Source organism: Cheilinus undulatus, linkage group 17, assembly GCF_018320785.1.
Source record: "Cheilinus undulatus linkage group 17, ASM1832078v1, whole genome shotgun sequence".
NCBI classification, from domain to species: Eukaryota; Metazoa; Chordata; class Actinopteri; order Labriformes; family Labridae; genus Cheilinus; species Cheilinus undulatus.
In genome coordinates, this window is record NC_054881.1 from 34,264,534 (window position 1) to 35,417,966 (window position 1,153,433).

The 1,153,433-nt window shown below is 39.6% G+C and overlaps 25 protein-coding genes and 4 long non-coding RNA genes across 64 annotated transcripts in view; 13 read left to right on the forward strand and 16 right to left on the reverse strand.

Annotated features, from left to right (window-relative positions):
* Window positions 1-5,780: 5,780 nt before the first annotated feature.
* arvcfa (ARVCF delta catenin family member a) lies at window positions 5,781-41,086 on the forward strand. 2 transcript variants are annotated; one of them, XM_041811296.1, is made up of 16 exons: window positions 5,781-5,907; window positions 11,384-11,560; window positions 15,346-15,962; window positions 23,587-24,065; window positions 24,152-24,335; window positions 24,436-24,553; window positions 27,461-27,629; window positions 28,336-28,353; window positions 28,495-28,566; window positions 29,393-29,520; window positions 34,355-34,505; window positions 34,593-34,785; window positions 35,108-35,219; window positions 36,939-37,026; window positions 40,114-40,190; window positions 40,412-41,086. In XM_041811296.1, the coding sequence occupies exons 1-16, from the start codon at window positions 5,887-5,889 to the stop codon at window positions 40,502-40,504; spliced, it is 2,697 nt and encodes an 898-aa protein (XP_041667230.1). In that variant the 5' UTR covers window positions 5,781-5,886; the 3' UTR covers window positions 40,505-41,086. The 2 variants fall into 2 exon arrangements, with proteins under 2 accessions (XP_041667230.1, XP_041667231.1); XM_041811297.1 differs by lacking the exon at window positions 28,495-28,566.
* A 2,261-nt stretch (window positions 41,087-43,347) lies between these two features.
* On the forward strand, window positions 43,348-45,328 carry LOC121524993 (bone morphogenetic protein 10-like). Its single transcript, XM_041810663.1, has 2 exons — window positions 43,348-44,007; window positions 44,322-45,328. Exons 1-2 carry the CDS (start codon window positions 43,668-43,670, stop codon window positions 45,326-45,328), a joined length of 1,347 nt encoding a protein of 448 aa, XP_041666597.1. The 5' UTR covers window positions 43,348-43,667.
* LOC121524994 lies at window positions 44,688-51,950 on the reverse strand. Its single transcript, XR_005993186.1, has 3 exons — window positions 51,440-51,950; window positions 50,542-50,597; window positions 44,688-44,771 (listed from the first exon to the last, which is right to left on the reverse strand). It is a non-coding gene; the product is annotated as an uncharacterized LOC121524994 (long non-coding RNA).
* Window positions 50,754-62,518, forward strand: smad4a (SMAD family member 4a). The gene is made up of 11 exons (XM_041810662.1): window positions 50,754-51,144; window positions 52,061-52,417; window positions 52,529-52,703; window positions 52,857-52,886; window positions 52,980-53,183; window positions 53,347-53,454; window positions 55,656-55,706; window positions 55,794-55,977; window positions 56,071-56,239; window positions 56,592-56,730; window positions 60,476-62,518. Exons 2-11 carry the CDS (start codon window positions 52,178-52,180, stop codon window positions 60,685-60,687), a joined length of 1,512 nt encoding a protein of 503 aa, XP_041666596.1. The 5' UTR covers window positions 50,754-51,144; window positions 52,061-52,177; the 3' UTR covers window positions 60,688-62,518.
* Window positions 62,519-64,056: 1,538 nt separating this feature from the next.
* On the reverse strand, window positions 64,057-91,315 carry rfx3 (regulatory factor X, 3 (influences HLA class II expression)). Of its 4 annotated transcripts, none has more exons than XM_041810928.1 (17): window positions 91,203-91,315; window positions 82,932-83,044; window positions 82,735-82,823; window positions 79,942-80,197; window positions 79,037-79,111; window positions 78,556-78,737; window positions 78,282-78,401; window positions 78,078-78,202; window positions 77,862-77,977; window positions 75,698-75,813; window positions 75,435-75,589; window positions 75,255-75,352; window positions 74,963-75,112; window positions 73,218-73,426; window positions 72,969-73,122; window positions 72,804-72,846; window positions 64,057-72,323 (listed from the first exon to the last, which is right to left on the reverse strand). In XM_041810928.1, exons 2-17 carry the CDS (start codon window positions 83,037-83,039, stop codon window positions 72,043-72,045), a joined length of 2,277 nt encoding a protein of 758 aa, XP_041666862.1. In that variant the 5' UTR covers window positions 83,040-83,044; window positions 91,203-91,315; the 3' UTR covers window positions 64,057-72,042. The 4 variants fall into 4 exon arrangements, with proteins under 4 accessions (XP_041666862.1, XP_041666861.1, XP_041666860.1 ...); XM_041810927.1 differs by having other exon boundaries at window positions 75,435-75,586; window positions 79,942-80,200; XM_041810926.1 differs by having other exon boundaries at window positions 79,942-80,200.
* Window positions 91,316-98,206: 6,891 nt separating this feature from the next.
* On the reverse strand, window positions 98,207-134,117 carry glis3 (GLIS family zinc finger 3). Of its 6 annotated transcripts, none has more exons than XM_041811524.1 (11): window positions 133,991-134,117; window positions 130,091-130,554; window positions 125,297-125,465; window positions 124,095-125,217; window positions 112,894-113,055; window positions 112,680-112,790; window positions 107,915-108,056; window positions 106,606-106,678; window positions 101,331-101,488; window positions 100,698-100,871; window positions 98,207-100,562 (listed from the first exon to the last, which is right to left on the reverse strand). In XM_041811524.1, exons 2-11 carry the CDS (start codon window positions 130,443-130,445, stop codon window positions 100,441-100,443), a joined length of 2,589 nt encoding a protein of 862 aa, XP_041667458.1. In that variant the 5' UTR covers window positions 130,446-130,554; window positions 133,991-134,117; the 3' UTR covers window positions 98,207-100,440. The 6 variants fall into 6 exon arrangements, with proteins under 6 accessions (XP_041667458.1, XP_041667459.1, XP_041667460.1 ...); XM_041811525.1 differs by having other exon boundaries at window positions 133,930-134,117; XM_041811526.1 differs by having other exon boundaries at window positions 125,297-125,462; window positions 133,926-134,117.
* A 132,013-nt stretch (window positions 134,118-266,130) lies between these two features.
* unc5c (unc-5 netrin receptor C) lies at window positions 266,131-478,864 on the forward strand. Of its 3 annotated transcripts, XM_041811639.1 has the most exons (18): window positions 266,131-266,159; window positions 266,716-267,491; window positions 388,809-389,039; window positions 407,697-407,840; window positions 415,638-415,741; window positions 434,970-435,150; window positions 440,559-440,726; window positions 440,937-441,101; window positions 451,022-451,078; window positions 455,766-455,957; window positions 459,408-459,770; window positions 464,166-464,253; window positions 464,406-464,577; window positions 469,694-469,927; window positions 470,440-470,589; window positions 470,679-470,843; window positions 472,492-472,670; window positions 476,326-478,864. In XM_041811639.1, the coding sequence occupies exons 2-18, from the start codon at window positions 267,395-267,397 to the stop codon at window positions 476,483-476,485; spliced, it is 2,850 nt and encodes a 949-aa protein (XP_041667573.1). In that variant the 5' UTR covers window positions 266,131-266,159; window positions 266,716-267,394; the 3' UTR covers window positions 476,486-478,864. The 3 variants fall into 3 exon arrangements, with proteins under 3 accessions (XP_041667573.1, XP_041667574.1, XP_041667575.1); XM_041811640.1 differs by lacking the exon at window positions 451,022-451,078; XM_041811641.1 differs by lacking the exons at window positions 440,937-441,101; window positions 451,022-451,078.
* Window positions 478,865-478,942: 78 nt separating this feature from the next.
* On the reverse strand, window positions 478,943-568,204 carry bmpr1bb (bone morphogenetic protein receptor, type IBb). Of its 4 annotated transcripts, none has more exons than XM_041811675.1 (15): window positions 568,101-568,187; window positions 564,912-564,993; window positions 561,761-561,828; window positions 557,759-557,923; window positions 509,942-510,226; window positions 491,513-491,681; window positions 488,376-488,478; window positions 487,980-488,082; window positions 485,186-485,282; window positions 484,951-485,095; window positions 482,856-483,048; window positions 482,473-482,770; window positions 482,200-482,375; window positions 481,987-482,117; window positions 478,943-479,922 (listed from the first exon to the last, which is right to left on the reverse strand). In XM_041811675.1, the coding sequence occupies exons 5-15, from the start codon at window positions 510,012-510,014 to the stop codon at window positions 479,797-479,799; spliced, it is 1,614 nt and encodes a 537-aa protein (XP_041667609.1). In that variant the 5' UTR covers window positions 510,015-510,226; window positions 557,759-557,923; window positions 561,761-561,828; window positions 564,912-564,993; window positions 568,101-568,187; the 3' UTR covers window positions 478,943-479,796. The 4 variants fall into 4 exon arrangements, with proteins under 4 accessions (XP_041667609.1, XP_041667612.1, XP_041667611.1 ...); XM_041811678.1 differs by lacking the exon at window positions 568,101-568,187 and adding an exon at window positions 567,853-567,911; XM_041811677.1 differs by lacking the exon at window positions 564,912-564,993 and having other exon boundaries at window positions 568,101-568,204.
* Window positions 568,205-570,105: 1,901 nt separating this feature from the next.
* pdlim5b (PDZ and LIM domain 5b) lies at window positions 570,106-631,492 on the reverse strand. 2 transcript variants are annotated; one of them, XM_041810624.1, is made up of 13 exons: window positions 631,358-631,492; window positions 622,854-622,959; window positions 605,687-605,838; window positions 589,245-589,278; window positions 588,435-588,952; window positions 584,062-584,204; window positions 582,582-582,609; window positions 578,301-578,464; window positions 574,993-575,173; window positions 574,706-574,886; window positions 573,256-573,376; window positions 571,791-571,906; window positions 570,106-571,695 (listed from the first exon to the last, which is right to left on the reverse strand). In XM_041810624.1, exons 2-13 carry the CDS (start codon window positions 622,950-622,952, stop codon window positions 571,606-571,608), a joined length of 1,827 nt encoding a protein of 608 aa, XP_041666558.1. In that variant the 5' UTR covers window positions 622,953-622,959; window positions 631,358-631,492; the 3' UTR covers window positions 570,106-571,605. The 2 variants fall into 2 exon arrangements, with proteins under 2 accessions (XP_041666558.1, XP_041666559.1); XM_041810625.1 differs by having other exon boundaries at window positions 570,107-571,695; window positions 588,435-588,550; window positions 631,358-631,491.
* On the forward strand, window positions 631,476-639,677 carry LOC121524975. The gene is made up of 3 exons (XR_005993184.1): window positions 631,476-631,575; window positions 633,759-633,879; window positions 639,621-639,677. It is a non-coding gene; the product is annotated as an uncharacterized LOC121524975 (long non-coding RNA).
* A 41-nt stretch (window positions 639,678-639,718) lies between these two features.
* On the reverse strand, window positions 639,719-665,964 carry opn4xa (opsin 4xa). 3 transcript variants are annotated; one of them, XM_041810627.1, is made up of 10 exons: window positions 665,739-665,964; window positions 659,413-659,548; window positions 646,680-646,813; window positions 646,334-646,537; window positions 646,076-646,247; window positions 644,493-644,654; window positions 644,086-644,193; window positions 643,831-644,005; window positions 641,250-641,384; window positions 639,719-641,114 (listed from the first exon to the last, which is right to left on the reverse strand). In XM_041810627.1, the coding sequence occupies exons 2-10, from the start codon at window positions 659,544-659,546 to the stop codon at window positions 640,698-640,700; spliced, it is 1,641 nt and encodes a 546-aa protein (XP_041666561.1). In that variant the 5' UTR covers window positions 659,547-659,548; window positions 665,739-665,964; the 3' UTR covers window positions 639,719-640,697. The 3 variants fall into 3 exon arrangements, with proteins under 3 accessions (XP_041666561.1, XP_041666560.1, XP_041666562.1); XM_041810626.1 differs by having other exon boundaries at window positions 641,250-641,387; XM_041810628.1 differs by having other exon boundaries at window positions 640,950-641,114; window positions 641,245-641,387.
* Window positions 641,332-672,966, forward strand: LOC121524974. 2 transcript variants are annotated; one of them, XR_005993182.1, is made up of 4 exons: window positions 641,332-641,419; window positions 648,593-648,682; window positions 651,932-651,982; window positions 672,899-672,966. It is a non-coding gene; the product is annotated as an uncharacterized LOC121524974 (long non-coding RNA). The 2 variants fall into 2 exon arrangements; XR_005993183.1 differs by lacking the exons at window positions 651,932-651,982; window positions 672,899-672,966 and adding an exon at window positions 649,896-650,020.
* A 12,886-nt stretch (window positions 672,967-685,852) lies between these two features.
* gdnfa (glial cell derived neurotrophic factor a) lies at window positions 685,853-721,058 on the forward strand. 3 transcript variants are annotated; one of them, XM_041810629.1, is made up of 4 exons: window positions 685,858-685,932; window positions 705,851-705,959; window positions 708,820-709,068; window positions 719,271-721,058. In XM_041810629.1, exons 2-4 carry the CDS (start codon window positions 705,908-705,910, stop codon window positions 719,831-719,833), a joined length of 864 nt encoding a protein of 287 aa, XP_041666563.1. In that variant the 5' UTR covers window positions 685,858-685,932; window positions 705,851-705,907; the 3' UTR covers window positions 719,834-721,058. The 3 variants fall into 3 exon arrangements, with proteins under 3 accessions (XP_041666565.1, XP_041666563.1, XP_041666564.1); XM_041810631.1 differs by lacking the exon at window positions 705,851-705,959 and having other exon boundaries at window positions 685,853-685,932; XM_041810630.1 differs by lacking the exons at window positions 685,858-685,932; window positions 705,851-705,959 and adding an exon at window positions 707,185-707,959.
* Window positions 721,059-729,011: 7,953 nt separating this feature from the next.
* LOC121524724 (WD repeat-containing protein 70) lies at window positions 729,012-795,399 on the reverse strand. The gene is made up of 18 exons (XM_041810208.1): window positions 795,336-795,399; window positions 794,318-794,371; window positions 794,116-794,199; window positions 793,937-794,030; window positions 793,610-793,802; window positions 792,702-792,761; window positions 792,129-792,262; window positions 790,847-791,000; window positions 784,060-784,136; window positions 771,589-771,763; window positions 753,206-753,305; window positions 752,834-752,918; window positions 752,598-752,736; window positions 737,961-738,061; window positions 735,800-735,879; window positions 734,328-734,444; window positions 730,350-730,512; window positions 729,012-729,727 (listed from the first exon to the last, which is right to left on the reverse strand). The coding sequence occupies exons 1-18, from the start codon at window positions 795,358-795,360 to the stop codon at window positions 729,640-729,642; spliced, it is 1,923 nt and encodes a 640-aa protein (XP_041666142.1). The 5' UTR covers window positions 795,361-795,399; the 3' UTR covers window positions 729,012-729,639.
* A 1,662-nt stretch (window positions 795,400-797,061) lies between these two features.
* cplane1 (ciliogenesis and planar polarity effector 1) lies at window positions 797,062-825,450 on the reverse strand. 3 transcript variants are annotated; one of them, XM_041811025.1, is made up of 54 exons: window positions 825,383-825,450; window positions 824,270-824,475; window positions 823,800-824,099; window positions 822,434-822,565; window positions 822,260-822,323; window positions 821,895-822,038; window positions 821,657-821,792; window positions 819,921-820,031; window positions 819,347-819,579; window positions 819,161-819,264; window positions 818,929-819,085; window positions 818,733-818,836; window positions 818,118-818,300; window positions 817,340-817,589; window positions 817,048-817,245; window positions 815,861-816,630; window positions 815,536-815,726; window positions 815,302-815,382; window positions 815,045-815,209; window positions 812,964-813,131; window positions 812,653-812,884; window positions 812,433-812,569; window positions 812,123-812,340; window positions 811,626-811,790; window positions 810,303-810,450; window positions 810,115-810,221; window positions 809,873-810,022; window positions 809,674-809,785; window positions 809,171-809,486; window positions 807,728-808,837; window positions 807,415-807,563; window positions 807,238-807,317; window positions 806,086-806,150; window positions 805,517-805,790; window positions 805,054-805,428; window positions 804,381-804,977; window positions 804,122-804,303; window positions 803,956-804,043; window positions 803,793-803,871; window positions 802,745-802,870; window positions 802,481-802,531; window positions 802,306-802,376; window positions 801,864-802,098; window positions 801,504-801,763; window positions 801,310-801,403; window positions 799,631-799,810; window positions 799,439-799,481; window positions 799,188-799,313; window positions 798,918-799,095; window positions 798,781-798,836; window positions 798,537-798,707; window positions 798,256-798,392; window positions 797,926-798,182; window positions 797,062-797,530 (listed from the first exon to the last, which is right to left on the reverse strand). In XM_041811025.1, the coding sequence occupies exons 6-54, from the start codon at window positions 821,973-821,975 to the stop codon at window positions 797,375-797,377; spliced, it is 9,657 nt and encodes a 3,218-aa protein (XP_041666959.1). In that variant the 5' UTR covers window positions 821,976-822,038; window positions 822,260-822,323; window positions 822,434-822,565; window positions 823,800-824,099; window positions 824,270-824,475; window positions 825,383-825,450; the 3' UTR covers window positions 797,062-797,374. The 3 variants fall into 3 exon arrangements, with proteins under 3 accessions (XP_041666959.1, XP_041666960.1, XP_041666961.1); XM_041811026.1 differs by lacking the exons at window positions 823,800-824,099; window positions 824,270-824,475; window positions 825,383-825,450 and having other exon boundaries at window positions 822,260-822,362; window positions 822,434-822,464; XM_041811027.1 differs by lacking the exons at window positions 821,657-821,792; window positions 821,895-822,038; window positions 822,260-822,323; ... (2 more) ...; window positions 824,270-824,475; window positions 825,383-825,450 and having other exon boundaries at window positions 819,902-820,019.
* Window positions 825,451-830,843: 5,393 nt separating this feature from the next.
* LOC121525596 lies at window positions 830,844-834,438 on the reverse strand. Its single transcript, XR_005993234.1, has 3 exons — window positions 834,340-834,438; window positions 833,227-833,435; window positions 830,844-831,504 (listed from the first exon to the last, which is right to left on the reverse strand). It is a non-coding gene; the product is annotated as an uncharacterized LOC121525596 (long non-coding RNA).
* Window positions 834,439-849,502: 15,064 nt separating this feature from the next.
* LOC121524789 (protein FAM222A) lies at window positions 849,503-887,832 on the forward strand. Of its 2 annotated transcripts, none has more exons than XM_041810297.1 (3): window positions 849,503-849,767; window positions 868,524-868,692; window positions 883,577-887,832. In XM_041810297.1, exons 2-3 carry the CDS (start codon window positions 868,563-868,565, stop codon window positions 884,950-884,952), a joined length of 1,506 nt encoding a protein of 501 aa, XP_041666231.1. In that variant the 5' UTR covers window positions 849,503-849,767; window positions 868,524-868,562; the 3' UTR covers window positions 884,953-887,832. The 2 variants fall into 2 exon arrangements, with proteins under 2 accessions (XP_041666231.1, XP_041666232.1); XM_041810298.1 differs by having other exon boundaries at window positions 868,527-868,692.
* Window positions 887,833-891,526: 3,694 nt separating this feature from the next.
* Window positions 891,527-895,684, reverse strand: LOC121524836 (glycolipid transfer protein-like). Its single transcript, XM_041810350.1, has 5 exons — window positions 895,488-895,684; window positions 895,016-895,074; window positions 894,764-894,897; window positions 894,510-894,660; window positions 891,527-892,845 (listed from the first exon to the last, which is right to left on the reverse strand). The coding sequence occupies exons 1-5, from the start codon at window positions 895,588-895,590 to the stop codon at window positions 892,663-892,665; spliced, it is 630 nt and encodes a 209-aa protein (XP_041666284.1). The 5' UTR covers window positions 895,591-895,684; the 3' UTR covers window positions 891,527-892,662.
* Window positions 895,685-895,799: 115 nt separating this feature from the next.
* git2b (G protein-coupled receptor kinase interacting ArfGAP 2b) lies at window positions 895,800-922,796 on the reverse strand. 8 transcript variants are annotated; one of them, XM_041810884.1, is made up of 21 exons: window positions 922,608-922,796; window positions 921,927-922,060; window positions 918,108-918,220; window positions 916,968-917,073; window positions 914,309-914,395; window positions 914,086-914,216; window positions 911,674-911,768; window positions 911,548-911,593; window positions 911,403-911,408; window positions 911,257-911,305; window positions 911,098-911,170; window positions 910,897-910,994; window positions 910,684-910,795; window positions 910,253-910,404; window positions 910,004-910,156; window positions 905,990-906,199; window positions 905,730-905,819; window positions 905,049-905,131; window positions 902,014-902,169; window positions 899,443-899,506; window positions 895,800-899,153 (listed from the first exon to the last, which is right to left on the reverse strand). In XM_041810884.1, exons 1-21 carry the CDS (start codon window positions 922,657-922,659, stop codon window positions 898,944-898,946), a joined length of 2,220 nt encoding a protein of 739 aa, XP_041666818.1. In that variant the 5' UTR covers window positions 922,660-922,796; the 3' UTR covers window positions 895,800-898,943. The 8 variants fall into 8 exon arrangements, with proteins under 8 accessions (XP_041666818.1, XP_041666819.1, XP_041666817.1 ...); XM_041810885.1 differs by having other exon boundaries at window positions 902,014-902,166; window positions 911,257-911,308; XM_041810883.1 differs by having other exon boundaries at window positions 911,257-911,308.
* Window positions 922,797-927,900: 5,104 nt separating this feature from the next.
* Window positions 927,901-950,056, forward strand: sgsm1b (small G protein signaling modulator 1b). 2 transcript variants are annotated; one of them, XM_041810280.1, is made up of 25 exons: window positions 927,901-928,034; window positions 928,142-928,185; window positions 933,081-933,156; window positions 935,491-935,653; window positions 935,802-935,954; window positions 937,765-937,832; window positions 937,913-938,055; window positions 938,149-938,280; window positions 938,450-938,574; window positions 938,664-938,731; window positions 938,810-938,973; window positions 939,058-939,187; window positions 941,053-941,179; window positions 941,257-941,321; window positions 941,402-941,547; window positions 941,653-941,781; window positions 941,853-942,026; window positions 942,101-942,169; window positions 943,875-945,047; window positions 945,129-945,253; window positions 946,950-947,032; window positions 947,123-947,232; window positions 947,309-947,405; window positions 947,507-947,674; window positions 948,551-950,056. In XM_041810280.1, the coding sequence occupies exons 1-25, from the start codon at window positions 928,028-928,030 to the stop codon at window positions 948,637-948,639; spliced, it is 3,828 nt and encodes a 1,275-aa protein (XP_041666214.1). In that variant the 5' UTR covers window positions 927,901-928,027; the 3' UTR covers window positions 948,640-950,056. The 2 variants fall into 2 exon arrangements, with proteins under 2 accessions (XP_041666214.1, XP_041666213.1); XM_041810279.1 differs by lacking the exon at window positions 927,901-928,034 and having other exon boundaries at window positions 928,123-928,185.
* A 2,373-nt stretch (window positions 950,057-952,429) lies between these two features.
* Window positions 952,430-959,759, reverse strand: srsf9 (serine and arginine rich splicing factor 9). 4 transcript variants are annotated; one of them, XM_041810702.1, is made up of 6 exons: window positions 959,642-959,759; window positions 957,434-957,610; window positions 957,085-957,281; window positions 953,384-953,556; window positions 953,086-953,303; window positions 952,430-953,005 (listed from the first exon to the last, which is right to left on the reverse strand). In XM_041810702.1, exons 2-6 carry the CDS (start codon window positions 957,589-957,591, stop codon window positions 952,993-952,995), a joined length of 759 nt encoding a protein of 252 aa, XP_041666636.1. In that variant the 5' UTR covers window positions 957,592-957,610; window positions 959,642-959,759; the 3' UTR covers window positions 952,430-952,992. The 4 variants fall into 4 exon arrangements, with proteins under 4 accessions (XP_041666636.1, XP_041666637.1, XP_041666635.1 ...); XM_041810703.1 differs by having other exon boundaries at window positions 957,434-957,613; window positions 959,642-959,743; XM_041810701.1 differs by having other exon boundaries at window positions 957,434-957,634; window positions 959,642-959,743.
* Window positions 959,760-969,259: 9,500 nt separating this feature from the next.
* prodha (proline dehydrogenase (oxidase) 1a) lies at window positions 969,260-982,192 on the forward strand. Its single transcript, XM_041811243.1, has 14 exons — window positions 969,260-969,698; window positions 969,865-970,073; window positions 972,300-972,334; window positions 973,034-973,183; window positions 973,315-973,379; window positions 974,319-974,435; window positions 974,563-974,642; window positions 976,478-976,559; window positions 977,182-977,274; window positions 977,364-977,510; window positions 977,627-977,802; window positions 977,883-977,981; window positions 978,190-978,278; window positions 980,480-982,192. The coding sequence occupies exons 1-14, from the start codon at window positions 969,360-969,362 to the stop codon at window positions 980,668-980,670; spliced, it is 1,872 nt and encodes a 623-aa protein (XP_041667177.1). The 5' UTR covers window positions 969,260-969,359; the 3' UTR covers window positions 980,671-982,192.
* Window positions 982,193-989,350: 7,158 nt separating this feature from the next.
* Window positions 989,351-990,708, forward strand: gal3st1b (galactose-3-O-sulfotransferase 1b). The gene is made up of 2 exons (XM_041810327.1): window positions 989,351-989,475; window positions 989,547-990,708. Exons 1-2 carry the CDS (start codon window positions 989,351-989,353, stop codon window positions 990,706-990,708), a joined length of 1,287 nt encoding a protein of 428 aa, XP_041666261.1.
* Window positions 990,709-993,046: 2,338 nt separating this feature from the next.
* LOC121525444 (cytochrome b-c1 complex subunit 9) lies at window positions 993,047-993,751 on the reverse strand. The gene is made up of 2 exons (XM_041811446.1): window positions 993,586-993,751; window positions 993,047-993,394 (listed from the first exon to the last, which is right to left on the reverse strand). Exons 1-2 carry the CDS (start codon window positions 993,724-993,726, stop codon window positions 993,341-993,343), a joined length of 195 nt encoding a protein of 64 aa, XP_041667380.1. The 5' UTR covers window positions 993,727-993,751; the 3' UTR covers window positions 993,047-993,340.
* Window positions 993,752-994,821: 1,070 nt separating this feature from the next.
* zmat5 (zinc finger, matrin-type 5) lies at window positions 994,822-1,000,261 on the forward strand. Of its 2 annotated transcripts, none has more exons than XM_041811533.1 (6): window positions 994,822-994,901; window positions 996,821-996,994; window positions 997,300-997,362; window positions 997,457-997,537; window positions 999,103-999,211; window positions 999,299-1,000,261. In XM_041811533.1, the coding sequence occupies exons 2-6, from the start codon at window positions 996,868-996,870 to the stop codon at window positions 999,444-999,446; spliced, it is 528 nt and encodes a 175-aa protein (XP_041667467.1). In that variant the 5' UTR covers window positions 994,822-994,901; window positions 996,821-996,867; the 3' UTR covers window positions 999,447-1,000,261. The 2 variants fall into 2 exon arrangements, with proteins under 2 accessions (XP_041667467.1, XP_041667465.1); XM_041811531.1 differs by having other exon boundaries at window positions 994,861-994,996.
* Window positions 1,000,262-1,010,864: 10,603 nt separating this feature from the next.
* cabp7b (calcium binding protein 7b) lies at window positions 1,010,865-1,044,419 on the reverse strand. Its single transcript, XM_041811530.1, has 5 exons — window positions 1,044,311-1,044,419; window positions 1,013,999-1,014,142; window positions 1,013,805-1,013,917; window positions 1,013,234-1,013,381; window positions 1,010,865-1,010,992 (listed from the first exon to the last, which is right to left on the reverse strand). The coding sequence occupies exons 1-5, from the start codon at window positions 1,044,417-1,044,419 to the stop codon at window positions 1,010,865-1,010,867; spliced, it is 642 nt and encodes a 213-aa protein (XP_041667464.1).
* Window positions 1,044,420-1,123,145: 78,726 nt separating this feature from the next.
* Window positions 1,123,146-1,131,742, forward strand: tescb (tescalcin b). Its single transcript, XM_041811493.1, has 8 exons — window positions 1,123,146-1,123,337; window positions 1,126,496-1,126,565; window positions 1,126,772-1,126,852; window positions 1,128,885-1,129,024; window positions 1,129,106-1,129,167; window positions 1,129,611-1,129,718; window positions 1,129,805-1,129,852; window positions 1,131,287-1,131,742. The coding sequence occupies exons 1-8, from the start codon at window positions 1,123,274-1,123,276 to the stop codon at window positions 1,131,362-1,131,364; spliced, it is 651 nt and encodes a 216-aa protein (XP_041667427.1). The 5' UTR covers window positions 1,123,146-1,123,273; the 3' UTR covers window positions 1,131,365-1,131,742.
* Window positions 1,131,743-1,136,606: 4,864 nt separating this feature from the next.
* Window positions 1,136,607-1,138,103, reverse strand: m17 (IL-6 subfamily cytokine M17). The gene is made up of 3 exons (XM_041811477.1): window positions 1,137,980-1,138,103; window positions 1,137,461-1,137,609; window positions 1,136,607-1,137,349 (listed from the first exon to the last, which is right to left on the reverse strand). Exons 1-3 carry the CDS (start codon window positions 1,138,071-1,138,073, stop codon window positions 1,136,882-1,136,884), a joined length of 711 nt encoding a protein of 236 aa, XP_041667411.1. The 5' UTR covers window positions 1,138,074-1,138,103; the 3' UTR covers window positions 1,136,607-1,136,881.
* A 4,120-nt stretch (window positions 1,138,104-1,142,223) lies between these two features.
* taok3b (TAO kinase 3b) overlaps window positions 1,142,224-1,153,433 on the reverse strand; it is a 14,228-nt gene continuing 3,018 nt past the window's right edge. The window contains exons 2-8 of the mRNA XM_041811118.1: window positions 1,152,347-1,152,583; window positions 1,152,133-1,152,261; window positions 1,151,824-1,152,027; window positions 1,149,592-1,149,831; window positions 1,148,103-1,148,315; window positions 1,147,831-1,148,013; window positions 1,142,224-1,144,527 (exon numbers count right to left, since the gene is read on the reverse strand). Of these exons, the coding sequence (XP_041667052.1) occupies window positions 1,144,366-1,144,527; window positions 1,147,831-1,148,013; window positions 1,148,103-1,148,315; window positions 1,149,592-1,149,831; window positions 1,151,824-1,152,027; window positions 1,152,133-1,152,261; window positions 1,152,347-1,152,532 (1,317 nt within the window). The 5' untranslated portion in view covers window positions 1,152,533-1,152,583 and the 3' untranslated portion in view covers window positions 1,142,224-1,144,365. The remainder of the gene's footprint in view (window positions 1,144,528-1,147,830; window positions 1,148,014-1,148,102; window positions 1,148,316-1,149,591; window positions 1,149,832-1,151,823; window positions 1,152,028-1,152,132; window positions 1,152,262-1,152,346; window positions 1,152,584-1,153,433) is intronic.

The following is a 1,153,433-nucleotide window of genomic DNA, read 5'->3' on the forward strand; positions in this document are numbered from 1 at the left end:
CTTAAATCAATAAGAAAGACAGCTGATAGAGAGCACTGGCCTGTGGATGAAAGCAGATCATTTTTTACTTGGAATATTGCTGTCTCAGTTCAAGTGGTCTGGTGGCAAACTGGACCGAGAGAGCAAGTAAGGCATGGACTTTCATCATCATTTTTGTATTTTTTTTTTTCAGTGAAGTGGAGCAGTGGATTTTGTCTCGGTTCATCAGCCGGGATTATTTGTGACCACTTCAGCTGATCTTTTGGAAAATTGTGTTTTACAGGCTGAATCAGAACAGAGCTAAGAGCAAATGAAGAACAGTATCTATCACGTTTGGTATTAACATATTTAGAGGACCCAGAAACAGACAGAGGGATGTTTTCAATACGACAAAAGGGGTTAAATGTGTGTCCATGGGAAGCAGATAAAAATCAAAGGTCTAAAATCAACCTGACAAGGTCCTAAAACATGAGTCAGAGAAGATTAGATCTACCACCAAAGAAGACAGGGAAACTAGAGAGAAGGTTTTAAGATGAACCAGCATAGAAAAAGGTGAAGAGAAAGAGTAAATACACAGGACAGATGAGGTTTAAAGTTGCCAAGTCCACTTCTCGTAATCCACTTTGGCCTTCTTTCTGTTAAGTTGCTTACAAATATTGTCGGTTGTGGTTTTCTGGGCTTGTTTCTAAAGTGCTGTGGCTAATTTGGGCTTGCCTTGCTCCCTGTATGAACCCCTAGTTTTGCCCTGCTGCAGTAGCCGCCCACACCACTATTCCCCCGGTTCCCCCAAACCCTTCCCCTCTCACCCTATATCCCCTCCATGCAGGGGTGCAGCTAGGGATTTTGGCCACCAGAAGTTAAATTACATTGAGCCCCCCTTAGCTGGCCAGCCAAGTAAAAAATGTTGCATTGTTATACAAACATCTATGCTACTTAATTTATTGCTCTCCGTCCCTACTTCCTTTCCATGATAATCCTCATCTTTCTCTTTTCGTCGACTAAAACTATGACTAAAACTATTCGTCGACAGCCTTTATTTCCATGACAAAAACTAGACCACAACTAACAAAAATAGATCTTTGGTGACTAAAACTGACAAAAACTAAGTTTAGTTTTCATCAAGATGACTAAACCTAGACTAAAATGTAATCTAGTTTTCGTTGAACATTCAAAATCTGTGATATTTCTCTACTGTGGGCAAATCTGTCAAAAAACAAGGCATCTGTAGCTATTCTGCCTCTCAGCTGTAGAAAGCAGGGACCCCAGGTTTGGCAGGGTGCAGAGAACACACTACTATGATTTGGTACCAGATTTAGGCAAGAAAATCAATGCTTGGACTAAAAGTAAAGACTAAAATGTGAGACTTTTTGTGGACTAGAACTAGACTAAAATATTTTGAGTTTTCGTTGACTAAAACTAGACTAAAACTAAAAAGGATTGAAATGACTAAAATGTGACTTAAACTAAAATGCATTTCATTTAAAGACCAAAACTAAGACTAAAATTAAAAATAGCTGCCAAAGTTAACACTGTCTCTCTGTCCTTGCTCCACCATCCTCATCTTGCTCTCTGTCCTTGCTTTCTCCTCCTCCATCACCTTCATCACCTTCATCTTGTTCTTTGTCCTTGCCTTCTTCTCCTCCATCATCATCTTACTCTCTATCCTTCCTTTCTCCATCTCCACCATCTTCCTCTCTGTCCCTGCTTTCTTCCTTTGGATCATCATCATCTTGCTTTCTATCCATGATTTCTCCTCTTCCATCTTTTCTTTTTCTTTTTTTTTATTTAAATGTCAAAATGCACACATCAGACTACACAGAGGGGCATTCACAAACACTCTTTCGACTTTCAACATTCATAATTTGGTTTAACATCGCCCAGAACAGTGTCATGATAACTGCAGCACCAATGTTTATGTAGCATTGTGTTAGCATACGTGGCAAAAAATGGTCCATGGCATCTACCATTTCTGAAAACCTCATCAAACATGTCACAACCTCTAAACTCAAATAAATTTCCCAAAAAATGTGAAATAAAAACACTATGACTTCCAAACAAAGGTGGTTTTCACATGGACTTTCACTGAAAGTGCAAATACAGTCAAAAATTTCACATATTTGGGGAATTTATAGTCATCAGTTAAAAAGGCAATCGTGCTTTTGGACAGCAGAAGGAGGCAGGAATACTCATAGGGAATGTGCAAACTCTACACTGCAAGACTCAAATCAGAGCGACTGTATTTGTATAATTTCTAGTAATGATTGCACTTGTTTCAACCGATGTTCAGCTGACAAGTCTGATAAACATTTTATTTCATGATACACAGAAATAGGGCCTGCTTGGCTTCTGTAAGTAAAAACATCTGCCAATGGAGCAGGCAAATTAAGTTAGTAAATCTCATTTCTGCACACTCAACAAGTACAACTGGCTGCCCCACTGGCAGATATTCTTACTTATGAAGCAAATGAAGCTGTATTTTTTCAGTTGTATATCTAGAAATCAGATGTGTAGGTGGACTTTGGGAGCTTTAAACAATAGAAATCAGATATCTTGAAAAAAAATAGACTTGCTTAGATTTGAGTTTTTGCAATGCACAAAGAAAACTGAAACTATAAACCTTCTTGCTGTGAGACAACAGTGCTTAAACTGTGCTGCCCTAATACTATAATGAGTCTCGAAACAAAACTATGACAAATACATGACAATCAATCAATTTTTCATGGTGAGAAAAAGGAGAAACACTTGGTTCAGAAATCTGCCCTGCTTTCAGGATATTTATCCGTGGTTTACACATGAAGTCTGTGCTTCAGCGTTATTACAAAGAATCAGCAGGAGAAAGGCTAGAATCAGAAAACTACTGAAAGACCATGAGAGATCACTTTCAACTCTATTTACTCATTATTTACTCTCTCACTGCAAATAAGCCAATCTCGTCTTGTTCTCTTACATCCATTGGCTGACTTTGAATATAGAAATTAATTTGGAAATGGCCTGCTTTCCTTATCTTTGTGTGCCATTTTTTGGTATGTCTGAATCTTTAGGCCAACAGGCAAAGAACTGTCTCTCTGTCTTTATCAGTGAGCTTTTCTAGTCATAATTCTGGGTCGACTGGAAAAATCAATCTGCATTGCCCTGACTTTCTTCACCTTCGTCTTTTGTCCTCTCCTCCTCTTCACCACCCAAAGACAAACCTCAATTTTTCCTTCTTTTCTCTCTTCCAGCATTTCCTTGCTTTCTATCCCCTCTCTCTGCTCCTCCATCATCCTCATCTTTATCTTTATCCCTGCTTTCTTCTCTTCCATCATCTTCATCTTGCTCTCTGTCCCTGCTTTCTTCTCTGTCATCATCTTCATCTTGCTCTTAATCCCTACTTTCTTCTCCTCCACCATCCTCTTACTGATTACTATTCCTACTTTTTTCCCCTCTACATCCTCATCTTGTTCTCTTTCCCTGCTTTGTTCTTCTCATCAATCATGATCTTTCTATTTATCACTGCTTTCTCCTCCTTCACCTACCTCATCTTGCTCTCTGTCCCTGCTTTCTTCTCCTCCACCATCCTCATGTTCCTATTTGTCCCTGCTTTCTTCACAAACCTGCTCTTGATCAGCACCACAGATTGGCACACTAATCCATGAATTTAATGAAAAGTCCTGCCCTTCCCAAAAGCTTTCTGTGGGAGCTTTCCCAGATGAATGTGAAATATATCCATGCAATATGTACTACTATATGAATAGGCTAGTCGATCCGGCACACAGGTTAGAAAAATGCATCAGTGTAATCCATCCATCCTTCTTCTGCTTATCTGGGGTCAGGTCACGGTCGCAGCAGGCAAAGCAAGTTAACCCTGACGTCCTTCTCCCCAGCAACGTTTCCCAGTTCCTCTTGAGGGATTCTGAGGCACTCCCAGGCCAGATGGGATGTATAATCCCCCCAACAAGTTCTGGTTCTGCCATGGGGTCTCCTCCCAGTTGGATGTGCCCGGAAGACCTCCACAAGAAGATGCCCAAACCACCAAGCAGCGGCTCTACTTCAAGATCCTTCCAGATGTCTGAGCTCCTCACCCCATCACTAAGGTTGAACCCAGACACCCTCCTGAGGAATCTCATCTCTTAAATCCGCGATGTCATTCTTTCAGTCATTACCCAGAGTTCATGACTATAGGTGAGGGTTGGGACTAGATCGACTGGTAAATCGAAAGCTCTTCACCACAATGGTACAGTACAGCACCTGCAAAATTGCAGATGCTGCCGCCTGTCGATCGCACGGTCCATTCTACCTTCACTCGTGAACAAGACCCTGAGATACTTGAACTCCCTCACTTGGGGCAAAGACTCAGGCCCCGTCCACAAGGAGAGAAAATGATATATTGCCTTTTTGTTTTGATAAATTTTTCCATAAAGACAGGATTGTTTCAGGAAATATCCGCGCAAGGACGGAACCACTGAAAACAACTGAAAACGCTGTAGTGCATATGCCAAGCCCGTACGTGGCACTTTATTGCTGCCACGGAAATGCACCAAAAAGGAGAAGATCACAGAAAACTGACACAAACTTTCTATTAGTTGCCCTTCAGGTTGTTCTCTGTGTTGGAATTAAGAACAGACGGTGTGTGTGTTTCGCGGCAGATTTTGCTGTGAAACCCATAGCAAGCTCAGTAGCTTATGTAACACAAACACAACTCCTGTAATCCACCATTGTTATTTTGGCTGGACCCGTGCAGGTGTCTTAAGAGAGCTATGCTAAAATGGCAGTCGTTTATGGATTTGTGCACTCTGGGACCCAGTTTCAAAAAGTATTGTTTACAGTCACCCAAAACAATGTTTCCGTGTGGATGAAACGCCGATACAACACAAAACTTTTGCGTATACTCCTGAATTAGTCCCCGTGTGGACAGGGCCTTAGTTTAAGTGAAATAAAAACTGTGCATTCAGAAAGACTGTCTGCATCTTTCTGGGCAGAAGTGATATTTTCTTTGCCTTTTGTGTGATTTGTTAAATCAAAATGACAACGCTTTTAGGAAAGGTCAGGGACCAGCAGCATTGTAACTTTTGATTCAGCAAAGCTATAAGAATAATAAATGTGAAAACAGTCAAAATGACTGATGGTCTCTGTTGTGTCAAACAGTTGCTGTATAAAGATCCTTAGATGGACAGTGATGCCTGATGAAAATGGTGGGATTTTTGGCACAGCACTCAGAGTAAAAAGCTGTTGGTTCAGAATGTGGTGTGCCACCTTGCCTTGTGCTGCATACAGTTTTCATACACCTCCCCACCCCTCCACTCCCCACCCCTCGCCCTTTATTATGCCGCACATGGGTGGACATAGGACCCAACTAGTGCAGCTCCAGCTGCATCTGCCTTTGCGCCCACAGGGAATGATCTGTGTGTGTATGTGTGCACCAAGGCTGCCAGAAAATATGGGCAGCTCAGAGGGGATTGCAGGGCTGTGCACTTACCTAAGCCATTCACAGGCTCCGGCATCACACAGTTGATTCAGCACCTTGCTAATAGCGCACACATTAAACTGCAGCACACATCAGAGGAGGAGTGCGGTAATGACAGAGAGGGAGCCCGCCGTTTATTGCCTCTCAGTGTGTGTGTGCTTTAACGTGCAAGGGAACGTCTGTGTTGAGCAAATGTGTGCATGGTGCGTCTAGTGTGTGGCTGGGAGAGAAAGAGAGAGTGAGAGAAAGAAAGAGAGAGATAGAGGCAGAGAAGGAGAGAGAGAGAGAGCGGACGTGTGTTAGTGAGAGCTGGGAGGAAGGATGGCTGCTCATGTTTGAACTGCCTCACATGCTCAAAGGAGGAAGAGTCAAGGCTAAAATTCAGAGAAGAAGAGAAGAAGAAGACGTCTCACAGGGGGAAGCATCTTGCTCATCATTCGTGGGGAAGCAGAAAAGGTTTGGCAATGCCTGCTGAAGTGAAAGAGGTAAGAGTGTGTGCTGGAATGGCTCTATTTGCTCGTACCCTCCCTCTTTTTCTGCTTATAGGTGTTTTTTTCTGCAGAGAACTGTAGCCCCATGCACAGCTTTGCATTCTGCCACTGTCATGATGAATGAAGGAGGCATCACCTCCTCGCCTCTCAATGCTGCTGTTCGGTGCAGTCTCCTTGCGTGCATGGGGACATGATGCTAACATCCTCATCAAGTGTGTGTGCATGTATGTGTGCGTGCGTGCACAAGCATGCATGTGCACGTGTGCAAATGCATAGGCAAGCACATAAGGTGGGGGTAATTTTTGATTGTATTATAAGGAGAGGTTGTCCCTCTAGGGGGGGGGAAATGCTGCACACACTCTGGTAAGTGTATTGCCATGATGTATCAGAGAGACATTAAATCTGACCATGCAGCATTTAACTGTTTGAGGATCAGAGGGATGCAGAGAAGAGGCTCCAAATAGAAACTTTGCAAGGGAATACCCATCATTCCTTCTGTTTTGGGCTGTCATGTTCAATCACTGTGTTCTCTAAATAGACCAGCCTGCTTGAATTAAGCTTGACAAGATGTGTTGCATAATGGACAATTGTGTCTCTGCAGGAAACAAGTCTTAAATAAGACTAAAGAGAACAACAATGCATAGTGGCACACACTATGCATTCACACTCACTAGCAGGAGTGATTCAACAGATAGTGGAGGGCAGATGAGTTGTGACAAAGTTGTTACTGATGTTTCCTGACATCAGTGGGCTGATGTCATGTTTTATTATCCAGTGGGAGCATTCCTTTTCAATCCCACTGTTTGATAGAGACAAGTTTAAGCTAATCTTTTCACAAGTTTGATTGCTCCAGAATGACTTTTCCTTGCTGATTTAATTGCCTCTGAAGATGCCCTTTCTTTTTCAAAATAGTCTATCCTGTCTTTGAGACAAGTTTGAGTCATGACTTGTGCCTGTCATGCCCTTGAGCTGGTCACTGAAAAATCTGAAATCACTCAGCATTAGATCAGACTCCCAAAATAATACCCTGGCTGTAGCTGCCCTCAATACTGCGAGTGGAGGGGAACAAGATGCTAATCATGTCATTCTGTCTCCTGCATGGCTGCACCTTACATCTATATCTCATACCTCGTTTTTTTAAAGCAAAGTCAGATTCAGAGTCATCATCCCGACCTATTTGGCTCTGCGAGCACGCTTACTTAGTGATGGTGCAGTGAGTTATTTAAATGAGCTTTGACTCACAGAGGCCTGGCCTTCCCTGGAGCTTGAATCAGACGGGGGACAGCGCACATAGGCCACGCAGTCCGGCCTATTATTGTCCTCTAAGTCCTTAATCAAGCTGTCTGTGGAGGACAGTAGGACCCCGTCTGTCGTTCTTTTCTTCTAAAAAGCTGCCTAACAATATATCCAATCAACCTCCCCCAGAGATGTTCGAGCCAGGATCGTCTCCCCCCTGCTGCCAATTTCTCTCGTGTGACCCCTTTCATCTTCTCGTCCCTCTGACACATTTTGCACAATGGATGTGAGGGGCTCTTGTGTTTGGTGAGGTGTTTGAAAGGCGAATCAAGCTCTCTCTCCACATCCACTGCAGGCTGATTTAATGCAGGGGAGTTAGGTTCTCAGCACTTGTTCGGTTTAATGCCGCAGCCTCGGAAAAAGGAGAGTTTGGGGAGATTTTAAAGCTTATGGTGTTTCATCTCAGTGCATATTGTGTGATAGATGCATCTTTACATCAACGTTGACTCGAATCACATGAGAAAACAAAGTCATAAAATGATGCATGGGCATTTATTCTTTCCACAATAAAAGCTTTTAATCATACTCTAATGTATGCATTATCAACAGACTCACAATCAAGAGGCCTCAAGATGGAGAAAATCCTATCAGATGAGCAGATATTGATTGAGATTATTAGAGCAGCCAAGTACATTATTGTAGACACAGAATTTTGTAAGGAACATCAGCACAAAGCGTGTTTACAGTTAAATTCTGCCTCCAGTTCTTACTCAGACCAAGATACTGAATAATTAATCCCCTCTGGTTAATGAAGCACATTTTGTTAAGAGAGAGAGAAAGATAATTTAAGTTACACTTGAAAACAAAACAAAGAAATTAGAGAAATATCAGCATGTTGTACAGAGCAACAGCTGGGCTACGAATTAAAGCAGCTGTGATGGTAAATCAGACCTCATCAAATAACCTAATGACAAAAAATGACAAATCCAGTCGCATTTATAGAGCTTTGTTTAGTCAGAGCAGCCTTTCACAAATACAAAAAACAAATAGCAGAAATAAATGAAGCTCAGCTAGTCATACGCCCAGCCTAATTATCGCATCCCAGCTCCCACAGCCAATCACAGCTCTTTCTTTCAACACAGCGGTGTATTTAAAAATAATTCTCACTAATCCCTGCTTGCAGTAATTCTAATGCCATGCTGCTGCTGCTGACAAAGCTTCCCCTCCTCCACCCCAGCCTCCTCCTTTACAGCATAAAGCTTGTTGCACCCTCATTCAGATTCATGCTACTATGGATTAATTGTTTTTGAACGCACTTTATTCTATTCAAATGCACCACACTACTGCTGCTGACAAAGCTTAACCTCCTCCACCCCAGCCTCCTCCTTTATAGTACAAAGCTTGTTGCACCCTCATATTCAGATGCATGCTAGTATGGATTAGTTGCTTTTGAACTAATTGTATTGTATTCAATACGCATTGTTATAAACGTTTCAATCCGTATTAGGGTTTTTAGCCATGTGCAGAAAAACTGTTTATCCATGTTGTGAGAAAATTGTTGAATGTATGACGACAGTGTTCCTGAATGAAATGAAACTTAGAGTTTGTTCATGCAGGACACCGTAGTCATATGCACAGACAGGATCAGCTGACAGCCAGCTGATCCCATTATTGCCTCCCATCTTCAACAGCCAATCACAGCTCTTTCTATCAATACAGCAGTGTATTAAGATTTAGGTACTTATCACTAATTCCTGCTTGCATCAGTGCTGATGCACCATTTAGCTGCTGCTGGCAAAGCTTAACCTCCTCCACCCCAGCCTCCTCCCTTGTAGTTCACAGCTTGCATGCTACTATGGATTAATTGCTTCTGAACTAATTTTATTGTGTTCAATTTGTATTGTCATAAATGTATCTATCCATATTAGGGTTTTAAGCCATCTGCTCCCAGTAAAGTCAAAGCATGCAGCTTGACTAACCCAGGGAGCATCTTTTCAGCAGAACCTTTGGTAATAAAATGGTTAAATGTATGACAAGAGTGTTCCTGACTGAACCAATAATAACCCCTAAATCCAACAGCCATTTTTCCTATTGCTCCATTAAAGACTTTCAATAAGATGTCAGCTTGTTTTTGCATCAAACAAAGTGAATCTATTCCCTAGAATCGGCCATGAAAGTTTAAACCAGTGCAAGGAAAGTTCAACAACAACTAAAAAGCAGGCTTGAAGCAAAATTTACACCGCAATTGAACCTGAAAGTTTAGAAAACCGCTGCTATGGCTAAAAAGAAATGAAAGAGCACTCCAGTGCACATTAACAAACCATGCATGTTCGCATGCGCCCATTAAATCTGATGTATCAGGAATAATTTGTTGTTATATATATCACAACAAATTACAGCATAGCCTTGCCTGCACACAAGGATATAAAACACATCAACCTTTTTATTTTTATGGGCTAAAATAAATCAGGGAGATTCTATTGTATTTCTTTTTGCTGTCTTTATTTGATCAGTAGCAGAAGCCCTCTGTAGAGGCTTGAGGATTGTTTTTCCAATAGACAGATTGCTGAATAAGATTAGAGTTTAATAAATGATTAAACTGGAGACAAGGTTCTCATTTTTCATGAATATATACAGTATGACTTAGGTGTATTTATAGCAATTTTCAGTATCATTTCAGCAGTTTATGCTTCAAATAAAACAAATTATATGACAATTATGTGGAAACAAGTGGCTCTGCTTACTTCTGGGCATCATATGCAGCTCTCTTATTAAGTGAAGACAGCCTTAATGACATGGCGCTCTGTTATTATATTGTAGAGTGTAAACATTATGCAACATATGAAGGCAGACTTAATAACATGGTTGGCTAGGGTATAGGATACAGTGCATATAAAGAGTATTAACCCCCTTTGGATGTTTTAACTTCTTATTGATTTTATAAATCATCATGGTCAATATAATCTGGCTTTTCTGATGAAAAAATAATTTTAAAAAACCTTGATAATGTCAAAGTGAAAACAGATTTCTACACACTGACACTGTAATTTTACCCCATTCTTTTTTGCAAAACTGCTCAAGCTCTATCAGGTTGCCCAGGGATCGGGCGTGAACAGCCATCTTCAAGTCCACTCGGCCACTCCAGAACATTCACCTTGCTGTCTTTAAACCATTACTGTGTTGCTATTGCTGTATGCTTCGGGTCATTGTCTTGCTGTGAAATAAATCTTCCCCCAAGCTGTGGTCCTCTTTCAGACTGAATAAGATTGGCCTCCAGGAATTTCCTTTATTTTGTCACATTCATTTTATCTTTACTTTTAGAAGCCTTCAAGCGTTGGCTGCCAAGAAACATCCCCACTGCATGATGCTGCCACCACCGTGCTTCACAGTGTGGATGGTGTGTTTGTGGTGATGTGCAGTGTTTGGTGTCTTGTCTGATGGCTAAAAAGCACTGTTTTGGTCTCATCAGACAAAAGAACGCTATTCCACTTAACCATTTGACTAGTTAAAAACATTGGCAACAGTTCTATGCAGAGTCTCTCCCATCTCAGCTGCTGAAGCTTGTAACTCCTTCAGAGTAGTCATATGGGTCTTGGTGGCCTCTCTCACTAGTCTCCTTCTTGCACGGTCACTCTGTGAGGATGGCTTGATCAAGGCAGATCTACATATGTGCATATTTCTTCCATTTCTTGATGATGGATTTAACTGAACTCTGTGGGATGTTCAGTACCTTGACTTCTACTTTTCAATAATCTTTTCTGTGAGTTGCTTGGGGTGTTCTTTTGTCTTTGTGGTGTAATGGTAGCCAGGAATACTGATGAAGACACAGATGTCTTTATACTACAATCACTTGAGGCACATTTACTGCGTCTCAGGTGATCCCAGTTTTACTAATTGTGAGACTACTAGCACCAGTTGGCTGGACCTCTGTTGATTTAGGTCAGTCACTTTAAAGGGGTTGGATATTTATGCAGTCCCTTATTTTGCCTTACATATTTTTGATTATTGACATTACTTTGTAGAAATCTGTTTTTACTTTGACATTAAAGAAATTTTTTTTGGTCAAAAAGCCAAATTATATTGACCATGATTGATTTATAAAATCATTAAAAGGGTAAAACATCTAAGGGCATGAATCCTTCTTATAGGCACTGTATATTGTGCTTTGAATGCACACAACTGATACTGAATCGTGATGGTCAGTGACAGTGACATTTCTGTGTCTGTTGTTCAGGAGCAGAGCTCAGAGGGTCCTCCTCCTCTGTCTCTATCCCAGGAGGCTAAAGAAGCCACCGTGGATAACCCATCCACCAATGAAGAACTGGACACGCCCACCTCCATCGCCTCGGTGGTGACCTCTACCAATGAGAGCTCCACGGAAACCGACACCCCGCAGCAGACAGACACTGAGGTTTGAGACATTTTATTTTGGGAGCAAACTTTTTCACCACCTGCTGATATCACGAGGTCTGATGCAGCACATTATTTGATTGATCTGTTAAACGAGGCAATATCTGAAAGCCATCGAATGTAGGAAGATAAAAGCAACACTTTCAGTAAGGGATGTCCTGATTTGCTTAAAATATTGCTGGTTAAATCCAACAGTGTTGGGCAGGTTTTGACAAGGATAAGGGAGAGCTTACACTTGACACAAATTAAAAAAATATTTAGAAATGTTAAGCAGGTTTAATAAGCAAAGAAATAACAGAATTTAAAAATTGGGACTCATGTGTAAGAATACATTTGAATATTTTAATGTCAAAAATGTTGATCTTTTTGCTTCTGTGTACCCCCATACTGGAAGTGAAATAAAAGTGTGAATGAATTGTAGACTTTCAGCTTTAATTTAAGGGGGAAATAGAGCCATTTTATTCAGATCACCTTCATTATCAGAAGCTCAAAAGTATTTAGACAGACTGACATAATTGAAACTATTACCACAGTTTTTAGTACCTGAAGATGCTTTACCCAGCCCTTTACTGCAGTCACCATCAGTTGCTCCCTGTTTTAGGGTCCTCCTTCCTCAGTTTTGTCCTCATAGCTGAAAAGTGTGCTCTCTTACATTGAGATCAATTGACTGACTTGGCTGTTTAAGAATATTACATTATTTTGTCTTCAGAAACTCCTGGGTTGCTTTTGCAGAATGCTTTAAGCCACTGTCCATCCTCATTATAAAGCAGCATCCTATTAGTTTAGCAGTATTTGGCTGAATGTGAGCAGAGAGTAAGCCCTATACTCTTCTGTCAGCAGCCACATCATCAATAAACACCAGAGAGCCCGTCCCATTGGCCATACATGCTCGTACCATAACACTGCCTCCAGCATGTTTGACAGATGATGCAGTCTGCTTTGGATCATGAGCTGTTCCTTTCCTTCTCCAGATTTTTCTCTTCCTGTCATTCTGGTGCATGTTTATCTTGGTTTCATCTGTCTAAAGACTCTGAAAGACATTTTATGGTAAAGACTGATCTGGATTTCCTGATCTTCAGTATTTCCAGTGGTTTACAGCTTGTTGTAAAGACTGTGTCTACAGTCATGAAGGCGTCTCTTGATTACAGACTTCAACAATGAGACAGCGATCGCCTCCGGAGTATTCTCGACTTGTCTAGATGTTGTGAAGGGGAAAGTATTCCTCGATCATCCACATGATTGTTATCCATGGTCTCCAGGCCTTTTGATGATGCTGAGCCTGACAGCTCATTCTTTCTTTTTAAGAATGTATCAAATTGTTGAATTAGCCACTACTAATGCTGCATACTTTTCAGTCTAATTATGTCCTCTTTCACTTGTAGTGATGCCCCATTGGACTTCATAATGATTGCTTAAGTCAAACAGCTACAAAAATATCAATTCAACTCTTGAAACCATCTCCAGACTTTAATCTGCCTCATTTGTCTTGAAATAACAGAAAAACGGGCCACAACTGGCCATGAAACAGCGTGTCAGATCATTGTCTAAATATTTTTGAGCCCCTGAAATAGAGAGTGAAGATACTTTGAATGAAATGACTGTCTCTCCTATATGGTATGTGCCATACTTTTGAGAAACCTCTCAAATTAAAGCTGGAAGTCTACACTTCAGTCGCACACTGATTATTTTATTTAAGCTCTACTGTTTTGGTAATTAGGAGCAAAAATATTGAAATTACATTGTTGTCCAAATACTTATGGACCTAACTCTGTTTAAGAGTGAAAACAAGTGATCTTAGGTTGTTGTCTTGAGAAAGCAGTGCTGATTTTCCCGTATTAAAGAGTTAATTTCTTGATATCTTGAGTAAAACCTAGACTAATATAAAGTTCAAAATTCATAAAATTCAAAGTGTGTATAGAGATCTTAAGAAAACAAGCAAATTTACACATCATCTCATGAAAGAGCATTAAACAAAATGTATGGGCACATAAGAATGATTTTATACAAAAAAAGGGGGTAACCTCTGGTCACATTTTTGCAGTTTTTTTTTTACACTAAAAAAGAACTTTAGTGGCTGAATTTAAAGGCGCAAACTGCTAGGGTTCATTCCAGAAAGTCCAAAAAATTGCTCCGTAAGTCTTTTCCTATCCAGTTTTCCTTGGCCCCGATGAGTAACATCACAGGTTCAAGGAAAGGTGGAAGTAAGAGGATATAGTTTTTATTTCCTCTCTTTTATCACATCAGCCATATGTTTGACAAGGAAATGTACTGTACAGTGGAGCTAACATTACAGCAATATTGATCGCCTTTTAGGGCCCTATGATTTCCACATTTACGGAATCGCAGACGGAATCGTGGAATTGGCCAATAAAAACGGAATTTACAATTTAATGCAGAAATCGTGGAAATTGAATGAATTTGACTGAAATGCTGTGTTTTTTAGAAAGAGAACTGTATATCTGGGAATATGTCGGGGGGGAACACTTAAGCGGGGCACAACTTGTGCCTCACTTCACAAACACTCACCCTGCCTCCTCCTAAACAATAACAGCATGTCAAAGCAGCGGCACGAAACACGGGCAAACATCATGTAGCTCAACATGGGGGTGGTACTGTGCGACATAATGTTGCACCTTCAAGAAAATTCATCCGTGCTTCGAGTTATTTTACCTCACCACACCAGAGAGTCACAGAGAAAGAGACGTGTCTGTGCGCGAGGCTCACAGCTGAAGTCACAACTTGAAAACCTGCTCATCCCTCTCCAGGCCCCGGATGTGGCACATTAGGCACTGTGAGGGATCCTTAGAGCCCTACATGCCTAAAACTTATGCACATGACTGTATGTGCACTGTGGTTGTCGTGTAACATGATCTTAGTGCTGCTGTAAAAAAAATCTGATTACTTAATTCATTATAAGCCATTATTTCATTTTACAACCATGCTACCTTTCCTCTCCATGCTTTCAGTTTCATCATCTTCAGACTATAAGAGTCATTCGTCACTCCACTTGAAACCTCCATCTGTTAATAACAGACTTTTTATCCTCAAAATTTTCCACATATATAAACAAAAACTCCCTTCTCAGCCAAGGTACCATCTTTGAGTCCATCCATCATAGAAACTGTAACACTGTCTTCAGTTTTATCGTCCACTGAGGTCACATCACTGAGCTTCACTCGCACTGACAGACTGAGACGAGAACTGCCTTCTGGAGCAATGGCACCATAAAATTTTTAATGCAATTGGGCTCTATTTTGCTCAGCTGCTACATATTGACATGTTTCTGTGCAGAAGAGAACAAGTTCTTCTCACGAGTGAAAGAGTTAAATCAAAATCAATTTACTTACCCAGATAATTAAATTTACTCTGCTTCCAAACAGTGGCTGGACCTAAAGTTGTTTCATCAGAGTCCAATCTAAACTCATTTTGAACACGGGGAATTTATTATTTTTTGGCAGGAACAAAGAATACATTATTTATATTTTGGCTCAGAAAGCAAGAGAGGAGCAGAATTGATGATGATTGATCATCACTATAAGAAATTAGCAGGAGTTTGCTGTGCACTTTTGATGGGAGATAAACACACACTGCAGGGAACAGTAACACTTTGGTCTGTTCCAAGTAAATTGAGACCAAATTGTTCCTGCTCTGACTAAAAACTCACCAATTTGGTGGCATTTAATCGGACAGGGGAAACCTGAGACCTTTCAGACAAATGGGATTTTAAAGACAAAGTCTAATTAGGCTTTTGTGGAGATAATAGTTGTGGTGCATCAATCTTTGTAGGAGTCCAAAGCGGTGGAACAAGAGGGTGTTGAACAAGAGGCTCCCAGTGAGACCCAAGAGTCCCCTGAGATGCAGCAGGAGGATGCACAGACATCAGACACACCTGAGCTCACATCGACTCCAGAGGCTCAGGAAAACACTCCCACTGAGCAGCCTGTTCCTGATGCCAAAACTGAAGCCAGCGAGTCTGCTCCACCGACAACAACAACCAGCATCACTACAACTCCACACCCTGAGGTGGTACAGCAGCCTGGGGAGCCTCAGCCGGTGAACACAGACAGACAGAGCAGAGTGTATGCCCTCCCCGACAACTACAGACCCATCAGCGGTGACTTATGTGCCGGATATGGAAGTCTTTCCCGCACTGCCCTCCACAGCTACTGGCCCACCAAGACCTACCAGCCCGGGGCTCACTACACCTTACCCTTCCTCAGGGACAGCTACGCTCCAGCAGGGTTCAGCAGCCAATCAGAGGAGGATGTCATCGGTGAAAGGGGGGAAAACCCACTGGACATGAAGAGTGAGCACCCAGCTGCCAGTTACCCAACTCTGGGGGGGATCCACCAGTTCAGGCCGATTACAACCATGGAGCTCCTCAGGGAGCCGTCAAGAACCAGGTAAGAGGAGATCAAACTTCATTGATCCCACAGGAAAGATGTGTAAATGTGTTTCAGGGACTCTTGTAGTCTCTATGATAAGGCCAAAAACAGATCAGCCCCTTATAGACTTAAAAAGGGTAATGGTGAAGTAAAAAGGGTAAAATTTATGTGCTTTGAAGCACATTCTCTAAGGTACAGTTAGGCTAAGCTAAGCTTGTCCTCTGCAGCACGTTTGGGATGGTGTTTGTTTATCTGAAATCAATCTGTTTTATCCCATTAAACTTTTATTTTGGCACAAAAGCAGACAGGGAAGGTAAATGTACTCAGTCTTTGTCACTGAAATATCAATATGGTCTCTGATAATGAGATCACCTCTGGCTAAGGTAAGCGAGCAGCCACAAGAAAAGGCAAAGCACCATTTACATTGATAACAAGGAAAAACAGCAGCACAGAAGTTTATGACAGACAGGGACATGGTTCTGCAAAGCAAAGCATACAGTGCCTATTAAAAGTAATCACCTCCTTGGAAGTTTTACCTTTTTATTGATTTTATAAATCAATCATGGTCAATATAATTTGGTTTTTTTTTTCACTATAAAACCTCTTTAACGTCAAAGTGAAAACAGATTTCTGCAAATTAATGTCAGTTAAACAAAAATATGTGATGTAAAAAAAGTGACTGCATAAATATTCACCCCTTCAAGTCAGTATTTAGTAGATTCATCTTTCCCTGCAATCACAACACTGAGTCTGTGTGGATGGATCTCAATCAGGCTTGCACATCTGGACACTGACTTTTACTCCGGTCTTCTTTGCAAACCTGCTCAAGCTCTGTCAGGCTGCATGGGGATCGGGTGTAAACAACCTTTTTCAAGTCCAGCCACAAATTCTCTATTGGATTGAGGTCTGGGCTTTGACTCGGCCACTCCATAACATTCACCTTGTTGTCTTTCGCTGTATGCTTCAGGTCATCGTCTTGCTGAAAATGAATCTTATCTGAAGCTGTAGTTCTCTTGCAGACTGAAGACAATTGTCCTCCTGGATTTTCCTATATTTTGGCGCATTCATTTTACCCTCAACCTTTACAAGCCTTCCAGGGTTGGCTGCTAAGGAGCATCCCCACTGCATGAGGCTGCCACCACCATGCTTCACAGTGGGGATGGTGTGTTTGTGTTGATGTGCAGTGTGTGGTGTTTGCCACACAAAGTATCTTGTTTGTTTCTGTTCAGTTCAGTTCAGAATTATTTATTTAGTACATTAGCACAACCAGGTCAATCAAAGTGCTTCACAGTATAAAAGGCAAAGCATGGAACAAGAATATATCATTATAAAATAACAAAATCAATCAAAAAAACATCTTAGTACATAGGCAAAAGTAAAATCTATAAAATCTGTTGGGATTAAACAATTTCATCTTGAATTGAAAGTCAAAAAGCAACATTTTGGTCTCATCAGACCAAAGAACTTTCTTCCATTTGACCACATGCCTTTTGGTGAAGTTTTCTTCAACTGTGCTTTCTCTAAGGCTTTCTCTTTGTTACTCTCCCATAAAACTTTAACTGGTGAAGAACCCAAAAAGTTGTTGAAGGCAGAGTCTCTCCCATCTGAGCTGCTGAATCATGTAAAGCCTTCAGAGCAGTCTCAGGTGTTTTGGTGGCTTCTCTCCCTAGTCTCCTTACATATTCACTCAGTTTATGAGGATGGCCTGATCTAGGCAGATTTATACATGTGCTTTTTTCCTTCAATTTCTTAATGATGGATTTAACTGAACTGTTTGCAATCATCCCTCAAACTTATACTTTTTAATAACCTTTTCTGTGAGCTGCTTGGAGTGTTCTCTTGTCTTCATGGTGTAATGGTAGCCAGGAATACAGATTAACCAGTAACTAGGACCTTCCAGATACAGGTGTCTTTATACTCCAATCACTTGAGACACTTTAACTGCACTCAGGTGATCCCCATTTCTAATTGTGAGACTACTAGCACCAGTTGTTTGGACCTCTGTTGAATTAGGTCAGTCTCTTTAAAAGGGGTGGATATTTTTGCAATCACTAATTTTAACTTTCATAGTTTGGTTTGATTGACATTACTTTGTAAAAATCTGTCTTTAACTTGACATTAAAGAGGTTGTTTTGTAAAATTTTTGTGTATAAATGCCAAATTATAGTGACCATGATTTATTTCTCAAATCATCAGAAGGGTAAAACATCCAAGGGGGTGAAAACATTGTATCGGTACTGTATCATATGCAAAATAAAGGCAGATCAATTACATCTTTTCCTATTTTTAAGTCTTATTTATTTACTCATCTACAAATTCCTTGCTCATGTCTTTGATTTTGCCCTTTATGTTGTTATCATTGCTTTTTTAAGCAATTACTTTGTTGTTTCAATTTACCTATCTATGACTAAATATCACATGTAAACATATGTATATAAAACTCCTTTTTACAGATTTATGTGTGTGACCACAGACTGTATTCCACTCTTTGCTATGAAGGACTGAAACTGTTTGATGGGGGACTGACTTAGCATTTGAGAGCATAGTGTAGGTGCATGAGTGTGTTTGTGTGTGTATTCTGTACTTTATGTTGTTTTGTTGTGTATTGTGTTATTTGTAATGTATATATGTCTGTAAGGACCCCCTTGAAAATGAGATGATCCATCTCAAGGGGCTATCCTTCTAAATAAATAAATGTGCTGAAAGACTTTACACCAAGTTTATCTAACTCCGGATTTTAAACATACAGTCAGTTTGAATTTAATCATTTAATTAAAACTCTGTAATTCATGGTGCTTTAGGGAGGTTTGAAGTTTAAGCCAAAAAAAATGGAATACCAAGACGTCTTAACTTATTGTTTTCCTTATCTTGGAATTCTTTGGCAATCTCTAACTATCATCATCTGATAGATGCTCTAGACCTCTGGGAATACAGGGGGGATTTCTTCCTAGTTCCAGTGATGTCAGAGAGGGGTGTAGCATTTATATCTAAAATATCAAGGCTATCATTTCTCTTATCTACAAAGTAGCACTAATAGTCTGATGAATCCGCAGTAGAATGTGCCTAAGATACCATGTCTTAAATCATGCTCACTTCAGCAGTATGAGCCTGAAAATCAACAACTTGTCATGTGACTTTGTCACAATTAAGGGCAATTAAAATTGCTGACATAACATTATGATAAAAAGTCAAGCTTTATTTGGTTTCCCTTTAAGAGGACAAGTAAACAACTTTTAGAGCTGAGCTTGTTTTGATCATTTCTGATGCATGTCGGGTAGGGAGTCTGACCTCCGACTGGCTGTGTACACAGTGTAAAGCAGATTTGTGGTGCAAATTTACATGTAATGGATTGTTAGCTGAACTTTTTTTTCCCAGATATCTGTTTAAAGAGACCATTAAATCATCATAATGGGAGCTGGTCTGTCATCAGCAGGGTCTTAGTTCACCCTATTTATTGCTGCCAGCACAGAACATTTTATTTGCTAATACATGATTGGTAAATACAGCTTGAACTACAAATATACAACAAATGGAAACCAGATCACTTCACATAGGAAAAATCCCAAACCCTGTTTACAGACTGATAACTATCCCCTCCAAAAAATAAATTCAAAAACTTGAAGAAAAATGTATGTGAAAAGGTCTTTAGTGCTGTGACCATTGTAAACGTATCAACTGTATCAGTGTAACTTGTCTTAAAGAGTCTCTGCTGTGAGAGTTATATTCATTAAAGCGGTAGCCACAGCCACTCAGAGGTTGCCTCTATCTCTTTCCTGTGAGTCGGCCTGGACAATAGAAAGACAGATGGACAGCAGTTAAGTAGCAGCTGGTATCAATCAGGAATGGCAGCCTGCTGCAAAGTCAATAAATAAGGAGGTTTCACCTGTTATTGCCTGCCAGCAGCTTTTCCTTTGCCCATATAAAGTGACAGAGCTGTTTAGAAAAGCTACAAGCCACTCACTTATGCTGTTAAACTCAGTGGAGCCCAGTCTGTTAGACGCCCTTAAACCTGTTCCATTTAACCTTTTGAATATAAAAGGGATAGTTAACTACTTTTGGTCATATAGTTACTCAATTTCCTGCACATCATTAGCTAAGAAGATCAATATCCACATCATTTTTGTTAGAAAGCATTGGGTATTAGCATTAAGTCTGGAAGTAGCCTTCCTGAAAAAACATGGAGACAGTGAGCTTAGCCAAAAGACTGGTAGCAATAGATAGCAGATACTAGCATAGCATTATGGCTTAAAGTACAGGAAAACCACCAGGATATGGTTAGCTTAGCTTTTAGAGCGGAAATAAGGGGCAGAGCCATGAAGACTGTAAGCACAAGCAACAGTGTTGGAGATATTAGCATGGGATTAAAACTTGGAAAGATATGGCCGATAAGGTTAAACTAACTTTAAGAGTGGAAATATAGAGAAGAGTACGGAGACTTTAGCATCAAGAAAAGAGACATTAGCTTAGCTTTAGGATTTGAAGTATAGGGAAACATCATATACATTTAGTTTGGTTTTAAGATTTGAAGCATAAGTAGACATTTAAATAGGAAACTCTTAACATTTAGACTGGAAGTGTAGGAATAAAGCAAAAAACAGTTGAGTTCGCATTAAAACTGTAAGCACAAGGAATGTTTAGCCTAACTCTTAGAGTGGGAATATAGGAAAGACTTCAGTATCAAGCAAACAAGATGGTTAGCTTAGCTTTAAGATTTAAAGTATAGGGAAACAAGTACAGTCATGGACGAAAGTACTGGCACCCCTGGAATTTTTCCAGAAAATACACCATTTCTCCCAGAAATTGTTGCAATTACAAATATTTTTGGTATACATGTGTTTATTTCCTTTATGTGCATTGGAACAACACAAAAAATCTGAAGAAAAAAGCCAAAATTGACACAATTTTACACAAAACTTTAAAAAATGGGCCGGACAAAATTATTAGCACCCTTTTAAAACTGTGGCTAAATCATTTTATTTCAAGCATGTGATGCTCATTTAAACTCACCTGTGGGAGTAACAGGTGCTGGCAATCTAGAAATCACACCTGAAGCCAGTTAGAATGTCTAAAAGTTGACTTAACCGTTGTGTTGTGTGCCTGTGTGTGTCACACCAAGCATGGAGAAGAGAAAGGGGAGCCGAAAACTGTCTGAGGACTTAGGAAGCAAAAGTGTGGAAAAATATGTACAGTCTCAAGGTTACAAGACCATCTCCAGAGATCTTGAAATTCCTTCGTCCACTGTGCGTAATATAATCAAGAATTTTATAACCCATGGAGCTGTGGCTAATCTCCCTGGATGTGGATGGAAGAGAAAAATTGACAAAAGAATGCAACACAGGATAGTTGGAATGGTAGATAAACATCCTCAGTCAACGTCCATACAAATTCAGGCTGTCCTGCAGACTCAGGGTGCAAAAGTGTAAGGAGACCGAGGGGAACCCCACTGTTGACAAAGAGACATGAAAAAACCAGACTGAAGTTTGCAAAAATTTACCTGAGTAAATGCTTGCAGAAAACGGAATGAGGCCTACAAAGAATAGAACATAGTACCTACAGTCAAACATGGTGGAGGTTCAAGGATGTTTTGGAGTTGTTTTGCTGCCTCTGGCACTGGGTGCCTTGACTGTTTGCAAGGAAGAAAGCTGGGTCTGCATCAGAGGTCATGGGTGTTCCAGCAGGACAATGACCCCAAACATACCTCAAAAAGCACCAAGAAATGGTTGGAGAAAAAGCTGGAGAGTTCTGAAGTGGCCAGCAATGAGTACGGATCTAAATCCCATTGAACACCTATGAAGAGATCCCAAAATTGCTGTTGCAAGAAGCACCCTTCAAATCTGAGAATCCTGGAGCAGTTTGCAAAAGAAGAGTTGTCCAGAATTCCAGTTGAGAGGTGTTAGAAGCTTGTTGATGGTTATAGGAAGCGATTGGCTTCAGTTATTTTTTTCCAAGGGTGTGCAACCAAATATAAGTTGAGGGTGCCAATGATTTTGTCTGGCCCATTATTTTAGTTTTGTGTAAAATTGTGTCAATTTTGTCATGTTTCTTTGGATTTTTTGTGTTGTTCTAATGCACATAAAGGCAATATACATGTGTATACCAAAAACATTTGTAATTGCAACAATTTCTGGGAGAACTGGTGTATTTTCTAGAAAAATTCCAGGGGTGCCAATACTTTTATCTGTGACTGTATACTTGTAGCTTAGTTTAAGGCTTGAAACATGACAAGTCATTAAAGCTAGGGTTAACTTTGCATAAAGACCTCAAGTTGGTTAGCATAGCTTTTAGAAAGGACAACAACAGGGAAATTCTTGGCATTAAGACTAAAAGTATAGTGAACAGCAAGGAAGTGTTAAGTTAGCATTAAAAGTGTTAGCACAAGGAACAACTTTGGAGATATTAGCATGGCATTAAAACTTGTTTTACAGGGATATGGCTCATATGGTTGGCCAAGCTTTTAGAGTGGAAATCTAGGAAAGACTTTAGTATCAAGCAAACAAGGTGGTTAGCTAAGCTTAAAGATTTGAAGTATAGGGAAACAAAGAGTATACAGCTAGCTTAGTTTAAGGCTTGAAACACGACAAGCCATTAAAGCTAGGGTTAGCTTTGCATAAAGACCTCAAGTTAAACAGCCAGGATATGGTTAGCATAGCTTTTTAGAAAGGACAACACAAGGGAAACTCTTAACATTCAGATAAGTAGTATAGGAAACAGCAAGGAAGTAATAAGTCAACATTAAAACTGTTAGCACAATGAAAAAACTTCAGAGATATTAGCATGGCTTCAATCTTTAAGTATAGGTATATTGCCGATATAGTTAGACAGCTTACATGTGGTTGGATTAGCATTAAGGCTTAGTGTGAAACATAGGATGTGGCTAGCTTTAAGACTGGAAAGTAGAGCTTGGAGACTTTAGTATTAAGCTAAAAGACGGCTAGCTTAACCTGAACACATGAAGTATAGGGAAACAGATAATATACAGATAGGTTAGTTTTAAGACTTGATGCATAAGTAGACATTTAAGACTAGAAAAATGGGTAGCCTACTGCTAATTTAGTAAATATAGCCTACAGATACAGCAAGGAGTTTTTTCACTGTGCAGGAAGACTGGAAGCAGATTGAAATCACTGGCCTTGTTCTGTCAGGGGAAACAAAACCTGCCTGGGGTCTTTCTGCCTTGTAAGGAGACTTCAGGATGTCACTGTCCTGTAAGCAACACATTTGTCCATTTGTAGGTTAAAGGAACCCAGATGTTTTGTTTAACCTGGCAGCCGTGAAGCACACCTTTCAAGTCTCCTTTGTTGGATAGTGCTGTGTATTTGTTCAGACACTTTGGCACAGGTGGACTGCCAGGCTGATCTGTCCAGGGCAAGAAGGGATTTATGTTGCAGCGAGAGGCCTCTGGTGCTGTCTTTTTAATGTTTTATGTAGGCTAATTAGCAGAACTTCAATTCCCAGGTAAAACCACAACTTGGTTGATTTTACACTTTTTTAATAGTCATATATAGAATATACAAACAGGAGGTATTGGCAGATGTTTTATGATGCCTGTAGCTTGATATTTAGTTTGCAGCTCTACATCAATTTTCTTCTCTTTCCAAAATGTTGACTAACACAAACAAAATGCTTTTCTGTGCCTGCTTAGAGGTGGCTATGACGATGCCTTCATGGCCCAGCTGGAGGGGAACCTGAATCCTTTCTTCCAGGCCATGTGCCGTGCTCAGACCTTGCAGTTCCCCCACAAGCGAAGCAGTATGGTCAGCCTGGACAGCATCCGCAGAGACCCACGCTGGAGAGACCCCAACCTACATGAGGTCATCTCAATGCTCACCCACCCAATGGATCCAGTCAAGTCCAATGCTGCTGCTTATTTGCAACACCTGTGTTATGAGAATGATCGCATCAAGCAAGAGGTGCGCCAGCTGAACGGAGTGCCTATCTTGGTAGAATTACTGGACCACCCTAAGGCTGAGGTCCACCGCAAGGCCTGTGGAGCTCTGCGCAACATATCCTATGGCAAAGACCACAACAATAAAATGGCCATCAAGAACTGTGATGGCATCCAAGCTTTAGTCAGGCTTCTTAGGAAGACGAGCAGCATGGAGGTCAAAGAGTTAGTCACAGGTACAGCTAATTTCCCGCCTTTTTTGTCAGTCATAATATGCAACCCTTCGTTTATTCTCTACAGCTTTAGTATCCTCTCCCTGCAGGTACTCTGTGGAACCTCTCCTCGCATGAGCCTCTGAAGATGATGGTCATCAACAGTGGGCTTCAGACACTGACTGATGAGATTATCATCCCGCACTCTGGCTGGAGGAGAGATTCAACTGACCCCTCCAAACTGATGAGTGCAGAGTGGACCACAGTCTTTAAGAACACCTCAGGATGTCTGAGGTAACACAGAGGCAATCATGGAGCAAATGACCGTAGCTTCCTAGAGCTATTAGTGATTGGCTGAGTTCTTGTAGCTTCACTAACAGTGCTGTCTCTATAGGAATGTGAGTTCAGATGGAGCAGAAGCTCGGCAGAGGTTGAGGGAGTGTGAGGGGTTGGTGGACGCGCTCCTTCATGCCCTTCAGTCAGCTGTTGTTAACAAGGACACTGATAATAAGGTATGTGAAGTCATCACACAACCTCTTATGCATCCATAAAGTCATTGCATATTTTTGAACACGATTGTTAAACTTAGGATTTTATACTATTTTTGTAGAAAAAAACCAAGCCACTTTGGTTTACACAAATCTGGCACCATGGTGTATTACCATGGATGTTTTCACCTACATACTGGTGTATAAACAACATAATAGACCAAGTAAATTCTATTAACAGAGATTATACAAGTCATTTCTTATACAGCCATCTATGGTCAGGCTGACTGAAGAAAACAAAGGCCACTACCATCTACCAACACACTTACATTTTCCTCAGTATTTCTTATATATTCTCACATCAGGTCACATCAACTTTACAGCAACTGTATCATGGTAGTGGGCAGGAAAATTCAGTATAGAGGGATAAACTTGGGTGTTTGTACTACACATGCAGCTCAGAAAGAGCATCATGCTTCACAGGTTTTGCATCAAGGCATAGCTCGTACATAGCCGCATTTTACAGAGCCGATCAAAGTATTCACCCCCTTGGATGTGTTACCCTTTAATTAATTTTATAAATCAATCACGGTCAATATAATTTTGCTTTTATGACTAAAAAATGTTTACATGAAACCTCTTTAATGCCAAAGTGAGAACAGATTTCTACAAAGTAATGTCAATTAAGCAAAACTATGTAAGATAGATAGATAGATGGATAAGTTACTGCATAAATATTCACTTTTGGTTGCAAAAACAGCACTATCTTGTGGATAGGTCTCAATGTACTCCAATTATACTCCATTCTTCATGCAAAACTGCTCGAACTGTCTCCGGCTGCATGGGAATTTAGCATGAACAGACCTTTTCAAGTAAAGCCACAAATCTATCTCTGTTGGATTGAGGTCTTTGCTTTGACTTGGCCACTTCAGAACATTTGCCTTGTTGTCTTTAAATCATTTCTGTGTTGCTTTCTCTGTATGCTTACGTCAACATCTTGCTGGAAAATGAATCTTCTGCAAAGCTGTAGTCCTCTTGCAGACTGAATAAGATTGTCCTCCAGGATTTTGCTGTATTTTGCTGCATTCATTTTACCCTCTAACTTTACGAGCCTTCCAGACTGGCTACCGAGAAGCATCCCCACAGCATGATGCTGCCACCACCGTGCTTCACAGTGGGGATGGTGTTTGGGGTGATGTGCAGTTTTTTGTGTCCGTCAAACATAGAATCATGTCTGACAGCATCATTTTGGTCTTATCAGAGCAAAAAGCTTTCTTCCACATGACCATGGAGTCCCCCACATTCCTTTTGGTGAACTCTAGTCCAGATTTAATCTGAGTTTCCTTCAACAGTGGTTTTCTCTCTGCCACTCTCCTATAAAGCTTTGTCTGGTGCAGCTTGTAACTCCCTCTGAGTAGTCATAGGTTTCATTTGGCCTCTCTCATTAGTCTCCCCCTTGCATGATCACTCAGTTTGTGAGGACAGCCTGATGCAGGCAGATTTAAACATGTGCCATTTCTTTCCATTTCTTGATGATGGATTTAACTGAACTCATGGGGATATTCAGTGCCTTTAAAACATGTTTGTATTCATCCCCTGACTTCTATTTTCAGTGACATTTTGTCTGAGTTGCTTGGAGTGTTCTTTTTTCTTCATGGTGTAATGGTGGCCAGGAACACTGATTTACCAGGAACAGGGCCTTCAGGACCTTACAGGGGGGTGATATTTATGTAATCATTTATTTTACATTACATATTTTAATTTGATGGTCATTTCTTTTGTATAAATCGCTTTTCACTTTGAAATTAAGGATTTTTTTTTTTTTTTTACAGAAAGCAACATTCTTTTGACTATAAAGGATTTATAAAATCAGTAAAAATGTAAAACATCCAAGGGGGAGAATACTTTTTATAGGCACTGTATATAATACAAATTATGAATTCCTTCAAGTTGTTCATCTCATTCCTTGGGGCTCAACTGTAGATAAAACAATAGATGAAATTTCTGGTGCTATACTAGACATGAAAAAAAGTTTCCCCCAGTGGCTTTTCTACTATAGTGGCTTCCCACCAGCAGCACTTATTTTTGAGAGGAAAATATGCTCAATTTAGCTGTTATGTTGTTTTTGTAAAAGCAAACATCCAACTCAATGTCATTGTGAGGTTTAAGTTTTTAGTTTTATATTCTGCAATTTCGGAGTTCAGGTACCTGTTTCTGTATTCTACTTATAACCAGACAAAGTTAAATTTGTGTCTTTAACTTTAATTGTGGTGTTTTAATATGCCACTGCCTGTCTGAATGGATCAGGATGTGATTCTTCTTTCTTTAATACTGACTTTCAAATCTACCAACCTGAAGAGGTGACCACTTGAACCATGGATAGTAATAAAAAAACAGCATAAAAGAAGGACTAGCTAGTGTATATTAAGTATTTCAGAACTTCAACAAATTACAGGGAGCAATTTTAATGCTCTGACTGGGCTCTGCATCTGTGTTAAAGTGTATAAGGCCATGTCCTGCCTACTTTAACTAAATGCAATTGCCTTTATTACTTTATACTGACACAAAGCTATAAAGTTGGCTAAATATACCTGTGTATACTATCTGAAGCAGTATATTTGAATTATCCTCTCATTCGTCATCATTAGAAGGAAGAGGGAAAATCGCATCACTCTGTTCAAGGTGTAATAGATGACATCCATACATTTTTTAAAATCTCTGAATGACTAATAATCAGGATATGGGCCTCCTTACTATGGAAAAACACTGGTTTGACAAAAAGCATCGTAAGTCACCCGTAGCTCACACAAATTATCATGAAGGGTAGAAATAAGGTGGATAATGTATCATGGTCCAAAGTATTTTCTCATAACTTGAACTGCACCAGTCTAAACCTCTGTGATTGAAATCCCTGTCATTATCCCCATGTAGTCTGTAGAAAACTGTGTTTGCATCCTGCGGAACCTCTCCTATCACGTTCACAAAGAAATACCTGGAACAGAACGACTGCAGGAACCTCATTCCCACCATCTGATGAAGTCAGTGGGACACCAGAAGAAGAAGAATGAGCCTGACTGTTTTGGAGGAAAAAGACCCAAAGGTTTGTCGGCCATCATAGGTGATAAAATCACAGTAATCTTACTGTATGCATTATAATATCTTGTGTATCAATTTTTGGCTGCTTTGTCCCCAACAGCCTTTATTTTGACTTCTTCACAGTTTTTAAACCAAGTGCCTTCCCTGTTTCATTACTTTTTTCAGCTTATAGTGTCCTGGTTTGAGGCAGTAGTCTCATCTCTCTTGGCTCTACTTTGTGGCATTATCCTGAATATTTCAAAATCCTACACATGCAGGAGCCGATGATATATTTTGCTCTGTGGGAAAAGTGCCAGGTTGCAGAATTCAAAACTGGTTTATCCTGTATTACATCAGTAATGCAACTTTTATTCAATTCAATAGACGAAAAAGGAAGGTTTCTAAAATGGTGTAAACATTGATGCATTGCGCATATTAGTAACAATCTGAAAATAGAGCAACTGACTGGAAACTGCACATCTAAGCCTCTCCAACTCTAGAAACCAAGGAGTTAAATGAGATTTAAAGTTTTTGGCTTCTAACTAATCTTTATCCTTCAGCCAAGCGCACACAATTTGACAAACACCTCTCTGAGCAAAACGTTAACCTGAATTTGTCACTTCCTCAGTGTCTCATCACATTGAGAGAGGCTGTTTTCTGCTTTCAAGACCATTCCCATCGACATTCAATCTTGATTTGTGTTATTTCTTCTTTTTCCCTTCACTTAACAGAGGAGTGGTTCAACCAAGGTCAGTCGACTCCTTTTGAAACTATTCAATGTGACTGTGATTGGAAACCATGTTGAATTTTGTGACATTATCTGCTTGTGCACTGATGTAATAAAAACTGGTGTTTGTGTTTGTGTGCATGTATGTATCTGTAATGTACAGGTTGGAAAAATGGATTTATGGACAGAAAATACGGTACATTGGATTTACCAAAACGTACTGAACAAACCAAAGGTATACACTTAAAAGAAGTAATTTCCACTTTACATGACTGATTCATGCAGTACATACAAGCAGGCTATACTTAAATCATATTAGATGAAGGTATAGGAAGAGTAGCCATCATTTATCATCAGTACAGTACAGCATCAGTAGCTGCTTTCTTGTATTTGCTTTGTATGCATGACGTTGGCATGGCCTGAAAGGGGAATCATTGAAATTCAAAGCCACACATCAGCACCTGCACCACTTGAGGAGAGTTTCATTACTAAAACAAAATAACCCACCGACAGAAATACTGATAACAGTTTATCCAGCAGAATCTAGAGGAGGAACATTTCCTCTAGCAGACACTGGAAATTGCTGGAGGCACTGCAAAAGCTTTGGACCCTAATATATCTTTATTGGGTGCAGCTAAACTCTACTTTCTGTGAAGCCTTATGGCTTTTTGTAAGCAATGAAAACATTCTTTTAATAGAAGCTTGAAAAAAAAACAGTACTGTAGGGCCAAGTAATGTGTATATGGATGTGGCTGCTGTTGAATTGTAGATCAGATTTAAGCTTGTGCCTCCCACACTCCAGCCGGTGAATGCAAATCAGAGTGACAAGCATGGTAGCGTCCAGGGTCAGCTTAACTCATAACAATCCAGCAGCCTCCGCTGGCTCAGTACAAAAACCTCTGCAGGAGTCTGACCGCGTCGTAATTTCTGGAGTAGATTTTTTATTATTAGCCCACAAACTGACTAATGTTGGATAGTTTTGCATATTTGTTTTTATGCATTAGTCCAGCCCTTTTTTATCAGTGTTTGAATTACTGACTTTCGCTCTCTTTCTTTTTAAGGCTTGGAGCTGCTGTACCAGCCAGAGGTGGTGAGGCTCTACCTGTCTCTTCTCACCTCCAGTCACAACCATAACACTCTAGAAGCAGCTGCAGGAGCCCTGCAGAACCTTGCAGCCGGACAATGGGCTGTGAGTACCTGCTAATTTTTTTTCCCCCTTAACCTTAACTTTTCTGCAGAAAGTTAATTGTATCCCAGACAAAAAAAGGCTCTATCAGGCAGAATAGTTGAAGCATTAGTTACTATGGTTACCATTTCATACTTAGTTGGCACACTGACTGTGTATGCGGCTGGATGTTCTCTTTGATTCTTAGACACTGCATCCTGTCCTTCACATTATTTTGTATTGTCCGTAACAGATCGAGGATTCGTCTCCACATAATCATTACAATTTCTCTGCTGTTTGTGTAAAAGCCACTGGAAAACGAAATCAACAAACCTTTAAACGAAAGAGTGATGCTCAGGTTTCTGAAAGTATTCCTGATAATGGCTTTTAATCACAACAGTAAAGCGGCTATTTTCAACAAGCTTGAGCATCTTCCATGGCTGATTATCGAGCAAAGCTGATTCAGAATTTTACAAGTATTTCTCTTCTTTGTCTCTGGGAGTCACAGTGCCTATAAAAAGTATTCAGCCCCTTGGATGTTTTACCCCTTAGGTGATTTATATAAAGAAATCATGGCGAATAGAATTTGACTATATTGGTGCTAGTAGTCTGACAATTAGTGAAATAATTAATGAAATAGGGATCACCTGAGTGGAGTGAATGTCTCTCAAGTGAAAGACACCTGCGTCTGGAAGGTCCAGTCACCGGTTGATCAGTATTCCTGGCTACCATGAAGACAAAAGAACACTCCAAGCAACTCAGAGAAGGGTTGTTCCGATTCCAATACCAGTATTGGAAATACATCTGATACTGCTTAGAATGCAGGTATTGGTATCGGCGAGTACATGAGCTTATGCACCAATCCGATACTGTTTGGTTTAGTTTTATATTTTTCTTTGTTCAACTGTTGGTGCTATAAACCGGAAAGGGCATCATGCACGGGCTACCGTTTTAGAGCAGCGAGGAAGAAGCAGGGGACCCACTGCAGCAGCGAAGAATAGTGGCTGCGTGACAGTTCTTCTGCAAATGTGATGATTAAAATGCATTCCAGACCAGTGATGCCGTAAACCACAAGAAGTGACACAGTTTATCAAAAGTTAAATAACTTTTGAACCATAAATCAATGCCTCTTACTTGTTTTTCCGCTTGAAGCTAGTCTTTGTGCTTTCCCATTGATGCTATTGATGCCTTTGAATCCTTTGTGGCAGCAATTTAAGCGAGCCTGGAGCTCATGTGACTTTTTGGGACTTCACTCATAGAGCATGATATAGAGAGAGATATAGCCTGTGATGCATCCCCCTGTATTACTGTTATTTTAATATTTAGGAGTGTAACCCAATAATCAGAAGGAAAACAACTTTAGGGTCACGGAGATGCTGTACATTATGATTCTATTTGTTGAGTCAAATATAGGTCTGAAATAATTTGCTACTCTGCACAGTTAGTCTTAAAAGTTCAGACTGGTATCGGATCAGTACTCAGTACCGGCCGATAACCAACACCTTGGTATTGGAATTGTATTGGGAAGGAAAAAATTGCATCGGAACATCCCTAACTCAGAGAAAAGGTAATTTGAAATTAGAAATCGGGGGATGCAAAACATTTTCATGAGGTGGGATACAACAACTATTTCTCTGGTTCTTTACCTGTTAGAGCTTTGGATACAGGAACATTTTCCACCAAACACACCGTCCCTACTGTGAAGCATGGTGGTGGCATCATCATGCCGTAGGGATGCTTCTCAGCAGCTGGCCTCAGAAGGCCTGCAAATGTAGAGGGTAAAATAAATATGGCAAAATATTGGAAAATCCTGGAGGATCATCCTATTCAGTCTGCAGGAGAACTATGGCTTGGGGGAAGATTTATTTTCCAGCAAGACAATGGCTCGAGCATACAGAGAGAGCTACACAAAAATGGTTTAAAGACAACAAGGTGGATGTTCTGGAGTGGCAAAGCACAAAGCCCAGACCTCAATCCAATAGAGAATTTGTGGCTGGACTTGAAAAGGGGGTGCATATTTATGCAGTCACTTATTTTACCCAATGTGTTTTCATTCAATTGACCTGACTTTGTAAAAATCCAATTATATTGACTGTGATTGAGTTATCAAACCAATAAAAGGGTCCAAGGGGGTGAATGCTTTTTATAGGTACTGTAAATACAAGCACTCTGCATTTTTGCCGCTGTTGACAACCCTTGAATGAAGTCAAGCTCTGTGACAATGATGCTTGTCATGCTCATCTAGCATTTTGCATTATATCACCTCATTTAAGAGCACGAATGAACATCTAAGCTAATGATAACTGTGTATGCCAACTATGGCAAAGTATTTTGTGGAACACCATTCATTAACAAACTTCTCTGATGATTTAAGTTGGCAGGGCTACACTTTCCTCTTATCCTAAATCAGACAGCTCAAACTGATTAAACTCAATTAAGCTGAGTGTCTCTTGCACCACTACAGCGTGCTACAAAAGTCACTGTCAATCAAAACATTAACAGCTATGCCTAGCATGTCTTGATGACTGCTGTTTCAACACTTCCCCCACCCCTCCAGTCCTTTTTCAGCGATGGTGAGAGAGGGCTGTTGATAAGTGCTAACAAGCATCTCAAAACTAGAAACTGTGATCAAATTCAAGCAAGCATATGCATCTCAGTTGTCTTTTTTTAGGCTGTATAAAGTCTTTGCTCTGGAATGGAGGGACTGTTGATTCTCCTTCAGTTCCCCTCTTGTGACAGCATTGTTATTGTCAGTGGTCACAGCATCTCTGACAGGGCAATCTGCCTCCTTTCCCAGGTGGTGACAGATCTAATGGCTGGAAAGTGGAGCATTCAGTTAATTATGTTGAGCCTCTGAGTGAAACATAAGCTCGAGAAAGCACCATCCCATCCAAACAAAACGCTGCCATTAGAACGTCCAAATGGAGTTTGACTTCTTTCTGTTTTAGGAAGTATTTATTTCAAAATATACTTGCATATGGTGTTTACTTTTCAGAATGTCTTGAATAAAGCCTTTAAGAAATGGTCTTAGTTACAAACTGAGCTGATTTACAACAAGGTTTCTTGATAGCTCTGAATAGGGATTCAAGCAGTTAAACAGTTAAACAGTTAAATTTGTATATCAAATAAGCCTATGTAAAATTTACAAGTCAGTTAAACTCATTGCCTATGATTTTTTTATAAACACGGGCCTGAAATCGATCAGATGCTATTTTAAATTGAAAAGAAGACTCCCAACACTAGTAGCTGCTGTTGCTTCAATTTATGGTTGCTGCCTTCCTGTCAAAAATTTCCCCCAGCTCTCTCGTCAGACTTATATATAAGAACTGCAGTGATTGGCATATCGTAGGCTAAGCATGGTATGATAGTTTTTTAACTATAAAATGGAAGTGAAATTGTTTGTAAGCTATTGAGGATGATACATTTAACTATTTAACCTAAGTGACAAATAACCACATCAAGTCTGATATTAATCCGCTTTTTTTAAAAGGTACACTGTTAAAGAAGGACCTGCATGCATACATCTGATTTTATTCCTCTTACCCAAGACAGCATGGAAATACAGCTCTTTTACGTGAACGATAAGAGCTGGATCCCATTTGAGAGCCATTTCATACCATTATTATTATCACCAATTTTATTCTAGTATATATTGTGTGTGCCTAGTGTTATTTGGTTGATTAGTAGGGATGATTTTTTGCCCTCTACCACAGGCACACCATGCATTAAGAATTTGTTTTTGATGGTGTAACATTGATGTTTGTGTCATACAGCCCAGCCAATGAGCAGACTTCATCTGACCCACAAGGTGTTTTGAGGAGACGGTATATTCTGAAAAATAATTACATCATATTTTTATCAATTTTAAAAATCAATCATAGTTGGAGTAAAATACCTGCCCAATTATCAGTCATATGTTATGACATTGCTAAAATGGCAGGTCAAATGAAGCCAAACTGGCACCCAAATGAAGAGCCGTTTGGGAGCTGAAAGAGCCGTCTCTTTTTGCTGAGATGAGCCAAATGGTCCGGATCACAGAAAACAGTCGGAATTACCATCACTAAAGCACACAGCTGTACTTGTGTAGGCACAAGAGAGAAGCAGGATTAGGAGGAGCTTCTTTGCATTTAAAGTGACGCTCACAAAAACAGACCACTCTGTGAAAGGTTGTTAAAGCTGGTTTATACAGGGTCAAAAAAAAAAACCCTGAGGCTTGATAAGTATTATGCTTTAATAAAAGCATGGTGCAAACATTTTTATTTTGACCACAGGAGGCTGTGATAAAAGGTGCAAAGGGATATGATATGTCACCTTTAAGTCAGTCTGCCCTGTTCAGTATAAGAAACCTCCTCGGGCCTTTACAGTGGGGCCTCCAAGCCTAACGCAGGTGGGGTTGTTCTGCTGAGGCAGCATCACACAGAGAGTGTGCTAAAAAAGGAGCTTTGGCATTGATCATCTTAATGCAACTGGACTGTCTAGATTGACTTTGTCACCATGCTGCATGATCAAAAATCACTTTTACGGCTTTGTCCCCACTGGCCTGTCAAATAATGTGCTTTGCCAAGATATACTGGGCTATGAATGTCGGTTTAATTTAAGATCAGTGCTAAGGCTGGGTTTGGATTAAAAGAGTTTTAAAGTCCTTTGATTTTGAAATCCAGTTGCATCATACATAAAGGAGAATTTGAAAGAGGAGAAAATTATTATTATTCAAGGTATGGCTGGCCAATATTTTATAGTGTACTTGTGTTAATATGAGTGGATTAGTAAGAGGGGAGAAATGAGATGGGAATAAGAAATCTCACTGATACAGATATTCTACAGCGGCTACCCTTCTATTTTGTGTTTGTTCTTTAAGTGGTCCAGCTACATCCGGGCCACGGTGAGAAAAGAAAAAGGGCTGCCGATCCTGGTGGAGCTTCTGCGGTCAGACGTGGATAAAGTTGTTCGAGCTGTGGCTATTGCTCTTCGCAACCTGGCCATGGACAGAAGGAATAAAGACCTAATAGGTACAAAGCTGTAACACTCATCTCTTTGGCTCTGAAAGTGCACACTCACTCTTAAGTGTACACTAAGTTGTCTGTCCGTCATTACAGGAAGCTATGCTCTTAGGGACCTTGTTGGTAATCTGCCATGTGGACAGCAGCATCCAGCGAAGAATTTAGAGGGAGATACAGTGGTGTCAATTCTGAACACCATCCATGAGATCATCACAGACAGCCCTGAGAATGCCCGGGCGCTCATACAGGGACATGCTGTGCAGAAGCTGGTGGCCATAAATAAGTCAAGGTTCTCTCTGTCTTTTAATGAAAATGTGACCTTAAATTTCTAGATTAGCTTGCTACAGTCAGGCTGTGAATTCAAAGTGAAAGTCTTAGATATTTTTGGCTAAATGCAACAAGAGAGATAGAGCAAGCTACATTGTCATTATGTTTTGGTTGCTGCAATGCGTATTACTTGTTTGTATCTCTGGCAGCCTCAGAGCAATTTCATCTTGATATCATAACCATCATATCCCAGGGCAATCAGAAATTGACTTTAATCATGAGGACAGGATTGTCTCCGAGCTGTCCTCTGCTGTTTACCACAATGTTTAATGATCTGTTGTCAGCCAATCAGCTCGGGAGATCAAGGCGGCTTCCCATGTCCTCCAGACAATCTGGGCCTACAAGGACCTGAGAAACACTCTGACCAAGGCAGGCTGGACCAAGAGCCACTTTAAGGTAATAAAATATGTCAAGTTTTGAATGTAAACTGCTTATATTTAAATGTGAGTAAAGAGAAACATGATGTGTCCGGTTTAAGTACTAAAATAAGAGACATAATGTTCTTTACATACATTTAAAACTGTGTTTAATTTGAACCAATAAATCTGTAAAGTGCCTATAAAAAGTGATTTTGTAAATCAATCATGGTCAATATAATTTGGCATTTTGTCAAAAAAGCAAAATAAAAACCTCTTGAATGCCAACGTGAAAACAGATTTCTACAAAGTCATGTCAATTAAACAAAATTATGTAAGGTAAAATAAGTGACTGCATAAATATTCAGCCCCTTTAAATTGGGGATCACCTGAATGCTGTGAATTTATGGTAGTAACAGACACCTGAGTCTGGAAGGTCTAGTCACTGCTTAATCAGTATTCCTGACTACCATTACACCAGGAAGACAAAAGAACATTTCAAGCAACTCGCAGAAAAGTTTATAAGTCAGGGATGGATAAAAAAAATCCAGGGCACGAAACATCCCCCAGAGTTCGGTTAAATCCATCATCAAAAATGGCAGAAATATGGCACGTGTAAATCTGCCTCCATCACACCGTTCTCACAAACTGAGTGAGCGTGCAAGAAGGAGACTAGTGAGAGAGGCCACCAAGATGCCTATGACTACTTTGAAGGAGTTCCAAGCCTCAGCAGCTCAGAAAGGAGAGACTCTGCAGACAACAACTGTTGCCCGGGTTCTTCACCAGTCAAAGCTTTATGGGAAAGTGGCAAAGAGAAAGCCACTCGGATTAAATCTGGACTAGAACTGGCCAAAAGGCATGTGGGAGACTTCATGGTCAAGTGGAAAAAAGTTCTTTGGTCTAATGAGACCAAAATGTGGCTTTTTTTGCCATCAGACAAGACGGTGTGTCAGATGGACACCAAACATACCATCCCCCCTGTAAAGCAAGTCGGTGGCAGCATCATGCTGTGGGGATCCTTCTTGGCAGTCAACCCTGCAAAGACAGAGGCTAAAATGAATATGGAAAAATATAGGAAAATCCTGGAGGACAATCTTATTCAGTTGGCAAGAGAACTATGGCTTTGGAGAAGCTACACAGAAATGGTTTAAAGACAACAAGCTGAATGTTCTGGAGTGGCCGAGTCAAAGCCAACACTTCAATCCAATAAATAAATATCCACATGCAACTTAAATAGTTTTGCAAAGAAGAATGGAGTAAAATTGCAGCATCCAGATGTGCAAGCCTGATTGAAACCCATCCATACAGACTCTGAGCTGTGAATGCAGCTAGATGTGCATCTACTAAATACTGACTTAAAGGGAGTGAATATTTATGCAGTCATGTATTTTTTATTACATATTTCTATATAATTGACATTCCCTTGTAGAAATCTGTTTTCACTTTGACATTAAAGAGTTTTTTTTTTTTTTTGTAAAATATTCTAGGGGGTAAATGCATTTATAGTCACAATATATTCACCATTCTGAGACAACTGAGCAATTGGACACAAGATGCCCTGTGTGGGGGATGTAAAGGGATTAATAAATTTAAGCTTTTAATGTTCAGTTCCATCCGGAACATGAAGAAAAATAAATGATATTCTACTGTCCAAGACTCAAATAAAACTCCAATATGTTCCCCTACCAAGATAAGAAGTGCAAGAAAGATGGAAATTCTGGTTGTCATCCACTAACATAATCCCTTTTGTCTTTCAAAGCCAACTACAACAGGAGTGACTAAAAAATCCAAGAGCGGAAAGCAAGGCGGCGATGACATCACCTTGCCACTCATGGACAAAAATCAAGGTCAGCAAATCATTGCACGCATTCCTTCTGTCAGCAAAATGTTATTAAAGCATCGTCTAAATGAGAAGCTTGTCCTCTAGCTCTGAGAACAAATGCTGCTTTTAAACAGACTAGGCTTCTTGTCATGTCAGGGACAGAGGGATGGGCTTTTTTAAATCCCAGACCATATTCTTCTGAACATAGCCTCAAACCAATGATGTGCTGCCAAGGTTATCAGTGCACAGACTTGGCTTATTAGCCCATACTGTGTTTTCCCAAAGGCAGGCCAGGCTCACGCATCACCAGTCACATTTCATTTAAACGCTATTCCAAAGGGCACTGGCTTTTCACATCAACAGCGACCTCTAGCTTTCTACTAAAACAGGGATAGTTTTCTGAAGGCTTCTTTATGAATTATGAACAAGGCTTTAACACCCTTTGAAATATGAATTCAGTGGGAAAGGTATAAACTATTTCAAATGAATTATTGAAAGGTTTGGAGGCTTGCTTGACTTTAAAGGGCAAAAGGTACAAAACCTGGTTATGAATCAGGCCATGTCTGCAGAGTGATTTCTCAAAACAAGCCTTTTAATAGAATGTATTTCATGTTGTTTGTTATTGCACTTACAAACATATAGTCACATGCAATACTTTTAGGCATGTAGGGCACTAAGGATTCATCACGTAGCCCGATGTGTCAGAACCCAGAGCTGGAGAGGGGGAGGCGGCTTGAGTCAGGCTTGACACATGTTGACATAGAGGTGTGTCACTCTGCAGCTAAGGTTGAGCTCAACAGCCTTTTGTCCGGGGCTTTTCAACCCTGGTAATACGCCCAGAGACCACTGGCAGTACTTGGGTCCAGGGGACATCCACAGCATGACCAGAGGCTTGTGGCAACCCTACTACCTACCTGGACGGTACCCTAGGCTCAGAGGTTGCGCTAGACTTTCTTTTTTGCTGTGCAGCATTTTGAAAGATGGGGTTGGAAAAATTCCATCAAACCATTTTTAATCCTTCATTTTAATTTTTTTAAAATATTTTTAATATAATAATGAAATCTGACTTTATCAGTAGCAATTCATAAAGCACTTTTAATTAAAAAGAACTATCTTTGAGGTTTTGCACTTTTTAATGGGATGGAGAGAAGAGATTAACCGCAGCACAGCGTTTTTCTCCTGTCGTTTTTTTAAGTAGTGAAAGCAGAGCGCAATCCCTGTCCCTGAAGGGAAAAGGCTGCACTGTGGAACCCTGCCTGTTTTTGTCTGCTCCACAGGATTTCTGATCATAACCATATGCCTAAATAGCATCCACACCTGCACAGATTTAGTCCATTCTAGTCTAATGTTCAAACTTACAAACACTGCATTTATTGAATTATAATAACGGAACAAGAGAGGACAACTCCATATGACAATCATATTCTCTTCCATCAAGTGTAATGACTCTTACTATGTAAAAGTACTATAATGGACTTTATGAAGTCTAGCATTAATTCATGTAGGGCATGGTGCTCGTATGCCCAGTTGTGACCAGCTGACAGCCAGCTGATCCTAATTATCACCTCCCAGCACCCACAGCCAATCACAGCTCTTTCTCTCACCACAGCAGTGTATTTAAATGTGATGTTCTTCTCACTAATCCCTCTTTGCATTAATGCTGCAGTTCCTGGCAAACCTTGACCTCCTCCACCCCAGCCTCCTCCTTTTTATCGTATTCAATACGCATTGCCATAGATATATCTATCCATATGGGGGTTTCTAGCCATGTGCTCCCTGGAAAGTCAAAGCATGCAGCTTGATGAGGGAGCATCTTTTGAGCTGAGCCTTCTCTGCCAGGTAGAACTGTGTAACCATTTTGCAATAAAATGGCTAAATGTGTGACAAGAGTGTTCCTGACTGAAATCTAGGTTAATCATCATTTATCAACTCCTATGGTAATAATTATAATGAAAAAGTAATATCCACTCTATCCATTCACACTGACTAATGTAGTAACTGAGCCCTCTTGTGACTCATAACCATCTTCTTATATGTCATCTATCCATTCATTATCAGTCTTTCTGAATGGTTACTGATTTGTTTCTAAAAGACAAAAGCTTCTTTTTTTGGTGAATTGCATTGCAAAGTCTTACAAACTGGTATTTAAAGCTTCTGTGGGGTGTCTTTACCTGGTTCTGAAACAGACTGAGATTAGTAGTTGTGCCATTTTACATCCTACAAAAGCACATGAGAACAACAGAGAGGAGATCGACTGTAACATTTTAATACCTTTAATTGCTGACGCAGGGTAAGTGTCAGACACAGTCAGTTACTCACTGCCAAAACAGAAGTTTTACATGTTCCTCAACAAATATTCACAATTTTTCATGAGGACAAGATTTTTTATTTAAAAAAACAAACAACACATCTTACATATTTAAAGGGCAAGTTTAGCAAAGAGAAGAGGCACATAACTTTGTTCAAAGACAACACAAAGCAAAAGTTTCTCTGAGAAATTTTAGCTTTTTTTATTGGTAATCCAGATAGAAAACCAGTATGTAGTATGCTGCTCAGATCTGCCAACCTCTGTGCAAAACACATGAAAGCCTGCTCAGAGTTCACAAAAAATAAAAAAATCTTTGTGAAAACCAAGTGGGCTTTTATGTGCTTTGCACTGAGAGGCTTATGGCTTGCCCAGATCCGTGGAGGGCTGAGGTGAAGTTTGTCCTTCTGGAACTTTGTCCCATCTCCACACAGGATCTCTGGAGCTCAGTCAGATTGACCACCAGGCTTCTTTCTCTTATGAAGGCCCTCCTCCCTCAGTTGCTCAGTTGAGCTGGGTGACCAGCTCTCGGACAATACCTGGTTGTGCAAACCTCTTCAATTTGAGAATTATGCAGCAAAACTTTTCTTGTAGCCTTCCCCAGATCTGCTCCTTATAATAATCCTGTCTCTGAGCTCTGCAGGCAGTTCCTTTGACCTCATGGTTTTTCTCTGATGTGCATTGTCAGGTCTGAATACTGTCCAAATGCACTGTATATGTCAAATGACTTTGTAAACCTGTTTTTATGAGGGTGCTTCATAAATAAAGTTAGTTATTATTATAAAATGACTCTGTTTCTCCTTGTAGATGTATATTCCAGCTTAGAGCCAAATGACAGAGTTGGAGACGGGAAAGCACCTGTTGTGGAAAGAGATGCGCTCCAGGTAATCAGCCAGAATGCATCTTAAAAAACATGGCATGTCACGTTTTCCCATTAAGTCTCATATAAATCAAATGGCCTTAATATTTCATTTGGGTTTGGGAAAGAAAGCATAACCGTACTGTTTTACATGCTTCTGTTGACTTCCTCAGGATCTGTTTGTGTTGCAGTGTTTTTTTAATGCAGATTTACTAACAGTGGCTGTTTGCATGCTCCCTAACCTAGGCGATAAGCGAGAGAAAACACTTCATCAGAGCTGGCAGGCCTGCTGTGGGCCTCATGGATAACAAACCTCCACCGCTGGACTCCTGGGTGTAAACATGATGACAAGGCCCCTGGAGCCTGTTTAATCCTGTAAAGACTCTTTTCATTGGTGAAATACAGATTTGAGCCATTTGACCATCCTTGTACAGACAGAGAAAATTAACCAATTCATACAGTTTACTTTGTTTGCAGAAAGTCTGTGCCAAATATTTACATGTATTTATTATGGAGGTTATTTGGAAATAGATTTTATGAATTTTGTCATTAAGGATGATCTACAGTCTGTCTGAAGCTCACGATGGATTATGTATGGCATCTGAATTAACCTAAATATGCAAACTAGGGTAAATTATGACTCCAAAGAATATATTATAAACAAAGATTAACATTTTACACTTAGGCAAGTATGAGATCATTTAAAATACTTCTAGTTTGTGAAGTTATTAAGGCCTTTATGTGGATCTGTTGAAGTATGGAAGAGAATGAATCAGAATTATTTTAAAATCTTTTGGTAAGGGTGTGAGATACTCAACAAAATAATGAGATTATTTAAAAAAATAGTTAATTCTTGACAGACCTGATGCAATATTAGGCCATCAACAAATCCTCTCTGTTCCATTTGTTTCAGGATAGGCAAAATGGGATTGTAAATGTGTAACAAAGGACTGTTAATAGTCAAAATGAAGGTATTTATATTGTAATATTTATTGTAATACCTATGTTATTAATTCAAGGTTATGGATGTGTATTAGCTAATACCTGTAAGCGATCAAACATTAAATACAACTCTGCTTTGCAGTGGTCTTTTTTGCAATGCGATGTTCAATGAAAAATGAAAATAAATGATATGCATTATTTCTCATTTTTATGTGCACTCTCTTTTTGAATTCCAAGCCCTCCTCTGTTTAATCAATACGTACCCTTTTACATCAAAAAGGAACATTTTTATGAGCTGTAACAGACTTTGTTTTATTGAACAACAGGGTTATACTCAACTGCAGTGTATATTTGATATTACTGTCTTGAATTCTTTCAGTGCCTCGTTCTAGCCAAGTGTTAAGCATTCATGTAATGTCGGGAATTCAGAACCAGGACTTATTTCCACTACACTACACAGGGTACAAAATGATAAACATCCCCTGTGGGCTTGAACTTTAAAGTGGCTTAATCACAGATACAAACACAACTACAATGCTGGGTCATGTAAGGCTGAATGCCAGTTAGCATTTGTCAGCAGTAAAAGAAGTCTAGCAGTGACAAGTGATCTGTGCCAAACTTCTTAATATAAATAATCATTTTAACTATTCAAAGGAAACAACTGGGGTCAACTACTATTGGACACAAGATAACACTCCAAAATACAAATATCTGTCTGTTTAAAATAGTTCTTTATACAGAACTAAAGGTTGAACAAAGGTGAATTTATTTTGCATACAAGCTGTTAGAATATGAATGAACTCCACTGCAGAGGGTTTAAATTTGCTTTAGACTTAAATAGATATTCAAGTGTTCTTTTAGTAAATGCCTACCCTCTCAAAGACCTTAATCTTGAAATAAACTTCCTGTTACCACAGACTCACTCCATTTTAGATTGCTAGTTGACAACCCAACAAATCAAATGGTACAGTATCAAGACAATCTGACGTGGAATTTCAAAATAAAAGTAATCTGAAAAATATCAGATTCACTATACATCTGACATAGTTTTATTTGAAATTAAAAATAAACTCCCTTTTACCACTGACTCATTTCAGTTTAGATTGATAGTTGACAATCCCAACCACTGATCCTTTGCCCAATCGGCAAACCGGCCATGCCATGCTGCAGTTTGAGAGTGTTTAGTTTTCTGTAATATAAAGTAAAGGTGAAATATATATTTATTTAACCTTTTCTTCTATTTGTTAGTGAACGTGGAAAGATTATTGTTCTTTATTTTCTTTGATTTGTTAGATTAGTGTGGTAATGTAAATGAACCATACGTTTGTAAAACTTGGAAATACCAAGTTTTATGTGGCAAAGCCTTTATCATGTTGTGATCTGACCTTGAAGGATTATCATTAATCAACCTTCAAAGAATAGCAGTGAACACAAAAGACAGGCTTAAGGTTTCCAAATCTATGAACATCTTTGAAAAATTGTTTTATAAAGATTTTTTTCCCTAAAAGTTGTTCATTTGAGAACAATTAGATATACTGAGATATTCCCTTTCATCCTCAGCTGCTATGAGGAATGCTGATAAACTAATAAATATGAATGTTGCACACTGAGAGGGCTGCAACATGTCGGCAGGTTGCAGAACTCTCATACATAAATGCCTGTACATAACATACGGATGTGTTTTTGCGCTTCTATTCATTGATATATTAACCTGAGGCTATGAAATGCCAACAGGTAAGTCTTTCATACACATGATAGTTCTTTGTCTGAAATAATTACAGGTTTTCATTACAATGATCCAAAATTATGATTTTTCCCATGCACCACGCTTTTTTCATCTGTTAATGTGCGTACTTTGAAATTATGCCAGTGATTGCATATCTAAGCTGTCACACAGCTGCTATAAGACAACAAAAGCACTAATTAGCTAAAAGCAAATGCAAATGAGATCAAATCATGGCTTCAAAACATATTCAATAGGCTTAATTTGATTTAGGAAGAGGAGGCAGAAGAACAGATACTGAGCCCACACTGGCCTCTTGTGGAAATTGTAAAGCATAAACTTACAATACTGTTAATTGATTTCATGCATTAGGCACAGAAGTGGCTCTCCAGTGATAACATCCATGCTTACTTTGTCCCACATTTTTGTGTGAACTAATTACAGTTCTTGGTATTGTTAATGTTAAAGTGTTGCAGCTCTGAAATGATGATCTAAAGTCACTGTAAGGGGAGTTTTCTTTGTGTTTAATCAATAAAGCATAACACTACAAAGTATCAAGGAAATTATGCACATAAGGTCCTGACAAGGAGAGAAAGGAGGGCTGAGCAGGGCCTTAGTGACATCTCCAAACATGTCAGCACAGCACATTGGACAGCACGGCCCTGCCCTCATTACCAGACCACAAGATCAACAAGGGCAAAGCCCCCCGACAGCAACCTGTTGTCCTTTAACGAAGGACAGCGCTTCCATGAAAGGTTGAAACAGTTTGCAAAGGATCCATCACATCTTTTCATCTGATCCTCAAACTTTGGATATAACACTTTCCTCCACTCAGCCATGACCGCTTTAGTCCTCACCACTCTCGGGTTTATCTGCTCTCTGAACGCGCTGCTTCTGACGTTGGCAGGTTTGAGCTTGAGCAGTCCCATCAGGTCCCTGGAGAACCATCACAGGGCGTCGGTGCGTAGGGACATGGGTGGTAATCCGCTGCTTGTTGCACAGGACTTTCTGAGCCAGTTTCTGTCCACAATCAACATGACAGAGCCGAGGTCCCAGCCCGGGCCCCGCACCAACAACAAGGAGCCACCAGACTACATGCTGGAGCTGTACAACCGCTTTGCCAATGACCGCACTGCTGTGCCCTCGGCCAACATTGTGCGCAGTTTCAAAAATGAAGGTACAAACTACTTTCTTTCTAGCATTACTGCATAAAAATGTTTGTGGTTGCTTTTAATTTGAGAGGATTGGCTTTGAAATTATGGAAAGTGTATTTGACAATCTAATAATGACTCAGTGTTTTTTTCCACTAACTAACAAACAAAAATTAACTTGGGACTGTTTACAAGGACAGTGAAACACTTTTTGAACTTTGACTTGATCTTTTTGGTGTTTTATGATTTAAATAAATTTAAAAACATATTTGACATTACCTGTATTTAAAGGAAAAAGGCTTATGACAAACTTTACATATATCCCATGTTCTGATTTCAGATCCCTCCCCCTACAGAATAACACCCAGGGGTGTCAGGATACATCCTCTGTTGTTCAACATCTCAATGCGCTACCATGAGCACATAACACTAGCCGAGCTCCGACTTTTCACCCTGGTCCATAAGGCTCGAAGACCATACGCTGGCATTGACTGCGAGGTGACCATCTTCAAAATTCATGAGTGTACCGATTGGAAACAAAAGGTAGGGAAAGGTGGGAGAAGGAGGGATAAGGAGGAGGTGGTGGAGACGGATGATTTGGAGAAACTGGTGACAAAGCATATCCATGCCAGAGATAACAGCTGGGTGTCGTTTGACCTGACTCATGTCGTAACACTCTGGAGGAAGTCAGGGTGTGCAAATCACAGGCTGGAGGTTCACATAACAAGTCTGGGGTCAGAGGTCACAGAGGAAGGCAGGGGCTCGGTTGAGATTGACATTGAAAGGAACTCTGCAGGGAAACACAATGCAGTGATGATTGTATTTTCAGATAAGACCAAAGCTGAGTTTAATCAGATCATCAAACATGAGAATGAGATTCCTGACGACAAGGCTCAGAGCCAACAAGCCTCTCGGGGGAATCACAACACCCACCCTGCAAACCAGGAGGAGATGGACAAAACGTCTCTCATGCAACTTCAGTCCAACCTTATCTACGACACGCCTCCCCGAATCCGTCGCAATGTTAAGAGCGAGCCCTGCAAGAGGACCCCGCTTTTTGTGGATTTTAAAGACATCGGCTGGGATAGGTGGATCATCCAGCCTCTTAGCTATGAGGCATATGAGTGCAACGGCGTGTGCAGTCCGCCCATGACCGACGAAGTGTCGCCCACCAATCATGCCATCGTGCAGACACTGCTGAGTATTAAGAGTCCAGAGAGGGCATCGCGTGCCTGCTGTGTACCTACTAAGTTGGAGCCTATCTCACTTCTTTATCACGATAACGGAGTTATAACATTCAACCACAAGTATGAGGGCATGGTGGTGGCAGAGTGTGGATGTAGATAGTCCTCAAAGGGTTCACTATATTTAACTGGCAGTTACTTTCCTCTGATGCTTGAGGCTTTAAGTTCAAAAACTCCCTCAGTACCACTCTGATGCAAATCAGCCCTAAATTCTCTCTAGCTTTTCCACTCTTGTAGCTGTTGTTTACTAATCTTCCCTGCTAGGATATCATCATGATAATGTTCACTAATATGGCTAGCAAAAGATGTCTTGTAAAACTGCCAGTTGTCAGTCTCTGCTGCTTTGTCCTTGTGTAGTGTAGTGCGTGTGGTTGCACACCAAACTAGGAGCTCTATGATATGCAAGTTTAATTCCACATTTCTTGCACTGCATGTTATTGTCATCTTTTGTTTTGTCAAGGTACCTCTGTGCATTATTTTGTCTGGTCACAGTAAATAGGGTTCATTAAATGTTAACAGAGATTAACTATAGCCTTAATCATGCAAGTTCTTATAAAATGCGTTACTCACATAATGACATTAACAAGAACTCTAGTAGTAATATCTATCTATCTATCTATCTATCTATCTATCTATCTATCTATCTATCTATCTATCTATCTAATACAGCATTGTGTGAAAGCACAATTATAGACTTAGCTGTAAATTAGCAATGCGCACAATTGTGTAAATCTGTGCTACCTGATGTAAATTTGTATAAAGGTGAAATTAGTTATTATTGTATCAGAGGAGAGTATGACAGATTTTAAAGTAAGGCTGAAAATAGTTCTAAATAGAGTTATTTTATTATGGTTATGTGCCTTTTTGTATTTAAGAATGTTTTTGCATAAGCTTCACAGTTAAAAGTTGACATCCACTGTAACAGGTCAATGCTACATAAATCCCATCAGACACAGTAACAGAGAAAAGAAAAGAGAAATGAGAAGCAAACATATAATAGATGAAACTGTGTAATAAGGGGGAATGAAAAGGTTCAACTACAAAAACAACCCAATGAATAATTTGGCAGTTGAGTGCAAAGTTCTGGGAATAAAATATGAAGTTTGTACTGAATGGACTGAACTTTGTACACATCATGTAACTGCAACATCTGAATGTATTACTTCTGATTTTTGTATAGCAAATGTTTCTCACGGTATTTTTTTCATGTACTTTGTTCTAGCAGACCTTACTCTTAAACAGGAGTCTAAAAAGCTCCTGCTTATCCAATCTAAAATGTTATTACAACAGAAATATAATAGGCCAACAGATCACGCTTATTTGCACTACTGAAAGTATGCTGTATGTTTTTTAAGTATGTAAAATCTCTTAAATTCAACTGTATTTAAATCCTAGTTTTGCCGAAATGCTTTTTAAGTAGACATACATGCTGCAGATTTGTAAATCGTAATTTGTCTCAGTAGCCCACGGCATGTTGGAGCAACTGACGTGATTTATTGACTGTGACATCTTTCCTCCTATTGGCTTGGCAAACTTGCAATATATTTTTGATGGCTTTTCACTAGAAGAGGATTTTCACGGTGTTTTGGAGCTCTTCAGGGCTGTTTTTTTTTTTAAAGATTGCCGTTAACTGCTGTGAAATCTTTCTTTTTATGCCAGCCATTCATATCCTGTTTATGGTTTCTCACAGCAACATTGATGCTATAATGGTTGTTAAAATAAAAAAAACCTCAAAACAAGATATTCACGGGGCATTTTTTTCATTGTCAGGTAATCACAGCGCACCCAAACTAACAAGCTCAATCCCTTCAGCGTCACATGCCTGGCGGGCCTCTCTGCCCGCTTCCATGCCGCAGTGATAACGAGGTGACAGAGCCTGGAGTCTTGTAAACCGTCACTCAGGATGAGACGCCACTCCAAGTGGGCAGCATTTGTAAGAGGGTGGTGTCAGATTCCTGGTCTCCAACACTAACATGCTCTATTGACAACCCTGCCGTCAGGTTGCCCTCTGAACCCTCCCACTTCCTTTGTCTGACACGGGCATGCTGACTCCCTTATCAAGGCTGCGGCAACAGGACAAATGGAAAAAAAAAAACATGTCACATCATCACCTTGCTTCTGCTGTTAACAGTCGGAAGCAGATAACAATAATGGAATAACACTGTGGAACTTTCTACCTCAATAAGATCCTCTATCGGCCCGCAGATGTACAAAGGCCAAGTGTTCAGGGCAGCGATATCTACAGGCACACTGATTTCTCTGCGTTTAACTTAAATAAACTATTATAAATTTTCATAGTGAGAAAGAGCTTTTTAAAAACAGTCATATACTTTGATTATGCAGTCAGTCATCTCACTTTGTTTCAGTTTGAGGACCATACAAAATTTATTATGGTAAGAACAGGTTTTCTGAATCTTATCATCATTTTTTTTATTAAAACTAGACTCTCCCTTGAGGAAGAAAGAGTGACTAGATTTGAATGGGACTGTTGTCATTACTGTAAGGTCACCATCTATTATAACCACAAGGGGGAGACTTAACATAAGAGTCAAAGACGTGACAACACAAAAGAAAAGAGGGTTAAAGGGCTGCTTTTCAGCTAATGCGTTGTGCAAACATCTATCTATCTGAATTGGCAGCGCATTAAAAGGATCATGAAGACACTTCTGGCATTTACCTCAGAATATAATATAGTATCATCACCAACTTATTTTTATGGTAACTGCCCTGAGATGAAAAATTCTTATTTGGGTGTATATCGGGGAAAAAAAGATCTTAAAGGCTTTGAAGAAGAACTTTTTTAAGTGATACAGCTATCAGTAGAAGTTTAGTTTCACAGGTTGGGGCCAGGTGATGTAATACCTCTCTTTGTACTCTGATTGTAATCCCTAGGTACCACTCTATCTAATTATTGTAAATCCAACATCATAATATACATAAGTAAACAGTTACATAAACAATATAATTGATGAAAATGGCAGCACACTTTTAAGTAATTTTACACCATTGCCTTTGCTGCTTTTTGAAATTAATCACTAGTGTTGGGATTTTATATTCCTAGATTTATAATCCAAGGCTGCTTGTAAGAGGGGGCCAGCTGCACAGAGAAGTCTATGGTGGGGTGGGACAATGGCAGCAATGGTCCGTTCTAAGTGTAAGCAACGACAACCAGATTTAGTTTTATTTTTTTACCTTAAAATTTATTGTGGGCTTTTATGCCTTTACTCAAATAAGACAAGGGATAGAGTTGAAAAAGAGAGAGAGAGAGAGAGAGAGAGAGAGAGAGGGAAAGAGAGAGGGAAAGAGAGAGAGAGTGGGGTATGACATGCAAAAGAAAATTTGAACCTTGCCCGCCCATCTTCAGGACCTCTGTCATTCATTGCACAGACATAACCAGTGTTTCCCAACCATTTTTCCTTGAACCCCCTCCCCACATGTACCTAAGAGAGAAGAAAAAGTGACCCACTGCTATCAAAAATCAACATAGATTTAATTGTTTCACTGATAAAACCCAAAAAAGGCCTATGCATGCTGTTCTTATCAAAAGACCTTTGTATACACTACTTAATAACTGCTTTATCATGGTTTTAGTCAATATTTCCAAATCTAATTTTGGCAGCCTCAGATTAGACAAAGCCTTGTGCCCCCCCTAAAATCCTTGGTGCCCCCCCATGGGGTCCCAGACCCCAGGTTGGGAACCAATGCACTAGGCTAATTTTACTCGCGCTTGGTGTGAACACAACATAAGAGTGGCCTAGCAGATTTTATCTTTAACTTTAATACATACCATTCATTACTGAGGCAAAAATCAAGGATGGAAAATATTATTACTGGCATAAAATTGGTGTCAGGAGGTAAAAGCTTAAAAAGCGAAAGATCAGTAAAGATATCGCCAGATATGAACATTTCTGCTTATAGATTGGCCATAAATCAATTGTCTGCCTTAAATGTACAACTGTACCATACATCATTTATAAAAGGTATTCACCCGTTTGGATAATTTACCATTTTATTGATTTTATAGTCAGTCAAGGTCAATACAATTACAATAAAACCTATTTCATGTCAAAGGGAAAACTGATTTCTACAAAGTAATGCCAATTAAATACAATTATGTAACCTAAAATAAATTACAGCATTAATATTCACCCCATTCAAGCCAATATTTAGTAGCTGCATCTTAAACTGCAACAACAGCACTGAGTCTGTTGGGCTAGGTCTCAGCCAGGCTTGCACATCTTGTCACTGCAATTTTACTCCATTCGTCTTTGCAAAACTACTCAAGTTCTGTCAGGTTTAATGAAAATCAGGTGTGAACAGCCCTTTTCAAGTTCAGCCACAAATTCTCTTCAGGTCACAGTCTTGCTGGAAAATAGATCTTCTCCCAAGCCACAGTTCTCTTGCAGACTCGATAAGATTAAAGAAGAATATAGAAGTTCCCCTCTACTTCTACAAGCCTTCCAGGGCTGGCTGCCAAGAAGCATCCCCACAGCATGATGCTGCAACCACCATACTTCACAGAGGGGATGGTGTGTTTGTGGTAATGGTTTCATCAGACCAAAGGACTTTATTCCACTGGACCATATAGTTTCCCTTCCCACGCGCCTTTCAGCAAACTCAAGTTTAATCTGAGTTTTATTCAATAGTGGCTTTCTCTTTATCACTCTCCCATAAAGTTTTGACTGGTGAAGAACCCGTACAACAGTTGTTGTATGCAGAGTCTTTCTCATCTCAGCTGCTGAAGCTTGTTACTCCCTCAGAGTGGTCATAGATGTCTTGGTGGCCTCTCTCACTAGTCTCCTTCTTGCACACTCACTCAGTTAGTGAGGACAGCCTGATCTAGGCAGATTTACACATGTGGAATATTCCTTCCATTACTTGATGATGGACTCCAGGGGATGTTCAGTGCATTGGATTTTTTTTAGATATCCATCCCCTGATGTATACTTTTCAATAACCCTTTCTCCGGTTTGCTTTGAGTGTTCTTCCGTCTTCATGGTGTAATGGTAGCCATGAATACTCATTAACCAGAGACTGGACCTTCCTTACACAGAAGTCTTTAAACTATATACTTTGCTGGAACTCTGTTAAATTAGGTCAGTCACTTTAAAAGTATTTATCCAATCATTTATTTTACAATAACTTTTTTATTTTCTCTGTGTTCATGTGCCATATAGAGGTTTTTTTGTTAAAACAAAAAATGAAAATAGCCAAATTATATTGACCACGACTGACTTATAAATTCAATAAAAAGGTAAAACATTAAAGGGAGTGAGTACATTTTTTATAGGCACTGTAAGTAGAAAACGGACATACCTTTCAGCAATACATCATCTGATGTAGCGCTCCTTCCTCATATTAGCACGTTTAGCCTAGAAAACAGTGAAACAATGCTTGTAATTAAACGGTACAGTTAAATCGTCCAGACACACATACATTCACATTTCTGGTGTGCAGAAGTTGTTTCTGATTTTCTCTGAACAGGCAGCAGCGCCACGCCTGTCACTGTTCATGCGTGCATGCTCGGGCTGTCGAGCGTGGTAGTGGGTGGAGAGGATTTTTTGTTTATTTTCGGGGCAAGCTAGCCAGTAAACGTGTAGCTGTTAGCTTACATAATTCTTTAATATAATTTTAGAAAGAAATAGTGCATCTTTAAGAACGTACCTTATGCTTATTTTAGCCCTTATTACTTCGAGAGGTAACGGACAATCATAGAAAAGATTAGCGAGCTAGCGTGAAGTTGATGTAGGGTTTAGCAATAGCTGTTAGCATATGTGCTAGCTAGCAAAAATAATATCCAAGGCAGGCTGGTTAACGTTAGATAGCGTGGCTAGATTTGGCTGAAAAATACCCCCCCCCCCCCCTCCCATTTAATATTTTCTGACGTTGGAACTGACACTACTGCGCTGATAAATCACTGTAAGTTCACAAACCAGTGTGTGTTTTGTTTATCTGATGATATGATGATAAATCGTAATGAACTAGCTATGGCTAACTAGCGCTAAAGGTAACGCTCGGAACCGTAATTTCAGTGTTTGCTAACGCCAACGTAGCCACTCAACGTTAGGTTGGAAAAACGTTGACGGAATACTTCCCAGCAGTAATGCTGTAAATAAACATTTTTATTAATTTTTGAAGACTTTAATCTCAACCAAAAACCATTATTAATGTCAGGTTGTAACACTTAAAACCGAGTAAGGATACGTTCACCTACCTGTGTTTATTAGCTAGCTCTGGTACCTCACCGGGCTAACGTTAGCCGTGAAATATGTTCAGAAGACTTAGCGTTAACCTTATATTGATATTACCCTTATGTGATAGGATGGATAGGATGCAGACGCTCTATTTGCGCAATAATAGTGTTAAGTTTGGCGGTCCACGGAACACATTATCTTCAAATTAATTACAGACGACTAGCGGGTGTTTAGCATTCATAATTGCGACCAGTTGTTGTCGACCTGTGATTTCGTACAGTTATAAAGGCATTTTTCTAAACAAGCTGGATCTCCTTAACAGAGTATACACCCGGAATACCAAATGAAACCTAAAATAAACATACTTGTCTGTTTTGATAGTGTCCAGTATAGCCTTGAAACACTGTATGAGTCGCAGAGATTCTATTTTGTTTTTAGCTCTTGATAATAGCGTTTGAATTAAGAGTAGGGTTGGATAATTGTATAAAGCACTGTTGATTTATTTTTACTTCTCTTTAATTTTTTTTCAAATATGTAAGGTACATAAAATGGCTCTTCATTCAATGCAAAGTGAAATTTTGCTTGCTATGACACTTATCTTCAGTCATTCATGAGATTGTTCTCTTTTTTTTTTGTACAAGGTTTCTAGGCTTTGCCAGCATTGCATCAACATTGCTTTCACCCTGACACTGCATTCGCTAAAAGGTATAGTGGATACACCTGGAAAGTCTCCCCAAGGTTGAAATCTAAGGAGCAAGATGTCAATCACGAACACTCCCACAAGTAATGATGCCTGCCTGAGCATTGTGCACAGCCTGATGTGCCACCGACAAGGAGGAGAGAGTGAAAGCTTTGCGAAGCGAGCTATTGAGAGCCTTGTCAAGAAACTGAAGGAGAAGAAAGATGAGCTGGATTCCCTTATCACAGCCATCACCACAAATGGAGCTCATCCAAGCAAGTGTGTAACCATACAGCGGACTCTGGATGGGCGCCTACAGGTATGGTAGCATATGTGTGCTGCAAAGCTGGTTTATTGTTACCTTCCTGGTGAATAAAAGATAATACTGTTAGAGGTGCGGTCTAATTAGGTTTTCCTCCCTTTGCTTTAGGTTGCTGGGCGTAAAGGCTTTCCCCATGTTGTCTATGCCAGACTGTGGCGATGGCCTGATCTACACAAGAATGAATTAAAACATGTGAAATATTGCCAGTATGCCTTTGACCTGAAATGTGACAATGTGTGTGTCAACCCGTACCACTACGAGCGTGTTGTCTCTCCAGGTATTGGTGAGTAAGGCCACATTTTCAGTCTTACTGTAGAGATCTCTTTTGGAAAGAAAGTTTAGTTTGTATTTTGTAGAAATATATTATAATGTTGTGATGTGGTTAAATAAAGTGTATACCATTTTTTAAAACTTCTATCTTTTCTCATATTTTCAGATTTATCAGGATTGACCCTCACAGGTTCAGGTAAGTTAGCGTCAAAGTTTCCAAGTTTGCTCACATTGATGTATGCAGATGTGCATCATCCCTCTTTTTATCTTTTGTTTCCATACACTGTAGCTCCACTCTTGGTAAAGGATGAGTATGACTATGACAACCAGCAATCTCACTCAAGCTCTGAGAGCCACCTGCAGACTATACAGCATCCCCCTTCAAGGTCTGGTCCACAGGAGACATTCAGCAGCCCGACTCTACTCCCCCCAGCGGAGGGCAGCAGTTCGGCTTCAACTTCGGCTTTTTCTACCATCAGCGCTGGGCCCTCAAGTAAGATGCTGCAATGAGTATCCATGCATATGCTAAACAAAGGAACATGTGCTTTTGCAAGTCAGGATAGAGCAGATGGAAAAAATCTGTAAAAAAACAGAGTTTTTAATTCAGTAAGTAAGATAGCATTTTGCATCTCATATGTTTTTAATCTGTTTTCCAGATCCTGCACCCAACTGGAGCCGAAACAGCAGCTTCACTCCTGCTGTGCCTCAACATCAGAATGGGCATCTACAGCATCATCCACCCATGCCTCACACGGGGCACTATTGTGAGTGGACCCAAAACATGCATTACTGTTCTGCTAAAATACCATAAGAACTCACAAAGAATACATAGCTTGTCAGACAGCTATACCTTGTGGGAAAAAATTAATTAATATCTTTCCCTTTTTACTCTGATGGGGATAATGTGTTGATAATAGTGAGCTCAGACAAGAAGTCATATAGCTTAACATTCACTGATGTACCTGGGGGACATTATTAATCTTATGAATACATGAGGCTGATATTTCATAAAGGATATAAACTCAGGGTAACTAAGGGTGCTTTCACATCTAACCTGTTTGGTTCGATCAAAACATACTCAAGTTCGTTTGCAGAGTTCGTTCAGTTCATTTGTGCCGATAAGAACCGACTGGGTTCGAGTCTAACATTAAGCTTTTTTTGGATTAAATCAGCTACAGTAGCCAGAGAAATATTTTTTTAAAAACTACAGGCAGACGTGAAAGAGCAACGTGTTTTTTTTCTTCCTCATTACATTTGTGGTTTACTTTTGAATAAATAACGCAGTCCGAGATAAATTAATGAATGGACACTGTTCGCTCTGTCTCACTTGACACAAAACAACAGATGCACACAGACCATGGTGCTGAAGGTGTCATCCTGTCTTAGCTCTATACCTTTACAGAGGGATGGATGCCTCTGTTTTTTAAGGCATCACTCCCAGGAAGGCTATGAACACTTAATTAATTGATTTATTATTGGAAAATAACCCAATCCATGATCAATTAATGAACAAACACACACACCCTACTGCTTGCTGTGACACGCACTTTGGCAGGCAGATGCACACACTGTGCTGTGGAGCACATTGATTCTGTTCCTCTTGTAAACTAACTAGTTGTTTTGGGATTAATTCTGTCAAATATAATCTGCAAGCTGCTGCTAGCTCTTCACACATTTTAAAAATGTATTGAAGATTTCTTCATGAGTCTGAAATGTTTATTACAAATAAATGTTTTTTAAGGTTGAAGTGTCAAAGTTATAGGTGCTAGTATAGGTGTACGGATAAACCACATGAAACTGACCAATCAGAGAGCATTTTCCTGGCTCAGGGTTTGATCTGCTTGTAAATGCCCCCACTGACAAAACTTGGCATCAAGTGCAACTATGTAACAAACTTAATTCAGACCAGATCAACCCAACTAGAGGTGTGAAAATGCCCTTAGATAAAGACTCTTTTATTGAGGAAGACATCTGCAGTATCTTTTCCAGGGACATTTTTTTTAATTTAAGTATATGGTTTTTTGTTTAAAGATATGTATGAAGAGTAGCAGCCGCATAAAGACATACTGTTGAATCTGGTGCTTATGACACATCTATAATACCTTTATATAAGTTGGCTGTACCTTACATACCAGCACAACCACTGGACAAGTGCTAAGACATGGGCCGTCACATCACACATTATTGAAAATGTAGTCCCCATTCATTGTGTGTTGCAAGCTGCCAAGCTGCTTCACAGACCAGCTGGGTCTGTGTCTGAGTCTCTGTGTGGGTCAGCTTTAACCTTTGCTAGGTCATAATTAAGCATTGAAAGAAAACTGGTCTACTGTTAGGGGTTTTTAAACCTTGTGGCGCACTGTTTTGATTGAAACCACTCTGCTATTAAAGACAGAAAGTGGCCAGTGGAGGTCGGCATTGTGACTCACAGGTTTTAGAGCTGTACTTTACTACTAAAGCCATCAATAAGAGCTGAACTATGATACCAGTAACTAATTATATAATTTTGTTTGATCAGTTAGTGAATCAGTTTTTTTTGTTGTTGCAGAATTAATACATGAACATCAGGCTGAAGCTCAACAATTTTGTGTTTACAGCAAAAAGTAAAGTGACAAATTTAAGATGGATAGGTTAAAAAAAAGTCTAGTTAAAAGCAATATTTAGGAGATCTAATAAACATAATTGATACATGTATAAAACTAAATGTAAAAGCCAACTACAAGCCGAAGACAAAATTATTAGATTGATCATCAGTATTGTAAAAGCATAAATTAAAAACCAGATGCAAATGTTACATGTGAAAAACTTTTCTTCAAAAACTCCACCACTCTCCTTCTATGAAATTGCTTTATTTTCAGTGCCATCATTACACCATCTGTGTTCTTCTCTCAATAAATGTCTTATCATAAGTGCTGCAGTGGTTTGAGAATTGCATGTTCAGAACACTTATATTGACTTGTTTTTGCAGGGCCAGTTACCAATGAAATTGCGTTCCAGCCCCCCATTTCCAATCACCCTGGTGAGTATCGAGCCACAGATGGAAGGTAATCCACAAATCTAAAATAATCATGGATTTGTTCTGAAATTGCTGTCTCTTTTGTTGCAGCTCCAGAGTACTGGTGTTCCATCGCATACTTTGAGATGGACGTCCAGGTTGGCGAAACCTTTAAGGTTCCATCCACGTGTCCTATTGTTACTGTGGATGGTTATGTGGATCCTTCGGGTGGAGATCGCTTCTGTTTGGGCCAGCTGAGCAACGTTCACAGGACAGAGAACATCGAAAGAGCCAGGTACTCCCCTATATACATGAAAGATATGTGTCAGAAGGACTTTGATGAATGCAAACTAGCTTTAACTTGTCACTTCTTTCTTTTTGCCCTTAGGCTCCATATTGGCAAAGGTGTGCAGCTGGAGTGCAAAGGTGAAGGAGACGTCTGGGTGCGCTGTTTGAGTGATCACGCTGTGTTTGTGCAGAGCTATTACTTGGATCGAGAGGCTGGACGTGCCCCTGGAGATGCAGTTCACAAGATCTACCCCAGCGCTTACATTAAGGTAAATATGTAGTGCTGATTCTGTACTGTGAAAATTATCAAAAAGTTGAAGATACTTAAAGATTTGTTGTGCTCTTTTCTCTGGTTAGATCTGTACACATCCCAGCACTTAGGCGAAGTTTGGTAACTGTGTAAAACCACACTATCATGGCAAAGAATTAAGTCTGAGTCGGCTGTCATTATCACATTAAAATGACTGTGTAATATATATATATATTAAGAATCAGACTATGCGCTGGTTAGGAACCTAGTCAAATTAACTTGAATCCAAAGACTATCCAGACAGTCAAATGCCTTAATCCTCATTTAATGTCTGTTCTTATAACATCAGCATTTGATTTGCCCCCTGCCAGGTGTTTGACCTGCGTCAGTGCCACAGGCAGATGCAACAGCAGGCAGCCACAGCTCAGGCAGCAGCTGCGGCTCAGGCAGCGGCAGTGGCTGGGAATATTCCAGGGCCTGGCTCTGTGGGTGGCATTGCCCCGGCCATCAGTAAGTGATTTTTCTGCTGCTTTTACCCTTCAGCAAGTGTATCATTAGGACTGACTTCCATTGTCGTCTGTTGTTAAGCATTTGAGGTACTTTAAATTAGCAGGCGTTTTCATGTGGCGTAATGATGCAGAGCACTGTGGACAGGAGAAATAAAAGGAAAAATGAGCTTTTTTGTTATGGATGATGGCCAAGTCTTAAATGTAGTTCATGAAGGTCTCCATTTTCTTGTGGTCTTGTGAAAGACTTTACAGGTACCAGCGGTCAACTTGCCCCTATCATGACTCACTTAAGTTTTGTAGCATCAGACTGAGTGTATATTAAGCACCCAGCATTTTTTTAAGTGCTAAGACCTAGTTTAGATGTGCTTCAAACGATCAATACTAGGTGTGGTGAGCCTCATCCTTGTGCTGAACACTAACTTAGAGAGAGACCCTTTCCAGATCATCGTAACAGAGATCGAAAAGCCCTTTGCCAGGATTGCTATGACATTGGCGTTTAGGTAGAGTAAGTGTCTTGAAGTCTGTTGGTGAAAGCAACTAGCTGAACCTGTCTTGACTCTACTAAGCCAATACTTGTGTGTGATGTCAAGGCACTGCTACCTCTGAGTGGCAAAAGACTATTGTCACTAGGAGCTTCACCAGTCAGATGTCTGACATGAGAATCAAACCCCTGCTTTAGTCTGCTTCATACTCCTGTACGACTTCTCAAACTGTCCTATAGCGTACTTTTGTCCTGCAGCACAAAGACGCTGTAAAACAAAACCTGTCTCCGTGTTGTGACAAAAAGCCACAGACTGAGAAGCAGGTATCACCTCGATGTCCTCCATTGTTGTCGTGTTACGACTACTACTCTGCCTACATTGAGTAGGATCCATCTAAATATAAACTAGGGCTGGGAAATTAATCTCAAATTAGATAAAATCACAATATGGCCTGCTGCAATTGTCAAAATGCAGAAGTTGCAATATTTCTATAATGCCAAATTTGCCAAGTACAAGTTTAATTAACAGTTTTTTGCAGTGGCAGAGATTTTATGCACATTATGCAAACATTAATGTGCCAATTTTTTTGTAATGGTTTACAAAAATCATCCTCTTTGTGTTTTATGTACGTTTTTCTTAATCAAAATGAGTGACATAAAAATGATAATGCCCTTAAACAAAGCAAATAACATCACATTTGCAATACAAGCAAAAATAGTTCATTCTATCTAAATCTGATGAAGCCTTGGGATACTTCACTAAAGTCATACCCCAGCTGCAATCAGCTGGTAGCCATCCTAACCTTCCCCACCCCAGCCGCCTCCTTTATAGCTTAAAACTTGTTGCCCCCCCATATTCAGATTCATGCTACTATGGTTAATTAGTTAATGGTTAATAATGTTATTGTTTTCAGTACACACGGTCTTATTTATGGAATTATTTATTGCTTGAATTTGTTGAAAAATACATAAGATTAATCCAAGAATAATTGCATATTAAATTGCAATATCTGGGGGGAAAAAATTGCCATTAGATTATTTTTTGCAAATCGTTCAGCCCTTGTGTAAACTATGCTGGAAAACAAAGTGCCTGGCACCAAAACTAAGTAAAGTCAATTCAAGTTAAGCTGGTGGTACCATTTGAGGAGATTATAGGAGGGACACTGATCTTAACTCAGTCTTAATGACTCCCCTAAGTTGTTTTCCAGCCATGATATGGATAAAGTGGGCCTCTGCAACTATTTATGAAAGAAAGCAGAAATACTAGGTCAGGGTGTGGTCTTAACATACATCTTTACAAACTAAACTCAGCACAAGAAGTAATGAAATTTGTGTTTGGTATATGTTTTTTTAAATTGTATCAACGCTTCTTGGCAGTGAATCTTTATACCGTTGTAAAGTCTGTTTATTTCCCTTTTAAATGGGGCCATATTTATAAGGGACATGTTTGTGGCATGAGCAACAGAGCTCAGTATGTGGGTTATACCCATGAAAATAGCCAAATCTTCTTTGCCAGTGCCAAACAGATTATTCTGCCATTGATTCTTTTTTGGATTTGATGATTGAAGTCTGAAGAAACGAGGCATACTGGCAATTAAACAGTGTACTCATTTAACAAACAGGAGCCTCAGTAGCGTGTGGAAGAACCGTACACAGCCACAACAGCCTGGCACCTCCTCCTCATGCTGGTCACCAGCCTGGTCACACACTGCTGTGGGATGGCATCCCATTCTTCAACCAGCATTTGTCACAAGTCAGCCAACGTGGTTGTGTTGGTCACTCTGGCATGCCCAAGCTGATCCCACAAGTGATCACTGCAGGCAGGCCATTCCATTCTCTCCACTCCCAAATTTAGGAGGTAGTCTCTGATAAACCCCACTCTGTGGGGGTGAGCATTGTCATCTTGGAGGATAGAGTTTGGTCCCAGACTGTGGAGATATGGGATTGTCACTGATTACAGAATCTCATCTCCATATCTCTCTGCATTGAGATTGACTCCAATGATGACGAGCCTTCTTTTTCCAGTGAGGGAGATGGCGCCCCTCACCATCACACTGCCTCTATGAAAAAGATGCTACTCTATAAATGTAGCAATCAGCATAGCATTCTCTGAATTGACCCCTGATGTCAGCACAATCAGGTGTCAATTTGGCATCTGGGGATTCTCAACACCTGGGATACCAGAAGCTCAAAACAAAAGTCAATGGCAGAATAATCTGTTTGGTTTTGACAGAGAAGATATGGCAATTTTCATGGATGCAACTCACATATTCAGCTCAAGCTGCTCGTCCCACAAATGAATGTGCCTTACAAACGTGGCACCATAGAAATAATCTACCAGACACAATCTTATTACTTTTTGTGCAAAGTTTAGTTTGGATTACGTTTTTTTCAAATTTTTCAGAGTTTTGGGCAGCTCAAAAATGGTGAAATAATGTACCTTGATCTGACTACATTAAATATGTAGATCAGTATTGTTACTAAAAAGAGGGAAATTTGGGAAACTAGTGGTTCTGTTCTTCTTTGTCAGATCTGGCATTGACTCCTGGTGCACTGATACAGCACTGCCGTATTTGCAAAATACCATAATTTCAGAACAAAATAAACCCTTCCTAGTGCAATGCATGATAGAAACTCAGGTTTTCATGATGTCAGAGCTTTGAGAGCTGGATGGGGGCTGCCTTTTAATTTTATATGCTGGAAAAACCCTCTGTACTGTCTTTGCAGGTCTTCAAAACTATAGAGCAGATCATTTTCATTATATAATTTTGCTAATCCCCCTCTCTGTCTGCTGTTTGAAGCTAGGGTCATCTGTACCCGGTAGCTTATATATGCTGTATGGCATATTATACAATATATATATTACACAATATATTATATGTATATTGTGTAAAAAATCCAGGTTTTATAAATAAATATTGAGTAGAGATAGGGGACTTCTATTTGTACGAAGCATTGTTTATTTGGAATGCTTAGCATCAAAGATTCTGAATAGGAGATGATGGAAATGATGACTTAAATTTCCATACATTATCAGAAACTGTTACAGGATTTGGGGTCTTGAGCTCAAATCCAGTAAAAATCCAGTGGCCCTACCAGTGGGAGATGTGCAAACGCCAGAAGTACTTTTCATACTTTTCTGCTTGTCTGTCCAATAAATACTCCAACTTTTCCAGCAAGAGTAACTTCGCTAACATTGACTCTGCCAGATTTGGCCTATAGTCCTGCATTGATCTAAAAGTTTCTGCCTGCTCTTCCCCTGCAGGTTTGTCTGCCGCTGCAGGCATCGGGGTTGATGACCTGCGCAGGCTGTGCATCCTGCGGATGAGTTTTGTAAAGGGCTGGGGGCCCGACTACCCACGACAGAGCATCAAAGAGACGCCCTGCTGGATCGAGATCCATTTACACCGAGCTCTGCAGCTACTCGACGAAGTTCTGCACACAATGCCCATAGCTGACCCTCAACCTCTTGACTGAATGAAAAGACATGAACTGCACAAAAAATAAATATCAGACTGTACTTTTAACAGACCACTTCACCTATAGATCTGGAAAGCCTAAGGAGTGCAACAACAGGGATGCCGAGTAGGTCACAGGAGGCCGGCAGTATACTCCAAACACCCTGCGAGCGGTTTCCAGTGCACTCCAGCTCTGCAAGTTCCTACAAACAGCTGCAGGAACGTGTGAGTCACTGGGAGTGGAAACATGCAGCCAAGAGGATGTGCAGGGAAAATGAAGACAGTATTGTGACGTCGATCGCCATTGTTTTGCATTGAACAGCGCAGTGTTTCTAAAAAGCTGGGACAGAAGTACAACTTGATGTGAATAGAAGACAAATAGACAAAAAAGTATCACCTCATATGAAAGATTTATACTTGACTATCAGTTATTTCTGTGTTAACATTTCAATATTTAACATTTATTGAGCCCCCATGGCAAACATAACACAACAAGGAGAATACTCTGGCCTTGTTTGGATGCAGCCCTGAGATTAAGCCTCTCTGAACACACTAAACATGTTTGCAGTTGGAGTATACTGCCGCTTCTCCTCCATTGGCTCTCTGCTGACCCTTTGGCTTCGTGTATTTGGAATCCCCTCCCTCCCCCTCCCAGATCAGGACATTTATGTGAAGTCATGTTACTCATGTTTTTGTAAAATGTAGTCTTGAATATTTTTCAATGCTGACTGTACTTTTTTCATTTATATTCCCATTCTCAGTAGTTGTTTTTAATCGCATAAAGAGCATCTGAGGAGTTTTAGCTTATCTCTGCTTCTCATTCAGCACCATTAAACACCGTAGTCTCATTATTCTTCAACCAGGCAGGGCTGTTCATGACAACTGGTATTTTCTATGAAAGTTTTACAAGCCTCAAACTAGATTGACCTTATTAAGAGGAAAAAAATCAAAAGATATTGTTATTGTAACACATCTACTTAATATAATTTGTCCAGTTTTGTTGATTAGATGCCCACATAGTGTCCGTTAGCACTTTATTAATTTGCCTGAATATTTTGTCTTGTTTCATAGTCTCATGTGTGGTAACTTGTTGTACCCATTTGATTTTTTTAGCCTAGTTGTGAAATTTTTCTTGCTAACAACATTAGTGAAAACCATGAAGAATGTGTTTTCAGTATCAGTCACACACAGGCTTGTACAGCTCAACATCGAATGTTTAGTCGATATTAAGCTCAAGTTTAAATAGAAAAATCTTATTTAAACTCCCTACAGGGTGATAATTTGATACTCAGAAGATACATTTTTAGCTGGTACATCATTTTAATATAACACATGGCCACTCTTTTTAAATTGGAGAAGTACTCTGACAACTACTGTAGAGTTTTAGACAACAGCTGAGTAAAGGAAGCAAGGAATGAACTGTGAGAGGAAGTTTAAGCCATATCGATGCCAAATATACATCTATTAAAAAAAGTGAGTAGATTATCAGGCAGAAGTCATGTCAGTGTTGCGTCGCTTGTCGAAGCTTGGTTTTACCTCCATGAAAATGATTTTAGTTTTTTGCTCAGCACTGTTGATGAAATATTTTGGTATTCGGAGCTCTGTTTACCTACAGCTGTTGCAGTATTTTATACTCTTTTGCTACCTTTACAGCGAGGAACCACCGGTCATATTTGAAAATGTAAAAAAAAACAAAACAAAAAAAAGTAATGCTGTTCAATTTTCAGGAAATGCAAGTTCATACTCATCTCTATCTTTACAATTATGTCATGCATACTGAGTTTGAATGATATTGGTGTTTACATATAATATGAATATGGTTGAATAAAATTTAATGGGCTAACACATGGTTTTGGAGTTGTGAAATCTTAATTTGGACTTCATAAAACTTCAATAAATAGACAGGGCTGTTACTGACCTGATCTGACTTTACACTGCCTTTATTTGGGGCAGATGCCAATAAAGGACAGACGTGTTTATTTCCAAACAAAACTTGCACGTGACAGTAATTTGACACTTGGTACAAATAAGGATATTGGGAAAAAAAATGGAGACCAGTGATGTGATTTTTCTTGGTTAGACAGCACATCTACTGTACCTAATCCTTTTATTGATTTTCTAAATCAATCATGGTTGGTATAATTTGATCTTTCTTTACTCCAAACAGCCTTTTAAATGTCAAAGTCAAATCATTTCTACAAAATGATGTCAAAAGTCAGTAAATGCATTGATATTAACCATTCAAAGTGATTGAGGTCTGCTTTGACTCGACCACTCGGAAACATTTACCTTGCTGTCTTTTAACCATTTCTGTGTAGCTTCAGCTGTATGCTTTGGGTAACTGTCTTAAGAAAATAAATCTTCTCCCAAGCCGTTGCTCTCTTGCAGACTGAATAAGATTATCCTCCAGGATTTACCTGTCTTTTGCTGCATTCATTTTACCCTCTACCTTTACAAGCCTTCCAGGGCAGGCTTCTGAGAAGCATCCTCACAGCATGATGCTGCCACCACTGTGTTCCACAGTGGAGATGGTGTGGAGATGTGCAGTGTTTCGTGTCTGCAAACATTGTCATCATACCAAAGAACACTGTTCGACTTGACCATGGAGTCTCCCACATGCCTTTTGGCAGAGTTTTTTTCAACAGTGGCTTTTTCTTTGTCACTCTCCTATAAAGCTTTGACAGGGGAAGAACCTGGGCAGCAGCTGTTTTAGGCAGAGTCTCTCTCATCTCATCTGCAGAAGCTTGTAACTCCTTCAGAGTAGTCATAGGTGTCTTGGTGGCCTCTCTCACTAGTCTCCTTCTTGCACAGTCGCTCAGTTTGTGAGGACGGTCCGATCTACGCATGTGGGCCATATTCCTTCCATTCCTTGATGATTTGACTGAACTCAGGCTGATGTTCAGTGCCACAGAAATGTTTCTGTATCCATTCCGACTTATACTTTTCAATAACACTTCTCCGAGTTGCTTGGAGTGTTCTTTTGTCTTCATGGTGTAATGGTGGCCATGAATACTGAGTAACCAGCAACTGGACCTTCCAGACACAGGTGTCTTCATACTATTATCACTTTTGACACATTCACTGCACTCAGGTGATCCACATTTCACAAATTAAGACTACTAGCATCAGTTGGCTGAACCTCTGTTGAATTAGGTCAGTCACTTTAGAGGGGTGAATATTTATACTGTCACTTATTACATTAATTTGTAGAAATCTGTTTTCAGTTTTGGTTCTTGGTCAAAAAAGCCAAAACATATCAACCAGGATTGATTTATGAAATCATAATAAGGGTAAACATCCAAGGGGCTGAATTCTTTTATAGGCACTGTAAAATTTTTTGTGTAAATGATGAAAACAGCCACACAGCTTTCAACAAGAAAACGTTTATTACTGCAAAGACAAGTCACAAATTTTAAGAAAACAACACTAAGAAGCTAGCCTGAGCTGAGATCTGAAATATTCAGAAAAACCAAACTACATGTGTCTTTAATAGTTTCTATATTCATCAATACGACACACTAAATGATATCGTCTTTATAAATATAAAAGTCCCCCAATTGTCCTTGTTTTTTTATGTAAAATACACAATACAAATCACCCAACACGCATTGGTTTGCTCGCCAAATCGAGAAGAAAAAACTGAATGGCACACAAAAAGAAAGTCACATGAAATCTGTGTGAATATATATTATATCAGATACTACACATTAAACAAAAAAAGAGGAAAAGGAAATCACAAAAGCACTTTAGCCGAACATATCTGATAAAATTTTCACCAAAAGAACAAATCAAATAATTAGGACACAAATAAATATACCTTTTTCAGTTTTGATATATACATATTTTTGTCTAGGGTGAATTAAAAAAAAAAAAATCCCCAAATGCCACTGCCAAATGCTTGTGCTTGCATTAGAGCGTGCTACAGCTGGCCACGACTCACTACACTGTCAAATGGCACTTGAAAATCACATCCAAAATACAAATCTCAAACAGGTCACAGCATTCAGGAAATATTTGACAAAAGAAATCACGATCATGAGAAAACAAGTCAAAAGAGAGCTTTCTTTTTTTTTTTTCTTTTTTTTTTTTACTTACAGCAACTCTCCTTGTTCATTAACCAGTTCTGTACAATAAAAAGCCGTTCGCAGGTAATCTATGATGTGTAAACTAAATAAGAGTGAATGCTTTGTGGTGTCACATCCAGTAAATAAAGAGTCCAGTCTAAAAACAGGTCTAAATGCTTCCTTGGCGGCAGCACGTCAGCCTCGATCTGTAGCCCACCAGAGACCCAACAGTCACCCAGGCCACCTGCTCTGGCCGGGGTGAAATTAAAGGCACTGGAGTCTGCTATGGGTCAGTGAAGCTGCCATTGTGTTCATGTGGAGAGGCATATTTGAGCTTTTTTTCACTCCTGTAACAAGTAACGGAAAGTTTTTTTTTTTTCCTGGTTGGAAACGGGCTCTTTTGCAAACAGCTGTAACAAAAACGATCTTACAGAAATAAAGTACAATTGTGTTGGCAGCATTAACATCAGTTCAGTGTTTCCAGGCAGCCTTTGAGATGCAGAAAGCTAAATCACTGTCTGGCACATCAAGTCTATAGAAAGAAGAAAGAAAAGAGAAGGGAACAAAAAGTTTCTAGCAGCACATGGGAGGCGTGCACGACCAGAAAGCACTTATGATCCTAAAGCACACAAAGGAAACATTTCATAAGCCATTTTCCACTCAGGCACAAAATTATACAACTTTACATCTACAAGTTTGTAGTTCATTATGTGACAAGAGAGCTGAGATTCACAAAAGAAAAGTTAAAGATGCCATGAGCAAAATCATTCCATACCCGTACACACTCTCCAGATTTGAACACAAATTAAAATGTTAACAGCCATTTCACTTTTTACAACTCAAGTCTTTAAAAAATGCAGCAATGGGAATGCAATATCTCAGTAGTTCATATACAAACAGCTTTATGTGCAGCTCTGGAGAAAGCAGAAAGGATGATGATTCAATATTTATCAACCAGTTTCATTACCGTCTCTGCACTCAGGTTGACAGTTTAACACCAGGAGGCAGGGAGCGATCTATCATCCCAGTTCATTGTGGTTACACACTCTTGTAAACAAAAACGCCTCAGGCCTTCAACTTGCAGCTACTTCAAGTTCAATGACCTTTCCATGCACACTTTTCCAACCATCCTCCAGCAGCACAATAAGAAAGCCAGGTTTGTGTGATTCCTTAGATCTGGTAAAAGCTAGACATGATCAGACAAGTACCGCTAAAGCCTGTCCACTTAAAGTGTTTATAGAACTTGATTGAAACAAACTCAAGGAAAGTTAGTTAAGATTGTCAAAATGTTCGATACATTTTGACACCATGGTTTGAACAGTACATTCTCTACTTTATTTTTCATGAACACAAGTGTCAAAGTTTTAAAAAACATGACAGGCCAAGACAGGTGCCCAAAGCAGGACTGAAAACTCCTCCATACAGTCTAAATTGCAAAAATATGTCGGTAACCAAAACGTTGCCAATGCTTATGTGCAGTAGACAATGTGCAGGAGTTCACTCATGATAATTAAAACAAGAAATTACCCGATATTTGGTGCCTCGAATGTATACGTTTAGTTGCTGTGGTGTCGAAACAGGTATCAATATGATTTCATTCTATTTGTATCTTATTTTGGATCAAAAACTAGCATCACTGCAGCACTATTCTTATTGGGAAAAGCTGCAAGCAAACTCCTGTACAGATTTAAAAAAAGGATGCACAATGTTGGATTTTTGCCTGTATTTACAAATTAATTTTTGCCAGTGCCCATTTATAAATGTAGAACATTAAAGTCCCTGTAAAGTGATAAAAAAATATGTATTTTTAAGGTTTGTTGTATGACAGGCCACTGTGTTATGAAACGCCGGGCCAAATTTAAGTCATGAAAATGTCTCTAAGTTTATGAAATAAGGTTTCAAAATGAGGCAATAATATCTGCTCTAGGGTGGTGTGGGTGTTTTGGTTGAATGAGCTGAAGCCATGCCCACTCACAAGAAATCCTCTCAAAATTTAAGCACTCCAAGTATATCTAATATCTCATTTTTTGCCTTGTGTGAAGTTATGCATCTCTCCTGTTAATGAGCCATCTTTGTTGTCAAGTTGCTAATGAAAACAATCCATTTCCTAATGTTGCACGTCAAAATAAAAGTCTTTTATAATGATTAGCATTGGAGGCCTATATTGTGACAGTCTTGGCAGAAATAGGCCATGTCTATTAACAGATACTTTCCTATACTTTAGCATTGCGATGCTAACAGACATAAGGGATTGAATGGTTTCTGCTTTGAGAGAGACAAAGCCACAGCCTGCTTTTTTTTTTAATTATCAAGGACAAAGGACAAGTGAAATATGGATTTAAACACATCTTCAACAGGTAAGATGTTTGTTCCTGCTGCATCTGGTTTAAGTGAAACATAGACAGGCACTCCAGCAATTAGCCTGCCACCTGACCTTACAGGGAACTATGGTCAAAGCGCAGCTGCCTGGCTCGGTGCTAGAGCAGAGACAAAGAATTTAGGGATTCAATTTAAAGTTTTCTGGTACAAATCTCTCTGTTGTAATACTTTTAATGACCTTCAGGCTACTGTGGCTGATAGATTTGGGAAATTTATTGACACCAGCTAATAACATACTGTACTGAGATGAACTGCTGGTTGATTTTGTATTGTTTTAGCATTAGGGGGGTGGGGTACTTCCCCATAGCAGCTGATGACGTTGTTGGCTGCTATATACCTGCCCAAATCAAACCAAGCCAAGAAAGAGGTGAAAAACTTTGTAACGGTCTGAAGCCAAAATTCAGTCACACATAGATCTCAATGTTTTCACTTTCAAAGCAACCTTATTCCAACATTCTAGTGTGTTAATTTCACTTTACAAGGATTTAAACTACATAACTTAAGACCCAATTTAAATTCAAGCATTAACAAAGAAACAGACTTGCGTCCTTAGAAACCACTTGAGTTTAAGGTATGAGGGTGAACAAAGAAAAAAACTTTAGCTGAAACAGGTCTGTTGGTTTTGCCTAAGACTCCACAAACTTATTCATACATGCGGCCAATATTTACAGCTGATATAACAGTTGTGTATATGTGGAAACTTTAATATCTGCAGATTCTGATATTTAACTTTTTAAGCTTATATCTGCCGATATCAATATCATGATATCATGCATCCCTAGTTTAAATTGCACAAATATGTTGGCAACATCCATCCTTTATTATCTGTATCAGTGGTTCTCAACTGGCCGTGCATGAGGACCCACCTCCATCTCCTTGGGGAAACCGCAACACCAATTCTTCAAAATGTTCAACCATTTAAATGTTTTTAATGACACGTTACAGTTTTGACCCTAGCGGGAGAAGGTATGCATACTATATTCTACTAAATTTTTTACAAAGACAGCATGGAAATTTGGTAATTTTTCAAGGAATTTCCAAGTTATCTTTGGAAAACCAGCTTTGTTATCCAGGAAAAGGAGAGTTGAAATCTTAAGAAAATCAATGATATATAAGGCTTTATTTATTTGTGGCTGTTGCCACCTGACATTTGTAACCAAATTAAACAGGTAAATGCTTTAACAAATGTTGTTACTTTCATTCTTTTTAGAAGGTGGACATGTATGTCTTCAAAATAAACCTATGTAGTCTGGAAAGTGTAGCAGCTCACCCAAGCAAAACATTAATTTATCATTTTTTAATATGTGATACCTCATTTACCTAATTAGAAACATTTAAGAGCTTTAAATGATTTTATTAATTTCATACAGTGACACTTTTTTCAGCTGCACCACCTGACATTTGCCGCTAATTTCAAATAAACAGACAAATACTCTGATACATATTGTTACTTTTGCTATATTAAAAAGTAGAAACATATTTTTAAAATCAAGATTATTATGATGAAATACATTTTTAGCAGTTTTATGTTGGCTGTACAATACTGACATGTGAGGTGTTACCGCCCAACTATTTCAAAATAAAATACCAATAGTAACGGCTGTGCCACCCTGACATTTAAGAACTTGCACATTCCAGGACGAAAGTTTGTTGATGATTTTACTAACTTGAAAATTAAAAATTTTAAACATTTGATTGCATTAATGCCAAAGTATTCTAATTTTAATTTCTCACAATTAAAAATTTCAATAGTGTCAGTAATCTTGTTATTTACTCAGATACTCACACCACCTGACATTTTTAGGGTTGGAGATGCATAAATATGAAATTAATTATATTATTCAAATATATTGAAAATGTATTCAAGCAAAGTAGGTTTCACAGAACAAACAGATATAAGCAATTAACTGATTTTTTTTTTCTTTTTCAAAAGAAAATAATAGACTGGACACAAAAATATGCATGTCATGTCATTGATCCATGTCCACTTATGGCATTCATACATTATAAACATCTTTGGCCACAAAAATGTGGCACTTTTCAGACCTAATCCACCAGTTGAGAACCACTGATCTATATTGTTTTTCCTATTTGGAGATGATCCCAGCTCTTTGGGTGAGCAGAAGGGAGACGGGGACATTGTGGACAGCTCAACAGCCAGCCACAAGCCAGACAAACTAGCCACGTTCACATTCGCATCTACGGACAATTTAGAGTCACCGGGTCACCTGACAACCATGTTTTTGGTCTGTGGGAAGAAAGCTGGGGTATCTGGAGAGAACTCATGGATGCACAGGGGGCTAACATGTAAAGACCTTGTCAAAGTCAGGATCCTTCGTGCTATAAGGCAACAGCTCAAACCACTGCTTGCAACACATTTGTCCAAAGCAGCAGTTTACTTGCAGTTTTCGATCATTTAAACAAAGAGGTCTTCATGTTGGCGGTTTAGAATTCTATATTTGTTTTCATTATATCAAAATAGGTGTTGATATTGGTTAATTTTTACTTGTATCATGTAAGTTTAGATTTCTAGTATATTGAAAAGCCTTGTGTGGATACAGCAAATAAGAGTGCAAACCTTCTTTCAATCAGCCAACTTCCCAGTGTATGACTTAGAATGAAAAAACGAGAAAAATCTAGTCCTCCTGTCCAGTAGGTCTGCACACTGCAGTGTATTAACTCACAATTCACTATCAGTACCCATAATAACATGATAAAATGGGTGAAAATCTAAACCAAAACACAATAAATATCAATAAATTAACATTTCTGCACAGAAACAGCAAATCATTTAAACAAGCATGAAAAAAGAATAACATTTTTTTAGTAACAAAATATTCCTGTTTAGAGGATTAATCTCAGTTTTCTCCACGACATAGAAGGCTCGAACAATTCAAGTATAGATGTAGTCGAATGAATGAAGTTAGTCCCAATGCCTTCCCGGTTTCACAGTCTAACATGAACTAATTACAGAGGAGCTACCAAAGGAAATACATCAACAATCCGTTCAAACACATAAAAAGCAACAAATATATGTAGTGTATCATCATTATATATACTATACATATATATATTTATATTTATATATATCTGAATCTCTTTGAATATCACAAAATATCTACTTTTGGTCCACTGTACAAAGATGGTCTTTAAACAGGGAACTAAAAGGATGAAAGCATTTGATGGGCTAAAAACTGAATTGAAAATGTGTCAGAGGTGAGAGAAAAACCATCCAGCTTTTCTCTGTTGTGTTGAGATTTGTGCAGTACAGTGGTGTGTGTGAGAGTGTGTGTGAGTGTGTGTGCAATAAGGTTTGGTGACTGTGCTGCACGCGTCAAAGGGCTGGCACCACTGGTTTGAGGTAGGGTGACTGATGGATGTGTTCCAACACATACAGGCAAACACGCAGACACACGTACGCACGCACGCAGGTTTATATACACATGTACATTAAAAAAAGACAGTGCAGACTTATGCAATCGTACGCACACACTCGATAACGAAGGCTAATGTGAGAATAGGCCTCAGTAGGGCAGAGTGAGGGCAGGAGCAAGGCTAAAAAACATGATTCACATAAGCTTAGTAGAGCTGATCCAGAGAGAACAACAGGTGTGGGTCTGTGCCTGCATCCCGTGGTCTCGACACTGATGAGCCCGCCCAAATCCAGCCACGAGTCTCCAGAAAGCCAAAAATGTGTGACTGGGACGATGCAGAGGGGGCTGTGGGCTCTGTGCAGCACACAGTCGGGACTAAAAGGACAGCTGCATTGTAAGGATAAGGCACTATGATTAAGCCGAGGTACATTAAATCCCTGACATTCCTTCTGCTCTGCGACATGGCACTGTGGGACAGGAAACAGCACGCGGGTGGCCCAAATGGCTCACTCTCAGCTTCCTCTACGTGGTTTGTTTTTGGTCCTTCTTGAACTCAAGAGATTTTAAGACAGAAACTGCAAAAAATAAAGGAAAACACGTCTACTAAGTTGTTTTAAGGTGAAAGCTGGTCATGTAAACTGCACTACGGAGCATTATCAACAAACGAAGGCAAGCGTTATGCACAAAGTGCATAGAAAAGCTAACATTGAGGAAGTGGTTTGTACAGCCAGTCTTCTCAATCTCATTTCTATTTACACAAGCAGCAGCACAGATTTTTTAGGGTTACTTTTTCTGTGGCTAACATCTAAAAGTGGTCATCAGTGGGTGGCTGCCATTTCTTCTTCAAACTGAACAGACAAAAATTTCCCATGATCATTTTTTTCTACATCCAAAGAAAGTCATCCCTTTGTTTTATAGCTACATACATTACTCAAAATATTCTCTTTAGCCAAATCAGCAGGTGGAATCCAAATCAGACATAAATTAAAAGGAAATTGAAACAAACACAATGATAGCACCATGGGAAATACCAATTAAAAAAGTACAACAAAACTATTTACAAGAGGCAAAGGTGTTGAATAATTGATGACACTGCTCCGCTGGGACTAGTGACGTGGATTTGAGCTCTGAGACATCAGTAGGTTAAAGGAGTCTAACTATCCTTTAAAATAGAATCTGTCTTTACAGACAGACAGAGGCATTAAGTCAGGCAGGAAACAATTACCAGGCTAGCTTAGTCCTTCTCCTCCAGCTGCTGTATCGTGAGAGAGCACAGACTGATGGGATGGCCGCACATCCAGAATCTAAGCAGTCAGACACAAATAGCACACTGTGGCCAGAGTATCATCATGTCAGCACTCCCTCATAGACCGAGCATAGCGAGGAGAGGAGAGCGTGTCCACACAAGTGCAGACAGACACAATGCATGATAAAGACAGAAACATCCAGACTTACAGATAGAGAGATATGTGGAGAGAGAGAGAGAGAGAGAGAGAGAGAGAGAGAGAGAGAGAGAGACGGCACAAACAGGACAGAGCCTGTGTTAGCTTCAGACCCTCAAACCGAGGCGTAGGTGTTTCCTGTGGCGCTGCAGTGGCGGATGGTGGGAGTACCAGCAGAGGGGGTGAGGATGTGTTCGCTGTGGTCCTGAGGGGGCTGAGGCAACGAGTGGAGGACGCTTGGCTGGACGACTCCGACCACGGGGTGTGACCCATCCTCTAAAGCCCCGACCTGGATCACCTGGATGACCTCGTGCTCTGACTTCTCTCGCTTGGCAAGAGGTTCGCCGGTCTCCTCCGTGTCCTCTTCTAGGTCGCTGTCCATCCCGCTTGTTTCTTCTAGACAGGAGAAAGACATTTGCAGAACCCAAAGCTGAATATAAGTTCTGCTTACAACAGATAATCATCAAAATGATACCACTGAATCTGTAAATGACTTTTTCTGTGGGATGTGATGTGAAATGATTTGATTTGTTACTGTGAAGTCAACAGAGGTGGAAAAATGCAAGAGATTTGTACTCTAGTAAAAGTACAGTTACTCTGGTTAGAACTTAAGTAGAAGTAAAAGTACTGATTTCAAAATGTACTAAAAAAAGTACAAATACCCCCAAAGAACTAATCAATTACAGTAATTTGAGTAAATGTAATTAGTTACTTTCCACTCCTGGATACTATGAGTCTCAAATGATCCATTGTGTAGCCAGCCTAAGTTGAAAATACATTAATAATTGCTCACAAGACCCCAAAAGGGTCACCAGTGGGTTCCTTTGTTATTAGATACAGATTACATTCTCATGCATGTTAGATTTTGCCACATACCTTTATCAATGTTAGTGAGAGAGAGGGTGTTGAGGCTGTCAAACTGAAACAGAGATGCACATCTTCATCAGTCAGGTTTTCGGAGGTTCAGATAGATAATAAATTAAAAAAAGAAAACTAATCAGAAACGATTTCACATCTGATAAGAAGATTTCACAGCAGTACCTCCCCCATGACACCAATGGGTGTCTCTCCGGTAGCCTGGGCCACCCGATGCTCCACCAGGTAAAACATGTACTCGTCATATAAGAGGCGAATCAGATGGAAGGATCCGAAGCTGGCAGCACTGCGCAGTGTCAGGTCCCTGATCACCATAGAACTGTGCACACATGAAAATAAAAAGCCAGGTACTTTTCTCTATGCAACAATGCTGCTCACCACTGATTATTTCAGCACATCTGTTTTAATACAGACCTGTAGAAGGACCATTTGAGCAGGAACTGTCGAGCTGCCCTGGGGAAACTGGGCCGATGCTCGTAAGGCTTGAGCACCTGAGTGACCACGTTGTCCAGCCAGGCGGCCCACTGCTCCAAAGAGCTCTGCTGCTGCAGTGTGGCTTTGAAGTCTTGCTCCAGATGCTGAACCACTCCCTCCTCACACTGGCACACCCACGATGCCTGCTCCTGTGTGGCAGCACAGAGAAAAAGACTTGGTTTACATTTACACAAACTGGGGAACAAAACGAAATTTATGTGACTGACAGAGAGGAAATAGTTTAAGTCCCTGTAAAGAGATGAGAAAAATCCATATTTTAGGTTAGTTATATGACGGGCCAAATTTTAGTCATGAAAAACACCTCTAAGTTTATAAAATTAAGCTTCAAAATTATGAAAATTAGGTAGTAAAATCTGCTCTAGGATGGTGTGGGCTTTGGTTGAATGAGCAGAAGCCACGACCTCTCAGGAGAAATACAATCCTTTCAAATAAAAAAAATGCTACAACCTGACTGGAGGAATCATCTGTCTGCTCTACTAAATCATAAGCTCTCTGTGTCAGGCACCAGAGAAACAATCACTTTTATGTCACGACAGACAGACAGTTTAGAGCTCAAAAGTCTCAGTTTCATTTTCTCATCCTGAATTTAACACTTCAGGAATTTCTTATATCTCATTTTTTGAATTGTGTGAAATTATGTTTCTCCCATTTATGAGATGTCTGAGTTGTTGAATTGCTGCTGAAAAGCCACCATTTCCTGATGTTGCTCTTCAAAATAAAAGTCTTCAATGATGATAAGCATTGGACAATTTTATTATGACAGTCTAGGCAGGAATACAATGTTACAATGTCATTTAGCAAACCTGGGACGGGTGTTCCTGGGACCTTGCTGAAGGGCCCACACTGGACACTTGTGCTCTGACTGGGATTTGAACCCCTAATCTCCCATACCACAGCCAACAATGTAAACCCCTGAGCTTTCCAGCCGCCTAATGTCTATCAGGGGAACCTTCACTAAACTTTAGCATCGCAACGATAACAGACAGGAGGGACTGAACTGTTGCTGCTTGGAGAGAGACAGTCACAGCCCACTTCTCTCAGTCATCCAGGACTTAAGTGAAATATGGCTAAAACAATCCTTCAGCAGGTAAGCTGCATTTGGTCCAAGTGAAAAATAGACAAGCACTCCAGCACTTAGCCTGACCCCTTACCTTACAGTGACCCACAGCCAGAGTGCAGCTGCCTGGCTCTGTACCAGAGCAGAGAGACAGAAGTTGGGGATTAAACTGAATGTTTTCTGGTACAAATCTCTTTGTTATGATACTTTTAATGAACCATAGCCTACCATGGCTGATAGATTTGGGAAATTTACCTCACAATGAACAAAATCAAAACATTTAGCTGGCTGTTAATTTTCAATTAAGGACACTGGCTTACAACAGACTGTACTGAAGTGAACTGCTCCGTGATTTTATATCCCTGTAGCATTAGGGTGCGGGGTTATTCCCCATAGCAGCTGATGACGTCTTGGGCAGCTATATTTGACCTGCCCAAATAAAAAAAAGCCAGGAAAGAGGTAGAAATGTTCTAATTGTCTAAATCCAAAATTCATTCACTCATAGAGCTGTTTTAATGCTTACAGCAATCTTATTCCAACATATCTAGTGTGTTAAGGCACAAACTTGGGATTTCAGTGCACACATGTAACAAAAACCATTTCTCACCTGTACGTTGGCAAAGTCAACACGGTTGAGATCACTCAGCATCTGGTTGATCTGTGACGTGTTCTGCAACACGGCGCGTGCCGCCTGAGCCAGGTGGTTCAGAGATGTGTATCTGCGTAGTGTTTGCGCAAAGGCACTAACAGCAGCAATCTGAGAGAAGAGTGGACACAAGAGCCCAGCTGTTATGAACCAGAAGTAAAAATACCTTTCAAAATAAAACTGCAAAAATGTTTCTCCTGTTTGTAAATAGTAACATGTTCTCATCTTTTGTAAGTTCTTAATAAATGTTGACCTTGGTCTGGATCATTCTCTGTGGAATGGCATTCATGGCATTATTGAGCCAACCTTCCAGGCTTTTGGCAAAGTTGCGAATGGCTTGAGTCAAGGCACCTGAAAAACACAACAAAAGTAAATAACCCCAGTATCTAGAAGCACTGTAAACAAAAGTGGGTTTTGTGTAAGTGAAGCTCACTGGGAATGGGTCTCAGGACATCAGGAATAAGGATCTCCACAAGGGCCTGGTACATTAGATGGTCACAGGTGCTCATCCATTTGAGTACAGCTTCATTTCTGCACAGCACCAGTAGCTGTGAGCGAGGGAGCCGGGCTTCAATCTCACTGACACTGCTAAAGAGAGAAGAAGGTGCCTTTATGAAATCATCAAATCCTGGTTGGTAATATTTCTCTCAAGCTAACTGACCCACTTTATCTGAGACAAAAGCTTTTTAACCTCACCTGTTTTCTGTTATTGTGGCGCCCTCTACAGAGTCAGGAGGGGAATAGCGCCAGAATGTCTGCCACAGCTTCTCAATTAGACTGAACTGGAGGTTGACAACCACATCCAGGATAGCCTGAAACAAAAACAGTGTAAACAAAATCAGTAAAGAAGACATGTTCCTTTTCAATTCCAAGATTATGTCCCTACAAGTGTCAGGAAAGAGAGGAAATGTCTGTTTAACTTGTTCTACCTTTGAGTGAGCTGAGACTTTAATCATTAGAAGAAGGCAATAAGTAGGGGTCAGCACCTGTAGGCGTCCTGATCTGTAGTTTGTCAGACATTAGTGAAGCTTTGATTGAAAACTTCACAAGATGAAGAGAAAAATCTGTTCCAAAATGCCAGCAGCTGGCATTTACAAAGCTCTGTCACAATATGCACACATGACCTTTCCTGAAGTTTCCTCACTCTGATTCCAACCAAACTTTAAATACACGTCCTTTTCTCAACCTCAAAACTTTACCTCAGTAATTTTGGCATTACTGACCTTTTCTCATTAAAGAAAGCTTAAATAAGATTAAACTAGTAAGCTGATGTCATAATAAATACTGGACGACTGAATTATCTGTATGAGATGGATTACCTGGTGAAAATGAGAACCTAAATAAAGAAAAGGTTTAATGGATGGAAATGTGGCTTTGCCGGGGAACTCAATAGATGGCTTTATATTCAAATGCCTGCAGCCATATTGATAATGATGATATAAATCAATAAATGCTACACTACTGTAAAAGGGTTGGATCTTTTTTCTTTGAACTCTAGGGGTTTTACAAGATCTTGTGCCAAGAGATCTCGCAAGATTGAAACGCCACAAGATTTCTCGTCAATGTGAAAACTGTCTTGAGAGATCAACACTGCACAGACACCAGGAGCTGTTGTGACAGGAAACAATATCAAACTGGGAATTACAAAGTTAACCAAGATGCCCCTGACACTTTAAAATCATTGGGGAGGAAGCTAGTGAAGAAGAAGAGCTGATCTGTAACTTGTTCGGATCACTGCTCACACCTCCTCCTCCTCTGCATGGGACCCTCAAGATCAATTAATGCTGCTGGTGAATACCTGCAGAGTCTCAGTGAGGAGAATACATGGTTCATTTAGTTCATGTTTGTGCACAGGAGAGGATTTTCAACCCCATCCCATCCTGCTCCCATAGAAATAATTCCATTCTGTCCCAATCCAATCCTAACCTTTCAAAGCAGATGGATATGCCTGTTTCCGTGTTTCTCACTGGTGAATCCATCTTGCAAAGCTCCCAACTGAACAGTTTGGGCCCAGTTAGAAAGTGACAGGACCAATCAGCGACAGAGGGCAGTACTTTCTTGCGCAGCAGAGTTGTGACGTAAGCAAGCAGCTAGAAGAGGCTGGTGCAATTATGGTAGAAGACATTAGCGTGGGTGCTGCTAAAGCGTAAGTTTTATAAGAACTTTAACAACATTTCTTTGTTAAAAAAAGAACAAAGAACAGCAGTGAGTTGTTTTTCTGTTCAAAAACGACAAAAGTCAAGTACTGACATGTCTACAGTCACCATGGTTCGTGTTATGCATTTCTCTTTGGATTTACTCCTCAGTGGGGATGCACCTCGGTAGCTTCCCCATCACGTGTTTTAGTGTACTGATATAATAGACAGAACATTCTTTCAATCACCCTCTGAGTTGTTTTTTTAAAGGCTCTGCCCTTTCCAAACACTGTCCATGAGAGGTTTACCAGATAAAGTTTGAAACAAATCCATCTGGCGTGTCAGGTTAATCAAATCCCAAACTAAAGAAAGAAAAAAAAAAAACAAAAAACAAAAAACGTCCAATGAGGGGCTGACACACAGACAGGTAGGTTATGTACCGGCAGCCCTGCAGTAAATGCCCTTGTTATGTGGTTAACCATACATGCAAAAAAGAATGGTCAGAAACTGAAGATTGGATAGACGTGTCTTATTAAATGTGCCTTCAAAAATTTAAGACTTCTCACTGGTAAAAATAAAACTTAAAGATTTTTTAAGGCTTTAAATTTCAAATGTCCAATCTCAGACTTTTCAAGACTTTTCAAGGATCTGCAGGAATCCTACTTTGAGTTCTGAATATATCCATCCCCTGCTCTCATTATGAATTTAATTAACTTTGATCTAACCTCACAGTGCTCTCTGTAAAGGGACTGGAGAGCTTTCACATCCTCGGCGCTGATGTTCTCTGTATTGCTCTGTCCCAGGTCCAGCTCCACAAAGTCAGGGAGTGCCCGCGATGCATCTGTTTGGCAGAGAAAAATATCACATCTAATTCTTTGGAATGCTCTGAAAACATTCTGTTTAGTTTGACAGGGATCCGGATAACAAGAGAGGCAGCTGACCCAGGAACTGCTGGTGGTGTTGGCTCTGTGCGATGACCGTTTGCTCTGCTGCACCAGGATGGGGTTGACCTCCACCTGAGTAATTCTCCCCAGAGCAGCTGTCAAACTTCTGCACCGGCTTGAACCTGGAAATGCATAACTTACTTTAGCAAGGATAAAAAAGAAACCCATGTCAAAGCAGGTGTTGCACATCTGGACGCATACCTCTGTTTCTGCTGTACAGGCTGCTGTCTGAGGGCCATGTACTGCATGTCTTCTTGGAGTCTGTTTAGAGGGGAGTCTGGTTTCACTCGTATACCATAGTAATGGTATTTGGAGTTCCCTCTGCAGGATAAAAACCATAAGTGAGCTCACATTAGAGAAGAAGGACAACAAAAAGAATAGCAAGACAAGCATGATACTGTTACATAACAAGCTGAAACTCCAAAACAAACTTTCTTTGCTTTAAAAACAGGAAATCTAAATAAAGATAGCTAACCTTGTCCCGAGGCGTCTTGTACGAAGTCCCATGAAGATGGAGCGGATGAGTTTGCCAAAAGAGGCTGCATTTACAGGGTCCAGTTTTTGCTCCTGGCAGTGGCGCAGGTAATGATTGTAGAGGGTGGATCGTGGTAGACTTACGCCCTCTGCTGTCTCGTAGTTGTCCAACAGCCACTGGAGCTACAAGAGAATACAGGTGTTTTTATCTTTACCCAGGAGATTCACTCACACACACACAGTGGTAGTCTGGCAAGACTTCAGGGTGACAGTCTAGTCTTGATGCTGCAGCATCACACCTCTGCAGAAGCATGCCTATGGCAGCAAGGGAATTCAAAGAAAAAGACTATGAAACGGAAGCAACAGGAACAGCAAACTAAGCATGGAAATTAAATGTAAACGACAGAAGCAGAAAAGCAAGAGAGTAGCTCAAGCAAAAGTAGTGGTAAAGCAAGGGAAAGCAGTCTTTAAAAGCAACTTACATGGCTGTTGAGCAGCGAGCTTCTCTGACTGGATAAACCTTCAGATTTTTGGAGTGTCTCAATCGCCATTTCAATCTGATAAACCATGAAGCACAGGACAACAAAATGTAAGAGGGGGAAATCAAAACAAAAGCAAGGGAAAATAGAGTTGACACTAGTAGCCACTAGCAAACGATAAAAAAGAGTCTAGAAAGCGTCCTACAGCAAGCACCGCTAAACCCAAGCAGAGCAGAATGACCCATCTTTTTAGGAAAATGTTGGATTATAAGCAGGAGACTCATTTAATCAGTCATGTAAGGCTGGCAGACAAACAACACTTCAATATTCCACCAGCACAGATTCATTTATAACAGCTGTAGAAGGCCAGACTCTGCTGCAGAAACAGAGGATAGGAGCACTGTGCAAAGATGATTCTGACTTTTCTGTACTATTACTCTTCTTTTTTGTATTAACTTTTTTTTTATCTTCTCAAGAGCATTACTTTGACTAGACAATTAGCTGCACACTCTGGGAATTTCTTGATAAGACTAATAAAGTATTGCTCTTTTTCCTAACTTTCTCATTTCTACTTCTTTAAAAGAAGATTCTAAGACTCTTTTTTCATCACCAACAAGGATGGATAACAGAGTAGGAAACAAAGCCCTGTATTAGCTGAACATTAAATATTAATGATACAATGAGAACAGTGCTGGCAGAGGTTTGAACCCTACAGAGGTTCAGGCTCCACCTACACAGTGCATACAATAGCAAAGGATTACCATGACAGACAGAGAAAACATAAACGATCCTGGAGGAAGTGCAGACAAAACTGTGTCTTTATCATGGAAATATTGAGGATTAAGTATGAGAGGAATGGATCCTTTAACCTTACAGGAAGAGTCTCACAAAGTCAGATGAGCACTTACGGTAGCTGGGGAAGCTCGAGCGGTTTGGGTGGCAGGGTGGGGTCCAGCGTTGTCCATGATGTAAGCCCCAGGACTGCTGCTGATGACCTGACCCCCCGCTAGGTTCATGTTCATTCCCCCGCTGCCCCCTTCTCCGTTGTTGGTCATGCCATGAGATGTCACCACAGTGGACACTTGTGACGAGCTGCCCTGTGTGTCGAAGTAGCTCCCTCCGCTGTTCTGGCTGTACAGCTGCGGCTCTGAGTATGAGTAGGTTCTTCTGTTCAGAAGGGAAGTAAAAATTAAAGAACAGAAAACGTAAGAAAAAAGGTTTCAGAAACAGCCTTTAAACATGCTTTATTAAAAAGGTACCAAAGTACAAAGAGGGTGAACATTTGCTGAAACGTCAAATTTATATATAAGGTATGGAAAAAGTCAATAGAAGACATTCATCATCCAGCACAATGAACTGATTGAACAGGTGACATATTTTTATTCCTTTTAACTCTCATTTATCCTCCCTGCTAAAAAAAACCTGGGATAAAATGTAAAATTCAGATATGTTTTTCTGTATTTTACAACTGGCAGAACTAATGAATTAACAATACGGCTAACTGATTACATGATAATCCTCTACCAATAATCAAATGTACTGGCTAATTAACAGCACTTAAATTGATATTTGAATAAATCCATATTTATAGTCTTTGACAGCTGATAAAAGGGACATATGGGGATCGATAATACTCAATTCGGAGGTGCCATTTTTAAACACTGACAAAAACTCCTGAACTCTATATTGTTACTGACATATTTGTTGAATCACACAACATTCTAGTCCAACTGACCCTCATTACAAACAGTTTTTAAACGTTGATGTATTGATGACAATCTGGAGCTGTTGAGTTCATTGATAACCAGAAAAAAACTGTTCATGTGGTCATAATAAATCACAGTAAAAGCTAGACATCAGGGCAAGTTTATGCCCCCAAACTAAAAAAATAATTATTTTAAATAAAATTTTTAGATAGCTAACTCCTGGACACCCGAACTAGGGTGGAATCCCCAGTCTAGTGATCCATATGACTCCCGGGTTTAGGAAATGTATGCATTTATAGCTGGTGAGTATCCATTACCCCTGGGTAGTAATAAGACATGCTCAGTGCCACAGAAGCATTGAAGAAGTCACGTCCGGTGTTACTGAAGTGAAGCCGAAGGAGATTCTCTCCAGTCAGCGAGTTGCAATATGTTTACATATTCTCTGTGCAAGTTTTCTCATGGTTTTACAAATACATACAAGACCACACTGGCATGTTAACGAATAGGTGATATGAGCAGACAACTGTGGCATCATATGTTTTGAAGGAAACTTTTTTCTGCGAGAGGATAAAAAAAGACATTCACACTGTACACAATTTTCACACCAACAGTTATTATTTGATAGCTTTTCAGCCTGCAACGCCTAAATTACAGGTGCCAGAGACTGGGGACCCCCACCTGGAGGTGGTTGAAGCATAGGAGAAGTTGTGTGTAGACTTACGCTTTAGGTTTGTTTTTTCTAAATTAATTTGATTTGAGCACAAGTCTCCCAAAATTACCATGTTATTATTACACATTTAACTAATTTTAAGTATATATTCCTATAAAAACAGGAAAAATATACTTTTTAAATTGTTTAAAAAAATTCTTTTCTAGGGGAGGTATCTGGTGACCCCCTTTCAGTGTCCTGTGACCCCCAAGGGGGCCTGGGGCCCCACGCTGAGGACTTAAAGGAGTTTGTTTCAGAGTGTTTTTAATGTTTTTTTTACCCACAAAAGTGGGTCTTGAAAACCTGGGACAGTTCAGGCTCTGATTTCAGTATGCCAGTGTTTCATGAATATCAACTTTACAAAATGACTTTGAAGAGAATGTCTGGTTTGCTTTTTGTATGCTGTTGTGTGCCATTGTTATAAAAAATTATCAAAGAATTTGTTTTATATCTGTTTAAATAAAGTCTACCTAGACCAAGGACATTGTGTTATTATCCTCGGATGATTTTGAGATGATATGGCAAAAATAATCAGAATAAGAATGAAGTTTATTGCAAAGTAAGAAGAAATCTGCTCTAGTGTTTTTTGTGCAAAAAAGTACATAAAGTAGAGACTAAAAATCTGCAAAACTCTCAAGGACCTAAATAAGATTAAATAAATAGTTAAATAAATAAATAAATAAAAATTAAAAAAAGGAAAATATAAAACCTGCATTAGCTGCAGTAAAACAATGATCATATCAAAGGCTTAAATATAGATAGATTTGAAACAGGTTTTTTTTCCATGTGATCTCTGTGACCTCTTACTTTTACTGTATTGAACCAGTGACTTGTTTATTAGTCCAGCGGCTGCATGCATACGTGATTATTCTTTAAGTACTTTCAGAGACTCCTTATGGCTGCTTCCACCAGTAGCTGAGGTTTGTGTTCATACATGCACTGATGGGTGTGTATTTGTGCAATTACAGTCGGACAAACTCAGACTGGGCTTGTTATTGGTATGTAACCCCATTCCTCAGTCCCAGGGGACCCTGGCACAGCATCAGCACTTATGAGACAAGCCCACTTCTGAACATGTTCAGGTGACTGAGCACAATCAAAAACACAAACCCCTCAGGAAAGCAAACAACGCACACAAAAACGGACAGTCTCTCACTAACATCATGTGCTTGTGACATGAATGATGGTGTGAAGAGATTTAAGAGGAGAAGGAGCAGGCTGCAGAGACGCAGCACTAGTGTTTGTGAAGTGGTGTAGGAGCAGAGCTAGGTGACAGACTGACTCACATGTTGCCGTTGGTGTAGACGCTGCTGTTTTCCTCCACATACTGCACCTGTGCTGGGTAAACATGCTGAACCTGTTGAACAGTCTGGGCCTGGCAGGACAAATTGCAAGGGTTGCATATTAACAATTTAATCAAATAAAGTCACATATTGCAACGATAGACACACATATTGAGGGTGCACAGACAAGCTGGCTGTACCTGTTGCTGGACAGGCACCTGTTGGGTGGAGCCGGTAGGCTGGACAGGCACGGTGGTCTGAAGAGGGACAGTGGAGGTGGAGTCTGCGCCTGCTTCTGGGGTCTGCATGGCGCCTATACAGGACAGCAAAAACAGTGTCTGATCACTGAAAACAGCAAAAAACACTCTTGAACTACTGGTCTAACTGATGGAACACGGATTCACCAGTTAGACCAGTAACTTTGACATCATATAAAGGCTGAACAACATGGAAAAACAGATAATTCAATATTTTTTCTTTGTGTGACGTATTAAGCCTTAAAAACACTTAAATCCAGATTAATAAGCTCAATATTTTATCAAGTCTCTTTTTATCTTAAACTGGAACATTAAAGAAAAAAATGTGATGTGCATTAATGTTGTGATAAAGATATGAGTGTGACAAATAAACTATTACTACAGAATCTGTATTAGCTTTAGCTGCTTGCAACATGTGTTTTTAAACAGAATAAATCCAAGAAGCATCTTTTTTTCACAACTAAATCAGCACCAATTGATCTCAGGTAGCAGATACAGTGCCTCTTTCATATTTTCTTGCCCTCCTGCCTTCTTATTTTTTTGCATATTTGTCACATCTAAATGTTTCCTATCATCACACAAACTTTATTACTGAACAAAGATAACTGAGTAAATACAAAATGCCATTTTAAATGATGATTTCATGTACTCTTGGAGTAATTTTGGTAAGGTGGTTACTCCTGGGAAGGCTTGCCACTGTTCCAAGTTTTCTCCATCTGTGGATAATTTTACCAGAGTGCATTTAATTGTACTTGTAATTGTAATTTTACCAGAGTGTATCAAAATGGTCTGACACCAGGGCATTTATTCAACAGTTAGCATGTGCATATGCTGTGGAAAAGCACTGATTGTTTTCATGAATCCTCTGATTTAATACTTGGGTGGATCACTCAATTACATTTATAAATTACAATAAAAAAATGTATATAATCAGCATTTGCTCATGCAAGCGACATCCACTAGCACCCCTCCTGCAAAAATGCACTGGTTGAGGTGCAACGTCCCATGATAAATATGAAGCATTGTATGCTGTTGTTTCAACTTTGTTTTGTAGCTTCTAGCTGCTTGTTTTGTTCTGTAGTCTGGCACTCAAGAATGGCTACAGTATGCTACCTCAGTCTTTTCCAAACTTTTTTCTGGTCACCTATTTTTTACTAGGTACAAGTCAATGTGACCCAACAACTTTGTTTTCTGTACATTTTTTTCTGTATTGCTTAATGCAATGACCTGGTGCTTTCTGTCTTGCAAGCCTGGAAGAAGCCACTTCACCTCCGTCACACAGGCTTTCTTTGCAAACCTCCTGCAACCCAACCATGGGTACTAATCCAGACTTTGGGAATGAGTGTGCTACCTCATCAAAAATGTGCCCGCTCACGCAGCACACCTGCCATGATTACAGAATAACAATGAGACATTTCAAAGCTGAGTGGTGTTTTTTGTGCATTTTTAAACAGTGTACTATTGATGAATACTGAAAACTTAGAATGAGGCAGAGTTGGATGGCCATCCCTACCACCCAAGTACAGTGCCATTCTGTGGGAAAAACTCATCATATTGTGACAAAGAAAGTGTAGTTAATTGTGCAGCCTTACATGAGACTAATGAAAATCAAACAATGTTGATACTAGTCATGGTAGACCAGCAACAAAAGTCCTAAGGACTGAATAATTCTGTGACTTCTTTTAGTAGAAATGACAGGCAACCTTCTGTACACTGTCTTAATGGCACAAAACATTACCAGTATTAGAGTTTTTGCGCAATTTTGATTTTCTAGTCACCTTTCTTGTGAAACTGATGTAGTTTTGGAACCTTTAGACACTATAATTCATTAGAAAAAAAGAGAAAGAATTGTTTAATAAAGTAGCATATAAAAAGTATGAAAACATTGAACATTTTGACAACTGTAGACATTTATGGAGCTTCTAAGTTAATAAGTTATTGTAAAATCAACCAATGCAAGCCTTTTGTCTTAGAAGTCACAAACAAAGTTTCTGAACGTTTATCTACTTTATATGGCAAGCTGTAAATGTCATAGAATCTATGACGTTAACTTCCACAAACTTGAGTAAAAGCCTTATACTAACATTTGTCTAGAGCACACAGCCTTTAAAAACATATCTATCATATTACATGACAAAACATTTGCATAGAGGAAAATAAATCTAATAACTTCCCACATGATTTGGTTAGCCAGAGATATAGAATACGCTAAACTAACTAATCAATGTCTAATAGAACACACAAGGTTCTGAGCGACCACACATCTTTGTCTCTTTTACCCAAATCAGTGCTACCAGAGCTGCATGAGAGAAACTCTACCCGAGCACTTGTTTCTGTACTCAGTGTACCGAGAGCCTCATGCATCAGCGACACATGGTCTTGTCACCATGTTCACAGCCATAAAACAAGTTAATATTTAACAAACTCCAAATAGATTCTGCTTCTCCTTGTTTGGTCAGTGCTCACTTTCGCAGGTTTAATGTTACTTGAGATTGAAGATCAGTCCTGGGAGGCTACTTTTATGTACACATACAAAGCAGATCTGCTCTTTAATCAAGGCTAACGTGAACAGTTTTGAAGTGTGAAAAGCAACTGAACCTGTGTTTGTGAGTTCAGAATAGTACAGGCATCACACATCCTTTTTAAGGAAAGGCCGCCTCTTTACCCATCACAGTTTCCATGAACAAGCCTCTCTTGGTTAATTAAACTGGGTCTCCAAACAGCTTCAAATCTCTCCAGGGAGTGCCTGCCCCTTCCCTTTATCTTCACTATCACACCGGCCTGTTTCTTGGGATGAAGGGTGTCACTTTATTCTTCAACAGATGAATAAACTTCAGGCTGTGAGCTGAGTCAGGCTTTCCTGGTGTGCTGAGAGTTTGAGAAAAATAAACATTGTCTTTAAAATCACTATTTATGAACATAGAGCTTCCTTCAGCGTTCACATGATCATTTTCCACACTCTAAGGAGGGGTTGTGTGTGTGCATTATTATTTACATTCTGCAATTTTATCAACACAGTCATATAACTTAAAAAATCAACAATGCTGACTTGACTGCAAGTATGGTAAAGATGCTATCATCATGAGCTTCATCATGAGCTGAATGCATGCTACCAAACTGACAGAAATGTCAAACCGTGGCCTCCAGCTCGCTAAATCTCACTTTTAAAAAAGAGGCCTCATGTGGCGAGGAGAATTCAGACTTATATTCCACTGTGTGTTTTGAAGTACGTGGCCCCAACTGAGCCCACCAAATCGAGGGGGGAAAACAAAAAACAAAACTGCATCACAACACAGTGTTGTTGCCTCACCCCAACCCCCCCTTCATACACATGAACACACCTCCTGCCTCACCATTCAGGCACTCCCTTGTGGCCCACTTAAATACTGTGCTCCACTGAGCAAGTGCAAGCCCTACAAAGACACAGAGGAACAAAAGCCACCAAGGAGGGCAACATTTGCCCTGCGTTTGCTCCCCTCGATTCCTCTCGCTGACATACAAATATTCAAGGGGTTCACGTAGGAAAAAAATAAATGGAAGCATGAAATGCCTTTAATAATCATGGATGACAAAGGCAGACTGATGTACCACCCAAAAATAGAGGGTTTGTGAAATTATTGAATGTAATACATTGATATTTGAGTAGTGAAGCTGTAAAAAAATTCAGATCTTCACCATATTTCTAACCTAAAGCCTTCTGCATGAGTGTTTTCCATGCAGAAACATTACTAAATATGTATTTAGAAGGTGTGCTGGAGTTTGTGTGCAATTTTGATGACTGAAAATAAGAAATGATCCTATATCAGGTGCCAAAACAGGTATGGATATCCTCTGATTTGTACTTGAGCCTTATGAAATTACTGTGAAACCCAGAATACTCATACTATGAATGCAAACCAAAGCATGACAGGCGCACAATAACGAGCTACTAAAGCGGGAAAACAGGTGGAAGGAGGTGTTATTAGGAGGCTGAAGTGGGGGAAGGTATGCTAGCGCTGTGTTTGTTTAGGAGCTGTGTTCTCAGTTAATAAGAAAAAGTGGGGGGTGACATGAATTCTTAAAAGGCTCCGTCTTTATTTTTAAATGATTCCAAAAGCATTGCATCAACAAACACCTGGAGTAAAGTGCAAAATGATAAATAAGTGAATAAAATAAAAGTTGAAGAAATCTCAACAGAAAGCCTGGAAGCAGAAATGCCAAATGTGTGGATCACTCTCCCAGCGTTATGACGCATGCTTGACTCGAGATGCACCCTTCTCGTCGCTCTTGCAGATAAGGATTTGCAAAGGAAAAACAAGGACATTTAGGGTTTCCACTTTCATCAACAATATACATTATTTCTGGCAGGCAGGAGCAAATAACAAACCCAACATGCTGGATTCTGCTAAGCCATGAAAATGGATGACTGAATAATTGAATTAATCAGCCCCTCTTTAAGTGATTGGAAATGTAACAGGATCCAGGCAGCAGGTGGCATGGTACTATTTCTGCTCTGCCGGACTACAGGTAAGAGGTAACATGATCTGATAACTAGCAGTTGTCAACATCCTGTTTTGTGTCTGTGTTGGGCCTAACTTGGGGTGACGTGCAATAACATCCATAAATGTGCACCGTTTAGGGCTTCACTTTAACTATGACCCTATCCTGTCACGAAACACGAGCATTAATACATGAAAATTTACTGATCCACTGTTCATAGCCAGCATGCCTTTAAAAAGGGAAAAATATCTAAGAGATGATGATGGAAAAACAAATTACTCAACATGCACATAGGCCAAGGTGGTCTCACTGCTAACTAGAGCTGCACCTGTCCTCCACTAACCTCTTTGTGCACAAACACACACGCATAAGCACACACCTGTTGCTTCCCTAACAACAAATCAGAGGTCACAGCTGCACAGAAAACCCAATGGACCTAAGAATAATTGTGATGCAACATTAGGAAACCAAGAATCTGCTTATGCACACTCCCTGGACTGAAATAGTGCTAAAATGCTTTAAAAGGGGTGTAGGTTGTAATGGGAATATGACATGCTTGATATTTAATATAGCATGTTATTATCCAAAGAAGTGACAAATCAGGCAACAATCATCAGTTTGTTAGCTAACGACTAAACTAGAGATGAGCCAGATCTGATCCAACATCAGTATTGGGCCCAAATTTAACGTTACTTTTCTATCAGATATTGCACTGATGGTGCTTTAATAGCAGTGTGCTTTGAGCCAGACAACTCAGTCTGTGCCCAGTCTCCTCCTATTTCCCTCAGACACCAAAGTACAGTCAGATAACAACATAAACCTCACCTTTTTGTGTCTGTGTGATTAATGTGTCTGTAATAACAGCAACCCAAAGCGAGCACACTCTGTCAGCCTGTCCATGGCTTTAATACGAGCTGCAGTGACTTGTATTACAACAACTTAAATGACTGTTAAAAAGGTGTTTTAACTTGTGATTTCCTCATTTTAAGTCCATAAAAGCTGTAAAGAGTGACAACAAGGCTGACTGCTGAAAGTCAAATCAGTGATAAACAGTTCTCAAAAAAAGTCTGTAGATGTTGTTTTCCTTGAGTACTTTTATTGTGAATACCCACATCAGGAAACGTAGTGCTTTTTTAAGTAGCAGTTTGCTTTTTTTGTCAGTCTTTGGTTTAAAAAATGAACGTGTTGCTTTCTGCTGCAGGACTCCCTAGATATATCCTGTTTAGTTGAATCATTGGTTGTTTTTTAACTCAATGAAGATGTTTTTCAGATAATCATTTCTGCACATTTCCTTTAAATATAGTATTAAACCTTTATTCTAAATATTCAGTTTGCTACAGTAGCCTTGTGATGCTGTTGGTACTTTACAGTTGCTGCTGTTTTTACTATTTGAAGCCAGTATAAACTCTACGTAAATTTATTGGGAACAATGTTTAATGCATTTTAATGTACTTTTGGTCTTTGAATGATAAACGCTGTTCAAGATTTACTGGAGATTTATGTAAACTTACACACGATACCACCTAAACAGCAAGAATAACTGTTAGAATTAGGCCTGTCGAGAGACTACTATTTTGAATTGTGATTTATCTCTTACATTCTCATGTATTGTTCCCTTTGAATCGTATTTTAAAATTCCACTATTTTTCATACAGCACTGTTTCTTTGTGTCTCTTTGGATATTTCTACAGCCTTAAACTAAGGGTAACCAATTTCCTGTTTGGACACACCTGCTTTTAAAAGTAGATCCAAGATTTAACATGAACTATCGCAGAAAAAGGAGCTTGTTATGGAAATAAGGGGACAGTAAAAAGGTAAATGTGTGTTAACACAAAGTTCAGTAGACTTCTTACTTGTCCATTGAGCTGTCTGTGAGTTTTTATAGTGAAATGAAACATTAAGGAGCAGTGGTGGACTTTTATTATATCACTTTGGATGCAGGAGGATGCTGTCATGGCTCAACAGACTATGAGATTAATCATGAAAAAAAGGTGCACGAACTGTGGACCAAGGTTATAATAGTTTTATTATTTTTCATTAGTTTTTACTTTTTGTTTTAAAATTCAGTTTAGGTTTGATTAGTATTTACCGCTGGTTTCTTCAGTTTTTATTTTGCAAAAGATGCTGCATTTTAGTTTTGTCTTTATTAGTTTTAATGTTGGCTTATTCAGCAATGAGCGAAACTTGACAGGGGCGAGACACAAAAGGGTCAGAAAAAATAAACATCATGCAATTGTTAAAACAGACATTCATCGGGCTACTCTACACTTTTCATTTTATTTATTCAAATCTGATGTTAGAATACAACTCAAGTCCTACAATAACCATTGTGTGAAGTCTTCAATCAAATCAGGCCATCTTACTCTGCAGACTTTGGTGTAAATGGCAGTCTGTATGCTGCTGTCAAAGACTAAAAGTATGGAGCTTTTTGTCTCTACTTTTATTCTATTTTTGTTTGTTTGTAAGCACACAATACAGTTTATTTTGTGTATTTTTCTAAAGTTTTTATTTAGTTTTGATATTTACATTTTAGCTTTAGTTCTTTAGGTAGTTTTAGTTTACTATAATAACCTTGTTGTGGATCTTGATTAATCGTGACTTACTCAACTAATCTTGACAACCCTAGTTAAGATAAAAATCTAAATTAAAGTCAGGTAATGGTATGTCCCAGAACCGGATCAGGACTGGAAAAAAAGTGGATCGGTGCATCTCTAGACTTTACAGTCTCCTCCAACACAGTGACTAGCTATGTATTCACTCCTTTTTATGTTTTTTAGCCATGAAAATACGTGTGCATATTTATCTATTATGTGATCATTAAGCCGGTAATCAATATATTGAGTTAACCTGTTATGGCAGTACGGGTGGCTAAATCTTGACGTTACCAGACTAGTTGCAGAATGAGCAAAGCAGAAAACCAAACGGTTCTCAAAACGTTTCATTTTTGGGTATATTAGTAAAAAAACAGCAGGTTCTTTCTCTCAATGCTGGCCCCAGAAAACTTCGTCTTCAGAGATAGCTTATCAAAGCCCTCCGAAGCCACAAAGAGGGCAGATGGAGAGCTAGCGAAGCTATCTTGCTCCCTAAGACAAAAGGGAAAGTAATGGCTTAGCTATTGTCAATAGCAGTTTGTATGTGAAATCTAGCAGGAAGCACTTTCCCTCCTTGTGTCGTTATGCACTTATTTTTTACTACAGACGTGATTTTAACCCCTAGACACAGAAACGTGCTGTATCACCGCAACATTAGCTTAAAAAGAGGGATACCAACAGGCATTGTAAGAAGGCAACGCTGGCGTTAGCAACCTAGCAACAACAGACACCTGCTCCTACTCCAGCTGACCAGCTAGCATCAGTGACTAGCCCCAGACCGATGCTACCACTCTGCATGGTAAGTTTAGATACATATGTTTCACAGTACAACACGTTTTCTGCTAAAGTGGCCATGTTTGGGTCAGTTTTAGCCACAAGGCACTCCGTGAGGGGGCATAGCTAGCCTCGGCTAACGAGCAGGACCTCTCTCAGCTGTGGGTATCTACAGGCAACGTTAGCAATCAAGCTACCACGTCACAAAGAAACACCCTCGCTAGCAAACTACCCCAGCTATTCACCGAGGCTTCATTCAGCTGCACACAAAACCTGAAGCACAGCAATAACATCTCCTTGTTGAAATTATCCTCAAAAGCGAGAGCTGAGTCGGATAAGGGCTAAAAAACAGTAATAAATGTGTCCAAACCTGAGCCGTGGACTGGTTGATGAGATGAGGATGGTGGAGGAGGTGGTAATGATGGAGCGAGAGGTTGTTGTTGGTGGGTTACAGTCGCCAGGACTACGGTGACTATGGCGCTGCCTCACTGGGCAACAGTTGCTATAAAACTCAACGGGAGCGCGCAACCTTAGCAGGCAGGTGGGAGGAGATTAAATCGCACTTCAGACATCTGAAGGGAAATAAGATCACACCCAAATTCAAACAATATGCATCAATGAAGATGGAGAACATATTCAAGGCTGGAGTTTTTATATCTTATCTGATGTATTTTGGGACTTTTACACATCAGGATGTTGAAATAAAGTCCGTTTTTTCTGAAGGTGTGCAGATTCCGCAAATTTCCAAGACGCTGATGGTTTTATTTCCTCTCACCTGATGAATTCAGGTGTTATAAATTTCCCCGATCCAGTACCTTTGAAATATAGTCTGGTAATAACTTCGGCAGCCTATTAGCCTACTTTATTTAGATAGATTGGGAAATTCAAAGCTGCTACTGAATGCTTGAATTTTCCTTGGGATTAATAGAGTACCTGTATATCTAGTGCATTCAGAAAGTATTCAGACCCCCTCCACTATTTTAAATTTTTGCAGCCTGATGCTGCAGCCGAAAAAAATCATTTCTATCCACGTTTATCTACACAGAATTTTAGGTTTTTTTGCACGTTTACTAAAATAACAAACATGAAAATAACATTTACACCAGTATTGGCTTTTCATTTGGAGTTTGTTGCAAACTCCAAATTGACTTTAATGTGGTTTACATTGAGGAGAGGCTTCTGTCTGGCCACTCTGGCATAAGCCCAGATCAGTAAAGGGCTGCAGTGATGGTTGTCCTGTAACTTTGTTCCATCTCTACACAGGATCTCTGGACCACCAAGCTCTTGTAGCCTTCCCCAGATCGGAGCTTTGCAACAATCCTGTCTCTGAGCTCTGCAGGAAGTTCCTTTGACCTCATGGCTTGGTTTTTTGCTCTGATATGCATTGTCAGCTGTGAGGCCTTCTATAGAAAGGTGAGTGCCCTTCCAAATCATGCCTGATCAATTTAATTTACTAGGGATGCATGATATTATGGTTATGATATCAAGACTGGCAGATATTAGCTATATTTACTGATATTTACATCCAATATTTTGTCAATACAAATCCACCCATAATAGCTGCAAATATTGGCTGTTCAAACAAATAAGTTAGTGGAATTTTAGGCTGGACCAACAGACCGTCAGCCGTTGTTTTTCTTTCTTTATTCATCAAATCCTTAAACTTTTAAGTGTTTTAGAACTAAAGTTCTAAGTCTGAACTACAATTAAAGTCCCTGTAAAGTGATAACAAATCTGTCTTTTAGGTTTGTTGTATGACAGGCCCCTGTGTTATGAACCAGCGCACCAAATTTGAGTCATGAAAAAGTCTCAAAGTTTATAAAATTAAGCTTCAAAATTGTGAAAAATGAAATGGTAAATCTGCTCCAGGATGGTGTGAGCTGAAGCCACGCCCACTCACAAAAATATGATTCTCTCAAATTAAAAAAAAAAAAACCACATGCTCTCTACTCTGGCTCTGTGGTAGAATAGAGAGACAAATGTTGGGGATTAAATTTACTGTTTTCTGGCACAAATCTCTCTGTTATGATACTTTTAATGACCCGTAGAGGTGTTGGGTGATTCCTAAATGCAGCCGATTACGTCTTTGTGTCCTATATTCGCCCTGCTCAAGAAAGGAAAGTGGTGAACAGCTTTCTAACGGCTGAAATCCAGAACTCAGTCACACGTAGATCTCTGTGTTTTCACGTTTACAGCAGATTTTTTCCAACATATCTGGTGGGTTTAGACACACAGTTTGGATTGCACGTTACAGGGACTTTAATTGTGTTTTGGGGGGAAGTTTTGTTCTTCACTTCATTTTAAAGTATCGATAACTGAGTAAAAAATCAAGCACTGACCAGGAGGTCCAAGCTCTCTGCCAACAAAAAGAAAGTCCAGTTGTTTGGCTTTGACACCATGACAGGCAGTGGGACACTGTGAGAGAATGAGTCCACAACAGGTGTTGAATTTTACCTAAGGTTCAAGAACACTTTATCATGACGAAACTGTATGAGATTTGTGTTCTCTTGTTGTTAAAGATATTTTACCATACAAGCTTCTTTGGTATCAAAAGTAGCTGTACTTTGAGTAAACTTTGAATGATCTCCAATGTTTCTGCTTAAGTTAATTCTAACTAAAGTAACAGTACTTTTACTTGAGTTTTGCACTTCCTCCACCTTTGCTATCTATTTATACCCTCATTCATATGATAGGACCATCATAGGTGATGATTCATGGCAAGGGCAAGGCTTACGCTGCTTCTTCAGGTGTTTACATTTTCTGCTGCAATTAAATAAGGCTCCATGCTCACACAGTAAGATTCTGAGTACAACAGGTGTATTTATAGCACCACCTGGGTGTTGCCCTTTCCTTTGTCTCTTGAGCAATTCTTATTGCTTTTCTGTAATATTTACTTTTTATTCCCTGAAATCAGTCGTAAAAAATACAGGAAAAGGTCATAATCTATTTGTAGACATGTATAGCTTTTCATAAAGTATGTTAATCACAGTATTTGTAGGCTTTTTTTTTGTTTTATGGTTTAAGATGTGAGCAGATATCATGTTTAATTCTACTTGAATAAAAGTGGGACTACTTTTTGTTACCCATTTTTGTGGAGTTAAAGCACAGCTTGCCCTTACAACAAACTCCAGACTGAATGATCACCTTTCATTGACCTTTCATGCATCATATTCTTGGAGTGAATATGTAACCACAAGTTTGCACAGGATGTACTCAGTATTCACCATAGCAGATGGCAGGATAGGCCACTAAGGGTGACTGCCTACAGTGTGGTGGGGTTACTGACCAACATGCTGCATTTTCTGTTATTTTTCTAACTCTGATGGTACAAAGATTTCCCTTGTTATCAATACAGTATTTTACACAAGTATCAAATGTTGATGCAAGCCTTACCATGCTTTTATCGGCTGTATGGTTTTAGACTACACAAAAAAAGTGAATTTTTAAAATAAACCTGGCTTTGTCAGGCAAATATATGTAGAAAAAAGGAAAATTTGCACTTTCAAAATCCACTTTTGTGGGCATTTTCAAATCACAGAACAAGTGTTACTTGATAACAGAAAACCATACAACAGTAAGGCTACAAACAAGACGAACTAACTTTCCAATTAGTGTTATTGAAAGAACAAAGCCAGCTTTGTTTAGAGGCTTCCCATGGTACATAAAGCTTAACAAACCACCTGTGTCCACTGCGCTGCACTTTTTTTTGGTTAGCAGAACTAAACAGATGTTTTTGGGAAAAGCTGTTGTTGTTGCTAAGCAACTACTGAAACCCCCCATCTAAGCATAACACTCTTTTGCTAAAATATATTTTCAAGTAATACAGTTTGTCCTTTCAATTTCAAACAAGAGAAATGCACTGCTGTGAAGACTCATGCCCGCTGCTATAAGATACTGTTCAGCTATACAGCAGGGGATGCTAATTATTTCTGTAATTTAATGTTAGCTTATTGCCTCTAAAACTTATCCGTGCCAAGATATTTATACTGCCTAGACAAAGTTCTAACTCTTTTTCTTATTTAAGGATGCCTCACTAAGAGTTACTGCCTTGATTAAATAAGTTGGTCTATTTCTGACTTACAATAAGTAAGCTCCTTCTCAACAAACACATTTATAAAAAACACACTGACTGTTTAAAGTACTCAGACAACAAGAATAGACTGTTTGTTACTTGGCTTTCTCTCATAAAGGCTGTTTAAAAGGCATAAATAGATCGTTCTTCCCTGCTATAGTTAATAGGTTGTATAGTTTGTCAAAATCAAGAGCATAGCGTTAGTTCAGGCAGGCCACAGAGTCAAGTGCCATCAGCAAGTGCCATCCATCCGTCCATCCATCCATCCTCTTCTGCTTATCTGGGGCTGGGTCGTGGTTGCAGCAGGCTGAGCAAGTCAACCCCTTCTCTCCAGCAACACTCTCCAATTCCTACTGGGGGATCCCTGAAGCATTCCTAGACCAGACAGGATACATAATCCTCCAGTGTGTTCTGGGTTTTCATTGAGAGTTTATGACCATAGGTGAGAGTTGGAAGGTAGACGGATCAGTCTACCTTCACTACAACAGTCCAGCACTATGCCTGCAGTACTGCTGACGCTGCAACAATCCGCCTGCCAATCTCACATTCCCTTTCATCCTGATTTGTGAGCGAGACCCCAAGATACTTGAACTCCTTCACCTGAGGCAGAGACTCACTCCTTACCCAGAGGCAGCATTCCACAGTTTTCAGGCAGAGAGCCATGGAGGTGCTGACTCATATCCTGTCCACTTTGCACTCAGCCGCAATTTGTCCCAATGCTTGCTGGAGGTCCCCAGCTGAGGAAGCCAACAGAATCACATCATCTGCAAAAAGTAGAAATGTAATTCTGAGGTCCCCGAACAAAAAACCCTCCTCCCCACAACTGTGCTTTGAAATCCCATCCATGAAAATCACAAACAGAATTGGAGATAACGGGCAGCCAATTCAATTTGTGTATTCAAACAGTATCCCCCACATGACCCTTCAAGGAACACAATTTTTAAGCCTCCTTCAAGTCCACAAAACACATATAGATTGGATGAGCAAACTCCCATCAAGAAGTCCTGCAAGGGTACCAGGCCTGGGGGTGGGGGTTCAGACAAAGACCGAGTTAGATCCCATCATGAACCGGCATTGTGGGATTCCAGATACCTCACCCAGATACCTCGCTTGCAGGTGAGCGTTTGGCGGCCAGGGTTCTCTCCATGGGGCCCTTTTGGGTTCAACCCAAAAAAGCTAAATGGAGCCACCACCAGCAGGGATGAGCATGCTGGCATGGTGCAGCGCACACCAGGTGGAAAGCAAAGATGGCAGCCTTGGCGACCCCTGGTGGCGCAGACTGACTGTCCCTAAGAGAGGATGATGATTTTTGTTTATATGTTTTTGCATGACACAAAGTATGACAAAAAAGAAACTTTTTTTGACAAATTTATCTTGAACCATTTCAAATATATTGAAAGTTTAGACATATTTTTTGCCAATTACTACAGCCCAAGAACGATTTATGTTACATCACTACTGATCTTATTTCACTGGTTTGTTTTTTAGCAGATAGTAGTGTTGTGACTGCATGGTAATGCTGCTGAAAAGTCATTGGGATTGACAAATGTAAAAGGAATAGCCATAACAAAATAACAGGCATCAGTTAAATAAATTGTCTACCATATGGAAATAAACCAGAGCAAATGGCTGTGGGACAGTTGGTTTAGAAATGAACCATTGTGGCTGTTTCAAAGTGTTAACTGCATTGTGATGAGTGACCAGTTTGCAGTAAACAGACTAAACTATGCCAAAGCATAAATATGATCACTGGCATATATCTGTCTCATGATCAAGGCACAGAATGACTATATTAAACAACAGGTTACATCCATGAACATTACATTGAAATGGTAAGGCTGTCTTGTTACTATAGTTACAAAGCCCTGCTTCTCAGAAAAAAAGTATAATAAATTGCATACCTTTCTTTGATTGCAGTGTTAGGTATTACACGTGCATGACACAAAACTACCTGATGTACTGAAAAAGCAATATAAAAAAGTAAACATAAAAACCCCTTAGGCTCAGACATCACTTTACAATGATTATGGCCAGTGTTAAGGCAAAAAAGCACATCTATAGGGACTGACTTAAAGGGAGAGAGAGAGAAAACAGAGACAGAGAACAAAAGAGTTGATTCTTAAATGCTATTTTAAGCAGAGTTGCAGCATCTAAAGCTGTGTTTCCATTGTAGGGGCTCTCTCTGGAAACAACAGGATTTTGGAGATACTTAGGCACAGTAAAGTAAAGAAACAGTTATAACTTAATTAGGTCATTTTACAGGAGTACGAGTCTTGTTCAAGTGGACTCGTTCTTTCACAGAGCATCCTGACCTCTGCGTCACAACATGGTGGCAAAAAGCATTAAGTGTAGCAAAAACTGTGATTCTAACCTGCTTTCAGAACCTTTTTCTGTTTCTCAGTGCATTTTTAGAAATTGTAGACACAGCATTACCCTGCGGTTGCATGCAGCAATAGTAGTACTGTAGTACTGTGCAATGTGTTGTTTTAAAGGCTCATCGGCTAGCAACTGGTCAATGCTGCTAAAAATCATGACTGCATTTCCATTACCCTTAGAAATCGGCAAAATCTAAATAGCACAATAAAAAACTGGTAATGAAAACACCTGAATTTTAAAAACCCTCTCAGATATCACTAAAAAATTTTTACGCTCTCATGAGGTGGTTTTTCAGACGTTTATATATATATATATATGTCACAAATGTGCTATGGAAATATTTTTTCCGTATTCCTTGAGTCACAGGACATAACGTACAATGTCACATGACCAGATCATTCTGAGACAACATGGCGCAGTGTGTGTGTGGACAGAAGAGGAGACAAGAGACTTTTCTTAACATCATACTTATATCCTTATGCATGGCCTCTGCCAAACACACAGTGGCTTGCAAAAGTATTCATACCCTTGAACTTATCCACATTTCTTCATGTTACAACCACAAAAGTAAATATATGTTTATTGGGATTTCAAGTGATAGATCAACATAAAGTGGTGCACAATTGTGAAGTGAAAGGAAAATTACACATGCCTTTCAAAATTTCCTTCAAATAAAAATCTAAAAAGTGTTTTGTGCAAAAGTATTCAGCCCCCTGGAATAAATACACTGTAGAGCCTCCTTTCGCTGCAGTTACAGCTGCAAGTTTTTTGGGGTATGTCTCTACCAACTTTGCACATCTAGAAACTTAAAGGGGACATATTATGCAAAAATCACTTTTTCAGGCTTTTCTAACAAAAATAGATGCCCCTGGCCTGTCTGCAATGCCCTCAAATACCAGAAAAATCCATTCCCTTCCACCCTCTCTTTCACCACCTTTCAGAAAATGTGTGCTAAAACAAGCCGTTCTCAGATTTTACCCTTATGATGTCAAATGGGGAGTAAGCACCCGCCCCCAGGTTTGGTTGGCCCTCCCTGCTTGGAAGAAAGTTCCATGCTCTTCTCCTGATCTGACAGGAAGATCCATGCTGGATAACTCAGTGGGTTACACTGCTGACTTTTGATGGCTCACATCCCAGTCAGGTCCTAAACTTTGGATAAAAGTGTAACATTGTAACATCAGCAGTGCCATATCCGCTTCCTGAGAGGGGTGTGGTCAGGGGCGGAGTCAGACAGCTAATTACATTTAAAGACAAAGACACAGAAACAGCTTGTTCTGAGAAGGGCTGAAACTCTAAGATTGCCCTGTATTTGGCTCCATTCATCTTGCCATCAATTCTGACCAGCTTCCCTGTCCTGGCTGAAGAAAAGCATCCCCACAGCATGATGCTGCCACCCCTATATTTTACCGTGGGGATTTCGTGTTCAGGGTGTTTTCCACCACACATAGCGCCTTGCATTTAGGCCAAAAAGTTCAATTTTGGTCTCATCTGACCAAAGCACCTTCTTCCACATGTTTGTTGTGTCCTCCACATGGCTTTTGGCAAACTGCAACCGAGACTCCTTCGTGCTTTTTTTTTCTTTTCTTTTTTTTTTTTTTTCAACAATGGCTTTCTTCTTGCTACTCTTCCATACAGGCCAGATTTGTGGAGTGCACCATGGGCCTCTTTGTGGCTTCTTTGATCAATGCTCTCCTTGCACGGCCTGTAAGTTTAGGTGGACGGCCATTTCTCAGTAGGTTTGTAGTTGTGTCATGCTCTCTCCATTTTCAGATGATGGATTGAACAGTGCCCTGTGAGATGTTCAAAGCTTGGGATATTTTTTTTATAACGTCACCCTGCTTTAAACTTCTCCACAACTTTATCCCTGACCTGTTTGGTGTGTTCCTTGGTCTTCATGGTGCTGTTTGTTCACTGATGTTCTCTAACATACGTCTGAGGCCTTTGCAGAACAGCTGTATTAATACTTAGATTAGATTACATACAGGTGGAATCTGTTTACCAATTAGGTGACTTCTGAAGACAATTGGTTGCACTGGGTTTTATTTTTTTTATTTTATTTTGCACACCACATTTCTCAGATTTTTCATTTGTAAACATTTTTGAAAGCCACATATAATTTTCCTTCCACTTCACAATTATGCGCCACTTAGTGTTCGTCTATCATGCAAAATGTGGTTGTAACATGAAGAAATGTGGAAAAGTTTAAGGGGTATGAATACTTTGCAAGCCACTGTACGTTCTTTGCCTCTGAGCTGACATCTGTTGCCTTAGTCTTTTGTTCAAAATTGTCAAGGCAACCGTTGTAGATGTAATAATGACCACACCAACACGCAACAGGTTGTTAACGTCCAGCTTCCTTGCAGTGGAGTCTCGTGAGATGAAATTTCACGAGAATTGCGAGGTTTATGCCCAAAACTCTCTTCAATGGAAACACATTCAAAGCGTAATTACTTAGTCGAATTATCTAATATATATAGAAGAAATATCGCTTTTATTTTGCAAAAAACTGTTATGGAAATGCAGCTAATGATTGTCTTCTGGACATGTGTCAGGTCACATCTTCCCCATGATTGTGGTTGTGTGTACTGAACCAGAGTGAGAGAGTTAAGACTCAGAAAACATTTGCAAATTTGACTTTTACACAATATTCTAATACTTTGAGATAGTGGATTTCTAATTTTCCTGAACTACTGATGACTGCCTTGGAAGGTCATAAAGAGGCATCAACATTAGTCTGTTTCATAACCAGCTAGAAAATCTCTGACAGGAGCTTTATCTCTGACTATTTTAGCTGTCTGATACGTTTGATACTAAGCCAATTTCCTTGTCTGATACAGTGTGCTTTCTTGCTTTTACCTCTTTTCCCCTACATTAAATGGACATACATTAAGATTTTTTTCCACTCAACTGCAAACAAATGTCCCTTGTCATTACGTTTCTTTTAACTGGTGAATCTCTGGGCTTGATTAAACTTTAAGCCGCCTTCTTGTCTTAAAGTCCTTGGCACATTTGGTGTAAATGTGCCTTTAGATTTGTAGATTTATCCTCCTCACATGGCTAAATGAAACTTCCCGTAGGCTGCAAAGCGGTCTAAAGTCTTTTTCATCATTTGACTTCAAACTTCAAACAGTGCAAAGAAACACCACCCACAGGCTGATTATCATCCCTCCGTATAGAGGCAGGAGACGTGGCTTGTGCTGTGGTCCACCACACCGAAGAAATCCCCTCCATGCACATCTTCATCAGGAGTTACACCCTGTGCTTGGTTGTGGCCATGAAATCCTGCAGATACACCCACACAGAAATATACAAGTGGATCAAGTTATTATTATCATTATTATGATGCACGCACAGCCAGAGATGTCAAATCAAAGGGCTCATACATGAGCAATTGTGGTCTGAGCATATTTTCATTACCTGTGTCACAGGAAAGAACTGTTGGTAACGCAGCCACCCCACTGGGATTATTGACTGCATGAACAAGGCTGTCACCAAAGGCATCATCTTGCATCAGGTGACTTGAGCTTGTCTGTGCTGTGATCCCGCCGTACTGTGGCGCAGAATACAGCATCTTCATTTGCCCCGAGAGCTCTGGAGAATAAATGAGAGCGGCTCACTCTTTCATCCTTATTACGAAGAAATTCAGTTAAAGTCTAAAGCTTTTCTCCTTGGATTAAAAAAGGCCAGTGAAAAAGAAGCAGTGGCATCATAAAGGAAACAAATGCACTTTCAGCCTTCAAAAACAGCATGTCTTTATCTCTGCAGTGAGAAATAAATAGCGTGTTTCTGAGCACTTTGTCAACATCGCTGTGGCAGTCAACTCAAAGGGGAAAGAGGTGATATCTATTTAAAGGTACTTGGAGATTCTGTCTCACTAAACACCTACTACCATGCATCCTTAAGATATAAAGCATGTTTCATGTGTGAAAATCTGTCCAAACAGACTGTCAAACTTTGACACATTTGCTTTAATTGGCTTTAAATTGTAAATCTGTATTTTCATCCATCTGAAAATGCTGAAAATTGTTCTGGTGATATGTTTAAGCGTACCTGGGTTATGGTCTGTTAGATCAGAAGGCAACCTTGGGTGCTCCAGACCACATTTGTTCTGCAGGGATGTCCCATGAGGAGGGTGGGGGAGGCAGGTGGAAGAGCAAGGCCCACACTGGTCCCCAGAGAAAAGCTGGCGAGGGGAAGGATCAACACACCTGAAATATTTCAGGCTGAATTAAACACCCTGCGTGTGTGATTAAAAGCTATAAACTATAACCATTTTTGTAGAGCACCTTCTCAAAATAAGGTTTACTACAGTATGTGCTTTCCATAAAACAAAACAGCAGTAATATATCAAAAGCAGAAAAAGAATAAAAATGATACTTATAAGTGATTTAGACAAATGCAACTAAAATCACATCCCTAGTCTTAAATTTAAAAAAAGAAAAAAAATATATTGCATAAGATCAGATGATAACCTTAGAGATTACTAAAATCAACTCATTATTACAAGAAAACAACCTTTTATCTTGAGACAATGAGACAAAAATACTGTGTCTATAAAAGTGTTCACCCCTTTAGATGTTTTTTACCCTTTTATGATTTTATAAATCAATCATGGTCAATATAATCTGGCTTTTTTGAACCCCCCCCCCCAAAAAAAACCAAATACAAAAAACCTCTTAATGTGAAAATGAAAACAGATTTCTACAGAGTAATGTCAGTTTAATGCAAATATGTAATATAAAATAAGTGACTGCATAAATATTCAACTCCTTGAAAGTGAATGACCTTATTCAATAGAGGTCCAGCCAACTGGTGCAAGTAGTCTCACAATTAGTGAAATGGGAATCACCTGAGTGCAGTGACTGTGTCTCAAGTAGTATAAAGACATCTGTTTTTGGAAGGTCCAGTCACTGGTTAATCAGTACTCATGGCTACCTTTACACCAAGAAGAAAAGAACACTTCTAGCTACTCAGAGAAAAGGTTATTGAAAAGTAGAAGTCAAGGGAAGGATACATAAAAAATGTCCAAAGCTCCCCTTATGGGAGAGTGGCAAAGAGAAATCCACTGTTGAAGAAAACTTGTATTCAATTTTGAGAGTTTGCCAAAAGGCATGTGGGAGACTCCATGGCCTTTGGTCTGATGAGACCAAAATGGTGCTTTTTGACCATCAGACAAGATGTCATATTTAGTAGACACCAAACACTGCTCATCACCACTAACACCATCCCCACTGTGAAGCACAGTGGTGGCAGCATCATGCTGTGGGGTGCCTCTTGGTAGCTCGCCCTGGAAGGCTTGTAAAGGTAGAGGGTAAAATGAATGCAGCAAAATATAGGAGATTCCTTGAGGACAATCTTGTTCAGTCTGCAAGAGATTAACAGCTTTTGGAAAAATTTATCTTCCAGCAAGAAGTATACAGAGAAAGCTACACAGAAATGGTTTAAAGACAACAAGATGAATGTTCTGGAGTGGCTGAGCCAAAGACAAGAACTTAATCCAATAGAGATTTTGTGGCTGGACTTGAAAAGAGCTATTCATGCCCAATCCCAGTGCAACCTGACAGAGCTTGATCAGTTCTGCAAAAAGAATGGAGTAAAGTTCCAGTGTCCAGATGTTCAAGCTTGTTTGAGACCTATCCACACTGACTCAGTGCTGTGATTGCAGCCAAAGGTGACTCTACTAAACCCTGACTTGAAGGGAATGAATATTTAAGCAGTCGTTTATTTTAGGTTAATATTTTTTTGCATAATTGACATAACTTTGTAGGAATCTGTTTTCACTTTGACATTAAAGAGGTTTTCTTTCTGTAATTTTGTAAAAAAAAAAAAGCCAAAATATATTGACTTTTACTGATTCATACAATCAATAAAAGAATATTTTTAATAGGCACTGCAAACGCACATTTATGCATTTGAATTTTCCTGTTTCAAAAGTCTCAAAAACTCCCCACTCTAGGGTTTGAGCTAAGGCATTCAAAATCATGCATTTATCTTCTGTGATAAGCATTTCATTTAAGTAGTGAATAGCACTACATTGTAATTCAGGATGCATTTGTTTCATCGATACTTTTATACTAGTAATGGACAAAGACTACTCCCTTTATCATAAGTGTAATTAGCTTAACTAGAACACAAACTTATGTTTTTTCCTCTAGTCTGGCTATTATACATCAACAGTTAACAGTAATGCTCTCTTGCTCATTGTAATATTGATGATTTAACTTGTAAATTTAAACACTGTCATAGTGGTAATGGCAGCTGACACCCCGGCTGTTAGGTTTGGCCAAGACACACATTTGCTTGTGAAATTAAAGGAGCCAGAGTTTGCTGACAATAAAAAGGAACCTAAAGGAATCCCACCAAAGTGTACAGAAAATGGCATCAGGGATTTCACAATTGATTTAACATCTAAAACAGTAATTACAGCATCCCTCTTTTCCAACTGGACCTTAAATTGTATTTTTTAGATTTTATGATTCACTTATTGAATTCCTCAGCCGCTGTTGTCGGTGGCTATAGCATCCATTTATATCAGCGGTCGAGACCAATGAGGCGAGGCGAGGTCTGCTTTCACAGGCCAATTGTCTACCCAGAATCCTGCAGGGAAAGCTTTGGCCTACCGCTGATTCTAGAACAATCAGAGCCAGTGAGGAGCCATGGGCATCTGGCTGCCCTGATCGACAGAAATACTTCATCACATGCTTTGAAGTGTATAGATGAAGGGATGCTTTTCTATGGGTCAACCAGAGTAATGTGTCTCTAGCCATCTCCATCCTGCAAAGCCTCATGCTTGCAATAGCATCCAACAACTCACACAGACCAAATACAAGCCTTATTTAGATTCTTTTTATCAGGGTACAAAACAGTGCTTTCTTCTTAACTGATTATTCTAATTATGAGCTTATAGACTCAAAACCATGGCAACCAATGTTTAAGTTGATTGGTTCAAATTAGTAAAAGGGAGAAAAAAGATTGGAGAAGCATTTGAAGCAGTCTTTGTTGGAGCTCTAAACGTGCCAATGAGAATTACTCACACTCACACAGTGTCCATTTTTCATTAGTATTCAGAATTCACTTCCAGGCTAGCATTACCAGTAACTTTTCCCAAGAAAAATACTTTCTTATGGCTTTGTTTGCATTCTGCCGCTCCGTAGTTAACAGTTTTATTAGCCATAAAGTGGCTAAATGCTAACATTAACTGCTTTTGTTGAGCAACAGCCAAAAAAACAAAAAAAACCCAAAACAACCTCTACTAGCTCAGATAAAATGTCAATTTGATTCATGCCTTAATAGATAAATATTAATTAAATTGTGAATCAAATTGATTGAACATGATTTGGAAAGTCAAAAACCTCTCTAAAGAAGGCCTCACAGCTGAAAATGTAAATCAGAGCAAAAACCAAGCCAATAGGTCAAAGGAACTGCCTGCAGAGCTCAGAGACAAGATTGTTGCAAGGCAAATATCTGCGGTATAGAAGGTTCCCAAGAGCACAGTGGCCTCCATATTTCTCAAACGGAAGAAGTTTGGCAAAACTTGGACTCTTCCAAGAGCTTTTTACCCAGCCAAACTGAGCAATCAGGGGAGAAGGGCCTTAGTAAGAAGGGTGAACAAGTAGATGCTGTAAAACGAGTTTGGCAGTCTTGTGTGGTCCAATCTCGGATGGTACTAAAAGATTCAAGTCTGGAGATAAATTCCTCAATAAGATTAAAATTCTGTATGCTAATCCTTCGGCTAGGTTTTTTTAATAGGAGAAGGCTTTTTAGAATTGTTTGATATCAAAAGGGGCACATGGCAAGGGGACCCTTTGTCTCCTTAGATTTTTTTTTTTTTTTTAAAGATTTATTTTTGGGCATTTTTGTGCCTTTATTAGATAGAGGAGAACAGTGGACAGAGTCAGAAACAGGGTCAAGAGTGGGGGAGAGACATGTGGTAAAGGGCCTCAGGTCGGATTTGAACCCGGGTACATGGGGAGCACCTTTAACCACTAGGCCACCTGCTCCCCTTCTCCTTAGATTTTTAACTGATCCATCAAACCTCTCACACAACTTTATAGGAAATGTTCTGAAATTTACACTATTACAACAGGTCTAACATCACTTTCAACACCACTATGCTGATGACACATTATTGTAAACTTAGCAGGAAAAGTAAGGAAATTAGTGTTTGGTAGGTTATTTCTTAGTTGTAACAATTCTTCTCTGCATTAAATCTTACACTATTAGAAAGCCTGCTTATTCCCCTTTTAAATTGTGCCCTATTTGTAAGGAACATGCATTTGTGGGATGAGCAGCAGAGCTGTTACTCGTTCAACAGGAGATGCCAGGAGGGAGGGAGAGGGAGGGAGATGCCGCTCCACACTATCACTCTACCTCCACCAACAAATGTTTCTATATTGGTGCAGCAATCAGCATAGCTTTCTCCACCTCCTCTCCACACTCAGACCCTATAATCCAACTGCTGTAGGCAGAATCTGGACTCATCATTGAACATAACGTTTAGTAAATGTGTTTCTGACACCAGCGCGAATGAGCATGATGGTGAAGGGCAGCCATGACAGGCCCCCTGGCAGCCCTATGAGACCGGAGACTGGCCCATGTAGTCTGTTCTGGATTGTCCGGACAGAGAGTCCTCAGCCACATCGTCCAGCAAACCTTGCCTGCAAATCTGTGGAAGACAGCCTATGGTCGCTAAGCACTCACGGGATGAGGAAATGGTCTTCTTGGGGCATCAAAACAAGAGTCAGTAGCAACAGCAAAACAAGCTGTTTGGCATTGGTAGAGTAGATTTGGTAAAATTTTCATTGGTGCAACCCACATACTCAGCTCTGCTGCTCATCCTACAAATGCACAATCCTTTAAATGTGGCATTTCAAAGGGAAATAAACAGGCTTTCCAACAGTAAAGATTTTTTGTCAAGAAGCATTGTTTCAACTCTTTACAGCGGTGCTGTATTTGGAATGATAAATGACCCAATATAAGTGGCCAGCCCTGCAAGTTAAAAAGTTAGATGGAGGTCAGTAATATCCAAACTTTAAACTGTATCACTGGGCTAATGTATTAAGAAATGTCAGCTATGGTTTTAACAAAGATAAAGCATCTCCATGGAAATGTATAGAACAAGGACTAATCAACAAGACTAAAGCCTTCTTCCTTACAGATCTATATTCATTCATTTTACTAAAGGGGTTATAGATTTTTTCAAACACATTACATGCAAAGCTAAAAATATTTTAAATAATCTGTTTTACTGAGATTATAAACAAATTTGTTTTTTTAAATCAGTATGAAACAGTGTGACCTAACACAAATAAAAGTGCGTCAGTACCTGTAATCGTCTTGTAAGGAACACAACAGTGCCAGGTGAGGATTGCTGGAGGAGTCTGGTCCTTGTGGAGCAGCTGGGGAATGGAGATGACAGACATGTCATTGCTGTCCACCACAGCCTAAATCTCAAGGATAACCTAAACCTTTAACAGTAAAATCTGGTGTATAAGATGCACTTTAAAGGTCACATATTTTACTCCTTTAAAACAAGTTTATATTGGTCTCAGAGGTCCTCAAAACATGCCTGTGGAGTTTGTTGCTGAAAAAACACCCCAGTATAGGATTTTTGCATGTCTAAAAATCCTTCTGTTTCAGCCCGAGCTTAAGGGCTCAGAATGAGCTGTTTCTGTGTCTGTGGCTTTAAATGTTACTGAGCTTTCTGACTCTGCCCCTGACCACGCCCCTCTCAGGATTGGATGTGGCTCTCCTGATCCTCCTCGCAGCTGAGAGGAGGATTAGGAGAGGAGGGAACTTTTTCCAAGCTGGGGGGCGGGCAACTGAACCTGGGGGCGGTGCTAACTCTCCACATGACATCATGAGGGGAAAATCTGAGATTGGCTTGTTTCTGTGTATATTTTTTTTTGGGGGTGGTTATGGACAGGCCAGGGGCACATATTTTTGTTCGAAAAGCCTGAAAAAGTGTATTTGGCATAATATGTGACCTTTAATACCCATTTTTTAATCCAAAAGGTCAAATTTATGTTAAATACTGATGTTATTAATATATTAGTGTAAAGTGCAGATAGTTCTTTTATTATCATGCACTACTTGCCACTTAATGTGATTAAAAAAAACCCATTCATTGTTTATTGCAGGCTGATTAGTCAATGCTCAAAATGTGCTGGAATGCATTGCAATGCAGATCAATCAGGCAAGTTGGTGCTACTTTTAAACTTCTCTCCCTCATTCAGTTATGATCCTGTGTTTATGAAAATAGTGGCATACTATTAGGTAAATAAACCTTGCAGAGCGCTGGATTGATCGAAACACTCCTCAGCTACAGGCTGTGCATCAGTACAGCTGAAAATCACTGCAGACTGAGAGCTCCACTACCGCAGCAGGAGTGCAAACTCCACATGTGAAAACAGGTGGTAATATAAAAGCTCCACAGCTGCACAGAAATTGTACCTTAGGACTTAGCTGAACACAATGGAAACCATCATACAGGAGAGCAGTTTAAACCTATTTTCCCCAAAAAAACCAACTGCATCCTATACACCACTGCAACTTCTATTCTGGATTTTACTGCATATAAGTATCACGATTTCACACTATAAATCTTAATGCAAAGAGCGAGAGCTTATACAAACCAGAGAAAGACTCGTGGGATGCACCAGGGGGAGAGTTCAAGTTGTTGTCGATTGCTGCCAGAGGAGAAAGGCTTGGTTGTAGAGGGTGGATTGTTAAACAGTCTGTTAGTGTGTCCTGGATCACATCAGCTGTGGATTTTATCTGGGAAAAGATTGAAAATCAGCACAAAGAGTGGTGAATACATTTTAACAGGCAGAACTTTCTCTCCATACTAAATCTAAATATCAACAATGATTGCAGGATCTTAAAAACTGTTTCTCATTCATGAGAAGGGTAATGTTTTGAGTGAAAACTAGCCTCAGTAATGGAGATACAGATGAGGATGAAATTAACAGCCTGTCTATAAAAAGGTCTTTTTAAAAACAGTATTATTTAAGTGTTATTAAATAGAGCAACAAATTTTTAAGACAGCTCTTCAAAACATCCTAGTTTTATTTTGGATACCTATGTTATTTTACTTTGCACACAGAAACAAAATTATTTCACAAAAACTACCTGGGTCAAAATTATAAGTCAGTTGTGTCTCCTTTTTGCTGAATAAAAGCATGCAGTTGTTTTTTTGTAGTTTTTAGAGGAACCCCGGCCCATTCTTCTTTGGCTAATCTCTCAAGCTTCTCCAGATCTGATGGTCTTCTTCACCAGGATGGGGAGTATGTTTTGGGTAGGTGATGACCCAGTCCCAGTTTTGCTGCTGACTGCTTGAGTTTTTCTTCCAAAATCTCAACATATCCTTCTTTCTTCATGATTCCTTCCACCATTACGAGATTCCCAGTTCCAGATGCATGGAAGCATCCCCACAGTATAATACTCCCACCGCCGTGTTTCACTGTGGAGGATGTGTTCTTTGGGTTATACACTTCTCCCATCTTTCTCCAAACATGAGCAATGTCTCTATGGCAAAGGAGTCTGCGACCTCACAGTCCAATCCTGTGCATGGCTTTAGTGATCGTCTTCAAGTCTACAATTCCTGACTTGGTTAAGTCCTTCACTAGTGTCTTAACAGTTGTTCTAGGGTCTTCAGACACATCCTCACTAATTTTCTTTCCAGAGTCTTTGAAATCTTTCTCTTCCTACCTCTGCCAGGCTTGTTCTGGACTGAGTGGCTCTCTTTGAATTCCGTGATGATACTATTCACTCCAGTTCTTGACACTTGGAAATGTTGTGAAAACTTTGTAGATCCTTCTCCTGCTTTGTGAGCATCAACAATTCTTTTTCCCAAGTCTAAACTGATTTCTCTTGTTTTTGCCATGATGGTCTCTCCTAACCTGGCATGCCAGATGGATGTGTTTCACACATCTATCTGGTAAACCTCTCATAGACAGGGTTTGGGATAGGGCAGAGCCTTTGAAAAAAACTTGGAGGGTGATAGGTGCAACACTAGCAAGGAGTACACTATATAGAGCGCTGCATAACGTGAACCATGGTGTCTGTAGACATGTCAGTACACAACTTTAGTTGTTTTTGAAAAGAAAACAACTCATTGCTGTTCTTTGTTCTTCTTTTAATGAAGAAGTGTTGTCAAGTTCTGATAAAACTGGCGCTGTAGCAGCATCCACACTAATCTCTTCCGCCATATATGCACTGGCCTCTTGTTACTGCTTGCTTTTATCACGACTCTGCCACGCCTGAAAAGTACTGCCTCTCGTCGCTGATTGGTCCTGTCACTTTCTATCTGGGCCCAGACGGTTCAGACGGGAGCTTTGAACGATGGATTTGGAAGTGAGAAACACAGAAACGGGTGTATCTATCTGCTTTGCAAGGTTAGCTTTCTCCAGTGACAGCGTAAACCCCTGACTGAATTTTATATGTTGTGTGTACATTTGAACTTGATTTTACAAGCTTTGAGCATTGTAAAGTTAAAGCACATTATTGCACAACATTGGTTTGTGCTATGGCTCAACAAAAAGTTCAGTTTAAAGGGGCTAATAATTTAGACCCTGGTAGTTTTTGTTTTGTGAAATAATTTCATCTCTGTGTGCAAAGTAAAATAATGTAGGCATTCAAAAAAAACCACTAGGATGTTTGGAAAAGCCGTGTTAAAAATTCCTTGCTCTGTTTATTAATATGGAAAGTACTTAAAAAGAAATTCATAGGGGGGCTTATAATTTTGTCCTCATCTATAACCATGTTAAAATCTCCCCAGTCTCAGATGTATTTTTATGTCTCTCAAAATCTACAAATGTCACTTTTAAAGTAAATCTCTTGCAGAGTAACTTTGTTGCATAGCTTTCTGCCTCTTGCCTTTTTAAGATGCAAAATGTAATCCTTATGATTACTGTTTTGTCATTTAAATTAACATTATTACATACTAAGAACATGAAACACTTGTTCTGCTGCTGCTCTGTACATTCAGTATAAAAGTGGTATAAGAACTGGGGCTATACCAACATAAAATTTCTTCCAAAAAATTCCTATGACCACCCATCAAGTCTACATTTCTGAGTTTTGCACTCTGCAACTGAAAAAACTACTCCAGAGGTAACAATAGTCAGTGTAGTTGAGATAACAGAAAAACCCCCAACTATAAATAGTATCAAACATGGAGTTTGACAGGCAAGTTTAAGCAAATGGATGCTTTTGTGTGTGGGTGGTTTAAAGTATACAAGTGTGGATTCTGCAGCTGTCTTTGTAAGAAAGCTTTAAACCCTGAGCTACATCTGGATATGGAGTTGCATTTGTCTGAGTTAGATTAAAGAAGTTTTGCATGTGGGAGACTTCATAAAATTGTTACTTTTTTTAGTAACTTCCCACTTTCTTTGTCTGTATCTATGGTGACTTCGGCTTCAATAAGAGCTAAAGATCATACATCTCACACACACACATGCAAAACGGCAACACTGCAGAACTATAATGTGGAAATACAATGCAGTGTCCTTAGGTTGAAAAAAAGGAGGTGACATCAGGATAAGCGTGACAAACATTATAATTATGTTATCTTCTACATATGTCATCTAGCCATTCTTAAAGAAGTGGAGGACTCATGAACATAAGCAGTCTGCCTGTTGGATATTCTTATCTGCCTGCACTATTCATGTAATTTGATGAAAGTCAAAGCGTGCTCCATTCCTCTTTAACAGCAAAGTCACGAAGCTCTATGAAGGAAGATGGTGTTTATTCTTACAGCCAGACATGGAGAACAAACTAATGAACACTAATTGCCACTTGAACTGAAGTTAGGGCATTCTGAAAAGATGGAAAGATATATTTTTGCCTGTAAAACCTCCAACATGCGCCCACACTATATAGACAAAAGTATTTGGCCACACCTGTTAATTATTGACTTCAGGTGTTTCAATCAGACTCATTGCCACAGGTGCAGTGACTTAAAGCATGGCACTGTGATGGATGCAACCTTTGCATTAAGACAGCTTGTTAAATTTCATCCCTGATGGGTATTCCACAGCCAACTGTAAGTGATAATATAAGAAAGTGGAAGTGTTTAGGAACAACAGCAACCAAGCCATGAAGCAAAAGACCAGACAGAGATGGGTCAGTGACTGCTGAGGCTGCATGGTGCATAAAAGTCACCAATGCTCTGCTGATTCCATCACTGAAGAGGTCTGAACTTCCACTGGCATTAATGTAAGCAAAAAACTGTGAGCCGGGAGCCTCAGGGAAAGGGTTTCCATGGCCGAGCAGCTGCATGCAAGCCTCACATCACCAAGTCCAAGAGTGGTGTACAGCGCACAGAGCAGTGGATACGTGTCCCATTGAATGGCAAATCACACTTCTCTGTTTGGTGGATACCAAGAGAACGTCACCTGCCTGATTGCAGTGTACCAACTGTGAAGTTTGGTGGAGGAGGGATAATGGTATGAGGCTGTTTTTCAGAGTTTAAGCTAGGCCCCTTATCTCCAGTGAAGGCCAATCTTAATGCTTCAACAGAAGACATCTTGGACAATGCTATGCTTCCAATTTTGTGGCAACAGTTTGGGGAAGGAAGGCCCTTTTCTATTTCAACATGCCTGTGCCTTAGTGCACAAAGCAAGGACTATAAAGATGTGATTTGATGAGTTCGGTGTTATGCTCGACAAGGACTCCATTCAGGGAGGAAATTTTTTCAAGGCAGTGCTTAAGAGAACACATTTATAATGCCATTCCTTTAATTCAACGCACTGTCTGTTATTTTGAAAAATTAACATGGATTGTCAAAATAGGGGCAATAATGGTCAGAAATCCAGTGAGAGTTGGCAGGAGCAAGATCAAGAGTCCTGCACCAGGCTCTAGTGAGATATGCCTGGGGTCTCTGGAGATGGGGCCCTTTTGGGTCTCATATAAATTGTCCAGAAAGGCTCCATCCAAAACTCAGGGTGATCTCACTTGAAGTCCTCATGGACAATCACAGGTGGGGCCACCATGGAACCCATGCAAAAACCCACTTTGGGACCCATATTTTCTGCCCACATAGAGGCCATGTGGGGCCAACATGGGCATGCTGGCTGGGAAGTGTACTTGCCGATACCATTGCCTGCATTTTCAGCAGTATCGGTTGATTTCCAACACTGGTATCAGAATCAGATCAACACTAATCTTTGGCACATTTTATTTTATTAATAAAGACTTTAGCTGTCAAATTGCATGTTACTGTGGATGTGATTTTCAATAGATTCTAAATATCGTTAGCAGGGATGTAGTAATGATGTCAGTGATTTTAAGTGTCCATATTTGAATCCAGTTTTAAAGGTCTCACGAGTAGTATTTCACAAAAGTGTGTTTTCATTAAAGGAAGATTATAAATTGGGTATCAGAATGCATAGACTGCACCTTCTTCCGTAGCTGTCGTTCTTTCGTTGAGTGTGATTTCACGTGTTTCCTCAGGGAGCTTGGATCAGTGTAGCGCTTCGCACAGCCAGGCACCTGACACGTATACGGCTTCTGCACAACCACACACATACGAAACAGAGACAATGAAGCAAAGATGCACATACTTTATAACAACCTGTATGAATATATGTGTCTGTGCAGGGCTGCCACTCACCGTTTCCAGGTGTGTCCGCTGGTGTTTGGCTCGGTCGCTCGAGTTGCTGAAGGCCTTGTGACACCCCGGATACTGACATAGGTAAGGTTTCTCTCCTGTGTGGCTGCGCAGGTGGATCTTCAGGTTCTCCAGTCGAGAGAAAGCCTTCTTGCAGCCTTCAAACTGTAACAGCAAAAAAACAGTTGTGGCATTTAGCAAACCTTGCTCAAAAAATAAGTCTCAGAGAAGAGATTTATTATTGGGCACAAGTATGGCCTGTTGGACAAACTCTGACCAGTTTTTGTGGTCAAAACTGAAGGAAAATGTTGGCAAAGTGGCAGTATTAAGGCCTTCGCACAACAAGGATGACAAGAATACAGTAAACAGCACAAAAATGCAAATAATTCGGGGGTCTATTATGGCGCACCTTTTTATGCACTTCAGAAGCGATGTGATTTTCCAAATAAATAATGCAAAACCTAAAAATATTTGTGTATGGGTGTATTTTGCACTATCCTCTGGTAAACTGAGATACATTAGAGTGAAGAATAAAAGAGGTTTTATTAGTAGGTAACGCAGGAATGTAAAAAAAAAATGTTTCTAAGTGTTTAACGTAGGAATCTAACACATTAATTTCAAAAGTAACGCTATCCAACACTGTTTGCAGGAGGATATCACATTGTTGGTGTTGAAAGCTTGTATTGACCAGTAACACGCCCAAATAAAAATAAATGTGTTCAAATTATTTGCACATATCTAGTGTGCAAGGGCCTTTACACCAAAACATTAACAACAGAATTGGCCATCAGTTTAATTATTTTAAACATCAGCATTTGCATCAGTCCTGGTTTTTACAATTAGTGCATCTCTAGTTTTAAGGGAAAGTTTTTTTTTTTTTTTTTTTGTTTAAACCTGAACACAAAACGTTCTCAAAACTTTTAAATGTGCTGGGGAATAAAGCGACAGTAATAACTCCATACCAGTGTTAATTTTGTTGACTACAACTACAGCCTGTTTTTTTTTGACATTCAAAATCCATATTTCTCTATTGTCTGGTAAAACAGTGTAGCTGTAGCTATTCTGCCTCTCAGCTGTAGAAAGCAGGGACCCTAGTTTTGGCAGTGAATAGAACACACTACCATGTTTAGGTACCAGATTTAGGCAAGAAAATAAATGCTTGGACTAAAAGTAAAGACTAAAATGTGACTAAAACTAAAATGCATTTAATTTATAGACTAAAAATAAGACTAAAATTAAAAATAGCTGCCAAAATTAACACTGCTCCATACATTTCATTTCAAGACAAACAACAGACTTTGTTGGCATTTAAAAAAAAAATCATTACAAGCTATGCCTCACAGCACGAAGGTTCCTGGTTCACTTCCCGGTCAGGGCCTTTGTGTGTGGAGTTTGCATGTTCTCCTCGTGCACGCTTGAGTTCTCTCCAGGTACTCCAGCTTCCTCCCATAAAGACAAGCTTGTTAGGTTAATTGGTGACTCTAACTGGCCGTAGGTGTGAATGTGAGCGTGCCTGGTTGTCTGTCTCTATGTCAACCCTGTGATTGACTGGCAACTAGTCCAGTACCCTGCCTCTCGCCTAATGACAGCTGGGAGAGGCTCCAGCTCCCGGGGGACCCCCCAACGAGAAAGCGATATAGAAAATGAATGGATGGATTACAAGCTATGTATACCGTGTTTTTTCCCCCTAATATCTTGAACTATAAGCTTCATCTTCATCGCTTGAATATGAGATTTGTTTTTTTTCTTTCTTACAAGGAGACAAATACACTGACTTAAGGTTTCCTAGTGAGTCAAGGCTAGTGGAAAGAATTTTACTTGATGGTAACTTTTTCCACTAACAAAAAGAGCTGCTGTATCAGTTTGTCTATGAGATTTTAGAAATGCTGTTAACTGCCCTTGAACCATTTTGAGAACAGATCTCCATGTAAGTACAGTTGTTAATGAAATTTAAAGACACGATATATATTTTTTATGACACTATGCAGGCATTTCATTTTCCGATTCAGGTTGAATGCACCTCTGGCACATTGATTTTTGTTTCCTCAAACTGCTCATACAAGGAATCAGAATTTTTAAAATTTGATGAGATGTGTTATTTTGTCTCAACAAGACTAAGTCATATTTTTCAGAGAAAAGCATCTCTGATGGTTTTGTTTGGCACCAGCAGGGGTCAGCGTTTATACACACATTGCCGCATTGTCATTTCTGTTTTCAAGTCCTCATCTAGCATCACCTTGGCAGCATTTAAGAGCCATCACTCACAAAAAATGACCTTCTGTTAAAGCAGAGCAATTTTCAAAATGGCAGCAAAAAGTCATGCTTACAAAAGACTTAAAAAAATACACAGAACAGCCTCATAATCCAGGTCTGCACTCTATGATCATGCTCATTCAGACACTAATGGCTCTTTTTGCAAAATCATGAAACCACACTGACTTCACTGCTTAAATATGCAACTCATCAGAGATTTTTTTTTTCTTCTGTTGTGCCAGGAATTAACTCTCCCACTTCCTGTTCACAGGGGGTTAAGAATGTCCTTAGTCAGCCTTATAGAGAAAAACCCAGGACTGTGTCCAGTTATGTTTTACATGTAAGACTGGATTCCTCACATACCGATACTTCCAAGTCATCACTGCAAAGCCAAAATTGCATTTTCTCTCCTCCCATTAATAATTCACTTATAACATTCTTCCAACATTCCTGCTGAAAAAGCTTCCCTGTTTCTCATCAGCTTTTCCTGAAAGAATCACTACAATCAAATGTGAAAATGCACATCTTTAACATCACTTCAGCTACATTTTGTTCTCATTAAATCTTTTGTTTTAATGCTACAGTTTGATTGGTGTATGATTGTTTTTTAAGTAAAAAGAACAATGTCTAGTGCCTGCATTGACTGTTGAAAGTTTAAAACATGCAATCCAAGCATAAAGGCTAAACTGGAAATGACTGGAGGAGGAAGACAAACTAAACTTTACTTTTTCTATGTCAGTTAATGCTCCAAACCTAAATATGGCTGGAAAAAGAATTAACAACAGACTGCTGAGCTGGTGTACCACAAGAAAAACTGTGCGGACAGAGATAAATAGTCCCTCAGAAGCAAAGTGAACAGACAAGCGAGAAGCAGCATAAAGCTGCTGCCAACACTCGAGGACCAGCCAGGGGTGTGTAACAGTGTTACTCTCTCTCTCTGTCTGTCTCATGAAGCTCTCATAAAGCACCGAGGGCTTTTTACTTTGTCGCGAGGGACGTTTGGTTTGTGAAAAGAAAGCAGCACGGCTCCTCAGTGTAGATCAGTGTTACAGCCAGCTCCTGACAGGTCCTGGCAGGTACTCCTGCCCTGGCTGAACAATGACAGCTGAGGTCTGTGCCAGCAGCGTCTGTGCTGTGCCCAGTCCTACTCCGAGGTCAGCTCACTCTGAACTCCAGCAGTGATACGTCTACCCTTTGCTTTTTTCTTTCACCTGTTACCTTGCACTGTATATTTTTAGCTTTTCAGTCCCTAAGTCTTTTGACCTGTAATTTCTAGCATGAATGGCGTTTAAAAACACTCAAATGTTAGGGGAAAGTGTACAGAAATCTGTAATTTCCCACCAGTTTATGTGAATATTACTCAGATTTATGGCACAATAAATTACCACATCTTACTTCTATAAATGGCGGTGTGTCTGTCTCGTTTTGCTGTTGCTCCAGTTGTCCTCGATACTTTCAAAAGACGCCTCTGGTGTTCTAGTTTGAAACTGGTGCCATCACAATATATAAATATGTACAGATTTTCTATAAAATCCAAAACTGTTGCACCTTTCTCTTCAGTTTTCCCCCCCTCCACTATCCCCTTCCCACATTATGTCATCTCCCCTTTTTCTGCCGAAGAGGAGACAGCCTTCACTCTCAAAATCACACAAAAGATGTAAACTACAGTGGGCTTATCACTCATGTTTTTAACCGAGTGATTAGTGTGCTGTAGGCGTGTGGAGATGCTGAGCCATTATGCAGTTATTTGAGGGAAAGACACACTCCTTTCCTTGCAGATTAGCCTTATTGCATTAAGTACTAATAATGAGGACAGTAACTGCATGGCATAGAGCAAGAGTGTCCAAATTTTTCCCACTCAGGGCTGCATATGAAAATATACAAGGATGGTGGGGCCACTTTTATATGCCTTATCCTGAGGACTGAAAGGTTAGTAAAACCAATCTTATGATGGAGATATGCTTAGTAATTGGGTATGCTTAAAGGCTAATTAATGGCTGACAAGGCAAATAGCCAATCATCTTAAGGATTTTAGGGGGGCCAGTCAGATTTCAGGAGTCCCTGGTTGGCCCTAGCTACTACTGGTTCTGCCCCAAAACACCATTGGTACGGCTACAAGCCTTCAAAAACCATCAGGGCATTGTAAATCAAAATATTGTTATTATGTTGGTTGCTATTATCAGGGTTTTTCCTGCATATAAAATTAAGAAGCGGCCGCCACCAGCAAATTTCGTGCCACCACCAGCTCTCAAAGCTCTGACGTCATGAAAAACTGTATTTTCTGACAAGCATTACAGCAGGTGGATGATATTTTTAACTGAAATTATGTTATTACGCCAATTGGGTGGCACTGGGCCCAGGAGTTGGTGCAAAAACTGCCAAAGAAGTAAAAAAGGACTGCGAGTTTCCTAAACTTCCTAGATTTTGTTTGGATCAACACAGCCCAGATGAGTGCTGCACCAGACACTCTGAGGAGAGCGCAGAGGAACGCTGTGCTCGGTGTGTGTCAACTAAAGACACACAAAATAGAAGAGACTTTTAGCTTTAAGGATAAACACAGGGCTTTATCATCTCTGCATTTCTCCCTCCACTTAATGCTGTAGAATAGGCGTATGACAGCATACTGTCCTTACATATGTATGCGCTTCCGCTGTTTCTGTCACGTCTGATGGCCAGACTACGACCAGACCATCTCAACCCCACTAGTTGGATTGATTTCTGAAACGTTTGATATTTTGGTCATACAACTCAGATACTCCCACAGTGAACCATGAGCAGAATTCTCATCTTTGTGGTATTATTTCCTCTGTAAACTGGCAGACATCTTAAATCATCATGACAACAACAAGGATTACTTTCTAATGCCCACCAACCCTGCGATAATAAAGGAAATAAGCAGGAGACATTTCTACCCACGGACCTCCAGCTGACATGGATGATGATGCTGTTTGTGCGTGTGGGATAGAAAGAGAGGTAGCGGGAGAGTATGTGAGACTTTTTCAAAAGGAAATCCACAGATTTTTGTCAGTCCGTCCTGACTTCATTCGTAAAGTATGAGCACTCAAGTTGTTCCCAACATTTAGACTGTAGAGTGTAAGCACACAAATGGTGCATGACAGTTGTGCATCATAAGCGAATCAGTCGGAATTGCACAGTATATGCCTGACTTCAGAGTGACTGACTTCCTGTTTGGATACAGAGTTTTAAAGTGAAATAAAACAAGGAATATGGGGTAGATTGAAGATGATAGCATGAATATAAGAGGTAAGAGGAGCTTGTTATGGATTGAAAATGACATCAGGAAACAGGAAAAAGGTAAATGTTTGAAACCAAAAGATCCAGATGACTTTACTTGTCCACTTAGCTATCTTTTTTTTTTAAGTAAATTGAGAGCAGTGGTGATTTTTTTTTTACATCACTGTGGCTACATGGAGACTCTGCTGTGGTTTGACCAAAGTGTGCTGAAGGGCACAATAAAACTTGATTAATTGCAATTAAAAAATAGCACTGATGATTGACCTTAGTTAATGATTGATGCATTATAGTGGACAGCCCTAGAAAGATTATAAAAACACATATTTATCACTGCATAAGTAAAGCAAACTGAAAGGAAAATGTGAAACATTTGCCAGACTTGCCAAAACTGTTAAATGACTTATGCTAGGAATTGTTTTAGATAATGCAAACTGTCATCTGATACTCATTTAATTGGAGTTTAAGCTGTGGACTTTATCAGTGTTATTAGAAAGAGAAGCAATAATAAGCTAGCATTTCCAAAAAGCTACTTCCTGTAGGTCAATTAGTAATACCAGTAAAAATCATCTTGTTTTGGTTTCGAACACAAGCTTTCAAACCCTCATATGTTTAAATCACAGTGACAGATGCAAATACACTTATGGGTCAAGGATATGCTAGCAAACAATTAAATCATCGTGAAACAGATTGTGAGATGACAGGAACAAGCCTGGGCATGCCCCATATGTTCACTGTGTAACACGAAGCTACTGCATTGTTCTCCTTCTGGCTCACACCTCATTTATCACCTTTACATTGATTCACATGTCTATCACTTCCTTTGAAAAAGTGGCCCTGGTGTTTTACATAGCTCTGTGATAGTCAGGCTTTTTTAGTATATAATTTAATAGAATAAATCTCATAGTCTCACGCTGATGCCTAAAATTGTCCATTTAAGAAAAGATATCTGTCCCTTATAATGCTCAAAATTAACCAAAAGAAAAACCATGCAGTAGGAAATATAAATCTTACATACTGTCTTTTCTGTTTGTACTCAGAATTAGTCTGTGCGTGTAATGCCATACCAGAAGTGCCACCTTAAATTCTTTCTATATTACCTAAAGATTATTGAGCATAGACCTTTCTGACATTTGCAGCCCCATGGCAACAGAGTAGGCTTTGACTAATAAGTGAGTATTTTAGTACAGAAGGTCGACTGCAGGTATGCATGCGGTTAATAATTGACTTGTTGAGAGCAGCGACGTGAAGCATGTTTGGCCTGTGGTTTGTCAATTTCTCATCTAGGCCTCAAGTATTTTCCCAGTGGGAGTGACAAAGCAGGGAGTTAAGAGTTGTGTACAATCCATAAATAATTTTGAGCCCTGCTAATAGCTCATCTGATGGAAATATCTGTCTAATGGTGGGTGCACTGGTGGTAAAAACTCTGTTATTATCAAACGGCTATTATGTAGATTGCCATGAGATTTTGTACCTTATTGTTCCAACAGGAAGAATCCTGTTTTAAACCCAGCAGCACTTCTTCAAACAACCTTAGAAGGCGGACTTTTTAAAATTTTGAGTGGCCGACTACGAGTAAAACTGACATAAAATTTAGTACCACTTCTCACGATACTAAGACTACAAATCCCTATGACTTCAGTGATCTGTTATTATGAGATGCTGCATCTGTCAGAACACAGATACATGTTAAAACTTTTGAAATTAAATTAGATTAAAGTTTCAGTTTGTTATGGTTAGGGTCAAGGTAAGGGCTAGGATACCTAAAGTTAAAGTAAAAAACATCTGACCTGCAAAACCTGATTACAAAACATTTAATAAAGCCAAGTAAACAGTTTGCTTACAGGAAAAAAACTCGTCCTCCATGAAAACATTCTAATGTAGCAAATGCAGCTTACATGGCTCCACTATTTGTGTAAGATAGGTAGATCATGGAGCTACATAATCAAATCTAAAGCTAATGAAGCTCATGTATATCTATATGAAGCTAAAGTTAGCTAAGTTCTACTACATAGCTTACATAGCTGTGGTATCTTTATCTACATTTGCTAAGCTCAAGTCTGGCAGTTGCATTCATGAAATAACCACACTGAAAACATTACAAACTAAACAACACTTCATGAATGAAAAGAGAAAAAGGTCATAAATCTAATCCAGGATTAAATTATGTACATATACACCCATTAGAAGTAGTTACACGAACAGTGGCTCAGTTAAGCTACATTAGCTTTAGCTAAAGCTAACATAGTTTTACTAGCTATGGAATAAACTTTACTACATAAGCCTATGTAGCTAAGTTAGCCCCACGGCAAGTCATGTATGGATCTATCTATGAATGATAAGTTAACTTCAGCAATGTGAGTGTTAGTATAGGCCATTAAAGCTAACTTAGCCACATAGATAACATAGTTTACGTAGCTGCTTGTGAGCTTAGCTTCAGCTACATAGTTTCTTAGCTCTGTTATCTATTCCTAAATTAGCTTTAGCAACGTGAGATTTAGCAAATATGGTTAAAGCTACCTAACATAGATATGTAGCTTACATAGCTGCTTTTGGAGCTTTGCTTTGGCTTAATTATCTACGTGGCTAACGCAGCTTATGTAAGCTACAACTGCTGCCTTAGAATCTCGTCTTGGTAGAGGGTCTTTTACCCTGTAAGCAGACTGCTTATCTGGTTTTATTTTACGTAACGCTTTTAACTTTTAACTTTTGGTATCCTAACCATTATTTTGGCCCTTATCCTAACCTGAAATTTAATCAGATTTTATTTTTACGTATTTACGTTCTGAGATACATGCTGCCTCAGATGAACAGTCTGTGAGAGTGGCAGTCAGGGAGCAATGGTCTGAAGCAATACTGCCTTAAACTTAGCTACATTGACTCACGCAGAAATGTTAACTACAGGTGCATCTAAAAATTAGTTCAATTTTGGAAAGTCATGGTGTCACACCCTAATCAGCTAATTAACCCCAAACACCTGCAAAGGTTTCCTTAGCCTTTAAATGGTCTCTCAGTCTGGGTCAGCAGGCTACATAATCATGGGGAAGACTGCAGACTTGACAGATGTCCAGAAGACAGTCATTGACACCCTCCACAAGGAGGGTAAGCCACAAAAGGTCATTGCTAAAGAAGCTGCTTGTTCACAGAATGCTGTATCCAAGCATATTCATAGAAAGTTGAGTGGAAGGAAAAAGTGTGGTAGGCAAAGGTGCACCAGCATAAGGGATAACCACAGCCTTGAGAGGACTGTCAAGCAAAATCCATTCAGAATTTTGGGGAGCTTCACAAGGAGTGGACTGAGGCTGGAGTCAGCGCATCCAGAGCCACTATGCACGGATGAATCCTAGACATGGGCTACAAATGTGGCATTCCTCGTGTCAAGCCACTCCTGAACCAGAGACAACATCAGAATCATCTTGCCTGGGCTGTGGAGAGAAAGAACTGGACTGTTGCTCAGTGGTCCAAAGTTCTCTTTTCAGATGAAAGTAAATTTTGCATGTCATTTGGAAATCAAGGTCCCAGAGTCTGGAGGAAAAGTGGAGAGGCACAGAATCCATGCTGTGTGAAGTCCAGTGTGAAGTTTCCACAGTCAGTGATTGTTTGGGCTGCCATGGCATCTGCTGGTGTTGGTCCACTGTGTTTTCTGAAGTCCACAGTCAACGCAGCCATCTACCAGGAAATTTTAGAGCACTTCATGCTTCCTTCTGCTGACAAACTTTATGGAGATGCTGATTTCATTTTCCAGCAGCACTTGGCACCTGCCCACACTGCCAAAGGTACCAAAAGCTGGTTCAATGACCATGGTGTTACTGTGGTTGATTGGCCAGCAAACTAGCCTGACCTGAACCCTACAGAGAATCTATGGGGTATTGTCAAAAGGAAGATGAGAGACACCAGACCCAACAATGCAGATGACCTGAAGGCCGCTATCAAATCAACCTGGGCTTCCATTACATCTGAACAGTGCCACAGGCTGATTGCCTCCATGCCACGCCACATTGATGCAGTAATTCATGCAAAAGGAGGCCCAACCAAGCATGACATTTCTGTTTAAAATATGCTTTTTTATTGATCTTATGTAATATTCTAATTTTCTGAAACACTGAATTTTGAGTTTCCATTATCTGTAAGCCATAATCACCAACATTTCAAGAAATAAAGGCTTAAAATAGTTCACTCTATGTGTAATGCGTCTATTTAATATATGGGTTTCAATTTCTGAAATGAGTGGCAAAAAATATTGAACTTTTTCATGTTATTCTAATTTTTTGAGATGTACCTGCCTGTACTTAGCATAGCTATATTAGTTCTAGCTAAAGCTAATGAAGCTAAAGTGAGCCACTGTCCACCTATATACTTGTAAAAAGGGTCTATACATAGGCCAAATTTACCCTGGGGTTAGACCTCCCACCTTCTTCTGTTTTATTTATGGAATGCTGCTCAGTCTGTAATGTTTGCAATGTGGTTATTTCATGAATGTAACTGCCAGACTTTGTTTATGAATAAAGTTGAAAAACTGGAAATACATTGCACTGGCAAGAACAGCACTTTCAGACTGTAGTCTCACATTAACAATTTAAAAGAGGGATCTGAGATCTACAGTCTGTAGCCAGAATGTCCTGAATTATTGCGCATCAACTGGATGGATTTGCATAAACATTACACAAGGTCCTCTGCCTAAACAATGCTTTATTTGAGGGTAAATTCATGCATTTCTTTGTGAATCAACATTTATAGTTCCCTCTGAATAAACTGTGAATAATTCAGGTAATCTCTAGCTTATCATCTTATGCCAATTTCCAGTGTTTAGAAACTGGTTGGTTAAAAGCTACAAGCTACAGCAGTTCCAAATTAGCCCCAGTTGTTATTATTTAGGTTCTTTGCTAAATAATAAAAGCATGTTATGCCAAAGAATTAGCCTAAAGTACTGCCATCTAACAATGCCTTAAGACTCCCTGTCTTAGGTCTCTATTTTAAGACTTAAAACTTCAAGCTAATACAGCTTAAAAGCTACATCAATGAACTGCAAACTAACAGTAAGAACTAAAGTATGCATGTTGGACAAACAAAACTACTACAACAACAGTAATGACTTCCATGGACAAATCCCAACTCTTTGGCCACAGTAACAGACCTGTAGAGAGCCAGACCACGGGGCATCACCTTCCCAGAATGAGAGCCAAGTTTGTCAGACAGTGGCCTGGCAAACCCTTGCTTGCTGACAGGCCCGGGAGCTACAAGAGAGCCACAGAGCCAGGCCAGATCTGAAGAGCTAGGCATCCTTTGTGCTGATTTAATAACTACATAATTGAGTTAACTCCCATGTCAGTTATCAAAGAGCTGTGCTAATTACTTCACAGCTAACGGTAAGAGGAGAGAGAGGCCATATTTTTTGATCCAAACCTTGGTGGTAAACATAGAGCACATGAAGGTATTTGTCTTGAAAAGATTTTTTCTTTCTGCAGCCTGAGGCTTGAAGCTTTCAAACAGATATTGTGGCTTTGAATGCAACACTGAGAACTGAACTCAATGGAGCCCTGACATTCATAATCTTCCTGCTTTTACTGCATTAACTTTGCATTTTACAAAAGAATAAAAGAGAATCATTAGAAGGGGGAATGTCCTTTTTAAAAGAATATAAAGTATGAATATAAAGTAGCTGCATGAGGAGAGCCAGGGCCGTGATCTACATACTGTACCGTGCACTTGTTGGGTTTCTCTCCTGAATGGATCCTCATGTGAATAAGAAGCTTATATCGGGCATTGAATGGCTTGAAGTTGCGTGGACAGCCCACCCAGTAGCATGTGAAATCCTCCGCCTTCCTCTGGTCTACATGTAGTTTCTCTATGTGCCTTACCAGCTCCTCCTTTTGCTCATAAATGGCAGTGCAGTTCAACCACCTGCAGCAGTGGGCCCCATAGTCCTCCAGCTCTCCTTCTTCTTCCTCCAACATTGGCACCTGGGGTAAAAAGCTTACACCATGCCTTGGAGGAACAGGAGGAGCATGTGCGAGAGCGTCCTGAGTGGATGGCTTTAATTTGCAGTGACGTCTGGTGAGATGTATGTGTTGGTGCGAGTGGTAAGGTGGTGGAGGCCCTTGTGGAGTTGCAGCTTCTTGGATAGTGGCTAACATGGCTGGCTGTAGCTCTAGAGATGGCAGCAGGTTGTTGGTGGTTTGGCTGCAGCTTTCTGAAGTCTTCCCTTCTGCCCCTCCTTCCTCTGGGAGGCACTGATGCTCCACCACCATGTTAGCCATCTGGCTCTTCAGACCCCCTCCCTCTTCAAGCATCTGTATTCGACTGCCTTCTCCATGTGGGGCTAGAGCCTGTGAGGAGCTGTAGGGATGAGCCTGGGGGATGCAGCTGCCTCTCACACCCAGGAAGTGACCATAACCCTCAGACTGGACAGGTGACAGAGTGGGATGGGAGGCTGGAGAGCTGCGAGAACCATTGATATAAGCCACAAGAGAAGTAGGAGATGTGCGTATGATAGAGTTGAAATCAATACCCATGACGTCCGACAGCGGCGACATGGAAAGAGCTCTCTTCTTAGCGCGGGACTGCCGGGGGCTTCCGGCGTCGCATGTAAAGAGGTAAGAAGGCAGTGAGGCAGAGGTGCTGGTGCCACCTGATATGGTGGTGCCGGACATGGCTGTGCCAGGGGAAAGGCCGAGCTGCTCTCCTCCCTCGCTGGCTGGCGGTAGACTCACTGGAGGGAGGACACGGTAGCCATACGGCCAGTCATGTCTGCCACTAAACACTGACTGAGTCTCAAACAGACTGAGGGTGGTGGATGCCAGGGACTCTCTGGACAGTAAGGATCTGAAACACATTGCTGTCATTAGTATCCCTTTGAAAGTTAAGCAGGCACATTATTGCATACTGTTACTGATATTCCAACCTGGCTTCAATGTGGGGGATCTGCACACCATGTGGGTGTGATGGAGGATGAGGTGCTGCAGTATACTGATGCAGTGGGGCAACAGACATTGGACTGCTGGTCACCGTTAGGTTAGGAGCAGCTGGCTGACCAAAAACCTCCATGGAATGCCGGAACGTGGAGCAACCTGCTGGAGAAAAGCCCAATAAATGAAGAAAAGGTTGAAAAACATGCACATAAAATAACTTTTAGCTGTTCATTTATGAGTGTCAGTGCATCCTTCTCTGAATTGGATGTGGCTGTTGTGCCCAGCGATGGTTTATATTGCCTTCACATCAGACATGCACTTTTTACCTATATGAGCCTGTGTATGTGGTCACAGGATTCCTTTTTACTATGTTGTACTTTGACGACCATTCATCAAGATTTACCTCCACTTTTTCTGTAATAACCTCATTCTGGCTGCAAACATTTACAGAAGGACATCGAATTGCTTAACTGTCTGATCATAGCAAAACACAGCCAGTGTTTTTTTAATGTAGAAAGAGTTTTATTCAATTCGTCACACATCCTTCACTCTGTATGAGCTCTTACCATCTATCTGACGACAAGGAGTCCTTCAATAAATACCACACTTGTTTAAAGCCTCAATCACACCCACCTGATAGAAATTTTGAACAATTGTTCTTAAGGCTTTAGTGATTGTGCATAAGCATCATGGTCATAATAGTGTTTTTTTTTCTTGACTTATTTATTGCTTGCTTTTATTATTTTTATGTAGATCTTGTGCAATGAGGGTGATTTTGAATACACATATGATCATATCTGACCAAATAATATCATATGTTATTGTATTGTATCGTAACTGTTCATATTGTATCATGCGGTGCCTATAGAAAGTTTTCATCCCCTTGGATGTTTTATACGTTTACTGATTTCATAAATCAATCATGGCCAATATAAATTGACTTTTTGACAAAAAGATATAGTTTAAAATAAGTGTCTACATAAATATTCACCCCCTTCCAGTCAGTATTTAGTAGATGCACCTTTGGCTGCAATCACAGCACTAAGTCTGTGTGGATAGGTCTCAACCAGGCTTGCACATCTGGACTCTGCAATTGTACTCCATTCTTCTTCACAAAACTGCTCAAGCTCCATCAGGTTGCATGGGGATCAGGTGTGAACAGCCCTTTTCTATTCCACCCACAAATTCTCTATTTGTTTGAGGTTTGGCCTTTTTCTCAGCCACTCCAGAACATTCACCTCGTTGTCTTTAACCATTTCTGTGTAGCTTTCGCTGTGTGCTTCTGTTCGTTAATTTGCTGGAAAATAAATCTTCTCCCAAGCGTTAGTTCTCTTGCAGACTGAATAAGATTGCCCTCCAGGAATTTTCAATGTTTTGCCACATTCATTTTACCCTCTACCTTTACAAGCCTTCCAAGGCTGGCTGCTGAGAAGGATCCCCACAGCATGATGCTGCCACCACTGTGCTTCACAGTGGGGATGGTGTGTTTGTGGCAATGTGCGGTGTTTGGTGTTTGCTAATTGTGAGACTGCTAGCACCAACTGGCTGAACATCTGTTGAAGCAGGTCAATATTTACGCAGTCTCCTTTAACATTACAGATTTTCTTATTTAATTTGCATTACTTTGTAGAAATCTGTTTTTACTTTAACGTCGAAGACTGTTTTGTTGTTAAAAAAAAATTAAATAGACCATGATTGATTTTGCAATAAAAGGGTAAGACATCCAAGGGGGGAATACTTTTTATAGGCACTGTATTGTATGGTATCCTATCCTATCATTACATGTTGCATCATATCGTATGGTACTGTATCATACTGAGTGCTATGGCATGGTATCGTATTGCATCATATCTATCCCAATAACCCTGGTTTCCTTCTAGTGGTACAAATAATTCGATGGTGTGCATTTTCAGTTTATATCTCATATCCAATTTAAAGAATTAAAAAAAAATGTTATGAAACCCAATTGCATCATGTCTAGCCTTCTTTAACCAAAGTTATGCAGGACATTACATACATACACTCTCCAACCTGAGCAGGCCAGACACACTTTCTGCTCTGTTAATCACTAATGAGCCTTTCACCTCCTCCCACTTCTTCTCTGTAGAAAAGTTTTACACTCGGTTAATTCTCAATAAATAAGATCAGAAGTCTAGGAGGAAGACGGCGAGGTTGTTGGGAGCAAACAGTGACTGTGTTGTGATACTGGTAAAGTCGAGACAGAACACATATCAGTCTGATAGCCACGCTATTTTTAAGATATGTGCTTGAATGTCTCATTATTAATATAGAAATGGCAAATTGTTATTTCACATATAGTGTAAAAATAAACATAAATACTTGTCTGTGTATTCTTTATTTTCTTGTTCTGTGTAAGATTATCCCACTGTATTTTTTGTAATTAAAAAAGCTACACAACATTAGTCACTTGAGCATTTTCATTTAAATAAAAAAAAAAACAACTCTTGATTCTTTTTGTTTTTCACTTAGTCCTTTCCTTCTGACAGCAGCTGCCATCACAGACCTGCTGTGAGAGATAAAACTATTGTTGCTATATGTTTAACGGATGGATGTTACATAAAAGAACTGCAGTTCTGTTACTGTATCTCATTTAAATTTTGTGTTATTTACTTGTTATAGAATTATTCTCAGCTATAGGCTGTGCATTCTATCAAGAGGAGTCTGACGGCCACTGTCAAAGACGGTTTACACCGAACATAAGTGCTGCAGTTTTACAATGTATTTACAGTTTTAGATTTTCTTTAAATTCAACTTTTTTAATAAACAAAGTCTGGCTGTAACATTCTTTAAATAACTGCGTTGCAAACATTAAAGACCAAGCAACATCCATAAATAAACCAGAAAAAGATCACAGCTCTAATCCAGAATTAAATTATGTATAGACCCATTTTAGATGAGTTACATGTACAATGGCTCGCTTTAACTTTGTTAGCTCTAACAAAATCTACATAGCTACACTAGCTATGTAATTAACTTTACTACATATGTTAGCTGTTGCAATGTAAACTTCAGCAAACATTAGGGGTGTAACAGTATGGAAAAATTTCGGTTCAGTACATACCTCGGTTTTGAAGTCACGGTTTGGTACAGTAATTAAAGCAAATAACAGAATTTATTATTATTATTTAAATTGTATTAAAATGTATTAAAATAAAGAGGCTGAATAAATTATATTTAAATTATTAATAATGCTGCAACCTCCTTCCAAAAGGTCTTCGATTAATAAAAATATTAATAAATAAATACATTTTTGAATTACTAGGTTATTTTAATTGATATATTGACATATTTATACCCATTCTTTAAACGCTAAAATTTCCCAGCCAACTTGAACACATCATCATACAACCGTAAGTTAGCTTGTTAGGTATGCTAATTAACATCTATCCTGCAGATTTCAACACAGACTTCAGCACTGGATTACTTCTTTAAACAGTGGGACCAACTACAAAGTTCGGGAGAACTTTTCAATGCCCATCTTGGCAGATAAAGAGGTTAGAGCTGTGTGAAATCTGAGGATAACTTTACCTATGATGCAGCTGCAGACATGATGGAGTCCCCTCTCTCCCTCCTCCGAGGCTAATCATGGGAAATACATGACTGGCTGGTGAGACTTTTTGTTGTTTCTCGTTACAGTGATGTTCTTGTTTGAGTGGAGCCTTTTTAAATGTTTTGATTGGTCCGCTGGACAACATGCTGTCAGCAACACACCTGCTGAATAATGTCAGCGCTACTGTTGTTGTTCTTGCCCACTGTTGTATTTTACTTGGCAACAAAGTGTTCCTAAACAGGACACTTTTATCTGGGGATATTCAGGCTGTTGCTGTCGTTTGCTGTGGTTGTGTGGTTGCCAGGAAAGTGTGTTCTCAGGTTTTCCATCTGTGTATGAGCTTGGTTCAACATGTATCCATATGGTACACGTCTGTACCGTACAGAGAGGCCCGTACCGAACGGGTACGGTACAATTAAATGTACCTTTACACTCCTAGTAAACGTAGCTACAGCTATCGAGCTATGTAGTTTATGTAGCTGCTTTGTGACCCAAGCTTTAGCTTCATAACTAGGTAGTTATAATAGCTGTGTAGCTTCATTATCTATGTAGCTTAGCAGCTAAGGATGTTACATAAGCTGCACATGCTGCATTATAATGTGTTTATGGAGTATGAGCTTTTTCCTATAAGCAGACTGTTTACTCTTTACGCTTTATAAAATATTTTGTAATCACATTTTGCAGGTCAGGTTTTTATCTTTCAACTTTTGGTATCTTAACTGTTACCTTAACCCTTACCCTAACCCAAAACAGAGGGTTAATCTAATTTTATTTAGAAATTTTCACCATGTATTTTGTTCTGAATGAAACGATGTCAGAGATGAATGGTCTGCAGCCAGACTGTCTTGGTTCTATCGCCCCTAAGCTCCTCATGTAATGTGGACCTCCACTTATTTCATTTCATAGATAAATTTCATTAGTGAGAGAGAAAAGCTGTTAAAAGTGGCTTTCCTGGTAAACAATGCAAGCTATTTTGAAGCATTCTGGGATTGCTCCCAGCGTTATACAGAGAAGTTATCATCTTTTTTAAATTGTTTTAATTGTGAGCTCACTGTTGGTGGAATTCACATAAAGTGCATCTACTATTAGTTTAGTTTTTTTGTTTTTATTGTGTTTAGTTATCATTATCAAGTTTACCTTAATAATAATTATCTTATCATAGTCACAGTTTGCTTCTGAGTTCTGGTCTAATTAGACTCTTTCATCCCTTTTTTACCTTTGAAGCTGTTTTTAGAGGAGCAGAGTCCTGTCTGCATGTCAGAGGTCACTGTAGTGGTTGGAGGATGAGCGGGGCCTTGTTTGTGAAGTGATGCAGTCTGCACATTTGGGTGTGTGCCATTTGTCAACACCTGTCTGTGGAGGCTCAGAGCAGGCAGAACAACATGACTTGTGCCTTGTTTTCCAGATGTAAAGGAGTGAATAGTCCCTTTTTTCACTTTCCCCATGCCTGAGGAGGAACTGAAACTGGCCCGCTGGGGGGAAGCCATGGGCATCCTGATGGACTGCGACTGGTGTCCTCTCATAACGCTCAACGATGGGGACACCAGGAGTTGACAGCCCTGCCCACTCATGTTGAAAGCAGATTGATCAGAGGCTCTGAGTTCGTAAGGAGGTCAATTCAAGATGATGAAGTCCGTCAAATGACCTTTGCGCAGGAAGAAGGTAGTTCACTGCACAGACCTGGTAAATGATTCAAAAACAAGGAATATTAAACTTACAGTAGATCCAACAAACAAAGAAAAAAACACCTTTAGTAGACTGAAAACAGCAAAGTCAGCTGTAATGAATCAACCATACGCCATACTTGGTGTATTATAAATTATTTGAAATATATAAAGACCACATTCATGAGTGTACAATGCCTTCTAAGGCAACGATCACCAATCATTTAAGATGCCACTTCTAAAAAAGAGATAAACATGAGTGTAAACTCAGTAAATAAAAAAAGTTAAATTTATTTACAATTGTCTGTGACTTATTCTTCATTTTCAGTAGTAGTAACTTCTCATTATTAATGAACTTGAACTATTTTGTGGACTAAATGTTCCATTTTACATTTAAGTTACTTTTCATAAATTAGGCCAAACTGGATTACAGGTCAGATTAAATGATATTCTGGAACTTTGCGTGAGGAAATTTGTCAAACCAGACCATGGAAAATAGTAAATGATGATCCCTGAGCCATGCCAGCTCTATTTTTCACAGCTGATGTAACCCACTTTTAGTTTTAAGCAAACAGTACTTTTTCCCTTCAAGTATTTTTTTGCATTTTCCTCAAATTATCTGACAATTATCTCTTAGTCTGCAGTTTTCCCAGGATTTATTTGGGCATTAAACACTTTTGCACCATGAGTAAAGTTACTGACTCAGTTAGAGAAGTCCCACCTTAATGAAGCAGTGCTGATGTTACATTCCTGGTGTGCTGAATACAATGAAAAGCACTTCCAAATTCAATATGCACTTTTCAGTCATTGCCACTTGAAGACTTAGTTTGTCATGGGTTAATTACAAATTACCTTAAGTTATAAAACTCAAGTGCACAACACTAAAAAGCTAGATTATCAAGATTACTTAACTGAGGTCCAAAAGTCATTTTAAATCCGTTTTTAAAGCAGTTTGCTTGATTTTTAAAGTAAGATTTACAAATAGGGTTTACAATGTACACTAGCTTATACTCTATATCCTTCCATACTCTAAGGTTGTCAAAATTAGGTTTGCACAAATTAACTAAAATCAATGTAACTCACTTATTAGATGGTATGTAAGGTCTTTTGGTAATGACAAATGTTTATGAGCTTGTTTATTGGGATTTTATCAATGAAAACAATTAGGGATGCACGATATCATCGGTCTGGTATCGGTATTGGCACATATCAAAATTTCTGCCGATATTTACATCCAATATTTTGCCTGTGTATTTCAGCATATATTGTAAATGACTGTAAATTTTGTCCATATATACTAATAAATTGGTGGAGTTTTAGGCTAAATCAACAGACCTTTATCAGATGAGGTCTTTTTCTTTATTTACCCCCATTCTTTAAACTTTAAAGTGTTTTTAAGGACTAAAGTTTTTTCATTGGTCATCCTCAAACCTGGATTCCTGTTCCTGCGAGACTTGGTGTATGATCAAACATGGTGGCATGTTGCCACCGCTGACACCTCAAAAGCCAAAAAAACTTTAAAACTAAAGCCAATGGCGTAATATCTCCACTCTACACCACACTGCTGTCAAACTGATGACTTGGGAAATACATCGATGACTCCTATAACCTGGTCAGCAACATGGGGAGGAAAAAACATAGCTACTCCTCCAACACTTCTCCCGATGCCAAACGAGCCAGATCACTGGATTCACTTACTGACTCACCAACGCAGACCAAGGCGCCGCACTGTTTCACTGAGGTTAGTGACAGACTCCTCTCCACAGACAATAAACTGTAAGCCTTAGATGTAAAGTTTGCTGCCAGTGATCTACTGCACGAAGAATTTCAAGGTCTAAAACACAGTCTGGAGTTTAGCCAAGAACAAATCATCACACTAACTGCTGAAAACAAGTCCATTATCCAAACCCTCACCACTGAAATAGCCTCCATCACCAAAGACAATAAACAGCTAAAAGATACCATACTGGATTTACAAGCACGCTCAGTGTGAGACAACCTTATTTTTACCAGTATTCCTGAACCCACGGACCGCTCACCCTCAGACCCCAAAGATGCACTGAAGGATCTTCCCACTACACAACTCAAGATTCCAACAATGTTAAAAACATAACTTTCCACCGTGTTCACTGCCTAGGAGCTATTAAAAAGGAACAGAAACATCGCCCGATCTTCGCCAAATTCAAACATTTCAAACACAAAGAATTTGTCAAAGGACAAGGAAGGAAACTTAAAGGCACACATCATGGGTTAAACGACCAGTTCCCCCGCGAGATAATGGAGAGAGACGCTAGGCTCTCAGGAAACAGTTCCTTGAAAAGAAAAGGAAAGCTGTCATATGTGAAACTGTGGTCTCCTAATGCTTGTGAAGCATCCATTTCATTTTTGATTTAGAGTTATTTAATATAGCCTACACAAGGATTGAAATTTCTTGTCAGAAAAGCATGTTTAAATCTCGGTATCGGCTAAAATGAGTCTATAATTATCGCTGTATCAGATATCAGCAAAAATCCACTATCGTGCATCCCTAAAAAAAAATTAAAATTGATGCTTCTTTGACAGCAATATATATAATATTACAAGTAGTGCTCCAAGGAAAAAGGTTAGGAACCACTGCTCGACTGTATATACTTTTCTTATATACTTCTATTTATTCCCAATTATTCTTCGATATACTATTCCTTTATTCCTAGCTAGTTTTGACAGACATCGATTCAAGATTTAATTTCATTGTTATCACTTTTATTTTTTCTTGACTGTGATTATCAACTACATTGTTATTATTACTTTGCTCTGGCAACAATGGTTCTCCCCATTTGTTCTTATAAAGCCTTATACTTTAACCTTATACTCATCTGCTTTAATAGTCCATGCAGTATGTCTTACATACTGCAGTAATCACTTATGATAAGGTTTATATGGTTCTAATCAACTCATTATGTGCTGCATTTAGCATGTTTGGGAACTGTGCATTATACTGCTTTATAATAAATGTGGGTTCCATAAAGATTAACCAAACAACAACTTTAATATTTCATTGAAACTGTAAAGGTTGTGTGCTTTCTTTGACCCTTACAGAAAGCAGGTCACACAAAAACATTACTGCGCACCATCTTTGTACATTCTAGCAGATTAGGCTGAACAGACAAAATAAAAGATACAGATTATTTTAAATACAGGCATAATAAAAGTCAAGGCATTACATGAAGGTTTAGAAAATGTTGCCACAGTACAAAAGAAATTTAGTGACTTGACTAGCTAAACTTTAAATGCAGACATAGCTGAATATATTCGGAATAAAGTCACGTTGTGTTGTCTACTGGCAGAAGGCAACTCTTCACTCACCTGTTGCCACAACTTTCGCTAAAGTCATGCTAGGATACTCACTCACTCTGACGAAGTTTGGAAAGTAGCAGGATAAACTTCACAAGAGGGAATGAAGACTGTTGTACCTCAGAGACTTGGTGATGGGTGAACACTGGTCAGGGAAGTCCAGCCTCGGAGGAATCTCTGTTTAATCCACAGCGTCCCGCCTCACTCCTGTTTCCAGGAACTTCTTTTCTTCACCCATTAAACTACAACCCCCTCTGCCCTTGACACGGCTTTGTGTGAGCCACGTCATTTCAGACAACGACCGAGACTCTGCAGTGAAGAATTAAAGATTAGACGATTTAAGCGCGCGAGCGTACGCGGTTGATCTCGTGCCCTTTCAGACCCCCTTTTTAAACACTGGTTCAATGATGAGCGAATTTGATTTAAAACAATACATTTAAAGATTAATAACGCGCCGTTTTCTCTTAGTGTAGATTTATTCATTTTACAAATTAATACAGCATTTTTTTTCTTGTGACGCAGTAAATTAATCGTCATAATTTAAAGACATTTTGAACCCTTACTACACTGTTGACAATAAGCTGGTTTTAAAGTCAAAAGTTTTAAGTATAAAGACGGAAACAAACTACAAAAGCTATTTTCAACTGGCAGGCATCCACAAAATAGACTTAGCTTGTCAGAAGTTTCACTATCTGATACCAAATACCCTTAGTCTACACACGAATATTATCTCTGCCTTCAGCACAGGCTCCTGAACAAAGGCGGACTCAGGATGTTTGAGGGCATGGGTGAAGGTATTAAAACGGTACCTGCTGGGCACCAGGGAGCAAAAATTCCTCCTGAATCTATTGTAAAATAGAAAATAGAAACACTGTTTAAATATAAATGCACTTTATCATGGGATTATACCTATTACATCTCTGTAATAATTATAAAATACATCAATGAGGATATTAGCATCAACTTGTACAATGACTGCTCTAATGAAGCAGCTGTCGCTGGCAATGTAGGATATAATCAACAGCAGTACTTCCCAAAGTGTTTATTACATGTTATTAATTTAAGTTTAAGAAGTTAGAGAACACTTCCAGAAGTTTGAACTCATTGCACCTATTTATCATTTATTTTGTCAGTGTCATGGTTTAACTGGTGTTGGATTAACTGATGACACTTTTACAGATTTATCTGTATCTTTGAAAATACTATCACTTGGAGGAGTTTGCTGGGCAAGAAAGTAAATTTAAAGAGATGAGGATTAGAAAAGAAGATTTGTCTTTGCAGATGCCTGATTAGAATAAAATAAATGGCAGCGACTCGTTAATTGTGCTTTGTGACCCTGCAAACACTTTCTGAGGAATGTTAACATTAGTGAAATTTCCTTTTTTATGAAATGAAAACATGATAAATTAAAGATTAATACATAAGTCTTGTGTTATGGTTGTACAGGGGATTTCGGCGGGCCCCAGCAGATTTTTTAGGTCTTAAATTGGCCTACTGTAGTTTGAGGTCAGGTCAGGAAAGGAAAGGGTACTTTGTCATACTTCGTCTGCTGGAAGGGCCCTTTGGAGCAAACTGGGGGGTCAGGACCCCTGCTTCCTAGAAACACACACATTTAAAATGTTTTAGTGTGTTATATTTTATCCATTGTTGCAAAAACATATCCTTAAATTGAGTTCAATTTGAAATAAAACCATACATGACATTTGTGCTTGAATGCAAGTAATGTGTACAAAAACTCCTTAAAATACACATTTGTACATGATTAGTGCAACACTGTATATTTGAACCACCTCAAGGGACTTTGGGTGTCTCCTGTTTCTGACGCTGTTATTCCGGGGATTATGGGCTGAAAAGTTTGGGAACTCCTCACTGATAAAAATATCATGAAAAATCTTCTTACAAAAAGAAGCCATCTTTTTTAAAATGATTATTTCTATATATTTGTCAGATGAAAATTTGTATAAACTTCTAATTTATTTTTGTTAATGAACAAAAAAAGTCCAAGTTACATGAATTTACATTTTTTTTTGAGTAGATTAAACAAAACTAGTCTTTGTTTAAATTACTTAATTTTTCTTTAAAATGAATATAATTTAAAAAAAAAAAAACATAATGTGAATTAACTCAGTTTTGTTGTATAGGTTAAACAAAACTAGATTTTGATTCCAAAAATGTGTGCATCTTTCCCACTGGAGGAATGGATTAGAAACATCTTTTACTATTATTATAGAAAATACATCTTAAACTATTTTGACACTTCTTTGTTTTCATTTCATAATTGTGATCTTTAAATAAGGCCGATGTGTTCTCATGTGAAGATCAGATAGTCAAACCTATCCATCAGAAACATGAGCAAAGGTAATATTGGTACTTTCTAAACTTATCTGAGCACATAAGTAAACACTCTGGACAAGGGCATCATGGGAAAATTCTGCCTACATTTCCCCAGATTTGAAATCCACCACTCTGATCCACCATCACTGCCATGTCCTCAAGTCAACAGTTCAGCTAGTCCTGACGGTTAAAAAAGATATTTATCATTAATTTGGAAAAACCCACAATGCACCACAGGTAGTGATTGCTCATGGGTAATGTAGTCTTCTGTGTTTTGGAATCCATAATGGAACAAAGCAAAGATGACAAGATCAGCTTTAATCATGTGGATGAACTTAGCTTACATTATGTAGTAATTCTTGTTCAGGAAAACACTCACAATGTCTAGTTTTTAACAAAATGAATTGACTTCAAAATTAGAATTATTTATGTAAAGGTAGAAGCTTGTATTTTTAAAGATGATATGAAAACCTAAATTTACAGTTTAATTTACTTTTGCTCAGATTTATTTTTCTCCGTGCTGCCCTCGAGGGCATCTTACCACCTCTTGTCCACAGGACGGGCATCCTGGAGGGCACATTTCCATGTTTTGTCCAGGGCAGTCCTGTAAATGAGATTCTTTTTCTCAAAAAGATTTTCCAGGTGGAAAAAAAAAGAACAAAAATTTGGTGAGACTGTGGAGAGTAGAACAGATCTAGAAGGGAAGACACACCTTGAAGTGAAGCCAAAGTAGCATGCTTTTTGATTAATTCATTTTATTTGGTGTAAAATAAAATGCTGGTATTGAGAATCCATTGACCCCTCACTGATGTGTGATTTTTGTTTAAAGTTTTTCTTTTTTGCTGATAACGTGAATTTAAAACTGCAGATTTCTTAGAAACACCACAGATTGATGAGAATTTTAATAACCCCGTTTCCTACATCAGTGTTGAAAAATGTCAACCTCAGTTGTGCTGTGCATACCTGCTCTGTTCCCCAATTACACCGTTCACCTTCCCTCCATCTCACCTCACACCACATTATTAGACACTTTTTTCTCCTCCCTGCTGGAGTGTTTGCTCTGTAGATCTCGGCTTCAGGTTGCCATGGAAACCCAGTGTGTACATAGGAGGGGAAAGACGGGGATCATATGAGGAAGAGGGGCTTTTGATTCACAGTCAGTGGGAACTATGAAGAGCAGACCCATGAGTCAAACCCATCATTATACAGACTGTTCTGCTTTAATATTTGCATTGATCAGAAGAGCAGGACAATAATTCTGATAGGATGTGTGGCTTTTCTCCTTAATACCTAGACTGGAATTCAATAAGAGTACTACATTTTTAAGGACATGTGTTCTTAACTGGAGCATTTTGCCTTTTTGACAGTAAAGCAATGCTTTTATTTGTCTCTGGTCTTTTGATGATAGAGTGATCACATGGGAATGATGCGTTTGAATATAAAGTATTGGTGACCTCTGGTGGGATGAAATTTAATTACCTTAAGCCTCTGACATTAGATTTTATGGTCCATGGTTTTTCCATCATCATTTCATCATCAAATCATATTCAACACTCATAATCCTAGTATGATATCCTTAGAATAATATGTCATTATTTCACTAAATCAGTGATGAACTGCAGAAAAGGGTCTCCTCCATCCCCATCTGTTTTTCCTTCTTTTGCCAGCAGGGGATACTATTAGTACACCAGTAGGGTGGTTGCCATCTGGTTCACAGCACAACAAATTCTCAGATACAGCAGAAAATAAAAGGAAACATAAAAAAAAAAACATGCAAAGATGTAAGAAAAGACCAATTGTAATGCATGTGAAGGTCATGAAGATAAGACAGCTGCTTGTTTACATGATTGTATGAAATATTCTCCATCTTTCAGGGATCTTTCCCGCTTGGAGCTCTGATCCACCAGCCCCACTACGATCTGGCCTCTTCTTTCTAGACTAAGTGAGTCACGGTGGGTTTCCAAATGTCAGAGAATAACGGGGGTAGTAAAGCGTCTGAGCTCGAGGCGGAGCACAGATGTAGCCACCCGCTCCTCTTCTGAGACACTTGAAGAAGCACTTTTATGTATGTGCAGCGTTTACAGTTTACAGGCCTGTGATACTTTTTTTGTGGTCGAAGGCCGCCTCTGCATCCTCATCATGAATAATACTGGAATGAAATAATTGGGGGGGTTAGAGTAAAAGAGCTGATAAGTATCCAAACCCTGTCCACTTTTTTTTAGTTTTGTTATGTTGCAGCCTGATGCTACAATCTTAAAAGTCATTTTTATTCTCATTAATCTACGTTCAGTACCTCATCATGACAAAATGAAAACAGAAGCTTTGGAATTTTGCAAATTAATTGACAAAAGAGAGCTAAATTTCCCATTGACATTAAAAACTTGAAATATAGCACATGAAGTTTGCAAAATACATGTGAAAGCCAAGCAGGTGCACTGAGGAGAGGCCTCGATCTAGACCTCATCATGAAAAGGTTAGTGTGTGAGATCACAGACAGGTTCAATCAGATAAAGGCATATTAAGGAAAGTTTCTGTAAGGTATATTTGTCGTAATAAGAGGGCAGAATAATGCTCTATAAGAGGGTGAGTAATCCAGTGATGAGTAGCAAACAGGTATTTAAAGCTGCTGCTGCCTGGAATCCCATGAGCCTCAAGGTGTAGGATCCTCCAGAGGCTTGCAGTCATGCATAAATCTACTATTTGGCCACCCCTAACCAATGCTCACAAGCAGACTAATTTTCAAACAGTCTTGTTTACTATTAAGTGCCGTGCAACCCTGGATGGTCCAGAAGGATGGAGTAGTGGATGGTTGGTGGATGGCCACCATGTCTTATCAAGACTGCGACGTCAGCCAGGAGGTGGCGGAGTCATGTTTGGCCCCTTTAGGGTCCCTGAAGGTGTGAAATGACCTCGGTAAAGTATATAGACTTTCTGACAGATCACTTTCTTCCAGGGTACAAAAAGAAGAACTGTGCCTTCTGTAATACAGGCAGAAACTATACATGGACTTGCAAGCTCAGTGGATGAGAGATTTGTTAATGTTATTTTGCAAAAAAAAACTGTGCCATTGTCATCATTTGTAATTTTGTTGAATAAAATCTAAATTACGATAAAATTACTGAGAGATGAAAATCCTGTTGACTGCCAATTATAGACTATTTAGGAAAAATGAACAAAAATAGTATAGGTATAATAATCTTGAACACAGTAAATGCAAACATCTACATATGCTTACTACAGAAGTAACAGCCATATTTCAAAATGTCTGCGCTCACCCTTTCTAAAACAATGAGTCTTGAAATAGACGATGTAAGTGTTGACCACATGTGAAGAGCTCCATTTGTAGCAGAATTAATGCTCTAATAGACTCCCCGCCACTTACAGAATCCATTTGCACCCTCTTGATGACAGCACTGGCACTCCTGGAAGTAGCAAAGCATTCATTCTGGTGTCAGGGCGAGAAAGCACAGAGTGATTTCTCTCCAAGTTATATTACAATAGTCACTTAAGGTAATGCACACCCCCACGGACCTGTGATTAATTAATCTGTTTTTGATTTGCTAATGACAGTTCAAGTCAAATACAAGGTTAGTGAAGGCTGAGTCAATCCTTTTAGCAGCACATGAGGAGAGGAGCAGAGGAGATGTAGGAGATATCAATTTATTGGTCTCATCCCTCATTATAACAGCCTCTATTAGCCCATGGCTCCTCGCACACTTACTCAGACAAATATAAAGTTGCAGACAAGGTTGCATTAAAACTTTCCTATGCACATTTAAATCACATGTTGTTTTGCAGGTAATTGATGTTTTGTATGACACCAGAAAGGCTATAAATAGAGTACTCTTAGAGTACTACCTGGAGTACAGTAGGGAGAAAAGACCCATCCATCCGTCTCCTCCTCTGCTCCCCTGCTGTCACTACCAACGCTCAGATGAAGATGAGTGTGAGAGAGATGTGCTTCTGAGCATCTTCCATCTCCATCTGTCAATCCAAGATGACTTCTCTAATAACCTTTACAGAGAAGTGATGTCAACGTGGGGAAAAAAAAGGAAAGGACAGCAGGGAGCATTAACGCCTTCTCTTGCAGACTCTGTCTTTTTCTTCCTCCCTGTCGTGTTTTTCAGCAGGATGACTCTAATAAAAGATTGCTGACAAAACAGCCCGTGAGGCCGAGGGCTTGTTTTTAATTTGGAGCGCACGTTCGGGGTAAAGCCTTAGGATGTGGGTGCTGTAAGCCCCCTTTCCTTCTTTTGGGATGCTATTAAGACTGCAGCTCTGGATCGAGGATGAGGAGGAGGCCTGAGCATCAGAGTGTTATCACAGGCCTCTGAGTTCACCACATCAACATTTCACAAGACTTTAATACAAACACGGAGCAAGCCTAGACAACAGGAGAGGGAATTTAATTTAAGTACCTATAATCCAGTTGAACCAGCCATAATATAATGTGGCTCAACGGCAACGCATACGGCTATAAAACTATCCAAATCTGATGTAATGCTTTGGAGTTTTTTCATTTTGAACTTTTGACACATTCACACCATAAAAGACATTATTAATGTAATCAAAACATTAAACTTATTGGGCTGTGATGCCTAATGGGCTGCAGCCTTGACTGCCCAGTGCTCCTGCCCTCCCCAGCCTGTTTGCAGTGAGAGAGAAAAAAAAACAAAACCCGATCTCTTGTTTGAATTCATCTGACTATAATCATAAACCATATATATCTATTTTTTTTAAATCTAGAACTTGATTTAGACAATGATGTGGCTAGCTAGCAAGTCTTGCTGTAAAACTTACTGTCAGGGGTACAGATGGCCTAGTCGTTAGGTTTCGCCTCATGTACACAGGCAGCCCAGGTTCAAATCTGGTCTGCGGCTCCTTCCCTGCATGTCTCATCCCCACTTTTTCATCCCTATTTCGGACTCGATCCACTGCCCTCCTCACTAACTAAAGTGATTTCAGTCAGGAGAGACTCTGACGAGCTGAACAATGATTTAATTTACTTCATTGGAGTCTATACACTAGTGGTGTTGATAGGATAAGATGAGAAAGGACTTCCGAGGAGCTCGACCAGATCCTGATGAGATGACTTGGAATTAACAATGACGGGATGCAAGATGCATGGAGGAGCTGACCCAGTACACAGATGAGATGTAATGGAGGTGGCTGGGGTGGAGGAGGGTTGCAGCTGTCACACTGAAACAACAGACTGACTGAGGAGAACAGATTTTAAAATATGACGGTGGCAGGATGATTTGATCAAGAGAGACTGGCAGAATGGGATTCCATCCATCCATCTTCATCCACTTACCTGGAGCCAGGTTGCAGGGGTAACAGGGTATCAAGTCCACCCAGAGGTCCCTTTCCACAGTGACACTTTCCAACTCCTGCCAGGGGATTTCAAGGCATTCCCAGACCAGACAGGATACGTAATCCCTCCAGCAGATTCTGGGTCTTCCATGAGGCCTCCTCCCATCCGGACATGCCCGAAATACCTTCACGGGAAGGTGACCAGGAGGCATCTTGATCTGATGCCTGAACCACCTCAACTGGCTCCTTTCGATGTGAAGGAGCGGTGGCTCTACTCCAAGCTCTTCCGGATGTCTGAAAGGTGATCAGTGAGTAGACACCCAGAACCAGAGCAGGAAATGGGGAAGGGAGAATGGAAAAGGGAGACACATTAATGAGCGATTACCAACGAATGAAGGGATTAATGGAAATAAAACAGTCTTCCTGCTTGAACTTGTGCTAAAATTCATTAAAAATCCAAAAGTTATATATAGAATCGTTACTGATTTCAGATCTTGCTAACATACCATTAGCTTTATGGCCAGTTGCTAAGCGTTCAACGAACTGTGTCTTCCTAAATATCTCCTGGAGCATATATATCTTTCTATGTGAAGTCAGCTGTGTTTGCTGTAGTGGTAGACATTATTTGTTGCCCAAGAACCAATGGGATTGGACAGATTTTTTTTCCAGCAAACACGTTAATAAGTCAGGGTTTTTAGTCTACCTGTGTGAGCATCATGATTCTCACAGATAATATGCACACCTGAATCTTGAGAAAGAAGGCTTGCCCATTTTTTGCTGCAACCTGAGTGATTCTGTGCTGTTTCCCCATCAAGAGCTTTTGGCAGAATTTTTAAACACTTCATAAACATGCATTTACAATGTTACTTGCAACATATAAAGATATAGAGGAAGGTAATACTCATATTTTCTTTAAAGGAGAAAAGATGAACAGTGTTCGTACTTTAATAAATTCTTTTCTCACTTTTCTTTTCAAGCAAAAAATGTCTTTACTGCCCCTGAAGCTTTTATTCTATCTCAAACTAATGCTACCTACGTGCCTAAATAAAAACACATAAAAATCTGTGCAACACATTTCTGCATCAGTTTAACCTGACACATCTTTACATCTTTAAAAAGTTTAAGGAATGAGGATGGAAAAAGAGAGACTTCAGCTGACTAAAACTCCACCATAATTATGTGCAGAACTATGCATATTTGCTGGTAACTATTCATGCTGATATCATCATGCATAGCCGCTAAATTTGGCTAGTTTTATAAAAGCCAGACAAAACAATTCGTAAGCTGAAAAAATTGACTCTTGAACCAAAAGATCCATCACTAAAACCAGCTGACAGAATATTTGTTATTATTTAGCTGCCAGTTGTGTGTTTGCTGGTGACGCTGTCAATGTGTTACAACAGATAATTTTCTTTTTTTGGCTGGGGGGGGGGGCATTTTGTGCCTTTTTTTTATAGAGGAGGACAGTGGATAGAGTCGGAAACAGGGCCGAGAGCGTGGGAGAGACATGCGGTAAAGGGCCTCAGGTCAGATTCGAACCCGGGCCGCCCGCATACATGGGGCGCGCCCCAACCACTCATCCACCTGTGCCCCTAAAACAGATAATTAAGGTGTTTTTATTGTTGTATGTAGCTATTTGAGCCGTTTCAATGAATGGAAAACCTTCAATACACAGCGTTTGGGAACGGAGTTGAATGGCAAAGCTCTCAATTTACCGGTCGATCTATGTTCCTACCCTCACCTATGGTCACGAGCTGTAGTAAGTGACTGAAGGAACGCGATCATGGATACAGGCAGCCGAAATGAGTTTCCTCTGCAGGGTGTCTGGGCTCTCTTTTAGAGATAGGGTGAGAAGCTCAGCCATCTGGGAGAGACTCGGAGTAGAGCCGCTGCTCCTCCGCGTCGAGAGGAGCCAGATGAGGTGGCTCGAGCATCTGGTCCGGATTCCTCCTGGACGCCTCCCTGGTGAGGTGTTCTGGGCAGGTCCCACTGGGAGGAGCACCCGGAGAAGACCTAGGTCACGCTAGAGAGACTATGTCTCTTGGCTGGCCTGAGAACGCCTTGGGATCCCCCTGGAAGAACTGGACAAAGTGGCCAGGGAGAGGGAAGTCTGGGCTTCCTTGCTTAAGCAGCTGCCCCAGTGATCCGACCTTGGATAAGCAGAAGAAGATGGATGGATGGATGAACTTTTCTTGTGAAATTACCATGTTCTTACCCTTGATGAAATTTGCATATCATAAATTTGTTCTTGTCCTTACTTATTAATGTATGACTTATCAACTTGTCACATAAGCATAGGTAGAATATGTCACAGCTCAGTTACTCCTCAATTTTTGGTTGTCAAAGTAAAAGCCAGGTATTTCATTGGTACATATTTTTTTCAGTATGAATTATACCTGGCTTGTAGGGATTTTTAAGGCCTTTACACATGGCACAAAGAAACAACACTAAAAAGGAAATAATTTTGTGGCGAATTTTGTCCCACCTTTCTATACACTTAGGAGCAATGTGATTGTAAGGGTAAATTAGATCAATAGATATATACTTTTTTTTAATCCTGAGGGAAATTCAAGAAGAAAAATTACTGTGCAGGCACATGTCACAGCCGTCACGCAGCAGGCACGCACCCGGTCTAAAATGGGCATTATTAAGAATTAGGGGACTTCACATCCTCCATTGGCACCTGATAATGGATACTTACATACACATTATCTCCCACCTGTCCAGTACTGTGCTAGTTGCTTGGGTTTAGTAGAATGCAGATGAAATATCCATTATACCTGTAGTTAAAACACTTATATTGTGCATGACTTTTGGATATATACCTTAACTGTGAAAGCAGCTTCATGAGGCTTGTGATATTTATTCAGTGCCAGTATGTTTGTGTGGACTGACAGGGCATGTTAGGAAACCAAGACGGTCTAGACATGGGAGGGTATGTCATTAGACCCCTGCCTGCAGCCCCCTGGTCAGATCCTTCCAACATCCGTCTTCATTAAAAAGGCTGCTCTCTGAGCAGATGGTCGTTAAGAGCACCCCACTCTCTGTAGCACCCTCTGTGAGCGAGGACACTACCTAGAGGACACCTATCTCCCCTCAGGAGTCCCAAAAAAAATCCCTCGCCAAAGAAGAAGAAGGAGTGGTGTGCTGACAAGGCCACCTGGTAATGATCACTCTGGGGTCTTCATAAATCTCCTTCTGAAATCTTTCAAAATAACAGCGTGAAGTATGGAGATGGCCGCTATAATCAATATGTCAAACCCTGCGGCGCAAGGTAGAGGTGGTCAGAGTGACACAACAGATACAAATGACCCCCCAAAAGTGAGTAATATCCTCAGTGTTGCCTTTTTCAGATAAGTGTTTTTGTCCCTGTGCATTTTATGTGACTGGCATCTCAATGCTGTTTGTGGCAGACAGATGTGGCAGGGGACACATGAGGACATGGGCAGGCTTTGTGGGGACAGCTAGGGTTGATAAACACAGGGTCTCAAAGTCACTTGGGGCAAACCTTTGAAGAAAAAACTTAAGAGAGTGTTGGTAATTCTGTTGGTCTGATCTGCTTTACAAGGTCATGGATTTTAGGCCCTTGCCAATTCAGGGCCACCTGTAGATGCCCTCATAACTGTATGCAAGTATGCCCTCCAATCCAAAAATCACAGCAAAATAATAAAGTTTTAACTTATATCTTGTCCTGAGTTTTAGCAGGACTTTTCAAGAATTTCAGCCATTCAGATCAACTACCAGACATTTGCTTTAGATAGCCAAATGTGACCATTAACCTGCATTTTGTGTTTCACACATCCATCTTGAAAACCTCCTATAGGCTGTTTGGGAAAGGGCAGACTCTTTAAAAAAGAACTTGGAGGGTGATTGGATGAACGTTCTGTCTGTCAGCTCTTTACGGGCCAATCAGAGCAACAAAACACGTGACATCGCAGCCGCTACCAAGGAGTAAACTCTATAGAGAACTGTGTAGCATGAACCATGGTAACTGTAGACTTTTGTCAATTTTGAAAAGACAACAGCTCACTGCTGTTCTTTGTTCATCTTTTAATGAAGAAATGTTATCAAGTTCTGATCAAACTGCCGCTTTAGCAGCATCCATGCTAATGTCCTCTGCCATATCTGCACCGGCCTCTTGTCTCTGTTTGCTTATGTCACAACTCTGCCATGCCCAAAAGTACTGCCCCTCGTCACTAATTGGTCCTGTCACTTTCTAACCCAAACTGTTCTAATGGGAACTTTGCAATATGTATTCACCAATGAGAAACACAGAAGCGGGTGAATCCATCTGCTTTGCAAGATTAGCATTTAAAAGTAAAAAACATGAAAACAGAAACGCTGTAATACCACTTCATGTCTGCGCTAAGGCAGTACTAGGGACACGTTTTTCTGCCTGAACCTGAGCCAAGACTGAGACAGAAGAGGTCGAGCCTGTTGGTAAACCAGTGTTATTGTTACCCTGTTATTACAACCTATTTACCACATATTACTCATGGTCAGACCTTGGAAATCAGTAAGAAAGTCATTCTTTTATTTGTCTTTATGTAAGTTATTTAAAGAATTATAATAAAAGATGTGAGCTGTACCTTACACACATGTAGTCAGTTGCATAATATATGCCTATGTTGAACACACAAACAGCAGCACTTAGCTTTACATTAGCAACGTAAGCTCTGGGTTAGCTTGTTAGCATATTAGCTGCTGCCATAACTTACAACAGCCAAATACCATCCTCCTCTGAAAACACCAATAAATCATCCCAACAACTAGTCAGCGCTCCGTTAACTAGACACCCCATTTAAACTCTGCATTAGAAATTAAAACAAGTCTTACCGTCGATTGTCCAGTATTAGTCCTCATAAACTGATGATCTCGACTGTAACCTCACAGTTCATACATAGACAAACAACCCCAGCACTGAACTGGAAGTGGATCATATTAAAATTACTTTGAGTTTATATCAAAGGATTCTTGCAAAATATCTTCCAGGAACCAAAACACCATTTACTATTTACTTAATTGTTAATTGGCTGGACATTTTGGCAGTTAATGTTTTTAACTGCTGGATATATGCCTGTGTAACCAACCAAAGACCTGTAAAATACTGGCCATGGAAACTCAGGCCTCACCTCTTACCTTGTATGGCATTGACAAACAGGTTTCAGAGGCCCATGCTGAGCCACTCCTCCTGTAGATGCTCCTGGAAATGTCTAGAAACACACCACTTCATGTCTGCCCACTGATAAAGACAAAACTATATACACCAGCATTAATACACAGTGATACTCTGTGGGTCACAGGTTATCAGTGGTGATTAGTGAAGTTGTAACTCAGGTCCAGTGTGAGCAATGTAAATGTTATCTACATTTTACCTGAGATGGCCTCATCATCAGTATCTCCGGCGGCAGCCACCATGGATCCCAATTACCACCGTAATCACTCCCTCGCTGAGCGCACTGTTTCAGACAGTGCAAAGTATTATCCATCTTCATCATATTCATTATCAGGCAGCAGACGCAGGTGTCCCGGCCTCCCACTGCTCCACACCATTAGCGACTGATAGACAGGGGGCTGTAGCTCCTTCACTCTGCAGCACGTGCCCATGCAACATTTTTTTTTTTAAGAAAAGAATCTTGTTATTTATAAAACTTAGTGAAATCTGCACGTCCTGGTTGTACATGATTACTCTTCATCTGCGCTAAAAACCACAGTATAGATGAAGAGTAATCATCTATGAAGCGAGAAAGTCATAAAAATTAAAAAAGAATGAAGGTGGAGGCAACAAAAAGTCATGAGTTGAATAATGAAGTTACAAAAATGCATTCGAATTAAAAAAAGAAATAAAAAATTATGAATTGATTTGATTAATTTGAGGTTGATTTGATGACAAATTGGATCATTTTCATTGTCTTTCATTCATCATTTATCATTAACAGCACAAACATTTTCATGTTTCACTGAAGGAAAGAGACCTCAGGGTGAAAATCACAAAAATTGATGATAAAAATTAAGGTGATAAAAATGTATGTGATTTGACTTATTAAGCATCGAAAATACACATGAATTAAAGCATAAAGGGATAAAAATGTTTGTAAATTACAAACACATTTTGACATCAAATTGTAAGTTTGTTGTGTTGTTTTCAGAGGTGAGGCGCTCAGGGATGAGCCGGGTGAAGTCAGCTAGCAAGCCGATCAGAGACGCTTCTCCTCACAGTGGCAGACCACACATCCATGATGAAAGTAAGTCAAAAAATGATATCCTTTAAATCACAGGTGTCAAACTCAAGGCCCGGGGGCCAAATCCGGCCCGTGGAACAGTTAAATCTGGCCCGCAAGATGATCTCATATTTCTGTTATAACTTGCCCATCAGTATGAGGTCTGCAGATTTCCCCAAGTATAAAAATGTAAATTTATCCTTGATGTTTTAAGATATCCCTGTTAAGTCATAAAATCTGAAAAGGGAAGGAGTAAAAATATTTAGATAAGAAATCAGGAATGTGGGAAAAGAAATACATTTGTGTTTTAATTTCACATTTTCAATTTAGCACCAGGTTAGTCCTGAATCCAGAATCCGGCCCCTGCTGTGATTGAGTTTGACATCCCTGCTGTAAATGATAGAAATTGATTGTTTAATTACTTTACTATTACATTTATTTATTTATTTATTTTACCTCATAAGCAATTCTATCATTTAATGTTTTGATTCGCATGCATTTTTTGCATTATAAGTCAAATCACATACATTTTCATCACCTTAATTTTCATCATCAATTTTTGTAACTTCACCCTTGAGGCCTTTTTTACGGTGGCCTGGAAGTGCAATACAAAATAACGAAGTCTGAAACACTTCAACAGAGCTTGAAACAAATTTACATAAAAATTTTTACAAATGAAAAAAAACAAAAAAAAACATACAGAAGACATTTATTAAGTCCAACATAAAACCATAAAGTCTGAAACACTTTTACAAAAAAGTACAAAGTCCTAAACAAAAACTACACAGTGTTCTACAAATGTCTACAAACTTTTGTATCAGACTTGAATGAGGATTCGTTTCAAGTTTTGTAAAAGTGTTTCAGACTTTGTACTCTTAAACTGGACTATGCAAATTTCTTCCAAAATTTTTAAATGTGTTTCAGACTTTGTGATTTTGTATCACACCTTTTGTAATGTATTTATGAGATTCTAAATTTGCTTTAATGAGATGTTAAAAATGATCTTGTTAAAAGAGTTTCAGATTTTGTAATTTTGTATCAGACTTTGTGAATTTGTTACAAATTTTTAGAAGACTTTCAGACTTTGTAATATGATTCAGACTTTGTAAATTTATTTGTAAATTTGTTTGAAGTGTTGTTATTTTATATCTGACTTATTACATTTCTTTCAACTTTTTAAATCTGTTTTGTGCTTTATAATTTTGCATACAACTTTACAAAATGAAAATTTGCTTTAAGTTTTGTAAAAGTGTTTCAGACTTTGTAATTTTGTATGAGACTTTGTACATTTCTTTCCCGTTTTTAAAAGTGTTTCAGACTTGTTCATTTTGTATCCAACTTAACACAGTTTTTCAAGTTTTGTAAAAGTATTTCAGACTTTTGTATCAGACTGTGTAAATTTGTTTCCCACTTTGTAAGGTTGTAACAGACTTTGCAAATTTCTTTCAAGTTTATTAAGTGTTTCAGACTCTGTAGTTTAATTTCCGACTTTATAAATTTGTTTTGCCAAGTGTTTTGTTAATAATAATTTGCTTTAAGAAAAGTAAAAAAATATTTTGGGTAATGTAAACCTGTAAGAAGCTTAGTGAAAGTGTTTCAGATGTTTTTTTGTTTTTTGGGGGGGGGGGGGATTGCACTTCCAGGCCACCATATTTTTTTCCTTAAATGCTAAATGAAAATGGGTCTACTGTTAATGATAAATGCTGAATGAAGCAATCAAGATGATACAAATGTAATCAATTTAACTGCATTTTTATCCCTTCATTTATAATTCATGAGTTTTCATCACCTCCACTTTTATCATTTAGTTTTTGTTACTTCCACTCTTTATAGACATCAGATAGACAGGCTATATTGTCTACAGTGTGCAGGGTCAGAGGTCACATGGCAGGTAGTTTGTTCTGTCCTGATTGTCCTCTGCTGTCGCTCCAACAAGGAGGGCCAATGTGACAAACATAGAGGATCTCTTTCTCAAGCAAAGATGAGACACAAAGGTGACATAAAGCGGTCTCAGATAGTGATGACATGCTTGTCACCCATCAATCTACCTCATGCAGACAGACATGGGTGAAAGGGCGGCCTGCGTGTTGTTTTTTTTGGCAGACAAAGTGGAGGAGTGTTTTGTGCACAGACTTATTAGTATGTGATTCAAAACCCATTGCCTCATTAGTCTGATCTTTAATGGGTTATTGTAGCGCCAAGCTGACACCCGTTAACACTAAAGCTCATGAGACTTCAAATTCAAAAATCACTTTTGGGTGGGATGGTTTTCCTCTCCTCTGGTACCTGGTTGAGGTCATTCTATTAGGTGGATTGATTTACATATAAATTGAACACGCAGCTCCTTAAACTCATCTGTTTCACTACTGTATCCCATTATCTGTCTGGCATACTTCAACAAGCATTTAATTCCAGCTTTCATATTGTCTTATGTTTCATTATGTTTCCGTGTTATTTATTAAAATTCATTTAGCTAATAACGCCCACACGCACGGCCCCCTTTTTTCAGCACCTATTCTAATGCGATCCAAGTGTCTGTGTGTGTCCCGGGGTAAAATGGGAAATGTTGAAAATTCACTGGAATATGAAAAGCAATCATATTTTCTGTATCAGTAAGCAGGTCTGCTGTAGCTGGGGGTCATTCTTGCACTCTGCTGTTGCTTGGGGAGGCATTTTGTGAAAGCCCCCAAGGCTCACCTAGTTAATTAAGTTTTTGTGCCATTAGAACGATGTAGCTGTGCTCCAAAAATCTCATTCTCTGCTTCCATTGAGGGTTGATAGACGTTTCTCTTGCCTTGTTTTTAATGGAACATAGACAAGATGATGTGACATGATACATGAGAAGTGTGTATCAAACTTTTATGGGTGGATGCCATCATGGCTGACCGGTCTTTTAACCATATAAGGGCGAAAAAGTCTCCAAAGAATGTGAAAGAAAACTTAGCCAAGCACATGAAATAAGAGTGGAGTTGTCTTGGTGATGAAGAGGTGGAAGAAAGACCCAGATATAGAAGCATGTGGGTGTGTGTCTGAGACTTTATCCACTGCAAAGAAATAGATGAAGAGGAGCATTTCCTAGGTGAGGCACTTATGAGAAGTGAAAAAGAAAAATCAAACTGACATGACAAAATATAGCTGAATGGTTTTCTGCTGCAACAGTGCTAATACCGCACTATTTTTCTCTCTCTTAGCTGATTCATCAGTGAATTTCCTACAGAGCTCAATGCTGGGCCTCTATGAAACATGAACTCATCAATGAAGTGAAGAGAAGTGATCAGTTCCCATGTAAAACCACAACAAACTCCCATAGTTGCTCTAGTTATCTTTCAGAGTGAAGAAATTTGAAAGCGATACTATTGCCTACCACAGTGGTTCTCAGCATGGGGGTCAGGACCCCCTTGGGGATCACAGGACACTGAGAGGGCGTGTCCAGATGCCTTATAAAACTAAAAAAAAAAAAAATTAAATTACACTTTTGCCACTTTACACCAGTTCTGCCAAATTTTACCCTATTTCTATTACTTTTCTGACCAATTTAAACACATTTTTTTGCCACTTTTAAACACTTTCCACCAGTTTTTTTTCTGCCTCCTTTGCCACTTCTTGACCAATTCATGCCACTTTCTGCCTATTATTGCCTCTGTTAACCCATTATTACCAATATTAACCATGTTTTACTCCCATTTTTGCTCATTTTTTCCCATTTTAATCATATTTCATTATTTGTTATACCAATTTCTGCCAGATTAACCCATTTTTTGCCAAATTCCATTTATCTTTTCTGCCTCATTTAACCCAGTTTTTGCCAGTTTAAACCAAATTTTCACCTTATTTCCTCAAACTGTCTACCCTTTTTGCCACTCTAAACCCATTTCTGCCACTTTTTAATCCCCATTACAACTTTTAATGCCTGTTTTTCCACTTTAACCTGTTTCTGACTTATCCTTTGCCCCTTATATCTAATTTTTGCCACCTCTTATCCATTTCTACTGCTTTCAAAATCACATTTCACCACCTTTTCCACCAATTTTAGCCATTGTAACCCATTTTAATTCTGTTTTAAAGAAAAGGGAGTTACCCTTTCAAAATGGCTATTTACTACGGCACAAAAGAATAAAAAAGAACAGGCTATTGGTTTGTTTGATAGGAGTGGTTATTAATTTTATTTATTTATTTATTTAGCATTTATTTGACATAGACATACATTAACATTGATGCTGTGATATTTAATCATACCCAGGTCCCAGATGCACTGCTTTAAGTGTTTATAGCAAAGTGCTAATTTTTAACAACTGTCCATGGGAGGCTTTTAAAGATTAGAGTTATAAAAAACAGGTTTATGCCCATTTAACCACATTTCCGTTTCTGGCTTATATTTTCCACTTTTATCTAAACTTTGCCACTCTAAACCCATTTCTGCTACTTTCAAAATCACATTTCACCACCTTTTTATTGCAGGTTTTAACTCATTTTAATCCTGTTTTTAAGAAAAGGATTTACATTTTTAAGAAGGCACTAAAGGATAAAAAATATATTTGTATATATCATAAAGGTGGTGATTAATCAGGTTAAATATAAAATATGGACATCACAACTTAACTTTAGAATGAACCATGATTTTGCTGACCTCCATGGTCTCCCAGTTTGGCTGGGCTCTAGTGCAGTGTAAAAGTGCAACAGCTGTGATTTTAAGTATGTAATCAACACATGACTGGCACGCTTTAAGCACCGACACATGAGGTAATGTAAATGAGCATGAATGCTCTGAATATGAACGCTGACCAGATGGGGGCTTCGATGCAAAAGACACCAGCTTAAACAGTATTAATGGCTACCATTACACCATAGAGACAAAAGAACACTCCAAGAAACTCAAAGAAAAGGTTATTGAAAAGTATTATGCCAAATTGTCAATGAGACTCTATAAAACATGCATGTTTTGTCCTGTTTCATTGTTTTGTTACACCTTTTGTACTGTCTTAGGCCCAAGCTCTATTATTATTTTTCCATCAAATATATCTAATTGTCCAAAAAAATCTCCAAAATTTGGGTGGCAATTCTCTTTGAGGAGATGATGGTGGGTCCAGTGACCCAACCAGTTGAGAACCACTGTTCTATGTTATGTTGCCATGGCAACAAGAGTCCTAAGAACTATAGAATGTGACATCATACACAGACATTAGAATCTTCTAGTCTCTGTTCTGAAGTCTTTCTGCTCAGTCCAGCCTGAAACTTCAAATCGAGCGGTCTACTTTCGAGTCTGTCGTGTTGCATTTTTGAAATCGTTTGGCTAGTGTACCTTTTTGTGAGATTCTTCTGTGTTGAACAAACAGAAACAAATTTACCATGGCGTTTATTGAGGGGAGTAGAGGAATTTACAAACCCATCAGGGTGTTTTTCAACAAACCGATTTACAATCATGCCATGCAGATCTGCTGGCACCCCGAGTCCTTCCAAGTCCAGGCAGCTGTCATGGCTAAGCTGCTACACCTTCAGCAGAAAAAACAGCTCTCATCTGAGGTCACTGCTGAAGATATGACCGACCTGCTGGTGAAGGAAAGTCAGAAGTCCCTGAGGGAGCAACTTGGAGATTTTAAGGCGAAGGACTTTATTAAAGAGCCTCTCCTCAAAACGACAATGGAGGTAAACAGCAGCATGCTGAAACGAGATCTGGAGTTGGCAGCAAAAAAACTGCTCGACTCTCCAGACTACATCTCCACCTCCAGGAGTTGGAAGATTTCCAAACAGGCCCTTGAACATGCCGGGGTCCTGGCGAAGAATCTAAAGGAGTCTCCAAAGGCAAAAGATCTGATCCCAAGCGAGGTTGTCCTGGGTGTGGTGCCCAAAGTCTTGCAAGCGCTTTGGGTGCCAAAAAAGACTAACTCAAGTAGCATGCCTTCCCAGAAGCTCTCCACGATGGCTGTGAGCATGACCAAAGCCGTCCTGGATGGAGTCTCCTCATCATTGTCCTCCATGCTACATCAGGCCACCTTCTCTCGGCCCACCAGGAATGCCATGGCCCGCTCCATCGAGGAGAAGGTGAGGAATATGTACCCTGCAGATACTTTGAGGATGAAGCTCAACAGCTTTGAGGCAGATGTCCTGAAGAGGATCTCAGATATAACAGTGGAGCATGTCTGTGATTTGTTTGAGCCAAAAACTTCCTCAAACACAGCCACTGCTCCCCCTCCAGCCTTCACTGTGGATGTGGAGTCCGTGCAAGACCCTCCTGCTCAGACGCTGTCACCACAGCCTCCTCATAAACCCCCAGCTGAGCTCTCAGCAATGGACTCAGTCCTGGGGGGTGGGGCTGTGGAGGAACAACCCAGCAAACTAATCGACAACGCTGCTAGGACGCCATCCCCACAGCCTGGAGATCCCCTCCCAGCTGAACCTCTTCCTTCTAGTTCAGTCCTGGGGGGTGAGGCTGTGGAAGAGCAGCCAGCTGACGACCCAGAACCAGTCATGGTTCTGTTTTCACCATCACCATCAGATGATGAACATCCATCTCTCTGTCAGGGTGTTCATGAAGAGCCTCTAACAGGCCAACAGACAGACACTACTGCTGCGACGCTGTCGCCACAATTTCGTTGCACCACCCCAGCTGAACTCTTAGCCACTGATTCAGTCCTGGGGGGTGAGAATGTGTTCCAGCAGCCCGTCCAAGAACCAGACCAGGAAATGGAATGTTCTGCACCTCTCCCAGGGGATTATATGGAAACCCCTTGCGGCATTGTTCGAGCTATAACCGAAGACACCAAGGAGGATCTCATCTCTGTTCCTGTACTGCAGTTGGAGGAAACCTCTCGGATCGTTCAGGCTGCAGAAGAACATCTAGTTGTCTTTGTAGAGTGTAAAACATTAACACCACCTGTAAGCCCACCTGCTGAGCCATCACTCGCGGTTACAGACCTGGAGAGTGAGGTGATCACTGAGCAACTGAAGAGAGTTCCACCTGTTCTGGTCCTCAATGATGCAGTGCAGGGTGAGGAAAAGGATCAGCTGCCCAGCAGTAGAGCTGCTTTTCAGATCCCCCCTGCTCCAAAGCAGGAGGAGTCTGAGTCTGCAATCTGCCGCTTCTTCAGGTGGTTTAAAAAGACATTCCTCTGCTGCTTTACGCCTCCAGAAGAGGACTGAAAATGCTTCTGTATTTTACTGCTAATTTTGTAAATAAATGTTCAATTCAAATGAATAAATTCATGTTTCCATTACAGTTTATTTGCATCAACCAGTTTCTTTTCTATTCAGTGTGATGTCACTATGATTCATGGTTCTGAGCATATTAATACTGAGTGAGTGTTGATCTACAGCTAAAGCTGACTAACAGGGAAATCAGGTCAAAAGTATTTGGGTTCATTATGACCATAGATCAGTCTGAAACACCTCAGACCAAGCATCAAATCTTTTAAAGGTTTCTCTGAACGACAAAAACTGTCTACAATCTGATATGTTTGGTAAAGTATGAGCAGAGAAAGTCAAACACTTCATACAAATCAGCTACATCTCTGTGGTTTCTAAAAATAACCTGTAGGAAACAGGTTCACAAAAAGAATACACTTTTTTGTCTAATTGACCAGGTAAGCCTCATTGAAATTAAGAATCTTGTTAACAAGATCTGTATCACCAAAGTATGCAGCAAAATGATTGCAAGTTGCATACACCAAGTGTTCAATAGTTTGGGATTTTGCATAAGTTTTTATTTTGTTTTTACTTTCTGTGTTCATTTTCAGTTTAGTTCTAATTAGTTTTTACAGCTGGTTTGTTAGTTTATTTTAGTTTTTATTAGTTTAGACAAGTGGCTATATATGGACCCTTCAGCGGCCTTCCAAAATGGCATCACTATGTGAACTAGATGTTGCTGCAAGTTTTATAACATTATACAGCAATGCAGTGAGACATTTATACCCGTTTTTTGCTATAAATAGTGAAATATTTGGGATTCGGTGAGACTGTGGTGTGAATAAATTATGGTTTCTGTGAAATGCTTTGAGTGTCATGAAAGATTCTATATAAAATCATTAATATTATTATCGTCAACAGCAAACCAGCAGCCTGCAGAAAAACCACCTGGAAGAAGGCTGATCTGGATAACATGAACCTGCCTGAATACCAGCACCAACTCCCTAAATCCTTACACCATACCACTCTTAGACCATTTCCATATACATTTATTATAGTTTTTAAAATATATATCTATTATGTATGCTTTTCACATATGTTTGCACATAAGTGTATATACAAATATGTTGTTATATTGTTACATATAGCCTATATTTGTAGTTTATGTTATAGTATTACATAATATATTTACGTGTGTGTGTGAGAGAGAGTGTGAGAGAGAGTGAGAGATTTATGAAACATGCTCAAATTATATGTTCTTTCAAGTTTTTATGTATTTTTCGTATATTTTTTCATCCATACATCTTTATGTAAAAGTTTTACCCTAAACAGGCAAGGAACCATATTTGGTCACTTCATTGATCTTGATTTTCTACATGAAGTTGGGAAATTTTCAGAATTGTAACAAAAGTGAAACAGTACTGTGTTGCCCTGCAATGACACTCTATGGCTGAAATTTTCAATTTCCAGATATTTCAATGAGTGCCTGATAAAGGGTTAAGTGTTAGTTAAAGTGTTTTTGGGATACATGTCAGGGCTGAGGAATATAATTTTTTAATGCATAATTTAACAGGCTACTCTTCACTTATTGTTTTATTTATCTAAAATTATTTTTGAATTAGGGCTGTTAATATTAAGGCGTTGACGCTTGTGATTAATCTCGAAACCTTAACGTGTTAAAAAAATTACATTTTAATTATTCGACAAAGTTTGACCACAGCTTGCTCCTTTGGCGCGGATGTTTACTCACCTTGGGGTGAAGAGGTGACAGACAGGTCAGACACAGCCAACAGTGATGAGTGAGGAGACAGACCAAGCGGCAACCTCCGGTCCTAAAAAATGAAGCCAATGCGGAAGTGCCAAAAATTGCTATACCGCGAGTGTCCACTTGAGGCTGCCTGCAGGAACACCGGAAGTTCTGTCTGCACACATGTTAAACAGCCGGTTTTGACACACAAAATAAACTGGTTTATAGCCTGGTTCAAAACACCAGACGTGTCTCATTAGCTAGTGTCTTATTGTGCTCCCACTGTACGGGGGGTGAATTTTTTTGTACCACAATCGTTTGGAATATATTTAGGATGAAAGCTGATAGGCGAGTCTCATTTGATTGACAGATAGCTTGGCAGGCAGAGGCTCCGTTTCTGTCAACTGGAATGCTAGCTAGCAGGCTGACAGGAAGTCACGCTTAGTGGGCGGGCGTAAGGTTGATCCAAAGTTTGGTTGAGACCACGATTTCAACATGGAAGCCTCCATGAATGGGCTTCCAGAACCGTTTTAGCCCGCCCACTGTAAGCAGACGACTGACGTCACACGGGGTTTGTCCAATTCTTTCTACAGTCTATGAGACAGACCCAGGTCTGCTTGAAATTTTCTTTTAAAGAAGCTGGCAAATGTTAGTTAAGATAAAACCAAAATTGTTGGTACATGCTGCAGTGATGAACTGTCTTTTCACCGAAGCACAACGAGTCTGAAGTATCACCTTCGGGCAAAGCACATCTTTGTTAGCAAAGATGCAAACAGCAACATGGTAACAAGCCATGGTCATACCACTCTCTTCAGCTGCTTCAGGACAGTTTTCTTCTTCAGCTGCTCAGATAAATGCTGAAAAGTGCTCCAAAACTTTGAACAAGTCCTGTCTGTTAATAATATTAAGCTAGAAATCTGTGGTGGAATCAGCAAAATCAAAGTTAAATAGCAAACTTTACAAGCTGAAGATGGAAAATGTGATGTGTTCAGGTAACCTCAGTAAATTAGATGACTGCATTCTATATGTCATGTTTGAATGTCACATAAAAATGGGAAAATTTAGTTTTTAATAAGAAACTTCAATAAATACAGTTGTGAATATGTGTTTATATTTGAGGGATATACAATAGATGTGACAGACTGACAGACAGCTTTTTAACTCAAGCACTGCTCAGCTAAAATCCCTTGTTGTTCAAATATTTTCCCTTACTTTGTCTTTCCACCAAACTATAGAAACACTTGACAATAACAACCTTTAAAAATCTAAAAACATAAAAATATACTTAATCTATTTTAAAAAAAATGCTGTAATTAATCACAGTGTAGTGATGTGATTAATTAATTAATTTTTGTAATTAAGTAACAGCACTAATTGAATACAACTCCAGAAATAAAATCAGGTCATTTTACACTCCCCAGGCTTGGGTGTAGGTGCCAGTCAGAAAGGTTGTGTCAAAGACTAAAACTAAGGATATTTTGTCTGCATTTTTATTTTATTTTAGTTAGTTTTATAAGCACGTTATTCAGTTTTAGTTAGTTTTCTTTTTTTTTTTTTGGCAAAGCTTAATTTTTATTTAGTTTCACTTAGCTAAAAGGATTTTTAGGGATGCACGATATTGGATTTTTGCCAATATCTGATATGCCACTATTTACAGATTCATTTTAGCTGATACCAATATTTAAATATGCTTTTTTTAAAAAAAAAAATCTGTACTTTTGGACACTTTAGGGTTTAAGGATGACCAAGGAAACAAACTTTAGTCCTTACAAACACTTTAAAGTTTAATGAATGAGGATAAATAAGGAAGAAGACCTCACCTGACGTAAGTCTGTTGGTTCAGACTAAAACTCCAGTAATTTATTAGTATATATAGACAAAATTTACAGTCGATATATGGTGAAATACACAGGCAAAATATCTGATGTAAATATCTGCCAAAATTTTGATAACCGCTGATACCGATATTTGTCTTTTTATGCTAATATCTGCCGATACCAATACCAGACTGATAATACTGTGCATCCCTGATGATTTTTTGAATTTAAGTTTTAGTTATTTAGTTAGTTTTCGTTAACTATAAAAACTTTGGCAGACACACAACACAAAATAACTAAAAACAACTACAAACACAGATCATCCAGTCCTGAGTAAGGTAGCAGAAAATCATCAGTCAAAGCCTCTACAGCCTGCTTCACATGGGGGATTTCTGAATCCGAACTTCAGTGGTGCTCTGCATACCTGTCAAAGATAAGAACCTTTACCTGCCAGGTCACATGATCATTATAGCTTTAAAAAAAAAAAAAGACCTTGCTTGGAGTGTTCATTTGTCTTCTTGGTGTAATGGTTGCCAGGAATACTGATTAACCAGTGACTGGACCTACCGATGTTTCTGTTGCAAATTAGATGAGAATCATTTGCAGGCATCTAATGCTGGCATTTAAAGCTGTCTTAACTTTAAAAAATGTACAAAATGTGCACTACACAGATTACTCTGGGGATTCGTGGGCATGAGCATGTATTTAGCCCTAGCATGCAGTTGGAAACATGCATGCTTTGCCATCCTAGTCGAAGCAAGCAAGACGCTCATCAGCTGTGAGGCTTCTGTGTTGTATATGGGCATGTGTAATAATGTTATACGGTCACCTTAATGCAGACTTAATGGGTGAGAAAAAGGATAGGTCAAATCCAAAGAGAAATAGTAAGATTACATGGTCTTTTACGTTGCAATTGTAATATTGTCACCCTTATTATAATATATCAGAACATAACCCACTAATAAATGCAAAATATTTAAATCTAAAAAGACTAAAGTAAAGATTTGTAGATGAATCTGACCGCAGACAGTCTCATATATATTTATAATCCATCTCACATGGATTGTGGCCTGGAGTAATGACTGAAAAGGACCCTCAGACCTCATGTTACAAAGGAAACTGAGCATTATACATATACAATACAGTCTGCTCCATAATAATGCCTCTTTGATGTTGGTACTGCACACCCGATCCTTGAACGGTGAATGTTAATGCAAGCTGTGCTAAAGGTCAAAGGTGTCGACATACTCCTCCGCAGAAGGGCATCTCTCATCATCTCTCCTCAACAGAGGAAAGCTCCACAAAGCGCTGTCAGCAGAATAATGGGAAGCTACAACTACAAGGTAGTTTCCTTTCCCCCGCAGCAAAGCTGATTGAAACACCTCCACATCCCGGCTTCTTTGTACTGAGCAGAATATACAGTAAGTGACGGGCCGCCACTTATGCTCGGCTCGGTACGAAGATGCAGGCTGAGGTCTTTGGCAGTGTTGGAAAACAAACATGATGAAAGACAGACATCTCCATCACTATCGTGTGATTTTTTTTCTGGAAAAGTCAATAATGTGAAGAAACAGCAGCTCCCAGAAGGGTTTCATGAGGAAAAACACTCCTCTGTGTTTTATGAAACCTAAACAAAGGCCATATAAGTTCGTTTGCACACAGTAAATTCACCAGAGGACATTTTACTCAGATTGAATAAAACTGTACTCTGGTCCCAGTCTATACAGATGAAAGCTTACTCTGCTTGCACAGAAAGTTTTCCTACCTATTTATTCTCTAGAAAGATCTTTTTTACTTTAAATGATGATTATGTTCTCCATGACGAAAAAAATATAAACTAGAAAAGCACTCGGAGAGCGCAGACCTCCGCCATTAGCCCTATCTCCCAATAGTGAAGAATCCTTTAAAAAATTCCTGGATCCAGACGGTGATCCAGATCACTCCCAAAATCTAATCAGTTCTTCCTTATGCCGTTTCTGACATTTCCTGAAAATGTCATCAAAATCCGTCCATAACTTTTTGAGTTATATTGCTAACAAACGAACAAACAAACAAACCCTGCCGATCACATAACCTCCTTGGCGGAGGTAAGTATGGCTATTACAGCTTAACCCTTTGGGCGCCAGAGTTTTTTCAAGAAAATATTCAATTTTGATATCAAGATTTCAAAAGGCTGAAGCTTGAAAGTAGTTAGAGACAAAGGTGTACTATAAATGAGAAATATCTTCAGTATGACCCAAAGTTTGTGATGGGAGTAAATTCACTCATCTAATTTGCATATTCTGACATATAGTATAGATGTGTATTATTGGCCATCAGTATTAGCTAATACTAATACTCAGTGTGTGAATGTGGAGTGAGTGAGTGGAAGGATGTGGGTGTAAGAGCGTGTTGAGTAGTCAGATGACTAAAAAGCACTATGTAAGATCAAGCCTATTTACCAAAGGATTTTTCCTGTCAGGGTAGGTTTAGATAACATCCAGCAAAGACATTCTGGCCAGATCCTTAAAGCTGTTACAGGATGTGCACAGAATTTAGAAGCCCAACTTTGGGCCAGATCTGGCTGAATCTGCAGGCTTTGGGCCAGGTCTGGCCAGATCTGCCAGCTTTGAGTCAGATCTGGCATGATCTGCAAGCTTTTGGCCAGATCTGGCATGATCTGCCAGCTTTGGGTCAGGTCTGGCTGGATTTGCTATCAGGCATATTTGCACCAGATCTGGGCCAAGCATGAACTTGGTTTCTGCTGATCTGGACCTGTTCTGCCTCAAAACTGTTACACAGTTATCATATAAGTCCTCACCACATTAGTCCAATTTTGGAAAAAGACGCTGGGACACACCCATTTCCCTTATTTGGACCAAAATTAGCCTGCATTTGGCCCATGTCTGGTTTAGCCACATTTTGCCATCTGGGCCTTTATTTTAGCTCCAACTCTGGCAGCAGCTGGTAATCAATACACAAAAAAGAGTAAATGTGACTATTTTTGAATAAAATAATATTTACTCTGGAAAAATTACTCAGATTTCCCCAGATTTTCCAGCGCAGAACACACAAAACACACTCTTGATATCCTGAAGAAAAACTCCCATTGATGGATATTTTTGACATCAGTTAGAGACTTTGCCGATCTATAACCCACCACCCACATGGGCAGAGTGGTTTGCATGCATGGCTGTAGGTGCAAACACACACACATTTATAGTGTTAGAGAAGTGGCAGGTAGAGCTGTTGATCAGTACCACGGATGAGAGTAATAGATCCGTTTAGCGTTAATCAATGTCGCTCACAGGCTCATTGAGCAGTGCACTCAGCATCCTGCTTTTGTGTCAGAGAGCCTTTTAATCTAATTGGACATTAAACTCCTGTCATTATTCCTCATGCGCTGAGACTTATTTATGGCTCTCCTGCTTGCTTGTCTTTACCTTTTCATTACAGCATGCCAGTCTGCATCAGCAAACTCATTAAAGCGAATGAATCAAAGGAGAAAGCTGATGTGTGGCTGAAAAGTGTAATTTAATAAATGTGTGTTAGGCTGCAGCCCTCAGCACATCATTCATGTTGTTTACGGGCAGCAGTGTGTTAGCAGGTGAGGCCACTTAAATAATAAAGGCCTTGCACAAAGGCAAACATCAGTGCTGCATTTTAATACACGGCCCTGTAGAGAGTGACAGCATTATCAGTGATCAGCACAGTAAACACAAATATGAAGATTTCATTCTGGATTTTTGTAAGGCCAACCAAATTTCTTGAACAGACTTTTGTGAAAAAATCTAATTTTGAAGATTTTCAGTCCCAACAATGAGATCTACATTCATATCGTCATATCACGTGGAATCGCTATTTTATGAAGGAAGTAGAATAAACTATAACATTAAAATTCTGCTATTTAACAATCCAGACATTTCGCATGAGAGTGAATACAGAATGACAACATATAACACAATTGTACTTTAAGTATTGCTCAAAATATCAAGGAAAAAGTCGCTGCTGATCTCGGATAAGCGGAAGAAGATGGATGGATGGATGGATGGATGGAGTGCAACAGATGTGGGCCAGAAGAAAAAGAGAGAAGCAGATTTGGACACAAGAGACAGAACTGGGCCAGAAGAAAACTGAAGATGTGGGAAGATGTTGGCCAACAGTTCTTAACGCTTAAGGTCCTTTAGGATTAAACCATCTGTAGATAAAGGGGGTCTTTTTTGAGTCTTCATGAGTCTTCATGATTTGGCATTCATGTTTACGCAGTGCTATTAGCAATGATGATTATTCAGATATGAGGAGTTGTGGATAGCTTGGTTGAAGTCAGCAGGCTTGGTTGCCCTTCATCTCAGTTAGTGGGCACTGTAGACATGTACTGTATATGCCAAGAATTTCCAAACAGAGCACATTGTAACTTTAAGGCAGCTGTATATCCATGTGGGATCCGGTCTTTTGTTGTCTGTCTGATGGAAATATTACATTTTATTTTAAAGCTGTGGCAGATGAGGCAATATGCTGGGGAAAAGAAGCTGATTGCACGACTTGAGTATCTTTGGAGACTCCCCAGTCATTACTGTGCGCACTGAGAACACCTCTTCATGGGTGTTTAAGCAAGCACTTTAAATGGAAATGTACTTGACACTTTAAGAGATGTAATCATTGGGTGTTTGAATTCGACTCACTTCTCACCTAAATGTCTCCCCCTAACCCCCCTCCCCTCCTTGCCATCCTTTGATGCTTTTCCACCTTTCCTGTGTTTCTCTCCTCATTTTTTTTCTCTCTCTCTCTCTTTCACACCACCCACTCGCTCCTCGTTCTGAATGAGTTGTGTTCTCCGCTGCATCCTTGCGTTTTATGACGTGTTAGTGTAGTTGTTGAGCTTTGCTCGTTCTTGAACTCTGGAATCATCAGAGAATGTGAAGGTGGCGTCTTTTATGGTTGGATGAATTGAGGTTATTTATTGGAAATAACTAGTGGCTCCTGCTTGTTAAACGTAGCTATTTTCTGTCTTATGAAGAGAAATATGGAGTGTTTATGCGTTCAAAGAAAGATTCGTTTTTGCTTAAATAAAATTTTCAGGGTGTGTTTGGAGATTTTATGAAAACAACATAAACAAGTTAAGCATTTAAGTATAGATGCATTTTAGTGTTGTCTTTTTCCAAATTTCTACCCTTAAATGCGCCTGTAATAAGAGTTAAGGAGTACATTTTCACCTATTGTTATCTGCATCAGTGTTTTTCCAGCTTTGGAGCATCCTTCTATACAATCTGTCCACTCATTACAACAATTACTGCCTGAGAACATTTCATTAACCTAATATGTCTTGGCTGGGACGTATGCTATCATTGTGCTGAGCCTACTCTTTTCATCCCACTACTCCCTCCCCTTCTGCTAACCTCAACCCTTCGCTGTCAGATTGAAAAACAACACAATTAATTGTGCGTATGTCCTGTGCTTTCTTCACAAATTAACTTTTGAGAGTTTCCTTGTAGGGCTATTAAAATGGCATTGATTTAGATTATTTCTTCTGCTTAGCTTTCATAGTTTGAAATATTCAGACAAAGACTTTCATATTGCAGACATTGTGAAATGCCAACATTTTTCGCTGTTTAATTTGCAAGAAAAGATTGAACCCAGACAAGTGGTTTGTACTCCATATTTAGGGAGCAAGCGATGCAAAAAGCATTAAAAACAAAGAGCAGAATGCAACCCGTTTCCTGTGTGCATAAGCTTTAGAAGCTGCAAATATTCTTCCTTTTATTTGCTCGCCTTCATAAAACACAGCCGTGCAGCTGTGAATGGTGCTCTTTTGAGAGCCTTTGTTCTTTCCCAGCCATGGCCCGTCATTTTAGACAGGCTTTGCCAGGAACAGTCTGTTCCACATTAACTGCTTGAGAGGTCAAACCAGCCTGATCATTAGCCTTCACAAGGAGCTCTGTCTCCCTCCCACGTCTTTGACATGTATTTTAGAAGGCTTTTTCCTCCTGTATTGTTTCATTTTTATTTTTCTGCTCCACAATTTATAGTTTTCCTAATTAAAGCTTTACCAGTTGAAATTTTTAGCAACTACACAATGAAATGCTACTATGCAGAATATACATTTTCAGATAATTATGGTGAAGATATGATCCATTCTTTTATCAATCAATCAATCAAACAATTAACCAACCAACCATTAATGTCAATCAATTAATCAACCAACCAACCAACCAATAAAAAATGACCAATGATCAGTGTCAATGATTTAATCAATCAATCAATCAACCAACCAACCAACCAACCAACCAACCAACCAACCAACCAACCAGCCAGTCAGCCAACCAACCTACCAAATAACCAACCAATAACAATATCAATCAATCAACCAATTAAACAACCAACCAACCAACCAACGATCAATATCAATCAATCTATATATCAACCAAACCAAGCAATAATCAATATCAATCAATCAACCAATTAACAACCAACCAACCAACCAACTAACCAATGATCAATCACTCAATCAATCAATCAATCAATCAATCAATCAATCAAGCAAGCAAGCAAGCAATCAATCAATTAAACAACCAACCAACCAACTAACCAACCAACCAATTATCAATATCAATCAATCTATATATCAACAAATCAATCAATCAATCAATCTATCTATCAATCAATCTTTGTATAGTTCATATCTAAAGTTAGCAACTTCACAAAGAGTTCAGGTCTAGATTGTACTCTTTGATAGACAACCCCAATCCAAAAAAAGTTGGTGCACTGTGTGAAATGGAAATCATGGTAAAAGTAGAGGGTAAAATGAATCAGTCAGCAAGAGAACTACGGCTTGGGAGAAGATTAATTTTTCGAGCTATGCAATAACCCAAAGCATAAAGCATAAAACCATACAAAAACAGTTTAAAGACAACAAGGTGAATGTTCTGGAATCGCTGAGTCAAAGCCCAGACCTCGATCCAATAGAGGAGCTCCTTCAGGTTGCCTGATCCCTGTGCAACCTGACAGAGCTTGAGCAGTTTTGCAAAGAAGGATGACGTTAAATTGCACTATCCAGATGAGCAAACCTGATTGAGACCTACCCACAGACTCAGTGCCGTTATTGTACTTTATATTGCATATTTTTATTCAGCTGACATTACTCTGTGAAAATCTGTTGCCAGTCTGACATTAAAGAGTTTGTTTTTCAAAATTTGTCGTCAAAATAGCCAAATTATATATGCCATGAATGATTTATAAAATCAATAAAAGGGTGAAACATCCAAGGGGGTGAATAATTTCATAGGCACTGCATGGATGTGTGTCCTCACAGGCCCACGTCTGATTAGGTTGCAGTATTTTTTCCTTTACAAGGGAGATGATGTTCCCACCATGATTATCTAAAATGTATATTTTATCTGCAAGAAATTGCAGTGAATTAACAGAAAATTATATTTTACTTTGGTAGAAAAGCAATTAAACAGAACATATATTATATACATTGTAATTAAAATGATAAATCATCTTGAAGAATGGTATTATCATTACATCTATCAGTGGTTCATAAATTGAACAATATGGCTAACAGCCTGCTATTTTCTCCTCCTCTCTGGAAATGGAACCTCGCTCTGCTCCCTGTGCATGGTCAATCATATACACTTTGCATGGGAAATTAATTCCATTATTAAACATGCCGCACTTCAGAAATTTCAATTACCCACGGCAGGGTGAGGAGGAGAAAGAAAGTAATGCATGCCCACTCTAATGCATGAATATTGTATTAGGCCAAGAGAGTAATCAGGGCCGATAGCTGCAGGAGTCAAGTGTCTCCAGGTCCATTTATATACATGACTTCTGGCCAGATGGTAAGTGCAGACAACAGGTTCATTTGTGAAGGCTACTTATGCAGCCATCAAGAATTGAAATGTGTTAGAAGTGGTCAAGAGGGTGACGAGTGAGAGCTCCAAAACAAAATAGCCACTCTACTCTAAAAGGTATGATACTAAACACTACATGAGTGTGCTGCTCTTTTGCAGCTGGATTAACACTGCTGACCTGTGTGCTTATTAGTGCAAGAATTTTTTGATACAGAGCAACATCTTGTTTCCACAGTACGTTATCACACCTGAATTAAATTCTCACCCCAAGCACAAAGTGTTGATAAGGTTTTTTAGATGTCTTTTGGGAAATTGGCAAAGCATAAACCCAAGGGAACAAAGCGGTGTGTTTTTGACCCTGTAGAGGACAAACACTTACCAACGTTAATTTCCTCGCTTGCCATTTCCTCATGTTTTTTTGCAGACTTGAGCACTCTTTCCAGTTGGGTAAAATGTCCCTTGTTGCCATCGAGCCATGAGTCTGAGAGGGAAAAAAAGGTCAAAGCAATTTATATGTGACACGTAGAGTTTGATCGTTTTGTCATCGCCTCAGGGGCCGAAAACCTGCCGCTCTGAAAGTATACCCCATACACACACATAGAGGGGAGCAGGCACATGCAGAATGACACACCAGACTCACAGATGTGTGCATTTACAATACACACACAAATAACAGCCGCCATCTGCATGAGAATGTCAGAAAATGATTGTGGTTCAGCCTGGATGCATGCCTTTGGTGTGTCTTTGTGTTAAGTGTGAAACATCATGTAGAGGTTAAATAAAAGATGTGTTTCCTTTTATTTAGTACCCACATTCAATCCAGTGATTAACACAGTAAAATGGCATTATTAGTAATGCCATTTTACCCGTATTATAAATTCAAACATCACTTATATTCATTGCTGTAATACATTATGATACAAAACAGATACAACAAAGTCATAGGGATGTGCAGCCTGTCCCCTAAAAACAGTGGTTCCCAAAGCGGGGGTTGGGCCCTCCAGGGGTCATGAGACATTAAAAACAGGGTCACAGATGAGTTCCAAAAAACGAAAAAGAATTTTCAATAATTTCACTTTGCATATTCTACCCTTGTTGTAAAAAATATATAAATCAAACTCAGTTTAAAGCAAAACCACTGTTTAAGATGAAATTTATGTGGAATTAAAAGTATTGAGTAAAGAACTGTAGTCTGCTCTGTTTCTTATCTTTCTTGAAATAGATTACTGTTAGATAATATTGTAGTGTTTAGATTGTGGTATTTTTTATGCTAGTGTTGGGAAAAGAACACTAGATGATTTGACCACCATCAGGGACAGTAGGGGGCCCCACTCTTTGGTGCTGTTATTTTGGAGAAGGGTCTGGATGCAGACTGATCATCTCTCATGGCCACTCTCACAGATCGCTCATCTTAGACGCTGTATCTCCAGAAGGGGAGTGCTTTAATTTGCCAGTAGCCTTCAGTGTGTTTCCCTTTTTAAACTTTTTCAAAATGTTAACTTTATTCAAAAACAAAGTCTGGCAGTTACATTCATTAAATAACCACACTGCAAACATTACAGACTAGGAAACATTTCATAAGCTTAGCTTAAGTTATTGTAGCTACACAGCTCTGTTATCTGTAGCTTAGTTGACTTTAGCAAACACAGCTAACATAGCTAAATGGATAACGTATCAATGTAGCTAATATGGCTGCTTGTGAGTTAACTTTAATTATATAAGAAATAGGGCTGTTAAAGTTAACATGTTAATATGGCATTGACTCAAATTACTTTTAACGCCGCTAATTTTTTTGTCGCACGATTAACGCATGCGTGTTCTGTATGACCCTCGACCCATCCCGTAGTTTGCCAGCCCAGGAAGTGGCGCCGCCATGATGCGGTACAGGGGAGCAGAAATGGACACAGGACAGAGACTTTTGAATGACAGGTTCAGCTTTCAGATCATGTCAGATAAGACTGAAGTTATTTTCTCCTACCGTCGACATGAACGGAGTTACAGGAAGTTCGTAGAGTCTTATATAGCCCGCATCACTCGCTGGCCATGCACACCGCTAATGCAGGGAGCAGCCCCCCTCGCCATGCTGGATTTGTTTACAATGGAGACACTCAGACAAGTCTGCAGGGATGGACTCGTTATCTGGCATACCGAGCATTTCCCGGTGTGCCGACGCACTTTTAGGCCAGTATGATTTATTCATTTATTTAGGCTATTATATCTGCCATGAACCGGCACCACAGCTGCGCTATTGACTGTTGACTGTTGACTGGTCTGATCACGTCTCCTAAAGGTCCGCTCTCATCCCCACACAGCTCCTGCTTGAAAGTGAAAGTATTCGAAAAAAAAAGGAAACTTACCCAAACGATCGACTGGAACTGTAAATAAACGCCAAATTTAAGTAACAGTCAGTCAAGATGCTGCAAAAGTGTCAAATACTCTGCAGTCCCTATAGGAGATTGTCTGATGCATGGTGAATGTACAGCTGCATCATGAGGAGGAGGAGGAGACAGAGCAGCAGAGGCTGGTGTGTGACAGGAGAGCAGAGGTTTGTGAATGAGCTCTGTAGAGTATCATAATATAAGCTGAAAGCATTATTAGACTGTGGGTCTCCTTTATTTAGGAAGAAAAAATGGTTTTAGATTAAATCTGTAGCTCTTCTATGATCTGAAGAATGAAGAGAAGGTTAAGTCCTCTTACTTTACCTTAAAAGTTCTCTACTGAGACTTTGTTTACTTTGTGTGTTCATGAGTTTTGAAAAGCAGCTTCGCATGTGTGTTTATTGACATCATTCCAATAAATCTACTAGACTGATGTCAGTCATTTCTTACTGTCAGCATTGATTTTACATTTGGAGTACATTTTTTAGTTTGAAAGTAAAAATGTGATAGCAGACATTTTTTAAGTAATTAGTTGCTTTTTCTCTTGAGCAGGGCAGATGTGTCCACCTTACTCACATCAGAACAGTGAAACACCATTAGATGTGTCTGTGCCTTACTGCTGAGCTCTCAGCAGAGACTTGACTTCTTTATGTCCATGTGTGATGCTGAGATCTGTTGTTCTGTGTTCAGCTGCTGAGAACAGAGGAGTTAACTTCTAGAAGTCTAAAGTTTGACTCTATGTTGTTGTATTATTCAGTAATGTTACATTAAGGTCAGTATCTCCATCTGTTGTGACTTGTTGGGCATGAGTTTACCATGTTATGCTCTCAGCATATTTTTGCAGCGTTCAGTATCTTTGAGCTCAGACTAGAGAATTTTCTGGACTTTATCTGTTGTTGTTTTGGGTTGTTGACATGAACAAACATTTGCATAAAGAAAGCATTTTTGTACACTTGTGTTGATAAGGGTATTTAAATCTTGAGAACTAGTACTGTAAAATACATTTAGAATAGACAAAAAAGTGTGATTAATTTGCGATTAATCGTGAGTTAACTATGGAACTTGTGAGATTAATCGCGATTAAAATTTTTAATCTATTGACAGCCCAAATAAGAAATGTACATCTATTATCTATTGCCAAGTCAGCTTATGCAACGTGAACTTAAGCAAATGTAGCCAAAGCTAATGTACCTAAATAGACAACATGTCTATGTAGCTAATAAAGCTGCTTCATGAGCTAAGCTGTAATTATAGTAATAATGCAGCTCTATTACAGCTCTATTATGTAAGGCTAAGTTAGCTTTAGCAACATGAACTGAAGCAAACATAGCCAAAGTTAATGTAGCTATGCAGATAACATATCTACCTAGCTTACAAAGCTGCTACGTGGGCTTAGATTTAGCTACAGAGGCTACATAGCTACAGTAGCTGCATAGCTCTTTTATCTAGCTAGGTCAGCGTTAGCAACATGAACGTTTGCAAACATAGCCAAAGGTAATGTAGCTAAATGGATAATGTATCTTTGTAGCTAATAAAGCTGCTTTGTGAGCTTAGCTTCAGTTATATAAGTATTCTAGCTCTATTTTCTGTAGCTAAGTAAACTTTAGCGACATGGACTTAAGCAAATGTAGCAAAAGTTAATGTAGCTAGGTAGGTAACATATCTACTTAGACTACATAGCTGCTTTGTTGGCTTAGCTTTAGCTACGATAGCTATGGTAGTTACATAGATCTTTTATCTATAGCTAAGTCAGCTTTAGCAACATGAAATTTAGCAAACATAGCCAAAGGTAATGCCGCTAAATGGATAACATATCTATGTACCTAATATAGCTGCTTTGTGAGCTTAGCTTTAGTCATATTAGCAATGTAGCTCTATTACTATAGCTAAGCTTTGGCAACATGAACTGTAGCTAACTGGTCAGTGAATGTAGCTTCTTATAAAACATAAACACCTAGCTTACATAGCTGCTCTGTAGGCTAAGCTTTAGCTACAATAGCTTAAGCAACATCATCATTAGCAAAAACAGCCAAAGCTAATGTTGCTTGATGGATAATGAGTCTTTGTAGCTTACATTGCTGCTTGGTGAGCTTAGCTTTAGCAACAGTAGCTATGTAGCTCTATGATCTATAGCCAATTAGCTTTAGCAATGTGAACTGTAGCAAGCTCACAAATCAAGGTTTTCATTTTAGCTGTAAAAAAAGATTGGAATTCTCTTTCAATACATTCTCATGTAAAAATAGGAGTTGTGACTTTGTCCACAGGGTGGCGCCATAAAAGATGCAAACAGAAGGGTTTTTGTGGGACCCTGAAATTATTTTGAAATGATGGCATACAAGGGGTCATTTTAAGTTAGATGTACACTGTGCAATATTCAGCGAATTCAGAAACAACTCACTAGGAAGTCAGGTTGACTTTCAGCCTGATCATGTGTTGTGAAGGGGGCATGACAGCTGATGGACCAAACCAGCTGCTCCTGACTGGTTGGAGGGATTTCTGGCATGTTTGATATTTTTGTTTGTATGACTGCTCACTCACAGTGTGGTTAGAATCCCAATCTTTGGGGCATCTTTTCCTTTTCCTTTGTAACCCCTCACCCCCACTATAAAAAAGGAAGTTTACAAGCAGGAAATAGGCCTACCTGTAGACCTCCAGTTGGCACAGACTATTTGTAATATTTAGCTACTAGTTGTGTTTGCTACTGATGTAGTTTATGAGTGTAAGTGAGAAAGGGATGGCAAGACCAGCTTCTTAGCTGCTGTGGCTATTTAAAGTGTGAAAATAAGACAGTATCTCAACCTCCAACAAAAAAGAAACTTCTTTGACACATGTTACAGTCCATCCTGACTTCCCTCCTGCAGTGTGTGCACTCAGGTTGTGGCCGACTATCAGAACGTACAGTGGGAGCACGTAAATCGTCCTCTTTAAAACCACCTCCTACTTAATACACTAGAGTGTCAAGATACCAGAAGGCAGAGAAAAAAATGAAGATCTCAGTTAGGATGGTGTCTGCTGCAAGTGTTCTGTAATGGATGAAATTGTCCAGATGTGTCATTATTTATTGTGCACATCTGCTTGGTTTACAGGCAGAGCAGAGAAGATGGGTGAGTGGGAAAGACCGGGAGGCAGTGGCTGCCTCCATGAATACCCATCATGCCAATTCTGCAGTGATTTATGGAGACTCTTGCCAAAGCAGGGGACAAATGACCTTCACACACAGTTATCAGAGGAAGATATCAGTGGACAGGGATTTTCGTATCACATCTCTCTTTGCCCCAGGACTCCCCGTCCAGACTGTGCGTCTGTGTGGAGGTATGTGTGTGTCACTGACTTAAACTGACATTGAGCAGCTCCTCAGGGTGCAGGAACACTGCTGGTTGCATCTCATATGTGTGAGTGTTTTCTTTGTGAGAGAGCCGGGCCAAGCATGTGCTCTGCGACATTTACAGTCATATTCCTGCACAGTGAGTGCAGTGTAGGTATGAGTGTCCTCGCAAAAGAGACACAATCCACCGTCATCACCACACAGTCTGCTCTCTACTGTATGAGGGAGACTGAATTAAATTATAGAGCAATGTCTACTCATGGTTCTAATCTCAGGTTTTTCAAAGATGCCATCAAATGCTACTCTATTAGTTGAGCTCATACCATTTATTCAAATATGTATAAAGCCATGCTGATATTTTTATCAAGGATTGGAAATTACAGCTAAACATTACGATTTAATCTGATAAGACACAAAACCATAACCTAATGTGTCCATCACCTGGATTAAGGAGTGCCACGTGAGTGCGCATGAAAAGGGACACTGATTTGTTTTCCCATGCTCCCATTTTACATGCAGTTGACTGATTTACAGTAATGCCTGTAACAAGATTATTTTACACAGTGTAACACTTTACACTACTGCACTACAGACAAATGTAATGGGATCAAAGTTTCTGCTTGACTATTTTGTCTCTGTCCAAAATGGACAGAAGTCCTCAAGAACACCTGAAATAGCTGCAGAAAGACATTCTTTTATTTATCTTTATGTAAGTTATTCAAAAATATATAATAAAAATGGTGAGCTGTTCCTTATACACCTATGTAAACACATAACAACAGTATTTAGCTTCACATCAGCACTGTTAGCTCTTAGTTAGCCCATTAGCAGCTACCATAACTCAACAGCTTACATCAGGCAAATACCATCTTCTACTGAAAACACAAATGTACGTCCCAACAACTAACTGACCAGCTCAGTAGACATCCCCTTAAAACAAAAAATAAGTCTTACTGTCAAGTGTCCACTATTACTCATCATATACTGATGATCTCAACTGTAACCTCCACTAAAACTTTACATCGTGGTTTATTTGGAATTGTCACAAAGAAAGACAAAAGCGTCCACTGGGGATAGTTCAGTGGGAAGAGCCATTGGTGATTAGCCAGGACGTCCCAAGCATGAGCACCCAGCTACAAGGACATTAGATGTTGCTCCCACCATTGGCCCTAAGGGTCCACACCTTTCTGCATGACTTGATTCTACCTTGGGTACAGTTCAGCTTTGTCAGAGAATTGGTCATAAATTTACCCACTTATCCAAGTCCACTTCAACTCTTTGATTGGCTTAGGCCATTCCTTGTCCCAGCTGCTGCACCAGTGCTTCTCAGCAGTCTGCAGATTCCTTTGTTTTGGCTTCTTTATAACCTGCAACTGATGACCTCACAATTCTTCCATACCCTCAATTTCTCCACAGAGTTTTCCCCTGGAGATGATGTTGTACACGTTGATCACACTAAAAAATTAGCCATGTGCTGTGTTAGGTACATAAACAACCCCAGCAGAGAACCAAGAGTGAGTTACTAAAATAACTTTGTAAGGCTATAGTGTGGTGGTGGACCGTGGTGGTCCTGAGCACCACCTGTTTGGGCCGTTGTCTCCAGCACCAGCGTTACTAAAGCTGAAGCTCTCGGAGCCAAAGCAGTGCAGTTGCAGGAGAAGATGGGAGTGGTCTCTGAATGGTGAAGTTGGTAAGAGGCGTTAACGTTCTACCTTTTATATAAAGTTTGTGACGTAGAAACCCACCAATGGTAGGATTCTATGTCACATGGGCCACGCCATTTCAGAAGATTTTTCAGAGCAGATGTCCATTTGAGCTAGAGTTCTCTACCTCTTTAATGAGCAATTGCAGCCAAAGTTACAGAAAATGTTTCACAAATCAAAAAACATTTGACATTAAATATAATTTTTTTTTAGCTTATTTGGAACAAAATGTGACTCAACAAAAAGACAAGTGCACCATTATAGAAACCCTAAACTGGCATGCACTGTATGTTATTCCATGTCCCATAATAAAGAGTACTTAAATGAGAAGCTGAAACATTAAAATAAGACTAACCTGTTTTGTTGTCCTCAGAGAAAGCAACCAAAATGTACCCACTATCATGGAAAAACATAATGGACTTTTTCCAGAAACACCTTCGTGACCCACCGAAAACAGCTCTAGGACCCAATTTTGGGTCTCAACCCACCAAAATATTATTCTATTTTTTTTTACTTATTAGGTAATTGGCATAGTTTTCAGTAGAACATTTTTGGCTGGTAATATCCTTATCTGCTGGAAATCCACCTGTTAAACCAGACTGATCATCAGATTCTTGGTCACCTCTTTTACTAAGGATGACCAGCTCTCTAATACACAATACAGGAAAAGAAATGATACATAACAATATCATACAATCCAGTATAATATATGGTGCAGTATGTTTCCCATGTATGTTTACTATGATTTTATGACAGCAGCTTTATGATAGTTGATATATTGGCAGACATGATCATAGAATGGTGTATGACAGTGTCTGATCAACGGAATACTAACAGGACAAACCCTAAAGGACAAAGTGCATGACTGATGAATTAAAATGACAGTAATTTTGTGTCATTTTCAACGCTTATCATCCTCTAACTTCCTTCTCATCGCTGTCTGACATCCTCCCACTGATGCTGTGCTTTTTGGCCAATTACCTTCACTTCATATCACCCTCACTCATATCATAGGGAGCACCACAAGGGTCATAAAACTGTAACAAGGTTAGTTAAGGTGCAGAGGAAATCTATGAGGCTGTGCATCTTCACTGGTCTCATGATTAGATTCAGTGATTATCCTGTCAACAGTTTGATTTGATCTCATGATGACACAAAGCATGTGCAATGAGTATTAGCCAATTAGGGGCAGAGTAAGGGGGATCATGCCATCCAAGGAAGAAAAACAGCCACACACTGTTGAGTGATGTGGAGCCACTTAACTGTATATGATCTTTACTACACCACTGGCTGTATGGACGTTTTATGCAACTCTTACCTGCAAAAATATTTGATTCACCTAGAGATGTTTGCCCTCTGAAGAGGTTTCTTGAGCTGATATTTCCCTCCTTTGTCTATTCAGCTGTACTATATGTAACATAAGGGATGGTGCTTTCAGTATTGCTGCTTTGTGTGTCTTTGTGCCGCTATGTGACCCTGCTGCTTCTGTGCGTAGGAGTTCATGCTGTTTTCCTTCATGACTCCAGATGCTGTGTGTCATTATGCCTCTGATTGTTCTCCTGCTGGCCAGTCCAGCCACTCAGAGTCTTTCAGAAAGGTTTTCAATCATCTGTGTTCTGAGAATGTGGAAGGATTTTCAGCCAAACTGGGAACTTGAAGAGTTTAATGCTTTTCAAAGGCAAAGACTGAGATAGTGCTTTTACGTTGTGAGTATTTATCCCCTTGGATGTTTTACCCTTTTATTGATTTTTACAAATCTATCAGGGTCAACTTAGTTTAGCTTTTTTTTGACAAAAAGGTAGAGTCACCTTTGGCTGCAATCACAGCACTGAGTCTGTGTGGATAGGTCTCAATCAGGCTTTCACATCTGGACACTGCAATTTTACTCTATCTTTGCAAAACTGCTCAAACTCTGTCAGGTTTCACGGGGATCAGGCATGAATGGTCCTTTTTCAAGTCCAGCCACAAGTTCTCTATTTGATTAAGTTCTGGGCTTTGACTTAGCCACTCCAGAACATTCACCTTGTTGCCTTTTCTCTTACTATTTCTGTGTTGATATCACAGTATGCTTCAGGTCATTGTCTTGCTGGAAATTTAGCAAACATTCTCTTGCAGACTGAATAAGATTGTCCTCCAGGATTAATATCCTGGATAATCTATAATTCCTATAGTCTTAGTAATAGGTTTGTCAGTTGTCAGTGCAAGCTGTTTTTAGATTGGCCGCTGCTGAGTTCGGACCTGCTGTGCCAACTCAATGTAAGCAGACGGTATTCCGGCTTTCCCTCATCAAACTCATCAAATACACAATCCAACAACTCCAAATTGCTCTCGTGGACAAGTTGTGACCTGCACATTCACCACGCTATGAAATAATCATGTAACATTACAAGACAGAGATGTTTTAAAGCTAAATGCAAAGCCGGAACTACACTCCAGACATGGCTGCTGCTCTGTGTCACTCCGCCCAATGGTTAACTCAAGAAATAGTTACGAGTATTTGCTTCATGCGTCGTAATGTTACATAATTATACGTTATTATTTCATAGCGTGGTGAATGTACAGGTCACAACTTGTCCACAAGAGTGTTTTGGAGTTGTTGGATTGTGTATTTGATGAGTTTGATGAGGGAAAGCCGGAATACCGTCTGCTTACATTGAGTTGGCACAGCAGGTCTAAACTCGGCAGCGGCCGATCTAAAAACAGCTTGCACCGACAACTGAAGGTAACAAACCTATTACGAAGACTATAGGAATTATGGCAATGGGCGAATTTGCCAAAATGTTGAAGTATCCCTTTAACAGTGGCTTTCTCTTTGCCACTCTCCCATAAAACTGACTAGTTAAGAACCTCGGCAACAGTTGTTTTATGCAGAGTCTCTGAAGCTTGGGAACTCCTTCAGAGTAGTCATAGGTGTCTTGGTGACCTCTCTCTGTCTCCTTCTTGCACGGTCATTCAGTTTATGAGGACAGCCTGATTTAGGCTGATGTGCCAGATTCCTTCCTTCATCTTGATGATGGATTTAACTGAACTTAAATGGAAATGTTTTTGCATCCATCTCCTGACTTTCAACAACCCTTTCTCAGAGTTGCTTGATGTGTTCATTTGTCTCCATGGTGTAATGGTAGCCAGGAATACTGATGAACTAGTGACTGGATATTCCAGACAGATATGTCTTTATAATAGAATCATTTAAGACACATTCTCAGCACTCAGGTGATCCCCATTTCACTACTTGTGAGACTACTAGCACCAATTGGCTAGACCTCTGTTGAATTAGACAAAAAACTAACCAAGAATGGTCACAGTGAGGCTTTTTTTTTTACAGTTTTCAGTTGTGCCCTGATGAAACATGAGCTCCTCTGTTGGTTTGCAGTTGAATTAAAGTGTGCCTTTTCAGAGATTTGAGAATATGGTCACCCTAGTTAAAAACAAGAATCATCATGCAAGTCAAGAATATGATATGACTTTCGAGTGATGCATGGGTAGTTTTCAAAGCTGCACGTTTCTCATAGCTCCACAGAACAGAGAGAACAAATGTTTAAAGCTTGTGAAAAACCAATCCATGTATATCACACAGCTGCCTCCTGTGCCATCTTAATTACTGAGCTGTTCTGTCAACAAGATCAATAGTTGGCTGCTGTAAACAGCATAAACACTTTAAAAGCCCATATGTTCTGGAGAATGAAAGGTGCTTTAGCTCACAAATAGAAAAACACAAACATATTTTTCACCTAAACTCCCAATCATTAACAGCAGCAAATTACCAACCTGGCATTTTTAATTGTTTGTTTTACAAAAGAATATTTGTCAAATGTAGCCGATAAAGTTGTCAAAAATGTGCACACTTTATGCCATATGTGTTTTAAAATGATACTTTCTCTTTTATCCTAATTAATAAACTTTAAATGAATGATAGTGTGAAAAGAACACAAACTTGTATTTCATAAGACAGCTGTGTAGGAGAGGAAAGACTTCATTAAAAAAGGCAAACTCCTGCTCATTCATGTCAGAATAGCTGAAAAAATCAACAATTTGGTACTGAGAAGACTTTACCATGGTGTTGAACCTTTCCTTTTTAAACTTTGATTAAATACTAATAAAAATCAAACAATACTGATGGCCTATTGGATACAATTATGACAAGATTAAAAGTCCTAGGCACCAAATAATGGGTTAATTCTTGTTTTAATTCAGAAGAAATGCAGGCACACTCCCATAAACCACCCTGATTTTACAAAACAGTATTTACCAGAAGGTTGCAAACTGCCACTAATTACTGATGTCTTAAAAATGTTCTTAAATTTATTGTAAAGAAAGTTTCAGCAAATTGGTCTCTTCAGATTCATTATGTATTCTTAACACTATAATGCATGATACTCAAAATAATAGCCAGAAAATTCTCATTTTTTTGGAACTTTAACATTCAACTGCAATCCAAAGCAAAAAAAAACATAAAATTTTACTTTCCTCTGTGTCAAATTTGATACATTAGGTGTTCTGGCAACTGATAATTCATTGGAGGGCATTTTTGATAATGATCAAATTATTGAAAAAGGTTCTAAAGGAAATTATTGATTATGTTGATTGGACAGAGGTCTCACAAAATTGCATATCAGATATGATACAATTTGCTCTAAAGCAGGGGTGTCCAAACTATGACCTAGGGGCCAAATGTGGCCCATTTTTGATTTGTTTGATTGCTAGACAGTATTACTCTTCTTAGTTTCAGCAGAAGGCAGTGCTACCATAGTAACGCTGTAAACAAACTTTCTGACACCAAGTTTTTATGCTGTTTTTTTAAGGAGTAAATTGAGACAACGCTTTAAATAGTTAACATATTTGCACCCAAAATGATGAAGATATCTTGATTTATAACATCCTAATGGATTACAGCAGCAAAGAGCAGAACCAATGATGTTCCAGGGGCGGAGCCAGTGGTAGCCAGAGCTGACCTGAAATCTGATTTGCCTCCCCAAAATACTTAAAAATGACTGGCTAGTTGCCTTGTCAGCCAGCAATTTAAGCATACTCAATCACTGAGCTCTTAACCTGTATTAGATTGGTTTTACTTACTTTAATATCAAGGTGAGGTATATGAAAGTAATCCCACCATCTGTGTATGTTTTTGTATGTGGCCCCCCCAATGGAAAAAGTTTGGACACCCCTGCTCTGAAGGGTTAAATTGATAAATGCCATATCTTCCTAGGCTGAAAACTTGTGCATGTTTTTACTAATTTGCATGGAGAAATGCCCCTTTTATGCCCATATAAGGGCATGAGACTGCAGGCTTTGTGTAAACACACAGAGAATACAGTTGTGAAAAGAGAAGTAGTAACTCATCAGTTACAGTGCCTAATAAGTTATACACCCCCTAGGATGTTTTACCCTTCAATGACTCTATAAATCAGTAATAATCAATATAATTTTGCTTTTTAAAAGAAAAGATTGTTAAGTCACTGTATCTCAAAAAGACTCCTGTATCTAGAAAGTCCACTCGCTGGTTTATCTGTATTCCTGGCTACCATTACACCATGAAGACAAAAGAACACTCTAAGCAACTCTGAGAAAAGGTTGTTGAAAAGCATCCCCTAGAGTTCAGTTAAATCCATCATCAGAAATGGAAGGAATGTGGCACATGTGTAAACCTGCCTAGATCAGACCGTCCTCAGAAACTGAGTGAGCGTGCAAGAAGGAGACTAGTGAGAGAGGCCACCAAGACAACTATGACTACTCTGAAGGAGATACAAGCTTCAGCAGCTGAGATGGGAGAGACTCTGCACACAACAACTGTTGCCCGGGTTCTTCACCAGAGTGATGCACGACGGTGGCAGCATTATGCTGTGGGGATGCTTCTTGGCAGCCGGCCCTGGATGGGAAGTTTTTTAGTGGTCACTTATTTTACATGATATATTTGAATTTAATTGACATTACTCTGTAGAAATCTGTTTTCACTTTGACATTAAAGAGGTTTTTTTAATTATTAGCCAATTTATATTGACCTTGACTGATGTATAAAATCAATAAAAATGAAAGTATCCAAAGGGGTGCATATGAAGACTGTAAGAAAACTGCTGGTGATTCTTTGCCAGGATAGTGCAATTTATTGTGTTCAGGAGTTTACATGTCTTAATAATGGAAAACAAGAAATCCCTTAATATTAGGGATCTCAAACTTCAGTTTTTTGATGTTATATGTAAACAGGCATCGGTATTGTATGATTTTTGCCAGTGTTGTATCAAATTTTAAAACTCTGGTACTTTTGCCAGCCCTAGTAGCAAAGTTTCATCATTATTGTCAGCTCTTTTCTCTTTAAAGGCGTTCTGAGGCAGTAAATAAAGCTGCTCTATAAGTCCTGGCAGGTTCCCCCATTCAGGTTACACTAAGCCCATCTGCAGATGTCTATAATATTTTTTTTGAGTCTTTATAACTATATTAAACTGTGCTGGAAATCCGTGCGTCTCATTTGTCAGCTCTTTTTTTTACTGGAGGCTCCTGACTCTCCAGTCCACAGATCATGAACCCAATTAAAGCAGGCAATTTGTGTTAAATTTATTATGCCAAGGCTGCACTGCCATTGGCTCGGAGCTCGTCGGGCCTCACCTTTAACTGATTCAGTCAAGCTGCCCGGTCCCTGAGAGGTCTCTTGTCTTTTTTGTTATTGTTCCTGTGATTTATTTCCGTCATCGCACAGGAACTGACCAGAGACTGCCCACCGAGAGTAAAATAAACTGCTGCCCTATTATGAGATCTCTTATCCGGTGATGACAGAATTATGAAGGAGTAAGAAATATGGACTCATTGAGCTGTGAAAACCGGCTCATCTGATAGCACAATTTATTCATAAAAAGCAAGAGGAAGAGGATGCACAATGTACGGCAAGTTTTGATGATAAACTATAATATACTGTTGTTAATAACTCAGTCATAAAATATTATTACACCATAACTTTACCCTGTATTCCCACAAAGTCCACATTAATCACACTTCATATGTCTGTATTTATTTTATTCATAACTTCACTTCGAACATTAGCGGCAGTGATTCAGTTTTCCTTTGATTACCACCAGGCTTTTTTAGAGTTGGAGCTCAGAGCAGTCTCATGAATACAAGAGTTATTTAACAAATAGGAAACACGTCTGCAGCAGCCCAGGAGGGGAGGAGACTACGGTATTGTTCCATTTCAAGCCTGTCAGTCTGACTGATGACTCCCAGGCCTCACATCATTCCTCTCTTTCTTCTCATTGTATTTATGATTGGAAGTACAGGAATTATAATGGGGAAAGTCTGTAGAGTCTCCTGCATTCATTCTAAACACTCCTTTGACTGTCAAGCAGCAGGTACTTGCCTTTATTTCAATGCAGCATTAACAAATTAAAGCTCTTGTGAGGATTTTTTTAAGCTGGCTTTCAAACAGTCCAAAATGAGTACCTACAGCCTTGAAATAATCAGAATCATCAGCATAAAGACTGAACATTTCTTAATAGATTTTAAAATGTCTCAAACAGCTTCCACGAATTAAAGATACATGCAGAAAAATCCTAAATATCAGTTAAAGCCAAACATGTTAAGTAATGACAGAGTAACTCCCTCTGGGTTTGTTGTTTTCAGCTCTGTGTTCACAATGATGGGACGGCAGTTCCTTTAGTTTGTAGGCTATGTCCAAAACTGAGTACTATATACTACTGTCTGCATACTCAAACATATATACTGCATTCTGCATAATCAAGTAACACTTAGATGCTGATCCATCAGACTTTTATGCCCGTCACCTCTGCTGTTTTAATGATTCTGCCCTCTTTCCTCACTCTAGGACACTGCTAACATCCGCTACCACAGCGGAGCAAAAATATTGTTACAGTGTCTCTCACCCTGGTCATCACCCATTTGCCCTTTTGCCCTAAGGGAGGCGATAGAGGTCAATTAAATCCCGTACCGCCAGACTCTTGTTTCTCACCACAGGGCATCCACTCTGTCCATCAACACACACAAAACCCTTTCATTGCACTCATACTGTTTTAATCAGATTTTATCCCATATTTTTATATTCAACATTTATACTTATGCACTTTACCTCAAGTTGTTTTGATGAATGTGTGTGCTTTGTGTATGGACTGGTATAATCTTATTTATTAGTGTGAGTGTGTGGTCTTATTTTTTGTAGTGCTGGGAGAGGCATGTGCAATTTCGTTGTATTCATGCAACGACAAGAAAGGTTTCCAAACTTTCAAAATAAGAATCAGATTAAACGTTTGGTTAGGTATGGTAAGAGTCAAGGTAAGGGTTGGAAACCAGAAGTTAAAAGTTAAAAAACTGACCTGCAAAACCTGAAAACAAAATGTTAAATAAAGCCAAGTAAACAGTCTGCTTAAAAGGAAGAAATAGATTGCCTTCCATGGCATACATAGACATAGACATAACATAGCAAAAGTAGATTATGTAGCTTACTGGGCGATTGAAAACATAGCTAGTTAATGAAGCTAAAGCTCACCAAGCTCATGGATGTCTATATGAATGAAGCAACGAAGCTAGTTTTAGCAATATAACTACCTTACGTGGCTAAAGCTAAAGCTTAAAAAGCTCATGGATGTCTATATGCATGAAGCTACAAAGCTAATGTTAGCACGAACTACCTTATGTAGCTAAAGTTAAAGCTCACAAAGCTCATTTATATCAATATGAAAGAAGCTAAGGAGCTAATGATAGCAATATAACTACCTTACACCACTTAAGTTAAAGCTCACCAAGCTCATGGATGTCTATATGCATGAAGCTACAAAGCTAATGTTAGCACGAACTACCTTATGTAGCTAAAGTTAAAGCTCACAAAGCTCATCGATGTCAATATGAAAGAAGCTAAGGAGCTAATGATAGCAATATAACTACCTTACACTGTTAAGCTAAAGCTCACAAAGCTCATGGATGTCTATCCGAACAAAGCTATGAAGCTAATGTAGCTATCTGACTTCCTTAGGTAGCTGAAGCTAAAGCTTAAAAAACTCATGGATGTCTATCTGAACAAAGCTATGAAGCCAATGTAGCTATGTAACTACCATATATAGCTAAAGCTAAAGCTCACAAAGCTCATGGATATCAATGTGAACGATAGTTAATGTTAACAGTCTAACTACCTTACATAGCTAAAGCACATGGATATCTCTAAGAACAAAGCTATGGAGCTAATGTGAGCTATATACCTACCTTATGTAGCTAAAACTCACAAAGCTCATGCACGTCTACAAGAACAAAGCTATGAAGCTAGTGTTAGCAATGTATCTATGATAATTATGGAGCTTACGTAGCTACGTCGCTTACATAGGTAGCGTCTTATATGAGGACAATCTTATACAGTCTGAAAGAGAATCAAAGATCTGAAACTTGTTTGAAGTAGCTAAATCCATCTTACTAAACCTTCTTTCTGTTTTTCTAAAAAGCTTTATTATCTCAGAGTTTCCATGCACTGATTTTAAAGATCTAAGAATTTAAACTTCTGCTGAGCTTTATGATCCACAATGAGAAAATACTGCATGTCTTTAGAGAAGACTATAAGGTTTCATTGAAGTATCATGGCTAATTAACACAGTATAAAGCAAGCACAGTGTTTTATTAACAGCAGTCTTTCAGCTGTTTCCCTAAATCTGACCACAATGTCTCCCGTGATGGATGACTCAACTCAAGCAGATTTCAGCAAGTTAATTTTTCACTGTTAAGATATTAACTGCTGCCAGAGGCTACCTGGAAGGTTGGAAAATATATTAATCTATTATAAACTCTGTAGTTAGACAGGGGAAATTGGATATTGCAAGTGTAATTTATCATAAATGTGATAAAACACCGCTAATGCTCTCTCTGTGAAAGTGTTCACTCAGATTATTCTTTTGCTTAAAAACAGCATGCTGGATATGATTTCATGCTTTTCACCTCTGTCCTATCATCAGTCACACCTTCACTCTCCCCAGAGTCAGTCTGTCCCGTGACAGGAACACGGCACATTCTGCTGTTAGCTTTTAATGTGTCCCAGGACAACATTAATGGGATGTGATGGTCCATCAGGTTCTTGTCCTTCTAATTGTCACCTCTGTGGTCCTCCCCTTCTCAAGCCAAACCGTCTCACATTTGTCTGATGGGGTAAGCCTCCAGGAATCCACTCAGGAATGATTAATTGATCCAAGGAAAAGTCCTTTGTATGTAAGATTATTCAGGTTTTATGATGCAAAGAAACGAGACAGCTATGTCCCTGTATCTTTTATTACTTCTTGATGCAGATAGCCTCAGCTGGAAGAGGGTGCTAACTGATATGAGGCTCCACTTTTGAACAACAGCAGCTTGAAAAACATTGAAAGTATCAATCCAAAAACACTGAATGCTGAATTAGGGCTCATCCAATCTGTTAGAGTCGGATGTTTCCAGCAGCCTCAGTGTCAGGTGTTCACTCTTTGTTGAAAATAGTTACATGTTTTGGAGCAGTACCTTCTCCCTTATTGACCAGTCAAACACCATGGTTACATTTTGCATCTACATTGTGTTTTGGGTATTCTGACTTTAGTGTGTGCATCCACATAATGTATCAACATTTGTGTTTTTTCATGACAACCTGATATTGGAGCTTACTAACCCGCCTCTTATGGAAAAAACAGCCCAAATAATATCTGTGGTTCTGTTACCATGAGACAGGTCTGGCTGCAAACCGATCATCTGAAACGCCGTCTCTTTCTGAACGGAAGAGCTGCAACAATGTTTAAGGTTTCTTTTTTTTTTTTAATTCAACATTGTTCATAAACAAAGTCTGGCAAATACATTCATGAAACAATCACATTGCAAACATTAAAAACTATTGAACAATTCATCGATAAAAACGGGAAAAAGATCAGAGGTCTAATCCAAGACTAAATGATGTAAATAACCGTTTTAGAAGTAGTTACACAAACAGTGTAGCTAACATAACCATGCTAGCTACATAATTAACATCACTACTTAAGCCATGTTACTACGTTAGCTTAAACAACATGCACTTTAGAAAACAAACCTAAAGCTATTGTAGCTATGTAGATTATGTACTGATGTATGTAATTTAGCTGTGCTGTGATATTAGCTTTAGCTATGTTAGCTATGTAGCTATGCAAGCTAGGCCTGCTACATAATTAAAGTTACTACTTAAGCTTTAGCAAACTAGCAACATAGATAATGCACTTGCTAGCTTTAGCAAACTAGCTACATATATTGCTAGATAATGCACCTATGTAGCTTACATAGCTGCTTTGTGAGCTTTGCATAAGCTATGATAGTTATGTCGCTACATTAGCTCTAGCAATATGATCTTTAGAAAATGTAGCTATTTAGACAGCATGCCTATGCAGCTTTTGTAGCTGCTTTAAGAGCTTAGATTGTGCTATGGAAGCTATGTGGATGGAGCAATGTAAGCTACACTTGCTACATAATTATTGTTACTACTTAAACTTTAGCGAATGTAGCTACATAGATAATGCACTTATCTAGCTCATGCTGCTACTTTGCGAGCTTAGCTTTAGCTATGTTAGCTATGAAAGGACATTAACTACGTCGCTTGCTGCATAAAAGCTGAGCTTTTGCTACATTAGCTATGTTGCTCCATTCGCTATGTAGCTTATGCAGCTAACAGAGCTATGCGAGCCAGCTTGCTTTGTTACAATTTTTCATGGAGGCCAAGCTTTTTGTCCTTAAAGCTGTTTACTCAGCTTATTAAAAGTTTTGTAATCTTAACATGCGCTGTGATTGGTTGATTGGGGTTGGGAATAGTGATCCGAGCATCAGCCTGTCAGCTGATACCAGCTGGGCGTATGACTTCCGTGTCCTGCAAGAACTTATGTAAACTTCATTTTAGATAACTCTACATGTTGTGTGCAGTGAAACCTCTGGCAGTACAAATGAATGAATTTGCCACAAGCTAACAATCACTCAGTTCAATACAACCAGCTATGAGGGAGCCAGCTCTCATTTGAGAGGTGGTTTCCTTTTTTTCCATTTTTGTTATTTTAAAGACATAGAAAGGCAAAATGGTACCAAATAAAGATCAGTTTGGGAGCTGAAAGTCTGACTTGTATCACTGAGCTGAGACAAATCATCCAGATCCCTAGAAAGAGCTGCAATTCCCATTCAGTTGTGGCTGGATGGACATAAATAAAGCCGTGTTTTTTTGTTTATTAGGGCAGTGGTTCTCAGCATAGGGGTCGGGACCCCCTTAAAAGGATCCACCAGATGCCTTCCAGAAAAAAAAACAACCAAATAATCTTTTCAAGTGAGTTCAAAATGTATATTTTTCCATTTTTATGGATACATAAAATTAGTTAAACATAAAATTAAAAACATGGCATCAAAATTTTAAAAATACTTAAAATGTCAGTCTGCACACAACTGTTCTTGAATCTGCATGGCTATATTCTACTATGCTTCAACCACCTTTAGTTACAGTGGGGTCCTGCCCTCTGGCACCTTTATTTTGGGGGTCCTGGGCTGAAAAATTTGTGAGCCCCTGCACTAGAGGACTACAGCAGATCATGTCTTAAATGTGTTCAGTAACAAATCCAGGCCACAGGATATTTCATAGCCAGTGGACTTGGAAATATACCTGTTTTCAGTATGCATTGAGATGGATCCAAACAATGCATAAATCTCTTATCACACTGTATAAATGAGGTACTAGTGGTACATTTATTAAAGCTCATAAGAGGTTATTTTTCAAATGATAGATGGGGTTATAGTAGTTTTGCAGGGTTGTTTTGGCTGTGGGGATGCCTGTGATTATTGTATAGGATTAATGCTATGACTACTATTGATGTCCATAGCCAGTAATGAATTTTATGCAGCATTAAGGCCAATATCCAATCTTGGATTGGAGCAGGTATACAGGATTGTGCAGGCCACAGCGCTCACATTTTTAAAAATTTGTCTGCAAAGTGAGATAAAATTTAAAGTTTTCAACCAGAAAAAATGTATTCACAGAGCAAATCAGAGCAATCCCCAAAGTCACAGGGGGAAACATGTTTCCACTGCACGCTTGTCCAATGAATGATCACACATGAGCACACACGTTTACTTTGAAATTGGCAAAATAAATAGAAGATGTTAAGTCATTTTTACATACCAGACACACACATGTTCGTGGCAGCCATCCGTTCACACCCCCCCCAGTCACACCGACACACACACCGGGGCGTTGCATTAAGGCAGAGACCCATCTGGTAGCTTGTGCGAGTGTAGCACTCAGCGGACCCTGATTTCATTATCTCAGCGTGTTCTCTGTGACCCAGAGAAAAGTGACATCTGATTTACCTCAAGATCAATTTGTATGTAAATCAGTAAGAAACTGGAGGGCAATGGAGGGGTGGCATAACAAAAGCTGTGTTTGAGAGTGCGAGGAGGTCTGTTGCTTTCGTTTGACGCCGCGGTCCCCACAGAGACACTAATAGAGCTCATTTAAGTAATAGGACCCTTTGGTCCACGGGGCAGAGTCTCTAAAGTGAGCCCATACTGTCACATTACAGCCAAAACTAGCATGTTAGCATAAAAGTCATGCTATTTGCCATTTAATGCTCACAAAATAGATCCTTTTCAAGGTGTGTTTATTAATAAAAGCCACTGCAGCGCGGCTCAGAGAGCAGATTCCGACAATATTGTGACCTTCTTGTAAAAATTTAATGTCATCCCTCAGAGGTCACATGCTAATCACAGCAGCCTCCTGCCAACTGGTTGTTGCAGCTGTGTTAGCGCTAACCTGACTTTGTCGACACTAAAGCCTCTCAGTGTGGCTGTAAAATATTACAGCCATATGGAGAGAACACGTTTTATCTGCACATGATGAATGCCTCTGCCTCACAGACATTTTGGCCAATTTCCTCCTCTTTGATTTGAGGCTCTCCTGAACTTTAATGGATCACATAAGAGGTGTCAGTCGACGACGCCCCCAGGCTCTGACTCCTCTCTGCAGCAGCTCACATTTTCATTCTGGTTTATTCTGATGAGAGGATCTGAGGTGACCGGGGATGCAATGATTTTCTATACAATCTATTTCTATACAATCAGAAATCCTTACAAGTTGCAAAGCAATTCTGAGCAGGAAATGAGACAAAAACAGCAAATACTTCATAGCTGGAGAACTGTCATAATCTGTCCACAAAGGTCACATGACAGTTCAGTTTTTAAACAGACTTCCAGAAATCATACAGCTGCTTTAAACCACCTTTTTTTTTTTTTTTTCTTAATATGTGGACACACACCCACAATCAAAAACTCTCATATCAAATATGAGCACAGGACTATCCTGCAAAATTGCATCTATAAATTATGTTGAAGGTAGTTTCATTTTATCTGCAAAGAGAAATGGTCGAGCTGGCCAATCAAAGTCCGCCAATCCCTGGGACAGAGGCATATAAAAGCTCTCTCTATTATTAAATGAGTATATCATCTCTGCCTGACACTGACAGTTCAGATGACAACGACGGCATTACTCACTAAACACCTTTAATTTCCTACAGAAGAAGAGTTGAAGCACTGTCAGGTACAGGTTCATGGTTTTAGTCACTGTAAGTTTATAATATTCTCTGAATATTCTCTAGAATGGTCTGCAGATCTGACTTTGCACACTTTAAGGTTTGGGGTTTGATACCCAGCTCCTGCAGTCACATGTTGATCCATGGGCAAGACACTTCACTCTCTTTACTCCCACTGCTGAGTCGGCGGTGTGTGAATGTGTGTGAATGGGATTGTTCAATACTGATGGACACTTCACACCTCAGCTTTCAGTGGGTGAATGTGTGTAAATGAGTAAGAACGACCTGCAGGATGAAGAGTCAAAGTTAAAGGCGCTCAAGTCCATTTATAATTTTATCACAACACTGCATGAGTGAAAACAGAGATGTGATTATTAGTGTTTTCACACACACACACCAAACACCTAAAAATTTAAGTTGAGAGGATGTGTGATACAGAAGGACTCATATTTCACCTTGACATTAATCAACTGATGAGCTGATGTGTGAATGTCACCTAATCATAGTCAGGTCTTGGCTGGCAGGCTGGTGTTACCAGCATTTTTCTGATATATCTAACTAGAGCTAAGAAATGTACTAAAACTACAATGTAAAAAAAAATGTAATTGTTGACTGGAACTAAAATAACTTAAACTGTAGTGTGTGCTTACAAAACGTACTACAGTTAAATTAAAGATGAAATATCCTTAGTTTTAGTCTTTGACACGAGCATACTGACTGAAATAAGGGGTGTTTAAAATGATTTGTTTGTGGGTAGTCTGACAGATGCCTAGATTGCCCCTGGCCTGTCCACAATCCCCCCAAGTACCAGAATATTCCATTCCCTCCCCTCCTCTCTTTCTCCACCTTTCAGAAAACGTGTGCTGAAACATGCCGTTCTTAGATTTCCCTCTCATGATGTCATGTGGGTAGTTAGCCCCACCCCCAGGCTTGGTTGGCCCTCCCCTCTTGGAAGACAGTTCTGCCCTTCTTTCCTTAACCTCCTCTCAGCTGGACCAATCCCAATGCCCACACTCACTCACTGACTTTGAGGCGCGCTCCTGTTAAGCCCGTGAGGGCTTAGGGCTGTCCCACTGTCAAATCATAAAGTGCGTGAGGGATGTCTCGATGACTTTTTGAGCCCTTCATGCACGCTTTCCGTGAGTGGGCATCACTGCAGACTGAGCGTGGGGAACTACCCATAGTTCCTTGCGATTAGGAGAGCTACATCCTTTAGCCACATCCATTTCCTGAGACGGGCGGAGTCAGACAGCTCAGTAACATTTACAGCCACAGGCACAAAAACAGCTCGTTCTGAGCAGGGCTGAAACAGAGGGATTTTTAGACATGCAAAAATATAAAATATACTGTGAAGTACAGACTTCCCAGGCATGTTTTTGGGATCTCTGAGACCAATATAAACTTGTCTTAAAAGGGTAAAACATGTCCCCTCTAAGGCTGCTGGCTTGGTTGGGTCTTGAAATGGTCATAAGCACAAGAATCATGGCATTCTCTGGCTCAAAATTTATGGCATTTTTGTAAATAATCTTTCTATTTTAATTTGTGGCATTTCTGTGTGTCTGTTTCAATTTACACGCCACATGGTTGCTCCAATTGCCCTTGATACCTCTCAGAAGACTTCTTGGGTGTACTGGTTGGTGCCATAAAAAACTCATAAATATGTTCAAATTTTTTATAAAGTCCCCAAATGTTGACTCAACGCAACATTTGGGGACTTTTGTTGCCTTCCATTTATCTCGGAAGTCGGATGTTGAAGCTGGGAATGACGTCCAATTTGAATGTGTTCAATTGCCACAAGCTCATAAGAGTAGATGACAGAGCAGGAAAACGCCTGGACTTTGTTGAAAAACTCCCACAAGGAAACATATTTGGATGATACACCTGCTTCACGATAACACAGTAAGCTCTCCTTAAAGCGCTTCTCTGTGCTCATTTTAAACAATACAGGAGATGTGTTACACGTTGCTGTTAGGATCATTCACTGAGAAACCATGGTTTATTTGGTGTTTCCTTAGCTGTAGTCACTGGTGCTGCAAACAGGTTTGAACTTGAGTCTCTCTCTGCGGCGTGCCAGCATCGCACAGCACATGGGCCACGTGATAACAAAAAAGGCACAGCTTTAGTGCTCCCCTTATTGTGTTGTTGGCCTATCATTGCACAAATGCACTGTTGCACAGAGACACTGAGCCATTATGCAGTTATTTCAGGGAAAGAAAAACCCCATTCCATGCACCTCTGCCTTATTGCATTAAGCATCTAATGATGAAGACGGTAACAGCACGGCATAAATAAATTAGATTAAAGATTAGCCTATTGTCTGTCAGAGCTGATGTGTGCTGCAGTTTTTATGACACACAAATTTTCTAGAGATCAGGAAACAATTCCACCTCTGTATGACTTGAAAATAAATGATGTGTTATAAGATCAGTAAATATTACTTTGACAAAGCTATTACCAACCCATAACCAATGAACCCATTAAGTTAACACGATGTCTGATATTCTGAATATCATGAATGGTCAGAATCCGTGCAGGATTATTCTTATTTTATTTTGAAATCTGTGTCCTGCATAATCCTGCCACTAAAGAACATCTCTTACATTTGTGGGTTAAAGAAGCTGTTAAAGGGAATCTAGAAGAGCTTGGTGAATTTTCTTCAACATCTCATTTTGCTATCCTTAAAACTTTTTGATGCACATCTGCTCCATTTGAATATTTTCTTCACCATATACTTTATATACTGCAGCACAGTAGCCTGACTGCACACATTTCCAGGCCATAAATGCAGCATACTCTCCCCTCTCCTCTGCTCTCCCATTGTGTTAGTCTGTTCCCCAGAGCTTTTCAGAGTACAGGCATGGTGGACCGTGTCCTCCTCAGGCCATTTAACTCCTCCGGTACCACTCAGTCTGCACGGCCCAAGGGATGTAACGCTGCTCCACGGCCGCCCTCAGCAGAAAGGAGCATATTGCAGCACACATACACATACAGGAACAATAAAGGAGCTGAAAGCTGATGATAACCTGTTTCACTTTATATCTTCCAGAAATGACTCCATTAATATGTCCATAACAGAAACAGTAAAGACCGAGGACTGAACGAGGACTTCTTAAGACTGACGGGGCATGCAGGTTTTGGCCTATCGCACAAGAGTGGCTAACTCTGCCTGCTGAAGACTTTCTCTGAGGTTTATTATCTGCTTCCAGGCTGACAGAATGGACTCAGAGAATGAACTGGAGTTGCCTAAGAGAGAAGTGAAATGATCCTCCATCTGAAATGGATGGCTATTATCAAAAAAAGCAAAGAGAGTTCAACAGGAAGGGATTTTAGTTGAGTTTGTACTGTGAAAAGTCACATAGTTTAGGTCAAAGAATGTTGAGAAACAGCTGATATAGGTTTAGAAGTGTGAAAATATTTGATGTTCTGTATTATTATACAAGATAAAGAGCTGGTAAAGGCTTCTGTGTAGAGGAAATTATGGAGAATCCAACTGTTAGATTTATTTGACTCATGATATTGATGAAAAACCATAAACACTCTTTCAGAAACCATTCCCAGGATGGGTCAGGGGAAAAAATGAGCTTTTCTGGAACATGTCCCTCGTTTTATGATCACATTTCATAAAAAGGCGTCGGTCCCCATTATGGTGCATTTTTTCAGTCATAAACTAAAGGCTTCAATTACACTCTCTATTCAGTGCCGCTAAAAAGTATTCACCCCCTTGGATTATAGACCCTTTTATTGATTTTATAAATTTATCACAGCCAGTACAATTTGGCTTCCAGTCTTCTTTCCAAACTGCTCAAGCTCTGTCAGGTTGCACAGGGTTCAGGTGAGAACAGCCCTTCTCAATTCCACTCTCAAATTCTCTGTTAGATTGAGGGCTGTTGTTCGGCCACTCCAGAACATTCACCTTGTTGTCTTTAAACCATTGTTGTCACTTTTGCTGTCATTGTCTTGCTGGGAGATAAATCTTCCCCTAAGCTGTAGTTCTCTTGCAGACTGAATAAGATCGTCCTCCAGGATTTTCCTATATTTTGCTGTGTTCATTTTACCCTCTACCTTTACAAGCCATCCAGGGCTGATGCTGAGAAACATCCCCACAGCATGATGCTGTCTCCACCATGCCTCAAAGTGAGGATGGTGTGTCTGTGGTGATGTTCAGTGTTTGGTGTCCGTCAACAAACAAAACTGTGATAACACTGATAACCAGTGCTGCCCACAGAATTGGCCGGGCCCCCCCCAAAAAAACAAAACAAAACAAAAAAAAAAGAAGTTTCTTCCACTTGACCATGGAGTCTCCCACATGCCTTTAGGTGAACTCTAGTCCAGATTTAATCTGACTTTTCTTCAACAGTGGCTTTCTCTTTCTGCTGCTCTCCCATAAAGATTTGACTGGTACCCGGTCAAAGGTTGTATGCGGTCTCTCCCATCTCAGCTGCTAAAGCTTGTAACTCCTTCAGACTAGTCATAGGTGTCTTGGTGGCCTCTCTCACTTGTCACCTACTTGTGAGGACGGCCTGATCGAGGCAGATTTACACATGTGCCATATTCCTTCCATTTCTTGATGATGGATTTAACTAAACTCCAGGGGATGTTGTTTTGTTTTCATGGTGTAATGGTAGCCAGGAAAATTGATTAACCAGGGCCTTGACCTTCCAGACACAGGTGTCTTTATACTACAATCACTGCACTCAGGTGATCCATATTTCACTAATTATGAGACCAATTGGCTGGACCTCTGTTGAATTAGATCAGTCACTTTAAAGGGTTGAATCTTTATGCATTCACTAATTTCACATTACATATTTTTGTTTAATTGACATTATGTTGTAGAAATCTGTTTTCACTTTGACATCAAAGATGTTTTTTTGCATTTTTTTTTTATAAAATAAAACCAAATTATTTTGACCACGATTGATTTATAAAACTAATAAAGGAGTCAAACAACAGGAGGAGAACACTTTTATTCTTTTGTGTTGCATTAAAATTGAACAGTGCAGAACAAAGAACAAAGGAGAGAACAAAAAGGCGCCTGTCTTTACATTTTTCACCTCCACACTCGGCAAAATTAATCTCTCAAACTGTTTTGACAAGTGACCCTGTGGGGGGTTGCTAATGTTATGGCAGGGGGACCCTCTTTTAGACGCTCACATCTCCACTCTTCTCCCCCCCCGAACTGAGTGATCTAATTATTGCATGTTAAATGGGCATCTGGTAAATGGTGCATATAATGATGCGCTTCCACAGAATTAAGTGCCTGCCTGCCTGCCCTGCTGCTGGAGCTAGCACACAAATTGGCCTTCTTCTGTTCTCCCCTCCCCTTCTTTCGCCTCCTTCTCCTCCCATCCCTCATTTGAGTTCTGGGGGTAACCTCTCGCAGAGACATGCCTCAGGTTCTCCCTGGATTAATGACAGCAGACGGAGGTGAGTTTTGGGCTGCAACCCCTGTCAGGACTGGCTGGGTGGAAGGGGGAAAGAGAAACAAGGCGAGAGAGAGGAGTGAATTTTATCTAGTGTAATGATAGTTCATTACAACAGTGAATATTAGGCTGTTTTGGAAGCCAAATACAGACAAATGGTTCAGTTGGATGATTGCTTACTAAGACGGTTTATCTAGCTTTGAGTATGCCTCTGTTAGAAGTGCGGAAAAATACAATACCTAATTCCACAAAGATATATGATATCCAACACTAAATAAATACTAACCATTTTCTAAGACCTGTTCCCAATGAAAGATGACCATTATTTAACACCCTGACCAGGGTGAAGCCAGTGGTGGTCTGTAACAACCTGGTCCTTGCACAGATCTGAATATTGGCCCCAAAATCCTTAACAATGATAGGCTCTTTGTCTTGTGAGCCATCAGTGAAAAGCTGTGATTTAGTTTTTTTTTTTTAAATTGAAGAATTACTAAGTACATATGAGGACTTAATTGTTAGCCCGCTCTAAAAATTTAACTGTTCCTGAGTATTTTACTAATGCTTTCACACAAAGAAAGGACTTTTTAACAGCTTTTCTAGCATCCTAGTTTTATTTTGATCTCATTTGACCAAAGAAAATGCTTCCAGTATGCAGAATCTTTCTTCAGGTTTCCAGACTTCAGTCTGGCTTGGAGGTGCCTCTTCTGCAGAGGTGGACTTTTTCTTGGTCCATTCCTGTGCAGGGCTCTAGTGATTGTCGTTTTTGAGACTACAATCCCTGACTTGGCTAAGTCCTTCACTAGTGTCTTGGCAGTAGTTCTGGGGTCTTTAGACACATCTCTCACTAGTTTTCTTTCCAGAGTCTTTAAAATCTTTGTCTTGCTACATCTGCCAGGCTTGTTCTGGACTGTGTTGCTCTCTTTAAATTTCTTTATGATACGTCTCATTCCAGCTCTTGACACTTGGAAATGCTGTGATAACTTTGTGAAAATCAACAACTCTTTTTGTCAAGTCTGAACTGAACTCCTTCACTTGGGGTAGAGACACTCTCCCCAAATGAAGGAGTTCAAGTACCTCGGGGTCCTGTTCACGAGTGAGGGTGGAAGGGGCTGCGAGATCAACAGGTGGATTGGTGCAGCATCTGCAGTAGTGCAGACATTGTACTACAACATTGTGGAGAAGAGGGAGCTGAGCCGGAAGGCAAAACTCTCTATTGACCAGTCGATCTTTGTCCCAACCCTCACCTATGGTCATAAATTCTGACCAAATGACCAAAATAATAAGATCACGGGTTTAAGCGATCAAAATGAGAATCCTCAGGAATGTGGCTGGGCTCAGCCTTAGAGATAGGGTGAGGAGCTCAGACATCTGGAGGGATCTCCAATAGAGTCAGGATGCCTCCTGGTCGCCTTCGTGTGGAGGTTTTCCATGCCCGTCCAACAGGAAGGGGACCCCGGGGTAGACCCAGAACTCGTTGGAGGAATTATATATCTCATCTCGCCTGGGAACACCTCAGAATCTTCCAGGTGGAGTTGGAAAATGTTGCTGGGGAGAGAGATGTCTGGGTTGACGTGCTTAGCCTGCTGCAACTGTGACCCAACACCAGATAAGCGGTAGAAAATGGATGGATGGAAATCTGAAGTGATTTCTTTTAGTTTTTCCTTGATGCTTTCTCCAGTGACAGCTCAAACCCTTACTGAAGTTTTTATACTGTGTAAATGTGAAGATAACCCTCCGTTTGAACTTGATTTTACAAGATTTAAATCTCACAAAGTTAAAAAACATCATTGCACAACAGCGGTTTGTGCTGTGGCTCAACAAAAAGGTCAGTTTAAAGGAGGCTAGTAATTTAGAGCCTGGTAGTTTTAGGTTATTGTGAATAAATTTTGTTTCTGTACCCAAAGTAGAATAATGTAAGCATCCAAAGTAAAGGAGGATGTTTGGTAAAAGTTGAAAAAAATTCCTTGCTCTGTTTAACAGCACTTGGGAAATATTTTAAAATCACATGGGGGGCTTATAATTTTGTCCTCATATGTATATCCAAACCTACTTTTGATGATGTTAACGAACTTAAATAGACTAAAGGTAAGATACAGCATATCAAAGGGGTCATCATGATATTTTTCTGAGTATGCCCTTTAGTGAAAAAAAGTCTGGACATCCCTGCAATAAACATGAAAAATATCTGATGTCCAAACCCAGTAAAATATAACTAATATACCTTATAGCTGACACCAGGCACATGATTCCAGATTTGATATCGTTCTGGTTTTAGAATAACTTCTTGCTTTTATTACATTCTGGTCTGAAACTCCACGGCTGATTTAGCTCGTCCATGTGAAGTGATTTAGTGTGCAGCCTCTGCTGTGTAAATATCAGCAGCAGTATCATGCCTGCTCTGTTTCAGTAAAGCCTCAGCAACGTTTCTGACATTTATCTATATCTGCTGCCAGAGAATAACCTTTCTGAGTGATGAGAGGCTGTCCATGCCTGCCTGTTTAAATGTCGTAACACACAAGTTCATTAGCAGAACTCAGGGGACAGGGCTTAAGGGCCCAATCAGTGCTCCCAATGTAAATAAAAGGGTAGAGCCCCACCACCTATATAGACTGATGGAAACAATATTCATGTTGTTGAAGAATTAGTTCATAAATCCTGTGGAGACAGACTTGTTCTTCTAGATTTAAAATTTATTATTCATTGCCTTTCATGATTTGTGCCTTCAGGGGGAGCTATTTTACCCGTTAATATAAAGGACAACTGCAAATATTTTCCCATCACCCTCTCCACCTGTTTAACATGAGACATTCTCGTGATTCTCATGATTCTATTCAGGTTAAGTTTGCTTTCTGGATAATTTTGTGATATTGGCGGCATGTTTTCTCACCTACATGCCCTCCCTTTGGCTCCACTCTTTTCCAGAATAAAATCACCTCATATCACCTTGGTCTATGATTGATGACAGACACAGAGGGAAATCACACATGCTCATTGTCTCATTAATGGACGAGAACATCAGTCAAACGTCACACGCTCAAATTAGACACCATTAGTGATGACAAGATTAGAGGATAAAGAGACTCTTGTATGTAGATCAGTCATTAAAATACATTAAACACATAGAGAGTTTAAGTCAGCCTGCCTGCTGGAGAGGAAATAAACAACACATTTTTAAATAACTCTTGATATTCATGACTTTTTAAAACATTAAAGCAAGTCATTCAAATACAATAAGTGAACATTTAATAATGTTTCAGAAGTGTTTTAGTATCCCTGAGTAAATTCAAGCACTTAAAGCTCTGCCCGCAGCAGATGGGACATTAAAGTCCTCATAAAACACCAATCATGCTATAAATGTGTGTTTCTTAACCCCAGTTATGTGTTTTCACAACGACAATTTGACTACTTTAAAGAATTTGGTATTAATTACAGACTGCATGGTAAGATGGACAGAGCAGCAGCTGCCAGGAAGTGAATCCAAAAAAATTTAGAGCTCCCCCTGCTGACTGACTACAGTATAGGTCATAAATTCTACCTTCTTCATGTTAACAGATGTGACAAATCATCTAACTGTGAAGTTATTTATCAGACTCATATTTAGTAATATATTATTTTCAAATCATTTCTCTTATTTTCTGTTCGTTCAGAAAGTTTTCAGATCCTGTCAGTTAATTCAATCTTATGCTGGAGCCTGATAATATAGTAAAAAAAAAGTCATTGTTATTCTCATTAATCTACACTCAGTACCCCATCATGACAAAGTGAAATCAGAATTGTAGAATTGTTTGCAAATTTCTTAAAAGTATTTAAAAAAAAAAAAACAAATATCAAATTGACATGAATATTCAGGGCCTTTGCAAAACACTCGAAATTCAGTTTAGGTTTCTCCCATTCCTCTCATCTTTGCTGAGATGTTTCTACACCTTGACTGGAGTCCACCTGTGGTAAATTAAAATGATTGGACATGATTTGGAAAGGCACACACCTCTCTGTAGAAGGCCTCACAGATGACAATGTATATCAGAGCAAAAACCAATCCAAGAGGTTAAAGGAGCTGCCTGCAGAGCTCAGAGACAGGATTGTTGCAAAGCACAGATGTGGGGAAGGCTACAAAAGAATTCTGCTGCACTAAAGGTTCACAAGAGCACATTGGCCTCCATAATTCTCAAATGGAAGAAGTTTGGCACAACCAGAACTCTTTCAAGAGCGGGATCACCTGGCCATACTGAGTGATTGAAGGAGAAGGACTTTAGTAAGAGAGGTGGCCAAGAACCTGAAGGTCACTCTGACTGAGCTCCAGAGATCCTGTGTGGAGACGGGACAAAGTTCCAGAAGGACAACCATCACTGATCCCTCCACTGATCTGAGCTTTATGGCAGAGTGTCTAGCCTGAAGCCTCTCCTCAGTGCAAAACACAAGAAATCCTTCTGGACTTTCAATCAAGTTTATTTGCAAACTAAGGAGGGCAGAAAATACTCTAAATAGATTTATTTTGAACTAGATGTTAATATACTAAACAAAAAAATATTCAATTGTTAAAAAAAAATATTACGTGAAATGCAAAAAACATTTCAGGATGTTTTGGTTTCCTGAACTATTTTGTTTTGTTCTTTTTTCCCGCTGTGATTTAAATATTTTTTTTCATTTATTATTTCTAGTTCTTATTTTTCTAATGATTTTTTTTTTGTAATTCGTGATTATTTTCTGTTTTTATTACATTTTTTTTCCATTTCTGCTTTTTTCAGAAATTCTTTTTCATAGCACATTTTCCCCATATTTCAGCGTTTTTGCAAAATACTTCAAGATCTGGCGGCAGACCTATATGGGGGGGTGTTTTGGGCTCATCTACCACAGACCTCTACACTGGGGTGACCTCAGCTGTGGAACAGGAAGTGGCATGCATTACCCAACCTGGGACCAGAATGACGGACTGAATGACATATATTTTTCACTCACTGTTAAAGGTTGTGGTAAGCGGCTATTGTTCATGACAGCAGACTTTTATGAATAAAAATGGAAAATTTACTGACAGGGATAAATTTTGATTTTACAAATACAAACTAAGGAAACCTTGCGTTAGGAACCCTAATCCTAAAGATTAGGGTTAGGGCAGGAGAATAATTTTAAAAATAACAAACATAAGACGAAGGAAAAGCCAACAAGGGTTAGTATGTCACTTCCCCCCTTCATGGTCGAGGTTGCCCCATAGTAGAGGTCTACACCAGATAAGCCCAAAACGCCCCAGCATAGAGACCCGCAGACAGATGGCTCTCTGATATTTCTACATTTTATTTAAGGTTTTAGTTTCTTGACATGATTTTGAACTACATAAATTATTTTTTGCTTCACTGATGTTTTTCTGTTCACAGATATCTTTGAATTTAACAATTTTTTTGTGTTTAGTGATTTTTTTCAATTTACTCTTAGGGCCACTGTAGATGAGGTTTTATGAAACGTTGTGAACTGGATCAGCAGAGTAGAGCAGGAAAGATGAGAGAAAACGGTCAGAAAGTGTTCCATAAAAGTGAGTTTCTAAAAGTGAGAGCTGCAGTTAGCATTGGTGGTGTGCATCTCCAAATAATGTCACCAGCACAATATGTCAACACTTGTTGCAGTGGCGTATTGGATTCAATACAACAGAAAGAGACAGAGAGGTATTATCCGTATTCTATATCGTCAACAGAGTTGACCTCATTCCATTTAAAACACAGCTCAGTAGTTTTATCACTGTGAAAAATTTAAACAACAAATATCCAACAAAAGGGCTTTGAATCCACAGTGAATAGCAGAAATTTTGAATAAAACTAATAACAGCTTTAGTTTTTGAACAAAAGCAATACGCGGGTAACCAAGCCTGACTCTTGCAGCGCTCTTCCTCCGTCTTGTGCCATGTCTAGCCTGGTTGGCAGACCCCGGGAGCGACTGGGAAACAAGCGAGGGCCAGAGGAGCGGCAGACTGGAGCTGTACACTCCAGTGCCTCTGCATGCTGAGGGCAGCTGACACACGCTGGGATTAAGACAGACACATCAACGGTCCAAAGTTACAAAGAGGTGAAGCTGCTCCAAAAACCTGCCTGTTCCCAGCTCCATGTCTCACCTGTCTCCTGAGCACACACGCCAACTCTCCTGGCAGCATGGGACATATGAACATGTGCACAGAGACTGAAGGATATACAGTCTCAGTAACATACTCGTGGATGTGCAGTCACAGGAAAGCAGCCATGGAGATAGAAAAGAGAATTAAAGACATGCACACAAAAAGCTGATCTATTAGTCACAGTCCAGTAGCGCTGTTGTCCATACCACATGTTCTGACAACATGTATTGACCATGTCTGCTGACCTGAAGTGCTGCTAGCATGGGGTTCAGCTCCTGTGCTGCCACACTGGAATGGATTAGCGGACAGCAGGCCTAACAGCTTGGTTTGGTGCTATCCTGCATGGCTGCCATCCTGCCTTAAGCACTGCAGATGCCACCTCACTAGTGGGTGCTGGGAATGTGTTGTGAAAGGTGATGATACTTTACTGCTAGGAGAAAATGATGGCATATATAACCCTTTAGCTCATTACAATTGCTTTTTATGGTGATAGTTAACCATTTATACCACTATTACAAGTCTACTGTGTGCAATAAAAGCACCAAATAAGCAGAAGTCATAAAGATATTCAGAGAAAGATTAAATGTCAAAGCAGGAATGGAAAAAAACACTAAAGCAAAGTAAAGACAATTCACAATATGATTTATGATGATGAAAATGATAAAATTGGGACAATAAGTAATTTAGATGAATAGAACAACCAAACATATGTGTAAAAGTGCTCTTCCAGCAGTCAATTAATAATTCTATTTGGTCATTGAGCTCTCAGCTTATAGTTTAACTTTGACACCTGTTCTCCACACAGTTTATTTGCCTAACCGTACCAGGGGTGTCTTTAAATGGATTGTATGAGGGAGAAAAGCCATTAAAAAGTGGCACAGGCAGCCTGGTTGGCATGTTTTTGTTTCCCAGCACTGCAAAGTGGCCACTTGCGATTCACAAGTGGCCACTTTGGTGGTGGCTGTGACTGCAGTAATGGAAGCTAAAGTGTCAGCATTTTATGCCATAACATAGTAGTTGTAGTAGTAGGTAGTAGTTTCCCCTTGTCAAAATGGCTAAGGACAGAGAATACGGTGCCTATACAGAGTAGTCGAACCCCCAGTCATCGTCAATATATTTGGTTTTATTGACAAAAAAAAACAATTAAAAAAAACTCCTTTATGTCACATTGAAAACAGATTTTTATAAAGTGATGTTTTTGCTCACATGTGACTTGTATGTGATTTTTTTCTGTGTGAACAGCTCAAGCCACACTGAATCTGACCTTGAATCAGAATCAGGCCACTTTCAAATGTGGTTCTAAATCAGGTACATATCTGATTTTTAAGAAGTTGACTGCAGTGTGAACAGGCAAACTTGTCTTGTCTGATGGCATAAAAAGCACCAAAAGTCTCATCAGACCAAAAAAACTTTCTCCCACTTGACCACGGAGTCCCCCACATGTATTCTGGTGAACTCTAGTCCAGATTTAATGAGTCTCTCCCATCTCAGCTGGTGAAGCTTGTATCTCCTTCAGAGTAGTCCATAGGTGTCTTGGTAGCCTCTCTCACTAGTCTCCTTCTTGCACAGTCACTCAGTTTGTGAGGATGGCCTGATCTAGGCGGATTTACACATGTGCCATATTCCTCTTGATGGTGGATTTAACTGAACTCTGGGGGATGTTCAGTGCACTGATTTTTTTTTGTATCCATCTCCTGACTTATACTTTTCAATAACCTTCAGTCTGAGTTTCTTGGAGTGTTCTTTTGTCTTCATTGTGTTATGGTAGCCAGGAATACTGATTAACGAGTGACTGGATCTTCCAGGCACAGGTGTCTTTGTACTTATATTTCACTAATTGTGAGACTACTTGCACCAATTGACACGACGTCTATTGAATTAGATCAGTTGCTTTTAAGGGGGGGTAATTATGCAATCAATCATTTGACCTTACATATTTTTATTTAATTGGCATTACTTTGTATAAATCTGTTTTCACTTTGGCATTAAAGAGTTTTTTTGGTCTTTTTAGGAAAAAAGTCATATTAAATTGACAATGATTTATAAAATGAATAAAAGTAAAACATCAAAGAGGATATTTTTTTTTTCTTTCTGTAGGCACTATAAGGAAATGATGTCATATTTAATGCCATGTTGCCCATCCCTATGCCACGGTTCAAATACATGCAAAAATCTGTGGATTTAAATTCTACTGCTGTAGTTGATATGACATAGGTATTAAAAACACCCAACAGGGAACATCTTTAGAGGAACTGGTGGCTCAAGGTCGTTCAGCTTTACAGCCTACTCAACAACAAGAACGACAAACAAACACGGCTGACAGGGAAACCCACGCTCCACTCTCCCTCCTTTGATACTTCCTCATGGGAGTCTGTATGTTTGTACGCATGGCCAGGAAAGATGTCTTCACTGTGAAGGTCACCTTCAGCGGCTTCCCCTGGTTTTTTACCTGCACTCCACTAGCAAACATGAAATCCATCACCTGGCACCACCATGGTAATAGACTCATTTTTTTTGGCGGCTGGTTGTCGGGGGGAGATTCACGAGGGACACAGGTGTAGTTCCCGTGCAGTGAATAATTGACCCGATGCCAGGGGGAGGACGTGGAGGTCATCGCAGCCAATGACAAAGAGGACACCCTTAGGCCCAGATCCTCGCTGTGTTTTTGAACAGGAAGTGGAGACAAGAGGGCAGAGCGCAATGAGGCTGACGGGGAAGGAGCGGTCAGGCTAATGAAGAGGGAGAAATGGAAAAAAAGCAGGAAATAGGCTGGATATTAAGGGGAAATTCAAATCAAGCCTGTAAAAACAGAAATCTTCATCTGTGATCAATATCCACAATTTATTTTATTTGATGTATAGAGCTACCAGAGTCCCAAGCTTGTTAAAGATGTTATTTTTAGGATATGTGTGGTGCCAACATGATAAAGGCAGGAGGTGGAATCACTCGCCAAGCAGCTTCACTTTCACTGCAAGCACAGAAAAACGTCATCCATCATTTCCTTTTAGTAGCACAGACATTAAACTGTAAAAGTTAAGCCCCCTGTTAGAACCTGTGATGTGAAAACATTATCAATAAAAATCAGTGATTCTTTTCAGCTAAACAACAATAAATCATCAGCATAAATGTTCTGCTCTGTTGGTTTAACAACAATTTGATCTTTTACTCTCAGATTCAACAGAGTAATGATCCCAGCAGACCTGGAAGCACATATGACTTTATGTGTGGAGGATATTATCATGTAGTCTGATTTTACAGGATTCACCCTCTGGGATCAGAGGCCACACAAGTTTGGCTTCCAGAGCAGGTCTGTGATTGGTAGAAGAGCTGGTACGTCTAAAGAGTGATGTCAGAGACACACTGAGGTCCAGTTCTTTTCCACCGCCTCATTTTTTAATCTCAAATTTATTTAATTATTTTCTTAACATTTTTCTTCAAATTCCCAATAACAACATCAAAATTTCAGTGAGAATTCCTGAAAGTTTTGAGAAAAATGATATTAATTCTGAGGATGTAGTTCAGAAATTTTCATGGAAAAATTCCAGGGAAAATCTTTTGGTAAACTGTTACAAGAAATTTCACACAATGTAGACAGTTTTAGAGAAATCCCATGACAAAAACATAGAGCAAAAAAATTAAGATTCCTGAATCTTCAGGGGGGATGTTCAGTGCCTTTGAATTTTTTTTTGTATCCATCTTCTGACTTATAATTTTCTCATTTTCTCTGAGATCCTTGTATTGTTCCTTTGTCTTAAAGGTTTAAACGGTAGCAAGGAACTCTGATTTACAAGTGGTCAGCTCTTCCAGACACAGTATTCTCTCAGGTTTCACTGGAAATTTGAGATAAAAATTCCTGTAAAAATCCTAACAGACTTTTTTTTTTTTTTTAATTTACAAGAATGTCCCTTAAAAATCTACGAAAATTCCCTAAAAAATCCCAGGAATATTCCTGATATTTTTTTGGAAATCTCCAGTAAAAATCTACACATGAAAATCAAGATTTCTCAGAAAATGCCCCCTAGAAATTCATGGAAAAATTTAAAGATGTTTTTGACCAAGTCCCAACAGGAATTCCAGAAATTTACATAAGTGCCTTTGAAAGTTCTTCTAACTTTGGACAAAAATTATGCACAATTTTTTTAGAAAATTCTCAAAATTTCTCGACAAAAATTCCTTTTAAACAATACTTAATAGTAATTTATTAACAATTTATATACAAAAATCTATGCCATAGACCTCTGAGAAAATTCCCCTGAAAAACTAATAAAAATTCAGAATTAAAACTCCTCAAACCATTCCAAAATATTCCTAAATGTTTCCTTTCATTTTTCCCTAAATTCCTAAAAGTCCTGGGGAAATTCCTGAAACTTCAGAAGAATATTCCAGATAGATATTCCGGGATATTATTGAAAATTTCATCGGAAATTTATGAAGCTTACTGCAATTTTTGAGCACTACCTTAAAGTTCCTGATAAAAATTCAGGGAAATTACTTTTTGGGCTTTTGGACCTTTTCCCAAAAATTCCTTAATCAGAAATTCCTGGGATAGACTTGAAATCTATGCCAAAATTGTTCAGACTTTCAGGATTTTTGTTAAGATTTGCAGCCAGTTTCTAGCAGGAATTTTTTGTCTCCCTGGGGAATTGTAGCTCTGTGTTTCAGAAACATTGGGGTTGGGCTTATTTTAGGACTATTTAGGGAATGTCTTTGAGATGTCTTGATCCACCATCTGTAAATCAGTTCAAACACCCCGCCCACCCCCCCCCCCTTTATAGAGACAGGGTAACCGCTAATAAAAAAAAAATAGACATTTGTGTAACTGAAGGAAGGAAAAATAATATCAATGACTATTTAATATAACTGAAATGTCTAAAACAATAAATTAATCCAACATGATATAAAAATACCTCTGTTGATAGAAATGTGAGGTAGATCCCTGCACCGTGTGTGTTCTCACAGTGTTGTGTAGATGGTTGACCTTGTTAACTGTAACATTCCTGCTACATTGTTGCATTTGATAAGAACACGTCCCATCAAGTCAGGTGTAGGACGGGATAATGACGGCCTGTTAAAGAGCCACCGCTGCGTCTCAGAGGGAGGCCGGGTTTCTCATCCTGATATGGGTCTTTTGTTGCAAATTGTGGGTGAGTTGTTGGCCTTTTATGTGTCTGAATTCTTATTAAAATGAAGTGGCTGCTGGGTAATCTGTCTCTTTAGGAGACAGAGCTGTGTTTATAGTATTTCTTTCTCGGTTGAAGTCAGGTCTTCCTGCAGGGATTCAATAGTCAAATGTTCAAAGTGAGTGCTGAGCTCATTATTATGTTGGTTCAGTGAATTACCAGGTCAAAACTCGAGGCAGCAGCTGTCTGGGCTGGAATGGCACCAGTCTTTTCACAGTCAGATTTCAGCAGGTTGAATCTATCCGCAACTTTTTCCTCAGGCTGAGCCTACACTTTTGTTTTCACACAATATTTCATATAACTCAGACATCTGCATCCCAGTGAGCTCCCATTTATTTTGTATTAACTAAATTCTCTCGCAGTTGTTTTTGGTACCACAGATCAGTTTACCATCTCCCTCTTAAACCAGGTTAACTTTTACCCAGCAGATGATTAATGTGAACACTTTAAGCCAACTTGAGAGGGTCTGTCTGATGACTGTATAGCACAGACTTGCAGATGACCACAGTAAGGCACCACATATGTCGTGACGTAAATTTGTGGTCTAACATTTTAAAACTGTTTCTTTGTTAATTAAACTTTATTCATGATAATAATATAATATCTTGAATTTATATAGCACCTTTCAAGAAACCCAAGGACGCTTTACAGGAACACATAGACATGGACAAACTATGTGAGGGGTAAACAAAGTCTGGCAGTTACATTCATGAAATAACTTCACTGCAAACAGACTTAGCTTTGTTCAAAAATTAAGAAAAGGTCAGAGGTCTAATTCAGGAGTAGATTATGTTATAACCCATTTAAGAAGTCATTATGCGAATGGTGGCTCTCTTAAGCTTCACTAGCTAAACGCACTAAGCATTACTATGTAAGACAATGCAGCTAAATTAAATTTGGCTAAAGCTAATGAAGCTAAAGCAAGCCACTGTTTGCATAACTACTTAAAATTGGGTCTAGCTTTAGCAAGCACATAATCCAAAGAAGGTAACATAGCGTTGTATGTATTTGCTTTAGCTACATTAATTATAGAGTTACACTATGTAGTTTACAATCTGTGTCATCTATATATCTACCATAGCTTCATTAGCTTTGGATTAAGATACATAGCTACATTATCTACCTATCTACAACAGTTCACTAGCTTCAGATTGAGCTATGTAGCAAACACTATCTACCAATCTACTGTAGCTTTGTTGGCTGTAGATTAAGCTATGTAGCTTAGATATCTACCTGTCTACTGTAGCTGTACTGGCTTTAGATTTGGTTTAATAACTACGTGATCTACCTACCTACTGTAGCGTCACTAATTTTAGATTAAGCAAAGTAGCTTCAATAACTACACATCTACTGTAGCTTTATTAGCTTTAGGTAGGGCAACATGAATAATTATCTACCTATCTACCAAAGCTTCAATAGCTTTAGATAAAGCTACATTAGCCACCTTTTTACCGTAGCTTTGTTGGTTTTAGCTTAAGCCACATAGCTACGTTGTTTACCTGTCTGCTGTGGCTTTATTAGGTTTAACCTTAGCTATGTGAGATATGACCAGCAGCAGACTGTTAACTTGGCTTTCTATTCAGGTTTTAAAGGTCAGGAAGTCTTGATGCCATTTACCAAAAATGTCACATAACATTATTAAAAATCAGTTTGTTACAAAGATATTTGTCAACAATGCAGTCTTATTCTATAGATTTGCCATTTTCACAAAATTTAGATGTAATTGTCTGATTTTTTATGTTGTTTTTATACTGTTCAGGGGAAAACGTATGGTCCAGAGTTGGCTAAAAATGTTCACAGTAGTTTTTATTGGATAAATACACCTTTTCATGTCCTCAGCTGTATGATGATTCGTGACCAACTGCAGATGAAGTATAGAAACGCACACATTTGTGTCGTCCTCTCTGCAGCTCTTCTGGAGCGACCCCACACTGAGCGAGCGTAGAGCACCAGCTTCCCTCCACATTTCCTCTGAGCCACCAGCTGTAGAAATGAGAGAAGCAGGGCTCTTCACAATGGGGTTATTCCACCAGATTCTGCCAATCCGGGCTTGATAGTAATGAAATCTTTTTAGAGAGGAGGCTGCTGAGCTGCCGCTCTGTGGATATGCAGCTCACTCGGGATGGACAGAGCTGGCGCGCTGTAAATTGGCCTGATCCTGGACGCAGCTTTATCACGTTTGGCCACAAAAGCTGATTAGTGGATTTCACCCCAGTCTGGTAGAGCAGGGACAGCGTGGCTGTCTTAGCCCTGCTCCCCAAAGACTCTTTCAGAAGAATCCAAAGACCCAGCTCTCTGTGAAGGAATGGGAACATGTGAGGAATATTAGGGATGGAGGATGTGTGAGGGAGAGGAATCATTCTCGCCAAATAAACCAAAGAAGAAGAAGAATTTACACTCAACATTTACAGTTTCATTCAAGAAATTTAAAAAAATATCAGCAGGGCTACAAAAAACACAGCTAACATTCATCTACTGAGCCGAGACTCAACAGATGAATAGACACTACTCCAAGATTTCATGAACAAAGAAATGACAACATTTATGTTTCAGGTATGATCAACACATGGAGAAAGAAGCCTTACCTGGAACGTTCATCGCTGCTTTCACCATTAAATGATGACAAAAGCATAAAAACATCTTTAATGTCAAAATCAAAAACATATTTCTAGAAAGTATTGTCAATTAAATAAAAATTAGTCATATAAAATAAGTTCAAATAGTCACCCCCTTCAAGTCAGTATTTATTAGATGTGCCGTTGATGTTCTGTTGGATTAAAGTCTGGGTTTTGACTCGACTACTCCAGAACATTCACCTTGTTGTCTCTAAACCATTTCTGTGTGGTTTTCACTGTTTGCTTCAGGTCATTGTGATGCTGGAAAATAATTGTAGCTCTCATGCAGACTGAATGGGGTTGTCCTCCAGGATTTGCTTCTATTTTGCTACATTCATTTTACCCTCTACCTTTACAAGCCTTCCAGAGCTGGCTGCCAAGAAGCATCCCCACAGCGTGATGCTGCCACCACTGTGCTTCACAGTGTGGATGGTGTGTTTGTAGTGATGTGCAGTGTTTGGTGTCCTGTCTGATGGCCCAAAAGCACCGTTTTGATCTCATCAGACCAAAGAATTTTCTTCCACTTAACCATGGAGTGGAGACACCTCTTTTGGCAAACTCTAGTTCAGATTTGACGGGTTTCCTTCAACAGTGGCTTTCTTTTTGCCTCTCTCCCTTAAAGCTTTGACTTTTGAAGAACCAAGGTAACAGCTGTTGTATACAGAGTCTCTCTCATCTCGGTGGCTGGAGTTTGTAACTCCTTCAGAGTAGTCATAGGTGTCTTGGTGGCTTCTCTCACTAGTCTCCATTTCTTCATGATGGATTGAGCTGAACTCCAGGGGCTGTTCAGTGCCTTGGAAAATTTTTGGATCCATCCCCTGATTTATATTTCCAATAACTTTTTCTCTGATTTTTTTTTTTTTGAGTGTTCTTTTGTCTTCATGGTGTGATGGTAGCCAGGAATGCCTTCCAGACGCGGTCGTCTTTATACTACAATCACAGCACTTGTAGTAGACATGAGTGCTGTGAGACACACTCACAGCACTCATGGATCTCCATTTCACTAATTGTGAGACTACTAGCATCAGCTGACTCGACCTCTGTTGAATTAGGTCAGTCAATTTAAAGGGGGTGGATATTTATGCAATCAGTTATTTTCACAACACATATTTTTTCAACTGACATTAGTTTGTAGAACTTTAACTTTTGTGATGCTTTTTTTTTGTCTTTTTTGTCCAATTGTATATTGACCACAAATGGTTTATGAAAAGGTTAAACATCCAAGCACAGTATGTACATTTTTCCACCATGGGGCTCTTAAGCAATAAAAGCAACAAAAGCAACCAACCACAAGAGGCTGAGCAAAGTTTACGCAGTGCGTCTCACAACACCGTACCCCCAGGCAACAACCTCCAAGTTTCTCCTGGCTATGCTGCTCAGCATCTTTGGCTTCCACCAAATCAACACAGAGGAAGAGGAGCACACAGACCAACCAGTGCTTTAGTATTCAAGAATCATGAAGTCAAGAACAGATGTCTAAATGTTCAGTCTGGATTTTTGAATTTACTGTAACATACCACTTGTGAAAGCTACTCGGTAATACATCATCTTATGAAAAGACATCCAGGGTTACTAGCATTAGCAGACATTACCTGCTCCACCTCATGATAATGATGTGAAAACACGGGCTAGCCCTTTAAGACGCTGATTCCCCCCTCATTAACATGTAGACCACACACGCATACTTACAACCAACTGGCGCCTCAGCCCTGCTTAAACCCATACTTAATGGCAAAGTAAATGATATAATTCATTAGTAAACTGTGAAATAGGGATCATAAAACACTATTGATTTGCATCTTAATGGTACGATAACAGCCTGTGTCTATTTTTAACCAAATATACGGGCCTTTATAGCTACTCTCTGGCACCAAACTCCTCTCAGACTGTTTAATAATGCTGTGTTTGCATGCAGCTTTGGCCCTGCATTGTAATTCCACCTTATAATGAAATTTGGAGCTGTTTATTACTGATTATCCTTGTGCTTTAATGGTCTTTTCTTGCTCTAAGTTTTAATGGTGGAACCGGATGCTCTGAGTAGTCTTGGAGCTGTCTCCCCCTGTAATGGAGCGCACAAAGAGGAGTCAAAAAGCAGAAAAAAAGCTTGTATCACACTCAAATCAATAACTCTGGGATAATATTATGGCATTCTTTCCAAGGATGGATGGGTGTACATGTCTCTCCTATTGCCTCTTTAATTAGCTGAGAGCATGATTACACTAGCTTGTGATGGTTTAGCGTCTTGCATACATCCTTGGACTGTCTGCCCTGCTGGTTTGAGTAATAATTACAAAGATTATTTCCTGACCTTACACAGCTGTATTCCCATCTGCTCATTCTCCCTAAAGAGGAACTTTAATTGATAAATGCAAAAATGCATCAGCTATCCTGACAGCAAAGGCCTGGCTCATCTGCATAAGGAACACATCTTATTTAATTCTGCTTTAAAAAGGAAGACAAGCTTTTGTTATACCTTCTTGTGATTTTCAAGCTTATAGAATGGTCTGGACTGCAGGCAGGCATCAGACTCTTCTATTGTGAAGCCATGCTGTTGTGATGGGTGTGGTGTGTGGTTTAGAATTGTCTTGCTGAAATATGCAAGGCCTTCCCTGAAAGAGACGTTGGCTTGATGGGAGCATATGCTACTCTTACACCTGTTGATACTTTTCAGCATTGATAGTTCCTTTCCAGATGTATGAGCTGCCCACGCCATAGGCACTAATGCAGCTCCATACCATCAGAGATGCACAGTTTAGAACTGTGAAATGATAACAGACCAAATGGACACTCTCCTCTTTAGTCTGCAGGACATGGCATCAGTGATTTCCAAAAGAATGTCAGATTTTGAATCAAGTGATCACAGAACAGTTTTCCATTTCGCCTCAGTCCATTTTAAATGAGTTAGAGAGGATGGCGGCATTTCTGGATTGTGTTCACATATAGCTTCTTCTTTGCATAGCACAGCTCTAACTTACATTTGTGAATGGCATGAACTGTGTAGACAGACAATGATTTCTGGAAGTGTTCCTGAGCCCATGCAGTGATATCCAATACAGAATCATGCCTGTTTTAAATGCAGTGCCACCTGAGGGCCCTTGTCCCTTGTGCACAGAGATTTCTCCAGATACTATGAATCCTTTGATGATATTTTGGACTGTAGATGTTGGGATTTTCAAAGTCTTTGCAATTTTACATTGAGGAACATTTCTCTGAAACGTTTGCACAATTTTTAGACCTAGTTTTCCAAGGATTGGTGAACATCTGCCTATTTTATAGTTGACAGAGACTCTTCCTCTCTAAAGTGCTCCTTTTATACCCAGTCATGCTACTGACCTGTTGCCAATTAACCTAATTAGTTGCACAATGCTTCTCCAACTGTTTTTGGTCAATACCACTTACTTTTCCAGCCTTTTTTTTTTGCCCAGTCCCTACTTTTTTGAGATGTGCTGCTGCCATCAAATATAAAAAAGGAGAAAATATTTTTCGTGAAATGATAAATGTCTCAGTTTCAGCATCTGATATGTTGTTAATTCTCTATTGTGAGTGATTTGCAAGTGATTGCATTCTGTTTTGACATTTGCATGGCATCCCAACTTTTTTGGAATAGGGTTATAAGATTAAATGTATGCGTGCATGTCCTCTGAAGGATTCAGTACTCAACAACAAACATCAGCTGCACATTCCTGCCACCAAGCTGCCCTGTAGTATTTAACTCCAACTTCAACCCAGTGATGTTGTGGCCCCAGCAGACATTTCCAAGCTGTGCAGAGCTCCGCCCACTTCTGTAGCTTACTTGTTTTGAATTGAGGAGTCTTCTCTAAAGCTTTTGTCTCACCTCAGTTCAACACAGATGTAAGCAGCAGAGGTGGGCGACTCTGAGTGTGCATCATTATTGCACATTATTTGTTACTGTTTTGATTGAGAGCCCCCTGCTGGTGGAAGTTACATACCATGGGTTTAATGGCTGATTCCCTGAGGATAAAACCTTAATGACTTGGTCTCTTATAACCAGATAAAAGTTGCTGTAACAGTTAAAGAATAAGGATAATATTGCTCACTTTTCAAAGAAACAAAGTGACCCAGTCGGAGCGTTCTGTGCGTCTTAAGTGTTTTGTGGCACATCATTTTTTATCAGCTGAAGAAATACACACGGCATTTTATCACCAATTCATCTTCTATAAAGTCACCAACAGGCTTGTTGCTTTTAAAGCTTTTATCTCTTAATGAATTACACTTCAGTGGAGTAAATGGAAGAGCTGTGGACTCTGCATACGCTGTGTATTTGTGCGTCTGGGAGGCCCTCTCTGTTTTTGTTTCTGTATTGATTTTTTCCTACTTTTTCATCTATTAGAGAGATTTAGTGAGCAGTGAATGCTTTTATAGAGCCGTAGTGGGCACCACATTACAATGCATCATATGAAGACTGTTTCATCATTAACTGGAAATAAACAGTCACACTTTTCAAACTCAAACACAGCGAGGAGAGTGAATAATGTAGCACTAATGGAGGGGATTCTCAGAGGTGGTCAGGTGTTATAGCGTTGGCACGTCCTTGAATTGGTGAAAGTTTTGTGTCGTGATGAATAATTCAGCCTTGATGAGAAGTGATGTAATGTCTGGGCTGGTTTGGTTTAGTACAGTTTAGTTTGGTACAGTATCCTTACTTGGTAGGCAGGGGTGTAAGCTGGACGGCGATAGCTGAGTCAGCTATACGTAACAGTGTGACGGTGCAGTGCAGTGCCAAAAAATTCAGTGAAGAGGAGGAATGTGATACAGCAAACTAAAGGCAACAGTGGAGGACATCCAGATTTTGTGTTTTTTTCTTCTCAGCATGTGGCTGTTTTATCTCAAGAAGAAGAAAAGCTTTGTTTGAGAGAAGGCTGCAGGCTGAGAGGGAAAACTCCGCCAAGAAAAGAAACCTAAAAGTCTGGGCATTAATCACATCATTATTCTTCTCTGACATTGCAAAAACAGGATATTCAAGCATAAAGAAGTCTGTAGATGTCCATTGTTATTGCTGCGGAATAGGAAGTGAAGATCCTTTCAACCACTCAGCAGACTAAAAGATTTCAAGGAACATTTGGCACCCCAGTAGAAGGGTGTCAAAAAAGTAGGACAGTATGGATCAGCTGTTTGGGTGCCTTTCCAACATTTGGCATTGGAAATGCAGGTAACTGCATGAAAGGCAAATTTATTGAAATAATGGAAATGGAACCATGATGGAGTTGTTTCCTTTGTGTATCTCTTCTACCTATCAGGAGTATGTGTATCATCTGCAAGGGTTAAATATTGCAACGGTTTGTTTTATGTAGACTTTGGCGCCAACGTTTTCAGGTGGGAGGAGACTTTTATTTTGAAAATACTCTGCAGCATACACAGGGAAGGATTAGCCAAGACCCAGAAAGTAGAAAACGTAAAGAAGAAATGAACATGTGATGAACCTTAGTTAGAATACAACCCTGATCCCATAATAGTTGGGACGCCATGCAAAATGTAAATAAAAACAGAATGCAATTATTGTCAACTCTACTAACCCAGAATTTATTTACAATAGAACATGAACAACATATCAGACATTAAAACTGAGTCATTTGACCATTTCATGAAAAATATCATAGCTCATTTTAATTTGATGGCAGCAACACATCTCAAAAAAGTAGGGACGGGGTAACAAAAGGTTGGAAAAGTAAATGGCAACAACAAAACACAGCTGAAGAGGAATTTTGCATCTACTGGCAATAGATCAGTCACCAGACTTGGTATAAAAGGAGCATTTTAGTGAGGAAGAGTCTCTCATAAGTTAAGATGGACAGGTTCACTAATCTGCAGAAAAAGTGGTTCCAAAAATGTAAAATGTTCCTCAAAACTCTAAAAAAAATCCTACCATATACAGTACAAAATATCATCAAAAGATCCAGAGAATCTGGAGAAATCTTTGTGCACAAGAGACAAGGCTGAATGTCAGTATTGGATGCTTGTGATCTCTGCCCCTCAGGCAGCACCGTATTGAAAATATAATTATTTGTCCGTCAACACAGTTCACCATGCCATCCATAAATGCAAGTTAAAGATGAACCATGCTAAGAAGAAGCCATATGGGAACACCATCCAGAAACACTGCCATCTTCTCTGGGCCATAGCTCATTTAAAATGGACTGAGGCAAAAAGGAAAACTGTTCTGTGGTGAGATTAATCAAAATTTACTTTCTATTTAGAGACTATGAACACTGGGGTGTGCAGATGGTTGAGTGGTTCAAGGCATGCAAATCCAGCCTGTGGGCTTTTACTGCAAAGAAGACCCATGACTGTTAAGCAAAGTGTCATGCATCAGAAGAATGGGACAACATTCCTCTCCTGAAACTCCAGTGACACGTCTCCTCACTTTCTATTTGTTTACAGGCTGTTGTTAGAAAAAGAACAGATGCTTAGCCCTGTCCCTACTTTTCTGAAATGTGTTACTGCCATCATAATGAGCTAATATTTGTATAACTAGGAAATGTAATCCAGTCAGGAGAGGAAAGACTAGTAAATGAATCAAAGATAGATTTGACACAGCTGTGGAACTGAATTATTGTTGAAGTCTTGGGCTCTTGAACTCTACAGGAGGACCGTGTGACAGAAAGGGGTACATCATTGGGGTACATCCTGGACTAGTCACCAGTTAATCACAGGGCTAACATATAGAGACAGACAACCAGGCACGCTCACACTCACACCTACGGGCAATTTAGAGTTGGCAGTTAACCTAATGAGCATGTCTTTGTCGTGGGAGGAAGCTGGAGTACCCGGAGAGAACTCATGCATGTATGGGGAGAACATGCAAACTCCACACAGAAACCAGGACTCTTCCTGCTGTGAGGCAACAGCGCTAACCCCTGCGCCGTCATGCAGCCCAGCTAGAGAACATTTATGTTGTATATTTTAGGCCTTTATAGCCTCAAACAGACACAGGTCTTGCTGTTGCTTTAAACAGTTCCTAATTGGCTTCCTCATCAGATGTCTCATCATAAGTCTGAACACTACAGAATTAGCTTTCTATGCCACTAATGAGTAAAACTAATTGCTAGGCAGTGTCTAATATAAGTCCACCGCCTGCGTATGTGAACACTGCAGATTCTTGACACCGATGGGGAGAGTAAAACCATCTGATCACTGCTATTTTTGCTCATTGACAGATTCCAGAGAATATTCTGCTCCCTACTGTCTAAATCGACTCCACGCCTGCTGTCGTTCAGACGTATGTGCCACTAATAGATTCTCTCTCGCCTGCTGGTTCCCATATCAGGCCGGCTGTCAACCTGGGAGACGGGAGGCTCTGAGAGGTGTGCTGCTGCTTCAGCAGATCTGATAGTTCCACAAACTGTAAAATCTTCTCCTGCAGACGTGGAGGGGGAGAGAATCAATGACAAGGAACTTTCTCTCACCCCGTACAATGTTGTCTTACTTGCAGAATGTCTCATGTGTTTCAGTTTACAGTATGTGTTTATGTCATGTAAGTTTTAGAACAATTAATTTACCATATATAGTTTTACTAAGCAGAAAAGAAGAAAAATCAACAGTTACAAAGCAGTTACAGATCTGGCTTTTTAACCACAGTATTCACTCAAATGCACTGACACAGTAAGTCATTTTATAACACTTCAAATGGTTGTGTAGTTCTGATTTGCAAAGGAAATTACTGATTTTAATCACTTTAGGTACCCCATTTTGCATATTTGTTTTACTCATTATATGAGGGAGCAGGAGCTCTTGGGGCAACGCAAAAACTAAAGTGGAGCTGCTTGGTATCCATATGCCTAGAATGCAAAGATATAATGCAAAATGTAAGCAGGGTCTCTGAAATCTCTCCATTCTTACATGTAGATAAAATCCTATCCATACTATATGGATAAAAGTATTCGGACGCTTGACCTTTGTATTCAACTACATGTAACAGCCTCCACTCTTCTTGGAAGGCTTTCTACAAGATTTTGGAGTGTTTCTGTGCCCATTCATTCTGTAGAGCATATATGAGGTCAGGCACTGATGTTGGACCAGAAGGCCTGGCTCGTAATCATCCCAAAAGTGCTCTATGGGGTTGAGGTCAGGGTTTTGAGCGAGCCAGTCAAGCTCTTCCACGCTGAACTCATTAAACCATATATTGACAGTCCTTGCTTTGTGCACCAGGGAACAGTCACATTAGAATAAAAAGTCCACAAAGTTGGAAGCATAGCACTTTCCAAAATGTCTTGGTATGCTGAAGCATTAAGATTGCTCTTCACTGGAGATAAGGGGCATAGACCAAACCCTGAAAAACAGCCCCGGAGCATTGTCCCGCCTCGCCCAAACTTTACAGGCAGTGTAATACAGTCAGGCAGGTATCGTTCTTATGGCATCGGCCAAGCTCAGATTCATCCATCTGACTGCCAAGAATGAGTCGTCGTTCGGTGTTGTGAGGCTTACATGTGGCTGCTCAGCCATGGATACCCATTCCAACCCATTCCCGCCGCACAGTTTTTGTACTGACATTCATGCCAGTGGAAGTTCAGAATCTTTCAGCTCTGGAATCAGCGGAGTGTTGGAGACTTTTACGCACCAGGCACCTTAGCAGTCATTGATCCCCGCTCTGTGATTTTACGTGGTCTCCCGCTTTGTGGCTAAGTTGCTGCTGTTCCTAAATGCTTCCACTTTCTAATAATATCACAAACAGTTAACAGTGGAATATCCAGCAGGGATCAAGTTTGCTTTATTGCAAAGATTGCATCCATGAAAGTACCATGCTTGGAGTCACTGAGCTCTTCAGGATGACCCATTTAGTATCACATATGTTTGCAAATGATGCTTGATTTTATACACCTGTGGCAACAAGTCTGATTGAAACACCTGAATTTAGTATCTAACAGGTGTGACCAAATACTTTTGTCCATTTAGTGCATTTCATAATAAGCATAGCTTCCTCTTCTTCTATGTCTTTTTTAGGGGATTAGTATGTAGCCTATCTAAAGCTCCAGTCAGGAACCTGTGATTTGTGTTGATTTTGGCGCCACCTGTGGACAAAATGGTGCCTTTTTTCTCTTTGCTGGTCTAATCCTTTACATATGAGAGGACCAAACTACCCTTGCTTTTTACAAGTCTATCATTTACTATGAATCTTAGCCATGAAAATGTAAATTATGCTATTTTTCTGTGGCACATACTGTAGTTTATGACTTTATCTGACACCTACCCCATGGCAGCTGTTCAGTCATTGCAATAAAAAAGATAATATCAATAATCCGTTTTGCTACTGGTGGTCTTGTTTGCTTTTTTTAAGGCAAAGTGAGGCATCAGAACTCATTCCAGTCTGTTTCATTGAAACAACAAACTTCTCACAGGAGCTATAAGACTTTTAAAGCCTCCTACACTACAGCTGGTGCACTGCAGATGTGAGGAAAGAAACCTGGTTAAGTTTCTATGCAATGAACCAAATGTAATCCATCTTTCCATATGAGCTGTAAGCATCTTCTGAGGTTTTACTGTAAAGCTCTAGTGGCAGTACATAAATTAGCAGAAGAGCGCAGTGTTCACTTTAGGACATTATGCAGGGTAAGGCGTCATGCGCTGTCTCTATCACCACTGCAGCAACATTACTGTGATTAATGCTGCGTTTCACCCATCCCAAAGAAGAAAAAGTCCCCAAACTGCCTCTTGTCCTTCTGCTAATGCACCAGCCAGTTTGACCTAATTGTGGCTCATCTCAAAGCTAGCGAGCTGCTCACTGAGACAGTTATTAACTATCCCATTCCCCTGTCATGAAATCGCAATTGCATCAGAGCATTTAATCTTTAATACTTCTATAAATTTGCCAGAACGTTTCCTATTCGGTCGGAGGCTGAACCGTCAGTGCATTTCCACCCTCTCTAACTGTGACATACAGCCAGCCCTTTCCCATCAGCCCTCACTGTGTCTGCTACAAAAGACGGTGTAGTATATCTTCGATTCTGTCTGTCTGCTTTTAGACAGATCCATAATGAGCAAAGTCATGGAGTTTCTAAAGTTCAGTATTCCTGTCACTTCAGAGGCTCTGCTATGTGGTGCCTATGCAAGATAGACGTGAAGAAAAAAATCATGTTGAGTCTCAAAACTGATTTAACCAAGTCTGAAGAGTGTCTGGGTGCGACAGGTCCTCCTTGTATTGTTGAACATGTGGCCAACTCCACGGACTTTGGAAGAGGTAAGGGGTACGGAAAATCCTGTCATCTGAAAATCATTTATGTCATTCCATCACTGGAAGTTCAGAAAGCTCTGATATCATAGTAAGTAGTTAGAATACACATGCACCATTACCCAGTGGTGTGTCAAACATTCTACATCTGGGCCTTCGTTGCTACCCTGTTAACTTCATCATGATGTCGCAGCAATAGGTTATTATTTCATAATGTCGTTGGATATTCCAAAGCCAACTGTAAGTGATAATTAGAAATTGGAAGCAATTAGGAACAACAGAAACTCAGTCACAAAGCAGGAGACCATGATAAATCACAGAGCAGGGTCAATCACTGCTAAGGTTAACACTCAGTTAGAGAATCAACATGTGAGCATGCTCAGTGTGATACCATTGTTTTGCAGTAATGAGCAGAGGATCACAGAATGTTGTATACAAAATTTATTACAGGTTAAAGTCATTTGAAACCATCAAGAATGCTGTATTTTGAAATTGAGATGAAGCTTCTGGACTTCCTGTTGGGATTTAGGCATGGCTCCAAGAGGCTTTTTTGTAGGTCCTATAATGACCCCTATGCAGACCAGAAATCATAAGCCTAGGCTGAATGGTGTGCGGATGCTGAATATTTAAAGGGAAAATTGAACAGCAGAAGCAGAAATGTTCTATTGCTAGAAGGGGGAGCTGACACAAAGTAATGATTTTGATGTATGAATGTATTCAGTAATCAATGTGTGATCATCCCTGGGAAGTTTCATGATGATTGACACATGCATTAAAAAGTTATAAGGCATTATTGGTGTATTTTCACAGCAGAAAGTGTACAAAAAAGTAGTTTAAGTTTGGGCTCTGGTCACAGCCCTGCCCTATGGTGAAAACTCACAGTTCTCTCTACTTTAGATCTCCAGGTTGTCTAGTATGAGAAAAAAACATCTGGAGTCAAACAGATAAAATCCTTTTGTAAAATTTGTTAAAATATGAAACTTGTGAATCGCTAAAAAATGCCCAAATTTGACATTTAACTGCTTGTAATGCACTTCCTGTACATTTTAGAGAACGGCCCCAAGAGACTTTTTTCCCCATTAAATCATGATGCATATGTGTATCGATTTTCATGCACGTATCTCTTACCCAGTACCCTATCTCACTTTCTGCTTGATGGACTTGCATGATTCCACCAGAATACAAACATTTCCACTGGGGGAAATTTTTCTGCTAAGGTTGTGGAGTTTTTAAGCATGTTAAGGCCCCCAAATTAGCAACCCTTCAGCCAGAAAAATGACACATACAGATACAATAGGCTCCTCGCCAGGCCCAAAAGATATATATATATATAAAAATTGCTTAACAAATTTCTTAGCCCACCTGTCATATTTGTCTCAAAGACCATCCAGCATCATGAAGTGCTTTAATACAGACTCTTTCATTTTCAGTGAGCTCTCCACGTTTTACCATTTTGAACAGGAATGAGGGATTTCAAAGTGAATTCACCCAAATTTGAGCCGGCTCACTGGGCTTCTTTGAGAAGTCAGAAATTAATCAAGCATAACATTAAACTACTAAAACTCATTTTTCTGTTGTGGAATGCAAGTAAATAACTATAATTTGACACATTAATCAAGAAATATTAATGTGCTTTACTATTTTTTCATTTTTTTTTGTAAATCAGTCAATTTGAAAATTCATGGGTAACAATGATAATTGTATTTTAGCATTAAAAATATCATTTGGTTTAAATTGCTTCTACATATTGGTGTATTAACCATTGCAGAAACATAAAAATGATTTTGGTAATTACCAATGTTGTTAATTTAGGGCAGCTGTGGCATAAACCTTACTTTGGTTAGGGTTAGGATGGTCTAATAAATTTGTTAAGCACTGTATATATGATGGAAAAGTAAACACACGATAAAGAAGGAAACACACGACATTAGAGCTGTTTGCCAGTCGATAGTCAATTCTCACTTTTTCCTTCTTTATAAGGAGTCAGATGAGTTAATTGCAGAGCTTCATTTCTCTGCTCACCTGGTCGTCAAGTTAAAGATCCACTCGAGTTTCCCCAAAAGTTTTTAAAAGCATCATTCCTTCTAAGTGTCCTGCCTTGCTCTGGTGATGCCTTTCACTGCACGACTCCAAATGAGTCAATCAGTTGTGAAAAAAATGCATCCCAGGAGTACAACATGCAACACCTCTACATCCCTGTCAGCTTACAGGATTGAAAGTGTTGCACAAAGGGTTGCAGATTGTGACGGTTAGATTGCACCCCCTGTATGGAAGCACATGTTTGAATACAACCTGTATCTCTGCATCCGTATCTCAGTTCCCACTCTTACATAAATTTACCCAACTATTTACTGTCCTGCCCTTTCTAAATAAAGGCCAAAAGCCCCCAAATATTTAAGAATTTAGGATGAAGAAAAAAATATTGCACAAAATTCTTTCCCAGGCTGGGTCAGAGCTGCCATTGGGGGTTTGGCAATCATTTTCACATTGTCCTGCTTTCCACATCAAATCCACTCTCTCCTTTCCTTCAGCCATTGTGTGTTAAAAATCCAAGCTATAACAACCAAATCACTAAATTGATTAAAGTCTTAAACTCTTAGCCCAGCCCACTGATCAATCGGGCCACACCAAAGTACCTGATGTGAAATAATATGCCAATATCGACAAACTTAAAATCTGTTTGGTGAATAAATTTGATACCTGAGATCTTGAGGCCCTGGACACTGGTGGAAATCTGATTGGATAAAAACTATAAATTAAGCAAGCTGTGCTGGGAGCACTACTGAGGGGTGGTGTGTTTACAAGATTAAGATATTATGGTGCATAATACATAAGTATTGATGAAAAACACTCTTTGCTAAGATGCCCCTCAAAGCTGATTGCAATGCTAAATCCTGGCAGTGTTAGACAGTGCAGTATGACAGTATGAAATTAAACTCTCTCTTGCACTAGTCTGAACTTAATTGCTTAAATTAAGTAACGCTGGTTTCCAGCAAACATTCTTTCATTGAAGAGGTATATCAATTACATCAATTGCCACTGTTTAAAAGACATTTAACTCTGATTCAAATTGGGCATTAGGCATGTTTGGGCCAGAAATTAAGGCTGATTTAAGACATTAAGCCCACCAGAGGGATAAACACAACCCAGGTCATGCTCTGGATGTCCTTGTATATTTCCAGTGGCATGGGAAAATAAGATGTTGGAAAAAATAATGTCTTCAACTTAAGGGCATGGTAAGGGGTCGACTAAAACTATGACTAAAACTATTCATCGACAACCTTTTTTTGATGAGAAAGACTAGACTAAGACTAGTCAAAAATAGATCTTTGATGACTAAAACTGACTAAAAGTGCCACCTGTGGTCTCACACGGTTTTAAAACCGTTTCAGATTTAAAAATCGTGTAGTGTGTGGCTGGCCTGAGACTGACACTAAAATTAAAAATAGCTGTCAAAATCAACACTGGTGTATTACCGGGGTTGAAAAGGACCAGACAAAAGAGCTTGACCTTGCCATTGAGCTTAATCTCTTTTTTTTTTGGGGGGGGGCAGAATCATAAACAGGAATTAGAGCTGGAAAGTGCTACAGGCCGAATTCAGACATAGGCTGACCACATACATGGGGCGCACCTTAAACCACAAGGCCACCTGCGCCCCAACATTTGTCAAGCTTAACTCTGCAACCAGACCCAGGCTATGGCACACTGGGCCCTGTGGTGAATCCTTAGTGCCCTATATGCCTGTAACTTATGCAGCGGACTGTTTTTGAAGACTGGATTTAAACAGGGAATCTGCTTTCATCACAGGAGTCATCGCACATTAGAAAATAGCAATAATTAAGTTGTGTTATTGTATTTATAGCAGCGATAATGATTGCATGAGTGAGCAGACCATCACAGCCACCGGGGAAAAAAAAAGGCCACATTTCAAACACCTTGCACATGGTCAGCCACCAACATTTCTGCAGGTAAATATGAAGGTGTGGTGGGGTGAGGTGTATGTCACCCCAGGTCAAGACTGGGAAATAGCCGCTGAGCTGTATTATGCTGCTTTCAAACCTAGTATCAGGAAAGTTTAGTGAAAATGTGTGATAGTAGTTTAAATTTAGGGTAAAACTGATGATATTACTTTCTTTGCTGATGATGCAGTGATTTACAGAGTTACTGTAACTGTGGGTTTAATCAGCTAATTCCTGTAAATACATTCTAACATTACATGCATTTATGCAAACAGCCTGAATGCAATGTTGAAATCAAATCTGTATGAAAATTAACATTAGCTTAAAAAATTAAAAAGTGTCAAAGCTGTTCTGTGACCTTTCTCTGATGCCTCATACGTCCTTAGATAATAAATAAATACAGAAATGGATTTAAGTACATCTGTAAACCTCAAGATGGCAGCCCAGCCACTGCCTTCCTCCCCATTGAGAGCATCTCATAAACAGTCAAATCTGTGAGAGCAGACAGAGTCCTCTCTGGCTGAGAGCACGTCTACTTCACATCCTCATCAGGTCTGTGTTTTTCCTTCAGCACGTCCTTAAACTACATGAGCTAATGTCATCTCTGCTCGCGCTGAATCAACTAAAGTGGCAAGTGTTTTATTTTTGGGACACTTCCTGTGCCACATCCGAGTCCTCTTCAGCCGCACACACTCTCCCGGCCAAACACATGGCTCATCCCAATCTGTGCCCAAATGCAGTCCAGCTGCCCGTTGTCTCCTTCGCTGTGGTACGAGGTTAATGAAAGGGACCAGGACGCGAGAAAAGACACAACCGACATCAATATCCATATTTAAAAATCTTAATCAGGCCTGCTGTTTAATGAGGAACTACTGCGGTGATACATCTGTTCTGCTTTCCATAATCTGAGCTGAATTCTGCTCCTTTAAGCACGGTTTTTAATTATAACGTCTAGTTTGACATTCTGTTTTTCAAGGATAAACCCCCTGAGATGTTGTCTTCAAGTGCGTTTAATTTTGCATAAGTGTTTGTGAGTGAACCAAACAAAGGGAGTTTGACCTGGATTGATAATAAAGCACACAGAGCATGTATCATTTAAATATGCTTATGCAACCGTCAAACTCTCAAGTGATGAAGCTTTTCCCCCATTTTTTCACACCGAACCGCAGCTCCACAATAAAAACAATATGATCCTTACAGATACGCAACACACTCCCTCCAAGAAATCTCACACTGTTTTTTTCAGGAAATCCAAGCTGGTGTCTCATCTCAATATTCAGGAGGGTCAGACTGCCAAAAAAAAAAAAAAAAAACGGACCCACACACACAATGAGCCATCTGGTAAATCATAGTCCTCTCATCAAGTCTGTCCAATCTGGACGCTCTCTCAGAATGACATCAATGAGTGACTTTGACCAGAGAGTAAGATTTGATGTTAAATTTAATAGAGAGTTTGGTAAATAAGTAAAAAAGAGACATTTTCTTTTTGTTTGGAGCTAAGATCCATGTGGTAAATCACAAACCTTCTCCGTTGCTACCATAACCAGAGGGTGAAATCTTAGAATGATATTAAAAGAACGCGGGTGTCCGAGCTACTGCCCGTGGGCAAAAGGCAGGCTATGCTCCATTTTTTAATTGGCCTGCAGCAAATTCTTAAAATAAAATGAAATACAGCCCACATTACAATAAGAAGCTTGTGCTTATTATTCTTTATTCCCACCCTCAGCAGGGCTGCAGTGCAAAGTCTTCAATTTTTACCACAGAAAGTCCTTGATGTGCTTTTTCATGATTGAACTGATACAACAACATTAAATCATAACATTATCTAGATTCATAATAAAAGGATCACAGCAGCAAAAACTACACTGACGTGAGCAGTAAGCTCCTATCTTTGCTGTATGAAGCATCCCTCTCATCTTTACAAGGGGCGTATCATAAATATGCACATCCTTTGAGTCAGTGTTTAGATGCATCTTTGGCTGCGATCACAGCCCTCAGTCTGTGTGGATAGGGCTCAATCAAGCCTGCACATCTAGACGCTGAAATCTTACCCCATTCTTCTTTGCAATAATGCTCAAGCTCTGTCAGGTTGCATGGGGATTGGACGTGGACAGCCCTTCTCAAGTTCAGACACAAATTCTCTTTTGGATTGAGGTCTGGGCTTTGACTCGGCCACTCCACAACATTCCCCTTGTGGTCTCTAAACCGTTTCTGTGTAGCTTTCTCTGTATGCTTTGGGTCATTAGCTGTGTTTCCATTACAGCAGTGTTAATTTTGACAGCTATTTTTCATTTTAGTCTAAGTTTCAGTCTTTAGATTAAATGTGTTTTAGTTTTAGTGACATTTTAGTCATTTCTACCCTTTATATAACCTGACACGTCAGATGGTGAAAAACAAGGAAACGGTCATATCTATCTGCTTTGCAAAGTTACCCTTTATAGTAGTAGTAGTAAAACTCTAAAACATTTTAGTCTAGTTTTTGTCCATAAAAAGTCCTCACATTTGGGAGCGCAGGTGGTTGAGTGGTTTAAGGTGCTACCCATGTACCCGGGCGGCCAGGGTTCAAATCCGGCCTGTGGCTCTCTGCCCCACAGCTCTCTCCCCGCCCTCTTCCCTGTTTCCAAGTCTATCCACTGTCCTTCCTCTATCAAATAAAGGCATAAAAGGCCCAAAAATAAATCTTTAAAAGTCCTCACATTTAAGTTTTTACTTTTAGTCCAAGCATTTTAGTCTCTTGCCTGAGTCTGGTACCAAATCATGGAAAGATGTTCTATGCATTCTGCCAAACCTGGATCTCTGCTCTCAACTGCTGAGAAGCAGAATAGCTAAAGATGCACTGTATTTTGACAGATGTACCCACAGTGGGTAAAAAATATCAGTGATTTTGAATGTCAGACAAAAACTACATTACATTTTAGTCTAGTTTTTGGCATTTTGATGAAAGCTTAACTTAATTTTAGTCATCAAAGCTCTATTTTTGGCTAGGTTTGGTCTAGCCTTTCACATGGAAAAAATGCCATCAACGAACATTTTTAATAATACTTTTAGTTGACGAAATTAACACTGAATAACAGTTTTTCGCAAAATAAAGTTATTATTTCAAAAATTTTGAGAAAGTACAATTGCGCTTTCAATGTGTTTCCATTGAAGGGTATTGTGGGCATGAGTCTCAAAATTCTCATAAACAGATGATAGTTGCCATACGTATGGCAACGGCCACATATAAGGATATAAATATGATGATAAGAAAAGTCTCTGTCTCCTCTTCTGTCCACATGTACCGCGCCATGTTGTCGCTGAGTGAACTGGTCATGTGACACCATACATTACGTCCTGTGACATGTAAATACAGAGAAAAGTTTTTCTATTGCACTAACATCTGAGAAACTGCCTCGAGGGCGTTAAGACTTTTTCTGCGATATTTCAGAGGTTTTTCAGAATTCAGGTGTTTCCATTACCAGTTTTTTGTTGCACTGATTAGATTTTGCACATTTTTATATAAATCTTCTCCAAGCTGTAGTTTTCTTAAAGACCAAATAAGATTGTGCTGCAGGATTTTGTTTATTTTGCTGGATTCATTCATACCCTCTACCTTTACAAGCCTTCCAGAGCTGGCTGCTGAGAAGCATCCCCACAGCATGATGCTGCCACCCCTGTGCTTCACAGAGGGGATGGTGTGTTTGGGGGCCAGATAGCAAAAACTTAGTCTTATGGCCAAAACAAACTCTAGTCCAGATTTGATAGTTTTCTTCAACAGTGGCTTTCTCTTTGCCACTCTCCCATAAAGCTTTGACTGGTGAAGAACCCAGGCAACAGTTGTTGTAAACACAGTCTCTCCCATCTCAGCCACTGAAGCTTGTAACTCCTTCAGAGTAGTCATAGTTGTCTTGGTGGCCTCTCTCACTAGTCTCCTTCTTGCACGGTCACTCAGTTTGTGAGGACGGTCTGATCTAGGGGGTATTAAACATGTGCTATATTCCTTCCATTTCTTGATGTAGAGCTGGGGCAGGCCTGGGGGATGGCCATCAGGAGGCCAGAGCAGTACAGGACCAAGGTTGACATGGCAAAGTGCCAATCTGGCATATGCTCCCATATCTGACCTGACAGGAGCGTCCCTGCTGTGTTACTGTTGAAACCATCATATTATGTCTTTAATTTTACTCTGATTTAAATGGTTAATGCTGCTTTTTTTTTTAAACTCACTCCATTTATTAGTCTCTTTGGATACCAAAAGTTAAATATTCAGCAAAATTGCCGGGCATGTTGGCAGTATACTCATGTAGCAGAAATGTTCCCTGATGTGTGAAAAAGGGCCCATCACAGCCATGCTTGGCCTCCCTCCAGTGCTCATCCAAACAGGGTCTGCATCTGTCCATCTGCATTAGCTGCCCGCCATCCTGGAATCTTCTTTTCCTGTTTTAGACTTAAGCATGAGCCATAATTGAATGCAAAGGGAGCAAGAACCCCCAGTGACTGAGCAGGGGGGGGTCTCCTCACCCCACAAGCAGCCACAAGGTGGAAAAAGTTTGAGCACAGCGGATGCAGCTGATTTACATTCAGCTCTGTTAATTGCTGACTTTTGAGTTTCATTACTGGAGTTTTGTACCTGTTTATGTTGCCAGCCCCGTATGTTCTGCTTGGATTTAAAATTCACGTGGCGTCTTAGTCGTCAATCACGCTGACAGCTCTAGAGAGAGCCTCAGCTGCCATAAAGGCTAAAAGCTCTGCAGTTATAGCTCTAAATGTTCAAATTATAATTAATAGTAAGATCACAAAACATGCTCATCACTAAGAATAAACAGAGCATGAGGGAAAAAAGGCTCTTTTTATAGTGTTAGTGTACATCATCACCACAGGATAGGGTATCACAGATATAAAATATGCTCACCTGACGATCCAGAACCTTTGTAGCTGTGCCACTGAGCGTTATCTTCTCGTCTTATTATCCTTTGGTCCCTTTGATGTCCCCAGACCTTAAATCTCAGCTGACAGTCTCAGCATGCTCTGACATGAAATGCACAGCATACAAAGTTCATTATAAGCTTTATAGGGATGCTTTTTGCTGCAGGGCCCAGTCATCAGAATGCAGAGAATCCAAAAGCCCTCCCACTCTCCTGCTCCGATTGCTGATTCAGATAATTAAACATATCAGTATTAATATTAACACACACTAAAGCAAGGTAAAATGTGTGTGCTTTGATAAGGTGATGCTCTGTATTAGTCACATTTTTATTTTAAGGACTGTAATGAAAGCAAAGACAAGGCCATAATTAACTCCGCAGCGCACTCGCCGACTTTCAAGACTTTCCCTTTTGATGAGAGACTTCACTTTTTAACATTGACTAAGACGTCTGAAAATGAGAAATATCTGAAGGTGCTGAGTTTAAAAAGAAGTGAGGAAGACTGCCGTCTTTGTAGTCCGCGCCTCATTTCTGCTTAAAGCCTCTGGAAATGTTGTCTGGAATAGTAAAAAATGCATATCTACCATATCAAAGCTCAGACTCTCATTAAGGCATCCATAAAAATCTGAGTAGATAAAATGATGCTAGCTATTAGAAACTCAGTTCAGAAGTAGCTCGTTTTGCTGTTTAGTCTTCAGACTGGACTTACTGGGTGTGGTAGACACAACGATGATGCTTTGACCTTTTATGGTTGCAGACTTTTTCAAGTGAATGCACAGATCCTCAAATGTGTAAATTCACAAATATGTACCAAGATCCACAAATATGGTGTACGTAGTTGACTTAGCATAGATGTGCTAATGTTAAAAAGCTGAAGTGTAATATTTGCTGTGATTTTCTTATGTTGCAGCCTGACGCTACAGTAAAAAAAAAAAAAAACATTTTTATTTGTCATCAATCTACACTTAGTACCCCATCATGACAAAGTGAAAACAGAATTTTAGTAGTTTTTGCAAATTTATTAAAAATAAAAAAACTAAAATATAACATTTAAGTATTTAGAATCTTTGCACATCACTTGAAATTTAGCTTAGGTTCCTCCCGTCTCTGGATCTTTGCTGAGATGTTTCTACACCTTGATTAAAGTCCATCTGTGGGAAATGAAACTGATTGGACATGATTTGGAAAGGTACACACCTCTCTGTAGAAGGCCTCACAGCTGACAATGCATTTCAGTGCAGACACCAAGCTAGGAGGTCAAAGGAGCTGCCTGCAGAGCTCAGAGACAGGATTGTTGCAACGCACAGATCTGTGGAAGGCTACAACGAATTTGTGACGTTGAAAGTTCCCAGGAGCAAGGTGGACTCCATCTTTCTCAAAAGGAAGAAGTTGAGCACATCCTCCAAAGAGCTGGTTGCCAGGCCAAACTGAGCAATTGGGAGAGAAGGGCCTTCATAAGAGAGCAAGAAACTGATGGTAACTCTGACCAAGGTCGTTTTCACACCTGATAGTCCAGACCCAGGTCTGTGTTTTTGTTACATTTTATACATTTGGTTCGGTCTGTTTGCGTTTCACACTGTCATCTTTGTAACCAGACTAACAGACTTTACATGACGAACCTATGTGATATCGTCATCAACTACGTGGTTTGGGTGTCTCTGTAAGTTAAACATTGATTGGTCATTTGACTGGTGGGCGTCTGAAGTCAACACGTTGAATAACGCTAGTCTTGAATGTTGTAAACAATGAATGACATTGTCATTCCTACCATCATGTTATTGTTGATTTTCTACTACCAAATGCGACAACTTGAGGAGCTGTAAATAAGGCTGGTTCGAGTTCATCTTATGAGTTTTATCATTAGACGACAACTTTATTGGAGAAGAATGCAATCCTGCGTGCCACTGCAACACCGACTCCGGAGAGAAGGTATGTTGTAAAACTCTTGAAAAGATGAGCTGTCAATAGTGAGGTATAACTTTATCTACAATTTTAGGAAATTTTCCGTGCTTGGACGATCCCCATTTAACACAAAAACGGACACTTCTACTCCTCGCGTAACGTAAAGCAGCCACTGTTAGCCCACCCTGTCCAGGCTGCTGGTGAATTTCAGTCCGTGAGATCATTGTGGGCTTCTCCGTGGCTCATTTTGTTATGGTTATGGATTTCCTTTGCCGGTAGTCATGTCATAATTTCCTGTCATTGATCCGAACCTTTCAATATAATGCTTTCACACTGGGCAAGAACCGGACCGTGCTTCCGTTTGGTCCGGACCAAGACCACCTCTTTTGGTCGGACCAAGGTCTGGCTGTTTGGTCTGGACCACAGTCCAGGGGAGGTTTCACACCTATCATTTTGGTACGGACCAAACAGAAAAGTCGGAAAGTCTGGACCAAGCGACGTAGGTGTGAAAGCCTCCTAAGTTCCAGAGGGACAACCATCACTGCAGCCCTCCACTGATCTGGACTTTATGGCAGAGATGGTTTCTATACCTTGATTGGACTCAAGTCAGTGCTCTGATATGCATTATCAGATGTGAGGCCTTCTAATCATGTCCAATCAGTTTCATTTACCACAGGTGGACTCAAATCAAGGTGTAGAAACATCTCAGCAAAGATCAAGTGAAATGGGATGAACCTGAGCCAAAATTGTTTTTCAGAGTCTGAATACTTATGTTAATGTAACATTTCAGTTTTTTATTCTTAATGAATTTGCAAACTCTTCTAAAATTCTGTTTTCACTTTGCCATGATGGGGTTCTGAGTGTATACCAGTGAGAATAAAAATATTTTTTTCAACTGTAGCTTCAGGCTGCAACATAACAAAACTAAAAACAGTGAGGGGTCCTGAAAACTTTTTGAATGCACTTTATGTGGAGACAGTCTGGACTGACAGGGATGCAAGTGGTGTGTTCGTCCTAAAACAAGGCATGACCATGTGCAAAGCTGTTATTTTCCTACCTGAGGATCCAGAATGTGACTGCACCTTAAAACACTGCACAGTGTGATGGCCATATCTTTAGTATGCCCATCACAGTAGTATGCTAGCCAAAATGTGACACTTTGAAATCACACCAATGTAAAATCAAACCATTAATCCAACCCCTCTGCATAGAGAGTAGGATGTAGAGTGACACGGCCATGGTGTAGCACAGGGGGAACTGGGTACTGATTACCCAGGCCCACAGTAGAGGGCGCCCTTGAGAAGTCTGTAATGATAAGTGCGTTTTTATTTTATTTTCTTTGTAAATAATGTCATTATTGAGTCAAAGGTGGCCAAAGGAATTGGTCAACAGGCTAAAATTAATATCAAATAGGGTAAACTGAAATACTGGGAGACCCCTGATCCTCCCTTCAAAAATGTTCAAATGGTACATTCCCCCACTAGCACTGCACACCAGAGCAGAGCCTGGAGGAGAGGAGAAAGGTGGCTGTAAATCAGAGGAGTGTTGCTGCCTAAACATTTTATATCAGGTGTCCAAAATAAAATAAAAAAAAAAAAACAAAGAAAAAGGAGAAAGGAGGCAGACTGAGGGGAAACAACTCCTCAGAAAGTTATTTTTGAAGACAGGTGAGTGCACATGAGTGAAGAAAGCAGGGACAGAGAGCGAGATGTTGATGTTGAGGTGTCAGAGCCATGCAAAAGTGCAGAGGAACAGAAAACATGGGATGAAGGTAGTGAAAATCAAACAACATAATAATATTAAAACATACATTAAATTGCATTGATATTCATGGAATATTTTTTCCTTGGCTGGCCAGCTAAGGGGGCCATGTCTGATTTTTTTTTCTGGGGGGCCAAAATCTCTAGTTATGCCCTTGGACACGCCCCAAATCACAAACGCCATTCACTTTAGAATTGGCACTTCACGCCATCGATCAAGGACCCGTTTCCTGCTCCATTCAGAGAGGACAGTTTGTTAGCATGACATTTTTTTGAGTTTAGTTTTGCAATAAACTTCAAAAATACTTTCCCCTTGGGTGCGCAGATGGTTGAGTGGTTTAAAGCACGCACCATGAACGCGGGTGGCCCTTTACCACATGTCTCTCCCCACTCTCTGCCCTGTTTCTGAATCCATCCACTGTCCTCCTCTATCTAGAAAAGGCCTAAAAATAAATCTTTAAAAAATATATATATACTTTCCCCTTCCCTCCTAGCTCATCTTCATTATGTGGACATCATTGTGCTCCATCATGCAGAGTAAATGTGCAAAGAGATTCTCTTCATGTCCAGATGCAAAAAAGAGTCAAGCAGGACAAATTTATGATCATGTTTGCTCCTGAATATCATAAGGGCTAAATGCTTTGTGAATTAGAATTTCAGGTGAGAAGAAAGATGGAACGACTTTTGGAGATATCAGTGGCTATAATGAATTTTAGTGACTCAGGACTTCAGCGTTTTTGCTCTAAGACCTGAAAATAAACACAAGAAGTCTTCAGCTCAGATGGGCCTCTTAATTGGTCTGTTTACACTTGACTTTGTAATACTTCTGCCACACTGGATCCCAGAATGCATGTGCTGAGGGTTTAGCTGCCCTGAGTGTAGGCTCTCAGGATTACTGTGGCTTACCCTGGCCCACCCAGCCTCACTGGTTCTTGAACTGAAGAGTCCTGTCAATCAAAGTAGCACCACAGAAGGTATTGGGATTATTTTGTGCATTATTAGGTTGGTGTGAAACTGACTTCCATTGTCTTTTATTGTTAGCAGCTTGAGGCTATGTTCTGGTCTCCTGTATGAACCTTTAAACCTCTGGCTGAACTGGGGGTTAGCCGTGTTGCTGGTTGGGAAAAAGTGAGGGCATTTGTGTTTGGTAGATTGTTTCCTTGTTGTAACAATGCTTCCTGACAATAAATCTTATACTGTTGGAAAGCCTGATTATTTCCCATTATATTGGTGCCACATTTGTGAGGAACATGCATTTGTGGGATGAGCAGCAGAGCTGAGTATGTGGGCTGTGCCCATGGAAAACTTGCGCATTCTTCTCCGTCAGTGCCAAACAGCTCATTCTGCCATTGACACTTGTTCGGTGGATTTGATGATTGAATTCTGAAGGAACAAGACATATTGGCAGTTTGACCATTTATTCATCTAACAAAGCCTCAGTAGCTAAGGAAGAACCATACACAGCCACGACTGCCTGGCTTCACCTCCTCATGCTGGTCACCAGCCTGGTCACACACTGCTTTGGGATGGCATCCCATTCTTCAACCAGCATTTGTTAAAGTCAGCCAACTTATTTGTGCTGGTCACTCTCACACTGACAGCATGCCCAAGCTGATCCCACAAGTGTTCAGTGGGGTTAAGGTCAGGCCATTCCATCCTCTCCACTCCCAGATTCTGGAGGTAGTCTCTGATAAACCCCGCTCTGTGGGGGCGAGCGTTGTCATCTTGGAGGATAGAGTTTAGTCCCAGACTGTAGAGATATGGGATCGCCACTGGTTGCAGAATCTCATCTCAACATCTCTCTGCATTGAGATTGCCTCAAATGATGGCAATCCTTATTTGTCCATTGATGGAGATGCTGTCCCACACCATCTCACTGCCTCCACCAAAAGATGTTACACTTTGACCTTACGATCCAGCTGCAGGCAGAATCTGGGCTCATTGCAGGACATAACATTTCTCCACATGTTCCAGTTGTAGTGCAGGATGCCAACACCCGTGCAGATGGGCCTGACAATGAAGGGCAGTCATAGCAGTGTGTGCAGTTTGTTCTTGGATTGTGTGGGCCAGGGTGGGAAATCAGTAGCCTCCACCATCCAAATGCAGGTGTTTTTTAGCAGTGTTGGATCAGTTTTCTCAACCTACCAGCCACTCGGGCAGATAAATGAAAGTAAAATAACAGAATGAATTTGTGAAAGCATTGTTATAAATTAATTCCTAGGTTCTGCTTGTTCCTACTGACTGTATGATCAGAACCGAGCAGACCAAAAACCCCTGTCTCCCCCTCCCCGTGTCAGAACTACTGTTAGATATGAACTGTTGGTTGGTTGTGTGAACAATTATGAGAAGTTCTGCAAGTGGTCTATCTGCTAGAGCAGTGGTTCTCAACAGGACCTAACATCACCTCCTCAGTGAGAGTGCGTGACCAGAATTTCAGACACTTTTTTGACCAACCAGATACATTTAATAAAAACAATATAGTTTGAGGGTGGCATGACGGCGCAGGGGTTAGTGCTGATGCCTCGCAGCAAGAAGGTCGCTGGTTTGCTTCAGGGCCTTTCTGAAGCCTTTGCATGAATCATGCACAAAATATTACATTATTGCAAGTCGGTCACATAAAGTAGGAAAATGCTGTTGAAACATTTCACTTTAACTTGGGTTCTATAGACCTAATCATGCAGCTTATTAAAATAAGGTGTCTAGTAGAAAAGTGAGTGGCTGGTATTTTTTTAATCCACCAGTCACAGTGGCTGGTAGATGAAAAAGTTAATTTTCGATCCTGGTCTGGGCAGAGAATTATCAGCCATGTTGTTCTGCAAACCTTGACTGTAGAAAGCCTATGGTTCCTGACAGGGTGAGGAAACTGCCTTCTTGGGGTGTCATCTTCTTGGGATGCCTACTTCACAGCCTGTCTCTGACATCTCCCTTCATAGGAAACTTGGCCTTCAGTTGGGAGGGGGTACTGGGGCTCACTCCAAATGATGCCCCTACTTGGTTTTGCAGAACTCCAGCTTGAAGTTGCCCAATTGCACAGGCCCTTTCCAGATCAGTCAACATGGCATGCTGATTCTTGCACCACTGTAGCAGGGCCCATGCTCACAGGTACCTCAACAGTCAGTAGCAACAGTAGAATCAGCTGTTTGGCATTGGCAGAGAAGATCTGGCATATTTTTCAACGGGTGCAACCCACATACTCAACTCTGCTGCTCACCCCACAAAGACATGCTCCTTACAAGTGTGGCACCATTGAAAAGGGAGATAAACAGACTTTCCAACAGTATAACATTTACTGCAAGGAAGCTTTGTTACATCCTTTTATGAATGATTGATCACGTCCGAAAGTGTGAGTACAACATGTCCAATTCTTTATCTGGGTGATTCATAATGTTCCAGCTATTTAATTGTTTAGTCCTTTCAGCACTAGAGTGTTTTAAGAGGGTGGACTCGCCCTCATCAGTGGAATAAGAACATAAGAGCAGCCCTCCATTGTTGAAGTCAAACCTAAACAGTAGTTTACCAGCAGCATGAGCAGACATGTACGAGGGTAGAAAATGTCTGTGTTTAAGTAAAGCCCCAGCTGCTTCCTCACCTTACACAAAGCAGAAAAACAAACCCTCTCACCAAGTCGAGGGCAAACTTCTGACTGCTCTTACAACATGACTGATGTCTCTAAAGGCAGTCGGCTAGCAGCATAAAGGGCTCGATGACTTTGGAGGTGCTTGTTCATGTTGAATGACACACAGCAGATGAAGGGAAAATGTGACTGAGCAGCGTTTCCCTCAGGACTTCACATCAAAGCCTCACCAACAGGAAACATAGTTAATCTCCCTCGTCTTGCTCCCCCCGGTGGGGTACTCTCTGCACAATGAGGAAAAATGGGCCAAGTGCACGTGGCCTATGGAAGGATGAACGCGTATGTGCACAAACAAAAGTGCACGCGAATGAATGCACAGACCGAGCACCGTATGGGCTCTAATATGTGGATTATTTTTACAGTGAAGACAGCTGCAGACCAAGCCGTTCTTATCATTTTCTGCTTTTTTCTTTTGAAATTTCTACTTCAAAAATGCTTGTCTCAATCCTCCGGGATTGTAGATGTGAGAGCCACTTTTGCGGAGTGTTTACTGGCACAGTGAAGAAGAGGAAAAAGACTATTTTACCTTTCCATATATCAGAGCTGAATCCAGCCATGACAGAGTGCTCCACACTGCCCCGACAGGGAAAGAATTAAGGACCCAACCCTGCTAAATGGCCTTCCTCCTCTGAAAGGAAGCTATAATTAAAGTTAAGTGAGCAGATGCTGAAAGAAAAGCTTTTGTGTGATAATAAACGTGGTTTTGAATTTAACACCTCGGGGTAGAGGAACACTATCTAAATGACCCTGAGGCCCCCCTGCCACTTACACTACAGTACACCATAATGCTGTAAAGTGTGGTGACAACACCCTCCTCCACTTCCACTCAGCCCTGCTCTCCTCCCCTCCCAGCCCGCCAGCTGAGGTTGAAACCTTCTGTTTCAGAGGGGGATTAGGTTACTGCACTTAAGTGTAGCAACAATGTCGATGAAATTGAGACCAGTGCTGTTTGCATTGTACCTACAAGACAGATAACCCCAACAGGAGAAAGAGGTGTGGAAAAGAGAAAGAGGGAATAAAAGTGCACATCGGTCTCTGTAGCTTTACACAACTTTCATTTTTAGGAGAAAACTCTATGTGGCATACTTTCTGAATGCAAATTATTTATTTGAAGTACTTGCAGGCAAGGACGTATTTGCATTTTAAACATTTTACACTGAAGAAATGGCATCGAGAATTGGTGCTTTCAAATGGAAATAACAAATCTCCATCTGCAGTTATAGCATGGTTGTGTATGGAAGTGGACCGACAACCATACATTCTAACATAATTCCCATTATAATGAGCACATGTCGTTGTTTTCTTGAGCTCTTGCCTTCTGAAATTAACATGCTGTAAAAACATTGCTGTTTTCTCCATGATAATGCATTGATTTCCAGGAATTATGAAATAACTCATTATAATGGGGAAAATATAGTAAATAAAATGTATGGATATCTGACCTTTTAGAACTTCCATGTACTTGAACCAATGCTGATAAAATGTATTTGCCCGCTTGGATGTTTTCCCTCTTCATTGGATTTATAAATCAGTCATGGTTGATATTATTTGGCTTTTTTGACATAAAAAATTACAAAAAAACCCTTTCATGTAAAAGTGAAACAGGTCCAGTCACTGTTTAATCAGTATTCCTGGCTACCATTACACAAGAAAGACAAAAGAACATCCCAAACAACTCAGAAAAAATATCTTATTAAAAAGTATAAGTCTGGGGATGGATATAAAAAAATCCATGGCACTTAACACCCCTCCTGAATTCAGTTAAATCCATCATAAAGAAATGGAAAGAATATGGCACATGTGTAAGTCTGCCTAGATCAGGCTGTCTTCACAAACTGAGTAACCATGAAAAAAATATCGACTAGAGTTCACCAAAGGCATGGTCAAGAGGTCTGTTGAAACCAAAACGGTGCTTTTTGGCCCTCAGAAAAAAAAAAAAAAACGCTATGCTTGGTGGACACCAAACACTCAACTGAGAAGCACTGTGGTGGCATCATCATGCAGTGGGGATGCTTCTTGGCAGCCCACCCTGGAAGGCTTGCAAAGGTAGAGGGTAGAATGAATGCGGCAAAATATGGGAAAATCCTGGAGCACAATCTTATTCAGTACTCGAGTCAAAGCCCAGACCTCAATCCAATAGAAAGTTTGTGGCTGGACTTGAAAAGGGCTACTCACACATGATCCCCATGCAACCTGACAGAGCTTGAGCAGTTTTGCAAAGAAGAAAGGAGTACAATTGCAGAGTCCAGATGTGCAAGTCTGATTGAGACCTATCCACACAGACTCAGTGCTGTGATTGCAGCCAAGGGAGCATCTACTAAACACTGACTTGAAGGGAGTGAATATTTATGCAGTCACTCATTTTACATCACACATTTTTTATTTAACTGACATAACTTTGTAGAAATCTGTTTTCACGTTTACATTCAAGAGTTATTTTTGTGTGTGTGTGTGTGTGTGTGTGAACGATTCCAACTTAAGTTATAGATATATTCCTGTGGTTACGGAGAGACACTGCAGTGACTCAACCAACTGAGCTGACAAGGATAATAAATCATGCAGTTAATGCCATTAAGGCACTAATTATGAACCTTAAATAATCACAATTAATCCATTAATGCTGATAACATTAGAAATTACTCATTGTAAGGGGAAAACAAAGTGTCTTGATGTTTTTAATCTTAGGCTTCTGTACAACTGGGATGAGATTCTAATTTCTTTCAGTTTACACACCTCTTGTTTTCTGTATTTTTAATGCTTAAGTTGTATTTGTAAGTGTGTGTATTGGGGGATTTCCAGGTTTTCTTTAAGACAGTGGTTCTAAACTGGTGGGTTGGGACCCAATAGTGGGTCGCGGAGCAGTTTTCAGTGGGTCGTGGGTGTGTGTCTGGAAAAAAATAGTGGAAAATGTCTCTGAAGAACATGCAACCATACCGTTTATTTTACTCCGTTTTATTGTGATAATAGGTAAATTTAAATATTTTATCAGTATTTCAACTTATTTCTCTCCTTTCTTGCAATTAAAGAGCTGCTTTTACCATGTCAGTGAAGTCATTTCTCAAGATCTCTAGAAATTTGGGTAAAATTTTCATGTTTTCATGGGGAAGAGGGTGAGTTTTGTCATGTCTCTTGTTCCTGTCATAAATTCAGTTTTTATTTATTTTTAACATTTTTATTTATTTAAATGTGTATTGTTGAAAATGTTTGAAATTTGGGTCCCGATTAATCATCAAAGATATTGGTGGGTCCTAGACCAGTAGAAAACCACTGCTTTAAGAACATCCTTGTTTGAATGTATCACCTTGTGTTTTAAATTTTTACATCAAAGACAAATTCCTGTCTTTGCATGCAAAATAGATGATAAGGAATTATAAAAGTAGTTGTTTTTTCTATATTCCTCCTATTTTTCAAGTTTTTATATAGATTAATAAAGAATTAATTGCTTATTGCAAAGAGTTCTAAATGAAAAGATCAAACCAAAGACAAAAGAATAGAAATTTATTCCTATATTCATCATATTTATACACAAAAATACACTTTGAATACAACATAGATATTTAGAACTGTAACCTATAATTTCACCTTGACCTTTCTGTCAGGACTTCTTGATAAGGTGAAGTCTTCAACCTCCTTTAATTGAGGTTTATCCAGAGGCTACACAGGCCCTTCAGGGACCTGAAGAGGAGGACCCCCTGCTATAGTCAGGATAACCTGCAGCACAAACAGAGCAGGGGTCCTGGGATATCACCCGCCCTCCTTTCCCAAAAGGGACCTCATCAGATCCCCTCTCTGCTGTCACGAAGCCTGAAGTAAAGTCTGCCTGAGTGCCCCAGACTCTCCCTCCACAGCCCGACTCAGCGGGGGTTAGGTGGGAACATCTCCGGGCTCCAATCTGGTGCAGAGAATCAACAACAAAAAAAGGCATTAAAGCTTTCTTTTGTTTTCTCATCAACGCCCACGCCGTGTCTGGCTGCTGCTAGGATCGATAACATGATCTTCTGGAGGAACTATTTCACTTCTTTCAGTGCAGAAATGTGCCTGCAGCTTTTCTAAATATCCTTTTTGAAACAATAATGTGATAAAGGAACATTTGCTTTAGCTTTTTATTGCATTTTCCTGCTCATTACCCAGTGAGTATAGAAGTAAAGTGTCTGCTCATTGCCGTGCATTAAAACAAAGCACTAAAATAGATTTGTGCAAGCGTAAACTGCATGCAAGGTAGAAAATAAATCACTCCCTTATGTACAAATTTTTCATTAAGGGTTACCTGCTTTAACATGAATGGAGCTGCAAACAATTTACACGGCAAAGAGAAAATGATTAAGCGAAGCTTGTTTCTCTGCTGGGTGCATGTGTTTATTTACAAATTAAAAAAGCCGTACCTATCAGGACTGGGAGCTTTATGAGCTGAATAATTCACTGCTCTGTGATTGTGTGTTATGTCAGGGAGTGTGTGAGAGCATGGAGGTTGGTGGTGGTGGGCTGAAAATATTTTGATTTACATTTTTTCCTGCTTGGTTTGCATATTGTTCCCCTCCGGCAACAACCTATTAATGAGACAAGCGGGTCACTCCGAGAAAGGGATGCCTGCTGTGGGACTAAAAAGACACACACAGTTACCACACTGGCTGCGGCGCACTTCAAACTTCCCCTCCGTGCTCCTCTTTGCTCGTTCCTGACCTCCAGAGAGTGAATCAGCTGATCTCCCATTGATCTGACCTTGTGCAGACAGTTTGCAGCAGTAATAGCTTCACTTTATGCAACAAGGATGTAAAACTCCCCACGTACTCCTCCTGCTCCCTGATTTCCCTTCTCTTTGTGTTTACACGCCCCACCCTCCTCCTCCACCCATTTTTCTTCTGCAGCTGTGTATATCAGATGGCTGATGCCTTAATGGGACCTATGCTGAGTAATGGGGCAGGATTGGAGTTTGACACTCTGACCCCACCCATCAGTGCCATTCACCACCAGGAACCCCACAGGATGCTCTCTGGGAAACGTCTCTGCCGCTTATTGGAATTTCTTTGATGAGCTGGAGTTTCGGATAACAGAGGAACCTGATCCGTTGTCTTGCAGCAGGTCTGAGGAGGATCTGTGATGCTGATTAGACCATCAAACATGTACAAACTGATGAAGATTTTTCTAGGGCGACTTTGTCTTGATCATTATTCCTGTCCTGGATTTCCTCTTGCAGCTCCAGGCAACTTACATACAGCTCCACTGGTTTTCTTAGATATCAAAACTACTGCATAACTTAGATTCAGGCTATTCAACTGGCAGCCCTCAAGCCAAATCTGGCCCACAGGCAACCTGAGTAACTGAGCAACCCCAACCCAACACAGATTCATAAATCCAATATATGAAAAAAAGGTATTTGAACAACGCACCCTCTCAGGTCCAGTCTTACAATCAGTGAAATGGGGATCACCTGAGTGCAGCGAGTGTGTCTCAAGTAATTGTAGTATAGACACCTGTATCTGGAAGGTCCACTCACTAGATAATCAGTATTCATGGCTGCCATTACACCATGAAGACAAAAGAACACTCCAAGAAACTCAGAGAAAAGGTTATTGAAAAGTTTAAGTCAGAGATGGATACAAAAACATTTCCAAGGCCCTGAACATCCTCCGGATCAGTTAAATCCATCATCAAGAAATGGAAGGAATATGGCACATGTGCACATCTGCCTAGATCAGGCCGTCCTTACAAACTGTGCAAGAAGGAGACTAGTGAGAGGCATGTCCATGTGCATCATAGACCAGTTATTGAACACAGGATATTGATAATTAGACAGCAAAAATAACAACAAATCATCTGAAAAAAAAGCAAAACCCAGACACTGATGCAGGGAGAGAGGGACAGGAAGAGCTACAAAGGTTGCAAAACCTTTGAAAGTCTTTCTGTCCAACATTAACAAGTTAATCCTCTTATTTTGGTGAAATCTGTAGATTATACTGTTTTATATTTGGCTTTATGTCAAGTTAGCTTTAGATAGTCTTTATTTTATATATAAAGTGGTTAACCGGCCTCTCTAACAGGATTTGAGTTTAATTTAAAACTACTCATTTTAAGCTTTATAAAAGAACATGTGCTTTTTTAAAATCAATAACGACTATTTTTGAATTTCTAACCGAATTTCTTTCACAAATTGTATAAATGTTTTTCAGAATTCAGGGTATTCAGTGTTGAATGCTTGAAACAGGGCTATTCAATTACAAATTAAACCGGGACAAACTTTAAGGTCTAGAAATGTAGCCAGGCCAGGCATGTTCAGTGCCGAATAATCAGCTGGTAATGTCAAATTTGGAACCAAAAAAGATCAATTTGATGTAAAAAAAAAAAAATGTAAAGAAAATATAAAATAAAATTCTGTAAATAATCATTTTGGTCACATCTTTCCCAGGCTCTGCCTTAAAGTGAAAACATAATTTGCAGTTGTTGCTACAGTTGAAAGGGACATGTTTTTATACTCAGTATCTTGGGGCTACTTTGGCAGCATCACTTCAAAACAATGCAGTGCATTGTAGGTAGACTGTTGCATTCACAGTCTTAAACACTGTGGGAATTTATGGAAACTTGCAGACAGGTTGCCCTCTACATCCCTGGCATGACCACAGGCTGGGCCACTTGGGGGTTGGTTCTGGGCCGCATGTGGTCTTTCTGGACAAAAAGCATTCTTCTGCTTTTTAATTGTCAGAATGTTTTGAATCGGCTCAGCACACCTTATAAAAAGTGTTCTGATAAATATCACCATATGGTGTATTGATAGAGAAGAAACATTACACAGGCCAGAAAGAATAAAATTTGGGCATTTATGGTAAAGAAAAATGTGTGTCCTATATCATTTGCCATTTCAGAAACATTAAAGTCCCTGTTAAGTGATAAAAATAAATCTTAATTTTAGGCTTGTTGTATGACTGGCCACTTTGTTATCAACCACCAGGTCAAAATTTTAGTCAGAAGTTGGGGGTTAGATTTACTGTTTTCTGGCACACATCTATCTATTATGATGCTTTTAATGACCCAAAATTTACCTCACAATGGACAAAAACACAGCATGTAACTGGCTGTTAACTTTCAATGAATGCAGTGACATCAGCAATCTCAGACTGTACTGAGATGAACTGTTCAGTGATTTTATATCATTGTAAGGTTAGGTGGGCGGGGCAATTCCCTATCATGATGTCATGGGCTCCTATTGTCCTGCTCCAATATAATCAAGCAAGGAAAGCGATGAAGAACTTTCTGTCTAAAACCAAAATTCAGTCACATGTAGATAACAGTGTTGTCACATGTTTATAGCATCTTTATTCCAATATATGTAGTGTGTCAGACACAAAGTTTGCACTTCACTTTACAGGACCTTTAAATTAGAATCAGCCCTGCAAGGTCTGATGTACCGAGAAATCTCACATCTTTCGTTTGTGACCATTTGCCCGGCAAAAAGTTGTTTCAGTTGTTTTCAGTTCAGGTCTTAAAAAGAGTTACATTACACAAGTTTGTAGAAAAACCCACATCTGTTCATTTCTTTTTTCTACTTTCTCTGTGATAATTAATACATTTCTGTTTTTTCTTGATTTAACTCCTTTACTTTAAAATTTCTATGCAATATCAGAGAGAATGGAGTCAAATAAGTTTGCATGCTTGTCTTTCTGTTATGATGTGCCGTCAAGCATGGTTGTTTCGTCCTGCCTCTTTCTTCAGTCATGTTTTCTTCCATCTAAGGCCCAAACTTCAAAGATTTTTCATCTGGTGATTTGGGCAGATGAGAACCACTGCACAGACAGTTTACACAAAGTCAACGTAGAGACTGAACAGACATAGTCAGATTATAGAATTACAGAAACTATTTTATTCCACAATTACATTTCCTATGAAGTTTTAGTTTATCTTGAGAGACATGTGGGTCCACTGTTCAGTTAAAACATCCCTGATTGGATGTTTCGGACACACAATCATGATGTATTATTGCTGCCAGAGCTGCTCTGTTGTTTTCTGATGTAACATGATAACTGGAAATCAGTTTCATTGCTACAGTAGTTACAGCTGGCAGCCAAAATACCTGCAGGGTGGCAGTACAGTTCAGACTGCTGTGTTGGCTACTGTTTTACAGCCTTAAAATAGAACTGACTTCTGTAGGAACACGTTTATTTAAGGGGATCATGAATTATGGCACAGGATCTGTACAGATTGAGGCTGATTTGCTGATATCAGATACCTATTTTTGTGTTTCAGCAGTGCTACTAGTGCTGGTTTTAAACCTGATCAGCTCTAATTTTCTTTCTCAAACAAAAACCTTGACTCCTGGATTCTCTTTTCTACCTCGAGGGCTGCTCATGTCTGCACTTAGTGTTTCTGTAAGGTGTTTCAACAAAGTATTTTGGCCCTTTGCTGCCTCGGAATGAGACAGCGTCTCATGCAGTATCATAAGAATGTGAAAGGGTGTAATGGATTCCTGTGCGAGCCTTCATTAGGTGTGTTTACAGTAGCTTTCTCAGTCCGACTGCATTACCGCGACCTATCGCTGCTCCCCCCTCGAGCGTTCATAAATCATTGTTAACAGACAGACCTGACACCCTGCTCATACATCACCAGGCCAGCCCCTTACTCATCCGTAATTCAAACGCTGGATGTACAAACATCCCTGGCTGTGTCAGTGTCAGTTCAAAACACAGCTGAAACTCACACCCGAACAAAGAACAACAGGCCCGGCGTTCAGACGTGTGAGATGAAAGCAGCTTAAAGAAAGTGGAGAGCTCTCATGCCTCTGAACATTACGCTGGCCTTTCTTCTCTCATCCAACAGGAATTTGGATTTGTGCATGATCCTGCCAAAGTGAGAATGCCAAAAGAGAGTGACTCAGACAACTGTGAAACTATTAATTAGACCGCATTGAAAAGGAAGGGAAGGAAATAATTATACGAAAAACAGTCAGTGATTTCCTTTGTTAGAATGGCCGTGAACCTGGTTCTACATTATGTGGTTTTAAATTCTAGACGGATAAAAATGAACCAAATTCAAAAACATAGAATCGACAATAGCACCATTATATACCTATAGAAAGTACCCCCCCCAACACACACACACACACCTGTCTGGAAGTTCCAGTTGCTGATTAATCAGTATTCCTGGCTACCATGACACCATAAAGACAAAAGAACACTCCAAGCAATTCAGAGAAAAGGTTGTCAAAAAGTCAGGGGATGGATAAAAAAATTCCAAGGCACTGAATATGTGACTATGCAAGAAGCAGACCTGTAAGAGAAACCACCAAGACACCTATGACTACTCAGCTTCAGCAGCTGAGATGGGAGAGCGTCTGAGAGAGTCTTCACCAGTCAAAGCTTTATGGGAGAGTGGCAAAGAGAAAGCCACTGTTGAAGAAAACTCATTAGATCTTGAATAGAGTTCACCAAAAAGCATGTGACTCCGTGGTCAAGAGGAAGTAAATTCTTTGGTCGGATGAGACAAAAATGGTGCTTTTTGGCCATCAGTCAAGACAGACACCAAATGCTGCATATCCACTGTAAAGCATGGTGGTGGCAGCATCTTGCTGCAGGGATGCTTCTCGGCAGCCTGCCCTGGAAGACTTGAAAAGGTAGAAAGTAAAATGAATGCAGCAAAATGAGACAAGAGACAGGACCCAATTCTTTGACTCTTATGATGATGTTATGTACTGTGGATGGTGGGATAGTCAAGGTTTTCAATCAAGGAATACTTTTCTGAAATTTCTATAATATTTCTAATATTTTTCATGAAATGGCAAAAGTATTAATTTCAAAACTGATATCTTCTATTGTGAATAGAAAATGGGTTTACACAGTTTGATAAATCATTGCATTCTGTTTTTATTAACATTTTACACAGTGTCCCAACTTTTTTGGAACCAGGGTTCTACATTGATTACTTGACAGAATATAAAGTAATTAAGTTTTCAGTTGGTTGGTCAGGACCCAAAAGTGGGCCATAGTGCAGTTTCAGTAGATGTAAATGAGTCTGAAAAAATGTGACAAAAAGTCTAGCTAAAGTAAGAGAGCTAGTAAAGCTCTCATGATAATGAGTTAATTTCTCTAGATCTCTGGAAAATAACATAATTTGGCATGATATCATGGGACACCTATGTGAAATTAAAAGCATGCATTCATGTCCTTATTTGGCTTCTGTAATGATGCGATCTTTAAACAAGTCCTCTTATAGGTCGTTTCCACCAAGCAGTCCGGCTCAGTTCAGTGTGGAACGGCACACATTTTTTTGTGTTTCCATGGAGCAAAAGGTGGAAAGGGTCTCAAAAAAACCGTACCGTCCCACTTTTTGGCACCCCTTCATAGGTGTACCAATCTTACCTATCCGTCCCAACAATAAGGGTTTGCACTTATGTCACGTCAGTGCACAACACAGCTGCTCGCCTCTGGGCTGCAAAATACGGAAGTCTCTGTGAGGAGCAGCGAAAATGGGAGAAAAACGGACTAATTGCATTAATCGGGGATATTCGGACTCGACAGAGATCCACACTGTTTCCTAGTCTGTGGATATTGATACCTGGCTACATATCAAGTTTCCTGGCGTTTATCTTGACCTGATTTCAAGAACACAAAGCAGAGCCTGGAGGCTAACATCAGCCTGGTCTATCCGCGGTGGATGTGAAACTAAATTAATGCTGAAGTTTTGTGAATACGAAGCCTTAGAGCAGTTAATTCTCTGTAACTAGTTAGTCATCTGCTTCTTACTTTAGGTTACTTGTGAAAAGATCGCTCTGTGGTTGTTGAACGAGCTTGTAAAACTTTGGGCTGCAGCCTATTTTGAAACAACATTAGCGCACCCAGGATTTCTGACATGATTTAGTTTGATCTTAACACCAGCTGAACTTTTACTTTAATTTTAATGTGGCGAATTCTCACAGTGCAGCTCTTAACTTTTATATTTTGTCTTATAAACTGTGACAACTCTGAGGCTGAACCAGCAGACTCCCGCTGTCTGTGACTTCACATAGATAGCTTTTACAGCCTGCCCACCAAGTGAGGACACAGGTGTCTGTGGAAACGCAAACTATTTTGGGGTTTAGCATACCAATAATTTAAATCAACCAATTTAAATCATACCTATTCCTTCTGTTTTGTATGAATTTACACCATGACATGATAGCTCTTCAGGTGCTCACTTCCAGTGTGTCTTTTGTTCTACAGGCCAGGAAACATTTAATTTTCAGGATGTAAATTGTCCGACAGCTTTGTGGAGCTTTTTATTATTATAGACATGAAAGATAAATTTCAGTATGAAATCTGCTTTTCCCCTCCTTCCTAATTACATCCAAACATTGCTTGGCAGCCATCTGGCTGACTGGAAGCCGAGTGTTGCTCCTTCATTGCCAGGACTCCAGTTGTTGCCCAACTGTCAATTCTACCAAAGCAAAGTGCCCTTAATGCCGCTGACTTCAACTGTGATTCTGCAGCAACTGGTATGAAAAGTGATCCAATGAAATATATCAGTCAGTTATAATCTCATCCACATTTAGAAACACAGTGAAATGTTTTATTATGATATAGCAGCACTGGCACTAAGTACATCTGAGTGCAGATCTATAACAGTTCTCATCAGTATAGTTGATTATTGTCCACCAAACTGCCCTCATGTCCAAACAGACAAAGAAGTCTCCTCATTGATCACTCACTGGCTGCTTTTAAACCATCAATACCCTTTAAAGCACCACTTAAGATGAGGAACATATGTCTCCCTGCTGTCTGGTTGAGTGCTGTGTTGTAACTCACTGAACACCAGCTGAAGGAGTAATGGCACTCAGACGTACAAAAGACCAATTAAAACTACTGAATTTAACAAACAAAAGGACGGCATGTGGTAAAAAACAATCAGAGGAGGGTCTGACTTTTTTTAAAGCCTGTTGTAAAATACTCACATGCAGAAAAATAGCTCTTCTTATCAATTGAATTGTTCCTCTTATCTTATCTTGCAGAGATCCTTTCTTCAACTGTATTCCAGTGTAACAAATTCATGATGAGCTGTCCAACAGAGGAAAACAAAAACATGGAAAAACCTAGTTTTCAATGGTACCATCTTTATATGCAAATCCCAAACTGCTGAAGCCACCCAAAGAGAAATTTGTACAGGGACTAAAGTTGTAGTCTCTTACGCCTAACCTCACATTAATGTAAGCATCCAGATACTTTACTTGGTCCGTAGTTGAAGCACCTTTCCCAGTACTTACAGCCTCAAGTCTTTTTGAAGATGCCATAACAAGCTTTGCACACCTGGATTGGGGAATTTTCTGCCATTCTTCTTTGCAAATTGAAGACGTTTCACCTATCCTCCAAAACGCTTCCAAAGGTGACTCATGCTCAAAGGTATCATGAGCCTGATGGGAAAGCTCAGGACATGTGCTCATTTCTGTCCATGGATGAGTTTTCAGTGGTGGCAGAGGAAGAAGGAGGCAAAGAGAAGTCCCAGTCCAAAGGTGACTGTGGCCAAAGTTGGGATTTATAGCTTCTTTTGACCATCCATGTGCTTAATGATCTGGGTGGTCACTTGAGAGTCATTCACATCTGAGCCACCTGGGTCACCTGAGAGTTGTTGGCTGAGTCACTGACCCAGTTTTATCTAAGGGGGTGTCCTCCTTGGCCTCTTCGGGTTTGCCAGGGCTGCATGATGTTGGTCCCTGTGAGCCGGTGTGAAAGCATTGCTTGGATTGCTGTCAGAAGGAATCCAGGGCTGCATTGAATGTAGGGGATAAGTGTCTTAGTCCACCACTTCTGTTCAAAGATGTTTTTTCCAGAGATAGCTATCTTCATAGATAGCGGTCTTCTCCTAACTTTGCTATCCTCGAAGGAAAGTCCTGTATCCTACAGATGTAAGTGAACGACCAAGTCCTGACCAGATGAGTTGGCTCTCCTGTGTTGGGCCATGCATCTGTGTATGGGTTGTTTTGTTTCTCCAATATAAGAGTCCTTGTTTTCATCAGCGCATTAAGGAGATCTCTTTACATGATGCTGCCACCACCATTCGTCACTGTTGGGATGGTATTGGGCAGGTGATGAGTGGTGTCTGGTTTCCTCCAGTAATAACTCTTAGAACTGTGGCCAAACAGTCTAATCTTGGTTTCATCAGGCTGAGAGAATCTTGTTTCTAACAGTCTGAGTCCTTCACTTCCTTTTTTTTGCAAACTTCAAACAGGATTCATGTGTTTTGCACTTCCGTCCAGACACTCTGCCATGAATCCCAGATTTGTGGAAGGCTGCAGTGATGGTTGTCCTTCTGGAACTTTGTCCCATCTTCACACAGGATGTCTGGAGCTCAGTCAGAGTGACAGTCAGGTTCTTGCTCACCTCCGTTACCAAGGCCCTTCTCCCCTGATTGCTCGGTTCCTGTCTCTGAGCTCTGCAGGCAGTTCCTTTGACCTCATGGCTTGATTTTTGCTCTGGTATGCAATGTCCGCTGTGAGGCCTTCTATTGAGAGATGAGTGAAAGGCTCTGAATACTTTCTGAATGCACTGTATATCTGAGTCATGCTCACTTAAAAAGCAGCTAATTAATCATGACCAAGGAAAACAAAAACACAAAAAGCATTGCAAGTGATTCACTGCTGCATTCCCTATACTTTCCCTATAGAACAGAGTGGTGTACCAACTAAGGAACATAACCATACATACATAGAGCTATAGTTTCAATATGGCTAGGAGCTCAGAGGCAAATGGAAATCTGAATTATGAAAAATTAGACAAAACATTCAGTTCATTTACAATTATTATGCTTTTGAAGCTGAGCTATCTTGTTGAGTGAGAGAATAAAATGAAATGTTTGAAAGAGTCACTGTGACTGTGGGCGATCTCTAGTGAACCTAGGTGTCTGAACGTGCTTTCATGTTATTCTATCGGGGCTTATGAAGGAGCACTTGCTCTCCATTATTAAAATGGTCTTCCTCAGAATTCTCTTTGAACTTTGGCAAAGATTGAAAGACAGAAAACTTAGAGGGGATTTTTGCACTAAACAAAGATCACCGGAAAATCAGCTGTAACGCTCTAATGAGAGGTATTTTTCTCCGCATTTCCTGTTGATTTTTCTTGAAGTCTGTAGATAAAAGTCTGTTTTCTGCTGGCAAAATGCCCCACTCAATCTGAATTAATAACTCTCAGGAAGATGATTCTGACAAACAGAGGTGTCTGATTTTAAAGTTTATGCATAACAACAATCTGTTGTCAGTGAATGGCATCATTATGCCTTTATGATAAAACTGTCTGCTTATTTTGCATCTTTTTAGTATACTGGAACAAAATATTCCCAGAGGGCACTTTTTCCACTATAAATAAGGGTAAATTTGTCATTTTTTAATGCCTGGAGAGCTTTAGCTTTGCTGGAAAATAAACCTCCTCCCAAACCATAGTTCTCTTGCAGACGGAATAAGATTGTCCTGGTCCTATTTTCTGCCACATTCATTTTGCCCTCCACCATTACAAGCCTTCCAGGGCCAGCTGCTGAGAAGCATCCCCACAGCCTGATGCTGCCACCACCGTGTTTGCAAGGAGATGGTGTATTTGTGGTGATGTGTTTGGTGTCTTGTCTGATGGCCAAAAAGCCCCATTTGGGTCTCATCAGACAAACCCAGCCAGCATGTCAATGTGGGCCCCATGTATGTTGGCTGCAATATGGGTCCCATGTGGGTTTGTCCGTTGGTTCTATGGTGGCCCCACCTGTGATTGCCCATGTGAACTGCAAGTGTGGATCAGCCAATGTAAGACCCACATAGCCCCCATCTCTAGAGATACAAGATAGATCCTTCTTGTAGCAAACATGGGCAATCACAACGATCTCTAATCGAGGCCTATATGGGTCTCATATGTGCTGATCTACACTTGCTGTTCACATGGGCAGTCTTTAGCTATGCTAATGTAGCTACACTAGCAACATAGTTAACATTATTACATAAGCCAATGTACCAACATTGGCTTTGTAGATAACAAAGCTATTAAGCTAACATTGCTGATGCTAATGTAGCTAAAAGCTAAAATATCTAACATAAGCTATATAGCTTTGTTAGCTTTAGTTAAAGCTACATTAGCTTTAGCTAAAGCATTAGCTAAAGCTCAAATTGCTATGATAACATAGTCACTATTACCACACAAGCCAATGTCACAACATTACATTTGTAGGAAATGTAGCTGTGTAGCTAACTTGCTAAAGCTCATGCTAAAATAGCCAACACAAGCTGTATTACTTTGTTAACTTTAGTTAAAGCTACATTAGGTTTAGCTAAAGCTGACATAGCTATGATAGCTACATAGTCACCATACCACATAAGCCAATGTAGAAACATTAGCAATGTAGGAAATGCAACTATGTAGCTAATAATGCTAAAGTAGCTACAAAGCTAATGTAGATGGGGGGGGGGTTTCAGTGCCTGTGAAATGTTATCTATCCTTCTCTGACTTAAACTTTTCAATAACCTTTACTCTGAGTTTCTTTGAGTGTTCTTTTGTCTTCATGGTGTAATGGTAGCCAGGAATACTGATTAATCAGTAAGTGGACCTTCTAGGCTCAGGTGTCACAATCACTTATGGTGCATTCACTGCTCTCAGGTGATCTCATTTTATTAATTGTGAGACTACTAGCACCAACGGCTTCGACAAAGGCTGTGTATGTATTGTTCCATCCAAGGCAGGGGTGTCAAACTCACATTTAGTCCAGGGCCAGATTTGGTCCGATGAGATGTCCTGAGGGCCGGACTATTTAGGCTAGGAGTGTGAAAGTCAGTCGTGGATTTTGAGTTTAGGCCAAACCTAACAGCCTAACAAGGTCAACATTTAAACATAAAGGGTCAACCTCATTTTCACCATTATTAAAAAATAACACTGATAAAAAATCATTCTGAGATAAAAAGAGTCAAAATGATGAGATTAAAGGCGCAAAGTCTGAGATAAAAAGTCAAGCTTATTAGTTCAAAAGGTCAAAACCTAAAATTTAAAGTCAAAATAATATTTTTAAAAGGCAAATACATGAGATAGAAAGTCAAAATCACAGTTTTTAAAGGTAAAAATATGAATTGGAATTTTAAATTGTGAATCTTACAGGTCAAAATATGATACGAAAGGTCAAAACATGAAAAAAGTAAAAACCATATATTCATGTCAGAATTGTGAGATGCAAAATTGAAAATATGAAATGACAATATTAATTTCTTTTCCCACCCTCCTGACTTTTTATCTAATTACTTTTACTCTTTACTTTTTCAGGTTTTTATAATTCAACAAGGATATTATAAATCATTGAGGTTAAGTTCACACATTTATACTGGAGGAAATCTTCAGACCTCAGACTGGTGGGCCAGTTATAATAGATCGTATGATCTTGTGAATAGACATTATATACGTAGACGCCTCATTGACTGTGTTTGCCCACTGCCGCTATACAGCAACGTGTCCGTGTCCGTAACGTGGAATACCTCTGGCAAGATGGCGGCGTTGATGTACGACCCACTGGCCAATGAGGCATCTACGTATATAATGTCTATGATCTTGTGGGCCGGATATGAACTGCACTATTTTTCACACTGACTGGAACAATGTTGGTTGGTGTAAAGTTTTAAGAAATTTGAGTCGTGATTTCTCAAAGAGGCTAGACTAGGTAAGAAGCATTGCCCAATGATTTCTTATGTTTTTTTCCAGTACAGAGCCTCTAAAAGTACACTTCATATTTTAACTGCTGTGAGAACAACCCCAAGGGTTTTCATGCTGTCTTCACTCTGTGAGTGCATTTTACATGATTTTGTTACTGCCATAGGCCAATAGTGGGTCACTACATCTTTTTTTCAATTGAAAGGGTAAACTTTTTTTTTTTTTTTTTTTTACTTTGTATGAATGAAATTCACCCTTAAGGGTCTTTCGTTAGTTCACTCCAGTGGTAGAACTTTATAATGGGCTCCTTACCACATGTTCTCTTGGGTAGGGGCATTTTAGAGATGGCATTATTGCATTTTCTCATCCAGAGGTCAGATTTTTTATTGGATACTTGCTCTGTTGGTCAATTTTCTGGCATAGCCAATATCAAAACACATGTATGAATAATAACAACATCTTTCAGGGTTGAATAAAAGTCCAGAGTTTATCCCAATCAGCAGTCAACTATGTCTTCAGTTTTAATCAGTTTGAAATATCCTCATTTATATTATTTATAAACAAAACTAAGAGACATTTCTAATATGGCCACTCAAGAAGAACAAGTGATTATGATTCAAATGGATATTGTAATTGCCATTCATGGTTCATAAACTGTGCTAGATTGTGTTGTTCATCCATCTTAGAACTAATGATAATCACAGAGCACCAGAAAACTAAGAAATCATAAATATTTGCTCTCATTCAGCTGGGGATTACACTATTTAAAGCAATACCCATAAACAGAGCAGCTTTTGTGGTGAATATCGGAGATTTCAAATGTCAGAGAGGATGAAATAATCCTTGATTCACATCTTATTTTGTAGGCAGAAGTGGTACACAGTGCTCAGTGGATCTTTTGATGACATTTACCAGTAAAAGTGTGTGATGTTTTTTCACTTGCTCTTGTATTCTTGACAGATCACTCATTATTTATGCCCACCCACATGCATGCACTCCTTGTACTCTTGTTAAAAGAGAGAAAAATAGATTATAGAGATCTGGTTTACAGCAGTGTTTTATCCAGACCCAAAGTCCCACCTCCTCCTCTCACTGTCCTTGACACACTTACCCAAGGTGGACACGCTGACCCCATCAGCTGGTGCTGTACACTTCCCATAGGGGGCCGCAACACCCCGCACCCCTGCAGCATCTATCTCTTGCTCCCATGTGCCTCTCTGTGGCCCCCTTCAAATGCCTTGGGCTGTCCCCCGGACACTTCCCTCTCAAGCAGTGATTAATGCCTGTTTACTTCAGAAAGGCCAAGCCACTTCCCTGGATGGGAGGCGGGGACTGTGGAGAAGGAAAACGAACGAGTGGGAAAGAAGAAATGAAGGGGGATGAAACAGATGTATGGATTTCATGCTCTGAGATGCTGCAGTGATGTATAGAACAACAACAGCACTGAATGTTAGATAATCAGAAGATTTAATTCAGTTAGTAAAGGCCACACCAACATCTCTATGGGTTTGAGTCATGACATACCATAGAAAGAGTAAATACTTCTCTTCAAGGATCTACTGAGTGTTTATTAAACAGTGAATCACACATCCAGCGGCAGCCTTAAGGAAACATTTGTTTTCTCCTTACAGTTAAAATGCCAAGAATTCAGGATGCTCTTCTTTGATAGATACAAGTCCCAAAAGCCTTTATGAGCTGCAGATTCACAGTATAACTAACAATAGATCAGAAACTCTGAGTAAATTAGAGCAAACTGAATGCATCCTACTGTAGCAATCCTACAATCCATCAACTGTCAGCAGATGACGATATACTGTAAACCCCTGGGAACAAGTGAAAAAAATCTCTGCAATTCCTGTGTAGTTTAATAACATCCCTGGAGGAGATTCATTCATAAATTTCTGGTGAATCTGTCGGACTGTTAAAAATAAGTTACACAGAGGCTAATTTGGCTTACTTCAGCAGAACGAACCTTAATATATGTAATGTACATGCAAGGCAAATACGTTTTTCAGTTGTCATTATTGAATGTGCATATTTGAAAATGATTCATTTATAGTTTATGGTAATATAAAATGCCATTTGTCTTGTTTTGCTGGTCTGTTTCTAAATATTGAAAAATTAACTCAAAGTAAAGCTTACAGGAAAATTCTAGTACACAAAGCTTGGTGTGTTTGACATAAAAGAGTTACAGCACATTTACATCAGCATCACTATCATCTAAAATGAACCTGAAGATAACAACATAACAGATAGCTCTGGAACCAAGAGCTGATTCCAAGACCAGTGCATTGAGGCCAACAGGCTCTGTCACCTTCTCTACCCAATGAGCTAAACCAGCACCCTCTCTGATTTTTAAATCAAACCTAATTCATTAACAGAGACTGGAAAGTGCGATCATGAAATAACCACACTGTAAAGATTACAGGCTAAGCATCATTTCATAAATCAAACAAGGCCAGAAGTCCAACCAGGATTAAATCATATATAGACCTGTCCAAGAAGAAGTTACACGAGCAGTGGCACGCTTTTGCTTCATTAGCTATACTAACGCAGATATACTAGCTACATAGTTAACATTACTACATAAACCAAAGGAGCAATGTAGGCTTTCCAGTTTACATAGCTTTTCAGGTAACATTGCTAAAGCTAATGCAGCTAATGCAGCTAAAATAGCTAACATAAGCTATTTAGCTTTGCTAGCTTCAGCTAAAGCTTTAGCTAAAGCTTACATAGCTATCTCAGCTACACAGTCACCATTACTACACAAACCAATGTAGAAACATTAGCTTTGTAGGAAATGTAGCTATGTAGCTTACATCGCTGAAGCTAAGGTAGTTTTGAAGCCCATGTAGCTAAATCAAAGATAGATCCTACTTGTAGTAAACATGGGTGATCACAAGGACCTCTTAATGGGCTCTAAAGCCATGTAGATTTTTAGCTTTAGCAAAAGCTAACACAGCTACAGTAGCTAAATAGTTACCATTACATGTAAGCCAATGTAGCAACTTTATCTCTGTAGGTAATGTAGATATTTAGCTAATGTTGCTAATGCTACTGTAGCTAACAAGCTATGTAGCTTTGGTTGCTTCATCTTAAACTAATGTAGCTTACATAGCTATCATAGCTACATAGTCACCATTACGACATAAGCCAGTGTAGCAACATTAGCTTTTTAGGAAATGTAGCTATATAACTTACATTTCTTAAGCTAAAGCAGCTACGAAGCTAATGTAACTGACACAACCTATGTAACTGCATTAGCTTTTGCAAATATAGCATAAGCTAATGTAGCTAACAAAGCTTCCCAGCTTTAGCCTTAACTATGTTGACTACATAGCATATTATCTACAGAGCTAAGCTAGGTTCATTCGCTCTATCTTTTTCTCTACTAGCTTTGTTAAAGTGTTTTCATGTTGGATAAGCATTTTTCTTGTTAGGAGACTGCTTACTTGGCTTTATCAATGTATAAATGTTTTGTAATCGGGTTTGCAGGTCAGGTTTCAGACTTTTTACTTTTGGTGTCCTAACCTAACCTTGCAAAGCAGATGGATACGTCCGTTTCTGTGTTTTCTCACTGGCGAATCCATCTTGCAATGCTCCGTCTGAACCATTTGAGCCCTGTTAGAAAGTGAAAGGACCAATCAGCAGTACTTTAGGGCGCAGCGGAGTCATGTCGTAAGCAAGCAGCAACAAAAGGCTGGTGCTATTATGGCGGAAGACATTAGTGTGGATGCTGAAGAACAAAGAACAGCAGTGAGTTGGTTTCTTTTTAAAAACGACAAAAGTCGTGTACTGACATGACTACAGTCGTCATAATTCGTGTTATGCTGCTCTAATGGAGTTTACTGCTTTGGTCGGGAAGCAGGGGAAGCTCGCTGGTGACTACGTCACGTGTTTTGATTGTCCTATAAAGATGTGACAGACAGAAGATTCATCCAGTCACCCTCCAAGTTTTTTTCAAAGGCTCTGCCCTTTCCCAAACACTGTGTATGAGTGATTTTTACAGATGGATGTGTGAAACACACCCATGTGGAGTGCCAGGTTAGTCCTAACCCTCACATTAACCCAAACCCAAACTGGAAGTTTAATCCAACTTAATTTTTGAAGTATGTCTGTGTATTCCCATCCTGAAAGAGGCGGTGTCTCACAGTAGAGGTTTGCAAGAGGGCCATCTGAGTGCTGCAGTCTGCAGCCTGTCTGGCTTGGAAATGACAGCATGCCCATAATGTAGAAGCTTTTCAGGAGGCTTAAGACCTCAGCACCATTTTTCTTTGCTCGCTACTATTAGGTTGATCTAAAGTTGGTTATAGACCATGGTTTCGCCACAGATTTGCCTTAAGAGCTACTTTCAGTAACCCCATGGCTGACATTACTAAGATTTTTAAAGAATATTTTCTACAGTCTATGGCCAAGACAGGACAAGATTTTTGTTGCATAGTCTGACATGGTTTCATTGTAAAAGACAAGACAGCCATCAGAAAGAATACTGAAACAGGAGATTTATTTTAGATGACTTTGCAATGCCACTGGAAAAAGAAAAAAAAACAGTTACTGTATGAATGAACACATTGCATTTTTTGCTCTATGCTATGTAAAATCAGTAAACCAGCTGTGCATATGTATGAGCTGTTGGTTTGTGTGTGACCTGCTTATATTTGGCACTGCGTCCTACATCGCTTTTGATGTTTCTGTGATAGAGTAATCAGCCCATGAGGGTATAACGAAGTCCTGCTGTTACTATGACTTAGGTTTAACACAAGCACACATGTAGATGTGTCTTCTGGTCATGTTCCTCTTCAAATTTTGATCTCTTCCTGGCTCACAGCTGATCTCAGGAAGGTTTGGACTGATAACAAACAAGGTAGAGTTGCAGGCTTTGATCCGCAGAGGCCACAGCACAGCCAATTCTGGGCAGTGGAGAATATATAAGAGGAAGGGGCTGTGTCTGGTCTCTGGCACAGCAGGGCTCTCACCTTCCTCCGGGGTGAGTGTTCAGATGAGAAGTCTGAGCTATCAGCGGTTAGTGCATGGGGTCAATATCTGGCTTGCGTCAGCAGTCACAGTGGAGCAGCACTGGTGGTCTGAGGAGCTGCAGCATGCTAATATAATCAAGCCTAAGCATCGCGTATCTGGTTAGGGCAAACAACACTAATGGAGCTTTTTCAAGCTCCTCTTGTGGAAGAAGTTTCATTTCAACTACATCAGCATTCAGGTGTGCAGGTGTATTAGGTTTAATTTCCATTTTTTTGCCCTGAACCATTCTCTCAGCAAGATATGCCCCATGTGAAATATTAAAAACCCAGTGCCTCTCTCTGAGTACTATCTGAAACCAAAAATAATAAATAAATGAAGCATTCCCCATGCTGACATGCTCACCGGCTGTGTAAAGTTCATTATTTTTAAAAGGCCAGCAAATTATTTCAGAGTTTCTTCACTAAAAAATGATTCAGCCATGCGACCATGACCTTCACATCACTCCAAAATAATTAAGATGATATAAATGTGGTGCTTTTTATTTAATAATTTCATATGCAGTATTTTTCTTCTGCATTTTATAAATTCCAACAACATCCTCTGAAAAAGTGTGCATTGCTTGTGCTGTCATCCTGAAACACGATCCTGATGGCAGCAGTGTCTTTGGCGCTGCATGTTTTACAGGGTGACTCACGCCGCTGATGGACAGGCGAATCGATATTTTGACTTTGGCCACTGGTTTTGCTCTTACAGAAGGAGCAGCGGTAATGGAAGAGGACTGTAAATAAGTGGAAGGTTCTTGACAAATGAATCCATTAACATTTGCCTGTGTCGCCTGGCGAGCAGATTTGCTGTTTTATGGAGCAGGAAAAAAGAGCTAGTAAATCTGAGGGCGCTGTAAGGGTGAGGAGCTGAGAGCAGGCTGGGGAACACATCTCCCATGATGCAGCACTTTATCTCCCTCCCAAATGGCATCTTTATCTGCCTAAATTAAGTTTTGATTCCTTGCCACATACGGTGCTGCAAATCACTTTTAATACTGATATCAAGAGCAGCAGTAAAGTGTGCCCAAAGCGATGGAAAGCAGCTTTATTGTGTGGCACACTGCTGTCACCGCCGTTCACTGTGGCTCACCGTTGTAAAGATTCCTGCCTTAAACCACTGCTTTGTGTGCAAATCATATTATGACATTTGTCATCATTCAATTTCCCCTCTATTCTGCAGAGTAACTTCAGCAACCCATGAGTGTGGATGAGGGAGAAGGATACCCCTAAAGGTGACTTAATTTATAGCTGTGATTAATTTCCAATTCCATTTTCACTCAGTGATGTTTATCTTTGAAATTAGAAGGCCCATGTGTGTGTGTGAGTTCAGTGGCGAAAAGGGGGAAGGGAACCGGTCCCAAATAGAAACAGCATTACATTGCCTTTGCATTATCATCAGTCTGCTTGCATATCTCTCTGTTTGTTTGTCTGCCTATCAATCTGTCTGACTCTCTGTCGCTCTGTCTAATTGATCAACAGTCTGGCAGCAGAGACAGAAGTCCTGCGAGCACTCAGCAGGAATACGAGATGTCTGACATGTGCAGTGCTGGGAAACATATCCCTACAGAAAAGAAGAAGTTTATATTTGGCTACAGGAGCAAACATGCTTAGGGATCTGTGAGGTTGAGCTAAAAGTTAACATTAGGATGATAAGATGCCAAATTAAAACTGGTGGAATGCTTATTGTCTTATGTTTGGCATGCTGAAACTTATATATTTGCTTAATAGAATAAGTTTAATGGGATGCAATTAGATATTAATTGCAGGTATTTGGTTTTCAGCAGAAATGGGATATTTAAGATGAAGACCTCATGAAGTCAGGGTAGCAGGCACTGATTTATGTCCATGCTGGTGGGTGCAGAAAACCTAACATGACTTGTTGCTGATTTGGCAAAATAAAACTTGAAACAATTACAATTTCATCTCCCCTGTCTGTCACATGTAAAGTTTCACTATTTTGCATTTAAAATATTTTTTGTTTCATTTTAGATTTTTGCGAGACAGTTTTGCTGCAGACTGAAGGTCTCAAACGCCCACCCCCCTTGCAAACCACTATGGTGAGACACCACATCTATATTAATTATTATACATGCTAAAATTGTCAAAATAAAGTGGGATTAAACTTCCCTTAAGGGTTTGGGTAAAGCTGAGGCTAAAGCTAAAGAAGTTGTGATAGCTATGCACATAACACAGCTATGAAGCAAAAGTAGCTAGATCTAGCTGTTAGCTAAGTAGTTAAATCTGAAGCTTACAAAGCTACATTTGCTATATATGATATGTAGGTATTGAGCTGCATGACAAATGTAGGTAAACCCAACTGACTATAGGTCTCAAATATCCAGCCCCCTTGCAAACCACTGTGGTGAGACACCACATCTATTTTTATGATTATACACGCTAAAACTGTCAAAATAAAGTGGGACTAAACTTCCGTTAAGGGTTTAGGTAAGGATACCAGAAATTAAAAGTCAAAAACCTTAACTTCCAAACCTAACTGTAAAATGTAACTCCAACTAAACAGTCTACTCACATTGAAAAAGCTTGTCCTCTATGAAAACACAGCTAATATAGCTGAGGCTAAAGCTAAAGAAGTTGCGCTAGCTATGTACGTAGCACAGCTATGTAACTAAAGTAGCTAAATCTAATGCTTGCAATGCTCTGTTAGCTAAGTAATTAACTTTGAAGCTAACAGAGCTATATTGTCTACATAAGTTATGAAAGTAACACAGCTGCATAACAGATGTAGCCAAACCTAACTGACTATAGGTCTCAAAAGCCCAACCCCCTTGCAAACCACTATGGTGAGACATCACATCTATATTAACGACTCTACATGCTAAAATTGTCCAAATAAAGTGGGATTAACCTTCCGTTAAGGGTTTAGGTAAAGATACCAGAAATTTAAAGTTAAAAATCTATGTTAGCTAAGTAGTTACATCTGAAGCTATCAGAACTACATTTGCTACATAAGATATGTAGGTAATGTAGCTGCAGAACAAGCTAAACCTTAAGCAAACAAAGTGACAGTAGCTAAATCAGATTATGCTACTTTTGCTAGAGCTAGACCCTGTTTTAGAGGAAGTTATAGTGGCTCTCTTTAGCTTCACTGCCTTCAGCTGAAAGCTAACTTAGCTACACTGGCCTACATAGTAACAGTATTCATATCTATGCACGATAACATTAATTATGTAGCTAGCGAAGCTACACTAGCTTTAGCTAAAGCTACCCCTCAAACGTTCTGAGTCCATCACTGTTGTGGCTGCCTTTTTTCTCCATTCAGGTGTAATTGTTGTGTGACTGTGCAAAATCATGACACCCAAACCATGACAGAACGGTACAAATATGAACAAAACATACAGTGCCTATAAAAAGTATTCACCCCCTTTTATTGATTTTATAAATCCATCATGGCCAGTATGATTTGGCTTTTTGATGAAAAAATGTACAAAAAACATCTTTATTGTCAAAGTGAAAACATATATCTACAAAGAAACATCAATTAAAAAAATAAATAAGTGGCCCCCTTTACCCCCTTTAAAATTTACTGGCATAGTTTAACAGAGAACCAGCCAGGTGATGCTGGTAGTCTCACAATTAGTGAAATATGGATCACCTGAGTGCAGTGATGTGTCAGACACCTTAGTCTAGAAGGCCCAGTTGCTGGTTAATCAGTTTTCCTTGCTACCATTACACCACGAAGACAAAGGAACACTCCAAGTAACTAAGAGAAAAGCTTATTGAAAAGTTTAAGTCAGAGAAGGATACAAAGGTGTCCCCAGTGTTATCCACTTCAACTCTCAGATAAAGGTCTGCTTGTTTATCTGGTGTTAAATCCTTTAGAGGATATTTTATTTTCTGGCTTCAGAGGACAACAGAGCTTATTAACAACCTTGTATCATCCCTGACTGGCCAATATATTACACTTTCCTAATGAATAAGAGCAACTGATAACATAAAATCCCAGCATTTTCCTCTCTTAAGTGTGCCACAGCAGGTCGCACATGGTTGTGCTCTGCAAATAATTTAGTTTAGATTTATACTTATCTATTTTCTAAGCACTATAAAAAAGAAATATACAGACTTAGTACTCATCTTCAGAGGTTCCTTCCAATTTAAGCAGCCAAGTGAGTCAGACAGTGAGTCAGGCATAAATAAAGCATAGTTATAAAACATGCTGATAAAGTTCAGGGGTTCAGCTGCTCTTAAACTGAAACCTAAAATGGGAGGAGATGTTTAATTCGAGTGACTTCCAGCCTTCTTGCGCCAGACACTCCACTTTCAGCATCCCAGACGTGGCCGCCCTCCTGGGGTTGTCATGCACTACAGTGTCAAGTTTCCTGCAAGACTGAAACATCCATCTAGCAGAAGTCCTGTGGGCAAAAAAGCCCGTCTTTATTTGCTGAAAGGGCCATGTTAACAATCTGTAGGGCATTTATGCCTCAGTATTTCTGTGATGTTGAAGCTTTTCTCTTTTGGAAGACACGCCGTATCCTTTCTCGAAAGCTTACACAGGTCAGCAGCGGGTGTTAAAGGTTGCATGAGTGTTTTCCTCTTATCTATAAAAACTGAGGACAGCTGCTTTCTTTATGTTGTTCAAAAATGTGTCAGGACTACAGTGATGGTACAACACATGACCTTTCTTGTTACAGTGCCTTTAAAAATAATCATCCCCCTGATTTTTTTAGCCTTTTATTGATTTTGAAAATTAATCATGGCTAATATAATTTGGGTTAGAAAATATTTTTTCAAGAAAAACTCTTTAATGTCAAAGTGAAAACAAATTTCTAAAAATTAATGTCAATTAAAAAAAAAAATGTAATGTAAAATAAGTGACAGCCTAAATATTCACCCCATTTAAAGTGACTGACCTAATTCAACAGAAGCCCAGCCATCTGGTGCTGGTAGTCTCACATTTGGGAAATTTGGATCACCTAAGTGCAGTGAATGTCTCTCAAGTGATTGAAGTATAAAAACACCTAAGCCTGGAAGGTCCAGTCACTCCTTAATCAGCTTTCCAGGCTACCATTACATCATGGAGACAAAGGAACACTCCAAGCAACTCAGAGAAAAGCTTATTGAAAATCAGTTGTGAGATGGATACAAAAACATTTCCAAGGCACTGAACATCCCCCAGAATTCAGTTAAATCCATCATCAAGAAATGGAAGGGCTCTGACACATGTGTGAATCAGCCTAGATCAGGCTGTCCTTACAAACTAGTCCATTAGGACATCTATGACTACTCTGAAGGAGTTACAAGATTCAGAAGCTGATGGGAGAGACTCTGTGTACAACAACTGTGATCATTATAACTTTTTATCTCTTCATTATAACTTAATTATCTCATAATTGTGACTTTTAATCATATAATTGACTTTTTATCTCATATTTTTGAGTTTTATCTCATAATTTGGACTTTTTTAATCTAATAATTTGGACTTTGTATCTCATAATTATGACTTTTTTAATTGCCTAACTTCCACATTTTTCTTTTTTAAGTAGCAGAAATGGGCTTTCATACAAAAGACATGTGGGAGACTCCATGGTCAAACACACCATATCCACCTAAGAAGCACAGTGGTGGCAGCATAATGCTGTGGGGATCCTTCTCAGCAGCTGGCCCTGGGAGGCTTGTAAAGGTAGAGGATAAAATGAATTCAGCAAAATATAGGAAAATCTTGGGGGACAATCTTATTCAGTCTGCAAGAGAACTACAGCTTGAAAGAAGATTTGGTTTCTAAGGCCGGCCACACACTACAGGATTTTAAGCCTGATGTAGCCAAGATTTGACTCCCCCAACAATCGTGCGGGCGTATACCGAATGGAGCCTCATCACAAACGATTATTTGTCTGAATAGTTTGCATGTGTGTGGTGTCAACTCGATTCATTTACTGCTCCAAATCGCATCGTAGCCTCCAAGACCCTGAATCGTAAATATCAAACATGTTTGATATTTACGATTCTAGGTTGTAGTGCCGCTGACGGAGTACCCACAAAAACCAATGAGAGCGAACACACTGGTAGCGTCACCAGACGAATCATACGTACTTTCACTGCTCACCACCATAAACACAACTGTACCTTAATTCCAGCCAGGATTTCGTCCTGAGTCTTTCCCCTGTTTTATGATTGCTGCTGCACCTGTAACACATGCCAGGGCAGCCTGTTGTGGAGAGACAGCAAGACGGTATCAGCAGACATCCATGTTGTTTTTTTTGTTTTTTTTTTCCTGAAGTCACGTGATCATGCGAGGGTGTAGGCAGGTCAGCAGCTGTGTGGTCTCCAGTGATCTGACAGTCTGCCTGAGTAGTTGAGTGTGTGCGTTCAGAGGATTAAAGATGAAAAATCTTTGGAAATTGTCCTGAAGTCTGTGGTCTCCCACGGTTGTAAAAAAATTTCAGATTAAAAAATCGTCTAGTGTGTGGCTGACCTAAGACAATGACCTGAAGCATGCAGCTAAAGCTATACAGAAATAGTTTGAAAACAACAAGGTGAATGTTCTGGAGCAGCTGAGTCAAAACCCAGACCTCAATTCAAGTGAGAATTTGTGGCTTGACTTGGAAAGGGTTCTCCATGCCCGATCCCCATGCAACCTGACAGAGCTTGAGCAGTTTTGCAAAGAAGAATGGAGAAAAACTGCAGAGTCCAGATATGAAGGGGTGAATATTAATGCAGTTGCTTATTTTACATGACATTTTTTTAATCTAACTGACAGTACTTAGTAGAAATCTGTTTTCACTTTGACATTAAAAATATATTTTTTGTCAAACTATATTGTCCATGATTCATTTTAAAAATCAATAAAAGTGTAAAACATCCAAGGGGGGTACTACTTTTTATAGGCACTGTTAATATTTGATTTATTTTTCTTTAGTATAAAAAATACATGCTACAAAACAGTTCAACAAAGTTGGCACAAAAAGAGACAGAAAAATGGAAAGTTTGTGAAAATGTAAGCAGACTTAAACCTCCAGATGTCACTCTCTGCTGCCTCGGTGGCTCGTGAGGGAAGTCAGAGAAGAGCAGCAAAACTTGTCTGACTTAATAGGCCACAAATAAATGACAGCTCAGTACAACAGCAGTGTGCAGAAGGACATTTCAGAAAGCACACATCATTTAACCTTGAATTGGATGGGCTGCAGCAGCGCAGGGCGATGCCACTTTCCACTCCAGTCGACAAAGAACAAGAAAATGAGGCTATGTGAGCCATCAACGGAAATGTAAGACCGATGAGTGGAAAATAAAGCACCATCTGACACGCTGGTGACAGGGTCAACATATGGCCTTCATGATGTACATGTTTTTATTCAAATGGATACATGCGGCAAGATATGCGCCATTCCACCGGCACGCCTTGCTTCGAGATTGTTTGCAACATGACAGTGACCCCGGTTTTCCTCCCACAGCTTGTGCAGCCTTCATATCTCCACCAAACAGAGCCCCTTTGGAATGTGTTGATAGCACAGTGAATGCATCACTATGGAGTCAGCGTGGACAAACCCTCCCTGAGGAATGTTTACAGCACCTTGTTGAATCCATGCATCCTTTAAATGGCAAAAAGGAGCTCATTGAATACATTATGAAGGCTGAACAATATTTTTGGAGACCCAAACCAAAGGTACCGATCCCCACCCGGAAGACTTTGAGTCAAGAATAGAACCAGAAAATCCTGCCTGAAATTAAAATGCCAGCACCGTGACAGCTGCCCAGTGAAATTATCATACATTTAAAAAAAAAAAAAGTGATGGAGGGGAGGAGAATATCATGCCTGTAAATTAGATTCATCTTTTAAAAGTTATCACATTTCATTTTCAGTGCAGATAGTGTCAAGCTTATATTTCACATTAATCACTGAGTATCAGGGGCATTGCTTTGACATCTGTCAGGCATATGTAATTACTCCTCAGCCTTTTATCGAAATCACTGGAACAAGATTCCCCCAGCAAATGCTAGGATCGTGTGTGTGTGAGGGTGTGTGTTCAGTGGGATGTCCGTTAGGCTGAGATCATTATTGATCAGATTTTGCGACACACACTTACGACTTCTAAATAACAATTAGAGTGGCAGAAACAAGGGTGAGTGCAGGGCTCAGTTAGATAAATTATGCCTTCCTGTTGCAGTGCCTGCGTAAGATTAATGAGGATTTATGCGCTCAAAATACACAGAGTGACCTGAAAGGGAAGCAGCTGTTTGCTATCGACGACTGTATATATTAACTCTACATTTTTTTCACCTGAATATTTCAATTTATCTGTGATTTAAACTTCCACTTCAAATTCTACTCTGGCAAATTAATCTTATGAATACATCTTTTGTAAACAATGCATTATCTATTTTACGCTTCTTGTGTTTTAAATGTTGAGAAATTCATAGCAGGTCAACCAAAGACACATTACCAAGTCAAAACTCTCAAATAATGCATTTGCATTACTGTTTAAGACCTGGTCAGTTCTTATCATCCAATTTTTCCTGCACCGTTTCAGCCACACTGTATCCTACTTATATTTGGAGCACACAGGGGCTAGCTAGGGATTTTGGGTGTCCAGAAAGAATATTACACAAGCTCCCCTTAACCAGCTAGCCAAGCAACAAATGTTGCATCATTTTTTTACAAATATCTATGTATTTTAAGGGAGGAGCAGAGGCCCCCCAGTATTTTATTTTTTCAGTCTGTTGACTGATTCATGTTATCACTTTTGATTCAATAATGACACTAATTACTAAGAAAAAATAAATAAAAACACACTTTTCATAGTAGGTTCCTCAAGGGCCCCTCCCTACTGTGGGCCTGGGTAATCAGTACCCCTTTTGCCCTCTGTGCTACGCCCATGGGAGCAGAGACCACTGGTATAGGACCAGGACCCACCACAGTCTCATCAATGACAAATCAGGACCCAAATGTCTGAAAATGTTAAGCCATCCATATTAATTTTATAAATATGTTCCAGTTCAATTATTGTATGCCAGGGATCCTCAAATCCATTTGCACAAGGGCAAGATTTTTCTTAACAGGCACTGTGGGAGCCTGTTATTTCATTACTTTATTTTTCACCAATTTTGACCGACTTTACTTCTGTTTACTCATTTCTGTTCTGATTAAACTGGCGCTTTAGCAGCATCCACGCTAATGTCTTCCGCCATAATAGCAGCCTCTTGTTGCTGCTTGCTTACGCCACGACTCTGCCGCGCCCGAAAGTACTGCCCCTTGTCGCTGATTGGTCCTGTCAATTTCTAACCGGGCCCAAACGGTTCAGACAGGAGCTCTGCAAGATGGATTCGCCAGTGAGAAACACTGAAACTGGCGTATCCATCTGCTTTGCAAGGTTACATTTTTGCCACTTTCTACCTTTTGTTTGCTTATAAACTCCTTGTTCTCTGTAATCAATTTTTACCAATGTCATTTCTATTTCACCCATTTGGCCACTTTTTGAACCCTTTCCACCACTTTTTGTGCCTATTTTGCACATTTTGACCACATCTAACTCTTTCTCATGTCATTTTTTGCCACTTGGAACCCCTTTTCACCTTTTTTATTGCCTGTTTTAACCATTTATAATGTTCAAACAATTTTTTCCACTTTTTCCTCATTTTTATTCTGTTTAAAAGAAAAAAGTGTTTACACTTTAAAGAAAGCTATACTATGGCATAGATAAATTAAGAAATTATTTGCTGCTTTGATAAGAGTGGTTGTTCTTCAGGTAAAATAATGGTTATCACTGTTTAACTTGATCATGATTTTGAAGACCCCCCCCCCCCAGAAAGCTGGGCCCAGAAAGCCCTCCCCTTTATCCCCCCTTATGGGCAGCCTTGGCCTGATACATTTAAATTGTAACATGATATGCTACACCAGTCACAGGGCAAATATTGTAGCAGAACAAGGTATTGTATTATATTGTATTGTATCATTTTACTAAATTCTTCCACTAGCCAAAAAAATAAGCTAAATGTTAAAATATCTTTAGCCTTGTTCGCTTAAAATGCTACATATCATCCATCTGTTAATTTAAGATGTAGGCTATACATCAGTCACAAGGGGCAATTCATTGCAGATTATGGATATTGTAAACATTTTATAGGCTACTTAACTTCTTTAATTTGCTAAAACAAATAAAATATGCTAATGGCCTTGTTAAGATGTAGCCATGAGCTGTTGTGTATTGACAGCAGTCCATAAAAATAGCCCCAGATATGACATGGTCAAAAAAAAAAAAAAAAAAAAAATTGTGGCCACAATATAGCTATAACTTGCACAAGAAATACTAATTCATGGCCACAAAATAAATGTAACATGCGCACGAAATACTAATTTGTGGCCAAAAGTAGGTATAATGTGCACACAAAATACTAATTGATAATATCATTCCTGGACGGCTGGGTAAGCAAATTGAGCACACCTTCTCTACGGTCTAAGGTAGAGGCAGCAAAGAGGCTAAAGCTACACAATGGACAGGGATAGTATGGTTGAACTTTATTTTAGGCTGGGAATGAAGACATTCTGAAAAGCCTGGCATCGCAAGGAACCATTATTACCGAGAGGCATTTAAACAGAATATTGAGAGCCAGGTTGCTTTACCGGCGGACTTCGGGATAAGGTGCGCTCGATTTGCTTACCAAGCTGTCCAGGAATGATATTAATATTATTAATTAGTATTTCGTGCGCACATTATACCTACATCGTGGCCACAAGTAAGTATTTTGTGCGCTTATACTTATTTCGTGACCATAAATTGGTATTTTGTGGCCACAGTTTAGTATTTCGTGGCCATGAATTAGTATTTTTCCACTGAAAGAAAAGCTAAAATAGCCTAGCTAGCTTTAAACGCTATACTTTTGCTCCAGCTACATTTCCCCTTAGCACAAAATAGACAACTAGCTAACTCCAGCCTATATGGCTTTCAGTGCTTTGCCTGATCTATTTAAGGAGTAACTTGAGGCCTGCACAAGTCACAGGGTAACTTTTGTAGAACACTAATTTCGAAATTGTTAAATATTATTTTACTTTTTCTTCCTGTAGCCTACTAGCTAAAAAATGTGCTAAACTGAAAAAGAAGTCGTCTAAGTTAGCTTAGAATGCTAATCGCCAATTATGCTACAACGTTAAGTGGCACTTTAATATGGAAACCAGGGACTGAAATTGTTCTTGTAGAATTTTTTAATTTATAAAAATTAAAAATACATTATTTGGGGGTTTGAAAATATCTTATTTCTCTCTCTACTTTGTTCTTTCTGTGATTCACATAAGACGTTTCTTGGAGCTGCAGCTCTCCCGGTCTTCAGTGATTGAGATGCCCTCTGAACCCAGACGTCCATTAATCTGGTTTTTGATAGACAACATCCGTTCCACGCCCCCGTCCGGGCCAGGTTTTGATGCAGCGCCGCCACTTACAGGAGCACTTGGATTGGCTGAAGGAGTAAGGTAGCCCGCAGAGACGGCTCCTTCCTTCCCCACGGTTCAGTCCCGTCAGTGGAGCGCGAGGCGCGGCGCACGCATACACTGCTCACACACACTCGCCTGCACGCGTGGAAAGGTGCAGAGGCACAGAGAGGGACTCACCGGAGGACTCCGATTTTTTTTTGCGCGTGGGGACTAATCGGAGCATGAATTTGGCATCAAGACATCGATCGACACCTCAAGAGCAACCAAGTGAACCTTTGAGGAGAGGAGCGATCGGACGCAGATTTTAATGCAACATCCTTTCTGACGGAGAGCGATGCACCCGTGTCTTGTTCCATAAACTGTCACAGTTTGCTCAGATACAGCGCTGGATATATAAAGCCATTTTTTTTATCCTGCTTTGGTTTACCTTAAGGGTGATATTTTCCCTGCAGCGAAGAAACATCGTGCGACAAATAGTGCGTGTTTGAGCGCATTTTTCCCAGTGACTCGGACTTGCCTCAGAGCTGGAGTTTGACTCCTCATCATGGGTGCACAAACTGATAGAGGAAGATCGACTTCGGAGATGCTCACTGTCTCCTGGCTTTTGATTTGTCTCCTGGTGGAAACTGGAGTGGCTCAAGGTAAAGTTTGAAATGTTTTCATGCTCTGTGAAGTTGGCTTTGCTTGTGGTAAAAGTTCTGGAAAGTAGGGTGTAGTGGACAGAATGAGCCACCTGAACCTCACTGAGTTATTTTAAAGAGCTTCTATACGCTGGAAAGATCTCAGTAAGTGGGTTAGAAATGAAGGTAACTTGGATTTAAAGGGGGGAAATGTCAAAATAGTCCCACGAATATAATTGAAACAATGTAGATGTAAAAACACTCCAAAAAGCTTCCACCATGCAAACCAAATTGAGCCCATGTTAAAGCTGCTGTTTAACACCCCCCTACACTGATCCTTTTAGATATTATACAAGGAGAAGATTTAAAAATAGAAATTACAAAACCATCCCCAAATCATTATTTAACCTATTCTAGATCCTCAAACAGTAGATCAAACAGGCCACTTTTTCCTGTTAGTATTTAAAATCAATAAAATATCAATTGTGACTCATGCTCCTTCCCTGCTGCTGTTAGTTTAGCTTCATCTGGACATTTAAAACCTTCCAGATGAGGCTTAATGTTTTGCTTTGCCTTGAAGATTAATTCTCAAAATGATTAATCTTGTGTAATCTCATTTTGAAGTATAAGAGTAGTTGAATTTCAAAATAAGATGCACATTCTTTGGAAATAAATGCTCTTATTATGGAGTGGAGTGAGGCTATTAAAGCTCTTAAATAGTCTTGACCTTTGCTCATTGGCGTGTTATCTATAAGGACATAATAATTAGATTTACAGAGCGGTAGAGGTTTGCAGTGATTTTCCCTTTGGATGAAACATCATATATCTTTTAATCCTTTCAATATCATCTTTGTAATCTCTCCTTTTAACCAGCGGCGCACATTTCTGTTGCCTTCAGAGTGGAGTCGTCTGCTGTTGAGAGATGTTTTCTGTAAACCGTAGTAACTGTCAGTCCTGAAAAAGCAGCCAGATAATGCCACAACACCTGAAGCCATTTACTTAATCTGCTCTCTCCTGAGTGGGATTGTCTGTCAGACAAAGAGAGCCCATCTGTGCTAGTATGTGTTTGTGCATGTGCGTCAGATTCCATGAAGAGCCTCTGGAATTATGGTAGGTGGTCCGTCTGCGCGAGGAGACGAGGGCAGGTTTGTAGCTCTTGTAAAGAACTGACATTTCCACATATTTAAATTTAAGGCCCCATGTAGGAGCAACAAATTGAAGGTCCGAGCACATATCCGAGACAGGGCCGAGGGTCTGCGAGCAACCTTATCTGGCTGCTCCAGACCTTCATCGCACTCTTACATAGTTAATGAGCACATGAGGGAGAGGAAAGAATGAAAAAAAATAGCACAGGGCAGGTCTGGTTTCTGAAGGGCAGGGTGACATGACATAATACCCGTTCTAAAACCCCGGGGAGAAGCCGTGTCATTGACTGGATGGGAATACGAACAAGGTCCTTCTCTGTCCATTAAGCAGTCGATACAGCAGGAGAACATTGTTTGGGACTAATTAATGGGTCTCGCTATTTTTGGGGCGCTGATGAGCTCTACACATTTCCAAATCGCTGGAGAGTCACTTCTTTAGTGTAAAACTACTCCTGATTAAAGTGGCTCACTTACTACTAACACCACACTCTCCCTGCATACATTTCCCAACCTCTTTTTGAACATATTTTAGTATATTTAGCTTCACTTCTAGTCTATTTTTTGCTTCTTTTTTTTTTTACTTTGAGGACTTTCTCTCCTCTTTCTCCTAGCAGATAGAAGTGAGTGCCGGGGAATGAGTGTGCTCATTAACCTGCTGAACTCTTGATAAAGGAGACAGGTTGAGACAGATAGAAGGTAGGAGCTGCCAGAACAGTAGCTGCTGAGCGCTCTGTGACAGTAGCCTGATTGGAAACCCTCGGTGCAAGAACAGATGGACTTCTGGTATTTCCAGCACTGTGCCGGAGCTGTGCAGAGTCCATGTCTGTGTGAATGTTGTCCTAAAAGTTGATGGAGGATGTCAAGTGGTTATGGGAATATAGGGAATACTTCCTTATATGTGGGGAAAAGTGAAGGGGGTTAAAACAGTTCTCCTTCTGGGGAAGTTGTGATATTGATATCTCCTTATGACTAAAAAATGTAAACAAGACCTTAAGGAAACAAGAATGAGTGCTTGTACAGAGTTAAGTTTAATGCCTGGAACTGCTGATGTGTGGTAGATGTCAGACCAAATGAGTTACAGCACAACATGCTGACAAAAAGCCTTTTTAAATAAATATCCCATGTCAAATTAATGATAAGTGATACATTTGACTGATATAGCAGGGCATAATAAATATTTCAGTCAGGACTATTTCATCAAGTGATTTTGGGCTATGAATATGACTTTGTTAGCAGTTATTAATTAGCTCTCATTAGTGGTGTAGCTGTTCTGTTATCCCCTACGTGGAAAGCATCAAGCAGGAACGTCACATGTTCCCGCTCTTCCAATGCCAAAAAGAAAGCCTGAGGCTGGGAGAGAAGCAGCGAAACCCAGAGCAGAGCAGAAGGAAATTGATTAAATAAACAGAATAAAGGAGGAGCTGGGGTGGAGGAGGGTTGCAAGAGCAGCTCACAGAGAGCACAGCAGAACGTGGCCAGGCAAGAGCAGTTTAAATAAGGCAGCATGAGAGTGATTAGCCAATATTGTGCTTAGAGCAAATCAGCTGGCCATCAGCTGATGAGGGCTTGTGGCCCCATCCACACAGAGATGAATTCAGAAATATATGCAAATGTTTTTTGTAGCATCGGCATTTCATCAACCCAGAAACAGCATTTTGGGAGGCCGTAGACGCTACTTTTTGAAATCAGGTCCCAGAATGAACAAATCTGTACACCTACTGTTTTCGTCTTCGTGTGGACAGCCAACTGCATCGTTCTTGAAAGATTACGTCACACATAGCATAGCCTACTTAAGCCGCATGCACAGGTCCATCCAAAACAACACGTGCAAAACCTTTATACACATGCTCCGTAATCTTATTCTCTCTTTTTGTTGCATTTCTGTGGCAGCCATACAGCGCCACTTACAGGCTTGGCATGTATACTACACCGTTTTCAGTCATTTCCAGTGATACGCAGACATTTCCTTTAACTGTTTTGTTTATGGAAGACGTTTTCAAAACGAAATGTAAATATATCGTTTCCAACTCTGTGTGGACAAGGCCTAAGTCTGAAACAGGATGAAGGAGGAGCTGAGGTGGAGGTGGATTGCAAGAGTCGCTTGCATAGAAAAATAGAGCATTCCCAGGCAAGAGCAGTTAAAATAAGGCAGAAGAGAAAAAATTAGCCAACAGCGTGCTTAGCAAATCAGCAGGCCGTCAGCTGATATGGGCTCGCCAGCTGATCTCAATTATTTAACAGTGCTTGACTATGCAGCAGTTTACAGTTGACAAAATCAACATCAATTACAGATGATTCATTGTTAAAACCATGAGAAAATGTGTCTGCATTATGTATTTTTTGTCAGAAGATCTTCCTAAAGCATGCAACAATACTTATATCATGGTTTTACTTAATATGTGCAAATCTAATTTTGCTGACATTCCTCTGCCCCTGAGATCATTAGTGCCCCCCATGGGATCCCAGACCCCAGGTTGGGAACCATTGGTCTTCATAATCACACACCAAAGCCAATCTCTGCCATGCTCAACCATGTTTGACCCCTGAAATCCAGTTTGTTTGACTAGTTCCAGTTCCCATACCATGCTTGGTACACCTCCTTGGCCCAGTTCAGTAGCTCATGTATGCATATATGCAGGGGTGATGATGATGTATAGTTAATGTGACCGTTCTTCTCCAGATGCATTTTAAACAATGTGGGGGGCATTAAGAGGGCCGTATCTGACTAGAATGATTCTAAATAAGCCACAAAGTGAGTAAAGCTGGATTTGGGTTTGGGGTAATGTCAGTGCAAGCCGGGGGCGACAACCAAGCTTCAGTTTGGTACAAGCCTCCTGAACCCAGTATGCCCTAAGACAAGCTAAGCCTTCCCAGGACCCACACAAAACAGTGATGTAAACAATATTTGGCCTACACACTCTTGATCTTACCCCAAAAAAGATCTGTATGAAATTGCTGTTATCATTAATTCACTCGGCCAGGAACCCAGGTTGGAAACCATCATGTTAGACTGGTCCTTGGTGCAGGCCCTTCCTGTGATTAGCTCAGTTTTTCCACCATGCTTCTCTCCTGTCCCTCTTCTCTCTCCATGTCTTTGCCACCTCACCACTTTCTGCAGTGTCTCCTCTGAGAACTGTTTTTGTCTGGAAAAAGTTTGGACAGACCAATATAATACACGGCTTCAGAAATATTGCAATGCTTTTGTTGCATTCCTCACCTCCTCTCAGACCTATAATAACCCGCTTTAAGGATGCAGGTAAAAGTGAATGTTATTTCTATCATTATTATTCAAACTGGCTTCCCTGTGGCCTGACAACTTTCTCCTCAGGGGCCCGCTAACATTACAACCACTGTGGTCATTCTATAAACACGGCCTGCGTGCACAATGAGGACATTGTGAGTAAGGAGCATTTGCTTTAAATCACCTCCTGTGAAGTGCTTTTTTCAGCATCCAGTATGACAAACTTCCTCTTGAGCTATTTTTATGTTATTAAAGCAAATTTAGATTCAGGAACACACTCCTCTGTGTGCAGGTGAGGGAAGAGGACACATTAGTGGTGTGTACAGTAAGGTGTGACAGTGCTGAGTGGGGTCAGAGGTGCATGCTGGTGGCTAGCTGAGCCGCAGTAGGAGTGTGGTAGTGGGTGATAATTACTGTGAAAAGTGGCTGCTGAGTTTGCCTCCCTCTTCTGCTTGATGTTATATACTATTGTTGTCAGAGCAAAAAATATAAATGGAGCTATTTTGAGAGCTGCTGAACAACAACTTAGGTTTTCCTGAAAAAGCGATTGCTGTTAGTGTCGCCTTTTAACAGGATTTTATTGGAAATGCAGAGGTCAGGAGTGCAAATTCCCCTTAATGGTCTAAGATAAGGATTCTTACTTAACTTAAAGTTCATATATTAAGCTTATGAAACAAACTGGAATCAATATTGAAACCTCTGTATGACCTTTGAAGGCAAATCCTATGATTATTGTTCATGATTAATCACAGAGTTTCTATAGTTGATCGCAATTATGTTCCCCTTTTTGAAATTCCACTATTTAAACCTATAAATGCTGACAGTCCGAATTAGTACAGATGATGAAGTTTGTTTTTATTGAACAGAGTCCTTAATTCAAAACCAACATAAGCAAGAGCTAAGCCCTGCCTCTCTAGCTGTCATCTTTTGTCATTGTTTTGATTGAGCGCCCCCTGGGGACTGAATTTACATACTGTACATTCAAGCAAGGGCTGCCTCTCATGTACACATTATCCTGTATGAAACGAAAAGACTGGTAATAAAAAGTGAAATAACTTTTGAACCACAAATTGTAGCCTGTTCCTTTTTCCCCCTCTTGAAGCTTGCTGTTGTGCCGTTCCAGTGACGCTATCCATGCCTTCTACTTCCTTACTGAAGCAATTCTAGCAAGCCTGGACCTTGGGTGACTCTCTGGGGTCTTTGATTAAATCCACACCAGCAAATTTGACACATCTTTTAATCCATTTTATAATCCATTCTTGATCATTTCTACCGCTAGCAGCTAATGCTAAATGCCATGTTGTATCCCATAATGCTTTGTGACTGGCTGTGACAACCAATGGCAGGTTATTTCTTCGTTGTGTAATGCTTTGGCAAACTGTGCATGTCTGAACAGTGGAGATAGCCTGAATAGCTCATAATGGTGACAGAGAGACTGTGATGTGCCCCTCTGAGTTTCTGCAGACAGGAACTGCTTGACTAATGGCTCAAATCAAGCCAATACAGAGAAGTGCAATGACTCTTTTATAAATAGACTTTATGTCACAGAATGATTTTTTCTTTTTTTTTTTTTTTCCAATTTTTAAACAAGTTTGTGTGAAAAAAAGTTTTGGTGTGTTACACATAAAAAATGTTTTAGTTTGTTTCTGTTTATTTTTTTGTTCTTTTGTCTTTATAGTCTTATAATTTTCTTTTAAAATTCAAGTGACATTAGAGCAGCATACATATTCTTAAAACCCAGGTTTTCCTGAAAAAGCATGTTTAGAGCTTGACTGTGAGAGAGTTGGTGTTTCACAAACTTTTTAAGACAAAAAGCCCAAGCGAGACAAAGTGGTTAAAAAGCGTAGGACTCAGGGCATTAATGCATTCATTGTGACTTATTAAAGTTGATAATTAGTGCATACATTTTTTAAAATCGCACTCATGCTGCCATACTTAACATGCTCTAGCCTGGCTTCTCTTTATTGCTCTGTCTGCAAGCCATTTTTGCAACCCTCCTCCACCCCAGCTCCTCCTTTATCCTGCTTCTGACTTAATCAATGTCATTCTATTGCCAATGATCCCTGCTCTGCTCCGGAGTTTTTTGCTGCTTCTCTCCCACTCTCAGCCTTTCTTTGTAGGCACAGACAGAACAGGACCATTTTCTATTCTTGCTTAATGCTTTACACAAAGGCTTGTTGAAGAGCAGGGGGATCCCAGAAGAGCTACCCCACTGAGTATCAATAACAGCAATATGTGCAAATTAATAACTGCTAATAAAGAAGAATATTCATAACCCCAAATCAGGAAAAATTAGAAAACAGATAAGAGGTTCCACTTTCTCCACAAGGGGCGCCACAATCAAAACAGAGTCTATCACTTGAGCTTCAATGATTCCACTTTCCTTTATATAAGCTGTTCATTTTTATCTCCCTTTGTGTGATTACATTCTTTTTAGAGCCTCCTCCAGTCTGTCACGGTAAAGCTGGCAAAAGTCTAAATCCCTGCTATATTAGAGTCTAATTAAGTAGAATTAGCCCTAAAATCCTTCAAAATTGAAGCTAATTAGTGTAATCTCTGCTTTTTAACCTACTTGTTCTCCTATTTGCTCTTAAAAAAATATGAACTGGTTCACAAGTAATTATAAAAACAAAGACCATGACCCCCATGTATGTAAGCCTGGGCCTGTGTTGTGGATAAAGGTGGTTCACCCTTGTAATTTAAGCTCTGGTTCTGCCTTCTTTGTCCTCCAGTAAAGTGAAGCTAGAAGCTTTTCTCCTAATGAGGTTTTTGTTGGAGTCTTCCTGCCCGTTTTTATTTGTTTCCCTCCTTTTTCGAGGCAAAGTGAAGCCATTTGAAACTGAGAGTAAACTTGACTGCCGGGGAGTGTCATATTGATTTCAGATCCCTGTGTCATCACGATCATGTCCCCTTCCTTTTAGAGAAACAGACAGGAAAAGAGATGAGAGCGAGAAGAGGGCTGATCACAAGGACGCATCAGAGGTGAACGGGACAGAGAGATAAGTGGAAAAGTGGGGGAAAAAGAGCCAGAGGTAAAAGTGAGGAGGGAGAGAAGAATGAGAGCAAGATATTGAGGGAGTGAGGACAGGGATGGACAGGGGAGGAGAGGAGAGTGTGTCATTAATCACCCTGTGTGACACTCTCAACTACAGGGGGAGCTTCACAGTGCAACATTCACTTCTATTAGCAGTCCATTAGCACAGCCCGGCACAAGTAGCAGCACTTGACGGGCAGGCCTGTGCCAGAAGGCTGACCTGTGTGTCCACTCAATGTATGCTGCACCACCTAGATAGTGTGGAAGTGTGCACAGACTTTTTTTGCGCCTGCAGGGTGGGCCAAAGTGCATCACTAGGCATGAATTACTCTGACATATTGAGGCAAGTTTTAGAGCGTTGGACAGAAAATGAAATAATTGTTTAAAAAGGTTGCACTCTCAGTAACGCTGCTGGATGAGAAATGGGGGCATTATGATGATGATGATGATGATGATGATGATAGTGGTGGTGGTGGAGGATGTGGTGCTGACCTGATTTCCCACCTGTGATACCCCCCTCTGCCAGAAATTGGCTCTTCAAAGTTGAGATGCATTAGAGGTACAGTCATTTCTCATTCAAAGGCTTGTTGGCCTCCGAGAGCGCCGTGATTACAGGATCCCAGCCAAAGGGGGTGGGGGGCAGGGGGTGTGGACTACTGTCCCTGCTCTTGATCTACTGTTCATTTATGATTAGAGATCAGAGCAGAAAGTCAGGAGTTGGAGGGGAGGGGGGTAGAGTGGAGGACAGAGCCATAGGGGCAGAGAGAGACAGAGAGAAGTGATTACCAGTTAAGTGGCCCTTCTCATGCCATTATAAGCAGCAGGGCTGACAGAGCACATCATGAGTGAGTGTAAGTACACACTCCACTCGTGCCCTTTAATTTGGCAGCATGGCCTCCCCCCCCCCTTTGGTGCTCAGCCACTAATGTCCCTCTGCATTTTTGTGGTTCTAACCAGAAATAAGTCAAGGACGTGTCATTTCAAAGGCAGGTAAATAGAAGCAGGAATGACTCAACTGTTGTATTTTCAAGAAACTTTGAAGCTTCTGTGAGAAACTTTTAGTTGGTGCTGATTTTGGCGCCCTCTGCCAGCCCAGATGTCCCTCTTTCTTCCTTACAAAGTCATATTTTAACTTCAGTAATCAGATTTGTCAGTCTTTGCTGCACTCCTGAAAATTTCTAGAACATTTAAGGAGTACTGCCCCTGTAGGAGACTAGCCCTGTTGGATCTGAGGGCGGCAGGTAGTCTGAGGATGCAGCCGGACTTTAAAAGAAGCAGATGTGGGTTAGAGTTAGGTTCTTATGCTTCCACTGGTTGTTTGTCTTTCACTACAGCCTTACATCTGTCCAGGCTATTGCAGTGAATGTGTTATGAATGGGCGGTAATACGGCAATACCATATCCAGGGGTATTAAGAAATAGCCACAGTAGTACTTGAATTACCATCACGAAGATGGTGCTGCATAATGAGTGCACTTTTATAACAAATGCTGGGAGTATGTGTCCATTTCCACCTGCAGAACCACTGCCTGTGTGTGAAGATGCTTTAGAAGTGATGATAGATCTCCCGTTAATGATGTTGGGCTAATTTGGCAAACAGTGAATGTGCATATAGCACATATATTCTTGCACGCCATGGCATGGCATGGCTGGCACGTGGGTTTAAACACTTGAAATCTTCTTTCTGAGTGTAGATCAGTGATGCCCACAGAGCATTACTTTACATATCCAGGCCCAATATGATAAGGGTTATGAACTCAGCTACCCCAGGGGTTGGATTCTGAATTTAAGTCTAACCTGAGAGCCTAACAGGATCAACATCCAACCATAAACTGTCACTCACATTTTCACCACTAATAAATTAAGGGGAAAAAATAAATAAAGTCAAAATTATAAGTGTATAGGTCAAAATATGAGCTAAATTCTGCAACCATGACTTTAAAAGGTCAAAGTATGAGATGAAATTTGAAATCATGAGTTTAAAATGTCAAAACATGATATAGAAAGTCAAAATCATGGGTTTAAATTGTCAAAATGAGATAAATTCTGAAATTATGAGTTTAAAATGTCAAAATATGAGATAGAAAGTCAAAAGCATGGGTTTAGATTGTCGAAATATGAGATAAATTCTGAAATGATGAGATTAAACGGTCAAAATATGAGATAACATTTGGAGAAGTTGATAAGGTCAAAATATGACTTAAAACTTAAAATTGTAACTCAAAAAGCTCAAAACATGAAAAAAATACAGTATCATAAGTTTAAGTTTTAATTGTGGGATGCAAATTGTGGATTTAGAATATGATATGAAAACACAAATATTTTTATACTGGAGGAAAATCTTCAGACATCATTCCATTGGGCCAGCATTATTAGAAATATGATGATCTTGCGGGCAGGGTTTAACTTTACTATGGGCTGGTTATGCCCCCCAGGCCTGAGTTTGACACCCCTGCTTTATGACAATAGCCAAATATCATTTCCCATTTTAAATCAGGAAGGAGAGGAGAGAGGAAAAAGGCAAACACGTATGTACCATAGACGGAGAGGAAAGACAGGGGAGCTTGTCTACATTTCACGTAGAAAGGGATAAAGATAAGTTTTTAAAAACCTTTGATGGTTTTGTGTCTGCTGTACTAAGGATTACTGATAAACTTTATCATTTCTCATTACTGACCTACACCCAGAAGAATTGAAGTGTTTTGGGAATGAAAACGTCTTTTTGGCAGCATGCTGTAAATCACCTGATATGTCACCTACTACGTAGCAGCAGTTGTGAGTATTAATGATAATAAATAAATAATGATTATTGTTGCTGATGGCCTTCTGGGCTTTTATAGACCTTTAAGTGGACCTGAAAAGACACTTTTCAGTCTGTTTTACACCTGCTGAAAAGTCCCCACTGGAGCTTTAATCTTTGTTTCACATTTTTGACCTTTAAGGTTCTCAACATTAAGCAGTAGTCCATAATTATAACTGGCTCATCACCGTGTCTGCTATTTATTTATCTGGGTGATAATCATCAGCATTAGCCCATCATTTAGCTGATGTAATCATCTGTAAACACGACTAAAAATGTCCTTTACTGTTGCCATACTACTCTACCTAGCAAAGAGGATTAGGCTACAAAAAGACAGTGTTGGGGTGGGGGGGGTGGGGGATTTGAGAGAGGAATGCTGCTACTCTTATGCATGCACACAGACACTATAAAAGCTCAAAGTGCTGATGAGCAGTAAAAGGTCGAGTCAGTGGGAATGCTGTTATTTCCCAAATGTCCTCTAACAGTGTTTGTTCCCCTGCCCAGCATGGAGCGTGGAACAGCCTCAGTAACTAACTACTTCATTGCATGCACAGTCCTCACATGGCAAAGCAAGAGGAGGGATTTGAGGCTGTATTGGCTAAAAATTGAGGCCAAACATGCCCTGCATGCAGGTGTGTGATAATCCCAGCTTGGCTTGGTCGTTGCATGAGGCCAACAGGCAGCACTGGTCAAAGTTGGGGAGTTATACCTTTAAATTTCCCAAGAAATTGAGAGCAGGTTATCTGTTTTTTAGTGCTGAGAGTAAAAAAAAGGTTAGCAGAAGTCTCACATGAGTAGCATAAATATGAAGATACACCCAGCAGGGGTTAGTCTAGCTTAAAGTGTGAAAAAGGGGGCAGTCGGTTGACTTGGTTCCAGAATATGACTAAGTGTGCTTAATGTGCTGATAGTTTTAGTGCTTCAAGAAAAATGTTTGTCCATTTTTTATCATTTGAATTTGACTGCAAGAGTGTGGTACATAGTGTAACATGTGTTCCTACTAGGCTGGGCAATTAATCGCAAATGAGTTTAAATGACAATATGGCCTGCTGCACATGCACATTATGCAAACATTCAAGTGTCTATTTTTTATAATGGTTTAAAAAAATCCTCCTTTTTGTGTTTTGTGCATGTTTTTCTTAATCAAAACAAGTGACATATGTGCCCTTGAACAAAGCCAATGACATCACATTTGCAATACGAGTAAAAAACAGTTCATTCTATCTAAAGCTGATGAACCTAGTGTTACTTCACCAAAGTCATACCTCAGCTGCAATCAGCTGGTAGCCAGCTTCACCTCCTCCACCCCAGCTGCCTCCTTTATAGCCGAAAGCTTGTTGCACCCCCATAATCAGATTCATGCTACTATGGATTTATTGCTAATTTCATTGTTTTCAGTACACATGGTCTTATTTATCGAATTATTTATTGCTTGAAGTTGTCAAAAAATACATACTATTAACCCAAGAATAATCACATATTAAATGGCAATCGCAATATTTGGGGGGAAAAAATCGCAATTAAATTAATCTTGCACATCATTCAGCCCTAGTTCCTACCCATGAGCTCTTAATGAAGAGTGTCTGATACCGTTTGGTTCAACTTGATATTTTGATTCATTTAACCATGCTAAATTTTAGCACCATGAACCGGAAATCAATTCTTCTTCGATGCCAGAAAACACTGCATGCACAAGCTACTGCTCTTAGAGCTGCGAAGAAGAACCAAAGGCAGCTGCAAAGAATGGTGGCTGCATGACCGTTTCTCTCTGAATGTGATCATTAAAATGCCTTCCAGACCGGTGCTGTCGTACACGACAATAAGTGACACTGTTTATAAAAAGTTAAATAACTTTTGTGAGAGTGTGTCAGCCAACGGCAGGCCAGTCCGTCATTACATCATGCTGCCTAATATAGAGAGAGGTAGAGAGAGCCTGTGATGCAGTCCCCTGTATTGTTGTTATTTTAATATTTAGCAGTAAAACTCAATAATCTGCAGAAAAACAACTTTAGGGTCACAGAGACAGTATGATTCTATTTGTTGAGCCATGTTCTGAGTCAAATACAGGTCTAAAATAATTTGCTAGTCCAGAAAGTTCACACTGGTATCAGATCAGTATTCGATGGCGGTCGATATCCAACATCTTGGTATCAGAACTGTATCGGGAGGGAAAAAATATTTCTATACATGCACACTAAAAGGAAAATTCAAGCCGTGACTCAGCCGTTACACAGCCACCTCACACCCAGTCTGGGAAAGCCATCATGAAACTAAGTGAAATTTACACTGAAACCTCTTTTTGACCTATAAAGATGAATGAAATCCTCATGAGGGCTAATGCTAATAGTTATTTTTGATGTCTGGAGGAGCTGCAGAGGGGATGGGTCTAAGATTAAAGCACATTACCAAAAAATACTTTCCTCTGTTTCCCCCCTGCAGAGGTTCATTGTGAGTGATACTTTTTATTAGGTGTTAAAAAAATAGCTGCCCATGTAGAGGTCAAAATCAACACAAACCTCATCTGGATCACTCCCAAGATTATAAATCTCTTTGACTCCACTGACTAGCAGCTTATTAACTGCATAAATGCATTTATAAAGTAGTTTTTAAGTAGAAGGACATGTAGATAATAGAAAAATGGTTGCATTAATAAAAGACTTCATCATACAGAGACATTCAAAGTGCCTTAAAGACAGTCATGAGCATGAAAATCATCATGTCAAGGTGCGTTTCATCCCCCTTCTCCATCACTGTCTGGGCCTCTTTGATGTCAAAGCCAGGCTGTGTTCAGGTCTGACGAGAAGGCCAACGTACCACTGAGGCAGTAATGAGCGAGATGCTATCAATGGTGACTCACAACACCTGAGTCACACACGGAGCGTGAGGAGGCTTTTGGCAATCACCTGAATTTTTCATGTCTCTATGGAAATCCAACCCGGCTCTCCAGAATGAAAATACAGCTGCTATCTGCGCCTCTGTTCTGACTCTGATTGACAAAGCTAAACCCTTAATCCTGGCTTTGCCCTGTCTTGTGCGCGGAGCCGGAGCCTCACGAGTGGAATGGGACTAGAGCAAATATATGAAAGCCTTCCTGAAGAATAGTATTTATCTGTAATAAGCCGGGGCGGTGTGTATATTCGGCCCGGCCCTCGAGTGGATTGACGTTTTATGTACCTGCAGATTGAAGCGTCTGCCTCATTTTGTTGTTGAAAGTGTCACATCTCTGCATCCTGAAGAGGGCTGGTGGTTTCCAGATGCTGCGCTAATGTCTGGTTGGGGAGGGTTGTGGTCTGTGTATGTCAGCAGAACAGAGACGGGGGTATACGGAGGGAGGGGGGGCAGGCATGGGACCACTAGTCCTGGCTGAAACATGAGAGCAGCAGACCCACGCTCCCCATTTCCTGTCTCCACTTTATCAGCATCTTGCTCTCTGTTATTTCTCCGCTCTTAAAGCATCCGATGAAAGCCTTGCCACAGATAAATGTTTGTGCCTCCTTGTTTTTTATGGGCCTCAAATGAGGGACTTTATCCGCCTCCTGCACCCCCCCTTTCTTTGCTCCATTCCTGTGTCTGCTTTGAGATGCCACAAGAGAAGTTACAGCCTCTGGTTTACATTATGGCTCCTTAGAGATGGTCCTGGGACGCCTTAAAGGACAATGCTTGTTCTTGTTCTTCTAAAGGAATATATTTTTACAAGACATTAGAGAAAGGGCACGAGCGCAGGCGGATTATTCAGCGGCACATTTTTTCTTTCCTTGTTGGAAATAATTATTTCCATCTATGCGTTCATTCAGTTAGATGAAAGGTGATAGTCTTTCCATATTTTTGTCCTTAACAGTCTGCACTCATTCACCTCTTATCACCTTGTACAATATTTTCTTTCTGACTCACATCATTCTGTCTGCTTCTGTTTTCTTAGCCATCTGCACGAGCACAGTCTTTGTGCGCTGCATATGGTGGCGAAGCGTGCGTCGTTACGTGCGCGTGTGTTTATTCAATAATAACAGAGTCCGACAAAGTCTGTTTCAGATAAATCTGTGTGAATACCAGACCATTCATCCCCAGGAAATCAATCTTTCTCATAATTCCCCTCATTTTTCTTCCATCTGTTATCTACAGAGCTGCCAAACAGACTTTTAAACAGAGCAGACCATTACCAGAGGGCAGAATTAAATGTGTGTCAGAATGCCAGCCTGTAAAGTTGTTGTTTTTACTGAGTTAAATGAGGTGCTAAATTAAAGCTTCACAATCGGTATGCACTGTAAGATTAATCCTCTTTACCCCCCCAGTCCCCCCCGCCTTTATGTACTTCCTTTAAAAAGAGCAGAGAAAGGAAAAGTCTGTGCTAAAAGCTTGTCATGTATTAAAAAATGGAGCTGTTGAGATCAGGCTTGACTTTTGAAGGTTAGTGATAAATGGATATTTTTGTGTAATCACTCTTTTCAAGTCCCGCCAAACATTGTGGGATTCATCATTGTCATTTGGAAGAATTTTGTATTTCCTCAGTGAAGTTTGAAAAAAGGGTTCAGCTGAAAGACGAGAAACAATAGTGAACTGTTAGCTTAGCTTTAGCCAAAAGGAACTTATTGGAGAGACAGGACAAAATATCAACTTGGAAATATGTGGCTGTCCTAAAAAATACTGATATTTTTTATTTTTTAAAAGCAAGTACGGTGCTTTTATCAGATCTTTGAGCAACCACGTGATTTCTTTAAAGGTGCAGTGTGTAGAATTAGGAATATTGATGACATCAATATGGCAGAGTCCATGAAGAGGACCACTGGTATCATTTCTTATTATTTAATTTTATATTGTATCGTATTGCATGGTTTGGTTTTTTTAAATTGTATCGTTTGTCTCATGGTACCACATCGTATGGTTTTGTAGAGTGCTTTGCCACATCCTATTGTTCTGTGTCGTATCATATTGAGCATATCATATCATATCATATCATATCATACTGGATCTATTAATATAAAAAAGCAAGTCTTGTTTTCATCAAAAGAGACTGAAATGTTTTTGGTCTTTGTTTTTGATGGTTGGAAATTCGTAATCCATAATTCTCCATTGTGCCTTATTCATCAAAACACAAATGCAGAGAAGGTGAGAGAGGATTCAAGGTATGTCAGTGATGCATTGAGTTGAGTGTTTTACATTCATATCAATTTTGCAATATGGAAAATAAAATAGGTTCAAAAAGGATTGTTCAGACTTTTCATTGACTAAAACAGGACTAAAAGATTTTTGAGTTTTCATGGGCTAAAACTAAAGAAAAACTCCAGGAGTGAAAAGGTGTAAAATGTAACTAAAAATAACAGGTATAAGATTGAATTAAATTTAATGCCAAAATTAACACTAACTTGTATTATATCTGGTATTGTATTCAAATTGCAAATTGCATCACAAATTGTATTCTGTATTGTAGAGGTGAGGGGAAAAAATCGATACAGCATAGTATTGTGATATTTTGCGCACCAATATATCACATATCTTTTGAATTGCTAATATGAACTGAAGTCTACGATACTGGATAAATATCATCAGTTGCTTTTCCTCCACTCGATGATGCCGTTGTGCCGTTTGTCCAGTGAGGTCAGCAGAGGTGACGGTCATACAGCAGGAGAAAGTTAGCACAACCAATATGGCAGCACCAGGGGAAGAGAATTAGGAATGCAAGTAGGGCACAGACAACATGGACATGACACATGGGGTTTGCAGTGAAAATAGAATACTGCAGTAATACAATGAGAATGAAGGCAGGGCTAATTCTATATCCACTAAACAGTTGGAAAACTGCTGTCGATAGCAATATATCACAATAAATGGTATCACAATACTCACTGTATTGTGAAATTTTTAAAATCCCAATAATATCGAATCATGGCATAAGTATCGAGAAAATATATCGTGGGGCCACTAGTGATTCCCACCCCCACTGTATTGTGTCTTGTACTTTGTCACTTATAATGTGTCTTTTATCATACATCCTGTCATGTATTGTCCTAAATCATCGAGTCATATCAGGTCGTTTGTTATTATATCGTGTTAACATATCGTATTGTATTGGGTCCTGTTGGTTGTATTTATTGTGTCAGGTTGTGTGGTATCTTATTGATGTGTAGTATCGCTTATCATTGGGTGTTGTTGAATTTATTATTATTTATATTATTTATATATATTTACTGTGTCATGTTGTATTATATCAGTTTGTATCATATATTGTGTTGTTTTGGGACATATCCCATTATATCATGGTGTATCATACTATATCAATTGTGTCGTATTGTGTTGGGTTGTATCAAAGGGTTTTGCATCAGGTCATGTCATATTGTATTATTATTAAGATAGACTTAACCCAGATTTTTCACTTATAAATAAAATTGGTTTTTGAATAGTTATCTCGCTATTTTGGGATAATAAAACTGGTTTTGTACTGATTTTGTGTTAATTTCTCCACATCTCTAGAAAACAACCAAACTTTGCATGTTACCACAGGATTTAGAGTATATAACAAGCATGCATCCCTTCAGGGCCGGGGTGTCCAAACTATGGCCTGGAGACCAAATGCGGCCCGCGGTCCATTTTTGATTTGCCTGCAGTAAATTCAAAACATCAAATGAAATATGGCCCACATTTGAGCATGAAGCTTATGCTTGGCTGTATTGTTCTTCTTGGTTTCAGCACTAGGCAGTGCTACTATACTAATTCTGTAAACAAACATTTTGGCAAGAATAATTTATTGATTTGAGTTTTTTTTACTTAATCAAGACAACACTGTAAATGGAGAACATATTGGCAACCAAAATAATAACAGTATTTTGATTTATGATGCCCTGATGGCTAAAAGCAGCACCAAGGGCAGGACCAGTAGTAACGAGGCCGACCAGGGCCCACTGAAATCTGATTGGCCTCCCTAACATCCTTGAAATAATTGGATATTTGGCTTGTAAGCCATTAACTAGCCATTTAAGCATACCCAATCACTAAGCATATCTCAACCATCATAAGATTGATTTTACTAACTTTACTATCCTCAAGGTAAGGCATATAAAAGTGGCCCCACCATCCTTATATATTTTGTATGCGGCCCTCAGCGGGAAAAGTTTGGACACCTCTGCTTCAGGGCTTCTGTAATGATGTATTTTAAAAAATTAGGCTGTGATTTCTCATAATGAGGTGGCGTTGAGTCCTGAAGCTGGACCAGCTGAGAACTATCGGCATGAACATAATGAAAAATGCACGAGACAAAAACAAATCTCTATTTGATCGAGTCTGAGTCTTTATTTTTTCTCATATGTTTTAAAATCTTAACATTGTCCTTTGTAAATCTAATGCAGAAATCAGTGCCTGAGGTCAACAACTGGTGTGATCTCAAAGGTTGTGTGCCAGTCTCAAAGCAACCTCACCACCAGCAAACAGCCTCCAAACAAACTACCCCATGACCTCTTTTTTTCCTCTTTTTGGGTTTTGTTTCTGTGACTTTAGTAATGGTTTGCAACCCGAGATTGCAGTTGGGTGTCAGCACTTTCCTGTGTTTGTACAACGTGCGTTTGTGAGTCTGTGTGTGTGTCTGTGTGTGCCATATCTCCATGATCAGTCCCCGGTGACCTAAGTTACTGGCAGACAGTGTTTAACTGGGGCAAGCTCAATGGGTCTCATTTAAATGGGGCCCAGACAGAAGCCCCACAGTGAAGGGTTACTTTATGACTCCTTACATGTAAAGCACGCTGTCGAGGCTGCTACAATTTGTGTGCGTGCCAGAGAAGGCAAACTGTACTTTCTTCTTCTTTTTCTTCTTTAGGAATCTGTCAGGGAACCAAAAGTGAAAAAATCTGCCAAATTAGGGGGTTCCATGTGGAGAATAAGAGGCTGTGCTGTCTTTGATTTTTATGCATTCTTCAGTTAATGAATACTAGGGAGAAGGGGATGATGATGACAGTCGGAGCAGCACTGAAAGTTCACTGCTGTAAATGTCAGAATTATTAATGAGCTCAAAGTGTCACTCCCAGCTTGTCCTACATGATGTTCCAACATGAAAGGATTAAACAAAGTCTGCTTTAGCTGCCCTGGCACTCACAATTTTTCTGCTTTACATCTCATCTAAAAGAGTGCGTACTTCACTACTTTTGGAATTTTGTGCTGTACGTGAATGTAAATCTGCAAGTTTTCTGAGGGATTGGCAGGAGAGGAGCGCTTCCAGCTGTGCATTTGCCCCTTTCAAGGAGCGAAGAAAACAGTAGGCAGAAGGTGAATAATGGATGTTGTTGTGCCGATTGCTCTGAATTGCAGAGAGAAAGAGAGAGAGAGAGGAAAAAAGGACACAGGGATTTTTCCTTAAACCAGGTCAAATGTCTGAATTGGCCCTGTTTTGTATACAGATGAGCACTCTCGCTTCAAACTGCCTCAGTAAATGCAGCTCATGTTTGCTGTTTAAGGTTCACAGGCTTCCAAATGCATTCAGGCATGGAAACCAAAATACTGATGCAGACATTTACTGATGCCTGTTTGCTTATCTAAGAATACACTAAGCCCTTAGCTTATTGAAACCAGACCGACTGACCTTTTTAAACCAAATGGTGCGCTTTAATGTTAAATTTTGATTGGTTCCAATCATAAAAATTAATAAAGACTGATATTTGTGCATTTAAATTTTGTCTGCACTATCAGGTAGAGTCATACAAATACTGGCACAAGTGTTGGAATCAACCTCTAATATAGGCCACAATTGTGATAATGGAGGTAATAAGCTTTAAATTCAATTGGCTTTAAGAAAATAATAATGTGGAATTAACAAACAAGTGTGCAGTGCCTCTAAAAAGTATTAACCTCCTTGGATGTTTTACCCTTTTATTGATTTTATAACTCAATCATGGCCAATCCAGTTTGGCTTTTTTGACTAAAGATCTTCTTTGCAAAACTGCTCAAACTCTGTCAGGGTTGCACAGGGATCGCACGTGAACGGCCAATCTTAAGTCCAGCCACAAATTCTCTATTGGATTGAGGTTTGTGCTTTGACTCGGCCACTCCAGAACATTCACCTTGTCGTCATTTTAACCATTTCTGTGTAGCTTTCACTGTATGCTTCGGGTCATTGTCTCACTAAAAAATAAACCTTCCCAAAGCCGTACTTCTCAGATATCAGATTGCCCTCCAGGATATTCCTATATTTTGCTGCATTTATTTACCCTTTACCTTCACAAGCTTTCTAGATCCAGCCGCTGAGAAGCATCGCAACAGCATGATGCTGCCACCATTAGGCTTCACAGTGGGGATGGTGTGTTTGTGGTGATGTGCAGTGTTTGATGTCCTACAAACATAGCATCCTGTCTGATGGCCAAAAAGCACCATTTTGGTCTCATCTAGGGCTGGGCAATTAATCGCAAATTAGATAAAATCACAATATGGCCTGCTGCAATTTTCAAATAAATCAATTTTTTGAAGCATCAGAGATTTTATGCACATTATGCAAACATTCAATTGTCAGTTTTTTTATAATGGTTCTCAGAAATCCTCCTTTTTGTGTTTTATGTATTTTTTTCTTACTCTAAATGAGTGACATAAAAATGATAATGCCATTAAACAAAGCAGATGACATCACATTTGCAATACGAGCAAAAACAGTTAGCTCATTCTATCTTAAACTGATGAAGCCTAGCATTACTTCACCAAAGTCATACCCCAACAGCAATCAGCTGGTAGCCAGCCTCCCCTCCCCCACCCCAGCCGTCTCCTTTATAGCTTAAAGCTTGTTGCACCCCATATTCACATTCATGCTACTATGGATTCATTTCTTTGGAAATAATTTCATTGTTTTCAATACACATGGTCTTATTTATGGAGTCATTCATTGTTTGAATTTGTCGAAAAATACATAAGATTAACCCAAGAATAATTGCATATTAAATTGCAATCGCAATATTTGGGGGGAAAAAAAATCACAAGTGAATTATTTTTGTAAATCGTTCAGCCCTAAGAAGCCCTAAGTGAACGTTTCTATGTTGTCTGTTGCTTATTTGTTTGATATTTGTTTCCTATTTTGGATAAGAGGGCTGGTTTTCCCAAGAAAACAATATCATTTCTCAAAAAATTACTAAATTTCTTGGCTGTCTTGGGGAAAAATGAGTAGAATAACAGTAAAATGTATGTATGCAAGTTCCTCTGTTGTGATGTGCTTTAAAAAAATGTTTTGTTTTGCCCTGGCTTTTTGTTCAGTTATGTTTCGATCTACATTGGGTCCAAACTGCAACAGTTTTCATTGAATAAATTTGAGTGGTTGGAATTTTTTAAAGATTTGGGTCACAATTCCCCTTCAGGAGGTAGTGATGGGCCCTCATGTCCGAACCACTGCACTAGACTGTGTGGACTCTCCCACATGCCTTCTAGTGAGCTCTAGTCCAGATTTAATGAGTTTTCTTTAACAGTGTCTTTCTCTTCGCCACTCTGTCATAAAGCTTTGACTGGTGAAAAACCTGGGCAACAGTTGTTGAATGCAGAGTCTCAGATCCATCTCAGATGCTGAAGGTTGTAGTCATAGCTGCGAGGACAGCCTGATGTAGGCAGATTTACACATGTGCCATACTCCTTCCATTTTTTGATGATGGATTAAACTGTTGGGGGATGTTCAGGGCCTTTGACATTTTTTTGTATCCATCCCCTGACTTTTACTTTTTAATAACCTTTTCTGTTAGATGCTTAGGGTGTTCTTTTGTCTTCATGGTGTAATGGTGGCCATGGATACTGATTAACCAGTGACTGAACCTTCCAGACACAGGCATCTTTATACTGCAATCACTTGAGACACATTCACTGCACTAAATCTGAGACTACTAGCATCAGTTGGCTGGACCTCTGTTGAATCAGTCACTTTAAAGGGGGTTAATATTTATGCAGTAGTTGAACTGCTCTGTTATTGGCTGATACCAAAATCACTCTTGGTTTTGGACTGGTGTAAAAAGAACAGAGCATCACTGATGACTGTCATGATTTATCTTTAAGATACTTTTAAAGGCTAGTTTCTTTACTTAAAAAGAATCGGAACCACAATAAACACCAAAGGCCTTTATTTATATCATGGTGACTTGCCCATTTGTTTGGTGGGGACTATTGCTCAATGGATTCCTTTTTTTTGTTGTTGTTTTTCTGCTTTCCCTCAAGTTAAGCTGAGGCAGAAATAAGATCTCCGTTTGGAAAAAATGAGCAGGCTTAGTAAGATGACAGGCTTGTTTCTCTAATTCCAGCCCTCTATAAACTATGACCCCATACAGTACACCAGCTGCACCAGAGTCAGCACACTAACTGTAAGCTGATACACCATAATGGCCTGCTGCAGATATGCTGGAGCATGTGCAGCGGAAACCGATAATTCAGTGGTGACACACCATGCATAGGGGTTCCCATGGTTTGTTAAAGGCTGACGTGAGGTAAGCTGATCCTTCAGGTAAAAGCAAAAGGGGGCAGGGGAGAGTAACCTCTGTTGTTTAAAGGAAGAAGCTGGTAAATCAAACCGAGCGATGGGTTTCCTTTAGGTAGTCCTTCTGCAAACAGATTTAGAAAGCTAGACGTTACAAAATCATTGTGTTTTTGTTTTTACAAGTCTGCAGTGGGTAAAAGCACTTTATGCTTTTCATGTCAAATCTTTTATTTAAAGCTATGGCAGCAGTCAAAGGGAAGAAATGGCTGAGATACTGTAGCTGTATCTAAGCTTGCAACTATAGCATGAAGAGGCTAAAGGAATCAGGCACATTAGCCTGCAGCTATTCTGGGCTGCATTGTGCAGCTTTGTGTTCATGGTAAAGAGGCAAAAATCTGGTGAACAAACACAACAATAGTGAGTGTGTTGCAAGGATTTGGCGTAACCAAACTCACATGTGTGAGTATTTATATTCTGCTCTGATTCGCTGTGGTATTGTGAGCCTTATTGTTGAAGCATTTCTGTGGAAACACCAGATACCAGCACAACCTGGTTTTGGTTTTGGCTACCATTTTTCTTGTTGCTTCGGTGATTCGATTTGACACTGCAGGCATGAGAAACTCAGCCTGGAACATTTACATTGTAGTGTCCATTTTGGTTTGTTTAAATAAGACCTTGACAGGACGCAGTTTACTGTTAAAGGAATTTCAACAGGACATGTCAAATCCAAGAAGTGTCAGCGGTCAGTCTGCAAAGAAGGCAGCAGCTGTGAAGTCAAACGGCTTGGCCAAAGCAGCCCTGACACTCACAGGAAAGTAACATCGGCTCGACGAGTGGGAGGACAAAAGTGATCAGGCCTTTGATGGATGTGTCACATCGAGGGGATGTAGCTGTCTCGCATCTATCTGCAGCTAAAGGTTTTCTCTGCTCCTCCTGTCACATCCAACTTTATTCCTCATTTTCTATTCGTCTTTCCCTTTGGCTCTCTCTGTTAGAAGAAGCTGGGTGTCAGATCCAGAAACTGTCAGATCTTACAAAGAGAGTTTTTTGTGAAGCCTTACAAAAGTATTTGTTGCCGAGTGCCCCTTGTTGCACGCAGACAAACTACGTCCTTTGAATCTGGGTGGTCTCTCGGGAGCGAAGCAGACGTTTTAATTCAATCAGCTGCAAACAGCAATAATGCTCTCCCGCTCCTAAAACTCACTCATCTCACTTCACTGATGTGATTACGAGCCGAGCTGCGCTGGCCATCTTGTTGTGATTTTATGTGTTTACATGGGAGGGAGGTGTTTACTGTGGAAATTGTGGCACCCCTCCTGCTTCCCATTAAGCTACTGGGGGGAAAAAGAGCTGCTGTGAGATTTAATTTATTTACCATCTCTGGAAGAGAGTTATAATGATTCTCTAACTAGAATTATGACTCTTTCTTCCTGTGACTCCCATTCTCTGGAGATGAGTGGCTCCTGCCTTAGCAGGGAACAACCATAATGTCTGCAGACGTGTGGATAAATTTATGTAAGAGGAAATCTATTGAATTTGTACTCCAGCAGTAACTTTAGTAGCCAAAATACAGTGAGAAACAGCTAGTTTTTCCTGTGATCCTGTACAGGAATACAAACATTTTTGCTGCTTGGCCTATATTTTTTCCTCTGTGATCTACTGCCTTTCAGACTTGGAGTTAACTTTGTTGCTGCTACATTCAAAGCTTTGTGATTATGAATTATTTATGTGTTCTATAATCGAGTTGGGCGACTAATTTAGTTTCAGTTCCAATAACGATTTTGGCCTCCCACAATCATGAAAACAAGATTATCAATATTAAACACTGTGCTGTGTGCTTTATTCTGTTATAGGACTTGTCATGTGTAATAAATGGAGCCAGCTCTGCCTTTCTTAACAGCACAGTGAGTGCTCTGCTCCATCAAAACAGCTCTCACTCAAATTTAAGTAAGGAGCAGAGGGAGCCATGGCAAATTAAAACATCATAACAGAGAGATTTGTACCAGAAAACAGTAAATTTAATCCCAAACGTCTCTCTCTCTCTCTGCTCAGGCCAGAGTCTTCATAAGGCTAGGGGCAGACTAATTGCTGGAGTGCTTAAAGTCTATGTTTCGCTTGAACCAGATGCAGCAGGAACAAACATCTTACTTGCCAAAGGTGTATTTTAATCCATATTTCACTTGTCTCCAGTTCTGGATGATTAAAAGGTTTGGGCTGTGGCTTTGTCTCTCTCAAAGCAGCAACAGGTCAATCCCTCCTGTCTGTTAGTGTAGTGTGCTAAAGTTCAGCAAAATATCTGATGGTAGACATGTCCTATACCTGCCAAGTCTATCACAATAAAAGCTTCCAATGTTAATCATCATTAAAGACTTTTATTTTGAAGAGCAACATCAGGAAAATGAGTGTTTTCAGCAGCAACTTAACAGCACAGGCGTCTCATAAACAGGAGAGACACATAACTTAACATTACTTTGTAAATGAAACATTAGGAATTCCTGAAGAGTTGAATACATGATGAGAAAATGAAACTGAGGCTTTCAAGCCTTTATTGTCCGCCTGTCAAGACATAAATGTGCTAAAGCATAGCCGACAGATAGTCATCCATTAAGGTTGTAGCTTTTTCTAAGATCTGAGAGGATTGCATTCCTCGTGAGTAGGCGTGGCTTTGGCACATTCAGAGACACCGACACCAACCTAAAGCAGATATTACGGCTTCATTTTTCATGATTTTGTTGCGTAATATCTTAAACTTAGAGATGTTTTTTAGAACTGAAATTTGGTCTGGTGGATCCTAACACAGTAGCCTCTCATACAACTAACCTAAGATAAAGATTAAAAAAAATATATATATATATATTTTATATATATATATATATTTTTTTTTTTTTTCACTTTATGGGGACTTTAAACATTTTGTAATTTGGTTTTGCAGGGCAGATTTATGTCCTACCTGTTACCTTAACCCTTACCCTGACCCTAAAAAGAAGTTTAATCTGATTTAATTTCAAAAGTTTATCGTGTATTTATGTTCTCAAACAGGCGGTGCCTGTTACCACAGCCCACAGTAAGCGGGGTGACCTTGGGAGGCCTGCAATAAAAAGTGTGTTTTTATTTATTTTTTTCTCTGTAGTTAGTGTCATTGTTGAATCAAAAGCAACGACATGAATTGGTCAACACACTGAAATCTGTGTCAAATAGAGTGAAATAAATTACTTGGGGGCCCGGCTCCTCCCTTATAACTGTCCAAATGGTATAGCCCAGTGCTGCGAAATAATGCAAGTGAATTTAGTTTAAAAAATTATTGCTCATACATGGGAAATTATGGTGCAGAAATGCATTCAAATACATAGATATTTGTAAAAATGATGCTACATTTGTTGCTTGACTAGCCGGTTAAAGGGGGCCCTGTGTTTATTATGTCTGGGGGCCCAAAATCCCTAGCTACGCCCCTGGGGCGGCGTCTCAGATTAACTGACAGTGGCCGTCAGATGTATGGTTTGCAGCCAGACTGTCTTGGACAGGCCAAATCAAATGCTTACCATAATTGTTAGAATAGATAGTAAATTAAAAATACAGGGATTATTTTAACATATTCAAAAGTACATTGCTTTAGTTTTTCTTAACAGAGTAGATGAAGTGGTCTTATTTTTAGAATGTTCTTCATTGGAATACTTCACTACTGTTTTTATATTAAATTCACCTTTACAGTTTAGTAGGGCTACATCATTTTCATCACATACTGTATTCTTCATACTTTATTTTTTGTGCTGTCCACATCAGCAGCCAACTGCTTCTTGGATCTTTCTGTTGACTACTTTTTTGGTCAGTTTACTCAGAGTATGTCCAAGGTACATTTTTTTGATCACCTCCATTATGATCAAGTGACATAAGTCAAAATGGCAAGATCTACTAAGAGTGCCCCTCTAAAAAAAGATATTCTATAAATATTTTGGCATAAAAACTTTGTAACATGATAAAATGAAAAGAAGTAACTCTTAGATATTGAAAAGTAATTCACTAGAGGAATGCTTACTGTTCTGCTATGTAATATAAATGAATTACAAGGTCTTTTTATATTGCACAAAGCAATCCATAAGGAGTAAAAGGGGGTAAGTAATTTTCAAGTGATTGCATCCACAATCAGTCTCTTAAATTGCACAGGACTTCTCAAGAGAGCAAATCCAATCATTTGTTTGCCGTTTCATATTTTTAAGTACCCATCCACCACTGGCCTTGTAGCGTCCCATTACCGCAGCATTCAAGTGATAACATCGCCTCACTAATCTTACTGATGGTCACATTTTCCTTTTCAGGCCCCAGCACTCTGTTTTATTGGTGCGGTATTAGGCGCACTGTTTCCACCATTGTTTACTCCACAACATGCCACTTGTTATCTTCTGCAGCAAATGGCCGTGTCTTTACCAATCACGTCTGGCTTTTGTCTGCCCCCCTGTTTTTCTATTGGATGAGTAGCCATTTAGTGCAAGGGTCAGGGTTGTAATTGACAGCCACCACTAAACAAATCTGCCCGTCTCGGCGGTAGACCTCCCCTCGCCTCCCTCCTCCCGCTCCTCTAATCTAACTAATGCACCCGTGTGTGCGCTGGAAAGTGAATTAAGCATAGAAAACTCAATACCTGATCCATATGACAGAGCTGCCTGCGTGCACATTAGCAGTTTCTCTGCAGCCTCTGTAATTGTATTACACAAGTTGGCCGCTCTAACGATCAGGACTTACACACACTTATACACACTCTCCCTGTTGTCGTTAATCGCCGCCTTCGCTCGGCCCCCGGAGGGCGTGCAGCGGGGGCCAAGAACAGAGCGATCATGGAGGAGAGGATGATGAGGGGAGTAGTTTGGTCTCGCTCTCCCTCAAGGCTGACATGAAATGAAATCATAGTGCTTGTCTTTGTGTGTGTGTGTGTGCGTGTGTGCTCTATTTTGCTGTGTCTTCTTTTGTTTTTACAGCCCTGAAGTCGGACTTTCTGTTTCTGCCTCTTTGCCTTCTAATCAGTGACTTTCTGGGCTCTCATGCTGTGTTCCTCCTTCTTTTAGTCCTGCCCCCTTTTTGCAAGAAATGATGAGACAAGCTTACACACTCCTCCCTAATGATCTCCCATGACCTACACCAGGGCTTCTCAACTGGTGAGGCATGGCACACCAGGCATGTCTAGGTGTACCATGGGAGTTTGTACAACCATACGTTATTACTACAACTTTATGACGAGTACTGTAACGAGGCCGGCCCTCAGTTGGCTGGGCCCCTGAAAAAACAGAGAATGGGCAGTCCTCAGTTGTGACTTATATATGATTTCAATGTATGTGTGTTGGATCAGTAGCATTGGTGCTAAAATCCTGGCTAATAGTTACTTCATTTTGGAGCTCAAACACATGGCAAGCTGTTAGTGAGTTAGGATGTTGAAATGAATCATTTATTAGACTTCAAATCAATTTAACCACTTTTTTTACTCATTTTTGCCTCTTCTTTTGCCAGTTTTAACTTCTTTTTCTTTTTGTTTTTTTACCCAGCTTTGCCACTTTTAAACCAACTTGCTCCTTTTTACCTAATTTACCCACTTTATTTTTTCCCATCACTTTATCCATTTTTTCTACTTATTTCCCTAATTTCGCCCAGTTTTACCATTGTTTGGCAACTTTTTGCAGAATTTTACAATTTTTTGGCCACTTGATACTTACTTTGGTTATTGTTTGCCCACATTTTTGCCCAATTTTACCACATATTATTTTACTACTTAAACCAATTTTTTCCACCTTCTAGCCACCTAGTGCCTACTTTTGCCATTGATTAGCCACTTCGCTCAATTTTGCCACCTTTTTTTAAAAAATCACTTTTAACCAATTTATGCCCAATTTAACCCATTTTTGCCACCTTTTGCCTACTGTTTCCATTATTTGGCTACTTTTTGCCCACTGTTTGCTAAATAATTTTTTCTTTTACCACTTAAACCAATTTTTGAAACTTTATGCCCAATTTTCCACTTTTTTAAAAATCACTTTTAATAAATTTTTACCACTTTTAACCCAATTTTGCCCACCTTTGCCATTGTTTGGCCCCTTTTTACCCAATATTGCCAGACTTTTTTAACCACTTAAATCAAATTTCTGACATTTTTGGCCCAATTTTGCCACCTTTCACCCACATTTGGCATTGTTTGGCAACTTTTTCCCCCATTTTTGCCACATAATTTTTCATCACTTTTAACCCATTTCTGCCACCTTTTTTCTACTTTTAGCCCAATTTTACCAGATCAATACATCATTAACATTACAGATAAAACGATAATTCTGTTTTAAGGGGATTAAATTTTTTGGAGGCTTTATTGTACCAAATCATAAATAAATAATATAGTGTTGAATATAGTGTTAACAATGAACCATGGTTTTGCTGACCCCCATGATCCCCTAGTTGACTGGGCCCCAGAAAGCTCTCCCCTTATGAGCGGCCTTTACTGTGACATTATTTAAAGAGTCTATTTTGTATTGATCTGAATATGTTGTGCCTTGAGATTTTGGCTTAGATGTGCCTTTGGTAAAAAAGCTTGAAAACCACTGACCCATGCAGACCTATGCAAGGTTAGAACGGTGAATCTGAATATTTCTAAATGATGCAGCAGATCAGAAGATATTTGATCACGTGAGGTTGTAAAAACGTAACTGTGACTTTACAAGACTTCATCACAGAGCCTCCAGAGAGAGAGGGCAGGAAGATAGGGAGGAGAACAAAAGGGCCGAGAGGATGATTAAAGGCTGCGTTGTGTTGATTTGCTGTGTGTTGCCATGCAAGCAACCATTCGCTCTGGCCTCACTAATGGAGACTTCAGTTTGAATCCCAGGCAGAAGCTCTTTAAAATTTTATTCCCCTCTAACAGGCTGATTTATAATGATGAGCCCCAGACTCTTTCCACCGCAGCAGGACAACATCACAAAGGATCCTGGGAAGGGGATGGAGGGTGGCGGTGTGGCGGGGGGGGGGGCTATATATAGCAAGAGCATGAAGGGGACTTGCTGTAGGCATGGGAGACTCCAGCAGATAGATGGTGAAAGATGACCTCCCTGCACAGCTCCGCTCAAGGCTGAGGATGTGTGGATGCACTGTGTTGTCCGAGAGACCTTCATGACCTTTCTATAACCACTGAGGTCACCTGCCCCCCACGATATTCCCAGCACCCACGGTGCAGTGATATCCTACCTGCCAGATGACACCCCATAATCCTGAAAGGAGGGCTAGTTTATGTAAAAGAATCCCTCAGGGAGCAAATGTTGTAGAGTAGGTCATCAGATATGTCTGTATGTGTCGCCGCTGCGTGTGTGTGTGTCGGTGTGTGTGCACATCACAGGGAAGAGTCAGAACAGGCAGCTCCATCATGCTTATCTGAAAGGTCACTCTGTCAATGTCGGACTGCACTTTACAAAACCTCCCTGTGGTCACAGAGGCAAACTGATCCTGCAGAGGAAGAGGGAGGAGAGAGATGAAGTAAGCCTCTAAATGTTGCATCACTGGTGAGGAAATATTCAGTTGATTAAATAATAAAAATTAACTTCTTCAACTTCTCTGACAGCAGCCACTAACCTATCACTGGGGCCTGTGCTCCGACTCCAGGAGCCAATCACATTACTGCAGAGCTGCACAATGCACACAGACATCCAGGAAGTAGAACCCCATTGAAAAACATTAGAAATTTAGATGACTACATTTTTTCAAAGGTATGGTGACATAGGCCTTGTCTACCCATAGGTGGTTGTTTTTGAAAACTGAGGATTTTTTGTACACTTTGACCTTCTGTAAACACACAAACTGCATTTAAGACCTTGACAATGCTTGTTCTTTTTGGGGGGGGCTTTAATTGATAGGACAGCTAAAGAGAGAGGAAACATGGGGAGAGAGATCTGGGGAAGACATGCACTAAACGTGCCAAGACCGGGACTCAACCCTGTGACCAGTGTGTTGAGGATTACTTCCTCTGGGAACCTGCTCTACCTGCTGGGATGAACAGAGATTTGGGCTTTTATATGGAGGTTTTTGCCCAGATCAGTGGAGGACTGCAGTGATAGTTGTCCTTCTGGAACTTTGTCCCGTCTCCACACAGGATCTCTGGAGCTCAGTCAGAGTGACCATCAGGTTCTTGGTCACCTCTCTTACTGCGACCCTTCTCCCCTGATTGCTCAGTTTGTCCAGGTAACCAGCACTTGGGAGAGTCCTGGTTGTGCCAAACTTCATCTATTTGAGAATTATGGAGGCAACTGTGCTCTTGGGAACCTTCAGTGCAGCAGAACTTCTTCAATGTCCTTCCCCAGATGTGTGCCTTGCAACAATCCTGTCTCTGAGTTCTGCAGGCAGTTCATTTGACCTCATGGCTTGGTTTTTGCCCTGCTATTCATTGTCAGCTATAAAAAGGTGTGCACCTTTCTAAATCATGTCAAATAAATTTGATACACCACAGTTGGACCCCAGTCAAGGTGTAAAAAATGAAGGGGGAACCTAAAATGTAAAAATCCTGTTACTTAACTGAAACTAAACAAAAACTGAGCTGTACAAATAGAATGAAAACCAACTAAAACTGCAGCATGTGCTTACAAAACTAAAATGAAATAGAATTGGGGACAAAACCTCCTTAGTTTTAGTCTTTGACTCTAGCATACTGGCTGACATGAACACCCACGCCTGGAGAGAGTAAAATCGCCTGATTAGATTGAAGAAAAATTCACACAATGGTAGTTTAAGGTCTTGAGATGCATGCAAACATTAAATTGAATAATTATTGTGAAAAGAGAATAGACCTTTTGGGTTTTGCCTCTTACAGGTGTCCCACTTGCTGACAAAACTAAAACTTACTCTTAAACTCTTAAAAACTAAACTAAAATGCAGCATTTTGGCATAATAAAAACTAAACTGCATTTTTTAAAAGCAGTAAAACAAATTAAAACTAAACTGAAAATTGAATCAAAAGGTGAAAATTGAAATTAATAAAAAAATAATTAAAAAATATTTTAAAAATTAATCCAAAAGTATTACAACCCTGATGTGATATTTCAGTTTTTTATTTTTAGTTAATTTGCAAAAAATTCCCACATTCTGTTTTCACTTTGCACTTTGTCATGATGGCTTAAATAGTGTGGATTAATTAGAATAAAAATGTTTTATTCAACTGCAACATAACAAAATTAAAATAAACTGAAGGGGGTCTGAATACTTTCTGAATGCGCTGTATATGTTATTTATGCATTTCCTGTATCAATTTGTGTACATTTGCTTAAAAATGGTGGAACATGTGGCGCCAGTTTGGATGGGACAGCTGGTTCAACCTGTCTATCCTCTTGCCACCCCATTTCCTGTTTTTTCTTCAGCTGATCTCTCAATAAATGCTTGAATTTGTCAAATATAAGGAAAGGGTGAGGACGGGGAATACAGGGCATCCTCAGCTGTACTAAAACACACCTGAGTTGTGAATTTGAGCAAGTGTGGGAATTTGGAGCAGTTGTTTGGGTGTCTGTTAGGGTTTTACTGCAAAGTAAAATGAGATAAAACAGAAGTAAAACCCAAAATAATAGCATAAATCAAAGATACCAGCTCTCTTTTATCCATTTCTATGTAATCTTGTTTACTGTGCATCTTCCTGGACTTTAAAAATGGTTCCCATATCTGATAGATCAATATTGTGCTTTTATAAGAGTCTATTTTCTGTACAAGCAAGAATATTAATGTTCTACAAGGAAGGGGTTTAAGGGTTGAAACAATTATCACTGAAGTGAAAAGGTGTGGAGGCAGGAAGCCGTCCTCCTGTGTCTCCTGTGTGCCAGCCAAATCTGTGAGCGACACTAATCCTACTGGTTCTGCTGGTTCTCCCGCCTCTCCCCATCATTCCCTCAGCAGGTATGCCTCCCCTGCCAAAGGTCCCTCTCCTCCATCCATCTTCTGTTTTTTTTTCTCCATTAATCCCATCTCATCCCTCCCTCGCCTGCCTCTCCTCAGTTTGTTTTCACTGTTGTGTCTCAGTGACATTAGCAGCGGTAATCCAATTGAAAGCTGCTCAGACCCTGAGCCGGGTTCTGTGGGGTTGAGGCGTTTCCATGGGGATCGCATGGATTCCTAATTAAGCTTATTAAAGCTTGTTATTAAAGCTTGTTAAATCTCATCCTGACACCATGGTGCTGCTTCTGCTGTCAAACTTTAATAACTTGTACACTGATATAATACCCCATACAAACATGTTCACACTTACAAACATGCACTAATAGAAGTCGTATAATACAGTTAGGAGTAATTAAAGCTTTTGATAAGAGCAGCAGATTTCCCTACTTTTGCTTTTCAGAATCTTTTGTAGGAATATTCTGTTTTTCAAATCCTCTACCTAGATTAGAGAACTGACCAATGGCGAGGAGGATGGCAAGGGCAGGCATGATGGTAGGAAGACTCTAACATAACACAGATCAATAGTGTCCCCCCTGCTGTTCATTATAAGACTATTATAATTGATCTGGATCTATAAATCAGTAGGTGAAGTGACTAGCATATTCACAGCTACACTATTCCAAACTTCAACTTAGAATTGGATACTGATAGCAATACCAGTAACATTTCTGATAATCCAAATCAGTCCTGAAACTGGTATCTGTGAAAATACTGGTATCAATATTGACATCCATCCATTATCTACACCACTTATCCCATTTGGGTTGCCATGGACTGGAGTCAAACCCAGCCAAGGGGCAAGGGGCAGCCTAGACCGTCCAACATACAGAGACAGCCAACTCTGGAAGCCAGACCAGCTGAGAAACCCCAAACATGCTCAAAAAGAACTTGCAAACTTCAGAAGAAAAAGCATTGCCTGTCTGGGATTAAAGGCAGGACTAACCACTGGGCCACCACACAGCCCTCAACAGAGCTCAGAGACAGGATTGCTGCAAGGCACAGATCTGGGGAAGGTTACAGAAAATCTCAGTTGCACTGAAGGATCCCAGGAGCACAGTGGCATCCATGATTCTCAAATGGAAGAAGTTTGTAACAACCAGGACTCTTCCAAGAGCTGGTCGCCTGGACAAACTGAGTAATCGGGGGAAAGGGCCTTAGGAAGAGAGGTGACCAAGAACCTGATGGTCACTCTGACTGAGCTCCGGAGATCCTGTGTGGAGATGGGACAAAGTTCCAGAAGGACAACTATCACTGCAGTCCTCCACTGGTCTGGGCTTTATGGCAGAGTGGATAGACTGGAGCCTGTCCTCAGTGCAAAACACACAAAAGTCTCCTAGGAGTTTGGAAAGAATGAACCCAGACTTTTGTGTGTTTATTGGAGTATATATCAGTATAAGTAAAGTTGCCAATGCTGGGTTTAAGTTTATACTGTGATAGGTCCATTATGGCGTCAGTACTAGAGTATCAGTATCAGCACTAGTATCATTAGCTAATCTTTCTAATATTTCCGACATGATTAATCACAGCATAGTGATGTGGTTAACTTAATTATTTTTTTAATCAACTGACAGCACTAATTCAAACACAACCATTTCCCCCATGCACTGGAATAGTTCAACTTTACCTGAGACAACCTATCATTCATGAATGATACACTGGAACCACGAGAGCTGTTTCTCTGTGTGGAAGTCAGGGGACTTAGAAATAATACCTCACCTTTCCTCTCACTCTCACACACACTGAACCATGTTACTGCGTGCCCCCGTGACCTTACTCTAAGTTTACATGTCCATTCCAAATATTGTTCTTCGGCTGGGAGCAAGAACAGCAAACCGTGATGTTTTTCAGGGGTCTTCAGGGGGCTGAGAGGAAGAGTGTATTCATGAAAGACTGAGAGAGAGGGAAAGAAAGAGGAAAAGATACTGTACTCCCAACCTGAATCAGCTCTTTGATGGTGACTGGCCTTGACATCAACAATGTGGCCTTTCACAGCCCTGAACCTACGTCTGTGGAGCTCACGGAGAACACACACGCTCAGTCTTTCTCTTTGTCACTCTCTTTATGTGTGTTTTTTTTTTTTTTTTTTGGTGGGCTGTTTGCATCCATTTAAAGAGGTAATTTGTGGAAAAATAGACAGTAAAGCATTAAAAGGAGGAAGATAAAGTTGTAAGTGGTTTAAACGGGTAAATCAGATTTGCTGAGTTTTCACCCCCTTGGATGTTGTACCCTTTTATTGATTTTATAAATAACCAAGGTCAATTTAGTTTGGATTTTTTTGGCAAAAAAAGAAAAATACAATGAAACCTCTTTAATGGTTAGTCTGGCTAATTAGTATTCCTAGCTACCATTACACCCTGAAGACAAAAGAACACTCCAAGCAACTAGAAGTCAGGGTATCGATACAGAAGAATTCCCAAGGCACTGAACATACCTGGACATGATCAGGCCATCCTTACAAACTGAGTGACCATGCAATAAGGAGACTAATAAGAGAGGACACCAAGATACCTATGACTACTCTGAAGGAGTTACAGGCTTCAGCAGCTGAGAAGGGAGAGACTCCTGCATACAACAACTGCTGCTCTGGTTCTTCACCAGTCAAAGCTTTATGGGAGAGTGGCAAAGAGAAAGCCACTGCTGAAGAAAACTCATTAAATCTGGACGAAAGTTCACCAGAAGGCAGGTGGGAGACTCCATGGTCAAGTGGGAGAAAGTTCTTTGGTCTGATGAGACAAAAATGGTGCTTTGTGGCCATCAGACAAGACGCTATGTTTGGCACATCACCACAAACACATCACCCCCACTGTGTAGCATGGTAGTGGCAGCATCATGCTGTGGGGATGCTTCTTGGCAGCTGGCCCTGGAAGGCTTGAATGCAGCAAAATGTAGTAAAATCCTGGAGGACAATCTTTTTCAATCTGCAAGAGAACTACAGCTTGGGAGAGGGTTTATTTTCCAGCAAGACATTGACTGAAGTGTACAGCGAAAGCTACACAGAAATGGTCTAAAGACAACAAGGTGAATGTTCTGGAGTGGCTAAGTCAAAGCCATAAAGACACTGTATAACCTCTGCAGAACCAAAAGAAGCTTGGATATTGAGGCCCATGCAGAATTTCACTCTACACGCATGAGAAACTAAAGGATATTGAGCTGAGCGTTGAAGAGTGGATCGGTCAAGGCCTGAAAGAGACATAAAACAGTATATTTCTTAAGTACCCCCTCATCCTTTTTGTGTTTTTCCTGTAAAAAAACGTCCTCCTTTGTCTTCCGCCCCTCTTGTCATTCTTTTAACATAAAAGGGACCTCAACTCTTTAGAGCTTCTTTTAAATGCATCCAGTGTCACAGTGACTGTGGTTGAACAGTCAGTCTATAAATGAAGTCCATTCCCCATAAACGTTTGAAAGAAGCCTCTGAAGTATACGGCCTGCCGGTGGGGACATCCATCATTGACATCATTGCTAATTTTGGTGACATACTCAGCAAAACATGCCCAGCTGTGTGTGAAAGAAATACATGAACTCAGTGTTTCCATGTCATTTTTTTTCTCTCCTTACTTTTCAACAGTAAGCAAAGCCAGAAGGTTATGTCCAACGTGTTTCTGAAATGTTCTACGTGTGAAAAGAGCCGACTCTGATTGCGCTTGACAAATCGTGTTTCCAGATGTGTTTCGGGCCGGGGAACAAAAACGTCCCCAGACTTAATCTTTAATCTTTGTTTACTCTGGGCAGGCTGTGATAGAGCTGTTAGCATTAATTAGCATTAGCGCCGCAATAGTGCTGCCACATTATGCTGCTCTGTGGGCAGAGAGACATTTATAGAGGTTGACACAACTTGACAAGAGGTGACGATCTGTCCCCAGGGCTGTGGCCTTCTGCATGCTTTAATGAGATAATATTAGAGTGCAATGATGACACTGACCTGTGCTACTAAATCACACACCAGTTAATTTAACGGAGGTACTGACGAAGATGTGGATCCAAATTATTATAAAAAAGGACAGAGGTTTGTGTTTCCACTGACTTCTTGTGATAGGACATTAACTTGTCTCCTGTGGCGCTCTCAAGTTAAACACTTCTCACAGAGTATGCTATTTCCTGAAGATGAATGGTACTCTATGATGAGTGGAGCTAAATGCATCCAGTCATTTCCCCTGGAGCACAAGTCTGTGTTTAGGTGATGGGTCGAGCTAAGGATGTGGGCAGTCGTCGTATAGATGCTGTGGTGTGTTGCCACGTGGAGGCTGGGCTGCTGAAGCAGCTGTTTGTTTTTATCTTCAAAGAATGACTTGTGTGGTTAAGTTAAAGCCAAATAACCTGAAGATAAGTCAAGACAGATAAGGGACTGTATCCATATAAACCTGTGCAGTTTTTCTGTATACCACAGAGCACTTCGAAATTTTAAGATATGAGGATGGCCCAAACACAACTGTCTTTTTGCCTTGATATTGTTTTGCCACACATTGAAATTTTTCGTATTTTCCATGCAAGCAATGGAAGTAAGAGACAGAGAGGAATTCTTCCTATAATGCCTTAAGATGTCAGGGTGTTGGAGATCTGTTTTGTAGTATTTTTGGTAATTTTATACTCCACTATATGGACAAAAGTATTAGGCCAGACCTGTTAATTATCGAATTCAGGTTGTCACAGGTGTTTAAAACCAACCACCTAGCCATGCAATCTCCATTTGCAAACATTTGTGATACAAAGTGGGTCGTTCTGAAGAGCTCAGAGACTCCTAGCGTGGTACTATGATGGATTCCCCCTTTGAAATAAGACGGTTAATGAAGTTTCATCCCTTCTTGACATTCCAAAGTCAACCGTAAGTGATATCACAAAAGTGGAAGCGTTTAGGAACAACAGCCACAAAGCAGAGGACTGTATAAAATGGCAAGGGGGCCAACGACTGCTAGGATGCATGATGCGTAGAATTTGCTAACACTCTAAAGTTTGCTGAACTTCCACCGGCATTCATGTAAGCACAAAAACTGTACACACGTAGCTACATGGAATGAGTTGCAGTGGCCGAGCAGCTGCATGCAAACCTCACATCACCAAGTCCAATGCCAAGTGTCGGTGTTTTGGTGACTGGAGCAGTGGAAACATGTTCTGTGGAGTGATCATGCATGAGTCTGGGTTTGGTGGATGCCAGAACATTACCTGTCTGTCTGACTGCAGTGTGACAACAGTGAAGTTTGGTGGAGAAGAAATAATGGTATGGGGCTGTTTTTCATGGTTTGATCTAGGCCAAAGATATTATAGTTACTTAAAATTTATTAAATCTGCATAGTGCATTAATAAAACTAACTAGAATTAAAAAATTAGAGACAAAACACCCTTAGTTTTAGTCTTTGACACAACCATACTGACTGGCACCTACACCCAAGTCTGAGTGTAAAATGCTCTAATTTGATTGGTTAAGACTTTACACAGTGGTAGTTTTATGGAGTTGTATTCAAACATCATCTTTAAGAATTTTTTTTAGTAAAAGCTAAAGTGAAATTGAACACTGAAAGTGCAAATGAAAAAAAAAAAAAAACTAATGGAAAATCCGAAACTATTTTAACCTTGGTGTAGGTCCCTTATCTTCAGTCAAGGCCAATCTTAATGCTTCAGCATACCAAGACATTCTGGACAATGCTATGCTTCTATGACTTGACATGCCAGATGGATGTGCTTCACACATCTATTTGGGAAACCTTCCATAGATTGTGTTTGGGAAAACCAGAGCCTTTGAAAAACAACTTGGAGGGTGATTGGATGAACGTTCTGTCTGTCACATCTTTATGCGCCAATCAGAGCAACAAAACACGTGACAGTAGACTCTTCTTTTAACAAGGAAATGTCTTTAAGTTCTGATAAAACTGGCGCTTTAGCAGTATCCATGCTAAGCCCTTTCGCCGTAATTGCACCGGCCTGTTGTCACTGCTTGCATACATTACGACTCCGCTGCGGCCCCTCGATGCTGATTAGTCCTTACACTTTCTAACTGGGCCCAAACGGTTCAGATGGGAGCTTTGCAAGATGGATTCGCCAGTGAGAAACACGGAAACGTGCGTATCCATATGCTTTTCTTCCCCAAACTGTTTCTTCCAACTTTGTAGCAACAGTTCAGGGAATGCCCTTTTCTATTCCAACATGACTGTACCCTGGTGCACAAAGCAAGGACTATAAAGACATGGTTTGATGAGTTTGGTGTAGAAGAAACCTTAGTACTGACCTCAACCCCACTGAGCACCTTTGTGGTGAACTGGAATGGTGATTGTGAGCCAGGTCTTCTCTTTTATTATCAGTGCCTGACCTCATAGATGCTCTACAGAATGAATGAACACAAATTACCACATAAAAATGTATTCCAAAGAGTATGGTGTTGACATGCTGCTTGTGTGAAGTTTTAAGGAATATATTTTGTATCATTTGGGGCTATATGGTTAAAAATCAATGGACTGATTGATGGATGTTATTTATTCCACTCATCATAAACATTTCATTATTCATACCCACCAAGGGTTTGCTAAATTTTACCATTGAATAATTGATCAATGCCAGCATGATCATTAGGTTAGTCAAAGCTATTTCCCAGACACAGCAGAAGAGCTGAAGTAATTGCAGCAGTAGACATACAATCCTGCTGGAACTGTTGATATAAGTGACCCTGTTTTCTCAGCCGTTAAGCACTAGGTCAAGTCAGTTGCTGTCAGAGAGTTGTTGAGCTCCAGCTGGAGTCTGCCCGCCCGCCTGCATCACCAGCTCAACTGGTCTGAGCCTCATATTCCAATCTTTCTGACCACGGTGGTTTGCTTTGATAGTCAGGCCTGTTTACCACTCCATGTCCTGGGGGCTCGCTGGGCTCAGATCACCCTCAAATGAACTGACGAGTGAGGGAAATATTCAACACAGCTGTGCTTACTCTGAGGGCCGGGGCCAGGCTGAGACGCACCGCTGCGACTGCTGCTGCTGCTGCGTCTGTGCTCTCAGGTACCAGGGCAGGTCCTTGCCTCTGAAGCTGCCTTCAGAGAGCCTGTTTGCATTTATAAAAATGTTTGCTTGGATACGAAAATAAAGATTTCCCTTGGTGATGAGGGATGGGAACGTAAAGAGACAGAAAGTGAGCTGGATGAAGATGAAAGATTTGTTTTAACAGGTAGGGAGGCAGCTAACCCAGAGGCTGCTTGGGAATATAACAGCAACTCCACAGCAAATCAAAGGTAGCAGTAGTCTGAAGACTCTAGCGGGCAAAATATCCTTGAGTTAATCTTAGTCAGGCTCTCCCTAGAAGCTTAGATTAAGAAAAATGCTGTTTTGAATGTAGATACTGTACTTTTTATCCTGCCTCAGCCATATGTCTTCTGCAGACTTGGTGCACAATCCTTGTGGAATAACATCCCCTAATCCCGGTTGTCTTCCACTTCCACTTAAAGATTTATGTGTGACAAGGAAACATTCAGCTTCTGCTCTCCTCTCACTCTGTCAGGATTCCTCTCATCCATATTTGTTGCTTTGAACCATCTTTGTGTGTCCGCATAACAGACCCAAGGCTGGCAGCAGCTCCACCAGCAGCACATGGAGACTGCCGTGTAATGAATAGCGGGCATGGCTCGCTATTTGGCAGAAGTGGATGGGAGGGGATTGCATATGCTGCGAATTCGGGCAGAGTAGAGAGTTATGACAGGTTGTATGGAAACAAGCTTTCACCAGCCAATAGTCAAAGATCATCATAATTTCTGTATAGGGTTTGGTGTATAAGAGGCAGCTGTACTGTCATTAGCATGTGTTTGTTCTGTATGACCATGCTAGCTTTGCTCTAATCACCAACCTAGTTTGAATTCATGAGAGTGGCCTTGCAGATTAATGCACATGTGTGCATGCTCAGTGTTTGTTTGCACAATAAAGTATTCATAATGGGGCTATCTCTTACCTTTGATTCCCTTGTTCTGTCTTGTGCAACATAAAAATGCAAAAATATACCATGCACAATGTAAGTTCTGCACCCACAATACGTGTGTGCAAGTTAACACCATGATACATTTACAAGTTTTTCTTTTTGTCTTAAGAATGCAAAGCATAGTTTAATATGCAAATGTCTGAAATAGATTTGTTCCATTTTTTCTGAGCCAGGGGTGGAGCCAGACTTTTTAAACATTATAAATAATTAATAAATAATTAAGATATTTAATTTTTAAGTTACATTGCATAGGCAGCGTAGGAATATGAATAAAGCAGTGGCTCCCAACCTGCCTGCCTGCTCTGATGTCAAAATAAGATTTACATTTATACATTTTTTAAAAAAATCATGATTAGAAACACAATGAATCTGTTAATTTTCTTGCAAAAATTCAAAGTCAAAATATTTAGGGAAAAAAGTCTAAATTTTTAAGATTATAAAGTTGTATTTTTACAATAATTCAAACTCAAAATTGCCATGGTCCTCTGCCAGAAAACGGTGGATTGCTCCCTCCAGATGAGGAGAGTCTTTGCCCCAAGTAAAGGACTTCAAGTATCTTAGGCTCTTGTTCACAAGTGAGGCTAGAATGGACCATGTTGACTGGCAGATTGGTGCAGCATCAGCAGTTTTGCAGACATCGTACCATCACAATAAAGAGGGAGCTGAGCCCAAAGGCAAAGCTTTCAATTTACCAGTCTATTTATGTACCAACCCTCACCTACAGTCATGAACTCGGGGGAATGACAGAAAGAATGAGATCGCGGGTTGAAGGGTCAAAATGACATTCCTCAGGAGGGTGTCTGGGCTCACCTTAGGGATAGGGTGAGGAGCTCGGACATCCAGAGGGATCTCAAAGTAGAGGCACTGCTTCTTCACAGCGAAAGGAGCCAGCATCTGATCAGGATGTCTCCTGGGCGCCTTCCTGTGGAGGTCCTCCATGCACGTCCAACTGGGAGGAGAACCCCGGCAGACCCAGAGAGATTATATATCTCATCTGGCCTGGGAGCACCTCAGAATCCCTCAGGAGGAACTTGGAGAGGATGGAGATTAGGATGTCTGGGTTGACTTACTTCACCAGCTGCCACCAGGACTCGACCCTGGATAAGCTGAAGACGGGTGGAAACTCAGAATTTCAGAGTTTAAAAAAATGTATAGGAAAAACTTTAAATTTCCAAGTTTAAAAAAATCTCAAATTTTGACATTAAAACACAAAAGTTTCAAACATTTAAAATCATGAATTTACTCAATTGAAGTAATGTTTACTTTATAATCTCAAAAATTCAAAGATTTGGTTCATGTACATTTACAACTTTTAAGATTAAAAGGTTCTGTCTATTTACCCCATAAATTAACATCTTTTTAAACTTCAGAATTTTTGAGTTTTCTTTGAATATTAACAGATCCACGTCATTAATTTTTTTTTGTCCAAAGTGGCCCAGTACACTGTCATAATAATGGATGGTGATCTTTTGTGTGTGCAGGCTGATCATGTTGGGATTTAGTCAACTAAAACAAATTAAACTGATGTATACTGTTTCAGAGTGGGTCCTGGGGGGGCTTAGCTTTGCTTAGATTAGTTTGGGGAAACTTAGGAAAAAAGGTTGGGGACCACTGACAAAGGATTAAAGTTGCAACTGCATTTTCAAAGAAAGTACATATAAAGAAATGTGAGGTTACTAATACAGATTGATTTTTTTTCAGTTGTTATTATGAAGTTTGGCTTTAAAAATTAAATTTCCATGTTGTGATCAGATTTTGCATTTATCTCTCATAATCTTCATTATCGAAATACTTTAAACCGTCCTAAGATGGCTAGAGATTTGAGGCTTTTGAGGAAACATTGGGGCTTAAGCCCCCTCTTTCTCCCCCTCTGTTCTGAGCCTTACAAATGCAGGCGAAAGGACACAGCATCCTGTAAAATATGCAGCAACTGTTGTTAAGAAACATGGAAAGCCATAAGCCAGCAGTGTGCAAAAACATGTTGTGAGTGTATCTATACTGCCCACTGTGCCGCTGGCGCCCAGGCCGGCCCCCCGTTTGTGTGTGCATCCTGCACCCCTCTGTTTCTCCAGGCCCTCCTCACGTTTCTCCATATTTCCACAAGTTCTTTTCTGTCCAAGCTTCGCCTTAGTGTGAGTTCTGGCATGTCGGCCCTGCCCCTCTGCCTCTCACTCTGTTCTGCTCCGCTCCACTTCCTCCCCCCGGCTCGGTGGCCTGGCTGCCCGGCGGGTGCAGCCTGCTCACCTCCGGGCAGCTGGCATTGCCTGATGGTGCCATTCATCAGACCTGAGGGCGAGGGGTTGGGGGGGCCCACGGCGGAAAAAGGGGGGGCTGCGTGTTGTTGACTTTATTGGGATGGTTATTAAATAAGCTATGATGATAGGGGAGGTAGTGGAATGCTTTCAACTGCCTCTGCAGGAGATGTCCTACACAAACTGCGGGATGGGATGAATGTCGGCAAAGGACGGAAGGAGGAAGGCAAACAGTAATTTTCTGATTCTAAACGCAGGAGGGGGGAGCAAAAGCAGGCAGCAAGATATATTTACCCAGACAGTGACTTTGAAAAAAAGAAGCAGGGATTTATTTGGGAAATAGGCAGAGCTTTTCAGGTGGAGGGAAAGTTTGCTTTTAAAGACAGATGACTTGCCCTGGGCGAGGAGCTGGCGGCCCGCGATGCTGAAGCTGGTGGCTGAATGGCTGATGACTGAATAACAGAACCCCTCCTGAGATTGTCCATTAACACACTTTGCGTGCACACACTACACAGACACACAGAGTCCATTGAGGGTCCCAGCAGGGGGAGAAGACACAGCCTCTGGGCGAGGGGCCAGGGGCCAGGGGAGGGATCCAAAGGGCAGTGGAGGTCTCCCCGCAGCCAGCAGTTAACTATCGGCATGGGAAAATCCAGCCCTGCGAGTCCACACCCTCGGCTGCATTCAAGCCTAACAGTAGCACGTCCTCCTGTGCGGATTCCCTTGACCCTCACCCTGCTCCACAGCTGTTGAACAAGGGAGGAAGAAAGAAAGAGGGGGACACAGAGAGAATGGATGCCAGAGATGAGAACGCTTGAATGTAGTCCCAGGGGGTGAAATGAATGACTCACTGACATCCTCTTGGCTACACTCTGAAGTCTGGTTGTTCAGAACAAAGCTTGCAAAAAGTTTCATTTTGTTACATTTATGGCCACATTTATCATTCAGCTCTTTGCTCTCGACTTTTATGCTAATGCTCTAAAGACTTCCCTGTGTACAACATCACCTGAGCTTTACAGTAATAACTCAAGGTATTTTTAGGGAGCATTTAGTGGGCTTTTTTTTTGCACCACTTATCTTTTAAATGCAGAGCAGAGCCACAGACTTCTTAGAGACTCCACCAGCCATAAAGGTTAAGCTCAAGTTTGTGATGTGAGGCTGACTAAAGAGGAAGTCTCATCAAGTGTTACCATTGTAAAATATTCAGTGAAGTCATTGCCAATCCCGGCTATTCTGAGACTTGTCAGCCAATCACAGAACCAGTAATTATCAGTCATCAGAATGTAATTCACAGTAATTCACCGGAAAGAGGCTGAAATGAGACTGCCTGTCTTGCAACGAATGTAAAAAAAAATCATTGTGTGTGTACAAGTGTTAATTCAGGTTCGTTAAGTGTTATGCTGCTTATGATGAAACCTTGATTATAGCTACATTTTAAGCCTCTAATAAAGAGAGTTTAATAGATTTGATGCTATTACATACAACATTGGTATGGCTATGCTGCATTCATTTTACCCTCTACCCTTACATGCCTTCCAGGGCTGTCTGCCAAGAAGCATCCCCACAGCATGATGCTGCCACCACCATGCTCCACAGTGTGGATGGTGATATCTCTGGACTCTGGGGGATGTTCAGTGCCTTGGAAATATTTTTGCATCCATCCCCTTACTTCTACTTTTCAATAACTGTTTCTTTGAGTTGCTTGGGGTGTTCTTTTGTCTTCATGGTGTAATGGTAGCCAGGAATACCCTTCAAACAGTGACTAGTATAGAACCCGGGCAACAGTTGTTGTATGCAGAGTTTCTCCCATCTCAGCTGCTGAGGCTTGTAACTCCTTCAGAGTAGTCATAGGTGTCTTGGTTGCCTCTCTCACTAGTCTCCTTCTTGCGCAGTCACTCAGTTTGTGAGGATGACCTGATTTAGGCAGATTTACATATGCACCAAATTCCTTCCATTTTTTTATAAACTCCTGGGAATATTCAGTGAATTTTTTTGGGATCCATCCCCTGACATACTTTTCCATAACCTTACATCTGAGTTGCTGGAGTGTTCCTTTTGACTACATGGTGTAATGATAACCATTGACTGGACCTTCCAGACACAGGTGTCTTGATACTACTATCACTTGAGACACATTCACTACAGTCAGTTGTTAGGTTTAGGGGGGAGTGGTTTGGTGGGAATGGTTTTTTTGTGTCCATATAAAAGAATATGTTATCTGTTTATTATAGGATGCATTTTAGAAAGAATGATATTTGTTATGTATGCTGAGATTTTAGTGTCAGGGTTGTTTCCATGTTGCATACAAGAAACATGGAATGCCAAATGGTGTCCCATTTCCTAGGCATACATAGAAATTTCATCCTCAGCCCCTTGTTTCTCCATTGTAAAGCTCTAGCACCTCCAGCACCAAAACTATGATTTGGATTTGATTGAGTCAAAAACAATGTCAAGCCTTTGCAGTGTTCCCCTAATCGCTGGACTCTACCACAAGGAGCTGTTCTGAGCCAAATGCTCTCATTGCAAACTAAACAAGACTTGACCGCGGAGTATAAATCAACTGAAATTGTTTCACTTGTTCTAGAAACATCATTTCATGTCTTGATTGCATTTCTTTCATTTTCCTAACAACTTGACATTTGCTCCCGCTCTCATCATCTTCATCATCGGTTATGTCCTCACAATGTTTTCATGAAGCAATTTGGCGAGCTGTGCCACTGTGTTAGAGACCGCTGCCATGTTTGTGGAGGAAAATACAAAAGTCTCTTAGTTGGAGCCAAGTTTCCCATGAAAAAAAATTACCCATGTAGTTGCTCATTACAAATAAACAAATACAGCTGCAGGAATAATGAATTGCACTTCAAACCACGTGCACATGTTCAGAAACCCGTCTCCCCTTTCTGTCTTAAAAATGTACTTACTGCCATGTGAGCGCCCCTGCCTGCCTCGCCTCCGTCTTGTAATTATCTTGTCAATTAACCTGAAGGTGGAAGGATAAATGACACACTCGTCTTCCTCGCTGTTTCTGCCGATGCCTCACAGTTTTCCTCTGGTTTGGAATAAATGCTCAGTGTAGAAAGAAGAGAGACAGTGATGTGTGTTTTGAAAATCATGAGGCATTTGAATTTAACTTTGCTGATAATTTCAAGGTTGAACTTCCCTGCGGAGAATCTGCTTTTCTTTCATTTTTATGATATGCTGCTGCTCTTTTTGCTTCATTTCAAACCTCAGATGAAGAGAGGAAATTAGTGTAAGCAGGTATTTTAGTGGTAAACCTTTTAGTGGTAAACCAGTTAAAGCATGATGATGGTTTTTCAATCTCACAAATTACCAGTGTTCACCCCTCTGATGTTTAATCTTTCTGTTGATTTTATAAAGCCATCGCGGTCAATATAATATGGCTTTTTGACAAAAAAATTACCAAAAAACTCTTTAATGTCAAAGTGAAAACAAATTTCTAATGGCAAATAAAGATATGTAAGGTAAAATAAGCGATTGCATTTTTAAATGACTGTCGTAACTCAACAGAGGTTCAGTCAGTTGGTGCCAGTAGTCTCACCGTTACTGAAATGGGGATCATGTGAGTGCAGTGATTGTGTCTCAAGTGAGTATAAAGACACCTGTACCTGGAAGGTCTCTGGTAATCAGTATCCCTGGCTACCATTACATCACGAAGACAAAAGAACACCCCAAGCAACTCGGAGAAAAGGTTATTGAAAAGCATAACACATTTTCAAGGCACTGAACATCCCCCAAAGTTCACTGTGAAGCACAGTGGTGGCAGCATCTTGCTGGGTTATCAGTATTCCTGGCTACCAATACACCACGAAGTCAAAAGAACATCCCAAGCAACTCAGAGAAAAGGTTATTGATGGTCTTTTTCTTTATTTATCCTCATTCTTTAAAAGTGTTTTTTAAGGACTAACGTTTTCTTGGTCATCCTTAATCCTTAAGGTGTGTCCAAAAGGACTGAAATTTCTCACCCAAAAGCACATTTAAATATTCGTATCAATATTGTTAGCGGCTAAAATGAATCACTAAATATTGCCATATAAGACATCAGCAAAAATCCAATATCACACATCCCTAGCCAAAATGTTGCTTTGTGGCCATCAGAAAAGTTGCTATTGAGGGACACTAAACTCTGCACATCACCACAAACACATTTCCCTACTGTAAAGCATGTTGGTGGCAGCATCATGCTGTGGGGATGCTTCTTGGAAGCTGAACCTGGAAGGCTTGTAAAAGTAAAGGGTAAAATAAATGCAGCACAATGTCATTAAAGAGGTTTTTCTGTTTGTTCTAATTATATTGACCATGTTTGATTAATAGAATCAATTAAAGGGTAAAACATCTAATTACAGGCACTGTACACTGACTTGTTTACATTTAACTCTCTGATTCTATGCCTGCTTTCATAGGTTGCTTGTGTTTGTCTGCTGTTTTCCACCTTGATGACAGCAGACACCATCATGCTTCTTTCTTCCAGCTCAGTGAATCAGTGAATACTGACTTGTCCCCCTCGTTTACTGTAAGTTATGTATGCTTTGTGATACATCTGCAGCAGTCCATGTCCCATCTGCATAGGCTACGTAGTGTAGATGTGGTAAATGAGTCTTTGTTGTAATCAGGAGGGAACTGGGACAGTTTCACTCATACACTGTCTCAAAAAGCAAACCAGCAATTGTTAGACCCGTCACTCTGTGTAGTTTTTCCTCTAAAGAATTCCAAACCTCAGCAACAATAACAACCTCCTAATAGTGACTGGAGATCAATAAGTTGCAGACACTTTTTTTTTTTTTTTTACAAATAAGAGAAAAGCATTTAGTTTGGGGAATTAGGAAGAAAGATGGAGTTTTGAGTAATGAATACCACATTTATACGCCAGTGTCCAACACGTCAAAAAAATCTGGAGCTTGAAAATCTTCCACTGGTACTCCAAGGACGCATACCTTCAAGATGAAATTGAATAATTCAGGTGTGGGTACTTCTCTTGTATTCCATGGCTCACAAACACATTCTTTCTTTCTCTTCAGAGCTTTTCTTGTGTTTCCGTCTTGTTAAGATTTTTGAAAAATGGAACAGAGATGGACAAAAGCATCTGTTACGTTGGGAGAGGCAGAAAGTCAATAAAAGAAGATGGACTTGGCAGCTTGTTTTTTTCCCCCTCTCTGCTAACAGAATCATTATTCTGTATCAACTCATCAAAAATTCTGCTGTCAAAACACGCTTGTTTGCAGACAAGCCATCACTGACGGATTTGAGAGGCGTTTAATGAGCATTCTAGTAGTCAAACGTACTCCATCGAGGATAATGGGATTACAGGAGGAATAGCTTGCACAATTTAATATTGAACTTAAAATGTAAAGTGGCTGAACTTATCAGTCATAAACACTTAATATCACACATTCTCAGTGCTGACAGCAAAAATTAAATGTGAAAAGAGAGGATATGGTCAAACTCTCTAGATTTGTTGTTCTCAGCTCTTTGTTTACAGCACTCATCTACAAAGTGGTTGCAACTTAACATGGTGTAACTAAGAGGCTCAAACTTTTTTTTAATGTGACAACCCTCGCCCTGTGACAGAAAAACCTGTCATCACATGGGGGAAGAGAGAGCCGTGCCCACTCTGTATAACAGATTGTCGTCATAAGAAAACAGCTGAAGGAGAGCTGTTTCCTTACTGAAGAACAGACTTCCTTTGGCCTAAAATCACGAACAGATAACCAAATCAGCTCTGAGGTGTCTATGTTAATATTGTGTTATTTCCTTTCACTTGGGTGCAAATTTGAGGTATTTAAAACTTTGTTGACACAGAAAAATGCACTTTTCATATTGAATAAAAATTGCCACCTCAAATTAATCACTCTGGTAAAGTGCAATGCCATGTGACAACGATGAACACAGAGACAGGCACAGAGCTAAAATAAGCGATCCCCTGCACAGGCAGGAAGTGACCAATGTAGTGGGCAACTTCACTCATGGTGCAAAAGTGTTTAGCATCAAAAATAACAATGATCCACCAGAAACAAGAGCAAAGGATCCCAAGAGTGATCACTGTGCAACGGACAACATTTCAATACAACTAAATACTCTGCTCAAGGGCATGATGGGAAAACTCCACCCTCCAGATTTGAAACTTCAGTTTTTGTTGAGCAGGACTTTTTGAAAAATTTGCAGCAGGTGATTGGATGAACGTTCTGTCTGTCACATTCATTACAAGCAAATCATAGCGACGAGAGAAAATGAGGTGGTAGGCTTGCACAGCTATGGTCGTAATGCTAGCTTGGCAGTGGAGGTACTGTCATAGTTCATGATTGGTGGAGCTTGTTGGTGGATAAAACTCATGCCGTGGCCAGTGGGGAAAAGTGCAAAAACATCCTCTCTACCAAGAGAAGCTTTCAATGTGGCTGTTTGCTCTTGTTTTAATGAAGAAATGCAGTCTAGTTTTGATAAAACTGCCACTTTACTATAGCTACGTCCAAGCTAATTGCTACACCAGTGGCAGCCATTGCTGTCATTTTCCGGGACAACTGAACCCTGTCCGTAGCTGTGGTCTCCTCAAAGGATTCTGGTTGGCCAGGTCTGTTTTCAGAACTAGCACAGTTGTTTCAGACTGAAGCTTTGCAAGATGGATTTGCTTGATGACAGACATGGAATCTTAACAATGCTTTGCAAGGTTAACACTGTAAACAAGTTTGCAAGTTTGCTAGTAAACGTTTCATGTTTACTAGTTTCATATACAAGTTTAGAATTCTGGTATCCAGATAAACCCTTGTTAGAAGGTTTTGTAAGAACAACAAACTTTTAGCATTACTATTTGATACTTTTTAGTTGTTGGCAGCTTCACACCTCTGCACACAGGTAATAGCATTTAGATAGAGGTTTTATTCTGCAGGAGATGAGCCCCATCTCTCATAAACCAGCCCCCCAGCCTTGGCTCTGACAGCGATGCACACTAAGCCTCTCTGTAATTGGCATTCTAACACTTCAGAGATGAAGCACCGACACCTTGCCCCCCTGACCCTGCATAACAACACTTATAGTAAAGCTCACACTCCAGTGAGCAGCCTCCACCATCGCTGGACGAGTTTGTGTCTGAGAAGAAGACAAAGGCAGAGAGAGGAGAGGAAAGAAAAACAGAGGAGAAAGAGATATGATCTGCCCATCAGCAGTGTTGGATCTGTCCTGTTCCTGCTCACTCCACTGAGCACTCAATCACTGGGAATGCTTTGTGTGAATTTTTGTCTGACTTTGAGCGAGAGTGTGCATCCGTATGTGTGCTGCAGGGTTAGCCAGGCGGAAGCTGATCAACACACAGAGTGCATTAACACCAGTGTGTGTGTCTGCATGCCCATACACCACTCGCTCTTTTCACAAATCCTCCAGGTCATGCCACTTGTGCTCCGAGTGAAGCTTTCGTGAGCCGGGGCTTTTAATTTTTCAGAAGCTGCGATGCCTGTTAACTTAACCTCACAGTGACCTCACTGATGTCAGTCTACCCCGGCTGCCAAGCCCCAACCCCCCGTTTTCTTCTTCTGCTGCTCAACCGGCTCACAAAATGTCTCAGCGATAGATTCAGAGATTTGAACAGGCCTTAATTACAGAAGCTGCATTAACCCTCTGAGACCTGAGCTTTTGTTTGAAAGCGTTTTCAGATTCTCTCGTTTATTTTGGATCAGCAGAACCTGACAAGTTTAAAGCTCAGCCTTGGCTTTGAACAGGAAGTAGTTTTGACCTAAAATGATGTCCTGCTGAAGGTCCAGCTTCTGCAGAGAACCCAGTCCTGGATTGGTTTAGTTCACTATTGTTGGAGGTCTTTAGTCAGTCAGATGGGGCTCAGTCATTCAAAAAGGGATGGGGGAGTTGTTTTGATAATGGTCCACTAGGACTGGTTAAGGGCAACCATCATTAACTTTTATATTTAAAGTTCTAAATTTATTGCAAATATTTATTCCTGAAATCCCCCAAAATTCACTGAAATTTATAACACATGACCTAACCTCTCTGAAAATTCTCAAAATATTTTGTAGGTATCTCATGAAATGAACTACATTTATTTAAATATTCTCAAATGTCTCTATGAAACATTTTCATCAAGCCTAAACATTCCAATAGAATATCATGAAAAAATTCAATCTTCATTTCTAAATATTTTCAAGCAAATTCACCCCTAATTTACAAATGTATTCCATTAAAATGACAATGAAATTTTCCCAGGCATTCAAAAAATTTCCTTGAGTTTCTATGAAAGTTCTTGAAAATTTTGAAGGACACCCCCCCTTCCTTCTGATTCCCAACAATTTCCCAAAAATTTACAAATAAATTTTCAAAATTCCCATGAATATACCAATAAATTCAAATCAAATTTTCACCTAAATAAAATCAAATCCAAAAAATATGAAATACAGTACCCACATTTCCATGAAAAAGCCTGAAAAATTCCCCAAAATTTCCCCAAACATCCTAAAAGTTTCCCAAATTCACGTGAAAGGCCAGTAAAGCTTAAATGAATCCCACCAAAATATCCAAACATATCCCCAAATTTTCAATTCCCAACCTACAAAATATTCCATCAAATTTTCTAAAAATTTACATTAAAATTCCTGAATTTTGGGCACACTAGTAGTCGAGTGGTTAAGGCACACACCATGTAAGCGGGCAACCAGGGTTTGAATCCGGCCTGAGGCCCTTTGCCACATGTCTCTCCCCACTCTCGTCCTCCTTTCTGAGTCTATCCACTGTCCTCCTCTATCCAATAAAGGCACAAAAAGGCCCAAAAACAAATCTTAAAAAAAAAAAATCCTGAATTTTTCAAAGCAATTCCCCCTGAATCCCCCCCTAAATTTACAAATGGATTCCATTAAATTCCATAAAAAGTTCCCCCAAACTTTGAAACAAATTCCTTGAAGTTTCCATAAAAATTCTTGAAAAGTTTAATGGACAACCCCCCTCACTGAGATTCCCACCAAATTCCAAAAAATTACATGTAGATTTTCAAAACGTCTATATAAATACCAATAAATTCAAATAGAATTCCCACCAAAAATAAAATCCCAAAAATTAGAAATACAGCTTCCATATTTCCAAGAAAATGTCTGAAAATGTCTTAGAATTCTCCCAAATATTAAAAAACTTCCAATGAATCTCTCCACACTATCCAAACATACCCCCAAAGTTGCAATGACATGAAAATCGCTAAGCAAACCCTTCAAAATATTTCCCTGGAATTTCCATTAGAATTCCTGAAATTTTAAAAGCAAATTTCCCCTCCTGAATTTACAAAAGCATCACATTGAAATGGCCGAACATTCCCCCAAACATCCAAACAAATTCCCTGAGTGTACCATGAAAATTCATGAAATTTTTGAGCTCCCTGCTCCATGACATTTCCAACAAATTCTCTAAAGTTCACAAATAAATTTTCAAAGTTTTCATAAAAATTAATAAAACCAAATCATATCCCAAAAATTTGAAATACAGTTCCCAAATTTCCAAGAAAATACTCCCAATGTTTCCAGAAACATTCCAATTTTTTTCATGAAAAGAACAATAAAATTCAAATGCAAACTTCCAATGAATCACTCCAAAATATCCAAACATATCCCCAAAATTTCATTTTCTATCCTTCAAAATATTCCAACAAATTCCCTAAAATGTCCATTAAAATTCCTGATATTTTCAAAGCAAACTCTCCCATCAATTCAAGCAAATATTTTAAACTTTAGTGGCCACTCTGGACAATTACCTCAAACATACTTACAGCAGACATGACCTCTGTGTAGGAGAGCCATAATAGAACGACCTCATCTGTACATGCAGGGTCAGAGGAGGTTAAAGGATGCAATAATCCCAACTGGGCAGATTAAAGTGATAGGGGTGGTTTGTATAATGTATTTGCTAGTCTTATCTTCAGTCATACCTCTTAGCATGTTAACAAGCTAATGTATAACTATCCACAAAAAAGAGAAGTATATGAACAGTAATCAGGCTCAGGTATGTTGAAGCTATCATTTATAGGCCTCTGTCAAAGCCATCATTCTCTTCTGTTTCCTCTTTCTTGCTCTTTTGTTGGAAAATGCAAACACCTAAATAAATAGAGAGTAACTGTGAAGGAGGGAGCATGAACAGCAGGATGCTGATATAAACTCAGACTACGCAGGATGGTATATTCCTCTTTAAACAGAGAACAAATGCTGGTGATGTGACTTCTTTATTGTCTCTCCCCCTCCGTATTCGTCTTGTCGCCCCGGATCAGAGCAACAAGGAAGGAAGGAAGGAGGAGTGGAGAGATTGCATCTGACATTCAGCCCACCCCACTTCCCCCCACAGTCATCCATTTAACCCTGCCACCATGGCTGGTGCAATATTAATGCCCTTAAACGTAGATGAGGTGAAAATGTGTCTGAGGGAGCAGATCCCTGTAGGGAGGGCAGCTGCATGCATGTCCGGGGTTATGAGCACACGCAGATGCCACACACCCTGGATTCTCACTCTCCATGCGCTAGTTTAACTTCATATGGAAACGTGATTTTTTTAATCCAGATGTGCGGAGTCTTTCTTCTCCATTCAGCAGCCGGCCTTCCTGACCTGCCTAAGTGTTTGAGCGGCCTCTTTTCCTGCTGTTTGAAACTGAAACAGGCTTAACGGAGATTTAGGGATCAAGGTGTGTTTATGTGAAATCCTAAACCGGCTCAAATGCCGGCTACTCCTCCAAATACCCCCTTGAATACTTGCTCGTGTGGCCAGCCCTTTGCACTCTGTGGGGAATGTAAAAGTGAGAGGAAGAGGAGGCAGGTGAGAGGTGAGGGGTGAGGGCAGGAAATCGATTTAGAGTCCTGTGTAAACTGAATAATGAATAAGGCGCTGTGTCCACAGATTGGTGGCCTGCAGATGGAACGTGCAGAAGGAGGGTTGTAGAAATGTGTGTTTGGGGACAATGCTGCTTTGAGTTTTGTAAGCTTTTTTTACTCTCACTGACTGGAAATACTGTAAATACAGCTCTGTGTGTAGATGTGTTAGACTTGAAGGAAGCTGAGTCAGGCTAAGTGCTAACATTTTTATTTTATGGTTCATGAAGTGATTATAAATAAGATAAGGATGTATTTATTGTTATAGGCTTGTGATGGGAAAACAGAAAAATGATAAACTGTTTTCCTTCAAAATGAACCACTGACATTAAAGGGTGCATGGTTTTATTATGGGATGGCAGAGATGTTTAAAAAAAACGCCATTATAATGGGAGTGAATGGGCCTATTAGGGTCCAACATTTAAAATCAGACACTACAAAAAAACAGTCATGCATCAAAATCAATTCTATCGCTAGTCTTTGACATGTCCAAGAGTGTCCTTTGGAAAAATACCCCAGCCCCCCCCCATATATTATATAGAAAATAGCTTGTTTTTGGTGTTTGAATTTTATATAAAACAGTCACATTATTTATTCAAACTGGCCTTTCAAGGGCTTTCAAGGCCTTTCAAATTTGAAAAATCTTTTTTTTTTTTTTTTGCTAACCTTCGATATACCCAGGACTGTGCTTAAAAACATCCCCCAGCCACCTGACTTTATTATTATTTTTTTTTTTTAAATAATTCTTTATTTTCATAAAAACACTAAGACTTCTGTTAGTCAAACCCGCAATTAAAATGTTTAAAATCACAAAATAATCAAATATTTGGTAGTTTTTGTCAGGAATGAAGTTGATTAAAATAATTAATTTACAAAATGAGGACATTTTAGTCAATAAATGGCTTATTAAAGCAGTGCAGCACATACACTTCAGTATTCTGTGGGCCAATCTGAGACCTGAAAAATCTTCTGGGGCCCTCCAAAAACCCTCAACACAACTCAACCACAACACAAAGCTGACATATTTACCTTTCTTTTATCATATATGTATATTTTCATCAGTGGGGAGTTTCATTGTAAATGCTTTGCTTTCAGATACCTCAGCATAGGTCTGTAAGTGTTTTTGGGGTCACAAAGTACAATTAATGAGCCACTGCCAATTATTTTGTCTCAACCAGGCATCTTAAAAGTCGCTTTTCTTACATTCATTCATTTCTAAACATGCTTGTAGCACAGCAGATTTAGCCACGTAGCATTAATATCTCCACTGACACTAATAAATCCTTAACATCAGGAAGCAAGTGGCATAGTATGTTTAACAGTTAGTCATCAGTTAGTCCAACACCAGTTAAACCGTGACACCAGTTCATTGAATAAGATGAAATAAATCTTTAAAAGGTAGCTTGAGTCAACATTTCTGGCTGTGTTTAGCCATTTGTAATCTAGTATTTATAATCATTTAAAATGATTTATTATGATTAAATTTCTATGATGTTAGGGTAACTCTTACTTTTACAGTCCCCCCAATTAATAAGTATTTAGCTGGTAAATATATTGTAATTTATATAAGGTTATAGGGTAATTTCCTCTGGTAATACATAGACAAGTAGAAAGAAACTACAGATCAAATACTAGGTTTTTACCTCGTATATTATATTGCATTATTGGGTCATTTCCTCTGGTAGTACATATGTAAGCAGAGAGAAACTGCTGCTCAAATTATAGAGATTTACCTGGTTAATATATGGTAATTTATATATTTTTATTGGGTAAATTCCACTGTAATAAATAAGCACAGACGTGCTACAGCTCAAATACTAGGTTTATACCTGGTAAATATATGTGGTTAATTACAGTGTTATTGGTGTTTTTTACAGTGGTAATTATCCAATTACACAATATAATTTACCTGGTAAATTCCTTGTATTTCAGTTGTGGTTTCTCAATAGTTACCTACTAATTATAGTGATAATTACCCACTTAAAGTTTTATTAACTATTTATATTAACCAGGTAAAAACCTGTATTTTCAGCTGCAGATATAATAATCCAGTAACACGCGATGAATTACCATACATTTACCAGGTAAATATAGTAATTAGGTACTGTAAAAGAAAGGGTAACTGATGTTAGTTTTGTAAATGACCTCTCCCAGGCCACCTATAGCACCTCTGGGGCCAAGCAGCTGGCCCTGGACCACACTTTGGGAAGCACTGGGACTGTGGAAGTAAATTTGAATGATACCAGAGGGTTAAAGACGTTTTTCTTTCCCTTAAATAAAGTTAAATAAATAGCTGGTAGACGTTACAATCATAGGGATAGTTCCCATCTCTTTATCTTAAATGTTAAAGTAATAAATCTGTGCTCTCCAGATCTTAGAGGGTTTCAGCTTTAGAGAGAATTGTCTTTTACATTGTAACGTTCTTCCTTTTATGTGCTGTTTTTGACCCAAACAGCCGATCCGATGCTGAGCACTCCCTGCATAAGAATACAGTTCTGATGTGCAGTTACAGTATATGAAGGGAAATGATACAATTACAGCATACGCTTGAACTGAAATATATATTTACATTGAATTTAGTGGAAAAGTATAAGTTTCTGTTGACCCTGTCTGCAGCAGTGCATAGCTCGGCATCTGTGCAGCAGCTCCAGCTAGCTTCAGAGACGATTCTTTAAGATGAAGTGAACTTAATGCTACAGTTGCTGGATAAGTACCTCATGCAACCCCACTTTGAAGTATCCCTTCAAGAGCCATGCTGGTGTCTTGGCTGGAAATATCAAAAGCTTTACCAAGTACCTGTAAGGCATAGCTGAGGTATGAAAAATGGCTCAGTCTTTCATTCAGAGTTTTCTATTCCAGCAGAAAGCTCCAGAACACCACAGCTGATGAGCAGGACAAGCATAAAATTATATTAAACTGTTAGATTGTATGATTATAAAAGCTCTGATCAATTGAAAAAGACATTTCCAGATAATAGCTGATGATAGAAACACCAAATCTGTATCGTTTTGTTGCTACATCTTGCTTCAACTGTAAATGGCGTCTTGTGTTTGTGCTCCAAACACAGTTTGAATTGAAGCATACCCATCATAAGAATTACATGACCTCTCTAGCACCGTGCCTCAGGGAGCAGCACAGCACAGTTCTTCTGTTAAAGTGGGTCACACCTTTTAGCCACCAGCCGACCCCCCCAACCGTCACCTCATTCCACCTCAAGCAGACTGACTCAGAGTCCCACATTTCTCCTGAATCTGGCCACAAAAAAGCCCACTGGACGAGCTTCCTGTGTTCTACAAACACAATCAACTGCACCAGTAACGGGGAGTGCTCCCAGCATTTTTTTATACCCTGCTTGATTCTGTGAAAAAATCTGTTCGGGCATTGGGGGTGGAAGAAAAGAGTAGAAGGGAGGTGCCACACATGAGACGAGGATAAGCTGGAGACATTTTTGTAACGCTCTGCAACCTTCTCTGTCGCTGCAGAAAGAACAAGAAGTTATTCTACTTTCCAGTGAGTCCCTGTGGGAGCGTTCAGCTGTCACCATCACCCTCCAGTGGCTTTTAGGAAGTGTTTTGTTTGGAGTTTTTATTGACATATGGGTGGGAAAAAAAGAGAAACATCCAATCTAGACTTCTGACACTTCTTAGAGTGTGAAAACAGAATCTGGATAGACTTTCAGCTGGGTGAGGGCAGGTCACTCTACTGGATGAGGTCAGCCCAGAAACCACAAGGTACAAATATTTACTTTCAACCCTAAATTCCCATGAAATCACACAAAAGAGGCAAAGTGCCATTTTAGGTGATGTCCTGTGAGTACCCTCTCCCTTTTCACAGCTCTAAACCACATAAAACCCACACATGCAAACACGCCCCCATGTAGACGTTCCCCATCCTGCAGCACTGACGGAGCGACAGAGACTAAAGGCTAATATTGGCTGTTAATATTTGATGTGCAGAAAGGAGTGTGTGTTTTTCATCAGGATCTTCTCTCACTCTCTCTCTGTGTACAGTGTGTATAGATAGTAGGGCTGGGCAAGTAATCGCAAATGAGATTAAATCGCAATACGGCCTGCTGCAATTTTCAAATCACTGACATTGCAATATTTCCTTGGCTTGAAATATGTCAAATAATTTTTTTGCGGCAGAGACTTTATGCTCTACACATTATGCATACATTCAAATGACGTTTTTTTTTTTAGCATAGTTTTGAAAAATCCTATCTTTCCTGTTCATGTATATTATTTTCTTCATCAAAACGAGAATAACAAAAAAATAATCCGCTTTAGTGTTTGAATTGATGTCAAATTGGCTATATGAACCAAAATCACCATCAAATTTAAAAAAAAATCTTATCCCTAGTTTAATTTTAGATAATATCTGTCTGGTTATAATATGGAATGGTTTATTGCTTGTGATTGCTGAACAATCCATACGATGAGGAACCTAAAATAATTGCATATTAAACTGCAGTCACAATATTAGCGTGGGGGGGTGGGATTGCAGATTATTTTCATCCATAGTCAACATAACTTAACTTTCTTTGACATAAAAAAAAAAAACTTGTTAATGTCAAAGTGAAAACAGATTTCTACAAATTAATGTCAATTAAATAAAAATATGTAAGTTAAAGTAAGTGCATAAATATTTACCTCCTTTAAAGTGACTGATCCAACAGAGGTCCAGCCAACAGGTGACTGTAGTATAAAGATACCTGTGGCTGGAAGGTCCAGTCACTCATTAATCAGTATTCCTGGCTACCATTACACCATGAAGACAAAAGAACACTTAGGTGATTGGATCCAAAAAAATTCCAAGGCACTGAACATCCCCAAGAAGCGGAATGGAATATGGCACATGTGCAAATCTGCCTAGATCAGGCTGTTGTCACAAACTGAGAGACCGTGCAAGAAGGAGACTAGTGAGAGAGGCCACCAAGACACCTATGACTACTCTGAAGGAGTTACAAGCTTCAGCAGCTGAGATGGGAGAGACTCAGCATACAACTGCTGCCTGGGTTCTTCACCAGTCATAGCTTTATGGGAGAGAGGCAAAGAGAAAGCCACTGTTGAAGGAAACTCATTTTAAATCTTGTCTTGGGAGACTCCATGGTCAAGTGGAAGAATGTTCTTGAGACCAAAAATGGTGCTTTTTGGCCATCAGACAGGACATCAAACATTACAAATCAGCACAAACACTCCATCCCCACTGTGAAACACAGTGGTGGCAGCATCACACTGTGGGGGTGCTTCTTGGCAGCCGGCCCTGGAAGGCTTGTAGAGGTAGAGGGATAAATGGCTGACCTGAGGTATACAGTGAAAGCTACACAGAAAAGGTTTAAAGACAGCAGTGAATGTTCGAGACATGTCTGGCTGCAGACCTCGAGCAAACCTCTACGCTGGGGCAATAACGTATATTAGCCGAGCCGAATTTTCTGCTCTAGTGCCTTGCCCACTGGCTTACCCTAAATCTAACCACTCGGGTTTGAATGCCTAAACCTAACCACTGGGTTAGGGGTCAGGGTCTGCTGCTGCACACCCCAGCGTACGGGGCTACGCTAAGGTCTAGTAAGAGTCAGTGGTCCAGTCATGCTAACAACAGCTAGCACGCTGCACACCCCAGGTCTGCTGCTGCACGCCCCAGCATAGAGGTTTAGTCAAGGTCTGCCAGACCTTGACAAGGGTCAGCCAGACCCTTTTGGAATGTTCTAGAGTCATGGTGCAAATAAAAAATAGAAGAGACCTGGGCGCGCCGGTAGTCAAGTGGTTAAGGGCCATATACGCAGGCGAATCTGGCCCGTGGCACTATTTCCTGCATGTCTCTCCCCGCTCTCTTCCCTGTTTCCGACACTATCCACTGTCCTATCAAATAAAGGCCAAAAATAAATCTTTAAAAAAAAAATAAAAATAAAATAAAAGAGACCTCAAATTTTAAAATTTTCCATGTGTGAGATGCAGCCCTAACTCCGGCTGCCAGTCTGAAACAGGGTTACTGCATAGTAACTGTGACACCACAGCGCCAAAACATGGCGGCCTCCTGGTGAGTTTATGAACTCAAATTACTCAAAATGCAGAGATCTAGTGAGTTTTTTTAGTTCAATATACATAGGAGAGATACAAAAACCTATTCAACAAGATGAACTTGTCTGATCATGCAGGGTTCTGAGACTCCAGGACTGAGCTGGAGCCAGAACCAGAACCATCTGTCTGAAAGCACCATCTCTGCTGTGGTTGCAGCCAAAGGTGCATCTAAATACTGACTTGAAGGGAGTAAATATTTTTTCAGTCATTTATTTTACATAACATATCTGTTTAATTGACATTACTTTGTGGAAATGTTCACTTTGTTATTAAAGATTTTTTTTTCTAAAAAAAAGCCAAATTATATTGACCATGGTTGGTTTGTATAATCAATAAAGAGGTAAAACATCCAAGGGGGTGAACACTTTTATAGGCACTGCCTGTCTTCAGTCAGACATTGTAAAGAGACTTAAAGAAATAGACACTCCAGTGTAATCTACTTACATCATTGATTCATATTTCTATCCTATTCCCTGTGTAACCCTACCCCAGGCTATATCTCTTCATAGGAAGGAGCAGCGGCTTCTTAAATGTTTATCCACACAGCCTCTATATATCAAATTAACACGCAGGTACAGGTTCATCTGTGTTCTTCATAGCTTGCTGCATTTGAATTTGCAGATAGGACTGCCCTGTTTTTCATGGAAAGTTGTCAAAAAAATTGTAAGATTTTCCTTTTTTACTCTTCAAAGATCCCAGAAGACACTTGTCATTGTTTTGTAGCAGGCAGGAGAAAACAGTGTGCGCTGTAGCCCAAATAATTGGTGGAGGAGTCCCAGCAGGGGAAGGTAAACTGAAAGTGACACCAGGGTGGAAAGCTCGGCATGATGCCTCCTTGCTTTCATCACTTCAGCTTAAAAAACTACAGACCCTCTACAGTTCCACAAGTGAGCGCTTCCTGACTTAAAGGACCCCAAATGCTGATTTTTCCCCCTCCTTTTCTTCCCATTAATCTTTTATATCCAAGGCTAAATATGAGCCGAGTTGATGTGACGCTGCGTCTGTGTCAGGGGCAGACTGGGTAAGTGGGGAGGGGGGGGCTGCTGAGGTTAAGTGCTCTAGTGTCTGCGACTCAGGGGACATGAGGGGGAGAGGAAGAGAGGAGGAGGGAGGGTAGAGGGTGGGAGATGAGGAGAGAGAGGACATGTGAAAGATCATCCCATGAGAGAACATCTCAAAGCAGGGGTTAGGTTTTATGAGATTGGCCTCTGTGCCAAACCTTTGCATGCTCACACAGATGCATGTATGGAGGCCCACAAGGGCAAAAACAAGGCAAGAGAATTGAGCTGCACATTTTGAAGCGATAAATAAAAATAGAAAATGGTAAACAAAATACCCAAAGCAGACCCAAGAAGCAAAAAGAAGCCATGAATGAAAAAATGTGCTGAAAACAAAAGAACTCACTGAAAATGTGCCAAAGCTTTGCATCATTGACTCTACTCTATATCAACAATGCAAGTCCTTCTCCTGCCTTTGTATGGAGGTGAAGCCAAAATATTTCCCCCACATGGTGCTGTGCAGAACTTGTAGGCTTGTTTGGGCCAAAACTTGAGGATGAAGTAAGGCATGTAATGGCAAGTATGCCCACCAGGGGGCAACATCAGAGGGGAAGGAGGATTGACACAACCTGGATGTCCTTGCATATCACCAGGGGCATGGAAAAATAATGTCAAAAAAAAAAAAAACAATGCCCACATCTTTAGGGCCGAGTGAGGGGTGAATTTGGAGAGTAGGCATGACGAAGGGTTGCAACGACCACCTGGTCATGCTGTGGAAGTCCCAATGGCCAAAAAACCACTGGTGGTCTCCTAGTATATCACCAGGGCCAAAAAGGCCCAAAGAAAGGTAATGCCATCAAGCTTGACCTTGGACACTAAGTGGAACATGTGTGTCGATACGTGCCAAGTTTGACTCTGGCCTAAGGGCTAAGGTTGAGGCTGCTTAAGAGATTTAAATTAGCAAGACAGTCTGGCTGCAGACCACAGCTCTCAGACGCCCCCCCTCGCAGACCTGTGAAGCGCAACCTCTGTCAAGCAGAAATACGCACTAAAACTTTCCAAATAAAATCAGATTGAACTTCCAGTTAAAGTTTTAGTAAGCGTTAAGGTAAGGGTTAAGATACCAAAAGTTAAAAGTAAAGAAAACTGGAACCAAGAAACTTTATGTAGAAAACATTAAATAAAGCTGACTAAACATTTTGCTCACAAGAAAAAGCTTTTCCTACACGAACACTCTACAGCCACTAATGTAGCTTAGACTTAAGCCATCAAAGCTGTGCTAGCGACATCAGCTACGTAGCTTGCGTAGCTAGCATAGCTTACAAAGTTAACAAACCAAACAGACCTAAAGCTTTGGCTAACCTAGCTCTATTAACTATGCTTACTATGTTAGCTTTAGCTTTTGCTATGTTAGCTATATGTAACTGATGCAGCTAAGTGTGCTTTAGCTATGTTTGCTAAAGCACATTGCCAAAGCTAAAGCTCACGTAGCTACATTGGCTTATCTATGTTAACTACGTAGCTCTGGTAGCATTAGCTATAGCTAACAAAGTTAAAGAGTATACTGTTAACACAGCTACTTCTTAAATAGGCCTATACATAACTTAATCCAGGATTAGACCTCTAAGTGTTTTATGTTGGTTATTTTAATTCTTTTGTGTTTCTCAGTAGTGGTCTTGGGGAGGGGGTCTGAGATTTGATGACTGAAGCCAGACCCCTCTGAAATTAAGGTAAACGGGTAGCAAATGCTACATTACAAAAGTTCAAATTTGCAAAACAAATGCAACAGTACAAGTAAATAGATTCTGTAAACTAATTTCACACTGCAATGATACAAAGTTGGTTTAAAGAATGTGGCTAACATTAGCAGTCCTAGCACTGGCGGCCTTCAGTCCTCTTTGCAGATTAACATCCACATTCCTGTGCTAAATATCATCTTTAAATACTTCAGTTACTTGTGAGTATAAAGAGAGTTTACTGTAATCTGGGATTGTGGAGTAGGTGTATCATCACGTCCAGGAAATACATTTCCTTGTGGGCGTGTATCAGCAAAGTCCAGTTGTTTTAGAGCTCTGCCAATTTCTCTCTCTCAGTTATAAAGAAAGACCAGAGTCTTGAGCCTGGTGTAGTTTGGGTCTTTTGATAAAACACCTGTCTCCTCTTCAGCATTGGGGCGGAGTGAACGTATGTGTTCTACAGGGGAAGTGGCATATTGGGCAACGGGAAGGGGGGGAAATGGAGCAAAAAGTGCAACAATTTTGGATTTTATAGATCATCTGTGCATATTTATGATTTTTTTATGGCACCAGTTTCGAACCAGAACACCCAAGAAGTCTTCTAGGACTTATCAAGGACAATTTGAGCAATGCTGTGGCATACAAATCAAGACAGACACACAGACAGACAGACACGGTTATAGTAGTAAGATAGTTTACCTGACTTCTGGTGCTGGCTACAAAGGGGTCTGACTTTAACTGTGTAGCTAATCATGTGCATCACTAATACAGAGGTGCAATAAAAGAAAAAAACCATGTGTAAAAAGTGCCTTTCAAAGGCTGCACCACTGTTCTTGTGAGGACTGCAGGCAGCATTTCTTCAGCTTTTAATTCTGGCCTTGTGTGTTTCTTACTTTGCATAGCGTGTGTCTGCAGCTTGTTGCATCAATGATTTGGTTTTGCCCTTTTTAAATTTGCATCATGTTTTCCTTCGTCGACATTCGTCTCCGTGCTCAGGCCTGCACATATACAGGTGGTGAGCCTCAAATAACAGCCTCCCTAATCCAGACAGCTCTCATGTTTCTGTTTGAAAGACCCCCCCAGCTCCTCTCAGATAGACAAACAGGAATATTCTTCCGGCTATTGTAATCCAAGTGAAGTTTGTACATTTTTAAAATTCTCACAGCAGAGCTTTTTTGATTTCTGTGCTGCAGCAGAGCTTCGTGGGGTGCTTCTACCTCGCTGCAGCTTTTCCCCCTCTAAAGCTCTGTAGGATCCCATTGTTGGTGAGATTTTTGAAGGGGAGTGCTGGGGATGCGGTGAAGCGTACAGTAATTCTTGCTGTCTCTTACTTTGTCTCTCGCTCTGCACAAAGGAAACACACACACTTCAAATGTCCTTGCTGTGATTCTGGATTATACGTTTGCGGATGCAGAATGAAGCTGCGACTCCTCCTGTGTGCACATGAAACAGCTCACCCTGATCATCATATCAAAACAATAATGAAACAGAAAAAGTCAACATTGTTCTCCGCCATGCTCCATTAGCAGCAGCACAATCCATAATGGTATTCATTTTCAAGCTGCTTTATTAAATAAAGTGGAATAGGCTTTGAACCTCCATTACCATAATGCTACTTAACATTAATCCTGGTCATTAGAGAAGACTGACAAAATCCCCAGGCATCCGAAACAAAGGAATTAGGCTTGACCTAGGGGAAGAGAACACTAGACGTGTTTTTGCCCCCGATTTTCTGCAAAAATCCTAAGATCCTTAATGTATCTGGAAGTATTGACGCTTCCAACCATGACTCTGAAGGTGAGGTTTTGATCTGCTTCAGCGGATGTAAACAACTCATTAGGAGGAGATCAGGATGCGCGCTGACTGGCAGGGACAGCAGGGGTGCCTGGGATAGCTGGGAACACGTTAACTATCTCACCGTTGCCTCGCTCCTTTACTATACTTTCATCACTCATCAGCCACCGGAGGCTTACCAAGGAGATGTGAGGGTATAATTGTGTCTTACTCATGATACTGACTCTCTCTCTCTCTCTGTTCCCCTCCACCTGCTGATTGAGACTGAACTGACTTTCAACTCCCCTCGCCATTAAAGCCATCCCCTTCATCCCCACAATCTTACCTCTACCTTTCCCCCTTACTCAGATGCCTCCTCTCACCCCAACCTTCCTCTCTTAATCAATACACCCTCCCGTCGCTCTTTCTCAGCATTCTGCATTTCCTCTTGCTCTCCTTGTGTCTCACTTCCTCTTTGAAGAGGATGCCAGACGCTTCCTCGTTTAGATCCACCACCCTAGAGAAGTGACTTCACCTTAGACCTTGGTTTTGCACCCCTACCCCTCTTGTACCTCCAATTCCCAATTAATTTCACCTCTTACTAGCTTTAGTGAGGAAGGTGCATGGCCATCTTATTCTCTTGTCTCATCCAAAGATCAGTAAATATTATTATTTAAAGATTAGGCTTGACCTAAGGAGAGAGGTTTGAATTTTGCATGTGAATTTGTGAAGCATACTGTAGATCAGAGCCTAAGCAGCCCCCATAGGGAAATGTATTAACTTTATAATGTATTATAAATGTATTAACTTTAAGATAAAAGAAATTGTCCCTTTTTTATATATATATAAATAAATCCCATAGTTCACACAGTTAAGTTTCTTAAAAGAACAGACTAGTGTAGGGGTGTCAAACTAATCACAGCAGGGGCTGGATTATGGACTTAGGTCTAACCTGACCTGACCTAACAAGGTCAACTTCTAACCATAAACTGTCAACCTAATTTTCAGCCAGAAATAAAGTATGAAAAAAACCAGCACTGATGATAAATCATTTGGAAATTCAAAAAATTAAAAATGATAAGTTTAAAGGCTCAAATCTGAGATAAAAATTCCAATTTATTAGTTCCAAAGATCAGAACATGATATTAAAAATAGAAAAATAATGTTTTTAAAAAACAAATGTACGAGGAGAAAACTGAAATTATAAGTTTGAAAGGTCAAAATATGAGACCAAACTTGAAATCATGAGTTTAACAGTCAAAATATGACTTAAAATTTTAAACTGTGAGTCTGATAGTCAAATATGGGACTAAAAAGCCAAAATTAGGAGTTGAAAAGGTCAAAATATGTGCAAGAATCCAAAACAATGACTTCAAAAGTTAAAAATCTGACTTAAATTTAAAATTGTGAGTCTAAAAGGTCAAAATATGATATAAAAAGTAAACATTACTAATTTGAAATGTCAGAATATGAGAAAATTTTAAATCGTGTGTTTAAATGTCAAAATATGGGATTAAAAAGCCAAAGTAAGGAGTTGAAAAGGTCAAAATATGACTTAAAGTTTGAAATTGGGGATCTAAAAGATAAAAATGTGACATATAAAGTCCAAATTATGAGTTGAAAAGGTCAAAGTATGAAATTAAAAGTCAGAAAGTCGTAATCTTGAGATGCAAAATTGAAAATATGAAATAAAAACAAATGAATTTCTTTACCCACATTCTGGACTTTTAAAAAAATATTCTTACTCTTTACTTTTTCTGATTTTAATGGCTTCATGAGGATATATAGGATAGGATAGATTTTTTGTTAAGGCAGACACTGTGGGGGTCAGACCTTTCAGTGAACTCAATTAGTATGTTTTAGTATGTTGCAAACTGTCAATCCTGATAAAACTGTTTCATTATTGTTTTTGGGTGTTGACTTATATCTATAGGGATATAAAGACAAAAGATAACCCAAAAAACATATGTTTTCTGAATTTAATGGTCTTTTGGGGGCCAAATGTGAAGCTTTTGGGGGGCTGATAGGCCCCAGGGTCGTTGATGATCACTGATCTAGACACTCTTCTAAAATGCCCATATCAGTGGAGGGCTGCAGTGATGGGCATCCTGCTGGAACTTTGACCCATCTCCACATTTGTTGATCATATCATATGCATCATTTAACGAACACTGGTTGAGCTTGAGATTGGAAATGTAAATTAGGTCACAGAAAACATCAACAATAAAACACAAGTATAAGCAGATCTATAGTGCAGCTACAGTGCAGTCAAACTGCTGCAATAAGCGTCAGTCCTCTCCAAATTCAACAGTAAAAACATTTACCAATACTTCAAGGAATGGCAGCAGAGTTTTCAGAATAGATTTGAAAAAGTCTATCTTTGGGGCTTATTTGAAAGCGTTCTAAAGTTTCCATCTCTGTGGACTGTTGGAGCTCAAAGAGCTTCCATCTCTTTGCTTCTGACTCAAGGTGTTTCTCTCTGTCTGCGTTTTGAAGAGCTCAGGGCCCTTCTGGGTTTCTTCATCAGAAATGTTTTTTTTGTTTGAGTCATTTATAAACCAACAGCAGCACTTTAAATCTGGTCTATAAGTAACTGGAGGCGAGTGTTAAAATTTCAAACCAGAGTGCTGTGCTCAGCTGTTCTTGTTCTCATTTAAACTCTGGTGGTGTTGCTGTGAATGAGTAGATGTAAGATGGAACTACGGTCGTCCATCCCAGTGGAAATAAAGAGAGAACATGTCTGTGTTGTTCTAAAGCCTCTGCTGACATAAGATCTTAGCTCTCACTTTCTGTTTGAAGGAATGAAATGCAGATTTTTCAATGCTTTGAAAGCTGTTGATGCAAAGATCTGAATCAATTTAAGGCACACCTTTAAACTTGTTTAGTCTTTAGTCTGTGGAAACAAGACGAGCAATAAGTCATTCATATTACATCATAAAATTTTCTGGTGTTATTATGGACATTTTAGTCCAAATTAGCTGTTCTTCACTTGTAAATTTTCAGTCTATTTTTTGCATTAACTGTAAATGGCAATATTTGTTATAAGACAGTTTCTATATACATTTTAAAATTCTGATTTCATTTTTTAATAGAACTGTAAAACACTGTGTGGAAATGCACAGCAAATTAAGGTCATAAGAACAAACTGTCCACTTCTTAAAACATTCATAAAATTATCATGTTCAACATTTTTACAAGCTTTTTTGGACTGAATCTTTCAATCTACTTGAGTCCTCATGGCATGTAAAAAATTTTATATTAAAAAAAATAATTTCAACATTTTAGATGGCAGTGTGATGACATGTCACTGATGGTTTTAATTTAAAATAAACACAAAAATTAGTTGTTTTTTTTGTGTAGTAAAAAATGGACGACTGGGGATTAAATAAAACAATTGTGCATATGTCAAAAGTTGACTATTTTTGAATTGATTTTGGTGCATTACTAGATTTTGTGTAGTGTCCAATTTAAAATTGAATGCATGAAAGGTCAACAGGCACAAAAATGTGCACTTCCATGTAATGCTAGAAAATCCTTGTTGAATATATATATATATATCAGATTCATTCAGTCCTGGTTGAAACTACCGAATATTCAGAACTTTTTTGAAGGATTTTAAACCTTTAGATGCCAGTTTGAATACATAATGTCACTGTTTTTTGTAAAAAAAAAAAATATATATTTTTTTATGAAGCTGTTTTTCCCAAAACCACAGTCTTTGATATGTCAAACATTAGAAAAAAAAATTCCTTTTTTTTTTTTCCTCAATGTGCCGATACTTTTTGCTGATATCCAATATGCCGATATTTACAGATTCATTTTAGCCGATACAGATATCAATACCGATATTTAAATATGCTTTTCGGACAAGAAATTTCCGTCCTTTTGGACACACTTTAAGATTTGAGGATGACCAAGGAAACAAGCTTTAGTCCTTAAAAATACACCTTAAAGTTCAAAGAATGGGGCACGCAGATGGTCAAGTGGTTTAAGGCCAGGTTTGAATCCGGCTTGTGGCCCTTTGCCGCATGTCTCTCCCTCACTCTCATCCCTGTTTCCGAGTCCATCCACTGTCCTCCACTTTCCAATAAAGGCACGAAAAAGCCCAAAAATAAATCTTTAAAAAAAAAAAAAGTTAAAAGAGTGAGGATAAATAAAGAAAAAGACCTCAACTGACAGAGATCTGTTGGTTCAGTCTAAACTCTACTAATTTATTATGAACAAAAATTACAGTTGATATATGCTGAAATACACAGGCAAAATATCGGATGTAAATATCAGCAGAAATTTTGATATCTGCTGATACCGATACCAGACGAATAATATCGTGCATCCCTATTATAAACCCATTGTGGAAAAGCCTACAAGAAAAACACTGAGGAGCTAAATATTTTTAATTTGACATGAAAAACACAACAATTCCTCTTACCTCAAATTCAGCTGTCCGACTATGAAGACTATGTAGGTGACCTCTGGTCCCAATTCTAGAAATTTCCATACTTAATTTTGGGGGATAGCACCCTCTGGTGCTGAGATATGAGTGTGACAACCAACCCCGTTCTTCCCTGAGAGGAAGAACGGGGTTGGTTGTCACACATCCCAGTAGCAATGGAATAAAACAGGCCTGGGAACTGAACCCTGAGGAACACCGAACTGCAACAATATTACCACCATACTGATATCACCCACTTTTGGACTGCCAGTGTCTGTTTTTTTGAAACATGGTATCAGGGTCCACTCGAAGATAAAACAGAAAGTGATGTTTTTCTTGAATCATTATTCAGATGCAGATGAATCAAAAAGGAGCTCTATCTAAGGGATTCAGGATGTTTTATTGTTAGAGATTGTGATTTGGAAAAAATGCCAGTTTCCTCATCAGGCAGAAAGAGTTGCCAGTGGTCATGTATTGATTGGGATAAAAGTTTATGCATACTAATGAGTCATCTAATCCATAAAAACAGCTTTAACTTCTAAGTTTCTCTATATTTATGCCAATACTGCTCTCAGGGCCATCTTAGGACATCATGAGGTTGGACTAAAAAATTGATTGTCTCCTAACTTTTATCTTTCTTTGATAATTCTTCCCTTTAAGTGTAAATCAGACCGCCTCTCTTCTCTGCTTTGCTGTATTTTCCCAGTCCACTTCCCCCTTTTTCCATCGCTCTGTTTGTTTAGTTAACTTGTCTCCTGTCCTCACCACTTCCAGCCCAGTCATTTAAAGCCAGGATTAGTGTCTCTTTGTCCCCCTGACTGGCAGCTCAAGCTCTGTGACAGACCTGAGAGGCACCAGAGTCCCATCAGATCCACCACACTAATTAACTTGTTTAAACAAACCGGGAGCGAGAGTCAGGAAGAAAGCTTTCAGACCCCGTTTAAAAAAAAAAAGCCATTAAAAGGAAACAGGGAGGGGAGCTAAGTGACACAAGAGGGGCGGTGTGGACTTTTATCGATGGCTTGGAACCTGAGTCTTATGAGGATGTATGGGTGTTTATGTGGCGGAGAAAGAAAGAGATTACAGGGCTGGGTGTTTACAGAATGAGGAGCTTTTTGAAGAATCCCAGACGTGGGCAACTTAACCTTTGACTCCTGCGTACTGGGCTACATTTAGAGATCACAAACACAGATTCTGCAAGAGTACAAAACAAAGAGGATCAAGGGAAAGTCCTGGACTACAGCTTCTTTGTTAAACTTTGTTTTCCTGGGTGACTGACCTTCATTCAGTTTCAGTGAGTCATGTGTTTTTGTTCCTACTCCCTGACCACTGAATGAGTGTACTTCTTGATGTTTTGCACACAGTAATACAACAGACCACGCCGTATCTAAAGCAGTGTCAGGTTTTGCAGCAGTAATTAGCTGATTGAATCTGCTTTACAAAGTGTCATCCACATTGTCACAGCCTGCACTAATGAGCTCAGCAAAATCCTGCACTACTCTCAGTCATCTTCTTGTTCTTCCTATTTCTTGTCTGTGTGGCGAAAATGTGTGTCGATGTGTGTGCGACTGCAAGCATTGTAATTAGACGAAGGGCTATTATCCAGTAAAGATGTTTTCCCTCGCAGACCAGCGGAACGCTCGCCTTGAGGATTTTTTGCGGTGCTCAGAGTTAATAATAGAAACGTTCAGGTTGAGTAGAGGCAGCTTTTCCACGGGGCTACGTTCAGTAATAAAAAGCCACCACTGTCAGTGTGTAGTGGACATTTAAACACAAAGAACGTTGCACACCCTGTTGGAAAACTGCAGAGCTGTATCTAGGCTTTGGCATCCTCTGCTGCATCAAATCTGTCTTATTTTTTTGCAAAATCCTCTAATGTGCATCATATACTACAATTGGCTGGCCATATGGTGTTATTACTGCACAGCACATGCACATAAAGATGCACAGAGGAGACAAAGCCATGCTAAGAATCGCAGGGATGCCTCCATGTGATGTATGATCTTCATTCCCCTCCTCTCCATGGGCCGTCTCCAGCTCAGCATCAGCCAAGAGACAGACAGAAGAAATGAGCGCTGGGGAATTTATCTCCCATGCTGGCATTGTTTCTGCCTGGTGAGCCTTGAATTAACACATTTATGAAAGTGCTGGGTTGAGACCTTGCCACTTATTACAGGGCATTACGGCAGGATTGTGGGTTTTTTTTGGGTGTAAATTAAAATGAAAGATACATTATAAAAGTAAAGGTTGGGGAATTAAATGGAGGCTATCATCACTGCATTAATCTGAGTGTTAAAAGGGCTTGGAGGCTTGTGAATGGTGCACATGGTGGAGAAATTTTGTGTTTATTTGTAGGTATATTCATCTAGATTTGTTACCGTTCTCATGCTGTGTGGTTTATTGGAATCCTAACATGACAATGTAAATAAATGGATCCAAACTGGAATAGCACAACAGACATCATTAACCGATTCATGCAGAACACACATCTGAGCCAGTTCATCAATGCACACCAGAGACCATCCATTTATATGGACAATGCATCTCTGTCTCCTGCCTTTGTACTAAAGTGAAGCTGAAATATCCCCCTGATTGGTGCCGAATTATTGTGTTGATGAAGTAATTCGTATGTAGGGTGAAAGTCCCAAACACTAAATAATAACAGTGAAGGTGATAAAACTCAGGTGAATTAAATGCATTTGAATAAAAATGAGTGATAAATTAAGAACTGATTTGATTAGTTTGAGGTTGATTTGATGAAAATTGTTGATACAGTAAAGGATACACTTAGCAGTCTGCACCCAGACTTTTAGTTTGAAATTGACAGGATGCTCTGTGCATACTTTATGGCCTGACTTCCTGTTAGGTTCAGCTTGAGATGTGCTGGCATCAGCTCTGTGAAAATAACAAAACTGTTTGGCTGGCAGACCACACATCTCAGACCACTGCTGTGTGACGATGTCTCTGTCAGAATGGAAACACAAAAATATTGAAAATAAAGTTGGATTGAACTTCATGTTAGGGTTAGGGTAAGGGTCAAGGTAAGGGTTCGGCTACCAGCAGTTAAAAATCAACAACCAGCCCTACAAAACCTTTTTAGAAAAGTAAACAGTCTGCTTATAGGAAAAAAACTCCTCCTCCATGAAAACATTTGAAAGCAGGTAACATAACTAAGACTTAAACTAACAAATACATATTAGCAGCCTAGCTGATTTAGCTACGTAGCTGATGTAGCTAAATCTAAAGCAAATAAAGCTATGTTAGCTGCATACATAACATGGCTACTTGGTTAATGTAGATATATCTAAAGCTAACAAAGCTACTTTAGCTGCATAAGCTATGTAGGTAGCCTAGCTAGCAGCAAAATCTAAAGCTAAATTAGCTACATAGCTATGTAGTAGTGTTAGATTATGCTAAGTTTGCTTAAGCATGACACATTTTAGAAGTAGTTATGTGAACCGTAGCTTGGTTAAGTTATTACAGACCATTTCCCCAGCATGGACTGTAATGATACTTAAACACATGTACATCAATATACCCCCCACCCCTTTTTTTTTTTTTTTGCTGCTATAACAGCCTCCACTCCTCTTGCAAAGCTTTCCACAATATTTTGGAGTGTTTCTGGGGGAATTTGTTTCCATTCATTCTGTAGAGCATTAATGATGTCAGGCACTGTTGGATGAGAAGGCCTGGCTCATGATTTCTGTTTTAGTTCATCCAATAGGTGCTGGATCGGGTTGAGGTCACGGCTCTGTGCAGGCCTGTCAAGTTCTTCACAGTCCTTGCTTTGTGCACTGGGGCACAGTCATGTTTGAACAGAAAAACTGTTGCCACAAAGTTTGAAGCATAGCATCCTCCAAAATGTCTTAGTATGCTGAAGCATTAAGACTGGCCTTCACTGGAGATAAGAGCCTAACCCAAACCCTGAAAACAGACCCATACCATTATCCCTCCTCCACCAAACTTCACAATTGGCACAATGCAGTCAGGCAGGTAATGTTCTCCGACATACGCCAACTCCAGACTTGCCCATCTAACTCCCAAACGGGATTTGTCACTCCACAGAACACCTCTCCACTCCAACATATTCTAGTGTTAGTGTGCTTTTTACCACTCCATCTGATACTTGACATTAGACTTAGTGATGTGAGGCTTGCATGCAGCTGCTCCACCATGAAAACCCTTTCCATGAAGCTCCTGCTCCAAAATGTGTGTGCTTACATTAATGCAAGTGGAAGTTCAGAACTCTTCAGCTATGGAATCAGCAGATCGATGCCAACTTTTAAGCACCATGCACCTTAGCAGTTGTTAACTCTGCTCTGTGATTTATATGGTCTTCTTGAAGTTGCCGTTGCTCCTAAATGCTTCCACTTTCAATAATATCCCTCTAGCATTTACTAGGAAAGACTGTGGCGTGTGCTGTGGAAATACAAGATTGACTTGAAAGGGCACAATTTTCTCCAGAGTGTATGGAAAGAACACTTAATAGACAATAAGCCAGGTGGAAAATGCAGGTAAAAGTCATGGCTGTTTGCATTCGCCAGTTCAAAGGAAAAATGAAGGCACATTTAAGGGTGTGCAGCAGATATGTTGGTGTACAAGACTGTGCCTGCATGCAGTATTTTGTGTCACTTCAGCAGCCTTTTGTGTTTTGGCTACAAGCTTTAGCTAAGCTCCTTTAAGGAAAAGCTCCCAATTTTTGGCAGAAATTGGAATAACAGGAAGAAAAAGTGAAGACTTGGTGCAGCTTGGATTCATCTGTGTTTGATGATTTCTTGGCAGTGTTTTTATTTAGATAAATGGTGCTAAATGTGAACATAAAACTTAGGATGAGAGACATAATTGAACACATGATGAGAGGATTTAACCCCTCTGGTACCTCAGCCAATCATCCTTTCACAGTCTACTAAATTAGCCCTCTTTGGTGGGACCAGACCACTTTATAAACACCCATTATTTAACCTGATTGGAGAGCCCCTCGATAGCACCCAACCCTACAAATATTTGCATCCAGTCAGAGTTTGGAGATGGAGCAGAGCAGGAAATATCCCTGATTAACGATTGGCCCGGCTCATAAACTCAGCCACCAGATTTGAACCAATTCCTGATCAGACTCAGATGTTCCCGCTGCGATTCTGCGTAGGTCCAGTGCTTTCAAACCCCTTCTCTCATTTCCTGTGTTCCTGCTCTGTTTTTTCCTCGTGGTGCTTCTGTCTGTCCTCAGGCTTGAAGGTGGAGCAGTGGCTTTGATTTGATGCCTGAGCAGCAGTCTTTAACTTCACCCTCCAGCCTTTCTCTCTCTCCTCCCCTCGTGCCGTGGACTGATGTCTCAGGGGTGCCTCATCTCCTGTCTCTCTCACTCCTTCATCCACCTCTTACCCCTGCAGCAGCCTAGGCTAATGGAGCCACTTACTGCCCCTTTAAATCTTAACGGTCCTGGTTAACCCTTTATTGATGTTCCCGGACCCCTGGCAGCTGCCTGCAGGCTGACCGGACTGTAAATCTACTACCTGGGCTTGATCAGCTGCTCGCAGGGAGGCTTTGACTGAAGGCAGGCATGGTCATTAGACAAAAAGAAAAAACCTAACTGTAACCATTTGTCCAAAAAAAGGATGTTTTTCCCACAAGCCCTTTGTTCTCAAAGGCCTTCTGGTCCTTGCAGCCACCGTAGATGGGACATACCGAACTATGTGGTGTACCAATTTGAATGCTTTGACGTTTTGAGCTATAAAAGTTTGGTTTCTGTATCTAATTTGTTAAAGCTTCAGGCTTTTCTTGTTTATTTTCTTAGCATGACAAGCTAGCAGCAGCACGTTCCAGCTAAATTCAGCTCTTGTGTCTGATTGAAAGGATCCTCATCAGCGCCTGATGGGGAAATCTGATCACAATGCTAAGATGTACGCACATTAGCCTTAATCTTATGAGTGCAATTCCTTGCAATATGAGCAAGAGTTAAATGAGAAAAGAGGGAGAAAAGTGTGTTTCCAGGAAGCAATGACAGCCATGTAGATCATACTTCTCGGATCATTTCCCATTCCATATTGGAGTTATGGTTTGTAGATTCTACTGCAGTAAAGAAGGTATTTTCCAGAAGCAGATGTTAGCGTTTGATTGATTTCTTGAATATCATACAGATGCTAACAGATGCTCGCTCTGTTCTCCTTCTCTGTTTGTAATGCAGAGACGGACTAAAGCCTTAAAAACCATCAGCAGATCCCCCTGAGGCACATAGAGCCTTCTGTAGTCTGGAGTGCTTGTCCAAATACCTAATAACCCGTCTTTAGTCTTAAGGCTACATCCCACCTTTATCCTGCTCATCTCTTCTTCCCCCCTCAAGGCCTGAAATTGAAGGGAATGTGTTTACCCAAGGAATAAGTGCAGGGTCACATGCAATATCGCACCTCCATTGGTATTCAAGTACCCTGCCAGTATATCCACACGACAGGTGTGTCCCAATAAACTCCACAAGACCGGCTTTTCTTCTCCTTCTTCCATGCTTTTCCCCTCCTTTTTCCAAAAGGCCAGCCGGATCCTTTTACCCCGAGGCGGAGTTGGTCCGATGGTCTGGGACATGTTAGCCAGCTGCCAAATGAAAGGGGATAAATCACGCAAATGAAAACAAATAGAGCCAGGTCTGCTTAGCTCTAATTAAAGCCGGTTCCCCCCTTCTCTCTGTAAACTCAACTGTGACTTACATGCACCCGGAAACATGTGTTCCTCCTGAATTCCTGAAACTCTGAAACAGAGCCATGTGTGGCTGCACAATAGGGGGTCTGACTTCAGGGCCGGGTCTTTTATTTAAAGCTCTATGAGGAGTTTTAGAGGGTTGGGAGACTGACTGAAATTAATACTGATACTGCTGTATGAGTCCACAGTTAACTCGAGCATTTCTCAACCCTTATTCAGTAGAGACAGCCTTTAAGAATTAAAAAATCTCAAGTCACTCATTCAACATGAATCGATAAACAAAGCAATAAATAAAAAAACATTCTGCATCCAACTGCTGGACTGCAGTTTGACTATATAAAAGAATTATCATTTTGCTCCTATGAAACAATCTACTTTAGTTAAAAGCACTTTTTTTCATGTAACTAACTTTATATAGGCCCAGTACATGCACCCACCACAATGATTTTAGAAAAGCTATTGATTAAACTTTTTAAATTTTGAAAAAGTGCTTATCTGAAGACTAATTTCTGTTTTTTTCTCTCTTTTTCTCTCCACAACTCCATGTGTCCCCTCCTGCACTTGCTGCCTACAGGTAAGCTTCTTTAATGTGTTTAATTTTTCCACATTTTCTTATCCTGGATTGTAAGAATCTTCTCAAGTCACTCCAAAGCTGACCAGCTTGAATTAAACATGCATGAAGGAAAAGTCCTGGCTATCATGGATGAGTTTACAAAAGTGGGGAGTCAGACTTCTTAGTGCAGACTGACTGATGATGGTTGATTTTGTTGTTTTGAATGAGCTGCATGTGTGTATGCAGATGGATATTTTTTTAAGCCCAACATTTTCAACACTGTGTTGTAGTTTGTTTTCTACATGAATTAAGGTTGAGCGGTTCTGTTAACAGTGAAAATATTTTGGGAAAATTCTCCAGGAGTGAGTGAATTAAAAGAGTGATGATGTTTTTCTCCTGTAGGGTGATCTCTGAGCCTGAATGAAACTTTGTTTTCTGTCCCCTCTCATGTCATTGTGAATTTTTTGTTGATAATTTTTTTTAAGATTTATTTATCTATCCTTATTGGAGAAAAAAAAATGAAACTACATTTTACTTAAAAAAAACAAAACAAAACAATAAAACCCCACTTCCCTAAGAGTGTTCCAACACAGACTCCCCCTCTTACAGACCACAAAAGTGAGACAGCACCTCTATCAGGACAGAAGTGACGCTATTTTCCATTACAGCAAGCAACACTTGCAACTCTTAGCAAGCGTTGCTAGCCAACGTAGTTATATTAGCTTTAGCTTTGACGATGTGAGCTTTAGCAAACGTAGCTTGAGCCAACATAGCTACGTATTGATCATGGCTAAAGCTAACATAGCTATGATGCTAGCATAGCTAACATTATCTATGTATCTATGTTAGTTGCGGAATATTTAGCATGAGCTTATTTAGAAAACATAGCATACGCTAACATAGCAAAGGTAGCATAAGCTAACATAGCTAATGTAACATAAGTGAACATAGCAAAAGTAGCAAAAGCTGATGTAGCAAACATAGCTTTGTTAGGTTCAGCTTTAGCTACATTGGCTTTGTAGCTATGTTATCTACATAGCTTTTGTTGCTAATAGGACATTTGTGTCCAGACAGAGGTGGTGTCTCATAGTAGTGGTCTGCAAGAAGGGGCATCTGAGTTCTGTGGCCTGCAGCCAAACTGACTTGGGCTTCTCTTTGGCTTTGCCCACTTGTATGCAGGCAAACTTGGTTGGGAATCCTGCGTCAGAGTGAGAAACATCCCTCTGTTCATCACATAGATCAGTGGTTGCTAACCTTCTATCCTCTGAGCCCTCCTGAGCCCAGTGATATATCGCTGTCAAAAATACACAGCAATTTGAAATGTTTTTATCCTATAAAGCGAACAGTTTAACCCAAAACACAAGTGTTCTTACCAAAGTACCTTTGAATGAGCTATTCATGAGAATTTTATCATGGTTGAGTGAGCCTATTTTAACAACCTCAGAGCAGACAGACCCTTGCACTCACCTAAAATCTGTGGCGCCCCAATAAGGGGGTCCCAAACACCAGGTTGGGGACCAATGGCATAGCTAAATAGACATGTGCATTTCAGCAGGTGTGCAGTGAAAAGTGGAAGTGAGTTCTCTCATAATATAACCTGGTGGACCATTTAAGCATTTTTACTTCCTTTATTCACATAAAATTGTTTACTAGATCAATACACAAATTGGCAATATCCTCTACTCCTCGTCTAAATGTTGCATTTTAAGCTGGAAAAAAATCAATTAAACCCCTAAACTGGGTTTGGTGTGAACAAATCAGTGAGTAGTGTTAATTTAAAGGCAGAAATCATCATCATAGCATCCTTTTTCCATGCTGTTCATATATGTCCTTCCTCCTAAGTTCCTCCATCCGTATGTATGTGGAGAAGCTTTGATGAGATGTGAAAGTGCACATGAAAAGTGCACACTACATGAACCTCCCCGTACATCACTCAGCATCACTCACACGTTCTCATTTATATTATAATGTCTTTGTCAAGGACTGTTGCATAATGTGTCCATAATGGGAGACAGAAATGTTGCATTTGTAGGATATTTCCACTTCCCTACAGTGTAAGCCATGATGAGACATGAATGAGTCTAGAAGACAATGATGATCGTCCTGCATCTGCATGCTCCTGACTGGCACATCTTTATCTGTTGGCTAAAAGAGAATGGCACAGATTCCTCCCAAGTTTACTGTAACCGCTGAAGAGCAGCTCAGTTGTCATATAGCGGAGGCAGAATCGCCCTCAAGCAATGACAATACCCGTCTGCCAGAGAGTATCTGCACACTCCAGCTCAGGGAGAACAGGAAGGCTCACTGACCCATGGACTAGTTCAATTAGCATTCGCCAATGACACCTGCTCTCACCAGAAACACACAGCACCACTGTAAGTGTGCATGTGTGTCTTTCTGGTATTACTGCACGTCGGCATTAAATATTAAAAGATAAGGCTGGGAGTGCACTGGTGGAGACCTCTCAATCCCCCCTCTCATCAAAAATAAAAGGACAGCAACTGTAAAGTATTTGGAGGATGGAGAGAGGAGAGACGAGGTAACAGCAAAGATTTTACAACAGCTAGAGGGAATATGGGCAAAACAAGTGAAATATTTAAACTAGATTAAAGAATTTATTAGAACCAAATATCTTGTAGAGAAGTTCTGAAAATCCAGCGTTTTTACATGAGAGCTGCAGACTTCATAGCACCTGCTGCCAAACTGGCTTTTAACTTGAAGTGCTGAGCGGAAAAGACAGATAGAGTGTAGTGAGGAGAGGGTCAGAGGTCAGAAAGTGGAGCCACCCAGCTCGTAATGGCTTTAACCTCTGACCTCGACGTGTCCTGAGTCATCTCGTAATGCGGCGTGACTGACAGCTCGGCGGCACTTCACATTCTTACAGCGCGGCTGCAGCAGGAAAAAGAAACAGGTTTAAACTCCAGATTATGATAACTCACAGTTTTAAAGGTCATCCTGCATCTAAGCATGCCGAACAAAGATTGAAAACAAAGATATCTTTAGTTATCATTTTACTGGCTGTTAAGCTTTCGGATTTTCTTGACCTTAAACCTGCACAAATCTTGTATAAAGCAAAAAAAATCACCTTTTGAAAACAGAGGGGAGAAAGGGAGAGCTTGTTGTAACTTAAAGGAACAGGAATATCTAAGAATCCGACAGGTGTTTCCATCCACCAGTTTGTATGCACATTTTCAATCTGCACATAAGAAACCTGTCTGGAAATGATGCAATTCTACATACAACAAAACGAACATGTTCAGAGAAGGCAGGAAAGTTGGCTTATCGATTAAAAAGGACTTGAGTTTCTAAATTGGAATGCATTTAAATGATGACACCTCTGAGTAAGCAGGCTAAAGAAAGCACCCAGGGGTGCACGGTGCATCTATTTTCAGATGGTTTATTTTGTCAGTTGAAACCAGCAGTGACTAGAACTCTTCCAAAAGCAGAGAGGTTCAGAAAAAGTGCAGAACTCCACATTTCAGCAAATGTAATCCTTCTCTGATGTTCACCTCTTTACAGTCTTTGGACTGTGATCTTACTCAGCATTTAGCCCTCTTCTATGTCAGTTTTCATGTTTTTGATGAGTAGTCTGCCCTAATGCTCAACTGGTTAAATCTTAGTACTCACATTACAGTAGTGGATGAAAAAAATCCTGAATTTGTTTTATGTTTTGTCAAATTTCCAAAAAATGTTTCATTTTTTGATACATCTGATCTCAGGTCAACAGCCATCTTGTTCCATGAAGATAATTCAAAATAAAACCGTTTTCATGTTAAATTTGATGTAACCAACTTACAACCTGATCATAAATATCAAATATAACTACATTTTGGGGGATTTAACCATTTCATTTCCAAGTGTGATGAATAACCCCAGTGGTTTTTGTTATTTAAAAAAAAAAATCTTTTTTTTTTCATAAAACTCTGAATGCAAATTGGATTTCCTTCAAGGTAGTTATCACAGCCTTGATTGTGTAAATATCAGCAATGCTTTTGATTTTCATGCATTATTTTTTTCTTTAAATTTGTAGGTTTTATTAAATTGTTACCCTCAGTTTTTTAGTGGCCAGAAATGGATGCCATCCATGAATAGCAGCACAACAACAAAATTTAATCCACTTTTTGTGCATTCATTTTTTTCAGTCAAGGTCAGACCTGGTCATAAATATAAAATAGGGATTATTTTTGTAGGAATTTAAATTCCCCAAGAATTTATCAATATTTTATCAGGTTTGATGTTAATTAATAATCAATGCAAGAAAAGTGGAAAACAAAATTTTAAATATTTTTTGCTGCCTTTTGTGTATGGTGTCCATTTTTGGACTCCAAAATCCTGAGTGTAACAGATTATTAAACTCTAAAACAAAAATGTATAAAAATTAAAGTTGTTGCTCATTATTAAGAATCTAAGAATTAATCAATATTTAATGTTTATGATCAGGTCTGATCATGACTGAAAAATGAATGCAGAAAAAGTGGAATGTAATGTTTTTATTCTTCTGCTGCTATTAATGTATGGTGTCCATTTTTGGACACTTGAACTCTGAGTGTAACAATTATTAAAAAAAAAGAAAACATAAAATAAAAGAAGATAAATAATGCATTAAAATCAGTTTTCTTTCTCATTTTTTACATATTCAAGGCTTTGATAATTCCCTTCCAGGGATGTAAATTTGCTTTTAGAATAAAATAAAAAATATTGCATCTTTGTGGGGGTTTTTCCATTATATAATCAGGGTTTTATGCACTTTAACTGGCATTTAAAGCCATTCAATCCAATTAGGTGAAAAAAAATATTTTTGAAATGTAAAATCCACAAAAAAAAAAGATATTTTGAGATATTTTTATATCTCAAATGGATTATCACAGCCTTGAATCTGTTAGTAATGAGCAACAGCCTTGTTTTTCGCAATGATATTTATTCAGATTTTATGATTTTAAAAAAATGTTACACTATAGAAACAAGGGAAAAGAATACTATTTTCTCTCATGTTAAATGGGTAAAAGGGCTGATATTAAGTGAAAAACAGAAAAAAAACTGCAAAGTTGAAGACTAGGGGATCAAAAATTGTGATTTTAATGCGCTTCAGTGGGGCATTATTGGTCACAAATCAACCCTGAATGTTTATTATTTACCTGTTTTGGGTTCTAGTATTAAAGGGGACATATTTGACCCTTTTAAGGCAAGTTTATATTGGTCTCAGAGGTCTCCAAAACATGCCTGTGAAGTTTGTTACTGATGAAACACTCCAGTATTGGATTTTTGCATGTCTAAAACCCCTCTGTTTCAGTCCTGTTCAGAACGAGCTGTTTCTGTGTCTGTGGCTTTAAATGTTACTGAGCTGTCTGACTCCGCCCCTCTCAGGAAATGGATGTAGCTTAATGGATGTGGCTCTCCTGATCCTCCTCTCAGCTGCCAGCTGAACTTTCTTCCAAGCTGGGAGGAGCAACTGAACCTGGGGGCGGAGCTAACTCACCACATGACATCATGAGGGGAAAATCTGAGAGGCTGGGGGGGAATGGATTTTTCTGGTACTTGAGGGGATTGTAGAAAGGCCAGAGGCACATATTCTTGTTAGAAAAGCCTGAAAAAGTAATTTTTGCATAATATGTCCCCTTTAAAATTTCAAAATTGTATTGAAAAATGCGTACCCTCCAAAATGTATGTGGTCAGCATTAACAATGGCTTTTACTCCCTCTTTGGGCTGAGATGCCTGGTCACCATGGTGCATTAGCTGAAACTGAATTTCCAGGAAGTCCCCTACTATAGCACCACATTTATTTTTCCTCCCAGCCACCAGCCCCAGCTTCCTCTCCTTATGCAGCGAGGACTTGAAACGTGACTAATTGTGATCTGTTTGTTTGTTAATGTGCCTCTTGTTTGGTGCTGTTGGGAACAGATGTGCCTGATGAGCTTTGTGAAGTGGCGGTGATATGCAGTGGGACGAGCCTAATCAGCAGCAGCAATTAGAAGTTGTGGAGTGCATCATCTGCATGAGCCGAGGAGGAAAATCAAGTTGTTGTTGTTGTTTTTGATTTGCTGTACATGCTGCATCTCAAGCGTGTGCGCCGTATTTTCCCTCAGTGAGAGATCTGACAAGTTTTTTATAAAGACGTGCTCTGGTTCACTGGCGTGGGGGTGTTGGAGAACATCTGGCCCGTAGTCTGACCAGTGTGTGAGGATCTGACAGCAGAGGAGGAAGAAGGAGAAGAGAGACGTGATTGAAATGAGGATGAATGTGTTGTTGAAGGATGAAGGGAGGTGACACACTCCCTGACCTCTTATCTGACCCTGTGTGGTGATGCATGAAGACCATGAGGGCCATGACCTCAAAGCTCGCTGTGATAGATGCCTCAGGCTGCAGACTGTGAAGGGATAGTTAAGATTTCACCTACCGCCTTACCAGATTGTTCAAACCATAGCCAGTCTTCATGCTTTTCTATCATTTTAAACCAAAAAGCATGATTTTTAAGGCTTAGTAACATTTGTTTAAACACATGGTGTAATTTCTGCCACTAAAACCAAAGTTTTAAACAACTTTTCTACCTTATCAGCCTCCTGGCTGATTAGTTTAGCTACATTAGAGCAGATTGCATGTCTGATTATGTTAAAGGAAAGCTGTTTGTGTCTTTATTTTCCATCCAGATAACACCGATTTTTCACTCTGTGTGGCCTTGGCTCAGTGTGACACAGTATCAGACGCTGTGTGGCGCCTGAAATGCACCGGGTCTCGAGGTCAGGTTAGACCTGCACACAGCTTGGCAGTAGAGGACACAATCTCCTCCGTCAGTGCTGCAGCATGGAGCTTATTCAACAGCGCGTCCTCAGATTGGAAACATCAGGCGTCGTATTCTCCCGATTAAAACATGTCCGTCACAGGCATTTCCAGTGAAACATTACAGCTTTGGGATGTGAGGGTGGAGATGTGCAGTTAACATAATATAAGATGCATGTTCCTCGCTTAGCTTTCCCCCCAGTGACTCTATAACTCTTGTTTCTTCCTGGAAAGTGCAGACTATACTGCACTTAAGTTCCTGTGTGGTTAAGAGAATGCATATTCGCTTTTTAGGGACAAATTCAAGGAAAAAGTAGCCCAATTTATGTGGACTTTTTCTGCTTCTATCCCTTTTCCTTCTCTCCATTCTCAGTTTTTTTTCATCTCCTATTAACCTCTGAGAAAGAGACAGTTTCCACAGCTTATAAAAAGGTGATTTACACCATTGTGTTGATGTGCACCTTCACCATAGGTGTCTGCTTCCATTAAATTAGACCTAGGGCCTTTGCATGCTGTAAAAACTTTAATTAGTCTGCCTGGTCTTCATTATACCCCCACACAATGTGGAAGAGGTCATATTTTTTTCCTTTTCAGGGTTTCTTTGCTTGTCTAAAAAGTAATTTCCAGTGCAAACACTTTCCTCTATCAGGCTGAATATGAATGGAAATGCTTTTCTCACAGAATCCTTGCAGTGCATTCCCATTTAAGTTGCAAATGTGTCTATGAAAGGTGGATCTATAGATCATTTGCTACTCTTTTGACACTTGCAGCATTCCTAAAGTTACACCTCAACATAGAGCTACTCACATGTAAGGCGAAGGCGCACGTTCTTTCTCACCCTGACAAATTAAAGGAAAACTCAAATATTTAAATCTTGGCCTGCAGCCAGGAAAGACCATATATCTATATTCAACCTTTTTTTGCCTAAGGCACACCTAGGATCAAGCCAAAATTTCAAGGCTCGTCAAATCCATATCTATATAAAATTGCCTTTTAAAAATACATTATAGTAAAATTAGCATAAAGTGTTAGTTCAGGAGGCTACGGAGTCCAGCAGTGCTATATAATTGAGATCAGCTGATCTCACGCAGGCCTTCCTCAGCCAGCTGATTCACTTTTAAGCACGCTGTTGGCTAATCACACTCATGCTGTCATATTTAAACTGCTCTAGCCTGACTATGCTTTGCTGCTCCCTCAACCCTCCTCCACCCCAGCTCCTCCTTCCTAGACCAGAAACATGTGAGGAACAGCAATAAGTGCAAATTTACTACTGCTAATAAAGAAAAAGCTTTTTATTTGAGTCAAAATACATCTAAAACACATCTAAACCCCCTGCACAAAGGCATGATGGGAAAACTCTGCCCTCCAGATTTGAAATGACAGTAGGCGGAGCTTGGATCAGTTGACTCCCTACAGAGTTGGACTAACACTGGAGGATCAACACTGCCAAAAACCTCCAACACTGAAGGTCGTTTACTCTGAATGGAGTTAAAATTACACTTCTAGTGTTAAAATCAACACTGAAATGTTTAACAGTGAGAATTCAACACTGCTGTGCAGGGTGTCACAACCACAATCCATCAGCTACCTCTGTTGCTGCAGGTGATAGTGGTGGCTTCACTTGTGGTCACGATGGGGAATGTCTCAGTATTTTATGGTGGTTGCACTGTGCACAGGACACAGCTAGTTCTTTATGATTGGGTGTTCAAGCTGCATCACTGGATTTCATGTTTTTTCTTGCAAAATAGCACATATAATGTCATGAAAGGCAGTTCTGATGGCAAATGCAGCTCCTTGCAGTGTTCGCAAGAGGAAAGAAGGCAACAGAAAATGTATTGAAAATAGAGGTGGGAATCTTTAGGCAGCTCACTATTTGATTATGATTCATAGGGCTACGATTCGATTCTTAATCAATTAGTGATGCATTTTGATGCACTTGTTTTTTTGCATTTCTGTTGTTCTCACTGTCAAACACAATAAAAGCATTTCATTTATGTTCACAAAAAAAGAAAAATTAAATTTCCACTGTCCTCTAATGCAGGGGTGTCAAACTCAATCACAGCAGGGGCTGGATTCTGGATTTAGGTCTAACCTGAGGGCCTAACAGGGTCAAACTGTCAACCTCATTCAGCAGTTATAAAATATGAACAAAACGTAGCACTAATGCTAAATGATTTTGAAATTCAGAAAGTTTAAAAGATAAATTTAAAGCTCAAAAACTGAGAAAAGTAAATTTGTTAGTTCCAAAAGGTCAAAATCTGAAATTAAAATTTAAAAATGTTTTTTAAAGGCAAATATGTTAGAAAGAAAGTCAAAAACATGAGTTTAAAAGGTCAAAATATGAAACAAAATTTGTAGTCATGAAATTAAAAGTCAAAATATGATTCAAAATTTAAAATTGTGAGTCTAAAAGGTCAAACTATGGGATTATAAAGACAAAGTTTGGAGTTGAACATATGAGATAAAATACAAAATAATTAGTTACAAAGGTCAAAATCTGACTTAGAATTTAGAATTATGAATCTTAAAGCTCAAAATATTATATGAGAAGTCTAAATTATGAGTTGAAATGCTCAAAGTATGAAATTAAAAGTCAAAATCATAAGTATGAGTCCTAATTGTGAGATGCTAAACTGAAAATGTGAAATTAAAACCCAAATTAATTTCTTTTCCCACATTCCTGACTTCTTATTGAATTACTTTTACTCCTTTATCAGATTTGATGACTTATTGAGGATATCTTAAATCATCAAGGATAAGTTTACATTTTTATACTTGGGGGAATCTGCAGACCTCATACTGATGGTGATAACAGAAATAGGATACAATCTTTCAGGCCAGATTTAACTGTTCCATGGGCCGGATTTGGCCCCCGGACCTTGAGTTTGACACCCATGCTCTAATGGGAGATGTGTGTAAACTGGAAATTCACAATTGCACTGAACCAAAGGTAGCAGCATCCTTTCCTTGTAACATGTCTGAAATTACAAACATGAAAATGTCCTTTTTCACAGATGAACATCTGGTAATCTAAATTTTGCTGTTACATGCTGCATGTCAGAGTTCCACCTTTTTGTTCCTGCCATTCCTCACTATTAAATATTTAAATTATTATCAATTGTTAGACATTAATAAATCGATTCAGTATCTTCCACCTCCACATCCCGATGCATCTAAGGATTGATTTTTCCTCCCACCTCTAACTGAAAAATCACAATATGGTCATTTAACTTTCCATGAATTCAAACTGTCCTGTGGGATCTTAAGAATGAGTTTAACATGTACTTTGGTTAGCAGAAGGGGCATAAATTCTTGAATTCCTCCAGCCAGCTAAGCTCCAAATGATGTGACATTTGCATTATTTCCACTCCCTTTGCTTGGATATTTTGGCCTCACTTTTGAGCATGAGAGAAGACATGCATCGTCCATATTAGTTTACAGTCAGTGCTAAAAATCGACATTCTTTTGCTCTGGAGTCTGAAAGAAGGCTTCCGTCCTTCTTTACTGTATATGCATCCATATCTGTGTGCAGATGTGTTTACACTGTGTGCATGTTTTTCTTTGCGTGCCTCCACACTGTGTGGAAAGCCGTCTTCGTCCCCCTGCAGTGTGTCGGAGATAATAGCAGCAGACAGAGGCTAATGTACAGTCCTATAAACAGTAATGGATCCTGCGGGGATGCACAGCTGATATGAAGCTTGTAGGAGACCTCTCTCATGGTATACTGCGTTTAATATGGCACTGTTGACTCTGCACAGCATATGATAGGCACGGATGTGGAGGAACAGCAGGAATGTGACATGACTATAATAAAAAGATATTCAGAGAATACAGGAGATGCTCAGTGCTGAGCTGCACTCCCAGAACAGGGAGGATCATTTTCGGATTTTAATAGTTTTAGATTATTCCAGTGTGGAGGAGATATGATGCTGATTTTATCAAGATTCCCTCCAGGAATGTCTCTTTAATTGCATCTTTTTATTAAAACCCTTGCAGACAATATAAAAAGCATTATTTTTCTTGTATTCCAGGGACTCAGCTTTTTATATTCCCGGTCATTGTAGCAAAAAAAGTTATGATAATGTTGTAAGAGACATCGGCGCTCGTATGACCAGATACGCCATTAATCATTCTGTCAAGGCAGCGCTGCAGAGGGGGGAGGGTTCGATTTTAGGGGCAGTGACAGTTTGCCAGGTGATATGAGCTGAGCCACCAGCCTGTGGAGAAGTCCGACCCCCCACGTATCCCAGCTAATATCACACCATCTCCCCCACTCTTTCTCTCCGTCACCCTCTCCTCTCTTAGCGGTCATGTTTTTATCCCCTCTATTCAGACTGTGTTTACCCCCCAGTGTGTAACTCCTGGGCCCTGACTGTCACTCACCCTGCTGAGTGTTAGACCGCACATGTCATGTGGAGAGTGGGGATATTGAATTTTGAGATATGTGTGTATTTTTGTGTTGCTATGAGGTAGACACAGTTTATTTAGTAGATACACAGTCTAAAAACAAACATTTATCACTGCTTATCAAAAAACTGACCATGTCAGCATTAGAATGGGTTTTATTGCCAAGTGAATTCATACATGAAACGAATTTTCTTGGATTTGAATAAACATAACAGTATAAAGCTCTTGCTGTTAAGGAACTTGAACAAAGAGTAATAAAATATGCAGAAAGAGTTAGAGATTAATTGAAAAATGTTTTGAGGAGAATCTGTGCTGCTGTTAAGGCATGCAAAGCCTGCCGCTTTCTTATTACTCTGTGAATGATTCCTCCTCTTCAACATAACTAAAACTGGGTCAATAGCCATTTTTACCTTTTCTGAACCATTTTGGCCTCTGTTAACCCATCCCTGCCACTCTTTAATTGCTTTGCACTACCTTTTCTGCCGTTTTGCCTTTTTTGAACCATTTTGCGTCTCATAAGCCATCCTTGCCACTTTTAATGCTTATTACCACTTTTTGTTGCAGGTTTTTTTTGTTGTTGTTGTTTGTTTTTTGCCACTTTTAACCCATTTTCACAACTCTTTCTGATGTTTTCTCCTTTTTGAACAATTTCTGCCTCTGTGAACCAATTGTTGCCATTTTTTGACAGTTTTTCACTACTTCTTTTGAGATGTTTGCCTCTTTTGAGCCATTTTGCCTCCCTTATCCCATTTTTGCCACTTTCTGACTTTTTTTTTTTTTTTTGCCTGTTTACCTTTTTCCCACATTTAATTTAGTTTTTGCCGGTTTTAACACTCTCTGCATTTCAGCCTTTCTGCTACTTTTTCAACCTTTTACACCACTTATGCCAATTTTGCCTCTGTCAACTAATTTTTGCCACTATTAACCCATTTCACCACTTTTCATGCAAAGCTTTGCTGAGTTTAACTGCAGTTCCCTATTTCTTATGTCATTTTTGCCACTTGTAACCCCTTATCACCATTTTTTATCTTTCCATTTTTAAGCCATTTTTGCAACTTTTTGCTGTTTTTTTCCTTCTGTTTACGAAGTTTACCATTTTTTAAAATCCATATTCATCACCTTTTCTGCCATTTTTGCCTTGTTTGAACATTTTGGCCTCTGTTAACCCATTCTTGCCACTCTTTAACCGCTTTTCACCACCTTTCTGCCGTTTTGCCTTTTTTGAACCATTTTGCCTCAGCTAACCCATCCTTGCCACTTTTTTTTAACATTTTTCACCACTTTGTGTTGCAGTTTTTGCCACTTTTGATGCATTTTTGGCTGTTATTTTCACCACTCTTTCTGACATTTTTGCCTTTTATGAACGATTTTTGCTTCTGTTAACCCATTTTTGCCACTTTTTAACCGTTTTTCACCATGGCTCTTGAGATTTTTGCCTCTTTTGACCCTTTTGGCTTCTCTTAACCTATTTTTTTGCCAATTTCTACCTATTATTTTGTCTATTAACCCTTTTTTCCACTTTTAATCAATTTGTTGCCAGTTGTATCACATTGTGCATTTGAGCCATTTGCTACTTTTTCAACCTTTTACACCACTTTTATGCCCATTTAGCCTCTGTCAACAAATTTTTGCCACGATTAACCCCATTTCACCACATTTCATGCAAGGTTTGCAGATTTCATCTGCAGTTCCCTCTTTCTCATGTCATTTTTGCCACTTGTAATCTCTTCTCAACATTTTTTCCACCTGTTTTTCAATTTTTAAGCCATTTTTGGAACTTTCTTCTGCTTTTTTGCTTCTGTTTACCCATTTTACTACTTTCATTCAATTTTTATTCTGTTTTCAGAAACATCTACATTTTGAAGAGGGCTATACACTACGACATAAATAAATTAATAAATCATTTGTTGCTTTGATAACAGTGGTTGTTATTCAGGTTAAAAACAATCAAATATGGTTTTCACAGCTTAACTTGATCAGGATTTTGCTGACCCCCATGGCCCCCCCATTTGGCTGGGCCATGAGAGTCCCTCCCACTTAACCCCCCTTGGCACCCCTACCTGGGAACAAAAATCTTTGTACATAAATTTATTGTAAGGGAGGGAGAACCTCTTTATATATCTAAGGCAAAACAGCACATTTGAAACTGCTGACTGCAGTGAAGGAAGGTTTAAAACAGTGCATTCATACAATAGTTGTTAAGCTATGATAGTTAAACCAGATGATGCACTTATGTTGCCTATCCTTAAGTCCCACAGCTTTATTTTGAAGGAAAATCCTCAACTTTTCAGGTTGTGTCATCCAGAAGTATACATGTCTGTCTGTGTGTCTCTGCACTAAGTTGACTGTGAAGTCTGCTTTTCTCCTGACTAATCTGATGTGACAGTAAATGTCACTGTAGCAGTCGTGGCTGTCAGTGAAAAGCTTTCATGTTTAAATTCAGTTCAAGGATTACATGCTATTTAATGGGATAAGAAAAAGCGCATGCCATCGATTTATAGAGGCATTACAAAACCAGTTAGATTGATTTAGAAATACATAGTCATCACATTAAAAATGGCCAAAACTAGATTGTAAAGCACAGTTCAGGAGTTAGACGACAGGCTGTAATGTAATTACATACAGGCCCTGACAGGTAAAGACAAAGGTGTCATTGATTTCTGTCTTAAATGTGCCTTGAATGTCAAGTATATTTAACATAGATCAGCTTAGGAGAAAGAAGAAGTATGATATGTGGAATCCTGATATAACCTGCAAACAGCAGTGGTCACTCCTCTGCAGAGATAATTGGGTTTTAAGGAAAACATCCTTTGGTAGATTTTCAAATGTTGTGAAAGGTTCATCCCTGTGTGTGTACTCTTTGATCTGTCAGCCTGATTTCCCTGTGAAGTTTCTCCGTGTGCGTTGTGTTTCCGCACCAGTGTGAGATCCTGAATGCATGCTCCTGGGTGGGCATGCATGTGCAGAGTGTGTGTGCGTTACTTCATGACTGAAGGCCATGTGTGTAGGAGTGTATAACAGTGACATCAAGGGCGCAGCATTGACAGGAACCCCAGGGAGTTGCATCAGCATGGCAGCCAGACATGGCGCTATCTGATAAGGTTGTCATGTGTAATTTAATCTTTGAGCCTAGCCTGGTATATACAACTAAACAAATAAAATGCCAAACAAAATCTGCAGAAATGTTTGTCTTCCACTGTCTTGATTTCTCCAGCTATGTCTTTTTCTACTCTTCTTCACTAGTGAGTCCTCAGTGTCAGTTGTGTATTAAACACCTGCTTTGAGAACAGAGATCAGTCGTGTGGAAAAGCCCAACAGAAGCCTTCAAGGGCTGCAGATCACAGGCAAAGTCAAATATTTGGGTATGGAGCGGTGGGGAGGTGCACAGAAGAAAATCTTTTCATCCCTCCTCCCCAGTCGAGGATTTCTGCAGCTGTCAGAATGCATCTCAGGGTTTTGGGGAATGAGTCTCAGCAGGTGACAGGGTGGGATACATACTGCAAAGAAGCTGATTACAATATCCCTCAGTTAGGCCGAGCGGCTCACCATTGTTGTCGTAGAGGTAGATATCATGAAATTTTAAGCTGCTGCTAAGGTATTCCCTCTGTTTTTTGAAAAGGAAAGGGTGTTTAGTTTGTATTAGTGATGCACACTTCTAGCACTGTTAGTGCTAGAGGGAATTATGAATATTACACCAGCATTACTGTACAGAATGGTTGGAACCAACCTGAAAAGTACTGGAAGCTAGAAAAGCACTCATCCATCCAACAGGGACACTGCCAAGGCCTTGTTCTTGGGTTGATCCAAATCTGCAGCAGAATGCACTGATTCTTGTCGGTCCAAATACTCCCCACCAAGTTTACTGAAGATTGGACTGGTTTTTCAGTTTTTCAGTGGTCCAACTGGAGCAAAAAAAAAAAACGTCTGTGAAGGTTAGACTGTGCTGGTACAAGTCAAAGAGACCTCTACAAAGGCCGTGTCCACAACTCTACCTGGGTCACTGAAATATAACCTACATGTTTGTTTTTGTAATCCTTTAGACCACGGCTTTTCAAAGTGTGTGAGAGTGAGCCTCACCTAAGTAGAACTGATCCATTCGGTGGACACAAAAAGGATTCAAATTAAAAAAAAACATTAAACAACAACATTTCAAACATTTATGTCTAATGGTTAAACATTTTTAACATTAATATATTTAGGATATTTTGTCCTTAAACATCTGCCTTTCCCTCTTATTCAGTTATAATGCCATTAAATACCCATTTTCATATTTTTTTGGGCCATTTTACAACTTCTTTTTGCTTCTTTTTCCCCATTTTTTCTACTTTTATCCCATTTTTGCCCCTTATCACCTTTTTTATCCATTTAAGCCTTGCATTATTAAATATTCCTCTTTTTGCAGGTTTTGTTTGCTCATTTTTGCAAAGTCTTTTTGGCCACTTTTATCCCACTTTTTGCCATTTTCTTTACCATTCTTTCTGCCCATTTAAACTACCCTTTGCCATTACATACCACTTGTTTCCTCTTTGTTGCCCATTTTTGCCACCTTTTACCTATTTCTATTGCTACTTCCAGCTGTTTTTGCCTCTTTTTACCTCTTAGATTGAATCATTTGGCTCTTTGGTTGAGTAACACCGCTCTATAGCATAGCCCTTATAGTAACTATAAGTTTATCCATTTTGCTCCATGCACAGCAAAAGGTTAGCAAAGCAAATCACCTTTTTTAGGGTTTATGGTTTCACGCTTCCCCTGAAGCTCTGTGGCGCCCCCCAGGGGAGGCCCGCCTCACACTTTGAAAACCACTGCTTTAGACAAAAAGTGATTTATGGACTTCATACATAACATCCTTGGTAGATAATAGACAAAGTTTTAAAATGCATACAGCCTTAAACCAGAAGGGAACTCTAGCAGTAAAAACCCCGGCTTAGTCCTGTAATCAAAATGCTGTCTGTTTTCCACAGTCCCGTACAAACTAGCTCTACCAAGGGTGTAACCTTGAATGATTTCTTGCTGATATTGAGCAGCGATGTGAAGGGCATTTGGTCAGAGCATATCTCTACCTAAGCCTTGTTTTTCACTGGAGCCAATCAAAGGAAATACATGAATCTCCATGGTCAATACACCTTTTCATCAACGTTTATGAAAATCTGGTCCGTAGTTTTTCCTGTATTTCTTTAGAACAACAGGGAAGCAGTTCAGAATTCAAATCATCCATGGTGAAAGTTTGGCCAAATCCCTCCCTCTTCCAGTGGCCTGGCAGTGTCCCTTGGTTTGCTTGAGACTTTGCCTTAACTTGTACATTTTTAAGGTTGATCATTTTAACATGATTCCATGATTTTATTGCTTCCCCTATGGATGAGTACATTGTAAAGTTAAAGGTTAATGGTGGCCACAAAGGATGTGTGTTTTGTTGTAGTTCTGTGGTTTTTCACATCAAAAGCCAGCTTTTCTATGTTAGTGGCGCCATTGTAGCTCTGTAATCCAGTGACCTTCTTATGACCTGTTGCTTGTGCTACAGGATGAGTTGTCATGTTGATATAGTGATGATTTATGATTGGAAATCTGTCCATCAGATGTTTGCTGTGCACTTCGAACAAAGTGGAGTGGTACTTCTGGGACACAATGAAGCAGGACAGGAGAGCGGGAGCAGGAGCGATTTACCCTGCATTCTGTTTCACTGACAGATTGCAATGCAGACGTTAAATGTGGAAATGTGAGGTTATGTCACATCACATTATGTTGCGTACGATGATCGTCAAGATAAACGGGGGCTTGAGATGCCACATTCCCCTGTGAGATCCTGTTCTCCTTTAGTTTTTGCAACACATGTTGTCAGTCCCCTGCTGGCTCCAGCTATTAGCTACCACTGCTGACTTGGCATTAATTGACTGACTAGGATCTCCGTGTGAAGCTGTCACAGGTACACTTGATTGAAATGGTAGGCGACTCACTCGTTTTGGGCAGAGACCTCGTCCCCCACCCTACTGTCGAATCAGGCAGAATGTGTTGTTCCTGTCTGGCAGCATGGCCAGGATACAATCTTTACTAAGTTTCCTGAAATTCTGGCTTTTTTTCTGACCAGTAGACAAATCAAGTTAAACAATCTTAACAGTCTTGATCTGATTGCATAGGACACAAATGATTCAGAGTGCCAGCCAATCCAGAGCTGCTCAGAAAGTCTCTGTGTTCTTCCATGATCCATGCTTTACTCTCCACCAGCCTTTGTGAGTACCAGGCCAGTAGTACTCACAGAGTACTAAACAGAGAGGACAGTGCATATTTACATTCCTACACCAAGTTTCCTATGAACATGCTGTTTGAAGTGATAAACCAATTTAAAACTTAACCCTCTTGATAATTCGATTGAGAAGGGCACATTAGATTTGGAAGTAGGGAGGTGTCAGAAACCACCAAACTTTGTTGAGGCTTGTTCATACGCCAATCTGGATCCCCTCCAAAACGGTTCTTCCTTGTTCCATGTCTCACCTTTCCACCAACTTTCATGAAAATCAGGCAAGTACTATTTTAGTAATCCTGACAGACAAAGAAAACAATGCAGGAAAATAAACTCTTTTGAAGAGTGCAAAATGTGCCGTTATAGAAAAAGCATTACAGGAGAAGTAGTTCTGCTTTCCTCCAACACTTATAGTGGCATCAATTCTATGCTGAAGACATTACGATAACATTTGGAGCCTCGGTTTTAAAGCTTTGTGGAAGCACAAAGCTGAGTTCACTCCTGCAGTCCTTCCTCTTGAACAGAGAAAGTGAAGAAAGTTTCCCTCAGGGCTCGGTAGATTAGAAGCACTCCAATTTTCATTATGATATTGTAGTGCAATCACCTTTAATGTAGACAATTTAAAAGCAGCACAGATGGCAGATACAATAACCCAAAACTGAATGTCATGCTGTGGAGGAATAGTATGAATATCTTTAGTTTAAGGCCCCACTTTTGCAACTTAGGCCTGAGTACAATTGAGGAGACTCTCTTATTGGTAACAGTGGAATTGGTGCACAGGGAGCAGTAATAAGGCAACCATAGCAGATTCTTGTGGTGAAAAGAGAGTGCTAAACTTTACAAATAATAATGAGTTTGAGGAAGTGATTCCAAAAGTTGCTTACTGAGGTCCTGGGAACAGATTTGGCCCAGAAAAAGCTGGAAACAACGAGGGCTTTTGTAACCTATAAAATCACATTAGCAGGATGTCGACAACTAATCATTGGTACCATTTCCAAGTGTACACCCAATTGAATGGGCTGCATCAGGATTTACAAGATCACTTTATCTCCGTTTTTAAGACCTCCCTGAACTTGAGAAGTCGGTGCTTTTGCCAAAAGAGCACTTTAGGGATCTTTCAGGAAGAGCTGCATAGAAATGCTGGGAAAAGGACTGGAGGGCAGCTTGAAAAAGGATGGCTGAATGCATTTTAGCTCTCATTAACATAGTATATAGTGAATGCTGACAAATCGAAGGTATGAAAGAGGACGATCTGCATCGCTTCCCCTTGTAGGAACCTAATTCCAGCTGCTTGTATCTGCAGTGAGATTCAGTATGAATCCAGGATAATTGGCTGAGTTTCTTTATGACTTTTTTCCTGCTGTCATCTCCCTGCTCTAGTATTTTAGATATCTTCCACTGGGGAACGTCAAAGAGATGAATGTGGCGGAGATGAGACTAAGGGGGGGCAGCCTCCACTTTTTAGAGTGTGGAGCTATCACTATCCGCGACTATTTATCTGCATTTCCCTCTGGGTGACAGGGAATGTGGCTGAGCTCGGCTCCGGCTGAGCTCCGTCCTTGGAAGTGGGCGAGCGGCGGACAGGCTGGGAGTCAGACAGATGCCCTCAGCTTACCACAGATCATTAATGCATGAGGAAGATGGAGATGGGCAGTATCCTGTTCCACTGGAGAAAAGGTCACAGCAAGTAGAAACTGCAGAGGAGAGACAACATGAGTTGAAATTGCAGGAGGATGCAAAGGATGAGAGAGTGATGGATAAAATACGGACTCTGACAAAGAAGTGTGAGAATCTACCTGCTAAGATGTATGCCGTATACTTACATCTGCATGTTGGCTGAGGATGCAAGCTATAAGATACCTAACCTACTTTTCTCAATCAATAGCAACATAAACAGGGACTGCAGGAACCAACCTATTGACTTCAAACAAGACAGTTCTGCAATAAATCTGTGCACATGGGTTGTTTATAGAACTATTCTATTGAAATTCCCTTATACATACTATGTAACTGAGCTAAATCAATAGTGGCAGATGGTCCATTCTTTGAAGTATCTGAGCTAAAACCCTGTATTTCTGCTTTTTTTGTTCATTCTTTTATGATTGTATGGAGCTCCATTCAAAAGCACAACTCTTTGAATGATCCTCTTTAGGTGTAAACATTAGAGTAGTTTCAATACTGAGCATCATGATAAGGTAATTCCCCTGGGAAAACACCATGAAATCACCGGGAGTTTTCTTCATCAGGGCTCAGAAGGATAGTACACTGGAGGAGAGTCTTAAATTGTCTTTGTGGTGGGATTAGCTGTCAATCAAGAATACCACAAGATGCAAAGCAGTGGCTTATGGTTTGACAAAGGTAAAGGCATGTCTAAGACAGCATGGATTTACAGGTTAATGAAGTAATAAAGTCCCCCCGAGATATTAGCAACACTTTACTGCTAGTTCTTTTAAAAATCAGACCAGTAGTTTTTAGTGTAACCCTCTGAGTCTGGCATTGTCAAATAGTAAAACCTACTCAATTGAATTATCATAGGTAAGACGTAGCTGAGCATTTATGTTAGCTTTTGGTCATTAAACAACCGAAAGGAAAGAATAGCCTATTAGCATTAGCTTCTGAATCATTAAGCTGTGAAATGATAACATGTGGTGCTTACTAGCAAAAACAGTTTTCAGATAGACTTATAGTTATATTATATGTTTATATGAAGTTATAAAAAGTTAAATAACTTTTATACCATTAATTGTAGCCTCTTACCTTGTTTTCCTCTTGAAGCTAGCTGTTGTGCCGTTCCAGTGACGCTATCTTTGACTTCAAATTCCATATGGAAGCGTTTCTAGTGAGCCTGGAAATTGGGTTACTGTCCAGGGTGTATAAAGATTAAATCCACACCAGTTAAACCAACACTGAATGTCTTTTTATCCATTTATAATCCATTTTAGATTGTTTTGACACTTGCGCCTGATACTAAACGTCATTTTGTATCCCATAATGCTTTGTGAAGGGCTGTTCCGTCATCACGTCACAGTGTGACAAACTGCACGTGCCTTTATCATCTTAAACATCTTTCTCTTCACCGCCCTTGTTCTTTATAATGCCAGTATTACAGCGATCATTGCTTCATCTTTAACATCATTCTTACATCTACAATCATTACTTACAATCATAACACTGTCACTGAATCCAAGAGCAATAATAACCTGACACGCCAGATGGATTTGTTTCCCAGATCCATCTGGAAACCTCTCATAGACAGCATTTGGGAAAGGGCAAAGCCTTTGAAAAAAAAAAAAACTATGAGGGTTATTGGATAAACGTTCTGTCTGTCACATCTTTATGGGCCAATCAGAGCAGCGTTGTCGTTGCCGCTACCGAGAGTAAACTCCATAGACACTACAACTGCATAACGCCAACTATGGCGACTGTAGACATGTCAGTACATGACTTTTGTCGTTTTTTAAAAAAAGAAAACAACTCACTGATGTTCTTTGTTCTTTTTTTAACAACAAAATGTTGTAAAGTTCTGATAAAAACTTTTGCTTTAGCAGCATCCATGCTAATGTCTTCTGCCATAACTGCAACAGCCTCTTGTTGCTGCTTGCATACGTCATGACTCTGCCACGCCCGAAAGTAATACCCCTCGATGCTGATTGGTCCTGTCACTTTCTAACTGGGCCCAAACAGTTCAGCTTTGCAAGATGGATTTGCCAGTGAGAAACACGGAAACGGGCATATCCATCTGTTTTGCAAGGTCAGAGCAATGATACTTTACTGCTATATTTATTAATAATAAATCAATGCTGGTCTTCATTATGAAGCTTTTTTTTTTTTTTAGACATGAGTAGGGGGAACCTAAGGAAAAAAGATTTGGAACCACTGACGTAGATCCTGGTGGGGACGGCCTAATTAGACGTAAAACCTGATGTGGCCCTCTGTGTCACTGAAGACAGGACTGCTTTGAATAATGGCACGAATAAAGCCAATACAAAGAAGCAAAAGAGCTGTTTTTTTTTTTAAATATGAGAATATTTTTAAGACTTAGTGTCACAAAATGACAATTTTGTCACTTTTTGGTCCCCTAGAGATGGAAGGAAAAGTTTGTGCAATATAAAGTCTTTAGTCATTATTGTTATTTCTTTTGTCTGTATAGTCCCATGACCTTTTAAATGTGTTTTTACTCTTAAAGTTTAACTGGGACAAATTATGCATAGATTCTAGTTATCAGGCTGAAGACTGGTTCCTGTGAGATCTGTGGTCATTTCTCTCTACAGTCAAAGTAAAGCAGATTAATCTTTGATTATTTAATGCCATGTGTGAGGGAAGCTGATTGCTGCAAGTTGAGCTACCTGGAGGTTATTGCTTGAGTAATTCTCTAAACTAAATTCCACTGGTTTCATTAGCTGTACATCATTATACCCTCCCTTAGCCAGCCTCCCACTCTCTCCTCCTCCATCTCATCCTCCCAAGGTGAGTGACTTTGAAGGCCTGTTTCTTGATTGCAAACAGTTCCACACGATACACACAATATCCATTATTAAATGTTTCCAAATTTGTCATTCTCATTGCATGTAGCAGAGAAGAGCGTTTTAAGCTGTTGCAGCAGATTTGTCCTGTTAGTGCTGCACATTCCTTATGAAATGCAGGAATCCGCTCTGCTCATGCGTGGCTGTGTAAATGACTGTTGTGGCTGGGAGGTCGGGATGTTGTGGCTGGATGTGCCTGTCTCTCCGCAGTCAGCCTCCTTGTGTCCACAGGGGGCCGCGGCTGGCTTTTTCTGTTCCTTGGATGGTGGAGGTAGCGGGTTGGGGAAGTGCAGAGGGGACAGGGTGGGTAGGGGTGGGGTGCATACTTGCTCCTCATTGCCCCTCCATTATATGTGGTTGACCTATTTCAGCAGTGAGCAGCAGTAGAGGGGAGAGCTGGGTGGGGTACAGGGCAAAATCACAGGCTGACAGAGGTTCCCTGGTGAGTGGAAGTGGGTGTGTGATTTCCTAATGCAGTCACACACACTACCCCTCATAGGTGCACAAACACACATGCAAACACAACGCCCTCCATCCATCCATCCATCCATCCATCCATCTATCCATCCGAGTGTTATTCCCTCTTAACACATCCATTAACAGGTGTGAGATTCGTGTGTGTTTGTGCATCTTTGTGTGCGTTTGTTCATGAGGTAGTTCCGTGTGTCTATCAAGGAGGGACCCAGCTTCTGCTTTATCAGTGAAAATATTGTCAAAGTGCCTTAAACATGCTTTTTTAAAGGTCAACAGGAGGAGACTTCACTGTTTACAAAGAGAGGCCTAAATCTATGGAACCAGATGAAAAAATGATGCTACTTTTAACATTATCTGTATTATTGGCACATATTTTACTAAAGAGTTAGTGTTCTAATTTTCCATTTCCCACCAAAAATCATGTAAATTTGGTGAATTATGGTCTCATTTGTGTTTCACAATTTGTCAAAAGTTATCTAAGACAGAGGATAGAGGATGCCAGAAGTTTAAAACATGACATGTAAAACCTAATTGCGAAACATTTATTAAAGCTAACTAAACCATCTGCTTACAAAAGGTTGCCCTCCATGAAAACTCTCTAATGCAGCAAATGTAGCTAAGGCTAAAGCTAACAAAGCTACACTGGCGACTGGACTTAGATAACATAGCCACAAAGCTAACATAGTTATGTAGCTAATGTCGCTCCATCTCAAGCCAGCCAAGCAATGAAAGCTGTGAAAGCTACTAAGGTTATGTAGCTACATAGCTTAAACTAAAGCTAACAAAGCTGCTTTAGCCACATGGGTAACATGACTAGATAACTAACATAGCCAAAGCTAAAGCAAATTTAGCTTTGTCAGCTATTAGATAACATAGCTACACAACTAGCATAGCTATGTAGCTAATGTAGCTCAATATAAAGCTAACAAAGCTATGATAGATGTAAAAACTATAAAGGTAACATAGCTAGGCAACTGAAACTAAAGTTAATTTTGGCTTTTGCTTCAAGGGTAAAATAGCTACATAACTAACATAGCCAAACCTAAAGCAAACAAAGCTATGTTAGCGTTTAGATAAAATAGGCACGTAAATAATGTAGCTATGTAGCTAGTAGAGCTCAATCTAAAGATAACAAAGTTCTGGTAGCCACATGGGTAATTTAGCATACATAATGTACATAATTAACAAAGCCAAAGCTGAAGCAAATTAAGTTATGTTTAATTGTGGGTAATGTAGCTTCATAACTAATGTAACATTAGTTACATTAACTATGGAAGCTATGTAGGATATGTAGCTGTGCAGCAGAATCTAACGCTAACAATGCTACTTTAGCCACATGGGTAACATAGCTACATAATTAACATAGGTCCATCTCAAGCAAACAAACCCATAATTTCTACAAATGTTATGCAGGTTTTATAGCTACGTAGCTTTAGCTAAACAGACAAGCTACTTTAGCCATTTTGGTAATGTATCTACATAACTTACGTTAAAGCTGGAAAAATGCGACCTTAGCTGCATAGATTTTGGTACTTTTGCTAAAGCTAGAAGTAATAACGCAATGATAGATTTAGCTTAAACTAATAAAGCTACATGGCTTATGCAGTAATGTTAACTGCAAAGGGAGCTAAAGCTAACAAAGCTAAAGAGTGCCCCTGTTTACAGAACGACTTCTAAAACTGGTTTATTTTAAATTATGTAACAAAACAACCTTTTAAAGGGGTCTATACATAATTTTAATCAGGCTTAGACTTCTGATCTTTTTCTTTTTTTATGAAATGTTGTCGTTAGTCGAAATGTTAGTCGTCTATCTGAAATGTGTTTCTTTCATGAATGTCACTGCTAGACTTAGGTATTGAATAAAGTTTAATTTTAAAAAACTTTGCTGAAAAATGCAGAAAATTGCATCTCCAACATTTATGGCCTCTCACAGTGCCGGTCTGCAAGAGGGGGCGTCTGAGATCTGTGGTCTGCAGCCAGACACTTCTTACATTTTTAGGGCGAGTGCATGTTTGGAAGCAAACGGTTGAAGTTTTCACCTTGACTTCAGCCATAGTTTTCTCTGCCAGTCTACAGTTAAAATTTTCAAATGAAATCAGGGTAAGCCAACATGTGAACTCAGAGGGAAATATTTACACAAATTAGGTGACCGCTAAGAGCCCTGTGCAGTAGGCGGGCATATAATAAAACTGCTTCCTACTTCTTTAAGCTCACTTTATTCCATTCTTTGGTGATATCCTGAATACATTCAGAGGAGTACATGTCCACTCATTTGTTATTTATCATTTTACTCGGATACTTGTCTTTGTGAATCCCTGGGTCTGTGGCCTTGGTCACGCAGGGACATCTCTGAATATAAATATTAATGAAGTCAAAATGCAGTGAGAACATGTCAGGATCACATCAGTCAGGCCACATGCTGACGTGGGCTGGTCTGGATCGAACCACATATGAAGAACAGCCTCATCTTTGCAGCATTTGCAAGACAACGCACCCGAAAACAAAAACAAAAGCTTTCCTGGAGGCTAAATTTCCATCTTCTTTTCTTGTTTCTCTGTCTCGCTGTTTCTCTGATTCCTCTCTGATTTTCTTTGGTTTGCAGCTCTTTCTTTTGCTCTTTGAGTGCCTTTTGGAGCATGAAAACTTCTCTTGGAGAATAAAAATGAAAGCAAGGCAGAAGAATCAAATCATAAGTGGTCGCTCGAGATATATTTGAGATGCACCCCAGTTTTAGCCCTGACCTGCAATCTGTCTGAGCCGGATATAGAAAAATACCGGATATTTCTGATGCTCTGATACCATGGTTTGACAGGGTCACAGTGACAACATCTGTGTTTGTGTACAGGCAGGCTGTCATATATCTACTTTTTTCAGTGTTTATTAAACCATAAAAAAGCAGCACAATTACTGTGTGTTTGTCAGAACACGTCTTTTCAGGGAGCTTCTTTCCCATCCCCAGAATGGGGGCAGAATTGAGGAAGGCCAGTGATATCAGTGAGAAATGGCTATTTGGCTTAGCGAGGATGTAATCGATCACTAGAGCTGGATATGGTGTTGTGCACTGTGTAAGAGCCAATGTGAATATGATACCCCATCCAATGTGTAATAGCAGCTATGTTGTCATTCCTCAGCGAGCCAATATTACAAGGGAAAGGAAATGGGCTGAGACAACAGCTTTTTATGTTGCTCCCTGTTGAAGCCTTTACAGCAAGCCTGATTCACCAAGAAACATACAGTATTTTGGAGGGCAGGACTTGAAATCTTGTTGAAAAGTACCCATTCAATGAAATATAAGAGGGGTTAGAGTTTAAGAGCACCAAGCACATGCAAAGCCCCTCCATAAAAGACAAAGAAGCGCTCTGCTGCAATTGAACTTGCACCTAGTGTACCCTATGTCTAGCAACAAGCATGCTGCAATTCCCTTGAATGCTTACAAAGCCCTTTTCACAGGCATAAGCACATTAAGCATCCTGGTATCCTTGAATAAACATGCAGGAGGAAATAGCAGTGGTATTGAGATGCAAGAGGAAAATTCTTCACCACAAAGCTATTGTGTGGCAGCCAAACATGTTGCAATTCCAGCAAAATTCCTGAATAGCCTTTTTTATTTCTTTGAGCTCAACAAACATGCCTTATATAGCAAACTACTGCAGCCTGAAGTAAACATATATCCAGGTTGAAGTTACAAGGATGCACATCAGTGAGAGGTATGTTTGCATATAAGCTTAATATCACATGAATGCAGATACAGTACAGGGACCTGCATTAACTAACGTTTTAATTCTCTGGAGCGTGTTTGCAGATAAACCAGCTTAGCCTGATGCATGCATGAGCAAGGACTTGTTCCTCACACATGCAAGCCAGTGGCATGAAAGCGTTACTTGTTTATAGTCATAACATCCAGTAGAAATCAGAGGGTATTTGTCTATAAAGATTAAAGTAAATGTATGCAAAATAGCTTTTAGCATAGCATAAATGGTGATAATGGCAGGAAGCATTAATCAGGACTGTTGTAGTGCTTATGAGCCTGGCGTTATGTTACTGTTACTGGTTAGCATGATCTAATTTGATAGCTTTTAGAGTTTGCAAAGAAAATCTGTGGAGAAAATCTAATTTCTCATCATCTGGTGAATGTGCTTTTTGCCTAACAATCATCAATCAATCTATATTTGTATAGCACCAATTAATTACTGAGATATCTCAAGACACTTTACAAAGAGGGCAGGTTTAGGCCTAACTCCTTGTTGTGACCTTTTATAATAAAGACCAGCACTAATCACAGTTAATACAGCACTAGCGGCATTAAGCCCTGTTATAGTGGAAAAAAACATTCCATATTAAAGGGCAGGACTGTGGAGGAGACCAGACTTCTGTTAATAGTCCGCTGCTGAAGCTGCACTTGGGTTGGAAGGGCTAGAAGACCAGGAAGGGGTGGGAGAAAAGTTGGAAGAAGAGAGAGAGACAAGAGAAACAAAAGAACAACAAATGAAAGACAAATTTTTGGCAGCCGTGGCCATAAATTATCTCCCATTTTGTAGGAAATTGACTTTATTGATGATGGTAGCAATATGTGGAAAATTATCAGTAACAACTGTGATTGATAGAAAACAGAGCAATGCAGTATTAGCATTAGCAGCTAGGATGTGATAACAAGTCAGAGTTAGCTAACTACAGCTATCTTGTTTGTATTTTTGCAAGTTATTTTGGTATGTTTTCCTTCATTTTCATGGACCTCTAGACAGTCTACAATACTAATGTTCATAATAACAATTTATCAAATTGCCAATTCTGTTTTTTTATCAACTCTTTTGATGAAAAACTCCCACAGTGATGAATATTTTCTCTCATGTGTGACCACGAAAGCAAACAGGAGTTCATCCAACAGATGACAACTTCTTGCTTTCTTTCTGAATCAGTGGTTAAATGCTCTAAATGCCAGCATTAAATCAATGTGACATAACAGATAAACATCGGCTTCTGGCATCCTTGGGCTGGGCTGTTGTCTGTCAGCAGGGCTGATATCGGCCGATATTGATGTTAAACTGATGCATCAACGCTTCCCAACTGAGAGCTGCTCAACTCTGACAGCTTAAATAACCAATATCATATTTAAAAATGATTCATCTCTTGTCAAACATGGTTATTACACTTAATTCTGCACATATGTGTTTGGCACTAATTTGCAATGCAAGCTCCATGCTCTTTTGCCTCAGCGTATCTAAACGTGTTTCACAGGCCTAGTCAGAGGTGAAAATACAGAAGTTTTCAATAATACTCACAATTGAGCTAGCATTTAATTTGGACATATTTTACCTGAAACACTCTACATGAAACGTAGCAGCTGTACTTATCAGCTACACTGTAAAGCCTAGTTTCTCCTGTTTGAAGAGGCAGGAGGCTAATCTATCTATCGACAAGTACAACTCAATGTCCTAAATATTGAATTATCTCTAAAATTTAACAAAAAGATTAATGGACTTAGCAGTTAGTAAAATATTTAGAGAAAATCTAACTTCTATTAAGATAGCTTTTTTTTTTATATATACGAGGCTTGTTGGAACATAAGCTAACACTAGCTAGCTTTGTTTTTGTTTTTGCTCCTCTAGTGAAGTTTAACTTCTTGAAACAGGAAGCTGGTTCTCTTTAACAAAGACAGTCTAGTCTCCTAGGAAGTAAGGGGATACTATCTTGTCCTTGTTAGCCCTGAAAGCATAGCTCTCTCATTTAGCCACATGTCCAGCATCTTGAGGTACTTAAAAGCTACAAAATTCATGTTTTGGGTATTTACCAGCACATTTTATGTTGTGAGACTGAACATAAAAATCCTTTTAGCCTTGGTGAACCACAGACCTAGCTTTTTTTCAGAAATGTAACCAAAAAACCATTCCTACAACCGTCTGAAGTTAAGTTTGGGGTTTAGCGCTAAGATGCTAACTCATTTCTGGGGTTTTAGTACTCATGAGGCGACTGCAGCAAAAATGCTGTCAAGCTTTTTTTCAGTGCCACATTTAACACCCTCTACACTGTAAGCACAGAATTAGCATGTTGTACAACAGCAAGGTTGTGTAACAGTATTAAGATTTTAACAGTATTACAGCCGTATCTAACGCTAAAGCTGTTTGACTAAAAGCTGCATCATAATTTGTGGAAAAGGGGATAGAGTTTGTGTATTAGTGTGTCTGCTGTGCTGTTTTTTGTGCGCGTTTATGCAAGTGTGTGTCATAACCCTCAGGGCAAGATGTAGAGTCATGTCTATTAGCCGGCTATTGAGGCCAGGGTCTTGTTTTTATTATCAGCATCGTAACGTTGGTGTGTGTGCCCTTTAATATATCACCTCCTGCTCACCCTCTACTGATCTCGGGGCTAAGATTTATGGTTCTGCATTACATCTGCCTTGTCACATTAATTCATCCATCACACTCAGACACATGTACACGCACGCTAACATGTACCCTACCCCCATCCTCAGCACAGCTCCACCATCAAAGCCAGCATTAGGGCATACATCCATGTTTAGCGTATTACAACATTCAGTAAATCCTGATCTTCTCATTTTCCATCCATGTGAGGTGAGGCTGCAGGTGCTTCAGCAACAGGGTGGAGGGCACAGCAGGGGGTACAGCCATAAGAAGAGAACAAACTTCCTGAAGGTCTTCACACCTCCTTATGGGACCATGACGTGCTATTTGATTGACAAGATGGTGAAAATGTGATTTATGAGGTTGATGTGTGTGGAGGCTGTGTTTGTGTGTGGGAGTGTCTCTGGGGGGAAACAAAAGGAAGCCAGATTCAGTGGCCGACGTGGAGAGTAGACGATGCTCTAGGGATTGCGTCTCACACATTCAGAAACACTTCCAGTCTTTAGTGTCCTTCACATAAAGTGCTGCCAGGGATTTTGTGCATGTGTTGGGAGGGTTGGACATTTTAATGCTTGGGGTTACATATGTGAGGTTTGCATGTGTGAAGTGGAAGCTATATATGTTGGGGGATGGTACTCATCATGCTCCTATATTTAGAGTTTAATATGAAGAAATGATTGAATTATTGGCTATCTTAGCTGTCATCTGGGCTCACGATTATTATCAGTACCATCCATATATATAAGCATTAATGTTTGTGTGCTCATGTCATCTTTGACATTGCCTTTGGGCATGGAAATAAGTAATTTAAAGACATTTGTGCTGGTTTCATTGCAAGAGAAATTTCTCAGATCAATCTTTTTAAATGGATTGATTATTTCTAAATACAGCAGAATCTAAAAGGTTGAGCTTATAGTGATGAGATTTTTGTTTCACTCCTACCAAAATAGGTTTTCAGCTTCAAGATTGGTAGTTTATAACTACTGGGGCTTCCTTTCAAATCTGTTGTGGAATTTGAACTTGTTTTTTTTTTTTTTTTATTCTGCTAAAGAAAATGTAAATTCCGCCATTCACTGTTATGTGAGCATTAGGAGTCAACATGCCATTCAGTAGGTGGCGCTACTCAGGAAAACAATGAAAAAACCCAACAGAGGAAGAGGTCTCAAGGCCAAGGGTTGTAGCATAAAAAACACCAGTCACTGGTTAATCAGTATTCCTGGCTACCATTACGCTACGAAGGCAAAATAACGCCCCAAGCAACTCAGAGAAAAGGTTATTGAATAGATGGATGATACCAAAAAAAATTCCAAGGCAATAACTGTCACCCAGTTTCTTCACCAGTTAAATCTTTATGAGACATTGGGAAAAAGAAAGCAACTGCTGAAGAAAACAGATTAGATCTGGACTTAAGTTAGCCAAAAGGCATGTTGGAGACTCCATAGTCAAGTGGAAGAAAGTTTTTTGGTCTGACGAGACCAAAATGGTGCTTTTTGGCCATCAAAAAGGATGCTGTGCTGCACACTGCACATCACCACACACCATCCACCCATGAAGCACGGTGGTGGCAGCATCATGCTGTGGGGATGCTTCTCGGCAGCTGGCCCTGGAAAGCTTGTAGAGGTGAACATCCAAGGGAGTGGACAGTTTTTATGGGCACTGGCCAAGAATATAGCAATGGATGCACAAGCACTCAAAGCCCTTGAGGAGTTTAAGCTGGTTATTTAACAGACTCAAAGTAATATTGATGTTTCTATAGGAGCTAACAAAGTTCATCCCATAGAGTTCACTGGGCCCCTGAAAACCCTGAGAATGGGCCCCCCCAGCTGTGATTTATTGATAGTAATAATGCATGTCTGTTGGATCAGTGTTGGTACAGGCTTCCTGGCTAACAGTTACTTCAAAAGAGTGTATCTACTATTATTAGGTATGATATTAAAATTATAATTATTGATTAGTGCCCCACCCCCCATTTGAACCACTTTTTCCAACCATTTTAGCCACTGTTATTTGCCACTATTCATCAAATTTGTGCAATGTTTGACCATTTTTGCCAAATTTCATCACTGTTTGACACTCATTTTTGCAACTTTTAACATATTTCTGCCACTTTTTTGCTGCTTTGCACCCATTTTCGCCATGTTTTAATCCCAATTTACTTTATTTCGGCTACTTTTGACCCATTTTTGCCAACTTAATTGTTGCTGCTGTTGATGCATTTTGTCACTATTAACCCCTTTTCATTACATTCAAGCCAATTTTGCCATTTTTAACTGCATTTCACTGTTTATAATGGGAAGTTTTGCCACCCTCTGTAAATCCATTTTGCCATTTGTGAACCTTTATTCCATTTTTTCTCTCAGTTTTTGCCACTTTTAACCCATATTTTGCTACCATTAAAAACCCATTTCACCACAATTTCTGGCCATTTGTGCCTTTCATAACCCATTTAAATTCTGTTTTAGGCAAAGTGGTTTGCCTTTTTAAAGGCTATATGCTACGAAATAAACAAATGCTGCTAAGAGTGATTATTATTCATGTTATTGAGTAAATAAAAAATGGTTATCACAGCTTAACTTTACAATGGACCAAGATTATTCTGACCTCTACGGGCTCCAAATTTGGCTGGGTCCCAGAAAGTTCTCCCCTTTATCCCCCCTTTTGGGCGGCCTTGTTTCCATATAATGCATTTGAAGCCTGATACTGCTGCTGTGAGGCGACAGTGACAAATGCATTTTACTGTTAAAAAAAGGGTGTGATTTTTTGCTAAAAATCCATTACTTATGCATGTGCAGGACAAAAATCTGTAGAGAAATGATTTGAGTTAGGCCACAGGGGGTGCTAAAATCAACACTAATGAAAAGTAATACCATCCTTGTGACCTCTGCAGGCTACGAAAGGCTACTAAACATATTAGCAGACTGACACTTCTGTAAGTTTACACGTTTGCAGTGATATAAAATGGTTGGAAGACTTCTTTACCAGCTCTTCCTTTAAACCAATGCTGTGTCTTTTTGTCAGAGCATGTTGGCATTCGAATGGCAGCTATCTTTCTCAAGCTATGCTAATAAACCAGTCTGATCTGGATTCTTGGTGCCAACTTTTAGAGAAGGCTTGATTTTGCTGTAACTACTAAAATTAGAGTCTCTTCTTTACTGTTTGAGGCATGTTTGGTGTTTGTTCTTTGGTTTAAATATTAATGTAGCTGAGTGGGGTCTTGGTTTTTTGATGAGGTGACAATATTACTTCCACTGTCAGCTTGTCAGTTTGTGTGTTTTGCATCCCGACTCTTTGGCCTTTCACTGGTGGCAGATTGGAGCCGCCTGCTGCTCTGGGCCAATTAGCCTCAGTCAAGTAATAGCATCGAGCTATTGGGCACAGCAAGGGGTCAAAGAGTGCGACATGTCTCCTCTGACAAGATCCGCACCACTCTGCAGCCAAACGGTCAGTGCAGGGGCGATGGCCCTGTCTGGCTTCAGGCATCCAGGGGTGTGACGTGTGACATGTGAATGGGCATGTGCAAAAGGACCAGTCGTTATGTTTGCAAGTGAAGTCAAGCAGGAGGCCTCTGCATGCAGTGGCTGGTTTAAAAGTGTATGAAAGTGTTTGTGCATGAGTGGGTGTGTTTTGGAGGCAGTGGGTGGGCCTGCAGTCACAGGAGCATGACATTTATTCATATTGACACCTGTCATTGAAGCTTTGAAGCATAAAGACAGCAAACAGCAGACTGGCATGAAGTTAATTGGGGTTTCCTATTGGGAGTGTCTGTGTTTAAAGGCTTGTTCTACCTCTGTGGAGGTGTTAGTTGGGACCCCCCGCTCCTTCTTCTGTCTTGTCTCTCCTTCGGACTCTGCTCAGAGAGCAATGTCTGCTCCATACTTTACCGCACTGTAAATTAGTCCCGGGTGGTGACATGGTGCTTGCTGGGTAATTTGGACAATGGGGCGTTTGACAGCTCACCCATCACAGCTACAGCGCCCCAGGGAGCCACTACTCCTCCTGAGCTTTTCTCTCTCTCTCTCCTTGTGCTCCTGTTTTTTTCTCCCTTGGTGCTGATGGAGTGACTCTCTAAGTAGCAGCATCATTCTCCAATCAAGCACCAAAATGGCTTTTCATCCAGGAGAGAGTGAATGTGGGGGAGAGGAGGGGAGGTGAGGGTGAGAATTTACAGTGCAGAGAGAGAGAGACTGTTGTGAAAACATAACTGATGTAGAGTGAGCAGGAAAGTGTTTAGAAAAGTGGCAGGAAAACAGATATTGTGAGATTAAAGTGATGAAATAACAAGAGCCAAAAAATGAAAAGGGTTTTTCTTGGCTGTGCATAAGAAGGCTTTCAATTTTAAGCAACATTAAGGTTGTACAGCCAGCTAGTGCAAACATTTTGTGCATAAAAAGCTACATAAAGCAATAGAAAGCAGCTTAAATCTTTCTCTCTGCCAATAATTTGTGCTTTTTATGCATCAAATTGAATTCCTTTATTAATTTAATGGTACTTGCAGGTCTAGACTGTACTTTCTGAAATGTTATTTACAAAGACCAGACATGTCACCTTTAATGAGCAAGGACTTGGCAACAGTAGCAAGGAAAACCTCCCTTTAAGAGGAGGAACCTTTAGTAGACCTGGACTCCTTTGTGGAAAGCTGACTGCGACAACCCACAAAGTACAAGAAAGTTGTAAAAAGTTAAAAAGGATTTGATGCTCAATCAAACTGTTGGAATCTTCTTCAGTCTGGAAAGATATTCAAAATATGTAGGTAAACCCTATGAACTATTCTTTTTTTCTGATTTATTTTTGGGCATTTTTGTGCCTTTATTAGATAGAGGAGGACAGTGGATAGAGTTAGTTACAGTCATATTCAGGTTTGTGTGGTGCTGTTTCACATGCATTATTATCTTTAAGGTGAATAATGGTGAATAATGTCAGCAGGCTACTTTGGTCTTGTCCATTTTGGTATTTCACAGTTAAACCCACATGTTCCCAAACATGAAACCTTAATGATAGCAGGGTATCTTCAAGGTGTTTCTAGTCATGAGTTTTGCCATGGCAGTGTAAGCATGCTGAGTGTTGTAAGTTCCTACTTACAAATCTGTGTGGAAATTCAGATTCAGAGTACATTTTGGGGTAAAAAAAAATTGGTATAACCATGCTATCTCAAAAAAAAAAAGACTCTGGGGCACAGGTGGCCTAGTGGTTTAAGGCGTGCCCATGTTCGAATTTGGCCTGTGGCTTTTTCCCACATATCTCTCTCCAGCTCTCTTCTCCATGTTTCTGATTCTATCCACTGTCCTCCTCTGTCAATAAATAGAAAGGCACAGAAAGCCCAAGAATAAAGCTAAAAACAGTAGACTAGGCTCGATGCTATTACTTGACTGAGACTTAGGCATTCACCAAAACTGTCCTCATCTGCTCTTATATTTCTTTATCTTTCACATTTCTGTTCCCCAAATAAACATGTGACCACTCTTAGTTAGGAAAATCCCCTTCACCTTGGGTTAAAAGTGTATTGTCATCCAAGGAAACAGGGAACTATTCATAGATGGTGGCAGGATATTTGGATCTATTTTTAACACGAAGTATTTTGGAGGTGAAAATTGGTAAGTTGAAAAAAAAAAAGAAGAAAATGACAAGCCTAATTATCATGACACTTTGACCTTGCCTTTCCTGGTGCTGTGATGAGACTGGACAGACAGCGGCCAAGGCCTAGCATGACCCTGGCAACTACCAGCTGCCTCCTGCCAGAGAGCGGCCAGAGCGGACCAAGTGAAGGTCAGGGACGAGCACCAGAGAGAACATGTAAACACCCCCAATGAGGAAGACATGACCGGCTGTACACAGACAGGAAGGGAGGAATGGTGGAAAGCTGTGACACGGCCAACTTTTTCACAACTTTTACTTTATAGTTGGTTTTACATGACATTCACCTCTTTTTTATTCAGTTCATACAGTAACCAAAAATCAGCAAACCAGAGTGCTTTTATTTCTTCATTGACAGATTTTTAATATTTTTCTCCGGGCCCTCTCTTTTGAATTAAGTAAAAACAGATTTCTACAAAGGAATATCAGTTAAACAAAAATATGTAAGGTAAACTAACCAGCTGGTGCTAGTAGTCTCATGTTTAGTAAAAATGTATGTAAGCCAGGTGATTGTAGTATGAAGACACCTGTGTCTGGAAGGTCCAGTCACTGGTCGATCAGTATTCCTTGCTACCATTACACCGTAAGACAAAGGAACACTCCAAGCAACTCAGAGAAAGAGTTACTGCAAAGTATAAGTCAGGGGGTGGATATCAAACTAATTTCCAAGGTGCTGAATCTCCCTCTGAGTTTGGTTAAATCCATTGAAAGAGTGGAACATGTGTAAATCTGCCTAGATCAGGCCGTCCTCACAAACTGAGTGACCGTGCAAGGAGACTAGTGAGAGAGGCTACCAAGACACCCATGACCACTCTGAGGGAGTAACAAGCTTCAGCAGCTGAAATAGAAGACACTCTACATACTGTTGTCCAGGTTCTTCAGCAGTCAAAGCTTTATGGGAGAGTGGCAAAGAGAAAGCCACTGTTGAAGAAAACTCACTAAATCTGGACTAGAGTTCACCAAAAGGCATGTGGGAGACTCCATGGTCAAATGGAAAAAAAAAATCCTTTGGTCTGATGAGTCCAATAAGGTGCTTTTTGGCCATCAGACAAGACGTTACATTTAGTAGACACCAAACACTGCACATCTCCACAAGCACACCATCCCCACTGTGAAGCAGAGTGGTGGCAGCATCATGCTGTGGGGGTGCTTCTCGGCAGCTGGCCCTGGAAGGCTTGTAAAGATAGAGGGGAAAATGAATGCAGCAACATATATGAAAATCCTTGAGGACTATCTCATTCGGTCCACAAGAGAACTATGGCTAGGAAGACAACCTGAAGCATACAGTGTAAGCTATCATTTATTTGTCCAATAATAATTTTATTTAATTGACATTACTTTGTAGAAGTCTGTTTTCACTTTGACATGAAAGAGGGATTTTTTTGTAAATTTTTTGATGATTTTAATAGCCTAAAGCTAGCTTTGAGGAGTGAACAAATGCCTCTGAAGCAACCTAAATGGCAAATGAAAGTATAAATCTGGAGGGAGATTTGGCCACATTTCACAACAAAACACAATCAATTTGTGTGGAGAGATTTTTTAAGCATTATGTAAGGACCGAACAGTGATATTAGCTTTTGACACTTCCTAAGTTGCAGTAGGCTCATCTAGAAAGAGGCTGAATGCTTTCTTTATCTGGTCTTTAGCTAATGAGGTATCAAATATGTTGTTTTGATTTGATGTGGCGAGTCTCTTTTCAGAGTTTTCAATATAAATCATCTTTTCAGATATTTTACCATGCAAAAACTAAATGATTAAAGGCCTTGAAACACAGATATGCAACATCATGATAGCATTTCTGTCACTCTGACAACAGAGGAAGAATGTGTCCATGCTAATACAGCAGACTGACAGACCACTTTAAAGGAGGTTAATTCTTAAGCTAACTGACTCTTGACTTTAAGGAATGATTGCTTGTTTTTCTTGACTACCCCCCCCCCCCCCCCGCTGGGTCGTGTGACGGCAGGATTCCCTGGAGATGAAATATCAGCGTGCTTAGCAAGCTCCTGCCGAGATGCTCAGATAGGACAGGGCTAAGGGAGGGGTCAGTGCCCCTCTAACAGTAATCAATAAATACCTGCTGCAGCCAAGCGTTAGATGGGGCCCTGCGGACGATGTGTGTAGACACATTAGTGTATATAAAGCACTTGGCTGGAAAGAGACATTAGAGTGGAAGTAAGCTTGTGCTCAGTTAGTTTCTCATGGAGCTTCTAAAGGGAGTTTCTCTAAAAAAAAAAAAAAAACACATAGGCTATTGATTTATTCTGCTGGGATGTATGGGTTCAGTACTAACAAGTATTGACTAAAGGAAGTCGTTACCATTGATTAATGTTCACTCAATATAATGGGTAGGTGTGCTCAAAGCACATTTATTGGTAGATCTGATTGACAGTCTATTTATGCTGCTTCAATTGACATGACAGCTGAGTGGTTTATTATTCCGCTTGACCACTCAGCTGCAAACCACCTCTTGTCCTTCCCCGCTGCGGCAGAGCAAAACATCACCCAGTAAAACTCCCTGTTGTGCGCCTATCTAAGCCAACCACTTACCAATCTTTTTCTCCATCAGGAGCAGGAATGTGCACGAGTTTATGATGAGAGGGGGGGAAAGTGAAAGGAAGCAGGTAAAACCGGAATGAAGAGGGAGAAGATTTATGCTGGCGTTCATCCTTGTTCAGCTTGACTCCCGCCTGATTGAAGGGAAACATTGGCTCCACTGATACAGAGCTATCCTTGGGATCATAAATCCGCATGAGCACAGATAGAATGGAAGGAGCTTATCTCACACAGGGGTGTCAGAGTCCAGCATTGAAAAGCTCTTATCGCAGACACTCCTGTAGAATTTACTGCATAAGAAATACAGTCTTACAGGTTTTTACCATGTACATAGGTGTACAGCACAAGAAGACAGCTGATCTGCTACACTGCTGTGTGTACAGTGTAGATAAAGTGTATATATTAATATTAGCTGCATGCAAAAATATCTATATTCATTCTTCTCCTTTTTGAAATAAATCAATATTGCTGAGCACATCAATTTTTGAAATGCGGGTACAAAAAGGTTTGCATGCAAGACTTGAAAGGGGACCAAAAATGAACAGATAACATCATTCTTACAGTGAAATTTTAAAATTTGTCTTCTAGACATTATTAATCACTGCATATTAACATTGAGGTGTTCTTCATAGCCAATACTTTGATCAAAAAGTTAATTCACACCACTCTCACCAATAACAATTGAGCTATCCGTCGATTTATCACTGTCATCCTGGCTATGTTCCATTCATGTTCTACTCCTGTTTGCTGTGTCTGTTAAGGCTCTTTAATGTTCCCTATAGATCAGAACTTCTAAATGATACAGCCGTCACTGCCCACATACTCACAAATATTTTTGATAAGGTGGATGCTAAAAAAATGATCCCACTAGAGTTTGCTGTCTCTTATGGATCTCCACAACTGCAAACTGTACATCTGAGACACTGTATATCTCAGAAAGTAAGTGCTGTGATTTGCCGATACAATGTATTTCCTGTTTTTTGTTTTTTTATCTGACTTTATTCATAAACTAAACCAATCAGGTGCCTGATTGGCAGCACCTGTGAGCATGGGCCCTGCTACAGTGGTCAGTAGATGTCTGCTTCAAGAATCGGCATGCCACGTTTGACTGATCTGGATAGGCCCGTCGGTTGGGCAACTCCAAGCTGGTGTTACGCAAAACCAAGTTGTGGCATTGTTTGGAGTGAGCCCTAGTACCATCTCCAAACTGAAGGCCACTTAACAGGGAATATCAGAGACAGGCCACAAAGTGGGCGTCCCAAGAAGACAACACTCGCCCCCACAGAGCAGGGTTTATCAGAGACTACCACCAGAATTTGGGAGTGGAGAGGATGGAATGGCCTGCCAGCAGTCCTGACCTTAACCCCACTGAACACCCAACAAGAGTCACTGGCAGAATCAGCTGTTTGGCATTGGCAGAGAAGATTTGGCACATTTTTCATGGGCGCAACCCATATACTCAGCTCTGCTGCTCATCCCACAAATGCATGATCCTTACAAATGTGGCATCATTTAAAAGGGTAATAAACAGGCTTTCCAATGGTATAAGATTTATTACCAAGAAGTATTGTTACAACAAAGAAATAATGTACCAAAGCCAATTTGCCTTACTTTTTGTTTTAAGTTTATATAAGCCAATGGAGGTAAGTTAGCTTTAGCAAAATGAGCTTTAGCAAATATAGCTAAAGCCAACATAGTTATGTAGACAGCCTATCTATGTAACGTACATAGCTGAGCATAGCTTTGGGTACATTAGCTACATAGCTATGTTAACTACATAGCTCCATATCAAATATGGGCACAGGTTTCTGTAGTTTCCCAAAATAAGAGACCTAGCATATTCATATTCAGCCTAGCAGGGTTAAGGTTTATTTGAGATCACAATAGATTAACGGAGGTTTGCAATAAGCAGAGCAGTCAGCCTCCTTCCTGAGCTCTACAGTCCTTCTTATATTTCAAAAGGCACCATGGTTACAGCATCTTTTTACAATAACAATCTTAATTTAGAAGTCCATGGCAGACGTCACTTGTTCTTACAGAGCCTCAACACACCAATACAACTGTCAGTAGCCTCTCAAAAGATGCATCTCATAATTTGTCAAAACAAAAGTTATGTACCAAATACATACAATAATGTAAGTAGTCAAACCACTACATTTATTTAGCAAAATGCCTTAGCAATGGGAGTTTTAGAAAACATAGCTAAAGCCAACTTAGCTACCTTGATATGTAGCTTACATAGCTGCTATGTGAACTTAGCTTTAGCTGCAATAACTACATGACTACTGTAGCTACATAGCTTTGTTAACTACATAGATCTGTTATCTAAGGCTAAGTTAGCTTTAGCAATGGGACCTCAAGTAAACATAGCTTAAGCTCACTTATCAGTGTAGATAAATTAGGTATGTGTATTTTATATAGCTGCTTTGTGACCTTAGCTTTAGCTGCATAGCTATGTTAACTATGTAGCTCGGTTTACTACCTAGCTCAGTTATCTATTGCTAAAGTAGCTTAAGTAACCTGAGCTTTTTTCAAACATTGCTTAAGCTCACATAACTTAAGTAGACAATGTAGCGACATAGTTTACATAGCTGCTTTGTGAGCAAAGCCACAGTGCTACATTTGCTGCGTAGCTTATGCAGTATACACATCTTATGCAGCTAACTGATCTACATAAGCTATGCTCACTGCGTTAGAATGTTTTCACAGAGGACAAGCTTGCTTCCTGTAACCACACTGTTTACCAGGCTTCATTAAATGTTTTGTAATCAGGTTTTGCAGGTAAGGTTTTTAACTTTTGATTTTCAGTATTCTAACCTTTACCTTAACCCTAAACATACCTTTAATTCAGTTTTATTTTGAAAGTTTTAGTGTGTATATCCATTCTGAGATATGCAGTGTCTTACATGAACCATCTGCAGCCAGACTTACTTGGTTATAATTTGTTTACAAATCGGAGAGCCTCTGTAAATGGCTACACCACCCACTAAATATCCTGACTGACCAGCTGAGAACCAAGCCTCTGCAGCACCTACAACACTCCAACTCCAATACCGTTGTCTCTCAAACATAGCTCACATACGCCTTCAGTTTATAGCATGTTAAATGTTGCATAAATGGCTCCTTGAGCTAGAAGTAATGCTTCATATCTCAGCAGATGATTTGTTTGCTGTGTGATTTGGGCCAACTGATAGACTCATGCTGTTGGTGACTAAGTGCTTAATAGCCTTTTGTGTGTGTACTCTGCCTTGAATCACTGTTTTTGCTCACTCTAGAGATATCCTCTGAAATCTCTCTAGTACTTGAATTGGCTCATTTCCAGAGCTTTTTTCATGGAAAAAAAAAAAATCGACTTTGGCTCCTCTTTAAAGCATGACGTCAACATGTGAAATTACAGGAGCACTTATGGTCTGCAGCGAGTCTTGTAAAAGCAGCAGAATCCATGAACGAAATCATCATCACAGCATAGACAAGCCCAATAGTTTATGCTTTGTGGATGTCCTGTCATCAGTTCTTACTGCAGAGCTCATTAATGTGGCAAAGCCATCGACTGTCAGGAAACAGTCGTGTGCTGAATGCAGGAATGAGGAGGTGGCTCGTTTTCAGGTATACGTACTTGAAGTGAAGCTATTGATGCAAGTTAGTCATTATGGCAATGTTGTGTCTTAAATCTAATGATGTGGTTGTCACCCTGGTGATGTTAAAGGAAAGCAATGTCAGTACAGACTTGTTGGAGAAATGAGGGGCATTGCAAACTTGGACTTTGCCTAATTGGATGGATCATTTAGGTCCTGCTGGGTTGCTTACAGGCTCCAGCCTCATGCTTTTCATGTGATTTTCTGTTTGTCTGGTGTGGGTGTTGTGCACTTCTCTATATAACGTTTATGTATTTATGTAACACAGAAACTCTGTTTTTAGCTCAAGCTGTGCCTCTGTGTGTATATTTCTTTTATAACTTGTTATACGTCTTATCTCAGAGGCTGTGCTTTAATATGGAGCCATCCAGTGTTATGATGATTTGTCCAAAATGTAATCATCTCCTAATATTGTTGCACTCCCACATCTACTGGAGTCAACTCCAGCTGAAGAAGAGCTGACTGCCGAGACCCTTTTCACTCCCACTTGCCAGGCTTGGATTTGTGTGATTCATTCTCTCACTAGCTTTTTGCAGAACGTTTCACCCTCCACCTGATGGTTTCATTGACAGTGCAGAAAGCTCATTCATTTTTTAGCATTTATCTTTTCAGACCAATATACAGCTCATTTATCAGCAAAACATTTTGTAGTTACTGCTATAAAATTCAGCTAATATTCAGTTTGAGTCTTAAATATTCACTAAATAAGGCTTACACTATGAATTAGGAAAACTGAGCCAATTATAGAGCAAAATACAATTTGAATAAAAGCGCTGCAAGGAAATATTTCATTAAATTTTAAACACTCAATATGGCGGTAGTTTGGAAATATTCTGATTAAAAATCAAGCCTGCTTGGAAAAATCAATATTGCATACCAAATAGTAGAGGCATGCTATATTAATGTTCCTGCTAACAAAGGGAATGACTCTAAAAGGAGGGAGAATGTGTTTCATAATGAGTATTTGCTCTGCATGGTAATATGTTCTGCACTTGCCAAGTAGCTTTGCGATAACACTGTGTCCATAAAGATTAAATCATCCTAAAGAAGGCAATGAACCCCAGAAATCATGAGTATTCTTCTTGCTGCATATGAATTGAGGCAATGGGAGTCAGACAGAGAGGAAAAAAGTGATGTTTCTCTTTGAGCTCAGTATTCTGTTCACCAGGGACGGAGGGAGGAAGGAGGTGCTGCGATGCTGTTTCATTTTTACGTTATACTCAAAAAAATATATATTTTTGACTGTCATTTACAATATTAAATCAAGTTTTAAAAGATTACAATAAAAATTTAACCAATCAGCCTTTTTCCCAATAAACACAATTTTATTCATTTTTTCTTTATTTTTGTTTTTTTATTTTTTTGTGTTACTGTTTTATCTGATTAATCAGATTTATTTCATTATACATTGAGTATTTGTAGAATTATTTAATATGCAGCTTTATATTATGTGTAAATATTTAATGCATTTTATTTTGTTACACTGCTTTGGCAGTAACTGATCTGTTCATGCGAATGAAGCTAATTAAAATTGAAATTGAAATTGAAATATAATACAGTAAGAACAAATTTACTTGATTTGACCAAATTACACATATATTTTTAACCTTTATTCATGATAAATAAAAAATGAATGTCATCTATTTCAGTTCAGAGGGAATTCAAATGAAACACAATGAACAAATGAAGCTCAGTGGTCGCTCATGTAAGACACGGTAGTCGTACGCTCAACTGACTGCCAGCCGACTGCCAGCTGATCCTACAGCTAATCACAGCACTTTCTCTCCACACAGCAGTGTATTCGACATATTTCCCACGAATCCCTGCCTACATTAATGCTGATTAACCAGGCTGTTGCTGCTGGAAAAGCTTGACCTCCTCCACCCCAGCCTCCTCCTTTATAGTACAAGGCTTGTTGCACCCTTGTTAAGATTCATGCTACTATGGATTAATTGCTTTTGAACTAATTTTATTGTGTTCAGTACACATTGTCATAAATTTGCATCTATGGGGGTTTCTAGCCATTTGTAAGTCAAAGCATGCTGCTTGAAGTAAAATTATATATCCATTTTGCAACAGCAGCTTGTGTCTTGTGGTTTCAGGTATAACCAGTTTGGGCAAAGTCCTTAATGCCATAATAACCTGTCTATCAGATGTATATAAATTTGGTTAAAACTGTCTAAATGACATATAATTTTGCACCACTTCTGCACTTTGCCCCCTCTCTCTGACCTCATTTAAAGTCACAACCTTGTTCTTTGACTTATCAGGGACTTGAAATAAGCAAATCAAGACATCTTTAAACCACTGGTTGATACATGTTAATACAATACAAGGTGCAGCACTGGGCTGAAGACAAACCAAGCACACTCACTGTATGTTGCTGTTATTACATCAAACTTGGAGAGAAAAAAATACACATTTAACCAATTTACTGTGCTTAATTAAACAGCATGAGTGGGTGATATTCGATGAGTTACCCAGCTGCTTGTAATGCTAGAGCAGAATCTTTTAATGAGTGGAATCAGACTGAGATGGTTTAAGTTAGAATTACATAGCCCATATTTGTAATGCAACTGAAACACATAAAACTGACAAAAGAGGCCAGATAATTTTTTTGAGTGTCATGCAGTATCTTTTTCATATCTGTGCTGATTTTCACTGGAGGGTTAGTTTCATTCATTATTATTCTCTCAATGAGGAAGTTGATGAATGTTGAATTTTTGTCAGGGACTTCTTGCGTGCCTCTGCGTGAGTTGACGTTCATGCGGTAGCATGTGGAAGGAAACTTTCATGGCTGTTTCAGATCTCTCTACTTCATACTCGCTAGAGCTGGGAGGAAGAAAGAGAGAGATGGAGAGATAACGGGAATGGAGGGTGAAAGAAGGCTAACACAATCTTTAATGAGTTTCCTTAGCCCTCTTTTGACTGTTTCTGGGTCACGGTCCCCTGGCTGAGGATGTGGGTGGACTAAGGACTGTGGAGCAGCAAAAGAAGCGACTGAGCCAAGGTCTGCTGAGATAGGCATCTATACTTAAGAATCACCACCTTCATAAAGGCATACAGGATGAAAAGCTCCAGCATGTTTCAGAGGTTTTTTTCTTGAAGCCTGCAAAAGAATGAAACAAGTCGATCAGAACAGTTAATGGGCTTGTTCCAGCCTTTCATTTCCAGTACAAACTATGAAAGTTGCCAGTTACTCTCAGAGAGCAAAGGTTGCCTGAGTCTTTAAAACCTCTTCTCAATTAACAGCAGAGGAAGAGTGAAGGGAGTTGGATCTTTTGCTGATAAAGAAAAGGGTTTTTTAAACCTTTTTTAACTTAAAGATACTGATATCTTGGCTTAAGTATTAGCTGATAGATCAACAGCACTGATATGAAGAATATACATCACATTGGCTAAAAAGCATTGATTGCTACCATAGGTACAGTATCTGGATGGATGGATAGATGGATGGATGGATGAATAGATGGATGGATGGATGAATAGATGGATCGATGGACAGACCGATGGACAGACCGATGGATAGAATGAAGGATGCATAGGTGGATTGATGCATGGGTGGATGGATGCATGGATGGTTGCATAAATGGATTGATGAATGGATGGATGCATTTATGGATGCCCGGATCAATGGATGCATTAGTGGTTGAATGTATGGATGATAAATGGATGCATGCATGGATGGATGGATGGATGGATGGAGGATGGCTGGATAGATGCATTGATGTTGCATGGATGTATGGTTGGATGCATGCATGCATGGAGGGCTGGTTCCATGGATGAATGAACGGATGCATGGACGGATGGATGGATGGATAGAATGAAGGATACATGGTTGGACTGATGCATTGGTGGATGGTTGCTTGAATGGATTGATGCACGGATGGATGTATGTATTGAGGCCCAGATTGATGGATGGTTGAATGTATGGTTGAATGTATGGATGATGAATGGATGATGAATGCACGCATGGACTGTTGCATGGATGGGTGGATGATGCATAGATGGATGGATGGATGGAGGATGGTTGGATGGATGCATTGGTGGTGTTGCATGGATGGATGGATGCATGCATGCATGCATGAAGGACTGGTTCCATGGATGATGAATGGATGCATGGATGGATGGATCTATACATAGATGCCTAGATTTACGGATGCATTCTTACACTGTTGAATTTTGTCACATTTTTCTAATTTTATGAGATAATATATAGTACACTTATCCTATACTAATCAAAAGTGCCAGACTTTGGGGAAAAGTTTACTGAAATCCAGGCCACCCTGTGTACCTAATATTAAACCACTCTTAATCTAAAACTTTTTCAGTTCAAATGGTAACAGATTGAACCTGTTCTGAAATTGAATCTAAACCTAGCTGCTCTTCAACACTGATCATCAGTTTCTACATTGGTACTGGTATCTTTACTGGTACCCACATTTGTATCACTACTGTAGATGTATCTCTCCTGGTACCTTTATTGATATATCAGTATATCTGTATTTGTATTGATAGCTGTAGGTCTATCTCTATCTGTATTTGTATCTCAGTATCAGCATCTCTATCTGTATCACTTTTAAAGGCTTTCATAACAGCGCACACACAAACCCCTCTCCTTCCCACACAATGAGGATGACTTTGGTCATTTTCTGATTGGCTCCCCTCTACCCTTTCATTTCCTGGCAATCATCTTCAATCTGTGGCAGGTATGAAGGCAGAGATAACATTAGAGAGAGAGACATTGTGGGGAGATATCTGCTCTGCTGAGACATTATTTAGTGCTCCCGAAAGCATCCAGGAGGCAACCTCTGTCAGACAACAAGGCTCCGGCGTGTCCGCACAGGACGCCGAGGGAGGCGGGTAGATGGAAGGAAGGACATGGAAGAATTACTGATGGGCTGATAAACTCTTTTGTTATCCGAACAGTCTGTCCTCCTGTGCTATATGTTTCTGTCCATCTGCCCAGCTTCCATTTGGACGTCTCAATCTCTGTCTGTCTGGCTGAGTTACTGTTTCCCCTCGCTCCCTATCTTGCCGACTGTTTCCCACTGTATCTCGCTCTCCGTTACTCTGCCTTCTTTCTTTCACACTTGTGAATAATTGATGTCTACCGGTTCGATGGTAAGAATAGAACAGTTCTGGAGGTGACAAATGGGGTGGTGAATAGCTATGCTGTCTTCAAAGAGCTAGAAAGTTAGCCGTGCTCGCTTGTGGCTGTCTGTGCCTGTATATTTGTGATGTTTTGTGAGCATGTTTGTGTGAGCGAGCTCAGTTGTGTATGTGATTTAAGACAGGGAGATGAAAGGGAGTTGTAATTACAGGGAAGCATATCTGTCTACTGCAGAAGTATCCGAGGAATGGCACAAACTGGGCCAAAAGCCTGAGGTCATTAGATGTGCTGCATGTGTGTGTGCCTGCGTCTGTAAGCTTGTGAGTGTATGAGAGAGACAAAAGCAAAGAGAGAGAGAGAGATCAGCTTATAACTTCAGCTCCTCAGAGTCAACCTCTGAACTCTGCTTCTCATTATTTGGCTCTGCATCTCTCTCTCGTTTCTCAGCGGTAGCCGGCTGTGGTTAGACCGAGCAGGGCCCAGTTTCTCTAAATCCACGCAGCCTTATTGCCCGAGAGGAATCCCAGAATTTCCTGCGCTCTAAAATACACTTGTGTAAACATTCAAAAATATCAAATGATAGGGATTTCACTGTGTGCTGTGCAAACGGATAATCCCATGCAAAGACTGCGGTTATAATACACTGTCCCACTGTCTCTTGTCTGCTTTTCTTTCTCTCCCAACCCATCTGTTCTCTCTTTTTCTGGGCCTTCTTCTCATCTTTCTTTTCATCTCATCTTCATTCGCTCTGTTTCCCTCTTTCCACAGTGGATGATGACTTCATTGGGCTCGGTGAGCTGCCGGAAACATTCCCGTCGGACCCCCCAGAGCCGCTGCCTGTGTTTCTGATGGAGCCGGAGGAGGCCTACATAGTGAAGAACAAGCCGGTCAACCTATACTGCAAGGCCACTCCGGCCACCCAGATCTACTTCAAGTGCAACAGCGAGTGGGTTCATCAGAAGGAGCACACTGTGGAGGAGCGTGTGGATGAAAACTCTGGTCAGTACCCAATCACCAAAGCTCTTTTCTCCTAAATACTTGTCATACATATAGATTAAGATGAAACTCTTGGGTGCTTTACCTTTTTTTAATTTTATAAATCAATCATTGTCAGTGTAATTGGCTTTTTTGACAAAAAATGACGACATAAACTCTTCTTAATGTCAAAGTGAACACAGATTTTTACAAAATAATATCAATTAGATAAAAATATGTAATGTAAAATGAATAATTGCATAAATATTCTACCCTTTTAAGTCAGTTTTTGTAGATGCACCTTTGGCTGCAGCACTGAGTCTGTGTGGTTAGGTCTAAATCAGGCTTGCACATCTGGTCTCGGCAATTTGACTCCATTCTTCTTTGCAAAACTGCTCAAGCTCTGTCAGGTCACACCAGGATCGGGCATGAACAGCCAATTTCAAGTCCAGCAGCAAATTCTCTATTGGGTTGAGGTCTGGGCTTTGACTCAGCCACTCAGAACATCCACCTTGTTGTCTTTAAACCATTTTTGTGCAGCTTTCTCTGCATGCTTCAGGTCATTGTCTTGCTGGAAAATAAAATCTTCTCCTAAGCTGTAATTTTCTTGGAGACTGAGCAAGATTGCCTCCCAGATTTTCCCGAATTTTGCCACATGCATTTTATCCTCTACCTTTACAAGCCTTCCAGGGTCAGCTGCTGAGAAGCATCCCCACAGCAACCACCGTGCTTCACAATGGGGATGGTGTGTTTGTGGTGATGTGTAGTGTTTGGTGGCTTGTCTGATGGCTTGTCTGATGTCAGACAGCGCCATTTTGGGCTTATCAAACCAAAGATTTTTCTCCCAGCTACGGTGGCCCTGAGAGCTCACAGCACTGCAACTTAAGAAAACACATGCAAAAAGACAAAACACAAGCAAATTAAGAAAACATCTTCATCAATTTGACAACACATGCGCAGCATTTAGAAAACACGCTGCAAAGACCAACACAACACATTAGAAAAACGCGCTGCAAATAGACCACAACACATTAGAAAAACGCGCTGCAAATACACTGCAATACATTAGAAAAACGCGCTGCAAATAGATCGCAACACATTAGAAAAACGCGCTGCAAATACACTGCAACACATTAGAAAAACGCGCTGCAAATACACCGCAACACATTAGAAAAACGCGCTGCAAATACACTGCAACACATTAGAAAAACGCGCTGCAAATACACCGCAACACATTAGAAAAACGCGCTGCAAATACACCGCAACACAACAGAAGTGTTTCCAGAGGACACTTAAAAGTGATGCACACAAACATCTTCATCAATTTGACAACACATGCGCAGCATTTAGAAAACGCGCTGCAAAGACCAACACAACACATTAGAAAAACGCGCTGCAAATACACCGCAACACAACGGAAGTGTTTCCAGAGGACACTTAAAAGTGATGCACACGTTCGGACACGCTTATTGATGTTGTTGACCATAGATATGGATACGTAGATGACTCGTCCACAGCTATTAAACGTAGCCGCTCCGCATCTGCCGGTCCGCCATCTTGGAACTGGCGGGATTAGTGAACGCTCATTATAAACAAGCCCACTTCGCCTGTAATCCGCCCTACCTTGCTTAATCCTGAACCAATCTACATGAAATTTGTTTTGTTATAAAGATGAAAGCTTGAACATCATACTGATTACTTACTGGAGTTAAATCGAGGTACTTATTGTGGGTCTGCTCAACTTTAAATTAAAAATCCTATTATGTCTATGATGTGTACAGGGAACATGTGTAATTGAATATTTAGAATCTATAATAAGATAGTTTTTGTTTCCCCAAATCGATTTATATAGAAAATTTCTCTCCCTCTCATCTTGCAACTGGTCTTTAAACTAGGCAGGCATACACTGGGAGTCGTCACGCCCTTTCTCACCTGATGATTTTTGAGTTTGCAGTGCATATTAGCCATGTGAGGACACAACGGCCGATCTCGGCTTAATTACTCATGCAGGGGATGGATTTCTGACTTAAACACCCACAGAGCTAGCAGATTCCAGTAAAATTTTCTGAGCGGATCATCAGATGGGAGGCAGAGAGAGAGAGAGAGCTACATGAGGAAGACTAAAGTTTCAACAGGTAAAAGTCCCGACGAGTCACGTGATTTCTAATTTCTCATGATTTTCTTCTTTATGGTACAACAAAAAGTGGCAAAACAAAGAAGGAAAGAGCAAAGTTAAAGCTGAATGTTCCTGGCTTCTTTGATCATCTTTATGTTTTCTAAAAAGCCTAAATCAAACTGATACTCACACTGTCTGTACAGCGCGGTGCACACTGACTCTCTCTCTCTGCGGTGCATATAATAATGCTTATCGTTAAAATGAGAGAATTTTCCTGCATTTAAGTCAAATACCAGTCTTCTGATGACTGATTTATTGGTTTGTGGGACAGCAGAAAATGAAGGCAAATATATTTTTGGAGTGGGTGATAAGAACTGCGTGCTTTACTAACGCCAAAAAATTTTATATCACCTAGTTGTATATTTTAAGTATTGTATTTAATGACATTAAAATAACACTGAGTAAAAAAATAAATACTTAAAGCCAGGAGGTGCTTTCTGCCAGCAACATTAAAATGACCAATCTGGCTTTTAACATTCAGATGACGGTAAATACTACACCTAGTGAAAGATGCCACATTTCCTTCCAAAACAGCGGGTGCATTGTATTTTAAATAAGGTAAAAACTTTTAATAAATAACCTGGTCGGAAGTCCTGTACATATTTAAAGCCAGACCACCACCATCAGAGGGAGAAACCCATCGTATCTGTGGGCGTCAGCACAGGAAGTTGGCTTTTTCAATGCTGTCTGCCCATATAACTCTGTTGCACTCTCACTCTTTTGCCCTTGCCAAGATGGCGGCCCCAAAGACGTACCATCAGATAGCGAACGCATCATCTACATCTTGACATCTATGTTGTTGACGTGGATTTTGAGTTACAGTGGTGTTGGAAAATTAGATAAAAAGTGTTTTCGATTAATTTTAACATTGTGGTCGCATGATTCAGATATTAGCCTATTGCAGTGATCTGCTGTTAAACTATCGTTAGCCTTTTGCTTGTAATTAGCCTGCCAATTCTCATAACCTGATGAAATAATACACACGGTTAATTCACTGTGAAACCATAGACTGTATATAGTGTGAAACCATGTCAGCAAAACCCACTGGTAGTTTAACTTACTTGTCGCCTAATAAGGGTTCTTATAGTAACTATAGCCAGCTAACAGTGTGTTTCACACTATATACAGTCTATGGTTTCACGGTGAATTAACTGTGTGTATTATTTCATCAGGTTATGAGAATTGGCAGGCTAATTAAAAGCAAAAGGCTAACGATAGTTTAACAGCAGATCACTGCAATAGGCTAATATCTGAATCATACGATCACAATGTTAAAATTAATCAAAAACACTTACTTTTTATCTCATTTTCCAACACCACTGTGACTCAAAATCCGCGTCAACAACATCAACAAGCGTGTCTGAACGTGTGCATCACTTTTAAGTGTCCTCTGGAAACACTTCCGTTGTGTTGCGGTGTATTTGCAGTGCGTTTTTCTAATGTGTTGTGTTGGTCTTTGCAGCACGTTTTCTGAATGCTGCGCATGTGTTGTCAAATTGATGAAGATGTTTGTGTGCATCACTTTTAAGTGTCCTCTGGAAACACTTCCGTTGTGTTGCGGTGTATTTGCAGTGCGTTTTTCTAATGTGTTGTGTTGGTCTTTGCAGCACGTTTTCTGAATGCTGCGCATGTGTTGTCAAATTGATGAAGATGTTTGTGTGCATCACTTTTAAGTGTCCTCTGGAAACACTTTCGTTGTGTTGCGGTGTATTTGCAGCGCGTTTTTCTAAATGCTGTGCATGTGTTGTCAAATTGATGAAGATGTTTTCTTAATTTGCTTGTGTTTTGTCTTTTTGCATGTGTTTTCTTAAGTTGCAGTGCTGTGAGCTCTCAGGGTCACCGTACCCAGCTGACCATGAAGTCTCATTTCCTTTTGTGCAAACTCTAGTCAAGATTTTCCATATTCCTTCAAATTCTTGATGGTGGATTCAATTGAACTCTGGGGGGATGTTCAGTGCCTTGGACATATTTTTTTGTATCCATTCCCCAATTTACTTTTCAACAACCTTTACTCTGAGTTTGTTGAAATGTTTCTTTGTCTTTGTGGTGTAATGGTAGCCAGGAATACTGATTAACCAGTGACTGGACCTTCCAGACACAGGTGTCTTCATACTACAATCACTTGAGACACATTCACTGTAATCAGGTCATCCCATTTCACTGACTGTGAAGCTTTTAGCACCAATTGGCTGTAGTTCTGCTGAATTAAGTCACTCATCCAAGATTTCTGCAACCACTTATTTTATCTCACATATTTTTGTTTGACTAACATTACTATGTAGAAATCTGTTTCCACTTTGACATTAAAGATTTTTTGTCAAAATGGCAAATTGTATTCCCCATAATTCAATAATAAAATCAATAAAATGGTGAAACATCCAAAGGGTCAAAACGTTTTTATAGGTGCTTGAGCGGCCTTTGTGCCTGATTCCCTTCTGACAGTCAAAATTTTTTAATGTTTCTCAGGATTATTCACCCAATTTTTCTGTTATGTAACATTTGTTACTCATGATCCAATGTGCTTAAAATAAAACCATGACTGCACCAATTTCAAATCAGTCATGCTAAATATTTTGGAATTGGATATCGTATTTTGTGTAGGGGAACCCTGAGAGCAGCCAGGCATTCCCTCTCTGGATTGTCACATGGATTCGAGATCCAATACGGATGAAGCTGATGATAACCCCAGTGAATTAATTTTGATTTATCTTTAGCTCATGCAGTAAGATGTACAACCCATGTTTTACTGTCTTCCCAACTGCATTTATAGCTTTCTTCATGTATGTAGTTAAAATAATCTGTTAACTATGATTGCCAAGTCTTCCTGTCCGTTGTCTGCCGTCTTTGTTTACTCCATTTGCAAGATTTCAGGTTTTTCATTGCTGTTTCCACACTATAAGAACAAAACTGTTCTATCTGTTATTATTAGACTTGCTGCACTCTGGACCAGGGCTTAAAATGAAGCATCTGTGTCTCCTTAAATTATTGTTAAAAAATTTCTGTCCACATGTTTGTATGCATCTTAATTTAATGCATTTGTCTTTTCATTTCTTTGATGATTTGACATGAAACAAAAAACAGCCTATAATAGTGACTTACTTAAATGATCAATTTTACAGCCTATTTTAGCAGATCTACTCCAGCTTAATCGTTTATTAGAAACATCAAAGGCATTCGGACACAAAGCATTAGTGCATGATATGCACACTGCTATTTTTCATTTAGCAGTCTCAAAACAGTCTGTAAATATTTTTTATGTATGCTTTTGGCCATAGTTGATAGAAATTATTGGATTATTATTCTCACTTCTATTTTAGTGGGAATAATGAGTCTGCATCTTTAATGATGTGCAGTTGATGAAGGGTTGGGGCCAACTGGGACTGCAGTGATATTTTATTCAAATACTTGTATTTTGGAGTGTTTCTGAGGGAATTTGTGGCCATCCATTCATCCATTCCATCATTTCTAATCAAACTCATCAAACCATGTCTTTACTGCCCTTGCTTTGTGCACTGGGGCGTAGTCATGTTGGAATAGAAAAGGGCCATCCCCGAACTGTTGCCACAAAGTTCGAAGCAAAACATTGTCCAAAATGTCTTGGTATGCTGAAGTATTAACTTTGGCCTTCTCTGGAGATAAGGGACACAGCCCAAACCCTGAAAAACAGCCCGGTGCCATTCTCCCTCCTCCACCAAACTTCACAGTTGGCACCATGCTGTAGGACAGGTTACTTTCTCCCAGTATCCACCAAACACAGTCTCACCCATCTGACTGACATAGACCAGCAGGGCTCTGGTTCCCAAACCTAATTTTGAACTGGCTGGTGCATTCAAACTAGATAAAAGTTGGTTCAGAACCTGAAAAATTGGTCCTAGCTGGAACCAAAAAATTGTAGGTTTTTCCTCACGAATCGTGACATCATCAGTGGGTGTGTCATAGTCTAGATTGTGAAGATGAGTGGAAAATGGTGAAAAAGTGCTTTACTGAGGAGACAAAAAGTTTGGTTGTGATCAACCTTGACTAAATTTCAGATGAAGCTGGAGAGTTGTGCAAGGTCATATATCGAACTTGCAGAAGAGATGGCGAAGGCTGGGTTCACCCAAATGCCAAACCAAATGATTAATAAACTCAAGAAACTAAAGAAGGAATACCGGCACAGCAAGAAAGACTTGGGCAAAAGTGGAGCTGGACATGGTGCTACATGTCAATCATGTTCTCCCACTTTGGTTCCACTTTAACTGGTATGAGCATGGGTTGGCTCACCATATAAGAACCAAGGTTCTGAGATTTCAGAATGGAGACAGAACCAGAACCATGTCTGTCTGAAAGCACCAACAGAGAAGCCTGACTGATCACTCCACAGAACACGTTTCCATTGCTACACAGTTCAGTGTCAGTGTGCTTTACACCAGTGCTTCTCAACTGGTGGGTCAGGACCCAAAAGTTGGTCGTGGAGCAGTTTTTAGTGGGTCATGACTAGGTGTCTGAAAATGTTGGACATGCATCTATATCTTTTATTTTCCCTTTGTATAAAATCTGTCAGTTTTGTCCCTTTTCTTTTTTATTTCAGGTGTTTTGTTGCAATTATTCTCCAAACTGCGACATATTCAATATACTAAACATGCGCTGTTGAAAACTTTTCCGAAACTTGGGTCGTTATCTGTCATAAGACAGAATGGTGGATCCTGAGGCTGGGCCAGTCGAGAACCACAGCTTTACAACACTTCATCCAACATTTGGCATTTGACTTGGTGATGTGAGGCTTGCATGCAACTGTTCGGCTATAGGGAAACCTATAGAGCTCCCACCGCAGAGTTTCTTTGCTTACATTAATGCCAGTGGAGGTTCAGAACTCTTCAGTTATGGCATCAGCAGAGCATTGGTGACTTGCACTATGTGTCTTAGCAGTCGTTGGCCCTGCTTCATGAGTTTGCATGGTATTCCGCTTTGTGGCTGAGTTGCTGCTGTTCCTAAATGCTTCCACTTTTTTGTAATATCACTCACAGTTGACTTTGGAATATCCAGCTGGGATGATATTTAATGAGCCATTTTATTGCAAAGGTGGCATCCATCACAGTACCACACTTTCAGTCACCGTGCTCCTCAGAACGACCCATTTAGCATATAGTGTATATGTAAGAACTAGTGTTGATAACAGAAAAAAACCCCTGCTTCCACAATTGGTTTGATTAGTTGCACAGTCTCTCTGCAGGAAACACTTGACTCAGAAAGTCTCAATGAGGAAATCTTTCCTCTTCTTTGGCGTTCCAGCACCATCCATTCTGTGCTGTGTGTACTTTTGTGGTGTGTAGGTGTACGTTCGTGTGCGTGTTTGTACCATCTAGAAGAAGTAAAGGCAGCCGAGCTCCAACAGGGTTGTTTTTTCAACAGAATTCAGCCCCCAAAGGCACCACAGCCATTACACACAAACAGCCCTGCACTGATTGGCTGCATTCAGCAGCTGTATTGGAAATTGAGTTCTTTCTGTCGCCCACAGGTACCAATCACATCACATTTACCCTTTTCATCCCACTGTTATGCCTCACAAATGTCTGCATGTCACACACTGACACACCGGCAGCAGCTACCTCACTTTAACATGAATGCTCAGGTATGTAAGCTGCAGTTTGGATCACAAAAGGAGCTTCACAAGTGCATTTTTTTTATGAAAACACAGGAAAAGTACAAAAATGGACACAAAAAGAGTGCTGCTGCCAGTACAAAAATAAAAGAAATATTGAAAAAGCAACCTGAATCTTGGCCTAGCTCCCTCCATTCTGACCTTATGTACTTTAAGAAGAATCCACACATGTGAAGATGCGTTTCATGCTTCTGATTATGACAAAGCAGAGGGCGGACGTAGCACTGGCTCTTAGCCTCTATGTCGGAAGGTTTTGCGCTGAAAGCATCAACACAGAAAACAACCCACACATCACACATGCACCCACTCACAGCAGCCGTATCCACAGGCTATTTACTGCACAGATATTCATTCATTTATGCCCCACACACACACACACACACACACACACACACATCACCAGCAGAGCCCAGGATAAGAGTGTGTGTCTTCTCTCTACCCACTCCATTGCTCTCTGATTTCCCCAGATTGACAGAAAAGGAGCACAGATAGAAACCGGCCAGCGTGGTCAATACAAACTGATAGTGTAGCCTGAAGAAATTGGATCATTCCCTCTCTGCGCCTGCTCCCTTAACCCCTGTGTTTCTTCTTCTTACTCTCATTCAGTCTCAGTTTCATGTTGGTTTGTGCTTTCATACTGATCATAATGCATAATGAGTTCAAACAGACTGAGAGGATAAAGGAAATCGGATGACTTTAATGTTCATGTAGGCTATACACTTCCCCTTGTGTCCCTTTTAAAGATTTATTTTGGGGCTTTTTTCTTTATTTAGACAAGGACTTGGACACGGTAGGAAATGAGGAGAGAGTGGAGAATGAAATGGGAAAGAAATGGACTCAAACCTGGCCCGCCCACTTGGAGGACTATAGCCTCTGTATATGGGGTGTGACCTGACCATCTAAAGCAATAACACCCCCTCCCTTTGTCTCTTTTCCCACATGTTGGACAATCAAATGTGATGACTAAGATGCCGTAACCTCATTTAAACAAGGCCGCCCATGAGGGGGAGAGCTCTCTGGGGCCAAGCCAAACTGGGGGCCCATGGAGGTCAGCAAAATCAAGGTCCATTGTAAAATCAAGCTGTGATAACCATATTTTAATTCATTTTTTTACCTGAAAAATAACCACTCTTATCAGAGCAACAAATATTTTCAGAATGTATTTACGCCTTAGTAGATTGTCTTCTTAAAAAGTAAACCCCCTTTCTAACAACAGGATTAAAATGGGTTGAAAATGGCAAAAATTGGTGGAAAAGGTGGTAAATGAGATTTTAATAGTAGGAGACTTTGGTTGAAAATGGCAAAAATGGGTTTAAAGTGGAAAAAATGGCAATGAGAAACAATGAAATGTGTTTAAAATTGTCAAAAATTGGTGAAAAGAGTAGTGGAAAGGGGTTGATAGTGACAAAATGGATAAACAGAGACAATAACAGGAGAAAATAGGCAAAAAAGGGCAGAAAAGTGGTGAAAAGGCTTTAAAAGTGACAAAAATAGCTTGAAGTAGCAGAAATTGGTGATACAGGTGGTAAAATTAGATTTTGAAATAGGGTGAAAAATGGTGAAATTGAATTTTTAATGGTAGAAATACAGGATAAAAAAGTGGCAAAAGTTGGGGAATAAAGAGACAAAAAAGGTGATAAAAGGGATTAGAATGTAGCAAAAATGAGTTAACAGAGGCAACAACAGGTAGAAAGTGGCAAGAGTTGGCAGAAAAAGGGGTGGAAAGGGTTTAAAAGTGACAAAAATTGCATAGAAGTTGCGGAAATTGGTGGTACAGAGTTGTAGAATGGGATTTTGAAAACATGGCATTAATGGGTGGAAAAAGGTGGTGAAATGGCATTTTAAGGGTAGAAAAAAAGGGTTAACAGAGGCAAAAATGGGTGGAAAAAAAGTGAATTAAAGGGGTTAGAATGTGTCAAAAGTTAGAACCAGAGGTGTCAAAAGTAGTCACATTGATTACTCAGGTAGAAGTATAGATACTCGGGTTTAAAAAGACTTCTGTAGAAGCTGAAGTATCAACTCAAGCTTTTTACCCAAGTAAAAGTGTAAAAGTACTGGTTTCAAAACTACTTAAAGTATAAAAGTAAAAGTAATGTAATGTAGCTTTGTGTGAGTGCTGACTCTGCAGGTGTTTGAACAGTTTTGATGCAGAGTTCTTTAACTTCACTGTTACTTTCTTGTCCTTTTGTGCAACGTGCATATCTCCATGCATTTGACGATGCCCTGAGATTTGTATTTAGCATTATTTTACAGTAACAATAGCTACTGCAAGCAGTAGCGTGTTACACCACTGTTACAGACAAATGTAATGTGATTACAGTAACAGTGTACATCACTAATTGCACAGTGGGGCCACATGGAGTGCATATTTTTTCAAGCAGTGGCACTAAACCTTTATAGAAGTTCATTTAGTGCATGCATCTGATTTCCCTTAAAGACTAGGGTGCCATAATTTTCTAAGGTGAGGGTAGTCATGATGGCAATGATAGAAAATTTGATTGTGTGCTATTTTTGAAAGAGAAAGGGTCAATTTCCATTTATTTGTTTATTTGTTAAAAGCAAAGTTGAGGAGGTGAGTTTAATGACTGCAAGCATGAAATCTCAGCCTGCATAAAATTGTTCCCAGCAAGAGAGGAGATTATAAACGAAGTGTGGAAAAACACAGAGCATGTCTTTATCAAATGGCCACCTCCACAGTGCTGATTTAGCTTCAATCACTCCTCCTGCTGTCATCTGAACATTGCATCATTTACCTCCCAGTGTTGAGAGCATGTTATATGATGTTGTGAGCAAAAGGAGCATTGATCTGAGCAAATGAGCATCAAATTAATTATAAGTAGACACCACTAGCAGGAGTAATATACACTAGAGACAGCTTGCCACTCTCTCTAAGGTATGAGGACGAGGATCAGACTGGAGTGCTCTTCATCTGGCCGGATAATCAGAGCACTTAGCCCCTACCCTCCTCCTTCAGGTCTCCTTCAATGACCAATGCATCCTCTTCTGCCTGACTGGGCTGATCAATAATGCTAGTCAGAGCTAATGCTAAAGAGCTAGGCTAGCTCACTTTAATGAGCACATTAATAATGAATCATCTCCAATGAGGGGCCATGCTTCAGCCAGCTATTAATGGGGCCGATTGTGGAATCATTTCTCTTCAGGCTAATGGCCACGTGGACGGGTGTGAAGTAGCCCCACAGTGCTGCTCCTGACACAGGACACACTTTCTTTATTTGCAACATGAGTGGGATCTGTGTAGTTGTTTGCATTGTAATGTTATACAGTGAGCTGCTATGAAGTCACTAGATGAGGTCAGCAGGCTCTTATCTTCTGCTAGAGTGATTCCTCTGATGTGTCCAAGAGCAACACGTAAGAGTTTAATCCAGCTTCAGTAAGACCTATGAAGTCACGACTGACTCTCATAGTGGACTTCTAGGGTGCCGTCATCGCCACTTTAGGCTGTCTTACAGTGCAGTGGGTTTATTCATACAGATGTAATATCCCGTCCTTAGAGTCTGGAGCACAAACCGAAAAAATTAACTCATCCAGCGCATGCTTTACACCCTCAGAGAATTTATATCTACTTATTGTTTCCAGTATTGATTTTTCCTCTGTGAGTCTGTATGTAATGTTCCCACATCAGTCTCTGACAAACTTGCAGCACACTTCACCTCACACTAACACATTGGCATGCAGTTCAGACAACCACAGACACACATGCGAGCGCACGATCAGGAGTAAATGCGCACACGCGGCTGTTAGTCTGCCTGTCGGCGCAGCGTGTAAATTTTACATGAGAGCTAAGCTTCTGTGTGGGATGTCACTGTGCTGGGTGTATGTGTGCAGGAACAAGGAAGCAGTAAGAATGCACTGAACCTGAAGTAAAATGGCATGTTCATGTTTTTTTTCACCACCCAGACTCTGCATTTTTTATTCAGTTGGAAATTCAGACACCCTTTGTGTAAACTTACTTCAACTGCAGAAGAGATTCTGAACTCTGTGTAGTCATGGCTGCCCAGACAAGAAAAAAAGTGGTTGTAATTAAACACAAAGAAAAATGAGACAAAGTTATGCCACGCTTCTTCAGTCTTATGTGGGCAAAATTTTTTATCTGAAATGAGGCTACAGAAGTGAATCAATAAAAGTTTAATCTTTTTAGAACTCCAACATCTTTTCAGTGTCTTTTATCTGTAGATAAGCAGCTAGTGAATCATCATTTAAGGATTAGGTAACCTGTCGAAGAAACATGATGAGTCATTTATTTGTGACAAAGATGTCACATCAACAGCACATACAGTGCTTACAAAAAGAATTCTCCACCTTGGATGTTATGCCTTTTTATTGATTTTAAAAATCCACCATGGTGAAGATAATTTGGCTTTTTTGACAACAAAAATCTGTTTAATGTGCCTTGTAAATTTTTTTGTATTTTCAATAACATTTTCCCTGAGTTGCTTTGAGTGTTCTCTTGTCTTCATGGTGTAATAGCAGCCAGGAAAACTGATTCTTAATGATGGTTTTAAAGGAACTGTTTAGTGATTTTTTTCGTATCCATCCCCTGACCCATACTTTTCATTAACCTATTTCCTGAGTTGCTTGGAGTGTTCTTTTGTCTTCAAGGTGTAATGGTAGCAAGGAATGCTGATTCACCAGCACATGCCAGACCTTCCAGACACAGGTGTCTTTATACTACAGTCACTTTAAACACATTCACTGCACTCAGGTGATCTTCATTTACTAATTGTGAGACTGCTAGCACTAACTGGCTGGACATCTGTTGAATTAGATCAGTCACTCTAAAGGGGGTGAATATTTATGCTGTCACTTACTCTGCCTCACATATTTTTATTTTACATTACTTTGTAGAAACCGGTTTTCACTTTGACATTAAAGAGTCTTTTTTTATTGTTGAAAAGCCAAATTATATTAACCATGATTGTAAAATCAATAAAAGGGTAAAACATCCAAGGCGTGAAAACTTGTTATTGGTACTGTACTAGCTTCAAGGTAAGCTAGTTAGAAACCAAGCAAAAAGGGGTTTGAAAACATTTAATAGGCTATGTATTGTAAATATAACTGTAACAATACCTGTAGTCATTGGGGTACAAGCAGCTAGCATAGTTTCACAGTTAGCATAAAACACAGCTGCAGCTAATCAAACCATAACAAGGTAGGCTAGCTTGATTAAGACACTTGTCTGTGTAACAGTCAGTGAATAAGTTAGTGTCATTAGCTGCAATTTTTTTCAGAAAATTGAAAAGTAGCATGCTATGGTTAAGCTAATCTTTAGAGAGAACTGTGGGCCACCTTCTTAGTAGCTGAAATCCTCTGGTGGTGTAAGTAATGCTTAATATTTTGTAAACATTAACCTTTGACAGCTAGCTTTGTTAACCAGCTTATGTTAAGCCCAGCACATGCAGCTTTACAAATCTGTGAAAACTTCTTTGTGCTGTGAGAAATTTAAGGTTGTCTTAAGCTGTCTTCCTCCAATGGTTTTTAGAGTCTTCTTACACAAAAATTAAATTTAGGTTGCTACCTGGGAAATTCTACTTGTTAGCTAGGTGTTTCATTTTGGTTAGCCAACTTACTAAAACTTCAAGATGTTTTTGAGTAGTTTAACATATTTATATTGTAGTTTTCCCTTTTTTTTAAAAAATAACTGCTGTATCAATTCTCAGCTGCCATTTACTTTAATTTGAATACTTGAAGTATTAGCACTTTGTCTAAGTGGGCCCTACTCACTGAGTAATTTTATAGTAGCAAGGGTGATTATCTAGTTATTTCTCAAGAACAAGGTGGTAATTTCCTTCTTTGTAGTTAGTTAACATTTTACCAAGTAATAACTCAGAAATATGGTAATATCAAGACAGTGTGTATCTAGTAATAATGTACTGACTATTAAGTAATTCCTTGCGATGCTGTGGCAGATCTCTGGTAATTAGGTGGTATTTTACTCTAACCCTGACCTTCTTACCCTAATGCGTATAATATTGTGGCAATTCTCTGGTAATGAGATAATATTTAACCCTAAAGCTAACCCCCTGAAGAAGGTTCCTGGTTCGCTTCCCAGTCAGGGCCTTTGTTTGCAGAGTTTGCATGTTCCCCGTGTGCATGTGTTTGTTCTCTCCGGGTACCCCAGCTTTCTCCCACCACCAAATGTTAGGTTAATTGGTGACTCTAAATTGACCATAGGTGTGAATTTGAGTGTGCCTGATTGTCCTTCTCTATATGTCAGCCCTGCAGTTGATTGGCGACCAGTCCAGGGTGTAGCTCTCCTTTTGCCCAATGACAAATGGGATAGGCTCCAGCCCCCCACGACCCCCAACTGGATAAGCGGTATAAAAAATGGATGGAATTCTCTGGTAATTAGGTGGTATTTTACCGTAACCCTAACCCTAACCCTCTAACCCTAACCCTTATACAATGTGATGATTCTATGGAAATTAGGTGGTATTTTACCCTAAACCTAACCCTTGTAACTTTTGTGGCAGTTCTCTAGTAATTAGCCAATATTTTACCCTCACTCTAAACCCTACCCCAGCCCCAACCCTAATCCCCTTACCCTTACCCTAACCCCCTAACCATAACCTTACCATTACCAGAGAATTGCCACAATAATACAAGGAAATACTTGATAATTAATATACTATTAGAAGGTAAATACTTCCTTGATTTTACCAAAATACTAAGATAGAACTTGGTAAAATGCCAACTAATTACAGACGAGTTACCAGTTTGTTCTTGAGAAATGACTAGATAATTACCACTATGGCCCACTAAATTAAAGTCTTTCCCATGTAGTATACCTTTAAATTTGTGTTAAGTCTAGAGTCATTACCCTCTGCTTTCTTTTTAAAATGGCAATGATGTAGCTGCCACTAAATTCAGAGTTTTGGGATGTGGTGAAGCAATAAGAAGATGTAGACATTCCTCATAAAAGTCATTGTTCAAAGTCAATTGACAATGGCTCATTTTTTAGCACACATTTTGACTGTGTTGTGGAAATGAAATGTCAAACCTTGAAACATTTGGTCAGTATTACTGGCAGACTTAAACAACGAGAATAGTTTTAACCTCCAAAAACTTTGAACTTGATAAATTAGTGTTACGACAAAACACTTCCAGTTTATGACATTCTGTCAGCCGACAATGAAAAGCAGCTACAAAGCAAGTTGTCACCAAAACTGGGAAATAAAAGAGCAGAGGAAAAAGCTGCCAGTTCTGACACATAGTGGTTTCAATGACAGGATCTGAACCTGTAGACAAAACAACATAAACTGTGAATGCAACATTCCTGGTGGTGATGCTTCAGGCTGTTGATGCTGTTGTAATGGTTTAGAGAATATTTCCTTGGCTCACAAAAAGCTGTTAAGTAGAATGGGAGCCATTTGAATGTTACAGTCCGCATTTGCATTATAGCTGTTAGGATATATGAGTTTGATGGTTTCACGGAGAAATGACAGTGGGCCTCACAAAAGACCAAATTTGAACGCAACAGTGCAGAACTTTGGGGATGAGGAGGGAACATGAATGTTCAGTGTAATATGTAGATATGTTGCACATGTGTTATAGAACTGTCAGCTCTGCCTCATTTCAGGGGTAGCGTCCTTTGAATGGCCCAGCCTTTGTAAAAAGCTTGAACAGCACTGCCCCTGTCACTAAGCAACCTGTCACTGTCACTAATCATGGTCAATATAATTTAGCTTTTTACAAAATTTTACAAAAAAATCTTTAATGTCAAGGTGAAAACATATATCTACAGTGATGTCAATTCAATAAAAATGTAATTATTCACCCTCTTTAAAGTGACGACCTACTTCAACAGAGGTCCAGCCAACTGGTGCTAGTAGTCTCTCAGTAAAATGGGGATCAACTGAGTGTAGTGAAAGTGTCTAAGGTGACTGTAGTATAAAAAATCTGTGCTTGGAAGGTCCTGTCACTGATTTTAGCAGTATTTCTGGCTACCATTACGTCATGAAGACAAAAGAACACTCCAAGCAACTCAGAGAAAAGGTTATTGAAAAGCATGAGTCAGGCACTGAACATCCCCGAAGTTCAGATAGATCCATCAAGAAAGAATATGGAAGGAATATAGCACGTGTAATTCTGCCTAGAACAGGCCGTCCTCACAAACTGAGTGACCACAAAAGAGGGAGATGAGTGAGAGAGGCCACCAAGACCAGTGGTGTGCGGGGGGCCAATTGCTGATCACAGTGGCCCAATTGCTGAAAAACGCACACTAAAGTGCCCTCTTGGGAGTCAAAGCACACGTTCAAGTGCCTTCTTGGGAGCCAAAACACGCTAAAGTGCCCTCTTGGGAATCCAAAACATGCTTAAGTGCCCTCTTGGGAGCCAAAACATGTGCTAAAGTGCCCTCTTTGGAGCAAAAACACACTAAAGTGCCCTCTAGGGAGCCAAAATGTGTGCTAAAGTGCCCTCTTGGGAGCCAAAACGTGTGCTAATGTGCCCTCTTGGGAGCTAAAACACACTGAACTGCCCTCTTGGGTGAAAAAACCACACTAAACTCCAGAAGACCATTAGGACCAAGAAATACTATGAAACATTACTGGTTCAATGACTTTTATGTTGGGCCTTTTTTTATCTAAATTGAGCCAGAACTATGTCTCACAGAACCAGTTTGGATTATCTGGTGTTAATATGGTGTTAAAATACACTAGAATACAGGAAATGGCATCTGCTTAATTGAAAATGTTATGGGGGAAGACCCCCAGACCCCTAGGGATTTATTTATTTATTTCCGTGAGATCTTCACAGTCCAACGTTGAATCTACACAGTTCTTGTAGATGCTGATCCTATCTACAAACTAACTTGAGTAGTCTGTCTAGTTAGTCTGTTTTAAGGCTAAATTATATGCCATTTGTATAACATATAAACATGTCTAAAGTGCCCTTGAAAACACGCCAAACTTAGTGCCTTCTTCAGTGGCGAGAACGCGTTGTATGTGCCCTTTTTTCTTTTTGCCCCTGCCCTTGAAAAAGTCTGTGCACGCCACTGACCAAGACTTCTATGACCACTGATGAGAGAGACTCTGCATACAACAAGTCTTGCTTGTGTTCTTTACCATTCAAAGCTTAATGGGGGAGTAGCAAAGAGAAAGCCACTGTTGAAGAAAACTCATGGAATTTTGACAAGAGGTCGCTAAAAGGCATGTGAGAGAAAGTTTTTTGGTCTGATGAGACCAAAATTGTGCTTTTTGGCCATCAGACAGGAAACCACTCCACACTCCACATCACCACAAACACATCTTCCCCACTGTAAAGCACTGTGGTGGCAGCATCATACTGTGGGGATGCTTCTTGGAAGATGGCCTTGGAAGGATTGTAAAGGTAGAGGATAAATGAATGTGGCAAAATATAGGAAAATCCTGTAGGAAAATCATATTCAATCTGCAAGAGAAGTATGGCTTAGGCGGTTTATTTTCCAGCAACACAATGACCCAAAGCACACAGAGAAACCTACACAGAAAAGGTCTAAAGACAACAAGGTGAATGTTTTGGAGTGGCCTAGTCAAAGCCCAGACCCAATAGACAATTTGTGGCTGGACTTGAAAAGGGTTGTTCAGAATGAAGTAAAATTGCTGTGTCTAGATGTGTAAGCCTGATTGAGACCTATCCACACAGACTCAGTGCTGTGATTGCAGCCAAAGGTGCATCTAATAAATACTGACTTGAAGGGGTGAATATTTAGACAGTGACTGATTTAATGTGATATATAATTTTATTGAAATGACATTACTTTGTGGAAATTTGTTTTCATTTTGCATTAAAGAGGGTTTTTATGTAAATTTGTTATGTCAGAGTAGCCAAATTTTATTGACCATGGTTGATTTATAAGATCAATAAAGGAGTAAAACATCCAAGGCAGTGAATGCATATGTTTCAAACTGCCTTCCTTAGTCGCTTCAGCATCTGCCAGCTCCTTTTATTTGGAGCGCTATGAACCTTGTGATATTTTGGTCCATGTAGGACATACAGATGCAACTGATGGTGCTTTTTTTGGCCGCGGTAATGCATAATCAGCCTTTAAATGTCCCTCTGAATGCAGGCCCTTAATATGACACATCTATTGTGTCTTTTTGGCCCATTTTAAATATAATTGCATGAAATATAATTTTGTTCACCTGGAACTATCAGAACTGGCCTAAGATATACATTATAAAGCGACTTTTACATTTCCTACTATATTCTTTTTCTACTCGAGAGCTCAATGGAAGAGGTAATTACCTAAAAATGCCTGATTTATGCAATTCGTGCTGTAATTTCGTCTCATGATTAGACCATTGTCCTAAGAAATATACCCTTTAATCTAAAAAAATGATGTATTGAAGCGGACAAAGGCATAAAATTGCATTGGAGGAATCTCTATCTTCAATGAATGCCTCTGCATCCTATAATCCATACATATATGCATGCACCCGATTGCTAACCTCTCATACATACACATGTGCTGGGCACGCACACACATTGTAGGAGCAGCGTAATCTGCTCTCGAGGGGCAGCTGTGGGTAGAGGCATTTGTTTTGGGGACGATTTGTTTGTTTGGGTCCTGGCACCCAGATGAGCAGTAATCAGAGGAGTTAGCAAACAGGATTGTGTTAGCCATGACGCTGAGAATCCTCCCCCACAGGGCTCAGGCCCAAACAGCTCAACGCTTTGGATGCAGAAATGGTGCCAGGCTAAGACACAGAAATACACAGTGCTGAAGAATGGGATGTGACTGATGTAAATTGTATGGATTTTTTTCTAACATTATTGATGTGTACCAGGTGAGACCATGCTGTCGTTTTCTCTCTTCTCTTTTCATATTTCTAATGCACTTCCTCTCGCACTTTCTTTCCTCCAGGTCTGGTGGTGCGGGAGGCCAGCATAGAGATCACACGCCAGCAGGTGGAGGAGCTGTTCGGCCCTGAGGATTTCTGGTGTCAATGTGTGGCCTGGAGCTCTGCTGGGACCACCAAGAGCCGCAAAGCTCACGTCCGCATCGCCTGTGAGTACCTCCTCCCTTAAACTCTCGCTTCATCTCCTCTCCAATCTTCCTCTCTAAACAAAATCCCAACTGCGTCTCCAGGGCCGACTTGTTTGTCATGACAGATTTATGGATTCTCGAGGAAAAGGGTTTGCTAACGTGGGACTCGAGTGTCCCTTTGAACTCGTTCTTGCAGAATGAGAATAAACCTGGAGATGCATAAGTGTATACACACTAGAGAGGCTGCGGCATGTTTATGCCAGCGTTCCCTCGTTTTTTCCTGTAGGTGGTCCTCATTTGTTCGCTGCCTCTGTGTTTGTCCGCCTACTGAAAAGCACAACACGCCAGTTTCCAAGTAATGAGAAACATTCTACTGCTTCTAAAGTTTCTGCTCATTTTAAACTGTTCCCAAAAGGATGTGCCAATCAAAACCACGACAAAATAATGAAACCCCAAAGGAAATGATGAGGAAAGTAACGGTATAGTTGTGACATCAAGGCTTTTGCGCATTACATAACGCAACACTTGTTGTCAAAATTGCACCTGAAGGGACTTCTTTTATAGTAACATTGCACTTTCAACTCCTGACAGTCATTTTAAAGCACCGTGAGTGACATTTCCCAGCCATTCTTGATTATTTCTGCTTTGACTTGTGGCAAACAGACAAAGGAAAGACACCCACTTGCATCAAATATATTGTTGGCACTGCTGGATATGGCTGTAAAAAGGGATATCACTTTCACTTCATGTTTGCGGCTCAGTGCCACTGTCGGAATAATTTCATCCCCACTGTATAACAGCAGTGCACAGAGGCTATTCCAACTGATCTACTCACTTTAAAAGCACTTAGCAGCCGTATACCTGTCCCTCTCCATTTTTATTTCACCTCGTTCCAGTTTCTGTCTCTGCCTCCATCTCTTTTTAACAGCTTCCTTCTGTTCTCTGCTCTGCTCCTCTTTGAGGATATCAAACACCACTAGCTCGTCTCATTACATCTTCTCTTACACCAGTCCGATGAATCAGAATCATGCCTCTCAGTCTCCCGCCGAGCCCCCAATCCCGCTGCTCCACCTCCCATAATCGCCCATGATGAGCAGCTTTCTAGCACGAACCCATCCCTCAAATCACAATGGACCCCCTCTTCCCCTTCCCATTAGCTTCTGCTGAATGAATTAGCTCCTCTGCAGGGCTTTCTCTCTCTCTTTCTACAGGCTCTAGATCCCGTTAGGCTAATGGAAAACTGGGCTTGTTTTTTTCCTGCTACCCTCCCATCGTCTAAACACACACAGTTTGTTTAGTCGATGATTTAGAGCCAGAGCTTGTGAGTAAAAAGGGTTGTTGTGAAGAAGAAGTGGCTTCCAGACGTGGAATAAAAGGCTGAAAGTCTTGTCGGAGTTGTATAGAGGCAAGCAAACATTCCCTGTGATTGCCTGTTCTTCTTGTGACCTTAGCAGAACTGCTTTGATTGGCTTTTATTTTGAAGGAGTGCCGCTTGCTTGCCAAAAAGACGGGCAGTAAAAGATTGTGCACAGAAGCAAATTAAATAAATGAATCAAAACAGCTGAATTGCCTTTCAAAAGGTTGTCAGAGGGTAGAATTTACTGGAAAATGATATTATTGTTGCTTGTGTGTAGTTAAAGTGCTGAAGTAGCTTAAAAAGTCCTACATTTTATTACCTGTGACCAAATGACTCAAACTTGATTGGCCAATCCTAATTTAAAGGAATGTTTTAATTTTCCTCTGGACTCTAATGATTTACTCAACAAGGAAGAAAACGGCCCTGAAGTGTAACATTAGTGTAATTCAGCGTGAAAAGTAGCCAAACATACCCACTTAAAGTAATGGCAGTCATATGTGTGTGTTTCTGAGGGCAAGCGGGGCTGGAAGAGTTTGTCTGCCGAGTTGGGAATGGTGCGACTCCCACAGGAATGTCGACTCAGCTGCTCCCACACCCTTCAGCGCCCCGCAGTGCAATGTTCAGGGGTTATGAAGAGAAACGAGGAGAGGAGAAGCATAATTTAAAGCCACAGTGAAATACACAGGGCAAAATAATCAGGCGTGCTACTTACTGCGTGTCATGGAGAGTTATGCCGAAGGTTTGCAAATCATAATGAAAAGAAACAATGCAGGCAGTGGGTGTTTAAATTTAGTTTAACAAGCTGTAGCTGAGTTCTACAACAAGAATGAGTAATAAAGGCATAAATATTTCACTGAGGCTTACAAACACAGGCCTATAGCAAGTAGTTAAACAGTTATCTAGGCTATTGTGGAATTTTTATGTTCTTTACTGTAGTACGTTCAGAAGGTGTCAGTTGTGGTGTCTTGTTTCACGCTTGAAGAATGGTTTAAAAATGTGTTGGTTTCCTAGCAACAGAAACGAAAAAACAGAAGGCAATCGGAACAAAAATTCTGGATAACACCCACCAGTAACCTTGCAAAGCAGATGGATACGCCCACTTCTTTGTTTCTTACTGGCAAATCCATCTTGCAAAGCTCCCCGTCTGAACAGTTTGGGCCCGGTTAGAAAGTGACAGGACCAATCAGTGATGAGGGGCAGTACTTTCGGCGCGGCGGGGTCGTGACGTAAGCAAGCAGCAACAAGAGGCCGGTGCAGTTATGGCGGAAGACATTAGCACGGATGCTGCTAAAGCGCCAGTTTTATCAGAACTTGACAACATTTCTTTATTAAAAGAAGAACAATGAACAGCAGTGAGTTGTTTTCTTTTCAAAAACAACAGAAGTCGTGTACTGACATGTCTACTGCTAATTCTTAAAACGTTCTGTGTCTTTGGCCTCTGGGATCATAGAAATACTTTATTATGTATATCATTTATCTGATCCTGTCTGTGGATGATAATATATATGTTTTTAATAGGAATCTGCAGGGATTTGGGATAATTAAAACAGGATAAATATACATAATTTTGGGGCTCGAATCTGGCCCGAGCCCCCCCCCCCCCCGACCCCGACCCCGACCCCGACCCCATTCACCCCCTTCACCCCCCTCCCCATCAAACAAAGGCACAAAATGCCCAAAAATAAACCTTTAAAAATATATATATATACATAATTTTGCTCTTATATTTTTGTTTGACATTCTTTTTTTTTTCTACAAATTTTTGTAATGGAAACTGTTGAAATACAATATATGTAAAATAATGACAGCATTGTTACAATATAGGTTAAACTAAAAAAGAAAATAAATGAAAGAATCCAGTTTAATTTCCTGATCTGACAGTCTTCACATCATGAAGTTTGTCGCTGTGTTGGAGAAGGAGTGTCAGATTTTCCTCCTCACCTGTCAGACCGAAAAAAAACATCTTTTATCTTTGGAGACATTTTGAACGTAGATCCGAACTTACATCATAGTCCTGGCATCAGAGCAGCAGTAAAAAGACTCTAACATCTTCAAACAACATCCTTTTTGACTTAAAGACGTGATTTTTTTACCTTTCCTCTCCATTTAAAGAAAAAGTGTTTGTCCTTGGATCAAACTCCACAAAGCTGCGTACCAGAATCTCCCCCTCCAGTCAGTCCCACTTTTAATTTCATACTAGACATTTACGGAAATTGCTTTCAACTCAACACTCGGCCATTCAGCTTTTTATAATAGGGAGAAATTTGTGGAGTTCTAGCAGATCCTCCCCTGAAGACACGCACACGCTCAGGTTGAATGGGGACACCGGCTCTTAGTGAATTTGTTATTTTAAGGTTCATTTTTCCACATAAAGAATGAACCTCTAAATGACTGTACTGAAGGTATTCTGGGGGCTTGTGGGTGTACCCTCATCATGTATTCTGTAATAGGAACATGATCTAGTTTCTCCTGGAGGGGCTGTATTGTTAGCTGGAAAGTGAAACATGTCTAAGTAAAACATCTCCTTCTGTTGTAGACACTGGGCAAAGACACTGATTCTCTTAAGTGTACCTGTTTTAATCTGATGGCTAAATAGCTGGAGTTGGTCACCAACGCAGAGACATTTAGAGCGGGTACAAACGTGATCAGGATGATGAGTGTGATTACAATTACAATCATGATTGCTATTACAATTAAGATTACAGTTGCCATTGTGGTTAAAATAACACTAACAGCTGTGATTGCCACTATGATTGAGATTCTGAGATGGAGATTATGATTGCAAGTACTACTGATATAACAGAATTAGTTTTCTCATTACAATTATGATTTTCTTACCATTAAGGCTGTGATTAAGATTGAGATTACCATATTAAGGTACAAGAACCATTGTTATCAGCATTGTCATAGTAGTTATAATTATGACTACAAAATGTGATTACTGGTATGGTCATTATTATGGTTACCGTTAAAATTACAATTATGATAAGGATTATGTTCGCCAGGGATTGTGATTACAATTTCGAGAAGTGGTTCTTGACGTGGGTTTCGGACCCCCTTGGGGGCTACACGATACTGAGAGGCGGTCACCAGATGACTTAAGAAAAAAAAATTTTTAAATGATTTCAAATTGTATATTTTACCCATTTTTATGAAAATATCTGCATAAAAATAGCTAAATGCAAACTAAAAACATGGTCATTTGGTGAGATTTATGTTGAAATCAAAATATTAAAAAAAAAAAGCTACAAAAAATGTGTGAAACAGTTTATTTTGTTCTTATGTCGAGATATTTATGTGTGCCACTTTTTAACCACTTTTCCTGCCCAACTTTGCATTATTATTTGCCACTTTTCATCAATTTTCCCTACTAATTTTCTGCCACTTTAACACATTTTTGCCTTTTTCTGCCTTATGTTGCCTCAGTTGACCCATTATTGCCACTATAAACCACTTTCAACCACTTTTTATGCCCATGTTTGCCCCATAACCACATTTCATTATTTGTAATGCTCAGTTTAACACATTTCTGCCAGTTTTTCAACCCCCAACTCAGTCCCCCCTTCTGCCAACACAAAGATCACAAACTCATGCCAAAGCAGCATAAGAGCAAAACATATTTTTCAGTCATTAAAATCTTTCAGTCTGACTCTTTGGTCTTGTTTTAAAGACATTTTGCCCAGTTCTGAGAAAACTGCCATTATACTAAAGTTACATCCCAGCCAGTTGCTCTACCATGAGGTATGGCTGTTAAATAATGAGACTGTACTTAGGAGGATAAAACTACATGGTTCACAGTCACACTGTTTTTAAAGGTTGAGTATTCAAGCACAACTGCTGTAAGTTTCCAATAAATGATGTCTTTCATTTACCAGTTAAAGTGCACGTGTTTTTGCTAAGGAAAACAATTCGTTTGAACATTGCATTTTTTCATACATTAAATGATCTGTACATCAAAAACTCCTGAAAACATTCAACAAACTGAACAAATTGTTTGAAATGATCGACAACTCAGTATAAGAATGATGGCAGAAATGGTCTCCACTGATGAAGAGACACTTTTGAACGTGACAGAAGTGTCCCAAAACTTCTGACTCTTGATCAAAAGGAAAAACACAAGCAAATTTGTGGAGACATTTTAGAACAATTATTTTTTTAGACAGCTGTTCAACTTTTAATCTAATCATTTCTATCACCTTCACAAAATCACATACACTTGAATCAGTAGCTAGAATATTATACCTCATCTCATTATGTTGCTTGTTAAAACAAAGTGGCTCGTAAAATATGAGTGGCTGGTTGTTGTTGTTGTTTTTTTTTAATCCACCAGTCAAAGTGGCAGGTAGGCAAAAAAGTTAATTTCCAATCCTGTTTCCACCCACAGTCCAAAGACATGCTCTTTAGGATAATTGGTGACTCTGAATTGACCGTAGATGTGATGTGATCATGCTTTTTGTTTACATCTATATGTGATAAAATGAGCACCAAACTAGGGTTTACTCTGCCTCTCATCCAATGACAGCTGGGATTGGGTCCAGCCCTCTGTCACCCCCAAACAGGAAGGCATTGTAGCTAATGGATGGATTATGACGGGATATCCATTTATCATGTTTATTAGTGGGGATGCTGAGCATCCACACTATTAATATTCTCATCTGCCATTTTGTTTATTCTTCTTCTTCCGTGCCGGCTAACTCCTCCTTCATATTTTGTCATATTGACACCATTTAAACGTTTAAAAAATTCAGTTTCTTCGTCATTCGACTGCTATGACTTTTCTCATTTCTAAATTTTATACTTTTGAAAATATAGCTATTTTCATGCTATTTTCAGCTACTTCTATGCTTTTTCAGCCATTGAATGCAATTTTCAGCTACTTTTGGGCCAAAATCAGCTATTTTTATGCTATGTTCAGTTATTCTAAGGCTACTTTCAGCTATTTTTAGGCTTTTTTCAACTTCTTTAGGCTACTTTCAGCTACTTTTATCCTTTTTGAGCTATTGAATGCCATTTTCAGCTACTTTTTTGCCATTTGATGCTATTTGATGCTATTTTAATGCTTTTTTCAGCTATTTTGATGCTTTGGCTATTTTCAGCACTTCTTCCACAATTCAGCTCTCAGCATCCCCATGCAATTTCAGCTGAAATTACAATTTTGATCTAGTTGCAATTTTGATTATAATCACCATTGTGATTGCAATTGTTTGTGATTTGGTGTTTTATATTTGGTGCTAGAAACCATTATAAACTGGAGACTGACTTTGTGCAGTTGAAATTCTTTCATACAGTCTGGAACAACACATGCACTCTTTAAACCATAAACACAAAGCCAAAGAGTTATTTTGGACATATAACACTATATTCCTTATCCACCCAGTGTCATAAGAAGTCCATATGTGAACAGCATTCTATAAAGGAGAATTGCCATATCCTTTCCACTGATTGCATTGCATAGCTGTGGTCAGCCCCTGGTTTGTTTCTATGGACACTGTATGATGTGTTCATAAAAGCCGCAGCCATCGTGCAGCAAGTAAGCGATGTATTTCAAGCTACATAACAACCTGTAAGTTGTGTTATGATTGATGAAACTGTTCGACTGATAACCGTGCCTATTCATGATATTTTATAACTAACTGCCATTGCCTTTGTAAGCAGGGATGACTTGGTTAAACCCTGGCATGCTTCAGAGTCTATACTTTCTGTTTTTAGATGACAAACTGCAGTAGGGAGTGTGTGAGTGCACGTCTTCATACATCATAGTGCAAAGATAGAAAAATAAACTCAAATTTGCATCGAATTGTTGTATTTGGAAAAACATGTTATTCTAGAGCATGCTGTGGTGAATGTGGTTCCTGCTCTAGATTAGATGTGTCAGCATAAAAAGGGCAAGTGTGTGCTTGGCAGGAACACTGCAAAGTCTATGGAAACATTGTAAGTGAAGTTTAGAGGTTTGATTGTAGATTTGATGCTTGAGTTGCTCCAAAGTCTCTCAGCAGTGGAGTTAACCCTCCTATAAGTTCTCTCCTCCTCCCCTCTCCGGCTGTGTTTGCTGCCCCCCTCGCTCCTGTGTGTCTGCAGCAGGTGATGATATATGTCTAATGGGCTTTAGGGTTCCAGTGTAGCATGACACCCTCAGTAATCCTGCCCTGTCAGCTCCACTATCCCTGCCCTGTACTGCTCCATCAGGGCTCCCACGCCACAAAATATTGCTTTTTCATTGAAGGGCGAGTGATCCCCTTCCCTCCATCTGCTCCGGTCGATTTATCCGTGGGCTGACGGTGAAACAGATAAAAAAAGAAAGCATGAATAGCTGTTGCTATTTAGTTTTCATAAAGATAATTGTTATTGATGAGATGCTCTGCCTTCTTTTGATGAATGAAAACAGCCCTGAAATCTACCAGTTAAATTAGAAATGAATGAATATTGGTTATAAAAAAGGTTTATCTCTCTGTTTGTTTCAGACTTGAGAAAAACGTTCGACCAGGAACCTCTTGGAAAGGAAGTGTCGCTGGAACAGGAAGTGTTGCTGCAGTGTCGTCCACCTGAAGGCATCCCAGCAGCAGAGGTAAGAGCTTACCTGAGCCGGTTATTAACATTATGAGCATGTTTGTTTAACAAGATAAGATCCAATATGCATTTCCCAGAAGAAATTCAGTGATCATGAGTTGTTTTAAGATGTAAAAATGGTTCTTTCAAAGAACCTAGCAGAGCCACCAGTCTCAAAGGAGGTTTATGTTGGAGGATGTTTAAAGGTTGGTTTCTATGGAAGCCCTTAAGAGGTCATGCAAACACACAATTTATTATAGTACTTTCCTCTGATAACAAGCAAAATACATTTTTGGGGATTCTGCTGGATTCCCTATATTGAGGAGTTTGAGTTGAGGAGCCTACTTCTTTTGAAAGAGTGTATGATAGAGGTGTCTAGAATGTCCTGCATATTTCTGCTTTGTCTGTTTTATGAAGTGACAACTGTCGATTGTTGGACATGCCACTGTTTTAAATTTTGAAAGCTGCTGCAGCACTGAACAAACCTGATTCAGACTAGTGTGCAGATAAGGACATTTTTCCCACCCCGGCCTGCTCTTTAAAACTATTTGGATTTTTTCCTGAACATCCGCCAGTCACTGCAATTTGGTCACAAGAGGAAAAACTTGTAATTACATACAGGAGGGAAAAAGAACAAACCCACTTGTGTCCCTGTGTTACCTCAACTCAGCCAGTATCTCCTCCCTGCTCCACTTCCTCCCTGCCCTGCAGTCGAATGCTGTTAGAACTGCGCTTGAAAAGGCTCAGTTGAGATTGCAGGAACATAAATAGAGGATGAAAGAGCAGTTTGACAGTGGGGGTGGGGGGTTGGTGTTTTTTTCTTTTCTAGTTTGGGGTGTAGGGACTGAACTGTGTAAAGGCTTGTGATTGACCTGGAAAAGCTGAGTTAAGTGAGTGGAACTGCACAGCATTTATCCCCGCTGAAAGTGCTGACAGGCTAAATGGACAAAAAAGTTTGGGACTGGTTCTCGACAGACTCTCGGCACACAATCCAGGCTTCAGTGTAACAGCTGTACAGTGTTTGTGATTCAGCCGTCTGTGTGAGATTTCTCTGTCAGCCCTCAGTAGGCTCAGTGCAGCGAGACTCCGCTGGAGTCCAGTCATGACACATCTATATTTTCTCAGATATGAAGCTACTGCAGAAACCCAGATGCAGAGAAGGGTAAATAGGAGATGTGTCAACATTTATTCTGTTCAAGATGTAACATGAAAGATGAAGATGTTGTCTTGTACTCACTTTTTTCACGCTGCAGTGATGTCCTCACTGACGGTGCTAAGCTATTTTACTGTTCTTCAATTTTGTTACAAGTTAGCTAACGGGAATCCAAAAAAACGTTTCCGTTCCTCAGCTTCTTAAATTTTGGGGATCTATAAAGCAATGATGGGTGAAAATCTGGAAAACTACTGGGCTGCATTTCCTGTTATTTATTTTGATTGTCTGTATTACAGACAACCCAAGACATTAGCATTCATACATTTCCTTGCTAACTCTGGAATAAGCTAAAATAGCTGAATTATAACTGTTGTCTAAAATGGTAAATGGTTTTCAATATGTTGTTCTGCCTTAAATAATGGCCTGACATTCCTCTAGATGTTTATTCTGACCCTTAAGTAGGAACTGGAGGTAGCCAGTGAGCTAGCAAATTAGCCTTTGAAATTGCATGCTTGCTGACAAACAATGGTTAACCCTCTGAGACTGACGTTGTATTCTGCAAGAAGAGACAGGTTATAAAAAGTGAAACAACTTTTAAACCATAAATCGTATCTCCTCCTTTTCCCCCTCTGGAAGCAGGCCATTGTGCCATTCTAATGACGCTATCCATGCCTTTGTAGCCCTTATGAAGGCTTTTCTAGCAAGCCGGGAACATGGGTGACTTTCTGGGGTCTTTAAAGATTAAATCCACATCAGTAACTCCAACATGGAACTTATTTTAATCAATTTTTCATTAGATTTTTTAAAATTGTTTCTGTCGCTACCTTAGCATGAGCCACTGTATTGTATTCCCACAATGGTTGCCACATTGGCTGTGACAACCAATGCCAGGCTTTTCCATCGTCACTTCATGTCTTTTCACCTAGATCCTGGAGGAGATGGCCTGAATAGCTCATCATAAAGAGAAAGAGGGACAGAGACTGTGATGTGGCCCTTTGTGTCACAGCAGACAGGAACTGCTTTGAAAAATGGCTCGAAAACAGCCAATATAGAGGACTTTTTTTTTTGTTAGTATATGAGTATTTTGCAGACTTTTTGTCCCAGAATGATTATTTTTACCTTTTGGTCCCAAAGAGATAGGAGAACAAATTTGTGCAAAAAAGTCTTTGTCATTATTGTGTCATGTGTGACACATTTATTCTTAAAGCCCAGGTTCCCCTGAAAAAAAGGATGTTTTGATTTGGAATGCACCACATAGTTGACGTTTTACAAGCTTTTTAAGAAAAGAAGTCCAGGTGAGACAAAATGATTCAAAAATAGCTTACAGTTCAGAGGGTTACAGTTGGCTAAAAAGCGTCAGTAAAGGAGTGAAGCTAGCCAGCTTGTTGTTTAATGTCTCAAAGTAAAAACACTCAATGTGTGTTCCAAATTACACACTTTTGTTAAAAATACTGAATATTTTCAGTGTTAGTGCGCCAAATGCATTCACACTGAGAAGAATACCAAAATGCATTGTACTACAGCTGTACTGAAATCAGTTCAAAAAATGAGTGTGGAACAAAAGACACTTTACATCCTAAATGGACAAAATATTTTTCATAGTGACTTAGAGGATTTGCTATCTTTTAGTGTACAAGCTAATGTAAGCATCCACTATACAGCTCGCTAATGTGCTTCTTGCAACACTGGAACAGTTCATTTTTTTTTAAAAGGTGTTTTAAGGTTTAACTCTTATTTCCTGTGTGTGAGTGTATTTTAACAGTAGTGTCATCATTCACAGTCTAATAATTCCTATGCCTGCAAAAAAAAAAAGAGAAAACAACAGTATTGTCTCTGTACTATTTGCAGTTTGCTGTTTACCCAATGAAATGGCAGGAGGACAAGAATTAAGCAGATTTCCTACATTTTTAAAACTTGTAATCTAAAATCAGCAGCACAACTTTTTCATAAATATAATTTTGAAGTATTTATTTGTAATTCCTGATAAGTTTTGGGAATTTTGTTTGGAAGAATGTAGCCATTGTTATGTCACCTACTGCTGTTTTTTTAAACCCATTTTTAGATTTTTTTTTTTTTCAGCTGGTTGCCGTCTTTGTTTTATTGGAAAAAGAGCTGACCGTATTTCGATGGAGTGGCTGCACATGGCCCCCCACAACAAACTGGTGTAACCATGCCCTGAAATATACAGACTATTTTAATTGAGTTAAGATCTATTTTTCCTCATAATGAAATTTTTTTTATTTTACCAGAAACTCAAATGAATGATTTTTACTTGTATGGAAAATGTATTCTAAGATCATAGATCATGTGAGAAGTACCAAAAGTTTCTCATTTGGTTCCATATAATTGGATTACTTTTTGCACTTAATAGAGTCGTCCCCTGCTGGTGATTAGAGGGAATGCAGGCAAAAGGCCTGTCAGCATCTGAGACCAGAGGTCATGTCTACTCCATTTCTTTTGCAACAGTCCGCCTCTTCTTGTTGAATATTTTCTGTAAACGAAATAAAAACTGTGATTTTTTTTTTTCTGTTAGCTTTTTCTGCAGGGTAGGATTCGTGTGTTGACTAAGGAACTTTTTCAGGATCTTTAATTACACACGCTTACCTCATGCCCAAAAAAAAGACAACAGTTCTACTCTGCAAGTTGTTTTTCCTCTTTTTTTTTCCCCAAACTCAAACACAGCTGCCTCAGTGGGAAAAGGGACAAAACTGAATGCTGCTCTTTCATCTGTGTTTGTCAGGCCTTTTCTCACACAAAACCCGCCAGAGAGAAAGCCTCGGAAAAAGCAGATGGGCTAAGTCTGTGGTTACATATGAAATATGTAGCAGCCGTTATGAAGGAAAGATCTGTCATATATCACCCACTCTTAGAGTGAAAAAAGCGAGAGAAGGATGGGAGAGTCTGAAGGCTGAGGGGGAAGCTGTTGAGGTTTTTCAGGGCTGAATCTAGCACGTTGCTGTCAGGCCTCCAGTGGGCTGTCAGCTCGCTCCATGGTTCCTTTACAGACTTTTGCCTGGTGAGGGAGAGGCTGGCAGGACTGTGGCAGGCTGTGGCTGAGCCATAAACTCCATACTCTAACAGCTCTTTTGTTAAATCACAGGGACTGTATGTGATGAACGCTCAGTGCCAAGGCTCCAAAACTGTTATTTATGTAGTAGACATGACACTTATTGTACCATCTATGTGACTATCCTTGAAATAACATAGGCATATTCATAGGTTCATGATAATGTTCTATCAGCAAGTCAGCTTTGCCCTCAAAACAGTCTATTCATGTTTTCTGTGGAATAAATGGTGAAGTTAGTGCTCGCCAGCTGGCTGGGAAAACAACACAACAAAAGACTTATCTTTCAAGGAAATAAAGTCCTACAGAAGCCAACCAACTTATCCTCAACAAAGTCCAGGGAAGTTTCACCATCTTCAAGTTTCATAGTTAGTGGCATTTATTATACTCTATGTTTACATAGGTATTGTTTCTCCTTTGCATGAATATCACTGCAGCAGGCACTGACATATTGTACAGGTCATGTCTTTTAAAGCCACATCATATCTAAGGTAGCTCACACTATGCCTCTTCCACTAAATATTCAAAACTAAATGCTTAAACTGCACCGTTCCATCAAGTCGGTTCAGTCCAAAGCTGAAAAGATAACAGCTGATCAGTGCCCTTTAAGAGGGGGAACATGTTGGCAATGTGGTGTGCTGATGTCTGAGGCCTAGTTTTGGATACAGTGTATGTTTACCTCAACATTATTTTTTCCATATAAACAGCTGTACAGTCTAGCATCTGTTTCTGAGGCTGGTCTGTTCTTAAGTCTGGCACATAAAATGTTCTCTTTTATGATCTTTTAAATATGAAACGCCCCACACTAGACCGCTTATAATAACAAAACATTCACCTTGTTGTCTTTTAACCATTTCTGTGTAGCTTTCACTGTATATGCTTTGGGTAACTGTCTTGCTGGAAAAAAAATCTTCCCCTCAGCTTTAGTTTGATGCAGACTAAATACAATAATCCTCCAGGATTTTCCTACATTTGGTTGCATTCATTTTATCCTCCACTTTTACACGGCCTTCCAGGGCTGATTACTGAGAAGCATCCCTGCAGCAAGATGCTGCCACCACCATGCTTAACAGTAAGGATGGTGTGTTTGTGGTGATGTGCCATATGTTGGTCTGATGGCCAAAAAGTACCACTGGCTGGTGAAGAACCTAGTAGCTTGTAACTCTTTAGAGTAGTCATAGGTGTCTTGGTGGCCTCTCTCACTAGTCTCCTTCTTGCATGCTCATTCAGTTTAAGGACAGCCTAATCTAGGCAGATTTACTCATGTGACATATTTTTCCTATTTCTTGATGATGGATTCAGCTGACCTCTGGGGGATGTTCAGTGACCTGGATATTTGTTATGTATCCATTCCCTGACTTCTGCTTTTCAAAACCTTTTCTTGGAGTTGCTTGTAGTGTTCTTTTGTCTTGATGGTGTAATGGTCGCAAGGAATACTGATTAACCAGTGACTGGACCTTACAGACACAGGTTTCTTTATACTACAATCAACTGAGACAAATTTGCTACACTCAGGTGATCCCCATTTCAAGGGGGTGAATATTTATATGGCCAATTATTTTACATTACATATTTTGTTTTAATTGGCATGACTTTGTAGAAATCTGTGTTCACTTTGAGATTTTTTTTTTTCTCGTCAAAGCCGTGATTGATTTAACATAAGTTTAGCTCTGATATCAGTTTTTGCAGCTGTCTTTAAATGCTAGCTCCCAAAGACCCCCCCCACACACACACACACACGCACACACACACCTACACACACACACACACACACACACATACTGTACATTATCAAAGTTTCCAAACCCACGAACTGAAAAAACAAAGTAAGTCTGTCACAATCAGTTTTGATCTCAGATTACAAAGTGGAAATGAACTATTTGATGTTTTTCGGAATCTGCATGTCCTCCCTCATTGTCTTCTCACATTTCAGACTAGAACATTATTGGTTTTCACCATGATTTACCACCCTAATGACATTCTGTGAATCTATTTAAGCGTTCAAAGCCTTTGTTGACTTTCTGCGGGGGCTGTTGCCATGAAAACTGAAAATTATGCACAATAATCAGGATTTCTCATCTGATGATGCGGCAACTTTTCATCACAGAGTATAAAACATTTCCTATCAGACAAGTCTGAGGTTTTCTCACTTGGAGTTGAGTCAGAGGTATCCGCTCTTCTATTTCAGAGGTTATTCAGACTTGAGACATTGATTTTCTGCTGTGCACACACAAAGAAAACAAGCAACAGGCATTTATTTTGGCTCTCTCTGTACTTATTACCAATGGAACTTTGGTCTCAGCGTGCTGAAATACTGAGTGAGGTTTCTGAAATAGCACAAGGATTCAGTCATCAGGACATCTTGTATGGTCTGAATACATTAGACACTCGCCAGGCTCCCTAAAAGTCATTGTTACACGTCTCCGTAGCCATGAATATTTGATACCTGCTTAATCAAGAGCAGAAGAAAAATGTAGCTGCAGAGGCTTCGGTAGGGAAGAGGCAAAGATTTAGCAGGAGGGCTCAGTGTCTGTAATGCTGTGCTGTCCTACTTATTAATGTAAACTTGCATGCTACTTGTAGGAGTGTTCAAATATCGTGCTTGAAGTTGTGCTGTTGTATTAAATATCAGCACGGTTGAGAATAATTTTCTATAGATTAATTATTTCTAACACCACAAACAGTCCAGCTCTGGTTGATAAGACAAGAACATGTAAAGACCAGCCATTGTCATGGTAGTAGGGGAATATCCGTCATGATTTTTATATGTATTGTGTCACATCACAGACCTCAGAGGGCTGTTTCTCAGTACAGCTCTAGCTTTGTGCTCTGTTACTTTATGTTTTTCTGTGTTACTCATTAATGTTTACGTGCTTGTAGAAGTAGTTGATAAAGTAATACCACACTTGACTCTGTGCTGTTATACAACACAATGGATTTAGACCCATAGGAGAAATTTGTTTTCACAGCTTACACAACTGGTACATGGATACATACAGTGCCTATAAAAAATATTCACCCTTGTGGATATTTTACCGTTTTATTGGTTTTATAAATCAATTATGGTTGATATAATGTGGCTTTTTATATAAAAAGCTCTTCACTGTCAGAGTAAAAACTGATCTCTACAAAGGGATGCCAATTTAATCAAATAGATAATATTAAATAAGTCACTGTGTAAATATTCACCTGTCAAGTCAGTGTTTACTAGGGCTGAATGATTTTGGAAAATAAACTACTTGCGATCTTTTTTTCCAAAATTGCAATTGCAATTTGATATGTGATTATTCCTTAACTTTCTGTAATTCCTAAACAAGGGCTGAACAATTCTTTAAAAGTGATTATTTTGACTTATATTGAAAATTAGATATGAATTAATGCATTGAAGGATTTTTGTTATTTTTATATTTAATAAGAAAAATGAAGAAAGAAGGATTTTTTGTAGACTATTCCAAAAAACAAAACAAAACAAAAAAAAAAAAATAGGCACTGAATTATTGCATGGTATGTCCTTCAAAACATCTCTGCTGCATAGAAATAGTTTCAAACCAGTATTTTGACCAAATTTCTGGTCAAAAAAAATTTGCACATCTTGCAATTTGAAAATTGCAGCAGGCCATGTTGCCATTTAACTATTTTTAATTGATTGCCCAGGCCTTGTAATATTACATTATGCTGCTGTCAAAGATTTAAACTAAGGAGATTTTGACTTTAATTTGATAGTTTTTATTTAGTTTTGGCAAACTAAATAGATTTTTATGTTTTTGTTTTAATTATTTTTTTTTTAGTTTTGATTAGTTTATTTTTGTTAACTATAATAACCTTGTTGGGCTTTGACTGAGCCACTCCAGAACATTCACCTCTCTAAACCATTTCTGTGTAGCTTTCACTGTATGCTTTGGGTAACTGTCTTGCTGCAAAATAAATCTTCTACCAAGCCGTAGCTCTCTTGCAGACTGAATAAGATTGTCCTCCAGGATTTTCCTACATTTTGCCACATTCATTTTACCCTCTACCTCTACAAGCCTTCCAGGGCTGCTGAGAAGCACCCCTACTGCATGATGCTGCCACCACCATGCTTCACAGTGTGGATGGTGTGTTTGTGGTGATGTGCAGTGTTTGGTGTCTGCAGAACATAGTATCTTAACTGATGAGAAAAAAGCACCATTTTAGTCTCATCAGAGGAAAGAATTTTCTCCCACTTGACTAGGAAGGCTCCCACATGCCTGTTGAACGCATGTTAAACTGTGTTTGTTCAATTATCTTCCCCTGTTCTATAAATGCAATTTTGCACTTGATGCTGTACTGTTGTACTGAACATCAGCACATCTGTGGGTATGTTTCTTGAGATTGATTCTTTTGATTTTGGGATGTTTTGTGCAAGAGATGCTCTCTTACTCTTTGTTATACTGAGTTTGCCGTTACTGTTAAATAATATGCTGTTTGTACTAGTGTATAAAAGCTGTATCATACTTGATGCCATGCTGTTATACTTGTTAAAGGCACTGTTGTGATTTTTCTTTCTGTTCGTAGAGTAACAGAGTTAAAGCTGGAGTCTTTGGGACTCTTTATCCACTCGGTACAGATCCGTCTCTTGGACTACCTCCATGAAACTCTTTCATCAACTTCTTAATAGCTTCTACAGAAATAACAGTGGCCTCTTTTTTCTGCAGGCTCATAAAAGTGGACTTAAATCTCCTTTGTGAAAGAACGCAGCTTTATTGTTCCTCCATCCTTTCTTCCACTGTGCCCTCCATCTCCATCTCCACTTGTCACAGCCTTAAGAGAAAGACAAGAGTTCAGAGGTGACGCAGCACCGTGGGCTGCTGAGCCTGTTTCCATGGAAGCGGGATTTTAATTCAGGCGTCTCCGCAGCCAGGCCAGGGTCCTGCCGTGTTATCATGGGTAACGAGTCATTGATGCTCGGCAGGGAAGCGGCCCTGCTGCTGTGATTAAGTCCATTGGCTTCACTGAGAAGAAAGCCAAAAAGCACAAAGCTTTTTACTTCGCACTCCATCATCCAGAGAAAATAATTTAGATGAGTTTGGACAGCTGGGACAGCAGCCAGAGACAAATTCAAGGGTTTCACAGGCAGCTTTGTGAATCCATGGGGAAAGAAAATTATGTTATTAAGCTCAAATTATGACAGTTTCTATTTTGGCTACTGAAAATGACTCAGTGTTGTGTCTTAAAATGTAATCTAGCTTAAATTTCTAGGTTGTGGCACTTTACAGAGATCTTACGTCAACTTTTCCAACCTATCAAGCCATGTAAGTGTCAGTGATTACTGTTGATTTTAGGCCCAGTTCCACTTAATAGGCGAAGTGAAGGCATAGCATAAACAGCATCTCGACAGGTCACCTTGTCAAGAAACAGCTGAGTGCTTCCTCGCGGTTAAAACGCTGCATAAAGCAAAGCAACGCGCACGGCCAGGTCGTGTTAGGAGTAACCACACTCCATTGCCCACTGAAACAGGAAGTGTATTTTCATTAAGGTTACCCATGGGAGAGAAAATGTCAGGAGGCCGGGCCAAATCTCTGTGGCAACCAAAGCAGAGATTACCCTAAAGGCACTCACCTGTCAATCATTGTCCTCTTCCTGTGTGAGGGCTGTGGTTTCCTCTAATGGGCTGACGTCTGCTGTCCTCTGTGAGGGTCTGACCCGCTGAAGGTAACAGTAGAAGGGCCACTGACTTACAAACATTTACATGTAAAATGTTAGACCTGAGGGGGTTTCTGTGCACATGTTCCATCAGACCACCTTTGAGAAACAGAGAAAATATTATTCTTTGTAGGACTGGGACAAAAACACAGCTTGGATGCACAGTTTAACCTGATACCACTAAGGAAACCCAAGGGACTACTACATTCACTCAGAATATCTCTTGCATGCTTTTCTTACTTTTAGCCCATACATTACAAACATTAACTACTAGTACTAGAACCTCAAATTCAAAAAAAGTATGGACATAGAAAGAAAAGTAAATAAGCAAAGAATGGGAAGATCTGCCAAATACTTGAACTCCATATTTGCAGGATCAGAGAACATACAAAAGTGAGATTTTTAACACAAAATATCTGCTCAATTTAAATTTGTTTCCATTTCCACATTTCAAAAAGAAGATTCCCCCTGACTTTTTCCAACCATGGTCAACAAAGGCCAAATTATCGGACATCTCTAAAGGTTTTCTTGCCAGATTTTCCCGTAGTGAGAGGTGTGTTAAGATGGATTTTACCCTACAAAATTAGAGATCAGCCCTTAATTTGAGACCATTTCTACATACATTGAATTTGATCCCTACACTTCACAAAAAAGGGATTTTAACAGTTAAAATCAATTTACCTGGCGTGGAGGTCATCAATAACACAACTACTTAGTCCTGCAGATCACCTAGCATCGGACATCATCTAGTCAGGTGAAGGGTGACGAGAGTCTAGGATTCTTGTACTGAGCTAAGAGGCTAGCTGAGCCTCTTTAACACTTGCTTTTATTTGAACCAGTGACGTGCCATCAACCAAATAAACCTTACATGTGCAATTCAGAGTCACCTAACAGCCTAACAAGCTTGTCTTTGGACCCTCTTAGGAAGTGCATGCACTTGGAAAACACAAAAGACCCTGTCCTACTTGGATTCGAATAAAGGAACCTCCATTCCACTTTAAATCTGGGGTTTGAGTGTTCCATCATGGCTTTGGGCAGAGTGTTTAAATGTGTTTTTGATGTTTTTAAATGTGTTTATATGTTGCCTGTTATACTGTGAGCACTGCAAGGATTTTTTTGCAATTGATTGTTGTTGTTTTATTTAAAACACTGCACCATGAGGGAAGTTATCCACTGAGTTGACTTGCCACCTGTGACCAGGGCCTACAGCAGTGGTTCTAAAGGTATGGCAAGGCATACTGGTGCTCAATCAGGACCACTTTGTCAAGAAACATACATGATTTGCAGTGATAAAAAGTTTTTCTTTAATAGCAGATGGAAACCCTTATTGCTGTTATTCTTATGTGGCTGTTCAAGGAAGGAGTAGCTGGGGTGGAGGAGGGTTGTAAAAAGTGACTTTCAGAGGGAGCAGCCAAGCATAGCCAGGTTAGAGCAGTTTAAATATGGCAGCATGAAAGCAATTCACCAATAGCAAGCTTTAAAGCAAATCAGCTGGCTGTCAGCTAATGAGGGCTTGCATAAGATCAGCTGATCTCAATAACACAGCAGTGCTGGACTGTGTTGCCTGCCTGACCTAGCGTTGTATGGTCATTTTACTGAAACATACTTTTCTATAGGTGATTTTAGCAAATATGAATTTGGTGTGCCTTGAAATTTTGGCTTGATCTTTGGTGTGCCTTGGGCAAAAAATGTTTGAAAACTACTGGTTGGTGTGCTGATTCTCATGAAAGGGTGTTTTCTAACCTGGCATTTGTATCTTGTAGGGATGCACGATATTATTGGCCTGATATCAGTATCAACAGATATTATCTAAAAAAGGCAAATATCAACATTTATGACGATATTTAAATCTGATACTTTGGCTGTGAAATCAGTATATATCAACTGTAAAATTTGACAGTATGTATTTATGAATTACTAGAGTTTAAGGCTGGACCAACAGACCTAGTAAGTTGAGATCTTTTTCTTTATTGATCCTCATTCTTTACACTTTAAAGTGTGTTTTATGAAAAAAAGTTTGTTTCTTTGTTCATCCTCAAATTTCAAAGGGCTGAATTTTTAGTTTAATAAAACATATTTAAATATTGGTATCAGCTAAAATGGATCTGTAAGCTATTTTGAGAGAAAACAAAGCTAATGCACAAATGCATGTTAAATGTACGATATACTGAGAAAATGTTCCATGCTTTACTATTTTAGTGCAGCACATACTTCTGCAGGTCACCTGTGGTGAATACACCTCCTATTGATAAGGATGTCATTCAATCCAGAGTCAATAGAAATACATGCTTCAGTAATCTAACAAAAGAGAAATTCCTTAACATATCCACCAAGGAAGGTTCCATCATGCCTCACAAATTTCTGCAACACTGTAACACAATGTAAAATCCAACATGAGACATGACGGTTATGCTGTTCAGTGGATAAGTACAAGGACAGAGTGATGGCAGAGCTTTGTTACGGTGCTGCAGGATAATCTCAATACAAAAAGTCCCTCTGTATGCCATACAAAACCTCTGCCATTTGTTATATTCTGAGCCGTCGATTCACTAGTCATCACATCCTTCTTCAGCTCACTTTCTTTGTTTACTACTCTGAAAAGTCCATAAAATGAAAAATCCTTCCATGCAACCTAGATTCATTAGAAAGGCCGGATGACAGCTGGTATTTAAATTTTTACAGGGGGTGAGAGAGAGTTCTCATTTCACTTTTCCTTTAACTTTAAAACTACTTTTGAATTGTGTGCAATGAACTTACAAACTTATTTTGGCAATTTTATCCTCTCTACTGGAGGTTGTAGTGTATACAGACAGAGATCTGACCTCTATCAGTGCACAAAAGACCTCTCCCTCAGCGGAGTTATCACGTAAGCTTTTCTAAAAGGCCATGGGAGACCAAGAGCTGCATTCTCAGTTTGTTCATACATTTCTTCAGCCTTTAAAAGTTTACATTTGTTTGGTATTGATATTTCTCATGAAATAGTCTTTTCCTCTTTGCAGCTTTATCATGCTTGTCCAACCACATCATGTGAATGTATGTGGCTTAAAACAAAATGTACAGTCCAGTGGTAGGTTTCCCTTAGTCACACCCTCACTATTGGAAAATAATCAATGTTTTTGGACCAGGGATGATATTTATGTATATAAAATTTAAAGAAAAATGTTTTCCTTGTAAAATGAGAAGGGGAAAATAAACTAGACTGTCAGTTTTTTGGAGTGGATTCTTGGAATCATATTTTAAGAGGGACGTGATTTATGTCTGAGAAAACCAAGAGTTCTGTTGCAGCACTCGAGTGTCTGTCTGCCTTTGGAGCTACTTTCAGAAACGGCCATGCTCCTTGAGAAGACTTTGGAGAGCGTTAGAGGGGACTGAGCCGGAGGAGGTCATTACTCCTGGCTCCAGTCTAAGTGATCTGTCTTCGAAAGGAAGCCCGCAGAGGTATCCACCCAAACAACTCCGCCTCTGTTACCTAACCTCACCTCTATCCCACTCCAGCTAACACAAACAAACATTTTCCCATCTCAAGATATCACACCTTAGTGAGTTTTGGCTTGTTAATATTTATACAACCCACATTTCCATACTTGTCATGCAGGCAGATGCAGAGCATATGGCTTGTTGTCTCATTGTGAATGATTGAATAATCAGTTTGTAACCTTTTGCGGCTCATTCTCCAGGTGTGTCATTCAAGTGAGCGGATGTATGCTGTGGAAAAAAGGGGGAAATGAATAAATTACACTGGATAGATAGTTAGACTTCACGTGGAGAAACAGTGCAGCTTATAATGACTTCTCTGTGGAGTCTCGCACATTTCTTCGGAACATTTTCTCCCTCCTCGTTCCTCCCTTTCACACCCCCCTCTCCACCCCCACACTCTGCTGTACCTTCTATTTCTGACACAACAGCTATGAGTAATGAATGGTTTTGCCTCGCACTGGTTTCTAACAAGTGAGCGGATTGTATACAGTGTGTTCTGTATATTGGGCTAATTAGTGTTGTGCTGGCACACCCTGGCAGAGCGCAGAAAACAGCCCACTCAGTGGTTACTCCTACATTACTGCTGCAGGCAAGTCTGCAGCCAGCAGCAGGGGAAGAAGTGACAGTAGGAGACACTGGAGCTTATTTAGGAGGATGTAGGCCAGCATGGTGGCTCACTCTGGAGACCTCAAGGCTAAACAGGTGCCTTAATCCCACTTCCCTGCAAGCTGAACACAAGTTACTTGCCTTGATTTGTATAAAACTACATGCTATTACACAGGTCAGTTCAGTGTATTTTTGTCATGCCCAAAAAACAAAGATTTGTAAGAAATATAAAAAAGGTAAAAGGCAAACTGATCCACCAAAGCAACTACAGACTACAAAAATTAAACACTCAGCCACTATATTTGTCTAATTTCATTCAGGACCACTTTGTCAGGAAACACACATGATTTGTGGTTATACATTTTTTTCTGTTTATTAGCAGTTATTAATTTTTTTTCTTATTGCTTTTATTCATATTTGAAGGTGTGGCTGTTCTGGCATCCAAGGAAAGTCTGAGGCAGGCAGAGAAGCAGCAAAAACCCCAGAGCAGAGCAGGCATCAGTGACAACAGAATGAAGTCAGATGTAGCATAATGGAGGAGCTGGGGTGGAGGAGGTTTGCAGAAAGCAGCTCGCAGAGGTAGCAGCAAAGCATTGCCATATGGCAGCATGAGTGCCATTAGCCGTCAGCTTGCCATCAGCTGATGAGGGCCCGTATGAGATCAGCTGATTTTAAATATATAATAATATTAATAATAATATTAATAATAATAACTGAATTTGTATAGCCCATTTAAAACAGAAGTTTAAAAAGTGCTGGTTTTACTCTGAAAAACAAGGCTACATTCACTATTTAAGTAGTCCATGAATGAACCAGTTCTTAGTTTCATTGTAAGGATGTAAGTTTGGACCACCTCTGTCTACTTTCATCTACTACTTTATTTATTTCTGCACTTTAGTTGTATTTCTTCTCTGTTTGTGCACGTGCTGTGTTCTTACACTACACAAGTTTGTCACTGATTCATCTCTGTGAACATTGATTTCCTGCTCCTACGTTCTTCACCCCCTCCTTTGACAGCTCACTTTTCTAACCGTCTTTATTATTTTTGCTACGTACCATCCTACACATCCTTCACTTCCAGTGGATTTCCAGAAAGTACGGCATGAAAAAGCCAAATCTCTCTTTCTAGTCTGTTTACCTTTACCTACTGTATGCACCTCCAGACAAAGTGGCAGACCTTTCCTTCCTTCCATTCTTGATTTCTCTCTCTCAGAGATGATGTGTCATTTATATTTCGACACACTCTCCTCCTTCACATGCACCTGCTCCTTCTCACTCATCTATCCCCTCCTATTCTCTGTCTTACACCTCCCTGTCTGTCTCCTCATCTCCAGGTTTAAGTTTCCATCTCTCTCTCTCTCTTTGTCACTTTGCTGCCTTGGACTAGACAGGAAGACTCCCTCTCTTTATGACGCCTGACATGTGGCAATTTCCCTCCGTTAATGACAAGAAATGTGCCAATTACCTCTCCGGATGCTTCACTGCCAGTCAGATGCTAACGAGCTGAGAGCATGTGTGTTTGTCTGCTGCCATGTGAGAGAGTTCGTCTTCAGCTGAATCTTAAGCATTTTAATTTTCTTTCCCATGAGCACGGTGGAATATCAGCTACCTTTTTTTATCTCTGGTTTTATTAATGAGTTCCAATTATAGCACGTACGGAGTAAATGATAAGTGAACTGTTGCTCATTTTTGCTCCCTCTCTCACACACGTACATTCCCAATTCTGACATCGAGTTTCCATCACTTTTCATTCTTCGTCACCTCGTCTCCCTCCCACCGCTCCATCTGCGCTGAAAAGCTCTTTTGTTCAATTTTTAATTACCTTCTCATATAAAAGTGCTCTTGACATGTGAATGCAGCACGTTCCAGAGGAGCTGTCTGTGTGATTGGTGCAAAATGGATAACCAGTTCTTTGTATCTACTGTCAATCTCTGTTTAAAGAATAGACCTCAAGTCCTGAATCAACACTAATAACAACTCATTTATGAGCTGCATCATCTTTACATGTTTTAGTTCACTTTGGTCCCTTTACTTTACATTCTGAGAAAACAGCATCGCCATAGAAAACTCTTCTTAGGGACTTCTTTTTGGTCATGTTTGACATCTTTGTTTGGAGTTGGTTTAAAAATGGATGATAACGCTGCAGCACATAAAAACAGAAAAATACACAGATGCATTCACTGTAATCACTGCTGCTTCCTGATCTATAATTAAGTGATGATAACTGATCATTACTTCCATAACACTGATTACCATTTTTACTCAAGTTGAGCAGTTTACATGAGTTGCTTGTGTGTTTAATGACATTGAAAAACTTTGTAAAATACAATGCATTCAGACCCTCTTCACTTCTTAAAATTTTGTTATTTTTCAGCCTGATGCTACAGTAAAAAAAAACAAACATTTTTATTCTGATTAATCTTTGCTCAGTGCCCCAACATGACAAAGTGAAAACAGACTCTTAGAATTTTTTGCAAATTTATTAAAAATGAAATACTCCCATGAAATACTCCCAGGTGTTTCTACAACTTGAGTCCAGCTGTTGTAAATTCAATTAATTGGACATGACTTGGAAAGGCACACACCTCTGTATAGATGGCCTCCCAGAAAATGCATATCAGAGCAAAAACCAAGCCATGAGGTCAAAGGAACCGCCTGCAGAGCCCATGGACAGGATTGTTGCCCAGTCAGGTGAAAATTGGTTTAAAAGTGGTTTAAACTGGCAAAAAATTGGTTTGCTGAGGCAGAACAATAGGCAGAACAATAGGCAGGAATGTATTGAAGTGAGCATAAGAAATAATGAAATGTGGTTCAAATGGAGGGGTTGCACGATGGCGCAGGGGTTAGTGCTGTCGCCTCACATCAAGAATGTTTCTGGTTTGCTTCCCGGTCAGGGCCTTCCTGTGTGGAGTTTGCATGTCCTCCCCATGCATGTGCAGGTTCCTGGGTACTCCAGCTTCCTCCCACCACCAAAAACATTCTCATCAGGTTAATTGGTGACTCTAAATTGGCTGTAGGTGTGAATGTGAGTGTGCCCGGTTGTCTGTCTCTATATGTGAGCCCTGTGATTGACTGGCGACCAGTCCAGGGTGTCTCTTGCCCAATGATGGCTAGGATTGGCTCAAGCCCCAATGGGTCAAATGGGTCAACAGAGGCAAGAAAGGGTTTAGAAGTGTCAAAACAGGCAGAAAAAAAGAGGTCAAAAGGGTTTAAAATAGACAAAAATGGGCTTAAAGCAGTGTTAATTTTGGCAGCTATATTTAATATTAGTCTTAGTTTTGGTCTTTAAAAGAAATGCATTTTAGTTTTAGTCACATTTTAGTTTTTTCTATCCTTTTTAGTTTTAGTCAACGAAAGCTCAAAACATTTTAGTCCAAGCATTTATTTTTTTTGCCTAAATCTGGTACCGAATCATGGTAGTGTGTTCTGTGCACTCTGCCAAACTTGGAATCCCTGCTTTCTACAGCTGAGAGGCAGAATAGATACAGCTGCATTGTTTTTTGTCGGATTTACCCACAATGGAGAAATATCACAGATTTTGAATGTCAGACAAAAACTACATTACATTTTAGTCTAGTTTTAGTCATCTTGAAAACAACTAAACTTAGGAAAAAGTGGTTTTAAAGTGGCACAAATAAATATCTTGACATAAAAACCCAAAAACAGTTTCACACACTTTTCAGCTCCAAAATGAGGGAACTCTTATTAAGGCTGATAGAACCAATGCTACTGATAAAATACACATGCACTGATATCATCAATGAACCTTTATTGCACTAAGAGGTGTTGATCTTGTTGTTCTTCCAAATGTAGTTCTTGTGCAATCATAAAGATGCATTATGAAATATACATTTAAGAGAAATTAACTAAATCCTAACAGCTCATATAGAAACATCCTGTTCTTGTGGCGTGTATCATCATGAGTAGGAGTAAAGATGAACTCTAAAAATAGTCCTTGAGTGATCGACAGATGAATTGCTTCCCCTATAGGTCATAATTAATGTCATGCAGTGCTGTATTGCTTCGTGCATGTGTAAAAGACAGAAAGAGGTTTAATTTCATCCGGTAGACAGCTTGTGAGGGAATCCTATCCTCCCTGGCTCCATGAGATTGATTCAGCTATTACATTTTTATGGAGGAAAACATTCATAAGCATGGAATCAGGAGGAAATATAGATGAGATTTAACAAGGTTTACTTTGCTGATATTAAGTCTGAATCCAGTGTTTGTTCAGGATGTTTGACGCTATGCTAGGAGTTTGTGCAAATTCAGGTTGGAAGAGGTTATGTGTGAAATAATTGTGAAGTGAGGTATTAAAAAACATTTTCTTCTCAGCCTCTCTTATGTGTTCCCACTGGATAAGAGAGACTTAGTGAGGTGTGGTGCTGATGGTTTCTCTGATATCTGCCATCTCTCGCTCTTGCTGGTGCGTGTCCCAATCAGCACATCATCTCTTTGCAGAAACTTCTATCGCCAGTGTTTTACCTTCTGTTTTCTTATGAAATCGACCAACAAAAGTGAGCCCACACTGTTTTGTCTTGGCAGGCCTTATATCAGGTTATTGCTCCACTTCTTTTGTAGATACTTTATCTCTCGTGTGAAAGACTCTTTATAAACATCCCGCTTATCTTTCCTGTACTGCTCCTCTTGCCTCTTATCTCTTATCGGGCCCTGCTCCTCATGGGATATCAACAAAACACAGGAAGTTAGCTATTTGCCAAGCCTCCACTCTGCTGGACACCTCCTTTTGAAGAAACCCAGACAAGCAGGAAATATTTGAAATCAAAGTGGCTGCAGAGTGTGAGGTGGCACGTGCTATTCTTTTTTTCCCACCTCTTGAAGAAAGAGAAAAAGTATCTGGGTGATTTACAGCCAAATAACGTCTCTAAATGGTCCCCTGCTCTGTGAGAGTGCCAGGAGCTCGATATCAGCATCATTTAGAGAAATGAAACTCATAAGGAAAGGTCAGAGAGACTCTCAGCTTCAGAAATAGAGGGGAGTTTTCTTTTCTCAAGTCTGACAGTGCAGCTGTTACTGTAGAGCTTTGTTCTAAGGGGAGAATAAAAAGAGCATGATAGATATTGACTTTTTGTAGCAGCACCTCAGGGACGTAAACAATTGCGCTCTAATCCTAGTACTCACTGCTGTTGGAAAGGCTCAGTAGAGACGAGGAAAACTGTAGCTCTTTAAACACTTTGCTGGGACTTTTTTACGATTTAATGAGCTCAAACTTCTGCGTAATATACTTTTCTGTCATCTAATAGCTTCCTGTTCTCTTCCTCTTAGGTGGAGTGGTTAAAGAACGAGGAGGTCATTGATCCTGCAGATGACAGAAACTTCTATATCACCATCGACCACAACCTGATCATCAAACAGGCCCGCCTCTCTGACACGGCCAACTACACCTGTGTGGCTAAGAACATCGTAGCAAAGAGACGCAGCACCACCGCCACAGTCATCGTCTACGGTAAAGTACACAGTCAGCGACATGCTTATAAAAAATATTCACCCCCTTTGATGGTTTACACTTTTATTGTTTTTTTTTTCATATGTCTTGCAAAATCAGTGTGTGCATAAACATTCATCCCCTTCACGTCAGTGTTTAGTAGATACAGTTTTGGCTGCAGTCCAAACTGAGTCTGTGTGGATAGGTCTCAATCAGGCTTGCACAGCTGGACAGTGCAATTTTACTCCATTCTTCTTGTTGCATGGGAATCGGCATGAGCACCTCTTTTGAAGTCCAGCCACAAATTGTCTATTGGATTGAGGTCTAGGCTTTGAACATTCACCTTGTTGTCTTCAAACCATTTCTGTGTAGCTTTCTTTGTGTGCTTCAGGTCATTGTCTTTCCGGAAAATAGATCTCCCAAGCCGTCATTCTCTTGCAGACTAAACAAGATTGTCCTCCAGAATTTTCTTATATTTTGCCACATTCATTTAACCCTCTACATATACAAGCCTTCCAGGGCCAGCTGCTGAGAAGCATCCCCACAGCATGATGCTGCCACCACCATGCTTTATAGTGGGGATGGGGTGTTTTTGGTGATGTGCAGTGTTTGGTGTCTGCTCATTTGGTCTCATTAGACCAAAAACTTTCTTCCACTTAACCACAGAGTCTCCCACATCCCTTTTGGTGAACTCTAGTTAAGATTTAATGCATTTTCATCAACAGTGGCTTTGTCTTTGCCGCTGTCCCATAAAGCTTTGACTGGTGAAGAACCCAACAGTTGTATGAAGAGTCTCTCCCATCTCAGCTGTTGAAGCTTGTAGCTTCTTCAGAGTAGTCATAGGTGTCTTGGTGGCCTCTTTCACTAGTCTCCTTCTTGCACTCAGTTTATGAGGACGGTCTGATCTAGGCAGATTTACATATGTGCTATATTCCTTCCATTTCCTGATGATGGAGTTAACTTCTCTGGTGGATGTTCAGTGCCTTAGAATTTTTTGTATCCATCCCCTGACTCATACTTTTCAATAAGCTTTTCCCTGAGTTGCTTGACATGTTCTTTTTTCTTCATGGTGTAATGGTTGCCATAATACCAATTAACCAGTGGCTGGATATTCCAGACACAGATGTCTTATTCTACAGTCAGTTGAGACAAATTCACTGCACTCAAGTGATCCCCATTTCACTAACTGTGAGACTGCTAGCACCAATTGGACAGAACTGAATTAGATCAGTCACTTTAAAGGGGGTGAATATTTATGCAATCACTTTTTTACATTTCATCTTCTTAGTTAATTGGTATTACTTTGTAGAAATCTGATTGACTTTGACATTAAATAGGTTTTTTTGTTTTATCAGAAGGGCCAAACTGTATTTACCATGATCGATTTATAAAATCAATTAAAGGGTAAAACATTTTGGGTGAATACTTTTTTTAGGCACTGTATCTACAAAAGAGATCATAAAAGTCGGGAAACCACTGTGAAGTCCCTCAAAACAGTTTTCAAAGTCACTCTGCATAAAGTAAATCCCTTTTCTTTCCTGCAGCGTGTCACACTTGCTCATTTTGTTTCTGCTGGAAGGAAGGTGTGCGAGGAATGGAAGATTTGTGATTTTCCAAACAGTGAGTCGAGGTTGCTGACGTGGCTGATCCGTACTTAAAGAGGCCCCCCGCTGTGGCTTCACACTGACTCACCCACTGTCTCTCTCTAACATCCACTAACATGACTGTTACTGCACAGCACGGCTGCAAAGTCGAACTTCAACGCCTGCCGGAGGCGGTGCAAACTGGATGAAGAGGTTTTTGCGTGTATGCGGATAGATAAACACACAAAACCAAAGAGAAGATATGGTTAAAGTGAGGCTTACACATCATTTTTATCATTTTATCATTTGAGGTTCTTAACTTGTAGTTAAGTTAAGATCAAGAACAATGGAGCAATAGTGGCAATCAATTAAAGGGTGATGCAGAAACACCAAATCTGAGTCAAACAGAGCAGATTTCATGCAGAAGTTCTGCCGTATCTACAAGGCTTTTCTATCAATAACACATTCTATATAAGGGTCGAAAAACTGCTTTGATGCCAGCCCGTCCTTGAGAAAAAAACACAAAAAGCCACTGCATCTATTTCTGCTGCCCTTGTTTCTTACCCAAAATGGGATTCTGCACATTTATGCACAGCTTCTTGTATATGAAAGTGAACATGAAGCATGAAGAGAGGCCCAAAGGAGAAGAGAGCCTTGTGACAGATACTAGAGATGAAGAAAGAAGAAGGACAAGCCTTGCATTGTTCGCCACACTCTCTTACTTGCTATAAGGACACTGGATAAAGGAGAGTGAGATGGTGGCAAAAGGAAAAAAAGCCAGAAAAATGAAAAGAGAGAGACAGAGAGAAAAAGGAGAGAAAATATAGATCCATAACCCATGGAGGGATGAAACCAGCCAGTAAAAAAGTGTTTTTTTTTTGGCAGTCTCCACCCCTAGAGTCCAATGTTTTGGGCTTCACTCATAAGCATGTCACATTTGAAAGTCGGAGGCTCCGAGGGGGCCCGGAGTTCCACCATCTCAAATGCCACGGACGTGTTCGCAGCCACAAGCTCTGGTGTCACTCTGCACTGGATTTAGTCACTGACAGAGATGGATGAGAGTGGGAAGAGAGGCATTAGGAGGAATCAGTGAGTGGAAAATGCAGCAGAATTTACTGTCTGTCTGCATGGTGAAGAAACGACCCTGAGATTTCAGGGTCAGAAAACAAAAACTAGCTGTATGTGTTTTTGAATCGGTAAATTAGTGTGTAGAAACGTCTGAGGCTCAGAGGATTTCAGATAATGATGGAGTGACAGGTCGCACTGGAGACAAACCTTCATAATCAAGTCATTCTTGCTCTTTTGTGTTTTTTTCCACACTTTAATTCCTGTTAAATCATGTTTTATCTAATGTTTTTTATCCATATTACCATAATGATTTTGTTGCTTTACTGTCCTTCTTGTACATATGGAAGCTCTGAACATCCATTCAACATATAATGAGTACAATCTGGTTATTTTCTTGAGGTGCCAGATTTTTTGTCGAGGGATTAGAGTGCTGGTTTTATGGTGATCTTGACTTGTTAGCAGATAAAAACATTCAGATTAAATGTTAGGATGCACCCACGTTTACACTGTAAACTCTGATAGCTATTCAGACACACATAAATGAACTTGACTTGATAGTCAAGTATATGTACCTTGTACTAGGTTTTATCAAGTAATGTTTGATTGCAGGTTGAAGAAAACCATTTTACTGTTATTTCAAGTAAAGCCAACAAGTAATATCTCAGGGCTGGGCTTCCAATTTTTCACCTCTGTCCAGTAGGTGGCGGTAACTAGGTTAAAGCAACACTCAAATAAGCAGAAAATGAAAGCGAAATTTGACAGTCTGAGCCTTCTGAGTGTGTACTTGAGCTAGATTTGATCATGTTGTAAAGAAAAGTGAGAAAACACAAATTTTTCCGTCATTTCAACTTTTGTGCCACTAGTTATATTTTTGAAGTTGTAAGGTAAGGCCTAGGTACTCCAGCAAAGTATTTTTTTTTTATCATTTTCTACTCAAAATTATTTGACAATCATCCCTTAATCCGAAATTTTTTTCCAGACACGCTTTGCACCATGAGTGAAGTTACTAACTCAGTTAGATGTGCCCTGCCTCTTTAATCCATCTCTAAATGTTATGTGTTGGTTGCTAGGCATGATGGAAGAGCTCATCCTGATTCTGAGTTCACTTTTCAACCATTATTACAAACAGTAAGAGCTACAAGTGAGAGATTATAAAAACATTCAGCCCTGTTTCAATTACTTTAAGTATTTTTTGCATTCCTATTAAATGATTTTTAGAATGTTCTCCTGATCTGCAAAGTTTTCTCAGACTGCCCTTGGGCATTAAACATGTTTGCACTATGAATGAATACTGTCTGAGTTTAAAAAAAAAGGCCCAAACAACCAACCAAGTTGAAACTGCTCAAAATTTCCATTGGAACTGATTGCGTCAAAGTTTTTAAGTCGTGGAAATAGATTTTTGTCAGTATTGATTGCTCATACATTTATGTTGGGTTAGCTTGACTTTCCTATACTTTAAAACTCTTTGAAGAAAAAAGCACTTCCTGATTTCAGTGCAAGGGAGTTTTTAAGGGGGGGACAAAGGGGAGAACTTTCTCGGGCCTGGTCAAAAGAGGGGGCCCACGGAGGCCAGCAAAATCATGGAACATTGCAAAGTTAATCTGTGAAACCATGTCTTATTATTCTTTCAACCTGAATTATAACCAGTTATATCAAAGCAACAAAAATGTTTTCTTATTCATGCCGTAGTACAATATGGCCTTCTTCAAAATGTAAAAACTCTTTTTCTTTAAACAGAAGTACTTGTTTTTGTTTTTTTTAAGCCACGATGTGCACAAAATTCAGGATTCCAGTGAATAAAGTAGAAGCAACTGAAATAACTTTAAGGGAAAAAATAGTTAATTAGTTGTGAAAAGAGGCAAAATTTTTGAAAATTGGCAGGAAAAAAATGGGTCTAAGGTGGCAAAGGGTCAAGAATGGGGGAAAAATGGTGAAAAGCGGTTAAAAAGTGGCCAAAGTAGGTAAAAGTAGCAAAAATGGGTGGCTAAAGTAGTGAAAGGTGTTAAAAAAAAACTGCAAAAAAGGTTAAAAGTGGCAGTGATGGGCAACAAGTGGCAGAATTTGTTTGAAGTCATCAAAAATTGGTAAAATCTGGAAAAAAAACTAGAGAAAAAAATTGGACTGAACCAGTGATGAAAAGTGGTTAAAAAGTAGCACAAATTACGTATTTGACTTTCAGAACCTAATAAAAGCTTAACGCAGTTTTCAGCTCCAAAATGAGGTAAATGTTAGCCAGGATGTTAGCTCCAGTGCTACTGGTCCAGCATACATGCATTGATATCTCTAAAAATCTCTAAATCACAACTGGAGAGGGCTCACTTACTGTTTTTTTAGGAACCAGCAATTTCTATGGCCAGTTTTTTAAAGAAAGTCGGTTTTATAGCATAGAGCTTACAAAGTAAAGCACCTTCTCATTTCTTTTTTTAGAAAGCATTAACATTTTCATTACACAAAGCCGTCTTTGTTCATTCAAGTGCTAAAAACAGTAGACATTGTACATAAATATTTTCAACAAGGTGGGCTCTTCCAGAGGCATTCAGCTGCTTTAAAGGGAAATACGATAGTACACTGGAAAATGAAATCCCCACCTGCAGGCCTTTTTTTCACAGACACCCAAATGTTGTCTTAATGTTTTATAAATGTCTCCGCATTAGTAAATCATTTACAAGGGGAGTTAGTTGCAGCTTCTAAAGTTTGCTTTGTACAAAAGGACAAGCAGGGGCACCAAGCTAGAAAAAATTGAGACATTCTCACCTGTTTTATCACTTTGTATTTCAGTGAACGGTGGCTGGTCCACATGGACAGAGTGGTCGGTGTGCAACAGCCGCTGTGGCCGAGGTTACCAGAAACGGACACGCAGCTGCACCAACCCGGCCCCGCTTAACGGCGGCTCCATCTGCGAAGGCCAGGGCATCCAGAAGCTGGCGTGCAATCCTCTTTGCCCAGGTACGGCTCATGCTAACCAAACACCCGCTCAGCCGTGGGTGGAGAGGTTGCAGGATCACAAATATGATTCAAGGCTGTGTTTGCATTTTTCACTCTTGTTTGTGCCTCCACCCTTACGTGTGTCCCTCCACCCACACGCTCATTTGTCCCCATTTTTCACTCTCCATCTCATTCACTCTACCCTGCTCTGTCCTGTTTGTTGTGTGGTAGTGGATGGCCTGTGGACAGAGTGGAGTAAGTGGTCCACCTGTGGGACAGAGTGCACCCACTGGAGGAGGCGGGAATGCAGCGCTCCGGCACCCAAAAACGGGGGGAAAGACTGTGAGGGCACGGTGCTCCAGTCCAAGAACTGCACCGATGGGCTGTGCATGCAGAGTGAGTATCCGACTAATCCTCTGCTACTCTCTCTGACCTGCCCACCAAAAGCAAATCTCCTCACCCTTTGACCACTCTGCTCTTTCATCACTGCGCTGTGTTTCACGTCCTTACATAACACTCTCACCCTGTCGTTCCCACTCTGTTCCACTTCAGTCATACATAAACAATAAGACAAGCTGAAGTGCTTTTCTCTCTTCATTTGCACATGCATAATACACAAAAAGCTGTCGGATAAAAGTGACAGAAAAGTAGAAAGTCTTGCACATCTTCTGCAGCAAATATAAGCATGTGCTAAAAAAGAAGTCGTAGCCACATGGGGAAGTAGTGTGAGCAATTATCCTTGTAACAGGCCTAGAATTTTGAGTTATATTTAAAATAATACCAAGTGATTATATTGTAATTACACAAAGGGAGTCATAACCTCTTTGATTACCACCTTGGAGGAAACACCACAAAGTGCTGCCAATTACATGAGTTAGAAAGCAAGCATGATGAAATGATTTCAAAGTGCACTAACATTTCTTCCTCATAAATTCTTCTTTTGCTTTTACTGTTTTGTTTTTTGCATTTAAAAAAAAAATCTGTTGTGGTACAGCCAGATATTTATCCGCAGGCGATGAAATGTTTTCTGCACCTCTTTTCTTCCAGGGAGTTAAAAACAGCCTTGTGCTTAAGTTCAGCCAAAAAAGCCTGCTCCCTCAGCCTTATAATACATTCACAGATTTGAATCTTGTTGCAGTTGCTTTCATGCGCCAACGTGAAGAAGCTACGGGGTAAAGTTTTCATCACCTTTAACTTCATCCACCAACAACAAGCAGAATAAGGAGGAGAGAGCTGGAATGGCTGCACCATAGCTGAGTGAACTTCTGTGGCTTGTTTGATAAAAAAATCTTCTCCAGTGAACATGTTTGAAGGTGTTAGACCCACGCGCAGCCACACATGCTTCTATTGTTTGTATAACCTACAGCAGATGGTGTTTGTCACACTAATAATGTAATCAACGCTCAGCTGCTATGTGTGTTAAATTTGATATTTGATGATAGATGTGATGTGGCTATCACTATTTGCAGGCGATGCAAAACATACTACAGCCCACTGCCCAACTTAAGGTCCATTTTTAATCAGCCTGCAGCAAATTCTAAAATTACAATAACATATGTCATAGAACATAAAGCTTATGCTTGGCTAGTACCAAGTAGTTTAGACACTAGTTGAAGCTTAGCTCAGGCCTGAAAATTCCAGGTGACCCTACCTATGCACAAGCCGGAGACTGATTTAAATCTGACTCAAACTGCGATTTTACATTTGTTCATCCAGCTGATGTCTGCCCTGTATTCTGGTACACAGAGGGCTGTGGACTTTGGTGGTTCCAGCTCTGACTTCTTCCCTTTTGATTCTTGAGTGGGGCAGGGGTGCACCTACACTCTTCTGTACCTGGATAATGGGGCGGGTGCAAACTGTAGAGTATATGACCCTATACCTGACTTGACCTGAATCTGTACTGATGAGATTATAAAGGGGATATATTATGACAAAATGGCAAAAGCTGCATCATAAACTAGTGCCTGACACAGAGGGTATTTTTTGGGAGAGAAGAATCACTTGGTATGTTTTCGACACAGTATACAGGCGAGCCAACGTACTTTCTTGAACTATTTTTATGTAAAACTTGTTAAACTACGAGGATAAAACATTCCCATCTACAGCCACTATGCGCAGGATCTCTCTGAGCTCGTAATAGCCACAGGAGCAACGTTCACAAAAATCACTGGAGGCTAATGCCACTACTATAACTAAGTACCTCATATGAGCCAACTTCAAAGATCCTGGAATATCCCTTTACATTGATTGGTTGTTTGCCTTGTCAGCCATCAAGCTGTAATGTAGACTGTTTTTCTTTAGGTATATTAAATTACTAAGCTTATCTTAGTGCACACTGGGTTGGTTTTCCTAACTTTAATACTCTAAAAGTGAGGTTTATAAAAGAAGCACAGCCATTCTTGTAATTTTCTGCATGTGGCCCTCAGTAGAAAAAAAAAAAATTGGGCATCCTTGTTCAGTGTTATCACACTGGTGCTGAATGTGCATCTTTAAAACAGCTGGATCCAGCCAAAAAATAAAGATGTGCAGCAAGGACTGACAGAAACAATGACTTCAGTGTTCAATGATTTCATTCAGCATCAGATAAATGCATTAACTGATCTCATAGCCAAGGTCATATGTCTGTGCTGTATAGAAACATCAGGAAGCAATCTACATTAAGAACTACTCTTACTTGTCTTATTTTATTCCCCTCTGCAGCACAACATACATCCACCCGGCACCCACTCCCACCCTCTCTGCGACTCAGCCGATCTCAGAAGCATTAGTTCACTGCAGATTGATGTCTAGTTTGCAGAGAATATAAAGCCATAATGATATAGATTTAGACTTGTTCCAGGGATTGATTTTTTTGGAAGCTAAGAGGGGTGAAGCCACTTATGTCAATGCTAATGACCATTTCCACCAGCATTTAGAGAGAACGGCCCATTATCTAAAAGCTCACATTATGGCAAATATGATTGGAATGGAAGTTGTGTGCAATCCGAACTCACCTTGGACTGCTGATCTGCTCCCTCTAGTGCAGGGCGAGGATCCTGGCAAACACGTGTCTGTGGATTCCGTTGCAGCTTTATCTTATTTTCTGTTGTTTGAATTTATTTAAATAATTTCAATCGCAGTCCATCACTGGAGTTTGGCAAAGGAATTTGATCGGAGCGAGGATGGAAATAGAACTCAGAGAAACTCTGCCTCTGTAAAAACATGACTGACCCGAGTCAAAAAGGAGAGAGTTGTGTTATAATTTACTTTACAGCTTGTTTATCACATTTCCACTGTCGGGGAGTTTGGGGAGGTTGGATGTAACAAAGTTAAATGTCTGCAGATTGATCTAGAGAGGTTGCACTCTGCCTGTTCAGAGAGAACTTCCCAACTAACACAAGAGTATAGTTTTCACACTTCACCGAGGATGACCTGTCTGAATCTCGGTCTTTTTTTTCCTGAGCTCCCTCTGTGGTCCGTCCTCCTTGATTCTGATGTTGTTTTCCAGGCCTTTGGTAACCCCGCTCTCAGACATGACATTTTCTTGACATATTGATTTAGAGAAAGGGGAGCGCACTCTCCTGCAAGGGCAAATCCTTTATTGCTATCACAGACCAGAGAAACCTGACTCTGAGGCTCATTTCAGTATTAGAAGAATGAACACTGCTGTTCATTTATAATCGGCTGCTTGTATATTACCACAGAATTAAAAATATAACCATCCTGTTCCATTTCTCCTTCTCTTTCACTCATGTTTCTTTAAACAAAGGAAGCTCTAAGGGGTTCTATGATTTGATTTGATTTAATACGTCAGACCTGTACATGGAGGATTTTGTTAATTAGATATGTATGCATACGCACGAGAAGGTGGGTGCTGAGGGTGCTGCAGTATCCCCTGTTGGCAGGCAGTATGAGTGCACAGACAATGTGTAAACAATCACAACTTAAAAATATTTAGCCTCTTTTTTACAATAACATGTCATACATTTCCTGTCAGACCTGACTACAGTCGTCATCACGTCAGGTCAAAGTGCATCGACAAGTCTCGCCTGCATGCAACTCACTCTTCTGCAGGATCTTACGAAAGAAAAGGGATTAAAAACAGCCACTGGTGTTGCAGATTTACTGGGTGGCCTGCATCCACAAACTAAGGAGCTGCTGAGAGAGGTGGAAAAGTTAGTAGAACTGTGCCTCTGCCTGCACGTACATGTCTGTGGCCTCTTCTGAGAAGTCATTCTTCACACTTAGGTGGTTGAAAACATGGTTAAGGAGCACCGTGACTCAAAAAAAATCGACACACATGGTTCTGCAGCACGTCCATCAGGATGTTTTGAATGAGTTGGACAATGTGCCTTTGACGCAAATCTTTGTGCAGTGCACAGCAGAGCGCACAGCCACCTATGGGTCATCATTTAAATTAAGTTATCTCACAGTTATATTTTGCTGTAGATATACATATAATTCAAACATGCATGTGAAGTTTATATTTAGTGGCTTTCTTAAAACACAGAATAAGTGCACAGTAACAGATGCACTGTTGGTTGGTGTCTTTGGTGGTTTTACTTGTTACAAATATGTTTTATGGTATGAGTTGTCTGTGAGCAACTTACATGGACTTGAACAATGTGTCTGGTGTGTATGCAGTGTTTATGGAAAATGTCAGGGAACTGAGCTTTTGTTTTGTGTAGACTTTTGCTGCACAGTATTTGTGCCTTTGCAGAAAAATTGAGGAATAATGATTTCGTTTGATTCATGTTTGTAAAGTTAAGAACATTTCTGGTATCGCAATGTAAACGGCATTTCAAAGATATTAAAGTGGTTAACGATTCCTTTTTTTTTTTGGCAGTATCTGAAGTTGTCACCTTAAATGAATGAAGGTGTATAAGCACCTGAACATAAACAGTAATGCATGCACTTTTACCTTGCAGCACCCCTCAGCAGAAACATCTTCTCGTGTGCATGTATGTATTTTTTATTTATTTATTTATTTATTGGTCTTTTGCCTTTATTTTGGAGTGGACAGGACAACAGATACCATTGGAAAACATGGAGGGAGAGAGCAATGACATGCAGGAAGCCACAAGCTATCCATGAACTGTGGTTTTCAACCTTTTCTTGCCCAAGGCACACTTAAGGTCAAGCCAAAAATCTCAAAATAGCCTCTTAAATACATGTCACATTATCCTCAGTTAGGCCGAGAACACTTAGTCAAGGAACACACAGCATTTGCAGTTAGAATTTAATTTTATCAGCAGCTATTTTATGCATATATTGCTGTTATTCAGTGTGGCTGTTCTGGGATTTCCCTGCCCCCCACGAGCCTTCATGGAAAGCATCAAGCAGGAACAGCACACGTTCCTGTTCTTGTGCAAGGAAGCCTGAGGCAGAGAAGCAGAAAAACCGGAGAGCAGAGCAGGCATCATTGACAACAAAATGACATTGATGAAGTCAGATGTCGCATAATGGAGGAGCTGGGGTGGAGGAGGATTGCAAAAGCAGCCTGCAGAGGGAGTAGCAAATAACAGACAGCCAGAGCAGCTTGAATATAGTGGCATGAGTGTATTTGGCTAAAAGGCCGGCCCAGACTACTTGATTTTTGTTTGATCGTTCACAATGGCACCATGTCATACTAGCAACAAAAACCTTGTCCTGTCTTGGCTGACACACTTGGCCACACACATGAGGTGGGTCAATGGGTGTCAAACACTCTACAACAGAAGTGTTCTATGTGATTGTAGGGGTCTTTTGTTCCTGAAAGCAGAAAACAACAAACAATTATAGATTATGGATAACAAATATGGATTTATCAAGAGGCAGACAATATGGACTGGCTCTCCTTTAGATAGAACTTAAGGTATGCATGTGATAAGGTGAAGAAAATGAAATGTACACATTAGTTCCTCGGAGGGATAAAAAGTAGGGAATCTTGTAAATGATGATGCGAAGATAAGGAGCAGATTTCCTGTTGGTAGGCGTCAGGATTCACGTTGTTGTCGTCAGGTCAGGGTGTCAAACTAGACGTCTATGTAAGAACATTTCTGACACATTAGTCTCGTTGAGTCGTGGGGCATCTTGGATACGTGACTTAATACAAGACCAATTGTCCTTCCCGACACTCAAAATCCAGGTTTTAACAATGAGCTGCAATGTTGCAGTTGGGGTCAGTGTGAATCAGCTGGCTGCCAGCTGAGGAGGGCATCAGCTGATCTCAAAGAAATGTCAGCGCTTGACAATAAACTTGTATATTTAAGTGATTCCGTTTTCATGATATGGAGATATGGACTTGGGTGTGTCATTATCTAAGCCTAATAACTAAAGGGGACTTTGTCTAGGTTTTTATCCAGTCCCCTGTGATTTGTTTTGGTCAGAACCAGAGTACTGTAACAGCCATTCTCACAACCATTTGTTTAGTTGTGTGTTTCTTTTAGTGTTCTTCTTGGGCTGTGTGTAGAGATATGGAGGACAACTTAATATGATGTTTTCAGAAAGTTGCACCAGTATCATTGGCTTGTGTTGGCTTATTTCACCTTTTGTGGGTCAGTAGATGTCCCATATACCCAGCTTTATGTTCAAGATTAGTCAACATCATGAGAAAACACCTGACTCATTATGAGAGGAAACATGTTAAAATGAAGTGTACATATGCATGTCTTTTTTGGGCTTCCATACAGAGGAGATGTAGGTTGGCATTTAATGAACACAAAATTGCTTTCATCATTTTTTCTATGATGGTTCACCCTCCGTGCAAGGCCTTTTTTGCCTAAACATCTCATAATTGAGAAATCCCACCAGAGTTGTTTATTTATTTTATACTCTTTTATATTTCTCTAAAACTTCTATAAGGCCATGCTGAGGATGTGTAAGGGCCTAAAAAACACCACCTGGAATTGTCCTGCAAATAATTTAAATCCTACTACATTAAAGGAGCCAAAATAAGCCATGAGTTTTGTCTAATGATGACATCAGTGTAGCTTGAGGACAGTTGAAGCTGGAAATCTGTCTTATTGAAATAAGTCATTAATCAAATATAGACGTGGATTTCCTGAACTAGGAGTCCGTCTTCCTCCCCGGCTTTGTGTTGTCAAGAAAGAATAATCTTTGTCCGTCTGGAGCGCAGAGCTTTCGTTCCCAGCCCACCCAGTGAAGCGTGCGTTTACTCTGGCTTTGCCATAGACGCTGAGTTGAATAGAAACTCTATAGGATGGGTTCAAATGGGCCATCAGTTAGACTGACCCTGACACTCACCTCCCCCTGCTCGGGCCTGCTCCTCCTGCTGCCTGATTACATGTACACACCAGCCCCATCTATCAAGCCATTGATTTTCCTGTCGCTCCACTTGTCTGCCTGTGGCTCTCCCCCTCGCCAATAAGGACTTCATTGTTTGTATAGTTGTTTATGGATGTCCCTCAAGGACTGAATATTATGTGGACTTGTGTGCTGCCATTCTGCGCTGCTTTAATACGGTGGCTGACGAGGGCAAACAGTCTGCATTAGCCTAAAAGGTTTTCATTACGAGAAACCGCCTGCCCACTCAGAAACACTCAGAATAATCCAAAACCAAGTACAACCAAGGATATCCTGCATATGGAAAAAGTTCATTTGAACTTGAACTGCATTAAAACAAAATTACCAGAATAAATAATATCCAGAATGACACCAACCAAATGTGGAAGGCATCTGTGGCTTAAGTAAGCATGGATGGTATGGTCTTTTTGAGTGAGAGGATTTGTTTATTCATTCATTTATTAAAAAGAAAATCAAAAAAGAAGCACTAAAAAACAAACATAATCAGACAGACTGGCTGTGTAGCACTCATATGATGAAAATGTTACACAAAGTGCTTTAAATAGACAGAAAACCAATTAAAACAATCAGCAGACTCCACCCCCCATTTCATTGATTTCAATTGACATCACACACTTATGGAACCGCCCCCCTGTCAGACAAGAGCACCTTCCTTACTCTACACTATAGAGACAATAAGAGAGAGTTTTAGTTTAACAGAAAGCGCTAACCACTGAGGAGACAAGCCCAGGTTAGACTTATATAGAACCTCATGTGAGAAAGAAAACACAGCTAATAGCCAATTAATAGGTTACAATAGACAGTAGAACCAAATGAACTTTTCCAGATCTAAATGGAAAATATCATGTTAACTTCATCAAAATATAGATGCCTTTTAACTAACATGACTGTGGCAGAACACTGACAAACAGCTGACAGTGATCATGATACTATTGTTTAAAATATGAACTAGCTAATGTTACCTGGTTCACAATCACGTATGCAGAAAATAGTGCCCATCATTTCCCAAATGGCAGCATTATGGTGAATATAATTTGGCTTTTTGACAAAAAAAAAGCACAGAAACCTCTTTCATGTCAAAGTGAAAATAAAAGTATGCAATGGAAAATAAGTGATTGCATAACAAGTTTAGCCACAAATTCTCTGATTTGGCCTCTCCAGAACATTCATCTTGTTGTCTTTAAACTATGTCTTTGAAGTTTTTACTGTAAATAAAAATATCTTCTCCCAATTCATGGTTTCCTTGAAGACTGAATAACATTGTACCCCAGGATTTGTCTATATTTTGCTGCATTGATTTTGCCCACTACCTTTACAAGCTCTCCAGAGCCAGATGCCGAGAAGCATCCCCACAGCATGATGCTGCCCCTACCATGATGCTGCCCCTACCATGCTTCACAGTGGGGACGGTGTGTTTGTGGGGATGTGCGGTGTTTGGCATCTTGTCTGATGGCCAAAAAGCACCATTTTGGTCTCATGAGACCAAATAACTTTCTTCCACTTGGAGTCTCCCATATGTTTTTTGGTGAATTCTAGTCTATACTTTATATGACTTTTTGTCAACAGTAACTTTCTCTTTGCCACTCTCCCATAAAGCTTTGACTGGTGAAGAACCCGGGCAACAGTTGTTGTGTACAGAGTCTCTCCCATCTCGGCTGCTGAAGATTGTAACTCCTTCAGAGTAGTCATAGGTGTCTTGGTGACCTCTCTCACTAGTCTCCTCCTTGCATGGTCACTCAGTTTGTGAGGACAGCCTGATCATATTCCTTTCATTTCTTGATGATGGATTTAACTGAACTCCAGGGGATGTTAAGGGCATTGGAATTTTTCACATCAATTTTCCTTACTCATACTTTTCAATAACCTTTTCTCTAAATTGCTTGTCTTGTTCTTTTGTCTTCATGGTGTAATGGTAGCAATGAATACTGATTAACTAGTGACTGGACCTTCCACACACAGGTGTCTTTACACTACAATCACTTGTGACATGTTCACAGCACTCAGGTGATCCCCATTTCACTAATTGTGAGACTGCTAGCACCAGTTGGCTGGACCTTTGTTGACATTAAATATGGGTTTTTTTTTTCTAAAAGAGAAAAAGGCAAAAAAGACTGATTTATAAAAATCAATAAAGGGGTAAAACACCTAAGAGGGTGAATACTTTTTACAGACACTGTGCATCAAACTGTCCATATGTTCAAGGCTTTTATCCTGACAGCTGTCAGGAGACAGTCAATGGCACGTTTCTCTCTCCTGATAATGAAGTCTTTCTGAGCAGCGCCCCCATATGGCCTGGAGCACTTCTGTTTCGATTTAATGTCTTCTCGTTTACAGGTCTTACATTATAGTTTCACTTTATGCATCTTGTTCTTGCTTTTTTTGTTGTCAAACTGTCATTTTGAAATTTCAGCTCGTGTGTTCTAATGGAAACCTTTTCGTTTTCTTGGCCTCTGTACCTCTGCGTACAACTTGGCCTTAACAAAGCCATCCTACAGCACACTCTGGACACAGAGAAAAAAAAAAAATCTATCTTGAAGACTTTTTCCTCCAAATCTCTGTCCTTCAACCTGCCTTTGTATCCTGCTTTCCTGTCATAATCGTCCCCTTTTATCCCTCACACCACGCTCTCCATCCACCCTGCCGTGACAGATGCAAGGCTGCAGCTTCTATTGACTCTGCTGGAGCCCTTCGCTTTATCAGCCCCTCCAACTCCCTCACCTGCCAGCATTGCTCCCGCTCCTGCTGCCAAGGCACTAAGCCAAGTTGATGGATAACGCCACTCCCCCAGCCCTTCCCTCTACCCCACCCAAACTCCTCTCATCCATCTCTATACTCCGTACACAGATCTGCAGGGGGGGGGGGGGGGTCCAAATCAAGAACGATCGGCTCCCTGTGTCATCACTCCTACTCATGAGTTTGTTGCTGTCTCATTTGTTGAGTTTGTTTTTCTGTTGGCTCAAATTTGATTTTCATCATACCTCTCCCATCATTTCCCCTCTCTCTCCCACCCACAATCCCTTGCTTTCTTCAAGGTTCCTTATATCAGAAGTCTTCTGAGGCTAGAGACAAGAATGATTTGGGGAATTCATGTGAGTTATTGTTTTCTTTATCTTTTATTTTGCTTTATTCTGCATTTATTCTCATGTCTGTCTTTGATTAAAGGGATATTTCAGTATTTTTGAAGATGGCCGTATGAGGTACGTAGCAGTAGAAGTGGCGTTAGTCTTCAGTGATTTCAGTGAGCACTGCTCCTTTAAGAAGGACCTGCTGGTTGTACCGGCCAGGAAGCTAGGCTGTAACAGATGGGTACAGCTTCTCTGTGGAATTTAGCAAGTTTTTGGTATAAAAAAATTGGCCATAAAATAAAGTTGGCTCAAATGTATGCACAATTGAAAAAATTTTAATGCGTTTTATTTTATACCCAGAAGGCTTCTGTGTTTTTGTCTCTTTTGCAATGTAAGCGCACGCAACTCGTAGCTAAAGCCTGCATTGCAAAATCATGACAAAAACACAGAGGCTTTCTGGGTAAAAAAAAAATAGAATTCTTCTAAAGTTTGCAATAGTGCAAATGTTTGAGCGAACATTGTTTTGGGGTCCATTTTCACTAAAAACTCGCTAAATTCCAAACTGTACCCATCTGTTACAGCCTGGCTTCCTGGCCAGTAGAGTCCCTCTTAAAGGAGCAATGCTCACTAAAATCACTGTATGCTAATGCCACTACCACTGCTATGCACCTCATGTGGCCCAACTAAAAAATACTGAAATGTCCCTTTAATCACTTTGATTTAACTAAAATCATAAATAAGACCATGATCGTCATTGTTTTCATCTCTGTCTTTGTTTCATAACTGCTACCCACCTCAGGGCTTTTCCTTTTTGACTCCCGCCCTGTCCTTACCCATAAGGCCTCTTTTTCCAGCCAGCTGCCTCTTTCCAGTCATGTTACTCCCCTCTAACTCCAAGCTGACACTGCCCTTTATCCTTTAGCTCCTCTTGAACTCCAGCCTGACACTTTGCCTCTTCATCATCTCGCCTACAAAATCTAAGTGTCTGTCTTTGACTCTGTGTATATTTCCTCTCTCTCTGCCTCTGTAAATCTGTGTCCTCACCCAGAATGGAGTGTTCAATAATCCCTTTCATTTCCATTTCTTGTACTTTCTCCCTTTTTCCCCCCTGACAATGGCTCATGTTCAAAGGGATGTATTAATCTGAGTGATACATTTTAATGCGTGCACTTAGCAGGTTGCAGCCTTTATCACCAAAGCGACGACGGGGAGATTGTTGGACTGAGAGGGGGGGGATATATCTTAAATAACTGCAGGGAAGCTCTGCAGAGTGAAATTACATTTTTTAGACTTTCATCACGGACTCCCTGCTCTGTTTTCTCTTCGTGTCTGCACAGGAGGAAGGATTAGAGGGCCTCACATAGACGAGGAAATATCTGCACTCTCCTCTTTAATGTGATGTCTCAGTTAAGGCCAGGCCTCACTCGTCCTTCCTGGGGACTAAAGGTCTTTGATAAACTACCACATCAGATCCCCCCGCCTCTTTAATTGTGGGCGATCAGTACATCTAAAGAAGCCATCTATTTTTTTCTAATAACTGTTTCTGTGAGTGAAAGGAAACGTCCTCCTGAAGGTCAAACACAACTGGATTTCAGCGGAGACTCTTGTATCGGAGCATGGAATAAAATGGATTTTAAATTAACCACATGTTGAATGGTTTTCCCATTTAATAAAATTCAAAACATACTATTCACTATGAATAAGCTTTGAGTTTAAACTAGAGTGAAAGAAGAGACCAAGGACATAATAAAAATAACAAAACTTACTGTAAGATTTCCACAAAAGCACTTCCGTCTCTCTTTTCTGTCTCTGCTGCTTTCTCTTCCTTTGTGCAAGAGAACACAAGAGACACAGATTGAGTGCCATCTGTATCCCTCTGACTCATGAGGCTAATTTACACAAATGCTCGGCCATCATGCCTGCCCTGGAAGTGCCATAGACCTATGGCTGATGCTGCCATCTACTGGCACAGGTTCTTCCTATTTGTATACTTGAACTATGTCAAAAGTCTCTTTTTACTCTCTCTTAAATAAAAATGCATTTTTATTCTTTGGTCTTTGACTTTCTTGAGAAGCCCCCTGACAAATGCACTAGTGTGTCTTCACACATGCCCTCTGGCATCTCACTTCCTCTAAAGAAGAGTTTCTCCCCATTTGTCAAGTCAGTGACAGAGAAGGACATTCTTTACTGAGCACCACAGAGAGTTCGCACTGTCAGTAGGCATCTATTCAAAGGTCTGATCCGCAGTGTTTGTGTGTCGGACGCCAGGTCTGCTAATCACAGAGGTTCCTCCAGCTGGACAGAAAGACTGCAGGAGGGGATGAAAGACAGTCTTAGAAAATGCAAGCAATGTCTCGATCTTATCGTGCCGAGTGTAAGAACAAAGACACAGACAGACTCTGAACTCTGAACAGAGCACGGTAATTTGAAGATAAAAACGTCTGTCTCTGGCTTCAGAAGTGCAGATCTGACTTCTGAGGATGATTGTTAGGCCAGTGAGTCGTTAGGATGCACTGGAGCTATTGACACAGCTCAGTTTGTCATCTTTATCTTTATTTACTGGGTTCTAACTGTTTTAATAATGCATGAGCTCATGAAGGAACCACTTCTTTATGACTCTTAACCTCTGGTTGTTATTTACAGGGATACACAAGCACTGGTTTCTGTGCACATGCTGCAGATTTCCTTGTTTGAGGACATTTCAGTAACACTTCATTTTAGCAGGCCCGAGTTGCCTAGTAATTGTAGAGTACTTGCATAGTGATATTTTTGTAAATAATAGAAATAAGTATAATTATAGAGTAATTTCTCAAGAATAATATGAAATTAACAAGTAATTACCTAGTAATTGTAGTGTAATATCATAGTAATATCAAAGTATGAAGTATAAGTAAATAGTAAGATTAAGATAGTAATAACCTAGTAATTACCTAGTAATTGTAGTGTAATAACATAGTAATATCATAGTATGAAGTATAAGTAAATAGTAAGATTAAGATAGTAACAACCTAGTAATTACCTAGTAATTGTAGCATAATTACATAGTAATATGATAGTAGGAATTATAAGTAAATAGTAAGTTCTCAAAATTAAGATAGTAATAACCTAGTAATTACATAATAATTTTTAGAGTAATTTCTAGTAGTAAATTAATTAAATTGTAATTTCTCAGGAATCAGATGGTTATTACCTAGTTACCTAATAATTATAAATTGCATTGTAATCTTGAAATATTAGGTTAAATTATGTAGTGATTTCTTAATATTAAGATGTAGTAACTTAAGAGTAATTACATAGTAGTTTGGTAGTAATAAGTTTAAATTTAAATATATTCATTTCTGAAGACTAAGGTGTAATAATATATTAATTATCAAATAATTCCTCATAGTATTGTGGCAATGCTTTATAATTCGGTATATTATGCCGAGTAATTTCTTTCAGATAAGATGATAATTTTCTATACAAGTTTCTTGATAATTCCCAGTTAATTTCTGTGTTTTTGCCAACTAGATTAAAGTGGGCCCTTCCTCCATATTTCTCATGAAATGTCTGTTATTTAAAAAAAATAATGGCATTGTATTGTGCCTTTAATGTAATTTAATTTGTATCTCATAATGAGTAATGTGAAGTTATGTTTCTCTTTTATAAGGCGTCTTTGTTGTTAAGTTGCTGCTGAGAAACACTCCATTTCCTGATGTTTCTCTTTCAAATAAAAGTCTTTAATGCTGCTCCAGCATTTAGCCTGCCCCCTGACCTTACAGTGAACTATGGCAATAGCAGAGGGACAGAAGTTGGGGATTACCTTTACTGTTTTCTGGCACAAATCTCTCCATTATGATACTTTGAATGACCCATAGGACACTGAAACTGATAGATTTGTTTTCTACATGCACTTCACTTTACAGGGACTTTTTGAAATTATGAATGAAGGCATTCAGAAATGACCTAAAAGATTTTTGAAAATGAATCAGAAAGGACTCAATTTAATGGGCCAAAACTATGAAATTACCTGGGAATTATCCAGCGTTTAATATAGGAACTCATCATTTTATTGCTAAGAATTTACCTGGTACTTACTTGGTAAAATATTTTCCAATTACCAAAGAACTGCAGCAATCTTATGAGGAATTACTTAATAATGAATACATTATTACTAGGTACACATGTCCTTAATATTTTCATATTTCAAAGTTATTACATGGTAAGATTCTAAGTTATAAGGTAATTACCACCTTATCTTTAGAAATCACTAGATAATTATACTTAGCATTCTAAAATTACTAGGTAATAACTAGGAAATTAGAGCCCACTAACATAAAGTGTTACTGACAATTGTTGTGTTTTTTGGGGCCTTTATTTTGAAAGATCAGTCACACTAAAATGTTAGACTTTTAACGTATAAGAGTTGAAAAACATACTATTTGCATAATAATCCTGTTTGATAATTAACAGTGCTGAGATTATCTATCAACACTAAGATTATCTCCCACAGAGGTTCAGCTGCAACTACAATAAAAAAATGAAGCATACACTTTTATTTCCCTGCAGATGTTTATTAATATCCGGCTCAATCCTAAAGCAGGATATTAGTCTCCTGATAATGGCTTCATCACAGCTCCTGCATATTGAGAAAGAGAGATTAACACCAATGATGTGAGATCTTAAAAGGCTATTTTTCTCTGTCTTTTCCCCAACACTCCTCCTCTCCCAGTGGCCCCCAGTACGGATGATGTGGCTCTGTACGTGGGCATCGTCATAGCTGTGATCATGTGCCTAGTTATATCTGTCGCCGTGGCGCTCTTCATCTACAGGAAGAACCACCGCAACTTTGACTCTGACATCATCGATTCCTCAGCCCTCAATGGAGGTTTCCAGCCTGTCAGCATCAAAACCGCACGTAAAGGTAGGCCAAAGGATGGTTAAGTGTGTTTTTACTGGTTGTTTGAAAGTGTCAGTGAGCACCAGTCAACGTTCAAAGTCTGTGTGGTGTTTTTTAAAAACCAGTAGTGACCATACTTGGAAGCGAGGCTTCCCTGTGCAGACTTGTTACTCTCAGGTTGCCTTGCCCCCAACAATGCTCGCTTTGCCAGCAATTTTACCTGAAACAATCCCAAAAAAACACACACCATGCTTCGAAGCAGACATCATATATCTCAGAATGGAAATACTACACTACGCCAAATCTTTTAAAATAATACTGGGATAAACTTTTGTTTAAGGTTAGGGTAAGGGGCAAAGTAAGGGTTAGGACACAAAAAGTTAAAAGTCAAAAATCTGACCTGCAAAATCTGACAACAAAACATTAAATAAAGCCCAGTAAACTGTTTGCTTACAGGGAAAAAATTGTTCTCCATGGCAGCATTCTAACACCAGCATAGCTTACATAGCTCTGTTCCTGCCTAAGCTACGTAGATAACACAGCTATGTAGCTAACAAAGCTAGCAAAGCTAAAACTTAGACCACAAATCAGCTATGTAAGAAATGTATCTTTGTGATCTTCAGAGCTTGGTAAGCTTTAGCTATGTGTGCTAAAGCTCACATTGCTAAAGGTAATTGAGCTATAGATAACAGGGCTACATAGCCACGTAGCTTACATAGCTTAAGGCCATAAAGCAGCTATGTACGGTGGGTAAGTACGTTGTCTACATAGCTGTGTTAACTTTTAGCCATTGCCAAAACTCATGGTGCTAAAGCTCACATTGCTAAGGCTAATGTTGCTAAAGCTTACTTAGCTTTGAATAAAGGAGCTATGTAGATAATGTAGCTAAAGCTAAGCTCACAAAGCAGCTATGTTAGCTAAGTAAGTATGTTAATAACGTAACTATGTTAGCTTTGGCTCTGTTGCTAAAGCTCACGTTACTAAAGCTCACCCTGTTAGAGGTCAAGTTACTAAAGCTCACGTTGCTAAAGCTTTCTTAGCTACATTGCGTTATTAGGCAATGTAGCTAAGTCAGCTAAAGCTAACATTGCTAAAGCTTACTTAACTTTAAATAACAGAGCTATGTAGGTAATGTAGCTATGTAGATAATGAAGCTAAAGCTTAGCTCCCAACACAGCTATACTAGCTAAGTATGATATTAACATAGCTATGTTAGCTTTGGCTCTGTTGCTAAAGCTCACATAGCTAAAGCTTTCTTAGCTACATTGTTTATTAGTCAATGTAGCTAAGTTAGCTTTAGTTACATTTGCTAAAGCTCACATTGGTAAGCAAACTTAGCTATAGATAATGGAGCAATATAGAAAAGGTAGCGATAATGTAACTAAATTAAAGCTCACAATGTAGCTATGTAAGCTAGGTGAATACCAGTTGCCCCTCAAGGGCTTGCTGAAGTTGTTGATTTCAATTAAATTGAGTACATATCTACGTAGCTATGTTAGTTTTTGCTCACATTGCTAAAGCTAACTTAGCTACTGTATATAGAGAAACAATAATTAAGGGCTTTTTTTAAATACAAGGTAAAAATACTGGTTTGTTATTTTTTTTCTTTCATAAAGAAAAGTCAGACATAGATGGCCTAAAGCTAAGGTTATGCCTCATGTACAGAGGCTGTAGTCTCCCAAGCAGGAAACTCCTGTACCAGTTCAACCTGCAGCTCCTTTTCTACGTCATTCACCTCTCTCTCTCTCTCTGTTATGTCCTTTATCTAGCAGCCTGTCCAAACAAAGGCATAAAGCCCAAAATAAATCTGTAGGAATTATGCCCATTCTGCCAAAAAAATAATTTCCTGCATTAGCATGTGATGGCATCAACCTGGTGAGCGATGTTTGACTCAGCATGCTGTCTCAGAACATGTGTGTCAGTTATGATGTGAATGTAAATGTGCCCTTTAGATCGTAGCTGAGCTGAGAGCGTTGGAGGGAAATACAGACAGCAGACAGCATGTTTGTGCGAGCGAGATGATGAAACTATTAAAATGCTTGTCGCTGTGATGGGAGGCCAAACTGTGCCCCTTCATTAAAGCATAATAAGGCCAGTCTGTATGTCGCATATTAAACTGTAATTAGATTTGGTCCTGTGACGCACGGCTTGAAAGTAGGACCGCTGGGGATGCAGACAGGTGGTGGTGAGCTGGACAAAACGACAGCAGGGACACAAACGGATCAGAGTCAATGTGCTGTAAATAGGTTGCCTAAGAGTTTGGCAACTAATAAAAGAAAATCTTGAAAAGGGACCTTAAAAAGATATAATTTGGTACAAATCAGAGAGATTGATGTTACAAATAATTCCCAGGGTAGATAATGCTCCACTCGTATTCAGTATGGATACAAAATATTTGCTAAATGTGATCTGACTGTGATTATCCTCGCACACAGATATCTGATAATCAGGCAACAAAGCACTGACAACAGGCACAAGAATTAAAGAATTCATCAATGTTCAAAAAACAAAACATTTTGGCACAAACTGAATCATACCAGGAATAACAAAGATTGGCCAAAACAGATGATAATGATCATGATTGATATTTAATTATTTCTATTTTTATTTTTATTTTATTGTTTTTGCATTTACACAGTTTGAATGAACATTTCTGTGTACAACATGTTATTGTTTTTTACACCTACTGTATAATCCATTTATAAAACAATGCATCTATTTCTTTCAGTGACTGTATAAAAGAACTGGTTGTATCCTCTGTAAATTGCCCATTTGTTTTGTTCCCAATTTCCCAAATTCCCATGAAAGTTCCGAAACATTTCAAAGCAAATTTCCCCCAAGAATTTCAAAGCAAAGTCCCCTGATTATCCAAACAAATTTCTTTAATTTTCAACATAATATCCTGAATAGTTTCAATATTTCAAGCAAATTACTTAAACTTAAATGCTCACAGTAATGGCTTATGTCACACAGTTATTCAGTGACATGCTTTTTACAGCTGATACTATCCTACAACATTATTTTAAGGGTATCAGTTTTCTCTTATTTTAACATTTAATTGGTATTTTCAGGCTTCATAATTAAATCTGTGGTTAAAGAAAACAAAGAGGGGTCGGATGCAGGAGCTGCCGCTGCTCCACCCGCTCAGCCCTCCGTTGAACATTCATCCTTTTACTAACGGGTAAACCAAGTTTTAGCAAAGCCATCTGTTACCCATGAATCACAGCTGCACCCCTCAGTCTGAGTAATGTTTCTTGGTGGTGAAGTGGACTTCCCAAATGAGTGAAAAAACAAATGAGTAAAGCCAGGCAGCAGTCATGCTGATTGCTGCCAACACTTCATTTCCTCATGGTTATTTTGGTTTCCAGTTACCAGTTCTCCACAATTCACAGTTGGAGCGAAAACATGATGACCACATTCTTCTCGTAAGACATTCACTCTCTCTGACTGATGTCACTCTCTTTTCCTTTCCAGCTGATCTCCTAACAGCCCCACCTGACCTGACATCAGCGGCTGCCATGTACCGCGGCCCTGTCTACGCCCTCCACGATGTGGCTGACAAAATCCCCATGACCAACTCCCCTCTGCTCGACCCCCTGCCCAACCTGAAGATTAAAGTGTACAACTCTTCAGGCTTAGTGACCCCACAGGATGACTTGGGAGGGGAGTTCTCCTCCAAACTGTCACCCAAGCTACCACACTGCCTCCTGGACAACAGTGACAGCACCATGGGACGGCGAACACAGACCCAGACGCTGCTCCGAACACGAGATCCATCCTGCACCGCACTGGGCTCTTTCAGCTCGCAGGGGGGGCATCTTATTGTGCCCAACTCAGGTACTGTTCTTAATAATGAGAGATGATATTTTAATAAATAAACTCTTAAAACTATCTTTAAACACACTAGACATTTTCTTCAGTTCTGAATAGATTTGCATGTTTTCACTTACTTGTCTGTTCTTCCAGCTGCTCTCCATCTGTGTACCATTACATACAAAAGCATGAGGCTATTGTCTGAGTCTGTGTGTGCAAATTTGTACTGACTAAAAAGATAAACTCAACATAATCCATCAGCTCTTCCTCTGTTCTCTGAAGAGGCTGCTTTTAATTTGTTCATGAATGGCTGATGGTGTTGTTCTCAGCCCAAAATATTACTCTTAATGATTGATGGAAACACAGAGTTTTTCTACTGGCTTCCTGCCTTCCCTCCTGCCACACAATTCCCCTCAAAAAACAGCCATTCATGTTATTTAAACTGATTAATCAAACAAGGTATGATGTGATAATTACAGGAGCTGCCAGTGTCAGAGCTCCAGCTGGGCTGTGGTGGCCCAGCTGGAGCTCTGACATTGGCAGGGATGGTTTAAAGTTTGTTTGCAGACACGCATAAATTTACAGGTTTCATTTTCTTTTTCTATCGCCAATGATTATATTTTAATCTTGAATTCTTTTAACTTCAAAAAGTAGCATAACAGAGCAGCAACATAATAAATCTTTTAACTGTAATCCTTGAAGTTATCACAAAAAAAAAGTGTCAAATTCACAATTAATAGCACTGAAACAAAGAGAATTTAGCAAATTAAAATGCAAAGAAACACATCCAAGACTTTGATATAAAATGCAAAACAATATTTAGTACACAGATGTGCTAAATACTTTATTCTTATTGGCCAGGTGCACATACCAACAGCCTGCTATCCCTTTATGGTTGAACATAGTTCAAAAGAAAACACTGTTGTTTCTTTAGGTTTGATTTTTGGGCTTTTTGTCTTTATGAATATGAAAACATAATCTTTAGATTTTTGCAAATTTATTAAAAATAAAAAACTGAAATATCACATTTCCACGAGTCTTCAGACATTTACAAAAAACATTTGAAATTTTGCTCAGGTGTCTGCCATTTTCTAGATCTTTGCAGAGATGTTTCTACACCACTTGCGGTAAATTAAATTGATAGGACATGATTTTGATCGGAAAGCCTCTCAATAGAAGGCCTCACAGCTGACAATGAAATCAGAGCAAAACCCAGCCATGAGCTTAGAATTGTTGCGAAGCACAGATCGGGGAAGGCCAACTAAGAGTTCTGATAACAGAATCTGGAGGATTTACTGTGATCACACCAATCAGCAAAAAGAAGTCCAGTTAATTTGACATACCAAGAAATAATTCTCACCTCTGACAAAGCAAACAGCCAATCAGGTTGACCCTACCCATCCCTGGATCAGCCCCTGGTTAATTTGTGGTCTACTGAGGGGATGGTAGTAGGATTTTGTTATGTCAAATATCTTGACTGCCTTGTTTTCATTTTCCCTGATAAGCAGGAAGGTAGATTTGAAAGTAGCACCATCTTCTCATCAGTTCTCTACAAGAAAGCACATGATCTTCAGAGAACTTTCTAGGTTAAAACCCACCTCTGTCAAAGCTCATAGTCACTATAAACACAGACATGCTATGCCATCTGTAACCAATCAGTGTGACTGCACACGGTGTGACGGGGTTGACGGATAGTTCCACTGCAGCAGGAGTTCTGATGTAAAGGTGTACAGTTTCAGGCAGCTTACATTAGCCGTGCTGTCTTCACTTCAAACGCATGTGGGCTGTTTGTAACATGCCACAGATGCATGTTGACAGGCTTCGACAAACTAGCTGAGACATTAAAGGATACACCAACTTCTCAAGTTTCTTCACTTTCCTCTTTTTTGATTCTTGTAAAAATGTTCTCAGCTGCTGCTCATGCTCAGCCACCTCCTCGTGTTACATAGGAAGAGGGAGAGGACGGAGCACATTTGATATCTGATCTGTTCTAGTGTCTGGGTAATGAAATATTTTTTGGCACCGTCAGTGCAGCTGTTTGGTATTTTTGCATCTTAAAATGCGTTTCCTGACTCTTTGAAGCCTTTGCTGTGAGGGGAAGAGATGCAGTGTGTGAGACGTCCCTGTGGCAAGGATGTGATTGCACTGCTAGCTAGCACCAGGAGCTGTCTGTCACCTTTTGAAAAAGTTCAGTACAAGGACATGGGAAATCAATGAGCTATCTGAGAAACCCCCTCTAGAGAAGGAAATACTGTGTGCAGCGTATGCACTGTGTTTGCTTGTTTGCGAGTGCACGAGGGAATGCAGGGGTGGGCTGCTAAAAAAATTCCGACAGGACATCATATCAAATCAATTTGAGATGGAAAAATGTAAATCATGCCGTCTGCTGCAATATGAGAATGTTATGAAGAGTAGAGAGATCATTGATTTTATAAATGAAATGTCACATCATTTCCTGATGCCAGAGGAGAAAGCACTAAAGCCCCATAGTTTTTATATGTGAGGCTGAGAGGAATAGCGATTATTACTGTACCTCTCTAAGAAAATTATCACTTCTCGCCAGGGTTTTAACTGCTCTTTAGTGCTGCTGTAATAACAGCAACACATTAAGATATATCTATCACAAGTAAAATTTTACTCCTGCATGTAAAAGGTAGAGCTCTGAGGCATTAATTTCCATCCATGCTGAAAATACGACTGGGACTTTAGCAGAGATATCTGACTAGACATATAAATATACAACTATCAGAATTATTTGTTCTCAGTCTGGTTATCATGTCCCTGTTTTAGCTCACAAATCAGAAAAGTTGAACTATGGCCCTCACTGCATTTTTAGTAAAGTAAGGAAATAGGTACGAGCCTCCTATTGGATAATTATCTTTCAGCTGGCAACAAGTTATTTAACCCCAGCTGATGCAATGAGTAACTTCTCATTTCTTAAACAATGGATTTTTTCTTTCTTAATGGCACAGGCATATTCCAAGATGACAATGCCAGGATTCATCAGGCTCAAATTGTGAAAGAGTGGTTCAGGGAGCATGAGACATCATTTTCACACATGGATTGACCACAGAGTCCAGACCTTAACCCCATTGAGAATCTTTGGGATGTGCTGGAGAGGGCTTCACGCAGTGGTCAGACTCTCCCATCGTCAATATTAAAATTAATGCAACACTGGATGGAAATAAATCTTGTGACATTGCAGAAGCTTATCGAAACAATACCACAGCGAATGCATGCTGTAATCAAAGCTAAAGGCGGTCCAATGAAATATTAGAGTGTGTGACCTTTTTTTGGTGGTGACTTTTTTTTTTTGGCCAGGCAGTGTAATTTAGCTTTTTTGACAAAAAAAAAGACAAAAAAATGTCTTTAATGCACGGGGATCAGGTGTGAACAGCCCATATCAAGTCCAGCTACAAATTCTCTATTGGATTGAGGTCTGGGCTTTGACTTAGCCACTCCAGAACATTCACCTTGTTGTCTTTAAACTATTTCTGAGTAGCTTTCTCTGTATGCTTCAGGTCATTGTCTTGCTGGAATGTAAATCTTCTCCCAAAGTGTAGCTCTCTTGCAGACTGAATAGGCTTGTCCTCTAGGATTTTCCAATATTCTGCCACATTCATTTTACCTTCTACCTTTACAAGTCTTCTGGGCCCAACTGCTGAGAGGCATCCCCACAGCATGATGCTGCTACCACTGTATTTCACATTGGGGATGGTGTGTTTGGTGTCTGCTAAGATGGCAAAAAAGCATCATTTTCTCATCAGACCAAAAAACATTCTCCCACTTGACCATGGAGTCTCCAACCTGCCTTTGGTGAACTCTAGTGTACATTTTATATGACTTTTTGTCAACAGTGGCTTTCTCCTTGCCACTCTCCCATAAAGACTCTGTTGTCTGCAGAGTCTCTCCCATCTCAGCTGCTGAAGTTTGTAATTCCTTCAGAGTAGTCATAGTTGTCTTGGTGGCCTCTCTCACTAGTCTCCTTGCATGCTTACTCAGTTTGTAAGGATGGTCTGATCTCAGCAGATTTATATATGTGCCATATTCTTTTGCTAACCTATTCTCTGAGTTGCTTGGAGTGTTCTTTTATCTTCATGGGGCAATGGTAGCCAGGGATTTTTTTGGAAGGTAATCCAAATAAAATTAGTATCAATAATTCTTTAGCACCCTGCTCTGTCCACAGAGGGTCATCAATACAAACAGAAGTTTCCTCACATGAGCTTCAACATACATGATGTTCTCTGAGTTAACTGTGGTTGCCAGATGTTTCCTGTCACACTCTGGACAAATAAGCTCATGCACTACATTTTACAGTTCCCTTTTCATAAATTGTGTATTTGTGATGACTTCTTTTGTCTCCCTAATGAATGACAGCTCTAATATATGCCTTAATGCCTGTCTGTTTTGCCTCCCCAGGGGTGAGTCTGCTCATTCCAGCAGGGGCAATTCCTCAGGGCAGAGTATACGAGATGTATGTGACAGTACAGAGGAAGGACAACATGAGGTATGCACACCCGCCCGCTATATCAACACCCCAGAGCGGTGTTTACCCCTGTCAGCTCCACTGTGTCACCCTTACACTGACTGCTGTCACTGTCGCTGCTAAACAGCATTGCACGTGTGCGTTTTTTTGTGTGTGTGTCTGTGTACCTCCAGGCCATCGGTGGATGATGGCCAAACCGTACTGGGCCCTGTCGTGAGCTGCGGGCCCCCCGGGGCCTTGTTGACTCGGCCTGTCATCATCACCATGCACCACTGTGCCGTGTGTGACGGCCAGCAGGATTGGCTGATCCAGCTCAAGAGCCATTCGCAGCAGAACCAGTGGGAGGTGAGAAACAGGGTGATAAAATGCGCAATGTGTGTCACCGTAGCCAGGTCTGAAAACACGCTTCTGACAGCCATGTGATGCATAAACACTTTTTATTTAGATTATGCTAACAAATGTGACCTGTGCTTTCTGTAAACAGAACAGTTTGGTTTAACTGCCCTGATGGGTTACCAACTTATGAAGGGGTTTGTTGCAGTGAAGCCCAACAAGCTGCTATCAGAAGCTAATTATATGTTATGGAAGGGTACCTGAGTTGGCAGATTTAGGGCCCATGACACCCCAGGTCACCTCCTGAAAACACCCCTGTAAAAAAAGGCCATAGTTGAAATATAGTGAGAAAAACACTGTTAGAATGGCATGGACCTGTAGGATAAATCATGAAGCAGGTGAAGGGGATCATCATATTTACTTTGTTTGTGCAGCTCAGCACTCTGAGCAAACCCCAGCTGCAACCAGGTGCTGAAATAACAAACCTCTGATAGCAGGGATCCAACTGGGACTGTATATCCCCTTGACTGTTTTCTACTTCTTTTATGAATGTCTCTTCTTTTTTGGTCATGTGCTGTTGTGTTTGTGTGAATGAATGCATGTGTGCTGTGCAGACCTGTGGAGGACTTGTGCCTGCAGGCTGCATTATTAGGAGCACTGATGAAGATAAGTTGTGGTGCTGAGAGCAGCAGCATCAATGTTACACACAGAAACACACATTTACATGTAAGCACATTTAGACAGTGCCTTTAGAAAGTATTCACCCCCTTGGATTTTTTTACCTTTTTATTGATTTTATAAATCAGTCATGGGCAGTATAATTTGGCTTTCTTGACAAAGAAAAGTACAAAAACAACTCTTTCATGTCAAAGTGAAAATAGATTTTTACAAAGTAAAATCAATTAAACAAAAATATGTAAGGTAAAATAAGTGGCTGCATAAATATTCACCCCCTTTATAATGACTGTCCTAATTCAACAGAAGTTTAGGAAACTGGTGCTAGTAGCTCATAATTAGTAAAATTGGGATCACCTGAGTGCAGTGAATGTGTCTTAAGTGATTGTAGTATAAAGACACCTGTGTCTGGAAAGTCCAGTCACTCATAAATCAGTATTCCTGGCTACTATTACACCATGAAGACAAAAGAACACCCCCACCAACTCAGAGAAAAGGTCATTGAAAAGTATAAGTCAGGGGATGGATACAAAAAAATTCCAAGGTACTGAACATCCCCCGTAGTTCAGTTAAATCCATTGCCAAGAAATGGAAGAAGTATGATGTGTAAATCTGCTGAGATCAGGCCGCCCTCACAAACTGATCAACCATGCAAGAAGGAGACTAGTAAGAGAGGCAACCAAGCTTCAGCAGCTGAGATGGGAGAGACTCTGCATGCAACAGCTGTTAGCCGAGTTCTTCACCAGTCAGAGGTATATGGGAGAGTGGTATGTGGAAGAAAATGTAAAAAATCTTGACTAGAGATCACCAAAAGACACGTGGGACACTCCATGGTCAAGTGGGAGAAAGTTCTCTGGCCTAATTAAATCAAAATAGTGTTTAGGTCAAGATGCTATGACACCAAACACTTCACATCACCAAAAACAAAGCACAGTGGTGGCAGCATCATGCTGTGGGCATGCTTCTCAGCAGCCAGCCCTGGGAGGCTCGTAAAGGTAGAGACTAAAATTTTAATGCAGCAAAATATAGGAAAATCCTAAAAGACAATCACATTCAGTATTCTGGATTGGCTGAGCCAAATCGAATAGAGAATTTGAGGCAGGGCTTGAAAAGGGATGTTGACACCTGATCCCTGTGCAGCTTGACAGAGCTTGAGCAGTTGTGCAAAGAAGAATGAAGTAAGATTGGCTTAGTCCAGATGTGCAAGCCTGATTGAGATCTATCGACACAGACTCTGTGCTGTTGTTGATCTACTCAGTACTGATTTAGAAGGGGGTGGATCTTCATGCAGTCATTTGTTTCACATTACATATTTTTATTTGATTGTTATTACTTTGACTTTGACACTAAAGAGGTGTTTTTGTTAAAGAAAACTGTCCTAAAAGCCAAATGATATTTACCATGATTGATCAGTGATCTCAATAACAGGGTAAAACACCCAAGGGGTGCATTTGCTGTAATATGTCATCTCCAAAGTTTAGATAATATTAACTGACTTGTATAGGAGGTATGTTGCATATAAGGGGGCTTAACAAATAATTTTTTGCTTACCCAGCTGGCAACAAAGCCATAAGATGTTTATCTGGGTTTCAGATGAATATGACTTAATTTTTTTTAAAACCAGAAATGAGATAAATAGCTTGCATAGATTTGATTTTTTGTTGTGCGTCACTTTAACATTAAAAACAGAGCCACATAAGCAGCTATCACCTGATGGGCTGCCTGGTTATTGCAAATATTGTAGCCGATGAATTTCAATATTCTCCATATTGGAGGGGACGTGGTCTCCCGCGGGGACTGCGTGCTCTCTATTGATTACATCTGCGACCTGTCAGAAATGCAGATGGTAATATCCAAGGTGACGGCAGCTTCCTGTATATTAGCTCCGCTTCCCGCTGAGGCCGACTCCGTACTGCACATGTGAATTATTGCTTTATATGACACGCTCTGTCAGGATGTGTATTCATCACTGCAGCAGAAACAGCAGAGATGAGCTCCTCTGAAGGAGTAGTTCACGGGTATTTTTATACATATAGACATCACCACGGAGGGAAAGTAATCAGTCCTATTGGCACGGCTTCCTCCTGTTGATGTGCACGCACACACATAAGGAAGTAGGGTGTAGTGATGATGACGATGACAGCAGGTCATATAATGAGGAACATGTGGGCCTTTCTGCTTCAGTAACTCTCCCACCAATATTAATCCTCACACAGCTCTAAAAAACATTCGATGCAGATGATGGCAAAGAATCTGTGAATAAATTATGATGTGTGTATCTGTGTGTTTGATTGTAAGAAGCAAAAGCCTACTTTTCCCTCCACTGTGTGCTCCAATTATCCCCCAATAAGGAGCCCCAGCGCCTCCTCCCCTCAGGAGCAGTTAAAGAGTCTAATGATCAGCCATAATACTGCTGTTAAACGGCCGAGCTCACAATAAAATACTGTAATTCCTCTTCTGTCTCTCATAATAGGCTGAATTAATGCCAATGTGCTGCTCACAGGAGTGTTTGGATTACTGAGAGAAGACAGTGAGAGGGAGGGAGAGAGAGGGCTACAGAAGACAGGCTTAATCAAAGTGAAATATGCCCTGGTGTTAGTGCTGCTACAGGGGTCAAATACAAATGGAGCGGATACTCACTCCTCCATTACCTCACGTGGACAGGCAGGGGGTTAGTAATTCTTCCTTTTCCTTCAGTTTAATATCTGAAAAGAAGTTATGACCCCTGCTTGTTCTTTACTCCTTAAAGAACTTTCTGTTTAGAATCAAACAGGGTTTAAACGGTACATGTCTTCACCAGGAGGCAATCAAAATAGTAATAAAAGACAGGAAGTGGAGAGCTGCCGTTCAGATCCACCCACCGTCACTGCTTACATCTTACTTTGCATTTTGGACTCTTCAATCAATATGTTCTCCATTCAAAACAATAACTAAACAGGGAAGGGTGGTGAAGGTGGCTGGAGCAAAGCAGAAACTGAAAGCACCGTGGATTCTGTGCCTCTCTGATGTCCCTCCAGACTCAGGGACCTTGATTTACAAATGAAATTCAAATAGACTTTTATCTGAAAACAGGACTTTGGACCACCAAGCAACAGTCCAGTTCTTTTTCCCCTTATAGCCCAGGTAGAGGCTCAAAACGTCTGTGGTTAAGGATTGGCTCGACACTAGCACAACAACACTTGTGGCCCAATTCCTGGACTCCTCAGTGTGGTGGCTCTTGATCCACTGACTCCAGCCTCACTCCTTTTGAACCTTTGCCAACTGGACTTTCCAAAATATGACAATATTTTTAGATAGTGGATTTTTGTTTTTCATGAGCTTTAATCATCAATCAGGATTTTTGTCCTCTAATTTGCAGAAATCGAGCATGTAACATTAGTTCAGAGTCAAGCGCTGCCATAATTGAGATCAGCTGCTCTCACATAAGCCCTCATCAGCCGAAAGCCAGCTGATTTGCTCTCATGCTGCCTTATGTAAACTACTCTTTCCTGGGTATGCGCTGCCGCTCTCTCTGCAAGCTGCTCTTGCAGCCCTCCTCCACCCCAGCTCCTCCTTTATTCTGCTTCTGTCTTAACCAGTGTCATTCAGTTGTCATTGATGCCTGCTCTGCTTTGGGTTTTTAGCTGCTTTTCTCCCTGCCTTATGACTATCCCTTATCGGTATAGGAAGAGCAGGAACGTGTGCTGTTCTATAAATAAGCAACAGCAATAAGTGATAATTAATAACCGCTAATAAAGAAACATTTGTAGCTACAAGTCGTGTGTTTTTCAAAAGAATGATTCAGACTGAAAAGACTCTTTTGGCACGCATAAGTTCATATTCCAACATACGCTGTGCCAAAAAATGTAATGTCACAAATTAAGTTAAAGTGCACCTGTTTTCACAGTCAAACTATCGCCTTAGATCAGCTTTGACTCTGTAACAACTTTGAAATGTTGCATCCTGCTCTGTTTTAAGACCTATTAATTAGGGAGAAGCTGTGAATGTTGTAATGCTTTTATATAACGGTTTTGCATACTGATACTCTCTTATTATGCAAAAAAATGCAGATGATTATTTGAATGACAGTATCTAAATTGAAAGTAAGATTAAGAATGGCACTCATGTTGCCGTGTCTAATCATCTCAGTAGAAAAACAACTATACAACCGTATTTTTAGGTGCTTTAGATTGAAAAGTGGCATTTCACTGAAGGGAAGACATTAACTTAGAAGAAAAAATATCACTTTGATTTTCCAGCCTATCACCAAATGAGGGTATATAAAGAAACTTAATTATAAGAAGACAGCAATGACACCAGAAGTGTTTTTTCCGATTGTTTTTCATTGCACGTTTGTATTTTTACATGTACCATGAGAAAATTATAAAACCATTGTCTATTTCAGTTGGGTTTTTTGTAGCCAGTTGTCGCCCACACTTGTGTCACTCTTTCTTTCTTCCTGTCCACCTCGTAGGATGTTGTGGTTGTAGGAGAGGAAAATTTCACCACGCCGTGCTACATCCAAATGGATGACGAAGCCTGCCACATTCTCACAGAGACTCTTGGCACCTACTGCCTCGTGGGCCAGTCTCTCAGCGCCTCGACCACCAAGCGCCTCAAACTGGCCATCTTCGGCCCCGTCACCTGCCCCGCCATGGAGTATCACATCCGAGTGTACTGCTTGGACGACACACAAGACGCACTCAAGGTAAACACAGAGAAGGACTTCGCAAAGAAGAAATGAATCTGCTTGAAGGCTTTAACAATAGCAGATGAAGTGTGGGAGGCAGGAAGTGAAATGTTTGTATTTATGTGTCACAATAAGAGTCATCAGGCGCTTGCATCTCCTAAAAAGATGTAGCTGCTGCCCCATTGCAAAGTAAGCCACATTTATCCCCCACCTCTTCCGTTTAATACCTCTGTCTACCTACACAGAAGAAAGATAAGGAGGGATTATTGTGCGAGGCAGGGATATTAAACAGGGTTATTAAGTTTGGGAATGGGTAATGAGAAGTGATAGTGATCCTGCTGCGAGGACATTGGAGTTGCCTTCAGATGGCAAGGCCAGATTCATGTTCATAAAGCCCTTGGAGAGAGATGAATATACTATAAAAAATATTTCATTTTTCATGTCTTATTGGAACATTCGGAAATAAAACTGATGTAGCAAACAAAAAAACAAAGAGTCTCTATGTTGAAAAAGCGTGTTTGTGTATCCAGGAAGTCCTACAGATGGAGAAACAGATGGGAGGGAAGCTGTTGGACGAACCAAAGACTCTCAACTTTAAAGACAGCACTCACAACCTGAGACTTTCCATCCACGATGTTCCGCACACTTTGTGGAAGAGCAAACTACTAGCCAAGTACCAGGTAAACTGCTCACATATCCTCTCGGAGAAGTGTTTTCACATTTGCTCTGACAGCTGAGTAAATCTTCCTCCCTTTCTGCCTCTCTGCAGGAGCTCTGCTTTCAGCAAGTGTGGAGCGGCTCGCAGAGAAACCTCCACTGTTGCTTCACCCTGGAGCGATTCTCTGCCAGCACGGTGGACCTGGCCTGTAAGATATGTGTGCGCCAAGTGGAGGGAGAGGGACAGATTTTTCAGCTGGACACGACACTCTCAGAGGTACAACTGGTACTCCTCTAAATAGAACCTTAAACATTTCACCTCCAACAGTCAAAAAATGCAGCTTTCTAGATACTTTTGCTGCTGTTATGTCCCCTAAATACAGGAATATTCAAGAACAGATGCACGGATAGGTATAATTATGAAATGGACTATGATATTAGTAGCAGTGCATTAGCACTGATGTAAGTGTTGGTATCAACGTAGTTGGTTAATAATGAACAATTATCTGTAGTAATATTGTTTTCACTATAGGGCCGATGCAGATATTAGTATTTGGACCACTATGGTTTCACTCACTGGTTCCCAACCTTGGGTCCAGGATCCCCTGTGGGGGTTACTAAGGATTTCAGGAGGGAGCCAGAGGCTTTGTCTGCTCTGAGGTTGTCAAAATTAGATTGCTCCCTACATTCTTTATTCCTTTATGAGAAAGTTGGTCAATCTTCCTCCAACATCAGAATAATGGAACAATGGTACATTTATCTTTACAAGGCCATACTACGTAAATGCTTCTTATTCATCTTCTCCACTGACTCTATAACTGGAGTCAGTAGAGATATGTCACATGTGAAAATCCTCAAACTTGCTCTCCTTTGGTCAAATAGCTTGTAAAGGGGACATATTTTACAAAAATCACTTTTTCAGGCTTCTCTAACAGAAATATGTGCCCCTGGCCTGTCTACAATCCCTTCAAGTACCAGAAAAATCCATCCCCTCCCCCCTCTCTTTCTCCACCTTTCAGAAAATGTGAACTGAAACAAGCCAGTCTCAGATTTTCCCCTTATAATGTCATGTGGGGAGTTAGCACTGCCCACAGGTTCAGCTGGCCCTCCCCACTTAGAGGAAAGCTCTGCCCTCCTCTCCTGATCCTCCTCTCAGCTGCCAGCTGAGAGCACAATCTTGTTTAGTCTGCAAGATAACTATCTGGATATTATTTCAGTGAAAACATGGATAGTTTTAAAAATCCCATTGGTATTATAGGGTAATCTGTATTTACCAAATACTCTGGTCTTGACATAGATTAGTATCAGAGAAATAATAACCTCACTATCCTGAAACCGGATTTTTTCCTTCAGACAAAAGGAATTTTGTCGGGTCAGTATTTGCTTCTCATTTCTTTGTGATGGGAAACACTTCATCAATTTCACCCTCCATCTCTGTGACATTCAGACGGACAGACAGGGACTCTTGAACCTGCAACCTTCATTGCGTCCCTCCTTTGACAGGACAAGAGCAGAGGGGGAATAATCACCCTGTAGTCGTGCTGTACTTGCCTCACAAAGGCCATCTGGCCAGGAGAGCAGAGCGTGAGGGATGGAGGAGCACTTGGGCTTTGTGCTCAGTAATGAGATGAATTACAGTACATGTAGTGCAGCGCCGTGTCCCTGCCTGGCCTCGCCTCATTTGTCTCTGGGTCCAGCTCCCAGTTTTGTAACCAGACCTCCTGCACTTAATCCTTCACATGCAATATATTGGAAAATCACTCGGCTTACATCAGTGAATGGATGGCAATAAGATATCTATCTTTTATACAACCCAGAAACCAAATATGTTGTGCTACAAATCCATTTCAGAATGTTTCATTTTGGTGCTGAATAGTGTACATGCAGCCTCCTTTAATGCAGTCCCTCTCTGTGTGTGTCTGCAGGATTCCCAGAGCATTGACACGTCTCTACTCGACCCGGCCAGTAATATCACCACACTGGTGGGACCAAATGCCTTTCGCATCCCCGTCTCCATCCGACAGAAGTTGTGTGGCAGTCTGGATGCACCACAGACCAGAGGGAACGACTGGAGGATGCTGGCCCACAAACTTAACCTTGACAGGTGAGCAGAGGAGCAGAACTGGGAGAGGAAGACTCAGATCTATGGTGTCACGGGTCAAAGGAAGAAGCTGTCATCAAGCTGTGCTGTTTTAAATCAACATAGGAACAAAATACCTCTCAGTTCGTTAACAAGACTACAAAATTAGAGAAGTGTGGACAAGAAATCTCATTTATTTTTTAATTCTGACTCTAAAAAAATCATCTGTTGAATTGAGATTAATGGACTGAGACAGACAAAGATAGAATGGCTACGCTTTTTTCTAAGACGTTACTCGTGTCTTTGATAGTCCTGTGTGTGTGATGGAGGTACAGTGTGTGTCCATTTATAAGGTCTCAACTCAGCAGGGGGGGTCTTATCACAGGCAGCAGCTGCAGATTGACGAGACCACTCACGGAGTGTGGCGTGAAGGAAGGAGAGACGCGAACCAACCTCTTATTCACCACCCACAGTGATGATACGCACAGAAGCATATAAATAGTTTTCAGTTTTTTTCTAAATAAGATCCAGGAATATTTGGTGGGCTCATTTTGAATATCAAAAACTGAGTTACAAACGGATTAACAAAGTCCATTTGGAAAAATGTGGTTTTTAAAAAGGATCCTTTTTGGCACAAATGCTTTGGATGTTCTTTTATTTTTAATTCTTTTACTTAAAGAGATTCCAGGCTGTAATCAGAAGTCAGCGTGCAAATTGTTTCCACTTCTTTTCCTGCATATAAATTACTTTTCTGTCTGCTTGTCAGAATTCAACTTGTTATTCTGAACTTCAAAAATTCTGAGAGAATTAATCCCAGAAAAAAAAAAAGCTTTGAAATTTGACTTTGAAGCTTTGACTTTATGGTTGTAGCTTCTTAATTTTGAAGTACCTTAAGTCTGCAATATTTCTCATGGCCAGGAGGGGGAGACTCTATACATCCATGCAAGCAGGGTACACCATAGACTGGTTGGCAGTCAGCCCTGTGATTGACTGGCATACAGTGCCTTATTGGTCAATATAATTTGGCTTTTTTGAAAAAAAAAAGTCAAATTACAACAGATGTCTATAAAGTAATGCTAATTGAACAAACAAAATCTTGCCAGCAGATAATTTAAATCTGACCTCTTCAACAGTACAAACAAAAAATTCATATTGATCCCAAAAGTGTAAAGCAGATATGGAGACGATAGACAATGATTGGTGATGGATTCTGAGATTGCAATTGGCAAAAAGAAGTCTGAGGGCCTGTTTCACCAAGAATGGACTACAGCTGCTAATGGCTACAGAACTGTAATGTCTTCTGCTCCCACTGTCTGCTCTGTTTCACTAAGCATGAAGCGCTAATATATTCAGATGCAAACACACCCAAAAAGTTGTACTTCTCCATGCAGTCGGCTCTTTTTTTGCATCAAAGCACCGAGCTACACTTTCATGCTGACAGAGCAGTTTTGTCCACATAAAGATGATGAACTAGGATGGGACGGGAAACTTTTCAAGTTTATTGTGATGCCAGAAGGTAATATGAGTTCCACTAAATAAAACAAAGCTTCCTCCCTGAATTGAGCAAGAAAGAACAACTAAAAAAAAAAAAAAAACAAAGCTTATACTGTTGTCATGTGTAATGACTGCAGATCTCTCTACAGGGGTGTTAAGCCTTGCATAGCCCTGGGTGGTTTATTTGACTACTGACAATGTTATGTTTAAGGACAGTAAAGTCATGTTCATAGAATGTATTAACAAATAATTTATTTCTAAGTTATAGAGGCTAGAATTGTTTTCCTGATCAGTGGTAAGATTGTGGCTTATTTATACAGTGCCGATAAAAAGTATTCACCCCCTTGGATGTTTTACCCTTTTGTTGATTTTATAAATCAATCATGGCCAATATATTTTGGCTTATTTGACAAAATAAACAAACAAAAAAAACTCTTTAAAATCAAAGGGAAAACAGATTTCTACAAAGTAATGTTGATTAAATAAAAGTATGTAAGGTAAAATAAATGACTACATAAATATTCGCCATCTTTAAAGTGACTGACCTAATTCACAGAGGTCCAGCCAACTGGTGCTAGTAGTCTCACAGTTAGAGAAGTGGGGATCACCAGAGTGCAGTGAATGTGTCTCAAGTCATTGTAATATAAATGCGCCTGCTTCTGAGAGGTCTAGCTGCTGGTTAATCAGTATTCCTGGCTGCCATTACTCTATGAAGACAAAAGAACACTCCAAGCAACTCAGAGGAAAGGTTATTGGAAAGTATATGTCGGGATTGACACGAAAAAAATTTGAAGGCTCTGAACATCCCCCTGGGTTCAGTTAAATCCATCATGGAGGAATGTAGAGAATTTGGCACGTGTAAATCTGCCAAGATCAGGCCGTCCTCACAGTGGTGCTGTGCTGCTGCTGTTTAGCTATCAGACAAGATGCTATGTTTGGTAGACACAAGATACTTCACATCACCACAAATACACCAGCCCTACTGCAAAGCATAGTGGGCCAGCATCATGCTGAGGGTATGCTTCTAAACCCTGGAGGACAAGCTTGCTTAGTCTGCTAGAGAACTGCGGCTTGGGAAAAACTTTATGTTCCAGCAACACAATGACCCGAAGCATACAGTGAAAGCTAGACAGAAATGGGGTGAATGTTATGGAGTGGGTGAGTGAAAGCCCGAACCTTAATCTAACAGAGGATTTGTGGCTGTACTTGGAAAGGGCCGTTCACACCCGATCCCCATGCAACCTGACAGAGCATGACCAGTTTTGCAAAGAAGAATAGATTAAAATTGCAGTGTCCTGATGTGCAAGCCTGACTGAGAGCTATCCACACAGCCTCAGTGATGTGATTGCAGCCAAAGGTGCATCTACTAAATACTGACTTGAAGAGGTTTAATCTTTATGCAGTCACTCATTTTACCTTACATATTTTCATTTAATTGACATTACTTTGAATACTTCTTATAGACATTGTAACAACTAGTTGTGTGTTTTTAGGAGTAGACGGTGTCTTTTTGCCAGGTTTAATGGGTGCAAAAGCAGTAAAATCTATATATGATCAGCCCCTGATTGTGTTGCATGAAATGCAGAATTAAACCTACCTCTGAATCTGTTTAGCATGTAACATGATTTTTATTATGTGAATTATGTAAATTATGCAAATCCATCTAAGGGTCAAATTAACATAAGATAGGGTTTACTTTAGGGCCTGGTTGCCAGGACCAGGATTTCTAAGGCACTACCTCACTGAATTGTCAACCAGGACAGAGATTAAGACGTTTATGTATACTGTAATTCAGATGCAGTCATATCAATATTAAGGCTTCAAAGGGGATGGGGGCTTACAAATCAATGGGTTCCGTGAAGGAGGCTCCATATGGGGAAAATCATCCCCTTCTTTCTTACACTGCAGAAATATTAAACCTCGAGACACTGTTAGCCTAGCAGCCATGTCCGCATGCCCCATGTCTGAAGACTGTTGTCCTCAAAACAGTTGGACAGGGTTCACATCTAGCCTGTGGTTTCCGTCCCACATTTCATTAACCCCTCTTTCTTTGGTCTCTGATTCCATCCTCTATCCTATCCAATCAGATTAAAGGATTTGACTGCAGACTGTTTTTGAAAATTTAAACAATTTAATGCATTTTTAAAAGAATGACTCTCTGTTTTTATGTCAATCTTTCATCCAGGTATCTTAACTACTTTGCCACCAAATCTAGTCCAACGGGCGTGATCCTGGACTTGTGGGAGGCCCAGCATTTCCCTGACGGCAACCTGAGTCGCCTGGCACAGGTTCTGGAGGAGATGGGACGCCATGACAGCCTTGTTCCTTCAGCGACTGAACACTGACATCCGCCCATCAAGGGAGCACGACATTCCAGTGAGCAAGAAGACGTAAAAAGGGAAAAAATAAGAGAGGAGGGATGCCCATCACAGTGACAAATGCGCACACACTCACAGATATTGCTTGTGTGTACTGGTGCAGAAGTAAGAAGATACAAACAGCATGGTCTACTCAGCCATGACCCAGTTAAACATTGGCAACAAAGGGTGTAAAAACTTGGAGGGTAAACAAGAATCTCTGCCAGTCATTTCTCTCTCTCTCTCTTTCTCTCTCACTCTGGAACAACAACTTGATATTTTTGGCTCTGGTTTCCTTGGAAACAGCTGTCCAGTTATTTGGATGAACTGTGCGGATATGTGATGATGCCCTTGCTATAAACAACAGGCTACACTTTCAGAGGTCAGAAGGATCAGAGAAGCAAAGGCTCCGATCACAGGAGGCATCTCTTATTCTCAAGAACTGTCTCCATAGCAACACCACGGACGAGGATGTGCTCTGTGATAACATAATATTTAAAAATATGCCTATTTATACATATCTTTTTGTATTTTATGGAATACTTTGCAGTGTCCTCACACGTCTGTTTCCTCTATCATTCTGTTTGGCTGTATCATAGCACCTCCTGGTGGACACTAGTGGTAAAGACTCACCCTGTTGGCCACACTAACATGTACAGAAGGAAATCAATGTTACCATTTTTCAGTTTCAGTGTTGCTGTCTTAAGTATTTTTAATATTTTTATTCATGATATGTATTTTTACTGATTTTAATCATGTTTGCTTGTTTTACATGAGATATTTTTGATGACTTGCATTGGTTTAAATTGATTTACTTTAACTTTTTTTGCATGTTTTTAAGCAGGTAATTCCACCAGTCTAGAGGAAAGTCTAGACATTCTGCCCAAACTTGATGAACTCATGATTGATGCTGATGTGTGTATGTTGATATGATGATATCATCATTAAAAGAATAGACAGAGAGGAGAGGTACTTGCCGTAGAAAAGGAAATCAAACATATATTTTTATAGGACCAATGCAAACAAATACGACCGCTTTTTACCAAATAATTGACATACAGTGTATGAAGTTACATTAAACACAGAAAGCTGCATCTTAATATCAAATGTCGTTTTGTAAAGTGATATTTTTTGTTTCAGAATCGATAATAAATCATCCATATGTGACTTTCAAAGCAGACTTCTGTTTGTACTTTAATACAGAAGCCATGACTCGCTGTGCAAAAAAAAAATAGTGATAGCTGTAAATGCAACATTTAGTACCACTTTACTTTAGTAGGCCTTAATTATCTGGTAGTTTTATAAAAATAAGTGGTAATTACAAGTAATTTCTTAAGCATAAGGAGGTAACTCAGAAGTATTTACCTAGTAATAATGTATTAATTATCAAGTAATTCCTTGTAATATTGTGGAAATTCTCTGGGAATGAGGTGATATTTTACTCTAACCCCTAACCTAACCACCTTATCCCAACCATTTTAATGTTGTGACGATTCTCTGGTAATTAGGTGATATTTTTACCCACTTGAAAACAAGACAATTCATTTCAAGGGGCTATCCCTTTGGAAAAAAATTCACATTTCTACTCTTACCTTCTAAACCTAACCCTTGTAATATTATGGCAATGAGAATTTGGGAACCTAATCCTAAACCTAATTATAACCCTTGCCATAATGAGGCAATTCTCTAGTAATTAGGTGGTATTTTACCTAGTAATTTATTAGGATAAAACAATAATTTTCCAAATAAGTTGCTTGATAATTCAAAGGTCATTTCCATATGTTGGCCCAATTAATCAAAGTGAGTCCTTCCTGGAGTTAGGGTTACTGTAAAATACCATCTAATTACAAGAGAATTGCCACATTATTACAAGGAAATACTTGATTATAAATACATTATTACTAGTTAAATACTGCCTTAATATTACTGAGCTATTACATAAAATGCCAACTTATTACAAGGTAATTACCATCTTATTCTTAAAAAAGCAGGTAGTTACCACTTACTACTGTAAAATTACTAGGTAATTAGAGCCCACTAAAATAAAGTGGTACCCAACATTCATTTGATGCAGCAGCACTTGTGACTGTTCAGGTGTTCTTGTTTTTAATGTTTCATTTTGAATGGCAGTTGTCCCAATTTTTATTTTTCTGTAAAGCCGTCTATGCAAACTGCATCTTTCTGAAACAATCTCGACATTCTCAGTGGGCCAGCCTTTCTGCATTCCCTCGCTGTTCTTCGGCTTCATGATTATGATGATTATTGTACAGTGAGAATGTAGCCTGTCTGTTTTCTGGCACTCATGATGTTTCCTCGCTTGCATTTTCATCTGTCAAGTTCTTGTACAAAGTGTAAGAAAGAATTTTTAAGGACTAATAATAAATTATATTTATATGCAACATTGAACAAAGAGCATGAGGATGTGATTTGTTCCAGCAGACAAGCTTTCAGGAGACATTTTATTGGGGAATGTTATCCACATCCACTCATGCACTCTCAATCATCACATATGTACAGGTTAAATAAGGCAAATGTAACAGTGGCAGAGTGGATGGGACATATTCTGTACACATAAACAACAAAAACACATATTTAACATCCAGCAAGGCAATCATTAATTATAGATTTTTAGTTTTTGTATGTACATGTGAATTTTAAGAGGAGATAATGCAATCATAAAAGCCTCAGTCAAAGAAATATCACAAATTAAAACCCCTGTCGGAGGTTGTATTTTAAATTTAGAGCAACATTTCTGGACTTCTTACTTGTTCTGCCATAAAATCAATAAAATAATGCCAATAAAGTGAGGTCACAGAGCAAGAACTGAACATTTCTTTGGATGGATGAGAGTCATTTTGATGGAGCTGAACACAAAAACATGGAGGCAGCTTGTACAGTACAAAAAACTGCACTAAGAATACTGCTGCATGGCTTTAGGAGGGAGCAGAAGTTTCCTCTGTTCACACCAATCAGAGGAGTTTCAGTCCTCTCCTCTTGTGAAGGGTCCCTATCCGCCTGTCCACAGGGACAGTCTGGACCTGACAACCAATCAGCTTTCATAGAAAGCACAACCTAAACTGACGACCGGAGAGCCGACCTCCCCTGACATAATAAATCTTTTTTTTGTTCCTGGCTCCCTGTGGACCATTATCTCTCTCAGTCATCCTCTCTGTCTGTTTCCTTTTTCCCGTCGTTCAGTCTTTCTTTTTTTCCCTTTCTTCTATCAGCCAGTGTTAGCGGCGTGGAGCCGGTGGCGGTGACACATCCTCACTGATGAGAGCATCTCTCTTGACTTCCTGTCACAGTTTGATGTCTTGAGACTCTAACATCTTGGCCAGGGTCTTCTTCACCCTCAGGGCTGTGAGACGGGAGGCCGGGTTGTGAGCCCAACACTCCGACATGAGTTTTCCCATCTGACGCAGACACTGAAGACACACAGAGACAGATGCATAAGAATACAGCAGCACTTTTACAGTCAGTGATTTGCAAGTCATAAAAGCTGGATTCATTCAATATTAATGATCTGTGGTGAAACATTTTTAGGGAAAATCTTTGTGATTTTCCAGGTTGTGGAGAAAGTAAAAACAAGATGAGCCTTCACTGATTACAGAGGAGAAACTTTATGCACTTTAAGCAAATAAGATGATCAAAAGCCCGACTCTTCTCCTCTGTTGTCCCTAAATGGTGGAATGAATTACCCAACTCCATTCGATCTACAGACTCCCTCTCTACTTTCAAGAGAAGGCTAAAGACCCAGCTCTTCAGAGAACACTATGCACTTAGCTAGGCTATTCTCTACTGTTGTCCCCAGTAGTAGATTGAGTCTCAGCCAGACTATTCTCCACTGCTGTCCCCAGTGGTTGAATGAGTTTCCCAACTATAGTTAGCTCGCATTGTCCTGCTCTACTTCTGGGATTTCTTTGCCCAGCTCTTTGGGAATGATCCAGCACTTGGTACTTGGTAATTAGTTGTTGTGAAGTCTAATGGATGGCGATTAGAGATCCCACATTTTGCTTGATTCATTGTTGCTGTCTAATAACAAAAAAAAACAAAACACAAAAAACAAACAAACAAAGAAACAAACAAAACCCACAAAAACAACAACGTATATTTTAGGTGCTCTGCCTAAACTCTACATGGCAGCACTTGCGTCCAATTGGTCCTGAAGCACTTGATGGCACTTACTGATGTTGTTTCTTCTTGTCTAGATTGTTGCTTGTGTTGTTCTTGCTCTCAAATGTACGTTTCTTTGTAGAAAAGCGTCTGCTAAATGACATTGTAACATTGTCTGCTAAATGACATTGTAACAAAAAGATAGGCAAAGCAACACAAGAGCTGCATAAAACACCCAAATTTGATGATTTCTGGCAATGCCTCTATCCTATCCATATACAGTTCAATTAATTATGGAAAATATTAATGCAATAATTTGAGGAGGAAAATGAATGAAATTGCATAAGGTTGACTAGAAAACAAAGCTTGGATAAGGACATATCTTACTCAAAGTGCCTGTTAAAATTTCAGACCTCTCACTCAATTTTTTTTATCCCAAAGTCTGTACGATAGTTGACACTCATGGACAAGTATAATGGTTTGTAGATTCATTTCAGATAAAAACTAAACGATTTCTTTTCAGTCACAGGAGAGTGATTACACTCTCAATGTCAGGGGGTACAAACAACGAAAAACTGCTCCATTAATTGTCAAATGATCACTGCTTTTATGCTCCATTAAAAGTCTAATGATCACTGCTTTTAAACTTCATAAATAGTCCAATGATCACTGCTTTTATGCTCCATAAATAGTCCAATGATCACTGCTTTTATGCTCTATAAATAGTCCAATGATCACTGCATTTATGCTCCATAAATAGTCCAATGGTCACTGCTTTTATGCTCCATTAATAGTCCAATGATCACTGCGTTTATGCTCCATTAATAGTCCAATGATCACTGCGTTTATGCTCTATAAATAGTCCAATGATCACTGCGTTTATGCTCCATAAATAGTCCAATGGTCACTGCTTTTATGCTCTATAAATAGTCCAATGATCACTGCGTTTATGCTCCATTAATAGTCCAATGATCACTGCGTTTATGCTCCATTAATAGTCCAATGATCACTGTGTTTATGCTCCATAAATAGTCCAATGATCACTGCGTTTATGCTCCATTAATAGTCCAATGATCACTGTGTTTATGCTCCATAAATAGTCCAATGATCACTGCTTCTCTACGATGTCTTTATTTTACACCACTGTAGTAGTATGAAGATGCTGAGGTGAGTAGCATCCAGCTGCTACCCCACTACAATAACCTACCTATGGTGAGCCTCAAGGGATAAAATAGCACTTGATTAATGTAATTTTAGGAGTTCATATATTGTTAGTAACACATTAATGCTGACAGTGATACAAACATTAAGTACAGTACATTAGGTCTATTAATGTTTGTTATTAGAAAGAAGGCTTTAAATACTATTGAAAATACCTCATCACTGCTCCAGCGATTAGCAAATGAAGGTCTTTGTTTCTTTATGCAGACGACTTCTCTCATGTCTTCATACGAAGGATCAGTGGGCACGAGGTCATAATAAGGCAGCTGATATTCCTCTACAATACCTTCAGGAAACATGAGAGTTTGTGAGTTAGAAGACACTCAATGGTTAAAAACAATGTTTAACAAAGCAATAGTTTTTCTCACCACCAGATATGCACCGTCTGGCCATCTCCCAAACAATGAGGCCAAAACTGTACATGTCAGCCATGATGAAGGACTGGAAGTAGCTCCTGTTTAGTGTCTCATCCAACACTTCAGGGGGCATGTAGCGCTTTGTACCTACCCTTAGGTTTGGAGGGATATCCACCTCGTTGGTATCACTGAAGCAGGGGTGAGACACAGAAATGAATTAAACATAAAACGTACTCACAAAATCCATTCAAATTAGAGTGAAGAAGTCAAAAATGCAGGCTTTACCTGTTAAATTTGACAGCGAGTCCGAGGTCTGCTATACAACAGGATCCATTCTTTTTAACCAGGATGTTTTTACTCTTCAGGTCTCTGTGTGCGATGGCTGGTTTTCCCTGTGTGCCGTAGATCTCAGTGTGCAGGTGACACAGGCCTGAGATGGACGAGTAGGACAGTTTCAGCAGAGATTTGACGTCTAACGTGTTGGATTTGAGGTAGTCATACAAAGATCCGTTCTCATGGTAGTCCGTTATCAGGTAGAGCTGAGTCCATGAGCCGGTTCCTTTGATATCTGCTGCTATGAACCCTGGGAATCAGACAGAAGGGAGAACAGGGATAAGGATTTACGTACAGAGAAACACTACATTAACTAATGACTTTAGCTTACTCACCAAGTATATTATCATGTCTCATCAGGAAGGTCTGATATATCTCTGTTTCTCTGAACCAGCTCTCTTCCTCTGTTGTGAAGAAGACTTTCACAGCCACTCTCTCTCCTCTCCACTTGCCCATCCACACCTCTCCGTATCGCCCTTTTCCGATCTGCTTCACCATCTGAATCTGCTTTGCAATGGTGCGCTGCACCTGGAAACAAGAATTTATGAAAAAATTAGGTGCTTTATTGCACCATTGCACTTTAAAATGTATTTGCACATGACATTAGATATGTAAATAAGTGAAACATTGTAATTACAACCATGAGTTTGCTGTTTTATGCTTATTTTTGTAAAGGTACGACTGCACTGCGATGTCTATATTAATTAAAAAAGGATGACTCCTATAAGATGTACTTTTTTTTTTTAGTTATAGTGGTATCTATCTGTGTATTTTCATGCTGGCTGTTCTAAAAGACACAATACTACTTTTATTTGTACTCTATTTCTATTGTGTTTCTGTCGCCAGTGGCCTGCTTTGTCCTGCTTTGTCTAAGATGCTTTTTGCTGCTGTAAATTGGAATTTCCCCTAGTGGGACTAACAAAGGAATATCTTATCTTATCTTATCTTATCTTATCTTAACATGTTTACTATTGCTGTGGCAGCTGCTGTTCTGTTGCTGTATCTTATTCATGTTTTGTGCTTCTTAAGCCTGCCAGTATTACAAGATAATTGTGCTGATTTACAGCCTGATTTCCCCCTTCATTCTAAAGTCAGCAAAAGACCTGATTATTAGATGGTTCCAAAGATTGTCTTTGCAGATTTCCCTGTGGTGTATGGTGTGTTAAGAATAATATTACCCTCCCGATCTGCTTGGAAGATGATCAGAACCCCTCTGATATGAGATTGTAATAAACACGTTCAATATTAACCATTAGAAATCCTGTCGTGTGGGGGGAACACAGAGGACACCTGAGTAGGCTTGAGCAGAGTTGCCAGTTGAAATGAAAATATAGCAAATCAGGAGGCAAGTTAACTGAAATGCAGCCATGGCAACAACAGTAAGCATGAAGCATAAAGTTAAGATGGACGTCAGAAATTAAGGGGATGTGTGGGCAGAGTTCCCCATCATGCCCTTGGGCGGAGTGTTTAAAGGTGTTTTATGTTTATGTAGGTGTTGAGTTGTGTTTCGATGTTGCCTGTTGTACAGTGATCCTTGCTTGCTCGTGTGTCAAGTTGATTGTTGTTTTTGTCGCTAGGCATGTTTGCTCCATGAGTGAAGTTATCCACTGAGTTAGAGTTTTTGCCTGGGACTTTAGGTGCTCCTAAAGGATGTATAGTGTATTAGTATGCATTGCAATGAGGTTGATTCTCTGTTTTGTTCTTGCCACAGATTTTCAGAAGTTACTCCAGCACTGTCATACTATAAAATATTTAGAACTTTAAAAGTGTAGTTTAACTATATATAAGCATGATTTTGCTTGAACAACCTGGTTGGTTGGTTTTCTTGTCCTTGCTAACAAGGAAAGATCACATGTTACCACCCAACAACTCAGTAGCTAAGGACTTAAAGTAAACTTTAAATTAGATAATTTTTACTTTTACTTCAGTAGATTTATAGATCAGTACTTTACTTTTACTGAAGTACATTTTAACCAGAGTAACAGTTCTTTTACTTGTTTATAATAGCTGTGTAGTTTTTCTACTTCTGGTCATTTTTTTAGCTTTATTGCCAAACAGCTGTATAGGAAATTTTATTGAACTTTTTTTCTTTTGCATTTCTTATTCAAAACTCTTACGCAGATCTTTAATTGATTAAAGATAATTGGTGCTGATACCTTTAATGACAAACTTATAAATTTGTTATCTTTAGACATGATGTTGTTTAGAATGTAACCAAGTGGCACTATCCTATAGTGATTCTAAAAACCATGTCATATTTGATTCACAGTAATTTATATTCAATCTTAAATGACAAATCTTCATAAAAGTGTGGCACTGTTTTCATCACTATCTCTTAAAATCATGCTACAAATCAGAGTTTTATGACTGTTTCAAGTACAAAGGCTCAGATTGAGATACTTGCACACATGTGCACTTATTTTTCCCTACCAGTAGAGGGAGGCCTGAGCCAGATCCAGAGCCGATGCTGCGGGAGTGCTCAATCAGGTCCTTCAGGGACTCCCCAGGGGGGATGTAGGTCTCCTCCTGCTCCAGATCAATACTGTAGCGTGGCTGCGACTCCTGCCGCTTATATCTGCCAAAAAAATGATGCAGTAGTTGAATGAGTGAGCTCGAGGACTAATGATTTTTTCACACATGTACAAGAAATCTTAAAACTTCTCACCTGAAGTAACAAAAGAGTAGAACAAGACCGAGGATGATGCTGACGACGATGACTGAGACACAGAGAGCCAGGGATGGGATACTGCTGTCAACATAACCTGAAACAATGACGATTTTAATCAGTGTTGTATAAGATTGATTTCTGCTGTTTTAGCCTTTCTAGATGCGAATAACAGTTTCCAAAGTGACATGGAAAGCTCGAGCTGATGATTATCTGACAGTGGTGTCATTTGTTCGCTGTTATCTCCTCAAACATCTTTCTAACTTTCACTGGTAGGGATGAGCTCCATTCTCCCTCCTCTCTCTAACTCCCCCTCCATCCCCTCTTTTCCTCCCCCTCTTCAAGCGTGTGATCGATCACATCCCCTTCCTGAACCCAACAGATCAGCTGTCACTCTGACATCGCTACAGAAACCCCAGAGGGCCTGGAGCAGCTCTGGGACTCTAGCCTTTCTGCTGCGCTCCTGCCAATCACACACAGAAACTGAGGCACAAACACAGTGGATTCTTCAGGGAGAATCCAGGGCCTCGACACACAAAACAAAGAATGAGAAAAATAAAGAAAAAATCTGTATGATTGGCTCAGTGCTCCATTAAGGCCTGGATTATATAAAGGCAACACTTTCCTGGAAATAAACTACTGAATGTGTTTTAAATGACATGCTAACCTCATAGAAGTGTTACTGTAATATCATTCACCAAGAACCTCTTTTAAATTCAAGTCTTTTTGACCCTCTAACAAGGTAAAATTTGATTTACAATTTTTTCACATTTCCATAACCACCGGCTTTAGCTGACTTTATATACTCTGAACGATCACTTTATTAGGTACACCTGTTCAACTGTTTATCCTGCCGAATGTCAAATCAGCCAATCACAAGGTAGCAACAAATGCATTTAAGTGAGCAGACTTGGTCATAACAAATTGTTAAGTTCAAACTGAGTATCAGAATGGGGAAGACAGGTGACTCAAGCGACTTTGACCTTGTCATGGTCTTTGGTGCCAAAGTATTTCAGGAACTGCTGATCTACTTGGATTTCCATCCACAACCATCTCTAGCATTTACAGAAAACACTCTGAAAAAGAGAAAATATCCAGAATGCAGCAGTTCTGTGGGCCAAAATTCCTTGATGAGGTCAGGGGTCAGAGGAATAGACTGAGCTGATAGAGAGGCATTGATTACTAAGATGATCATCTGTTGCAATAGAGGTATGCAGAAGTGAAAAAATGTTGCCTGATGTGATGAGTCTCAATTTCAGCTGCAGCATTGGAATGATAGATCAGAATGTGGCATAATTTTAGTGGGCTGGCTGCTGACTACACATTTCTGATGGCCACTCTCACAGACCGGTTATCTGAGATGCTGTTTATATCAGAAAGGAAATGCCATAATTTGTTGTATTTCCAGTGTTAGATTTTTTCTTAATTCAACTTTATTTCTAAACAAAGTCTGTTAGTTAAAATAAAGAAATAACGTCACTGCAAACATTACAGATTAAGCTACATTTCATAAATTAAAAATAGAAGAAAAGGTCAGAGGTCTAATCTGGGAATAAATGATGTAAAGACACACCTAAGAAGTAGAAACACAAATGGTGACTGACTTTGGCTCCGTTAACTTTAGCTAAAGCTAACATAACTACACTACCTATGTAATTACATTTACTACATAAGTCAATGTAGCTATGTTAGCTTTAGCAATATAACCATTAGCGAACAAATCTAAAGTTGAAGTATCCACATAGATAACTTATCTGCATTGCTTTCATAGCTGTTTTGTGAGCTTAGCTACATTAGCAACTTTAGCTACATAACTCCATTATCTATAGCTAAGTTAGCTTTAGCAACATAGGCTTTAATAAACAGAGCTAAAGCTAATTTAGCTTTGTAGATAACATAGATATGTAGTGTAAAAAGTTTACATAGCTGCTTTGTGAGCTTATCTTTAGATAAATTAGCTCTGTGGCTAAGTTAGCTATGCTTGACGCTGCTGCCTTGTAGGATATTACTTGGAGATGATGAAAGACTCCCTGCCTCTACATTTTCTTTCCATTATACAGTTGATGCTGAGTTACTGAGTTACTGTCATGTGTTTTGTTATAAAAGCACCAAAAAGTCACATAACCCTTTGGGGCGGATGTGTCCGGACAAAGCAGAGCAAGTTGGTCAAGGTAATGACACATTTTTAGAGGAGAAGAGGAGCTGCAGCTGGCAAGATCTGCCTCTGATGTCTTTAGCTTCAGCAGCTACATGCCAGTATGGCACAGTCATCAGGCAACAGGAGGCCAGAGTCAAGAGAAAATATTTCTCAGGGTTGTGTTTGTAAGAATGAAATTATGCAGTCTATTTCTCCAACTGATCCAACGAACTAGTTCAAATCTAAGTGTGTGAGGCTGAGAGCGTAATAACTTGTTAGGGACAGAGGGAAAGAGAGAGAGAGTGTCTGTGTGTGTTGCGGAGTAACAGATGGACAGATACCTCACATCCGTCCCAAGGCAAGAAACTCAAGCAGCCCCCGGGGAGAGGCTGTCCTTTTCATTAGAGGGTGAGAGAACAAGCCGAGTCTGCAGGCTCTATTTCACCTCCCTCTCTCTTTCTCTTCCTGTCCTCCTGAATCAGCATGTGCCACTTCACTCCAGCCCCTCACTCTGTGGTTTGTAACAGTTTAAACTGTCACTACCCATCACCACCCACCGAGGCCTGAATGAGCGCGCTCTAAAAGCCACTCAGGCTTTAAAGTGGGGCTGGATTTCAGCATGCTAAAACCTGTGTGAACAGTGTGTGAGTGTCCTACCTGATGTCACAAGCGGAGGAAGAGTAGGATGCAGGTCTCTGTTGCAGTAGTCCTGATCTGTGCAGCACTCCAGGGCTCTTCTGGAGCGTGCGTTCCACGTGTCCTGAAACACAACATGCAAACATAACACAGTGAGTTTCAATCTAATCAAAAACAGCGAGGACAAACGCACACAGCCGCACTTTTCCCTGAAGAGGAGAGTTAACAATAAACTTTTTTTGTGTGTGTGTAAAGAGCAGAGCTCAAAAGGTCAGGTTTAAACAGCTCTCATAAAGAGCAGCACTTAAAGCTCATAAACACTTCACAAAAAGCTAATGAAGAAGAAAACACTCACACAGGACAGTGTCAGTGTTTTCACAGGAAGAAGCAAACACACATGGAGAGAAGTAGACTTACTCTGCACTGGAACTCAGAACCAGCACGACCCAGACACCCCGTGGTGATGACGGCCACACCGCCCTCCTCCTCCTCCACCATGGTGAAGCAGTAGCCGTCAGTCCTACCAGAATGCACGGCATCACATGAGTCAACAAAGCTCAGGAGTCTTGTATTTTAGTCATGATTATCATGAATGGTGTGGCTGTATTAATATGTCACCAGAATTTTTAGTTTATTGCAAATAAATCATTTTTAAATCCATTAGTAGTCAAGCCTTTATCATCAAATTTCTAAGACCCTGCATAATTGGTTCCTTAAAAATTTCAAACTCTGTATTAGGGCTGAACAATGCCCTCATTGCACATGATTAGCATTATCTAGGGGCCTCTGATAATTTGTGAATTACCCCTGATATCAGTGTTTAGTGTGGTGCATTTGCAAGGGATACGCAAGGTCTGTAATGTACTAAAACTTACAGACAATACTAAAGGAAAACACAAGCTGCATGGCTAAAGCAAGGAAAACAGTAGATTTTTATTTCTACAGTCCATTAAAAAAAAAGCAACATGAAGCACATTGGGTTCTGCAGGTAACGCTTTTATACATATTTAGGCTGTCAAAACATTAAACTTTTAACTGCAATTAATCTCATAATTTCTGTAGTTAGTCATGATAAATTACCCCCTTTTATCAAATTAAAAAATTCCACTATTTTGCATTTTTTACTGTTTTGTGTCTTTTTTTTTTTTCTACTGTCTCAAACTAGGGGTAATTGACTTCCTTTTTCAATACCAAGACATTTCTTGGTAATTCAAAGATTTTAACACAAACTTTTTATGGATTAAATATGAAACAAGAGAACAGTAGAAAGGTTAAGATGACTTTGACTTTGCTGAGTTTTTTTTTTTTTTCCAGTGAAATGAGACATTAAGGAGCAATGGTGTACCAAAAGGGACAACAAAGCATGTGATTGATTACAACTAATTGGGGACCATGATTAATCACGATTAGCCTGGTTAATCTTGACAGCACTTATATATATATTCATATATAATATATTATAAAGAGAGAAATATCTCCCCTAACTTTTCTGTTATGCATTGAGGTTGTTTAAGTCATCTGTGCACATTTGCAGCCAATTAGACAGAAGAAAGAGAAAGTTGAGCATCCCTCCTGTAAATGTATGAGAAAGGGAGATTTCTAAAGGTAAATATAAGCCTCCCCTGTCATTTTTAAACAGTTTTTCAGATATTATTTTGTGCTTTATCAATTATGGATTGGTACGCATCCACAACAACCCTCATTGCGCAGATCAGCTGTTGCAGCCTAACCACTGAATGTCGAGCAACACATTTCAAATCATAAGTTGTGCTTTGCACAAGCTGTATGGCTAAAAAATACTGGAATAAGATTAGTTTAAATAAATAAATGAAGTAAAATAAAGCCATTAGCTGAAGTTACCTGAGAGAAAAGCACTATTTATATCCTATATGTGTCATAACGTTGCTAACAATGTCTAGCCCAGTCTCTTATTTTTTACATCAGAAAGAGGTGCATGAGAAAGCCACACAGACCATTAAAAACAGCATAATTACCACCATAAATTACAGGGATGCCAATTCGCATAGGATTGGAATCACCTGTGGACCTATGTGTGTGCTGAAAATGGTAGATAATTTGCCTTTGAATTTTTACTCTTAAAATACAGACATGGTAGATTCATAAGGGGTTAATAACGCAGACGTCCCATGAGGTTATTACAAATTACAAGAGGTCCATAAGTAATACTTATCTTGTGTGAATAGGGCGTTAAAGGAACAATCTACCCAGACCGTCTGACTTAAATCAGCGAGTTAGTTATTGTTTTACAATACTGCAATAGAAACTGGGATTGTGTTTTGTTTTTGCTTACTAGGTGCAGCTTCTGTAACCTCAAGTAGATACAGCAAATACATGATGGAAGCGAAAGAGATTTGGTATTTGTTGGTAAGTCCTTACATTTTGTTTTTATTGAGCTTGTATATGTCTGTAGCTGAATATTTGGTCCATATAAAAATAATATGGGAATGTTGAATGAAGTCATACTATTAAAAGAAGAAAGCTGTGGTATAATGACAGTAGTAAAATCTGTAGAGTCTTAAGTCCTCGAAGCAGGCAGCCCTGGATAAAATCTGGCTTGTGGCTCCTTTACTACATGTCATTCTACCACCTATCCCTATCTCTCTCTCTGCTCAGTTCATGACTCTATCCACTGTCTCGTATAAAAAAAAAGGGCATAAAGGCATAGAGGCCCAAAAAAACAAATATTTGAAAAAAATAATAATGCTGACTCAGCATTCTCATTAAGATGGGGTCATGGTATTGTGAGAAAAAGGCCTAAGAAATAAATCATGTTATCATAACAATCCAGTGGTAATTGAGAAGAAATAGCAATATTTTCAAAATAAAGTTGTAATTTGAGACTACAGTTCATCTAGTGTTATTTTGAAGGGTAAAACCAGGAGACAGCCAGCTTCCTGTGCTAAGATGAGGAACACAGAGGATCTTCTCAAGCTATTCTTCAGTAAAGATTTAACAAATTACTCAGTACTTTATCTTTTTGGGTCATCAGGGCATATGGAGTCTAAAAAGCTTATGAAAGCATGCAGCTTAAACTATGTTGGGGGGCATGAAAAACGGATGTTTGGGGTCCCTGTATTGAAAATAGCCCATACGTTTGGTGCATAAAAGCACTAAAATTTGTACATTTTCACCAGGATTGAAGCATCTGTAAAATCTGGTGAGTCTGGGGCATGTTAAGGCCTCTATCTGAGCTATTTATTCACCTTAAAAATTGCAATTGTATCCTTATCACTATAAATGTAAAGCCTTGAAATTATCATAATGATAAACCATTCATATATCTATTATATGCGCATGTATTGCTGCAAAATACAGCACATGATGTTTACCTGAGTAGAAATATCTCTAATGCACAGGTTGGATAATAAGAGAGCTAACAAGCCGAGGTTCAAGAGGAGTAAAAGATCTCATTAAAGGATGTAAGCTGAAGTAAACATTTCTGCTAATTAGAGGTCTCTGAAATAATTCCTCTGTTGTCTTTTAAAAGCCTTGAGATGAAGAGTCATTAACAGTCTGTGTGTGTTTCAGCGTACATGCACGTGTTGTTGACAGAGTCTTCAGGGCAGTGATGGTAGCAGTGACACCAAAGCATGTTCTGAGCTGGAACCGTGGCCGTGCTGCTGCTGCTGCTCTCCTCTGCCATCCGCCTCTCAGATCCCCCCTTCCACCCATTCTTCAGCAGCATGGTCTCCAACATGTTGGCTACAGAGAGAAAGAGAGAGAGAAACTGGGCTCAGCAACACAGCAGACCAAAACATCTGGGCACTCCTTAAGCTCCAGCAGAGCCAGAGGAGTAAAAACTTAAGTACACATACCTCAGGAAAATTAAAGATGGAATAAATCAAACACCATTTCTGCTCGTTTTTTAAATGGGCCTTTTCACTTATGTAGAAATGAAAAAAGCATCAGCCTGCACTGGCATCGTTGCTATGGTGATGCAGTCCACAGAAAGTGTGAGTATGTGCCGCTGAAAGCTACCCTGCTGTTCTGGACCGGACTCAATGTACCTGCATGAAGTCTGCAACCAGAATAACATCACTCAGCAGAAAGGGCTCTTTGTGCTGTGTGTGCACGCTTGTCGGACTACGTTCAGTGTCTGTGTGTATTTAGTGTCGAGTATGCAGAAAGTGTGTAATATTTCATTAGTGTGAGTCTGCGGTACATTACTGCATTATTCAAGAGAATCTATTTACCCTTACGCCAGGTTAGAAGACTTCCTGAGCTTTATGATCTCAATAATGTCGTTATTAATGTTAATTACTCCTGTTATAAATCTAATACTGTAGAATGTTCCATCCCACCCAAAATCCTATTTTCCACATCTTCAGAATTGTTTTAAATTCTGTTTTCAGTATTTTGCGCCAGATCTTGACAAAATTTCACAGGATTATTACATAGAGTGCAGATCTAGACTAGACTATCAAATCTGTTAAAATATTTAGAGCAGAGGAGGTAAATTGGCAGTCCAAGGGCTACATGGGCCCCACATCCTCACTCATTGTGGCCCATTCATCAATTTCAAAACACTGCACATCACACCATCCCCACTGTGAAGCCCGGTGGTGGCAGCATCATGCTGTGGGGATGCTTCTCGGCAGCTAGACCTGGAGGGCTTGTAAAAATAGAGGGTAAAATGAATGCGGTAAAATACAGGGAAATCCTGGAGAACAATCTCATTCAGTCTGCAAGAAAATTACAGTTTGGGTGAAGATTTATTTTCAAGTCAATGACCAGAAGCATACAGCGAAAGCTGCACAGAAATGGTTTAAAGACAAAAAGGGGAATGCTCTGGAGTGACTGAGTCAAAGCTCAGACCTCAATCCAATAGAGAATTTTTGGCTGAACTTAAAAAGAAACAAAGTTCAGGTGTATTCACACAGACCAAGAGCACACTAAATAATATGAGTTTAAATCTGCTCCTTGAAAGCTACAGTTAAAAACTTTACGGTTTGTGGCACACCCTATTGAAAAATGTACTTATTATCTTGCTGATTTTTCCTTTCGATTATGTGTTCACCAGGAATTCTCCTACTACATCCTTTTAACAATAAAATCTATCACCCATTTAGAATCTTTGATGCAGAAAGTAGCACAAAAGAAGGTTTATTTCAGCATTGTGCAATTAATCACTTCAAGTGACGTCTAGCCTGCAGCGGGGATTTCAGGCATTAGAAATAATCAGTCTTCCTGCTGATGGTTTTGTTTGCTTTTGTAGGTCAAATAAAGGCTGATATCAGTCAGTTTCTCAACCACAGTATAACACTGGGGCAATCTAACACCGTCCTGTGTGGTGTCCACGTCTTTTTTGTTAAACTGAGTATATCTGAGTCGATATTGATGCGATAATATCAACTAGATGCAAAAGCATGACCACAACTACTGCAATAAATGTCATTTATAAAGGAAAACAGTAAAAACAACTAAGACTGAAAAAATTACTCAGAAATGCTTTAAATCTTTATTTTTTGTTTGTAAGTGAGTTGTAAAAACTACTTGATAATTAATAACCTCTGATAAACTACTGAATTACAGTATAACATTTTAAGAATAATAAACCAGGCATTAGTAGTCAAATAATGTTAACTATTTGACTGAAATATTATCCATTACATAGCCATAAAAATAATCTAGACAGATTTATATAATTTAAACCTTTCCCCTGATGCATCAGACAACCAAAGGTGCAAACATATATCAGTGTAGAGTAAGAGTCAATCCTTTTTCTACCCCTTAGCCCTTATCTTGACTCTTTCCCTTCATTTTGCAAGGCTAGAGCTTAGGGCCAATATAGCACTTGAAACAAAAATTTTTCAGGACTACACTTGAAACCAAGGGGTATTACAAATTTCCCACCATGCACTGCATTCACACTGGAAATGGCACAACGGACTACAAAGGAGGTGCATAAATGTAAATTATAATGCAAAGTATCCTTTGGCTTTAAATGTCTACAGCTGTTAAATCCACCGCACAAACAATTAATACTGAAATAGTTTTAGAATGACTTAACATCTGTTGTTTTCACAGAAATTCACTGTCATATTTAGTAGATATTTTAAAAATGGTTAAGGTTGGCAGAAGTGCTACAAAAATGACCAGATGAAGTGGTGAAAAGGGGTTAGAGAATAGCAAAAATGGAAGAGTATGAAAAAGATGTTTGAAGCTTCACTGTCACCTCCGATGATTGACTATTTATCGTCAAAGTATGATGATGAACAGCAATCAAGTGGTGTCCCAATTCCTAAGGGAAGGTATTCCCCCCTACCCTTACCACTCTTTTTAAGGGGAAGGGGAAGGGGTAGACAAAGGGGAAGGGCTAAGGGGGAAGGGTTAAAGGGTAGAAATGAGATTGACCCTTAATCATTTCTGACAGCAGCTCATCCCTGAAGGCCTCTGTGGTCAGACACATGAACAGTGTTGTCATTAAGATGGATATCTTCCTCACTCACATTTCCTTGAAACAAGGTCTTCATTCTAAAAGTTCAATTATCAACATTAAGAAAGACATCGTCAAAAGCAAGACATGGACAAAAGTATCTGGCCACACCTGTTATTTATTGAACTCAGGTGTTTCAATCAGACCGGTTGTCACAGGTGTATAAAATCAAGCACCTAGCCATGCAGTCTCTATTTGCAAACATTTGTGATACTAAATGGTCCATTCTGAAGAGCTCAGGGACTTGAAGCTCTGTACTGTGATGGATGCCACTTTTGCAATAAGACGGTGAAATTTCATCCCAGTTGGATATTCCACAGTCAACTGTAAGTGATATTTTTAGGAAGTGGAAGCGTTTAGGAACAACAGCAACTCAGCTATGAAGTGGGAGATCTCTTAAAATCGCAGAGCGATTAGTGACTGCTAAGTCGCATGGTGCTTAAAAGTCGCCTGGTTCCATGGCTGAAGAGTTCTGAACTTGCATTGGTATTAATGTAAACACAAAAACTCTGTGGCAGTAGCTTAATCGAACGGGTTTCCATGGCCGAAGGGCTGCATGCACATCACCAAGTCCAAAGCCAAGCATCAGATAAAGTGGGGTAAAACACACTGACACTGAGCAGTGGAAACATGTCCTGTCGAGTGGCAAATCACACTCCTCTCTTGAGCCTGGCTTTGATGGATGCTGGTAGAACATTTCCTGCCTGACTGCACTGTGACAACTGTTAAGTTTGGTGGAGGAGGGATAATGGTATGGGGCTGTTTTTCAGGATTTGGGCCCCTTATCTCCAGTGAAGGCCAATCGTAATGCTTCCAGCATGCAAAGACATTTGGACAATGCTATGCCTCCAATTTTGAGGCAACAGTTTGGGGGAGGCCCTTTTTCATTCTAGCATGACTGTACCCCAGTGCACAAAGAAGAAGAGTGGAGGCTGTTATAGCTGCAGAAAAACACCACATTAAAGTACATGCATTTGAATATAACGTAGCCTAGCCTAGCCCTGGTAGCCCAGAGGTTATGTCTTTATCTTTTCATGGACTGTTAACATCCTGTTAAAATCCAGCCAAGGCTCCTTTCTTAAGTGTCATTCCCTACTCTCTCCCTACTTTTTTACTCCATTCTGACCACTTCTGAAATCATAAAAAAAACAAGAATTTATGTTTTTTAAAATGAATAGTTTCCTCATGCCTCATGGCTTCTCCTTTTTCTTGTCAGTTCTAGCTCATCTAAGCTATCAGTTCATAGAAACGGGGCAGCACTTACCCTCCAGAGCCATGCAAGATAAAAAAAAACTACACTGAAGCACTGTTTAAACAACATTTATTAAAGCGGTACACTGTGTCCCTCCAAGCTTATCTGTGTTAGTGTTCCAGTAAGATCCTCCCTCAAACTGACCTTGGTTGGTCCATCACATCCAAATAACAATTGAGTAAAAATGACAAAAAACACACCGGGAACTTATCGTGGTTGTTTCATGAGTTCAGATACTTTCTGTCCACATCAGCTTTGTTTTACTTTAACTTTTACAAAGGGATTCAGAGAACAGAGACGACAGGCCGGTCACTTCAGAGAGATGTGTTACAGGAAAGCTGACGTAAGGAAAGGATGATTCTGCTTTCAAGTGAAAAAGAAACTCAGAACGAGAAACTTCAGCCTTGTGGGGGCGTCACAGAAAGACACAGAGTTAAGCTGCTGGGGTGAGATCAGTGCAGAGAAAGACACAGCAGCTAAATGGCTTTGCCTCCTACTATAAGAGAGGACCGTTTTAGAGGTGCATCGATCGTTAAAATCATAGTCAGTGCTGATCAATACCAATGTTTAAAATAACATTTTAGCCAGTGGTTGATGCCCAAACGTCAGGCACCATTCTGCTTTTGTGTATAACACACTATAAGAGAGGGTTAACATGGGTGAATATCCCACCTATAACTGATAGTGTGATAAGATAGCACCTTAAAGAAAAGAAAAGACCCAAAACACAACAATAGCACTGTGTCATTTTCTCTTCACCTCTGCATCACACACACACACACAAACACACACACACATACATACAACCAGCAGAGTTGCTGTGTCAGCTACAGGGCACACTCAAGGTCACCCCGAAATCTGATCTGCATCCCCCGCACATTCCACAGGCTGTTCGTCAAACTGCTCACACACGTTAAGAGACCGTTTAATACACAAACACACAAAGCAATGGAAGCTACACCGTGAAGCTGGAGCACCTCCACTCACAGCTCAACATCTCTATCAGCTTCTCGGGGTCCTTCCGGGCAGATTTTCCCAAACAACAACGTGTTTCTGACAACAGCTAGTGTTGGTCATCTCTCGGCTGCGGCTGAAACCTGTCAGCGAGTCTCTGACACTTCCTGCCTCCCAGATTCTCCTTGGATTTTGTCTGAAGACAGAGTAAGCATGTCTGGTACATGTGTCATTCCTACAATGATTCTAGCAAAGAATGGAGCTAAACAGAAAGGTAAATTCAAAAGTAGATTACTGTGTTTGTCCAGAAGCTCTCACTTTTATGTGTTGTATTTTCTGAGATATGATAGTCTGACCGTCCTTATTGTCTCAGGGGTATGATACTGCTGTATAACTTAACCCTTAGGGGTCCAGGATCATGCCATGTCACATGACAGCATGAAAAAAAACACATTTTGTATTGCAATCACTCAGTGTGGAAAGCATGATCTTTAAGCTTTCTTTCAGTTTTGTTTGATGTCAACAGGCCAAGTAAAACAGGAAATATGATCATTTTAATTTGATATAAAAAATAATGTTACACAAAGTAGTCAGTGGACCATGCTGTATAGGAGTGGTACTGGTATGTATTCAAAATTTCAGCATATTGTAATTTCTTTTTAAAAATGACATTATATTGTTTTAAATAACATTTTGTAAAATCCATTTTTGTGGGGTGTTGTGTTTTTTTGGAGGCCCTATATCAAATACAGTAAATTAAACCTAAAAACATATGGTTTTCATTTTATAAAGTTGAGGTATACATGGTATACATTTTTATAAGCATGGTATACATTTTCTGAGTGGTTTATTTTGTCAAAAGAAAATTAACAAAATGGCAAAAAAGCCAGTGGACCTCTAAGGGCTGAATTGAAGACTCTGAACGATAAAAATTCACCTCATCGGGTGTATTTCCAAAACAGGTAACTGATGTCTTGGTTTTTCTTCTTCAGGTATTTCTTATATTTTATTCAGAAAGTATTCAGACTTCCTTTACTTTTTCAGTTCTGCTTTGATGCAGCCTGATGCTACAGTCTAAAAAAGGTATTTTTATTCTCATAAATCTACACTCAGTACCCCAACATGACAAAGTGAATACAGATTTTTTTTTTTTACTTTTGCAAATTAATCTAAAAAATAAAAGACTGAACTATCACACCGACTTAAGTATTCAAACCCTTTACAAACACACATTAAATTTAGTTCAGGTTCCTCCCATTTCCCTCAATCTTTGCTGAGATGTTTCTTGATTTGATAGGAGTCCACTTGTGCTTAATTAAACTGATTGGACATGATTTGGAAAGGTCTCTCTATAAAAGGACCCACAGCTAACATGGCATATCAGAGCATAAACCAAGCCATGAGGTCAAAGGAACTGCCTGCAGAGACAGGACTGTTGCACTGAAGGTTCCCAGGAGTACAGTGACCTCCATAATTCTTAGAAGACACAACCTGGACTTTTCCAAAAACTGGTCACCTGGCCAAACTGAGCAATCAGGGAGAAGGGCCTTAGTAAGAGAGGAGACCAAGAACCCGATGGTCACTCTGACTGAGCTGCACAGATCCTGTGTGGAGATGGGACAAAGTTTTCAGAAGCACAACCATCTCTGCAGCCCTCAACAAATACAGGCCTATTCCATATATTCAGGCAATTTAACACAGCCAACTTATGAATGTTATAATCCGTTTTAACCAAACTTGTTTGGTATGAAAGAACTTTTTTTTTACATTTAAGTGAAGCCAGGTTACTTCCATTTTTAAAGCACTGAGGAGGCATTTATCTCAAATTGTGTCCAATTAAAAAAGAAAAATAATGGTGTAATTTCTTATTTTAATCTTTTAATTTTAAAATCAGATCTAAATTTTTACAAGAAGTGTGTGATGTGAGGCTTCAGAAGCGGTCATCCAGACAGATAGGGTGATCCATAAACACGCTGTGATAAAAATGGCTTTTTTTCCATCAAGAGAAAACTGGAAATCAATGCAAAACACAATGAGAGCTATCAACAGCGATGACTGAAATGAAGTGATGAAGTGAAATGTTGACAGGGGAATTTCACATCCAGAAAACAGAGAAATAAACTCTCTGCAAAGGTTTCCAATTATCCTGTTTGTTCCACAAAATCTGACATCAGACATGTAATCCATGAGCCGAGACCTCCACACAGACTCTCTATCGCGGCACATGAGAGGAAAGGGAGATAAGTTAGTCCAGGTGGCTGTGATAAATCACCTCCTCCGAAGGAGACATCTTCCCGAGTGTCTTCACGCTGCTCTTTGACCCTGAGGGGGTCACAACCAACCTGCAGAGGGGCCATACATCTCCTCCACCCGAGCACCGCACCCTCATCTCTCTTAACCCCCTACAGGCTTCAAAGGCTTCTGCCACACCAGACACTCCGAATGTGCACATGTTGAACACACACCGGGAAGCGTCTGAGGAGCACATTCCTCACACACTCTCCTTCTTCTCTGCTGCTGCACCAACACCGTGTCGTCTATTTCCAAAGCGCAGCTTCCTGCAACCTGTTCTGTGTTTACCGGCCGTGACCAGGCTGCTGGAGTGGAGGCATGTGAGGGGCACTTTGAGGCCCCCACCACCCGCAGAAGAAGAGTTAAAGATATCAGAACCTGTCTGTCTGCTGTAGACCCGCAGCACCACTCTGTGCACCTTGAGAAAAAATAGTCCCTCTGTCAGGGATTCATGATGAGAAAACTTCCCACAGGGGTGTGAAAACAGGAGAGAGATGCTAAATCCACAACAGAAAACTCACTCATAGAAAGACAAACATGCAGCAGACACAGAGACTCACAGACTTTTGAGAAATCAGAGTACATGACAAGATCTTAGGTCTGAGCATTGGTAGCTCAGATTACATCAAACTACCCAGAAATCATTATATCTTGCCTGGGCTCTGGGGCAGGGGGGTGCCAGAGATTTCAGGGGGGGAGCTCAAGGGTCTGTCTGCCCTGAAAGTGTGCAAATTAAAAATCCATTTATTCAATTAATCAATTAAAAGTCTAAAATTATGATAAAGCACATGAATGGTTCGTATAACAGTATTTCAGTAATAAGACTTGTGTTTTGGGTATCTTGTTTGGCTTTAAATGCTGAAAAATTTCAAATTGATGTGTATTTTTGACAGCAATTAGTCACTATTTTTGTGTGTGGGTTGCCTCAGCTCATCTTAGAGAAGCAGAGTCTCAGTGGGAAAAGGTTGGGAACTACTGTTGTAGGGGGTGACTGCATTGCAACTACTTCAAATGGAAAAAATATGCACAAATTAAGTGCAAAGAATATTTATCTACCATTAAAGCTCAGATGTTGAAATTCTTATAGTCATATTTTTTGTGAACATGCATGTGTGATATTATCACATTCATTATTAGGGATGCAAAACAATATTGGTATGATATCAGTATTGGCAGGCGTGAAAATTCCTGGCAATAATTACAACCTGTATTAAATCTGTCTATCAGCTGTAAATATTAGCCGTATGAACAGACAGGTTACTGGAGTTTTAGGCTGGACCAGCCGACCAACGTCAGATTGAGTCTTGTTCTTTATTCAGCATCATTCCTTACAATTTAAATGTGTTTTAAGAACAGAAATTTTTGGTCTGGACTATCTGCAAATTTATCTGTATGGGTTAAAATTATTTTGTAAATAACGGCATATCAGATATTATAATATATAATTACCTGAATTATTATATATATTATTTTTTAACTGTATTTCCTAAGTAAATCTCTGAATCAATGTGTGCCTCTTCCACTTGTCTAAAGTGTCTAAAACAAGAACAATGGAGGACATTGAGGCGATAGTGTACCTGCTTCTTGTTTTAGTCCAGAGACAGATGAAAAGTACAGGTGAGTTACAGAAGTCATGCAGCAGTGCGAAGCTGACAAAGACAGAGGTTTGATTCCTGTGTCAGATATTCTCCTCACGATGCTCTGATGATACTCTCTGAACACTTATTGATCAGGTAAGCTTTCTGAAACCTCTCCTGAAAAAAAGGTACCAGGTATGATCCCTTATGGCAGCGGTCCCAAACTCTTCCTGTTGAGCAGATAAAAATATTCTCAGCCCCCCCACCCCTCGCCATACTTATCAACACGTAAAAATATGTAAACGTACGACTGTCAGTCAAAATATTAGCAAACAAATTCCTTTTTTCAGGATCTACTACCACATTAAACCATAGTAGCAATAACAACAATCATGCCCTTAAGCCGAGTTTTAAAGATTTGACTTTCTGAAATTGAAAAACATCTTTAAGCTTTATACCCCCAATCCTCCATAATTCTTGTGACTATCATGGCTTATTTGGCACTACAGATCTTCTTGAGTCTGTTAAATTTCAGTGCCTAGCTATGATTTTTTTTTTTGTCTTGACTGAGGCAAAAGCAGAAAAAACAGAAAACAAGAATCTCACACTGGTAGGATGAGGGAAGAGTGTTATCAGTGCTCTCAGTGGGTACTCCTTTGCCCCTCCAATCCAAAATGTAGGTGACATCTTGGACTTAAACTGCCACTGCATTAGGGCTGAACGATTTGGGAAAATAATCTAATAGAGATTGTTTTCCCCAATATTGCAATTGCGATATGATATGTGATTTTTTCCTTAGGTCCTGATCTTATGTTTTTGCAACAAACACAAGTAATAAATCATTCTTTATTACAAAAACCACAATATTAGACAAAAATAGGGCTGAACAATTTAGAAAAAGATCTAATTGTGATGACATTGACCCATATTGCATATTGTATAGGACTTGTTGTATTGAAGGGAGTTATAATTGTTATGTAAATTTCATATTTAGTAAGAAAAACGTACAAAAAAATAAGATTGTTGTTGAATATTCAAAAAAACTGCCACTTGGATGATTGCATGATAAGTAATGCATATCATCTCTACTCCAAAAAAAGTTTTTAAATTGGTATTTTGACACAAATTTCAGGTAAAAGAAATATTGCACTTTCTGCGTGTTGAAAATTCTCCAGGCCTTATTGCAGTTTAATCTAATTTTCGATTAGTAGCCCAGCCCTACACTGCATTGTACTTTGCTGATTCTGAAGTGGGGCTGCTTAGTCCTGCCGTGCCCCCCTGGGGGACCCATGGCCCACTTTGGGAGAAAAAAAAGGGTAGACTTGAGATGAGACATGAAAAGCACTACTTTACTACAGTATCATGTGTCCACCCCTCAACTCTGTACTTTTATTTCAAATATTTTGTATTAGAATGAAAAATGAAAAAGAAATTAAGCAATTGCTGCAACTCTTATGATGCATGATAGAGAAATAAATGATACTTCAGTGCTCTGACCAAAGGTATTTCTCAGTTGGTTTCTGGTATTTTGTGTCCCTCGTTTGTGTCGTTTCCTGGTGTCTTAGCAGCCTGCTTGAAAGACAGGTGAAAAAAAGAGACACAAGGACAGAAGACGATAATTTACCAAACGAGAAATCCTTCACTTCACAGCGGGTGTCAGGCCTATTTAAAATCTGATGACTGATCTGAATCAGCTCTGCAGATGTTCAGAAAACTCTTCATTTTAAATGTTCTAAACATTTCCTTTATTTCACATGAATATGGTTTGAAACTTTTGACATAAAATGTCTCAGACAGAAAAGAAACGTAACAGTCTACATGTAGCATTTCTTACTTTACATAGCCTGTAATCAGTGGTATATTCTGCTTTTCCATTGTTGCTTTGTTTCCTTAAATGTTGTTGGACTGTTATGTTGTAGAAAGCTCTTTATAAACCTGCTTATAAAAGTAAAACTATGGCTAGATAAAGCTGGAACCAAGACTTTAGGTTTAGCAGCGTGTTTGTTACTCATCACATCACACCATCTCCATCTTACTCACTCCCACTCAACAAAGTTCAAGTTTTCTCCTCTCTGTCTACCCACAATGCCCATCATTTCACCTCACTGCTCGTCTATCTGTCCGTGTGGTCTGTACTTACTGGAAAAAGCCACGAGACACGGGCTAATGCTAGGCTCTATTACAGACACATGGAGAGACTGCGGCCATAACATGGCCACAATATGTCATTTTACCCCACAACAACAGCTCTGCCAAACACATGCGGAAGCTTCAGAGCGTATTCAAGGACGCTCAAGGACTCCTAAAGACTAAAAAAACTCCTCGAATTAAAAAATAAAATGATTAAACGGTTATGTTTAAGTGCCTTCATGATAAAAAACTACAGTGTTATCCACCGTTCATGAGCTGCAGTTTAAAAAGTCAAATTGAAGGAACACATTAAAAGTATTCCCAGGCTTCCAAATCCCACATAACGCACATGAGCAGCTTTTACACATACGCAGAGTTTATGCCCCCATGCCTGACCGCTGGAGCACATCTGTCCAGGGATCAGATACTATGTGAGGGAACTGAATCCACATCCTGACAGGAAGCAGCACACAGAAGGCCAGAGGAGCTTGGACCTGCTGAGCACCGACCGCTGCTGTTTTGTCCTTCTGGAGCTCCTACACTGTGCTGCACTCTGACCTTCATCCACAACAATCGCACAGATGTCCTCCAAAGAGTGTCCACAATGCTACGTAGCACTTTTTGTTCTTCTATCAGAGTTCAGTCTGACCAAACAGTTTAACTCACAAGGACAATATGAGAGCAGAAGAAAAGTTTGATAGAGACAGAGCTACTCTCCTAGCTGACAGTCACAGATGTGTGAAGATTACTGAAGACTACATACCAGATTCTTCTGGATTTAGATGGTACAGTTTATCTTACACTATCATTATGAAAATCTGTGCAAATGACAAGAGAATAGCTTATGTGTAAATATAGACTAGTTGTAGTTGCACATATCAGCTGGCTAAACAGTTAGTCGAATCCCTTCAAAGCCGACATGAAAATTACAAGTTGGGTGGACTAATTACTAGGGCTGGGTAGTTAATCTAGATTAAACTGCAATATGTCCTACTGCAACTTTCAAATCGCAGATGGTACTATATTTCTCAAACCCAAAAAGTGTGTTAATATATCGGTAGAGATGTTACGATCTACAGCAGGGGTCATCAAGTACATGCACAAGGGCCAGATTTAGTCTCGACAGAATCTCTGGGGGCCAGACTTTCAGATAAACAAAAATTAAATAAATATTTTTGGTCTGATTGAAATATTATTGTATTAGTATTTGTATTTTCTTTCAAAATGCAGAATATTTTTAAGTCATTACCAGTGAGATCTATCCCTATTATCCATAAAACAGCAGGCCAAAAGTAGACAGGCCCGACAACAGAACTGGCTGGGCCCCTGAAAATCCCAGAGAATGGGCCCTCCTCAATTGTGATTTAGTACCAGTATTAACCCATTTTTGACACTTTTAACCCCTTTTTGATACTTTTTGCCTCTTTAACCCAGTTTTTGCAAGATTTTAACCCCTTTAAAACCACTTCTTCTACCGCCTTTGTGACACTTTTATCCATTTTTGCCACTTTTTTTCTATTTTTGCCACTTTTCATTACATTCTTTTTCAACAATTCTTGCAACTTTAAAACTCATTTTTGCCACTTTTAACACGTTTTTGATACTTTTTGTCTCTTTAACCCATTTCTAGCCATTCTTTAACCCATTTAAACCCTTTTTCCTGCATGTTTTATCCCGTGTGCCCCACTTTTATCAATTTTTGCCACTTATTTAACATATTTTTTGCCACTTTTTATCCCTTTTCATGAGTTTTTTGCACTATTGATTGGCATTTGTAACCATTTTTAGATACTTTTTGCCCCTTTTTTCATGTTTTACCATTTTTTGCCACATTTAAACATCTTTTCACAACTTTTTCTGCCAATTTTTGTCCCTTTGTGCCACCCCACAACCCACTTTGCCACTTATCACCCATTTCAGACATTTAAAGCCAAAGGATATTCTTAAAACCACACCATCTTCTTTTCCACCTTTTCTGAATTGAATGATCTTTTGGGGGCCGGACAGGAAGCTTTGGGGGGGCCCAATATGGCCCCCGGGCCGCCAGTTGATGATCAGTGATCCATACCATTGGTTCTCCACCTGGAGGGTTTGGGACCAACTTCACTCGCCCACTGAGCTCCACTTCCTGTCAGCTAAGCTATCACTAAAGCTAGCTTTCTGGTGGTAGCTTCTGTCCGTCAAGCTATCTGTCAATAAAATGAGATGCCCCAATCAGTGCGCAGTGAGGTTATTCCTAAATATAATCAAAACGATTGTGGTGTTGTGTACGTGACTTCCAGTGTTCCTGCAGCCAGCCTCAAGTAGACACTCGCCGTACTGCAATTTTTTTGCGCTTTCGAACTGGCTTCATTTTTCAGGACCGGAGGTTGCCACTTGAGAAATAACCGTTGTATTTCCTGCTCAGCGTGGCTCGATGGAGACACAACTTTGCAGCTGGTATATACTACACAACGGGCTGCTGTGCTGATTGGCTACAACTCACGTGATGTTTTAGCCAATGAGGTAGTTTTGTAGGCAGGACTTTAGAGGTGACAGTGTAAGTGAATGTGAGTCAGGGGGTAAGAAGCACATGCAGTTGAGCCAAAGTAGCAGACTTTTTCATCAAATAATCCTATCTTGATCAGCAGAATAAAACACTGATACCAATGATCGGCAGAATGCCAAATATTGGCACCATCGGCTGACTCCTACAACACCCTACTGTAATCCATATCAGTCATGCCCCCAGTTTCCACAAACATCTGTTTTATTCATATATTTATCCATTGCACTGGCAGCCCTAATTTTCTTTACGGCAAATCCCAAGTAGTTAGCAAGAGAATTAGAAGTCAGCTAAACTAACTGCAATCAAATATTGGTAACCTAAGGATCTTTTGTGTGTCTAAAATAGAAATTTGCGGGCAGGTGTGTGGCTTTGACCAGCAGTAGAAGTACTGGTTCACACACTCTGTGCTTATTCAGCAGTTTCAGTTGCTCACTTGGGTCAAAGTGAAACCAAAATGTGGGTACAGGAAACACGCCAAAGCTAATATCATTTTCAAAAATACATCCATCTTAAAAAGGTGTTATTGTCATTAAAAAAAAGCAGACAACAGTGTGTGATTCAGCTGTCTGACCACCGGAAGTAACAGGATGGGGATCAGCTACTCTCTGTGAACCTCACCAGCCTGCAGAAACAGGTGCCAAATTGACCATGCTGCTTAGATTTACGGGCAACCTCCCACATGTTTTACTCATTTGGGGGTGCTTTAAAATATCAGATCACAGAGGAAACTGAAAAAGCAACTGGTGGCTCGAGTACTGAATGAAAAAAGCAAACAGAAGGAGGAAAGCTAGGAAACACTTATAAATGTTCTGTGAGGATCAGTGCTCCCTTTATTTTATCACAGGCATCTTCTGAGCCTTCAGTTAGGTAGGCTCATGTTGGATAAGCATGCACCTCGGTCTGCATGGATAAGAGTAAAGAAATCTCTGAAGAAACGTTCTTTATGGGCTGAGGTATTTGGTGACCAACTGTGAAAGTAGCAGCGAGCTCTGAAGCTCTCAGTCAGGTTGGTGTTTATCTTTGACACGCTCTGTAAAACCTCTCTTTGTAGAAGCATTTCACTTCAGATTCCCTGGTCTGCTAACATGAGGCTGATTATATTTACATCTCTATCCCTATGATTCAAAAAATACTAATTTAGAAAAAACTCGAGCATTATCCCAGAAATATTCAAAGTCAATCAGTGATACTTATGTAAATGTAGATCCAAATGTGTGAAATCAACCAATAGCCTTCATAACATTAATAATAAATGTATTCCAGGGACCATGTCAGTTCTGTATAAATGAGCTGCTGCAGGAAACAACTGATACACCATCCATTATTCAGGGAAATCCAGCTAACTCTGAGTCATATGGTGACAATTTCCAGACTGCCTCATTATTTGCAGTATTTACAAACACTGCTTGTGTGTGTGCTTGTGCCTGTGTGTCAGTGTGCCTAGATGCTGGCTTTAAAGCCTGACACCCAACTGTGTCTTTAATGACTGTTAGACAGATGCCTATTCCAGCAAACTAAACCAGTAACAGCATAGACACAACCAGTAACCCTTTAAGTTTTTCTTTGTATCTGATAAAATCTGAGTAAATATCCTTTATAATTTTGGGTACCACTTTATTTGAAGGGGTGTGCATAAGACTTACATGACACTGTCAAGACGCAGGTTTAATAAACATAAATGAATGTCATCATTAAGTGTCATTTGGTCAGTTATGTCTCCTTTAAGGCAAAGTTGACTTGCATCTTTGTACAGTAAGGTAAGGCTTTAGCCGGCTGTCTTAGCCTAGCATAAAGACTGGAAACAATAGGAGAGAGAGGGGTAAGATCCAGTTTTGACTTTTCTGATCTCCAAGACAGGCTACAAGTGCAAAATCTAAAACTTCAGCTCTTGATTTGGGATGTCCAGAGGGGTAGTGGTGTGTGTAGAAGTGGGTGTGCTCTTAATTCATGGCATTGAAGGTGACGTAATTGATCAGTTGACACAATCTGTCAATGTGACCTAATTTAGTAACATCTTGCTCGATCTAAAATACCAAGAGACACCCATTGACTGTGAAATTAAGCAGCAATTTTAATTGACTAGGGATGCAGCAATACTTGCAGAAAAAAAAGTACAGGGGCTGTTGCCTCACAGCAAGACGGTTCCTGGTTTGCATGTTCTCCCAGTGCACGTGTGAGTTCTCTCCAGGTACTCCACCATCCTCACACCACCAAAGAAATGCTCATTAGATTAACTGCCAACTCTAAATTGCCCGTAGGTGTGAGTGTGAGTGCCTGGTTGTCTATATAAATCAGCCCTGCAACTGACTGATGACCAGAGCAGTGTACCCTGCCTCTCGCTTAGTGACAGCTGGGATAGGCTCCAGCCCCCCCGTGACCCCCACCGGGATAAGTGGTGTGAAAAATGGATGGATAGATGGAAAAACAGTACGAATATGGACAGTTTGAATCTGTTTGAAAGACAGACGTATTTCAACACTTATTGCAATAAGATGTAATTCAATGATTATTTACAATAAAACATAAGAATTATGGCTGTCAGTATTAGAACGCATTATTAATTAAGGTCCATATTGCTCTTTGAAATCATTACACCTTCTTTTTTCTGTTCTTAAACTCAAGCTATAATCTTTAACCTCTCATTTCTACCAAAGTAAAAGCTCTGCATTTTAACAGGAAGTAACTTACCCTTAGTTCAGGACAGTACAATATCCAAAATAAAAACTGTTTCAAACTCAAATTTCAAAAAATAGAAAGATGATTTGCAATTAACCACAAACATTCAAAAATTATTTATGATTAAAAATATAATGGTTTGACAGTCTTACTGAAATGCTGCCTGTTTGGGCAGAGACAGATAAGAAGAGGGCAATTTGTATCCTATCACCAAAGGATCAAAATAAAATAACCAGTTTATTTTATTTTTTTAATTCAATCTGTTTGCTATTGGTGACATGAATCCTGTACCATGATTCAAATTCAATTACTACTTTTCAGGTAATGAAAAAGCTGTTTTTCTTTATAATGCCTTTCTATAAGGTAAGTTACCACTTTTTGTCATTAATTTAGTATTTAATCAAAATTAAGCTTCATTGTAGTTTGAAACAGGGTCAACCCAAGAGCTACTTATGTACTTCCTTTTGGGCTGTAATGATTAACCGAGATAAAAGCGATTAATCAAGGTCCACAACTGATGTGCTAATTTTTTAAATCATGATTAATCTCATGCTTTATTGTCCCTTTCAACACACTTTGGTTAAGCCTTCACAGTGATGAAAATTGAGTCCTGCACCGCTCCTCAAAGTCTCATTTAACTATAAAAAGTCACAGACAGCTCAGTGGACAAGTCAGAAGTCATCAAACATTTTACTGTCCCCTTTAATCACTTTAAGATCTACAGGAAGTTCTTTTTTCTGTGGTAAAGGTTATGATAAAATCTTTGATCTACCTTTAAAAGGAAGTCTGTATCCAACATGAAGTCAGTTACTGTCTGTAAGACGGGAAAATCCAAAGCAACACAAAAACAGTTCTGCATGTAAAATAGTGGAATTTTATAATGCAATAAAAAGGGTGTGATTGATTGCAATTAACAACAGAACTTCTGAGATTAATTGCAATTTGACAGCCTTAATTTTCTGATACTTTTTGTTGGTTTGTAATTTGATAAACCCGCCGTCTGACAAAGAAGGTGACCGAAAGCACTGATTCGTAAAAAAACAAAAAGGATGAAATTCATGAAAATGTTGAAAGAGCTGAGTGCAATGTTACATCCTTATTAATCACAATTAAAAAGTGCAAATTTTATTTACTAAGAGGTGAATTACTGCAGCTCTGAGAAAACTACATCGGTGAAGCCTGTTTTTAAATGTGCACCTTAAAAAATGAAACTCCCTAACTGCATTTATGCTTACACACTGATAATGTCCCCTCCTCTCTGTGATCACAAACAGAACAAATGCACAAGTGTCACCTCCTTGACTCTGGGAGCCTGTCTCCACTCCCCCGCCTGTCACAACCTCACGGGTGGCACCACAACACTGTTGGCATTCGTCGTTAAAAAAAAGACAACTGGCTGTCCATCTTCAAACAATTCAAAACACGAACGGGAGTGGGGGAGTAGAGAGGGGGGTTAGGGAGCATGGGGAGAGGGGACGGGGTGGATAAATACACACCCGTTCTCATGGTGGCCCCTGTGGAGATCATTATAGCTTTTGCTCATCATAAATACCACAGGGTAAAAAATAGACGGTTAACCTCACAGCTAGAACGCTCAACCTGCAGGACCTTGACTTACAGGTGCAAAAACTATCGCTCAATATGGAAATTTAAATCATCTCAAAGAATGTATAGGAGCAATTTAAATCCTCAGGATGATGCTAGTAAAAATCAGATGCCTGTTTTAATAGCTTTACAACAAAATCAGAGGTCCCATGTATACAGTATAAGCAATTTTTTTGATTTTGATAGACAAAAATTGCAGGCAAATTCCTGAACACTGTCTAGATGGCACAAAAAGATTTCCAACACCTGTCTTATGAGACAGATGCCATTTTTAAAGCTTCAGCTCTTTTTGGGATTGTTTCATCAAAAACACATGCTATCAGAAAGCACTAAAGTATAGAGCATTTTGACAAAACGTTTCAGGAGAAAAGTGACCTCTATACATTTGGCTTTTGCAGCTTTTTTCAGCCAACAAGTGTCAACACAGCACTCATATCTAATAAAGCAAGAAGTAAAATAGCCCAACAAGCAGTTGTGAGGGAAAATACTCACCATGAGAGCCCCGGCTCAGTGATGCCACTCCGGTCACCAGCAGAACAGCCTGCCAGGCCCACACCAATACCATCCCTCCAACACCGACCCTGTCAGAGTCACCCGCCTCCTTCAACTCCCTGAGGTGCTGCCACAACGATAAGCCAAAGACGTGAAGGTGCAACGGCGTTTTTTAAATCCTTCCGTGAACGATCACTGATCCACTCTTTCTGTATGTATGCGCCTCTCTGTGTGACTCTCAGGAACTTCACCCCGCAGCCTCCAGCTCCACTCCACACTGACAGCCTGGGAGACAGAGTGAGAAGAGAGGGGGGAGGAGGAGGAGAAGGAGGGTGTTACTTAGCTGATCTCTCGCTGTGCTATTTGTCCGGCCCTTTCTGTGACCGGTTTGTTACGGAGGGAACAGCTGAGTATATCTGAATCCATGCTCTCTCTCTCTCTCTCTTTCCCACACACGGACAAGCACAGACACTTTACATATTCTCACATCACTCATACACAGAAAGCAGAGCGGGATAAAAAGAGGGCAGCAGGGTGAGAACCGGTGCCGTGGATGTGAGCCGGAGCTGAATGAGGTGTGAATGGCAGCAGTGAAAGCATTATGACCCACTGCCACATGTATACAAACACACAGCATGCCAAATGGGACACAGAAACCTCCATTAGAATGAAGGAGGAATCTTATATATAAACTTTCAGTGCTAAAATCTGCAAGCAGAGCTCACAGTTTTTGCTGGGGTTGGTGTAAATGGTTCACCATGGGTCAAACATCCTGCAGCAACTCTACTCCCAGTCTGAGTTTATCTTATGTCTGACAAAGCTATGCAAAAGACACTTCACAGCATGTACTTATGTACAAATCAAGCTATTTTATTTGATTCTAAAACTTTTTAGCTCAATTGGATAGTTAAAAAGTGTGCAAAACAGCAATGATGAAAAAAAATCAGCAACAAATCTGCACTTCATTTTGATTTAAAGTTACCACTAGGAAGCTCCTACTGAAAGGAAAAGACATGTCATGGATGCTGATCAATTCCTGCTGGACAGAGATTCACTGATTTGTCTTAGGAATTCTGTATCTGAACCCATGACTTGGACTCACAGGTTGCTCCATCTGTGTTGAGTCTCAGCTTATAGGCTGGTGCAGACCTCCAGACACTCAACAGTGGCACCCTGCATAGCCCAACTCTCACAGTTTATAAATTGACATTTTCTAAATATAATGCCATCAATGAGTAAAATAAAATCAGTAAAATGAGGTAAAACAAGTCAATGGAATCCATTAAAATAGCTCAAAGCTGTTTGAATTATCTATTAATAAGTGATTCATGCATTTTCTTCAGAGTGTCTTGTTGTCTCTCTGATTATCAAATTGTATCGAAATAGTATACTAAGTTAAAGAACAGTCAAAATGTGTATCTAAAAAGGCATTAAGACTGAGTTGTCAACCTCATGACAGATGGCTGTTCAACATGAGTCGGGTTCTACTGGATGTTTCTTCTGTTAAAAGCAGTTTTTCCTCGCCACTATCACTTTTCTAAATATTGCTCTGCGCTGCTGTCCTTGTGGATTATTGTTAGGGGTGCTTAATGTTGGAGTTGGCCATTATCTGATATATTCATATTTCCAAACTATTTTTTTCCAATACCAATATGCACATGGTAGCTCATCAAACCTAATGCTTCAAATAATGAGGTTAAGCGCTGTAGTGCAGAGTGACCTCTCATCCAAAAGGTTGGGGGTTTGATCCCCAGCTCCTGCAGCTACAGTCGTTGTGTATTTAGGGCAAGAAACTTTACCCCAAAGTAGGGCTGAACGATTTGGGGAAAATAATCTATAATCTATATAACTGATTTTTTTTCACAATATTGCAATTGCAATGTGATATGCATCTTAAATAATTTCCAACAAACACAAGCAATAAATCTCCTATCTTATAACCAACACAATATTAGACTAAACTAGGGCTGAACAATTCTGAAAAAATATCTAATTGTGATTATTCTGACTTGTATTGCATATTGGACATGGATTGTTTTATGTCATTCTCATATTTACTAAGAAAAACATATAAAAATGAAGCATGATGTATTATGTATAACATCAATTTCAGGTTAAAGAAACATTGCATCTTCTGCAGTTTGAAAACTGCAGCAGGCCATATTGAGATTTAATCTTCAGTGGTCTGTTGGTATGTTTGCGTGTCTGTGAATGGGCTTGGGTAATAGCCATGGATGGATATAATACTGCCATACAAGCACAGGTCCACCATTCATTTTCATACATAATGCCGATGTGAGATACAGACCAAACCTATTAATAATTGAACTCAGGTGTTTCTATCAGACCTGTTGCCACAGGTGTATAGAATAAAGCACCTAGTCACGCAGTCTTCATTTGCAAACATTTGTGCTACAAAATGGGTCACTCTGAAGAACTCAGTGATTTCAAGTGTGGTACTGTGATGGATGCTTCCTTTGTAATATGACAGATTATGAAATTTCCTTCTGGATATTTTCTACAGTAGACTATAAGTGATATTATCAGAGAGTGGAAGCATTTAGGAACAACAGCAACTCAGCCACAAAGAAGAAGGCCACGTAAAATCACAGAGCAAGGTCAATGACACCTAAGGTGCATGGTGCTTAAAAGTCGCAAACGCTCTGCAGATTCCATAGCTGATGAACTTCGACTGGCATTAATATCAGCATAAAAACCGTGCAGCAGGAGCTTCATGAGTTTCCATGGCCGAGCAGCTGCATGCAAGCTTCACATCACTAGGTCCAATGCTAAGCGTCAGATGGAGAAGTGTAAAGCACACTGACACTGGACTTTGGTGCAGTAGAAATCCATTCTGTAGAGTGACAAATCATGCTTCTCTGTTTGGCAATTAGATGTCAGTTATGCTACGTTCACATTGCAGGCCTTGATACTCAATTCTGATATTTTCTCAGATCTGAGTTTTTTGTTTGCCTGTTCACACTGAAGTCAACTTCCAAAAGATTATATACGTATCTGACTGCACTGTGTGAACTGTGAAGTTTGGTGGAGGAGGGATAATGGTATGGGACTGTTTTTCAGGGTTTGGACTAGCCCCCTTATCTCCAATGAAGGCCAATCTTATTGCTTCAACATACCAAGACATTTTGGACAATTCTATGCTTCCAAGCTTGTGGCAACAGTTTGTGGAAGGCCCTTTTCTATTCCATCATGACTGTGTCCCAGTGCACAAAGCAAGGACTATAAAGACATGGTTTGAGGAGTCTGGTGTGGAAGAGCTTGACTGGACCGTACAAAGCCCTGACCTCAACCTCGCTGATTATCTTTGGGATGGACTGGAATGGAGATTGTGAGCCAGGGCTTGTAGTCCAACATCAGTGTCTGACCTCATAAAGGCTATACAGAATGAATGATCACACATTTCAACAGAAACACTTAGAAGAAGAGTGGAGGCTGTTATAGCTGCAGAAGGGAGGTCAGCTGTATTTGAATAAAATGTCATTACAGCCCCTGTTGGAGTAATAGTCAGTCATCTGAATGCTTTGTCCTAATAGTATAAGTTGGCTGTAATTACAATGGAATTTAAATAACAGTGGACATTTGATTTTTACCTTTCAATCTTATTTATATACAACCTGAAGTGGTGAAATAATATAACAGATATGGACATCTGGAAAACAGTTATATAACATTATAACAGCAAAGATAAATTACCACTATGTGAGTATGGTGACTTTGACTCAAAATCAGTATACGTACCAGAAGGTAAGAGTCTGATGTTTTTCAGCTTTTGACAAACTTTAAAATATCATTAAGATTCCTGGAAAAAAGGTTATTTTGAGGCTGTATTCTTCATTAGGGACATCAGCATTAAAAGCATTTGCTGAGGGAAAAAAAAGAAGAAAACGTGGAGCTACAGCTGCAAACACAGGTGTTGTGTGAATGGAAAGGACAGGGTGTTAATCTGTAACCAAGAGTCTGGTATTAAACTTCGACGACGTGGGCTGAATCGTGTCAAGTTCCTCATGTGAGTCGGCGTGTGAAAGGGGTGAAAACACAAACACTTGTGGAGCAGCGGTGATCAGGCCATCACACGTCAGGTGATTAGAGGTGATTAGAGCTCACACCTCCAGGCACCGCCACAACTTTGCAACTTCACCCTAATCCAATACACGACAGGACACACATGCTAACAGGCAATACCAGGAAAAACATGACAACAATAAGAGGACGCATTCCTGCGGTGAACGATTTATGTGGGTTACAAGTTAAGAGGATTAAGCAGACTATTAGACGGATTACATCAAGTCTACTACAGCACCTACACAACTCATAAACAAGCCAGTGGTGGGTGGATTTCCAGAACACATGGAGGAGCCGTTTCAGTGGTTGTCTATTCCAAATGGTCACAGGGAGGTAAGAAGGTGTTAAAGCAGAGATGGAGGAGGTTTAAACAACATTAGCAGCCAAATGGGCTTCTCCACCCCACACCTGTCCCCTCTTAAAGTCTGACTGGGTGGGAACAGCAGCTCCCAGAAGCCACCTCTCCTCCTCCACAGCTCTGGCGGCCCTATAGCTGTCACTCCTGATTTGTGCATTTCTGAGTATTACATGTGATAAGTCAGCCCTTTCTGGAGCACGAGTGCATGGGGAGCAATGTGAAGGGGTCAGTGCACCTCACACACCCTTCCTCGCTCCATCAAACGCCCAGCGTGGAGCCTCCCTCGGCCCACTCAGACCCTCCAGAGATGGGGGGTCTGAAGGGGAGCGAGCGGCTCTGTAGGTGGGGGTCACTCCACCACAGAAAGGGGTTGAAAGTGGGGCAGACTGGTTGGAAGAGTTGCTTTCAGAGGAATTAACTCTTCACTTCCCCCCTCCTTTTTCTTCCTCCCTCCCTTCTCTTAGTTAGAGTTTTAACAGCAGTACTCGTCTGTCATCGCACACATAGTTACAGCATGATTAATACTGCCGGAGAAATCCTTCTGTCAGCACCTCCTTCACTCCACAAAAACCACAAAGTTTGTTGCAACTGGAATAAGAAATAGTCAAATTAGACATGCAAGAGCCGCATTTAAGGGGCATCCCAATAATTTCAAACATTAAAGTTATCTGGTTAAGAACCAGGTTAATATTGATCTATACTTAACTGACGTGAACAAAACCATCAGCATGAGGACTGATTATTTCTGTACTGCTGTTTTTACTGTTTGAAATCGCTGCCAGAGGGGGGTAGGTGTCAGACAAAATGAATTACTGCATGCTGCAAAAACTGAATTTTTATGAGTGAAGAGGAAGGATGGGATTTTTAGTAAGAACACCACTTATACTGCCTATAAAAGTGTTCAACCCCTTGGATGATTCACCCTTTTATTGACTTTATAAATTAATAATGGTCAATATAATTAGGCTTTTTAGGTCTCAATCAGGCTTGCACAACTGGACTCTTCATTTTGCTTTGCAAAACTGCTCAAGCTCTGTCAGGCTGCATGGGGATCAAGCATGAACAGCCCTTTTCAAGTCCAGCTACAAATTCTCTATTGGTTTGAGGTCTGGGCTTTGATTGAGCCACTCCAGAACATTCACCTTGTTGTCTTTAAACCATTTCTGTGTAGCTTTCACTGTATGCTTCAGGTCATTATCTTGCTGGAAAATAAGAATTCTCCCAAGCCATAGTTCTCTTGCAAACTGAATAAGAGTGTCCTCTAGGTTTCATTATACCCTCTACCTTTACAAGCCTCCCAGGGCCAGCTGTTGAAAAGCATCCCCACAGCATGATGCTGCCACAACCGGGGTCACAGTGACAATGGTGTGTTTGTGGTAATTTTTGCAACATAGCGCCATCTCTGATTGCCATAAAGCACCATTTCTGTCTTATCAAAACAAAGAACTTTCTCCCACTTCCCCATGGAGTCTCCCACATACCTTTTGGTGAACTCTAGTCCAGATTTAATCAGAGTTTTCTTCAACAGTGGCTTTCTTTTTGCTACTCTCCCATAAAGCTTTGACTGGTGAAGAACCTGGACAACAGTTGTTGTCTGCAGAGTCTCTCCCATCTCAGCTGCTGAAGCTTGTATCTCCTTCAGAGTAGTCATAAGTGTCTTGGAGGCCTCTCTCTCTCTAGTCTCCCTCTTGCACTCAGTTTATGAGGATGGCCCTATCTAGGTAGATTTTAACATTACCATAGCCTATTCCTTTCATTTCTTGATGATGGGTTTTACTGAACTCCAGAGGATGTTCAATGTCTTGGAATTTTTTTTTGTATCCATCCCCTGACTCATACTTTTCAATAACCTTTTCTCTGATTTGCTTGGAGCGTTCTTTTGTCTTCATGGTGTAATGGTAGCCAGGAATACTGATTAACCAGTGGCTGGACCTTCTAGACACAGGTATCTTCATGCTACAATCAAATGAGACACATTCACTGCACTCAGGTGATCCCCTTTTCACTAACTGTGAGACTACTAGCACCAATTTGCTGGACTTATGCTGAATTAGTTCGGTCACTTCAAAGAGGTTTTTTGTCTTTTTTGGGCCAAATGAAGCCAAGTTATACTGACCATAATTTAAGTAAGAAATCAGAAAAGGATAAAACATTCAAGGGGGTGAATACTTTTTTTATTGCCACCATACACATGTCCAGGAAAAAATATCACCAAATACATGAGAAACACTGATTTATTAACAGGGGCAACAAAATCAACACAAACTGAAAGTTCTTCACAGAAGCTTTGATTATTATATTATAGCTTTTTCTAAATAATGCTGTTTATTAAAACAAATCTGCTGGTAAAAAATGTTTTTAGCTAGTAAATGTTTAAATCCACAAACCACAATGCAGGCAGGCAACAAAGTTAAATTCCAAATTTACATACATCCAATAACACTTATTGCTAACTTGACTGCTTTATAGTTAAATCTAGTGATGCTCCAATGCATCTGTTTAAGATCAGCTGGTATCAGCCCTTTTGGCATCCACAGGCCATCGGCTTTTAATCTGGAATGAACAGATATAAAAAGACAGTGTTTTTCTATCGTGTCATATCAATTTAATGTTGGAATCTAGTATACCTAAGTACTAAACTAAATAATAAAAAATAATGCTAATTGATTAGTTCATCTCTATTAAATTCCAATCAGAAAATGCACATTTATTGTGGATAAATAGTCTGCTGAGCCTTTTTTTGCCAACTAAGTGATACTTAGGTAGACAGATGTTGAAGCCCACCTACATAAAAAGTTATGTACATGACTTCAACCTTCAATAAAGCAGGTGGCCTGTAGCTGACTGGGATAAACTTAGAGGGAAATTGTTGTGAATTTTGTTGATTTGTTTTACAGACTGTGTTTACCCCCCAAACTCTGCCCTAGAGCACACAGGGATCAATCAGTACAGCTCTGCTGTTTGTAATAATGAGTCCCTTTTTCACAAGGCAAACATTTTCTTATGAAATAGAGACCTTACAATAATACTAGCATTAGTGTTCCAATGCACCGTGAAAATGAGCCGCGTTTTTTCTTTCAGAGGAGGACTTTCGAGCAGCAGACGCACCTTTCATCACACAGCGAGGACTGGGAATGATGGCTGTGAAAAATCTCCGCTAACCTGTGAAACAAAAAGCCACGGCAGAACACGGATGATGAAATTACTCCAGGCAGAGGAGGAATGCGTATCAAGAGCGACGTTCCAGCTGGGCCCAAACTGACCCTCGGCTCTGTGAAATTAGAAGGATTTTCAGCAGCTCAACGATAAAACCGCTGTCATAGAATCCTGGAAAGCTGTTTATTACCGTGGCTACACAGCTGTCTGGACCGTATGGGCTAATAGAGGGGTAAAAGATGAGAAAGCATGAGTTTGTAATCATTGTCCAGCTACACAAAGATTCACTCTATGTATTAATTTCCATGAAATGAAATGTTATTTGATCCGATTGTTTAACTTGTGAAAGTAAATCTGATGAATATTAGCTTTAAGCTAACCCTGGTACAAGATATGTAGTGCTAAGATTTGATTACAATAATTCATGATCTAACTTCTGCTGGGGACTACACCCAGCTGAGGTATTTGGGGTTTTTTTTAACCAGCAAGTTAAATTTGAGCTGCGGATTAAAAAAGGGACAGGACGTCAATGATAAAGCTCAAACATTTGATTCCCACTGCTAAATCTGGCTCCCATGTCAGCAACCATAGGGTGGCATTTTGGTTTCATTTTGGCTTTAAAGTAGAAGTCAAGGGCATCTTGTCCATCTTTATACAGTTCAAAAATATGCTTCTATTTTGTTCCCTATGGCTGAGACCCTATGAACTTACAAAGCCCGCAATAAGACATACTTTGCTCCACTTCTGCTACAGTTTCAGGGGGGAATGGCATGTGTGATTGAATGGAATACATTGTCAGCTTTGAGGCCTGCTATAGAGAGGTGTGTGCCTTTCCAAATCCTATCCAATTACTTCAATTTACCACAGGTGGACTCCAAGTCAGGTGTGGAAACATCTCGGCAAAGACTGAGAGAAACAGGAGGCACTGGAGATTATATCAAGAGTTTTTGCAAAGGGTCTGAACACTACACTGTGTTTCAGATTATTATGCAAGTTTGTGTTCATTTTTTTGCTTTTTTTGCAAAATAACAAAATGCAGTGTTCCAAATTATTCTGCAAAACAGAGTTTCAAAACACTCAGTGGCTCTAAAGCACCTGAAACAGAAATCTGTTGTAATTTTTGCATTAGGAGGCAATTTTTCTCAAATCAAAGCTATTTCAATCAAAAACATCTTTACAGATCAAGTTCCATTTTAACATAGGAGTCCCTCTTTGATACCACCCTAACTATTTCATCCATTCAACTTAATGGTCTATGTATAGTTTCCGCATAGTGCGTTGTCTTGCATGTTAATGATTTTATGAAGGAAGGCACGGTTCTTCTTTTTGTGCCACAGCAGGAAATGGGCAGTTAGGTACTCCACATATATTGTGGAGGTCAGTTTGACACCTTAAAGGGGCTTACCAACTCACTTCCTATGATTCCAGACCAAAACATCACTCCACCACCTCCTTGCTGACGTTGCAGCCTTGTTGGCACATGGTGGCCATCCATCAACTATGCAGAACTCCATCCATCTGGACCATCCAGTGTAGCACACCGTTTTGAAAATTAGTCTTAATATATTTCTGAGCCCATTGCAATCATTTCTCCTTGTGGGCATTGGTTAAGGGTGACTGAAATACAGCTCTAAGAATATCAGCAAGCCCCTGGAGGATCCTGCATCGAGAGGTTCTTGGGACTTCAGAGACAGACTAGCTTAATAATTTGGAACAACCTCCTTAAGTAGTTTCCCTTTAAATAGGCTCAGCTGGCACACTGATGTCCAGACCTGTCTGAGATTGATGTCAAACTGACAGGAGAAAGAACATAATTGAAAACTTAAATTGAAAAATGTTTTTTTTTTTTTTTTTTTTTTTTTACCATAGCACCAGGCTGGAAAAAAGTGAAGGGGGTCCGAATACTTTCAGAATGCCCTCCATGCATTGGGGTCTATAAGTATTGTTACATTCTCAGTTTTCTTGTTTGTGTTCAATTAATTAAAAAATAATACATTTGACTATTTGTTTCCACAGTTTGCCAAAATATTAACTACCTGCATTGTCCAAAAACAAGCTATTCATTCATGTCGGTTTCCTTTTTTGCACGTACTGAGAGACAACAGAGGAACAAAAGGCACAGAGGAAGTCTTAAGGCACGTTTTTATAAGTGTGAACTCTTGCTCAATAACCTCCCAGAGAATATGAATCTGTCTAAATTTTCCCACAAGATCTCAGACAACCGCTCCATCCATATGATGTTAATATATTGGGAGATCCCTGCAGAGTCTCAGCCCTCGGGGCAAAGAAAGACCCCGATGAATATTCAAGTTTCTCACAATAGTCGGGCCAAATCACTCTGCTGAGATTGACGCTTTGAAGTCTTAAAGAATGCTGAGGGGGAAGAAAAACGTCATTCATAACGAGTGAAAAGGCTGTCACAGCAAGATTCCCCCTCCCTCTGTCTCATTCTCTCCCTCTGTCTGTCTCACTGTCTGTCTCTTTTTCATGATTGACGACGTATTGAAAACTATCAGTTTGTGTTCTGCAATTATTCATGTTATTGGCAAGAAAAAAGCAGGACTATGAAATTTCTAACATCTTTTGAGTGTTCTGATCTGAAATAAAATCTGATTGAAGATACTAATGCTTGTAAACTCATAGACTCAGTGTTCCAGACAACAAGGAGAGAACATGCTGTATCCCCGCTTGTACTTCAGACATGCATAAAGATGCACAGTCTGAAGGTAACAATTAAGTTTTGTTGCAAGCGCAAGGTTTTCTGTGAGCCAGTTGTCTGCATCAGGTCATAAATGTCAGAACTTAAGTGATGCTCGTAAACTTTTCACTAAAGGCTGCTTCAAGCTAGATGGGTAAACCAAACTGAGAGATGGCACGTAAAGCAGCGTTCTGACAGATTTTATAGAGAAACTTAAAGTGACAAAATGATTTGTTTGTTTTTCTGATTGATCCAGCAGATTGAATACATGACAAATCAAGAAACTTCATCAAACTGGTGAAAAAATCTCGTAAATCTGGCATTTAATTTAAGTGGCTTAGCTCATTTAATTCCCACTAATACGTAAACAAAAAAGAATGTTCAATCACACAAAGCATATTTAAGATTCTAGTTCTTTTTCACACACAGCCTCAGACCAGAAATACAGTGTTAATGAAAATTCACGCCCTTGGATGTTTTACCCTTTCATTGTTTTTCATATATCAATCATGCTCAATATAATTCAGCTTTTATGACAAAAAATTAAAAAATTAACACCTCTTTAATGCCAAAGTGAAAGCAGGTTTCTAGAAAGTAATGTCAACTAATGAAATAAATATATGTAATAGAAAATAAGTGACAGCATAAATATTGACCTCCTTTAAAGTGACTGAACTTATTAAACAGAGGTCCAGCCAACTGGTGCTAGTCGTCTTACAAGTAGGGCTGAACGATTTTGGAAAATAATCCAATTGCGATTGTTTTCCCCAATGTTGCAATTGTGATTTGATATGTGATTACTGCTTAACTTTCTTTAATTCCTGAATAAAGGCTGAACAACTCTTTAAAAGTGTCTAATTCTGTTGCACATTCTATTGCACATTGGATATGAATTGTTGCATTGAAGTGATTTTGTCATTTTTATAAATAATAAGTACAAAAAAGAAGAAGGTAGGCTTTTTTGTCGACTATTCTAAAAGAAATGGCACCTGAATGATGGCATGATATGTCATGCATAACATCTGCTGCTGCAAAAAAGTTTAAAACTGCTATTTTGACACAAATTTCAGTTCAAAGAAATATTGCACCTTTTGCAATTTGAAAATTGCAGCAGACCATATTGCAATTTCATCTTATTTTCGATTAATTGCCCAGCTCTACTCACATGTAAGTTGTTTGGTCTGATGAGAAGAAAAATTGTGCTTTTTGGCCTTCAGACAAGACATGTGGTGGACCCCAATCACTGCACATCACCACAAACACACCATCCCCACTGTGAAGCATGGTGGTGTCAGCATCATGCCGTGGGAATGCTTCTCAACAGCAGGATCTGGAGGGCTTGTAAAGGCAGAGGGTAAAATGAATGCAGCAAATATATATAGGAAAATACTGGTGGACAATCTTATTCAGTCAGAGGACTATAGCTTGGGAGATTTATTTTCAAGCAGGACAATGACCCGAAGCACAGAGTGAAAGCTACACAGAAATGTTTTAAAGACAACAAAGTGTTGTGAATGTTCTGAAGACCACGTAAAATGACAGAGCTAGTCAACGACTGCCAAGGCGCATAGTGCAGAAAAGGTCACCAACGCTCTGCTGATTCCATTGCTGAAGAGTTCTGAACTTCCACTGGCATTACAGTAAGCACAAAAACTGTGCAGTGGGAGCTTCATAAAATGGGTTTCCATGGCTGCATGCAAGCCTCACCTCACCGAGTCCAATGCCAAGTGGTGAATGGAGTGGTGTAAAGCACACCGACACTGGACTGTGGAGAAGTGGTAACTTGTTAAATCAGATGGGCAAGTCTGGGTTTGTTGGATGCTCGGCCGCAATGAGCCAACTGTGACGTTTAGTGGAGTAGGGATAATGGTATGGGGATGTTCTTACCCCTTATCTCCAGTAATGCTTCTGCATACCAAGACATTGTGGACAATGCTATGTGTGACAACAGTTTGGGGAAGGCCCTTTTCTATTCCAACATGGCTGTGTGTCAGTGAACAAAGCAAGGCCTATGAAGAAATGGTTTGAAGAGTTTAGTGTGGATGAGCTTGACCGACCTGCAAAAAGCCCTGAAATCAACCCCATCGAGCACCTTTGGCATGAACTTAAACAGCGATTGTGAGCCAGGTCTTCTCATCTAGCATCAGTGCCTGAACTCATAAATACTCTTCAGAATGATTGGGCACAAATTCCCACAAAGAGTGGAGAATAAATGGAGCAGCAGAAGGAGGGGCCAACTCCACACTGAAGAACATGTATTTGAATACAATGTCATTACAATCCCTATTGTTGTAAGAGTCAGACGGCCAAATACTTTTGTCCATAGAAAAAAAGACGACAAACAAGGTTAATGCATTAGGCCTGTTTCTGTGGACAAACCACACCTGAAACACACCTGGAGCTCAGATTTCACCCACAGGCTCGACGGTTACAGAGCAGCCACACAAGCTAACGGATGTATTCTGTGTACAGAGGTGTCTGTCTGGCTCTGAAGGTGGCATTAAGAGAAGTGTTTGGTGATTTTCCAGGGTTAGGGCAACAACAAACCAGCCAAGAACAGCAGAATTAAATATTTCCCCCCTCACTCTCTCTGCTGCTGACGGTAGCTGGACATCAGTTAATCCACTTTAAGTGTTCATATCTTCACATTTTATCTCTCTGCTGTTTTTAGTGATAGTGGCATTTTTATTGCATTAAAAATTCACTCTAAATTTTGATTAGTGATTCTGTACAACCTTACAAATAGAAAAACATTTCTGAGAGGCAAATACGGTGGCTGTCAGGGAAAAACGTCCTGCAAAGTCAACAGAGACTTGATGAACACTTGTGCAAAGATGGCTTGTTATGCATTTTCTCCTTATTTTTATTTTTTCACTTTTATTGGTAGGACATTTGCTTTAACTGCATTAGGTTTAAGTTCATTGCATATTTATTTTTCATTTACTCCACATTTAAAATTTGACTTTATTAAATATCCTACGTTACTGCACAGTAGGAAGCATTGATATCAGAAAATATCAGATCATCAACTGCAACTAGAACGGAATATTTTAATGGCATGTGGAGGAAGAAAAAGAACTGGTGCTAACTGTTCATCGTAAAAAAAAAAATCAGAAGAGATTTTCTTAACATGGCGTTTGTGCAGCAGGAATTGGGAATTGGAGGCTCTTCTTGCCAAGTCAACCAGGAGCATTTAATGAAGGGCTTGTTGCTGAGTGTCTGCTGGGCCGCGTCGGGCACACACTGCAAACCAAAAGCTCTAATTAAGGGGTTCCTCTGACGGTCAGACAAAGCAGACAGCAGGGGTCAAGACGCTGGCCTACAAACTGGCTGTGACCCTCACACCTGCCTGGTTACATTATACTACAACATGTCTGCGGACACGCACACACAGATACGGCATTACTGAAGCAGTGACTTACCACTCACACACAGAGGCAGGGATAAGGAAGGAAACAAAAGGGACGAATGGACCTACAGGCAGACGAACATGCCTAGAAGGCCGACATAGTTTCTGGTATGGATATCTATATCTTCTATGATAGGGCTGGGTTTTTGTCCCTCTACTGTTGTCTTTTATTTGTAAAGCCCTTACTGAATAATTATAAATATCTAACTGCATAGCTTAAGCTAATGTAGTCATGTAGATAACCTTAGCTACAAAGCTTACATAGCTAAAGTTAACTTACACAGCTAAGGTTTGTGGCTCACTTTAGCTTCATTGGCTCCTGCTGAAGCTAACATGTCTATAATAGCTACGTAGTTAACCTTTCTACATATGTTAATGTAGCTTAGTTAGCTTAAGCAAAATCATCTTTAGCAAACATAACTTAAGCTAACACAGCTATGTAGATAACCTTAGCTATAAAGTTTACATAGCTAAAGTTAACTTACATAGCTAAGGTTTGTGGCTCTCTTTAGCTTCATTAGCTTCAGCTGAAGCCATCTCATGTAAACCAGCAGCATAGTTCACATTTTTTCAAAGGCCAATGTAGCTAAGTCAGCTTAAGCAACATCATCTTTAGCAAACACAGCAACAAAGCTTATGTAGCTAAGGTTATCTTATGTAGCTAATGTTTATGGCTCACTTTAGCTTCGTTAGCTCCTGCTGAAACTAACTTATCTATGCCAGCTACGTAGTAAACATAACAACATAGGCCAAAGTAGCTTAATTAGCCTAAACAACATGGTCTTTAGCAAACATAGCTTGAGCTAATTTAGCTTTGAAGATAACCTTAACCACAAAGCTTATGTAGCTAAGGTTAGTGGCTCTCTTTAGCTTTGTTGGCTCCTGCTGAAGCTAACATATCTATGCTTACTATGTAGTCAACCTTTCTACATAGGCCAATGTAGCTAAGTTAGTTTTAGCAACATGATCTGAGTAAACTTGGCTTAGGCTAACATAGTTATGGACATAACCTTAGCTACAAAGCTGTAGCTGTAAGCTGTGCTTTGTGATCATAGCTTTAGCTATCTGAAAGCCTGCTTAGAGTTTGAAAAAACCTCCAAATGAAAACAAAAGGGGCTCACACATGTTTGGCACTGAGGAGAGGCTTTTTTTAAGCCATGCTGCCATAAAGCCCAGATCCACGTAGGGCTGCAGTGATTATTGTCCTTCTGAAACTTTGTCTGCCACTTTGTTTGTCAATAAATCAGCTAAAATTTCTAAAATTCTGTTTTCACTTTGTCATGATGAGGTACTGAGTGTAGATTAACTGCAACATAACAAAATAGAAAAAATGAAGCAGGTCTAAATACTCTCCAAATTCAACCTAGTTAAATAACGGCTAAAAAGTAGTTATAAAGCAGTATTCTGAGTCTCAGGTATTCTAAACTTTGTATTAGCACACAAAGATACAAAAGATTACTCTAAAGCTTCTTTTGTGTGTTAAAGATAGGTAAGCTTCTTTTCGTAAGCATCTTTTTTGAGTAAGAGTCTTTATTTCCCATAAAGACACGTATCTGGACTCAGTAACTGGTGCAACACGGAGCCCCTCAACCTGAACCACGAGAAGTAAATCCCTACAGGCTGCTAAGGGGCCCCATGTGAGAGTGTGTCAAAAGTTCATGCCCTCCTTCCACTGTTCACACTGCAAAAACAAAAAGATCGCCCAGTGTGAGCTAGAGCCCTGCCACTAACAAGACTGATTGTTACAGAGCAGCTCCACCTGTCTCCTGCTCCAATTAGTCCTGCTGGCCACTCAAGTGCTAAATAACCTGCAGAGAGGGAAGTGATGGCAAGAGAAAGGTCAGAGAAATGGAAGAAATGCGTGAAAAGCATGGACGGGGATGAGCAGAAACAAAAGGCCGGTTAAAAAGACTAATCATTTCTGGAAAAAAAAAAGAGGAAGCTTTATGTTTTGGGTGAAGATGTCTGAGGCTGAGTCACCTGGAGAACTTACTTCCTGTAAAGTTCACAGAATGCTGTACTCACAATGGTCGCGTATTATTCATATCACATGCCATTTATTACGCTCTAATTGTGTGTGTGTGTGCACTGAGCGCGTGCAGGAATGTTGTACCAAAGTGGCAGGAAATGTTTAATGAAGAGAGCTGCGCCGACGATATGGTTTGTGTCAAATCTGTCAAGAAGACATAAACTATAAAGTGTGAATCTGAGGTTAAAGGAACAGATGGAGAAAGGAGCGAGCTGGGAGCCACAAACCACAAAGAGCTGTTCTATGGCATTTAAATTATTCCCTTTAAGTGATCTACAATGAGAAAGCCCCATCATGTACTTAGCATTGTGGGCCAAGTTAGTTTAACTGGTAGTTCTGGACTCAACTAGAAACAGTCAACCTAGCAAAGCCAAACGTTCTCATTATAACAAGACTGAGCTACAAAAGCATTTTCTGTGTTAATATGTGCCATGAAATTATCACCTTCGGATTTTGATGACAAGGAGGATTTAGTAATGAGTCATTCTCATCTGTCACAAGGTCTGAATGTTAAAATAACAACAAAATACATGAAAAAATATGCAGTACTGTCCATTCTGCAGAGATTTAATTATTGAAGAATAAATAAATCACTGTAAAGTGAGTGACTGTGAGAGTTGTTGTTATGGAAAATAAAGTTGACAGAACTGAAATTACTTAAAGGGGAAAAAAAAATAATAATTGAGAAAAGTGGCCAAAAAAGGGGGTGAAGTGGCAGAAAAATTGGTAAAAATGTGGCAAAGGGGGTTAAATATAGGCAGGAAGGTGAAAAGCAGCTAAAATGTAACAAAAGTAGTAAAATAGTAGGAAAAATGGCTTAAAATGGCAACAAATGTCACAAAAGTCATTCACATGCGCTCACATATGAAATGAATGTTAACATGGCAACAAAAACACATGAAAAGACAATAAATGTACAGTATTGTCTCTCTTGTAGAGTCGTAATTATTGAGCAGTAACTTAAGAAATAAATCACTGAAAAGTTATTGACTGTGAGAGCTGTTGCTTTAGAAAATAAAGTATAACAAACTAAAATCAAACTTTGAAAAAAAAAATTAGAGAATTGTGAAAAGAGGCAAAAAAGGCTAAAAATTGGCTGAAACTGACAAAATAATGGTAGAGAAAGTGAAAAATGATGTCCCAAAGTGCCCAAAGTGCACAAAGCGCCAAAGGTGAGATGCAAACAGTAAAGATTGTTAAGAAAAGCAGAAAAGGGTTAAAAATGGGTGGAAAATTGGCTTAAAAGTGGCTAAAAAGTGCCAAAAATGGACCAATAGTAGCATAATAGCTTAAAAATCGCAACAACATGGCAAAATGGGCAACAAGTGCCAACAATTGGTTAAAAGGGGCGAAAATTGGTCAAGGCAGAAAAGCATTACAAAATGGTTGGCAAATGGTGAAAAGCGGCTAAAAAGTGGCAAAAATTGGCAGACAGTGGCAAAAACGGCTTAAAAATTGCAACAACAAGGCAAAAATGGGAAACAAGTGCCATAAATTGGTTAAAAGGGGCAAAAATTGGTCAAATGATGCAAAATATGTGAGAGTAGTTACAGAGTGGCAAGTATGTTAGAAGAGGAAAAAGTGGGATATAAGCAGCAAAAAGAGTCAAAAAAGGCAGAGAAAGGTTAAAAAACGGCAGTAAATAGTGCTAATTGGCTTCAAAGTGGCAACAATGTGGCAAAAATGGGCAAAAAATGGTTTAAAAGAGGCAAAAAAGGGTCAAACATTGAAAAAGTGCATTAATAAAGATGAAAAGTGATTTAAGAGTTGCAAAAGTGGGTTCAAAGAGGCAAAAATGGGTTAATAAAGGTGGAAAGGGGCTAAAATGGGTGGAAAAAGTAAAAAGCTGCTTAAGAGTGGCAAATATGGGCAAATATGCACCCACGTATGGTAAAAATGTTAAATGTTAAAACACGTGAGAAACAGTAAATGTACCTTATTATACCACTTGTAGTTGTATATTATTATTGAGAAATAAATCACTGTGAGGTTAGTGACTGAGAGTTGTTGCTATGGAAAGTACAACAAACTGAAGTTACTTAGAGGTACAAATAAATAATTGCTAAAGAAAGTGAGAAGTGGCAAAAATTGGTTAAAACTGGCAAAAAATGTGACAGACAGTAGTGAAAATGGTATAAGAGTGGCAAAAATTAGGTTAAAAACTGCAAATATGGAATATAAGCAGCAAAAATTGGTTAAAAAAGGCAGAAAGGGTGGCAAAAATTGGCAAATAGTTACAAAAAATGGCTTCAAAGTGGCAAAAAACAGGTGTCTACAGCAGTGAAAATGGGTTAAAAATAGCAAAAATAGGTCAAAAGTGGAAAAAATGGGCAACAAGTTGCATAAATGTCTCGAAATAGGCAAAAATGGGTCAAATGTGGGAACAACATGGGCAGAAACAGCAATTACACGTTTAATTATTCTGCTACCAAAATAAAAGCATGAATCTATTTGACAGAAAGTCAAGAATTCATCATTTCTAGCTGAATATACTGGTGATTAAATGTTGTTAACACTTCCTGGCTAACTAAAAACTTTTACCTTACAAAGCTAAAAACAGCTAAATATCCATGTTATGATATTTAAAGAAAGAACGTGGCTCAGGATTCATTTTCATTTGACTAATAAATGAATTTAACTCCAGAGTGGTAAAATGAGCTGGAGTCAAACAGAGTAATCCACTCCTTGTGCATCAGGAGAAATAAAAAAGCCTGAATGTTATGCATCAGGGGCCTTTTGGGCACTCGGTTCTTGTAAGGATGCCCTGTCCCTGGCTCTAATAAAGCATGAAGGAATGGATACACCCCAGCCATTGGAGCCAGCTAATGGACTACATTCATGCGCCCTCTCTATGGACTAGTTGACACAAACAGGTGGGGTTTAAATGGCAAATTAAGTGCCCGTAGATGCCACCAGAAAGAATCTGTTCATTAAATTAGACGCTCCTGGCTTTTGTGATTAATGGTGTTTGGATACATTTATTTTTACTGCATTTTAATTTGGAGAGAATTAATAGAACGGGCTGCTCCAGTGCCTCCGGTCAGACTACCTGCTCTGTGCCGCTGGACTGTGATAGAGAGGGAGCGCAGGGCGAGAGCAGGAGGAGGGAGAAGTCTTCTGTGCATACTTTCCATTTGCACCCACACCCCTCCCTGAAGGTCGGGTGCTGCTGAAAGCTCTTTTGTATGTTTGTGAGTGGTGTTACAGCTACAGCGATACAGTGTACACCTCTGGTCTTTGACTGGACGGTTTCTAATAACATTTAAACTGCAAATTTATGCTCTTCTTAGGAGCTTCAGTCAGTCTAAAGCCAGATTTAGAGAATAAACAAGCATTTAGATGTATTATATACAGCAGTAAATCCATTAAGCCTCGTTCTAGCTGAAAACACTCTGTGATAAAGATCAGCCTCATTAGAGTGAAGATGCTCAGAGGGGCCAAGCACTCACTTAACCACCAATTAAACACAATTAAAAGAAACAGGGTGATGAAGAGATGTAATCACTATAATTGCCCTCTTAGCACATGAATGCCACTTATTACATTAAGTCAATGGATTACGAAAATGAAGTGTTAGTTTTCTGCACTGTTGATGACAAAGTCTAGTTGTATTTCACAGCGACAAATCAATCCTGGTGACCTTTTACTGAAGTGGATTGTTTTTCCATATGTGAATGCTAACGCCAGATTGAGCTCAAAGCACAGCAGAGGCTCAGAATGGATGTCACACTGCAAATTTTGAATAGGAAATATACAAGCAAAACTGTTGTTTACACAACCGTATCAAATAATAATTTATGCAGTTTTAGTACTTTAGTATAAAGACACCTGTGTCTGGAAGGTCCTGTCACTGGTTAAACAGTATTCCTGGTTACCATTTTACTATGAAGACAAAAGAACAGGGAAATTCATCATGAAGAAATTAAAGGGATATGGCACATGTGTAATTCTGCCTAGATCAGGCTGTCCTCACAAACTGAGTGACCGTGCAAGAAGGAGACTAGTGAGAGAGGCCACCGAGACACCTATGACTACTTTGAAGGAGTTACAAGCTTCAGCAGCTGAGATGGAAGGATTGCAAAGAGGAAGCCATTGTTGAAGAAAACCCATTCAATCCTGACTAGTCTTCACCAAATGCAGGTGGGAGACTCCACGGTCAAGTAGAAGAAAGTTCTTTGGTCTGATGAGATCAACATGGTGCTTTTGGTCATCAGACAAGACGCTATGTTTGACACCAAAAACTGTACATCACCACAAGCACACCATCCCCACTGTGAAGCACGGTTGTGGCAGCATCATGCTGTGGGGATGCTTCTTGGCAGCCAGCCCTGGTAGGCTTGTAAAAGTAGAGGGTAAAATGAATGTGGCAAAATATAGGAAACTCCTGGAGCACAATGGCTTGGGAGAAGCAAGACAATGACCCAAAGCTACACAGAAATGGTTCAAAGACAACAAGGGGAGTTCTGGAGCAGCCGAGTCAAATCCTAGACCTCAGTCCAAGAGAGAATTTGTGGCTGGACTTGAAAAGGGCTGTTCAAGCCTGATCCCCATGCAACCTGACAGAGCTTGAGCAGTTTTGCAAAGAAGAATGAAGTCAAATTGCAGTGTCCAGATGTGCAAGCCTAACTGAGACCTATCCACACAGACTCAGCGCTGTGATTGCAGCCAAAGATACATCTACTAAATACTGACTTGAAGGGGATGAATATTTCAGGACATCATGAAATGAGTGAATCCTCACTACTCTGTTTATTAGATCAAAGGCCAGCTGTGCAAGCTTTAGGTATTTTAGGAGGAAAATTATGAGCAAAAGTTCCAAGACAGTCATAATCCTTAACGATCAATCTATTAATTAATCTAGTACTATGATGATCTATTTTTAAATCCTTGCATCTCCTACTTACTGTCACTTTCAACAGCAGATAGGTTTAAATGTCAGGGTAGAAAAGGCACAAGTGTGAATAAAATACAGTTGATGCTGTGTATAGATTTCATACATTGCATCATTTACACATATTTTCTAAAAACAGGTTACTTTCAAAATGTCTTAAGGGAAAATAAGGCTCATTTTCCCCTTTAGTTGCTACTTTAATTTCCCACCCATCTGCACAGATGTTTTCACTTCAGTTTGACACTGTGTCAGATTTGCTGCTCATATGAAAGTCTGTGGTTGCTGGCTGCTGCTGTCTAAAAGAATAAATGATCAGATATACCGTGGTTTTACATTCTCGCCTTTTGAGAGCTAGCCAAAGTAGTACACAACTTCTGAATCAGTAATCAGGAGTCTCTGTCCACTAGCACAGAATTCAGCTGCTCAAGGAAATCTGTCCATAAGACACAGCAAAGTCTATTATTTTCTAGCTTTATAATACTGTTTCTTTTTGCCGGAGCCGTAACAAAAGCAGAAGACATATCTTGTTTTTATTGAGTGTTAAACCATCTGCTCTCCCGGCTGATGAGAAACCCAGGGGCCTTGCAGTCTTGGCAGGGAAACCCTGTCTGTGGTTGGCTGGCTGACCTCGAGCTCATTTGTCAATCAGGCATGTTTTCCCTTAATTAGAAGAAACGCTCCAACAACTCAGGCGGATCCTCTACAGAAACATGGAATACTCTGCTTTTCTGTCTGTTCTCTTATTTACACAGCCTGTCCATACACCTGTTTAAAGGCTTAATGGTTACACTTAAAAAAAAGACCACTCAAACGCTGTACAACACATTGGCACGCTGCAGTCCTACTACTTAGAGTCTGTGGTGGAATATTTATGATTTTAATTATCACGCTGTCTTTTAGATGAAAGAGTGAAGGTTTCTACAGATTAACTCTTCATTAACTCATTTACAAGAGTGTCCTGGCCAAGACAAGCAGAGGCATATTTAACAGAGTTACAGACATGAAACATTAAACATAAAAACACTAGAACACAGATCAACCAAGTACTGAGTCACAGAGCAGAAAGTCATCAGTAAAAACATCTACAACCCAATAAACCATCTTCTAAGCCCTTTACTCTCCTTTTAAAACAATTTAAGGAGACCAGCTCCAACAGATATATTTTCCTGCAGAAGATTCCAGCCTGCAGGAGCAGCAAATCCAAAACTCCTTTTTTTTTAAGACGGACTTTAGGCACAGGATGCAAAAACAAGTCTTGTAAATGAGTCACACAGTGAAGACTGTAGCTTTCAGAACTTCTCACATGATTAAAATCACACAGGTATGATGGAAGCAGGTTTAATATGGCCTTACAAATGAGGTTTGCCAATGATTTTGTCTATGAGCGGTCAAAGATGGCTGCCCAACTGATGAGTAAAGGACCAATCTGAGACCAATGGTACAGTATCTAAAGATTTAGGGCATTGGAAAGATGCATGCATACATAAAACATTAACATAATAAGAGGCATAAAAGTGGCAGCCAAAGCAAAACAAGACTTATTTTAAAGTAAAAGTCAAGATGCAACTTTTACTTCTTTACAAGTTGCTAAATATGAAGCTTAAGAGTCAGAGATCCATTGATCAAAATACCTAAGGTGTTCAAAAAAAGGCACAGACTTAAGAATGGCCTGGTTTGATTTTAGAGGTCCAGGGTCAGCCTTTTATTCCATGACAAAACTAGACTAAGACTAGCCAAAGATGGATCTGTGATGACTAAAACTGACAAAAAGTAAGCTTAGCTTTTGTCAAGATGACAAAAACTAGACTAAAATGTAATTTAGTTTTTGCTGGACATTAGAAATCCATGATATTTCTCCACTGTGGGTAAATCTGTCAAATCTGTCTTTCACCTCTCAGCAGCAGAAAGCACACACCCCAGGTTGCAAAGAACCAACTACCGTGACTTGGTACCAGATTTAGGCAAGAGAATAAATGCTTGGACTTAAAATAAAGACTACAATGTGGTGACTTTTTAAAACTAAAAAGGGTAAATATGATTAAATGTGACTAAAACTAAAAGACATAATCAAAAGACTATGACTAAAATTAAAATCAGCTGTCAAAATTAACCCTGCCTACCACTTTACTTATCTGTCCTGAATTGTAAATCTCAAGGAGGCCTTTAACTGCAAGGCTTAAATTCTTGTTTTTTTACCTCAAAATTTTCAGTCATATTATGTTGTCAAAAGGAGAATATTGAGGCCTTGAAGGCTACGTTCACACTGCAGTTAAAAGTGACCGGAATCTGATTTTTTTGCTCACATGTGACTCATATGTGATTTTTTTTCTGACAGTGTGAACAGCGCAAGTCACATTGAATCTGACCTTTTTGAATCAGATTCAGGCCACTTTTGTATGTGGTTCTAAATCAGATACATATCTGATCTTTGGGAAGTTGACTGCAGCGTGAACAGGCAAACAACAAAAATCAGATCTGAGAAAAGATCAGAATTGAGCATTAAGGCCTGCAGTGTGAACGTAGCCAAAGTGTTACCTGTGTATGTCATTTATCACAAAAATGCTGTACATGGAATCATTCCTGGCTGGAAGTTGACACTAAGCTACAAATACTTTATTATCAGTTTACATCAGTGATATCCTTCACTCTCAGCTGTTGTTCTTTCACTCTTGCTCAGTTTCTACGCTGTTAACCTGGTCACTGTTTACTAGCGTGATGCAGTTTAATCCAGAGTGAAAGATGATGATGCTATCCAGCCCTGGGATGAAGTTATTTGTGACTGACTTGTGTTAAATACCAATGAAAACGACGACTAGACATTCTGAAGTGAATCAGTGGTTCAGTGAAGTGTGTGTGGGGGCACTTTTGTGTGTACAAAGCCTACTATACGGCTCTCCATTAGTAATAGCTCATTCACTTGTATCCAGACAAACATTATTAGGCATTCTAGCACATGTAAATCTCTGTCCCAGGAGATCCCAGCACATTAGATACGGAGCTATCAGCAGCCTTTCCCCCTGACGTTGTTGTTTGCTCTCTCCCAATGATAGCACAATGAAAACACAGGAAGCAGCCCGGAGAGAGCGATGGGAGCTGCGATCAATGCCTCTGTGTCCGACTGTAAGCTAGGTGACGTTTTAACGTCTGCCCTCTGACAGGCCGTCAAGTCTTTCTCCACCACTAATGTATCTGACTGCAGTGTCATCCCGGGCTGCCGCTTCACTGCAGTCGATAAATACTGGAAATGCTATCTATCTCTGAAACATCACTCCTTCACTTACTGTAAGTGCGAATCACTGCGGGCTCCATCGGCACACTGCTGACAGGGAGGAAGACAACACCAGACGGGCCCAGAGGCTATGAGCACAGTCAGACTCAACCACAGACGGTTTTCACTGCTGAAACTGCAGAAGACAGACGGTTTGTCTGAACTGAGGTCTCAGTTGTAAAATATGAGCTGCTCTTACAAATTAATCAAAAAGAAAGGGAAATAAATGATCGTAAGAAGTTTCCTACTCTTGTCCTTAGTTCAGAGTAGAAATATATCACTCCAGGAAAACTGTCTGATCCATGAGAATGATCAAAATAAGTTTGATAGGTCCTACTGGAAAAACTTCAAGTGGCAAAGAATTTGAGTAATGTAGTTTTTTCAAAAACAGTTATTATGACATAATTATAATAATATATAGAAGGAATATCTTAATATCTGATCTGAGATGGGGGGACAGAAACAAACAAGAAGCCTCTGACATTTCCTGTAGAGCTAGACTGATAAATAAGCCTGACCTTTACATCTAACTAGATTTTAACTTCTTGTGGATATATCAGTAGAAATTTGCCAGAAGGGAATAATGGGAAATTGCACCACAGAAATGCCAAATCCATATTTAAGGTCATGCAAAAACTTTTTTTCTCAACTGTTGTTTTCACCCAGGAAATAACGGAACCATTTGAGCGTTTCTGGGGTTAAATATTTTGGTCCTAGTTTCGATTTACTAAAGCGATTCTTCCCACAGAAATGGCTGTGAACAGGCCCTCAGCAGGTGTGTTTGTCTATATCAACAAATGTGTACTGGATCAGTCGTGTTGGCGATAGCCTTAATGGCTAACGTCTGCAGCTGAAGGTGTCAAACAGAGCTGAAAGGTAAGTTAGGGAGTTGTTATTATTAGGTTCAAAACTTCCCCAGAAAGTTGCCACAGATTCTTGTCCTTTCTTGTCTGTCAGCCTGACTTTAGCATCATGGCATGGCTGTGGAGTCTGATATTTTGCCACATTCACTTTACTCTCTGCCTTTTTAAGTCTTCCAGGGGTGACTGCTGAGAAGTATAACCACAGCATGATGCTGCCACCACCGTGCTTCACAGTGGGGACTCCCCAGGTCAGGTCAGGTATGGTAGCACTAGCCGGTTCAGCACTCCACCACTCAGAGACAGGATTGTTGCAAGGCACGGATCTGGGGAATGTACCCACTGCGAAATATTTTTTCAGCCAAGTGCCCCCTAAACTACGCAAAGCAGGGTGCTTGGGATGGGTTCAACTCATGATGTAAATCCCATTAAAATATCCTCTAACACTGACAATGAATTTGTAAGCTTCTGCCTTCTTTGGCACTTGTTCCTCTGTGTTTTTAGCAGCATAGCTGCTACAATTTAACCAAGACTCCATTGTTTGAGTTTTCAAGGCAGCAGTGATTGACAGGTGACGTCACGTGACATGGCCCAGGGTTGGTAAAACCATCCTGCCATGTGGGAGACTCTGGTTTTCTTTAGGATACTGAAATTGAATGGCCTACTACTAAAATGCAGTTTATGAACTTAAACTTATATTTTATTGAAATATGTATTAGTTATTTTAAAGGTCACATATTATGCAAAATACACTTTTTCAGGCTTTCTTAAAAATATGTGCCCCTGGCAACCCACCTGTGAGAAAATGTGTGCTGAAACAAGTTTTTCTCGGATTACCCTTCATGTTGTCATGTGGGGAGTTAGCCCCACCCCCAGATTTGGTTGGCCCTTCCTGCTTGGAAGAAAGTTCTGCCCTCCTCTCCATTAAGCCACATCCATTTCCTGAGAAGGGTGGAGTCAGGGGCGGAGTCAGACAGCTCATTAACATTTAAAGCCACAGAAACAGCTCATATATTGGAGTGTTTTCCGAAACAGATGTCCCAGGTAGGTTTTGAGGACTTCTGATACCAATATAAACTTTTCTTATTGGGGTAAAATATGTGACATTCACAGGATTTTTGCATGGATACTATATTTCAAGTATTCATATTTTAAAATTTCCTGTACCCCCTGGAGTACCTTCAGGGGTATGCATATCCCTATTTGAGACCCACTGGTCTATTAAAGGGTTACTTCAACATTTTGGCAAATTCGCCCATTGCCATAATTCCTATAGTCTTAGTAAGAGGTTCATTACCTTTAGTTGTCTGTGCAAGCTATTTTTAGATTGGCGCTGCTGAGTTCGGATCTGCTGTGCCAACTCAATGTAAGCAGACGGTATTCCGGCTTTCCCTCATCAAACTCACCAAATACACAATCCAACAACTCCAAAACGCTCTCATGGACAAGTTGTGACCTGCACATTCACCACGCTATGAAATAATCATGGAACACTACGAGATGGAGATGTTTTAAAGCTAAATGTAAAGCCGGAACTACACTCCAGACATGGCTGCTGCACTGTGTCACTCCGCCCAGTGGGTTACTCAAGAAATAGTTTCGAGTATTTGCTTCATGTGTCGTAATGTTACATAATTATACGTTATTATTTCATAGCGTGGTGAATGTACAGGTCACAACTTGTCCACGAGAGCATTTTGGAGTTGTTGTTTGTGTTTGATGAGTTTGATGAGGGAATGCCGGAAATACCGTCTGCTTACATTGAGTTGGCACAGCAGGTCCGAACTTGGCAGCGCTGATCTAAAAACAGCTTGCACCGACAACTAAAGGTAACAAACCTATTATTAAGACTATAGGAATTATGGCAATGGGCGAATTTGCCAAAATGTTGAAGTATCCCTTTAAACCAGTGGTTCCTAAAATAGTGATACATTTTGGTCAAAATTAACATCCATTTTTATTATTTACTCTTTAAATCCAAATAAAATAGCCCTAACCACAACTCTCCTTACCTAAACACCATTGTACGAAATATTTGTGAGTGTAATATCTGAAATCTCTGGTCCCTCCTTAAGGGGGTCCGCCACCCCAGGTTGGGAACTGTATTAAGCATAACAGCTGTCTGATATGTACTAAACTCTTCGACAGTTTTTACATTATAACCACAGATCATCTTAAAGTGTATTTAACTACATTTGTTTTGCTGCTTTTCTTTGCTTTAAAACATTATTGGGAGTCTGACTAACATGTTTTTCATTAAATTCACACTGGACTTCAAATTTAAACATTTCCCTGTCAAACTTGTGTGACTCATAATATTTCCCAGTCACATATTAAATTAGGAGAAAGGTAGAATCTATGATTCACACATAATGAGTCACCAGTTCAGTCCTTGGTTAAAACTCTTTACTTAATAGGCTCGCTGAAAGGTCAATTTTAGCACATGTTTTACAAGAGAATCTCGTTATTCTTCAGAAATTCATAAAAATATCACTCAAATATTCCTTACAGTTGTTAATACAGTATGGGGCTATGAGCACTATTATCATATGAGGATGCAGCCTGCACACAGCATCTACCATCACCATGGGAAAGTGTTGACTTTCTAAATTTAATTGTATTCAGTCTTCTGCTCTCTGACTATTGGCTGCGAAAAGAGAGAGCTTGCTGGCAGGAGCGTCTCATTAGACTGTTTCCCACTCCAAAGCTTCTACTCTCTCCAAACTTTTCACAACATTATGAGACATCTGTGCTCTTTTGGAATGTACAACAGCAGTCATAAAAAGCCTTTGTTATTTTCATCATTAGTGAACAATTCAACCTCGTTCTGCAGTGCTAAAGTGCAAGGTTGCTATTATCACAAAAAAAGGTCCATGCAAGATCAATGGGAAAGAAATTAACTAGGTGGATATGCATCAAAGTCAAGTATTTGAGCTGCAGAGATCATATTATTGTTGGTGTGAATTCAGTACATAGAGCTCTGTTTAAGTTTAGAATAGAAATAATAAAACTCCACCCAAAGTCCACTCAGTGTATAAAAATACTGCGGTATGCTGAGAAAATAGATACTGCTCCAAACTCAACACATGGGGACTTTCTAAAGCTCATTTAATCCTCAAAATAAGTGGAAAAGGAGGCCTTTTCAAAGTAAAACACTATTAATTGCGTTTTTTGTAATGCCACCCTGTAAAATCAAAGTTTTGCTGCATATAAACCAATTAACGAAGCATTAAATCTAGACCTGCCTGAAGCTCCCGTGACGAGTTAGTATGTGATGACACTGATTTAATATCCTATCATATCATATGCAATTTATAGATTTCTGCTTGTTTCCTGTTTGATCTGACTCTATTAAAAAGTAAAATAAATCAGTTTTTTCCAATAATATTTAGGTATTGCTGCAACCCCTACAGTGAGTGTTATTAATGGCGCCAGGGGTCCTGGGAGAATGGGACCAGCTGCGTGTTATGTCTTGTCACCCGTCCCCCCCTTTGTTTGACACCTTCGGCCGCGTCCCTCTCTTCCAATGCCAAGATCTCTAGTGGAGTAGTCCTGTGTCTGAGGGCCCTTTGTGCCCACCCTCGGAGAACAAACAGCAGTAAGACTCAACAACGTGCCCCTGTGCCCATCCCCAGAGTGCAGCCAGTGCCAGCGTCTGTAACTGGAGAGCAGAGAGTAAAAACAGCTGCTCCCAGTCTATCCGGCATCTGCCACAACTGTGATCTCATGGAACAAAGCGGGAATGCAACCACACGTTTTTAACTGGCTGTTCAAACACACTCCGGCTATTGTCCTCCCACTCTCTCCTCTTTCGCCGTGTCTCTCATGTCTCCTGATGCAAATTAAAATGCAAATATTTATCATTCAATCCTCAGATTTATTCTTTTTCTCACCCACATATTCTACTTTTTATTAGACTATATAATAAGAGTTTAAATCCCTCATGGCCTCCTTAACACACTGAGCTGTGAAGCAGTGGTGCACCACAGTTGGCCTCCAAGGCCACTGGCTGAGTTCTTCAGTCTGATTGATGGGGAGTTCTGGCTAACTGCTGTCCCACAGACAGGTGCTTCAGACTACTTCAGACAGGCTGCATCCTTTTTTTCTACTACTTGTTTACTACTTACACTCTTTTTCATTTTTACTTTGTACACAGAAACAAAATTATTTCCCAAAAACCACCAGGGTCTAAATTATTACCCCCCTTTAGAGCTGACCTTTTTGTTGTGCCATGGCACAAAAAAATGTCGTGCAATGATGTGCTTAAACTTTGGAAAGCTCAAAGCTTCTAAAATCAAGTTTAAAATGAAGGTCATCTTCCAGTTTACACCTAGTATAGAAACTTCAGTGAGGGTTTGAGCTGTCTCTAGAGAAAGCATCACGGCAAAAACAAAAGAAATCAGTTTAGACTTGAGAAAAAGAAGCTTTGATGCTGACAAAGCAGAAGAAGAATTTTTCTTTTAATTTTCTGTTTGTGTTATATTGTTTTGTATTAAAAGTGCGATACAAATAAAGCCTGGCAGAGGTAGGAAGAAAAAGATTTCAAAGACACTGGAGAGAAAACTAATGAGAGATGTGTCTAAGACCCCAGAACAACTGCAAAGACTCTAGTGAAGGACATTAACAAGCCAGGAATTGTAGTCTCAAAGAAGATGATCACTAGAACCCTGCACAGAAATGGACCAAGAAAGACTCTGCAGAAAACACACCTTCAGGCTAGACTGAAGTCTGCTAAGGACAACCTGGAGAAAGGTTATGCATACTAGAAGCATACCCTTTGGTCAAATGAGACCAAACTAGAGCTTTTTGGTCATAGAGGTGTTGCTTAAGTTTGGAGAGAAAACGGAGAGGAATAGAAGAACACCATCCTACAGTGAAACACGTTGGTGAGAGTATTATGCTGTGGGGATGCTTCAATGCGTCTGGAACTGGAAATCTCATAAGGGTGGAAGGAATCATGAAGAAAGGAGGATATGTGGTGGGGTCATTACTATGTCTTCCAACACAATAATGATCCCAAAAATTACATGGCTCCTGGTGAAGAACTACCTCCAGAAGACCAAATGTAATTGACTGGCCTGCAACAAGCCCTGACTTGAATCCAATGAAAATCTTTCGGGTGAACTGAAGACCAAGGTCCATGCCAGAATACCATAAAACCTGGAGGAGTTTAAGCAATTGGCTTAAGAAGAACGGGCTGGGATTCCTCAGGAGATGTGTCTGTTGAAAACTACCACAAACAACTGCAACAAAAGGAGACACAACAAACTATTAGCATCAAGAGGGCTAATACTTTAGACCATGGTACTTTATGTGAAATAATTTTGTTTTTTGTGTGCAAAGTAAAATAATGTGGGCATCCAAAACTTCGATAGGATGCTTGGGATTTTCAGTTTTCTTTATTTGGGCCATAGAGGACTATTTTTTTCTTGCCATTCCAACTGGCAGATAACTATCTCGTTTCTTCTTCTTCTTTGGTGGGCCCTGGTTGGTCACCATGACCAAGAAAACAACAGAAAAAGAAACTGGATCACTAAACACTATCGTCATATGTCCCACAATTTTTAGCAAACGGCCAGCTGGTCCTAATTATCGCCTCCTAGCTCCCACAGCCAATCACAGCTCTTTCTCTCAACGAAACGCTGAATTTAAATACTTATACTTCTCAATAATCACTGCTTGCATTAACGCCAATGCACCACACAGCTGCTGCTGGCTAAGCTTAGCCTCCTCCACCCCAGCTGCCTCCTTTATAGCATAAAGCCTGTTGCACCCTCTTATTCAGATTCATGCTATTATGGACTAGTAGCTTTCAAACTAATTTTATTGTATTCAGTATGCACTGTCATAAATGTATCTATCCATATGGGGGCTTCAAGCCAGGCACTCCCTGGAAAGTCAAAGCATGCTGCTTGACTAACTCAAGGAGCATCTTTTGAGCAGAGCCTTCTCTGCCAAGATGAAGTAAAGTGTTCCTGACTGAACAGGAACTACATTTGTCAAGATGGAGGACAGAGAGCAAGACTGCTAAGTTTTTCATTGAAAATATGTAATATATAGTCTTCTTATCATTGATTTAGCGATGTGGATTTGTAGTATTAAAGCTCTGATCAAAAATGTTCTGAAACGGATATAAATGCCAAATTCCATCCGTAGATCGGAAAAAAGGCAAGCTACTGATAACAAATATCTCCATAGAGATCTGTCATATGGTTCCTGAGATATTGTAAACAACAGATGTGCTACTGCCTGGGTTCACCAGTTCTCCCGCTGGGTTCTGAGTGTTGTTAGTCAGTATTTGTTGAGGCATTTACTGTTTCAGTAACATAAGAAAAACTCCATAAGCTTATTTCTGTTGTTCATATATTGTCCATAAAGTGGCGAGGCTCCAACCAACCAACCAACTTAAGATATTCTGCTACTGTTGGATGGCTTTATAGTTTAAAACAATGCAGATGCCAGATTAAATCTATGAACTTGGCTGGCTGCTTTAATTTTGCTGACGTCTCCCAGTATTGTTGAGAGCAGTATGTAAGTCAGCTACAGTGAAATGTAATGACACACAGGATATAAAAACAACAAGCTAATAATGCAAAGACTTCTGGGACTGACATTTAAACTTGACCACAAAATTGGCAATTCTGTCATTCTGAACCCTCATAACGACTCAACTGTGAGCCATTAAATGAGTCTCAAATAGGCCCCTGCCTGTATTTACTACTATAGTTAGAAGCAGTAAGGCATTCATAAAGCATGGCCTTAGATATGGCAGTGTGTCAGTCCACCAGACAGCCTGTCTAGGCTGGATCAATACAGGATTAAAGACAAATCCCTCCTTTAAGACCTGTTTTTGACTGTGTCAAATCCTCATATGTTCAAGTTTTCTGTCAACTTTACAGCTTAGCTGTCAGAGAGGTGAGCACAGATTAGCTACCACTGTCTCTCATAAAACAAAAGAAGAGGAAGGCATTGGCAGTTCCTTCTTGAAGATGCCTTAGTTTTTGGTGATCGGGTGGATGTTCTCTCAGATCCAGCAGCTGTAAGCCATCGCAGGTGTGTCCATGCAGGGAGTGGAAAAATAAAACTGAGGAACAGAGGAAAAGCTGGCCCCTGCTGCTTATTTGACATCCCAGTGGAAGAGGTTGACTTTGCAGGCTCCAGTGACTTTAAAATAACCAAAACAGATGATTGACAAAAATGACTGACACTTATGGAGGTGAATGGAAAGAGCGTGTGCTACACAGGCTGGGAAAAAAATGCAAGAGCAACCCACCAGAGGGAAGCGGGAAAAGAATTCCTGCACCACTGACTTTTTGATTTTTCAACGGTGATGAACAGTATTGTCCTTGATTTCTAATCTTTGTCCTGAATCCATCTGCTCCTCAAAGATAACAGCACTTTTAAAAACAAGCTTGCTTTGATTGCTTTATTTTCCTTACAAAAATCCCCCCAAAAATGATAAATGTCAATGCAAAAATGCAGAGAGTATTCACATCCACAAGACAGCCGTTCTCCCCTGACATGCCAAAGACCTCCAAGTCAATTTGACAGTATTCAAAATTCAAAATAACCAACTAGTCCAACTCAATAATTTCCACATAGTCGTGCATTTTGCTCAAACGGCTCTCACCCTCGTCCACCAGGTCAGTTTCTATAGCAAACCATAGTCCTGAGTAGTCAGAGAAGAGAGATCACAACATCACAGGAATAACACAAGTTAATTTTTGAACTGCATGATAAAGTGTAACAACACAGTGCAAAGAGGCCCACTGACCATTGTGGCTTGTGCCACCTGTTGCACTGTTGTGTCAACAAAGCAACAATTGAATTTTATATTGTATATTGAATTGTATTGTGAATGTGACTGGATACTCTGTGCGTTCTTGTTCCTTTTGATCTGTTGAGCTGCTCTACATGGACTGACGCATGCTGGAAGCGGGTTTGAGGGGACTAGCTCAGATCAACACTCTCAGACACCCCCACCTGCAGACCACCGATGTGAGACACAACCTCTGTCAGGATGGAAGTGATGTAATTTGTTGGTACGATATATTGCTGCTATATAACCTCAAAAATCAATTCTTATCCATATCAGACTGCACAAACCTCAGTGTTTTTAAAAGTAAACTGAAATCATGGCTTAAGGAAAAGCAATTATGTGATCACTGATTTAAATCTCTGAATGCCTCAATCTTAAAGACAATGAAAAGTAATTTTAGGTTCAGCATGATGTTTTTAGTGATGAACTGTTTTTGAGTTTGTATTGTTTTAAATGCTAGCGTGTTTGTTTTTATCATTTCTACAGTATATTTTTAGCATCTTCCTGCCCTGGGACCACAAATGTAAATTAGCTTTATAGCTATCTCTGGCTCAACAGTTTTGTTTTGCTTGGGCCCTGTCAAATAAACTAACAAAATAAAAGAGATGGATTTGCCAGACTCCATCCCTGTCGTCAGGCAAATCCATCTTGAAAAGCTTCAGTCCACAACATCTGTGTAGCACCAAACACGATTGGGACCAATCAGTGACATTTAGGGAGAACGAGGCGGTAGCTATGGGCGGGGTTTAGTTATACCAGCTGTTTGCAATGGCTGCTTCCAGTGCAGTGATTAGCTTAAATGTAGCTACAACATAGTGGCAGTTTTAGGAGAACTGGACCACATTTCTGTGTGAAATAAAGAGTAAAAACAACACTAAAAGCTTTTCATGGTGGGAAGGATGTTGTCACTCTTCTGCCCACCTGCTATGCCATGAGTTTGCGATAGTTACAGGGTGGAGGTTAGTTGTACTGAGTAATTGTATACAATGGCTGCTAGTGGAGTGATTAGCTTGGACTTGGCCACAGCAGCAGTTCTGCAGAAGTGTACAACAATTCTTTATTAAAACAAGAGCAAAGCACCACACTGAAACCTTTTCATGATGGAAAAGATGTTTTTGCTCTTCACTCGGTCACTTCAGCATAGGTTTGTGATTGTTAAAGGTGGGGTTTGCCGTGTATCTAATGGCTGCTCCTGCAGTAGCTATTAGCTTGGATGGACCACGTTTTCTTTTCAAACAAGAACATGGCTTACATTCTATTCACCAAGGAGCGCCACCATTTACAACTACAGCAGCGGTAACCTGTTAGCTCCAGAGAAGCGCATGCATACATAATTTTGTCTTGTCGCTCTGATTGGCAGCCATGAATGTGACAGACAGAATGTTCCTCCAATCACCTTCTGAAGATTTTTCTCAAAAGTCCCGCCCTTCCCAAACACTTTCTATGGGAGCTTTCCCAAATGAATGTGAAAAATGTGTATATGAAACAGGCGTGTCAGGTTAAAATGAAGACTCTTGATCGAAATGCCAGTTAATTTGAATGTGATTAACACATACTGAACATTTAGCACATGCATTAGCATGGCAGATCCTCCTACAAAGTACGGCTTCAGTCACTGAATCAAAATTGACAAACAGGCCTAACATTTGAAACACTGGAACATGTGGCCTTTTGCAGCATGCATTATAAACACAATCTATACCATAAATCATGACTGCAATCGCCAAATTTAAGATCACAAATAACATCTAAAGTATTAAAAAACATGTATGAAAGCATAAACAATCATCTGTCCACGCGGGTATTGTTAGTTTCCTCTCCTAAAAATGAAGGAAATAACAATAGCCCACACATGCCTCATACACCTAAAGAGAAAACATGCAAATTTCCAAGAAAGGCATAAACATATTAGTATTTCCTATTTGGCACCACTAGCTTCATAATATAATCACTAACCACATACAGTATCTGTCCAGCTAATTCCACAGCTTTTTAACTTTTAAAACAACACCAACAAACCAGCTACCAGAGTGGAACACACATCTGTCTTATCCGTCAACACATCATAACAGAGCCAATAACAACTCCTGAGCTCAGAGTGAGGCAGCGGGGGGGGGGGGTCTGTCCAGTCTCTCTGTGTTTGTGTCTGTGCAGCAGAGGGGGAAGAGAATGTGTATTCTTCGCTGCCCCCTGACCCCCCTGGGAAGTGAAGCCACAGCGGGCAACCCAACACCCATGATGTCATCCTCGGAGATCACGGGCTACTGGCAGTCAGTGAGAAAGTGTACAAAACCCAAAGTCAACATCACACAATTGCTGGGGTTAATTGTATTTACAGTTACACAGCTGTGGTGGATTAAGGAGTTCGCAGATAAAGTCCGGTACATGTGTAAGAGGAGGAAAGAGAGGTCGCTGGGGAGGACTGTTGAAGAAAGGTTCCCTTGATGAGGATTTTACATCTGACATAACTACAAGAGTCACAATCACCTTTGTGTTAAATGAGTATCCAAGGCCTATGGGTCTAAGATTTGACTTATGTCTTTACTGACTAATCTTTTTCTTGTTTCTCCCTCATCCCCACTTTTCCCATTTCTGAGGGAGATGGCTGTCTACCCATAAACCCAGTTTTGCTTGAGGTTTGTTTCTATTACACCCAATTGTGCATGCTCTACCATCAGTATATTAAATATAAGAGCAATTTCCTCAAGGTGAAAAAGTCACTGTGTAACACAGGTTAAGTTTTTTAATCCCCATGCTTGGACATGTGGTGATAAATGGAACTAAATGAGGAAACAATGTAACCTGAGGTGAAGAACTTTCAGCCAGACAGCCAGCATTTTGTCTGTCTCTGAGAGAGAAGGAGGACAGAGGGTCACACATGTCATCACATGCTATTCATGATGGATGGTCTCTTCCTACAGCTCTACAGGTTGTTAGAGAGTACTTTTGCTCCTCTTCTAGTTCGGCTCAGAGCTGGTGTACAGGACTGATACAAAGCTTAAATTATAAATACAAAGGTGTGAAGCTTGTAATATTCAGAACCTTTGCAAAAACACTTGAAATTTAGCTCAGGTTCCTCCCATTTCTCCTGGTCTTTGTTGAGATGTTTCTACACCTTGACTAGACTCACCTGTGCTAAATGAAACTGACTGGACCTGATTTAGAAAAGCACACATCTCTCTATAGAAGGCCTCACAGCTGGCAATGCATGTCAGAGAAAAAACCAAGCCATGAGGTCAAAGCAACTGTCTGAGACAGGATTGTTAGGCACAGATCTGGAGAAGGCTACAAAAATTTCTGCAGCACTGAAGGTTCCCAAGAGCACAGTGGCCTCCACAAATTTCCAATGGAAGAAGTTCACTGAGCTCCAGAGATCCTGTGGGGAGATGGGACAAAGTTCCAGAAGGACAATCATCACTGTAGCCCTCCAATCTAGGTTTTATGGCAGAGTGGCTAGATGGAAGCCTCTCCTCAGTGTGAAACACACGAAAGCTCACTTGGCTTAGTGAGCCAAAAATGCACCTGAAGGTAACCTTGCAAAGCAGATGGATAAGCCCATTTCTGTGTTTCTCACTGGCAAATCCATCTTGCAAAGCTCCCCTCTGAACCTTTACGGCTGGTTATAAAGTGACAGGACCAATCAGTACTTTTGGGCGCAGCAGAGTCAAGACGTATGCAAGCAGCAACAAGAGGCCGGTGCAATTATGGTGGAAGACATTAGCTCGGATCATGCTAAAGTGTCAGTTTTATAAGAACTTGACGACATTTCTTCGTTAAAGGAAGAACAAAGAACAGTATTGAGTTGTTTTCTTTTCAAACACGACACAAGTCATGTACCGACATGTCTACAGTTGCTATGGTAGGTTCTCTGTGGTGTTTACCCCTCGGTAGCAGTAGTGTTTTGTTGCTCTGATTGGCCCATAAAGATGTGGTAGACAGAACGTTCATCCAATCACCCTCTGAGTTTTCTTTTTTCAAAGGCTCTGCCCTTTACCAAACGCTGTGCACCATCTGGTGTGCCAGGTTAACCTGAAGGACTTTCATCCATCCATTTTCTATACACCCTGGATTGGTCACCAGGCAATCGCAGAGCTGACATATAGAGCCAGACAACCAGGCATGCTCACATTCACGCAGGGAGAACATGCAAACTCTGCACAGAAAGGCCCTGACCAGGAAGTGAACCAGGGACCTTCTTGCTGTGAGGCGACAGCGCTAACCCCTGCCCCACCCTGAAGGACTTTCAGACCATGAGAAACAAGATTCCATGGTCCAATGAAACTGCTTGGCCTTAGTTCTAAACTATATTTCTGGTGGAAACCAGGCAGTACTAACACATGCTGAATACCATCCCAGCAGTGAAGCATGGTGGTGGCAGCATCATGCTGTGGGGGGGGGGGTGTTTTTTAACAGCAGGGTTGAAGGGAGCAAAGTACAGAGAAATCCTCAATGAAAACCTGCTCTGCAGTGCTCAGGACTCACACTGACAATAACCCCAAGCACACAGCCAAAACAACACAGGAATGGCTTAAGATGGGCATAGAATGGGCAATTAGAAGCAGACTCTGTGATGTTGTGGGGGAATGTCATCTCGCCCTGTTGAATTCTGGGTTTTTATGCCTTTAATGAAGATAGAAAAGTGAAAAGAATCAGAAACTGGTGTTAGAGAGAGCGGGGAATGTCTTGTGGGAAAGGAGACACAGGCCAGATTTGAACCCAAGGCCACCTGTGTCGAGGACAATGACATCTGTACATGGTCATGTGGACATAACCGCTAGGCTACCAGCGCACCAAAGTGGTGTTATTCTGCAGGACAACCTCAGTTTAGCTTTGAAATGTCACCATGTAACATCATATTTTCTCCTCATCATTAATGCGAGGATGATGCTTTCAAGCTCGCTGAAAACTGGGTTGAGTGTCAGTGAATATCAACATGATCTCCTTGAGTAAGTGTGTCATCTTTTAGCGGATGCTAATCAGCAGTTTTGACTTTCTTCTGATCTGCTGCACTGCTATCTGAAGCCTCGGTGTGAAAGAATGCAAACACACATGGCAGGCAATTACAGTCTCATTATGGCTTTTGTTTGTTTATGACAGTCATCTGTGGCTGTTGGCCTTCAGGGTGAAGTCATAAGGGCTTATTTATTCTTTGTGGTTCACAGTGTGTCCTTGCTTTTAAATGACAATTAACCACTAGAGGTAATTATTGCAGTTCTCTATCTTACAAAGCAGATTCACAGAACACTGTCTATCAGATAAATTGTGTTCAGCCCCCATTTCTGGACTTCCATGTTTTCCTTTTCACACAGCAAATTAACCCTGCACCCTCGCTGGTCATCTCTGTGATCAAAGCCAGCTACATTCCTCTGTGATGATTCCCCCTTTTGGGTCCAATGTCAAGATCAGAGAGTGGAGCAGGGAGACATCATACTCAGTCAAACAAGCCACATAACATTAATTTGTTATGCCAGATCTATCACAAAGGCACACATGCATCCATGTGCATGCACACAAAGACCGAGACGCGGCACAGCTGTCTGGCCTCGCTGTGTCTAATATGGACGGACAGCGGGTGAAGAAACGATTGGATGCAGTGGGACATCCATTAATCTCGCAGCGGGGCTCAGAATATGAAGAAGATGATGAACTGTTTGTACTGTATCCACAGTACTAGCTTGTGTCTGTGGACAGGAGATATACAGCCTGCTCAGGTCTGAGTAAACTGAAACAGTAGATCCAGAGAAGTTCAAGAACTGAATCTTCAAAGTGCTCCGAAAAGTCTGATTTATGGTTTTAAAGACAGACAGTGGCTGCATGTCCCAGCATACCAGTAAATCAAAACAAATCATGATTTAAGAAACACAAATGAAGTGACATACATGTTATCTTTTTTGTAGGTTCTAGAGGAGATAAGTAACACATTATGGTCTCTGTGCTATATGCCAGGCATTTTAGACTGAGATAATGCATTAGCGCAATATGGAGCTCAAACAATAGGTACATTTATGCACAACTGATAATAACTCTAATCTAATAAACTTCATTTAAAAGCACCTTTAAAAACAAGGGTTTGACACAAAAGTAGAAGCAAAGAAGTATAGAAGAAAGCATCAGAGCCCAAATTTTAAAAAAACCCCACCCAATCCATCAGTTTTCTTCCACTTATCCTGGGACAGGATAGAAGGCTAAGTTAATCCAAACATCCCTTTCCCTAGTGACTCTTCTTTATTGTCAAAGTGAAAACATATTTCTATACATTAATGTCAATTAAAAAAAAAATATGTAAAAAAAAATGTCATGCTTGTATAAAGACATCTGTCACTTGCCAATCAGTGTTCCTTGCTACCATTACACCATGCTGACAAAAGAACACTCCTAGCAACTCAGAGAAAAGGTTATAAAAAGTACAAATCAAGTGATTGATACAAAAAAATTCCAAGGCATTGAACATCCCCCAGAGTTCAGTTAAATCAAACATCAAGACATGGGAGAAATATGGCACATGTGTTGATCTGCTTAGATCAGGCCGTCCTCACAAACTGAGTGACAAGAAGGAGACTAGTGAGAGAGGCCACCAAGACACCTGAAGGAATTACAAGCTTCAGCACCTGAGATGATGCATACAGCTGTTGTCCAGGTTCTTCACCAGTCAAAGCTTTATGGGAGAGTGGCAAAGAGAAAGCCACTGTTGACGAAAACTCACATTAAATCTCAACGAGAGTTCACCAGAAGGCCTGTGAGAGACTCCATGGTCAAGTGGAAGAAAGATCTTTGGTGAAATGATAAATCTTGATTAGAGTTCACACAGACAAGACTGTGTGACAGCACGGTGGTGGCAGCATCATGCCGTGGGGATACTTCTTAGTAAACTTCTTTGAGGAAATCTGTTTTAAATTTGACATGAAAGAGTTGTTTTATTTTTGGGTCAAAAGAGCCAAATTATATTGACTATGATTGATTTATAAAATCAATAAAAGGGTAAAACATCCAAGGGGGTGAATACCCTTAATAGGCACTGTAGTTACTGGGAACCTCGAGTTGCAAAAGTTGCTCTTGCTAGCTTAACAACAATGCTGGTTTGTCCTGACTCCACTGTTTACACAGATTCAGTAAGATCTGCTTAATTTAAAAGACTGTTAAGATAGAGGAAGTCTACTTACACAAACTATACTGGGTGTCCAAGTTTTTGAGGCATTAGTAGGTTTTTGAACACTGGACAGTGCTAAGCTAGCAGTTCCTGCTTTAAGTCTTTATGCTAACATGTAGCCATTGCTTTAGCTAGCCACTGCTGGCTTGGCTGTTATGGTAGTTAAGAAAAATTACAATTTTAGATTGAAGCACTGAGCATTGGACTCACAAAGATCTGCGTTAGCTGAAAAGACAATTTGAAGCTAATGCTATGAAGAGGGAAACATCAGCCATTTTTTACTCTGTAGCATGGAAACATGATTAGCAATCAAACCACTATTCAAGAGACTTTTCCAAATGTCTTCATCTCCTTACTCACACTTGTTTCTATTAATAAGACGTCAAGTGGTTTGAGCGTTTGCCTCAAAAGAAAGACCGCTAAAAAAGTGAACCTCCTTTTTCTTCACTTTTCAGACACCAAAGTTTCACATGTACATTTCACCCTCACACACACACTCAGTGTCATTCCAGACATGTTTACACAGACGAAGTTAGATCTCAAAGTAGAAACCCTGAGGGCTTTGTCTTTGTGAGGGGGTCCCCCCCCCTTACCCCCCGTTTCTATCCCAACATCCCTGGATCCCTTCTTGTCCTCCTGAACCCGGCTGAAGGTTCAATTTTAGGGACTAAAACTCCAGTTTGGCCCCTCAGGACTGTCTGACTCCCTTTGCTATGTTTTGCTTGGTTTAGGCCAATTTAGTGCCTGAAGTTACAGTGTTACCAGTAGACTGTTGAGCCGTGATGAGAATATTCCCACAACACACTTAGAGGGATGGTTTTCATGATCTGCAGCTTATACCTACACTAAAACAACACTGTGGAGGACATTAAGAACGCTGCCAAAAGGCCGTATTGACAAGTGAAGACCATTAGCGTCCTTCTGTTTTTACGTCTGTTTGAAGTGATGCCTCATCGTCAGTCAGTCTTTAAAGCTTTGGATGACTCCCAAACAAATCCCACTCAGAAAAAGCAGCAGTGAGGTCTGGAAACACAGCCGCTACTAGCCCAAAAATCTCTGCCTCCAATCTGTCGGAGCCTGTCAGCGAGACTGAGGGCCGCCCGTCTGTGATTGATGACCGGGTTTTTGCATTTTTTTGAAGCTAACACGTGTTGGCTCTGTTGGCTGGGAGTCTTCTCTGCTTTATTTAGTTTACATTATTCTTATTATTTCTCAGAACTAACCCAGCTGTTCACTGTGTGTCTGTATGTGCACATGTGTGCATGCAGGGAGGGGCTTTTTCCATGCCCTCAGCTGTCCAGGTATGTGTAATGAAATCTGGGGCTCTGTTTTGAAAACCCTTGGAGTTCCAGTCATTTTCACATTTGAGGTTTTTTCTTTCTCAGCTCCCTTCTTTTGCACCTTCCCGCTCTTTTACCCACTCCCATGGAACAGTCCACTTGAGGTTACCTATGGCTTCATTTGCAGCACTTTCAAAAAGTAAAATAAACACAGCTCCGTAAAGGTGGGGAACACCCACCGTCTCTGTGTCCAGAAGCAGAAAACAGTGCGTTATTGTAGAAAAAGTGCATTAATGTTCAAATCAAGCAGGTTTAGCATGAATCAGGAAACCAATGTAAGTACTTGAGACAAAAGTTGCTTATCTTTCACTTTTAAAAACCTGTGCACTCATTCATTTAGCTTATTTTTATGAGAAGTACAATAGAACTACTGTTGTGTTCTTTAAAGCTGATTTATACAGGTGGAGTCAAGGAGGAACAGCTGTTCACCAACAAAAATGTGACCACACCTCATAAAAAGTCAGGGAGTGTGCTCTAAACAAGAGAAGTGCTTTGATAAATGGCTGTTTCTTATTCTAACTGACTGGAGATGCAGACTGGAGCTAGGTCATTTTATTTAACAACAGCACATTTAGTTTTATTTCCCTTAAATTGAAGAAAAAATGAAACTAAAACTGAGTTACAGTGCATTCAGAAAGGATTCAAAACCCTGTACATTTTCAATTTTACTTATGTTGCTGCCTAATCTTACAGTCGAAAAAATGTATTTTTATTCTAATAAATCTACACTCAGTTCCCCATCATGACAAAGTGAAAACAGAATTTAGAAAAATGTCTGCAAATGTATTAAAAATAAAAAAACTGAAATATCACATTGAGATAAGTATTCAGAACCTTTGCAACGCTTCAAGTTTAGTTAAGGTTTAGTTTAGTTTTCCAATTTCTCTCAATCTTTGCTGCGATGTCTCTACACCTTGACTGGAGTCCGACTGTGGTAAATTAACCCTCAGTAACAAAATGTTTCTTTTAAACTGCTAAGCACAGAACTTTCCTCATCCAAAAACAGCCATGAAATTGATATAAATAAAAAAATTTCTACTTTAAAAGACTCAAATCTCTTTATTAGAGTCAGTCCTGTTTAGCAAAAACAATAATTTAATCATTCAAATTAATGTAACCCTTTAAATGTCAGTCTGAAAGCAAAATGCAATTGAATTTAGAAAGCAAAAAAAAAACAAAAATGGCTCAATTTCCACATACTCGATGCTAGATGAATTTTTTTTTAAATTGATGGAAATAGTGTTGGACATGTCATTGATGAACTGCAAAACTGATTTTCCTATTCAACTTATTTTTTACAGTCTCCTTTTAAAAACACACCTTTGGTTTATAAGGCTGTTAACATTAACACGTTAATGCTTTTGATTAATCTTGAAACCTTAACGTGTTGAAAAAATAACGCAATTTAATCATATGACTAAGTTTGACCACAACTTGCTCCCGTAGTCCTCCAGTGCTGATGTCTACGTGCCTGGGATGAGTGAGGAGACAGACCCAGCTCTGCTTAACAGCAATCTTCTTTTTAAAAGCTGGTGAATGTTAGCTTAGCTAAAACCAAAACTGTGGGTACATGCTGCAGTGATGAACTGTCTTTACACAGAAGCACAACGAGTCTTAAGTACACATTTGGGCAAAGCACATCTTTGCTAATGATAACAAAGACACTGATAACAACACGGGATCAAGCCAGGGTCATACCACTCTCTTCAGCTGCTTCGGGACAGTTTTCTTTTTCAGCTGCTCAGATAAATGCTGAAAAGTGCTCCAAAACTTTGAGCAAGTCCTGTTTAACAATATTAATCCAGTATAGAAATCCGGCAAAATTGAAGTTAAATAGCAAACTTTACGAGCTGATGACAGAAAATATGATGTGTTCAGGCAACCTCAGTAAATTAGATGACTGTATTCTATGTCATGATGTGTTCAAATGTCACATAAAAATGGGAAAATTTCGTTTTTGATGTGAAACTGAAAAAAAAACAGTCCTGAATGTGTTTATATTTGAGGAATATACAATAGATGTGACAGACTGAATCATAAGCACTACTCAGCTAAGACCACTTGTAGTTTAAATATTTGCCCTTATTTTGTCTTTCCACCAAACTATAGAGAGTATAGATAGTGGTATCGATAAGGACTCAGATCAGCACTTGAATGAGCTATGCATAGAATTAAAAGAATAAAAATAAAACACTTGATAATCTTTAAAAATCTAAAAACATAAAAATATACTTCACAGCATAGTGATGTGATAAACAGATTTTTTTTAATCGAGTAACAGCACTAATTTTGAACTGTTGTGTTGTCCTTTATACTAATATTAATCAATGTTGTTTGTTTTTTACTTCAAAAGGCTCAGACCTTTTCATTAGCTTCAATCCCGTTGTTTTTAAAAATCATTTAATCAATATTCAAATTGATGTAATCCATTAACTGCCAGTCTGAATGCCAAATGCAAAAGATTTTATATTGTAAAAAACAAAAAAAGAGGGCAATTAACTGATTTAAAAAATACTAGTGCACTCATTCTGGATCGAAGTTAATTGCGATTAATGCAATTCATCTTGACAGCTCTAAAAAAGCACACACTAAAAAAAAAACAAAACAACAAAAAAATTAGTAATGTTTACAACCCTGATGCTACATGAGAAATTTTATTACTGTATGACAGCCTGAGACATGCCATTGATGAACAGCAGAATTGATTTTGATGCATGTTTATTTGAATTTACACAGGAACTGTTTCATTAAAAAAAAACACTTTCTATGTTAAGGGGCAACCAAATCTGCATTAAATAACTCTAAGTGGCTGGAGTGGTTTGGCTCTGCAGGCAGCGCCTGTGACCTCATGGCTTGGTTGTTGCTCTGATATACATTGTCAGCTGTGAGGCCTTATTTATCTATTTCTCCATTCAGACATATCTGAACCATGGTGGTTTGGAACAAATATAAATACTGTTACATCCCTAGAAAACTGTCCTGATTCACTACAGATTATCAGATGAAACAGACTGATTGTAGTTGATTAAAATCAACTAAGCTTACCCCAAACAGATATGTATCAAAAACACCAAAGAAAATAAAGCAGCCAACCACAGGATTCTGTAAAAGCGAGAAGGTATTTCATCCCCTCAGACTATCTCCTGATCCTTAAATCCTAATCTGTATATTCTGGCATGCCAACATGCACTTGTACAAGGTCATTCATGTGTGACTGCACTGCAGCTCCATGTGTGTTGCTGTGTTGTAGTAATTAACAGCTGTGACTGCTCTGGAACACCTGCAATAACAATCCAGGCTGCAGCAGGTTAGCTAGCTGCTAGATATTGTAAACTGATCCGGCCTCCTCCTCCTCTTTATCCTGACGCTCTCAGAGCCACTGAGGAGGGGAGAGAAGAAGCAGAGAGGGTTGTGTCTTCTCTTACTGGACCAGACTGCAACTAAAGATGAAGAGAAATCAGTTATTGGTGTGGATAACTCATTTTCTTCCTTGAAAGTTGAGTTTAAAATGAGGAAAATGCTCCACATGTCTGCATAGGCAACTGCAACATAGAGCTAGAATCTATTGTTTACATTTTTAAAGAATCTAAAGGAAAAGTTGGTGTTTTCCAGATGGAATTTACCAGTTAAGGTGGTAGCTGCTTGTTGGCCAAGTCATATTTCTCAACACTCCTAGATAAGGTGGTTGGAAAACAAATGGATAGAGAGTAAATTAGAGCAACAGCGTAGTCCAGACTTCCTAAAAGTCTCAGTCTTGGTCACTTGAGGCCAGACCTAGCACAACCTTTACTAATTTATTTAAGGAAGTCTGTAACCTAAGCCTTTGTGTAAAGCCTCTGCACAACAAACAAAGCAAATACTAAAAGTAACTTAATCACACTTAAATAACACAGCTACCAAGGTGGGTCACATTAGGCCGAATGCCAGTAACCCTGGCAGTATTTATAGCTATAAAGCAAGGTAAACCATCTGTAGTTTGATATTTTTAAAGTAACAGAAGACACCTATTAGAGCTCCAAAGATGACAAATTATATCTGTCCAAACTGCAGGAGAGCTGGATTAAAACAAATAGTCAAAATGTCACTGGAAAAGTCTAGAAATCATGACGAATCATGCAAAACTGCTCCAACAAAGAACAGCAGCTGTCACAGGCTGAAGCCAGGAACATGACAGACGCACGTATAAACAGCGAATCCAGCGACTGCAAACTGACATGCACCCTGCAGTAACATGACTCACCTTTTGTTTGCAAGAGTAATTCAGTTAATCCTGTGTTAAAGTCCTCTTCATGAAGTGTTGACATGAGTTTGTCACCTGTCACCTGTTTTGGCTGGCTGACTAATCCTGCGACCAATGCCAGAACCTGACAGGGATCGAAATGTGATGCAGCATTGTGTCAGCTAGTGAGTGTGTGTGTATGTGTGTGTGTGTGTGTGTGGGGTGGGGGGGGCTTGTTTCCAGTATGGCCTTAGGAGTCAAACATTACCATGGAAGCTAAGAATACACTCCCATGTACATCTGATGACACAAAAACACAGTTTATACATTATCATGCAGTTTCAACTGTTTCTGGGGTTTTCAGATATTTTCTGTCTTTAGGACAACATATACAGTACGTACAGTACCACCTGTCATATTTGTCTCAGAGACCATCCAGCATCATGAAGTGCTTTAATGCGGACTCATTCATTTTCAGTGAGGTCTCCATGTTTTACCATTTTGAACAGGAATGAGGGATTTCAAACTGAATTCACCCAAATGTGAGCTGGCTCACTGGGCTGCTCTGAGAAGTCAGAAATTAATCAAGCAGAACATTCAACCACTAAAACTATATTTTCTGTTCAGGAATGCAAGTAACTAACTATAAGTTGATATATCAATCAAGAAATAATAATGTGCTTCACTATTTTTCTTTTTTGTAAAGCAGTAAATTTGAAAATTCATGGATAACAATAATAATTATATTTTAGCATTAAAAATGTCATTTCAGTTAAAGAGCTTCTACATATTGGTGTATTAACCATTGCAGAAACATAAAAAATGATTCTGGTAATTATCAATGCTGTTGATTTAGGGCAGCTGTGGCATAAACCTTACTTTGGGTGGTGGTCTAATAAACTTGTTTAGCACTGTATATACTGCTTTGACCATGACTCTAACCTTGTCTGTCTATTTCATGGAGACATGATACCTCCATGGACTAGACAGACTTTGCATCTCCTTTGTTGATATCTCCATAGCACAGCAAATAACAAAGTGTAAATTTGATCAAAACTTGACAACATTTCTCCGTTAAAGGAAAAACAAAGAACAGCATTGAGTTGTTCTCTTTTCAAACATGAAAAAAGTTGTGTACTGACATGTCTGCAGTCGCCATGGTTTGCAATATGCAGTTCTCTATGGAGTTTACTCCTCAGTCGCGGCTACGTCATGTGTTTTGTTGCTCTGATTGGCCCGTAAAGATGTGGCAGACAGAACGTTCATCCAATCACCCTCCGAGTTTGTTTTCAAAGGCTCTGCCCTTTCCCAAACACTGTCTATGAGTGGCTTTCCAGATGGATGTGTGAAACAAATCCATTTTATTCCATTTTAGACATTAATACAACATACATCAAATTGATCATACCAATGTATATCACTGAATAATAACTCTCCCAAAGAATGAATGAGAAGTCAAAATCTCTCTAGTTTTGTTGCTCTCGGCTCTGTGTTCACACTGATGGGACAGTACACAGCTAGTAAAAGTAAGAAATTTAAAGTTTACTTTATGTACTGAGTGTTACTGTGGAGTTGTACAGTGAAATATGCTATTTCCTGATTGGAAAGAACAGCAAGAGAACAGATCTATAATAATATCAAATCAAATCAAATTTCACACTTTTATGTGTCTAAATTGGGCCGACTAAATATAAAACTAAACTATACTTTTTAAAGTGATAAAAATTTTAGAATATGACGGAGCTGCAGTAACTCTTCATACTGATGAGGATTAAGCACTACACGTCCTTTAGGAGCATCTAAACATGTGGAAACTCTAACTCAGTGGATAAATTAGCTCATGGTGCAAAAAAACAACAACAATCCACCAGAATCAAGACCCCAAGCCATACAACACGCAACATCCATGTATTTTCTATACCGCTGATCCCGCTGGGGGTCGCAGGGAAGGCTGGAGCTTATCCCAGCTGTCATTGAGCTGGGTACACCTGGACTGGTCACAAGTCAATCGCAGGGCTGACATATAGAGACGATCAACCAGGCATGCCCGCGTTCACACCTACGGCCAATTCAGAGTCACCAATTAACCTAATGAGCATGTCTCCAGAGTACCCGGAGAGGACTCATGCATGGGGAGAACATGCAAACTCCACACAGAACCTTGTTGTGAGGCAACAGCGCTAACCCCTGCACCGCTGTGCAGCCCCAGGCAACATCCAAGTCATAAAAACACATCAACGCTCTGCCCAAGGACATGATTGGTCATCCTGCCCACACATCCCTCAGATTTGAAATTGCAGTGGGTGGAGCTTAAATTAATTGAGTCTCAACAGAAAGTAGGTCCTTCTAGATCAACTCTTTAAATTCTTGTCTCTTCCTACTAAGCCTGTGCAGTTCTATCTTACATAGTGAAATGGTTTTTGTGAATTTGGCTTTTCTAGAGGTTTACACTCTGCACTGGTTCTGCTTCATCCAGGATGTGAGAGAGTCGATAATAAATGCGTTAGTGCAGCACTGATAAAGATGTCAGTCAAACTTACCTGATAAAATCAATGCAAACTCAGCTTCTTCTGTCTCATCACTGGAGCATCGTCCTCATCTGTCTCTCTACCTCCCGTTTAAAATGCAAACCTCTGATGTCAGCATATTTCCCTGCAGACCATCTCACAGGTAAAGCTCCACATGACCTCTGCCCTCTCTAAAATCTGCAGAGGGGGAAGAAAGAAGAAGGCACACATGAAACCCATTTCACAATCTGTCATCAAAATCACAGGACTGGGCAACAGAGGGGAAAAAAAAGTCCCGAACAAGACAGAAATTGATTTCATCTGTTTCTCCATCTCCTCTCACAGTCTGAGTGGCACTCGCTGTCACTTGCTATTTATCCGACAAGTGTGAGGCTCAATTACAGAATCAGATACGGTGCAGGGAGAGGTCTACGGTAGAGCAGACGTGCAAGATTTCAGAACAAAGCTTCGCAGATTAGTCTGCTGAAAGATTCAACTGTCAGGGGACGTCATGCTGATAGGTTCTGAGGGTGGTGAAACGCAGAACCCCTCCACCGTGCAGTTATAACTACTTTTGAACTTTAAGATCTCAGAAAAGAAAGCAAGCATCGTGGAACGCACTCCAGTAAAGTCTGGATGATTTCAGCCAAATAGCACGCTGAGTCACAGCTGGGTACGATGCTGAACCAACAGGGAAGAAGAGTGCTGGATCTCGGGTTTTTCCTTTCAGCTGGAACAGGTGATGATTCGGGGATTCTGGGTGGTCGTGCTGATCTGTCTTTTCCTAGCAAACCATGAATAATTATGGGCTGACGTCCTGCCTTATAACTGCTTTTAAGAAAATTAATTACTGACCTGCAGATGGCCATAAAAATATTAAAATAATTACTAAATTCTTTTGTTTTCAGTCTCTTTTTTCCACACACAGCTGCGTTTTATCTGCCAGGATCCAGCCACAGATGACGATACAGTGTGAACTTTAACACACAGATTCCTGGCATTCTTTCGAGTTACCCTCGAACCTGGAGTTGTGCTCTGCTTTTGCCTTCTTGCCCTTTTACTACCTGCAGGTCCTTGTCACAAAAAGACTCCATGTGAGCCCTCTCCCACTTAGACTGAGGCTGCTATTGTGCTCTACAGGTAACAGTAACTCTATTCTGTCTCTGTTTCACTGCCCTGCATGTGGCCGGCTCCCGACTGTTCACCCAGCCTCTGTGTTTGAGCTGCATCAGCATATTCTGCTGTTTGTAATTGGTCCTGTAGTAGCAAGTTCATTGCTTAATGTAAAAGGAATGCTTATTAAACAATGCAGCATGCCTGTTGGAATAAAGAGAGGGAAATATATGGTGTATCTTTAAACATATGAGGCCTAAATCATTTTGCATTGCATTGCATATGGCTTGCAGCTCATGAAAATTAAAAATCCACTATCTCAAAATATTAGAACATTAGAAACTATCAGTCCAAAAAAGATTAATTACACAGAAATGTTGGTCATTTGTGCACCAAGTAATTGGTTGCAGCTCCTTTTACTGTATCTATGTGACATGGCACTGAGGCGATCAGCCTGTGGCACTGCTAGTGTGTTATGAAGCCCAGGTTGCTCTTATAGCAGCCTTCAGCTCGCCTGTATTGTTGATTCTGGTGTCTCATCTTCCTCTTGACATTTCCTTGAAGACTCTCTACAGGGTTGAGATCAGACCAGTTGCCTAGCTAATCAAACACAGTAATACTATGGTCAGCAAACCGGTTTCTAGTAGTTTTGGCCTGTGCCAAGTCCTGCTGGAAAAGGAAATCAGTATCTCCAAAAAGGTTCTCGGCAGATGGAAGCATGTAGGTCTCTAAAATTGCCTGGTAGATGCCTGACAGCGTTGATTCTGGACTTAATAAAGTACAGTGGACCAACAGCAGCAGATGACATGGAACCTCAAACCATCACTGACTGTGGAAACTAAAACACTGGACTTTAAGAACCTTGGATTCAGTGCCTCTCTGTTCTTCCTCCAGACTCTGGGACCTTGAGTTCCACTAAAATTCATAATTTACTTTTATGTGAAAACAGGACTTTGGACCACTGAGCAACAGTCCAGTTCTGTTTCTCTTTAGTCCAGGTGAGACGCTTATGACATTTGTAGTTCAGGAGTGGCTCAAAAACACATTTGTAATCCATTTCCTGGACCCATCTGTGTGGTGGCTCTTGATCCACTGACTCCAGCCTCAGTCCACTCCTTGTGAAGCTCCCCTAAGTTCCTGAATCTGCTTTATTTGACAATCCTCTGAAGGCTGAGCTCATCCCTGTGGCTTGTGCACCATTTTTTACTACATGTTTCCCTCCCAGTCAACTTTCCATGAATATGCTTTGATACAGGCTCTGAGAACAGTCTGCCCTTTCAACAGTGGCCTTCTGTGGCTTACCCTACTTGGGAAGGATGCCAATAATTGTCTTCAGGACACCTGTCAAGTCAGCAGTCTTTCCCATGATTGTGGTTGTGTGTACTGAACCAGAGTGAGAGGAATGACTGACAAGAAATTGGACTTTTTCACAAAATTCTAATAATGTGAGATACTGGATTTATTGATTTATTATTTTCGTGAGCCGGAATCATCAAGATTAAAACAAAAAAGGTCATGAAATATTTCCTTTTGTATGAGATTAATCTAGACTATATGGAACTTTCTGAATTAAATGACAGCAAAAAAGTACTTTTACATTATATTCACATTCTTTAGATGCACCTGTATATTCAGGTGCCTAGTTGTTAGGTTTTCACACATAACAGTCTCTAAGGTTTGCAAAGTATGGTCCAAAATAGAGAAAGTATCCAGTAATCAGCCCTTCTCTGGGTCAAAGTATTACTAATTCATCAAGGACTAAGAAAATTAAGTCAAGGGAAAATTTTGCGTGTCTCTTCCAGCTGCTATATTTGCAAGGGATACTGTCTGAGAAAAGAAGCCTGGTGGAAAACTGTTTTATGTCTATTCATCCTTTAACTTATTTATAGTCATTCACTCCCGACTTCTCTTGATCCAATCATCCGGCTGCTGTCACATTATAAAGTCTGTCTCCTCTCCTCCACATTCAGTAGTTTCAGTGTGACCGTTGCAACTCTCCTCCAACCGAGCTACATCCGAGCCATGTTCACTGGTGTCCAGGTCCAGCTCCTCTGTCCTGCATCCCTTAATCGCTCCTTCTATGTCATCTCATCCGGGTCAAGCTCCCCAGAAGTCAATCCTCATCTTATCCTAGTCCTTGCATCACCACCACTAGAGTGTAGACTCTATAGGAGGGTACCCCATCCTGCTGTAGGCCACACTACCCCTTCAAGAACTTACTTCAATCTCATGTCTGTATAAAAAAATTTAAGAACTTGTGATAAGCTTTAAATCAGATATGGTATTCTACTTGACACCACCTTAAAGTATCACTCAGGCATAAATATGTCCAAATATGTACTATGCATCAAAATTCTGATATAATATAAAGTGTCATTAACATGATACAGCCCTACACTGCTGTGGTAAATCTCTCAGGTGAAATTAAAGCTTCTAAAAGTTTCTAAAATTCTCTCCACTCTATCAGATTTGATCTCATTTGTTTCCTGTGATCCAGTCAGTAGAAAGAGTTTCTGTCTGGTCTGATACTCCAGCAGGGAAAACAGGATTCTATTATAGTCACTGTGGGTTATTTTACATAGACATCCATGTGCTCAGCAGAAAGTCAATTAGCTGCCACTTTAGAGGCAAATTGCTGCCTGAGACAGCATTACGATCCCAAACACACAAACCCTGTCAAATAGTATCTCTACTGCAGGAAAATCATCCCTGATCAATACAGCTTTTAGCTTTGGATTTCACTTTATTCAGGATATTATTGATCAGGAACATCAAGTGTAGTGACTTGCTATTTCATGTTTGAGTCTGGAATTATGCATTGACTTTTTTTTCAATAAATGCAAGTTTGATAAGCATTTGTCCCTAAAAAAATGGCAAAATGCAAAGTTAAACAGATCTAAAACACCTGAGAGATGCACTCACCATCTAAACATAGAGCATCAGAAAGCATCCTGTCACTTTACCCAGCCAGACCTCCAGCCCTCGTCTCTCTAGGAGAAAAAAGTAGAGTTATTAAATGGAGCTCAGATGTCCCGCATCTCAAACTGAAAGGTCCGAGACTAAATTTCAAGCTCAGGTCATTTCCCCCACTTTGACTTTCACCCAATCATGCAAAATACTCCTCATCTTCTTCTGTTTTTCGATCTTTAATCATCCCCCACTCATCCTGTACCTCTTTCTTTATGTTTTTTTCTCTCCCTCTCTGATAACAGGATGTCGGCTTTCTCGCTGACCTTCCAGGCAGAGAGCAGAGCTTTAAGTGATTCCTGTTGCCTGAGTTTACATCTCATCATGAGGGACTAAGGATGAAACAGAGAATCCTGTAGCTGTAATAATTGTCAAAGAGGCGATTGGAGTCTGTAGGTAAGAAGATGATTATTTCTAAGTGGAACAAGATTGGCTGAATTATGGTGGTACTTTCTCGCTGATGGGAGCCAGAGGGAGACACAGCAAATTATTCTAAGCCATCAAAATGACAGTTCATACCAATTCTGGAATTCTAGCTTGACCTAGATTCCTATAAGTTGGGGTACCTTCCTTTTTAACATACCAATAACACACCAGCTTGCCCACCAAGTAGCCCACTGTTTGGCTGGCTCCCTTCCTACCTACCAGAACACTCCTTTCAACCTGCCATTATACGCTATGCGGACTAAAGTATTTGGCCGTCTGTAATGACAAATACATGTACTTTAATATGGATTTTTTTAATATGGGAATTTGTGCCCATTCATTCTGTAGAGCATTTATGAGGTCAGGCACTTGTATTGGACAAGAAGGTCTGGCTCGCATTCTTTGTTCCACTTCATCCCAAAGGTGCTCGATGGAGTTGAGGTCAGGACTCTGCAGGCCAGTCAAGTTCTTCCACACCAAACCCATCAAACCATGTCTTTATAGTCCTTGCTTTGTGCACTAAGGCACTGTCATGATGGAATAAAAAAGGGCCTTCCCCAAACTATTGCTGCAAACTTAGAAGCGTTGCATTGTCCAAAAAGTCTTGGTATGCTGAAGCATTAAGACTGTCCTTCACTGGAGATATGGGGCCAAAACACTGAAAAACAGCACTATACCATCATCCCTCCTCCACCAAACTTCACTGTTGGCACAGTGCAGTCAAGCCGGTAACAATCTCCTGGCAACTGCCAAACCCAGACTCACCCATCTGACTGCCAAACAGAGGATTGTTATTCTTCACTCTACAGAACACATTTCCACTGCTCCACAGTCCCGTGTAACCCATTCCATGAAACTCTGTACCACACTTTAAGTCCCTGAGCTCAGCTGGGCCATATTGTTCTTCCGATCATATCAGATCAAACTTGGAGATAACCTTGCAAAGCAGATAGATATGCCCATTTCCTTATTTTTCACTGGCAAAATCCATCTTGCAAAGCTCCCGTCTGAACCGTTTGGGCCCGGTTAGAAAGTGACAGGACCAATCAGCGACGAGGGGCAGTACTCTCAGGCGCCAGGGAGTCGTGACGTGTGCAAGCAGCAACAAGAGGCCGGCGCAATTATGGCGGCCTAGCGTGGATGCTGCTAAAGCACCAGTTTTATCAGAACTTGATGACATTTCTTTGTTAAAAGAAGAACAAAGAACAGCAGTGAGTTGTTTTCTTTTTTAATATAAACCATACATCAATCCTAAAAAGTAGGGTTGTTTCGATTCCAATACCAGTATTAGAAATACGTCCCATACTGCTTCAAATGCAGTATTGGTATTGGCGAGTATACGAGTTTATGCAATTCCGATACGGTTTGGTTTAGCATTATATTTTGCTTCTTTTAGCCCTGCTAAATTTTAGTGCTTTAAACCAGAAATCAATTCTTTGCTGCCGAGAAGCCTTCCAGACCCATGCTGTCATACATGACAACAAGTGACACAGTTTATCAAAAGATAAATAACTTTTGAACCATAAATCGTTGCCTCTTACATGTTTTTCCTCTAAAAGCTAGCCGTTATGCCTCCCCACTGATGCTATTGATGCCTTTGAATCCCTTGTAGCCGCATTTTCAGCAAGCCTGGAACTCGTGTGACTTTTGGAGACTTTAATGATTAAATCCACACCAGAAAACGCGATACTGAACATCTTTTTATACATTTTAATTGAATTGCGATCATTTATTACCGCTAGCTCGAATGGTAACGCGAATGCCAGCCACCATATTGTTTACCCTTCGTAAGGGTCTGTCAGCCAATGGCATGCTGTTCAATAATCAGCAGAAAAACAACTTTAGGGTCACAGGAAAGCTGTGTATTATGATTTTACTTGTTTAGCCACAGGCTGCACAGTCTGTCCAGAAAGTTTATGCTGATATCGGATCAGTACTCGTATCGGCTGATACCCAACACCCTGGTATCGGAATCGGATCGGGAAGGAAAAAATTGTTTCAGCACATCCCTTCTGAAAAGCCACTGGTACCGCTGCTGTTTTATCATACATGAACCAAACATTGGTCACACATCCGACGTAACTTTTGAGTTGAAAGGCAAAAAGCAGAACACAAGATTTTGCAGAGATTTTGCTTGAATTTCTTGAATGACCCTCATACGGGATTTAAGAATGACTACCTCTCCTATGTATGATTTCAAAAATGATGAGATTAAAACTTGTGTATGTTTCAACACTAAGCTTGATCATATTGAGGCAGTCTCGCCCTTAGAATAAACTAAGGGAAACGTGCAGTAAAAGTGTAGCTGAGAGGCAGAAGAGAAACTAACAGCAAAAATCTGTAAATAACAGAATGATGGAAAGCCATACCTGTGGGAAGCCTTGATATGATAGAAATGTTTTATGTGAGTGAAAAGATATCATGAACAAATCTAATAACCTGGCAGCTGGAAAAGACATCGAATAAAGTCTGAGGCTGAATCAGTGACAGTTTTTCTCTTTACACCTGTTATTCCTTCATCCATCTTGACTATCTGACAGTCACTGTGCTCACGTTACCTGACTGCCGACTACATCACCTCACACTGACTGGAGTGTGAGTCAAAACTTGAGTGATACTTCTTTTTGCTTTCAAACTGAAATCTCCTGCAGCCCCCACCTCCCAAATACTTGGTCATTACCTGTCCGGTCCTCAAATACTGCTCCTATTCAGCTTGTTGATATGCACCGAGTATCTCTGCTCTGATTGGCCGGGCTCATTTCCTGCAATTATAAGGGAGGAAACTGGGGTGAGGGGTCACAGCTCACTAAGTTTAGCCCTGTGGATAAACCCAGACTCGGGCCAGGGTCTACACAGATCTTGAGTAGCTGCTTGTGAGTTAATGTGCATAAGTAAAAGGAATGACTGTTTGTGTAGGTTTTTAAATGCTTTAAAAGGGCAACAACCACTTAGAGGTGTATCCTTTTGCAAATTATGTCCTAATTTTAACAACATGCGAGTTTGCAGGCAACAGTTTTGTCTGTTATGCAGGGAGAGTTTTAAGGTTTTTCTGCTGCTGTTCATGTTTTTATGAGCAATGGCTCATCATCTTTAACTTATCCATTAGTGGTGTTGTCAATCAACCACAAACAGTCCATTAACTAGTCCAAAAGTGCACATACAAATCATCTTTCGAATGCAGATACTTTAAGTGTTCAGATTAGACACCGCACTGCAGCGCAGGCTGAGTTCTGTGAGGACTCCATCATCTCACTGGTATTTATAGCAAACAGATCTGCTTTTACGCAGCCCCACAACTGGGCCTAAGTAGATGAATGTTGGGACGTTTCCCTCAGAGTCTTTGTGTCGGCTGTCAGTGCCAGAGAGTCCAACAAGGAGGAAAAAATTTGAATCCTTAGAAGAAGTGCTGCCTTGACATGCTGAGCCATCTTCATCATGTAAGCCTAATGATGGGCATAGGCGGCACAGCCAGGGCAAAGCCTGGGTGGTGGGTGCAACTTAGATCACTCAATGTTGTTGAATATTGCCTAAAACAGTCACTCATCTCTGCTTCAATGAGCTGCTCTGTCCTGTAAAGAGCTGAGAGGTTGGTAGTGCATTAAAGCCCACAGCCTCACAGGATAAGGTGCAGCCTACTGTGACACTCCAGCCTCTGAGATGCTGATGTAAACATCAGGAGCTAAGCGATGTCGCACACTTCAGCTCTGGATCACGTCGCTCAGTGATCAGCTGCAGGGCACAGAGAGGTTTTGTGTGAGGCATTCAAATATTGCCATTGACCCTTTGCTACTTAAACCCACTGGTGATGGAGTCTTTAGCTCATTGGCAGAGATTGACCCACGCAGGGGTGTAAAAATGGTAACTGACAATAATGCCCTTTATCCCTGGTGCATGTTTTACTGGTACAAGAATAATGCTATGATAATAAATACTAAGATTAAAAGCCCAATCTTAAATATTTCAGACAAAAGAAAACAGGTGAATTTGGGGGCTTTCTATAACATCACCACCAAACAAGATTTATTTGATGTAAACTTTGCATAATTGACAATACCTTTTCCATCTCTAATTTTGTTGGATAAAATACATTTTTTTAGATTTACAAAAAAAGGGCAATTTCTGATGCTAAATCGCGATCAATCATTTCATTTGAAACCTTCATGGCAGCAATTTCCCCCATTAAAATAAACCTTTTAAAAATACCAATTCTCCATGCTGACAGTCTTATTTGCTGTTGTAATTCAATAATAGACATCAATATTCATTTTATTCTGTATCAGTAAAAAAAACTCCTAACAGGAGCTTTAAATTGAAAGGACTAGGGCCAGTTACTTAAATTGTTGAGAACAAAAGAAAAACGTTCAGATATATATAACATCATGGAATTTTAAATCCAGTACCTATAGAATGTATTCAACAATTGGATTTTTCACCCTTTCATTAAATTTATATATCAGTCAATATACATTAGCTTTTCTTACAAAATAAATAAATAAATAAATAAAGTATAAAGACACCTGTGTCTAGAAGGTTCAACAACTGGTTAATCGGTATTCCTTGCTACCATTACAACTTGAAGACAAAAGAACACTCCAAGCAACTCAGAGAAAAGGTGAATAAAAAGTAAGTTATAAGTCAGGGGATAGATACAAAAAACATCCAGGGCACTTAAAACCATAGATGTCAGTAAAATCCACCATCAAAAAAATGGAAGGAATACGGCACATGTGTGAATCTGCCTACATCAGGCAGATTTAAATGGAGTGAATGTGAGAGAGACTCTCCAGACGTTGCCCATTCACCAGCACCAGTGGTGGCAGCATCATGCTGTGGGGATGATTCTCAGCAGCCTGCCCTGGAAGGCTTGTAAAGGTAGGGGGTAAAATAAATGCAGCAAAATATATGAAAATCTTGGAGGACAATCTTCAGTCTGCAAGAGAACTATGGCTTGAGGAGATTTTAAGCTGCTTGAGCTGCAAAGTAATGGTTTAAAGCCCAGACCTCAATCAAATTGAGAATTTGAAGCTGGACTTGAAAAGAGCTGCTCACGTCTGATCCATGTGAAACCTGACAAGAGGTCAAACGAGGAAGAATGGAGTAAAATTGCAGTGTCCAGATGTGCAAGCCTGATTGAGAGCTATCCACACAGACAGTGCTGTGATTGAAGTCAAAGATGCATCTAATACTGACATGATGGGGTGAATATTTACGCAGCCACGTATATAACCTTACATATCTTTATTAACCTTACATTAATTTGAAGAAATCTCTTTAAACTTTGATATTTAGGAGGTTTGTGTTTATTTTTTATCTGAAAGAGTAAAACATCAAAGGGTGTGAATACTCTTTATAAGGGCTGTATTTAAAAGTTGAATGACATGGTAGCATATGGTTAAGATCCTAACAACCCATCTAATGGCAATCGCCTTAACATATTTTATCAACAACGTCACATTTATAGTCCAAACAAGGCAGGGAGTGCGCACGAGTCCAAATTTTCAAACAGTCCCTGAAATAAACGTCATTTCACGGGACGTGTCTATATTTTATCAGATAATAAAATACACTAAACGGAGATTATAGCATAAATCACCTATTCGCATCATCTTCATCACTCTCACCATCACACTCCGCTCATACAACCTCTGTCAGGGCTCCACCGCTGCTGTCAGAATCAAACTGGACTCAGTCGGAAAATAAAGCACATAAATCAGCTGTATGTGAACGGCGGCACGTTAAACAAACTACGGAAGCCGCTGGTTTTAGTGAGGAAAGCGTCACAGTCATAACAAAACGATATTAATGCAGCCTTTCAAACGGCGCACCCGCTCACACTTTACGACACTTATAAAGAAAAAAGTATCCTTACCGTGAGCACGGTTCAAGTAGTAGCTCCACGAGACTTTATTAGAGTTGGTTTTAACTCTTCTGTTGTGACTCAAAGTCGGCTATGCTCCTCTTTCTTGTGAATACTTTCCCAAGTGTCCCATGCGTTTATTTTGACGCTTGTTAAATGGGAAATCTGCGCACAGCGCCCCCTAATGACGTCTTTGATAAGTGCACGCGACCGCTCATTACAAACTCTTGTTATACTTTTCAACAACCGCATAAAGAAACGATAAATATCGACCTAATGCTAACCTTAGATATATGAGGAATTATTTTAAGTATCATAGAAGATATAATGCACCACTAAACGGTGATCCTGGTGGGTGTTGTCTCCTCCTGTCCATGTAGAGATGGGTACTTTTCCTTCTTATGGCAGGTAAAGTGTGAGGCAGCTCATGCTGGTGCCTGCCTGCCTGCCTGCTGAATAATTACTGTCAAAAATAGAGATTTATAACACACTTTACACGCATCAGTTCTTGGCTGAAATGCTCACTATGTATTGACAAACACATAAAATGTACATTTGCAAAACACAAACAGGGTATTAAAAAGTGAAGGGGTGCTTTTTAAAGTTGTAGCTGCTAACAATAGGCCAGGATAGTGTTGAAAAGCAAAAGAACACACTCAAGAGCCTGAGTCAATACTGAACCTTTTAATTGAAATAAGAGTAAGGAGATTGGCGCTTTTTTATGAAGAGTTTCCAAGAGGAAAGTACAATGCACAAGTACAACATATGCTATTTATTTTTCATTATTTAAAGCTCCTGTGAGATGTTTTAGCTGGTTATGAAACAATTTGAAAGTAATACTGATGCAGCTACAATATATGACCTAAAAAGCAGTTGAGACCATCAGGAGAAAGGTTAGTCTTTTACACCTGAAAATATTGCTGGAGGGTAGGTGTCAGGTAAAGTGATAAAAGCACACTACTAAATCAGCCTTTATTTACATTTTTAACAGCCAAGATTCATAATAAATGATACATTTGACTGCCAAAGGACAGTATGGAATTTGGTCATAAAATGTATACATTTACTGTACAAAATTAGCAGACTGTTCTCACCACAGGGGGCGCCATAATCAACATAAACAGAGGGATTCTCACAGGAGCTTTAAAGACATTGTGCAAGGCAAGGGAAAATTAAAATATATTAATATTTACTTTTGTTAATCCAACATATTTCATTAATTACATAAAAAAAAACATTAAAGGTGACATTTCATACCGCTTCTCTGATTTTGAACACTTGTGCTGTGCTTTGGTCAAAATATAAAGTGGGTCAAGCACCAGACGTGGTTTTTGACCTTGTTTAAACCAGCTCTAAAGAAGACAGTTTGGCTGAAGACTGTTCATTTCTGTCTGCCACTCTTGCAGACTGTTCATCTGAGACGCTGTATACATCAGAATGGAAAACATGCTGAGACTTTCAAAATAAAACAGGATTTAACTTCCTTTTAGTTAGGGTTAGGGTAAGGGTAAAGGTAGGGGTTAGAATACCAGAAGTTAAAAGTAAAAAAATTCTCCTAAAAAACTTGATTACAAAACGTTTAATAAAGCTGAGTAAACAGTCTGATTACAAGAAAAAAAGCTTAACCTCTTACGTTGCCTCACATAAGGTTAGCTGCATAAGCTACGTAGCTGACAAAAGTAATGAAAAACTCACAAAGCTACATAAGTTACACATCTATGTTATTGGCGTAACTAAGGTAGCTTTAGTTATATCTGTTAAAGCTTTCATTGCTTAAGCTAACTCAGCTATATATATATATATATATATATATATATATATATATATATATATAAAACACAGAGCTATGTAGCTAACGTAGCTAAAGCTAAGCTCACAAAGCAGCTATGTAGGCTACGTAGGTATGTTATCTACATAGCCATGTTAGCTTTAGCTATGTTTCATAAAGCTCACATTGCTAAGGCTAACTTATCTATATAAAACAGAGCTACATAGCTAAGGTAGCTAAAGCTAAGCTCACAAAGCAGCTATGTAGGCTACATAGGTATGTTATCTACATAGCCATGTTAGCTTTGGCTACATTTCATAAAGCTCACATTGCTAAAGCTAACTTAACTACATTGGCTTATATTGTAATATTAAGTATGACGCTAGTATAGCTTTGATAGCTTTAGCTAAAGCTAACAAAGCTAAAGGGAGCCACCATTTATGTAACTTAACTAAACATTATTTAAAGTGATGATCTTTTGCAGTTTTATTCATGAAATGTTGCTTTGTCTGTGATGTTTGCAGTGTTGTTATTTCATTAATGTAACTGCCAGACTTTGTTTATGAATAAAATTGAAGTTTAAAAAATATCTAAAACTAGACATACATTAAACAGGCAAATTGCAGCACTTTTCTGATATATAAAACATCTTAGATGAGCAGTCTATGAGAGTGACTGTCAGAAATGTCACCTAGCCCCTCTCTTCCATGGGGTGTGCTGACACAAGTACAGCTGTGTGCTTCCATAGCAGTGGATGGAGATACCAGGTGAGGGACATATATTATTAAAATGACTCCTACTGTGATGTCTGTATGATTTTGTGTTTTCAGACATGAACAAAAGACTGGGTTAATTTATTTTACATTCTGTGGGTCTGGTGGATAACCAAGATGCCCAAATATACTGTGCAAACATACTATAAAGTGGGTTTTTCATGGTATGTCCTCTTTGTGAGAACACACACTGAATGATGAATATGATGGAGATAAAATAAAGTTGGCAAAATGAAGGTCTTTCTTCAATCAGGGTTTTAGAAGACAATAAAACAAATAAACAAAGACATAAACAAGACTGAATTTAAAATATATCTATTCTAAGGTCTGGAAAAAGTTGAATGATGTTGATTCATGTCTACATGAACCATTTGGCTAAAGTTATAACAAAATGTACACATAAAAAGAAAGAAAATGATCTATTATGCAACCACTTTGCATAGAATTGTTTTACTGTACACATGTTTGTGCTTATATTTACTAGTAGGAATAGAAAACCACATTACGTCTCAACAAAACAATAAAAAAATAATAGTATTAAAATTTTTCCATTTCATACTTTAGTCCAGAGAGCCATATAATAACTTCTGCTGTCAAATAAATATGTTTCCCCCTAATGTTAAATAATCTTCTTTTTAACCTTTCACTTGTTAATATTTGAATCCTAATACTGTTGGTGACCTCTGAGGGTCAACCTCATTCTTTGTGGTATAAAAATGTCCCATTGGGAGCTAAACTTACCTTAAGCCTTATAAAAGATCGGTTCAAAATGTTGATTTGAAATCCTACTGTAGAGATTTTTGACTTGCAGTGTACTCTTGCAGACTATGCCAACAACATTAAGCAAAGATAGAGCAAACAGTGGAACCTCTGACCCCATGTTAATTTACCAGAATACACTATTTTAATTTAGAAAGCGTCTTACTGAAGTAAAAATTGCTGTAAACCCTTTCCCATTCACATTCACAGCAGCAGCTCAGATGTTGACAGTGTGAGCGTGTTTCTTGCACAAAGCTTTGTCTTTTTTGGAGAAGAACGGCTGACCTTCCAGGTTAGTGGAGCAGACCTATGAGGACAGACAAACACATTTAAAGCATTAATGTTGTAAACACTTCATTCAGTTGTTTAAATATTATTGCAGTATGCGTCTCCTAGACCTACCGCGCACACAAAGCAGGTGTCATGCCAGGTAAATCCCAGAGCCTCCAGGAATCTATCCCCCGCCTCGATGGGGAAGTCACAGCCATGGCAGTTTGTACCAAACAGCTTGTAGTAGTCTAAGTAAATAAAAGTTAACATGTTACTCAATTTGCCTATCTTTCATTATGTAATGCACACCTGTGGCCTTTTACCTCCTGCTGCATCACATCAGTGCTGGTATTCAGTATAACATCACGGTTACCACGTTTTTATTTTTGCACATTTGTTTATTTTTTTGAAATAAACACCAAGCAGAATGCTAGGTGAAGAAACTCCTAATCCCATACAGTGCCTATAAAAAGTATTCACCCCTGGATGTTTTTCCTTTTAATTGATTTATAAATCAACCATGGCCTATATAATCTGGCTTTTTTGACCAAAAAAAAGTAGGCAGTGTAGACCTCCTTTATGAAAAATGAGGCAGCAAAATCTGCCCTAGAATGATGTGGGTGTGTCTGTTGAATGAGCTGAAGCCACGCCCACTCAGGAGAAAAACCAGCATGTAACTGACTGTTAACTTTCAATAAAGCAGTGTTAATTTTGTCAACTAAAACTATTTGTCGAAAGCCTTTTTTTCCATGACAAAAACTAGACTAAAATGTAATGTTGTTTTCGTCGGACATTCAAAATCCATGATACTTTTCCATTGTGGGTACATCTGTCAAAAAAGCAATGCAGCTGTAGCTATTCTGCCTCTCAGCTGTAGAAAGCAGGGACCCCAGGTTTGGCAGAGTGCATAGAACACACCACCATGATTTGGTACCAGATTTAGGCAAAAAAATAAATATTTGGACTAAAAGTAAAGACTAAAATGTGAGCTCTTTTATGGATTAAATCTAGACTAAAATGTTTGATTTTTTGTCAACTAAAGCTAGACTAAAACTAAAAAGGACAGAAATGACTACAATGTGACTAAAACTAGAATGCATTTTATTTAAAGGCCAAAACTAAGACTAAAATTAAAAATAGCTGCCATAATTAACACTGTAATAAAGGCAGTGCCACTAGCTAATGACAGGTCGGACTGAGATGAACTGCAGAATTGTTCCCCACTGTGGGCTGGTGACATCACCAGTCTACATATTTGCCCCGCCCACATCAATCCGAGCCAGGAAAGAGGTGAAAAATTTTCTAAAGGTCTAAATCCATAATTCGGTCACATGTAGATCTCAGTGTTTTCACATGTTTACAGCAACCATATTCCAACATATCTAGTGTGTTAAGACACTAATTTTGGATTTCACTTTACAGGGTCTTTAAACTTCAACAGACCTTGGTTCTTACATGCAAAGTCTGCTGTGAACACCTTGCAGAGGCAGAGTGACACATGTTGTAGAAACTCCCAGTGATGTTCTACTCCTTATTAGGAATACCTCGTCTAGTCAGATTACTCAGATTACAAGTTGCTATTGGTTTCATCCTTCACCTTGTTCACAGTACGGCTGCCCATCCTCCATGTGGAACATGTTCCCTCTGATTGGCTGGTAGCAGGCACAGCAGACGAAACAGGAAATGTGCCAGGTCTGTTTAAGGGCATTCATGACCTCCTGCAGAGATAAAAATTACAAAAAAAAAAAAAAAAAAAGAGGAACAGTATGCTTTTAACATATTCTATAGATTTTGATGTAACTGTACTTCAGATAAAGTTTGATTTTGTGACAGTTTGGCTCTGTGTGTGTTTAGTAGGACTAAACAACTGACGGTTGTTCTGTATCAGTAAAAGAATTCCTTTACTCCCACTGGATTGAACAAAGCTGCAACATCTACAAGGATACTGAATATAGGAAATTGTAAATTAGGTTAGTTCTATTACTGCAGGAATGTTTTATATATCTATTTATTATAGTCTGATCTTGAATTCTTTGAGTACTTTTAGTGATGTTTGTTTTATGATTTCTAAAGCTTAGCTGATTAGCTAAAGTTTCCTGAGCTTTCATTCTCTCCTTCTGGTTCAGTTCACACAACCACAATCATGGGGAAGACTGCTGACTTCACAGATGTTCAGAGGGCAATCACTGACACCGTCCACAAGCAGGGTAAGCCACAGAAGGTCACTGCGGAAAAGGCAGGCTGTTCTCAGTGGCTGTGTCAAAGCATTTTCATGGAAAGTTGACTGAAACGGAAGCATGGGGTAAGAAAAGGTGCACAAGAAACAGGGATGAGCTCAGCCTTCACAGGATTGTCAAACAAGGCAGACTCAAGAACTTAGGGGAGCTTCACGAGGAGTGGACTGAGGCTTGAGTCAGTGGATCAAGATTTATCACACACAGACGGGTCCAGGAAAAAGACTATAAGAGTTGTGTTCTTGCCACTCCTGAACCACAGATGTCATTAGTGTCTCACCTTGGCTAAGGAGAAAAAGAACTGGACTCAGTGTTCCAAAATTCTTTTTGAGATGAAAGTAAATTATGGATTTAATTTGGAAATCAAGGTCCCAGAGTCTGGAGGAAGATCAGAAAGGTACAGAATCCAAGGTGCTTGGAATCCTGTGATGAGTTTCCACAGTTAGTGATGGATTGGGGTGCCATGTCATCTGCTGCTGTTATTGCTGCTGTGGTCCCGAAATATTTCACTTAGCATGAGATGAATGTAGAATATATGGAAGTTTCACTTCTTTAATTGAATCACAGAAAAAACAAACTTTTTCATGATATTCTAATTTTTGAGATGCACTTTCATACTGGGGTTCACTTTGTATGATATCTACCCTGCAGCAGAGGTTTTACACAACAAAAACTACGATATAAAGGTAGCCAATCTCGTTGCAGAGGGCCTTATTTGATTTTGTACTTCACAAAGACTACTTACAGTATGTTTCAGCTGAAACAAACCAGTAGAAAACATGGAGCAATATCACTTTACTACTATGAACTGACCCCCAGAATCTTCTGGTTGCAGCGTGCACAGGTTGGTGCGAAAAACTGCTCATAGCAGTTTGTGCAGTAGACCTGGCCTTTCTCCTCCACGAAGCCGTTTTCAGCCAAGGAGGAGTGGCAGTGAGCACAGTTGAACTCCTCAGGGTGCCACGACATCCCCATGGCCACAAGGAAAGGGCCCCTGGGGAGATTAAACAAAAGGGCAGAGCGTGAAAGGACACCGGTAACATTTTTTGCTTTGTGTGATTAAGATTTATATTGAAGTAAATACAATTTTTCTTTTTTACCTGATAACGTTGTTGCACTTGTTGCACACTGGGGTGCGAGTGCCAGCTGGGATGTGCTCAGCCCGCTGCACCAGAGAGCTGAGGTCCTGTGGGTGTGGCTGTGGGGTGGGGCGGTCTGGACCTTTGGGAGTAGGGTTGGTAACTTTGCCAAAAGAAGGAGCTGCTCCACCCTTAGGGAAACCTAGACCAAGAGGAGGGAGATTTAGGGGTCAGTATTAAGAGGGAAAGCAAGCTTACCCAGCTCGACTGAATTGGATCAAGTTGAAGATGAGATGCAGATGAAAAATACCATCAACTGATCCAAACTTTGTCATTTCTTAGACCAACTTGAAAGAAAACATGCATGCAGTTAAGTTGTGTGTTCTCCAGTAATAAATGGGAACAGTTGGATGATCTCTAACCTCCGTGTCTGAGGCATGAGACAGCTGGGTGGGACAAGTCCACCCCACCCAGTCCCGACAAGGGATCAATTTTTCCCACTGAGGGAAAAAACCCATTCCCAGAGTCAGAGTAGACACCTGGAAAAATAATCCCCCTCCTCTCATCTCCAAACACATGGCGAGGATGCACAGCGTCTCATTCTTTTTCTCAGCATCCAGGACAGAGGTCTGAGTGATCCGCCCTCAGAGGGAGTCCTGGGGGGGTTAAAGGCATCGGGGACAGAGACTCTATTGATAGGGAGAACTGTTATCAAAGACTCGTGAGGTTAAAGGACAAGTGCTCCCTAAATTTCCTTGGAACGGAGTAAACGACATGAATAAACAGAAGCAGGGATGTGAGAAGACTGTGAGAGCGGATTTAAGAGAAGGAAAGATTGGAGAAATGGAAGGAATGTGTAAATCCGCCTACATCAAGCTGTCCTCACAAACTGAGTGACTATGCAAGAAGGAGACTTGTGAGAGAGTCCACCAAGACATCTATGACTACTCTGAAGGAGTTACAAGCTTCAGCAGCTGAGATGAGAGAGACTCTGTATACAACAACTGTTACCTAGGTTCTTCACCAGTCAAAGCTTTATGGGAAAGTGGCAAAAAGAATCCACTGTTGAAGACAACCCATTTAAAATCTTGACTACAGTTTGCCAAAAAGCATGTGGGGACTCCATGGTCAAGTGGTGGAAAGTTCTTACATCTGATGAGACTAAAAAGATGCTTTCTGACCATCAGAAAAGACGCTATGTTTGGCAGACACATCACTACAAACACACCATCCCCGCTTGGAAGCACAGTGGTGGCAGCATCATGCTGTGGAGATGCTTCTCAGCAGCCGGCCCAGGAGGGCTTGTATAGCTAGAGTGTAAAATGAATGTAGCAAAATATTGGAAAATCCTGGTGGACAGCCATATTCAGGAGAAAATTTATTTCCAGCAAGACAATGACTCAAAGCATACAGCCAAAGCTACACAGAAATGGTTTAAAGCTAACAAAGTGAATGTTCTGGAGTGGCTGAGTCAAAGTCCGCATGTGAATCTAATAGAGGATTTGTGGCTGCACTTAAAAAGGGCTGATCACACCTGATCCTTGTGTATCCTGACAGAGCTTGAGTAGTTTTGCAAAGAAGAATGGAGCAAAATTGGAGTTTCCAGATGTGCAAGCCTGAGTGAGATCTGTCCACATAGATTCAGTGCAGTGATTGCAGCCAAGGGGGAATCTACTAAATACTAACATAAAGGGGTGAAGAATTATGTAATCACTTATTTGACATTACATGATTTTATTTAACTGATAGTACTTTGTCAAATTCTGTTTTCACTTTGACATTAAAGAGGGTTTTTTTTGGTCTTTTTTGTATAAAAAAAAAAAAAAAAGCCAAATTATATTGAGCATGATTGATTTACAAAATCAATGAAAGAGTTAAAAATCCAGGGGGGTGAATACTTCTTATAGGCTCTGTAAAGCCTGCCCTGATCAGCTGGATGTTGCAGCGTTTCTCTAGGATGAACTGGCCTGATATATAGCATGCGACACTGATGCATTTTTAATACATTCAGATTGGCAACTTTCTTGTTATTCCATGGTTACTACCTCAACAATTCTGAGAAAAAAAGGCTAATTGTATTTTGCAAGGAGGATACAACCCACATTCAAGTTGATCAGTGGAGAGTAGAGACATAAAAATACAGATCAGAAATATATCTTTTTTGATAAAATTGTGTCATTTAGCATCTTCTGTGTTTTCACAGTTTAAGTGAAGCAGTACTGACACAGAGAATTACACTGGAGTCAAACTATTTGTCGCTGTTTGAGCTTATCTGGTTAAAAGCTGGCACAGCGAGCTGGATTTTGACAAGCTGTCACTTTAAAGGGAATCCTTTGGCAAGAGCAAAGATGGAGGGCTCAGCATTAAATAGGACAGAGAGCGAAACAGACGTGTGTCACTGCCGTCTCGCTGTATGAGGAAGATAAGGAAGAAAAGTCAGCCAGAGAAGAGGTCCAAACTGCATCACAGCAGGAGTGAAAATCTCTAAATACAGACACACAGGGCTGGAAAGCAGGGCAGTGGACTCAAAATGAGAACATGATTAAAAGTTCTATTTCTAAAATGGAAACATGATTATAGAAACTTTAAATTCAATTTTCCACCAACTCGTCTGAGCCGAAATATTTCAGTTTTTGCATTTTCATCACTGTCTTGATTATGGGTTCATTTAAACCAATTTTAAGGTCATGTTGCAGATTCCACACATGAGATATGTGTTTGTTTACTCAGGCTGAAGTATGTGTTAATCTGAAAAATAACAGAGCTAACAGAGAGCTAACTGTGGCCTCTCCCGCTCTCACCCTGTGGTACCTTTCAGCAGCCTGTTCTTTAAAGGCCTTCTGGGAAATCTGTGGGGTACATAGTGCATCTGTTCATGTATGAGTGCATGCTTGTGTCTAAGTATCGCTAATAATGACCCCTGACTGATGCCTTTCAGCAAATATTTACCCTGACCACCTCTAGGTCCCGTGGCAGGGATCTCTGTATTTTAAAGAGCTGCTTTCACACAAAATAAAATACATAATTCTCATTTTTACAATCTATTTAATGGAGGGGATCTTGGGAAAAGCCAATAATCTGAGCTCATTAACGGAATACCTCTGGTTTTTATGGCGCTCATAATCTTAAATAGCTTAGTGTCAGGCGTTAAAGCTGCAATAAATGTCAAAGCTGAGCAGCAGTGATTTAAAGACACAATGCTGCCCTCTATTGGGTCAAAGAGGCAACTACACTGCATAAATTTGTGCTCTTGGCAGAAGAGGAGCTACAAGCTTCAAGGGGCAGTAAATAACAGAGGTGAGGTAGGGTTTGTGAGAGTGTTAGTGTACCTGATGGACCTCCAGGCTGGAAGGAAGGCTTGTTCTGGGCTGCAGGACTCTTGTATGAGGACGCAGGGACGATGTTGCCATTTCTAGGTGCTGCTGGAGATTTGGAAAATGGTTTGGCTGCAGGCGAGGTGTGCACGGCGGGAGCAGTTATGTCAACTGCATCACTAGGAAACACACACATACATATTTCATTTAAAAAACAGCTAATAATACTTGGAAACACTTTTTTTGGTAACCCTGACAGCTCCTACCTCCTGTCTTTGTCCCACTTTGCAGGCCGCAGATCAAACACATTTAAGTACAAACTGCTGCAAATGCCAAGAATGGGACTGTACAAACAATCCGACTGAACCTCAGATTGCAGACTAATGCTCTTGAGGTTCTTCCAGCGCAGGTTCATGTTTACATTCAGTTGGTTTGAAACTCAGTGACACATGTAAACAATCAGGCAAATTATGGGGCACCCTCTCCACTGCTGCCCACTGCCCAGAAGGTTTTCAGTTACTGACATAAGGAAACGATTCAAGTGGTAATGCCATAGAATCTACTGTTCATGCAGCATACTCTACATTTATTCCAAAAAAGACTGGGGTTATTTCTTTGCATTAACTTTTGCTCTTAACTTGTGCTCCTGGAGCAGCTTATGTAATTTTTATTCTTTTCCACAACAAATTTAACCTCAGTTCCTCAAAAATTAGGCCATTGTGCAAAATGCAACTAAAAACTGGATGTGTGAAAATGTGTGATTCTATAAAATTCCACTTTCAATTAAGTAATGCACAAAGATGACATATCCAATGTTGAAACTGAGAAATAAAGTTGAGCCTTAAATCAGAGTTTACAGTGCCAAAACTCTATCCCTCTTTTAACCTGGCTAGATCACGCTGGTAACTGACTCTAAACCAGTGATATTGGTTATGAGACCTTTTTGGACAACTTGTGGCTCTTTTAAGTCCTGGAAAATAATTCTCCCAGAAAACCCTGAAAATGGAAATTTCTAGCTCAGAAATCATTCAAAGCAAGTCACATTAATAAATTTGTTTCCCACACTTATACAACAGGCTTTAAATGTTAAAATTAATTGTCAACTTTACTTTTTTTGTCTGTATATTTCCATCTGATGTGTGCAAGAAAAAGCATGAAAGATAAATATCACTGATTCTTGAGAAAAGGGACAAAACATGTCCTGAACCTTGTACTTTTGTAACCTGATATGCCATTGTATGGCTATATGACAGAAATTGAGCCTGGCAAATCCATCTGCTTTGCAAGGTTAAGGCTTTTGTTTTACTACAAAATTCTGAAGTTGATATTTGTGCAGGTTGAGGCCTCAACTGTCAGTTGTGTGAGAAAACAGTTTTCAAAACGGAATCATACTGTTTTTTTTTTCAACTTCGTCAGACACGCTTAAATGTATTTAACTTTTATTTTATAAATTCAACATAAATGTCAAGTTTTCAGTTATCTAATACTGGTAATCAGTCATTATATTTAGTGATAAATTGCATTATTTTTACTTATTTCTTATTTTTCCCTTCTATGAATTGTCTTATTTCTGAAGTTTATGATCCTCTAACATTACCTTTAATACTAACCATATTAAACCAACCTTTAAGAATAAGTTAGTTTCTTATTCCACAAAAATAGCTGGTTATTTAACAGATAAGCTAAATAGACTGAGCAGAGGATAATATATATTTTTGTCAAATGAACAAAACCATCATCATCAGGGACGAGGGATATATCGCTCATCTCCAACTTATACTTTTCTCTGAGTTGCTTGGAGTGTTCTTTTGTCTTCATGGTGTAATGGTAGCCAGGAATATTGATTAACCAGTGACTGGACCTTCCAAACACAATCACTTGAGACACATTTACTGCACTCAGATGATCCTCATTTCACCAGTCGTGAGACTGGACCTCTGTTGAATTTGGTAAGTAACTTAAAAGGGGGTGAACATTTTGCCTTACATATTTTTGTTTAATTAACATTACTGTGTAAAAATCTGTTTTCAACTTTACATTACCAAGGTTTTTATGAATTGTTTTTTTTTTTTTTTTTTTTAAAAAAAAAAATCCAAATTATATTGACCATGATTGATAGAATCAATCCAAGGGGTTGAATACTTTTTACAGGTACTATTTGTTTGGTCCCATTTTATACTGTTATTTTTTATCTTTGGTTTTATTGCACTTGTTTTTATCTGTAAAGTCACCTTGAGTCTTGAGAAAGGCACTCATAAATAAAATGTATAATTATGTATATATATAAAATGTATATATTATTATTACATAAAAAAGGTTGTCAACGAACATTTTCAGTCATTGTTTTAGTCAAGAGATTTTGAATCTCAGTAATGTCTGTCCTGCTTAAATAAAGGTTAAATTAATAAAATGTATATTTTTTGCCAGAATCATTCCTAATGGTTGATGAGGACTGTCACGGTGCTGTTCCATGATTACTCTGCAGTCATCATGAAGTCACTGCTGCCACTCAGACGGACCGGTTCAACGAGGAATTTGCATCAACAGATGCTGAGTGTGTGACCCTTAGGCTGTTTAGTTTTTCAGTTTCAGCACAATACAACAAAAGAACTACTTGATCTATAGTTTTTTTTATCTCATGTGTGTAAGCTGCTTATGTGTGATCAGCATGAAAAAATGTCAAAGACATGCATTGCAAACACCTGCTGGTTACATGACTCATATCTGAACACGTTTGCCAAAAGCTATGAAGAGATTTATAGCTCTGACGTCCAACAAGGACTGAGAAACCTGAGATCTTTAATAGAAAAGAGATTGTGTTATACTTGCATTTAGAACACTGAGAACATATTTATGACTTTGGATGATGTGGGACAAGACTTGAGGCTGAAATTGATAAGTATGCAATGATATAGCTAAGCGTATTCTTCCCCTTAGCTTTGCAATTTCTGATTTTGTGCAACTCTTTAAGCACATCATTTCTCTTCGTATCTCACAGCAAATGTCACTATAAAAGTATTATTGTTTTCTGCCAGACAACAAGAAAAGAAGAAGAAGAGAACGCAATATGCAATGGCAGGAAGGAAGGAAATGTTTATTGAATTAAAGGGTTCACAAACTGCCAAAAGGAAAGAAAGAGGAAGAAAGTAAGCATGCACAGAAAAATAAAGATAAGATTAGGGCAAATAACAAAAAAGTACGCTCAGATGTAAACTAAGAAAACTAACACAAAAGCAGATTTATTTGCATGCATGCATTCACATTTAAACATATGGACTTTAATCCAGATTTACCTTGAAACACTTTTTACAACAGGTTTATTATTTGGCTATTTTTGAAAATACGTTCCACTTCTTATTTGATTTTGTTTTAAAAGTCTTCCGTCTGTATATTTAATAAGATATTTAGAGTGCCATAATCAGTTAAGTGTAATATTAGTCAAAATAGAATAAATTAAACATTCAACAGGACAAATAATGCCAGCTACACATTTAGCAATCGTGCAGAAACATCGTGATGCCGATCTCTTAACTTGATGTACTGCTGTCCTATAACCTCTGGGTCCAGCTTGTTTGCTCTGATTTTCCCCATAAAGCAGGAAAAGGGAGGAAAAGGGAGAAAGTAGAAAGGTTAGAAAAGATAATCAAAAAAGAGCATGCATTTGGATGAAAAGCGGAAAGAAACCAAACAATAGCACCCACAGATATTAGATTAAAACAAGGCACTTCTAATGCAGATGTGTTGAATTATAACACGACAGATGTTTAATGTCTCCTCTCTTAAGGAGGAACACACTGAAACAAAATCTCACAAGAAGAGCAGGAATCCCCTCCTGGCAGAGCTGCTATTACCCACAATCCCACTTAATTACCCACAGTTTCCAGTGAGTGACACACTGATTGGTCGGGGCTGTGGTGCGGAGGAGGGCAGACTGTGTTTACTGCAGATTAAATCGACTTGAGACTGGGAGCAGCAGTAGAAATCACAGCCTATGTTAAGTCTTCTTCTCGAAGTGGTTTCTTTAAATTAAGCCTTTAATTAAGCATGATACTGTGGGAGAACAAGATCAGGAAATCATGGTTTAACCCTGAATTAGAGGCTCCCAGAGACGTTTATATGATGACTTTGAAGGCTGATTCTGCATTGTATTAAGAAGCTAAAGTAACAGTAACAACAAGACCGCTTCAACTTTTCTTTTTACTCTCAGATGAGGTAAACCAAGAGAGAAAAAACAAATAAAATCTCACAAACACATACCAGATCTTATTATATATCAGAAAACCACCAACCACTTACTTCTTTCCACTGTTTTCTGGAACTTGTTCTGCAACAATAAAAGAAAAAAATATGTTGAAAACAAAGCCTCACCACAGTTGGTTTATCCTGTCAAAGCAAGAACTACATGAATGAGCGGCTGCCATCCCTTTAAGCTACACCCAGATGGGACTTCCTGATCTTAGCCCTACCAAAAAAAAAAAATTGTTCACAGCTGCAGAAACACGACGACAGACTGGATTCGCATCAAAAGTTTAAAGCTCATTAAATATTTTCCACACCAGTCTGTTACAATAAGGCATGGAGGGAGAGCAAGAGGTATAAAAGACAGTGTCTCATCTTACTTCATTTCAATAAATGAATATCTGTAAATGTCATTTTATATCAGATAAGAAGATCCTCACTGCACGCATACTCAAAAACTAGAGGAATGGATGGAAGCCAAAAGCCACAGCCTGCTCGTATAACCACCAATGTCACTTTTAGTCAAAACAGACGTATAAAACATCTATGAAATCAAACACTGACAAATGTTTTTTTTAATAATCCGACAATAAGCAGTTTTTTGCCTGTTATTTTTCCTTAAAAGCTCTTGTGAGCTGTTTTCAGCTGGTTGTGAAACAGGCTGAAGAGATAAACATTTACATTTAATCAAACCAGATCATCAGCACAGAGATTTATTACTAATATGTAGTTATTTTTAATGCTGAAACTGCTGCCAGGGTTCGGCGTTGATCAAATACATCAACAGCAGGAAACAATAGCGTTTATGACATTTTCCACTGCAGAGATGCAAGTGAGGGATGCCTTTTCCGAAAAGAACACAGATTGAGTCTTAAAATGGCAAAATAGAAAACAGATGAGATGCACTGCTTTGTCCACAAGGGGCGCCAAAATTACCACAGATGGTAAGTTCCTCACCGAAGCTTTAAATACAGCAGGAAGTTTCCAGACCCCCTTCTCTTTTTTCAGTTTTGTCATGTTGCTGATGCTACAGTTGAAAAATCTAATTTTTATTCTCATTGGTGTACACTCAACACCTGTCAGGACAAAGTGAAGACTGAATTTGTCCGGCCAAACTGGGCAATCTGGGATAAGTAAGAGGGGTGAACAAGAACCTGCTGGTCACTCTGACAGAGCTCCAGAGATCCTGTGTGGAGATGGAACAACTGTCGTAGGACAACCATCACTGCAGCCTTCTACTGATCCAGGCTTATGGCAGAATGGCTAGACAGAAGTCTCCTCAGTGCAAAACACACAATAGACTTTTTGGAGTTTGAAAAAAAAACAAAAAAAAAACATGTGAATGCCAAGTGGGTTTTCTTGGGTTTTGCACTAAGGAGAGGCTTCTGTCAAGCCGAGTGATACTCAACCCGTGGCTCTTGAGCCACATGTGGCTCTTTTGTGGTGATTTGTGGCTTTTTTGTGTCCTAATTTGAAGCTTATTTCTGCACAGCAGTAATATATTTTAGAGAATAAATAAACAGAGGTTGGTACCCACCATTTTCTGTGCCAGTGAGCTGGGCCAGGATTTTGAAGGAGCGGGACTGAGAGATACCAGTTCTCGGGTGCCAGTCCTCTGTGTCCTCAATCAGACGCTTCTTGCTGGCATCGCTGAGTGGGGAAGCGTCTTCAAAAGCTTTCCTATAGAAAGATCAACCAAATCTGTATGAGTTGGAAGCATCTGTGTTTAAATATAAACTTTGCAAAAAAGGTAAGGAAGTTGGTGTTTGGTAGATCATTTCATTGTTATAACATCTGTTAGAAAATCTGTTTATTTCCCTTTTAAATGGGGCAACATTTGTAAGGAACATGCATTTATAGGATGAGCAGCATGTAGGTGCCCTCATGAAAAAAATGTCCAAATCTTCTCTGCCAATGCCAAACAGCTTATTCTGCCATTGACTTGTTTTTGGTGGATTGCAATTCAACAATTAATCAATTTAACAAACAGAAGCCTCAGTAGCATGTGAAAGAACCATACACAGCCACAACAGGCTGGCACCTCCCCCTCATGCTGGTCACCAGTCTGGTCACACACTGCTGTGGGATGGCATCCCATTCTTTAACCAGTATATGTCACTAGTCAGCCAACGTGGTTGAGTTGTTCACTCTGGCGCTAACAGCATGCTCAAGCTGATCCCACAAGTGTTCAGTGGGGTTGAGGTCAGGACTGCTGGCAGGCCATCCCATCCTCTCCACTCCCAAATTCTGGAGGTAGTCTCTGATAAACCCTGCTCTCTGGGGCGAGCGTTGTCATCTTCGTGGATAGAGTCCGGTCCCAGACTTTGGAGATATGGGATTGCCACTGGCTGCAGAATCTCATCTCGATATTTCTCTGTGCTGAGATGGCCTCCAGTGACGACAAGCCTCATTTTTCGAGTGAAGATGCCGCCCCACACATCACATTGCCTAACATAACAGGTGCCAGTCAGGCATCTGATTGGCAGCACCTGGCAGTAACAGAAGCTCAAAACAAGAGTCAATTGCAACAGCAAAATAAGCTGTTTGGCACTGGAAGAGAAGATTTGGCAGTTTTTTCATGGGCAAACCCAATTTACTCAGCTCTGCTGCTCATCCTACATATCCATGTTCCTTACAAATGTGGCACCATTTAAAAGGGAAATAAACAGGCTTTTGATGGTATAAGATTTGTAGCCAAGATGCACTGTTACAGCAATGAAAAAATCTACTAAGCAAGCACTAAGTTAAATAAAAGATCAAGACAACAATCAAATCAACAGTTCAACAGTATCAACCCAGAAGCCAAACAAAGAATTTACACACACACGCTCAAATTCATGAATACAACCAGAACACACAATACACATACAGCTTTAGAAATCAGTGCCTTCCTTTCAAAATAAAATGATGTGGCTTAGTAAGCCCTAATTGATTTAAAAGTTCACATTTACCTCCTTGGTCTAGCTGGAGGTGGAGTTCTGCAAGGAAGCATTTGGAAGGCAATAACAAAGGCAACAATGACACATTTAAAATTACATTATAGTTATGTACTCTGGAGGATGCTGTGCTAATTAAATGGAAAGACACTGCTCTGACCTATACTTACTTAGGACTTCTCTGAGGCTCACTATTAAAAAGGAAAACCACAGAAGAAGTCAGCCACATGATAAAATAAAATGTGACATCCCTAAAAATGATGTTATATTAACCACCAAAGGGTGAACTGAATCAGACTGTTTTAAAGTGAATTACAGGTGGATGTGATGGTTACCATATGTCACCACAAGGTGGTGATAATAAGCTTTGAAATAAAGGTGCTGCTTTCCTTCCAAAACTAATTTGACAGCACTTTAGAGTGCAATAATATTTATAAGAAGTGTTTACATACACTGTTAGGTCAAGGCCTGCTAAAAACCATGAGTCAGTTTGGATGGCAAAAATCCACAGAGGTGTAATTTTTATTATTTGTGCGTGTGTGTGTGTGTGCGTGTGTGTGTGAGTGGAGGTGAAGGACGATGAAAGGCAGCACAGGTCAGGCTATTCTTAGCTGAAGCAGAATAAACACAGCAGAGATTTTCCTCACTCTGACTAAACACACTGACAACAGCAGCAGGTGGGGCTGCACAGACTTTAATAGCCGTGTGCACTGACAGGCCCCAGCCACACTACGTGTAAATACGGTAGAACAAATACAGAGAGCCTGATGCTGCAGAGAAAATGAATGAGCTGTGTGATCTGACCCCCAGTGGGTGTCCTGCGGTGTCTCAGAGATGGGATTATTTACGGGTGTTTGCAGGGCTCTTAAAATGAGCATGTACAGTGAGTGGATGAGCACGATTGTGAGGTTTGTGAGTGGTTAGCTCAAAGAGGTGCACGCATGCCTCTGGTAATCATAAACCAGAGAGATGTGAAGGCTATAATCACATTCCACATAGTTAGAAAGCAGCACATATATTATCATTCACAGCACTAACTTGGTGTCTGTCTCTCCTTCCTCCTGTGGGCAAAAGAAAGGGGTAAAAGAAACAGGGTTGAAGCCAAGAAAGAGCATGAATGGACCAGTCTGGGAGACAGAAAGCAGTCCTTACGCATGCTCTTCAAGTGTATGGCTCTTCTGAGATAATTTGAATAAAGGAAACCACAGAAAGCTTAAAAAACATGCAGGTCAGGGGATGAAAACATGCACACATGCTGCAAGAAAACCCTCTACCTCTGAACTGGCAGGCCAGGATTCTGAGCCAAAGACCATTTGGAATAAAAGCACACAAACCTTTTAAATTAAAGGCAAATTAAACAACTGAAATGCCAACAAGATTTAAGAAAGCATGAGGCTGCCTGCTTACTTGAAGCCACATCACTGTGACCTATTTATTCCTCAGGTGAACGGGAGAAATGAATGAATGTCAAATCACTTAAACCTGTCTCAGTGCACTGTAACCCAACCAGTGAGCCAAATCCCTGCTGATGAAGCTCCGTCTAGCCAAACTTAGCTCTGTCCCCAGTCCCTAAAAGTGCAGATCTGCCAGGATCCTGGCTAATTAGAAACAAGTGCTGCAGCAGCAGTGCCTGTTGGGCAGACTGTGTTTGGCAGGGCTGTCGACTCTACGCAGATAGGCAGGCAGTAGCATCAGTTCGCATGTCGTCTAGACTCTGTTCCCTTTCCAGTTGCCCTGTGGAAGATTTGAACAAGATGTGCAGCATGCCTGGGATTTTCCTTGTGTGCAGCTGTGTGAAAACATGGGTGATGGGCTGTTTCAATGTTGGTTTTTCAAATTAGGCACATATTTAGGGCTGAAATGGGGCATACAGACGTTTGCAATAATAAGTTTTCTAAACTAAATTTCAGGAGGTAGACTGCAGAGAAATAACGTCCACTAGTCTGTGAGCTGCAACTCCTTCTGGACCCACGGACTACAGTACACAGTCTTATATAGCTAATTCCAGAGACTTTTAACAACCCCACTGGTTTTGTGCAGGTGTGGCTGCTCACCTGTGCTGCCTTCAGTATTTGTTTACAAATACATTCAGTGGAAGGCCGGATCATCAAATTCTTAACGTCACCAAGCTAACAATGAAGTCTGGGTAAGGCTGGACACACACTGGGGCCAGATTTGCCTCCCCCAACGATCGTGGGGGCATGTCCCAAGTGGAGGCTCGTCGCAAACGATCATTTGTCTGACTAATCTGCATGTGTGTGGTGTCATTACGGTGGTTTTACTGCCCCAACTTGGGTTGTAGCTTCTCAGACCCTGAATTGTATCAAACATGTTTGATAGTTACAATTCTAGGTCGTAGTGCCTCTGACGGAGTACCAATGACAGCAAGCAGACCGGGTAGTGTCACCAGCAGGATCATACGTGCATACCACTCACAACCATAAACACAAATGAAACTTAATTCCAGCCAGGATTTCCTCCTGAGTCTTTCCCTTGTTTTATGATTTTTGCTGCACCTGTAATTAAAGTCAGGACAGCCGGTTGTGGAGGGAAAGCAACAGGGTATCGATGTTTGTTTTTTTTTTAAGTCAAATGATGACGTGAGGTCATTGGCAGGTCAGCTGGTGTGTTGTCTCCAGTGAATGACAGTCTGGTTGAGTTGTCTAGTGTTTGCATTCAGAGGACTAGAGATGAAAAATCCTTTGAAACTGTCCTGATGTATGTGGTCTCTAACAGTTTTAAAGTTGTACAGGATTGTGCAAAAATTGTTTACATATTGGCCAAGTTGCTTATTGCCTTTTTCAGCTTGTAGAACTGCTGTGTTAAAGTCATATGACATTGGATGGAGTATCAGGACTGCTGTACTTACCTATGTTACGAATCCACAAGCAGATCTCTTACGTGATGTTCAAATATTCTGCACTTTTACCAACATCTTAACACCCAGTAACTTAGTTTCATGAGAGGTACCTACCCGTTGAAGTTTTCCGACAGCCCCTGGCTCTCCAAAAGACCCCGCCTCTGCCCCATCGCCACCTCAGTAGCATTGGAACTGGAGTACAGGTTGATGGGTGTGTTATAGACAGAGGGCTGTGGGACATTAGGATGGGAAGGGGGGGCTGTCACTCTGGCTGGAGAGGAGGAGTTAGATGAGGAGGAAGAGGAGTACGGAGAGGCGAAAGTGGAGCGACCAGAGCCGGGCTTTGGGACTGAGCTGGCTGGAGTGGAGTCCAGGGGAGCCGGGCTTGACTTCAGCGGAAACGGAGGCTGTGGCTGAGAAGGGGCAGCTGGCGTGAAAGCGGAGGATGCAGAGGGGATGGTGGCTACTTTGGGGGCATCTGGGGTGACAGATGTGACCACACTGCTGCTTGCGCCAAAAGGCCGGGCGGTCTTGTTATAAGCTGGACTGGGCTGACTGGATGGCTTGGTGAATGCAGTGCTCGGGGTGGGGTGAGTGATCGGGACGGGCTTTATGATTTCTTGAGGTTCATCCTGTTTAAAAGGTGGAAACACACAGCATGCACACACAACAAATCCACATCAAACTCATGCAGGCACTGCAAAATAATCACATCAAAATCAACCACATTGAGTAAAAGTCATGCTAGCAGTGATTTCAATCGTGTTTGTTTCATTCAATTCTGCATGCCAAGCCAGTCTAGGCTCAGATATTTTCTCAGAAGGGCACAAAACATGCTCAGTTTAAATAAACATTCTTTTACCACTGGAATTTAGGCTAACTTTAGCTGATATATGATATTTTTGTGAGTATTTTGCTTCTTACCTTAGGTACTCCATTTTTTGGGGAGCTGGAAGGTCTGTGAAAAGACAAAGAAAATCATGAAAAGCACTGCCTACTACTACCTATTTTACATTGTAAGATGTAACACGCAGTTGTTTTATTGGCATGTTTACATTTTGCATTTGCAATGTTTTTTGGGCCTTCGGATTCTGAAAGGTACATGCATTCATTCTATGCATTAACAATGCATCTTCAGTGACGACCTGATATCAGAACTTACTAACTTGCCCACCTCTTACGTAAATAACAGCCTATAAATTATTTTCACAGCTCTCTTACCACAGCTTGGTACCTGGCTACACAAATGAATGGGGGTAAATCAGCCATAAGCTAAGAGGCAAGAAATGCCCCTTATATTGTTTTAAGGACATAAGAAAGGTAAAATGTACCAAATTTGTGAAACCTGTTTAGGAGCTGACAGACCAGCCCTTACTACTGAGCTGAGTCAAATCATCCAGATCTCTCAAAAGAACTACAATTTCCATCACTCTGAGAAATGTTGGATGGACAAAAATAAAGCCATGCTTTGTTTTACTAGCAGAATACTGCAGATCCCAGGGTGGTTTTTAATGAACGCCTAACTGTTGCATCTACACTGCCAATCCAGTCTGGATGAAGTTACCCCAGACCACTTCTGGTCGCAGCCTGAGCTATCAGGTATCAAATTTCAGCATACACTGAGGTGCATCATTAAGGATTACTGCTTGATTTTCAAATGCACAAAAACGGATATACATAAATCTTTGTTAATGCATTGTATAAACATTGAGATCCCTCCTTCCTATAAGTTTTGGTTTTATAAATATCTGAAGGAGTCACCATTACATTAAAGCTTTAATCAGTGTAATGATTACATAAAATAGGACCTACATTTCTAAAATTAGTATAATTTTTTAGTATTTGTTTGTGTATGTATTGCTTGCAAAATGACACCATACATTGCATTCAGAAATTATTCAGACTCATAAATCTACACTCAGTACCCTATCCTATCATGACAAAATAAAGACAAAATCTTTGAAAATTCTGCATTTAAAAAAGAAATTATAAAGTTAAAAACATCACATTTCCAAAAGTATTCAGACCCTTTGCAAAAAAACACTTGAAATTTAGCTCAGGTTCTCCCATTTCTCTCAATCTTTGCAGAGATGCTTCTATACCTTGATTGACCCCCTGTGCTAAATTAAATTGATTGGACATGATTTGGAAAGGCACACACCGCTCTATAAAAGGCCTCACAGCCGACAATCCATATCAAAGCAAAAACCAAGCCATGAGGTCAAAGGAACTGCCTGCAGGGCTCAGAGACAGGATTGTTGCAAGGCAGAGAGCTTTTGAAGGCTACAAAAACAGTTCTGCTGCACTGAAGGTTCCCAAGAACACAGTGGCCTCCATGATTCTCAAATGGAAGAACTTTGGCACAACCAGGACTCTTCTGATAGCTGGTCACCTGAACAAACTGAACAACTGAGAAAGTAGGGAAGGGAAGCAGGTAAGGAAGCAGGTTTTCACATGGAGTTTTTTTTTTGCAAACTACAACAGAGATGGCAAGTATGGAGGCATGTCCACTCAGGGCTTCCACAGCAACTTTTTAGTTTCTTGATTCAGGGTGACATCTTTGAGATGATGTGACTGTTTTTTTTTTTTGTCTGTTTGTTAGTTTTGAAATCCTGGGCCAAAAAATTCCTTTCTTCTTGTTGAAAGACTTTTTTGTCCTTCAAAAATGTGACTAATTTTCCCTTTTTTTCGTCCAAGGTGAATGACTAGTTTGGAGATGCCAGTGTGTCTCTCAAAGATCCAAAAGAAGCAAATTTTCTGAATCAAACCAATGCAATATTGTTTTACAGCCCACCTGATTGAAAATAAAGTGCAAAATGAATATTTCCAGTGATGGATTCTCCAAGCTCTGGTACTTGGTTTTTATTGCAAACTGCAACAACTGGGAAGAAAAGTCAACCTGGAATGCAGGAAACATTCATAGCTGTATGCTTTGGAAAACGTTTAACAATAATTTAGTAATTTGTAGCTCAGGTGCTAAACCATGCAGACCACTGGCATTTGTGAACTCACTCTGCTTTATGGTGTTTGTCCATGTGCAGGATGGAGCTGTATTTCTGATTTATACTTATGATCGAAGCAGTTGTTTCAGTTTTTATTACCTCTGGGAGGAGAGTGTGGTTTGTCTGTCTGCTCTCTGGAGATGTAATGGATAGAAGCCAGCAGAAAACCAACCAGCCTTTTAAATGCACTCACATTCCTCATGTAAGGTAATTCAGATGTCATAAAATGATCCTGATGATGAAGTGTCAACATTTTAACCCAGACAGATGCCTTGCTGACAATGCATTCTATATTTGGTGCAGACATGCAGACAATGAGTCCCTAATTCCTCATTAAATAAAAACAACAAACAAAAAGAGCAGACAGTGAGTCAGCATGCCTGGTTCTGGACCAGGAGCTCCGGTATGTCCTGCTGGTGTCCCTCTTTTCTCTGCCATATTAGGAAAACAATCAACAATCCCTCATGTATTTCCTCCCTGACTAAGCTTGGCACCCGCTTAATAAAAGGTCCCACCCTCCCACCAGATGTTGATGTAATCTGCGCCCATACTTCCATCTACAGTTTCCATTTAGCAGCTAATATAGACTAGGCCTATTTTCCAGTGTGCTTGTGTTATTGGACATGCTTATGGAGACGCAGCGCCCCATGCCAGGGAAAACAGTGAAAGGTCCAGAGATCAAACAGCACATTCCCTTTCAAACAGCCTACAATGAGGCAGTGTGCGTCTGCCATCACCAGTGGCCCGGAGCTGGGTGGATTCACTCTCTATCTGTCTTTTCCCAGAGCAAACTGAACAAACACATGCTGGGGTGGTCCCACTAACATCTGCTCAGCTCAGCCCCTCTGCGCTGTCCCGCTCCCTGCTGAGATGGCCCTACTTTTATTCTGCTGTGACAAACACTGTGTGGGCCAATGACGTCAATCTTAGGTGTCCCAGTGAGAATGTTCAAGGTTAATCTCAATTATACAGGACAGTAACATAATACTAACTGCTCTGTCATGCTGAGGTGTCTATTTGTTTTTGGGTAATTATTGTGTTCTTTCATCGGTTATCCTAAAACAGGACAATTCCTACTTCAGGATTTAACTAAACTTAGCACAAAAAGTAATCCATGTCCCTTCCAAGCAAGCAGAGAATGCAAGGCAATGCAATGCCACACTGTACCTTTAATATGTTTCAAAAATGTTGACATAGAATGCTATTGCAGTTTTTGCTTACAAGACATCATATCCCACCTCTCACAGTGACATTTCAAGTAAGTTGAAAATGCCCTTTCCTTTAAAGGTCCATTATTTTACCCTTTGAAGACAAGTTTATGTTGGTTTCAGAGGTCCCCAAAACATGCCTGTGAAGTCTGTTGATGAAAAAACACTCTTGTATTGAATTTTTGGATGTTTAAATACCCCTCTGTTTGTGGCTTGACTCCGCCCCCTTTCAGGAATTTATGTGGCTTATTGAATGTGGCTCTCCTGATGTTTGAAGATCAGGAGAGGAGGGCAGAACTTTCTTCCAAGCGGGGAGGGCCAACTGAACTGGGGTGGGGCTAACTCCCCACATGACATCATTAGGGGAAAATCTGAGAACGGCTTGTTTCAGCACACATTTTCTGAGAGGTGGGGGGTTGGGTACTTGATGGGATTGTGGACAGGCCAGGGGCATATTTTTGTTAGAAAAGCCTGAAAGAAGTGTTTTTTGCATAATATGTGACCTTTAAAGAAATGCTATTGCAACGTTCTGTGCCTGTAGATGTTGCAGTTTAGCTGGTAACCTCCAATTTCCACATACAGCAAACGCGCCGCGAACCGCTGCCGAATTGTACTGCGGAGCACATCACTCCCTCTCTAGTCTATCAGAGCATTTCCACAGCCGGTGCTCCAGACCGGCGGCAACGCGTGCCTTGACTGACACTTTGCTCCGTTTTGTTCAAGATACGCAGCAGGTATATTTTCAGCGCCAGCCACTGCCAAACCACGTCAATATCCGTTGATCAGAAAGCTACAGAAGTGGAATCCAAATATCCAGTTCTTTCAAAATACAACACAATGCACAGACTCCCAGACGTAACTCATCACTATATCAACGTTATGTCTCATCCTGCAATGAGAGCAAAGGGTCACCGAGAGGTCAGTGGGTCACAGAGCTACAACGGCGCCATTGATAAGGAAAATTTAACTTTTGGGGATATTTAGCCCAAGAATTTTACATAAAACCACAGATCCTTTAAGCAAACATTAACCTTTTAACTTCCTAATGTACTCACTTAACGGCGGAAGCTACAAAATCATGGACTTTTACCGGAAAGGACAATAGATTAAGCCCCAAAGGCATGAGCTCGCAGTTCTCCGGTGATCTCGTCCTGCTGATCAGGGCTACACACCGCAGCACAGCGCTCTAGATTCCCTTCCAGTGGGCGAGGTCGCTCGCCTTCGGTCGGACCAAACCCACGGCGCGTCGGTGCATGGCGCAGTCGTCCTATGTGGAAATTGCGGGTAAGCCAGTTCCTTCAGCTTAAACTGCTGTGAGCAGGACTGAGAAATTAGCAATGGTCAAATGACACAGAGGGAAAGTGAAGAAAGCTTGCACCACGAGTGAAACGAAGCAGTAAAAGTGAAAAACAGGTGTCTTTTTTATAGTTTCAGATGGGTATTAAAAGGAATTTTCACTCAGTGACATACCAAAATCCTGTTCTCAGTTCCACTTCTGCATTTTTGGTAAATTATGTACAGTACTGCAGAGTAACCTTGAAAATAACCAGCCCTGCACATGGCTAAGTTTATACAGTGCATTCAGAAAGTATTCAGACCCCATTCACTATTTCAATTTTGTTATGTTGCAGCCTGATAAAAAAATTCAATTTTATTCTTATTTTGCAACATTTGAAATTTAACTCAGGTTCCTCCCATGTTTCTACACCTTGATTGGAGTCCACCTGTGGTAAATTAAATTGATTGGACATGATTTGGAAAGGCACACACCTCTCTATAGAAGACATAGTCTGAAGACAGTCTGAATGCACTGTATATGATGTAATTTTTGCACGCAATATATAAACAAATAAACACCTACTGAAAAATGATAGAGAACATTCTTAAGATTAAATCATTGCATGTACATTTCATTCTTAAGTGTTGCATGTGAGAAATGTCAGTCTTAATATGTGTAATCAATACATGATGAGAGCTTTAATATAATGTTGACTCAATTAGTCATTTATTAAACCAAAACTGTCCATTAATAGGAAATATCAGTGTGAGAATGGGCATTTCTGATGCAACGTGTTTGTGTTCTTCAATGTCAAAGCAGCACATTTGTATTATGAATGCATACAGTAGCAAAGATCCTGCCTCTGTTAAAGATACAGTCTTGGCTTTCCTCAGTCCAGAACCCACTTCAGCCGGCTCCTCCTAATCTAATCAGGATGCCTTGTTTTATTACATTACAGACTCTGATACTACAGCGCCTATTTATGGACTAAATGTTTACACTTTAAACTTATAAAAAAGCTAAGAAAACACGCAAGATATAATGAAAAAATATCTTGACAGGGAAAATGCATTTAGGAGGGGAAAAAAATTAAGTGTGGTTTTCATCAGCGCAGACTTGTACATGCACCCATTCTGTCACACACATAAATAAGAGAAAGAGGAGGTTAACCAGAGCAATAAGCCTGGGGGGAAAAGCACACTGACGCATTTCCATGCTGCCCCTGTCTCTTTAAGAGCCAAGAGCAACAGTGTGGTGTATGGCATTAGACTGAATGATGGAGAGGCTGAAAGACACAACTTTCTTTCAACACATGCGTGCATTTTTTCAATACAGAAGAGAGCGCAAAAATGAGAAACCTTCAATTTTGCTGGAGTAATTTTTTTCTCCACTTTCACAGGCAGCAAATGTTCCATTAAAACATCTTAAATTATGTTCTGTTGGCTTAAAGCATCTGTCCCTCTTTATTCCCGACATTTATTTTAGACTTTTAATATTTCAACGAAGGTCTGGAGTCAGGATTTAAAACAGAGAAATAACATGATGTTATTGATACACGGTTGAATCAGATCTGCCTTTTCATATTTAAAGCTCCTGTGAGGAAATTTAAGTTTGTATTGACTTTGGCGCCCCCTGTGCCCAAAGTGATACTTTGTTTGCTTGACTAATTTTAGTCTTGTTTACAGAGCCAATAAAAAGTATTCATCCCCTTAGATGTCTCACCATTTTACTGATTTTATTTATCAATCATGGTTAATGTAATGTAGCATTTTTGACAAAAAAATACAAAAAGATCATCTTTATTATCAAAGTATAAACAGATTTCTACAAAGTAAAGTAAATGTAATAAAAAAATATTGAATGTAAAATAAGTTACTGCATAAATACTCACTCCATTCAAGTCATTATTTAGTTGATACACCTTTGACTGCAATCACAGCACTGAGTCTGTGTGGATAGATCTCAATCAGGCTTGCACATCTGGAAACTGCAATTTCACTCCATTCTTCTTTGCAAAACTGCTCAGGCTCTGTCAGGGTTTGGGTGCGAACAGCCCTTTTCAAGTCCAGCCACAAATTCTCTATTGGTTTGAGGTCTGGGCTTTGACTCAGCCACTCCAGAACATTCACCTTGTTGTCTTTTAACCATTTATGTGTAGCTTTGCCTGTATCCTTTGGTCATTGTCTTGCTGGATAAAAATACATCTCCCAAGCCATATTTCTCTTACAGACTGGATAAGATTTGCCACCAGGATTTACCTGTATTTTGTCTAATTCATTTTACCCTCTGCCTTCCAGGGTTGACTGCCAAGAAGCATCTCCACAGCAGGATGCTGCCACCACCATACTTCACAGCGGGGATGGTGTGTTTGTGTTGATGTGCAGTGCAACATAGTGTCTTGTCTGATGACAATAAGGCACCACTTGGGCATCATCAGACCAAAGAACTTCCATCCACTTGGCCACGGAATCTCTTACATGCCTCTAGCTGAAATCTAGTCCAGATTTAATCTTAGTTTTCTTCAACATTGTCTTTCTCTTTTCCACTTAATAACAAAGCTATGACTGGTGAAGAACCCTGGACAACGGTCATATGCAGAGTCTCTCCCATCTCAGCTGCTGAAACTTGTAACTCCCTCAGAGTAGTCATAGGTGTCTTGGTAGCCTTTCTGACTAGTCTCCTTCTACCACGGTCACTCAGTTTGTGAAGACGGTCTGATCTAGGCAGATTTACACATGTACAACATTCCTTCCATTTCTTAATGATGGATTTAACTGAACTCTGGGGATGTTCAGGGCCTTGGAAATGTCCTTGTATCCATCCTCTGACTTGTACTTTTCAATAACATTTTCTCTGAGTGTTCTTTTGTCTTCATGGTGTAATGGTAGCCAGGAATACTGATTAACCATAAAATCAATAAAAAGGGTATCTTTAAGTCCTGTTTTCTGATTGAAAATCTCCTTCTTCTGTTTTTCAACAGTTTCACTAGTGTGAGCCACATTAAAGAGAAAACATATTTTGTTTTTGCACCTACCAGGTGACATTGCTAACAAACATTAGGATTAACTTGTCATAGAAGTAATCAATCTACTTCTTGATGGTCTGGTTTGCTTTTATAGCTCAAAAAGAGACATTAAAATCAATTTTGGTCTGCTTCCTACCTTGGTAAAAAACTCCTTACAGGAGCTTTAACGTGTGATAAATCTTAAATTTCTGTTGGAGAACTAGGAAGCAAAATATATTCATAAGTTTAACCCCTGTGTGAAAATTTGACGCAAAGCATGAAGAAGAAGAAAAACAGGAAGAGAAAAAACATTGGAAAGCAAAACAAAAAGTCGAACAGAGTAATAGTGGAACAGGCGGGTGTGGAAAACAACTTTTCTCTTTGTTTTTCTGTGCAGACAGCCTATCCACTCAGTGGCAAAACTCACAGCTTGGGTCTGGCGTGCTGCCTCCCTTGTCTCCCATGTTCCACATTTCTTTGCTGCTCCCTCCTATTTCAACAGTAATGATCATGTTGGATGAGGGAGCTTTGTGCTTTTTAATAGAGCTCTAATGGATGTGTCTCAAGACACAAACAGTGACAGAGCAGAATGATAACAGAAACATGGCTGCTGTTTCCAGTACTTATCTTATTAACATTTAACTGGACAGTTTGTTGCTGTTGTGAGTTGCCTGGATACCCCACTAACATGGATATTAGTGTGTGTCAGATGTGTTTGCACACGTGTCAGACACTGTGCGCTCATCTGCATCAGCAGTCACATGCAACTTAATAAGGGATGGCATTCATTACATTTGTTCCTGTGTCTTGTCCTGCCGCTCTGCAGAAACTCTCTGATCATGTGTGCTCGTCTTGGCAAGCGAGCTGTAGAATAAAGGTTAACCACGGGACTAGACAAAAGACATTCAGATTTGTATCTAATCGCATTTGGGAATCCAACATCCAGAGTGAGGAATAATGCTAGTCAAAGAGTGAAGTTTAGGGTCAGATCTTAGGACAGAAACCACAACAGAGTTAACTGCAGTTCTACTTAAATTGTTTTCTGATTGCAGCTCTGAGTGTTGTTGAAACAAGCCCCCATGCTTTCTTTTTCCCCCTCTGATGGCCACACCACATCTGGCCGAGGCAGCCAGGAGCCAAAGGCGGCTGTGGGAGATATTGGATTGTCCTCTGCTTCACCCTGTTATATACCATGAAACATGCTGGGTGTTCATTGACCATGTATGAAAGTATCTGTATATCTAACCCACAGCCAACTAGCTTTGCTGTGCAAAGCTGCAATTGTAAGCCAGGGGGCAAAAGACAAAATAATATCTATGTCATACACTTGGAAGCTTTAGTGGGGTAGTCAGGTATATTCTAAAGAAGTAAAGGAGAATGTTTTTCATTGCAACTGAGAGAATATTTACCATTTTTAATGTATCTTTAATATTTTTTTAATGCATTTTGTAAAGCATGGTGAAAGAGTTTTACAAAGCAAGTTTTAACAGCTTTTTCAAGCATCTTAGTTTTATTTTGGATACTTAAATTATTTTACTTTGTACATAGAAACAAAATTATTTCACAAAAAGCAAAAACTACCAGGGTCTTAATTATTGGCCTTCTTTAAAACTGACCTTTTTTGTTGAGCCATAGCACCAACCACAGTTGTGCAATGATGTGCTTTAATTTTGTCAAGCTCAAAACTTGAAAAATCAAGTTAAAACTGAGTGTTTTCTCCCAATTTACACACAGTATTAGATCTTCAGTAAGGATTTGAGCTGTCATTGGAGGAAGCAAAAGAAATCAGTTCAGACTTCAGAAAGAGAATTGTTGATGCTCACAAAGCAGGAGAAGGTTCTACAAAGATATCACAGCATTTCCAAGTGTCAAGAACTGGAGCGAGAAGTATCATCAAGAAATTCAAAGAGATCCACACAGTCCAGAACAAGCCTGGCAGAGGTAGGGAGAGAAAGATTTCAAAGACTCTGGAAAGAAAACTAGTGAGAGATGTGTCTAAAGACACCAGAACAACTGCCAAGACACTAGTGAATGACATAGCCAAGTTAGGGATTGTAGTCTCAAAGAAGCCCATCACTAGAGCCCTGCACAGGAATGGACCAAGACAAACAGAAGAGACACCTTCAAGCCAGACTGAAGTCTGCTCAGGACAACCGGGTGAAAGATTCTGCATCCTGGGAGCAAGTCCTTTGGTCAAGATGAGACCAAACTAGAGCTCTTTGGTCATAGGGTGTTGGTTATGTCTGGAGAAAGAAAGGAAAGGCTTTTAAACCAAAGGGCACAGTCCCTACAGTGAAACACGGCAGTGGGAGAATTATGCTGTGGGGATGCTTGAGTGCGTCCGGAACTGGAAATCTGCTAAAGGTGGAAGGAATCATGACAAAAAAGACAATGTGAAGATTTTGCGAGAAAACCTCAAGCAGTTAGCAGCAAAACTGGGTCCGGGTCATCACAGTTCCAAAACAAACATGGCTCCTGGTAAAGAACTACCTCCAGAAGACCAAAATGAATCCTACTGACCGGCCTGCTCAAAGCCGTGACTTGAATCCCGTTGAGAATCTTTCGGGTGAATTGAAGACCAAAGTCCATGCCAGAAGATGATCAAATCTGGAGGAGGCTGAGAGATATACCAAGAAGAATGGGCTGGGATTCCTCAGGAGACATGTCTGAGACTTGTTGAAAACTGGTTTTCACAATACAACAGCTTTGTTTAATAAAGAAAAAATCTTAATGCTTTCATTCAGCATGCAGTGGGATTAACATAGTGTTATGTAATTGTGTGGTACCGGCAACATTAATCAGGACAAACAGTCATAAACAGCAGTGTTCTACTTTATATCAGCACTCATATGTCTCTTGTCCGGTCGGAAAATGTGGACAGAACTGTTGTGTAATGATCTTTGTATCAGGCAGCAGAGAATTTCATGGTTTAAAAGCCACAACACTGCCACATTCTCTGATAAACAACATTTTCGAAGTACTAAAACACACTCCAAATGGTAAAATTAAAAAATAATCTAAAACACAGTGTCAATCACTTTGTGTGAGCCAACATACATTTTCAGAAAAAGGATGGAAAATAAGTTTAGGTTGTAGAACTGATGATAGTCTTTGAGGTTTTGGAGCCAGGTGCTGCCAGCTATAAGCTCTAAGGAGTGGAGTTTCATTGTGCTGCACCGCATATCTCAATGACAATAAATAAACACCAATTATCATACTTTCCTGAGAAGACTTCCCACGGCCGACTGGTAGAGCTGACTGTTTGCTGCTGAGGCTCGTGCAGTCACGTAACAGTAGAACAGAAAGTTCTCATAAAATCAGTAGTTGCTGCACCTCATAGACGACAACTGCAGGTATGATTTAATTGTTTGAAGGTGCAAAACATCTTCAACTTAAAGCTCCCGTGAGGAACTTGTGTTTGATTTAAGCACTTCCTGTGGACAATGCAGCACTCTTTATGTGTGCAGATTTTATCCTGTAAATGTACAGACTTATTTTTCAAGCAAATGTTTCCTCCTGCTTTATTCTACATTCAAATGTATCAGGCTTTTTCTTTAGGTATAGCATGCTGCAACCTTATCTGCTACCTACCCTCTCTGTTACTTTTACAGGCATTAATAATAACCATATAGAAATAATCAATCTTAGTCCTGATGGTCAAATTTGCTTTTTAAGTCATAAAAAGGCATTTGAGTCTTTTTCATGCCCAGCTAAAAACTCTTAGCATGGGTTAGCATGTGCTTCCTGAGACCACACATATGAAAAGCTCAGTCTGTCTCAGACTACACAACAGCTTCTCAATCATTCAGACTCATCTGGACAGAACATTTATGATTTACCGTACAGCAGAGCGACAGCATGGGGAGAGAACTCAAAGTCCATTTCCTCCCTGCTGAGAACATGTTTTCACGTAACCTAGCAACAGGGAAATAGCTTAAGCATATTAACATCATTGACCGTGCTAACCTTTTTAGCCCAGACAATAAGCGGAAAAGCTGCATCATAAGTGGCAGTTCTCTGGTGTTAATTGCATATTTGACAACCTCAGTAGCTATTTGAACTATGCCTGTCATTTCATAACCATGTCTTTTTCATACACACCAGTTAATGTGTAACTATAGGTGTGATCTCCGTCTGGCTTTGTCTCTCTGTGTTTTCAAGTTTGACTTCAGGATAGACCTTATTGTGTCAGCAATGATTAAGTTAGAACTCCTGATATAACTGCTCTATTTAGAAATTGTCTTAGTAGATAACATAAAGGCAAATCAATAAAGGTCTGTAGTGTAACTCCTGACTCTGATCCATTTCACACCTGCACCATGCAGCACAAAGTGTCTATTTAAGGACCAAAGAATGTCAACTATGATGGAGTGACATAATAGTACAAAGTTGTAGCCACATTCATCATGTCCTGGCACTCTTGGAATGTTTTCGATGACTGAAATAGTCAGTTTCAGTCAGTAAGAGATCGTCAGACACATAAATCCAATCTCATCTCTCCGTCTAAAAGTGTTGTTGTTTATCTAGATTCATCTTTGTATGCCTGTAAATAGAAGGTTGGTGTTCTTGTTGTCTTTGTAGAGCTTGTTTTCACTCTCTTTAATGAGATCTATATCTGTGAGAGCAATGAAAAGCCAGAAATACATGTCTTGTTTGAGCACACATTCCTGGTCAGTGAAACTACTTCTGAACAAAGGTAATGTACAGTACCTATAAAAAGTATTCACCCTCTTGGATGTGTTAGCCTTGAATAGATTTTATAAATCATTCATGGTCAATATCATTTGGCTTTTTTTTTTTTTTGACAAAAATGACAAATTGAGAACAGATTCTACAAAGTAATGTCATATAGGTAAAAATATGTAAGAGAAAATAAATGATTACATAAATATTCACTCTCTTCATGTCAGTATTTAGTAGAAGCATCTTTGGCTGTAATCACAGCACTGAGTCAGTGTGGTTAGGTCTCAATCAGGCTTGCACATCTGGACACTGCAAAACAGTTCAAGCTCTGTCAGGTTGCACCGGGATTGGGCGTGAACAGCCCTTTTAAACTCCAGCTACAAATTCTCTATTGGACTGAGGTCTGGGCTTTGACTCAGCCCTTCTAGAACATTCACCTTGCTGTCCTTAAACCACTTCTGTGTAGCTTTCACTGTATGCTTCAGGTCACTGTGTTGTTGGAAAATGAATCTTCTCCCACGCTGCAGTTCTCTTGCAGACTGAATGGGATTGTCCACCAGGATTTTCCTATATTTTGCCATGTTCATTTAACCCTCTAACTTTACTAGCCTTCCAGGGCTAACTGCTGAGAAACATCCCCACAGCATGATGCTGCCACCACTATGCCTCACAGTGGGGATGGTGTGTTTGGTGTCTGCCAAACATAGCGTCTTTTCTGATGGCCAAAAAGCACAATTTTAGTCTCCTCAGACCAAAGACCTTTCTCCCACTTGACCATAGTGGGTCATCAGTGTCTTGGTGGCCTCTCTCACTAGTCTCCTTCTTGCTCAGTCACTCAGTTTGTAAGGAAGGCCTGATCGCGACGGATTTACATATGTGCCATATTCAAGGATGCTGTGTGTATAGGAAAACTAATGGAGTTTCTTTGTGAAAGTACAATTCAGGGGACTTTATAAACTGGAAAGGACACTTTGTCCGATCTAAAATACTTCAGAGAACTAAACACAAAATCACCTTTGGGCCGTGTATCTGAATGGAAATCAGTCCTTGAATCTTCATCCTACAGATGGCTGCACTTCTTCAAAAAACTGAAGAAAGGCTGGGGGAAGTGGAGCTATTGGTTTTGGTCTGAAAAAAAACTGGAGCTGAAATGCGACATCTACTAGACTTATTTATTTTTTTGCTAACAACAACAATGTTTTTGACATAGAGCTGTTGCTTCCAGTGGTTCTATGAACCTAAATATGGGAGCTAAATATACAAACACACCTAAAAAACTTTGTGTGCAACCAGATATAAATCAAACACCAATCATGACCCATTGTTGTTAAGGAAGCCTTTGTTGTTTTTTAGTTATAGTGTACATGAGATGTTTGATGTTTCATTGTGCATCCATTCCCTGCAGTAGATTGCATGCAGCTGGACCACTATGGGCTATTTTAAGACCATTTTCCCACGATTACAGCTCAGAGGTTCGTTTCTGCTTTGATGTGGTGAAGGAATGACATGACATGCAAACTAGACTTTTTTCTCTCAACATGCTCTTCAGCTTTGAGAGTGTGCGTGCTTCGCCTCCATTTGTTTTGGTCTGACACTACAGGGGCTCTTCTTTACATTCAGCTACAGAAAAATTGAACAGGGATTGGATTGGGTGCTCATTAAATTGACTTTTTTGATTCATCAAATCTTAGTTATGTTTTGTAGCATCTTATATGTAGCACAGTTCTTTACACCAAAACCTTCCCTGGTGGACCCCTAATGAATCTGTTTTCTTTTCTTTGAAGCATGTCTTAAGGAGCAGAGGGCTTTCATTTAAAGTGCTCCAGACACTACACTAAAGCTTCAATAGACTCAAGAGCCCCAGAATGCCAGGGACTTCTTTGTTGTGATGGAAAAAGCAGAGGAGCAAGCAGAACTGAAGACTTTGGCAGATTCTGTGCCACATGCTAAACAGCAGGGAACTAGTGAAAACTAAAAAAGAACTTTTCTGTAATTAAACATGATTTAGATGCTTGGTCAGTTAAACACAGTAGCTTCAACATTAAGGTTTAAGAACCTTTTTTGGTCATTTATTTATTTTTTCATGCTTTCAACAATTTAACAATTTAACAGAACAAGATTTCTAATCTAAGGACCACAGTATTACTGAGACCAAAATCTTTCTTAGCTGTACTGTTTTACATTTAACTGGTATTGAAGTCTAAATTTTAGACCTTTCCGTTGGCTCCATCTAAATATTTTTTTTTTTAGGAATAAGGGGAACAACTATAAATCCAAAGAACCTAGATATAAAGTCAATCAGTGGTTTTCACATTGTATTTGCCCAAGGCCCACTTGAAATCTAGCCGTAATCTCAATGCACACCATGTTCCTATCCATACAAAACAGCCTCTTAAACTTTAGTTGTTGTATGGTTGCAATAATAACACATGCTTTTATAAATTGCCACGGTACACCTAAACTAGCCTCAAGGCACACCAGTGCCATACCATTTGAGAACCAGTTATGTAGATCACTAGACGCACAAACTAAGGCTACAATGCAAGAAACATCAATCCTAGTTCGGTATTCAATGCTCAAAAATTTCCTTTTGAACCTCAAGTGCACAGCATCAGCTGTGCAAGAATCACTGGACACTTTTTAATTATCAAATCAAGAGTTTAGTGTTGGACCCCCATCTGCCACTATAACAGCCTCCACTCTTCTTTGAAGGCTTTCTACATTATTTTGGAGTGTTTCTGTGGGAATTTTTGCCTATTCATTTGGTAAAGCATTTGAGGTTAGGCACTGATGTTGGATAAGAAGCCTTGGATCGCAATCTATGTTCCAGTTCATCCCAAAGGTGTTTGATGGGGTTGAAGTCAGGGCTCTGTATGGCCCAGTCAAGCTCTTCCACACTGAACTCATCAAACCATGTCCTTATAGTGCTTGCTTTGTACACTGGGGCACAGTCATGTTGGAGTAGAAAAGGGCATTCCCCAAGCTGTTGCAACAAAGTTGGAAGCATAGCATCATCTGAAATGTTTGTATGCTGAAGCATTAAGATTTGCCTTCATTGGAGATAAGGGGCCTAGCCCAGACCTCTGGAAATAGAACCAAACTATCATTTCTCATTCAATGAAGTTCAAAGTTGGAACAATGCAGTAAGGGCAGTAAGGCATTTGACTGCCAAACAGAGAAGCGTTTTTCGACCACACCACAATCCAGTGGCAGTGTGCTTTACACCAGTGGTTATAGACTGGTGAGTCAGGACCCAAAAGTGGGTTGTGGAGCTCTTTTAGTGGGTTGCAAATGTGTGCCAAGAAAAAAAACAATGGCAAAATGTCTGAGTGCAGAAGCCCTAAGTCTACAGACAGTAAATCCACACATTTTTTTTTAAGTCTATCTATTATGATGGGTAAATGTCAGTATTTGTCTCAAGATTTCTACTAATTTATTTCCTTTCCTTTGCATAGTAAAGCTGTTTTACCACAATAACAAGGAAATTCCGCAAGAAATTACCAAACTTCCCTGCTTTCTTGGAAAAATTGAGTAAAATAAGATGCATGCATGCATGCCCTTCTATAATAATGTGTTTTTTTTAATCATGTTTTCTTTGTCCTGTCTGTCCAGTCATTTTTTTTCTACGTAGGATCCAAACTGCACAATTTTTCCTAAATAAATACGAGTGATTGAACTTTTTCTTTTAAATTTGGGTTGCAATTTCTTTTAAGGAGGAGATGGTGGGTCCCGATGCCGGACACCACTACATCCAACGCTTGGCATTGGACTTGGTGATGTGAGGCTTGCATGTAGCTGCTCGACCATGGAAACCCATTCCACCAAGCCCGCTGCACAGTTTTTCCGCCAACATTTATGCCAGTGGAAGTTTAGAGCTCTTGGTGACTTTCATGCACCATGTACCTTGGCAGTCGTTGACCCTGCTCTGTCATTTCCTGTGATCTTCTGCTATGTGACAGAGTTGCTGTTGTTCCTAAATGCTTACACTTTCTAATACTATCACTTACAGTTGACTGTGGAATATCCAGCAGGGATGAAATCTCACAAACGGTCTTATTGCAAAGGTGGCATCCATCGCAGTACCATACCATGAGTCACTGAGCTCTTCAGGATGACCCACTTTGTATCACACAGAAATGTTTGCAAATGGAGACAGCATGTCTGCATGTGTACATGTGTTGAGCTGTTACCTCTGCAGAGTGAGGCTGAGGCGGTCTGTGCAGGCCTTTATCTTGTTCTGGGCCTCTAGGTGATTCATGCTCTCCGTGGAAATGCCATCGATGGACAGAATGATGTCTCCAACACTCAGCTTAGCTCTGGCTGCCTTCCCTCCATCAGTGAGCTGCAATTAAATAAATTAATTAAACATGATCAGCATAGACAAAGAAGAGAAATTGTTCAGCTGCTCAAATCTTCATCCCACGTCTTAGTTTGTATTCAAAGTTCTAGAACTGTATGTTTAAAGCAGTAAAGAAAAAAATGTCATGAATGCAATATCTGTTGATTTACTTCTTGTAATCACCAAGCTGTGTTTTCCTCTCCCTTTCCTGTCTTATGTAACCGTTGTCAGATAAGAGGGGCATTTTTCTCCCTTAACAGCATCCCAACATCCATGAGACAGGATTCTACACCCATCACAACAATCTGCCTTTTTAAAAACAACAAAAAATGTACAGATTAATGACCAAAGATGTATTTTTGTGAGATTATACCCGATGATCTAGCTTTGTAAAGCAAACTCCATGCATTGTAGGTTAAAGATGTAAAATTTTTAAATGGTCAGTGGTTTGATATTTCTACTAAAAATCATCAAAAACGAATCACTTTTCACTACTATTTAAGGCCTCCTTTGAAGCCATGTGTACCAGCTTTAACCTCAAATCTAGACAACCATGTGTCCACCACAGGGAGGGGAAAAGTAGGGTAGTGTTCTTTCAGGTACTCTGTCACGCTGACACACAGGAAGTAACAGAATAAAACCATGACTATGGGATGACTCTGTACCAGGTGTGGTAGTTTACTAGTGCTTACACAGTACTCATCAATCACTCACCATCCTCCTAAAGCAACCACAACAAGTACAGCCACGCTGGGAACCAAAACAAACTCTGTTTACTTATCATTTTATGCTGGCTGTCATTGGATCAAATCTTTACGTCATCTTCCAGCAATGTGCGGGAACAAAACTCATGTTGCCTGAAGCCTTACTATTAAAAAGATCATGGGAAGCTTGTACATGTAGAGAATGACAGCAAAGATGAGGTGAATGTGTGAGAGAATGTGAAATATATTGAAGAGGGTGTTAAGCAAGGTGTGAGGAAAGAGACTGTATCAGTCAACTCCACTGAGTGGTGGGTTTCCCCAAAATTAACCGAAAATCCAATTGATACTGACTTCTCTGATCTCAAAATTATTCGACCCCTAAACAGAGTCCCTCACAACAGCTCAAATATGCAAAACCAGTGTTGGTTCAAGGACACTTGATGCAACTAATCAAGGGTTTCACTAGCTGCAACAGGTTTGCTTGAGCTGGAAAAATGAAATACCTGAAATGCAAAGGGTTTGTTGAGTAACACGCTTGACTGTATGTAAGAAATGTGGCAAAGTCAAAAGAATGGTCCTAAAAGTTCAGAAAAGATCACTGGCCTTCACAAACAAGGAACAGGATACAAAAAGATAGCAATGGCACTAGATGTTCATGGAGACACCAATGGAAGTATAGTTCACAAGTTCAAAGTTACAGAAGCAGTGGTTGCACTACCTGGACAGGGCAGAAAAGGCAGCTGTCAATGGCTGCAACTGAATGTAGACGTTTCCATGCCTGAACTCCTAGATGTACACTACTACTGACCCAAAGAACAAGATAAGTCAGCTCCAGTGTGATCAAAATCAAAGAAATAAGCCACAGAGGTTTTAGGGTTCTGTTATATGAGCGATGAAACAAAACTGGAACCTTTTGGCATGATGGATTAGTGGTATGTCTGGAAGAAGAAGAATGAAGCATACACTGAAAAGAACACTGTGCCCACAGTTATGGCGGTGGCTTAGTGATGCTTTGGGGCTGCTTTGCATCCTCTAGCACTGGAAACCTGCAGCATGTGGAAGGCAAGATTAATTCATCTTGTAATCTAGGAAGATTACAAGATGAATGCCGCCTCAGAGGAAACTGAAGCTTGGGCATCATTGGAGCTTCTTACAGGACCATGATCCCAAGCATACCTCAGATTCCACCGAGGCTTGGTTGCAGAAGTAGTCCTGGATGATTCTACAATGGCCATCACAGTGGCCTGACTTGAACCCAAGGAAATCTCTAGTGGGATTTGAAAAAGGTGGTTACAGCATGCTGACCCAAGAATATTACTGAACTGTAGGCCATGGCACATGAGGAATGGGTGAACATTCCTCAGAAGTGCTGCCAGAAGCTGGTGTCTGAATATGCAGCTCGTTTGCAAAATAACCTATTGGAACTAAAATCGCTATTTTTCATAGCTTTTTAAATTTTAGTTTTAGCATTTAAATGAAATGCATTTTAGCTTTAGTCACATTTTAGTAATTTCTACCCTTATTAGTTTTAGTCTAGTTTTAGTCAATGAAAACTCAAAACATTTTAGTCTAGTTTTAGTCCATAAAAAGTCTTCACATTTTAGGCTTTGCTTTTAGTGCAAGCATTTATTTTCTTGTCTAAATTTGATACCAAATCATGGTAGTGTGTTCTCTGCACCCTGCCAAACCTGGGGTCCCTGCTTGCTATTGTTTTTTGACAGATTTACCCACAGTGGAGAAATATCAGAGATTTTGAATGTCCAACAAAAACTAAATTACATTTTAGTCTAGTTTTAGTCAGTTCAGTCATCACAGATCTATTTTTGGTAGTTTTAGTCTAGTTTTTGTCATGGAAATAAAGGCTGTCAAAGAAAAGTTTTAGTCATAGTTTTAGTCAATGAAATTAATACTGCATTGGAGACCTGGTGGCAGGCAACGGTGGAGGCCTAGATGTACCAATCCCCAGCAGTGCAGATGTAAAATAGTGAAATTTCAAAATGCATTGTCAGAATCCTTACTAGCAGATATTGACAAAATCCAGCTCTGATTTATTTAGTTAAAAGTTCACTTCATTTATTGGCCAACAAAATAATTCAATATGAACATGAAATCTTGAATTTACATCCAAAAAAGATTGCACTGCATCCTAAAGACTTCCCAGTAGCTCAAAAGGAGCAAATGGCCCTTAAAGCTTGCCATTGTGTTAAGCCTCATTATAACATAGGGATAAAGAGTGTGAGGGAGGGAAAGAATGAGGAAGTGACACTGCTGGTGGCAGTGGAGCAGTGTTTTTCTTGTGTCATTATCACGTAGATCAGTAGCGGGAAGTGCAGAATGTATAGCCGAGGCTGATGTATGCATACCAACGTCTTGGAGACCTAAAGAGCAGCCACATGCTACTCACAAAGGAGCAGGCATGAACACGGCTTTAACGGGTTCACATGCTCGCTCATTCAGTGTCCGACACCGACTCATACACCCACACCTGTCAGCGTTTAGCAAGTCTTTCCTGACTCATTCGCTTTCAATAAAATTACTCATTATTCTCAAACGCAGAGGGAAACACAGCGCGTGTAATCACTCGTTAGGGATCACTGCTGGCTCTGATGTCCTCTTGCAGACAGCTCCAGAGGTTAATGGGAGGAAAAAAAGCTGCTAAAGGATTGCTGAATGAACGCGGCCCTGGGACACGGATTCCTCTCTGTTAATCTCACCATGTCTCTTTCTCACAAGCCTGTTTGTGTTTGTCAGAGAGGAAGAGAGGGAGTGAAAGGAGACCTCGCCTTGTAAGGATGTGAGAAAAGACAATATTGTTCACCTCTATATATGGTCATTCTATAAACATGCAGACTTTACAAACTTGAAGAGGAGGTCAGAATGTGTGTTTTTGTATGTGGTCAGCAACGTTTCATGCTTTATTCTGCTGTGAACAGAGAACACTTTATAAATCCAAACTCCTTCCAGTCAAACACCGTCTTTCTCACATGGATACCAAACAAATAGATGTCACAGTAGGAATCCTGGGCATCCACAGTCTATATATATAAATCTAGAGAGGTTGGAGGCACTCGTGATGGAGAGCAGATAAAAAAAATGAGCTGGAACTTTGGCCATGCAACTACTGCTTTCTCAGGAGAGGAGGCAACAACCAAAGATTTTGCATACTAAGGGACAAAAGTTGAAAACATTTCTTGGTCACATTCATCCAAGTTTAAGACAGAAAGTCACAGACTTAGCGGCTACAAGCCAGAGCACTGGCTTTTATGCTAAATTCAGTGGAGAGAGGACGCTTCCAAATGAATGAAGTGTCTTTCCAACTGAGATTACATGAATGGGATTCCAGCCACATAATGGTGTTACTGCTGTGCACCTCTCCACACGGCTGATTTTACCACTGAGCAGTTACTGGTAATGACCAGATGCTCCACACTCTTACAGATGTAGATTTAATACAGTTTATTTCCAAAGACTTGGACTGTCAGCCTAAGGCTTATGGGAAACCGTCTACTAGGAGATGTAGCTTTGAGTCTCTAGCTTTGAACCATTGCAGAAGGTGAAGAAAATTTCAAGTGGATTTTGTTCAAAAATGACAATAAAAGGCAGAGCAGGAGCCTAGAAAAACAAACAGCCCACTGCTTCCATCTGTTCTCAATCTGACTCTTGAACAGTAATAATCAAATACAGAAAGAATTAAAGACCTGGAAACAAATCTGACTAATTTAGGTTGAAGGTTGTCAAAATGTTTAATATTTCTATAGAAACCACATAAATCTATCCAATATTTTCCATACCACGTTTCAAAACAATACAATCTTTGTTTTCATGCTTCTGCTCTGACAAAGCTGGGGCAAGAGGCATTTTATTCTTGGGCTGTCTGCTCACATTTACATACAAAATATCTCAAAAACACTTTTGGAGATATTTTGGTCATTTTTTGCAAAATTTCCAACCTAAGTCAAGAGTGACCGATTTGGATTTTCACGACGTCAAGGTCGTTGGGCCTCATGTTCATCCCTTGCTTCTGAACTCATTAACTTCAGAATGCTTTGAGGGACTTGTTTCAAACTTAGCACACATAAACTTAGCACAAAAAGTAAGGGAATTTGTGTTTGGTAGATTATTTTGTTGATGTAACAATGCTTCTGTGCAATAAATCTTAATAAATTAGATCCCATATCTCCACAGTCTTGGACCGAACTCTATCCTCCAAGATGACAAGTGACAAACACAACCACATTGGCTGCCTTGTGACAAATGCTGATTGAAGAATGGGATGCCATCCCTCAGCAGTGTGTGACCAGAATGAGGAGGAGGTGCCAGGCTGCTGTGGCTGTATATGCTGCTGAGGCTCCAGTTTGATGAATGAATGAATTGTTAAATTGCCAATTTGTCTTGTTTTTCACACTTCATTCATCCAATCCACCAAACAATAGTCAACAGCAGAATAAGCTGTTTGGCATTGGCAGAGAGGATGTGGCAAATTGTTCATGGGTTTGACCCACATACTAAACTCTGCTGCTCATCCCACAAATGCTTGTTCCTTACAAATGTGGCACCATTTTAAAGGGAAATAAACGGGCTTTTAAAATGTATAAGATTTATTACAACAAAGAGATAATCTACCAAACTAGAATCATGATCGAGACTAATGTTCATCCTTTGCTTGTGAATGTGAAACCTTAAGACCGCTTAGAGATAGAGGGGTGTTTTTTACATTTTGCACAAATGTTCGTCCTCACTCAGAGTTAACTTACTAGATTTAGAGCTCAAAGATCAAGGTCCCTGGGCTTCATATTGATCCACTGCTCATACGATTTCTACAAATCACACAAATAAAGACATCACCCAAGCCCTTCTTATTAACACCAGTGTAGAAAAATATTGTTGCTGTATATATTTTTGTGCAATTGTGGTTGTGCAAGATATTACCATATTTGGTGGATCAAAGATGTTGAATTTCCGACAGCTGTGTGTTGACATGTCATGTGACATAATAACCCATGGTCATGACTACCACTAGTTTTTCCTGTATATTCATATTTGTTTTCTCAGGTGTACCTTGGCAGATGTTTGGAGATCTTATAGATGAATCCTTCTCTGAATATAAACCATTACACTTGTTGCACAATCAACTTTGACAGAGGCCTTAAACTGAAAAAGTCTGAGTGATGAGACGCCCTGCACAGTGTGAATGTGAAGCTACCTGATGTGGAGCACCTGGACCCAATCGCTTTACCCAGGCTTTTAAAGCTGACTTCCTGTTAACCTCGCTCTCTCACTCAGCCAGACCCATGCCTACCCTGTCCTTTAGATTAAGCCTTGGTTCATTTACTCGATGGCACTTTTTAGTAATGAATCTTGATCCAACTATTGGTCATCCATACTTCTATCATTTTTTTGTCATGTCCCTTGAGCCAGTTCACTTAAATTATAATTTTTGGTGAAAAAAATAACTTCATGCAGCTCTGTTTTTTCATAAATTAACAAATGTTAACAAATCTAACAAATTTCAAACTCTTTTAAAATCTTTTTAAAACAACCAATCTTCTTCAAATTTGTTTAAAAAAAAGGAGCTGGACTCCAGGTCACACCTTTAATGACATAGATATGTAAAAGCTGTTTCTTAAAGAGAAACATTAAATATTAAGTTATTTATGTACTCTTACATTTTACCATTACAAGGGTAGATACCACACATGTGCATCAACAGTTTCATTTAAATGCAAATTTTTGGACAAAAGAACATAAAACAGAGAAAATTACAGCAGAACATGTTCAAATCTGACTCAATTAAAATACTGATAGGCATGAAAATATTGTGAAAAACTTGGGTGCAAATAGGTTAAATCTAATGGTATTATTAGAACTCTATTAGGGTTTAAAGGTGTTTGCATGTTCTCCCTGTGCATGCATGGGTTCTCTCTGGGTACTCCAGTTTCCTCCCACCACCAAAAACATGCTTTTTAAGGTAACTGGCGACTCTAAATTGGCCGTGGGTGTGAATGTGAGCACGCCTGGCTGTTTGTCTCTATATGTCAGCCCCATGTTTGACTGGCGACCAGCCCAGGGTGTACGCTGACTCTTGCCCAATGACAGCTGGGATAGGCCCAGTGACCCCCAGTGGGATAAGCGGCGTTAAAAAAATGGATGGAAAAAATTCTTTCACACCTAGCAGATTTATTTGTGTGATTTAGACTGCCTTTTCTGTTTTTCTGATCAACATTCAACTAGAAGTATGCATACTTTTCCATACCATCAATTCATAAAATAACATGGGCTGCATCATCTTTAGATAACTGAAATCAAAAGCACCTCAGTGCAAAAAATTTGACAACTGTACCGACTGTTGCCAAATCTGCTAATGCAACGGTTGTATTCCCCAACTGATTATTGCTGTACTGTATTTGGAATTACAGCTTTTCTTACAGACATACTTCATGCCAGGTGCCATATTTAAGCACAGATGGGATGTTAATGATCTTCCATCCCACTGAGCTAACTTCCTGCCTTCAGTGAATATTCAGGACTAAGGAAAAGGACTGTGGTCTTTTCATTTTTAAGAAGTCATGTTACAGGAAGTGTCTTGCGGTGAGGACTGAGGGCCTGTGAGATGCATGTCATGTCTGTGTTGGGCAGAGGCGAAGACAGAGGACCTTATATGGAAAAGACTCAGGCCTTACACTATGTCATCACGCACAAGGCTAAGGCAAATTGACTTACTCAGACTTTGTAATTACAAAGTTGAATAACTTGTTTGCACATTTTTACTGGGAGCAGTTGGAGTTTTACAAGGCTGGGGTTTTGTTTGTTAGTTTTGACCTAATGAATCAAATGTGGCTGAAAATCTGACTGATGACTTTAAAATGTCTCTTAATTTTGAAGTCAGTAGGGTGTTTTCCTTTCAGGCGGTAGGGCTTTCCCTGCATGTTTTCCACCTGTAAAGCTTATCTAAAAGGAACTGTTCACTCTGTAGAATCTCATCTCAAGCAGAGGCCATCGGATTTTACGAAGAAGTCTGCTCTTGTACACCTGCAACACCTTGCACAAACTTTTAAAACAGTGAAGGAGTGCACCCAAGGGGATAAAATAGCAAAGGCTCTTTTCCCTTGAGCCAAACATCACAATTAAGGCCACTTGAGCAGAGGTAGACCCGTGGTTGTCATGGTTTAACCCCAGTCTCTACATCAATCAGGCTGCTGGAGATTCCAGGCAGACCTTCATACAAGCTCTTAGTCAAATCGCCATGACAACGCAAACAAAACAGCACAAAGCAGTACCAATGCTGCGCTGAATACTGAATGCTCTTTAGTCAGGTCAGAAACAAACCCAGGGCTGACTGGCACCACTGACGCACATGATATGAAAAGGCTTTGAGACGTGTTCAGGCTTCAGTCTAGTTTCTACCTCCACCACAGATTCATTCAACACTCCTGCAGCGTTTATAAATACAGCTGAGCTGTTAAATTTCACCTGCAGCTTGGACTGCATACTACTAGTGCTGCAGAGTGTTCTGACAGCTTAAACTGTCAAACGAAGCAGTTGGTGATTAAAAATTTGGGCATCTAGACTTGAAAACAGCCTGCCTGAGGAGATGAAGTCTGCAAACTGTCTCATTGACATCACATTATACTTTAAAAATAGTTACTAGCATGGTAGGAATGTTATGAAGTGGTGAAGTATTGAATATCTGTTTAAGTTGCTATTTTATCAGTGATTTGTGTACATGTATCATTGGCAGTAACAATATACTCCTATATTCTACATTATAACTTTGGTTGTTTTGCCTCTCTGTCCCTCTGTCTGTCATTTAGACTGGTTCTGCTCACAGATTCTGCCTTTTAAAGGGAAGATTACATCAACACTGTCGCTAATTGCCTCTCATTGGTTGATCAGTTTTGTTTGTTATATGTTCAATAATGTTTGTTTTTTTCCTAAAAGAAACAACAATATGGTCTATTGTGCAGATTGAATGAAGTTCAAATCACATTTTGGTTTAACATATGAAAAAAGTCAATTGACTGATTAATTGAATTAAAGTCCAAGTTGTGACTGTGATCCTGTCTTAAGTTGGAATTTTATGGATTGTTCCTTTAAAAACTTTGAGCAAAGGCAAAAGAAAATAGCACAATTGATCTAAATCAAAAAGTGATTGCTTGGTTATTCTTTACAGCTCTGCCATACAGCATTAGGAGGATTGGAAGCAGATGCCGTCAGTATAACTCTAGGGGGATCAAACTGGATCAAACACGCACTGCAGATATTTACAGAGCCCAGATGTATCCTGAACTCATCTTCAGGACCCCAAAGAGAATCACAATGTGCTAAGTATGCCGTGTGAAGTGTACATGCATGAAGCTGTAACATATTTGAAAGATTTAAGTGGTTTCTGATTAAATTCCTGTTTTCCGTGTATTAACACTCAGGAGATTTAAAGCCACGAGACAGATAAAAGAATTACACACAATCTGTTTGGCAGCAATGCAGCACAGACCACAAACTATCCATCTCAAAGGTTTCCTGAAATGCCAGGGGAATTTTTCACTGCGTGAGTTTATTTTTTCTGGACGCGAGCTGAAACAAAAGTTACGGCTCAATGTCAGACAGAGCAAGACAGATTATTCTTTATCCGATGAGCTCCACAAGATATAAACTTCTCTTTGTATGAAGCACAAATCATTGACGAAAAAAAATGAGGTAAAATTTCCACAAATGACAGGAATTACTTCCTTTTGCTTCAGCATCTAATAATGCAGTTTAGATATTTGCATTACTTCCTGTTAGTATAACCCCATTACAAAGCGTTTTTCTTAAAACTCCTCAGAGCTGAAGCATCTGAATGCCTCTCAGTGTCAGTGTCTTGGTCTACAGATCTTGCTTGAAAAAATTTTTCAAAACTTTTAATGCAAGGACAAATTGAACTTTGAGACAATCTTTCAAATTGAAGACATGCTCAAGTGAAAGTATATACATTTTGTAACTTCATCGAAGACAGCATAAAGCATGCAGCCCATGTAAGATTCTGCAAAGAAAACCTTCATTTTGATCCTGTTATTGGACATGTTAATAAAAAGATTAAAAAGATTATTGAACCTGAAGTCCAACCCACACCACCTGCAGCAGCCAGGGTGGGAGCAAATACATCAATACCCAGAAACTGGTTTGCAGTGGCCACTAAGGGCCAAATGTGAGGGGTATGCAAAAGCAAAAGCATGAGGTATGAGGACCATATGTGGAAGGGGGTCCTCAGTGCTTATCCCAGGCAGCAACCTCCAGTGTTGAAAAATTAAGCCAATGCAGAAGTGCATTGTGGGCAGGTACACTGTAGGCGTTTCCCAGGATGCTCAAGGCCCACCTCAACTTTGCATCGTTGCAGCTGCTCGGATAACCAGAACTTAATCTGAGACAGCATTTCCATTATCATGATTGCTATCCACAGGCCATCTACAGCAGATGTCCTTGTTGGGGCTTTTAACTCGCTGAGTGAGGAAGCAATGCACCAAAATGAAGATCCAGGCATTTGGAGACGCCTTGGATGCTGCTATCAAATCTGTGTCAGTGAATAGTGGGAGCGTGGAAGTTGTAGAGCAGGTCAACTACCATGGCAGCGAAACGCATCAATCCGCTGACTGCAAGGCTGAGCTCAACTGCAGATTTGGACTCATGCATGGGGTGATGGGTTCGCTGAGCAAGACAGTGTGGCGTTCCCAGTATCTGAGCTTGCAGACGAAAGTCAGAGTCTTTGGTGCCTTGGTCCTTCCAGTCTTACTAATACTCTTGTGAGGCCTGGATGTAACAGATGGCCTGAGGCGCCAGCTGGACTGCTTTGTGACAACTTTTCTTCTAAGAATCTTTGGGTAGGGTTGGCAAGACAAATGCATACGTGCTCAGGAGAGCGGGGATGGGAAGGATCAGCTGCATGAATTGGGAACAGCAGCTGGGTTTTTACGGGCACCTGGCACGCTTTCCCAGGCCGGATCCAGCTCACCGCATACTGGGTGCTATGGAACTGGTGGGCTGGTCCAGATACTGGTGGTGACCGCATGCATTGTGGATGGGACATCGGCAATGGTCTCCAAAATTATGCCTCAGAAACTAATAAGCAATGTCTCTGATGCTATTGTTAGTGTTAAATCAATTCTATGGAATATCTTTCACAAAAGGCCTAAAGTGATTTGCGTTTATCTGAAGTTTATTTACATAATTTATCTGTTAACAAAATAAATATAATTCTTTATAAATGAAACGAATTCCATTAACCATAAATAATGTGTATTTTTAGTAAATAAGTTATTTAGCTCCATCTGTGGCTCTTTGAACAAATGCCTCTCCCTTCTTCTGTTGATGTGGGTTGCTCAGATACACCACATCATCACATTCCTCTTCTTTAAGAGTGAAGGAAGTTTCACCATATTAACACATAATGGACGGCAGTGAAGTAGAACAAATCCTGAAGCTCAGAGCCAACTGCAAACATGGAGCTAAAATTAGTTTGTGTTATGTTCACTAAGAGCATCACACGCAACTAAAACAACAACCAGAAAGACGCCAGAGACATGGGGGGAAGTGAGGGGTCAATGGGAGAAGAGGGAGAGATCAACCCTGAAGTGACCGACAGTGACCAAAAATTTAGAGGGGCAGAGTTAATCTCTCATTTAGTACACACAAGCTTTTAGAATTTATGACTAATCCCAGTTTACCATGGGGGATTTGTTTGATTTACTTCTGAATTATGTTTAATCTTTGAGTAGATATTTTCCATTGTTTCATAAGAAACAGAATTATTCCGAGTGATATTCTTTCCCATGTAGGGGCTCGTCAAGAAATGCCTAAAAAGGAGCTGGAACAACCAGAGAAGATTAGGACGGAAGGAGTCTGAGGGAACAGGAAACACAGACACCCCCTCCCTCCACATTATGTATGCACATAACTGGGCCCTTCCTCAGTAAATCATACTTGAAGTATTGGGTGGTCTCATTATTAACAACACAGCTGTATTGTTCAAAGTGTAACATTTTCAACCCACAAACACCTAAAGTAATATAACAACCATGGTTGTGGCTGGAAGGCAGGACAGTTTGTTGACTTTGTTCATCTGTATTGTAAGCATTGCTGTCATAACACAATAAATATTTTTTTATGGATGTGCTTCATCTCTATTTCTATTCACTATTATTACAGGCTGGAGTCAATAATAACTAAAAAAGGCGAAGGGATATCAGCTTGTGGTCGTCTTGTAGGCATCCAGTCTTATATACTGTACCGTACAGTATGTAATCTTAGGATCAGTTACATATGGCAAGCATAAGTAGAGTCATTACATCATTATTACTCGGTAATTGCCTCCATCTATGCAAAGAAATGCATAAGCTTGAAGTGAAAGCAACAGAAGCATTTCCTTTACTGCAAACCTGGTCTATTTATCATTGTTGGTCTGAAATGAGCCTTAAAATAGCTCTGCAGAGCATGAGATTTTCTCTCATTCATTTAATAAAGGAGCCAGAGTTAATTTTAAATCACTGCCAGATGTTTCAAAATATGATATGCATATGCTGATGTTTTCCATACACAAACAGATCTGATATTTTAGAGTAAAACTGTATCAAAAGTTGCACACAAACTTTATTGTTTTATTTTAGCTTGAACAGTGGGCTACATCTATCAGACATATTGTGTTCATAGTTGAGACAGAATATTCAAATGAAAGTTTTTATCATATTTGTGGGAAAATTATGCAATTATGCCTTTGTTAAACTGTTTTCAACTTAATTTGTAAGTGTCCTGCAATTTTTTCTGTACAAGGATTGTCTGCAGCTAGGAAGAAAGTTCAGGATAATGACTGCTTAATGAAATTCCACTCTGTTGCAGTGCTAGTTACAGGTTTAAAACCATTACAAGTATCATAGGTTTAACACTGGACTCATTGTTGGAAAAAAACACTTGTCTTCATAGTCAAAATCCCATCATAGTAGGCCTACATACATTTGTTCCTGAAAGATCTATGTAATAACGATTCGTTATTAGGACTGTGTACTAGGGCCACTCTAGAAAAATAATAATAAAGAGGATCTGCTAATTTTCAAGGACAAACATGAAATCCTCCAGTTGAAAAGTTCGTTTCTCATGAGACATAAGATCAATGATTTTCTTACTTTAAAAGCCCCAAATGTAGGGGATGTTAGACTTTGAATTTTGAGATTATGAAGTAAAAAAGTTGAAAATCCAAACACTTTTTTAAAAGTTTACTTTTACTTTAAAATTTTGACTTTACAATATCATAAATTTATGATTTTAAAAACTTGAAAATGTTGAGTTTCTAATGAAAAAAGGAAACTTTTTAAACACATTGAGGGTTTTTTCCCCAGTGAATTAACAACTTTATAAACCTGGAAATTCTGAGTTTGTTTTCTTGTAAGTATCCCACTTTATAATGTTAAGAAACTTGGTTTACCCCCCAAAGTTTCTGCTTTTTCAATCTAAATTTACAGATCATCTGAACCCTCTGAGTCCTAAGGTACTGTATTAACTATAAAGACGTATTGTCTTTATTGTCATCAAATGTTTTAATTAGAGCAGGTCCAGGCATCATACAATTGTACAGAAGTAAATGTACAGCGGGTCAGCAATGTGCCCTTCTTTTTTTAGACACATGTGCAACATGTACAAAAAGACAGCAGACAATAGAACAAACAACTACAAACATCCTCCAGACTGTGAACACCAGATTTAGAGTAAAATGGATGAAAATAACCAGTAGAAAAATAAAACAAAATATATAGAGATAATAATTTATTATAATAATATAATTATTATAATATAATAATAAATAATATAATTTATAATTTATTCATTTAGGGTTGCCCTAACACAGCATGGTACCTTATGTATCGCATCATACAGCTTCAAATCCTATTTCACTGCATAAGGCAACATTGTATCATATCATAACCTGCCATATCAAGCTGTGAGGTCCTTGCCAGTGCCCAGCCCTATCTATTTGGCACTTAGAGAAAATAGACAAAAGGGGCATTTTATCGAGTGCCAGGACAATAATAAGATGTCTGTGCAGTTTATGGTGCTACTCATTGGTCATGCACTGGGATGAAACTATGTCAGAGGAATGACTCTAACCAACAAATGTGATGGTAAGAAAGCTCTGAGAGTCATGTTGCCCAAATCAGCAGTACTTTTGCACGCTCCAGACCACGGATGACTCAACGCAGGACATAAGGGATATTCAAAACATTAATGGTTCATAGCTCTCTGCCACCAAAATCCACAAAAATGAAGAAATCAATTCAATCTAACCATCACATTACAAGAACTTGGAGATTCAAGAGACTCAAGGCTCCTGCCTGGCATCTTGGCACCTTTTCTGACTCGCCTGTCCTGATATATTTGAAACTCTCTTGCAGAAGAGGACATTAAATCTTGAAATGCACTTTCAGGGTACAGGTGCCCATCTGTTTCTTATTGTCTCAGCATTTTTATAGCTGTGTGTATATGAACAATATGAGCTGACAACTTGTTGTCATTAATTCACACTTGAGCTCTAGCAACATTCAAGTCTAAATAGGAACAACTGAATGACAAATAAGCTTCGGGCACCTTTGTGGGTGCTCAAGAACTGAAAGGGAAACAGCAGTGAGTTGTTTAAAATAGAGAGGTATTTTGAGCAGATGTCGGCCTTGTGTTTCTTAAGGTGAATGCAAAATTTCAAAGGGCAGAGTATAGGCACATGGCCAGTTTGATTCTGATCTTTTCTCTTTCCTCTCTGTTTAAAGGCTGGACTTTTTCTGTTTTTGAAGTTGCAGTGATATCTAATCAGGCAGGCATGTGTTGGTGCTTCATTCTTGTATTGTCTTTAGATATGATGTTAAGATGCCTACTGACAGCCACATACCAATTTGACAACATAATGTCCTGCATTCCATCATTATCATAGTGGCAAGGCTTAAAAATAGTCTGGACAGCTCCTCTGGCCTTTCATACTCTTAGAGAGGGTCGTATTTCCACTTGAGAAAAGTCACTCCTCCTCTCCACACGTAGCCTTCACGGTTCTGAAACTGATCCTGCCCACAACAAATAAACAGAGTCACTGACCTTGGCCGTGACATTGAGATTACAATTACATAACAGGAAGTGGCAGGAACTGAGTAGCACGGCTCATTCTGCTGCAGCCTGGGATGTTGTCAAAGCAAGGGCTTCATGAGTAGAGGACGAGCTTCCTATTTTTAATCCTGTTTGACAAAAAGAAAGGTCTCTACAAAACAGCGCAGGGCTCTAATCAGAGGATTGTTTTTCTTCCTTATGCATCCAAATTAACTGCATTTTTAAGGGATGAAACATCTTTAAAAGATCATTTCTATTCCCACACGCTGGAGGGGTTCCTAAACGGGACTGGAGTTAATGTTTGTCAAATTTGCTTCATTAAACTCTGTTAAAATTTCTCCCCAAAGAAATCCCTGCCATGCAGTGGGCTTCACCTTCACAGTACATGCACAAAATTTGGTAGGTCAAAACATCATGTGCGGACCTACTAAAGTAAATCATAGGTTGTTTGCAATCATGTAATAATGAACGTCTGTTGGGGGTCAGGAATTTGGGGGCAGCCATTATGAATTAATGAGATTGGAAGAAAGTTAGTACTTTACAGCTTTAAATAGATCTGTACAATGCAATAACCATCAGAAAATTTCCACATACATTTAATAGGATCCCTACAAGTGTTTAGGATGCAGGGTGCCAACAGTGAACTTTGGTGGAGGAGGGATAATGGTATGGGACTGTTTTTCAGGTTTTGGGCTTGGCCCCTTATTTCCAGTGGAGGCCAATCTTAATGCTGCAGCATTCAAAGACATTTTGGACAATTCTATGCTTCCAACTTTGTGGAAGTTTTGGGGAAGGTCCTTTTCTATTACGACATGACAGTGCCCCAGTGCAAGGACTATAAAGACATGGTTTGATGAGTTTGGTGGGGAAAAACCCTGAGTCCTCACCTCAACCACATCGAGCACCTTTGAGGTGAACTGGAACAGAGATTGCAGGCCAGGCATTCTTGTCCAACATAAATGCTCTACGGAATAATGAGCTCAAATTCCCACAGGCACTCCAAAATCTTGTGGAAAGCCTTCCAAGAAGAGTGGAAGCTATTACAGCTGCAAAAGAGGGGCCAACTCCATATTAAATGTGCAATGTGTAATGTGCAGGCAGCCGAATACTTTTGTCCACATAGTGAAATATCCCAAAAACTGACCCTAACTCAAGGATGATCTGATTCAAAAGTAGAGGTCAAAGGTCATTTCATGCATCAATTTGAGCCCCATACACTTAGAAAACTAGCTCTGTCGGTCATCAAAAGTTTTTCTACAAAACATGCACCCACACCACTGAAGCAGTAGGATTTCTACCAATCACACTACCACAAAAAAAAAAAAAGAAAAAAAAAAAACAGCTCAGCCCAGTTTCTGCTTGATTCACCACTACACTTTGAATCTGGCAATTGTATACCTTGTGGAGGCATATAGCCACCAGGTGGTAGTTGTTGTTTTTATTGTGCAGCAATCACAGTGTTTAGCATAGAAGAGCCTACACCAATCAAAAATAAACAGTGTAACTATGTTTAGGCTGAGGCTGGACTTGTCTTATAAACAAGCTTGCTTTTCAAACAGTAGTCCCTCCACCAGTCAGTCTCTCATCAAAGGGCCCAACAGAACCTGGTCAGCCAGAGTGAAATTCAAGCTTCATAGTTTATGTGGTCCAAAGTCACAAATAGTTATTACAGACCACTCGGGCTTTGGAGAGTTTAAACCAGATGGACAGTTTGAGGACAGTTTCAGATGGTTCCACTGCAGGCTGATTATTTCACCATCTCCTGTGCCTCCCATCAGGACTAACGCCAAGCAAAAGGTCAGGACACTTAGCACTATCCCTCATCTGAATGACAGAAGCCATTAACAAGTTTCAAACTAATCCTCAGAACATATCCTGAGAGGCCGTCAGAGAAATTCAACAGATTTTCTAATTTGACGGATGTTTTGGTTACAGGTCAGTTATGTAACATTATTTTGACAATACTCAGAGCCTTGGTGTGATAGAGATCAGGATCACTCAGGGAGGTCTGAGTGACAAAGGCCCTGAACTATTACACGAGGTGTCTAAATCCAGCATTGAGTGTGACACAGGAGATGAATGGCACACACACTTTCATCACTGACTAGGCAAACAGCATTGTGAACATGAACGACATTCCTCAGAGGTGACCGCCGTGGAGTGAAGGGTATGAAAGTGATGTGTGTTTATGTGTGTTCAACTCACCCGTGAGATAGTGAGGGGCAGACAGAAGTCCTTCCCTCCCTGTAGTCTAAACCCCCAGGGGGCAGGGCCAGCCAGGGTGACACTGTAGCTGCTGCTCATGATTCACCTATGGATGGAAAAATAATTATTTAAAATCAGAGCATGCATGAAACTATGGGGATACAAAATCAAACACTGATATCACAGAAACAAGAGAGAGAAAAAAGGAGGATGTAAACAAACTGTGTGTTTCCAGCTAGGGCTGGGCAATTAATTGCAAATTAGATTAAATCGCAATATGGCCTGCTGCAGTTTGCAATGTTTCTTTAACTTAAAATATGTCAAAATACCAGTTTAATAAATCTTTTTTTGCTGAGATTTTATGCTCATTATAAAACTATTGTCAATTTTTTATAATGGTTGACAAAAATCCTCCTTTTAGTGTTTTATGTATGTTTTTCTTAATCAAAATGAGTGACATAAAAATGATAATGCCTTTAAACAAAGCAAAAGAAATCATTTTTGAAACAAGAGCAAAAAAAAGTGATCTCATTCTGTCTAAAACTGTTGAAGTGTTACTTCACGAAAGTCATACCCCAGCTGCGATCAGCTGGTAGCCAGCCTCACCTCCCCCACCCCAGTCACCTCCTTTATAGCTTAAAGCTTGTTGCACCCCCATATTCAGATTCATACGTCTATGGATTAATTGCTTTGGTAATAATTCAATTGCTTTCAATACACATGGTCTTCTTTATGAAATTTTCTATTGCTTGAATTTGTCAAAAAATACAGAAGATTGACCTAAGAATAACCGCATATTAAATCGCAATTGCAATATTTGGGAAAAAAATTGCAATTAGATTATTTTTGCAAATCGTTCAGCCCCATTTCCAGCATAGTAATGTACAACGAGTGTGTAGTCAAGACTGGCATTTAGGAAAGCTGACCGTTTCCAGTATAAGGCACTGTAAAATGAAAAACTTTACATAATCACTCTGTTGTGTAAGGATAAAAACTTGCATCACAGTGTGACTGAATATGATATGAAGCAAAATGATACCTCACAATATCATGATACTGTACAATATGATACAATGCATAGGGATAGGATACGATAAAATATTTGATACAATGAAATCTCCTGATATGATACTCAATATGTTTAGATACTATGAACAGTACAATACATAGTAAACTACATGTTAAAATACCCAATACATTACATGACATATGATATGTGACACAGTAAGAAATATGTGGCTAACTTCATTATCATGGGAATGTTGGTTGGATCTATTTTTTGTGTTGGGAAAAACAGACTTTCCAACAGTGTATTATCAATTAATATTTTGTCCTAACTATAATTCAAAGCACACACTTATGATGTGGTGTGAATTGCAGCATTTGTTAAACAGCTACCCCTGATAGAGTTAAAATCATCAATGGATTACCCAGTTATACTACAGCTGTTTGATAAAAACACAAACTATAAAGAGCCACCTTTATAAGGAAATCTCTGCAGACTAAATAAAGAGTAAATGCTGCACATCTCTATTAAATAGAATATGAAACTGAGGTTGTGATAAGCCCCAGATGTTAAGCACTGACTATCATTTGTTTACTTTAGATCTGTGACTGAAACTGCACTTTGGACTTTTCATCAGTGTCCTTTCACTGACCTCACGGCGTGTGAAAGTTCTGTTATGACAACAGTAACCAGACCAAGACAAACCACACATTCTTGTCAAAAAAATGATACTATGGTGATAATGTATGTAAAAAATGTACAGCTTTTCCCATAGGCTGCAAAACTACAGGCATAATGGTTTTATAGCACACGAGGGAAATAACGAAAAAACAGATGCAAGAAAATAAATCACTGAAATATATGGCATCATCAGTTCTCTTCATGAAATTCTCCGAACCACTTTGCAAAGACGATGTGCAGTGGTGAAATATTTCATGCCCTATTGAGTTTCACTGGTTCAAGCCTGTCTTTCATGCATTCTTTTTTCCCCTGAAAAATCAAAGCTGCAGGCTTATTATTAGAAATGAGACCAGGGTTAAGTGCAGTCATATGTTATGTTTTAAGTGAATGCTGAATTTATTAGGTTGGTTGAGGAAATTGGTATACCATACTGGCAGAGAGTGGCTTTCTCTCTCTCTCCCTCTCTAAGTATGGTAAGAGTATTTAGCTAATAGATGGGAGTGGATCTGTCTGTGTGAAATAAAACAGATCATTTGGACACATATCACCTCTGCCTTGGCCAACAGGACAGGAGTATGTTGACATGAAAACATGACATCACAGACTGACCCACAAGAGTCACATGTAACGCACAATAGATGAAAAGGAGAGCGGGAACTGTGGAGACAAAATCATCAGTCAGGTGTTAAATATTATGAGCATTTACTCTAAAAGAGGAACTGGAAACATGAAGGCAGTTAGACCTTTAAAGTCAGATGTTATGTTTTATAGTCTAGTGTTTATTTGGAGCAAATTGGTTGAGACAGTAAATAAAACTGGGTGTGAATTTATGAGTTTTTAACTATTCCCCATGTGATGAAGGTTTAAATATCTGCTTTGTTATTTGTGGCTCTGGAAAAAGTAAGGAGACTAAGTAATTAAATTAATTTTACAAGAAAAAATGAAGAAATGTTCACACTCTTGGGCAGTGCAGAGGGAACATACTTTTCTGATGAGTATTTCAAGAACATTAACGCCTTGTCTTCCCGGAGGCCTGTCATTTTGAGGTTGTAAGTCATGCCTTCGTCACAGTTTCCCTTAGGGATGCAGCACCACCTGCTCCAACTCGTCACCTGGTCAGTTGTAGGAGATGCACATCAAATCAGAGGGCTGGCCTCCCTACGTATAGTCTCACTGTCACGCCTGCAGGGGAACATGCTCTTTAAAGAAACCACAAAAATGGGCAAGAGGGGACAAAATAAAACTACAAACGATAAGGAGGGGGTGAACACCTGAAGAGCACACACTTTTGCAATCGATCTACTACACCCATTTAAAAATACACACATGCCCACACGAAGAATATGCAGGTCTATAATAAGAAAGCAATGAAGACAGCTGCCTCCGTCTTCAAGGTGACACAGGTTTGAGGTGTCCCAAGACATGAGTAGAATGTACTGACCTTCAACACAGATATCTACTATCTAGACTCCAACCAGGTTTGACATGATCAAGTAGCTATTCAATTAAATATGTATTATGGTCATTCCTTCACAGCTATGTATGTGACATGATTGAGATTATGGTTGTTTGCTCAGCAAACGTAGGGATTCTTAATACTTTAAACAAGCAAAGTACAAAAATACAAGCTTAGCCAAGCTTACATGAGCAGAAGCTTTGCTTAGAAACATCCAAGTTGGACAGATTATATTGTTTTTTATTAAATACTGCAGGAAGAGCAGTTCAGTCAGGGCCGCTTTCAAGAAACACACATGATTTGCAGCTATAAATATTTATCTATTAGTAGTTATTGATTAGCACTTATTACCTCCGCCAAGGAGGTTATGTGATCGGGTTCATTTGTTTGTTAGCAACATAACTCAAAAAGTTGTGAATGGATTTTGATGAAATTTTCAGGAAATGTCAGAAATGGCATAAGGAAGAACTGATTAGATTTTGGGACTGATCCGGATCACCGTCTGGATCCAGGAATTTTTTTAAAGGATTCTGTACTATTGGGAGATAGGGCTAATGGCGGAGTTCTGCGCTGTTACCACTTTACACCAGGAGATGGTGGACATGAGTAACTTCAATCCCAGCAGCATTTTGGGTGTGTTTCTATTCTAAGTTTTGGAGTTTATAGAGTTTGAAAGATGCACGCCCGGTCGAGGAGACGAGTCGGAGTGTAACAGAGAGAAAGACAGCGAATTGTAGCGAGAATACTCACAATGCTGGTAGGAATAGAGGAATATTCACCCTCTGCCATGACTTCCAGTCGTCCAGTGAGACCACGGGTGAGACTGTCAGTGCAATCTGTTGGCACCAGCAGGAAATACTTCTGCCCTGACAGTCCACCCATAGTGAAGCCAATGCTTTGCCTCACCGTGTTTCCACCCCACCGGGGAGAGAGTAATCAGCGAATGCCTTGGTGGGGGCACATGGGGATGGATCCAGGAATTTTTATAAAGGATTCTTCACTCTGGGAGATAGGGCTGATGGCAGAGGTCTGCGCTCTCTGAGTGCTTTTCTAGTTGCTCTTATTATATTTGGCGTTGTGGCTGTTCTGGGATCTCCCTGTCCTTCCACGAGCCTACGAGGACAGCAATAAGCAGGAACAGCTCACGTTCCTGCTCTTCCCTTGCCAATAAGGAAAGCCTAAGGCAGGGAGAGACGCAACAAGAACCCAAAGCAGAGCAGAGTGACAACAGAATGACACTGATTAAGTCAGAAGCAGATTGAATGAGGAGCTGGGGTGGAAGAGGGTTGCTAGAGCAGCTTGCAGAGAGAGTGGCAGAGTGTAGCCAGACAAGCAGCATGAGAGCGATTAGTCAAATCAGCTGGCTGTCAGCTGATGAGGGCTTGCGTGAGATCAGCTAATCTCAATTATGGCAGTGATTGACAGCCTGCTTGATTTATGTAAAGATTCAACACATTTGCCTACCAAAGGTAGCAGGATAAGACTTAACATCAAAAATACTACGTACTAGCCTGACACGACAGATGCACTTTCATTTATTCATAACATGAGATTTAATTCACATCCACCTGGGCAACGGTCCATAGTCTTGTGAGGAGGGACAGAACCTTTAGAAACCATTCTTGGAGGGTGGTTGAACAAACACTCTGTTTGTTACATTCATTACAGGCCAATCAGGGTGACAAGACGTATGACATAGTGGGTGTGCACAGCCCTGGTGAGTAAACAACAAAACATGAGTAGCCACTGTTGCTGCTCAACATCAGTGGAGCCAGTTGGTGAATCAAACTCATGCAGAAGCCAGTCAGGAAAAGAGTAAAAACATCTTTCAGTGCACTTCTGCTCTTTGTTTTAATAAAGAAATGTTTTCCAATTCTGGTAAAAACTGCCTCTGTTTGTACATCAGAAATAATCACCTCACCAGCAGCCATTGTTTACCAGCTTGTGGTACAAACCTGCAAATCATGCTGTTTCTAGCCAGCCTGGAGCTTGGGTGACTTACTGGGTGTATAAAGATTAAATCCACACCACTAACTCTGACACTGAACGCCTTTTTTATGCATTTTTTAATCCGTTCTTCAATTGTTCCTGTCACTAGCTTTAGCATTAGCCACCATAATGTTTACCACAATGCATTGTGGTGGGCTTTGACAACCAATGGCAGTCTTTTAACATCATGTCATGCTTTGCCAAACTGTGTATGCTTCAACACTTTGAAACTGGATGAGACAGCCTGAGGAGTTTAAATGGGGAGAAAGAGACACAGAGAGACTGTGACGTATCCCTTTGCCTCTCTGTAGACAGGAATTGCTGTTCATAATGACTCAAAAGTAGCAAGTTCTAAAAAGTGCAAGGACATTTTTTTGTACATTGTGCATATTTTGAAGACTTGTTGTCACAGAATAATTATTTTTTCACTTTTTGGTCCCCAAGACATGGGAGAACAAGGTTGTCCAAGTCAATATCATTGTCCAAGACAATATCGTTTACGATGTCAAATACGTTTAAAAAACTTTGACTGTTAATATCCATTAAGTTTTTTCTTTTGCCTTTAAAGTCTCATAACTTTTTATAAAATTCAAGTGATAATGCTGCAGCACACACATTTTTAAAGCCCAGGTTGTCCTTAAAAAAAGATGTTTAGTGCTTGACTGTGCACCACATGGTTGATGTTTTACAAGCTTTTTAAGACAAAAAAGTCCAGACAAGACAGAACTATAAAAAATTGCTTAGGTCTCAGAGGTTGCAGTAAATTGTGGAGGTAATGTGTGTTATTGTTAAGCTTGCTACTGTTTTGTCAAAGAAGAAACCAGACGTTAAACAGGATTAAAACCTTTATTAGAAACATTTCTGATACTGGTATTGGAACAACACTGATTTTAGATGGAACTACATTTTCAAATATGTGAACAGATATGTTTTATATTATATGAGAGTGGATTTTTGGATGAACAATGTTATTCAGACAGCTATTAGGATTGTCCAAATACCAGAACAGTAAATATGAATATGATACTAGTAAAACTCAGATAATAGCAATACTTGTTTTGATACCATGGCAAAAAACAATATCCTAGGGAGGCAGAAATTAGTATTTTTGCTTACTTATTTTTATTTAGCATTTTAGTATTGAGGGTTTTTCCAATGTTTTGTGCAATTTAGACTGTGTGCAGGAGTTTGCCTGAAAATTTTGATTGATTTATTCCTCTCCTGTGGGCCTGTTAGTTGCTGAGCTTTTCAAACCAATTCAACATTAAAATGACAGAGATTGAATCATTTTAGAAGACACGGTCAAAAAGTACCTAATGATCAAAAGCATTAACAACCCTACAAAGAAGCTCATATGCCAAAGGCAGCTTGACTCAGCAACAGTGACGTGAATACAGAATGATGAAAGCTGAAGTCCGAACAGCAGAAAAAGGAACTCATCTAAATCTTACACAGTACTGCCTGCGAGGTATGTTTGTCATTACATTTGAGTCTACACCTGTGGAGTGGGAGAGCTGTCAAACACTTAATCTTCTGGGGTGACACCAGACACAATGGACATAAATACTTTAATGTCAACTTCACAAGTTTTATACAAAGATCTCTGAGCCAAGGGTCATGTCTTGAGGACACACTCCCATCATTAAAAACAGCCCTTGAGGAAGAAATTGCTCTCGATAGCTCTGTAACAACTATGGCATTTGTTCACAAGAGACTGTCTTCGTATAAGATTTCAAAGTCAACTGGGAAATCTCGGTATAGGCTAGATAAAGCATTGATTTTTTTTAAGGGACGAGTCATGGACTCTCATATCAGCGTTTCTCTTCCTAATATGGAGAGAAGAAACCTAAGGCTCATGTCATGTCCCTGCTTGTTGTGCAATCTCTAATGATATCATGCACAGACGTGAGAAGACACACCTTTAATGTTCCCAAACAAGAGAGGAAACCGTTGAGCTCTGCACAAGTGTTCCATCAGCAGCAGCACCCACATCAAAACTTCTCTACACTATTTACAGCATTAACTCTGGTTATTTTCCACACGGGGGCTTATCTTTCAAGTTCCCGTCATTAAGGCACTTTATTGTGCTTGGTACATCAACACTTTCACACCAAAGAGGAGATAAAACACTATTCTTTCAGCATAACACAAAGGACGCCTGCTGGCTTTGTTATCTATGATCTCACTTACTTATATGTTATGTTATATCAAGTGTACTGATCTTATTCATATGCTGACATATGCTTGTCTCATACTAAATTAAATGCTTTTGATTTTATATTAAGACTTTCGTAGAGTGGGGCTCAAAAATGGAGTAACTTTCAAGTCATGGCTGACAGAGAAATACATCTTTAAATATCAGTACAAAGGCTTTTTTAAATGTGATTCACCAGCAGTCGTGGGCAATCTGCCATTCACTGCTCTGACCTCAATGACCCCCTCCATTGTGCGTGGAGTCATGCTTCCTTAAAATGCTCTTTAGGTATCAGGAAGGAAATATCTCCGAGTTCTGGTGAACATAAAAAGTATTATTCGATTCAGACGTCATGCTTTCACAGTGCTTCAGGAGACAATGTGACTTGGTGACATCATTGCAGGATATGTTGACTCAAAGAGTGGGGAATGTTTACACAATGTACTGTACTTCACTCATGTTAATACAATACTATAAATTAAAAATAAGTAACAGAAATGTAATATTTTTGTCTGATCAGGCTATTTTTGCAAGTCAGTTGTATCAATATCCTTGTTTAACCCAGTATAGGTGACACAGTTTGTTCCAAAATGACACTTAAAGCCCACAGGCTAATTACAAATGTTGTAAAAGCATGTGACACATTCAGTGTGCATGAACAACTTTCCAGAAGCAGCGTCTTACATTATAGTGAGTCTACTCTAGACCATTCAAAAGGGTTTAACTACTAGGGTAAGCTCCAGGTGTAGTCATGGGACAAAGTGATAACTGTGCAGGTCGAGCTCACTCGGGTGTTTACGCACAGTAGCGTCTGTGACACCAAGCTCTGCTGTTTTTTTTTTTTGTTTTTTTTGTTTTTTTTTTCTCTCACGGAACCTTAATTTGTCAGTGGGTGTAACACAAACGCATGTGTAACTTTTGAGCGCCCTTTTAATACTTAAGGTATCAATTAATGCTTTCAAATCAAGCAAAAAATACCATCATGTTGGGGATCTGTATAAGAAATTGTTTTCTCTCATGTTTTAAAAGTTATAAATCCGCCACATATTTCATCCGTTTATCATTGTAATTTTAAGTTTGTAACGGAAACATAACACATTGAAATCATAGCGGTACAAAACACTTATTTTCTGTCACTATTTCTAAACTTTAAGTCATACCGTCAGTACAGTACTCACCTTGCCTTGTGAAGCCGGGTCTGGTGTGAGTGGAGAAGCGTGACTTTAGTCCGTCTGTTCTCAGATTCGAAGTGAACTGGACTGAGCGGAACTGAGACTTCCGCATATAAGCCAGCCCCATCTGGCTGCCGGTAGGAGGGTTCACAGCGGAGTGTGTGAAGTTGTTGACTGAAGGCAACTGGCAGGCATGGGCTTGTCACAAGCTGGAGCAAGTACAGGTGAGTGGTAGTAGAGAATAAACCTACAGCACCGTTTAACAAACTGCGTCACGAGGGGTTTAGGGTTAACGTACGGAAGTCAAAATGCGGTTGCCCCGTTCAGACTAATAAAACACCAATCTTAATGAATTAAGTCAACTCAACACATATTAAAACGTAGCTTAACCCTCCCAGCTATTTAAAAAGGTGCTTTTACTGCGGTTAAATAGTTTAACAAGCCCACACTTGAAACTTGCTGTCCACCTAGCTAATCCCGGCTTCTGCTTTGATGGTTAGCTTAAAGGTTAGCTTAAAGTGTCGATGTTAGCTAGGTTTAATTTTTTCCTAACACCAAGTAAACCCTAACTCCTAAGTTAGGAACTATTTTAAAAGCTTTAGCTTTGTTTTTGTATACAGAAAGATACATTTAGCTGGAACAGTTTGTTTCAGGGACGAGTATTCAAAAATTACCCATCTCCCGAAGTTAACAGTTAGTTTTTGGCAGGGGGAATGATGGCGACAGGAAGTGCAGGCTTTATGCTTTTTTTGTGGTTTACCAGCAGAGGTGGAAAAAGTACTAGAATTTTGTACCAAGTGTATTATAGTTATTTTGATTAAAACATACTTAAGTTGAAGTAAAAGTACTGCTCTATTTATCTACTCAAGTAAAAGTAAAAAGTAAGTCATTTAAAGTTGACTCAAATCCCATTTATTTGGATATTTTCAAGTGAACAACTTTGTTCACAATAACTTTCCTCCTTCTCCTCAGTAACCACCGGATTCTCCCATCAACACAATTCTGTCTCACCCTTCAGGCCATGGATTCATCTCAAATGTGGTTAAATTAATAATATTAGCTTTGACCCCTTTAGTTATTAGGAATACCTGGGGAATAAAAGCTCGCTTGGTCCTCCTTCCATGACACTTTATCGAAGGCCCTTAAACAACCAGTGGCTCCCAGCCCACTGATCTGTATTTTTGGTGTTCCTGCAGATTTTGCTTGTTTTCCTCCCTTCTCCTTTCTTGCAGCCCGCAGGCGTATTTTACTAAATTAAAAGGACCAAAAAATCTCCATCTCCTTTCATGGCTGGGAGATCTAATGTCTTACTTTATGTAGAGAAGCTAAAGTACAGCACAAGAGGTTGTTCTGATCATTTTAACAAGACTCAGGGTCCACTTCTGTCCTTTGTTGACTCTGTTCAGTCTTTGAATGACGGTTTCATGGAGCAAATTGGATTATTTCTGTGCTTAGTGGGGCTGGTCATTTGATTTTCATTTTCACATGTTGTTTAATGTTGTTACTATTTAGTGTAGTTGATAGTGATTTTTATGTCACAGGTCAACCTGTTTGTATGTTTACTTTTGGCACCATAGAATTCAATGTAAATGCCCAAGCCCAAACTTTTCATTTGGCTGTGTCAGCCATGTAACAGGTAAATGCATTTTAGTCTGCTTAGGCTTCGCAGCTAGGAAATACAACCTGCTTTAAAGTAATGTGGGCATTGTGTCAAATGCAAGACACTGTAATAACTTTAAAACATTTAAAGCCCTTATTTTATTGGAAACAGCATATACATTATAAAAATGTTGATATTCATGCTTTACTTTTTAGAAACTAAATGACCTATTTTTATTTGGCTTAGAACTTTGTCACAATATATCTTCTCACAAGTGGGCCTTCTTGCTGTGAGAGACCTGACTTGTTAACAAGTCTGTCTTCAGTATGCCCTTAGAAATCTTTAAATACTGATTTTTTTTTAGTCTGATGTTTTGGCTTAAATTGAGATTTTTGTGCTCAAGAGGAGAAACAAAACTATAGTAGGTCTTCATGATGTTATAAAAGAAATATTTTTTTTACATTTGACAAGGCCTCAGTGAACAGTGAGGTCATTCTTTCCACTAAATGCTTCAGGTATTCAAGACAGACAAGTCACATGCCAACCTACAGTACTGCAAGTCACCAGTGGCCATCAGTTACTCTTGAACTGCACTGGTGTGAACTCTGAATGAAGCACTAAGCAAATAGAGGGTGTGTTTAGTTCATTCAAGCTAAAACACATTACTGCCATAAAATATTGATTGCATTAGAGGGATTATTCAATTCTTTTTAGATATATGACGTGATAGCAGTTTTAGATTTTTGTCTAGGTTTTGTACTGATTTTTATGTATCTCTCTTTTTTCTTTTCCATCTCTCATGTTCAGCTTCTGGTACAGGGGTTAGCACTGTTGCCTCACAGCAAGAGGGATCCTGGTTTGCTTCATGGTCGGGCCTTTCTGTGTGGAGTTTGCATGTTCTCCACATGCATGCGTGGGTTCTCTCCAGGTAATCCAGCTTCCTGCCAGGACCAAACACATACTGGTTAGGTTATTTGGTGACTATAAATTAGGCGTGAGTCTTAGAGTGCCTGGCTGTTGTTTGTATATGTCAGACCTGCGACTGACTCGTGACCGGTTCAGGGTGTACCCTGCCTCTTGCTCAATGACAGTTTGGATAGGCTTCAGCTGTCTGTGACCCTTAATGGAATAAGTGGTGCAGCTAATGGATGGATGGGTGGATGGCTCTTCTTGCCTCCTTGCGTCAAATTTGTGCTTTAAAGTGTAATTCTGACATTTTTCATTTTTGTAGATGTATTCGGTTAGGCACAACTGTCATTGCCAAATGCATCATAAATATTGTCTTCTTTTAAACAGCTTCACAGCAGTGCTGTAGGATCGGGGTTTGGTGGCATAGTGTAAGTACGCTCTCTAGTGGTCAAGGATGAAAGTGCGTCCTCTACAGTTAAAGCACATAATCTGGATTTAAAGCTACTTTACAATGTGTGGCCTCAGGATATGAAGTGTATGGTTAACCCTGCACTCTGTGGGCAGGTTCATACCACAGAAATTTGTCATTTAACTTGTTGACACATTTCTTGTCTACACCATCATGACTTCAAGCCTGAGGCTGAGGTTTTTATAGAGCCGACTGAAGGCAGGGAAGAAAAAGCAGCTTGATTTTTGCACATTAACAATATTGATTAAAAAGAGAAACAACAAAAGATTACAGCAGTAGTCAGGGTTGATAGTTGTTTAATAGTTTTCACCTCAATCCTGGCTTTACTGAGTTTGGTCTACAACAAAGGGATTGGCAAGCCTGGTGTAAACAACAATGTGGAACTGATGCCCCCAAGGTTTCGATTCATTTTTGAAACAGTTTTGATTTCTTCCCCTTCCATCTGGCAATTATTTTCACATTAAACAGAAGAATATAGACTGTTCTGTTGAATGGAATTAAAGTTATTGAAACAATTTATACTGTGAAGAAATTACAATAAATAATTGTTTTCTAAATCAGTGTTCCCTACCTGGGCTCTGGGCATCCCTGGGAGAAGTGTCAAAGATCTCAGAAAATTAGATGTACTTATGTATCATTTTAAAATAATGTACGACAACATATAAAGGCCACCTTAAAGAGAAAAAAATAAAGAGGATCTGTGAATTTTTGAGAAAAAAAAATCTAAATTTCTTAGATTATAAAGTTGTATACAGTCATGGATGAAAGTATTGGCACCCCTGGATTTTTTCCAGAAAATAGCCTACACCTTTTCTCCCAGAAAGTTTTACAATTACAGATGTTTTTGGTTTACACATGTTTATTTCATTTAAAAATTAATCTATCTGTAAGAGACCAAACTCAGAATTTCTTTTTAACCTAAGTACTTTTAGATATTTTTGATCATTTAGTTAAGACAGTAATTTGTTTTTAAACACATGATAGAAAACATGAAAACCTTGGTTGCTTTATTACTGACTGAATGATATCAGACATCCATTGTCACTGAATCTTTTTTTGAGTCTGTCCTCTGCCATTGAGGCAGCTGACCTAAAATTTTACCTGCCAGTGAACACTTAGCCTACATTTGGCGGGTGGCATGCACTTTTTTTACACCCTGCCCCTAATCCCTTGGTTTTAGGTCAGAATATGCCACCTTTTTTTTTTTTTTAATCAAAAGCTGTTTTAACGCCTGGCTGTGTCACTGCATAAATAAACATTACTTAGAAATATTTTCATCTGACTGCCAAAATAATCTGTTTCGGCTCTGATGTGCAGTGCATTCTTTAGTTTTTGCACTGTAATGTTTTGTTGAATCAACACAAATTTATTTCCCCTGCTTAAAGGCATGTCCTGTTGGGTGTTACCATTGACTCTCCACAGACAGTAAGATAATCTAATTACTGTTGGCTGTTTCTGCTGCACAGCTCTCATAAGCTTCCTTTCAGCCACATGTGTGCCATGTCAATATATGGTTAGAAACTGATGGGAAGGCCCAAGGCCAAATCCCCCTCTGCATGTTGAACCACTGAAGCTTACTAGTCCTTTATGTAAGCTGGCAATACATACCTTTAGATCATCTTTACATAACTGGATAAGAAAAGCACTCTAAAGTTCAAAGACAGTTCAGAGGAGAGCTTCCTCGCTGTGTAATTTGAAGGAAGAAAACACTGTAACGTGTCAGTCTAGATAAATGTACATGACAATATAAGTAAGAATGAAATAGGATGTATAGATTAGAACAGGAACCCCCACAATGCCTGTAGTCATGCATTCAAGAGATCCATATTATTCATGGACTTAGGGTCATCCTTGTAGCTCAGATGTTTATATCACATGAATTGTGCATTTCCTGATTGTAAATCCAGCCTGAGATATCTGTTAGCCCAGATGCCTTTCACTTTCTTCCTTTTCTCTCCACTCTGTTTCAGTGTGTATTATTATGCTGAAAACTAGAAAATAAATGTGATCCAAAGGAGAGAATGAGAGGAAACTTTATCGCCCCCATTTGGCAGGACTTTTGATTAGATCTGCAAATTCTATTAACTTTGGCCAGGCACTATTATAAAGCACTGTAATGCATGTTTAAAACATTATGCATTTTCTTCAATTTTTAAATGTGTAACAGCTCAAATCAGTTTTATTATGTATAGGCTGCTGAACAAAATGCTTCATAAAACCAACGGAAAACTGAAAACAATGTGTAAGAAACCACGATTTCTGAGCTACAGCAAGTTATAAAGACACATTACTCTGAAGTAGTAACAGAGAAAAAATAAAATCTTGTGCACCATAAGAATATGTCTCCCACAACAAATTGAAATATGGTTACCTACTCTAGGTAAAAAAATAAAAGTAGCACCAAGGGCAACAAATGCAGAATGATATGATAAAAATAGTTGCACATTTTAGTGCTTTTGCTATTCCAGGAATGACCATGCATTATTGATTATTATATTTCTAGAATGTAAAGCTCCAGTGAGAAACTTTCAGCTTGTGTTGATTTTGGTTCCCCCTATGGAAAAAAAGTCACTCGTATATCTTTTCTGATTTCTATTAATGGTTAAATGCATCACTTGATGAGAATCTCAGCAGTAGAAAATATAATCAAAGGTTGCTTTTGGCAGTATGCCATGACTCATTTAATCTGACACTGACCCTGTCTACCCAAAAAAAAAAAAAAACTGGCACAGATATCACTGTCTTCTCCTAATTGTCATATCTGCTATTGTAGGCCATATAGACATGAGTATTAATTTCAGAACTGTTTTGTAACCAGCTAAAATCTCCTCACCGGAGCTTCTTTATGTCTTTATAACGTACTGTATTGCTTAAATCTCTGTTGGCTTTTGGTGAAAAAATGCTTCACAACAAGTGTAAAACATTATTTCTGAAGGAACTGCTATATATGAAAGTGTAACTTAAAAAGACTGGAGTGCCTAAACTTACTACGGTAGCCCCAAGTGGACATAGATCCATACATTTTATTCAACGGATTTCCCATTTTGTTTGCTTTCTTTAGATCTTGTCGTAAATATTGCACAATAAGTAAGGCAATTTGTGTTTGGTTGATTATTTTAAGTTGTAACAAGGCTTCTTGATATTAAATCTTACACTGTTAGAAAGCCCATTTATTTTCATTTTAAATGCTGACACACATGTAAGGAACATGCATTTGCTGGGTGAGCAGCAGAGCTGAGTAATTTGGTTGCGTCCATTAAAAAAATCCAAATCTTTCCTGCTAATGCAGCTTATGGCAGCCCTTCACCTGAGGACTTTGCTAATTTGTCGGCAAGCAGTTGAGTTTTTATTCTCAGGATAAGATTTTGCAAAGACTGCTGATCACTGACTACAAGACTAGAATACGATTCCTTTTGAGATTATTTTCCATCATGCATCTGGTGGAAATTCACAATGATTTTTGAGCAGACAAGAAGATGTAAAACAAGATGGAGATCACATTTGAGTCAATATCGCTTATAATCTGATGCTTTTAAAGGGGTCATATTATGCAAAAAATCACTTTTTCAGGCTTTTCTAACCAAAATATGTGCCCCTGGCCTGTCCACAATCCCCTCAAGTACTAGAAAAATCCATTCCCTTTCACCCTCTCTTTCAGAAAATGCGAGCTAAAACAAGCCCTTCTTCAGAATTTCCCCTTATGACTCATGTGGGGAGTTAGCCCCGCCTGCAGGTTTGGTTGGCCCGCCCCAATTGGAAGAAGGTTCCACCTTGTGTCCTGATCTTTCTCTCATCTGCCAGCTGAGATGCTGGACTGCTCAGTGTGTTACCCTGCTGACTTTGATAAGGGAGACTGATGGTTCGAATCCCAGTCAGGTCCTTGACTTTGGATAAAAGTATCTGTGACATTGTAACATCAGGAGTGCTGTATCCATTCCCTGAGAGGGGTGTGGTCAGGGGCGGAGTCAGACAGCTCATTAACATTTAAAGCCACAGACACAGAAACGACTCGTTCTGAGAAGGGCTGAAACAGAGGAAAAAATCCTATACTAGAGCATTTTTCAGCAACAAACTTCACAGGCATGTTTTGGGGGACCTCTGAGACCAATATAAACTTGTCTTCAAAGGGTATAATATGTTCCCTTTAAATCCTTTACATCGTGTAGAAATGAAAGGAAAGTTAAACACCAAAGCAACTTTGCATGTTACTGCAACAACTGAAGAACTATCCCAGCAACACTTCAGAATAAAAGTACCATATGAAAATGCGAGTAGTCTCACCACAGGAACAGACTGGGCTTGTACTTTGAAAATCCTAATGGCGGTTTACCACTCCTGTCATGTCAGCCTGTTATGAATTAACATACAAGGTATACAAACAAACAGGTGCAGAGATCTGACTGCAGCTCTGGGCAGTAAAGTTTTTCCATGATTTCGCTCCGACTTTGGAATTTTGTATGTGACTTTGAAATCGGAGGACAAGTCGTTAGGTGTAAGGCCGTCTTTACTCTGCTGTTGCTACTGACTCTTGTTTTGAGCTTCTGGAACCCCCAGATGCTGACAATCAGGTGCCAATCAGGCACCTGATTGTCAGCACCTGTGAGCATGGGCCCTCCTAGCATGGTCAGTAGGTGTCAGCTCCAAGAATCAGCATGCCACATTTGACTGCTCTGGATAGGGCTTGGAAATAGAAAAACTTTAAGCTGGTGTTCCGCAAAACCAAGTTGTGGCTTCATTTGGAGTGAGCCCTAGCACCATCTCCAAACTGAAGGCCAAGTTCCACACGGGGCATTTCAGAGACATGGGCATCCCAAGTAGATGACACCCCAAGAAGACGGACAGTCTGCCATGACTGGCCTTTCCGGTTAGGCCCGTTTGCACTGGTGTTAGCAACACGTGCACTGGAACCTGAACATGTGGAGGAATGTTTTGTTCATCAATTAGTCCAGATCCAGCTTATGGCAGTTTGATCATAGGGTCAAAGTGTGGAGAAGACTGAGGGAAAGCTATGCTAATTTACTGCACCGATAGTGGGATCAGCTTGGGGGTTTGGGTGATTTTGGGAACAGCTTTAGTGCCAGAGGGACCAACACAACCACACTGGTTGACTTGTGAAAAATGCTGTCTGAGGAGTGGGATGCCATCCCACAGCAGTGTCTGACCAGGCTGGTAATCAGCATGAGGAGGTACCAGGCTGTTTTGGCTGTATATGGTTCTTCCACACACTTCTGAGGCTCCTGTTTGTTACATTAGTAAATCGTGAACTTGCAAATATGTTTTTCTTTCTTCAGGCTTCAATCATCCAGTCCACCAAACAACATCAAACAAGAGTCAGTGGCATAATAAGCTGTTTGGCATTGGCAGAGAAGATTTGGTAAGTTTCTCATGGGTACATCTCACATACTCAGCTCTGCTGCTCATCCCATAAAAGCATGTTCCCTGCAAATGTGGCATCATTTATAAAGGAAATAAACTGGCTTTCCATCAGTATAAGATTTGATGGCAAGAGGCACTGTTTCAACAACAAAGTAATCTGCCATTTACTTTTTGTTCTATGATTATTTCGCTATTTATACTGAGGTAACATTAATTGTTTTTCTGTGATTGGGAAATGTTTTTAGTCATTTTCTCTAGACCTCATAAATTTACTAATGACCAGAAAATCTGCATTTTTATCCTGACACAAATAAGAAAAATGAGCAAGTCAAGATCTCTTGAAAACAATTGAAATGTACACGTGATGATGGGGAATCTGAGTAAAATAGAATGTATGATACATCCACTGAAGGCCTCCGTATGATAGAGAATTATGTTAAACTTGTTTTTAATGTACATGGTCCCACAGTGATATCTATCTTAGCAAAGCAGATAACTTGGGTAGAAAGTAAACTCAGATGAAATTGGATTCCTAACAAAATAAAAATGACATCTTTGGTCTCTTTACAATATGGGATGATAAATTGGCTGGTTTTCAATTAACTCTTGCTCTACAGTTGATCCTTGGCTTCATTCTTTTTAAAAAGTGCATAACATGGTAGAAGTTTAGGTGTACTTTACAAGAAATGTACTGTTTGCAAAGTCACAAAAATAATGGCATTGATAATACCTAGGACAATAAAACAACATTAGCATCATCTTGTATATTAACAGCATACCTGCGATCGAGAGGTGTGTCTGAGAAATAGTATACAACTGCACAAAAATAAAAACAAATGATTCTGGTTTCAGTGCATGGCAAAACACTTTAAATAAACAGCTGCTAAAAAAGATCATGTCAGCATTCTTGGACAGAAAACTAAACTTTTCACTCTTCTGTGTCACAGTAACACATTGCCACATACAGTAGATAAATAATATACTCTGAACATTTAGCTTCTTGGTGTTGGGGAGAGAAATCTTTGCACAGATTCAAACACCTGAGCAGGGCAGTCCAGAGGCTGTAAATCGAGTAAGAGCTCTTTCTTTCTGCTTTGTGTGCTGTGGTTTTCCTCACTGTAGCCATGCTCCAGACAGCCTTTCTTTAAGCTGGGTCTGATAACAGCATAGGGGTGCACACATACAGTCTTGTCTAAAGAGTCTGGTTTGATGAGGATCTCCAAGTCCACCTCATCTTTCTCCTTCTGTACATTCTTTATCTCCCTCTGTTCATATGCATCTCTCCACTGTACTCTATGGTCCTCTTTAGGATTCTTCTCCTTTCTTGTCCCCCACACTGGGGGCATCACTGTGTCAGGTGATGGGTTGTGGTCCCTTCTTTTCAGCAAGCCTTGCTCTGAGATGGAAGTCTTGATCAGATCAAAGAAAAATAAAGATGTCATTTACATGACCTAGATGCAATAATTTGTCATGTCTTTAAGGGTGATGGCTTGAAAAATATTTGTATGAAAATCAACAAATGTTAAAGCGAACACCTACCTTACCTGTTCCGTGCTTTGGCTTTCTCTTCCCTTGGTCTGTGTTGACAGTGAGTTGTATTCTTTGTCCCTTAGAGCTCCGAGGGAATAACTGGACTTCAGAGAGTGGCCGATAGGATCCAGCTCTACATCACTCCAAATCTGCTATGAGGGGTACAGACATATTACAAGAAAAGGTAAGAAGAATGTGACGCAGCGTGATAACTTAACTTGGCCTTTAAAATCTTTTTTGTTCACTAGCCACTGTAGCTAGGGATTAATAGCCACTCAACATTTTCACTAGCCTCAATTTGTTATTGGGAATTTACATTTTGTATGTCAAATCTGACACATCTGGGATGGGATGAAACAAAACATATGCTTAATTTTCCCTTAACAAGCTCTGTCTTGCAATAAAGTGCTTCTCAGTGTAGAGTGTTAAATTTCACTGCTGATAGATTTGCTGAGGTATCAGAGATATAGGTCAAATATAGGCAATACACCGTTTGCAACATACAGTGCCTATAAAGGTATTCACCCCCTTTAATGTTTTACCGTTTTATTGATTTTATAAATCAGTCATGGTCAATATGATTTGGCTTTTTGACAAAAGAAATTTACAAATGAACCTCTTTAATGTCAAAGTGAAAACAGATTTCTACAAATTAATGTCAATTTAAAAAAGTATGTAATGTACAATGACTGCGTAAATATCCAGTCTTTTTAAAGTGACAGACCTAATTCAACAGAGGCTTAGCCAGTTGGTGCTATTAGTTTCACAATTAGTGAAATGGGGATCACCTGAGTGCAGTGAATGTGTCCTAAGTGATTGTAGCACAAAGACACCTGTGTCTTCGAGGTCCAGTCACTGGTTTATCAGTTTTCCTGGCTACCATTATACCATGAAGACAAAGGAACACTTCAAGCAACTCAGAGAAAAGGTTGTTGAAAGTATAAGTCAGGGGATGGATACAAAAATATCCAAGGCACTGAATATTCCTGGGAGTTCAGTCGAATCCATCATCAAGAAATGATCATGCCATCCTCACCAACTGAGTGACCGTGCAAGGAGGAGACTAGTGAGAGAGACCACCAAGACACCTATGACTACTCTGGAGAAGTTACAAGCTTCAGCAGCTGGGATGGGAGAGACTTTGCAGACAACAACTGTTGGCCGGGTTCTTCACCAGTCAGAGCTTTATGGGAGAGTGGCAAAGAGAAAGCCACTGTTGAAGAAAACACATTTAATCTTAACAGGAGTTCACCAAAAGGGATGTGGGAGGCTCCATGGTCAAGTAGGAGAAAGGTCTTTGGTCTGAATTGACCAAAATGATGCTTTTTGGTCATAGGACAAACACACTATCCCCACTGTGAAGCATGGTGGTGGCAGCATCATGCTGTGGGGGTGTTTCTCATCAGCAGGCCCTGGAAGGCTTGTAAAGGTAGAGGGTACAATGAATGCAGCAAAAAATAGGAAAATCCTCGAGGACAGTCTTATTTAGTCTGCATGGCTTGATAAAAGATTTATTTTCCAGCAAGACAGTTACCCAAAGCATACAGCGAAAGCTACACAGAAATGGTTTAAAGACAAGAAGGTGAATGTTCTGGAGGGACCCAGTCAAACCCCAGACCTCAGTCCAATAGAGAATTTGGGGCTAGACTTGAAAAGTGCTATTCATGGCCTATCTCTGTGCAACCGGACTTAGCTCGAGCAGTTTTGCAAAGGATAAAAGGAGTAAAATTGCATTTTCCTTATATGACTGAGACCTATCCACACAGACTCAGAGCTGTGATTGCACAAGAAGGTGCATTTACTAAATACTGACATAAAGGGGGTGAATATATGCACTTATTTTGTATTAGCTATCTACATTTGACATTACTTTTTAGATGTGTGTTTTCACTTGGCATTTAAGAGGGGTTTTTGTCGAAAAGCCAAATTATATTGACAATGATTGATGTTTAAAATCAATTAAAGGGAAAAACATGCAAGTGGGTGGTGAATACTATTTATAGGTTCTGTGTTTGGCTGATTCTGATGTCTGATTTTTCCTGGTCTTAGCTGATGATTTAGATTTGTTTTCTGATACCAATTTTCTTTGGTTACAGTTCTGAACATGGAAATCAACGATTATACTGTTTGAAACAATCAAAGTCTGGCTGACACCTCCTAAAAACAATCTGGGATTAAAAGATTTTACTCATGAATGCGTTATTACATCAGGTAATCCTTGTCTTAGGTGGTAGGAAATAATAACTTAGTGAAATATTAAAGCAGCAGAAAAATACCAGCTTTAAAAGTGAAAATAACCCGTTTAGTTCTCAGCAGACCGTGAAGGATGCCATCTCCCAAAATTGCCAAAAAGGTTTGCAAACTGTGCAGGTAACTGTTTTTTGCACCCACATGGTTTAGAAGAACAGAAAGCAGTTGCATATTGTTCATTTAGAGTTCCTTATAAGGGCTAAAACATAAGTTTTATTTTCATTTCCATCCATGAATCCCCACTCTATCAGGAAGCAGAACGGGACAGTATGAGCAAAGAACTGCAACAGTTAAAGACAAAAAGTGACTCTGCCTTAAGTGATATATTGCAGAAGCCTTACTCACTGTGTCTGTCGTTGACATTGAGGAGACTCTTTGAAACTTTGTTTTGGAGACTGATGACTGTCTGCTCAGCATTAAGTCCCTGAAGGAGGACTCACTTTGGGACACTGAGATGCAGTCCCTCTTTGGTGCCTGGGTCAGAAAGTGAAGGCAGGGAACCTTTTCTGCTAGGGTGTCTCTGTTGAATAACATAATTATTTTGTAGCAAAACCTCCTTTTTATGCTGAGCTTCTTTATATCTTGGAGGGCTATACTCACCTGTATTTAGAGTGAATGATAGCATAGATGAAAGGGTTATAAATGGCCGATGCCTTGGCTATAACAGCAGGAACAGCTTTGGAATAAGGATTGAGGATGCTTCCATATCTGAAAAAGATAAAGCATTTGCAAAACAAGGAAATTACATCACCAATGACAGTCAGGGAGCTGTATTATCTCATGGACCATTGACCCTATTCAATTACAATCCATCATGCCATATATAATGGTATTCAAGAGGTGGAATGTGGTTCATGGTTAATGGCTGAAATGAGTTCAGCAGGGCAAACAAGCTTACATGTTTAACGTTTTAATGCCAGGGTCTACTAAGTTATCTGAACCTTAGAAATGCACTTAATTTAAATAGACCAATGCATCAAAGAGCCCTCATAATGCTGTATATTTACCCAGCCCAGGCGATGAGGGTGACACATGCATAGGGCGACCAGGAAAGCACAAACACTATGATGACCACAAAGGCAATCTTGGCCAGCTTCCATTCAGTCTTGATGGACTGCTGCTGAATCAGGGCTGACTTCCTCACCTGAGAGCCCAACTTCTCCACATCTCTGTGAGGATCAAGACAAGGATTAAAGAAATGTAGTAGTTAGAATGGGTCTAAGACGCCACTAAGTCATTAAAAATGAAGTCAGATATAAAAAAAAATATGAATGTTTGCAGATAGCACAGTGCTGTGGGAGTTAGATTTATGTTGGACAGCTGTCACTCTGTCACCAGTGGCCATTGTGAGCGTGTGTTTGTGCTTGTTTCTTGCTTGTATAAAAGTGTGTCTCCACGCTCATGTTCTTGTTTGGACAAAGGTTGTCACCCTCCTCTCAGAAGGGCATTGTTATCTTTGACAGTCTTTACAACAGGACTGTGGACCCAAATGCAGAAGCCATGATGCAGTATCAGAGAGCAAAACAGAAAAGATAACAAACAGGACAGGCACCAAGGCAGAATACAAAACAAATCTCTAATTTGAATTATGGATTATTTTCTCCTACTCTTACTTTCCACTCTAAGGCAGGATTAAGAGGTTTGAAACATTTTTGGAAGAGGCAGGCTCAATCAGTTTTGACAATACAGGAGCACTGGATGAAGTAGAAAGATATGCGTCTATTTCTGCATCATCCAGTGCTCTTCAGACATGTATAAAGTACAAATCTGATATGCTTTCAGAGAGGGCAGGCAAGAGAATCAGGCTAAGATGGTATGTACGGTCATTCAAACTCCTTCAGAGGACATGGACTACAGGGTTGTAGTTTTCTTGGCCTAAGTCTAATACCCATAGATCAGCAAGAGCTAAAACCATATATACAGTGATGTACACAAGTTTTAGGCATGAAGGGTGCTAAGGATTCATCATGGGCCCGATGTGCTACAACCCAGGGCTGGGTTGGGAGGACACCCAGAGTCAGGCTCAACACATCAACACCTGTATCGCTTGGCAGCCAAAGTCAAGCTCAACTGTATTGCTTATGTTCTGGCCTTTTCACACCTTTTAGTACCTAGAGACCTCCAGCAGTTTTCAGGCTCTGGGACATCCATGGCATTAGCAGAGGCTCATGGCAACCCTGCTACCTGCCTGGACACTATCCTAAGCCGTGCTTACTCAGCACATCCACTCCATACTCCACCCTAAAGGAGTGGACTTTATTATTTTTTCAACAGATTATTTTCTCATGACCAAGGTAATATGACAAGACATCCAGAGCCTAATCTTGGTTCCGTCAATACTCCTCCCACCTGATGGTGCCCTCAGGCAGCTTCCTCGTCACATCCAAGCCTTACTACAGCCTCAGTTTTATGGCCCAAACATGCCTAAAACATATGCACAGTAGTGTATGTACTGTAAAAAACAGCAAAGACTGAGGGGGTAATGCATGGGGAGGGGAGCAAGTTGACTTCAACCAAAAGTTTTACACAGGAGTTTTAAATAGCAGCATTTCAGTTATTGTTTTCTATGCCTGTATGTAAATTTTTTTACCTGCTTGCACGTCGGATTGCCAGGAACATGCACAGATAACAGTAGGATATTATGCCCAGAGGGATGAAGAACACAAAGCAGCACAGCATCAAAGTGTAACTCTTATTGGCTGGAGTAGATGTCACATAGTCCCACGTGCATGAGGTCATCAGGCCCTCTGGTATGTAAGAACCTTAGGAAGATAATGACAAAGAAAGATTAGATGTAAGATCAGGCCCTGATACTTAAAAAAATGGATAGTTAATAAAAACAGCCTACTCCAGCCCAAAAGTGGTGCAAGACTCCAGGCTAGTGAGTAGAGCCAGACCAGTAAAATAATAAGGCAAGTGCGTCTCTTTGAGGTCCACTGGATGGCCTGCAGAGGCTTTGTGATGACAATATAGCGGTCTATGGAAATAGCCAGGAGATTTATCATAGAAGTGATTCCAAATAAAGCTCCACAAAATGCGTAGATTTTACAGCCTGTGAAGAAAAGAAAAGAAGAAAACATTTTATCAATGCGTTTGTTTTGCAGTTGAAATAACCTCAACTATAGTACATAGTTGGTCTGGGCAACAAAAATCAAATTTTCACTTTATGAATAAATCAAATAAGAATAAAGTACCCGTCTCCCCAAAAATCCACCCCTTATAGAGGGAGTTAACAAAGAAGATGGGTGACTGTGTGATTGCCATGAGGAAGTCACTGACTGCCAGGTTCATGATGAAATAGTTTGGGGGTGTCCGTAGCTTCTTGTTACTGAAACACATGAACAAAACAAATCCAAAAATGATCATGACTGTGCATATTTCTTTCACAGCTGATGAACAAAGAGGCATTTAAAGAACTACTACAGTTCAAGCTTAGCTTTCAAACACAATACAGTCTTCTTCTAATACTATATAGTATATATTCAGGCTCACTTGGCTCACACATACAGAGTTTTCTTTAGCTAGTATCGATAGTGTGATCTTTAAAAATTAGAGAGTCCCATGTGACTTGTCTTTTAAAGCAGGCTGTAGGCTGAGCGTATATTTGTATTGGTATCTGCTAAAATAGGTTCTGAATTACTGACATATTGGATATCAGCCGAAATCTGGTATTGTGCATCCCTTTTAATAACAAATATTCTGTGTCAGCTGGGGGTCTGTGGGTAGGACTTTCCCTGCCTGCTTGTTTCTGTCACTAAAGCTGGGGGTGGGGGAAATATCAAAAAGGCATTCCTGCTGTTCTCATGGCAATTAAAAGATGTTGCCATACAGTTTACAAATAAAAAAATGCCTTAAATTTGGGGTTTCTGCTTGTTGTTATGCTCACATTGTTAATATCCTTAAACAGCAAACATGTTAGAAATCCATTTAGGAGCAGCTGGTCAGGCTGTGGTCAGCCATTGCAACTCAAAACTTGTCTGAATAGGATGAAACTTGCATACTGTATGCCCATAGTATCTTGGAAACAACATGTCTTAAACTCGACACAAAGATGCAGGCTTTTTGTCGGCTACTAAAGTGGCACTAGTGAGTCAGTCAGTTGTTATTTCAGTACAACAAAATGAGGATAAGAATAACCAATAGTTCCTCGAAAACTTTTTATTTATGGATTAAGCTGATATTTATTTTTCTATGTTTTTACCTGCATGACTAATCGATTGGTTGGTGAGTGGGTGTAATTTCAGTCAACCAAGATTTTCTTTGGTTGACTACAGCCCTTGTAAAATCTACGTCCGCCATATCCAGAAAAAAATAGGCAAATGAATAGTGAGCAATAGCATTGCAACTCCCTAATACTCACAAGGGTTTTTCCTGGTTAAAATGAAGGCAGAGGTGGTTCATTCTGATCATGCAAACTCTGAACTTTCATGGGGGGTCGGGGGGTCTGTCCCCAAGGAGACAAATTTGTACATTTTAAAGCTAATAATACTAATATAGTGCATGTTGAGAGCAAAATCAAGAGGCTAAATCCATGAATATGGTTTTCTCTTTAAACATTTTTGTGCTTTTGCAGTACTTAAGCCAGACATACACTGATACAAATTTAATTTAATTATTTCCAGCTGTTTCCTGGATGATACTAGTTTTTGCCCTTGAAAAACTGTTATTAACATCAATATTTTTTTTTTCACCCTTTCTTTAATTGATGTTCAATTTTATGTCCATATTGAAACACTGACTTTCAACTTTTCATTAAAAAAAGCTTTCATATATAGTGGCTGCATGCTTACATATGCCGATCATTAAGTGGAAGCAAGTGCAGAGGATGCCCAGTTTTTCCTTAAGTGCTGAAAGGCTCCTCTAGTTTGTGGGTTTTAGCATACAGCCATACACATTATATCGCAATTGCAGTTGACAATGACATCCTTCTAGTGCAATGCTTGTCAGAAATAACAGTTTGCATGACATGAAATCTTCAAAAGCTGTGGGTGGCCACCTCATCATTTCATATGCAGGAAAAACCCCTGCTCACTTTGAGTAATAATTTAAATACTGTGCTGTCAGGGTTAGAGAAAAGATTGATCTAAAGTTATATTCCTTCTCTTAGCAGGAAAATGACAAGCAAATGGGAAAACACTTTTTGGGATCTCCCTTAAAAATGATCGTGACTGGCCATGGCTCTGTGAACTGTGCATAAGTAAGTAATTGTGGAGTTGAACTGTACTCTCTCTGCTTAGTAGGTTTATCACACATGTGCCCCTGGCAGTCCTGAACTGACTCAACCCCTGATTCTAACAGTAGTTGTAATATCATCACTAATGCCATCAAAGAAATATCTTCTAAACTTATTCACAAATAATACATCTTTTAAGTCATACAGTGGCTGAATTGTTTTCCTGATCACTTGGAAGAAGCATGTGACGTTTCTTAGAAATACCGTCACACAGTTGCCACCTAGCAAGTTTGCTCAGCAAGGGAACAATTTTACCCTGAAAGAATTTCCAATGGCTCCTTTAGATAAGCACAGTCAGCGCCAGCATACAGAGGGGCTGTTGGTTTTGCAGCCTACATTAAACACTAATTAGATGGTATGTTTTTGTTGCCCTGGCGCAGGTTTATCAGATGCAAAAGCTGCACAGTCCTTTTGTAAATCAGCCCCTAGTGCTGCCCGTTACCATGAAAGATAAGAATAGAAGCACACTTACAAAACTTCTGAAAGATTGCTTCTCATGTTGAATCATTGTGACAAGCAAAGCCTAAATGTTTCAGTAAAGAACAGCCATCCACACCTTTTTTGGCTGTTTGCACTGCTGTGAGAAGATAACTAGATGCTTTCAGACATCCAATTATAACTAACCTTTTCAGTTGAGATGCTTTGTAAGAAAGATGACAGGGAATCAACATAAGTTGAGTGAGGATACCTAAAACATTTAAGCACTACTTTTTTTTCTTTCTTTCCTGTTTTAGGGGGTTTCGTGCCTTTATTTGAGAGATAGGACAGTGGATAGAGTCATACACAGGCTGCTCACTTTGAAGACAACAGCCTCTCTGCGTGTGGCACACAGACATAACAGTTACATAACCAGCGCCCCATAATTTCCCTTTTTTTACACAAACATGAAGCTTCTGTGCTTTTAGTAAGGATGCAGTTAAAGGAAACAAGTAGTCTTTAAACTTTGTTTTCCACAAAATGAGCACCAACTACCATACAGCAGGGTAATCTCTAAGAACATCTCAATACTTTACTCTCTATTGAGGGAGGTGAGCTTGTGAACAACTTTAGGAATTAAGCTGAACTGCACTAAAACATGACATATGAGTGCAATCAAATTTCAGCTGATAGCATTTCCTTGTAACTCACCCCAAAAACCACTTCAATCATGTGACTCTGCTCCATTTTTTTTCTCTAGAAAAGAAAATAACCTTACAAAGCCTGCAGTGGAAGCAGATTCAAATAAAAAAAATCCATGCCTCTTATGAAATAAACTACATTAACTGAAGAGAACAAGTTGCTTTCCACACAGACTGACCTCCAATCAACATGTGGTGCATAATATGTACAAGAAAAGCTCCTTAATAAAAGATTAAGTTTAGAACTAGTAGTCCGTGTGGTGCTAATGTTGTCTGTTTTTTAATGCTCCATGGGGCCCAGATGTTCATTTTTTAATTTGGGCGATGGTGTGTACTCAATATCCTTGCATGATCATGACACAGCTCACTGCTCACCACTCACTTCAGATTACTTTTCTGCAGCTGTTTGCAAAACTTTGCAAATGCATTTTTTACTCTGAAATAAGCTCTTACACACATTGGTGGGATGCTTCAAGGGCTAACAGTGTGCTGTTTTACTTTTTATTCTGCAAAACTTGTACAGTGTGAAAATGAACCAGATGTAGTTGTACCTGTTTAAGATGATTGCTTCACCATACTGTGTGTTAATAGCATCAAAGCTTACCTTTGATGTTGTACAGCTGTGCCGGTGTCACGGTAATCTGTGTCAATGAGCATTTCACTTTCATAATTATTTCATCATACACACCAACTGGTACACAAAGGTAAGGTAAAAGGACACAGTTTGCAGATGAACACCAGTTACACATGAACTGAAAGCAGTATCTTCTTAGATCAGTTCATTAACTATTGGGGAGGCGACCTGAAATTAAGTGTTAGCAAGTCACTTTTTCATTTGCTTTTTCTATTTTATTGATTTGTTTACTTTTCTTTTCATTAGTTAGTGATGGGGTTGCAACTAATCTTTCCATGATGCGTTGTAATGCAGATGTGTACAAATATACACAAAGGTAAATACACGCACCATCCCCATAGGCATACACCTATATGAGAATAAATACTGCAATAACAAATCCACAGGCCCAAAACAAGGACACAACTATAGGGGATCAGAAGTATCCATTAGCAGCAGTTTTATAAAAATGGAGAGCAGTCAAGATGCACAGCTCTATTAGAAAGTCATTTTTTATTTTGTTATTTACATATTTCTTGTTTTGACATACATCCTGAGATAAGTTGCTGATTATCAGTTATCATCTGACGACGAGAAATGCCTCTAGAACTATTTCCAACTCTTCCAGTAATGGAAGTGCTTCCAGGCTTTAAAATAAAGGACCTCCTGCTAAGACATCCTCTTCCCTATGCCACGTATTTACAGTCCAGTTGAGACCTTGAGAATCAGTTGGGTACTGAGATAGAAAGCAAGGGAAGTGTACCCCTACCAATATGTTTGCAGATCAAATGCATCCATTTCTCAGTGTAATACCCCCCCTAGTGTAATACCTAAAAAGTAAATTACAGAGGTTTTCCTCTGATGTCAGCCTTAAAAAAGACACTGATTTCTTGATTCCAAGATTATCTTTCATAAACTGGTCTTAAATCTACAAAATGTTTGCTTAATGTTTTACATTTATTGAAAAACAGCTACTCCTATGTAATATATATTATTTAGTTTAGTACTTACTTTATCTCAAAGACTCCCAACTGTTTTCAGTACAGGACAATTATTTTTATTTTGTCGTTGCAACAGCCTGTGACTTGTCATCGCAGCTGCCATAGCAGAGCAGGTGTTACAGCTGTATTGCATTCATTTTTATTGTGCTGCTTTATTGAAAAGGATGCTGACTATTCTGTGCCCTCAGCTGTGCATTCTGTCGCCTCAGGATGAGATCTCCAATTTGAGCAGCAGAGATGATCTGCCCAGCTCCACCATATAACTTCTTGTTTTATATTCAGGTTCAACAGAAAAAGGTTTATTTTCTAGGGGTGCACATGTTTAGCCAGTTAAATAGCTAAATACAGATCCCATGATCGTCAGCACCAGTATTACAAGTCAGTTAAACTAATTCTTGATATGTTTTATTAGGGATGCACAAAATTGGATGTATGTCAAAATTCGATATACTGATATTACACACCTTTTTTTTTTTGTAAGGGTCACCAGGTGAAAGAGAAGCTGAGTCATGTGGAGCTGAGAGAGGAGAGGGTAAGTAGACAGTCTGGTAGTTGAAGTACCAGTCTGGTTTTATATTTGAGGCTTTATTCAATGTGTGCAGGGCTCATGGTGGGCCAAAATGAGTGTGTGGTGCTTTAGGCAACCACCTACAAAATACCTGATGATACAGTTGTGTATTTTGCCAATATTTGAAGCCAATATGCTCTGTCTAAATTATCATGCAGCCCCTCACCAAGTAGCTTCTGTAGTCTTTTTTAGCGACTACTATCTTGCAGCATCAGTGCTTTGTGACCTCATATAAACAATAGTGAACTGAGAGCACCAATAGCATCTTGTAGCAACAGTGTAGTATTGCGTTATTTTGATCTAGAAAACAGTAATTAAGTTGGACTTTGGACTAGTTGGCTAAATGCAAGTATAATACAGTTTATTCTAATGTATCACATGTGGAGTTATTTGCCAAGGAACTTCTGTTGTATTTACCAAGCAGTAAACCACCAGTTTTTGTTTCATGGATGAATTTGAAGTAATGAGGAGTAAAGTTGATGGTTGGACATTCCTTCTTTGCACTGTGACTCACTTAGACAGCATTCTGGTGCTCACAGTGTAAATAAAGTAGGCCATTTTTGTTGCTGTTTTGATTGAGATCCCCCTGGTGGCAGAATTTACATTTACTGTGAGTTTGAATTTACCAAATAACAATGCATGATACTCTAAATTGGCTGTAGGTGTGAATATGAGCATGCCTGGTTGTTTGTCTCTATATGTAAGCCCTGCGATTGAATGGCGACCGGTCCAGGGTGTACCCTGCCTCTTACCCAATGACAGCTGGGATAGGCTCCGGCCCCCCTACGACCCCCAATGGCATCAGTGGTATAGAAAATGAAAAGATGAATGGACACTGCTTGATTCATAAATGATAGGTCTGTCCTCAAGAGCAGATGACAGCAGCTTTTAAAAGGCTTGTTTCTTAATGGTCAGATCAATTATTTTCGAGCATCAAGCAGGTTTGTCACTCAAGTTGAGATTTGTGATTTAAAATGATTTTAAGCTGCAGTGCACTGCATGCAATATCTGTTAATAGAGATAAATAAATCATTTTGGTCTGAAGACAGAAAGCCATTATCACAGACTGTTCTTTAGCTGCTTTTGCTCTGTATGCAGACTACCCTGAATACACAAAGGCTGCTTATGCATGATCACTCAGTACTTCTCTGCCTACAGATGGAAACACTTCCCAAACAATCATCCAGACCCATAAGTATAAAAATGTCATTTTGGTGTAGAATCTGTAAATACAGACATGTCTATGGGCTAATAATACTAGTATGTTATTTTGTGTGGATATTCATGTTACTTCAATCTTATCTGTAGCTGTCTCTGGGCAGTGTCCTCCTTTCTGACCACGGTTAAAAAGAGCAAAAAAGACTCACATTGCACTGACAAATTAGTTGGAGTGTATTTGTGTGTTTAGAAGCAGGAGAGTGGGTGTGCTCTGGACAAGTGTGACTGAAGGAGAGATCGAGTGATGCGACCTCTGAGATAGCAGTGTATCACTGGAGGCCGGACCTTAATGCAGAAAACATGTCAGGCCCAAGATTTTACCTAACACTTGGTTCTACTATTCACCAAGGACCAGCCACAGTGTATACTGTATGCTGAGTGTCACACACAAAGCGGTTTGTTTTCTAGAGGGGAATTAGGATCAGTTCAACTGTGTTCTTATAACAATTCAAGTGATCAGATATGCTAGAGCATATTTTAACATTTGTGTGCTGTTTAGAAAAATAAACACATTAAATAGCAAGATTAGAGTTGATTACTTAATCAAACCTAAATGAATCCCAGTCCACCTCTTGTTTAGCTTGTAAAAGCACAAATTTTAACAAAAGTTACCAAGATAGAAGACAAAAAGAGCAGATTCAAACCATAGTCTCTGTTCCAAAAATACAACAAATATGTGAATTAATCAAGTATGTTGACTGTTCTGAGCATTTTGTCCATTGCACCATCATTAAGGCATCACTGCAAAAATGCTGCTCCAGCAATGTCGGATATAAATGAGACACCTCATTATCACTCAGGAGTGAGGAGGCTCTCATCCTCAGGTTATAGCGCCGAACAAGAAAGACAGTTTACAGCTTTTTTACTGCAAAATATTAAGGCAGGGATGACAGGATATCTGCAAAATCATGATGCAAAATTAGAGTTTTGGAGTATTTTATTTATTTAGCTTTCTTGTTGGGGATGTATTTTCCTTGTCTGGAATTAATGCAGGTCACGTCCCAGGTGACTGGATTATACAGAGCTTGAATATGGTTGTTTAAGCTTGCTCGTCCCATTTTTTGTAGTTGGTTGCCAAGAGTTGATGTACTATGTAAGGGTAGCTTATTGAAGTAATGCATTGATTTGATTTTTATTAAGCACTGTTTGAAAGTCACAGAGCAACTTCCTGGTATTGAATGCCTGCAGGCTGCATGGAAAGACAGATCTCCTTGTTCTTGTGACATCTGAGCTGCTTAAAGCAAGAACACACGTTTACAGGGATTAGAAAAAAAGTGTATTATGATGTGCAGCCATGGAAACTTAGGAAATTCACTTAAGTGCTGTGTACAAGTACAGTTTGAGGCACTTCATTCAAGTCTTTCTGGCTATCTTGTACTTTCACTTTGCTTTAATTAGGTGGAATCGCACTACAGTACAGTAATTGACAGCAAATGAGTGCCTAGAAACAACACAATGCCTTTAAAGAGGGATCACATTAAATGACAATACTTTTAGTATTTTAAGAGCTAAAATAATTGTACTTTTATGGAATTGAAACTTTAAATGCAGGATTTGGGTAGCGAGATTAAAGACTTCCTTCTCTTTATGGTGTGTGTGGTATCTGCGGTTGACATTTTGGTCCTTTTTATAACGTTGCTGTGTTGTCTTTTTAGTTCAGTCTAAGTTGCTATAATGCATGAACTGAATTGAAATTCTTGACAGCACTGGGACTATTTGATTTGTAATGTAGACTTCCGATCAAAAAAAAAAAGTCCTTGGGGGAGCTGCTTCTGTAACTCATCTGTTTTTGAACTCCAAATGAACTTGAACAGTTCTCCAACTGTAGTCCAACAGTCCAGCCATGCTTTTTTCACTTCTTCTTCACTTCCCTGAATTTGGAACAGGTCATTTGTAGGTCATCACTTTGGAATCTTATCATGAAGCATCTACAGTCATGGATGAAAGTATTGACACCCCTGGAATTTTTCCAGAAAATACACCGTTTCTCCCAGAAATTGTTGCAATTAGAAATGTTTTTGGTATACATATGTTTATTTCCTTTATGTGCATTGGAACAACACAAGAAAGCAGAAAAAAGCCAAAGTTGACATGATTTTACACAAAACTCAAAAATGGGCTGGACAAAGTTGTTGGCACTCTCAACTTAATATTTGGTTGCACACCCTTGTGAAAGAATAACTGAAACCAATCACTTCCTCTAACCGTCAACAAGCTTCTTACACCTCTCAACTGGAATTTTGGACCACTCTTCTTTTGCAAACTGCTCCAGGTCTCTCAGATTTGAAGGGTTCCTTCTTGCAACAGCAATTTTGAGATTTCTTCATAGGTGTTCAATGGGATTTAGATCTGGACTCATTGTTGGCCACTTTAGAACTCTCCAGGGCTTTGTCTCCAACCATTTCTTGGTGTTTTTTGAGGTATGTTTGGGGTTATTGTCCTGCTGGAACACCCATGACCTCTGACGCAGACCCAGCTTTCTGACACTAGGCCCTACATTGCGGCCCAAAATCTTTTGATAGTCTCCAGATTTTATGATTCCTTGCACACAGTCAAGGCACCCAGTGCCAGAGGCAGCAAAACAACCTCAAAACATCCTTGAACCTCCACCATGTTTGGCTGTAGGCACTGTGTTCTTTTCTTTGTAGACCTCATTCGGTTTTCTGTAAACAGTAGAATGACCTGCTTTTCCAAAAAGTTCTACCTTAGTCTCATCTGTCCACAAAATGTTCCCCCAAAGGGATTGAGGCTTACTCAGGTACATTTTTGCAAACTCCAGCCTGGCTTTTTTTAACAGTGGGGTTCTCCTCAGTCTCCTACCATAGCGCTTCATCTCATTCATATGAAAACGTATGGTCCCAGCTGACACTTTTTCAGGTGTGATTTGTAAATTGCCAGCACCTGTTACTTGCCACAGGTGAGTTTAAATGAGCATCACATGCTTGAAATAAAATGATTTACCCACAGTTTTAAAAGGGTGCCAATAATTTTGTCCAGCCCATTTTTGAGTTTTGTGTAAAATTATGTCAATTTTGGCTTTTTTCTTCTGTTTTTTTTGTGTTGTTCCAATGCACACAAATGAAATAAACATGTGTATATCAAAACATTTGTAATTGTAACAAATTCTGGGAGAAATGGTGTATTTTCTGGAAAAAAAAATCCAGGGGGGACAATACTTTCATCCATGACTGTACATGGTGCTCTTAGGATTTTCCAGTCTTATTAGGTATTTTGTAACTTGTGTTTTATGCCAGTCTAATCATCATTAAACAAGATTTTCTTCACACTGCAGTGATCGTAATAACCATTTTAAAAATCCTTTTCTTGTTTTCGTTGCTAAAAGTTACTAACATGCATTGTCTGCTAACCCTGCCTTGCACTACTTTAATACTAAGCACTTTACTGTCATAAAAACAGGATGTTATGAAATGGGTTAGGGTTAGGGTTAGAGGAAAGTTACATAAGAACTTGTGGGTATTATCTTAATTCTAAGGCTATGCTGACAACTTTAACTCAAAGTGGGACTGAGTTTGAAGTTATTTTCATAAGAAGACATTCATTAATGTCAAAGCTTTTATATCCCACAATACACTTGAATGTCTATATGACAATTTGTTATATAAGAGTCAAAGACTGTTACATGCTATAAAGTTGTGATTAGAGCTGCAGTAATCAATTCTTTTTGTAATCAGGTATTGTAATAAGAATTTTTTTTTTCTAGAATAGCCATTATTGCACATGATTTAGGTTTTCTAACAAAAGTATATTTTAAAATTTGCATTTCAATCCAAATGACATAAAACAATTTGAAATGAACTAAAGAAAAATAAATTAAATAGTTTTATAAATATTGCCATAACTATGTTTGGGGATCCTCTACCTGGAAAGTTAGAGTGCTAACACTTAATTTATTATATGTAGTCTATTTTTATGCTCTAGTTTGTCATTAAGTTATGTTTACTTTTGTAAAGGGCATTTATTTCATTAAAATCCTTTTAACATTTGGTATATTGTGTATGACTGTAATATTTCACATTTTAGCTAGAACTAAAGTTCCACAATTCGTACAGTGGTCTGATGATGCCAGTTTTCACTGGCATCATCAGACCAGCATGGCTGATATGAGCTATCTTTCAAGTGGTTTTCACGTTCACATTTTTTTTCAGCCACATTTTTTGTTTGGGAGTTTATTCACTTTAAGAAAATAAGACTTTATCACCATCTCCTGACTTAGAGAACATATTTTAAGGTGTAAAGCTGCTCCTTTGTTGAATCATGACTGTGTGATGATGAACTCTGACCTATTTGGTGTCTCTGTCTCAGGGAATAACATGTCTTGACGTGTCTTGTAATTGAGTACTCTATCGATTCTTCTGGCAATTAATCGGGTACTTTGTTTTTTCAAGAGAAATAGTAACAGACAATTGAGAAAAGAACCTTGGCTCCTAAATGAACTACTTCTATATTAAAAATTGATATTAACAGGTTCTTTAAAGAAAATATATTTTATGAAGTCCAATGAAGCTCTGATGGCAATTTACATTTCTTAAAGATAAAAGGAAAGGGAGTTATATAATATAATGATATAATTACATGAGATTATTTAATATTTGGGGTTTTAGGGATCCTTTCCCAGGAATTTTGGGTGCCTACACTTTATTTCTTCTATAGTAGTTTATTTTTATTTGTCATTAAAGTAAAGGGACATTTAATCGTTTTAAAATCCTCTAATTTATGCATAAATCTAATATTTCACATTATATCAAGAAAAAAGCTCTTGCATTTACACAATGGTCTGATGATGTCTGAAAGGTGAACCTTTAGATTACAGGAATATGGTCTATTTTATTAAAGGCTGTTCATTTTTAATTTTTGGACATTTTTTGTTTGTGAGTTCATCCACCATAATAATCTGACCTTTAAGACCATCCACTGACATGGAGAACACATTTTAAGGGATAAGGCTGCTTCTATGACCTGTCCAATCCTGACTGTATGATGATAAGTTTCAACCTATTTAGTCTTTTTCTCAGGCACTGTCTGTGGCAATAGCTTGTTTCTATTTAATTGGTGTCAATTTATTGTCAAAATAGCCTGTCTGTCTTCCATGAAACTGTTGGGTCATTCAGAGAAGTTTATGAAATTCCCTGAAGTCTGCAGACACAAACTGAGCGCTGTCTCACACCAGCGAGTCATGCAGGCAGCGCGTAAACTTGGAGATCTGCGTAGGTTCACCGGTGCAGGCATAGTGCCATATCTGCCATGAAGCCGCAGCCAGTGGCTGCGTAGAAACACAGGACGAGGGCCTGTAAACATCACTGCATTATCTTCTCTTCCCTTGTGATTTACACACCTCGATATCATGCAAGTTACGTTATATTAACAGTAACAACAAGTGCATTGTGCCACACAAGTAGCCATCAATGTGAAACACAGCGTGCCGTGCTGTACGCGGTGCGATGTCCAAGCTTACAGCATGGGCGTATATGGATACATGACTGATTTAAGCGAAGCCTCAAGGCAGATAATTTGCCTCTATGAATTTTTTTAATTGAATCACTCGAATGATTTGAGGAATCGTTTCAGCCCTTATCTATTTATTATCAATATTTAGTCCTCCTTAATGTCTTGTGATGCTGAAGCCTTTCTAAAACAGGCTGTAATCAAGAATTGATGGCGCTGAATTTTAAATAAATAAATAATTTACCATTTCACCAACATGTGCACACCAAAGGGAGGGAGATGCACAGAAAAACAGGACTTAGATCGTGTTGCCTGTCTCTGCTCTGTGTAACATGAGGGTCAATTGGTGAAGTTTACAAAACTGTCTGTAGGCTGCAGACACAAATGTGGCACAATTTAAAAGGGGAATAAACAGACTTTCCAACAGCGTAAGATTTATTGCCAAGAGGAACTGTTACGACAAGAAAATAATCTACCATATTGCAGTTGCCTTAGTTCCATACCATGTCTGATTAGTAGTTAGAAACAAATCCCAAAGCATGAGAAATATGATCAAAATTAGGCCATGTTTAAAGACTATCGACTAAAGACTGAAATAATGTAGCCTGAAACGAAACTGGGCCCTACCCGGACCATAGTCTAAATATAACTAAGGGCTTTCTTGAGAACCTTAGAGAGGATGCAGGAGTGATCATCATAAACCATTTTCTTACCAGAAGAAGGCATACATGACCAAGGCATTTCCAGTCACACCAACTGTCCCAATCACCAGGACGAAGAAGGCAACGATGTAGTGAGCATGGTCATGGACATCCACCTGCCGATAGAATCCGTGATCCCGGTCCATTTCTATGACAATAAAGATACGCATGCACAGATGTTGGCATCAGATGGTCTCCCACAGTCTTAGTGTTTTAATATCTCAGTGGCTTTCATACAAACTTAATCTCTACATCTGTTTCTCTGACCCACTAAACTTTCAGCATTATGTAAGAGTACTCACTGTGATCAGCAAGAAAATGGCTGGCAGCATAACTATTAAAAGTCTCGGCATTCAGTTTCCATCTGCATGAGTTCTAGCAGAGAATTTCTATCTACATTTTTCATTGTTGATTACCTCTATTGATATTGGTTTTTTGTGTTTGTTTCCTCTCAAATTTTGAACTGATCCACTGTCTTAAATAGCATTTTGTCTCATCTTAGTGCTTATGTGGTCAAATTCAGCCCTTGTGTTATACTGCTGTACAATCTATTCTCTTATTAAACATTATCCATCTTCTCTGCCTTTCAAGCTCTAAAAGGAAAATGCTGAGAAGCTTACACAAGGCAGTGCTAAAAGCTTTAAAACTATACACCTGAGCACTTTTCCCTGCTAATGGTGAGACTATGGATTGCAATGTCCGTCTATAAGATGGTATGTCATCCAGTCAGTCCCAATTAATTATAAGAGCTACTGAGCTGGACTGAGTGAGTCGAGGGTGAACCCTTTAAACTTTGCTGGTTTCCTGACTTTTAATTGATGAGGTTCATACTTGTGATTTGGAGCAAAATGTCTCCCCAGTTAGGCCAACACAAGTGTAAACACTCCTTAACCGTTGCATGCTAACACTCAAAATTAGGAATGTACCATTACATTGGTAAAAGAGATGCAACTGGAGGGCTTCTGGTGTCCCTCAAACCACCGGGGCTCATGCTTCATAAAAAGGATGGAAAACTTGTGACTGCAAAACATTGGCGGAACTGCTACAGGTCCAGGCACTGGCAGAGAAGATTTGGCAAATTTTTCATGGGTGCAACCCACATACTCAGCACTGCTGCTCATCCCACAAATGCATGTTCCTTACAAATGTGGCATCATTTAAAAGGGTAATAAACAGGCTTTCCAACGGTGTAAGATTTATTACCAAGAAGCATTGTTACAACAAAGAAATAATCTACCAATCACACATTTTCTTACTTTTTGTGCTAAGTTTATATTTAGGCCAGCTCCATTTCCCGACTGTTCCTTGCACGACCAGTCTTACACTTATGTCGCTCACGCAGCTTGAAGCTTGACCTGCACTTGCTTCTAAAAGCATTCAGACTCAGATTCAAGGTTTAAAACGTATGCCTTGTCATTTTATTTTGGATATCTTGTGCATGTTATCAATACGAGCTGGATATGCATATGCAAGATGTTCTACATGGATGTATAATAGAATGTAAATACTACTAGTTTGTGGCCATTTTCTTATGCACCTTGATATTTTTAATAGTGTGCCTGATTGCAAAGTTCTTTGTGCTATTTCCAATGTTTGTTCTCTGAGAGTCTCTTTAATGTTGAATTAAAATAGGTTTTGTAACTAAAACATCCCCACATGAATCAATATCAGATCAGATCCAAATGTGAATCAAATCAAATTGGGACCTTTTGAATCTGAACAGAATTGATTAAGGCAATCAGTGATGAAACTCAGTCCTAGCATTTAACTCACAGCAGGCTGCAGTCTAAAATGCTGCTAACTTGGCATTTCAGTTAGGAGCCTGATGTATTACCCTAGGGTTGAAAATGAACTTTTTTGTCTAGCTTCCACATGGCTTGGACTCAAAAATCTACAGGGCACTCATGTCTTTAACCAGCAGCATGATGTAAAGACCTATAAAATTTTAATCAAGACTTTTGTATTCAAGTAGCAGGTTATTTTGTGGACATAAATGTTGAAATTATCAAGAAAATACAGATATGCCCTTGTCTTGCTCATCAACAGAAAAAGGTTTATTGATCTTTTTAGTTTCTTATTTTGAGGCTGATAAGAGTCTCCAACACAGCTCTATCCTCACAGAATGATTCAGCTGCAACTCCATGTTGGCTTACAGGAAAGCTGATTAATTTATTCTCACAACTGCATATGAGGAGAGGAGAGTCATCACAGTCGTGAAGGTTTCATAATCACATTTTTATGCCTCTTCAAGCTTGTGCAATATTCAACTTGTGTGTCAGATCAGAGAATGATGTTTTTAAGTCACTCTAATAAGTTCTCTTTGCATTGGAGCTTCTATCTGTGTGATTTAAACCTCAAATCTCTCGCATTTGACATCTGAGCTGTATTAAGTTGCTGCTGCTAAAAACACTTAACTTCCTGATACAGCTTTTTCAAAACAAAAACATTTAAATCACATTTTAGCAGGGCACTTTTACTGAGAAGAACTTATTAGAGATAAATATGTTTATCATCAAATTAACTGCGTTTTAGCAGAGCTACTAATGGTGCAACTCTTCAGTTGTGTCACGACACGTCTGGAAGGTATTTTAATGATCACGTTAACAGAAAAAAACATGTCAAGCAGCCCCCCGTCTTTGCTGCTGCAGTGGGTCCTTTGGTTCTTCTTTACTGCTCCAAAATGATAGCTCGTGCATGCAGTGTTTTCTGCCAGTGAAGAAGATTGATTTCTGGTTTAAAACGCTAACATTAACATGGCTAAACAAAGCAAAATATAAAGTTAAACCAAACGGTATCAGATCGGTGCATAAATTCGTGTACTCACTGATATCAATTCCTGCAGTAGTATCGGACGTATTTCTGATACTGGTATCGGAATTGGAACAACTCTATTTGTGACTTCGTTGACTGAAATTTGAGTCAGCATTTTTATTAAAGCTGATTCCAGACTACATGTTTTTAGCATGCGGATAGCCTGACCAGACAGATGTAGGGATTCGTGACTGAATCATGTCTCATGTGCGCTCAAAGGTTAAGGATGCATAGCCAGCATCACACGACAGGTGGGCATTATGATGCTTTATTAAAGTGCCACAAAAAAAAATGCATCCACTCAAACTTTGTAAATAAGTCCAAAAGCACAGCTTTAGTGCTCAAAGCACATAGGAGATGAAAAGAGACACTGAAACATTATGCAGCTATTTGGGAGGACATGCAAATTGTCCTTATTGCACTAATGATGGGGCCAGTAATAGCTAGGGCTGGGCAATTCATAGAAATTTAGATTTAATCGCAAAATGGCCTGCTGCAGTTTTAAAATCCCAGAAGGTGCAATATTTCTTTAATCAGAAAAGTGTATCAAAATACCAGTTGACTTCCTTTTTTTTGGAGCAGAGATGTTTTTCTCTATTCATCATGCAAATAATTAAAATCATATTTTTAAAAAGGTGACACAAAATCCTTCTTTCCTCATTTTTGCATGTTTTTTATTAATCAAAATGGGAATACATAAAAATGGCCATTCCCCTCAATGCAGAAATTCATATCATATTTGCAAAATTAGTCAAGATAATTGCAATCAGATAATTTTTCAATAAATTTCAGCCCTGGGTTAATCCATTTAATATATGTTGGTTGGGATATAGAATTTGATAAATACGTAAACGAGGAACTTTAAAAAATAACTGCATATTTAATCATATTCGCAATGTTAGGGGAAAAAAATCAAGTTAGATTATTTTCCCAAGTTGTTCAGCCCAAGTTAAAGCTTGGCATACTGTTAAGATAGGTCTACTGTCTGAGAGAGCTGATGGAAGTGTGCTGCAGGTTTTATGATGCTCAAACTTTCCAGTGATCAGGAAAAAATTTCACCAACATTGACCTGAAAAGAAATTATTCATAAATACTTTGGCATTGCTACTACTAAGCCTTAACCAGGTGTTAAATCAGTCTGAGACTCCCCGTTGTTCTTTATCTATGTGTGGCACAAATACACATGACAAGGATATGGTTGTTTTCTTGGGGTTTCCTTCATTCAGCGAGGAAACATAATCATGGTGGTGCTTAGGTGAACATATATCATGCATATAACGTATCACTATTGCCTTTAATTAAATGCACTGTCTGTTATTCTGAATATTTAACATGAATTGTCAGAATCCGGTGGCATTTCACACACCTGTTGCAAGTATAGGCGGGATTGGACAGTACGCGCTGCAGGAGCGGGCGGTAATGGTTGGAAATCCAGCCAGAGCAGGATTAAGAAAAGAATCCCACGCAGGGCTCTAGTATCAGCAATTGGTCTCATTATGAACTAATAATTAGTATCAGTACTGGCCCTGGAAAACCATATCTGTTGACTTTTAGTTAAGGAATGGTATTGGACTGGTGTTTTCTTACCCTTAAGCCTGGTTCATAGAAAAAAACTTCTTCCATACTGCACTTATTTTACTAAACAGCCCCTAGAAAAGTCTTCCAGTTCACCAGTGAAAGAATATGAGAGCACATTTCATTTTATCTCTTATGCAGAAGCTTGTGGAATCAGGACAATTATGACATTTAGTGCCTTTTATCATCAATTATTTATCATTCTATACTGTAAAACCAGACAGCGCATTATTAATAGCAAAAAGAGCTAAGAGCAGTGAAGCTGGTCAGGACTTTCTAAATAGAGTGGAGAACCTCAGTCTGTACTTTTTAACTTATTTTGGCGATGTGAACTGTGATATGTTTAAAAGTGACAGTTTTAGCCTGCCAAAAAAGCTACAAATGGCTAAGAAATGTTTACCAAATAGGTGATTACATTAAGTCATTTTTGTAATGAAAATGGATGTTCAGACCTCCCCATGCTGGTCCATGCAGCCACTGCTCAGCTGCCACAGTGATTATAAGAGGATTTCTATTTTTTGTTAATGTGATGGAATCAGGAGTGAATGGTGAGTCACGCAATATTAACAGCTTTTATCTGCCTATGTAAACCTGCTTCCTGTCTGCTTCTAATCTGCATTATAGAGAGGAGTACAATGTCATTGCACAATGCTCTCTGCCACATCCATTCCCAGAGAGGCTGTAAAACATCTGTCATGTATCACATTAATAATTTGTTTGGGAACAAGAACATGTTTTAAATTGTGTCCGCTGCTGACTTCTAGACAGTGCATAATCCAGAATTAAGCCAAGTGATGGTTCTATACTTAATCCACCATAACAGTAGGGAATCATACATCATACATGTGTAGGAGAAATATGTTAGCATGCTGAGATTCCAAAACTGTACTTTTGCAGTGCTTTTGCACTTAATAAATGTAATTTTATACAACAAATACAATTAAAGCATCTGATAAAACTACTTTGTGGATAAAGAGAGCAGAGGTTTGTGTCTTGACTACATGAGCGTCTTCAGAACAGCACAGAGAGTTAAGTACATATGGGCATGCAGAGTGTCAGAACCAAACAGGGAGCTCTTGCTGTGCTCAGTGAAGCTTTGTTGTGCGTCAGAGAAACTCTCAGTCACCTCTCGTTTCCCCTCATAAGCATCATCTCACGAAAGGCAAAACAGTCCCATAAATCAACTACATATCTAATTCGTCGTGCCTCTGCTTTAACTGAAAGTGAAAGACATCTTTACCATGAACGTTTTAGAGGAGAGAGGTGTGCGTGTTCATTCAAAAATAGCTAATAGGATGTTCATGTTCATGGAAAGCAAATGGATCGATTTAGATCAATGAGCTTTGATAGAAATGTATGCCTCGTCTGCTCCGTGCACTGTTCAGGTCAATAGTTTTAGGCCTTTGTGCTTAACAATCACAACATTGTAAAACAACAAAATAAACAACTGCAGGTCATTTGAAAACTACCTGAAACCATGTTGTACTACTCATTGCAGATAATCAACAAGTGTGTAAATGAAATACCAATATATTTATTAAGACTGATCATTTTCTCCTCCATAATTGTTGATGATTAACTATTCAAATTATGATAGGAAAAACGCATCAGGTAAAAACAAAGGCCCAGGAATGCACAGGGCACACTTAAACATGGATTTAATCATATGCTAATATAATATCTACTGTCTAAACAAAGAACAGAGTTAACTTGAAAAGGGTAAAGGGGATAAGGATATCAAAATAAGCATTAAAAACAAAAGTACAGCATCAGTTTAGCAGGGAGCAGCCTATTCCAGAGAGCTACGTTGCTCTTTCCATAAATTTTTCTACTTAATTTTTTAATGCCAAGACCCAAACATTGTTTACATGCTTGTTTACTAAAGCAAATAAGTATGAGAGTTGTTCACAATGCATGAACTAAGCTCACATATAAACGAAGTGTCACTTTACCTCTTCCAGAGCGTGAAGCCCCCTCTCTTCCTCAGGGCACCTCTGTGTTTGGAGTGGACTGACGGAGAGGATCAGGAGCCCCTGAAGCTTTGTGGCATGTAAAAAAAAAAAAAAAAGAAAATCCAGCACGCTTAAGGTTTCAGCAGATCAGGCTGATGTCTTCTTTTTTAATCCCCAAGTTAGATTAAGATTCTCTCATATACAGAGCAGCAATAAATAAGCTGCTGCTGCCTGTGGTTGAGAGAATATGAGACAACACAACACAGGGAGACTGATAGAAAGCGAGGAGCAGCACATTGACCCATCCCCCTGCTGGCTACCCATCACACACAGCTCTCATATAGCACAAAGCATCGATCAAGCCAGTGTGTGGTGCGGTGTGTGTTGGGTTGTTGTGTGGGAATGTTGCCACTGGCTCTTTTTATTAGATTAAGACTTCTAGCTGGGATTGTCAGACTCTTGAAATACTTTTTCAGTTTGGAAAAAGCACATACATATTTCATTAAATAATGAATCAAGGCTAATAGTGTGATGTGCAAAGTACTTTTCAGCTGCATTGATTTCTCTCTGTTTGCTGTGGTACCAATTGCTGCTGGCACAATTGTACGGGAGCACCAGCCACAGCAACAGATGAGATGGGATGCAGGAAAACGGCATAGCCCATACAGTTCACCGCCGCTGTTTCCCACTGGAGGCTTTAAGAATTCCTGCGGTTTTTCAAAAGACACCAAACCTTTTACACGGTATCAGACCTGCTCACTGCTCAGCCTTGTGTGAGCAGAATCCCGAGAAAAACCACTCAGATAAAAGCTTCTCAGTGTTTATCATCTCATGCACAACTGAGCAGACAGCTGCAGCGCCTCCTCTTGCCCCTAATATTTATCTTTTGAACAGTGAAATCTGTCCTATTTTGTTCGACCGTCATAACACCTGGACGTCGGTTTTCGGGCGGGTTCAAAACAGGTCAGAAGACACGGCAACTTATGAAACTGCCTTTTTCTGCAAAGATTCAGTCTGCATGCTATCTAGCAAGAGGAGGATAAGCCTTTACACTTCTGGGTCATTGCACTTGAAGGGAAACAGACCTATCAACATGCACTAGTTTCCAACCAGTTAGCTTCACTACAATGAGTTCTGACATAGGAACACAGGGAGGCACATATTGGTTATTTTCCTACAGTTTTTTTAGGTCTTTTTGGGGTTTTGCTTGATCCCTTTTTAGGTCAAACAGGATTGTGATGACCAGCTGATTCACCGGGAGGGCATTTAGTACCATGGGTACAATGCTGAACTGTTTTCAGTATGTAGGTTAAACAAAGAGAGCTTTGAGTGTTTCAGTATACTTCATCTGAGTCGTAAATCTGAAATATTTCCACAGGAAGCATGTAAAGTACACGCCATTTGATGCACCAGAGAAAAGTAGTCCTAAAAAATGTGCTTTTGCTTATTTCGTTCAGTTGTGGTAGACTCATGAAGTCCAGTGGCCTGTTGGGCTACCTTTGTGCAAGTTCCATCATAAGTCAGGGTGCAAAATCCACACAAAACTCTGTTTTTTACCATTCTTTATTTAGGGAATGGTTGGGAACTTTTCAATACACAGCCATGTTTTTTCCAGAACAACAAAGGACCTCAATAAATTATGTTTGCACATGTTCTAACTGTTTTAAATGCTATCACAATATTAAATTTTTTTCTATACTTTTTTTGTTGACATCTTTTTGCTAAATAACTATATACAGCCTGTACTTTAATTTACATTTGAATGTAGGAACTAGGATACAGTTCTGTATGGTTTCTTCTTCCCAGCAAGATTGAAGAGCAAAAAAATTGGGATAAAAACAAACAATAAACAGTGCATTGATAAATATACAAACATTATACCATTACTCATGCACTTATTTATTTATAGGGGGTTTTTATGTAACAGTATAATTATTTCTGGGTTGATCCCAATAAAAGTGGTCGTGACTAATGTTTAAGGCTGCTCAACAAATAAACATTCCTAGAAAAATGCCGACCTTTCCAAAATAACCTTAGGACTTCTTATAATTTCCTCAAAATGAAAAAGTTGACCTCCTTCTTCACTTTATTGAATAAGTATTCTGTTGAATGAGATTTTTGTATTGCAAAGCCTTTATACAACCTAGATATGCAACCTTTTTTATTTGTAGCCTGATTTGTAGGCTTCTATAAATTATTTTAGTATGGGTCTGTCTATATCTGGTAGATAGTTTTTGAAACCATGTCATACTAATGGCGTAATTGCACAGATCTGAAAAGAAGTCTTGTTGTTTTAAAGAGTGCTTCTCTTGTGAAGTCTGGAAGTTTGTCGGGAAACCATTATAGGTAACAGAATAGAGGGCAGTGATTTCTTGAGCTATCCAGTTTGGAAATCTGGAGTCTAACTAGGGCTGGGCAGTTAATCGCAGATTAGATTAAATCGCAATATGGCCTGCTGCAATTTTTAGAATCGTAGACAGTGCAATATTTACTTAACCTGAAATGTGTCAAAATACCAGTTTGATAGCATTTTTATCATCCCCTTCAGTATAGCAATTGATATCAAATTGGCTATATGAGCTAAAATTTTAAAACTTTTTGCAGTGGAACCAAAGTAGTGCATCCTTTCATTAATGAACTTTATCGATTATAGGTAAAATAAATAGCCGATACCAGTAATCGGTCAAATGCCAAATATCGGCATCAAAGGTCAAAATATGCTTTAATGGCATAAATTATTGAGACCTTTGTTGCCAAAGCAGAGTACTTCAAAACAAATTATAATAATAATCACAATAATGATGCTGATAACAATAATTTAAAAAGTTATCGACTATTAAAAAGCTCATTAATATCTCCAATGTGGTGAGATTCAGACAGAAAATGTGTATATGTTGAGATTCTTCAGCTAGACATAGTCTCATTAGTTCTTCCTGTGATTCTGCTGCTGTAACTTGGCTCAAAAAGTTATGTCTTACAGCTTCATACGGTGGGCAGATGAGAAGAAAGTGGACTTCATCTTCAGTTTTTTTCCAAATTTACAATGTTTACAAATTCTTTGGCCTCTAGGTTTCCAGTTATTACGACGACCTGTTTCAATGTCTAATTGATGGTTTCCTTTGTTTGGGATTTCTCTCACGCATAAGATATTCAGTTAAGAGTACTTTGTTCTCAGTAGACAATAACATTCTAATTTATTGTTGATTTTTTTTTGTAGTTTTTCCAATATTTAATCTATTTAGACTTGCTTCTTTGTCAATAATTTCAATAATTTTAATGTGTGTTTTGGGGAGATGATGCAGCTCTTCAGCTATGTAGTTCTTTAGCTAAAAATTTTCTGTAATATTTTTCATCAGTAAATCAGTCAGGCCAATTATTGGTTTCATGCCTAACTTAGATTTTTCCTTCCCTGTCAAATGTATCTGGAGATTATTCTGTCTCATACAGAACTTTTTTCGTTGATACGTCAACTGGAAGTGCTTAAAAAAATAAAGGAATCTTGGAAGAATCTGATTTTTAACAGATGTACTAGATAGTTTGTAACTGAAGTAGAGTCATTGCTCTGCAGTACCACTGGAACATAAGCCTCCTCTTGACTTGTAGAGCGTAGCAACCAAAATAACACACATAGATGGATGTTTTCACTTCATGAAACTAACCGGTAAAAGCATCTTTTCCTAATGTTGCAAGCTTGTTTTTTTTTTTTCCTAATTATCTCTGAATTGGCTCACAACAGAAAATAACCCACTTTCTGTTGATCTAGATAGATAGATAGATAGATAGATAGATAGATAGATAGATAGATAGAAAGCTTTTATATTTAAAAAAAAATGAAATATTACTCATAAAATTCAAATTTCTTAATTCTAGGGCAATGATTCTCAACTGGTGTAGCCTTAGGACCCGCCAATATTTTTGATGACAAATTGTGACTCCAATTCCCCCCCCAAAAATCAACAATGCACATTTAGTAAATCAAAGTGTTGCACTTCAGATCTTGGATGGATCAGAAATTATGACAGGAACAACTGATGGGGCAAAACTGATAACATGTACATTTTTGCCAAGTTTCTAAAAATCTTGAAAAATTACTTCATCAACATGGTAAACATTGTTCTTTTATTACAAGAAAAGGAGATAAATGATTTGAAATATTGATTTAAAACTCAATATCACAGTAAAAAAGAGAAAAAAAACAATGATTTGGTTGCATGTTCTTAAACTTTTGTCACCATTTTTTTCCAGTGACCCACTCAAAACTGCTCTACGACCCACTTTTGGGTCCCGATCCACCAGTTGAGAACCACTGTTATAGGGTATGTACTGGTAATCTCTTGGGAACTGCTTATACCAAACAGCTGGTAAAAGCCTCCTTTTCCCCCTCACCTTACAAGTTACCCCACCTTCAAAGGGGCCCAGGCATAAGGTTGAAGTACGTCTCAACTGGTGCAACACCTGAAATGACAGTAGTGTATGAACTCTTATGTTCAAACCAGCCTTTGTATGAACTCAAACAAAGCCCTTGCAATTCAGCAATGTCAGTTTTTAAAGTAGTATTTGTTCTGTTGTATTATATTTCTTTATACATAATGCATAATGCGTTCCATTATGGAGTATATTATTACAGCTTATGTGATAGATGTTTATAAAGCTGGTGGGACAAAGTGTTCCCAAAGCAGTGCTAGGTAGGAGACCGTGTTCTATCACCATCTTTGTCTGACCTTTCTGTAGCCCAGAGGAAAACAATTAAAGGGCAAAAGTTTAAGGGTCTACCTTCTTAAACAGAGGAATACGAGGCTATGAGTACTAACAGTGCATCTCACTATAGTGGCTCCAAAATACGGTTGGCCCCTCAAGTGGGACTGATCAGTGTCCAACCCCTGACTCAAGTAATGTCCATCATCTTTTTCAGGCTATACAAGTGGATCAGAGCGCTGTTTGGTTGCTTATTTCCTGAGGTAACTCCAAAGCAACAATCAACTGTCCAATTACTGTCAAAATGGTCTGACACCTCCATCACTCCCTCTGAGGTGTGAAAAGGACAAACCCCCACTGCAAAACCAGTTTTAATTTTAAAAAGGTGTTTACTTGAGAATTATTCTGCCCCACGGGTGCTTTTAAGGACAGGCAATTGTCTTTAGAAAATACATTTGAAGGGAATCTCATCATGCACAAGAACTCTCATGTAATTCTCTTCAGAGAAAAGCATCAAGACCATGGAACGGTTAGAGACATCCTCAATGCTAAAGACGATCATTCAAAGAGGAATTGACATAATTTTCTTAAATGTAAGGAAGTCACACAAAGATGCTGCTATTACATAAGAAGAAATTAGAAATGACATTTTATACAAAATAAAAGAAAGAAAATATATCCATGACAATCTGGAAAATAGCAGAAAGAAAATAGGCTTGGTTAGACAAAAGGGGAAAAAGGAACAAAACAATAAATAAATCTGCAAAGGTGAAAATCAAAGCTTGGCAATAATGGGCACATCAGCATGACATGGAGTTGAGTAAATCCAGTCTAATCAGTCTATCAAATTGTTTGAAATATTTCAGTGTTATCTTAATAGGGAGTGCCTGGAGAGGATAGTTAAATTTGGGTACACAGTCCATTTTAATTACATTGGCTTTGCCCCATAGGGAAAGGAACAGGGGGGACCATTGGTCTATATCTGTCTGAAATTTATCTAAAAGGGGTTCAAAATTGACACATATCAAGTCTGATAACAATGGAGGAAATGTGATACCCAGGTATTTAATTCCTGCCAAGTAAATTTCCTTGTTTGAAATAGGGTCATGGGGCAGTAGGGAGTGAGGGGAAGGGCCTATGATTTGTCCCAATTCACTTTATATCCTGACAATTTAGATAACCTTTTTATGGTTTTAAAGAGGGAGGGTATAGAGCGATCCAGAGCTTTATTATGAAAACTAACGTATCATCCACATAAAACATCAGTTTGTGGCTACTACTGCCTACTTGAATGCCTGGAAAATCAGGGTCTTTGCGAATTGCGGCTGCCAGAGGCTCCAATGCCAGAGCGAATAGCAATGGGCTCATTGGACACCCCTGACTAGTGCTTCTGCCGAGTTCAAATGATTGTGAAATTAGACCATTTGTTGCAACTGAAGATCTAGGTTGTACAAAAGATTGACCCAGCTAATGAATTTCTGGCTAAAGCCAAAGGTCTCTAAAACACTAAACAGTGACCGCCACTCCACCCTGTTGGACACCTTTTCGGCATCTAGTGACAGTGCAGCAGCAGGCAAAGCATCAATCCAAGGAGCATAATTTTGAGTGGCCCACATGATGTCAGTTAAACATCTAATACTATCTGCAGCATTGCGGTTGTGGATGAAGCCCACTTGGCCCAGACTGGTTATCACCTTATCGAATCTAACAGCTTGGATTTTAGAAAGAATTTTGCTATCACAGCCAATCAAGCTGATAGGTCTGTAGCTTTTGCATCTAGCGGGGCCTTATCTTTCTTTAAAATAAGGGAGACAAGGGCCTCAGGTAATGTGGGTGGCAGACATCCCATATCAAAAGCCTCAGTGTAGAATTCTGCTGTAAAGCCGTCTAAACCTGGGGCTTTACCAGCCGAGAGACTTCTAATGACCTCCATGATCTCCTCTTTAGTAATTGGTGCACCTAGCTGATCCACCTGTTCCTCTGACAAATGTGGTAGGCTGAAGGGGGTCAGAAATGCCTGAATCTCCTGCTGATCAACCATGCATTCAGAGGTATACAGTGGCTCAAATCTCTGTTATGATATTTTAAATGATCCATAGGCCACTGTGGCTGATAGATTTGGCAACCTTACCTCACAATGAACAGAAACACAGCATCTAACTGACTGTCAATTTTCAATGAAGGCGGTGGCATCAGCTAACAACAGACAATACTGAGATGAACTGCTCTGTGATTTTATATTGTAGTGTTAAAGGGGCAGGGTCATTCTCCACTGTGGGCTCGTGATGTCATGAGTCCACATATTGGCCCCGCCCACATTAAACTAAGCCAGGAAAGAGGTGAAAAATACAGTCTAAATCAAAAATTCAGTCACAGATGGATCTCAGCGTTTTCACATGTTTACAACAACCATATTCCAACATATCTGGTGTGTTAAAACACAAATTTTTGATTTCACTTTACAGGGTCTTGAAGAATTTTTAACTGTCTTTGGAGCCGTCGCTGTCTATTACAGAGCTACTTTGAAACTGCTTCATCCATCCCATAGAATCAAGAAAGAACGGTGTGTCCTCTGCTCATCTGTGCTCTTCCAGCTGTCTTTATGTCCAGGTGAGCTAACATCATTGATATGTTTATATTTTTGAACAACTTATTCAATATTTGGCGATATTCTACCTTCTTTCCCCAAATGTTTCTTCTTTGTTGTGTTTTGCTACTCTTTGCTGAACTGTTGACCATCTTACTCAATACTGCCCCCTGATGGGCAACGTTTGGTCTGTATCTGTAAGCTTAGACAGAATGGGCGAAAAACGGACAAAATAAACGCAGAGTACGGTCAAGAAGATCAATTCGTATTAGTAATAATTTTTTCGACTAAAACTGTAACTAAAAATGTTCGTCGACAGCCTTTTTTTCCATGACATAAACTAGACTAAAACTAACAGAAATAGATCTGTAATGACTAAAACTGACAAAAAGTAAGTTCAGTTTTTGTCAAGATGACTAAAACTAGACTAAAATGTAATGTAGTTTTCATCGGACATTTGAAATCCATAATATTCTGCCTCTCAGCTGTAGGAAGCAGGGACCCCAGGTTTGGCAGAGTGCATAGACACACTACCATGATTTAGTACTAGATTTAAGCAAGAGAATAAATGCTTGGACTAAAAGTAAAGACTAAAATGTGAGGACTTTTTATGGACTAATCCTAGACTAAATTGTTTTGAGCTTTCGTCGACTAAAACCAAAAAGGATAGAACTGACTAAAATGTGAGTAAAACTAAAATGCAGTTCATGTAAAGACTAAAATTAAAAATAGCTGCCAAAATTAACACTGGTTCGTATCCGTATGCATTTCAAACGTAGGGCATAAATTAGCCTTTAGGGGTTTTGGTGGGTCCCAGAGGACTTTTAGGTCACAAACTGGGCAGCAGCAAACTAGTGTCTGGGAAAGGCTGCTGTATGCCTTAGAATATTCAGACCTCACCCACTGTCTATGAAAATATCTTTAGATACGAATAACTTTACCGTTTTAAACATTATTAGATGAGCATTCATTTAACCAACCCTTACTCTTCTGTAACAATGGACCAATAAACTGTACATTTTTTCACAAAAGCTGAAGCTTTTGTTGCCCTTTTTTAGCAGAAGCACTTGACCAGATTAGTGAGCACTAATCCAGATTAGACAAAACTATAGCTAGGATTATCTGAAAGTATAAGTCACACTTTAGGGAGTTACATCAACGTTATAGATATACAGGAGGAGTCTGATCATCAATCTTAGGTTTACAAGGTAGAGACTAATGTATTTGCTATTTAATTAGTTGTTTTGTGAACAAAATTCTCATTTATTTTCAGTGTTACTGAAATAATAGGGGTGGAGAGTGCTTAAAATTCACAGTGATATAAGCAGTAAACCAGTCTCATCAGTATCAAGTATCATTTAGAGTATTTCGTGATCTGTAGGAGTTTTTTGTGTGTTTGTAATAATGGGGTAACCTTTGCAACCCTCCAGGATTACGTTGACACAGGTTTTTTTAAACATAAATTTGATGCTGTGTTTTTATTTTCTTCTTCTGTGTAACTCCAAAATGAAGCCACAGGCTATGAAATTTGAAATTGCTTTGATTTGCCCTCAGTTAAAGTGACGTGGCTTTCTGCAGGTAGTTAACTCAATGCACAGGAGACAGAGAGAGATTAACTCCCATCAAGTATCCTACCAGGTGACAGACAGTTAATGAATAACCAGTCACCTTCACAGCATGCTCCTGTTCATTGTTAATGTCCTTGTATTGATTATTTTTCCTGCATTATGTAAGTGTCTCAGCCACAGAGAATGGCTGGAGGTAGACTCTGAGCATGGGCCGTCATTAGGAGAGAATTATCTAATGGCAGCAAGGATCAGCGACTCATTTATATTAAAGGCTACTGCAGACCTGTCTGTATGGATTACTACAGATTTAGCTATAGCTAGCGGCACAGCGATTCACAGAAGGGAAAGATTATCATTGAAATGCTAACCTCAGTGATACAGTGAACTGTGTCAGAGGATGCGACAGAGCTTTATGGAGACATTAATGAATTATGGCTCTTAACTCAGTGATATTAAACAACATAAAGATTATGGAAACTCCATCATGCATCCATATGTGTTTAAGCAACACAGTAATGCACTAACTGGCTGATATGTGACATATCCGGATGTCCGGATGAAGACAATAAAAGCGAGATTAATTCATATTTGAGGCAGTGCAGCTATCTAATGGTGAATAATTCATTGGGAAAAGTCTCAAAGAACATTCTGGTTGAATAAAGCTTAAATCAAAAGGTTGATTTATGTCTCCTCAGTAAATTTTCAAATCATTACAGTCATTCTTTATGTTTACCCTCTGTTTCTGAATTCCTGTAAATGTGATGCTGCACTTCTTGGATGCATTAAGAAGAACAGACAATGACCATTTGATAACATCTGTTCTATATAATGGAATCCAATATACAAGCCAGCAATCAGTGCCTGGATCAGCTCCTTGGAGAGTCAAACAATCTACCTGTCTGGAGTACATTCAGTTCCTCCGTGGAATCATGCTGGACTCAAATTTCTAATATTGTTGAAATTACATGTACAAATGTTGTGTTAAAAGGAAAAAGTAGGAAAACAAGACAGACAACAACAGTTAGAGTAATGTATGGATGGTGTAAGTGTTTTAGTTGACATTAAGTTTAAGTTGCTATATTTTCGTTATTATTTCAGTCAGTAACACTCTCGTCAAACATTTTTACCAATTTACTGCAAAATGGATATACAGTTTTACTTGGCGGACAACATTCTGCTTAAAAGATGCTCCTTGGGTTATGCAATCAGCATGCTTTGACTTTCCAGGGAGCAGAGGAAAAGTAAGGAAATGTGTGCTGAAACTGTTGATAACAAAAAGGATCAGCCCCAGTAATAAATTAAGAGCCCAAGCACAAAGCTTCTTCCTCCCATGTGAAGTTCATGCAGTTTTCTGTCATATTTTTCAAAATACTCTGACATCTTGCTGCTTCCTCTTAGAGATGCATTTTCTCCATGTCCCCTTCCTTTTCCTGCCTTCTAGTTCTTTGGTATTGTTGTGTGAAGAGTTGTTTGTACTAAAAACCCACTGACCCTGCTGCTGTTGTTTTGCTATATCCTCTCCTGAATTCCAGTGGTCACATGTTGAATAACATACAGTTTATCTCTCATGACTTTCTTGTTGAAAATAACCCCTGAAGCAAGTCAGCATCAGAGCCTTACTTCAATAAAAACACCTGGTTTAGGTCAGGTTCTTGTTATTCTAACCAAAAGTTGTTGGTCTGGCAGTAGTGTTTTAAGCTGGTCAGGAGAAACAAAAAAAACCTCTACTATCGGTTCTTTGCTCTTCCTTTAATAAAAAATTGTAGCCCAGTTCTGATAAAACTGCCACCATGACTGCATCTGAGCTAATTTCTTTACCGGTTGCCATTGTTTATCGGCCTGCTGTACAGCTAAACCACACCTGTATACTGCCCTGTTCCCCTCAAATCACATTGATTGGTGCTTTTGTTCCTACGCTGGGTAGAAGTGTTTCAGCTTAAAACTTGCAAGATTGATTTGCCTGATGACAGACAAGAAATTTTTGTCAGTCTTTCAGGTTAAAAATCCTGTCATGATAGATCTACACATACTGTTTCACATCAAGAGCCATCATATTCTTTAGAGCAATACAGAGCCTTGTGCCTCACCTGAGATCTTCCAGGATCTGGACCCAGGTTGGGAAAGAATGATTTTGAAAAACGCTGTAACATGATTGGCATGTCTTTGGACTGTTGAAAGAAGCCAGATAATCGGAGGAAACCCATGAATGCATGAGGAGAAAATTCTAATTCCACACAGAAAGGCCCTGTCTGAGAGGGATTTGTACCATCTTACTATGAAGTAACAGTGCTAACCACTGCACTACCATGCAGCCCCACTGTAAAACAAGCTGTACTCTAGTGATCATCATATCGGTATATCATCATTCATCATTCATTCTGTAATGTTTTCTTCTGCCCACTAGAGGGCGACATAGTTAATTGTTTATGGTCCTTCTAACTGGACACAAATCTATCCTCAAAAAGATTTTTATCGACATTTTCTTGAGGATATTACTCTATAGTTTTTTTTTTTTTAATAATGCTGTGGTTAGCACCATACATTTAGAAAGTTTAATTATGTCTTATCCACTGATTTAGATCAAATAACTTTACATTAGAATATTTAAATTCCTCTAAACAAACATAGATCATATTTGTTTTAAGGCCGTTCATATAATTAGAGATATATGTCATTATGGTGTCTGTATCAGTTTCCTGCACTGACAGTAAATCACGGCACAACTTTTCACCAAACTAAGGATCAGAGAGCTTGGATGAGTGTAGAAATCTGGATACAGATCAGCGATCAAAGGATATTCATGGCACAGCAATGTGAGACGATGCTCTCTTATTGCGTATAGAGTTTTGTTTTTCTATTTTAGATATTTGAAAAATAAATTTAGTAAGCGTGCATCACTCCTCAAGATGAGTTATTCACATTCCAATAGTGTTAGTAAAACTGCCTGACCTTGAACCAGAGCCCAAAGGTTATGGAGCAGCCTCAGTTTAAGGGCATAGTTATGCACACACATGCTCGACATCTTATGCTGTTGAAGCGCTATCTGAACTCTATTAAACGGATTCATTTCAACAGAGAATGAAAGCAGTGGAGCCTGCATGTTTGTCAAGATAGCAGAATTTTAAACCTAAATATTGTGATTAGTGCTTTCAGTCCATTATAAATGTTAATGGAATTAATTACAGGCCTTGTAATTAATTCATCATAATTAATCGCATATAAACTGCTACTATGAGAAGGATTTCATTACATGTAGAATAAATTATAATAGTAATGGAATAATCTGAAATAACGTACTTCTGAATGGCATTGGAACTTTTTACAACCCTTTGAAACTGCAACATTTACTGCCTATTAAATGCATAAGACTACATATGTGCAAGATGCAGATACATCCAGATGTAATGACAATCCTTCCCTCATTCATGTGCGCTAGCTCTCTCCCTTTCAAAAGAATAATCAAATGAAACAGAACACATTCTAGAGAAACATCCTCCTACCTTGCTCCAGCTCTGTCTGACTGCAGGATTAAAGTTTTTGGACTACTTTTGTGCAGGGAAACAAAACATATCAATGTGTCAAACATGCACTGCGTGCACCCTGCATAGTGCTTTTTTCCCTGTTGTGTCCTGTAGGAAATGGACAGAAAATTTTATCACACGTAGAAGAACTTCCTCTTTGGTCACCATAAATTAGCTCTATCTGTAATTTTTTTTTTTTAAATTGAGCTAGTTTAGTTTAAAGTTGTCTGATATTAAACCATGCTGCTCTGACGTTAGATATCATACGTAAAATAGAAAATGACATTTCAAACCGACCAGCATCCCACTGCTCCTAAAATATGTCAGCTCAGGTTTTTTTTAATGAAATAGTGTATTGCTCTCTGATTGGAGATGATAGGCAGATGTGGCAGCAGAGTAAGATATACCATAATCTGTTTCAATTATTAAACATATGTTTTATTAAAAAGTGGCACATACCATCATACCAATTCCACAGGAAATGTTTATTAACAACAATGTTGTCATAGGGTAGGTAGTAATGACTGAGTTGAAAAGAGGAGAAATGAGAGGGGGGGAAAGAAATGGTGCCAAAGCACACTACTTTTACCAGGGGACCCACTGATATGGGTTTGCAGAGCCGGTACCAATACACAATTCCCTAGACCAATAACCGGTGCATATCAGTTCCAATAATATTTGGAACTGATATGCATTTATCATGATTAACAAAAAAGACTGAAAATAAACATTTTAGCCCAAACTCTATCAGCATGAGCTCCACAGTAGCAGCAGGAAAACAGAAGAGATTCAATATGCTGACTGTGTCAATGGCATTAGGCTTAAGTGTTGATTGGCAGAGTCCCATGTGACATCTTGCAAATCAGTTTGTGTTATCTTGAGGACATTTGGTAGGACTATGAAATAATCTATGAAAACAATCATGGAACATTACGAGACAGAGTTGTTTTAAAGGCAGATGCAAAGCCAGAACTACCAAGTAACTACGACACTGCCTGAGGCGCACACTGTGTCACTCCGCCCAGTGGTTTACTGAAGAAAGTAGTTCCGAGTATTTGCTTCATGTGTCGTAATGTTACATAATTATACGTCATTATTTCATAGTGTGGTGAATGTGCAGGTCACAACTTGTCCATGAGAGCGTTTTGGAGTTGTTGGATTGTGTATTTGATGAGTTTGATGAGGGAAAGCAGGAATACCATAAGACTCGATAGCGTTGGCAGAGCAGCTTGTATCTCAGACCCGCCGATCTAAAAATAGCTTGCACCGACAGCTAAAGGTAGTGAACCTATTACTAAGACTATACGGATTATGGCAATGGGGGAGTTTGCTAAAATATTGAAGTATCCCTTTAAGTGGTAAATATCAAGTAATCTAAAAGAATGTGACTTTGTATTAAGTTGGCATTTTACCAGAAAGTGACTCAGAAATGTAGTAATACTAAAGCCTGATTTGTGCTTCTGCGTGGCATCGACAACATAGCTACACGTAGCCCGCTGCGTCAATGTGGACCCCTACGCTGTAGTCTGACACACACCTATAAAAAATCCTAACTACGCATCGTGGCAACGCGGACTGCAAGGGCTGTGATTGGAAGACTCAAAACTTCATTTCTCTCAGTGGGCGAACCAGTGTGGTAAATTCACCCTTTCTCAGCCTCGACTCGTTTAGTGGTCTTACAGACCACCTCCGCAAACGTCTTCCCTGTCGCCTGCGCTTCAACATTTGCAACAGAAGAATTTGTTGGTCGATGAGCTCCAACTCCAAACACACCTGCTCCACCTCGGTCGCCATTGTTTACTGTGACCGGCAGATAAACAAGGATTCGGACGTGACCCCTCTGAAACCACACACACATACAGCCACACCCTCCTAGCAGCATGGCGGTGAGTTGCAGGGCCACGCATTCCCTCCACGCAGAACTTCGAATTGGCAACGATAGCATGACATCGATGGAGTGCAACGCAGAAGCATAAATCAGGCTGTAGGAAGTATTTACCATTAATAATGTCTTAATCCTCCAGCACTTCCTTGTAACTAGAAAAGCTCCATTTACCGTGATATTATTTAATAATTATAATGAATATTTTTTGCTTATCAGGTAGTTACACATGTGGACAAAATTATCCTCAGTTGTTCAGTTGCTGAGCTACAACTGAAGACAACACTATTTGCTTGAATTTCACAATAATCATGTTTTCAAACACAGTCAATGAGGCGTCTACGTATATAATGTCTATGGTGCTGTGTCTAGGGCGGCCATGTTTTACATTAGAATTGAAGGCTTCTGATTGGACAATTCATGGAATGTTGGTAAACAAAGCTAAACAAGAGGCATTCTAGAACACTACGACATCATTAAAGGACAATTCCGTTATGATGTCACTCTATAGAGGGTATATAAGGCAGCCTCAAAGCTAGACTTCAATCAAACTTCTAGACAGTTGACGTGAGTGAGCAGTCAGAAATTTCTTCATTGGATTTGCAGATATTTTCTCAAAGAAAGGAGAAATGTTCAAGAATTCTGACAACACCGAGACTGTTACCATGAGCCTTGGAAATAGTAGCAACATGACAAGTGAAGAGATGGACTCCAGGCTAGAGGCCAGCAAAACTGGGGAGATCCAGCATGAGGAGATCCCAGCAGTGGCAGAGTCTGATGTTCTTTTAGAACGTGAGGATGGATGTTCCAGCCAGGACCAGTATCCAAACGGGGGCCTCTTCTTAAGGTACCAGGGACAGTGCCAACCGCCATTCCTTTATTACGATCAGCTGTTCCCTGGACAGCCATACGGACAGCCTCAAGCCCTGCCTGAAATTCCAAACCATGGACCACCTATACCGGTGTTCTACAGACCGAATCCTCCATACCAGGGCCAAAATCCCTCTCCTTTGATGCAGGAGGGAGCAGATCTCCAAAGTCAATTGAGAGATTTGTCGCTCCAGCTGGAAGAGGAGAGGGCGAAGAGGATGGAGGCAGAGCAACAAAACAAGGCATACAAAAAAACAATTGATGATCTGCATATTAGAAATAATAAGCTCCATAGGGAGCTTGACTCCAGGATGAGGCAGGAGATCACCTCCAGAAAGGATGTCAACCTCACCAGGGAGATTGTAGCTTTGAGAGAACAGCTAAAGGAGCGGATCACTAAATCTACATCACAAGAAGAGGCCATTAAGAAGATGGAGAAGGAGATAGAAAATCTCCAGAAGCAGCTGAGGAGCCAAAAGAAGAAAACTCCTGAGGTCCAAAAAGCTCTAAAACCCTCAAGAGCAGAAGCCATAAACGGCAGAGAAATAGAAGAGCTCCTTGACATGGTTGCTGCACAGAATGGTCGCCTGCAGGCTGAAATGTCCAGGTCCAGCGCCCTGGAGAGAGAGGGTGAGGAGGTCAGACAGAGGCTGACGACTGAGGTGGACTCCCTTAAACGACAGATAAGGGCCCTTCAGAATGAAGCCTCCAGGAAAGACATCACCACCACTCTGGAGAAGGAGGACTTGGCAAACCAGCTGCAGGCACAGATCAGCCGCAGCCGTATCCTGGAGCACAAGCTGCTGACCCAGGATGCCACCGTCCAGGCCCTGCAACAGGCGATAGGGGATGCAAGAGAGGTGATCACATTTCAGGAACAGCGTATCCAAGCTGAAACACTGAGGGCTGACACTCTGGAAGAACTACAGAGTGAAAGGCTTCAGTCGTCAGAAGCAGAGGATAGATGCCTGAATGTGAGTGAGGAGACCTCCACGACAGACCTGTTAGACCCCCAGCAGCTGGAGAGCGATCCAGTCCAGCTCCTTGAGACCACAGAAAGCTGCATCACTCAACAGGAGGAGTTCCAAGGACAGGTGGAGGAAAATGTCTCTTGGTGGAGGAAGTTCAAAAAGGCCCTGACTCCATCGTGGCGCCGCCTCTACAAACAGCAGAAGAGGCAGCAGAACCAGAAGAACGCCACCTCACTCAGTCCTGTCCCACCTCTGGACTCAAACAGGTCATAACTGGCCTGCAGCACAGTGGGTCATATGAGTCCTGATAGACAGAGAGTAGTAGCTTTTTGTCTGTTAGGATGTCTCATGATCCACTGAGTCAACACGGGTTTTCTCCGGGAGCTCCGGTTTGTCCCTAAAAAATACTAAACAAATCGTCCCCAATTTCAATAAAAACATTCAAATAAAAAAAAAAAAAAAAAATACACTCTTTGATTAGACAGTTGAATTACTATTGTTTTAGTATTTTTGTCTTTTGCATTTAAAGTTTGAAAGAATAATGCATAAAAATCAAAGTTGTTGCTCATTATTAATACTAGAAATGATACAAACAAAGGCTTGTACACATTTAAATCGTTATTGTGATACTTAGCTAATATATGTATTTGTGTATGTAATTTGACATTCCTGTACACGGAGAGGAAAGCTAACCACAGTCAAAGCGTTGTTGCGCAAGCATACTTGGCCACAAAGTTGACTTTTAGTGCAAGCCTGCTCTGGCCCCAGGACACTATGGCCACTGACTTCTGTAAGCTCAGGAATACATCTCAGTCATCTCACATGCACATTTGCACAAAGTAATGCACTAACTGTAACTGAAATCACTGTGGTGAAAAGCCTTGACTCATATGCACATGTGCACTAATAGATCATACTAACTGATGTAAAGTACTGTAGTGAAATGCTGCCTGACATATGTGTTTGTGCACCAAGTAACCTTTTACCATAGTAATTAGTAATCACTGTATCCCTGTAACTCAGATACTGTAAGATAGCTTCCTCAACTCAAATGCACATTTTGTGCAAATAAAATAAATGAATTTATCTTATGTCATGTAAAGCTGCGCACACCCTTACATATCATAAACTTTGGATCATGTGTAGTCAGCAGTCTAGCACCCTTTGCACATCTTGCAGTCATGCTATCAATAGACCTGTAGGTACTGGAAAACAGTCATAAAGTAGTTACACGTTTGTTTGGGCCATATTCAGATAATATGTCTTCTCTTGTAGACAGTTCTCTGTTCAGATGTTGAAGTAATGAATGTTTTCACTGTAAGTTCACTGATACTGTGAGAGGGCTCCCTCACCTCATATGCACATTTAGCAGGAATAACATGAATGAAAGGATCTTATCTCTTGTAAAGGTGCCCAGACCCTTACATATTGTATACCATGAGTGTGGTGCCCTAAGCCAGTGGTTCTCAACCTGTTCACCTCCAAAATAAAAGTGCCAGAAACCGGGGACTCCCTCTGTACCTGAAGGTGGTTGAACAGCCCTGTCATGTGCCGACAAGGCCGCCCGTAAGGGGGGATAAATGGAGGAGCTTTCTGGGACCCAGGCAGACTGGGGGCCATGGAGGTCAGCAAAATCGTGGTCCATTGTGAAGCTGTGATAACCATATTTTATATTTAACCTGAATATAACACTCTTATCAAAGCAACAAATATATTTTTGTTAGTCATTTGTGCCAAAGTATATGGCCATTTGAAAAAAGATAAGCATGAATGTGCAGAAATGGGTTAAGTTAGGGTTAATATAATGGGTCAACAGAGGCAAGTGGCAAAAACAAAAGGAGGTGCCCTTGAAATTTCTGGTAACGCTTTATTTTAGTGGCAACAACAGACAGAGCTTTTGAAAGGGTTTAAAATGGACAAACATGGGTTTAGAGTGGCAAAAATGTGTTAAAGTTGAGAATAATTGGTTGGAAAAAGTGATGAAAATTAGTTAAAATGTGACAAAATGGATAAAAGGGAGGCATTAATGGGTCCACATTATACAGAAATTGATTTTAAAAAGTTTCAAATATTAGTAACAAAATTTGGTTGGGGAAAAAAAAATCAAGTAAAAATATTCTTCATTATTTAAGGCACCTGGAGACCCCCCTCTAAGTGTCTCACGACCCCAAAGGGGGTCCCAACCCCAAGGTTGAGAAGCAGTGCCCTTAGCAACCTCGAAACCTGGTATATTTGTAGATTTTGCTGATTTTTAAAGCCAATATATGATTCAAACTAACAATGTGTACGGCTGTAAATATCAATATCATGCAGGTAATATCTTTCATCCCTACAAAATTGTTCACAGCACTAATTATTTTAGAAAAAAACAAAACAATGTAATAGCCTGATTTGATACAACATAAAAACACAAGTCCTGGGCCCCCATTTTGGATAAATTCTCATTTTGATTACCAAAATTAGCAGGCAGACTTTCTAGAATACACTAGAACGTAGGTGACTTATTATCATAGGATATAAAAAGTGTTTTTTTCTTTCGCTGCTTGGAGCTTTAAGTTCAAAATATGACTGAAGCTGAGTAATATGTTTTGCTTGGGATCATTAAAACAACAGAGATACCATTCTGTTATTTTAATGATTTAATAGCATTTAAAAATGTTGACAACCTTACTAGCTTTAACATTAACACCAATTGAACTGCACAGTCTCAGAGGTCAAACAAATTACTGGAACACTATCTCTAAATGGATGATAAGACTCATTCATGTTAGAGAAAAGCTTTTTTTTTAAAGCTTTACTACCACCTAGTGGACGCTGCAGCTCAGCTCCTCTTGTAGATGTACAATACTGTAGTAAAGAACAGTTGTAGGTGGTCTGAGGTGGGCCTCTGTAGTTGTAAATAATGTTCTGACACGTGTGTGACCACTCAGACGTCTGTGACCCCTGATCCCTGAAAGCTCAGCTTTACCACCTGGGGGTGGACTGTTCTTGATCCCGCAGCACCTCAAGCAGGCTGGCATACAGCTCTCTCACTCTGCCTCCCTGTAAAGAAACCTCAAGGTCCATTTTACTATACACGCACAAATGCATGCATGTGTGTGTTGCATGTGCACAGTCTCCTTTAGAAAAACAGCTCCATTACAAAGGTATTTGACGTGGAGGTCTTTGGGACTGTGTAAGTCATTCCTGAGCTGCGGGTGGCTCATGTTTCTAAGTGTTACTTTTATATCCCTGAGTTTGTTTATATTATGAGGACCTCAGTCCAAATGGGGTCACTTTAAACTTGAAGCACATGCATCTCTGTGTAAATTCACTTTATTATGAATCCAGTTGTTTGAATTCAGCGCATCTATTCAGCTGTCTTTTGTTTCACCTCATTCTGTTTGATCGGTTTAATTCTGGGGATGCACATTTTCCGCGTAGTGCAAGTGAAGGCTTGTCGTCGCACCAGTGTAAATAAGACTCAGCACAGTAAAACTGGCTTTATCTATTGCTTATTCTGGGCTTAAGCACATCTGGGGTGTGTTATGACTAAGGCACTCTCTTCCCCTTTAGATCCTCACACAAACTCTCCCTCTTTCTCCGGCGGTGTGCGGAAGGAAGCACAACAAAAGTCTCCATTAAAGCCATGAAATGTTTGAGATTTCGTGTGTAGCTTTGAATGACACAGATGGCGACAAACATTGGATGATATAGAAAAAGTGCAGGTGTGGCTTTCAGTACGGCTTCTTCAGGTGCCTCTTTTCAGTGATATCAGTGGTGATGCTTTCATTCTTGTTCTACATCATTTTTCTCCTCCCCCATGACACATCAGACCCCAGAACTTACTCACTGTCACTGATTACTTACCAAAGATCTGCAGCACCCACCAGAGCAATCATATCCTACCCTTTGATCAGCTTTATCCCTCACTTTAGTGGTGTTAAAAAAATGATACAGCAGCAACAATAGGCTCAAATGTGGCTCACTCCCACTCTCTTTTTCATTATCTATTCTCTTTTATTCCCTTGTCCACATGCAGCGCAGAACAATGCAGCGCAGGCCGACAGGGTGGAGGCTCATGACAGCGCTGGTAACATGATGACACACCAAAGAGCCAGGTGAGTGAAATCCCCCTCCACAGTGGGACATGTGTCACAGTCCAGCCGCCTTTTTTGTGGTCTCCCTTCTCTGGCTCTCGATATCCCTGCGGCCATAACCATAAAGCTCCCATCTGCCGCAGGGACGCCGCTCTCCCTCTCTCTGAACTGATCCCCCCACAGCAGTTTCCCCCCTTTGTCTGACATGCCGATCACGTTTCACTTTTTGACACCTCTGTGTTTTAGACTTGTGACAGGTACGGAGGTTCTTCTGTTCTCAGATGAAATGTATTGGAAACATGATAGTCCTCTGCCCTCTGCACCCTTGTCCCTCTGGTAAAAACAGTATTTTTAAAAAAGAGCAGAAAAACAGCTGTAAAGGAATGCATGAGTGTGTTGATCCTCACTAAGAGTCGATAATTGACCCTCTGGCTGACCTGTTATTCGCAACAAAAGGTGAGAAAATGAACTTGCCAAGCAGAAACTTAATATTTTTGTAAAAAACCTTTTCAGAGTTGTCACAAAACTAGAAGTAAGACTTAGATTTGACCCCAAAAAAAATCAACCGATAGGAAACCTGTTTCTATACTATATAACATTGTTTTTTTGTTTTTAATTACCATTTATCAGTCGGGATCTCTTGCACAAAACTTTAAATGGCTTAGTTAAAAAAATGTAACTGATGATCCGAAACTTTATGAAGCTTCAATACTTTCCTGTGCGATGATCATTAAAAAGACAGATATTGTGTTTTTCACCACAATATCTCAATAGAATTAAGGATTATCAAAATATCAACCATTTTGACGACTTTAAACTTTTGTTTTTATGAAGAATGTTCAAACTTTAACTGAGTATTCTCCATAATTCTCTTCAAAAGATGTTCAAAGCTAACCTTCCCTCACAGAAACCATGATTTCACACAACATATCTACATGGTATATATTTTGTAATATACTTCTTTAGAGTTGTTATAATATCAAAACCTTTGTTGGATATAGTACTGGAAAAATCGTAAAATATTCTTGTGGATACCACAACAACAAAATAATAGTTCTACACAAAATAATGAGTAATTTCTTGTTATGAACACCAAAAGATTAAGGCATTCAAGATAAATTTCAAGAACTAAATTGAAAATAGAAAGCCTATAAAAGGTATATACCCCTTTGATTTTTTTACTATTTGATTGATTTTGTAAATCAATCATGTGCAATATATAATTTGGCTCTTTTGACAGAAAAAATGTACTAAAAACTTTAATATCAAAGTGAAAATAGATTGATACTAAGTTATGCCAACTAAATAAAATACATTGTGTATAATAAGTAGCTGCATAAATATCCACCCCCCTTTAAGTTAGTATTTAGTAGATTCACCTTTGGCTGCAATCACAGCACTGAGTCTGTGTGAATAGGTCTCAATCAGGCTTGCACATCTGGACACAGTAATTTTACTCCATTCTTCTTTGCAAAACTCTCAAGCTCTGTCAGGTTGCAAAGGGATCTGGTGTGAACAGCCCTTTTTGGATTTTTTTTTTTTTTGGTCTAAAAGCCAAATTATATTGACCATGACTGATTTACAAAATCAATAAAAGGGTAAAACATCAAAACAAGGGAGTGAATACTTTTTATAGACACTGTATTTCAGTACAATTTTTTTAATCAAAGTAATTGTGCAGTTAAGACAATGCTGTATTTCTCTGTCACTCATGGCAGCTTTTAGAATGAAGATTCAGTCTAGATTACTGAAAGGACTTGTACTTGCATATCAAACGTTTTGACAACCTTAAAACCTTTTCTTGTAAACACTCAAGATGACCTTAACTTTTTATCTAAAAGTAGTTTATATCATGGCTTATTACTCACTACAAAAAGTCTCTACAAAACTGAAAGTGCCAAACAGTATTTAAATATTTTTGTAATATTACCCTTACAGAGTTTCAACAATACCAGCATTTAAAAATTAGATATGAAAAAATACAAATCAAACATTACAAGTCCTCTTTTCCAATAATAACATGTCAACAGAAAGAGAAGTCTTTGGTTCTCAGCACTGGGTAATTTCTAGTTCTTGATTAAAAAAAAATCAATGCAAACCCCTGCATGCTGTCAAAATGTTGCTGATGTTTGTGTACAGTTTAGAGACTGCTCTCCTGGCAGTGTTTAGCATAAAAATGACTGAAGATCTGTAGATTACAGAGATTCTATCATTTTTTTAACACTTGGTATCAGAAAGTTTTTAAATAACATTTTGACAATTTGTTCTTTTTCCTTATGTACACTTTTATCTCAAAGCAATTTATCATGGCCTATTATCACTCTATAGAAGCAAAATTAAGCATGCCAAAAAGAAGCTTAATAATTTGTTCATATTTAATTTTATGTTTGTGATACAGGAGAAAATTAAACATTATGGGTACCTGTTGTGTATAGAACAGCAACATGGAAGTTTTTAGACATCTGATATTGGTTAATTTAGGGGTTTTCATCAAAAATTGCATGCAAACAAAAGAGATGTTTTAGAAGAATCAAAGCTTTCATACTTTTTAATTGTATCAGTCATTTAAAAAAGGGATTGGTTTCTTTATAAAACACATGGTGTCACAGAGTATGGAATTATCACACATTTTGGCAACATTTCCTTCTATACACTCAGAAAGATGGTACCAAATTTTATCTATAAGACATTTTTTATGGCCTATAATTCACCTCAGATGGTGTGAAGCACAACTTGCCACAGAGAAACCTAATATTTAGGAATATACAACCTTTGACATTTACTGTATTGTATTACGATGAGCTGCTATACATTCTTCAAGATATCATCCCCTTTAATATCTAAAAGCATGTTTATATGCATCAGTCTGGCTATCCTTACAGCTTAACATTCATCAATTTGTCACATCCAGCTGCTTCGTGGCGTCAACAGTGTTGCTGGTGATTCTACTCACAAACTCGCACATGCCAATTGTAAGTAACATGAACCGAGTCAGCATCCCTAACCTGCAGCGAAATCGCCTACCACAGGTCAAAAAGAAGACAGCTGTAGTGTTTTCAGACACAGGCTTTAACTGTTAAAGCATCTTGGAATGGGAGCGAGGCGTGATATCAGGACAGATTATCTCCTTACAGTCATAATAAAGTTCATAAGTTGTCTTCCAGGAGAGCTGATTCATCATCATCACTTTCCTTAGATTAGATGTGTGAAGAAGATAGCAGGAAAGGGGGTGAATAAATGCAGGATTTCAAGGGTGAGTTGGGACACTTCTCACTAAATGTGTCTTATGAACTTGTCCTTTTCTTATTTAGAGTGTACAAGTTTGTATTGGCAAATGTTTGCCAAGAGCAATTCACCAGCTGACACCTAAACCTTGACCTGTGAACCGAGGCGTACATGTCTGCAGATACTTTAGACTCAAAACAAAAAGAACTTGAAATAATCTCTCCACCCTGAATGAGTCACAGTCCAGTTGTGCGCGAATGATTCCTAAACACCTCAGTGATAACCGAATAAACCTGACCTCCTTACTTAGATAATGATGATAACATATATGATTATCCCAGCATCCTTTTCCCTGTAAGCATGTCCTTTTTATCAGCAGTTCACTCTCTGAAGTGTTGTCAATAATTCCTAGAACTTACAGCATACCTTCATGTAGGTCTATAATGTATCCTGAAGGAGATAAATAGTATATATCACCCACTCTTGGTATTAAAATCTGGTTATGTTGGAGTCATGTAGTTTGTTTACACTCATTTTAAAATCCACCAAAGCTGAGTTAATCCAGTCTTCAAGGATCCATACTCACAACCGGTAGCTATTACTAATTTGTTTGACCTTGGATGTAAACTAACACTGCAACTCAATTTTCCTATACTCTCTGATTAGATTATCATGGCATTATGTCCAATTGTCTCTTTGTAAGCTCCATTCTGTATGTTATTCTAAGCCTCCTGTTTATGTACCATTCATGAAACAAAGTTCAAGGTCGACTCACCTCTCTTTTCATTACATGAACTAACTAAGCAGTGTTTGTCCCTGTGGTATGACTGGAAAACAATACACCCTAATGCTGCTTGTACTGGAGTCTGTAAGGTGTCAAAGTGGTAAAGCGATTGTCGTGACATATGAAACGCAAGGAAGCGCCACATCCTGTTTAGCATAATCATGAGTCATATTTCTCAGGGCTGGAGAACGTTCGCTATCCTTTCATCCACATCTGTCCTTAATGGATTTAGACTGGCTGGCAGGACGAGGAGTTTATACATCTAAAACATGGGTGGCCCCTTTTAAAACGTGAACTTCTAACCCTAGCAGTGTGAGAGTCATGTTCTGCACATGGAGATGTGCTTTGTGTGGAGTTGGCTCCTAGTGTTGGGATGTCTGAGGGACTTTTTGTAAGTATACATTATCACAATATGAAAATTTGGAATATGCATTGAAAAAATATGGATTTATTGTAATAGATAACTTTGACTGATAGGAATAGGTCTGATAAATGTCTCCATTCACAACATTAAAACCGAAGACCAGAGACAAATATACAGGTGCATCTAAAAATAAGAGAATATCATGAAAAGTATTTCAAGACTTTTTTTGGTTTCAATCTTCATGATTATGGCTTACAGCTCACAAAAATCACAAAGTATTAGAATATCACAAAACATAAGTCCAAGATTAATAATACAGAGATGTTGACCTTCTGGAAATTATGCTCATTTATGCACTCAGTGAAGCTCTTTTTTACATAAATTACTGCATCTATGCAACATGGCATGGAGCCATCAGTCCATGGCACTGCTAAGGTGTTATGAAGCCCAGGTTGCTCCGATAGCACCCTTCAGCTCGTCTGTATTGTTGATTGTGGTGTCTCTCATCTTCCTCTTGACATTTCCTCAGAAATTCTCTACGGGGTTCAGGTCAGGCTAGTTGGCTGGCCAATCAAACACAGAAACACCACAATCAGTAAACCAGTTTCTGGTAGTTTTGGTTTCACTGCTAGCAGATGCCAAGACCTGCAGGAAAAGTGAATTAGTATCTCCATAAAGCTTCTCAGTATATGGGAGCATGAAGTGCTCTAAAATCTCCTTGTAGACAGCTGACAGTGTTGACTCTGGACTTGATAAAGTACATTAGACCAACAGCAGCAGATGACATGGCACCCAAAACCATCACTGACTGTGGAAACTGAAAGCGCTGGACTTTTAGCACCTTGGATTCTGTGACTCTCTGGTCTTCCTCTAGACTCTGGGATCTTAATTTCCAAATGAAATTCAAAATTTGGTTTCATCCAAAAACAGGACTTTGGACAACTGAGCTACAAGCCAATTCTTTTTCTCCTCAGCCCATGTGAGAAGCTGATAACATTGTCTGTGGTTCAGGAGTGGCTCAACACTAGGAACACAAAACTTGTGTGGTGACTCTTGATCCACTGACTCCAGCCTCAGTCCACTCCTTGTGAACCTCCCCCTGAGTTCTTGAATTTGCTTTTTTTGACAGTCCTCTGAAGGCTGAGATCATCCCTGTTGGTTGTGCACCTCTTCTTACCACACTTTCCCTTCCAGTTATCTTCAATGAATAAGCTTTGATACAGGCTCTAAGAACAGTCTGCCCTTTCAGCAATGACCTCATGTGGCGTACCCTCCTTGTGGAGGGTCTCAGTGATTGTCTTCTGGACATATATCAAGTCAGCAGTCTTCTCCATGATTGCAGTTGTGTGTACAGATCCATAGCGAGAGAATGGAGGCTCAGGAAACCTTTGCAAATTGGGCTTTCTTATTATATTCGAATATTATTAGATAGTGGATTTTAGATTTTTATGAGCTGTAAGCCGTAATCATCAAGAATTTAAAAAAGTTTGCTTTACATGATATTCTATTTTTTAGATGCACCTGTAAATGATTCCTCTCACATATTTACAACTGAAGCCATTTCCAAGGTGACTGCACGATGTGATTTACATCAAAGTAACTGTGTTCATGTTGCTCTGATCAACTGTCCGGTCTGCTGAGAGAGACATTATATCCTCTGGGTATTACTGACAAGGAGTGTGATATGTGTGTGTCACTGTGTGTGTTTGTGTGTGTCACCACTCTGTGTGAGCGTGCACATTTACACGCCGGCCCACGTGTGTGAGTGTGTATGTGTGTCACGGCGTATTTATGTAAGCGGTTGACATAAATACATCAAGGGTAACACACAGCTGTCCAGTGCCGTGTTTCTCAGGGGTTAGGACCTGAAACGGACCGTTTCTGTTTGCTCTCTGCATTTTAACTTTCTCTCAGCAAACTGTTTTCCCAGGGTGAGCATGCGCCAGACTGCCGTCTAGCGCTTTCTACAACCAATTTGCAGTAGCCAATGAAATCCGGACTTTGCTAGTCCCACTGCACGGCCAGAGGATGGCTGCAGTGAAAAGGACCTGCTCTGATCCCGACACATACCAGGCTGGATTAGAGGAGGGAACCAGAGCAGAAACAGGATCTGAGCCTCTCTGCTGTCACTCTCTAACCCTGCCGCTCCTTCCCAAACACATCCACCACACTTCCTTCTCCAATTAGTGTGACCTTGTTATGTTGGGGACAAGCTTTGTGAAAGTCAAGACCCCAGCTTTAAGCACTGCACTGTGCTTTAAGAGAGCTGTGCAGTAAACAGGCTGAAGTTATAATCAAAATAGCTCCATTCAAATCTGTAAGCTGATACAGGTACAACAAACTGCAAGCGAATCACTCAGTCCTTTCCCCATCTTTTCATCTTCGCTCACTGATTGTGATCAGCTCTTTGGAGGCCTGTTTGTTTAGTAACACAGTAGGAGGAGGCCCTGTCGGACGCTCTTTGAATGCTAAAAACCGTAAAGCCAGCACAGAGTCTGACACGGTGTCACCTTGACGGGCAGCACTACTTTCCCACATGTTCCCACTTCAATGAGGGGCGCCAGTGACAGCTGCCAAAGGTCAGAGGTCAAAGACATGGCAGGTAGATATCAGCAGTCAGAATTACAGGCTGTCTAGGGTAGACAGAGAAGGATGATAGGGGCTCAAATAAAAAACGAGTCCAGCAACTCTGTGTGAAACTTTGCTCTGCATGTAAAAAAGATCAAGATTCAATACATACTGTAGTTTTAGATTGCCTTACTTTATACTTCATTTCAGACACATAGGTCTGTATCAGCATACATAAACAAAAGAAATAAATATAATTTAAAAAACCAACAACAAAAGCATAAAATCACAATGCATACATTTTTTAGAAATAAAACACAGAGACATTTGTATCAATGCGATATTAATATTATACCAATATTTCCAACAAGATGAGAAAATGTGTTACGTGGCTGAGCAAGCAACATTATTATTCATTTTTGGAATCAACTCATAAATTTCTACATAAAAATTCTCACCAAAGTATGAAATGTGGACACATTATTGGTAACAAACACATGACTAGCACTTGTCCATCTCGGTTATTCAAGAAATTTTCTAAATGCATCGTATATGCTAGCTGCAGCTTTTTCATTTTTGCTTACCTGCAGTAGCACCGTAGGTGAGCTCTAGAACAGTGGTTCTCAGCTGGTGGGTTGGGACCCAAAAGTGGGTTGCGGAGTAGTTTTCAGTGGGTCATGACAAGGTACCTGGGAAAAAAATGGTGTCAAAAGTCCTTAAGTCTTTATTGGACATACATCAGTACCTTTTATTGGACACTGTTTCACTGTGAAATTGGGTTAATTCAAATGTTTGATCAATATGTCAACTATTTATCTCCTCTTCTTGCCATAAATGGCTTCTTTTTCCATATAGTGATGTACTTTCACAAGTTCTCTGAAAATAGGCAAAATTGGACACATAATGATGGGGAAAAATAGTATGAAATTTGTCAGCTTTGTCCCTTTTCTTTTTATATCAAGTGTTTTGGTTCAATCATGCTCCAAACTGCAACATATTCAATTAACTTAACATGCGTTGTTCAACATTTTTCAAAACTTGGGTCGTGATCCATCAAAAGACAGACTGGTGGGTCCTGAGGCCGGTCCAGTTGAGAACCACTAGAAGGCTCTTTTTAACATTGTACATTTGAAAATTGCATGCTAGCATATTAGCTTGTGCAGACAATTTGCAGAATTGACCCTGAACATCATAATGTTCGTCCTTTTTTTGAGTCTTGCTCAGCAGATCAGCACAGGATTTTTTGGCTTCAGTGCTGAGTTGTACGCCTTTTTGACCCAATCCTGTGGTTACTCATGCGACAGGAATTTAGATATTAGCTTGTTCAGACATTATGCAGCATTGACCTGAAACATCATGATCATCACTCAGGCCATGCCTGGTAGTGTGCCCTAAATATTTGACTTTTTCCACCACACTCAGGGCCTAATCAGTGACAAAGAAAGATGGAGACCGCTGCTTTTGGAGCAAATTCTGAGAAGTTGCTGTAAGCCAGCTCTGTGAGGTGAAATGTCATCAGCATACATCAGAAGGTTAGCAAGTCTATCACCCACTGTATAACCAGTCTTACAAGCTCTTAACTGTTCAGAAAGGTCATTCATCCTTGAAGTGTATAACCATAAGATGGATGAAACCAGACCCACCCACTTATAATATATGGATGCAAAAAGTCTGGGATATCTATCAAATGGAAGAAATCACTTACCTATTAAGACTCCAAAAAGACATTTTTACCTCACATTGGAAACCTGTTATGGCTTTACTTTAACAGTAAAGATGCAGTCTCTTTGTACTGATCCACTGTATGTGTCATGTGCTACTTTGCTTTACAATCATTGTGCCATATTATTTTAAATTTAATACTGCACCTTACACTTGGACTTTCTAGATCGTGATATGTGATGAGGGGTTTCCTTTTGTTTTTGTTTTTGTTTTGTTTTTTGTTTTGTTTTTTACTAAAAGGGACTCTACTCTTCTTTATTGTTTAATTTTACTTACATGCTTAAGTGCACAGGTGTGTATTTGTGGTTATAAGTATATGCTCTTGAGTAGGTGTGTATGGCTGCAAATATACATAAGTTTATGTTTGACTATTTCTTTAAATCTTTTATTTCTCTTTTTCTTTGTTTACTCCATAAGGAATTGATTAATGTGATGGGTACTAATACTACACAGCTGGAAGAGAAGGACATATATATATTGTACTGTTGTTGATTGAAAAATAAATAAGAAATAAGTTCCAAAAAAAAAAAAAAAAAAAGAAAGGTCATTCATATACTGTTAAACAAGAGAGGTGATAGAATACCACCTCGTCAGACTCTGTTAGTCACAGAGAAAGGAGCTAATAAACTCCTGCCGAAGGGGCATGGTTTGATGCATACCAGAAATGCAGTATTCTTATCAAATAAGGTGAAGCCCCTCTGTTTTGTAGTTTAATTTACAGTTGACCATGATTAATTCAAACAAAAGCTATATATGCATCATGGGTTGTATGCAACATTCATATTGTTTAAGTCAAGCGAAGAGTCAAAGATGTTCCAAACCAAACTTTCACACCAACTTACATAGGTCGCCAATTTTATAGTTAGGATGCCCAGAAAACAGTTTTACCTAAGCACTGACCATCAGCTGCCATTAAAACATTTCCACTGAAAACTTTTGTCATGTTAATGTCTCATTGGCCATGAGGTGGGATACACTCTGGACTGGTCACCAGTCATTCACAGTTCTGACTTGTAGAGAACAATAAGATTCATGTCCATACACCTGCAGATAATTTAGTCACAAGTTAACCTAACAAGCTTGTCTTTGGACATTGGGAGAAAGTCAGAGTACCCAGAATGGACCCATGCATGCACAGAGAGAAAATACAGACTCTTGACATTTCTCATTCAGTTTCTTTTTTTATATATATTTTTGGGCTTTTTAAGCATTTATTATGGAGAGAAGATCAGTGGATAGATTCGGAAACAGGGATGTGAGACTTGCTCTCGTGTATGTGGGATGCGACCAAACCCCTAGGCCATCTGTGCCCCCTCCCATTCAGCTTTTTAAGTTTTCTTTACCTGTTTGTTTTTGATAGCAGACCTCTAGGTAATTCAGATATAATGAGAAACCTCAGAAACAATGAACACAGTGTCTTAGGTGAACAGCACTGAGTTGTTTTAATTTTAAAAACGAAAAAAGTCGTGTACTGGCATGTCTACAGTCGCCATTGTTCATGTTATACAGTTCCCTATGGAGTTTAGTCCTGGTAGGGGCGCAGCTCGATGGCGTCTACCTCATGTGTTTTGTTGCTCTGATTGGCCCGTAAAGATGTGACAGAGAGAACGTTTATCCAATCACCCTCTGAGTTTTTTTCTTTTTCTTTTTTCTTTTTCAAAGGCTCTGCTCTTCACCAAACACTGTGTATGAGAGGTTTTCCAGATGTGTAAAACAATCCATCTGGAATGTCAGGTTAGCACACATGTGCATTTCCTCTAAAATTCCTTTTTCTCTGTTCATCTTTTAAACTTTGTTCCATGTGCATTTCAGGCACTTTTTTGCATCCCACTTGTCCACCCTTTTGCACTCAGGGAAAAAATATTCCCCTAATCCTTCATCAGGCTTCGTGACCTGTAAAAAAAGATGCATGGATCAATTGTGCTAAAACATAACTTTAACAGAACTCTCCCCTCTCAAACAGGCCCCTGAAATGATCGTTTCAATCACAATGAGGTCACTGGACCACTAGGAGAGAGCTAACTGGATTCCCATTTGAATACAAAGGTGATAATTCACCCTTGGCCAATAAGAAGCTGTTCTCACAGCCTGCAGCTGTAGCAGCATTTAGCCCGTAGGCTAAACTTTCATGTAGCTCTAACCCTTTGAGAGAAAACTTTTTATCTAAGCACACAGGGCGACTTAAAGGCTGAATCTAAATCTTTATGTAGTAGTATTCTGAAGTAAACAGTATTTATTTTGATTCTGTCTCTGCAGTGAAACGGGTTTTAAAGGACGTGGCTTTTTAAATGGCACCCCTTAAACATTTAGTAACTGTGTCTCAGAGATTTAACCTTCTTTACTTCCTCCCATCTATTTATAACAGTGTCATAGTCCTGCCTGCACTTTGATAGTACCAAGTGATCTCATTTACACACACTGGCACACGCGTACAGTCACACACACATATATTTCTGCATGCATACAATCTATGTGTGAATGATGCCAACAAATACTCATAAATGTTTTAGCACTGACTGAAACAGATGGAAATACTCTGCGGCGAATGCCACAATGGCTGGGCATCTGGCAGCGTGCCATATCTGAATAGTAGCATGTCCTAATGGATCAGCTGAAAGTAGTGCAGCCTCACTACCTGCTCTCTGTCCCTCCGTCTCTGTGCCAAAGGGTGATCCGGGGCTCTGTGCCCGCTGACAGCTGAGATCACTCTGGAAGACAAGCAGCACTTCTGCACAAAACCACAAGCAGAATACAGAATGAGAGGCCAGTGTTGGGACCGGCATTAAAGCCAAAAGCAGTGTGGTATGAGCTTTGAGCTGCTGAGCAGAGGGTGGACACAATGACAGGAATGCAGTCGGAGAGCTAAATAATACATTAAGACTACAGTTTGAAGTAGGGCTCCACAATTTAATGCAGTGCCATCATCAGTGTGATTCAAGCGCTCTCAATTAACACACTGTTAAAGTCTGTATTATTCACAGTAAATAAGAAATAAAGCTGTATTTTTTAATCCAGCTGTGGGTTCAAGCTCAGCAAGCGTATTTTAAACCAATATGATGGAGCCTAGGGTGTAATGGTCATGCTGTCACACCATTTTGATGCAGTTAGATAAAGTTAACACTAGTTATCACCTACCCTCAGATGAATTGGTACCAATTTAGAGGTGAAGAAAGGCTTTTTGAACCTATGTGGAGTCAGGAGGGACTTTGTTGGAAGCAAAGGTGTTTTAAAAACATGAAGAACAACAAATAGATGTAGAAACTTTGAATTGAATTCATATTAACTCTTAAACATTTTTCAAACTGTATATTATTATTGATGGACAGTGTAGCATATTAAAAAGCATGTATCAAATTATTTAGTGTTCTTGTGTACATCTACAGTTCATCAATCTAGTATACTCACATTTAAACTAATGTTATTTTCAGAATTGTTTTATTAGATTTTACATGTTTTTTACATGTGAATGGGACATGTAGTGTGAAGAGCTTTGATTACTCAGAGGATTTGAAAGGTGCTATTTCAGAAGAGTCCATGTGACGTTTCATCCGGTATTTCATTTGGGATTTTTTCAAAGTGAGCTGTAGACCCCAACTAGTCTGACACGTGCATGTGATGGTGTATTGTTGTTTAGAAAATATCCAAATATAAACTCGACATGCCGGAGGCGATCCAGCTGATCTGCAGCCAAACTATGTCTTGTATTTAACATGTTGTTCACTTTGTCATCAGCCCAAGAGTGAGGGCAGAAGACGTCCCACAGCAGGACCAACAACCTGAACTATGCATGCCAATCCAGTTATCAACATGCCTCAGCAGAATGGTGTCTGTGTGGTCTCCTGTCAGTGTCCATCCATTCTTTGGTTTGGATATGTATTTTATTTTTATTAACCCTCTTCCCCCAATTTAGGAAATATTTGGAAGTAACACAAGAAATCATAGTTGTAATGTAAAAGTGTTTTGCACAATAAAGAAAATAATTTCATATTATTAGCTATGAGTTATCATTAGATTATCAATAAATCAGCTCTTCGTTTAATAGCACATTTCAAGCTACAAAAAGATGGAACACAGAGTGCTTTAAATGAACAGGAAACCAATGAAAAACTCCATAGACACACCCCAGACCCTGCTCAATAGTCCATTCACAAGGAAATAAAGTGATAAAATGCTGGAGTATAATCTATAAAATTAAGAAACATTAAGAATATACATGTAGATGTTGATTCATTTGAAGAAATGATTAGCAAAATACATAACCTGTAGAAAATTATCCATGTTATTATTTTAAATAACAAAATAAATGAATGTGAATGAAAACACAGAAGGACAATACAGAATATGTATAAAAAAAAAATAAATCAGTTTAGAAATTATGAAAAATGAAATCAAAACATCATGAACTAGAAAAGCACTCGGAGAGCGCAGACCTCTGCCATTAGCCCTATCTCCCAATAGTGAAAAGAATCCTTTAAAAAAATTCCTGGATCCAGACGGTGATCTGGATCACTCCCAAAATTTACAATGTTACAATGTCATTTAGCAGACGCTTTTCTCCAAAGCGACGTACATTTGAGAGCAAGAACAACACAAGCAACAATCTAGACAATAAGAAACAACATCAGTAAGTGCCATCAAGTGCTTCAGGTCCAGTTGGACGCAAGTGCTGCCATGTAGAGTTTAAGGCAGAGCACCTAAAATATACGTTGTTGTTTTTGTGGAGTTTTTTTTTTGTTGTTTTTTTTTTTTTTTTTTGTTATTAGACAGCAACAGTGAATCAGGCAAAATGTGGGATCACTAATCGCCATCCATTAGACTTCACAACAACTAATTACCAAGTACCAAGTGCTGGATCATTCCCAAGGGGCTGGGCAAAGAAATCCTAGAGGTAGAGCAGGACAGTGTGAGCTAACTATAGTTGGGAAACTCATTCAACCACTGGGGACAGCAGTGGAGAATAGTCTGGCTGAGACTCAATCTACTACTGGGGACAACAGTAGAGAATTGCCTAGCTAAGTGCATAGTGTTCTCTGAAGAGCTGGGTCTTTAGCCTTCTCTTGAATGTAGAGAGGGAGTCTGTAGATCAAATGGAGTTGAGTAATTCATTCCACCATTTAGGGACAACAGAGGAGAAGAGTCAGGCTAGTGACTTAGGAGCATGATGTGCTGGAAGTACCAGGCGCCTTTCGCTGGCTGAGCGTAGTGGGCGAGAAGGGGTGTAGACCTGGATGAGGGACTCCAGGTAAACAGGAGCAGTTTTAGTTACTGCTTTGTAAGCAATGATTAGAGTTTTGAATTTAATGCAAGCTGCAACTGGAAGCCAGTGTAGAGAGATTAAAAGAGGCATGACATGAGCTCTCTTGGGTTGGTTGAAGACCAGACGTGCTGCTGCGTTCTGGATCAACTGCAGAGGTATAACTGTGCATGCAGGTAGGCCTGCCAGTAATGAGTTACACTAGTCAATATGTGATATTATAAGAGCCTGTACCAGGAGTTGTGTAGCATGCTCTGTCAAGTAGGGTCTGATCCTCTTGATGTTGTAGAGGGCAAAACGGCAGGACCGAGCAATCGAGGCCACATGGACCTTGAAGGTTAGCTGGTCATCAATCATGACACCCAGATTCCGGGCTGACTTAGTGGGCAAGAGATTATTTGATCCAAGCTGGATACTGATCTGCGGTTCCACAGTGGGACTGGCTGGGATGATAATGAGCTCAGTTTTGGGCAGGTTGAGCTGAAGGTGACGTTCTCTCATCCATTTAGAAATATCAGTAAGGCAGGATGAGATCCGAGCTGAGACAGTTGTGTCATCTGGTGGAAAGGACAGGAAAAGCTGTGTATCGTCTGCATAGCAGTGATAAGAAAAGCCATGGGAGCGGATGATTGCACCAAGTGAGGTGGTGTATATTGAGAAAAGTAGAGGACCAAGCACAGACCCTTGAGGCACCCTTGTTAATAAGCCATGCAGTTTAGACACTCCTCCCTTCCATGATACTCTAAAAGATCTCCCTGTGAGGTAGGACTTAAACCACTGTAGGGCAGATCCTGAGATACCAAGTGAAGAGAGTGTGGAGAGGAGGATTTGGTGTTTTAATTTAATCAGTTCTTGCCTATGCCATTTCTGACATTTCCTGAAAATTTCATCAAAATCTGTCCATAACTTTTTCAGTTATGTCGCCAACAAACTAACTAACTAACCAACTAACTAACTAACCCTGCCAATCACATAACCTCCTTGGCGGAAGTGTTAGATAGATAGATAGATAGATAGATAGACAGATAGACAGATAGACAGATAGATAGATAGATAGATAGAGGAGAAAAAACAAAAGACAATGAAAAATTCTAAAAATTAGAAGATTATGAGTCTATATTAAGGTAAGTTATTCTGTAAACTCTGCCATTTTATGTTGTTAAATGTTGTACATTTTATGAACTGTTTACTCAAAGGCCCAACTCAGGACAAGAGTTGAAAAGTAGCAATTGCTGTAAACTCCCTGTGCAGCACATCAGATTCATGCTCTGTTGTGGAACTATGTTAAACTGCATCGTCCCTATCAAATAAATAAATTAAAATTCAGAATTCAAAGAAATAATAAAAAATGAAAGCAAAACAAGATGAATAAAGGGATAAATAAGTAAATACACAATTTAGGGCTGTTAAGATTAAAGGAGTTAATCACAATTAAACAAAGTTCTTAATTAGTGCACTACTTTTTTATTGTGATGAATCTCATATTTATTGTTTCTTTCAACACACTTTGGTCATGCCACGTCAGCATCTCCCTGCAGACACAGTGATGTAAAACAACTCCTCCTTTGCTCCTTAATGTCTTCTTTCATTTTTAAAAAATTCTCAGACAACTCAGTTGAAAAGTCAGATGTCATCTGAACCTCGGGCTAACAAACATTTGTCATTTTAATGTCCCCTTATTTCCTTTGAGAACCATAACAAGCTCCTTTACCTGTGGTTCTGGTCATGTTAAAATCTTCCATCTGCTTATAAAAGCAGGTCTGTGTCCAAACAGGAAGTCCACTATCCTTAGTTTAAGGCTTTAGAAAAATCCAAAATTGCACAAAAGCAATTCTGAAAGAAAAGTAGTGGAATTTTGAAATGTGATTAAACGGGTGCAGTTAATTGCAATTCAAAAGAGATCAAATGTAGATTAATCATGATTAAAGATCGTATGACAGCCCTAACATAAACACATCAATAAGTGAAGAAAAAAAAGAAAATATAATACAGAAAATGAACAAACAAGTTAATATTTAAATCAGTTTAACAACTGAAATAAAGAGAGAAGGAGTAGATAGATAAATGTAAACATTTTAAGCTAATCCAAGTAATAAAAAGAATAAAATTGTAGAAGCACGATTTTTTTTTTACTATGAATATAAATAAATAGGGAATGTGCAGTTGTAGAATACTTGAGCACTGTGACTGATCCAAGCTGAGGAAATGTTTGACTACTGTATGTATAGACTTTTTGAGCACAACCTCAAGAGACCTGAAAAGAGTACGCCACAAACTGAGCTGGCTCCCTAAAGAGAAAAGACTGTGCACCCACTGCAGCCAATGGGAGGTGGAAAGAGAGCTGAACTTTCCAACCACAAGCATGAGCAATGAACAGCAGCTCCCATATTTGCTGGGTGTAGTGCAACAGTGTGCAAATGCTGCAGCACATTACGTCAGTGAAGTTAAACCCAAGATTTTGATGCATAAACTAATTACAATACTTTTTTCTATTACTATTATTAGTAGTAATAATAATAATAATTTTTATACTGCTTTGGCAATTTAAACTGATGATTTTCATGCTAATAAAGCTTGTTGAATTTAATTGAGATGGCTAGATAGGGCAATAAAGCAAAATAACTTACTGAAGAAATTAAGTTAATTGAGATTCAGTGAAAAGCTGGCCTTAAACGATAACTTTTCTGCTCTCCAGGAAGGTTTTCCAACAGAATTCACCTTTTACATGAGTTTCTTTTTTTTTGATCCAGGTAAAACAGCCTTATGCCGAAAGTTTTTATCTTACTGTTTAAATCTGTTAAGATTTTAGGATTTCAAACAGTTTCTCATAGAAACTTGAGCAAAGCTGAGCATGAAAACGTCCCCAGTTGTGTTTATTACCACTGAGTTGTATTTATTGCAGGGTCTTCCTGAGGGAGTCGTGCATTGTGTGTCTCCATGTTTAAATCATCGCTGAAGACTTCATACAGTATGAATGAAACATGTTCAACAAGCACACAGATGCCCACATTTTATTGCACATTACATGCAACACTGACTCATCGGCTGTTTGGTAAACATATCAACATAACCATGAACTGGTTGTTTGTCATTTCACTTTGACCCTAAAAAAAAGATTTAAGACAAACAAGTCATTATCAAGGGATAAGAAGACAGAAGAAAAATGATCAGCCATGTGGGACATTTGTTTCGTGTTACTTTTTACAATTCTCCATTAAACTGAACCAGCTGCACTGATGTGGATTGTTTGTGGTTATATCTTCATATAAACTCCGTGTGGAGTCGTATTTTTTTTCCATTTGCTGGCCTGTCAGCTCGCCATGGAGGCTCGGCATCAAAAATTGAGGTGCCGGTCCCATCAGTGACACAAATAATGAAAGAGGGCTCTTCTGTGTGAGTGACGCGTATCTTCCTCACACCCCATGTGGTGCTGATTCGTTCAGCTTACTCATATTTCTCCTCCAAACAAATTAATATTTATTATAGTCACTCAAGCATTTGGCTCAGAGGACTTCTGACCCCCCTCCTCTCTCTGTAGGACTCACACATAAAGAAAGTCTGTGAGATGGGTCTATTTTGGGTGACCATTATCTCCTCTGCTCTGCCTGTAGGAGACAGAGGAGGGTCACAGAGGAATCCTTTGGTGACTCTGCTGCACATATCAATAAACAATATGGCCTCTGTGTGTCATATCTTTGAGCCAGTGTGTCCGAGTCTGACATGTCATACATGGTGACGTGTCAGAATGTCGCCTATATTAAATCTGCAGCAGTTTTCCAGTCATTATACTTTATAATGCATTACCAAAAAGAAGTAGTGACAGTGAGCCTTGATGCCATGATCCATGTTTAAATTCGACTAACTCACCTGAACCAGAGGAGGCGTTGTGTTTCCAGGTTATCAGTGCATTTGTCCATCAGGGCCATTTTTATGACTGCAGTATCTCAAGCACGCTGTTTTTTTCTTTGTTTTAAACTGTGCACAAATGTCCATTCTGACTCAAAGATGAAACGATTAGATTTTGGAGATCATTAGTCAAAGGTCAAGGTCATTAGGCCTCATGTTTCACTGCAATTATTCTTGTTAAGAGGTGCATCTGAGTGTTACAGTGCATTTTGAAACTATTGACCCCTTCACCTTTTTCAGTTTTCTTACGTTGCAGCCTGATGCTATAGTCGATATAAATAATTTTTATTCTTATTGATATGAAAGGTTCTCATTAATCTTATGGCATAAGTATTCAGATCCTTTGCAACAACACTTGGAGTCCACCTGTGGTAAATTACGTTGATTAGACATGATTTGGAAAAGTGCACACCTCTCTATTGAAGGCCTCATAGCTGACAATGCACATCAGAGTAAAAATCAAGCTATGAGGTGAAAGGAACTGCTTGCAGAGCTCAGAGACAGATTTGTTGTAAGTGACAAATCTGGAGAAGAACACAGAAGAAAACCTGCTGCACTCAAGGCTCCCAAGAGCGCAGTGGCCTCCATAATTCTCAGATGGAAAATTCTGGCACAACGAGGACTCTTCCCAAGTGCTGGTCCTCCAGCCAAACTGAGCTATCGGGGGAGAGGTGACCAGGAACATGATGGTCACTCTGACTGAGCTCCAAGGATCCTGTGTGAAAATGGGACAACGTTGCAGAAGGAAAAACGTCCCTTGGCTTTTGGCAGAGTGGCTAGATGGAAACGCCTCTTCAGTGCAAAACACACAAAAGCCCACTCGGCTTTCATTTGGAGTCTTTTTGCAAACTCAAGTTGAGTTTGAGTGTAGTGGTAAAAAAGAGCTGACACTGAGGGTGTGCTTTTGCACTGAGGACACAGCTACTAAAACACTGCACTGCATTGGATTTTTATTGAAAATTGGCACTGCAAGCACTAAAATAAGGTGTTAATTGTAGGGGTCAGCTGGTTATCAGTCTGGCTTATTATTGAGGCTGATATTTTGCACTTTCTACGCTTTATCATACTGATAAAAGTAATTAATCAAGAAGTGCAAAGCTTGTCTTCCCCTCTGGCTTATTTTTTTCTTTTTGCGGTCTCACCAAACGTGCTGCATACCAAACATTGGCTAGATGTCACATGAGTACCAGCAAATCAGTACTTAAGCCTGGGTACAACTGATATAATGAGCCTATGGCATCACACTCTGTTTTTGTACTTGTCTGTGTTGCACTGTGCAGTTTCTCATGTTAAAAGACGTAGGACTAAATTGTTTATTGTCCTTCATTTTTTGATCGTGCAATTTTACTTTTGCCATATTTAATACATTTTGTACACCATAAAAATGCACATCAGTTCCAAATATTGGTTATCAGTCTCATGAACTACTAATAATTGGTATCAATATTGATCCCAAAAAACCAACAGAAGTAATAGTAATAAATGGGCTCAGGCCCTGGGTTTGAGGAGTAGGACATGCATGCCATTAGTCCATAAAGCCCCACATAACTATCTATTACCCTCAAATTCACAGAGCTGTGCAAAAGTACTTCCCCCTCCTATTTTTGTACTTTTTTACATATTTGTCACAGTTAAAATGTTTCAGATCATCAGACACATTTAGATATTACTCAAAGATAACTCAAGTAAATACAAAAGCCAGTTTTTAAATGATTTTATTTAAGTTTTCAAGAAGCAGATGAGACTTGTTGCAGATTTGTTCTCCATCAGATATGCCTTCAAGTGATGTTCTATATGATTTTAATGAAAAGGACTTTGAAAATCTTTTCAGAAATGAATTTATTTCTGTTATTTCATTCATTCATTTCCTCATTCTAACTCAACAAAAGAACGCTTGACACCAGAAAAAGTTAAGCCCAGCCGTTGCAATTTCTCAGCTCTGTCGTCTGTGAAACTCTGAACTTTAAATAACCTTCAAGAACCAAACAGAACTCTGACAACACTGGCTTTGCCTTCAAATGACTCCGTCTGTTTTATTCTAGAGGAATGTGTGACAGTTCACATTACATTCATGCGTTTGAGTTTGTTTACATAAGTGTGATTTCCTTTCATTCAGGCGCTTTACCTGCTCGTTCCTGCTCAGGGTAGAACAGGTGCCCGGAGGCTTCCCAGAATGCATTTGCAGGGAGACACAGAGGGTCATTTTCATACCATCCAATACACCTGTGAGTATTTTTTCATTGTAGAAAGTAAAGTCACTCTGATCTTGTGTGATACTTTAGATGGCACATAGAGTTATGGCTGCTGATGTGAAGGATCGCTGCAACACCTAAATCACACAAACTGGGCTCACTTTCAGTTTTGACAGAGCAGCGCATGCACTGTGCATCTGTGCCACATTTCCACATGAGAGGTGAATTATGTTCTAAAGTGTGGACAACTTCTAATGGAGGTCTGGATGTTACATGCATCAAGTTAAAGGTTTTTCTCCTGTCAAACAGTAGCTGTCAGGTTAATGCATGAAGCCATGTGAGAACACGACCGAAAGGAATCCATACAATGAAGACTTGGCTCAGGACCATGGAGACACTTAGAAGTAAGGGTAGGGCGCACATAAATGCTTGGAAGAAAAGCGTGTATTGACAAGAAGTTTCAGCCCATGAGCAAACAAACATCAGCCTTAATACCGCTGAATAACAGATAAGTCAGAGCGGATTTAACGTGTCACTGCTGGGATTTCACTCCTTTTATTGTACAGCCATCTTTAGCAGCATTTAAACTTGTTAAATTCAAACCAGAAGGCTGCTTTGGAAGGGCGAGTGTTTGGTTGTTGGAAGGAGCCGATGTCTGGCACATGAACACAAAATGACTTTAATTGTGAAAGGACTGGTTTACTTGTGGAATTCAGTTTTGTGCAGGAGATAAAAGGCGGGTGTAAATCATGAGGGTTAATGGGAAGACTCTCTCAGGTGCCACAGTTTAACTATAGTTCCTTCTTTTGTGGTGTGTGCGGTGTTGCCCCAGGCTCACCTTGACAAGAAAATGCTTATTGGATGAGCAGATGCCCTGAGGTGTGTATGAGTTACAAATTTATGTTGTAAATTTGGAGAGCAGTAAATCAGACATGTCAAAGTGTGCACTGTGCTCTAAATGCTCCCCTTAGATATTTACAAATATGTTCTAGTAAATAGCAAGTGAAGTGGGACTCTTAAATTTGAGATGTGTGTAGCCAACAGACGGAACTTGACACCGTTGCGCATGAGCGCGCAGATCAGGTTAGAAACATGCATCGCAACAGAACATCTCCAAATCGCATTCCGCATACTGAAATCTAATCCGAGGACATCAGGATGTGTGACATAATCCTCAAGACATCTGAAAACTGCGCTCCTAACGGGGGCTCCAGGGCTTTGGTTTGGAGAGATATGCCGACCCTCTGTTACTCACTGTTTGCTCCTGCAGCAGGGGTATATAAAAGAGGGGCGGACACCAACTGGCCCAAACGTCAGAGCGCACACAACTATAAATCTCTCCAAACTGCCCCCTGTGCCCGCTGCGGTGTTATGCGCAGACATCTGTCCGGATTCAGTCCCAGTATGAGGACAGCGCGTGAGGAAACTCTTCATAGACTCTGTCAGACCTGGAGAACATGGAGACTAAACACCCTCTCATGAGTCGAGATATTGTCAGATGTGGGCGATTATGAGCATTTTTCTGGATTACGCAGCGTTTTGAGTGTTCTCCAAAGAGGCAGACAGACCTTTCTTGCACTCTTGGAAGAAGATATTGTGGACACTTTGCGCCTCGGAGACGCTGATGTCTTCATTGGACTCCTTTCAGTCGGAGATGGTGGAACTTTCTCGGATTTCCAACGTGGAAACGTAGCATCCAATTAATCAGCGACTGCAACTGTACCCCGTGAGGCGCAGCGGCACTAGGTCCGCGTCTCTTCAACACCTACCTTTGGACTCCAAAGTGTGGAGAGACGCATGGTTTGGTTGGTGCGCTGGATCGGAGTATGAAGGACCCAGCTGGTGATATTTCATTTTTTTCCTGTTGGGACATAAACTAAACGTGGACTATTTTTGAGGAAATTCTCACAGTGTGGCTGTTCGAACAATTCATGCAGCTGATTCAGCTTGGACTCTAAATGAGTCGCGTTTTCTGTTTGGATTTTAACGCTAACAGACAAGCAAGTTTCAGGTCTGCATGGGCCATATTTAAGGTAAGTAACGCAGAATAATTTAATCATTTTAAAGTGAAAGTTAAATATTCCATAGCTTAAGATTGTCTGCGTAAAAGGCATCCAAGCCCTTCTTAAGTAGTTTAAAGCAAAACGCACCATACAGCATGTTTAAACAGACTCGTCTGGACTTTTGCATAGCATGTTTAAGCCCTGTATTTATCCACGCGTATCTGTTTAGGTTTAGTGCAGACTCAACATGCCATTAGACAGAGTCACGTAAGCTTTGGGGATCGCCATCTGGCCAACTCACACCATTATTTAGGCTATCGTTGCCAACACGCTTTGGTGCGTGCTTTAAGAGGCGCATTTTTGTGAGAGGCGCACCCTCCGTGCCTCAATACGAGCAGCTCGGCTGCTATTACAACATAATGAGTGCATTATTTTATAATCCTGAACGACTGTTAAGTAGAAGTTAAAGTCAGTGCTGATAAATTGTAAAACGCAGCTTTTACGCACGAATTTACGCACACGTTGCTCAAGATTTTTTATGTTTTTTGTTATATGGGGGCATCTTTAATTTAAATTGGTTACATTTTCACTGTGATTGACATAGGAATATGAGTCGGTTTACTATGATGTTTATAATTGCAGCCAACATTTCTCAGAGACAAAGTGAGGATCAAATAAATGATGACACATAGTTATTATTACAGAATGAGTCAGGGGCGTCTTGGCTCTTTCAAACACTTTGATGATTTCACTACAAACAAGAGCAGGCCAACACTGAGAGTGTGGGAATGCTCCTATAATTTAATTTTTTTTAAAATTTTCTATTTACATTCTCATCTTTTTTATTTTAATCTCCATATTCCAAATGAATTCTCCTCTTTTGTTTGCAGCTTTCCTTATCGGAACTGAGTCTAAGATGAAGTTATGGGATGTTTTGGCCACGTGTTTGTTGCTCCTGAGCTCTGTCGCTACACGGCCTCTCTACCGAAACACTTACTACCCAGCCAAGAGGACTTATTATCCCAGCAGCTACAGTGATCCTGTTCCACTGTCTGCGACGGACGAGGAGGAGGAGGAGGCGGCGACAGCGTACCAGCGTGAAGACCACAACCTGCAGGAGATCTCTATGGAGGATCAATGTAAGGCACACGGCATTATTGAACACATCACTTGGAATGGGGATCCTTTGAAATGAATGGTGGATAAAGGGCTAACGCTGGGGCCTTATCACAGCTAACTGTTTCAGTTTTTCCCAGGTGTTTAAACACATTCTAGAAACTGGCTCAGCTTTTCAAAACTCTAAATGAAAGTAGCTAACTAGTTAGTCAACAGAAGTCTTCCAAAATTAAACCAAAACATGTTTTATAAATTCTTGTCAATATTTTGATGACGTTTAGGGCCTTTTGAGTGAAATAGCTTTACACTGTATGTATATGCATCTCAAATGTTAACTATTTTATGATTAAGGTGTGCAAAAACCAGTAATTTAACTTTTTTAAGTACATTGAGAAATGCTACAAAGAAGATTAGTGCAAAGACACCAGAAGGAAACAAATATGGTTATCCATACTGCAGTTTAAAGCTGGCACATGATTGAAGTTTTCTTCTAAGTAAGTTGGCACAGGTGAGCCTATTTGGTAATAAGGGTGTTGCATTTTGAAAGCCAGTGTTTCTTGGTAACTATATTTGAGTTAGACCAGTGGAGCTGTGCTTAAGTTTTAGCAGTTTGGATGTTCATAATCAAGCGTTAAGTTGTCAGAATTGTGTGCACGGTTCCATTTTTGTGTCTATAAACTGAGGAAAATTGTACTCATGTATGAAAATATGAAATCTAGCATGCACAAATGTTTAGAAATTTGGCCTTCGCTGACTTATCGCACTTGAGAAACAGCACGTATAACGATAGCCTGTAGATTGAGCCAACAGAAAAGAGGCCTACATCGATAAGCTCCTCATACAAGCAGGTTATCAGGCGGAAGATCTTAATTTGTGTTTTATGGCTGCTGTGGGTTACATCACGCTGATGTCAAAACAAGCCAGCGGCAGGGAGAAGAGCATTGACAGCTCTACAACATTCCCCCCTCTCCTCCACTCCCTTGTTTATGTTCACCTCTGTCTCTCTGTGACACAATAACCCATGACCTGTACCCGTCTGCCAAAAGTCAGAAATCACTGAGAAAACAGCGTGAAACCAGGGGCAGACAGGGCAGGAGAAGGCTGGAAAGTTTGAAGCACCATCCGAGAGCTCTGTGTTTATGTTTCGTTTGAACAGCGACAGTGGGCAGGAATTTATTTTGTTTGGACCAACATGACACTGTATCATCTTCACGCCGAAGGAGACGCAGCCAAGAACTAGATAAGGAATGGAACATTTGGACAAATGTTTGCGCTGCCACCTCATATTCTGTTTGGAGCGGTTGACATCACTGATCTGCTTTATGACCTGAGACAATTAACCATGCACTAGTGTAAGCAGCACCGAGGTACCAAAAGAGGATGGATCTTTGACTTAGTGCTTACTTTAAATGAGGGAAAATGATCCGATAATCTAGGCATCAGCGGCACAAGAAGACTGATAGTTAAGGGAGAAAACATCTTCAAGTTTCTGTTAACTTTAAATTTGTGCCAATTTTGGCCGCTCTTGTGGGCATAGCACTTCCTATGATGGACGTTTAAGTAACATTGCCTGACAAAAATAAAACTTATAAGCGGGTGCAGATAGTCTAACAGTTAGGTCAGTTAGAACCCATGTATGCGGGCAACCCAGGTTCAAGTCTAGCCTGTGGCTTCTTTCCCGTGTGTGATTTCCCAATTTCTTATCCCTGTCTCTGACTCTATCCACTGTCCTCCTCTAGAAATAAAGGCATAATCAAGACAAAAAATATAAAAAAGGTCACCTATCTCTGCTTTTAGTGTTCAGCTGCAACTCAAAGTGAATCTCTTGCGTGGAGGAATTAAAAAGTTAATCCTCTTATTTGATACCCACCCCATGGTAAAGTACCAGGCATATAAAAACTAAAGACATAATAATGAATCTTGTCTGTAATTATTTACTGGAAGGAACAGGTAATGAAAATACTAACTTTGTTAAACTTTAAATCCATCAAGAAAGACGTAAACTTTGATGGCAGATAATCAGTTAACTCTATTAATAATTTAACTGAAGCTATAAAATTCATTAATGTTGACCGCTATTAACAGAAAAAAAAACAAAAGCATCAGCTTTTTGCATTGTCACCAGATTAGAGTTCATAAAATTACATATTTACACGCAACTCTACCGATGATAGAAACCTCTGTGATATATTGTATCGCCAAAAGTATTCGCTCGCCTGCCTTGACTCACATTTGAACTAAAGTGACATCCCATTCTTAATCCATAGGGTTTAAAATGATGTTAGTCCACCCTTTGCAGCTGTAACAGCTTCAACTCTTCTGGGAAGGCTTTCCACAAGGTTTAGGAGTGTGTTTATGGGAATTTTTCACCATTCTTCCAGAAGCGCATTTGTGAGGTCAAACGCTGATGTTGGATGAGAAGGCCTGGCTCTCAGTCTCCATTCTAATTCATCCCAAAGGTGCTCTGTCAGGTTGAGGTCAGGACTCTGTGCAGGCCAGTTAAAGTTCATCCACACCAAAATCTCTCATCCATGTCTTTATGGACCTTGCTTTGTGCACTGGTGCGCAGTCATGTTGGAACAGGAAAGGGCCATCCCCAAACTGTTCCCACAAAGTTGGGAGCATGGAATTGTCCAAAATCTCTTGGTATCCTGAAGCACTCAGAGTTCTCTTCACTGGAACTAAGGGGCCAAGCCCAGCTCCTGAAAAACAACCCCACACCATAATCCCCCCTCCACCAAACTTTACACTTGGCACAATGCAGTCAGACAAGTACCTTTCTCCTGGCAACTGCCAAACCAGACTTGTCCATCAGATTGCCAGATGGAAAGCACAATCCATCACTCCAGAGAACGCGTCTCCATCTAGAGTCCAGTGGCAGCGTGCTTTACACCACTGCATCCCACACTTTGCATTGCATTTGGTGATGTATGGCTTGGATGCAGCTGCTCGGCCATAAAAACCCATTCCATGAAGCTCTCCACGCACTGTTCTCGAGCTAATCTGAAGGCCACATGAAGTTTGAAGGTCTGTGGCGATTGACTCTGCAGAAGGCTGGCGACCTCTGCGCACTATGCATCTCAGCATCTGCTGACCCTGCTCCGTCCTTTTCCATGGCCTACCACTTGGTGGCTGAGTTGCTGTCAATCCCAGTCACTTCCACTTTGTTTAAATACCACTTAAAAGTTGACTGTGGAATATGTAGGAGTGAGCAAATTTCACCACTGGACTTGTTGCACAGGTGGCATCCTATCACAGTACCACACTGGAATTCACTGAGCTCCTGAGAGCGACCCATTCTTTTACAAATGTTTGTAGAAACAGTCTGCATGCCTAGGTGCTTGATTTTACACACCTGTGGCCATGGAAGTGATTGGAACACCTGATTTATTATTTGGATGGATGAGTGAATACTTTTGGCAATATAGTGTATATCACCCCTGTCTTCATCCAGGTGGCAGTACAGAATTGTCTAACTTCTTTTAGATAAGGTAGTATTTCACATTTATGACTGTGGCTCAATAGGTAGAGTCTGTCATCCTGCAATCAGAAGGTTGTGGGCTCCTGCAGACACATGTCAGTGTGTCCTTAGGCATGACACTTAACCCCAAAACGCCTCGGTGTTGGTGCTGTGTAAACAGCCGATACTGATGGCCAATTCTATATAGCTTCTCCGTCAGTCAGTGTATGAATGTAGAGTGAATGGGTAGGTGTGACTTGCGCTGTAGAAGCTTTTGAGTATTCTGATGACTAGAAAAGTGCTGAACAAGCTAAAGTCCATTTATCATCTACAATAGAAGTGCCCAGAGCAAAGATGTGCATTTTGGTTCATTAGTCAATAACCTCTCTAAGTACTGGAGGAAGTTCATGATCCATCCCACCATGTTGTCAGACTTTAATTTGATCCTTCTTTTTTCTCAGGTAAACAGTTAGTGGGCCAAACCAGCGCGTTTATTGTTATACCAGCTTTTCTAAAGATAATCAGCTGTGCACTGGCTTCACATTGTGGCAGGAAGTAATCTAATTTTTTGTTCAGATGAGTAACGTAACACGATGGTTCTCTTCTAGTCACAAAAACAGAGAATAAAATGCCCTTCAAAGCATGAGCAATGTCCTTTCTTTCCTGTATGCATGTTGGCACTGGGATGGGTTTCGTTTTTTTTTTTTTTTTTTTTTTTTTTTCTGATACTGGTGCTAAGAAAATACTTTTTATCCAGTGCTGGTGCCTTAACGCAGTATTTTTCAACCTTTTTTGAGGCATGGCACATTTTTAGATTAAGAAAAATCCCAAGGCAAGCCAAAAAGGCTACAAAATGACACATTACGAGTTCAGCTACTAAATAACTAGCTTTGAGAGCTCTCTCAAACACATTTGTGGTTTTTCTTATTCAAGTTGCATGTTTGTCAGTTTGTTTCCACAAGCTAACAAAATAGTCTGTGTTCTTGTTTTGAAGTGACGAGTTTTTCTTTTGGAGATGGTGTTTAAGCTTGCTTGTGACCAAAACACTGTTAGACAGTTTTTCCCAACACAACCAAGCATAACGGACTCGGTTGGATCTTCCGTTAAAGTAAATACCAATGAAAGGTAACTTTCACTCTACTGCCTCGAACTCACCGCTTTTGGCGTCTTTTGACCACCACTCACACCTGAAATTTCATCTTGGTTAGAATTTTGAACAGGACCCTGGTCAGTCTTCATTTTTCCATTTCAAATATTTATCCATTGCTGTAACACTTCTAGTCAGCACCGTTTATCCTGCATCACTAATTCTGTTGTCTTAAATTAATAAGGTAATTACTGTGCTCCCTACTGCCACCCACTGAAACAGAGGAGTATTACTCCTACCCATCACCACACTGCTGGCACAGGTGCTGAACAATTACGTGCAGTGATTAAATGAAATATTCTTTTTAACCTATTAAGTGAAATTGGATAATTTCCCATGGCACACCTGGCAATCTCTCACAGTACAGTAGTGTACCGCGGCACAGCGTTTGAAAATCACTGCCTTAACAGTGCCTGAATAGATACTTTTGAGAGGAGAAGTGTGTTGAAAGTCAGTGAGAGACTTAAAGCTGTCTGGGTATTGTAAATAATTCGCAGGAATATCTTTATAAAATGTCAGTCAAATATAGGATAAGAAAAGGAAATACATATTTAAACACAAATCTCACAAATTCCATGACTGTTTTCTTGCCTGTCATTTGGGATGGTGAGGTATCGAAATAAGGTATCAATACCTTTGTTTAATTCAGTTCAGTAGGTTTCAGATGTGTTGGTACCAATACCATGTCAGAACAGGGTTTCAATACTCATCCCTATTGTTATCAGACTGTGAGCGTATTAAGGGGTCGTTTCATAGCACAGGCTCATTTGTGAATGGCTCATCATTCTTGGTCTCTTACTGCACAAGCTTTATTTGGTTGATAGTCTATCACTGTTTCAATTGAAAGCATGTTTGTGACAAAATTAAGATTTTTTTGGTATGTCAAAGGCTACTTTAGACTGTTTCATCTGAATAGACAATGCTGGACGCTAGGAGGCCTGCAGGACTGAGTATTTGTGATATTTATCGCTATGGTAAAACTCACTTTTGTGTACAGGGCAGGGACTGTATTCAATGTATGCAAAAAAAATCTGATGATAATTGCGTACAAGTCTATTTAGAGCTGTAAAGTACTAACTTTCCTCCATTCCCATTCGTTCCTAATGGTTGTCGCCCACTTCCTGACACCTAACAGACATTTGGGATCACGTGATTGCAAACAGACTATAAACATGTGCAATCCTTGTTCCATAGCCAGATAAAAAAAAACCTTGGCAGGAAAAAAATAACCTTGCAACTGATTGTGTATTTGATCTTTGTTTATTGTGTCATCACAAGTGATTACTGTGTAAAAGCAAAGCTGGATAAGCTAAATTTCAAAGGCAACAGCTACACCAGGAGATGTGTATTTATTTCAGCAACCAAACTAAAAAAAATTACAAAAAAAACATGTTTTTTTAGTAATTATGGCACAATTTGCACATGAATCATTCTGTTTTCTGCCGCAGTCCAGGTCTGTCAGCAGCTGCATAGTGTAGCCACCCAGCCTGTCAGCAAACACACAATAGAGGGTGTCTAAATCAAAGGGCAGGTGTGTCTGAACAGATTGGGCTGAGCTCATCTGATATATGAGTGGTGGCCCAATCAGCTGTGGAGCGTGAGCAGATCAGATAGCCAGAGGAACCGGTAGAAGAGATAGGTGACACTGCAATAGAGAGGCCGTGTTAACCACAAGGCCAGCTGCCAGACATCACACCCCAGCGCTCTGACTTCTTGGCACACAGACAAAAAAATGAAGGCGTACATCTATACTCTCACGTTCACAGTGGTACACAGGTAATTTGATTAGACTGGGAATAATTGATTCATCTCAGAACAATATGTCTTTATGACTCTGTTCTAGACCTGAAAGAAGGAGGGACCATAATAGAAACAACATGTAACACAGGAGGGTCTGAAGTCTTCAGTCAGTCCTGGTTGCTCCTCTCAGCATATGGTGCAGGCCTGTGCTGGTGCATGTTTTTACTTTTGAGCAGACTTCAGTCGTTTAAACGTTTAAATGACTCAGAGCATATGATTTCCTTTTCAACCTTTGAAGTCTTGGTGTTCTGAAATTACACCCCTGAAAGCTTTAAATGGCTGAAAAACAACCTCCCTATTGGTGGTGTAATTGGCCTCTGCCTACTGTATCAATACAGGCGATGGCTGTGTGAAAGCAAAGCGGGTTAATGATACAGCTGAAGTTTCCAGGAGATTTTAAACATACAGATGCAAGACCACATCAACTCACATCCCCTCAACAAATTTATTTTATTCTGATGGCAGATAATCTCAAAATTAAATTGACAGCATCCTCTGACCTTCAGCCTGCAACTCATCCCCCTCAACAGCCTTCTTGGAAGGAGTTAGAGCGGGGCACCTGCACGTCCATATGAGCAACTTCTGGACTGTTTTCTGCATTCCTCCAGCCGAGACTAATCTATAAATCAGCATGCACGGTTTCTCATCTGCACATTGCTCAGTATTTATGGACATTGTCTGCGTTTGCATCAGCGTGAGAGCATATGCTGGCTGAATATAAATTTGCGTCAACAATAATGTGCTTTGCTTTCTCTGGACAAATTGTATGTCAGGTCTGGGTGAATCTGGGTTTTGACTTAGTCTGTAAATAGTCTACTTATTTAAATCTATATATCTGCATTGGTGCTGTCAAAGAAATTTATGAAAGGAGCGTTTTCTGCTTTTTACTTATAATAAAGTAAAATGAGAAAGTGATTACCACTGGTTAATCTGCCTGTTGAATTTAAGGCAGCAACTTGCATTGCTTCACATAGTTTAGCATTAAAAATGTGTTAAGAAATGCACTGTTTATTTCTTGTTCATTTTGGTTTTTAGGATTTTACATATAGGCTAGAACAAAAACAGAATGCAGATCTTCCTGACTGAGCGAAACAGGCGAAAGAAGGTTGAAAACCCTGCGGAAGTGCTGGCTTTTTGCTGCCCATCAGTCTTCATTGTTGATTTGTCGGGGTAACTGTAAGGGCTTAATTGGGTGTAGGGATATCTTTGCTGAGTGCTTATCCTCTCTGTAGGGCACAAGTATCCTGTGTTTACCTCAGAAGTCTTTGTGCAAAGCTAGCTGGAGCAATATATTTCAGTCAGTAAAATTTCCCCTTTTTCTCAAGTGAAGCTTGGTTAATTTTTTAACTTATTCATCCATACATTATCTATGCTGCTTGTTTGGCGAGAGACAGGGTATGCCCTTGACTGGTCGTCTGGTAATCGCAAGGCTGACATATACAGTGCCTGAAATAAGTATTCGTTCCCTTGGATTTTTTATCCTTTTATTGATTTTATGAAGTAATGTCTATTGAATATAACATGGCACGCCAGATGGATTTGTGTCACACATCCATCTGGTAAACCACTCATAGACAGCGTTTGGGAAAGGGCAAAGCCTTTACGGGCCAGTCAGAGGAACAAAACATGTGACGTCGTCGCCCACCGAGCTGCGCCCCTACGGAAGGAGTAAACTCCATAGAGAACTGCATAATGCCGCGAATCATGGCGACTGTAGACATGTCAATACATGACTTTTGTTGTTTTTTTAAAAAGAAAACAACTCAATGCTGTTCTCTGTTCTTCTTTTAATGAAGAAATGTCGTCAATTTCTAATAGAACTGGTGCTTTAGCAGCATCCGTGCTGTCTTCCACCATAATTGTACTGGTCTCTTGCTGCTGCTTGCATACATTATGATTCCGCCACACCTGAAAGTACTGCCCCTCGTCGCTGATTGGTCCTGTCACTTTCTAACCGGGCCCAAACGGTTCAGATGGGAGCATTGCAAGATGGATTTGCCAGTGAGAAATACCCAAATGGGCGTATCCATCTGCTTTGCAAGGTTATTAAATACAAATATGTACTGTAAAATAGCACAGCACTGCGTGTGTGAAGATAGGTCTCAATCATGCGTGTGAATCTGGACACTGCAATTTTACTCCATTCGACTTTGCAAAACTGCTCAAGGTTGCATGGGGTCTGGCATGAACAGCCTCAAGTTCTCTACTGAATTGAGGTCTGGGCTTTAAACCATGTCTGTAGAGCTTTGGCTGTTTGCTTTAGCTCATTGTCTTACTGGAGAATAATTTTTCCCCCAAGCTGTAGTTCTCTTGCAGACTGAATAAGATTGCCTTCCAGGATTTTCTTATATTCTTGCCACATTCATTTTACCCTCTACTTTAGACTTCCACAGCTGGCTGCCAAGAAGCATCACCACAGCATGATGATGCCACCATTTTGCTTCACAGTGGGAATGGTGTATTTGTGGTGATGTGCTGTGTTTGGTGTCCCCCTTGCCATTTTATCTGATGGCCAAAAAGCACCATTTTGGTCTCGTCAGACCAAATAACTTTCTCCCACTTTACCATGGCACCTCCACGTGCCTTTTGGCAAACTCTAGTCCAGATTTAATCTGAGTTTTCTCTAACAGTAGCTTTGATTTTGCCACTCTCCTCTTAAGCTCTGACTGGTGAATAGTCCAGGCAACAGTTGTTGTATGAAGAGTCTCCCATCTCAGCTGCTGAAGCTTGTCACTACTTCAGAGTAGTCATAGGTGTCTTGGTGGCCTCTCTTACTGGTCTCCTTCTTGCACGGTCACTCAGTTTGTGAGGACGGCCTGATCTAGGTAGAATCACACACCCACCATATTTCTTCCATTCCTTGATGATGGATTTAACTGAACTCCAGGGGATGTTCAGTGCATTGGAAAATTTCTTTGGACCTTCCAGACACAGGTGTTTTAAACTACAACCACTTGAGACACATTCACTGCACTCAGATGATCCCCATTTCTCTAAATGTGAGATTTCAGCACTAATTAACTGGAGCTCTGTTGAATTAGGTCAGTCATTTAAAGGGGGTGAATATTTATGCAATCCTTTTTACCTTACATATTTTTTAAATTGATTGACATGACTTTGTAGAAATCTGTTTTCTCTTTGAAATGTTTTTGACAAAAAAAAATTATATTGACCATGATTGATTTACAAAATCAATAAAAGGGTAAACATCCAAGGGGGTGAATAATTTTTATAGGCACTGTAGAAGACACATTCCTGAGAAAGAACCTCGTAGGGAAACTTGATAATAAGGGCGGGTGAACACTAATGCATTTTTTCCCTTACTGATGAAGTCCATGTTTTTTCATACAAGAACAATGCAGTTTAGCAACCCTCAGGGCTTGCTAGTATCAGTGTCTCTGTCACTTACAGTGTCTCTGTCCAACATCAAGGTTTGGAACTGCTGCTAATATTAGGACATAATTCGGTTACCTTATGTATGTATGCATGTATTATTTATTTATTCACTTAGTGAACTTTCCTAGGATCAAAGCAAATATAAAGCAGATGAAGCACTTAAGAATAGACCAGATGGTCACTACAGAGGGAAGCAGAATCACTGTTTTTGGCTGAGAATTGTTTGGTTTACCAGTGTTTCATATTAGTCATGAAGTTTAATTTCGTTGTTCTCACTGGGATATTTAAAAGAACATTTCTGCCCATTTGAAAGCACTGTTATTGACAGAGTAAAGCTGAATTTTGGAAACATTTTTTTGTTGAAATGATTGCTTAAATAAGTGATTTAATCTGTTGTTGGTTTTTTTTTTTGTATCTTTTAGATGACATCGCAGGCCCCTATCCTGAGCAGCTTGATGATGTAATGGATTTTATCGAGGCTACCATTGGCCGACTCCGTAGATCGTCAGATCCCAGAGGGGGCTCCAGGGGACGGAGGGAGCAACAGAGACAGAGGGGAGCAGCAAACACAGGGGGCACAAGAGGAGAGGGGAGAGGACATGGAGACAGGAGGCGAAACCGGGGGCGAGGGGGAAGTCGAGGTAGCAAAGGAGGGCGAGGCGAAAGAGGGAGGGAGAGGATATCAGTGCAGACTCGAGGCTGCTTGCTAAAGGAGGTCCACCTCAATGTGACAGATTTGGGGCTGGGCTACCAGACTAAAGAGGAGCTGATCTTTCGGTACTGCAGCGGCCCTTGCGCTGAGGCCGAGACAAACTATGACAAGATACTTAACAACCTCACACACAACAAGAAGCTGAACAAGGACACGCCCTCACGCACCTGCTGTCGACCCATCGCTTTTGACGATGACTTATCTTTCTTGGACGACAATGTTGTGTATCACACGTTGAAGAAGCATTCTGCCAGGAAGTGTGGCTGTGTCTGAGTCGCATGGATGTGGCAAAATAGCAGACATGAGTAGCAACAGTGAACTAAGGATCACTTTACAATCTGATGCTGCAAAGGCAGAAATCCCTGTCTGGAATGGGTATCAAAGGTCAAAGATGGAGTGATTTGTCTCTAGTTTTATGTAACAAAATGCCTCAATGACCTAAAAGTTAACGGAAAAGCTGCTGCAAGAGGAACCTATACATCTACTTTTGACAGTCTGGGCTCTGATATGGACATTGCAATGTGGCACATGCAAAAAAGTATGAGGTGTGCAGCATTTTGCAGATGAAACAATACTGCTACACTTACAGATCTGCTACCTGTGTAGTCCTAACATTTGTGAGTGAAGAAAATTAGCATCTAAAGTTGTATTGTTTTTCCAACTTGGATATATGAGGAGTATTTAAGCTGTCATTTAAATCACTCCCACTACATTGTCTGGATTTGGACACAAATATTTAGAGCCAATGGATGACAAAGGAAACCCACACCAGAGCTCAGCAAAGACTTTTGGGTCATCTAGATAAAACCCTATCATTTATATATGTATACAAATATATATATATATATATATATATATACATACACATGTGTGTAAGAGGTATATTTATTAAGATGGAATTAACTTATTGTTATTTATTTTGATCCATTTTATGAAAGAAATAGTTGTTTTTTTCTTATTTATTTAAAGCTTTGTCTGTCCTGGATGGTGCCAAAGTGGAGCATTTTCTCAAGCAGAGTCCAGAAAACCTGATCCAGAATCGTATAACACTCATCCATACATTCTGATAGTGCTTTTTAGCTTCACTTAGATTCCAGTTTTTCTAAAACAGTCTAACTGATTAACATCACCAAGTTCAGAAGGAGACACAGAGGAGGGGACCAATGGAAGGTTTTTGATTGAGTTCATCTGTAGTTTGGGAGCATTTTGAGGGACAGACTTTATTTTTGGACATTTCATTTATTTTTGGACAGTTTGGTCGCACCAAGACAGACAGTTGCATGCAATTCCCAGCACCTGGTAATAGACTCCTTATCAAACAGTGCTACATTCAGTATGTTTACAGGCAGAAAAAGTCGATTCATCCAGCTTAAATAGTCTGACTAAAACTGGGCTTTTAAAACATGCAGTGCCTATAAAAAGTATTCGACCTCTTGGATGTTTTACCATTTTATTGATTTTATAAACCAATCATGGTCAATTTAATTTGGCTTTTTCTGACCAGAAGAATAAAAAAAAATCTCTTTAATGTCAAAGTAAAAACAGATTTCTACAAAGTAACATCAATTAAATTAAAAGGTGTAATGTAAAATAGGAAACTTAAGTATTTGCTGTATGCTTAGGTTCATTGTCTTACTGGAAAATAAATCTTCTCCCTGGCCGTAGTTCTCTTGCAGACTGAATAAGATTGTCCTCCAGATTTCTCATATTTCATAATTTGCTGCGTTCATATTAGCCTTTACCGGTACAAGCCTTCCAGGGCTGGCTGCTGAGAAGCATCCCCACAGCATGATGCTGCCACCAACTTGCTCCTTGCGTCTTGTCTGATTTCCAAAAGAGCACCATTTTGGTATCATGAGATCAACTTGATGATGTCGACAAGTTCAACAGTGGCTTTCTCTTTGCCACTCTCCCATAAAATTTTAACTGATGAAGAACCTGGGTAACAGTTGTTGTATGCAGAGTGTATTTCATCTCAGATGCTGAAGCTTGTAACTCCTTCAGAGTAGTAATAGGTGTCTTGGTGGCCTCTCTCACTAGTCTCCTTCTTGCACGGTCGCTCAGTTTGTGAGGATGGCCTGATTTAGGCAGATTTATATGTGTGATATTCGTTTTATTTCTTGATGATGGATTTAACTAAACCCTGGGAATGTTCAGTGCATCAGAATTTCTTTGTTTCCATCCCCTGACTTATACTTTTCAATAACCTTTTCTCTGAGTTGCCTGGAGTGTTCTTTTGTCTTCATGGAGTAATGATAGCTATGAATACTGATCAACCAGTGTTTGGACCTCCCAGACATACGTGTCTTTGGCTGGACCTGTGATGAATTAGGTCATTCACTTTAAATCAGACATTCACTTTAGATCAGTTTAATCAATAACAGGGTAAAACATCTAAGTGGATAAATACTTTTTATAGGCACTGTATGTAAACATGTTGGTCTGACTGAAATCACACTAGGTTGAATTACTTATCAGCATACTTAGATACAGTGGTGAAAGATTGACTCGCTCTTGTACATTCACACCTCATTCAGCCCCAACTGGACCAGGCATTCTGTGCAGGCTCCACAGTTTCCATGCCATGTTTTGACCTAGAAGTCAATTTGCATACATGCGAGGTTGTTGTCTGCCTTCAATATCACCATTAAGAGGATAACTTGTAATGCATTTGTGCCAAAAGTAAAGCATAGAGTACATACAGAACAACTAGGGCTGTAGAGTCATTCGTGTTTTCACCATCTGATATGCAGTTAGTGTGCTTGGCAAGGTCAAATCGAAGAAGATCTGATATTACTAGCTGAAAGGAGGCATATCACCACCTACTGTAGAGGGGTCCCACATACTTGGATCAGTTAATCTGTTCCCCTTTGGTGCTTGTGTGCAGAGAGGACAGTCGCATTTAAACGGTCTAAGTGAGCAATTATTGTAGCTAAATTGAGTGTGCATGTTAATATACTGACTGTTTCCAACAGACTCATTGATGCTTTTAATTTTCAGACAGTTTTCAAATCCAAACCACATGATATATTCAATGTCACTCCACAAAAAGGGCTATCACATCTTTAATTAAAGTGAGTATGGTGGTGGTCTCCCAGAGGAATTGTAGTTGCCTTTGAGGATCCAGAAACTACTAAAACACCTGTCTATCAGCATTACATTACCCAAAACCTCAATCTGGCCTTGCACCAAGTCTGAGCAGAGGCTTTGCAGCAGTTACCATCCCAATAAGCTTTAAAGTTCACAGGACTGCCTGTGTTTTCTGTCTCCTCTCTGACAGACAGGTCTTACTCCCTGAAAGGGGATTTGAAAGTGATCCGCTAACATGAGTCTTAACCAAATATCCCCATTGGCGAAGGCATTTCTGTGAATTGCACATCTAGCCACTATAGCGGCTGTCATCACCATTCGACGTAAATATCTCAGGACAAGGTGTTACGACAAAAGGAAATGTTTGAGTCTCAGACGGAAGATAATGAGTAGGTTCAACATGCCTTTTTTCATGTAATAACTTGTTCAGTGAATAATATTCCCAAATTTGACAAATGCTATACATCCAGGACAACAGGAAGCTCTTTAGAAGCGTGTTGCCGAGACCCTGTGAAGGGATCTTTTTAAGTGGAACAAAGAGAGCCCTCGAGTAGGTCTTGATGTTAGCATGGATTAGGGACCAAGGTATCTGTGCCCACCCAGCAGCAAGCAAGCAAGCCAGCTTTACTGTGTAATCCCCCTGTACACAGAACAAATCCACTGCATCAAGCTGAATTTAGGCCAAACACTACAGAGAGGGGAAAAAAGACTCTTGCTTTTATCACAGCATACCTCATCAATTGGATCATCTTCCCTTTTAACAAGTGATTCGTGGGTAAGGCTTTCCAGATGAGAATGTGCCGTTAGGAGACTTCCCAGAAGCCTTGGAGCGCCTAGCCATTCTCCAATATCATACATTAATGTATGTAAACTGTGACCACCAGCCCCCTCATCTCTATCACTGTTTGCTCTTGTCTCTGGCGATTAGTCCTCCGGTTTTCATGCAAACATTAACATTCAAAAAGTACAGATGCAAAGGAATCCTCAGTGTTACAGCTAGAAGGGATTGGATTTGTTTTCACTCCTCATGTGTTCACACCTCTGTGAAAAAAAACCTGTCATGTCGTCTCACTTGTTTTGTGTTACAGAACCAAAGCTCTCGGCAAACTTTATTTTTGTACAATATTCATTTTATAACTTTTTAAAGTAATAAAACTTGTTTCTATCAAATGAGCATGCCTCCTGGTGTTCTGCCATGTACAACAATGCAACCAGTGCCAGATGGTGCTAATTTGCCTGGGATGTGTTTACACAAGCATCATGAAGAATTAGGAATGAAAAATTGGGTTAAATGGAGAATTGTGGGGATGGTTTGAGGGATGGTCTCTATATTGTGCCTCATCCCCTCCTGCTCTGCATTCCTGAACTCGAGCCAGGGTCGTACAGTAAACAAAAGCCAACCGTAAAGAGCCACTGAGCTATAAATCAAAGAATTTTTCCACAGTGCAAAGAGGATATGTTAATGCTGCTGCAGACAGTGTGTCATTAAGCAGGAGCTTCAGGTGTGTTTACAATGTATAGCTGGTGGACTACGAGAACAAATTGTCTGGGAATGGGCCAAGCTGTGGTCTAATTCTTGTTATACAAAGTCAGAAGTCTTCACAACTTTGTTTGGGTCTTATGGTCAAGTTATAAACATTTAAACTTTCTCTAAACAAGGTTGCTTTAATACTAGATTTGCAGTTTGTCTTCAGTGCTGACACCAAACAATGAAAACTGCTCTTATCAACATTTTTTAAGTATTGAAATGTATGGACTAAAGATTCAATAACTATTTAGGATGATTCATGATTTCTGAATATTTAAATAATCAACAATTCATTAAAAATCAAAGTGGTCATGCAACTTGTATCTCATCGTACTAAATGTATTTTACAACCATTTTAAGCGTTGTTTGTAATGTAGACTCCCCACGAAAATTGTTAGAACAGTGAGGCCAAGTCCTTTATTTTTGCTGTAGGCTGAACATATGTGGGTTTGACATGTAAAGATGAATATGAGACAAGAGATCAACAACATTTCAGCTTTTGGAATCAAAATAGATTACAGTAAATAAGACTTAGTATTTAGTTGCAAATCCTTGCTTGCAGTAACTGCATCAAGCCTGTGACCCACTGACATCACCAAACTTTTGCATTCTTCTTCTGTGATGCTTTTCCAGGCTTTCACTGCAGCCTCTTTCAGTTGCTGTTTGTTTCTGGGGGTTACTCCCTTCAGTCTCCACTTTAGCAGGTAAAAATGCATGCTCTATAGCAGAGGTGTCAAACTCAAGGCCTGGGGGCCAAATCATAAAGTTGTTTCTCATCCAGATGTAAATATCTGGAAATAAAAGCTGAAATGTTGATTTCATGTCTCATATTCATCTTTTGATGTTGAACCCAAATGTTTTCAGTCTACAGCAAAAAATAAAGGAATTGGCCTCACTGTTCCAATATTTTTGGAGAGAAGTGTATAAGGGAGATCAAACCAGAAAGAAAATTTAAATCAACTCCAACCTTGTTTTATACACAGTGCCTAACAAATTTATTAGACCACCTATCATTTTTTTCTCAGAGACCATCCAGCATCATGAAGTGCTTTAATGCGGACTCATTCATTTTCACTGAGCTCTCCACGTTTTACCATTTTGAACAGGAATGAGGGATTTCAAACTGAATTCACCCAAATTTGAGCCAGCTCACTGGGCTTCTCTGAGAAGTCAGAAATTAATCAAGCATAACTTTCAACCACTAAAACTCATTTTTCTGTTCAGGAATGCAAGTAAACTAACTATAATTTGACATATTAATCAAGAAATATTAATGTGCTTTACTTTTTTTTCAGTTTTTTGTAAATCAGTAAATTTGAAAATTCATGGATAACAATAATAATTCTATTTTAGCATTAAAAATATCATTTGGGTTAAAGAGCTTCTGCATATTGGTGTATTAACCATTGCAGAAACATAAAAAATGATTTTGGTAATTACCAATGCTGTTAATTTAGGGCAGCTGTGGCATAAACCTTACTTTGGTTAGGGTTAGGGTGGTCTAATAAATTTGTTAAGCACTGTACATCATACAGGAGTCAAAGTTTACTATCTAGTTTTCCTCAGGACTTCTTCCAAAACATTTTCAATGAAGTCAAGAAAGGTTTTCTTTTGGCTCAGTTATTTAGTTGAAAGATGTTTAAATGACAACAAAAGGTTTACAGCTGTTCTGAACATCTAGGAAATTGTAGACCAGCTGTTACTGAATAACTTTCAGTGCTTTGAGCAGCATATTAAGTAGTAGTATGGAAAAGGTGTCCATGGGCCAACTCGTTGATTCAAAGTTGTAATAGCGACACTTGAACTGAAACAGCCGTTCCTCCTCACCTCTTCCTGCTGGCTGAAAACTCTTCTCCTCCTGCAGAGCTTGACGTCAGCCTCTCCAGCACAAAGCCAGTCTCCTCTTAAAAACATCACTCACTGATTTAATCCCTCCATCTCTCTTGTCCTGGTATTTTTTTGTCTCATATTTATGGCTTCGGGATTCTTGCCAGGACACAGAGACATTCGATTGTCTTCTTGTAACTGTGGTTGGCGCAGAATTTAAAGATTGCTCTGCAGTTTATCCGCTGTAAGTCGCTGAGGAGAAACACCAGCTAAAATGACAGATAAGGGGTATAAAAACATTCCACAATAAAAGTTTGTTGAGCAACTGAAGAGGAAAGAAAAAACAGAAACAGATATAAAACCCCATGTGTTAGAATATATATAAAAATTCAAAATTTATACAGCTAAGTGTCTCATGTTTCTGCTGTTATAAACCAGATGTACTGAAAAATCAAGACAGCTCACTTTGGTTTGTTGATGTATTCCAAGGTTGCAGTGAAATGTATACAGAACATTATCGTGGTTTTTATAAGATCTGTACAGTTAACTCTGTCAGCTAAAATACCTTTATACACAAAAATGCTTCCATCTGTCAGGTCTGCACTTCCTCGTCTTTAAACAGGCAATACCCTACGATAAAAAGGCCATACCTACTTTTAATTTTCATGCATATAAACAGTTCAATCCTCAGAGATATGACCTTATTTCATCCTTCAAACAAAACAGATGGAGGTGTAAAAAGTTAATGTTTAATCATGAGAAATTGTCAACACTTGCAGTATATTTTCCCTGTTCAGAACAGTCCTGGAACCCTTCAGCAGTCATGGTCTATAACAGCCTGATGGACAGTGCATACCTCTAAAACCTCAGACATTAATTCAGTCATTCTGTTTTTCCCAAGTGCTGTTAAAGCAAATAATTTTCATTACAGTGTTTCCAAACATCCTAGTTTTATTTTGGATTCCTGTATTATTTAACATTGCACACAGAAACAAAATTATGTCTCAAAAACTAAAACTACCAAGGTCTAAATTATTAGCCACCTGATGCTAATAGTCAGTTGTGTCTCCTTTTTGCTGGATGACAGCCTGCAGTTGTTTGTTGTAGTTTTCAACAAGTCTCAGACATTCTCCTGAGGAATCTCAGCCCATTCTTCTTTGACCAATCTCTCAAGTGCCTCCAGATTTGATGGTCTTCTGGTATGGACCTTGGTCTTCAGTTCACCCCCAGATCTTCTATGGGATTTAAGTCAGGGCTTTGTGCAGCTGAGTCAGTACCATTCACTTTGGTCTTCTGAAGGTAGTTCTTCACCAGGAGCCATGAATGTTTTGAACGTTGTTGTCTGAAGACAAAGCAAAGACCCAGACCCAGTTTTGTTGCTGACTGTTTGAGGTTTTGAATTTAAAATCTTCACATATCATTATTTCTTCATGATTCCTTCACGAGATTCCAGACGGACTGGAGCAGACTGATACTCCCACCACCATGTTTCACTGTGGGGACGGTGTTCTTTGGGTGATAACACCTCTCCCTTTTTTCTCTAAACAGAAGCAACAGCTCTATGGTGAAAGAGCTCTAGTTTGGTCTCATCTGACCAAAGGACATGCTTCCAGTATGCACTATTTTTCACCAGGTATTCCTTAGCAGGCTTCAGTCTGGCTTGAAAAGAAGTGTACTTTTTCTTGATCCATTCCTGTGCAAGGCTCTAGTGATGGTGTTCTTTCAGTCTACAATTCCTTACTTTGCTAAAGCATTCACTAGTGTCTTGGCAGTTGTTCTGGTGTCTTTAGACACATCTCTCACTAGTTTTCTTTCCCGAGTCTCTGAAATCTTTCTCTTCCTACCTCTGCTAGGCTTGTTCTGGACTGTGTTGCTCTCTTTGAATTTCTTGATAATTCTCATTCCAGTTCTCAACATTTGGAAACACTGTGATAACTTTGTAGATCCTTCTTCTGCTTTGTGAGCATCAACATTTTTTTTTCTCTCAAGTCTAAACATTTTCTTTTGTTTTTGTCTTGATGCTTTCTCCAGTGACAGCTCAAACCCTTACTGAAGTTTTACTGTGTGTAAATGTGAAGATAACCCTCAGTTTTAACTTGATTTTACAAAATTTGAACATTATAAAATTAAAGCACATCATTGCAAAACAGTGATTTGTGCTATGGCTCAACAAAAAGGTCAGATCTAAGGAGGGTAGAGTAAAACATCATAAGCATCCAAAATAAAACTAGTATGTTTGGAAAAGCTGTGTTAAATTCCTTGCTCTGTTTTACAGCACTTGGGAAATACTTTTTAAAAATAGAATTTTTCATAATATGGACCTTGTTTTACGAAAAAAAGACAGTTTAGTTGCAATCTCAGAAGGCAGCACTACATTACCTACAATTCTATAGTATCACAGCAACGTCTCTGATTGGTGAAGCTGTGATTTCAGCAACTAGGATAAAAGCTAACAGTCGGGGAAAAGGTGGGATCTGTGGTGACAACAGACGGCACCACGTGCGATTTCGCATGAGATTAGCCAGTAGAAATTTCTCAAGAAAATTCATTTGCATCAGACAGGTCACAGCTGTTGCGATGCTCATTTTTAAAGTCAAAATGTAGAATTTAAATACTAAAATATCAAGATACAGACCCTAATTGAGCAACAGTACTACTAAATTCCCATAAACATAGTTCTTCATCTGAACAAGGTGGTCAGGCGGTTAAATTGCTCTTTAAAGCAACTGAGAGGACCATGAGGTTTGTATTGATTTGGCTCCCCCTGTAGACGGTGTGGCACCTCTGCTCATTATTCCTTTTGTAGTGAATAGACAGGACAGGGATCAGGATCAATTAAAGTGTTCTAACATTAGATGTAAAGCAGAGAGTTTAAACAACCAGTTTTGGCGAGGACCAAGTGTATCTGCAGGGTTGAGCCAGTGCCCCACAAAAATCTGACAGAGGAATTCCTTTGATCGGCTGGTAAAATCTGTAACATTGGATAAAATATCACCATTTACAAGAGAGCACAAATTCCTTTATTTAGGTTGTTGAGGTGAAGGAAAATAATGGAAACACGCTAAATTAGCAGCTGGCTGAATGAAGTTTTGTACATCACATAAAAAAAAATGCAGTTCTAGAAACTATAGCGGCTTTTTTTTACATCTTTACAATCTCCTTACGATCTAGTAAACTGTTCTCCATAGCTGATGAACAGGACTAGACCGCAAAATCTGGAGCTGATTTATGTGGAATTAGCAGACTCAAGGGCTGTGGGAGGAAAGGACAATAGAAATGATGAGAAATAAGTACGTTTAATCCAAACAGACGTAAAAAGCCAAGTTTTTCCAGCGGTTGATGAATGGCAACATAAACCTGTATAAAATTATATTAGGCTTGCTCCATAAAAATGCCTCTGCTGGCCAGACAACACAGAAGCATGTACATAAATACATTAAAGCTAAAAAATACAGAAGAGGGGAGGGCAGGTTTGTACAACTGATGTAATTGATGCTCATCTGCACAGTTTGTGACAGCAACTTAATGTTCTGGGATAGATTGCTGAAAACTTGTGGTTATGAGGTTTTATAACCAACCACAAGCCCACCCTGTCAGCTATCCTTTATATAAAAAAATCTGCTGCTGAAGCACCTCAGATCTTGCGTTTCTTCCACTCTGGTTCCTTGTCGGCCTCCTCGTCCTCCTCAGATTCCTCTGCAAACACGGGCTCTGGCTGGGTGCTGAAAGGAATCACACCAAAGAGGTTATGATTGAGGAGTTTTTCCAGGCAGATTCAGCAAAGAGACAAACTGCAAATTAAAGTGAAAAGCCCAGAAGACAGCTGCGAAGACAAATATGCTTAAAGAAGTTTAATTGTAGGGTTTAGAATGAAAGATTTCTTCTAAGATATTGACTCTTCCTGAATGAATCCGTGTCTTGGATCCAGTGTGACTCACGGACAACAAATAGAGCTGTTAGTATGCTCTTGAATTCCCGCATCCATCTGAAAATGGTGCAGTTTATCAGATTACTACAGGATATTTCACTTAGAAGTAGTCTTTTTGTCTTGGGTGATTAGAAGCAGACCGTTTGCTCGCAGAGCCATTTGAGTCTGATAGTGATCTAAAGCTGTCCATTACTTCCTCTGCTTCCTGCAGTTTAAAGTGTGTCAAACTCTTTAAACATTCATGTGTCACACCGGGAGGAAGAAACCCGAGAACCATCACTCTAACCTGATTAGCACTCCCAGTGCTCGTCTTGCTCTGATCGCTAATGAGAGGAGATGATGGAGAGAGCAATAGATGGACAGATAGGGTTTTAATCATTCATGTTTTTACAAATGAAGACGTGAGCTTTTCTTACTGTGTGTAAGCTGGGGCAACCCAGTAAGGGTTTTCTGAAGCGTCCTTGGCATGGCGAAGGATGGCCTCTCGTGGGTTACTGTCGTCTGTTTTATCTAAAGCGATGTTCTTTACGATGAAAGACGACAGGGTGCCACCATGAGCAGCTACTCTTCCTCCACGACCTGTCAGGACACATTATCACTGATTAAGACATCTGAAGTTAAAGCAACAAGCTTTCAGTGCTGCATTTTCATATTTAAAATGTTGAAATTAATTATGAAGTCATGCCAATTAAATAAAAATATTAATGGTAAAATAAGTGACTGTATAAATATTCTTTCTCTTTAAAGTGACTGACCAGACTCAACAAAGGTCCAGCCAACTGGTGCTGGTAGTCTCTCAATTGATGAAATGAGGATCACCTGAGTGCAGTGAATGCGCCTCAAGTGATTGTAGTGTAAAGACACCTGTCTGGAAGGTGTAATTAGTATTCCTTGCTACCATTACACCATAAAGACAAAAGAACACTCCAAGTAACTCTGAGAAAAGGTTATTAAAAGTGTAAATCAGGGGATGGATACAATTTTTTTCCAAGGAATATGGCACATGTGTAAATCTGCCTGGATCAGGCTGTCCTTGCAAAATGAGTGAGAGAGACCACCAAAACACTCATGACTATTCTGAAGGAGTTGGCAAAGAGAAAGCCACTGTCGAAGAAAACTCATTAAATCGTGACTGGCATTTACAAAAAGGCATTGAATACGCTACGAAAAAAAAGCCAAACAGTGAGGTCTAATCTCATTCATTCATTGCTGGCTAGGCCACTTGGGAGCAATTAGGGGTTCAGTTCAGTGTTAATTTCGACAGCTATTTTGAATTTTGGATTCAGTCTTTAGATTAAATTCCTTTCAGTTTTAGTTACATTTTAGTCATTGCTACTCTTTATAGTTTTAGTCTAGTTTTAGACTATAAAAAGTCCTCACATTTTAGTCTTTACTTTTTGTCCAAGCATTTACTCTCTTGCCTAGAGCTGTACCAAATCATGGAAAGATGTTCTATACACCATGGATCCCTGCTTTCTACAGCTGGGAGGCAGAATAGCTACAGATGCATTGTCATTTGGCAGATTTACCCACAGTGGAGAAATATCATGGATTCTAAATGTCTGATGAAAACTAAACTCACTTTCTGAAAATGCAAACAGTCTAATCCAGCTGACAGTCTACTGTTTCATCTGACACCTACCCCATGATGCTATTTCAAGGTTCTAAAAATGTGATAGATATAATCAGTCTTTTTCCCCATGATTTTGTTTGCTTCTGTTACTCATAGAAAAGTTTAAGTTTCTGAAATATATAATTCTAGTGCCTCAACTACTTCTTAACATTGTGGGATTGCTGTTTTCTACCTTTTTTTATTCAAACTTTTAACACAAGTCTCACATTCATAGATTTCTGTGATGGTCTACTCTGGCCTGATCTGTTCTCACATTCAGCTTTCTTAGCTTTTGTGTGGATTCATAAATGCTACACTCGTCCGTGCAGTGGTTACAGTACTGGCTGATTTTACCTACACTTAACAGAGCTTTCAGAGAAAATCCTCTGTGCTTTCCAGAGAGGACATTATTCGCTTGTCTGAAAAGATCAAGGAATAAGATACATGTGCAAACACACAACCACACAGACTGTATGTTCCCAAACATGCAGGGATTTCCTGCTGTAGCTGTGAGTCTGGAGGTTGTTTAGGAGATGGAGAGGCACCTCTTTCCATTGCTTGTAAGCATCGAGCCAACCACCAAACTTCACCTTGCACTTATGCAAAGACCTTCGACTCCGAGGATAAACAATATAAAGACAGCCTGTCATCTGAAAGCCACTGAGCTGCTGTCAAGTAGTCAAACTTATTTTCATAAAATAGAGCTTCATGTTCATTTGCGGGCTATTTCCTGTCTTTGCCTGAAACTCTAAGACTCTACATGTTTTTATGTTTACGTACAAAACTTACAAAGCTGCTGTTACGAGTCCTGGTTCATGTTATTAAGCTTAAACACATAAGGGTAATTTTATGCCTTTTCTTACACAACCTTTTTTCATTAAAACAACAGAAAGAAACATTAATAAAGCTGAAGATATTATAAATGTAGTCCTACATCTGAGCTTACTGAAATATAATAGGGATACCCCAGGCATTACAGGCCAATATTCATAAATCATATTATAACTGATGGGTAGATCTCATTTTCATGCCTCTTGTCGGAAATATCCCTCAAACTTAAAATAGTACTGAAACTAGATTAGATATATAAAGTGCCTATAAAAGTATTCACCCCCTTGGACGTTTTGAGCTTTCAGTCTGCAAGCAGTTCTCTTGCAAGAACAATTTTTCCAATTTTTTGCTGCATTTATTTTACCCTCTACCTTTACAAGCCTTCCAACACTGGCTGCTGGGAAGCATGCCCACAGCATGATGCTGCCAATGCCATGCTTCACAGTGGGGATTCTTTGGTGTCTGCCGGACGCCAATTGCTGTTTGTCTTATGGCCAAAAAGCACCATTTTGGTCTCATCAGACCAAGGAACTTTTTGTCACTTAACCACGGAGTCTCCAACATGCCTTTTGGCGACCTCTAGTCTAAATTTAATAATTTTTCTTCAATGGTGGCTTTCTCTTTGCCACTCTCATATATTTCTGACTGGTGAAGAACCTGGGCAACAGTTGTTGTAGGCAGAATCTCTCCCATTTCAGCTGCTGAAGCTTGTAACTCCTTCAGAGCAGTTTTAATTCGTCAACTTAATCTATGACTAAAAATATTAATGGACAGCCTTTTTTTCCATGTCAAAAACTAGACTAAGACTAACATCAATAGATCTTTGATGACTAAAACTGACAAAAAGTAAATTTAGTTTTTGTCAAGATGACTAAAACTAGACTAAAATGTTTTGTAAGTTTTCATCAACTAAAATTAGACTAAAACTAAAATGTATTTCATCTAAAACCTGAGACTAAAATTTAAAAAAGCGACCAAAACACTGCTTCAGAGTAGTGGTAGGTGTCTTGGTGGCCTCTCTCTCTAGTCTAGCCATTTCTTAATGATGAATTTAACTGAACTCTGGGGGGTGTTCAGTGCGTTGGAATTTTTTTTGTATCCATCCCCTTTTTCATAACCTTCTGTCTGGGTTGCCTTAAGTGTTCTTTTGTCTCCTAGGTGTAATGGTAGCCATGAATACTGATCAATCAGTGACTGGATCTTCCAAAAACAGGTGTCTAAACTACAGTTACTTGAGACACATTCACTGCACTCAGGTAATCCACATTTCACTACTTGTGAGGCTACTGGCACTGATTGGCCGGACCTCTCTGACTACTAAATACTGACTTAAAGGGGGGAAATATTTATGCAGACACTTACCTTACATTACATACTTTTGTTTATTTGACATTACGTTGTAGAAATCTGTTTTCACTTTGGCATTAAGTTTTTTTTGGTCAAAAAAAGCCTAATAATATTAACCATGATTGATTTATAACACCAATGTCAATGTCAAAACAACAAGGGGGTGAATACTTTTTATAGGCACTGTATTGGTACGCACTAGTTGCTTTTAAAGCATTTTGAACTACAGTTAAATTTGTCTGAAATGGACTGTATAAATAAAGTTTAACTAATAAACAGTTGGCATTATTAGTAATTTAGAAGCAAAGTTAGCAGTACTGTTTCAACTTTTGCTGGACTGAGCAATGCCTAAAGCATCAACAAATGTGCATGTGCTACAAACAGAATAAATAATTCATCCAGCTCAGAAAATCTTAAGTATTTCACCGTAGAAAATATAGTCATATTTAAAAGCATTACTTTTTTGTATCTTTTCACTTTGTTATAATCTTGTATCATCTCCAGAGGACAGTCGTCGTTTTTTCTTTTTTGTCTTCTTTATTTTTTATCTGCTTTAATGAAGTCAATGTTTGAGGCTTGTATACAGAGAGTAAATTGTATTTACCTGGTCCAGACACAGGAGGCTCTGGTTTGTGGGACTTCTTTGGGTCCAGTCGGTCCTTCTCCAGCTGTTTCCGTGTACTCCGCTGCCGGGCCTCTCTGAACATTGGCAGGGCATGAGCTGGAGACACAAAGGGCAAACAAGGATAATCAAGTTGCTTTGGTAACTCGAACTGCATGATCACAAAACACAGATGCACAAATACGCAGACCGGGCACCTGGCAACATGTTTACGTGTTTTTAGCATAACTCGTACAGCACTGCTCTGCTACATGGAGAGATTTAGCCGTGTTTTTATACAAAGAGTCAACACCTACTACTACACCCCACACAAAAGAAAATACACACACCTGTTGACCTCAGGCAGCATCTCTCTGCTACTCTTCACACTTTTGTGAACTCTATCACAATAAAGGCCCGCAGCACTTAAATCCATGAGTCTGTGAGTGAATGTGTGCATGAGTAAGAGTGACTGAGTGCCCTTGAACGTGTCCAAGAAGGAGCGTGTACATGTGTGTGCTGTGCTCTTCTCCTCAGGGGTTACAAAGAGGCACTTTTTTGATAAAGTGATTTTCCATTCAGGAGCCCCGTCGCTGTTCACTCTTAATTCTTCTCCCTCCATGCTCCATTAAGCAAAAAGGTTACTGTTAACAGATTCCCTCGCTTTTCTCAATGGGCCGTCACTCGCTTTCTCTCCGCTTTAATTTTCCAGTGCTAGAGCATCAAATGCGTCACTCAATGAACGCCTGCCTACTTCACACCTTGTTGGCATAGAAATTAAATCACATGATGCATCAGTAACCCAAACAATGAACTGAGTTTGAATTGGGACCTTGCAGCCAATCAGAGAGCCGGCTGCTCCGTTTATCCAGGTTCATGACTTAAGTATGGGGGTGAAACAGCAAGAAGCACGCAGAGAAGAGGTGATAGCCTCATGTGTTTGCAGGTATGACAGGATGACAGGTAGTTGGGCTGGCGTGTGCGTGTATATTCATAGGTAAGCATGAGGAGATCACGCCAGCGGGGGCGGATAAGGTGGCCGTCCTTAGCGTGATCTGGTGTGACTGTGAACCACATGGAAGTCGCGTGGCTCATCACCCTAAGGCTGCTGATCTACTCACCCACAACCTACTCCATCAGCTAATGGTGCTGTAAAAGCCTTCAATAACTCTCTCACTCCTGGCAGAGTCCCCAGAACGGATAGATTGTGTTTGATTGTATCTTTGTGCGTGAGAATCAAACAAGAGGCAGCATGTAAACAGTGACTCATGCTGGATTAAAGTGCAGAAAAGCACTTCAATTTTAAAGCTTATTTAATTATTTAACGGCTAAAGCTGATGTGTGAAACTTCACATCATTCGAGACAAGGCAAAGGAGCAGGGAATCAATGTACCAATCTGTTAAAAAGGTCAGATTCTTAGAGAGCGTAGATGAAACATGAGTTTTTGTGTCAGAACAATTAAAGGAAAGCTTACGTGTAATGATGTAATCTTGTGTCAGTAGCTCTGCTTGTTTCTCCTTCCTCTTGCTCTTCACTACACAAAGCTTAGCCCCTCTGCAAAAGAGTCAGATGGTTACAAATCAGCATTTACAGATAAAGAAAAACAACCAGGCCTGGTGTTTACATTTAGCCAAAGATACTTCAACCTGTGATGAACCTAAGCTAATTATAGTTTTCTGCAGAAAAAGTAATTTGAAATGTCTTTGCTGTTTTTTTCATTCATCATCAAAAATGTATCAAGAAGACGTCATAGTGATGCATTTACTGAATAATTTGTTATTTGGAGAAATAATAATGATATTAAGAAGAACAGTTACAATTTAAGAGGTGGTGTGTTCAAGATAGAGGCGTTCAAGAGACAGTTTGCTAAAACATCTGGGTTGATCTTAAGGTTTTTTCCTTTTTTTTCTAAATTTCTAAATGAATCCTGCAGTTTGTGGATGCTATTGTTTTTGCTGATGTGACAAGTTAGAAAGATTTTTTTTACACCTATAGTGTAAATCGACGGTGACAATTAAGGCTGGGTATGATTGCCCGAATCAATTCGATTCCAATTCACAAGGTCATGATTCATGTAGGGATATCTTTTTTCACAAATTCTAGCAATGAGAAAATTCTATTTAAACCTAAATACTCATTATTACTTGTAAAAGAAACAAAAGCATGAATGTGTTTGTTATTGCAGCAGTGAAATGCAGTCTTTTACAAAAGTTGAAAGATTTGTTGGTGATTACAAAGAGCAAGTGACTATAAAGATTTGTAAGTGCCTTTCAGTCGATATTCAGTAAAATACAGCACAAAGATAAGATATTTAATGTTCAAAATGATCATTTTCTTCAACTTTCCTTCTAACAAGACTCCAACCTCAAATTTCCACATACAACGGTTGTGCTGTGGTCTGCCAGTGAAACGCACTGCAAAGCAATTCGACCCCTCTCAAGTCAATCAAACAGTTCAACTGCATGTGCACTTCCGGCGCCTCCCCTCCACTTTGTTGGAGACATGCAAAGTATCTGGTCAACTTCAAAATAAAGTACAATGCACAGACTCCTGATCATAAATCCCTACTATCTCAACATTACGTGTCATCCTGCAGCACGAGCAAAAGGTCATTGTGAGGTCAGTGGGTCACAGAGCTGCAACGGTGTCATTTGCGTTAACTTTTAAGGTAAGAAAAACAGAATTTAATGTGAAACCACCCTTCCTTTGTAGTAAACAATAACCTTTCACCCATGGTGGAAGCAATAAGATCATGGAATTACGTCAAAATGAACGGCAGATCAACCCCCAAAAGGCAAAATAATCCGCTGTTGACACACTATTCCTGCGTGAACTTACAGTTCTCCCATAACCCCTGTCCTCTTGTCTCAAGCTGATCAGGGCTGCACTGCATCGTTCTAGACACGCTTCCAGTTCCAACAGCGAGGTTGCTGCAAAGTGCGGCGGAGTGGGTGTATGTGGACATTACAGGTCAGTATGAGGACTGAAGACACTTTTTACTTTGTAATGCACCATACATTTTCAATGGGCAACAGATCTGGACTGCATGCAGACCAGTCTAGTTCCTGCTCTTTTCTGTGAAGTCATGCTGTTGTTACCTGCACAGAATGTGGCTTATTTTCAGGATTTTCAGTGTCTTCTGAAAAAGACACTGTCTAGACGGAAGCATAAGTCACCCTAAAACTTACATGTACCTCTTAGCATTAATAATGCCTTCACAGATGTTTTAGTTACCCCTGCCATGGGCACTAATAAACCCCAACACATCACAGATGCTGGCTTTTAAACTATGCGTTGATAACAACCTGGATGGTCCTTTTTAGCCAGGACTTACCAAAATAATTGGGATGCTAAAATAGAATGGAGAAGTAGCTGGCTAGTTTTGAGACCCTAACAACTTTGTTCAGTCAGCCTCTAAAGGAAACTGGAGCCAGGCCATAAGGTGGTGGATGTTAGGCAGGAGGCAAGCCCTCGTGGTACTGATATGGTGCATTTTTTTTAGAGTATTATTAAAGCCAATCAAGGGAGGACACACTTACTTACTCACTAGATAGGATAAATTCCAGGAGCTATTGGAGAAAAAAACCACATTAAATAATCCCAGCCATGATTCTTCAAAAATAACCAAATATCACCTGTGGCTTTTAACAGGGTCATAGTACACCTTGGCCAGTCCGTTCCCAGTCCCGACCATGATCTGGTTTAGCTTCGGGTGCCACAGACAGCGGACAACGCTCTGCAAAACACAGACAGACAAAAATACAGTACAGTTGAATGATTGTGTATAGTAGTCTTGAGTGATGCTTGTGAGGAAATGAGGTCATTCTTTAAAAACACCAGCCCACAGCAGACTGTGCACATCCTGCAGAGGTGTTTCTGTTTGTTATATTTCATTGTCCTAAGTATTGCAGGCTTGGTCGTAGTACATCGGGGATCAGTCCCAGCGTGCTCTGCTGCTCTAGAGTTGACTATATTTGGTTGTTGGGATGAGGTCTGAATCGCTCAGTCTGTGTGTGACAGATGGCCCAGTGCCAATAGGCGAATGCGACATTTATCCAGAGGTGTGTGTGTTAGAGATAGAGACACACTGAAAGAGAGGCAGAGAGAGAGATACACAGTTGTTGGAAAGTGATGAAAGGTTTGTGTTTATTCTGTAACATGTGAGCTACACTACAGATCCAGACTCCCTGCTGGGGTCATCACGATACCAGAGTTTTAGACTTAGATAGGATGCTAATAAAAATCAAATCACTTTGATGCCATGAGGACAAAAATAAAAGTCACAGTCTTACAATCTGGGGGAATTTCTTGATTTGAGCCCCAAAATTGCTGCAAATTCCTACATAATGTCTAAGTTGTACAAATACAAATAAGTTAGCAATGTTTCTACACTGAAACATTGCAAATTTGTGCAGCTCGGTTCTTAGTTTTTAAGAGCCATAAAAGTAACTTTTTTTAAAATGGCAAAAAACTGAGAAATGTCAGAATTAACTGCTCTGAGTTTGGCAGACTGCTGTGATTCTCCTTTTTTCACTTTAAGTTGCTTTGGGATAAAATTAATGCTAAAGATCTGAAGTTTTGTAAAAGCTTTGGTCCTTTTATTACCACTGATCATTGAAAACACACAGAAATTGTACCGTTTAAAAAAAACAGGTATTAAAAAAAAAAAACTAAAATAGAGGAAATTTTGACTTTTTTCTCCCAGTAAAAAACAAACATAAATGGAAATGTCTGCCATGCTGGTAAAGTAGCTGTGCAGATTTTTTCATACTGAAATGGGTTGGCAGGTTTTTATGTGGAGCAGAGTAGGCGCTCTGGGGGGCAGCGGGGGGGTATAGAGCAGGGGGCATAGGATGGAATGGGGGGTGGGTAGTAGGACAGCGACTGGGACGTCCAGATTCTGTGACGGTGAAAGCTGCTTAGTGCCCAGCTGTTCGGCTTCCCACCAGGATACCAGAGGAAGGAGCCTCAATCGCACACATCAGGCACATACGCACGCACACCAGAGGACAGAAATGTACAGACATGGCGCACATCTGCAATAAAACACAGTTACGACTCATTGATAACTTTCATTTAAGGCCAGTATTTCTACCAAAAAATACGGTAAAAATAAACTAAATTAAAGACATTGCAACAAAAACCATTTTAAAAATACGATAACTCTCTGACAAATAAATACACTTTAAACATGTTATTTTATAATAAAAATTCAACAAAGTGCTTCAGTTCTACACAAACCTCATAGATAAATGCCTACACTCTAAGGCCAGCAGCTCAGAAGTGAAGCTCATGGGACAGATGAGGGTTAATCTGCTCAGCCAGATCATGAGCCGGCTGTAACTGATAGAAGGATCTGGAAAAGGCTTTTAACAGGATGTGCTTAACATGAATCTCTCATACTCCATTCATACATTGGAACATGGATGATAATGCATATAGAAAAGTCCACTGAATGTAAATATGTTTGCATTACACAGCAGAAATCCAATTTAACAGCTTGAAAACTGTCCTATAAGATAGAGATGCACATGCCGCCTACTCCATGATGACAGGGTACATGGAACTATTTGGTTACGATTTGTAATGATTTTTCAATTTCCATTTGTTGCAGATCTATGCTCACTTCTCATCGATTCTGCCTCATGATGGAGCAGGAACTCATAGCTGAAAATGAAACTCAAGACTTAGTTCTTAAAAGATCTTTAACTGGCCAGAGTGGAAATGTGTCCTGTGTGTTCAGAAACAGTTATTTGCACAATTTGTACCAAGTTTGCCAACTTTTTGGTGTCCTTAACAATCTGCAGACTCAAAGTAGATCACACACACCACAGCAGATGAGTGTAGCAATGGTGGCGCTAGTACTGGTCTTTGATCCTTGCAGCTGATGTTATTCTGCCCTTTCATTGATATACTGAGTTATTAACACGTCTCCTCATATGAGGCACACATATTTTGATAGGTGAAACTTTTTAACATCAGAGGCTTTGGGGAGGAGGTGATGTCTGCTATAACTGCATCAATCATTATCAAAAATGTTTCTGACTGTAAAATCATTGATTTAAATGTATTTTTTCCATTTATGCTGCTTAAGGAAGCCACAGTCTGCAGCACTGACTCCTCATTGTGCAGCAGGAAGGTGTGAGAGGAATACTAATGGAACCACTCAGTGTCCACTGATAAACGTCCCTTTATGAATAAAAATCTGGATTACATTAAAATAAAATAAGAACAGTTCCACTGCATGACCACGAATCAGAGATATTAATCCCACTCTGGGTTATGTTTAAATTAGCTAATTTTGATCATTCTTACCAGTCTGTAAACCAAGCTAAAGCTAAACTGAGTCATTTAAATACATATGAACATGTAAAGCTGCAGCTGGTGGAATTCTGCTAACAGTCTACAGTACATGTTTTAAATCAGGGGAGTCCAATAATCTCTACAAACACATTTTCAATCTATGTTTCTGCATCGAAACACGGAAAGCTTTAAAAGACACTGATTTTTCTTTTTTTTGTTTTAAATTGTTAAACTTTAGAGCATAGGCCCACTGCTTTTAGAGATCGCTCTGACTCTGGCAAACATTTAGACAAGCAGAGTTTCAAATCTACAGCCCAACGTACACTCAGAGACTACTTTATTAGGTATACCTTGTTAGTACTGGGTTGGACCCCTTTTGCCTTCAGAATTGCCTTATCTGTTGGTATCGTTTCAACAAGTTGTTGGAAACATCCCTTAGAGATTTTGGCCCATATCAACATGATAGCATCACACAGTTGCTGCAGATTTATCGGCTGCACATCCATGACGCCAACCTCCCGTTCCACCACATCTCAAAGGTGCTCTATTGGATTGAGATCTGGTGACTGTGGAGGCCACTGGAGGACAGTGAACTCATTGTCATGTTCAAGAAACCAGTTTGAGATGATTTGAGCTTTGTGACATGGTGCGTTATCCTGCTGGAAGAAGCCATCAGAAGATGGGTACGCAGTGGCCATACAGGGATGGACACTGTCAGCAATAATACTCAGGTAGGCTATGGTGTTTAAACGATTCTTAATTGGTACTAAGGGGCCGAAAGTGTGCCAGGAAAATATTCCTCACACCATTACACCAGCACCAGTAACCAGAACTGATACAAGGCAGGATGGATCCATGCTTTCCTGTTGTTTACACCAAATACTGACCCGGCCAATTGAATGTTGCAGCTTAAACTGAGACTCAGGCAATGTTTTCCCTATCGTCTATTGTCCAATTTTAGTGAGATTGTGCAAAGTGTAGCCTCAGTGTTCTGTTCTTGGCTGACAGGAGTGGCACCCAGTGTGGTCTTCTGCTGTAGTTTGTCTGCTTTAAGCTTCAACGTGTTGTGCGTTCAGAGACGGTATTCTGCATACCTTGGATGTAACAAGCGGTTATTTGAGTTACTTCTGCCTTCCTATCATCTTGAACCAGTCAGCCCATTCTCCTCCGATCTCTGACATCAATGAGGCATTTTTCATCCACACAAAAGCCGCACACTGGATATTTTCCCTTTTTTCAGACCAGTCTCTTAAAAGCGCAGAGATGTTTTTGTGTGAATATGCTAGTAGATAAAAACTTTCAACGAAAACCTTAAAGGGTGGCTAAAATAAAAATAGAGATGTGAGCACTTTGAACTACACCATGTTTTGCTGTAATTTTATGTAACTATGATGTAAAATGTTACTATTTTATCTTTTAATTTTACTTTATTTTTTTAATCAGGTGTAACTGTCTTTATGCAATTTCTATGCAAACTTTATATCTTTACTTTTACTTTCTTTCATTTTCTAAAAGCCTAACTAGGGAGATGGAAACTAGCAAAAGCTGTAACCTCTGCATGTGAAACATCAGTTACTTTTAGCTTGTTTGTAACAGGTTGAAGTTGTATTATGTAATTTGCATTGCATTTGCATTAGGCTAGCCTGCCTGGCACCAAAAACCATGCCACATTAAAAGTCTCTTAAATCCCTTTTTCTTCTGCATTCTGATGCTCCGTATTAACTTCAGCAATTCTTCCTGACCATGCCTACATGCATGAATGCATGAGTTGCTGCAATGTGATTGGCTGATTAGGATCAAGTGTACCTAATAAAGTGGCTGGTGAGTGTATGCTTTATGTTTTGGGTGTCTTGAGCTTTGCAGCATGATAACATATTGTGTGCTTTCCCATGCCGCTTGTGCCGTTTGTTTTACTCATCAGTCTTTGCAATTTTTGCAGTTTTTTGTTTTGTCCATTTTGTGGTCAGTTCTCATCTGCACCACCTCTTTGAGACAAGATGCATCTTAAACCTTAAAATCTTTCTGTCTATATGCAACACTTCTTCAGCAAAAAAATGAGTAAGAGACAACAAAAGCAGATACCCTCTGCTAGTTAAGAATTGCAATACATATTGAGTCCATTTAAATTGCCCATATCCGTCTCAGTTCTTAATTTCATTGCATAATATCACATTCCTACTGTAGGAGATGCTTTCCCTATAGAAACCACATCAGCATGTACCTACATGTGCATATTATGAAAAGTCCAGGGTACAGACTGTAGCTATGCTTCAGTGTAAATGTGTAATGTGTTATAAATTGCAGTGTCAGGGTTGTCAAAGCAAAGCAGCCGGTTTTTGCATGCTAGCAAAGGCCGAGGTGACATTTAGGAATTCGGTTACACTCCACAGGTTCATTCAAAGCTAGAGGAATTCACCCAATACACACCCCAGAAACTAAACATAAAATGACCCCAAATCAGGCAGTAAAACCAAAATTAAAGCGACAATACGGCCAGGTGACTGCAGTCAAGCTAAGTTCGGAAACCAACCCCTTCAGACCCAAACAAATCATCCTGTCAGCGGAGAAACAAGTCAAACAGAAAGAGCAGAACAGGCCAAAAACAGACGAGTTCAGAGGGGCCCCCACAGCAGCTGGATCCACTGAGAACCCCGAGCCAAGCACGGCTCAGCCCAGTCCAGCAGTAAGGCTGCTTTCCAGATATTCAGAGCAGCGTGTTTACACTCTAGAAACCCCTGTTTAGGCTTCGTGTCCACAAAATTACATCACATCATAGAGAGGGGAACTTTAATCAGGCGGTTCTTCAGTAGCAGCTTTTTTTGTCCCGTCAGATTAAAATACCAGTGGCTGATTAGCATAAATAAGACAACAGCAATTCAACTAAAATGTATACTGACGATGAAATATTGTGATCCAGCACTAATGGGACACAAGAGTTACAGCTGTGTGTGAGTGGATCCAAATGTCTGCTAATTCTGACAGACTGAGCTGCACAGACGAAATAAAGCAGCGAGAGAAAGGAGAGCTCTCGACTTAGCGCCTCAGCTACACACTGAGTGGGCACGAGTCCGAGACATCTGTAATTAGTATGAACTCTCTCTGCAACTGCTGGCTCTCACATCTCGCCTGGTATGATGCACAAGAAAGAACAAAGTTAAAGCCTCCTCTTTAGTTTCAAGCTTGGCTTCTGTTACTGTGGATGAAAGATGGACAGTTTGTATTAAAGGCCTGAACACCTAAAGAGCTTTGGAACAGAGATCAGCTCACCGAGAGCGGTGAAGCACGAGAGGGAAGGTGCAACAAAGGAGAACAGAAACCTGTGAAGGTGAGCCAGAAACAGCTCCCAGTCTATAAAAATTCCAAAGATTTTAAAAATGTACACTGAGGCTGTTCAATGAGCCTTTACACACTGAAAAAGCATTCCTCTTTTCTTTTATTCTGCATATTTGTCACACTTAAATAATTTATAGTCAAACAAATTTCAATATTAGACAAAGATAACCGGAGTAAATACAAAAGTCCAGGTCTGATTACTGCCAGACCTGTTGAATCAAGACATCCCTTAAATAAAACTTGTCTGACAAAATAAGGCAGGCTAAAGGGCCTGAAAAAGCAACATATCATCTAAAGAAATTCAAGAACAGATGAGAAACAAAGTCACTGACATCTACCAGCCTACAAAGGATCAAAGCCATTTCTAAGGCTTTGGGATTTCAGCAAACCATGCTGAGGGACATTATCCACAACTGGAGAAAACTTTAAACAGTCATGAACCTTCCCAGGAATGGCCATCCCTTCCAAAATTACTCCTGGAGCACATCGATGACTCATCCAGGAGGTTGGAAAAGAACCCAGTACAACATATAAAGAGCTATGGGCCTCACTTGACTCAGTTGAGGTCAGAATTCATGACTCAACATTAAAAATGGCATCCATGAGAGAGTTCCAAGGCAAAAGCCACTACTGACCAAAAAAGAACACAAAGGCTGGTCTCACAAATTATGCAAAAAAAATAAAAAAAAAATTTAAAAAAAGACTTTTGATGATCACCAGGACTTTTGGAGAAATATTCTGTCGAGTTGCGCAACAAAGGGTGAAGTTTTTTGAAGGTTTAACAGCATTTCATCAAAGGAACATCATACCAACAGTTGAATATGGTGGTGGGAGTGTGATGTATGGGGCTGCTTTGATGCTTCAGGACCTGGGCCACTTGCAGTAATTGATGGAACAATGACTTCTGCTCTCTTCCAGAAAACCCTGAAGGAGAATGTCCAACCATCAATGTGTGACCTAAAGCTCAAGTGCACTTACTGTATGCAGCAGGACAACCATCCAAAACACACCAGTAAGTCCACCTCTGAATGACCAACTGGACTCACATCTGACTGAGATGCTGAAGCATGACCTTAAACAGGCTATCATGTTAGAAAACCCTCCAATGTGGCAAAATTAAAACAATTCTGCGAAGAAGAGTGGGCCAAAATTCCTCCACATCAATGTGAAAGACATTTGCTCAGTTGTTGCCGCCAAAGGCGGCACAACAAGTTAGGTTTAGGGGGCAATTACTTTATCACATACAGCCAGGTAGGTTTGGATGTCTTTTTTCCTTAATAAATGAAATCATTTAAAAACTGCATTTTGTATTTTGTCAGGTTAACCTCTTCTAGTACCAATATACCTATGTTTGATGAGCTGAAACGTTAAAGTGACGAATATGCAAAAAAATAAGAAGTCAGGAAGGGGGAAAAATACTTTTTATAAGCACACTTGCATTTTTCAAGCATAGCAAATTGGTGCAATCTAACGTCAAAAGTTTGCTACTTTTTGTGCATGCACACCTCTAGAGAAAACATGAAAACTGCAGGTTAAAGCTGAACTCCAGCCAAAAGCTCAGTGTGCTGACAGTCAGTAGGTTCTCTCCTGGTTTCTGCCCCCTTTGATGCACTAAGTTAAGCTTGGTTATCTGCCAAGGGGGCCTAAACAGCTTTCACTCCAGAGGGCAGCCCGGGATTCAGGTCTGCGGTTGTGTAACAATGTAGTCAGAGATGATTGGTGGACCTTCCTTTCACCCGCCTTCACTTTATGAAGACTGCACTTAAATTCTGGGGCCATCCGAGGAGCAGACGGCTGATGTAAACATAGTAAATAGCACATTCAACAAGTTCACTGAGTGCACGTCGACTAAAACAACTGACAGGTAGGAGCACGAAATTTCATGGCATTAAAAATTATTCTTTTCACAAATAGGGGGTAAGGAATCTTCACGATTCAGTATGAGTGGTAGAATTACACTGATTGCTTATGGAGTAGACAGTGTATAAAAAAGGGCAACTAAATTTTGAGATAATAAAAAAACATAAAGCTTAATATAAAATGATAAAATACTGTGAAATGGGTCAATGCAAAGCATTTATGTGATGTCACAGCAACTGATCTCAGGTGTGATACCAGCTATTTGCCATGCACATTATTACCTAACAAAACTAGCTGATCCACAAGTTATTTCTCTTTTGTGAAAAAAAAAGTAACACGATCACTAAAAAATCCTTTATTTGATCACTTGAGTGGCGTTTCCAGTGGCTATGATCAAAGGATTCTACCACAGCCATATAAACACTGAAAGCTTAATAGTCTTATTTACACAAATCAAACCTATGCCAAGGCGATTGGCAGCCCTCACCCGTCTCCAGACTGCATTGTTTTCTGTGGCACCAGGTTTGATTTTGTAGGGAATCTGCTGGATTTCTGTAAAGCACCAAGGGTGTGCAGACAGGAAAAGGTCTTGCAGTGTTTTCTGGGGAAAGTAAGCGGAAGCCTTTAGAGTTTCTCCCAATGGAAGATGGTGGAATGGGTTAAAGGCCAATGGAAAAATCACTTCCAAATGTTTACCCTCTTCAGAGAAGTCAAAGAAGAGCAGAGTGATGCAGAGAAGGAAGAGGGTTTTCAAGTTGTTTACAGACTCAAAGTGTCTGAGGTCTTTTTTGATGCTGCCTGTAGTGATAGTTGTTACCACATCATGCGGCTGACTTTATTTACATAAACGATTTTTTAAATGCAACATATGGAAACGGCCAGTGTCTGACTAAAATGAAAGCTTTTCTAAATTTGGATAAGGGCTGTGCAAGTAAATTCAGTTTCATAGATACTGCAGTATTTGTAATGAAAATATCACTGATGTTATGTAATGAATTAGGTAAACAGAAAGGGGGCAAATACTTTTTCGCTGTAGCCACTCTGCCATAAGCCCAGATCAGTGGAGGGCTGCAGTGATGGTTGTACTTCTGCTACTCTGTCCCATCTCCACACAGGATTTCAGCAACTCAGTCAGAGTGACCACTGACATCTTGGTCTTCTTTCTTACTAAAATCCTTCTCTGATTGCTCACTTTGGCCAGGCTACAAGCTCTTGAAAGAGTCCTGGTTGTACCAGACTTCTTCCATTTGAGAATTATGGAGACCACTGTGATTTTGGGAACCTGCAAGCGGTTCCTTTGACATCATGGCTTGGTTTCTGCTCTGATATGCATTGCCAGCTGTGAGGCTTTCTATAGAGAGGGGTGTGCTTTTCCATATTTTGTCCAATCAGTTTAATTTACCACAGGTGGACTCCAGTCTGGGTGTAGAAACGTCTCAGCTAAGGGCGCACTCACACTAGGCCATCCGTACCGTGCCTGGGCTCGTTTCAGCCTAAAGTCTGGTACGTTTGGCCAGTGTGAGCGGCATGCTTCGCAGCCACGGCAGGGAAGGACGAGGTGGGCCTTGGCACGGCACGGATGCAAATGAAGGAGCACAAGCGCGGAAATGTGACGTGACATGAAGTAACCAAGAGGACCTGCTTCAGAGCGCAGAGAGCGCACCAGGCAGCAGCTGCATGCAAGAGACAGCAGGACTTTTTCTAGAGAGAACTATAATTTTGTCTCATTGTATTTCAACAGGTTACAAAGATTTTATAAGAGCTGAAGAATTTAACTTCACACAGCTCCACTATGACCTCATTTTAATGAACCCCAGTCCAGTCCACATTTCTGACTAGTTTCTAACAAAGTCAGGCTTTAACCACTGAGAGGTTTTGTGGTTTGTGAAATAAAGCTTCTTCCCTCGTTTGAGTCACAAAGAGCAGCTTACAGGATAACAAACACCTTTCATCATCCATACATAAAGAAGAGTGCCAAATACCTGGACGTGTGTGCCAGGGTTAATCTCACGGCTGATTTAACCCCTCTAATTATGAAATTATAATACCATACTATCATCCACTGAATTAAGTTATCTTTACTTCTATTTCATGTCATCAAGAAGTGAAACTGTGGTCTTGATCACTGATGTCTGAACCAAACATTGTGTATTAATCCCGTGGCGTTTTCACTTCCAGCTCTTGTCATATGGTTAAAATTTCTCTCGTCACAGTAAAAAAATCTTTGAATTGAACATTTAATCTTGCTCTGGATACAGGCCGTCTATGACATGAGAGCTGGTTTGACGCAGCACTGAAAGTCGTCCAAACATATGCAGAGAGATGGCACTGTTCACAACGCATAAAGGAGTGCACAGGAGATTCAGATAGTACACGGACATGCAGAAGAATGACTTTATAGGGCTTATACGAGTTAAAAAGTCCGTGTTTCTTTCAGCAGAAGTGCCTGGAACTCTGACATGCTCCAGATTATATGCTGTGAGCGATAACTCCGCTATGAACCGCTTTCCCAAGTCAGCTGAAATAACTCCGGTGTCAGTTCAGATATCGTATAAATCTGTTGCTGTTTTACAGCTTATAAAAACTACTTGTATATACTGAGCCATCAACACGTGTAAGTTCATCAACGGTGGATTCTCCTTGTGATGACGTTGGCGCGTGACATAATCTGTGCCCAGGTCTTGATGTGTTGAGCAGTGTGAGTGCGGGCCAAAGGGGGGACAGGGGAGGGGATCAAATGGGCTTCATTACGGTTAGAATACGGCACGGTATGGATGGCCTAGTGTGAGTGCAACCTAAGACCGGGAGAAAGGGGAGGAACCTTATCTAAATTCCAAATATTTTTGCAAAGGGTGTGAATATTTAAGGTACAGTCATATTTTAGTGTTTTTTTTTTATCTTCAACACACCAGCAAAAATGTCTAAAATTCTGTTTTTACTTTGTGATGATGGGGTAGAGAGTGTAGATTAATGATATAATCAGGCTGCAACATAACAAAATTGAAAAAAGTGAAGGGGGTCTGAATACTTTCTGAATGCACTGTACATTAAACAATGCTGATAAAAAAAACAAACTGGGCCTCAAAGCTATTATTTACTCTTTATTTGATGTTTATTTATCAAACTTAATAGTGCTGTGCCAATATTAAACAATGTAATGGCATGTTGCATATTGTCCTCGTATTATGTAAGCCTAATTTGAACTTTTTCCCAAAATTGTTTAATTCCATTCACCAGCTTCTTCAAGCTACCATCCATCATGAGCTCTAGCTACACAATAGAGAAGGACAGAGACAAAAGAACTGTGGTTTTAATTTTGAGAAACAGAGGCACAAACAGTGACAGAGATTGTTGTTTGTCCCTCCTGAATGACAGAAGGCTGAGCTCCATGGCACCAATGTTAGAAATGTTATTCTTGGTGCTTTTAGTCATTAAAGTATCCAACAGAGATCTCAGTCAGTTCTATTTTAACACACTGTTGTTTATTCTGACTTCAGATGACCGCACTGACAGGGTCATCTAACTATTACTGTAAATAAACGTGTGTAGACTCTAAAGCTTACACTCTGATATACAACTACAGCTTTAAATAATGAAATAAAAAGTCATAAAGAGATAAGGACTAAATAAAAGCTGGATGCATTTTTGGTTGAATTTAAGTTACTATCTCAGTTAAAATAGGTCACCCCAAACTCAAGCTGCCCTCCCCTCCCCTCAGTTAGTGCAACTGTGCAGCCGGAGTGTGCACTTAGATTGCAATCCTTGGCACAGCATTTACACTAACAGCAGCTGGCTGGCAGGACGGGGGGATGCGTGGACACATAAACACAGCTTTTGTCTCTTTCCCCCCTCTTTCGAACATGCTCACTCAGTGGCCCATGTTAGAGCGTCATGCCTTTGCAAGAAAAGACCAAGTTAGAAGCCATTAGCCTCTGTCAGACCTCACAGTTATGACTGTGGATCTACTGAGCAAGATCTGTTGAAAAGGACAGAGAGGAGGAATCAGGAAGCAACAATAAAACTGTTTTTCAACAGTAGGCAGCACCTTTTTTGAATTTATTCTTTCACCAGGTAGTCCCTTGAGATCAGGATCTCTTTTCTGAGGTAGACCTGGCCAAGACGGCACACCAGCTACAACCTCTGCCCTTAATTTCAGCACCTATGGCTGCATGCCCTCCCCAAATGGATTTCTGAGAAAGCAGGATTACTATAAAGCACAGTATGCTAACGTGGATGACAGTGAAGTCTGTGCATGTGAATGGAACATGCTGATAATTTAATTTTAAAGTGAGTCAAAGGCAGAACGTATAAAAGCGTCAAAAGCTGCCCTGCCAAAGCTTTGTGGGAAGTACTTTCAGAACAGAAAGGTCAAGTTACTCCACTTTCTGAGCTTAAATCTCCCTCTTTATTTTCCCCCAAAACACTGCTTCTGTCAATATTTCAACCGGGAAAAGATGGAGAAAATACATTTTACATACTGCTGCTGACATACAATTTGATTGAGACTTACAGTGAGAACTGGGCTATTTAAGACACAAGTACAAAAACAAAGCTCATTCTGACCAGTAATTGGTCTTATTTGGTTGATGAAAAAGAAAAAAAGCCCTCCATTTCAAATGTGTTTTTAGCTTTTTACAATCGTGAAAAATAAAACAATCAAGATTAAACAATTGCTGTGACACATTCCACGTTGCCAAGAAGGATGAAGAAGATGACACAATGGCAGCTGTTGGTAGAGAAAACAAATAAATAAAAATAAATGACCTTAGTAATAAATGAAAGCTTTGGTTTTTGACAAGAAGGACCTGGAACATTGCAAAATAACTTGCAATCTCGTATGGTTGTGGCTACCCCTGAGGTAACACAATAAATGTATTCAGGCAAAGATACCAAAAATCAATAAGTAATTAGTTTTAGTAACCAAGATCACCTCTTTTAAAGTGACTGACCCAACTCAACAGAGGTTGAATCCAACTGATACTAGTAGTCTCACAGTGAAATATGGATCACCTGAGTACAGTGAATGTGTCTCAGGTGATTTTAGTGTAAAGTTACATGTGTCTGGAAGGTAGTATTCTTGGCTACAGTTAGACCATGAAAACTAAAAAACACTCCAAGCAAGTCAGAAAAAAGGTTACTGAAACGTTTAAGTCAGCAGATAGATACATAAAATTCCCAAGGCACTACACATCCCCAGCTAAACCCATCTTCAAGAAATGGAAGGAAAATGGCACATGTGTAAATCTGCCTTGATCAGGCCGTCCTTACAAACTGTGTGACCGTGCAAGGAGACTAGTGAGAGAGGCCTCCAAGACACCTATGACTACTCTGGAGGAGTTACAAGCTTCAGCAGCTGAGATGGGAGAGACTCTGCAGACAACAACTGTGGACGGGGTTCTTCGCCACTCAAAGCTTTATGGGAGAGTGGCAAAGAGAAAGCCACTGTTAAAGAAAACTCAGATTAAAACTGGACTAGAGTTTACCAAAAGGCATGTGAGAGACTCCATGGTCAAGTAGGAGAAAGTTCTTTGGTCTGATGACACCAAAATGGTGCTTTTTGGCCATCAAACAAGATGGTGGTGCACACCACAAACACACCATCCTCACTATCAAGCATGGTGGTTGCAGCATCATGCTGTGGGGATGCTTCTCAGCAGCCAGCCCTGGAAGGCTTGTAAAGATAGAGGATAAAATGAATGTGGCAAAATATTGGAAAATCCCTTAGAACAGTCTTAAGTCAAGAGAACTACTTGGAAGACAATTTTTTTTTTTTTAGCAAGACAATGACCTGAAGCATACAGCGAAAGCTGCCCAGAAATGGTTTAAAGACAACAAGATGAATGTTCTAGATGGGATGAATCAAAGCCCAGACCTCAATCCAGAAGAGATTGTGTGGCTGGACTTGTAAAGAACTGTTCAAACCTGGTGCAAGCCTGATTGAGACCTATCTACACAGACTTAGTGCTGTGATTACAGCCAAGGGTGCATCTACTAAATACTGACTTGAAGGGGTGAATATTTATGCAGTCACTTATTTTAACTTACATATTTTTGTTTGATTAACATTACTTTGTAGAAGTCAATCTTCACTTTGACATTAAAGTTGTCTTTTCCCTAAAAATGCCAAATTGTATTTACCATTATTGATTTTTAAAATCACCAAAAGGGTAAAACATCCAAGGGGGTGAATATTTTTTATAGGCACTTTAAGTTGAGCAACAGTTATAGCTGAATTATATTTCACAGGGCTATGGTCTACTCTCACAGGACAACTGTTTATTTGGACAAACAATAATTTAAATTTTCCTAATTACTTTTAGAAACACTGAGTGACTCATACATATATCTGGTTGAATCCTTTCCGAATAGACCCTTTCAAAGTGGCATACTCCAGCTTTAATAAGTACAGATGTAAATAAATACTCCAAATTCTAATCTGCTAAAGTAATCCTTTGGTGGGTTAAACATTAAGCTAAATGAATCTCCATTTCAAAAGTGTTCAGCTGTCATAATGAGGCTGTTAACTGCTGCTGTTTTAACCAAACACAAACATTCAAAGGCTGCAGTTTTGTTTGTGGCCATTCGTCATAGTGCATAGAGGACATGCACATTGTTTTCATTAAGTTTTATTGTTTCATGATGGATTCCTTTCCATTTCTTTTCCAGTGTGTATCATTTTGGACCACTTGGGTTTGTAACCAACGTATCATATCAACCAGCTGAAAACATGTTGCAAAAAGAGCTGCTGATGTTGTTGAGGGTGAAGCGGAACTTACTGCATTGGTGACCTCTATTTCATAGACTTTCTGAAAGGAAGCTCGGTCGAAGAAAACCAACTTTCCATTTCCCTCTTCTTTCCTCACTGAGGTCCCCGTAACAAGGAGCTTATCATCTGGACTAAAGCAGCAGTCGGTCCTGAGAAAGAAAATTACAAACATACGCATTCATCAGCTAATGATCCACATTTATAGTACTTAGCAGGTTAGAATTTAAGTGACAGCTCTTGTCTTACATTGTGAAGTAGTTGGTGAGGCCAGTAGCTACATTCACAGGCTTCTTGAAGTTTCGTATATCCCACGTCTTCAGGGTGTCATCACCTAAAAAAACAACAGATGAATAGTAAACCGTTATATTTACATTACACAGAGTGTAACCACGATTTACTTTCCTCGAGCGTACTGTTTTCTTGACTTTATTTTTCATTTACATTGCAGAAGGATGTTAAGTGAGGCTCTTAGAGAGATTTATTCTTGTTTACTATTGTGTTAGAATCTCTTGACAAACTGTACATGGAAATGACACTCGAGTTGTTCTGTGTATACATCTCTCTTGGATGAAGGATTAAGACCTAAAAACACGCCAACAAGTCTGAGGTGTTTCTTACCTCCACGTGAAGCGAGCGTCACGCCGTCATAGGAAAAGGAGAGGCAGGAGGTGTCTGATCCCGGGATGTGAGCTTGCTTACAGTGAAACTTTGTGTGCACCTAAAAAGTCAAACAAAAAAGACAGATCATATAATGGGTAGTACAGAGGCTTTTAAGCAACTCCATCATGTTTATGTAATAACAGTACAGGCAAGGGAAAGAGTAGATTAAATACAACCAATCATTAATTGAAATATTTCACTTTGTTTGAGATAAATCAAGAATATGGAGGTTTCACTTTGTGAATCAAACCACAGGGGACAAAAATAAACGTCTTTTTGATATTCAAATTTTTTAGATGCACCTGCACACTAAAAAGTTCAAATTCTTCACTGGCTGTCTTTTCCATACACACAGCAGTCACAATCATGTTTAACAGAGCTCTTATTATATTATGATGTTCCTCACAATGAAACAGCTTCTCCTCTGTTTCACTGGCAGCGGTTTCAGGTGCTCACAGTAGCAATAAAAAGACCTTTTCATTCTCTGCCTTCAAAACACCACATGGTTTCTATTTCCTCAATGAACACCGTAAAATATATTCAACTTTGAAGCCCACCACAACTTATGAAATGTCACCAGCTCTACACACCGTACCCACCACGCTCTTTAGCAAGAGTCCAGACCACAGAGATTTACCTTGGCAGGCTGAGCTGCCTGTCTGGAAGATAGTATTTAGATTTTTCCCCTTGCTCCAACTTTAAGTATTATTATTCTATTCCTACTGTGAACAGTTTAGCAGCCAGTATCCTTCATAGGACTGCCTATAAAGTCTGCTCTGTGCTAACATTGCTCCTGGGGTATCTTATTATTATTTACCATAAATAAACTTGCATGGTGACAGTAGCAACAAGCATTATCCCAGGTTTCACACCAACCTTTAAACCACTTCTAGAAATGAAGTTTGCTTCCCTTTTAGCACATGCAGGAAGAATTAGAGGCACCAGTGTTTTAGAGTTGGGATTATTAAATATTGTTTTAACAGTGTAGGGTTAGTTTCAAATCATACAGTCTTCTCCATAAAACAATGGATGAGAAACTTGTATTTTTACATGGAATAGGGCTAATAGGCCTACAATTAAGTGCAAATGTTTAATATAAGCTGCCAGAAGGGAATTAAAAGCAGAGAGGTCAATCATTGTGGAAGAGAGTTCATAAATCGCAGAACCCGGGGAAGAGGCTGCCTCAGCCTGGATGTCCTGGCGTTGATGCTGCGCAGTCTTCTACCAGAAGGGAGGGGAATGAACAGTCCGTAGGCCAGGTGGGTTGGGTCCTTTATGATGCAGGAGGATCTACTCCCGCACCTGCTCATGTTGGTCTCCTCCACAGATGGAAGGCTACTGTCAGAGATGATTTTAGGTGTAAATTTAACCCCCCTCTGCAGTGCCTTCATGTAGCCGCTGAGCAATCCCTGTATCACACTGTGACACAGGAAGCGAAGACTGGGGGTTGATGGATGTTGGTTTTTACGGACTGATGCTGATGATTAGAAGCTCATGAAACTACTAACGATATTTGACACTGATACGCATTTATCACCACAAATTAAAATCTTCAAGTGAAGATTTTGAATTTGAATTGGTATTGATAAATAAGTAATAAAGGGGAGTTGTTATTTCTGATGACTGTTATTTCTGTGCACCTTTTACAGTTCATTTATGTATTGACCAATAATGTTAGTGCACCAAACTCAAGTGAAAGCAGCAAATCACTGAGTAAAATGTTCGGTTATAGCTCAATTTCAATATAATATATTGAAAAACTGGATTATAACAAATTGATGCCTTAATGTTTTCATCATGAAATGTTACTGACTGTTTTAAAGGAGCTTATTGGGAGGGATACATTACTGATAGTAGAAGATGAATGTATAAATAGACCTTTATTTTTAATATTTTGAATCAGAGAGGTAGCTACTGACTAAGTTAGAAATCAATATTTTTTATACAAAGCAGTACTTTACCCTGTTAAATCTTCTGGAGTCAAGTGATATGGAAGTTTGCATTAAGTACCACTCAACTACCTGAAATTTAAGCAATTTAGCCAGACTTTCCCTCATCTCTGTTACCAGGATCAGCTTTAGGACAGTTTAGCCACACAGCTGTTAACAAGCTACACTGATATGTTTAGTGAAAGAAAAAAATGCCAGTCTATTATCAGATTTGCCCTTCATGATGTCATGTGGGGAGTTTGCACTGCTCTGCCCTCCCTGCTTGGAAGAAAGTTCCACCCTCCTCTCCTGATCCAAGAGAGCCGCATCCATTAAGCCACACCCATTTCGTGAGAGGGGCATGGTCAGGGGTGGAGTCAGACAGTTCAGTAACGTTTAAAGCCACAGACACAAAAACAGCTCTTTCTGAGCAGAGCTGAAACAGGGGGTTTTTAGACATGCAAAAATCCAATACTGGAGTATTTTTCCAGCAACAAACTTCATGCCCAAAACATGGGCATGTTTTGAGGACCTCTGAGACCAATATAAACTTGTCTTAAAAGGGTAAGATATGTGACCTTTAAATAACATGAAAAAACTCAACCTCAAACAGATGAGTAATGTTACATTTGCAGTCAGGACGCTCTTAAAAGTCACTGCTGCTGTTGTAACTTTAAGAAACATTAGCTGTGGTGAAATGCATGGTTTCTGACCCACTGATTTACACTGGGGGTTGACATTACCTGCCTAACTGCATTGTGCCAACTGTGATGTTTGGTAAAGGGACAATGATTCTAGCTGTTTTTTTGGACTAGGCCTCATGTCTCTAGTGAAGGCCAATCTGAATTCTTCAGCATACCCAGACATTTTTGACAATACTATGCCTTCAACTGTGTGGCAACAGTTTGAGAAAGGCCATTTTCTGTTCCAACATGACTGTGCCCCAGTGGACAAAGCAAGGATTATAAAGACATGGTTTGATGAGTTTGGTGTGGAAGAACTTGACTGGCCTGCACGTTAGTGCAAATTTGGTCCAAATTTAAAGTTATTACCTAGAGGAAGAAGTTTCAAAAATGGAAGGACTGACAGACAGGCAAACATCATCTATACAGACATTAAAACAAAGCCCATGGCAGATAACATCACTTGGATTCATAAGGAAATTGTGAAACAGACTTTAGTTCTATTTACTCTGTTTTGTGTTTATTTTGTCTTCTGGGATAATAAACTATATTTAGTATTACTATTAATAATATACTAATATTTTCTCTGTTTTGGATTGTTGGCCAACACAAGCAGCCATCTTTGGAGCTTTAGAAAAGTTAAATTCAAGGTCTTGGTCAGGCTAATCATGTGTATAATTCTGCCCTCATAACTATTTCTCCGGCATGTTGCTGTATATGAGAATGTGACCTTCCTCAGCCTGGCTGTGATGATCAACATGTTCCACTGAAAACCAAGAAGGCTGACTGACATTTCAGCCACAGGTCATTGTATGGAGGTGAGAACAGCGTAAGCTAAAGGGAATGGAATCTCATCTTTGTAGTTACTCTAAAAGTTGTTAGTAGGTGAGAGAGAAACAGTGGTGGCAATTAGGAGGTATTCTGACAACCATGAGAAATTAGCAAAGAATTGATCCCAAGTACTCTTAATCTCAGTTACTGCAGACATGTTCTTCTTAAATCTGCAAACAGGAGCACTTCAGCCTCTCTTTCAAACAGCTGTTTCCATGAAGGCTTGCTGTTGAGTGTACTTTCTCATAGCTCACTCAGAGCTAGCAGTGTACTACTGTTGTACAGAGGTTGTGTGTGCCAAAGTCTGCAGCTCCATGCTGGAAATAACCCAGCCTGACAGCTCACCCTTCTCTTTCTTTCTCACACGTACACACAAAGGAACCGTGAGAAGAAAAGCTCTAAAGGTTCACTAATAGTGCAGACAAAACAATTGAAGAGGAGATGAACTTTATACAAATAAGTCCTTTAAAATTCAGGTTACTGCACACAACACTAACTTTTTTACCAGACATTTAACACTTGAAAATGCATCTTGTTGTATTCAACTGTATTTACAAGCTACTTTGCCAAATAAACACCTCACAATGCAATCAATCCCAGAACTGAAGACACGGACACAGTTGCCTCTTTCGCTATTTTTACATTGTGCATGTTTAACAATTTATCCGCCATTTATCATCTTAAAATGCCCGTTAGAACATTTAATAGCTCATCTGATATCTTCACATTTTTCTTTTATGCAATCAGTGCTCCAAAATCAAAGATAATTCATCCACTAGTATGTAAGCATAAAAGCAGCATGTAACCTTTACATAATCTATTATCAAATTTGTTGCTGCATTTTTTTTTCTGTCTTAATCAAATAACTGTTTAACCACTCAGTGCAATGCATTGTGGTCCATGTCCACTCTCTGCTTCTTTCACATAAACTTCCCCGTGCCTTAGTTTTGCCTCTGCAGCCAGATTACTGTGATCGATCATTAAAAGAAAACTGTGAGGCAACAGTCTGAGAAGTAGGCTTGCTAACGCTCAAACAAACATAACCTTGGTTTATACGGCCACATTTTCATTAACTCTAAACGGAATGCAAATAAATCAGTGAAAAGAGACTTGCTGCAATAGCACCTTTTGACTCAGAGAGCTTGATAAGGAATTTGAAGTGAGAACAGAATGTGGAGAAGTGATAAGATAGAGAAGCGCTGGCAAAGAAAAAGAGCAGGAGAGAGTGGAGCATGAGGTGAATGACTGATGTGTCCTTACGGTACAAGAAGGAAACGAGGCCATACCTCACTTCCAAAGTAAATGAGAGGAAGTTATTAACTTGGACGAGACAGATAATGCTGTTACCTTGGACTGGAGATAACACAGATTCAACTTTTACAGCCCTGGCCGTTTGGCCTCTAGAGTCTCTGCAGGGATAATTTTCTACTTTCCATCATCATTTACCTCTTCTATTACCTACGACTTTAATCCATTCTGTTTGCTTATTATCTTTGATTATCTACTTTTTGCTTCATATGCCACTTTAAAATGGACTTAAATAAAAGTCAAAAGGTCAATTACATATAAAAACTACAGTGTCTAATCTTACAGCATGGGCCAGGGGGTTATCTCTGGTCTGCTAGACAGCAGCTAGAGCATTATGGGTAAGGCTTAACCCTAGTAAAACACACTTCTCTGTCTTAAGAATGGCTGAGCTTGGAGAACTGACTTTATCTGAGTAAAAAAAACTTAAACGGGGCCACTTAGGAAGGATCTATCTGGTGAATTTCATGCATCCACATTTTTCTTCTTTATGCACCAGTTCAAAAGAGCTGGCGGACTTTAAAGCAGGCATATACAGTGCCATGAAAAAGTATTTGCCTCCTTTCTGATTCCTGATATTTTTGCATAATTATCACACCATTCTGGCCCCCTTAAAAAATTCAGACACTGCATTTTGTATTTACTTGGGTTGTCTTTGTGAAATATAAAAATTGGTTTGATGATCCAAAACATTTAAGTGGGATAGATATGCAAAAAACATCAGGAATCAGAGAGGGGGCAAATACTTTTTCATGGCACTGTAATACACTTTTACATGCGTTTTACTGGTTTCAACTTATGTGAATAGCTAGCAATACTAATGTTTAAAAATGTAAAGGGGTCTTGAAACTTTAAATTATCTTTACAATAACAGGTTAAGTTATGTGGCATAAGTTATGGCAGCTAGTTGTGGTGCAGCAGTTGAGTTTGCTAGGTGACAGCGCTGTTAAGTAAAGAGAGGACACGACTGCTGCATTTCAAACTACGAAGATGGGTCCTTTGAATTAGGGATGCACACAGTTAAATGGTTAAATTTATTAATCAAATTAGGCAGTGCAAGAGCTACAAGTTGGTTAAACGAATAACATAATTTTTCATAAAACAGGCTTGAAATTCCAGTCTAATGCTCTTTAAATTTTTTTTTTTATGAAGCCACTAGAGGCCGCAGAAGCTTCAGTTAATGGTCGCTGCCTTACTGTCGGAGATTTCCCCCAGCATTTCACCAGACATAAACATGAGAAGCTTAGCAGTTAGCGTGTAGTAGGAACAGTGCAGTATGACATCTTTTTTTTTTTTTTTTTTTTTTTCGAGAAAATGGAAATAAAGTAGCCTGTAGGCTGTAGAGGGTTGTACTCTCGATAACCAAAGTGAAAAGAGGCCACATATCAAAGCATGATATTAATCTTCGAATAGGAACTAAGGCTAGCGGAGCTAGCTGCTTATGTTAACCATGCTCCACAGAGTATATCAGGCCCACATAATACCCACTGATACAAGAACCCTGTGAGGAGCTTGACTGTTTTCTAAGTATTTTTTCCTCTTTAAACTAGTTGTTTAAATGGCCTCCACAAGATTCTGGAGTGTTTTTGTGGGAATTTGTACCCATTCATTCTGTAGAGCTTTTATGAGGTCAGGCACTGATGTTTGACAAAAAGGCATGGCTTGATATCTCCGTTCCAGTTCATCCCAAAGGTGCTGGGCTTGAGATCAGGACTCTGCAGGCCAGTCAAGTTCTTCCACACTTCATCAAACCATGTCTTTATAGTCCTTCAGTCATGGTGGAATAGAGAAGGGCCTTCCTCAAACTGTTGCCACAAAGTTGGAAGTATAGCATTGTCTAAAGCAGTGCTTTTCCAATGTTTTTGCCCAAGGCACACCTAAGATCAAGCCAAAATTTCACATAGCATTATTTCAGGCAGGCCACGGAGTCAAGCACAGCTATATAATTGAGATCAGCTGATCTCATGCAAGCCCTTGTCAGCTGACAGCCAGCTGATTTGCTTTTAAACACGCTGTTGGCTAGCCACACTGATGCTGCCATATTTAAACTGCTCTAACCTGGCTATGCTTTGCTGCTCCCTCTCCAAGCCACTTTTTCCAACCCTCCTCCACCCCAGCTACTCCTTCATTGGACAGCCACATTTGAATAACAGCAATAAGTGCAAATTTACAACTGCCAATAAAGAAAAGCTATTTATGACCACAAATCATTTGTGTTTCTTGAAAAAAATGGTCCTGGCTCACCTTGAGTTATTTTATAGTTGCAGTGATTATGTGTGGTTGTAAAAATTACAATGGCACACCAAGACTTGGCTCAAGGGACACCAGTGTGCCTTGCCACACCACTTGAGAACCACTGGTCTAAAGTGTCTTGATATCCCAAAGCATTATGATTGGCCTTCACTGGAGATAAGGGGCCTAGCCCAAACCCTAAAAACAGCTCGATACCATTATCCCTCTTCCACCAAACTTCACAGTTGGCACAATACAGTCAGGCAGGAAATGTACTCCATACATCGCCACACCCAGACTCCCCTATTCCATGAAGCTCCCACTGTATAGTTTTTGTGCTTATATTAATGCCAGTGTTAGAAACTTTTACACACCATGCGCCTTAGCAGTCATTGACCACACTCTGTGATTTTACTTTATCATCTGCTTTGTGGCTGAGTTGCTGTTGTTCCTAAATGCTTCCACTTTCTAATTATATCACAAACAGCTGACTGTGAACTGTCTTATTGTAATGAAGCATCCATCACAGTGCCAAGCTGAGAGTCTCTGAGCTCTTTAGAACGACCAATGTTGTATCGTAAATGTTTGCAAATAGAGACTGCATGGCTAGGTGTTTGATTTTATACACCTGTGGCAACAGGTCTGATTGAAAGACCTGAAGCAAACTATTGACAGGTATGGCCAACACTTTAGTGCATATAGTGTATGAATGGTACCTTTTCATTGGCGTGTTGAATTTGTGAATTAGTTAGCTGAAATGCATAGACTCTTAATGCCCAATGAAGTCACCAGTGTAGTATGTCAGGTCCTTCATAGGTTATTTTGGCATCTTTTTTGTGAGACAGGAGGGTGTGAAGATATATTGTTCATCTTTATGTACATTCAAAATGCCATTCCAATGACTAATGCACAGCTGTGCTCATAGACAAAGCAGACTATAGAAACATAAACACACAGAACCCTTTGTGCATCTATGCATTATAGGCACAAATAGGTTGTGTTGGGTCAACAGTCGGGGCGACCAGTGAGCCAGTGTCTCGCAATTACCATGTCTTATGAACTGTTACATGCAAAACATCTACAGCACGTCATAAATATGGCTGTATGCAGAAGAAGGTTCTGGGAGAGTTGCCTTACAGTGAAATAATGGTGTTGCCTGAAACCAGCAGAGTTGAAATCACACCATAAAAATACTGAGAGGAGAAGGTGGTGAAATCTGCTTTATGTAACACCAGAGAGGATGCTGACATGTTTTTGTTTTTTTAACATGACCCTAAAATGAATGTTTTTCACTCTGCCTCAAGTTTTCTCAGGTCAACTTGTAAGAAAAGTTATGAGCTCTTGTTTAGCCTGTGATGAATCACTCCACATGTGACGTCTTTCTTTCTAAAATTAACACCATGTGCTGTTGACACACGCTGTGTTTTAACCCTTATTATGTTGTTCTGTTGAAAGAAATGTTTCTGCATTTTCAGTTTTATATTTTATCTATATCCAATCATCCATTACAGGTAAAAGGAGAGACAACCCTCATCCAACTCTGGAGAAAATTAGAGAAAGAAAACAGAGACGAGGATGGTAAATGGGTCAGTTATTAAGAAAACTCCAGCCAATTAATTACAAAGCAGGAAACAATTAATCTCATTCAAACATGAGTAATTATCTTTAACAGTCAGAAAAGCACTTCCTTTTATAGGTAGCTGGTGGTTATTTTAAAGAAGTATTGCAAACATACACCCATGCCAGCTATTTCTAGATCATTTGCTGCGGTTGTGAGTGTTTATTTACTATCCTGATGTTGGCTGCCGTTAGTAGATGCCACGGTGTTTGCTTCCTGTGATAATCTACACAGCCGGTTTGTGAAACCGGATTCTCATATGTTGTTTGTAACTCATCTCAAGTCTTATGACATCTTCGGTAAGCTGTGCCCTTCTCTCCAGCCTGAAAAAGCATCAAGCTATTGTGGCTAGGTGATTCTAACTGAGCTGTTCTGTTATATTAGTTTCTAGAGGCCTGCATTTGTCTACATCCATATGCACGCTACCTCATCCATCTAGCAGCAGGAGTTGATAAATAGCTGAAGGAACACAGGTTTGGGTTTCATCCTCAGTAGACTATGATAACAATCTACCACAGCGCCAACTGTTCCTAACCACGCTATCTGACTATCATTGTATAAATACTGCAGGGCTCTGCCTCCATACTTTCACAACCACACACCTGAAAGGCTTCCTGATGCCCACCGTGCAGTCTGATGTAACATCTCACTCTGACCTCGGCTACTTTCTGAGGATCGAGTGGCCAAACCGCAGTCCTTAACAGCTGCTCTGATCTTTCATGGAAATCAACAAGTGGGGATGGTGCGACTGCATGTGTGTAAGTGTGAGAGAGCACGCTGAAGCCAGTGTCCACATAATCTCGGTGTTATTGAAGTGCCCATATTTCTCTTTTCTGCCGTGATTCTGTTCTTGTTTACGCGTCTTTTCCTGCAGTTCAGATCAACATGACTGTTCCAGGAGCTTTGATTTTTAATTCCTTTTTTTTTGTTTGTGGTTCATTGCTACCACATACCCCTCTTTGATCTTATGAGTATCAGTTCTCCACAAGCACCTCACAAAACAAAAAACAGTGCACTTTCTGATTGCCTCATGTCATCAATTAGCTATAGTTTATCACTGAATAATTGATTTTAGTCACGCACTGTCTGGCAAAAGATAAAACAACTCAATTAAAGTTCATGGCAGCTCAGCGACCTGTCCCCAAAGTCCTGACTAGGAGCAAGAATAACTTTTTCTTATTCAATGTTTTTACATGATTCAGTTAATAGGTCTGTTTTGGGGTGTTAGAGAGAAAAAATTGGTTCCCCTGTTATCATGAGTACCGAAGTTGTCGAAACAAGCTAGCAGCTCAGCTCAAAGGCCCTCCAGCCATTCTGAGCTTCCAGAAACCATCTGATGTTGTCAGAAATTGGGGAGAATGGGACACAGTTGCAGACGGGTTTTTTTTAAAGTTATCCCAGAGGGATAACCACTAAAATCGCAAGCGACATTTGGGAAAGGGGAAAAAACCCTAAAGCTAATTGGTAAGAAACAAGGACTAAAAATCTCCCCAACTTAATTAATACTTAGAAAAGAGAACCAAACCATTGCTGCCTAGCAGCTGACTAGAAACACAACTAAGGGGGAATGGGAAAAGCTTTCCTAAAATGAAACACTAAGGTCACCAGACCAGTGTACATTTAAACAAAAGGGCTGGGCAAAGGCCTCCAGCAATTATCAACTTTAACTGGTAAATCACAGAAAATACTCTCTGATAAGGTGTCAGGAATGCTTGTGCAAACTTTCACTCAAACACAAAAAAAACATGAGGAGATGCGCTCACTAACTCTGATGGTGAGATAATGAGTCAGCACTGAGCGCTGCTACCCAAGAGTATATACAGTTGAAACCAGAAGTTTACATACACTACATAAAAAGGCACATAAACTTTTTTTTCTCACTGTCCAAGATTAAATCAGATTAAACTTTTCCTGTTTTTGGTCAATTAGGATTACCAAAATTATTTCTATTTGCTAAATGCCAGAATAATGAGAAAAGGATTTTTTTTAGACAATTTTTATTACTTTTCTTCAAAGCCAGAAGTTTACATACACTAAGATTACTATGCCTTTAAACAATTTGGGAAAGCCCAGATGATGATGTCATGTCTTTGGAAGCCTCTGATAGGTTTATTGACTACATTTGAGTTAATTAGAGGCCCACCTGTGGATGTATTTTAAGGCACACCTGAAACACACTGCTTCTTTGTGTAACATCATGGGAAAATCAAAAGAAATCAGCCAAGATATCAGGAAGAGAATTGTGGACTTGCACAAGTCTGGTTCATCCTTGGGTGCAATTTCCAGATGCCTGAAGGTCCCACGTTCATCTGTTCAAACAATTATACGCAAATATAAACACCATGGGAATGTCCAGCCATCATACCGCTCAGGGAGGAGACAGGCTCTGTGTCCCAGAGATGAACGTGCTTTGGTCCGAAAAGTGCATCTCAACCCAAGAACAAAAGCAAAAGACCTTGTGAAGATGCTGGCTGAAGCTGGTAAGAGTGTGTCATTATCACCAGTCAAACGAGTCCTGTACCGACATGGGCTTAAAGGCCACTCTTCCAGGAAGAAGCCATTACTCCAAAAGAAAGATTAAAAAGCCAGATTACAGTTTGCAAATGCACACAGGGACAACGACCTTAATTTCTGGAGACATGTTCTGTGGTCTGACGAAACTAAAATTGAACTTTTTGGCCATAATGAGCATCGTTACATTTGGAGAAAAAAGGGGGAAGCTTACAAGCCTGAGAACACCATCCCAACTATGAAACATGGAGGTGGCAGCATCATGTTGTGGGGTTGTTTTGCTGCAGGAGGGACTGGTGCACTTCACAAAATAGATGACATCATGAGGAAAGAACATTATGTGGAAATACTGAAGCAACATCTCAAGACATCAGCCAGGAAGTTAAAGCTTGGGCGCAAATGGGTTTTCCAAATGGACAATGACCCTAAGCATACTGCCAAACTGGTTACAAAGTGGCTTAAGGATAACAAAGTCAATGTTTTGGAGTGGCCATCACAAAGCCCTGATCTCAATCCGATTGAAAATTTATGGGCAGAGCTGAAAAGGCATGTGCGAGCAAGGCGGCCTACAAACTTGGCTCAGTTACACCAGTTCTTCCAGGAGGAATGGGCCAAAATTCCTGCAAACTATTGTGAGAAGCTTGTGGAAGCATATCCAAAATGTTTGACCCAAGTCATACAGTTTAAAGGCAATGCTACCAAATACTAATGAAATGTATGTAAACTTCTGACTCTCAAGAAAATAATAACAAATTGTCTAAAAAATTATCTCTCTCATTATTCTGGCATTTAGCAAATAGAAATAATTTTGGTAATCCTAATTGACCAAAAACAGGAAAAGTTTAATCTGATTTAACGTTAGATGGTGTGAAAAAAAAGTTTATGTGCCTTTTTATATAGTGTATGTGAACTTCTGGTTTCAACTGTAAAACCTCACCACACCTGGCTCCAATCAGCCACACACACCTGGCACTGCAGTGATCAAATTTTGATTTAAAAAGCAGCTTTGTGTGTTAGCAAAGATGCAAACACCAACATGGGATACAAGCTCTGGTCGCTAAGCTACACTGGCAGAGAGCAACAGACCTGGATTTGTCAACAAAATGACAATTAACTAATGCAGTCACTAAATGTGTTACCTAAGACTGCAGACCATCATCATCATTAAGGATGAGCGGCTTCAAGGCAAACAGTTTACATTCACTTTGCAGAAGAGGTTATTTTTTACCTGATGTGTTTGTCTGCTGATTAAGTTTGCAGTTTGTGGATATTATTGCTCAGCGACATAAGATCTTTTAATTTATAAACCATTACAACTAAGTTCAGATGTTAAATAAAGTTTAAAAACTATTGTTTATCAAACTTGTACTTCTCTTATTTGAAACCAAACTGCTATTAAATGGTACCATTTCCAATTTATGATTAATCCTAATTAATCACAGCATATTTATGTGATAAACTTGACTGACTTTTTAAACACATCATAACATTTTATTTAGCCGACATTTGTTTAATCATTTTTTTCTTACTGTCCTTAAGAGCAGTGGTTCCCAACCTTTTTCTTTGAGCCCCCCTACTTGTATCTAAGAAATCTTCTTTCATGGTTATCATTAATGCGGTATCTCTAATGTCTACATTTTTTGCTACATGTGTGCAGTAGTATTGCTAAATAACAAAAGAGTGCATTTCCATCAGCATTAATGGCTGTTTCTAATTTCCTGAACTGATGATTTAAACTGTCGACATTTGTGAGGCAGCCCTGATTAAAAAAGCCCCTCCTCAAGGTCATTTTTGACTGTTCAACCAGCAAAAAGAAGATCAAGCTGTGTGGCGCTGCAAGAAATCACAAGAATTTCATGAAGACATTTCCTTAAAGGGCCTGGTACATAATGAAGTGGTTCATAAAATCTTAAAAAGGTTTAGTAAACATTTTTATTCTTCTTTAAGAAGTTCTCCTCTGGTCTAAACGTCCACTGCCCCATCTTTTATGACCCACTAAGTAACTACTTTGCAGTGATACTGTGCAGAGTCACACTACTGTGTTGAGTCTTACTGGACTGGTAACTAAAAGTTAGATGCCAAGCAGGCCTGGTGGTCAGTTTATGCATGTCACAAAAAACTAAACGGCACTACAATAAACTGCAGCAGTGAAAGACATAATAGAACCATGTCTACTTTATAAAGAAGAGGATGGTTTGAAGGTAAGAATCATAAAGTATCATGAAAGAAGAACAGACCTCAGTTTGCCTTGAGTAGCACTGCCAGCAGATTGAGAACACAAGAGAAAGTTCTCCAGATTTGTCATCTCCTGATAACACTCCCCGACTGAGCAGTACATCAAATCCACCTCATTCTGGGTCAAACTTTGATGTCTGGAAACATCTACGTCCATAATGACATCATAACATTCCCGAGGTCTCTGTCGTAATGTTTCTGAGCAAAGGCCTGCACCCCTCAGTGCACAAACTCTCATAGAGTACACATTACCTGGCAACCATTTAAATGCAGCCTTGCAACTCTGGCACCGACCCCTTTGGTCAGAGAAGGAGCGTGCAATCACTCTCTGTGGCAGTCAACCAAAAGAGACCTCCTTGACTCCCATCGTAGGATCAATCAACTCGTGTCGGGGTTCAAGAGCACCATGTGTCAGCTTCAATAGCTTCTCTTTGGGCTGAGCTGGGGATCAAGGTCATGTACGTGATTGATCATGATTGATCTACCTGCATATTCCTGCCATGAGTAATAGTGGCGATACAGCAGGAGATAGGCCTCCTTTAAGCGGGGGAGGGGGCTGTAATAAAAGCATCAGGACTCCTTTTTAGGCTTGTGGCTGGATTGGAGTCAGCAGCACAGGTTGATGATTAGGGCAGAGGGCACGGGCGAAATTCTTGAGCCATTCAGACAGGACAGGCTCCAGTGGTCAGGCAACAGACATGACTATTGTAAGCTGCTATGCAATGCAGGGTAAATATTTAGTTTGGTGAAAGAGGGGTAATAAATTTAGGGCTTAAACCCAATCACTTTAAGTCTGTGCAGGGGATGGGGTGATTTTTGAGTAGAGGAGAGGTGGAAGCCTATACAAAAACTCTGACAATAGACCATTAGAATTAGAAAAACAAATCCTCCATCTAACTCCGTTTTTTGTTTGTCCTGCAGTTACAAAGTTGGGAGTAATTATCGGGTAGCCTACTTCCCATTTGACTAATCTGGATAAGCCCCTCTGTCCAATCAAGCTGTTCCAACTCACCAACTACAGCTTCATTGTCGCCCTCACCATTGAAATAACAGAAGCACTCAACCTTGTCCACATATGGGGTTGTACAGATGAAAAGATGTGAAGTGGAACAAAAGAATTAGAACAGAACACTCCAAAAATATAGAGGGGAAAAAACAACTTGGATGTCTTGTACTGGCTGCTTTGGGAAGTTTTTCAATATGTATGTTTGCAGTCCTCCATCAGTTTTATTACCAGTCCTAAAAGGTTGGTTTTTGGTGTTTTAGGACCCCTGTATGAGTGACTGTAGCATGTTTCTAACACCTCAGAAAAGCAGTTTTTGAAAGTGTGTTACAAAGAGCAAGCCATGATGTAAAAAACTGGAATGATGCCTGACATAGGTCCTCTTTGCTGGTGCTGAATTACAACTGCTGCAGTGCCCCTACGCCCCCTCTCCGACACAACTGCAACCCTCACCTTCCTTTTTTCCTTTTCCCATCTGTTTTGTGATGTGTGTACCCAAGCAAGATGTGCAACTCTGATCGTCACCGACTAAAAGGAAGAAACATGTAGTTATGCCTGTGAGCGTAAGAGGAAAGGGAGACTCACAGGTAGGCGGTGGTTGACCTGTTCAATGAAAGATGGAGGAGACACATTCTCCAAAGCTGAATGGATGTCATCAGCGACAATTTGTCAAATAACTTGAGTGAAAACAGCCACATAGAAATGCACAATAGCAATGCTATGAGGCAGCCAAAATCAACTATTACCTCAACAATGTAAATCTAGAAGAATGGAGCGACCACTTTGATCTACTAATTACATAATTAACTAATAGTGGAAAAGTAAAGAGGGTAATTGGGATTTGGCCTCCCAGTAACTTTCATGTAACTCTTCTCAATCATCACACATCAGTTAATTCACTTACATAATCATCTATTTTGAGCCATAGTGGGGATGGAGGTGGGCTTTAGGGATAACATTGTTTTTCTGAAAGTCAGACCACCACTTTGTCAATGATAAAGTATTGCATCAACTTTGAGGTCACTTTGATACCCTTTAACTGTTCCGGTAGAGCATTCGTCAGGTCAAAGTTTGCAGCCAAATACCAGATAGCAAAGGGAGATCCCAGCAGCATTAGCTGTACTAGCATGTCTGAATAACTGACTCTATATAAGCTAGGGGTGGTAATCACATTTACTCACAATATGATAACATACAATACAATGTCATCTAATGCAATGTGATGCAATGCATGGCCCACAATGATAATGGGACTGCAATACAGTAACTCCATGATTTGATTTATTGCAAGAAGGGCTGTAAAAAGAAATGACTTTTTAATCATGATTCATTTCAAAATTTCTGTAGTTGATAAAATTAATCAAATCCTTTTTTAATGCATTTTAAAAGCCCTTCATTTTAAGATAGGATTAACTTTACTGTCCCCAGAGTGAGAAATGTGTCCATTATATTCTCAGCATACCAGTGCAAAAATGTAAGACAATTTAAACATTTACAACTGTTTTTGTATTACTTTGTATGTTTCTGCTCTGTTAAATTAAGAACAATCGACTTCCTGTTTGGATACAATACTGCTTTTACAGGTAGATTAAAGATTTTAACTGAGTTTCTGTTAGCAGGTATGTACCGGTCGTTGGCCGGTTTCACAGGTGGATGTCTGCCTGATAAGAATATTAACAGCCAAAATGTTTGACTGAAAGGGGGCGCACAGATAGCCTAGTGGTCTAAGGCATTACCCATGTACGCGGGTGGCCCGGGTTCGAATCCAGCCTGTGGCCCTTTGCCACATGTCTCTTCCCACTCTCTCCCATTTCCAACTCTATCCACTGTCCTCCTCTATGGAATAAAGGCATGAAAAGCCCAAAAACAAATAAAAAAAAAAAAAGTTTGACTGAGAAATATGCCAATTACTAAGTAAGTAAATAGTGAATAAATAAATAATACATATTTTGTTACCTAGAAGACATATTGCAAGAATCCTTTAATATAAACTCAAAGTAATTTTACAATGATGCATTTCTGGTTCAGTGCTGGAGTTGTTAATCTATGTAGACTTCAGAGCTACTGAAAAGTATGTACGGAAATTGATGGTATGGAAAGATTTTAAATTAGTCATCACTGAATAAAGAGAACTGCAGATAGCTGTGCGACATTAACACCAATGCAGAGACCAGGACAAGGAAAGGCCTGGGCCTAGCAGAGGGTTTGGTGGACTTCGTTGAGTGGGTAAATCCACCTATGACAAATTCTCTGATCAGGTTGAACTGCATTCAACACAGAATAAGGCCAATGGTGAGAGCACCATCTCACTTTCCCCTAGCTGGGTGTTCATGCTCGGTAGCAATGTGGGAGAAGTCATCGATGAGAAGAGGTCTGTACTGAACTATCCACAGTGGATGCTTTTGCCTTTCTTTAGGACTACTCCAAAGAAACCAGGTCGGTTGGATTTTACTGTTTTAGCGGAGGTTACAGTTGAGATCATCAATTTACAAGGACTAATATTGGACAATTGATGATAAAACTCAATTCTCAGAAACGGTGCAGAGTTTAAAGGTAGTGTCTAGTTACGGAACACTGGTTAGTTATTTGTTTGGATGATTTGTTTGTGTTGTCAGTGGAGGACAATCTAAAGCAAATGCCCAGACTTCTTCCTTAAGAATTCTTAAGGAAAAAGTCAAGCAGAAACTCTGACTTAACCATGGAAAAGGAATTTGTTATGTACTGAAAAGTAAATAAGGGAACAGTAAAAAGGTAAATGTTTGTTAACACAAGGTGCAGATCATGTTTGACTTGTCCACCAGTTTTTAAAACTGAAATGAGACATTAAGGAGCAGAGGTGGACTTATTTTACATCCCATGAAGACTGCAGGCTTAACTGAAGTGCGTCAAAAGGGAAATACAGCTTGCAATTAAGTGTGATTTGAAACATTTAATGCACTATTTTTGGATATTAGTTAATCGCGATTAATGCATTTAATCTTGACAATCCTAATTGCAAGACAATTTTACAATGGCATGTCAGGACTAGAATAAATAGAAATTTCCTGGAAAAATAAAGAGTAAGACATATGTATTCACCACAACATGGGGTCAGTTTCAGCTTCATGATCAACTTTTTGCACTGCTCTCTTAAATTATTCCTCACTTATCTTCTTCAACTTCTCCTTGTCTTCTTCTACAGTCCTTTAATTTACATCAATGTTATCTAATTTGTGTCACGAGCATGACCAGTCATTAAGTGGCAACAAGGTGAGTCAAATGGCCAAGGAAGTCTTTTAAGTGCAACATAATTTCTTTGGACTGAAATATTGGTATTTTGTGTAAAAAATTCAATTAATTGTGACACAAAAGTCAGTACAGTCTCACCACCTGTATACCTCTCGCTTTTATTAGATAAACCATCAGAAGCAGCTTAAACGTGCATTATTGGGATAACTCCTTATGTTCTAAGAGGATGGTATGGACAAGAAAATGGCCCATCCTCTCACTTGTGTCTTCAGCATAGTAAACTATGAACCAGTGGGTGACAGCATGGATGCTAGATCCTTTTTTATGTACAGCTGAAACATGATGGCTTCTTGACATCAGCATGCTGATATTGTCAATGTGAGCAAACAGATGTTAGCATTTAGCTCAAAGCACTGCTGTGTTAAAGAGCCATAAAATGGCTGTAGACTGAAATATAGGACATAAATTAAACTTTGGCCCAAGCTGATTGCTATAGTCCTGATAAATGTGATCACAGGATTAACACTGGTCAGACCCACCATTTAACAATATTTTCCACTACTCCCAGTTTGGACAAATGCTTTTCAAAGGCAGGAATTTTGGATTCTGGTCAGCGTTGATGACTTGTTGAACTCTGGCCTTCTGCCCTGTGACCTGATGACCCGAGGCTCATGACTCTCCACCAAGGGCCATAACAAAACAGACATCCTCCGTTTACAACCTTCTGCATACTGTTATGATTGGTATGTGTGTGTTTAAAGACTCACGCTGAGGTTTCTATCCCAGATCTGGATGGTGCCATCCTGGCAGCCCGCTGCTATGAGCTTCCCGTCGCGGCTGTAGGTGCAACACGTAGGAATGACCTTCTTCCCCTGGAACGAGCGTGGTTTGAACACAGACTTGTGTTTCTTCTCTGACTCAAGGTCCCATGTACGCACAGTTCTGTGGACAGCGAATGGAATTAATCATCATGATCGTGACTCAGTCACAAAATATCTATCCCTCAAAACATATGAAGACATCAACACCAACCAGCAGGGTCATAAATTAGCTTTAGATTTAGATACAATATGCCTCAGTCTTTTACATGACATAAGGAAGAGGCAGTTATGAGAAGCAGGGTGAAGGGTTAGCAGGCTACAGAACAGTAGATCAATCTGGCAGGCGTGTCGGGAGTTTTCATTAAGTTCTTTACTCTACAAAACCCAGACCACTGAGAGGAGATTCACATTTTATATGTTTTGGAGCAAAAAGGAGATTTTAATCCTTATTATCTCTGAATTCATACATATTTGCAATGCAAGAAATTTAACCTTAAAAAATGATATAAACAAAGATTAACTTAATCAATTTTGAAGTTGATTTTTGAACTTTAAATCCAGTTATCTTTTGGCTTGTTTGTTTTAATCACTTAGTCTGTTAAACTGGACGAATGGGAGTAAGCTGAAATCAGTATTTAGTAGATGCCCCTTTTGCTGCAGTCACAGCACTGAGTCTGTGTGGATAGGTCTCAATCAGGCTTGCACATCTGGACACTGCAATTTTACTCCATTCTTCTTCTGCAAAGCTGCTCAGGCTGTCAGGTTGCATTGGATTGGGCATGAATTGCCCTTTTCAAGTCTAGCCACAAATTCTCTATTGGATTGAGGTCTGGGCTTTGACTCGGACACTCTAGAACATTCATCTTGTTGTCTTTAAACCATTTCTGTGAATCTTGGCTGTAGGCTTCGGCTCATTGTCTTTCTGAAAAATAAATCTACTAGGCAGTAGTTCTTTTGCAAACTGAATAAGATCGTCCTCCAGGATTTTCCTCTATTTTACCACATTCATTTTACCCTTCGCCTTTACAAGCCTTCCAGAGCCGGCTGCTGAGAGGCATCCCCACCGCATGATGTGTTTGTGGTGATGTGCACCACCAAACACAGTGTCTTGTCTGATTGGCAAAAACCACCATTTTGGTGTCCAAAGAACTTTCTTCCACTTGGCCATGGGGTCGTCCAAATGCCTTTTGGTGAACTCTAGTCGAGACTTAATTTGAGTTTTCTTCAACAGTGGCTTTCTCTTTGCCACTTCCCATAAAGCTTTGACTGGTGAAGAACCCCGGGAAACAGATGTTGTGTGCAGAGCCTCTCCCATCTCAGCTGCTGAAGCTTGTTACTCCTTCAGAGTAGTCATAGGTGTCTTGGTGGCATCTCTAACTAGTCTCCTTCTTGGACAGTAACACAGTTTGTGAGACATCCTGATTAAGGCAGATTCATTCCTTCCATTTCTTGATGATGGATTTAACTGAACTCCAGGGGACATACAGTGCTTTGTATTTTTTAATCTATTCCTTGACTTGTACTTTTCAATAAGCTCTTCTATGAGTTGCTTGAAATGTTCTTTTGTCTTCATGGTGTAATGGTAGCCAGGAATACGGATAACAAGTGACTGGACCCTTCAGACAGATGTTTTTTTTTTGTTGTGTTGGGTTTTTTTGTCTAAAAAGTCAAATTTTATTGACCATGACTGATTTATACAATCAGTAAAGGGTAAAACATCCAATGGGGTTAATACTTTTTATTAAGGCTGCACAATATTGGATTTTTGCTGATATGCCGATATTTACCGATTCATCCTAGCAGATATTGATACCAATATTTAAATATGCTTTTCAAAAAGAAATGTCAGTCCTTCTGGACACACTTTAACTGATTAAAAGAAGATAAAACAAGTGGAAAATAAGACAAAGTTACCAAAAGAAGCTAACACCTCCACACTACACAAAACGTGCTTAGGGAACTTCTCACACACCCACACGGACACTAATGCCAGACAGAGTGTGTCTAAATGTGTCTGTGACCCACTGCTTGCTTTAGTGAGCATCTCGACCTCTGGGTCATGAGGTCAGCAGTGGAGTATAAACATGCAGTCAACACTGCAGCTCAGAGCCAGGGAAGGATTCCTCTGTGGCCAGCTACAAAAGTCACAGACAGACACACTCAACTGTGTTTGGATAAGTCTAACAATGTGATGCAAATGCCAGCTTAAGACATATGGTTTGAGTGAGAACTTGCAAGGGTCAAATAAAACTCTGTTTGATGCATGGTTGCATTTAAATCCACATAAACCAAAGCTGCTAATAAATCAAAAAATCTCTGGTTGGAGGAAGAGAGGGTCGCCCCAGTGCAACCTGAAGAGTTACAGCATTGTGTGGTAAGTGTTTACATGAGCAGATATACATGTGTAAATGAGAAAGAGTGATAGTCACGGACTTGATGACAAATTGGTCCACCTGCTGCCTCGCACAGACATCTCTATTGTGTTTACAGAAGACTGTAGGCGTCTGTCAGGGCAATAAAGACAACATAACCTTTCGTGTAGCACACAAAACCTGGAATGCTATTTATCATATGGGCTCTTTCCAAAACATGGCAGCGCTGGCTGTCAGGGGGCGAGAGCAGATAGGCTGTAGCCCACCAGTTGGGAGCCAACTATGAGCACAGGGCAATGACTGCATACCCTCACCTGTCAGGGGCAAGACACGGAGCAGGGGAGGGAAATGCAAACTCTTGTTGCTATTGTGTGGTACCCAAGAAGTTTTAATTAAAGAGTGAAAATCGACTTTACGCAAAGAAAGATCAAAAGGAGTAATTTATCCTTTATTCCACCCGGGAATGTCTGGGCCAGTCAGACTTTATCCTCTCAGAGGAGGTGGTTGTTTTAGGAAGGTAATAGCAATGAAAGAGTGTGAGGTGTCAAAATATTCGCATGTGACAAGAGGAAAGTACAAAAAAACACTACCGCCTGTTCTCTCTGCATCTCTGTTTTCCCTTCAATCAGCAGCCACCTTTTCCCACACAAATGCTTCAAAGACAGAGGGGTGAATGCAATAAAATGAGATCCATACAACCTCACTCATGCATGCTGCACCTTTATGAGGTTCCATGGTCATTCACACTCAAACTGCCGAATGACAACATCCAAAGCCTCAGATTTTATCTATGACTCGGGTTATAGGCCTGGTGGCTGTCTAAGATGATGAGGTAAAAAAGAGGGGAAGGATAAGAAAGGTGTACGTCTTCTGTGAGATTGTTATTCATAGAATTCCAGGATTTAATGCCCGATGGCCAGTTGGCTGAATAACTGGGGCCTCTGTTATGAGAACGACAGATTAGGGAGGAAGATGCTCCATTCTAAATCCCAGCTACAGAAGATAAAGAGGGTAATAACAGACAGATTTGGCACTGTCAATGGCACCCAAGCAAGGAAAAAGAGAGGAAAAACTCTAAACTTAAAAAAAAAAACAAAAACCTGAAATAATATCCCAAAATTGTCTGAGAGGAGTGCATGAACAACAGACATATAAGGTTGAAATTTTAAACAGAGTAAGAAAGATGTTAGCCATTAAATGTTATTATATCTTGATACAGTTATAGTGAGATAACCAGTATACCACCATACAATTAAATAATACATCACAATATCTGACTGACTGAGGAATATGAAATGCCTCTATAGGGGTAAATAAAGTGTAAATGTGAATTAGTTCACACAATTATCAACAGAATGTAAAAAAACATTTTAAGCCTGTTTACTAGGCTAAACAGAGTAAATAATCTAATAAATGAAATGCAGTTAGTCTTAGTTGCGGCTCCATGACGCAAATAATCCAAGTATTTTATAAGAAAACACATTTCACAATTTCACAATGGGTTTAACTTAACTTTTTTTCCTTTTAGTAACCTTTTCTCTGAGTTGCTTGGAGTGTTCTTTTGTGTGTAATGTGTAATGGTAGCCATGAATACTGATTAATTAGTGACTGGAGCTTCCAGACACAGGTGTCTTTTTTCCACAATTAGTTGAGACACAGTAACTGCACTCAGATGATCCTCATTTCTCCTGTTGTGAGACTACTAGCACTAATCGGCTGTGCTTCTGTTGAATCAGGTCAGTCACTTCAAAGGGGTGAATATTTATGTTGTCACTTATTTCAACTTGAATATTTTTGTTTAATTGGCATTACTGTGTCAAACTCTGTTTTTATTTTTACATTAAAGAGGGTTTTTTTTTTTGCATTTTTTGTAAAAAAATCCAAATTTTATTGTCAATGACTGATTTATAATATCAATAAAATGGGGCAAATACTCTTACAGGCACTGTAGATGCTAACACTGACAGACTCTGTGCCAGTATTACACTAGGCAAAAGCTTACTGCAAAGCTTTATTTCGCAAAATTTGTCAAATGTTAACAAATATCAACCCCAGCCTCAGCTCCAACCCCTTCTCCTCTAAGCACTTATCAGAAAAATTGCATTTACCTAAAGTTTACAAGCACACATGGGCGACTGTGGCTCTGTAAGTAGAGGAGGTTGTCTTGCAATTGGAAGGTTGTGGGATCAATTTCCAGCTCCTCTATGTCTGTCAGTATGTCCTTGGGCGGCATGTAAATGGGTATGCGTTCGTATGAGTGGGATTAGCTAATACTGATGGCCAGTTTTTCATAGCAACCTCTGCCATCAGTAAACAATTCGGTAGTTTTAACCTGGGGTGTAGAGATGCTTGGAGCAGTCAGATGACAAGAGAAGCGCTATACAACATTAAGTCTCTTTACCTTTTAAGGATGCACTGATAACTCAGTGGGCCAGAAGGTAAACAAGTGTGCAGACTGATGATGGATCTAGTGGAGTTCCATCAGAATTTCACTTGTGTTTAAAACTAAATACAAAAACAAAAGCAAAAAAACTAGCCTACAACCTCTATTGAAAAAAATAGAAATTTAAAACTACAAAGTTAAAGATTCTGTAGTCTTTCATTAAAGACTTGTCAATACTTTTTAAAAGCCTTAAACTTTGCTAAATTGATTTATCAACTTTTAATACTTTAAGATCCAGCAGACACTCTGTATAAGCTTGTAGTGTTATTAGCTTGAAGAAAAGTCAACATGACAGATAACTCTGCCTCCTCCAGCATAATCTGAATGTCCTGGAAAAACATCCATGTGATAAAGTAGCTTAAGATACTGATCCAAGCAGAGCCTCAGCATTTTTACTGTAGATCTGGAGTAAAAAATCAACCTGAGAGGCTCTAGCAGGGCAGGTGAGACTACACAATAGAGGCAATAAATGCCTGATTAAGAAAAAAAAAAAAGTCAAGACAGCTTTCGAGATTTAATCAAGCAATCTGTTTGATAAGATGGTTCTGAATTAGGAAGTGGCCTCATGTATAGTTCTATAAGAAAAGAAAAACACTGTAGAGATAAGTAAAGAAATGAAAGGTTCTGACAGGGAGAAATGCAGCCATGACTGTAAATTGAACCAGGCAGATAAATGCTCTCTTTCGAGGGTTGGTATGTGCGTTCATGGGCATGATATGGAACACTTAAATTGTATGGCGAGCAATTGTTCGAGAAAAGCTGGACCGTGGATGAACTTGATGTGTTTAACTGTGTGAATCGCCACATGTTCAAACAATATTTGAGGTCAGTCCTCAGACTTTATCCCTATTCTAGCAAAGGTTACTCTTCAAATCAAGCTACAGAGGCCATCATATCAAGCATTTGGCTTAGACCTTTGAGAAAGATGGTCTACTTAAATTTAAAAAAGGAAAGTATTTATCAATTCAGACAAATAGGACACAAATTAGGAAGAAATGGTCATCATCTTCTATTTAAAACCCCAGCTGAATAGCATGATCTAGAAAAGCAGCAGGATCTTTCTTTGTGACTCTGTGAGTCCATCCCGCTGAGATTACCCTAATATGACGATAAAGAGAAAATGTTTATTCCTCTGTGGTGAAAGGGCTTGCCATGTTGCCCTCGGGGTCTCCTTCCTCACAGCCGCACATTCAAATCCAGCTGCAGCCCTGACATCAGGCCAGCACAAAGGGAATCCCTGGCATTCAAACCTCCTGGAAACATGCCTCGGATTGTGCGTGTTCACATGTGCTTGTGTGTCCCAAAACTCGACACAACTAACATGTGGTCCTGATTAGAAAGTCGCCGTTTGTCCTGTCCTGTGCTCTGTTGGCTGAAATTTAGTCACAAAAAGAGCATAACATGAATTTTTATCGGCCACCAGGGGAAATATAAAATGACACACAGTAATACTGTGAGTTCCTAGAGTCATGTCCACAGAGATGCAAAGCTTTCCAATTCTTAAACAATATGCTCTTTTGCTTTATAGAGAGCTTATTTAGTTGTCTTTTCAACTACTGTTACATTTTTTTATCCATTAGGAAAGTCTGTTGCTTAAGCCATATTTCTAGATTAATCCAAGGTTTACGCTGCCAAAAATAATTCTTCCATCGGGAGTAAAGCCTTCACAAACAGCTTTTACTTTCCAGGAAATAAATTTGCCGTTTTCAAACAGGTGTTCTGTTTTTCAGCAGAGATGCATTTAAAGTGGCTTTGGATCAAAATAAATTACGTTTGGAACACATTTTTGCAGTTTCACAATCAGGCGACTCTCAAACAGAATAACAGTAGAACATTAACACTTTCACATCAGCCTGAGCCAAAAAACTTCACACAGATGGACTTGAGTCACACACTTCTGCTTAAGCCCCAACCAAGCCTCAGAGTGCGAGGACAATCGCTTCCACCCTGCTGCTGCATTGCTGTGTCTCATCACTACTTCTTTCTCATCTACTTCCTCCAGGAAAAAAGTCTGGCTAAATAAAACCATTCAAAAAGCTTGGAGCCTTTTTCTATGAATGAGATTCTAAAGGGAGACCTTAAACACAGGAGCAGGGCGGTCCAGTGATCATTCTTAATAAACTTTACAAATAACAAAGAGTCTTCAACTAGGGCAACATGTGGAGAAACAGGAAAAAAACAGTGCTGATTAAAAAAGATACAGCAAATAGAAGACACCCGTTGTTACTATCGGCCAACTGCTGGTGCAAGAGGCCCACTGTTACAATTCAATCCCTGCAGACTCCCAGAGTTGTTCAAAGGATGGCACTGAAGTGAAGGGAGCAGCATGAAGAAGCATTGTTTGACAGGGCTGCAATAATAATTAAAGCATTGCAAAAGGAGGTAACGACCACACAGGATACAACACCACTAAGGCTCTTGATGCTAAAAAGAGAGAAAAAAAAAAGTTTCAGCCTTTAGTAGTGTTTGCTGAGATTGCAAAAAGCCTCATAGCGGAGGCCAGATGTCCTGGGTAAAATTCAGAACTTCCTTGTACCAAGACAGATCAGCAAACACCTTGTTGGCTTTCGTTTAGCCATTACAGCCAATATGTAGAGGTGCATCTCAAAAGGGGGCAAGACACTCTTTCACTCTTTTGTAATTCATCTCATACAAAGTGAGTTATTTCAAAACTTTTTTTTGTTTGAATGTTGATGATTTCAGCTTACAGCTCACAAAAATCAAAAATCCACTTTCTCAAAATATTAGAATATCACAAAGCACCAGTCCTCTGAAGGATTTCTGGAAAATGATGCTTATTTATTCACTCAGTGATTGGTTGGAGCTTCATTTACACAAATTACTGCATCTTTGCAACATGACATTCAGCCAATCAGTCCGTGGCATTGCTGGGGTGTTATGAACCCCAGGTTGCTCTGGTAGCAGCCTTCAGCTCATCTGTATTGTTGAGTCTGGTGTCTCTCATCTTCTTCTTCAAATTCCCCCAGAGATTCTCTACAGGGTGCAACACCATGGTCAGCAAACCAGTTTCTGGTAGTTTTGGCTTCACTGTGGGCAAGTGTTAAAGCTTGAGTATGTAACATTTGATGAGAACCATGTAGAATCAACTCTGCTCCCCCTCCCTTCCTGTTCTTCTCCTTGTTTGAGTTCTGTAGCTCCGCCCCTCTTCTCACATACCTCCTCGCAGATATGCATTTCTGCTGAATCAAATACTGGGTGGCAAAGCTCTTGTGGAGTGATTTTGCTGTGCTTTACCACTGAAATCAATGACCATGTTACAGGCAAGAAAACACTTTGTCTCAGCATGAACAAATTCTACACACAGTCATGGACGAAAATATTGGCACCCTTGGAATTTTTTCCGGAAAATACACCATTTCTCCCAGAAATTGTTGCAATTACAAATGCTTTTGGTATACATGTGTTCATTTTCTATATGTGCATTGAAACAACACAAAAAAATCAGAAGAAAAAGACAAAATTTACATAATTTTACACAGAACTCAAAAAATGGGCCGGACAAAATTATTGGAACCCTCAACTTAATATTTGGTTGCACACCGTTGGAAAAAAATAACTGAAACCACCATCTTCCTCTAACAATCAACAAGCTTCTTGCACCTCTCAACTGGAATTTTGGACCACTCTTCTTTTGCAAACTGCTCCAGGTCTCTCAGATTTGAAGGGTGCTTCAGTTTTGAGATCTCTTCATAGGTGTTCAATGGGATTTAGATCCGGACTCATTGCTGGCCACTTTAGAACTCTCCAGCGCTTTGTCTCCAACCATTTCTTGGTGCTTTTTCAGGTTTGTTTGGGGTCTGTCCTGCTGAAACGCCCATGACCTCTGACGCAGACCCAGCTTCCTGACACTAGGCCCTACATTGCGGCCCAAAATTTTTTGATAGTCTCAGATTTCATGATTCCTTGCACACAGTCAAGGCACCCAGTGCCAAAGGCACAACCCCAAAACATCTTTGAACCTCCACCATGTTTGACTGTAGGTACTGTGTTCTTTTCTTTGTAGGCCTCATTCTGTTTTCTGTGAACAGTAGAATGACGTGCTTTTCCAAAAAGCTCTACCTTAAACTCATCTGTCCACAAAAATGTTCTTCCAGAAGGATTGAGGCTTACTCAAGTAAATTTTTGCAAACTCCAGTCTGGCTTTTTAAGTCTGTTTGTCAACAGTGGGGTTCTCCTCGGTCTCCTGCCATAGCGCTTCATCTCATTCAGATGACCACATATGGTCCGAGCTGACACTTTTGCACCCTGAGTCTGCAGGACAGCCTGAATTTGTGTGGAAGTTGACTGAGGATGTTTATTCACCATTCAAACTATCCTGCCTTGCATTCTTTTGTCAATTTTTCTCTTCTGTCCACGTCCAGGGAGATTAGCCACAGCTCCATGGGTTATAAACTTCTTGAATATATTACACACAGTTGACAAAGGAATTTCTAGATCTCTGGAGATGGTCTTGTAACCTTGAGATTGTTCATCTTTTTCTACAATTTTGCTTCTTAAGTCCTCAGACAATTCTGGGCTCTTCTTTCTCTTCTCCATGCTTGGTGTGACACACACAGGCACACAACACAAAGGCTGAGTCAACTTTTAGACATTCTAACTGGCTTCAGGTGTGATTTCTAGATTGCCAGCACCTGTAACTGCCACAGGTGAGTTTAAATGAACAGCACATGCTGGAAATAAAATGACTTAGCCACAGTTTTAAAAGGGTGCCAATAATTTTGTCCAGCCCAATTTTTGAGTTTTGTGTAAAATTATGTCAATTTTGTCTTTTTTCTTCGGATTTTTTGTGTTGTTCCAATGCACATAAAGGAAATAAACACGTGTATACCAAAAACATTTGTAATTGCAACAATTTCTGGGAGAACTGGTGTATTTTCTGGAAAAATTCCAGGGGTGCCAATATTTTTGTCCATGACTGTAGGACCAAACACCACTGGTAACTCCACTATTGTATCAACTTCTCACTGAGCTGAGAGGCGGAAGCACACCTACTACAGCAGCCAATAGGAATGCTCCCTCTGACCATGATTGGCTGCGAGTACTAGCCTCCTCATTGGTTGGAGCATCATCCCTTGCTGGTTTTCCTCAAGTGAGAGTGCAGGGCTAGGAGGCGTTGCAGAAGTGAGTTATTCTTTTAGATGGCTTCAATAACAAGACCCTGAAGGGTTGTGTTGTTTTTGTGGGCATACGATACTAAAAATAAATTGCTTACTACAGCTTTAAGTCCTGCTGGAAAAGGAAATCTCCAGAAAGCTTGTCAGCAGATAGAAGCATGAAGTGCTCTAAAACCTCCTGGTAGACGGCTGACAGCGTTGACTCTAGACTTGATTTGACTTAAAGAAACCTTTGCAAATTGGACTTTTCCTCAATATTCTAATATTGTGAGAAAGTGGATTTTTTATTTTCATAAGCTGTTATGAGAGCCTGCCAAAGCAATAAAATGTGAATTAATTCTAGAGAAACTACCAGAGTACAGAAACACTAAATAGTGTCATGTGGATGTAATGCACCTGTTTAAACCCTGATGAAAACATCCTGTTTGCACTGGAGGATTGAGATGAGCTTCTAAGGAAGTGTGAAGTTTTAGAAGAGGTTATTCCTACATTGAAGCTCATGTGGCATGTATTTCACTGCAAACAAATGTTATGAATTTTCTTCTTTAAGATGTAATTGGGCCTTTTGTGCCTTTATTAGAGAGAGGAGGATAGTGGATAGACTCGGAAACAGGGACGAGAGAGTGGGGAGAGACATGCGGCAAAGGGCCACAGGCCGGATTTGAACCCGGGCCACCCATGTACACAGACCACCCAGCCATCTGTGCACCCCATGGTATGAAAAATGTAAGTGCAGGATAAGATCTTTGACACAGGGATGACGTGTCTTTACTTCCTTCCGTCATACAAAAGTATAGGAGCAAAAATGCCCTCCATTGACAGTTATTGGCATATTGTGCTGGCAACTCTGTCCCGGTTTGGATGTTCCACCCCTTTCATTAACAAATACACCCATTTAACTAAACAAAAAGAACCAACAAGGTCGGTACAGTCCAGGGCAGAAGAGATTGTTTTGTTGTTTTGAAGCACAGCATGTGGTTTTAGAAAAGTTCAGTGACTCATGAGTTAGTGCTTGTTGGGTTTTTGTGAAATGTGAACATTAACGAATCGGAGTATGCAGAGGGCACATGGTGCATGGTGTATGTAGCACTTTCAACAGAAGATCACATAAGCTCTCTATGGGGATCAGCACACATTGCAAGCGTAAATACTGATTGTCAATCATGCTTCTTTGCTTGTAGGATGCCTAAATTATCCTTCAAAGTCAATTAGTTAAGCCATTTTTTAGACAGTCTGGACTTACGAAATCTTTCACCTGTAAATCACTCCCGTTAATTCCTCTCTCTCTTTCATCTCTCAGGTTGCTGTGTTGATCTGCTCTGCTGCAGTGAACCCTCACCCGAGCCCCTACACTACATGCAGCTGCTCCGCCTGTGAATGGTTCCCTGTGCGCTCCTCTCCTCCACTGTTCTCCTGTGAGCTGGCCAGGGGCAACACCCAGTGCTAACGTGCCAGGGGAGGATTTCCAGAACCTCAGTAAGAGCTAAATAAACCGGCCCCCACATCTGGGAGAGCAGGAACACTGGTAAACACTGGGCTGCGGCTTGCCCACAGAGCGAGGCCCTTGTTTCCACTTAATGATGATAGCTCAGGGTTCCTGCGCTGCTGCCTGTCACACTTACTTAGACTCATCACTTCGGTCATGCTCAGAGTCACACATATTCACTCACAAATATTCAGTCGCACCTCCAAAAAGGGCAAAAGGTTACACTGTCTGCAGTAATACTGGGAGACTGTCACCTTTAAGATGGCAGAATCTGTTACAGCTTTGTTTTCTGAGGCAGAAAGATTTTTGTGTTTGTGTGTTACGTGTTTTTATCTCCAGCAGTGTTGCTCTGGTCTAAATCACTGCATGGAAATATAGGGCTGCCTTTGGACTGCAGCCAGTGTAGAAAGTGCCATGTGTCAATGCACAGCTGTGAGGAAAAGCTCCCCTTTTCCAGAGGCAAAATCTGGTCTAGAGGACTCCCTGCTGGTGACAGCAGACATGAACGCAAAAGTCTCTGAGACATGACTAATACACCTAATGGTTAAATAATGGCACAATTTTGAAAGCTTATCAATATCATTAAATTTATAAAATGACTTTTTTTTCTGTACATCCTGTCTGTGCAGAAAAATTACATGGACTCGACTTGAAAAAGGAGGAATTTCACTATTTACAGCTGGAACCAGCAATCAAACACGCTGGGTTATAGTATTACACATCATTACAGCTGGATATCATTGCCTCATGGACTGTGTAAATATTTAGGAATAATAATAACAATGCAAACTGCAGAAAACCAACAATTACTTGATACCCTTGTGCATATTAAAGCTTCTTTTGGTGCCAGTTTCTTCTAATGATGTAATAGATAATGCTATGACTGTTTGTTATTTATAGTACAGCTATTGCAGAAATAACGTCAGAAACTAAAAGACTAAAGCTGCAGCCCAGAGCTAACCACTGTTATTTCAAACTCACCCATCATTGGAGCAGGTCATGAACTCTTCTTTAATCTTGGGGTGCCAGCAGCCACAGTTCAGCATGGCGGTGTGCCCCTGGAAAAGATGAAATCACAATTAACAAACTTAAGAAGTCTATTTACACCAAATAAAACAGAAAAAATGTGAAAGAAAGGCAATTCTTGAAAACAAAAAAAACTTATAACATCTATATAACATAATTATGGGGAAAAAAAGACAAAATTATGACATAAAAAGTTGACATTTTTAGATAAAAAGACATAATTATGAGATAAAAAGATGAAATTATTTGATAAAAAGTCATAATTATGAGATAAAAAGTTGAAACTATGAGTCTTAACTGCAGCACAAAAGCCCACCAGTATATTATCTAATGACTCTGTTTCTGTGCTTTATCAGAATTGTGATGTTTAAAGCCCAACTATAATGTCTGTATCCACACAGACTAACACTATTTAACCAGGAAAAACCTCACTGAGAGTAAAAATCTCCTTTTCAAGAGTGTCCTGGTCCAGAAAGCAGCAGCAAAGAGCAGTCATACACAGCAAACATATACAAGTTTGTAGTCTAAATGCACCAAGAGAAACAAGATGACAGGTCAAAAACCAAATATTTACCAAAACTGACCACATTTGTAAATTAATCAAAGCATCTGCAGCCAGATGTGCCTGCCTCCAAGGCATTCCCTCCTCAGTGTCCAGTGAGATCAGTTCATAGTTTTAACTCTTTTTGTAAATCATTCCAAGAGAAGAGAGTAGCGAATTTAAATGCTCCTTTTCCCAGTTCATTTCTGACCTGTGGGACAAACAGCAAAAAAAGATCCTGGGAACAAAGATTACAAGTTCCTGTGCTCTTCTGACTGATGTAGGTCAGAAGATATGCAGGAAGTAGACCGAGAATAGCCGTGTTAATAAGAATATGCCAGTGTTTTAGTCTACATGAAGACAAAGAAGACCATCCAACACATTCATATTATAAATGGTGATGAGTAAGGCTTTTAAAGTTAATGAACGTCAGAGCTCTATGATGCATAGGGTCCAGAGCATGTAGAGTCTGAGACGTCCAGCACTGACATAAAAATGGCAGCAACCAGCCTTTTTTTAGATTTTACACAAAAGCAGGATTTAATCCTGAAATTATTAAAAAAAAAAAAAACAGTTTCAGTTTAAACCTTTTAACCAGCGGGTGAATATGAGGGATAAAAGAGATTCATCAATCAAAATACCAAGGTATTTGTACTGCAAGACGACCTCTATCGGAGTACCCTGAGAAGGTGAAATTGAAGGCAGGTTAAGAGGCTTAAATCCAGCATTAGAGAGCAGCATGACCTTAGTCTTATCAGCATTCAACACAAGTTTTAAATCATCACAACTCTCCTGAACAGTGTCAAAAGCAGGTTGTAGCTGAGTAAGAGCTTGGTCTGGAGTGGGTGCTGAGCAGTACATGAGTGCCATCAGCATAAAAGTGAAAATTTTCATAAACCCCTTACAGTCTTTTGTATCATATTTGGTACACACATTTATGAGACCTCTATCTCATCAGCATAATCAATAAATCACTTGATGATAAAAATCACCAGTGAATTATCAGTTGCCAAAAACACCTAATGTGATACAAGAAATACGTTACATTTTATAACAAATTTTCTTTTTTTGGATTTCATTAGAAGTTTAAATAAACACCTCAGTTCCAAAAAACGAGAATTTTCTGGCTATTATTTGAGTTATCAGGCTTTAAGGGGTTAATGACACTGATCAATACCTTTGATATAGAGAATAAACAGGAGTGGCCCCAAAACTGACCCCTGAGGTACACCTTTGGTTACAGTTGAGCATTAGATTCTGTAAGTAAGGTGATTGCTGAACTAACTAAGAGTTTAATCTAAATCTGAGTTTAAGAACTGAATGATCCAACGTTTCAAATACCCTAAAAAGGTCAATAAAAAAGGCTGCAAAATGCTGCTTACTATCGATAAAATCATTAAAACTTTAAGAGCGCCTGTAGTGGTACTGTGCTTCTTTCCAAAACCAAACTCCCAGGAGGTAACGATCATGCTGCACTGTAAAAGCCTGCTTCCTTGAAGAAGACACCTTTTAGGACCTTTAATTTGCTCGTATTGTAACTTTGACTGTTACCCTCCATTACACTGACTTCTACTGAGCCAGTGAACTCTGAAGCACTGCAGCGGGCTGTGACATAGCTCCAAATACCAAGTTCCTAACAGCGAGAGTAACTTTTAGACATTTCCTCTGCTGGGGTATTCCTGTGGAGAATTACTCATAACAAATGACTTCAAAGTGGAATATCCCAGAAAGCGGCCTCTCCCAATGCCAGGCCAGAGAGGAACACTTAAGTGTTCAACTGAGAGGCTTCAGACATCACATACCTATTAGACAGGACTCTTCAAAAAGCAGAGGCATTTCTGAGCAGAGGTTTACAAATCACATGTGCATCATAAAGGCCTGTTATGTACTTTAATCACTACTTTAAAGATCAATAAAAGGTAACTGCTTTAGGTCATGTTGTTTAATGCCTAGAAACGGCTGGTAACAAATTGCTATGTTGTTAAATTTCATGGTAAAACTCACCCACTTCCCTGAATGGAGAGGTTCTAGCTCAAATGGGCTGTGAGTGACTGCTTCCCTGCTCAGCGTAATAACACCCAAATAAACAGAAGCATACATCACTACAGCTTCATGATGAGGGTGAAGGAGCGGCTACTGTCTGAAACCAATTCCACTTCCTCGACAGTTTAGGACAACAAATGGCCAATGACTAAAAAGAAACAGACTGGTATTCAATGAAGAATAAATTCAAATAGGGCAGCTTTAACGACAAACAGCAACAGCAACAGAAACAAATTAAAAACAACAGTAAATATTTGAGGGTCCAGCCTTGCAGAGTTGACCAAGAAGAAACCTCTGGTGTTGAAAATGAAGATGATGTAGAAATGCAAAACATGTAGCTCCCCGATTGTCCACTTAACTAGATAGTCAAGTAAACTAATTAAAATAAAAGTAACTGGAAAATATTCTCACAATATTTCTATATTAGTTATTTGTCAAAAGACTTATTATGAAGCATTTTCTTGTTTCAGCATCTATGAAGTGAGGGTTTTCCCTTTTTTCTCTTGGATTTGAGCTATGAATGGACAACAAGGTTGATTCAAACATTTTGGGATATTGGAAACAGAACTGTTTCCTAAATATCTTCTTAGATTTAACAGAACAACCATTATTCCAATGAACAGATATCTTACCATCCAATTGAAAGCACATTTAGAGCACTGTGTGGAAATTCTCTCTTCACAGTAGGAGGGAAGTTACCGTCTGTCATCAGAGGCACAAGCAAGGACTTCATTATCACATGAGACACAGCTAATCGACTGGGACGTTGTCAGCGGGCCAAAGAGCATTTTCATTCAACCAAACTCTCCCATCAGCTCCAGATGGGACCGAGCAAGACAAGAATGTTGGACATCCAGGAAAACACTACTCACAATCAATGGGCCTTCACTTGTTCAGCTAACTCATACGGGTGGTATAAACCATGTCTAAATGCAGAGCAGCTGGCACAGATGGTTAGTGACCACCAATACAGTTTTGTTAAACACAGAAAAACCCAAACATGGCCACTTAATTAGGATCCTCCTTTGTAGATGCAGGTACAAGCAAGAGATGAACCACAGTGGTACGGAAAGCATGTGGTGTTCATCTTTTCCCCCCTGAGACCGCCTCTGGCTGATCACACAGCACACAACATGATCCTCTCATACAAAAACAGAGCAGCTCAGAGGTGCACCTTGCTGCCATTATGTGTTGGCAGGATTTACACAGAGAGCATCCAGCCTGTGTTTACATCCAGCAGGCTGTCTTAGACGTGCTGCGGCGGAAAAGTAAGAGATGAATGTCTTAAAAAAAGCTCTAATCAACATAAATGAGCAATGTTTAAAGGGATCATTTGTGTTTCTTGAATCTGCTCTTTTAAATTGCCTCTTAATGATGAGCTGCTTGTTCTTGTAGCAGTGTTTATGAAAGAGGACCTTTATTTATTTACCTATAAAGCTTTGAAAACAAATAAAACACAGCCCACTTAAGCACTAAGGACACAGAAATACTACTGGCAGTGCAAGAAAATATTGATTTGGTGTTATCCTCACTTGAGTTGCACAATTATCTTATCACTGGTACCACAAACCTATATTTTAATTTAAAAAATACACCCTTTTAACAGATTTTCATGACAATTTGACTCACTGCTACACTATTTCTGTGTCAAATCTATGCCATGCAATCCTGCACCATTGTGGGCACTTCATACTTGTGCACTGGTATGATCACGCTGCTGAGCAAGACTCTGATCAAACACTGTTCAGCAGTGCCCGCTGCCTGTCCCATCACTACATTTCCTACTTGTTTGTCTGCATAAAACCACACCAATGGAAACCCAGCATAAAGCCAGGAGACATGGGAAGAGACTTACTGACAGACATGACAAGGAATGCAGGTCTGATATTTTTGAATGCAAGCATGTAGCCTGAACTAGTTGTGCTATCTGTAGCCATTTAGATTGCACATAATTTGCATGTAAAATGACAGCTATCCAGTGGACCAATCACAGGGCTTGTCCTCTAGCGGGCTGATGTTTTCCTTTTTCATAGGCTTTAGGGCGGCACAGACCAGCTGCATATGCTAGGGCTGGGCAATTAATTGCAAATTAGACTAAAACGCGATATGGCGCGCTACAATTTACAAATCGCAAAAGTTGCAATATTTCTTAAAATTGAAATGTGTCAAAATGCCAGTGTAAGACTTTTTTGCAGGAGATATTTTATGCACATCATGCAAACATTCACATTTTTTTTAGGATATAAACTCATTTTTTAAATATTTAAAATGAGATACAATACAGCAACAGATAACAAATTTGCAATATGAGCCAAAAAAAAAACCAAAACAAAAATAATTAGCCATTTGTTTTAAATTGTTTTGCCCTAGTATATTCTATATAATATTTTGAAGGTTATTATATAGAAATTTATTGCTCGCATTTATTGAACAATATCTAAGATGAGGAACTTAAAAATAATCACATATTAAATCGCAATCATAATATTGGGGAAGAAAAATCGTAATTAGACTATTTTCACAAATCGTTCAGCCCTAGTGTAGATACAAAGCAGATGTAGATATCAGGCTTTACAGTGGTACTAATAATATGAATGAAGGTGAGATGAACACTAGACACCATAAACTGACATATTAATCTTGCATTTGACCTTTTAAGGGCGATGTTTAAGTTTTCAGTTAATCAGACATCATAATTTTTCATTATACGACTGTCTTCAGTGTTTCAATTATTGCAGAATATATAGTGGTTTATCATCATTAAGAGCCACATATTTTGTATCATATTGTATCTTATCTGGTCCCATTATGTTGTATTATGAGCAGAGAAGGATTTTTATTGTACTCAAGTAAAAGTACAATTAGTCTGGTTAGAGTTTACTTAAGTAGAAGTAAAAGTACTGATCTATAAAATCTACTCAAGTAAAAGTAAAAATTATTCAATTTAAAGTTTTCTTTAAGTCCTGAGTAGCTGCTGAGGAGTTGTACAGTAAATCTGATATTTTCTTATTGGCAAGAACAAGACCATAGATCTCCAACCAGTTTCTTCAGGAAAAAAAACATTCTTCCATAATAAAGATAAATACACAGCAAAATTGATGGTGGTAATTCCACTCATACAGAGTTAAATTTAACCCTAATAAAGTGTCTATTGGTCCACAGTACATATAATTGAGTTAAAATACACTTTCGAAAGTCTAAGATCTTTTATAGTATGACAGAGCTGCGGTAACACTTCATTTTGCAATACACAGAGTATTGCGATACCATGTATTGCCATCTATACCATTTTTTTCAACTGTTTAGCTGATTTAGCATTAGCCTTGCCTTTATTTTTTATCGTATTACCGCTGTATTTTATTTCCATGCGGCACTTCTTGCAAACCCCATGTGTCATATCCATGTTGTTCATGCCCTGCTTGCAGCCCTAATGTCCTTCCCCTGGTGCTGCCGTATTGATTGTACTAACTTTCTCCTGCTATATGACGATCAACTCTATTGACCTCACTGGACAAAGGGCCCAACAGCATCATCAAGTGGACAGAGAGCAACTGATGCTATTTATCCAGTATCATAGACTTCAGGTCATATTAGCAATTAATTTGAAAAAAAAAAATCAGTACTTGGTGGAAGATACAATACAATATATCACCATGCAAAATATCACAATACTATGCTGTATCGATTTTTTCCCTCACCCCTAGTAACGATCCATTGATGTATACTGAACGTCAATTGGTTGATAAATTAGTCAATCAGATGGATGAAAAGATCTAGATTGATCTACATCGTCACTTTTAAGCTACACGCAGTTTCAGCCCCACATCTTTTTGCCACAATTTACTTTAGAGTATTAAATATTTGTCTAAGGTAAACAGACTAATTCTTACGTTCAACCCACCACTGTTACCCCTCTGTTTTCCCTTGCAGTGATAAATTAATACTGACATTTCTGGTGCTACAAATGATCCTTTTCTCTGGTTTAATTGCCGATTTGTTTACAGCTAGTTTGATCAGCTTGTTTATTTCCCTGTTAGACATTTTCCATCTGGCCAGATCTCAGTTATTACTTCGGAGACTGAGCTCTAATCATAACCAACTGAAACAACAGTTAAACATACAAAAACACAGCTGAAGTGTTGATGAGAAATCCTCTACCTTGGTGTTGGCCATATCCACAATGTACTGGTCTCCCTTCACACACTCCATGACATTGAAGCCATCGCGGTCCAACACCTTAGCCTGAGCGTTCCCAGAAACCACCAGGATGACATCGCCGGTGATGCTGTACTGCAGGGACTTGATTTGATGACTGAAAGAACACAGACAAACACATGACCAGCGTTGATTAAAAAAAAAAAATCCAGGGTGAATAAAATAGTATTATACTGCAGTCCTGTGGTGCTGACAAGTTCTAATAAGTGTTTTAGATCTGTTTGCAGGCCATCTGTGAGCTGTGATTGTGCAAGACATCTGCACCAAAACATGGTTACACAAGAATCCTTCAGAGAGAGAAAAATAAACAATAGATAGATGTAGCTATAGGAACCAAACAAGGCAACATCTGACATACATCTGATGGTTGGTCTATTTTGGTTTGCAACACGCAACACTGTAAATAGAAGAGCTTTAAAGCCAAGAAATGGAAACAACAACACATAATACTTCAATAGAAATGAATAAAACAATCATCTATACCAGGAATACACTGAAAGTGATGTAATAATATATCCATGGTAAAAAATGTTACAATGCATGTTAATATCAAACAGCACATGGCACCGCAAAGGTTAGATTTGGTCCCAAGTTCTCTGTGTGCAGGGGAGGCTGTATTGCTGCAAACAAACTGAAGCTAGTAGAAATGTTCTGTTTATTTTGGAGGCTTTGGCATCTTCTTAGACTCATTACATACCACCAAATGCTCATTTTCGTCATTGTTTTACTTTGACTGAGCTCATAAGTTGCTATTTTTGGTCAGAAGAGAGAAAAAGTGGAATAATAAATAGCTCTCTACAAATCTCTGGTTGTTAGCGAGCCAAACAGGCCACTAGATCGCATTTTAATCAAAGTAAATGTAGTGTAAAATTCTCTTAATAAGGGGAAGCCTGCTCCAGCGCAGCCCACTTGTTTCCAAAACCAAAAAGAATTTGATCTTTGACGACGGTCTGAGCGGAACATAGTGTAAACGTGTAGACACACAAACACCCACATATCTCCACCATCTGCTCCTGAATGGCCCATTTTGAATGAAACAGGAGGATGTTGCAGAGTTAACATGAGGCTCAATGATGCTCAGCAAATGTCTGTGTGTTTGTGTGTCCGTGTGCGCTCGAGTTCAAGGAAATGCAGCAGGTCTACTGGATGTTTGCATGAAACTAACTAGCCACATGTGAAGCAAATGTGTTGATGTTCCACGTTGCGTTCTCAGAAGTGGACTCACCACTCACAAGGCTGCAGGGACCTGAAGGCCTGCAGAGCCTGGTCCATGCCAGCGAAATCCCAGAACCGAACGTCATAATCATAACCGCCAGTGACCAGACGAGCTCCAGAGGGGTCCAAGCCAAGAGCTGAAACCTAAGGAGACAAATGCCTGATTAAAAGGACAATTATATTATTTTCCACTGCTAGAAATATTTGACAGGGTAGGCATACTGCCTTCTTTAAAACAACAATGAAACTGGTTTTGAAAAAAACAACCAGCAGTAGATCTGTATTTCCTGTTATTATAATGAAGAGCCATAGAGGCCTACTCAAATTGTACCCCCTTTCCTCATGGTACAACACATCTAGAGGATAAGAATATCAGCTTTATTTGCTGAAATTCAGCTCAAAGTTTCCTGACCTTGACTAAAGACAGTGCTGAAAACCAGATGTTTGAGTGTAAGCAAAATGTAAATATAATATGGTGTTGATTACAAGCCATCCAGGGTGAGTATAGACCTTTTCTCAAAGACTGAAATGACTGACTAAATTTTCATTGAGCCACATGAGTCACTACAGAGGAAGTCCTTACCGTCTTGGTGCCGTGCTGCAGAGTGATTTCATGAGTGTCTGGAATCTTCTTCACTGGGTTCTAGGGCAGAAAGTTGAGATGAATGTAAGTGAACAGTTGTAAACTAAAATTTCAGCCCCCCCCCCACTAAAATTTCCTTTTTTGAAAGTAGTTTCCAAGTGCTGTTGAAAAGAGCAAATAATTCTTAACACTGCTTTTTTAGACATCCTAGTTTTATTTTGGATGCTTCCATTATTTTAGTTAGCACAAAGAAAAAAAAATATTTCACAAAAACTACCAGGGTCTAAATTATTAGCCCCCTTTAGAACTGACCTTTTTATTGAGAAATAACGTGCATTAACTTTGTAATACTCAAAGCTCTCAATGGAGAAAGCATCATGGCAAAAACAAAAGGGACTCAGTTAATCCTCATCAGTACAATAACCTCAAGCAATGGCTTTACTAGATAACAAAAATCCTTTTTTTTCTAGGTGTAAAAGGAAAGCACCACCACACCTTTATAACAAAAGAAAAACCGAAAAATGCCTGAGAAATATTTCTGCTATTACTTTTTAGAAGAATCGTCACAGGTTTCTCATCCAATAAAGCGTCTTTTGCTGCCATCTAGTGGTGAAACTCTAAACCTGCCCCTTGACAGAGTAAACCCCTTTAAATATGCATCTTTCACATGCATTATGATGTAAGTAACAAAAGAAAGTCTGGGTGTAAATTACAGAGCATTAACAGTGTTAATGTTATTAAAGCAGCTGCTATTCTCCTGATGTGACATTTTAAAATATTAGCATGAAAAAGGCTTACTTGTGGCAGATTTGACTCTTCTAACAGGACAAAAAAGGTCAAGGGAGTGGTGAAAATATAAGTGGTTACTATTTTTCTCCCCACTGTTAAGGGAGACATTTAAGACTTACATCATCTTCATCATCTTGCACCTCCTCTTCATCATCATCATCATCATCACTGTTAGCTGTGCTGCGAGCTTGTCTCATATGCTCATCTTTGTCACCCTGAGCTTTATACTGAGGAGGTAGTGGAGGTCCAATAAGCTCAGAGTCTGAATCAGAGTCTGAGTCTGAACTGCTGTCACTACTGCTCTCCTGTTTCCTAAAGAAGAAAACATCAACATCAGTGAAAGAAAAAACACACCTGAGTAACAGATATGCAAGTAAAGTGTCAGGCATCAGCAGCCTAATCCTACAATTATGTAGTATTTCCTGAGACCAAAAACTCCTGGTTACCTGGAAGAAGCAGCAGCAGGTTTGTCTCTCGGGGTGGGAAGTGATGACTCCACAGATTTGGAGCTTTCCCCTTCTTCCTCCAACTGACGCTCCTCTAAAAAAGGAAGCGCTACAGTTTAGTTTCACAGATTCTGTTGAAAAACAAATAATCAAAACACTAGATTATGTTTCAAATGTACCCAATACACGCTGACTCCTCTCGATGGCTGTTCGACGGGTCTGTTCAAAGATAGCATCCAGGTCAAATGTGCGGGCCTTTTTACCTGGAGGGGGGAAAAGAAAGCTTATAAGAACAACGAGAAGCATATCTCATGTTGTCTGTTTATCATAAATAGTAAAAGAATGTCATATTTTTGACTATGAAGCCTGAATTGCACATACCAAAGCCAGAGAATCCCATTACAGATGCAATGTCTCCATCTCCACTCGTCCTGCCTGGTTCCACAAAACACATTTTATTTTAAGCATCAGTTTTGTTTTGTTTTTTAAAGAAAAAGCAACAGAACCTGCCTACCATTAGCATATCTCAGGGTGTCAACATTCAGACTCAAAACCAGAGCTGACTGCAGGACGCTGCCTAACTTTGTAAGAGCTTTGGTGCTTAAAGATGATCAGCATGTAATGCTTTATAAATCAGACCTTTAACCAGCAGTCTTCAATTAGTCATGAAAACACTGCATGTACAAATTTCTCAAAGTCGAAATGCTTGTAAGAGAATTAAAGCAGCTGCACCACAAACAGCCCAGTCTAGCACAAGCCTCGTCTTCTAATGCTGGCCTTATTTAATCTGTTTTTCAGAATAAGCTGAGGACCAATAAAAACGGACTGCGGGCCGTAATTGGCCCCCGAGGCGTAGTTTGGACACCCCTGGACTAGATTGTAAGTTAAAAATAAAATAATGCAGGTACGCTAAATTACTGACACAACTTGGCGCATACCACCTATGACCTTCACCAAAACATTAAATTTAACTCATACGACAACCATTCAAGAATTCAAATACTTAGACTCATGTCAGAAATTGTGTTAGCTCGACGGACGCTAACACAAATGTGAGCCTACTATCCTAACAAACAGCAACATAAAGGTTCAGCTAATTGTGAAAAAATAGTCACATTTGGTGGCAATAGCTTCCCCGTTTGAAGTTTGAGTCCAGTTTTATAGGATATTTACATCTTAGACTGGCTGTCGCTTTGAATTTACTTATGCGGCTTCCCAGAGAAAGTAAGCTAACAAATAGGCTAACAAAAAGAACAGTTTCTATTTAGATACTGGCTCTGTGAGCTAGGTGGGTAACGTAAAACACTAGAAACACAGCCCAATGTAAGCACACATAAGTGTAGTTCCTTTACATGTATTGTTCCAACCCTAGAGAAGCGTAAATGTAAAAAGTCGCTACCTTCTCCCACTTTTTTAGGATCCATGTTTTCAAATACGAAGACTACCTTTGACCTCCGGAAGTGCTCTTTTCTTCTTCTGTGGTGCTCGGCGGGACGGTACAACGGAGGGCCACACGAAGAGAAAAAAATAGAATAGTATTTTTTTAAAATTACAAGAATAAAGTCGAAAAAACCTCGTTATATTACGAGAAAAAACACGACGGAGTATAAGGGCCACACGAAGAGAAAAAAAAGAATAATTTCTTTTTTTTACACTACGAGGAAAGAAAGTCATATCACGGAAAAAACTCGTAATATTACGAGAAAAAGTTGTAATATATGAGAAAAAAAGTCTTAATATAACGAGAATAAAGTCGTTATATTTTTTTTTCTTCGTGTGGATTGAAAACAATTATGAACCTATATGCAGCTAGAAAACAGTGATAAAACACAATTGGTTGACTAAAAGGGAAGAAAAAAATTAAAGCAAAGCCAAGGGACAATATATTAATGTTTTTCACCATTTTTTTTTTCCACTTTTTATCCATTTAAGCTATTTTTTGCCAATAAATACCAGTTTTTCCTACTTTTTGCCCGTTTTTTGCAACTTTTTACCTATTTTTGCCACATTTATCCCATGTAGGCTATCTTTTGCCATTTGATACCACTTTTTTCCAACTTTTTTTTCCCATTTTGACAATTTTTGCAACTTTTTACCCTTTTTGTCACTCTTATCTCATTGTTGTCCTTTTCAGTTTTTCTCCCCATTTTCACCCATTTAAGCTACGTTTTGTCATTAAATACCACTTTTTCCCTACTTTTTCCTCCATTTTAGCTACTTTTTTTTTCCACTTTTTGCCCATTTAAGCTACCTTTTGCCATTAAGTAGCACTTGTTCCGTCTGTTCTTGCCACTTCTAGCCCATTTTTGCCCTTTTCACCACTTTTCACCCATTTCATCTACCTTTTGCCACTAGATACCACTTGTTTCCTCTTTTTTGCCCATTTTGCCACTCTTGACTGCTTTTTGCCCATTTTAGTCACTTTTCACTCATTTTTTTTTGGCCACAGTTATGTCATTTTTGAACCATTTTTTTGCCACCTGTAACTCATTTTTTGTCACTCCTCAACCATTTTTGCTACTTTCTGACCCTTTTCCTCCCCAGTTTCACTCCTTTTTGACCATTTTTGCCACCTTTAACTTATTTTCATTGCTACTTTAAGCTGTTTTAGCCACTTTTCACCACTTCAATTGTGGCTCTTGCAAAGGTATTTTTCAACAAAGTGGCTCTTTGGTTGAGCAGGATTGAGTAACACTGCTCTAAATAGTCTGAATATGAGTGTGACTGGGTGGTTGTATGTTCACAATGTTCATATGAAACATTTAAATTGGGAGCACAAAGTCATCACAGTTTCTGTCTGAAAAGCTGTAAAGTAGAGTTTTGTTTTTTGTACATTTTCACTTGTGAATATAGAATTTTCTAGAATGATGATGAGTTTTATAACAAAACGCTCATTTGCATGCAATATATTGAGTCGGAGTGGACATTTGGGCTTAGTTTCTCAAACATTTTTGAGAGTTCTCATCCATAAGGAGGACTGGGATGGACAGAAGTAGATTTTTACAGGACTGATGGATGGAAAAGTCAAAAACATAATACATCAGACCCTGGCCATTGGTGTGAGAAGGAATAATGAAAGAACGCAGTTTAAAAATGTTCAAAACCATATTTAATTGTAGCAACAGTCCTATGTTTACAAAAAATAAATTAAAAATATATGAAAATGTACACAAAAATGGCACAATAGTTTTCTATGAGATGGCATGAAAGCAGATATGAGTGCAACAAACATTCTACAGAAACTTAATATAAAAATTTAACTGATAGCATCATATATTTGATTGTATTCTGGCTTTCCCTTTGACATACAAAATGCTTTAATATATATCATTTCTATATAACTGCTATCACCATTGTTTAAAATCAACCCGATTCTTAGTAATTCAAAGGCACATAAAATCTCAGAGGTTCATCTGAGTATTATTTGTGTTATCATCTTTATTCTGTTTCCTCTCCAGCTGCTAGCCTCTCGATGGCGGCCCAGTCTATTTTGCTGAGGCTGCTGCCGGTCTCAGAAAGGTTGTCCAGCCAGTCCATGTCAAACACACTAGTTGAGGCTCCATCATGCTGCTCACCCAACTGCTCAGCATTGACCTATAACAAAAAAAAAGATTAAAACCACAGCAAACATCTGCATTCTAATGGAAATAAAAAAAGCCACAAAATATTAATCTCAAAGTTGACTGTTGCGAACCAACCTAAATGCTCTCTTCTGAGTCACTGTGATTAGTTACATACATGCAAGCTACTTCTGGCCTGTGTTTTGATTTAAACCTCACAAGTTTAACAAAAATATAGAGAAGAGTGCCCTCAGGCACAGATTATTTAACTGTACATTTCCATTTCATATTGTTAGTGATATCCACTGATAAAACTTTATTCAACCAAAACTGTGATTACATAACAATACTAGTGTAGCTTTAATAAATAAAAGTGACAAAGAAGAGGTTGTTTGTCTTGTCAGGTGTACACTATGTTTTGATTCTTACTTTGTTGGACTTCTGAACCCTGTCCAAATCTGAACTGAGCTCCCAGGTGTTCATCTCCGTCGTCTCTTCCATCCTCAGGATCCCTCTCCCTACGGCCACCCGTCTTGGAGGACTTTTGCTTTGCCCTGTCTTTCCATGGTGTCCAACGTGTCGCACCACACTTTGGTTGGATGTCTGAGGTTTTGATTTGCCTTTAATATCTGAGAGCATGCCACGTCTGGTCACCTGAGACAGACGGTCCTTTGGCAGTGAGGTAACTAACAAAAATATGCACAATGTCAGCCACTTTCCTCATTACAACTACACTGTAGATGAATGTCTTTTTGATACCTGGTCTGTGTAGTCCAAGTCTTCTGCTATAATCCTCTGAAGGCCGGTCAGGCATCTCAGCAGTCCACGGTCGAGGGTTGGGTTGAGCTTGTCCGGACTTTGGACTTCTTTTATCATCAGCAGATACACTGAAAACCCTACCAAATTGCAGACACTTCATTACTAAATCTTAATATTCCCATGTTAAAATGACACAGTTTGTGTCAATACACTTTCAGATCATGGTTGAATACTTAAAGACTGAGTTTAATCATTGTTGAGAAGAGATCACAGTCAGATACCTGTAAGTGCTGCCAGGTGGGGGAGCAGAGTTGGATCGAGTAGCTGAGGTCACTGGTGAAACTCTGGTCCGTGAGGGAGAGCGTAGTAGAGTTGGTGGAGCAGCAGAAATGTCATTGGCCAGTGAAAAAGCTTCATGGGTCCTCTGGTTGTATTGCTCCAGAAGAGTTAATCTATTAAATCAAGTGGAAATCAAAGTTACAATCATGGATCTCTTTAATGCATAAATAATGCAGACATACATACTTCTCTTTTTCCTCCCTGGTTCTCCAAGCATTTGTTTCCTTTTTGTTTGGTAATTTCTGCAGGTAAAAACAGGTATATGATAATGCTGATGTAATATTTTAAAACACAGGTACAACTGAATATCAAGTATTACTCACTGCTTTTCCGGAGGAAGAAAAGGGTTTTCTCTCCCTCTCCTTCAGGCTCTCCCTGTGTTTTTGATACACAGCCAGTTGTTCCCTCTGTTTCCTCCTCATCCAGATCCTCAGCTCCCTCCTCTCATCCTCACCACGGACATGTCTCTGTGACATCCAGCTGCTTTCCTGCTGCTCCTTTCTGCAGGAGGGTAAAAAAAACATCTGGTCAGTGGAGATCCTAGTTGTTCTGGTACACCTTTAGAACATGGAGATTTTTAGATGTTGTAATACCTGTGTGCAGTCTGAGGAAGGGACCAATCCAAGTCAGTCTGGGAGAGATAACCCTCCTTCACAAGCTCCTCTAAAATTTCAGCCGTATCAGATAACCCAGAGTGACCCAGATTCTCATCTGCATGCCTAGAGATGGACAGGAGACAGAAAAATTCAAGTGTTGTCAGCTCATCTGTGATACTAAATTTCAAACTTTAAATCAATTTCAATCACAGATATAAACTAACAGAACAAAACGAGTATAAACTTACATAGGAGTTGTTCCTGAAGCCTCAGATGGAGGGTCCCTTATTCCTGTGGACATTGTAAATGTTAACGCTCATCAAATAGTGAATTCTATAACAACTCCTTCATTCGACTGTAAAAGCAGCTGTTAGTACCTATAGAAACTATTAAAAGTCGAAATAATTTGGAGAAAGTATTCAAATATGTTAAATATTTACTTGGTGGGGTGTGAAGGTTGGAGGGACCACTGTGATCATGAGGAGAAGTGGAATAACGAAAAGAGGACTTCCTTTCAGGAGTGTTTGGTTCACTATGAACCAAAATTTCTTCTTCCTGATTTTCCTCTTCTGTTTCCAAAACATTTGGTTCAACTAATGGGACGAGTGTTGGCATCCATGCTGTAAAATACAGAGAATAAACCGGAGTCAAAGAGATTTTTGAACCAATATCCAAATAATTTGAAAAGATGAACACATTTTAAATAAAAAATTGTTGTAATTTTCTTTTGAAACATTTTCTTTCAGTTAAGTTTTCTGACCAAAAGTTCCAATGGATTTCCTGCTGATCACTGAAAAACATAATGATAGCAATATCTGCCCAAAAAATTTCAGAAATTCTGAATTAAATTTCACCAAAATTTCTAGTGAAAACTTCAGTAGAAAACGCTGATAAATATGTTGGATAAAAGGTTTTAATTTCCCTGAAAATTTACAAATTGAATATGCCCTTTTAAAAATTCCTGAAAATATTCATGAAGTTTCTGGAGGCAAATTACTAACATCGTTTAAAAAGGACTGAGTAAATTTACAATGGATAATCTCATGCAAATAACTGATGAAGAAGTAAAACTTTATCCTAATAACAGCGCACTCTTAAGCGTCAATAAAGCACTAGTCCAAGGGTTTCAATCTCAAGGCCCAGGGGCCAAATCCGGCACTTAAATCTGGCCTGCAAGATTATTACATATTTATGTTGTAACTGGCTCATCAGTATGAGGTCTGCATATTTCCTCAAGTATAACAATGTGATTTTATCCTTAATGATTTAAGATATCCTTGTTAAGTCATTAAATCTGATAAAGTTAGGAGTAAAAATAATTAGATAAGAAGTCAGGAGTGTGGGGAAAAGAAATTATTTGTATTTTCAATTCATATTTTCAATTTTGCGTCTCACAATTAGGACTCAAACTTAGGATTTTCACTTTTTATTTTGAACTTTGAGCAATTCAATTCATTATTTATACTTATTATATAATATTTTGAGATTTCAAAAGTCATAATTTAAAATCTTAACTCATATTTTGATCTTTTTATCTAATTATTTTGCATTGAATCTCATTTTCAACTCCTAACTTGGACTTTTATAATCCCATAGTTTGACCTTTTAGACTTACAATTAAAAAAATTGAATCATATTTTGAATTTCAATGTCATGATTACAAATCTTATTTCATATTTTGACCTTTTAACTCATGATTTTGACTTTCTTTCTAATATATTTGCCATTAAAAAACATTATTTTTCAATTTCATGTTTTAACCTTTTTGAACTAATAAATTAACTGTGCTTAGTTTTTGAGCCTTTCAACTCATCTTTTTACTTATAAAAATTCAAGATCCTTTAGCATCAGTGCTAAGTTTTTTTTCATATTGTATTACTGGTGAAATGAGGTTGACAGTTCATGGTTAAAAAGGTGACCCTGTTAGGCTCTCAGGTTAGACCTGAATCCAGAATCTGGCGCCTGCTGTGGCTGAGTTTGACACCCCTGAACTCGTTGATTTCTCATTATTTATAAAAGCATTATTAGCTACTCTTAATGTCTGTCATAAAAAATATAAATACTTATTTTTCAATCCAATAGTTTTCCTCCTTATTACAGATGAGCAGTTTGTTCCTACCTTCCTGTGGGACGGAGAGTCTGACAGTTTTTTTCACAGCTGGTGTCTTCTTCACATGAGGAGCTGGAGTGAACTTTTCAATGGTGTTAACCAGCTACAAAGACAAATGGTTTGTATGTTAAGACTTACACAATACTTATATTTTTTGTCACCAGTAAAATGAGCTTGAATATGTTTGAAAAGTGCTTCTGTACCATCCTGGAGTTGGAGAAGTCTCTCTCTAGATAGTCTGCGATGTTCTGCAAAGCAGCCAACTGAGAATCCAGCTCAGACAGGCGAGAGGAAAACCAGACTGTAGGAGGCGCCGATGAGACACTGTGAGGTTTGACGCTCTGGCTCTTTATGGCCTGACAGATTTCAGAGTCAGAGGTATCTGCTACTTCCTGTGGAATAACTGCATCTTGAACTCTAACGGGTTCAGCATAGCTGCATGACGGCAACTCTTCTGGGATATCTAGAGCAAACAGCACAACAGAAATGTTAAACAGATTCCTCTAATAACAGCGTGATCAAAGAAATAACATTTATCAGCATAAGACCATCATAATAACGACCTGTGTGAGTGGTGGCTCTCTGGAGATCCTCTTGATTTGTGACTGAGGGTTGCAGATCAGCAGCAGCACTTCTTAGAACAGATGTTGCCAGAATATGAAGTTGAGCAGAAGTAGGTAAAGGAGGGCCAGTGGAGGGGATATGCTGTGTTTCTGGGCTGTGACAGAGGGGTAAATCCTGGTGCTGGGATTTGTCTTCTAGGTCCAAAACACTTATGAACTGGCGGCCATTCTGATCCTATGAGACAGGGACAGAGAAAAAGGGGTTTACTAAAATGTCGGTTTAATATAATCATAATTCTGTGCTGTTTTAAGACTTTTCTGAATCACAGGACAAGATATGTTAGCAGTGAGAAAGGCAACTTATTACACAAATGTAAATCACAACATGTAAACTTTCAACTTTGTGTTTTTCTTTAAGTTATGTGATGCTGTGGCCTCTTACAAGACTTTCCTCCAGCCTCTGTGGAGTTTCCTCTGTGTCTTGAACAAACTGAAGATGCCTTGAACTTTGTGCTGAAAGGAAAAACATAAATAAACAATTGCACAATGCTGAACTCTTAATTACATCTACAAAAATTAAAAGCAGTGTTTAGTTTGTAGTTTTAAAATCAACTTACATTTAGGACTATGAGCATTCACAGAGGCAGGCACTTCTTCATCCAAGACTGCTGCAGGAATAATAATCAAAATGTCATTTTCTAAAAGCAATGCAAGCAAAAAAAACACCCAGTTTTAACTGAGATTTTTCAAGGCAATACAAAATTAAACTTGAGAACATTTCAAAATGTGCTTCAATACAAGAAACAAGCTTGTAAGGATAGGATGAATAATCGAACTATCATAACACTAAAACTGTGGAAATAGTCAAATCTCTATCTGACCTGGCTCTGTGTTGGTGGAAGCATCATAGCACTCTGGGGGTCTCTTACACGTGGAGGCAAAGGCATGTAGCTCAGCCGAAGTGGACATGGCCCTGTCCAATAATCTTTGGCCAGTCAGCATATAGTCTGAAAACAAGAACAAGATCATTACAACTAAAGCATAGCATTATAATGTTTAACAGAGTATAATGAAAATAGACCTTTTACTGTATGTAATGCCAAAAATACAGTGAGAAGCAAGGCTCAAGTGGGGGACCTTTATTTTGTAGAAATGTTTTTCTGTTTTGTTTTTCAGTTTTAAAACAAAACAGAAAAGAGGAGCTTGTTTTTGACTGCAGTTCATAGGAATTTGAACAATGGCAGTTTCATAGAAAGTTTGAGTGAGGCCTCTGTGGCTTCTTTACTAGAAATACAAAACTAAAGCCACTAAAATGCAAAATCCTCACCTTTTAGTGAAAATGTACAATTTACAGATGAGGATCAAATTATTAGCCCCCCTATGGAAGTGTCATTTTTTTAAGTAGTTCCCAAGTGCTGTTTAACAGGGCAAAGAATTTTAACACAGCTTTTCCAAACACACTTGTTTTATTTTGGTTGCTTACATTATTTTACTTTGCAGAAAGAAACAAGAGTTATTTCACAAAAAACACCAGGGTCTAAGTTATTAGCCCCCTGATGCAAACAGTCAGTTGTGTCTCCTTTTTGCTGAATAACAGCCTGGAGTTGTTTGTTTTAGTTTTCAACAAGTCTCAGATGGAAAATGAAATTATAGGGGGGCAAATAATTTCATCCTCACCTGTAAGTTGCCCATTTGCTTTTTCGTTTTATTTTTCCTAGAATAAGTTCAAGCCTTTCTTAAGAACAAACTACCATATTTACCCCTATGTGAGGCTTATTTTCTTGAGACACCCCTTGGAAAATATTGTGTTGCCACATTATGGCTAATATGCTATTTCTTTTCTATCATAGCCCGCCCTCTATGTGGCCTGACAGAACTTGTTGGAGTCAGTGACTGTTAAATGAAAGTACGTTTGTCTTGGATACTAACCAGGTTGAGCAGACTTATCCTGTCCCACCGTGATCTCTTGTTCAGCTGTCGGCTCTTCCTTTTCAGGCTCATTCGTTGCCTAGAGATACATTAGAACAAACAATTTACACCTAAATGCTTGCAGTAGCTCACAACAATTCTTATCAGAATTATATCTTTCTACCTCTTGTGTTGGGATGATGGACTCATTTGGTCTGAATGTGACTTCTGCTTTCCTTGCCGTCCTTGTCCTCTCCTGTCTCCTCTTCTGCCTATAAAATACAAAAAGTGAGAGTAAAACAGGAAAAAGCCAACTTATGTAGGACAAAATTGATTAAAAACAAAGCTACCGTTTGCTGGATGTTGTGGCGAGAGCAGTAGTAGCTCTTCTGCTGCTTTCAGGAGAATGAGAAACTCTGAGCAGCCGGAGTCCAGCCTCTTCACCGCTCTGCCTCGCAATCACTGACTTTGTCAGCTCCTCCATGGACATGAGACGTGCCATTTGGGCTGAAGGAGCCGCTGTTGGCAACATCTATGGCAGGAAGAGATATTAACAACAATGCAAGATTCAAGCACACCTAATTTTAAAATAGCAGGAGTTTGGCTCACCATTTTAGGCCCGGAGTTTAAATGTAGAAGCTTGATGGGTGCTTCCCCCCTCGGCACTGTGATCACAGATGCCGACCTGGAGGAAGATGTCACTGGTATTTTTGGGAATGTGACACTGTTGTTTGGAGCAGGCTCAAAACGCAGCAGACGAAGTGCTTGCATTGGGGCAGGCGTGTGAGCTGGGAAGACTGGAGGAAACGGTGAGAACTCATTCTCCCTGGTTCTCTCTGATGCCTGGATGTTGTGTTGAGAGACTACATGATCATGTGTATGATTAAAACTGAGTTGTCTTTGTTGAGAGGAAACATTTCTGTTTTCCTTTTCTGTCTTCTTTGATGGGTTTGATGTGTGGAGCATGTGGTGATGGTGTGAGGCACTCTGATGGGGTAAAGCAGGACGGTGGAGCTGTAGCAACTTCAGGCCCTGGAACTGAGGTGGAGGATCATTTTGTTTGTTTTCATAAGAAGGTGGTACTGCAGGAGCACTTTGAGCACCACTATTTGTGGATAGAAGCCCCTGTGAGGATGGAATTAACTTCCTGCTTTCCTTAAAGTGGATTTCTGGTGACACTAGCTGAACAGAGAGAGGCTGCATTTCCTGAAAGAAAAAACAGATTTAGTGAGGTTTGGATTTGACTCAAGTATTACAAGGATATAGGAAAAATTAGCCGTACCTGGTAGGTTGCACCTACACCATCAGAAGTGGTGGGTAGATGCCTGGATCCGTGATGCAGCCAATCTGCTGGAGGAGTTTTCCCTGAATTTTGTATGTCAGGCTGGCCTGCAGACACATGTGCAGGGGCCTGGCTGGGCTGAGGATTTGTGTCTGCTGAATTTTGCTTGCATGTTTGTGTCTGAGGAGTCACAGAAATGGTGGTTGGAACTGGAATAGGATTCAGGTGAGGGTTGAAGCTGGTAGCATAAGTCGAAGGCCCACAAGGGTGTGAGGAGTTTATGTTAGACTGAGCCAGAGAGGAGCTCTGCTGGGCATGTTGGAGGTTAGAAAATGAAGCTCCCAAAACCTCCATCAGGCTCATATAGTTGATATTCTGTGAAAAAAAAGATGAAACCACTTCAGATCAAATACACCACAGGGGTCAGATTGGTGTCAACTTTTTAGAGTTGGTCTGTTCTTACCTGAACCAGTCTGTATAAGTCCTCTCCTAGCCGCTGTCTCATTTGTGGATTCTCAGTGGATAATGACAGATTGGGGAATGCAGATGCCTCAGTTGATGCACCAGCCACAGAGCTCTGTGGCTGAAGGCCCGAGGATTCCACACGTGTGTTTGGAAGAATCGCTCCAGGTGAACTAGAGAGGTCTACATGGACCTCCACCTCAGGCTGGGTTAGGGTAGGGAGAGCTTGGGGCTCGGGGTCTGAGATGAACTGAATGCTTCTATCCTGATTGGGGCTTTCCAAACAAAACACAGAATGTCAATGATGATTCTGTTAGGGCCTGAGGCTTTACCAACAAAATATAAATGTCAGATACACCGCAGAGATTGCATCTTATTCTGTCTCTTAATTCTGTAGTGTGGTGCTACTTTAAGAAATAAAGAACATGATAAGACCTAAAATCTAAAAATGTTCCAATACTCTGTACATTTCTGCTATAACTCCAGCTCATTTACTGCCATAATGGCTTTCTTGAGAAATAACTAGCACACATTCATGTTTCCTTCAAATAATTCTTCTTATTAACTCACAGAGAAGCAGAACTGGAAATGTCTTCAGTGTTTTCGTCCATATCCAAGTCTGCGAGCTTTAAACTCTGCAAAGATAAGCAACAGTCAATTGTGTGTTTGACATGTTTAATGATGCATATCATATTGGTGCAGCATCAGCAGTACTGCTGACATTGGCTGGTCGATTGTGGTGACGAAAGCACTAAGCCGGAAGGCAAAGCTTTCGATCTACCAGTCAAACTACCTCCCAGGCCTCATCTATGGTCATGAACTCTGGGTAATGACTGAAAGAACAAGATCGCGGATATAAGCAGCTGCAATAAAGTTTTCTTCAGAGTGTGGCTGGGCTCAGCCTTGGAGCTTGGGTGAGGAGTTCAGATATTCTGAGAAAACTAGGAGTAGTGCCGCTGTTCCTTTGCATCGAAAGGAGCCATTTGTGGTGGTTTGGGCATCTGATCAGGATGCCTTCTGGGCACCTCCCTTTTGAGGTCTTCCCGGCACGTCCAGCTGAGAGGAGACCTTGGAGAAAACCCAGAATGCTCAGGAGATATTATATATTCTGTCTGGTCTGGGAATGCCTCGGGATTCTCCAGAGGAAGTTAGAAAGTGTCGCTGGGGAGAAGGATGTCTGGGGTTGACTTGCTCAGCCTGCTACTGCGACCCAACCCCAGGTTAGCAGAAGAAAATGGAAGGAATGAAGAAATAGATGGAAGGGAAGGGATGGGATGGGATGGGATGGGATGGGATGGGATGGATGGATGGATGGATGGATGGATGGGCTTGGCTGGGCTGGGATGGTTGGACATTTAAAATTCATGATACTTTTCCACTGTGCAAAAAAGGTGTGTCGTGTTTTCAACAGTGTATTTTAAAATCAACAGCAGTATTTATAATTCATTAATATGAGTGTTTTAATTATATTTACTTCAAAATTTGGCTGAATTAACTAGTTTAAAGAGAATTTATGTTCTGACTGAAAGTAAAGACAAAAATGTAAGGAATTTTTGTTGACCAAAACCAGAATTTTTTTTGTTTGTTTTAGTCAACTAATGACTAAAACTAAGAAAAAATCTAAAATAACCACCAAAAGTAACACCAGTTTGAAGCTTCCATCTGCTTTGCAAGGTTACATGATACCTGTGAAGAATAAGAGTCCTGAATGGAAATACTCACTGCATCAGGTGTGTCTCTAAATATTTTTCCATTGGACACAGAGGATGACTCTTCAAAGCCCTCACTGTTGCTACTTTTCACTGCAAAGATCAAACAAATTAATTAATTTTAATAATTACAAGGGTCTGTATCACAGCAACTTCACAGGACCCAACATCTTCAGTAGGCCTATATTACCTTCTTTTTCTGGTGTGACATCTAAATCATCGAGACACAGCTGCTGTGATGTGGACGGTCTCTGTGGAGAATAAAATGTCAGTTCCTCCTGGTCATTAGGGAGAGGCATCCTGAGAAGTACAAGTTCCTCTGGATCGTCTGAGTGAGAACTACAGTAAGGAAACAAAAAGCACATAAAACACTGGATTATGCAGATTAAAAAAAAAAGAAAGCTAAGTTTCTCAGTGGCAAATTTTACACGGATTTAGTATATCTGTGCATTTTCCCTTTATTGCTCAAATAGACCATCATAAATCAAACATTGTATACTCACGCAGACAGCTCTCCTGGGTGTAAATTGTGATCCAGGCTGGTGATGGGAGTATTTGCAGATGCAGGATATCCTGTATCAACACTGCTCTCTCTCTCTAGTTGCCTCTCCACCTCAGGTTGCAGCACAGGAGCAACCGTCCATTGTGTTTCTGGAATTTGGATGTGTGCATAGTAGCGGTCATTCCCTAGGAGAGCCGTGAACCTGACCTGCATCAAGCTGAGAGATGTGAGGATGGCAGGGGCTGAGGCTTTGACACGAATCACCACAGCTTCATCAGCATTTCCTCCAGCCTCTCCTCCCTGGTCTCTTTTCTTTTTACTATGATGTCCAATAAGCACCCTCCTATCCGCCCAGCGAACCATCCACTCCAGCAGCCTGCCCAGCTCTGGAAACTGAGCCTCTAGTTGAGGGTCTAGGCCTTGCTGCAGGTCAATCACAGCTTCTACAGATGATGAGCCATATATGAAGCTTTCTGGCTGCTTCCTTGTGAGAGATGCACTTTTAGGACTAGTTTCAGAACCAAAGAAGCCTCTTTTTGTGCCTTGGTTTAAAGGGGCACTGCTCTGCTGTCGGAGGCCAAACAAACCTTTCTGCTTCCCACTTCTCAGCCCAGGAAAAGAGCAAACAGAAAGGTTTGTTCTGGACATGGGGGCTTTACTCCAAAGAGATGAAGTTTGCTGCTCAGGTGTTTCACCCTGCTTTAAAGGCTTGTAGCAGCAGCCAGCTCTGAATACTGGCAGATCACTGCCCGAGTGTCTCCTCCATGAATCTCTTTGACGCCGATGAATAGTGGTGAGCACATCAAAGGTGAGTGAGTGCAGCTCCCTCTCCCTCAGCTGAGAGGAGAAGCCTTTCAACAGAGGCAGCTCTCCAAATGATTCCCCTCCATCAGAGCTGTCTTTCTCCAACACATAGCTGAGGAAGAGCTCCAGGAAGTTGAGATACTCTTCATCTTCCAGCTCAAACTCCCAGGTGCCTACTACAGGAGGGGAGGGCTGCTCCTTCTCCTTGGCACCACTTAGATGAGTCTCCTCCTTGATGACACTGTCAGTCTTCACAGCAGCCTTCTTTACATGTGCCTTGTCTTTTATTTTTTTAGTTTTTTTGCCCCTGTAAAAATCAACACAGAGTAAAGAAATGAGACACACAGATAAGTGACACCTTGGTGGCAATGCATACATCATTTATGTGATAATCAAAAAGCAAAGAGCACTTATCAAAACACTACATGCAATAATATAGAATCTATTTTGTATGTTTAAGTAGATCAGCACCTATATAGAGGTGAAGTACAGATCTCTGCAACATTATAGCTGGCAGTCACATATGTACTTTAAGCAAATACAAACAGGGCATCCATTAAAATGTCCCTTACTTTTACCCAACACAGCACAGCTGTGTCCTTAGTTGTCAGCAAACTATTCTTTTGCTTTGTTAACATACCTCGTTGTGGTTTTAGTCTGCATTTCCGGAGAAATAGCCTCGGACGTATTCTCCGCTGTGTCTCCATCACTGCACACCGGGGGAAACCCACAGTCAGTTAAGGTGTTCATGCTCAGAGTTGTACCCAGTGAGAGCTGTCTTAACATAGCCATCCCATGTTTGCTTTCCCTGTCCTCCTCTTCCTCCTCTTTCTCCCACAGATGGAACTCAGGTGGACCCAGGTGCCTCTTCAAACGCCCGAGATGTTTTCTCCTCTGCCTGCGTTTGTCTTGGATCACAATCAACATCAACTCGTTCATCTCTTCTTTATCACCCTCTGGAGAACAAATAAAACACATCACAAAAGCTAAAAAATAAAGAGTAGAATATATTCTCCCTAAATCCTTGTTTATATAGTCACTTTAAGTCATACACAAAGTATAAAGTTTTTAAAACGAATCTGGCATGCAGCGAAGAACAAAGACAGGCATTATGATCAAACTCTAAGATATAGGTGTTCATACCGAGGACATTACATTGCCTCAGGCTCTGCAGCAGTGAGTTATATTTTTCTCTCAAAGGAACTCTGACTGACTCTTCCTCCTCAGGGAAAGCTTGCACCAACGTGTCTGCAACCTAAAAACGAACAGTGATGAAAAATTAAGTAATATGGTCTTTCTGATTTGCCGTCTCTCTTAGAAAAACAAAGACAAGTCTTATCACCAGAGAAAGAGGAGGAAGTTCTGACACTAGGCTGAGCAGTATATCCTGGAGGATCTCCTCGGCATTGAGGAAGCAGGAGAAAGGCAGCAAACGACAAGCCCACAGGAGAGAATCAATACAGGAAGACTTTACTTCTGAATCATCAGAGATCTGAGGGACAGAAATAAACAACTATTTAAACATCATTACCAGCTGAAAATATAATGCATAAACACGTCAGATAAAAGAACTAAATGCAATACCTGCTCTCTAAAACGCTGTCTGGCAGCCTGATACTTCCTGCAGGACATGGAGAGCTGGTCCCTGACATGAAGCATCCAGCACAAAGCACACAGCTCTCTGAAACAGACTTGAAGGAAACATACAGTCAGTAAAACTTTAAACTCAATTCCTGATTAAGCAAACTCATATATTTTATGTGGCAGCTTACTTAGAGTTTGAACAGTGTCAGGGTCCAGGTGGCCGTCTTTATTAGAACCTTGTCTAAAGAATCCACTCCGAGTTACAAACTTCATCAAACCCTCTGGAAAAGACTTTTCTTCTTCAGGAGCTGATGGGTAGGAGTATTTCTGCTTGATCTGACAAACATGGGATATTTTCCTTATTTGCTTGATACCAAGGCCAAATGTAAACCTCAGAAAGTTATGATAAAGTTTGTACATGAACAGAGAAGAAACTGCAATAGACTGACAAAAACAGTGACCATAAAAGGTATTCACCCCCTTGGATGTTTTACCAATTTATTGATTTTATAAAGCAGTCATGGTCAAAAGAGGTCCAGCCAATTAGTGCTAGTAGTCTCTCAATTAGTGAAATGGGGATCACCTGAGTGCTGTGAATGTGTCTCAAGTGACTGTAGTATAAAGATACCTGTGTATGGAAGGTCCAGTCACTGGTTGATCAGTATTCATGAATATCATTACACCATGAAGACAAAAGAACACTCCCAGTGACTCAGAGAAAAGGTTATTGAAAGGTATAAGTCAGGGAAGGGATACAAAAAAATCCTAAGGCACATCCCCCATAGATCAGTTAAATCTATCATCAAGAAATGGAAGGAATATGGCACATGTGTATATCTGCGTTGATCAGGGCGTCCTCAAAAACTGAGTGACCGTGCAAGAAGGAGACTAATGAGAGAGGCCACCAAGACACCTGTGACCACTCTGAAGGCGTTACAAGCCTCAGCAGCTGAGATGGGAGAGACTCTGCATACAGCTATTGCCTGAGTTCTTCACCAGTCAAAGATTTGTAGAAGTGTTGCAAAGGGAAAGCTACCGTTGAAGAAAAATCAAACTTTTGCTAGACGGAAAGAAAGTCAGAGTTTCCATGGAAGAAAGTTCTTTGATCTGATGAGACCCAAATGGTGCTTTTTGGCCATTAGACATGACGCGAAGTTTGGTGGACACCAAAAAGTACACATCACCACATGATGGCAGCATCATGCTGTGGGCATGCTTTTCGACAGCCAAACCTGGAAAGCTTATGGGGTAAAATGAGTGCTGTAAAATATAGGAAAGTCCTGGAGGACAATCTTATTTAGTCTGCAAGAGAACTACAGCTTAGGAGAAGATTCATTTTCCAGCAAAACAATGACCCAAAGCATACAGCGAAAGATACATTGGAATGGTTTAAAAACAACAAGGTGAATGTTCTGCTGTGGCCAAGTCAAAGCCTAGACCTCAATCTAATAGAGAATTTGTGGCTGGACTTGAAAAGGGCTGACAGCGCTTGAGCAGTTTTGGAAAATCACCTTATGCAGTATATGTCTGCTACGACGCAGATGGCTGATGTACCACTGGGCTGCAGGAAGGCTGCAACGTGCTGATTTCAAGAGCAGCAGCAACCTTTGAAGAACTCCAGACACTTTGTGACGAGATGCCACTTCTGCAAACTGTCCCATTGTCCCAACAGGATCCTAAACATGAGATGAACAAAAACATTTTATAGTACGACTTACATGTAAACTTTCTGTATGTCAGTGATTCCCAAAGTAGAGTCCCTGGAGGGGCTTGGTGAGGCTTAATAGGATCAATGCACGCTGTTTTTACTGCTACCAAAGCATAGCCCATTTTATGAGAGTGGATAATGAAGAGAGCCACGCTCTTTCTTCTTCCCACATTCCACCTGTGTGGTAGGTTTTTCTGTGGATATCGATATGTTTATGTGTTGATATGTGTTGTCATCTGCCAAAGAGAGACCTGGCAGTATGGAGACCAATGCTGCATGTAAAAGTTGATTTTTATGTACCTGTGTGTTGGGAGAAGGCTGAGGACAATAAAGAGGTGGAGAAGGCAGATACAGTCCATTTGGCACCAATGCAGGAAAGAGAGAACACATTTCTTTGGCTGTGTCCAGCAATGAAGACAAGGGAGAGGACAAAACATTCACTCCAGCTATGACTGAAGCCTTTAGAATCTCTTGTAAGGAAACCTGTAAGGAGTCCCAGTCTTCTCCTTCCAAAGGGTCTATCAAAAGGAGTTAAGAAAAAGCAAAGATAAAAAAACCCACATTTTTCAAGGGAGCTGTTGTCATTTCAGAGTTTTGAAGTTCTGCTAACCTGAAAAGCTCTTGTCTTCATTTTCATCTTTGAGCTCCTGGGAGGCAGATTTGCTTCCCAGAAGATGCTCCAACTCAACCTGGAAAATACTTTCTGGTTCCAAATCTGTTGGAAGGTGAAGCTCTCTCCTTCGGAACCTGTAAAAGATGCCAGTAAACTAACAAACAAACACAACTAAAGTATGCACACATATTATCTGCTTGATAGCTTTCAAACTGACCCAGTGAAATCGAAGTGGTCACTGCAGTAACTGGTATAAGCCAGGCTCAGAGAGGCTGCTGTCTTCCAGTCCCCTAAATGGTAAGCTAGCCATACAGTCTCAGGAAGGAGACCCCCAAGTAGGAGCAAATCCTGGGCATAGTCTACCGTCCATACTTCTGACAGCTGCTGTCGTCGCACTGCTCCTGTCACCTCCTTCTGGCACAATGGAACCAAGCGGCCCACACCAAGACCTGAGAGAAAATGTTGTTAAAACATGACTGAGAATGAAGAAACTTGCTTTTCATCTGAAATGAATCAATGGAAAAATACCATGAGGTAAATGTAGAGGGGGCAGGATGGCAACGTGGTGAGGAGGCAGGATGTAGAGGGGTTGGTTGGTGAAATATGAGGCCATAAATCTCCCCAGGGTCTGGACAACTGCATACGCTGTATCACTGTGAAGATCCACTGGCAGCCACGAGCAGGGAAGAGAGTCTGCTGCAGAGTGAAAAGACAGAGTTTAATATTAAAACTATTATGAAGAGTTAACCTGTTAGAAAAAAATCTGTTTAGTTAAATTACATCTTACTACTTTGTCAGCATGTCTGTCTTGATTTGCATGCTACACTGTTGCTCCAATTGTCCTTGATACCACTCAGAAGACTTCTTGGGTGTGCTGGTTTGAAACAGGTGCAATGAAAAATATTTACAGTTTTCTATAAAACCCCAAAATGTTGTGCCAATCCATCATTCCGGGCTTCTGCTGCATTACATTTACCTCAGAAGTTGGAGGTCAGAGCTGAGAATGACATCAAACCTGAGTTGAACGCGTTCCATTTGCTCGGAGCTCAAGACAGTAACAGAGCCAGAAAAAAAAATGGACTTTGGAAACATTCCCACAAGGAAACATATTTGGATGAGATGAGATGAGACACCTTCTCCAGGATCCCCAATCAAAGTAAGCTCTCTTTTAAAGCACTTCTCAATGCATATTAACCATGACAACACAGTAGATGTGTCACACGTTTCTCTTGGAATCATTCACTTAGAAACCACAGATTAATTGCCATTTTGTCAGCTGTAGTCGCCGGTGCTGCATAAATATGTTTGAATATGGATCTGTCTCTGCATAGCCAGCATCACACAGCAAGTGCGCTGTTAAATGCTTTGTTAAAGCACCACAAAAATTGCATGCACTAAAACTTTGTAAATAAGTCAAAAGGCACAGCTTTAATGCTCCACTTATTGTATTGTTGGCCTATCACTGCACAAGCACACTGATGCTTAGAGACACTGAGCTCATATGCAGTTATTTGGGGGAAAAATAACCCTTTACATGCAAATTGGCCTTATTGCATTAAGCATCTAATGATGAGGACGGTAAATCTCAGGGTTTAGTGTAAAGATTAGCCTACTGTCTGCATGAGCTGATGGAAGTCTGCTACAGCTTTGCACAAACTTTGCACAAACTTTCCAGAGATCAGGAAACAATTTCACCTGTTTCACTTGAAAATAAATTCTATGTAAAAGGTCCTTAGATATTACTCTGAAATTGTTGTTACTAAGACATCACCAAGGGTTCAATCAGTCTGAGACTCCCAGCTGCTTTTCTAATCCATGACTGGCACCATTACACTACCATTACACATTATTCAGACAGGAAACTTAATCAGAGTGGTGCTTAAGTGAGCATGCCAATATTGCCTTTAATTAAAGGCACTGTCTGTTATTCTAAATATCTAACATGGATTTACAGAATCCATGCAGGGTGTGGGTGTGATTGACACACCTTTTGCAGGTGCAGGAAGGACTGGATGGTACACATTGCAGGAGCAGGGTGTTAATGGTCAAAAATCCAGTGGGAGAGGGCTGGAAGGGGATTAAGAAAAGAGTCCCACACAGGGCTCAAGCTTATATAATTTGGGAAAAAAGCAAACCATACTGTCAAAATATTAAGATGTCTCTTATTTTAATGCCTGTCACCTGAATTATACTGCATGCAATTTGCTGATAGTGGGCTAAAAGGCTATTTATTTACATTTTACCCAGCAAACCTCTGCAGGTCTAGTTACAAGCGAGCAGGATAACATTTTTGGAGGTACAAAAAAAAATCTGCAGGACAGGAATATGATTGAGATAAAGCATGTAAAGTGTTCTACAGGAGCCACCAACAAAGAAAATTTTAAAAATAAAATAAATCAAAGCTAGTTTAACTGGCTCTCTATGTTATTTCTGTTGAACTATTAACTAATGTGTGGCCACACAACAGGAGTTGAAATGTTATGTTTGACTTATTCAGAGTAATGCCTCTCAGACTCTTGAGAATGTTTGACAATTTTTAGGCAATTTGTAGTAATTCTGTCTGTAATTTTTCGTAATTTTTATTAGGAATGTTCCCATCATTGGCTGACCTGTCACACAGTTTCCATTGTTCCTCTCATGTCCAGCTCTTTTCAGGATCAGGCAGGCCATGTGGTCCCCCAGTTCCTGGGCTTCTCTCAGACGATACTCAGATAACAGACTGTAAAGGAGTGCCAGGCAGAGCTGAGTCTGCTTGAAGACACTTCGCACACAGCCTAAAGAAAAAAAAAAAGAAAGTATTACAGATCCAGGTTAAAAACGACCGTGTTGTGTAATCCACAGAAAAAAATCTCAAAGAGGTTCTTACTTTTGTTACTTTCCTCACAAATCTGTGACCTCCACGTATCTGCACTCTCTGTGTACCAGCCAGACAGGAAAAGATGTTCACCTGAGGATAGAAAGTAATACTAAGACGTATTCAAGCATAACTCCTATGATGTTTTTTAACATCAGTCTTTTACATTTTTTTATTTGGTGTGTGTTTTTCTTTAAAGTATCACAATGATCACAGTTAGAGAAATGTTTTTTTTCTGCAGCAGACCTGGGTAACTCAGTAGTGCAGGACCCTTCTCAAGCCTTTCTCCTGTTGCCTGCAGAGCTGTTTGGATCTGGGATATGATGATTGACAACTCCTGTTGCTCCTCATCCCAGCCATCACAGCCTTCAAAGCTTTTCAGTTCCTTTGCATATTGCAGGGCGATCTTGTAGACCCACTGCCACATGCCAAACAACCTGATGAGAAAAAAATAAATTCTGAAATCTGACATGTTCTTAAGTATGAGGGAAAACCTAACATTTCATGAAAAAAGCAGACCTCCAATAACAATGTATTCAATATCTGCTCTATAGAGGGAGGTGGTCTGTACCTGCTGGAAGGTCTCTGAGGAACAGGGAGTGCCCTATGCATAAGGCTGGATTCCTCTGCCTTCCCATCCTCTAGCACTGCCACATGAAGAACATCTGATGGCCAGAGCTGTGGAGGCTGGGATTCCTTCTCTCCAGAGGACCAGAACATTCTCTCCTGCAGGCTGTATGTGTGATCAAGAGAACCAGAGACCAGCTGCAAGATGAGCAGGACCCAAGACAAACTATGGGATGAAATCAGACAGCGATCAGTCTGATGGGAGTCAGGATAAGGACTCAGCTGGAGGCACATTAACCGTTTACTAAATTCCACCATCAACCCCAGGCAGCGTGGTCCATCTGAATGAGCCCCATCCCAGGGAAGGAATGAGAGAAGTTTTTTAAGGAAGTTCACAAGACAAGAAGAAAAAGAGGATTTCTTCTCCCACTTGTGGAGCAAACGGAGTAAAGCGGCATATCGTACCACACAGCAGAGGGTACGCTTTAGCAGAAGAGATCTATTCTCCACAGCATTTCCAAGAGACAAGCCAAAGGCCCAGGCTGTTAACAGCTTACTCTGGATTTTCCCAAGCTCACGATGAACCAGAGAAGTTTTTCTTTCTGTCTCAACAAAGTCCTTTTCAGAGTCTGGGCTTGTGAAAAGTCCAGAGTCAGTATGTGTGTCCAGAGCGTGGAGAGTGTCAAACATCGAGGCAAACTCAAGATGGCCACAATCTTCCAGATGAGAACCAACAGGAGGTCCATCGAAATCAGAATCATCCTCAAAGAAAGTCTGAGAAATCACATGGAAATTCAGAAGATTAAAGGCAACTAGCATTGTCACAATAGTGGAAACTAAGATATGATACATGTTCAAAACAAACTGTATCAACACCTATTTTAATACAACAGCAAAAAAATAGAAGTGGCAGGAAAATTCCAGTACTCAGTACACAAATATGTAGGCAAATTTGTTGGTTCCATTACAAAATACTGCCTACCTATTTGTTCGAGCAGCATTATGTTCAAAATATTACTTAAAATGCACAGGTATCTAAAGCTATTGGTATTGGTATTCTAAATACTATTTAAAATAAAAAACAAAATTGAAATGTGTCAAAATACACAGAAAAGTACTGAGGTGACACAACCTTAGTCATGACACATACTCAGGCATATATCTTACTGCAGTTTCTATGACTTGACCAACCTGCATTTTCTCAAGAAGCTCCTTGGTACCACCAAATGTCCCCTGGTCCTGAAGGAAAAGTGGTAAAGTGGAACCATCTACAGCTGCTGTGATGACAGAGTCTGCCTTGGGCCCATGTGTAAGATCAGGGTTGAACTCCTCAGAATTGCCCTTAAGATTCAGAGAAGATACAGACTCCAGCCATGCCCTCACATGAATCTGAAAATAATCATTAACAGGAAACAGTTATGTCAAGAACATTCTTGCAGACACAACAAACTTAAATTAGTCAGTGAAGTCTATTGTTTAGTACCTGTGATTTATCCAGTACTCTGCTGGCCTTTTCAAGGTCTTTGCATGTGTCATTAAGAAGTGTTTTTAGCAATAGAGCAGGAGAAGGTTTATCTAAAACCCTCATGACCGTCGCCATGTAGCCATCTGACACGATGAGATATAGCAGCCGTGGATGCCAGGTGACAGAATAGCGTTGTCTCAGGACGTCCCGCACAGACAGGCTGGAGCTGGACAGAGAGGCCTCTCTGTTCCCTGCAGACACTGGTGGCCTGCAGAAGAAAATAAAGATTAGTGGAAATAAGTCAAAATCTTTATCCAAAACATAGTGCTATTGCTGAAATGATGAGGTGAATAGTTCATCTTTTTATCATCTTAAACAGTAGTTTAGTTAGACCATGACAACTTGATGCAGCCCTATTTAGCTCATTTGTGATCTTGTGTTGTTGGAAATGTTGGTCCAACAAAAGAAGACTTTCAGAGGTGACAACTTTGGATTTGTAACTAAAAAAAGGATTCATTATCCCTAAAAAGCCAAATGACAAGAAAGTAGTCAGAAGAATAATCACAAATTAAAACAGTCCTCTGTTGCAAAACGGTACCTTGATTGTTATAAAATCTTGCAATTTCATAAGGAATGACTATTGGACACTTAATATGATCACACAGAAACAATAAACAATAAAGCAGAACCACCAAAAAATGCTAACAGACATATATGTCTTAAAATTACATCAAGAATATTATTTGTTAATTCATTCCAGAGCTAAAATGAATGGGATGACTGAAAGAATCAATACCTGTAAGTGACGAGTGGGTGCAGAGGAAGGAAGTGTGCAGGCCCAAAATCAACATTGCAGCCAGAACTTGACAGTGTAAGAAGCCCTCCGAGGCGGGGCAGCATGAGAAGGGAACCTCTCTTCAGGACACAGGCCAGAAAAAGTCCGCTTGGTGACCAGCTCACACTGCCAACCCAGTAAGACCTTATGGAAAAGTTGAAAAGAAAACTGTCTTTATCAAATTCACATTGAAGATATCAAGGTAGTTTTGAAGGCAGGAGGTTCATTATACAGTTTTACTCTATTTCTATTTGCTGAAGATGTGAAAAAGTAGTCATTCCCCTCTAGTATGACTTAAGTATTATAGCCTAGGCATGCTATGTCTGTGCCACAGGTATGTGACCATAACTTATCTGTTTTTCTCCCTTTAATTCTGCTCTTATATCCATCTTTCTCTGAAACCCATCTTCTTCTTTTCATTTTTTTAATCAACCTGTACCTTCAGACTGTCATCCCTTGACCCTTACCTTTATCTCTTCTTTCCCAGACCTTTGCCAGCAAGATGTTGCCCCCCAAATAAAGCATCCAACTAAAAAACATACATTTCCCATTCATACAGGCAAACAAGAACTGTACCTTGTGTATTTAGATGGAATATCCAGTTTTTTACTCCCACAACCTCCAAGACCACATGATACTGTGACGAAATTCTGTGTGCTCACAAAGAGCACTTGAGTAGCCTGCATAAAAAACATGAAATATAATTTTTGTTTCCACATCTTTATCTTCTTTAAGATAAATAAAAACATACTGAGCGGGCAGAACTTTTTACCTGAGGCCGTCTCTGGTTCAAGACTATGGCTAACAGACGACCATCTGGGGAGAAGGCTGGCACCAGGGCCCCTCTGGACTTCACTGGTTGGCAGGGTGGAGTAAGATGTGACATAGGGTACATCTTGGTGGCCCATTGAACGCTGTATCCCACAGGACTAAGAACACAAATGTCTACATTAAACTACTGCAAAGTAAAATGAGAGTCATATCTCTTACATCTGCTCACTCACCCTGTTCTCCCTTGGACGCCTTCCCACTGAATTTTCAGGCAGGTAATAATTAGCTTCTTTGCAGATGTGAAAACAAACGCTGATAAGCAGGAATCACCCATAAGCTAAAGGATATTTGAGAGAAATCAAATTAAAGATATACTAATAACAGAACACCATATGTAAAATGTGTATTCCTTTAGTGACCTCTGTCTTGATGAAGATGGTGTGTTGGGATGCTTCTTTGTCTTGTTCAGATGGCAGAACAGAGTCTTCGAGGGGCTGGATGTGTGCCCACTGTCCTTTAACTGTGCCATCCCGTACTCCCATTAAATCTCTGACATCCATGCACTCCCACAGTAAGACTTGTCCCGTTATGGCTACCAGAAGCACACGCATTCCATCCCCTGAAACCTGCAGTGACAGTCGTGCGGTGTTCCCTGTAGGTAAAAACACCAATATCCATGAAATGAAGATTTTCTATATTACTTAAAAGAAGGAGAATGGTAGCTTGAAAAAAGAAACAATTTATTTAACTGAATAAAAATCCAACTACAAAAAGCTTTAACTGCTACATCCAGGATAAAAATAAATAGCAAGTAAGCATCACAGTCCCAGAATAGAGGAGCACATGTGTAGATACATACTCTAGACATGATAGTTAAAATCATCCAAACTACTCAGCTGTTTTACAAGCAGCAAGATCTCATTAATTTAGGCAACATTTGTCTTCAGCCATTAAAATGAATGCTGTTACTAAACTTTTAAGCGATGTGTTTACCCGTTATCATTTGAACTACTTCTGAGACAGCTGCAGCAGTCTTCAACAAGTCTTTGTCCCTGTTCCACAGAAACAGCTCTCCAGATATCAGGAGTCCACAAAGCCACATACCTAGAAAACAAGACATTTTTATGTACATATATACAGGTACATCTAAAAAATTGATTATCAATAAAAGTTTTTTTCCCCTCTGTTTTAATTCAGGAAGTGAAATGTCTATATATTCTAGATTCATCACTACAAAGTGAAATACTGCATTACTTCTTTTGTTTTAGTGTTGATGATCACAGCTTACAGCTCACATAAAGCAAAAATCCACTATCTCAAAATATTAGAACATCACAGAACACCAGTCCAACAAAAGGATTTATAATACAAAAATGCTTACCTTCTAGATAATTATGCTCATTTATTCACTCAGTAATTGGTTTGAGTTCCCTTTTGCACAAATTTCTGCATCTATGCGACATGGCATGGAGCCATTCAGTCTGTGGTACTGCTGGAACGTTATGAAGCTCAGGTTGCTCTGATAGCAGCCCTCAGCTCATCTGTATTATAGAGTATGGGGTCTCTCAGCTTCCTCTTGACATTTCCCCAGAGATTCTCTACGTGATTCAGGTCAGACCAGTTGGCTGGCCAATCAAACACACTAACACCACAGTCAGCAAAGCAGTTCCTGGTAGTTTTGGCTTCACTGTGGGCAGGTGCCAAGTTGGAAAAGGTAATCAGGACCTCTGTAAAGCTCTCCAGCAGAGGGAAGTATGAAGGTCTCTAAAATCTCCTAATGGACAGCTGACAGTGTTGACTCTGGACTTGATAAAGCACAGTGGACCAACAGCAGCAGATGACATGGCACCCCAAACCATCACTGACTGTGGAAACTGAAAACATTGGACTTAAAGCGCCTTGGATTTCGTGTCCTTTAGATGTTCCTCAAACTCTGAGACCTTGATTTCCAAATGAAATGCAAAATTTAGTTTAATCTAAGAACAGGACTTTGGACCACTGAGCAACGGTTCAGTTCTTTTTCTCTATAGCCCAGATGAGAAGCTTATGATGTCTGTGGCTCCACGCTTGGAACACAACACTTGTAGTCCATGTTCCAGACACATCTGTGTGTGGTGGCTCTTGATCCATTGACTCCAGCCTCAGTCCATTCCTTGTGAAGCTCTCTAAGTTCATAAATCTGCTTTGTTTGACAATCCTCTGAGGGCTGAGCTCATACCTGTTAATTATACCCCTTTCTGTACCACACTTTTCCCTTCCAGTCAGCTTTCCATGAATATGTTTTGATACATCCTCTAATAACAGCCCTTTCAGCAGCAACTTTCTGTGGCTTACCCTGCTTTTGGAGGATGTCAGTGATTGTTTTCAAGTCAGCAGTCTTCCCCATGATTGTTGTTGTGTGTATTGAACCAGAATGACAGAATGAAGGCTCAGGAAACCTTTACAAAGTGGACTTTTCTACAATATCCTAATATTTTGAGATAGTGGATTTTTATTGTAATGGGCTGTAAGATGTAATCATCAAGACTGAAACAAAAATTAGTCTTTAAACGTTTCACTTTGTGTGAGATGAAACTACATTAACGGAAGTTTAACTTTCTGAATTAATTCACAAGGAAAATAAATGAACTTTTACATGATACTATAATTTATTGAAATGTGCCTGCATATATCTATGCTCCAAAATGACAGATAACAGGTGTCAAGCAATGGTTGTGCACTAAGCTCACCATTGGAAGATGATGCCATTGTCACCACACTATTTAGCAAAGGATGAAGTTTGGGAGTCTTCCTCTTGGTGCGACCAGACACCATGTTGATCTCACTGATCCGTTTGTCATCTAACAGGAAAACGGACTCCTTTTCCTACAGTGATAGATATCCCCTTTAGTTCACATTGTTCTGACAAACACAGCACACTTAAGAGTTTATGGATGTCTTATTTGTCTACACACGTATCCCCCATACCTTGCCAAGCCAGCAGAATCGCGGCCATGGTTTCTTTCGTTTGATGCTGGATGACAACACGACCTCCAACTTTAGCTCCATGTCCGGGAGACAACATTAGCTCTTTATCCGTGAGGAAAGGTTCAATAAGACAGCAAAGTCTTTCTAAAAACCAAGGTGACATAAATAAAGATCAGAAAACATTCAACGAGTGTATTAAAGCGACGTAAACATGATGATTAGCCACACAGCTGCGTCTTAACACACGAGACTCGTAACAGATTTATATCGAACACAAAAGTATTCGGAAATTGTTAGAGCAGTGTATTGCATGGTAATTTTCATCCAGTTAGTAACAACAAAGACCATCTCCTGTGTTAACATACCGTTAACTGGCGTTAGCTACCCGTCCGTGTTAGCTCTGTTTTCATTCCTCGTGGCGTAGTGGTCCTGAAACATGACCAAACCTGGATGTTTCAACTAAAGTGGCTAGAATTATAGTATGGTCAAATTATTAAGATGCTACAGTCTTACTAAATACAACATATTGCGTGTTTTACCGTTGCTAAACATGAAATATTTCGAAAGTCCCTCCGCTGCTGTTTTCAGAATGATTTCCCATGATCCTCTTGGAGGAAGCTTCAAAGCGTTGCCGTAGGAACGCAGCTCCAAGATGTATGATGACGTCACATCTGATGGACATTTACGACTCTTATTAGTGATCAGGGTCATTTTGCTCAGTTCACCAAGAAGAACCGACTCTTTTCTGCTCCCAAACTGCTTCATTTGGCCCGCCAAATTTAGCAATGACATGACATGATTGAAATTTATGCAGATGTTTTACTCTATTTGTAAGCGACATGAGTGTGGTGGACAGACATAAAATTTAAGATGAAAGAGAGTAGTCCAAAATGATCTGGTAACATAAATGAATGCATTAGTTTATGTACAGACAGAACACTGTGCTGATGGATGATAGTTCAGCTGTACCATCCAGCTTAAATGAAAGATATTTTAAGAAATCTATTTTCAAAAATGGATGATTGAATTTTAAATATAAACTTTTAAAATGTGTCAAAAATTAAATAACAGTAATTTCTAAAACCATGTGGAAACATTGTAAAATTTGCAATTTGCATTGAATTCCTGAAAGCCACCTGAACAGAAACATGATGTATTTCTCTGAATTGGTGAGATGCATTATTTTCATGAAAACATTCTGCGGTCAACAGATTAAAAATTGATTGGTGAGGTCTTGAATATGCATTGACAGTTACACAGAAGTGGGGAAATGTAGCTCACATAGTTACATTTCATAAAGTAATCATTTTGTGACAACGTTGAAATTTAGTTACTTGAAAACCCGACAACGCCACCTAGGTTAAAAGGGAACCTAGGACTCCATTAAAATTTGTACACAGGTTCTTTTAAAATCAGGTGCGAGCAGAGTTACAAAGGCTCAGACTCTTACAAGGTTCACAAGGAGAATTTATTAAAAAGGCAAAACTAAAACCCCTCAGCCCCCACAGTCTTGGCAGTCCAGCTCCTTAGACGTCCTCTTGTCACTGGTCGTCTTCCCCAGTCCCTTAATGAAGGTCAAACAAGCAGTCAGACACTTTCCACCTCAAATGGTTCCTCTGACACAATTCAGTCCATCCACAGTCCAGTAACTCATGTAGAAGTTAGTAGTAAAATAATAATAATAATAATCTCCACGCGGCCGCCCTCTTGGTACCCCCGCAGTGACTCCCAACGCCGATTTTCCTCCTCCCAGGAAACAGCGTGGCCCCGCTATCTGCCCAGGCTGGAGTGGGTAAAAAGGTCTTTTTAAGCCAACTAAAACAGTGCTGTGCTAGTGAGTGTCAAAGCTGATATAAAACTTGTGAGGGTACTTGACTGAGAGAGGGGTGCATCGCGATCACACACCTCTGTCATCCAGCGTCGCTTCCCCTCACGCCTCTCCACCAGCTCCTTCACACGGCCGTCCTCCTAGCACCTCCGCCGGCTCTACTCGTCCCAGGAAACAGTAGGGTCTTCTCCAGCTCAGGGTGGCTCCTTGTGTTGCTGTACTGTACACACACGCACCTGCCGTTCCCTCTCTGGTCTCTTTGTCTGATGTGCTGCTGTCCTTTTCAGGTGTGTTGCTCTGACTGCGCACACCGGTCTCCAATCATTCATTAGAAGGATGCTTCAGGGGCAGTCCGAAATGTCACTACACTAAAAACACTTGATAAAAACACAGCACGGATTAAAAAACAACAACAACAACAAAAACATCACAATTTTAAAGAACTAGGTAAAGGAAATGCACTTATGAAATCCATCACATGAACTTGGAAAAATTCAGCATTTGGGGTGCATTTAGTGAAGAGTAGTGCACATGTACATTAATTTACCTTGCGTTTATGGCAGAATTTGCTCTCATCAATGTCAACGAGGATGTTAACTCCTGACTTACTGCTTCTTCCTCTTCTGGTGCTTTTTCAAACTTTTAACACAAATTCTTCTGAGTTTCTTTGACATCATAGAAAGTGTAGCTGTACTCGTTGCAATGCCATCCTGGAGCATGTCTACTTGATGTACACGCAAACCCTGTGCAAATCTACAAAGGAAAAACAAAACATAACATAACTAAATATGGGCAGGGCATTTCCACATAGCAATTGTATGCTTGATCAATCCGTTGGTCACAAAGAATAATTTGCACTTCATATGATGTAACTGGGTCTCTGGTTTAACAACTACCATTGAAACTAATGTCATGGTCCATTTTCTGTAAGTGACCCTTTGCAGTAGACTGCAGTCTCAGCTGAAAACTGAAGCTAACTGGAACAGCTTTTTAGTGTCAAAACCATACTCTTCTGACAGAAGCCCAAATTCTGATTTATAAGAAAGATTATATTTGTAGGACTACATAATACTTAAGACCATAAAAAACAATGACAACATGATGAGATTTGCAAAGGCCAAAAATCACATACAAATGTTTTTGTTCTTGTAACATGTCTGGCCAAAAAACAGCAGGATATATTTTTTGCCTTATCATATGCTTTCAGGTTGACCATAGCTATCCATTTAAAGCAATAATGCACAGGTATCCCACATAAATGAATGCCCAAAATGAATGTGGGTCAGACAAGAAGCAGTTTGAAAGTGCTTCTCTCTACTGTCGTCTTCCCTCAGTCCTAACATAACAGATCACTTCCTGCGCACCAGCCTTGGAGTGATACCAGCAGACACAAGTTGAAAACACTGAGAAACACAGAGACAGTTATGTGGACTAATGTGGGGGCTTAATCAAGAATGTGCCGACTAATTTGGCAATGGCTTGAATGTAACAAATGTACATTTAGGACAGACACGTATTAATTACATACTTGAGCTTTAAATTCATGTCACAATAAACTACGATAACAGCGTATGCTGTTGAGAAGACGTAATCAAATTCACAGTGCATATACTGTATTCTGTCAAGCTCTGTAGCTTGATAATGCCTTTTCATTTCTTACCTGTGTATGTACTTCATCCATGTATAGAGACTGCAGTGTGATTGTAAGAAAAGTGATGTTGTTCCAACGCTTCTCCTCAAACGTCCACATATTTTACATCGGCACTCCCTGAAAATGGCAGGAAAATAAAAACATTGAACTACGTCTATTTAAAGACAGTTAAAACTTTTAAACACACCTTTCAAAACACATGTTTTTCATTTACTAGAATTTTTTCATGTCCATTCCAATGGACACCACGATGAGATGGGTGTAAAATGTCATAAAAACTTAAGAAAAATAAAGCTGAGTTTATATATTTTTGAGTCCGTGTACAGCTCTGAATATGCACATGAATCACAGCATGGATAGGGAACAGCAGTGATGACATCACCAGGAAAACCCAGAGTCTGCAAGAAGAGAGGGAAATGCTATGATTCAACCATGCACATAAACACAATAGATGTATGATTGTAGGTAAGATTACCTAAAAAAAAAAACAGTTTTGCCGTCATGGAACTATCATGGAACTTCTAACACATAACCATACTATTTATAGTATGCTTATGAACTGGTAACATGTTTACTTGAAATGGAACTGGAACTTGAACTTGATTACTTCCTTCCTGGTTACTCTCATCTCCTGTCCTCCTCTGTCCTGCTCCTGTCCTCCTCTGTCACTACACTGTCCATCTCCTTTATCTCAGTCTCATCTGCCACATCAAGCATGCACATCTGGCATCACATCTGATCACATCTGGCATCAGTGGCGTGCAGACTTTTTCATGGGCAGGGGCAAAAAGAAAAAAAGGGCATCTACAGCGTGTTCTCACCACTGAAGAGGGCGCTAAGTTTCGCGTGTTTTCGAGGGCACTTTAGACATGTTTATATGTTCTACAAATGGCACATTATGTAGCCTTAAAACAGACCAACTAGACAGACTACTCAAGTTAGTTTGTAGTTAGGATCAGCATCCACAAGAACTGTATAGATTCAATGTTGCACTGTGAAGAACACACAGAAATAGATAAATAAATCCCTAGGGGGTCTGGGGGTCTTCCCCCAGAACATCTTCAATGAAGTAGATGCCATTTCCTGTATTCTAGTGCATTTTAACACCATATTAGCATCAGATAATCCAAACTGGTTCTGTGAGATATAGTTGTGGCTCAATATAGGTCAAAAAAGGGCCCAACATAAAAGTCATTGCAACAGTAATGTTTCATACTATTTCTTGGTCCTAATGGTCTTCTGGAGTTGAGTGTGTTTTTGTCACCCACAAGGGCACTTTAGCGTGTGTTTTGGCTCCCAAGAGGGCACTTTAAAGTGCGTTTTTCAACAATTGGGCCACGAGGAGGGGTGACCCCCCCCACCGCACACCACTGTCTGACATGCATATGTAACCTCTCCACTGTCCCTCTCTGAATGTTATAACAAAACAGTAACATTTTAACTCATTTTATGTATTCTCATTCTTGAACTCTTATGCATTCCATCTAGATTTTATATATAAGACATTAAAATTGATGAAAACCACAGACTAAGAATCATAAACACTCTTAATTTCTTAACTTACCACTTATCTCACTATCCTCACCATCCTCCTCATTTCCTGAACCCAAACAGTCAAGTTCAGATAACTTTCCTTTTACGAGACGTTCAAGGAAGTCTTTGACTTTATACTCTACAAGAACATTATGTACAAAAAATATATATTTAAAATTTTACAATCATAAATAAATGAACTGTGAGACTATATTTACCTACCAAAAGGTTAAAAGTATTTTGTTTCCTTGTAAACTGACACTAAGCATGTGAGTGTTAGCTAAACTCGCCTAACTCCGGATGTCCACTGCAATGGACATCAGACTTTGAAAAAATTCTACAAATTAATGATATGATAAATGTTCAAAATAACTTCAAAAATTATCACTTAAAACAGTTAAAATTATACTGAGAGCAAATTTGTTTTGCCAGCATGAACATAAATTTATATTTTTGATTGAAAATGGGCACTTACTCTTCCCTCTTGAGTCCCTCCACCATGCTTGTCTTGTCCGCTGTCTGTCGCTCTTACAGAGCATGCTCAAAGTCATGAAATGATTGTGATTGGATAATCAGGATCTAATCAGTAACCAGCATTGCTGACATCATTCAATTACAGAGTATTTATTGGTTTAGAGACAGAAATATGTCATGTCCATTCCAATGGACGCAGGGTCCAAAGGGCTTAGTTTGTATTTGGCTGAAATCAAATCTGGGTTTCAAGAATTGATCTTGTCTTAGCAAAGAGAAGCGGGTGGAGATGATATCCATGCGCTTGTGCACAAGTGTTAAATCTACAGGAGCAGATGCATTACAAATAGCGGCGTTTAGCGCAAAAATAACCCATTTTCAGGCGAACCCCAATTCACTCCCTACTTTTCATAAACAAATTCAAAAGCAATGTCTGATTTGTATTGGTTCATTTTCATTGAATTTTTTATTTATTATCACTTTTGTTACATTCAGGTTATTTCTGGGGGTACCAACAATTCTGTCCACGGGTGTATATTGTCCTAGCATCCATCTGTAATGAGCTAACATTAGCTAGCCGTTTTACCCTGAACATGGCACATGAAAAGCCAGGGAACTTGGCATCAAGTCATAAACCAGAACATGACATGTGAAAGGCCAGGGAACGTGGCATACAAGGAGAAAAGCCACAAGTGTTAGCGGTACGCAAGCTGTCCAAACTGACCTCGACATCGTACATTATCTTTTTCATGGACGCTTGGATTTACCTTTAATTACACCCCCTGGGAGAACAGTTACCCTAATAACTGTTTCGGAGTTGAAAGCATTTAGACCTCGTTTAACCCTCAAAGGATCCTCTTTGAAGAAGGAGTTAATGGTCAAGATAAATTTGGTTTGTTTACACTGAGAGGCGGAGGAGGTTGTTGAGGCTTGGACCCGGAAGTGGCGTCCGCTCAACGTGTGACATCGGTCTTAACAACCGAATTCGCTGGTAGGGCCTTGCGAGATTTAAAAGGTGATAAAACGTGATTTTCCAGCATTCCGCTGGAGGTCATGGCATTTGATTAAAAGTGTCCCAAATAATGAATTGTATCTTAAAACAGTTCCCGCAGCATGCTAGCATCTGCTAGGGTGTTATGAACTAAAAAAACATATGCATACATAAGAAATAAAAGATAAAAGCCCCCTCGTATACCTATATCAGGTTGAGGAGTTGATAGTGTAGTGGATACGGAGTCCGCCTTTCAATCCAGAGGTGGCGGGTTCGCGGCCATGGCGGGGCTGGCTATGGCTGGCTCCGTGGCGGTGATGGCCCTCAAGGAGGAGCCGGGTGGGAAACAAGAAGATATGAGTAAGCAGGAACTACAAGACATGTCATGTGACATGACAACGTGGGTGGGGGAGGGGGGTCGTGAGACGCACACCGGGGGCTGGGTTGGCTGACTGACACCGATCCCTGTCAATCACTCCTCACTTTTTAAAAAAAAGAAAAGTCACAATTTTAAAGGACTAGGTGAAGGAAGTATACTTATGAAATCCATCACATGACCCTCAACATCAACATGACACATTTACTTTCAAACTGTGATTTATTAATGTGTAATTAGCATGCTAGCATCTGCTGGGGTGTCATGAAATAAAAAAAAATTTGCATATATAAAAAATAAAGATAAAACCCCCTCGTTTATGTATGATCCTTTGAGGAGTTGATAGTGTAGTGGATATGATATTCGCCCTTAAAACCAGAGGTGGCGTGTTCGCGGCCATGGCGGAGCTGGCAATGGCCGGCTCCGCGACGGTGATGGCCAATCATGGAGGAGCCGGGTGGGAGACAAAGCAGGAAGCAGGAACTACTAGACGTGTCATGTGACATGACATCGTGGGGGATGGGGGGGTCGCGACACCCTCACCTTGTGTGCTAGAACACACCGGGATTGAAGTGGTTGGCGATATCGAACTATCACTCCCTACTTTTCATAAACAAAAACAAAACACATTGCATCCCCCAATCCCCAACTCAAAAAAAACCACTGGCTTCAATAAACACACTGTGCACATTCACTAAATAACTAGCCTTTCGTCGTTTGATATCCTCAAAAGGTTGTGCAACAAAATATTAAGTTAAGGGTACCATCATTTTTGTCCAGGCCTGTTTCATGAGTTTGTTTTGTAAAATAATTCTGTTGAACCACAATTCAAAAGATATGTCTGATTTGCATTGGTTCATTTTCATTGAATTTTTATTTATTATTACTTTTGTCACATTCAAGTTATTTCTGTGATCATTGGGAGTTTTTCTTTCATTAACAGAGGGGTACCAACAATTCCGTCCACGGGTGTATATTGTCCTAGCATCCATCTTTAATGAGCTAACATTAGCTAGCCGTTTTAGCCTGAACATGGCACATGAAAAGCAAGGGAACTTGGCATCAAGTCATAAACCAGAACATGACATGTGAAAGAACAGGGAGCAGGCATACAGACAGAAAAGCCACAAGTGTTAGCGTTTACGCTAGCTGTCCTAACTAACTGACCTCGACATCGTACATTATCTTTTTCATGGACGCTTGGACTTACCTTTAATTACACCCCCTGGGAGAACAGTTACCCTAATAACTGTTTCGGAGTTGAAAGCATTTAGACCTCGTTTGACCCTCAAAGGATCCTCTTTGAAGAAGGAGGTAATGGTCAAGATAAATTTGGTTTGTTTACACTGAGAGGCGGAGGAGGTTGTTGTGGCTTGGACCCGGAAGTGGCGTCCGCTCAAAGTGTGACGTCGGTCCTAACAACCGAATTCGCTGGTAGCGCCTTGCGAGATTTAAAAGGTGATAAAACGTGATTTTCCAGCATTCCGCTGGATGTCATGGCATTTGATTAAAAGTGTCCCAAATAATGAATTGTATCTTAAAACAGTTCCCGCAGCATGCCAGCATCTGCTGGGGTGTTATGAAATAAAAAAATATGTGCATATATAAAAAATAAAAGATAAAACCCCCTCGTGTATGCATGTTACTTTGAGGAGCTGATAGTGTAGTGGATATGATAATCGCCCTTAAAACCAGAGGTGGCGTGTTCGCGGCCATGGCGGAGCTGGCAATGGCCGGCTCCGTGACGGTGATGGCCAATCATGGAGGAGCCGGGTGGGAGACAAAGCAGGAAGCAGGAACTACTAGACGTGTCATGTGACATGACAACGTGGGGGATGGGGGGGTCGCGACACCCTCACCTTGTGTGCTAGAACACACCGGGATTGAAGTGGTTGGCGATATCGAACTATCACTCCCTACTTTTTATAAACAAATTCAAAAGCAATGTCTGATTTGCATTGGTTCATTTTCATTGAATTTTTATTTATGATCACTTTTGTCACATTCAAGTTATTTCTGTGACCACTGAGGATTTTTCTCTCATTAACAGAGGAGTGCCAACAATTTTGTCCACGTATGTGTTTGCCATTGGGCTATAATCCCATGCATTTGCATATAAATGTCCATTAATGCATATTGCCCCATTTCAAAAAAAAAAAAAATCCCAACAAAACATCAAAAGAAAAGAAAGAAAACAAAACAAGCATAGATAGCCAGTTAAAGGGGGAAATAAAAGAAACAGTCAAATTCCAGAAGAAAAAAAAACTTAGAATTTCTATTTCATGGGGTCTCCCAAATGCTCATAAAGACACTGTGCATTTTTAGCTTTGATACCTTTTAAAGTATTAAAAAATATGGAAAGCTCTTTCAAAAAGACCAGGAAGTGTGGATTAACATTCATAAACTTACATTTATGAATAAAATGTTCTGCAAGGATTCATGGGTTATCTTGTATGTCTGCCATGCCCTCTCAATGTGTTGAGTATGTAGTCCTGTTTGTGGATCGATGTAATTCTGGCTGTGGTTAGCCCTGACATGACTGTAACCTTCTTGGGAAAGACTGGAATGTGCTCTCCACTCATCGCTCACAACTAAACTTTGAAGCTTTACATGTTTCTTAATGATGGGAACAAGGGTCTCCTTGTTTCTTTTCTTCACAAGGCCAAGAATGGGACGTCTGCTTGCAGCATTGATCTCGAGTATACCAAATACCCATGATCTCTTTCTTCTCCAGGTGTTACCAAAGCATCCTCTTCCATACTGCCAAAACACAAAATCACAGTGTTAAAAGAGTCTCTTGACTCTAATGAAGTCAGGTGTAACTATATGATGACTCTTTTTAATCTGAAACAGTTTTAAGTGTCATGACTTTGGTTTGAGGTGAATACTGAGCTGTTTTTATCTTGGTGACGTTTTATTTCAAATGAAAGTGAAATGAAATGAATTTTTAGCAGAGCAGTTTCATGATTTTCTCCTCCAATGTTTTGTCTTAACATTTACTTAAGTTTGACTTCTTAATTTTATGTACTTTGTAAATAGGACACACTTGAAAGGGGAATGAGAAGTAATGGTCACCACTTGAAATGTCAGTGTCATAACATCATAATGAAATGAAATCATTTCTTGACTGACATGACTGACAAACAAGTTTGTGGACAGTGAGATTAATGTCCACAAAAAATAGAAATATTTCATTAGAGACTTTCCCTGCCACCCCACTATTCATATCTTTCCTAAACTATGGTTTAAATTCTGAAGTCATCTCTCCCAGGTTCCAACACATATAAAGTGGGACCATTTAATGCCAATGTGTCTAGAGTCTCTCTGTTCATGCTGTGGATTGTCTTGAAAAAAAAAAAAAATTACAATGTCTGTTGCGCTCATGGAATCTTGTAAAATCTTAAAGCTGAATACTCTGGCAGTCTGAGCTTAATGTCACCTTTTTATGATTATGTGATTTTGCATTTAATTCTTAATAAATTGCTACATTTTTGGATGGATTTGTCCTAAAACCCTAAGGAAACTTGAAAAAGTTTGCTGAATGGTTACAGGAATCAAATCATTCAATTACAGTAACTTGTCTATAGCCAGACCAAGAATTTGTCATATTAAAAACTTCATATCTGGTTTTCATTTTATGACCAAATTTTGATGCTTTGACCTTCCCTAAATGTAGCTTTAAAGCTAAAAAAAACATTTTCTAACACATCTTGACTGTAGATTTTCCCAAGAATAATATATTACTGATACAGTATGTGTATTGTGCTGATGAACTGAGACTTATACAGTATGTAGCATACATAACAAGATGACATCATTTAGTACGATACTGACAAAGACATTATAAGCTCTGATGCACAAATTTCCTGGAGCCAATGAAAAACTCTGTCATGGTCTTTATACACAGGACATAGATAGAAACCTGTAAAGTCAAGCAGTAAAAATGTCCACTCATTAAAAACACCAATCAATGAAATATTACAGCTATTGAAAAGTGGGAAGACTTGGCTAATTGTAAAAAAAAAAAACACAAACAATGAAAAGTAATGTAATATCCTTGATTAAGTCCATATCTGTATATGATAAATATCAACACTTTTACATTACATCTTAAGAAATGATTTTTTTAAATGTCAAATTTTTGGATTGGGTAATTGGGTAAGAAATTGTTTCAATTTATTATAAAACATTCAGCAACAACTCCCTAATTGCAAACATATTTTCCAGCTTTCTAAGAGTTTCTTTATGTTGCGGACAAGTTTTAAACCATGCTGGTTAAAAATTGATTGGTGAGGCCTTGAATACGCATTGACAGTTACACAGAAGTGGGGAAATGTAGCTCACATGGTTATACTTCATAAAGCAATAATTTTAAAGGACTAGGTAAAGGAAATGTACTTGTGAAATCCATCACATGAACTTGGAAAAATTCAGCATTTGGGTGCACTTAGTGAAGAGAAGTGCACATGTAGATTAATTTACCTTGCGTTTGTGGCAGAACTTGCTCTCATCAATGCCAACGGGGATGTTAACTCCCCCCACTTTCTGCTTCTTCCCTGTTCTGGTGCTTTTTCAAACTTTTAACACAAATTCTTCTGAGTTTCTTTGACATCATAGAAAGTGTAGCTGTACTCGTTGCAATGCCATCCTGGAGCATGTCTACTTGATGTACACACAAACCCTGTTCAAATCTACAAAGGAAAAACAAAACATAACATAACTAAATATGGACAGGGCATTTCCACATAACAACTGTATGCTTGATCAATCCGTTGGTCACAAAGAATAATTTGCACTACCTATAATTTAACTGGGTCTCTGGTTTAACAACTACCATTGAAACTAATGTCATGGTCCATTTTCTGTAAGTGACCCTTTGCAGTAGACTGCAGTCTCAGCTGAAAACTGAAGCTAACTGGAACAGCTTTTTAGTGTCAAAACCATACTCTTCTGACAGAAGCCCAAATTCTGATTTATAAGAAAGATTATATTTGTAGGACTACATAATACTTAAGGCCATAAAAAACAATGACAACATGATGAGATTTGCAAAGGCCAAAAATCACATACAAATGTTTTTGTTCTTGTAACATGTCTGGCCAAAGAACAGCAGGATATATTTTTTGCCTTATTGTATGCTTTCAGGTTGACCATAGCTATCCATTTAAAGCAATAATGCACAGGTATCCCACATAAATGAATGCCCAAAATGAATGTGGGTCAGACAAGAGGCAGTTTGAAAGTGCTTCTCTCTACTGTCGTCTTCCCTCAGTCCTAACATAACAGATCACTTCCTGCGCACCAGCCTTGGAGTGATACCAGCAGACACAAGTTGAAAACACTGAGAAACACAGAGAGTTATGTGGACTAATGTGGGGGCTTAATCAAGAATGTGCCGACTAATTTGGCAATGGCTTGAATGTAACAAATGTACATTTAGGACAGACATGTATAATTACATACTTGAGCTTTAAATTCATGTCCCAATAAACTACGATAACAGCGTATGCTGTTTAGAAGACGTAATCAAATTCACAGTGCATATACTGTATTATGCCAAGCTCTGTAGCTTGATAATACCTTTTCATTTCTTACCTGTGTATGTACTTCATCAATGTATAGAGACAAGATAAATTTGGTTTGTTTACACTGAGAGGCGGAGGAGGTTGTCGTGGCTTGGACCCGGAAGTGGCGTCCGCTCAAAGTGTGACGTCGGTCTTAACAACCGAATTCGCGGGCAGCGCCTTGCGAGATTTAAAAGGTGATAAAACGTGATTTTCCAGCATTCCGCTGGATGTCATGGCATTTGATTAAGAGTGTCCCAAATAATGAATTGTATCTTAAAACAGTTCCCGCAGCATGCTAGCATCTGCTGGGGTGTTATGAACTAAAAAAATATGTGCATATATAAAAAATAAAAGATAAAACCCCCTCGTTTATGTATGATACTTTGAGGAGTTGATAGTGTAGTGGATATGATATTCGCCCTTAATACCAGAGGTGGCGTGTTCGCGGCCATGGCGGAGCTGGCAATGGCCGGCTCCGTGACGGTGATGGCCAATCATGGAGGAGCCGGGTGGGAGACAAAGCAGGAAGCAGGAACTACTAGACGTGTCATGTGACATGACAACGTGGGGGATGGGGGGGTCGCGACACCCTCACCTTGTGTGCTAGAACACACCGGGATTGAAGTGGTTGGCGATATCGAACTATCACTCCCTACTTTTCATAAACAAAACACATTGCATTCGCCAATCCTCAACCTCAACTAAAAAAAAAAACCCACTGGCTTTAATGAACACACTGTGCACATTCACTAAATAACTAGCCATTAGTCGTTTGATTGCAGTGATTGCCTCAAAAGGTTGTGCAACAAAATATTAAGTTAAGGGGGTCATCATTTTTGTCCAGGCCTGTTTCATGAGTTTGTTTTGTAAAATAATTCTGTTGAACCACAATTCAAAAGCAATGACTGATTTGCATTGGTTCATTTTCATTGAATTTTTATTTATTATTACTTTTGTCACATTCAAGTTATTTCTGTGACCATTGAGGATTTTTCTTTCATTTACAGAGGGGTACCAACAATTCTGTCCACGGGTGTATATTGTCCTAGCGTCCATCTGTAATTAGCTAACATTAGCTAGCCGTTTTAGCCTGAACATGGCACATGAAAAGCAAGGGAACTTGGCATCAAGTCATAAACCAGAACATGACATGTGAAAGGCCAGGGAACGTGGCATACAAGGAGAAAAGCCACAAGTGTTAGCGGTACGCTAGCTGCCCAAACTGACCTCGACATCGTACATTATCTTTTTCATGGACGCTTGGACTTACCTTTAATTACACCCCCTGGGAGAACAGTTACCCTAATAACTGTTTCGGAGTTGAAAGCATTTAGACCCTTTTAAACCCTCAAAAGATCCTCTTTGAAGAAGGAGGTAATGGTCAAGATAAATTTGATTTGTTTACACTGAGAGGCGGAGGAGGTTGTTGTGGCTTGGACCCGGAAGTGGCGTCCGCTCAAAGTGTGACGTCGGTCCTAACAACCGAATTCGCTGGTAGCGCCTTGCGAGATTTAAAAGGTGATGAAACGTGATTTTCCAGCATTCCGCTGGATGTCATGGCATTTGATTAAAAGTATCCCAAATAATGAATTGTATCTTAAAACAGTTCCCGCAGCATGCTAGCATCTGCTGGGGTGTTATGAACTAAAAAAAATATGTGCATATATAAAAAATAAAAGATAAAACCCCCTCGTTTATGTATGATACTTTGAGGAGTTGATAGTGTAGTGGATATGATATTCGCCCTTAAAACCAGAGGTGGCGTGTTCGCGGCCATGGCGGAGCTGGCAATGGCCGGCTCCGTGACGGTGATGGCCAATCATGGAGGAGCCGGGTGGGAGACAAAGCAGGAAGCAGGAACTACTAGACGTGTCATGTGACATGACATCGTGGGGGATGGGGGGTCGCGACACCCTCACCTTGTGTGCTAGAACACACCGGGATTGAAGTGGTTGGCGATATCGAACTATCACTCCCTACTTTTCATAAACAAAAACAAAACACATTGTATCCGCCAATCCCCAAATAAAAAAACCCCACTGGCTTCAATAAACACACTGTGCACATTCACTAAATAACTAGCCTTTTGTCGTTTGATTGCAGTGATTGCCTCAAAAGGTTGTGCAACAAAATATTAAGTTAAGGGTACCATCATTTTTGTCCAGGCCTGTTTCATGAGTTTGTTTTGTATAATAATTCTGTTGAACCACAATTCAAAAGCAATGACTGATTTGCATTGGTTCATTTTCATTGAATTTTTATTTATTATTACTTTTGTCACATTCAAGTTATTTCTGTGACCATTTGGATTTTTCTTTCATTAACAGAGGGGTACCAACAATTCCGTCCACGGGTGTATATTGTCCTAGCATCCATCTTTAATGAGCTAACATTAGCTAGCCGTTTTAGCCTGAACATGGCACATGAAAAGCCAGGGAACTTGGCATCAAGTCATAAACCAGAACATTTTTTTTTATTAACACTTGTAGAAATACAATCTCTCGTAGGAGTACAAATAATAGAAGTCTTCAAGACACACATAAACAATGAAGTCATAACAAAAACAACAACCTAAAAAACAAAAGAGAAACAGAAAGGGCAAGGCATCACTTTCTACTTTAGATTCCATATTAACATACCATACATGTTTAGCTCAGATGGCATCATTATTAATACTCTATTACAAGGACACAACTCCATTAAGACCAGGTAAGATACTCATTCAAACAGCAACAGTCTTTTCATATTCTCATAAAGTATCTCCACCCGCTAGTAGGTATTTATCAGGGTTTGTAGTGACACAAAGTAGTTCTTAATTACATTCTTGAAATGAACAATTGATGGTTTCTTATTCTTCCATTTGCAAATATGAATATGATATTTTCCCAACATTATAATTATGTTTATCATAGTAGAATTTTCTGTGGGTACATTATCATTGTATAATAAAATTTGTTGTACTTCAAAAGCACCAATATTTTCAATTTTTATGTTCAGCCAGTTTTTTACGTCGTGCCCAAATACTGATGTAGTTGAGCATGAAAAAAAAGATGTTCTATTGTTTTGGGTTCATTTTCACAAAAAACACAACTGTCCACCTCAAATTTGAATCTCTTCCGAAGTAATTCAGCCACAGGGTAATACCCATTGAGAATTTTAAACTGAACTTCTTTTGCCTTAGGTGAAATTGGCCATTTCAGATAATTAAGGATTTTGTTAGTTACTGATAAATTGGAATTATTTAACCTAAACTTCGGTACACACTTATAGTCATGGAATATAGTCCCCTTCAGGGTTCTTCCCAGAGTTTTATTATTACACTTCCTGTCCCCAAGTGGCATTCGTTCAACTTTCAAAGCTGGTAGGACTATCTGAACCTCTGAATGCGTAAGAATATTTTGTATTATTTGCATCAAGGGGAGAGGAATAGCTTTACATGTTCTGTCATATTCTCTATATGAACATTGGAGCTTATATTTATCCTTGAATTGTGTTGTACTCTAGGAGTTGACCATTTTCATCCATTAGATCAGCAACAAAAACAATGTCATTTTCAAACCACTTTTTCCGAAACAAAGTTTTCCTATTAATTGTAATTGTTCTGTTGTTCCACAAGGTGGAGCAATGTGGAGTAAAATTATGGGAAAATATCATTTTCCAGTAGTACAGTACTTGCCTGTGGAGTTCTGACAGCTTTATTGGTAATTTTGTGATTTCAAAATCGCATTTTAACAAAAATTCAAGTCCTCCTACCTTATTAAATATATTTTTAGGAATATGAAACCAGAGATTCAGATTTTGTCAAAAAAGCTTTAACCCAGTCTATCTTAAACACTCCAACCATTGCTTCAAAGTCAAGTGTTTTTAAGCCTCCTTTACTGCTCTCTTTGACCAGCTGTGACTTTTTAACATAGTGTGTTTTGTTTCTCCAGATAAAATTGTAAACGATAGAATTGACTTTTTTTATTGTACATGGGGGAACATACAGGGAGTGACAGGGGTATACCAGCTTTGAGATTCCTTCCGCTTTGGATAGCAGGTTCCTACCAAAGATGGATAAATCTCTCATTAACCAGTGATTTAAGGACTTATTCATGGTCTCTATTTTACTAGAGATATTATTTTTTACCAGTTTTTCTGCATCATTTGTTAAATATATTCCTAGGTATTTCACCTCCCTTTTGACAGGAATATACATTATTTGAGAATCATTACAAGGATACAGGGGTAGAAGTTCACATCTCTTCAGATTTAAATTTAGGCCTGAAGCTTTGGAGAAAATAGAAATAATGTTCAATGCCTTTTTGAATATAGATTTGTCCTTTATGAAAAAAAACTGTGTCATCAGCAAACTGACTGATTTTAAATTCACGTCCAAGAATATCAATTCCTTTAAATTCTGGGTGATCTAAGACTAGGTAAGCTAACAGCTGTGTACACAAGATGAAGAGTTTTGGGGATATTGGGCAACCTTGTCTAATTCCACGAGAAATCTCGATTCTCTGGGTCATTCCTGGGTTTAGCAAAACATAACTGACAATTTCATTATGGAATATTTTAATAACCTCACAAAATTTTTGACCAAATCCAAATTTTTCCAATGTTTGAATTAGAAATGTATGTTCTATAGAATCAAAGGCTTTAAAAAAGTCTATAAATAGAATCAAACTTTCTGATTCTATAAGGGACTGGTAATCTAACATGTCCAATATAAGTCTCACATTATTATGTATGTATCTGCCTTTGATGAACGCTGACTGACACTCTTCCACCAGTTTACCTAGTATTTGTTTAAGTCTGTTTGCATACACAATGGCTATTAGTTTATAATCATTACAGAGAAGAGATATTGGTCTCCAGTTGTCTAGTTTCATTAGATTCTTATTTGGTTTTGGTAACAAAGTTATTAACCCTGTTTTCATAGAGGGAGACAAAGAACCTCTTCTTAGACATTCCAAGAAGGCTTTATACAACAGATCCTTTACTTCTTCCCAAAAATATTTGTAGAATTCTGATGTTAAACCATCAATTCCTGGAGATTTCCCATCTTTCATCTGTTTCAATGCACTTTCAAGTTCTGCCAAAGTTAAGTCATTTTCTAAAAATTCTTTATCTTCCTCATTTAGTGTTTTAATTTGATTTTGGATTGTTACAAATAGAGATTCACAACCATCTTTATTAAAGTTCGATTCATATAACTTGTTATAGAAGTGCCATATCTCATCATTGATCTGTTTTTGGTCAACTAAAATAGTATAATTTATTTCAAGTTTATTTATTCTTTTTTTACTTTGCCTATGTTTTTCTAAACCAAAGAAATACGCTGTGTTTTTCTCTCCCTGTTCTAGCCATCTAGCCCTTGATCTAATAAATGCTCCCTTAGCTTTCTCCATGTAAATCTCATCAAGTTGAGTCTGAAATTATTCTAATTCTGCTTTTTCCTCAGTTTACAATTCTGTTTTCTTACAGAGATTGTTTATTTTTTCAGTTATCCCACGTTGTTTTTCCATGCGTGTTTTGGTCATTCTTTTCCCTGTATCAATAGCTAACTTTTTTATTTCAAATTTGAACCATTCCCATTTGTTCAAATCAGACATATCTAATATGTTTATTTCATATAAGAGCATTTTGGTTTGTTCACAGAATTCTCTGTTATGTAAAAGACTGTTATTAAATTTCCATATGTTCTCTGATAATGTTGGTTGTCTGAGAATTTTCAATGTAAAATATATCATGCAGTGGTCTGTAAGAGGTGATGCTACTATTTCACATTTTGATATATCTTTGCATAATCCCTGTGATATGAGCCAGTAATCTAGTCTAGAGCAATGGTTTCTATTTGAAGCGTTAAACCACGTGTATCTTAAGGAGGTAGGGTTTGGCACTCTCCATATATCGATTACATTCAAAGATTGGCAATTTTTTTTTAAATTATCATCATAAACAGGTTGCTGTCCTCTGTGTGGAAAACGATCTAGCTATGAGTCTGGTGCTATATTGAAGTCCCGTCCCATTATCACACTTTCTATCATATGAGTTATTTTACACTCTTCTATCAGCAGTTCTAGTTTAACCATCAGTTCTGTTTAGCGTTGTATTGTTATAACCGTAAACACAGAGTAGGATACATTTCTGATTGTCCATTTCAGTTACTACCATAAGCCAATGTCCATCTGTATCCCTTTTGTGTTCAATTATCTTGCCTTAATATCGGTGTAATAAAACCATCACTCCAGCAGAGTGAGAGGTCCCATGAGAAAAAAAAATCTCATCACCCCATTGTTGTTTCCAAAATTTTTCTTCTGAAGTTATGGAATGTGTCTCTTGTAGAAAAATAACATTAGCCTTCTGTTCTTTACAAAACATAAAAAGTGCCTTGTGTTTAACTATATTTTTTGACCCTCGAACATTTAAAGATAAAAAAGAAACAGACATGAATAGTGTATGCCCTGTAGAATGCGCTAAATAAATTAACCATGTGCAGGAATGAACATTTTGTCCCTTAACAAGACTGTAACCCAGGAAACAATTACATTCATTAAATATAACTGTTTAAGACTCTCTTATTCAGTTCTTACAAGAAAAAAAAAACTCAATCATGCTACTCAGCATTTGATACCTAACTTCACATAAATTCTTTTCAGTCTTAAACCTTTCTCTTTACCTTTCTTAGTGGTTTTTCATGTCTTTCATGGATCAACTCGTCTACCATCTATTATGGCATATCCTTCCTTTAGGGTTGCTTTCTTTCCATTTCGACGTGCTTCTTGGACTTTTGGCCACAGCTTGGCTCTAACTTCTCTGTCTTCCTTGGAAAAGTCCTTTCTGAATTGAATGCCAAGTTCCTTGCAGACCCTCGCATCCTTTGACTTCTTCCACACCTCGTTCCTGATAGATCGCGTTGCAAACTGGATGATGATAGGTCTCGACATGTTATTGTGAGCTGCATCGTTCTTCCTTCCTAGACGGTGCACAGTGTCAACTATCTCTCTGAGTTTGTCCACAGCCACTGGGATCACCTTGGTAAGGATCCCGACTACTACCTCCTTCGTGTCCTCATTGTTTTTTTCCGGTAAGCCCAGCAGTCTTAGGTCCCATCTTCTCTTTTATCTGGCGTTCTCCAAACACATCTCTTTTAATGCGAAGTTTTCTTTCTTTAAAGCCTCAATTCTCCCCTGCAGTTTTCCGATTTCTTTTTTATTTTCTTTAACTGCTTTGGTGTTAGCTTCAATGAGGATCTCGAATTTCTTGAGGCGCGCGTCTTGGTCGTCAAATTTTTTTAAGACCACTTGAATAGCATCGTATATGTTAGCGTTGCTAACCTCAGCGTCGTTCATTTTTTGATCTTTAATCTTCAATCTTTTAGGGTCTGGGCTTGGGAGCGGCGTGTGGTCATCCAGGCGAATGGTCGAACCCTTCTCCTCCTCCTCCTCAATTTCTTCCAGCAACTCTTCATCGCATGCCTCTTTTAAAGCTGCTAGATCATAGTCATGATCCTGTATGCTAGCAAACTTTTTAGCTTTAGGCATGGCGTTGGTCAGTTAAGCTCGTATATCTTTTTAAACTCGGATTGAGTGTCCAAAAAGCTTATTCAAGGTCTTATAATAGTCTTCTTTTCCTTGGGTTGGCATTAAAACTTATGTAACTCACATTAGGACAAGGAAAAACGTATTTACATTGGACCCTGCTGCGAGTGCTGCTGCTCATTCCGCCACCCCCCAACCAGAACATGACATGTGAAAGGCCAGGGAACGTGGCATACAAGGAGAAAAGCCACAAGGGTTAGTGTTACGCTAGCTGTCCTAACTAACCCACCTCGACATCGTACATTATCTTTTTCATGGACGCTTGGACTTACCTTTAATTACACCCCCTGGGAGAACAGTTACCCTAATAACTCTTTTGGACTTGAAAGCATTTAGACCCTTTTAAACCCTCAAAGGACCCTCTTTGAAGAAGGAGGTAATGGTCAAGATAAATTTGGTTTGTTTACACTGAGAGGCGGAGGAGGTTGTTGTGGCTTGGACCCGGAAGTGGCGTCCGCTCAAAGTGTGACGTCGGTCTTAACAACCGAATTCGCGGGCAGCGCCTTGCGAGATTTAAAAGGTGATGAAACGTGATTTTCCAGCATTCCGCTGGATATCATGGCATTTGATTAAAAGTGTCCCAAATAACGAATTGTATCTTAAAACAGCATCTGCTGGGGTGTTATGAAATAAAAAATATGTGCGTATATAAAAAAATAAAAGATAAAACCCCCTCGTTTATGTATGATACTTTGAGGAGTTGATAGTGTAGTGGATATGATATCCGCCCTTAAAACCAGAGGTGGCGTGTTCGCGGCCATGGCGGAGCTGGCAATGGCCGGCTCCGTGACGGTGATGGCCAGTCATGGAGGAGCCGGGTGGGAGACAAAGCAGGAAGCAGGAACTACTAGACGTGTCATGTGACATGACAACGTGGGGGATGGGGGGGTCGCGACACCCTCACCTTGTGTGCTAGAACACACCGGGATTGAAGTGGTTGGCGATATCGAACTATCACTCCCTACTTTTTATAAACAAAAACAAAACACATTGCATCCGCAAATCCCCAACTAAAAAAAAAAAAAACCCACTGGCTTCAATAAACACACTGCATTCACTAAATAACTAGCCGTTCGTCGTTTGATTGCAGTGATTGCCTCAAAAGGTTGTGCAACAAAATATTAAGTTAAGGGTACCATCATTTTTGTTCAGGCCTGTTTCATGAGTTTTGTAAAAATAATTCTGTTGAACCACAACTCAAAAGCAATGTCTGAATTGCATTGGTTCATTTTCATTGAATTTTTATTTATTATTACTTTTGTCACATTTAAGTTATTTCTGTGACCATTTGGAGTTTTTCCTTCATTAACAGAGGGGTGCCAACAATTTTGTCCACGGGTGTATGTGTTTCACATCAACCTGCTAATGGGACTGGGGATGGAAATTAGCCATTGGGCTATAATCCTATGCATTTGCATGTAAATGTCCATTAATGCATATTGCCCCATTTTAAAAAATGATTAAATTAATCTCAACAAAACAACAAAAGAAAAGAAAGAAAATCAAAACAAGCATAGATAGCCAGTTAAAGGGGGAAAGAAAGAAACAGTCAAATTCCTGGCTCCGTGACGGTGATGGCCCTCAAGGAGGAGCCGGGTGGGAAACAAGAAGATATGAGAAAGCAGGAACTACAAGACATGTCATGTGACATGACAACGTGGGCTGGGGTGGGGGGTCGCGAGACGCACACCGGGGGCTGGGTTGGTTGGCTGACACCGATCCCTATCCATCACTCCTCACTTTAAAAAAAAAAAAAAAAAAACACACGCATTGCATCCGCCAATCCCCAACTGAAAAAAACTGGCTTCAATAAACACACTGTGCACATTCACTAAATAACTAGCCTTTCGTCGTTTGATTGCAGTGATTGCCTCAAAAGGTTGTGCAACAAAATATTAAGTTAAGGGTACCATCATTTTTGTCCATTAATGCATATTGCCCCATTAAAAAAAAAAAACTCCATGCAACTCTTAATTGTGAAAAACAAGGCAATTATCATTTGCTAAAATAAAACAAACCAGGTGAGAAGTGGGAGAAAAAATAACCCCATGCTTCTATACATATGTGTACAGGTGTTGAAATTGCTTTTCATTCAAATTAACAAGTTGGTTAAAAAGTCTTTAAAAATGTTCAAGTTGTTTTTTGTGTAAATTCATGTGTATTTTCTAATAGGAAAAGTCACTGAATAAACCAATATGTTTAGACTCACAAAAAGCATATGCATACTTTTGCCAGCAGATGGCAATGCTACAACACAATTACTGCAAAGTCTTCATAACCAGCACAGAGAAGTGGGTTTAGTTAACATGAAACCAGGTCTAAGGTGACCAGAAAAGATGAATGTGCACAATAAGTGGGGTTGTAGAAGGCTAAGTGCTAAAGCTATAACAGATATTTACCCCCAAGGTCATATTGTATGGACTAAGGTGGCCCGTATTGAACTATCTGAATATTTGGGGGCGGTAAGTGTTGTCCCTTCTAAAGAACATGCCTTTGGGTTGTGTTAACTGTTAAGCATTAAGGTCTCTTACTGGCTTGTTACTGAGAGTTATTAGATTTGCCCTGCAGCCCCTGCTAGTATTGAATTACCCTTGCACTCTCTCCTTTTCATCATGATGAAGACGATGGCAGCCAGTGCCAATAGGTTAAAGCAGGAGGACTTCACCAGACCTTAATTGCTTCATTTGCCTCTGCCTGCCAGGCACAGATGGAGCTCTTCATTACTGTCACTGCCAGCTTCATTCTGCTCTGCTGACAGCCGTCTTAAAAAGTGAGTGCTTGACATCATATAAGGACATGATGACACAGCCAAAAGACACAGGAGGAGGCAGGAGGAGGAACGAATTTCAAGAAATAAACAACCTTAGAAAGGCCGTATTTATTCATTATACTATAATCCATTCTTTTGTTAACAACTAATTTGTTGTGTAAATATAAAGGTAACATTACTAATATATATATACATATATTTATATATGTATATGGATAGTTTTTAGTCTTGACTAGACATTATTCATATGAAAGGTCAGCTAAATAAAGTATATAAAACATAATTATAAGAATATTCAGCAAGAATAAAATGGTTGTCTAGAATAACAAAAAATCAAGCTTGGAAGAGGGCCAACCACAGATTTGGCTGGGTCCCTAACAAACCCAGCAAATAGGCCCTCACCATTGTGATTTACTGGTGGGACAATAAACACATGTATTGGATCAGTAGTATTGGTGCTAGCATCTTGGCGAACAGTTACTTCATTTTGGAGCTGAAAACTGTGTCAAACTATTACTGGGTTCTGATGTTGAAATCATCTATTAGTGCAACTTTTCCATTTTGCTGATATCATTGCCACTTTTCATCAACACTGTGCAATTTTCATCACTTTTTGCATCTTTTTATGCATTTTTGCCACTTAACACCATTTTTTGCCACATTGAACACATTTTTATCACTAAAAAGCCATCTTTTTGCGATTTTCAATTCAAATTTCTGCACCTTCCTGCACATTTCAGCAACTTTAAAGACATTTTGCCACTTTTAAACCCTTTCCACGTCTTTTTCTGTATGTTTTTGCCACTTCTAAACCAATTTTTACCACTTTCCACCTACAGCTGTCTCTGTTGACCCAGTATTGAACCCTTTCGCCACTTTTTTTTTTTTCAATTTTTGCCGATGTGTACCACATTTCAGTAGTTATTATGGCCATTTTTGCTGCTTTTTCTTCCACTATTTAATCCCATTTCACCACCTTTTCTGCCCATTTCTGCCACAGTAAAGCCATTTTTGCCACTTTCTGCTTATTGTCACTCAGTTGATTTGTTATTGCCAGTATTAACTACTTTCAACCACATTTTATGCCCATTTTGCCCATTTTAACCACATTTCAGTATCTGATATGCCATTTCTTGCAATTCTCATCCCATTTCTGCCATTCTCCGCCTATTTTTTTCCTCTGTTGATCCACTGTTGCCACTCTATACACCATTTTGCCACATTTAACCCACTTCTGCTACTTTTAAAATCCAATTTCATCACCTTTTCTGCCCATTTGTCATTTTTAACACATTTTAAACCTATATTTAAGAAAAGGAATTTACATCTCAAAGAAGGCTATATACTACAATACAAATGTACCAAAAATATTTGTGGCTTTGATAAAAGGGGGAAAAAAATAATATTGTTATCACAGTTAAACTTTACAATGGACCATGATCTCACTGACTTCCATGGGTCCCAGAAAGCTCTCCTCTTCAACCCCCTTTATAGGCGGCCTTGCTAGGGCGAGCTCATGTCCTCTGCAAACTTGTGTCCTTTAAATTTAAAGCTATTCTGGTTTAAATTTACATCCATCTCTAATAAGAACCACATGTCAGAACATGAAAACATTCTTTAGATGATGTTAAAGCCGTTGAGTGGTATCATAGCACTTACTCTTAAGTTCATATTATCAATGCAATCTGCTTTTCAGTCTGCAGACGATGTGTTGGTTTTAAAAAGATCTCAGAATCAAACTGGAATGGTAGACAACAAAAAAATTCAAGTAGTTTGACTGTACTGGTATATCTGACCACCGAAAGTCTATAGCTTTGGCAACATGATGATCTCAAGCCCACTGTAAGTGGAGTCCTTTCAGACCACTTAACAGTAAAAGATCCATGTTACACACTTAAGAATAACAACCCATCCACATTCACAGTTTTCAATATAGAAACATCAGTTGGCATGGCAACTTCATTTGCACTCTGCATTCTTCATTCTGAGAAATGAAAATGATGAAGTGGTAGAGAATGATTACAATAGTCTTTCAAACAAAAAGGAGGTCAATTGATGTCACCTGCATGTCACATTATGCTCTGCAGACCAGCATAGCATTCCATGGGAAGGAGGAGCATGCTCTCAGAGAGGATATCTTTAAGGACTCTTAAGATTGGGGCTTGAAAAAATGGTTAAATGTTAAATCTGCTCTCTCTCTCTCTCTCTCTCTCTCACACACACACACACACACACAGCAATTTAATTCAGTTATCTTTTGAAAAATTGCTCAAGCTCTGTCAGGTTGCACAAGGATCACCCTTTTCAAGTCCAGCCACAAATTCTCTACTAGATTGAGGTCTGGGCTTTAACTCGGCCACTCCAGAACATTCACCTTGTTGTCTTTTAAGCTGTGTAGTTTTCACTGATGCTTCGGGTAATTGTCTTGCTGGTAAAAGACGTAGTTGTCTTGCAGACAGAGTAAGATTTACCTTCAAGATTTTCCTGTATTTGCTGCATTCGTTTCACCCTATACCTTTAGAAGCATCCCTACAACATGATGCTGCCACCACCAGTGAGGGTGGTGTGTTTGTAGTGACTTGTCTGATGGCCAGAAAGCACCATTTTGGTCTCATCAGACCAAATGACTTTCTCTCACAAGAGAAATGGGAGGTAAATTTTAAGGGTTTTTGCTAAGGGTCTGAGTCATGGGCGTAGCACAGGGGGGGCAAAGGGAACTGGTTACCCAGGCCCACATTAGGAAGGGGCCCTTGGGACACCAGCAATGAAAAGTGTGTTTTTATTTATTTGTTCTTATCAGTTAGTGTCATGATTGACTCAAAAGCAACCAAATGACAGACAACAGACAGAAATTTGTATCAAATAGGGTGAAATAAAATGCCGGGGAACCCTGCTCCTCCCTCAAAAACGTCCAAATGGTAAAGACCAGTGCTGTGAAATAATGCAAATAAATGTAAATTTACCACTGAAAAAATATTGCTCATAAATCCAAAGATCATGGTTAAAAATACATTTAAATTCATTGATATTTGTAAAAATGATGGAACATTTGTTGCTTGGCTAGCTGGTTAAGGGGGTCTTGTGTAATATTCTTTCTGGGGGCCCAAAATCCCTTGCTACATCCCTGGTCTGAATACTTCAATGGGATATTTCAGGTTTTTTTTTTTTAATTTGCAAAAAAATTCAAAAGCTCTGCTTTCACTTTGTCATGACATTTAGATGAAAAGTTTAGATGAATGAGAAAACATGTTTTTTTCCACTGTAGCATCAGACTGCAATACAACAAGAAAAAGGTGAAAGGGGTCTGAATACTTTCTGAAAGCATTGTAGACAAACAGTAGGTTATTACCTGTTGGAGTATTTCCTTAAAGTGTACAAAGACTACTTTATTCACTTCTGTTTCATCAAGTTTAATTGAAAAGCCTGAAGCATGTTGACATCTCCATGATTCTTGTTTTAGTTGACATTTTCACATTTTAACATCCAAGAGAGGCAGCCTCTACATCAAAACTGTCTTCAGTCTTTTTAGTCGAGCTATGGTAGTGTTAATCAACCCTGCTCAACCAAAGAGCCAAATTGTTGAAAAATACCTTTGCAAGAGCCACAATCTAAGTGGTGAAAGGTGGCAAAAATGGTTCCAAAGTGGCAAAAACATTGCAAAAAAAAAAAAAAAAAAAGAGAGAAAAGTGACTACAATTGGCAAAAAGTAGGCAAGAGTGGCAAATAGGGCAAAAAAAAAAAAAAGGAAAAGTGGTATTTAATGGCAAAAGGCAGCTTAAATGGGCAAACAGTGGTGAAAAAGGGCAAAAATGGGATTAAAGTGGCTAAAAGAAGTTCTGAAAATGGACCAAAAAAAGAGAAAACAAGTGTAATTTGAATGGCAAAAGGTATCTTAAATGGGCAAAAGTGACCAAAAATGGTGAAAAGGGGTAAAAATGGGATAAAAGTGGCAGAAAAATTGGAACAAAAGGGGCAGTTTATGGCAAAAGGCAGCTTAAATGGGCAAAAAAGTGGTGAAAGAAATTGAGAAAAGTAAAAATAGTCCAAAAGTGGCAAAAAGGTGGTAGGAAATGAGAGAAAAGTGACTAAAATGGGCAAAAGGCAGTCAAGAGTGACAAAATAGGGGAAAAAATATGAAACAATGGTTTTTAATGGCAAAAGGAAGCTTAAACTGGCAAAAAGTGGCAAAAACGTGGTGAAAAAAATGGGATAGATGTGACAAAAAATGGGAAAGAAGTGTCGAAAAGGAGGGGCAAAAATGGGCCAAAAACATGGGGAAAAGTGTGTACTTAATTGCAAAGGTAGCTAAAAGGGGCGGAAAGTGGCAAAAATTGTGAAAAACGGCAAAAATGAGATAAATGGGACAGTTAAGTTTGACAATTAAAGCCTTCTGTATGAGCCTGGGAAACAAACTCATTAATGTGAATAATTTCTGAGGTCAAAGTTTCCCTTTTCTAAGGTTGTTTTCGGGGAATAATATTTCAATTTAAGACATAAAATAGCCACATATCATCACAAAGAGCCACATGTGACTCTAAAGCCACACGATGAGTATCACTGAGCTATAGGAACATATCCAGTTATTTATTCGAGCAGTAATCAGAACAGATGAAAAACTTCACAGCTCCTTCTCCTTTAAATTTTTCCGCGAAACAGCAACGTGCTTACTTTGACGGGTTTGGCATCCCTGCAGCGGCCGCCTTCCCTCTCACGCGATTGGCCGAGCCGTGGGAATATTCAAATCCGGCTTTGATTGATTGGCCCAGAGCCGGTCTCAGCGACGCAGAGGACTCATTTCCATTCCGACATCACTCTCCGTGGCACACTCAGCTCAGTCGGCTGTAGACATGACATACAAGCGGCTGCACGGAGAAGCATAATCGGTGAAATTATCATCTTCACGAGTGGTGAATATGTCGAGGGAGTACTGTTAATGGAGCCAGCTTCATCAATGGATATATCTCCGGAGGTTTCCAGTGCGCAGTCGGAAATCAGAGGCGAGATTGCTTTTGCAGAGGAAATACGCCTTCCGAGCAGGAGAACAACCAATCAGCCGTGGCGAACCAAAGATAAACAAGCCTTATGATAAGACTAAACTCTGTAAGATACTCAACATTATTATTTTCTCTCCATATTCATATTTATGGGACAGTCTTTGCGCTCTGCCAGACTGTTTCGTGCGCGCTCAAGTGATTTCTATATTAGCTGTGCTAACAGTAATATGCCTAATAAGTCACGTGAAGATGCTTCTTTTGCATAAAGCCAGGATTTCCATGCATTGATTTTATGTTGACAGCGCGAGTGGTGAAAGATGCCCAGTGCGCACAAACGGAGGAGCGTCTCGCCCTCTCTGTGGTTAAGTGCCCTGCTATTTTATATTGAAATATGGGCCGAATTCAACCATGAGCTTTCTGGTTTATACTCGCATACAATATTTCCTTTTATGCTCAATCAAGCGGTAAATCTTGTGAATATTGGCCCTAATTGGGTATTTCTCTGACTTAAATCCATTTGCATATCAAACATCTGTTTTCTCTCTCATCTTTTTCATCTTCAAGTGGTATCTTTGTGATGCTTGATGGCTTTGAAAGTCGCTTTATATGTCAGTGGATACACAGGAAGTGCTTTGAAGTATATTATCGGTCATTCAGGGCAGCTTCTGAAGGTTTCCATTTCCATTGTCTGGAAGCCGGAGGTGGGATCATCGCACCTCACTGCACCGGTGGCAGCCGAGGTTGAAGGTTATAGCCGCAGCAGAGGGGCCTATAGATTATTGGCCAGGTGTGAAATTCTACCCTGCGTGCTTTTTTTTCCTGCTTGTGCCAGATCTTTTATTACCCAGAGAGATGGGATGTCACAGCTTCCCACCAGAGGCAGGGGAGGAAAAGCCTGCAATTTGGTGTTTTATTGTCCTCCTCCTTTATCTGTCTGTTGTCTGACCTCAGGAGGAAATGTACTTCCATGCACTTGCTTTGATTAAGTCATGAGGCTAGGGCTGCTGCAAACCATCGCTCATTGATCAGCTGTTTTTTTTTTCAGAAAGTTGGGGGAAAAGCACATCAAGACTTGCTTCACAAAGCAGGGCATATTTCAGACACTTTAACCAGCTTATGTCTGACATTTTAAGAGAAATTCCAACGTTTTATTAATCTCCTGTCAAAATATTTAGGGATTATCTGTTTGGCACTGTGTTGAAAATGTCCTTATTTGCTTTCCTACTAATCTATCATGGCCTTTGATACTGTAAAAGAGGCAAAGACAAGCAATTGTGACTAATTACATTTACTCAAATTACAGAAACTTAGTAGTTTTCTCATGTACTTGTACTTATTTAAGTACATTTTGAAATCCACATACATTTTAAAGGTAAAATTTTGTACTTTTACTCAAGTAAAATACTCTGTGCTTTTTCCACCTCTGTTTACTATACTGCCATTTCAAATCTAGGGGATATGTGGGCGGAGTTTCCCATCATGCCCTTGGGCAGAGTGGTCAGATGAGTTTTATAGAAATGTTTCAATACCATTTTCCTTCTGGATACAGATTCTGATGGAACAACCTGCCATTTGTTAAAAGTTCCTTTCAAAGGGAAAACAGTATGGTGGTTAGCATTGAAGCTAGCGGTAATACTGATTTAAAAATGGATTAAAGAAGGGAAAACAATATGGTGGTTAGCATTGAAGCTAGCGGTAATACTGATTAAAAAATGGATTAAAAGAAGGGAAAACAATATGGCGGTTAGCATTGAAGCTAGCGGTAATACTGATTAAAAAATGGATTAAAAGATGTTTAATGTCGGGTTTATTGGTGTGGACTGAATCTTTCAAGTCCTGAAAAGTAACCAGAGTTACAAGAAATGCTGCCGTAAGGGACTCAAAGGCATGGATAGTGTCAATGGGACGGCACAACAGCTAGCTTCAAGAGTAAACAAGTAAGAGGCTACGTTTTGTGTTTCAAAAGTTATTTAACTTTTAATAAAATGGGTCACTTCTTGTCGTACACGACAAAACACATACAGATAGTATTTGTCATGCAGCCTCGGAACTTTGCTGCTTGGTTCCTCTTCGCTCCTCTGAAAACGGGAGCTCTGGCATGCAACGAAGAATTGATTTCTGGTTTATAATGCTAAAATTTAGCATGGCTAAAGAAGCTAAGTGTAAAGCTAAACAAAATGGCATCAGATTGGTGCATAAAGATGTTCTTGCTGATACCAGTACTTGCATTTTCACCAGTACTGAAGTATTTCTGATGCTGTTTTTTGAATTGAAACAACTCCAGTGTTTTTTATGCATTTAATTGTGTTTTGATGTTGCCTGTTGTTCATTTATCCCTGCTGGGGTTTTTTGCTCATGTTTCAAGTAGATTGCTGTTATTTTTTAATGTGAGACACATTTGCACCATGAGTGAAGTTATCCACTGAGTTAGAATTCCTACTTTGGAATTAAGCTGCTCCTAAAGGACAAGTAGTGTGTATTCTTCATCAGTATGCATGAAGTTGACTCTGCTTTGTTCTTACCAGAGACCCACCTCGCTACAGATTTGCAAGAGTTACACTTTCTAAAGTGTAGTTTAACTACTACCTTTAGTGTGGACTAAAATTGACACTTTAAAGTGTTAAATTTAGCATAATATGAGTTTAATTAACACTGTTAATTTTGCTGTGTGACTTTACCTGAACAAACTGAGGGGAGATCTGTTCTCTTGTTGTTCTTCCCAATACCAAAGGATTATATTTTACTGTTCAACTCCTCAGTAGCTACTCAGTAGTCATTACTTAATGTAAACTTTTTATTAAAAGCGTTTTACTTAAATTTATAGACCAGTAATTGTACTTGTACTTAAGTAAATTTTAAGCAAAGTAACTGTACTTTTACCTGAATACAGTAGTTGTGTTAATGTAAACAAAATGCATATTTTTTTTGAATTATGGTTTATTTTTATTTTGCCTATTTAATTTGGATATCACCAAATGCAAGTCAGTTGGTGTAACTATTGTTTCACCAAATATTTTGCAACAAATACGTCATCAAAAATTGTCAATTTGATATTGGTATTGACAGATAGAAGCTTAAAAAGTGAAATATTGGTATTGGCATAGATGAAATTTTCTGCTGATATTTATAACCATTTTTTTCTATAAAAATCTTCCTCTGTATGAAGTAAATATTGGCTTTACAAGCAAATAATCCAGTGAAGTTTTAAGCTGGACCGACAGGCCTGTGTCAGCTAAAGTGTTTTTCTTTATTTATCATCATTGCTTACGTTTATACTCAATTCTTAAAAAGTGTGTTTTAGGGACTGAAGTTTTAGGTCTGAACTACATTTAAATATCAGTAAAATATCGGTAAAAATATGACGCCAGGCATCCCTGTCTAAAATGTATATTTTGCCTCTTTTTAAGAGGTTTAAGCTGGTAAAACATGGCCCAAAAAGAGTAAATCGCCATTTTTTAAAAATCAAAATAAACATGCAAATTTAGTATTGCATATCTCTGATGTCATTTGGTCATCAGGCATCCTCTTAGAGTCTGCAAATTAACTTTTCGAAATCCGCCTGGACATTTTGATACAGGAAAAATAATTGCTGAACCATCATTTTTGGTTTGTTTTACGTATCGATACAGGTAGGACTTTGTTAAGAATTTCAAAGGGTTGAGAACAATGGATGTGGAGGACCCCCTTTGTTCGCCCAAGGCCCTAAAATTGCTAAATCCGCCACTGTGTTGCAATGAAATTTATAGTTCCTCATGCCCTTTCCCTCATAAAATATGTATGCTTTCTTGATTCAGGGTTAAATCTATACTTACAGTCCAAGCTTTCACGTAATGAGTCAACGCTTACTGCCTCATATAATCCAGATATAGAGGCTAAGTCAGTGTGCTCTTCAGCACAGACTGTTAAACTTTACTTATCCTAATGACATTTTCAGATGTGGTTGTTTGTTGAACCTGTCCGCACAGCCTGTAAATTGCATCCCGCACTATGAAGCAGTCAATGTGCAGGTATCCCATGGGGGGTTTCCCCTTCTGATCTCCCATCACACCCCGGCAGTAATTCCAGCCCTGTGAAGAGAAGGGATTTGTCATTTTGGCTGCCCGATTCCCTTTGCTTCCTCAGGAGCGAAGCTGAGCTCTGATTTATTGTGAAGTTTCCCTCGGCTCGCTCAATCTCCATGCCTACCGAGTAACTGAGCGCAGGAAACGGCTCGACCGCAAGAGTGACCTTTTCTTGGATGTCTGTTAGCGAGGGCTGATTAAGGTCATGTCTTTTTCTGCCATGTCATCCGTAGCTCGCCTTTTTATGTGAGGAATTGGGTTCTTTTTGGACCGTAGAAGGCTGAAAATGAATCAGAAACATATAAAATGTCACTGTCTTGAATGCTTAGCCAGTTCTCTCATGCAGCCTCTTTAATCAACTTTTATCTGCTAAGAGACGTCATGTGTAATTACAGGCAGCCTGCTATCTTTTGAAATCTGTCTAATTGGTCTTTTCATTCTAATAGGATAAAGGGGTAGGGAGACGGGGGGTTAAGGGTGGAAGGTTAAGGACTGCGCCTCTGAGGTCATCAGGGAGGGGAGCTGGAGGGGGACAGGACTGCCTGGAGCTCCAGTAAGCTTTATTGTATCTACTTGATAGCTCTCAGTCAGTCATTACTTCAAATTAATGATTACGCCTGCCAAATTGCAATTGATGCATCATCATTTGCCCCAAATAGAAAACGCAGTGAGATGATGAAATTTTTTAGTTGCTCCAGAGATCAAAGGCCCTTTTTTATCCCAGAACATTTTGATGTTTCATGGTAGAGAGCGTATCATTAGGTTATCTCCCACATTAGAGGCTGAATTTTCTCTACGGTTTCTAATGAGTTTCATGTTTGCTTGAGGATTTTAATGACTGGAAGGAAGCAGTGACCCTAAACATACAGAGGACAGAGCTTTCAGGGGGGTTGGGAGGGACGACGAGTTGTACTTTCAAGTCCGTCTCTCTGATTTTTTTGTCTCCTATAGTTTAAAAACATTCAGAGATGTGCCTGGGTTGATTACCTTGAGTCTGATTTCTTTGAAAAATAACTTATCAGTGCACAAACCTTTAGCTCCATCTTTCACCATCTGTTATCTTTGAAGTCAAGGTTTTCTAAAGGCTGGACAGCACCCCCACAGCTCTCTGACAGTGTGTCAGTGTGAGTATGCTGGGATAAGGATGAGATAAGGCTCTGTTTACCTTCTAATGCTACCTTGGCATCGGCCGGGCTGTGCCCCATGCAGCGTGTTTCTTTTACCTTGGCACCGTCTGTGTGCGAGGGCAGATTCTGGTCAGTCAAGGTTTTGTACTCCTTATCAAAGGCTGTTTACAGATAAGATTTAATTGTGCAGCCTTGGATTGATGGCTCAATTTGTCCCAGGTATCTTTATACAGAAGATGTTTTGATTACTATTTTAATTTTAAAGAAGTTTTGTCTTACAGAAGTGGGACTAGATAACAATATACCGTCATCCTGGCTTGTGTGATACAGTTTATTGAGTCACAGATGCCAAATACCGATACTATACTGTTATTATTACAGAATTGCTGTATCATAATATGTTGTCATTCTAGGCTATAAATGGCAACATATCATATTGTTCTGTACTTTACTGTACTGCATTGTATCTTACTATATGGTAGTAGCCAAGAATTTAATATTAAATTTACTCTAAATACTGATTTCCAATCAGGTTGTTCAGTTAAAGTAACTTGTGGTATCGTGGCGTGTCATACTGTAACATAAATCACATTATACTGTACTGTATAGCAGTAGTTTTCAACCTTTTTTCCCTGGAGCCCCTCCTTACTTGTATCTAAGAAAAGCCAAGCCCCCCAAGACCCAAACATATAAAGAAGAGATAGAGTGCTGTGAAAATCAACATCAATTTAATTGTTTCATGGACAAACCCAAAGAAAATAGGTCTGTTTATCATACCAAAAGATGTTTGTATAAAAAAATTTACATCAATTTTTCTATGTTAGTTAATATTTGGCAATCTAATTTTGATAGCCTAAGAGCAGACAGAGCCTCACGCTCCCCCTGAGATTATTGGCGCCCCCCTCCCAAGGAGTTCTGGACCCCAGGTTGGGAACCACTGTTGTATAGCAGTGTTTCCCAACCGTTTTTCCTTGGAGCTCCTCCTACATGTAACTAAGAAAAGGGGAGCTCCCCCAGGACCAAAGAGAGAAGAAAAAGTGAAACACTGCCCCCAAAAGTCAACCTAGATTTTAATTGTTTCACTGATAAAACCCCAAAAAAGGCCTATTCATGCTTTTCTTATCAAAATACCTATACTTAATAACTGCTTTATCATGGTTTCGCCAATATTTGCAAATCTAATTGTGACAGCCTTAGAGCAGACAAAGCCTAACATCTCCCCAAGGATGTTTGGTGTCCTAATGTACCAAGTATATCTGAACTTATTGTACTGTAACATAAATTGTATTGTACTGTTCTGTACTGCACCGTATAGTGTCGTATCATACTGTATCATACCGTATCATACCGTGATATATATATCCTATCATATCATATCATGACTTTAACCTGTGGTTCTCACCCCACACAATTTGTCAAGCAGATTTAAGAACTTTTTCGACTACCGGTAAGTGTTGAAACGGCATCTCCTTCAGCCACCTCTTGGTGTTACAGAGCTATTTCCAAAAATAATAACTGAGAGGCAGAGAAAACTGCACCAACATCAAAAGTGTTTAACAGATTGAAAAACTCTTTCTGACATTCAGATTAATCGCTGCTTGTCTGAGTCAATAACACATATTCAGTAGTAGATGGTTGTACTGTGAGTCTCTGACTCTTGTCAACTAATGCAGCCATTAGAAGTTAAATCATTTCAATTCACTTTCACTGCAGTGTAAGGTGATAATTCCACCTAGGGAAAAATGTGGCTACAAATTCATAGTATGACTGAAATCTGCAGTTCTGTTGACAATATCAGTTTCAGTTAAGTTTAGCTTTTCCTAAGTTTATTTACTTGCTTCATTTGCATTTTAGCTGAATGCATAAAGAATGAAATTAAAACCCTGCTTAATTTTCTTTTTAAAAGGTTGTAGCTTTTAAATAACAATGATTCCAGCGCATTGGTGATGCTTGGGTGGCCCACTCAGGTATATTTGAAGCCACTGAAGTATATTTACTGACCCCTTTTTTCATCTTTTACTTTAAAATGTGTGTATACCTGTAGTCACCGTCTGCCTGCAAGAGAGATATGATAAGTAGTACGCCCCAATAGTATGCCATTGTTTTAACGTTTTTCTACAACTTCTTGCTCACCGTTTGTACTCCTGCACTTTAGGGTGATGGCGGTGATATGCTACCTCAGCAAGAGCAAGGCTATGAATACAAGATACTTAAATTATAGCTTCAAATAAAACAGTTGAATGTACCTGACAAACTTATTCATACAGGAATGATACATGGCACTTCAGTAATGCAACTCTAGGGTGTGCTTTCACACGGGGCCCCTTTAGGGAGGTTTCCATCTGTCATCGCGAACTTTGCACATTTTTAGCCACTGCTTTGGTTTAAATTTTGTCATCCCTTTGGTGTATCCTACTGGCCCAGGGCCCTAAGCTGTTACCTGCCGTTCCTGTTGACAAGCAGCACCTGTGCTTTCACAAGGAGGCCCCTTTAGGGAGGTTTCCTTCCGTCATTGCAAACTTTGCACATATTGAGCCACTGCTTTAGTTTAAAGATTGTCATCCCTGTGCTGTTTCTTACTGGCCCATAGCCATAGGCAGTTACCTGCCTTTCCTGTTGACAAGCAGCACCTCTGCATTTATGCACAAGCCTTGCCCAAGTATGCATCTGTGTCGCGGTTAGGAAATATGTAAGCAGACTCATAAAGCTGTCTGCTATAAACGCTCTGAAGCTTTATTTGATTTATTGTGATTTGTAGGGTTCTTAGACTTCTGTGCTCAGAGATTTATTGTAACCTAACCATCTTGCGACGACTATGTGACAGAAACTTTGATGTTCATGGGTTTTCTCCCAGACACTCAGCCATTTGCTCTGTATAATTCCCATCCATTTAAATTCTCTGGACATCTGACTGATTATTGCCCAGCCATGTTATTTACATAAAATCTGTGTTTGCGCATGAGTTGTATAGGAAACGCTTCTTAATGCTGTTGTAATACCTTTTATAGGAGCTAATCTCAATGGAAATGAGGCTCATTGTTATCAGCCTGGGGCCTGGAGTGTTCTTGCAGCGTGGAGCGGAGTGGCTCCGGGTTGTTTGGTTATCCTGTATGTGAACCTTTGTGTCCTCTTTTTCTTTCTCTACTGAGAAGGAGAAGAAGGAAATCTGGGTCTCTCTTATATGCCGCTCTGATACCAATTATGCAAACTATTATAGAATTTAACCAGGCCAGCTCTTATCGGCTAATCCAGAAGTAATAGATTCTATTAAAAATGTATGAGGGGGTTGGGGGGATCAGTGTGTGTGCGTGTGGATGGTTGTATAGAGATGAATATAGCAGCTGCAGAAGCACTGCTGTCTAATTCAGTCTTTATGTCAGCCTACTTGTCTGGTCTCCATTACTTAGACAGGATCCTGCCGTGCCTGCCTTAAAGATAGTATAAAAGCCATACATAATACACAATTAATTAAACAGTGAGAGGATTGTTATTCATGGAGCATGTCATTTAAAGAGAGACGCTGCCTTTTTTCTTCCATAATGACCATTTGCTCCCAGTTAATCATTTATTTCTTCTCTAAATTAACCTTTTTTGCCTTTGTGTCTTTTCCCCTTTTCCTCGTCTGAAGGTTCTGAGGGGAAGGAAGGGAAAACATTAGCATAGCACTCACATGCTAATCCACCCCGAGAGTGAAAAGGGTGCTCGTCTTAAACCTTTTTCATTATCATCTAATTATTAACTGAGGATTCAGAGAACTGCTAACAGGAGCGGGGATGGCTCCGGCTAGGGAGGGGTGTGTGGCAGAGGCAGTAGTGTGCATCTTTTCCTTTCATGTTTGTTGAGGGGGAGGATTTTTTTATGCAGTTTGCCTCTATCTTCGCTCTGACCCTTGATGCTGCATGAAGTCATGAAAGACTCCAGAAGGTCAGACAGATGCTCGTGTCTGAGTCTTTGTATAATTCAGGGCCTTTTCCTACTTTGATGGATGTTCTTTTGCTGCAGAGGCCATAAAACCAAGACTTTTTGATTTTTTTTTTTGACATAATTACTTTTTCCTGGGATGTCATACATTATTACTTCAATAAATGTGATCCACAGAGGCAGAAATGAGTTTAAATCCAGGCAGAACTTTCTCCGTCACTCTCCTCATGCCTCTTCTTTTTCCATATTAGAAAAAGTGACGTTTTGCATCTCGACAAAGACGAGAGATAGAGGCTTGAGAAATATAAGCTTATTTATTAGTGAAGATATCCTTATCAAGAATCCATGGGGGATGGTTAGATGGACTGCAAAACACAAGGTCTTTATCTCTGGGCCTCTCAGTGGGCCAAATCCCACTGTTTATCAGCTGTGAGGACACTGCCCAAGAGCGGCGAAGATTACACGTCCTTGTGGCTTTAAGCGAAAAGTTGACACAGAAAACAGCAGATTTAATGAGGATTGGGCTGATAAGTATGTGTTTATCATGCATCATGTTTACTTATGATAGCTGACAGGTGGATCTCTGTAAAACAAAAAGATGGATCAAACATGAAGTCATTCCCGATAGAACTGTTACGATCTACATCTTTTCAGGGTTTATTTGATAGCTGTAGAGATTTAAAGACAAGAGATGCCCTAAAAACCACAACATCTTTTTTCCTCCTGACGTTTTCTGAAGTTATACGTCTTTTTGGGCCAGATAGGGAGTTATGGGGTCCCTGATATGGCCCCTGGGCTGCCCGTTGATGATCACTGCCTAATGGTTATTAAGCCAGCTTGGAGTAGAGTGCAAATTAGGGATTTAACTGATATTACGTCTTTAGGGCTGATTAAACAAAGATTCATGAGGCCAATAACCAATATTTGAAGTCGATATGTATTTATGATGACTGATAGACTATATTTTATGTGATTTTAAAAAAAGTAAGTAATTTAGGAGCTCTGTAGACATGAGAAATGCCACACAACAACACAGCACCATCAGGAAACAGGAAGAGATGCCATATGACTGTGTCAGTGGCACCCAGGCTTCAGTGTTAAATGGCTGATACTCGTGCCATGTGTAGCCAATCAGATAGTGTTGGGGGCGGGACAGGGCTGCCCACAGAATTAACTTTCCTGTTTGTTGCCCCTTTTCCTCTTTTCACACATTTTTTGGCATTGTATTGCCACTTTTGACCAATTTTTGCCCTGATGTACCACATTTGCCCCTGTTTAACCAATTGTTGCCACTTTAGATCAATTTTTGCCATTGCAAACAAATTTTTGGTGTTTTTCCACCCTTTCTTGCTCCTCTGCTACTCTCGGCCAATGATTGCCTCTTCTTTTTGCCAGTTTTAATCCATTTTTGCTGCTTCTTGGCCATTTTTGCCAGTTCACACCACTTTCTGACATTGCTTTTGCTCTTCTAACTCATTTTTGTTGGTTTTCACCCTTTTTTGCAACTGCATTCTGCAAAATTTAACCAATTTTTGCTGCTTCTTGGCTATTTTTGTCACTGAGTGGCACTTTCAACTAATTTTTGCTGGCTTCCACCCTTTCTTTTGCAACTTTTTTTTTGCCAGTGTTAACCCATTTTTGATACATCTTTGCCAATTTTGCCCCTTGACAACAATTTTTGCCTTTGCTTTACAAATTTAAACCATATTTGCTGTTTTTAACTCTTGCAACCTATTGTTGCCACTATATTCCCATTTATGTCACTCATTTACCATTTTAAGCCAACTTTAGCAGCTGTTTACCAGTGTTTATGTTTCCCCCTCACCCCCATTGCTAATCTTAATCCTAACTCTCTTTGGGGTTTCCTTAGTTGGTGGTGTGTTATTTTTGATTTTAGCCCCCCTACACAGTAAATTTACCTGAGTAAATTTTACTTTAATTGAATCAAATTTTACTCTGAAAAATATAACATTTGTCCCAGTCTATTTGGAGTAAAATTGACTCTGCTTGAAGAGTAATGTTTTCAGAGTTGTTTTTACTCTATAAAGTGTTTTAACTCTTAATGATGATTATGTTCTCCATAATGAACAAAATAAAAACAACTCTACAGCAATTGTACTCACCACTGAGTAATTCAGACCTTAGTTTACTCATTATAGAGATGATTTTCTCAATATAAAGTGATATTTAATTCTTTCAGAGCTGTTTTTGATTCCTCTTACAAATGTTTTCTGCTCTTTACGGTACAATTTCTCCTCCATTTACAACTGAGTAATGCTAATGTAGAACTGTATCTTACTCTAAATATTCCTCTTTATAAAGATCTACATTTCCTCTTTAAAGATAATTCTGCCTTTCCATCTATAAAGGACATGACAACAAGTGGTTTATTTTTGCTTATATGTGTTAGACATAGTGTTCTTATATTACAGAAACAATTGTGGTGAACATAAGACAAGGACCCAGGAGCAGAGCACGAGATGAGGCAGTTAGGTTAAAGAAGTTTATTTGACAACAACAGTGCAAACGATGGTGAGCTGGCTGGCGGCTGGCAGAATCACTGGCAGTGAGCATAGAGACACTGCAAAAAAGGAGGACAAAATGGAGTTAGACAACACAAAAACTCATCTAAAATCACTAGATTATCAAAGGTTGAAGAGGAGCCAGTTTACCTAATTAGAAGCTGTAGTACACAGGTGTCTGAAGTTCATCACCAGGTGAGAAGGTCTTGATTGCAAAGGACACTAACAAGCTGCAGCTGTGACCGTCCATGAGTGACGCCAGCTGAGCTGGAACTTCAGTGGGTGTGGTTAAAGTTTTTCCTCCAGCAGAATTTACTCTGTGTTTTAATAAATACACTCAAAAAAGAGTTAATTTTACTAAATTACTTTTGAGTAAAACATTGTTTACTCTGGAAAAATGACTCCCCAGATTTTCCTGTGTACTCATCCCTAATCCGAGTGTTCAGGTGCCTTACCCTAACTCTCTGGGTTTTCATTCATTTTGTGGTATGTTAAATTTGCATTTATACCCTCTATAAATTTTTTATTTTTCTTCTCGAGGCTGCCCCATTGTAGAAGTCTGCAGCGTCTGCAGCCGAATGCCCCAGCATAGAGGTTTGCAGCCAGATCCTCTTGAGTTTGGTTGTGGTGGAAAAGCAAATTGCTGGGCTGCCGTGCCGAGCCACGCCACTCAGTGTAGTGGAAAAGCCCCATTAGGCTTTTATTTTGAAGGTTAAATTGAAGTAGCACACACACTATTGTGTATACCATTTTTCTTTACTATTTTGGCTACTTTATTCAAATGAAATGGCACGAAAAGGTAAAATATGAAACTTTTTTCTAGCCGGCATTATAAAAGTGCTGGAGATACTGATACTGATGGAGAGTCTAGCCCAGATAAAATCATGCATTCTGGGATCTCTTTGATCTTAAATCTTTCTTCCCCCTTTTTATTTATAACCCTCCTCATGAGCAAGGAGGCAATTTTAAGCCTAAGTTTTCAAGAAATCTCTTTAAATTTAAAATTTAGATAACAGGATGAAAGAAGCCATCATTACTCGCAGTTTTCTCCATCATTTCTCGCTCCTTCCCCGGCTTTCAGAGAAACTTTTTCTTTTAAGCCACTGCTGGTCTCTCTTTGAATTAAATATCCTCCTTGATGTATTTTATTCCAGCTGCAAATTATGGGAGTAATGGAAGGTATTCCAATTCAAGTCTCATTTTCTGCTGGTGAAGGGATTTCCCTGGAGATGCCTTTCCTCCCCTGTGCTCCTCCTGCGTTTTCGTCACCTCCATCTCGACACAAAACGTGCGGTAATGGAAGGGTTGTTGTGAAATTGCCATTATTTTCAAAATGGAATCAGAGCATACTGAGGCTTTTAGCTCCTCACATGTGTGTGCTAAGATGAGAGAGGTTGCAACGAGCAGTTTGAAGTGGGCTTGTCACCAAGGGACAGATGTTGAGCGGAGGAGGGGAGCGGGCGTATGGAGAGAAGGAAGCGAGAGGGAAATTTTATTTTTTGCTCCTGGCACCTGAGTAAAATGAAAGCCAGTCTTTCTTTCTTCCTTTTTTTGAGGAGAAGGTAATCACGTTTCTGCAGCTCATCACTGAACGCTCTATTCTGTGGCTGAACGGCTTTAGCTGCCCTCTGGACCCTGAGGGAGAAATGAAAGCAAAAATTCAAAAGAACCTTAAAACCTAACAAGAACAAGAGGAAATCTGACAGCTATATGCTGCAGGCTTATGTTACTCTTGCTAGAAACTACTGCACTGAATTGAAACTAGTATTTTTTTATTTGTAGTAACTTTTGATCACCTATAATTCTGATTTTTGTGTTGCATTCACAAGGTGACCGTTAACTTCTGCAGCCCACTCAGGATAAGACGCTGAGATTCTCTGCAAAGATGCCCTCCTGAGTTCACTGGTGTTTGCCTCACTGAAGTCGGTCGTAACCAAAGTTTATGTTCTCTAGTTTCAATAAGGCTTTCTGTTTGGGTAATTTCACCACGGGAGACTGAAAAAAGACTCACAGTGTGTGCAAAATACAGCATATTCATTACCTGGTACCTCTCAAAGGATGTGAACCCTCCAGGAGCTCTTTGACTTCCTGTTTGCACGGCAGCAGGTCCTGTAGGTACAGTTGAGTCAAGGGGAACGCACACAATATGCCACATGCTTCACGCTGGGAACATTAAAATCAGAATCTTTTATACTCCAGTATTATATTACACAACTGAAGCACAGAGCTGAGTAGGAGATCATAGGGGGTCCTGGTTTTCCATCAGGAGGACCAGCTTTGTTCCATCATGGGATCCTATCAGTGTATGTCCGTAATTAGCCTAGTAGCATTTAGCGGAACAAACTTGGTAAAAATAAAACATTTATAAGTAGGTCTATCCAAATTAGTGTTTAGTTATTAGATATTCACCCAAATACAAAAAAATGTCTATTTTTTAAATAACTGAGAATATTCATGCATGGGGAGGTTCCCCTCCATGGATGCCACCATCATTTCTTTGTCAGTTTGTAGCAATGACTCATTTAGGATGTTACATTGCATCAGCATCAGCATTGGAGTTGAAAACCAGTGCGTTTGCAGCATTGCAAGGCGGAGAAAAGGATTCCTATCCCTAACAGGAGGTCCCACTATTATCTATGATAAGCATAAACTAATTGATAATCACATGTACAAACAAATCGGCATTGGGCATCGATGTTTGGTGCATTAGCGATTTTTTTGTATTTGTTAAATTACAACAGCTTTGGCAATGACATTAATCTACAGAGCATTCAGAAAGTATTCAGACCACCTTCACTTCGTTTCACTTTTCTTATGTTGCAGCCTGATGCTACAGTCGAAAAAATTCATTTTTATTCTCATGAATCTACACTCAGTACCCCATCATGCCACAGTGAAAACACAATTTTAGAAATTTTTGCAAATTTATAAAAAAATGAAGTACTGAAATATCACACAACTATTCAGACACTTCGCAACAGTAGTTGAAATTTAGCTGAGCTGTCTGCTTTTTTCCCTGATCTTTGCTGAGAAGTTTCAATCTTTGCCCATTCATCTTTGGCAGATCTCTCAAGTTCCACCAGATTCGATGGTCTTCTAGCATGAACCTTGGTCCTCAGTTCACCCCGCTGATTTTCAATGAGATTCAACTCAGGGCTTTGGGCAGGCCAGCCAGTAAAATTCACTTTATTAGAAATGCTGTGATAACTTTGTGTATCCTTCTCCTGCTTTGTGAGCAGTCCCTAAAAGCTGTGTTAAAATGTCCTTACTCTGTTTAACAGCACTTTGGAATGACTTCTAAAAAAGTGACTCCTCATAGGGGGGCTTATAATTTTGTTCTCATCTGTATGAGGTAAGTATTTCACAGTAAGCCCACAGCATTTTTAGTTTTAGTGCCAGCATTCAGATCTGGTGACTCTTCACATTATCAAAGAGAATGTCAAATGTGATTATCACTGAAATATTCCCTCCGTGCACGGCTTTATCTGCAAAGTGATTGCTTGAATCAACACAGCTGTGTAGGCGCTTTCTTTTTCAGACACGTCTCTTTTCCTCAGACAATACTTGACTCTGCAAACAGCACTGCCTATTTAAAAGAGGGAGCTGCTTTTGGCCTTCTCTGCTAATCAATATGGGCATACATTTATTGAACAATAAAGCCAGGTCGCAGAGATAGTTACAAATTGAAACACACAGCCTGAGGCTAGCAGAGGTCTTGTTAATGATATGTGCTATTGCAGCTGACAAGACAAGGTTGATAACAGCAAAACAACTCAGAAGAACGGGGATGGAGCTGCTGTGGGGTAATAACACGGTATTTTGAATCACAATCCCAGCATTTTTTAAAAGGAGCTCCTGAGTTTGAATATGTCAAGTCAAAGTAAGGGTTACAGAGTTTTAGAGGAGTGTGAAAGCTGCTGAAATGACACGTAAAAGATGGTTTGGAAAGATGAGTCTCTTATGAGGTTTTTAGTGCTCTCCTCCAGCCAGCTTTGAGGCTTTTTTTCAGCATTAAATGGGTTTGATGCCAGATTTTAAATGTGTTGCTTGTAATTCGATGTTCTCCCAACTAAAGCTGGAATTTCCTTTCTTTCCAGTAATCCTCACAACTATATGACCCTTTAAAAAAGTGAATCCTTTAGGATTTAACCAAATTGTTGGGGTTAGAGTGTGTTTCCACAGCTGTTTTTTTTTCAGCTTGTAGTGCTAACCACTTCAGTTTCAGAGCACTTCTTACCAGCGTCTGTTATTTTTATGTTATGTAAGTTGACATTTCTGCTTCTCTCTGCGGTATCCCCAAGGTCTGTTTTCAAAAGCTTAATTTTTTATTTTAATCAATGAAAAATGACTTTTACAAAACCTGAAAAATTGTCGAGGAATCCAGCTGGAAATTACACCGTCAAAAAGACAAGTCAGATCAGTATTTCCCTCATCATTGCTGTTGTCAGAAGCCCCGCAGCCTCTTGATTTTGATTGGCCAGTTAGGGAGAAGACACGTGTGGCACTTTTCCAAAAGTTGAATTAAACTAAGAGTGCGAAGAACATGGCGGCATCAGGCGATGAGTACTGAAACAGTGGACTACGCTGTTTTCGTACGTAAAATGACTGCCGTCAGCTAAAAAACTTTAGCTGTGGACAGATATTTTTATGACAAGGGTTTTCACATAGAGACACTGAAATGATATTGGATTCCTGCTATGGGTTGCACCAGCTGTTCATATGTTCAAACGTTGCCTAGTTTGAATGTAAGTTCTTACTTACGACGGACTTTACGCTCTCCTAACATTTCAGGTGTTTTGCACCAGCTGTGATAAATTATATCTTAAATCTTACACTTACCCCCTACTAGGTGTATAGTCCTCTGTAGAATATGGCAGTCAGTGATAGTGCTGAGAGACGGGTCAACCCGCCAGAGGATGACATGAAGTTTAGATTTTTCCTGTCAGCACAGCGTTCTCCATGATAATGCTGTTGTTTTCCATGAGCTAGATAATTTCTGCTGTCCACTCTTAAATTATCTCATGTTATTGGCAATTTCACCACCCAATATCAGTGTTGTTATTTCATACTGGCTCTAGGTGTAGGCTGTAGGCTTCAATACTCACGTATGCAAAATGCCTTGTCATATTTTTCATCCACACTGGGCGCTGTTTGAGGATCAACGGCAGTTAGCAATTGTTATTTTTAGCCGTTAGCATCTGTTGCAAACACTGGGTTAAAAAATGCTTTTCACTGATTGGTTAAAGTAAGTGATAACGTCATATCTGCAACAATATTTTAGTTAGTTTGGACATAAATCTCTACGAGTTAAGATCAACCTTACGTCTCTGTGTTGCAACTGACAAAACATAAGTTAGAACTTAACTAGTTTCAATTTACGAAGCGTAAAACTAGCTTATGTATAGCTGGTGCAACACCCATTGGATTGATGACCATGGCATCATTGAGTGTTATTCATAGTATCTAGAGCATGAAACATACACATTTGCAAAGCATTTATTGTTTGTTTTTTATTGATAATTTCTTGATAACTACTTAATGGCTTGCTCAGACATTTTAATTCTTACATAACATTGCAAAGCCAATGGATTGTCCAAATTGCATGTCTGTCATCAGGAAGCTCCATCTGGCAAAGCCTGAATATTCAATCCTGGTCTGTGAATAGACTGATCAGCATCATTTGAGGAGAACAGGGTGAAAGCTATGGGCGAGGTTCAGCTGTACTGCAAGCCAGTAAACAATGGCTGTCACCAGTAAATCGATTAAGTCGTAGCAGCAGTTTTATCAGAGCTTTATTAAATAAGGAGCCACGCTGAAAGCTGTTCTTGGTTGATAAGATGTTTTTGCTCTTTGTCTGACTGGCTTCATCGGTTTGATTCACCAACTTTCTCCACTGAAAACAACATCTGCCGAGCTCACATTATGTAGTTTACTCTGTGGGGCTGCAGAGGCCAACGACATCATTAGCCATGTGGATCTGATTGACCGGTATGAATGTGTCCAGTATATCTCATTGCAATGAATATATAAAATAGGGCTCAACATTGTGATTCCAAAAGCAGTGATTCCATTCGTTTTCTCCATCTGAAATAACCAAGCCAGACTTACCATGAGCTACCTGAGTCTGAAACAATAGTCTATGCTCCAGTAGAAGACAAAAGTCTGCAAGATGTCAATCTCATTTTAAGAAAAAACTGTTTTTGCAATCTCAGTCAAAAATACAACAACACCTGCAATCCATTAGTTTCACTGCAACAAATCTGATTGGTTGGTAGATAGTCGTTTATTGTCATTGCATTATAAATTTCAAATATAATTGCTACAGTAAAAATGAGTGTAGAAAAAGGTGAATATGTGGTTTGAGAGCTTGGAAAGCTAGCATTAATGAAAAAATTAAATGGAATTAAGTATTGGATATGTCATTTCTTCTTCCTTGTAAAGAAATATGTACAGTTTTGTACCTTTGCCTTTTTCTCCGTTTTCGAACGCCGTTTTTGTGCCAAATAAAATGTTTTATAGTCATGAGTATACAGGTAGCTGTTTAGCCTGGTTCATGCTTTGAAGCATTATAACTAGGATTTTACTAAATGCCTATGGGAAATTTGAATGGTGAATTTCACTTTCGGAACCAGCGCCGTCCAAAAAGGGGACAGGCTCTGTTAAGCTCCTTAAGGGTCCGTTATTTTCAGATATGTTTTTTTTTTTTTGTTTTGGATCCGTAATCCAAATAAAAACGCATCGGGCCCAGTGTGCAAGGTCTGAGTGCATGACCCTTTTTGGATTACGGATCCGGAAAAAAAGGCATCAGAAAATACGTACCCGGGGTGTATAGACCTATACTCTCTAACGCCTGAATTTTGACGCTGAATTCCCTCAAAACGTTAGCATGCAATCAACCAAGCGTAATTGTTCTTAGGTACAGCCAACAAGAAACCTCACCTGCCTGTGGCATTTTTGTTGTCAATTGCATGACAGATACGAATGCATTCCTACATTTGTATAGTTGAGAAATGATGTGGTATGTACTTGCCAACCTGCAATTTTAGTCAATGTGGGATAATGTTGATTGTGGTGTTATATGAAGCTCCATACACTAGAAGCAAGAGGAATGCATGTTTGAAAACTGACCGAAAACCAGGGACTTCGCCCACTGTTTTAGCTTGGTTTACATTCAGATCAGCATTTTATATGGTATTTTCTCCTGAGTGATGCATCTTCTTCTTTATTCCAGCAGGTTAACCCTGGCTGGTCTCAGCCCTTGTGAACTATCATGCTGGCCTGCATTCAGAGACGGCAGAATCTCTCATCGCAGCATCTTGGCTGCAAACCCAAAAGCCTTGATGTCCCAGCACCGCCATTACTGCTGTCAGTCCCACCGTTGCAGGCGTGCACCCACAAAGGTGAGTTTACATCCCCCAGGTTAAGAAAGTTTTACATGGATAGTTTGAAACAGAAAACACACATCAAACCTTAGTCATACCTCTGTGTTGTTTAAATCCATCATGTTAAGCTTCACCTTGTTGCCTCCAGGTGCATATAAAAGAACATGAATGTTTTCAGTGGTGTGCCAAGCATCTCTGAAAATCTCTAAAAATAAAATAATGGGCTTCCTGATGATGATGCCTTTTAATTGGGCCACTAATCAGTGTGCTCCTGCAGTGCAAATGTGTGCAGGTCAAAGTGGACTCTGAAATTACACAGTTAATCAGCTCTCTCGTACAGGGTTACTAATGATGTTCCCATTTTGTGGAGAAAGTGCTCCTTGTCAGTGTTGTTTGACCTTCATCTTGACTGATTACTCTGCAGTCATTGAAAGGTTGAGTGGGAGCCTTGGGGACTAACCCGCACTGACATTCGCGATTAGATTTCATTCAATTAATTGATTGAATGCGACATGTTTGCAGATGTACTTCTTGGTCTGATACTCCTTTTCCTTTATGGCTTCCTTTGCATTCTTAATATTTGTGCCGTGCCTCCCAAATTGCATAGTCTTTTTCATCCTGGGCAGTCTTGATACACATAATGAGATCACAGTGCCACAAATGAAGTTATTCTGCTGTGGTTTCGTTTCCCCGATTGCTTTAAAAATTGCTGATGCCTTATATTTCTTTGTGGGTCTGGTTTGAAGCTATATTGCAGATCTATAACTACTTACAGTTTAATGGTGCAGCTGGATATGTACTGTAGTGTTATGAATGGACTTGGCTTTGAAATATGAAATTATTTGGCCCTTTAAAGATCTCTTGTTCTGTTTGGCATAGGTGTTGCAGTTTGTTTTATTGTTATTACTTTGTGGCTGTGCTGTTGTGTATTCAGTGGCTGTTATTTGGACCCATGGAAGGAAAGCTAACACACAACAGGAGCTCACAGAGATCATTGTAAATGAAATGAAACTGTGCTTTTCAGACTGCGGCCTGCTGGAAAACAAGCCATGCAAATACTGGCCAATGTGTGCATTATTATATTACTCAAGAAGGACCACGTTTGACTGCTAAGGTTAGCTAAGCCTACGTGATGTATGTGCAGACAGGGCAGTTGTCAGGATTATCTTATCTGTCTGATCATGTTTCCAGCTCATTTGTATGAGCCTGTGCACCCTCATAAAGCTTATCTTTGTCCATGCATCATGAAATATAACACCTCAGAATGCAATCTTTAATAGAGTTCAAGTTTAGGAGTAGTGATCACTATTTGGGATGTATAGATTTTCATTTTCATTAGCTTTAGTCATTACAGGTTAGTGACGCCTGCACATGCATGCAGGGGTCGTCGCCTGTCCTCCTGAATTAGACTTACTCTTAGGTTGAAGTTAGTAGAAGCCATGCTTGTAGGTTTTAAAGTGAGCAAACTCACCACACTGAAGGGATTCCTAAGTGCAGTGAATGTGCACCTGTGTCTGGAAGGTCCAGTCACTGGTTAATCAGTATTCCTGGCTACCACTACACCATGAAGACAAAAGAACACCCAAAGCAACTCAGAGTAAAGGTTATTAAATAGTATAAGTCAGGTGATAGATACAAGAAATTTCCAAAGCACTGAGAATCCCCTGGAGTTCAGTTAAATCCATTATGAAGAAATGGAAGAATATGGCACATGTGCAAATCTGCATAGATCAGGCCGTCCTCACAAACTGAGTGAGCGTGCAAGAGGGAGACTAGTGAGAGAGGCCTCTGTGAGGGAGTTACAAGCTTCAGCAGCTGAGATGGGAGAGACTCGGCATACAACTGTTTGGGTTCTTCACCAGTCAAAGCTTTATGGGAGAGTGGCAAAGAGCAGGACGTGTTAAATATCCGGGGCTAAGCTCAAACAAAGAACGGTTCAGGGGCCCACTTGCTCAGTAATTTGCTGCTTATCAGGCAGCTGTATGCACTATTTTTATGCAAGTTGAAACACAAATTTAGATTGAAAATGCAAACAAATCCATGCATCCTTCAAGTAGAAATGATGCAGTCCAGGCTAAGAAAATCCTCAGTACTTAGATATTCTTTTCCAATCTAATTGCGCTAAAAGTGTCATTGTCATTCTAAAATAATGAAATACCTTTGTAAAGTTCAATAACTTTCACTTCTGCCTCCTGAAATTTATTATGTTTCTTTTTTAAGGTTCTTTGCATTGTGTGGGAGGAATTTGTTGTCAAAATGTAAAACTCCAATCATGTATTTTCATACAAAGAACATAAAAAATGCATATGGGGTTAGATAGAGATGAAGATATTGATTTATTCTCAAAAAATACAGAAAATTGTATTTTCAGAACATTTAAGTACTTTTATACTGCAGTGAGTGCACAAGTTAAGTAAAAGGATCAGATTTTTTTTAGAATTATGTTTGGCTCTAAGAATCAAATTTCTATGGTGTGAAGAGCAATGCCAATTTCTTTTATGTCTTTTAGAATTTATCTATAAGCAAAAAAAATTTTTTACCAACCTTTTTAGGGCTTTTAAAGGTCACATATGCAAAATACACTTTTTCAGTCTTTTTGACAAAAATATGTGGCCCTGGTCTGTCAGCAATCCCCCAAAAATCAGAACCCCCAGGGCTGAAACAGAGGGTTTTTTTGATGTATAAAAATCCAATACTGCAGTGTTTTTTTCTGCGACAGACTTCACGGGCATGTTTTGGGGACCTCTGAGACCAATATACACTTGTCTTAAAGGGGTAAAATATGCAACCTTTAAGAAAACATTCAGTGATTAAGCCACAAAAGCCACCCCTACATTTCGCCAATGGCAAAGAGAAAACCACTGTTAAAGAAAACTCGAAAACTAGAGTTTGCAGAAAGGACTGGGAGACTCCACTGTCAAGTGGAATAAAGTTCTTTGGTCAGATGAGACCAAGATGTCACTTTTAGCCATCAAACAAGACGCTATGTTTGGCGGACACCAAACACTACATACCATCCCTGCACAGTGGTGGCAGCATCATGCTGTGGGGATGCTTCTCAGTAGCTAGCTATTAGCTTCTCTTACATCTTTTTGTACCTATAGAACCCTCCTTTTCAGAATTATTTTGGATATAGGAAGGGCAGCTATTGTGTAGAAAAAGCAAATACACACAGCACTCTTTTTGTATATGCCACATATCGTTATCACAATATTGAACACACTTTGCTTTTAAATAAGGTGACACAATTTCAGAAAGTATGCAAAGTGGAGAGTGAAAAGTGAAAACTATTTTGTGCATTATTTCTGACATTTTCTCTGCATTGCTAATTATCACTTTTTCAGAGAAATGCATGATGGGAAAAAGTAAAAGACATCTAATTACTGGGTGTCCACTCTTTATCATTAGTAATTATTAGATTTTTGTGATGTAGAGTGTCAGAACATAAAGCTGTAGAAAATGGTGACTCCCTTATAAGTAGGGTGATTTATTGTGTAAACAGCTGAGGTCTAATTGGATGAAAGAAAAGAAAACATGGGTGGTGATCTGACAGTTTGTGCACCTTGTTTTGCACCACTGTTTCTCACATAAGCAGCCAAACTATTTCTTTGTAATAGTTCTGTTCTTCTGTAATTATATTTCCAATGTTTAAAACTCTTCCCATCTTTCATTTTTCTCCCCAGCCGTATTCCCTCGTTGTCTTTTTTGTTATAAAATATTAATTAGGAATCAATGGAGCACTTGTCTGCTAAACGCTGGAACAGAAGGGCCTACTTTGCCCGAGGCAGAACCAGAGCTGCGTTTCTCATCCTGTTTACCTGCAGGGCTTTTTTTCCCCCCTCTTGAGTTTTATGTACTGCGACTGTGCGTAGTGCAGCACCCTCTAGCTCTAGTCTGACATTTCCAGCACCACCACGGGGAATAGCCTGCTGATGGGGAGCTCAGTCTGTGTGGCCCCGGCTTCTTCATTAAATGAGTCGTTGTTGGACTGAGTTAAATAGGGACAGTCTTTAGTCGCTGCTGCGCTTTTGAAAGCCATTTTCATTTTGAGCTATCAATAAATGGAAGGCGTGGGACATGAAAGCTCTCAGCGGCACAGACCCATGTGAAAGATTTTAGAGAAACCAGCATTTGGATTTATGTGATGAGAGTGAATGAGAGCTGCTCTCTCCTCTGCTATCTAAGCTTCAAAGCCCAGGCTGGAAATGGTTTTTCCCACGCTGCTGGCCTGCGCTCGGGTCGGCTTTGAGAGGGGAAACTTTGCCCAAGCTGGGCCAAGCGGCACAGAAACAAATGAGGAGTGACACTGGTGCAAAGAAGTGTTCGCCAGAGCCTCCTCGAGCACACATAACTAAGTGTTCAGCCCTGAGGTTACTCTGTTCTGTGAGCACCCTTCATGTAGAGATCACTGACACTGAGAGAGGGAGGCATGTGAAAATAGACTCTGTATTTTTGTGTTTGTGGAGAAAAGGCCATGAATAAGGAGGTTAGAGCGAGTACAATTTGAAAACATATGCTCTGATATTATTCTGTTTCTATTTTTCCCTCAGGGTTTTAAGGCTGTCTAAAGCAGTGCTTTTCAGCTGGTGTAGCCTCAGGACCCTCCACCACCTCCTTAGTGAGAAATCACGACCTAGATTCCTGACAAATTTCAACCACTTTAATGAAAAATTTCACAGTTTGGATCACAGAAGTAAAACAATACCTGAACAATGGCATGTCTAAGAAGCACATACAGAAGCTTTGGGTGGACATATACATACTATCTTAGTACTAGTATGTTTTCCATGAAAACTTGTACATTTTGCTTGTTTACTTGAGATCTTAAGATATCTACACATTATGATGGGAACCAGCTTTGGTATTCCAAAAAAATTAGATATCTAGGGCTAGGGCTCTTGCCTCTGAGAATGTGTGAGAATTTTTATGAGCACTTATAATGTATAAAGGAGAAACCAGCGGGACAAGAAAGGAATAATGGCGTTTGCACACTGCAAAAAAGTAGACTGACTTTGACCCCTGGCTGTGGCCCCGTCCTCCAGTGGTAGGTAATAGGCAAACACCTCTCTAGATCTTCACCTCGTCTAGAATCAGCACAAAAATCTGAAATCAGTCAGTTGGAGCCCTTAGGAGGCTATAGGTTAGATAAAGACCCATTTGCATTATGGTATCATATTGTGAATATAGAAAGGAAAATGGTGGACTTCCTGTTTGGATTTTGGCATTAGTCATAATTCTAGGTTAAACCTGCTGCAGGGGCTGAATTTTTGAAATATTGTTTTGGGCACCACTAAGCTGTTAGGCCACGCCCACTCAAGAAAATCATATCCTTTAAAAGAGTTACCCACAAGCCTCATGTGTGTGAAATTTGATGTCTATACAATACTGTGAAGCCCATTAAAAAAAAACTACTTCCTGTTTTCATGGCATTCATGGCACTGCCATCACAACAAGGTAAGAGTCAGACCTATGAGCTCTGGATTGGCACAATGCCCAGTGAGTCAAGATCTTAAGAAAACAACCTAAATTCACTCAATATGTCAGCACAGTGAAGCACAGTGGTGGCAGCATCATACTGTGGGGGTGCTTCTTGGCAGCCGGCCCTGAAAGGCTTGTAAAGGTAGAGGGTAAAATGAATGCAGCAAACTTATTCGGCTTAGGAGAGGATTATTTTTCAGCAAGACAATGACCTGAAGCATACAGCGAAAGCTGCACAGAAATGGTTTAAAGACAACAAGGCGAATATTCTGGAGTAGTCAGGTCAAAGCCCAGACCTCAATTCAATAGAGAATGTGTGGCTGGACTTTAAAAGGGCTATTCACACTCAATCCATGTGCAGCTTGACACAGCTTGGGAAGTTTTGCAAAGTAAAATTGCAGTGTGCAGATGTGCAAGAGGAGTGTGTAAGCCAGGGGTGCCCAAACTTTTTCCACTGAGGGCCACATGCAGAAATATGTAAGGACATTGGGGCCACTTTAATATCCACAGGACGAGGTATATGACATTGATGAAGTCAGAAGCAGAAAAAAGGAGGAGCTGAGGTGGAGGAGGGTTGCAAGAGCAGCAGAGCATAGCCAGGCAACAGCAGTTTAAAGAAGGCAACATGAGAGTGATTGGCCATTTACATGCTTAGAGCAAATCAGCCGGCCGTCAGCTGATGATGGCTGGCATGTTTAATTTTATTTCTAGAATTTGCTGTGGGCCAATCAAAATTGTACCATGGGCCACATTTGTCCCCCAGGCCATAGTTTGGACACCCCTGGTTTAAGCCATGTGTGCATCAAAGTTAACACTTGATGCCTCAGCTGCTTAGCTATGCTGAAGAATTGTGGCATGTGAGTCAGATCTGTAGCAAGTTCATATGTTTCATTTGCAGTTGAGAACAGACAGTGCTATTAATGCTGTGAATCTCCAAAAATCTATTAAATCTATCCAAAAAAAAAAAAAAAAAAAAAATTACCTTTAGCTTGAACACATCTTAGGTGTTGTAAGGAACATATTTTCTAATCGGAGGCTTTGTTTCTTAATCAGTAGTGGGACAGAGACTGGATAACTTTAGCTGTAACTTGTATCGGCTGAATGTTGGAAGGTTATTGAGATTTTTTTATCAATAACAGATTGATACAAACATTGTAGAGCTACATAAATGATGCAAACTAATGCACAAAAGATTTTTTTTTGTTGTGTGTCTAGAGTTAAAGGAGGAAGCAGCTTCTAGTTTTGGAGTCGCTGCCTTCTCTAACCAGCAGATAGTCGATTGCAGCAGCTTGTCTCCCGGAGATGAATGAGGTCAGGGCCAATTAATTACATGGTTCTAATGACTGAGCTTATTGGGCCAACTGGGTGCATTGAAGGGGTAGCCATGGCAACGGAGACATAGGTTTTTAAATGCGTTGCGAGTGTGCTGAGCTCGGCCTCTGCTCATTAACATAGTCCAGAGTATTTTAAAAATCCAGATTATTGGTGTGGTAAACAAGTATATGTTCCTGCTGAGAAGCCTTGTTCTGTCTTTAAATGTGAGGCTTCTCAGCGTGGCGCTCCTGCTGAGGATTTGACGATCGTAAACATGTTATCTCACAGAAGTGTTCAGATAAGTCGCCAGTATTACATCAAAGATCAGCGGGATATTTGGCTGTCACTTCAGCCAATGTGCATGCTTTTTAACAAGGAATAATTCATGAATTTTTAGTTGTAACTCATGGGAATTATCCATAGTGGTCATAATGGTTCCCTTATGTTGGCCCGCTGGGTATGAAGTGGTTGGGAGCTGTGGTTCTGGAAACACAATCATGCCATTTTCAGACCTGCCTCTGGGGCTTGTTTTGCCCATAAATTAGTGATTAACTCAAACTGCTCTAAAACAATGAGGTCTCCGCTCTAATCTGGGGGTTAATGGCTGCTAGTGTGACCACGGGGAAAAGATTAGCCAGTTTAAAGTGGCAGAGCAGGCTTGTGCAAAACCCTATATGTACCCTACAGAATTGCAATGTTTTAGCCTTCCATGCTATTATTTATAAAATCTCCTTTCAGTTACAAAAACCATGCACAAACACAACAATTTAGGCCTACAGCGCTGATTGAGTCTATAATTGGCCTCCAACCCCCTGCTGTTTCTCTCCATGCAGGAAAGAGGAAATCAGGATTAGGTGTTTCCTGTGAAAGTGTGCCAGTTTCACTCAGCATGGGGCCACAACAGTCGAGCATGTTTAATGCGTGGAGTCCCTTCCAACTGAGAAAACATGGGGGAAATGACAAGTGGGGCCATTAAATCTATCAATCCACAACTGAAGAGGCATCACACATTGTTGTCAGTGTGCTGATTTTTTTGGAAAAAGGGGGGAAAAAAGCTCTTCAATCTTACATAAGCCCAGTAGGGGGAAAAGATGTTAAGGGTCAAAGAATTAAAATCTGTAAGCGCTGCGTGATGCCCTCAGTGAAGGTTGATTTTTTTATTTTCCCCGTCCGTCTCCGCTCCTGTGCTTCCTGTCAGAGTGAAACAGCGTGCAGTCTGCAGGTTCAGGGTGATTAAGTGCTTAAGGTCAGACTGCTAATTATCTCTCTGCCATTCCTTACCTGACAGCACACGGCTGCCATTTTCCCCCCGTTGTCATGTGAACGGCCTCGTATTTGTTTTCATTCTTTGTCTTTATTTTCCACTGCTGAACTTCTGTTTTGCGACTACAATGGCGATCAATGAAACATTTCTCTCTTAGCTTTACATAAAGGAGAACAAAGGAGAAGCCACAGTATAGAAAATAACCATTGTTTTGCACATCTTCTTCTCTTTTTTGTTAATTATCTTTTGACCTTGGGGGGAAGTGATGTAATTTGTTGGTCTCTTGTGTATGAAGAGGGTTTCTTCTGCCTGTGTGCTTATTATGAGCCAAACATTAAGCCTTCATTAATGCAGATCTACTTGAAAAACATGAAAAATCTCATCTCCTAAAGGCATTATGGGCTGATTAAAGAAGTCCTACATGTGAGGTAACAGGATTCAGACGTTTCATCTGCATTGTAAAAATATTTACTCATCCTTTACTAATATTTTTTTGCCCAGATTTAAAAGAAGGTTGACAGATTGTTATAAGCATAGCCTAGATATGAGAAAGAAAGTCTGAGGTAATAGCCGGCTTCATTTGTGCTTTCATACTAAAACCCATAGCTATACAGATGAGGATGATATCATTAGCACCCCTATTAAATTTCATTTTTTTCATTTTGGATGCTAACATTATTCTAATTTGCACACTGCAACAAAATTATTTCCCAGAAACCAAAAACTACCAGGGTCTGAACTGTTAGCCCCCTTTTATCTGACCTTTTTGATGAGCCATAGCACAAACCAGTGTTGTGCAATGATGTGCTTTAACATCGTAATGCTCAAATCTTGTAAAATCAAGTTAAAACTGAGGGTTATCATCACATTTACACACAGTATAAAAACTTCAGTTAGGTTTTGAGGTGTCACTGAAAAAGCATCGTTGCCAAACAAAAAGAAATCAGTGTAGACTTGAGAAAAAAGATTGGTGATGCTCACGAAGTAGGAGAAGGTTCTACAAAGTTATCACAGCATTTCCAAATGTAAAGAAGTGGAGTGAGAAGTATCATCAAGAAATTCAAAGAGAGCCACACAGTCCAGAAAAAGCCTGGCAGACATAGGAAAAGAAAGATTTCAAAGACTCTGGAAAGAAAACTAGTGAGAGATTTGTCTAAAGACCCCAGAACAACAGACAAGATACTAGTGAAGGACTTAGCCATGTCAGGAATGCAGTCTCAAAGAAGACCATCACTAGAGCCCTGCACAGGAATGGACCAAGAAAAAGTCCACTTCTGCAGAGGAGACTCTCAAGCCAGACTGAAGTCTGCTAAGGACAACCTAGAGGACGGTTATTTGTACTGGAAGCATGTCCTTTGGTCAGATGAGACCAAACTAGAGATCTTTGGCCACAGAGATGTCGCTCATGTTTGGAGGAAAAGGGAGACGCGTATAACCCAAAGAACACCGTCACCACAGTGAAACACAGAAGTGGGAGTATCGTGCTGTGGGGATACTTCAGTGTGTCTGGAACTGGGAATCTTGTTAAGGTGGAAGGAATTGTGAAGAAAGAAGGAAATGTAAGGATTCTGAGAGAAAACCTCAAGAAGTCAGCAGGAAAACCAGGTCTGAGTCGTCGCTTTGTCCACCAACATGACAGTGACCCAAAGCATACGTGGCTCCTGATGAACTACTACTGAAGAAGACCAAAGTGAACCTTATTGACTGGCCTCGTCCTCTGTGTGACTGTCTTTGAAATTCTTGATACTTCTCACTCCAGTTCTTGACACTTGGGAATGCTGTAATAACTTTGCACGGTAGTTTATACTATGGCTCAAGAAAAGGGTCGGTTTAAAGGGAGCTAATAATTTAGACTGGTAGCTTTTGTGAGATAATTTTGTTTCAGTGTGCAAAGGAAAATAATGTAAGCATCCAACAAATAACTATGCTCTTTGGAAAAGCTGTGTTAAACATTCCTTGCTCTGTTTAACAGCACTTGGGAAATACTTAGAAAAACTAAATTTATAGGAGGCTTTTAATTCTGTCCTAATCTGTAGCTTTCTAATTGAAAGTGATGCAAAATTTTATGGATGCAAAAGAAGAACAGATGTTGTTTATGTGGTTATGTTGAAGTTTTATTTGTATGTATGGGTCCCTGTGTTGTTCCAGCGTGCCCCCTGCCTTCTTAAAAGAGGTAAACATCAATTTTTTGTGCCAGATTTTTGATAATAAACCACACATTCTTGGAACAATTTCACACGTGTGCTTTGCAATGAGGTCTTCAAATATAAGCGACTTCTAGAAACGCTTTTATGACTGCTACTACCACATGGGGAGAACCACTAAACATGACACAGGGCTGATTTTACTGCCATTTCGCTCCCCTGGTTGGCATTAAACCCCAGGAGTCCATGATCACATTGGCGTGACATCATCATGCACTATATTTGTCAAATGATAGCATAAAAACAAAGCTACGTGTTGCATTGCAATCACTTTGTGTGGAAAGTGTGGTTTTTTCAAGTATTTTCAGTTTTTGTTTGATGTCAATATGTCAATTAAAAGAGGAAATTTGGTTATTTGAATTTGACTTGAAAATTAAATTTACACATGGGGGCAGTGATCTGGTATGTTGTCAGAATTTCAGCTTTTTTGTTGTATTTTCAAAAGGAAAAAAACTCTGAATTTGTTACTATCTGCTAATTGTTCATTTTGTAAAAATGCAGTCCATGTAATCTAACTAGGGCCCGAGCACCTGAAGGTCAAAGGATCCTATTGAAATGCAAGTCATTTTTATATTTCCATCAAAGATATTGCCATTTTGAGGGCCTTAACCTGCCCCAAAACTCACCAAACTTGGATGCTTGTTAGGTCCTGGTGAAAAATGTTGTATCCTGGTAGCTCCATGCATCTGCATCAACAAAATGGACCCACAGGGGCCCCAAACTCTGCAAATATGAAGCCCTGCCCACAGGTTTGAGCCACATGCATTAAAAATTTCTACACGTGTGTCATGTCTAGATGAACAAAAAATACTCTTGGCACCATCCTCGAAAATATACAGGAAGTGAGATCATATTTTTGGGCCACAACCTGAAGGATCGCCCTTGAGGGGATTTATCAGATTGAATCCAGAATGCTTTTTTCTCTTATTAGACAAGCTGGAGATCTGTTGTCCTTGTAATTAGTTCATAAAAATTTACAGTAGGACAGCAAATATTGGAAAAAAACTTGACTCTATATGATTGCATTTTTTTGCATTTAGCTTGACTTAAGTTTAGCTTGCACTGTTTGGAAATTCCCCACAGTCTTGGAGAGCAAAAAAAGCATATTTTTCTCTGTTTACTTATGCACAAAAATTATTTTAAACTTGGGCAATGATTGGTGGACAAAAACACCTATATACGTATTTATTCTGTGTAAAAATGTCCATGTTTCCCTTGATATATATAATTTTACTTCTTTTATGTGCAAGTTTACAACATTTTCTAAATTTCAAACTCTTGAAATGACCACTTCATCATACTTTGTTATATGAAGCTTGGCGTTAGTTCATGCAGGACACAGTAGTCATAACTATGGATTTATTGTTTTTTTAACTAACTTATTTTACTGAATACACATTGTCATAAATGTGTCTATGCTGCTTGACTAACCCAGGGACCTCTAAGGGTTAAAATCCTTAAGATTGAAACACAAGCCTTCTAGAAATTTAAGATTTTTAAGCCGGTCAGATCTCAGTTTTTAACTTCTAATCATGCAGCTGCTAATCTTCTGTCAGAATCGGGTAAAATAAGCCATTTTAAATGCATATGTCACCCAGAAGTGGCTGTCAAGAGATAAATTCATGAATTCAGAGCGGAGATGGCCTAATGAGGTTTCCATAGTGCCACATTAAGGCAGCCGCAGTGGGAAGTGCAGCTGTGTTGTGTCTCCATGGCTCTGACAGGGCTGTAATCTCTGGACTAACAATATCAGACACCCTGTGAAGACGTGTTAGCATCCAGAGTGTTTGAAGTGTTTGTGGAGCAGAGAGCCGATCGCAGCAGGAGGGAGCCTGACACTGACATTTTACTGGGCAGGAAGTAGAAGCCTTTTTGTTTTGTCATCCATCTTTTGGAGTTAAGGGTTTTATTCAAGGCTGGATTCAGATGAGGACTCCGTCTAGGTGCATATGAACTGGTACTGCCTGTCTGTTTTTAGCTGTTGATCACTGATGTTGCAGCTGATAATTCTCCTTATTGTCCTTGATGCATACGGTTTAAACACCTCTCTAATGTGGCAGATGCTGTGGTTTCCTATAGCAGCGCTACACTGTGATACATAATAAGCAGTGTTTTGCTTTGTTGTATTTCTCTGTAGAATTCATTCATGCTCCTGGCACCACGGCGCAGTTCCTTCTGCTCCACTGGGAGATTGCTGGATGGATTGAACACTCCACCTTCCCTCTTTTTCCTCCATTTTAAACACCCAATTTATTTCTTTCATGAGATGGATCTTGTAGATTGAATCATTTTCACAGTCGGGAGGCTCACTGTAGGCCCTGAAATGAAATGAACTCCCAAATCAATTTCAAATGGGAACAACAAGTGAGTTCTCTCCCTCCCTGCATAGCTGGAATTGGTTTTGTTATTGAAAATGAAATGAAGTGTTTTGTTTTACTTTGCATCCTTTTTATTGCAGATTACTGCCTTGTTCTTTTGCCTGCCAAGATTCCCAGCAACTTAAAGCCTGATCTGGGTTCATTTCAGCGTCTTCTTTTTACGTCAGGGGTTCTATAAAAGTGTCACTCTAAAAGGTGGCTGTAATTTCTACAAGGTGATTTATTGTTTTTTAAACGGGGCGCCTTTCCTCACCTTTCCTTTGTCGCTGGGAGTTAAGCAGCCATGAAATTGCCTGAATAATAGTGTTAAAATCCAATCTTGGTTTGTCCCGTCAGCTTTCCCGCACACAATTCAATCCGCTCTGCTTTTGGTGATTGCTCTTTTTCTTTCAATCTGGCTCGACTTTCCCTTCACAGTTTAGGCACCGAGCTTTTACAGTAGAATCAAGTCAGATTTATAAAAGCATAAAGTGGAATAGAATTTCATTGGAAAAAACTGGTGAGGCTTGAATGGATGCAGCGTTTTTGAGAAAAACAAGGTATGGATTGGGGGGCTGAGAAGAGAAAGAATTACCAGCAATCTTAGAAATCAAAGACTTCACCACTGTGTTCAAGTCTGTTGTTGTTTTTTGTTTTTTAGTTATCTGCAGTTACATTCATGAATAACCACATTGTAAATGTTACAGACCAAGAAACATTTCATAAATGAACAGAGAAAAAGAGGTCTTTTCCTGGATTAAATTTTGAATAGACACGTTTAAATGGTAGTTACACAAACAGTAGCTCGCATAAGCTTCTTTAACTTCAATTAAAGCTAATATAGCTATGCTGGCTACATAATTAGCATTACTAAATAAGCCATTTTAGTTCATGTAGCGTTAGCAACGTGAACTTTAACAAACATAACTAAAATGAACAGAGTTACGCTAACTACATAATTAACATGACTATATAGGCCATTGTAGCTCAGTAAGCTTTAGCAACCTGAGCTTGAGCAAACATAGCTGAAGCTAACAGAATAACACTAGCTAACTAAATAACAGCACTACATAAGCCATTGTAGCTCAGTTAGCTTCAGCAATGTGACTTTTAGGAAACATAGCTAAGCTAACAGAGCTACACTAGATATATCATTAACAACAATACATAAGCCATTGTAGCTCATGTAGCATTAGCAACGTGAACTTTAACAAACAAAGCTAAAATGAACAGAGTTACGCTAGCTACATAATTAACATGACTATATAGGCCATTGTAGCTCAGTTAGTTTTAGCAACATGAGCCTTAGCAAACATAGCTAAGTTAACAGAGCTACACTAGATATGTCATTAACAACAATACATAAGCCATTGTAGCTCAGTAAGCTTTAGCAATGTGAGCTTGAGCAAACATAGGTAAAGCTAACAGAGCTACATTAGATATGTCATTAACAAAACTACATAAGCCGTTGTAGCTCAGTTTTCTTTAGCAGGGTGACCTTTAGCAAACTTGGCAAAAGCTGACATAGCCATGTAGATCAATCCATCAATCTTAGTTTGTGTAATTCCAACTCATAACCAAAGTTATCTCTAGAGTTTACATAGAGTTTATAATGTATCTATGTAGCTTTGATAAGCTTTCAGTTTAGCTTTAGCTACATAGCTCTATTATCTATGAAGCTAACAAAGCTACATAGGCACATAAGCTACACTTGCTGTGTTAGAAGGTTTTCTTGGAGGACAAGCCTTTTTCCTGTTAGCAGACTGTTAACTGGACTTTGTTAAACATTTTATATTAAACTTTTAACTTGCTTAACCCTACTTTAACCATTACAATTTCAATACTTAGACAATTGTGTCTTCAATCCTCAGATGCTCATAGTGTTGTCAAAAGAGGTGATGTAAAACAGACGAAAACATGATCCTGTCCCAACTTTTTTGGAACCGTGTTTTATTAATTTCCTTTTTCCTAAGTTCATTAAAGTCTTCGTTTTACTTTAATTGCTACATGCCATCCAATTAATCCCACTGGACCCATTTCACTGGAATAAGGTCCTCTCCTTTCTTCTTCTCCCTTTGATTTCCCAAGGTAAACTAATTTTGGCTTGAGTTAAGTCTGAATTAATTTTGCTCAGCACTGTTCAAACAATGCTTGAAATGTTTCCCTCCCTAGAATTGTTTTATGTCTATCTGCCAATATTATCTAAAACAAGGTGGAGATTAAAAGTATGAAACAGAAATCAAGACAAGGTTTGGACTAATTGCTTATTTCTGTTTCTCTCTCAGGCGAGCCGGCCTCCATGATCTCCCGGTACCCTTCTCCTGCAGAGTTGGATGCTTTCGCCCAGAAGACCGCCAACAGCCCGCTGTCCATCAAAATCTTTCCCACTGATGTTCGGGTGCCGCAGCAGAAACAGCTGAACAAAACAGTCAACGGATTGGACACCACAGGGCAGCGCTACAGTCCCTATACGCATCCCTACTCAGGAGGATACCAGGGTTTGTTAGCCATCGTCAAAGCCTCTGTGGTGGTTAAAGGTGTGCTGAAAAACTCAGAGGGCAGGAGGACTAAACATGTTAACAGCCAGACTCCTGTGGCACCGTACAATAATCCTCTGAATAACAGCTACACAGTCAGACATGGGCACAAGGCCTATCATATAAGCTCATGTAAGCCTCCTGATGCTCCCATTGAGACAGTTTGTTCTAGCACAGGCATGGCCTCTGGAGATCAGAGCCTGGCCCCCCAGTCTGAGCTGGCAGAGGTTCAAAGCCTGATGATGAGGCAGATGAGCAGAGTACCCAACAGCCAGGCCCTGCAGCTGGGGGGGGAGGCTCGATCCAGCCCCTCTCTGCAGGCAGTGGCGGCGGTGGCGAATTCAGACTCTGATTTTGTTCTGGGAGTGCCACCCCAGAGCAGTCTGGCATTCACGGGGGCAGTGATACCTACACAGAGTGCAGATGGAGGGAAAGTGGGGTATGTGGAGAAGGGAGAGTACACAATATGGCAGCAGAAACATCAAATCCAGCAGCAGCAGCAGTATCAGCAGGGAGCAGGGAGGATGTACGGAGTGAGGAATAGCGCTCAGGGGCATAGGGTAGCAGACACTAGCCAGCTGCCTGAAACCTGCCTCCCTTTGGCGTCATATAGGCTGCATCCTGGCAGTTTGGGCACCAGGCAGGAGCGATCCATCAGCTCCTCTCTGAACTGCTCCACCATGCAGGTGGAGCCCCCTGTCGGACAGTTCTTTGCTCCTCTCTGGGATGGTGCTCTGGCTACTCCTAATAGTGACTGTTACACTTCTCAGGTGCTGGCAACGGGTACATGCGCAGCCAGGCCTAGAAACCCGGGGCTTTCCCACCCCCACCTCCACCCAAACCGCCACCAACACCACCACCAGCCGCAGCTCCACCCTCCTCTTCCACCTCCCCCTCATTCCCAGGCCTACAGCACAGACCAAAACCTCTGTTGTGGGCTGCCGAGTACTAGCCTGTGCCATGCTGCGGTGCTCAGCAGCAGCCTGCAGTCTCTGGAGTGCCTCATCAGTGAGATCCACCCTCCCTGCATCAAAGAGCGCATGCTGGGCCGCGGGTACGAAGCTGTGGGGATGCCTCAGCTACTGGAGCACCACCAGCACATCCAGCTCCCTGTCTACAGATAAACCCAGAAGAGACAGACCTTTTCTAGACAATGGAAGTGTGTCAGCTTAGACGTCTTTAAGAATGAGACATGCCGTTTTTAGTTTGTGCATGTACTGTACTTGTAGAAGGCTTTGTGTCGAAAGCCTTAAATGGTAAATGATAATCATGACTTAAGATACAGGTTTATCTTATGGACGTTTGGTGTTTTATTTTTGTATCTAAACTGGCCATCAGATATGCCTGCTGTTCCTCGTTTAATACTGATGCTGAGCACATAATCGCAGTTTTCCATTCAGTTTTAACATGAGTTGTACAGTTTGCAGATTACTCCTTTGTTTGTGTTTAAAACCTGGAAAATAGTTGAAGTGAAATAATCTCTGGATAAACATTCAGCTGGGAAGGATTGCTGGTGATTGATTCTGTGAATATACTGTATATTTTTATTAAATGGCTTTTATTTAAGAGGGAAAATTCCTTTACTATAAACTTTAGTTTGTCTGCTGCTTTACTGTGAATTTTGTTTTTCCCTTCACTTACGTATGCAGTGCCCCAGCTTCTGCAATGTGATGCAAATTTCCTGACAAACATACAGGGAAATATTTTAAAAATTCGATCATTACATGAGGATAATATACTAGGTATGGCTATTAAAAAATGAGGCTAATGCTGTAATCCAGTTTTATTGTAGTGCTACTTTGGACAGTTGGCTCAAAACCTCAGTTGTTCTTTTATTAACTCATGACTCAGTGCTAGATCAGGTGAGTAGGGAGGGTGATCAAGCACTGTGAATCATTTTTGGGCCAGAAACTGGCTAACTGAGAGCGCAGTGTGAGCTGTCGTGTTGTCTTGGTGAAGAATGAAGCCATTTTTCCACATTTGTGGTCTCTTTCTTCGGACTTTTTCCTGCAGTTTTTCAAGAAACTAATTCACCTTTGACCCCCCTGGAAGCCACTCCTATAAAATAATACCATGCATGTCTTGGCTGCGAGACGGCTTCATTTCAGTTTGTTTGCATGTAAAAAAAAGTCTGGCCTTTCAGACTGTCTTCAAGTGAGCTGTGTAGAATTTAAGGCTTGGTTTTGCTTTCTGTGTGGACAGCGAGACGGACACAAACTGACGTGGAGTTGTGAAGCCAAACTTCTGGTACGTACAGTGAGAGCACATGAAGAAATTAGCTAATGAGACACAGTTCGTTTTTATGAACCAGGCTGTAAACTGGTTCATTTTTAGTGTAAAAACTGGCTTTTTAACATGTTGTGTACGTGACTTCCAGGGGGCTTGCAGCCAGCCTCACTGTATTGCAATTTTCTGCACTTCCACACTGGCTTCATTTGTCAGGACTGGAGGTTCCTGCCTGCTTTATACCCAGCACGGATATTCTCCTAAAAGCTAGGGGGGCAGTGTCTTCAAAAGTCACGTCTGTAACATGTTTTGTATGGACTTAAATTTGTGTCTCAACTCTGAGCAAGCAGTGGGGAACTTTGAGTACAGAAAAATATTTTGTGCGAGCACGCTAATCATATTTCTAGGAAAAAAGAAACCTGAGCAAAAAAAATTTTCAGGTTGAGCAAACAAGATTCTACTCTGGCTGCTTCAGCTCCAGGCAGCATCCTGGAAGCATGTCTAACCAACAAAGAAGAACACAGAGGGAACAAACTTTTTTCATGATATTGCAAATATTACGAACCTGTCTGCTAGCTACAGCTAGCTTCTGAGCAAGACCAAAGCACAAACTACTTACATGTGGCTGTGGTGTAACATTTTGGTCTTGCTCCTAAGACATGCTGTAGCTAGCAGCAGGGACACACTTTCAGGATGCTGCAATCTAATTGGAGCTGAAGCAGCCAATCAGAGTTTAGCCATTTTGTCTCAGGATCATATTGAAGATCTAAGTTTCATTGCACTTAATCACTCCTCTAATTTGTCCCAAAATGTCTCCGTAAGTTTCCTTTTTTCTATTTAATCAGGAGTCAGACGTTTGGCAACTTCGGCACACTCTTTTTTCATGTTCAAATTTTCATGTAAAATTAAAAACAATCTCTTTATCAATGGAGACCATTTCTGCTATATTTCATACTGATTTACTTTCAGCTTTTAATGTGCGTGGGCGTCATTCAAATATACAAACACTCCCATAATGTATTGTAATGTACCAAAAGATCTGACTGCTGTTTTGTTGAATTTCACCAAAAATTTAAAGTTAATGCAACTTTGAAGCTAATCATTTTCCAAGGCCTTAGCAACAACACTTCAATCAGTAGCTAGCAGTGAACTTAAGATGTGACTTATTGGAAACTTACAGTAGTTGTGCGTGAAAAGCCGACCATTAAACCCACATGGTATTATCCTCATAAGGGCAGTCTCATTATTTAACAGCCATACCTCCTACATTGATTCAACTGGCTCAGCATATTGTATTAGGACTGTTGCATGTCCAAATCAACACTGTGGCAATCCAGGCCAAGCAAAGATGTGTCCTTTGGTTGTATTTTTGTTGAATTTTAAGAGGCTGTGTGGACTTTTTCTTGGCTGAATTAATGTTTTTCTCTGGAAAGTAGTGATATTTTAATTACATTTGAGTACAATGGAGTGCCACACTGGTTAGCAGGCCATCTGAATCATTTAAAGTATGTTTTTGTAGAGTTTCTCTGATGGTGGGGGTTATATGACTGGTAAGTTCTTTGTGTCTGCACTGGTTCTGTAATACTATTTATTTTATGTTGGCCTGTTCAGATATATGGAAAACTGTCTCCATTATTATAAAGTGCAATTATTATATATGAACATGTGAGCGCTCTCCATGAAGTATGTTGTTGAGATAACTACATTTTGCAATGTATGACCCCAATCCCTCACCCTTTTTTGCCTCTTCTTAACGATTGTCAAGTAAATGAAATTTTCTAAACCCAGCAGAGATTTTGTCATCATATTACCTGTCAGATACGCAGCAGAGAAGATGGTTTTATTGTATTTAGGAATGATAAACTATTTAAGGAAATATGAGACATTTTTCTGGTTTATTGCAAAGGGATTTAAGGCTTAACCACAAGGCAAGTCCTTTTTTTCCCTCTCATTTTATTAAGATCTATGTGTTCACTGGAGGATTGCAAGCTTTATAATACAATGCAAATCAATCCTTTGCTGAAATATATTAGGCTCGTCCATAAATGATGCAAGTTGAAAGTGCTAATTTTGATATCATACTAGTCTAGATGGATGTTCGATGCTTAAGGCAGTCACCTCTGAATACTTCAAGATACATGTATGTAAATAAAAATGTACAAGCCTTTTCTAAATTGTGCATAAAAAATGCCTTCTGTCTTCAAGATAAATCAACAGGAATATTACTGTTCACACATGTAGAAATGGGCTTGCCATTACCCAGCTATTGAATTGCTAATCCTAGACGCCTTGCAGCGTGCATGCCTGCCTGCACCTCTTATTTTGCTTCATTTATCCTCCTAAATTGGCTGCTATAGCCTTAATGTGGTTTAGGTCGCCGCAGACATAAAATGCACACCCATTTTAAGAAGTCTATTACAAAACAAATAACCTAGATGGCGTGAATAATGGCATTATACGCACTGTTGGGAATAGAACTGCAGTTTTCAATTGATTACCTCATAGCAGATAAATATTTCAGAGTTAAAGGTCAGTGGCTTTGTCATTGAGGCATTGTTGTAAATGATTTTCTGTCTTTAGCCTATTGTGTCCCAGCTTTGCTTGAAGCCTCTCCATCCCATCTATCAGTCAGGCCAGGCTAGGCTAGCCCAGTGTGCTGATAAACCTACAGGATTACAGACATGCTCGCCTCGCTCCCACTCAGATGATTAGCTCAGGCTCGTCTCCTCCGGGAGAGGAACCAGAGCCACTCCAGCCTCTGGGACACACTTCAGATAAGTGAAGCTGGGCAGAGGAAGGGGCCGGTTGATCTGGGGGGATTAGGAGACATAAAGAGGTGGAGGGATTTTCCTCTAATTTACTGCTGATGTTTGGGGAAAAGGGTAAAATAAAATCCACTATGTTGACACTTTCTCCAGCAAGATGCATAATAAACATCTTTGCTGCAAAACAAATTTTGATTCACAATTGTATAAAACTGCTCCTAGAAAATAACATACAGTGCATTCAGAAAGTATTCAGACCCCTTCACTTTTTTAAATTTTATATTTTTATTCCCATTAATCCATGCTCAGTACATCATCATGACAAACTGAAAAGTTTTTTTTAAATTCATTAGAAAAAAAAAAAAAACCCTGAAAAATCATATTTTGTTGTTGTAGTCAAGACCACACCATCTGAGACCAGAGTGCAACCTGACCAAGACAAGACCAAGACTTTTGGGGGCTGAGGCCAAGACCAAAGACCATAAAAATAAATAAATTTAAAAAAAACATCAAAAGGTTTAACAGTAAAAGACCACTCTCTCTCTAACTTTAGTTTTCTTTTTAAATAAATTTGACAGCGAACAAAACAAGGTGTCTTCAACTCTGTTTTCAAAACACCACAATGCAAAAATCCCAAATCTTAGCAACCAGGAAGGCTGCAGTCAGTCTGAAAGTTCCCAAGAGCACAGGGGCCTCCAAAATTCTCAAATTGAAGAAGTTTGGCACCAAGCTTTGGATTTATTCATTAGTTTTCACTTTTTGTGTTAAATTTCAGTTTAGTTTTAATTCATTTTGACTGCTGTTTTGTTAGTTTAGTTAAGCCTTTACTTGTCGAGGGATAGGGTTTGGTATCGTTTAGGTTTTTTCTGATTATAATGCTGAATCAATTCTTTCAAAACAGTACCAGTATTTAAATGGCACTAAAACACTTTTACAAATGTAAAGGCAATTGCAATTATAAAACCCACTTTGAACAAATTCATACTATTAATAAAAGGCATTGCTGAACTCTGCTGAACTATGAAATACGTTAAATCCAAGGCATTTTATTTTGATTGGTGGGTGATAGTGTTAAAGTGGTGTGGCACTGACATCCTTGTTTTGATTTGGTTTGGTTTGGTAGGTATCAGACATGTCGGCACCGGTGCCAGGTTGGTATCAGACTTCAGTACTCAGGGGATACAGGACACTTGTCAGGGTAAAGATCCAAAAGGGCTCTTCACTTTTCATTGTATTTATTCAATTTTGATGTTTATACTAGTGCTGTAAAAATGTCAGATTATTTTTTATTAATTAATCACAGGGGTGAAAAATCAATCATAAAACATTTGCTGATTAATTGCACCATGGTACCATAACACAACCAGCTATAGTAGCTTTGCAACTTTGATTGAACACGTGAAAATTGCCTGTGCTCCTTATTTTTATAATTTTATGCATAAAGTCCATATTCTACAGATTAACACTATCCTAAATTGATAAATGCATAATCTGTCCTTGTCAACTTCTCCAGTTTGAAAACACTAGCAGAAAGTTTTGATGCTATTCAGAGCCATGTCCTTTCTGATTGTTTTACTATTATTGTTAAATCTATCAGTAATGCAATGTTATCATAAATTATCGGCACGTGCGATTAATTAATCAAAAAGCTTATAATTAATCAGATTTTTTTAAAATCAACTGACAGCACTAGTTTATACACAGCTCAAGACCCAACATTACAGTCATGTGAAGTATTCAATCAAATCAGGTGATTTCATTCTCTCCAGACCTGGTAGTTCGTGTTAGTCAGTATGCTGCCATCAAAAACTAAAACTAAGGAGATTCTCTCCCTAATCTAATTCCATTCTAGTTAGTTTTGTAAGGACAGAATTTATTTTCAGTTAGTTTTCATTCTTTGTAAAGCTTCAGTTAACTAAAAAGATTTCTACATTTTAGTTTTAGCTATTTAGTTCATTTTAGGTAAAAACCAGGACTCTTCCAAGAGCTGCTGCCAGGCTAAACTAGGAGATCGGGGAAGAAGGGCCTTATGACCAAGACCTCAATGTTCACTCTGGCTGAGCTCCGGGGATCCTGTGTAGAGATGGGACAACCATCACTGCAGCCTTTCACCAATCTGGGCCTAGATAGAAGCCTCTACTCATTGCAGAACACATGAAAGCCCGTTTGAAGTTTGCAAAAAAGGACCTGAGAGACTCTTAGACTGTAAGAAACAAGATTCTCTGGTTTGACAAACCCAAGATTGAACTCAATTCTAAACATTATGTCTAACAGAAACCAGGCACTACTCATCACAAGCCAGGCACCATTCTAGCAGGTAAGCATGGTGGCGGCAGCGTCATGTTGTGGGGTGTTTTTCAGCAGCAGGAACTGGAAGACTGGTCAGGGTTAAAGGAAAGCTGAACAGAGCAAAGAGCTGGCATAGGACAAAGTTCCAGAAGGACAACCATTACTGCAGAGCTGCACTGATCTGGCAGAGTGGCTCGATAGAAGCCTCTCCCCAGTGCAAAATGGCATGGAAGTCCGCTCCACTTTCATTTGGAGTTTTTTGCAAACTAAAAGTGAGCTTTCATGTGTTTTGCACTGAGGAGACTTCAACCTAGCTTCTCTGCCAAAGAGTTGTTGGAAAGGGTGTAAATACTAATCTCAATGTAAGATTTCAGTTTTTTAATTCTTAATTAATTTGCAAAATTTCTAAAATTCTGTTTTCACTTTGTCATGGAACTGGATGGAGATAAATGAAAATAAAAATCGTATTTTTTTACTGCAGCATCAGGCTGCAACATAAAAACACAAAAAAAGTGTAAGGGGATCCGAATATTTTCTGAAGAGGATTGAAAATACCAGAAATAGTCTGAATTTCACTTGAGTGATTGCTATAACAGCATTATTTCAGATGTCCCGTACAGTAGCTGAAGCATAAAAGTGATTAAAAACGCCACAGAACAAAAACAAGGAAATATCGCCACCTAAAGGAAAGACCATGAACTGCAAAAGAGACAAAGGTAAGAGTGATTCAGCTATGTTGCATTATTTTTATTATAGTCAAACAATCTCATGATTAGCAAAAGTTATCATAGTTTATAATTGTGAAACAAACAGCAGGTCTATAAATCATTCAGAAACAGACTCGGCAGCTAACTAGGTAGTAACTGAGTGGAGGATGTATCGTCTTTCAGAGAGACCGACAGTGTTAAATGTATTATGTGTGTAAAAGTTGTTAGGTCAGTTAGGATATAAATAGAAAAACAGAACAATACATGACACACAAGCTTAACTAGACCACACCTTCTTACTCAACACAGACTCCATACACCTAAGGCCCTTAGGGGAGGAAATCTGGCCAAGTTTTTCTTTTTTTTGTTATGACATTGTTTAATTAAGGCACACGGTGGTTTTAGCTTCTATGACTTCATAAAAGGAGCTGTTCAAACTTTGAAACAGCTGAGTGTAGGGCTCAGGGAGCAGAGAGAGTGCCTGAATGAGAGGCGTTAACAGAAATGTTTTCCTGTTGTAACACTGTTTACAGTCTTCCCTTGATAGAACAGGTGAAAGCCACCTGCCAGTGTCAAATACAGCAGCAACTGATATAATAACAGCGCTGCATAACTGTGTTTCAAAACAATCCTTATTCCTTAGAATCTTGTAGAACAAAAAAATGTTTGTTGTTGTGTTGAAATTAAGGCATAATTTTAAGTCCAGATAGCATTAAATATTCAATAAGGCATAATTAAAGCAATAAATATCACACTTTAAAGAAAAATAAAACCTTTTAAAACCACCTCTGTATGTCAGTATAATAGAGAAGAAGCTACACATCAAGTCCAGGAATGCCCAGAGACATCAAACTGTGTAGTCCAGCTCTGCGTTCATATTTGTGTACATCTCATAGATGGCATCTACAGTGATGGTGAAATTTACCAAGAACTGACGCACATTTGCCAAACACTCTTCTTCTTTCACTTCCTCGCCTTTGGACAAAGCTTTCAGGAAGTTTGACCGGTAGGGAGCTGCACTCAGTGCTGCCTGTAATGGAGAGAAAATATATAAATATACAGGTGCATCTTGAAAAAATAAGAACATTTAATCCAAGAAATGATACTACTACCGTAAATATTCTAGATTCATCTTATTTAATGCAAAATATTTCAAGACTTTTGCTGTTTAAATCCACCATCTCAAAATATTAGAATATCATAACACATCAGTCAAAAACGCATTTATAATACAGAAATGTTGACCTTCTGGAAAATTATGCTCATTTATGCACTTGGTAATTAGTTTGAGCTCCTTTTGCACAGATTACTGCATCTATGCAACGTGGCATGGAGCCAATCAGTCTGTGGCACTGCTGGGGTGTTATGAAGCCCAGGTAGCTCTGATAGCAGCCTTCAGCTTCTCTGCATTGTTAAATCTGGTTCTCTCATCTTCCTTTTGACATTTCCCCGAAGAATCTCTGTGGGGTTCAGGTCAGATCAGTGGCTGGCCAATCAAACACAGTAATACCACGGTCAGTTAACCAGTTTCTGGTAGTTTTGGCTTCACTGTGGGCAGATGCCAAGTCCTGCTGGAAAAGGAAATCATCTAACGAACCATTTTTTATACCGCTTGAATTGCAGCAGGGCATACTGCAATTTAATCTAATTTGTGGTCAATTTCCCAGCCCTTGTGTTTAAGTGTGTATATATACATATATATATATATATACATATATATATATATATATATATATATATATAGTGCTTAACAAATTTATTAGACCACCATAACCCTAACCAAAGTAAGGTTTATGCCACAGCTGCCCTAAATTAACAGCATTGGTAATTACAAAATCATTTTTTATGTTTCTGCAATGGTAAATACACCAATATGTAGAAGCTCTTTAACCCAAATGATATTTTTAACGCTAAAATATAATTATTGTTATCCATGAATTTTCAAATGTACTGATTTACAAAAATACTGAAAAAATAGTAAAGCACATTAATATTTCCTGATTAATATGTAATTTATAGTTATTTACTTGCATTCCTGAACAGAAAAATGAATTTTTGGTGGTTGAATTGTATGCTTGATTAATTTCTGACTTCTCAGAGAAGCCCAGTGAGCCAGCTCAAATTTGGGTGAATTCAGTTTGAAATCCCTCATTCCTGTTCAAAATGGTAAAACGTGGAGAGCTGACTGAAAATGAAAGAGTCTGCATTAAAGCACTTCATGATGCTGGATGGTCTCTGAGACAAATATGACAGGTGGTCTAATAAATTTGTTAATTACTGTATATGTGTGTGTTTTTGTTGTTGTTGTTGTTTTTTTTTTCAGAAAAAGAGCAAGAAAAGCCGCATGGACTGAAAAACCATAACTGTAAATTACAGAGATGTTGATTTACATGGGATTCGTAGGCTATTACCTGTTAAAACATGGAGGGTAATTTGCCCTGGAATTTTTACTCTGCAAATCACATACATGGTTGATTCCCACAGAATTAAAACAGACACCCTGTGTGTTTATTACAAATTACCAGGGGTCCCTAGGTAATACTAATCCTGTGCTACTAGAGCAAGAATGTCCATTTGACACAGTTTTGATACTTTGAAACCCAATACAAAACTGACAAATCTCATTTGATGCAGTCCAGAAACCAACTATATTGTTAGAAAATACCAAGAAGGAATTAAAAAAATTCTCCTTACACCGAAAATCTTTTGAACCATCCAGCCATGGTATCTCTTCAGTGCCTGTTCATAAGCTTTGGTGACGTTAACCTTGATTAAATTGGGGTTGTTCTCATCCTTTTCTCCATCTGCCAAACTCTGCAGCAGGATCTGTATGAAACGGAGACCCCTGCAGGAGAAAACAGAAAAAATTACATTATCTGTCTGATCAGTCCAGCAGCTTAAAGTTCAACATACGATATGACATAACACGAAATCCAGGGAGTGCTCACCTTTTAAGCCACATCAGAGCTAAAGTTGCTCCAACTTTAGGCCACTCTGCTGCATGGGCCTCACGCTCTGCCTCCAGAATGCTCTGCAGGGTCACATACTTAGCAGGATCTTTATTATATACTCCTCTAATTTTCTGGAGAATAGCACAGGGGTTGGATTAGAGTGCTGCTCTTTTCATCTTATTTTGAAAGTCTCTGAAGTTTCATGTAAAGAGAAAGAAAAAGTATAAAATAGAAAGATCTGTGCCTTACTGTTATATTGCCACTAATGTCTGATTTAATGGGTAGAAATATTTTTGATCCCAGGCAGTCTGAAAGAGAGACATTTGAGAGCAGAGCCATAAAATATGAATGACTTTATCACACGTCCCTAGCCAAGAGGTGAGGATGAATACAGACAAGCATTTGGGTGTACACAAAAAGAGGAAAAATGCAATGAATGCATAGTAAGTTAAAGGCACAATGAGGTCAATGTATGCTCTGTTCAACGAGTAAACAAAGAGCGTCTCTATACAGGCTGCAGCTGGTCCGACTCCACCAATAGTGCTGCTCCTCTGCTGTGTATGTGTGAAATAACCACGAACTGGTATCAGAAGAGTGACAAGTCCTTTAACTCTACTAGTCATGAGGAAGAAGTCAGGAAAAGTATTCACCGTAACCAGAAACGGCACGAGCGACTCAGACACTGTCGTGTTTTATCGACTTTAAAAGGAGGTATACTTACCGAAAAACGATGGCAGATGAGAGACAGTCTCCAGGAACAACTTTGTGTCAATGGACTTGTCCGGGGGTAGCTCTTTAAATTGATTATCCAGTAAAAGAGACATGTTTCCCGCCGTTTGCACAGGCAGCTGTCGCGAGCGGCTCTCGGCTGTAGAGAACCCGGAACTCTTTTCTTGTCAGATGGGTGGGGAAGCGCCAGCAGCCCCTATCACTTTCGTCCTCCTCCAACAGGTGGGAAAATAGACATGGGCGTAATGAAAAGAGAGGCATTGCCTCACAAAACACGACAAAGACAGAGTTGAGGTATGGATAATACTTTATTATACCTAAGGTAGGGATTGTTTCAAGCACGGAGGCAGCGGTAGGCTTAAAGTTACAGAGGATTAAATGTCAGGGTTAAACCAGGGGTGGAGAGGGACTGAATACTCACACGTTTACTTATTAAAAATGGTGCCCATAGTTTAAAAAGCCCTGTTTTAACTTTATTTTGTAGGAGCCTTAGTATGATTTTAGGGTTGTTAATGTCAAAGAATAAGTCAATTATTGACTATCTGAGGACTCAAAGCCATTTAACTTTAGAAAATAGCAAAACTGTTTTATGGCACATGCCTACAACTTTAAAATGACCATTATCAGTAATAAATGGCGTTATTGCTGAATTTAAAGGTCAAAGCTTCAAAAAGTTAAATAAAAATTACATGGTCTGACTTAAATCTAGGGCTGTCAAGATTAATTGATTTACACGCAATCAATCAAGGTCCACAATTAGTAGACACATTTGTGAATAGCAATTAATCAAGACCCAATATTAGTGCACTATTTTTTTAATCAAGATTAATCAAGGTTCACAATCACAATTATTGCACTCATTTTTTAAAATCGGACTATCAAAGACCACAATCCATGCACTAATTTTTTTAATCATGATTAATCAAAACCAGAAATTAGTGCACTAATTTTTTTAATGTAGTCAACTAAGGCCCACAATTAGTGTAATAATTTTTAAAACTGCAATTAATCTCATGCTTCCATTGTTTCTTTAAACACACAGTTGGTTAATCCAGGTCAGCGTCTCCCTGCAGCCACAGTGATGTATAGTAAGTCCACCACTGCTACTTTATGCCTCAGTTCACTTTTAAAATACCCAGAGACAGCTCATTGGATATGTCACAAATCACCTGGTACATGTGTTATCAAACATTTACATTTTTACTGTTTCCTTATTTATTTTAAGATCCAGAAAAAGTTATTTTTCCATGATTAGGTTCTTCAATCTACCTATAAAGCAGCATTGTTACCAAACAGGAAGTCACCCTTAGTTTAACACTAGAAAAAAAATGACAAAAAACAGTTTTGAAGTCAAAACAGCTGAATTTTGAAATGCATTAAAAAGGGGTGCAATTAAGTGTGATTAACAACAAAAAAGCCTGAGATTAATGATGATTAAAAATTGCAATCTTTTGACAGCCCTACTAAAATCTTTCTTTAGCTGGTGGTCATACAAGCAAGCAAAAGCTAGTGGTCATCTAGTGCAGCCAAACTTTCAGCCTGCGACCCCTAAAATAACTGTGCCAGAGAACGAATTGCTCTAATAATCAGGATTAACGTCTCGTCACTTTGGAAAATGCTGCTTTGACAGAAGGCACCAGAAATCGCACCCAGAATAAATGCAAAGTTTCATGGGGGCTAGGACATAAAGATCTGGGAAAATATTCTGAGATGTTTTTTTCCCTCTATTGTGATTGCAATTTAATATGCAAATATTTTAAAATGACTAATCTTATGTATTTTTTTTAAATACAAGCGATAAATCATTCCATATTATTACTACCACAACAAAGAGTAGATTAAACTAGGGCTTAACAATTCTTAAAATATTTTAATGTGTCTATTTTGACTCTTAATGCAAATTTGAAATGAATTGTTGTATTGAAGGGAGTAATCATTTTTATGTAATTCTAATTTTTTAATAAGAAAAACATCCACAAAAACAACACCTGTAAAAATGGGTTACAGTAAATATCATCATGGAACATATTGATAGAATAAAGGCTTTAAATGTGCCAGAAATCACCAAATTTGGGCGTTTTTATCATTTGACATTTCATTAACAGTTCATTCATTCCTGGTCTGATGTATGAAGAAATCTCATGCCTTTTATTTTTGACTGTTTACGTTGCAAAAAGTGGTATTAATTTTTCTCAGTTTAGGTCTTTAAAGTCTTAAATTAGATTTTTTTAAAACGTGTAGAAACCCTAGTACTCTTCATCCACCCCTGGTTTAAACTCACAACAATGAGTGACACATATTACCCAAGGTACTCAAACTCCTAGGGGATATTTACTTCACCAGTGATAGTAAACCATAGCTGTACGCATGTTTGAGCACATGTAGCATCTAAAACACTGGAGTTACAGTACCACACTAAATAAACAGAAATCACCAGGTGCCTTTAACTTTCTGCCAGCTGAGACGTCCCAAACCTCAGAACACAAAGTTAGTCTGTGAGGAGCATCATGTTAAACAAAAAAGCTTATGAAAATAAACATTGATATTTTCTTAGAGGTATGACATACAAGTTTATAAATAGAATAGCATTTGGGTTATTCTGATAAAGAATTACATGGATACATACATCTTATATATTTGCATAATGCTATTAAAATTGATTCAAAATGGGTGTCACAGGGGCCCTTGAGCCCGACTCTATGACAAAATTGCCCACACGCGCACACTTGCAAGCACACGCACACATACACACAACATCAGAAGTATGGCTGTAACATTGTGACTCCAAAAATTACTACTACTTTACCTATACACACATCTTTAACCAGAGCGGAAGGACTGAAATCAGCCGCTGGATGGAATGAAAGTTTGCACACGCTCAGTTCTGCTGGCCTTACACGGTGCTCAAAGCTCTGAGGCGGTTTTCTTTTTCTTAATAATCACAGTTTGCGAACTAAACAAACATTTGAACTTTAAGCAAGTGGTATCACGTTGGTTCAAGATTAAAATACTGTCGTTGCATCTAAAACATTTAAAATGGCAAAAGGGGAGCAACTAGGTGCCAAGTATCATCTACTGTGTATTGATTGACTTTGAGGAGCTAAACTGATGATCACTATGTGGAAAAGTACGACGTGAAGGCTCAACTGCTTGTTCTATTGGTTTTGTATATACATACACAGGATTGCACTTGTGGAAATTTGTGGTTTCAACTAGTTCACTTTGTGAGGTACAGTGTAGTATCAGACTCGGTCCTACGTTTAAAATTGTTGTTTACTACCTATTATGTTGATACAAAAACAAAATAAATAAAAGTTTTGATGGTTTTAAAAACGTAGGGAATGTATGTGAGTGTGGATTATTTCAGGGGAGATAACACTGATCAAGTGGAAATTAGTGACATTATTGATAAGCTGTATTTTGGGTGTATCAGGAATGTCTTTGGGTTTTAGTTGTTGTTTTCTTTGGTTGTCACAGTGACAAGTTGCTTGGCAGCTTTGGCAATGTCATAGGCGCACTGGATGACCTGCTGAGTGACCAGCTGAATGTCTGCCGGGCAGGGGCTGTGGTCCGCGGCCTTCTGGCACTCTCCATGGAGCCGGCTGGCGCTCGATGTGAGCAGACACAGAGAGCCTCTCACGGTCTCTGAGGACGGCCTCTGTGAAGGAAAGGAGGGATGATGGAGACGTGATAAGGAACTGAACTGACAGCTTCCATAAATAAACCCTTCATTGTGGTCAGGAGGCTCCATGTGTGTTTGAGTCAACATAAAACAAAGTAATCCAATCTACAGTAAACATAAAACAAGTAATGTTGTTAACAGGGACAACCCAATCCAAACACATCTGGTTAGATTCCCCGAGGCTGTTTTCTAACAAACAACAAATCCCATAATTGCTTTGGGGTGGGGGGTGGGGGGGTCAAGATGTTGGTCGGAGTCATGTTACCTTGGGAAACAGGGCAGCCATCTCAGTCACGGCAACGCAGATTTTTTCTGAACAAGGCAGGAAGCTGTGAGAGAGGGAGACAAAAGGTTGAATAGATGGTCGACACTCCGATTGCAATATACAGATGAGGACGAAATTATGAGCCCACCTATGAATATTCCATTCTTTTTTAAAGTAGTATCACAGCTTTTCCAAACATCCTAGTTTTATTTTGCATGCTCATATTATTTTATTTTGCACAAAAAATCTAAATTATTTCACAAAAAATACCAGGGTCTAAATTATTACACCTCTAATGCTAATAGTCACTTTTGTCTCCTTTTTTCTGGACAACAGCCTGCAGTCGTTTGTTGTAGTTTTCAACAAGTCTCAGACACGATTCCAGATGAAACCCAGCCCATTTTTCTTAGGTGAATCTCAAGCTCCTCAAGATTTGATGGTCTTCTGGTATGGACTTTGGTCTTCAGTTCACCCCAGATTTTCAATGGGATTCAGTCAGGCTTTGTGCAGGCCAGTCAGTAAGGTTCACTTTGGTCTTCTGGAGGTAGTTCTTCACCAGGAACCACGTCTGTTTTGGGTCGTCATGTTGGAAAGCAATGAGCCAAACCCAGTTTTACTGGGGTTTTCTTTCAAAAGTTTCACACATCCTTTTTTCATGATTCCTCCCACCTCTACCAGATTTTAAGTTTCAGACTCAGTGAAGCATCTCCACAGCATAATACTCCCACTGCCATGTTTCACTGTGGGGACGGTGTTCTTTGGGTTATACGCCTCTCCCTTCTTTCTCCAAACATAAGCAATGTCTCTGTGGCCAAAGAGCTCTAGTTTGGTCTCATCTGATCGAAGGACATGCTTCCAGTATGCATAATTTTTCTTCAGGTTATCTTTAGCAGACTACAGTCTGGCTTGAAGGTGTCTCTTCTGCAGAAGTGGACTTTTTCTTGGTCCATTCCTCTGCAGGGCTCTAGTGATGGTCTTCTTTAAGACTACAATCCCTGACTAGGTGAAGTCTTTACTAGTGTATTGGTAGTTGTTCTGGGGTCTTTAGACGCATCTTTCACTAGTTTTCTATCAAGAGTCCTTGAAATATTTCTCTTCCTACCTCTGCCAGGCTTGTTCTAGACTGTGTGGCTCTCATTGCATTTCTTGATGATCCTTTCCTGCTTTGTGAGCACCAACAATTCTTTTTCTCAAGTCTAAACTGATTACTTTTGTTTTGCCATGTTTTCTCGAGTGACAGCTCAAATCCTTGCTGAAGTGTTTATACTGTGTGTAGATGTGAAGATAAACCTCAGTTTTAACTTGATTTTACAAGATTTGAGTATTATACGGTTGAAGCAAATCCTTGCACAATAGTTTGTGCTATGGCTCAACAGAAAGGTCAGATCTAAAGGGGACTAATAATTTAGACACTGGTAGTTTTTGTTTTTTGCAAAATAATTTTGTTTCAGTGTGCAAAGTAAAATAATGTAAGCATCAAAAATAAAACTAGGATGTTTAATAAAGCTGTATTTAAATCGTTGCTCTGTTTAAGAGCATTTGGGAAATCCTTAAAAAAAAAAAGACATTTTCACAGTGGGCTAATAATTTTTTCCTCATCTATGCACCTACACCAATGTCAAGTAGATTTTTTCATTCAAGTATTTTAAAATAGCTGCACTGCTTAAATCTAACAATCATCATAGAAAAATAGCCTCATACCTGAGGCCTTATTTCATTGGATGGAACAGGTTAATCTGCCACACCTTGTATATACAAATACTACTGCTGTTAAAACAACCTCGGTATTTCTATTTTACTATTAAAATGATCTTTAGGACACAGATTTCCACAAAAAGTCTAAGTCCAAACACATAAGAAAGAACTAAATACAGTATGTTGACATTTTTATATTTATGCATCAGCTTTTCTTAGCAAGTTTAAACATTGAGGCATTGTTTATTTTAATGACAAAGCTTGCATGAGATTATTAGTTTAATATCTCTCATCATAAAATGCAATACAAAATGAAGTGGGATTTAATTAAAAAGGAAAAAACACAGAAACAGGATATTACTGTATGGCTGACTGCAGGAAACTTCATTGACTACACTAACTCTCTGTGGATTTAAAGGTCACAGGGGAATGTGTGGTCATGTGGTGTTTGTTTCCTGTCAGCTGCACTTAAAGACACACGGCCTCCCCCCCAGCAGACAAACAGTTTCTAGGACACAAAGCCAGAGGCTGGTCTGCGAGGATTCAGATCAGAGGTTCTCAATGCTGGTCTTTAAAAGCAGGATGCAGCTGGGTTACAACATTACTGAAACTCCAGTGTTAATCAGTCATTGTTAGCTGGCTATGAAGGATTAAAACCAGCTGAGTCTTTGTCCCAGAGGACAAGTATTGAAAACCACTGACCTAGAACCAGCAATGATGAAGGATGAGACACTATTTCCTCTTTGAAAAGGACAGGCAGAATGTCAGACACACAGCCATAGTTCATATATAGCCTGACAGAATATAAGATGTGGTCTGCAAATCAAATTATTGGAAAATGTGCTAAATGATGACTAATTCTAAATCTTGAACTACCTTTCATGTTTGGTCTCCTGTGCAGCTCTCAGAAGTTCTTGTATGTTCTTAGTAATCTGCTCGGTCTTACAGATGACATCCTCTGTGCATGGCAGGGTGGCATCTTCCTCACCTTCCTCACCCGGCTCCCCTGCGTCAGAAGCTGGCAGAGGGCTGCTAGGCATGGAAAGAGAAAAAAACAACGCTTAATCCCAATACAGCTCATTACAACTTTTATACTTAAAGTAGTGCTGCGCAATGAATCAAACTGCAATTGCAATCACTGTCAGACTATGCAACTGCATGATTGCATAAAAGGCTGCAATTATATTTCATTAAGTAGTATTTGAAAGGTTTTTACAAAAAAGCTTTTAAGTTTCATTTTTGGAAAATATTAAGTTGTTTTGAAAGCATTACTATAAAAACTTCAGGTGTTGTATTTTTTAGGCTACTAAATATTTGGATGTTTCAGCTGAGATAAAACACACTTCAAAACTATCATAATTTTGAGCATTTTCCTTGATAACCAAGAAAGTTGACTCATGATACTATTTCAATTTCAATTTCAATTTGCTTTTTTGGCATGAACAGATTGATTACTGCCAAAGCAGTGTAAAAAATAAAAATGCATTAAATATTTACGCATAATATAAATTTGCATATTAAATAATTCCATAAATAATAAATGTATAATGAAATAAATCTGATTATTTAAATATAACAATGAGATGAAAAAAAAAAAAAGAAATAAAAATAAAGAATAACAAAAAAACAAAACAAAACAAAACAAAACAAAACAATATATTCATTTCTATTATATTATAAAATATAATTTTTGTATTATATCTTAATCCCAATTGCAAACTGTCCTGCAGCACTAATTTCAAGCGGTCTCTAAACAGGGTTTTGATCAAGAGGGGAACAATTCAGATGTTGCTTTTTTAAATCAAGACCATCAATTTTTGTCTTTTTTTCCAAGATATCTGACTTTGAATTAAGAAAATCAAGTCCACTGATTTTACATAACAGCAAAAACAACAAGACAAGAACCAAGCATTACAGTCCAATGTGTGTTCAGTCCCATCCACACCCATCCTATATTAAAAATGACTGCTAATTGTTAAATCAATGACTATCTACAAGTCTACAGTATGCTAAACAGTATCCATGTAAGTCCAGATACAGAGCATTGAGAAAGTATTCAGACCCCCTTAACTTTTTAGAAAGTTTTTCTTATGTTGCAGCCTGATGCTACACACAAAAAAACATTTTTGTTCTCATTAATCTACACTCAGTGCCCCATCATGACAAAGAGAAAAATTTTTAGAACTTTTTGCAAATTAATTGAAAATAAACAAACAGAAATATCAAATTTACATACATATTCAGACACTTTGCAAAACACTTCAAATTTAGCTCAGGTTCCCCCCTTCTCTCTTAATCTGTGCTGAGATGTTTCCACATCTTGATTGGAGCCCACCTGTGGTAAATCAAATTGATCGGACATGATTTGGAAAAGCTGAGACCTCTCTATAAAACGCCTCACAGCTGACAATACATATCCCTGCAAAAACCAAGCCATGAGGTAAAAGGGACTCACAGACAGGATTGTTTCAAGGTGCAGATCAGGGGAAGGCTACAGAGAAAGTCTGTTGCACTGAAAGTTCCCAAGAGCACAGTGGCCTCCATGATTCTCAAATGGAAGAAGTCTGGCACAACCAGGACTCTACCAAGAGCTGGTTGCTTGGTCAAAGTGAGCAATCGGGGGAGAAGGGCTTTAGTATGAGATGTGACCAAGAACCTGATGGTCACTCTGACTGAGCTTCAGAGACCCTGTGTGGAGATGGGACAGTTCTAGAAGGACAACCATTACTGCAGCCCTCCACTGATCTGAGCCTATGTCAGAGTAGCTAGACAGAAGCCTCTCGTTAGTGCAAAACACATCAGAGCCCACTTGGTGTTTGCATTAACTCAAAATGAAAGCCAGTTTTCAGTTTTTTATTTTGAATAAATTTGTAAAAAATTCTAAAATTCTGTTTTCATTATGTCATGATGGGGTACTGAGTGTAGATAAATAAGAATAAAATTGAACTTTTTCAACTGCAGCATGAGACTAAAACATAAGAAAACTGAAAAAAGCGAAGGTATCTGAATACTTTGTGAATACACTATAACTACACAACAGTAAGGCTGAACAATTTGAGAGAATAATTGAATTGCTTTTTTTTTTTTTTTTACCCAATATTGCAACTGCAGTTTCAGATGCGATTATTTCTTAAGTTCCTCATCCCATGTATTTTCCAACAAGACAACAATAATTCAATCTAAACTATAACCAACACAATATTAGATTAAACTAGAGCTGAACAATTTTGATAAAATTTCTGATTGTCATGATTTTGACTCATTTTCAAAATCAGATATTATTACAGGGAATGATAATTTTTATATTATTATCATATTTAACAAGAAAAACATACAAAAAAAAAAAAAACCAGGATTTTTTTGTAGGCTATTCTAAAACTATATTACTATAATGATTGAATGACATGTAATGCATGACGTCTCTGCTGCAAAAAAGTTTTAAACATATTTTGACATAAATTTCAGGTTAAAGAAATATTGCACCTTCTGCAATTTGAAAATTAGAGCAGGCCATATTGCAATTCAATCTAATTTGCAATTAACTGTCCAGCCCTACCCAACAGCCAATCAAAGTTACTTTGATCAGCACCATATTTGCCAGGTATGCTCCTGCTCATATGTTGCTTTTTTTTTTCTTTTAACTGGAAACTTTCATAAGACAAGTACTGATTCTAAAATGTTAAACTGTCCTGTCCTTCACACACAGACTATTAAAAAACTCCTCTGCATCACTGCTTAAACCAACATTAGTGCAGCTTCTTCCTGTCTTGCATGACCTTAAAACTTTCAAGGTTTGTAGTATGATAAAGTCAAAGAAAAGAAGCTGGAAAATTCTAAAGATAAAAGAAAACATCACAAATTTCTTTTGGATAAAGATGCATCGCTGCTCTTGTTTACACTAATGCCCTTACCCAGTCTCCTCCAGTTCAGAGTGGTTCGGCGTAGTGTCGTAATCGTTCTCCAGCATGACGTTCTGTCCCTCCAGACTACAGCCCTACAGAAACATCACTCAATTACAATCAATCCACAATTGCATTATAGGTATGGTTAACAGTTTTAAAGCAACAGTAGGCACAAATAATCAGAATCATGCATTTCTGACTTCAAACTTAAGTTCACAGATTCAGACATTTGGTTTTAAAGCAGATGAGGAGAAAAGACAGGAAATATACAACTGTGTCATTGTGGTTTAACACAGTGTGCACTGGGATGCGATTAGTAAATGCAGAGAGAACCCTGATGTAAGGTGTGGATCCATGGCTGTGACTTATAGTAATCATGTTGATATTAGTCATTTTGTCTATCTTAAGTGGATATTGAATCCAAATGTCTGACTTTTCATACAGCTTGCTTTCTTCTTCCTCACTTGTGATGCTGACCTGAGCCAGTTGAGCTCTAGTTGAGGTTCTGTGTAGATAAAAAAGCTGCAGTTGTTCAGTTATCTGAACAGAAGCAGAGGCACTGTGGTGCATGCAGGCAGGCAGGCGATAACTGATACAAAGCAGTTTAAAAGACACAGGTCAGGATAGAGAAGACTGTGGGGTCAAGCAGTGAGACGGTTTTTCACCGTCTTCAGTACATCAGTACTTAACCCTTCGAGATCTCTCATCCCACGACCAGGACAGGGAAGAGGGGAAGGTAGGGAGGGAGGAAGCAGCCGTCCCCAAAGGACCCCTCCCAATCTAGAAAGGGGTCAAACCAAGTTGAGCATACTCTATTGAGATGCAATGAACGATGATTGAATGAATGAATGAATGAAAAAAAAAAAAAACAACACCAGCCCCAAGCCAGGCATCATCATTTTGTCTTTGTGACGACAAACCAGCAGGAGCACTGATGCTTCTGTGCTTACATTCGTTGGGAAAGGCTGTAAAACGACTCCATCCTCATGCCGAGCTGGGTCCCCTCGGTGGGGGAACTGCCTTGGAGTAGAGCCCGTTTCGTACATGGACATGGCCCGACCTCCGCGGGGCGGGTGTCGACCACAGGGCCCCTGAAGCTGTTGCTGTCCGCCAGGGGTCTGCCATCGCAGTGTTGTGTTTTCAGTCTGCAGGGAGCTCAGCTGAGGAGAACAAAACATCTTTCAGTTCAACTGGAGCTGGGCTATGATCTCCTTTTACAAAGGCTCTGCCAGGTATCAATAATAGAGTGGAAAACAGCTCAGCCTGCAGGAGAAAAGCAAAACCTCCATGTTGAGCTCATCATTAATTCTCTCTTGTATGTGTTTTCTTTTTTAAGGTTTTCTCACAACAGAGGTTTGTTTCCTTGTCAAACAAAATGCTGACACCAAGTGCTGACAGCAACTCCTGATGACCCCCTGAGAAACTGCTGCTTGAGCGATTGCCCTTATTTATATGAAAAACAGAAGAAGAAGGCTAGTTTCCCATGCATTTTTTTTACTCATACCACCAAGATAAAGCCACTATCTGTAGAATAAAGTTAAAAATCTGACTTGAGATGTTACATGAAGAACGAAACCTTTACTGCTTACAAAGGTAGACACTTTGGGGGCACAGAGGGGTCTTTGCTACCAAGAAAAAGCAAACCAGTTTTGCCTACAGACATTTTTTCCTTAGTTCATGTGTCTGCCTGTGACTGTATGTTCAACATGATCCAAACCTTTACAGCCCTGTTTACTTGTTTGTTGCCAGCAGGAGGAGACAGAACAATGTCTTTACACTGTCTCAGCCAAACATAATGGGCTGCAGAGAATTTTGAGGTGTATGAGAATCTTTTTTTGTACATAAAATACACTGATCAGCATTTAAATATAGTCATTGGCAAAGGACATAGCTGCGGCTAGAGAATCAGAACACAGAGGGAGTGATGCTGGAGTTAGATCTGCCTCTGAGCTTCGAGTGTGGGAGGATAGAACCGGTCAAAGAAGCACAGCTTGCATGTGTTGAATATTACCTTTAAACATGAAAAAAAACTTCCAAAGATTTCCTGACATTTTTGGGTGAAGGCAAAATAATCTTTTACGAAAATCTGCACGCAATTTTTCCTGCCATTCCTACTAAATATTCCATGTGAAGTAGGAATGAGTCATGTAAGGCTGCAAGCAGCTTGCGACTGGTAAGCTTCAGAACAATTTGTATGCACATAATGAAACCGCTTCATAATGATTTCTGTCTACAGTACGCTCTCTTCTATTCTTCTGTTAATACAGTGAATATGTTGGATTACGAGCAGGGCTAATAAAGGATAAATGTTTCATGATAGCATCAGACTCAGCTGCTTCGTCCAGCATTTCTGTTGTTCTTTTTTTTTGCCGTGTCCTGCCTCCTGACGCCGTTTGACTCTGATAAGTCTCTGTGAGTGCAGATCTAACAGATACCTTGCTTACATAATGCATTAACAGAGATTTAGATCATATTTTTTGGCATTTGAATGCTCCTTAAAACTTCATGTAGATGCATCTCTACACTGAAAACAGTTTGATATCTGATAGCTCAGATGCCAAATGCAGATGTTCTTGTATGCCCTCATCCAGATTGGAGTGGTTGTGTAGACAAAACAAGTAGTGACATGCATTTAAGATTGATCACTCCATCATCTGATATGATCTGTAGGATTGCCGCTGGTAAACAAATAGCATGGCATATTTACAGTGCATGCAGAAAGGATTTAAGACCCTTAACTTTTTTAATTTTGTTGTGTTGCAGCCTGATGGTACAGTCAAAAAATGTTTTTTATTCTCATTAATCTACACTCAGTACACCATCATGATAAAATAGAAACAGTATTCTGAACCTTTGCAAAAACTCTTGAAATTCACCTCAGGTTGCTCAAATTTCCCTCGACCTTTGCAGAGATGTTTCTACACCTTGAATTGAGTCCACCTGTGGTTAAATTAAATTGAGTGGACATGATTTGTAAAGACATACACCTTTCTAATGCAGACTTCACAATGTTGACAATGCATATCAGAGTAAAAACCAAGCCATGAAGTCAGAACTGCCCACAGAGCTTGGAGACAGGATTGTTGCAAGGCACAGATATGGGGAAGGCTACATAAAATGTTGCTGCACTGAAAGGTTCCCAAGAGCAAAGTGCTCTCCTCCATAATGCCAAAATGAGTAATCAGGGGAGAAGGGTCTTAGTAAGATAGGTGACCTCTCTGACTGAGTTCCAGTGATCCTCTGTGGACATGGGACGAAGTTCCAGAAGGACAACCATCACTACAGCCCTCCACCAATCTAGGCTTATGGTAGAGTGGCTACACAAAGCCTCTCCTCAGTGCAAAACACAACCTTCTTTCCAAAGCGTTTCTGCTCTGATATGCATTGTCAGCTGTGAGACCTTCTATAGAGAGCTGTGAACCTTTCCATGTCATGTCCAACCAGCTTAATTTACCACCGGTGGACTCCAATCAAGGTGTAAAAACTTCCAGCAAAGATCCAGAGAAATGGGAGGAACCTGAGCTGAATTTCAAGTGTTTTTGCAAAGGGTCTGAATTCATATGTCAATGTAATATTTCAGTTTTTTTTCTTTCATTAATTTGCATTTTTTTCTTATTCTGTTTTCACTTTGTCATGAAGGGGTACTGAGTGTAGATTAATGCATTTGTTTCCGACTGTAGCATCAGGCTGCAACATGAAAAAACTGAAAGAAATAAAGGGGTCTGAATACTTCTTGAATGAACGGTCTGTCTAGCCTTGCTCAGACTGATGAGAGTTGCTGCTTTTTTTAAAGATCCGGATTTTAGCTCAGCTCAGAGCCAAACAGCTCGAAATTTGTTACCCTTAAAGCTCTTTTCACATCTTTAACACAACAACAAAAATAGAAAAAGGAAACACTCTTTTAAAGGGGAGCTGGCTCCCATCTCTCACAAAAGGAGGAAGCTTCTCCCCAAACGACAAGTCAAGACTCCCTCTTTGTACCCCACAGGGTTTACTGGATGCCATATGAACATATTCAGAATTATATTTTGATCAAAGAGCAGTGAGGTTTACCAACAGTCTTGTTAATTTGCCTGTAAACCAGCATGTTGTTTCTGGTTTTTAAATCTAACACTGAGATAAAGATAGAGAATGTCCTCATGGTGAGAAAAAGAAACATGCATGTTTAAGTACCACTGGGGAAATAGGACAATCTACTTTTGTAGTTCTCAGAAATAAGGAAGTGAGTGATGTGACATATATATATATAGCCTAACTGTGAGCTGCTAATGGTTACTTCTCATCTTCTGAAGGTTTCAGTGATCTTAGTTGTTTTAAATGGTTCAGTGCAGAAATGGCGATACATACTGAAACCCTAACCAGTGAAATTATTAGGTGGTTTTTGACTGTCAGCTGTTTGATGATTCAGTACATTTACAACGGCCCTCTGTGGCCTCTATTTGTGAATAAGTGCTCTGCTTTTTCCACATCTGCTGTCTACAACGCAGTGAAGATTCAGAGTCAAAGAAATACAACATCCAGTGTGTTTCCCACTGAACGGCATACCAGAGGACGTCTGGTGATTGTTAATTTTTTACCACAGGAATTTTACCCCGTCCAGAAGCATACAACCATTCTCTCTGTTACACTAGTAGTTAAGAGTGGAATGGAGTTAATGAGTAATGACCTTCAATAGTACATTAATTCTCTTAAATGTTAAAGCATGTCTTACACCAACTGCAAACTCATGCGTACAGTGCACGTATGATTTATAGATAGGATCACTTTGATCAGGGTTGAGGCTTTTACAACAGACATGACCAGATTTTACATTTGTGATGTCCAACCTTTAACATGTGACAACAATTTGTTTTGGTGCCGTCATGTTTTTCCCCAAATGTTAATCCCCACTACTGCTAAAAACGTGTACTAATCTGTGGTATGAAAACTCATCCTTCTTATCAGTCACATGTAAATATACATACCTTGCTCTGCATCATCCGCAGTTCTTCACTGAGATGACAGTTCACTTTCAGAAGCTGTTGTATTTTGGCTTCCGATGCAGTCAGGGCGCTCTTTACCTCCATAAATTCCTGCACTGTGATTGGTCCGTCAGAGAGGTCAGATGACTCTGAACTCTGTGGAAGAGCATGTCACATAGTTGAGAACTAGTGTTCAGTTAAAAGAAGTAAAGTAAGATGTATTGAAGTATCCTGCATTAACTAAACATCCACCTTGGTTCTTCTATCATTGCAGCTGTCCCCACAGGTGGCCTCCTGCACCGGATCCTCATCTGATGCCACGCTGTCATAATCAGGCTGGTCATTGTCCTGGCTCTCGCTGTTATGGCGACTGTTGATTCCCTGAAGGATCAGCTCCACGTTGTCTGAGGAGAGACCGACAAATGAAAGTGTCGAGTTATATTTTCATTTACTGAGTCCAAAAGCCAGAACTTTCTCTTCTGTATAAGCTTTAGCAGTCTTTGTTGAGTTTAGAGAAAAATGGGCACCTGTGTGGTTTGCCATCCACACCACCCTAAAGTGCTTTAATTCAGGCCTACATAGCAGAGTTTATATTTATGTACATATTACATTAAAAAATCTATAACAGCATGACATCAGTACAAAAATTTAAGGTCTACAAAAAATAAAACAATATCCCCTACCTTTAGGACTTTCACAGGAGTTACCCCACTGCCGCCGTTTAGCATCAGTTAGAATATCGATAACCAGGGTGGCAAATTCATGAGCACTAAACCTCGCCAATTTCTGACGACCCTGACAAAGCAAACAGAAAAATGTTGGAACATAGCAGCACTGCTGAATTAAGTACTCACCAATCAAATGAAAACAGGGAGGAACACTGGCGAATCACTTACCTGGTTTCTGGTGGACGAGTACTCTGGATTGACAGGCAGGAAAGGCACAACTGTGGTGTCTGTTACAAGAGTGCTGTGGTTCTGAGTGGCCAACCACACTGTAAGAATTGCAACATAAAATAGATGTAACATAGAAGTTGTTTTTCTAAAATGCAGCGATATAAATCATCACATTTGAAAATGTGACACTGAAAATTTCACCTGCATCCGTTTCTCTTCTGTCCACTTCATCATAAACATCCATAGCAAGTTCTTCAAACTGATGATTACTTAGCTGAAAAAAGAAACAATTGTTAAATTGGAAAAAAAAAAACAACTACACGAAAGAGGACATTGCAATCACATGAAATAAAGTCTAACCGACTGGAGCTTCTTCTTTGCAGCTTTTGCAAACTCTGACAAATCCAGGCTACTTGGAACAAAAGAAAAAGTTTAATTAGAGAGCGTCCATGCAAACTTAAATACACACACAATCAACTCCTCATGGCAACACTACAAATACTTACTTATTTCTTATCCACCAAAAGAAAGAAGCATGAAAAAAGCAGAATTGCAAAAGCAAAACATGTATCAGACTATAGCTGATATCATCAACTGGTACTGATTTGGGCTATTGTAAAACCTACAAGAAAACTTAAATAAAGCTTTTACCTGTCTGCCATCTGTGGAATGATGAAGTGTTGCCCGTTTCTGTGATCTGCACAACGAGTAGGACAATTTAAGAGGAAAAATTATCATACAAAAATAGGAAAACATCAGCTCTTGAATGCTGCCTACCTGGTCTTCTCCCACACAGGTAAAAGGTTAACCGGTCAGTGAGCTCATACTGGATCTCCACCAGCCTCTCTGCCAGCTCATGATGCCCAGCTTGTCTGCACAGATACAGAATTAAAGGTCATTATTTAGAAATACAGAGAATTTGTGCAATGCAGATGTTTTTTGCAATGATCAGGCCAGTCTCAAGTGCATTATATTTAAGTGTCCCTAAAACTTTGATCCCCTCTTATGGAGCTCAGCAGAAGCTCAAGCAGGAAGACTGTTTCTACTCATTCATTAGTTACCACTTGTTTAAATCGCTCCGTTCCTGCGTTCTTACTCTCTTTCCGCTTTTTATGATCTGCTGATTTTGGGCGTTCACTCTCTTAAGTACAAAGGTAAACAGATTCTGCCACAACCTCGTGTGACCAATCATCATGCACCTGTCATATTTTAAACCTGTCGTCCTCTTATCCGCAGTCAGCCTGTCGTTTCAGTGTGGATCCTGCAACCCTCCTCCACCCCAGCCACCTCCATTCAGTTCACCAAGATTCTAATAAGTATTCTGTTCATCTCATCTTGCACACCTCAGTCTCCTCTTCCAAGCCACTTCACTGGCTTCCCAGAAGTCTACTCCCAAAGACATTGTACATTTCTCTTTCATCAAATCTTGTAAAATAAATAATCTTTCACTTCTATTTAAGTCTCTCTTGATTGAAATATATTAATGAAGTTTTCAAAATAGCAGGAACCTCTTTAATATAAAGAGATCTTATATCCCAATATATTTCCATTACAAAGTAGAAGTCTCTCTTTTCTATGTCAACAAAAATGTCAATATTAGAAGCTTTTAACAATTAGAACTAATAAAAGAATTTTTGTCTTGGCCCACATTCAACAGCATAGGTTGACACAATGTTATGGCTGATTACTGTGTAGCTTTTTTCAGGGTTGCGAATCCTTCCATGAAAAGATTATTTGATTTTAATCTCAATTCAAGTACTACTATCAGGTCACTGTCAATTCATTAAAATATAGAATGATTAAAGGACAGCCAATAACTTTTTTGCCTAACAAAAACTAAGAAAAGGAGGGAAAACAATATTTCAAAATAAAATGTCTTTATCAGTGTTAACTTTTTTCTTAATAATTGTTAATTGACTAAAACTATGACTAAAAATGTTCGTCGACAGCCTTTGTTTCCATGACAAAAACTAATCTAAAACTAACAAAAACAGATCTGTGGTGACCTCAACAGACAAAAACTAAGTTTAATTTTCATTGAGATAACTAAAACTAGACTAAAATGTAATTTAGTTTTCGTCTGACATTCAATATCCGTGATATTTCTCCACTGTGGGTAAATCTTTCAAAAAACAATACATCTGTATCTATTCTGCCTCTCAGCTGTAGAAAGCAGGGACCCCAGGGTTAGCAGAGTGCATAGAACACACTACCATGGTTTGGTACCAGATTTAGGCAAGAAAAAACAAAAAAACCAAACCAAACCAAACCAAAAAGCTTGGACTAAAAGTAAAGACCAAAATGTGTGGACTTTTTATGGACTAAAACTAGACAAAAACTAAAAAGGATAGAAATGACTTACATGTGACTGAAACTAAAATGCATTTCTTTTAAAGACTAAAACTAAGACTAAAATTAAAAATAGCTGCCATAAATAACACTGGTCTTTATCAGGCCTTCTTTACATCCAAATATATGTTTATGAACTTATGTGTATGAACAGCGCTTCTTGAACTGATGCACTCAGATCTTCAATGTCAAGATAAGTTATCAATTCAGATCTGTTTATCTTTATACTTCTATTTTTTGGTCTGAGTATGTAACCCAATAAATAACATGAAAAATTACGACTTTTTATTTCTATTTCCATCTCTTCTGTCCAAGTTCTTTCTTCCTCTCTTTTCCCAGCTGGTCACACGCTTATTGAATTAGTAAGGCTAACAAAATGCCACAGGGTCTGTTTCTAATGTTCATTGTAGTGCAAGGCATGCTAAATATTTCAGCCAAGGACGGTTTTTATTCCCAGGATTATAACTCTGCTTTAGAGTCCGTTTGAATCTTTTTACTTCCTGTCACTTTCCGTATAAGTTAACAGCATTTCTTCATAAAAAAGTCATCATAAAAATAGCACAGCTAATGCACATTTGGGTTCTTGAGAACAGACTTAAATCACCAAAGGATGTGAATAATTTCCTGTAACATAGCTGACAGTAGGCTGGGCTGACTGCAGGTTAGTCATTCAAACCACAACAATGGAAAAAGCTGCTGGATGTTAATGTGTTTATACAGTCAATAGTTTGGCATTAAATCATAACCAGAAATCATGGTGGACACGGGATAATTAGGCTCTTGGTATCATAGTAGAAATAATTAAAAGACTGTTAAATAAAAACATCGGCTCTGTATTACCTTGCATAATCAATGGGGGTCTTCCCGCTGGAGTCCAGAGCTCCGGGATCAGCTCCATAAACTGCCAATAGCTCTGCCTGTAGTATCTGTCCTGCTTTTGCTGCTATGTGTAGTGGGGTGTTCCCTTTCTCCTGTTTTACCACAAATCAACACAATAATGGAATGTTATTGTTAGGTCAGCTTAAACCTCAGTGTCATATTTTAATTATTCCACTTGACTTACAGGATGGAAGAAGTTGGCCTGTGCTCCCAAAGATAAAAGTCGGAGGCAGGTCTCCAGGTTTCCAGTCCTAACACTGGAGTGGAGTTGCTGTGAGGAAATCAACATGTATTTTGTTTAAAATGATTTTATATGGCCTCCAATGAGTCAACCTGCCAAGAACTGGCTGACATTAAGCTTTATCATACTGGAGAAAAATAATCAGTCTTCATGCATACTGTGAATGCCCCTTAATGCACTTTTTTCTGTCTAAATCACAGAGACTTTACCATAGATCTAACATAAATGGAATCATTACATGCAAACACTCCAGCTTGTTTTTTTAATTTATAAAAAAAATCCAAGATGAGAGTGAAAAGAGGCAGCAGCTCAACAAGCTTGGGTCAGACAGCACATGCTGTTTAATATGCACAGTCCTAGCGTGACCAGTACAGGAAATGTGAGTGGCAGAATGTTGCAGCAGCACTGAATACAAAATCTCAGTCTCTATAAATAGGACAAGAAGACATTTCTAAAGAGTATAGAAAGTGGTCAGATATATGAGGTAAATAAGAAAAAAACCCTTTGGCTGCACTCTGACAATATCTGACAACATCCTACTGTTTGCCCTGCTTAATTTCTTTATTTTATTTCAGCTCCACTGGTTATCAGTGCAATCATCAGCCTTCATCCTGTAATTTATCACCTTATCCGAGGTTTTTAAAATCTGGGGAAGATTCCCCTTTACAATAATGCAGCATATCATCCTTCAAAAATTGCTAAAAGCAGTGTTGTGGTATTTCCTCAAAAAAGTAATCCATTACACATTACTGGTTACTTTCTAAAAAACGTAAGTTATACTTCTTAGTTACTCACAGAGAAAAGTAACTACTTACACTACTAGTTGCATTACTTTTGCATTAGTCCTTGTCACATGAGATCCTCTAGAACAGTGATTTTCAAAGGTTTTTTTCAAGGCACACCTAAGATTGAGCCAAAGTCTCAAGGTTCACCATCTCTTTAACATGTCTTCATTTGTATCTTCATCTGATGTATAGTTGTACTATGGTTGTTCAAATTCACAACACACACCTAGACATTCATGGCCTTCAACATTTGGGAACAACTGAAGCATACAAATACACTCTTAAATGTTTGCTTTTGCAGCTTGTTCATAGTTGTTGATTAAAGAAATCTGCTGTAGCAAATCGGACACCTTTTGCACCAACTACCAGGCATTTTATACTTATTTCTTTTATTCTTTATGATAATGCAAGTTTAAAACTATATGGTTATTTTAATAAGTGACAGGAAAACAAAGTAGTGTAAACACATGTGAAAGTTACTTAAGTTGTTAAATAATCAAAGTTATCACGAATGGTTGTAGCAATACCCAAGAAACACAGACAATTTTATACAAGGTACACCAATGTGCCTGGCCAAACCGTTTGAGACTCAATCTTCTAGAACTTAATTGCCAATGAAAAATAGAACTGTTTCATGCAGTAAAAGGCGTAAGGATACGTGAGTGATGTCAACACAAGAAGTAATGTTACAAGACTGGACTTTGTGTATGTGTGCTCCATGAGAAGTTAGTCAGGAGTTGAGCTCATCTGTCATGTGTTATGTTCAGTCAAGTCGTGTTAATAAAGCAAACTAAAGATATTCGCTGTTAATTCTATAACACTACAATAAGCTCAAATCCTTATTCTAATAAGGAGGCCAGACAGGAGACCTCTCCCCTCTGCTCTGTAACATAAAAAATGTGACAGCGAAGCTGTGAAAATCGGACCTAAACAGCACCTCACAGAAAAATGTTAAGAACAAAGCTACAGTAGGAAAGATTTTCTCCACGATAAACGTTGCCACAACATTTATATCAGCTTTTGCGTTTACTTTTGGCTGATGTTGGAGACTGAGTTCTGGCTGCTTGGCAGGTGTCTGCATCATGCAGTTATCCTAAGCATCACTAGCTTTGTGTTAGTGTGCTGCCTTTGCAAAGTTGTTTCTGACCTGGGCAGAGTTTATACTTCACTGTCATATTCTTGTTCTTTTAAGCAACAAATCCAAAGTGGTGTTCATATCTCCATGCATCTAAAGATGTCCTTATCTGAGCTGCATCACCAACTCCCTCACCCTCCTCTGTGGATTCACGCTAATGTGTCAGTCACCTGAATTAGCAAGTGTTGCCTGAGCAGGATGCTTGATTTGTTTTCTCTGTGCTTACATTTTACGCGTATTTGGAGGATTTACAGCCACGCAAGTAACAAGATTCTACAGAAACCGTAATGTGATCATTAAAAGAGCAGCAGTAATGTGTTACACTACTGTACTGCAGACAAATGTAATGGGATTAGGAAGAATATTAAGAATGTGGTGACAAAGGCATCTAGTTGTTTTCTTGAATGACCATTTGAGGGCCTGTTTATGATTCTTCCATGTTGTATGAACTTGTGTTCTGGGATTTTGAATGGCTACTGCCTTTGCCAAGTCTCTTTATTGAAAGAGATTTTAAATCTTAATGGGACTTGGGAGAAAAATAGAGGTGATATAAAATAAATAAGGGCAACATCCTGCAATAAAAAGATAAGCAATTGTCTCATTTCACAACAATACCCACAAAAAAAAAACACTTGGTTTAAGTCAAAGCAGCTTAATTACAACAAATCAATCAATTTCTCACCTTGCTGAGGTCTTTTGCGGTTACACTGTCATCCTCTCGACACGGCATCCGATGGACGTACGCCAACATCTGGTATTTGGCCTTGATGAACTCTGTCTTGTTGGGACTTGGCAAAACGAAAATGCTTACAATTAAAACCAGCAGCACTGAAAACCTTGACCATGTCTGAACACATCTCATTAAGGGATGCACTGATATTAAATACTGAACTAAAACACACAGTATCAGCTCAATTCTGGGAATGCATTCACATTTAAAGATCTATTAATATCCAAACCCCTGACACATCCTAACATCTGACACATTAAACATTATTATCCAGACAGGTAGAGTATGGAGCGATAACCTACATTAGAGGGAAAACTCCTACAAACCCCTCAATGTTCTCGTGTCAATACTAGCATACTAGCATACTTCCTTGTTTTGTGAATAGAGGAAGCTGGCCCAGCTGCAGTTAACAGCAGCACGGCCTGAAAATGCTTTCCCCCACTCCCCACCCCACTGCAGGACTGAGCTTTTACTGTCTGCAATTTATATGATAGGAACTAACAAAACAGGTGGAAACACCTAATATGGTAGCATTTAAAATGAATCCTGGAATCAAGAAAACTGTCTCCTGATTGGTTCAATACCCAGTCTCTCTGTCTGTTTCTGCTGGTTGTCTGGTGACTGAACGCATCTGCTGAAGCGTGAGCATGCTTGTGTTTATACGAGGCTGACTGTTTATCCTTACTCTGCCAGTTAGACATGAGACCAACACACTGTTTATACCTTGCAGTGGATGTAGGACACCAGCAGAGCTCTCATTATTTTATTATCATCATTATTATAACCTTTCTCTTACTTGGACAGCTATGCAATTAGTCAACATCCTTCTCGAATGGATCCCATGGTAAACATCTTTGGTGTTCTGAATTGAATTTACTGTGTTTTCATCATCTGCATGATAAAGCCACCTAGTTTCTAAAGGTTACAAGAGACCAATAAGCTATGAGTCATGTCCACGGTTCAGAGGCCCAATTATGCATGTTCACTGACCTTCACTATGAAAATCAATTTTGCCAATAGAGCTCTATAGCAAAGTGCAAACAAGCATATCAGAATCAGCACTGACACATGAAAATCTTTAAGAGCACTTACTGGACTCTGTCCTGAGGGTTTGCTTTACGTTTCCCAGTAGCTGAGGAAGAAGGATCCAGAAGGCTGTGCTCCCATATGGAATTAGCTCCATTGCCATAAAGTGTTTGGACCATCTGAAACATGAAAACAAAAACTTAAGCTATTCCCATTGTATACAAAGGAATAACTGTCTGGAGACGGGACTTGGGATGGTTTTCTGCCTGTTCTGTCAGCTCTTTCATGCATATCTGATTCCGGACGATCTCAGATTCACACAAACAACCCTGGAGTTTCATGCCACGCGCAGAGCAACACAAAAACTACTTGGGCAGCTACACTCACAGACAAGTGGACAGTGTCCACTCACTCTGCCCCCCCGCTTCAGTTTTCTGTGACAGATAAACACACAGTGCTGAAAAATACTCCTCTTACTTGCCTCCATTTAGCATGCTTTTTACGCCCAGTTCAGACCAAAGATTTGCTATAAGACTTTTAAGAGCGTACAGAACTGATTCCCAACTTTGGTGCTGTTTGGTACATGTTTCCCCCTTACTCTCTCTCCCCATTTTTCCCTCTCACTCTTTGCCTATCCTATCTAAATAAGGGTAGAAAGGCACAAACATAATCTTTAAAAAAATATTCATGCTGTGAATTTTGGAAATGACAGCCCATAAACACTGCGGTCTCCATCAGCTTCGCATGTAAGCAGATGGAGCTGGATGGGTAGCACTATATGAGCTAATATATGAGAAACTCAAGGCCGTAAGAGCTAAATATGTCCGAAAAATGTAGGATTCTCTGCAGATATCTTTGTTACAACAAGACTGAGCTAGCAAAGCCTTTTTGTGTTTGTATATACACCTTGAAATTGTGCTGCCACCCCACGATGGTGATGACAAGGGGGATTTAGTGATGAATCACTCTCCTGTACCCATATATGATGTAAATGTTATGTATTATTATGGTGACAAAACAGTGAATGTGCAGTTCTATCCCTTCAGAAATAAATCACTTTAAATTAAGAGATTGTGAGAGTTGTTGTTATGTAAACAAAACATCATCTCTAGTTGCAGCAGTGTGAACTGTTCAGCTTTTTGAGGGTTGAAGAGTGACCTGTAGTAAGCAGTTGCAAGTTTCAACCCGCCTTGTCGCAAATCTTTGGTCTGGCCTGGGTTTGAGACTTCCTCTGTTAAAAGTCAACTTGCCATTAGGAAATTCATCTGTCTGTATAAATGTAATGCAGTACTATTAACACATTGGGTTTTATTGGTTATCCATTAAAAATGTAATTCTCTGTCAGAGGTGTGGCACATATTGACAAGCCTTCGACTGCTTTGAGCCAAATCATTTGCTGCTTTGTTGAGCATAGATCATAATACATTTCAAAAATGGATATTATTAATGCACAGCTATTTCCACTTTGAAAAACAAGCTAACAAGCTCTGTTGAATGAAGAAAATCAAAGAAAATCAGACACTCCTTATGCCTTGCTTGCTACATCTTTTCTTGTTCCTCTCCCCTTTTAACACAAGCGATGGAGAGGAAAGAAGGAATGGGGTGATGCGAGAAAACATGGACAGAGCACCACCTCAGATGGTCACATGACCTGGTGCAGTTTCAAAGGTTTTCAACAATCATTTAACACAGTCAGTGTTATAATATGAGCTTAATATTTACTCTATGTAAAAAATAACATGACAAAAATGTTATTTTTGCTGCCAATTTTAGTTGTAAGAGGATCAGAATAGGGCAAAATCAGAATCGGCAGACTTTAAAACAACCAGATATTGGAAATGGCAAAAGAAATTCAAACAGAGCGTCCCAGGGTATATGCAGAAAAATTGACAGTGAATTTAATACTTATCAAGACCTTTTTCAAGAACCTCACTACATAATTTAAGACCCCAATGCATCTGTAATTTCTAACCAGTTATATCGGTGACAGTTATGTGTATGTTTTTAGCAGATTGTAAGATAAAAATGTGACAGCATAGCCAAGCAAATGCCAATAATATGTGTTAATGTAGTATTCCAATACAGCTTTCTTTGAGATGCTGGTAGTGCTAACATTAACAGAGTCTGTGCTAGTATAACACCTGGCAAAAGCTGCATCTTAATAGCAAAATCCTGTAAAATGTAAACAAGTATCGGCTCAAGCCTTAGCTCAAACACATTCTCCAACCTTCTCAGAGAACTTCCTGTTATTTACATGACCATATCACTCATCACACACTTAAATTGCTATCTAGAGAAGAGACACAGTGGAGCTTTAACCCCTTAAAGCCTGAAAACACAAATTACAGCCAGAAAATTCTAATTTTTTGGGACTGAAATGATTATTTAACTTCCTACTGAAATCCAAAAAATCCAAATGTCCAAAAACATTTAGCATATATATTTTTTGTGTTTCATTTGATACATTGGGTGTTTTTGGTAACTGATAATCCACTTGAGGGCATTTTTTTATCATTTGTATTCAGAAGGTTTTTTTTAGTAATTTATTGATCATAATGATTAGATAGAGGTATCATAAAAGAATGTATCAAATATGATACAACAGGCTTTAAAGGGTTAAGGATGAATTGATAGCCCAATCGGCCAGAATGTTAACAAGTGTGCAGACAGACATCAGATCCATCAGAATCTCATTTGTGCTTAAAACTAAATCTAAAAACAAAAGCAGAAAAACTAGACCACAATTTCTTTTGGTAAATGTAAAAACTGAAAACTACAACATTGAAGACCTAGACTTTTTAAAAGCCTGAATTTTTAATAAATCAATTAAACACCTTTTAATACTTTTTAAGACCCAGCATACAGCGGTGTCAAGTAACTAAGTACAAATACTTCGTTACCTTACTTAAATAGAAATTTTGGGTATCTATACTTTACTGGAGTAATTATTTTTCAGCCGACTTTTTACTTCTACTCCTTACATTTTCAAGCAATTATCTGTACTCTCTACTTCTTACATTTTAAATTTAGCCTTGTTACCACTATTTCACTTCAGCTTGTTTTCATTCCGGTTTGTCATAGTTAAAAAAAAAACACAAATAAAAAACCCAAAAACCTATCCAGATAAATCGTGCCATCCAGATAGAGTGAATTTGATTGTGGTTGGATGAGAAGTATAAACATAATACCATCCCGACACCCTATTGGTTTGTATGCGATCCATTGCACCTGCGCACATGACACAAATCACATCACACTCCAGCAAGGAAATATCAGACGTATGTAGCCTAGTATGAAGATGTCTGTGGCAGAGACTCAAGAGAACTTGAGCAAAATGTCTCAACCAAGCACCAGCGAGGAGGTTGTTAGTACACATATTTGGGTCTTGAATGTATTTGCATTGTACTAAAATGTGTTCATTATCAATGGGCATGCGGCTGAAACAGGTGCATCCCAAATTTTTCAACACCAACATTAATATAACATTATAGTCATTATGGCCTTTTGAAAAATGTTTTTTAGGGAGGTGGGGTTGTGAACTATAGGCCCCTGTGGTGCAGCCTAAGCTTTTGTCCTTAATGGCTTTCCTCCCCCCCTTACATTACCTTTACTTTTATACTTTAAGTAGTTTTGAAACCAGTACTTTTACACTTTTACTTGGGTAGAAAGCTTGAGTTGATACTTCAGCTTTTACAGAAGTCTTTTTAAACCCCAGTATCTATACTTCTACCTGAGTAATGAATGTGAATACTTTTGACACCTCTGCCAGCATAAATATGTATTATAAGGCTTTCCTCTCATCATTGAATGTATAACCACAGTGTAGTTCACATGAATGCGTTGGCCTAGACTGGCTTTTTACATTCCCTGTTCCTTCCTCCTCACCTGTAGCTGAGAGGATGGCCATGAAGAATGAGTCAGATGTCTGACTTGAGAGCTGTGTCGTCCCAGACCTCGATGGATGCTGCAGCACTCATCACAGATCAAAACACCCCTGTTAACAGAGGCCCAGCGTGGCTCTGGAGTGAGATGCAAACGTTAGTAAATGTTACTGGCGACAGTAATATATAACACCCAAGCAATGACGCTTTTAATATTGATTTTATCTGGATCAGGACATTCGCTATTTTGCAGCAAATACACATCAGTTGCTTCCTAATTTCTTCGACACCCAGAACCACAAATGTAACAAGGCGTGGGTCTGTTGTGCGAAAACATTACATTTCTCATGACAGTAATGATTGTCTTAACAAGTCTGCTTAGGAAATATCATTTTAGTGCTGAATAAGCTAACCGGCTGTTAACATTTCACCAGAAATTTCAAGCAGTTTCTGAAAAAGACAAATTAATATTAATAACAAAGGTAAAACACAGATACGGCGTATCTGAAGAACTGTTTCCAAAAGAAAAATAGTAACAACCAGCATAGTTAGTCTCACAGATAGTTGCTAACTTGTTATCTCCGTGTGTTAACGTTAACTAGGTTAGCTAGCTTAACTAGACGTTAGTAGTAGTAAGATCTAGCTGTTAGCTAGGCAGCTAACGCTAGCTTGTTTGACATCATACCAGGAGCACTGCAATCAGCGCAGACCTCTCTGCTTCGTACTCGCTTTGACATCCCTCGATAGAGTCCAGCGAAGACAAATATTTAGAAGACAAGTCACAGCACTGATGGACGAAGATAAGACGGATTTTCCGCTCTGAAAGATTGTATTTTACGGTACGAACAGGCAGAGCCACTGTGGTCGTGGTCTGCCCTCCCCTACTGTTGAACAAAGCGGGTCTAGTTCCAATACTTGTAAAGCCTCCTCCTTGTCTCCTTGTGTGCTTCCTTCCTTGTCCCCTTTTGTGTGTTCCCTATGCACCTATTTACTCTACAACTAACTTGAGATGGAGATTTGGTTAGTAAAACTGTTTTAAAAGGCACTCAGGAACATCATACCTCAGATAGGCAAGGGGAAATTAGTTACAAAATGAGTTAGGACATTACAGTAAAACACATTAACACACAACTTTCTTTAAAACAAACATATTCAAGTTAATGTTGCGGATAATACAAAATATGTCAATGTCTGAGTCATTCCCTGTATATCAATATGGACGGCATTCCAGTGTCTCTTTCCATTGTACATAAGTGAAGCCTAAATACCCCTGTGACAGGCCCTGATACAATGCTACATGCTCAGTGGAGGGCTATTGCAGAACAGATGCTTGTGTTAGTTTTTCTCTCCTGTCCTTTAATCCAGTTGAGAAAGTTGCCAGGAGAGTTAACAATTGTTTTTGCATTGAAAAAACTTGTCTGAGAAAATGGGCTCTCAAACATCAACATGATATCAATTAACTATCACAAAGACTCTGGATTTAAAGACTATTCATTTGCCAATAAAAAGTATTCACCCCTTGGATGTTTTACCCTTTTATTGATTTTAAATATCAATCATAGTCAATATGATTTGGCATTTTTGACAAAAACAGATTTCTTGAAAGTATTTTGAATTGAATAAAAAATATAATGTCAAATAAGTATGTAATGTAAATAAATATTCACTCCCTTCAAATCAGCATTTAGTAGATGCACCTTTGGCTGCAATCACAGCTCTGAGTCTGTGTGGATAGATCTCAATCAGGCTTGCACATCTGGACTCTGCAATTGTACTCCATTCTTCTTTGCAAAACTGCTCAGGCTCTGTCAGATTACATGGGGATGGGGTGTGATCAGCCCTTTTTAAATCCAGTCACAAATTCTCTATTAGATTGAGATCTGGGGTTTGACACAGCCACCCCAGAACATTCACCTTGTTATCTTTAAACCTTTTCAGTATAGCTTTAGCTGGAAAAAATCTTAACCCAAGCCATAATTGTCTTGCAGACTGAATATGATTGTCCTCCAGGATTTCTTATATTTTCCCGAATTTATTTTACCATCTATCTTTACAAGCCTTCCAAGGCCGGCTGCTGAGAAGCATCCCAACAGCATGATGCTGTCACCACCCTATTTCACAGTGGGGATGGTGTGTTTGTGGGGATGTGCAGTGTTTCGTGTCTGCCAAACCTAGCATCTTTTTTGATGGCCTAAAAGCACCATACTGGTCTCATCAGATGAAAGATCTTTCTTCCACTTGGCCATGGAGTCTCCCACATACATTTGGCGAACTGTGGTTGAGATTTAATATGAGTTTTATTTAACAGTGGCTTTCTCTTTGTCACTCTCTCATAAATCTTTGACTGGTGAAGAACCTTGGCAACAGTTCTTGTATGCAGAGTCTCTCCCATCTCAGCTGCTGAAGCTTGGAAATCTTTCAGAGTAGTCATAGGTGTCTTGGTGGCCCCTCTCACTTGTCTCCTTGCACAGTCACTGAGTTTGTGAGGACGGCCTGATCCAGGCGGATTTACTTATGTGCCATATTCCTTAAATTTCTTTATTATTGATTTAACTGAACTCAGGTGGTTTTTTTAGTGCCTTGGATTTTTTTGAATCCTTTTCCTGACATACACTTTTCAATAACCTTCTCTCTGAGTTGCTTGGAGTTTTCTTTGTCTTCATGGTGTAATGGTTGCCAGGAATATTTATTAACCAGTGACTAGACCTTCCAGACATAGGCGTCTTTGTACTGCAATCGCTTTGAGACACATTCACTGCACTCAGGTGGTCTCCTTTTCACTAATTTTGAGATTACTAGCACTAATTGGCTGAACCTCTATTGATTTAGGTCATTCTCTTTAAATGGGATAAATATTTACACAATCATTTACCTCATAAGTCTTGTTTAATTGACATTATTTTTTTGGAAACCTGTTTTCACATTGACATTAAAGAGATTTTTGTCAAAAAGGCCAAATGATATTTGCCATGATTGATGTATAAACTCAGTAAAAGGGTAAAACATCCAAGGGGGTGAATAGTTTTAATAGGCACTGCACATGTCCCATCTGTTATCATTAAATGGGATTTATGGCCTGTACTGCAGCCGGTCTGCAGAGGGAGCTCTAAATATCCAGCCCCAGGCTACTGTTGAATAGTGTATCAGAGCTTTGCCATTTAAATTACTCAGATTTCCCTTAATATATTTAATTGCTCCCGCTCTTCACTGGTTATCCAATACTTCTGCATGTTTACAAAATCCCACTGCCTTCTTCAAGATGATTTAAAAAGCATGATATGTGCCATCTCTTACATCAGAGATCCCTGCATCATACGGTATCTACAAATCCTGGCTGTGTATCTTTCCTGCAGTTGGAGAAAGATTAATCAGATTGTTCTTTCTTCACTGTTTCACTGGACCAAAGCCATAGAGTATCTACACCGACACCATGCTGAAAACCTTTCATTCACACAGAGCTTATCATTTCCCTGCTGACGGGGAATTTAGATAATGTCTCTGGTGGACTCATTGATGTTTATATGAGTGGAATGAGGAAATGAGCCTGTCATTCTGCAGCCTATAAATGTGGCTCCATTCATGTACTCAGAGTTGTTTTTGGACCTTTGGCACTTGTGACTTACTACAGCCCTGATAAAAAAACAGTTTATGTGCCTCCATGCAAGACTTAGATCTTTATGTCTTTGATCGTGCCTCATTTCTAGTTTCCTCCTTTTGTTGGTTTTGTTTCAGGCTTGTGGTTTCCATTACTGCAAACCAGCAATGGTCCCTCCGCAGGTTCAGTTACAGAAACCTTTTTTATGACTTTTACTTCCTCTAGCATGACCATAAAAAGCCTGAACTAGGGCTGCAAGCAGCACTGAACGGGCCCTTGCACCCTTGAGCACGCCGCGTCTTAGTGCATATTGGTTTGTGGCCTAGTCGGAAACAATAGCCAGCTGCAGTGATGTCTGTCCAAACTGAGCTGTCAAACAGCCATCAACTTGTGTCTGTCTTTTAGAGACAATATTAAGTGAAAGAACTGACTCCAAATTTAATGTTGGTGACAGTTTATAGAGCATTTTAACTACCAACTGTTAGCATCATGACAAATATGCATTTCTGGTATAAAGATTAGGTCAAAGAGGAGCTCTAATCAAATAGGTGAGGTTATACAAGTTATATTAGCTTGTTGCTCAAAATCTAGGTGTTTCAGCCAAACAATTTTAAAGCTCTTGATAAATGATTTGGGAACTGCCATGGTTTATTTCAACAGGATTTGGCCAACCTTGAAATGAATACATTTTTTTTTTTCATGAAGACCAGCTTCTTTTTTGACATGGGACACATCTAAATTTGATAAGCCACCAAAGCCACACCCTTTGAGTTTGGTACAGCATTTTGAAAATGTTCATCCTCCAAGACTCTTTTTTTTGACACCAAAGATAAAGCTGATTTGATGAATTTCTCAAAGGAAATAATCCTAGAATGTCCCCTGTGTACACCCTGTTATAGGGACATTGTAGGATTTACTGATGATGCCGTGGAGGGGCCCAAATTGTTATCTTTTTAAGGGGCCCAGAAATCCTAGAATGCCTCTGCCCATTTAAATCCATTATAAGTTCATTTTAAACCAGGGGTGGCCAAACTTTTTCCACGGAGGACCACATACAAAAAATATATAAGAAAGGTGGGGCTATCTTCATATTCCTCACCTTAAGGACATTAACATAAGTAAGACTAATCCAATGAAAGTCAATACATGCTTAGCAACTGAATATACCTAAATGGCTTTCTAATGCCTGTCAAGGTAAATAGACAGTCATTTTCAGGATTCAGGGGAACCAATCAGATTTTAGGGGCCCTGTTTGGCCCTGGCTACCACTGGCTCCGCCCCTGAAATGCTATTGGTGCTGCTATTTGCTGCAATAATCCATCAGGACATTATTAATCAAGATTTCTTCTTGTCAAAATGTTTGTTTATAGAATCAACATGGCAGCACTGCCTAGTGCTGAAACTAAAAAATACAATACTGCTGAGCACAAGCGTCATTATCTAAAGGCCCATTTATACTCCCCTTACCTATGAAAATGTATACGTCCTTTTCAAACGATGTTACCTCACTGCTCACATACTTCCATGCGTCCTTTACGTTGGCATGGATGTTAACCAATACATCCACGGGGGGGGGGGCAGCCCCGAGTCAAAAGTTTATGACAACAACAAACTCAAAAACAAACATGGCGACTGTGGAGGAGGTATTGATAATGTATCTCTTGCATAAAAGACAAAAACGGAGGCAGCGTTGTAGGAGGCCAACTCACACAACTTTTCTTCAAAAAGTTCCGCCGTTGTTATTTCTTTGTCTTGTCTCACTAGAGCTACATATCGGGTACTGACAGCAATGCTGCCCCATGATTTCCGGTGGTACTGCTCCGTTTGGCCAGTATCCATAAGCTGTATGGAAACGTGCAGAAATATGGACGAAATGAACGTGGAGCATGGACAGAATTGGCTCCGTCCGTATCCGGATTTGTATTTAATGTTGAGCATAAATGGGCCTTAACGTGGGCAATATGTAATTTCTAGAATTTCCAGAATTTCTAGAATTTGCTGCAGGCTGATAAAAAAAAAATGGACTGCGGCCCGCATTTGGCCCCCGGGCCATAGTTTGGACACTCCTGTTTTAAACTCTCTTTTGTCATTGTGATGCTAAATTTAAGAGGCTTTAGTAATCCTGAAAATCAAAAGAATTGGGCTCTCTCAGAACTTTAATGTGACAGAAACAAAAAGGTAATCATTTTATCCAGTTAAAAGCAAATATTCATAATATTACAATAAGGATTTGTCTCTATTTTTCCAGCCTTAATGTGTTACAGCTCGTGAAGAACAAGTGTGTAGGAGTCGTCGTAAGGCTCAATGTAAAGGCTACTGTGGCTTTAAAGGGGTGTTGGTTGGCTGAGAGGTAACAGATAGGTTTAATATAGTCTCTAAGAACACACGGTGTATCTCGGAGGAGCGTTTTCTTCGTCGTTTTCCTCCACTCTTGTCCACTTTGCCTTCACCACATTCTCCTTAAAGCTGTGCGTGGCAGCAGCGGCAGCAACAAGCCCACACCCGGAGCGATGGGAGGTACAGCCGCCGTTATTATTTTTCCTGTCGTGAGCATTCAGCATCATTCATTTCCGATAAGCTACAGCATCTGATTAGCATATTCGCTATGTTTTCTCTCGTGACAGAGGCCGAGACGCGCCAAAAATTACTGCGCAATGTGAAGAAAGAGGTGCGTTGCGGTTTTTTTTGTTTGTCTGTCATGCACATCAGTGTTTGTGTTTACTGTCGCTGTAGGCGCAGACAGTATGTGTGTAAGCGTGTTTGTGGACGTGGTCTCTTTGGTTTCAGCCACGGCTACACCACAGGACTGTTTGTCTCATGAACCCAAGCATTTATTCAACAAAATAGGGGTCTATGCATTTAGGTTTATCTGAGAAATGTTATTATGGTAGCCTGTTTCATGCTGTTACACTGGCGTTAAATGATGATGACGATGATGGTGATGCTGGTGATGACGATAATGTTAGAGGAGCAGCTGATGGTGGATTTTACACACTAAAACACCACTTTGAGGTTTATTATCCCTGCAAAAACCTATGTTTCTTTTACCATGGGTAGTCTTAATTTTTATGAGGAAATCAGGATTAAACTCCCTTCCTCATTATCCAAAACCTAAAGCTTTGTGACCTTGGCATGTGTTCTGCTCCACAAATCAATCAATGAAAAAACGTCCAATACAATCTGATGTATTAATTTCTGTTTTTTTGAGCCATATTAATCCAAGAAGAAATCTGACCAGGCACTCCACAGACCATCTCCAAACTGCTCGGTGACTCCCCAGAGAGAGAGGAGACAGGATGTTTTATTCATCGCTGAGAAAACCAGTGGTTCTCCCAGGCTCATATCAGCCGTGCTCCCCCTCACCTGTGTGACTCATTGTCTCTCAAACATCCACGGCCGTGAGGCCAGATCCTGCAGCAAGGAGGGGCTGAGCTGTGAAATATGCACGTTTCCAAAACAGCATAAAGGATTTTCAGCATTTTAATGACAGAGCGGAGGTTTTTTCAGGCTATTTAGAAGTGGAACAGACACGCCATGGTTGTCCAATTTTAGATATTTTTCATAACAACATGTGATAAACAGTGCATTTATTTGGATGAATAAATAGTTGTCAAACCAGCCAGAGCTTTTAAGAGATGCATTGTTTTTATCAGGCAGGTACGTTATAGCAGTGGTTCTCAACCTTGGGGTGGTTGCAAGGTACTGAGAGAGGGTCTCCAGATCCCCTAAAAAACAAAGGATATTTTTAAAATTACACTCTTGCCACTTTACACCGATTTTGGCAATTTCTTTAAACCCCTTTTTTCCCATTTTTCCTACCAATTTTAACACATTTTTGCCATTTAACACTTATTTTTGTCACTTTTAAACTCATTCCACCACTTTGTTCTGCCTGTTATTGCCATTTCTCAACCAATTCTTGCCACTTAAGCTTAAAATTGCCTCTGTTGACCAATTATTGCCACTATTAACCCATTTTTACCACTTTTTATGCCAATTTTCCCCCATTTTAACCTCATTTTACCACTTGATATGCCAATTTTTCTAGTTTATCTAATTTCTGCCAATATCTGCTTTTTTTTTTCTTTCTCAGTTAACTCTTTTTTGCCAGTTTATATCAATTTTCATCACGCTTCACCAAATTTCCACCCATTTTTGCAAATTTTAAGCCATTTCAGCCACTTTTTTACTCCTCTTTACCACTATTTAAGCCAATTTTGCCACTGGAACCCATTTTTGCAATTTTTATCAAATTTTTACCACTTCTAACCCATTCCTGCTACTTTTAAAATCCAATTCCACCACCCTTTCAACCATGTTATTGCCATTATTAACCCATTGTAGCAATTTCTAACCCATTTTAATTCTTTTTTAACAAAGGGGATTTACATTTGTAAGACAGCTACTTACTACAAATTTACTACTATTAAAAAACATTTTTTTCTTTGATAAGAGTGGTTAGTTTTTCAGGTTAAACATGACATATGGTTTACATAGCTTAACTTTACGATGGACCATCGTTTTGCTGACCTCCATGGGCCCCCAGTTTGGCTGGGTGCCAAAAAGTGCACCATTTATCCCCCTTTATGGACGGCCTTGTCTGCATATGACTGTTACAAATTGTGCATGGCTGTGTTCAACTACCTTCAAGTACAGTGGGGGGTCTCCGGTCTCTGGCATCTTTATTTTGGGGTCACGGGCTGAAAAGGTTGAGAACCCCTGTGTTATAGCACATCAAATCCATAAAAAATGCAAGTTAACTCTTAAATACGGTCTTAATTGCACCAGTTTCGGCAATGTGCAAGAGTTTGCCTGCTCAGTCTTTCCACCAAACTATAGAAAGTATCGACAAGGACTCAGATCAGCACTTTCAGTGTGCTGTTCATTGAACTAAAAGAATAAAAATAAAGCTCTTGACAATAACAACCTTTAAAAATCTAAAAACATAAAAATACACTTAAACTATTAAAAAATGATGTGATTGACTTGATTCATTTTTTAATGAGTAACAGCACTAAAAATATGTCATTCTTAGTAGAGAAGTATGCAATTTTGCGACTCCCTGCTTGAATGGTGTCACAGCACACCATTTGGGAACCGCTGCACTGGGGCTGTCACAATACCATCATTTTAAACTTCAATGAAGTATTAAAAATTAAACACCAACAATATCTGTTTGGAAACTATAACAACCAAAATATAAGTGTTGAACACCCAGTACTTTGACCTTTTTCTCAGTTGTCAGTGTGGAGGAGTTTTCTTGCAAGTTATGATAGCGGAGCGACTGAGGCTCAGTACAGTCTGTCGTCTCTCACCTGGCAGGTTGGGCTCCTACAGTCACATGTCCATGTGTCCTTTGGCAAGAAACTTAACTCTAAATTGCTCCCACTGCTGCGTCAGTGGTGTGGATGCATATGGATGCTAATGATTTAATCCTCATGGCCACTCTACATAGCAACCTTTGCCATCAGTGTGTGAATGTAGAGTGAATGGTTAAGCATGACAATGCACAAGCTCAAGTGCATTAACAACTTACCACACATTCCTCTCTTAAACACCAGTCTTATGGATTACATTTAGTTTTTAAAGCTTTTACACTATCTTAGTCTGTTGTTCATTAAAAACAGAGGGTGTTTAGTTTATATAGTATGGAAAAGTCTTCATGCAGTTTCTCTGTCAGGAAATTACCAGCTTATAAAGAAAAGATTTGACTGCGATGATAGGAGGAGAAATGTGGTGTTATAGCCATTCATCTGTGCATGTGCTGCACAGAAAGGATCTCACTCTGAGTCTGAGATACTGCTGAGTTGCGTTATGGAAAGTGTAGGATGCAGGGCTTTTTGGAGGTCAACCCAAAAGGAAATAAAAGTCACCATATTTCTGTCCCTACTGTTTCAGTTATGTTTTTAAGCTACTCTACTATAATGAAGGGAAGGGAAATAAACTTGGCACCAAGAGTAAGAAAATTTGTGTTTGCTAGATTATTTATTTGTTGTAACAATGCTTCTTGGCAATAAATCTTATACCGCTGGAAAGCCTGTTTATTTCCCTTTTAAATGATGCCATATTTGTGAGGAACATCCATTTGTGGGACAAGCAGCAGAGCTGGGAATGTGGGTCATGCCCATGAAAAATTGCCAAATCTTCCCCGCCAGTGCCAGACAGATTATTTTGCTGTTGCCACTGACTTTTGGTTTTGAGCTTCTGGTACCCCCAGGTGCCAACAACCAGGTGCCTCACTTAACGTGCAGCGATGACTCAAGATTCTGCCTACAGCAGTTGGATCATAGGGTCAAAGTATGGAGATGACACTGAGATCACTATGCTGAGTACTGCACCTATAGAGTAACATCTTTAGGTGGAGGCAGTGTGATGGTGTGGGGCGGAATCCCCTTCACGGGAAAAACTAGGTTTGTCATCACTGGAGGCAATCTCAATGCAGCAAGATATGGAGATGAGGCTCTGCAACCGGTAGCAATCCCATATCTCCACAGTCTGGGACCGATCCCTCTCCTCCAAGATGCCAACGCTCACCGCCACAGAGCGGGGTTTATCAGAGACTACCTCCAAAATTTGGGAGCAGAGAGGATGGAATGACCTTCCAGCAGTCTTGACCTCAACCCCACTGAACACTTGTGGGATCAGCTTGGATGTGCTGTCTGTACTAGAGTGACCAACACAACCACATTGGCTGACATGTGACAAATGCTGGTCTAAGAATGGGATGCCATCCCACAGCAGTATGTGACCAGGCTGGTGACCAGCATGAGGAAGAGGTGCCAGGCTGTTGTAGCTGTGTATGGTTCTTCCACACGCTACTGAGGCCCCTGTTTGTTTAATCAATAAGTTTTTGAATTGCCAATATGTCTTGTCTCTTCAGACATCAATCTCCCAATCCACCAAACGAGAGTCAATGCCAGAATAAGCTGTTTTGCATTTGCAATGAAGATTTGGCCAAATTTTCATCGGTGCAACCCACATACTCAGCTCTGCTGCTCATCCCACAAATGCATGATCCTTACAAATGTGGCATCGTTCAAAAGGGAAATAAACAGGCCTTCCAACAGTAAATACTCTTTGTTCTAAGTTTACTTTTGCAATTAAACAGCTTGAGCATCCTTGAAAGGAGAACTATTTGTACCTATATGATATCAGAGATGTTACCATATGGGCAGAGAGTCAGGCTGCACTGAGCCCCACTGGATGATAAGAGGCTCTCTTGCAGGAACATGTCAATAATATTTCAAAACGGTATCATTAGGTCAGGAAACTAACCTTTATATATTAGACATGTTTAATACAATTGAGTTGGACTCAGATGAATTGTAATGTAATTGTAATTGAGACGTTTATCAAATGAGTTGTTTTTTGATTGAAGTTTCAAGTGAATCCAGAGCTAAATATGGTGCCATTCTCATGCATGTGTTGGTTCTTTGTATGGTTCATATGCTGCTTATCATCCCCTCTTGTATTACTTCATTTTCTTCATTTGGTGATTTTAAACTTCATGTTTTATGTAACCATGTCAGATGGATTATATCTGGTCTTACTTTTGTCTCTTAGGTGAAACAAATTATGGAGGAGGCTGTAACGAGGAAATTTGTGCACGCTGACAGCAGCCACATCATCTCCTTCTGTGGTAATTAAAAAAGAAAACAAAACAGGGAATTAAAAGGTTTTTTTCATCCAATTTAATGACTTAAGATTTGGATTCTAATTCTGCAAAAGGGAAAAGTAGATGAAATGAATTGGAAAAAACCCAGACAATTTGGTTGTATTTTTTTCCTTTGGTGGGTCTTAGAAATATAGCCTTTTTGCATGAAATAGTTTAAGTCCATGCAAAGCAGATCAAAAAATTGTCCTTAAACACACTAGATATGTTTGAGCAAAGTAGCTGTAAATGTGAAAAGATTAAGAACTATGTCTGACTGAATTATTGATTCAGACTGTCTTGACTGGGTTTACAATGATATAGAAGCGCGGAGAGCATTGTCTGCATACAGTTTATTGTTTGCTTGTGAAATATACACTATTCCAGGGATCATCAACTACATTTGTACAAGGGACAACTTTTTCCTTGATGGATGATTCAGGGGCCGGTTTTTCAGTTAATTAAAAAAAAAGACATTTTGGTCTAATAAACATAGTTCTAACAGTATTTGTTTTCTTTTGGGATGCACAATATTGGATTTTTGTCTCTATCCAATATGCCGATATTTACAGATTCATTTTACCCAATCCCTATATCGATACAGATATTTAAATATGTTTTACATAACTAAAAATTCAGTCCTTTGAACACAATTTAAGGTTTGAGGATGAAAAAATAAACTTTTTTTCTTTAGACACACTTTTAATTTTAAAGAATGAGGATGAATAAAGAAAAAGATCTCAACTTACACAGGTCTGTTAGATCAGCCTAAAACTCCACTGATTTATTAGTATATGGCCAAATTTTATGGTCAATATATGCTGATATTCACTGCCAAAATATCTGATGTAAATATCAACAGAAATGTTGAGATCTGCCGATACCGATATCAGGTCAAGAGTATCGCCCTAGTTTTCTTTCAGATCTATGCCATTTTTTAGCCCCTGAAAGTGAGACCAATCCCTATACCCCAGTCAGCCACAGGGAGGCGCTTGAGGCATTTTAGCTGAAGATATGAGGGGCTGTTCTGCTCTCCATCACTGAGTTTGATGCTAACATGCTGTTTTGAAATTGGTAAAAAAAAAAAAAAAACAGTATACAGAAACGTGTCTAGTTTTGATTCTCAAGCAGGTAAACACCTGAAGTCAAAGAAAACCTCAGTTTTGATCAAGAGCAACTAGTAAGTATTGTTTATCATGCATTTTATATGCTAATAATTCCTGAAAGGTGGATTTATGTAAAATGGATCAAACATTTAACTAATCCTGATGAAATTGTTTCAGTCACAGTTGTTTTAGGGGGTTGTTTTAATAGCTGTAGGGAATTTAAAGCAGAGGACCAGTCAAGTTTTCCACACCGACCTCATCAAACTGTATCTTTGTACTCCTTTCTTTGTGCACTGAGGTACAGTCATGTTGGAGTGGAAAAGGGCCGTCCCTGACTGTTTCCACACAGTTGGAAGCATAGCATTGTCCAGGATGTCTTGGTATGCTGAAGCATTAAGATTGGTCTTCACTGGAGATAAGGGGCCTAACACAAATCCTAAAAAGCAGTCGTCTAGCATTATCCCTCCTCCACCTTTACAGGTGGCACAGTGCAGACAGGAAGGTAGTGTTCTCATGGCATCCACCAAACCACATTTTTCACAATTTGCAAACTTAACTTCATATACTTAGAGATGTTTTTCTTTACTGAAATCTGAACTGGTGGCTATTAACATAGCTTTCTGCCACACAACAAACCCATAAGATATATTTTTTATTGCTTTACAGGGGCTTTAATGATGAGGACATGCTGTGCAATCGTAGTAGAAGTCACAGTATTGGGTACATAAACATTTACATAAACTGCACAGACCGATGGTTGACATCAGTTTCACCTCCCACAAGTTCATCCTCTCAGTGCATAATGGTCCCTTACAATCTGTTCAAGTGATGTAGATCATAATGATTCATGCTCACAATGTGATTAGTCATGCCTATTTATATGAAAATAAGGTGCATGGATGGATGTGCATTAAAGTAAACTAACACCCTTCAAAGGTGTTGATGCTAACCAGGGGTGAGGAGTGTGTGAATCACATCCCTCATATCCTAGCAACCGTTGACCGTGTTCAGCAGATTGGAGTCTATTTCTGTTTCTACCACCTGTGTTTTCTTTAACCTGTTCCATGTATTCAGGCTGAATGCTTTAACAAAAGCAAGATTATGGTGTGTAATATGAAATTAACACAAAATGTATCTGCAAATTAAGACTATTGAAAAACATGACAAATCTGCATTGAAAAACACTTTATTGACTCATACTCTTGTGTTTGTGTAGCGGTTGTGGAGGCCTGCGTGCTTCATGGACTAAAGCGGCGTATTGCAGGCCTGCTGTGCAGTAACAAGGTTGCGGCGCTCTTTATGAAGGCGGCAAAGAGCTTTTCCCCCGCTGAGGAGCTGTGCCACAAAGTCCAGGAGCTGGAGCAGCTTATTGAAAACAGGTGAAATGTTCACTTCTCCCTGTAAGAGCCCAGTGATAGAAAATCATTACATGCTATTTGTCTTCTCCAGTGCTACACCTATTGTGCTCTAAATGCCCGTAAACAACCGGCGCAGCCTTCTCATTGCTTCAGTGTCATGTTGTTTCAGCAAGCAGAACAGCTCCTCTCTAAGTAATGACCGAGGTCGTCAATCCAAGCTAGCAAACCTCCCTCCTCAGGCCCTCAAACACCTGTGGATCAGAACTGCCCTGATGGAGAAGCTTCTGGACAAGATTGTATTGTACTTAGTGGAGAACAGCAGGTATTGTGCATCATTTCAAGCTCCTCTGTGGAGTTTTAACTGGTTAGAAAACAGACTGAAATCAATACTAATGGCTCTTTATGACCCTCAATTGCAAACAAGACCATCAGAATAAAGATTGATTTTTTTCTGCACACTTATTTATTATGTTTAAAGCCACTGCAGGAAGAAAAGGTGTTGGATAAAGAGCAGGCTGCCAGAACAGACACTACTTCTGTGTTACTGTCTTTGGATATATAAAAGGACTTTAGACATGTTTTTGTGGATTAGTCTGAAGCAAAGGCCCCCTCAGAGGTTCTCAATTGGGTGTGTTGTTTCATTGTGCTTGAAAAAATTTTGGACTTAATTTGATTAAGTATTTATTTCTGTGTAAAGCAAAATTAGAAAGTAGCCCATACATTAGTCTGTCCATAATGGGGGATAAAGGGGAGAGCTTTCTGGGGCCCATGGAGGCCAGAAAAATCATGATCCATTGTAAAGTTAATCTGTGACAACTATATTATATATTTAGCCTGATAGTAACCACTCTTATCAAAGAAACCAAAAATGAATTTGAGTTAATAAAATGTCAGGGTGCAAGAGAACAAAGTAGAAGGAACATAAATAACATGACAATTGCTCAAAGAATAAAGAGAAAAACTATCAGAAATGAGTAAAAAGAGGCAAAAATTGGCAGAGGCAAAATGGGTTAAACGTGAAAAAAATTGAATGAAAGCTGCAAAAATGGGTTAAAAAAGGAAAATTGTCGAAAAGCTGTTAAAAGGTGTCGCAAATGGGTTAAAAGAGTCAAAATATGGCCAATAGAAAATAGTATGAATGGTAACATAAAGGCCAAAATAGCTTAAAAGTGGGAAAATTCAAAGAGTTTCAAGAGAGGTTCAAAGAGGCAAAAGAAATGATCAAAGCTGCAAAAAATGGTTGAAATGTGGTGAAGTTGGCAACAGTCAGATGAGAAAATGGTGAAAAGAGGTTAGAAAGTGGCAAAAATTCATTAAATGAGGCAAAATGGGAAAAAAGATGCAAAACTTGGTAAAATGGGTTAAAAGAGGCAACAAATGGCTGACAAATGTTTGTATGAAAAGGTTACAGAGAGGCAAAAATGGGTTAAAGGGGCAAAAAATGGGTTAAAAAAGGCAAAAAAGGGGCTAACTTAAACAGGAAAATTGTGAAAAGCGGTTAAGAAAGTGGCAAAAATTGGTTTAAAGGGGCAAAGATGGGTTAAAGATGCAACAAATGGGTTAAGAAAACCAAATGGGGCACAAAAGGATGGACAAATGGGGAAAAACTGGTAAAAAGTGGTAAAAATTGGTTAAAAGGGGCAACAATTGTGAGACAAAAAGTAGTATAAAAAGGTTACAGAGAGGCAACAATTGGTTAAAAATGAGTCAAGTATTTTGGACAAAAAATCTTTGACTGTAACACCCCCCACCCCCCCCACCCACCCAGAACTATGTTTGAATTGCTCATGAACTGAGACTGGTCAAAAGTTTTTTTATCCCTTTGGATATTTGGTACTTTACCCAAAAGGGTAATGGCAGAGGTTAGTACTTTGGGTATATAAGATTTGGGTATGTTTAGGCGGAGTCAAATTAGAATTACAAACTTGTATACTTAACTATTTATTTTGTACGTTAAATCTCACCTGGTGGTCTTCTGTTGTATTACAAACTTAAAATACAGCATTTGTATTGCTTTACAGAGAGTTTGAGGAACAAAGCATCTCAAATATTGTGGTTATTTTACAGATCACTTCAATGCAACAGCCCTTAAATGGAGTCGTTTTAAACTAACTTATTATTCATTCCTGCAGTGCCTTCTATGAGAAAGAAGCCATGCTGATGGATCCTGTGGATGGGCCAATTCTTGCTTCTCTTCTAGGTATTTATCAACTTTACAACCCCACTATTTGCCTCTTTTGAGAGGTCTGCGTTACTGACAGAAGGTAAATCTTATTACAGTTGGCCCTTGTGCTTTGGAGTACACCAAAGTGAAGACTGCAGACCATTTCTGGACTGACCCATCAGCTGACGAGCTTGTGCAGCGACATCGCATCCACAGTGGCCACTGTAGACAGGATTCACCCTCCAGACGGCCCGCGCTGGTTAGGACTTCTAATTTATTTACTCATTTAGAGGAAAGTATCAGTGGAAGAACAGGCATATAATCTTTGTGATGTGTCGCTTTCCTGCATCAGATCCAGAAGAGACAGTCCAGTGGCAGCATGGATGATCGCCCCCTCATGTGGGTCAGGGATTATGTTGAATCCCTTCACCAAAACTCCAGAGCCACGCTTCTGTTTGGAAAGAATAACGTCCTGGTGCAACCAGTATGTGGTTTTCATTATAAACCTAAAGTTCCTCACAGGAGTTGTAGAAGAGGGGCTTGTTTACTCCTTGGGGAAATTGCAGCATCTATTAACTGATATACAGCCAGGATATAAAAATGTTATTATGATCAGAGATTTTTGATTTCAAAGCTCTTACTCTTGTGTGCAGAGGGATGACATGGAGGCCATCCCGGGATACCTCTCTCTACACCAGACTGCAGACGTCATGACCCTGAAATGGACACCTAATCAGCTGATGAATGGCAATGTGGGGGAGCTGGATTCTGAGAAAAGGTTAGAATTGAAACGGATAATCTTGAGATTTCTGCTTAGATTTCTAAGCATCTGACTAAACCACTCTTGTTCTCCCATCATTCCTTTAGTGTTTATTGGGATTATGCAATGACAATTCGCTTGGAGGAGATTGTCTATCTTCACTGTCATCAGCAAGGTACATTTATCACTTTAGAATTTACCCAACGTAGACATTTAAAAAGTTATTCACTTTTTTAAAATGTATTTCCTGCAGTGAACAGTGGAGGAACTGTAGTTTTGGTGAGCCAGGATGGGATCCAGAGACCTCCTCTACATTTCCCTAAAGGAGGCCACCTCCTGCAGTTCCTCACCTGCCTGGAGACAGGACTCCTGCCTCATGGACAGCTGGACCCACCCCTGTGGAACCAGAGAGGAAAGGTAAGCAGGTACAGAGGACGAGAAATGCATGAATCATGTCTTACTTTCAGAGATGCCACATAAACATTACTTTTCCTTTCACAGGGGAAGGTTTTCCCCAAACTGCGGAAAAGGAGTCCACACGGCTCGTGTGATTCGGTGTCGGATAAGGAGGATGATGAAGCGACAGATTATGTGTTTCGGATCCTCTTCCCAGGCAATCAGATGGAGTTCAGTAAGTGTCTGACCTTGTTGTAATGCCTCCCTGAGCTAACCTAATAAAACATTATTATAGGTTACATCTGTGATTACATTATTGCAGTGATCATCAACTGCAATAATGTAATCACAGGTGTAATGTGTGATTACATTATTGCAGTGATCATCGACTGGCACTCCGGGGGCCACATCAGGACCCCAAATCTTCCTATCTGCCCCCCAGAACATTATCACATTCAGGACATGTGCAGAGGAACAACATGTGTTTTGGTATTATTTTAAATGAACTCCCTCCAGTTATTAGTACAGCTCCAAAAAACTACTGAGATTCAAAAAAATCTTATCAGGAATGACTTTTAAAAAAGCGGCAAAAGCAACATACAGTAAATGGGCAAAATTGGCTCAATGTGACAAAAATGGGTTACATTCAGCAAGAAATGACAAAAACGGACAGAAAGTGGCAAAAAAAGCAGCTTAAAGGTGCAGTGTGTAATATTTAGCCTAGTAGCATTTAGCTGAACAAACTTGGTGAAATAAAGCAAAACATTTCTAAGATGGTCTGTTTAAATAAGTGTTTAGTCATCTAAATTCAAAAATAGCTATTTTGAAAAAAACAACTCAGAATAAACCTTGAATTCATACATAGGGAGGGTCCCCTCCATGGATGCCGCCATCTTGGAATTTTACATGTTTCCATGGTAATATAGAGGAAAAAAGGAAAAAAGGATAAATAAAGCTATTGTATTGTATTGCATTGTATTCTCATTACAGATACATGTTAAATTCAACTGGTTGCCACAGTTTCCAGCAGAGAAATGCAATCTAGAACCAACTTATAGATGTTGATATTCAGTTTTACACACTGCACCTTTAAGTACTCAAAGAGATGCTGAAGAAATGGGCCAACAGTGACAAAAAAGGGGAAAAACTTTGCAAATATGGGAAAAATTGCATGGAAAAAGAGGTGAAAGCGGTTGAAAAGTACCACAAATCTTATCAGGAATGACTTTATGTTTTATCCATTTATCAGAAATCCACCAGCCAGCCATTACTAGCAAATCCAACACATTTTAAAAATAAATTTATAAGTCCATTCTTGACAAAAAATGCAGTTTGCAGGGGCAACTTTACGTTTCAGGCGTTTTTAGAGTGCAGTTTTCCTACTTAGGTTTTTACACTTATAACTACATAGCATAAACCCAGTGACAGACAATATGACAGCCACAGAAAAATATTGAAAAAGATGTTGCAGAAATGGATGAAAAAGGGTAGAAATGGGATAATGGTGGCAAAAATGTCAAAAAAGGAGCTAACAGCAGACAAAAAGTTGTAAAAATTAGCAAAAAAATTGGCTAAAGGCTGCTTAAGTAGGCAAAAAGTTGCAAAAAGATGCTGAAGAAATGGGCAAAAAGTGACAAAAAGGGAAAAGTCTCAAAAAGATGTGGAATTAATAGATGGTAAAAGAGGTGAGAGGGGTTAAAAAGTACCACAAATAATCATTCTAACATCAGAACCCAATAATAGCTTAACACACTTTTCAGCTCCACAATGAGGAAACTGTTAGCCAGGATGCTAGCACCAATGCTACTTATCCAGTACACATGATATCATCAGTAAATCAAAACTGGGGAGGTCCCATTCACTGGGGTTTTCAGGGCCCAGCCAAGTCTGTGGACGAGCTTGCTGAGCTCAGCCAAATGATCCAAATCTCTAAAACGAGACACAATTCCCATCCCTATGTGCAACACTGGACTGACTTTGGCTGTGGAAACATAAGCAAGAACCAGGTTTACTGGACCAAATCGTACAGGACTGCTTGCACAATGAAAAAAAACATGACAATCTCACTGTAGGTACTGATTAGAGCTTTATTTTGTGCAGTGGCTCTGGAGCTGATGGACCAGAGTGTGAACATGTGGCAGCCAACACCCAGAAAGTCATCATGCTCCTCCTGCTCTCAGAACGGCTCCTCTGATGGCTCTCTGCCAAATGGATGCAACCAAGAGAGGTTTGTGTGTCCTAGGTACATGTTGATAGTGATCTCTAATTTATCAAGCTCTCTAAATGTTATTTTTTCTCTTTAAGGGCTCCCTTGAAGCTCCTCTGTGACACCATGAAGTACCAGATTATCTCCCGTGCTTTCTATGGATGTGAGTGCAGACAGTCAGGAGTCATTTTATTTAAATTGATTGTTCCTGGCCCACTGAAAGCTTTTATTCTCTGTCTTTAGGGCTGGCATACTGCCGTCATCTGTCCACAGTTCGTACTCACCTTTCAGCGTTAGTTAACACCACTATAGTCGACCCTGATGTGCCCTCTTTGGCCCGAGACGGCCTCTCTGTGGAGGTGTGGAGCAGGTTCCTCAAAGATACCTCTGTAAGTCACCCATAGCAAGCACAATCCATTGATAGGATGCATAATTAAGTTCAAATCATTCCAGTTTCTTTAAATGGATAAATAAATAGATTTATTCTTCTTCAGGCCTATGAAGAAAAGGAGATCCACCGGCTCGTGTATTTTGGCGGTGTGGCTCCTTCCCTACGCAAAGAGGTCTGGCCTTTCCTTTTGGGACATTACCAGTTCACCATGACTGAGAAATGCAGACTTGAGGTAATTATATGTCTGATCCAACTGTTCATGAGCACGATGCAGCCTTTGTTTACTCTGGGATTGTTTTTCAGATCAATGAGCGGATGCAGAGAATGTATGAGCAGACGATGAAGGAGTGGCAGGGCTGTGAGGCCATCGTTCGTCAGAGGGAGAGGGAGAAACACGCCGAGGCTCTTGCCAGATGTTCGTCTGGAGCCAGTGTGGAGAGAGGACCGGTGCAGCGGGACTCCACCATCAGTACAGACGTAAGTTTGGAACTATTTAATGAACATTGAGGACATTTCTGTGCTTTATTTCTCTTGCTTTTGTCCCCCTGCAGTCATCTCTAAGTAGCAGCTCAGAGCCACAGAATCCAAATTCACAAAGTGATTCCAGCAGTAGCGCACAGGTAAAAGGCTTAACCTTAATTCAGATTATCCTTCATGGCATGTTCTCTAAAAATTAAACATTTTACTGAGGTCATATAAAGCACACTTAACTTATTAAAAAGTGTATTGCAATAGTAAAATACCCAAAATCAAACTACTTATACAAATGAGGATGAAATTATGAGCCCCCCTATGAAAATTTCAGTTTCTCACAAATGTTTCCCAAGTGCTCTTAAACAGAGAAAGGATTTTTTAAACGCAGCTTTTCCTATATCCTAGTTTTGTTTTGGATGCTTACATTATTTTACTTTGCACACAGAAACACAATAATTACACAAAAACTATCTGGGCCTGAATTATTAGCCCTCCTGATGCTAATGGGCTAGGAATCCCAGATCATTTTTCTTTGGCCAGTCTCTCAAGTTCCTCCAGATTTGATTGTCTTCAGTTCACCCCACAGATTCTCAATGGGATTCAAGCCTGGGCTTTATGCAGGCTAGTCAATTACATTCAGTATGATCTTCACCAGGAGTAACGTGTGTTTTAGGTCGTTGGAAGACAAAGCAATGACCCAGACCTAGTTTTGCTGCCGACTGCTTGAGGCTTTCCTTCAAAATCTTCACATCTCCTTCTTTCTTCGTGATTCCTTCCACCTTATGAGATTCCAAGTTCCAGTTGACTGAAGAATCACCACAGGATCATACTCCTAATGCTGTGTTTCACTGTGTGGATGATGTTCTTTGGGTTGCATGCCTTTCCCTTCTTTCTCCAAACATAAGCAACTTCTCTTTGGCTAAAGAGCCCTAGTTAGGGCATATCTGACCAAAGGACATGCTTCCAGTATGCAGAATCTTTCTCCAAGTTGTCCTTAACAGGCTTCAGTCTGGCTTGAAGGTGTCTCTTCTGCAGAAGTTGACTTCTTCTTGTTCTGCAATTTTACAGTCCAATCCCCCACATGATTCTAATGATTGTCTACTTTGAGGCCACAGTTAAGTCATTCTCTAGTATCTTGGTCATGCTCTTGGGTCTTTCCAGAGTCTTTGAAATCTTTCTCTTGCCCACTTGGTTTTTATTTAGAGTCTCTTGCAAACTCCAAGTAGGCTTTCATGTGTTCTGCACTGAGGACAGGCTTCCATCTAGCCACTTTACCATAAATCCAAGATCGTGATGGTTGTCCTTCTGGAACTTTGTCCCATCTCCACAAAGGATTGCTGTAGCTCAGTCAGAGTGAGCATCAAATTCTTGGTCACCTCTCTTACTAAGACCCTCCCCTGATTGCTCAGTTTGGCTGGGCGACCTGTTCTTGAAAGAGTCCTGGTTGTGCCAAATTTTCTCCATTTGAGAATTATGGAGGCCACTGTGCTCTTGGGAACCTTCTGTGCAGCAGGATTTTTTCTAGCCTTCCCCACATCTATGCCTTGCAACAATCCTGTCTCAGAGCTCTGCAGGCAGTTCCTTTGACCTCATTGCTTGGTTTTTGCTTCAGTATGCATTGTCAGCTGTGAGGCCTTCTATAGAGAGGTGTGTGCCTTTCCAAATCAGGTCCAAACAATTAAATTTAGTCCGGCAAAGCAGCATCTTGCAGATTCACAGCAGTAGTGTAAAGTGTATCTGATTTGGATCTCATTCATCCAAACTACGAGTGTTATCTCTCAGTTTTTGACTTTTTTAGCATGATAAGGTAAGAATTATTCTCTGTATTGACCACTCTTCTTTTGTGACCAGGTCTTTGGATCAGTGGAAGCAGTCGATCAGATTGAGACTGAGCCTAAATCTGAGGAAGGAGAAGCTCAGCAAAGTAGTCCAGTGAAAGAATGCCCAAGTGAATATGCAGATGCCCCACAAACTCCCTCCTGCAATCCCTCCTCTCCTGATCAGCATTTAGAGTCTGAAAACAAATTGGAGTCAGCTGTTGAATCTGCAACCGAGCTGCAGCCAGAAGAAGAATCAGAGGACCTTAGTGATAAAACTAAAGATGCGATAGAGCCATCAGGAGAAAATGTAAAAGAGCCACTAGAAAAGGACTTGGCCTCCGAGACAAAAGAGGAGACCATTCCTGAAAGTGACCAAAGTAAGGAGTCACAAGAGACAACTGAGTCTGCAGAAAAAGAAGATCAAACTGTGAATGAGCAATCAGACGATTCAAAAGTGGATGACACCAATTCAAGTTTAAGATGTGTCCCAGAGAACACTAACGTCCTAAAACTAGAAACAGAGATTCATAATGAGTATTTCCAAGCACCGCCACTTGGGCAGACTTTACTAGCACACAAGAGCAAAGATCAGGAAGAGGAGCTGACTGCAAGAGAAAAAGATGCAGAAGCAACAAGTAAAACAGAGGCAGAGAATTCTGAAAACCCAGAAACATCTGCTGAGACATACCAAATGTCAAAGGCTGATACTTCAGAGTCAGAGAGAAAGGATGCTGAGGCAGCAGTGAGTGACTTAACTGAAGTCAAGAAAGCTGCAGAAATCTCATTTGAGAAACCAGGTTCAAATTCCCCTGTCAGACAAGTCCTGAACGCTCTCCAATCAGCATCCAGGGGGAGTCTTTCATTGTCATCCCGGCACTCTCCTGACACGGCAGATTCAGATGACTCTCCTTCTGCCCTGGAAATGGAGGACATTCCTGCTGGGATAACATGTGTGAACTCCGAGGATATTAAAGCCAGGCCTTTGGCAGGACTTGCAGCACCTCCTGTTTCCCTGGCTCAAAGAGAGAAAATGGCCTCAGTGGATTTTGTCCTGGATCACCAACTGGACACGAGTCCTGAGGGCACCGACCTGGGCCTGTCTGAGGAGGAGCCAGAGATGGAAAATGTGCTCACTGAAGCAGAGTCTACTGAGGCAGGAGGAGACGTCAAACAGGATGAATCCTCAGAAGAACAGACCTATTCTGTAAGCATTTCACATAACATCAGCTAATCCTTCACTTTTATTTCAAAGTTAATGCTAACCAATTCACTTTTATTGTTAAAGCAAGAAACACTGGACATGTACCTGATCAATTTGCATCGCATTGACAAAGACGTCAGACGCTGTGACCGAGCATATTGGTACTTCACTCCTGAGAACCTGGAGAAGCTGCGTAACATCATGTGCAGGTGAATGTGTCAGCATGCTAAATTAGTGCCTTGTTAACCTCAAATTAGCCATTATATTACTGATACTACTGTACCGAAGACAGCAGTGACAAAAAAAAGGCACAGGTATCATTTGTTTAATTCAGATAGTATTTTTCACAAATGCTGAAAACCCCTGAAGTTTTCCCTAAATTTTCAGGCTTAGCTGCATGCGTGAAAGCAATTTCTTTTGAACTTAATTTTTTTTTTATATAATTGAGCTTTTTTTTTCTAAAAATTACAACAAAACCTCTTTGATGCCAAAGTGAAAACAGATTTCTACAAAGTCATGTCAATTTAATAAAAATATATAAGGTTAAATAAGGGACCGCATAAGCATTCACTCCCTAGAAGGTCCAGTCACTGGTTAATCAGTATTCTTGGCTACCATTACACCATGAAGACTAAAGAACACGCCAAGCAACTTGAAGAAGAGGGTATTGAAAATTATAAGTCAGGGGATGGACCTAAAAACATTTCTAAGTCACTGAGCCTCCCTGAGTTCAATTAAATCCACCATGAAGGAATGGACAGAATATGGCACGTGTAAATCTGCGTAGATCAGGTCGTCCTCACAAACTGAGTGACTGTGCAAGAATGAGACTAGTGAGAAAGACCACCACAACACCTAAGGGTGCAGGCTAATCTGAAGGAGTTCCAAGGTTCAGCAGCTGAGATACAACAACTTTTGCGCAGGTTCTTCACCAGTCAAAGCTTTCTGTGAGAGTGGCAAAGAGAAAGCCACTGTTGAAGAAAACTCAAGTGGGGCACCAAACACAGCACATACACACCATCCCCACTGGGAAGCACGGTGGTGGTAGCATCATGCTGTGGAGATGCTTCTCAGCAGCCGACCCTGGAAGGTTTGTAAAGGTAGAAAGTAAAATTAATATGTCAAAATATAGGAAAATCCTGGAGGACAATCATATTGAGTCTGCAAGAGAACTACAGCTTGGGAGATTTATTGTCCAACAAGACAATGACCTGAAGCATACAGACAAAGCTACACAGAAATGGGTTAAAGACAACAAGATGAATGTTCTGGAGTCAAAGCCCAGACCTCAATCCAATAGAGAATTTTTGGCTGGACTTGTAAATGGCTGTTTACACCTGATCCTCATGCAACCTGACAGAGCCTGAGCAGTTTTGGAAAGAAAAATGGAGTACAATTTCAGAGTCCAGATGTGCACACCTGATTTAGACCTATCCACACAGACTCAGTGCTGTGATTGCAGCCAAAGGTGCATCCACTAAATACTGACTTGAATGGGGGGAATATTTATGCAGTCACTTCTTTTATATTTAATGTTTTTATTTATTTGGCATTACTTTATAGAAATCTGTTTTCACTTTGATATTAAAGAGGTTTTTTTTTCTTAAAAGCCAAATTATATTGGCAACGATTGATGTATAAAATCAATAAAGGTGTAAAACTTCCAAGAGGTTGAATACTTTTTATAACCACTGTGATTGTAATTAAATGATGTGTAACCAGTGTAGTGTCCTCCTGCTCACCTCTTGAAAAGCAGTGAGTTTAAGGCACTTTTCAGACCCAGAGTGTTCTTTTAAATGTTTTGATTTCCCCATTATGTTTCATGTTATATCTCTTCAATGACATTAAGTTCTTTGATTTGCTGAAAAGTGCATTAAAAATAATCAGATTTTCTTTTTTTCCTAGCTATGTGTGGCAGCATCTGGACACAGGATACGTCCAGGGCATGTGCGATCTCCTCGCTCCTTTGCTGGTTATTCTGGACGATGGTTGGTTCGCTGTTCATACTATATTCCCTAGATGCTCATAAATGACTCCATGTGTAATATTTGCACCACATATTTATGTGTGTTTCCCAGAGGTCATGGCTTTCAGCTGCTTCACTGAATTGATGAAGAGGATGAACCAGAACTTTCCTCACGGAGGTGCCATGGACTCTCACTTTGCCAATATGCGCTCTCTCATCCAGGTTTGTTAAGTATATGTAAACAATCATGTCTGTATTCAAATATGGTAATGCTGACATCAGTTTTTATGTTTTTTAGATCCTGGACTCTGAGCTGTTTGAACTGATGCAACAGAATGGAGACTACACTCACTTCTACTTCTGCTATCGCTGGTTTCTTCTCGACTTCAAAAGAGGTTATGGGAAACAATATTTATGACGTTGGCTTTCACCGCCAAAGAAAGGCAACAAAGCACTGACACTTGATGAAATCTCATTTTCTATTGTTTTTGCACAGAAATGGTGTATGATGATGTGTTCTCCGTTTGGGAAACAATCTGGGCAGCCAAGCACACATCCTCTGAGCATTTTGTTCTCTTTATCGCTCTGGCGCTCGTGGAGATGTATCGAGACATCATCCTGGAAAACAACATGGACTTCACAGACATCATCAAGTTCTTCAATGGTAGGACAAAATGAAAGATTTTGGAGCTTAAAAGTTTGTCAAACTATCATTGAATTCTAATGTTGAGTGTATTAATTTGTGCCGCTTTTCAACCCCTTTTCCCACCCAATTTTGCCACTATTATTTGTCACTTTTCATCAGTTTTGCACAATGTGCATTTTTGACTTTGTTTACCAATTTTAGCCACTTCACACCAATTTTTCCACATATTGACCCGTTTTCATCACCTTTTCCTACCAATGTTTTTCCAATATTAACATGTCTTTCTGCCTGAAACCCATTGCTTCCCCTTTCTAGCATTTTGTTTTCACTACTAAACCCTTTCCACCACTTTATATGTCTGGTTTGGCACTCCTAAACCAATTATTAGAACTCTTTTCATGTCTTTTTACACCTATATTTACCTAATTTCACTTTTGTTATGCCCATTTTTGCCAGTTTAATCCATCTCTGCCACTTTATGCCTATTCTTCTGCCTTAGTTAACCAATTTTTTGCCATTTTAAGCTGATTTTTCCCACCTTTTAATCCCATTTAATCACCTTTTTCACCCATTTTTTGCCGCATTTAGTCAGTATTACCACCTTTTCTGCCTCTCTCAATCCAATAGTGCCACTGTTAAACCCTTTCCACCACTTTTCAGCCATTTTTTGCCTCTTTTCTCCTATTTTTTTGCCAATTTTATTGAATTTTTGCCATTTTTAACCCATTTCTGACAAAGTAAAAATAGAATATTTGAATTCTTTGGTCTGGTCTGCGCTCTCCGAGTGCTTTTCTAGTTTCAATCTGTTTTAGTTCTCCTCACAGGAATGTTAAGGAAAAAAACAGGGATTTCCTTCCTTGATGTCACAGTTATTCCCACTCTCTCTCCCTTCAGAAATGGCAGAGCGACACAACGTCCCGCAGGTCCTGCTGATGGCTCGAGAGTTGGTCCACAAAGTGCAGACGCTCATAGAAAACAAGTGATGAGGGACACTACTCCTCCTCTGCTGCTGCTCCCACTCCTCTGTGCTAAATTGTTTAAAACACACAAACACGTAGTGCAACAATCAGAGGAAACTGAAATGCAGAGAGTGGTGAGTTCTGAAAAGACAACGGTCATAAAAGCTGCTTAATATTCTTAGATAGTTGTTTAACAACCTTTTTCCAGTTGCGCCTGTCTGTGTGTGGCAGATGCAACTTTTACCAGTCAGTTTAAAAGTGTTGTTGTTCACCCAGTGAATGTACCCTCGTTGAAACTGCTTAGGGATGTGGTTTTATTTTGCCTTAAATTTTGCTATTTTTCAGGGATACAGCAACCAAATTAACCTGTGTTATTAGATATGCATCATGGTTGATTTTGTTCAGTTTTACCTTCTCTACATCTTGTGAAACACTTGAATATATTTTCAGTATTACTGGTATTTTGCTGAAATTGTAGCTATAATGATAAAACATCTAGTGATGCACTTTGAAACATATTTTCAGTTATGCTATCTGACACATTTGGTCCTGAAATGTTAGCGGTACATCAGATATTTAAACCAACCCTCCTTAGTAAAAGTAGCATGTATGGTTCGCTTCTAAATAGCCATTTTGGGGAAAACCTTCTGGCTACTTTAGGCCTGCTGGTCCACCTCTCTGCCTCTGATGAACACGAGCTTGGAAGATATTTAGACTCATCCTGTGATCACTGGGCACAAACAAGCATTTGATTGCACTTAGCTTGGGTTGCCTTGTCCTCTGGTACTCATACTGTGTGCTCCTTTTATCTGACCACCACTATGCATCCTAAAACTGGATAATTTCATCCCTTGACACATGTTCTGGGTGTATTTTCACCACTTCCCTATTTTATTTGAACCTGAGATCAGCCTGAGGCCTGAGGCCAGTCTTGGTTGCCTTGTTTTTAACACCCTCTAGTGACGCTTTTCTGTGCCACAACCATGAAAAAAGGAGTGGTATTCCTTGTGTACCTTTGCGTTTTTCTTCATTATTACCTCAAGATCCCTGTGTCCATACAAAAATGTTTTGTTTGATAATAACGTAGACCTTCAAGTGAGGCTTAAGCACCATGGAGTCACTTCAGTTTATAAACCCTTCAGATCATTTAAATCAAAGTTTCAGAGTATACTTAATACAGGATGGTGTAAGGAATGGTTCTGTGGTTGCCTGACAGTTGTGTGCAGTCATGTAGATGTTAAAAGCTGTGAGACAACACTGAGTCCTCTGCTGCTAACCAAAAGCAATGAGATGAATCATACGAGCTTAAAAAACTACTTTATCAGAAATTCGGTGTAAAAATCCCAGTGTTGAAGAAGTACTCAGACCCTCTTCACTTCTTTCAATTTTCTTATGTTGCAGCCTGACGCTACAGAGAAAAAAAAAACATTTTTTTCCTCAATCGTCTACACTCAGTAGCCATCATGACAAAGTGAGAACAGAATTTGAGAAATGTTTGCTAATTTATTAAAATTTAAAAACTGGTATTTCAGTTTATTTTGAATTAATTTGCAAAACCTCCAAAACTCTGTTTTCACTCAATCATGATAGGGAACTTAGTGCAGATTAATTAGAATAGAAATGTTTTTTTCCCCGACTATAGCATCAGGCTGCAACATAAAATTAAAAAAGTGAAGGGGGTCTGAATACTTTCTGACTGTACCATCCAAGTACATCAAAAACGATCTATTATTGTGGAGACTGACGCTCATGTTTGGTTCACTGTGGCTTCAAATCCAGTGTTTTGATATCATCGCTGACTCGTCTCCATCTGAAACATGCCTGAGTATTGCTGTTTGTGTATTGCTGTGTTTGTTGTCAGAAGATTTTCTGTAAAATGTGTTTAAAGAAATGGATTTATTGTATATCTAAGCGAACATATATTATGATTAAATGCAATACAATGTCTGTATATGGGCTTAATCTGGCTAAAAGGAACAGAGTTAAAAGATATATATATGCCATTGGAAATATATTTTTATTTTTTTTGTGTCTTCTCAGATTGTCACCTGGTACAATTAATTTATTGCGTATTAAAAATATTATATTTTGCATCTCATGTGCCTCATGTTTGCTTTTATTACAACTTTTAAGTCCCAAAGTTTGCAATGTTTGCTTGTGAAAAATGCAGGAAAATACATTAGTTCTTATTCCTCACATTTAGTGGTGCCAGTGAAACAGAAGAAATGGAGAGTAGAAGATGTTATTAAAATGCTTTCTATCATTCAGTGGTGGCCACGACTCCATCCCTGATTCAGAAAAGTCAAATAGGTATTTTCTGAACTTTACAAACCCTTTTTTCTCTCACTGCTCTGGAGGATTTTCCAACAAAACTTGAGGAAACTTCATAGAAACTAGCTTGTTCAGAATGTAGAAAAGCCAAAAATGTAGTGCCCCCATTAAGACAACAGTTAAGAGCAGCATGCTATGCCTAATATTCACAGCAGTAAAGACAAAATTAAAGCTTAAAAGCTTTTCTGAAATGCTTGCAGACTCAAGTGTACCTGACACTTAAATGACAAAAAAGCAGCTGTAAATGCTAAGCTTTTCTTATTTGATGGGTGACAGTTTCTGCTGCCATTTTTGTAATTTAATTAACCCCATAAAAATCTGAGGGCCAACTGGTGGGCCGGCAGATATTTCTTTCAACTATTCAGCTATATACAAAATGTAAACACAAGTTATACACCGCTAGAAAGCCCTGATTCTAAGGATTTTGACAAGGGCTGAATAGTTAAGAAAATAATTGTGTATTTTTTCCAGTATTGAGATTGCAATTTAATGCGCAATTATTTTTTAAGTTCTTCATCCTATATATTTCAGCCAACACAAGCAATAGATCATTCTGTATTTTAACCAGAACATTTTAAAGACTACAGTGGGGTGGAACAATTTTGGAAAAAAAATCTAATTGCAATTATTTTGTCTCATATTGAAAATTCAATGTGAAATGCTGCATTAAAGGGAATGATCATGTTTATGCCACTCTTATTTTGATTAAGAAAACTTAAAAACGAGGGAAAGCAAGATTTTTGCAAGCTATTCTAAAGAAATGACTTAAATGTTTGTATGATGGGTGGAACATCTCTGCTGCACAAAAAATGTATTAAAGTGTTATGTTAACATAACAGGTCAAAGAAATATTGCATCTTTTGCAATTAGATTATTTCTTCTTAAAGTACTTGATTACAAACAGAATCGATTACTGCAGCCCTAAGTTCACTGCTAAATGCTAAAAATAAGGTACATTTGAAAGAAAATACAATTTCTTAGACAAAAATGTTTCTTTTATTTAGTTTATTTAACACACCAGCCCTCACAGTGTCTGCACAGATATAAGCTGGGCCTTGTACAAGTGTAATTGATGACCCCTGATGTATGTGGATCTTTTATTGTAAGGAAGTAGGTAAAAATGTGTAGTAAAAACATTTTTCTCAGACTCACGCTTCAACCATACTTGAGTTAGTGTTTGTTGTATCTTCTTTTACCGTTACTGTTACAGTTACCTTTTGGAGCTTGAGCCTTTAGCCTATCATAGTTCATCCTGTGCTCTTAGTGCTAAAGGAAGCCAACTCACTCACTGTAAAACAAATCTTCCTAAAGTGAAGTGAACTGGCCCATAGTTTTGTGAAGAAATCAGATATCCCGGGAAAAGTAGAAGGGCTTCTTTAGCTTTAGTTCAATATTCACATGTGTTCTTTTACTTTTGAAGGTCATTTCAGTGAATTTGGTTATGACCTTTAAAAGTGAAGGCATAAAAAGAAAAGAAACATGATAAAATTTTGCATTTTATTGGTAAAGAATCAACAAAAACATTACAGATGCATACAAATCATAATCCACTGACAGGCCACCTTGTTCAACATTACACAATGAAAAAGTCATCTGGCAGGTGTGGCTCACGGTCGTAAAGTGTCACTACTCTAAAAAGGCTTCTACACATTTTGAATCAGAGGATATTGATATGCTTCACTGGTTCTACAATTGGCAAAACTTCACACTTTAAGCTACAGAAATGTGATGCACAAAGAGAAACACTTAGGAAGTGGACCTTCAGCATGATTACACAGAGAGGTGCCATTTGTTTCAAATAGTATCCTTCAACACGTTTACTGGTTCCTTACAAGGGATGACATAACCCAGGATTTCTTTATAAAAGAAACCTTAAATGTTACACGACAACAGAACACATTTACTCTGCTAAGGGAGATAACAAATGACACTTTCAGTAAACACATGGGAGTTTTAAGAACACAAAAAACTTTAAGGCTGTGGGGGAGGAGGGTGTTCAGGCGATCCCGACCATGGAATGTATGCAGCAAGAAATAATCACGTACACTAAGAAGGAGGCCTGGGGTTTAAAAAATCAAATAAAAAGCTGAATTACAAAAAATTCTCTTCAATTCCTCGATTAATGATAAGCCCCCCTACCGGTAGTGACGAGGTGGTGGGCTGTGCTGTGGAGGGTGCCTTCGAGGCGGCGGGCTATGGCGTGACATTGCATGGCGAGGGGGTGACTGGTAGCGGGGAGGAGACCCTCTGTTGTGGTACGGAGGTGAATAGCGACCCCTTGATCTGGAGCGGGAACGCGACCGGCCCCAGTTGGCGTTGCCCCTCTCCTCAAAGACGCGGATGTAAGACGTCTCACCCTGTGAAACAAAAGTTAGACATTTATTCATCGGGCCAGTAAAACACTGACAATTACGTTCTCATCAAATTTATTTCTTACCTGATGTGAATGGAACTCAGTCCGATCCAGTCGGCGTAACGCATAGTCCATGTCCTCCCTACGGAGAAACTCTACGACTCCCTCTCCGTCACGCTGCACATCTGCAAAACAAACATCCCCTGCCTCGCGCATATGATCCTTCAGATCCTGCCAGCTCCCAGTCGGTGGTAACCCTGTGAAGAAACATCACAAGTTCTAAATATCTGAGGTTTAACTTAAGTATAAATTAAAACAGAGCAAAGACAGAAATGAACATTTTTGCAAAGGTTATAGCATCTAAATTTTAGTCAAGTCTGACTTTGGCATTTAGTCAAATGTTTAGGAAAAATATGTATAGATGAGGAAAAAATTATTAGTGCCCCTATGAAAACGTTACCCTTCTAAAAGTAACGTGGAATGCTGTTAAACAGAGCAAGGAATTTTGTACACAGCTTTTGCAACCATCCTAGTTTTATTGTGGATGGCAGCTTCCATTTTTTCACAAAAACCAAAAACTACCTGGGCAAAATTATTAAACTGACCTTTTTGCTGAGCCATAGTACAAACCACCAGCACAATGATGTGCTTTCACTTTGTAATGCTCAGAGCTTGTATCAATCAATCAAGTTAAAACTGAGGGTTATCTTCCAATTTACACTCAGTATAAAAACTTCAGTAAGGGTCTGAGCTGTCACTGAGAAAGCATCATGGTAAAAACAAAATAAATCAGTTTAGACAATAGTGAAGGACTTTGCAAAGTCATGAATTGAAGTCTCAAAGAAGATGGGAATGGACCAAGAAAAAGTCAGCTTCTGCAGAAGAGACACCTTCAAGCCAGGCTGAAGTCTACTAGGGACAACCTGGAGAAAGATTCTGCATACTGGAAGCATGTCCTTCAGTCAGATGAGACCAACATAGAGCACTTTAGTCATACAGACATTGCTTCTGTTTGAACAAAAAAGGGAGAGATGTACAACCCAAAGAATGTCCCCACAGTGAAACACAGCAGGAGTATTACGCTGCAGGGATGCTTCTTGCATCTGGAACTGGGAATCTTGTAAAAGTGGAAGGAATCATGAAGAAAGAAGGATATGTGAAGATTTTGAAAGAAAATCTCAAGCAGTCAGCAGCAAAACTGCGTTTGAGTCATCACTTTGTCTTCCAACACGACGACGACCCAAGACATACATGGCGCCTGGTGAAGAACTACCAACAGAAGACCAAAGCGAACATTACTGGCCTGTCAAAAGCCCTAAAAGCATTGAAAATCTGTGCAGTGAGCTGAAGACCAAGGTCCATGCTAGAAGACCATCAAATCTGGAGGAATTTGAGAGATTCGCCAAAGAAGAATGGGCTGGGATTCCTCAGGAGACGTGTCTGATGTAAACATCAGATTCTAATGTAAACATCAAAAATAATGTGAAGATGTTTGGAAAAGCTGTGTTAAAAATTTATTTCTCTGTTGAACAGCATTTTGGAAATACTTTTAAAAAAGTGAAATTTAAATAGGGGGGCTAATAATCCCATCCTTCTCTCTAAAAAGATGAAATATAGGGAAAACAAAGCATGACTATGACCTGCATGTGTGTGGAAATATAATATGTTTATAACATAACTGTAGTGTGAGATACTTAAACTGGTCAATCAAATCAACTCCTTTTCAAATTTTTAAAGCAGCGTCTTTTGCATTTACCTTATTTTGTCATTACAACAACATGTTGTGTAACTGTTTTCTTATAGTGAAGCTGTTTGGGACTTATAGTTTGCTTACATCTTCAATCATTGACTTGCCACCTTTTACAGTTAATCATTGTCGGGCTGTAGAAACAGGTCAAGTGAGGCAACAACTGATGCATAAGACATACACTTTGAGGCTGGGCTTAGATAAGAGGACCAGTGTAATAGTACAAGCATTCTTGTGAGATAAACATGGAACAGGACAAATAGGCAATGATAATCAGTAATAAAATTGCACCTACCCGTCGTTACAGTTGATGTGTGGGATTTTGTAGCCAACTTGAGTGGTTTTAGTTTTTGTTTGGTTACAGTCCTGATTTGACCTCATCCACTTGGCCTTCACTCAGTCATGAGAAAAAGAAACACGTCTGCCTAAGACATGACGTCCTCTACTAGTCCGCTTGTCCTCCAATCCACAATGATAGAGATATATACCCATTCGCCTCTATCTTCCTACAACTTCAGATATTTTTACTATCCTTTTGGCCTCCAGTCTAGGTTGGGAGAGAAATAGCTATTATCCAAGGCATCTTTTACAGGTCCTCTTGTCTTCAAGTCAGCCAAGAGACAGAGAAACATGTCTGCTTACAACTCCTACCATGTTCTATTTCTGTTTTTGTCCTCCGCTTTGGCGAGAAAAAAATAGCCTACAAACCATGAAAAAATGTACTAATTGCCTTGATTTCCAGTTCTCCAGCAAAGACAGAAATCTTTTTGTTTACGATTCATAGCGTCTCCTCTCAGTCCTTTCATCCTCCAGTCCGCCATGAGAGAGAATTATATTTGCCTATTACTTATGGCATCATCTACTCATCCTTGTGTCCTCTTTTCCACCATTAAGAGAGAGGGAGAGATATCAGCCTAGAACTCCTGACATCCTCTACTCTTGTTTTTGTCCTCAAGTCTGCCTTGAGAAAAAAATATCTCTGCCTACGGTCCATGACATCTTTAATTAGTCCTCTTGGCCTTGAGTCCGCCAGGATAGGGGAAATTTATTGTCCTACAGCTTTTGACTTCATCCAAAAGTCCTCTTGTCCGCCATGAAAGAGAGAAACAGATCTGTCTACTACTCGTGACATACTCTACTCTTGTTCTTGTCCTCCAGATTGGCTTTAGAAAGAAATATCTCTGTCTATGACCCATGAAATCATTATTTAGTCCTTTTGACCTCCAGTCTGCCTTGATTGGGGAAATTAATTGTCCTATGACTTTAGAAATCATCCACTGGTCCTCTTGTCCGCCATGAAAGAGAGAAACAGGTCTGACTCCTGAAATGCTCTAGTAGTGTTTTTGTGTTCCAGTCTGGCTTGAGATAGAAATGTATCTGCCTATGTCTTGTGACACCTGTTACTACCTGCCTGGAAACATATCTGCCTTTGACTCTTTAGTTCCTCAACCGGTCCGCCATCAGAGGAAGTAAGATGTTTGCCTAAAACTGAAACAGTTGCAGCAATGGCTGTCCAACTTGAGTCTGGGTTTATTCAGAGTCTCTTCCAGATAAAGGAAGTTTTCCTTGTCACATACGGTTGTGAATTGCAGCCAAGTGATGTGCTCATGATGGAATAATGTTTCATCTCTGTTAATAATCTAACCGAGTACAGTCTAGACCTGCTCTTTTTGCAAAGAGCCTTTAGTTCACATTGGTTGTGAACTGGCGCTATACAAATAGAATCAATTGATCAATTGAGCTTGAGTGTCTCCTAACAGTCCTCTTGTCCAGCATGAGATACGCATCTGTCTTCAGCTCATGAGGTTTTCTACCTGTCCCACTGTCCTCCAGTCCGCCATAAGAACGAGACAGAAATACATCTGCCTAGTACCAATGAGGTCTTTTAATAGTCCCGTTTTCCTTTGATCCGCCATTAGAGAGAGACAAGCATCTGCCTAGGACTCTTACATCCACCATCCTAAATATCCTCTTGACCTCCAGGACGCCATTAGAGTGAAAAAGCATTAACTGCCTATGAATCATGATGTCCACCTACCAGTCACTATGACCCGAAATTCAGATCTCCGGGTTGGGGGTCCAAATCTTCCCCTGGGTCCTCCTCCACCACCACCACCACCACTACCACCTCCCATACCGCCAAATTTAGCGCCAGAGGAACGAGGATATTCTACACGCAGCTTGGAGTCTCCATATCCATATCCATTTCTTCCATAGACAGCGTCATCTGCATCCCTAAGAGAAGAGAGTAAAGAACTCCTTACCAATGTATGCCTCTTTCAGTGGCGGAAATAGACCTGGAGAGGTCGTCTCCATCCATTCCCTGCTGTCAACTTTAGGAGTCCAACATGAGGAATGTGTTTCGACTTGCCATCCTTAAAACTCACCGTGGGTCTTCAAACCGGACAAATGCAAAAGGGATAGTGCCTCTATTGTTCTTCAATTCAATGTCACGGATTTTTCCATATTTGTAGAAGAGATCCTCAATGTCTCTCTCCTGGACATCCATGGGAAGATTCCCCACATAGATCCGACCGTCTGACATGTTGGTTGAGTGAGCGGCACTGCTGACACAGAGTGGGGGAAAACTGCAGACTTTAAGATGACTTCTTTTTTTGGAAAAAAAAAAAGATTTGGACGTGCTTCTTATCCTTTAGATAGTTCCAGTCCAACTGCCTTAAAATTCCTGAATTCAGAAAAAAATATCACTATGAAATAGGGAGGTAGCCATGATTGTAGTAAGCGACAAGAAAGGAGATGACTCGGGATGAGGATCCAAATCTGAAAACTCAAAGACAGTGTAATACATTTCCAACAAGTTACATGTTACAAATCTGAACTGTTCTAAGCAGGTCGGTGCCAAAATTACAGGAACCAGCCCCTTTTCTTTCAAATCTTAAAAATGCATGCACAGGTTTTAAATTTGATGACTTTTGTTCTGTACTAATACAACCATTTTAGAAATACTTAATGTGCATATAAAGAAATTTGAACATTGTGAAAAAGTTCAATTTTGCCTGTGATTTAATCCAAGACGCTGAACTTCAATACATTCTAGATTAATCTCATACCAAGTGAAATATTTCAATAACATCTCACACAATCAAAAATCCACTGCCCCAAAATATTAGAATATCAAAAAAGCATCAGTCCAAAAAAGGATTTATAAAACAGATATGTTGAACTTCTGGAAAATGATGCTCATCTATGCACTCAGTACTTGGTTGGATCTCCTTTTGCACTAATGGCTGCATCTGTGTGATGCAATGTGATGTAGCCCAGGTGAGAGGCGTATAACATCTGCGGTTCAGGATTGCCTTGGCACTGAGATTGCCTTATTATCAGACCATGGCGCTTGTTGCCCAGTTCCTGGACACATCTGTCCGTGGTGGCTCTTAATACACTGACTCAAGCCTCAGTCCACTCCTTGTGAATCTTCCTTAAATTCTTAAATCTGCTTTGTTTGACAGTTTTCTGAAGGCTGAGCTCATCCCCTTTGTTTCTGTATTTTCCATGAATAAGCTTTGATACAGCACTCTGACAGCAGCCTGCCCTTTCAGCAGTGACCTTCTGTGGATAAACCTCCTTGTGAAGGGTGTCCTCTGGACAATAGTCAAGTCAGCAGTCTTCCCCATGGTTGTGTGTACTGAACCAGAACAGGATCATGAAGACTCAAGAAACCTTTGCAAATTGGACTTCTCTGCAATATTCTTAATCTTGACATTGTGGATTTTTGATTTTCATGAGCTGTAAGCTATAATCATCAAGATCAATGCAAGAAAGGGCTTAAATATTTCACTTTGTACGGGATAAATCTAGAATTTATGGGGGTTAACTTTCTGACGTGGCCTCAATGAAATGCGGAGGTGTATTAAAAACTACTTGCAGGAAGTTGGATGTATTATTTAATCTCTGCATGCATCAAGGAAACACCTTGAAGATATAATACGTGTATAAAGTCACCCTTCGCTGTACTTCAGTACCATTCAAAAACGAAACGTCATATGCAGAACATAAAGTCAATGTAGCTCATTTTGTTGAATTTTAATACGTTTCAGCGGCCTTGGTTTAATAATGGAACCTGCGAACTCTCTTCATTGTCTGCAAGCCTAAGGAAATTACTCGATTATGGTTTATTTTTCCATAGAGTTTATAATGTTTGCTTGCTTCTTGTCCTGCTTTAAAAAAACTTATTACGCTAATGAACTTTTATGGATCAGTTTAAAGGTTGCAGCCTAATGAAAGCCTCGGCGGTTAAAGCTAGCAACGTTAGCTAGCCAAGGTCTGCATTTAAATGCAATGGCTACGTGGCTAACATGCAATTTCTACGACATAACCAGGACATTTAGTCTTTAAAAGAGCAAAATAACTTATTAAAATTGTTACATTTCAAAAGCGTGGCGTGGAAGTGAAGACAGAAAAGGCTAGCTCCCGTCTCTTTGTTGGTAATGTAAGGTCAGCCCATCAGGCTAACGAGTGTATGTCTCAGCGAAACTACACTGATATTTATCGCACTAAAAACTGTAAAGACCTATTTAGTACACATTAAATACGCACAGCGAGTATAGCAAGAAATATCAAACACATTCCGTTACCTTTCTAGCCCAGAAAAGGCGCCTTTCTCAATAGATTAGATAAAACTTGTGCGTACACTGTGATGCTTCCGTATCAGCTAGCTACATTAGCATAGCTGTGTGTCTTCTTCTACTTCCCATTACCAGCAGACAGTAATTTTAGTGCTGCTGCCACCTGGCGGGGGAAAAAAGGAACACGTTGACATCGTATTCATGCTGTGGTTTACTCAATCTTGTCTCTTGGACAGCAAGGTTAGCTTTTAACCCTACAGCTGAGCTGTAGTAGACCCAGAACTGGAGGCTGGAGAATCTTTAGCATGTTGTGTCCTCCCCCCTCTGTTTTAAGGGCGAGGGGAAGGGTTAAGGGGTAGATATGGGATTGGCCTTATATAAGGCTGGATCTAACTGGTACACATTACAAACCTAGCACCTCCATCAACACTCTCACCCAGGGCAAAAAATGGCCCTGGCATTTTTGGCCATGGCGGCCCATCATGATTATTTATACGATATATGAAGGCACACGACATACAGAGGGTGTATGTGCATTGTGTTGTTTCAAAAATTAAAATAAAGAAGAGGTTAACCATGTTAAAAAACTGATACGCTCTTTCACTAGTCACAGACACTTTCATCTTGGGAGAGATGGCCACACTACCAATGATAAATCATCCATTTCAGCAAAGCAATGTTTCACTAATATTACATGATAATAATAACTGTAAGCTGTAACACCAGCAAACTGTAACTTTATGGCAAGCTAAAATAGCACTGTAAGTTGGACACCAAGTCTTCTCAGCATTATTTGAAAACAAAGGCTATAAAGGCAATTCTCTCTCTCTCCCCTGGCGTCCCTGCAGGCGTGATGACCTGGGGCATCTCCGTGCGTAATTTGGATGCATTTTGCGCTGCACCAAAACTAAACATGCCGACCTGCGACCTCTCACGCCTCCTGTCTCATGCCTGTGTCCAGATTAGGATTAAATGTTCAATTATAAAGAATTGTTTTTATCTTTATGAGAGGAATTTTTACCATTTGACAAGCCCTTGGAGTTAAATACCCCACAGGATTTGAAAACCATGTCCCGTTTAAACTTAAGTGATCGAGACCACAGTTTCACTTCTTGTTGACATAAAATTAAATCATACGTGAGTAAAATTATTTGATAGTAGTTTGACATTACAGATTGAAATAATGGAAATTAAATCATTTGGGATATTGAGCTATTATTGAACAATAAGATTCGAGGTTACTGGAAATTAAATACCAATTTACTAATGGATGATGTTTTTTGTAACTATGTTGAAAACCTATCACAGACTATCTCCGAGATGAATGACCTTAGTCATATCCAAAAATGGGAATTTTTCAAGTTTAAGATGCAGGAAATAGCAATTAAACGAAGCAAAGAAATTAAAACAAATGAGATTGCTAAGGAAAACAAAATTATGGATGATTTAAAAACTTTGTTGTTGAAGCCACAACCCAATGAAGAGGATGAAATAGAAATTAAACGATTAAAAGAAGAGATCGATAAAACATGTAGAGATGGCTAAAGGTGCCTTTGTGAGATCTAGATGTAAATGGTCAGAACAAGGAGAAAAAAACTCAAGTTACTTCTTTGCACTAGAAAAAAGGAACAAAAGAAGAAACAATATCACTGAGATAAAAGTAAATGACAGAGTGTTATCTGAATTTGAAGACATCTCCAAATATGTTGAATCTTTTTTTATCAAAATATTTATTCAGCTTCTCAACCTGATGTTTGCAATTTATTTATTGATTCAGTAAAACTGCATTCCAAAAAATTTTGGCAGACTTTAAGTCAGAATGTGAACAACTGATAACAACGTAAAAACCCTTCAGCTTCTTGACAAGCTGCTGAATGTGAAGCTTAAAAGACAGTGAATCACCAATTAAAAAACCTAGATATTTGTAAGAAGAGACAAGCTCAATCATGTCGCCCTGAGATGTAATTATAAAAGGCAAGCCCTGTGGTTTAGTCTTTGAGTTACTAAACACCATGAGTTTTGTTTTGTTGGTATTTAAAAGCAATTTTAAATCCTTAAACGTGATTTGCACAGTATTAAAAGCATCCTGTAAATGAAACAGAGCTTGATGTGGCGTCGGAGCAGAGCAGTAAATAACTGTGTCATCTGCATAAAAGTGAAAGTTCCCATCAGGAACATTGTGACCAATATTATTAATATAAATGAACAATAACGGTCCCAGAACTGAACCCTGAGGCACACCATTTCTTATTTTTAAAGGGCTTGAAATGAGGCCTTCAGCCTGCACACACTGCGATCTGTTTGATAAATAATTATCAAACCAAGTGAGAGAGTGTTCAGACAGATCTATACTAAGTAGTCTGTGTCTCATGATCACATGGTCCACAGTGTCAAACATTTTTGACAGGTCTATGAACAGCGCTGCACAGTGTTCCTTCTTATCCAAGGAATCAATAAAATCACTGACAACTTTCAAAGCCGCTGTAGTTGTGCTGTGCTTCTTTCTAAAACCTGATTGAAAATTTGATAAAATATTATTGGCTAATAAAAACTCTTTCAGTTGATCACTTACAAAACTTTCTAAAATCCTGGCTAAAACTGGGAGTTTGGAAATTGGCCTATAATTATTTAAAACTGTTGGATCCCCTCCTTTTAACGGGGGGGGGCAAAAGCAGATTTCCAAACATGAGGAATTTCACCAGAGGCTAAAGACAGATTAAAAATATAAGTTAAGGGTAAAGCAATAAAATCAGCTGCTATCTTTAAAAAATGGGGCTCAAGGTTATCTGGACCTGCTGGTTTTCTGACATCTAAAAGTCTGAGGGCCTTGTGCACCTCAGAAACAGTGACTGGCCTAAAAGTAAACTGACTGATAGGACCCTGATGTGCAGAAAAAGCTGGGACACTACCCTCTTATTTGTTTTGATACTTTTTTTTTTTGCAAGACAATCCACAGATTGAACAGAGGGACTCTTGGCACGCTGGCATTAAATGGCCCAACTTTATATATGTTGGAACCTGGGAGAGATGAATTTGAACCATAGTTTAGGAAAGATATGAATAGGGGGTGGCAGGGAAAGTCTTAAGAAATATTTCTATGTTTTCTGGACATTAATCTCGCTGTCCATAAATTAGTTGATCAGTCACGTCAGTTAAGAAATTATTTCATTTCATTATGATGTTATGACGCTGACATTTCAAGTGGTGACCATTACTCCTCATTCCCCTTTCAAGAGTGTCCTATTTACAAAGCACATCAAGTTAAGAAGTCAAACTTAAGTAAATGTTAAGACAAAACATTGGAGGAGAAAATCATGAAACTGCTCTGCTAAAAATTCATTTCATTTCACTTTCATTTGAAATAAAACGTCACCAAGATAAAAACAGCTCAGTATTCACCTCAAACCAAAGTCATGACACTTAAAACTGTTTCAGATTAAAAAGAGTCATCATATAGTTACACCTGACTGTCTCTAAATTCATTAGAGTCAAGAGACTCTTTTAACACTGTGATTTTGTGTTTTGGCAGTATGGAAGAGGATGCTTTGGTAACACCTGGAGAAGAAAGAGATCATTGGTATTTGGTATACTTGAGATCAATGCTGCAAGCAGACGTCCCATTCTTGGCCTTGTGAAGAAAAGAAACAAGGAGACCCTTGTTCCCATCATTAAGAAACATGTAAAGCTTCAAAGTTTAGTTGTGAGCGATGAGTGGAGAGCACATTCCAGTCTTTCCCAAGAAGGTTACAGTCATGTCAGGGCTAACCACAGCCAGAATTACATCGATCCACAAACAAGACTACACACTCAACACACTGAGAGAGCATGGCAGACATACAAGAGGGAAATTTGGCGTATGCGAGGGAATTTTTCTGAGAAGGCTTTAAAAAAACAGCTCTGCTTCAAAGAGTGGACCTACTGTTGTGCACTGGAAGTTCGCTGAATGCATGTTACAAGTTTGTTAAAAGTGTTGTTGAATATCAACTGACACACTGTTGACATGCAAGTGAATATCTACTCATAGCTTGTAGAGTGTCTACAGATGGACTATCCAACTAAAGTGTTACCAAGAATTTTGACTAAAATGTGATTTTGACATTTTTTACTGCCAGTCAAACTATCAAAATTCCACCGACAGGTCCTCCATTACTGGAAAGTAATAGTTAAACACAATTTCTCTCCCCACAACACACCAATTTGGAACTATAGATGTATATTAATAAGAAAGAAATCTTATTTTATGAATCAACAGATCCCCATCTGCACCCTCTGTTTATTCAAGACAGTCATGTTTCAGATGAAAAATGTAACAAACAAATCTCTAAGATCATTACTCTCAAAAGAGTGTTTCCCCTCACCCTTTAAAAGGAGCTTTTTGTTAGAAGGACACTCAAATATTGCTTCCACCTCTAGAAAAGTTAGATGTAACTATCTGAAATGTTCTATTCCACCTAAAGCCAAAGAAGTGCACTTTAAAACAATGAATGAGATGTATCCATGTAGCGATTTTATGCCCCTTAGGTTTAATATCCATTCAAATGAATGTACATTCTGCAACGATGGTATTGAAACTCGGGAACACCTTTTCTTTTCTTGTAGTTCTTCTGATTTATTTTGGAAAAAGTTTCAGAAATGGTTTTCTGATCATAACTTTCCTTTTTAACATTGACATATAATAATGTAAGACTTGGTGTACTTTTGGAGGATTCCAAGTTGGAATTTCTGTTTAATAACGCATTCATCCTTGTAGAACATTTTATTCATAAATGTAAGTTTATGAATGTTAATCCACACTTCCTGGTCTTTTTGAAAGAGCTTTCTATATTTTTTAATTCTTTAAAAGGTATAAAAGCTAAAAATGCACAGTGTCTTTATTAGCATTTGTTAGTCTTCTCCTCTGATCAGACCCCAGGAAGTAGACATTTTAACAGTTTTTTTTCTTCTTCTGGAATTTGACTGTTTCTTTCTTTCTTTCCCCCCTTTAACTGACTATCTATGCTCGTTTTGTTTTTCTTTCTTTTCTTTTGTTGTTTGTTCATTATATTGTTCTGCTCAGTCTCAAAAGTGATTGTCTTTGGAACGTCATGTGCTTGTAAGATTTGTATTCACGAATACAGTTTCAAATCCAAACTTGTTCTGACGTTTTCATGGCTTCCTGGCTCCTTTACCCTTAGCCAGAACAAGACTTCTTGTCACTGTGTGTGCAGAGCACCATCTCATGGACAATCTGAGTATTGCACATTAGCTCAACAGATATTGGTTCATTCAGTGACTTTTCCTTGTAGAAAATACACATGAATTTACACAAAAAACAACTTGAGACTTTTTAACCAACTTGTTGATTTAAATGAAATGCAATTTCAAGACCTCTACACATATGTATAGAAGTAGGGGGTTATATTTTTTCCCACTTCTCACCTGGTTTGTTTTAGTTTAGCAAATGATATTTGCCTTGTTTTTCACAATTAAGAGTTGCATGGAGTTTTTTTTATAGATTTGAGATTTTATTTTATTTTATTTTTTAAATGGGACAATATGCATTAATGGGCATTTACATGTAAATGCATGGGATTATAGCCCAATGGCTAATTTCCATCCCCAGTCCCATTAGCAGGTTGATGTGAAACACATATAACAAAAATAAACATTAGTAAACAGGAACAAAACACACTGAGCATGTTAAAAGACAAGCAACAAACATAAGTTATGAACAAACTAAAGGACATACAGTCTGGGTTAAGAACAGGCTGGGAGTCGGGGAACCATGGTAATTATACACAGTAGATTATAAAGTGCTAGAGCTAAAATCTGCTGACAGCTGAATGTTTTCATGAAAATAATGCATCTCACCAATTTGGAGAAATACATCATGTTTCTGTTCAGGTGGCTTTCAGGAATTCGATGCAAATTGCAAATTAATTTTACAATGTTTCCACATGGTTTGAGAAATGACTGATCTTAATCAATTTTTGACTCATTTTAAAAGTTTACATTTAAAATTCAGTCATTCATTTTAGTCTTCCACAACACAGCAATTTGTAAGAATAGATGTATATAAATAAGAAGAAATGTTTGTATAGTAATATTTTTGAGGTGTTGTAAGGACAAGAAGTCCAATGAAAGGCTAATTATTTAGTGCTGATGCTTCATATTTAATTGAATACTGTGTGTGTCTGATGACTTTTCTGTGCAGTATGTGCATGAAACATATTTAGATAATGACACATTTGCATTAATGCTTTTGGCCAGTCATTGCTGAAATCATATCCTGCAGTGTGGCTAAATGTCCACTAGATGGTGGTGTATCCTCTTTTTCCCCTGCACATATTCAGACTTTATTCACCCAAGGCCAGTTAATTCCTGCTGCTGCTCCGTCCTGTTCTGGTTGGTTCTCTATGGGAGTTTTGGGGATGGGGTCTCTGGGATGTTACACAACTAGTTATGTAACACTTTGTTAAAGCCAGTGCCATTCTGTGACCATTTGATCTGCACTAAAGAGGAAAACAGCTCTTTTGGAATAACACATTTGTAAGAGCAATAATGGGTTATATAGACATATTGTACATATTGCGGACATCCCGTTGCCAAGATGATTCAAAGGATAGGACACTGTGAGATATTCCAATTTTTTTAAATATATAATCTGTGTCATAAAAGGGTATCTAATGCTGCCATTAAGCCAATGTTTGATTTACTGTTAATGCTGTGAATTTATAAAGAAAGTTATTGTCTTACACAAACAGAGAGAGAGAGAGAAAATGAAACAGATCTTATAAAAGAACTGACGAGGTGTCAGGACATACAACCACAGTGAAATCTCTGTGCACAGTGGGGCCTAAAAGTAAAAACTCTGTTGCTGCTCCATTTCAACTTAATATAAATCTTGAAGACTTTATGTAAAAACACTGCCAAGAACCAAAGTTTTTTGTGTGCTAAATATGTGTCTAGTTTGTCAGAAAATACCTCATGAAACACTGAGAAAAAATCTTGGGTGTGAATATTTCACTTGGCAGCAAAGAAAACCACATACTTTGAATTGTAGGAGCAAGCACATTTGATACATATCCATGTGTAAAGTATGCTATTTGAATAAAGACCAACTTCCTTCCTTTAATGCTTAGTCTAAATGAGTGAAATGAGATGATTATAGCATCTAATCCAAGCATTAATGGGGAAGTATGTCAATAAGATCTTGTGCCAGAATTTCAACTGAGCACTTCATTAATGAGGACTAACGGAGGAAAAGAGCCTTAAGCCAGGAATGAAACCGATTTGCAAAGTGCTCTTGCCAAACACAAAATTAGAAGCTATGTACTATTTTCAAGCAATCTTTAAAACACAAACAAAGCTATTCATCATTCAGGAAAGAATGATGCAGTTCCCCTTTTTAAAAAGCATCCTTTGTAGTTAGTATCCTTTAATTTAAAATGCAGTTGTTCACAAGGCATGCCCAGCATTTAAATCCACAATACACTGCACTGAAGCACTATGATTTTCACTTTTCTGCCAAAAATGGGCAAAAAACCTGTCTGAGAATTCTTCTTTTATCAAAATCTATATTGCATCAGAAATCAGCTTTATTTGCAAAGCGTGCAACAATAAACTGGACTTTGGTTAGTTTTGCTCTCAGTTTACTGGAATTTAACATTAAATACTTAAAATGAATACAACTGAAAAATAAACAAAAATAATTTGAATACGTACAAGCTCTTGATAGATATTGTTTCTGGTGTATAGAGTCTGTGTGTATTGACAGGATGGTTGCAAGATTTGCAAAGGGTAAAAGGATGCTGATGAGACATGCTCAGAGTGTAAAATATGCAAGGATGTGGGCAGATACATGAGGTAGATGAGATCATTTAAGCTAGCTGGTTGATGAAAAGGTGCATATGAAGTAAAGCATTTTACCACAGAGAGCTTTCCTACAGTATCTGTGTAACAGTGAATAGATTAATTACTTGCAGGATTTGAGTACAGTGAATGGATTGAATTATAAATTTCACTAAACAGATTAATTAGTGCAAGTATGCAAATGAGGGGAGGTGTTTTACCACAGACAATGAAGTTACAGTTAATAGATGGATGAGTGCATATGATAAGAGGCATGTTACCACAGTGATTTAAGTTTCAGTTGATAGTTAAATAAGTGCAGGTATGCATATGAGGTGAGGCATTTTACTGCAGTGGTTTAAGTTACAATTAATAGATTAAGTGCAAGTATGCATATGAGGTGAGGTATTTTACCACAGTGATTTGAGTAACAAATAGTGATATAATGAGTGCAAGTATGAATATAAGTTAAGGCCTTTTACCGCAGTGATTTAAGTAACAGATTGTGGTATAGTAAGTGCAAGTATGAGTATAAATGGAAGCTTTTTTCTGCAGTGGTTTAAGTTACAGTTAATAGACTGAGTGCAAGTATGCATATGAGGTAAGGCATTTAGTGCAGTGATTTCAGTTACACTTTATAGGTGAATGAGTGCAAGTATACGAGGTGAGGCATTTTTTACCGCATTTCTTAAAATGTCATAAAAAGTTAGATTTCATTCAGTTTGCCTAAAATAATAAAATATTAGGTCCATTTTTTGTACTATTAATGATTCCTTTTTGTATTTAGTGATCATAACACTCAGCAGAAAATACTCCTCACCAGCCTAAAAGGTTTAAGGTAAACTTTATTATCCCAGAGAGGCAATTAGTTTTGCAACCAGCAGAGAATAAATCAAAACACAAGTGTTAGGATCCAAAACAAATCAGGTATAAGATGTCAGTTTATGACATCTCATCACAAGATGGGACTTTTGGTCCAGTTTGACAGAGACAGTCTGAACAGACACTCATGTACATCTATAATTTTAGTTATTTCATATTTTTACAATGCAAGTATTTTTCATAAATTTCCTACATTATATGTTTATCTCACTTGCAGTTGAATTTTGTCTCTCAATAACAGTTTAACCATACGATTTTCATATTTGAAGGTTTCAAATCCCTAATGACCTGATCTTTCCCATTTACTGCCATTCATTTTTATGAAACACATTCACCCAGAAAGGGGAGGGGCTGGCATCATTTGGACAAAATACCCAGATGGGTTGGTCCTATCAGTGCACAAGAGAAAGAGTTACTTTGGGCTTCCTTGTGACTCTGGATGTATACAGGAAGTAGAGCTCTTCAAAAATGTTCCCTGCAGTTTTACCGAATATTTTTACAACGCTTGAGTCGGCTCTTGATTTGGGGCTTTTGAGAAATTATTTAGGGCTTAAGCCCTGTAAGCCACCCCTCGCTCCGCCAGTGGCTCATAGGCCCTTCAGATAACTGAATTCAGTATTTAATTCCTGAAATAAATGTATTAAACAATCATGATATAATTAATATTTATATGACATATTGGGTTTGTCGTATTTTTAATATCTGTGATGCATTAATATAGTCCCACTTAAATGCTCCATAGTCTATCAAATAGATTCCAAGCTTATCCTAATTTTGAGCACGACCTTTTCTGTTTTGTTTATGATTTTTTTCCCAACACGCGGGGAAACGCGTGATGCCCAGTGGGATGCATGATGTAACGTGGAAGGCGCCGCCTCCTGCGCGAGACTTTAAAAAACTTGCCAAGCGCGCGCTCACCAGGCAACATCACAGTAGCAAGGTGAAACGGTCGTCGTGTGAGTGAGTGGGCTGTTTGAGCTTCTTACAGGAAAGGAAACGAAAGAAAAGAAAAAGCATGTCGTACACTAAATTCGTTTCTGCTCTAGCCAGAGCTAACTCGGGGAATCTGAAGACCCTCCGCATCTCCCCGGGAAGATGTCGCTCAACGGTCGCATCCACCAAGAACCAGGAGGAGAAGGAGCAGCAGATGGATGGGTGCACTGTGGTGGAGGCTGTGCCGGTGGAACTCATCAGCCAGTCCAAAAACTTCACAAAAACACGGTTAAATAAAATCCACATTGACTTCGACAACACCCAAGAAGCTTACAAAAGCAAGGACAACATCGAGCTGCTCAGGAGTCTGCTGGTGTTCAAACTTTGTACGTTTGACTTCCTGGTTGAAAAAAACAAAGAGGTGAGCTGACATGAATTAGCATATTAGCATCTCTGGCGGCTAGCATTTTTTTTTGCTAACTTGATCTGTATAAGTGCGTAATAACTGAATTATTCATAGGGGAAAAGCTGCTACTGAATAATAAACCGCTGAGCTGGAATGACCTCTTGTTTGTGCTGTGTTTCAGTTAATGGACCTGAGTAAGAAGCTGCTGGGTCAGTGGATGTTTGAGAAGATGATGAAGATGACCTTCTACGGTCAGTTTGTAGCAGGAGAAGACCACAACTCCATAAAACCCTTAATCAAGAAGAACCTGGCCTTTGGAGTGGGGGCAGTCTTGGACTATAGTGTTGAAGAGGATCTGACACAAGAGGAGGCAGAGAAGAAAGAAATGGAGTAAGTGTTGACACCTAAATGAACAAAATGTATTATTTTATCACTGCAGTGCAGGTCAATTGATTGCCACACACATTTTTCAGTATTTATCTAAAAAATATGTGTCATATGTGAGTCACATGAGGTGTTATTTATGAGTTACATAACAAATTAAACTGAAAAGCCTTGTGAAGCTGGGTGTATTTGTATAACAGAGTATCACGTGCTTTACTACAGTATTGTTTCCTAATCCAGCCCTTGCCCTTTGAAAGGCAATGAGACGCTCTTTAAGAAAACCAGGGAGACTTGAAGTACCTTGAAGAGGCCATTTATAAAGGGACCTGCTTTTTTGTGCATCCGTGTAAAAGGAGATGCAGGTTTAGGAGAGTCAGACACTGTTATTTGATAATGAAATAGACTTAAGATTAGTCATTGCCTTGATATTTAATTATTGAGGTTAGTCTGTTGAGTACATATTGCCTCTGTACTTGAAGTGCATATGGTAATTTAAGGCCCCGTTTTGCTTGAGGGACTTTCTCTGTTCAAAACAAACGTCACATATAATTAAAAAACAGGTTTCTCAAAGACCCGTTGAACCACTTTCAGCCTGTCCGTGAACTCCAAATTATTTTTTGTTTGTCTTGCTTGCTGTATCCCTCTGCACACCATCTTCTGACTCCTTTATTTACATCAAAAACATCTTATATATAATCCATGAATGAGCACGCATATCTTATCAGTTTACTCTGATTACCTAGCTTCCGTTATGCTTCTTATCAAATCAACAGAGTCACGAGCTGTATTTTTCCTCCTCATAAACCCACTGCAATAAAAACCAACCCTCTTTTTATTTCATTTCTTGCAGCTAAACAGTGCCCATCCCTCATTGGTCAGGCAGGACTGACCCCTCTCCTCTGATTGGCTGAGCTGGTTATCCAGTAAGAGGGTTGTGCCTGCCGCGAAGGCAGCCAGCCTTTTAGAGTAATGTCCTGGCACCTTTCATTGGGCACACATGAGAGTGTTATACAATGTTCAGAGAGGAAATGATCTTATTTTTAAACTGAGGATATTCTCAGTAACCACACACATATGCATGCTGGAGTGCATTCAACAGCCAGTTACCTTTGTTGTAAGGTGTTTAACAAAGAGAGGTGTAAAGAAGACTACCTTGTAGGTAGAGGGAGTTCTGTGTGTTCTCTGCCATGCTTCAACATGTTAGAAAAATGGGTCATCATCGAAACGGCACTAGATTGCATCTCATGCTGGAGGCATTGAAACTACTCAGTGCTTTTTTTCAGCCATTTAAGAACTTAAACCTTCATTCTTTTAGGAGTTCACTGACTGATTTCAAACAATCAGTTACTTTATATACAGTAAGAAAAGTCATTTTTTTTATTCTGACTAAAACTGGACTTTTATAACACATGTAAACATGTTTATCTGACTGAAATGGTGCTATATTAAAGTCCAACTAAGACACCTTGATAATGCAGTTAGAGATAAAATGTATCTTGAATATTTACACCTTAATCAGGCCTGATTGGCTAGGCATTTTTCACATGCTTCACAGCAGCTGTCATCAACTCCAGTTGTACAAGGGTCAGCTTTTCTTTGCTGACACTGTGGGGGCTAGAAACTGATATAAACCATATCACTGGCCAAAAACACATGTAGGAAACAGATCTTTTATTTAGATTCTCAGGGAGGGAATTTGCACTCTCAGTGAGCCCTAAAGGTGAAAAATGTTGCAAAAATTGCAGCTTCAATTGAAAATGGACTGATAAAGAAATTCTTTTGAATTGCTTATAAGCTTGGTACAAATCACATTTTTTACAGTCTTCCCAGTGAAGCTCCAATTGTTGTCTAACTTTTGAGCATTTTTGGTTTTAAAAATAATTTCCACATATACATGATTGTATAAACCTTTAGACCCTGCTGTCCCTTCTCCCCAAGAATGACAGTGCATCTTATTTGACAAGTCTTCTTGTTGCTTCCAGAGAATTAGCACTGACCTTTTCTTAAACCTCATGTTTTCTAAAGTTATATTCGTCACTGGCACTCACTCAATTCAGAGAGGTTCTCTACAGCTTCATGTGACAGTCCCTCTCCTCAACTTTGTGAAATAAAACTCATCTGACCCAGCAACTTGACCAAACCTGAATGAATATTTTGCTTTCATACACTGTTTTTCATTTGTTATCTTGAAATGCTTATTTAAACTGATGTCATTATCTTTTTTCTTTTCAGCTCATGTGTTTCTGAGGCAGAGAAAGAAAGTCCAGGTTTGTATACCATTTTAAAATACCTTGAATTTTAAATAATCTGCTGTTTACTTTTTCAAACTGTCAGCTACTGCATGCCATATTGACTGAAGAGCTGCTGCAGGCGAGCCTAGTGACCTGCTGCTGTTTTGAACAACCAGTTTGCTTTGACATTCAGTTGCCTTAGCTTGGCGTGATTGCAACACATGTGTCAGGTCTGGTATGTTTAGTCATGTGGTAGTAGTGCTGGCTATATCTGGATTCTGGAGGGTCAGTGCAGTCCAGTGGAGACACTGAGATGTGACTGGGTTCATGTTACAGACAGCATGTGCTGGGGTTGATGTTTCACATGTGTATATATCATTCACTTAGTAGTGCCATCTTAAGTCATAATTTTAAATCCTAAACTGTGATTACTATAGTCCTACCTGTAATGAACAGCTCCTTTTAAATAAACACTATTGATAAGGATGGAAGTAATATTAGTGATATAGAAGTGGTACAGTATGATAAAACTGTGTTAATTAGGTTGGATTGCCAGTGGGAAGAATAATTTAGACGCTGTAAAATTTCCCATTAAGTTTTTTTAGTTTATTATGCATATATCACATGCAATATCATTCCTAAACATTGTGGTTTAACTCCCAGTGAGTTTCAAAATAAAGCATTTTTTATGTTTGACAAAAGAAGAAGCTAATTTTTCTTTCCATCTAACTTAAGGTGCTGATCACCGTGAGAAAAAGTACAAGGCCCATCGTCAGTTTGGGGACAGAAGAGGAGGAGTTATCAGTGCACGTACCTATTTCTATGCAGATGAGGCCAAATGTGACAACCAAATGGAGACATTCATAAACTGCATCAAAGCTTCTGGTAAGTAGCCTGGCTTCTTAGAAGCTAAGAGGAAACATAGTATTTACTAGAAATATATCAAAGCTACAAGTCACTTATGACTGTAATGGATAAAAACTGTAAAAAATGTTTAAAATGTGCTTTCATTTTAGGGGGAGCCTCTACAGAAGGGTTTTCTGCCATCAAAATGACAGCTCTTGGACGCCCTCAGTTCCTTGTAAGTTCATGCCTTCAATATCTTCAGGTCTGCATCTCCCTCTGTCTGTTACACCCATAGCTTTGGCAGATGGCTGTTCTACATCAGTCTGGTTCTGCTTGAGGTTTCTTCCAGTTCAAAGACATATTACCATGTCACTGCAACCTTGTTAAACTCATGTACCAATGAGTCTTGAGATAATACTGGTTATGAATTGGTGCTACGCATAAAAATGTAAACTGGTTGAACAACAGCCAGGTTTTGCCAGGCTGGTATTGATTCCCCAGTGCTGACAGCTTTTTAGTTTTAACAACAGTGCTTGTAAACAGGTAGTTATAAATTGTAGTGGAACTCCTTTTAGGCAGGTCAAGTACAAAAGAAGACTTTCCATTCATCTAACTTGCGGTATCAGGTTGTTTTTTTTCTCATATTCTAATCTCAAAATGGTTCAAGAAAGCTTAGTCTGCAAACCATAATTAAATATTACTGAAGTTTTCTTTTCTTTTTGCCACATTTTGTTCGTCACCAAAATATATATGCAACTGCCATTAATGTAACTGGTTAGAAATTGAAGATTAGATAGGTCTAAAAGATGTATGAAGTATTAAATCTGATTTCAGATTTTCTGTATATAGCCTGTTTAAGAAAACCTTGACAGAATCATAAAAAGTCAATCCATATTACCATGTGCAACCCTGCGGTTTAAAGCAGTGCCATAACTTAACCTCTAGTACCCATGATTATCATTGCAGAAAAGTGGCCTAAAGCGAAACTGTCATTTGTATGAAATGCTTCACTTCCTGTGTCAAATCCTGCACTCACACCTCAGTGTCACACTGATTTAGCTTCTTAAAAAAAATCAGTGAGAAGAAACTGCACCAGTTGAAAACAATCAGAGGAATGTCAAGCTTACCCAGATTCAATCTCATCCTAATAACACGTTTTTTTGTGTTTAAACAGCTCCAGTTTTCAGAAGTCCTGGTGAAATGGAGACGGTTCTTTAACCTCCTCGCAGCACAACAGGGGATTTCTGATATGATGGTTTTGGAACAGAAACTTGAACTGGAACAACTGAAGGTTTGTTTGAAGTTGTTCACACATGCTCAGCTATGACAGGTGCCCCAAGCCTATTCAAATTGTGTTCAAGCTTGTAGGCTTTATCAGGTAAAATACAAGCTTTCATGATTTCAATGTTTCTTTACAGGAAAGCCTGTCTGAGATGGGTGTTGGGGCCAAAGATGACATTGGGAACTGGTTTACTGGAGAGAAGCTGGGTCTGTCTGGGTAAGAGAGAGACTAAACACAGTCTTTTCTTTGGTTGGGAAAGTCTGTTGGTTCTGCTTAAACTGTAATATGTGGTTAAATTCCATCAATGTTCAGTTGGAGATGGAAGGGGTTCAACCAAATAAACTCTTGTGAAACACAAACAAACTAAAGAAAGTCCCTTAAACCTCAATGTTAACACAGAGGAAACAAACTATATCTTTAAGGTTTCCAAGCTCACAGCAACAGCAAATCCCTCCATCCATCCATCCATCCATCCATTTTCTAATGCTCATCTGGTAGCAGGCTAATTATGTTGACCTCAACATCTTCCAAATCCTCCTGGGGGATCCTTAGGCATTTCCAGGCCATGAGGGATATATAATCCCTCCAGCAAGCTCTGGGTCAAGACTGAGGCCCGAGTTGGACATGCCTGGAAGACCTCCAAAGGGAGGTGCCCAGAAAGTGTCCTAATCAGATACCTGAACCACCTCAGCTGACCCCCTTTCAAAGCAAAGGAGCAGTGGCTCTACGCCGAGCTCCCTCTGGATGTCTGAACTCCTCACCCTATCTCCATGGCTAAGCCCAGCCACCCTCTGGGAGAAACTCTTGCTAGCTGCTTGTATCCCAGGCTATCCCCAGGGTCTTAAAAAGTAATGAAAGTTGATAAATCAGTGTAGTGAAAATCAAAACTTTTAGAAAGTATTAAAAAGTCTCAAATGCAAGACTGTAAGGTCTTAGCCATTTATTTAAAAGTTTTAATTGCAGTGCAAAACTTGTAAAAGGGTACTTATAGTTAGTAGGATAACTTTTTTTGTCAATTTAAGGAAGAAAATCAAATCTTTCATTGCCTGCTGCTTTATGGTATCAAACCAATGTCTTTTCTCCCAAAGTCTTCTCTCAAAATGCCCCAAGAGAACTTAATTTGCATTCTACGAGAATAAATACTACCAACATTGTCTTTGTATTCTGTCATGTTATATCAATCAATCATTACACAAACATATATGTAAATGTGTTGTAAAGATTAGAAATAAAATGCATTAGAGTATAAAAATTAGGGCTGGGTAATAAATTGAAATTTAGATTACATCACAATATGACCTACTGCAACTTTCAAATCACAGAAGTTGCAATATTTGTTTAACTGGAAATGTGCAACAAAATAACAGTTTAATACATTTTTTTGCAAAGATCTTATGCTCTACATATCGGGCAAACATTCAAGTTTCAGTTTCTTCAGTTTGCAAAAAATCCTACTTTTCTAATTGCTGTATTTTTTTTATCTCAGTGATAATGAGAATGGCATAATAATGATAATAATGATCTTTCCCTTTGAAACAACAATTAAAATCCAAATTGCAATATTAATCAAAATAATTCCAATTAAATATGTTTTTTTCCAGAGTCGTTTATCACTAGTTTAATCTATCTCATATTGTTTTGATCATAACATGGAATAATGAATTGCTCTTTCTTGTTCAAAAATGCACAAGATGAGGAAACCCTGAAAATAATCACATATTAAACTGCAGTCACTCAGCTAGTTCAGCCCTAATTAAAATGTATGAAGAGGGTTTTAAAAAATAGGTATTAAAAAGTATTACATTTCATGTCAGAATTTCTGTATATGTTCTTTATCTTTGATCTCATTCTTTAGGTCTTTACCCACATTGGTGAGGGTTGGAACATACAGATTTACTAATAAATCAAGAGCTCTGCCTTTTGTTTCAGCTGTAATCCAAACCCTTCACCTAAGGCATTATTTCACCTGCAGCTAAAAGACACTTAATTCAAAGTTTGTCATCCTAGGTTTGGCATGTATTTTAAATAACATTCTTTTTTCCCCTCTCCAGAACAATTGATCTGCTGGACTGGAACAGTCTGATTAATGATACAACAAAAATGTCCAATCTGCTAATGGTACCAAACCTGGAGGTAAGTTTCTGTTGCTTAAGTGTCCTATTATAAGAGCAGAGTAGAGCTGTTTGTTGTAGTTCAGTAAGAGTCAACCATGTAAATGTAAATAGCTACTGGTTCCTGGTTTTAGTAAGTTTATTCATGCTATCTAGACATGAAAGAAACAGAGAAATCCTCAGCACAGTAATTTTCTTCATGTACATGAAAACTCTGAAAACTAGATGTAGGTTAGACATGTTATTTCTCTTTAGATGTTGCACAACTTTTTCACATTGTTGGGAACATGATAAAAGTCTTGTAAAAGAAATTGATCTTCTTCCCACAAGATAGCAACCTGCTGGCGCAACATCCTATCTTCTTTTCACAAGTAAACACTTTTTCCTGACAGTGTAAAACCATAACATCATTTGGGACTGATAGCACTCTTACTCTGGTCATTTGTGATTTTTTATGTGTCCTTTGTTGTGCAGGCTAGTTGAAACACTGTTAACATTTTATAAGGAGACATAAGACAAAATGATAGAGCATCGTCATGCTGCTCTCATCTCCACCCAACCCCTGCCCTGTCTGTCCTGAACTGATATGAGGGTTTATCCTGATCTTTGCCATTGATTTGAATGCTGTATGTTATGTTGTGCAGACAGGCCAGCTGGAACCTCTGCTGAACAAGTTTACAGCTGAAGAGGAGCGGCAGATGAAGAGGATGCTTCAGAGAGTGGATATTTTGGCCAAGGTGAGAATATCAGATAATTTTGTTCATATGAATGAAGATTATTCCAGTAGAGCTTTATAGCTGTAAATATAATGCATTGTGCACAACAGCATGCCATGGAGAATGGGGTGAGGCTGATGGTGGATGCAGAGCAGACCTACTTTCAGCCAGCGATCAGTCGACTGACCCTGGAGATGCAGAGGAAGTTTAACAGAGAGAAGCCGATCATTTTCAACACTTACCAATGCTACCTCAAGGTGAGACTTCAAAATTCTCCTTCTAATGATGATACGAATGTAGTCTAATCCTCATTTTTAATTATGCTTTTTCCCCTGAGGATAACATGGATGTTGTCTTACCCTTGTCTTTCTAGGAAGCCTACGATAATGTAACCGTGGATGTTGAGCTGTCACGGCGGGAGGGCTGGTACTTTGGTGCCAAACTGGTCCGTGGAGCCTACATGTACCAGGAGAGAGACAGGGCCAAGGAGATCGGCTATGAAGACCCAATCAACCCAGATTACGAGGCTACAAACAGAATGTATCACAAGTGAGTTTTGATATTTTTTAAAGTTTTTAATGATACTAGAAAATGTTCAAACCTCACCATCCGCTTCATTGTTTGCCTAGGTGCCTGGAGTATGTTCTGGAGGAGATCGAGCACAGCAGGAAGGCAAATATCATGGTTGCAACTCACAATGAGGACACAGTGAAATATACACTAGAGAAGTAAGTATGACTACAAAAATTTAGCGTGTTTGTTAAATCCTTAAATCTGTCTTTCATAAACTGTTTTTCCTAACACTTTGTCAGTTTATCACAGTGATTAAGAGGATTACTAAATATTACCGCCACGTCTATAGTGTAAGATCACACTCCTGCTTTTGTTACATAACAGCCCTTTAACTTGCGTGTTAATTTCTTCTTTTTCTGTCAGGATGAATGAGATGGGCCTCTCCCCTACTGAGAATAAGGTTTACTTTGGACAGCTGCTCGGCATGTGTGACCAGATCAGCTTCCCGCTAGGTATGTTGTGTTCAGCTTTGAGTACTAAAAGTAAACAGTGTGTTATGGAATCACGGAGGGCTTACATCACAGAGGGCCATGTGACCAGAGACTTTCCACTGAAACGTAGTCACTCAACACGTCAGCTTTTTAACACCCGAGCAGCCAAGGACTGCACCTTTCCAATTTGGAGATATGTATGGACTAAAGTATTTACTTTGTATTGAAATACATGCACTTCTATATGGATTCCCCCCCGCTTTGCAGCTGTAACAGCCTCCACTCTTATTGGAAGGCTTTCCACAAGATTTTGGGAAGTTTTTGTGGAAATTTAAGCCCATTCTGTAGAGCATTTACGAGGTTAGACACTTATGTTATACAAAAAGGCCTGGCTCACAGCTCAGTTCTAGTTCATCTCAATGGGGTTGAGGTCAGGGCTCTGTGCAGGACAGTCAAGTTCTTCTACATAGAGCTCATCAAACCATGTCTTTAAAGTCCTTGCTTTGTGCGCTAGGGCACAGTAACGTTGGAAAAGAAAAGGGCCTTTACCAAACTGTTGCCACAAAGTTGGAAGCATAGCATTGTCCCAAATGTCTTGGTACACAGTAAATTGACCTGAGTAAATTTTATTCAAATCAAGCAAAATTTTACTTTGAAAAATATAACATTTGGTCCTAGTCTATTTGGAGTAAAATTCACTCTGCTTGAAGAGTAATGTTTTCAGAGTTGTTTTTACTCTAAAGAGTGTTTTAATTTAACTCTAAATGATGATTTTCTGCTCCACAATGAACAAAATAAAAACAACTCTACAGCAATTGTACTCACTACTGAGTAATTCAAACCATAGTTTATTCATCACAGAGCTGTTTTTTCTCAATACAGTATTTCATTTAGTCCTTTTCAAACTGTTTTTTCATTCCTTTTAGAAATGTTTCTACTCATTACAGAACATTTTCTGCTCCATATAGAATTGGGTAATGGTTATGTAGAGCTGTAGACTGATCTTCCTCATGCTGAAGCATCACTGGAAATTGGGGACCTAGCCCAAATCCTGAAAAACAGCCCCTTACCATTATCCCTCCTCCACCAAACTTCACAGTTGCACACTGCAGTTGGAAAGATTACGTTCTCCAAACCCAGATTCGCCCATCTGATTACTAGAGGCATGACTCATCTCTCCGCAGAGCATGTTTCCACTGCTCCACAATCCATTGTCGGTGTAGTTTACAACACTTAATCCAACGCTTGGCATCAGACGTAGTGAATGTGAGGCTTGCATTCAGGTTCTTGGCCTAAAAACCTATTCCATGATGCTCCTGCAGCACAGTTTTAGTGCTGATGTTAATGCCTGTGGAAGTTCAGAACTCTTCAGCTATGGAATCAGCAGAGCGTTGGTGACTTTTACTCACCATGCACCGTAGCAGTCGTTGACCCCTCTCTGTGATTTTACATGGTCCTCTGCTTCATAGCTGAGTTGCTTTTGTTCCTAAATGCTTCCACTTTCTAATAATGTCACTAACAGATAATCTTATTGCAAAGGGGGCGTCCATCACAGTACCAGACATAAAATCACTGAGCTCTTCAGAGCGACACATTTTGTATCACTTAATCCTGCCCTGTCAGAATGAGCTACAGCAGGTGATGAGCTTGCCATCGTGTCAGCTGTGGGGTGTGATTGCAGGTCAAATTTAGAATGCGTCAGCAATGTAAAATAGAAAGTATTGGCACAAACTTTGAGTCTGAGTCAAGGTCAATCTGGTGTAATGAGGTGAAATAAAACTGAAGCACAGATCAGTTTTCTTGTAGCACTTTAAGTATTTAGTGCGTGTAGCAGTGTGCAGCCCTGGAAATATATCCATGTTGTGAGATATAAACAGTCTGTCTGACCTGCCAGGTTAACAGCTTACAAGTAGATTAACAACCAAAAAATGCACATGTATTAAAAAGGTCATTCCCATATAAAATATTTATCTATTAACTATGAATTAAATGTTTGATTTATCTGCTTTTATTGTACTATATACTATATAAGTTGCTGTCAGCCTAAATGATTTAAAACAAATATCTTTAATGCTGTTACCATTTAATCTTCTCTTCTGCCACATCCATATTTAAGCTCTCCTGTTGGACCTTATACATGGACCCATGTCACAAAATGCTTACACAGCAGAGAATGAGGACATTGATTGAATACTTGTCTCCTTGCTCTCTGCCTCAAACAGGTCAAGCCGGCTTCCCCGTCTACAAGTATGTCCCATACGGCCCGGTCAATGAGGTCATTCCATATCTGTCTCGCCGAGCTCAGGAGAATCGTGGCTTCATGAAGGGATCTCAGAGAGAGCGCAGCCTGCTGTGGAAGGAACTGAAGCGCAGGGTGCAGGCTGGTCAGATTTTCTACGAGCCCGCCTACTGAGAGCTCTGCATGCAAACCGCCGTGTAAGCATTCCACCATGATAACTGTACCACTACCTGCTGACTCCACCCTGTGGAGGAAGATTTATGTCCTTCCTTGGTGTGTTAGTATTTGAAATACACTGACAGGTGTTTAGGAACGGCATGGGCTGTGATAGATTTATTTTGATTTCTCAGTATATTTAACAAAGAAGTCTTTAAAACGCCACCATGATGATGCATTGTGGGGAAACATGCTGCTTCATCAAGAAGTGATGATTGATCTTTGTCTCTAAATCAGATCTAGTTTAGCTAACCCAGAGGTTATCATAGCAGCATAGAGACTGTCTTTTATATGTATGGTTACCAAAGGTGCCTGATTTGTAAATAAAAGCTGTCCTGTGCTTCTTTTTTAAGGGGGAAGTTGGTCATGGGTAGCTGTCACTTAAAAAGTGCCTTGTGATTGTTTTGGTGAATTAACTTGAAGTATTTAGCTACTGTACACTCCTCTAAGGGGATTGTAAATTATTCTTGCATGTTTATTGTCTATGTGTCTTTCTGTTGAGCTACTGGAATAAGTAGCTTGCTAGTTACAATGTGGTAAACATTGTGAAGCTCTACTGTATTTGCATTTTCTTGGATTTAAGTCACAATCCATCAAAAGCACAAACATTCATCACCGCAAACCAGATGATCTTTGATCTCCCATAATGCTTGAATGCGTACATCCCGAGGCAGGGGAAAGATAACCAAAGGTCCTGTTTCTGTCCGTAACATGGTCCTGACGTCATTTTTTGGTTCTTTAGACAGAGAACAGAACAGTAACAGATGTTCAAAGTTAAAACAACAAATACCCAAGGTTACCACTGTGATTTTCAAGGAAGACTGCACTCGAGTGCTCAAAGAACACCTGCTCTGTTACATAATCAGCCGGACAACAGAATGTGCCTGTGAGTTCAGAGGAGATTTAAAAAGAGCCTGACTGTGTCCACATCTCTGGTTAGGATGCTGCTCATAGATGATGGAATATTTGTAAGTTTGAGGGGTTTTTGGAATGTGAAATGAACAGAAAACTTCGACTCAAGCTTGACATTTTTGCAGGGTTTATTGAGAAGTTCAGGGTATATTTGGAGACACAACAAACGATATAATCGTCTGATTTTGGTTCCTGTTTTTAAAACTTTCATGCTTTTATTTCAGACTTTAACAGTCTATTATAAAAATAAAGCCGTTTATGAATATTCATTAGTCTCAATGCCATTATTTTACACAACACACATTCTGCCTTACTGATTTTAAGGTTGCCTTTTTTCATTTCTTGTAACTGTAATGATGTAGTGCACTGTTAAGTTGTAAACTTAGAAACACTGGCACATTTAGAGTATTTGATTACCTATCTAGTTTTATTTTTCTCTGAGTGCACTTCCTTTTATGTTTCCCATTCTTCTGTGTTTGGTGTATCACTACATAACGTGTTTTGTACAGCTGTAAGATAAATATCATTATTGATTGAAACAATAAAATGCAGTAAACATTAAAATAAATCAGAATTGTGTTGACTCTTATTTGCATTTTTTAACATTTAAGTAAACAAGGCCAGGCTGCAGATATAGCAGTGATACTCAACATGTGGCTCTTGAGCCACAGGTGCCTCTATTATGTCTTAATTTGAAATATTGTTCCCTCAGAATTGTCAACCTTTATTTTTGTCTGTATATTTCCATTGCCCTTATTTACCATTTTTTGCCCCTTTTTGACATTTTTAATACATTCTTGCTGCTTTTAGGCCATTTTTGCCAACTATTACTCATTTTTTGGTCTCTTCTCACTAATTTCTAAAACCTTTTTTCTCCATTCTGTCACTTGTTACCCAGTTTTTGACTTTTTGCTGCTTTTTGAGCCTTTTCCTGCTTCTTTTAGCCACTCTCAGCCACTCTTTGACACTTTTCACCAGTTTTTGTCCTGTTTCATCCTGCTTTTGCACCTTTTTTTTTTTACCTTTTTTTTTAAAAACTTTTTTGCAACTTTTTAACCATTTAAAAGCTGCCTGTTGTCATTAAATACATTTTTACTTTTAGCACATTTTTTTGCCACTCTTCACCTGTCACTCTTTCCTTTGTCACTTCACACCCATTCTGCCACTTTTTCTCCCAATTTTTGTCACTTTTCACCAAATTTTGCCATTTTATGCCGATTTTACCCTTATTGAGCCATTTTTGTACACTTTTTTGCTGCTTTTTAACCTTTTTTGCGTGCTATAACTTTTTTTAATTGCCACTCTTTTTCACCACCTTTCACCATTGCGATTGTGAGTCTTGCAAAGGTATTTTCAACAATTTGGTTCTTTTGTTGAGCAGGGTTGAGTAACACTGAGATATAAAATATGTTTGCATCTGATCTACTGGTTTAGAAAGGTTTTACATCAAGACTTGTAATAAAAAGTCTGTTCGTATCCTGAGTGAAGCCAGTGGCATTGTTTACTCTTGTAGCCCACACTGATGCAACCTCCAATCTTATCTTGTAATGACATAGATTTGTTATCTTCTCTGACGTACTCTGCTGGCAGTGACATAAAGTACTATGGCACAAAAAGCTAGTGGTTTAGCCATGCCAAATAGATATGACCTACTGGATTCACAGCCAAAGTCAACAGTAGGGTAGGGAGTAGCTGCAGTCAGGTGAGCTGAGACTAGAAAAACCATGAGCCTAAATAACACAACTGAACAGAAAAAAAACAAAAAACAAAAACAAAACTCTTTAATGTCAAAGTGGAAACATGTTTCTGCAATGTCATGTCACCCCCTAGTATAAAGACAATCGTGCCTGGGAGGTCTAGACACTGGTTAATCAGTATTCCTGGCTACCATTACACCATGAAGACAAAAGAACTCTCTAAGCAACTCAGAAAAGGTTATTAAAAAGCATAAGTCAGGGGATGGATACAAAAGCATTTCCAAGGCACTGAATATCCTCCAGACTTCAATAAAATTCATCATCAAGAAATGGAGGGAACTTGTGTAAATCTGCCTAGATCAGGCTTTGCTCACCAACTGAGAGACCGTGCAAAAAGGAGACTAGTGAGAGAGGACACCAAGACCCCTATGACTACTCTGAAGGAGGTCCAAGCTTCAGCAGCTGAGATGGGAGAGACTCCATACAACTTCGTCTTCACCAGTCAAAGCTTAAAGGGAGAGTGGCAAAGAGAAAGCCACTGTTGAAGAAAACTCAGATTAAATCTGGACTAGAGTTTGTGAAAAGGCATGTGAGAGACTCTGTGGTCAACTGGAAGAAAGTTTTTTGGTCTGAAATGGTGCTTTTGGCCATCAGACAAGACGCCATATTTGGAAGACACCAAACACTGCACATCACCACAAACACACCACCCCCACTGTGAAGCACAGTGGAGGCAGCATCATGCTGTGGGGATGCTTCTCAGCAGTCGGCTCTGGAGGGCTTGTAAGGTAAAATTGCAGTGTGCAGATGTGCAAGCGAGACTGAGACCTATCCACACAGACTCAGTGCTGTGATTGCAGCCAAAGGTGCATCTACTAAAGAGTGACTTGAAGGGGGTAAATACACATGCATTCACTTATTTTACCTTTCAAATTTTTATCTAAATGACTTTACTTTGTAGAAATCTGTTTTTCACTTTGACATATAATTTTTTTTGTCAAAAATGCTAAATTATATTGACCATAATTGATTTGTTAAATCAATAAAAAGGGTAAATATCCAAGGGGTTGAATACTTTTTATAGGCACTGTAATGATAATGTATGAACTTCGCAATTATGTTATATGTGACCAAGGACAAGGATAATCTGTTTAAATTTGGTGGTAAAACTTCAGGATTGCTGTGAAATGACATTTGTTCTCAGTTTCATAAACATGATGTCACAGCAAGGCATGCTAGGAAATGTTACTACATGTGGTTTAATGTTGTTTTTTTACCTGTCTGAAGGACACATCAGCAATCAAGGGAACCCTGCCACTGCGCTACCCTCCAAGCACCTGTTTATTCTTCTGCTTCCAGAGAGGTCTACTGATGATCACATCAGAGAGAGAAAGAGGGAAACAGAGAGAGAGAGACTGCTGCTGCTGCTATGTTCATACATGACTGTGGTGCGACCTCTCCTGTTCAATCCAAGCCTATTAAAGGTACAGTGTGTAAAAATGGGAATATGAGTGACATCTAACATTCAGATTCTAGACTGCAATGCTCACTTCTGGTAGCTGTGGCAACCAGTGGAATTTAAGTTTAGATAAGCGTAACTGTTATTTATCCATGTAAGATGCAAGAGTGCATGGAGGTGACCCCAGGTGATTAAAAATTGATTTAAACATTGGCCTACTTAGGAATATTCTGTTCCATTTTTACCAAGTTTGTTCTGCTAAATGCTACTTGGCCAGTGTTTACATCAATATTATTTAAAAAATGATTTATAACAGAAAGGTTGACCTTCTCATTTATGCACACAGTACTTGGTTGGAGCTCCTTTTGCACAAATTAGCATATCTATGCAACATGGCATGGAGCCAATCAGTCCGTGGCACTGCTGGGAAACCCAGGTTACTCTGATTGCAGCCACAACAATACAGCCCCTTGTCTGTGTTGTTGAGTCTGGTGTCTCATATCTTCCTTTTATTATTTACCCAGAGATTCTCTGCGGCGGTGTTACTCAACCCTGCTCAACCAAAATGCCAAACTGTTGAAAAATACCTTAACAAGAGTCCCAATCTAAGGGATGAAAAGTGGCAAAAAGGGTTAAAAGGGCAATAAAAATATGATTAAGGTGGCAAAAATGGTCAGAGAGTGGCCATAAAGGGCAGAAAGTGGCAAAATGGGTGACAAAAAATTTAAAAAGAGGTACGGGTGTCAAAAATGGTCAAAAAGGGTCAAAAATGTGGCAATGATGGGGAGAGAAGTGGCAAAAAGGGGCAGAAAGTGGCAAAATGGTGAGAATGAAAAAAATATATATAAATTACAGTGACAGTTGGCAAAAATGGTCAAAAAGTTGCAGAAATGTGTCAAAAAGGATCCAAAGGTGAGAAAATATGGGGAAAAGTGACATTTAATGACCAAAGACAGGTTAAATAGGCAAAAATTGGCAAAAAATGGGAAATTTGCAAACAGCAAAAAGCGTGGAAGTGGAAAAATGGGCAAAAATGATAAAAGTGGCCAGAAAGGGCTAAAAGCAGCAAAAATTGATTGAAAGTAGCAACAAAAAAAAAAAAAAAAAAAAGGGGGGGGGGGGGATTGCAAAAAAAGACAATGAAAAAATACAGACAGAAACAACGATTGACAGTTACGTTTGATGATTAAAGCCTACTGTAGAAGTGTGGGAAACAAACTGATTTATGTGACTTGCAATGGATAATTTCTGAGGTCAAAGTTTCTGGGGGAGTAATATTTTGAATTAACACAAAATTGACACAAAAGAGCCACATGTGGCTCAAGAGCCCCCTGTTGAGTATCACCGCTCTACAGGGTTCAGGTCAGACCAGCTGGCTGGCCAATCAAACACAATAGCACCATGGTTAGTAAACCAGTTTCTGGTAGTTCTAGCTTATGTGGTCAGGTGCCAAGTCCTACTGGAAAAATAAATCAGAATCTCCATAAAGCTTCTCAGCAAATGGAAGCATGAAGTGCTCTAAAATCTCCTGGACCGCTGACAGTGTTGACTCTGGACTTGATAAAGACCAGTGGACCAACAGCAGCAGATGACATGGAACCCCAAACCATCTCTGACTGTGGAAACTGAAAACAATGGACTTCAGGCACCTTGGATTCTGGGCCTCTCTGATCTTCCTCCAGGACTTTGGACCACTGAACAGCAGAGCAGTTCTTCTTCTCTTTAGCCTAGGTGAGGTGCTGATGACATCTGTGGTTCAGGATTGGACAAATATCCTGACTCTAACAGGCTGTAGACTGTACGTGTACGCACACATCTTCACCAAGGGCGTTTGAATACATTAGTTTGATTCACAACACGTTGGCTACATACATGCAACCACCTATACATCCTCATGTGAAACAATACAATACAATAACTTTATTCAAGTTATATCATTATATTATATTATTACATATTAAATTATATATTATATTCAATGCTGTAACATGAGAATATAAGCTTCCAGGTGAACTTATGACTGCATCTCTGAGATTGTAAAATAGAGATAGTAATCTTTTATCTCTTGTCTGCTCCTGGCATTAAGATGCCCACATGCTGAAAAACAAAACCGCCCTGTAAAAGCTTCTGTGAGGAGATTTAAGCAGGTTATGAAACAGAATGAAATTGATAAAGATGCCTCTCTATGAGCTGCAAAAGCAGAAAGGGCCATGAGAAGGGAGAATGACACTTTCTGTACTGTTTCAGCCTTAAATGCTGCAGCCAGGTAATTATTTCTTTATTTTCTTGACCCACATATTTGAGTATGACTTTTTCACATGGGTAAAGTTACATAAGCCTGATTCATATCGATGCATGCCATTCTAATCTGTGAGAAGTTATGTAGAGGTGTGTCATCCGACAGGAGCCCATTGTGAAGACACAATTCAGACCCTGTGGGAGGAGAATTTACATGTGACATGTCTCAGCCAATGAAGAGCGACACAAAATGCGGGACAACAGAGGGGTTTCACACACTTGGCAGAAAATCTCCAGACTGATGCTGCTGATGCTGTCCTCTGCAGGTAAATACAACTTTCACACACATATCCACATTTTTCTTTTCCTGTCACCGTTCAGAGTCAGGCTTTTCTAAAAATAAGTAAAGGGACGTTTTATTTTCTGAGATGGCACAGAGTCAAAGACAAAAGTCACTGAAATTATTATTTTATCAAGAGGTGGCATCTGTTTACTGTAGTCGAAAGGAAAAAATAATTTTCAACGTAATTTTTTTAAAAATAGGATAATTAAATGAACACTCATTATCTACAACTGTTTTCACGACAGTGTCTCTTCTTTATTCACTCTGGCTGTGAGTGAAAGAAATGTAAGACCATAAACATGTTGATGGTTTAAACATGGGGGCCTGAAATAATGATGCTGCACTTTCCTTGCTGTTATCTTTGTCAGGTTTTCTCACACTGTTTTGTTGTAAAAATAGTCCTCATTTTTAGCCTAGAATATCAGGATAAAGCTCGTCTAAATTGGTCAGTCTTGGTAGTATGGATACAAATAAAAGCTGGACTGAAATACTGAACTGGACTGAAGGTTGATATTGATGGGGGTTATAGTCTTTAGTGTTTATTTATGCCACTTTTTACCCCCTTTCATCACTGTTTCCATCCGTTTTGTAAAACTTCATCATTTCTTTCAGCCAATTGTTGCTTCTCTTAAACCATTTTTGTCACTTTTGAACAAATTTTAACCAGTTTAGACCCATTTTGCTTTTCTTAACCCATTTTTGTAACATTTATCCCATTTTTTCTCCACTTTAAAACAATTTTTGCATCTGTTACCTTTTAATATCATTTTATGTCAGCCAATTGTTGCCCCTTATAATTTTTTTTGCCACTTTTTAACGTCTTTTTGCCATTTTCCACCCATTTTTTTGCCCCTTTTTGCAGCATGTATCCAATTTTTGCCTCCCTATGACCTTTCAGTACCACTTTCCACCACAATTGTTGCATCTCTTAAGCCATTTGTGTCACCTTTTTTTTTTTAACCACTTTTCACCATTTCCCAGCCATTTTGCCCCTTTTTTGCTTTTCTAAACATGTTTTGCAGCTTTCATCCCATTTTTTGCCACTTTTTGAACTCTCATACATTTTAATGCTATTTTATATCAGACAATTGTTGTTTCTTTTAAACCATATTTGCCACTTTTTAACCAATTTTCACCATTTTCCAACCATTTTGCCACTTTTTGCCTTTCCTGGCCCCTGATAGCCACTGGTTTAAGGAATGTTCTGTGAAATATGATCTGAAACATTGTAAAATGTCTGTTGTGATTTTCACTCTGCAATTTAGTTTTTATTCTGAGTTATCTGGACATAAAGTGATATTAAAATGTAACAGAGAGGCAAAAAAGTGGCAAAAATGGGATGAAAATTCCAAAAATGGGTTAAGAGAAGCAGAAAAGGGGCAAAATTGGTGGGAAACATGGTGAAAATTGGTTAAAAAGTAGCAAAAATTGGCTGACAGAAAGTGGTATAAAAAGGTAACAGAGATGCAAAAAGTGGCAAAAAAAGGGATAGAAGGGACAAAATGGCTGAGAAATGGTGAAAACTGGTTGAAAAAGACAAAAATTGTTTAAGAAAGGCAACAATTGGCTGACAGAAAGTTGCATAAAAAGGTTACAGGGAGGAAAAAAATGAGTGGGAAATGGTGAAAAGCGGCTAAAAAGTGCCAGAAATGGCTTAAAAGCAGAAAAAAATGATAAAAGTTGAAAAAATTTGACAAAATGGGTGGAAATTGTGATAAAAGGGGTTAAAAAGTGGCATGAATAAATCATTTTAACATAAGAACCCAATAATAGCTAGGCACAATCAGCCCAAACATTAAGTTAGCTGTTAGCTAGCACTAATGCTATTATTCCAACACACATTCATTGATATCATCAATGAATCACAACTGGGGAGGGCCCATTCTCTGGGCTAATTCAGCTTATTACAGGCACAGACCTGCTAGTGAACATGGTCAGCTCATATGTGCTATCTTGTTGCAGTTTCAGCTTCTTGTTTGGGATCAAAAAATGGCGCCTGGCATCAAAGGAAAAAAATGCACGCTTCTGATTCTAAGACTGATTTTCTGTTTTTTACTGACCAACATCATGCTGATGCTTTACTGCTTCACAAACCAAACTAAAGTGAATATAAGGTAAGCTTTAAAAAGAAAAATATTGTCTGTTTAATCGGTTTATGTGTTTGCTAATCTTTGTTTTTTTATAGTGACTCCCAGGAAGACACGTGTCCCCTCAGAATGACTTTAACAAAGACAAATATGACTCCTCATAGCTCCACATCCCAGCCAGAGAAGTGTTCTCCCAAAGTGAACATCATGTTCTTGAAGACCCATAAAACCGCCAGCAGCACCGTGCTCAACATCCTCTTCAGATTTGGAGAGAAGCACAAGCTTAAATTTGCCTTCCCCGATGGACGCAACGACTTCTTCTACCCGTCCCCGTTCCTGTGCTCGCAAGTGAAGGACTACAGGCCTGGTGACTGCTTCAACATAGTCTGTAACCACATGCGCTTTGACCCCCAGGAAGTAGCCAAGCTCCTTCCTCCAGATGCTGTGTACATCACCATCCTGCGTGACCCTGTGGATCTCTTTGAGTCATCCTTCCATTATTACCACAGAGCGGTTCCTCTCACATGGAGGATCAAAGGAGACGACAAACTGGCCGAGTTTCTGAACGATCCTCAGAGCTACTACAGCTCAGATGCTTTTAACTCCTTCTATCTCAGAAATCTGCTCTTCTTTGACTTTGGCTTTGATAACAACCTGGAGGCAGATGACCCCCGTGTAGCGAAGGCCATTCACGACTTATCAAGCCATTTTGATCTGGTTCTCATCACAGAATACTTCGAAGAGTCGCTTATATTGCTTAAGGACAAACTCTGCTGGACAATGGAGGACATCCTGTATTTCAAACTGAACGCCCGTAAGAGCTCGTCTGTATCCCGACTCCCCCCTGAGTTAAGAGCCAAAGGTTTAAGGTGGAATGGGGCTGACTGGAAACTCTACCAGCGCTTTAACACGACCTTCTGGGCAAGAGTGGAGGCTTATGGGAGAGAGAGAATGAGACAGGAAGTACAGGAGCTCAGGAGAAGAAATGCCAAGATGAAGGCCACCTGTATTGAGGATGGAGGAGCAGTCGAAGCCCAAAGGATCCAGGACAGGCGTTTCCTTCCTTGGCAGCCAGTTGGAGAGGCTTCCATCATGGGCTACAACATAAAGAGTTATATTGGTCCCAAATTCAGGACGATTTGTGAGAAAATGCTCACACCTGAAATACAATACTTGGCGGACCTGGGTGTCAGCCTGTGGCTAACTAGACTGTGGGGTTGGATTAAAGATGCTGTTTTTACAGTTTTACCTAGATTATAACATCATATATGAATTACATCTTTAAAAAATGTGCTTAGAGTAGGGCTGTCAAAAAAATGCAGATATTTAATCCTAATTAATCTTGGAGTTTATGTGGTTAATAGCAATTAACTGCACCTTTGATACTGCATTTTGAAATTGCAATATTTTGCAAGCAGAACTATTCTTGTGTCATTTGGATTTTTCTACTGTCTTATGAGGAAAACTGACTTCCTGTTTGGACACAAACCTACTTTTACAGGTAGATCGAAAATTATAACAGGATGTTACTGTTGCAAAATCTGTTGAAAGGGATAACACAGAATGCGATTAATCATGGTTAAAAAAATAGTGCACTAATTGTGGATCATAGTTAATCATGATTAATGTGATTAATCTTGACAGCCCTAGTTTAAAGTTTATATTACTTTACTGTATCCATTTTATATTTCAGTCTTAAGTTCTGTGCAGACATTTTTTATGTTTTCAATACTGAATGCCTTTAAGTTTTTACTTGAATTTTGTATAAAAAAAAAATAATAATAAAATAAAAACAATGTTCCATCTCCACTGGTCACATTTTGTAAAATCTTAATTGCCCCAAATGGTCATCTTTAGCAAGCAGATACAGTCTTTACATGTATAAAGTACAATGTGTATTTCTTAATGGGGCAGAAAGCGTTAGTGTGCCCCCTAGAGGCCAGCAGGCGTAGTAGTGTATTTTCACAGTCATGGCCTTGTCTGACCCTGTCACACACATCTGTTATGTAGGTTGTCTTTACTGTTGACAGCACAGCAGGAGAGACAAGTCGGTCACCGTTCCTGTGTGAACATTTTTTTCAGTTTTGACTGAAATTTATAGTTTTTATTAAAGTTATTTAATAAAAAATAGCCTCTGTCCCCCTGCCTCAACAAACCTCCCAGCTATTTCAATACATGGTTAGAGAGAAAGTGTCCTCTGTTTTTTAAATCACTGCGTACTGTAGGCAATAAGACATAATTACAGGTGTAGCTAGAAAATTAGAGTATCATTGAAAGGGTTTGTTTTCCTGTGATCTAATTCAGGAAGTGAAACGTCCATATATTCTCGATTCATCATTGAAAAGTGAAAACACCATCTCAAAAAATGTGAATATCACAAAATGCCAGTTCAAAAACAAAACAAAACAAAACCAAAAAACAGGACTTTGGACCACTGAGCAACTGTCAAGGTCTTTTCCTCCTTAGCCCAGGTTGAGACGTTTATGACATCTGTGGTTCAGGACTAGCTCGACACTTTAAGTCCATTTCATTGACCTGTCTGTGTAGTGGCTCCTGATCCACTGGCTCCAGTCTAAGTCCACTCCATGTGAAGCTCCCTTAAGTTCTTAAATCTGCTTTGTTTGACAATCAGTCCTCTGAAGGCTCATCCCTGTTGCTTGTGCTCCTTTTCTCACCACTTTTCTCCTCCAGTAAATTCTCCATGAATGTGCTCTGATACAGCCTCTGAGAAAAGCCTGACCTTGCAGCAATGACCTTCTGTGGCTTGCCTTCCTCGTGAAAGATGTCAGTAATTGTCTTTTGGACATTTGTCAACTCAGCAGTCTTCCCCATGATCGTGGTTGTGTGTACTGAACCACAGAGAAGGAATATTTCTAAATCACCCTTTGCAAATGGAATTACAAAAAAAAAAAAAAAAAAAAAAATCTATTTTTTTAGATTTGTCTATAGAAGCATTATTGATGCTGTTGTGACATAGAAAGCATACCTCACAAGTGAAGTTGCCTTTCTATGAATAATCCAAATATTTTTTTTCACACTGGCTTAAACTTAAGTAAGACCCTAATGTACAGCGACTGTGTCCAGTACTAAGTTTAGCTGTTAGTATTTTTGAGATTGCTTTTGAAAAATGACATCTTATAAATGTTTAGTTACTAGGAATCATATCAGTGCAACTGTTTTTTTTAAATATATCTCATACACCCAACCTAAGATTACACACAACATACAGGAGCACAATCCTGACCTGCCCTAATGGAGAGATGTCAGGGTGGAGGGTTGCACATATTGACCGGGCTGAAGGGCACCTCTCCTGCAACCAGACCAATTCCTTATTTCCATTCTACACAGGGGCTTGAACTGGCAACGGTCTGCTCCCCAACCAAAGTCCCTATCAAGCAACTGTACAGAAAAAGTCAAATTAATCATAATCTGCTTCACTGGCACTGCTTTCCTTTAGTTTGAAAACATCTTTTACATAATAAACTGTTGAGGAAACTGATTATAACTACACAAATCAACTGAATAACATATTGCATTTACTTAACCATAAATTGACTTGAATGACTCATTTGAACAGAATAAATCAAAACGATGCAGCTTCTGTAAGACATTACCACATGTTTAATTTAACCATTTACAATCTGAGAAGCATTACAAACAATAACAGGGAGAAGGGGACGAGATGACAGGAACTTTGCTCCATCTTGATGGTGATCTGAACGATCCATCAGCTCCCACAGGTCCTCTGGTAGCCGCTGCCCGCCTGAGCATGACTCTGACCACATTGTCCATGTTGACTGATGTTTGATCCAGGCGTTGAGTCCAGGGAGAATGGATAGAGGAAGTGTGACAACAGATGCACCTCTGCCTTAGATAACCCCGGAGCTCAGTCTTATTCCTCGTCCTCCTTGATCTCATACTTGTGTTGGATGTGTTTCCAAAGTTTCTACAACAAATAAAAAAGCCGATATCAGACATTGGAACAGATGAAGATGTGATTCAGGAAACTCAAAAGAAAGCCATTTCTCAGTTTTATGGGACAGGCTAGCTGTTAGCTTAGCAAACGTTAGCACCGCTTCGCCCTCTGTCTACAAGGTCAGGATAAAACCAGCTTGAATACTCCACTGGGACTCTTACCCCTCGGTTCATTTGCTCAAACAAAGCGTCGCCGGCCTGGTCGAACATTCGCTCGAAGAAGATGGCTCCAACCATGATGGTTATAGCGAAGGTTGACGTCCTCCTGAAGAGCAGATTGTAGACGGACTTCGCCAGCGCCATGTTGATGAAGTAATGCGACTGCGCAGTAGCGGATGGTGGCGTAAGATGCTTCCGTTCCATAGACGTCAGCACATAGATACCGCCTCTCACGCGGGGGCCGTATGAAAAAGTGGGAGTAGGGGCTGACGATGGATGTAAGTCAGTGACGGCGGGAGGTCTATGCGTCTTGTCCTGTCACAAACGTCAGGCGTGCAAGTGTGGTCCAGGAGACCTGATCCAATGAAAAACACAGATTTTCTTACTAAAATTCCATACCTGATGTAACCAGTGAATCTCTACGGAACAAACAGCAACGTTTGTATTGTAGAGGCCGTTGTACTAATGCGTGGAAGCATATTGCATACATGAGAAAATACAACTATGAAATAAACTAATTCAAATTTACATGGGATTTATGCCAATAGTATATGAGCTTTGACGTGTTTTTTAATCATTAATAAGTGAAAGGAGCAAGAAAAGGGCAAAGTGAGACATCTGTAGGATTTTATTTTATATATTTTCTGTAAAAAAACCAAACATATAGTGTTATAAATATAGTGAGTGGGGACGTGTGCTGTAACACAGGACATCATACTGGGCTACTATCCCATTTTTTTCTTTCTTTTTTAAAACATGTCTCCAGGATCAGATTTATTTTCTAGATATGCTTTCTTTTATTTTGAACACTTTTGTAATCCAAAGATTTCTACTGAGAAAATAAATTGTACTCGTATTTTCTCAAGTAAATGCAATATGCTTGCATACAAGACATTCACTAAGTATAGTGGCCTTCACAATAAATACGTTGCTGCGTTATTAGAAATCCACTTGGTTTACTGCAACCTTGTAAAAAATTTGGTATGAAAACATGTGGTTTTCACTGGATCAGGTGTCGTGGATAACGAATGCATATCAGGCGTTTGTAACAAGACAAACGGCTTGTAAATCGGTGCACTTTTAAGTGAGCTATGAGTATTATAACTATGCATGGACCTCCCGCCATCATTGTCTTACATTCATCGCCAGCTGCGACTGCACCTCTTAAATATGGCGCCCGCGTTATGCATGTAGGGAAACTCGACGGCGGCATCTACGTAACCATATCTATGCTTCCGATCCAGAACTGCGATGTTTGCCTCTTGACCCTGCAAAGATTCCGTATTTGGGAGAAGCGCAGCAGTTCAGTTGGATTCAGGGTTTGTTTGTCTTTTCTAACTAGTTTTGTGTTAACCGTGCGCTGTATTTTTTTCAAACCGTCATCACGGGGAGGGATAGCGCTGCTACGTCAATGGTTTGTGCTCTCTTGTTGTTTTAGTTCATCATTCAGAGACAGGAGAAGCAGATATTCATTGTTGTTAGCATACCAAGCTACTAGCATTTCAGCTTACAACCTCAAACAGTACTGCTTTAAAGAAAAAAACTAATGTTTTTGTTTTATTGTTAACGTGTAGCTCGGTTGTGTACAGACGTATTTGTATGCCTGTTGTCCACCTGAATGCTATGTTAGTTTGTCAGTTAATAATTTATTCTACAGAAGGCACCTACGTTGTTAAACCAATAGGTGGCAGCAAAAGAAAGCTTCTAATGTCACTTGGCCTTGTTTTCAGTGTTTATGATGCTCTTAAAAGTAGATATGGATGTAATATTAGTCTGAGCCTGCTGTGATCCATCAAGTCATAGAATGATTCAGATACCACACGAGTAACCATCCTTTGGTCTTAACTTCTAAGATATCAAAATATAAATTAGATCCTATTTGTAGTACTTTGTGTTTTGCTTGGCTTATTTGTGTGGAAAGGATTATTCTACTATTTAGTCTTTTTTAATTTAACCATGAGCATTTCCACAAACTTAAATGTGGCATCTGCAACTTTATTAAATATACGAAGCTCCTGCTACCTGTGTTTATTATGAGACAAATCATATCATTTCATAGTGTCTTTAAAAATATTGTCATATAATTTGGCTTTTCTGACAAAAAAAAGAAAGAATATTTAATGTCAAAGTGAAAGCAGATCTGATTCCTATAAATTCCATCAGAATTGCACATCTGGACACTGTAACTATACTCCATTCCTTTTTGCAAAACCACTCAAGCTCTGTCAGGTTGCATGGGGATCGGGCATGAACAGCCCTTTTCAAGTCTAGCTAGGATTGAGGTCTTGATCTTGACTTGGAGGACTCCCAAGCTGTAGTCTCTTGCATACTGAATAAGATTGTTCTCCGGGATTATCCTATATTCAAGCACTTTAACTTTACAAGCCTTCCAGGACCTGCTGAGAAGCATCCCCACAGCGTGATGCTGCCACCACCATGCTTCTCTGTGGGGATGGTGTGTTTGTGGTGATGTGCGGTGTTTGGTGTCTGCTAAACATAGTGACTTTTCTGATTCATCAGACCACAGACCATTCTTCCACTTGACCATGAAGTCTCCAACATGCCTTTTGGTTAACTAGGCCAGATTTAATCTGAGTTTTCTTCAAAAGTGGTTTAATCTCTGCCATTCTCTCATAAAGCTTTGACTGGTGAAGAACTCAGGCAACAGTTGTTGTATTCAGAGTCCCTCGCATCTCAGCTGCTGAAGCTTGTAGCTCCTTCAGAGAAGTCATAGGTGTTCCTCACTCAGTTGTGAGGATGACCTGATCTAGGCAGATTTTCACATATACTACATTTCTTTCGTTTTGGAAGATGAATTTCACTGAACTCTGGGAGATGTACAGTACCTTGGAATTTTGTTGCATCCATCCCCTGACTTATACTTTTCAGTAACCTTTTCTCTGAGTTGCTTGGGGTGTACTTTTATCTCCATTGTGTAATAGTAGCCAATAATACTGGTTAACCAGTGAACAGACCTTCCAGACACAGGTGTCTTTACACTACAATCACTTGAGACTGGGTGAATACTGAATATCTATGCAGTCACTTATTTTACATGACATACTTTTGTTTAATTGTCATTGCTTTGTAGATTTTTTTTCACTTTGACATTAAACAGGTTTTTTGTATTTTTTTTGTCAAAAAGCCAAATAATATTGACTACCACTGATTTGTAAAAGTCAATAGTGTGTTCACTGAGTGTGTTCATTCAACGATGTTGGTTTTCTCTGACTTCCAGAGTTATAAAAGGTAACATCCTGCTGTCTTGAGCACATCACTCTCACCATGGGGAAGAGATACTACTGTGACTACTGTGATCGCTCCTTCCAGGACAACATGCACAACAGGAAGAAACATCTGAATGGCGTCCAGCACCACAGATCTAAAAAGGCTTGGTTCGACCACTTCAGAGGTGAGACCTGCAGTTTGTTCTCTGACCTCAGAGATGTGGTTCCAGTAAAAATCTTATTACCTGCTTTATTTTTTACGATGCACTGAGTTTTAGTATATTTGTGTGTTTTTTTTAAACTAGTGTGTGAGCCTATGCATAAGAATTACCCACTCAAAATGCCAAGTGTTACACCTACGCATGAGATTTTTTATTGGAGAATTAAACAGTCTCATATTTCAGTGTGCCACCTTGGCTGCCCACCTGTATGCTTTATTATTGAAAATTGAATAAACAACCATGAAAAGACTGTCATTTTCTTTTTATAGACTCATCAGCAATTCTGTACGACGAACAAGCAAAGAAAGCCTGCAGAAAGTTTCTCCAGAAAGGTAACAGAGCAGTTTTGCCTCCTGAATAACCTTTAAAAACTTTATAAAATGCTTCTTTTGAAACAACCTTTTTTTGTTCCATTTATTTTTGTAGGAATTTGTGATTTTGGTCCTAACTGCAGGTTTTCTCACATGTCTGAAGAAGATCTGGAAAATTTAAAAAGACAAGTGGAGGGTAAGCAATATGGATATTTTTCATGAATAAACCAAAAAGCTGCATTTATTGAAAAGAGCATCTTTAAATGCACACTATGTAAATTCCACCGCTTGGGGGTCTGTCATCAAAACAATGATCAACAATAAATGAACTAAAACGCTGAGATCGAGCTTTGCGTATGCACATAGTCATCCTAGTTTTTATTTGGATGCTTACAAAGAAAGCCACACAGTCCAGAACAAGGCTGGCAGAGGTAGGAAGAGAAAGATTTCAAAGACTCCGGAAGAAAACTAGTGAGAGATGTGTCTAAAGACCCCAGAACCTCTGCCAAGACACTAGTGAAGGACTAGTCTCAAAGAAATTAATCATGAAAGCTATGCACAGGAATGGACCAAGAAAAAGTCCACTTCTGCAGAAGACACCTTTGAGCCAGACTCAAGAATGCTATGGACAACCTGGAGAAAGATAATGCACACTGTAAGCATGTTCTTTGGTTAGATGAGACCAAACTAGAGCTCTGTGGCCATAAAGAAGGACCCAAAGAATGCTGTCCCCACAGGGAAACACGATGGTGGAAGTATTATACTGTGGAGATGCTTCAGCATGTCTGAAACTGTGGATCTTGTAAGGAGGTAGGGATCATGAAGAAAGAAGAAAATGTGAGGATTTTGATTGAAAAACCCAAGCGGTCAGCAGCAAAACTGGGTTTGGGTCGTCGCTTTGTCTTCCAACATGACAATGACCCAAAACATACGTGTTTCCTGGTGAAGAACTACCTCCAGAAGACCAAAGTGAACGTTATTGACTGGCCTGCACTAAGCCCTGACTAGAATCCCATTGAAAATCTGTAGGGTGAACTGAAGACCAAGGTCCATGCCCGAAGACCATCAAATCTGGAGGAGCTTAGGAGATTGGCCAAAGAGGAATGGTCTGGGATTCCTCAGGAGAATGTCTGAGACTTGTTGAAAACTACAACAAATACTGCAGGCCGTTATCCAGCAAAAAGGAGATACAACTGACTATCAGCATCAGGGGGGCTAATAATTTAGACCCTGGTAGTTTTTGTTTTTTATGAAATAGTTTTGTTTCTGCGTGCAATGTTAAATAATGTAAGCATCCAAAATAAAACCAGGATGTTTGGAAAAGCTGTGTTAAAAATTCCTTGCTCTATTTCGTAAAACATTATAAAAAGTCCTTCATTGTAGGTTTACATCCAGTATTACAATTACAGATGCAAGACATGATTGACACAGTCCAGACATCTTTCTTTTTCAATCTGACTATGACCCTGTCATAGCTGCTGCCTCTTCTTGACCTACAAGACATCAGCATCAAGACTGATAATTCCTAAAACTCACCTTTGTCCACAGGGGGCGCCAAATCACTAAAAATAACAAGCTTATTCAAGCAGATGTTTCAGATGGTAAATAGCATAATCTTCTCAGGGTACCCCAGGGAAAAATGCATGCTATTTACATAATCTGATATTGTACAGACACATGTTAAAAAAACTTTTCTCATTGACTGTGTGAGTTTTCTTAATGATGATGGGAGTAAAAAGTCCGTTTTTTTTTTTTTTTCAGATGAACGGCAGCTAAGAGAGGACTCTGAGGACCCTTTTTTGCCTGGGCGGAGTATAGAAGAATGGCTCTCCAGAAGGGAAAAGAAGCAAACTGCCCACGGCGTCAAAGGGTATCCTCCATTTGTCTCATGGTTAGCATCGCTAATTGTTAATCCTGAGGATTTAGCATTGAACCACTGAATAATTTATCTCTGCAGAAATCTAGAAAATAAAGACGACTGCGAAGACAGCCAAGGGGAAAGCGACATACCTCCACAGCTCCTCTCCATCCCTGACCTCCCGCCCTCCCTGCTGCCTCCTCCTGCGGGCGGATGGAAAGCCACAGTGAACACGGAGTGGGGCTGAGAGATATTCACAAATCCCTGTTAAGTGGATGTTTGACATTCAGAGGAGGAGGAATGGTACAGAATACATATATCATTAAGAGCTCACCTTCACATAGAAGTACCTACCTGTGCAGGTTTAAAGAAAGGTCTTCAAACAGGAAGGGAAGCCATTTCTCTTTTCAAAAACTGGAATACAGTTTGATTAGAGAATGCTTCGCTTTTCCACACATTCTGTTTTCAATAAAAAATAATGAATTAAAACACCCACTTCTTAGACAGCAAGGTACAGTTAATCTGAGATTAGTACATTCAATACAGGCGATGCAAAATAAGCCTCATAATTGACATTTTGGCAGAGTTTTATAGACGGTAGAGAGACTCCTCAAAGGAGAACCATTTGGTGTCATGTCGTCCCAAAAGAAAGGAAGGATTGCTGAACAGATGGAAATAATTTTTTGTCTTATTTTAATCCTGTGCTGCGTCACCGGGGGAATCACTGATCTGACTAAATTTAATTTCTTTCCAAGCCTCTGGAAAACATAATTTTCCTTCCTAATTGTAAAGCAGGCAAACTTATGATTAGGATTATATTTAATATTCAAAGTTTTGTTAAAAAGTTTGTTCAAACTTGTTTTCATCAACAAGCTTCAGCAGATTTCATGTATTTGTAACTAATGTATTCATATTTGTCACTGGCTTTATAATCCTGAATTACATAACTCCTCCTACATGGGTTTTTGCTGGGATGTACTTTATATACTTTTATCTGCATCTGTTACATACCTGATGCTAAGTTTGCAGCAGAATGCTCATTAAAGTTTTCTTTTTTTCTAACTTTTGCTTTAGTCTTTTACTTAGATGGGAATTAGCCACCCTTCTTACCAGTTTAAAGCTCCTGGAAGAAGTCTTTAGCTTGACACCGACTGAAAGTAAAACTGATGATTCTTTATGAGCTACAAAGGCAAACAAGACCATCATCATAAAACTGACCATTTCTTATTGGTTATCATTAAACCCCATACAACCCCTGCCACGGGGTACCTAGATATGCACAGGGCAGGTTCAGCTAAGAAATAAGAGGTAACACTTAGTTCACAGGGGGTGCCAAAATCAACACAAACAAAAAGTTCCTCACAGGAGCTTTAAAGGTATTTGTTTGGTGTCCCTCAGGCCTTGTCCACATTTAGACGAAAACAATATATTTCCGTTTCTGAAAAGAGAAAGATTATGGAAAACTGCCCATAACTTTCTCCTGGTTGTTCCATGTGTTGGATTTAAGAAAGTCAGGTGTGTGCTGTTCTCGGTGGTGGTAAATGAGCATCAGATTTTGCTTTAAAAGCCATTATCAGCTCAGGAGCTTCTGCAGCTGTAATCCGCCATTTTTGTTTTGGTTTGACCCACGCATGGGGGTTAAGTGGGCTATGCTATGTATGATGTTATTGTTCGAAGAAAGATGTGGTTTGCTATCCACATGGAGATGAAACGGTAAGCGTTTACAGATTTATTTACTTGTAGCGTTTACGGCCTCTCAAAAAGCTGTTGATGAAATGCAGATACGACAAAAAACTCCATATGGACGGGGCCTGAGTTGGGGCCTATTATTTGTTGCTTGGATGCACTTGGAGCCCTTATTTGCAGCTAGTTAGCTTTTCTAGCCAGTGCTTGTCCAGGTAGAGCAAGCACTCTCTCTTGCTTTGCTGATAAAAGCCACCCGAACGTCGTTCTATCAAATCTCCAAGTTTTAATATCACACTTTGCAACAGTGCGGTATGTGACTGTAAATCCTTTGTTTTCTTTTTCATGTAACAAGTGTTACCTTGGCTTTCATTTTGAGTTTTTTTTGCAAACTCCAAGCAGACTTTCATGTTTTTTTGCACCAGTGAGAGACTTCTGTCTAGCCACTCTGCCATAAGCTCTTTTCTATTCAGCTTTCCCTCAACCCTGAGCAGTCACCCAGTCCTTGTAGCTGAAAAAACACCCCCACAGCATGATGCTGCCTCCACGATGCTTTACTGTATTAATGGGTTTGGGCAAGTGTTGAGTAGTGCCTAGTTTCCTCCAGACATAACTTTTAGTGATGCTCATTATTCTGAAACTTTGTCTCATCTCCACACAAGATCTCTGGAGTCATACAAAGAGGATTTAGCAGTAAATAAAGCAGCAGTCACAGGACATAGATATGCTGAACTTGCCATTTTAGAGCTAAATCTTACTTCTATAACTTTACATTACTTATGGAAGGTTATGAAAAGTTCAATCAATGACTTTGACGTCCTAGAAACGTGCTCCCTGCATTCACTTCCTTATTAAAACTTAATCATGCAATTTTTGCATCCATGTTTGCTTTCATCAGTCTTCTCTGCTTTCTTTGTTGGCAGTTTTCTCGGTTTGTTGCCAAGAAAAACAAAAGCCAGGAACAGAGGCAGGATGTTGCATCAGGATGTTTGTGGGGCATCCGTGGGTCAGTGGTAGAGTTGGTCGTTTTCTGGAAGGACGGGGATCAATCCTCGCCTCCTGCTGACACATTTCCAGGTGTCCTTGGGTAAGACAGCCCTGTTTACTCCCTCTACTGTGTCGGTGGCGTCTAAGTGTGTGTTAATGTGAATGGGATTTTGATGGACACTTTACACAGCAGCCTTCGCCATCAGTGCGTGACTGTGGTGTGAATGGGTAGGTGTGACCTGCGGTTTAAGAGTGCTTTCAATAGTCAGACAACGAGGAGTTTACCACATTAGGGCCATTATAGAAAGTGAATAAATAAATGAAATGAATATTGTAAATTACAGAGAAAACCCAGGGTCTTGCAATCACTAATATTTCCTTATCATTCAGTCCTAGTGAAAAGTGAATTTTGTTAAAGCCATCAACTGCAAGCATGTTACACTCAACACTCAACGACACTATTGAGTACTGTTATCCTACATTATGATGAATTATTTGTCAAAAATCCCCTAAGTATGGCTGAAGTAGCCATTTGTTTTGATAAAGATAACATTTTACACCAATAAACAGATGTATGCCCAAAAATTGTTCCTCCATTTTCACACTAAAATTTCAGTAATTGCTATAAATTCTATGCAAACAAAGCTGTTCATCAATTTATCTTGGTTAGTTATGATGTTAGGGTCATTTGTTTGAGACTGTATTATTCGAGTTCTGGGGGAAACAGGAAGTTTGAGATGCTCTGGGCCACTGCTAATTGGTCAGATGGTGTGATGTCACCAGCTGTGGCATCTACTGATCTCCACTGATTGGCTGAGAAAAATCATTCTGGCTCCACTGTACCACAGTTAGGAGGAGGCCATGAAGGAAGTTGACTGAGTGACTATCTATGGATCCTTGCCCCTTCAAGGGTTGAAAAATGCTCACTATTTCATGCTGTTTGTCGTACAGCATTCATGAAGCTATCGATTTAGCTCTTAAATCCAATAGCCGGTGTGTTTAATGTCTGTCAGTGTAGCAGTAGAGAGATAGTCTTTCTCCCTGTGCAGACGGTGTGCTGTGCTCTGATTTACTAATGCAGGCTTTCCATACCTGATGCTGACCGTCCTCTCCTCCTGAGCCCGATGTTGAACTTGTTTTCCCATGCTTCCTGTTTTTTCTAACCTTCTTAGCGCAATGTAAATTTACCAATATTTGTCATTCCCTGTTATCATTTGCAGACAATTCAAATAAAGCCACACAAACAGCAGGTTCATTTTAAATACCTTGGTGTTTATTGGACTACATGCATCTAGACAACCCTTACAGTAGTGTGTAAATGATGCAGTAACCTCTACATGTGCAGCATCAGAAATAAAAGTGCGTCATCTAGACATCATTAATATTAAGGATGGTTCCAGTACAACAAATATGAACGTGTAGCATAGACTTGGGAGGATAAAACGTTATTACTTATTCAGCTTGAGTTCAACATTTAGAATCCAATTACTTTATCAAGTGGAACTCCCATTCATCTAAGGAGTTTTTTAGCGCATGAATGCAGTTTTTATTCCAAATGACAAGAAGGCACGCAACAAAAGAGACCTACATTAAAAATCAAATCTCAAACAATTAAGACGATTTGTCAACAAAATAAATCTCATTACACACCTGAACATTCAGACTAGTTCACAATATTTGCTTATATGTCTTCAGACAAGATTTGACACCATAAATATATTTTACATTCACACCAAACCTCCATACCTGACATGATATGTTCACATGAAGAGGTAATGTGATGTCACACATCAACAGCTACTATTTATAGATTTATTGCCAGATGAGATACACAGTTTCACACATCCCCTCCTCTGATATAGCTCTGATAGACTTTAAGATAAAAAGAGCAAGAAAAAATATAGCATTTGGTAAAATATGTCATATTTGACAAATATTTGTTAAAGAAGGAACTAAAAGGTTACCAAATCAGGGAAATTAATGTAAGTGCATGGCATAAATACACACGACTAGTGTCTGAACATCCAGTCAAACTGGGAAGCATCAGAAACCTGTAATTTTTTTGTATTATTTGTTGTTTTATAAAAACCATTATGCCTACATTCATAATAAAATTACATATAATGTCACTTTCAAGTAAGAAAATATAACCATGTTATACTTTAAATAAAGTGTTGTTTTGGTGGTCCATGTTAAAGTCAGAAAACATTCATGATATGTTAAATTATCGATCACAGCATTTCGTCATTGTCTACACACCAAAGAAATGTCGACATTTACAGAAAAAGTCAAATACTGAGTTCTCGTTTTTGCAATGATTAATTTACAAATTGCATAATTATTTCGTAACACACATCAAAATTCAAAATTTAACTCCACACACACATAGGACATTTATTTCTAGTTTAATGTACTGCAGGCATGTGAAATGATGACCCTTCACTAACATGTAATAAAAAGTTAAAGCTCCTGTGAGGATTTTTAGGTTTGTTTTGATTTTGGCGCCACCTGTGGCAAAACGGGTTCCCTTTACCACTGGAGATACTGGACCTTAGTTATCAAACTGGCGTAGAAACCAGCACAGATTTGTGGTGTAGAAATACTCTTATGACAAGGTCCACTTGTCTGGCCAATCACAGTGCACGAATGAGCGTGTGTGGATGAATACGGTGGCTGAAAACAATCGTCATGTAAATCAGAGAGTCAGGACGCCACTGAGGATTGCAAGACACAGAGAAGGGGTTGCCAGATGACTGTCAGAAGATTACATTTTTTAACAGCAATTAATCTCAGGATTTCTGTAGTTAATCATGATTAATCACACAATTTCTATTGCACTTTAAAATGCTGCTATTTTGCATTAAAAATAGTTTTTGTGTCACTTGGGATTTTTCCACTGTCTTAAACTAAGGGTTGTTGACTTACTGTTTGGATACTGTTTTTATAGTAAATTGAAAATGATGACATGAATTGAACTACAGAAAAAATAACTTTATGCATTTAATAACACAAGGTTCATATGACTTCGACTGTCCACTGAGCTATGGGTGAGTTTTTTTTTTTTAAGTGAAATGAGATGTTAGGGAGCAATGCTGTTCCTATTTTACATCACTGTGGCTGCAGAGAGTTGCTGCATTGGCTTAACCAAAGTATGTTGAAAGGGTCAGTAGGCATGCAATTAATCGCGATTAAAACATTTAGTGCACTTACAGTGGCTCATAGTTAATCGCGATTAATTTGATACATCATAGTTAATCGCAATTTATCCTTAAAACACAAGTCTGCACATAACTACTTTTGAATGTGCACATTTAACTATGTTTCAACTACCTTCTGGTACAGTTGGGGTCTCTGGCATCGTTATTTTGGTGGTAGCAGGCTGAAAATTTTGAGAACCTCTGATTTAAACAACAGGCTTGTAGATATCCCCGGTTCAGCCAGCCTAACCCCTGATTTTATTACATGAAGGTAGGTAATATGGCAAAAATACTAACTCCCACTGTCCACATCCACATCATGTGGAAGGAAATCACTGCTGCTGTGGTCAACAGTGTTGATGGACAACCACACTCCTGCTATTATTAGAATAATTACTCCACATATCTGTGTTCTAAAACTTATTTAACCATTTTATTGCAAAACAGTTTTATTTGGCAGAGAAGGCTCTGCTCAAAAGATTCAAGCAGCATGCTTTGATTTTCCAGGGGGTGCATGGCTAGAAGCCCCCCTACAGATAGGAACTTGTATGACTGTGTATTCAATAAAATAAAATTAGTTCAAAGCAATTAATCCATCGTAGCATGAATCTGAATATGAGGGTACAACAAGCTTTATGCTATAAAGGAGGAGGCTGGGGTGGATCTAATCTTTGCCAACAGCAGCAGCATGGTGCTTCAGCATTAATGCAATCAAGGATTAGAGAGGACTACTTAATATTTAAATACACTGCTGTGTTGAGAGGAAGAGCTGTGATTGGCTACTGTGTCCTGCATGGTATGCATGATCAGTATTCTTAACATTTGGGTTTTTAATAAGCGTGGTCAGCTCTTAAAATGGGGACATAAATGTTTTTTTTGGCTGCACTAAAACAGAAGGAAGCCAGCCTGAAACTGCTCCAGACTGAGAGGAGAGTGGCTGTAATACCTCAGTTTCTAGTGTTATTATTATGTAGGATCATTTTAAGTGGCAGACAGTGATTTGCCGGATTATGGCGCATATAAACTGCTCTCCTCTGATTGTTCATGAGACTTAAAAAGAGATTAAAGAAAAACTGAAATGTCTGCGAGCCTATAAAATAAATTGTTTGTTATAATCTCCATTCTTAATCTGAGTAGATTTCTCGCCAAACATATCAGTTATAAATCTTACATTTAAGAGCACTGGATGAGCTCCTGTCTCTTGCATTCTCCAGCCATGTGTCTGTGCATAATTACAGGAACAGTCGTGGATTAGATTGATTATTTAAGTCTCCAGACGTGCCTATTTATGATCTAATGTAATGTTATTTTTTGTGTTCATCTGTGGTCAGCTCTAAAACACAATAACAGGTCTATACAGTTAAATAGTCTGGATTAAAACACTCCTCTTCCTTTTAAACCCTTAGGCCACACTGAGTTAAAAAATTGTGTACAAGAGCTCACACCTGGCATGGGCTTTGAGGTAATCATACGCTCGTGTACACATTGATAAATGATGATTTGTATGTGGAAATTTCTGGCGTAAGCATGCTTGATAAATGAGGGCCACTGTGCTGTAGGTCTACACGTTTAAATGCTGTTTTTTTTAAGAAAAAAATCACTGTATCTGACACCTACCCCCCCACCACCACCACCAGTTTGCAACATTAAAAATAACAGCACAGAAATTGTTACTCTTTTTGTTGATGATCCCCAGTATTAAATTCAGTTTGTTTCATAACAGGATAAAATTTCATCACAGGAGCTTTAATTTCTACTCTGATGAACTCGAACTTTGTCATGACTGAAATATAAAACAATCAAAGCTGGCGTCTTTGTTGTTCCCACTCATTAAAACTCATTTTGATGCCAACTATGCAGAAAAAAATGCAACATTTTTCATGCATCCCTGTACAAAACATGACTGCAGGAGATCCATGACGTCTTCACTGATGTTCCTTCTATATGACCTTAATGTTCACTTCAGTTTTACTCTGAATCTATAATCATTTACTTTTAAGACAGAAATAATAGCTGCTTGATTTACAAATCAATACCAGGCTACTCAACCAAGAGGACTCGCTCTGAACTTTAAAAGTGAATCAATTAATCTTTGTAAAATTGACAGCTTTAAGAATGGATTGTGGGATTTTTCTGCAGATCAGCTGATCGGAGCATGCAGCGTGTGGTTCAGGGTCACAGCCTGTGTCCTCTGTACAGTTTTATAAGAAGGTGTTGGGTTTTTTTTATAGTTGTCATGGTGGGACATTGGCTGAATTGACTTTTTCTAACTTTCTTTTTAGTACTCAAGCCTTTTCACCTCTACAACAGCGGAGCCTGGCCTCACTTAATACAATCATGATGCTTTTCAAAATACACTTTTAATGTTTGCTACATGAAATGACAATAACCTGACATATCTTTATCATATAATGAAACAGCTTGCACGTTGTCCCAATGAGAGGCCTTATATGTAAATACTGGTCATTTAAGTAAAATGCTAAACTAGCTTGTCAAAATGCTCTAAAATGCTGAAATTCTGTAATGCTGGTATTTAACAGATCTGTGGTCTTTTAAGTCTCTATATAAGTGTGTAGAGTTAGCATGCTTGTGTTTTCTGATCACTCTCAGTTTCAAGTACAGCTGAGGTTCAACTGATTTTTTTTGCTTTTAAAGCATCTGTGAGGAACTTTGGGTTTGTGCCAATTTGGCGCCCCCTGTGGACACAGCAGAAGCTACAGCCTTTGCTGTAAGCTGTGCACACAAAGGTAGCGTTTTTTATTTGTTATCAAAATATCTCATCCTGCTTTTCGAATTTATCACTCAATTGCAGTGATTTTGCAGCAATCAATTTTTGCTGCAAAAGTGTAAAAAAGTTTTCCTTATTATGTCCTTATTATGTCTACCACTTACACCCTAGCACTAGACATTTACAACCTCCGTTCCAAAAAAATTGGGGCGCTGTGTGAAATGTAAATAGAAACAGAAAGCAATGATTTGCAAATCCATAAACCCATATTTTATTAACAATAGTTTGATGGCAGCTACAGTTTTCAAAAAGTAGAGACAGGGCCATGTTTACCATTGTATAGCATCTCTGCTTCTTTTAACAACAGTTCCCAAACGACTGGGATGTGAGGAGACCAGTTGCTTGATTATGGGAGAGGAATGTTGTCCTCTTCTTTTCTGATGTAGGATTCTAGCTACTCAACAGTCCTGGGACTGCTTTGCTGGATTTTTCATTCATGAAAAACCAGATGCTTTCTATGAGTGAAAGGTCTGGACTGCGGGCAGGCCAGCTGAGCACCTGGACTCTACCACTGCAAAACCATGCTGTGATGGATGTGATTGTCTGGATGGGAGCATATGTTGCTCTCAAACTCTGTATACTTTTCAGCGTTGATAGTGCCTTTCCAGATGTGTAAGCTGCCCACGCCATAGGCATTAATGCAACCCCATACCAGCAGAGATGCAGAAATTCAAATTCTGATTCATCTGACCACAGAGCAGTTTTCCATTTTGCCTCAGAGCTCTTTCTAGACTGTGGTCACATATGACTTCTTCTTTGCATTACACAGCTTTAATTTGCATTTATGGATGGCACAATGAACTGTGCTGACAGACAGTGATTTCTGGAAGTGTTCCTAAGCCCATGCAGTGACTTTTTCTTCATGCAGTGGCCCCTGAGGGCCTGAAGATCATGTAGTATTGACCTTCATTGTTGTCCCTTGCACAAGGATTTCTCCAGACGCTTGGAGTCTTTTAGGTCCTGTAAATGGTGGGTAATTCAAAGTCTTGACAAATTTACTTTGGGGAACACTTTTCTGAAATGGTTCCATAATTTCCTTTTTTTTTTTTTGCAGATTGGTGAACCTCTGCCCATCTTTACTTTTGAAAGGCTCTCCTTCTCTAAAATGCTCCTTTTATACCCAGTAATGTTACTGACCTGTTGCCAAGCAACTTAATTAAATTCAAAATGCTCTTCCTGCTGCTTTTTTATTAGTATAACTTACTTTTCCAGCCTTTTGTTGCCCCGTCCCTACTTTTTTGAGAGGTGTTGCTGCCATCAAATTCAAAAATGAGCAAATATTTTCAAGAAATGGTAAAATGTCTCGGTTTCAGCAAGTGGTTTTGGTGGTTATATTCTACTGTGAATAAAATATGGCTTTATGAGATTTGCAAATCATTGCATTCTGTTTTAATTTATATTTTGCACAGTGCCCCGGCTTTTTTGGAATTGGGGCATAGAAATGGTCAGTGTTTATGCTGATAGTCTTTTTTGCTCTCATAAAGAGAGATCAGTATTGTATTTAGTGTGTTTCATGACCAGTTAAAAATTCCTCACAGGAGTTTTAAAGTATTCCATCATAAACTGAAGTGTGTATGAACAATTTAAGTGTTTATAATTCACCATTAGGGGAACATGAATGCCTACATAAAATCCCATCACAATCCAGCAACAGCTGCTAATACACTTCAGCTGAGGGATTTAATAAAATCACAGATTCATTAAAGTCACTGAGATGTACCTTCAGCCTGTCACAACCTTCTATGCCAAACTTTGAGCCAATCCGACATGAAAATCAGTCTCAGAACCACCAACAAAATATTCACCCTTTTCCAGGTATGTATACGTGATCCACGTTTAGGTCCTGACCCACCTACTGAGAAGCTTGGGTGTAAATGTTAAGATATTTCACAGGATTTATGAAAGCGGCTCTGCTCACAGTGTTACAGAAGCACTCAGGGGATCACTAAAGCTGGTAGGATTCATTTTCTGAGAACATAATTTAAAACACTGGGTTATTGGGAAATTTCAGAATGGATTAAAGCGGTGAACCATATTAACACTATCCATGCCAAAAAAATGCCCAGAATATTAGCTGGGTTTAAAAGCTTTCTACTTAAGAAAAAGTAGTTAAAAGTTGTGAAACTTCACTTATTTTATGAAGCTCAGAATATCTAGTCGTGTATCCTGCAGCCTGTTACACCAGCTATGTGTACAGTTTCTATAGAAAGTATTCACCCCCTTGGATGTTTCCCCCCCGATTGATTTTATAACTCAATCGTGGTCAGTATAATTTGGCTTTTCAACCCCCCAAAAAAACCCTTAGAGGAAGGAATAGAGGAAGCTCATTTGCATTTAAAGAGACACACACCAAATTGATCGTTCTGACTGAACTGGCTGTTAAGAGCTGGTTTATACAGGGTCAAACTGTCCTCTGGTGCTTGATCCATTTTTATGTTTTGACCAAAGCACAGCCCAGACATTTCATTTGGACCACAGGGGACTGTGTTAAAAGGTGGAAATGGGTCTAATACGTCCACTCTGAAGAAACCTAAAATGTAGCACATCAACACTTTTGTATTGCTTCATTACGACCATCAGTACTATCATTACTGGAGCACACTCCGAACCACTGAACTCTCATCAACAACATTAGTCGTTTTGATATATTGGACACAGCACAGCTATTACTAAAGCACATGGCCTACTGCACACTGAACTACTGACGTCTTCTAGTCTACTTTTCAAGCTATTTTCTTTAGAAAACTTCTGAAATTTCACTCAGTATGTGACACAACTGTTTCAGGAGCCCTTGAGATTCCTTTCTGTCTTTTTTACCTTCATGCGCAGTGAGTGGTGGCCATACAAAATGTTGCATGACATCATTTCATCAATTTAAGAAGCTATGATAGCATCATTGTTGGTGCTGAAAACAGTGAAAAAAAACAAAAACACAGTCTAGATTTTTGGTTAATGTCTGCTTTTCATAGTCCGTCTGTAAATATGTTTGAAACAAGCTGGAGACAGGTCTTTACTTCATTCCTCTGCGGAGCATTTGATTCGCTGCAATGAGCATAACGCTGATGATGAATGCGATAGCGAAGGCACAAATCAGACTTTTACGCACACATGTGTGCTTCTCCTGTTGTGTTGGGCTTGCTGTGGAGAAATTCAGACAGAAAATCATTGCACAGAGTGTCAAAACAGTTATCAAAGGTGTTTTCACACTATGACCCATTTTTGTCTCCTCCTAGTCTGATGGGGAGAGTCCTGAGGGATTTGCCCCGGCACCCTTATATTACATGCAGCTTGTCTAACAGCTGCAGCATCAGGATTACTCCCTTATACTGGTCTTTCAACCGTAGGTGTCAGCATGCATGCATGATGCAGTTTAAGGGAGTGAGGGTGCAAATCAGGACATGGAGGTAACAGCAGTACCCTTCTAGCTGTGTGGAAAAGGTCTGCCTCCAGACCACAGATCTCAGACACCCTCTCTTGCAGACCTCTACTATGAGACACTGCATCTGTCAGAGTGGAAGGGATGCAATTTGCTGGAACAACCTTTAAGAAGTTTTTTTAAATACTCAACTTTATTCATCAACAAGGTCTGGCAGTTACATTCATGAAATAACCACACTGCAAACATTAAAGACTAAACAACCGTTCATAAATAAAACAGGACTAAATTATGTATAAACCTGTATTAGAAGCAGTTAGGTGAAGGACGGCTCTGTTTTGCTTTTTAGCTTAAGCTGAAGCTAACAGTGTTGCACGCTAGTTACTATTACTGCGCAGGGCAATGCAGCTCTGTTAGCTTGAGCTAAAGCTAACAAAGTTAAATTAAGCCATGAAATTAATACTTTTAAGACAGGTTTAGTTTTAGCAAATAGCATAATTTAACAAAACTAACATAGCCTTTTTAGCATTAGCTACATAACCTACAAAGCTAACATAGCTAATGTAGCTTTGTTAGCTTTAGTCTACGTTAGGTGCTTCTTTAGGTTGAGCTACATAGTTATCTGACTTCCATATTTTGTAGATAACAGCTTACATGGCTTTGTAAGCTTTAGATTTAACTATATAAGCTATAATAGCTACATAGCTAGGTTTGTACCTAGCTAACACACCTTTGTTAACTTTGGCCTTAGCTACATTAGCTGCTTCTTTAGCTTGAGCTTGTAGCTATGTAACCTCAAAGTTTTGTAACGTAGCTAACACAGCTAACGGCTTGTAAGCTTTAGATTTTACTATATTGGCTATGTAGCTACACTAGCCACATAGCTAGGTTGTCTTCATAGGTAAAACAACTTTGTTAGCTTTGGCCTTACCTACATTAGCTGCTTATTAAGCTGTAGCTACATAGCTTACATAGTTTTATTAGCTAGTGTAGTTAACATTGCTAACATGGCTTTGTTATCTTTACATTTAACTGTATTCGCTACACAGGCACAATAGCTAGATAGCTAGGTTGTCTACATAGCTTACACATCTCTGTTAACTTTGGCTCTGGCTACATTAGCTGCTTCTTAAGCTTTATCTATGTAGCTATGTAACCTGCTTTGTTTTTGTAGCTAATGTAGCTAGCGTGGCTTTGTCAGCTCAAGATTTCACCATGTTAGCTTTCCGCCTACAATAGCTATATAGTTGTCTATGTAGCTTACATAGCTTCGTTAGCTTTGCCTTAGCTACATTAGCTGTGTTTGAATGTTTTCATTGAGAACAGGTTTTTTTTCCCCCAACTCTGCTTTAGTAAAGGTTTTGTAATCAGGTTTTACAGGTCAGGTTTATTGAATTTTAACTTTTGCTATCCTACCTGTGATACTAACCAAAACTTAATCTCATTTTGTTTTGAGAGTTTTTGACTGTATTTCTGTTCTAAGACACAAAAATGTCTCACAGTAGTGGTCTCCAAGTCTCCAAGGGGGTGGCATCTGAGATCTGGCTGTCTTGGCTGTGTTAGCAACTTCTGTAAACAAGATGTAGTTCGTTTGCAAATCAACAAACAAGGAAGAAAGATGAAGCCACCATGGCAACTTTTAGTGTCATCAACTATGTGACAGTAGTTTAAGCTCTGCATGGACAATGGAGTCCATTGCTCCTATGGATGTTTGTTATTTCTGAGATGCCAACAATGACCCTCTCTGAGCTTGGCTTGTGTTGTGCAGCAACACCTTTTTCTGAAGACACAGGAGACATTTAGAGTCTTTACAACTCTACTCACTGATGAGAGCCGAGCAGGATTACATTGACATCTCCTGCAGACCGTGACTTGTGCCCGAGGCCACTTGAAGCCAGAATCTTGTACGCTTGAGCTCAAGAATCTGAGACTGGGTCACTAATGTGAAATCACACTTAAAAATTCCAGAACAATATTTAAGATGAAGTCTTTGTGTGACTCACTGTCGATGTCCACGTGACACTCTGGACTGTTCAGGTGGCTCTCCTCGGTCATGATGATGTTCTCGATGTCTTTCATGGTGAGGTGGTCTCTGAAAGTATCGTACAGCAGTCTCTTGAGTTCATCCACGGTCAGTTTCTGCATGTCGCACTGGGAAGACATAAAACCACAAAAAGCTCTCATTAGTGGAGCTAAAACTACTTTCTTCATGCCCCTCAGTGATGCAAACAAGCTTCAGGTCAGCAATAAAAAGTGAGAGTATGGGCTAGCTCCTGGCTATAAACATAAACTTTTAGTGGGTTTTTGCTTCAAGTGTGCATACATTTTAATTGAACTAATTTATTTGGTGATGCAACTCAATGCAAGGAATGAGATGAGGATAGTGCTGATGTACTGTAATTACCAGAGAGGTGTCAGAGCCACTTTAAAATCAAGACCTTTACTTTTCCATTGGAATACAATGCATAATGAAGTAATACTGCTGGAAATAACCCTGGATTTATTGTTATTTTAATTAAAACAGGTAACTCAATATCACAAAAAAGTAAGGAAATAATGTGGGAAAACAAATACCTTCCAAAACACTGAATCAAAGTCTGCTCCGTGAAACTTATCAGGCATCCCAGCACAAGAGAGTTTGGGACCAAGTAGCGTGACAAATTCCTCAAAGCCAACTTGACCATCACCTGATGAAAAGACACAAACATGTTATCATCTCACATCACATTTTAGATACAACATTAGGGGGGAAAGAGTCAGGGATGTACCGTCTATATCCAGCCTCTGGATGATCACCTCCAGCTCCACCTCGTTGGGCATGTAGCCCAGAGAGCGCATTGCCATCCCCAACTCCTGCTTTGAGATGAAGCCATTCCCGTCCCGGTCGAACACTTTGAAAGCCTCACGGATCTCTGTCAGAGGAGGAGGAGAGAAGGGGTTATGTTGCATTTAAACTGGATTGCTACAAAAAGCAAAGTTAGGCACAAGATACGCTATATGGTCAAAAGTATTTGGTTGCCTGACCATTTCGCCGACTGTAATGGGGACTGTAATGAAATTGTATTCAAATATATGTGCTTTAATAAAGAGAGAGTCTCTTGCCCTTTAGCCCCTCCACAGGTGGAGGTCGGTGCTCACAGAAGGACCAGCAAGAAACAAAGGTGTTTCAATGGATCTACCAGGAAACCCAATGAAGCACACGAATCACTTGATGACGTTTAATCAGGTGCAGAGGACTAACGACTAACATGTACTATAGTATGGAGTTGCCCCCCTTTTGCAGCTATAACAGCCTCCACTCTTCTTGGAAAGCTTGGCACAAGATTTTTTTAGTGTTTTGTGTGATTTTGTGCACATTCATTGACCCCACTCTATGATTTTTTTTTGTGGTCTCCTGCTTCATGGTTGTGCTGCTGTTGTTCCTAAATGCTTCCACTTTCTAATAATACCATTTACGTGACATTTTACTTCTTACTGCTAAAATGGCATCCATCCCAGTACCACACATGAAGTCACTGAGTTCTTCAGGATTACCCATTTTGCATCACAAATGATTGAAAATGGAAACTGCATGGATAATCCATAAACTCAATTTAAATGTGCCCTGCCCTTTCCACCAAAACAGCTCTCACTTTGATTTAAGTGAGGAGCAGAACACAACAAGTTGAATTATTTGTAATTCAAGCTCAAATTGGCTTGTATGTAATAATGGTGATCTAAATATCAATCAAAATAATTGTGATGGCTTTTATAACTGTCTTATTCTGAACCACAAAGCTTTATTTTCCTCAAAACACTTAAAAACCCACACAAAGTATCTATATACCCTCACTGCTATGAAAATGTGAGTTTTTTTTGATTGAAGCCCTTTCCTGCACCAACACTACCTGTGACAACACTCCTTAAAAATGCTAATAAAGCCAGTAGTTGAATTCTCTATCCACACAAGGAAAGAAAGATAGACTTTAGCTGAATTTTCAGCACCATGGACAGTGACAGAAACAGCTTTTCATAATCTGACTCCATGGAAAAAGGTAGTCTAATACTTCAGCACCACGGAGAGAGACAGAGCCACTGCAGATGATTTTTCCAGCACCACGGAGAGTGACAGATACTGTAGTTAAAATGTCTTTTAATTAGTTATAATGACACTGTATTGCCACCTTACTGTTGAGGAGAGGTCTGCGTGCCCCTGTGAACCTGGCAGCTGTGTTTTTGGGGGGCATTACTCTGTAGTAGACTCTCCCAAGTCAAATTGGTCCCAGGCGTCCAGACAAAGAGCGATTCAAAAAGCCACCATGAAGCAGGATTATGGGAACAAAGAAATCGCGTCTGGAAGTGGGACACAGAGGCACCCCGTGAAGCCAGACCTGGGGGGAGCTTGAAGGTGAGCGTCTGGTGGCCAGACTTTTTCTTCATGGGGTCCTTTTGGGTTCAACTCTAAAAAGTAACACGGAGCCTCCCCCCTGTGGGCACACCACCTGCAGGGATGGGGGATGGGTGCGTCGTACAGACCCTAATTTTAAAAAAAGTTGGGACATTGTGTAAATGTGAATCAAAACAGAATACAATGAGTTCCAAATCGTTTTCAGCTTATATTCTATTAAAAGCAGCTCACATAAAAACTACTTAATGATGAACCTGGTTATTTGTATTGCTTTTTAGAAATATCTGAATGCGGTGCCAGTAATAGGTTCCAAAAAAAGCTGGCAAAGGAGCATGTTCACTGCTTAACAACACGACAAGCATTGGGAATTAAAGACACAAATTCTTGAAGTGATGAAAGTAAAGTTCTGTCTCATTGTTTCTTATTGTACATTGTAAGTTGCTCAACAGTGTGGGCTTTCCCTTGTCCTATTGCAGGCCTGCCCACAAGATTAGCTAGGCCCCTGAAATACTCAGAGGATGGGCCCTACCAGGATGTGATTAATTGATGAGATTCCTGCATGTGTGCTGGATCAGTAGCATTCATGGTAGCGTCCTGGCTAACAGTCCCCTCATTTTGGAGCTGAAAAGTGTCTCAAGCTATTATTGGGTTCTGATGTTCAAATTACTTATTCCAGGCATGTTTTAACCTCTTTTCATCACTGTTTCTGCCCATTTTTCTACATTTCCTTACACATTTTAACCAATTTTGCCACTTTGAACCAATTTTTCTGCTTTAACCCATTTCCACAACTTTAGCTGTCCATTTTTGCCACTTTTTTGCCACTCGACCCATTTTGCCTCTGTTACCAATAGTTGCTATATTTTGCTTCATTTTGCCACAATTTAGCCACTTTTCTCCATTTTCCCATCCATTTTTAACCCCTTTTCACAACTTAAGCCATCCATTTTTTTCCACTTTTTTGCAACTCTTGCCCTTCTTTGCTTGTGACCTATAGTTGCCATATTTTGCCTGATTTTGCCACTTTTTAGCCGCTTTTCTCCATTTTTTTCCCTCCATTATCTTTCTGTTTTACCTGTTTTGACTTTCTTAACCTTTTTTTGCTGCCTATATCCCATTTTTGCTTCTTTGGCCTCATTTTTGCTACCTGTAAGCACTTTTCATCTCTGTTTTACTATTTTTCTTGACACTTTTTGAACCAATTTTTCTGCTTTTAACCACTTTACAAAACTTTAGCCATCCATATTTGCCACTTTTTTTGCCACTCTTGACCCATTTTGCCTCTGTAACCTATAGTAACTATATTTTGCCTAATTTTGCCACTTTTTAGTCACTTTTCTCCATTTTCCCATCCATTTTTAACCCCTTTTTACAACTTCAGCCATCCATTTTTGTCACTTTTTTTTCACTCTTGTCTTTTTTTTTTTTGGCTGTGACCAATAGTTGCCATATTTTACCTAATTTTACCACTTTTTAGCCGCTTTTCTCCATTTTTCTCTCCATTTTCTTTTTGTTTTACCTGTTTTGCCTTTCGCAACCTCATTTTTGCTACCTGTAAGCACTTTTCACCTCATATTACAATTTCTTTTGCCTTCTTATCCCATTTTCTGCTCTTAACCCCTTTCCACAACTTTAGCCGTCCATTTTTTTACCCAATTTTGCCACTTTTTGGCCGATTTTCTCAAATTTTTTCCTTCATTTTTTTGTTACCCATTTTGCCTTTCTTAACCCATTTCAGCTTTAAACAGATTTTGCCACCCTGTAACCACTTTTCATCACTTTTTTCACCCTTTTTGCCACTTTTTGCGATTATATAATTAAAGTTATTACATGTTCATTCTACTTTGTTCTCTGATATCCTGACATTTGTGCACAGTATGGCTTGACTTTGAAGTTTGATGCCCTTTTCCAAATGGTTTAGTTTCATGTGCCCATCCACATTGTTAAGTTTATCCAAACAAGGCAATTCTGTCCTAAAAAAGGGGTTTGCATTTTGACAAAGACTATATTACACTACAGCATAAATAAATAAAATTATTTTTGCTTCTTTGATAAGAGTGGTTATTATTAAAGTTAAAGATAAAATATGTTTATCACAACTTAACTTTACAATGGATCGTGATTTTGCTCATCTCCATGGACCCCCTCATTTGGCCGGGCCCCAGAAAGCTCTCCTTTATCCTCCTTATGGGGGACCTTGTTCTGTTATGTGCTTCACCATACATTTTCAGTGGTAGACAGGTCTGGACTGCATGAAGGGCAGCCTGGTATCTTATCTCTCTTACTGTAGAGCCATGCTGTTGGAATTTGTGCAGAATGTGGTTGACATTGTCTTGCTAAATAAAGGGATCTCCTTGAAAAAGACGTCTTCTGCATGGAAGCACATGTTGCTCTAACACCTGTATGCACCTCTTAATATTAACAGTGCATTTACAGATGTGCAAGTTACCCATGCCATGGGCACTAATACACCCAGACACCATTACATTAACGCCTTTTGAACGTTTGTGTTTATAACAGTCTTGTTGATCCTTTCCCTCATAACCCCTTAGGACTAGATGGCCTAACCTTGCAAAGTGAATGTCTCCTGGACATTAGTCGGGTCAGCAGTCTTCTCCATCATTGTGGTTGTGTGAACTGAACTAGAAAGAGAGATGGCTCTCAGTCTCTGCTCTAATTCATCACAAAGGTGTTCTATCAGGTTGAGGTCAGGACTCTGTGCAGACCAGTCAAGTTCATCCACACCAAACTCTCTCATCCATGTCTTTATGGACCTTGCTTTGTGCACTGGTGCACAGTCATGTTGGAACAGGAAGGGCCATCCCTAAACTCTTCCCACAAAGTTGGGAGCATGGAATTGTCCAAAATCTCTTGGTATGCTGAAGCATTCAGAGTTCCTTTCACTGGAACTAAGGGGCCAAGCCCAGCTCCTAAAATACAACCACACACCATAATCCCCCCTCCACCAAACTTTACACTTGGCACAATGCATTCAGACAAGTACCGTTCTCCTGGCAACTGCCAAACCCAGACTCGTCCATCAGATTGCCAGATGGAGAAGCACGATTCGTCACTCTAGAAAATGCGTCTCCACTGCTCTAGAGTCCAGTGGCGGCGTGCTTTACACCACTGCATCCAACGTGTTGCATTGCACTGTATGGCTTGGATGCAGCTGCTCGGCCATGGAAACCCATTCCACGAAGCTCTCTATGCACTGTTCTTGAGTTAATCTGAAGGCCACATGAAGTTTGGAGGTCTGTAGCGATTGAATCTGCATAAAGTTGGCGACCTCTGCGCACTATGCGCCTCGGCATCCGCTGACCCCGCTCCGTCATTTTACATGGCCTACCACTTCATGGCTGAGTTGCTGTCATTCCTAATTGCTTCCACTTCGTCATAATACCATTGACAGTTGACTGTGGAATATTTAGGAGTGAGGAAATTTCACCACTGGACTTGTTGCACAGGTGGCATCCTATCACGGTACCACGCTGGAATTCACTGAACTCCTGAGAGCGACCCATTCTTTCAAAAATGTTTGTAGAAACAGTCTGCATGCCTAGGTGCTTGATTTTATACACCTGTGGCCATGGAAGTGACTGGAACACTGGATTTCAATTATTTGGTTGGGTGAGTGAATACTTTTGGCAATATAGTGTAAAAAGCTCAGGAAACTTCCACAATATTCTATTTTGAGGTCCACCTGTAGGTTGAAAAGGATTTGGAAGTCGTCATATTCTGTTTTCATTCACATGGGGCACAGCATCCCAACTTTTCTGAAAATGGTTTTGCATACTGGGTGGCAGGCAGAGGCTGGTTATTATGAAACAGAGTCAGAGTAACCTGGCCTGTTGTGTTTTTCTGCTGAGATCAGATGATGAATTTCTTGTTTGTTACTGATGTAAACTAACAGACACCTTCAGGGCCAACACCTGTTACAACCGGCATAACACAATCAAGTGTGGCAGAAGGCAGCGTGCATGCTCGTATGCTTATAATTAACAACAACTTTTAGTAAATAATCCATAAACATTGCCATTTGGCTCCTGTCCTGGCCCGGCATCACAGTATTCTGTTTGAAGTGCTAAGAAGAGCAGTTGCACATCAAAGGCTCAGACGCTCGCTGCTTTCTTTTTGATGTAGATCCTCAAATATAAGAAGACTCCTTCCTCGCTGGCTCAGCGGTCATGTATGGTTAGATAAAACACGGCGGGCAATTAAAGACAAGCTCACCTGAATGCCAAGAATGACCAGAAACAAGCTGTGATCACTCAAAGACAAAGCACACAGCTTATTATGGGTTACTAGATGAAGAGCCTTTAAGGGACATTATTTGAACTTCATTGAACGTGTAATTATACAGAGTGCCTCTACAAATGACTCACAAACAAATTTAAATGCAAAATGTGATTGAGAAAACACCACCTATAATTTGCATGCAAGCGAGCGGACCAGCGCTGACCATCCATCTTGTACACATGAATGACTGACAGCTAACAAGCCAGAGCCCACAGAGGCAGTTTATAGCCTTGGGAGAAAAACAAGAAGAAATTGCTGCAAAAGGCCATTATACGCCGCTTTTATCGAGGTCCTGGCTGAACTAGAAGAGTGACACAGTCTGCTCCAAACCTTGACATAAGAGACACGAGATATTTGTCTAAATTACAGCCAGCAGAGCTACTCCAGTTTTGTTATCTTCCTTCGGCTCCACCCTAGATTCAATGTCATGACCCTGTGTGCCGGCGACAAATAATGAATTCACTGAGAGAGCCCAGAAGTGGCCGGACTACTGATTGTTTCACAGAGACACGAGTGAATATTTAAAAAAAATGTACACATGCAACCTCAAGGGACGCAGGATGGATTAACCTCACAGAACTAGTGGAAGTCATCTCTTGGTTTAACATAAATTGTCTTTTTAACATCACAGTTTCCTTTTTTGACATTTAGTATGCAAAAAAAATCTAATTTTTCAATGTTTCCTAATTAAATGTCAACAAAGAAAAGTCAATTAAAAATATTCAAAGTATAATATGTGACTACATAAGTATTCACCCCCCCCTCAAATGAATATAGTACTAAGACACCTATGTCTGGAAGGTCCAGTCACCAGTTCATCAGTATTCCTGGCTACCCTTACACCATTAAGACAAAAGAACACTCCAAGCAACTCACAGGAAAGGTTATTGAAAAATATAAGCCAGGGGATGGTTACAAAAACATTTCCAAGGCACTGAACATCCCCCAGAGTTAATCCCAGCATGAAGAAATGGAAGGAATATGTCACACGTATAAATCAGGCCATCCTCACAAACTGAGTGAGCGTGCAAGAAGGAGACTAGTGAGAGAGGCCACCAAGACACCTATGACTACTCTGAAGGAGTTACTAGCTTCAGCAGCTTAGATGGGAGAGACTCTGCATAAAACAATTCTTGCCCAGTTGTTGAAGAAAACTCCTCAAGTCTCGACAAGAGTTCGCCAAAAGGCATGTGGGAGACTCCATAGTCAAGAGGAAGAAAGTTCTTTGGTCTGCTGAGATCAGAATGGAGATTTTTGGCTGTCAGACAAGACACTATATTTGGCGGAACACTGTAACATCACCACAAACACACCATCCCCACTAGGAAGCACAGTGGTGGCAGCATCATGCTGTGGGGATGCTTCTCAGCTACAGCCCTGGAAGACTTGTGAAGGCAGAGGGTAAAATGAATGCGGCGAAACATAGAAAAATCCTGGAGGACAATCTTATGCTAGAAACATATCCACACAGACTCAGTGCTGTGATTGCAGCCAAAGCTGACTACTGTAAATACTAACAAGAAGGGAGCAAAAATGTATGACTCATCAAAAATATGCATTTCTTAAACACCACATCATGGTTTACAAAATCATGATGTGGTGACTTTTAGTTGAGCTTACTTTGTTGAATTATACTGTATTTTTAGTGTATTGGCACCAGAAAATCAAGATGAAATTTACCTCAAAAGTTTGGTTATTATTTACATTTATTGATGAGATAAAGTTGTTTTTGTTCCAGTGTTACATTAATTTCCTTTATTTCCCACTCTATCTGAATTCGTCTTTATACATAATTTCACTTTAGGAAAGAATGTGCACAGTTTAATTCCTCATTCACTGACAGAGAAGTTAATTTACACATGCAGAGTGCAGAAAGTATAATCTACACTCCATATGGTGCAGTGCAGTACAAGAGCAGCATTACAAATATGTCCTTGATACATTCTCAGAAAGAAGGATAATCATAAGATTCACGCATGCCTTTCTTTTGCAAATGTGTGCAAACAAACCTGCATAACTGAGCAGGTAGACAGGTTCAACATGCAGAGCACCGAAGCGGCTACCATTGTTAAAAAGTGTTAAATCAAGCTGCTGAAACACGCTCAGTCATTATGCTACTTTGAGTCCTTGATCAGAAAATCTGCGTAACCCTGCTCCGCCCTGGGGGTGCACCAGCTTGGTTATCTAAAGTCACAACCGGGCCAAGAAACTCCCCATACTGTACGCACATCATCTTTTTAATTAATCCAGCATTGCCCCCGCAGCAGCAAATAATCAAGGTCTGCCTGAATGAACTTTTTAGAGTTCATTCTGCTGACAGGGGAATTTCTGAGCATTTACAAATACCAACTCATTTAGCAGTGTTTAGCACCTCATTAATACTGGCGCTAAATATCTTGGTGTTTGAGTAGGAGTGCCGTCAGTGATCGAGATATAGTGACACAGTGTCATAAAGACGTCCGAGCGTGTGCAGCCTTTGAGGTAATGGCATTGACGGTAAGACTGAGTCAAAGACAATACGTCATCAGAGCTCACAGTCAACCCAAGGGTAATGAACAAACATGGTGACATGGGTGTGTCTGCAATGACAAATCTGCTACGTGCTGGTGGAAATTAATTATGTTTGTGTATCTGTTAAAGCAATCAGCTACATGGATATTCAATCATGAACAACAGTAATGACATTGTCTACATATAATGAATGGGACATGAATGAGGATATGCTTTTATCCTGTTCAGAGGGATCCTCTTGAGTTTGTAACACACTGGATTAACACTGGTAAATTTAGGTACGACACACACTTTGGAGCCAATGTTTAAGACGAAAGCACCTATAAAAAGTATTCAGCCCCTTGGATGTTCTACACAATTATTGATTTCAAAAAGCAGTCACGGACAATATAATCTGGATTTCTTTTTGACCAAAAAAAAAAAAAAAATCTTAATAAATTTCCATAAAGTAATGTCAATTAAATAGAAATATTCAATGTAAAACAAGTGACTGCATAATATTCCTCCCTTCAAGTCAGTATTTAGTAGATGTAGAGTTGGCTGCAATCACAGCACTGATTCTATGTGGATAGGTCTCAATCAGGCTTGCCCATCTGGACACTGCAATTTTGCTCCATTCTTCTTTGCAAAACTGCCCAAGCTCTGTCAGGTAGCACAGGGATCATCCTTTTTCAAGTCCAGCCAAAAACTCTCTTGGATTGAGGTCTGGGCTTTGACTCGGCCACTCCAGAACATTCACCTTGTTGTCTTTAAACCATTTCTGTAAATCTTCTCCCAAGCCGTAGTTTTCGTGCAGACTGAATAAGAATGTTCTCTAAGGTTTTCCTTCATTTACTCTCTATCTTTACAGCCTTCCAGGGCTGAAGCTGAGAAGCATCCCCACAGCATGATGCTGCCACTACCATGCTTCCCAGGATGATGTGTTTGTGGTGATGTCCAGTGTTTGGTGTCCACCAAACAAAGTGTCCTGCCTGGTGGTAAAAAAGCCCCAACTTGGTCTCATTAGACCAAAGAACTTTCTTCAGCGTGACTGTGGAGTCTCCTACATGCCTTCTGGATATCTCTAGATGAAATTTAATATGAGTTTTTTGACAGTGGCTATCTCTTTGCTGGCCTGATGTAGGCTCTTTTGCTTGGAGTGTTCTTTTATCTCCATGGTGTAATGGTAGCGAGGAAGACACAGGTGTCTTCATACTACAATCACTAGAGACACATTCATTACACTCAAACGACCCTGATTTCACTAACTATGAGTCTACTAGCACCAGTTGGCTGGACCTCTGTTGAATTAGGTCAGTCACTTTAAAGGAGATGAATATATATGCATTCATGTGTTTTTGTTTAATTGACATTACTATGGAGAAATCTTTTTTTTACTTTGACATTTGACACAAGAGATTTTTTGTCAAAAAGACCAAAGGGTAAGACATCCAAGGGGGTGAATACTTTTTATAGGCACTGTATATTAGCCACAGATGATCCTAGTCCTATTAAGTCTAGACCTGCATAAGAGCCAGCAGAGAAGCAGTACCCCCAAGTACCCAATGGCATCACTTTTACGGTAAAAATAATCGAATAGAACAAAATCAATCATGTCACTGGTGGTCTTGGTTGCTTTTCTCAGTCACAAAGAAGCTTTCATTCTCATTTCAGTCTGTTTTGTAACCAGATAAAAAACTCTTCACAGGAGCTTTAAACAAATATGACAGTTTCAACAAGCTTTAATTCACAGGTTATGTTTATCTGGCTTTGTACAGTGTTTCAAACTGTTTGTAACACATTTCTCTTGAATCTTATTTTAATATGAAAAACATTTCTTTAACCACAAGTGCACCACTTATTCTGAGATTTGTAAACAGCTATCTTGAGCGTTTTCTGACTGTATCATAATGGTATAAAAGCACGACCATAATACTCAGACTGCCATCTAAGAGGGAAAATGTTCCCATGCTGAGTGAGAAAGCATTGCTTGTTTACATAAAGTTATTTTTCATTTGTTGTGATAAATTCTGACTTGTTTAAATGCACTCTTGAGTTTGTGTAGCAGTTTTTTTCAGTCATCTGGCTACTCAGAGAGCTTTCTGTACACTGCAGGTCACACATAGCCATTCACACCATTCATATACTGATGGTGGAGGCTGTTAAGTAGAGTGGCAACACTGATCCTATTCATATTTCACATGCCACTGATGCAGCAGTGGAAGAGTTAAACGTCATGCCCAAGGACACATTGATACGCGGCTGCAGGAGCTGTGGATCAAACCCCGACCTTCTGACTGAGAGCCCACCCAACAACAGCTACATTATATTATTGAATTCAGACATTTCAATCAGACCTGTTGCCACAGGTGTATAAAGTCAAGGACCTAGCCATGCAGTCTCTATTTGCAGACATTTGTGATACGACATGGGTCTTTATGAACTCAAGCGTGGTACTGTGATGATGCCACCTTTGCAGTAAGACTTCATGAAATTTCATCCCTGTTGGATATTCCCCACTCAACTGTAAGTGATATCATTAGAAAGTGGAAACATTCAGGAACAACAGCAACTCAGTCATGAAGTGGTAGACAACATAAAATCACAGAGAGGGGTCAACGACTGCTACACATGGTGCAAAAAAGTTGCCAACGCTCTACTGATTCAATAGCTGAAGAGTTCTGAACTTCCTGTGGCATTAAAGGTCACATATTATGCAAAAAACACTTTTTTTTTAGCCTTTACTAACAAAACTATGTGCCCCTGGCCTGTCCAAAATCCCCTCAAGTACCAGAAAAATCCCCCCCCCCCCCACACCTTTCTGAAAATATGTGCTAAAACAAGCCGTTCTCAGATTTTCCCCTCATGATGTCATGTGGGGAGTTAGCACCACCACCAGGTGCCCTCTCTGCTTGGAAGAAAGTTCTGCCCTCCCCTCTGATCCTCCTCTCAGCTGCCATCTGAGAAAAGGATCAGGAAAGCCACATCCATTTCCTGAGAGGGGTGGAGTCAGGGGCGGAGTCAGACACCTCATTAACATTTAAAGCCACAGACACAGAAACAGCTTGTTCTGAGCAAGGCTGGAACAGGGGATTTTTAGACATGTATAAATCCAATAGTAGAGTATTTTTTCATCAACAAGCTTCCCAGGCATGTTTTGGGGACCTCTGAGACCAATATAAACTTGTCTTAAAAGGGTAAAATATGTCCCCTTTAATGTAAGCACCAACGCTTTACAGATGGAGCTTCATTAATGGGTTTCCATGGCTGAGCTCTTGCATGCAAACCTCACACCACCAAGTCCAATACCAGGCACAGAATGGAGTGATTCAACCACACCAACACTGGACTCTTGTCCAACATCAGTGCCTGACCTCATAAATCCTCTACAGAATGGATAGAGACAAATTCCCACAGAAACACTCCAAACAGCTCTAATAGCCTTCCAAGAAAAGTGGAGGCTATTAGAGCTGTAAAAGGTGGACCACCTCCATATTATAGTGCATGTATTTGACTACTGTGTCATTACACTAACCCTGTAGGTCACTGATCATCAACTGGCGGCCCAAAGCTTCCTGTCCGGCCCCCGAAAGATCATTAAATTCAGAAAAGGAGGAAAAGAAGATTCTGTGGTTTTAAGAATATCCTTTGGCCTTGAATGTCTGCAGCTGTTAAATCCATCCCACAAACGATTAGTATTGAAATAGTTTTAGAATGCTTGAACATTTGATCTGTTTTTGACTGAAATTTACTGCCATAATTAGTAGAGATTTGAAAAAGAGTTAAGGTTGGCAGAAGCGCTGCAAAAATGTGCAGATAAAGTGGTGAAAAGGGGTTAGAGTAGCAAAAATGGGAGATCAGTGGCAAAATGTCCAGAAAAAATGGTGAAAAGAGGTGGCAAAATGGGTTGTGGAGTAGCAAAAAGGGACAAAAATTGGCAAAATGGGGTGAAAAGCATCAACTATTGGTTACAAATAACAAAAAATAGTGCAAAAAAAGCAATGAAAAGGGGTTGAAAAATGGCAAGAAAGGATAAAAGAGTGGCACAACAGGGATAAAACATGCAGGAAAAGTGGTTTAAATTGGTTAAAGAAGAAAAAAACAGTATCAAACATTTGTTGAAAATTGCAAAAAATGGTATTAAAGTTGCAAAAATTGTTGAAAAAATGTAATGAAAAGGGGTTAAAAGTGGCAAAAATAGAAGAAAAGTGTCAAAAATGGATAAGAGTGGCACAAAGGCAATAAAACATGCAGAAAAAGTGGGTTCAAAAAGGGTCAAAATCGTGCAAAAATGGGGTTAATACTGGTGCTAAATCACAATAGCAGAGTGCCCCTTCTCTGGGATTTTTAGGGGCCCAGCCAGTTTTGTTGTCAGGCCTGTCTACTTGTGGCCTGCTGCGTTATAGATAATAGGGATAGATCTCACTGGTAATGACTAAAATGTCCTGCATTTTGAAAGAAAAATACAAATACTACTACAGTAATATTTCAATCAGACCAAAATGTTTATTTAATGTTTGTTTATGTGAAAGTCCGCCCCCCAGAGTTTCTGTTGAGACTAAATCTGGCCCTTGTGCAAATGTACTTGATAACCCATGCTGTAAGTATAATGGTCAGGCGGCAGAATACTTTTGTCTATATAGTGTATGTTTAGGGTCGTTGATAATATTGTGATAGTGATAAAAATCACTTTTACACATTACACCTAAAGTAAGACAAATGATACAACCTGAGCGTGCGATCTGTCTGCATAACTGAACCAAAGAGAGTGAAACAGCATTATTGTGCTCTGTAAATACTGAAGAGCTCTGATGTAAACACGGCTTTATTGATGCTCCAAACGTGCACTGAGCGATAAGTGTGCAGCCACCTTCTTCTAAATCAGTGAATTATCTCTTTTCATTTCTGAAAATATGCATTCTTTACATCCCAGTGACAGGTGCTACATCATGTTGAAAGGTAAGCAGTGAAGAAAAATATGTTTCCTCTGTGTTTTACTTTGCAGCACACGACTATCTCAGATGCCCAGCGGTGTGTCTGGAATCACAAATATCGTCATATTGGGTCGCTTCAGGCAGAAAGGGAGGAAAAGGAAATTGCAGAGGAATGATGTAACATTAAAGAAGAGTTCTGGAGAGACATGAATGATATGACCAATTCATCAAACTCTCCCATGCAAGGAGAAAATGAAATATTGACAGACAATTTCATGGCAGGTTAGATCAACAGCTTCAGACAGAATCATGATGCTGATTGTTTCCTGGAGAGCAAACAAGCCTGCTGATGTTCATTTATACTGCAACTAAGAGCACTTTGTTGGAGCTTCTTTGGCTTCACTGTTAGATTATCACATCTTAGTAAAACACATGCTTTTAGGCTTTAAAAGTAGTTCAAGAGCTGGTACAATCTGTCCCGGTCGTCAAAGAGAGACTCAGAGATCTAAACAGGACTTTAAAGTCGGCTGACCTTCCAAGTTCACAGAGCAAGAGGACAAACAGATCCCACTGACCTTTCTGACTGAACAACACAGTGATTCATGCTGGTTAGTGCCGCTAAAATGTCCATGAAAATGGTCCATGAAGGAGGCTGATGCCAAGAAGCTCAGTGCTGCATGTTGGCAAAGCGTCAGAGTCACTGGCTGGGGTAAAAAGGCCATTGAAGCTCTCTGAACTGAATAATTGGGGATATCCCAAATAATGGCTTGGAGCCGACATGCTGGATTCTATGAGAGAAAACGCTCTGCGTGTCGCTTTTATGTCACAAATATGGCAAGTAATAAGCTTGCCAGATCATGTGCATAAATGAGAGGAGATATCAGACTCTGAATGTGATTTATTTTACTCAGAAAGGAGGAGAAGTTTCAGTGACTAAACCCACTGCATTGTATTAAATGATGCATGTAAGAGGATTGAGTCAAGGCTATCCAAAGACTCATACTCACCGAGTCATAAAATTAATAGTTCATTACTGTCAGGAAAAAAGTGTTTGATGACACGTTTGGAGTCTGTTTCATTTTTGAGCTGAGAGAGCTTCAAGACTACGGAGCAGTCGTGTTTAAACATTCACCGAGAAGTCAAACTATAGGTAGAGCGCAGATCATGATACTTCAAATGAGCAGAATACATCAGAACTGCAGTCACACAGCAGGTGAATTTTCTAAGCGTTTTAGAAACATCTTCATCCACATGAAAATGCAAAAACCCACTAGTGTGAATGACCGTTTCATTTTCTAAAGTTCTATCAACCTGGACCAGGCTTTGTCCAAACTGGCGACATTGGTGGTGGAGTTTGTGTCTTAGAGGTGTTCTGTGAAGCAGCAGTGAGCTCTGTAGTCCATTCAGGCGTCTCTGTTCATAAACATAGATTCTAAAATCTTCACCCTGGAAGGAATTTTCAAAATTGTGCATTTTCAGTTACCAAAAACGGTGTTTGCATATGTAGCGAAGGTCAAACGCACAGAAAATTCTTCGTTTTCTAAAACACAGGTAAGTTTAGCCATGTAGACCCTATGGATTCATTGCCGGATTTGTGCCACAAACCAGTGCTGTAGGGGGCTCTGGGGGGCGGAGTCAAGCTCATCATGTCGGTGTCAAAGGTCAAGCTCAACGGCATCTCTTTTATCCTGACCTTTTCATCTCTGGTGACATGCGTGGAGACTTTGGGCCCTTAGGACATCCAAGGTATGACTTGGGGCTCGTGGCAATCCTACTACCTGCCCAGATGGAACCCTAGGCCAGTGGTTCCCAAAGTTGGGGTTGGGACCATCAGGGGGGTTGCTAGCTTCTGATGGGGGGGTTGCAGGATGCTTTCCAAAAAAATGAAGAAGAATTTTAAATGATTTTAAAGTAGTATAACTTATGCATTATTGCAAAAAATAATGTTAAAATTAGTTCCATTCAAAATCAAACTGTAGTTATTAAGCGAGATCTGCACTTAAATGTAAGTAACGTGTACGAAAACTCCCTTAAATATCAATTTTTACAGGATGTTTGTGGAACATTGTTGCTTCACCTCCAGGGAAGGTTGGAGTCCCAAGTCTCTAACACTATTATTTTAGGGGTCACGGGCTGAAAAGTTTGGGACCCCCTGCCCTAGGCTGTGCTTACTTACCACATCCACCCCTTTCTCCCACAAAAGGTGTGGACTTTTTTATTTTCCCACCCTAGTATTATGCAAGGACATCCAGATTACGACTGGGGTTGTGTCAGTCCTCCATCCTGCCAGATGGCGCCCTAAGGTGGACCTGCTCACCACATCTACGCCTTACTGCGGCCTCGGTTTTTATCCAAAACACACCTTAACGTTCTGTACAGCACAGAAGGTATGACTGCTAACGGGGGAAAGAAATGAACAATACCAAGACAGAAAAAACCCTTGTTTGCAGTATTTGATAGAGCACAATAAAGAAAATGTTGGTGTTGAAGGGCAAAAAGTTCCTGCATTTTAACAAAAACATCACATACCATATCTGAGAGGTTTACAGAGATTGTCCAGTTTAGTGCAAAAATCCTTCTTCACCTTCAGTAATGATCCTGGCATTGCTCAGGGATCCTGTAATAGAGTTAATACAGCAGGAGGTAGATGGATGGTCTCATTGCTCCACAGGAAGAGAAGAACAGAATAACAACAGGCAGACTTCTGTCTCCAAAGTTACGAACAAAAACAGCATGCACTCCCGATACTTTATAGCCACAAACATCTACAACATTAGTAAAGTACATATGCTGAGTTCTTTGTTTCTTATTTGCATCAGCTGCCTTATTTCCTGGAGTACATTATTTGGCAGATATGGATATCTAGGAGCTCAATATGAATACACACAGGACAAGGAGGCTTAAGTTTTCTCTCAAATTGCTCTAATTTAATGCAAACAAAGGTATCACATATCTTTCCACAGCAAATCATTTTGATTTAGATGTATTTCTACAACACCCTTTTTTCAGTTTTAGTTTAATTTTCTTATCAAAATGCCGGTTATTAAGGTGTTAGAGAAAATAAGTCAAAGGATAGAAATGCTCACTGGAAGATGAATTAGATTCCTTCCATTAAATAAGTGCTCCTCCCATGTGCTTTCAGCAGTAATTGTATGATGAATGATAACACTCATGACATCTTTCCTTCTGATAATGACAGGAGGCATAAACCCATGAATTACAGTAATAAGAATACAATTAAGACCGGACCTCAATTAACCCATTAAGGGCCTTCTCAACAAAATGGACCAACACATAATTCAAAAACATACAAAAGAGTAGATATGAAAATATCTAGCTCTGAAACCAAAGTGTGCAGTGGCTCTCTCCAGCGACATATTCTAGCTCTTCTGAAGGGATTTTGAGGTGTTCCCAGGCCCAGCAAGTCCTGTGTCTACCTGGGGTCTCCTCCCAGTTGGATCCACCCAGAAGACCTCCACAGGAGGTGTCCAGAACCACCTCAAATGGCTCCTTTCGAGATGAGAGAGCAGCAGCCTTACATTGAGATCTCTCCAGGTGTCAGGGCATCCCACTCTATCTCTAAGGCTGAGCCCAGACACCCTCCTGAGGAATCTCATTTTTGCGACATCATTCTTTCAGTCATTACCCAGAGTTCATAGCCATAGGGGAAGGCTAGAATGAAGACTGACTGGAAAATTGAGAGCTTACCAGCATACCACTCCGGTCAAGTACAATGTCTGCAGTACTTTCAATGCAGCATCAATTTGCCCTTCAATCTCACGGTTGATTCTACCCTCACTCGGGAACAAGACCCCAGGATACTTTCCCTTTCCTTCCCTTGAGGCAAAGACTTACTCCCCACCTGGAGGGAGCAAGCTGACATTTTTTGGGAAGAGAACCATGGCGTTGGACTTGGAGGTGCTGGCTCTCATCCCGACCACTTCACACTCAGTGACAAACTGCCCCAGTACCTGCTGGAGGTCCCCGCCTGAAAAGGCCAACAGAATCACATCATCTGCAAAAAGCAGAGATGAAATTCTGAGGTGCCCAAACTGGAACCACTCTTTGCCATAACTGAGCTCCGAGATCCAGTCCATGAATATCGCAAACAGAATGGGCAATAAGGGGCAGCCCTGGCGCACCAGGAATGTGTCTGACTCTGAGCTTATAATTCAAACACAGCTCTCACAGGTCCTACAGGGACCTGATGGCTTGCTGCAGGGTCCCGGGGACCCCATATTCTGACAATCCCCCTAATGCGATGGGTCACTTTGGCTTTGTTAGCGTTAGCTATCGTTGTGCTCAAGACCACACTATCTGAGACCAAGACTTACCCAAAACCAGAGGGCACCAAGACAAGACCAGGACTTTTGGGGCTCGAGACAGAGCCAAGACCGAGACCAAGATAAGCTAAGACCGAGACAAGACCAAGACCATAAAAATCCATTTTAAAAAACCATGACAGGGTTGAACAGTTAAAGAGCATTCTCTCTTTAAGTTTAGTTTTCTTTTTACTAAATTTGACTGATAAAAACAAGGTGTCTGCAACTCTTTCATAGCCCAACATGCAAAAATCTCAAATCTTAACGAATTTGTTCAACCAACTTCTTGTAAAAATAAATCCTTGTATGCATTTAAAAGCCACTGATAAGTCTGGAATTATTTAAATATCTGAAAATGAGAAATTTATCTAGATTTGCAGGTGAATGAGGCCTAAAGTGTAAAGTGTTCAGAGGGATTTCTGACCAGAAATAAAATGGACTGACATCTGAGTTTTTGCAGGTGTAGCTATTTGTTGATTTAGCTAGTGCTTCTCCTTATTATCACATAAATGAAGTCGAAGAATAGCAGATTAGTGCTGGTCTCGTCTGGTCTTGATGGAAAATCCCGAGTCCGGACAGTCCAAAACCAAGACAAGACCGAATAAAAATGCTTCGTTAGTAATTCCATGAGCTTCGTGGGCTTTAGCTTTGCTATCTATGTAGCTATGTTTCTATGTAGCTTAAGCAACTAACAAAGCAAGAAAAGCTACATTACAATGTTTTCATGCAGGACAAAGGTTTTTCCTGTTAGCAGACTGTTAACTCAGATTTATCTAATATTTAAACTCTTGGTATCCTAACCCTAACCTTAACCCCTAACCCTAACCTATCAGAAGTTTATACAGATTTTATTTTGAAATATTTAGCATGTATTTCAGTTCTGACAGATGCAGTCTCATGGTAACGGTATGTGAGGGGGGGCAAAATCTGCAGCCTGCAGTCTGCAGCCAGACCTCTCTTGAACAGAGATGAGTTACCACTTTGTCCAGGGTTGGCGCCAATATCATCACCCATATGGAAGCTGAATATCTCATTACTACTGTATATGCTTTGACTGAATCTGCAAAAGCACCACATTCGAATAAATTAACCACTAACCTGCCTTTATTTTGCGGCAAAGTATCCGACATGCACATACAACTCCCTGCAACATCTATCTTCACACTCTTAGTATGTGTTCTGTTGTTGCAGAAAATGCCTGAAGAAATGAAAGCATGAACCATGATGCAACAGTGCCTGATAGAGTCCACATTACTGTCCCTGTGGAGAGTTATATAACACAGACGCATCCAGTATGAACCAGCCTCATTACAGGTCCCACACATTTATTTACTCATCACCTTTCTTTGCTACCGCAGACGTACGCGGCTCCAATTTATCACATTTCCATAAACAAACACAAACACAGTCATTGGAGAGGAGGTGAAGATGTGGTGAGCAAACCCTGCAGCTAAAGAAACTCCTGCTGTCAAAAAGTACTTAAAGCACTCCCACATTACCTGCAGCTACTGGCAGGGTGAGTTTAAATGACGTGACTTGTTTATGCATTAACTGGTATTAGAGCTTGGCTTAACGGCTGTGGTTGCTGCTTTGCAGGACCAAATCAAATGAAGTAATTAGGTACAACACAACCAGGGTTTCTGCAGCTGATTCAGATCACCTTTGGGTGAGATTGGGGGTTATTAAGTTATATTGTGTTTGATGTATCCGCTGGTTTAACTGTCGGTTGGTGTACTTAGTTTCTTACTTTCTTAGCGTACAGAAAATAGACAAAAGTCATCCTCTATCAGTCAACAACATGCTTTTATTTATCTTATTCAACACTGTAGTATAAAAAGCTCCCAAGGAGCAATGCAACAAGTATCTGGCAGTAAGGACAACCTAATAACACAATGTCATGATTCATTCATTAGATGATAATGTATGGTAAATGCCTTTATATCACCCTCTTTCCTTATTCCTCACCAATCTCAACACAAGGGACAGAGGAAAACCAGAAGGGGGCAAAAATGTCTCACTGCTTTGTTCACATGTCAGGATACTACAATAATAACCAGTGTTATCAAGATGTTTTTGTTGCTGATGCTTGCAATTAGAAAATGCTTGTTAAGTACCCTAAGAGGCTTCAAGCTTTTTTCAAATGTACACTCTAGGCAAGATAGGAGTTGGGTAGCTTTGACCAAGTAGAAATGACATATAAGTACAGTACTGTTCAGAACTTTTAGGCATGTTTGGGTCAAAAATTGAGGCTGAAGAAGGCGTGTAATGGTGACTATAAGGTACAGGACACCACTGGGCAGGAAGGAGGATTGACCCAGGCGATGCTCTGGATGTCCTATAATACCAGGGGCATGGGAAAAAATCTGTTGAAAACATAACAAAGTTAACGACCTTAGGGAGGAGTGAGGGGTCGGTGAAGCAAGTAAGCACAGCCTATAGGGCACAGTCCAGGTGGGTAGTAGGGATTTCCCAAGGGCCCAAAAACCACTGGTGCCCCGGACAAAAGAAATGCTGTGTTTGGTGAACACCAAACACTGTAACTTCACCACAAACACACCATCCCCACCGTGAAGCATGGTGGTGGCAGCATCATGCTGTTGGGATGCTTCTTGGCAGCCAGACCTGGAAGGCCTGTAAAAAGTTAGAGGGTTAGAGGGTAAAATGAATGCCAAAAAAATAGGATAATCCTGGAGGACAATCCTATTCAGTCAAGAGAGAACAGCTAGGGAGAAGATTTATTTTCCAGTAAATCAATGACCCAAAAGCCACACAGAAATAGTTTAACGACAACAAGGTGAGTGATCTGTGATGGCTGACTCAAAACCCAGACCTGAATCCAATCGAGAGTTTGTGGCTGGATTTGAAAAGGGCTGTTCGCTTGATCCATGTGCAACCGTGACAGAGCTTGAGCAGTTTTGCAAAGAAGAATGGAGTAAAAATGCAGTTTAAAGATGTGCCGGCCTGACTGAGACCTATCCACAAAGACTCAGTGCTGTGATTGCAGCCAAAGATGCATCTACTAAATACTAAAATGAAGGCGATGGATATTTATGCAATTGTTTATTTTATGTTACATTATTAAAATTGACATTACTTAGTAGAAAACTATTTTTGCTTTGATATTAAATAGTTTTTTTGGACAAAAAAGCACAATTATATAGCTCAAGACCACTTTATAAAATCCATAAAAGGGTAAAACAACCAAGGGGGTGATTACATTTATAGGCACTGTATATATTTAAAGGTCATATTTTACCCCTTTAAGACAAGTTAATATTCATCTCAGAAGTCGCCAAAACATGCCTGTGAAGTTTGTTGCTGAAAAACAATCCAGTATTGGATTTTTGCATGTCTAAAAACCACTCTTATTCAGCTCTGCTCAGAATGAGCTGTTTCTGTGTCTTTGGCTTTAAACCTTACTGAGCTGTCTGACTCCGCCCCTGACGACGCCCCTCTCAGGAAATGGATGTGGCCTAATGAATGTGGCTCTCCTGATCCTCGTCTAAGCTGGGGCTGAGAAGAGGATCAGTAGAGGATGGCAGAACTTTCTTCCAAGCGGGGAGGACCAACTGAACCTGGGGGCGGGGCTAACTCCCCACATGACATCATGAGGGGAAAATCTGTGAACGGCTTGTTACAGCATGCATTTTCTGAAAGCTGGAGAAAGAGAGGAGGAGGAGGGGATGGATTTGTCTGAATCTCTGGGGGATTTTGGACTGGCCAGGGGCACATAGTTTTGTTAGAAAAGCCTGAAAAAGTGATTTTGCATAATATGTGACCTTTAATATTTGCCATGATAATGTTAAAATGTTATATATCTTTACCTGCAAAACTTAACTACCAAGCCAGCTTATTTTGTGTTTTCAGCTACAAAAAGGCACAACAACTGGTGTTTTACAGAATAAGTCCATCCATCCTAGAGTGACAAAGAGAAGTCACTGTGTGAAACTTGGTCGAGACTTTGGTGTGAGCCCTCCAATTACTGCCTTTGCTCTTGCCATAAATTGAAACTTTGGGTCGTTGACCCGCGGCTCTTGTCCCCTCTCAGCGAAGGATAATTGTAGGATAGATGCTCTGTTTTCGTCCAAACACTTTTCAGTTTTCATCAGCTCAAATTTTGTGTGTGAGTCTTTTCCAACACAGCATGATGATTGCAAATGAAATACTGGTGTTATGGACAATCAGACAAGGGTAGAATAAGGACGCTGTCTCATAATTAACATCTCGTGAAAGGATGCTGTTTGAAACTATGAATCTGTCTGGAATGCTTTCACATAAATGACCAGATGCTAGTCTCTGAACCACAGAAAGGGGCACATTCAAACCACAGAAATAATAGTGTAATAGAGCTATGTTTTAACCCTTTTGCTGTATTGTTGCGGTAAAAATCAAATAGAAAATTAAGAGCAGCTCCAGCCACACTCTGACAAAAGGTTCTCTTTAGATGTAAACAGCTACGGATCTAATGCAGCTCTAATTGCCCTCATGCTTCTCTGTACACAATGTTGCAGCACAAAAACACTGTTTGCAAGCAGAAGAAGGCAGCTTTGCATACAAAAAGGAAGACGCTGTACTCTCCACTACAATGCCTGACATCTGGGGGATTCTCCTGCTGGCTGTGATCTATAAATACTGCTCACATCCTCTGTCAGCCATGCACCGAGGAGTGATACGAGCTCCAAGAGACCTCCGAGAGTGTAACTGCTGGGGCGCCATGACTGCCGAGCCATAAAACAAGCCGTGTCTTATCTGGTTCGACACATGTGCGGTTAAAGTGTGCGACACTTTACTGCAAGGTATAGCCTTTCTTTATTTTAGGGTATCAAGTATTGCTACAACATTTCTGTCTTCCTGACTTGGTAAATTTACATAATCAACAACTGGACATGTCTTTATTCAAATTCAAAAGTCTAATTACCCAGATTATTGGAGTTACTTTAATGTATGTAGGTCGGGGTATCATCGGCGTATAAAGTTATCCCAGTAGTGTATGCTAAATAGGCTGAACTTGGCTCTGGACCTTGGTTTTAATATTGTGCTCATTAAAACTGGGAGAGACTTGGCAGAGAATAATGTCAACATCGAAATTCACAAAATTATGCATAATGAGTGTAAGTCTTTCACACAGGAAAAATACACACATAAACGCTTAAGCAATGCATTGAATACAAATAGAGTTACGGTTATTTCACTGACAAAAACTACATAGAGGTTATGAAAGTTTATGAGCTCACCAGATATCAGAGAGGCTGTTGAATAACCTAGGATTAAAGGTAAATGTAAAGATTAAATGTTGATGGTGTAACATTTAGGATGAGATGTAAATCTTGCAGGCGTGGAGTATACTCTTTTCCAGAAGTACGGCCTGAATACACATCAGGGTTTATGACAACTGTGTGACACAAGGGCGAAGAAAAGGGCAGGAAGCCTGGCCACTGACCCTGCACACCTCGACAACCATCTGTTCGAAAAGCACTCCCTGGAAACTGCAGATCCATTAAAGCTGTGAGCACTTCATCAGCCTCCTAAAGCTCAGCCAGCACAAACAATCATCTCTCTATTTAGGGCAAGGGCCTGTTATCTTTACTACTGACACCATTACTAATTCATCGGCTGCAACATGTTACCAATGTCAAATCACTTATGGAGGATGTAGTTCAAATAGCAGATGGATTTTGATCAAATTAAACATCAAAACCTCTAGAAGAAGCAGGATGAAGATGCGAGTGATTAATTAGTGCTCTTATATAATATCAGGTCTCATTTGTTCAAATTAAATTTTCTAATTATTATAAATCGTTCTGAAATTAATTCATCAAAAAGCTAAGAAATCTCAATGACTACATAATTGTGCAGCATTCATTTCTTTGTCAATGATGAATAGTTTCATATTCTTTTAAATTACTAATTAACTAGAAATTACAACAAAGGACACAGTACATAAAGAGCATTCAGCAAGTATTCCCTTCATTATTTTCAATTTTGTTAAGTACAGCCTGATGCTACAGTCCATTAAATTCGTTTTTATTCTCATTCATCTACACTACATAGTGAAAACAGAATTTAAGAAATGTTTGCAAACCCACTTAGTTGAAGCAGTGGTGGACTTAGCATTTTTTGGGGAGAACACAGGCGTGGGGCCCCCCACATCAGTTGCTAGGGTTGGGTTGGGTGTTGTAAAGGGCAAAAGTAAAAGCTATCAAAATCCATCCATTTTCTATACTACTTATCCCATTCGGGGTCTTGGGGGGGCTGGAGCCTATCCCAGCTGTCATTGGGTGAGAGACAGGGTATGCCCTGGACTGGTCATCAGTCAACCGTAGGGCTGACATATAGAGACAGACAACCAGGCACACTTACTTCACACCTACAGTCAATTTTAGAGTCACCAATTAACCTAACGAGCATGTTTTTGGTGGTGGGAGGAAGCCAGAGTACCTGGAGAGAACCCACGCATGCATGGGGAGAACATGCAAACTCTGCACAGAAAGGCCCTGACCGGGAAGCGAACCAGGGACCTTCTTGATGTGAGGCAAAGGTACTAACCGCTGTGCCGCTGTGCAGCCCAGCTATCATAATTCACAAAAATATTTCAGATGTATCATTTACAGCTTGTTTTTATGCCACTATAACACAGCTGGGTTTAAGGGTTAAGTTAGTTATGTGTTCATTGGGTCCTTAGTAGTCTGGGGCCCCAGGCATTCGACTACCTTTGACTTCGTGGTAAAGACCCCTTCTGAGTTGAAGCACCTTTTGTAGCAATTACAGCCTTAAGTCTTTTGTAAAACGAAGCAACAAGTTTTGCACATCTGGATTGGGGGATTTTCTGCCGTTCGTCTTTGCAAATCCTCTTAAGCAGAAAGACATTTTCAGGTCTCTCTAGAGGTGTTCAATAGGGTTCAAGTCAGGGCTCTGTCTGGACCACTCTAGGACATTCAGAGTCACTCCTCTGTTTAGGATCATCGTCATGTTGGAAGGCGAACCTTTAGTCTAGTCTGATGTCCTGAGCGCTGTGTAACAGGCTTTCATTAGGATATTGGTGTACTTTTACTTATCTAACTTTCACTCAACCCTGATCAGTCTCCCAGTCTCTGCTGCTGAACAACACCCCCACAGCATGATGCTGCCACCACCATGTTTCACTGTTGTTCAGGGATTGGGCAGGTGATAAGACGTGTCCAGTTTCCTCCAGATACAACGTTTAGAATTGGGACAATCAAATAAATCTTGGTTTTGTCAGAGCAGAGAATCTTGTTTCTCATTGCCTGAGAATCCTTCAGGTGCAAACTCCAAGTGGGCTTTCATGTGTTTTGCACTGAGGAGAGGCTTCCATCCACCCATTCTGCCATAAAGCCCAGATCAGTGCAGGGCTGCAGTGATAGTTGTCCTTCTGGAACTTTGTCCCATCTCCGCACAGGATCTCTGGAGGTCAGTCAGAGCAATGATCCAGTTCTTGGTAATTCTTCTCCCATCAACTGCTGTTTGGCTGGATGACCAGCTCTTGGAAGAATACAGGTTGTGCCAAACTTCTCCCATTTGAGAACTATGGATGCCGCTGTGCTCTTGGGAACCTTCAGTGCAACAGAATTTTTTCTGTGCTTTGCAGCAACCTTGTCTATAAGCTCTGCAGGCAGGTCCTCTGACTTTGTGGCTTGGTTTTTGCGCTAATATACATTTTCAGCTGTGAGATTTTCTACAGAGTGGTGTATACCCTTCCAAACCATGTCCAATCAATTCAATTGGGTGAATTGAACTGTTGTACGAGTATTTTCTCGTCTTCCAACTAATTGATTTAACACTATTTAATTAGTGATTAGTTTAACTTGGTGTTTCCGGCAGCTGAATACAGTTATATTATCACTGAAACACTACGTAGTGTCAAACTGTAGCTAAAGGAGATGGTGCATTCACTGTATTGTTAAAGTGAGATATTTGGAGCAACTTTAGAGGGCATGATGATGATGTGACGGAAAATCTGCAACAAGTAACTTTAAAGCTATGCCATGTTTAATCTCATACAATCCTGCACACTCTTCCCTCGTGCACTGACATTATCCTGAAGTCATCAGCTGTTCTACCCTGCAGATCTGCATCCCACCTTGATCATACTGCTGCTGTCTTTTTGAAAATGTCTTCTCTCCTCCTTTCAGGTTTCATCGTCTCATTGTCCAGCACTTCTACTACATGAGTCTGGACTCCACAGGGGGAGATTTCCTGCTGCTGCTCAGGGCAGACGTCCTTCAATTTTTCAGATCCCCCTGTAGAGACTAAGCGCCAAAGACTTTCTGACAAGATTTAATTACCACATCATCTTCTCTGTGTAAAAATATCTGTATTCAAATCCAGTCTCTCCTGATTGAAATGGGAATCTAGCGGTCTTCCTCACTGTTCACTCTAGATGTGTCTTATTTAACTCACTGTAATTACAGCCTGATACATATTCAAGCTTCTGATTCCGCTGCAACACCTCCAACTCTGACAGAAATGTTTAATGAATCTCATTCTCACTTTTCTGCTGGTACAGTGAACACTGAACTAAACTCCTTAATCTCTTTATAGTGGCCGGTGTGTGTCACGCTCGGTCCATGCTCTGACATGCAGCGCGTCTCTGCACAGAATGCAAGGTCCTCCTGTCCTTGTGTGTTGTGTTTATCAGTGGGTACTATAACATTTTGTCAGCATGCGTCTGCAACAGTGTCATCAGCAGAGTCCTGTTGATCCCTAATCCAATGATACAACTTTGTGTACAGTGTGAAGGTCTCTGTGTTTTATTAATATCAGTATAATCTGACTAGATGCGATTCTGAATCTAGTCTTATCTTTACTCTCCCGGACATGGTGTCTGGGAACCATTAATCTAGATTTAGATACTAATGGCAATGATTAATAATGTATGTAGTTAAAGTGACCGCTTGAGCAGCATCTTAAAGCTCCTGTGAGGATTTCTTAGCTGGTTATGAAACAGCTTAGAATTAATTCTGATGCATCTACATGACCTATAAAAATCAAAAAGATCACCAGGGAAAAAAACCTTATTGCTATATACAGGTACAAAGAAAAAAACTCATTATATCATGCAGAAGTTCACTTTTTCTCCTGGTAATTTTCTTCAAAAAGTTCAACTTTTATGAATTCTAGATTCAACTCTTATGAAGTAAAATATTCCAAGACTTTTTTGTTTTAATCTCGATAATTACAGCTTATGGCTCACACACACACACACACACACACACACACACACACACACAAATCTACATCAAAATATTAGAATATTTTGGAAGAGACCAATTTGCAAAGGTTTTCTGAGCCTTCAATCTCTCATTCTGGTTCAGTACACACAACTGCAATCATGGGGAAGACTGCTGACTTGACTCTTGTCCAGAGGACAATTACTGACACTGTCCACAAGGAGGGTAAGCCACAGAAGGTCACTGCTGAAAGGGCAGGCTGATCTCAGAAGCCGTATCAAAGCATATTTTGGGAAAAGTGTAAGAAAAGGAGCACAGGGAACAGGGATGAGCCCAGCCTTCAGAGGACTGTCAAGGAGGGGACTGAGGCTGGAGTCAGTGGACCAAGAACCACCACACGAACGGGTCCAGAAAATGGGCTACAAATGTGGTGTTCCAAGTGTTGAGCCAATCCTGACCCACAGATAATTCTTTAAGCGTCTCACCTGGGTTGAAGAGAAAAAGAACGAGACCATTGTTCGGTGGTCAAAAGTCCTGTTTTCAAATTAAAATTTGGCATTCTATTTGGAAATCAAGGCCCCAGAGTCTGGAGGAAGTTCAGAGGCACAGGATCCAAGGTGCTTGAAGTCCAGTGTTTTCTTAGTTTCCACAGTCAGTGATGGTTTGAGGTGCCATGTCCTCTGCTGCTGTTAGTCCAATGGTCTTTATCGAGTCCAGAGTCAACGCTGTCAGCCATCTACCAGGAGATTTTAGAGCACTTCATGCTTCCATCTGCTGAGAAGCTTTATAAGGATACTGATTTCCTTTTCCAGCAGGACTTAACACCTGCCCTCAGCGAAGCCAAAGCCACCAGAAACTGGTTTGCTGACCATGCTCACTGTGTTTGACTGGCCAGCCAACTGGTCTGACCTGAACCCCATAGAGAATCTCTGGAGAAATGTCAAGATGAAGATGAGAGACACCAGACTCAATGATACAGGTGAGCTTTTTCTTTTCCTATATTTTGCCACATTCATTTTTTCCCTTTGCTGAGAAGCACCCCCACAGCATGATGCTGCCACCACCATGCTTCGCTGTGGGGATGGTGTGTTTAGGATCTTGTCTGCTGGTGAAAAAGCAGCATCACTTCGTCCTCTAATAAGTTTTCTTCAACAGTGTCTTTGCCACTCTCCCATAAAGCTTTGACTGGTGAAGAATCTGGGCAACAGTTGTTGTACGCAGAGTCTCTCCCATCTCAGCTGCTGAAGCTTGTAACTCCTTCAGAGTAGTCATAGGTGTCTTGGTGGCCTCTCTCACTATTCTCCTTCTTGCGCAGTCACTCAGTTTGCCTGATCTAGGCAGATATTAGCCATATTCCTTATATTTTTTGATGATGGATGTAACTGAACTCTGGGGGGTGTTCAGTGCCTTAGAATTTTTTTGACTTATACTTTTCAGTAAACTTTTCTTGGAGTGTGTTCCTAGAGTTGCTTGGAGTGTTCTTTTGTCTTCATGGTGTGATGGCAGCCATGAATACTGATTAATTAGTGACTGGACCTTCCAGACACAGGTGTATTTATACTACAATCACTTGAGACACATTCACTGCACTCAGGTGATCCCATTTGACTAATTGTGAGACTACAAGCAGCAATTATCTGGACCTCTGTTGAATTGTCAGTAGCTTAGTCATTAACAGGGTAAAACATGGAAGGGGATGAATACTTTTTTTAAAAAATAAGAACTGTATATGTTTTTGTTCCATGTTGCATTTGTAAGCTGCTTCTAAAATTACCTGAGATCAACCCAAGTGTAAATGCACAAGTCTGCAAGACAAAACATCACTAGAAATATGAGCAGGGAAAGTAATTATGGGAGTTGAGCAATTAGGGAACTTCTGCCCTGCAGTAATTAAACTTTTTTTCAGAATGAAATAATATTTGGTGATTTCAATGAGAAAGGACAAATCTTTGGTCTTATGAAGCAGTGATTGAAGCTTGGAGTTTCCTGATACAAATGCTCAGTTTGGCTTTGCTTTTATTACAAACTGTCTCACTTTCTCCTCTTTAACTCTCTCTATCAGCTGCCGGAGCTGCTCAGTGACAAAAGGCAGGCCGCTGTTTACCCTGAGCACTGCTGAGGTGTGAGGCCGTGTAAATGCAGCAGTGAATAATGTGTTCAGCGAGTCCTCCCTGGGTAAATACATTCACGCTTGAATGCTCTGTCTTGCTATGTTCTGAATATTTAATGGCTTTCAATTAGAAAACAGTTTCGACAAAGACTTCCCCGCTACCTGTATCCAGCAAGAAACATTCCTGCAGCTGCTCTAATGCTTGATTTTCCCAAGCACACATTTCAATCAGAGTTATGCTGTCATTCCACTGATAGAGGATTTTCAATGTCAAATAACTGACTCAAATCAAGGGCAGGCAGCCACTTGTGGGCCCGGGCGCCCTATGCACGGAAGAAGAAAGGGGAAATGGAATTCCCTTCGCATAAAAGGCTTCCTGATATCAAATCTGATGGAAGTTATCTTTTTATTGTAGTCTGCCTGGCCTCACTCCAAATCACTGCTAGCTGTGCCTTCTCATTGTGGAGACCATTTGAACCAAACAAAACCTTCCCCCGTAGCGCTACTGTAGCAGCATTAGTGCTGCTATGACTCTTTTAAATGGCACAAGAGCATGCCTGGTTTTAGTAATTAAAAAATGAATTAGGCTTAAAGAGAAAGAGATGAGAGAATGTAATTTAAGCAGCAAAAATGAATCAATCTCACATCTTATTAATAGCTCTTACTGAGATGGATTTTCTAGAAATGGTATTGTAATCTGCATTTTAATAGATATGAATCTACAATTTATGACAGCTTTGCTCCTTTTAAGGCGAAAGTCATCTCCATGACTCTTCGGCCTTGTCTTCTGACTCAAGCATTAACTTTAAAGTACTGAAATCAGTGCAAAAGTGCAGGTGTCATGGATGGAGCCAGGAGGCAATGTGTATAAGATAATATACAGTTAGTTATGGGGATTATATGGAGTATTAAGTATTTACTGTGAATACTACAAGGTTCAAACCCATACAGATGATTTTTCTTTCGCTATAATTGTTACACTCAAGTGTGAAATTTAAATTGGTGATGGAAAAATGACTATTTCTATGCCTTTGTGCCAAAATTATCAGGCAAACCTATGCAGAAGACTCACTAATTAAGAGATAAAAACAAGAATATAAAGCAAAATTAAAATTTTCCATGTATCTCACATTTCTAGAAACATTTCAGCCCCTATATTTCAGTCCAACAGACCGTTTTGCATGCAAACGCCTGTTTCAGTGCAGACACAGACTTGAAGATGAGGAAAAGAAGCGCACCCAGCCTGGAGCTCTCCAGGGTCCTGAACTGGTTTTGCATTTAGTCTGCATATCACAACTCCTAACCTCAAAATAAGTAATCAAATCCGCAATTAAAAGCATCGACACTCACCTTCCACCTCATCCTCAGGCAGGTTAACAGGGGTCCGGTAGGAGAGGACATCTGGAATAGTGCAAAGTCCCTTGTACATGAACCTGGTGGTCACAGCACGCACTGGCATTTCTGCGAGGGAAGACCAACAACTGTGTCGCGATCTTCATATAGCCTGGCTCTCCGGAGTTTTTTTTTTCGAGACAGACCCTTTACTATACTGCCTTTGTAATCTTTACAGGAAATGACACAGAAAAAAGTCCGTGAAGTTCAAGCCTCGTCGTGATATTTTGAAAAAATGAGTAAAAAATGCAGGAGAATGGAGCTTGGAAATAGACTTTCTTGTCGCAGATTACAGTAAAGCAGATATGAAGCGAAAAGGTGATGCCATTTCATTAAAATAAAAACTTTTCTGTCATAGCCTGGCAGACTAAGCGCAGGGCTAACTAAAAAATACGATAATGCCCCTAAAATGACCAGTCAGATGTTAATTAGCGCAATGAGGCAAAGGGAGATAAACAGTCATTCTTCTATCCAACTAATTCGGCTTGTAGAAAAAAAAATTGTTTAAGAAAAGCACTCAATAGAGAATTTTTCTGCCAATTCTGAGCGTTTTCTTCCTCTTCCAAACTGTCTATTCCCAGCGTTGTCTCACTTTTCTCTCTCGTCTCGACATCTTCTTGAAAAGAACAAAAACAAAACACGAATCGATACTGGAGGAAGATTGAACAGCAGCGGCAGCGAGGAGCTGATCCTATCCACTAAACCGGGAACAAACAAAATCTCGAAACATTTCTTTTTGTTGTTGTTCCTGGAGAGCTTCGGCATCAAGGGATATTCCTGGGTGACCCCCTCCTCCTCCTCTGATACAGACACGCTGTATGAGCAGTGAGCCTCTCTCTCCTGCCGTCTGCTCCGCTCTCATTTAGGCAGCACACACACACACACACACACACACACACAGCTGCACTGATAGACGCACACACTCATGTTGAATCTTCCACAGCGGAGTTCATTGAACGTTTTCAAACTGTCAGCCTCTGGTGGTAATGGGATTAGCTTCATTTTCTGCACAAGACCGAGCTGAGAGTTAAATGTCAACAACAGTCAAGAAAAATGTAGACCTGCTTGTTGGGGAAAAAAAAAAGTGCAGTTCAGGCAACAAGTGAGCCCTGTCAGCCTGTCTTTCTTTATACCTAGCTCATTTATGTTTGAGTTACTCACCAAAGCAGAATGTGTGCTAAATTTAGCACTTAAAGATTAAGTAAAGCCTGGCTATGTCACATTAAGCTCATTTTAACCCTCGGAGAAACAAAAGGCTAATTTACTAGCTTGCTGTTTGGTTAACCCTCGGATCCTACTATGTCCATTTTAAGGACATTCATCATTTTTATCATCATTATTTTGAGTTGATAGTCGCAATTTTATAGATTGAGGCATCAAATTTGGCCAAAGTTTTTATTTTTCTTCATATTAAAAAAAAAAAAAAAAGTGTTGCCCATAGAACTCTACTGACGCCAAATAGCTCCATCCATCCTTGTTGGTCCAAAATCTGGACAATAGACTTCCATTAAAAACATATTTTTTGACTGTGTGTCTATGGCACCAAAACAACATACAGCAACCTTTTCTATGCAGTCAGTCAATCACCAGGGCCCTAAATTTCACCATTCCACAGTGATCCAGCAGATAGTGCCAGCGCACCATTTTAACCCCTTCAGCGACGCACATGCAGGTTTTCTTCCATGGACTCAGAGTGTTTGAAGCGCTATTTCATCCACTAAACATCACGAGAATTAAATGAAACGATTCGTGCCACTAGATAAGGATGTCTGAGAGTAGGCTACATGTGTAAGGAAAAGTTTCTGTGCTCCTACGTGTGTGCTCAGGTGTGAATCTACATCTATGTTTACAGCTGGACATGCCATAAGTGGAGTGTTTACAGTTGAAAATGCTACCTCCGGGTTCTTCAGCCTGGGACTAAGAAAGGGGGACATTTGGACAATTTCAACTTTGCCCTCACTTCATAGCAAGTGGATGGACATGTATGAGGATGAACGGGTCCTTTCGATCAATGAGAGAGAATATATCATATCTCAAATATGCAGTAAATTTATATATGCGAGTAATTACCATAATCACGGTCACATTTTGGTTAGAGGTAGAAATACGTGTGTTCATGATTCATATCCTACATATTTCCTCTGATTTTTTATGCCTGTACATAAAATAAACCCAACATGAACAAATGCATTTGCTCGCATATGATTTGGTAGTGGGCGAGGCTCGAGAAAAGGATGGTAAAACTGGTGTGTTTTTTGCTCTGATAGACTCGTCTTTTCAGCATGGACGCTATCTCACTGAATCCAAGTAGGCATAGTGTACAATAATAGTTTTCTTTATGTCCAGAATATGGACAAACAGGGACAGACAGAGCTAAAATATGGCATTTGGCACTACAAAAAAAATTTCAATGCATCAAAATAAATTTTACTACTTATCATTGACATGGCCCAGACTGTATTTATTTTAAAAAGTTTTTCTTTCTAGACCATTTATTATAGGCAATATGGTGTTTTTGTGGGTTTTTTTTACCATGAAAAATAAAAGTGACATGGTGTACAATAACTGGCATTAAAAGGGTGTAACATTGAATTTTTAATTATTTTTTTTAGTGGTCAGGGTTGAAGTTGTTGAAGAGATATGAAGCAGTGAAAGTAAAAAAAAAATAAAAAAATAAAATGATTATTTTATTAACACCTTTCTGCACGTTTGATTTCTGGACATACTGGCCTCAACCATGCTCAAAATTACAAGGAAGCGAGGGTTAAATATCAATTCAGTTAAATACTGAATGAGAAATTTGAGTGGTGTGATTAAATAAATCAACAGAAAACACAAAATTTCCTCAAAATTTTGGCAAATAAATACTCCTGCTGACAGTAAGTATAAAGCTAGCGCTAGAAGAAGCGTGCTATAAGCTAGCCGACTAGCACCATAGGGGAGACAGCTAGCTTGCAGCTAGCTTGTTAACTTAAGGGGAAAAGAACAAGAAATACTAGCTGTTGACATCAGACTTGGATTTCTCAGCTGTTGATTGCTAAATTAAGAGGACTCACTGGTGAAAGTGCCTCTCTTCAACTTGTTTTCACAAGCTTAAAGAGTAAATAGATTTGTAGTTTAAAATTATGCAGTTCAGTCTGTGTGCACGTCAAAGTTTTCTGATCGCCACTCTCACACCTTGAGGCGCTGTCTCAATCAGAAAGGAAGTGCTGTGATTTGCCGGTGTTCTGACGTTCTACAGATTTGTAAAATAAATAAATAAATAAATAAAATGCTACCGCACGAGAAATGATGGCATAGTCTAGCCCTAACCCTGACCATTTACCCATTAGCAACGGAAAGTAGCGCACTTTGCTAGGAAGCAGAAATCAACTGAACACTAGAGCATTGCATTTCAAGTTAGATTTAAAAAAAATATATAAAATTTATTCATTAACAAAGTCTGGCAGTTACATTCATGAAATTCCCATATTGCAAACATTACATACTAAGAATAATTTAATAGATAAAACAGAGAAAAAAATAAGTGGTCTAATCTTGGATTAAATTAGCTTACCTATCAACCTATTTTAAAAGTAGCTTCAACAACCATGGCCCTGTTTGCTTTGGCTAAAGATAATATAGCTATGTTAGCTATGTAATTAATGTTACTAAATAAGCCAATGTTGCTACATACGCTTTAGCAATGTGAGTTTGAGCAAACAGGGAAAGCTAATGTATCTAAAGCACTTTGTTTCAAAACTTTGAAAAGTTTAACATGGTTGGAAAATAGCCGCTGCAAAAAAAAATTTAAAGAAATGTATTAAGTCTCACAGAATTACCAGGATTTTACTATATTTTGCCACATTCATCTTTTCCTCCACCTTCACAAGCTGTTCAGGGTTGTCCAGAAGAATCCCCACAGCATGATGCTGCCACCGTGCCTTACAGTCGGTGTGTCAGTGGGGATGTACCATGTTTGGTGTCCGCCAAACAAAGCGTCTTGTCTGATGGCCAAAAAGCACCATTCTGGTTTCATCAGACCAGAATTTTCTTTGCCACTCTCTCATAAAGCTTTGACTGTCTTGTAACTCCTTCAGAGTAGTCATAGGTGTCTCGGTGGCCTCTCTCACTAGTCTCTTGCAGGGTCAATCAGTTTGTGAGGGCCTGATGTAGACAGATTTACATGTGCCATATTCCTTCCTCTCTCTACAATGGATAGAGTTTTTTGTACAAATGAGTAAAATGAGATAAAGATATGTTACCTGGTGAGCAGTAAAGTTGCTGGTGAATTTATTTTGTTACCTTTGGGCAAAGCTTTAAAAGCTGTTTATCCTTAGCTGCTGTCAGACACTTTATATTCAACATGACTCGGGATTTTTTCAATAAAGAATTACAGACAAATGTCTCCTTCAGAACATATTGAAGCCTATCAGAGTATGAAATTACCATTTATTGTCAGCAATCTGGCAGCATAAACAACCCAATGTTTATTTTGTTGATTATTTTATTCAAACTGTTCTCCAATCAGCACACTTAACCATGTGGGTAGCACACTGCAAGACTTGTGCAAGAACATCAGTTGCATTAAGTGCTACATAATGAGGCAAAGTAAGCCCCTCATGAAATGGCATAGAAGTGACAATGGAGAACAGTAGAAATCTGGATCTTCTAATGAGGAAAATCTTCTTAATGAGGCAGCTTGCAATGAGGGTTACAGTCATGGTACATATTTATTTAGCTAAACCTGAAACAACCCACTCCCACATTCAGCAGCTGTATGAGTCACTGAAATTTGATGAATGTTCTGCGATGCATCCTAAATACAAACAAACATCGTCCACTGAGGACGCCTGCCTCTTGCATGATGATGCCCTTTGTTCGTATCTTTCCACCCTGGTTCACAGCAGATAAGTGTGGCGTGTGCCGAGAGAGCTGCATGTGGTTCCACTGGTTGGTTCTTCAAGGGTTTTTACAGGACTGACAGGTCTATTCCCCCTCTAAATATGAAGGGATTGTCTCTCTCTGCTGCACCTGAGCCTCCTGCTGGCTCTGCACTGAGATGAGCAGACTTCTAAAAACATGAACAACAGGCTTTGTTCTCCCCCGGATCCGACACGATTTGATGGATGTGTGATGGCTCGGGTTTTCAGACTTTAATCATTTTCACACAGTTTTACGATTTTGGAACCTCATTGTGAATATTGGCTGTTGTTTATAGAAGATTTTTGGAAATGTTCCAATGCCACTTGTTGTGTATAAAGCTTGTGTTTAATGCAAATACATAAGCCTAAGATAAAGAACAGCAATGCATCTGATAATGATGAAACCGTTTAGACATCAAAATAAGTGTAAACAGAACATAATGTTTAAATAACTCACAGCCTACCTGTACTGCCTTTAGGACCCTCCGAGGGATGCGGCCCACATTCTCTGAATTGCTCTTAAAGGCAATAACCTTGACGTAAATTGTAATAAGTCTGAGTTTAGAACTAGACAGCCTTATTTTCTGCCTTGTCACTCTCCAACTTATTTTACCAAACTTGCCAATACTGAAAGAAGTAGCAGTGTGAGTGAATTTTAATCAATGGCCTCTCAGTTGGAACATTAAGAACAAAGTTAATATGCATCCCAGTGTTGGACATCCAGTAGGGAGAACGTCAGCCCAGACTGAAGGATGCCACTGGTGGTGAGCATCCCAGCCAAACATCCATCCCATCATCACCAAATTAAGCCTCTGGGGAGAGCAGAGAGTTGTCTTCAGAGGCAGTAGACCCCAAAGCAGCGAGGTGAGAGACATCAAAACCACAGCTACTAACAACCAGGGAGTCAAGATGGAAATATTCAGGGGTGGATGGCAGAAAACTCCCCCACACTGAAGGTGTGAAAGCTTTAGTCAGTCCAGATCAACTGAACAAACAGAAAAGAATACAGATCGCCAACCATCATGGGACCAGTGGGGCTGTGCAGGTACAGAAAGAATGCTGAAATCTAGGAAAAACATGTTCTCGCTTTTAACTTTTTCCAAAAAGACTGGGTAATATTTGTAGAGGACCATAAATGGCCATCGGTCATTACATTATTCAAGACCATTTCACTATGTAAAAGGTCTTTTAAAGTGGACATGTGGAACATTTGAGAGATAACTGCCTCTGCAGGTTGATAAGTTTTCCCTTTTTTCTTTGTTATGGGCTCATCCTTTCTCTCATCTCATTCAGACCACTGGTTCACTTTAAAGGTTGTTTTATTCTCCCAAAAGAGCACCAATATCATAACACCGATTGCTCTCCCTGATTATCATTCTACTTTACTAACTCTTATAAAATTGGAAACCTTTGTGAAACAATACATATAGTACCTATGAAAACACATATGTGCTGATGTCAGCTAGGATACATTTTCCTAGTACAAATGTTAATGCAATGCTCTGCAAGCTAAGACAAGTTTAGACAAAATACTGAAGTTGTGTCTACAATTGATCAGTCAGAATTTTGTTCTTGTACCTTATTTTATCCTGGATACTTTGTTTGGAGCTAGAGACTTTATTTTCATACTTCGTGTGTCTTAGATATACAGTATGATGCAGTACAATGCAATATGATATGATACGATGTGACGCAAAATAGTATGATATATAATATAACATGACGCATAGGACATGAAACAGACAATGCAATAAGATATGATCTGATATGACAATATGATATGATGCAATATGATATGATTCGATAAGATATGATACAATGCGATGCAATACAACATGATATGATGCAATACGACATGATATAATATATGATGCACTGTGTTATGACATAATACAGTGCAATATTATATGATATAATAATATGCAATATTATATCATAAAATACAATGATACAATATGACAAGATACAATATAATGTAATATGATATGATCCAACAAGATATGATATGATACAATACATTACGATTTTATATGACAAGATATGATACGGTGCAAAATGATGCAATATGATATATGTGCAGTACGATATGATTCAATAGGATATGTTACAATACAATATGATATGAAATGATACGATATGATATGATATGACACGATACAGTACGATATGATACGATGCAATGTGATACGATATATGATGCAATACGATACAATATGACAAGATCAAATACAATACAATGCACTACGATATGATATGATACAGTTTGATATGATATGACACAATACGATGCAATATGATATGATATAAAAAGCTATGATACAAAGCAATACGAATTATTGACACAATATAAAAAAAAGTATGATATGATATGATACAATATGACAAGATACAGTACAATATGATGCACTACGATAGGATAGGATAGGATACGTTACGATACCTTGTGATACGTTTTGATCTGTTGCAAAACTGTATGATATGATGCGATATGACAAGATGCGATACAGTATGATGCAATACAATATGATATGATGCTGTCCCTTTCAGGAAACTGAATTTTGGACTTCTGTTTAGTACACATAAAGGTTATTTGCTGTTTAAGAGTATTACAGACTTCTGTATCTAGATATTGTGTCTAGCCACAGATTAAATAATAGTGGGGGTCTTAAATTATAGAAGGCCTAACAACTTTATAACATCAGTGTTGTATTCAGTGTATTTAGGGGCTTAGAAATATGAGCCACCATATCCCAGAGCTACCAGCATCAAATGGTCAAACAAAGAAATATGTTTAAGGGCTAGAATTGATAAGTTAAAAGGTTTTACTGAGACCACAGAGGCCTGCTGTAGATAAACAGCAGTACGGACAGTCGGACAGCTTTTTATTCTTTGAGGGATCTGTCCTGAGACTGAAGGAGGACTTAAAAGAAATACTGAGAGTCCTGTCATGGTAAAAGCCTGTGTATCTCTGTGTTGACATTTTTACTACCCAGAGCTTTTTTATCGCTGCACTCTTTACTGAATAATTCCTGTGAAACCTTTTCTAACTGTTGAGCTTTTCTAAAGGGAAAACATTAACCAGCGGATAAAACAGCACTAAGTGGAAAGCCACGCTATGCATGGATAATAGCAGATCCTAGTAACTGATATACAGGACCTAGATGTCCTTATATAAAACATAAAACAGACCACAGCCATGTCTGCAATTCTTTCATATTTTATATTCATATATGGCTGCATGTCTCCATCAATTCCTAATGTCAGGAATCGAGGCGATATCTAACCATCTTGCTGTAATGTGAATCATGTTTATCTGAAGGTAACACAGGTAATTCTTAAGATAAATAAAGTGGAACAGCTTTTTTTCTCTGCATGGCAAATGCAATCTATAAAACTACCAGTGCAGAAAGAAGTTACAAAAAATCTCATCAATGGCACCCTACGCAAAGACAGCTTACCGTCAAAGATTCATTTGGGGTTATTGATTGCTTTTGTAATTGACTAAAGAAGGCTATTCCTCTCAGAAAGTAAGAGGTGGCACTGCAGACGGCTTTTATGTGATCAGAATTGAAACAGCAAGACAAAGACAAGTGTCAGATGTCTGAATGTCTTCTTTTCTCTCTGGTTTAAATGGAGCTGGATAAATAATGCCGGAACTACCATTTAGTGAGAAGTTAGATGAGCTGTTGTATTTCATTGTTGTCATCCCAATATCATAAATATGAATAAGGCAGACAAAAAAACTCAGAGGGATCATGAGTCTGGGAAGTTAAAATATATTTTGTGACATTGATTTTCTCGAAAAAAAAAAAAAAACATCGGAGAATACTCAACGACCTTAACATAGAACTTTCAAAGTAAATTACAGCCAGTACCACAGCTTTTGGGCCTCTTTAGTGCTGCTCATTTTTATTGCAAAGCTTCAGTATTTTGTTTTCAGAGCTCAGTGGAATAATTCCCTTGGTATCAGCGGCTTTCTCACGTTTTGACCTCTCCATCACTGGACAATCAAACTGTGCGTCATTTTTTATACCGTGCACAGAGGGATATGATGGCCGACCATGACCCGACAACGGCCCGACCAGCTGCTCCTGACTGGTTTTGGTGGATTTTTGACATGTTTTAATATTTTGGTCGTACAAGTCTAAACACTCCCACAGTGAGAGTAGGACCAAGAGCAGAATCCTCAACTTTGTAAACTGTCAGACAGTATCTTAAAGGGATACTTCAACATTTTGGCAAATTCGCCCATTGCCATAATTCCTGTAGTCTTAGTAATAGGTTCGTTACCTTCAGGTGTCGGTACAAGCTATTTTTAGATCGGTGCTGCAGAGTTCGGACCTGCTGTGCCAACTCAATGTAAGCAGATGGTATTCCAGCTTTCCCTCATCAAACTCGTCAAATATACAATCCAGCAACTCCAAAACGCTCCCGTGGACTATGAAATAATCATGGAACATTACAAGACGGAGATGTTTTAAAGCTAAATGCAAAGCCAGAGCTACACTCTAGACACGGCTGCTGCACTGTGTCACTCCGCCCAGTGGTTTACTCAAGAAATAGTTCTGAGTATTTTCTTCATGTGTTGTAATGTTACATAATGATGCGTTATTATTTCATAGCGTGGTGAATGTACAGGTCACAACTTGTCCATGAGAGCGTTTTGGAGTTGTTGGATTGTATATTTGATGAGTTTGATGAGGGAAAGCCGGAATACCGTCTGCTTACATTGAGTTGGCACAGCAGGTGCGAACTAGGCAGCGCCGATCTAAAAATAGCTTGCACTGACAACTAAAGGTAACGAACCTATTTCTAAGACTATAGGGATTATGGCAATGGGCGAATTTGCCAAAATGTTGAAGTATCTCTTTAAAACATCATAACAGCAGCAGAAATGTCTCTCCAGTGGCCCCCTTACACCTGCTATAATAAAGGAAATAAATGAGCAGGAAATATTCCTACCCGCAGACATGCAGTTGACATGGATGGCGATGCTGTTTGTGTGTGATAGAGAGAGAGGTAGCGGAAGAGAGACAGTGAGAGAGCGAGGATATGAATAGATACACTCTAACCTCTAAGTGTGTGAGACTTTTTCAAAGGAAACTCCACAGATTTTGTCACAGTCCGTCCTGACTTCACTCATGCATTGTAAGCACTCAGTCATAGAGTTGACTTGAAATCGCACAGTGTATGCTCAGCTTTAGCTTCATTAGCTATAGCTAAAGCTAACTTAGCTTTTGCTATGTCTTGCTGAAAAAATACTTCTTCTCCCAAACAGTAGTGAATTACATTGTCCTCCAGAATTGTCCTATGTATTGCTGCATTTATTTTACCTCAGCAGGGCTGGCTGTTGAGAAACATCCCCACAGCATGATGCTGCCACCATCGTGCTTCACAGTGGGGATGGTGTGTTTTGGTGATGAGCAGTGTTGTAGTATTTCTTTTGCCTTTGTGAAAACTCTAGTCCAGATTTAATCTGAGTTTTCATCAACACTGGATTTCTTGTTGCCACTCTAGCATAAAGCTTTGACTGGTGAAAATCCCGGGTAACAGTTGTAGGCAAAGCCCCTCCCATCTCCACTGGTGAAGCTTGTAACTCCTTCAGAGCAGTCACAGGTGTCTTGGTGACCTCTCTGAACAGACTCTTTTTTCCACATTCACTGTAAGGACGGTTCAGTGTGTTGGAATATTTTTTTGTATCCATCTCTTGACTTATAATTGTCAATAACCTTTTCTCTGAGTTGCTTGAGTGTTCTTTTGTATTCATGGTGTAATGGTAGCCATGAATACTGATCAACCAGTGACTGGACCTTCCAGACACCGGTGTCTTTATACTACAATCACTTGAGACACATTCCCTGCACTCAGGTGATCCCCAATTTCTGTAACATTTTGTGTCAAAAAGGCAAATTATATCAACCATGATTGATTTATGAAATCAATAAAAGGGTAAAACAGGCAAGAGGGTGAAGACTTTGTATTGGCGCTGTTTTGTTGCTGTAAAAATATGGATTTGGATCATCTGAAAAATGTTGTAGTATACAGACAAAATGAAAAAAAAAAAACCCTCCAGAACAGTATCTTCCATGTAGCTTTAGGTAAAATTTTCATTGCTGCAGCTTATCTGAGATTCGACCACATATATTGAGTAATAAGACTAAAAATTGTACAGATGATTTATATAACCAAGGGGCCATCCTTTAAACCCAGTATCCCCAGACTCCATAAATCATAAATAACTGGAACATGATTAAAATGTGAGATCCCTCCAGTAGAGAGGCATTTAAAGAGTATTTAGTGTAGAGGAGAGCTCCATGCACACAAAAACCCAACACACTGACAGCAAAAGATGCCTTTATCTTTATCCACCACCATAAAGAAAGCTCTTAAGATGTCAACACAGATGACACATCTCTTAATCTCCACTCATGGTGGTTTTCACTGGATATGCTTTTGATTAAATTCATCTTGCAGTCACGTTGTCTTCTAACAAAGAGATCCTTCAGCCGTCCTTCAAAACTCCTTCATTAAGGTGTTTGCTACATTCATGGCTGCGGGTAATAAAGAAATGACCTCACACTTGAATTTCAGCACTTAGTTTTATACTGTCGGACTATTCTTTTCACCATAGCTGCAGGTGTAATTGGCAATTAAACAGTGGCGTACCACATGATCTGTAATGCATGGTGATTCATGAATATTTGATAGTAAAATGCATTATCCCAATTCACATTCACAAGGAGCACCTGCTCTGGCTCAGTCAACTTCTCTGACACTAATTTGTCCTTGGTTCGCTTTGTCAGTATGAAGCTCTTGTTGAACTAAAGGTTTAATTTAGCGCCCTGCTAAAGAGGGTTTGTGATGCCATCACAGTATAAAAGCACTGCAATTAAAATGTGACAAAAACAGGCTCTCTTTATATGAATTCATCACTACTTTGAGTACTATCAATGTATTACTTGTTAGGGAACAGACAGGTGGACATGTGGGTGCTGTCTGCATCCTGTTTGCAGTGTCACTGTATCGCTCTGTGTTCTCGTGTCTGACAGCATTGTGATGGATTCCTTAAATTACCTGTAACTGTGGCAGATGGCACGCTTTGTCATTAACAGAAATAGTTAGAATGCGCTGGCATCCTGATGAAATATTCATCATGAATCTTCACAACCACTTGCGATGTAATTCATTTCTGCCTGCATGCTGTGAGGCCATGAGAGCAGCAGAAAAAGTGCTTATTGAATCTTTACATCATCACGTATTCCAGTGATGTATTAAAATATAATGAGGGCATCAACTGCTGCACCCATCTGAATATCTATGAGTGCCTGAGGGCATGTCTGGGGACTGACAGGGAATGCTGGGGTGTCAGTCTTGTGCTGTGATTGACTGCAGGGATTTGACAACTCTTAGCATTACAATGGAAAATAAATATATAATATCGTCAATTTAAATTGATCTGCCAAAATGATGTTTCATAATATACCTTTGTCTGACAGCAGAAGGCACCATCTGTCTCTTGTTTTAGGTCTACTTTACCTATTCAACCTCAAAATAAAAAAAGAATTACCTTTATTTAAAAAGATGAGATAATCCAATGAAAGCAAAAAATAAAAAAATAAAAAATAAAATTTGAAACACTATACGACAAACATTATGTTCATTATTGGCCACTAACATACGGTAAATGTATTCACCCTCTTGGATGTTTAACCGTTTTAATGATTTTATAAATCAATCATGGTCAATAAAATTTGGCTTTTTTGACAAAAAAAAAAAAATTCTCTTTAATGTCAAAATGAAAACAGCTTCACTTCCTTCAAGTCTGTATTCACTAGATGCATCTTTGGCTGTAATCACAGCACTGAGTCTGTGTGGATAGGTCTCAGTCAGGCTTTCATATAGTGTAAGCACTCAGTCATAGAGTTAGCTTGAAATCACACAGGCTGTGTCCAAAACCACTCACTCATTCCCTACTTCCTATCCACTCTAAAGTGAGCTGCACATCGTGGACTATATGGTGCACAAAATGGTTTCGGACACTACTCCAGCCGCGAGCAATGACATCATCACCGTCTCACAATTAAAACGTTTAGCAACAATGGCTCGTAGATTCCAATGACAATGGTTGAGGATCAACATTAACGGTAGAATTTCACAGAAAGCTGATACAAAATGGAATGTATTTTCACCAAAAAAATTAAAAATACTAATAGATAAAAAAGTTTTTGTCTTAGGTGGCTAAATTATATACATTTGTGAGTGTATTATAACTTATTTTTGCTTAAAAATGATGGTCTCGTGTCTTGTAATCCTCAAAGGGGGAAAAAGTTACTCTGTTTTGAATCCTTAACATTTTCTTACAGATTAAATACTTTGTTTAAAATCAACAAACAAAAAGTATATGAATAAAGTTTTTATATGTGTTCCCTTGCTCTTCTCTTTCATCGGTCATGTTTGAGATCAGCAACCGTGGTGCATGATGGTAAATATTGCTGAGCCAGTGACCACTAGATGTTCATGACTGTTCAAAATGCATTGTGGGATAGAATGAGTGCACTATAAAGTGCATAATGATACTCAGAATTTAGACACCACTACTACATGGCGCATTCACTATATAGTGCACTATATATCTGGAAAATACATCTACCCAAGCTGTAGATCTCTTGCAGACTGAATAAGATTGTCCTGCAGGATTGTCCTTTATATTGGCACATTTATTTTATCCTCTACCTTAACAAGTCTTCCAGGGGTGGCTGCTGAGAAGCATCCCCACAGCATGATGCTGCCACCACCGTATGCCACAGTGGAGTTGCTGTGTTTGTGGAAATGTGCAGTGTTTTTTTGCTATACATGCCTTTTGGCAAACTCTAGTCTGTATTTAACCTGAGTTTTCTTCAACAGCGACTTTCTCTTTGACACTCTAGCATAAAGCTTTGACTGATGAAGAACCCTGGGAACAGGTGTTGTATGCAGAGTCTCTCCCATTGCAGCTGCTGAAGCTTGTAACTCTGTCAGAGAAGTCATAGATGTCTTGGTGGCCTCTCTCACTAGTCTCCTTCTTGCACAGTCTTATAGGTTGTGAGGACGGCCTGATCTAGGCAGATTTACACATGTGCAATATTCCTTCATTTCTTGATGACTGATTTAACTGAACTCTGGGGGATGTTCAGTGCCTTGGAATTATATTGTATCCATCCCCTGACTTACACTTTTCAATAACCCTATCCCTGAGTTGCTTGGAGTGTTCTTTTGTCTTCATGGTGTAATTGTAGTCAGGCACACTGATTAATTAACTGGATTTTCCAGACACAGGTGTCTTTATACTACAATCACTTGAGACACATTCACTGCACTCAGGTGATCCAGAGTTTACAAATTGGGAGACTACTGGGGATTTTTTGAAATGAAAACAATTCAATTAGTGTGTATTTTTCCAAGTGTGTACTGGGGGGAAGGCTTTGCTTTTCTTAGATATACTATATTGCCAAAAGTATTCACTCACCCATCCAAATAATTGAAATCAAGTGTTCCAATCACTTCCATGGCCACAGGTGTATAAAATCAAGCACCTAGGCATGCAGACTGTTTCTACAAACATTTGTGAAAGAATGGGTCGCTCTCAGGAGCTCAGTGAATTCCAGCGTGGTACTGTGATAGGATGCCACCTGTGCAACAAGTCCAGTGGTGAAATTTCCTCGTTCCTATCCTATCCTAACTGTCAGTGGTATTATAACAAAGTGGAAGCAATTGGGAACAACATCAACTCAGCCATGAAGTGGTAGGCCATGTAAAATGATGGAGCGGGGTCAGCGGATGCTGAGGCGCATAGTGCGCAGAGGTCGCCAAATTTCTGTAGAGTCAATCGCTACAGACCTCCAAACTTCATGTGGCCTTCAGATTAACTCAAGAATAGTGCATAGAGAGCTTCATGGAATGGGTTTTCATGGCCGAGCAGCTGCATCCAAGCCAGACATCACCAAGTGCAATGCAAAGCATTGGATGCAGTGGTGTAAAGCACGTCGCCACTGGACTCTAGAGCAGTGGAGACACATTCTCTGGGGTGACAGATCATGCCTCCCCATCTGGCAATCTGATGGACGAGTCTGGGTTTCGATGCTCCCAACTTTGTGGGAACAGTTTGGGGATGGCCCCTTCCTGTTCCAGCATGACTGTGCACAAGTGCACAAAGCAAGGTCCATAAAGACATGGATGAGAGAGACTGGTGTGGATGAACTTGACTGGCCTGCACAGAGTCCTGACCTCAACCTGATAGAACACCTTTGTGATGAATTAGAGCGAAGACTGAGAGCCAGGCCTTCTCGTCCAACATCAGTGTGTGACCTCACAAATGTGCTACTGGAAGAATGGTGAAAAATTACCATAAACACACTCCTAAACCTTGTGGAAAGCCTTCCCAGAAGAGTTGAAGCTGTCATAGCTGCAAAGGGTGGACCGACATCATATCAAACCCCATGGATTAAGAATGGGATGTTACTCAGGTTCATATGCGAGTCAAGGCAGTGAGCGAATACTTTTGGCAATATAGTGCACCTTAAGGAAAAAAGGGAACTCCCTGTTCTTACCTTTGGATTTAACAATTAGTTCTAACATACAGTATCTAGCTCTTGTCATGTTTGCTCAGTGGTGATGACATGTCTGTAACTTAAAATGACAGGAAAGGATAAATAATTTCTCTATCTGATAAATGTATGCTAAAAATATAAAATAAAAAAATATTTAGCCATTATTTATTTACTGCCACATGTCAGTATATAAAGATGCTTGTCATGCTGGAGGACATCATCCCGTACCCATGTTTCTTTGCAGCAGTCTGGTGGTTTATAAATAAACAAAGCAGCAGACATTGTCATACAGCACTCATATTGCAAACATGTTGTCTGACAGAGTGTTAAAGCAATCTCCAGCCTGCCACCCTTAACCTGTCCATTTAATCCCACAATCAGGGAAACACTTTTGCACCCCCTCTGGCAGACACAAAAACATCCCGACAGGTGGAAAACAGCTCTGAGGATACCTTCATGTTCAATATCCAGACCCCAGTGGAGGACCGGTCTCTCGGGAAGGACCCTGAGAAAAGAAGCTCTCTCCGGCTCTTCTGTTAAATCTTTCTTTAATGACGATTTAAACATTTTTCTCCAGAAAAAAAAACATACCAGTGGCATAAAAATAGTCACACTTATGTCACACAGTTTGAAGATGGTGAAAAATCCTTATTGTGGGATTATTGGAATTACATTTTTTTATTCCCGTATGGAGGAATGGGTTTCTCCTCTGTAGTCATGGGATAGATACCGGGCTTACTCACTGAGGATTTAAGATTCCAGCTCAGTTTAGTGGAGACAGATTTCTCCCTGTTATTTCCTGGTTAGGATTTCAGCCTTCTTTCCACTTGTGCAGCATAACAATCAGACTGAAACATTACTTTAGTGTGAAACTCTCCCTGTGACCAGCTGTTGATAAAAAGGGCCTCACACACAGAGCAGTGAATCACAGCACAGATTATTTCATCGATAAGCATTTTAGCACCAGGACAAGTTATTGGACTTTGAGTGGCTACGTTTAGAGTCCATCTTCATGAGCTCCTGCATCTCACACTGAAAGCTTACAGCAGTGATAAATAACCTTCACCAAGAACGAGCATCAAGTGCACATTCATCACATCCTCTCAGTATACATAAGGGGCTCTATGGCTTTCACTTAACATAAATAAATAATAACATGAACTGCTAGATTTATCCTGCCTCAGAATAATCCCAGGATAAATAGTGAGGAAAAATCTCACCACTCGAAAAAGTTTTGCCCAGACTACCACAAATCATCCACTCTGCAGTGAGTAGAATTAGCTGTGTCCCAATTCAGGGGCTGCATCCTTCAAAGGGCACATTTCAAGACTGATTAAATCACAGCAGCACATCAAAGGCTGCTCCATTTAAATTCAGCTGACAAGCACATCCTTCTCTCTGCCACAAAGGAACCATCCAGTGCCGCCGTCGTGTCCTGACATATACCGAGGTTCATTATGCGCCAATTCAAACAAGATGGCTGACTCTTAAGCGTCCAAGTAGTGCACTTTTGAATAACCCTTAATAATGAAAAGGTTAAGGGAAGGGACAGCTGATGCAAAGAGGAAACTGTCTGTAGACTAGACCACCTCGTTTTAGATCTGCCTGAAATAAGCTTTTGTAAAATGGGACCTTTTAAGGATACCCCTGAATTGGGACAAGGTTTTTGATCATCCCACCTTTTGCCAACTACTTCCAGTCATGCCATGCAATCACCTGGGATTGGTTTGCATATACAGTGCCTAGAGAAATTATTCATCCCCTTGAATGTTTTACCCTTTTTCTGATTGTAGAAATCAATCATGGTCAGTATAATTTGGCTTTTTGACAAAAACATTACAAAATAAATGTCAAAGTGAAAACAGAATTCTACAAAGTAATATCAATTAAATACAAATAAATGATGTAACTGCATAAATATTCACTCTCTTTAAAGTGACTGGAAGGTCCAGTTAATCAGTATTCCTGGCTACCATTACATCATGAAAACAAAGGAACACTCCGAGCATTTCAAAGAAAAGGTAAGTGAAAAGTATAAGATAGTGGGTGGAGGAGTGGCAAAGAGAAAGCTACTGTTGAAAAAAAGTCAGATTAAATCTTGACTAGCGTTCAACAAAAGACTCCAGGGTCAAGTGGAAGAAAGTATTTTGGTCTGAAAGAGACCAAAATGGTGCTTTTTGCCATCAGACAAGACGTTGTATTTGGTGGTGCATGCCACCACAAACACACCATCCCCACTGTAAAGAATGGTAGTGGCAGCATCATGCCTTGGGGATGCCTCCAGCCGGCCCTCTTGTAAAAGTAAGAGGGTAAAATGAATGCGGCAAAAGAAGGAAAAACCTGAAGTACATTTTATATTCAGTCTGCAAGAGAAATACAGCTTAGGAAAATATTTCTTTTCCAGAAAGACAACGACATCCAAAGCTACAAAGGAATGGTTTTAAAGACAAAAGGTGAATGTTCTGGAGTGGCTGAGTCAAAGGTCAGCCCTCAGTCTAATAGAGTCCATGTAAGCTTAATTGAGACCTATCCACACAGACTCAGTGCTGTGATTGCAGCCAAAGGTGCATCTACTAAATACGGACTTGAAGGGAGTGAATATTTCTGTAGTTACTTATTTTCCTGCACATGTTTTTAATTAATTGACTTGACTTAGTAGAAATCTGGCTCATGGTTTTCCATGGCAGGGGGATAGGCCAGTTTGAATGACTCATAATTCCCCACACAGTGCGGCTGTTGGATTGTTACTGAGCTTGTGCTTTGGCATGAATTTTCTTATTTTCAGCGAGTTCATAATGAAATATCTCATTAAAAAAGGTTTTTGAATTTGTTCAGGTAGAAAGCCTTTTTCCCCTTTAGACTTTCTGTTCCATGCAAGAGAAAACCGACATTACAATTTGCTCATATTTCCACAGCCACTGTTTCTTTTTTAAATCAGTCATTTTGTATATTGCTGCAATGTGCCAATATTCCCATACATTATTGTGCAGATGAGCCAAGGACATGCAAATCAAAATGCACTAGGCATACCTCTACCGTCCCGTGGAAGAGGCAGAACAGCTAATCTGATTTTTGATGCATTTTTTCCTTATTGGAATCTGAGGTTAATTTCACTCCAAACATTCAGACTCTTCAACACTTTGTTTGCAGGTACTCTGTTTAATTTGAATCTTCCTGTGTGGACTTGTTGCTAACTTTCCTTCTCTGTTCAGCCTTCCAGAGGGTCATTAAACACAGATAGTGACACGCTGGTTGGACGGCTCGCTGTTCAATATACACCAGGGGGCAACCATCAATCAGGGGGAGAGGCACGGCGCTCTGACACATGCTTGATGGGTGATGACACTAAATATGCTGTCATTTGGCCAGAGACAGAAGCCAGACTCAGTCGGCGAGCCTCGTTAAATGTCAAACACGACTTCCATCGACACATTTCCCGATCATACGGCAGGGAGAAGTATGCGTGCATGTGTGTATTCTACTTTTACAGAACTTTTTGTCTGTAAGAGTCCCTCGGCTAAGCCGGGAAGGATGATCAGACTACTAGGAATAAAAAACCCTGAGGGAGAAGGTTTGAGTTATCTCACAGAGGCAGGCCGGCCCACAGAACTGGCTGTGCCCCTAAAAACTCAGAGAATTAGCCCACAGTTTGAATTATTGATGATATCAATACGTGTGTGTTGGATCAGTAGCATCTGTGCTAGCGTCCTAGCTAACAGTTCCTTCAAGTTGTAGATGAAAAGTGAGTTTAAGTTTTTATTCAGGCTACTTTTTACAGAGTGTCACCACTTTTCCCCACATTGCTGCCACTTCTTTTGCCTCTTTTAACCCATTTTTACTGCTTATTGCTCTTTTTGCCCCACTTTGACTTTTTCTGCAACACCATTTTGCAACTTTTTGCCTATTTTTGTCCCTTTTTGCCAAGTTTTTATCCTTTTTTTGCCTAGTTTTTTTCATATTGTCCCTTTTCCCCATTTTTTCCCCACTTCTTTATAACAATTTTACTTTTTTTCCCCATTTTGTCCCATTTTTGCTTTTTTTTTTAACACCCTTTGAATATTTTTGGCACTTTTTGCCCATATATGCATTACTTTGCCCTTTTTTGCCAATCTTTGCCTCTTTCTGCGACTTCTTTTGCATCTTTTTTTTGCCAATTATGGCTGCCAGTCCTCTATGCCCCAGTTTTGCCGATTTCTGCACATTTTTTGCCAGTTACCCCAGTGTTTTTGCCATTTTTTCTCCTTTTTACCTGACTTTTGCAATTTTTTTGCTCCATTTGTCACTTAATTCTATTTTTTAACAATTTTTCCACTTCTTTTTGACACTTTTAACCCATTTTTGTCACTTTATTGGCTATTTTTTCCTGTTTTTGCATCTTTTTTAATGCCTTTTGAATTTTTTTTGCACTTTTTTGCTAGTGTTTGCATTGCTTTGCCCTTTTTGCCCTGTTTGTCACTTTTTGCCTATTTTCCCACATATTTTTTGATACTTTTGACACTTTTTTGGCACTTTTTTCCTTTTGTATTGCCTTTTGCTCTATTTTAGTCCTGTTTGTCACTTAATGCTGCTTTTTGCCTATTTTTCCACTTGTTTATGACACTTTAACCCATTTTTTTTTTTTTTACCACTTTTGCCTTATTTTGTCCTGTTTTTGCATCTTTTTTTCCCAATTTTTTTTTTGGCACATTTTGCCAATATTTGCATTGTTTTGACAATCTTTGCCCTGTTTGTCACTTTAAGCCCATTTTCCACTCATTCTTTGCCATTTTTTGCATTCTTTTTGCCACTTTTACCCCTTTTTTGTATCTTTTTGTAATCACCTTTGCCTTTTTGCCGATTTTTGCCCATATTTGCATAGTTTTGCCCATTTCAGTGCCACTTCTCGCCCTCTTCTCGTTTGCTGATTCTAGCTGCCTTTTAGCCAATTCTTTTTACCTTTTTTTTCACTTTTCCCATTTTTGCCACCGTTTTGCTGATTTTTGTGCTGTTTTTGGCAATTTTTCCCCATTCTGCTCCATTTTCCCTTTTGTTGTTGCCTTTTTCCCAAATTTGGGCCCCATTTTTGTCACTATTTGCCCATTTTTGCCCAGTGTTTTGCTACTTTATGCCACTTGTCCTCTTTTTTTAAGTTGTTTTATGCCACCTTATCCCATTTGGCCAATTTTTTTTTTTTTTTTTGCTTCTTTTTGCCCCTATTTTCACTTCATAATGCCACATTTAACCCATTTTTGCCACTTTTAACTAATTTTGCCAGTTTTTGACTATTTTAACCCTCTGTCTTTCTCTTTCTACAGTCATTCTACTCTTTTTGAAATCGTTTAGTCCAGTACACCCATCCACATTGTTTACCTAACTGATAAAACAATAATGATTTTAAGAAAAGGGGTTTACATTTTGAAAAATGCTGTACTGTACAGAAGCATAAATACATGAAATTCATGTGTTGCTGCTGGTTATTATTCAGGTAAAACATAAAACATGGTTATAACAGACTAACTTTACAGCGATCCATGATTTTGGCCTCTGGGGCCCCCAGTTGGACTGGGCCCCAGAAAGCTCCCCCCTTATGGGCTTCCTTGCATGGAGGTCAGAATTCCATTAAATTACATCCATCTGAGTTTTAAGACGCAGCTGGCCACATTTTTAATACACACTCCTGTGAGCAAGGTCAAGGATAATGGATCTCTTTGTGTGTTCTGCTGCTTTGTCCACCTTGACACAAACATGCATACACTTCCTTTTCGGCCCCAAACTGTGACCTTGGGGCTAAACTGTGGGCCCTTGGGCATCTTGTCTTGCACTAAAGGCAATTATGTTGCGGTAATGCATTATGTTAGGTAGCATTCCCAGGACAATCAGTCATTGTCTGTTCAAGATGGTCGCACAGGCTCATCTTCCTCATCTCCCATTCCATTACAGTGCAGCCCGGATCTGTAAGGACCCGCTCCCTGTTTCCGACAAGGTCACCCCGCAGTGTGAACGGGAAGACACGTTTATATTTACGACTGCATGACCCAGGATCAATCAGGGAAACTTTAAATCTCTGAAACTGTGACCAGCTAGGATTACCTAAAAGCATCTACATTCTATCACTTACAGTTTGTAAATTCTCTGCCCCTTTAATCTCGATCTGGCCGTGGCTTCTGTCTCACACCTATATGATAAAATCAGAGATATTTTTTAGCTAGAGTGGCAGGAAAATCACTGAGCAGAGTGAGGAGGTTTTTTAAGAAAGCTGCATTAAAAGTCAAGTCACAAAAGCGCTTTGAAAAGGCGGATCGATACCATTTCTGTGACCAATTTTACAGTTCTCCGGGTCGGTTGCCTCTGGAGTAATAAAGCTGTTTTCTTCACACATCCTTCAGTCTTTTTTTCTCTCTTCAGTCAACGGTGGCAGTATTAAGGCAATGTGTTTGCTAAGCCTATGGGCATATCCAAGTGTGCAGCTGTGCAGTTGATCAAGAGGACGACAGAGGGAAAACTGTACGGGTAAAATGAATCGAGAGCTAATTTTTGGTTCAAAGATTCACACACTGCGTTGTTATACTCTGTTTGAACTCACACCTCTTGGTTTGCTCCTTCATGAATACGCTCCATCTTAAAGGAAGACCTGCAGACAGATGTTTGGTCTGTGTGGGGTTCTTCCTGTCGTCCACTTTGACCTCATGTCAAGAGATTCTCCTCTGATGTAGTCAGCTGACAGCCAATCAGCTTGAGCCGATTTGTCCTTGAAAGCTGACAAGGTAAAGCACACAGGCATGAATGGGATTTTTAGAATCGATTAAAGGGGATTTTAAACATTTACTGACCCCTGAGGTGGAGCAACAATTTAAAGTAGCTAACATTGTTGTTTAATCAGCACATACAGTGCCTATAAAATGTTTACCCCCTTGGCTGTTTGACTGTTTTATTGATTTTATAAATCAACCATGGGCAATATAATTTGGCTTTTGTAACAAAAAACTCTTTAATGTCAAAGTGAAAATGGATTTCTTTAACATAATACCAATGATATACAAACATGCCTTGTAAAATAAGTGTTAATGCACTGCCTGCTGCAATCACAGCACTGAGTCTGTGTGGACAGGTCTCAAGCGAGCTTGCACATCTGGACGCTGATATTTTCCTGTATTCCTGGCTACCATGACACCATGAAGACAAAAGAAAACTCCAAACAACTCATAGAAACAGTACAAATATGTAATTTAAAATATGTGACTTCAGTCATTATTTATTAGATGCGCCTTTGGCTGCAATCACAGCATTGAATCTGTGTGGATTGCACATCTGGACTCTGCAACTGCACTCCATTCTTCTTTGTAAAACTGCTCAGGCTCTGTCAGGTTGCATGGGGATTGGGTGTGAGCAGCCCTTTTCAATCCCAGACACAAATTCTCCATTGGATTGAGGTCTGAGCTTTGACTCGGCCACTCCAGAACATTCACCTTGTCGTCTTTGAACCATTTCTGTTTAGCTTTCTCTGTATGCTTCAAGTCATTGTGTTGCTGGAAAATAAATCTTTACCCAAGTTGTAGTTCTCTTGCAGACTGAATAAGATTGTCCTCCAGGATTTTTCCTGGATTTTGCTGCATTCATTTTACTCTACCTTTACAAGCCTCCCAGGGCTGGCTGCTGAGAAGCATCCCCACAGCATGATGCTGCCACCACCCTGCTTCACAGTGGGGAATGCTCAGTTTGTGGCGATGTGTCCGCCAATCATAGCGTCTTATCTGATGCCTTCCACTTGACCATGGAATCTCCTGTGTTCCTTTAGGTGAACTCTAGTCCAGATTTAATGAGTTTTCTTCAGCAGTGTCTTTCTCTTTGCCACTCTCCCATAAAGCTTTGACTGGTGAAAAACCTTGGACACAGCTGTCTCTCCCATCTCAGCTGCTGAAGCTTGTAACTCCTTCAGAGTAGTCACAGGTGTCTTGGTGGCCTCTCTCAGTTTGTGAGGACGGCCTGATCTAGGCAGATTTAACTGAACTCTGGGGGATGTTCAGTGCCTTGGAATTTCTGTTGTATCCATCTCCTGATTTACACCTTCAATCGTGTTTTCTCTGTGTTGCTTGGAGTGTTCTTCTGTCTTCATGGTGTAATGGTAGCCATGGAACAGTGACTGGATCTTCCAGACACAGGTGACTTTATACTGCAGTCGCGAGACACTCAGGTGTCACTAATTGTAAGACTGCTAGCACCAATTGGCTGGACCTCTGTTGAATTAGGTCTGTCACTTTAAAGGGGGTGAATATTTATGCTTATATCCATCAAATAGTAAAATTATATTGACTATGATTTATTTTTCAATCTATAAAAGGGTGAAACATCCAAGAGGGTGAATAGTTTTTAGCAGAGTATTCAGAAAGGGGATGCAGAAGCATAGGGGTCACTGGGGGGAGGTAATATGTGGTAAAAGAAGATCAATAAATGAACAAGCCCAGAACTAGTATTCAAAACAGATTTGTAAATTGATCAAATATGTCCACCAGGCCTAAAGGGATGACATCTTGTGTCTGCAGAATGTCAACAAAAGCATCTTTGTTTACAATGAAAACTCACCACAGGTTGCTTCAATCTGCGGCGTCTTAATTTCCAGGGAGCGAACATCCTCTGGCTGCTTTTCTTAATGAAGCAGCAGATGCTCACATTGAACTTGAAGGGATGCCGTAACCTCAGGAAGCGGCGATATCTGTCTTCCTCCTGTCAGGATGTCAGATACAAACACAGACAATTGTGGGGTGTCATTCAGAGTTTACAAAGACATCTTTGCAGGAATTACACAAATACACCCTTTATGGAGTGGCTGATTTATCCCGAAGATCAATCACAGCGTCTCAGTCACATCTGATACACGGCGGTGTCAGCGTGACCGTCAGAGGAAGGGTGCCTCATTTAAGGCAGGTACATTTCTGAGAAGGGCAGGTTTGAAGTGCATGTCTTCATTCAACACTAAAAGCATTTCATCTCTTTGATGCATTATTGTGGAAAAATGTGCACTATCACACTTTTAAGTAAACAAAAAAAAAAAAAAGGAAGAAAGCGGGAAGTGGTTTTTAAAGGATGTAAGCATTTTGGAAACTTCCTTCTTGCCGCTCACGCCCACACAGGATGATAACATGATGTAATTCCTCTGACATTGGCACTTTTGCAACTTTCAACTTCCTTTTTTTAGTTTTCCATCTTTGGGATCAAAACATATTAGGTAATGTTGTGTTTTTCAAGAAATGAAAGCTAACACGCTATGTTAAAGGAGATGATGCAGTTTTTATGATCTCCCTGCCTGATTTTAGATAAACTAGTAAATATACAGAGGGCGTTATTGATTTATTTATGAGGACTTTCTTCTTCAAAGAAAGTCACAGTGTCCTTGGTCTGCTGCTTTATTTTGGTAACTCCTATCTTTCCTGCTGGATATGACCTGTGCGTTGGCCTTGAATAAATCTGAGGACACGAGGTGTGGACTTGAAAAAGCTGCACGCTCATGCAAACGTTAAAGCAAAGTTTACTTTATGGATAGTCAAAGAGCATTTTTCATTACTATCACAGACAAGCAGACAAACAAGTCTAAAAGGCCTGAAGGCAGCATAAACCAAAACAAAAGCAGACAAGTAGCAGGATAAAAAAAATGTGACTGGAAAACTTGTAAGGAAGCCCCAAAAATGAAGTGATTCTGGAGGCTGAAGGGCATAAATCAGGTTTATAATACTAGAGGAGCTAGAGACGATATGGAGGTTGCAGCTTTGAAGATTTTTCACAACATTTTGGGGTGTTTCTGTGGGAATTTGAGCCCAATCATTCTGTAGAGCATCCGATCTCCCAAAGGTGCTCCATGGGGTTGAGGTCAGTCAAGGTCCAAGACACCAAACCCCAAACCAGTGGTGCATTTTTCTTCAGGGAGGCTACAACAAAATCTCAATTTGATATGTTATGTATGTAAGGTACATCAAAAGATGTTACTACACCGAGAGTTAAGTTACGACGGTGCATTATTGCAAATTAGCAGCCATGTTTGATAGAAGACTCAACATTGTCAGATTAGCATTAGCAACTTAGATGATAATGAAATGTAGAGGGCTGGTGTTGGTAATCATAGCTATGGAAGCTGAGCAGCTCTTCACTTTTATTTCTAAAGATGGCTGAAAGTTGAAGAGGTTGGAAACAGGCTCACCAACAGCATCAGGACCTCGATGTCCTTGAGTCAGGGTGGACATTTGTGCAGAGTCTGAAGAACCCCTCTAAACATTCTAGAAATATCCTGTTCAGCACAGACCCAACGATATGAACTGTGTCACTATGCATGTTATTTACTCATATATGTTTGAATGATACCTCACTGACAGACAAATCCGGCCCATGGTGCAGTTTTACCCGGCCTGCAGGATCATATCATATTTAATTAGAACTGGCCTGCAGGTCTAAGGTCTGCAGATTTCCTCCAGTATAGAAATGTAAATTTAACCTTGAAGATTTGAAATATCCTTTGTTAAATCATAAAAATTTGAAAAAGTAAAGAGTAAAAATAATGAGATTGAAAATATAGAATGGGGGAGAGAAATTAATTTGTTTTCATTTAAAATTTTCCATTTACATCTCAAAATTCTGACTTAGACTTAACATTTTGATTTTTGTGAACTTTTAGATTCCAATTTTAAATTTTAAGTCATATTTTGAAATTTCAAGATCATGATTTCAAATTTAATCTCATATTTTACCCTTTCAAACTCCTAGCTTTGACATTTAATCCCATATTTGACTTCTTAAACTCACTATTTAGAACTTCATCTCATATTTTGAACTTTGAGATTCGCAATCTTAAATTTTGAGTTATATCTCGACCTCTTAAACTCAACATTTTGTTTTTTTACTCATATTGTTACCTTTTTCAACTCTTAACTTTGATTTGTAATCCCATTTTAAACTCATTATTTTGTATTTTATCTCATATTTTGACCTTTAAACTCCTAATTTTGACTTTTAATCCCATATTTGACTTTTTAAACTCATAATTTAGAATTTCATAGCATATTTTGACCTTTTAGATTCACAATCTTAAATTTTAAGTAAAATCTCAACCTCTTAAACTCAACATTTTGTTTATTCATTTTGGAAATATGTTACTCATATTGTTACCTTTTTCAACACCTAATTTTGATTTGTAATCTCATATTTTGAACTTTTAAACTCATTATTTTGTATTTTATCTCATATTTTGACCTTTAAACTCTTGAATTTTATTTTCTATTTCATATATTTGCCTTTTAAAAACATTATTTTAACTTTTGATTTTGTGTTCTGACCTTTTTAACTAATATTTTGACTTTTTATCTCAGACATTTGAACCTTTAAACTTATCATTTGACTCTTTTTAAATCTCAAAACCATTTATCATCACTTTTTCTCCCCCTTTATATATTACCTGTGAGAATAAGGTTTACAGTTTATGGTTAAATGTTGTCTCTGTTAGGCCCTCATGTTAACGAAGCAGGTTTAGGATAATTTAGAGCTTTGACTTTAGAGAAAATGAAGTCTGGAGTGCCTTACACCTATAATCTCAGACATCATCAACAAAATAATTCGCAACAGCAGCGACTGACAACTGAAACAATGTATTTAAATTGATCTGTGAATGGGAGAACCAGATTTTTAACACCAAATATTCTGTTTTGTTGACTTGGAGCTAAAGCATTATTGACTCAGCATGTTCCATCTCCTCTTTTTCTGGTTTTTACCGGCTAAAACCCAAAGACAGCTGTAGGATACGTTCTGTTAAATGACTTTTAAATCTCCGTCTTTGAGTTATTGCTTTTAAATGATTATTTGGGAATGATCGTCTCCTCAGAAATGAGCCATAAAACATGAAATTGCTTTTCACATTGCAGAAGGAGCCCTCTGGCTATTAGCGCAGCTTTGCTTAGCTGCGTGCTCGGACAAGGACGTTAGCCATTATTTAATTTCAGTCTTATCGTACGCCGTAATCACGTCCTCTTGATGCAGATCTCAACAAAGACAAAAGAGTGAAAACTCTCTTTGAAGGACAGTGACTTCACAAATTTACCCACATGGTGCACAAGATACTATCAAGGAACACAGCCTGTGAGGATTCATATAAAGTAGTCCCATAATGACAAGGATGAAACAGTCAAAACCAACAGCAAGGCCGAAATCTTTACATCTGTGAGCTCTGGGTCTTGTGATTTCTTTCTGTGATATTAGCAGCTGTCTCCTCCGTCCTCAGGCTTCTCTTTAATGGTCTCTCTCTGAGGAGAAGAGAATGAGGGACTCGTCAGAGGAGTTTTAGGAGTTACACATGACCTTTCAAATTAACAGTTTCCATTTATTTCCTTTAACAAGCCGTGTAATTGTAGACTTCGGCTTTCTTTTATCACTCTTTCCTAAAGCTGCCTTTCTTTCTCAGCCCTCTCCGTCTTTGTCAAAGAGATTTAATTGGAAAATGAAACACTGTTTAGATTCAAACACTGGACTCTCCACAAAGACGCCAACCATTTGATTAACCTCTTCTTTCTGTGTTATTCAAGCTTTTTCCCCTTCAGCTGTTGTTTTCTATCTCTTTCTAACATCGTTTCAAACAAAACCCTCGATGTGCTCTCATCTCGCTCTTCATCAGCGATTCAGTCGATTCTACCTGGACTCCAACAAACTGCTCCTCTTTGGTTTTTAACTCCACCGGGTGAGCTGAGACGCCAAAACGAGTCCAAAATACCAAACAAATGACAAAAAAATCTTTAAAGTCAAAGTGAAAACAGATTTCTACAAAGTAATATGAGTAAGATAAAAAAATGTGATGTAAAATAAGTGACTGCATAAATATTCACTCTGTTTAAAGTGACTGGAAGGTCCAGTTAATCAGTATTCCTGGCTACCATGACACCATGAAGACAAAAGAATACTCCAAGCAACTCAAAGAAAAGGTCAGTACAAATATGTAATTTAATATAAGTGACTGCAAGTCATTATTTATTAGATGCACCTTTAGTTGAAATCACAGCAATGAATCTGTGTGGATTGCACATCTGGACTCTGCAATTTTACTCCATTCTTCTTTGCAGAACTGCTCAAGCTCTGTCAGGTTGAACTGGGATCTGATGTGAACAGCCCTTTTAAAGCCCAGCCACAAATGCTCTTGTGGATTGAGGTCTGGGCTTTGACTTGGTCCCCCAGAACATTCACCTTGTTGTCTTTGAATCATTTCTGTGTCTTTGCTGTCTGCTTGCAACCTTGAATAATATACCATGAATAATGTATCTCTTCCTTTTCAAGCCTTTCAAGGGTAGGCTGCTGAGGAGCATTCCCACAGCATGATGCTGCCACCATGATATTTTTCCACCTTTAAAATCTGTTTCAGTACTTTGTATCAGAGTGTATCATTCTGAAATGTTAAATAAAGCTGATTTAAATTTAGCTTTGTAAATAAAGCTTATTGTTTTGGTCGAATTTTTACTGTCATGTTTAGCTCTGAGGTCTTAAAGGAAGATTTAATTTAAAAATAAGTTGTTGAGTGTTAAAATATCGAAAGTAGGTCCACTTAGATTAAATGCCTGAAGTTAAACCCTGTGTGATGTCAGTCGTCTGCTTACAATAGGCAGACTCAAACTGCTTTGCCAATCCGCGGTGGAATCCATATTGAAATTGCGGTCTCAATCGAACTTTGGATCAACCTAACGGCCCGCTCACTAAGCTCGACGTCCTGTCAGCTAGCTAGCTAGCATTCTGGTTGACAGAAACGGAGCTTCTGCCTGTCGAGCTATCTGTCAATCAAATGAGATGGGCCAATCAGTCTACAGTGAGGCTTTTACTCAAAATAATCTAAACCACTGTAGTACAAAAAAATTCACCCCCCGTACAGTGAGAGCACATGAAGACATTAGCTAATGAGACACGTTTGGTGTTCAGACGGGACTGTTGGTGTTCCTGCAGCCAGCCTCAAGCGGACACTCACAACACATGATGATGGTTTTAACTGAACTTCAGGGGATGTTCAGAACCCTGGAATTTCTTTTGTATCAATCCCATGTCTTGTACTTTTCAATCATGTTTTCTCTGAATTGCTTGGAGTGTTCTTTTGTCTTTATGGCGTAATAGTAGCCATGATTACTGATTAAGAAGTGACTGAACCTTCCAGACACAGGTGTCTTTATACTACAATCACTGAGACACTTTCACTATAGATAGTGTAATGGGGATCTAGTCTAACTGTGGGAAAACCAGCACTAATTGGCTGGACCTTGTTTTAACTGGGTCCATCACTTTAAAGGGGGTGAATACTTTTCTTAGGTACTAATCAGTACTATAACCTCCCTTCTTGTCTTATTTTTTATCCACTTTTGAAAGTCCAGCCCAGATGAGGGACTTGGGCATAAGTGGCCTGTTGACCTACATTCGTTAATCTGTGAAGTACCTCATTTCTTATCGTGTAAGTGGGTCACAAATTAATTGTGCATAATAAATATAATTACAACATTTGAAAAAAAGTCACATGTGAGCAGAAGAGGTTTGATTAATCATACTGCTGCATTAAATGTTTGATTATAAGATAAATGTTATTAGAACTGTAGGGAAACAACATGAGAGCATTTAGAAATTAAATGAACAAAATTCTGTAAAATATGTTACTATGATGAGTCTTCAACAAATCTTGAAACTAAATATATTTGTTATTAAAATACTAATATAATATTTCCCAACTTTTGTTTGACAAGATTTTAATAATGAGGAATTAAAAGGTAACAGGAGGTTAAGTAGTGGAAAGGTTCACACGTGGATAATCCCGGGTTATTTCCCACATGTGATGTCTTGGTGTCAGAAGCCCGGATTGATCCGTGTACACCATGTGTCGAAGTCATCCTCTAATAGTCATCCAATTTCATGGAAATTAAAAGGATTGCTGCCTTTTGAAATGTAAATGGGCTATGCAGATTTGGGATGAATCAAAAATCGGCCTCCCTGGTTGACACAGAGTGAAATAAGCTTTTCATGAACCATTACGTCTGAGCCGCTCCACGACTCCCGACTCATTAAGGATCGGACACAACTCCAGGACTTTTTTTATCATCGGAGACGTAGGAGCATCACAATCAGTGCTTTCCAAAACAAGTCACGGGCTTCAGAATATAAATCTTTGGTCACAGCTGACAGTTTCTGTCTGAAAAGGAATAATTTACACACAGCTCTGTATTGAAGGAAGATATAAATTCAAATTTTTCTCCTAATAAATTCCACAATAAATCATACTGTTTTAATAAGCTGCAGGCAACTGAAGGGTTCTGTCATAAAATCAGCCTTGTCTCCCCATAAAATCATTCATGATGCCATAAATTTGGTTGGTTTCCTCAAATTAGCCAAAAATTCTTTGAAACAACAGATAGAATCTCGCTTTTATGTAAATGTGTCTCTTTAAAATGAGAGATGTCTCAAAAGTGGTTCAGATTGGTGAAAACAAAGTCCGGCCTAGATTTACAAAGAACTGCCCGTCATTTGCTCGCTCTGTCTGCTCCGTCCCAAGGTCAGATTCACAAAAAACATTACGCTAATGACATTTGGGGACAAACACGCCCATAAAGTTGTTTTTCTGTGCTGTTTGCTCTTGTTTTGCATTTGAATGGGAAGAGAAGCCATTTTAACCTCTGAACAAAACTGAGCTCTCATGTTGATGAAGCACAAGTTTGTCCAACTACAGACGATGAGCGAGGAGGGGAAACTTCTTCAAGTTTATTTTGACGTTAAACTTGTATAAACACAAGTTTCCCCTTTTAAACAAAGCTTCCTAAAGGAAGCTAGGGTCTCTTATAGAAAAAACAACAACTGGATCCTATTTAACAGCTCAACTCTGTCTCCACACATGTGGATGAAGTGTTGAGCTGCTGTCTGCCCTGGAGTTATATTTAGAATAAACATGTCAGATTAACTTTACACACATACAGACTGTTTATTTTAAGTCCCATAGAAGCAGAACTGTGTTCCTGTGACATCCATTACTACGGTGCAGTTACCACCAACAAACCATGTTAAGTTGATTCAAGACAGTCTGGCAGCAGACTGTAATTCTTAGACGCCCCTCATCAGATTGTTACTGTGAGATTTTGCCTGTACAATGTATTTCCAGATTTAGATTTTTCAAATCCAACTTTATTTATAAGCGAAGTCTGGCAGTTACAGTCGCGAAAAACTGCAAACCCTACAACACTGATCATCAACTGGCGGCCTGGGGGCCAATTCAGGCCCCCCAAAGCTTCCTGTCCGGCCCCCAAAAGATCATTAAATTCAAAAAGGAAGGAAAGAAGATGCTGTGGTTTTAAGAGTATCCTTTGGTTTTAAATGTCTGCAGCTGGTTAATCCATCCCACAAACAATTAACATTAAAATAGTCTTGGAATGACTTAACATTTGATCTGTTTTTACTCAAATTTACTGTCATCATTAGTAGACATTTAAAAAAGGGTAAAGGTTGGCAGAAGTGCTGCAAAAATGTGCAGATAAAGTGGTGAAAAGGGGTTAGAGTAGCAAAAATGGGTGATACGTGTCAAAATGGGTTGTGGAGTGGCAATTAGGGACAAAAATTGGCAGAAAAAGTGGTGAAAAGAGGTAAAAATGTGGTAAAAATTTGTAAAGGAGGAAAACATGGGGCAAAAAATATCAAATATTGGTTACAAATAAAAACGTGCAAAATAGCAATGAAAAGGGGTTAAAAAAGTGGCAAAAATAGAGTAAAAAGTAACAAAAGATGAATGAAAGAGTGGCACAAAAGGGATAAAACGTGCAGGAAAAGAGGTTTAAGTTGGTTAAAGAGGTAACAAGTATCAAAAATGGGTTAAAAATGGAAAAAAAAGGTTTTGAGTTGCAAAAATTGGTGAAGAAATGCAATGAAAATGGGTTAAAAAATGGCAAAAATAGAAGAAAAGTGTCCAAAATGGATAAGACTGGCACGAAGGGGATAAATCATACAGGAAAAGTGATTTCAAAAGTGGTTAAAATCTTGTAAAAATTGGATTAAAGGGGCAAAAAGGATTTACAAGTATCAAAATTGGGTTCATACTGGCGCTAAATCACAATAGCAGAGTGCCCCTTCTGGGATTTTCAGGGGCCCAGTCAGTTCTGTTGTCAGGCCTGTCTACCTAAGCTAATCTATGTATGTTAGCTACATATATCACATGGCTACAGAGCTTTTATAGCTAATGTTAGCTTTGTATAGATATCAATGAGCTTTGAGGACTTCAGCTTAAGCTACGTAACTACATTTGTCAAAGCTCACGCTGCTAAAGGTAACTGAGCTACATTGGCTTACACAGTAAATATACTATATAGCTAGAATAGCTATGTTAAATTTAGCTAAAGCTAATCTATGTTTGCTATGTTAAGTAAGCAGACTGTTCACATGGCTTTATTAGAGTTTCATCAGGTTTTGCAGATCAGCTTTTAACTTTAATTTTTGGTATCCAAACCTTTAGCCTAATCTAACCAAAAGTTTAATCTGATTTTATTTTGAAAATTTTTGCATGTTTTTCTGTTCTAACAGAGGCGGCCTCTCTGAATATAGGGGGGTCTGAGATCTATGGTCTGCAGCCAGACTCCTCTCCGTTGGTCTGCAGAATGTTCTTCGATTCTCTTCGCAGGTTAACGTCCAAGCTCCAGCAGTAAATGTCATCACTTCTGCTTCAGTTATATGTAAGTTTAACCTGAAACTGCCTACATACATTGTCATCCTCATTTTTCTAAATTAAAAGAGTGCTACACAGCAGTCTTGAGATGCAGTTGGTGCTATAACTTCACCATTGTTTACATTCCAGTAGAAGAGCATTATGGCAGCTTTGAGGAGGCCAGTAGCCTGAGCTACAGTGGCTTCTCCTGGCAGGCAGCTGACAGAGAATTTGACAGCATATAAATAAATAAACAAAAGAAATAAAATTGGAATTAGGTTTACTGACTAGTTATTCTGGTGCAGACTGAAAAGGAACCAGATGTTTAATAATTTAAGCAGCTTATTTTTTTAGATTAGACTTTGTCTTTTGGGCTTATTTATGGTTGCATATAATGCATAATCATTTTGTGACTCAAGCCCTGTGATAGAGATGATACATGCATAAACCAAAACCATCATCTAGCAAAAAATGGTGGTTTAGTATTGTTTAATGTAAACATTGGATTTAGCGATGCATATGTTATCTCACCTGCCCACACAAGGTCACCAAAAAAGGTAATCTGTACAGAAAAACAATAGTCTAAGCTTAAACATGCAACAACACAAATATAAATGTAAATCTAGCCACATCTCATATGTGTTAGACTGAGAATGTGTGTATGAGCAAGCAGACTTAATAACACTTCAGCAAACACATCCTGAAACACTCACCTGACATGCAACACAGACAGATCATACCTTCTTTTAATTGACCTTTATTTCTCTCCCTAGCCTTTATTTGGCTTTTTCCTCTTTCTATCAAATCCATTAATTATTTAGAGGATTATGTTTAATCTCTAGATTGCTTCCTCCCTGATGTATTTTTGTCCTTGCATAGTTTGTAACACTTATTCTTGCAGTATTGCACCAAACCATGATCCATGGAGGATGATGGGAAGAAAAGTACCATGTTTAAATACATTGGATTTAAGAGAATTCACCCCCTTGGATGTTTTACAATTTTATTGATTTTATAAATCAATCATGGTCTTTATAATTTTGCTTTTTGACCAAAAAAAAAAAAGAAAATCTTTATGTCAAACTGAAAACAGATTTCTACATGGTAATGTGTATTGCCTAAAAAATGTAAAATAAGTGACAATCACAGCACTGAGTCTGTGAGGATAGGTCTCAATCAGGCTTGCACATCTGGACACTGCACTTTGACTCCATTCTCTATTCAGCTGAGGTCTGGGCTTTGACTCAGCCACTCCAGAACATTCCCCTTGTTGTCTTTGAAACATTTCCGTGCAGCTTTTGCTATATGCTTCTTCTCTATATTTGCAGGCCTTCCATAGCTGGCTGCTGAGAAGCATTCCCTCAGCGTGATGCTGCCACCACCATGCTCCACAGTGGAGATGGTGTGTTTATGGTGATGTGAAGTGTTTGGTGTCCACCATCTCATCAGAATAAAGAACTTTCTTCCACCTGACAATGGAGTTTCCCACATGCCTTTTGGTGAACTAGATTGAATGAGTTTTCTTCAACAGTGGCTTTCTGTTTACCACTCTCCCATAAAGCTTTGACTTGTGACCTGGGCAACAGTCGTTGTATACAGAGTTCCTCCATCAGCTGCTGAAGCTTGTAACTCCTTCAGAGTAGTCATAGGTGTCTTGGTGCCCTCTCTTACTAGCCTCCTTTGTGCACAGTCACTCAGTTTTGGGGACGACCTGATCTAAGCAGACTTACACATCTGCCATATCATCCCAGGGGATGTTCAGTGCCTTTGAATTTCTTTTGCATCCAACCCCTGACTTATACTGTTCAATAACCTTTTCTCTGAGTTGCTTGGAGTGTTCTTTTGTCTTCATGGAGTAGTAGTTGCCAGGAATACTGATTAACCAATGACTGGACCTTCCAGACACAGGAGTCTTTATTCTACAAACACTGCACTCAGGTGATTCCTATTTCTCTAATCGTGAGACTACTAGATCCAGTTGGCTGGATCGCTGTTGGATTAGGAAATTACTTTTTTTTTTTGGAGAGAATATTTGTCATTTTTTTGTCAAAAAAACAAAATTATGTTTACCATGATTGATTTATAAAAAAATCAGTGAAAGGGAAAAACATCCATGCTGTTGACCCCTGTTTTTTAGGCGCTGTATTCCTATTATTGATTTCACATTTCGGACAGTACATCTGTCAGTAACAGAGTTTCCATCTGTGTGACACTTGGTATTCCACTCCTGCCTGCCTGTTTCCTTCCAGCGAGCGGACAGTCAGCTCACTGCAAAGTGATTTCCAAACGAGAGTGTTCTCTGCGCTCGTCTGCAATTAATCCATCAGCGGGGAAATCTGTAAAAGATCCACATCTGTCGGTCTCAGCACGACGTCAGTGGAGCGGTGAAGTATTCCACCAGTATCCTCATAAGATGCTTTAGTAAAATAAACATCAAAAAACCAGATTCATGAATTAATCACATCCATGAGATTTGGGAGAAGAAGCGATAACATGAGAGACGCTGTGAAGATTGATGACCAGCCGCTCTGACCCCGAGGTGATGGAGTCCTAGAGGTCCTAAGCTGACCCGGAGACGCTCTCTGTGGATTCACACACTGTGGAGATAAATTAATCACCCTTCCTCTTTGTGTCAAAACAAGAGATGGGACGTCAGAAAAAGCTCTGTGAAAATGGGTCAGATTTCTCTCTTTGCTAATGAAGTCCCTGTGCTCTTTGCCTCACACCTGTACGGATTCAATTACTCCTGTGAAATGGGGTGGGAAACCCCGACAGTGCTGCTGTGGCCGACAGCTGCACGGGCGGAGCAGATGCAGCCGTTGTTACTCTACATTAGGGGCAGGATTGAAACGTACTGGGTTTGAATGAGCTGGGCGCTCAGACTTATTTATATGAAGATGACTCACGGAAGTTTTCCATTTAATTCGCAACACAAAATTTATGTATTTATGTATTTATGCATGCTTTATTTACTGTTTGTTTTGCTGCAGTCAGGCTTGGTTTGGATTTGTTCTCTGCCCTTGCACTATGATTTGTGAGTACACGTGCATTCCTGCGCTGAACTTTATTGGTTTAACTGCTACACAAACAGATTTTCCATACCTGGTTTGTGTTTCCCTGCAAAGATACAGTGAGGTAGGACTTCTCCACGCTGTTTAGAGAGAATATGAAAGCTGCAGAGGCACATGTGTTGATAACACGTTAATGACTGGATTGAATGATTGAGCTGGTGCCTCACAGCCTCAGATTTCTGCATGTATAACATGCTCTGATGCCGAGTTTGTAGTATGAATCCAATATTATTGAGTTCAGTGCTTATTCAGCTCCTCCCAGGCCCTTCATCTGCTTATTGTCTGTGCTCTCCGGTGGCTCTGTTATCGCTGGAACACGCCTCTGGACGAGGACTGCTCCTGATAGGACGCAGGCCATCGGCACGCTGAGGGGGGATCAGATGCTCTGCCAGGACTCATGGACAGAGAAGATTATCTGGTGGTGTTTGAGCTTCACAGACTCGGTCTTGTTACTGTGTGGATGACTCACACTGATCCATCCACTTAAAAGAAACTAAATCATGGCTGGCTGATGCTGACATTTGATTGTAAGAGGCCAGTTTCAAATGTAGAATTGCAGGTAGAATGATAGCATGATAAAAACAGCCTTATAGCTGCTGATGTTATATTTTCTGAATACTATGCAGCCATGGATTCACATCCTTAATGTGCACGTAAATACAGTCTCCATGGGCTGTTCGTGTGGCTGCAGGGCCATAGGTTGCAGCATTGATTAAATATATTAAGCTGATAGGATTACAGCGTCATTAAAGAGGTTTCATTTCATTATCACAGGATTTTTGTAAGACCAGGTCCTGTGGGGGATATAACAGTGCTTATATTTCAAGGTGGATGGTGTAAAGAAATAGATTAAGGTATCTGTAGGCTCACTGGGCTGGAATGCAAATTATGACACTATAACCCACGTTTTAATGTGGTTAGAGTTTCTCCAATTTTGCTATTGAACTTCCCCCTTCCTCGTGTTTTTCGTCCTACTCTCAGTTCCTGAGATAATTTTGCAATTCTGTTCTTTTTACCCAAACATGCAATTTTGGCCAATAGCCAAAACTTTAACGCAATTTTGACCAGTCATCCTATTTCTATTATGTCAGCAAACTACTCTGTTGAGGAACTGCAATGTTGCATAAAAACTGAAGGGTATGATTTGATCTATGTCTATGATTTCTGCAGACGGCTATGCCATTATAAGTACAAGTATGACAATCTCCAGTGTGAATGTTTTCCTATCATCCATCCACCATAAGTACAGGAAGTAGATTAATTGGTGCAAATATGCATATGAGGTGGGGCATTGAAGCGCAGTGATTAGGTGAAAGTTAAAAGATTAGTGAGTGCAAATGCTCATAAGAGGTGAAACTTTTACCAGAGTGAGGTTTCTAACAGTATTTTAAATACAGTACAGCAGTAAGACAATGCAGAATGTTTGTTCAGTGACTCAGTGACTGTTGAGTGGTCATCAGAGTGACTCTGTGACATTTGAGTGGTCATCAGAGTGACTCTGTGACAGTTGAGTGGTCATCAGAGTGACTCTGTGACAGTTGAGTGGTCATCAGAGTAACTGTGACTGTTAAATGGTCATCAGAGTAACTCTGTGACTGTTGAGTGGTCATCAGAGTGACTCTGTGACTGCTGACAGGTCATCAGAGTAACTGTGACTGTTGAGTGGTCATCAGAGTAACTGTGACTGTTAAATGGTCATCAGAGTAACTCTGTGACTGTTGAGTGGTCATCAGAATGACTTTGTGACTGCTGACAGGTCATCAGAGTAACTGTGACTGCTGAGAGGTCATCAGAGTAACTCTGTGACTGCTGAGAGGTCATCAGAGTGACTCTGTGACTGTTAAATGGTCATCAGAGTGACTGTGACTGTTGAGTGGTCATCAGAGTGACTCTGTGACTGTTGAGTGGTCATCAGAGTGACTTTGTGACTGCTGAGAGGTCATCAGAGTGACTTTGTGACTGCTGAGTGGTCATCAGAGTGACTTTGTGACTGCTGAGAGGTCATCAGAGTGACTCTGTGACTGTTAAATGGTCATCAGAGTGACTGTGACTGTTGAGTGGTCATCAGAGTAACTCTGACTGCTGAGAGGTCATCAGAGTGACTCTGTGACTGCTGAGAGGTCATCAGAGTGACTCTGTGAGTGCTGAGTGGTCATCAGAGTAACTTTGTGACTGCTGAGAGGTCATCAGAGTAACTCTGTGACTGCTGAGAGGTCATCAGAGTGACTCTGTGACTGTTAAATGGTCATCAGAGTGACTGTGACTGTTGAGTGGTCATCAGAGTGACTCTGTGACTGTTGAGTGGTCATCAGAGTGACTCTGTGACTGCTGAGAGGTCATCAGAGTGACTCTGTGACTGTTAAATGGTCATCAGAGTGACTGTGACTGTTGAGTGGTCATCAGAGTGACTCTGTGACTGCTGAGAGGTCATCAGAGTGACTTTGTGACTGCTGAGAGGTCATCAGAGTGACTCTGTGACTGTTAAATGGTCATCAGAGTGACTGTGACTGTTGAGTGGTCATCAGAGTAACTCTGACTGCTGAGAGGTCATCAGAGTGACTCTGTGACTGCTGAGAGGTCATCAGAGTGACTTTGATTGTTCAGTCATGAGGTCAGTGTTGAGCAATGAATTAAAAATGGCAGAACTTTATTTGATACTTCTGAAAAAGTATTGTTTAATCTTGCCTTTTGGATTTGGTTGAGTCAGCATTTCCAACATGATGACTGCTGTTGTTTGCTCTCAAAAAGTTTAATGCGGCCTGTGACTCTGAGCCCCCAGGAGTCACACAAAAATACTAGAAAATGTGACTGGACAGTTCTCCACAATCTGTTTCCAGAATAAAGCCTCTAAAAGGCCAGATAAAAACTTAATACAGAACAATAAAAAGGATAGTATTGTAAATCAAATTTATAAAGTCTAATGCTACATTGACATCAGGTTTAACTTGGATAAAAGCATTCATTTTGGTGTAATGTCTGTTCTCTATCTTTGTCAAATAACTGCAGATGTCTTCATAGCAGCCAGCTCCTTGCCAGGCTGTGCCAAGGATCCTTTTTTCTCTTCTCATTTCTTTGCCCCGTCATTGAATTAAGTGCCAATTTCAGGCCATGAGAGTGTTCTGTGGCTGAGAAACCTCTCCTAATCCAAGCATGCAATCCTATGAATAACAATGGTGAAACTCCATTCTGGATAAGCCATTACATCTGTCTCTCTGTCTCTAATTCTCTACTTACTTTCCTTTTTGGTCTTCATGCCTTTTTTTCCTCTCCCATCTGCTCCCATACATTTCCCTGTCTTATCTCCATATTTATCCAATCTTTAACTTCAGAATGTAAATCCCTGAACTGTTCATTCAGTCACACCTCCTGTCTGCTGCTCTGGAACGCAAACAATGGGTGTACATTTTTATATGGAACATTCAGGTGATTACATTCTCCCTCCATACCGCCCCGCCAATTAAGACAAGGCATTGTTCAACAGAAGCAGGAAGATTTATGTGCAGACAGCAGCTGTCTGATTTAGATATATCAGGGCTATTAAAACACTTCTCATGAACAGTCTGGTCTTCAACGCATTTGCCATATTAATCTCCTCCGGGCACACGGGCTCATCACACAGAGAGAGATCTGCAGGAGAAGAGGCTCCTCTAATCTCGTAGATTGTGTGTCCCAATCATGTAGATTGCATGTGTGTGGTGGGCTTCATTTGTGTTGGGGTTGCTAAATAAGGACACCAACATGCTGCTCCTTGAGGTCATTTTTGCCATCTCTGAAAGTGATAAGGAACAAAGACAGAGAAGTTTAAAGATATCTTTTGTCTGTCTTTTGTGATGCAATATAAAACAGCAGACTGTATCTGCTCATCTTTAGCCTAACTATCTTCTTCCTAAAGTCGAGGGCTTTAGACTCACATAAGGCAAGATCCTCTATGATAAAATGATCTAAAATCAAATGATGAAATATTGGCATCAACAAATGAAATTACCAGCTAACAAAAAGATAACGTTTCAAATATTTACAATAATGTTTTCTGAAGGCCTCCAAAAGCCTGACATATCCAGCTTTTTCATTTCTATAGTGCCTATAAGACGTATTCACCCCCTTTTATTGATTCTATCAATCAATCATGGTCAATACAATTTGGCTTTTTGGCCAAATAATGTCAAGTAAATAAAAATATACAATTTTAATAAGTAATTGCATCAGGCTTGCACAGGGCTTTGACTTGGCCGCTCTAGAACATTCACCTTGTTGTCTTTAAACCATTGCTGTTGATTTTTCTGTAAGCTTCAGGTCATTGTCTAGCTGGAAGATAAATCTTCTCCCAAGCTGTAGTTCTCTTGCAGACTGAATAAGATTGCCCTCCGTGATTTTCCTGTATTTTGCCACATTTATTTTTCCTTCTACTTTTACAAACCTTCCAGGGCCAGCTGCTAGAAGCATCCCCACAGCATGATGCTGCCACCACTGTGCTTCACAGTGGGGATGGTGTGTTTGTTGGCGTCTCCAGCATACCTTTTGGTGATCGCCAGTCCAGGTTTAATCTGAGTTTTCTTCAACTTTCTCTTTGCCATTCTTGCACAGTCATTCAGTTTGTGAGGACAGTTTGATCTAGGCAGATTTACACATGTGCCATATTCCCTCCATTTATTGATAATAGATGTAACTGAACTCCAGTGTGATGTTCAGTGCCTTTGAAAATGTTTGTATCCATCCCCTGACTTTTGCTCTGAGTTACTTGTAGTGTTCTTTTGTCTTCATGGTGTAATGGTAGCCAGGAATACTGATCAACTAGTGTTCAGACCTTCCAGACACAGGTGTCTTTATTCTACGATCACCTGAGACACATTCACAATTGAGACAGCTAACATGGTGCTGTTGTGATAAAACTGCCCTATACTAGATACATCAGAGCTTATTACCAGCTTCAAGTATAGCATCACCCCACCCATAGGTACTGCCTCACTGTCCTCAAATGACCACATTTCCGATTGGAAATTTCTCACAAGTCTTAGGCCGGCACACTACAGGATTTTAAGCCTGATTTTAGCCAAGATTTGACTCCCCTGATGATTGTGGGGGCCGACTGGAGCCTTGTCGCAAACGATTATTTGTCTGAGTAGTCTGCATGCGTTTGGTGTCAACATGATTTATTTACTGTTCCAAATCGCGTCATAACCTCCCAGACCCTGAATTGTAAATATTAAACGTGTTTGATATTTACGATTTTAGGTCATAGTGCCACTGACAAAGTACCCACAACAACCAATGAGATCGAGCACACCGGTAGCGTCACCAGACGAATCATACGTAGTTTCACTGCTCACCACCATAAACACAACTGTACCTTAATTCCGGCCAGGATTTCGTCCTGAGTCTTTCCCCTGTTTTATGATTGTTGCTGCACCTGTAACACACACCAGGACAGCCTGTTGTGGAGAGACATCAAGACGGTATCGACAGACATCCGTGTTTTTTTGTTATTTTTCTGAAGTCATGTGATCAGGCGAGGTCATAGGCAGGTCAGCAGGTGTGTGGTCTCCAGTGATCTGACAGTCTGGCTGAGTCGTCTAGTGTGTGCGCTCAGAGGATTAAAGATGAAAAATCTTTGGAAATTGTCCTTAAGCCCGTGGTCTCTCACAGTTTTAAAATCGTTTCAGATTTAAAAAATGGTCTAGAGTGTGGCCGGCCTTACCCTCATATTCCACATACTCTGTGTATGCAGCATCTTGTGTGTGCAAGAGTTTTTCTCCAATGACAAATGAATCCTCGCCCACTAGATCTGTTGTATTTGGCGTTCTTCTAAGACCCTCTTACAAACTGATGACCTGTGGTTTGTGCCATCTCTTTCCTGATTGCTGCCATTGCTACTTGGTGATCATGGGTAGCTAAAGATCACTCTCATTAACTGTCACTCAAGCTCTAAATTAGACGTTTCAGTCAATTAAATGCTTCATTAAATTTAAAGGCACAATAATTGATGACTGAATACAAAAGGTGTTTACAAAAGATGTAAAAAAGAGAAAGTCTGGTATAGAGCAAGTACCACCAGCCTGTGTTTTTACATTTCTCCTCAGCTGCAAATCTAATCAGCTGTATTTGTCAGATTTTCTGTTTTCTGACATCTCACTACGGTGAAATCAAACATACGAAGGGGTCACTGCATCTGCTCTCAGCCCATCTGTCATATTTACAGGTGGCGTTGATTTGCTGCCACAGCATTTACATCCTTGATTATTATGGAATAACATCATTCTGATGCAAATTTGTTGTGGGCACAGAGAAATAGAATACTTTTACAATTACCGCTCAATTATAACATGACTGTGAAACAGAGTACTTATGCTAATGTGATTAATAATAATTATAAGGTTTGAATAAGTACCTGTCAGGTTTTTATTGATGGTTAGGATCTCATTAAGTTCCTGTTGCTTTTGAAAAATTGGTCTGTAATGGGGCTTAAAGTGTAACAGCATGTCTAGTCTTAAAGATGAATATTCTTATCTCTGTTTGAAGCTTCTCTAAAACCTGGTTTTGGATCCCAGATGTCCCTAAGAGCTACAAAAGATTATAAAACATGTTTACATATTTCTCCCTCAGTGTGTAACAGGCACAGGTTAGCATGTGGATTGATTTAACTAAACACTTCCTCAATAAAACAGCTCTGATCATTTCCTTTAAACAAACTGAACTCGGTAAACAGAACTCAGCCTTGTTCTTGCATCAGCTGTTCATCGTTTATTCATTAACCAAAAGGAAAAGGTCAACAGGGAGCTAATACATGTGGTGACTGGATGAAATTTTAAGTCTTTCTACCTAGATTTCTACTGGGATTTACGGGGAAATCAATACAACAGAATAGGATATAACACCGTGGGATATGTTTTGTAAGGATTCATATGAAACAATAAACTGATATGATATGGTACATTCATTTATTATGCTATAGGATGCTTTTTAATATGTTACAATTAAATTATTATATGATCAGATACATTTTTAGTGATAGGATATATAATGATACAGTATAAAATATGACGATACCATACGATATGATGCAATTTAATAGATTCATTACAATACAATACACCCCAGAATGGTATCACATGACACTAGAGGTGGTCCATGTTTTAGCTTTATATTTTGCTTTGTTTATGCTAAATGTTAGCACTACAAACCGGAAATCAATTCTTCAATGCCGCAGGAAATCACTGCATGCATGCTACCTTTTTTAGAGCAGCAAAGAAGAGCCAAAGGACACACTGCAGCAGTAAAGAATGTTGGCTGCATGACAGTTTTTCTCCGAATGCGATCGTTGAAATGCCTTCCAGACCGGCGCTGTCGTACCAGGCGCAGCGCCAGGAATACAACTTTGGATGGACTCGCCAGATTTTGGATGGGCCCATTAATATAAAACTTAAATCGTCCCCCTTTCATATAGATAAAAATATATCCTATAGTCTACTTTTTAAAGAAAATGCTGGAGTTGTTTGAAACACTGAGCCTATGATAGAGACAGCCTTTTGTTTGACAACTAATGAGTCATATTAATTTAATGGCGCTAGTAAAGCATAGAGTTTTTATAGTCCAATGCAAAAATATTATTTAATTCCTTTTCTGCTAAGCTAAAGACTCATAAATAAATCTCAGATGACTGTTCTATGACCTCTATGTAAGAAATTTCTCCCTTCTTGATTGGGATGAATTATTTGGTTTGTGATCGCAGATAGAGAGTGAGCGAGAAGGGGAGAGAGAGAGCATCAATGGGACAAGAGCAGCGAACAGTGGTGGTTTCATGTCTGTCCTTATATGTTCTGTCATTTTTGTTGTGCCATTAAGAATCATTGCAGCAGGTGCCATTAATTGCCCAGCCCTAACACTGATATGTGATGCCAAACATTATGATATGATATAATACGATATGATGCAATACATTTCAATACATTTCAATACAATACATTACAGAAAGACACAATATGAAACATGCACCTAGTCTTACTGGTTCTCTTGCAGAGTGAGTAAGATTTTCCTCCAGGATCTTTCTCTATTTTGCTGCATTAATTTTACCCTCTACCTTTACAAGCCTTCTCTGGCCAGCAGCAGAGTAGCACCCCCACAGCATGATGCTGCCACCACTGTGCTTCACAGTGGGGATGGTGTGTTTGTGGTGCATTTTTGCAGCAAACACAGCACCTTGTCTGATGGCCAAAAAGCACCAATGTGGTCTCATCAGACTAAAGAACTTTCTCTTACTTGACCATGGAGTCTCCCACATGTCTTTTGGCGAACTCTGGTCCTTCCAGACACAGCTGTCTTTATACTACGATCATTTGAGGCACACTTACTGTGTTCAGGTGATCCCCATTTCACCTATTGTGAGACTACAATACAATAATACACAATGTCATATCCTTGTTTTGTCCCACCCCTGATTTTAAACTTGTTGTGAACATCAACATTTCGTGGATCTAAATCTCTCTCTGAATATTACACAGGTTGCAAAGATGAAAAAGCCTGTGGGAGATAACACAAAAATAAATATGCTTTGCCATCATCCTACTTCCGATTCAGATGACAAAGGTTTATTTTTATATTTCTAACTCAGAGCCTACTTCTAGATTTATCTCTTCCTGACAGAAATCTTCACTTTGACAAGAATGACAAATTATTCATGCCTCACGTTAATTATACCAAAAAAAACAGACGCGTATCTATTCAATAACTGTTAAATCCGTGTTGAAACTTGACGTATCAAACAACCTCTGCACACACTGAGGTTTCTCTCTACCTACCCAGGTTGAGGGGGGCTTTCTCTCAGCTTTTGAGCCCGAGTGAACTTGCCTGTCACTTCAGAGAAAATCCTCCTCTGTCACCCGTGTGACTGAGCAGTAAACACAGCAGAACAACATGTCGACTCCATGAGCAACCAGCTGTGATTTCCTTTATTCACTTCCCTTTGATGGGCATATCATTGTTATTTGAGTTTCACCAGCTTTCAGACACTAGACACGTCAACGCCTCACAAATCAGTGCAAACTAATGACGAAAGTCTGATCATTACAAAGACGGGCAGACAAAAGAATAACCTAGCACATTGGAAAATCCTGTTTTATTTCTATTATTTTATCACACATCTGCCCATATGTTAATCTGATTACAGCTCCTCCTAAGTTGAACCTGAGCAGAGGTCTAATCAGACAGAATTATTAAAGACACTGACGAGGGTGTGAAGGACTCAAAGGTATGCAGGTCAAAACGTGGCCTGATTTTTAAATAAGCAATTTTTTCACATTGAAAGCATGGACTAAAACTACTATATGATAATGTTTTTTCAAGCATAGTTTAGTGTCATGCAATTCTGTAAATTTGGATAAATCAAAGTTCAAGAGGCAGTAAAATCATTTTTCTTGTAGTAGCTTCCTTACTTGTTTATTTTAGTGCATGGTTAGAGCAGAGACAGACATCTTTGGTTTAATTTATAACCTTGGGAACTCCTACTATTGGATCTTTTGGAACATTGACCCTCAGTCTCAGTGTGTGAAGACATTAAGTCTGCCTTTTTTATCCATACACAGTTGATGAATACCTAGAATCCTGAATGATAAAATTAATTAACTGCAAAGATATAGAACATAAAAACCCAGCCAGGTCACTTTTGATCCATGTTGTTCTTCAAAGGGTTAAATCATGACTAGTCACATAATTGATGGTTTATATATAGTGCTGGGTATCAGTACTGGTAGTCTGAATTGATTCCATTCCAATAGATATTACTTATTTGATTTAGTTTGCGCAATGTTGATTCATGTTGGGATATTTTACTTACAATATAATAGAGCAACTAAAGGGAGGGGTGGTCCTCATCTTAAGTGTATGTCCCACTCCTGTACAGTAGGTGGCAATATGCACCTTTACAAATAGATGGGGAACCACTATTAATGCAACATTTTAGTATTTTATATAAAATTTGTACATATTTATGATCTTTTTATGGCACCAGTTTCAACCCAGTACACTCAAGAAGTCCTCTGAGAGGTATCAAGGATATTTGGAGCAACGGTGTGGCGTGCAAACCGAGACAGACATACAGTTAACAGAAACGCCGCCATGATATGAACAATTCAGCAGTTTGAGAACATGTCATAAAACAGAGGTAGGTTGTTTTTTTCTTAGGAAACTTTTTAAGAACAAAAAAACAATTTAGGAAGACATTGGCGAATGAGATCCAAAAGCCTCTGATTGGATGACTTAAACATTCCTGCTGCCTGAACTGATTAGCTGGATGTAGTGCAGCATAAAAGAAGGTCAAAAAAGGTTTTTCTTGTTGTTATTAATTTGGAGCATCTTCAGAGAGCTCTCTGGGAGAATTTCTTGTCTTTTTATGTCACATGTTAAACATTAATGCCCAACTCACTGTGATTGATCACCACGCTTCTACCCTATTATGGCTCTAATGCGAGCGTTGCAGACTGTGACTGAATGATAATGACCCTGATAAACAATTAAAAACTGGATTTGCAAGAAGACAACAATAATCAGACAGCAATGAAAGTGAAGGTTATCCAGGGTCTTTTCACGCAGGTGAAACCTGACAATTAAATAAATATCTGGACCTTTTATTCAGGTTCTGGCTTTCATCAGCTTGCACCCCATATTTACCACATGATTACACTTACAGCTAGTTTGCTATATCTTTTATATATTATGTTTAATGAGACCTGCAACAAAAAAAAAACCCACCAATCAAAAGTCAGTAGAAGAAGCAGAGGTGCTTAGGTCCGATATTATTCCACATATGTTTTCATTATAAATTCCTGTAGGAATGGTGGGCTTTGAGGGGCTCAACCTTTCCCCTGTCATGCTGTTAGGAACCATCAACTGGACATAAATATGGATGCATTCACATCTCCTTCTGTTGGAAGAAAAAGCTTGAAGGGCACTGATACATTGTGCTAAATAATGATCATGTATGATGGTATAATCCACAGCAGAGTAGACGAGGCCTTGGCACGGACATTCAAAGTTGTTTAAAATACACTAGCTCTTATGTTAGTCGTGCCTCCATGCTGGTGACAGCTGAGGCCAGAGGCAGCACGTTTTGGGTTATCCATCCACACCATTCTTTTGAATGCAATATCTGATGGACATTTTATGAATTTTCCTGAAACTTTCAAGAATAATCTGTTTATATTTTGGAGGTCAAAGTCAATATGTGATACCCTCTAACAACTCAATCACAGCAGGGGCCGGATTCTGGATTCAGGTCTAACCTGAGGGCCTAACAGCGTCACCTTTTTAACCATAAACTGTCAACCTCATTTCACCAATAAAATATCAAGAAACAAACTTGGCACTGATGATAAATGATGTTGACATTTAAAAAAGTTAGAAAGATAAGTTTAAAGTTTTCTCACAATCTGAGAAAAGTAAATGTACTAGTAGAAAAAGGTCAAAACATGAAACTGAAATTGAAAAATAATGTTTTTTTAAAAATGCAAATATATTAGAAAGAAAGTCAACATCATGAGTTTAAAAGGTCAAAATATGAAACAAAATTTGTAATCATGGAATTAAAAGTCCAAATATAATTAAAGTTTTTGTTGTGAGTCTAAAAGGCTAAACTATGGGATCATGAAGTCAAGATTTAGTCAGTTTAAAATACAAAATAATTGGTTAAAAAGGTCAAAATAGGACTTCAAATGTAGAATTATGAATCTTAAAGCTCAAAATATTATGAGAAGTCAAAATTATGAGTTGAAATGCTCAAAGTATGAAATAAAAAGTCAAATCCTAATTTTAGTCTTTATTGTGAGATGCAAAATTGAAAATATGGAATTAAAACACAAATTAATTTCTTTTCCCTCATTCCTGACTTCTTATCTATTTTTTTACTCCTTACTTTTTCAGATTTCATGACTTAACAGGGATATCTTAAATCATCAAGGATACGTTTACATTTTTAGACTTGAGGAAATCTGCAGACCTCAGACTGATGGACCAGTTATAACAGGAATATGAAATCATCTTGGGGTCCTGATTTAACTGTTCCACAGGCCAGATTTGGCCCCTGGGCCTTGAGTTTGACATCCCTGCCCTATAACATGCTTATGTAAGACTAAGCCACTCACTGAGTTAACTATGCATATCTTTAATACCTACTTTCATGTACATCAGGGTTAGTAGCTAATCTGCTGTTTATTTATTTATTCATTCATTTATTTATTTGCATACATGAAATATGTAGTTTAGTTGACACTGGTGCATCTTTGACAGGGAAAGAGCAAAGGGAAAAAAATGTGCTGGTGAGGCAGGAAACCCGAGGGGCTCACCAATTTACAGTTAGAGTTTATGGAAAAGAGTTTAATCAAAATGACAAAGTGTTAGAAAAAAAAAAAGTAGCTAATCTGCTGTTAGATTTAAAGACCCTGTAGAGTTAAATACAAAATTTGTATCTTAACACACTAGATATGTTAGAATATGGCTGCTGTAAACATGAAAACACTGACATCAACATGGGACTGATTTTAGGATTCTGACCATTAGAAAGTGAAAGTTTTCCACTCCTTTCCTAGCTGGGTTTAATTTGGGCGGGGCAAATGTGTGGACTGGTGATGTCACAGGCATTGCCCCGCCCCTCTTACACTGTGATACAAAATGACAGATCAGTTCATCTGAGTAGAGTCTGTTGTTAACTGATGTCACTGCCTTCATTAATAGTTAACAGTCAGTTAAAGGCTGTTTTTTGGTTTATTCTGAGGTAAATTTTCCAATTCTACCAGCCACAGCTGCCTATGGATCATTTAAAGCAGTAAGAATTGCTGAAGTGTTAAATAGAGGATGAGAAAATGAAACCAAGACTCAACTGTCATGACATACGTGTGATTGTTTCCCTGGTGGCTTAAAAAGATCAGTGTGACATAGCATAGCAAACAGATGAATCCTCCGCTGCAATTGTTACAATATTTAAATATTTTAGAGCAGAGATACTCAGCATGAGGCTCTGGAGCCACGTGTGGCTAATTTATAATGATCTGTGGCTCTTTAATGTCTAAATTTGAAACATAATCCCACCAGAAAGCCTGAAAAAAGGAAAACCTTTTTGCCCTTTTTCACATTTTTTGCCACTATTCATCCATTTAAGCTACCTTTTTCCATTAAATACCACTTTTTCCTACTTTTTTGCCCATTTTTGCAACTTTTTTGCCACTTCACACCAATTTTTGCCACTTTATCCTATTTATGCCGTTTTTCACCATTTTCCCCACATTTTCACTCATTTAAGCTGACTTTTGTCATTCAATACCATTTTTTCCCTAGTTTTTGCCCATTTCAGTCACTTATTTTTGCCACTTTTATCCTATTTTTGCAGTAATTCACATTTTTTTTGCCACTTTTCATCAATTTTAAGCTATCTTTTGCCATTACATACAACTTGTTTCCTCTGTTTTTGCCCATTTTTGCAAGTCTTGACTGCTTTTTGCCCATTTCAGTCACTTTTCACTCATATTCTTGCCACCTTTTTGCCATTCTTGGACCTTTTTTGCCACCTGTAACTCATATTTTTGTCACTTCTCACCCATTTTTGCAACTTTCTGACCTTTTTTCCACCTTTTCCTCCCCATTTTCACCCATTTTTGTTACATTTTGACCATTTTTGCCAACTTTAACTTATTGTTATTGCCACTTTAACCCATTTTTGCCACTTTTCACCACTTAGATTATGGCTCTTGCAAAGGTATTTTTCAGCAGTTTGGCTCTTTGGTTGAGCAGGGTTGAGTAACACTGTTTTAGAGGATTGTGTTTCTGGGAGTGGCCGTGGCTTCAGACCAGTCAAGACAGACAGATTTTACTTCCTCATTTTTCATGATTTTGAAGCTCAATTATAAACTTAGAGACGTTTTATATGACTGAAACTTAGCCTGGTGGTTCATAACACTGTGGCCTGTCATATAAAAAACTTAAAATACAGATTTTTTTTTTTCACTTTACAGGGACTTTAAAACCTTGCTTATAAGATTTCTCTTACCCAAGCCTTTTTTCTCAACCCACCAGAGTACTTTCACTCTTCAGCAGTTGGATTTCTTGCTGAGGCTTTAAACTTTAGGGTAGTTCTAGTTTTTGTCATGTTCTCTCTCACAGTTTCTCCTCTACTCTGCTGGAGCGGCATTTGTTGACAGGGCTGTCAATCATGATGTCATAGCCACCCTTTTCTGCATGAATTAACAAATGAAAAGTAAAGTTCTCAGAAAAATAAACGCCTGGTATAAATCAGTGTGATAAGAACTAACTTTAACAAAAGAATCTAGATTTAAGAAGGATTTAATTGACATGCATTTTAATTTTAAACTTTGCACTTTGTCCTGTCTGTTAACATGGAGGAGGTGGAGTTTATGACCTATGCTGCATCTTAATGAGAGGGTAGAGCTCCACACTTCACCTCCAGAGGGCTGGTATTTGCTCCATCTTTTCATTCAGTCAATGGCTCCAACACATCATGCTCAACACAACAGCCCACCTGTCTGACGCAGGTAAAGCTTCATAATATATGACCGCCTTTAAACTCAGAAATCCCCTCTTAACAGAGCCAGACAGACTCATGTGGTGAAGCCCAACAATGGCACACATCCCTGTCAAGAAGACTCATGGGAACTGATCATCTCTGTAGCAACACACTCTTCCTGTCAAGCGTGATTGACTGTCACCCTGCAGGAGAATCACCACTAAATCCCCATCCGTCTTCGTCTGTAGTTTCCAAAAGGTAGCAGGCGAAATAACAAACACAAGCGTCTGTGTGTATGAGGTGTGTATCTGTGAGTGGGTAATACACATTTTACAGCTCTTCGCCTCACACCGTTCTCAGGTGAAGCTCCCACAAAAAAAACTGGGCTGCAGCCATCCCAATCCTCTGACCTTGACTGCAATGCAGCAGGTAAACACAACAGCTGATCACAGCGTGACACGGGGCCGGTATCTCCACACTACAGCTCTTTTCTGAGTGCTAAGTAGGAACCTGGGGAGAGAATAAGATAATGTAGCTGCTCCAGAGGCTGTCCTGGCTGAAAGACTCGCACGTCAAGCCGTTCACAGAATATGGGAAGGCGAAGAGAGGGAAGAAAGGAGGAGACGCAGGTCATAAACAATCTGGTTTTGATGCCGAGGTAAAGCAGAAGGGAGGCAGGTTTCTTCTCTTTAAAATGAGAGTCAGCATCTTTCAGGTGAAACAATTCCCCGAGTAGTTTGAGAGTTTCTTCAAGGTGAGTTGAGAAAGAAACCTGCATTTGTTCTGCCTGGCACTTAGAGTAACTTGGCACCGATGTGAGGTTGCTCTTTTACTTTTAAGGAATGTGGAATTAGATGAAGAAAAGGCCTATTTTTTCTGTCTCCTACTACAGAATAAAACCCTCTCACTGTGCCTATGATGTCGCTTTTATAGAGTTTTAACACATTACACATAAATCTTCTGATTCTCTTTTGTTTGATTTGAATAATACGCAGTGGCCCTTCAAACTACAAAGCCGCTCTCTCTCCGTGGAGTGCTTCCTGTCCCTTATGCAACAACAACAACAGAGAGAAAAGGAGCAACAGGAAGACAGGAGTGAAAGTCCCCTGACGGCCGATACTCCTTTAAAGCTTCCCCTGACTGCCATCAGGGAGCTGCACAAGCAGGAATTGTTCAGGAAGAAGACTGAATATGAAATAAGACACAAGGATGATTCATCAGCTGCAAAAAAGCACCTTTTAATGTCCTCAGTCAGAGAACCTTTGAGATGAGATTTAGTTTTAAAATGAAGGAAATAATTCCTGATAGTAGAGCATTATTTTCTGTTCTGTATTCCTGTAAACATCCAGGTAAATTAGTTTCTATTGACAGAGCGGTATGGCTGAAGATCTGTGTCTACAGCACTGACCTTGGTTCATGACAAAGCATCTTTATGTGAGCTTACATGTTTGTGTTGTTGACTGTCTGAGGATGAAAACAAAGACCTGAAGACTGGAGCTTAGGAAAATGTCATATTACACAAAAATTACAGTGAAGCAACACTGATACAAATATTCAGCCCAATCTACTTAGAAAAACCTAAGCGACTTTTTGCATCATTTTTTCGGTAGATTAGCAAGATTAATCTTTGTAAAAACTACTAATCTGTTTTAGTACAAGAACAAAAAAGTGAGAAGTGAAATTTACTTACATTTTCAAATAGATTTAACAAGACTAATCTTTGTTTAACTATTTTTTCTTTGAAATACATGTAATTTCAATTATTCTCAGCTTGTAAAAATGACTCAAGCTTTCAGTGCAGTCTAACACAACAATAGGAACAGTATAATTTATGATTGCCTCCTACTAGTGATATTTATTAGAAAGACCTGTAAAAGTGCCTGCAAAGGGAGTATCTGCATTTGTTTCCACACTTTCTTGATTTTCCCTCATCTGTGAAAATATCAGAGGATGGTTAATTTTTTTACTACAAATGCAAGTCAGGCAGTCAAACTCTTTTTCAGGAAGTCCTCTTTTCACTCATGTTGCAAAAGTGTCGACCATAAAATCAACAATAATCCACCAGAAAGATGAACAAAGGAATCCCAGCAGTGATCTCTGCACAACATTCAACATCTAAACTCAGCTGATCACATTTAAACATATTTAAACACATTTAAACACTCTGCCCAGGTTCATTTTTTGTCAGTGCATGTTTTGTCCTGCAGCTTTGGAGAGATTTTTGTTAAACATTGTTTGCAAATACAAGAAAACCCACTAGATTAGAACTGTTCTCTTACATTTCTGATTAAATTTCATACTTTTTTAAAACCAGGGTAGAACAGCAGGTTGCTTTACCATTGCAACTGTAATGTGTGCATGTGCAATAGACAAATCACAGGTAGGTACCACAGGTCCTCTGAATAAAAAAACAGAGAATGGGCCCTCCTCAGTTGTGATTTACTGATGATGTCAATGCATGCTTGTTGGATGAGTAGCACTGGTGCTAGCATCCTGGCAGTTACCTTATTTTGGAGCTGAAAAGAATGTCGAAGTATCACTGAGTCCAGATGTTGAAGTCTATCCAATTATACCAATTTTTACTGCTTTTAACTTATGTCCGTTGCTTAAACCCAGCGTTTTCCATTTCTTTTTGCTAGTTTTAACCAATTTTGCCACTTTTTGGCCACATTCTACCAATTTTTTTCTACTTTTTCCAATTTTTTTTTGCCAATTGTGGCCCATTTCAGCTCCATCTTTTTGCTACTTTTAGCCATTTTTTACTTCTGTTGCTGAAACCCAATTTTGCCTCTTCTATTTGCTCTTTGCCCCATTTTTGCTGCTTTTTGACCTTGTTTTTCCGCTTCCTGCCAACTTTTAACCAATTTTTGCTGCTTTTAGCCAATTTGCTGCTTTTTGGAACTTTGTCACCACATTTTACCCAGGTTTGCCCCTTTTAGCCAATTGTAGCCATTCTAAGCTACTTCTTTTTGCTACTTTTAACCATATTTTGCCACTTTATAGAACTCTTTAGCCATATTTACCCACTTTTTTCCCCCACTTCATTTTTCCACCTTTAACCACATTTTGGTTAAACACGTTTCTTCTTCTTTATTTTCTGGCATCCTCATGTTTGTGGACATTTTGGTCAGCTATGAAGTCTTTCCGCATTTGGTTCAGTGTTCCCAACCACACTGTTTATATCAGTGGTTCTCAAATGGTGCAGCAAGGCTGCACTCTTGGTTCAGCCCAAGACATAACATTCACTATATGGACAAAAGTATTTGGCCACACCTGTTAATTATTGAATTCAGGTGTTTCAATCAGACCTGTTGCCACAGGTGTATAAAATCAAGCACCTAGCCATGCAGTCTCCATTTGCACACATTAACAAGTCATTCTGAAGAGTTCTGTAACTTCAGTACTATACTTTGATGGATGCCACCTTTACAATAAGACGGTTTGTGAAATTTCCACAGTCAACTGTAAGTGATATTATTAGAAAGAGGAAGCGTTTAGGAACAACAGCAACTCAGCCATAAAGCAGAAGACCGCAGAAAATCACAGAGATGGGTCAACATCTGTGAAGGCCCATGGTGTGTAAAAGTCACCAACACTTACTTCCTCTGGTATTAATCCAAGCACAAAAACTGTGCAGCGGGAGCTTCTTAGAATGGGTATCCATGGTGAAAGAGCTAAATTCAAGCCTCACATCATCAAGCTCAATGCCAACGGTCAGATGGGATAGCATAAAGCTCACTGACATTGGACTGTGGAACAGCGCAAACATGTTTGGTACCCTACTGAGCGCCTTTAAACTGGAACGGAGATCACGAGGCAGGACTTTGTCCATCATCAATGCTTGACCTCATAAATGCTCTACAGAATGAATGGGCTCAAATTCCCACAGAAACACTCCAAAGTCTTGTCGAACGCCTTCCAAGAAGAGAGGAAGCTGTTATAGCTGCAAAAGATGGACCAACTCCTTATCAAAGTACATGGATTTGAAATACAATGTCATAACAGTCCCTGCTGGGGTAATGGTCAGGTGGTCAAATACTTTTGTCCATATGGTGTATCGATGTCATATTAACTTTATCAGTGCTACTTCCTAATTCATCACGTACAGCGTGAGCACCGAGGTCATGCTTGACAATCATGAGTGAAAACAGCATTTGTGCACGTTTAGTTTGCTGTTAATGATTCACTCTTAAATTTTGAGCTGACATTTCACCAGCAACATTTATCATACAGCCACTGTCTGTCCTTCAGCAGTATTTCAAGCAAACACAGACAGTATTTATTACAAACCTAATTAAAAACCCATTTCCTTTCCATTGTGACTTCATACCTAATGAGAACGTAATGCCAAAGAGACACAAATAATTAGCCACATATCCCCGTCTTACAGACGATGCTGTGGGCTTTGAGGTTCTGTAAATGTAGGACATCCTGCATGAAAAAGGGGGAATCTGTCCGGGTGCCAGAGAACAGTCAGGAGGTCACCAACATCATTAGATTTTATCTGCTGGGGACTTACATTTGCCACGCAGAACAGGGATTAAATCTGAGTCATTTTTTACAGCCAACAATAATATGTCATGATTTTTTTTCACCTTACTGCCAAAGGCAGTTCTCAATCCTGATCCTGAGTCCCCCGGGGCCCCCTGTTTGTTTCCACTCCAGCTAAGAGTGCCAGCTCTGGACTCAGCGGTGCACTAAGATCTGAATAATGCAGGAAGGCGTCAAAAAACAGACATTTTTACTTATTTAACCATGACTCAGAGTTGTTTTATGTTCAAGTCTTGTCAAGTTTAGTCTGCAGTCAGATCTCAAGTTCTTAAGGAGAGAAGAGAGAAAGTAAAACCTTATACCGGTGAACCAGTTTGAATATTCCCCAGGGGCTGTTTGCTTCTGAGAAGCAAGTTAAGATTTTATTTATTGTAAAATAATTGTATGTAACAGATATATTGGTATAGAAATATTACACAGACATTATTTACTCTACTTTGATGAATTATCACGTCTGTACCCTCAGCCTTTTTGAGAACCAATCACCTCCCCAGGTGCCCTTATGATAAAAAAACACAGCTAAAGTGCCCTTTAAGATGCCCTGATGGTACATGCAAGTATGATAAAGTGCCCTCCAGGCTGCCTTCCCATATTTGAAAACCCTCCCAGAGTTACACTATATTGCCAAAAGTATTCACTCACCCATCCAAATAATTGAAATCAGGTGTTCCAATCTCTTCCATGGCCACAGGTGTGTAAAATCAAGCACCTAGGCATGCAGACTGTTTCTACGAACATCTGTGAAAGAATGGGTCGCTCTCAGGAGCTCAATGAATTCCAGCGTGGTACTGTGATAGGATGCCACCTGTGCAACAAGTCCAGTCATGAAATTTCCTCGCTCCTTAATATTCCACAGTCAACTGTCAGTGGTATGAGAACAACAGATGGAGATGCAAATACAAATGTGCTTGAAAACACATTTCTGACATAGTCATGTGTTGACTATTAAACTTGTAGATTTTGAACTATTCAGTATTTATTCTTTAAGAAGATGCTGGCTAGGCTGGTATAAATGTGACAGACCGGTTCAGCTGTATACAAAGCTGTTGGAGGGGATTAAACAGCATTTACCAGATTATTTCTAACACCTTTAGGGAAACTGGTTTGATTACTTTCACGGGTCCAAGATGACCCTTTGACCCCAAAAAATGGAGGTCACATTAGACCAAACAAGGACCATAATATATTGATTGTAAGGAGGGAAAAACACACAGAAGTCTGCTTTTATAGGCATAATCAAATCAGGGCACAGGAGGCTGAACCTGGTCCAGATGGGTCGATGTAAATCATAATTACCGGTTCCTGCGCTCCCTCCAATCATCACATATTCATCAGCAGTACACAGCTTAGCACCTCTGTGACACCCCACATCTACTCAATATTCTCTCTCTTATGGCTCCAACAGCTGTCCTTGCTTTTGATATCAAAATATATGCATATCACGTACCATATGTACTGAGCGAATACTGAATTCTGAGGTGCAAACTTGTTTGCATACCATAACAGAAATTGGAAAATTCCACCCTTTACCTTAGTGTATTTTTGCTCAATTGCAGTCTTTGCAATCAATACGCTTGCATTAAGTTTGTATTTCATATTTCTGGTCATGAAACTGTGGAGATTTGCAGAGTTAAAGCATCAATAAGCCTCGACCTTTGAGAAAACCACTTAATATGTTGGCCTTCAGAGGCAGGAGTTCATAACCAGTGGCGTTATTGATGTTAATTACCTGTAAGGTCAGAGTGATGGAGGTGAATTCTTAAGATCTGCCACTGTAGGCCTCTTAATGAAAAATGCTTGCAACAATAATCACTACTTCAGTGAATGACCTTTCCTTATTATTCTCCCTTTACCATCAAATCACTGGAGGCACTTCAGTTTACATTATGATATGTAAATACAGAGCTGTCTTATGCCTACTATAAAGAATACATAATTAAAAAATGTGGCAATACTGTGTTTTTAAGGATGCTGTTAATTAAGTAATTAATTTTTTTCAATGCAAATTAATCAAATGGCTGTGCACTTTATATGACCTTTGACATGTGGCCCCATTCACCTCAATTAGTCCTTAAAAACAAACGAGGTGATATAAACTAAACCATCTCAGTACAGTCTGTGGTTAGCTGATGCCACTGCCTTCAAGTCAATAGCCAGCTCCATGCTGTGTTTTTGTTCACTGGTGGACTACCGGTTATTAAAAGCATCAAAACAGAGAAATTTGTGCCAGAAAACAGTAAATTTACCCCCCAACTTCTGTCTTTCTGCTCTGGCACAGAGCGGGGCTGCTGCGCTCTGATCAGAAGCATTTTTTTTTTAAAAGAGGATTATATTTTTCCTGTGTGGGCGTGGCCTCAGCTCATTCAATCAACACACCCACATCATCCTAGAGCAGATTTTGCTGAATCCTGGATTTTAAAGAAGTCAGTATCTCATGATTTTGATTTATTTTCCCGTGATTATGGCTTTTAATCTAATTATAATGTCTTTTTCCTCATAATTTTGACTTTTTTCTTCGTAATTTATTTTAAGGACTATTTTTCTCATAATTTCAAGTTTATCTCATTATTACGACTTTTTGTCATAATTTTGACTCTTTTCTTCATAATTTATTTTAAGGACTATTTTTCTCATAATTTTGACTTTTTATCTCATAACTTTGACTTTTTTCCCCATAATATGACTTTGGGTACTTTAATCCCATAATTATGAGTTTTATCTAATAACTTAGACATTTTTCTTCATAATTTGACTTTGAGAACTTTTTACCTCTGCCAAGGAGGTTATGTGATCTGTTGGGTTTGTTCGTTTGTTAGCAACATAACTCAAAAAGTTGTGGATGGATTTTCATGAAATTTTCAGGAAATGTCAGAAAGGGCATAAGGAAGAACTGATGAGATTTTGGGAGTGATCTGAATCACTGTCTGGACCAAGGAATTTATGAATGATTCTGTACTATTGGGAGATAGGGCTAATGGCAGATGTCTGTGCTGTTACCACTTTACACCAGGAGATGGCGGACATGATTACTTCAATCCCAGCAGCATTTTGGGTGTGTTTCTATTCAATGTTTTGGAGTTTATAGAGTTTGAAATACGCACGCCCAGTCATGGAGATGAGTCGGAGCATAACAGAGAGAAAGACAGCGAATTGTCCACATGTAGTGAAAGCAATGCTTTGCCTCACTGTATTTCCATCCCACCAGAGAGGGAGTAATTGGCAAATGCTGTAATGGGGGGCACATGGGAAAGAATCCAGGATTTTTTTTTTTTCCAACTCTTATTATTGAATTTTGAACATTGTAAAAGACATCATCCAGTAGCGTGTGTTTATAAGGCACAGGTTAACAGCAATGTCTTAAAGCCCTAACTCCACCCTCCCCCCAACCCATCCAGTTCAGGTCTGAATTGTACAGGGACACACTCAACACAGACACAAGACAAAACAAAAATAAATAAATACGAAAAATAGATAAATAAATAAATAAAATTAAATAATACAAAACAGGATAATTGTACAGCAGGGGTCATCAAGTGCATTTGTACAAGTGCCCAATTTAGTCTCGACAGAAACTCCTGGGGCCGTATTTTCACATAAACAGACAATAAATAAATATTTTGGTCTGACTGAAATATTGTTATAATATTTGTATTTTCTTTCAAAACGCAGGACATTTTAGTCATTACCAGTGAGATCTATCCCTATTATCTATAAAGCAGCAGGCCACAAGTAGACAGGCCTGACAACAGAACTGGCTGGGCCCCTGAAAATCCCAGAAGGGGCACACAGGCTATTGTGATTTAGCACCAGTGTGAACCCAATTTTAATAATTGTTTTTTTCCCCTTTAACTGAATTTTTTGCAAGATTTCAACCCCTTCTGAAAGCACTTTTCCTGCATGTTTTATGCCCTTTGTGCCACTCTTATCCATTTTTGACACTTTTCTTCTATTAAAGCCATTTTTTTACCCTTTTTCATTATGTTTTCAACAATTTTTGCAACTTAAAACCCATTTTGTGCCATTTTTAACCCATTTTTGATACTTTTTACCTCTTTAACCAATTTAAACCACTTTTTCTGCATGTTTTATCCCTTTTGTGCCACTCTTATTCGTTTTTGTCACTTTTTTATTCTATTTTTGCCATTTTAAACCCCTTTTAATTGCTTTTTTGCCCAGTTTTTCTTACTTGTAACCAATATTTGGTACATTTTGCCCCATTTTATGCCCCATTTTTACCTCTTTTCACAACTTTTACTGCTAATTTTTGTCCTTTTTTGCCACTTGTCACCCATTTTTGCTACTCTAACCCTTTTCACCACTTTATCTGCACACTTTTGCAGCACTTCTGCCAACCTTAACCCTTTTTTAAATCTCTACTAATTATGACAGTAAATGTCAGTAAAAACAGATCAAATGTTCAGTCATTCTGAAACTATTTCAACATTAGTTGTTTTTAGGGATGATTTAACAGCTGCAGACATTTAAAGCCAACGGATACTCTTAAAACCACAGAATCTTCTTTTCCTCCTTTTCTGAATTTAATGATGTTTTAAGGGCCGGACAGGAAGCTTTGGGGGGCCTGATATGGCCCCCGGGCCGCCAGTTGATGATCAGTGGTGACTGATGATTTTCTGCTCCATGACTCAGGATTGGATGATCTGTGTTTGTAGTTGTTTGTACCTCTTTTGTGTTGTTTGTCTTGCAATCATTTTGCTGCACACTTTGGCCATACAGATCTTGTTAACAAGATTCTTCATTTCAATGAGGCTTACATGATCAATTAGACAAAACAAGTGTTCTTGTTGTGAACCTGTTTCCTACAGGTTTCTTTTTAGAAACCACAGAGATGTAGCTGATTTGTAGAAAGTGTGTTTGACTTTCTCTGCTCACACTTTTCAAAACATACCAGTTTGAAGACCATTTTTGTCATTCAGAGAATACTGTACAACACTGATTCATGACCCAGCAAGAGCAGAGAGAAATACCTTTAAAAGATTTGATACTTGGTCTGAGGTGGTTCAGACTCATGCATGGTCATAATGAACCCAAAGACTTTTCACCTGAGTTCCTGTCAGTCAGCTTTAGCTGTAGATCAACACTCACTCAGTATTAATATGCTCAGAACCATGAATCATAGTGACATCACACTGAATAGAAAAGAAACCAGTTGATGCAAATAAACTGTAATGGAAACATGAATTTATTCGTTTGATTTGAACATTTATTTACAAATTGGCAGGTAAATACAGACACATTCTCAGTCCTCTGTTGGAGAATTCAAGCAGCAGAGGAATGTCTTTTTAAACCACCTGCAGAATCGATAAAATGCAGACTCAGACTCCTCCTGCCTTGGAGCAAGGGGGACCTGAAGAGCTGCTCTACTGCTGGGCAGCTGATCCTTAGCCTCACCCTGCATCGCAGCATTGAGGACCAGAAGAGGTGGTGTCAGAAGCTCTTCATGGGCACCCTCACAGGGAGATGGATGTTCATCATCTGATGGTGATGGTGGGGATGGACCCATGTCTGGTTCTTGGTCGTTGGCTGGCTGCTCTTCCACAGCCTCACCCCCCAGGACTGAACCAGAGAGAAGAGATTCAGCTGGGAGGGGATCTTCAGGCTGTGGGGATGGCGTCCAAGCAGCGTTGTCTTTTAATTGGCTGGATTGCTCCTCCACAACCCCACCCCCCAGGACTGAATTCATGGCTGAGAGTCCAGCTGGAGGGGCATCACGGGTTTGTGGTGACGGCGTCTGAGTAGGAGGGTCTGCCATATCAGTAGTGAAGGCTGGAGGGGGAGCAGTGGCTGTGTTTGAGGGAGTTTTTGGCTCAAACAAATCACAGACATGCTCCACTGTTTCATCTGCGATCCTCTTCAGCACCTCTGCCTCAAAGCTAGTGAGCTTCATCCTCAGAGTGTCAGCAGGGTACATATTCCTCATCTTCTCCTCGATGGAGCGGGCCATGGCGTCTCTGTTGGGCCAAGAGAAGGTGGTCTGATAGAGCATGGAGGACATTGACGAGGAGACTCCATCCAGGACGGCTTTGGTCATGCTCACAGCCATCAGGGAGAGCTTCTGGGAGGGCATGGCACTTGAGTTGGTCTTCTTCGGCACCCAAAGCGCTTGCAGAACTTTGGGCACCACATCCAGGACAACCTCGCGTGGGCTCAGCACCTCTGTCTTTGGCGCCTCCTTTAGTTTCTTCACCAGGACCCCGGCATGTTCAAGGGCCTGCTTGGAAATCTTCCAACTCCTGGAGGTGGCGATGTAGTCTGGGGAGTCAAGCAGTTTGTTTGCTGCCAACTCCAGATCTCGTTTCAGCAGGCTGTTGTTTACCTCCATCACTGTTTTGAGGAGAGGCTCTTTAATAAAGTCTTTCACCTTAAAATCCATGAGTTGCTCCCTCAGGGACTTCTGACTTTCCTCCACCAGCAGGTCGGTCATGTCTTCAGCAGTGACCTCAGATGAGAGCTGGTTTTTCTGCTGGAGGTGTAGCAGCTTAGCCATGACAGCTGCCTGGACTTGGAAGGACTCGGGGTGCCAGCAGATCTGCATGGCACGGTTGTAAATTGGTTTGTTGAAAAGCACCCTGATGGGTTTGTAAATTCCTTTACTTCCCTCGATGAATGCCATGGTAAATTCGTTTCTGTTTGTTCACAGAAAAATCTCACAAAAAAGTACACTAGCCAAACGATTTCCAAAATGCAACATGACAGACTCGAAAGTAGACCACTCGATTTCAGGCTGGACTGAGCAGAAAGACTTGAGATCACGGGACCCACCATCATCTCCTCGAGGAGAATTGCCACCCAAATTTTGGAGATCTTTTGGTCAATCAGATGTATTTGATAAAAAATAAATAATAGAGCTTGGGCCTAAGACGGTGCAAAAGGTGTAACAAAACCATGAAACAGGACAAAACATGCATGTTTCATAGAGTCTCACAGACACTTTGGCATAATACTTTTCAATAACCTTTTCTTTGAGTTTCTTGGAGTGTTCTCTTCTCTCCATGGTGTAATGGTAGCCAGGAACACTGATTAACCAGTGACACAGGTGTCTTTATACTACAGTCACTTGAGACACATTCACTGCACTCAGGTGATCCCCATTTCACTCATTGTCAGACTACGAGCACCAATTAGCTGGACCTCTGAATAAATTTATGCAATCACTAACTTTACCTGATATATTTGTCTTTAATTGACATTACTTTGTAGGAATCTGTTTTTACTTTGCCAATAAAGCCATATTATATTTTCTATGATAATCAGGCCTTCCTGCATCCAACCCCCATCCAGTTACACACCTTAAGATCCATTACGTGACTTTCAATGCAAGATTTTAGCATTAAACATGTTTTATCTTGTGTTTGTTATGCAAAATTGCATGATGGGTTCACTTCTGTACTTACACAGAAAGAAACATCCTATTAGACCACAAGATCTCTTCTTTCAAACAACTAAACAAGTCATTAGATGAAAAAATGCATTATGAGGACATTTGTGTGATCTAGCTTTAAATTAGACCCACATCCAAAGAATATTCTGACAGTCAGCGTTCATATTCAGAGCATGCATGCTCATTAACATCATCATCTCACTCAGCACCAGGTGTTTAGGACTCAAGTTTTTGCTGCCATGGTATCAAAGAAGGTGTCAATGTTGTGAGATTTTTACTAGATTTCTCTTTAAGGATTCAAAAAAGAATCTGGGCAGTATGTCTACCCTTTGTTTCGCTGTACAAAAGTGAAGCCAAAATACCCCTAACATATTTTGCTGGTCATGTAATATGAAGACATGTTTCTGTCTGTCAGTCACCTGCTCCACTCTCTTGTCAAGCACTCTGAACTGCAGCTGAATTTGTCTGAGAGGTGCTGTATCGATAAAGTTTGATTGACTGATTGATTGTTGGTTTGATGCAAAAACTGAAAAGTTCCACAACCTAATTATCATTTTTTCGATTTTGTCAATTTTTGTCCCTTTTTGCCACTTATCACCCATTTTTGCTACTCCAACCCCTTTTCACCGCTTTATCTGGTCATTTTTGCAGCGCTTCTGCCAACCTTAACCCTTTTTTTAAATCTCTACTAAATATGACAGTAAATGTCAGTAAAAACAGATCAAATGTTCAGTCATTCTAAAACTATTTCAATATTAATTCTTTGTGGGATGGACTGAACAGCTGCAGACATTTAAAGCCAAAGGATACTCTTAAAACCACAGAATCTTCTTTTCCTCCTTTTCTGAATTTAATGATCTTTTGGGGGCCGGACAGGAAGCTTTGGGGGGCCTGATATGGCCCCCGGGCCGCCAGATGATGATCAGTGTTGTACAGGAAAGTAAAAGATGCAGCAATTGCAAGAGAAGGGTAAAAAGAGTGGGAGTAAGATTAATCACTCATTGTCAGAATCAGGAGTTAGATTAAGGGAGTTTGTCAGAAAAGGATTCCATATATGTTGGAATGTTGTAGAGGAGTTTCTCAGCGAGAATCTGAGTTTTTCCAGTTTAAGGTTACAAAGGACTTCTCTGATCCAGCGATCATGTGATGGGGGGCGGGCTAGTTTACAGTCAAGCAGGATCAACCGCCAAGCTAACAAAGTAGTGAAGGCAAGAGCTTGTTTCGTTGCAACAGGGAGGCTGGCGTCAGGAGGTATACCAAAAATGGCAGAGAGTGATTGGGGGGATATTCTGGCTGTAAGGATCCAGGAATTTTCTAAAGGATGCTTCAGTGTTGGGAGATAGGGCTTATGGCGGAGCTCTGCCCTCTCCAAGTGCTTTTGTAGTTATCTCATAATTTTGACTTTTTATCTCATAATTATGACTTTTTTCCTTATAATTTTGACTTTTAATGTCATAATTATTATCATTTCTTCTAACTACCAATCTTTCACTTTTGCATTTTTAAAGTGAGAGAAATTGGCTTCCATACCTTAGAGATATTTTTTATGACTGAAATTTGGCCTGGAGGTTCAGAACACAGAGTCCTCTCATACAACAAACCTAAAATTAATATTTTTCTATCACTTTAAAGGGACTTTAAAGTCACTAAAACAACCCATAGAGTTGATGAGAAAGAAAGAGTGCAGGGCTTGAGTTAAGGCCGACTCAGACTACACAAATTCAGCCAGATTTTGGGCGGACTGCAACATTGCAGCTCCTCGTCAACAGTCAGGCCCAATTATGAGCGTTAGGGACAACAAACGCTTTTTTCCTTTGACATAAGCAATGACACAGCCACCACCACGAGTCAACACGACCAGCGTGTGAGCATTTTTCTTGCATTGTCATCTAGTTTGACACCCTGACCTGATGTTAAATACATGAATCCTTATGCCTTCCAATAGGAGAGCATTTCACAGTGACATTATACAAGTCCCTAAGTCTTCTCCACCTGGGGATTTACTGTGTGTGTACATATGAGGTATGGCAGTTAAAAAATATGAGTGGTGAGGCATAACTTAAGTTCATACAGTTTTATTCCATTCTTTGATTCATTAGTAATCACTCACTCACATGTCTCCCTTTTCCCTGCTCTGTTAATCAGCTGGTATGGGTGTCTACTCAGCCACAACCTCTCTCAATCCAGTCTGTCCCAGACTGTTGTTTCAGCATGACCACTGCAATCCGCCTCCTCCCCAGCTACCTCCATTATATCCCATTGGTGTCCAGCTTCAGTACCTTCATGCAATCCAACAGCCCTTCATCTCCACCTCCAAGCAATCTCATTGGTGTCCAGGTCACCAGACACAGCTTTGATCTTAGTCAAACACCAAACAGCTCAGGTAAATATTGAGGGTGATCAGTCACGGTGATTTGTTTTTGGGCCAGAAACTGCTGACTGACAAAAATTCAAAAGTCTGTGCAGTTTATTTGAAACTAAAAGCCCATGCAGTAACCAAAAAGTAGATTACAGTTAGCAATGTTTGCCTCTATGCAGACGACGTTCTCCTTTCACCAATAATGAAGCGTGGCTTTCCCTGTTCATAGGGAGAATCTAAATCTGAACCAAATGCAGAAAACAGTACAGATGCTCTTTCTATTTAAGGAGGGATAGTGACCAATGTTTGCTCCTATACAGATGATGTTCTCCTTCTAGCTTCAATAGATTGTGCCCTTCCCTGTTCATAGGGGGAGTCTAAAGCCGAACCAAATGCAGAAACATAAGGATGCTCTTTCTATTTCTATTTAAGGAGGGACAGGCTGCCACAAGTGGAGGACTTTAGTTGAAACTAGTTACCAATGTTCGCCTCTATGCAGATGATGTTCTCCTTTTCGCTTCAATGGATCGTGACCTTCCGTTTTCATAGGGGGAGTCTAAAGCTGAGCCAAAGGCAGAGCCGGTAAGGATGCCCTTTCTATTTAAGGAGGGAGAGACTGCCACAAGTGGAGGACTTAAGTTGAAACAGAATAGTAACCAATGTTTGCCTCTATGCAGACGATGTTCTCCGTTTAGCTTCAACTGATTGTAACCCTCTCTGTTCATAGGGGGAGTCTAAAGCTGAACCAAAGGCAGAAACATAAGGGTGTTCTTTCTATTCAAGGAGAGGCAGGCTGCCACAAGTGGAGCAGTTTAGTTGAGTTAAAGCAGAGTGATAGTACAAAAGATTGTGTGATTGATCTTCAGCATGGGGAAGCCTCTGGCAGGCTTCTTAAGAGCGAGCTGCACTGAAGAGAGCGCTGAGCTATAAAGTAAAACTCTGATTTATCAGTCCGACCTCTCTCAAATTGTCACCCCTGGTCTTACTCTTTGAATGGTGAGTGAAAAAGTGAGATTGTAAAATACCAGGCACTGTAATGAGATTTCTGTGTGGGGTCACTGGTCTCCCACTATGTTAAAGACGGCTCAGTGATTCTCTAAAAAACTCAGCACTTAAACCACTGCTTTGAAATGAGAGGAGCCAGCTGAGGGGCTTCAGGAATCTGATAAAAATGCCAGACTCTGTTTGGAGGTGTCCTCAGGCATGACACTGGAGAACAGACCGAGGACACACTTGAGGGATTACATCTCCTATCTGTCCTGAGAGAGATGAGGAATCCCCCCCGCGGAGGAGCTGGAGAAAGTTGTTGTGGCAAACACCATTTCTGTTAGTGTGCTTATTTTCTTATCACTTTAAACTCCAAACTGTTTTAGGAATCTGGGGCTAAATCTGAATGATGTTTCTTAAAGTTATCTAGGCTTTTACATCTTCTCCAGTCTTACCGTCTCATACTGTAACTTAGTTTTGTCTTTCTCTGTCTTGGAGCTGCTTGTACTCTGAAATTGATTTCTTTCTGTCTGGAGATCAAAGCTTGCCCTGTCCACGCCTCTGCAGTCCCGTCTCCTTTTCGATATTGACAAACCAAGGGCAAACCAAAAAAAGGCTCATCTTTCTGTCCTTTTATGTTCAATTTATCTAAAAGCAGACTCCAAAGAAAGCCTTCCTGATTTATTGCACACGACTGAGCGATAAGATTAAGACAGAAATGCATGCATTGCCATTCCTACCCACAGTCATGCACGAATTCTTATGCTGTGCAAATCAACACTCTTTCAGCTTGACTCAAGTTTGTCACTCAGATCTCAGCAGCAGCTCTGACTGGATATGTAGGCGGTAGAGGTGGATCGCCGCTAAAAAGAGGATTTAAAAATTATGATTCATCTCTAGTTAATAGCCCAATATTAATGGGAGTAATGCATAGTTGGCTGGCGATGGAGCCACTTCAGAATGAGTTGACCACGCATTACAAGTCATTTCAGCCTTTACCAACTTCTAGGGATGCATGCAATTAGCTAACCTGACACGCCACAGAAAACCTTCCATAGACGGCGTTTGGGAAAGGGCAGAGACATTGAAAAGAAACTTAGAGGGTGATTGGATGAACAATCTGTCTGTCACATCTTACGCCAGTCAGAAAAACAAAACACGTGACGTCATAGCCCCAAACCGACGTGGGCAGCTACCAAGGAGTAAACTCCATAGAGAGCTGCATAACGCGAACAATGGTGACTATAGACATGTCAGTACACGATTTTAAAAAGAAAACAACTCAATGCTGTTCTCTGTTCTTCTTTGAACAAAGAAATGTTGTCAAGTTCTGATAAAATGCTTTAGCAGCATCCATGCTAATGTCTTCCGCCATAAAGTGTACTGGTATACTGCATCCCAGTGTGGCTTTCCAGCTGCACTGCTCAGGAGAAGACAGCTCTCCAGAGGGTCGTCAACACAGCACAGAAAATTACAGGCTGTGCTCTCCTCTCCTTAGAGGAGCTGTTCAGGTCCCGCTGCCACAGGAAGGCCATGGGCATCCTAAAGGACTCATCCCACCCAGCACATCACCTGTTCAACTGCTGCCCTCAGGAAGATGGTTCAGGACAATAAAAAACAAAATTAACAGACTAAATCTTCTTTCAAGCTGTAGTTCTCTTGCAGACTGAATAAGATTGTCCGTTCGGAATATGTTTGTCACATTTATTTTACCCTCTACCTTTACAAGCCTTCCAGAACTGGCTGCTAAGAAGCATCCCCACAGTATGATGGTGCCACCACTGTGCTCACAGTGGGGATGCTGTGCTTGTGGTGGTATCAGACAAGATAGCATCTTTTGGTCCATTTTGGTCCCATCAGATCAAACAACTTTCTTCCACTCTACCATGGAGTCTCCCACATTCTTTTTGGTGAACTCTACTCAAGAGTCAATGTGAAATTTCTTCAACAGTGGTTTTCTTTTTGCCACTCTCTCATAAAGCTTTGACTGGCCAGTCAAAGCTTGTGAAGAAGGAGTTATATGTAGAGTCTCACCCATCAGCTGCTGAAGCTTGTAACTCCTTCAGAGTAGTCATAGGTGTCCTGGTGGTCTCTCTCACTAGTCTCCTTCTTGCACGGTCTCTCAGTTTGTGAGGACAGCCTGATCTAGGCAGATTTACACGTGTGTCATATTCCTTCCATTTCTCAATGATGGATTTAGCTGAACTCTGTGCCTTTGAAATATTTTATGTATCTATCTGATGACTTGTACTTTTCAATAACATTTTCTCTGGGTTGCTTGGGGTGTTCTTTTGTCTTCATGGTGTAATGGTAGCCAGGAATACTGTTTAACAAATGACTGGACTTCCAGAAATATTTTTTCATGTGTTAATTTTTTTAAGCAGTGACTCTTGAGTGAAGTGTTGCCAAATATTCTTTTTAAATTGTTTATTTAATTGATCTTTAATGCGAGCTGTCATCAGACAGTCTTGGATTGTTGTTTTGAGTCATTAAGGCATCATCGTCAAGAAGCTGTGGTGACAGTAGAAGACAAATATTGCTGCATGTGTTGCTTACATCAGGAAAAGCAACAAAAGCTATCACAGTCTCTTCATTAGTGACCAAATTAAACCAGTGAAAGTAAAGGGGGCTATTTGAAGTTATTACAAAGGCTTGTCTACTTGAATTTCTGTCAGCAGCGGCTCAGAAAACAGAAGGAGAATAATAATTTGTTTCCATTAGGTTGTTTATGATTATTCTTCACAAACACATTTCCAAGAGAGCAGAGGAAGCGACAGATTCCATCAAAATTTCAGCTCTTCCTGGTTCATTTGGAGTGTTTTCCGAGCTCCGGCAGCCTGCCAATTTTTTATGAATCTCAAAAGCCCACGTTACCTGACGTGTGTGCGCTTCAGTGAGAAAGAGAAGTGTGTGTGCCAATGTGGGGAGGGCAGCACGTTGCACATGTGTCTAGCGCATGTCTGCTCGGTGAAAGGAAAAGGCAGACAGGTGAAAAGAGAGATGGAGAAAGAGCGAGACATGTCGCAGCACCCTCAGGACGTCTCCTCTTTCTGAGCAGCTGTTGTCTGAGAGCCCGAGGCAGCACTGCGGCGCCCTGTCAACTCCTTCTCCCACAGAAGCCCCCGTGCATGCAAAACAGGCTCGGGCTGCCCTCTCTCCTTGGCCATGCTTTTTAACCGCCCCTTTTTGTCTCCGTATATAACAGACACCTCCTCATTTTCTTCCCCCCACCTCTCTCTCCGAAGCTGAGTCTTTATTCAAATCAATTTCAAGCCTTCAAACGTTGTGCGCTCAGTAATACTTACACACAAACACAACAGGCGGCAAGTGAGACAATTTTACGGGAAGAGCATTTCAAGGGCAGATGCTGATAAAGAAAAGAAAATGTTCTGTGGATTTTTTTCACTCTCTCCAGATTGATTGTGTACGACTTAGTGCGTCAGTTCTCCTGAAGAGGAAAAGTGAGGTTTGCTGTGCCCTCATGTCAGAGTCCAATGGCTCGGATATATCTTACAGTATTAAGTACAACCTGAGCATCATTACTTTTCAGAGAGAGAACTTTAACAGGCTGAAAATTACATCTACAAAACATACAGTGCATTCAGAAAGTATTCAGACCCCTTTGCAATTTGCAATTTTGTTAAATTGCTTGTAAATCTACACTGGCCCAGGTCTCTACAGATGTTCAATAGGGTTCAAGTCAGGGCTCTGGCTGGGCCACTCTAGGACATTCACAGAGTTGTCTCTAAGCCACTGTTGTGTTTAAGGTCATTGTCATGTTGGAAGGTAAACCTTCAGTCTGAGGTCCTGAGTGCTGCTGAACAGGATATCTCTGTACTTCTCTGCTCCATTCAGCTTTCCCTCAATCCTGATCAGTCTCCCAGTCCCTGCTCCTGAAAAACACCCCCACAGCATGATGCTGCCACCACCATGCTTCACTGTTAGGATGGTATTGGGCAGGTCATGAGTGGTGTCCGGTTTACTCCAAACATAATATTTAGAATTCAGGCCTAACAGTTCAGTCTTGGTTTCATCAGAGAATCTTGTTTCCTACAGTCTCAGAGTCCTTCAGGTGCTATTTCTGGGCTTTCACCTATTTTTTGCTTTGGACTGGCTTCTGTCTATCCACAATGTACACAGCTGCCCCCAGATGCCGGGGGTGGCTATGTGCATTGTGGAGGGGTCAGCTGGGAAGATACCTGGAGATGGGGCATGGGCCTAGACAGGTGGTTCTTGACCTTTTTTCCTTAGGGCCTATGAAAATCCAAGCCCCCCAAAATCCCAACATAATAGGCCAGTCAATTATCCCTACTCTAAGAAAGACGAGGATAAAGAGGAGCTGTTTATTTTCAAGAAAAAAAATTGACTAATAGGTTTAAAAAAGTTGTTCATTTACTTATGGATTTAGCTTTAAAAAATCATAAATGTAAATCAACCAAAACTTTACATTTTTGAGATGATAAAAGCTAAAATCTAACAATTTTTCAGTTTGGTTTCTTGTAAATTTTTGATATTACACTGTTCTCAATTTATGATTTATGATTTTATAACATCAAAGTATTTATTTATAAATTATTTTTCCCAAAAAATCAGGACGTTTTTGCTCATAAATTAATGGATTCTCTTTTTTTTCATCTTTAGGTTGGCCCTAATACGCCATCATACATTTTGTCTCTAATCATGTTTTTTTTTTTACTATACACATCAAATTTTGACCCAACACCACTTCTGTAATGTGAACAGCAACACAAATTTCTCAAATATTTTAAATTAATATGATGAAAAAGGTCACAGTTTGGACCTCGTATGAAACAAAGCATACAGCTGAACTAGAGATGGGCCAAAACCTTAGAAGGACATGCATGTAAACATTTCATTTTAGTCTGATTTGTTTTTATAATATGAATTATGTTGTATTTTTCTAAAGGTCTAAAGAAATCGAAACACTATTAGAAGAAAAACAACTTTTTGGTAGATATATCCATCCAAGATAACAGGATAATTAAGTCAAGACCTCAAGAATGAAACAAAAAACAAACAAACAAAAAAATAATTCATTCCTCGTCTTGCAAAACAGAGCAAAATAAAGTATATGGACCTGTCAGTGTAGGACTTCTAGATTTTTTGCCATAATTTTTTTTCTTCCAGGAACAGCTGACATCTGTCCACTGAGCTGGTTTACATCAGGGCAGCAGAGCAAGAGGAGCTACAGTCCTGAGAGTGGCCAACGGCTGCTTCAGCGTAGACGCATTATCTAAAAAGAAATGCAGGCCTATTTAAATAAAAGACATCATTTACTTTAACTGAGTAGTAGCTCTGATGACTAGCCAGAGTAATAACACTTAATAAATCAGATGTTCTCAAATAACTCTGCTTTAATATTTCCTTCACAAAGAAAACCCAGCCCTGTCTGGCCCATTTATTACATCTGACACCCTCTGCAGTCATACACCATCAGCCTTTCTACTCCATAACCACGAGGCATTGCTACAGATGGGTCTACACTGGAGATACTTGAAAGCCTGTCAGATCTAATTGATGCTTCTGGGTGCCTTGTGCATCTGTATGAGATGCCAAGGGCCGGGACAAAACGTTGGTGATTAACATTTGGGAGTCAGAATGGGCTGGAGCATCAGTGTGGGCATGTTTCTCAGAAGAAGTCATTGTTGGGTTTTGTTTGATTCACGGTTCAAAATTCAGCCCCTGGATGAAAGGCCTGTATCTGGCCATGCCTTCTATCCCCACAGGATCAAACAGACTGTTCACCTTTAAGGTAGCCATCTGATCATATCTGTAAATATCAGATTATATAGGCTGTGAGAGCAGCTGACCCACATAGTTGAGTTTTCTGGTGTAGGCAGTATCATTCAGTCACAATAAAAAAAATGTGGAGGAGTCTGAAACTTTACTGCTCTGAACTTGTTTAATAATGTTTAGAAAATTAGGAAATTTTAACATTCTGGTAGTCAAGGCTGGATTAACAACTTGGCACATTAGGGCAATGCCATGAGACTTTCTTAATGCCCTCCAGGTTGAATGACTCAAATGCAGCTTTTCCAAAGTTGGCACCAAAGAGCGATGTCATCTCAGGCAGCTCCTGCCATATTTTAATATTAAGCCCATGTGTTTGCAGAACCCTGTGGCAAATTCAGCTCAGGACTTTATTTTAATTTTTTGGCTATAGATTCTTGGGTTTATTGTGTCCATGTGTTATATCCCTTAAAAAGACTCGTATAAATGAAGTCTGTTTGCTCATCGGGACACAGAACATGAATGGGGCCACATGGTGTCCCGGGGGGGGGGGGGTGAGGCCCTAAAACACAGACTGCTACAGTTTATCTGACCATAGCGCAAGTGCTAAAACCTAACACAGTTGGCTTTTTATCAGCTTAAACTCACTGGAATGAAGTAAAAAGTTCCCACAAACAGATGATGGTATCTTGAGGGGGAACACTAATTACCAAAATATCATTAAAGAGTATTTTAGTATTGCCTTAATGCTCCCAACACTGCCTCATTCAGTCTGTACGCTTTCATTAGCAGTGACTAGATTGGAGTCCTTATAGAACATAAAGCTCCCAGAGCACAAGTCAGACAGTCAACTTCTCTAAAGTACAGTATGAGAAGTCGAGCTTTCAATTTCCAGGCCCATCTACTTTAAAATCATGCACAGGTCAGGGTCCAAGACGTAGACGAGGCCTTTCAGACTGGCAGGGCTCTGTGCGGGTTCCAGTTCCTGAACCTAATTTTGAACCGGCTGGTGTGTTCAAACCGAGACAAAATTGGTTCTGAACCTGAAAAGTTGGTTCTTTCCTGGGAACCGTGACATCATCAGTGGGCGTATCACATTCTAGGCTGTAAAGATGAGCAGAAAATGAAGAAAAAGTGGTCTTCTGGGCAGACAGAAAGTTTGGTTGTAGTCTGGGCATCGATCTATTCCAGGTGAAGCTGGAAGAGCATGTTATATGCCGAACTTGTGTTAGAGATGGGCTGGGTTCACCTGAATGTCAGACCAAATAATTCATAAAGAAACTGAAGAAGGCATACCAGGACAGCAAGAAAGACTTGGGCAAAAGTGGAGCTAGCTGTGGTGAGACATGTCTATCATGTCCCCCCACTTTGATTCAGCTTAAACTGGTGTGAGCTGGTTCGCCAGCAAGCACCAAGGTTCTGAGACTCCAGAATGGAACCACAACCACGTCAGTCTGAAAACACTGAGGACTAGACCTAGAACCAGCTCCTTAAAGAAATGTTACATGTAAAATTGCTTTGTTATCATACATTTATTAAAGGGATATTTCAGTATTTTATATATATGCATATAATTAATTTATACACACATACACATATATTGATATAGATCATGGAGTATAAATGATTCATTAAAATTAATTTAATCTGATTGTTTGAGTCTTTTACTCCAAAAACCTTCTCATTCCTTGTCTACTTATATTGAATGCGGTAGAGGACCTGCCTCTGGCAACATAGCAGTAACATCGATGTCCGGTCAGCCAGCCAATCTCCCATCACATATTATGTCTGTGCTCAGAGATACGTGAATTTAGATCATTAATCGATTCAGTAAAATTGCTGTAATGTAATCGCTGTGCTTTTTTGTATTTCCTTATGTGACAGACCTGCCTCTTAATATTGTGGCGACGTGCGAAGAAAACTTTTTTCTTCATACATACAGACGTTATTTACATGATTCACCTGTTTCTATACAAATTAATACACTAAAACATATACACATTTATACACATGGAACGTTCATGTACGAAGAAAACAACGAAGAAGAAGTTCAATTTAAGTGACTTCCTGTATTAGAAGACGAGATATGGCGGCACTCGTCCAACTTCCGGTATGAAGTGGCGGCCCTCAGCTGCATCCTGGTCCCTCTCAAATATGGAGTAAAATAAGATGCAAGTATGCATGCATGCCATTGTGTAATGATGTGCCTTTTAAAGCATGTTTGATTGTCTTGTCTCTTTGGGGTAACCAAACTGCAATATTTTTGATTAAATAAATTAAAATAGTTGAAAATTTGAACAAAATTTAGGTCATGGCTGCTCTTAAAAAGGTGGTCGGTCCTCATACCCTGAGAACCACTGGTCTACAAGTCTTTTAACATTTATTGTAAATTGTGATATACAAATAAAAATGGATTGATTAATTGCAGTCAAATATTCTTGAGAGACAAGAAAGGTACATGGAAATCCTGCAGGGCTGTTGGCTAGAGAATAATGATCTAAAACTATCTTTGGTTGTAGAGAAATTTTATCCACAAAGATGTCAGACTGTCAGAGAAATATCTGACTCAGTCACATATGTGAGCGCTAATGTATCGAGTTGTTATTTTGCTTCAGCATTACATCCAGAAAAAGTAGTGGGATGAGAGGATTGTTTTAAGTAGTATGAATGTGTTGATTCACCACTAGCAGTGACAGCTATTGTTTATGTCTGAAATACAACAGCGGCAGACATTGCTGAAAGCGTTGGAAACAGCTGGGAGATTGGACAGGGTGGCATTAAGCTGTTAGAATTTATTAAGATCGCCACAATGCTCGCTCAAATTATAGTGAGAGAGGCATGATGGCATATTTGGCTGACAAGACTCCTGACTGCTCTGTGAGTCATTATACACAGGAGTAAACAAACATAGAGTAAAAGGGTGACTACAAATGGAGCCACACATCCAGACCTTAGGAGTAAACACTATAATGTATAGACACACATGGGCAGTATCTGCTCTAATGCTTACAGGGAGCTCTCATTTCTGAGCAGCCACAGTTGTGTTTACTAAATAGCTGGCAACATGCTGCCACCTTGTGGTGCATGAAGGTACTATGTTTAATTAGTGAGACATTTGGCATGCACCTTGTACCACTTTTGTTATCCCAGTGTCTGTGTCTTCATGTTATATGCAAGAACAGGAGCTGGAATGATAAAACTGATCCCCACTGGAAGATCCAGAAAGTGTTTTTGACACTTTTACACAGATTTAGTATTTAAGCAAAGGCTGAATGGATCACTGCATTCACAGTGAGGAGTGGCCTGAAGTCGAGACTCCTGATGCTCTGAAGCGAAGCTGTTACTTTCTGCCGCAGGCTTCAGTTTGTTTATACAAGCATGTTATGGCACGCCTGGCATCGTAGGGTACAATTACCAGTCCACCACATTTCAGACTTCTCCAACAACAACAACAAGAAGTCCTACCTCAAGGCCAGTTTTTGGTCATTCTGGAGCTTCAAATGATATCAGACAAGACTAAACTATGAGCCTTAACTGTTGTACCAAATGGGACCTAATCCCTATTTATATATATCATGACCATAAGTATAAAAAACTCCATTCCATTAAGGATACTTTTATCATTTTTATCTCATTAGAGGGCTGATGGATGGGTGCTTGTACATTATTTTATTCATGTAGTCTGTAAGTCGAGTTTAAATGTTTGACAACTTTGAAAACTTTTAAATAACCATACTTAAGATAAAGTTTTATGAGTGCATGTTCTGTTTTCCACACTGATTTTCAGGTAATACATCAAATAAGACGTACGTGACATCAGGGGTTTGTGGCTGTGGAGCCACAGGGCGCTTTCTGAGGCCCACACTTGTTTCTCAAATTTTTTATGTTACAGCCTGATGCTACAGTCCAAAAAATCTATTCTTATTCTTATTGATCTACACTTACTACCCCATCATGACAAAGTGAAAACAGAGTTTTAGAATTTTTTTCAGGTTTATTAAAAATAAAAAAATGAAATATCACAATGACAGTAGTATTCAGACCCTCTGTAAAAACACTTGAAATTTAGCTCAGGCTTATCCCATTTCTCTGGATCTTTGCTGACATATTTCTACACCTTGACTGGAGTCCACCTGCAGTAAACTTATTGACTGGAGGTGATTTGGAAGGGTACAAACCTCTCTACAGAAGGCCTCACAGCTAACAATACCTCAGTAAGAGAGGTGACCAAGAACCTGATGGTCACTCTGAATGAGCTCCAGAGATCCTGTGTGGAGCTGGGACAAAGCTGCAGAAGGACAACTATCACCGCAGCCCTCCACTGATCTGGGCTTATGGCAAAAGGGCTAGACAGAAGCCGACCGGCTAGCTTTGAGCCTCATTTAGGTCAGGCGACCAGCTCTTGGAAGAGTCCTGGTTGTGCAAAACTTCTTCCATTTGAGAATAATGGCGCCCACTGTGCTCTAAGGAGCCTTCAGTGCAGCAGAATTTTTTGCAGCCTTCCCCAGATCTGTGTCTCTGAGCTCTGCAGGCAGTTCCTTTGACCTCATGGTTGGTTTTTGCTCTGATATGTATTGTCAGGACTCAGCGCTGCTCCTCACACCCAGACTGTTTCTGGTTCATGTAATAAATGTGCAAAGACTTTTAAAATTCTGTTTCCACTTTGTCATTATGGGAAACCAAGTGTAGATTTATGAGAATAAAACTGCAAATGAAAAACTGAAAAAAATGAAAGGGGTCTGAATAGTTTCTAAATGTACTGCACAGAAGTGCATCCTTCATTTAATCAGTAATAACCAAGTTCATTTGTAAAGCTGAATTCTCACCATTACTTATCAAAGTAACAAACCTACATATTTCATTGTAGTCTGTTTACAAATGGAGACGCCTTCTTCTCAAACTGGTACGGGCTGTTTGGGTTTGTTTTATTTCAAAAATCTGTGGGCGGCTCTGTGGAATTTAACTGTAAGCCGGTGTTGTTTTACAGTGATCCATGCCAGGACCAATGACAAACTTATTTCGAGTCAGCAGCAAAAGCTGATTGGATCCATGACTGAGAGGCAAATGTCTGAGGGGTGGCTACTGCTAAAATCTCTAATCTAACACAAGCAAGCTATGATCTTTGAATAACCACTGGAGAGGGACTATTAACCTGGACTTTCAATGTTCCAGACAGTTCTGTAGGCATGTCTAACTGTAGTTAAAGTGAGCCCAACGACCACAAACGATAACTCACCCTTTGATGAAGCTACTGGTCAGACTTTGTCCTCTTGGTGTCCAAAATGCTCCAGTATGGGGCTGGCAGTATGTGGTTGTTAGGGTGGACATCTTTTCTTTTCTCTGTTATATAAAGACACCAGAAGATAGGCAGTCAGTTACAGCGTCTGCTATATAACACTTGTTAATTCGACACTTAAAGTCACGTTTAGTAACCCCAGGCTACTTACAGAGAGTAACTTACATTTAACACATTCAGTCAAACCTGTTTCCACATGAACCAACCAATCACATTGCTCAAATCGAAGCATCAAATTGAAGGTAAGGCTGACATCTTTTTGTTCTTTTCTGTGATAGGTAATAGGCGACCAGCAAATCATGAAATTGCTCATGATTTGCATTAGCGCTCTACATGCCTAAAACTTCGGCACAGTACTGTATAGCTCCCTAAAAATTCTGCCACAAATAAAAAAAAAAATCAATATTTCAAAGCAAATTCCACACAAAATTTCCAATAAACTCCCCAAAATGTAGAAATAGTGTTCCCAAAATCCTATGGAAAATTGTGGCAAATTTCCAAACAAATTCCACCAAGTATTCAAACAATTACTCCCAAAAAAAAATCTGTGAAAATTTAGGAACATATGGAAGAAAAACACCCAAATCTCCAATCAAAAATCCCCAAAATTTACAAATAAATCCCCTATAAAAGTACTTAAAATTTCATAGCAAATGCCACTAAAAATCTCTTGTGAACTTTGTTAAAATTTACAAATACATTCCCCTAAAATTTCATGGAAAATTTTCTAACAAATTACCTAAAAATTCAATGACAATTCAGGAAATGTTCCCAAATTTGAAGCAAATTCCATCCAAAATTCCAGTCAAACTCCCCAAAACGTACATATAAATTCTCCCAAAAATCCATGGAATTGCATTTTATGGGATTTTATCAAATAAATTCCCCCCAAAAAATTCTTACAATTCCATGAAAATTCTGCAACATTTAAAAGAAAATTCTCCACCCAAAACTACAAACTCACATCACTTCGTCATGTACAAGTTTTAAATGATGATAAGATACTTGATTACATATTAAGTGTTTTATTTTTAAGCCTAAGAAATACCTTAATGTTACCTTTTCTACATATATTTTGTCTGACGTGCAGAGCTGGTGTCATGGTCTGAATGGTGCTGGATTAACTGGTGACTCTCATTTAAACATGCTGCATTCATGCTTGACATCAATGTCAGTAGGAAATGGGTTACAACGTCACAATGTACATTTTAAGAGATTAAAAGTAGAAAAGAAAATATAGGTGACTTTGGTGATGCAAAATAAAGGCTTATGGTTCATTAACTACTTAATGACCATGCCAACACGTTATTGTGGCGTCGATGTTTCTAAAAGAGATTGGGCCAGAGTGCACTGAAGGTTGAGAAAGTCTGATCTATGGCAAAGTGAGTTCTACAATAGGTGACCCAGGCTTAGATTGAATTTTGTCAGTTTATTAATATTTTATGTGTTCACAAATTCATAAAGTCAGTGAAGTTTTTAGAACTGGGTCTACTTTTGAACTCTTTCGTTCTATAAACTTTCTGTCTGGACTGCAAACAGGCAGGTCACGACTGTCTGAGCCTCTGAATAAATAAAAACAGAATCAATAATTCAAACGGCAGCCTGTTGTTCCTAAATGTTTTGGTGTGTCGTCATCAGGACGGTGGTTGCGGAAGTGGCCTGCGCGGTGCAGAGGATGAAGCGAAACCTGCCTAGCGACCGAGCAGCAGGAAGAGGAGAAGAGGGGGTGTGAGCTCCAGGTCTGTAGTCTAAACACTCAGGAAGAGATGGAGCATTTTCAGACATGGTTATCTGAGAACTAGAACAGTTGCGGCTCAGTTCTTACCTGTCTGGTGCTGGCCGGTGAGGGGTTTTCTCTTCTGGAGGGATGGGTGCTCTACAGTCCTCACCTGGCCAACAGGAATACGCTGATCTGGCGGAAAAAACCGGCTGTGAGTTTTCACCCTCATGACTTGTGGCTTTGTGTACTTGTATTTGCAAATTAACATCAGTCAGACATGTTGAATGTCAGCAAACAAGAGCTCACTGCAAGCTCACAGGAAGCACGATTTTATTCAGTGCAATTGTGACTCAGTGTTATCTTAAAGGGGAAATAGTCTAACGCAGCGGTTTTAAACTGGTGGTTCAAAAGTGGGTCACAGAGCTAGTTTCTATGGATTTCGGATTTAAAACCTTAGTGCTAAAAGTCTCTGATGTATGGAAGCCCTCAGTGGACATGTATCTATACATCTATGTTACTCACTTTTCTTGACAGTTCATTTTTGTCCCCCAAAATTTCAACTTAGTTTCTTGGCAGGGATCACTATGACTTTTTATAATAACAAGGATCCTTAAGATCACTGAAAAAAAATAAAAAATTATATTTTATCGCAGGAAAACTGAGAAAAACTGCATTTTGGGGGGTTGGCATCTGCCAGTGTCATTAAATCAAAATTGATGAGCATGTTGCACTTTGTATATGAGGTAATACTGGCTGTCAGCACTAGGTGGCAGTATGACAAAGCAAGATGCTGATATGTAGATGTGCTCTTGGTAGGATGGGTAGGAAAAAAATATATAAATAAATTTAATGTTAAAATCAGTAATGGTTCCTAACAGTAGGTGGCGCTATGGTAAAACCACAGAATTAATCTTTTGATGTATAGAGGGCAGGCCTTGATCATACATGTGAAATCTGAATAAAATCAGATCTCTCATATAATAATTCTGCCAACTTCCTGTGAAATTGGCAAAATACTGAGATGCTCACCATCACTGGCGAGGCGTCCTTCAATCAAACGTGTTAGTATTGTTGAAATTATTGAGGTCTTCAGTTCAAAATCTGAGCGTGATATGTTCAGCAGAGTAAGAGTAATAAACAAATTATCCATTTGTGTCACTTCCTGTTGACAGTAAGAGGTGCTATCGTGAATTGCTCTTGTGTTTGTGTTCATTGTTACATTGTTGTCCTGCCATGAAAATTTGACGAATGTAGAATAATGTTCCCCAAAGTTTCAACAGTATACAGTCAAAAAGTTTTAAAAAGATGCAATATTTTGAAATTGGCTTGCTAACTTCCTGTTGGGATTTGGGCATGGGTCAGAGAGGCTATTTTATGTGTGGTCATTGCGCATACACACGCCAAAAATCACATGTCTATCAAAAGCAGAGTGTGGGCTGAATGTTTTAATATTTTGTAGGAGAAAAATATAAGAATAAAATTCCTGTTGCCACACGGGCGCTGTGAAAAATTGAATCATAGGCTTGGATGTAATCAGTTTGAATGTGTGATAATGCCTGGGAAGTACTAAATCTAGTACGGCTGGTATTACAATCAAATATCTGTGGGCTACAGGTCTCTACTAGGCCAGGTGCAACTAATTAAAATAAAAATAAATATTCACTTTGGTTGCAGTTTTTTTTCCTCTGCCACAAATTGTGCATTTTTTTTGTACTACATGCCATTTTACAGAACAGAAATCCGCCAATTTATTATTTCAGTATGTAGGTATCTACCTTAGTAGATTTTGTTTGATATGAACACATTTTGGGGCTTTTTGATTGGCTCTGAACACACCATTTGAGCCAGGGGTTTTCCACAGGGACGTTTTGGATACTCAATCTATTTTGATGCTATTTTTTCACTCTTGACCCCCTATTAACCTTCAGAATACTGCTCCTAATCATTTAACTAATTTTTAGATTCTGCCTCATTTATGATGTATACCTATAATGAAATTATATTGAGGCCCCTTGGAGCCCAAGGCACCAGGCAGTTTCCTGCCTTTGCTTGAAGCAATAGTTTCCAACCTGGGGTCCAGGTACCCCTGGGAGATGGGGGTGGTAAAGATCTCATCCGGATGGGACCCTGCCTACTCTTATGAGAATAAGAATAAAATTCCTGTTGTCACACGGGCGCTGTGAAAAATTGAATCATAGGCTTGGATGTAATCAGGTTGAATGTGTGATCATGCCTGGGAAGTTTGGTGCTGCTTGACAAAAAGTATGACATTTTTATTGAGTTATTTGTCAAAAACACTGCAAAAAAATTGGTCAAACTTTGCCCCCCGGTATGACCCCTGCCCTATGGCAAAATCTCACGGCTCCACAATTTTAGATCACCATCGTGTCTAGAATGAACCAAAAGAAGTCGGAGAAAATCCAGGGCAATCACTCAGCTAGTTCGTTACAATTATAAAGTTGTAATCCTGCAAATAACACCAAAATTTGACCTTAAGCTGTTTGTGATGCACTTCCTGTACATTTAAAGGACGATCCCAAGGGACTGTGTTTTTTTGGTCTAGTCATGATACATTTATGTACTGACTTTAACACCTGTAGCTCTAACTCATCTGTCTCATGTTTCGGGCCTCTGTGGGGTCCCTGTGTGATGGATTTGCACGATTATACCATCAGATAAGAATCTTTATAGAACGATTCGGTGAGTATTGGGGCATCTTAAGTCCCCCAAAATAAGCCACAAAGTGCTGAAAAATAAGGAAATTAATACTAATTCCTTCAATTTCAACAGCATGTGGAAATTTGGGCTGGGATTTAAGAGGTTACTGGTGGCTGCTGAGGCTGATGAATTGAAGAACCACTTGTTGAATGCAGAGAGATGTGTTAAATATGCACCTTTAGTATTGGCCACCTACTATAATTCCTCTCCTGCATCTCTGTGTCAAAGACGACCAGTCTGTTTGGTGCAGTAGTGATGAATAATTCAAAGTGCAAGTAAATGGAAGTGAAACTTTATCCAGTTTACAGAGAGAAGTGCAGTAAATAATAGATCGGACACAACACTGACCAAACATTTAGAAGAGGATTGCAAGTATGTCTGTAAAATGTTTTAATAGTCACTTTATTTCACATGTAGCCTACCCAGGTGTGAGTTTCCAGGCTGACGGATAAAATAGTGTTTTACATAAAATCTGAATATCCAAATCAAGTCAAATGCCTCTAAAAAGGCTTTTGCTATCACTATGACTCTCATCAGACAACTTCTTCCACTCTCTAAGATTCCAACTTTTTGTTTCTAGCTTTTACAGGTTATTTTGTTAATGCACAAGTTTCAACTTTTGCTCTAAAGTTGCTTTTTTTCTATTTTCAGTTTCCTTTGAACAGATCGGAGTCCTGCATAAAAGATTCAAGCAGTTGAGTCACAATGAAGAAACTCTGCGGTAAGTTAAATGCAAACCCTAGCAGGTGAACTTGGTTGTTTTTTTTTTGTCATCCGTTTGTTTTCTGAAGCAAATTGGCTTCACCCCTTTCTCTAGAACTGGAAACCTGCCGAACAGGCTTCATGTCGACACACAAGCTTGTGACAGTGATTAGCTTACTTTGTCAAAGCATGTGCCACTCCTTAACTCCCTTTTTACACCCTCAGGAGAGATCATCTCAATGGAATTCCAGATCTGGCATGCAATCCCATCCGTTCTCAGATCGTAGAGGCCTTTTTTGACAGAAGGTAAATATGGTAAAAGCTTGAACTCAATCAATCAGGTAGTCTGTATTCATACTCAAAATGCATTTGATGTGTTCTTGGTTCACTGCTCTAGCCCTGGAAAACAGCATTGTTTTGCTTGTTTACATTAAGTACACGTCTCAAATCCAGGGGTGTTTTTAGAAATTTGGAGGCCCTGTATATCACAATGAGGCCCTTTCCCTTTAAGCTGCCACCACATAAAGACTTTTAGAATCTGAATGTGTATTTTCCATGTGAGAGACCCCACACATGGCAACAAATAATCCCTGATTTTACTGTTTTGTTTGTCTAGTGTGTGGTGTATCACACAACAAACCACAGAATAATCTGGCAAGATAATATAAAAAATCATTATTAAAAATAATCTGGCCTTTTCTGACTAAAGTCAGGAGGAAGGATTGCCTGCTTTAAGCTAAAAGGTATAACAAAATATTTTTAAGCATATTTAATCAGTCAGCAAAGCCAGAGAACTATGGGAGATACCTGAATCTAGTACGTCTGGTATTAAAATCAAATATCTGTGGGCTACATGTCTCTACTAGGCCAGGTGCAACTAATTGAAATAAAAATAAATATTCAGTTTGGTTGCAGTTTTTGTTCCTCTGCCACAAATTGCATTTTTTGTACTGCATGCCATTTCACAGAACAGAAATCCACCGATTTATTATTTCAGTATGTAGGTATCTACCTTAGTAGATTTTGTTTGATATGAACACATTTTGGGGCTTTTTGATTGGCTCTGAACACACCATTTGAGCCAGGGGTTTTCCACAGGGACGTTTTGGATACTCATAATCTATTTTGATGCTATTTTTTCACTCTTGACCCCCTATTAACCTTCAGAATACTGCTCCTAATCATTTAACTAATTTTTAGATTCTGCCTCATTTATGATGTATACCTATAATGAAATTAAATCAAGGCCCCTTGGAGCCCAAGGCACCAGGCAGTTTCCTGCCTTTGCTTAAAGCAATAGTTTCCAACCTGGGGTCCAGGTACCCCTGGGAGATGGGGGTGGCAAAGATCTCATCCGGATGGGACCCTGCCTACTCTAATGTTGTCAAAATTAGATGTGCATATATTTTAATAAAACCATGGTTAGAAATATAACTGTGTATTAGGGCCACCCTAAAAGATAAAAAATAAAGAGGAGCCATTAATTTTAGAGCAAAAAAGTCAAAATTATTGAGGGGGAAAAAACGAAATCTTTGGGATTATAAGGTCAGAAATTACCAATGAATAAATAAACTCGGAATTTCAGAGTTAAAAAGTCAGAAATTAACCAGACAATCCCCCTCAGTTTCAGGGTTTTAAAAGTCTTTAATTTTGACGAATAGAAACGATAACATTTTAATTTTTTTCAAATTGTGAATTTATAGCAGTGTAAAGTACAAAAAATTACAAGAAATCAAGTGGAAAACAGTTGCTAGATTTTAGTCTTCCATTTTATGCTTTACAAAAGTTCTGGTTCATGTGCATTTACGACTTTTAAAGTCAGAAATTTCATTTTTTTCTCGTAAAATTGACATGTTTTTTAACTTGAAATTTTCAAGATTTTTCTTGAGATTAACAGATCCACTTTTTTAGTCTAGATTGTTCCTAATACTCCTCCTTTAGGTTGGGAACCACTGGCTTAAAGATTAAACCACCTGGGCTCAGATCAATCATATTTTAGTAATTGTTAAAATAAAGCTGATATTTTTTTGACTACAAGATGCACAGAATCTGCAAGATAATATAGAACTGTGTCATCAGCGTATACTGTAAATGAATATGACAGTTGTACAAAGAGGAAAACATATTTATAAATATATACATAGTAAATGAATCTGGACTTGAATTAAAGTGGAATGCCCTTTGTCACTGATTGTAATTTTGCAAAGAAGCTCCAAATTAAAGCAGGTTATGACTGGTTTCTAAGAAGCAGATCATGTTGTGATATCTGGTGGGAAAAAATGTCATATCTCATCATGTGATTTTGTTCAGCTGATTTGATCTTCCCTTTATTCTTTAGAAACTTCCGTCAGAATGGGGAGGGTACAGTCGATGAGATCGGCTTTGAGGAGTTCCTGGTGGTCATGTCCCATTTCAGGCCCCCGGCGTTACACATCACCGATGAGCAACGAGAGAGCATCCGGAGGGAGAAACTGAGATGTACGTCTTTAAAAATCCAACATGATCCCATGCTCGGCATGCTCGTCTATGTCTGATGTTAGACTGTGGTTTTCTCTACAGTTTTATTCAACATGCATGACACAGACAACGATGGGACGATAACCCTGGAGGAGTACAGACATGTAAGACTTAACTGCATGAGTCAGTGATTCAGCTGTGCAGTTTTACTCCTTTTTAAGGAGTAAATGTCTACAAAACCACAGAAGATTACAATAGTTTTTACATAAGTCTTGGGAAATCAAAATGATAACATAATGCAAGTTTGACCTTTAATTTGATCCTTTTTTATCAGAGCCTTTTGATCATTTTAAGCTTTATTTTGAAGGTTATTTAAGATGAAGATTTCATGCAGAGAGAAAGCTGCCTTCCTGCAACACTCTTAACTGATTTAAATTTCTAGTATACTAAAAATAAACAAAAAGGATGATTTAAGTTTAAGCTGTTATTTTACCTTGAATAATGAAGGAATAGAGGCCTTGATATTGAGCCTTGGGGAATGCCGCAGCTAATGAGCACATTTAGCCTTTGTGGAAAGATTTTTTTACGTTGGTTTGCATCCCTCCAGGTGGTTGAGGAGCTGTTATCGCTCAGCGAGACTCTGGAGAAAGACACAGCCAAAAGCATCGCTGATGCCGCCATGTTGGAGGTGGCCAGTATCTCTATGGGTCACATGGTATGTAAGCCGTATTATCTCATTTATACTTAAAGTAGGGATGATTTATTTGGAGAATGTCTGTAACTTTCCTTTCTCTCTTGCAGGAACCTGATGAGTTTTACGAGGGAATTACATTTGAGCATTTCTTAAAGGTATGGACTCAGAATCTTCACCAATTCATGTAGAGTGGTTCTTTTGAATCATGTGAGAATGCAACCACTCAAATTAAAGCTCTTGTGAGGAAATTAAGCTGGCAATGGAAAAGAGTGAAATCAGAATTGATGCCTTTTATGGCCTGAAATATAAAACAACATTCATCAACATACAGTGTCAACAAAAAGTATTCATCCCCCTGGGCATTTTAACTTTTTATTGATTTTATAAATCAGTCATGGTCAATATAATTAGTCTTTTTTGATTAAAAATGAAAGAAAAAAAAACTTTAAATGTCAAAGTAAAAATAGATTTCTAAAAAATACTGTTAATTTAATAGAAATATGCACTGTAAAATAGTGACTGCATAAATATTGTACCCCTTCAAGTCAGTATTTGGCAAGTCACAGATTTCCTGAAGACTGAATCAGATTGTTTTTCAGGATTTTTCCATATTTTGCCACATTCATTTTACCCTCTAACTTTAAAAGCCTTATAGGGCCAGCTGCCAAGTAACATCCCTACAGCATGATGCTGCCACAGCTATGCTTCACAGTGGGGATGGTTTGTTTGTGGTGATGTGCAGTGTTTGGTGATGCCAAAGATCAAAGAACTTTCTTCCACTTGACCATGGAGTCTCAGAGTCGTCAGACGTGTCTTGGTGGCCTCTCTTCCTCTCTTCTTGCACAGTCAATCCCAGAGGATGGTCTGATTTGATCCAGGCAGATGGATTTAACTGAACTCCCAGGGATCTTTAATGCCTTGGAAATTTTTTGTATCCATCCCCTGACTTATACTTTTGAGTAACCTTTTTCTTTGAGTTGCTTGGAGTGTTCTTTTGTCTTTATGGTGTAATGGTAGCCAGGAATACTGATATACCATTGAATGGACCTTCCAGATACAGTGGTCTTTATACTGCAATCACCTGAGGCACATTCACTGCACTCAGATGATCCAAATTTGACTAATTGTGAGACTACTGGCAATTGGTAGGACCTCTGTTGAATTAGGTCAGTCACTTTGTAGACATCTGTTTTCACTTTGGCATTAAAGTGCGGTATTTTTGTTTTTAGTTTTATTAAAAATATTATATTGCCCATGGTTGATTTATAAAATCAATAAAAGGGTGAAAAAAATCCCAGGGGGATGATTAAATTTTAAAAGCACTGTGAACATTTAACAGTTTCTATGAGGTCAATTCTAAATGCCTGAAATTTCTGCAGGGGGATGGGCATCAAATGCAGAAACAATTCTATAAAAACAAAAAATTTTCTGTTTTTTAAATTCTTTTAATTAAAAACGCTACTATATAAGAGATGCTGCTTTGTCCACAGGGGGCGCCACAATCATTGCAAACTCTAACTTCCTCACAGGAGCTTTAAAAGAACAAACATTTGTATGCAATATAAAACATTTTGAACTCTCTTTTTTAGCTGCTGAATGGCTTTGAAATTGAATCAAGAATGAGCATTCGCTTCCTGTATATGGACACGGCAAACTTATGTAAGTGACGGTCCCGTGGAAGTCTCTAAGAACGCAGACTCATGGTTTCACTATCTGTTTCTAACACCAGTCTCTCGCTTGCATTGATTTTATGCCTTACTTATATGCAATTAACTATGCAATTTAAAGAATATGTGTACATGGCAGATGTAGTAGGAGTAGTTTGTTTGATTGTAAGCAGTAATAGATTTTCAGTCGAACATTTAGGCTGTTATTCATATGACTAAGCAATAATCAAATATGCATGTCTGTAATAGCAGACAGATGAACTCTATGCATGCAGAAATGAATGCTTGAAGAACATTTATGAATGTTAATCATAAATGAAACACAAAAATCAGGGATATGGAGAATATATCTAAATAAATGTATGTTTCTATAGCAATGCAATAACAAAAAACCTTTATTCATGTTAGAGATATATCTCATGGTGCATGCTCTGCTATATTTGCACAATAAAGGCACCATGAAACAGATTTGTCTTCACGTCTTGATGTGAATTTCTTAGAAAAAGGAAATGGGAGTGCAGTCAGGCAAGATTAAATGCTCATAGGCAGTATCTGCTAGTTAAAGAAGAAATGCAGAATATTTACATGTCATTACATGCAGTTTCTATCCATTCTGATCTAGGAATTGATCTATGTATAATTTTAAAAACTCCAGTATTATTAATGCACACTTTTTTAACCCAGTAAGGTTAGCATGAACTATGGAAACACTTCAGCTATAGCAGGATTTCCCAGAAAAATCCATTTTCTTAAAGAATGACTGACTCATGGAAGTCATTTTAGTTCATCCAGTAATCTCGGACTTTTCTTTTTCCAATATTTTACATTTGGGAAACTCCCTCTCAGCTTTTGTTACTGTTTAACCTGAGAGATTACACGTGGGTTTTTCCAACCTACCTTTGGAGTAACAGACTCTTTTTAGTCCACATAAAATACGACTTGTGAGCTGAAAACATTAGATATAAATCTACCAAATTAAAGGAACAAACTGTTCTCTGCAGTGATTTTTGAGATAGAAATGTACAAAATTAACAGTAAAAACATGTTGCATTAACACATTAAGGATCCTATTTATGTCTCAGACAAAAATGCAAACGCTATTTAAGCAGAGGTTTTTTTTTAGACAAACAAAAATCAAATACTTGAGTGTTTTTCAGCAACAAACTTCACAGGCATGTTTTGAGACCAATATAAACTCATCTTAAAAGGGTAAAATATGTGAAATCAGAACAGAACATTGACAAATGTCACTAAAGTTTACTTTAAAACGTCCCTTTAATGGAGGCTGAAGTCATGCCTATATGAATTTAAGTTCGCTCAAATCTATACACACTTGTTCTTATCTTTCACATAAGGAAGGGAAGACAGAATAAGCTTGCCTGTTGTTTCCATGCTGCTTAAAGATGCTGTCTGACAGTTGAAATCAGGAAAAAAAGACCTGAAGATGGGGAATCAGCTACATCTCTGCAAAACAAAACCACAAAACAAAACAGGAAATAAAATAAAGACCATGACAAAATCAGATCAAATATAACAATATAGAAAAAACGCACATATGTTGCACAACCTTTCATATGAAACATGCTTAAAAAGCCCTCTGACAAACATAAAAACTCAGTCATTAAGTTAAAGAAAGACACATTTACAAATGTAGCCTCATTCATTGATAAACATGTGAGGAACACATTTGTTTGGTCACCTGTTGCTCCACTTCAACAACCAGAAACATCCAAACAGAGCAGACGCTGCCATTGGTTTTTATTGGGGTGAGCTGGTTGGAAGGCACCATGTGCAGCAGAGGTGGAGGGGTGTTGTCTTTTTTTACGATCACAGGAAATGTTCTGTTTAAAGGCCATTTGAAAATCTAACTTACTTGTGTTATTTTTCTTTGATGGTATATTATGGAGGCAAAGTCTATCATATTTGCAGTGAAAAACTTTTGTCCTGAGAGTTGATTGATTTTAAGACTTAGTTCATCATCTCTTGGTACTTTCCCACAGAAGAGGAGGCTGGGGGCACTGTATTGAGCTCAGACTCAGTCTAAGTCTAATCAATCACTCATCCATCCTTACAGTAGAGAATGAATCTAGTTTGTGTGAGACTCGATTCAAAGCTGGGGTCAGCTTTAGCATATGTTTTTGGTCTCTTCTCCCACCATCTCTGCCACTACCAGGTGAAGCCTGGGAGAGAAAGTGATACACTGCTATCACAATTCTACATGGATTTTGTTTTATTGATAAAACCCTAATAAAAAAGGCCTGCTCATATTCTTCTTACTAATAGACCTTTCATAAAGTACTTAACTGTTTATTCATGTTTCTAGTCTACATGTGAAATCTAGTTTTGGCAGCCTTTGTGATAAATCAGTTAAATTGTGGTTAAAGTCCCTTTTTTGTAAAGTGTAGGGATCGTACTCAAAGTATGTAGAAATTTTCTGATGATATTAACAGCGTAAAGATCCATTCCCATTCATTCGTAATAGCTGATGCCCCCACTTCCTTAATCCCCAAAGGACATCTGGGATCATGTGATTACAAACAACCTATACCCTTACAGCAAATTAAGTTTGGAGCCTCTAATGTAGTCATTACTTGACTACAAAATCTTAAAATTTACTAACTCTTTTTATCTGACCCTCAAAAAACCATGTCAAAACAAACCCTGCACTGCAGTCAGTGTGTTCTGTCATCGGTCTTTACTGCCCCCTAGAGGTCAAAAGATATAAGATGACAAACACCTGTTTTCCTGTTGTTGAGATGTCAATGAGGTTACACAGAGATGATTTATGACAGATGTTACAAGGTAGAAGGTGTATTTGTTTTTTCTACATACAAGAATAAAAGCATGCAGGTCATGCTGGGTCCTAGATACTGTATGCGTATGTCTTTGGTCCCTGAGTTATTTTGAACCAGTGTTTCCCAACCTGGGGTCTGGGCACCCCTAGGGACCCTGTCTACTCTTACGTTGTCTAAATAAGATACGCATACATTTTTTTAAAATCATGATGAGAAACATAATGTTCAGCAGACTACCCTAAAACATGAACAATAATGGAATCTGTCAATTTTTAAGCAAATAAGTCCAAGTTGTTGGGTAAATTTACATTTTTGAGATTGTAAATTCATATATTTCCAAAAACCCACTAAGAATTTCAGAGTTTAGAAGTAGTAAATTTGCAAGAACAGTTTAAAAGTCTTAAATGTTAACACTAAAAACTGTAAAATTTCATTTTCAAAATCATACACTTATGTGAAGTGAAAAATTTACAAGAAACCAAACTGAAAACAGTGGTTAGATTTTAGTTTTATGCGCTTTATACTCTCAATAAGGCTGTCAAAATACTTTTTTAAAATTTCGATTAATCCCAGGATCTCTGTAGTTTATCAAAGTTCAGATGACTTTTTGCTTGTGCACTGAGCTGTTTGTGATATTTTTTAGTCAAATGAGGCATTAAGGAGCTGTGAGCTTTTTTTTTTTACATCACTGTGACTGCGGGGAGACGCCGACTTAGCTTAACTTTAGTTTTTGGGAAGCATTAATAAAGCCTGCGATTAATCGCAATTAGAAATTAGTGCACTAATTGTTGATCATAGTTAATCCCAATCAATGCAACTAATCTTGACAGCCCTGATTCTCAGAAATTCAAAGTTTGTGTTCATGTACTTTTTTCTAACCTTCGTGCACCCCTTTAGTTCTACAATCATTTGTGTCCCTTTTGGACCAAAATGACTAATTTCATACATTCGACTATAAAAAATATGTTGCGTTAATTTTTTTTTTCTTCCCCAAAAACACCCCTCTCTCAACTCAGTGATATCGAATATTCATTAAGAAAATAAGATTTAAAATAAGGCATTATTTTAAAAACTCAATGTTTTTCCCCTTAGCCCACAATAGGGAAAATGGCGCCATCTGGTGAAAAATAGTAAAAAATTACAACTTTCACAAAAATACTAAAGAAAAATCCCCAGCATTTATTGCATGCATGATTTCATGTTCTCATAGAATTAAAAAAAATTATAATGGAAGTAGATGGGACCAAAATGGACCCTAGGGACACAAACATCAGGATTTTTGTACACAGTGCATTTCGGGTATGGGGTATGAGTTAAGACAGAATTTTTCGTAATGCCATAACAATACAAAAAAATGCCAAAAAAATGTGGCTTGAAAATAAAAAGTTGTCGAGACAAAAATGAAATCATCTCAATGACACATGAAGGTGGAGGTCAAATATTTCTATTTTTTTCTCATAAATCTAAAAGTTTTTAAACTTGAGAATTTCAAGTTATTTCTTAAAAATTAACAGATCCTTTTTTAAATAATATATAGCTTATTAATTGATCTTTTTGCAAGAATAAGTGTATGTAGGCCATCTATGTTGGGATTTTGTCAATGACAATGAAAATTGGTGTTTACTTTTTCCTTTGGTGCTTAGCTTTTCTCAGATATGAGTCGGGGGTCCTCAGGAATAAAGGTTGGGAAACGCTGGTTAAAAGCATGGAGTTTGTGTTATAAATGATTGAAAACAACAGACTAAAGAGTGAGCACTGTCCTGAGGTACCCTCTGCGTTTGAGCTTTAAATAAAGCAAAGTTATAACAGGGAACTTGATTCATGACCTAGAGTGAATCCCCCATCTACTTCCAGTTTCCTGATAGCTTGTGATCAGAGGAAAGTTTACTTAAGCATTGCTTCATTCTGACAAAAATAATTGCCATCTAAATGTATGCACATCCAAGTGACAAGTTTGCACGCCGTGTCTGCCGTGCATCTATTTAAAACACCTCAAAAGTTCAACTTCTCTTTAGTTTTCCACGCTCCACCCTTCACACACTAGCATCCCCCATCTGGAAGAGGATACAGACCACACATACAGTTTGATATCTGACCCACACGCACACACACCTTGTGACCGGCCAGACGGCCCGCCAGTTTCATGAAATCTTTCCTATCTGATGTTTTGTTGAACACATGCGTCACTCTGAGCTGATATCACACAGTCAGCGTCTCAGCAGCTTCCTGATTTTTCTTTTAACCCGTCTTGATGGACGAAGTCTGTGCAAAACAACTCATGATGCCTAAACTTTGAAATCAACTCTTTGTGTTGTGTTTAAAACATTTAAATGGGTTTCTTGTGACTCAAAGTAAAGCATGCTGAGGGAAGACCAGTGCAGAGCTGGGAATGAGTCAAAGCTCAGACCAAACAAATGAGTAAAAGCCAAAGAAGTACAGCTGCAAATGATCTTTTAATATTCTTAACAGCCAGTAATACACAAGCAATGGAGAACCTTAAATATACATAACCTGCATGTTGATGCCTTTACATTCTTAACCTTTTAACAGCATTCCTCTGAGTCAGAGCCAGACAAAAATAAATATTAAATACCATAAATAGGCTTCATTCCTCTGATGTACCAGCCACCTTCATCCTCACTCATAATTTCAAGTCTTTATCAAACACATGAGCAGAACTGTTGTTGAAAATTGATCCTCTAGGGCCAGCCTTGGGTCATCCTCAGAAGTAGTGTATGTTATTCTGTATCCTCCTCTTGCACACTTTATTTTTCAGAGTCCTCAGCTCTCTGGAAACATTAGCCAGGAGCTCCTTGTAGGTTTTCAGCACCACGCATCCATACACCTTCTGCTGGAACACATTCTGAGGTGGCGGCAGCTCCGTGGGCCCCCCCACCGGCTCCGGTATGGGATCGTTCGGGAAGAGGCTCTGATAGAAGAGGTTTACGAGAGTGGCCAGGTTCCTGCTGTGAGCGCTGACACGGCTGAGCCCGGCCAGCACCGGGCTGTCTGGCAACTGTAAGTCCGTCTGCTGTTCATACACTCGTTTGAAATGTGGGAGGAAGGCTTGGATGTGTGTGTAGATGCTGACTATCCTCTCTGAGGGCTCCAGGCCCGAGATGTTGGGGTCAGGGACGGTGGGCACGGACACCTTGCAGAGGAGCTCAGACATTTCCCCTTGTGAGGCTTTCTGAAGTAAAAAAAAAAGAAAAAGCAATTTAAATACTGAAACAGAAAAGTGAACAGTCAGCTTCCTCTGAAGGTAAAAAGTTCAACACAGCAGATTTATGTCTAAACTCACATATGTTTTGATTAAGTCGACAGATTCCTTCTGAATGAGTCTGGTGAGCTTCAGAGTGCGTTGCAGAGAATTCCCACACAGCTGGTTCCTGCTCGCCGCCACAGTTCGCGTTGAATCAACAGCCATAAGCAGCAAAAGGGAGAGTAATGCTGAGGAGAAAGGAAACTGGTCAGTTTAGGTTATCCGACATCCCGTCGGTGAGGGGAACTTCATTGTAAAGCCGCAACATGAGGGCAGGAGGGACAAAAATAGACTCTTCACTTCTTTAAGTGAGAGAAAGGAAGCCAGAGCTCTGAGGCTGTTAATTTATAGACTATTTAAATACAAAACAGCAGTGCAAGTTAGCAAATAATGCTCAAAATACTTTGTTTACTCCAGTAATGCTACAAAGTGAAAAGTAAGGCAATAAAACATGAGCTTTAAGTCAGATTTCAGGCATAAACACATCACAGTTGCATGCAAACCTACAAGAAAGATTCATATTTCTACTTTAAACAAGAGATTTTGAATGAAACTTACTTGTTGCTGGTTCCATAAACTGTCTAAAATGCATACTCTTTACATGACCACTCATTCTCCTCGCCGTGTCAGGCAAAATGCAAGAACATGTCATTATCACCCTCCTTTAAAACTTTTTGAAAAGACAGAAACCACACATTTGTCATAGGAGGAAATGACGTCCTCTTATGTGAGGCAACCAAATTTCCCAGAATTTCCTCCTTTTTTTTTCAGATGTGCATTTTTTTTCTTCCTTCTGTATTAAGACAAGTGGGCAGTGTCCCAACATGCCTAAAGAGTGAGCAGTCATGTAGAGACAATGTCCTTTTTTATATATATGTCTGAGCGTGCTGTTTTTAAAGCACTTCCTTGTTATGAAATAAATACACAAATGTGACACTTCTAAAAATCCCTCGAGGGACATTTCCTCCTTTATTTCGAAAAATCTCAGACATGCCTGAAAATAATTAGAGGAGTTGAGGTCAGACAGCCTTTCACACAGATTAGTGACATGATTTCATAGCGCCCTCTAGGGAGTGAGAAGAGAACTCATTTGCATGCATCATATTCAAAGGTAACCTAATGAAAGTGTGATAAAGCCACCTTCTTTTGAATTGTGATCATGAAAAACTACGGCATTCTCCTTTTTAACTGCTCCCGAGACCGTTGTGTGTGTTTCTAACTCTTTGTTTTCCATGTGGGTATTTGCGCAGGAAGCTTTGTCACAGGAAATGCATTTCTCAACAAGAAACTTTTACAAGTGCGCAGAGGGTAGGGCCGTCTTTGCTAATGTAGGCTATGTGTCAGAATGATGACACCACAAGTTCAAGCCCCCAACCTGCTCTGCTCATGATATCTGGAGGTGATTTAATGATGACGTATGATGATGCATCTTTCAGTGATTTGTTTGGGTTTTATGTCGGGATGATTATGCAAGGTATGAAAGACCAATTCTCAATGTGGGGGGTTTTCAAGTCTAGTCTCATCAGCGTTATACTGTATTTTAGGAATGATGACACCGACATGATTAACCAGCTCTCTGAATCACAAAGGTTAGCTCACTGTCTTCAGACGGCAGCCATTTTCCTTTGATTCCGCATGCAGGAGAGGAAGTTCAGGAGGTTAGTCACATAATTGTAAGAAAATTAAACAACATTTATTGTTTCAGCAACTCAAGCATGGTGCTCTGATGGATGCCAATTTTGTAATAAGACAGATTATGAAATTTTGAAGTGAGTGATACCATTAGAAAGTGGAAGTGTTAAGAAACAACAGCAACTCAGCCAGGAAGCAGGACTCAGCAACTGCTAAGATGCCTGGTGCATAAAAAGTTGCCAACACTGCTGATTACATAGCTGAAGAGTTTTGAAGTTTCACTGGCATTAATGTAAGCACAAAAACTGTGACGCAGGGGCGTCATGGAATGGGTTTCCATGGTGCGTGCAAGCCTCACGTCACCAAATCCAGTGCCAATGTCCAATGTCCAAGGTGTTGTAAAGTACATCAACACGGATGCCAGGAGAGCGTCACCTGCATGACTGCATTGTTCCAACTGTGAAGTTTAATGGAGGAGTGGTAATGGTATGTGGCTGTTTTTCAGGGTTAGGGGCTAGGCCCCTCATCTCCAGTGAAAGGCAGTCTTAATGCTGCAGCCAACCAAGACATTTTGGACAATGCCTCCAACTTCATGGCAGTAGTTTAGGGAAGACCCGTTTCTATCAAGACAGTCTGGCTGCAGACCATATATCTCTGACAGCCACTCTCACGGACTGTTAATCTGGGATGCTTTCTCTTTAAGAGAGGAAGAATTAACACAACTTTATTCATAAACAAAATCTGACAGTTCTGTTCATGAAATAACTACAAACAAACATGACAGACTAAACAGTATTCCATAAATAAAACAGAGAAAAAGGTCTTCTTGGATTAAATTATGTAGATATTGGCCCTGCTTTAGAAGTAAATACATGAACAGCGGCTCGCTTTAGCTTAAGCTAACATAGCTACTCTAGCTACTTAATTAACATTACTTCATGATACAATGTAGCTAACATAGCTAAAACTAACATAGCTACCTAGATTACGTAGCGGCTTTGTGAGTCTAGGTTTAGCTACATTAGCTATGTAGTCATGCTAGCTATGTAGCTTACAGTGCTATATACTGTAAGCTATTCTTGCTGCTTTAGAATTTTTTCATGGAGTGTAAGCTTTGTTTCTGTAAGCAGACTGTTTACTCAACTTTAACATTTTCTAATCAGGTTTTGCAAAACAAGTTTTTTACTTTTTTTTTTTTTGTTGTCGTTAACCCTTACCCTAACGATAAACTAAAGTTTAATCTGATTTGAAAAGTTTTAGCATGTATTTCAATTCTGAAAGAGGCAGTGTCTCACAGAGCCCTGACCTCAACCCCTTTCAGCACCTTTGGGATGAACTAGAACAGAGATTGCCAGCCAGGTCTTCTCGTCTAACATCAGTGCCTCACCCTCTATAGAATCAATGGGCTCAGATTCCCACAAAAACATTCCAACATCCATCTTGTGGAAAGTCTTCGCAGAGCGTCTGAAATACTTTTGTCCATATGGTGTTGATTTGCCCCTCTCTCAAAAGATGGAAAAGGTCTGATAACTCATTAACTGCTGTTACACAACAGCTAGCATTAGCATCACAGTATAACACAGCAGCTAGCTGAGTTACTTTGCTAGCTTTGAATAGCTAGCTATAGCCCTGCACCAATAATGATACCTCTAATGGTAGAAATGTTTTATGCAACTCAATTTTTCCTAATAACTGTATTGCCACTTAGAGTTCTTGAAATGATTTTGCCTGGGCGGTCACATATAGCATAGCAGTTTAATGTTTTACTCACATTTGAGCTAACCCAGGTCTTAATAACGGTGCAGAATTACATTCAAAAAATTTTTACTGGTAACTTTTTATTACATATCCCTTTTTTACTAGGAGCAGTAAGGATGCATTCTTCTGTACTTCTGTATGCTTGTGCAAATTAACATGCTAATTATTAGTTCCAACCCAAAACATATGCACCGTTTACTTAAATTACATATTGATAGATTTTTGACGGTATCGACAGTAAATTATGTACTGTTACTTTTTGAATAACTATGTGGATTATTCCACTACATAGACAGCATTTAAATATTATGTCATAACAACAGTCCTAAGTGTACTTTTAATAAAGTATTTTATTGCTATTTTGATGAAGTCATTTGAAAATTCCAAGTATATGAATTTTCTCTTATCTTGCATCATGTAAACACTCCCTGACCACTTTATTAGGTACACCTGTTGAACTGTTAATGAACCCAAACATCTGAGTTGGCCAATGACATGGCAGCATCCAATACATTCAGACACATAAACATGATCAGGATTATTATAAAGTTCAAAGTGAGTATCAGCATCCTCAGTTTGAACTTCAGCAGATACTCTTTACCATGTCTACATGCCTGCATGAATTGGTTGCTTCCATCTAGATATTTAGTGTATATTTCAAATGCACTTTTCTACTTGTTATCCAATATGAATCGTGTATTACGAAAACAATGGCCACCATGCCGTTAAAGTTAAATGGGGTCAACGTTTTCACCTTTGCACTGAGAGTTGTTGTGATATTGTTGTATTCTAAGGAGCTCACGTCTGCTTAAAGCATGGTGCTTGGCTGTTAAACCACCAACTACTTAAGAAAAGTCAGGGGGGAACTCAACCCACCACAACCCCTGTCAGCACAACTTCAGGTAAATGCTTACCGCTCACTGCCACCCTCGGGGCTTTCCATTTACCCCAGAGAATAATACAAACGGGTTGTGGTGAGGAGGCAACTGCTGAAAAGAAACTACGGTTGGATTCCTGCCAGCGTACACAGAACAGGCATGTTTAAAAAAACCATTTAAATCAAGCCACTGAAGCATTAGAAGGACTTCCTTCTCACCTCTTGTTCCCCTTTAAGGTTCTTGTTTTCACATATAGTCTCTGACATGCATTTTTGTTTTTAAGTTTACAGTAATTCATTGCAAGCAGCACAATATAGGTCATAGAGGTGACTTTACACCAAAGAAAGCAAAAGTGAAAAGTCCTAGACCACACCAGTGAGCTTTACAAGGAAATCAAACCACGTGCAAAAGAAATGCACTGTCACCAGATTCAGGATGTTGATCAAGACTCATTTTTCTTCAACAGAATCTCTTTTATTCGTCTTTGAACTGCACAGGAAATGGTGAATACAGTTGTTTAGGAAAGTCCCCTTTATTCTAACTAAATACATCTTCATAATAACGTAAAATCCACACAAATTGTAAGGTTCATCACTGTTCTGAAGCTCTCAGGCAAACCTCATTCAAGCACCCCAATAGCACTTTTTTTAAATTTGTGGAACCATTTGTCCGCAAAGGCTTCAGATATATGTGACCAGACAAAAGGCCGTACTGCATATGTTTTCATCAAATTTATCAGAAAGTTTGTGAAAATGTAAAAGGCTGACAAATCTAAACACACTCTTGTCGAACAGAAATTTCGGTTTCTACGTGTAAAACAAGAGCATTTAAATCTATTGCCATCAGAAATTGAGCGTCGTCATAATTTAAAATACTTTTAAATACAGGGGATGTCTTCCACCTTTCAGCCCTGTGAGGAAACATTAATACAAGTTGTGGCATCCAAATGAAAAATAAAAACAGTTAAGAGGGTTGCATTCAAGACCACCACGTTAAACAATGTTTCAAAAAACTGACCCGTGATAAAATAGTTTCTATTCTTCATACATTTGAGAGGGTTTCACTGCATGGGGTACTCTAAATCTGTCATGAGCGTTTGAAAAACGTACGTTTTTTTTTTGTCTCTTAGGGGGTCTCAGAATGTTTGTAAAAATCAATCGTTTCTCCAAGACCGAAAAACTACAAGGCTAAAGGTGGTATTAGAAATTAAGCACCAAACAATTCTCTTTCCATTCAGTAGGAATGGAAAACATTGTGCAACCTGTTCAATGACCATAATGAACATGGCAAAAAATATGTAAATCTGATCATTAGACACTAATTACTCAATCTGGACCCACTTGTCTGATTTTTACCATCGGTAAAAGGTGATATTATAAGAAGTCTGTGGTTCCATTCACCAGCATTTATACAATCTGAGAGTCTAGTGATTCGACTTAGCAATATATTGAGCTATCGTATGACCATATCTCTATTATAAAACAAAAAACGAAGCAAAGTCTTTATCGTTAAGCTCTGTTATCAGTAATAGACCGATGTCTCTGTATGTTCTAGCTATATTCTCATGTACAAATATTCATATCAAAAGTTATACAGCACAATTCACCATTTTTCCTTTACAAGAAACTTTGATTAGTGAACATTAAATGATTCACAAGTTTAGATGAAACCAAAAAGAATAAAAAATGGTGCCAGCCTCAGTAAGTCAATAATAAATAATTCGATAGAACAAACACGGAACTTAAATCTGCTTCAGGCACAACTTAAATAAAGGCATTTGTGAAATTATCATATCAAATATGGCGCTTATGTCCAGGCTGAAAACGAAACCAAAAAAATGCTTTTTTTATTTACAAACAGCTAAAATCTCTGACAGATTCATGCTTCACTTCACAACCTGAATTTGTCCTTAAAGTGCATGCAATTATAAGCAGTATTTTTTCACCGAGTGGGATCTTGAGTTGTGAAATGGGTCGATCGAGCTAACGCCAATTGATCCTACGTAAAAGAAAAAGGTCAGAACTGTCGCCTAGAAAAGTGTGGGACCACAGTATACTGTATGCATAAGCACAATATGGAAGTATGAGCAAATGAAGTAAAAACTCTGACTTTATCCAGTGACCCCATACAGTAATATTCACATTCAGAGCATTAAATAATTAGAAGAAACTAAAATAAAGAAATAAAAAAAGACAAAGCAGCTTAACACCACGGGGGAAGTCCGCAGCTCACATTCCACAATGTCCCTCCATGTAGCACGCACATTTAGCATCATACAAACATGATGGGCTTCTACTTAAACATATCAAAGTGCCAATTTTTACTAAAATTTCCTGATTTATTCATACCAAAAAGGAGGAAATGGCATGGAGGAAAGAGTCTGTTATTTTTGAAACACATAAGTTTTGAGTTACACTGACTAGGTTTGAGTTTTATTGACATTGTTGTTGTTGTCTTTGTTGTTTTTACTTTCCCCCCTTCAAGTTTCACAAAAAAGAAGTTCTCATTGCACGTTAACACCTCGAGTCAAAGATGCAATATTTAAGAGAGAAGGAAAAAAAAGCAATACAGAAGAAGAGTTATCCAGCTCTGCCACCTTGGACGTGACAGACGAGCAGTCGTGTGGACATGAAAAAAGCGGCGCGGATATGTTGTCCTCTAGAGAGAAATCCACTTTCATCTGTTGTCTTCTTTGGGGAAGTCCAGAGATCCCAGGCTGCCAAAGCCCAGGCTTCTACTTTCACTGTCAAAAGTGTTCATTTCTCTGTCCTGACGCTCCAACAAGTGCTTTATCTTCTCAGTACGCTCTTTCTGAAGGGCCGCCAGCTCCTCTTCAATCTGGAAACCAAGAACAGGACAGTAGTTACTTCAGAAATCACCATAGGATACAGTGGCAATAAAAAAGGATGTTTTACCCTTTTATTGATTTATGAATCAGTCATGGTCAATACAATACCAATGTCAAAGTGAAATCAGATTTCCACAAAGTCATGTCAATTAAATAAAATAAGTGATTGCATAAATATTCACCTCCATTAATGTTTCTTACCTAAATCAACAGAGGTCCAGCTAATTGGTGCTGGTAGTCTCACAATTAGTGAAATGGGGATCACCTGAGTGCAGTGAATGTGTCTAAAGTGATGATAGTATAAAAACACCTGTTTCTGGAACGTCCAGTCACTGGTTTATCAGTATTCATAGCTACCATTACACCATGAAGACAGAAGGACACTCCAAGCAACTCAAAGACAGGGTTACTCAAAAGGATAAGCCAAGAAGATACAAAAAAATATCCATGGCACCTAACATCCCCCAGAGTTCAGTTAAATCCATCATGAAACAGGAGGAATATGGCACATGTGTAAATCTGCCTGGTTCAGGCCGTCCTCGCAAACTGAGTGTCTTTGCAAGAAGGAGACAAGTGAGAGAGGCCACCAAGACACCTATGACAAAGGCTGCACATAAGGGGGATAAAGGGGAGAACTTTCTGGGGCCCAGTCAAATGGGGGGCCCATGGAAGTCTTGAAAATCATGGTCCATTGTAAAGTTAAGCTGTTAAAACCTGATTTATATTTACCTAACTATTAACTATTCCTATCGAAGCAAGAAAAGCTGAAATTTTTTGTTTGTTTGTTTATGCCTTAGTTTAATATAGCATTTTCAAAATGTAAACCTCTTTTCAGAAAAAAACGGAATTATCTTTATATTAATAGTAATATTAATGTTGACTAAACATTAACTGAACCATTAGGAAAGTAATGTCGGAATTCATAGCTAAGTCATGATGTGCACAAACATTCAAGAGAATGAAGTCGAAGGAATTAAACCAACTTTAAGGGAAATATAATGGCAAAATAAAGGTGAAAAAGGTGAAAAGTGGCTTTAACGGAAAGTGTAATTAAAGACCCTGTAAAGTGAAAATAGATCTGTATTTAGGTTTGTCGTATGATAGATCACTGTGTTATGAACCCCCAGGTCAAATTTTAGTCAAATAAAGCATCTCCAAGTTAATAAAATCTTCAAAATCATGAAAAATTAAGGAAGTAAAATCTGCTCGAGGATGGTGTGGGCGTGTCTGTTGAATGAGCTAAAGCCATGCCCACTCAGGAGGAATATGTTCCTCTCAGGTTTTAAAAATGTTACAATCTGAATGGAGGAAAGCGCTTATGCTATTAGCCTGTCTCTTGAACTTTTTTGACCATAGAAGAAGAGACAAAGTCTGTTCAAATCTCTGCGATGATGCTTTAAATGATCCATAGACCACTGTGGCTCAGTACAGACCAACAGACCGTACTGAGCTGAACTGCTCTGTGATTTTTAGATTGAGGCAGATTGTGATGAGGAGTGGCTCATAGATAAGTAGAATGAGTTTAACAAGCCCTCACACAGTAAGCATGAGCAGCTATCTTTAATTTAGAACTATAGATGAAGACACGTACAGGCAGTATAGTCTGCAGCATTAACCCCCTCACACATGGTGTCATACTTGGAGAAATATTTTCCCCTAAAAACATGAACCAATAAACAAAACATTCATAACTATAACTTTGCAATGAAACATGAACATTATAGAATGGTACAAGAGTCAGCTCCTTTGCACAAAATAATCCCAGAAGTCCCTGCTCCGGGTGACTGCTTCCTTCCACAATATTGTAGCGTTAGAGTGGTGGGGTCATTCCCTACATATTGGCCCCGCCCACATGAAACCAAGCCAGGAAAGAGGTGAAATGGCCTAAATCCAGAATTCAGTCACATGTACATCTCAGTGTTTTCACATGTTTACAGCAACCATATTCCAACATATCTAGAGTGTTAAAAAAAAACTTTGGATTTCACTTTACAGGGTCTTTAATAAACAATTTGAACATGAGAACTGAATAATAGCTTGACAGTGTTATTTAGCTCCAAAATGAAATAACTGTTAGCCAGGATGACAGCATCAATTCTACTGATCCAACACACATGCACTGATATCATCAATAAATCATAACTGGGGAGGGTCCATTCACTGGGACGAAAATTATTTGGTCTTATGAGACCAAAATGCTGTTTTTTTGGCCATCAGACAAGACTCTAGGTTTGGACATTGCATATCACTATAAACACACCATCTCCACAGTGAAGCACGTTGGTGGCAGCATCATGCTGTGGGGATGCTTTCAGCAGCCAGCCCTAGAAGGCTTGTAAAGGTAGAGGATGAAATGAAATAGCCTGGACCTTAAACCAACAGAGGATTTGTTGCTGGACTTGAAAAGGGATGTTCACACCCGATCCCAATGCAAACTGACAGAGCTGGAGCAGTTTCGTAAAGAAGAATGGAGTAGAATTGCAGTGTGCAGATGTGCAAACCTGACTGAGATCTATCCACACAGACTCAGTGCTGTGACTGCAGCCAAAGGTGACTCTACTAAATAAAGGGGGTGAATATTTATGCAGCCACTAATTTTACATTACATATGTTTATCTAACTTACTTTGTAGAAATCTGTTTTCACTTGGAGATTGAAGAGGTATTTTATGAATAAAAACAAAACAAAACAAAACAAAAAAAGAAGCCAAACTATATTGATGCTTGATTTATAAAATCAATAAAAGGTGAAAATATCTAAGGGGTGAATACTTTTTTAAAAATAAAGCTATCAGATTACATACATTTAATAAATCTCTTTATGAAGGAATTTTCCTCAGTAACAATAGTGATGCTATGATAAAGAAATAAAGCCATGGTCAAGCAAACAAATAATATAGTAGTATAAAAGTTTCCTCTTTTCACCTGCTAGCAATGAGTGTGGATGCTAACCCATTACCTTTACCGGCTCTGCCCTCCTACCTGCATAATTCTGGTCAGACATCCATGCTCAGGTCACTTTTTCCAGTGAAACTTTTGTTAATAGTTGTGATGACCCATGCATCCTCTAGGGGGCAACAGTACAGCACTGTATTGTAACACCTACCATTGAATCTGCTGAAATAATGTGACCATCATCACAAGGCATCTCTTTGGACATGTGTGTTCTTTCCTTTCCTGATTTTGCATTTCCATTATAGAGTATGACATCATAAAACGTTTATATATATATATATATATATATATATATATATATATATATATATATAAAACTGTGTTTGATTTAAGACCCACCTTCTGTTCAAGGTGCGCTCTACGTATGGACACCTTCTGCTCCAGTTTCTGCTGCTCTCGCTCATGTTGGGTCTCCATCTGTGACTGGGTTTTTCTCTGGTAGGCGTCCAGGAGCTCCATCTCCTGCTTCAGCTGCTGCTCCAGAGCCTGACGCTCCGTTTCCTGCTCCGCCTCTAATCGCATCTACACACCCAGGGACACAGGGGGTTACAGATATAACTATGGGCCAACAACATCTGAAAATAAACTGTGGCGTTAAAGGGTGTCCATACCGCTTGTGAGGCCATCATCTCGTTGATGCTCTGCTCGTACTGCTCGGCTAGTATGGCCAGCTTGCGTGTCTGCTCCTCTTTCAGGTTCTTCAGGATCGTCTTATGGTCACCTTTAGGAGAGACTTCCAGCTGATGGTTCCTCAGAGCCTTGTACTGCTTGTTCTGCACCTTGCATGTGTCCTGGAACTGTTTCTTGATCTGCATCTCCAGCGTCTACATCAGGTTAGATGACAATTCATATTAAGGTTCCACTCTTTTATGCTCAGTTGTTTATATGGGTTCACACTGGTTATGATTAATGAACACTCTTAAAGCTCCTGTGAGGAGTTTCTAATGTTCCTGAAACATACTGGAATAAACACTGATGCCTATTTCTGACCTAGTAAAGCAAAAGAAAACCCTAAGGTACCAATACTGAATTTTCTATGTTGCTATTTTTATGGCCTAAAATAGCAAATGCGGGGTACATGTCAAATGAAGTGATTAAATGCCCTTTTTGTAATGCATTTGAACATTAATTGAGAGTGGGTTCAGATTTTTTGTTACATTATTTACCTATGGATGTACAGGACAAATTTAACAGAGATAAGAGATACTGATTTGTCCACAGGGGGCGCAAAATCAACACAGATTTTAAAGGTCCACCCTCACAGGAGCTTTAAAAAACAGAAATACAGTGATTGATGTGACCACAAGACAACCTGTAAGCATTTTATTCCACATTATATCAGGTTATTAGAATCGAAATTGGATGGAGAAATTAAGGTACCAAAAATCTAGAGTTTAATATGGCTGAATGATTTGGGGAAATAACCTTATTTCGATTATTTTCCAAACATTACAACCAACATAATATTAAAAAAAACTAAGGCTGAGCAACTCTGAGAAATATCTAATTGTGATTATTTTGACTTGTATTGCAAATTTGAAATAAATTGTTGTATTGTCATTCTCACATTCTCATTTTGCTAAAGAAAAACACAAAATTAAAGAAACTAGGATTTTTTTTTATTCTGTTCTAAGTAAAAGCCGCCTGAATTATGTGTGAGGAGGTTTGGAGTTGTTTTGACTTTGGTGTGTCCTGTGGACAAAGCTTGACATTTTGTGTCTTCTGATTTTGTCCTGTGAAAGTGTAAATAGTGTCTTTCTTTTTTAAAGATTTAGTGTTGGGCTTTTAGCTGTAATAGAAAATCATATCTCTCTTTAGATTGATCATGCAGCTTATAATAAAACTCGGAAAGTTTTTTTAAAGTTGGTTTCAGCTGCATGCTGTTTATTGGACATCAGGCACCTACCCCACAGCATGGGTGACAGGTGTAAGAAATGTGGGCCTCAATTGTTCTGTGGGTCACTGAAGGCATCAGTATGTCTCATTATTGGTGAAAAAACTCACAGTGGCTTTGCATTTCTAGTAAACAAGTGTACCCATGTTATATGTAGCAGAAATAACTGGATAGTCATACAGCGGTAAAGAGAGAGGTATAAGCACCTTCAGGTTTCTGGGCTGCTGCCGCTGCTCCAGACCGTGTTTCCTGTGTAGTTCTCTCTCTCGCCGCCTGTTGTATTCCTCCTGGTTCTCCAGCTCCGTCTGGTGCTGCAGCTGCATGAGCTCAACACGCAGCTTCTGGAGCATCTGCAGCTGCCGTCGCTCCATGTCCTGTGTGGACTCGTCCTGCCGGATCATCAGGGCATGCTCCATCTCCTTCTGGGTCCTCTTCTTGTTCAGCTCCTGGCACAAAGGATGATATTTTACTTGTAAAGACTAATTCAGCTTTCATAGCACCATATGGTTGTTTGTGGACACTAAAAGTTAAAGAATCATCGGGTGTTCCTCAGGGTTCTGTGTTAGATCCTCTTCTGTTTAAGTTTACATGCTTTCCTTTAGCATTTTTTTTATGAATGAGGTTTCCTCTTTCAGCATGATGTAGAGGACTTATTTCTTTACTTCCTATAACTTTGTTAAACCCTACACTATGCTAAATGTCAATTTCTAGCCTATGTAGAAATACAGTTCAGCTCTTTTTATATACTTTTACTTTAGTTAATTTTATATTTCATGAAAGAAAATTATTCTTTCATTCTTCAAGTGGTGTAAGATAAATCTTTAAACCATGACTGACATGACTGAAGTGTGCTTAGCATTGTAATTGCAGTGCATTCAGAAAAAATTTAGACCCCTTCACTTTTGATCAATTTTGTTATCTTGCAGCCTGATGCTACAGTTGAAAAAAAACATTTTTATTCTCGTTAATCTACACACAGTATCCCATCATGACAAAGTGAAAATGGATTTTTAGAAAATTTTGTAAATTTATTATAAATGAAAAATGAAATATCAAATCAACATAAGTATTCAGATTCTTTGCAAAAACACTTGAAATTTAGCTCAGGCTGCTTCCATTTCTATCAATCTTTGCTGAGATGTTTCTACACCATGAGTCCACCTGTGCTAAATTAAATAAATTAGAAATGATTTAGAAAGACATATACCTCTCTGTAGAAGGTCTTATACCTGACAATGCATATCAGAGCAAAAACCAAGCCATGAGGTCAAAGGAACTGCCATAATTCCTCCTTAAAGTGGCACAACCAGGACTCTTCTGAGAGCTGGTAGCCCAGCCAAACCGAGCGATTGTGGGAGAAGGGCCTTAGTAAGAGAGGTGACCAAGAATGGTCACTGTAGCTAAGCTCCAGAGATCCTGTGTGGAGATGGGACAAAGTTCCAGAGGGACAGCCATTACTGCAGCCCTCCACTGACCGGGGCTTTATGACAGATTGGCTACATGGAAGCTTCTCCTCAGTGCAAAACACGTGAAAGCATGCTTGGAGCTGGCAAAAAACTCCATGTGAAAACCTCTGTTTGGCCAAGCAACCAATCGTCTTCACACAGGATCACCTTATGAAGGCCACTGTGCTCTTGGGAACTTTCAGTGCAGCAGAAATATTTTTGAAGCTTTCCCCAGATCTGTGCCTTGCAACATTCCTGTCTCTGAGCTCTGCAGGTAGTGACCTCATGGCTTGGTTTCTACTCTAGTATGCATGGTTGGCTGTGAGGCCCTTTATAGAAAGGTGTGTGCCTTTCTAAATCAATTTACTTTACCACAGGTGCACTCCAATCAAAGTATAGGAACATCTCAGCAAAGATCCAGAGGAATGGGAGGAACCTGAGAAAATCTGAAGTGTTTTGCAAAGTGTCTGAATGCTTTAATAAATGTATTTACATTTTTTATTTTCAATAAAGTTACAAAAATGTGTAAAATTCTGTTTTCACTTTGTCATTATGGAGTACTAAGTGTAGATTAATGAGAATAAAAATGGATTTTTTTTGACAGCAGATTCAGGCTGCAACATAAAATCTAAAAAGTGAAGGGGGTCTGAAAAATTTCTGAATGCAATGTTTTCAGCAATAAGAAAAAATCCTTCTCTTTGCTGGCTCTTCATTTTGAATATGAACAGCCCCTGTAAAAAAAAAAACATGCATATTGGGGTGCAAATCAGGGTGCAAAAGCAAAAATAATCAACAGGTAATGTAAATTGACAGTGATAAGTATCAGGATCCCCCTGACTTTCAAACAAAAATTAAATATAAAAGAATACTTTAAAAGTACTCTGCTCTCAGTTTCACTCATAATAATCAATATCCACTGAGGAACAAACATTAAAAGTTCAACAATCACACCTCGTGTCTCCACTGTGATCAGTAAAGCCGGATTTGGTTTACCTCTCTGAGTTGCTCCTGTTCAAACTCGTGCCTCCTGATCAGACTCCGGCGTTTGAGCGCCCTGCAGCTGCGGTCGTAGACCAGCCTCTGCTGGGCCAGCAGGTGAGCCTCGTCCTCGGCCTGAGAGCGCTGCATTGTTTCTTTGTGCCTGGACAGACGCTCCTGCTTCTCCTCCTTGGGTGTGCAAGGGTCTTCACTCATTTCCTGTAAAACATCAAATAAACATCCATGAGTGAAGGCTATCACTGTTAATGTTGGTTCCATATTCAAGAAATAAACAACATGAAATCCAATCTTTGCAATCTTGACCTCTTTGATCTTGTCTTTGCAGAGCCTGTACTCCTTTTTCTGATTCTCTAAGAAAGAAGTCAGCTCTTTCTTTTGCTGAGCAACAATCTGTTGCTGTATCCTCCTCTCTTCTGCTGCAACTAACTTCATCTGTGAGGAAACATTCAAAATAAAAATTAGTTCACTCATTTGTCGCAAGTTGGCCATGAAGTGACTTAAATCTCCTCTTGTGTACCTCTTTGTCGGTCTGAGCAGCGTGCCGTTTGGCCAGTCGTTCCAGCTCTATGTAAGTATTGTTCGCATGTGTTTCTAATTCCTTCTGCAGCCGGAGCCTATGCTCATCCATCTCGGCCTTTAGCCTGTTCTCCAGGGCGATCAGCTGCTTCTGGTGCTGCCGCCGCATGCGCTTATACCCAGACATCTGCTCCCGCAGCTCAAAGTCCTGCTCATGCTCCTGGATCTACCTGATGACCTGAGGAGAAGAAACAGGAAGTTTAAAGAGAGACACATGAGTGCATCAACAGCTGTACAAACTGTCAAGTTATCAGTTAAAAGATGACTGAAGAACTTTGGAGAGGGTGCACCATGCCTGAGCATGACTGACCCTCAAAGTCTAGTTTGTTTGACCAATGTGAACACTCCATGTTTAACTCAAGCAGGGTACATCTCCTTGCCCATCCATGCACAGATGGAAAAGGAGTGAGCTCATGAACAGACTTCTTGTAAGACAACACAACAGCGTATGAACAAGAAGTTATCGTGCTCAGGCTCAGTTTAGCTTGTTGCAATGTGAATGCAGGTCACCGGGGGACTGTCGATGGGGGACAATCATGCTTTAGCACAATACAGGAGACCTGGGCCTTGTGTGAGTGCAACCTGAAGCTCCTGCAAGGAATTTTTGTTTGTGTCTGGGGTTTTTTGACAAAAAAAGGGGGGAAAACAACTCTTTAATATCAAAGTAAAAGTAAATCAAAAATTTGTAGTGTAAAAGAAGTGATTTCATAAATATTCACCCCTTCAAGTCTATATTTAGTAGAGTCACCTTTGGTTGCAATCACAGTACTGAGTCTATGTGGATAGGTCTCAATCAGTCTTACACAACTGAATACTGCAATTTTACTCCATTCTTTGCAAAACTGCTCGAGATCTGTCATGGTGCACAGGGATCAGTTGTGAACAGCCTTTTTTAAGTCCAGCCACAAATTTTGGATTGAGGTCTGGGCTTTGACTTGGCCCTCCATAACATTCACCTTGTTGTCTTTAAACCATTTCTCTGTATGCTTTAAGCCATTGTCCTGCTGGAAAATTAATCTTCTCCTGCG

Coding starts and splice junctions, on each gene's coding strand:
- arvcfa (XM_041811296.1), top strand. CDS start 5,887: ATGCCTGCTGAAGTGAAAGAG. Junction 29,521..34,354: donor TTGCAGCCGGACAATGGGCT/GTGAGTACCTGC, acceptor TTGTTCTTTAAG/TGGTCCAGCTACATCCGGGC. Junction 34,786..35,107: donor GTGGCCATAAATAAGTCAAG/GTTCTCTCTGTC, acceptor ATCTGTTGTCAG/CCAATCAGCTCGGGAGATCA.
- LOC121524993 (XM_041810663.1), top strand. CDS start 43,668: ATGACCGCTTTAGTCCTCACCACTCTCGGGTTTATCTGCTCTCTGAAC. Junction 44,008..44,321: donor GCGCAGTTTCAAAAATGAAG/GTACAAACTACT, acceptor TTCTGATTTCAG/ATCCCTCCCCCTACAGAATA.
- smad4a (XM_041810662.1), top strand. CDS start 52,178: ATGTCAATCACGAACACTCCCACAAGTAATGATGCCTGCCTGAGCATT. Junction 52,704..52,856: donor TGTTGTCTCTCCAGGTATTG/GTGAGTAAGGCC, acceptor TCATATTTTCAG/ATTTATCAGGATTGACCCTC. Junction 55,978..56,070: donor GAGAACATCGAAAGAGCCAG/GTACTCCCCTAT, acceptor TTTTGCCCTTAG/GCTCCATATTGGCAAAGGTG.
- rfx3 (XM_041810926.1), bottom strand. CDS start 83,039: ATGCAGACCCCAGAAGCAGGCGCAGACTCCACCTCCACTGTCCCTCTT. Junction 77,978..78,077: donor ACACCACCAGCAGTTCCTGG/GTCAGCTGCCTC, acceptor TCTGCCAAACAG/ATGCATCGCGGGCACTCCCT. Junction 75,113..75,254: donor AGAGAATGATCCAGACCAAG/GTCAACATTTAT, acceptor CTCTTCTCTCAG/ATTGCTGCTGTTAGTGCCTT.
- glis3 (XM_041811524.1), bottom strand. CDS start 130,445: ATGAGTGGGCAGGGCTGTCAACTCCTGGTGTCCCCATCGTTGAGCGTT. Junction 113,056..124,094: donor AGAAACCCAACAAGTGCACG/GTACAGTATGTA, acceptor TTGCTGTTACAG/TTTGAAGGCTGCAAGAAGGC. Junction 108,057..112,679: donor AACGACAGCTACGGAAGAAG/GTGCAGTCTATG, acceptor ATCTTTTCCCAG/ATAAAATCCACAGCTGATGT.
- unc5c (XM_041811639.1), top strand. CDS start 267,395: ATGGGTGCACAAACTGATAGAGGAAGATCGACTTCGGAGATGCTCACT. Junction 469,928..470,439: donor ACACACAAGACGCACTCAAG/GTAAACACAGAG, acceptor TTGTGTATCCAG/GAAGTCCTACAGATGGAGAA. Junction 470,844..472,491: donor TGGACACGACACTCTCAGAG/GTACAACTGGTA, acceptor GTGTGTCTGCAG/GATTCCCAGAGCATTGACAC.
- bmpr1bb (XM_041811679.1), bottom strand. CDS start 510,014: ATGGTATTGGTGTGGGCCTGGCAGGCTGTTCTGCTGGTGACCGGAGTG. Junction 485,283..487,979: donor TCCTCCGCTTGTGACATCAG/GTAGGACACTCA, acceptor TCATTGTTTCAG/GTTATGTTGACAGCAGTATC. Junction 482,771..482,855: donor GAGACATGATAATATACTTG/GTGAGTAAGCTA, acceptor TCTGATTCCCAG/GGTTCATAGCAGCAGATATC.
- pdlim5b (XM_041810624.1), bottom strand. CDS start 622,952: ATGAGCAGCAGCTACAGTGTCACCCTGGCTGGCCCTGCCCCCTGGGGG. Junction 582,610..584,061: donor GCTCACTGGCACAGAAAATG/GTGGGTACCAAC, acceptor TTATTGTTGCAG/AACAAGTTCCAGAAAACAGT. Junction 573,377..574,705: donor GCAACCAGAAGATTCTGGGG/GTCAGTTCATAG, acceptor TTATCTCTGCAG/GAGGTCATGAATGCCCTTAA.
- opn4xa (XM_041810626.1), bottom strand. CDS start 659,546: ATGGACCGGGATCACGGATTCTATCGGCAGGTGGATGTCCATGACCAT. Junction 644,655..646,075: donor GCAATCCGACGTGCAAGCAG/GTAAAAAAATTT, acceptor TGATCCTCACAG/AGATGTGGAGAAGTTGGGCT. Junction 641,115..641,249: donor AAAGCCAAAGCACGGAACAG/GTAAGGTAGGTG, acceptor GATCTGATCAAG/ACTTCCATCTCAGAGCAAGG.
- gdnfa (XM_041810629.1), top strand. CDS start 705,908: ATGCATTTGCAGGGAGACACAGAGGGTCATTTTCATACCATCCAATAC. Junction 705,960..708,819: donor TCATACCATCCAATACACCT/GTGAGTATTTTT, acceptor TTTTGTTTGCAG/CTTTCCTTATCGGAACTGAG. Junction 709,069..719,270: donor GATCTCTATGGAGGATCAAT/GTAAGGCACACG, acceptor TGTATCTTTTAG/ATGACATCGCAGGCCCCTAT.
- LOC121524724 (XM_041810208.1), bottom strand. CDS start 795,360: ATGGATCCTAAAAAAGTGGGAGAAG. Junction 793,803..793,936: donor CCTGCTGCTGCTTCTTCCAG/GTAACCAGGAGT, acceptor TTTCTTCTTTAG/GAAACAGGAGAGCAGTAGTG. Junction 771,764..784,059: donor ATGACCTGCTCCAATGATGG/GTGAGTTTGAAA, acceptor CGCTGTCCACAG/AACTGTGCGTACATGGGACC.
- cplane1 (XM_041811025.1), bottom strand. CDS start 821,975: ATGGAGCTAAAGTTGGAGGTCGTGTTGTCATCCAGCATCAAACGAAAG. Junction 810,451..811,625: donor GCAGACATATACTGCATAAG/GTGATTTTCCAA, acceptor CATGTTTGTCAG/ATCAAGCAGAAATACTCCTA. Junction 804,044..804,121: donor GCCACAACATCCAGCAAACG/GTAGCTTTGTTT, acceptor TGTATTTTATAG/GCAGAAGAGGAGACAGGAGA.
- LOC121524789 (XM_041810297.1), top strand. CDS start 868,563: ATGCTGGCCTGCATTCAGAGACGGCAGAATCTCTCATCGCAGCATCTT. Junction 868,693..883,576: donor GCAGGCGTGCACCCACAAAG/GTGAGTTTACAT, acceptor TTTCTCTCTCAG/GCGAGCCGGCCTCCATGATC.
- LOC121524836 (XM_041810350.1), bottom strand. CDS start 895,590: ATGTCTCTTTTACTGGATAATCAATTTAAAGAGCTACCCCCGGACAAG. Junction 894,898..895,015: donor ACATTAGTGGCAATATAACA/GTAAGGCACAGA, acceptor GCTATTCTCCAG/AAAATTAGAGGAGTATATAA. Junction 892,846..894,509: donor TGGTTCAAAAGATTTTCGGT/GTAAGGAGAATT, acceptor TCTCCATTACAG/GCAGCACTGAGTGCAGCTCC.
- git2b (XM_041810883.1), bottom strand. CDS start 922,659: ATGTCAAAGCGAGTACGAAGCAGAGAGGTCTGCGCTGATTGCAGTGCT. Junction 918,221..921,926: donor GGCCATCCTCTCAGCTACAG/GTGAGGAGGAAG, acceptor TTCATGTTTCAG/ATGGTCCAAACACTTTATGG. Junction 914,396..916,967: donor CCGCAAAAGACCTCAGCAAG/GTGAGAAATTGA, acceptor ATTTCCTCACAG/CAACTCCACTCCAGTGTTAG.
- sgsm1b (XM_041810279.1), top strand. CDS start 928,123: ATGTTTTCTCTCGTGACAGAGGCCGAGACGCGCCAAAAATTACTGCGC. Junction 935,955..937,764: donor TACTTAGTGGAGAACAGCAG/GTATTGTGCATC, acceptor TCATTCCTGCAG/TGCCTTCTATGAGAAAGAAG. Junction 947,033..947,122: donor GCTGGTTATTCTGGACGATG/GTTGGTTCGCTG, acceptor TGTGTTTCCCAG/AGGTCATGGCTTTCAGCTGC.
- srsf9 (XM_041810702.1), bottom strand. CDS start 957,591: ATGTCAGACGGTCGGATCTATGTGGGGAATCTTCCCATGGATGTCCAG. Junction 953,557..957,084: donor ATTTCGGGTCATAGTGACTG/GTAGGTGGACAT, acceptor GTTTCTTCACAG/GGTTACCACCGACTGGGAGC. Junction 953,304..953,383: donor CTGAGTTCCATTCACATCAG/GTAAGAAATAAA, acceptor TTTGTTTCACAG/GGTGAGACGTCTTACATCCG.
- prodha (XM_041811243.1), top strand. CDS start 969,360: ATGTCGTACACTAAATTCGTTTCTGCTCTAGCCAGAGCTAACTCGGGG. Junction 972,335..973,033: donor GGCAGAGAAAGAAAGTCCAG/GTTTGTATACCA, acceptor ATCTAACTTAAG/GTGCTGATCACCGTGAGAAA. Junction 973,184..973,314: donor AAACTGCATCAAAGCTTCTG/GTAAGTAGCCTG, acceptor CTTTCATTTTAG/GGGGAGCCTCTACAGAAGGG.
- gal3st1b (XM_041810327.1), top strand. CDS start 989,351: ATGGCGCCTGGCATCAAAGGAAAAAAATGCACGCTTCTGATTCTAAGA. Junction 989,476..989,546: donor CAAACTAAAGTGAATATAAG/GTAAGCTTTAAA, acceptor GTTTTTTTATAG/TGACTCCCAGGAAGACACGT.
- LOC121525444 (XM_041811446.1), bottom strand. CDS start 993,726: ATGGCGCTGGCGAAGTCCGTCTACAATCTGCTCTTCAGGAGGACGTCA. Junction 993,395..993,585: donor TTGAGCAAATGAACCGAGGG/GTAAGAGTCCCA, acceptor TATTTGTTGTAG/AAACTTTGGAAACACATCCA.
- zmat5 (XM_041811533.1), top strand. CDS start 996,868: ATGGGGAAGAGATACTACTGTGACTACTGTGATCGCTCCTTCCAGGAC. Junction 996,995..997,299: donor TTGGTTCGACCACTTCAGAG/GTGAGACCTGCA, acceptor TTCTTTTTATAG/ACTCATCAGCAATTCTGTAC. Junction 999,212..999,298: donor ACTGCCCACGGCGTCAAAGG/GTATCCTCCATT, acceptor TTATCTCTGCAG/AAATCTAGAAAATAAAGACG.
- cabp7b (XM_041811530.1), bottom strand. CDS start 1,044,419: ATGCCAGTGCGTGCTGTGACCACCAGGTTCATGTACAAGGGACTTTGC. Junction 1,014,143..1,044,310: donor GCCTGAGGATGAGGTGGAAG/GTGAGTGTCGAT, acceptor CTCCTCTGACAG/AGATCCGTGAGGCTTTCAAA. Junction 1,013,918..1,013,998: donor CCAGAGGCTGGATATAGACG/GTACATCCCTGA, acceptor TCTTTTCATCAG/GTGATGGTCAAGTTGGCTTT.
- tescb (XM_041811493.1), top strand. CDS start 1,123,274: ATGGGTGCTCTACAGTCCTCACCTGGCCAACAGGAATACGCTGATCTG. Junction 1,129,025..1,129,105: donor CCGGAGGGAGAAACTGAGAT/GTACGTCTTTAA, acceptor TTTTCTCTACAG/TTTTATTCAACATGCATGAC. Junction 1,129,719..1,129,804: donor GTATCTCTATGGGTCACATG/GTATGTAAGCCG, acceptor TCTCTCTTGCAG/GAACCTGATGAGTTTTACGA.
- m17 (XM_041811477.1), bottom strand. CDS start 1,138,073: ATGACATGTTCTTGCATTTTGCCTGACACGGCGAGGAGAATGAGTGGT. Junction 1,137,610..1,137,979: donor GTTTATGGAACCAGCAACAA/GTAAGTTTCATT, acceptor CTTTCTCCTCAG/CATTACTCTCCCTTTTGCTG. Junction 1,137,350..1,137,460: donor TCGACTTAATCAAAACATAT/GTGAGTTTAGAC, acceptor TTTTTACTTCAG/AAAGCCTCACAAGGGGAAAT.